The sequence below is a fragment of the Phaethon aethereus genome, assembly GCF_964289735.1.
Source record: "Phaethon aethereus genome assembly, contig: HAP1_SCAFFOLD_108, whole genome shotgun sequence".
NCBI classification, from domain to species: domain Eukaryota; kingdom Metazoa; phylum Chordata; class Aves; order Phaethontiformes; family Phaethontidae; genus Phaethon; species Phaethon aethereus.
In genome coordinates, this window is record NW_028113960.1 from 1 (window position 1) to 1,098,560 (window position 1,098,560).

Sequence of the window (1,098,560 nt, forward strand, 5' to 3'; positions counted from 1 at the left end):
AGGAGGACTCGGTGCCCATCACAGCCGAGCAGCAGCCCGAGCGGGAGCGCATGACCAGGCTGGCCCAGGAGGGGCGGGAGCGGCTGGCCCTGCAGATGCCACTGGGCCAGCTGCAGTTTTTTGTGCAGAGGGAGGCTGACATGGAGACAGCCAACGAGTACGGCTACCCCTAACCCACCGCTCCAGCATGGTCCCCCGTAGCCCCCAAATGCAGAAAAGAACCAGAGACAGAGACCTGCACCCACCTGCTCCAGCCCCCACCCTCTCCCAGAACCCCATCTCTTCCTTAATTCCAGCCCCCACCCTCTCCCAGAACCCCATTTCTTCCTTAATTCATTACACAAGTTGGGTTTAATTCATTACACAATACTGGAGTTTGTGTTTTCCCTCATGACGAGGATTTCGGTAACAATTCGTTCCAATTTGGGCTCTTGTAGGAGATTAATTTGCTTTATGGTCACCCAAAACAACAGGGAAAACCATTAACTTGAGTAGTCTTGTTCATGCACGTTTTGGAAGCAGGAAGTGATTTTGTTACTGTGAAAACACATAAAAACAGCTGGTAATGCTTTAGTAATTATATGATTTGTGACCATTATTTCAGCAACTGCTGTTATTCTGGACTTGACTGCATAACAGAGAGAAAACACAGACGTACATTACGTATAAAACGCCGTACTGAAAAGATCATTAAGGTTACAGAAACAAAAAAAAAATACAACCGTAGCACTTCCTAGCTTATTGAATTTTGATTTTGCAATTTGAAAAATACATTCCCTAACACAGTTTAGATTGGCAATTACTTTGTGGGTTTGAAAAAACTAATCCATTGTAAGCCTGCAAGGCTGGCACTCTGTCACAAAAGGCAAATCTCACAGCTTGCTCCACCATTCTTAAATGCTAGGGAAGCTAAAGTTATTTTCACACTCACCGAAGGATGGACTTCTACGTATCCATGGGCGACTTTACCAGCAATGTGCAAAGGAAAATTAAACAGATGCTGTTATAAAACTGCCTGTTGTGGGGAAACCCACAGAACAAGGAAATCCAGAGAGACAGCATGGTTCTTTCACAACATCCCTCCAGGAGCAACAGCTATTTTACATAGAGAGGAGGGTAACAGGACAATAGACTAGGTTACTCTTTTTTCTACAGTTTCTTGTGTCTATTTTTTGCCCTGTTTTGCCAGTAACTAAAAGAATTGGAAACTTGGTCAGGAAAGTGCCAATTGGTCTTTAACTGTCAATGCTTCTGTTCCCCCATTAAAGCTTGCTGAAAATCCACCTTAGCTGTGGCAGTTCTATTCTGACAAACCACAGTCACAGCTCCTGAGTTCAGGAGCGTACACAAAGTGTTTTGAATTTTGCATTTCACCACAAAACTAATTGCTTTTTTAGCAAACATTAAGTGTCAACTTAGACAGTCAAACCTCTTCATTATGCAAGTTAAAAAAAAAAAGATGCTTTCCCTCAAAAGAAGAGAAACGGTAATACATTCTGGAGATTAACCTCACAGTTTCTAGGACTTCCGAGAAGCTCTCCCAGTCGGCGTTTTAGCAGTTGTACTGGTCAAAGCAGCAAACCGAGAAAATTGCAGACCCCACTGCCACACACGATCATGCGTGGGGAACTGAACCACTGCAGGTTAAATCCCAAAAGCTGTCCACACCTGGTGGGATAGAGACACCCCGTTATTAGCTGCAGCTCTTGACAGAAGCTTTACCAAAGTCATGGTATCTTACTGGCATTTTTGTTTAAAAATCAACTCCGTTATTAAGGGACAGCCAAAGAACACATCGATACAGAAGCCAACTAGTAGTAAAAACCTCCACTTACTTGCTACATGTGTGGCCAGCCAGGGTCTGTCTGGCAAATACAATACAGAAAAAGCCAAAGAAAAGAAAACGCGAACTGCAGCACAGACTTGCTCTCTCATTTTTGCAACGGTACGCCACAATTTTGCAGACTCTAGGCATCCAGGAGGATAAAGGACATCCCCATCACATCTGCAGGCTCTTGGACGGGAATGCCCACACCACGAGGGTCTTCCTGGAGTGAGCCTGCTATGGAGATTGCTCGGGACACTTATGCCTGCCTTCTCGCCCTCTGTGACACCGTTCCTGTTACATCACAATGGCAGCCGTTCTGGGTTGGTTTGCGAGTTTATGCACAGCAACCTCGTCCTCTGCATGGGGTTTGCGTGGCAAGGTTGTGGCAGCAGGGCTGCAGGGGTGGCTTCTGTGAGAAGCTGCTAGAAGCTTCCCCTGTGTCCCATAGAGCCCGTGCCCGGCGGGGCCAAGCCAGGCAGCAACGGGGGCAGCACCTCTGGGATAACATATTTCAGAAGGGGACAAAACCGGCACGTGGCATTTGCAGCCGGAGAGAGGAGTGAGAACATGTGAAAACAGCCCTGCAGACACCAAGGTCTGTGCGGAAGGAGGGGCAGGAGGTGCTCCAGGCGCCGCAGCAGAGGTTCCCCTGCAGCCCCTGGTGAAGACCATGGTGAGGCAGGCTGTGCCCCTGCAGCCATGCAGCTCCACGCTGGAGCAGATCTCCACCTGCAGCCCGGGGAGGACCCCCCGCCGGGGCAGGGGGATGCCCGAAGGAGGCCGTAACCCCGTGGGACACCCGCGCTGCAGCAGGATCCTGGCAGGACCTGCGGAAAAGACATCCGGAGCAAAGCTGATCCCGTGTGCTGGTGCACATCCCAGCCCTTGTACCTGGGCCACTCTAAATTGCCTGACCAGCCTCGGCCTCTGAACAAAGGGTTTGGCAGAGAGAGGCCCTCAGCTGTACCAGGCGCTCTTGTGTAGACGAGGAGGAGAATGGCACTGAGGGTATCAGGGACGCAATCACCTGAACAAGGTACAGGACATGAACAGAACTAATCAATTATCTCCAGACAATCCTGGCAGCGGTACCGTCAAAACCTTGAGAAATCACCTGCCTGCATTGTGGAAACTCACTGATGCCTAAAGACAGTCATCTCCCAGTCCTATAAAGAGTGGTCCCAAGTGCGACCCTTTGAGCTCTCCTGGACCGCAGCGGGCTGCAACCTGCACCTCCCTCTGAGTGGGACGCCTCTCAGAGCCCGTGAACCCTCAAGTTCACGATCAGCTCAGAGGCTCGACTGTGCAGCCATTGAGCGACGCAAAGCATTTGATGTGAGTATTTGACTGAATTCCAGGGGGATATTGAATAGATACCTTGGTACATCTCTCTCTCTTTTCTCTAGATCTCTTTATGGGTCTCTGTCTCTACACTTATAGGTGTGCGTGTGATTAAGGACTTCTAAGTTTCAGTGGATTATGCTGCTAAGTTTTACATGATTTGATACTGTGACTTATCTCGGCATTGTTAGTGAATGTGATTGCTGCTATTTTGTATTGGATAAATTGCCATCTTTAAGTTACAGGAAGCACAAAATCATAGTCTGTATCACTACACCAGAATCCCCGATACCCTGTCCCTTTAGTCATAAACTGTTGACCAAATCTGGGAATAGGAGTGGATTCAGTCGCACCTAGACTCCTCTCTGAAGAGGACTTTAGAAAGCATGGGGGTCCTCTCTGAACCTCGTGACTCAATGGGAGGGTCTCTCCTACTTTCCCTCCTCAAATATACACATTAAATCGATTTGATAGACGAGTAAATCATTCCAGTTTAATTGTTCTATCTGCACAGCTTTTCCACGTTGAATAAGCAATAGAGTGGACCTTGCCATCGCCTTCTGTTAAGTCATCCTTTTTACAAATCTAGATTAAAATCATGCGCTTTCTGGTATCTTTGGTGGTGATTCTTCAAGCAGCCTAAATTATCCATTCGTGACAGCCCAGGAAGCAGGGAGGGATGGGGGGGATATGTTTTAAGATTTCGTCTTATTTCTCATTATCCTACTCTGATTTTGGTTGGCAAGAATTTAAAATAATTTTCCCAAGTTGAGGCTGTTTAGCCTGTGATTGTAATTGCTGAATGACCTCTCCCTGTCCTCTGCTCTGAGTTGGTTTCATTTGTATGGTCTTTCTTTGCCTTTTCCTCCACGACTGGTCTAGTTTCTGGGTGATCTTCTGTCACTTTTGGATGAATTTTCTGTGGGGTACCAAGAGTCTTCTCATCCTTTTGAGAGGAAGATGTTTAAACATTGTCTGTCTTTGGCATGTCCTCCTTCACTTGTTTCACAGGAGGTTCCATTTGAGGAGATTTTTCACGCTCGCTGTCCACCTTCACTTGGGAAGCTTTAGCTGGTTTTCTTCTCTTGTCTTTCTGAGGAGGAACAGCCACTTCTGCTTCCCGCTTTGTCTTGCCAGGTTTTGCTTTTCGCTCATCCTTCTCTTTCTTCTTTTTAGACCCTGGCTTGAAAGCCATAGAATCTGCTCCCAAATGCTCATCCCTCATCTCAGGGGTGGCATCATCTCTGCTTGGGAGCATGAACAATGAGTCCCTTTGAACGACTTCTCCTGTAACTGGCTCTCTTGGTTTTCTCGCACCTTCTAGCAACTCAGCATTGAGAAAGCCTTCATTCGCATCCTCTTTCCTTCCCTCCTGGTGTTTTTTAGGTTTATTTCCTTTGTCATCTCCACGTGGATTTTGCATCTCCCTCTCTTTGTTGCCACGGCTCTCTCTTCCGGAAGGTTGTTCAGGGTAATTTCCAGCTCTATTACAGCTGCGCTGCCTATGCCCCACAGGATAATCCTCCCTATGTCCCCGAGCATATGGCGAATACTCTCGTCTGGTCCCAGGTGGACCAAAGCAGCCTGGAGAAAAGTTCCCTCTCTTTACTGGAGGATGAAGTTGAGCACCAACACCATTGCCCTTGTAAAACTTTTCACACCACTCTCTGTAGTTCCTTTCCCATTCTCCGTATCCTTGCTCTCCAAATGGATCTCCAAAGTCAATAGATCTGCCATCGGAAGCTTTCATATCATACGGTGGAACTTGTCTGTACCGGTTAAAATACTCCCTTCCTCCTTCCCCTTGAGATATAGTCCATTTCCTGGGAGATTGGCCTCGGACTACTGGAGACCTTGACCGTGAATGGTGTCTTCTGTGTGGGGGTGACTTTGACCTCGACCGGTGATAACCATGCGGCCTTGACCAGGAATGACAGTTCTTGTGACTCTTCCCTTTGCCTCTGCTTGGATATGGTGGTGATCGTGAGTAGGAGCGAGAATGGGAATGACTAAATGATCGAGAGTACGAGCAAGAGTAGGAAGAACCTGTTCTTGACTTGGAGTAGGTATGCGAACTTGTAGAGGAAGATGAAGTACTACAGGGAGAGTTGGACCTTAAAAAAAACACAACACAAAAAAATTGATCAAGTTAATTCAAAACAGTTACTCTCCTCAGCTTTTTGGAGAGTTGGACCTTAAAAAAAACAGAACACAAAAAACCAGATGAAGTTAATTCAAAACAGTGACTCTCCCCAGCTTTTTTCCTCCCAGATTTCCTTTGGCTATTGATTGATTTAAGGTGCTGTATACTGGCCTCTACTGGGACATGAACGTGCACATTTTTCACTCCTCAACCACTACACGCAGTGCAAATCCCTTTTGTTGCAGTCAGATGCAAAAAGAGCAAGTCTTTATGGCTACCGTGCAGTATCAAACATCGAGAGAACACGATGTAGCATTAATACAGTAAAGATCAATGTTAAAATGCTGCTTGGACTATTTAACTTCACTACTTCTTTGGCAATTTTTATGGGATGCAAAATTCTTACGTCCAGTTGTCTTTAATCAACACTTCTAGCCAGATGTGCTAGCAAAATCTTACACATACCTCTAGCTCTAACCAGGGATAGTGACCGCATTTCAAGAGAAATCATCTCGAAAAGCTTCTGAACTCAGCCTTGACTAGGATGACTCAATGCCATTACTCTAGGACAGATACTGGCAGCATGAGCAAGAGAGAGCTTTTCAGCACTCCTGCCCAAGTGACTTTTGGGGATAGAAAACATCAGCTACCCTGAGGTTTTTCTTCACAAGGAGTTCTTTTATTATTTTTTAAAGAACACTTTCACATCATTTCACAGACGTTCATGAGCATTTTCCCTCCTCCAAAAGTCCTTCACCAATTCAAGATTTCCTTTCAAACAAGTCTGAGTCATGAGACAAATTTTACAAGCTCAAAACCATACTAGCATAAGCCACCAGTTTGCAGTCCAGCTTGAAATCTCTCTGTGTATCCACATGTGGTAAACAGAAGAGGAGATGAAGACAATGTCTCTCACAGATCTCCTCCAAAGTGCTTTGAGGAAATGGTTACAAGCAGAATAGGGAGATGCAGAAAATCCGGCAACTGCACCTCTTCAATTTCTGGCCTCCTCAAGGCTGTCAGGCGGTGAAGGATGCCATTACAGAGAAGCTTTACTAAAAGAGAAACCTGTTCCTGAACAGCTGTTGCCAAATTATAACTGCCAGTCAACTGTAATCTCTGCCCTATTTAAGCTAGGAATGCACACATGAAACTCCTGTCGCTGCTAATCCCTGGGATCATCCCATCCGTCTAGCAACAGAGCGGTGGAGTGGAATGCCTCCTGATTCTTCCAGACAATCTGCTTCTCCATAATGGACATGTAAAGCACGTACCTGGAAACCGAACGCTCCTTTCGAACCTTGTTATATTCCATCACTTCCTTAGCAAACTCATCCTTTGTAAACTCATCAGGTTTGGACTTTTTCTTGTCCCTGTGAAAACAAGTTTGACCTTTACTACCATTGTAGTTTGACCTTCGTTACCAAAAGACATCAAGAAACACAACATGGCCACTAGGAGAAAATGCCTACTGCATGCAAATGCAAAAGGTGAACAGCTAACATCGAAGGAAGACCAGTTTAGAATACCTACAACTTTTAGCCAATATTTTAGAACTACATTTGTCTTGTCTCAGTTTTGCATGTTTACCCTTTGCGAAGAAAAAGGACATGACATTATGACACCGTGACGATTCTTGCATTTTGTTGATGTCAGGTGCACTGTGGTGTAACTGCAGTCTGATATGCTATTGAAATACAACAACGAAAACCAAGGCAACTTCATTGAGCCAAATACTTACTCCTCTTGCAGTCTCTGCTGTTCTCGGTAAAACTCCTCCCTTGATAAAGGAGGTGCTTGTGTCATGAGGATGGTATTTGCATGAGCCCTTGGCACTGCTGTTGCTACCCAAGCTGATGACATGTTGGCAGGAGCTGGAGGATATCCTGGAGGGGGAACAGCGTACCCAGCAGATGGAGGCTGACCAGGTGGAAAGTGAAGAGGAGACTGTGCTGGTGGTAGCCCTGAAGGAAGTGCATGGGGTGGTGGAGGGTACGAGGGAGCTGGAGGCACAGGCACGACGACGGGTGTTGATGCTGCTTCTGTTGGGGCATGAGTTCTTTGGGAACGTCCACTGCGCAGGCGTCCTCGATTTGAACTTCTGAAGAAACCCAAAAACATGTGTCACTCTTTGTCACACTCTGCCCTGATTGTAAAGAGGAAAGCCAATGAAGCGGCAGCCTGGTGGCGAGCACTTCCTACCCTCAACTTCAGCATTTTTCTCCCTGCTTTCCCTTCACTTGAGACTACGCTCCCTTCTTGATCCTCATGCTTGCCTTCCAGACCCTCGCCCCCAACAGCTCCTGCAGTCTTCTCCCCTTATACTCCGCTTTGTGACCGTGGATGGAGGCTGCCCGTGCTTAAAAGACACTCCCATCTCCCATGTGCCAAGCGCCCACCGCTCCTCTGCCACTCCTTGATGTACTTACTGCTTATACTTACTACTGAAGATCACACTGCTGATCCTCAAAGTACTGCACAAATATTAACTAATCTTCTCTCAAACTTCTTTTAGCTTCTTCCACAGGCATCACCTGTGGTCTTGCCTCATGATGATGTCTTTGGCCTGTTCTTGTCCCTGAATTGTTATTTTCTTGCTTACTGAATTTGAGAGTTTTAGGAAATCTGTGGAATCATCCTGGCTTTTGTTGTGCTTTATCTTTAAGACATTATAAACACAATGCACGCTTACAACCGATCTCTAACAGAGGCGTACCAAAAGGAAGGACTAACTTGACACGGCAATAATAGATCAAACAAACGCCTCTCTCTCCCACTGAGAGAAAGCACCTTGGCTCGTTGAGATGAGAACATTGAAGAAATTCAAAATTGTCATCAAATAACAGCCTTGACTTTTCCAAGAATTTGCTCCACCAGTATCCGCTAAGTTGTGAAATAAAGAATGTTGGAGGCTGATTTGTATTGGGGAATCAATGTCTTCAGGTCTGTTCAGCCAGTAATCAAAAGGGTGGCTTTCCACCCAATCCTTTAGTTATATTTCATTTTTAGATGTACTGCTGGTTCCCTCAAAAACTGTTCCTTTTTCAGAGTCCTCTTTTCAATCACGTACTGGAGTTTTACTTTAAATACTCTACTGCAAGCACAGATCCCCTTTGTCAAAGCCAAATCAAATTAAGCCCTTTAAAAATTAATCACCGCTTCTATTCTCCACAACTATCTGGGCATACTTACTCCATTATAAATCAGCTGTAGTCTAAGTTAAGTGTTACGGCCTCGTTGAACAGGTTACGGGTCGTAATATACCGGATTTCTGTAGAATACTTACCGTTGCCAGCCTGGTCTGCCACCAGCTGAGCCAACTGTGCTGCCTGTGATTGCATGAGCTTTTGGCGTAGGGAGAGGAAAAAGAAAAAAATCCCATTTAGTTTATCTCAAGACAGCTTTTTAAAAGAAATTCTAAAGTTATAGTGACTTACCGGTTGAGGGTACTGATTGCCCTTGGGGGCCCAGAAGACTTGGGATCGCTGGTTGCCTTAGTGCAGGAACGTGATCGCCCTTGTCAATACATGCAAACAGATAGAAATTAAGCTCCACTAAAAGGCAACAGTCACTGCATCATTTGAAAGAAAACTGACCTCCTCTTCCAACAAGCTGCTGGTTGACAGAGAGGGAAATTTCAGAAGTTCAGTAGCAGTCACCAGAGCAGCAGGAGGTAACACAGTATCAGCATCACTACAAAAAAAAAAAAAAAGTTATTATTCAAACAGCGTTTTCAAGTGCTACTGGAAATAGCAAGTCCAAGGTGAGAAAAGGCTGACTACTGTTAATGGGAAAAAAAATTTTAAAAATCTTCATCAGATTTACAGATGTGAAGTTGGCCCATTCTTAATGAAGACTGGAAAGAAGTCGATTTGGACTACTGGCATGCCAAGAGAAAGCTCACTGGAAAAATATCTTCTTAAGCTAGCTGCACGTGAAAGGGTTAGAGCACATACAAGTCACACACTGAATCTCCGTTTTGGAAGACGCGAGAACTGAAATTCTATGAGGAAATGTTTATGTGCGAGTGCAGAGGCTGCCTTAGAGGTTCTTCTGAATTGCGGTTCTTTGCATTCAACGCTACAGCTGAGCCCGACAGTCTTCTGGACAGAGAGGCTATTTGCAGCCCAGGCATAAAGCTGAAAGGCCACAAGCCCTAAACAACCGTACAGATCTTTCACGTCTTTTCATGTGACTTCACCGGGCTGCAAACTCAGACTTTCATGTTTGTAAATACTTCAAAGTTACGGCGTTTCAGTGTTTATTAGCCAGGTCAGCACGCGTCACCGACTGCCCTTTGTGTTACTGAGGATGACTCTGACTTATCGTAAGATTGATGGTAGAAATACCGTAGAAAAAAGTAATAGGAAAACACCTGCTCAGTTTTAGCTCTAATTGTGCTTTTACAGGTTTCATGAAACTGTTGCTTCCTCCGTACTAGAGAGAAATTAATGCACTCAAGAAGCTTTGACATAACTAGAGGGCTCCTTTAGGAATTGCTAGCCACATAAAACCAGAGGGCCCCTGGGCAAAATATGCCTCTTTCAGGGTAAAACTGGTAGCCGATGACTGATAAGGGAACTAAGCAAGAAATACTTCTGAGAAAATCCTTGCATGATCCGAGTTATCAAAGTGTCCTCACTCAAAGTAAATACAAAAACCAGAACTTCCACTAGTATCGGGAACTGTCACTACTGATAGATAAATAGCTAGTGGAGAAGCTCAACAAGAAGAAGAATCTAACTTGAGCATTTTAGTGTCCTTTATATCCCTGTTGATCTACAGATTTACTTACCAAAGAGGTCCGTCCGGCTGTTCAGCACAGAGAGACAGGGACACTGCTGGAGGGAGACCAGAGGTGACGACAGAAGACGGATTTACTGGCAGCCCAACGGCCACAGAGGACTGACCAGAGGCCAACGATGACAAAGCAGCAGCAGAATGAGGAGCCAGGGATGCTAATGGAGTCATTAGTGGGTCCTGCTGTCTGGAAACTGCTGGCCGGAGCTGAGGCTGCATGTTGTGCGCTCTTGTTTGTCTCGTTAGTGGTGGTGGAGGTGGTGGAGGTGGCGGCTGCTGCTGACGTTCCTGCTGAATCTGCTCTCTGTAGCCAGTTCCATTTTTGAAGGTGTTCACAGCCTAGAGGCAGAAAAACACGTACAGAAAGGCACTATGAAACTTCAGTAGATGTACGAACAAAAGCCTCCCCAGAGCAAAATTACTTGTGTGTTCCTGTAAACATTATCAATCCTAAAATCAATCAACATACAGGTATAGGAAGACATCAGGTGAAACACTGACCCTAACGATGGGTAACGCAGAGTATCTCTATTTACAGTACCTCAGTGTTAACACCAAATTTGAAAGTGAGGCAATCACGTTAAGCAAAAGTGTGACCTGAATTTGCCAGATTCTCTCTAAAGAGTTGTAAGCTTCTCTAACACCAGATAACGTCTCTGAAAAGTAAATTTAGCCTTATTCCATTTAGCCTTGCTTAATGAGATGTAAACAAGTATTTTCTTCCCTTTCCGCTTTTCGCAAATAGACCTGTCTAACAAACAGTTTACATAAATGTCAGCATGTCACCTGGCGTAACAACTTGTTGGCAGTCAAAGCATCGGGAGAAACGTCTGTTTGATGACACGTTGGGCATGTATGTTCCTCAGATTCCAGTAACGCTGTTCTAATACCTGTGAATAATGAGAACCGTCAAAAGAGTTTTCAGCAAAACTAAGGAAAATGTTGGGGTTCTAATCAATTATAAAAACACGTATATGATTAATGGGTGAATACGGTCTTGAACTGAGAGCCTGAAGCGGTAAATGTCCAATAGTGTAAAAAATGTCCAGCATGCAGCAAATAACTAAGCAGTGTTGATATTTCACTGTTGTTACTTGGAAGCTGTAGAGTAGGCTGTGTCTTGATGTTTGGACTGGTCTTTCCACTGTGCAGGACAGCAAGAAGTCACCAACCTCAAGGTTGATGAATAAAACACATCTCAAAAAACCGTTCATATATGGATTCAAGTTCTGAAGGATTTCACCAACTCTCCTGTGGAGAAGAATGTGGATTAAACGCCCAACTCTCCGTTTGTTGCAGACCACAATAAGTCACCAGAGCAGGCTATAGAATTTTGCATGAGAGAAAGGGCTGGGGACAAACTAAATGCATTCAGTATCTCATACTGTAATCACCTGCACGGTTACACATTCTTCTCAGAGTCATCCTTCCACATGTACAGAGGGTTTAACTAGACACGTAACCAGGGAAAAAAGCTTTCTGCCTTTTTTTCCTGCCCTTTGCATAAGAAGGGTCCTCTCCCGTTCTGGGTATACTCAGGTATCAAACAGAACGGGTAACCAAGTAATTTCGTTCTCTCCCAGTTCTGCCTTCGGAAGGTCAGATGCCATGTTTTGAGTTAACAACCGTGGGAGTAAGACTTACATTCGTCACAGTAACTGTTTCCACAGCAGGGAGTAACAGCTGCGTCACTCATGACCTCTTTGCAAATGAGACATAACAACTCCTCTGGAACAGGAGCGTCTGAGGAGGAGGAGGAGGACGGCTCCTCTGGTGAAAAGGGAGGCTTTTCCTTCTTTCCTCTAGCATACGCTTCCCTGGAGGCGGGGCGGGGAAGGAAAAACAACAAGTGAAAGATGGGCAAAGGAGAACTTTTCCAAGCTTTGGATTTTCCGCAAGGAAGGTAAAATAGATGGCATTCTTCTCACTCCACATTAGCCTTCTAAAGCGTAGGCATTTAGTTTCAACTACTTCTCTTTGGCCACCACACCAGAAGAGGGAGGGGGAACAATTTTCCTTCTGCAGAACTCTCCCATTCATGGGATCAACTAAGAGATTGGCTCAGACTAGAAAAATCATTTTTCAACATCCAGAAATCAGCTGAAATGAATCCCACCTCTCCTCTGCCAGAGGGTCAATGTAAATTGCAGGCTCAGGATCAAGTGAGTCTCCGATTAAATACACTTTATGAATAAAAGAAAACTATGTCTCAGCTTCTACAAAAGGAGATCCATGACAGCCACAAACAGAAGTGCTACCAAGTGCATTTCTTCTCAGCCACTCTTGTCACCACACAGTAGGATTTTCTTAGGGTAAAGCAAAACAGGAAAACATCTGTCTGGTTCACACATGAGATTTGATCAAAGCCAGAGGGGGAGGAAATCTCAGTCACACAGCTATTTGTTAAATTGGGCAAGAAGCCTTTGAAACGTCAAAGAGAAGCAAAACGAGCTTTCGAGGAGAATGACTCCAACGGTAAGCACTAGTGAAATCTTTTGCAGACCTACAGATTCTAGGTGTACCACAAGTTGAACCAACTTCCAGGGGTGTGAACAGCAGGACCAGTCTATTTCCATATTAGAAAGTATCACAGATTTTAAGGCGACGATACAATGACGGTGCTTCCTCCCTCGTAATTACAGACGCTGGCCAACTTGCTTGCATTGCCACTCGGACACACACGCATGGTTTCTCTCGTTCCCTTTCTGCTCAGTCCCATTAATCCCATACTTACGCACTAATAATTGGTATGGCGTATTTCCCAGTGCTTGTCAGCATAGCGCCCTTTATACTGGGATCTTTCACCTCCATCAGGAAACTCCTCGGAATTCCTGTGCTCCTTTTAATTCTGGGAACAGACTCAAAAATTCTGTCCTGTTAAGAAAAGAAGTGCAGATATCTCTCATCTTAAGACCCACCCTTAAAAGGACATTTCAATGATGATTTTCAGCAGCAAAAGCCTTTAATCCTCTGCTTTTACCCAGTGTAAGGCTTGCTCGACTAAAATACCTTTCTTCCAAAAGGAATATAGCCAGGGTGTCCCAAAGGCTTGAGCAGTGTTTTGAACTCGGTCAACATCCTTTGGCTTAACGTCAGGTTCCTTAAGGGTGAAATATCCCTTGGCTCACCATCCACTCGGAGAAGAGACACAACCCCGCTCCTCCTTCAAAGCGCAGTTCAGAGTGAGAGCTTAACTTGGTGCTCTGAATCCGACACTGAGAAACTGAGATTCACCTTCTCTAGTGAAGGTGGAATTCATATCTCATGCATATACATTCAGCAACTGATGTCAAATGGCATGGCTACTCAGCCAGGTGCTTGTGTAACTAAAACACGCAAACATTGAACGGATGTCGATAGAAACATCTTGGGTTTTTACAAACTACTGAAAACTGTGAACTGTCATTAAAAAGCATTGAAACCAGAAAAATTTCCAATAAAATTGAAATGTATAAAATATGCATGACAGTGTGTGGAGAAAGATCTATGGACATATGTAATGTCCATGGCCTAGAAGGAAGAAAATGTTACATTTATAACTCCAGGTTTCCCGTGAATTGTAAAGGGCTTTGCAACATTGCCACATGACCTCTGCGTTTCACCCCAAAAGAAACAATTCTTAACATGAGTATTCATGTATTTGTTACGGAACTGCCAAGGGAAAACAATTTAAAAGTAAGTCACACCAGAAGTCCCCCGCAATCTTACCCCCTTTGTTGGGCAGTTCTTTACACAGTGGCCAGGTTTTCCACAACCAAAGCAAGTATATGATGTTGGAGGTGGACCCAAGGCTTTCTTCGTGTAACTGAAGGTGTTTTGGGGAAAAAAAAGAAAAAGGATGCATGAGTTAAATCCATGTTTGTTAAAACCAACAAGTTTACAGTTTTTCCATCATCGCCAAAGATCGGATTTGACATTATCCACACTTACTTGGCTGGATCATATTCACGGCAAGACTGGATCATCATGGCTTTTATTTTATCTTCTTCGGCAGCATTGGCTTCAGCCAGATTGGCAGTCTGTTGTTTAACAAGTAATCGTTTGAGAGGCACATTAGAAACACATTGAAGCGCACACAGCCAAAGACAACACCACTCACCCAAGCCTGTACAGAGCAGCACAACACTAGCTGAGGTTGCCTGAAAACAGCTGCTTATATAAAAAATAGTTGTGCTGAAAGTGTTCTGGGGAGTCCTTACACCATGAAATGATGCTTATGTGCCTGTTAACCTACTTGAAAAGAGCATTCTTGGGCACTCAAAACCTTAGGCTCAGGTTGGACCTTATAAAGACTTGTGCACCTACTCCAGTTTTCTTCCAAGTGGACTGAAGCTATGCACAGAAAAAGTTAGATCTGCCAGTATTATTAAAGGGATCTTTAAGCTCCAGTCTATTTGAAGGAGAAGACAGCCACTGTACATTGAATTGAGAAAGATGAAGGCAAGTACCATTGTTTACATTTGCAGCATCAGAAGGATACACAACTTAAAGGTCAGGGAAGTTAGTTTTGCTTGCTGAAATTCAGCTTCACACACAGAAGCATTACAGAGATTCAAGCTTTTTAGAGCCCCTCAGCAAGACAAAAGACTCTTTTCAGTAGAAATTGGACCACTCGTGCTGTAGGCAGTCCAAACTGCACGTTCCCCCCTGCTAAATTCTTCATATTAACTGATGTAACTAGGAACATTTGCACAATCTACACTGTCTGTGCCTCAACAAATTAGACCGTGTTGTCCATTCTAGATATACTGCAATTTATGAAATTGTGCAGCATTCCAAGAACGGATCTATAACTATAATGACTAGAAATTCAAAAATAGCCATGCCATTGCCCATGCGACAGAAACGCTTCTACTTTGGCTGTTGCAACCCCCCCCAAGATGTCCATAACCAACAGCCAATTCAATTCTTCTGTGAACATTGTGTTCATTTCCAGTGTAAACCTAACGAAATGTGTGAACAAGTCAACAGCTTCTGCAGGGCTGCTGCTTTGTGTCTTGAAGCTGAGTCATACTGCAACACTATGTGGAGGCTGATAAGGTGCTCCCCTTCGATCTTCCCAAAGTGGGAACTGCTCTTCACAGGATACTATCAACAGCTACACAGGCTTTAAAGTTAAAATAAATAAATTATTAAAAACTACATTAAATTTTTCTTCCCATTACAACAGTCATCCTGCTATAGATCACAGTGTTCAATTTAAAAATTTGAAGCAAACACTTTTTTTTTAATGTATTTGACAGGAAAAAAAAATATATATACCTTAATCAGCTGGGCCAGAGAAAGAGGTGCAGAAGAGTCATCACTCTGTTCACAAAAAATTAAAAACATCTTTAAGTTTTACAATCAAAACCTAGCAATAGTTAACCTCGACGGTAGTCGGAAATTCTGCACTATATCCTCTGAGCATCACTGAAAGAGGCATTTCCAACCTAGTGTCATTTGCCTGTGTTCAAAACAAAGTCCAAACCCACGACAGCTTAGGAGTGCCTATGTGGTTAAGGAGAAGAAACTAAAACAACCAAAGACGCTTGAGATTACGTATTGCTCCAGAATGTCTCAGCCTTGTCAAATGCTCACAACTGCTTAAAAGTCCAAGGGGTAAGGAAGCTGTCAACTGTCCGCTAAAAGGGATTCTACAACAATATTTATGTTTCTTGGGAAAGGAAGCATCACTACAGGAAACTTATTTTCAGTGTAGTTTGTAAATCAATCAGTTAGCGTCTCATCATTTATAAATGCACACGGCTATGCCTTTATGAACACAGCCTAGTTGCCTGTCAAAATCAAGCATGGGCACATCAGCCCTGAAACAGGAACTCTGCCTCTCCTCTCCATAAGTTTAAAAATGCCAGGCTCACCACACCCCACAAAACCCAAATGCAAACACCACTCCAAAGCATCCGCCATAAAAGTAAACCACCACTTTATCAAGAAAAAAAATAAGCTGCTCAAATTATTGAAATTAAGGTGTCTGCCATGACAGAGTAGCCTATAAAAACTGAGAAAATGGATTTCTTGTCGTGTATTAGACCGCAGGCCACACTACGCAAATTAGTTTGGAAAGTGTGAGAATTTAATATTCTTCTCCTTGCCAGCAGACCAAAACCAAGTCTTAATGATGACGAAAACATGGATTCAGAGCACAATCCTGGGATTTTTTTTTTTCTCCTTTGCAACCACACTCCTCCCTCCCAGCTACCTCCTGCAACAGCTTGCAGGAATGAAGTCCTCAGGCCACCAGTCAGCAACGGACTGCGGCATTTACTGGGAACTAAGATGACATGCGGTTTTTCCACAAGTCAAAAGGGTAGCTCTCATCTGGTTCCTTTTCCAGGATATTGAATTCTATGATGCCACAAGCAGCAGTTAAGCTGACACTAGTAAAACATCATCAGAAAGACATCCGAATCACTGCTTAGTTTTTTAGAAACGTAGAATAAAATTTCTATGATGCTGAATCAAATATATTGTACATACAGCATCTATGTTTTAGTGGAAAATATATTAGGTTAATGTTGGGGAAATTAACACAAGGCTACATTGATTGGAATTAAGTGCAGTGTGTAGAAAAAAGTGTGAGATGGTGTTTTACATACGCCTCTTGATATTCCACTCACTGGCTCAGTTTGACATCTGGAAGAAGAAATAAAAGTGATCAGAACTTAAAAGAAAGCCCTTGTGCCCAACATACAGCAGCGACGACAGATTACAGAACTTGAACATCAAAACGTGATGTGCTGATAGTCTAGTGCATGTGGAAACGTATTCATATACATAAACGGTTCTCTCTTGGTACCTTCAGTGCAACTAAAAAAACCCCAAAAAGCCCATTTCTACTTTGTCAGAAAATTACTCTAAGACTTACAGAAATAGAACACCAAAGTGCCTCAGATATTTTGTCTCTGCTACGAAAGTATCAAAAATATGAAGTCTGTACTACAGTTTTGTGTCTTAAACATGGTGACTAAAAATAGTAGTAGAAATGTCACCTGAAGGCAGTGCCTAGGATTTTCTGCGATTTAGGAGTCCTGTAGGGAAAAAAAAAAAAAAAAAAGGGACTTAATTGCCAGAATTTGCTTTAAGATAACCTTGAAAATGCTACAGTATTTGGGGAAATATTTATTACATCTGGGAACTCGCTGAGATTCCACATACTCATTGATCTGTATCTGCATGCAGATCATCATGAATGAGACATGCAGCCATCGATGTAGTTAACAAATAATTCCAGCATCATCCCAAGTGTCCCATCAGCAGAGCTGGCAAGCCTTGGTCTTTCCCCTCTAGCTAGTATGCAAAAACACCAGATTTGGGGCATAAGGATACCTGCCATATGCCACCCCCCCTGCCCCAAATGCAAAGAATAGACGGATTCGCAGAAACACTGAGAATCAGACTCTTCTGAGATGGGAACAAATTCTAAGTTTACACTCCAGTGCGTACCTGTCTTCACTCTAAAAGCAAGACAAGCAAACACATGTAACAAGGAATCTCTCCACGTAGAGGAAACAGCATCAAAAACTTGGCGCTCAGAAAAAACAACCCCAAGATCAAACCAAATAGAATCATTCTTAACAGTTACCGTTGTTGGAGTTTGAACCCCATGTCCCAGCAGGCCGAAAAGCATAAGTTTACTTTGGGACAGGAACAATAAAATCTACCCCATTACAACAAAAAGTAACAGCAGCTTTAACCAGAAAGATACAATCTGAGTGCCTCTGGAAATGAACATCAATTAGAAAAGGTAACACACCCAAACGACTAACACAGAACACAGTGCATTATGGATACCTACAGAACGTATGTTTTGCTGGTAGCTTTAACTGCTCCGACAGGGATTCTTCTCACAATTACTGATGAGTTCTTAGGAATCAGGGCATTAGCCTCTGTGTATTCTGAAAACAACATAAATGCAGAAAAAAACATTAGTCAATTCATAAGAATGTATATGAATATGTAATTACACAGCGCGGCAGAGAGGGAAGCCCTTTGCAGATAGAAAAGCCAGATTTCAGATGTAACGGTGCATTTTTATCGTCTCAGCACACTAGCAGTACATTCCAAGAAATCTTCAGGTTTGAGAACCAAACGCAAGCAGCACAATCTTTTCCATTTTTTTTTGAGAGAGCGTGAATGCCAACAGCAAAATGCTCCCAAAGGTCACTAAAGGAGAGTCTGCTAGCGCATGAGGTTCTGTCCTGATCTAGCTTAAGTGGCTTTTGCTTCTGTTAGGCTACAAAACCAAGGGATCTTTGGAGAAAAACAAAGCACAGCCAAGTCTCACCTGTGTAAAGCAGATCTGAAGTCAGACAAGCTTGCCCTGCAACAAAACAGGCCCTTAGCTAAAGCATGAAATCTCTGCGCCGTTGCTTTCATAGCTGTTCACTAAAAGCGATTCGGCCACGCTGCTGGTGCTCAAGGCCGACAGAACACAGAAGACAGCCAGTCACCTCTGTCTATGGCTTGCAGCTTAAGACTGCAGACTTAAGACTTAAGGGATGTGGTACCAGTTGGCTTTAATACATTTCTATTTCCTTTGCCTCGATTAATTGAATTCATTTTGGTTGATGGCACCTTAATAAAGGTGAAGTCAAACAACGCAGACTAAAAAGTTAACTTTCTTTTTCTTCTTTTAATAGGAAAGGATTAAAGCTGGAGCACTATTCCTGAAGTGCCTGGAAATTTTTGTTTGCTTGATTTGAATTTAACAGATGCCAGCTTAGTCTAGCAGCTCTCGGACAAAACTGGCATCTCCCAGCAGGAACCTTTTCCTCCTGGGCAGCAATATCCCCGAGCAGAGACTTGGCAACAAATCTTTCTATTTCTGAAAAGTCACACCCCAAGGCCTGTAATCACATTCAAACCTGTCAAGACAGCAGCTTACCAAACTGAAATATCATACTAAGTACCACGAAACCATTATCATCTCTGAGAATCAAGCACCACTTTTTAGGTTTAAAAGAATTTATGACTTCTCTAAGAACGTTTCTTACGTATAGTCACCGTAAATGTTCTGCCGGAAAACTTCAGTAGTGCCCTGATATGGTTCACACGTAGTACCAGGGAAAAAAAAGGCTTAGAGACATATGGTGAAATGATGCTCGATAGCACCTGAACGACAATGTCTTTGGTGTAGAAAAGAAGCGATATTAACAAGAAATTCCAAGGTGTCATTTAGATACGGAGAACATCCATGGCAGAGAGGCCATTAGAGGGTCTGCACAGATGGTAACTCACAGCTACACTCTTGATCCAAAGTGTTCCTAGCAAGCAGTTGCTGCAACAGCCACCAAGCCAGTTTTCCAGTGCAGTGGAGTAAAGCAAGGTGATCACAAAACGAAGTCACCAAAGACAATTTATTTCTTCAAAGTAGCCACCTGTTCTCTTCCCAACCCTTTCAGCTTTCTCCACCTGATTTCCAAGACATCTGGAGAGGTTATTAATATAAGATATCCTCCCATATTTCCTTATCATTTTACCTAGCAGAATTCCAGGAAAGCAAAAATTTCTAAGCCCTGTACATCACACATCAACCACACATTCTTCTATGCCTGCTCCGCGCCCAAAGCACAGATCTGAAGGTAGTTGTCAGAACAGCAACCACAAAAGAACAGCCCTGAGGCCCCCTCACAAGCCACAGCTACCGAGCGTGGCCAAATCACATTATCGCTTCCCACCCCGTGTAAGCCCCCGCGCCGCTTGCCCTCCCAGTCCCCCCGCAGGCCGGCAAGATGGGCCTCAGGCTGACTTAGGCTACGTGGGGACGAGCCACAAAGAGCAGAGCGTGGCTCCCACAGGCCATGGCCATCACAGGGTGGTCTGTGACACTGCCAGCCGGGCAGTCCCCGAGCCCCCACGCCCGCCGCCCCCACGCACCTTCTTTGGTCTGGGCGTTGGTGATCTGCAGGTCACAGGTGGCCGCCTTCAGCTTCTCCCGGCCCATGATCTGGCGCTTGAGGTCGCACAGGGAGATGTGGAGGCCGGTGAAGGTGACTGTGTCATAGCTCATCTTGGAGGAGAACTTGTAGTGGACGCACGACATGGTCGGGGCCTGTTCCACAACGGCGTCTACTACAGCGGACCGAGGGGGCTGAGCTCACCCCCGCAACAAGTCCGGCCTGCGGCCCTCAGCGACGGGCGGGCGGGCGGATGACGGGGAGAGGCCCCCGCGGCCCCGGCTCGGCCTCTGCTCCCTCTCTCACGCAGCGCTCCCAGGCCCAACCACTCGCTGTGGGCACTCGGGCACCTCTGCCTCAGCGTTCCGTTGGGGGTTTAACGGACGCCAGCCGCAGGGGCTGCCCTGATCGCATCACTGCGCGTGCCCAACGGAACACTGCACCCCCCCGCGCCTCACCTGGCCTGTGGTGTCCCTCCTGTCACCCCCCTGGGCCTGCCACTGCCTGGTGTCCTGTCACACCCCAGGCCTGTGGTGTCCTTCCTGTCACCCCCCTGGGCCTGCCACTGCCTGGTGTCCTGTCACACCCCAGGCCTGTGGTGTCCCTCCTGTCACCGCCCTGGGCCTGCCACGGCCTGGTGTCCTGTCACACCCCAGGCCTATGGTGTCCCTCCTGTCACCCCCCTGGGCCTGCCACTGCCTGGTGTCCTGTCACACCCCAGGCCTGTGGTGTCCCTCCTGTCACCCCCCTGGGCCTGCCACTGCCTGGTGTCCTGTCACACCCCAGGCCTGTGGTGTCCCTCCTGTCACCCCCCTGGGCCTGCCACTGCCTGGTGTCCTGTCACACCCCAGGCCTGTGGTGTCCCTCCTGTCACCCCCCTGGGCCTACCACTGCCTGGTGTCCTGTCACACCCCAGGCCTGTGGTGGCCCTCCTGTCACCCCGAAGGCCTGTCACCACCTGCTGTCCCTCCTGTCACCCCCCAGGCCTGTCACCGCCTGCTGTCCCTCCTGTCACCCCCAGGCTGTCACCACCCGCTGTCCCCTCCTGGCAGCAGCCGGCCAGGACAAGACAGCCTGGGGAAGATGCAGTGGGCTTTGCCGTGCGGCACTTGGCTGCCCGTGCCCAGGCCCAGCGAAGGGAGGGGACATCTCAGGGTGTCCGAGTGTCTCTTCTTGCATTTACGGGAAGTTCGGTCAAAGAGCCAATGGCCATTGATGGTTATTGCCATAAACCCATCTGCTTGTACTGGTACCGCTTCCACAAAAAGAAGACGACAGGTCATTGTCAGAGGAGACTCCCTTCTGAAGGGCACAGAAGGCCCTATATGCAGACCGGACCCACTTCTTAGGGAAGTCTGCTGCCTCCCTGGGGCCCCAGTTAAAGCTGTGAAGAATAAGCTTGCTACCCTGGTACGGCCTCAGATTATTCTCCATTATTGATTTTTCATGTAGGTAGTGACAAAGTTGCAGTAAGAAGTCCAAGGGCAATCAAGAGAGACTTCGGGGCCTTGGCACGACTGGCTAAGGGATCAGGAGCACAAGTAGGTTCTCCTCGGTCCTTCCAGTTGCAGGAATGCTGACGGAAGGAACAGGAAGAGCCAGCAGCTTGAGCCCGGTGACACCGGCAGAATTGGGAGGTTTTTGATCATGAGCTGGTCCACACGACACCAGGCCTGCTGGTGACAGGTGGGGTACACGTGTCTCAAAGGGGGAAAAGGGTCTTTGCACAGGACTTAGCAGGGCTCCATGAAAGAGCCTTAAACTAGATTCGAAGGGGGAAGGGGATAAAACCAGGCTCGCTAGAGATGAGCCTGGGGGCGGCACGCCGATGTTTGAGGGATGGTGCTAGCGAGGTGCTGCAGTCTGCCAGCTCAGTGGAGGTAGGGAGCATGGAGAGCTGTGTGACAGCAAAGACGCAAGGGTTATTGATGTGTTAGAAACCACAGCAGAACTGCCCCTTTGGACTTCCGGAGGGCATACTGGAGTCACTGTGTTCAGCCAGCTGGGCAGAGGATAGGGAATCCCCCATATGATGCGTCCCGTCTGCCTGGTGGGCCTGTCCCAGGGAAGGCAGGGTGCAGTTCTAAGAGTCTCTCGCTTGCTCGCTCTCCCTGATAGCCTCAATCTAGTCACCTCCTCCCGCAGCTCGGTCACTACGTGGAAGAGTTCCTCTCCCTGGGCGCACCTCCCACAGCTGTGCTCACTGCTGCCGTCCATCAGCATTGCATCCGTCCGTTGCCTCAGCCGAGGACACTGGGACGGACAGAGCGAGCGACAGTAGGTCAGTTGAGGTATGAATGACAGTGGCAACACAAAGACTGGAACTAAACAAGAAGCCAAAGCCAAACAAGCCAATGGCCTAATCCAAGAACAACCCAAGCATCCTGCCTTCCTACTGCCAAAACAGGACGGTGGTTCATACCTTAAAGGCTACTTAGCCCTTTGCAGGACCAGGCCTAGACATGAAGACTACAGCGCTAAGCTGTTTTACAGGGTTTTTTCCTTTTTTTTTTTTTTTTAAACACTGGGTGGCTGTTGCTTCACTTGCTGTTTTGACTGTCACAATTTCAAAGTGAGTGTACAGCTTATTCACAGGGTGAGAAGGAAGGGGACCTTCCAAATGAATTTGCTTTCCCTTGGAAATGGCTGAGGCAGGCAAGCATTTGTGGTTGTTACCTCTCTGTCTTAAGCCCTGTTTCGTCTTCAAAATAAATTCAGGAGCCAGAAGGCAGGAAGAAGAGAAACGGTCATATTTTACTCCTTGAGGGGCTGGGTTGTTCTCCCTCCTACCACCATGACTGTGACCATTGGCTTCTTTATCCATCCACCTGTCCCACAGCACAAGCGTTGAGGTTCTATAGAGTTTTATTCTCAGTCCTGCTCTGAGCTGGCATGGGAGAAAGCCGGCTTGAAGCACTAGTGGCTGCTGCCGTTCTTATTCGCTTCCTTTGCTTCCGTGATCAGCGGCGTCAGGCTGGAGAGAGGCTTGGCTAATTTTAGGAATGCATGCTGTGCAAAGGAAAAAAAGAAATGAACCATTACTTTCCAAACTCAGGTACTCACAGGCTCAAGCAGCATTTCTCTGGTTATGGGGAATACGCTGAAACAGGACTGAGGGGACCATCTGCACCTGCGTCTTCATGTCCAGTACCTTGCTATCACAGGCAAACAGGGCCCAAAATCCCATTAATCCCTTTATCAAGTTGTCTTCAGCGTGCTGGCATTTCTGCCCTGCCAGCACTCTGGGAATGCTGTTTGCTCTCCCAGGGCCTTGTTCCTTTCAGGAAACGCAAGTTACTTACTTAGGTTCCTGTTTTTTAAAGACATGGGCTATCTGAGTTGTCAGAAAAGAGCAGAGGCATAAACCGTTCCTTAGGGAACTCCAATAGCTCTAGGAAATGTTTATGCCAGGAGTATTTAGGCCCATGTGTTCTTCTGAAGGCCACGGAGGTACAGGTTTTCAGCACCAAGACAAGAGCAGGGACACCAGAGACAGAGCGCTGACGGACTCAGCTCTGGCTTGCAGCGAGAGCAGTGGCTACCATCTCATTTGCCACTATGAGAGCTGAATATACTACCAAAATTCAACACAGGGCCGCAAAAATGATCAGAGGGACAGAACACCTCTCCTAGGAGGACAGGCTGAGAGAGTTGGGGTTGTTCAGCCTGGAGAAGAGGAGGCTCCGGAGAGACCTTTTTGCAGCCTTCCAGTACTTAAAGGGGGCTTCTAAAGAAAGATGGGGACAGGTTTTTTAGCAGGGTCTCTTGCAACAGGACAAGGGGTCATGGTTTTAAACGACAAGAGGGTAGATTCAGGCCGGATCTAAGGAAGAATTTTTTTGCAATGAGGTGGTGAAACACTGGTACAGGTTGCCCGGAGAGGTGGTAGATGCCCCATCCCTGGGAACATTCCAGGCCAGGTTGGACGGGGCTCTGAGCAACCTGCTCTAGTTGAAGATGTCCCTGATCACTGTACGGGGGTTGGACTAGAGGACCTTTAAAGATCCCTTCCAACCCAAACCGTTCTATGATTCCACTTCTTTTCCTTTTGAAAAGCACCAAGACTGGAGACTAATATGAGGGGGTTCCGTCTCATGCCTTTGAGTTTAGCTGGTGAGAAAACCATTACATAGAACAGCTGTTCCGCTTGCAGCCGTGTCCCCTTTTACCTGCAGAAGTTCCTTGGCAGACCCTCGCCTGTCCACATCCACCTCCAGGCAGCAGCTCAGAAAGTCGCGAAACACCGCGGACAATCGCTCAGGGTTCTGCAGCTCTGGTGTCCCGTTCGTAGCGATCAGATGCAGCGCCTAGAGAAAAAGGGAACATGAGACTCCACCTGTTTCCTTCATATCCATAACTGCCCAGATAGACCCCATTTTTTAAGGTTCAGTCTCCAGTGGCAGTTTCTTCCCTGGCAGGGGGTCAGACAGGATTTTTCTATAGCTACATAAAAAACCTTGAGGCAGCCACAGCTCTTCCAATATCAAAATGATCTTGCCTTGACAGCTGATTTCACGGACTGACCTGGTTAGTATGAACTACATCAGCAAAAGCACATTTTGCTTCTCCAAGTAGTGACAGGCTTGTGACAGTGACAGTTTACAGCCCCTTTTAAAGAGTGAATTTGGCCTAACGCTATTATTTCTGAGGATTACTACTGAAAATGCATCTCAGCGGGGCTCACTGTTCCCTAAAGTACAGCTTCCATAAAGCAAAGGTAGCCAAGTTTTTTGCTCTGCTCTTGATAAAAATGGTAACCAGATGGGAAAAAAGGAAATCCATCAGCTTAGTCCTTGGATAAAGAAACAGAAACATTGGGAACCTTTTTTTCAACACAGGCACATAAGTTGCATGCACAAATATCTTATGAAGAAAATGCATCTTTGGGCAGATGGGAGCCAAGCTGCAACAACGTCTTTCAGCAGTCTCCAAATTCCAGATCAGCGTCACTTATGTGTTAAGAAGAAAACGTTTAATGCTTGCTATCAGAAAAACGAGTAATTCCATCGCTATGGTAACACTCCGCTACCTCAGAATTGGGAGTATTCACCTGTGTTAAGGGTTGAGTCCTCTGTGGATTCCCCTCCATGTTGTGCATAAATGTCCAGCTGCTCATCTGAATGCACAGTCATTCTGCGCACACAAGCCTAGCCAAACACTTGAAAATTCCAGCCTTTCTCCTCTTCAACAGCATCCAGCCAAAGCTAAGCTCAAGTTTCCTAAGCAAAGCCAAGGATGTTCACTGTCAAGTAGCTGACGGAGTTCATGCAGCTGAGCAAGTCTTCCTGATATTCCTCAGGCCAAGGGAGTACAACGTCATTTTGCAAAACACAGGGTGAGCAGTATCCAGTGTGGTTCGCTTGTAACCAAGGTCTAACATGCTGAGAAGCCAGCGAGATGAGTTCATTGCGCTTTTGCAAGATGTTATGTAGAAACGGAAGACAAACCTTTTGAACTATTCAGACATAAACTTCCAGAATACGTCTAAACTACACAGCAATAATGATAGAAATAGGCCATGGGGTCTTCCATTAAAACGTCTGCCATTACAACAGCTCTGTTCTACTGGCACTTAACTAGACCGGGACCACATTGACTTTGCTATTGTCCTCTTAAATACAGAGGACAATTTCCAAGCCTAAAAAGGCAAAGAAATGATCCTAGAGTAAAAACAATAAAAGGAAGCTTCTTTCCTTTTCCCACAACATAAATGTCACAAAATCAGTCTGATCCTGTCCATCTGCAGCTGACCTCAGCCACCGGACACAGTGGTGAGCTGGAGTGCCTGTCCTCACTACGCTTCAATTGCGCTACCCGAGGGATGATACTTCTCCTGCGGGAAAGGACTACAGCACCAACGGCAGCTTTGGGGATTTTACTGCAGCCACATTCACCTGAGTGTGAAACAGGAGTGCCAGGACAAATGGAGCTCTTTTAGTTACTTGTTTCTTCTCAGAACATGAATCCCAAAGAAGAGTCATCTTCAGCTCAGTACGTCCCCTTTTCAGTATTTCCACCAGAACAGGGAAAGGTCTACGGGAAGCTGAAGTACCTTCTTATCACATATCTTTTGGTCTCCTATGATATGCAGCTGGCAAAGAAAAGCAAGTACGGTACAAAGGAAAGGAGCGTTCGCAGTAGCTGCAAAGGGGCAATAAGCTCATTAATTTGTTTCACATGCCAAGAAACAAGAAAGGCTTCAGCAGACCATTACAGCTGCAGTCTGTGAAAGCAAGATCCTAAAGGTATCCAGGCCACCCAGATACGTGACAGAACAACATACAGGTGATTAAGAAGCCTGAAACTGTAGAAGATGTGCAGCATTTGAAAAAAATGCTACAGTTTTGAGACAAATTGATGCGCTGTGGTTAAGAAATGAAAAAGAAATGCTTAAGGGTTTGTTTTGTTTCTGTGGTTTTCTGTTTGTTTTTTTTTTTAATTGAAATCAGGAGGAGGTCCAACCTGAATTTCAAAGGGTTTTTATCACACCAGTGTTTGTCCCCCAGGCCCTCGGCATGCGCCGGATGGAAGGAAATCACAGTGAGAGGAAACAAATACCATCACAGACACATCCAGGACACACATGGCTCAAAAATTGTTCATTCCTGTGAGTTCTGCATCAGCTGGAAAGAACGTGAGCAGCATGGGATGCGCCTGCTCTACACGTGGAAAACAACACTGCATCTACATGAAGACTGCCGCTAACTCTAGGACTAATGAGCCTTTCATGCCCTTACAATTTATTTAGGTGTTTAAGTAACGGAAGCTCCTGTGTGCCTTCCATTATTAAAACAATCCTTCATAAAAAACAAATCAATCCTGTTGGGGTTGATTGACCTTAATAAAACTAGCTGATAACTGGGGAACTTCAGGCAGTCCATCACAGGCTGTTCACTGTTCCTAGCTCAGGGGCAACAACCGCTGAAAAAGAGCCCAGGAAGCCAATGCAGATGGAAGCAACTTCAGGTGCCTGATTTTCATCTACCACAGTTTTACTAAGACACCTGAAGATGCCTTGAAGCTCTAAGTGTCCAAGCTGATCGTATCTCCAGCAGGAGATGAGGCATATATGGAGAAAAAGAGCATCTCAAAGAATCTGGGTGAGGGCAGGAAGAGCTGAGTTTGGTCAGAGAGAAGAAATCCAGTGATCTTTCTAACAAACAGTTGACCTGAGGCTTCTTGAGGAGCCCTAATCAGCATTTGAGGCAGGGAACCTTCAGCATCCCGACCAGTCACGCTAATGCTCTTCATGGGTTTTTGCTGCCTTATGCAAGGCAAATGCATTTTTTGCAAGGGTCTCCCAGGGAAGCAGGTGGAGTATGGGCTCCTCTCTTTGCTTGGCCGGGGGTATTTCCTGACCATTCTCTTGTTTCTTCTTTCAGTCTGCAGTACGCAGTCGGGGTGCCACAGACCAGAGAGAGCACAGCCTTACTGCTATGAGAAAAGCTAAAGGTCAGGCTCTATTTTAATTCTAGCCTTAATAAGAATTGCGTATGTATACGCATAGAGCAAACTTAATTTCCTCCTGAATTCCTGCATCCTGTCAGGAATTAACTGTGCAGCATTGAGCTCTGTTTCAGCTCTCAGTCATGAGGTGTTATCTTGGCAGACATTCCTCCACTATGACACGCTCCTTTGGTATAAGAACTGGTCATTTCATTTTAAGGAATTAGGACAAAACTGGAAACTTCAAAACATCAAAATACACTAGTGTACTACAAGTACCTGTGCCAAAACAGACTTGTAGAAAAGCATTTGCTAAGAAGTGATTATGGCATTACTAGAACCAGTGACACTTCCTGAAAGGCGCAGGTGAGCAATCGGCACTGATCTGAGTTTGGAAAGACTTCTCCTGCACGTACAGTTGAAATATTTTTCATAAAAATTCCCCAACTGGAGGATCTTGCTGCTGAAAAATTCTTGTCATTCAGAGATACAACTCAAAGAGAGTTCTAAAAGCACATGAGAAATCTCAAGCATTGTTGAGGGCAAAAATGACACATTTCTGAACAGTCTACATGTCACTTCTCTTTTAAGGTCCCCCTATTGACATAAGGAAAGCTACAATATATGCCGATATGCTCCAGCGACATATTTAGAAGCAGCCCTTGGTGGAACTAGTTCAAGCTGGTGTAACTGGGATTTTGTCTCATGGGAGACAAAACATGGGGCAGGTTAGAAAGACGGTGGTCTCTGGTTTTATTCGCACCTTACCCTGAGAGGATGAGCGTTAACGTAAGGAGGTTCTCCTTGCGCCATTTCAATTGCCGTGATCCCAAGCGACCAGATGTCCACTTTGGGCCCGTATGCGTTTCCCGACACCACTTCTGGTGCCATCCAGTAAGGAGACCCGACCATCGTGCTCCGTTGACTCTGCTCAGGGGTGATCTGAGCACACAAGCCAAAATCAGCTGAGGAGAAAAACAAGTACTCTTAAAGGCAGCTTGATTTATGAAACCAAGCAAAAGAAATCCCTTCCAGATGCCTCAGAAGGCGTTGTTGAATCTATCTGGTAAAGCGGCCATGCTCTGTTTACTCAGTGCTCGAGCCAAGGAAATACTGAAGTGGCCACTTAAAAACCCCTCAAGTTTCATGCAGTGGCTTTTATTCACTTGAAGCTTTAGATTATTCTTTATTACTATCCCTTCTGGAAGGGACCTACACAAACCGAAACCACTCTTTACACCTTTTTCCTTTCTGTACCTCTCTGGACATTGGCACTGTGCTCTTAGCTCGCAGCAGTGGTCTGCCAGTGCACTACCACAGGCATCGCTTTTGGGTAACAGGCAGTCAGTCAAAAGCAGCCCCACACCACATCCTGGGAATGCTGCACCTGACCAAGGATACCTACTCAGTTTGACAGATCCATCCATTCCGAGGAGGATATTGTCGCTTTTGATGTCTCTGTGGATCACTTGGTTGGAATGAAGGCAATCCAGAGCTTGTAGGCACTCATAGATCAAAAAGAAACATGAGGGTAAAACTTACTTAGTGACCAGATTTCATCACACAAGAAAAGAAATGGCTCTAAAGGATTTAATTTCTAGTTGAATTGAGAGTAATGGCAGAGTATTGTGCTCTCAAGAGGAAGAGCTTGCTGCTTCAACACAGAGTAATAACTTCCTAAACAAAGGCGTAGTAGCTTTTGAAACAGAAATGTCAATTCTTGGCACAGACTGTCCCCTGAAAGCACACACGGAATGACTGCTGCTGCAGGGAATGTGCTATCTCCACCCAGGTGACAAACTATGGTTTGCCAAAAACCAAAAAGTCCCTTCCTTCGGTATAAGATGGATCACTTTTGAGTCGGAGGTCGCATGAGAAAGATTTTATTGTTAGGCTTGACGGCAGATCTGGAAATAGCGTGTTAGGCATTTTTCAGGAGCAACCACCGTTTTGGGTGGAGTGCTATTCTTTTAAGCCGAGGACTGGGATGAAGGAGCCCCTATTTTCCTTTGCTGGTATTTTAAAATTCTGCCACCACCATATTTGCTTGTACACGAAAGGAATGCAGTACAGGCATGCTCCAGGCAAAGGTTTAGAGAGGCAAAGTTGAGAAGAGTAAAACTAAAAACAACAAAAAAAGAAATAGTACAATAAAATTCTATGAGTAAAACAACAGAGTGTAATAAGTGCAGCGATACTGGCAGGCAGTTCACTTAAGATGCTCTTTCTTCTCCGTATCATAAAAGCAACACAGAAACAAAGCTCTGAACATGAAACCTCTCATCTTCTTACCACCTGCTTAGAAGTACCATCCTGTCCCAGTAATGGGAAGCACAGGCGGGATCCCTTACCTCCCTACAGACAGCTGCTATCTGTCCTTCATCCATACATGTCTCCTCAAGAACATCATTTAAAGAGCCTCCAGCTAGGTATTCCATAACCACCCACAGTGTGTCACCGACGAGGTAGCTGAAAGAAGAAAACAATGGCACTGAGATGAGTGTGCACGGCTAAATTACCTCTGGAAAAAGGCTACAGCTGATTTTGTTTCCAAGTCATTCTTACATGAGGACAGGACAACATGAATAGACATTCCCTCTAGGCTATACAGGACTTAGAACCTGTGCGGTCTAAATGAGGAAGGCCCATAAGTGACCAGCTAGAGGTCCGAGTTGGCAAGCAAGTGAAAAATTGAAGTTCAGTAATGGCAAAGATAAATCTTGGACCAGGAGGATGTGTACCAGTGAGGACAGGAATTGGTCAACAGTTTGGAAAACCTACCAGAAAATACATCCAGGAACAGGAAAAACAATTTAAAAAGTGGCAAATTACGTGTTTCTGCAAACAAGAACTTCACCTTCCTGATATCCACAGCAATGGAAAAGAGCAGGAACAGCCCAAAGGAAGTAATTTCGAGGAGGATTTACCAGCACTTATGATAAGACACAGAAAAGATGATCAACTTAACCACAAAACCAATCAAGCCAACAACAAAAAAACATGGAGGTAGGCTGAGATGGCTGTGCCAGGTCCTTGAAAACAGTCTTAAGCAATATATGCCAGAAAAGATTAATGCAGACAAAATGCAGTCTCCTCCCATACACTGGCTATGAGTAGATAAACAATAGAGGTCAATTTTCTGCCAGTGACCAAAGGGGTTTTTAAAAAGGTTTGGCTTGCAGCATGTACATGAACATTCACGTGATCATACCAGAACTACTCACCTGTCTAAATAGTTCACAATATTGGAGCTCTTGTTTTCTCTCATGATGAGGATTTCGTTAACTATTAGTTCCTTTTGGGGCTGTTGTTGGAGATTAATTTGCTTTATGGCCACCTAAAACGACAGGGAAAGCCATTAACTTGAGTAGCCTGTTGCACAAGGTCCCAATGAACATGGAGCGCGTGTTTTTGGAATGACATAGCAGAGCTGTGCCAAACTGTCTTGGTATCAGACCAAAGAGCTCAGTAACTTATATTACAACACCCAATTTCTCTGCTAGCCTGGGTCAATTTCTCTGCTAGCCTGGGTGCTAGTTACAGGACACACGGCCATATACATTTTGTCTTGTAAAATCTGTACAAATGCTCTTTAAACTATCAAGCACGCATCTCTAACAACACTCTCTGGACCGACATTCACAGAATCACAGAATCACAGAATCACTAGGTTGGAAAGGACCTTTAAGATCATCAAGTCCAACCATTAATCCAGAACCACCATGTCCCCTAAACCATGTCCTGAAGCGCCACATCCACACGTTTTTTGAACACTTCCAGGGATGGCGACTCCACCACCTCCCTGGGCAGCCTGTTCCAATGCCTGGCCACCCTCTCAGTGAAGAAATTTTTCCTAATATCCAATCTAAACCTCCCCTGGTGCAACTTGAGGCCATTTCCTCTTGTCCTATCACTAGTTACTTGGGAGAAGAGACCAACACCCTCATCGCCACAACCCCCTTTCAGGTAGTTCATTCTTCTCAGATGGTCTTAGTTTACCACCACTATTATTGTTGATGCACAGTTTGCAAGCAGGAAGTGATTTTGTTACTGCCAAAATACACAAAAACTGCTGGTAATGCTTTAGTAATTGTACGATTTGTCTTCATTATTTCAGCAACTGCTGTTACTCTTGACTTGACGGCATAACAGAGAGAAAACACAGACGTACATTACATTTCAAAAGCCATACTAAAACAATCATTAAGGTTACACACACAAAAAATACAGTCCTGGCTGTTGCCTTCGCAGGCGTGGCGACCTGGTTCAGGAACGGCACGGTGACCAACCCCAGGCCGCTCGGGCCATCAGCTCGCTGACACCAATGTGGTAGATGGCAAATGGCGTTTATTAGTGTGTGACACGGCGTTATATAGCTTAGGTTTATAACCTCACTTCCGTCTGCTTGCATCATAAATTAAACGCTATTGGCTTTCAGGAGAGGGGCCCTAACTTTCCGTACAGCGCGATATCTTCCGGCCGCCAGACCCTAGCTATCTACACCTGGCACTTCCTAGCTTCTTGAATCTTGATTTTGCAACTCGAAATACACATTCCTTAACACAGTTCAGATTGGCAATTACTTTGAGGGTTTCAAAAAAATAATCCATTCTATGTCATTTGATGGATACACCCCGGGTCCTAAGCAGGGCTAGACCTCTACCTAAGAGCAGTTATAAAGCGCCTCTATCTAGTCCTGCTCTCAACATGGCACGAAAGAGACCACCCCTCCGCTCCCATTCCTGGGTTTCTAGCCACATTTTCAGGCAGGGTTTGTATAGATTCAAGACGGCTTGCCTTGGAAAAGGAAAGGAATGTGAAGAGGCCACTTTAAACTGGTCACTACAGGGGCTGTCAAAGCTAACGCCGCTTTCCTTCAAGATTCGTTTCTCACCCTCCTGGCCCCCACTTCCCTGCGAGCACTTCACGGGCTGTAATGGGCTGTCACCGACACCAGACTTAAACACGACTGTTTGGTTTGGGAGAGATCTTTGCTCTTGATATACTTCTTCTACACTGACAGACATGAGAATGATTTCTAAACCAACACATTGACGCTGGCAATAAAAATGATACTGTTTTTATCAGTCCCAAAAGCTTGCTGGGATTTCTGAAGGCTGAAGACAGCAGATGATGCATTTTGCCAGCTGACACTAGCCTGTGCTTCAGAGGAACCGCCTTGGCAGTAAAGATCTACTGGCCACCCAAAAGCCCCATCCACCCTTCGCACCAGAGGGGAGAGCACTAAAGACCTGCAAAATCGGCTGGGACTGTGGACACTTACCTCTTGTCCTGTGGTGATGTCCATCGCCATGTAAACAGTTCCTGACGCCCTAGAAGCAAAACAGCAGCAAAGAAAGGAGCACTTTAGTCCCTAGGAGTGAAAGCAAGCCCAGACAGGAGATCGCTGCTGCCTGTAGGGTTTAAAAAACACCTTTGTTCACCCACTCCTTCAGGCAGCAGCGCACAGCGCAGCAGCCCACCAGCCCTCTGCCACGCAGGGTATCCAAGAGAAAACTTATGCCCAACGTGAAGAACAAGGGATGTCCAACATGAGGAAAGGATCCACACACAGCTTTCCCCAGCATAGCAAAGCAAGGAAACTATTCTCCAGCCATCCTACAAGGTCACAGCTAGAGCAGGTTAAGGCATGTTGTGCTCCAAACACGGGATCCTTAGACAGCTTCTTTAGGTGTCAAGAGCCGTCAGCAGCTGCTTCTGTTAGGTGCACCGGACACGTGAAGGACTCTTCATGGTATCTGTATTTTCCTCCTGTGGCAGACACGGGTTGTGTTGTAGAGCCACCAGAAAGAAATGGTGCTCTCATCTGCGGACTAGGCAGTGTGGCGTTTTGTTTGCCATCTGCCTCTTGTTAAAAGAGGTTCTTCCCCTGTAATGATGTGAAGGGCCTGAAAGGCCACGGTCAGAGGAAACCCCTTTGGGTTTAAAGTAACTGCAGGCTTGTAAACCCCATTAGTGTTCCTTCTGAGCTAAGCACAGGTTTACACTGCCATCATGTCAAAGCTGACGTCTGCACGGACAGTGAGGCAACGGAGAGCCAGCGAGGGAATTCTGAGAAGTGGGAACACCCATCCGGCAAGTGTCCCACTGACTGACAATGCCAAAATCAGTTTGCTCCTTTTCACCTGATCCCCTGGCTTGTTTGTGTACCTGCAGGCTGAAATATGTCTGAAGCACTGCTATCCAACAGGCACCAGGGACGATTTTTTTCTGGAGGATTTTTCCCCATCACTACAAATTGACCTGCAGCATGACAGTCACGAGCTGGTGACGGCAGCACGCTCACTGCTCTGTAAGAAGGGCGTGCCATCTTCAGGCTGCACTAAAAGCTGGAGGAAATCAGTTCAGAGACCCTTTCAGGCCAGATATTAGCCACTTCTCTTCCCACCAGCTGCTGAGGCACCTTTGTACAAGCTCACTCCTAGGATGGTGTCCTGGTTTCAGCCAGGATAGAGCTGGTTTTCTTCACAGAAGCTAGTGTGAGACTGTGTTTTGGATTTGGGATGAGGAACTGTTGATAATGTGCTGATGTTTTGGGTTGTTGCTGAGCAGTCAAGGACAGTCCAGCTTCCTGTGCTGGGCTGCCAGCAAGCAGGCTGGGGGTGCACGGGGAGCTGGGAGGGGACACAGCCGGGACAGCTGACCCAGACTGGCCAAAGAGATATTCCCTACCATACGACGTCATGCCCAGTACATAAACTGGAGTTGGCCGGGGGGTGGAAATCGCTGCTCGGGGACAGGCTGTCGATCGCCGGGTGGTGAGCAATTGCTGTATTGGGCATCACTTGTTCTTGTACATTCCTTTGTCGGTATTATCATTGTTGTTTCCTTCTTTCTTTCTGTCCTATTAAACTGTGTTTATCTCAACCCACAAGGTTTTTTTTCCTAATTCTCTCCCCCACCCTACTGTGGGAGGGGGAGTGAGCGAGCGGCTGCGTGGTGCTTAGTTGCCGGCTGGGGCTAAACCACGACAGTCCTTTTTGGCGCCCAACGTGGGGCCCGAGGCTTGAGATAATAACAGTTGCAGGTCACAATATCAGTTTATTTGATTTGCATGATGCTCTCGTCTTTGTTGTACATGTTAAGGATCGGTGTTGGTCTCTGCGGGCTGCTGTACTCGCCTGCAAGTTTTGTTTTTCGAGCACTGACCTTGAGCTTAATGTGGTATCATCTGAACTCTGTACTAAAGCCGTTACTGTATTTTGGCTACAGTCTTGTGGAGACGATTAGCAATTATACTTCTGCCTCTGAAAGGCTTTCTATGGAGGAAATGCAGAATGGTACCTTTGCTACCCTCTATCATAACGTTTCCTCCTTCATCACAGTAATTTTTCCGTATTTTGAACACCCTTGGGTAGTTATAATACCTCTATTGCTACTTCTGGGGAACATTGTTTCGGTTTTGTCTAAGGTTGGCAAGCAATTTAAGAATATCACCCGGAGATCTGCCCCAAGGCTGGATAGTTATGAATGGCAGGGCGTGTGGAACAGCATGGGCAAATGCCTGGGGCGGTGGGCACCTCCGGTGTTTTGGAGCTTCACTCCCGAACAAGTGCAGAATCCTGATAAACTAGCAGAATATCTGGAAGAAGTATGCTGTCAGCCTGGCAGCTCCAAGGAGACACAAATCATTGCCATGTGCTGGGGCCTGGCCCATGCCTACCGAGCTCTATTTAACACTGTGCAAAGGGGAGAGAGGGTCTCTGGGTCTGATGGCAATGTAGCAGGCACTGTGACTACTCCAACCCCTGCAACAGGCACTGTAGCTACTCAGACTGTTGCAGCTGAACCAGAGAACCAGCCCATCCCAGTATCAGTTGCCCCTGTACAAAAGAAGAAATCTTGGAAGCGGAAGTCAGCTCGTTTAGTAAGGGAGGAGGAAGATTCTGCTAAGAGGGAGGCAGAGGAAGCGAGTGAGGAGGCAGAGTGCTCTGAAGCAGGGCCATCACAAGGACTGAAGAGGGAAGAGAGCAGGTCATCGCTTGAAGAGGAGGAAGAGGAAGAACTCATAAAAGAGACGGTAACTACCCGATCTCTATCACTGAGTGAACTGCGAGATATGCGAAAGGATTTCAGCCGTCGTCCAGGTGAGCACATTGTCACCTGGCTGCTCCGATGCTGGGATAATGGGGCCAGTAGCCTGGAATTAGAGGGTAGGGAAGCCAAGCAGCTGGGATCCCTTTCTAGGGAAGGGGGCATTGACAAAGCAATTGGAAAAGGTGCACGAGTCCTCAGCCTCTGGAGATGACTCCTGTCGGGTGTGAAGGAAAGGTACCCCTTCAAGGAAGATGTTCTATGTCACCCAGGCAAGTGGACCACCATGGAGAAAGGTATCCAGTACCTGAGGGAGCTAGCGGTGCTGGAAGTGATTTATGGTGACTTGGACAATGGACAATCATCCAAAGATCCAGATGAAGTCAATTGCACGCGACCTATGTGGCGGAAGTTTGTACGGAGTGCACCATCATCATATGCCAACTCATTAGCAATAATGGCCTGGAAAGACGGAGAGAGACCAACGGTGGATGAATTGGCTGGCCAACTCCGGCAATACGAAGAAAGTCTCTCTTCCTCCCTACGGGCCTGCGTCTCTGCTGTAGAGAAACTGTCCCAGGAGTTCCGGCAATTCAAAGAGGATATGCCCTACCCTCCACCCATACGGACCAGTGTCTCAGCCATTAGGAGTAAACGCTCTTCTGTTCAAGAGAGAGGATATAGAGGATACACACCACGAGCCACCCTGTGGTTTCAATTGCGTGACTACGGAGAGGACATGAGGAGGTGGGATGGAAAACCTACCTCGACCCTAGAGGCACGAGTACGTGAGCTGCAAGGGAAAACAATTACAAAAGGGCGTTCATGTTCCTCCAGAAAAATCGTCGCTCCACTTTCCAGTGGGCAGTTCCCCAGAAAGAATAGAAGAGCTGATCTCACCTCTGATCCTCTTGAGGGGACTTCTGATTCCTATTTACAAGAAGTGGGTAACGAGTACTATGAGCAGGATTAGAGGGGCCCTGCCTCCAGCCAGGCGGAGGAGAGGGACAACCGAGTTTATTGGACTGTGTGGATTAGATGGCCTGGCACATCAGACCCACAGGAATATAAGGCTTTAGTGGACACCGGTGCACAATGTACCCTGATGCCATCAAGCCATATAGGGGCAGAACCCATCTGTATTTCTGGAGTGACAGGGGGATCCCAACAGCTGACTGTGCTGGAGGCCAAAGTGAGCCTAACTGGGAATGAGTGGCAGAAGCACCCCATTGTGACTGGCCCAGAGGCTCCGTGCATCCTGGGCATAGACTATCTCAGGAGAGGGTATTTCAAGGACCCAAAAGGGTACCGGTGGGCTTTTGGTATAGCTGCCTTGGAGACGGAAGAAATTAAACAGCTGTCCACCTTGCCTGGTCTCTCAGAGGACCCTTCTGTGGTGGGGTTGCTCAGGGTCGAAGAACAACAGGTGCCGATCGCTACCACAACAGTGCACCGGCGGCAATATCGCACCAACAGAGACTCCCTGATCCCCATCCATGAGCTGATTCGTCGGCTGGAGAGCCAAGGAGTGATCAGCAAGACTCGCTCACCCTTTAACAGCCCCATATGGCCAGTGCGAAAGTCTAATGGAGAGTGGAGACTGACAGTAGACTATCGTGGCCTGAATGAAGTCACGCCACCACTGAGCGCTGCCGTGCCAGACATGCTAGAACTTCAATATGAACTGGAGTCAAAGGCAGCCAAGTGGTACGCCACCATTGATATTGCTAACGCGTTTTTCTCGATCCCTTTGGCGGCAGAGTGCAGGCCACAGTTTGCTTTCACCTGGAGGGGTGTCCAATACACCTGGAATCGACTTCCCCAGGGGTGGAAACACAGCCCTACCATTTGCCATGGGCTGATACAAACTGCACTGGAACAGGGTGAAGCTCCAGAGCATCTGCAATACATTGACGACATCATCGTATGGGGCAACACAGCAGAAGAAGTTTTTGAGAAAGGGAAGAAAATAATTCAAATCCTTCTGAAAGCTGGTTTTGCTGTAAAACAAAGTGTCCTGGTTTCAGCCAGGATAGAGCTGGTTTTCCTCACAGAAGCTAGTGTGAGACTGTGTTTTGGATTTGGGATGAGGAACTGTTGATAATGTGCTGATGTTTTGGGTTGTTGCTGAGCCGTCAAGGACAGTCCAGCTTCTTGTGCTGGCCTGCCAGCGAGCAGGCTGGGGGTGCACGGGGAGCTGGGAGGGGACACAGCCGGGACAGCTGACCCAGACTGGCCAAAGAGATATTCCCTACCATACGACGTCATGCCCAGTACATAAACTGGAGTTGGCCGGGGGGTGGAAATCGCTGCTCGGGGACAGGCTGTCGATCGCCGGGTGGTGAGCAATTGCTGTATTGGGCATCACTTGTTCTTGTACATTCCTTTGTCGGTATTATCATTGTTGTTTCCTTCTTTCTTTCTGTCCTATTAAACTGTGTTTATCTCAACCCACAAGGTTTTTTTTCCTAATTCTCTCCCCCACCCTACTGTGGGAGGGGGAGTGAGCGAGCGGCTGCGTGGTGCTTAGTTGCCGGCTGGGGCTAAACCACGACAGTCCTTTTTGGCGCCCAACGTGGGGCCCGAGGCTTGAGATAATAACAGTTGCAGGTCACAATATCAGTTTATTTGATTTGCATGATGCTCTCGTCTTTGTTGTACATGTTAAGGATCGGTGTTGGTCTCTGCGGGCTGCTGTACTCGCCTGCAAGTTTTGTTTTTCGAGCACTGACCTTGAGCTTAATGTGGTATCATCTGAACTCTGTACTAAAGCCGTTACTGTATTTTGGCTACAGTCTTGTGGAGACGATTAGCAATTATACTTCTGCCTCTGAAAGGCTTTCTATGGAGGAAATGCAGAATGGTACCTTTGCTACCCTCTATCATAACGTTTCCTCCTTCATCACAGTAATTTTTCCGTATTTTGAACACCCTTGGGTAGTTATAATACCTCTATTGCTACTTCTGGGGAACATTGTTTCGGTTTTGTCTAAGGTTGGCAAGCAATTTAAGAATATCACCCGGAGATCTGCCCCAAGGCTGGATAGTTATGAATGGCAGGGCGTGTGGAACAGCATGGGCAAATGCCTGGGGCGGTGGGCACCTCCGGTGTTTTGGAGCTTCACTCCCGAACAAGTGCAGAATCCTGATAAACTAGCAGAATATCTGGAAGAAGTATGCTGTCAGCCTGGCAGCTCCAAGGAGACACAAATCATTGCCATGTGCTGGGGCCTGGCCCATGCCTACCGAGCTCTATTTAACACTGTGCAAAGGGGAGAGAGGGTCTCTGGGTCTGATGGCAATGTAGCAGGCACTGTGACTACTCCAACCCCTGCAACAGGCACTGTAGCTACTCAGACTGTTGCAGCTGAACCAGAGAACCAGCCCATCCCAGTATCAGTTGCCCCTGTACAAAAGAAGAAATCTTGGAAGCGGAAGTCAGCTCGTTTAGTAAGGGAGGAGGAAGATTCTGCTAAGAGGGAGGCAGAGGAAGCGAGTGAGGAGGCAGAGTGCTCTGAAGCAGGGCCATCACAAGGACTGAAGAGGGAAGAGAGCAGGTCATCGCTTGAAGAGGAGGAAGAGGAAGAACTCATAAAAGAGACGGTAACTACCCGATCTCTATCACTGAGTGAACTGCGAGATATGCGAAAGGATTTCAGCCGTCGTCCAGGTGAGCACATTGTCACCTGGCTGCTCCGATGCTGGGATAATGGGGCCAGTAGCCTGGAATTAGAGGGTAGGGAAGCCAAGCAGCTGGGATCCCTTTCTAGGGAAGGGGGCATTGACAAAGCAATTGGAAAAGGTGCACGAGTCCTCAGCCTCTGGAGATGACTCCTGTCGGGTGTGAAGGAAAGGTACCCCTTCAAGGAAGATGTTCTATGTCACCCAGGCAAGTGGACCACCATGGAGAAAGGTATCCAGTACCTGAGGGAGCTAGCGGTGCTGGAAGTGATTTATGGTGACTTGGACAATGGACAATCATCCAAAGATCCAGATGAAGTCAATTGCACGCGACCTATGTGGCGGAAGTTTGTACGGAGTGCACCATCATCATATGCCAACTCATTAGCAATAATGGCCTGGAAAGACGGAGAGAGACCAACGGTGGATGAATTGGCTGGCCAACTCCGGCAATACGAAGAAAGTCTCTCTTCCTCCCTACGGGCCTGCGTCTCTGCTGTAGAGAAACTGTCCCAGGAGTTCCGGCAATTCAAAGAGGATATGCCCTACCCTCCACCCATACGGACCAGTGTCTCAGCCATTAGGAGTAAACGCTCTTCTGTTCAAGAGAGAGGATATAGAGGATACACACCACGAGCCACCCTGTGGTTTCAATTGCGTGACTACGGAGAGGACATGAGGAGGTGGGATGGAAAACCTACCTCGACCCTAGAGGCACGAGTACGTGAGCTGCAAGGGAAAACAATTACAAAAGGGCGTTCATGTTCCTCCAGAAAAATCGTCGCTCCACTTTCCAGTGGGCAGTTCCCCAGAAAGAATAGAAGAGCTGATCTCACCTCTGATCCTCTTGAGGGGACTTCTGATTCCTATTTACAAGAAGTGGGTAACGAGTACTATGAGCAGGATTAGAGGGGCCCTGCCTCCAGCCAGGCGGAGGAGAGGGACAACCGAGTTTATTGGACTGTGTGGATTAGATGGCCTGGCACATCAGACCCACAGGAATATAAGGCTTTAGTGGACACCGGTGCACAATGTACCCTGATGCCATCAAGCCATATAGGGGCAGAACCCATCTGTATTTCTGGAGTGACAGGGGGATCCCAACAGCTGACTGTGCTGGAGGCCAAAGTGAGCCTAACTGGGAATGAGTGGCAGAAGCACCCCATTGTGACTGGCCCAGAGGCTCCGTGCATCCTGGGCATAGACTATCTCAGGAGAGGGTATTTCAAGGACCCAAAAGGGTACCGGTGGGCTTTTGGTATAGCTGCCTTGGAGACGGAAGAAATTAAACAGCTGTCCACCTTGCCTGGTCTCTCAGAGGACCCTTCTGTGGTGGGGTTGCTCAGGGTCGAAGAACAACAGGTGCCGATCGCTACCACAACAGTGCACCGGCGGCAATATCGCACCAACAGAGACTCCCTGATCCCCATCCATGAGCTGATTCGTCGGCTGGAGAGCCAAGGAGTGATCAGCAAGACTCGCTCACCCTTTAACAGCCCCATATGGCCAGTGCGAAAGTCTAATGGAGAGTGGAGACTGACAGTAGACTATCGTGGCCTGAATGAAGTCACGCCACCACTGAGCGCTGCCGTGCCAGACATGCTAGAACTTCAATATGAACTGGAGTCAAAGGCAGCCAAGTGGTACGCCACCATTGATATTGCTAACGCGTTTTTCTCGATCCCTTTGGCGGCAGAGTGCAGGCCACAGTTTGCTTTCACCTGGAGGGGTGTCCAATACACCTGGAATCGACTTCCCCAGGGGTGGAAACACAGCCCTACCATTTGCCATGGGCTGATACAAACTGCACTGGAACAGGGTGAAGCTCCAGAGCATCTGCAATACATTGACGACATCATCGTATGGGGCAACACAGCAGAAGAAGTTTTTGAGAAAGGGAAGAAAATAATTCAAATCCTTCTGAAAGCTGGTTTTGCTGTAAAACAAAGTGTCCTGGTTTCAGCCAGGATAGAGCTGGTTTTCCTCACAGAAGCTAGTGTGAGACTGTGTTTTGGATTTGGGATGAGGAACTGTTGATAATGTGCTGATGTTTTGGGTTGTTGCTGAGCCGTCAAGGACAGTCCAGCTTCTTGTGCTGGCCTGCCAGCGAGCAGGCTGGGGGTGCACGGGGAGCTGGGAGGGGACACAGCCGGGACAGCTGACCCAGACTGGCCAAAGAGATATTCCCTACCATACGACGTCATGCCCAGTACATAAACTGGAGTTGGCCGGGGGGGCGAAAATCGCTGCTCGGGGACGGGCTGTCGATCACGGGGTGGTGAGCAATTTCTGCATTGGGCATCACTTGTTCTTATACATTTCTTTGTTGGTATTATCATTATTGTTCCCTTCTTTCTTTCTGTCCTATTAAACCGTGTTTATCTCAACCCACGAGGTTTTTCCTAATTCTCTCCCCCGTCCCGCTGTGGGAGGGAGAGTGAGCGAGCGGCTGCGTGGTGCTTAGTTGCCGGCTGGGGCTAAACCACGACAGTCCTTTTTAAGGACAGTCCACGACAGAAAACCAGCTCTATCCTGGCTGAAACCAGGACACAAAGTAAGGTCAAAGGACCTGCACAAGAGATCCAGTTTTTAGGAATAAAATGGCAAGATGGACGTCGACAGATCCCAACGGATGTGATCAACAAAATAACAGCTATGTCTCCACCAACTAGCAAAAAAGAAACACAAGCATTTCTGGGCGTTGTGGGTTTCTGGAGAATGCATATTCCAAATTACAGTCTGATTGTAAGCCCTCTTTATCAAGTGACCCGGAAGAAGAATGATTTTAAATGGGGCCCTGAGCAACGACAAGCCTTCGAGCAAATTAAGCAGGAGATAGTTCATGCTGTAGCCCTCGGGCCAGTCCGAGCAGGACAAGATGTTAAAAATGTGCTCTACACGGCAGCCGGGGAGAATGGCCCTACCTGGAGTCTCTGGCAGAAGGCACCAGGAGAGACTCGAGGTCGACCTCTCGGGTTTTGGAGTCGAGGATATAGGGGATCTGAGTCCCGCTATACTCCAACTGAAAAGGAGATACTGGCAGCATATGAAGGAGTTCGAGCTGCCTCAGAAGTGGTTGGTACTGAAGCACAGCTCCTCCTGGCACCCCGACTGCCGGTGCTGGGCTGGATGTTCAAAGGGAGGGTCCCCTCTACGCATCATGCGACTGATGCTACGTGGAGTAAGTGGGTCGCGCTTATTACACAGCGGGCTCGAATAGGAAACCTTAATCGCCCGGGAATCTTGGAAGTGATCATGGACTGGCCAGAAGGCAAAGATTTTGGAATATCACCAGAAGAGGAGGTGGCGCGTGCTGAAGAGGCTCCACCATATAATGAACTGCCAGAGAACGAAAGGCAATATGCCCTGTTTACTGATGGGTCCTGTCGTATTGTAGGCAAACATCGAAGGTGGAAAGCTGCTGTATGGAGCCCTACACGACGAGTCGCAGAAGCCGCTGAAGGACAAGGTGAATCAAGTCAGTTTGCAGAGGTGAAAGCCATCCAGCTGGCTTTAGATATTGCTGAACGAGAAAAATGGCCAGTACTCTATCTTTATACTGACTCATGGATGGTGGCAAATGCTCTATGGGGACGGCTGCAGCAATGGAAGCAGAGCAACTGGCAACGCAGAGGCAAGCCCATCTGGGCTGCTGAATTGTGGCAAGATATTGCTGCCCGACTAGAGAATCTGGTCATAAAAGTACGCCATGTAGATGCTCACGTACCCAAGAGTCGGGCCACCGAAGAACATCAAAACAACCATCAGGTGGATCAGGCTGCTAAGATTGAAGTGGCTCAGGTGGATCTGGACTGGCAACATAAGGGTGAATTATTTATAGCTCGGTGGGCCCATGACACCTCAGGCCATCAGGGAAGAGATGCAACATATAGATGGGCTCGGGATCGAGGGGTGGACCTGACCATGGACGCTATTGCACAGGTTATCCATGAATGTGAAACGTGTGCTGCGATCAAACAAGCCAAGCGGTTAAAGCCCCTCTGGTATGAAGGACGATGGTTGAAATATAAATATGGGGAGGCCTGGCAGATTGACTATATCACACTTCCACAAACTCGCCAAGGCAAGCGCTATGTGCTTACCATGGTGGAAGCAACCACCGGATGGCTGGAAACATACCCTGTGCCCCATGCCACCGCCCGAAACACTATCCTGGGCCTTGAAAAGCAAGTCTTATGGCGACATGGCACCCCCGAAAGAATTGAGTCGGACAACGGGACTCATTTCCGAAACAACCTCATAGACACCTGGGCCAAAGAGCACGGCATTGAGTGGGTGTATCACATCCCCTATCATGCACCAGCTTCCGGAAAAATTGAACGATACAACGGACTGTTAAAGACTACACTGAGAGCAATGGGTGATGGGACATTCAAACATTGGGATAAACATTTAGCAAAAGCCACCTGGTTAGTCAACACTAGGGGATCTACTAATAGAGCCGGCCCTGCCCAATCAAAACTTCTACGTACTGTAGAAGGGGATAAAGTCCCTGTGGTGCATGTGAGAAATATGCTGGGGAAGACAGTCTGGGTTACTCCTGCCTCAGGCAAAGGTAAACCCGTTCGTGGGATTGCCTTTGCCCAGGGACCTGGGTGCACTTGGTGGGTAATGCGGAAGGATGGGGAAGTCCGATGTGTACCTCAAGGAGACTTGATTTTGGGTGAAAATAGTCAATGATTTGAATTGTATTATGTTAATTGTTACACAATACAGTATGTCATTACTACTATGGTTGCTATCTACCATATCGATGGTATTACAGTAAGAATCACCCAGACTGATGAAGAATGAGCTTCACCGAAATTAAGCAACATGCAGCAGTGATGGAACCAGAACTGACTTCAGCAGCTTGCGCCCAACAAATCCCTCGAGACCGACATCTTCGACCTGCAGATCATGGACATGGACCGTGCCAGATAACGATCCAACACCACATACCATCTCCCCTGCCCTGAGAGACTGCTATGATGGATGAAGCCCAGAGTCATGGACTGAATGAACTACACAGACATTTTAAAGTGATGGCCCATGGACTAAGAAAGTGATATCTGTGTGTATATATTAAAAGACAGGAAGAGTAATAATGAATAATTGGAATGTATTGAAAGTACAGGACCTGGGCATGACGTAAATGGTATGGAATAAGGGGTGGATACTGTCCTGGTTTCAGCCAGGATAGAGCTGGTTTTCTTCACAGAAGCCAGTGTGAGACTGTTTTGGATTTGGGATGAGAAACTGTTGATAATGTGCTGATGTTTTGGGTTGCTGCTGAGCAGTCAAGGACAGTCCAGCTTCCTGTGCTGGGCTGCCAGCAAGCAGGCTGGGGGTGCACGGGGAGCTGGGAGGGGACACAGCCGGGACAGCTGACCCAGACTGGCCAAAGAGATATTCCCTACCATCCGACGTCATGCCCAGTACATAAACTGGAGTTGGCCGGGGGGCGGAAATCGCTGCTCGGGGACAGGCTGTCGATCGCCGGGTGGTGAGCAATTGCTGTATTGGGCATCACTTGTTCTTGTACATTCCTTTGTCGGTATTATCATTGTTGTTTCCTTCTTTCTTTCTGTCCTATTAAACTGTGTTTATCTCAAACCACAAGGTTTTTTTTCCTAATTCTCTCCCCCACCCTACTGTGGGAGGGGGAGTGAGCGAGCGGCTGCGTGGTGCTTAGTTGCCGGCTGGGGCTAAACCACGACAGATGGGCAAAACAAAAGACTGTGAGGGCGATGGTCATACTGTCACGGTCACACGTGCGTCACACGCATGTTTCTTCTGGCTCTCACTTCTTCAGTCGACACATATCTTTTGAGAGCCTGGCACAGCTCTAAATGTCCACTGACATTTTACAAATGACAATGAGAACCAAACCTTCGGGTACAACGCAAGCGGCAATCCCAGAAAGGGTTTTTATACAACGAATGGAGCAGAAACACCTTCCCACAAGTGCCCCACCAAACAAGAAGTGTCTACGATAAAGCCTGCCAGAGAAAGAGCGTGAGTGCGTCTGGCTTTCTGCAGCATCTATCAGTTCTAGGTCAGCAACGTGCTACCCTGACTCCAAACCTCACAAGCAGTCACGGTTTCTTTACAAACACTAAGGTCACCTGCCTTAACAGGCAGGAAAACATCTCCTGATGTCAGTGAACAGCTTCTGTCAGACACTGACAGCAGCGTGATCCTGGTGCTACACAATGGCGCTGGCCCTCCCGGAACTACGACACAGCCACGGAAACTTTGACCGAGCAGGGAGTCTGTCTGTATTTAAAACGCAAGTCAGGTACCTAATTTTGATGCCATTTCTTCTTGCCTCCTCACATCGGAACCATTTCAAATTAATCCTAGTTACAGTAAGCATGGTTGGGCTTCAAAGGGAAATAGCCTGATGTTTTTTTTTCTGTAAACTCCTAAAACCTGCAGGATCCACAAGTGGTCTGCCATCAGGCAGATGATGCATGTTCTCATCAAGTACTTTGTGCTTCAACTCTCTGTTTATTACTGAATTTTTGTTCTTTTCTGCCTCTGCTAGAAAAGAGAGCTTATTATTTAATCTCTGGGTTCTGTTGCTAAACTATGTGGTTATAATCCAGATCACTGAATATCTTTTTAGAGCAAAATATTCAAAAGAAATGGTATTGAGAACTGGTATCTATCTCACAACTAGCAGGTGCTAAGTGGCTCTTTTAGGCAACAAAGTTTTTTCGCCATTCTTTAGCGTGGCCAGATTATTTTGCGACATACAAAAAACTATTCCCTCTTCTCCCCCTAAGAACATAAGCAAATAGGGGCCACACACTTGAGGGACAGTAGACCTTCCCGGTCCTGCTCCTTGCTGCAGACAAGACATTGGCTCCATCAGGTTGTCTTTGGCCGTGCCTTCCGACCGCACTTATAAATTTGATCGGTACTGAGAGACAGGAGAATCTAAATCCAGGGTTGTCTGAACATGTCTGGAGCTTGCCCGACTTCACGCTTGATATTACACCAGCAAAATACCTGGCCCATTTTTCGTGTCAGTAACTGTGGTCAGACTCACCCTTGGCCAATTTGCTCCAATTCAGTATATTTCTTCTTAGGATCTCCCATGCTCACAACGCTCCCTGAAAGAAACAAAATTAAAGATGCTCACTGCAAACTGGAGATACCAACTTCCAGCAGGTCAGAAATGCAGCTCCACTGTCTGGGCTTGTGAGTCGTTTGTAGCCACTTGGGCAACAACAACAACAACAACTTCGTCATACAGGCAGCTCCACAGCACAGACAGCCTCCACAAAGACGGATTTTCTACAGTCCTTTGGAGAGTTACCTTGACAGCAAACTAAGAGCATGGAGAAACATTCACAGCAGACAGGTATCAGAAAAGAACAAGCACCAATGCAAGTGTTTGTTGTCAAGAAACACTAACGAGCACTGGAACAACAGAGCCTTTATTTCCTTAGGAATAAATACTCTGTGTGATTCAACGGAAGGTTTAATACTACCAAAGATTACATGCACCTTGGGTTCTGGAATCAATTTTGATGAACAGGTGCCATTTTCAGAACAGGAAAAATACTGCAGAGTGTTTCCAGGAGGGGATCTTCTCAACCTTTCAGCAGTTTGCCGGAAGAATGCCTTTATGTTTTTAAAGAACAGCTTCTCACGTTCATTCACCAGGAATGATGGGGTTTTAAGAACTATCACCATCATCCACTCATTACCAGGCTAAGTTCTGAAGACCTTGCTTATGCCACTCTAAGAACCACACTGCTTGTCTGCAACCTGACTGGGATTGACACGCACTTGTCCTGCACTCTCAACACTGCACGCATGTTGATCTCCACAGAATCACAGAATGGTAGAGGTTGGAAGGGACCTCTGAAGATCATCAGGTCCAACCCCCCTGCCAAGGCAGGATCACCGAGGGCAGCTTGCACAGGAACGCGTCCAGTCGGGTTTGGAAGGTCTCCAGAGAAGGAGCCTCCAACAACCTCTCTGGGCAGCCTGTTCCAGTGCTCCATCACCCTCACAGTAAAGAAGTTTTCCTCATGCTGAGGTGGGACTCCTGTGCTGCAGTTTATGCCCATTGCCCCTCGTCCTGTCACTGGGCACTACTGAAAAGAGACTGGCTCCATCCTCCTGACAGCCACCCTGCAGATATTGATAGACATTGAAAAGGTCCCCTCTCAGTCTTCTCTTCTCCAGACTAAACAGCCCCAGGTCTCTCAGCCTTTCCTCATACAAGAGATATTCCAGTCCCTTAATCATCCTCGTAGCCCTCCGTTGGACTCGCTCCAGGAGTTCCCTGTCTCTCTTGAACTGGGGAGCCCACAACCGGATGCAATAGTCCAGATGAGGCCTCACCAGCGCAGAGTAGACGGGGAGGATAACCTCTCTCGACCTGCTGGCCACACTCTTCTTAATGCACCTCAGGATACCGTTGGCCCTCTTGGCCACCAGGGCACAGTGCTGTCCCATGGATAACTTACTGTCTGCCAATATTATGCTTATTCACAAATAAGCACAGCCGTGGTGGACAGCACGAACAGCATTATTCCTCAGGCTGCCGCGTTACACAGGCAGCTGCACAAACGAGATGCTGATCATTCCAGCAGTAAGGCTCAGAAGCCAGGCCAGATGGGGTGCTGCCGCCTCCCGGCAGCTCTGCGCTGCAGCAGCGGGAAGGCAGGGCCGGCACATCTGGCAAAGGGCATGGGACAGAAAGAAATACCGAATACGTACTCAGTTTCTCTAGGATCTCCTCATCTGTCAGCCCAGATCTTGTCTCCTGCCCGTCTGTGTTTCTGGACAAAGCGTTTGATTGTCCACATTGCAGAGTGGTGGCCACTTTAGCTGGTGCCAGCGCAGCGGCAGGTTCAGTTACAGAGCATGAGTAGATCTGTGACAAGAAAAGGCTTTGTATCAGAAAGCTGGCTTGCAGAGATGCCCCTAAGATCATATTGCAAATGCAAATGCTTACGAAGATGCCTCTTCTCTGCTACTAAGATAAATTCACGGACCCTATCAGAATCACAGGAAACTCATGACTAAATGGGAAAGTTCAAACCCGATTGTCGGGGTGTCAGTGGCCTGGGTGAAGCACTGTCATGGTAGGACTGCGGCCCGCAGAGTCTTCACCCGCAAGTGCTGTCTGACCAGAAACATGCAGCTCTGAATTACCCCAAATACAGTGCTATCCAACGCTGGGACTTACTGGTTTTGTATGTTCAGGCCAGGGTGCGGGAACAGGGGGAGGTTCAATGCCTTCTTCCTCCTCCTCATCACCTTCATCCGCTTCTTCAGAAACAGGCAGAGCTGGTGGGGGTTCACATGCTGGTTTTGTGCCCTGTGGACAGACGGGAGCATGAGCGACAGTCACCACTTTGGCACTTGGGAGCTTTGACAATTACACACCACTTGGGTCTGCTCAGACATCTTCAGGAACCAATCTGGACATGCCTGTAGTCCTACAGGCCCCGGTGCTAAGTTACACGTGGCACAGCACAATTTAAAGGTTACAAATGACCCTGCTGTTTTGTTAAGTTGTCTTGGCGTTTTTCATTCTTGCTGAAAACAACTTATCCATGCCCGTGCTTAGTCAAAGTCCAATTTTACAAAATGTCATGCTTGGATATATCGCTAGAAGTCACATCTAGTTGCTGGTTCATTGCTTTGGCATTGTATCTACAGTCATGGTAACAGTTAATTAAGCTAACAGGTATCTACTTATTCGAATGTGGTTAAATACAAGGGTTTAAGAACCCTCCTATTTAACCCCAACCTTTGCTGCTGCTGCAAAGACGCTACGGTTGACTTTCCTTCAGCCTGCAAGGCTGGCACTCTGTCACAAAAGGCAAATCTCACAGCTTGCTCCACCATTCTTAAATGCTAGGAAAGCTAAAGGTTACTTTCACACTCACCGAAGGATGGGTTTCTCGGTATGCACAGGCGATTTTACCTGCAATGCGCAAAGGAAAATTAACCAGATGCTGTTATAAAAATGCCTTTTGTGGGGAAACCCACAGAACAAGGAAATCCAAAGAGACGACATGTTTCTTTCACAACATCCCTCCAGTAGAAACAGCTATTTTACATAGAGAGGAGGGTAACAGGACAATAGAAAATTCTACACTTTCTTGTGTCTATTTTTTGCCCTGTTTTGCCAGTAACTAAAAGAATTGGAAACTTATTCAAGAAAATGCAGATTGGTCTTTAACTGTCCATGCTTCTGTTCCCCCATTAAAGCTTGCCAAAATTCCACCTTAGCTGTGCCACTTCTATTCTGACAAACCACAGTCACAGCTCCTGAGTTCAGGAGCGTACACAAAGTGTTTTGAATTTTGCAGTTCACCACAAAACTAATTGCTTTTTTAGCAAACATTAAGTGTCAACTTAGACAGTCAAATCTCTTCATTATGCAAGTTAAAAAAAAAAGATGCTTTCCCTCAAAAGAAGAGAAACGGTAGTAAATTCTGGAGATTAACCTCACAGTTTCTCTCTCACAGAAGCTCTCCCAGTCCGCATTTTAGCAGTTGCACTGGTTGAACCAGCAAACTGAGGAAATTGCAGACCCCACTGCCACACACGATCATGTGTGGGGAACTGAACCACTGCAGGTAAATCTGTCCAAAAGCTGTCCACACCCGGTGGGATAGAGACACCCCCTTATTAGCTGCAGCTCTTGACAGAAGCTTTACCAAAGTCATGGTATCTTACTGGCATTTTTGTTTAAAAATCAACTCCGTTATTAAGGAACAGCCAAAGAACACATCGATACAGAAGCCAACTAGTAGTAAAAACCTCCACTTACTTGCTACATGTGTGGCCAGCCAGGGTCTGTCTGGCAAATACAATACAGAAAAAGCCAAAGAAAAGAAAACGCGAACTGCAGCACAGACTTGCTCTCTCATTTTTGCAACAGTACGCCACAATTTTGCAGACTCTAGGCAACCAGGAGGATAAAGGACATCCCCATCACATCTGCAGGCTCTTGGACGGGAATGCCCACACCACGAGGGTCTTCCTGGAGTGACCCTGCTATGGAGATTGCTCGGGACACTTATGCCTGCCTTCTCGCCCTCTGTGACACCGTTCCTGTTACAGCACAATGGCAGCCGTTCTGGATTGGTTTGCGAGTTTATGCACAGCAACCTCGTCCCCTGCATGGGGTTTGCGTGGCAAGGTTGTGGCAGCAGGGCTGCAGGGGTGGCTTCTGTGAGAAGCTGCTAGAAGCTGCCCCTGTGTCCCATAGAGCCCGTGCCCGCCGGCTCCAAGACGGACCCGCCGCTGGCCAAGGCCAAGCCAGGCAGCGACGGGGGCAGCACCTCTGGGATAACATATTTCAGAAGGGGACAAAACCGGCACGTGGCATTTGCAGCCAGAGAGAGGAGTGAGAACATGTGAAAAGAGCTCTGCAGACACCAAGGTCCGTGCAGAAGGAGGGGCAGGAGGTGCTCCCGGCGCCGCAGCAGAGGTTCCGCTGCAGCCCCTGGTGAAGACCATGGTGAGGCAGGCTGTGCCCCTGCAGCCATGCAGCTCCACGCTGGAGCAGATCTCCACCTGCAGCCTGGGGAGGACCCCCCGCCGGGGCAGGGGGATGCCCGAAGGAGGCCGTGACCCCGTGACAGGCCCGTGCTGGAGCAGCCTGTTTCTGGAGGATGGCACCCCGTGGCTGGGGCCCAGGCTGGAGGATGCCGACACAGTCTCACGTAGCCTGACGTGATCCTGCCCTGCTGTGCCAACCTGCAAGAGTTAGAGGAACTGGATTGTCCGGACTCCAAGCCAAGGGCCGTACGCTTTCAGGACCTGGTTAACGTTTTGTAGTTTCATCTCACTCAAACCTATAGCGTAAGATGAAGCTTTCCTTCTGTTTCTCTATGGTGGGTCTCCACTACAAAAGAACCCTTCAGTCCAGAAGAATATGCCCAGAGGACTCTGGGACTCCCTCGTAACTGACTGGAAGAAGGGACGTGAGATGAGAAAGCGTACCCTCCTGCGCACACTGCCGAGCTTAACCAGCCCCCAGACAGGGATCCCCATGGGACCCTGCAGTACTAAACCAACCACTGCCGTAATCCTGGGCTGGGCTGGGCAGCAGGAAAAACACCGTGTTGTCGGTGTCTGGCAGGTGCTATTTTCAGCTTGTTAGTGGAACTGTGTACCTATCCAAACAGGTATCACAAGTTCATGGAAGCTCTTGTTAGAAAAGAATAAAGAAAAAGACTGCAGAACAAATATTTTGAAAAAGAATTCTCGTAGTAAGTTTCAGTGGATTATGCTGCTAAGTTTTATATGATTTGATACTGTGACTTATCTCAGCATTGTTAGTGAATGTGATTGCTGCTACTTTGTATTGGATAAATTGCCATCTTTAAGTTACAGGAAGCACAAAATCATAGTCTGTATCACTACACCAGAATCCTTGATACTCTATCCCTTTAGTCATGTAAACCGTTGACCAAGTCTGGGACTAGGAGTGGATTCAGTCGCACCTAGACTCCCCTCTGAAAAGGACTTTAGAAAGCATGGGGGTCCACCCTGAACCTCGTGACTCAACGGGAGGGCATTCCTTTACTTTCCTTACCTAACCTTAGTCATAAACCGTTGACCAAGTCCAGGACTAGGGATGGATTTCGGTCCACTCTGAGCCTCGTGTCTCAAGAGGAGGGTCTCCCCTAGTTTCTCTCCTCAAGATACACATTAACTCGATCCGATAGACACGTAAATCATTCGAGTTTAATTGTAATCTGGCTTCTCTCTGCATAGCTTTTCCACGTTGAATATGGAATAGAGTGGACCTTGCCAGCAACTTCTGTTAATTCGCGCTTTTTACAAATCTAGATTAAAATCATTCGCTTTCTGATATCTTCGGCAGTGATTCTTTAAGCAGCCTAAATTATCCATCCGTGACAGCCCAGGACGAAGGGAGGGGTGCCAGGAAGGTGTTTTAAGATTTCACCATATTTCCCATTATCCTACTCTGATTTTGATTGGCAAGAACTTAAACAAATTTCCCCAAGTTGAGTCTGTTTTGCCCGTGATGGGAATTGCTGAATGATCTCTCCCTGTCCTTATCTCCAGCCACAGGCTTGTCCTTATATTTTCTCTCCCCTGTCCAGCTGAGGAGAGGGAGTGACAGAGCAGCTTTGGTGGGCACCTGGCGTCTAGCCAAGGTCAGCCCACCACATCTTCTCTACAGCTAATGCAAGAAATCCTTGAAAATTCCCCTCTATCACAAAACACCACAAAAAAATCCTCAGGGTCCATAACCTGTTGCTCAAAGGATCCAATAATAACTCATAAAACGCACAAAACAAGTATACCCTGTACCCCAATCTGAACAGCGTGAAGGAGCAAGGATGCAAAGAAACAAAAGTAAACATGACCTTTGGCCACTAATGCTTCTCCGGAAAAATGGTCATGATTGCTCCATCTACTGTCTGCTTTAGTTGTAAAAACAAGCAAGAGAAGAAAAGTCACAGTTTCAATGCCATTTAGGGGACAAAAGCAGAAAGAGAATTCATTTCAGGAGTATTCCACAAGGTGGAAGTTTTTAAGGCTGCTGCTTGACCACCTGATTTTTGAACGTGGGTCTGACTCATTTTGGGGCCTGACACTGCCTCTTTCGCAGTGAGATGTCAACTTACCTCCCGACAGGGAGGCGATTCGAGACAGTCAGCACGGCTTCACCTAGGACAAGTCCTGCCTGACCAACCTAGTGGCCTTCTGTGATGCAGCGACCACATTAGTGGGCAAGGGAAGAGCAACCGACGTCGTCTATCCAGAGTTCTGTAAGGCCTTTGAGACAGTCCCCCACAACAGCCTTCTCTCTAAGTTGGAGAGAGAGAGATTTGATGGACTGTGGACTGTGCTGAGTGGTGCGGTTGACACGCCTGAGGGATGGGATGCCGTCCAGAGGGACCTGGATAAGCTCGAGGAATGGGCTCGTGTGAACCTCTAAGGTTCAGCATGGCCAAGTGCAGGGTCCTGACACAGTACTCCAGCTGGGGTCTTGCCACAGCGGAGTGGAGGGGCAGAGTTCATGTACTTCACGGCATCCTTCGAATTTATGAAGGACTATCAACAGAGATGGGGTTGTCCATGAGCATGAGAACCACATGAAGTCTAAAAGTCAGCAAAGGCACCTGCTCTGAGCCCACCAGAGCATGTCTGCTCCAAAGCGTGGCAGCCTCCTGTCACACCGGAGGCAGCTCTACCTTCCACTGTCTCCAGATGTCAGGGCTCCGGTGGGTCACTCTTGGGGTAGCAGCAGGAACACTTTGGCACAGGTAAAAAGCGTTCCCAGAGCTTCCTGCAAGCATTTGCACAGCTCACAGCCCAGGACAGCTGTGCCTGTGACGGCCACACCGTTTTTACCCTGCCTCCCCAGAACAAGGACAACATTCTGGACATCTCACTCCTGGGCAGAAAGCCCAGAGACTTCCTTTAATGACAGAAATCCAAAGAGCTACAATAAGCTTTTTAAATCAAGTACAGCCAATAAAAAGCAGACAAACCCACCAAAAATGATGGGTAATCCTCTGAGGCACTCCTGAGGAAGAAAAGCTCTCCCGTTAAGTCCACTGCCCCTCACAAAACAGACAAGTGGCTTAAAGAGATGCCTTCAAAGAAACTGCAGATGGAAGAGAACCCTGGTAACTCTAGTACAAGAAACTGCCCAACCTGCTGTAGACATATTAGACCAGAAAAGTGGCTTACAAGACACAAAACACAGTACAATCCACCAGAGCAGCAAAAAAGTCAACCAGAAGAAACATCGTACACAAACCAAAGGTGCCTGTCCAACCACTAAAAAGACAAGCTGAAAAAGGACTCTCCACAAAAAAAGGCTACACAGAACACAACGCAAGGCAGAAATAACCTAACCCCAGGAACCCAGGGCAACAAACCCAGATTCTGTCCATAGCAAGAACACGCTTTAATCCTACCTCGCTGAAACTCTGGCATGCCATAACCCTGCCACCCCATCAACCTAGCAAACTGTAGCCCTAGCTTCCCATAACCCTCGCCCATTGTAGCTCTAGGATGTCAACAAAATGAACACAAACTCTCTGGAAATCTCTGCCGGGACCTTCAGGTGGCCCCGGATTTCAGACATCACAACTTGGAAGTGGGAGCAGGACTAGAGCCACAGGGATGTCACCAGCATCCATCTTTACATCATCCGTCACACCCTGATAACGGGCCCAGGTTAAACACTCCCAGGGAGAAAGGCTGAGGCACTCAGAGACATTGAACCAGACAGCCACAGCCACGGGGCTTCAGCTCATCTTTGCTGTGTCAGAGCCACCAGGCAGATGACCCCGTCCTCCTGGAGACACTCCTCAGGGCAGACGTACCCAGTGCCAGGTGGCTGGATATGGCCTTTGCTCTATGGGGAGGCGCCTTCTGGGAGCAGGATCCCTCACAGGGGCACTGGGAAGCCCTCCTGGATCCCAGAGAAACATCTCTGTGCTGCTCCGTATCTCACCAAAACCAGGGGTGGAGGAAGGCTGCTTTCATAGCCTCCAAGGCAACCAGCTCACCTGGGCCGCTCTGTGGCCACCTTTGCTGTCAGGCAGGTCTCAGCACTGCTCTGCAAGCAGCTGTCTCCTCCCTGCAGGGCACTCTCCAGCACAGGGTACATCTCCACTTGCTCAGTCTGTGGGCAAAGATCGAAAGGGAGGGATGGGTTTGCTTTGCCCTCATTCCCAGGGTGCCACAAGAGAGACTTGCCACCCCCAAATCAGCCGTGTGACGTGGACACCACATACGAGCTGCAGACGTGGGTCAGGACGGCTGTGGGGAGCGGGCAAGCCAATCTGCGGTGCCCTCGGTGCTGGCTGAAAGCAGAGCTGGAGGCAACGGGGCGAAGCCCAGGGCAGCCGGCAGCAGGGCCCGGCAGGGTGCAGTGCCCGCAGAAATGCCCGGCTCCTGGAGCCTTAGCCCTAGGGCTGCAGCACAGTGACGGCACCAGCTGGGGCTTCGCCGGGAAAAACCAGGCAGGGGTGACCCTGACATCCCACATATGCACCTGGCCTTGGGACTTGACAACCTGGCCCTCTGCCCATCGCCACCAGGGGATCCAGAAAGCAGCGCCACTGGCCATGAAGTGGTCCTGAGACATCGCTCCATGGGTGAGTCTTTAACCAGCGGGCCTAAAATGAGGACAAAGCCTGGAGGCCATCGCTGTTCTGTCCTTCTCCATCCCCCTGTCCTCATCTACATCCCTCTGTCACCCCTCTCTGCCCCTCTGTGCCCCTCTCCTCCTCTTCCCTGTTCCGCCTGGGCCTGGGCCTGGGCCTGGGCCCGGGCCTGGGCAACCCCAGGCAGACGGCCATGAGGCTGTGGGCGGGCGGGGCCTGGCTGGGGGGCGGGATGCAGGCTCAGGCAGCAGGAGGGCGTGCCCCAGGGCATGCCGGGAGCTGTAGTCCTGGGCTCGGGGCTGCCAGGCGGCCATCTTGGTCTTGGAGGCCCAGTCTCTCTGCTCCAGCTGCAGCGAGGCTGCCCTGAGGGCCGGGGCCTCTCAGCCTGCATCTGGCTCGGGTTTGCGTGGGCTGTCTCTGGCCTTGCTCTCCTGGTGACGTGGATGCAGAGGGGCAGATGGACACTTAGTGCCTCTGGAGAGGAGCTGCCGTGGCTGAAGCTGAAGCTGAAGAGCTCAGCAGAAGGTGAAGCAGCTGGAGAATGAGATGAAGAGGATCCCAGCAGCTGCTGCCTCCAGCTGCAGACAAGAGACAGCCGGCCTCTCCAGGTGAGGAAGGGTCCCTCTCAGTAGTCCTCAGCAGACCAGATCTCCAATGTGCACCGCGGGGTCTGTATAAATAAGGAAAAGTGCAGTACGGCCACGTAGTGTGTGTTGGCGGGGGGGTGGGGATTGGTGTGGATGCGTGCGTGCGTGCGGGTGCGTGGCTGTGCATCTAGGCAGCCTCATGTTGTCGGAGCTGTAAGGCACCAATGTGTTCTCTTAGGTGGACAGTCAAGTGAGTGGAGCTACAGCAGAGGAAGGGAGGAAAGGGCAGACAGAGACAGAAGTGCCTGAATTCTCTAACTGGCCTGGCAGTGCAGAGGGCAGGAACTCCGGTGAGTGCTGGGTCCATGGGGTCATGTCACCCCTCTTCTGTGTCCCAGTCCCTCCCTGCCCGCTCCCCTTTCCCTCTGTGTAATTTTTTTTTTTTTGGTTCTGTTTCCCTCCTCTATTACCATGCTCTGCTCCCTACCTCCCCTTTCTCTTTTCTCCAAGTCTTTTTCTTTCTCTCTCATCTCCCTCTCCCTTTACTTTCCCTCTTGCCCCTCTTTCCTGCTCCCTGTGCTTCTTTTTTTCTGTCTCTCTCTGTCTGCAGGCCAGTGCAGGTTTTTCCTTCTCCATCTCTTTGAATCATAGACTAGTTTGGGTTGGAAGGGATCTTTAAAGGTCGTCCAGTCCAACCCCCCTGCACTGAGCAAGGACATCCTCAACTAGAGCAGGTTGCTCAGAGGCCTGTCCATCCTGGCCTGGAATGTTCCCAGGGATGGGGCATCTACCACCTCTCTGGGCAACCTGTGCCTGTCTTTCACCACCCTCATTGTGAAAAATTTCTTCCTTAGATCTAGCCTTTACCTACCCTCTTATAGTTTAAAACCATGAGCCCTTGTTCTGTCACAGCAGGGCCAGCTAAAAAGCCTGTCCCCATCTTTCTTATAGATCCCCTGTAATTACTGGAAGGCTGCAAAAAGGTCTCCTCGGAGCCTCCTCTTCTCCAGGCTGAACAACCCCAACTCTCTCAGCCTGTCCTCATAGGAGAAGTGTTCCATCCCTCGGATCATTTTGGTGGCCCTCCTCCTGACCACTCCAACAGGTCCGTGTCTTATCCTGTGCGGAGGGCTCCAGAGCTGGACACAGTGCTCCAGGTGGGTCTCACCAGAGCGTAGTAGAGGGGCAGCATCCCCTCTCTCAACCTGCTGGCCACGCTGCTTTGGATGCAGCCCAGGATACCGTTGGTCTGCTGCTTCTCTTTTGTTCTCTCTCTTTCTCGCTCTGTCCTGTTCACAGTCACTGTGTTTTTCCATTCTCTATCCCACCGTCCCTGTCCTTCTTCCTGCTCATCTCTTCTCTCTCTGTCCCTCTCTGCTGCTTCCTGAGCCTTCCACCTGCCCTCCTCCATCTCTTGGCAAGGTTCCCAATACCTCTCTCTCTTTCTCCATTCCGCTGTGCTGCTCACTGTCCCTGGTTTTCTCTTTCTTTCTGTTGTCTCTCTCGTCTGGCGCTCTGTCCTCCTCCCTGCCCCAACTTTTCTCACTATGTCCTTCTGTCCTGCCTCTGTCCCTGCCCCTGTTCTTTTTCAGCCCCCCTCCATCTTGCTGCGTCCCCAGGCTTGTTTTGCAGTCTCTGTTCTGGCCCCAGCCCTTATTGTGCTTTCCCTCTCCTGCTCCCTCCCCCTCCTTCTGCCTCTCTTCCTCTTGCCCTGCTGCTGCTTTCTCCCTCTCTTCTCAGATCCCTGTCCCTTTTTCCCTCTTGCTGCCCTTCTTTCCCCTCTCTTTGTTCTGTCTCTTTCTGTCCCGTTCCCTGCCCCATCCTTTCTCACTGTATCCCCCTGTCCAGCTGGCTGCCCCTTCTTTCCCTCTCTCTTGCTCTATGTTTTCTTTCTCCAGGTCTCTGTCCTGCTGCCCATCACAGTTGCTTTTTTCCACCAGTGCTGTCCTGCCCCCTGTTCCTTTTCTCTCTCTCTGTCACTCTGTGAATTCTCTCTGAATTTGTTTGCAGTGTAACAAAATTGAACAAAGATGACTTAGGATGAATTAAGTCTTTTTTTATTACCTGTGATTCCGTGTAGTGACAGGTTTCACTTTTGCATCACTTTTCTCTTTATATTTGCTCTTCTTCAATTTCCTCTTCTTGTGTTCGTGCTTTTGGCTCTTTTCCAAATCCGTTTGGTTTCCAATGTGTTTCTTTGGCTTCTTGTGCTTCTTCTTCTCTTGGTTCTTTTTTTTCTTGCTCTCTTGACTCTCTCCTGAGCTGGCACTGCTGCTGTGGCTTTGAGTCTGCCTCTCAGAAGGGCTTCGCCTATGGCTGCAGCTAACACTGGGACTGCTTTGACTTTCACGTCTGCTTGCTTCAGGGTGGTCAACTGCAGCAGGTGCTGCTGTATCGTCTTCCACCTTACCAACAGCCTTTTCTTTTGGCTCTTTAGGATTTTTTTCCTGCAGTGTTTCCTCTGAAGGCTCCACCTCTTTTTCATGCTGTTTTACAGGATTTGGTGGCTTAGCACTCATGTTTTTATAGCACTAGCAGGTTTTCCTACGTTTGCGGGCACTGGCTAGATTTAACATCTTCCTCTTCAGACTCAGAGTCAACTCTATCCCACTTTGACGGAGGGATCTGGATCATAATATTGACATCTTTATCAGGGGCTGTTATATCATTATTAGACTCCTCTCTGGTCTTAAGGAGTTTAGTGCCTGGCTTTTCTTCAGTCTTTCTAATGGGGCTTCCCTCAGTAGAACTAGTGCTCAGAGAAGGAAAGCGCATGTTAGTACTGGGTGAGATCCACACACTGCCATTTTCTGTAACATTTTCTAAAATGGCTTTTGTTTCAATTCTAAATCTTCAGGAGTTTTTCAAAAGATGTTCAATTAAGGGAACAGGCAAGAGAACGGATGAGCCCACTAGCTATGATTATGAGCAACCAATGGATTTAGTATCTTCCTACTCTACATGTAATTAACAAAGACACAAGATTATCAGATTGGGGCCCATCTGATCTGGTAATACCTTCAGGTCCTACTTCTACCAATGGTGGATACATGAGACATGCACTCTTGTTTCATTCTTGTAAGCAAGCAATTATGGAGAGGTATACACAACCAAAGCTCTGTCCCACTGTTCTTCCTTAGAAAAATGTACAGTTTTGAACCTTCTTAGAACACCAAGACACTACCTTATGTCTCCAGCCATGTCTTAAATGTTTTGAGTTTGCTTTGTCCTCCTTCTTTAGGCACTGAAATCTAAATCCTAACAGTTCCACACTAGATCACTTTTCTGTTTTTCACGTGTCATACAATGGAACCTAGAAGAGAGGTCTCCAAGGGAAGTGCCAAACACGGAGGCACTGAGCTGGGAGCAGTGTAGCTGTGTCGATATGGCGCTGTGCTCAAAGCCAAAATCAGTACAACCTATTGTCAGCCAAGCTGCTCTCTCTGCAAGGTATAATTTCATGTCCTACTGACAAAAGTAGAACATGACAGTGCCTTGCAATTTTTGAAACGCAAAATATTGCATGAGATAGACATGTCTGTTGTCCTTGCCGTTCGCAGTAGCGTGGATTTGAAGGAAGACCGAGAGGGCACTCCTCAAAGAGTCAACATGTAATGAATAAGAAGAGGGGAAAACGAAGTCCCAGAAGTAAGGGTCAAACATGTTATTAGCTTTCTGCGCAGTACAGACTGCTTGTTTCCTTTAACAAAATTTGGTTCTGACACAAGTACACTTGAACAGGAGAGATCACAGATTATTCACTCATTTAGCAGGGATTTAGCTGTTCCTTCCATTAGTCACCATAAAGAATTCTGCAGCTTTTGGGGTGGGAGGAGGAAGGAAAGAATAGGAAAAGAAGTGATGAGGTACCTGGTGTAATCTACGAGAGTTGAATGAGAGCCATCAGCTCCTGTTACTTCTCACTTTTCCCTTTGCTTTTTCTTGTTTCACGTTGCTGCTGCTCGGCTCATGTTTCTCAAGAGGTTCTTTTGCGGGTGGCACATTTTCTCCACTCACCATCTTTTTGCCAGTTTCTTAGTTAAATTGAATCTTATTGAAGATTGTTAAGGCTTCAGGTTGTTAAGAAAAGCAGATTTATCCTTTGCTGGAGTTCATTCTCCTTTTTCACCATCAGGCTTGGTCTTCCCCTTCCGTGATGTGTTTGATTCAGCACTTTCTGCTTTAGAGGCCTTCATGGAAGTGGCTTCACGTTCTTTGTCAACCTTTTCATCACCTTTTATTTCTTTTTTTTCAGGTTTCGCGTCAGAAGTTTTGCTTTTTTCAGTAGGTTTTTTTGGCTGCCCCTCTTTGTTGGAGAGCTGCTCTGACTTGATTTCTTTTGGATGGTCTTTCTTTGCCTTTTCCTCCACGGCTGGTCTAGTTTCTGGGTGATCTTCTGTCACTTTTGGATGAATTTTCTGTGGGGTACCAAGAGCCTTCTCATCCTTTTGAGAGGAAGATGTTTAAACATTGTCTGTCTTTGGCACGTCCTCCTTCACTTGTTTCACAGGAGGTTCCATTGGAGGAGACTTTACACGCTCGCTGTCCACCTTCACTTGGGAAGCTTTAGCTGGTTTTCTTCTCTTGTCTTTCTGAGGAGGAACAGCCACTTCTGCTTCCCGCTTTGTCTTGCCAGTTTTTGACTTTGGCTCCTTCTCTTTCTTCTCCTTTTCAGACACTGGTTTGAACGTGTCATGGTTTAGCCCCAGCTGGCAACTAAGCGCCATGCAGCCGCCCGCTCACTCCCCTCTCCCCCAGTGCGACGGGGGAGAGCATTGGGAAAAAACTCGTGGGTTGAGTTAAAAACAGTTTAATAGGACAGCAAGAGAGAAGGAAACAACAATGATAACAACCATAATAATACCGACAAAGGAACATAGAAGAACAAGTGATGCCCAATGCAGCAATTACTCAGCAGCCGGCAATCCATAACCCATCCCCGAGCAGCGATTTCTGCCCCCCCGGCTAACTCCAATTTGTGTACTGGGCATGATGTTGTATGGTAGGGAATATCTCTTTGGCCAGCCTGGGTTAGCTGTGCTGACTGTGTCCCCTCGCAGCTTCCCGTGCACTCCCAGCCTTCTTGCTGGGGCCAGCACGAGAAGCTGGACTGTCCTTGACTACTTAGCAACAACTCAAAACATCAGCACATTATCAACATTTTCTCATCCCAAATCCAAAATATAGCCTCACGCTAGCATCTGTGAAGAAAACCAGCTCTATCCTGCCTGAAACCAGGACAGATATGCATCTAGTGAGGATGAAAGTACCTACTTTGACTTTTTTGGGTTGTTTTTGCACTTTTTGTCAATATCTCCTTAAAAGTCTACTTCAGCAAAAGAAGAAGAAATCGCTTCTCGTTTCTGTGTCTGACTAAGAACTAACCTGATCATAGAGAGAACCAATGTGAAGAGCCATTGGTTGTCGTTACTGGGTACCATATCTGACTTGTCGTGCTTTCCCTGTGCGTCAGGTGGTGGTTTCTGCGTGGCACTGGTCTGTGCTGCTGGGTCCACATCCCTGTTGGTTGCCAGATGCAAGGCAAAGGGCTTATCCTCGTTTAAAATTACTGGTCTACTTTCAGAAACTGTCTCCACAGACTTAAAAAAGAAATTCTTCCTCATCTCTCTGTGCTCTAGGAGAGAAGCAGTGGGGGGGTTTCAGGGCAGTGCCCATAAAAGAGCCTTTAGGAGATCCTGTCCCTTGCCCGTCAGATGGTGCAATGAAGAGTTTGAGAAAGTCATGAGTGTTTTGGTGTCCACCAAAGCAGGTGGGTTTGGGTTTTTTGTTGTTTTGTAGCATTTATAGCTTGTGTTTCTTACATAGGAGAGCTGGGAGGCTGGGAGGAAAGCCTGTGGGTAGCAGAGGATGTGCTTAGTTACATATCAAAGGAAGATGAAATAAATAACTATGTAAGGGTCAGCATAAGTATTGAGATGTTTTGCTGTTTAAATGTCGACCTGAACTTTGACTGAAATGGATTCGCTGGCACTTTTCTTCTCTCCTAGTTCATGTGTGGGTAGAAGAAAGAAGGCAGCAGACATACACACTGGCTAAAACCGCTTTTTATTGCCGGCTGTAAAGGTGCCTCTTGGCTGTAAGCCTGAGAAGGACCCCACATTACAATTCTCGATGCCTCATATGCAATTTTAAGGGTACTCACATATTCATTTTTGCAGGCTGAAAAACCCATTGGCTTTGGCCACGACATGTTACTGTTTGCTTTTGTGTATTTGTACACACAACCTGCCCTGTGCAAGCATGCTTAATGCATATTTATTAGCTGAGTTGGCACTATCTCGTCGCACCTTTGCCGCATTCAGCTGGTTTCTGTCTGTTTTTTTCTAATGCTAAGCCCACTTGTATAGGTGAGGCCACTGTCAGTCAAGTTCTCTTGCACATGTCTTTGAAGCTAGCTTTACACAGGAGCTTTTTCTTATGAAGCACAATTGGCTGATCAGCTTTGTCACCAGGGCTAGTTCAAAGCCTACGCAGCAGGAAGCAACTGCTGCCAGACAAGGCTTCTTTATATCCCACGGGAGCTCAGTGGTTGTAACACACTTTCTGGTTTTCCTTGGGAGACAGGGGGGACCAAAGCTCTTGCATCAGAGCGTACCTTGGTCGGGGGAGGCAGGGTAAAAACGGTGTGGCCGTCACAGGCACAGCTGTCCTGGGCTGTGAGCTGTGCAAATGCTTGCAGGAAGCTCTGGGAACGCTTTTTACCTGTGCCAAAGTGTTCCTGCTGCTACCCCAAGAGTGACCCACCGGAGCCCTGACATCTGGAGACAGTGGAAGGTAGAGCTGCCTCCGGTGTGACAGGAGGCTGCCACGCTTTGGAGCAGACATGCTCTGGTGGGCTCAGAGCAGGTGCCTCTGCTGACTTTTAGACTTCATGTGGTTCTCATGCTCATGGACAACCCCATCTCTGTTGATAGTCCTTCATAAATTCGAAGGATGCCGTGAAGTACATGAACTCTGCCCCTCCACTCCGCTGTGGCAAGACCCCAGCTGGAGTACTGTGTCAGGACCCTGCACTTGGCCATGCTGAACCTTAGAGGTTCACACGAGCCCATTCCTCGAGCTTATCCAGGTCCCTCTGGACGGCATCCCATCCCTCAGGCGTGTCAACCGCACCACTCAGCACAGTCCACAGCCCATCAAATCTCTCTCTCTCCAACTTAGAGAGAAGGCTGTTGTGGGGGACTGTCTCAAAGGCCTTACAGAACTCTGGATAGACGACGTCGGTTGCTCTTCCCTTGCCCACTAATGTGGTCGCTGCATCACAGAAGGCCACTAGGTTGGTCAGGCAGGACTTGTCCTAGGTGAAGCCGTGCTGACTGTCTCGAATCGCCTCCCTGTCGGGAGGTAAGTTGACATCTCACTGCGAAAGAGGCAGTGTCAGGCCCCAAAATGAGTCAGACCCACGTTCAAAAATGAGATGGTCAAGCAGCAGCCTTAAAAACTTCCACCTTGTGGAATACTCCTGAAATGAATTCTCTTTCTGCTTTTGTCCCCTAAATGGCATTGAAACTGTGACTTTTCTTCTCTTGCTTGTTTTTACAACTAAAGCAGACAGTAGATGGAGCAATCATGACCATTTTTCCGGAGAAGCATTAGTGGCCAAAGGTCATGTTTACTTTTGTTTCTTTGCATCCTTGCTCCTTCACGCTGTTCAGATTGGGGTACAGGGTATACTTGTTTTGTGCGTTTTATGAGTTATTATTGGATCCTTTGAGCAACAGGTTATGGACCCTGAGGATTTTTTTGTGGTGTTTTGTGATAGAGGGGAATTTTCAAGGATTTCTTGCATTAGCTGTAGAGAAGATGTGGTGGGCTGACCTTGGCTAGACGCCAGGTGCCCACCAAAGCTGCTCTGTCACTCCCCCTCCTCAGCTGGACAGGGGAGAGAAAATATAAGGACAAGCCTGTGGCTGGAGATAAGGACAGGGAGAGATCATTCAGCAATTCCCATCACGGGCAAAACAGACTCAACTTGGGGAAATTTGTTTAAGTTCTTGCCAATCAAAATCAGAGTAGGATAATGGGAAATATGGTGAAATCTTAAAACACCTTCCTGGCACCCCTCCCTTCGTCCTGGGCTGTCACGGATGGATAATTTAGGCTGCTTAAAGAATCACTGCCGAAGATATCAGAAAGCGAATGATTTTAATCTAGATTTGTAAAAAGCGCGAATTAACAGAAGTTGCTGGCAAGGTCCACTCTATTCCATATTCAACGTGGAAAAGCTATGCAGAGAGAAGCCAGATTACAATTAAACTCGAATGATTTACGTGTCTATCGGATCGAGTTAATGTGTATCTTGAGGAGAGAAACTAGGGGAGACCCTCCTCTTGAGACACGAGGCTCAGAGTGGACCGAAATCCATCCCTAGTCCTGGACTTGGTCAACGGTTTATGACTAAGGTTAGGTAAGGAAAGTAAAGGAATGCCCTCCCGTTGAGTCACGAGGTTCAGGGTGGACCCCCATGCTTTCTAAAGTCCTTTTCAGAGGGGAGTCTAGGTGCGACTGAATCCACTCCTAGTCCCAGACTTGGTCAACGGTTTACATGACTAAAGGGATAGAGTATCAAGGATTCTGGTGTAGTGATACAGACTATGATTTTGTGCTTCCTGTAACTTAAAGATGGCAATTTATCCAATACAAAGTAGCAGCAATCACATTCACTAACAATGCTGAGATAAGTCACAGTATCAAATCATATAAAACTTAGCAGCATAATCCACTGAAACTTACTACGAGAATTCTTTTTCAAAATATTTGTTCTGCAGTCTTTTTCTTTATTCTTTTCTAACAAGAGCTTCCATGAACTTGTGATACCTGTTTGGATAGGTACACAGTTCCACTAACAAGCTGAAAATAGCACCTGCCAGACACCGACAACACGGTGTTTTTCCTGCTGCCCAGCCCAGCCCAGGATTACGGCAGTGGTTGGTTTAGTACTGCAGGGTCCCATGGGGATCCCTGTCTGGGGGCTGGTTAAGCTCGGCAGTGTGCGCAGGAGGGTACGCTTTCTCATCTCACGTCCCTTCTTCCAGTCAGTTACGAGGGAGTCCCAGAGTCCTCTGGGCATATTCTTCTGGACTGAAGGGTTCTTTTGTAGTGGAGACCCACCATAGAGAAACAGAAGGAAAGCTTCATCTTACGCTATAGGTTTGAGTGAGATGAAACTACAAAACGTTAACCAGGTCCTGAAAGCGTACGGCCCTTGGCTTGGAGTCCGGACAATCCAGTTCCTCTAACTCTTGCAGGTTGGCACAGCAGGGCAGGATCACGTCAGGCTACGTGAGACTGTGTCGGCATCCTCCAGCCTGGGCCCCAGCCACGGGGTGCCATCCTCCAGAAACAGGCTGCTCCAGCACGGGCCTGTCACGGGGTCACGGCCTCCTTCGGGCATCCCCCTGCCCCGGCGGGGGGTCCTCCCCGGGCTGCAGGTGGAGATCTGCTCCAGCGTGGAGCTGCATGGCTGCAGGGGCACAGCCTGCCTCACCATGGTCTTCACCAGGGGCTGCAGGGGAACCTCTGCTGCGGCGCCGGGAGCACCTCCTGCCCCTCCTTCTGCACGGACCTTGGTGTCTGCAGAGCTCTTTTCACATGTTCTCACTCCTCTCTCTGGCTGCAAATGCCACGTGCCGGTTTTGTCCCCTTCTGAAATATGTTATCCCAGAGGTGCTGCCCCCGTCGCTGCCTGGCTTGGCCTTGGCCAGCGGCGGGTCCGTCTTGGAGCCGGTGGGCACGGGCTCTATGGGACACAGGGGCAGCTTCTAGCAGCCTCTCACAGAAGCCACCCCTGCAGCCCTGCTGCCACAACCTTGCCACGCAAACCCCATGCAGAGGACGAGGTTGCTGTGCATAAACTCGCAAACCAATCCAGAACGGCTGCCATTGTGCTGTAACAGGAACGGTGTCACAGAGGGCGAGAAGGCAGGCATAAGTGTCCCGAGCAATCTCCATAGCAGGCTCACTCCAGGAAGACCCTCGTGGTGTGGGCATTCCCGTCCAAGAGCCTGCAGATGTGATGGGGATGTCCTTTATCCTCCTGGATGCCTAGAGTCTGCAAAATTGTGGCGTACCGTTGCAAAAATGAGAGAGCAAGTCTGTGCTGCAGTTCGCGTTTTCTTTTCTTTGGCTTTTTCTGTATTGTATTTGCCAGACAGACCCTGGCTGGCCACACATGTAGCAAGTAAGTGGAGGTTTTTACTACTAGTTGGCTTCTGTATCGATGTGTTCTTTGGCTGTTCCTTAATAACGGAGTTGATTTTTAAACAAAAATGCCAGTAAGATACCATGACTTTGGTAAAGCTTCTGTCAAGAGCTGCAGCTAATAAGGGGGTGTCTCTATCCCACCGGGTGTGGACAGCATTTGGACAGATTTACCTGCAGTGGTTCAGTTCCCCATGCCTGGTAGTGTGTGGCAGTGGGGTCTGCAATTTCCTCAGTTTGCTGGTTCAACCAGTGCAACTGCTAAAATGCGGACTGGGAGAGCTTCTGTGAGAGAGAAACTGTGAGGTTAATCTCCAGAATGTATTACCGTTTCTCTTCTTTTGAGGGAAAGCATCTTTTTTTTTTTAACTTGCATAATGAAGAGGTTTGACTGTCTAAGTTGACACTTAATGTTTGCTAAAAAAGCAATTAGTTTTGTGGTGAACTGCAAAATTCAAAACACTTTGTGTACGCTCCTGAACTCAGGAGCTGTGACTGTGGTTTGTCAGAATAGAAGTGGCACAGCTAAGGTGGAATTTTGGCAAGCTTTAATGGGGGAACAGAAGCATGGACAGTTAAAGACCAATCTGCATTTTCTTGAATAAGTTTCCAATTCTTTTAGTTACTGGCAAAACAGGGCAAAAAATAGACACAAGAAAGTGTAGAATTTTCTATTGTCCTGTTACCCTCCTCTCTATGTAAAATAGCTGTTGCTCCTGGAGGGATGTTGTGAAAGAAACATGTTGTCTCTTTGGATTTCCTTGTTCTGTGGGTTTCCCCACAAAAGGCATTTTTATAACAGCATCTGGTTAATTTTCCTTTGCGCATTGCAGGTAAAATCGCCCGTGCATACCGAGAAACCCATCCTTCGGTGAGTGTGAAAGTAACCTTTAGCTTTCCTAGCATTTAAGAATGGTGGAGCAAGCTGTGAGATTTGCCTTTTGTGACAGAGTGCCAGCCTTGCAGGCTGAAGGAAAGTCAACCGTAGCGTCTTTGCAGCAGCAGCAAAGGTTGGGGTTAAATAGGAGGGTTCCTAAACCCTTGTATTTAACCACATTCGAATAAGTAGATACCTGTTAGCTTAATTAACTGTTACCATGACTGTAGATACAATGCCAAAGCAATGAACCAGCAACTAGATGTGACTTCTAGCGATATATCCAAGCATGACATTTTGTAAAATTGGACTTTGACTAAGCACGGGCATGGATAAGTTGTTTTCAGCAAGAATGAAAAACGCCAAGACAACTTAACAAAACAGCAGGGTCATTTGTAACCTTTAAATTGTGCTGTGCCACGTGTAACTTAGCACCGGGGCCTGTAGGACTACAGGCATGTCCAGATTGGTTCCTGAAGATGTCTGAGCAGACCCAAGTGGTGTGTAATTGTCAAAGCTCCCAAGTGCCAAAGTGGTGACTGTCGCTTATGCTCCCGTCTGTCCACAGGGCACAAAACCAGCATGTGAACCCCCACCAGCTCTGCCTGTTTCTGAAGAAGCGGATGAAGGTGATGAGGAGGAGGAAGAAGGCATTGAACCTCCCGCTGTTCCCGCACCCTGGCCTGAACATACAAAACCAGTAAGTCCCAGCGTTGGATAGCACTGTATTTGGGGTAATTCAGAGCTGCATGTTTCTGGTCAGACAGCACTTGCGGGTGAAGACTCTGCGGGCCGCAGTCCTACCATGACAGTGCTTCACCCAGGCCACTGACACCCTGACAATCGGGTTTGAACTTTCCCATTTAGTCATGAGTTTCCTGTGATTCTGATAGGGTCCGTGAATTTATCTTAGTAGCAGAGAAGAGGCATCTTCGTAAGCATTTGCATTTGCAATATAATCTTAGGGGCATCTCTGCAAGCCAGCTTTCTGATACAACGCCTTTTCTTGTCACAGATCTACTCATGCTCTGTAACTGAACCTGCCGCTGCGCTGGCACCAGCTAAAGTGGCCACCACTCTGCAATGTGGACAATCAAACGCTTTGTCCAGAAACACAGACGGGCAGGAGACAAAATCTGGGCTGACAGATGAGGACATCCTAGAGAAACTGAGTACGTATTCGGTATTTCTTTCTGTCCCATGCCCTGTGCCAGATGTGCCGGCCCTGCCTTCCCGCTGCTGCAGCGCAGAGCTGCCGGGAGGCGGCAGCACCCCATCTGGCCTGGCTTCTGAGCCTTACTGCTGGAATGATCAGCATCTCGTTTGTGCAGCTGCCTGTGTAACGCGGCAGCCTGAGGAATAATGCTGTTCGTGCTGTCCACCACGGCTGTGCTTATTTGTGAATAAGCATAATATTGGTAGACAGTAAGTTATCGTACTTGTGAATAAGCATAATATTGGTAGACAGGACAAGTGCGTGTCAATCCCAGTCAGGTTGCAGACAAGCAGTGTGGTTCTTAGAGTGGCATAAGCAAGGTCTTCAGAACTTAGCCTGGTAATGAGTGGATGATGGTGATAGTTCTTAAAACCCCATCATTCCTGGTGAATGAACGTGAGAAGCTGTTCTTTAAAAACATAAAGGCATTCTTCCGGCAAACTGCTGAAAGGTTGAGAAGATCCCCTCCTGGAAACACTCTGCAGTATTTTTCCTGTTCTGAAAATGGCACCTGTTCATCAAAATTGATTCCAGAACCCAAGGTGCATGTAATCTTTGGTAGTATTAAACCTTCTGTTGAATCACACAGAGTATTTATTCCTAAGGAAATAAAGGCTCTGTTGTTCCAGCGCTCGTTAGTGTTTCTCGACAACAAACACTTGCATTGGTGCTTGTTCTTTTCTGATACCTGTCTGCTGTGAATGTTTCTCCATGCTCTTAGTTTGCTGTCAAGGTAACTCTCCAAAGGACTGTAGAAAATCCGTCTTTGTGGAGGCTGTCTGTGCTGTGGAGCTGCCTGTATGACGAAGTTGTTGTTGTTGTTGTTGCCCAAGTGGCTACAAACGACTCACAAGCCCAGACAGTGGAGCTGCATTTCTGACCTGCTGGAAGTTGGTATCTCCAGTTTGCAGTGAGCATCTTTAATTTTGTTTCTTTCAGGGAGCGTTGTGAGCATGGGAGATCCTAAGAAGAAATATACTGAATTGGAGCAAATTGGCCAAGGGTAAGTCCGACCACAGTTACTGACACGAAAAATGGGCCAGGTATTTTGCTGGTGTAATATCAAGCGTGAAGTCGGGCAAGCTCCAGACATGTTCAGACAACCCTGGATTTAGATTCTCCTGTCTCTCAGTACCGATCAAATTTATAAGTGCGGTCGGAAGGCACGGCCAAAGACAACCTGGTGGAGCCAATGTCTTGTCTGCAGCAAGGAGCAGGACCGGGAAGGTCTACTGTCCCTCAAGTGTGTGGCCCCTATTTGCTTATGTTCTTAGGGGGAGAAGGGGGAGTAGTTTTTTGTATGTCGCAAAATAATCTGGCCACGCTAAAGAATGGCGAAAAAACTTTGTTGCCTAAAAGAGCCACTTAGCACCTGCTAGTTGTCAGATAGATACCAGTTCTCAATACCATTTCTTTCGAATATTTTGCTCTAAAAAGATATTCAGTGATCTGGATTATAACCACATAGTTTAGCAACAGAACGCAGAGATTAAATAATAAGCTCTCTTTTCTAGCAGAGGCAGAAAAGAACAAAAATTCAGTAATAAACAGAGAGTTGAAGCACAAAGTACTTAATGAGAACATGCATCATCTGCCTGATGGCAGACCACTTGTGGATCCTGCAGGTTTTAGGAGTTTACAGAAAAAAAACCATCAGGCTATTTCCCTTTGAAGCCCAACCATGCTTACTGTAACTAGGATTGATTTGAAATGGTTCCGATGTGAGGAGGCAAGAAGAAATGGCATCAAAATTAGGTATCTGACTTGCGTTTTAAATACAGACAGACTCCCTGCTCGGTCAAAGTTTCCGTGGCTGTGTCGTAGTTCTGGGAGGGCCAGCGCCATTGTGTAGCACCAGGATCACGCTGCTGTCAGTGTCTGACAGAAGCTGTTCACTGACATCTGGAGATGTTTTCCTGCCTGTTAAGGCAGGTGACCGTAGTGTTTGTAAAGAAACCGTGACTGCTTGTGAGGTTTGGAGTCAGGGTAGCACGTTGCTGACCTAGAACTGATAGATGCTGCAGAAAGCCAGACGCACTCACGCTCTTTCTCTGGCAGGCTTTATCGTAGACACTTCTTGTTTGGTGGGGCGCTTGTGGGAAGGTGTTTCTGCTCCATTCGTTGTATAAAAACCCTTTCTGGGATTGCCGCTTGCGTTGTACCCGAAGGTTTGGTTCTCATTGTCATTTGTAAAATGTCAGTGGACACTTAGAGCTGTGCCAGGCTCTCAAAAGATATGTGTCGACTGAAGAAGTGAGAGCCAGAAGAAACATGCGTGTGACGCACGTGTGACCGTGACAGTATGACCATCGCCCTCACCGTCTTTTGTTTTGCCCATCCTAGGAGTGAGCTTGTACAAAGGTGCCTCAGCAGCTGGTGGGAAGAGAAGTGGCTAATATCTGGCCTGAAAGGGTCTCTGAACTGATTTCCTCCAGCTTTTAGTGCAGCCTGAAGATGGCACGCCCTTCTTACAGAGCAGTGAGCGTGCTGCCGTCACCAGCTCGTGACTGTCATGCTGCAGGTCAATTTGTAGTGATGGGGAAAAATCCTCCAGAAAAAAATCGTCCCTGGTGCCTGTTGGATAGCAGTACTTCAGACATATTTCAGCCTGCAGGTACACAAACAAGCCAGGGGATCAGGTGAAAAGGAGCAAACTGATTTTGGCATTGTCAGTCAGTGGGCCGCTTGCCGGATGGGTGTTCCCACTTCTCAGAATTCCCTCGCTGGCTCTCCCTTGCCTCACTGCCCATGCAGACATCAGCTTTGACATGATGGCAGTGTAAACCTGTGCTTAGCTCAGAAGGAACACTAATGGGGTTTACAAGCCTGCAGTTACTTTAAACCCAAAGGGGTTTCCTCTGACCGTGGCCTTTCAGGCCCTTCACATCATTACAGGGGAAGAATCTCTTTTAACAAGAGGCAGATGACAAGCAAAACGCCACACTGCCTAGTCCGCAGATGAGAGCACCATTTCTTTCTGGTGGCTCTACAACACAACCCGTGTCTGCCACAGGAGGAAAATACAGATACCATGAAGAGTCCTTCACGTGTCCGGTGCACCTAACAGAAGCAGCTGCTGACGGCTCTTGACACCTAAAGAAGCTGTCTAAGGATCCCCTGTTTGGAGCACAACATGCCTTAACCTGCTCTAGCTGTGACCTTGTAGGATGGCTGGAGAATAGTTTCCTTGCTTTGCTATGCTGGAGAAAGCTGTGTGTGGATCCTTTCCTCATGTTGGACATCCCTTGTTCTTCACGTTGGGCATAAGTTTTCTCTTGGATACCCTGCGTGGCAGAGGGCTGGTGGGCTGCTGTGCTGTGCGCTGCTGCCTGAAGGAGTGGGTGAACAAAGGTGTTTTTTAAACCCTACAGGCAGCAGCGATCTCCTGTCTGGGCTTGCTTTCACTCCTAGGGACTAAAGTGCTCCTTTCTTTGCTGCTGTTTTGCTTCTAGGGCGTCAGGAACTGTTTACATGGCGATGGACATCACCACAGGACAAGAGGTAAGTGTCCACAGTCCCAGCCGATTTTGCAGGTCTTTAGTGCTCTCCCCTCTGGTGCGAAGGGTGGATGGGGCTTTTGGGTGGCCAGTAGATCTTTACTGCCAAGGCGGTTCCTCTGAAGCACAGGCTAGTGTCAGCCGGCAAAATGCATCATCTGCTGTCTTCAGCCTTCAGAAATCCCAGCAAGCTTTTGGGACTGATAAAAACAGTATCATTTTTATTGCCAGCGTCAATGTGTTGGTTTAGAAATCATTCTCTTGTCTGTCAGTGTAGAAGAAGTATATCAAGAGCAAAGATCTCTCCCAAACCAAACAGTCGTGTTTAAGTCTGGTGTCGGTGACAGCCCATTACAGCCCGTGAAGTGCTTGCAGGGAAGTGGGGGCCAGGAGGGTGAGAAACGAATCTTGAAGGAAAGCGGCGCGGCGTTAGCTTTGACAGCCCCTGTAGTGACCAGTTTAAAGTGGCCTCTCCACATTCCTTTCCTTTTCCAAGGCAAGCGGTCTTGAATCTATACAAACCCTGCCTGAAAATGTGGCTAGAAACCCAGGAATGGGAGCGGAGGGGTGGTCTCTTTCGTGCCATGTTGAGAGCAGGACTAGACAGAGGCGCTTTATAACTGCTCTTAGGTAGAGGTCTAGCCCTGCTTAGGACCCGGGGTGTATCCATCAAATGACATAGAATGGATTATTTTTTTGAAACCCTCAAAGTAATTGCCAATCTGAACTGTGTTAAGGAATGTGTATTTCGAGTTGCAAAATCAAGATTCAAGAAGCTAGGAAGTGCCAGGTGTAGATAGCTAGGGTCTGGCGGCCGGAAGATATCGCGCTGTACGGAAAGTTAGGGCCCCTCTCCTGAAAGCCAATAGCGTTTAATTTATGATGCAAGCAGACGGAAGTGAGGTTATAAACCTAAGCTATATAACGCCGTGTCACACACTAATAAACGCCATTTGCCGTCTACCACATTGGTGTCAGCGAGCTGATGGCCCGAGCGGCCTGGGGTTGGTCTCCGTGCCGTTCCTGAACCAGGTCGCCACGCCTGCGAAGGCAACAGCCAGGACTGTATTTTTTGTGTGTGTAACCTTAATGATTGTTTTAGTATGGCTTTTGAAATGTAATGTACGTCTGTGTTTTCTCTCTGTTATGCCGTCAAGTCAAGAGTAACAGCAGTTGCTGAAATAATGATGACAAATCGTACAATTACTAAAGCATTACCAGCAGTTTTTGTGTATCTTGGCAGTAACAAAATCACTTCCTGCTTGCAAACTGTGCATCAACAATAATAGTGGTGGTAAACTAAGACCATCTGAGAAGAATGTCGGTCCAGAGAGTGTTGTTAGAGATGCGTGCTTGATAGTTTAAAGAGCATTTGTACAGATTTTACAAGACAAAATGTATATGGCCGTGTGTCCTGTAACTAGCACCCAGGCTAGCAGAGAAATTGGGTGTTGTAATATAAGTTACTGAGCTCTTTGGTCTGATACCAAGACAGTTTGGCACAGCTCTGCTATGTCATTCCAAAAACACGCGCTCCATGTTCATTGGGACCTTGTGCAACAGGCTACTCAAGTTAATGGCTTTCCCTGTTGTTTTAGGTGGCCATAAAGCAAATTAATCTCCAACAACAGCCCAAAAAGGAACTAATAGTTAACGAAATCCTCATCATGAGAGAAAACAAGAGCTCCAATATTGTGAACTATTTAGAGAGGTGAGTAGTTCTGGTATGATCACGTGAATGTTCATTTACATGCTGCAAGCCAAACCTTTTTAAAAACCCCTTTGGTCACTGGCAGAAAATTGACCTCTATTGTTTATCTACTCATAGCCAGTGTATGGGAGGAGACTGCATTTTGTCTGCATTAATCTTTTCTGGCATATATTGCTTAAGACTGTTTTCAAGGACCTGTCACAGCCATCTCAGCCTACCTCCATGTTGTTTTGTTGTTGGCTTGATTGGTTTTGTGGTTAAGTTGATCATCTTTTCTGTGTCTTATCATAAGTGCTGGTAAATCCTCCTCGAAATTACTTCCTTTGGGCTGTTCCTGCTCTTTTCCATTGCTGTGGATATCAGGAAGGTGAAGTTCTTGTTTGCAGAAACACGTAATTTGCCACTTTTTAAATTGTTTCGCCTGTTCCTGGATGTATTTTCTGGTAGGTTTTCCAAACTGTTGACCAATTCCTGTCCTCACTGGTACACATCCTCCTGGTCCAAGATTTATCTTTGCCATTACTGAACGTCAATTTTTCACTTGCTTGCCAGCTCGGACGTCTAATTGTTCGCTTATGGGCCTTCCTCATTTAGACCGCACAGGTTCTAAGTCCTGTATAGCCTAGAGGGAATGTCTATTCATGTTGTCCTGTCCTCATGTAAGAATGACTTGGAAACAAAATCAGCTGTAGCCTTTTTCCAGAGGTAATTTAGCCGTGCACACTCATCTCAGTGCCATTGTTTTCTTCTTTCAGCTACCTCGTCGGTGACACACTGTGGGTGGTTATGGAATACCTAGCTGGAGGCTCTTTAAATGATGTTCTTGAGGAGACATGTATGGATGAAGGACAGATAGCAGCTGTCTGTAGGGAGGTAAGGGATCCCGCCTGTGCTTCCCATTACTGGGACAGGATGGTACTTCTAAGCAGGTGGTAAGAAGATGAGAGGTTTCATGTTCAGAGCTTTGTTTCTGTGTTGCTTTTATGATACGGAGAAGAAAGAGCATCTTAAGTGAACTGCCTGCCAGTATCGCTGCACTTATTACACTCTGTTGTTTTACTCATAGAATTTTATTGTACTATTTCTTTTTTTGTTGTTTTTAGTTTTACTCTTCTCAACTTTGCCTCTCTAAACCTTTGCCTGGAGCATGCCTGTACTGCATTCCTTTCGTGTACAAGCAAATATGGTGGTGGCAGAATTTTAAAATACCAGCAAAGAAAAATAGGGGCTCCTTCATCCCAGTCCTCGGCTTAAAAGAATAGCACTCCACCCAAAACGGTGGTTGCTCCTGAAAAATGCCTAACACGCTATTTCCAGATCTGCCGTCAAGCCTAACAATAAAATCTTTCTCATGCGACCTCCGACTCAAAAGTGATCCATCTTATACCGAAGGAAGGGACTTTTTGGTTTTTGGCAAACCATAGTTTGTCACCTGGGTGGAGATAGCACATTCCCTGCAGCAGCAGTCATTCCGTGTGTGCTTTCAGGGGACAGTCTGTGCCAAGAATTGACATTTCTGTTTCAAAAGCTACTACGCCTTTGTTTAGGAAGTTATTACTCTGTGTTGAAGCAGCAAGCTCTTCCTCTTGAGAGCACAATACTCTGCCATTACTCTCAATTCATCTAGAAATTAAATCCTTTAGAGCCATTTCTTTTCTTGTGTGATCACTAAGTAAGTTTTACCCTCATGTTTCTTTTTTATTTATGAGTGCCTACAAGCTCTGGATTGCCTTCATTCCAACCAAGTGATCCACAGAGACATCAAAAGCGACAATATCCTCCTCGGAATGGATGGATCTGTCAAACTGAGTAGGTATCCTTGGTCAGGTGCAGCATTCCCAGGATGTGGTGTGGGGCTGCTTTTGACTGACTGCCTGTTACCCAAAAGCGATGCCTGTGGTAGTGCACTGGCAGACCACTGCTGCGAGCTAAGAGCACAGTGCCAACGTCCAGAGAGGTACAGAAAGGAAAAAGGTGTAAAGAGTGGTTTCGGTTTGTGTAGGTCCCTTCCAGAAGGGATAGTAATAAAGAATAATCTAAAGCTTCAAGTGAATAAAAGCCACTGCATGAAACTTGAGGGGTTTTTAAGTGGCCACTTCAGTATTTCCTTGGCTCGAGCACTGAGTAAACAGAGCATGGCCGCTTTACCAGATAGATTCAACAACGCCTTCTGAGGCATCTGGAAGGGATTTCTTTTGCTTGGTTTCATAAATCAAGCTGCCTTTAAGAGTACTTGTTTTTCTCCTCAGCTGATTTTGGCTTGTGTGCTCAGATCACCCCTGAGCAGAGTCAACGGAGCACGATGGTCGGGTCTCCTTACTGGATGGCACCAGAAGTGGTGTCGGGAAACGCATACGGGCCCAAAGTGGACATCTGGTCGCTTGGGATCACGGCAATTGAAATGGCGCAAGGAGAACCTCCTTACGTTAACGCTCATCCTCTCAGGGTAAGGTGCGAATAAAACCAGAGACCACCGTCTTTCTAACCTGCCCCATGTTTTGTCTCCCATGAGACAAAATCCCAGTTACACCAGCTTGAACTAGTTCCACCAAGGGCTGCTTCTAAATATGTCGCTGGAGCATATCGGCATATATTGTAGCTTTCCTTATGTCAATAGGGGGACCTTAAAAGAGAAGTGACATGTAGACTGTTCAGAAATGTGTCATTTTTGCCCTCAACCACGCTTGAGATTTCTCATGTGCTTTTAGAACTCTCTTTGAGTTGTATCTCTGAATGACAAGAATTTTTCAGCAGCAAGATCCTCCAGTTGGGGAATTTTTATGACAAATATTTCAACTGTACGTGCAGGAGAAGTCTTTCCAAACTCAGATCAGTGCCAATTGCTCACCTGCGCCTTTCAGGAAGTGTCACTGGTTCTAGTAATGCCATAATCACTTCTTAGCAAATGCTTTTCTACAAGTCTGTTTTGGCACAGGTACTTGTAGTACACTAGTGTATTTTGATGTTTTGAAGTTTCCAGTTTTGTCCTAATTCCTTAAAATGAAATGACCAGTTCTTATACCAAAGGAGCGTGTCATAGTGGAGGAATGTCTGCCAAGATAACACCTCATGACTGAGAGCTGAAACAGAGCTCAATGCTGCACAGTTAATTCCTGACAGGATGCAGGAATTCAGGAGGAAATTAAGTTTGCTCTATGCCTATACATACGCAATTCTTATTAAGGCTAGAATTAAAATAGAGCCTGACCTTTAGCTTCTCTCATAGCAGTAAGGCTGTGCTCTCTCTGGTCTGTGGCACCCCGACTGCGTACTGCAGACTGAAAGAAGAAACAAGAGAATGGTCAGGAAATACCCCCGGCCAAGCAAAGAGAGGAGCCCATACTCCACCTGCTTCCCTGGGAGACCCTTGCAAAAAATGCATTTGCCTTGCATAAGGCAGCAAAAACCCATGAAGAGCATTAGCGTGACTGGTCGGGATGCTGAAGGTTCCCTGCCTCAAATGCTGATTAGGGCTCCTCAAGAAGCCTCAGGTCAACTGTTTGTTAGAAAGATCACTGGATTTCTTCTCTCTGACCAAACTCAGCTCTTCCTGCCCTCACCCAGATTCTTTGAGATGCTCTTTTTCTCCATATATGCCTCATCTCCTGCTGGAGATACGATCAGCTTGGACACTTAGAGCTTCAAGGCATCTTCAGGTGTCTTAGTAAAACTGTGGTAGATGAAAATCAGGCACCTGAAGTTGCTTCCATCTGCATTGGCTTCCTGGGCTCTTTTTCAGCGGTTGTTGCCCCTGAGCTAGGAACAGTGATGGACTGCCTGAAGTTCCCCAGTTATCAGCTAGTTTTATTAAGGTCAATCAACCCCGACAGGATTGATTTGTTTTTTATGAAGGATTGTTTTAATAATGGAAGGCACACAGGAGCTTCCGTTACTTAAACACCTAAATAAATTGTAAGGGCATGAAAGGCTCATTAGTCCTAGAGTTAGCAGCAGTCTTCATGTAGATGCAGTGTTGTTTTCCACGTGTAGAGCAGGCGCATCCCATGCTGCTCACGTTCTTTCCAGCTGATGCAGAACTCACAGGAATGAACAATTTTTGAGCCATGTGTGTCCTGGATGTGTCTGTGATGGTATTTGTTTCCTCTCACTGTGATTTCCTTCCATCCGGCGCATGCCGAGGGCCTGGGGGACAAACACTGGTGTGATAAAAACCCTTTGAAATTCAGGTTGGACCTCCTCCTGATTTCAATTAAAAAAAAAACCAAACAGAAAACCACAGAAACAAAACAAAGCCTTAAGCATTTCTTTTTCATTTCTTAACCACAGCGCATCAATTTGTCTCAAAACTGTAGCATTTTTTTCAAATGCTGCACATCTTCTACAGTTTCAGGCTTCTTAATCATCTGTATGTTGTTCTGTCACGTATCTGGGTGGCCTGGATACCTTTAGGATCTTGCTTTCACAGACTGCAGCTGTAATGGTCTGCTGAAGCCTTTCTTGTTTCTTGGCATGTGAAACAAATTAATGAGCTTATTGCCCCTTTGCAGCTACTGCGAACGCTCCTTTCCTTTGTACCGTACTTGCTTTTCTTTGCCAGCTGCATATCATAGGAGACCAAAAGATATGTGATAAGAAGGTACTTCAGCTTCCCGTAGACCTTTCCCTGTTCTGGTGGAAATACTGAAAAGGGGACGTACTGAGCTGAAGATGACTCTTCTTTGGGATTCATGTTCTGAGAAGAAACAAGTAACTAAAAGAGCTCCATTTGTCCTGGCACTCCTGTTTCACACTCAGGTGAATGTGGCTGCAGTAAAATCCCCAAAGCTGCCGTTGGTGCTGTAGTCCTTTCCCGCAGGAGAAGTATCATCCCTCGGGTAGCGCAATTGAAGCGTAGTGAGGACAGGCACTCCAGCTCACCACTGTGTCCGGTGGCTGAGGTCAGCTGCAGATGGACAGGATCAGACTGATTTTGTGACATTTATGTTGTGGGAAAAGGAAAGAAGCTTCCTTTTATTGTTTTTACTCTAGGATCGTTTCTTTGCCTTTTTAGGCTTGGAAATTGTCCTCTGTATTTAAGAGGACAATAGCAAAGTCAATGTGGTCCCGGTCTAGTTAAGTGCCAGTAGAACAGAGCTGTTGTAATGGCAGACGTTTTAATGGAAGACCCCATGGCCTATTTCTATCATTATTGCTGTGTAGTTTAGACGTATTCTGGAAGTTTATGTCTGAATAGTTCAAAAGGTTTGTCTTCCGTTTCTACATAACATCTTGCAAAAGCGCAATGAACTCATCTCGCTGGCTTCTCAGCATGTTAGACCTTGGTTACAAGCGAACCACACTGGATACTGCTCACCCTGTGTTTTGCAAAATGACGTTGTACTCCCTTGGCCTGAGGAATATCAGGAAGACTTGCTCTGCTGCATGAACTCCGTCAGCTACTTGACAGTGAACATCCTTGGCTTTGCTTAGGAAACTTGAGCTTAGCTTTGGCTGGATGCTGTTGAAGAGGAGAAAGGCTGGAATTTTCAAGTGTTTGGCTAGGCTTGTGTGCACAGAATGACTGTGCATTCAGATGAGCAGCTGGACATTTATGCACAACATGGAGGGGAATCCACAGAGGACTCAACCCTTAACACAGGTGAATACTCCCAATTCTGAGGTAGCGGAGTGTTACCATAGCGATGGAATTACTCGTTTTTCTGATAGCAAGCATTAAACGTTTTCTTCTTAACACATAAGTGACGCTGATCTGGAATTTGGAGACTGCTGAAAGACGTTGTTGCAGCTTGGCTCCCATCTGCCCAAAGATGCATTTTCTTCATAAGATATTTGTGCATGCAACTTATGTGCCTGTGTTGAAAAAAAGGTTCCCAATGTTTCTGTTTCTTTATCCAAGGACTAAGCTGATGGATTTCCTTTTTTCCCATCTGGTTACCATTTTTATCAAGAGCAGAGCAAAAAACTTGGCTACCTTTGCTTTATGGAAGCTGTACTTTAGGGAACAGTGAGCCCCGCCGAGATGCATTTTCAGTAGTAATCCTCTGAAATAATAGCGTTAAGCCAAATTCACTCTTTAAAAGAGGCTGTAAACTGTCACTGTCACAAGCCTGTCACTACTTGGAGAAGCAAAATGTGCTTTTGCCGATGTAGTTCATACTAACCAGGTCAGTCCGTGAAATCAGCTGTCAAGGCAAGATCATTTTGATATTGGAAGAGCTGTGGCTGCCTCAAGGTTTTTTATGTAGCTATAGAAAAATCCTGTCTGACCCCCTGCCAGGGAAGAAACTGCCACTGGAGACTGAACCTTAAAAAATGGGGTCTATCTGGGCAGTTATGGATATGAAGGAAACAGGTGGAGTCTCATGTTCCCTTTTTCTCTAGGCGCTGCATCTGATCGCTACGAACGGGACACCAGAGCTGCAGAACCCTGAGCGATTGTCCGCGGTGTTTCGCGACTTTCTGAGCTGCTGCCTGGAGGTGGATGTGGACAGGCGAGGGTCTGCCAAGGAACTTCTGCAGGTAAAAGGGGGCACGGCTGCAAGCGGAACAGCTGTTCTATGTAATGGTTTTCTCACCAGCTAAACTCAAAGGCATGAGACGGAACCCCCTCATATTAGTCTCCAGTCTTGGTGCTTTTCAAAAGGAAAAGAAGTGGAATCATAGAACGGTTTGGGTTGGAAGGGATCTTTAAAGGTCATCTAGTCCAACCCCCGTACAGTGATCAGGGACATCTTCGACTAGAGCAGGTTGCTCAGAGCCCCATCCAACCTGGCCTGGAATGTTCCCAGGGATGGGGCATCTACCACCTCTCCGGGCAACCTGTACCAGTGTTTCACCACCTCATTGCAAAAAAATTCTTCCTTAGATCCGGCCTGAATCTACCCTCTTGTCGTTTAAAACCATGACCCCTTGTCCTGTTGCAAGAGACCCTGCTAAAAAACCTGTCCCCATCTTTCTTTAGAAGCCCCCTTTAAGTACTGGAAGGCTGCAAAAAGGTCTCTCCGGAGCCTCCTCTTCTCCAGGCTGAACAACCCCAACTCTCTCAGCCTGTCCTCCTAGGAGAGGTATTCTGTCCCTCTGATCATTTTTGCGGCCCTGTGTTGAATTTTGGTAGTATATTCAGCTCTACATAGTGGCAAATGGGATGGTAGCCACTGCTCTCGCTGCAAGCCAGAGCTGAGTCCGTCAGCGCTCTGTCTCTGGTGTCCCTGCTCTTGTCTTGGTGCTGAAAACCTGTACCTCCGTGGCCTTCAGAAGAACACATGGGCCTAAATACTCCTGGCATAAACATTTCCTAGAGCTATTGGAGTTCCCTAAGGAACGGTTTATGCCTCTGCTCTTTTCTGACAACTCAGATAGCCCATGTCTTTAAAAAACAGGAACCTAAGTAAGTAACTTGCGTTTCCTGAAAGGAACAAGGCCCTGGGAGAGCAAACAGCATTCCCAGAGTGCTGGCAGGGCAGAAATGCCAGCACGCTGAAGACAACTTGATAAAGGGATTAATGGGATTTTGGACCCTGTTTGCCTGTGATAGCAAGGTACTGGACATGAAGACGCAGGTGCAGATGGTCCCCTCAGTCCTGTTTCAGCGTATTCCCCATAACCAGAGAAATGCTGCTTGAGGCTGTGAGTACCTGAGTTTGGAAAGTAATGGTTCATTTCTTTTTTTCCTTTGCACAGCATCCATTCCTAAAATTAGCCAAGCCTCTCTCCAGCCTGACGCCGCTGATCACGGAAGCAAAGGAAGCGAATAAGAACGGCAGCAGCCACTAGTGCTTCAAACCGGCTTTCTCCCATGCCAGCTCAGAGCAGAACTGAGAATAAAACTCTATAGAACCTCAACGCTTGTGCTGTGGGACAGGTGGATGGATAAAGAAGCCAATGGTCACAGTCATGGTGGTAGGAGGGAGAACAACCCAGCCCCTCAAGGAGTAAAATATGACCGTTTCTCTTCTTCCTGCCTTCTGGCTCCTGAATTTATTTTGAAGACGAAACAGGGCTTAAGACAGAGAGGTAACGACCACAAATGCTTGCCTGCCTCAGCCATTTCCAAGGGAAAGCAAATTCAGTTGGAAGGTCCCCTTCCTTCTCACCCTGTGAATAAGCTGTACACTCACTTTGAAATTGTGACAGTCAAAAGAGCAAGTGAAGCAACAGCCACCCAGTGTTTAAAAAAAAAAAAAAAAGGAAAAAACCCCCCTGTAAAACAGCTTAGCGCTGTAGTCTTCATGTCTAGGCCCGGTCCTGCAAAGGGCTAAGTAGCCTTTAAGGTATGAACCACCGTCCTGTTTTGGCAGTAGGAAGGCAGGATGCTTGGGTTGTTCTTGGATTAGGCCATTGGCTTGTTTGGCTTTGGCTTCTTGTTTAGTTCCAGTCTTTGTGTTGCCACTGTCATTCATACCTCAACTGACCTACTCTCGCTCGCTCTGTCCGTCCCAGTGTCCTCGGCTGAGGCAACGGACGGATGCAATGCTGATGGACGGCAGCAGTGAGCACAGCTGTGGGAGGTGCGCCCAGGGAGAGGAACTCTTCCACGTAGTGACCGAGCTGCGGGAGGAGGTGACTAGGTTGAGGCTATCAGGGAGAGTGAGCAAGCGAGAGACTCTTAGAACTGCACCCTGCCTTCCCTGGGACAGGCCCACCAGGCAGACGGGACGCATCATATGGGGGATTCCCTATCCTCTGCCCAGCTGGCTGAACACAGTGACTCCAGTATGCCCTCCGGAAGTCCAAAGGGGCAGTTCTGCTGTGGTTTCTAACACATCAATAACCCTTGCGTCTTTGCTGTCACACAGCTCTCCATGCTCCCTACCTCCACTGAGCTGGCAGACTGCAGCACCTCGCTAGCACCATCCCTCAAACATCGGCGTGCCGCCCCCAGGCTCATCTCTAGCGAGCCGGGTTTTATCCCCTTCCCCCTTCGAATCTAGTTTAAGGCTCTTTCATGGAGCCCTGCTAAGTCCTGTGCAAAGACCCTTTTCCCCCTTTGAGACACGTGTACCCCACCTGTCACCAGCAGGCCTGGTGTCGTGTGGACCAGCTCATGATCAAAAACCTCCCAATTCTGCCGGTGTCACCGGGCTCAAGCTGCTGGCTCTTCCTGTTCCTTCCGTCAGCATTCCTGCAACTGGAAGGACCGAGGAGAACCTACTTGTGCTCCTGATCCCTTAGCCAGTCGTGCCAAGGCCCCGAAGTCTCTCTTGATTGCCCTTGGACTTCTTGCTGCAACTTTGTCACTACCTACATGAAAAATCAATAATGGAGAATAATCTGAGGCCGTACCAGGGTAGGAAGCTTATTCTTCACAGCTTTAACTGGGGCCCCAGGGAGGCAGCAGACTTCCCTAAGAAGTGGGTCCGGTCTGCATATGGGCCTTCTGTGCCCTTCAGAAGGGAGTCTCCTCTGACAATGACCTGTCGTCTTCTTTTTGTGGAAGCGGTACCAGTACAAGCAGATGGGTTTATGGCAATAACCATCAATGGCCATTGGCTCTTTGACCGAACTTCCCGTAAATGCAAGAAGAGACACTCGGACACCCTGAGATGTCCCCTCCCTTCGCTGGGCCTGGGCACGGGCAGCCAAGTGCCGCACGGCAAAGCCCACTGCATCTTCCCCAGGCTGTCTTGTCCTGGCCGGCTGCTGCCAGGAGGGGACAGCGGGTGGTGACAGCCTGGGGGTGACAGGAGGGACAGCAGGCGGTGACAGGCCTGGGGGGTGACAGGAGGGTCCCCACAGGCCTGGGGTGTGAAAGGACACCGGGCAGTGACTGCCCAGGGGGGTGGCAGGAGGGACACCACAGGCCTGGGGTGTGACATGACACCAGGCAGTGGCAGGCCCAGGGCGGTGACAGGAGGGACACCACAGGCCTGGGGTGTGACAGGACACCAGGCAGTGGCAGGCCCAGGGGGGTGACAGGAGGGACACCACAGGCCTGGGGTGTGACAGGACACCAGGCAGTGGCAGGCCCAGGGGGGTGACAGGAGGGACACCACAGGCCAGGTGAGGCGCGGGGGGGTGCAGTGTTCCGTTGGGCACGCGCAGTGATGCGATCAGGGCAGCCCCTGCGGCTGGCGTCCGTTAAACCGCCAACGGAACGCTGAGGCAGAGGTGCCCGAGTGCCCACAGCGAGTGGTTGGGCCTGGGAGCGCTGCGTGAGAGAGGGAGCAGAGGCCGAGCCGGGGCCGCAGGGGCCTCTCCCCGTCATCTGCCCGCCCGCCCGTCGCTGAGGGCCGCAGGCCGGACTTGTTGCGGGGGTGAGCTCAGCCCCCTCGGTCCGCTGTAGTAGACGCCGTCGGGGAGCAGGCCCCGACCATGTCGTGCGTCCACTACAAGTTCTCCTCCAAGCTGAGCTATGACACGGTCACCTTCACCGGCCTCCACATCTCCCTGTGTGACCTCAAGCGCCAGATCATGGGCCGGGAGAAGCTGAAGGCAGCCACCTGTGACCTGCAGATCACCAACGCCCAGACCAAAGAAGGTGCGTGGGGGTAGCGGGCGTGGGGGCTTAGGGACTGCCCGTCTGGCAGTGTCACAGACCACCCTGTGATGGCCATGGCCTGTGGGAGCCACGCTCTGCTCTTTGTGGCTCGTCCCCACGTAGCCTGAGTCAGCCTGAGGCCCATCTTGCCGGCCTGCGGGGGGACTGGGAGGGCAAGCGGCGCGGGGGCTTACACGGGGTGGGAAGCGATAATGTGATGGGAAGAGAACAGGTGGCTACTTTGAAGAAATAAATTGTCTTTGGTGACTTCGTTTTGTGATCACCTTGCTTTACTCCACTGCACTGGAAAACTGGCTTGGTGGCTGTTGCAGCAACTGCTCGCTAGCAACACTTTGGATCAAGAGTGTAGCTGTGAGTTACCATCTGTGCAGACCCTCTAATGGCCCCTCTGCCATGGATGTTCTCCGTATCTAAATGACACCTTGGAATTTCTTGTTAATATCGCTTCTTTTCTACACCAAAGACATTGTCGTTCAGGTGCTATCGAGCATCATTTCACCATATGTCTCTAAGCATTTTTTTTCCCTGGTACTACGTGTGAACCATATCAGGGCACTACTGAAGTTTTCCGGCAGAACATTTATGGTGACTATACGTAAGAAACGTTCTTAGAGAAGTCATAAATTCTTTTAAACCTAAAAAGTGGTGCTTGATTCTCAGAGATGATAATGGTTTCGTGGTACTTAGTATGATATTTCAGTTTGGTAAGCTGCTGTCTTGACAAGTTTGAATGTGATTACAGGCCTTGGGGTGTGACTTTTCAGAAATAGAAAGATTTGTTGCCAAGTCTCTGCTCGGGGATATTGCTGCCCAGGAGGAAAAGGTTCCTGCTGGGAGATGCCAGTTTCGTCCGAGAGCTGCTAGACTAAGCTGGCATCTGTTAAATTCAAATCAAGCAAACAAAAATTTCCAGGCACTTCAGGAATAGTGCTCCAGCTTTAATCCTTTCCTATTAAAAGAAGAAAAAGAAAGTTAACTTTTTAGTCTGCGTTGTTTGACTTCACCTTTATTAAGGTGCCATCAACCAAAATGAATTCAATTAATCAAGGCGAAGGAAATAGAAATGTATTAAAGCCAACTGGTACCACATCCCTTAAGTCTTAAGTCTGCAGTCTTAAGCTGCAAGCCATAGACAGAGGTGGCCGGCTGTCTTCTGTGTTCTGTCGGCCTTGAGCACCAGCAGCGTGGCCGAATCGCTTTTAGTGAACAGCTATGAAAGCAACGGCGCAGAGATTTCATGCTTTAGCTAAGGGCCTGTTTTGTTGCAGGGCAAGCTTGTCTGACTTCAGATCTGCTTTACACAGGTGAGACTTGGCTGTGCTTTGTTTTTCTCCAAAGATCCCTTGGTTTTGTAGCCTAACAGAAGCAAAAGCCACTTAAGCTAGATCAGGACAGAACCTCATGCGCTAGCAGACTCTCCTTTAGTGACCTTTGGGAGCATTTTGCTGTTGGCATTCACGCTCTCTCAAAAAAAACTGGAAAAGATTGTGCTGCTTGCGTTTGGTTCTCAAACCTGAAGATTTCTTGGAATGTACTGCTAGTGTGCTGAGACGATAAAAATGCACCGTTACATCTGAAATCTGGCTTTTCTATCTGCAAAGGGCTTCCCTCTCTGCCGCGCTGTGTAATTACATATTCATATACATTCTTATGAATTGACTAATGTTTTTTTCTGCATTTATGTTGTTTTCAGAATACACAGAGGCTAATGCCCTGATTCCTAAGAACTCATCAGTAATTGTGAGAAGAATCCCTGTCGGAGGAGTTAAAGCTACCCGCAAAACATACGTTCTGTAGGTATCCATAAAGCACTGTGTTCTGTGTTAGTGGTTTGGGTGTGTTACCTTTTCTAATTGATGTTCGTTTCCAGAGGCACTCAGATTGTATCTTTCTGGTTAAAGCTGCTGTTACTTTTTGTTGTAATGGGGTAGATTTTATTGTTCCTGTCCCAAAGTAAACTTATGCTTTTCGGCCTGCTGGGACATGGGGTTCAAACTCCAACAACGGTAACTGTTAAGAATGATTCTATTTGGTTTGATCTTGGGGTTGTTTTTTCTGAGCGCCAAGTTTTCGATGCTGTTTCCTCTACGTGGAGAGATTCCTTGTTACACGTGTTTGCTTGTCTTGCTTTTAGAGTGAAGACAGGTACGCACTGGAGTGTAAACTTAGAATTTGTTCCCATCTCAGAAGAGTCTGATTCTCAGTTTTTCCGCGTCTATTTGGGGCAGGGGGGGTGGCATATGGCAGGTATCCTTATGCCCCAAATCTGGTGTTTTTGCATACTAGCTAGAGGGGAAAGACCAAGGGTTGCCAGCTCTGCTGATGGGACACTTGGGATGATGCAGGAATTATTTGTTCACTACATCGATGGCTGCATGTCTCATTCATGATGATCTGCATGCAGATACAGATCAATGAGTATGTGGAATCTCAGCAAGTTCCCAGATGTAATAAATATTTCCCCAAATACTGTAGCATTTTCAAGGTTATCTTAAAGCAAATTCTGGCAATTAAGTCCCTTTTTTTTTTTTTTTATTTCCCTACAGGACTCCTAAATCGCAGAAAATCCTAGGCACTGCCTTCAGGTGACATTTCTACTACTATTTTTAGTCACCATGTTTAAGACACAAAACTGTAGTACAGACTTCATATTTTTGATACTTTCGTAGCAGAGACAAAATATCTGAGGCACTTTGGTGTTCTATTTCTGTAAGTCTTAGAGTAATTTTCTGACAAAGTAGAAATGGGCTTCTGGGGTTTTTTTTAGTTGCACTGAAGGTACCAAGAGAGAACCGTTTATGTATATGAATACGTTTCCACATGCACTAGACTATCAGCACATCACGTTTTGATGTTCAAGTTCTGTAATCTGTCGTCACTGCTGTATGTTGGGCACAAGGGCTTTCTTTTAAGTTCTGATCACTTTTATTTCTTCTTCCAGATGTCAAACTGAGCCAGTGAGTGGAATATCAAGAGGCGTATGTAAAACACCATCTCACACTTTTTTCTACACACTGCACTTAATTCCAATCAATGTAGCCTTGTGTTAATTTCCCCAACATTAACCTAATATATTTTCCACTAAAACATAGATGCTGTATGTACAATGTATTTGATTCAGCATCATAGAAATTTTATTCTACGTTTCTAAAAAACTAAGCAGTGATTCGGATGTCTTTCTGATGATGTTTTACTAGTGTCAGCTTAACTGCTGCTTGTGGCATCATAGAATTCAATATCCTGGAAAAGGAACCAGATGAGAGCTACCCTTTTGACTTGTGGAAAAACCGCATGTCATCTTAGTTCCCAGTAAATGCCGCAGTCCGTTGCTGACTGGTGGCCTGAGGACTTCATTCCTGCAAGCTGTTGCAGGAGGTAGCTGGGAGGGAGGAGTGTGGTTGCAAAGGAGAAAAAAAAGAATCCCAGGATTGTGCTCTGAATCCATGTTTTCGTCATCATTAAGACTTGGTTTTGGTCTGCTGGCAAGGAGAAGAATATTAAATTCTCACACTTCCCAAACTAATTTGCGTAGTGTGGCCTGCGGTCTAATACACGACAAGAAATCCATTTTCTCAGTTTTTATAGGCTACTCTGTCATGGCAGACACCTTAATTTCAATAATTTGAGCAGCTTATTTTTTTTCTTGATAAAGTGGTGGGTTTCTTTTATGGCGGATGCTTTGGAGTGGTGTTTGCATTTGGGTTTTGTGGGGTGTGGTGAGCCTGGCATTTTTAAACTTATGGAGAGGAGAGGCAGAGTTCCTGTTTCAGGGCTGATGTGCCCATGCTTAATTTTGACAGGCAACTAGGCTGTGTTCATAAAGGCATAGCCGTGTGCATTTATAAATGATGAGACGCTAACTGATTGATTTACAAACTACACTGAAAATAAGTTTCCTGTAGTGATGCTTCCTTCTCCAAGAAACATAAATATTGTTTTAGAATCCCTTTTAGCGGACAGTTGACAGCTTCCTTACCCCTTGGACTTTTAAGCAGTTGTGAGCATTTGACAAGGCTGAGACATTCTGGAGCAATACGTAATCTCAAGCGTCTTTGGTTGTTTTAGTTTCTTCTCCTTAACCACATAGGCACTCCTAAGCTGTCGTGGGTTTGGACTTTGTTTTGAACACAGGCAAATGACACTAGGTTGGAAATGCCTCTTTCAGTGATGCTCAGAGGATATAGTGCAGAATTTCCGACTACCGTCGAGGTTAACTATTGCTAGGTTTTGATTGTAAAACTTAAAGATGTTTTTAATTTTTTGTGAACAGAGTGATGACTCTTCTGCACCTCTTTCTCTGGCCCAGCTGATTAAGGTATATATATTTTTTTTTCCTGTCAAATACATTAAAAAAAAAGTGTTTGCTTCAAATTTTTAAATTGTACACTGTGATCTATAGCAGGATAACTGTTGTAATGGGAAGAAAAATTTAATGTAGTTTTTAATAATTTATTTATTTTAACTTTAAAGCCTGTGTAGCTGTTGATAGTATCCTGTGAAGAGCAGTTCCCACTTTGGGAAGATCCAAGGGGAGCACCTTATCAGCCTCCACATAGTGTTGCAGTATGACTCAGCTTCAAGACACAAAGCAGCAGCCCTGCAGAAGCTGTTGACTTGTTCACACATTTCGTTAGGTTTACACTGGAAATGAACACAATGTTCACAGAAGAATTGAATTGGCTGTTGGTTATGGACATCTTGGGGGCGGTTGCAACAGCCAAAGTAGAAGCGTTTCTGTCGCATGGGCAATGGCATGGCTATTTTTGAATTTCAGGTCATTATAGTTATAGATCCGTTCTTGGAATGCTGCACAATTTCATAAATTGCAGTATATCTAGAATGGACAACACGGTCTAATTTGTTGAGGCACAGACAGTGTAGATTGTGAAAATGTTCCTAGTTACGTCAGTTAATATGAAGAATTTAGCAGGGGGGAACGTGCAGTTTGGACTGCCTACAGCATGAGTGGTCCAATTTCTACTGAAAAGAGTCTTTTGTCTTGCTGAGGGGCTCTAAAAAGCTTGAATCTCTGTAATGCTTCTGTGTGTGAAGCTGAATTTCAGCAAGCAAAACCAACTTCCCTGACCTTTAAGTTGTGTATCCTTCTGATGCTGCAAATGTAAACAATGGTACTTGCCTTCATCTTTCTCAATTCAATGTACAGTGGCTGTCTTCTCCTTCAAATAGACTGGAGCTTAAAGATCCCTTTAATAATAGCGGCAGGTCTAACTTTTTCTGTGCATAGCTTCAGTCCACTTGGAAGAAAACTGGAGTAGGTGCACAAGTCTTTATAAGGTCCAACCTGAGCCTAAGGTTTTGAGTGCCCAAGAATGCTCTTTTCAAGTAGGTTAACAGGCACATAAGCATCATTTCATGGTGTAAGGACTCCCCAGAACACTTTCAGCACAACTATTTTTTATATAAGCAGCTGTTTTCAGGCAACCTCAGCTAGTGTTGTGCTGCTCTGTACAGGCTTGGGTGAGTGGTGTTGTCTTTGGCTGTGTGCGCTTCAATGTGTTTCTAATGTGCCTCTCAAACGATTACTTGTTAAACAACAGACTGCCAATCTGGCTGAAGCCAATGCTGCCGAAGAAGATAAAATAAAAGCCATGATGATCCAGTCTTGCCGTGAATATGATCCAGCCAAGTAAGTGTGGATAATGTCAAATCCGATCTTTGGCGATGATGGAAAACCTGTAAACTTGTTGGTTTTAACAAACATGGATTTAACACATGCATCCTTTTTCTTTTTTTTCCCCAAAACACCTTTAGTTACACGAAGAAAGCCTTGGGTCCACCTCCGACATCATATACTTGCTTTGGTTGTGGAAAACCTGGCCACTGTGTAAAGAACTGCCCAACAAAGGGGGTAAGATTGCAGGGGACTTCTGGTGTGACTTACTTTTAAATTGTTTTCCCTTGGCAGTTCCGTAACAAATACATGAATACTCATGTTAAGAATTGTTTCTTTTGGGGTGAAACGCAGAGGTCATGTGGCAATGTTGCAAAGCCCTTTACAATTCATGGGAAACCTGGAGTTATAAATGTAACATTTTCTTCCTTCTAGGCCATGGACATTACATATGTCCATAGATCTTTCTCCACACACTGTCATGCATATTTTATACATTTCAATTTTATTGGAAATTTTTCTGGTTTCAATGCTTTTTAATGACAGTTCACAGTTTTCAGTAGTTTGTAAAAACCCAAGATGTTTCTATCGACCCCATCCGTTCCATGTTTGCGTGTTTTAGTTACACAAGCACCTGGCTGAGTAGCCATGCCATTTGACATCAGTTGCTGAATGTATATGCGTGAGATATGAATTCAACCTTCACTAGAGAAGGTGAATCTCAGTTTCTCAGTGTCGGATTCAGAGCACCAAGTTAAGCTCTCACTCTGAACTGCGCTTTGAAGGAGGAGCGGGGTTGTGTCTCTTCTCCGAGTGGATGGTGAGCCAAGGGATATTTCACCCTTAAGGAACCTGACGTTAAGCCAAAGGATGTTGACCGAGTTCAAAACACTGCTCAAGCCTTTGGGACACCCTGGCTATATTCCTTTAGGAAGAAAGGTATTTTAGTTGAGCAAGCCTTACACTGGGTAAAAGCAGAGGATTAAAGGCTTTTGCTGCTGAAAATCATCATTGAAATGTCCTTTTAAGGGTGGGTCTTAAGATGAGAGATATCTGCACTTCTTTTCTTAACAGGACAGAAATTTTGAGTCTGTTCCCAGAATTAAAAGGAGCACAGGAATTCCGAGGAGTTTCCTGATGGAGGTGAAAGATCCCAGTATAAAGGGTGCTATGCTGACAAGCACTGGGAAATACGCCATACCAATTATTAGTGCGTAAGTATGGGATTAATGGGACTGAGCAGAAAGGGAACGAGAGAAACCATGCGTGTGTGTCCGAGTGGCAATGCAAGCAAGTTGGCCAGCGTCTGTAATTACGAGGGAGGAAGCACCGTCATTGTATCGTCGCCTTAAAATTTGTGATACTTTCTAATATGGAAATAGGCTGGTCCTGCTGTTCACACCCCTGGAAGTTGGTTCAACTCGTGGTACACCTAGAATCTGTAGGTCTGCAAAAGATTTCACTAGTGCTTACCGTTGGAGTCATTCTCCTCGAAAGCTCGTTTTGCTTCTCTTTGACGTTTCAAAGGCTTCTTGCCCAATTTAGCAAATAGCTGTGTGACTGAGATTTCCTCCCCCTCTGGCTTTGATCAAATCTCATGTGTGAACCAGACGGATGTTTTCCTGTTTTGCTTTACCCTAAGAAAATCCTACTGTGTGGTGACAAGAGTGGCTGAGAAGAAATGCACTTGGTAGCACTTCTGTTTGTGGCTGTCATGGATCTCCTTGTGTAGAAGCTGAGACATAGTTTTCTTTTATTCATAAAGTGTATTTAATCGGAGACTCACTTGATCCTGAGCCTGCAATTTACATTGACCCTCTGGCAGAGGAGAGGTGGGATTCATTTCAGCTGATTTCTGGATGTTGAAAAATTATTTTTCTAGTCTGAGCCAATCTCTTAGTTGATCCCATGAATGGGAGAGTTCTGCAGAAGGAAAATTGTTCCCCCTCCCTCTTCTGGTGTGGTGGCCAAAGAGAAGTAGTTGAAACTAAATGCCTACGCTTTAGAAGGCTAATGTGGACTGAGAAGAATGCCATCTATTTTACCTTCCTTGCGGAAAATCCAAAGCTTGGAAAAGTTCTCCTTTGCCCATCTTTCACTTGTTGTTTTTCCTTCCCCGCCCCGCCTCCAGGGAAGCGTATGCTAGAGGAAAGAAGGAAAAGCCTCCCTTTTCACCAGAGGAGCCGTCCTCCTCCTCCTCCTCAGACGCTCCTGTTCCAGAGGAGTTGTTATGTCTCATTTGCAAAGAGGTCATGAGTGACGCAGCTGTTACTCCCTGCTGTGGAAACAGTTACTGTGACGAATGTAAGTCTTACTCCCACGGTTGTTAACTCAAAACATGGCATCTGACCTTCTGAAGGCAGAACTGGGAGAGAACGAAATTACTTGGTTACCCGTTCTATTTGATACCTGAGTATACCCAGAACGGGAGAGGACCCTTCTTATGCAAAGGGCAGAAAAAAAAGGCAGAAAGCTTTTTTCCCTGGTTACGTGTCTAGTTAAACCCTCTGTACATGTGGAAGGATGACTCTGAGAAGAATGTGTAACCGTGCAGGTGATTACAGTATGAGATACTGAATGCATTTAGTTTGTCCCCAGCCCTTTCTCTCATGCAAAATTCTATAGCCTGCTCTGGTGACTTATTGTGGTCTGCAACAAACGGAGAGTTGGGCGTTTAATCCACATTCTTCTCCACAGGAGAGTTGGTGAAATCCTTCAGAACTTGAACCTATGAACGGTTTTTTGAGATGTGTTTTATTCATCAACCTTGAGGTTGGTGACTTCTCGCTGTCCTGCACAGTGGAAAGACCAGTCCAAACATCAAGACACAGCCTACTCTACAGCTTCCAAGTAACAACAGTGAAATATCAACACTGCTTAGTTATTTGCTGCATGCTGGACATTTTTTACACTATTGGACATTTACCGCTTCAGGCTCTCAGTTCAAGACCGTATTCACCCATTAATCATATACGTGTTTTTATAATTGATTAGAACCCCAACATTTTCCTTAGTTTTGCTGAAAACTCTTTTGACGGTTCTCGTTATTCACAGGTATTAGAACAGCGTTACTGGAATCTGAGGAACATACATGCCCAACGTGTCATCAAACAGACGTTTCTCCCGATGCTTTGACTGCCAACAAGTTGTTACGCCAGGTGACATGCTGACATTTATGTAAACTGTTTGTTAGACAGGTCTATTTGCGAAAAGCTGAAAGGGAAGAAAATACTCGTTTACATCTCCTTAAGCAAGGCTAAATGGAATAAGGCTAAATTTACTTTTCAGAGACGTTATCTGGTGTTAGAGAAGCTTACAACTCTTTAGAGAGAATCTGGCAAATTCAGGTCACACTTTTGCTTAACGTGATTGCCTCACTTTCAAATTTGGTGTTAACACTGAGGTACTGTAAATAGAGATACTCTGCGTTACCCATCGTTAGGGTCAGTGTTTCACCTGATGTCTTCCTATACCTGTATGTTGATTGATTTTAGGATTGATAAAGTTTACAGGAACACACAAGTAATTTTGCTCTGGGGAGGCTTTTGTTCGTACATCTACTGAAGTTTCATAGTGCCTTTCTGTATGTGTTTTTCTGCCTCTAGGCTGTGAACAACTTCAATAATGGAACTGGCTACAGAGAGCAGATTCAGCAGCAACATGAGCAGCAGCCGCCACCTCCACCACCTCCACCACCACTAACGAGACAAACAAGAGCGCACAACATGCAGCCTCAGCTCCGGCCAGCAGTTTCCAGACAGCAGGACCCACTAATGACTCCATTAGCATCCCTGGCTCCTCATTCTGCTGCTGCTTTGTCATCGTTGGCCTCTGGTCAGTCCTCTGTGGCCGTTGGGCTGCCAGTAAATCCGTCTTCTGTCGTCACCTCTGGTCTCCCTCCAGCAGTGTCCCTGTCTCTCTGTGCTGAACAGCCGGACGGACCTCTTTGGTAAGTAAATCTGTAGATCAACAGGGATATAAAGGACACTAAAATGCTCAAGTTAGATTCTTCTTCTTGTTGAGCTTCTCCACTAGCTATTTATCTATCGGTAGTGACAGTTCCCGATACTAGTGGAAGTTCTGGTTTTTGTATTTACTTTGAATGAGGACACTTTGATAACTCGGAAGTGTGTCTCATGCAAGGATTGTCTCAGAAGTATTTCTTGCTCAGTTCCCTTATCAGTCATTGTCTATGAGTTTTACCCTGAAAGAGGCACATTTTGCCCAGGGGCCCTTTGGTTTTATGTGGCTAGCAATTCCTAAAGGAGCCCTCTAGTTATGTCAAAGCTTCTTGAGTGCATTAATTTCTCTCTAGTACGGAGGAAGCAACAGTTTCATGAAACCTGTAAAAGCACAATTAGAGCTAAAACTGAGCAGGTGTTTTCCTATTACTTTTTTCTACGGTATTTCTACCATCAATCTTACGATAAGTCAGAGTCATCCTCAGTAACACAAAGGGCAGTCGGTGACGCGTGCTGACCTGGCTAATAAACACTGAAACGCCGTAACTTTGAAGTATTTACAAACATGAAAGTCTGAGTTTGCAGCCCGGTGAAGTCACATGAAAAGACGTGAAAGATCTGTACGATTGTTTAGGCCTTGTGGCCTTTCAGCTTTATGCCTGGGCTGCAAATAGCCTCTCTGTCCAGAAGACTGTCAGGCTCAGCTGTAGCGTTGAATGCAAAGAACCGCAATTCAGAAGAACCTCTAAGGCAGCCTCTGCACTCGCACATAAACATTTCCTCATAGAATTTCAGTTCTCGCGTCTTCCAAAACGGAGATTCAGTGTGTGACTTGTATGTGCTCTAACCCTTTCACGTGCAGCTAGCTTAAGAAGATATTTTTCCAGTGAGCTTTCTCTTGGCATGCCAGTAGTCCAAATCGACTTCTTTCCAGTCTTCATTAAGAATGGGCCAACTTCACATCTGTAAATCTGATGAAGATTTTTTAAATTTTTTTTTCCTGTTTGCAGTAGTCAGCCTTTTCTCACCTTGGACTTGCTATTTCCAGTAGCACTTGAAAATGCTGTTTGAATAATAACTTTTTTTTTTTCTTATGTAGTGATGCTGATACTGTGTTACCTCCTGCTGCTCTGGTGACTGCTACTGAACTTCTGAAATTTCCCTCTCTGTCAACCAGCAGCTTGTTGGAAGAGGAGGTCAGTTTTCTTTCAAATGATGCAGTGACTGTTGCCTTTTAGTGGAGCTTAATTTCTAACTGTTTGCATGTATTGACAAGGGCGATCACGTTCCTGCACTAAGGCAACCAGCGATCCCAAGTCTTCTGGGCCCCGAAGGGCAATCAGTACCCTCAACCGGTAAGTCACTATAACTTTAGAATTTCTTTTAAAAAGCTGTCTTGAGATAAACTAAATGGGATTTTTCTCTTTTTCCTCTCCCTACGCCAAAAGCTCATGCAATCACAGGCAGCACAGTTGGCTCAGCTGGTGGCAGACCAGGCTGGCAACGGTAAGTATTCTACAGAAATCCGGTATATTACGACCCGTAACCTGTTCAACGAGGCCGTAACACTTAACTTAGACTACAGCTGATTTATAATGGAGTAAGTATGCCCAGATAGTTGTGGAGAATACAAGCGGTGATTAATTTTTAAAGGGCTTAATTTGATTTGGCTTTGACAAAGGGGATCTGTGCTTGCAGTAGAGTATTTAAAGTAAAACTCCAGTACGTGATTGAAAAGAGGACTCTGAAAAAGGAACAGTTTTTGAGGGAACCAGCAGTACATCTAAAAATGAAATATAACTAAAGGATTGGGTGGAAAGCCACCCTTTTGATTACTGGCTGAACAGACCTGAAGACATTGATTCCCCAATACAAATCAGCCTCCAACATTCTTTATTTCACAACTTAGCGGATACTGGTGGAGCAAATTCTTGGAAAAGTCAAGGCTGTTATTTGATGACAATTTTGAATTTCTTCAATGTTCTCATCTCAACAAGCCAAGGTGCTTTCTCTCAGTGGGAGAGAGAGGCGTTTGTTTGATCTATTATTGCCGTGTCAAGTTAGTCCTTCCTTTTGGTACACCTTTGTTAGAGATCGGTTGTAAGCGTGCATTGTGTTTATAATGTCTTAAAGATAAAGCACAACAAAAGCCAGGACGATTCCACAGATTTCCTAAAACTCTCAAATTTAGTAAGCAAGAAAATAACAATTCAGGGACAAGAACAGGCCAAAGACATCATCATGAGGCAAGACCACAGGTGATGCCTGTGGAAGAAGCTAAAAGAAGTTTGAGAGAAGATTAGTTAATATTTGTGCAGTACTTTGAGGATCAGAAGTGTGATCTTCAGTAGTAAGTATAAGCAGCAAGTACATCAAGGAGTGGCAGAGGAGCGGTGGGCGCTTGGCACATGGGACATGGGAGTGTCTTTTAAGCACGGGCAGCCTCCATCCACGGTCACAAAGCGGAGTATAAGGGGAGAAGACTGCGGGAGCTGTTGTGGGCGAGGGTCTGGAAGGCAAGCATGAGGATCAAGAAGGGAGCGTAGTCTCAAGTGAAGGGAAAGCAGGGAGAAAAATGCTGAAGTTGAGGGTAGGAAGTGCTCGCCACCAGGCTGCCGCTTCATTCGCTTTCCTCTTTACAATCAGGGCAGAGTGTGACAAAGAGTGACACATGATTTTGGGTTTCTTCAGAAGTTCAAATCGAGGACGCCTGCGCAGTGGACGTTCCCAAAGGACTCACGCCCCAACAGAAGCAGCATCAACATCCGTCGTCGTGCCTGTGCCTCCAGCTCCCTCGTACCCTCCACCACCCCATGCACTTCCTTCAGGGCTACCACCAGCACAGTCTCCTCTTCACTTTCCACCTGGTCAGCCTCCATCTGCTGGGTACGCTGTTCCCCCTCCAGGATATCCTCCAGCTCCTGCCAACATGTCATCAGCTTGGGTAGCAACAGCAGTGCCAAGGGCTCATGCAAATACCATCCTCATGACACAAGCACCTCCTTTATCCAGGGAGGAGTTTTACGGAGAACAGCAGAGACTGCAAGAGGAGTAAGTATTTGGCTCAATGAAGTTGCCTGGGTTTTCATTGTTGTATTTCAATAGCATATCAGACTGCAGTTACACCACAGTGCACCTGACATCAACAAAATGCAAGAATCGTCACGGTGTCATAATGTCATGTCCTTTTTCTTTGCAAAGGGTAAACATGCAAAACTGAGACAAGACAAATGTAGTTCTAAAATATTGGCTAAAAGTTGTAGATATTCTAAGCTGGTCTTCCTTCGATGTTAGCTGTTCACCTTTTGCATTTGCATGCAGTAGGCATTTTCTCCTAGTGGCCATGTTGTGTTTTTTGATGTCTTTTGGTAACGAAGGTCAAACTACAATGGTAGTGAAGGTCAAACTTGTTTTCACAGGGACAAGAAAAAGTCCAAACCTGATGAGTTTACAAAGGATGAGTTTGCTAAGGAAGTGATGGAATATAACAAGTCTCGAAAGGAGCGTTCGGTTTCCAGGTACGTGCTTTACATGTCCATTATGGAGAAGCAGATTGTCTGGAAGAATCAGGAGGCATTCCACTCCACCGCTCTGTTGCTAGACGGATGGGATGATCCCAGGGATTAGCAGCGACAGGAATTTCATGTGTGCATTCCTAGCTTAAATAGGGCAGAGATTACAGTTGACTGGCAGTTATAATTTGGCAACAGCTGTTCAGGAACAGGTTTCTCTTTTAGTAAAGCTTCTCTGTAATGGCATCCTTCACCACCTGACAGCCTTGAGGAGGCCAGAAATTGAAGAGGTGTAGTTGCTGGATTTTCTGCATCTCCCTATTCTGCTTGTAACCATTTCCTCAAAGCACTTTGGAGGAGATCTGTGAGAGACGTTGTCTTCATCTCCTCTTCTGTTTACCACATGTGGGTACACAGAGAGATTTCAACCTGGACTGTAAACTGGTGGCTTATGCTAGTATGTTTTTGACCTTGTAAAATTTGTCTCATGACTCAGACTTGTTTGTAAGGAAATCTTGAATTGCTGAAGGACTTATAGAGGAGGGAAGATGCTCATGAACGTCTGCGGAATGATGCGAAAGGGTTCTTTAAAAAATAAAAAAAGAACTCCTTGTGAAGAATAACCTCAGGGTAGCTGATGTTTTCTATCCCCAAAAGTCACTTGGGCAGGAGTGCTGAAAAGCTCTCTCTTGCTCATGCTGCCAGTATCTGTCCTAGAGTAATGGCATTGAGTCATCCTAGTCAAGGCTGAGTTCAGAAGCTTTTCGAGATGATTTCTCTTGAAATGCAGTCACTATCCCTGGTTAGAGCTAGAGGTATGTGTAAGATTTTGCTAGCACATCTGGCCAGAAGTGTTGATTAATGACAACTGGACGTAAGAATTTTGCATCCCATACAAATTGCCAAAGAAGTAGTGAAGTTAAATAGTCCAAGCAGCATTTTAACATTGATCTTTACTGTATTAATGCTACATCGTGTTCTCTCGATGTTTGATACTGCACGGTAGCCATGAAGACTTGCTCTTTTTGCATCTGACTGCAACAAAAGGGATTTGCACTGCGTGTAGTGGTTGAGGAGTGAAAAATGTGCACGTTCATGTCCCAGTAGAGGCCAGTATACAGCACCTTAAATCAATCAATAGCCAAAGGAAATCTGGGAGGAAAAAAGCTGGGGAGAGTCACTGTTTTGAATTAACTTCATCTGTTTTTTTGTGTTCTTGTTTTTTTAAGGTCCAACTCTCCAAAAAGCTGAGGAGAGTAACTGTTTTGAATTAACTTGATCAATTTTTTTGTGTTGTGTTTTTTTTAAGGTCCAACTCTCCCTATAGTACTTCATCTTCCTCTACAAGTTCGCATACCTACTCCAAGTCAAGAACAGGTTCTTCCTACTCTTGCTCGTACTCTCGATCATTTAGTCGTTCCCATTCTCGCTCCTACTCACGATCACCACCATATCCAAGCAGAGGCAAAGGGAAGAGTCACAAGAACTATCATTCCTGGTCAAGGCCACATGGTTATCACCGGTCGAGGTCAAAGTCACCCCCACACAGAAGACACCGTTCACGGTCAAGGTCTCCAGTAGTCCGAGGCCAATCTCCCAGGAAATGGACTATACCTCAAGGGGAAGGAGGAAGGGAGTATTTTAACCGATACAGACAAGTTCCACCGTATGATATGAAAGCTTCCGATGGCAGATCTATTGACTTTGGAGATCCATTTGGAGAGCAAGGATACGGAGAATGGGAAAGGAACTACAGAGAGTGGTGTGAAACGTTTTACAAGGGCAATGGTGTTGGTGCTCAACTTCAGCCTCCAGTAAAGAGAGGGAACTTTTCTCCAGACTGCTTTGGTCCACCTGGGACCAGACGAGAGTATTCGCCATATGCTCGGGGACATAGGGAGGATTATCCTGTGGGGCATAGGCAGCGCAGCTGTAATAGAGCTGGAAATTACCCTGAACAACCTTCCGGAAGAGAGAGCCGTGGCAACAAAGAGAGGGAGATGCAAAATCCACGTGGAGATGACAAAGGAAATAAACCTAAAGAACACCAGGAGGGAAGGAAAGAGGATGTGAATGAAGGCTTTCTCAATGCTGAGTTGCTAGAAGGTGCGAGAAAACCAAGAGAGCCAGTTACAGGAGAAGTCGTTCAAAGGGACTCATTGTTCATGCTCCCAAGCAGAGATGATGCCACCCCTGAGATGAGGGATGAGCATTTGGGAGCAGATTCTATGGCTTTCAAGCCAGGGTCTAAAAAGAAGAAAGAGAAGGATGAGCGAAAAGCAAAACCTGGCAAGACAAAGCGGGAAGCAGAAGTGGCTGTCCCTCCTCAGAAGGACAATATAAGAAAACGAGCTAAAGCTTCCCAAGTGAAGGTGGACAGCGAGCGTGAAAAATCTCCTCAAATGGAACCTCCTGTGAAACAAGTGAAGGAGGACGTGCCAAAGACAGACAATGTTTAAACATCTTCCTCTCAAAAGGATGCGAAGACTCTTGGTACCCCACAGAAAATTCATCCAAAAGTGATAGAAGATCACCCAGAAACTAGACCAGTCGTGGAGGAAAAGGCAAAGAAAGACCATCCAAAAGAAACCAACTCAGAGCAGAGGACAGGGAGAGGTCATTCAGCAATTACAATCAGAGGCTAAACAGCCTCAACTTGGGAAAATTATTTTAAATTCTTGCCAACCAAAATCAGAGTAGGATAATGAGAAATAAGACGAAATCTTAAAACATATCCCCCCCATCCCTCCCTGCTTCCTGGGCTGTCACGAATGGATAATTTAGGCTGTTTGAAGAATCACCACCAAAGATACCAGAAAGCGCATGATTTTAATCTAGATTTGTAAAAAGGATGACTTAACAGAAGGCGATGGCAAGGTCCACTCTATTCCTTATTCAAGGTGGAAAAGCTGTGCAGATAGAACAATTAAACTGGAATGATTTACTCGTCTATCAAATCGAGTTAATGTGTATATTTGAGGAGGGAAAGTAGGAGAGACCCTTCCATTGAGTCACGAGATTCAGAGAGGACCCCCATGCTTTCTAAAGTCCTTTTCAGAGAGGAGTCTAGGTGCGACTGAATCCACTCCTATTCCCAGATTTGGTCAACAGTTTATGACTAAAGGGACAGGGTATCGGGGATTCTGGTGTAGTGATACAGACTATGATTTTGTGCTTCCTGTCACTTAAAGATGGCAATTTATCCAATACAAAATAGCAGCAATCACATTCACTAACAATGCCGAGATAAGTCACAGTATCAAATCATATAAAACTTAGCAGCGTAATCCACTGAAACTTAGAAGTCCTTAATCACACACACACCTATAGGTGTAGAGACAGAGACCCATAAAGAGATCTAGAGAAAAGAGATAGAGATGTACCAAGGTACCTATTCAATATCCCCCTGGAATTCAGTCAAATACTCACATCGAATGCTTTGCATCGCTCAATGGCTGCACAGTCGAGCCTCTGAGCTGATCGTGAACTTGAGGGTTCACGGGCTCTGAGAGGCGTCCCACTCAGAGGGAGGTGCTAGTTGCAGCCCGCTGCGGTCCAGGAGAGCTCAAAGGGTCTCACTTGGGACCACTCTTTATAGGACTGGGAGATGACTGACTTTAGGCATCAGTGAGTTTCCACAATGCAGGCAGGTGATTTCTGAAGGTTTTGACGTTACCGCTGCCAGGATTGTCTGGAGATAATTGATTAGTTCTGTTCATGTCCTGTACCTTGTTCAGGTGATTGCGTCCCTGATACCCTCAGTGCCATTCTCCTCCTCATCTACACAAGAGCGCCTGGTACAGCTGAGGGCCTCTCTCTGCCAAACCCTTTGTTCAGAGGCCGAGGCTGGTCAGGCAATTTAGAGTGGCCCAGGTACAAGGCAAAGGGCTGGGATGTGCACCAGCACACGGGCTCAGCTTTGCTCCGGATGTCTTTTCCGCAGGTCCTGCCAGGATCCTGCTGCAGCGCGGGTGTCCCACGGGGTTACGGCCTCCTTCGGGCATCCCCCTGCCCCGGCGGGGGGTCCTCCCCGGGCTGCAGGTGGAGATCTGCTCCAGCGTGGAGCTGCATGGCTGCAGGGGCACAGCCTGCCTCACCATGGTCTTCAGCAGGGGCTGCAGGGGAACCTCTGCTGCGGCGCCTGGAGCACCTCCTGCCCCTCCTTCCGCACGGACCTTGGTGTCTGCAGGGCTGTTTTCACATGTTCTCCTCTCTCCGGCTGCAAATGCCACGTGCCGGTTTTGTCCCCTTCTGAAATATGTTATCCCAGAGGTGCTGCCCCCGTTGCTGCCTGGCTTGGCCCCGGCGGGCACGGGCTCTATGGGACACAGGGGAAGCTTCTAGCAGCTTCTCACAGAAGCCACCCCTGCAGCCCTGCTGCCACAACCTTGCCACGCAAACCCCATGCAGAGGACGAGGTTGCTGTGCATAAACTCGCAAACCAACCCAGAACGGCTGCCATTGTGATGTAACAGGAACGGTGTCACAGAGGGCGAGAAGGCAGGCATAAGTGTCCCGAGCAATCTCCATAGCAGGCTCACTCCAGGAAGACCCTCGTGGTGTGGGCATTCCCGTCCAAGAGCCTGCAGATGTGATGGGGATGTCCTTTATCCTCCTGGATGCCTAGAGTCTGCAAAATTGTGGCGTACCGTTGCAAAAATGAGAGAGCAAGTCTGTGCTGCAGTTCGCGTTTTCTTTTCTTTGGCTTTTTCTGTATTGTATTTGCCAGACAGACCCTGGCTGGCCACACATGTAGCAAGTAAGTGGAGGTTTTTAGTACTAGCTGGCTTCTGTATCGATGTGTTCTTTGGCTGTTCCTTAATAACGGAGTTGATTTTTAAACAAAAATGCCAGTAAGATACCATGACTTTGGTAAAGCTTCTGTCAACAGCTTCAGCTAATAAGGGGGTGTCTCTATCCCACCGGGTGTGGACAGCTTTTGGGATTTAACCTGCAGTGGTTCAGTTCCCCACACATGATCGTGTGTGGCAGTGGGGTCTGCAATTTCCTCAGTTTGCTGGTTCAACCAGTGCAACTGCTAAAATGCGGACTGGGAGAGCTTCTCGGAAGTCCTAGAAACTGTGAGGTTAATCTCCAGAATTTACTGACATTTCTCTTCTTTTGAGGGGAAGCATCTTTTTTTTTTAACCTGCATAATGAAGACACATGACTGTCTAAGTTGACATTTAATGTGTGCTAGAAAAGCAATTAGTTTTGTGGTGAAATGCAAAATTCAAAACACTTTGTGTACGCTCCTGAACTCAGGAGCTGTGACTGTGGTTTGTCGGAATAGAACTGCCACAGCTAAGGTGGATTTTCAGCAAGCTTTAATGGGGGAACAGAAGCATTGACAGTTAAAGACCAATTGGCACTTTCCTGACCAAGTTTCCAATTCTTTTAGTTACTGGCAAAACAGGGCAAAAAATAGACACAAGAAACTGTAGAAAAAAGAGTAACCTAATCTATTGTCCTGTTACCCTCCTCTCTATGTAAAATAGCTGTTTTTACTGGAGGGATGTTGTGAAAGAACCATGCTGTCTCTCTGGATTTCCTTGTTCTGTGGGTTTCCCCACAACAGGCAGTTTTATAACAGCATCTGGTTAATTTTCCTTTGCACATTGCTGGTAAAGTCGCCCATGGATACGTAGAAGTCCATCCTTCGGTGAGTGTGAAAGTAACCTTTAGCTTTCACAGCATTTAAGAATGGTGGAGCAAGCTGTGAGATTTGCCTTTTGTGACAGAGTGCCAGCCTTGCAGGCTGAAGGAAAGTCAACCGTAGCGTCTTTGCAGCAGCAGCAAAGGGATCACGGGCTGTTTTCTAGCTTTCTGTTTAAAAACATCAAAACAGATGAAAGTCTGTTCTTGCAGGCAGAAGTTTGCCTTAAGACTACTGCTTAATGGGAGCCTGGCCTGAAATAAGATGACATTACTAATGTTTTAGCTGCACAATTTAGCACTGTCAGACCAAGCGTGGAGCCCAGTGGGAAACATAGTTCTAGGCATTTGACATGACAGGAGGGCGATTATTCCCTGCTTTATTTTTCCCTTAATCATCTTCTATCCCCAGGTAAGCAAAGTGCTAGCGATGCATGGAAAGCCATGCACTGATCTAACGCATGGCAAAGGAACATTCCCCTTCCCATTAGGCACCCCTGGCTTGAGAGAGTTGGCCCTTAATCCGACGTTCAGGATGTCTGACGTCTCGCTCCCTCCTTTGGCCAGTTCAGTACCTGTTGCACTGTTTCTCTTTACATGTTGGGCAACGGCGCTGAGTGTCTCAGAAAATACAGGACGCTGTCTGTGTGCGTGTATCTCTCTGTGACAGTGTGTCCAAGTACAGGTGACTTAAGGCACATAAATTTGTGAGAAGGTGATAGAACCCGCTGCGTCTGCGTCGCAGCCTGGACTGGTGGGGGGTTCAGCTCACCGCACTTCAAGGATCTGCACTGTAGGCTTCAGTTTACACGTAGCCAACGGATCAGCCAGACTTCCCTTGCCTGCCCCACATCTGGAGTCTGCCGGACGGTTGCCAACACCCCGGCGGTGGCTTTTATTCTCCGCTGCCTGTAACGGGAGCCCGGGTGAGCAGTCGGGATGCCTGCCTGGATGGATTATGGACTACAGGCATGTCCAGATTGGTTCCTGAAGCTGTCAGAAGGAAAGCGGCGTTAGCTTTGACAGTCCCTGTAGTGGCCGATTTAAAGTGGCCTCTTCACATTCCTTTCCTTTTCCAAGGCAAGCGGTCTTGAACCTATACAAACCCTGCCTGAAAATGTGGCTAGAAACCCAGGAATGGGAGCGGTGGGGTGGTCTCTTTTGTGCCACATCGAGAGCAGGACTAGACAGAGGCACTTTGTAACTGCCCTTAGGTAGAGGTCTATATGGGGTCTAAAAGCCCTAAGCTCTGCTTAGAGCCCAGGATGTATCCATAAAATGCCATACAATGGATTAGTTTTTTCAAACCCACAAAGTAATTGCCAATCTAAACTGTGTTAGGGAATGTATTTTTCAAATTGCAAAATCAAAATTCAATAAGCTAGGAAGTGCTACGGTTGTATTTTTTTTTGTTTCTGTAACCTTAATGATCTTTTCAGTACGGCGTTTTATACGTAATGTACGTCTGTGTTTTCTCTCTGTTATGCAGTCAAGTCCAGAATAACAGCAGTTGCTGAAATAATGGTCACAAATCATATAATTACTAAAGCATTACCAGCTGTTTTTATGTGTTTTCACAGTAACAAAATCACTTCCTGCTTCCAAAACGTGCATGAACAAGACTACTCAAGTTAATGGTTTTCCCTGTTGTTTTGGGTGACCATAAAGCAAATTAATCTCCTACAAGAGCCCAAATTGGAACGAATTGTTACCGAAATCCTTGTCATGAGGGAAAACACAAACTCCAGTATTGTGTAATGAATTAAACCCAACTTGTGTAATGAATTAAGGAAGAAATGGGGTTCTGGGAGAGGGTGGGGGCTGGAATTAAGGAAGAGATGGGGTTCTGGGAGAGGGTGGGGGCTGGAGCAGGTGGGTGCAGGTCTCTGTCTCTGGTTCTTTTCTGCATTTGGGGGCTACGGGGAACCATGCTGGAGCAGTGGGTTAGGGGTAGCCGTACTCGTTGGCTGTCTCCATGTCAGCCTCCCTCTGCACAAAAAACTGCAGCTGGCCCAGTGGCATCTGCAGGGCCGCCCGCTCCCGCCCCTCCTGGGCCAGCCTGGTCATGCGCTCCCGCTCGGGCTGCTGCTCGGCTGTGATGGGCACCGAGTCCTCCTGCTCCTGCGGTGGGATGGGCGCAGTGGTGAGGCCCCGCCAGGGCCTGAGGGATAGCAGGGAGTCGGCGGGAGGCTGCGGCACGTGCGGCGGCATGTGCAGCTGCTCTGGCAGCCCCTGGCGTGGGGTTTGGCCCCCCGTGGGGGACAGGCGCAGCCAGCTGGGCTGCCTGGGTTTGGGACGTGCACCAGTGCATGCCTTCTGCTCAGTGCCACTGCCGGTGCCGACTCCTTCTTGCCATGAGTTGGGGTCTCGGGGCTGCTGGCAGGGGACCAGGGTCCCTGGGGGGCACGCTGGGGCTGGCTTGGGGCTCTGGATCGGGCGGTTGGTGCACCGGCCCCACGACCTTCACTCCTCACCCCCGTGGAGGGATGTCTCGATGGCGTTGAGAAATGTGCCCTCTGGTCGGTGCGGGGCATCCTTGGCCCCGGGTTGAGGTGGCTCTTCCTGGGGACGCCGGTACCGCCTGCGGTGGCGATGCTGGTTGTAGGGCTGTCAGCAGCGGGACGGGGTAGACATGGCGGCTCCAGGGGTGTTGGTACCAGGCCGCGGTGGGGGGGCGGGTTCCGGGGCGGTGGTTCCTCGCAGGAACCGCCAGGTGGCGCCGCGGCTGCAGCCTCTGCCGGGCAGGGGGCGCGGCCTCCTCTGCGGGGGCGGGGCCGGTGGGGGCGCGGGGTGATGGCGGAAGCGGCGCTGGGCGGGCCCGGGGCCGGCGCCCTCATGGCGGGCAGAAGGGGCTCCCCCCATGCCAGAGCGGTGCGTGCGCCTGCCCCGCCTTACGCCTGCCCGCACCGCTCCGCGTCCTCGTCCCGTCCCGGGGCCTCCCAGGGCTGCCCCGGGGCACTGCAGGGGCGTGCGGCCTGGTGCTGCCGGGAGCCGCGGGGCGCGGCGAGTCCCTGACGCCGGCAGCCGGCAGCGCGGTGTCGCCTGTTCCGGTGAACGTAGCGCAGCCCCTGGCAGTGGGGAGCCGTAGCTTAGAGTGCGGGGGTCTGGGGGGACCGGGGTGGGCGAGGGTCCCTGGGCCGGGCGTGGGGCCGCAGCCCCGGGCCAGCCGTTTAAGGCCTCCGTGCGGCAGGGCTTCAGTGGGCCGGCTGCATTAAACCTGTCCCCTCCCGCTGCGCAAAGGCCCTTTGCCCGCTGGCCTCCTGCCGGGTCCTCGGGCGCTTGGCTGGCACGTTGCTGCCCGTGGAAGCTCTCTGCTCGCTTCTTCCTGCCCGCTGCCACCTGCTGCCACGCCGTCCCCATCCCGCTTCCCCTCCAGAGGGTTTTCGAGTGTTAGGCCACCTGGTGCACCACCATCTTCTTTTTCGTTGGGGGCATGCTGTCCTGCGGGGAGGTCTCTGGCATCGTGGAGGCACTGGCTGGCGCGGGGCGCTTGGCCTTCTTGCTGTGCTCTTCTCCCCGTCTGGGCACCACCCGGCAGGAGATGGTGCCTGGGGGCAGCAGCAAGGAGCTTGAACACACCCGGGGCTGCATCTGCAATGCCCCCTCCGCCAGTTGGCCCGTCTGGGGCGGATGATGCTGGGGGGCAGCCGGGAACCCTGCCAGGGCTCTGGGCAGTGGGATCTGCAGGGTGCTCAGCAGGGGACTCTCCGGAGGACCCTTCAGGGGATCCTTGTTGGGACTCTCCCCAGGCCTGTTCTCTGAAGTCTCCTCTGCGGTCTCTGGAGGACTCTGCGCAGAACTGCCTGCAGAGCTCTCCTCGGAAGTCTCCACGGGTCTCACTGGCTGCCCGGTGGGGAGGTCTTCTGCCACCTCACACTGCTTCCCCTTGGGGTCCTGCAAAGGGTAGGCTGCGACCCCCCAGGAGGGATTGGTGTCCCCCAGCGTTGCCGCCACCAGGTGGTCCTCAAGGTAGTTGCCCTCTGCCCTGTCCTCCAAGAAGCTGGGAACTTGGTTGAAGGCTGCGGTGCTGCAAAGGCTGTTGGGGAAATCAAGGACATCAGGGACAGTGTTCTAGCTGTCCCCCCACCCCACCACCAGCAGTGGCTCCTGGGGCAGCCACCCTCTGCAACATACTCCAAGATGTCGGGGAGCTCACTGAGGAGGTCAGTCAAGTCGGGGACATGAGGGATGGTGTCCTTGCTGTACCCCAGCTCCGCCGCTGCCACTGGCTCCTTGGGGCAGTCGCCCGCTGCCCCGTCCTCCAAGAAGTTGGGGACTTGGTTGAAGGAGGCGGTGCTGCAAAGGCTGTTGGGGAAATCAAGTACATCAGGGACGGTGTCCTAGCTGTCCTCCCACTACCACTGACTCCTGGGGCAGCCCCCTCTGCCACGTACTCGAAGAGGTCGGGGAGCTCACTGAGGAGGTCAGTCAAGTCAGGGACATCCGGGAACACGTCGTCGCTGTTTCCCAGCCCTGCCGCTGCCGCTTGCTCCTTGGGGCAGCCGCCCTCTGCCACGTACTCAGAGAGGTCAGGGAGCTCAGAGAGGAAGGCGGTAAAGCTGGGGCTGTCGAGGCTGTTGGGGACGGTGTCGAGCCAGGTGAGCATCTGGTTGATGCTGGCTTCCTCTGCCTGCCCAGGAAAGGCCTCAGCGAATACGGCTGCCCCCTGAGCAAGCCGATGCGTGGGCATCCCTGGGGCCGCTGGGGTGGTTACCACTGCTGAAAAAGCCAAGCCAAACCCGGGGTGGTGCAAGCTTTCCTCCGCTTGGCCACCCACCTGCAGGCTCTGCCAGTCCCCAAAACTCACCTTTTGGCTTTGTCGTGGTTCTGCTGGTCAGCAGAGCCAGGGTGGTCTGGTGGGGGCTGGCGGCAGGGTCACTGTCCTCAGTGGCCGCCCCGTCTTTGCTGGAGGCCTCCGACAGCTGCTGGGCACTGCCGGGCAGGGTGTGGGGCACAGGGGGGCCCTGACTGCAGTGCTGAGCTGTGGGGTGGTGGGGGTCTGGACAGGCAGGGATGTGCTGCGGGCAGGAGCCTGTGGGGTACAGGAGCTGCCCCTGGAGCACGGTCCCAGGCCCCAGCCCCACAGGCTGGTGGGGCACCAGCGCTCCCGTCCCCAGCTGCCGTCCCCAGCCGTAGGCAGGGAGACAGGCAGCAGGAATGGGGGGGAGCTGCACCCCGCAGGGAGGCTGCCCCATGGCGGGGAGCTGCACCAGCTGCACCGGGACCCCCAGGGGCCCTGGCACCCCCTGCCAGACGCCGGCCTGCACCGGCTCTGAGGTGACGTGGTGGAGCTGGGCAGGCTCAGAGGACACCAGGACAGAGGGTGACACGCCGGCAGTGACCGGTGGCGGCATGGCTGGAACGGCGAAGCTCACGCCGGGCACTTGCGATGCCATCAGCAGCCGCAGAGGGAAGCTCTCTGCTGGGGGAAGCAAAAAGGGGTGGTGGGGTGAGGTATCGGCGGGCAGAGCCAGCGGGGGGTTACCTGGGGGGCAGGAGCACCGCGAGGAGCGGGAGCCGCTGCTGTACCTGCCGTGGCGGTTGGTCAGTGTGGGGTTTGTTGGGGGCAAAGAGCCTCCGTCCCCATGGCGAACATTCCACCAGCACCTGCTTCAGCCAGCCTCGCGAGGGTTTGGTTTTCATAGCACAACACCTTCCCCTCTCAGTTATTTCCCATCTGGCTGATGATTTCCTGTCCTTAATGATGGTTTCCCACCCCCACCACCGTTTCCCATCCCAGCGATGATTTCTCAGCCCCATGATGGCTTCCTATCCCAACGGTTTCCCATCCCCACAGTTTCCCAACCCAACCATGCCTTTTCGGGGCAGGTGAATTTCCTGTGCAAGGGGAAGGAATGGGGCCAGGACCCTGTGGCCACGATGGAGAGCTTTCACAAAAATTTGGCAACTGGCCCCTGCCCACTGAGGAGAGAGCCTGGGACGCCCAGTCTAGCGTTACAGGAGGAATTGTTGCATTCGTGCACGCGAGCTGTCAGGTTCAGACTGGGGCACCCCGAATGCGGTGTCACGCACGGTTCTTACACCTTTCCAGTGTTCAGGTCCAAACTGATTTGACCAATTGCTACTTAACACACACACACGCACCCCCCGTCAACGTGGGCGGCTGTTTTGCAAAGCGAGGCTAAATCTGTGGTGTTGTCAACCTTCTGCTTCTTTCTTGATCCAGGCGTCCCTGGAGTCGGTCTGGCTGCAGTTCCTTATCCCGGTGCCAGAGGAGGGGAGGGTTTCACAGAGGTGTTGGCGGGGCTGGGACACTGGTGTGATCTGGCTAGTGCAGGGCTATCCTTACTTCTCCGGCGTGGGGACTGTCCAAGGGAAGAGCTACCAATGTCATCTATCTGGATTCTGTAAGGCCTTTGACATGGTCCCCCACAACATCCCTCTCTCTAAAATGGAGAGATATGGATTTCATGGTTGGACTGTTGGGTGGATGAGGAATTGGTTGGATGGTCACATCCAGCGGGTAGTGGTCAATGGCACAATGTCGAGATGGAGATTGGTGATGAGTGGTGTCCCTCAGGGGTCCATACTGGCACCAGTACTCTTTAATATCTTCATCAGTGACATAGACAGTGGGATCCAGTGTGTCCTCAGTGAGTTTGCAGAGGACACCAAGCTGAGTGGTGCAGCTGACACGCCTGAGGGACATGATGCCATCCAGAGGGACCTGGACAAGCTGGAGAAATGGGCCCATGTGAACCTCATGAGGTTCAACAAGGTCAAGTGCAAGGTCCTGCACCTGGGTTGGGGCAACCCCCAGTATCAGCACAGGCTGGGGCATGAAGGGATGGCGAGCATCCCTGCCGAGAAGGACTTGAGGATACTGGTAGACAGAAAACTGGACATGAGCCGGCAATGTGCGCTTGTAGCCCGGAAAGCGAACCGTATCCTGGGCTGCATCCAAAGTAGCGTGGCCAGCAGGTCGAGGGAAGGGATTCTGCCCCTCTGCTCCGCTCTGGTGAGACCCCAGCTGGAGCACTGCATCCAGCTCTGGAGCCCTCAGCACAGGAAAGACATGGACCTGTTGGGGCAGGTTAGGAGGAGGCAACAAAGATGATCAGAGGGCTGGAACAGCTCTGCTGTGAGGACAGGCTGAGAGAGTTGGGGTTGTTCAGCCTGGAGAAGAGAAGGCTCCAGGAGACCTTATTGGAGCCTTTCAGGACTTTAAGTAGGCTTCTAAGGAAGATGGGGACAGGCTTTTTAGCAGGGCCTCTAGCAACAGAGCAACGGGTAACAGTTTTAAACTAAAAGAGGGTAGATTTAGACTAGACAGAGGAAGACATTTTTCACAGTAAGGGTGGTGAATGACAGGCACAGGTTACCCAGAGAGCTGGCAGATGCCCCAGCCCTGGGAACATTCATTGTCAGGTTGGAAGGGGCTCTGAGCAACCTTCTCTAGTTGGAGATGTCCCTGCTTATTGCAGGGACATTGGACTAGATGACCTGAGAAGGTCCTTTCCAACCCAAGGATTCTATGATTCCCAGAGGACAAGCAGCTGTGCATAACCTATCACTGCATGGTCTTGGTAAAGGCCAACAGCTTCCTGGGCGGCATTAGGAAAAGCATTGCTGGCAGGTGGAGAGAGGTGACCCTTCACCTCTACTCGGCACTGGTGAGGTGACATCTGGAGTGCTGTGTCCGGTGCTCAGCTCCCCAGTGCAATCAAGGAAACTTGTTGACCCATGCACCATCTCCACTACCACTGGGCACCGAGAGCCTTTAAAACCAGAACCTTTGCTCCCATGGGACCCAGTGGTACCGTGAGCTTAACTCACATCACGGGGAGAACAGACCATTTAATAGACCAGTTCCTTAGACATTTTATTGGCAGCACCTTTGGAGGAAGAGCCCAGCCTTCAGGCACTGCAGCTGGGAGATCCCCTTTGATTGAAGAGCTGCTATCGGACAGGCCACACCTGACACAGTGTTGTGCGAGGGTCAGACACAACTGGATCACACCTCAATCCAAGGAACATAAGCCCAGAAACATTTCTACAAGTAGGATTATCACAAGGGAAAAAAAGTAGACTCCTGGCCTAAGAGAAACTCTGGGAAATGTGGAGAGGAGACGGGCTATTGTCAGGGAAACAGCGTCCATTGGGTGAGTTTCCTGAGGGCATCCTTGAGCTCCTGGTTCCTCATGCTGTAGATGAGGGGGTTCACTGCTGGAGGCACCACCGAGTACAGAACTGCCATCACCAGGTCCAGAGCTGGGGAGGAGATGGAGGGGGGCTTCAGGTAGGCAAAGATGGCAGTGCTGACAAAGAGACAGACCACGGCCAGGTGAGGGAGGCACGTGGAAAAGGCTTTGTGCCGTCCCTGCTCAGAGGGGATCTTCAGCACCGCCCTGAAGATCTGCACGTAGGACAGCAGGATGAAAACAAAACAGACAAATACTAAATAGGCACTGACCACAATCAGCCCAACTTCCCTGAGGTAGGCATCTGAGCAGGAGAGCTTGAGGATCGGGGGGATTTCACAGAAGAACTGGTCCATAGCATTGCCTTGGCAGAGGGGTAGTGAAAATGTGCTGGCTGTGTGCCCCACAGCATTGAGAAACCCACTGCCCCAGGCAGCTGCTGCCATGTGGGCACAAGCTCTGCTGCCCAGGAGGGTCCCGTAGTGCAGGGGTTTGCAGATGGCAACGTAGCGGTCGTAGGCCATGATGGTGAGAAGATAAAACTCTGCCGACATCAAAAAGGCAAACAGAAAGACCTGTGCAGCACACCCTGGGTAGGAGATGGCCCTGGTGTCCCAGAGGGAGTTGGCCATGGCTTTGGGGACAGTGGTGGAGATGCAGCCCAGGTCGAGGAGGGAGAGGTTGAGCAGGAAGAAGTACATGGGGGTGTGGAGGCGGTGGTCGCAGGCTATGGCGGTGATGACGAGGCCGTTGCCCAGGAGGGCAGCCAGGTAGATGCCCAGGAAGAGCCCGAAGTGCAAGAGCTGCAGCTCCCGCGTCTCTGCGAATGCCAGGAGGAGGAAGTGGGTGATGGAGCTGCCGTTGGACATGTGCTTCCCCTTGGGATGCTTATCTGTGGAGCAGGAAAAGGCAGTGCTGAGTTAGGCCAGACTTCTCTGAGCAAAACCTCTTCCATGTCTCCTTGCACCCCCACATTCAGGCTCTCTCTTTTCAGGAAGACCTCTCTGCCGCTGCCTCACTGCAGCTCCTGGTTTTGCTGCCTGAGGGGGCCATTGGGAGCACGGGCTCTGCAATGGGCTCCTGAGGAGCCCTTCTTGCTGTGCAGCAAGACGGAACTAGGGACGCAGGTGACCTCCAGTGAAACGTACTTGTGATATATCAAACCGCTTCTCGGCATTTTCCATTCGCCCAACTGCAGAGCGGAGCTGAGGGGATTTGGTTCTGTCTGGTTGGTTCTAGTTTCTCTTGCCACATTTAGGAGGGCTTTTGGGTGGTTGAAATCCCTGACGTTTCCAATGCCCTCCATGTGAAATCTTGTGGGTCCTGAGCGGCAAAGGGACGGTGCCGTAGTGCAGAGAGAGGAGAGCTGCTCTGCCCGTCTGCCCTGTGCTCAGCTGTGCTGTGCTGGCAGCCTGGAGCTGGGGGATGATCACACTCGGGTGTTCCCCTAACGAGAAACCGCTGGGAGCAGAGGGATCCAGGTTCAACGAGCAGATGGGCAGACCCCTCGCCTTTTCTCAAGCTGCCTGAGGAGGATTGTATCTCTCCCCTCCCAGATGGGGACATGGAGAGATCAGCTGTGCAGCTGCCCAGCAGCACTTCCACAGCCGTAGCACCGCGGTGTCTTCTCCATGGGGATCCCGGGTAGCCCAGAGACAGCGTGGGAGAGCTGAGCCCTTCTGGAGGGCACCCTGCAGCCCAGCAGGCACCCGGGGAAGGAGCTGAATGTTCCACCGTTGTCTAGAGGAGACTTGCTCGCACAGACACGTCTGTACACCAGGGCCCCAAGGGTCGGTGTCTGAACAGGAGCTGACCCTGCCACCCCGACCCCCGTGCCCCGCTCTGACCCTGCAAACCCAAGGCTGAGAACACGGGCAGAACAGGCAGGAGGGGATGGCAGTGAAACACCAAGGGAGGAGGGATGTGCAAATCCGATGGGAATCGGGGCTTTGTCCTTCTCTGGCTGTGGCTGCTGCAGCGGCAGGGCATGCCCGGGACCCCCGGGCTGGGGGGCAGAGGCTCTGCTTAGGCTGGGAAAGGAGACCAGGGAGGAGTCGCTCAGGGGAAGGTGTCTGCGCCCAAGGGACGGCAGGGAGGTGCCCACATCCCCCTCCCCAGCGTTTCTGGCAGCAGCTCCCTCCCTCCCTGCCCGTGTCTCTGCTGCTGGGAGCTCTTCCTGCCTGGAGCATCTCCCCGTCCCCTGCTCAGCTGCCCGTCAGTGCTCACAAATCCCATCCCGCTTGCCCTGTGCTCACCTCTGCCCGCAAACACCTCCCGGGGCAGGGCACTGCCCAGGGCCGTCTCTGCCTGCACAGGGCTGAAGACCAGACCGCAGGACGCCTGATGTGGCTGGGAAGGGGAAGCTGCTGCTGAGCTGATGTCTTCCCGAGAAGTGCCCTTGGAAATGCCATGAAGCAGAAGGGAAGCTGTGAGACTCTCCGACCCTCGCAGCGCTCTCTCGACAGCAGAAGGACCATGCCCTGCCCTGCGGGGGGTGGCTCCTGCCACCCACCGCTTCCCCTGCACAGCTCTGGGGAGCTCCCTGGGCAGGCTGAGACCTGACCCTGCCGGGTGGCAGAGCCCCTGCCCCGGCACACAGCCCTGCTCTGCAGCACGTCCTCCTCCTCCTCCTCCGCACCAGAGAAAAGCCAGGAGAGCTGTCCTGACAGGTCCTGTCAGCTGTGGGTGTGCCAGGCCCAGGAGACACTTCCAGGAACTCCTCTGCACTGCCCTGCAGCCAGAGACTTACCGTGTCCAAGGGCTGTGAGGATTCCTGCCCCAGTGAGCTGTCACCTCTCCTCCCACCCCAGGCTGCCTTTCTCCTCTCTCCCACTCCTCTCCGCTCCCCTCGCTGCCTGCAGGCAGTGCCCCCAGCCCTGCTGCGCTGGGCAGAGGAGCTGCTCCTGGGCAGAGCTGTCTCTCTGCAGCGCTGCCCGCTTGCCACCAGCTCCCTCCACCCCAGCAGCCCGGCCCAGCTCCGCAGCAGAGGACCAGCCCACGGCAGCACTTTCTCTGCCCGCGCTGGGCTCCCTCCGGGTGTCCCTGGGGCTGCAGGGGAACCTGCTGGGAAACAGGCTGAAGCCATCCCTGGGGTGCCCTCCCTCACCTGGGGAGGGACACTTCTCTCCAGCAGCGTCATTCCCCTCTCAGAGACAGAGTCAGGTCAAAGATCACCTCTTCTTGTCCCACCGTGAGACAGGACACCCAGTCAGGCAAAGGGAGGAACCTCCTGTACCTCCTGTACCCATGCAAACCACAGGGGACACTGGAGGTGCCAGAGGTGGCCCAAGACATGTGCAGGTCACTGTAAGCTCTGATGGAGCAATTCAGAGGGACAGGGCAGCGTCTGGGGTCGTCATTTTGGAGGCTGCTGGGGCATGTATTTGGCCAGCTGAAGTGACAGCGGATGGTCACGCTTAGGACAGTGAAGCCTGTTCCTGCTCCGTGTGTCCAGGGCAGCCTGTGGAGGTACTCCTCTGAGCAGCTGGAGTCATTGCCATCGGGAGAGCTAAGTCTCTCGCCCTTCTCCATCAGCTGTATTTACCAGATCTCCATTGACAGTCACGGCAGGTTTGTCACAGACACCCCTACGATGCTGAACCTAATTCACGGGGCTCTTAACTGCCAAACTCATTGCACCAAGGCCAATGCTTGATGAGAGTTTCAGGAGCAAGGGCAGGGCGGAATGCACCACCACACCATCACTTGTTCAGCCTTTGGGAAGACAGGATATTAATAACGGTGACATTCCTGGTGCCAAAGATGGAATTCTCCCCCTCAGCCTCAGCTGAATCCCGTCTCCGTGGGCAGCACCGAAAGGCACAGGCTGAGATGGTTCGGTATGTGGGCAGATGCCTGAGCCTCTCTCAAGACAGCAATGGAGCAATTGCACGACACTACAGGAAATGAAAGGGGGCACTTATTTCATGGATTTGCTGCCCAGGGTAGAAAATACCCCAACAACCATCTCAGAAACACCAAAGGAAGGTACAAAATAAGAACAGCATGGCCAATGGGGAAAGGATTAAGAGGAGTGGGAGATAAAACCCAGCCAGCACCTAAGCCCCCACCCAGTCCTTGCTCACCCGCCCCCCCCAACAGCCAGATGGGGGAGAGAAGGGCAGAAGGATGGCAAAAGTGAAGAAGCTCGTGGGTTGAGATAAAGACAGTTGAACGAGTGAAGCAAAGCTGCACGTGCAAGCCAAGCAAACGAGGAATGAATTCAGTACTTCCCCCTGGCAGGCGGGAGTTCAGCCATTCCCAGGAAAGCAGGGCTGTGTCCTGCCTAAGGGTTACTTGGGGAGACAGAGGCCAGAACCACAAGTGCTGCCCCTTCCCCTTCCTTCCCCTGAGTGTTTTCTTGCACTAAAGGCCACCCCTCAACCTGGAACGAATCCACTACTCCAATCCCCCACCTCAGTATTTGCCACTAAACCGAAGCCCAAACACACAACCCCTTACCCATACTCTTACCCTGTTGACCACCGTAATCCTTTGCCCATACGCCGAGCGTTGAAATGTTGGCCTTCACCCGAGCCCTCGCTGCCGCCCTAAACAACACCCACCCCACAGTGCAAGCCCGTTCGCTAACACTGACCAGGCAGCACAACACCAAAACTACCACAGAAAACTTTGCCTGACCCCAACAGAGAACGGCGAGCTCTAATGTCTAATTGTAAGCTGAACACCCACCCCCCAAAGCCCTCCTTCCCATGCTCTACCCCCTCACCTCGGTCCCCTCTCCTAGCCCTAACTCCAGCTGTTTGGCCCCTTGGGGGCAGGGCAGGGATCGTGAGGTCCCAGGGCGCTGCTGCGGCGTTGAAGAGGAACGTGAGGTTACCCGCGTCTGAGCAGCTCTTAGGCCACAGGGAGGAGATGGGTGGGAGGGCGATGGTGAGGTCGGCTGTGCCGCAGGCTCTCATGGCACAGCAGAAGGCACGTGGCTGTGAGGTCACTTCTGTCTCTGGAGTTGAGAGGCCAGCGGCAGGAACGTGGCTGGGAAGGGGACGGTGAGGTCCCTTCTTTCGGAAGCAGCTGGGGGTCAGCCCTTGAGTCAGGGCTGGGACATGTGCTGTGAGGCTCACAGCTGCCAGTGTCTCTGACAGGCCAGCAGAGGCAGCTGGTGGGCAAGTTGGTTGTGGGACTCCCTTTCCCCGAGGACCTGCGAGGCCCACCCGGGAAGAGGGCTTGGGTAGGGGTGGCCACGTCCTCTCCACACGAGTACCTGCTGGGACGGCAGTGCGCACACGGTGTGGGTGCTGATCCGAGAAGCTGAAAGGCCAGCAGCCGGCGTGTGCCTTGGAAGATCATAGTGAGGTTGTTCTGCCTGGTCAGCTCATGCAGCGAGTCTTGCAGATCCCATCTGTGGAAGGGTTATCCCCTTCTACAAGAATAAATTAAACTAGTCTTTCCCTGGGGACTAGCCTTTACCAAAGTTCTGTGTTCTCCAGAACACAACAGCAATGGTTAGAAGGTGCCGACTGATGTGGTGACAGCGCCCGAAAGCTTTCTTTGCAGAGCATCCAAACAGAAGCAATGACAGTATTTCTACACTCATGTCTCCAGATACGTCACTTGTGAAATAAAACAGTCATGCCACAAAGTGAATTAACAGCCACATTCTCATGAGGATATTAAGCAAAAAGTCATCATGTTTGTGCTAGTAAAAAAACCCATGAAATATTCCTCCAGTACTTATCTCCTAAACAGGACAATCATGCTCAGGGGTTTGTCTGAAAGCACAACGCAAACTCCTGTTCACAGCAAGGTATTTCAATGTGTAGAAAATTGTGAACCTTTTGCTCCTGTGATCACGTTCAGTGTTTTCTTAGAAGGGACGAAATTCGTGCCGTCATTTCTACTGCCCCCAGAAGAGGATGCTCCCGTGTGGATTGGTTGTGGCAGTTTTAGGCAAAGGTAAGGACAGTGCAGTTGGCCTACGGTTACCAGGTGGGAGCTTCCTGCAGACTGCTCATTGCCATCGACTTCCTTCTGCAGCCCAGGAATATGATCTGCAGAACACAGCCTGCAGGCCAAGCTGTACATAGGGCACAGCACAGCTCAGGCCTGGCTTTACTCAGGAACACTCTTACATGGATCCCTAACTCCTGGAGGCACAATGGTTTCTTGGTCAGGATCGCTGAAGTGCCTGAGGAAGACTGGGAAGGTTACGAGTTGTCCTCTGGGCAGCTGGGGGAAGGCACACAGATTTAGACCCTGGTAATCATGGGGGACTTTGAAGACCACGGCCCTCTGCTAGAAGGCCTCAGTTACAGGGAAGGGGGAGGTGATCCCTGACCTGACATGATGAGAATGCCCTCCTGGATAGGTTTTTCGCAAGATGACAAGTCAGGACTGGTGGAGGATGTGGAGGGCCGCTTTGGCTGCAGTGCCAGTGTGTTGGTATAGCAGAAAACGCTGAGCCAAGTCAGCAAGACAAAGTGTAGCAGTGCTGGGGAGACAGGACAGAGGACCTCCACCAACGCTTTGGCAGCGCTCTTCCGAAGGCAGCCCAGGATGACGTTGTCTGTCTTTGCTGCAAAGGTGCAAAGGCAGGAGAAGAGAAGGCTTTGGGGAGACCTAATCACAGCCTTCCCGTTCCTTCTTGGGTATCAGCAAGAACATGGAGCCAGGTTCTGCACTGTCATGCATGATGGGAGAAGGAGGGCCAATGGGCATCAGCTGAAACAAGGGAGGAGAAACTTTTGCCCCATCAAGACAGTCAAGCACTGAAGCAGATTTGCAGAGAGCTCATGTCCTCTCCATCCCTGCAGCTTTTTGAGCCCTAAATGAACAAGCCCCTGAGCAACCTGCTCTGACCCCATAGCTGACCCTGCTGAGAGCAGGAGGATGGCCTAGACACATCCTGAGGTCCCTTTCGGCATGAAGGATTCTGCATTTCCATCCACAACAGGTCTTCTCTTCGTGACGGGAAGCAAAGCACTCGGGTTCCCAGTGACCACTGAAGTCAGCCACAAAGAAGTTGGGTCAGACGACCTGTGAACTTCTTGTCCCACTGCAGGCATTGTTGCTCAGATGCAGGGCTGCTTGGCAGCTCCCCCCGGGCAGTCCTGAGCATTTCCTTCACTTCACGTTTTCTTTCCTTTTTCCCTCTTTTCCTGCTCACAATTTCTTCCCCTTGGCCATCCTTGGACCCTCCCGTGCAAAGAGCCCACCTCTGTTTCCCCTTTCTTGCCTGGCCCTACTTTGGCTTCCTTTGTACCTTCCTTTGGCGCTTCTGAGCGAGTCACCATCGGAATGTGTACCTTGGTCAGCAATATCATCGAACCAGTGCTTCCTTCCCTTATGCGTAGTGTCCTGCAAGTCCTGGTGCTGCTATCTTGTTAGAGGCACATCCTGTCAACAGATTTGGTGGGCCACCTGTACGAACACACTAAAAGGTCTCAAAACAGAGCTTCATCCCTGGGGGAGACCTTGAGAACTCTCGGATTTGGCAGTAGAATCCTCATGAAATTTTACAAGGAGAAGTTGTGAGTCCTTTTCTGGGGGTAGAGGAACCCCAAACATGAGGGCAGGCTGTGACCTGAACAGCTGAGGAGTGACCCTGAGGAGAGAAGGGCCTGGGCGTTACGAGGGGTACCATATGAGTGAGTGGCGCATGCTCAAAGTTAATAAGGCCAACTGCCTACAGGGCTGCATGAGGAGGAGCGTGGCCACCCAGACAAGGGGGTTCTCATCCCCCTCGACTCAGCTCCGGTGTGGCCAGATCTGGGCTCATGTGTCACCTATGTGGGGCTCCCCAGTCTGGAGGAATGGGGAGGAACGGAAGAGGTTCTAGAGGAGATCTGCCCAGGATGGGGTTTGGGGCCTGTGTGGAGAGGCTGAGGGACCTGGGCTGCTTTAGCCTGGGGAAGTGGAGGCTTGGGGCACTACAGAAGTAGCCTACAACATCTTGAAGGGTGCTCTCAGAGGTGGTGGAGCTTTTCTTGGTAGTGGGAAGAGAAAGAGAACTCCAAAAAGTGCAGCTTGGAAGGTTCAGACTGGAGGTGAGGCAGAAGAAACCACAATCAAAGGGCAGCCTTGTGGTGCAAGAGGGCACCCAGAGGGCATCTGGATCAGCCCATGGCTTTGTGTTTCAAGGAATGGCCAGCGAGACCAGAGAGACATCCCTGAAGGTACAGAAATGCTGGGCTGAGAGCCAGGTGGGAAAGCAAGATGGTTGTCTGCAGCCGGAAGGGAAAGAGCTGCAGGCACGGGACAGTGCAGGACAGCCTGCGATGGAGGTGGCCAAGGGCTCTGCATAGACTAAAAGGCTCATCAGACGGAGGGCTTCGTCCCCTTGGCCATGGCCACTGCCTGCACCACGGAGGCCTACCAGAGGAAACCCTCTTTGGAGGCTCTGGACATTTTTTCCCCAGCATGGGGACACCAGGAGGGGTCATAGAATTCTCCTACACTTGGCACTGCTCACCCTCACATCCACCGCCCCCAGGAAGAGCCCCGAGCCACGCCTGAGGGACAGGATCTGTGGTCCCAGGGCCTGGGGGTCAGGGCTTGGCCCTTCTGCTTCGTAAAACAGACCGAGGGTTTCCTCAGCACAACAGCCGCCTGCACAGGGCCTTTGCCTACCTGCCCTCATGGCCTCCAGCCATCTGCTCTAACGAGTCCCTGGGGAGACGTTGTCAGTGATGGCCCTCAGTGGGGCCAATTAATACTTCAAGGTACTCTGAGTGGAGTTTCGGACTTCTTGAGCACTTTCTTCACTCTTCTCTCAGTACCTGAGGATCATGGGCTCAGCACCAAACACACCATGGGGCTCATTAAAACACAGAAAGCCCTAAGAAGCCATGGCTCTTCCTGTAATTTTCTTCAAGTCTTCAAGACTTGTGCAGCTAATTGGAGAGGTTTCATAGTGCAGCCAAGGAAGAAGATTTCAAAGTGCATCTAGTAAAAATTACTTTGTATTTTAAAGGATATTTTCAATTACTTTTCAGTCTGAAGAAGAGGTGATAGAAGCATTCTGCCAGTGGTATTGACCCAGGGTGTCCCCTCAGGAGGGCTGGACAGCTGGGAGAAGCAGTCCCCTAAGACCTGACACTGTATGGACACCTTTGCTCCTCACCGCTCCCCCCTCACCATTTCTGACATCGGCCACATCACCGTCCCTTGCACCAGACTTCTCCACTCATCTCTGCAGCTGGATGTGACAGCTCCATGGCACCATCTCCCCCCGCCCTCCTTAGAGAACTGGCTGCACACAGGCACGGAGGAATTGCTCCTATGTGTAAGGGCAGAAGAGTAAGCGTGATCAGTTCTCATAAACAATGCAACACACTCTGTAACGACGTGCTACGTACAAGCTGCCTCTCAGGAGGTCACCTGTCTACAAGGGGTAATCTCCTGAGAAATGATTTAGGTACGTACGAGAAGAGAGATGTGGACATAATGAAAGAGTTGTCTAAGGAGACACTTAGACTGTTGAAAGACAGGAAAGCTTTTAACTCCCTGAAGCTCAAAGCAGCAGCTGGCAAGCTGAGAGGAATCTGAAGGAAAAAATCCTCGAATCATAGGATATCTCAAATAGGTTCAACAGGACGTTCCCTTTGTGAACCCGTGTTGACTGTTCCTGGTGATGACATTGTCCTTCAAATGCCTTTCAACAACACCCCAAGTCACAGAATCATCGAATACCTTGGGCTGGAGGGCACCCATAAGGATCATCGTGCCAACTCCCTGCTCCTGGCAGGACTACCTAAAACTAAACCAGATGACTAAAAGCATCATCCAGACGCTCCTTGAACTCTGACAGGCTTGGTGCCGTGACCACTTCTCTGGGGGGCCTGTTCCAGTGACCGACCAGCCTCTCAGTGAAGAACCTTTTCCCGATGGCCAGTGTGAACTTCCCCTGATGCAGCCTCCTTCCATTTCCTCGGGTCCTACTGCCAAGGAAAATCCCCATTGTGGATGGGGCATCCACAACTTCTTTGGGCAACCCCTGATGCAGCCTCCTTCCATTTCCTCGGGTCCTACTGCCAAGGAAAATCCCCATTGTGGATGGGGCATCCACAACTTCTTTGGGCAACCTGTTCCAATGTCTCCCTACCCTCACAATGAGGCGGCAGCGCTTTGTGGCCTCCTTTGGTGTTTTGGAGATTGTGTTCATGGCAATTCCTACCTGCGTCTTGTAGAGGCCTGCAGCTCCTCATGCTGTTATCTGCTCAGGCCACACCACTAGCATGGTGAGCCACCCGCACACCAATATGAACAACTGACCAAATGGAGCTTCCATCCAGAGGGACCTTGAGAATCTCAGGGACTGGGCCAACAGGAACCTCTGGAAGTTTACAAGGAGAACTGGCCAGTCTGGCCTCAGGAGGAATAATAAACCTCTACATCAGGGCCAGCTGGGAGCTGACGTGCTGAGCGTGACTCTGAGGAGAAGGGCCTGGAGCTACGAGGGACACCATACGAGCCAGTGGTTGATGCTCACCACGAGCAAGGCCAGCATTAGGATGAGCATGTTCACCCAGACCAGGAACGTTATTATTCCCCTTGGCACAGCACTGCTAGGGACCCCCCCACAGGCGTTCGTCCCTGTATTTTGATAGAGTTGGGATGAGCTGGAGAGTGCCCAGAGGAGACCTGGCAAGGCAGGTTTGGGGCCTTAAGCAGATGCCCTGTGTAGAGCGGCTCAGAGACCTGGTCTTCTTTGGCCCAGTGGTGGAGAGGCTCAGGGCAGTATAGGAGTAGCCTGAGACGGCTTGGAGGGTGGTTTCAGAGGTGGTGGAGCTTTTCTCAAAATTGGGAAACAGCATGAGAAAGAAAAAATGCCACAAATTGCAGCTTGGGAGGTTGAGATTGGACACGAGGAGGAAGCAATGTCACTCCAAGGTCAGTTCTGTGGGACAATAGGCCACACGGAAAGAGTCTGAATTACCCAAACTTGGTATTTCAATGAACAGTCTGCGAGGATGGAGAGATATCAGTAAGGGCAGGCAGACGCTCAGGGGAGACCGGGCTTGGTAAGCAGGGGAGATGCCTCCAGAGTCCTGCCTCAAGGCGCAAAGGCTTGGTAGACCTTGCTGGACGAGCCTAAGGCAAAGAGGACAGAGAGGATCTCTGATCTATCTACACCTGCTCTTACTAAATCCTGCAGTGGCCACACATGATCTTTGGTGCTTTCTTTAGTTCTTTATGGATGCAGTAACAGCTCCTCTTGATGCCCTTGAACCTCTTGCAAGGGTCCCCACTCGGGAAGCTTTGGCTTCCCTAAAACCATCCCTATTTCTAAATTCCTCCTGCAGTCCCTGCATCCAGCTCTTGGCTGCTTTCTTTTTAATATGGAGCTTCTTGATGGGTTCCTTCTTTAGCCAAGTTGGTCTCCTGAAATGTCTCGTTGGTTTTCTGCTTATCGGTCTGGACAGTTCTCGTGCTTTTAGATGCTTTCCGAAAAGCCCAGCTGCACTGAGCTCTGCTGCCCGTGGGTGCTGCTGCCCATGGGACTACCACTGAAAGTCCCCCGAAGAGGTTAAATTTTTTTCACACTCTTTCATTATCACTGCAGCCAAGGCTGATGCCAGTTTTCACATCCCTGACCAGCACTGCCTCTTTGACAAGGACCAGATTCAGGTGAGCATCCCCTTTGTTGTCCTGGCACCGTGCAAAGGAATTGTCCCAAGAGACCCCAGACACCAGCGGGACAGTGTGCATCCTGCTGTGCTCCCCTTCCAGCGAGTGTCGGGGTCATTAAGTCCCCAAGAAGACCTGGGGCCATTCATCTGGGGACTACTTTGTCTTGCTGAAATAAACCTTTCTGCACTTCCTTGTCCTGACTGCAGCTTCTGAAGGCCTGTGGTGGAGGTGAAGCTGATCTCCAGGAAGACAAGGTGCTGCTGAAAATGTGCTGGTGTTTGGACATGTGGAGGTCCAGGAACACTGTGAAAATCATTCACCTGTTCCTTGATTGTACCATCACGGGGCTGAGCAAAGGGTTTTCGAACGAAGAACCAGGAGAGTTTGGGAGTAGCCAAATGATTTGAGACCCTGGGGTGATGGGCTTCCTGTCTGCGAGCTGCTGTGCATCGGCTGAATGAACTTGAGTCAGCCCTTGCCTCACCGCAGTGGTGGGATTCAGTGGCTGGCCAACAGAAACCAAATCTGCCTGAGATGCCACCTGGGCTTGCACAGAGGAACCGAACCTGCCTGCAACGCTCTCCGGGGTGTCTGTCAGGCATCCCCTCGCAAGAGCAGTGGTTTTCCTGCAGGCCCTGTGTGGTCCCTGACAGCAGCCTGTAGGTGTGCCGGGGAGCGCTGGCATCTCACGTAGCACCCCAGGCCTGTGCTTGGCCGTTGAGCAGCTGCCCTGACTTAGGTTAAGCAGTGTGGGATGTCCATGAGACAACGGCCATTACAGTCGATGAAGGTCTAGGAACTACAGCTGATGGAGAAGCGAAGGAGAGGGACTTAGCTCCATTTGGTCAGCTGAGTACCTCTGTAGGCTGCTGTGGACATGAGGAAAAGGGAAGGTTTTAGTTGTCCAACTGTAAACATCTGCTCTCGTTTCCCTCCACCAAAGGAATTCCCCACCGGGCTCCAACGTGACCCCCCAGATGCTGCCCGTCTCTCAGCGTTGCTCCATTAGAGCTTGCAGTCACCTGCACACATCTTGGAAAAGCTCTGGTGTCACCTCAGATGTCACCAGGTGTTCCCACCCGAACACCCTCAGTCACCATTAATTAGCACGAGAGCCGAGACGAGGAGCTGACGGGCAGGCGCCTGTTTTCTGCCCACGTGCACTGAGGCAAGGGGAATCCCCCCTGCTGTGGGTCTGTGGTCTGCACGAGAGGGAGCCGAGTCCTCTTCCAGCCCCAGGGCTTCACCCCCAGGGTGGCATTCGCTGAATGTCTCAGCCGAGTCCCTTCCCTCGGCAGGGGACAGGAGACCCCTCCCTGCCACGTTCTGCTGGTCCTGCCTAAGGACGGGACATGGAACGACAGTTCTCATGCCGAACTCTGTGTCTGAGAGGGGAAGCGACTCTGCTGGAGAGAAGTGTCCTTCCCCAGGTGAGGGAGGGCACCCCAGGGATGGCTTCAGCCTGTTTCCCAGCAGGTTCCCTGCAGCCCCAGGGACACCCGGAGGGAGCCCAGCGCGGGCAGAGAAAGTGCTGCCGTGGGCTGGTCCTCTGCTGCGGAGCTGGGCCGGGCTGCTGGGGTGGAGGGAGCTGGTGGCAAGCGGGCAGCGCTGCAGAGAGACAGCTCTGCCCAGGAGCAGCTCCTCTGCCCAGCGCAGCAGGGCTGGGGGCACTGCCTGCAGGCAGCGAGGGGAGCGGAGAGGAGTGGGAGAGAGGAGAAAGGCAGCCTGGGGTGGGAGGGTGGTGAGAGCTGAGTGTGGGGGACAGCTCTTCACAGCCCTCTGTACGGTAAGTCTGGGCGTGCCGGGCATTGAATTTGGTGATTCTGGAGGGATCTCCTCGAGCTGGCACATCCCACAGCTGTCGCATCTGCAGGAGGACTCACGGCTTCCCCAGTGTAGAAGAGGAGGACGTGCTCCTGCACAGGGCTTCCCTGCTGCACGTCAGTGGGACAGGGAACGACGGTGTCCTTGTCCTGTGGAGGACCACAGGGACACAAAGCTGGGTGTGCGGCCAGGGCTGCCCAGGGCTGTCCTTCTGCGGGGGTCCCTGCGCCCCGGGGGATCTCTCCCTGGCTATTTCGCAGGAAACTACAAGAGGATGGAAAAAGTGGGGATTACCTGAAAGGGAAGGAGTCTGTGCTTGGAGACTGGTCCTCTTGGTTGTCTGGGGGGAAGTGGGAGATGGGACTTTATTTTCCCGCTCTGGAGAAGGCACGGAGGTGCCCGTTCTCTTGAGGGGTCATGTGAGCTGCTCCTTTGCCCCTGTACGGACAGAGATGCCCCCGGAGCAGCTCCAGGAGGTGTTTGCAGGGCAGAGCCGGGCACCCCGTGGGTGGGATGGGGCTCTCTGTCTGTGAGCACTGACAGGGAGGAGGCTCGGGCACAGGGAAGTGGTTCCCAGCACAGACAGCGCCCGGCAGCAGAGACATTGTCCGAGCAGGAGAGGGAGGAGGTCCCAGAAATGTGGTGGGAGGGGGGTTCGGGCACCTCCTGCCATCCCCTGCAGTGCCGGCTCCTTCCCCAGAGCAACCCCCCGCTCTCCCCTCCCTCACACCGTTGCTCCGCACCCTCAGCCTCACAAGCACTTGGCCATCAGTTGCCTTCCCAGCAGCCTCACCAAGAAACCGGGGGTGAGGAGTCGGGTTCAGCAGAGACACCAGCGCTCTGGGTCCTCTCCTGCAGCTTCTTCCATGGAGGAAAAGCAACCAACCCCCCTCCCACACTTTGGGGCTCTGGGCACTCCAGTGCGTGGGGCTGGAAAAGACCTGACCCTCCCTTGACAACACCCCAGCTTTGGGACAGTTGACTCTTTCCCGGGGGGTCCTGCTGGGCTGCAGGCTGCCCTCCAGAAGGGCACAACTCGCCCATGGCAAGCCTGTGTTTCCCAGGTGCCCGAGAGAGAAGCCACCGCGGGCTGAGGCCAAGGAAATCCTGCGGGAGGGCGGAATGTGGGCAGCTGCAAGGACCCTCTGTGTCCCTGGCTGGGCGGGGAGAGCTGAGATCCTCCTCAGGCACCACGAGATGGGCTGAGCGGCTGGGAGAGCTGCAGGTGGAACTGGGTTCCTCTGCTCTCAGCAGTGTCTGGGTTCTTTTGGGGAACAGCGCAGTGTGATAGTCCTCCAGCTCAGAAAGGTGCCGGCACCGGGCAGCTGAGCCCGGGGCTGACGGACAGACCGGCTGTCCTCACGCTGCTCGAAGGGACAGTCCCTTTGCCGGCCAAGGTTTCACTTGGAGCGCAGCAGGAACGACAAAGATTTCTGCCTTAAAAGCACTCCTGCCCTCGGGTGTGGGGGGACAAGAACAGAACAAACAAAACAAAATCCCCACAGCTCTGCTCTGCCACCAGGTGAATTGGGAGCAACAAAGCTGCAAAGCTCTTTGATATCAAAAGTGAATTTAATCTGAGATCACCCCGTGTTCCTCCTGACCTACGGACACAGGGCAGGACTGAGTCCTCCAGAGCCCACAGCAGAGCGTCCTGCTCCTTGGGGCATCCTCGGCCAGCACCAACTACAGCTCATGAAAGGCACCGGCCAAAGGTCTTCCCGAAAGGGGACAGTCAGTCTTGGAGGTTTCTGTGAGAAACAGCACAGATTTTGCTCAGATAAATATGTCTTTAGTGATGCGTTTTCCTCCTTGGACAGGCTCCCATGCCCAGAGGAAGCACATGTCCAACGGCAGCTCCATCACCCAGTTCCTCCTCCTGGCATTCGCAGAGACGCAGGAGCTGCAGCTCTTGCACTTCGGGCTCTTCCTGGGCATCTACCTGGCTGCCCTCCTGGGCAACGGCCTCGTCATCACCGCCATAGCCTGCGACCACCGCCTCCACACCCCCATGTACTTCTTCCTGCTCAACCTCTCCCTCCTCGACCTGGGCTCCATCTCCACCACTGTCCCCAAAGCCATGGCCAACTCCCTCTGGGACACCAGGGCCATCTCCTACCCAGGGTGTGCTGCACAGGTCTTTTTTTTTATCTTCTTGATGTCAGCTGAGTATTTTCTTCTCACCGTCATGGCCTACGACCGCTACGTTGCCATCTGCAAACCCCTGCACTACGGGACCCTCCTGGGCAGCAGAGCTTGTGCCCACATGGCAGCAGCTGCCTGGGGCAGTGGGTTTCTCCATGCTGTGGGGCACACGGCCAGCACATTTTCACTACCCTTCTGCCAAGGCAATGCCCTGGGTCAGTTCTTCTGTGAAATCCCCCAGATTCTCAAGCTCTCCTGCTCAGATGCCTACCTCAGGGAAGTTGGGTTTCTCCTGGCCAGTGCCTGTTTACTATTTGTCTGTTTTGTTTTCATCGTTGTGTCCTATGTGCAGATCTTCATGGCGGTGCTGAGGATCCCCTCTCAGCAGGGACGGCACAAAGCCTTTTCCACCTGCCTCCCTCACCTGGCCGTGGTCTGTCTCTTTGTCAGCACTGGCATCTTTGCCTACCTGAAGCCCCCCTCCATCTCCTACCCAGCTCTGGACCTGGTGATGGCAGTTCTGTATTCGGTGGTGCCTCCAGCAGTGAACCCCCTCATCTACAGCATGAGGAACCAGGAGCTCAAGGATGCCCTCAGGAAACTCACCCAATGGACACTGTTTCCCTGACAATAGCCCGTCTCCTCTCCACATTTCCCAGAGTTTCTCTTAGGCCAGGAGTCTACTTTTTTTCCCTTGTGATAATCCTCCTTGTAGAAATGTTTCTGGGCTTATGTTCCTTGGATTGAGGTGTGATCCAGTTGTGTCTGACCCTCGCACAACACTGTGTCAGGTGTGGCCTGTCCGATAGCAGCTCTTCAATCAAAGGGGATCTCCCAGCTGCAGTGCCTGAAGGCTGGGCTCTTCCTCCAAAGGTGCTGCCAATAAAATGTCTAAGGAACTGGTCTTTTAAAGGATCTGTTCTCCTTGTGTTGCGGGTTAAGCTCATGGCACCACTGGGTCCCATGGGAGCAAAAGTTCTGGTTTTAAAGGCTCTCTTCTTGGTGCCCAGTGGTAGTGGAGATGGTGCATGGGTCAACAAGTTTCCTTGATTGCACTGGGGAGCTGAGCACCGGACACAGCACTCCAGATGTCACCTCACCAGTGCCAAGTAGAGGGGAAGGGTCACCTCCCTGCATCGGCCAGCAATGCTTTTCCTAATGCAGCCCAGGAGGCTGTTGGCTTTGCCAAGACCATGCAGTGATGGCTCAAGCTCAGCTGCTTGGCTCTGGGAATCACCGAATCGTAGAATCTTTGGGTTGGAAGGGACCTTCTCAGGTTGTCTAGTCCAACGCCCCTGCAGTGATCAGGGACATCTTCAACCAGAGCAGGTTGCTTAGAGCCCCATCCAACTTGACCTGGAATGTCCTCAGGGATGGGGCGTCTACCACCTCTCTGGGACACCTGTTCCCGTGTTTCACCACCTCATTTCTTCCTTCTATCTAGTCTAAATCTACCCTCTTTTAGTTTAAAACCGTTACCCCTTGCTCTGTCACTACAGGCCCTGCTAAAAAGTCTCTCTCCATCTTTCTTAGAAGCCCGCTTAAAGTCCTGAAGGGCTGCAATAATTTCTCCTGGAGCCTTCTCTTCTCCAGGCTGAGCAACCCCAGCTCTGCCAGCCTGTCCTCACAGCAGAGCTGGTCTAGCCCTCGGAGCATTGCTGCGGCCTCCTCTGGACCCACTCCAACAGCTCCAAGCCTTTCCAGTGCTGAGGGCTCCAGAGTTGGACACAGTGCTCCAGGTGGAGTCTCACCAGAGCGGAGCAGAGGGGCAGAATCCCCTCCCTCGACCTGCTGGCCACGCTGCTTTGGATACAACCCAGGATACGCTTGGCCTTTGGGCTGCGAGCGCACAGTGCTGGCTCATGTCCAGCTTTCCGTCCACCAGTAACCCCAAGTCCTTCTCAGCAGGGCTGCTCTCCATCCCTTCATCTCTCAGCCTGTTTCAATACTGGGGGTTGCCCCGACCCAGATGCAGGACCCTGCACTTGGCCTTGTTGAGCCTCATGAGGTTCACATGGGCCCATTCCTCAAGCATGTCCAGGTCCCTCTGGATGGCATCCCATCCCTCAGGCTTGTCAACCACACCGCTCAGCTTGGTGTCCTCTGCAAAACTGATGAGGGTGCACTCGATGCCGCTGCTTATGTCATTGATGAAGCTATTAAAGAGTACTGGTCCCTGAGGGACACTGCTCATCACTGATCTCCATGTGGACTTTGAGCTGTTGACCACTACCCTCTGCATGCGACCATCCGAATAATTCCTCATCTACCCAACAGTCCACCCAACAAACCCATCTCTCTCCACTTTAGAGAGAGGAATGTTGTGGGGGACCATGTCCAAGGCCTTATAGAAGTCCATATAGATGACAGCAGTAGGTCTTCCCTTGTCCACTGATGTGGTTACTCCATCATAGAAGGCCACTAGGTTGGTCAGGCAGGACTTGGCCTTGGTGAAGACATGTTGCCTGTCTCGAATCACCTCTCTGTCCCCCATGTGCCTTAGCATAGCTTCTAGGATGATCTGTTCCATGATCTTCCCAGGCACAGCGGGGAGGCTGACAGGTCACTAGTTCCCAGCGTCCTCCTTGCTTCCTTTTTTAAAAACGGGTGTAATGTTTCCCTTTTTCCAGTCTCCAGGGACTTCGCCTGGGTGCCAGGACTTTTCAAATATCATGGAGAGTGTCTTGGCAACTACATCAGCCAATTCCCTCAGGACTCTGGGATGCATCTCCTCAGGTCTCATAGACTTGAGCACATTCAGGTTCCTCAGGTGGTCTCAAACTTGATCACCCCTTGCAGTGGGAGGGACTTTGCTCCCCCATCCCCGTCTTGCAGTCCATCCACTCCAGGGATGTATGAAGAGACACTTCCAGTGAAGACCGAGGCAAAGATGTTGTTGAGTACCTCAGCCTTCTCCTCATCCGTTGTTGCCAGTTTGCCAGTCTTGCTGACCAAGGCAGGTACGCTTTCTGTGACCTTCCTTTTCTGGCTGACATACCTGTAGAAGCCCTTCTTATTATTCTTTGCATCCCTTGCCAAGCTCAGCTCCAGCCACGCCTTGGCCCTCCTGACCCCATCCTACAGAACCGGGCAGCGTCCCCGGACTCATCCCAGGATCCCTGTCCCTGCCTCCACTGCCTGTGCAGTTCCTGCTTGCCCTGTGGTTTGCCCAGCAGGTCTCCACTCAGCCATTCCGGCCTCTTGCCTTCCTCTCCTGATTTCTTACACCTGGGCATCGAGAGCTCTTGCGCTCTGTGGAAAGCGTCCGTAAAGATCTGCCAGCTCTGTTCTGCTCCCTTGTCCCGAGGGTGGTTTCCCAGGGGCTCCTGTTGACTGACTCCCTGGAGAGCTGGAATTTGGCTTTCCTACAATTCAGGGTCCTGCCTTTACTCTTCGCCTGCCCCCACTGGAAGCCACCGAGGCGAAGGGCTCTGGAGCAGAGGATCGCACCGGGGGACCCTTCCTAACGCGGCAAAACGCGAAGGCGAAAGCGCAGGGAGAGCACAGGGCGGGCAAACAGGTCGTGGCGCGTCAGCAGGGCGCAGCGCGGCAGTTGGCGCAGGCAGGGCGCGCAGGGCAGGCGTGCGGGCAGGGCGCAGCCCCCCGGCACTAGAGGCTCTCTCGACGAGTGGCCATCGCCCTCCCAGGAGAGGCCCCGCCATGGTCTCCCCTCGGCCGAAAGCCGCGGCCAGAAGGAATGTGGCCACCCAGGCCGAGCTCCCGCTCAAGCACGCGGCTGTCCCGCTGCGCGGCTGCAGGCAGCGCCTGAGCCTGTCGCTGGTGCCGGAGGCCAGCGCAGACAACACCCGCGTGCGGTGCGACCGGGGAGCGACCTGCTCAGCCTGGGGCAGAGCTGGCAGAGGCCGTGGGGAGGCTGAGGGGCATCAGGGAGTGCGAGAGGGAGGTGGGCCGGTGGAGCCGCACCCGGCCGTCCCTGAGGCAGAGGCAGCTGGTGGAGGCTCCACAAGCAGCAGGGGATCCCCTGCCCTCCTGCTGCCGGGCAGAAGGAGGGGACCCAAGAGATGAGGGGGAAGGGAAACAGGTCCCTGCTCGGGGCGGCAGGCGAATCCCCGCCCGGCCTCCCTCACCGTCCCAGCTGCCCTCACACAACAGACATGGGCTCTGGAACCTGAGGGCCAGGAACAGGAGGACCTTGATGAAAGTCCATCCGGGGAGTTGCCCAGGCTGAGTCAGCCAGCCCCACACGTCAAGCCTTCCTCTGTTAAGAAGAAAAGGAGGGTAATTGTCGTAGGTGACTCCCTGCTGAGGGGAACGAACAGAGGGCCCAATATGACGACCAGACCCAACCGTGAGAGACTGGACCATGGGGCAAATCATGGGGCATTTGTCTCAAAGGTTGTTTGTCTGGGCAAGAATTCCTGTGGCTGGCCATGGGAGTGGCTGCAGGGCCACGGACACCTCCGATTGTTGCTACAAGGCCAAATCGTGCACCATGGAGTCACGCGATAGTCACGTGACAGTGACGTGATAGTCACGTGATAGTGACGTGAGGAGCGGGGCTGGAGCCGCGTGAAGCGGATGCGCATGTGCAGACGGGAAAGTACATGTCGTTGTCATGGAAATTGCAGCCCTTGAGTGAGAATAAAACAGCCGGATGAATATGAGCTGGCAGTGCGCCCAGGTGGCCAAGAAGGCCAACGGCGTCCTGGCCTTATCACAAATAGTGTGGCCAGCAGGAGCAGGGCAGGGATCGTGCCCCTGTACTCGGCACTGGTGAGGCTGCACCTCGAATCCTGTGTTCAGTTTTGGGCCCCTCACTGCAAGAAGGACGTTGAGGTGCTGGAGCATGTCCAGAGAAGGACAACAACGCTGGGGAGGGGTCTGGAGCACAACTCTGATGAGGAGCGGCTGAGGAAACTGGGGTTGTTCAGTCTGGAGAAGAGGAGGCTGAGGGGAGCCCTCATTGCTCTCTACAACCACCTGAAAGGGGGTAGTGGTGAGGTGGGTGTTGGTCTCTTCTCCCAAGTAACAAGCAACACGATGAGAGGAAATGGACTCAAGTTGTGCCAGGGGAGGTTTAGATTGGGTATTAGGAAAAATTTCTTTACACAGTGGTCAAGCATTGGAACAGGCTACCCAGGGAGGTGGTGGAGTCACCATCACTGGAAGTGTTCAAAAAATGTGGAGACGTTGCACTTGGGACATGGTTTAGTGGGCATGGGGGTGTTGGGTTGATGGTTGGACTTGATGATCTTGAAGGTCTTTTCCAACCTTAATGATTCTGTGATTCTGTTACATGGGTAGCGAAAACAATAGAACACCTCCCAAATTTACATCCATTGGCTAGAAATTACCACATTGGTTATTACTGGTTACACAGAGCTATCGCGCATGCTCCAAGAAAGAGTTGGGGGGTGTAATTTGCATAGTCCCTCAATTGAGTCAGTGGTCGCAATCTCCCCCTGCCAGCTTTACCTTTACCCCAGTTCCTGTGGATTCTGCTGATCTCCTGACAGCGACATTTTTCAAGAGGGAAAGAACAACTCAATCTTCATGGTTTACTGCTTAAGTACAATTCTTCCTCATCTTCTTGACCACTAAATCCACGTCCATTAATCTTTTTTTAATTGTGTTGTCTCCTACTGGCCTGTCCCCCCAGAATCTTTCATTTGTCTCCGACAACACTCTGAGCTTCCATCAGGGACGCTGCCAGAGCCCGGCTGAGCCGGGGCGCCGCGGAAGGCTCCCTGCAGCTCGTGCTAACCGCCGGCATAGCCCTTGCACTCGCAGACCCCGCAGGGAAGGACGCCTGCCCGCCGCCCCACCACGCTGCCCTCACCCGGGACAGACCCTCGGCCCGGCCCCACCGCTGCTCCTCAGGAAGGGGCACGTGAACGTCACAGAGCTTCGCTTCCCCGACAGCAAGACCAACACTCACCTCTGGCCTCCCGTCGCGAGTTCTGGACGCCAGGTCCACCACCAGGCCCAGTTCTGCCTTCTGCTCTCGCATGGTCTTCATGGGGTCACGAGGCAAACAGCTCTCCTCCGGACGGAGGCTCTGGCCGCAGCTCTGACAGGGAAGGATGTTGAACAGCGGCCATTCAACGCAGGCGCGCTGCGACGCCTGGACGGAGGGAGGAGGTGTGTGCTGCAGAACCTCCCGGAGACCATCCCTTCCAAGAGAAAGATGCAGGCAACGAGCACAGGCAGACGCGGACTGACGCACAAGTTACACCGAGCCAACCCAGCACGTGCTCAGGCCCTCGCTGCCCTCGCCCGCCCCAGCCCCCCACCTCAGGATGCTACCGGAATCCCCAGGAACAGCATCCCCCCCCACGCTGCTACCATCGCCCCCAGTGCCTGCATCCCCCAGCCCACTACGACCAACCCCCCACAAGTACCTCCTGGGGACCCCCACAAAGGGGCACCCCAGGGGTCTCTTCTGAAAATCTCATTCCCTGACTGTTGAACCACTTCTGTCACGAATGAGTAATTTAGGCCGCTTAAAGAATCACTGCCACAGATATCAGAAAGCAAATGATTTTAGTATAAAGTTGTAAAAAGCATGAATTAACAGAATTCGATGGCAAGGTCCACTCTATCCCTTATTCAACACCTCCCAAATTACCACTTAATTGGAATGATTTACTCATGGATCGAATTGGGTTAAAGTGGCTTATGTGTATATAGAGGCGAGGAAGTAGGGGAGACCCTCCCATTCATTCACGAGGTTCAGAGTGGACCAAAATCCACCCCTAATCCCGGACTTGGTCAACAGTTTATGACTAAGGTTAGGTAAGGAAAGTAAAGGAGTTCCCTCCTGTTGGGTCACAAGGTTCAGGGTGGACCCCCATGCTTTCTAAAGTCCTTCTCAGAGAGGAGTCTAGGTGCAGCTGAATCCACTCCTACTGCCAGACTTGGTCAACGGGTTTATGACTAAAGGAACAGGGTATCTGTTCCCCCTGCCCGGCAGAGGCTGCAGCCGCGGCGCCACCTGGCGGTTCCTGCGAGGAACCACCGCCGCGGAACCCGCCCCCCCACCGCGGCCTGGTACCAACACCCCTGGAGCCGCCATGTCTACCCCGTCCCGCTGCTGACAGCCCCACCACCAGCATCCCCACCGCAGGCGGTACCGGCGTCCCCAGGAAAAGCCACCTCAACCTGGGGCCAAGGATGCCCCGCACCGACCAGAGGGCACATTTCTCAACGCCATCGAGACATCCCTCCACGGGGGTGAGGAGTGAAGGTCGTGGGGCCGGTGCACCAACCGCCCGATCCAGAGCCCCAAGCCAGCCCCAGCGTGCCCCCCAGGGACCCTGGTCCCCTGCCAGCAGCCCCGAGACCCCAACTCATGGCAAGAAGGAGTCGGCACCGGCAGTGGCACTGAGCAGAAGGCATGCACTGGTGCACGTCCCAAACCCAGGCAGCCCAGCTGGCTGCGCCTGTCCCCCACGGGGGGCCAAACCCCACGCCAGGGGCTGCCAGAGCAGCTGCACATGCCGCCGCACGTGCCGCAGCCTCCCGCCGACTCCCTGCTATCCCTCAGGCCCTGGCGGGGCCTCACCACTGCGCCCATCCCACCGCAGGAGCAGGAGGACTCGGTGCCCATCACAGACGAGCAGCAGCCCGAGCATGACCAGGAGGGGCGGGAGCGGGCGGCCCTGCAGATGCCACTGGGCCAGCTGCAGTTTTTTGTGCAGAGGGAGGCTGACATGGAGACAGCCAACGAGTACGGCTACCCCTAACCCACCGCTCCAGCAGGGTTCCCCATAGCCCCCAAATGCAGAAAAGAACCAGAGACAGAGACCTGCACCCACCTGCTCCAGCCCCCACCCTCTCCCAGAACCCCATTTCTTCCTTAATTCCAGCCCCCACCCTCTCCCAGAACCCCATTTCTTCCTTAATTCATTACACAAGTTGGGTTTAATTCTTTACACAATATTGGAGTTTGTGTTTTCCCTCATGACGAGGATTTCGGTAACAATTCGTTCCAATTTGGGCTCTTGTAGGAGATTAATTTGCTTTATGGACACCCAAAACAACAGGGAAAACCATTAACTTGAGTAGTCTTGTTCATGCACGTTTTGGAAGCAGGAAGTGATTTTGTTACTGTGAAAACACATAAAAACAGCTGGTAATGCTTTAGTAATTATATGATTTCTGACCATTATTTCAGCAACTGCTGTTATTCTGGACTTGACTGCATAACAGAGAGAAAACACAGACGTACATTACGTATAAAACGCCGTACTGAAAAGATCATTAAGGTTACAGAAACAAAAAAAAATACAACCGTAGCACTTCCTAGCTTATTGAATTTTGATTTTGCAATTCAAAACATACATTCCCTAACACAGTTTAGATTGGCAATTACTTTGTGGGTTTGAAAAAACTAATCCATTGTATGGCATTTTATGGATACATCCTGGGCTCTAAGCAGAGCTTAGGGCTTTTAGACCCCATATAGACCTCTACCTAAGGGCAGTTACAAAGTGCCTCTGTCTAGTCCTGCTCTCGATGTGGCACGAAAGAGACCACCCCTCCGCTCCCATTCCTGGGTTTCTAGCCACATTTTCAGGCAGGATTTGTATAGGTTCAAGACCGCTTGCCTTGGAAAAGGAAAGGAATGTGAAGAGGCCACTTTAAATCGGCCACTACAGGGACTGTCAAAGCTAACGCCGCTTTCCTTCTGACATCTTCAGGAACCAATCTGGACATGCCTGTAGTCCTACAGCCCCGGTGCTAAGTTACACGTGGCACAGCACAATTTAAAGGTTACAAATGACCCTGCTGTTTTGTTAAGTTGTCTTGGCGTTTTTCATTCTTGCTGAAAACAACTTATCCATGCCCGTGCTTAGTCAAAGTCCAATTTCACAAAATGTCATGCTTGGATATATCGCTAGAAGTCACATCTAGTTGCTGGTTCATTGCTTTGGCATTGTATCTACAGACATGGTAAGAGTTAATTAAGCTAACAGGTGCCTACTGGCTACGTTAATTAACGCACATCAAAGGGCAAAGCCCGCTGCGTAGTCTTGTTGGGAATTTGCCTTTGGAGAGATGGCTATTTGTTTCTTTACTGTTTTAGCCATGGGCTAATCATATTGCCTGTTTCCACGGTGCTCAACTTCCCTGTCTAAAAGCTCCTTTTTCAGCACCAACCTCCTCTTCACCTGCTCCTAAGTTCGCACAGCGATCTTTCTCCTGTTTGCCTGTGTCTCACCGCAGCAGGAGCCCAGAGGGAATGCAGCCCTCTCGGCAGCAAGGCGCATCCTGCTGACCTGCCCGGGGCTGCCAGGCAGGCATCCCGACTGCTCACCCGGGCTCCCGTTACAGGCAGCGGAGAATAAAAGCCACCGCCGGGGTGTTGGCAACCGTCCGGCAGACTCCAGATGTGGGCCAGGCAAGGGAAGTCTGGCTGATCCGTTGGCTACGTGTAAACTGAAGCCTACAGTGCAGATCCTTGAAGTGCGGTGAGCTGAACCCCCCACCAGTCCCAGCTGCGACGCAGACGCAGCGGGTTCTATCACCTTCTCACAAATTTATGTGCCTTAAGTCACCTGTACTTGGACACACTGTCACAGAGAGATACACGCACACAGACAGCGTCCTGTATTTTCTGAGACACTCAGCGCCGTTGCCCAACATGTAAAGAGAAACAGTGCAACAGGTACTGAACTGGCCAAAGGAGGGAGCGAGACGTCAGACATCCTGAACGTCGGATTAAGGGCCAACTCTCTCAAGCCAGGGGTGCCTAATGGGAAGGGGAATGTTCCTTTGCCATGCGTTAGATCAGTGCATGGCTTTCCATGCATCGCTAGCACTTTGCTTACCTGGGGATAGAAGATGATTAAGGGAAAAATAAAGCAGGGAATAATCGCCCTCCTGTCATGTCAAATGCCTAGAACTATGTTTCCCACTGGGCTCCACGCTTGGTCTGACAGTGCTAAATTGTGCAGCTAAAACATTAGTAATGTCATCTTATTTCAGGCCAGGCTCCCATTAAGCAGTAGTCTTAAGGCAAACTTCTGCCTGCAAGAACAGACTTTCATCTGTTTTGATGTTTTTAAACAGAAAGCTAGAAAACAGCCCGTGATCCCTTTGCTGCTGCTGCAAAGACGCTACGGTTGACTTTCCTTCAGCCTGCAAGGCTGGCACTCTGTCACAAAAGGCAAATCTCACAGCTTGCTCCACCATTCTTAAATGCTAGGAAAGCTAAAGGTTACTTTCACACTCACCGAAGGATGGACTTCTACGTATCCATGGGCGACTTTACCAGCAATGCGCAAAGGAAAATTAACCAGATGCTCTTATAAAAATGCCTTTTGTGGGGAAACCCACAGAACAAGGAAATCCAAAGAGACGACATGTTTCTTTCACAACATCCCTCCAGTAGAAACAGCTATTTTACATAGAGAGGAGGGTAACAGGACAATAGATCAGGTTACTCTTTTTTCTACAGTTTCTTGTGTCTATTTTTTGCCCTGTTTTGCCAGTAACTAAAAGAATTGGAAACTTGGTCAGGAAAGTGCCAATTGGTCTTTAACTGTCAATGCTTCTGTTCCCCCATTAAAGCTTGCTGAAAATCCACCTTAGCTGTGGCAGTTCTATTCTGACAAACCACAGTCACAGCTCCTGAGTTCAGGAGCGTACACAAAGTGTTTTGAATTTTGCATTTCACCACAAAACTAATTGCTTTTTTAGCACACATTAAGTGTCAACTTAGACAGTCATATGTCTTCATTATGCAGGTTAAACAAAAAAGATGCTTTCCCTCAAAAGAAGAGAAATGTCAGTAAATTCTGGAGATTAACCTCACAGTTTCTCTCTCATAGAAGCTCTCCCAGTCCGCATTTTAGCAGTTGCACTGGTTGAACCAGCAAACTGAGGAAATTGCAGACCCCACTGCCACACACGATCATGTGTGGGGAACTGAACCACTGCAGGTTAAATCCCAAAAGCTGTCCACACCCGGTGGGATAGAGACACCCCCTTATTAGCTGAAGCTCTTGACAGCAGCTTTACCAAAGTCATGGTATCTTACTGGCATTTTTGTTTAAAAATCAACTCCGTTATTAAGGGACAGCCAAAGAACACATCGATACAGAAGCCAACTAGTAGTAAAAACCTCCACTTACTTGCTACATGTGTGGCCAGCCAGGGTCTGTCCGGCAAATACAATACAGAAAAAGCCAAAGAAAAGAAAACGCGAACTGCAGCACAGACTTGCTCTCTCATTTTTGCAACGATAGGTCACAATTTTGCAGACTCTAGGCATCCAGGAGGATAAAGGACATCCCCATCACATCTGCAGGCTCTTGGACGGGAATGCCCACACCACGAGGGTCTTCCTGGAGTGAGCCTGCTATGGAGATTGCTCGGGACACTTATGCCTGCCTTCTCGCCCTCTGTGACACCGTTCCTGTTACATCACAATGGCAGCCGTTCTGGGTTGGTTTGCGAGTTTATGCACAGCAACCTCGTCCTCTGCATGGGGTTTGCGTGGCAAGGTTGTGGCAGCAGGGCTGCAGGGGTGGCTTCTGTGAGAAGCTGCTAGAAGCTGCCCCTGTGTCCCATAGAGCCCGTGCCCGGCGGGGCCAAGCCAGGCAGCGACGGGGGCAGCACCTCTGGGATAACATATTTCAGAAGGGGACAAAACCGGCACGTGGCATTTGCAGCCGGAGAGAGGAGAACATGTGAAAACAGCCCTGCAGACACCAAGGTCCGTGCGGAAGGAGGGGCAGGAGGTGCTCCAGGCGCCGCAGCAGAGGTTCCCCTGCAGTCCCTGGTGAAGACCATGGTGAGGCAGGCTGTGCCCCTGCAGCCATGCAGCTCCACGCTGGAGCAGATCTCCACCTGCAGCCTGGGAAGGACCCCACGCCGGGGCAGGGGGATGCCCGAAGGAGGCCGTAACCCCGTGGGACACCCGCGCTGCAGCAGGATCCTGGCAGGACCTGCGGAAAAGACATCCGGAGCAAAGCTGAGCCCGTGTGCTGGTGCACATCCCTCCCTTGAACCTGGGCCACTCTAAATTGCCTGACCAGCCTCGGCCTCTGAACAAAGGGTTTGGCAGAGAGAGGCCCTCAGCTGTACCAGGCGCTCTTGTGTAGACGAGGAGGAGAATGGCACTGAGGGTATCAGGGACGCAATCACCTGAACAAGGTACAGGACATGAACGGAACTAATCAATTATCTCCAGACAATCCTTGGCAGCGGTAACGTCAAAACCTTGAGAAATCACCTGCCTGCATTGTGGAAACTCACTGATGCCTAAAGTCAGTCATCTCCCAGTCCTATAAAGAGTGGTCCCAAGTGAGACCCTTTGAGCTCTCCTGGACCGCAGCGGGCTGCAACTAGCACTTCCCTCTGAGTGGGACGCCTCTCAGAGCCCGTGAACCCTCAAGTTCACGATCAGCTCAGAGGCTCGACTGTGCAGCCATTGAGCGATGCAAAGCATTCGATGTGAGGATTTAACTGAATTCCAGGGGGATATTGAATAGGTACCTTGGTACATCTCTATCTCTTTTCTCTAGATCTCTTTATGGGTCTCTGTCTCTACACCTATAGGTGTGCGTGTGATTAAGGACTTCTAAGTTTCAGTGGATTATGCTGCTAAGTTTTATATGATTTGATACTGTGACTTATCTCGGCATTGTTAGTGAATGTGATTGCTGCTATTTTGTATTGGATAAATTGCCATCTTTAAGTGACAGGAAGCACAAAATCATAGTCTGTATCACTACACCAGAATCCCCGATACCCTGTCCCTTTAGTCATAAACTGTTGACCAAATCTGGGAATAGGAGTGGATTCAGTCGCACCTAGACTCCTCTCTGAAAAGGACTTTAGAAAGCATGGGGGTCCTCTCTGAATCTCGTGACTCAATGGAAGGGTCTCTCCTACTTTCCCTCCTCAAATATACACATTAACTCGATTTGATAGACGAGTAAATCATTCCAGTTTAATTGTTCTATCTGCACAGCTTTTCCACCTTGAATAAGGAATAGAGTGGACCTTGCCATCGCCTTCTGCTAACTCATCCTTTTTACAAATCTAGATTAAAATCATGCGCTTTCTGGTATCTTTGGTGGTGATTCTTCAAACAGCCTAAATTATCCATTCGTGACAGCCCAGGAAGCAGGGAGGGATGGGGGGGATATGTTTTAAGATTTCGTTTTAGTTCTCATTATCCTACTCTGATTTTGGTTGGCAAGAATTTAAAATAATTTTCCCAAGTTGAGGCTGTTTAGCCTGTGATTGTAATTGCTGAATGACCTCTCCCTGTCCTCCGCTCTGAGTTGGTTTCTTTTGGATGGTCTTTCTTTGCCTTTTCCTCCACGACTGGTCTAGTTTCTGGGTGATCTTCTGTCACTTTTGGATGAATTTTCTGTGGGGTACCAAGAGTCTTCTCATCCTTTTGAGAGGAAGATGTTTAAACATTGTCTGTCTTTGGCATGTCCTCCTTCACTTGTTTCACAGGAGGTTCCATTTGAGGAGATTTTTCACGCTCGCTGTCCACCTTCACTTGGGAAGCTTTAGCTCGTTTTCTTATATTGTCCTTCTGAGGAGGAACAGCCACTTCTGCTTCCCGCTTTATCTTGCCAGGTTTTGCTTTTCGCTCATCCTTCTCTTTCTTCTTTTTAGACCCTGGCTTGAAAGCCATAGAATCTGCTCCCAAATGCTCATCCCTCATCTCAGGGGTGGCATCATCTCTGCTTGGGAGCATGAACAATGAGTCCCTTTGAACGACTTCTCCTGTAACTGGCTCTCTTGGTTTTCTCGCACCTTCTAGCAACTCAGCATTGAGAAAGCCTTCATTCACATCCTCTTTCCTTCTCTCCTGGTGTTTTTTAGGTTTATTTCCTTTGTCATCTCCACGTGGATTTTGCATCTTCCTCTCTTTGTTGCCACGGCTCTCTCTTCCGGAAGGTTGTTCAGGGTAATTTCCAGCTCTATTACAGCTGTGCTGCCTCTGCCCCACAGGATAATCCTCCCTATGTCCCCGAGCATATGGCGAATACTCTCGTCTGGTCCCAGGTGGACCAAAGCAGTCTGGAGAAAAGTTCCCTCTCTTTACTGGAGGATGAAGTTGAGCACCAACACCATTGCCCTTGTAAAACTTTTCACACCACTCTCTGTAGTTCCTTTCCCATTCTCCGTATCCTTGCTCTCCAAATGGATCTCCAAAGTCAATAGATCTGCCATCGGAAGCTTTCATATCATACGGTGGAACTTGTCTGTACCGGTTAAAATACTCCCTTCCTCCTTCCCCTTGAGATATAGTCCATTTCCTGGGAGATTGGCCTCGGACTACTGGAGGCCTTGACCGTGAATGGTGTCTTCTGTGTGGGGGTGACTTTGACCTCGACCGGTGATAACCATGTGGCCTTGACCAGGAATGACAGTTCTTGTGACTCTTCCCTTTGCCTCTTCTTGGATATGGTGGTGATCGTGAGTAGGAGCGAGAATGGGAACGACTAAATGATCGAGAGTACGAGCAAGAGTAGGAAGAACCTGTTCTTGACTTGGAGTAGGTATGCGAACTTGTAGAGGAAGATGAAGTACTATAGGGAGAGTTGGACCTTAAAAAAAACACAACACAAAAAAATTGATCAAGTTAATTCAAAACAGTTACTCTCCTCAGCTTTTTGGAGAGTTGGACCTTAAAAAAACAAGAACACAAAAAACCAGATGAAGTTAATTCAAAACAGTGACTCTCCCCAGCTTTTTTCCTCCCAGATTTCCTTTGGCTATTGATTGATTTAAGGTGCTGTATACTGGCCTCTACTGGGACATGAACGTGCACATTTTTCACTCCTCAACCACTACACGCAGTGCAAATCCCTTTTGTTGCAGTCAGATGCAAAAAGAGCAAGTCTTTATGGCTACCGTGCAGTATCAAACATCGAGAGAACACGATGTAGCATTAATACAGTAAAGATCAATGTTAAAATGCTGCTTGGACTATTTAACTTCACTACTTCTTTGGCAATTTGTATGGGATGCAAAATTCTTACGTCCAGTTGTCTTTAATCAACACTTCTGGCCAGATGTGCTAGCAAAATCTTACACATACCTCTAGCTCTAACCAGGGATAGTGACTGCATTTCAAGAGAAATCATCTCGAAAAGCTTCTGAACTCAGCCTCGACTAGGATGACTCAATGCCATTACTCTAGGACAGATACTGGCAGCATGAGCAAGAGAGAGCTTTTCAGCACTCCTGCCCAAGTGACTTCTGGGAATAGAAAACATCAGCTACCCTGAGGTTTTTCTTCACAAGGAGTTCTTTTATTATTTTTTAAAGAACCCTTTCGCATCATTCCGCAGACGTTCATGAGCATCTTCCCTCCTCTATAAGTCCTTCAGCAATTCAAGATTTCCTTACAAACAAGTCTGAGTCATGAGACAAATTTTACAAGGTCAAAACCATACTAGCATAAGCCACCAGTTTGCAGTCCAGGTTGAAATCTCTCTGTGTACCCACATGTGGTAAACAGAAGAGGAGATGAAGACAACGTCTCTCACAGATCTCCTCCAAAGTGCTTTGAGGAAATGGTTACAAGCAGAATAGGGAGATGCAGAAAATCCAGCAACTCCACCTCTTCAATTTCTGGCCTCCTCAAGGCTGTCAGGCGGTGAAGGATTCCATTACAGAGAAGCTTTACTAAAAGAGAAACCTGTTCCTGAACAGCTGTTGCCAAATTATAACTGCCAGTCAACTGTAATCTCTGCCCTATTTAAGCTAGGAATGCACACATGAAACTCCTGTCGCTGCTAATCCCTGGGGTCATCCCATCCGTCTAGCAACAGAGCGGTGGAGTGGAATGCCTCCTGATTCTTCCAGACAATCTGCTTCTCCATAATGGACATGTAAAGCACGTACCTGGAAACCGAACGCTCCTTTCGAGACTTGTTATATTCCATCACTTCCTTAGCAAACTCATCCTTTGTAAACTCATCAGGTTTGGACTTTTTCTTTTCCCTGTGAAAACAAGTTTGACCTTTACTACCATTGTAGTTTGACCTTCGTTACCAAAAGACATCAAGAAACACAACATGGCCACTAGGAGAAAATGCCTACTGCATGCAAATGCAAAAGGTGAACAGCTAACATCGAAGGAAGACCAGTTTAGAATACCTACAGCTTTTAGCCAATATTTTAGAACTACATTTGTCTTGTCTCAGTTTTGCATGTTTACCCTTTCAAAGAAAAAGGACATGACATTATGACATCGTGACGATTCTTGCATTTTGTTGATGTCAGGTGCACTGTGGTGTAACTGCAGTCTGATATGCTATTGAAATACAACAATGAAAACCAAGGCAACTTCATTGAGCCAAATACTTACTCCTCTTGCAGTCTCTGCTGTTCTCGGTAAAACTCCTCCCTTGATAAAGGAGGTGCTTGTGTCATGAGGATGGTATTTGCATGAGCCCTTGGCACTGCTGTTGCTACCCAAGCTGATGACATGTTGGCAGGAGCTGGAGGATATCCTGGAGGGGGAACAGCGTACCCAGCAGATGGAGGCTGACCAGGTGGAAAGTGAAGAGGAGACTGTGCTGGTGGTAGCCCTGAAGGAAGTGCATGGGGTGGTGGAGGGTACGAGGGAGCTGGAGGCACAGGCACGACGACGGGTGTTGATGCTGCTTCTGTTGGGGCATGAGTCCTTTGGGAACGTCCACTGCGCAGGCGTCCTCGATTTGAACTTCTGAAGAAACCCAAAAACATGTGTCACTCTTTGTCACACTCTGCCCTGATTGTAAAGAGGAAAGCCAATGAAGCGGCAGCCTGGTGGCGAGCACTTCCTACCCTCAACTTCAGCATTTTTCTCCCTGCTTTCCCTTCACTTGAGACTACGCTCCCTTCTTGATCCTCATGCTTGCCTTCCAGACCCTCGCCCACAACAGCTCCCGCAGTCTTCTCCCCTTATACTCCGCTTTGTGACCGTGGATGGAGGCTGCCCGTGCTTAAAAGACACTCCCATGTCCCATGTGCCAAGTGCCCACCGCTCCTCTGCCACTCCTTGATGTACTTACTGCTTATACTTACTACTGAAGATCACACTTCTGATCCTCAAAGTACTGCACAAATATTAACTAATCTTCTCTCAAACTTCTTTTAGCTTCTTCCACAGGCATCACCTGTGGTCTTGCCTCATGATGATGTCTTTGGCCTGTTCTTGTCCCTGAATTGTTATTTTCTTGCTTACTAAATTTGAGAGTTTTAGGAAATCTGTGGAATCGTCCTGGCTTTTGTTGTGCTTTATCTTTAAGACATTATAAACACAATGCACGCTTACAACCGATCTCTAACAGAGGCGTACCAAAAGGAAGGACTAACTTGACACAGCAATAATATATCAAACAAACGCCTCTCTCTCCCACTGAGAGAAAGCACCTTGGCTCGTTGAGATGAGAACATTGAAGAAATTCAAAATCGTCATCAAATAACAGCCTTGACTTTTCGAAGAATTTGCTCCACCAGTATCCGCTAAGTTGTGAAATAAAGAATGTTGGAGGCTGATTTGTATTGGGGAATCAATGTCTTCAGGTCTGTTCAGCCAGTAATCAAAAGGGTGGCTTTCCACCCAATCCTTTAGTTATATTTCATTTTTAGATGTACTGCTGGTTCCCTCAAAAACTGTTCCTTTTTCAGAGTCCTCTTTTCAATCACGTACTGGAGTTTTACTTTAAATACTCTACTGCAAGCACAGATCCCCTTTGTCAAAGCCAAATCAAATTAAGCCCTTTAAAAATTAATCACCGCTTGTATTCTCCACAACTATCTGGGCATACTTACTCCATTATAAATCAGCTGTTGTCTAAGTTAAGTGTTACGGCCTCGTTGAACAGGTTACGGGTCGTAATATACCGGATTTCTGTAGAATACTTACCGTTGCCAGCCTGGTCTGCCACCAGCTGAGCCAACTGTGCTGCCTGTGATTGCATGAGCTTTTGGCATAGGGAGAGGAAAAAGAGAAAAATCCCATTTAGTTTATCTCAAGACAGCTTTTTAAAAGAAATTCTAAAGTTATAGTGACTTACCGGTTGAGGGTACTGATTGCCCTTGGGGGCCCAGAAGACTTGGGATCGCTGGTTGCCTTAGTGCAGGAACGTGATCGCCCTTGTCAATACATGCAAAGAGATAGAAATTAAGCTCCACTAAAAGGCAACAGTCACTGCATCATTTGAAAGAAAACTGACCTCCTCTTCCAACAAGCTGCTGGTTGACAGAGAGGGAAATTTCAGAAGTTCAGTAGCAGTCACCAGAGCAGCAGGAGGTAACACAGTATCAGCATCACTACAAAAAAAAAAAAAAAGTTATTATTCAAACAGCGTTTTCAAGAGCTACTGGAAATAGCAAGTCCAAGGTGAGAAAAGGCTGACTACTGTAAACGGGAAAAAAAATTAAAAAAAATCTTCATCAGATTTACAGATGTGAAGTTGGCCCATTCTTAAGGAAGCACTGGAAAGAAGTCAATTTGGACTACTGGCATGCCAAGAGAAAGCTCACTGGAAAAATATCTTCTTAAGCTAGCTGCACGTGAAAGGGTTAGAGCACATACAAGTCACACACTGAATCTCCGTTTTGGAAGACGCGAGAACTGAAATTCTATGAGGAAATGTTTATGTGCGAGTGCAGAGGCTGCCTTAGAGGTTCTTCTGAATTGCGGTTCTTTGCATTCAACGCTACAGCTGAGCCTGACAGTCTTCTGGACAGAGAGGCTATTTGCAGCCCAGGCATAAAGCTGAAAGGCCACAAGCCCTAAACAATCGTACAGATCTTTCACGTCTTTTCATGTGACTTCACCAGGCTGCAAACTCAGACTTTCATGTTTGTAAATACTTCAAAGTTACGGCGTTTCAGTGTTTATTAGCCAGGTCAGCACGCGTCACCGACTGCCCTTTGTGTTACTGAGGATGACTCTGACTTATCGTAAGATTGATGGTAGAAATACCGTAGAAAAACGTAATAGGAAAACACCTGCTCAGTTTTAGCTCTAATTGTGCTTTTACAGGTTTCATGAAACTGTTGCTTCCTCCGTACTAGAGAGAAATTAATGCACTCAAGAAGCTTTGACATAACTAGAGGGCTCCTTTAGGAATTGCTAGCCACATAAAACCAAAGGGCCCCTGGGCAAAATGTGCCTCTTTCAGGGTAAAACTCATAGACAATGACTGATAAGGGAACTGAGCAAGAAATACTTCTGAGACAATCCTTGCATGAGACACACTTCCAAGTTATCAAAGTGTCCTCATTCAAAGTAAATACAAAAACCAGAACTTCCACTAGTATCGGGAACTGTCACTACCGATAGATAAATAGCTAGTGGAGAAGCTCAACAAGAAGAAGAACCTAACTTGAGCATTTTAGTGTCCTTTATATCCCTGTTGATCTACAGATTTACTTACCAAAGAGGTCCGTCCGGCTGTTCAGCACAGAGAGACAGGGACACTGCTGGAGGGAGACCAGAGGTGATGACAGAAGATGGATTTACTGGCAGCCCAACGGCCACAGAGGACTGACCAGAGGCCAACGATGACAAAGCAGCAGCAGAATGAGGAGCCAGGGATGCTAATGGAGTCATTAGTGGGTCCTGCTGTCTGGAAACTGCTGGCCGGAGCTGAGGCTGCATGTTGTGCGCTCTTGTTTGTCTCGTTAGTGGTGGTGGAGGTGGTGGAGGTGGCGGCTGCTGCTCATGTTGCTGCTGAATCTGCTCTCTGTAGCCAGTTCCATTATTGAAGTTGTTCACAGCCTAGAGGCAGAAAAACACGTACAGAAAGGCACTATGAAACTTCAGTAGATGTACGAACAAAAGCCTCCCCAGAGCAAAATTGCTTGTGTGTTCCTGTAAACATTATCAATCCTAAAATCAATCAACATACAGGTATAGGAAGACATCAGGTGAAACACTGACCCTAACGATGGGTAACGCAGAGTATCTCTATTTACAGTACCTCAGTGTTAACACCAAATTTGAAAGTGAGGCAATCATGTTAAGCAAAAGTGTGACCTGAATTTGCCAGATTCTCTCTAAAGAGTTGTAAGCTTCTCTAACACCAGATAACGTCTCTGAAAAGTAAATTTAGCCTTATTCCATTTAGCCTTGCTTAAGGAGATGTAAACGAGTATTTTCTTCCCTTTCAGCTTTTCGCAAATAGACCTGTCTAACAAACAGTTTACATAAATGTCAGCATGTCACCTGGCGTAACAACTTGTTGGCAGTCAAAGCATCGGGAGAAACATCTGTTTGATGACACGTTGGGCATGTATGTTCCTCAGATTCCAGTAACGCTGTTCTAATACCTGTGAATAACGAGAACCATCAAAAGAGTTTTCAGCAAAACTAAGGAAAATGTTGGGGTTCTAATCAATTATAAAAACACGTATATGATTAATGGGTGAATACAGTCTTGAACAGAGCCTGAAGCGGTAAATGTCCAATAGTGTAAAAAATGTCCAGCATGCAGCAAATAACTAAGCAGTGTTGATATTTCACTGTTGTTACTTGGAAGCTGTAGAGTAGGCTGTGTCTTGATGTTTGGACTGGTCTTTCCACTGTGCAGGACAGTGAGAAGTCACCAACCTCAAGGTTGATGAATAAAACACATCTCAAAAAACCGTTCATAGATTCAAGTTCTGAAGGATTTCACCAACTCTCCTGTGGAGAAGAATGTGGATTAAACGCCCAACTCTCCGTTTGTTGCAGACCACAATAAGTCACCAGAGCAGGCTATAGAATTTTGCATGAGAGAAAGGGCTGGGGACAAACTAAATGTATTCAGTATCTCATACTGTAATCACCTGCACGGTTACACATTCTTCTCAGAGTCATCCTTCCACATGTACAGAGGGTTTAACTAGACACGTAACCAGGGAAAAAAGCTTTCTGCCTTTTTTTTCTGCCCTTTGCATGAGCAGGGTCCTCTCCCGTTCTGGGTATACTCAGGTATCAAACAGAACGGGTAACCAAGTAATTTCGTTCTCACCCAGTTCTGCCTTCGGAAGGTCAGATGCCATGTTTTGAGTTAACAACCGTGGGAGTAAGACTTACATTCGTCACAGTAACTGTTTCCACAGCAGGGAGTAACAGCTGCGTCACTCATGACCTCTTTGCAAATGAGACATAACAACTCCTCTGGAATAGGAGCGTCTGAGGAGGAGGAGGAGGACGGCTCCTCTGGTGAAAAGGGAGGCTTTTCCTTCTTTCCTCTAGCATACGCTTCCCTGGAGGCGGGGCGGGGAAGGAAAAACAACAAGTGAAAGATGGGCAAAGGAGAACTTTTCCAAGCTTTGGATTTTCCGCAAGCTAGGTAAAATAGATGGCATTCTTCTCAGTCCACATTAGCCTTCTAAAGCGTAGGCATTTAGTTTCAACTACTTCTCTTTGGCCACCACACCAGAAGAGGGAGGGGGAACAATTTTCCTTCTGCAGAACTCTCCCATTCATGGGATCAACTAAGAGATTGGCTCAGACTAGAAAAATCATTTTTCGACATCCAGAAATCAGCTGAAATGAATCCCACCTCTCCTCTGCCAGAGGGTCAATGTAAATTGCAGGCTCAGGATCAAGTGAGTCTCCGATTAAATACACTTATGAATAAAAGAAAACTATGTCTCAGCTTCTACACAAGGAGATCCATGACAGCCACAAACAGAAGTGCTATCAAGTGCATTTCTTCTCAGACACTCTTGTCACCACACAGTAGGATTTTCTTAGGGTAAAGCAAAACAGGAAAACATCCGTCTGGTTCACACATGAGATTTGATCAAAGCCAGAGGGGGAGGAAATCTCACTCACACAGCTATTTGCTAAATTGGGCAAGAAGCCTTTGAAACGTCAAAGAGAAGCAAAACAAGCTTTCGAGGAGAATGACTCCAACGGTAAGCACTAGTGAAATCTTCTGCAGACCTACAGATTCTAGGTGTACCACAAGTTGAACCAACTTCCAGGGGTGTGAACAGCAGGACCAGTCTATTTCCATATCAGAAAGTATCACAGATTTTAAGGCGACGATACAATGACGGTGCTTCCTCCTTCGTAATTACAGACGCTGGCCAACTTGCTTGCATTGCCACTCAGACACACACGCATGGTTTCTCTCGTTCCCTTTCTGCTCAGTCCCATTAATCCCATACTTACGCACTAATAATTGGTATGGCGTATTTCCCAGTGCTTGTCAGCATAGCACCCTTTATACTGGGATCTTTCACCTCCATCAGGAAACTCCTCGGAATTCCTGTGCTCCTTTTAATTCTGGGAACAGACTCAAAATTTCTGTCCTGTTAAGAAAAGAAGTGCAGATATCTCTCATCTTAAGACCCACCCTTAAAAGGACATTTCAATGATGATTTTCAGCAGCAAAAGCCTTTAATCCTCTCCTTTTACCCAGCATAAGGCTTGCTCAACTAAAATACCCTTCTCCCTAAAGGAATATAGCCAGGATGTCCCAAAGGCTTGAGCAGCGTTTTGAACTCAGTCGACATCCTTTGGCTTAATGTCAAGTTCCTTAAGGGTGAAATATCCCTTGGCTCACCATCCACTCGGAGAGGAGACACAACCCCGCTCCTCCTCCAAAGCGCAGTTCAGAGTGAGAGCTTAACTCGGTGCTCTGAATCCGACACTGAGAAACTGAGATTCACCTTCTCTAGTGAAGGTGGAATTCATATCTCACGCATATACATTCAGCAACTGATGTCAAATGGCATGGCTACTCAGCCAGGTGCTTGTGTAACTAAAACACGCAAACATTGAACGGATGGGGTCGACCGAAACATCTTGGGTTTTTACAAACTACTGAAAACTGTGAACTGTCATTAAAAAGCGTTGAAACCAGAAAGATTTCCAATAAAATTGAAATGTATAAAAATATGCATGACAGTGTGCAGAGAAAGATCTATGGACATATGTAATGTCCATGGCCTGGAAGGAGAAAATGTTACATTTATAACTCCAGGTTTCCCGTGAATTGTAAAGGGCTTTGCAACATTGCCACATGACCTCTGCGTTTCACCCCAAAAGAAACAATTCTTAACATGAGTATTCATGTATTTGTTACAGAACTGCCAAGGGAAAACAATTTAAAAGTAAGTCACACCAGAAGTCCCCCACAATCTTACCCCCTTTGTTGGGCAGTTCTTTACACAGTGGCCAGGTTTTCCACAACCAAAGCAAGTATATGATGTCGGAGGTGGACCCAAGGCTTTCTTCGTGTAACTGAAGGTGTTTTGGGGAAAAAAACCAAAAAGGATGCATGTGTTAAATCCATGTTTGTTAAAACCAACAAGTTTACAGGTTTTCCATCATTGCCAAAGATCGGATTTGACATTATCCACACTTACTTGGCTGGATCATATTCACGGCAAGACTGGATCATCATGGCTTTTATTTTATCTTCTTCGGCAGCATTGGCTTCAACCAGATTGGCAGTCTGTTGTTTAACAAGTAATCGTTTGAGAGGCACATTAGAAACACATTGAAGCGCACACAGCCAAAGACAACACCACTCACCCAAGCCTGTACAGAGCAGCACAACACTAGCTGAGGTTGCCTGAAAACAGCTGCTTATATAAAAAATAGTTGTGCTGAAAGTGTTCTGGGGAGTCCTTACACCATGAAATGATGCTTATGTGCCTGTTAACCTACTTGAAAAGAGCATTCTTGGGCACTCAAAACCTTAGGCTCAGGTTGGACCTTATAAAGACTTGTGCACCTACTCCAGTTTTCTTCCAAGTGGACTGAAGCTATGCACAGAAAAAGTTAGACCTGCCGGTATTATTAAAGGGATCTTTAAGCTCCAGTCTATTTGAAGGAGAAGACAGCCACTGTACATTGAATTGAGAAAGATGAAGGCAAGTACCATTGTTTACATTTGCAGCATCAGAAGCATACACAACTTAAAGGTCAGGGAAGTTGGTTTTGCTTGCTGAAATTCAGCTTCAGACACAGAAGCATTACAGAGATTCAAGCTTTTTAGAGCCCCTCAGCAAGACAAAAGACTCTTTTCAGTAGAAATTGGACCACTCATGTGCTGTAGGCAGTCCAAACTGCACGTTCCCCCCTGCTAAATTCTTCATATTAACTGATGTAACTAGGAACATTTTCACAATCTACACTGTCTGTGCCTCAACAAATTAGACCGTGTTGTCCACTCTAGATATACTGCAATTTATGAAATTGTGCAGCATTCCAAGAATGGATCTATAACTATAATGACTAGAAATTCAAAAATAGCCATGCCATTGCCCATGCGACAGAAACGCTTCTACTTTGGCTGTTGCAACCCCCCCCAAGATGTCCGTAACCAACAGCCAATTCAGTTCTTCTGTGAACATTGTGTTCGTTTCCAATGTAAACCTAACGAAATGTGTGAACAAGCCAACAGCTTCTGCAGGGCTGCTGCTTTGTGTCTTGAAGCTGAGTCATACTGCAACACTATGTGCAGGCTGATAAGGCGCTCCCCTTCGATCTTCCCAAAGTGGGAACTGCTCTTCACAGGATACTATCAACAGCTACACAGGCTTTAAAGTTAAAATAAATAAATAATTAAAAACTACATTAAAGTTTTCTTCCCATTACAACAGTCATCCTGCTATAGATCACAGTGTTCAATTTAAAAATTTGAAGCAAACACTTTTTTTTTTTATGTATTTGACAGGAAAAAAAAATATATATACCTTAATCAGCTGGGCCAGAGAAAGAGGTGCAGAAGAGTCATCACTCTGTTCACAAAAAATTAAAAACATCTTTAAGTTTTACAATCAAAACCTAGCAATAGTTAACCTCTACCGTAGTCGGAAATTCTGCGCTATATCCTCTGAGCATCACTGAAATAGGCATTTCCAACCTAGTGTCATTTGCCTGTGTTCAAAACAAAGTCCAAACCCACGACAGCTTAGGAGTGCCTATGTGGTTAAGGAGAAGAAACTAAAACAACCAAAGCCGCTTGAGATTATGTATTGCTCCAGAATGTCTCAGGGAGGGAGCCTTGTCAAATGCTCACAACTGCTTAAAAGTCCAAGGGGTAAGGAAGCTGTCAACTGTCCGCTAAAAGGGATTCTAAAACAATATTTATGTTTCTTGGAGAAGGAAGCATCACTACAGAAAACTTATTTTCAGTGTAGTTTGTAAATCAATCAGCGTCTCATCATTTATAAATGCACACGGCTATGCCTTTATGAACACAGCCTAGTTGCCTGTCAAAATCAAGCATGGGCACATCAGCCCTGAAACAGGAACTCTGCCTCTCCTCTCCATAAGTTTAAAAATGCCAGGCCCACCACACCCCACAAAACCCAAATGCAAACACCACTCCAAAGCATCCGCCATAAAAGAAACCCACCACTTTATCAAGAAAAAAAATAAGCTGCTCAAATTATTGAAATTAAGGTGTCTGCCATGACAGAGTAGCCTATAAAAACTGAGAAAATGGATTTCTTGTCGTGTATTAGACCGCAGGCCACACTACGCAAATTAGTTTGGGAAGTGTGAGAATTTAATATTCTTCTCCTTGCCAGCAGACCAAAACCAAGTCTTAATGATGACAAAAACATGGATTCAGAGCACAATCCTGGGATTTTTTTTTTTCTCCTTTGCAACCACACTCCTCCCTCCCAGCTACCTCCTGCAACAGCTTGCAGGAATGAAGTCCTCAGGCCACCAGTCAGCAACGGACTGCGGCATTTACTGGGAACTAAGATGACATGCGGTTTTTCCACAAGTCAAAAGGGTAGCTCTCATCTGGTTCCTTTTCCAGGATATTGAATTCTATGATGCCACAAGCAGCAGTTAAGCTGACACTAGTAAAACATCATCAGAAAGACATCCGAATCACTGCTTAGTTTTTTAGAAACGTAGAATAAAATTTCTATGATGCTGAATCAAATACATTGTACATACAGCATCTATGTTTTAGTGGAAAATATATTAGGTTAATGTTGGGGAAATTAACACAAGGCTACATTGATTGGAATTAAGTGCAGTGTGTAGAAAAAAGTGTGAGATGGTGTTTTACATACGCCTCTTGATATTCCACTCACTGGCTCAGTTTGACATCTGGAAGAAGAAATAAAAGTGATCAGAACTTAAAAGAAAGCCCTTGTGCCCAACATACAGCAGCGACAACAGATTACAGAACTTGAACATCAAAACGTGATGTGCTGATAGTCTAGTGCATGTGGAAACGTATTCATATACATAAACGGCTCTCTCTTGGTACCTTCAGTGCAACTAAAAAAACCCCAAAAAGCCCATTTCTACTTTGTCAGAAAATTACTCTAAGACTTACAGAAATAGAACACCAAAGTGCCTCAGATATTTTGTCTCTGCTACGTAAGTATCAAAAATATGAAGTCTGTACTACAGTTTTGTGTCTTAAACATGGTGACTAAAAATAGTAGTAGAAATGTCACCTGAAGGCAGTGCCTAGGATTTTCTGCGATTTAGGAGTCCTGTAGGGGAATAAAAAAAAAAAAAAGAAGACTTAATTGCCAGAATTTGCTTTAAGATAACCTTGAAAATGCTACAGTATTTGGGGAAATATTTATTACATCTGGGAACTCGCTGAGATTCCACATACTCATTGATCTGTATCTGCATGTAGATCATCATGAATGAGACATGCAGCCATCGATGTAGTGAACAAATAATTCCAGCATCATCCCAAGTGTCCCATCAGCAGAGCTGGCGACCCTTGGTCTTTCCCCTCTAGCTAGTATGCAAAAACACCAGATTTGGGGCATAAGGATACCTGCCATATGCCACCCCCCCTGCCCCAAATGCAAAGAATAGACGGATTCGCAGAAACACTGAGAATCAGACTCTTCTGAGATGGGAACAAATTCTAAGTTTACACTCCAGTGCGTACCTGTCTTCACTCTAAAAGCAAGACAAGCAAACACATGTAACAAGGAATCTCTCCACGTAGAGGAAACAGCATCAAAAACTTGGCGCTCAGAAAAAACAACCCCAAGATCAAACCAAATAGAATCATTCTTAACAGTTACCGTTGTTGGAGTTTGAATCCCATGTCCCAGCAGGCCGAAAAGCATAAGTTTACTTTGGGACAGGAACAATAAAATCTACCCCATTACAACAAAAAGTAACAGCAGCTTTAACCAGAAAGATACAATCTGAGTGCCTCTGGAAATGAACATCAATTAGAAAAGGTAACACACCCAAACCACTAGCACAGAACACAGTGCTTTATGGATACCTACAGAAGGTATGTTTTGCTGGTAGCTTTAACTCCTCCGACAGGGATTCTTCTCACAATTACTGATGAGTTCTTAGGAATCAGGGCATTAGCCTCTGTGTATTCTGAAAACAACATAAATGCAGAAAAAAACATTAGTCAATTCATAAGAATGTATATGAATATGTAATTACACAGCGCGGCAGAGAGGGAAGCCCTTTGCAGATAGAAAAGCCAGATTTCAGATGTAACGGTGCATTTTTATCGTCTCAGCACACTAGCAGTACATTCCAAGAAATCTTCAGGTTTGAGAACCAAACGCAAGCAGCACAATCTTTTCCAGTTTTTTTTGAGAGAGCGTGAATGCCAACAGCAAAATGCTCCCAAAGGTCACTAAAGGAGAGTCTGCTAGCGCATGAGGTTCTGTCCTGATCTAGCTTAAGTGGCTTTTGCTTCTGTTAGGCTACAAAACCAAGGGATCTTTGGAGAAAAACAAAGCACAGCCAAGTCTCACCTGTGTAAAGCAGATCTGAAGTCAGACAAGCTTGCCCTGCAACAAAACAGGCCCTTAGCTAAAGCATGAAATCTCTGCGCCGTTGCTTTCATAGCTGTTCACTAAAAGCGATTCGGCCACGCTGCTGGTGCTCAAGGCCGACAGAACACAGAAGACAGCCGGCCACCTCTGCGTATGGCTTGCAGCTTAAGACTGCAGACTTAAGACTTAAGGGATGTGGTACCAGTTGGCTTTAATACATTTCTATTTCCTTCGCCTCGATTAATTGAATTCATTTTGGTTGATGGCACCTTAATAAAGGTGAAGTCAAACAACGCAGACTAAAAAGTTAACTTTCTTTTTCTTCTTTTAATAGGAAAGGATTAAAGCTGGAGCACTATTCCTGAAGTGCCTGGAAATTTTTGTTTGCTTGATTTGAATTTAACAGATGCCAGCTTAGTCTAGCAGCTCTCGGACAAAACTGGCATCTCCCAGCAGGAACCTTTTCCTCCTGGGCAGCAATATCCCCGAGCAGAGACTTGGCAACAAATCTTTCTCTTTCTGAAAAGTCACACCCCAAGGCCTGTAATCACATTCAAACTTGTCAAGACAGCAGCTTACCAAACTGAAATATCATACTAAGTACCACGAAACCATTATCATCTCTGAGAATCAAGCACCACTTTTTAGGTTTAAAAGAATTTATGACTTCTCTAAGAACGTTTCTTACGTATAGTCACCATAAATGTTCTGCCGGAAAACTTCAGTAGTGCCCTGATACGGTTCACACGTAGTACCAGGGAAAAAAAATGCTTAGAGACATATGGTGAAATGATGCTCGATAGCACCTGAACGACAATGTCTTTGGTGTAGAAAAGAAGCGATATTAACAAGAAATTCCAAGGTGTCATTTAGATACGGAGAACATCCATGGCAGAGGGGCCATTAGAGGGTCTGCACAGATGGTAACTCACAGCTACACTCTTGATCCAAAGTGTTGCTAGCGAGCAGTTGCTGCAACAGCCACCAAGCCAGTTTTCCAGTGCAGTGGAGTAAAGCAAGGTGATCACAAAACGAAGTCACCAAAGACAATTTATTTCTTCAAAGTAGCCACCTGTTCTCTTCCCATCACATTATCGCTTCCCACCCCGTGTAAGCCCCCGCGCCGCTTGCCCTCCCAGTCCCCCCGCAGGCCGGCAAGATGGGCCTCAGGCTGACTCAGGCTACGTGGGGACGAGCCACAAAGAGCAGAGCGTGGCTCCCACAGGCCATGGCCATCACAGGGTGGTCTGTGACACTGCCAGCCGGGCAGTCCCCGAGCCCCCACGCCCGCCGCCCCCACGCACCTTCTTTGGTCTGGGCGTTGGTGATCTGCAGGTCACAGGTGGCCGCCTTCAGCTTCTCCCGGCCCATGATCTGGCGCTTGAGGTCACACAGGGAGATGTGGAGGCCGGTGAAGGTGACCGTGTCATAGCTCAGCTTGGAGGAGAACTTGTAGTGGACGCACGACATGGTCGGGGCCTGCTCCCCGACGGCGTCTACTACAGCGGACCGACGGGGCTGAGCTCACCCCCGCAACAAGTCCGGCCTGCGGCCCTCAGCGACGAGCGGGCGGGCGGATGACGGGGAGAGGCCCCCGCGGCCCCGGCTCGGCCTCTGCTCCCTCTCTCACGCAGCGCTCCCAGGCCCAACCACTCGCTGTGGGCACTCGGGCACCTCTGCCTCAGCGTTCCGTTGGCGGTTTAACGGACGCCAGCCGCAGGGGCTGCCCTGATCGCATCACTGCGCGTGCCCAACGGAACACTGCACCCCCCCGCGCCTCACCTGGCCTGTGGTGTCCCTCCTGTCACCCCCCTGGGCCTGCCACTGCCTGGTGTCCTGTCACACCCCAGGCCTGTGGTGTCCCTCCTGTCACCCCCCTGGGCCTGCCACTGCCTGGTGTCCTGTCACACCCCAGGCCTGTGGTGTCCCTCCTGTCACCGCCCTGGGCCTGCCACTGCCTGGTGTCATGTCACACCCCAGGCCTGTGGTGTCCCTCCTGCCACCCCCCTGGGCAGTCACTGCCCGGTGTCCTGTCACACCCCAGGCCTGTGGTGTCCCTCCTGTCACCCCGAAGGCCTGTCACCGCCTGCTGTCCCTCCTGTCACCCCCAGGCTGTCACTACCCGCTGTCCCCTCCTGGCAGCAGCCGGCCAGGACAAGCCAGCCTGGGGAAGATGCAGTGGGCTTTGCCGTGCGGCACTTGGCTGCCCGTGCCCAGGCCCAGCGAAGGGAGGGGACATCTCAGGGTGTCCGAGTGTCTCTTCTTGCATTTACGGGACGTTCGGTCAAAGAGCCAATGGCCATTGATGGTTATTGCCATAAACCCATCTGCTTGTACTGGTACCGCTTCCACAAAAAGAAGACGACAGGTCATTGTCAGAGGAGACTCCCTTCTGAAGGGCACAGAAGGCCCCATATGCAGACCGGACCCACTTCTTAGGGAAGTCTGCTGCCTCCCTGGGGCCCCAGTTAAAGGTGTGAAGAATAAGCTTCCTACCCTGGTACGGCCTCAGATTATTCTCCATTATTGATTTTTCATGTAGGTAGTGACAAAGTTGCAGCAAGAAGTCCAAGGGCAATCAAGAGAGACTTCGGGGCCTTGGCACGACTGGCTAAGGGATCAGGAGCACAAGTAGGTTCTCCTCGGTCCTTCCAGTTGCAGGAATGCTGACGGAAGGAACAGGAAGAGCCAGCAGCTTGAGCCCGGTGACACCGGCAGAATTGGGAGGTTTTTGATCATGAGCTGGTCCACACGACACCAGGCCTGCTGGTGACAGGTGGGGTACACGTGTCTCAAAGGGGGAAAAGGGTCTTTGCACAGGACTTAGCAGGGCTCCATGAAAGAGCCTTAAACTAGATTCGAAGGGGGAAGGGGATAAAACCCGGCTCGCTCTAGATGAGCCTGGGGGCGGCACGCCGATGTTTGAGGGATGGTGCTAGCAAGGTGCTGCAGTCTGCCAGCTCAGTGGAGGTAGGGAGCATGGAGAGCTGTGTGACAGCAAAGACGCAAGGGTTATTGATGTGTTAGAAACCACAGCAGAACTGCCCCTTTGGACTTCCGGAGGGCATACTGGAGTCACTGTGTTCAGCCAGCTGGGCAGAGGATAGGGAATCCCCCATATGATGCGTCCCGTCTGCCTGGTGGGCCTGTCCCAGGGAAGGCAGGGTGCAGTTCTAAGAGTCTCTCGCTTGCTCGCTCTCCCTGATAGCCTCAATCTAGTCACCTCCTCCCGCAGCTCGGTCACTACGTGGAAGATTTCCTCTCCCTGGGCGCACCTCCCACAGCTGTGCTCACTGCTGCCGTCCATCAGCATTGCATCCGTCCGTTGCCTCAGCCGAGGACACTGGGACGGACAGAGCGAGCGAGAGTAGGTCAGTTGAGGTATGAATGACAGTGGCAACACAAAGACTGGAACTAAACAAGAAGCCAAAGCCAAACAAGCCAATGGCCTAATCCAAGAACAACCCAAGCATCCTGCCTTCCTACTGCCAAAACAGGACGGTGGTTCATACCTTAAAGGGTACTTAGCCCTTTGCAGGACCAGGCCTAGACATGAAGACTACAGCGCTAAGCTGTTTTACAGGGTTTTTTCCTTTTTTTTTTTTTTTTAAACACTGGGTGGCTGTTGCTTCACTTGCTGTTTTGACTGTCACAATTTCAAAGTGAGTGTACAGCTTATTCACAGGGTGAGAAGGAAGGGGACCTTCCAAATGAATTTGCTTTCCCTTGGAAATGGCTGAGGCAGGCAAGCATTTGTGGTTGTTACCTCTCTGTCTTAAGCCCTGTTTTGTCTTCAAAATAAATTCAGGAGCCAGAAGGCAGGAAGAAGAGAAACGGTCATATTTTACTCCTTGAGGGGCTGGGTTGTTCTCCCTCCTACCACCATGACTGTGACCATTGGCTTCTTTATCCATCCACCTGTCCCACAGCACAAGCGTTGAGGTTCTATAGAGTTTTATTCTCAGTCCTGCTCTGAGCTGGCATGGGAGAAAGCCGGCTTGAAGCACTAGTGGCTGCTGCCGTTCTTATTCGCTTCCTTTGCTTCCGTGATCAGCGGCGTCAGGCTGGAGAGAGGCTTGGCTAATTTTAGGAATGGATGCTGTGCAAAGGAAAAAAAGAAATGAACCATTACTTTCCAAACTCAGGTACTCACAGCCTCAAGCAGCATTTCTCTGGTTATGGGGAATACGCTGAAACAGGACTGAGGGGACCATCTGCACCTGCGTCTTCATGTCCAGTACCTTGCTATCACAGGCAAACAGGGCCCAAAATCCCATTAATCCCTTTATCAAGTTGTCTTCAGCGTGCTGGCATTTCTGCCCTGCCAGCACTCTGGGAATGCTGTTTGCTCTCCCAGGGCCTTGTTCCTTTCAGGAAACGCAAGTTACTTACTTAGGTTCCTGTTTTTTAAAGACATGGGCTGAGTTGTCAGAAAAGAGCAGAGGCATAAACCATTCCTTAGGGAACTCCAATAGCTCTAGGAAATGTTTATGCCAGGAGTATTTAGGCCCATGTGTTCTTCTGAAGGCCACGGAGGTACAGGTTTTCAGCACCAAGACAAGAGCAGGGACACCAGTGACAGAGCGCTGACGGACTCAGCTCTGGCTTGCAGCGAGAGCAGTGGCTACCATCCCATTTGCCACTATGAGAGCTGAATATACTACCAAAATTCAACACAGGGCCGCAAAAATGATCAGAGGGACAGAATACCTCTCCTATGAGGACAGGCTGAGAGAGTTGGGGTTGTTCAGCCTGGAGAAGAGGAGGCTCCGGAGAGACCTTTTTGCAGCCTTCCAGTACTTAAAGGGGGCTTCTAAAGAAAGATGGGGACAGGTTTTTTAGCAGGGTCTCTTGCAACAGGACAAGGGGTCATGGTTTTAAACGACAAGAGGGTAGATTCAGGCTGGATCTAAGGAAGAATTTTTTTGCAATGAGGTGGTGAAACACTGGCACAGGTTGCCCGGAGAGGTGGTAGATGCCCCATCCCTGGGAACATTCCAGGTCAGGTTGGACGGGGCTCTGAGCAACCTGCTCTAGTCGAAGATGTCCCTGATCAGTGTACGGGGGTTGGACTAGATGACCTTTAAAGATCCCTTCCAACCCAAACCGTTCTATGATTCCACTTCTTTTCCTTTTGAAAAGCACCAAGACTGGAGACTAATATGAGGGGGTTCCGTCTCATGCCTTTGAGTTTAGCTGGTGAGAAAACCATTCCATAGAACAGCTGTTCCGCTTGCAGCCGTGTCCCCTTTTACCTGCAGAAGTTCCTTGGCAGACCCTCGCCTGTCCACATCCACCTCCAGGCAGCAGCTCAGAAAGTCGCGAAACACCGCGGACAATCGCTCAGGGTTCTGCAGCTCTGGTGTCCCGTTCGTAGCGATCAGATGCAGCGCCTAGAGAAAAAGGGAACATGAGACTCCACCTGTTTCCTTCATATCCATAACTGCCCAGATAGACCCCATTTTTTAAGGTTCAGTCTCCAGTGGCAGTTTCTTCCCTGGCAGGGGGTCAGACAGGATTTTTCTATAGCTACATAAAAAGCCTTGAGGCAGCCACAGCTCTTCCAATATCAAAATGATCTTGCCTTGACAGCTGATTTCACGGACTGACCTGGTTAGTATGAACTACATCGGCAAAAGCACATTTTGCTTCTCCAAGTAGTGACAGGCTTGTGACAGTGACAGTTTACAGCCTCTTTTAAAGAGTGAATTTGGCCTAACGCTATTATTTCAGAGGATTACTACTGAAAATGCATCTCAGCGGGGCTCACTGTTCCCTAAAGTACAGCTTCCATAAAGCAAAGGTAGCCAAGTTTTTTGCTCTGCTCTTGATAAAAATGGTAACCAGATGGGAAAAAAGGAAATCCATCAGCTTAGTCCTTGGATAAAGAAACAGAAACATTGGGAACCTTTTTTTCAACACAGGCACATAAGTTGCATGCACAAATATCTTATGAAGAAAATGCATCTTTGGGCAGATGGGAGCCAAGCTGCAACAACGTCTTTCAGCAGTCTCCAAATTCCAGATCAGCGTCACTTATGTGTTAAGAAGAAAACGTTTAATGCTTGCTATCAGAAAAACGAGTAATTCCATCGCTATGGTAACACTCCGCTACCTCAGAATTGGGAGTATTCACCTGTGTTAAGGGTTGAGTCCTCTGTGGATTCCCCTCCATGTTGTGCATAAATGTCCAGCTGCTCATCTGAATGCACAGTCATTCTGTGCACACAAGCCTAGCCAAACACTTGAAAATTCCAGCCTTTCTCCTCTTCAACAGCATCCAGCCAAAGCTAAGCTCAAGTTTCCTAAGCAAAGCCAAGGATGTTCACTGTCAAGCAGCTGACGGAGTTCATGCAGCTGAGCAAGTCTTCCTGATATTCCTCAGGCCAAGGGAGTACAACGTCATTTTGCAAAACACAGGGTGAGCAGTATCCAGTGTGGTTCGCTTGTAACCAAGGTCTAACATGCTGAGAAGCCAGCGAGATGAGTTCATTGCGCTTTTGCAAGATGTTATGTAGAAACGGAAGACAAACCTTTTGAACTATTCAGACATAAACTTCCAGAATACGTCTAAACTACACAGCAATAATGATAGAAATAGGCCATGGGGTCTTCCATTAAAACGTCTGCCATTACAACAGCTCTGTTCTACTGGCACTTAACTAGACCGGGACCACATTGACTTTGCTGTTGTCCTCTTAAATACAGAGGACAATTTCCAAGCCTAAAAAGGCAAAGAAACGATCCTAGAGTAAAAACAATAAAAGGAAGCTTCTTTCCTTTTCCCACAACATAAATGTCACAAAATCAGTCTGATCCTGTCCATCTGCAGCTGACCTCAGCCACCGGACACAGTGGTGAGCTGGAGTGCCTGTCCTCACTACGCTTCAATTGCGCTACCCGAGGGATGATACTTCTCCTGCGGGAAAGGACTACAGCACCAACGGCAGCTTTGGGGATTTTACTGCAGCCACATTCACCTGAGTGTGAAACAGGAGTGCCAGGACAAATGGAGCTCTTTTAGTTACTTGTTTCTTCTCAGAACATGAATCCCAAAGAAGAGTCATCTTCAGCTCGGTACGTCCCCTTTTCAGTATTTCCACCAGAACAGGGAAAGGTCTACGGGAAGCTGAAGTACCTTCTTATCACATATCTTTTGGTCTCCTATGATATGCAGCTGGCAAAGAAAAGCAAGTACGGTACAAAGGAAAGGAGCGTTCGCAGTAGCTGCAAAGGGGCAATAAGCTCATTAATTTGTTTCACATGCCAAGAAACAAGAAAGGCTTCAGCAGACCATTACAGCTGCAGTCTGTGAAAGCAAGATCCTAAAGGTATCCAGGCCACCCAGATACGTGACTGAACAACATACAGGTGATTAAGAAGCCTGAAACTGTAGAAGATGTGCAGCATTTGAAAAAAATGCTACAGTTTTGAGACAAATTGATGCGCTGTGGTTAAGAAATGAAAAAGAAATGCTTAAGGCTTTGTTTTGTTTCTGTGGTTTTCTGTTTGTTTTTTTTTTTAATTGAAATCAGGAGGAGGTCCAACCTGAATTTCAAAGGGTTTTTATCACACCAGTGTTTGTCCCCCAGGCCCTCGGCATGTGCCGGATGGAAGGAAATCACAGTGAGAGGAAACAAATACCATCACAGACACATCCAAGACACACATGGCTCGAAAATTGTTCATTCCTGTGAGTTCTGCATCAGCTGGAAAGAACGTGAGCAGCATGGGATGCGCGTGCTCTACACGTGGAAAACAACACTGCATCTACATGAAGACTGCTGCTAACTCTAGGACTAATGAGCCTTTCATGTCCTTACAATTTATTTAGGTGTTTAAGTAACGGAAGCTCCTGTGTGCCTTCCATTATTAAAACAATCCTTCATAAAAAACAAATCAATCCTGTCGGGGTTGATTGACCTTAATAAAACTAGCTGATAACTGGGGAACTTCAGGCAGTCCATCACAGGCTGTTCACTGTTCCTAGCTCAGGGGCAACAACCGCTGAAAAAGAGCCCAGGAAGCCAATGCGGATGGAAGCAACTTCAGGTGCCTGATTTTCATCTACCACAGTTTTACTAAGACACCTGAAGATGCCTTGAAGCTCTAAGTGTCCAAGCTGATCGTATCTCCAGCAGGAGATGAGGCATATATGGAGAAAAAGAGCATCTCAAAGAATCTGGGTGAGGGCAGGAAGAGCTGAGTTTGGTCAGAGAGAAGAAATCTTTCTAACAAACAGTTGACCTGAGGCTTCTCGAGGAGCCCTAATCAGCATTTGAGGTTAAGGAGGCAGGGAACCTTCAGCATCCCGACCAGTCACGCTAATGCTCTTCACGGGTTTTTGCTGCCTTATGCAAATGCATTTTTTGCAAGGGTCTCCCAGGGAAGCAGGTGGAGTGTGGGCTCCTCTCTTTGCTTGGCTGGGGGTGTTTCCTGACCATTCTCTTGTTTCTTCTTTCAGTCTGCAGTACGCAGTCGGGGTGCCACAGACCAGAGAGAGCGCAGCCTTCTCTTCCATCTGCAGTTTCTTTGAAGGCATCTCTTTAAGCCACTTGTCTGTTTTGTGAGGGGCAGTGGACTTAACGGGAGAGCTTTTCTTCCTCAGGAGTGCCTCAGAGGATTACCCATCATTTTTGGTGGGTTTGTCTGCTTTTTATTGGCTGTACTTGATTTAAAAAGCTTATTGTAGCTCTTTGGATTTCTGTCATTAAAGGAAGTCTCTGGGCTTTCTGCCCAGGAGTGAGATGTCCAGAATGTTGTCCTTGTTCTGGGGAGGCAGGGTAAAAACGGTGTGGCCGTCACAGGCACAGCTGTCCTGGGCTGTGAGCTGTGCAAATGCTTGCAGGAAGCTCTGGGAACGCTTTTTACCTGTGCCAAAGTGTTCCTGCTGCTACCCCAAGAGTGACCCACCGGAGCCCTGACATCTGGAGACAGTGGAAGGTAGAGCTGCCTCCGGTGTGACAGGAGGCTGCCACGCTTTGGAGCAGACATGCTCTGGTGGGCTCAGAGCAGGTGCCTTTGCTGACTTTTAGACTTCATGTGGTTCTCATGCTCATGGACAACCCCATCTCTGTTGATAGTCCTTCATAAATTCGAAGGATGCCGTGAAGTACATGAACTCTGCCCCTCCACTCCGCTGTGGCAAGACCCCAGCTGGAGTACTGTGTCAGGACCCTGCACTTGGCCATGCTGAACCTTAGAGGTTCACACGAGCCCATTCCTCGAGCTTATCCAGGTCCCTCTGGACGGCATCCCATCCCTCAGGCGTGTCAACCGCACCACTCAGCACAGTCCACAGTCCATCAAATCTCTCTCTCTCCAACTTAGAGAGAAGGCTGTTGTGGGGGACTGTCTCAAAGGCCTTACAGAACTCTGGATAGACGACGTCGGTTGCTCTTCCCTTGCCCACTAATGTGGTCGCTGCATCACAGAAGGCCACTAGGTTGGTCAGGCAGGACTTGTCCTAGGTGAAGCCGTGCTGACTGTCTCGAATCGCCTCCCTGTTGGGAGGTAAGTTGACATCTCCCTGCAAAAGAGGCAGTGTCAGGCCCCAAAATGAGTCAGACCCACGTTCAAAAATGAGGTGGTCAAGCAGCAGCCTTAAAAACTTCCACCTTGTGGAATACTCCTGAAATGAATTCTCTTTCTGCTTTTGTCCCCTAAATGGCATTGAAACTGTGACTTTTCTTCTCTTGCTTGTTTTTACAACTAAAGCAGACAGTAGATGGAGCAATCATGACCATTTTTCCGGAGAAGCATTAGTGGCCAAAGGTCATGTTTACTTTTGTTTCTTTGCATCCTTGCTCCTTCACGCTGTTCAGATTGGGGTACAGGGTATACTTGTTTTGTGCGTTTTATGAGTTATTCTTGGATCCTTTGAGCAACAGGTTATGGACCCTGAGGATTTTTTTGTGGTGTTTTGTGATAGAGGGGAATTTTCAAGGATTTCTTGCATTAGCTGTAGAGAAGATGTGGTGGGCTGACCTTGGCTAGACGCCAGGTGCCCACCAAAGCTGCTCTGTCACTACCCCTCCTCAGCTGGACAGGGGAGAGAAAATATAAGGACAAGCCTGTGGCTCGAGATAAGGACAGGGAGAGATCATTCAGCAATTCCCATCACGGGCAAAACAGACTCAACTTGGGGAAATTTGTTTAAGTTCTTGCCAATCAAAATCAGAGTAGGATAATGGGAAATATGATGAAATCTTAAAACACCTTCCTGGCACCCCTCCCTTCGTCCTGGGCTGTCACGGATGGATAATTTAGGCTGCTTAAAGAATCACTGCCGAAGATATCAGAAAGCGAATGATTTTAATCTAGATTTGTAAAAAGCGCGAATTAACAGAAGTTGCTGGCAAGGTCCACTCTATTCCATATTCAACGTGGAAAAGCTATGCAGAGAGAAGCCAGATTACAATTAAACTGGAATGATTTACGTGTCTATCGGATCGAGTTAATGTGTATCTTGAGGAGAGAAACTAGGGGACACCCTCCTCTTGAGACACGAGGCTCAGAGTGGACCAAAATCCACCCCTAGTCCTGGACTTGGTCAACGGTTTATGACTAAGGTTAGGTAAGGAAAGTAAAGGAATGCCCTCCCGTTGAGTCACGAGGTTCAGGGTGGACCCCCATGCTTTCTAAAGTCCTTTTCAGAGGGGAGTCTAGGTGCGGCTGAATCCACTCCTAGTCCCAGACTTGGTCAACGGTTTACATGACTAAAGGGATAGAGTATCAGGGATTCTGGTGTAGTGATATAGTCCATGATTTTGTGCTTCCTGTCACTTAAAGATGGCAATTTATCCAATACAAAATAGCAGCAATCACATTCACTAACAATGCCGAGATAAGTCACAGTATCAAATCATATAAAACTTAGCAGCATAATCCACTGAAACTTACTACGAGAATTCTTTTTCAAAATATTTGTTCTGCAGTCTTTTCCTTTATTCTTTTCTAACAAGAGCTTCCATGAACTTGTGATACCTGTTTGGATAGGTACACAGTTCCACTAACAAGCTGAAAATAGCACCTACCAGACACCGACAACACGGTGTTTTTCCTGCTGCCCAGCCCAGCCCAGGATTACGGCAGTGGTTGGTTTAGTACTGCAGGGTCCCATGGGGATCCCTCTCTGGGGGCTGGTTAAGCTCGGCAGTGTGAGCAGGAGGGTACGCTTTCTCATCTCACATCCCTTCTTCCAGTCAGTTACGAGGGAGTCCCAGAGTCCTCTGGGCATATTCTTCTGGACTGAAGGGTTCTTTTGTAGTGGAGACCCACCATAGAGAAACAGAAGGAAAGCTTCATCTTACGCTATAGGTTTGAGTGAGATGAAACTACAAAACGTTAACCAGGTCCTGAAAGCGTACGGCCCTTGGCTTGGAGTCCGGACAATCCAGTTCCTCTAACCCTTGCAGGCTGGCACAGCAGGGCAGGATCACGTCAGGCTACGTGAGACTGTGTCGGCATCCTCCAGCCTGGGCCCCAGCCACGGGGTGCCATCCTCCAGAAACAGGCTGCCCCAGCACGGGCCTGCCACGGGGTCACGGCCTCCTTCGGGCATCCCCCTGCCCCGGCGGGGGGTCCTCCCCAGGCTGCAGGTGGAGATCTGCTCCAGCGTGGAGCTGCATGGCTGCAGGGGCACAGCCTGCCTCACCATGGTCTTCACCAGGGGCTGCAGCGGAACCTCTCCTGCGGCGCCTGGAGCACCTCCTGCGCCTCCTTCCGCACTGACCTTGGTGTCTGCAGAGCTCTTTTCACATGTTCTCACTCCTCTCTCCGGCTGCAAATGCCACGTGCCGGTTTTGTCCCCTTCTGAAATATGTTATCCCAGAGGTGCTGCCCCCGTCGCTGCCTGGCTTGGCCCCGCCGGGCACGGGCTCTATGGGACACAGGGGAAGCTTCTAGCAGCTTCTCACAGAAGCCACCCCTGCAGCCCTGCTGCCACAACCTTGCCACGCAAACCCCATGCAGAGGACGAGGTTGCTGTGCATAAACTCACAAACCAACCCAGAACGGCTGCCATTGTGCTGTAACAGGAATGGTGTCACAGAGGGCGAGAAGGCAGGCATAAGCGTCCCGAGCAATCTCCATAGCAGGCTCACTCCAGGAAGACCCTCGTGGTGTGGGCATTCCCGTCCAAGAGCCTGCAGATGTGATGGGGATGTCCTTTATCCTCCTGGATGCCTAGAGTCTGCAAAATTGTGACGTATCGTTGCAAAAATGAGAGAGCAAGTCTGTGCTGCAGTTCGCGTTTTCTTTTCTTTGGCTTTTTCTGTATTGTATTTGCCAGACAGACCCTGGCTGGCCACACATGTAGCAAGTAAGTGGAGGTTTTTAGTACTAGCTGGCTTCTGTATCGATGTGTTCTTTGGCTGTTCCTTAATAACGGAGTTGATTTTTAAACAAAAATGCCAGTAAGATACCATGACTTTGGTAAAGCTTCTGTCAAGAGCTGCAGCTAATAAGGGGGTGTCTCTATCCCACCGGGTGTGGACAGCTTTTGGGATTTAACCTGCAGTGGTTCAGTTCCCCACGCCTGGCAGTGGGGTCTGCAATTTCCTCAGTTTGCTGGTTCAACCAGTGCAACTGCTAAAATGCGGACTGGGAGAGCTTCTGTGAGAGAGAAACTGTGAGGTTAATCTCCAGAATTTATTACTGTTTCTCTTCTTTTGAGGGAAAGCATCTTTTTTTTTTTTAACTTGCATAATGAAGAGATTTGACTGTCTAAGTTGACACTTAATGTTTGCTAAAAAAGCAATTAGTTTTGTGGTGAAATGCAAAATTCAAAACACTTTGTGTACACTCCTAAACTCAGGAGCTGTGACTGTGGTTTGTCAGAATAGAAGTGGCACAGCTAAGGTGGAATTTTGGCAAGCTTTAATGGGGGAAGAGAAGCATTGACAGTTAAAGACCAATCTGCATTTTCTTGAATAAGTTTCCAATTCTTTTAGTTACTGGCAAAACAGGGCAAAAAATAGACACAAGAAAGTGTAGAATTTTCTATTGCCCTGTTACCCTCCTCTCTATGTAAAATAGCTGTTGCTCCTGGAGGGATGTTGTGAAAGAAACATGTCGTCTCTTTGGATTTCCTTGTTCTGTGGGTTTCCCCACAAAAGGCATTTTTATAACAGCGTCTGGTTAATTTTCCTTTGCGCATTGCAGGTAAAATCGCCCGTGGATACCGAGAAACCCATCCTTCGGTGAGTGTGAAGGTAACCTTTAGCTTTCCTAGCATTTAAGAATGGTGGAGCAAGCTGTGAGATTTGCCTTTTGTGACAGAGTGCCAGCCTTGCAGGCTGAAGGAAAGTCAACCGTAGCGTCTTTGCAGCAGCAGCAAAGGTTGGGGTTAAATAGGAGGGTTCTTAAACCCTTGTATTTAACCACATTCGAATAAGTAGATACCTGTTAGCTTAATTAACTGTTACCATGACTGTAGATACAATGCCAAAGCAATGAACCAGCAACTAGATGTGACTTCTAGCGATATATCCAAGCATGACATTTTGTAAAATTGGACTTTGACTAAGCATGGGCATGGATAAGTTGTTTTCAGCAAGAATGAAAAACGCCAAGACAACTTAACAAAACAGCAGGGTCATTTGTAACCTTTAAATTGTGCTGTGCCACGTGTAACTTAGCACCGGGGCCTGTAGGACTACAGGCATGTCCAGATTGGTTCCTGAAGCTGTCTGAGCAGACCCAAGTGGTGTGTAATTGTCAAAGCTCCCAAGTGCCAAAGTGGTGACTGTCGCTCATGCTCCCGTCTGTCCACAGGGCACAAAACCAGCATGTGAACCCCCACCAGCTCTGCCTGTTTCTGAAGAAGCGGATGAAGGTGATGAGGAGGAGGAAGAAGGCATTGAACCTCCCCCTGTTCCCGCACCCTGGCCTGAACATACAAAACCAGTAAGTCCCAGCGTTGGATAGCACTGTATTTGGGGTAATTCAGAGCTGCATGTTTCTGGTCAGACAGCACTTGCGGGTGAAGACTCTGCGGGCCACAGTCCTACCATGACAGTGCTTCACCCAGGCCACTGACACCCCGACAATCGGGTTTGAACTTTCCCATTTAGTCATGAGTTTCCTGTGATTCTAATAGGGTCCGTGAATTTATCTTAGTAGCAGAGAAGAGATAGCGTTGTGTCTTTTACCGCCACTGCTGTAACAGTGAGCAGCTTTGCCCAAAGTGTGTAGGCTCTCTGTCATCAGTGGAGAGAGCAGTCGTCAGGCACAGTTCACACCCTTGCAGGTTACTTGCAGGAGAAACTGTCCCCTGGAGGTCCCTGTCCCTCTGCACAGCCTGTACATGTCGAAAAGCAAGCAGCTCTAGACCATACTCAGTGAGGAACACAGTGTGCCAGTGTGACAGAGTGCCACCCTTGTAGGCTGAAGGAAAATCAACCGTAGTGTCTTTGCAACAGGCTGTATTCTACCTTACTAGTTCAGCACTTTTAAACAGATGAAAATCTGCTTTTGCAGAGAGAAGCTTGCCTGTCTATAGGGTTAAGATGACTCCTCAACGGGCGGCTGGCCTGAAATAAGATGACATTGCTTATGTTTTAGCTGCACAATTTAGCACTGTCAGACCAAGCGTAGGGCCCAGTGGGAAACATAGTTCTAGGCGTTTGACATGACAGGAGGGCAATTATTCCCTGCTTTATTTTTCCCTTAATCACCTTCTATCCCCAGGTAAGCAAAGTGCTAGCGATGCATGGAAAGCCATGCACTGATCTAACGCATGGCAAAGGAACATTCCCCTTCCCATTAGGGCACCCGTGGCTTGAGAGAGTTGGCCCTTAATCCGACGTTCAGGATGTCTGACGTCTCGCTCCCTCCTTTGGCCAGTTCAGTACCTGTTGCACTGTTTCTCTTTACGCGTTGGGCAATGGCGCTGAGTCTCTCAGAAAATACAGGACGCTGTCTGTGTGCGTGTGTCTCTCTGTGACAGTGTGTCCAAGTACAGGTGACTTAAGGCACATAAATTTGTGAGAAGGTGATAGAACCCGCTGCGTCTGCGTCGCAGCTGGGACTGGTGGGGGGGTTCAGCTCACCGCACTTCAAGGATCTGCAGTGTAGGCTTCACTTACACGTAGCCAACGGATCAGCCAGACTTCCCTTGCCTGCGCCACATCTGGAGTCTGCTGGACGGTTGCCAACACCCCGGCGGTGGCTTTTATTCTCCGCTGCCTGTAACGGGAGCCCGGGTGAGCAGTCGGGATGCCTGCCTGGCAGCCCCGGGCAGGTCGGCAGGACGCGCCTTGCTGCCGAGAGGGCTGCATTCCCTCTGGGCTCCTGCTGCGGTGAGACACAGGCAAACAGGAGAAAGATCGCTGTGTGAACTTAGGAGCAGGTGAAGAGGAGGTTGGTTCTGAAAAAGGAGCTTTTAGACAGGGAAGTTGAGAACCATGGAAACAGGCAATATGATTAGCCCATGGCTAAAACAGTAAAGATACAAATAGCCATCTCTCCAAAGGCAAATTCCCAACAAGACTATGCAGCGGGCTTTGCCCTTTGATGTGCGTTAATTAACGTAGCCAGTAGGCACCTGTTAGCTTAATTAACTGTTACCGTGTCTATAGATACAATGCCAAAGCAATGAACCAGCAACTAGATGTGACCTCTAGCGATATATCCAAGCATGACATTTTGTAAAATTGGACTTTGACTAAGCATGGGCATGGATAAGTTGTTTTCAGCAAGAATGAAAAACGCCGAGACAACTTAACCTTTAAATTGTGCTGTGCCACGTGTAACTTAGCACCGGGGCCTGTAGGACTACAGGCATGTCCAGATTGGTTCCTGAAGCTGTCTGAGCAGACCCAAGTGGTGTGTAATTGTCAAAGCTCCCAAGTGCCAAAGTGGTGACTGTCGCTCATGCTCCCGTCTGTCCACAGGGCACAAAACCAGCATGTGAACCCCCACCAGCTCTGCCTGTTTCTGAAGAAGCGGATGAAGGTGATGAGGAGGAGGAAGAAGGCATTGAACCTCCCCCTGTTCCCACACCCTGGCCTGAACATACAAAACCAGTAAGTCCCAGCGTTGGATAGCACTGTATTTGGGGTAATTCAGAGCTGCATGTTTCTGGTCAGACAGCACTTGCGGGTGAAGACTCTGCGGGCCGCAGTCCTACCATGACAGTGCTTCACCCAGGCCACTGACACCCCGACAATCGGGTTTGAACTTTCCCATTTAGTCATGAGTTTCCTGTGATTCTGATAGGGTCCGTGAATTTATCTTAGTAGCAGAGAAGAGGCATCTTCGTAAGCATTTGCATTTGCAATATGATCTTAGGGGCATCTCTGCAAGCCAGCTTCCTGATACAATGCCTTTTCTTGTCACAGATCTACTCATGCTCTGTAACTGAACCTGCCGCTGCGCTGGCACCAGCTAAAGTGGCCACCACTCTGCAATGTGGACAATCAAACACTTTGTCCAGAAACACAGACGGGCAGGAGACAAAATCTGGGCTGACAGATGAGGACATCCTAGAGAAACTGAGTACGTATTCGGTATTTCTTTCTGTCCCATGCCCTGTGCCAGATGTGCCGGCCCTGCCTTCCCACTGCTGCAGCGCAGAGCTGCCGGGAGGCGGCAGCACCCCATCTGGCCTGGCTTCTCAGCCTTACTGCTGGAATGATCAGCATCTCGTTTGTGCAGCTGCCTGTGTAACGCGGCAGCCTGAGGAATAATGCTGTTCGTGCTGTCCACCACGGCTGTGCTTATTTGTGAATAAGCATAATATTGGCAGACAGTAAGTTATCCATGGGACAGCACTGTGCCCTAGTGGCCAAGAGGGCCAATGGTATCCTGGGGTGCATTAAGAAGAGTGTGGCCAGCAGGTCGAGAGAGGTTATCCTCCCCGTCTACTCTGCGCTGGTGAGGCCTCATCTGGACTATTGCGTCCGGTTGTGGGCTCCCCAGTTCAAGAGAGACAGGGAACTCCTGGAGCGAGTCCAACGGAGGGCTACGAGGATGATTAAGGGACTGGAATATCTCTTGTATGAGGAAAGGCTGAGAGACCTGGGGCTGTTTAGTCTGGAGAAGAGAAGACTGAGAGGGGACCTTTTCAATGTCTATCAATATCTGCAGGGTGGCTGTCAGGAGGATGGAGCCAGTCTCTTTTCAGTAGTGCCCAGTGACAGGACGAGGGGCAATGGGCATAAACTGCAGCACAGGAGTCCCACCTCAGCATGAGGAAAAACTTCTTTACTGTGAGGGTGATGGAGCACTGGAACAGGCTGCCCAGAGAGGTTGTTGGAGGCTCCTTCTCTGGAGACCTTCCAAACCCGACTGGACACGTTCCTGTGCAAGCTGCCCTCGGTGATCCTGCCTTGGCAGGGGGGTTGGACCAGATGATCTTCAGAGGTCCCTTCCAACCCCTACCATTCTGTGATTCTGTGGAGATCAACATGCGTGCAGTGTTGAGAGTGCAGGACAAGTGCGTGTCAATCCCAGTCAGGTTGCAGACAAGCAGTGTGGTTCTTAGAGTGGCATAAGCAAGGTCTTCAGAACTTAGCCCGGTAATGAGTGGATGATGGTGATAGTTCTTAAAACCCCATCATTCCTGGTGAATGAACATGAGAAGCTGTTCTTTAAAAACATAAAGGCATTCTTCCGGCAAACTGCTGAAAGGTTGAGAAGATCCCCTCCTGGAAACACTCTGCAGTATTTTTCCTGTTCTGAAAATGGCACCTGTTCATCAAAATTGATTCCAGAACCCAAGGTGCATGTAATCTTTGGTAGCATTAAACCTTCCGTTGAATCACACAGAGTATTTATTCCTAAGGAAATAAAGGCTCTGTTGTTCCAGTGCTCGTTAGTGTTTCTCGACAACAAACACTTGCATTGGTGCTTGTTCTTTTCTGATACCTGTCTGCTGTGAATGTTTCTCCATGCTCTTAGTTTGCTGTCAAGGTAACTCTCCAAAGGACTGTAGAAAATCCGTCTTTGTGGAGGCTGTCTGTGCTGTGGAGCTGCCTGTATGACGAAGTTGTTGTTGTTGTTGTTGCCCAAGTGGCTACAAACGACTCACAAGCCCAGACAGTGGAGCTGCATTTCTGACCTGCTGGAAGTTGGTATCTCCAGTTTGCAGTGAGCATCTTTAATTTTGTTTCTTTCAGGGAGCGTTGTGAGCATGGGAGATCCTAAGAAGAAATATACTGAATTGGAGCAAATTGGCCAAGGGTAAGTCCAACCACAGTTACTGACACGAAAAATGGGCCAGGTATTTTGCTGGTGTAATATCAAGCGTGAAGTCGGGCAAGCTCCAGACATGTTCAGACAACCCTGGATTTAGATTCTCCTGTCTCTCAGTACCGATCAAATTTATAAGTGCGGTCGGAAGGCACGGCCAAAGACAACCTGATGGAGCCAATGTCTTGTCTGCAGCAAGGAGCAGGACCGGGAAGGTCTACTGTCCCTCAAGTGTGTGGCCCCTATTTGCTTATGTTCTTAGGGGGAGAAGGGGGAGTAGTTTTTTGTATGTCGCAAAATAATCTGGCCACGCTAAAGAATGGCGAAAAAACTTTGTTGCCTAAAAGAGCAACTTAGCACCTGCTAGTTGTCAGATAGATACCAGTTCTCAATACCATTTCTTTTGAATATTTTGCTCTAAAAAGATATTCAGTGATCTGGATTATAACCACATAGTTTAGCAACAGAACACAGAGATTAAGTAATAAGCTCTCTTTTCTAGCAGAGGCAGAAAAGAACAAAAATTCAGTAATAAACAGAGAGTTGAAGCACAAAGTACTTAATGAGAACATGCATCATCTGCCTGATGGCAGACCACTTGTGGATCCTGCAGGTTTTAGGAGTTTACAGAAAATAAACCATCAGGCTATTTCCCTTTGAAGCCCAACCATGCTTACTGTAACTAGGATTGATTTGAAATGGTTCTGATGTGAGGAGGCAAGAAGAAATGGCATCAAAACTAGGTACCTGACTTGCGTTTTAAATACAGACAGACTCCCTGCTCGGTCAAAGTTTCGGTGGCTGTGTCGTAGTTCCGGGAGGGCCAGCGCCATTGTGTAGCACCAGGATCACGCTGCTGTCAGTGTCTGACAGAAGCTGTTCACTGACATCGGGAGATGTTTTCCTGCCTGTTAAGGCAGGTGACCTTAGTGTTTGTAAAGAAACCGTGACTGCTTGTGAGGTTTGGAGTCAGGGTAGCACGTTGCTGACCTAGAACTGATAGATGCTGCAGAAAGCCAGACGCACTCACGCTCTTTCTCTGGCAGGCTTTATCGTAGACACTTCTTGTTTGGTGGGGCACTTGTGGGAAGGTGTTTCTGCTCCATTCGTTGTATAAAAACCCTTTCTGGGATTGCCGCTTGCGTTGTACCCGAAGGTTTGGTTCTCATTGTCATTTGTAAAATGTCAGTGGACACTTAGAGCTGTGCCAGGCTCTCAAAAGATATGTGTCGACTGAAGAAGTGAGAGCCAGAAGAAACATGCGTGTGACGCACGTGTGACCGTGACAGTATGACCATCGCCCTCACCGTCTTTTGTTTTGCCCATCCTAGGGGTGAGCTTGTACAAAGGTGCCTCAGCAGCTGGTGGGAAGAGAAGTGGCTAATATCTGGCCTGAAAGGGTCTCTGAACTGATTTCCTCCAGCTTTTAGTGCAGCCTGAAGATGGCACACCCTTCTTACAGTGCAGTGAGCGTGCTGCCGTCACCAGCTCGTGACTGTCATGCTGCAGGTCAATTTGTAGTGATGGGGAAAAATCCTCCAGAAAAAAATCGTCCCTGGTGCCTGTTGGATAGCAGTGCTTCAGACATATTTCAGCCTGCAGGTACACAAACAAGCCAGGGGATCAGGTGAAAAGGAGCAAACTGATTTTGGCATTGTCAGTCAGTGGGACACTTGCCGAATGGGTGTTCCCACTTCTCAGAATTCCCTCGCTGGCTCTCCATTGCCTCACTGCCCATGCAGACGTCAGCTTTGACATGATGGCAGTGTAAACCTGTGCTTAGCTCAGAAGGAACACTAATGGGGTTTACAAGCCTGCAGTTACTTTAAACCCAAAGGGGTTTCCTCTGACCGTGGCCTTTCAGGCCCTTCACATCATTACAGGGGAAGAACCTCTTTTAACAAGAGGCAGATGGCAAACAAAACGCCACACTGCCTAGTCCGCAGATGAGAGCACCATTTCTTTCTGGTGGCTCTACAACACAACCCGTGTCTGCCACAGGAGGAAAATACAGATACCATGAAGAGTCCTTCACGTGTCCGGTGCACCTAACAGAAGCAGCTGCTGAGGGCTCTTGACACCTAAAGAAGCTGTCTAAGGATCCCCTGTTTGGAGCACAACATGCCTTAACCTGCTCTAGCTGTGACCTTGTAGGATGGCTGGAGAATAGTTTCCTTGCTTTGCTATGCTGGAGAAAGCTGTGTGTGGATCCTTTCCTCATGTTGGACATCCCTTGTTCTTCACGTTGGGCATAAGTTTTCTCTTGGATACCCTGCGTGGCAGAGGGCTGGTGGGCTGCTGCGCTGTGTGCTGCTGCCTGAAGGAGTGGGTGAACAAAGGTGTTTTTTAAACCCTACAGGCAGCAGAGATCTCCTGTCTGGGCTTGCTTTCACTCCTAGGGACTAAAGTGCTCCTTTCTTTGCTGCTGTTTTTTTTCTAGGGCGTCAGGAACTGTTTACATGGCGATGGACATCACCACAGGACAAGAGGTAAGTGTCCACAGTCCCAGCCGATTTTGCAGGTCTTTAGTGCTCTCCCCTCTGGTGCGAAGGGTGGATGGGGCTTTTGGGTGGCCAGTAGATCTTTACTGCCAAGGCGGTTCCTCTGAAGCACAGGCTAGTGTCAGCTGGCAAAATGCATCATCTGCTGTCTTCAGCCTTCAGAAATCCCAGCAAGCTTTTGGGACTGATAAAAACAGTATCATTTTTATTGCCAGTGTCAATGTGTTGGTTTAGAAATCATTCTCATGTCTGTCAGTGTAGAAGAAGTATATCAAGAGCAAAGATCTCTCCCAAACCAAACAGTCGTGTTTAAGTCTGGTGTCGGTGACAGCCCATTACAGCCCGTGAAGTGCTCGCAGGGAAGTGGGGGCCAGGAGGGTGAGAAACGAATCTTGAAGGAAAGCGGTGTTAGCTTTGACAGCCCCTGTAGTGACCAGTTTAAAGTGGCCTCTTCACATTCCTTTCCTTTTCCAAGGCAAGCGGTCTTGAATCTATACAAACCCTGCCTGAAAATGTGGCTAGAAACCCAGGAATGGGAGCGGAGGGGTGGTCTCTTTCACAGAATCACACAGAATCACAGAATCACTAGGTTGGAAAGGACCTTTAAGATCATCAAGTCCAACCATTAATCCAGAACCACCATGTCCCCTAAACCATGTCCTGAAGCGCCACATCCACACGTTTTTTGAACACTTCCAGGGATGGCGACTCCACCACCTCCCTGGGCAGCCTGTTCCAATGCCTGAGCACCCTCTCAGTGAAGAAATTTTTCCTAATATCCAATCTAAACCGCCCCTGGCGCAACTTGAGGCCATTTCCTCTTGTCCTATCACTAGTTACTTGGGAGAAGAGACCAACACCCTCGTCGCCACAACCCCCTTTCAGGTAGTTGTAGAGAGCGATAAGGTCTCCCCTCAGCCTCCTCTTCTCCAGACTAAACAACCCCAGTTCCCTCAGCCGCTCATCATAAGACTTGTGCTCCAGACCCCTCACCAGCTTCGTTGCCCTTCTCTGGACACGCTCCAGCACCTCAACATACTTCTTGTAGTGAGGGGCCCAAAACTGAACACAGTATTCAAGGTGCGGCCTCACCAGTGCCGAGTACAGGGGCACAATCACCTCCCTACTCCTGCTGGCCACACTATTCCTGATACAGGCCAGGACGCTGTTGGCCTTCTTGGCCACCTGGGCACACTGCCGGCTCATATTCAGCCGGCTGTCAACCAGCACCCCCAGGTCCCTTTCCGCCGGGCTGCTCTCCAGCCACTCCTCCCCAAGCCTGTAGCATTGCATGGGGTTGTTGTGGCCAAAGTGCAGGACCCGGCACTTGGCCTTATTAAACCTCATACAGTTGGCCTCTGCCCATCGATCCAGCCTGTCCAGCCTGTTTCGTGCCATGTTGAGAGCAGGACTAGACAGAGGCACTTTATAACTGCTCTTAGGTAGAGGTCTAGCCCTGCTTAGGACCCGGGGTGTATCCATCAAATGACATAGAATGGATTATTTTTTTGAAACCCTCAAAGTAATTGCCAATCTGAACTGTGTTAAGGAATGTGTATTTCGAGTTGCAAAATCAAGATTCAAGAAGCTAGGAAGTGCCAGGTGTAGATAGCTAGGGTCTGGCGGCCGGAAGATATCGTGCTGTACGGAAAGTTAGGGCCCCTCTCCTGAAAGCCAATAGCGTTTAATTTATGATGCAAGCAGACGGAAGTGAGGTTATAAACCTAAGCTATATAACGCCGTGTCACACACTAATAAACGCCATTTGCCGTCTACCACATTGGTGTCAGCGAGCTGATGGCCCGAGCGGCCTGGGGTTGGTCACCGTGCCGTTCCTGAACCAGGTCGCCACGCCTGCGAAGGCAACAGCCAGGACTGTATTTTTTGTGTGTGTAACAGTAATGATTGTTTTAGTATGGCTTTTGAAATGTAATGTACGTCTGTGTTTTCTCTCTGTTATGCCGTCAAGTCAAGAGTAACAGCAGTTGCTGAAATAATGATGACAAATTGTACAATTACTAAAGCATTACCAGCAGTTTTTGTGTATCTTGGCAGTAACAAAATCACTTCCTGCTTGCAAACTGTGCATCAATAATAATAGTGGTGGTAAACTAAGACCATCTGAGAAGAATGTCGGTCCAGAGAGTGTTGTTAGAGATGCGTGCTTGATAGTTTAAAGAGCATTTGTACAGATTTTACAAGACAAAATGTATATGGCCGTGTGTCCTGTAACTAGCACCCAGGCTAGCAGAGAAATCGGGTGTTGTAATATAAGTTACTGAGCTCTTTGGTCTGATACCAAGACAGTTTAGCACAGCTCTGCTATGTCATTCCAAAAACACGCGCTCCATGTTCATTGGGACCTTGTGCAACAGGCTACTCAAGTTAATGGCTTTCCCTGTCGTTTTAGGTGGCCATAAAGCAAATTAATCTCCAACAACAGCCCAAAAAGGAGCTAATAGTTAACGAAATCCTGTTCATGAGAGAAAACAAGAGCTCCAATATTGTGAACTATTTAGAGAGGTGAGTAGTTCTGGTATGATCACGTGAATGTTCATTTACATGCTGCAAGCCAAACCTTTTTAAAAACCCCTTTGGTCACTGGCAGAAAATTGACCTCTATTGTTTATCTACTCATAGCCAGTGTATGGGAGGAGACTGCATTTTGTCTGCATTAATCTTTTCTGGCATATATTGCTTAAGACTGTTTTCAAGGACCTGGCACAGCCATCTCAGCCTACCTCCATGTTGTTTTGTTGTTGGCTTGATTGGTTTTGTGGTTGTTTAAGTTGATCATCTTTTCTGTGTCTTATCATAAATGCTGGTAAATCCTCCTCGAAATTACTTCCTTTGGGCTGTTCCTGCTCTTTTCCATTGCTGTGGATATCAGGAAGGTGAAGTTCTTGTTTGCAGAAACACGTAATTTGCCACTTTTTAAATTGTTTCTCCTGTTCCTGGATGTATTTTCTGGTAGGTTTTCCAAACTGTTGACCAATTCCTGTCCTCACTGGTACACATCCTCCTGGTCCAAGATTTATCTTTGCCATTACTGAACTTCAATTTTTCACTTGCTTGCCAGCTTGGACGTCTAATTGTTCGCTTATGGGCCTTCCTCATTTAGACCGCACAGGTTCTAAGTCCTGTATAGCCTAGAGGGAATGTCTATTCATGTTGTCCTGTCCTCATGTAAGAATGACTTGGAAACAAAATCAGCTGTAGCCTTTTTCCTGAGGTAATTTAGCCGTGCACACTCATCTCAGTGCCATTGTTTTCATCTTTCAGCTACCTCGTCGGTGACACACTGTGGGTGGTTATGGAATACCTAGCTGGAGGCTCTTTAAATGATGTTCTTGAGGAGACATGTATGGATGAAGGACAGATAGCAGCTGTCTGTAGGGAGGTAAGGGATCCCGCCTGTGCTTCCCATTACTGGGACAGGATGGTACTTCTAAGCAGGTGGTAAGAAGATGAGAGGTTTCATGTTCAGAGCTTTGTTTCTGTGTTGCTTTTATGATACGGAGAAGAAAGAGCATCTTAAGTGAACTGCCTGCCAGTATCGCTGCACTTATTACACTCTGTTGTTTTACTCATAGAATTTTATTGTACTATTTCTTTTTTTGTTGTTTTTAGTTTTACTCTTCTCAACTTTGCCTCTCTAAACCTTTGCCTGGAGCATGCCTGTACTGCATTCCTTTCGTGTACAAGCAAATATGCTGGTGGCAGAATTTTAAAATACCAGCAAAGAAAAATAGGGGCTCCTTCATCCCAGTCCTCGGCTTAAAAGAATAGCACTCCACCCAAAATGGTGGTTGCTCCTGAAAAATGCCTAACACGCTATTTCCAGATCTGCCGTCAAGCCTAACAATAAAATCTTTCTCATGCGACCTCCGACTCAAAAGTGATCCATCTTATACCGAAGGAAGGGACTTTTTGGTTTTTGGCAAACCATAGTTTGTCACCTGGGTGGAGATAGCACATTCCCTGCAGCAGCAGTCATTCCGTGTGTGCTTTCAGGGGACAGTCTGTGGCAAGAATTGACATTTCTGTTTCAAAAGCTACTACGCCTTTGTTTAGGAAGTTATTACTCTGTGTTGAAGCAGCAAGCTCTTCCTCTTGAGAGCACAATACTCTGCCATTACTCTCAATTCAACTAGAAATTAAATCCTTTAGAGCCATTTCTTTTCTTGTGTGATCACTAAGTAAGTTTTACCCTCATGTTTCTTTTTGATCTATGAGTGCCTGCAAGCTCTGGATTGCCTTCATTCCAACCAAGTGATCCACAGAGACATCAAAAGTGACAATATCCTCCTCGGAATGGATGGATCTGTCAAACTGAGTAGGTATCCTTGGTCAGGTGCAGCATTCCCAGCATGTGGTGTGGGGCTGCTTTTGACTGACTGCCTGTTACCCAAAAGCGATGCCTGTGGTAGTGCACTGGCAGACCACTGCTGCGAGCTAAGAGCACAGTGCCAACGTCCAGAGAGGTACAGAAAGGAAAAAGGTGTAAAGAGTGGTTTCGGTTTGTGTAGGTCCCTTCCAGAAGGGGCAGTAATAAAGAATAATCTAAAGCTTCAAGTGAATAAGAGCCACTGCATGAAACTTGAGGGGTTTTTCAGTGGCCACTTCAGTATTTCCTTGGCTCGAGCACTGAGTAAACAGAGCATGGCCGCTTTACCAGATAGATTCAACAACGCCTTCTGAGGCATCTGGAAGGGATTTCTTTTGCTTGGTTTCATAAATCAAGCTGTCTTTAAGAGTACTTGTTTTTCTCCTCAGCTGATTTTGGCTTGTGTGCTCAGATCACCCCTGAGCAGAGTCAACGGAGCACGATGGTCGGGTCTCCTTACTGGATGGCACCAGAAGTGGTGTCGGGAAACGCATACGGGCCCAAAGTGGACATCTGGTCGCTTGGGATCACGGCAATTGAAATGGCGCAAGGAGAACCTCCTTACGTTAATGCTCATCCTCTCAGGGTAAGGTGCGAATAAAACCAGAGACCACCGTCTTTCTAACCTGCCCCATGTTTTGTCTCCCATGAGACAAAATCCCAGTTACACCAGCTTGAACTAGTTCCACCAAGGGCTGCTTCTAAATATGTCGCTGGAGCATATCGGCATATATTGTAGCTGTCGTTATGTCAATAGGGGGACCTTAAAAGAGAAGTGACATGTAGACTGTTCAGAAATGTGTCATTTTTGCCCTCAACCACGCTTGAGATTTCTCATGTGCTTTTAGAACTCTCTTTGAGCTGTATCTCTGAATGACAAGAATTTTTCAGCAGCAAGATCCGCCAGTTGGGGAATTTTTATGAAAAATATTTCAACTGTACGTGCAGGAGAAGTCTTTCCAAACTCAGATCAGTGCCGATTGCTCACCTGCGCCTTTCAGGAAGTGTCAGTGGTTCTAGTAATGCCATAATCACTTCTTAACAAATGCATTTCTACAAGTCTGTTTTGGCACAGGTACTTGTAGTACACTAGTGTATTTTGATGTTTTGAAGTTTCCAGTTTTGTCCTAATTCCTTAAAATGAAATGACCAGTTCTTATACCAAAGGAGCGTGTCATAGTGGAGGAATGTCTGCCAAGATAACACCTCATGACTGAGAGCTGAAACAGAGCTCAATGCTGCACAGTTAATTCCTGACAGGATGCAGGAATTCAGGAGGAAATTAAGTTTGCTCTATGCGTATACATACGCAATTCTTATTAAGGCTAGAATTAAAATAGAGCCTGACCTTTAGCTTTTCTCATAGCAGTAAGGCTGCGCTCTCTCTGGTCTGTGGCACCCCGACTGCGTACTGCAGACTGAAAGAAGAAACAAGAGAATGGTCAGGAAATACCCCCGGCCAAGCAAAGAGAGGAGCCCACACTCCACCTGCTTCCCTGGGAGACCCTTGCAAAAAATGCATTTGCATAAGGCAGCAAAAACCCGTGAAGAGCATTAGCGTGACTGGTCGGGATGCTGAAGGTTCCCTGCCTCCTTAACCTCAAATGCTGATTAGGGCTCCTCGAGAAGCCTCAGGTCAACTGTTTGTTAGAAAGATCACTGGATTTCTTCTCTCTGACCAAACTCAGCTCTTCCTGCCCTCACCCAGATTCTTTGAGATGCTCTTTTTCTCCATATATGCCTCATCTCCTGCTGGAGATACGATCAGCTTGGACACTTAGAGCTTCAAGGCATCTTCATGTGTCTTAGTAAAACTGTGGTAGATGAAAATCAGGCACCTGAAGTTGCTTCCATCTGCATTGGCTTCCTGGGCTCTTTTTCAGCGGTTGTTGCCCCTGAGCTAGGAACAGTGAACAGCCTGTGATGGACTGCCTGAAGTTCCCCAGTTATCAGCTAGTTTTATTAAGGTCAATCAACCCCGACAGGATTGATTTGTTTTTTATGAAGGATTGTTTTAATAATGGAAGGCACACAGGAGCTTCCGTTACTTAAACACCTAAATAAATTGTAAGGGCATGAAAGGCTCATTAGTCCTAGAGTTAGCAGCAGTCTTCATGTAGATGCAGTGTTGTTTTCCACGTGTAGAGCAGGCGCATCCCATGCTGCTCACGTTCTTTCCAGCTGATGCAGAACTCACAGGAATGAACAATTTTCGAGCCATGTGTGTCTTGGATGTGTCTGTGATGGTATTTGTTTCCTCTCACTGTGATTTCCTTCCATCCGGCGCATGCCGAGGGCCTGGGGGACAAACACTGGTGTGATAAAAACCCTTGGAAATTCAGGTTGGACCTCCTCCTGATTTCAATTAAAAAAAAAACCAACAGAAAACCACAGAAACAAAACAAACCCTTAAGCATTTCTTTTTCATTTCTTAACCACAGCGCATCAATTTGTCTCAAAACTGTAGCATTTTTTTCAAATGCTGCACATCTTCTACAGTTTCAGGCTTCTTAATCATCTGTATGTTGTTCTGTCACGTATCTGGGTGGCCTGGATACCTTTAGGATCTTGCTTTCACAGACTGCAGCTGTAATGGTCTGCTGAAGCCTTTCTTGTTTCTTGGCATGTGAAACAAATTAATGAGCTTATTGCCCCTTTGCAGCTACTGCAAACGCTCCTTTCCTTTGTACCGTACTTGCTTTTCTTTGCCAGCTGCATATCATAGGAGACCAAAAGATATGTGATAAGAAGGTACTTCAGCTTCCCGTAGACCTTTCCCTGTTCTGGTGGAAATACTGAAAAGGGGACGTACCGAGCTGAAGATGACTCTTCTTTGGGATTCATGTTCTGAGAAGAAACAAGTAACTAAAAGAGCTCCATTTGTCCTGGCACTCCTGTTTCACACTCAGGTGAATGTGGCTGCAGTAAAATCCCCAAAGCTGCCGTTGGTGCTGTAGTCCTTTCCCGCAGGAGAAGTATCATCCCTCGGGTAGCGCAATTGAAGCGTAGTGAGGACAGGCACTCCAGCTCACCACTGTGTCCGGTGGCTGAGGTCAGCTGCAGATGGACAGGACCAGACTGATTTTGTGACATTTATGTTGTGGGAAAAGGAAAGAAGCTTCCTTTTATTGTTTTTACTCTAGGATCGTTTCTTTGCCTTTTTAGGCTTGGAAATTGTCCTCTGTATTTAAGAGGACAACAGCAAAGTCAATGTGGTCCCGGTCTAGTTAAGTGCCAGTAGAACAGAGCTGTTGTAATGGCAGACGTTTTAATGGAAGACCCCATGGCCTATTTCTATCATTATTGCTGTGTAGTTTAGACGTATTCTGGAAGTTTATGTCTGAATAGTTCAAAAGGTTTGTCTTCCGTTTCTACATAACATCTTGCAAAAGCGCAATGAACTCATCTCGCTGGCTTCTCAGCATGTTAGACCTTGGTTACAAGCGAACCACACTGGATACTGCTCACCCTGTGTTTTGCAAAATGACGTTGTACTCCCTTGGCCTGAGGAATATCAGGAAGACTTGCTCAGCTGCATGAACTCCGTCAGCTGCTTGACAGTGAACATCCTTGGCTTTGCTTAGGAAACTTGAGCTTAGCTTTGGCTGGATGCTGTTGAAGAGGAGAAAGGCTGGAATTTTCAAGTGTTTGGCTAGGCTTGTGTGCACAGAATGACTGTGCATTCAGATGAGCAGCTGGACATTTATGCACAACATGGAGGGGAATCCACAGAGGACTCAACCCTTAACACAGGTGAATACTCCCAATTCTGAGGTAGCGGAGTGTTACCATAGCGATGGAATTACTCGTTTTTCTGATAGCAAGCATTAAACGTTTTCTTCTTAACACATAAGTGACGCTGATCTGGAATTTGGAGACTGCTGAAAGACGTTGTTGCAGCTTGGCTCCCATCTGCCCAAAGATGCATTTTCTTCATAAGATATTTGTGCATGCAACTTATGTGCCTGTGTTGAAAAAAAGGTTCCCAATGTTTCTGTTTCTTTATCCAAGGACTAAGCTGATGGATTTCCTTTTTTCCCATCTGGTTACCATTTTTATCAAGAGCAGAGCAAAAAACTTGGCTACCTTTGCTTTATGGAAGCTGTACTTTAGGGAACAGTGAGCCCCGCCGAGATGCATTTTCTGTAGTAATCCTCTGAAATAATAGCGTTAGGCCAAATTCACTCTTTAAAAGAGGCTGTAAACTGTCACTGTCACAAGCCTGTCACTACTTGGAGAAGCAAAATGTGCTTTTGCTGATGTAGTTCATACTAACCAGGTCAGTCCATGAAATCAGCTGTCAAGGCAAGATCATTTTGATATTGGAAGAGCTGTGGCTGCCTCAAGGTTTTTTATGTAGCTATAGAAAAATCCTGTCTGACCCCCTGCCAGGGAAGAAACTGCCACTGGAGAATGAACCTTAAAAAATGGGGTCTATCTGGGCAGTTATGGATATGAAGGAAACAGGTGGAGTCTCATGTTCCCTTTTTCTCTAGGCGCTGCATCTGATCGCTACGAACGGGACACCAGAGCTGCAGAACCCTGAGCGATTGTCCGCGGTGTTTCGCGACTTTCTGAGCTGCTGCCTGGAGGTGGATGTGGACAGGCGAGGGTCTGCCAAGGAACTTCTGCAGGTAAAAGGGGACACGGCTGCAAGCGGAACAGCTGTTCTATGGAATGGTTTTCTCACCAGCTAAACTCAAAGGCATGAGACGGAACCCCCTCATATTAGTCTCCAGTCTTGGTGCTTTTCAAAAGGAAAAGAAGTGGAATCATAGAACGGTTTGGGTTGGAAGGGATCTTTAAAGGTCATCTAGTCCAACCCCCGTACACTGATCAGGGACATCTTCGACTAGAGCAGGTTGCTCAGAGCCCCGTCCAACCTGGCCTGGAATGTTCCCAGGGATGGGGCATCTACCACCTCTCTGGGCAACCTGTGCCAGTGTTTCACCACCTCATTGCAAAAGAATTCTTCCTTAGATCCAGCCTGAATCTACCCTCTTGTCGTTTAAAACCATGACCCCTTGTCCTGTTGCAAGAGACCCTGCTAAAAAACCTGTCCCCATCTTTCTTTAGAAGCCCCCTTTAAGTACTGGAAGGCTGCAAAAAGGTCTCTCCGGAGCCTCCTCTTCTCCAGGCTGAACAACCCCAACTCTCTCAGCCTGTCCTCCTAGGAGAGGTATTCTGTCCCTCTGATCATTTTTGCGGCCCTGTGTTGAATTTTGGTAGTATATTCAGCTCTACATAGTGGCAAATGGGATGGTAGCCACTGCTCTCGCTGCAAGCCAGAGCTGAGTCCGTCAGCGCTCTGTCTCTGGTGTCCCTGCTCTTGTCTTGGTGCTGAAAACCTGTACCTCCGTGGCCTTCAGAAGAACACATGGGCCTAAATACTCCTGGCATAAACATTTCCTAGAGCTATTGGAGTTCCCTAAGGAACGGTTTATGCCTCTGCTCTTTTCTGACAACTCAGCCCATGTCTTTAAAAAACAGGAACCTAAGTAAGTAACTTGCGTTTCCTGAAAGGAACAAGGCCCTGGGAGAGCAAACAGCATTCCCAGAGTGCTGGCAGGGCAGAAATGCCAGCACGCTGAAGACAACTTGATAAAGGGATTAATGGGATTTTGGACCCTGTTTGCCTGTGATAGCAAGGTACTGGACATGAAGACGCAGGTGCAGATGGTCCCCTCAGTCCTGTTTCAGCGTATTCCCCATAACCAGAGAAATGCTGCTTGAGGCTGTGAGTACCTGAGTTTGGAAAGTAATGGTTCATTTCTTTTTTTCCTTTGCACAGCATCCATTCCTAAAATTAGCCAAGCCTCTCTCCAGCCTGACGCCGCTGATCACGGAAGCAAAGGAAGCGAATAAGAACGGCAGCAGCCACTAGTGCTTCAAGCCGGCTTTCTCCCATGCCAGCTCAGAGCAGGACTGAGAATAAAACTCTATAGAACCTCAACGCTTGTGCTGTGGGACAGGTGGATGGATAAAGAAGCCAATGGTCACAGTCATGGTGGTAGGAGGGAGAACAACCCAGCCCCTCAAGGAGTAAAATATGACCGTTTCTCTTCTTCCTGCCTTCTGGCTCCTGAATTTATTTTGAAGACGAAACAGGGCTTAAGACAGAGAGGTAACAACCACAAATGCTTGCCTGCCTCAGCCATTTCCAAGGGAAAGCAAATTCATTTGGAAGGTCCCCTTCCTTCTCACCCTGTGAATAAGCTGTACACTCACTTTGAAATTGTGACAGTCAAAAGAGCAAGTGAAGCAACAGCCACCCAGTGTTTAAAAAAAAAAAAAAAAAGGAAAAAACCCTGTAAAACAGCTTAGCGCTGTAGTCTTCATGTCTAGGCCTGGTCCTGCAAAGGGCTAAGTAGCCTTTAAGGTATGAACCACCGTCCTGTTTTGGCAGTAGGAAGGCAGGATGCTTGGGTTATTCTTGGGTTAGGCCATTGGCTTGTTTGGCTTTGGCTTCTTGTTTAGTTCCAGTCTTTGTGTTGCCACTGTCATTCATACCTCAACTGACTTACTGTCGCTCGCTCTGTCCGTCCCAGTGTCCTCGGCTGAGGCAACGGACGGATGCAATGCTGATGGACGGCAGCAGTGAGCACAGCTGTGGGAGGTGCGCCCAGGGAGAGGAACTCTTCCACGTAGTGACCGAGCTGCGGGAGGAGGTGACTAGTTTGAGGCTATCAGGGAGAGCGAGCAAGCGAGAGACTCTTAGAACTGCACCCTGCCTTCCCTGGGACAGGCCCACCAGGCAGACGGGACGCATCATATGGGGGATTCCCTATCCTCTGCCCAGCTGGCTGAACACAGTGACTCCAGTATGCCCTCCGGAAGTCCAAAGGGGCAGTTCTGCTGTGGTTTCTAACACATCAATAACCCTTGCGTCTTTTCTGTCACACAGCTCTCCATCCTCCCTACCTCCACTGAGCTGGCAGACTGCAGCACCTCGCTAGCACCATCCCTCAAACATCGGCGTGCCGCCCCCAGGCTCATCTCTAGCGAGCCGGGTTTTATCCCCTTCCCCCTTCGAATCTAGTTTAAGGCTCTTTCATGGAGCCCTGCTAAGTCCTGTGCAAAGACCCTTTTCCCCCTTTGAGACACGTGTACCCCACCTGTCACCAGCAGGCCTGGTGTCGTGTGGACCAGCTCATGATCAAAAACCTCCCAATTCTGCCGGTGTCACCGGGCTCAAGCTGCTGGCTCTTCCTGTTCCTTCCGTCAGCATTCCTGCAACTGGAAGAACCGAGGAGAACCTACTTGTGCTCCTGATCCCTTAGCCAGTCGTGCCAAGGCCCCGAAGTCTCTCTTGATTGCCCTTGGACTTCTTGCTGCAACTTTGTCACTACCTACATGAAAAATCAATAATGGAGAATAATCTGAGGCCGTACCAGGGTAGGAAGCTTATTCTTCACAGCTTTAACTGGGGCCCCAGGGAGGCAGCAGACTTCCCTAAGAAGTGGGTCCGGTCTGCATATGGGGCCTTCTGTGCCCTTCAGAAGGGAGTCTCCTCTGACAATGACCTGTCGTCTTCTTTTTGTGGAAGCGGTACCAGTACAAGCAGATGGGTTTATGGCAATAACCATCAATGGCCATTGGCTCTTTGACCGAACTTCCCGTAAATGCAAGAAGAGACACTCAGACACCCTGAGATGTCCCCTCCCTTCGCTGGGCCTGGGCACGGGCAGCCAAGTGCCGCACGGCAAAGCCCACTGCATCTTCCCCAGGCTGTCTTGTCCTGGCCGGCTGCTGCCAGGAGGGGACAGCGGGTGGTGACAGCCTGGGGGTGACAGGAGGGACAGCAGGCGGTGACAGGCCTTCGGGGTGACAGGAGGGTCACCACAGGCCTGGGGTGTGACAGGACACCAGGCAGTGGCAGGCCCAGGGGGGTGACAGGAGGGACACCACAGGCCTGGGGTGTGACAGGACACCGGGCAGTGACTGGCCAGGGGGGTGACAGGAGAGACACCACAGGCCTGGGGTGTGACATGACACCAGGCAGTGGCAGGCCCAGGGGGGTGACAGGAGGGACAGCACAGGCCTGGGGTGTGACAGGACACCAGGCAGTGGCAGGCCCAGGGGGGTGACAGGAGGGACACCACAGGCCTGGGGTGTGACAGGACACCAGGCAGTGGCAGGCCCAGGGGGGTGACAGGAGGGACACCACAGGCCAGGTGAGGCGCGGGGGGGTGCAGTGTTCCGTTGGGCACGCGCAGTGATGCGATCAGGGCAGCCCCTGTGGCTGGCGTCCGTTAAACCCCCAACGGAACGCTGAGGCAGAGGTGCCCGAGTGCCCACAGCGAGTGGTTGGGCCTGGGAGCGCTGCGTGAGAGAGGGAGCAGAGGCCGAGCCGGGGCCGCGGGGGCCTCTCCCCGTCATCCGCCCGCCCGCCCGTCGCTGAGGGCCGCAGGCCAGACTTGTTGCGGGGGTGAGCTCAGCCCCCTCGGTCCGCTGTAGTAGACGCCGTCGGGGAGCAGGCCCCGACCATGTCGTGCGTCCACTACAAGTTCTCCTCCAAGCTGAGCTATGACACAGTCACCTTCACCGGCCTCCACATCTCCCTGTGCGACCTCAAGCGCCAGATCATGGGCCGGGAGAAGCTGAAGGCGGCCACCTGTGACCTGCAGATCACCAACGCCCAGAACAAAGAAGGTGCGTGGGGGCGGCGGGCGTGGGGGCTCGGGGACTGCCCGGCTGGCAGTGTCACAGACCACCTTGTGATGGCCATGGCCTGTGGGAGCCACGCTCTGCTCTTTGTGGCTCGTCCCCACATAGCCTGAGTCAGCCTGAGGCCCATCTTGCCGGCCTGCGGGGGGACTGGGAGGGCAAGCGGCGCGGGGGCTTACACGGGGTGGGAAGCAATAATGTGATTTGGCCACGCTCGGTAGCTGTGGCTTGTGTTGGGGCTCAGGGCTGTTCTTTTGTAGTTGCTGTTCTGACAACTACCTTCAGATCTGTGCTTTGGGCGCGGAGCAGGCATAGAAGAATGTGTGGTTGATGTGTGATGTACAGGGCTTAGAAATTTTTGCTTTCCTGGAATTCTGCTAGGTAAAATGATAAGGAAATATGGGAGGATATCTTATATTAATAACCTCTCCAGATGTCTTGGAAATCAGGTGGAGAAAGCTGAAAGGGATGAGAAGAGAACAGGTGGCTACTTTGAAGAAATAAATTGTCTTTGGTGACTTCGTTTTGTGATCACCTTGCTTTACTCCACTGCACTGGAAAACTGGCTTGGTGGCTGTTGCAGCAACTGCTCGCTAGCAACACTTTGGATCAAGAGTGTAGCTGTGAGTTACCATCTGTGCAGACCCTCTAATGGCCCCTCTGCCATGGATGTTCTCCGTATCTAAATGACACCTTGGAATTTCTTGTTAATATCGCTTCTTTTCTACACCAAAGACATTGTCGTTCAGGTGCTATCGAGCATCATTTCACCATATGTCTCTAAGCATTTTTTTTCCCTGGTACTACGTGTGAACCATATCAGAACATTTATGGTGACTATACGTAAGAAACGTTCTTAGAGAAGTCATAAATTCTTTTAAACCTAAAAAGTGGTGCTTGATTCTCAGAGATGATAATGGTTTCGTGGTACTTAGTATGATATTTCAGTTTGGTAAGCTGCTGTCTTGACAAGTTTGAATGTGATTACAGGCCTTGGGGTGTGACTTTTCAGAAAGAGAAAGATTTGTTGCCAAGTCTCTGCTCGGGGATATTGCTGCCCAGGAGGAAAAGGTTCCTGCTGGGAGATGCCAGTTTTGTCCGAGAGCTGCTAGACTAAGCTGGCATCTGTTAAATTCAAATCAAGCAAACAAAAATTTCCAGGCACTTCAGGAATAGTGCTCCAGCTTTAATCCTTTCCTATTAAAAGAAGAAAAAGTTAACTTTTTAGTCTGCGTTGTTTGACTTCACCTTTATTAAGGTGCCATCAACCAAAATGAATTCAATTAATCGAGGCGAAGGAAATAGAAATGTATTAAAGCCAACTGGTACCACATCCCTTAAGTCTTAAGTCTGCAGTCTTAAGCTGCAAGCCATACGCAGAGGTGGCCGGCTGTCTTCTGTGTTCTGTCGGCCTTGAGCACCAGCAGCGTGGCCGAATCGCTTTTAGTGAACAGCTATGAAAGCAACGGCGCAGAGATTTCATGCTTTAGCTAAGGGCCTGTTTTGTTGCAGGGCAAGCTTGTCTAACTTCAGATCTGCTTTACACAGGTGAGACTTGGCTGTGCTTTGTTTTTCTCCAAAGATCCCTTGGTTTTGTAGCCTAACAGAAACAAAAGCCACTTAAGCTAGATCAGGACAGAACCTCATGCGCTAGCAGACTCTCCTTTAGTGACCTTTGGGAGCATTTTGCTGTTGGCATTCACGCTCTCTCAAAAAAAACTGGAAAAGATTGTGCTGCTTGCGTTTGGTTCTCAAACCTGAAGATTTCTTGGAATGTACTGCTAGTGTGCTGAGACGATAAAAATGCACCGTTACATCTGAAATCTGGCTTTTCTATCTGCAAAGGGCTTCCCTCTCTGCCGCGCTGTGTAATTACATATTCATATACATTCTTATGAATTGACTAATGTTTTTTTCTGCATTTATGTTGTTTTCAGAATACACAGAGGCTAATGCCCTGATTCCTAAGAACTCATCAGTAATTGTGAGAAGAATCCCTGTCGGAGCAGTTAAAGCTACCAGCAAAACATACGTTCTGTAGGTATCCATAAAGCACTGTGTTCTGTGCTAGTGGTTTGGGTGTGTTACCTTTTCTAATTGATGTTCATTTCCAGAGGCACTCAGATTGTATCTTTCTGGTTAAAGCTGCTGTTACTTTTTGTTGTAATGGGGTAGATTTTATTGTTCCTGTCCCAAAGTAAACTTATGCTTTTCGGCCTGCTGGGACATGGGGTTCAAACTCCAACAACGGTAACTGTTAAGAATGATTCTATTTGGTTTGATCTTGGGGTTGTTTTTTCTGAGCGCCAAGTTTTTGATGCTGTTTCCTCTACGTGGAGAGATTCCTTGTTACACGTGTTTGCTTGTCTTGCTTTTAGAGTGAAGACAGGTACGCACTGGAGTGTAAACTTAGAATTTGTTCCCATCTCAGAAGAGTCTGATTCTCAGTGTTTCTGCGAATCCGTCTATTCTTTGCATTTGGGGCAGGGGGGGTGGCATATGGCAGGTATCCTTATGCCCCAAATCTGGTGTTTTTGCATACTAGCTAGAGGGGAAAGACCAAGGCTTGCCAGCTCTGCTGATGGGACACTTGGGATGATGCTGGAATTATTTGTTAACTACATCGATGGCTGCATGTCTCATTCATGATGATCTACATGCAGATACAGATCAATGAGTATGTGGAATCTCAGCGAGTTCCCAGATGTAATAAATATTTCCCCAAATACTGTAGCATTTTCAAGGTTATCTTAAAGCAAATTCTGGCAATTAAGTCCTTTTTTTTTTTTTTTTTTCCTACAGGACTCCTAAATCGCAGAAAATCCTAGGCACTGCCTTCAGGTGACATTTCTACTACTATTTTTAGTCACCATGTTTAAGACACAAAACTGTAGTACAGACTTCATATTTTTGATACTTATGTCGCAGAGACAAAATATCTGAGGCACTTTGGTGTTCTATTTCTGTAAGTCTTAGAGTAATTTTCTGACAAAGTAGAAATGGGCTTCTGGGGGTTTTTTTAGTTGCACTGAAGGTACCAAGAGAGAACCGTTTATGTATATGAATACATTTCCACATGCACTAGACTATCAGCACATCACGTTTTGATGTTCAAGTTCTGTAATCTGTTGTCGCTGCTGTATGTTGGGCACAAGGGCTTTCTTTTAAGTTCTGATCACTTTTATTTCTTCTTCCAGATGTCAAACTGAGCCAGTGAGTGGAATATCAAGAGGCGTATGTAAAACACCATCTCACACTTTTTTCTACACACTGCACTTAATTCCAATCAATGTAGCCTTGTGTTAATTTCCCCAACATTAACCTAATATATTTTCCACTAAAACATAGATGCTGTATGTACAATGTATTTGATTCAGCATCATAGAAATTTTATTCTACGTTTCTAAAAAACTAAGCAGTGATTCGGATGTCTTTCTGATGATGTTTTACTAGTGTCAGCTTAACTGCTGCTTGTGGCATCATAGAATTCAATATCCTGGAAAAGGAACCAGATGAGAGCTACCCTTTTGACTTGTGGAAAAACCGCATGTCATCTTAGATCCCAGTAAATGCCGCAGTCCGTTGCTGACTGGTGGCCTGAGGACTTCATTCCTGCAAGCTGTTGCAGGAGGTAGCTGGGAGGGAGGAGTGTGGTTGCAAAGGAGAAAAAAAAAAATCCCAGGATTGTGCTCTGAATCCATGTTTTCATCATCATTAAGACTTGGTTTTGGTCTGCTGGCAAGGAGAAGAATATTAAATTCTCACACTTCCCAAACTAATTTGCGTAGTGTGGCCTGCGGTCTAATACACGACAAGAAATCCATTTTCTCAGTTTTTATAGGCTACTCTGTCATGGCAGACACCTTAATTTCAATAATTTGAGCAGCTTATTTTTTTTCTTGATAAAGTGGTGGGTTTCTTTTATGGCGGATGCTTTGGAGTGGTGTTTGCATTTGATTTTTGTGGGGTGTGGTGAGCCTGGCATTTTTAAACTTATGGAGAGGAGAGGCAGAGTTCCTGTTTCAGGGCTGATGTGCCCATGCTTGATTTTGACAGGCAACTAGGCTGTGTTCATAAAGGCATAGCCGTGTGCATTTATAAATGATGAGACGCTGATTGATTTACAAACTGCACTGAAAATAAGTTTTCTGTAGTGATGCTTCCTTTTCCAAGAAACATAAATATTGTTTTAGAATCCCTTTTAGCGGACAGTTGACAGCTTCCTTACCCCTTGGACTTTTAAGCAGTTGTGAGCATTTGACAAGGCTCCCTCCCTGAGACATTCTGGAGCAATACATAATCTCAAGCGGCTTTGGTTGTTTTAGTTTCTTCTCCTTAACCACATAGGCACTCCTAAGCTGTCGTGGGTTTGGACTTTATTTTGAACACAGGCAAATGACACTAGGTTGGAAATGCCTCTTTCAGTGATGCTCAGAGGATATAGTGCAGAATTTCCGACTACCGTAGAGGTTAACTATTGCTAGGTTTTGATTGTAAAACTTAAAGATGTTTTTAATTTTTTGTGAACAGAGTGATGACTCTTCTGCACCTCTTTCTCTGGCCCAGCTGATTAAGGTATATATTTTTTTTTTTCTTGTCAAATACATAAAAAAAAAAGTGTTTGCTTCAAATTTTTAAATTGAACACTGTGATCTATAGCAGGATGACTGTTGTAATGGGAAGAAAACTTTAATGTAGTTTTTAATAATTTATTTATTTGAACTTTAAAGCCTGTGTAGCTGTTGATAGTATCCTGTGAAGAGCAGTTCCCACTTTGGGAAGACAGAAGGGGAGCACCTTATCAGCCTCCACATAGTGTTGCAGTATGACTCAGCTTCAAGACACAAAGCAGCAGCCTTGCAGAAGCTGTTGACTTGTTCACACATTTCTTTAGGTTTACATTGGAAACGAACACAATGTTCACAGAAGAACTGAATTGGCTGTTGGTTATGGACATCTTGGGGGGGGTTGCAACAGCCAAAGTAGAAGCGTTTCTGTCGCATGGGCAATGGCATGGCTATTTTTGAATTTCTAGTCATTATAGTTATAGATCCGTTCTTGGAATGCTGCACAATTTCATAAATTGCAGTATATCTAGAGTGGACAACACGGTCTAATTTGTTGGGACACAGTGTAGATTGTGCAAATGTTCCTAGTTACATCAGTTAATATGAAGAATTTAGCAGGGGGGAACGTGCAGTTTGGACTGCCTACAGCACGATTTCTACTGAAAAGAGTCTTTTGTCTTGCTGAGGGGCTCTAAAAAGCTTGAATCTCTGTAATGCTTCTGTGTCTGAAGCTGAATTTCAGCAAGCAAAACCAACTTCCCTGACCTTTAAGTTGTGTATCCTTCTGATGCTGCAAATGTAAACAATGGTACTTGCCTTCATCTTTCTCAATTCAATGTACAGTGGCTGTCTTCTCCTTCAAATAGGCTGGAGCTTAAAGATCCCTTTAATAATACTGGCAGGTCTAACTTTTTCTGTGCATAGCTTCAGTCCACTTGGAAGAAAACTGGAGTAGGTGCACAAGTCTTTATAAGGTCCAACCTGAGCCTAAGGTTTTGAGTGCCCAAGAATGCTCTTTTCAAGTAGGTTAACAGGCACATAAGCATCATTTCATGGTGTAAGGACTCCCCAGAACACTTTCAGCACAACTATTTTTTATATAAGCAGCTGTTTTCAGGCAACCTCAGCTAGTGTTGTGCTGCTCTGTACAGGCTTGGGTGAGTGGTGTTGTCTTTGGCTGTGTGCGCTTCAATGTGTTTCTAATGTGCCTCTCAAACGATTACTTGTTAAACAACAGACTGCCAATCTGGCTGAAGCCAATGCTGCCGAAGAAGATAAAATAAAAGCCATGATGATCCAGTCTTGCCGTGAATATGATCCAGCCAAGTAAGTGTGGATAATGTCAAATCCGATCTTTGGCGACGATGGAAAACCTGTAAACTTGTTGGTTTTAACAAACATGGATTTAACACATGCATCCTTTTTCTTTTTTTTCCCCAAAACACCTTCAGTTACACGAAGAAAGCCTTGGGTCCACCTCTGACATCATATACTTGCTTTGGTTGTAGAAAACCTGGCCACTGGGTAAAGAACTGCCCAACAAAGGGGGTAAGATTGCGGGGGACTTCTGGTGTGACTTACTTTTAAATTGTTTTCCCTTGGCAGTTCCGTAACAAATACATGAATACTCATGTTAAGAATTGTTTCTTTGGGGGTGAAATTCAGAGGTCATGTGGCAATGTTGCAAAGCCCTTTACAATTCACGGGAAACCTGGAGTTATAAATGTAACATTTTCTTCCTTCTAGGCCATGGACATTACATATGTCCATAGATCTTTCTCTGCACACTGTCATGCATATTTTTATACATTTCAATTTTATTGGAAATCTTTCTGGTTTCAACGCTTTTTAATGACAGTTCACAGTTTTCAGTAGTTTGTAAAAACCCAAGATGTTTCGGTCGACCCCATCCGTTCAATGTTTGCGTGTTTTAGTTACACAAGCACCTGGCTGAGTAGCCATGCCGTTTGACATCAGTTGCTGAATGTATATGCGTGAGATACGAATTCCACCTTCACTAGAGAAGGTGAATCTCAGTTTCTCAGTGTCGGATTCAGAGCACCGAGTTAAGCTCTCACTCTGAACTGCGCTTTGGAGGAGGAGCGGGGTTGTGTCTCCTCTCCGAGTGGATGGTGAGCCAAGGGATATTTCACCCTTAAGGAACTTGACATTAAGCCAAAGGATGTCGACTGAGTTCAAAACGCTGCTCAAGCCTTTGGGACATCCTGGCTATATTCCTTTAGGGAGAAGGGTATTTTAGTTGAGCAAGCCTTATGCTGGGTAAAAGGAGAGGATTAAAGGCTTTTGCTGCTGAAAATCATCATTGAAATGTCCTTTTAAGGGTGGGTCTTAAGATGAGAGGTATCTGCACTTCTTTTCTTAACAGGACAGAATTTTTGAGTCTGTTCCCAGAATTAAAAGGAGCACAGGAATTCCGAGGAGTTTCCTGATGGAGGTGAAAGATCCCAGTATAAAGGGTGCTATGCTGACAAGCACTGGGAAATACGCCATACCAATTATTAGTGCGTAAGTATGGGATTAATGGGACTGAGCAGAAAGGGAATGAGAGAAACCATGCGTGTGTGTCCGAGTGGCAATGCAAGCAAGTTGGCCAGCGTCTGTAATTACGAAGGAGGAAGCACCGTCATTGTATCGTTGCCTTAAAATCTGTGATACTTTCTAATATGGAAATAGACTGGTCCTGCTGTTCACGCCCCTGGAAGTTGGTTCAACTTGTGGAACACCTAGAATCTGTAGGTCTGCAAAAGATTTCACTAGTGCTTACCGTTGGAGTCATTCTCCTCGAAAGCTCGTTTTGCTTCTCTTTGACGTTTCAAAGGCTTCTTGCCAAATTTAGCAAATAGCTGTGTGACTGAGATTTCCTCCCCCTCTGGCTTTGATCAAATCTCATGTGTGAACCAGACGGATGTTTTCCTGTTTTGCTTTACACTAAGAAAATCCTACTGTGTGGTGACAAGAGTGGCTGGGAAGAAATGCACTTGGTAGCACTTCTGTTTGTGGCTGTCATGGATCTCCTTGTGTAGAAGCTGAGACATAGTTTTCTTTTATTCATAAAGTGTATTTAATCGGAGACTCACTTGATCCTGAGCCTGCAATTTACATTGACCCTCTGGCAGAGGAGAGGTGGGATTCATTTCAGCTGATTTCTGGATGTCGAAAAATGATTTTTCTAGTCTGAGCCAATCTCTTAGTTGATCCCATGAATGGGAGAGTTCTGCAGAAGGAAAATTGTTCCCCCTCCCTCTTCTGGTGTGGTGGCCAAAGAGAAGTAGTTGAAACTAAATGCCTACGCTTTAGAAAGCTAATGTGGAGTGAGAAGAATGCCATCTATTTTACCTTCCTTGCGGAAAATCCAAAGCTTGGAAAAGTTCTCCTTTGCCCATCTTTCACTTGTTGTTTTTCCTTCCCCGCCCCGCCTCCAGGGAAGCGTATGCTAGAGGAAAGAAGGAAAAGCCTCCCTTTTCACCAGAGGAGCCGTCCTCCTCCTCCTCCTCAGACGCTCCTATTCCAGAGGAGTTGTTATGTCTCATTTGCAAAGAGGTCATGAGTGACGCAGCTGTTACTCCCTGCTGTGGAAACAGTTACTGTGACGAATGTAAGTCTTACTCCCACGGTTGTTAACTCAAAACATGGCATCTGACCTTCCGAAGGCAGAACTGGGAGAGAACGAAATTACTTGGTTACCCGTTCTGTTTGATACCTGAGTATACCCAGAATGGGAGAGGACCCTTCTTATGCAAAGGACAGAAAAAAAAGGCAGAAAGCTTTTTTCCCTGGTTACGTGTCTAGTTAAACCCTCTGTACATGTGGAAGGATGACTCTGAGAAGAATGTGTAACCGTGCAGGTGATTACAGTATGAGATACTGAATGCATTTAGTTTGTCCCCAGCCCTTTCTCTCATGCAAAATTCTATAGCCTGCTCTGGTGACTTATTGTGGTCTGCAACAAACGGAGAGTTGGGCGTTTAATCCACATTCTTCTCCACAGGAGAGTTGGTGAAATCCTTCAGAACTTGAAGCTATGAACGTTTTTTTGAGATGTGTTTTATTCATCAACCTTGAGGTTGGTGACTTCTCACTGTCCTGCACAGTGGAAAGACCAGTCCAAACATCAAGACACAGCCTACTCTACAGCTTCCAAGTAACAACAGTGAAATATCAACACTGCTTAGTTATTTGCTGCATGCTGGACATTTTTTACACTATTGGACATTTACCGCTTCAGGCTCTGTTCAAGACCGTATTCACCCATTAATCATATACGTGTTTTTATAATTGATTAGAACCCCAACATTTTCCTTAGTTTTGCTGAAAACTCTTTTGATGGTTCTCGTTATTCACAGGTATTAGAACAGCGTTACTGGAATCTGAGGAACATACATGCCCAACGTGTCATCAAACAGACGTTTCTCCCGATGCTTTGACTGCCAACAAGTTGTTACGCCAGGTGACATGCTGACATTTATGTAAACTGTTTGTTAGACAGGTCTATTTGCGAAAAGCTGAAAGGGAAGAAAATACTCGTTTACATCTCCTTAAGCAAGGCTAAATGGAATAAGGCTAAATTTACTTTTCAGAGCCGTTATCTGGTGTTAGAGAAGCTTACAACTCTTTAGAGAGAATCTGGCAAATTCAGGTCACACTTTTGCTTAACGTGATTGCCTCACTTTCAAATTTGGTGTTAACACTGAGGTACTGTAAATAGAGATACTCTGCGTTACCCATCGTTAGGGTCAGTGTTTCACCTGATGTCTTCCTATACCTGTATGTTGATTGATTTTAGGATTGATAAAGTTTACAGGAACACACAAGTAATTTTGCTCTGGGGAGGCTTTTGTTCGTACATCTACTGAAGTTTCATAGTGCCTTTCTGTACGTGTTTTTCTGCCTCTAGGCTGTGAACAACTTCAATAATGGAACTGGCTACAGAGAGCAGATTCAGCAGCAACATGAGCAGCAGCCGCCACCTCCACCACCTCCACCACCACTAACGAGACAAACAAGAGCGCACAACATGCAGCCTCAGCTCCGGCCAGCAGTTTCCAGACAGCAGGACCCACTAATGACTCCATTAGCATCCCTGGCTCCTCATTCTGCTGCTGCTTTGTCATCGTTGGCCTCTGGTCAGTCCTCTGTGGCCGTTGGGCTGCCAGTAAATCCGTCTTCTGTCGTCACCTCTGGTCTCCCTCCAGCAGTGTCCCTGTCTCTCTGTGCTGAACAGCCGGACGGACCTCTTTGGTAAGTAAATCTGTAGATCAACAGGGATATAAAGGACACTAAAATGCTCAAGTTAGATTCTTCTTCTTGTTGAGCTTCTCCACTAGCTATTTATCTATCGGTAGTGACAGTTCCCGATACTAGTGGAAGTTCTGGTTTTTGTATTTACTTTGAATGAGGACACTTTGATAACTCGGAAGTGTGTCTCATGCAAGGATTGTCTCAGAAGTATTTCTTGCTCAGTTCCCTTATCAGTCATTGTCTATGAGTTTTACCCTGAAAGAGGCACATTTTGCCCAGGGGCCCTTTGGTTTTATGTGGCTAGCAACTCCTAAAGGAGCCCTCTAGTTATGTCAAAGCTTCTTGAGTGCATTAATTTCTCTCTAGTACGGAGGAAGCAACAGTTTCATGAAACCTGTAAAAGCTCAATTAGAGCTAAAACTGAGCAGGTGTTTTCCTATTACGTTTTTCTACGGTATTTCTACCATCAATCTTACGATAAGTCAGAGTCATCCTCAGTAACACAAAGGGCAGTCGGTGACGCGTGCTGACCTGGCTAATAAACACTGAAACGCCGTAACTTTGAAGTATTTACAAACATGAAAGTCTGAGTTTGCAGCCCGGTGAAGTCACATGAAAAGACGTGAAAGATCTGTACGATTGTTTAGGGCTTGTGGCCTTTCAGCTTTATGCCTGGGCTGCAAATAGCCTCTCTGTCCAGAAGACTGTCAGGCTCAGCTGTAGCGTTGAATGCAAAGAACCGCAATTCAGAAGAACCTCTAAGGCAGCCTCTGCACTCGCACATAAACATTTCCTCATAGAATTTCAGTTCTTGCGTCTTCCAAAACTGAGATTCAGTGTGTGACTTGTATGTGCTCTAACCCTTTCACGTGCAGCTAGCTTAAGAAGATATTTTTCCAGTGAGCTTTCTCTTGGCATGCCAGTAGTCCAAATCGACTTCTTTCCAGTCTTCATTAAGAATGGGCCAACTTCACATCTGTAAATCTGATGAAGATTTTTTAAATTTTTTTTTCCTGTTTGCAGTAGTCAGCCTTTTCTCACCTTGGACTTGCTATTTCCAGTAGCACTTGAAAACGCTGTTTGAATAATAACTTTTTTTTTTTTTTTTTGTAGTGATGCTGATACTGTGTTACCTCCTGCTGCTCTGGTGACTGCTACTGAACTTCTGAAATTTCCCTCTCTGTCAACCAGCAGCTTGTTGGAAGAGGAGGTCAGTTTTCTTTCAAATGATGCAGTGACTGTTGCCTTTTAGTGGAGCTTAATTTCTATCTCTTTGCATGTATTGACAAGGGCGATCACGTTCCTGCACTAAGGCAACCAGCGATTCCAAGTCTTCTGGGCCCCCAAGGGCAATCAGTACCCTCAACCGGTAAGTCACTATAACTTTAGAATTTCTTTTAAAAAGCTGTCTTGAGATAAACTAAATGGGATTTTTCTCTTTTTCCTCTCCCTACGCCAAAAGCTCATGCAATCACAGGCAGCACAGTTGGCTCAGCTCGTGGCAAACCAGGCTGGCAACGGTAAGTATTCTACAGAAATCCGGTATATTACGACCCGTAACCTGTTCAACGAGGCCGTAACACTTAACTTAGACTACAGCTGATTTATAATGGAGTAAGTATGCCCAGATAGTTGTGGAGAATAGAAGCGGTGATTAATTTTTAAAGGGCTTAATTTGATTTGGCTTTGACAAAGGGGATCTGTGCTTGCAGTAGAGTATTTAAAGTAAAACTCCAGTACGTGATTGAAAAGAGGACTCTGAAAAAGGAACAGTTTTTGAGGGAACCAGCAGTACATCTAAAAATGAAATATAACTAAAGGATTGGGTGGAAAGCCACCCTTTTGATTACTGGCTGAACAGACCTGAAGACATTGATTCCCCAATACAAATCAGCCTCCAACATTCTTTATTTCACAACTTAGCGGATACTGGTGGAGCAAATTCTTCGAAAAGTCAAGGCTGTTATTTGATGACAATTTTGAATTTCTTCAATGTTCTCATCTCAACGAGCCAAGGTGCTTTCTCTCAGTGGGAGAGAGAGGCGTTTGTTTGATCTATTATTGCCGTGTCAAGTTAGTCCTTCCTTTTGGTACGCCTTTGTTAGAGATCGGTTGTAAGCGTGCATTGTGTTTATAATGTCTTAAAGATAAAGCACAACAAAAGCCAGGACGATTCCACAGATTTCCTAAAACTCTCAAATTTAGTAAGCAAGAAAATAACAATTCAGGGACAAGAACAGGCCAAAGACATCATCATGAGGCAAGACCACAGGTGATGCCTGTGGAAGAAGCTAAAAGAAGTTTGAGAGAAGATTAGTTAATATTTGTGCAGTACTTTGAGGATCAGAAGTGTGATCTTCAGTAGTAAGTATAAGCAGTAAGTACATCAAGGAGTGGCAGAGGAGCGGTGGGCGCTTGGCACATGGGACATGGGAGTGTCTTTTAAGCACGGGCAGCCTCCATCCACGGTCACAAAGCGGAGTATAAGGGGAGAAGACTGCGGGAGCTGTTGGGGGCGAGGGTCTGGAAGGCAAGCATGAGGATCAAGAAGGGAGCGTAGTCTCAAGTGAAGGGAAAGCAGGGAGAAAAATGCTGAAGTTGAGGGTAGGAAGTGCTCGCCACCAGGCTGCCGCTTCATTGGCTTTCCTCTTTACAATCAGGGCAGAGTGTGACAAAGAGTGACACATGTTTTTGGGTTTCTTCAGAAGTTCAAATCGAGGACGCCTGCGCAGTGGACGTTCCCAAAGGACTCATGCCCCAACAGAAGCAGCATCAACATCCGTCGTCGTGCCTGTGCCTCCAGCTCCCTCATACCCTCCACCACCCCATGCACTTCCTTCAGGGCTACCACCAGCACAGTCTCCTCTTCACTTTCCACCTGGTCAGCCTCCATCTGCTGGGTACGCTGTTCCCCCTCCAGGATATCCTCCAGCTCCTGCCAACATGTCATCAGCTTGGGTAGCAACAGCAGTGCCAAGGGCTCATGCAAATACCATCCTCATGACACAAGCACCTCCTTTATCCAGGGAGGAGTTTTACCGAGAACAGCAGAGACTGCAAGAGGAGTAAGTATTTGGCTCAATGAAGTTGCCTTGGTTTTCATTGTTGTATTTCAATAGCATATCAGACTGCAGTTACACCACAGTGCACCTGACATCAACAAAATGCAAGAATCGTCACGGTGTCATAATGTCATGTCCTTTTTCTTTGCAAAGGGTAAACATGCAAAACTGAGACAAGACAAATGTAGTTCTAAAATATTGGCTAAAAGTTGTAGATATTCTAAGCTGGTCTTCCTTCGATGTTAGCTGTTCACCTTTTGCATTTGCATGCAGTAGGCATTTTCTCCTAGTGGCCATGTTGTGTTTCTTGATGTCTTTTGGTAACGAAGGTCAAACTACAATGGTAGTAAAGGTCAAACTTGTTTTCACAGGGACAAGAAAAAGTCCAAACCTGATGAGTTTACAAAGGATGAGTTTGCTAAGGAAGTGATGGAATATAACAAGTCTCGAAAGGAGCGTTCGGTTTCCAGGTACGTGCTTTACATGTCCATTATGGAGAAGCAGATTGTCTGGAAGAATCAGGAGGCGTTGCACTCCACCGCTCTGTTGCTAGACGGATGGGATGATCCCAGGGATTAGCAGCGACAGGAATTTCATGTGTGCATTCCTAGCTTAAATAGGGCAGAGATTACAGTTGACTGGCAGTTATAATTTGGCAACAGCTGTTCAGGAACAGGTTTCTCTTTTAGTAAAGCTTCTCTGTAATGGCATCCTTCACCGCCTGACAGCCTTGAGGAGGCCAGAAATTGAAGAGGTGGAGTTGCTGGATTTTCTGCATCTCCCTATTCTGCTTGTAACCATTTCCTCAAAGCACTTTGGAGGAGATCTGTGAGAGACGTTGTCTTCATCTCCTCTTCTGTTTACCACATGTGGGTACACAGAGAGATTTCAACCTGGACTGCAAACTGGTGGCTTATGCTAGTATGGTTTTGACCTTGTAAAATTTGTCTCATGACTCAGACTTGTTTGTAAGGAAATCTTGAATTGCTGAAGGACTTATAGAGGAGGGAAGATGCTCATGAACGTCTGCGGAATGATGCGAAAGGGTTCTTTAAAAAATAATAAAAGAACTCCTTGTGAAGAAAAACCTCAGGGTAGCTGATGTTTTCTATCCCCAAAAGTCACTTGGGCAGGAGTGCTGAAAAGCTCTCTCTTGCTCATGCTGCCAGTATCTGTCCTAGAGTAATGGCATTGAGTCATCCTAGTCGAGGCTGAGTTCAGAAGCTTTTCGAGATGATTTCTCTTGAAATGCAGTCACTATCCCTGGTTAGAGCTAGAGGTATGTGTAAGATTTTGCTAGCACATCTGGCCAGAAGTGTTGATTAATGACAACTGGACGTAAGAATTTTGCATCCCATACAAATTGCCAAAGAAGTAGTGAAGTTAAATAGTCCAAGCAGCATTTTAACATTGATCTTTACTGTATTAATGCTACATCGTGTTCTCTCGATGTTTGATACTGCACGGTAGCCATGAAGACTTGCTCTTTTTGCATCTGACTGCAACAAAAGGGATTTGCACTGCGTGTAGTGGTTGAGGAGTGAAAAATGTGCACGTTCATGTCCCAGTAGAGGCCAGTATACAGCACCTTAAATCAATCAATAGCCAAAGGAAATCTGGGAGGAAAAAAGCTGGGGAGAGTCACTGTTTTGAATTAACTTCATCTGGTTTTTTGTGTTCTTGTTTTTTTAAGGTCCAACTCTCCAAAAAGCTGAGGAGAGTAACTGTTTTGAATTAACTTGATCAATTTTTTGTGTTGTGTTTTTTTTAAGGTCCAACTCTCCCTATAGTACTTCATCTTCCTCTACAAGTTCGCATACCTACTCCAAGTCAAGAACAGGTTCTTCCTACTCTTGCTCGTACTCTCGATCATTTAGTCGTTCCCATTCTCGCTCCTACTCACGATCACCACCATATCCAAGCAGAGGCAAAGGGAAGAGTCACAAGAACTATCATTCCTGGTCAAGGCCACATGGTTATCACCGGTCGAGGTCAAAGTCACCCCCACACAGAAGACACCGTTCACGGTCAAGGTCTCCAGTAGTCCGAGGCCAATCTCCCAGGAAATGGACTATACCTCAAGGGGAAGGAGGAAGGGAGTATTTTAACCGGTACAGACAAGTTCCACCGTATGATATGAAAGCTTCCGATGGCAGATCTATTGACTTTGGAGATCCATTTGGAGAGCAAGGATACGGAGAATGGGAAAGGAACTACAGAGAGTGGTGTGAAACGTTTTACAAGGGCAATGGTGTTGGTGCTCAACTTCATCCTCCAGTAAAGAGAGGGAACTTTTCTCCAGACTGCTTTGGTCCACCTGGGACCAGACGAGAGTATTCGCCATATGCTCGGGGACATAGGGAGGATTATCCTGTGGGGCATAGGCAGCGCAGCTGTAATAGAGCTGGAAATTACCCTGAACAACCTTCCGGAAGAGAGAGCCGTGGCAACAAACAGAGGGAGATGCAAAATCCACGTGGAGATGACAAAGGAAATAAACCTAAAGAACACCAGGAGAGAAGGAAAGAGGATGTGAATGAAGGCTTTCTCAATGCTGAGTTGCTAGAAGGTGCGAGAAAACCAAGAGAGCCAGTTACAGGAGAAGTCGTTCAAAGGGACTCATTGTTCATGCTCCCAAGCAGAGATGATGCCACCCCTGAGATGAGGGATGAGCATTTGGGAGCAGATTCTATGGCTTTCAAGCCAGGGTCTAAAAAGAAGAAAGAGAAGGATGAGCGAAAAGCAAAACCTGGCAAGACAAAGCGGGAAGCAGAAGTGGCTGTCCCTCCTCAGAAGGACAATATAAGAAAACGAGCTAAAGCTTCCCAAGTGAAGGTGGACAGCGAGCGTGAAAAATCTCCTCAAATGGAACCTCCTGTGAAACAAGTGAAGGAGAACATGCCAAAGACAGACAATGTTTAAACATCTTCCTCTCAAAAGGATGCGAAGACTCTTGGTACCCCACAGAAAATTCATCCAAAAGTGATAGAAGATCACCCAGAAACTAGACCAGTCGTGGAGGAAAAGGCAAAGAAAGACCATCCAAAAGAAACCAACTCAGAGCAGAGGACAGGGAGAGGTCATTCAGCAATTACAATCACAGGCTAAACAGCCTCAACTTGGGAAAATTATTTTAAATTCTTGCCAACCAAAATCAGAGTAGGATAATGAGAAATAAGACGAAATCTTAAAACATATCCCCCCCATCCCTCCCTGCTTCCTGGGCTGTCACGAATGGATAATTTAGGCTGTTTGAAGAATCACCACCAAAGATACCAGAAAGCGCATGATTTTAATCTAGATTTGTAAAAAGGATGACTTAACAGAAGGCGATGGCAAGGTCCACTCTATTCCTTATTCAAGGTGGAAAAGCTGTGCAGATAGAACAATTAAACTGGAATGATTTACTCGTCTATCAAATCGAGTTAATGTGTATATTTGAGGAGGGAAAGTAGGAGAGACCCTTCCATTGAGTCACGAGGTTCAGAGAGGACCCCCATGCTTTCTAAAGTCCTTTTCAGAGAGGAGTCTAGGTGCGACTGAATCCACTCCTATACCCAGATTTGGTCAACAGTTTATGACTAAAGGGACAGGGTATCGGGGATTCTGGTGTAGTGATACAGACTATGATTTTGTGCTTTCTGTAACTTAAAGATGGCAATTTATCCAATACAAAATAGCAGCAATCACATTCACTAACAATGCCGAGATAAGTCACAGTATCAAATCATATAAAACTTAGCAGCATAATCCACGGAAACTTAGAAGTCCTTAATCACACACACACCTATAGGTGTAGAGACAGAGACCCATAAAGAGATCTAGAGAAAAGAGATAGAGATGTACCAAGGTACCTATTCAATATCCCCCTGGAATTCAGTGAAATAGATCGAATGCTTTGTGTCGCTCAATGGCTGCACAGTCGAGCCTCTGAGCTGATCGTGAACTTGAGGGTTCACGGGCTCTGAGAGGCGTCCCACTCAGAGGGAGGTGCTAGTTGCAGCCCGGTGCGGTCCAGGAGAGCTCAAAGGGTCTCACTTGGGACCACTCTTTATAGGACTGGGAGATGACTGACTTTAGGCATCAGTGAGTTTCCACAATGCAGGCAGGTGATTTCTCAAGGTTTTGACGTTACCGCTGCCAGGATTGTCTGGAGATAATTGATTAGTTCTGTTCATGTCCTGTACCTTGTTCAGGTGATTGCGTCCCTGATACCCTCAGTGCCATTCTCCTCCTCGTCTACACAAGAGCGCCTGGTACAGCTGAGGGCCTCTCTCTGCCAAACCCTTTGTTCAGAGGCCGAGGCTGGTCAGGCAATTTAGAGTGGCCCAGGTACAAGGCAAAGGGCTGGGATGTGCACCAGCACACGGGCTCAGCTTTGCTCCGGATGTCTTTTCCGCAGGTCCTGCCAGGATCCTGCTGCAGCGCGGGTGTCCCACGGGGTTACGGCCTCCTTCGGGCATCCCCCTGCCCCGGCGGGGGGTCCTCCCCGGGCTGCAGGTGGAGATCTGCTCCAGCGTGGAGCTGCATGGCTGCAGGGGCACAGCCTGCCTCACCATGGTCTTCAGCAGGGGCTGCAGGGGAACCTCTGCTGCGGCGCCTGGAGCACCTCCTGCCCCTCCTTCCGCACGGACCTTGGTGTCTGCAGGGCTGTTTTCACATGTTCTCCTCTCTCCGGCTGCAAATGCCACGTGCCGGTTTTGTCCCCTTCTGAAATATGTTATCCCAGAGGTGCTGCCCCCGTTGCTGCCTGGCTTGGCCCCGGCGGGCACGGGCTCTATGGGACACAGGGGAAGCTTCTTGCAGCTTCTCACAGAAGCCATCCCTGCAGCCCTGCTGCCACAACCTTGCCACGCAAACCCCATGCAGAGGACGAGGTTGCTGTGCATAAACTCGCAAACCAACCCAGAACGGCTGCCATTGTGATGTAACAGGAACGGTGTCACAGAGGGCGAGAAGGCAGGCATAAGTGTCCCGAGCAATCTCCATAGCAGGCTCACTCCAGGAAGACCCTCGTGGTGTGGGCATTCCCGTCCAAGAGCCTGCAGATGTGGTGGGGATGTCCTTTATCCTCCTGGATGCCTAGAGTCTGCAAAATTGTGACCTATCGTTGCAAAAATGAGAGAGCAAGTCTGTGCTGCAGTTCGCGTTTTCTTTTCTTTGGCTTTTTCTGTATTGTATTTGCCAGACAGACCCTGGCTGGCCACACATGTAGCAAGTAAGTGGAGGTTTTTACTACTAGTTGGCTTCTGTATCGATGTGTTCTTTGGCTGTTCCTTAATAACGGAGTTGATTTTTAAACAAAAATGCCAGTAAGATACCATGACTTTGGTAAAGCTTCTGTCAACAGCTTCAGCTAATAAGGGGGTGTCTCTATCCCACCGGGTGTGGACAGCTTTTGGGATTTAACCTGCAGTGGTTCAGTTCCCCACACATGATCGTGTGTGGCAGTGGGGTCTGCAATTTCCTCAGTTTGCTGGTTCAACCAGTGCAACTGCTAAAATGCGGACTGGGAGAGCTTCTCGGAAGTCCTAGAAACTGTGAGGTTAATCTCCAGAATTTACTGACATTTCTCTTCTTTTGAGGGGAAGCATCTTTTTTTTTTAACCTGCATAATGAAGACACATGACTGTCTAAGTTGACATTTAATGTGTGCTAGAAAAGCAATTAGTTTTGTGGTGAAATGCAAAATTCAAAACACTTTGTGTACGCTCCTGAACTCAGGAGCTGTGACTGTGGTTTGTCAGAATAGAACTGCCACAGCTAAGGTGGATTTTCAGCAAGCTTTAATGGGGGAACAGAAGCATTGACAGTTAAAGACCAATTGGCACTTTCCTGACCAAGTTTCCAATTCTTTTAGTTACTGGCAAAACAGGGCAAAAAATAGACACAAGAAACTGTAGAAAAAAGAGTAACCTAATCTATTGTCCTGTTACCCTCCTCTCTATGTAAAATAGCTGTTTTTACTGGAGGGATGTTGTGAAAGAACCATGCTGTCTCTCTGGATTTCCTTGTTCTGTGGGTTTCCCCACAACAGGCAGTTTTATAACAGCATCTGGTTAATTTTCCTTTGCACATTGCTGGTAAAGTCGCCCATGGATACGTAGAAGTCCATCCTTCGGTGAGTGTGAAAGTAACCTTTAGCTTTCACAGCATTTAAGAATGGTGGAGCAAGCTGTGAGATTTGCCTTTTGTGACAGAGTGCCAGCCTTGCAGGCTGAAGGAAAGTCAACCGTAGCGTCTTTGCAGCAGCAGCAAAGGGATCACGGGCTGTTTTCTAACTTTCTGTTTAAAAACATCAAAACAGATGAAAGTCTGTTCTTGCAGGCAGAAGTTTGCCTTAAGATTACTGCTTAATGGGAGCCTGGCCTGAAATAAGATGACATTACTAATGTTTTAGCTGCACAATTTAGCACTGTCAGACCAAGCGTGGAGCCCAGTGGGAAACATAGTTCTAGGCATTTGACATGACAGGAGGGCGATTATTCCCTGCTTTATTTTTCCCTTAATCACCTTCTATCCCCAGGTAAGCAAAGTGCTAGCGATGCATGGAAAGCCATGCACTGATCTAACGCATGGCAAAGGAACATTCCCCTTCCCATTAGGCACCCCTGGCTTGAGAGAGTTGGCCCTTAATCCGACGTTCAGGATGTCTGACGTCTCGCTCCCTCCTTTGGCCAGTTCAGTACCTGTTGCACTGTTTCTCTTTACACGTTGGGCAACGGCGCTGAGTCTCTCAGAAAATACAGGACGCTGTCTGTGTGCGTGTGTCTCTCTGTGACAGTGTGTCCAAGTACAGGTGACTTAAGGCACATAAATTTGTGAGAAGGTGATAGAACCCGCTGCGTCTGCGTCGCAGCTGGGACTGGTGGGGGGTTCAGCTCACCGCACTTCAAGGATCTGCAGTGTAGGCTTCAGTTTACACGTAGCCAACGGATCAGCCAGACTTCCCTTGCCTGCCCCACATCTGGAGTGGACGGTTGCCAACACCCCGGCGGTGGCTTTTATTCTCCGCTGCCTGTAACGGGAGCCCGGGTGAGCAGTCGGGATGCCTGCCTGGCAGCCCCGGGCAGGTCGGCAGGACGCGCCTTGCTGCCGAGAGGGCTGCATTCCCTCTGGGCTCCTGCTGCGGTGAGACACAGGCAAACAGGAGAAAGATCGCTGTGTGAACTTAGGAGCAGGTGAAGAGGAGGTTGGTTCTGAAAAAGGAGCTTTTAGACAGGGAAGTTGAGCACCATGGAAACAGGCAATATGATTAGCCCATGGCTAAAACAGTAAAGAAACAAATAGCCATCTCTCCAAAGGCAAATTCCCAACAAGACTACGCAGCGGGCTTTGCCCTTTGATGTGCGTTAATTAACGTAGCCAGTAGGCACCTGTTAGCTTAATTACCTGTTACCATGTCTGTAGATACAATGCCAAAGCAATGAACCAGCAACTAGATGTGACCTCTAGCGATATATCCAGGCATGACATTTTGTAAAATTGGACTTTGACAAAGCACGGGCATGGATAAGTTGTTTTCAGCAAGAATGAAAAACGCCAAGACAACTTAACAAAACAGCAGGGTCATTTGTAACCTTTAAATTGTGCTGTGCCACGTGTAACTTAGCACCGGGGCTGTAGGACTACAGGCATGTCCAGATTGGTTCCTGAAGATGTCAGAAGGAAAGCGGCGTTAGCTTTGACAGTCCCTGTAGTGGCCGATTTAAAGTGGCCTCTTCACATTCCTTTCCTTTTCCAAGGCAAGCGGTCTTGAACCTATACAAACCCTGCCTGAAAATGTGGCTAGAAACCCAGGAATGGGAGCGGAGGGGTGGTCTCTTTCGTGCCACGTCGAGAGCAGGACTAGACAGAGGCACTTTGTAACTGCCCTTAGGTAGAGGTCTATATGGGGTCTAAAAGCCCTAAGCTCTGCTTAGAGCCCAGGATGTATCCATAAAATGCCATACAATGGATTAGTTTTTTCAAACCCACAAAGTAATTGCCAATCTAAACTGTGTTAGGGAATGTATTTTTCAAATTGCAAAATCAAAATTCAATAACCTAGGAAGTGCTACGGTTGTATTTTTTTTTGTTTCCGTAACCTTAATGATCTTTTCAGTACGGCGTTTTATACGTAATGTACGTCTGTGTTTTCTCTCTGTTATGCAGTCAAGTCCAGAATAACAGCAGTTGCTGAAATAATGGTCACAAATCATATAATTACTAAAGCATTACCAGCTGTTTTTATGTGTTTTCACAGTAACAAAATCACTTCCTGCTTCCAAAACGTGCATGAACAAGACTACTCAAGTTAATGGTTTTCCCTGTTGTTTTGGGTGACCATAAAGCAAATTAATCTCCTACAAGAGCCCAAATTGGAACGAATTGTTACCGAAATCCTTGTCATGAGGGAAAACACAAACTCCAATATCGTGTAATGAATTAAACCCAACTTGTGTAATGAATTAAGGAAGAAATGGGGTTCTGGGAGAGGGTGGGGGCTGGAATTAAGGAAGAGATGGGGTTCTGGGAGAGGGTGGGGGCTGGAGCAGGTGGGTGCAGGTCTCTGTCTCTGGTTCTTTTCTGCATGTGGGGGCTACGGGGGACCATGCTGGAGCGGTGGGTTAGGGGTAGCCGTACTCGTTGGCTGTCTCCATGTCAGCCTCCCTCTGCACAAAAAACTGCAGCTGGCCCAGTGGCATCTGCAGGGCCGGCCGCTCCCGCCCCTCCTGGGCCAGCCTGGTCATGCGCTCCCGCTCGGGCTGCTGCTCGGCTGTGATGGGCACCGAGTCCTCCTGCTCCTGCGGTGGGATGGGCGCAGTGGTGAGGCCCCGCCAGGGCCTGAGGGATAGCAGGGAGTCGGCGGGAGGCTGCGGCACGTGCGGCGGCATGTGCAGCTGCTCTGGCAGCCCCTGGCGTGGGGTTTGGCCCCCCGTGGGGGACAGGCGCAGCCAGCTGGGCTGCCTGGGTTTGGGACGTGCACCAGTGCGTGCCTTGCTGCTCAGTGCCACTGCCGGTGCCGACTCCTTCTTGCCATGAGGTGGGGTCTCGGGGCTGCTGGCAGGGGACCAGGGTCCCTGGGGGGCACGCTGGGGCTGGCTTGGGGCTCTGGATCGGGCGGTTGGTGCACCGGCCCCACGACCTTCACTCCTCACCCCCGTGGAGGGATGTCTCGATGGCGTTGAGAAATGTGCCCTCTGGTCGGTGCGGGGCATCCTTGGCCCCGGGTTGAAGTGGCTCTTCCTGGGAACGCCGGTACCGCCTGGGGTGGGGATGCTGGTGGTGGGGCTGTCAGCAGCGGGACGGGGTAGACATGGCGGCTCCAGGGGTGTTGGTACCAGGCCGCGGTGGGGGGGCGGGTTCCGCGGCGGTGGTTCCTCGCAGGAACCGCCAGGTGGCGCCGCGGCTGCAGCCTCTGCCTGGCAGGGGGCGCGGCCTCCTCTGCGGGGGCGGGGCCGGTGGGGGCGCGGGGTGATGGCGGAAGCGGCGCTGGGCGGGCCCGGGGCCGGCGCCCTCATGGCGGGCAGAAGGGGCTCCCCCCATCCCAGAGCGGTGCGTGCGCCTGCCCCGCCTTACGCCTGCCCGCACCGCTCCGCGTCCTCGTCCCGTCCCGGGGCCTCCCAGGGCTGCCCCGGGGCACTGCAGGGGCGTGCGGCCTGGTGCTGCCGGGAGCCGCGGGGCGCGGCGAGTCCCTGACGCCGGCAGCCGGCAGCGCGGTGTCGCCTGTTCCGGTGAACGTAGCGCAGCCCCTGGCAGTGGGGAGCCGTAGCTTAGAGTGCGGGGGTCTGGGGGGACCGGGGTGGGCGAGGGTCCCTGGGCCAGGCGTGGGGCCGCAGCCCCGGGCCAGCCGTTTAAGGCCTCCGTGCGGCAGGGCTTCAGTGGGCCGGCTGCATTAAACCTGTCCCCTCCCGCTGCGCAAAGGCCCTTTGCCCGCTGGCCTCCTGCCGGGTCCTCGGGCGCTTGGCTGGCACGTTGCTGCCCGTGGAAGCTCTCTGCTCGCTGCTTCCTGCCCGCTGCCACCTGCTGCCACGCCGTCCCCGTCCCGCTTCCCCTCCAGAGGGTTTTCGAGTGTTAGGCCACCTGGTGCACCACCATCTTCTTTTTCGTTGGGGGCATGCTGTCCTGCGGGGAGGTCTCTGGCATCGTGGAGGCACTGGCTGGCGCGGGGCGCTTGGCCTTCTTGCTGCGCTCTTCTCCCCGTCTGGGCACCACCCGGCAGGAGATGGTGCCTGGGGGCAGCAGCAAGGAGCTTGAACACACCCGGGGCTGCATCTGCAATGCCCCCTCCGCCAGTTGGCCCGTCTGGGGCGGATGATGCTGGGGGGCAGCCGGGAACCCTGCCAGGGCTCTGGGCAGTGGGATCTGCAGGGTGCTCAGCAGGGGACTCTCCGGAGGACCCTTCAGGGGATCCTTGTTGGGACTCTCCCCAGGCCTGTTCTCTGAAGTCTCCTCTGCGGTCTCTGGAGGACTCTGCGCAGAACTGCCTGCAGAGCTCTCCTCGGAAGTCTCCACGGGTCTCACTGGCTGCCCGGTGGGGAGGTCTTCTGCCACCTCACACTGCTTCCCCTTGGGGTCCTGCAAAGGGTAGGCTGCGACCCCCCAGGAGGGATTGGTGTCCCCCAGCGTTGCCGCCAGCAAGTGGTCCTCAAGGTAGTTGCCCTCTGCCCTGTCCTCCAAGAAGCTGGGAACTTGGTTGAAGGATGCGGTGCTGCAAAGGCTGTTGGGGAAATCAAGGACATCAGGGACAGTGTTCTAGCTGTCCCCCCACCCCACCACCAGCAGTGGCTCCTGGGGCAGCCACCCTCTGCAACATACTCCAAGATGTCGGGGAGCTCACTGAGGAGGTCAGTCAAGTCGGGGACATGAGGGATGGTGTCCTTGCTGTACCCCAGCTCCCCCGCCGCCACTGGCTCCTTGGGGCAGCTGCCCTCTGCCCCGTACTCAAAGAGGTGGGGGAACTCATTGAAGAAGGTGGTCAAGTCGAGAACATCAGGGACTGTGTCCTCATTCTCCTGCAGCCCCGCCGCTGCCACTGGCTCCTTGGGGCAGTCGCCCGCTGCCCCGTCCTCCAAGAAGTTGGGGACTTGGTTGAAGGAGGCGGTGCTGCAAAGGCTGTTGGGGAAATCAAGTACATCAGGGACGGTGTCCTAGCTGTCCTCCCACTACCACTGACTCCTGGGGCAGCCACCCTCTGCCACGTACTCGAAGAGGTCGGGGAGCTCACTGAGGAGGTCAGTCAAGTCAGGGACATCCGGGAACACGTCGTCGCTGTTTCCCAGCCCTGCCGCTGCCGCTTGCTCCTTGGGGCAGCCGCCCTCTGCCACGTACTCAGAGAGGTCAGGGAGCTCAGAGAGGAAGGCGGTAAAGCTGGGGCTGTCGAGGCTGTTGGGGACGGTGTCGAGCCAGGTGAGCATCTGGTTGATGCTGGCTTCCTCTGCCTGCCCAGGAAAGGCCTCAGCGAATACGGCTGCCCCCTGAGCAAGCCGATGCGCGGGCATCCCTGGGGCCGCTGGGGTGGTTACCACTGCTGAAAAAGCCAAGCCAAACCCGGGGTGGTGCAAGCTTTCCTCCGCTTGGCCACCCACCTGCAGGCTCTGCCAGTCCCCAAAACTCACCTTTTGGCTTTGTCGTGGTTCTGCTGGTCAGCAGAGCCAGGGTGGTCTGATGGGGGCTGGCGGCAGGGTCACTGTCCTCAGTGGCCGCCCCATCTTTGCTGGAGGCCTCCGACAGCTGCTGGGCACTGCCGGGCAGGGTGTGGGGCACAGGGGGGCCCTGCCCGCAGTGCTGAGCTGTGGGGTGGTGGGGGTCTGGACAGGCAGGGATGTGCTGCGGGCAGGAGCCTGTGGGGTACAGGAGCTGCCCCTGGAGCACGGTCCCAGGCCCCAGCCCCACGGGCTGGTGGGGCACCAGCGCTCCTGTCCCCAGCTGCCGTCCCCAGCCGTAGGCAGGGAGACAGGCAGCAGGCATGGGGGAGAGCTGCACCCCGCAGGGAGGCTGCCCCATGGCGGGGAGCTGCACCGGGACCCCCAGGGGCCCTGGCACCCCCTGCCAGACACCGGCCTGCACCAGCTGGGAGGTGACGTGGTGGAGCTGGGCAGGCTCAGAGGACACCAGCACAGAGGGTGACACGCCGGCAGTGACCGGTGGCGGCATGGCTGGAACGGCGAAGCTCATGCCGGGCACTTGTGATGCCATCAGCAGCCGCAGAGGGAAGCTCTCTGCTGGGGGAAGCAAAAAGGGGTGGTGGGGTGAGGTATCGGCGGGCAGAGCCAGCGGGGGGTTACCTGGGGGGCAGGAGCACCTCGAGGAGCGGGAGCCGCTGCTGTACCTGCCGTGGCGGTTGGTCAGTGTGGGGTTTGTTGGGGGTAAAGAGCCTCCGTCCCCATGGCGAACACTCCACCAGCACCTGCTTCAGCCAGCCTGGCGAGGGTTTGGTTTTCATAGCACAACACCTTCCCCTCTCAGTTATTTCCCATCTGGCTGATGATTTCCTGTCCTTAATGATGGTTTCCCATCCCCACCACCCTTTCCCATCCCAGCGATGATTTCTCAGACCCATGATGGTTTCCTATCCCAATGGTTTCCTACCCCCACAGTTTCCCAACCCAACCATGACTTTTGGGGGGAGGTGAATTTCCTGTGCAAGGGGAAGGAATGGGGCCGGGACCCTGTGGCCACGATGGAAAGCTTTCACAAAAATTTGGCAACTGGCCCCTGCCCACCAAGGAGAGAGCCTGGGACGCCCAGTCTAGCGTTACGGGAGGAATTGTTGCATTCGTGCACGCGAGCTGTCCCGTTCAGACTGGGGCACCCCGAATGCGGTGTCACACACGGTTCTTACACCTTTCACGTGTTCAGGTCCAAACTGATTTGACCAATTGCTACTTAACACACACACACACACCCCCCGCCCACGCGGGCGGCTGTTTTGCAAAGCGAGGCTAAATCTGTGGTGTTGTCATCCTTCTGCTTCTTTCTTGATCCAGGCATCCCTGGAGTCGGTCTGGCTGCAGTTCCTTATCCCGGTGCCAGAGGAGGGGAGGGTTTCACAGAGGTGTTGGCGGGGCTGGGACACTGGTGTGATCTGGCTAGTGCAGAGCTATCCTTACTTCTCCGGCGTGGGGACTGTCCAAGGGAAGAGCTACCGATGGCATCTATCTGGATTCTGTAAGGCCTTTGACATGGTCCCCCACAACATCCCTCTCTCTAAAATGGAGAGAGATGGATTTCACCGGTGGACTGTTGGGTGGATGAGGAATTGGTTGGATGGTCACATCCAGCAGGTATCTGGTCAATGGCGCAATGTTGAGATGGAGATTGGTGATGAGTGGTGTCCCTCAGGGGTCCATATTGGCACCAGTACTCTTTAATATCTTCATCAGTGACATAGACAGTGGGATCCAGTGTGTCCTCAGTGAGTTTGCAGAGGACACCAAGCTGAGTGGTGCAGTTGACACGCCTGAGGGACATGATGCCATCCAGAGGGACCTGGACAAGCTGGAGAAATGGGCCCATGTGAACCTCATGAGGTTCAACAAGGTCAAGTGCAGAGTCCTGCACCTGGATTGGGGCAACCCCCAGTATCAGCACAGGCTGGGGCATGAAGGGATGGCGAGCATCCCTGCCGAGAAGGACTTGAGGATACTGGTGGACAGAAAGCTGGACATGAGCTGGCAATGTGCGCTTGTAGCCCGGAAGGCCAACCGTATCCTGGGCTGCATCCAAAGCAGCGTGGCCAGCAGGTCGAGGGAGGGGATTCTGCCCCTCTGCTCCGCTCTGGTGAGACCCCAGCTGGAGCACTGCATCCAGCTCTGGAGCCCTCAGCACAGGAAAGACATGGACCTGTTGGGGCAGATTAGGAGGAGGCAACAAAGATGATCAGAGGGCTGGAACAGCTCTGCTGCGAGGACAGGCTGAGAGAGTTGGGGTTGTTCAGCCTGGAGAAGAGAAGGCTCCAGGAGACCTTATTGGAGCCTTTCAGGACTTTAAGTAGGCTTCTAAGAAAGATGGGGACAGACTTTTTAGCAGGGCCTCTAGCAACAGAGCAAGGGGTAACAGTTTTAAACTAAAAGAGGGTAGATTTAGACTAGACAGAGGAAGACATTTTTCACAGTAACGGTGGTGAATGACAGGCACAGGTTACCCAGAGAGCTGGCAGATGCCCCATCCCTGGAAACATTCATTGTCAGGTTGGAAGGGGCTCTGAGCAACCTTCTCTAGTTGGAGATGTCCCTGCTTATTGCAGGGGCATTGGACTAGATGACCTGAGAAGGTCCTTTCCAACTCAAGGATTCTCTGATTCCCAGAGGACAAGCAGCTGAGCATAACCTATCACTGCATGGTCTTGGTAAAGGCCAACAGCTTCCTGGGCTGCATTAGGAAAAGCATTGCTGGCAGGTGGAGAGAGGTGACCCTTCCCCTCTACTCGGCACTGGTGAGGTGACATCTGGAGTGCTGTGTCCGGTGCTCAGCTCCCCAGTGTAAACAAGGAAACTTGTTGACCCATGTACCATCTCCACTGCCACTGGGCACCAAGAAGAGAGCCTTTAAAACCAGAACTTTTGCTCCCATGGGACCCAGTGGTACCGTGAGCTTAACCCGCATCACAAGGAGAACAGACCGTTTAATAGACCGGTTCCTTAGACATTTTATTGGCAGCACCTTTGGAGGAAGAGCCCAGCCTTCAGGCAGTGCAGCTGGGAGATGCCCTTTGATTGAAGAGCTGTTATCGGACAGGCCACACCTGACACAGTGTTGTGCGAGGGTCAGACACAACTGGATCACACCTCAATCCAAGGAACATAAGCCCAGAAACATTTCTACAAGGAGGATTATCACAAGGGAAAAAAAGTAGACTCCTGGCCTAAGAGAAACTCTGGGAAATGTGGAGAGGAGACGGGCTATTGTCAGGGAAACAGCGTCCATTGGGTGAGTTTCCTGAGGGCATCCTTGAGCTCCTGGTTCCTCATGCTGTAGATGAGGGGGTTCACTGCTGGAGGCACCACCGAGTACAGAACTGCCACCACCAGGTCCAGAGCTGGGGAGGAGATGGAGGGGGGCTTCAGGTAGGCAAACATGGCAGTGCTGACAAAGAGACAGACCACGGCCAGGTGAGGGAGGCACGTGGAAAAGGCTTTGTGCCGTCCCTGCTCAGAGGGGATCCTCAGCACCGCCCTGAAGATCTGCACGTAGGACACCATGATGGAAACAAAACACCCCAGTCCTAAACAGACACTGACAACAATCAGCCCAACTTCCCTGAGGTAGGCATCTGAACAGGAGAGCTTGAGGATCTGGGGGATTTCACAGAAGAACTGGTCCACAGCATTTCCTTGGCAGAGGGGTAGTGAAAATGTGCTGGCCGTGTGCCCCACAGCATGGAGAAACCCAGTGCCCCAGGCAGCTGCTGCCATGTGGGCACAAGCTCTGCTGCCCAGGAGGGTCCCGTAGTGCAGGGGTTTGCAGATGGCAACGTAGCGGTCGTAGGCCATGACGGTGAGAAGAAAATACTCAGCTGCCATCAAAAAGGCAAACAGAAAGACCTGTGCAGCACACCCTGGGTAGGAGATGGCCCTGGTGTCCCAGAGGGAGTTGGCCATGGCTTTGGGGACAATGGTGGAGATGGAGCCCAGGTCGAGGAGGGAGAGGTTGAGCAGGAAGAAGTACATGGGGGTGTGGAGGCGGTGGTCACAGGCTATGGCGGTGATGACGAGGCCGTTGCCCAGGAGGGCAGGCAGGTAGATGCCCAGGAAGAGCCCGAAGTGCAAGAGCTGCAGCTCCCGCGTCTCTGCGAATGCCAGGAGGAGGAACTGGGTGATGGAGCTGCCGTTGGACATTTGCGTCCTCCGGGCATGGGAGCCTGTCCAAGGAGGAAAACGCATCACTAAGGACATATTTATCTGAGCAAAATCTGTGCTGTTTCTCACAGAAACCTCCAAGACTGACTGTCCCCTTTCGGGAAGACCTTTGGCCGGTGCCTTTCATGAGCCGTGGTTGGTGCTGGCCGAGGATGCCCCAAGGAGCAGGACGCTCTGCTGTGGGCTCTGGAGGACTCAGTCCTGCCCTGTGTCCGTAGGTCAGGAGGAACACGGGGTGATCTCGGATTAAATTCACTTTTGATATCAAAGAGCTTTGCAGCTTTGTTGCTCCCAATTCACCTGGTGGCAGAGCAGAGCTGTGGGGATTTTGTTTTGTTTGTTCTGTTCTTGTCCCCCCACACCCGAGGGCAGGAGTGCTTTTAAGGCAGAAATCTTTGTCGTTCCTGCTGCGCTCCAAGTGAAACCGTGGCCGGCAAAGGGACTGTCCCTTCGAGCAGCATGAGGACAGCCGGTCTGTCCGTCAGCCCCGGGCTCAGCTGCCCGGTGCCGGCACCTTTCTGAGCTGGAGGACTATCACACTGCGCTGTTCCCCAAAAGAACCCGGACACTGCTGAGAGCAGAGGAACCCAGTTCCACGTGCAGCTCTCCCAGCCGCTCAGCCCATCTCGTGGTGCCTGAGGAGGATCTCAGCTCTCCCCACCCAGCCAGGGACAGAGAGGGTCCTTGCAGCTGCCCACATTCCGCCCTCCCGCAGGATTTCCTTGGCCTCAGCCCGCGGTGGCTTCTCTCTCGGGCACCTGGGAAACACAGGCTTGCCATGGGTGAGTTGTGCCCTTCTGGAGGGCAGCCTGCAGCCCAGCAGGACCCCCCGGGAAAGAGTCAAGTGTCCCAAAGCTGGGGTGTCGTCAAGGGAGGGTCAGGTCTTTTCCAGCCCCACGCACTGGAGTGCCCAGAGCCCCAAAGTGTGGGAGGGGGGTTGGTTGCTTTTCCTCCATGGAAGAAGCTGCAGGAGAGGACCCAGAGCGCTGGTGTCTCTGCTGAACCCGACTCCTCACCCCCGGTTTCTTGGTGGGGCTGCTGGGACGGCAACTGATGGCCAAGTGCTTGTGAGGCTGAGGGTGCGGAGCAACGGTGTGAGGGAGGGGAGAGCGGGGGGTTGCTCTGGGGAAGGAGCCGGCACTGCAGGGGATGGCAGGAGGTGCCCGAACCCCCCTCCCACCACGTTTCTGGGATCTCCTCCCTCTCCCGCTTGGACAATGTCTCTGCTGCCAGGCGCTGTCTGTGCTGGGAACCACTTCCCTGTGCCCGAGCCTCCTCCCTGTCAGTGCTCACAGACAGAGAGCCCCATCCCACCCACGGGGTGCCCGGCTCTGCCCTGCAAACACCTCCTGGAGCTGCTCCGGGGGCATCTCTGTCCGTACAGGGGCAAAGGAGCAGCTCACATGACCCCTCAAGAGAACGGGCACCTCCGTGCCTTCTCCAGAGTGGGAAAATAAAGTCCCATGTCCCACTTCCCCCCCAGCCAACCAAGAGGACCAGTCTCCAAGCACAGATTCCTTCCCTTTCAGGTAATCCCCACTTTTTCCATCCTCTTGTAGTTTCCTGCGAAATAGCCAGGGAGAGATCCCCCGGGGCGCAGGGACTCCCGCAGAAGGACAGCCCTGGGCAGCCCTGGCCGCACACCCAGCTTTGTGTCCCTGTGGTCCTCCACAGGACAAGGACACCGTCGTTCCCTGTCCCACTGACGTGCAGCAGGGAAGCCCTGCGCAGGAGCACGTCCTCCTCTTCTACACTGGGGAAGCCGTGAGTCCTCCTGCAGATGCGACAGCTGTGGGATGTGCCAGCTCGAGGAGATCCCTCCAGAATCACCAAATTCAATGCCCGGCACGCCCAGACTTACCGTACAGAGGGCTGTGAAGAGCTGTCCCCCACACTCAGCTCTCACCACCCTCCCACCCCAGGCTGCCTTTCTCCTCTCTCCCACTCCTCTCCGCTCCCCTCGCTGCCTGCAGGCAGTGCCCCCAGCCCTGCTGCGCTGGGCAGAGGAGCTGCTCCTGGGCAGAGCTGTCTCTCTGCAGCGCTGCCCGCTTGCCACCAGCTCCCTCCACCCCAGCAGCCCGGCCCAGCTCCGCAGCAGAGGACCAGCCCACGGCAGCACTTTCTCTGCCCGCGCTGGGCTCCCTCCGGGTGTCCCTGGGGCTGCAGGGAACCTGCTGGGAAACAGGCTGAAGCCATCCCTGGGGTGCCCTCCCTCACCTGGGGAGGGACACTTCTCTCCAGCAGAGTCGCTTCCCCTCTCAGACACAGAGTTCGACATGAGAACTGTCGTTCCATGTCCCGTCCTTAGGCAGGACCAGCAGAACGTGGCAGGGAGGGGTCTCCTGTCCCCTGCCGAGGGAAGGGACTCGGCTGAGACATTCAGCGAATGCCACCCTGGGGGTGAAGCCCTGGGGCTGGAAGAGGACTCGGCTCCCTCTCGTGCAGACCACAGACCCACAGCAGGGGGGATTCCCCTTGCCTCAGTGCACGTGGGCAGAAAACAGGCACCTGCCCGTCAGCTCCTCGTCTCGGCTCTCGTGCTAATTAATGGTGACTGAGGGTGTTCGGGTGGGAACACCTGGTGACATCTGAGGTGACACCAGAGCTTTTCCAAGATGTGTGCAGGTGACTGCAAGCTCTAATGGAGCAACGCTGAGAGACAGGGCAGCATCTGGGGGGTCACGTTGGAGCCCGGTGGGGAATTCCTTTGGTGGAGGGAAACGAGAGCAGATGTTTACAGTTGGACAACTAAAACCTTCCCTTTTCCTCATGTCCACAGCAGCCTGCAGAGGTACTCAGCTGACCAAATGGAGCTAAGTCCCTCTCCTTCGCTTCTCCATCAGCTGTAGTTCCTAGACCTTCATCGACTGTAATGGCCGTTGTCTCATGGACATCCCACACTGCTTAACCTAAGTCAGGGCAGCTGCTCAACGGCCAAGCACAGGCCTGGGGTGCTACGTGAGATGCCAGCGCTCCCCGGCACACCTACAGGCTGCTGTCAGGGACCACACAGGGCCTGCAGGAAAACCACTGCTCTTGCGAGGGGATGCCTGACAGACACCCCGGAGAGCGTTGCAGGCAGGTTCAGTTCCTCTGTGCAAGCCCAGGTGGCATCTCAGGCAGATTTGGTTTCTGTTGGCCAGCCACTGAATCCCACCACTGCGGTGAGGCAAGGGCTGACTCAAGTTCATTCAGCCGATGCACAGCAGCTCGCGGACAGGAAGCCCATCACCCCAGGGTCTCAAATCATTTGGCTACTCCCAAACTCTCCTGGTTCTTCGTTCGAAAACCCTTTGCTCAGCCCCGTGATGGTACAATCAAGGAACAGGTGAATGATTTTCACAGTGTTCCTGGATCTCCACATGTCCAAACACCAGCACATTTTCAGCAGCACCTTGTCTTCCTGGAGATCAGCTTCACCTCCACCACAGGCCTTCAGAAGCTGCAGTCAGGACAAGGAAGTGCAGAAAGGTTTATTTCAGCAAGACAAAGTAGTCCCCAGATGAATGGCCCCAGGTCTTCTTGGGGACTTAATGACCCCGACACTCGCTGGAAGGGGAGCACAGCAGGATGCACACTGTCCCGCTGGTGTCTGGGGTCTCTTGGGACAATTCCTTTGCACAGTGCCAGGACAACAAAGGGGATGCTCACCTGAATCTGGTCCTTGTCGAAGAGGCAGTGCTGGTCAGGGATGTGAAAACTGGCATCAGCCTTGGCTGCAGTGATAATGAAAGAGTGTGAAAAAAATTTAACCTCTTCGGGGGACTTTCAGTGGTAGTCCCATGGGCAGCAGCACCCACGGGCAGCAGAGCTCAGTGCAGCTGGGCTTTTCGGAAAGCATCTAAAAGCACGAGAACTGTCCAGACCGATAAGCAGAAAACCAACGAGACATTTCAGGAGACCAACTTGGCTAAAGAAGGAACCCATCAAGAAGCTCCATATTAAAAAGAAAGCAGCCAAGAGCTGGATGCAGGGACTGCAGGAGGAATTTAGAAATAGGGATGGTTTTAGGGAAGCCAAAGCTTCCCGAGTGGGGACCCTTGCAAGAGGTTCAAGGGCATCAAGAGGAGCTGTTACTGCATCCATAAAGAACTAAAGAAAGCACCAAAGATCATGTGTGGCCACTGCAGGATTTAGTAAGAGCAGGTGTAGATAGATCGGAGATCCTCTCTGTCCTCTTTGCCTTAGGCTCGTCCAGCAAGGTCTACCAAGCCTTTGCGCCTTGAGGCAGGACTCTGGAGGCATCTCCCCTGCTTACCAAGCCCGGTCTCCCCTGAGCGTCTGCCTGCCCTTACTGATATCTCTCCATCCTCGCAGACTGTTCATTGAAATACCAAGTTTGGGTAATTCAGACTCTTTCCGTGTGGCCTATTGTCCCACAGAACTGACCTTGGAGTGACATTGCTTCCTCCTCGTGTCCAATCTCAACCTCCCAAGCTGCAATTTGTGGCATTTTTTCTTTCTCATGCTGTTTCCCAATTTTGAGAAAAGCTCCACCACCTCTGAAACCACCCTCCAAGCCGTCTCAGGCTACTCCTATACTGCCCTGAGCCTCTCCACCACTGGGACAAAGAAGACCAGGTCTCTGAGCCGCTCTACACAGGGCATCTGCTTAAGGCCCCAAACCTGCCTTGCCAGGTCTCCTCTGGGCACTCTCCAGCTCATCCCAACTCTATCAAAATACAGGGACGAACGCCTGTGGGGGGGTCCCTAGCAGTGCTGTGCCAAGGGGAATAATAACATCCCTGGTCTGGGTGAACATGCTCATCCTAATGCTGGCCTTGCTCGTGGTGAGCATCAACCACTGGCTCGTATGGTGTCCCTCGTAGCTCCAGGCCCTTCTCCTCAGAGTCACGCTCAGCACGTCAGCTCCCAGCTGGCCCTGATGTAGAGGTTTATTATTCCTCCTGAGGCCAGACTGGCCAATTCTCCTTGAAAACTTCAAGAGGTTCCTGTTGGCCCAGTCCCTGAGATTCTCAAGGTCCCTCTGGATTGAAGCTCCATTTGGTCAGTTGTTCATATTTGTGTGGGGGTGGCTTACCATGCTAGTGGTGTGGTCTGAGCAGATAACAGCATGAGGAGCTGCAGGCCTCTACAAGACCCAGGTAGGAATTGCCATGAACACAATCTGCAAAACACCAAAGGAGGCCACAAAGCGCTGCCGCTTTGTTGTGAGGGTGGTGAGACATTGGAACAGGTTGCCCAAAGAAGTTGTGGATGCCCCATCCACAATGGGGATTTTCCTTGGCAGTAGGACCCGAGGAAATGGAAGGAGGCTGCATCAGGGGAAGTTCACACTGGCCATTGGGAAAAGGTTCTTCACTGAGAGGCTGGTCGGTCACTGGAACAGGCCCCCCAGAGAAGTGGTCACGGCACCAAGCCTGTCAGAGTTCAAGGAGCGTCTGGATGATGCTCTTAGTCATCTGGTTTAGTTTTAGGTAGTCCTGCCAGGAGCAGGGAGTTGGCACGATGATCCTTATGGGTGCCCTCCAGCCTGAGGTATTCGATGATTCTGTGACTCGGGGCGCTGTTGAAAGGCATTTGAAGGACAATGTCATCACCAGGAACAGTCAACACGGGTTCACAAAGGGAACGTCCTGTTGAACCTATTTGAGATATCCTATGATTCGAGGATTTTTCCTTCAGATTCCTCTCAGCTTGCCAGCTGCTGCTTTGAGCTTCAGGGAGTTAAAAGCTTTCCTGTCTTTCAACAGTCTAAGTGTCTCCTTAGACAACTCTTTCATTATGTCCACATCTCTCTTCTCGTACGTACCTAAATCATTTCTCAGGAGATTACCCCTTGTAGACAGGTGACCTCCTGAGAGGCAGCTTGTACGTAGCACGTCGTTACAGAGTGTGTTGCATTGTTTATGAGAACTGATCACCCTTACTCTTCTGCCCTTACACATAGGAGCAATTCCTCCGTGCCTGTGTGCAGCCAGTTCTCTAAGGAGGGCGGGGGGAGATGGTGCCATGGAGCTGTCACATCCAGCTGCAGAGATGAGTGGAGAAGTCTGGTGCAAGGGACGGTGATGTCAGTCCCAGGTGGCCGATGTCAGAAATGGTGAGGGGGGAGCGGTGAGGAGCAAAGGTGTCCATACAGTGTCAGGTCTTAGGGGACTGCTTCTCCCAGCTGTCCAGCCCTCCTGAGGGGACACCCTGGGTCAATACCACTGGCAGAATGCTTCTATCACCTCTTCTTCAGACTGAAAAGTAATTGAAAATACCCTTTAAAATACAAAGTAATTTTTACTAGATGCACTTTGAAATCTTCTTCCTTGGCTGCACTATGAAACCTCTCTAATTAGCTGCACAAGTCTTGAAGACTTGAAGAAAATTACGGGAAGAGCCATGGCTCGTTAGGGCTTTCTGTGTTTTAATGAGCCCCATGGTGTGTTTGGTGCTGAGCCCATGATCCTCAGGTACTGAGAGAAGAGTGAAGAAAGTGCTCAAGAAGTCTGAAGCTCCACTCAGAGTACCTTGAAGTATTAATTGGCCCCACTGAGGGCCATCACTGACAACGTCTCCCCAGGGACTCGTTAGAGCAGATGGCTGGAGGCCATGAGGGCCGGTAGGCAAAGGCCCTGTGCAGGCGGCTGTTGTGCTGAGGAAACCCTCGGTCTGTTTTACGAAGCAGAAGGGCCAAGCCCTGACCCCCAGGCCCTGGGACCACAGATCCTGTCCCTCAGGCGTGGCTCGGGGCTCTTCCTGGGGGCGGTGGATGTGAGGGTGAGCAGTGCCAAGTGTAGGAGAATTCTATGACCCCTCCTGGTGTCCCCATGCTGGGGAAAAAATGTCCAGAGTCTCCAAGGAGGGCTTCCTCTGGTAGGCCTCCGTGGTGCAGGCAGTGGCCATGGCCAAGGGGACGAAGCCCTCCGTCTGATGAGCCGTTTAGTCTATGCAGAGCCCTTGGCCACCTCAACCGCAGGCTGTCCTGCACTGTCCCATGCCTGCAGCTCTTTCCCTTCCGGCTGCAGACAACCATCTTGCTTTCCCACCTGGCTCTCAGCCCAGCATTTCTGTACCTTCAGGGATGTCTCTCTGGTCTTGCTGGCCATTCCTTGAAACACAAAGCCATGGGCTGATCCAGATGCCCTCTGGGTGCCCTCTTGCACCACAAGGCTGCCCTTTGATTGTGGTTTCTTCTGCCTCACCTCCAGTCTGAACCTTCCAAGCTGCACTTTTTGGAGTTCTCTTTCTCTTCCCACTACCAAGAAAAGCTCCACCACCTCTGAGAGCACCCTTCAAGATGTTGTAGGCTACTTCTGTAGTGCCCCAAGCCTCCACTTCCCCAGGCTAAAGCAGCCCAGGTCCCTCAGCCTCTCCACACAGGCCCCAAACCCCATCCTGGGCAGATCTCCTCTAGAACCTCTTCCGTTCCTCCCCATTCCTCCAGACTGGGGAGCCCCACATAGGTGACACATGAGCCCAAATCTGACCACACCGGAGCTGAGTCGAGGGGGATGAGAACCCCCTTGTCTGGGTGGCCACGCTCCTCCTCATGCAGCCCTGTAGGCAGTTGGCCTTACTAACTTTGAGCACGCGCCACTCACTCATATGGTACCCCTCGTAACGCCCAGGCCCTTCTCTCCTCAGGGTCACTCCTCAGCTGTTCGGGTCACAGCCTGCCCTCATGTTTGGGGTTCCTCTACCCCCAGAAAAGGACTCACAACTTCTCCTTGTAAAATTTCATGAGGATTCTATTGCCAAATCCGAGAGTTCTCAAGGTCTCCCCCAGGGGTGAAGCTCTGTTTTGAGATCTTTTAGTGTGTTCGTACAGGTGGCCCACCAAATCTGTTGACAGGACGTGCCTCTAACAAGATAGCAGCACCAGGACTTGCAGGACACTACGCATAAGGGAAGGAAGCACTGGTTCGATGATATTGCTGACCAAGGTACACATTCCGATGGTGACTCGCTCAGAAGCGCCAAAGGAAGGTACAAAGGAAGCCAAAGTAGGGCCAGGCAGGAAAGGGGAAACAGAGGTGGGCTCTTTGCACGGGAGGGTCCAAGGATGGCCAAGGGGAAGAAATTGTGAGCAGGAAAAGAGGGAAAAAGGAAAGAAAAGGTGAAGTGAAGGAAATGCTCAGGGCTGCCCGGGGGGAGCTGCCAAGCAGCCCTGCATCTGAGCAACAATGCCTGCAGTGGGACAAGAAGTTCACAGGTCGTCTGACCCAACTTCTTTGTGGCTGACTTCAGTGGTCACTGGGAACCCGAGTGCTTTGCTTCCCGTCACGAAGAGAAGACCTGTTGTGGATGGAAATGCAGAATCCTTCATGCCGAAAGGGACCTCAGGATGTGTCTAGGCCATCCTCCTGCTCTCAGCAGGGTCAGCTATGGGGTCAGAGCAGGTTGCTCAGGGGCTTATTCATTTAGGGCTCAAAAAGCTGCAGGGATGGAGAGGACATGAGCTCTCTGCAAATCTGCTTCAGTGCTTGACTGTCTTGATGGGGCAAAAGTTTCTCCTCCCTTGTTTCAGCTGATGCCCATTGGCCCTCCTTCTCCCATCATGCATGACAGTGCAGAACCTGGCTCCATGTTCTTGCTGATACCCAAGAAGGAACAGGAAGGCTGTGATTAGGTCTCCCCAAAGCCTTCTCTTCTCCTGCCTTTGCACCTTTGCAGCAAAGACAGACAACGTCATCCTGGGCTGCCTTCGGAAGAGCGCTGCCAAAGCGTTGGTGGAGGTCCTCTGTCCTGTCTCCCCAGCACTGCTACACTTTGTCTTGCTGACTTGGCTCAGCGTTTTCTGCTATACCAACACACTGGCACTGCAGCCAAAGCGGCCCTCCACATCCTCCACCAGTCCTGACTTGTCATCTTGCGAAAAACCTATCCAGGAGGGCATTCTCATCATGTCAGGTCAGGGATCACCTTCCCCCTTCCCTGTAACTGAGGCCTTCTAGCAGAGGGCCATGGTCTTCAAAGTCCCCCGTGATTACCAGGGTCTAAATCTGTGTGCCTTCCTCCAGCTGCCCAGAGGACAACTCGTAACCTTCCCAGTCTTCCTCAGGCACTTCAGCGATCCTGACCAAAAAACCATTGTGCCTCCAGGAGTTAGGGATCCATGTAAGAGTGTTCCTGAGTAAAGCCAGGCCTGAGCTGTGCTGTGCCCTACGTACAGCTTGGCCTGCAGGCTGTGTTCTGCAGATCATATTCCTGGGCTGCAGAAGGAAGTCGATGGCAATGAGCAGTCTGCAGGAAGCTCCCACCTGGTACCCGTAGGCCAACTGCGCTGTCCTTACCTTTACCTAAAACTGCCACAACCAATCCACACGGGAGCATCCTCTTCTGGGGGCAGTAGAAATGACGGCACGAATTTCGTCCCTTCTAAGAAAACACTGAACGTGATGACAGGAGCAAAAGGTTCACAATTTTCTACACATTGAAATACCTTGCTGTGAACAGGAGTTTGCGTTGTGCTTTCAGACAAACCCCTGAGCGTGATTGTCCTGTTTAGGAGATAAGTACTGGAGGAAGATTTCATGGGTTTTTTTACTAGCACAAACATGATGACTTTTTGCTTAATATCCTCATGAGAATGTGGCTGTTAATTCACTTTGTGGCATGACTGTTTTATTTCACAAGTGACGTATCTGGAGACATGAGTGTAGAAATACTGTCATTGCTTCTGTTTGGATACTCTGCAAAGAAAGCTTTCGGGCGCTGTCACCACATCAGTCGGCACCTTCTAACCATTGCTGTTGTGTTCTGGAGAACACAGAACTTTGGTAAAGGCTAGTCCCCAGGGAAAGACTAGTTTAATTTATTCTTGTAGAAGGGGATAACCCTTCCACAGATGGGATCTGCAAGACTCGCTGCATGAGCTGACCAGGCAGAACAACCTCACCATGATCTTCCAAGGCACACGCCGGCTGCTGGCCTTTCAGCTTCTCGGATCAGCACCCACACCGTGGTCGCACTGCCGTCCCAGCAGGTACTCGTGTGGAGAGGACGTGGCCACCCCTACCCAAGCCCTCTTCCGGGGTGGGCCTCGCAGGTCCTCGGGGAAAGGGAGTCCCACAACCAACTTGCCCACCAGCTGCCTCTGCTGGCCTGTCAGAGACACTGGCAGCTGTGAGCCTCACAGCACATGTCCCAGCCCTGACTCAAGGGCTGACCCCCAGCTGCTTCCGAAAGAAGGGACCTCACCGTCCCCTTCCCAGCCACGTTCCTGCCGCTGGCCTCTCAACTCCAGAGACAGAAGTGACCTCACAGCCACGTGCCTTCTGCTGTGCCATGAGAGCCTGCGGCACAGCCGACCTCACCATCGCCCTCCCACCCATCTCCTCCCTGTGGCCTAAGAGCTGCTCAGACGCGGGTAACCTCACGTTCCTCTTCCAACGCCGCGGCAGCGCCCTGGGACCTCACGATCCCTGCCCTGCCCCCAAGGGGCCAAACAGCTGGAGTCAGGGCTAGGAGAGGGGACCGAGGTGAGGGGGGTAGAGCATGGGAAGGAGGGCTTTGGGGGGTGGGTGTTCAGCTTACAATTAGACATTAGAGCTCGCCGTTCTGTGTTGGGGTCAGGCAAAGTTTTCTGTGGTAGTTTTGGTGTTGTGCTGCCTGGTCAGTGTTAGCGAACGGGCTTGCGCTGTGGGGTGGGTGTTGTTTAGGGCGGCAGCGAGGGCTCGGGTGAAGGCCAACATTTCAACGCTCGGGGTATGGGCAAAGGATTACGGTGGTCAACAGGGTAAGAGTATGGGTAAGGGGTTGTGTGTTTGGGCTTCGGTTTAGTGGCAAATACTGAGGTGGGGGATTGGAGTAGTGGATTCGTTCCAGGTTGAGGGGTGGCCTTTAGTGCAAGAAAACACTCAGGGGAAGGAAGGGGAAGGGGCAGCACTTGTGCTTCTGGCCTCTGTCTCCCCAAGTAACCCTTAGGCAGGACACAGCCCTGCTTTCCTGGGAATGGCTGAACTCCCGCCTGCCAGGGGGAAGTACTGAATTCATTCCTCGTTTGCTTGGCTTGCACGTGCAGCTTTGCTTCACTCGTTCAACTGTCTTTATCTCAACCCACGAGCTTCTTCACTTTTGCCATCCTTCTGCCCTTCTCTCCCCCATCTGGCTGTTGGGGGGGGTGGGTGAGCAAGCACTGGGTAGGGGCTTAGGTGCTGGCTGGGGTTTATCTCCCACTCCTCTTAATCCTTTCCCCATTGGCCATGCTGTTCTTATTTTGTACCTTCCTTTGGTGTTTCTGAGATGGTTGCTGGGGTATTTTCTACCCTGGGCAGCAAATCCATGAAATAAGTGCCCCCTTTCATTTCCTGTAGTGTCGTGCAATTGCTCCATTGCTGTCTTGAGAGAGGCTCAGGCATCTGCCCACATACCGAACCATCTCAGCCTGTGCCTTTCGGTGCTGCCCACGGAGACGGGATTCAGCTGAGGCTGAGGGGGAGAATTCCATCTTTGGCACCAGGAATGTCACCGTTATTAATATCCTGTCTTCCTAAAGGCTGAACAAGTGATGGTGTGGTGGTGCATTCCGCCCTGCCCTCGCTCCTGAAACTCTCATCAAGCATTGGCCTTGGTGCAATGAGTTTGGCAGTTAAGAGCCCCGTGAATTAGGTTCAGCATCGTAGGGGTGACTGTGAGAAACCTGCCGTGACTGTCAATGGAGATCTGGTAAATACAGCTGATGGAGAAGGGCGAGAGACTTAGCTCTCCCGATGGCAATGACTCCAGCTGCTCAGAGGAGTACCTCCACAGGCTGCCCTGGACACACGGAGCAGGAACAGGCTTCACTGTCCTAAGCGTGACCATCCGCTGTCACTTCAGCTGGCCAAATACATGCCCCAGCAGCCTCCAAAATGACGACCCCAGACGCTGCCCTGTCCCTCTGAATTGCTCCATCAGAGCTTACAGTGACCTGCACATGTCTTGGGCCACCTCTGGCACCTCCAGTGTCCCCTGTGGTTTGCATGGGTACAGGAGGTACAGGAGGTTCCTCCCTTTGCCTGTCTGGGTGTCCTGTCTCACGGTGGGACAAGCAGAGGTGATCTTTGACCTGACTCTGTGTGTGAGAGGGGAATGACGCTGCTGGAGAGAAGTGTCCCTCCCCAGGTGAGGGAGGGCACCCCAGGGATGGCTTCAGCCTGTTTCCCAGCAGGTTCCCTGCAGCCCCAGGGACACCCGGAGGGAGCCCAGCGCGGGCAGAGAAAGTGCTGCCGTGGGCTGGTCCTCTGCTGCGGAGCTGGGCCGGGCTGCTGGGGTGGAGGGAGCTGGTGGCAAGCGGGCAGCGCTGCAGAGAGACAGCTCTGCCCAGGAGCAGCTCCTCTGCCCAGCGCAGCAGGGCTGGGGGCACTGCCTGCAGGCAGCGAGGGGAGCGGAGAGGAGTGGGAGAGAGGAGAAAGGCAGCCTGGGGTGGGAGGAGAGGTGACAGCTCACTGGGGCAGGAATCCTCACAGCCCTTGGACACGGTAAGTCTCTGGCTGCAGGGCAGTGCAGAGGAGTTCCTGGAAGTGCCTCCTGGGCCTGGCACACCCACAGCTGACAGGACCTGTCAGGACAGCTCTCCTGGCTTTTCTCTGGTGCGGAGGAGGAGGAGGAGGACGTGCTGCAGAGCAGGGCTGTGTGCCGGGGCAGGGGCTCTGCCACCCGGCAGGGTCAGGTCTCAGCCTGCCCAGGGAGCTCCCCAGAGCTGTGCAGGGGAAGCGGTGGGTGGCAGGAGCCACCCCCCGCAGGGCAGGGCATGGTCCTTCTGCTGTCGAGAGAGCGCTGCGAGGGTCAGAGAGTCTCACAGCTTCCCTTCTGCTTCATGGCATTTCCAAGGGCACTTCTCGGGAAGACATCAGCTCAGCAGCAGCTTCCCCTTCCCAGCCACATCAGGCGTCCTGCGGTCTGGTCTTCAGCCCCGCGCAGGCAGAGATGGCCCTGGGCAGTGCCCTGCCCCGGGAGGTGTTTGCGGGCAGAGGTGAGCACAGGGCAAGCGGGATGGGGTTTGTGAGCACTGACGGGCAGCTGAGCAGGGGACGGGGAGATGCTCCAGGCAGGAAGAGCTCCCAGCAGCAGAGACACGGGCAGGGAGGGAGGGAGCTGCTGCCAGAAACGCTGGGGAGGGGGATGTGGGCACCTCCCTGCCGTCCCTTAGGCACAGACACCTTCCCCTGAGCGACTCCTCCCTGGTCTCCTTTCCCAGCCTAAGCAGAGCCTCTGCCCCCCAGCCCGGGGGTCCCGGCCATGCCCTGCCGCTGCAGCAGCCGCAGCCAGAGAAGGACAAAGCCCCGATTCCCATTGGATTTGCACGTCCCTCCTCCCTTGGTGTTTCACTGCCATCCCCTCCTGCCTGTTCTGCCCGTGTTCTCAGCCTTGGGTTTGCAGGGTCAGAGCGGGGCACGGGGGTCGGGGTGGCAGGGTCAGCTCCTGTTCAGACACCGACCCTTGGGGCCCTGGTGTACAGACGTGTCTGTGCGAGCAAGTCTCCTCTAGACAACGGTGGAACATTCAGCTCCTTCCCCGGGTGTCCTGCTGGGCTGCAGGGTGCCCTCCAGAAGGGCTCAGCTCTCCCACGCTGTCTCTGGGCTACCCGGGATCCCCATGGAGAAGACACCGCGGTGCTAAGGCTGTGGAAGTGCTGCTGGGCAGCTGCACAGCTGATCTCTCCATGTCCCCATCTGGGAGGGGAGAGATACAATCCTCCTCAGGCAGCTTGAGAAAAGGCGAGGGGTCTGCCCATCTGCTCGTTGAACCTGGATCCCTCTGGTCCCAGCGGTTTCTCGTTAGGGGAACACCCGAGTGTGATCATCCCCCAGCTCCAGGCTGCCAGCACAGCACAGCTGAGCACAGGGCAGACGGGCAGAGCAGCTCTCCTCTCTCTGCACTACGGCACCGTCCCTTTGCCGCTCAGGACCCACAAGATTTCACATGGAGGGCATTGGAAACGTCAGGGATTTCAACCACCCAAAAGCCCTCCTAAATGTGGCAAGAGAAACTAGAACCAAACAGACAGAACCAAATCCCCTCAGCTCCGCTCTGCAGTTGGGCGAATGGAAAATGCCGAGAAGCGGTTTGATATATCACGAGTACGTTTCACTGGAGGTCACCTGCGTCCCTAGTTCTGTCTTGCAGCACAGCAAGAAGGGCTCCTCAGGAGCCCATTGCAGAGCCCGTGCTCCCAATGGCCCCCTCAGGCAGCAAAACCAGGAGCTGCAGTGAGGCAGCGGCAGAGAGGTCTTCCTGAAAAGAGAGAGCCTGAATGTGGGGGTGCAAGGAGACATGGAAGAGGTTTTGCTTGGAGAAGTCTGGCCTAACTCAGCACTGCCTTTTCCTGCTCCACAGATAAGCATCCCAAGGGGAAGCACATGTCCAACGGCAGTTCCATCACCCAGTTCCTCCTCCTGGCATTCGCAGAGACGCAGGAGCTGCAGCTCTTGCACTTCGGGCTCTTCCTGGGCATCTACCTGCCTGCCCTCCTGGGCAACGGCCTCGTCATCACCGCCATAGCCTGCGACCACCGCCTCCACACCCCCATGTACTTCTTCCTGCTCAACCTCTCCCTCCTCGACCTGGGCTGCATCTCCACCACTGTCCCCAAAGCCATGGCCAACTCCCTCTGGGACACCAGGGCCATCTCCTACCCAGGGTGTGCTGCACAGGTCTTTCTGTTTGCCTTTTTGATGGCAGCTGAGTATTTTCTTCTCACCGTCATGGCCTACGACCGCTACGTTGCCATCTGCAAACCCCTGCACTATGGGACCCTCCTGGGCGGCAGAGCTTGTGCCCACATGGCAGCAGCTGCCTGGGGCAGTGGGTTTCTCTATGCTATGGGGCACACGGCCAGCACATTTTCACTACCCCTCTGCCAAGGAAATGCTGTGGACCAGTTCTTCTGTGAAATCCCCCAGATCCTCAAGCTCTCCTGCTCAGATGCCTACCTCAGGGAAGTTAGGCTGCTTGTGGTTAGTGCCTGTTTAGTATTTGTCTGTTTTGTTTTCATCGTTGTGTCCTACGTGCAGATCTTCATGGCGGTGCTGAGGATCCCCTCTGAGCAGGGACAGCACAAAGCCTTTTCCACGTGCCTCCCTCACCTGGCCGTGGTCTCCCTGTTTCTCAGCACTGCCACCTTTGCCTACCTGAAGCCCCCCTCCATCTCCTCCCCAGCTCTGGACCTGGTGGTGGCAGTTCTGTACTCGGTGGTGCCTCCAGCAGTGAACCCCCTCATCTACAGCATGAGGAACCAGGAGCTCAAGGAGGCCCTCAGGAAACTCACCCAATGGACGCTGTTTCCCTGACAATAGCCCGTCTCCTCTCCACATTTCCCAGAGTTTCTCTTAGGCCAGGAGTCTACTTTTTTTCCCTTGTGATAATCCTCCTTGTAGAAATGTTTCTGGGCTTATGCTCCTTGGATTGAGGTGTGATCCAGTTGTGTCTGACCCTCGCACAACACTGTGTCAGGTGTGGCCTGTCCGATAACAGCTCTTCAATCAAAGGGCATCTCCCAGCTGCAGTGCCTGAAGGCTGGGCTCTTCCTCCAAAGGTGCTGCCAATAAAATGCCTAAGGAACTGGTCTATTAAATGGTCTGTTCTCCCTGTGATGTGAGTTAAGCTCACGGTACCACTGCGTCCCATGGGAGCACAGGTTCTGGTTTTAAAGGCTCTCGGTGCCCAGTGGTAGTGGAGATGGTGCATGGGTCAACAAGTTTCCTAGATTGCACTGGGGAGCTGAGCACCGGACACAGCACTCCAGATGTCACCTCACCAGTGCCGAGTAGAGGGGAAGGGTCACCTCCCTCCACCTGCCAGCAATGCTTTTCCTAATGCAGCCCAGGAAGCTGTTGGCCTTTACCAAGACCATGCAGTGATAGGTTATGCTCAGCTGCTTGTCCTCTGGGAATCAGAGAATCCTTGGGTTGGAAAGGACCTTCTCAGGTCATCTAGTCCAATGCCCCTGCAATAAGCAGGGACATCTCCAACTAGAGAAGGTTGCTCAGAGCCCCTTCCAACCTGACCATGAATGTTCCCAGGGCTGGGGCATCTGCCAGCTCTCTGGGTAACCTGTGCCTGTCATTCACCACCCTTACTGTGAAAAATGTCTTCCTCTGTCTAGTCTAAATCTACCCTCTTTTAGTTTAAAACTGTTACCCCTTGCTCTGTTGCTAGAGGCCCTGCTAAAAAGTCTGTCCCCATCTTTCTTAGAAGCCTACTTAAAGTCCTGAAAGGCTCCAATAAGGTCTTCTGGAGCCTTCTCTTCTCCAGGCTGAACAACCCCAACTCTCTCAGCCTGTCCTCGCAGCAGAGCTGTTCCAGCCCTCTGATCATCTTTGTTGCCTCCTCCTAACCTGCCCCAACAGGTCCATGTCTTTCCTGTGCTGAGGGCTCCAGAGCTGGATGCAGTGCTCCAGCTGGGGTCTCACCAGAGCGGAGCAGAGGGGCAGAATCCCCTCCCTCGACCTGCTGGCCACGCTACTTTGGATGCAGCCCAGGATACGGTTCGCTTTCCGGCCTACAAGCGCACATTGCCGGCTCATGTCCAGTTTTCTGTCTACCAGTATCCTCAAGTCCTTCTCGGCAGGGATGCTCGCCATCCCTTCATGCCCCAGCCTGTGCTGATACTGGGGGTTGCCCCAACCCAGGTGCAGGACCTTGCACTTGACCTTGTTGAACCTCATGAGGTTCACATGGGCCCATTTCTCCAGCTTGTCCAGGTCCCTCTGGATGGCATCATGTCCCTCAGGCGTGTCAACTGCACCACTCAGCTTGGTGTCCTCTGCAAACTCACTGAGGACACACTGGATCCCACTGTCTATGTCACTGATGAAGATATTAAAGAGTACTGGTGCCAGTATGGACCCCTGAGGGACACCACTCATCACCAATCTCCATCTCGACATTGCGCCATTGACCACTACCCGCTGGATGTGACCATCCAACCAATTCCTCATCCACCCAACAGTCCAACCATGAAATCCATATATCTCCACTTTAGAGAGAGGGATGTTGTGGGGGACCATGTCAAAGGCCTTACAGAATCCAGATAGATGCCATCTGTAGCTCTTCCCTTGGACAGTCCCCACGCCAGAGAAGTAAGGATAGCCCTGCACTAGCCAGATCACACCAGTGTCCCAGCCCCGCCGACACCTCTGTGAAACCCTCCCCTCCTCTGGCACCGGGATAAGGAACTGCAGCCAGACCGACTCCAGGGACGCCTGGATCAAGAAAGAAGCAGAAGGATGACAACACCACAGATTTAGCCTCGCATTGCAAAACAGCCGCCCGCGTGGGCGGGGGGTGCGTGTGTGTGTGTTAAGTAGCAATTGGTCAAATCAGTTTGGACCTGAACACTGGAAAGGTGTAAGAACCGTGCGTGACACCGCATTCGGGGTGCCCCAGTCTGAACGGGACAGCTCGCGTGCACGAATGCAACAATTCCTCCTGTAACGCTAGACTGGGCGTCCCAGGCTCTCTCCTCAGTGGGCAGGGGCCAGTTGCCAAATTTTTGTGAAAGCTCTCCATCGTGGCCACAGGGTCCTGGCCCCATTCCTTCCCCTTGCACAGGAAATTCACCTGCCCCGAAAAGTCATGGTTGGGTTGGGAAACTGTGGGGATGGGAAACCGTTGGGATAGGAAGCCATCATGGGGCTGAGAAATCATCACTGGGATGGGAAAGGGTGGTGGGGATGGGAAACCATCATTAAGGACAGGAAATCATCAGCCAGATGGGAAATAACTGAGAGGGGAAGGTGTTGTGCTATGAAAACCAAACCCTCGCCAGGCTGGCTGAAGCAGGTGCTGGTGGAATGTTCGCCAAGGGGACGGAGGCTCTTTGCCCCCAGCAAACCCCACACTGACCAACCGCCACGGCAGGTACAGCAGCGGCTCCCGCTCCTCGAGGTGCTCCTGCCCCCCAGGTAACCCCCCGCTGGCTCTGCCCGCCGATACCTCACCCCACCACCCCTTTTTGCTTCCTCCAGCAGAGAGCTTCCCTCTGCGGCTGCTGATGGCATCGCAAGTGCCCGGCGTGAGCTTCGCCGTTCCAGCCATGCCGCCACCGGTCACTGCCGGCGTGTCACCCTCTGTCCTGGTGTCCTCTGAGCCTGCCCAGCTCCACCACGTCACCTCCCAGCTGGTGCAGGCCGGCGTCTGGCAGGGGGTGCCAGGGCCCCTGGGGGTCCCGGGGCAGCCGGTGCAGCTCCCCGCCGTGTGGCAGCCTCCCTGCGGGGTGCAGCTCCCCCCCATTCCTGCTGCCTGTCTCCCTGCCTACGGCTGGGGACGGCAGCTGGGGACGGGAGCGCTGGTGCCCCACCAGCCCGTGGGGCTGGGGCCTGGCACCGTGCTCCAGGGGCAGCTCCTGTACCCCACAGGCTCCTGCCCGCAGCACATTCCTGCCTGTCCAGACCCCCACCACCCCACAGCTCAGCACTGCAGTCAGGGCCCCCCTGTGCCCCACACCCTGCCCGGCAGTGCCCAGCAGCTGTCGGAGGCCTCCAGCAAAGACGGGGCGGCCACTGAGGACAGTGACCCTGCCGCCAGCCCCCACCAGACCACCCTGGCTCTGCTGACCAGCAGAACCACGACAAAGCCAAAAGGTGAGTTTTGGGGACTGGCAGAGCCTGCAGGTGGGTGGCCAAGCGGAGGAAAGCTTGCACCACCCCGGGTTTGGCTTGGCTTTTTCAGCAGTGGTAACCACCCCAGCGGCCCCAGGGATGCCTGCGCATCGGCTTGCTCAGGGGGCAGCCGTATTCGCTGAGGCCTTTCCTGGGCAGGCAGAGGAAGCCAGCATCAACCAGATGCTCACCTGGCTCGACACCGTCCCCAACAGCCTCGACAGCCCCAGCTTTACCGCCTTCCTCTCTGAGCTCCCTGACCTCTCTGAGTACGTGGCAGAGGGCGGCTGCCCCAAGGAGCAAGCGGCAGCGGCAGGGCTGGGAAACAGCGACGACGTGTTCCCGGATGTCCCTGACTTGACTGACCTCCTCAGTGAGCTCCCCCACCTCTTCGAGTACGTGGCAGAGGGGGCTGCCCCAGGAGTCAGTGGTAGTGGGAGGACAGCTAGGACACCGTCCCTGATGTCCTTGATTTCCCCAACAGCCTTTGCAGCACCGCAGCCTTCAACCAAGTTCCCAGCTTCTTGGAGGACAGGGCAGCAGGCAACTACCTTGAGGACCACCTGGTGGCGGCAACGCTGGGGGACACCAATCCCTCCTGGGGGGTCGCAGCCTACCCTTTGCAGGACCCCAAGGGGAAGCAGTGTGAGGTGGCAGAAGACCTCCCCACCGGGCAGCCAGTGAGACCCGTGGAGACTTCCGAGGAGAGCTCTGCAGGCAGTTCTGCGCAGAGTCCTCCAGAGACCGCAGAGGAGACTTCAGAGAACAGGCCTGGGGAGAGTCCCAACAAGGATCCCCTGAAGGGTCCTCCGGAGAGTCCCCTGCTGAGCCCCCTGCAGATCCCACTGCCCAGAGCCCTGGCAGGGTTCCCAGCTGACCCCAGCATCATGCGCCCCAGACGGGCCAACTGGCGGAGGGGGCATTGCAGATGCAGCCCCGGGTGTGTTCAAGCTCCTTGCTGCTGCCCCCAGGCACCATCTCCTGCCGGGTGGTGCCCAGACGGGGAGAAGAGCGCAGCAAGAAGGCCAAGCGCCCCGCGCCAGCCAGTGCCTCCACGATGCCAGAGACCTCCCCGCAGGACAGCATGCCCCCAACGAAAAAGAAGATGGTGGTGCACCAGGTGGCCTAACACTCGAAAACCCTCTGGAGGGGAAGCGGGACGGGGACGGCGTGGCAGCAGGTGGCAGCGGGCAGGAAGCAGCGAGCAGAGAGCTTCCACGGGCAGCAACGTGCCAGTCAAGCGCCCGAGGACCCGGCAGGAGGCCAGCGGGCAAAGGGCCTTTGCGCAGCGGGAGGGGACAGGTTTAATGCAGCCGGCCCACTGAAGCCCTGCCGCACGGAGGCCTTAAACGGCTGGCCCGGGGCTGCGGCCCCACGCCCAGCCCAGGGACCCTCGCCCACCCCGGTCCCCCCAGACCCCCGCACTCTAAGCTACGGCTCCCCACTGCCAGGGGCTGCGCTACGTTCACCGGAACAGGCGACACCGCGCTGCCGGCTGCCGGCGTCAGGGACTCGCCGCGCCCCGCGGCTGCCGGCAGCACCAGGCCGCACGCCCCCGCAGTGCCCCGGGGTAGCCCTGGGAGGCCCCGGGACGGGACGAGGACGCGGAGCGGTGCGGGCAGGCGTAAGGCGGGGCAGGCGCACGCACCGCTCTGGGATGGGGGGAGCCCCTTCTGCCCGCCATGAGGGCGCCGGGCCCGGGCCCGCCCAGCGCCGCTTCCGCCATCACCCCGCGCCCCCACCGGCCCCGCCCCCGCAGAGGAGGCCGCGCCCCCTGCCAGGCAGAGGCTGCAGCCGCGGCGCCACCTGGCGGTTCCTGCGAGGAACCACCGCCGCGGAACCCGCCCCCCCACCGCGGCCTGGTACCAACACCCCTGGAGCCGCCATGTCTACCCCGTCCCGCTGCTGACAGCCCCACCACCAGCATCCCCACCGCAGGCGGTACCGGCGTCCCCAGGAAGAGCCACTTCAACCCGGGGCCAAGGATGCCCCGCACCGACCAGAGGGCACATTTCTCAACGCCATCGAGACATCCCTCCACGGGGATGAGGAGTGAAGGTCGTGGGGCCGGTGCACCAACCGCCCGATCCAGAGCCCCAAGCCAGCCCCAGCGTGCCCCCCAGGGACCCTGGTCCCCTGCCAGCAGCCCCGAGACCCCAACTCATGGCAAGAAGGAGTCGGCACCGGCAGTGGCACTGAGCAGAAGGCACGCACTGGTGCACATCCCAAACCCAGGCAGCCCAGCTGGCTGCGCCTGTCCCCCACGGGGGGCCAAACCCCACGCCAGGGGCTGCCAGAGCAGCTGCACATGCTGCCGCACGTGCCGCAGCCTCCCGCCGACTCCCTGCTATCCCTCAGGCCCTGGCGGGGCCTCACCACTGCGCCCATCCCACCGCAGGAGCAGGAGGACTCGGTGCCCATCACAGCCGAGCAGCAGCCCGAGCGGGAGCGCATGACCAGGCTGGCCCAGGAGGGGCGGGAGCGGCCGGCCCTGCAGATGCCACTGGGCCAGCTGCAGTTTTTTGTGCAGAGGGAGGCTGACATGGAGACAGCCAACGAGTACGGCTACCCCTAACCCACCGCTCCAGCAGGGTTCCCCGTAGCCCCCAAATGCAGAAAAGAACCAGAGACAGAGACCTGCACCCACCTGCTCCAGCCCCCACCCTCTCCCAGAACCCCATCTCTTCCTTAATTCCAGCCCCCACCCTCTCCCAGAACCCCATTTCTTCCTTAATTCATTACACAAGTTGGGTTTAATTCATTACACGATATTGGAGTTTGTGTTTTCCCTCATGACGAGGATTTCGGTAACAATTCGTTCCAATTTGGGCTCTTGTAGGAGATTAATTTGCTTTATGGTCATCCAAAACAACAGGGAAAACCATTAACTTGAGTAGTCTTGTTCATGCACGTTTTGGAAGCAGGAAGTGATTTTGTTACTGTGAAAACACATAAAAACAGCTGGTAATGCTTTAGTAATTATATGATTTGTGACCATTATTTCAGCAACTGCTGTTATTCTGGACTTGACTGCATAACAGAGAGAAAACACAGACGTACATTACGTATAAAACGCCGTACTGAAAAGATCATTAAGGTTACAGAAACAAAAAAAAATACAACCGTAGCACTTCCTAGCTTATTGAATTTTGATTTTGCAATTTGAAAAATACATTCCCTAACACAGTTTAGATTGGCAATTACTTTGTGGGTTTGAAAAAACTAATCCATCGCATGGCATTTTATGGATACATCCTGGGCTCTAAGCAGAGCTTAGGGCTTTTAGACCCCATATAGACCTCTACCTAAGGGCAGTTACAAAGTGCCTCTGTCTAGTCCTGCTCTCGACGTGGCACGAAAGAGACCACCCCTCCGCTCCCATTCCTGGGTTTCTAGCCACATTTTCAGGCAGGGTTTGTATAGGTTCAAGACCGCTTGCCTTGGAAAAGGAAAGGAATGTGAAGAGGCCACTTTAAATCGGCCACTACAGGGACTGTCAAAGCTAACGCCGCTTTCCTTCTGACATCTTCAGGAACCAATGTGGACATGCCTGTAGTCCTACAGGCCCCGGTGCTAAGTTACACGTGGCACAGCACAATTTAAAGGTTACAAATGACCCTGCTGTTTTGTTAAGTTGTTTTGGCGTTTTTCAATCTTGCTGAAAACAACTTATCCATGCCCATGCTTTGTCAAAGTCCAATTTTACAAAATGTCATGCCTGGATATATCGCTAGAGGTCACATCTAGTTGCTGGTTCATTGCTTTGGCATTGTATCTACAGACATGGTAACAGGTAATTAAGCTAACAGGTGCCTACTGGCTACGTTAATTAACACACATCAAAGGGCAAAGTCCGCTGCGTAGTCTTGTTGGGAATTTGCCTTTGGAGAGATGGCTATTTGTTTCTTTACTGTTTTAGCCATGGGCTAATCATACTGCCTGTTTCCATGGTGCTCAACTTCCCTGTCTAAAAGCTCCTTTTTCAGCACCAACCTCCTCTTCACCTGCTCCTAAGTTCACACAGCGATCTTTCTCCTGTTTGCCTGTGTCTCACCGCAGCAGGAGCCCAGAGGGAATGCAGCCCTCTCGGCAGCAAGGCGCGTCCTGCCGACCTGCCCGGGGCTGCCAGGCAGGCATCCCGACTGCTCACCCGGGCTCCCGTTACAGGCAGCGGAGAATAAAAGCCACCGCCGGGGTGTTGGCAACCGTCCAGCAGACTCCAGATGTGGGGCAGGCAAGGGAAGTCTGGCTGATCCGTTGGCTACGTGTAAACTGAAGCCTACACTGCAGATCCTTGAAGTGCGGTGAGCTGAACCCCCCACCAGTCCCAGCTGCGACGCAGACGCAGGGGGTTCTATCACCTTCTCACAAATTTATGTGCCTTAAGTCACCTCTACTTGGACACACTGTCACAGAGAGACACACGCACACAGACAGCGCCCTGTATTTTCTGAGAGACTCAGCGCCATTGCCCAACGCGTAAAGAGAAACAGTGCAACAGGTACTGAACTGGCCAAAGGAGGGAGCGAGACGTCAGACATCCTGAACGTCGGATTAAGGGCCAACTCTCTCAAGCCAGGGGTGCCTAATGGGAAGGGGAATGTTCCTTTGCCATGCGTTAGATCAGTGCATGGCTTTCCATGCATCGCTAGCACTTTGCTTACCTGGGGATAGAAGATGATTAAGGGAAAAATAAAGCAGGGAATAATCGCCCTCCTGTCATGTCAAATGCCTAGAACTATGTTTCCCACTGGGCTCCACGCTTGGTCTGACAGTGCTAAATTGTGCAGCTAAAACATTAGTAATGTCATCTTATTTCAGGCCAGGCTCCCATTAAGCAGTAATCTTAAGGCAAACTTCTGCCTGCAAGAACAGACTTTCATCTGTTTTGATGTTTTTAAACAGAAAGTTAGAAAACAGCCCGTGATCCCTTTGCTGCTGCTGCAAAGACGCTACGGTTGACTTTCCTTCAGCCTGCAAGGCTGGCACTCTGTCACAAAAGGCAAATCTCACAGCTTGCTCCACCATTCTTAAATGCTAGGAAAGCTAAAGGTTACTTTCACACTCACCGAAGGATGGACTTCTATGTATCCATGGGCGACTTTACCAGCAATGTGCAAAGGAAAATTAACCAGATGCTGTTATAAAACTGCCTGTTGTGGGGAAACCCACAGAACAAGGAAATCCAGAGAGACAGCATGGTTCTTTCACAACATCCCTCCAGTAAAAACAGCTATTTTACATAGAGAGGAGGGTAACAGGACAATAGATTAGGTTACTCTTTTTTCTACAGTTTCTTGTGTCTATTTTTTGCCCTGTTTTGCCAGTAACTAAAAGAATTGGAAACTTGGTCAGGAAAGTGCCAATTGGTCTTTAACTGTCAATGCTTCTGTTCCCCCATTAAAGCTTGCTGAAAATCCACCTTAGCTGTGGCAGTTCTATTCCGACAAACCACAGTCACAGCTCCTGAGTTCAGGAGCGTACACAAAGTGTTTTGAATTTTGCATTTCACCACAAAACTAATTGCTTTTCTAGCACACATTAAATGTCAACTTAGACAGTCATGTGTCTTCATTATGCAGGTTAAAAAAAAAAGATGCTTCCCCTCAAAAGAAGAGAAATGTCAGTAAATTCTGGAGATTAACCTCACAGTTTCTAGGACTTCCGAGAAGCTCTCCCAGTCCGCATTTTAGCAGTTGCACTGGTTGAACCAGCAAACTGAGGAAATTGCAGACCCCACTGCCACACACGATCATGTGTGGGGAACTGAACCACTGCAGGTTAAATCCCAAAAGCTGTCCACACCCGGTGGGATAGAGACACCCCCTTATTAGCTGAAGCTGTTGACAGAAGCTTTACCAAAGTCATGGTATCTTACTGGCATTTTTGTTTAAAAATCAACTCCGTTATTAAGGAACAGCCAAAGAACACATCGATACAGAAGCCAACTAGTAGTAAAAACCTCCACTTACTTGCTACATGTGTGGCCAGCCAGGGTCTGTCTGGCAAATACAATACAGAAAAAGCCAAAGAAAAGAAAACGCGAACTGCAGCACAGACTTGCTCTCTCATTTTTGCAACGATAGGTCACAATTTTGCAGACTCTAGGCATCCAGGAGGATAAAGGACATCCCCACCACATCTGCAGGCTCTTGGACGGGAATGCCCACACCACGAGGGTCTTCCTGGAGTGAGCCTGCTATGGAGATTGCTCGGGACACTTATGCCTGCCTTCTCGCCCTCTGTGACACCGTTCCTGTTACATCACAATGGCAGCCGTTCTGGGTTGGTTTGTGAGTTTATGCACAGCAACCTCGTCCTCTGCATGGGGTTTGCGTGGCAAGGTTGTGGCAGCAGGGCTGCAGGGGTGGCTTCTGTGAGAAGCTGCAAGAAGCTTCCCCTGTGTCCCATAGAGCCCGTGCCCGCCGGGGCCAAGCCAGGCAGCAACGGGGGCAGCACCTCTGGGATAACATATTTCAGAAGGGGACAAAACCGGCACGTGGCATTTGCAGCCGGAGAGAGGAGAACATGTGAAAACAGCCCTGCAGACACCAAGGTCCGTGCGGAAGGAGGGGCAGGAGGTGCTCCAGGCGCCGCAGCAGAGGTTCCCCTGCAGCCCCTGCTGAAGACCATGGTGAGGCAGGCTGTGCCCCTGCAGCCATGCAGCTCCACGCTGGAGCAGATCTCCACCTGCAGCCCGGGGAGGACCCCCCGCCGGGGCAGGGGGATGCCCGAAGGAGGCCGTAACCCCGTGGGACACCCGCGCTGCAGCAGGATCCTGGCAGGACCTGCGGAAAAGACATCCGGAGCAAAGCTGAGCCCGTGTGCTGGTGCACATCCCAGCCCTTTGCCTTGTACCTGGGCCACTCTAAATTGCCTGACCAGCCTCGGCCTCTGAACAAAGGGTTTGGCAGAGAGAGGCCCTCAGCCGTACCAGGCGCTCTTGTGTAGACGAGGAGGAGAATGGCACTGAGGGTATCAGGGACGCAATCACCTGAACAAGGTACAGGACATGAACAGAACTAATCAATTATCTCCAGACAATCCTGGCAGCGGTAACGTCAAAACCTTCAGAAATCACCTGCCTGCATTGTGGAAACTCACTGATGCCTAAAGTCAGTCATCTCCCAGTCCTATAAAGAGTGGTCCCAAGTGAGACCCTTTGAGCTCTCCTGGACCACAGCGGGCTGCAACTAGCACCTCCCTCTGAGTGGGACGCCTCTCAGAGCCCGTGAACCCTCAAGTTCACGATCAGCTCAGAGGCTCGACTGTGCAGCCATTGAGCGACACAAAGCATTCGATGTGAGTATTTGACTGAATTCCAGGGGGATATTGAATAGGTACCTTGGTACATCTCTATCTCTTTTCTCTAGATCTCTTTATGGGTCTCTGTCTCTACACCTATAGGTGTTTGTGTGATTAAGGACTTCTAAGTTTCAGTGGATTATGCTGCTAAGTTTTATATGATTTGATACTGTGACTTATCTCGGCATTGTTAGTGAATGTGATTGCTGCTATTTTGTATTGGATAAATTGCCATCTTTAAGTTACAGAAAGCACAAAATCATAGTCTGTATCACTACACCAGAATCCCCGATACCCTGTCCCTTTAGTCATAAACTGTTGACCAAATCTGGGTATAGGAGTGGATTCAGTCGCACCTAGACTCCTCTCTGAAAAGGACTTTAGAAAGCATGGGGGTCCTCTCTGAACCTCGTGACTCAATGGAAGGGTCTCTCCTACTTTCCCTCCTCAAATATACACATTAACTCGATTTGATAGACGAGTAAATCATTCCAGTTTAATTGTTCTATCTGCACAGCTTTTCCACCTTGAATAAGGAATAGAGTGGACCTTGCCATCGCCTTCTGTTAAGTCATCCTTTTTACAAATCTAGATTAAAATCATGCGCTTTCTGGTATCTTTGGTGGTGATTCTTCAAACAGCCTAAATTATCCATTCGTGACAGCCCAGGAAGCAGGGAGGGATGGGGGGGATATGTTTTAAGATTTCGTCTTATTTCTCATTATCCTACTCTGATTTTGGTTGGCAAGAATTTAAAATAATTTTCCCAAGTTGAGGCTGTTTAGCCTGTGATTGTAATTGCTGAATGACCTCTCCCTGTCCTCTGCTCTGAGTTGGTTTCTTTTGGATGGTCTTTCTTTGCCTTTTCCTCCACGACTGGTCTAGTTTCTGGGTGATCTTCTATCACTTTTGGATGAATTTTCTGTGGGGTACCAAGAGTCTTCGCATCCTTTTGAGAGGAAGATGTTTAAACATTGTCTGTCTTTGGCATGTTCTCCTTCACTTGTTTCACAGGAGGTTCCATTTGAGGAGATTTTTCACGCTCGCTGTCCACCTTCACTTGGGAAGCTTTAGCTCGTTTTCTTATATTGTCCTTCTGAGGAGGGACAGCCACTTCTGCTTCCCGCTTTGTCTTGCCAGGTTTTGCTTTTCGCTCATCCTTCTCTTTCTTCTTTTTAGACCCTGGCTTGAAAGCCATAGAATCTGCTCCCAAATGCTCATCCCTCATCTCAGGGGTGGCATCATCTCTGCTTGGGAGCATGAACAATGAGTCCCTTTGAACGACTTCTCCTGTAACTGGCTCTCTTGGTTTTCTCGCACCTTCTAGCAACTCAGCATTGAGAAAGCCTTCATTCACATCCTCTTTCCTTCCCTCCTGGTGTTCTTTAGGTTTATTTCCTTTGTCATCTCCACGTGGATTTTGCATCTCCCTCTCTTTGTTGCCACGGCTCTCTCTTCCGGAAGGTTGTTCAGGGTAATTTCCAGCTCTATTACAGCTGCGCTGCCTATGCCCCACAGGATAATCCTCCCTATGTCCCCGAGCATATGGCGAATACTCTCGTCTGGTCCCAGGTGGACCAAAGCAGTCTGGAGAAAAGTTCCCTCTCTTTACTGGAGGATGAAGTTGAGCACCAACACCATTGCCCTTGTAAAACGTTTCACACCACTCTCTGTAGTTCCTTTCCCATTCTCCGTATCCTTGCTCTCCAAATGGATCTCCAAAGTCAATAGATCTGCCATCGGAAGCTTTCATATCATACGGTGGAACTTGTCTGTACCGGTTAAAATACTCCCTTCCTCCTTCCCCTTGAGATATAGTCCATTTCCTGGGAGATTGGCCTCGGACTACTGGAGACCTTGACCGTGAACGGTGTCTTCTGTGTGGGGGTGACTTTGACCTCGACCGGTGATAACCATGTGGCCTTGACCAGGAATGATAGTTCTTGTGACTCTTCCCTTTGCCTCTGCTTGGATATGGTGGTGATCGTGAGTAGGAGCGAGAATGGGAACGACTAAATGATCGAGAGTACGAGCAAGAGTAGGAAGAACCTGTTCTTGACTTGGAGTAGGTATGCGAACTTGTAGAGGAAGATGAAGTACTATAGGGAGAGTTGGACCTTAAAAAAAACACAACACAAAAAAATTGATCAAGTTAATTCAAAACAGTTACTCTCCTCAGCTTTTTGGAGAGTTGGACCTTAAAAAAACAAGAACACAAAAAACCAGATGAAGTTAATTCAAAACAGTGACTCTCCCCAGCTTTTTTCCTCCCAGATTTCCTTTGGCTATTGATTGATTTAAGGTGCTGTATGCTGGCCTCTACTGGGACATGAACGTGCACATTTTTCACTCCTCAACCACTACACGCAGTGCAAATCCCTTTTGTTGCAGTCAGATGCAAAAAGAGCAAGTCTTTATGGCTACCGTGCAGTATCAAACATCGAGAGAACACGATGTAGCATTAATACAGTAAAGATCAATGTTAAAATGCTGCTTGGACTATTTAACTTCACTACTTCTTTGGCAATTTGTATGGGATGCAAAATTCTTACGTCCAGTTGTCATTAATCAACACTTCTGGCCAGATGTGCTAGCAAAATCTTACACATACCTCTAGCTCTAACCAGGGATAGTGACTGCATTTCAAGAGAAATCATCTCGAAAAGCTTCTGAACTCAGCCTCGACTAGGATGACTCAATGCCATTACTCTAGGACAGATACTGGCAGCATGAGCAAGAGAGAGCTTTTCAGCACTCCTGCCCAAGTGACTTTTGGGGATAGAAAACATCAGCTACCCTGAGGTTTTTCTTCACAAGGAGTTCTTTTATTATTTTTTAAAGAACCCTTTCGCATCATTCCGCAGACGTTCATGAGCATCTTCCCTCCTCTATAAGTCCTTCAGCAATTCAAGATTTCCTTACAAACAAGTCTGAGTCATGAGACAAATTTTACAAGGTCAAAACCATACTAGCATAAGCCACCAGTTTGCAGTCCAGGTTGAAATCTCTCTGTGTACCCACATGTGGTAAACAGAAGAGGAGATGAAGACAACGTCTCTCACAGATCTCCTCCAAAGTGCTTTGAGGAAATGGTTACAAGCAGAATAGGGAGATGCAGAAAATCCAGCAACTACACCTCTTCAATTTCTGGCCTCCTCAAGGCTGTCAGGCGGTGAAGGATGCCATTACAGAGAAGCTTTACTAAAAGAGAAACCTGTTCCTGAACAGCTGTTGCCAAATTATAACTGCCAGTCAACTGTAATCTCTGCCCTATTTAAGCTAGGAATGCACACATGAAATTCCTGTCGCTGCTAATCCCTGGGATCATCCCATCCGTCTAGCAACAGAGCGGTGGAGTGCAACGCCTCCTGATTCTTCCAGACAATCTGCTTCTCCATAATGGACATGTAAAGCACGTACCTGGAAACCGAACGCTCCTTTCGAACCTTGTTATATTCCATCACTTCCTTAGCAAACTCATCCTTTGTAAACTCATCAGGTTTGGACTTTTTCTTGTCCCTGTGAAAACAAGTTTGACCTTTACTACCATTGTAGTTTGACCTTCGTTACCAAAAGACATCAAGAAACACAACATGGCCACTAGGAGAAAATGCCTACTGCATGCAAATGCAAAAGGTGAACAGCTAACATCGAAGGAAGACCAGCTTAGAATACCTACAACTTTTAGCCAATATTTTAGAACTACATTTGTCTTGTCTCAGTTTTGCATGTTTACCCTTTGCAAAGAAAAAGGACATGACATTATGACACCGTGACGATTCTTGCATTTTGTTGATGTCAGGTGCACTGTGGTGTAACTGCAGTCTGATATGCTATTGAAATACAACAATGAAAACCAAGGCAACTTCATTGAGCCAAATACTTACTCCTCTTGCAGTCTCTGCTGTTCTCGGTAAAACTCCTCCCTGGATAAAGGAGGTGCTTGTGTCATGAGGATGGTATTTGCATGAGCCCTTGGCACTGCTGTTGCTACCCAAGCTGATGACATGTTGGCAGGAGCTGGAGGATATCCTGGAGGGGGAACAGCGTACCCAGCAGATGGAGGCTGACCAGGTGGAAAGTGAAGAGGAGACTGTGCTGGTGGTAGCCCTGAAGGAAGTGCATGGGGTGGTGGAGGGTATGAGGGAGCTGGAGGCACAGGCACGACGACGGATGTTGATGCTGCTTCTGTTGGGGCGTGAGTCCTTTGGGAACGTCCACTGCGCAGGCGTCCTCGATTTGAACTTCTGAAGAAACCCAAAAACATGTGTCACTCTTTGTCACACTCTGCCCTGATTGTAAAGAGGAAAGCGAATGAAGCGGCAGCCTGGTGGCGAGCACTTCCTACCCTCAACTTCAGCATTTTTCTCCCTGCTTTCCCTTCACTTGAGACTACGCTCCCTTCTTGATCCTCATGCTTGCCTTCCAGACCCTCGCCCCCAACAGCTCCCGCAGTCTTCTCCCCTTATACTCCGCTTTGTGACCGTGGATGGAGGCTGCCCGTGCTTAAAAGACACTCCCATGTCCCATGTGCCAAGCGCCCACCGCTCCTCTGCCACTCCTTGATGTACTTACTGCTTATACTTACTACTGAAGATCACACTTCTGATCCTCAAAGTACTGCACAAATATTAACTAATCTTCTCTCAAACTTCTTTTAGCTTCTTCCACAGGCATCACCTGTGGTCTTGCCTCATGATGATGTCTTTGGCCTGTTCTTGTCCCTGAATTGTTATTTTCTTGCTTACTAAATTTGAGAGTTTTAGGAAATCTGTGGAATCGTCCTGGCTTTTGTTGTGCTTTATCTTTAAGACATTATAAACACAATGCACGCTTACAACCGATCTCTAACAAAGGCGTACCAAAAGGAAGGACTAACTTGACACGGCAATAATAGATCAAACAAACGCCTCTCTCTCCCACTGAGAGAAAGCACCTTGGCTCGTTGAGATGAGAACATTGAAGAAAGTCAAAATTGTCATCAAATAACAGCCTTGACTTTTCCAAGAATTTGCTCCACCAGTATCCGCTAAGTTGTGAAATAAAGAATGTTGGAGGCTGATTTGTATTGGGGAATCAATGTCTTCAGGTCTGTTCAGCCAGTAATCAAAAGGGTGGCTTTCCACCCAATCCTTTAGTTATATTTCATTTTTAGATGTACTGCTGGTTCCCTCAAAAACTGTTCCTTTTTCAGAGTCCTCTTTTCAATCACGTACTGGAGTTTTACTTTAAATACTCTACTGCAAGCACAGATCCCCTTTGTCAAAGCCAAATCAAATTAAGCCCTTTAAAAATTAATCACCGCTTGTATTCTCCACAACTATCTGGGCATACTTACTCCATTATAAATCAGCTGTAGTCTAAGTTAAGTGTTACGGCCTCGTTGAACAGGTTACGGGTCGTAATATACCGGATTTCTGTAGAATACTTACCGTTGCCAGCCTGGTCTGCCACCAGCTGAGCCAACTGTGCTGCCTGTGATTGCATGAGCTTTTGGCGTAGGGAGAGGAAAAAGAGAAAAATCCCATTTAGTTTATCTCAAGACAGCTTTTTAAAAGAAATTCTAAAGTTATAGTGACTTACCGGTTGAGGGTACTGATTGCCCTTCGGGGCCCAGAAGACTTGGGATCGCTGGTTGCCTTAGTGCAGGAACGTGATCGCCCTTGTCAATACATGCAAACAGTTAGAAATTAAGCTCCACTAAAAGGCAACAGTCACTGCATCATTTGAAAGAAAACTGACCTCCTCTTCCAACAAGCTGCTGGTTGACAGAGAGGGCAATTTCAGAAGTTCAGTAGCAGTCACCAGAGCAGCAGGAGGTAACACAGTATCAGCATCACTACAAAAAAAAAAAAAAAAGTTATTATTCAAACAGCGTTTTCAAGTGCTACTGGAAATAGCAAGTCCAAGGTGAGAAAAGGCTGACTACTCTAAATGGGAAAAAAAATTTAAAAAATCTTCATCAGATTTACAGATGTGAAGTTGGCCCATTCTTACTGAAGACTGGAAAGAAGTCGATTTGGACTACTGGCATGCCAAGAGAAAGCTCACTGGAAAAATATCTTCTTAAGCTAGCTGCACGTGAAAGGGTTAGAGCACATACAAGTCACACACTGAATCTCCATTTTGGAAGACGCGAGAACTGAAATTCTATGAGGAAATGTTTATGTGCGAGTGCAGAGGCTGCCTTAGAGGTTCTTCTGAATTGCGGTTCTTTGCATTCAACGCTACAGCTGAGCCCGACAGTCTTCTGGACAGAGAGGCTATTTGCAGCCCAGGCATAAAGCTGAAAGGCCACAAGCCCTAAACAATCGTACAGATCTTTCACGTCTTTTCATGTGACTTCACCGGGCTGCAAACTCAGACTTTCATGTTTGTAAATACTTCAAAGTTACGGCGTTTCAGTGTTTATTAGCCAGGTCAGCACGCGTCACCGACTGCCCTTTGTGTTACTGAGGATGACTCTGACTTATCGTAAGATTGATGGTAGAAATACCGTAGAAAAAAGTAATAGGAAAACACCTGCTCAGTTTTAGCTCTAATTGTGCTTTTACAGGTTTCATGAAACTGTTGCTTCCTCCGTACTAGAGAGAAATTAATGCACTCAAGAAGCTTTGACATAACTAGAGGGCTCCTTTAGGAATTGCTAGCCACATAAAACCAAAGGGCCCCTGGGCAAAATGTGCCTCTTTCAGGGTAAAACTCATAGACAATGACTGATAAGGGAACTGAGCAAGAAATACTTCTGAGACAATCCTTGCATGAGACACACTTCCGAGTTATCAAAGTGTCCTCATTCAAAGTAAATACAAAAACCAGAACTTCCACTAGTATCGGGAACTGTCACTACCGATAGATAAATAGCTAGTGGAGAAGCTCAACAAGAAGAAGAATCTAACTTGAGCATTTTAGTGTCCTTTATATCCCTGTTGATCTACAGATTTACTTACCAAAGAGGTCCGTCCGGCTGTTCAGCACAGAGAGACAGGGACACTGCTGGAGGGAGACCAGAGGTGACGACAGAAGACGGATTTACTGGCAGCCCAACGGCCACAGAGGACTGACCAGAGGCCAACGATGACAAAGCAGCAGCAGAATGAGGAGCCAGGGATGCTAATGGAGTCATTAGTGGGTCCTGCTGTCTGGAAACTGCTGGCCGGAGCTGAGGCTGCATGTTGTGCGCTCTTGTTTGTCTCGTTAGTGGTGGTGGAGGTGGTGGAGGTGGCGGCTGCTGCTCATGTTGCTGCTGAATCTGCTCTCTGTAGCCAGTTCCATTATTGAAGTTGTTCACAGCCTAGAGGCAGAAAAACACATACAGAAAGGCACTATGAAACTTCAGTAGATGTACGAACAAAAGCCTCCCCAGAGCAAAATTACTTGTGTGTTCCTGTAAACTTTATCAATCCTAAAATCAATCAACATACAGGTATAGGAAGACATCAGGTGAAACACTGACCCTAACGATGGGTAACGCAGAGTATCTCTATTTACAGTACCTCAGTGTTAACACCAAATTTGAAAGTGAGGCAATCACGTTAAGCAAAAGTGTGACCTGAATTTGCCAGATTCTCTCTAAAGAGTTGTAAGCTTCTCTAACACCAGATAACGGCTCTGAAAAGTAAATTTAGCCTTATTCCATTTAGCCTTGCTTAAGGAGATGTAAACGAGTATTTTCTTCCCTTTCAGCTTTTCGCAAATAGACCTGTCTAACAAACAGTTTACATAAATGTCAGCATGTCACCTGGCGTAAGAACTTGTTGGCAGTCAAAGCATCGGGAGAAACGTCTGTTTGATGACACGTTGGGCATGTATGTTCCTCAGATTCCAGTAACGCTGTTCTAATACCTGTGAATAACGAGAACCATCAAAAGAGTTTTCAGCAAAACTAAGGAAAATGTTGGGGTTCTAATCAATTATAAAAACACGTATATGATTAATGGGTGAATACGGTCTTGAACAGAGCCTGAAGCGGTAAATGTCCAATAGTGTAAAAAATGTCCAGCATGCAGCAAATAACTAAGCAGAGTTGATATTTCACTGTTGTTACTTGGAAGCTGTAGAGTAGGCTGTGTCTTGATGTTTGGACTGGTCTTTCCACTGTGCAGGACAGTGAGAAGTCACCAACCTCAAGGTTGATGAATAAAACACATCTCAAAAAACCTTTCATAGGTTCAAGTTCTGAAGGATTTCACCAACTCTCCTGTGGAGAAGAATGTGGATTAAACGCCCAACTCTCCGTTTGTTGCAGACCACAATAAGTCACCAGAGCAGGCTATAGAATTTTGCATGAGAGAAAGGGCTGGGGACAAACTAAATGCATTCAGTATCTCATACTGTAATCACCTGCACGGTTACACATTCTTCTCAGAGTCATCCTTCCACATGTACAGAGGGTTTAACTAGACACGTAACCAGGGAAAAAAGCTTTCTGCCTTTTTTTTCTGCCCTTTGCATAAGAAGGGTCCTCTCCCGTTCTGGGTATACTCAGGTATCAAACAGAACGGGTAACCAAGTAATTTTGTTCTCTCCCAGTTCTGCCTTCGGAAGGTCAGATGCCATGTTTTGAGTTAACAACCGTGGGAGTAAGACTTACATTCGTCACAGTAACTGTTTCCACAGCAGGGAGTAACAGCTGCGTCACTCATGACCTCTTTGCAAATGAGACATAACAACTCCTCTGGAACAGGAGCGTCTGAGGAGGAGGAGGAGGACGGCTCCTCTGGTGAAAAGGGAGGCTTTTCCTTCTTTCCTCTAGCATACGCTTCCCTGGAGGCGGGGGCGGGGAAGGAAAAACAACAAGTGAAAGATGGGCAAAGGAGAACTTTTCCAAGCTTTGGATTTTCCGCAAGGAAGGTAAAATAGATGGCATTCTTCTCACTCCACATTAGCTTTCTAAAGCGTAGGCATTTAGTTTCAACTACTTCTCTTTGGCCACCACACCAGAAGAGGGAGGGGGAACAATTTTCCTTCTGCAGAACTCTCCCATTCATGGGATCAACTAAGAGATTGGCTCAGACTAGAAAAATCATTTTTCGACATCCAGAAATCAGCTGAAATGAATCCCACCTCTCCTCTGCCAGAGGGTCAATGTAAATTGCAGGCTCAGGATCAAGTGAGTCTCCGATTAAATACACTTTATGAATAAAAGAAAACTATGTCTCAGCTTCTACAAAAGGAGATCCATGACAGCCACAAACAGAAGTGCTACCAAGTGCATTTCTTCCCAGCCACTCTTGTCACCACACAGTAGGATTTTCTTAGTGTAAAGCAAAACAGGAAAACATCCGTCTGGTTCACACATGAGATTTGATCAAAGCCAGAGGGGGAGGAAATCTCAGTCACACAGCTATTTGCTAAATTTGGCAAGAAGCCTTTGAAACGTCAAAGAGAAGCAAAACGAGCTTTCGAGGAGAATGACTCCAACGGTAAGCACTAGTGAAATCTTTTGCAGACCTACAGATTCTAGGTGTTCCACAAGTTGAACCAACTTCCAGGGGCGTGAACAGCAGGACCAGTCTATTTCCATATTAGAAAGTATCACAGATTTTAAGGCAACGATACAATGACGGTGCTTCCTCCTTCGTAATTACAGACGCTGGCCAACTTGCTTGCATTGCCACTCGGACACACACGCATGGTTTCTCTCGTTGCCTTTCTGCTCAGTCCCATTAATCCCATACTTACGCACTAATAATTGGTATGGCGTATTTCCCAGTGCTTGTCAGCATAGCGCCCTTTATACTGGGATCTTTCACCTCCATCAGGAAACTCCTCGGAATTCCTGTGCTCCTTTTAATTCTGGGAACAGACTCAAAAATTCTGTCCTGTTAAGAAAAGAAGTGCAGATATCTCTCATCTTAAGACCCACCCTTAAAAGGACATTTCAATGATGATTTTCAGCAGCAAAAGCCTTTAATCCTCTCCTTTTACCCAGCATAAGGCTTGCTCAACTAAAATACCCTTCTCCCTAAAGGAATATAGCCAGGATGTCCCAAAGGCTTGAGCAGCGTTTTGAACTCAGTCGACATCCTTTGGCTTAATGTCAAGTTCCTTAAGGGTGAAATATCCCTTGGCTCACCATCCACTCGGAGAGGAGACACAACCCCGCTCCTCCTTCAAAGCGCAGTTCAGAGTGAGAGCTTAACTCGGTGCTCTGAATCCGACACTGAGAAACTGAGATTCACCTTCTCTAGTGAAGGTGGAATTCGTATCTCACGCATATACATTCAGCAACTGATGTCAAACGGCATGGCTACTCAGCCAGGTGCTTGTGTAACTAAAACACGCAAACATTGAACGGATGGGGTCGACCGAAACATCTTGGGTTTTTACAAACTACTGAAAACTGTGAACTGTCATTAAAAAGCGTTGAAACCAGAAAGATTTCCAATAAAATTGAAATGTATAAAAATATGCATGACAGTGTGCAGAGAAAGATCTATGGACATATGTAATGTCCATGGCCTAGAAGGAAGAAAATGTTACATTTATAACTCCAGGTTTCCCGTGAATTGTAAAGGGCTTTGCAACATTGCCACATGACCTCTGCGTTTCACCCCAAAAGAAACAATTCTTAACATGAGTATTCATGTATTTGTTACGGAACTGCCAAGGGAAAACAATTTAAAAGTAAGTCACACCAGAAGTCCCCCGCAATCTTACCCCCTTTGTTGGGCAGTTCTTTACACAGTGGCCAGGTTTTCCACAACCAAAGCAAGTATATGATGTCGGAGGTGGACCCAAGGCTTTCTTCGTGTAACTGAAGGTGTTTTGGGGAAAAAAAAGAAAAAGGATGCATGTGTTAAATCCATGTTTGTTAAAACCAACAAGTTTACAGGTTTTCCATCGTCGCCAAAGATCGGATTTGACATTATCCACACTTACTTGGCTGGATCATATTCACGGCAAGACTGGATCATCATGGCTTTTATTTTATCTTCTTCGGCAGCATTGGCTTCAGCCAGATTGGCAGTCTGTTGTTTAACAAGTAATCGTTTGAGAGGCACATTAGAAACACATTGAAGCGCACACAGCCAAAGACAACACCACTCACCCAAGCCTGTACAGAGCAGCACAACACTAGCTGAGGTTGCCTGAAAACAGCTGCTTATATAAAAAATAGTTGTGCTGAAAGTGTTCTGGGGAGTCCTTACACCATGAAATGATGCTTATGTGCCTGTTAACCTACTTGAAAAGAGCATTCTTGGGCACTCAAAACCTTAGGCTCAGGTTGGACCTTATAAAGACTTGTGCACCTACTCCAGTTTTCTTCCAAGTGGACTGAAGCTATGCACAGAAAAAGTTAGACCTGCCGCTATTATTAAAGGGATCTTTAAGCTCCAGTCTATTTGAAGGAGAAGACAGCCACTGTACATTGAATTGAGAAAGATGAAGGCAAGTACCATTGTTTACATTTGCAGCATCAGAAGGATACACAACTTAAAGGTCAGGGAAGTTGGTTTTGCTTGCTGAAATTCAGCTTCAGACACAGAAGCATTACAGAGATTCAAGCTTTTTAGAGCCCCTCAGCAAGACAAAAGACTCTTTTCAGTAGAAATCGTGCTGTAGGCAGTCCAAACTGCACGTTCCCCCCTGCTAAATTCTTCATATTAACTGATGTAACTAGGAACATTTGCACAATCTACACTGTGTCCCAACAAATTAGACCGTGTTGTCCACTCTAGATATACTGCAATTTATGAAATTGTGCAGCATTCCAAGAACGGATCTATAACTATAATGACTAGAAATTCAAAAATAGCCATGCCATTGCCCATGCGACAGAAACGCTTCTACTTTGGCTGTTGCAACCCCCCCCAAGATGTCCATAACCAACAGCCAATTCAGTTCTTCTGTGAACATTGTGTTCGTTTCCAATGTAAACCTAAAGAAATGTGTGAACAAGTCAACAGCTTCTGCAAGGCTGCTGCTTTGTGTCTTGAAGCTGAGTCATACTGCAACACTATGTGGAGGCTGATAAGGTGCTCCCCTTCTATCTTCCCAAAGTGGGAACTGCTCTTCACAGGATACTATCAACAGCTACACAGGCTTTAAAGTTAAAATAAATAAATTATTAAAAACTACATTAAAGTTTTCTTCCCATTACAACAGTCATCCTGCTATAGATCACAGTGTTCAATTTAAAAATTTGAAGCAAACACTTTTTTTTTTATGTATTTGACAAGAAAAAAAAATATATATACCTTAATCAGCTGGGCCAGAGAAAGAGGTGCAGAAGAGTCATCACTCTGTTCACAAAAAATTAAAAACATCTTTAAGTTTTACAATCAAAACCTAGCAATAGTTAACCTCTACGGTAGTCGGAAATTCTGCACTATATCCTCTGAGCATCACTGAAAGAGGCATTTCCAACCTAGTGTCATTTGCCTGTGTTCAAAATAAAGTCCAAACCCACGACAGCTTAGGAGTGCCTATGTCGTTAAGGAGAAGAAACTAAAACAACCAAAGCCGCTTGAGATTATGTATTGCTCCAGAATGTCTCAGGGAGGGAGCCTTGTCAAATGCTCACAACTGCTTAAAAGTCCAAGGGGTAAGGAAGCTGTCAACTGTCCGCTAAAAGGGATTCTAAAACAATATTTATGTTTCTTGGAGAAGGAAGCATCACTACAGAAAACTTATTTTCAGTGCAGTTTGTAAATCAATCAGCGTCTCATCATTTATAAATGCACACGGCTATGCCTTTATGAACACAGCCTAGTTGCCTGTCAAAATCAAGCATGGGCACATCAGCCCTGAAACAGGAACTCTGCCTCTCCTCTCCATAAGTTTAAAAATGCCAGGCTCACCACACCCCACAAAACCCAAATGCAAACACCACTCCAAAGCATCCGCCATAAAAGAAACCCACCACTTTATCAAGAAAAAAAATAAGCTGCTCAAATTATTGAAATTAAGGTGTCTGCCATGACAGAGTAGCCTATAAAAACTGAGAAAATGGATTTCTTGTCGTGTATTAGACCGCAGGCCACACTAAGCAAATTAGATTGGGAAGTGTGAGAATTTAATATTCTTCTCCTTGCCAGCAGACCAAAACCAAGTCTTAATGATGACGAAAACATGGATTCAGAGCACAATCCTGGGATTTTTTTTTTTTCTCCTTTGCAACCACACTCCTCCCTCCCAGCTACCTCCTGCAACAGCTTGCAGGAATGAAGTCCTCAGGCCACCAGTCAGCAACGGACTGTGGCATTTACTGGGATCTAAGATGACATGCGGTTTTTCCACAAGTCAAAAGGGTAGCTCTCATCTGGTTCCTTTTCCAGGATATTGAATTCTATGATGCCACAAGCAGCAGTTAAGCTGACACTAGTAAAACATCATCAGAAAGACATCCGAATCACTGCTTAGTTTTTTAGAAACGTAGAATAAAATTTCTATGATGCTGAATCAAATACATTGTACATACAGCATCTATGTTTTAGTGGAAAATATATTAGGTTAATGTTGGGGAAATTAACACAAGGCTACATTGATCAGAATTAAGTGCAGTGTGTAGAAAAAAGTGTGAGATGGTGTTTTACATACGCCTCTTGATATTCCACTCACTGGCTCAGTTTGACATCTGGAAGAAGAAATAAAAGTGATCAGAACTTAAAAGAAAGCCCTTGTGCCCAACATACAGCAGCGACAACAGATTACAGAACTTGAACATCAAAACGTGATGTGCTGATAGTCTAGTGCATGTGGAAACGTATTCATATACATAAACGGCTCTCTCTTGGTACCTTCAGTGCAACTAAAAAAACCCCCAGAAGCCCATTTCTACTTTGTCAGAAAATTACTCTAAGACTTACAGCAATAGAACACCAAAGTGCCTCAGATATTTTGTCTCTGCGACATAAGTATCAAAAATATGAAGTCTGTACTACAGTTTTGTGTCTTAAACATGGTGACTAAAAATAGTAGTAGAAATGTCACCTGAAGGCAGTGCCTAGGATTTTCTGCGATTTAGGAGTCCTGTAGGAAAAAAAAAAAAAAAAAAGGACTTAATTGCCAGAATTTGCTTTAAGATAACCTTGAAAATGCTACAGTATTTGGGGAAATATTTATTACATCTGGGAACTCGCTGAGATTCCACATACTCATTGATCTGTATCTGCATGTAGATCATCATGAATGAGACATGCAGCCATCGATGTAGTTAACAAATAATTCCAGCATCATCCCAAGTGTCCCATCAGCAGAGCTGGCAAGCCTTGGTCTTTCCCCTCTAGCTAGTATGCAAAAACACCAGATTTGGGGCATAAGGATACCTGCCATATGCCACCCCCCCTGCCCCAAATGCAAAGAATAGACGGATTCGCAGAAACACTGAGAATCAGACTCTTCTGAGATGGGAACAAATTCTAAGTTTACACTCCAGTGCGTACCTGTCTTCACTCTAAAAGCAAGACAAGCAAACACGTGTAACAAGGAATCTCTCCACGTAGAGGAAACAGCATCGAAAACTTGGTGCTCAGAAAAAACAACCCCAAGATCAAACCAAATAGAATCATTCTTAACAGTTACCGTTGTTGGAGTTTGAACCCCATGTCCCAGCAGGCCGAAAAGCATAAGTTTACTTTGGGACAGGAACAATAAAATCTACCCCATTACAACAAAAAGTAACAGCAGCTTTAACCAGAAAGATACAATCTGAATGCCTCTGGAAATGAACATCAATTAGAAAAGGTAACACACCCAAACCACTAACACAGAACACAGTGCTTTATGGATACCTACAGAACGTATGTTTTGCTGGTAGCTTTAACTCCTCCGACAGGGATTCTTCTCACAATTACTGATGAGTTCTTAGGAATCAGGGCATTAGCCTCTGTGTATTCTGAAAACAACATAAATGCAGAAAAAAACATTAGTCAATTCATAAGAATGTATATGAATATGTAATTACACAGCGCGGCAGAGAGGGAAGCCCTTTGCAGATAGAAAAGCCAGATTTCAGATGTAACGGTGCATTTTTATCGTCTCAGCACACTAGCAGTACATTCCAAGAAATCTTCAGGTTTGAGAACCAAACGCAAGCAGCACAATCTTTTCCAGTTTTTTTTGAGAGAGCGTGAATGCCAACAGCAAAATGCTCCCAAAGGTCACTAAAGGAGAGTCTGCTAGCGCATGAGGTTCTGTCCTGATCTAGCTTAAGTGGCTTTTGCTTCTGTTAGGCTACAAAACCAAGGGATCTTTGGAGAAAAACAAAGCACAGCCAAGTCTCACCTGTGTAAAGCAGATCTGAAGTTAGACAAGCTTGCCCTGCAACAAAACAGGCCCTTAGCTAAAGCATGAAATCTCTGTGCCGTTGCTTTCATAGCTGTTCACTAAAAGCGATTCAGCCACGCTGCTGGTGCTCAAGGCCGACAGAACACAGAAGACAGCCGGCCACCTCTGCGTATGGCTTGCAGCTTAAGACTGCAGACTTAAGACTTAAGGGATGTGGTACCAGTTGGCTTTAATACATTTCTATTTCCTTCGCCTCGATTAATTGAATTCATTTTGGTTGATGGCACCTTAATAAAGGTGAAGTCAAACAACGCAGACTAAAAAGTTAACTTTCTTTTTCTTCTTTTAATAGGAAAGGATTAAAGCTGGAGCACTATTCCTGAAGTGCCTGGAAATTTTTGTTTGCTTGATTTGAATTTAACAGATGGCAGCTTAGTCTAGCAGCTCTCGGACAAAACTGGCATCTCCCAGCAGGAACCTTTTCCTCCTGGGCAGCAATATCCCCGAGCAGAGACTTGGCAACAAATCTTTCTATTTCTGAAAAGTCACACCCCAAGGCCTGTAATCACATTCAAACTTGTCAAGACAGCAGCTTACCAAACTGAAATATCATACTAAGTACCACGAAACCATTATCATCTCTGAGAATCAAGCACCACTTTTTAGGTTTAAAAGAATTTATGACTTCTCTAAGAACGTTTCTTACGTATAGTCACCATAAATGTTCTGATATGGTTCACACGTAGTACCAGGGAAAAAAAATGCTTAGAGACATATGGTGAAATGATGCTCGATAGCACCTGAACGACAATGTCTTTGGTGTAGAAAAGAAGCGATATTAACAAGAAATTCCAAGGTGTCATTTAGATACGGAGAACATCCATGGCAGAGGGGCCATTAGAGGGTCTGCACAGATGGTAACTCACAGCTACACTCTTGATCCAAAGTGTTGCTAGCGAGCAGTTGCTGCAACAGCCACCAAGCCAGTTTTCCAGTGCAGTGGAGTAAAGCAAGGTGATCACAAAACGAAGTCACCAAAGACAATTTATTTCTTCAAAGTAGCCACCTGTTCTCTTCCCATCCCTTTCAGCTTTCTCCACCTGATTTCCAAGACATCTGGAGAGGTTATTAATATAAGATATCCTCCCATATTTCCTTATCATTTTACCTAGCAGAATTCCAGGAAAGCAAAAATTTCTAAGCCCTGTACATCACACATCAACCACACATTCTTCTATGCCTGCTCCGCGCCCAAAGCACAGATCTGAAGGTAGTTGTCAGAACAGCAACTACAAAAGAACAGCCCTGAGCCCCAACACAAGCCACAGCTACCGAGCGTGGCCGAATCACATTATCGCTTCCCACCCCGTGTAAGCCCCCGCGCCGCTTGCCCTCCCAGTCCCCCCGCAGGCCGGCAAGATGGGCCTCAGGCTGACTCAGGCTATGTGGGGACGAGCCACAAAGAGCAGAGCGTGGCTCCCACAGGCCATGGCCATCACAGGGTGGTCTGTGACACTGCCAGCCGGGCAGTCCCTAAGCCCCCACGCCCGCTGCCCCCACGCACCTTCTTTGGTCTGGGCGTTGGTGATCTGCAGGTCACAGGTGGCCGCCTTCAGCTTCTCCCGGCCCATGATCTGGCGCTTGAGGTCGCACAGGGAGATGTGGAGGCCGGTGAAGGTGACCGTGTCATAGCTCAGCTTGGAGGAGAACTTGTAGTGGACGCACGACATGGTCGGGGCCTGCTCCCCGACGGCATCTACTACAGCGGACCGAGGGGGCTGAGCTCACCCCCACAACAAGTCCGGCCTGCGGCCCTCAGCGATGGGCGGGCGGGCGGATGACGGGGAGAGGCCCCCGCGGCCCCGGCTCGGCCTCTGCTCCCTCTCTCACGCAGCGCTCCCAGGCCCAACCACTCGCTGTGGGCACTCGGGCACCTCTGCCTCAGCGTTCCGTTGGCGGTTTAACGGACGCCAGCCGCAGGGGCTGCCCTGATCGCATCACTGCGCGTGCCCAACGGAACACTGCACCCCCCCGCGCCTCACCTGGCCTGTGGTGTCCCTCCTGTCACCCCCCTGGGCCTGCCACTGCCTGGTGTCCTGTCACACCCCAGGCCTGTGGTGTCCCTCCTGTTATCCCCCTGGGCCTGCCACTGCCTGGTGTCCTGTCACACCCCAGGCCTGTGCTGTCCCTCCTGTCACCCCCCTGGGCCTGCCACTGCCTGGTGTCATGTCACACCCCAGGCCTGTGGTGTCCCTCCTGTCACCCCCCTGGCCAGTCACTGCCCGGTGTCCTGTCACACCCCAGGCCTGTGGTGTCCCTCCTGTCACCCCCCTGGGCCTGCAACTGCCTGGTGTCCTGTCACACCCCAGGCCTGTGGGGACCCTCCTGTCACCCCCCAGGCCTGTCACCGCCTGCTGTCCCTCCTGTCACCCCCAGGCTGTCACCACCCGCTGTCCCCTCCTGGCAGCAGCCGGCCAGGACAAGACAGCCTGGGGAAGATGCAGTGGGCTTTGCCGTGCGGCACTTGGCTGCCCGTGCCCAGGCCCAGCGAAGGGAGGGGACATCTCAGGGTGTCCGAGTGTCTCTTCTTGCATTTACGGGAAGTTCGGTCAAAGAGCCAATGGCCATTGATGGTTATTGCCATAAACCCATCTGCTTGTACTGGTACCGCTTCCACAAAAAGAAGACGACAGGTCATTGTCAGAGGAGACTCCCTTCTGAAGGGCACAGAAGGCCCCATATGCAGACCGGACCCACTTCTTAGGGAAGTCTGCTGCCTCCCTGGGGCCCCAGTTAAAGCTGTGAAGAATAAGCTTCCTACCCTGGTACGGCCTCAGATTATTCTCCATTATTGATTTTTCATGTAGGTAGTGACAAAGTTGCAGTAAGAAGTCCAAGGGCAATCAAGAGAGACTTCGGGGCCTTGGCACGACTGGCTAAGGGATCAGGAGCACAAGTAGGTTCTCCTCGGTTCTTCCAGTTGCAGGAATGCTGACGGAAGGAACAGGAAGAGCCAGCAGCTTGAGCCCGGTGACACCGGCAGAATTGGGAGGTTTTTGATCATGAGCTGGTCCACACACCAGGCCTGCTGGTGACAGGTGGGGTACACGTGTCTCAAAGGGGGAAAAGGGTCTTTGCACAGGACTTAGCAGGGCTCCATGAAAGAGCCTTAAACTAGATTCGAAGGGGGAAGGGGATAAAACCCGGCTCGCTAGAGATGAGCCTGGGGGCGGCACGCCGATGTTTGAGGGATGGTGCTAGCGAGGTGCTGCAGTCTGCCAGCTCAGTGGAGGTAGGGAGGATGGAGAGCTGTGTGACAGCAAAGACGCAAGGGTTATTGATGTGTTAGAAACCACAGCAGAACTGCCCCTTTGGACTTCCGGAGGGCATACTGGAGTCACTGTGTTCAGCCAGCTGGGCAGAGGATAGGCAATCCCCCATATGATGCGTCCCATCTCCCTGGTGGGCCTGTCCCAGGGAAGGCAGGGTGCAGTTCTAAGAGTCTCTCGCTTGCTCGCTCTCCCTGATAGCCTCAACCTAGTCACCTCCTCCCGCAGCTCGGTCACTACGTGGAAGATTTCCTCTCCCTGGGCGCACCTCCCACAGCTGTGCTCACTGCTGCCGTCCATCAGCATTGCATCCGTCCGTTGCCTCAGCCGAGGACACTGGGACGGACAGAGCGAGCGACAGTAGTTCAGTTGAGGTATGAATGACAGTGGCAACACAAAAACTGGAACTAAACAAGAAGCCAAAGCCAAACAAGCCAATGGCCTAATCCAACAACAGCCCAAGCATCCTGCCTTCCTACTGCCAAAACAGGACGGTGGTTCATACCTTAAAGGCTACTTAGCCCTTTGCAGGACCAGGCCTAGACATGAAGACTACAGCGCTAAGCTGTTTTACAGGGTTTTTTCCTTTTTTTTTTTTTTTTTTTAACACTGGGTGGCTGTTGCTTCACTTGCTCTTTTGACTGTCACAATTTCAAAGTGAGTGTACAGCTTATTCACAGGGTGAGAAGGAAGGGGACCTTCCAACTGAATTTGCTTTCCCTTGGAAATGGCTGAGGCAGGCAAGCATTTGTGGTCGTTACCTCTCTGTCTTAAGCCCTGTTTCGTCTTCAAAATAAATTCAGGAGCCAGAAGGCAGGAAGAAGAGAAACGGTCATATTTTACTCCTTGAGGGGCTGGGTTGTTCTCCCTCCTACCACCATGACTGTGACCATTGGCTACTTTATCCATCCACCTGTCCCACAGCACAAGCGTTGAGGTTCTATAGAGTTTTATTCTCAGTTCTGCTCTGAGCTGGCATGGGAGAAAGCCGGCTTGAAGCACTAGTGGCTGCTGCCGTTCTTATTCGCTTCCTTTGCTTCCGTGATCAGCGGCGTCAGGCTGGAGAGAGGCTTGGCTAATTTTAGGAATGGATGCTGTGCAAAGGAAAAAAAGAAATGAACCGTTACTTTCCAAACTCAGGTACTCACAGCCTCAAGCAGCATTTCTCTGGTTATGGGGAATACGCTGAAACAGGACTGAGGGGACCATCTGCACCTGCGTCTTCATGTCCAGTACCTTGCTATCACAGGCAAACAGGGTCCAAAATCCCATTAATCCCTTTATCAAGTTGTCTTCAGCGTGCTGGCATTTCTGCCCTGCCAGCACTCTGGGAATGCTGTTTGCTCTCCCAGGGCCTTGTTCCTTTCAGGAAACGCAAGTTACTTACTTAGGTTCCTGTTTTTTAAAGACATGGGCTATCTGAGTTGTCAGAAAAGAGCAGAGGCATAAACCGTTCCTTAGGGAACTCCAATAGCTCCAGGAAATGTTTATGCCAGGAGTATTTAGGCCCATGTGTTCTTCTGAAGGCCACGGAGGTACAGGTTTTCAGCACCAAGACAAGAGCAGGGACACCAGTGACAGAGCGCTGACGGACTCAGCTCTGGCTTGCAGCGAGAGCAGTGGCTACCATCCCATTTGCCACTATGTAGAGCTGAATATACTACCAAAATTCAACACAGGGCCGCAAAAATGATCAGAGGGACAGAATACCTCTCCTAGGAGGACAGGCTGAGAGAGTTGGGGTTGTTCAGCCTGGAGAAGAGGAGGCTCCGGAGAGACCTTTTTGCAGCCTTCCAGTACTTAAAGGGGGCTTCTAAAGAAAGATGGGGACAGGTTTTTTAGCAGGGTCTCTTGCAACAGGACAAGGGGTCATGGTTTTAAACGACAAGAGGGTAGATTCAGGCTGGATCTAAGGAAGAATTTTTTTGCAATGAGGTGGTGAAACACTGGCACAGGTTGCCCGGAGAGGTGGTAGATGCCCCATCCCTGGGAACATTCCAGGCCAGGTTGGACGGGGCTCTGAGCAACCTGCTCTAGTCGAAGATGTCCCTGATCACTGTACGGGGGTTGGACTAGATGACCTTTAAAGATCCCTTCCAACCCAAACCGTTCTATGATTCCACTTCTTTTCCTTTTGAAAAGCACCAAGACTGGAGACTAATATGAGGGGGTTCCGTCTCATGCCTTTGAGTTTAGCTGGTGAGAAAACCATTCCATAGAACAGCTGTTCCGCTTGCAGCCGTGTCCCCTTTTACCTGCAGAAGTTCCTTGGCAGACCCTCGCCTGTCCACATCCACCTCCAGGCAGCAGCTCAGAAAGTCGCGAAACACCGCGGACAATCGCTCAGGGTTCTGCAGCTCTGGTGTCCCGTTCGTAGCGATCAGATGCAGCGCCTAGAGAAAAAGGGAACATGAGACTCCACCTGTTTCCTTCATATCCATAACTGCCCAGATAGACCCCATTTTTTAAGGTTCAGTCTCCAGTGGCAGTTTCTTCCCTGGCAGGGGGTCAGACAGGATTTTTCTATAGCTACATAAAAAACCTGGAGGCAGCCACAGCTCTTCCAATATCAAAATGATCTTGCCTTGACAGCTGATTTCACGGACTGACCTGGTTAGTATGAACTACATCGGCAAAAGCACATTTTGCTTCTCCAAGTAGTGACAGGCTTGTGACAGTGACAGTTTACAGCCTCTTTTAAAGAGTGAATTTGGCCTAACGCTATTATTTCTGAGGATTACTACAGAAAATGCATCTCGGCGGGGCTCACTGTTCCCTAAAGTACAGCTTCCATAAAGCAAAGGTAGCCAAGTTTTTTGCTCTGCTCTTGATAAAAATGGTAACCAGATGGGAAAAAAGGAAATCCATCAGCTTAGTCCTTGGATAAAGAAACAGAAACATTGGGAACCTTTTTTTCAACACAGGCACATAAGTTGCATGCACAAATATCTTATGAAGAAAATGCATCTTTGGGCAGATGGGAGCCAAGCTGCAACAACGTCTTTCAGCAGTCTCCAAATTCCAGATCAGCGTCACTTATGTGTTAAGAAGAAAACGTTTAATGCTTGCTATCAGAAAAACGAGTAATTCCATCGCTATGGTAACACTCCGCTGCCTCAGAATTGGGAGTATTCACCTGTGTTAAGGGTTGAGTCCTCTGTGGATTCCCCTCCATGTTGTGCATAAATGTCCAGCTGCTCATCTGAATGCACAGTCATTCTGTGCACACAAGCCTAGCCAAACACTTGAAAATTCCAGCCTTTCTCCTCTTCAACAGCATCCAGCCGAAGCTAAGCTCAAGTTTCCTAAGCAAAGCCAAGGATGTTCACTGCCAAGCAGCTGACGGTGTTCATGCAGCTGAGCAAGTCTTCCTGATATTCCTCAGGCCAAGGGAGTACAACGTCATTTTGCAAAACACAGGGTGAGCAGTATCCAGTGTGGTTCGCTTGTAACCAAGGTCTAACATGCTGAGAAGCCAGCGAGATGAGTTCATTGCGCTTTTGCAAGATGTTATGTAGAAACGGAAGACAAACCTTTTGAACTATTCAGACATAAACTTCCAGAATACGTCTAAACTACACAGCAATAATGATAGAAATAGGCCGTGGGGTCTTCCATTAAAACGTCTGCCATTAGAACACAGCTCTGTTCTACTGGCACTTAACTAGACCGGGACCACATTGACTTTGCTATTGTCCTCTTAAATACAGAGGACAATTTCCAAGCCTAAAAAGGCAAAGAAACGATCCTAGAGTAAAAACAATAAAAGGAAGCTTCTTTACTTTTCCCACAACATAAATGTCACAACATCAGTCTGGTCCTGTCCATCTGCAGCTGACCTCAGCCACCGGACACAGTGGTGAGCTGGAGTGCCTGTCCTCACTACGCTTCAATTGCGCTACCCAAGGGATGATACTTCTCCTGCGGGAAAGGACTACAGCACCAACGGCAGCTTTGGGGATTTTACTGCAGCCACATTCACCTGAGTGTGAAACAGGAGTGCCAGGACAAATGGAGCTCTTTTAGTTACTTGTTTCTTCTCAGAACATGAATCCCAAAGAAGAGTCATCTTCAGCTCGGTACGTCCCCTTTTCAATATTTCCACCAGAACAGGGAAAGGTCTACGGGAAGCTGAAGTACCTTCTTATCACATATCTTTTGGTCTCCTATGATATGCAGCTGGCAAAGAAAAGCAAGTACGGTACAAAGGAAAGGAGCGTTCGCAGTAGCTGCAAAGGGGCAATAAGCTCATTAATTTGTTTCACATGCCAAGAAACAAGAAAGGCTTCAGCAGACCATTACAGCTGCAGTCTGTGAAAGCAAGATCCTAAAGGTATCCAGGTCACCCAGATACGTGACAGAACAACATACAGATGATTAAGAAGCCTGAAACTGTAGAAGATGTGCAGCATTTGAAAAAAATGCTACAGTTTTGAGACAAATTGATGCGCTGTGGTTAAGAAATGAAAAAGAAATGCTTAAGGCTTTGTTTTGTTTCTGTGGTTTTCTGTTTGTTTTTTTTTTTAATTGAAATCAGGAGGAGGTCCAACCTGAATTTCAAAGGGTTTTTATCACACCAGTGTTTGTCCCCCAGGCCCTCGGCATGTGCCGGATGGAAGGAAATCATAGTGAGAGGAAACAAATACCATCACAGACACATCCAAGACACACATGGCTCGAAAATTGTTCATTCCTGTGAGTTCTGCATCAGCTGGAAAGAACGTGAGCAGCATGGGATGCGCCTGCTCTACACGTGGAAAACAACACTGCATCTACATGAAGACTGCTGCTAACTCTAGGACTAATGAGCCTTTCATGCCCTTACAATTTATTTAGGTGTTTAAGTAACAGAAGCTCCTGTGTGCCTTCCATTATTAAAACAATCCTTCATAAAAAACAAATCAATCCTGTCGGGGTTGATTGACCTTAATAAAACTAGCTGATAACTGGGGAACTTCAGGCAGTCCATCACAGGCTGTTCACTGTTCCTAGCTCAGGGGCAACAACCGCTGAAAAAGAGCCCAGGAAGCCAATGCGGATGGAAGCAACTTCAGGTGCCTGATTTTCATCTACCACAGTTTTACTAAGACACCTGAAGATGCCTTGAAGCTCTAAGTGTCCAAGCTGATCGTATCTCCAGCAGGAGATGAGGCATATATGGAGAAAAAGAGCATCTCAAAGAATCTGGGTGAGGGCAGGAAGAGCTGAGTTTGGTCAGAGAGAAGAAATCCAGTGATCTTTCTAACAAACAGTTGACCTGAGGCTTCTCGAGGAGCCCTAATCAGCATTTGAGGTTAAGGAGGCAGGGAACCTTCAGCATCCCGACCAGTCACGCTAATGCTCTTCACGGGTTTTTGCTGCCTTATGCAAATGCATTTTTTGCAAGGGTCTCCCAGGGAAGCAGGTGGAGTGTGGGCTCCTCTCTTTGCTTGGCTGGGGGTATTTCCTGACCATTCTCTTGTTTCTTCTTTCAGTCTGCAGTACGCAGTCGGGGTGCCACAGACCAGAGAGAGCACAGCCTTACTGCTATGAGAAAAGCTAAAGGTCAGGCTCTATTTTAATTCTAGCCTTAATAAGAATTGCGTATGTATACGCATAGAGCAAACTTAATTTCCTCCTGAATTCCTGCATCCTGTCAGGAATTAACTGTGCAGCATTGAGCTCTGTTTCAGCTCTCAGTCATGAGGTGTTATCTTGGCAGACATTCCTCCACTATGACACACTCCTTTGGTATAAGAACTGGTCATTTCATTTTAAGGAATTAGGACAAAACTGGAAACTTCAAAACATCAAAATACACTAGTGTACTACAAGTACCTGTGCCAAAACAGACTTGTAGAAATGCATTTGTTAAGAAGTGATTATGGCATTACTAGAACCAGTGACACTTCCTGAAAGGCGCAGGTGAGCAATCGGCACTGATCTGAGTTTGGAAAGACTTCTGCACGTACAGTTGAAATATTTTTCATAAAAATTCCCCAACTGGAGGATCTTGCTGCTGAAAAATTCTTGTCATTCAGAGATACAGCTCAAAGAGAGTTCTAAAAGCACATGAGAAATCTCAAGCGTGGTTGAGGGCAAAAATGACACATTTCTGAACAGTCTACATGTCACTTCTCTTTTAAGGTCCCCCTATTGACATAACGACAGCTACAATATATGCCGATATGCTCCAGCGACATATTTAGAAGCAGCCCTTGGTGGAACTAGTTCAAGCTGGTGTAACTGGGATTTTGTCTCATGGGAGACAAAACATGGGGCAGGTTAGAAAGACGGTGGTCTCTGGTTTTATTCGCACCTTACCCTGAGAGGATGAGCATTAACGTAAGGAGGTTCTCCTTGTGCCATTTCAATTGCCGTGATCCCAAGCGACCAGATGTCCACTTTGGGCCCGTATGCGTTTCCCGACACCACTTCTGGTGCCATCCAGTAAGGAGACCCGACCATCGTGCTCCGTTGACTCTGCTCAGGGGTGATCTGAGCACACAAGCCAAAATCAGCTGAGGAGAAAAACAAGTACTGTTAAAGGCAGCTTGATTTATGAAACCAAGCAAAAGAAATCCCTTCCAGATGCCTCAGAAGGCGTTGTTGAATCTATCTGGTAAAGCGGCCATGCTCTGTTTACTCAGTGCTCGAGCCAAGGAAATACTGAAGTGGCCACTGAAAAACCCCTCAAGTTTCATGCAGTGGCTCTTATTCACTTGAAGCTTTAGATTATTCTTTATTACTGCCCCTTCTGGAAGGGACCTACACAAACCGAAACCACTCTTTACACCTTTTTCCTTTCTGTACCTCTCTGGACGTTGGCACTGTGCTCTTAGCTCGCAGCAGTGGTCTGCCAGTGCACTACCACAGGCATCGCTTTTGGGTAACAGGCAGTCAGTCAAAAGCAGCCCCACACCACATCCTGGGAATGCTGCACCTGACCAAGGATACCTACTCAGTTTGACAGATCCATCCATTCCGAGGAGGATATTGTCGCTTTTGATGTCTCTGTGGATCACTTGGTTGGAATGAAGGCAATCCAGAGCTTGTAGGCACTCATAGATCAAAAAGAAACATGAGGGTAAAACTTACTTAGTGATCACACAAGAAAAGAAATGGCTCTAAAGGATTTAATTTCTAGTTGAATTGAGAGTAATGGCAGAGTATTGTGCTCTCAAGAGGAAGAGCTTGCTGCTTCAACACAGAGTAATAACTTCCTAAACGAAGGCGTAGTAGCTTTTGAAACAGAAATGTCAATTCTTGGCACAGACTGTCCCCTGAAAGCACGCACGGAATGACTGCTGCTGCAGGGAATGTGCTATCTCCACCCAGGTGACAAACTATGGTTTGCCAAAAACCAAAAAGTCCCTTCCTTCGGTATAAGATGGATCACTTTTGAGTCGGAGGTCGCATGAGAAAGATTTTATTGTTAGGCTTGACGGCAGATCTGGAAATAGCGTGTTAGGCATTTTTCAGGAGCAACCACCGTTTTGGGTGGAGTGCTATTCTTTTAAGCCGAGGACTGGGATGAAGGAGCCCCTCTTTTTCTTTGTTGGCATTTTAAAATTCTGCCACCAGCATATTTGCTTGTACACGAAAGGAATGCAGTACAGGCATGCTCCAGGCAAAGGTTTAGAGAGGCAAAGTTGAGAAGAGTAAAACGAAAAACAACAAAAAAAGAAATAGTACAATAAAATTCTATGAGTAAAACAACAGAGTGTAAGAAGTGCAGCGATACTGGCAGGCAGTTCACTTAAGATGCTCTTTCTTCTCCGTATCATAAAAGCAACACAGAAACAAAGCTCTGAACATGAAACCTCTCATCTTCTTACCACCTGCTTAGAAGTACCATCCTGTCCCAGTAATGGGAAGCACAGGCGGGATCCCTTACCTCCCTACAGACAGCTGCTATCTGTCCTTCATCCATACATGTCTCCTCAAGAACATCATTTAAAGAGCCTCCAGCTAGGTATTCCATAACCACCCACAGTGTGTCACCGACGAGGTAGCTGAAAGAAGAAAACAATGGCACTGAGATGAGTGTGCACGGCCAAATTACCTCTGGAAAAAGGCTACAGCTGATTTTGTTTCCAAGTCATTCTTACATGAGGACAGGACAACATGAATAGACATTCCCTCTAGGCTATACAGGACTTAGAACCTGTGCGGTCTAAATGAGGAAGGCCCATAAGTGAACAATTAGAGGTCCGAGTTGGCAAGCAAGTGAAAAATTGAAGTTCAGTAATGGCAAAGATAAATCTTGGACCAGGAGGATGTGTACCAGTGAGGACAGGAATTGGTCAACAGTTTGGAAAACCTACCAGAAAATACATCCAGGAACAGGAGAAACAATTTAAAAAGTGGCAAATTACGTGTTTCTGCAAACAAGAACTTCACCTTCCTGATATCCACAGCAATGGAAAAGAGCAGGAACAGCCCAAAGGAAGTAATTTCGAGGAGGATTTACCAGCACTTATGATAAGACACAGAAAAGATGATCAACTTAACCACAAAACCAATCAAGCCAACAACAAAAAAACATGGAGGTAGGCTGAGATGGCTGTGCCAGGTCCTTGAAAACAGTCTTAAGCAATATATGCCAGAAAAGATTAATGCAGACAAAATGCAGTCTCCTCCCATACACTGGCTATGAGTAGATAAACAATAGAGGTCAATTTTCTGCCAGTGACCAAAGGGGTTTTTAAAAAGGTTTGGCTTGCAGCATGTACATGAACATTCACGTGATCATACCAGAACTACTCACCTGTCTAAATAGTTCACAATATTGGAGCTCTTGTTTTCTCTCATGATGAGGATTTCGTTAACTATTAGTTCCTTTTTGGGCTGTTGTTGGAGATTAATTTGCTTTATGGCCACCTAAAACGACAGGGAAAGCCATTAACTTGAGTAGCCTGTTGCACAAGGTCCCAATGAACATGGAGCGCGTGTTTTTGGAATGACATAGCAGAGCTGTGCCAAACTGTCTTGGTATCAGACCAAAGAGCTCAGTAACTTATATTACAACACCCAATTTCTCTGCTAGCCTGGGTGCTAGTTACAGGACACACGGCCATATACATTTTGTCTTGTGAAATCTGTACAAATGCTCTTTAAACTATCAAGCACGCATCTCTAACAACACTCTCTGGACCGACATTCACAGAATCACAGAATCACAGAATCACTAGGTTGGAAAGGACCTTTAAGATCATCAAGTCCAACCATTAATCCAGAACCACCATGTCCCCTAAACCATGTCCTGAAGCGCCACATCCACACGTTTTTTGAACACTTCCAGGGATGGCGACTCCACCACCTCCCTGGGCAGCCTGTTCCAATGCCTGACCACCCTCTCAGTGAAGAAATTTTTCCTAATATCCAATCTAAACCTCCCCTGGCGCAACTTGAGGCCATTTCCTCTTGTCCTATCACTAGTTACTTGGGAGAAGAGACCAACACCCTCATCGCCACAACCCCCTTTCAGGTAGTTCATTCTTCTCAGATGGTCTTAGTTTACCACCACTATTATTGTTGATGCACAGTTTGCAAGCAGGAAGTGATTTTGTTACTGCCAAGATACACAAAAACTGCTGGTAATGCTTTAGTAATTGTACGATTTGTCATCATTATTTCAGCAACTGCTGTTACTCTTGACTTGACGGCATAACAGAGAGAAAACACAGACGTACATTACATTTCAAAAGCCATACTAAAACAATCATTAAGGTTACACACACAAAAAATACAGTCCTGGCTGTTGCCTTCGCAGGCGTGGCGACCTGGTTCAGGAACGCTCGGGCCATCAGCTCGCTGACACCAATGTGGTAGACGGCAAATGGCGTTTATTAGTGTGTGACACGGCGTTATATAGCTTAGGTTTCTAACCTCACTTCCGTCTGCTTGCATCATAAATTAAACGCTATTGGCTTTCAGGAGAGGGGCCCTAACTTTCCGTACAGCGCGATATCTTCCGGCCGCCAGACCCTAGCTATCTACACCTGGCACTTCCTAGCTTCTTGAATCTTGACTTTGCAACTCGAAATACACATTCCTTAACACAGTTCAGATTGGCAATTACTTTGAGGGTTTCAAAAAAATAATCCATTCTATGTCATTTGATGGATACACCCCGGGTCCTAAGCAGGGCTAGACCTCTACCTAAGAGCAGTTATAAAGCGCCTCTATCTAGTCCTGCTCTCAACATGGCACGAAAGAGACCACCACTCCGCTCCCATTCCTGGGTTTCTAGCCACATTTTCAGGCAGGGTTTGTATAGATTCAAGACCGCTTGCCTTGGAAAAGGAAAGGAATGTGAAGAGGCCACTTTAAACTGGTCACTAAAGGGGCTGTCAAAGCTAACGCCGCTTTCCTTCAAGATTCGTTTCTCACCCTCCTGGCCCCCACTTCCCTGCGAGCACTTCACGGGCTGTAATGGGCTGTCACCGACACCAGACTTAAACACGACTGTTTGGTTTGGGAGAGATCTTTGCTCTTGATATACTTCTTCTACACTGACAGACAAGAGAATGATTTCTAAACCAACACATTGACGCTGGCAATAAAAATGATACTGTTTTTATCAGTCCCAAAAGCTTGCTGGGATTTCTGAAGGCTGAAGACAGCAGATGATGCATTTTGCCAGCTGACACTAGCCTGTGCTTCAGAGGAACCGCCTTGGCAGTAAAGATCTACTGGCCACCCAAAAGCCCCATCCACCCTTCGCACCAGAGGGGAGAGCACTAAAGACCTGCAAAATCGGCTGGGACTGTGGACACTTACCTCTTGTCCTGTGGTGATGTCCATCGCCATGTAAACAGTTCCTGACGCCCTAGAAGCAAAACAGCAGCAAAGAAAGGAGCACTTTAGTCCCTAGGAGTGAAAGCAAGCCCAGACAGGAGATCGCTGCTGCCTGTAGGGTTTAAAAAACACCTTTGTTCACCCACTCCTTCAGGCAGCAGCGCACAGCGCAGCAGCCCACCAGCCCTCTGCCACGCAGGGTATCCAAGAGAAAACTTATGCCCAACGTGAAGAACAAGGGATGTCCAACATGAGGAAAGGATCCACACACAGCTTTCCCCAGCATAGCAAAGCAAGGAAACTATTCTCCAGCCATCCTACAAGGTCACAGCTAGAGCAGGTTAAGGCATGTTGTGCTCCAAACACGGGATCCTTAGACAGCTTCTTTAGGTGTCAAGAGCCCTCAGCAGCTGCTTCTGTTAGGTGCACCGGACACGTGAAGGACTCTTCATGGTATCTGTATTTTCCTCCTGTGGCAGACACGGGTTGTGTTGTAGAGCCACCAGAAAGAAATGGTGCTCTCATCTGCGGACTAGGCAGTGTGGCGTTTTGTTTGCCATCTGCCTCTTGTTAAAAGAGGTTCTTCCCCTGTAATGATGTGAAGGGCCTGAAAGGCCACGGTCAGAGGAAACCCCTTTGGGTTTAAAGTAACTGCAGGCTTGTAAACCCCATTAGTGTTCCTTCTGAGCTAAGCACAAGTTTACACTGCCATCATGTCAAAGCTGACGTCTGCACGGACAGTGAGGCAACGGAGAGCCAGCGAGGGAATTCTGAGAAGTGGGAACACCCATCCGGCAAGTGTCCCACTGACTGACAATGCCAAAATCAGTTTGCTCCTTTTCACCTGATCCCCTGGCTTGTTTGTGTACCTGCAGGCTGAAATATGTCTGAAGCACTGCTATCCAACAGGCACCAGGGACGATTTTTTTCTGGAGGATTTTTCCCCATCACTACAAATTGACCTGCAGCATGACAGTCACGAGCTGGTGACGGCAGCACGCTCACTGCTCTGTAAGAAGGGCGTGCCATCTTCAGGCTGCACTAAAAGCTGGAGGAAATCAGTTCAGAGACCCTTTCAGGCCAGATATTAGCCACTTCTCTTCCCACCAGCTGCTGAGGCACCTTTGTACAAGCTCACTCCTAGGATGGTGTCCTGGTTTCAGCCAGGATAGAGCTGGTTTTCTTCACAGAAGCTAGTGTGAGACTGTGTTTTGGATTTGGGATGAGGAACTGTTGATAATGTGCTGATGTTTTGGGTTGTTGCTGAGCAGTCAAGGACAGTCCAGCTTCCTGTGCTGGGCTGCCAGCAAGCAGGCTGGGGGTGCACGGGGAGCTGGGAGGGGACACAGCCGGGACAGCTGACCCAGACTGGCCAAAGAGATATTCCCTACCATCCGACGTCATGCCCAGTACATAAACTGGAGTTGGCCGGGGGGCGGAAATCGCTGCTCGGGGACAGGCTGTCGATCGCCGGGTGGTGAGCAATTGCTGTATTGGGCATCACTTGTTCTTGTACATTCCTTTGTCGGTATTATCATTGTTGTTTCCTTCTTTCTTTCTGTCCTATTAAACTGTGTTTATCTCAACCCACAAGGTTTTTTTTCCTAATTCTCTCCCCCACCCTACTGTGGGAGGGGGAGTGAGCGAGCGGCTGCGTGGTGCTTAGTTGCCGGCTGGGGCTAAACCACGACAGTCCTTTTTGGCGCCCAACGTGGGGCCCGAGGCTTGAGATAATAACAGTTGCAGGTCACAATATCAGTTTATTTGATTTGCATGATGCTCTCGTCTTTGTTGTACATGTTAAGGATCGGTGTTGGTCTCTGCGGGCTGCTGTACTCGCCTGCAAGTTTTGTTTTTCGAGCACTGACCTTGAGCTTAATGTGGTATCATCTGAACTCTGTACTAAAGCCGTTACTGTATTTTGGCTACAGTCTTGTGGAGACGATTAGCAATTATACTTCTGCCTCTGAAAGGCTTTCTATGGAGGAAATGTAGAATGGTACCTTTGCTACCCTCTATCATAACGTTTCCTCCTTCATCACAGTAATTTTTCCGTATTTTGAACACCCTTGGGTAGTTATAATACCTCTATTGCTACTTCTGGGGAACATTGTTTCGGTTTTGTCTAAGGTTGGCAAGCAATTTAAGAATATCACCCGGAGATCTGCCCCAAGGCTGGATAGTTATGAATGGCAGGGCGTGTGGAACAGCATGGGCAAATGCCTGGGGCGGTGGGCACCTCCGGTGTTTTGGAGCTTCACTCCCGAACAAGTGCAGAATCCTGATAAACTAGCAGAATATCTGGAAGAAGTATGCTGTCAGCCTGGCAGCTCCAAGGAGACACAAATCATTGCCATGTGCTGGGGCCTGGCCCATGCCTACCGAGCTCTATTTAACACTGTGCAAAGGGGAGAGAGGGTCTCTGGGTCTGATGGCAATGTGGCAGGCACTGTGACTACTCCAACCCCTGCAACAGGCACTGTAGCTACTCAAACCCCTGTGGCGGCCACTGTGACTACTCCAACCCCTGCAACAGGCACTGTAGCTACTCAGACTGTTGCAGCTGAACCAGAGAACCAGCCCATCCCGGTATCAGTTGCCCCTGTACAAAAGAAGAAATCTTGGAAGCGGAAGTCATCTCGTTTAGTAAGGGAGGAGGAAGATCCTGCTAAGAAGGAGCCAGAGGAAGAGAGTGAGGAGGCAGAGTGCTCTGAAGCAGGGCCATCACAAGCACGGAAGAGGGAAGAGAGCGAGTCATTGCTTGAAGAGGAGGAAGAGGAAGAACTTATAAAAGAGACGGTAACTACCCGATCTCTATCCCTGAGTGAATTGCGAGATATGCGAAAGGATTTCAGCCGTCGTCCAGGTGAGCACATTGTCACCTGGCTGCTCCGATGCTGGGATAATGGGGCCAGTAGCCTGGAATTAGAGGGTAGGGAAGCCAAGCAGCTGGGATCCCTTTCTAGGGAAGGGGGCATTGACAAAGCAATTGGAAAAGGTGCACAAGTCCTCAGCCTCTGGAGACGACTCCTGTCGGGTGTGAAGGAAAGGTATCCCTTCAAGGAAGATGTTCTATGTCACCCAGGCAAGTGGACCACCATGGAGAAAGGTATCCAGTACCTGAGGGAGCTAGCGGTGCTGGAAGTGATTTATGGTGACTTGGACAATGGACAATCATCCAAAGATCCAGATGAAGTCAATTGCACGCAACCTATGTGGCGGAAGTTTGTACGGAGTGCACCATCATCATATGCCAACTCATTAGCAGTAATGGCCTGGAAGGACGGAGAGAGACCAACGGTGGATGAATTGGCTGGCCAACTCCGGCAATACGAAGAAAGTCTCTCTTCCTCCCTACGGGCCTGCGTCTCTGCTATAGAGAAACTGTCCCGAGAGTTCCGGCAATTCAAAGAGGATATGCCCTACCCTCCACCCACACGGACCAGTGTCTCAGCCATTAGGAGTAAGCGCTCTTCTGTTCAAGAGAGAAGATATAGAGGATACACACCCCGAGCCACCCTGTGGTTTCAATTGCGTGACTACGGAGAGGACATGAGGAGGTGGGATGGAAAACCTACCTCGACCCTAGAGGCACGAGTACGCGAGCTGCAAGGAAAAACAATTACAAAAGGGGGTTCAGGTTCCTCGAGGAAAATCGTCGCTCCACTTTCCAGTGGGCAGCTTCCCAGAAAGAATAGAAGAGCTGATCTCACCTCTGATCCTCTTGAAGGGACTTCTGATTCCTATTTACAAGAAGTGGGTAACGAGTACTATGAGCAGGATTAGAGGGGCCCTGCCTCCAGCCAGGCAGAGGAGAGGGATAACCGAGTTTATTGGACTGTGTGGATTAGATGGCCTGGCACATCAGACCCACAGGAATATAAGGCTTTAGTGGACACCGGTGCACAATGTACCCTGATGCCATCAAGCCATATAGGGGCAGAACCCATCTGTATTTCTGGAGTGACAGGGGGATCCCAACAGCTGACTGTACTGGAGGCCGAAGTGAGCCTAACTGGGAATGAGTGGCAGAAGCACCCCATTGTGACTGGCCCAGAGGCTCCGTGCATCCTGGGCATAGACTATCTCAGGAGAGGGTATTTCAAGGACCCAAAAGGGTACCGGTGGGCTTTTGGTATAGCTGCCTTGGAGACGGAAGAAATTAAACAGCTGTCCACCTTGCCTGGTCTCTCAGAGGACCCTTCTGTGGTGGGGTTGCTCAGGGTCGAAGAACAACAGGTGCCGATCGCTACCACAACAGTGCACCGGCGGCAATATCGCACCAACAGAGACTCCCTGATCCCCATCCATGAGCTGATTCGTCGGCTGGAGAGCCAAGGAGTGATCAGCAAGACTCGCTCACCCTTTAACAGCCCCATATGGCCAGTGCGAAAGTCTAATGGAGAGTGGAGACTGACAGTAGACTATCGTGGCCTGAATGAAGTCACGCCACCACTGAGCGCTGCCGTGCCAGACATGCTAGAACTTCAATATGAACTGGAGTCAAAGGCAGCCAAGTGGTACGCCACCATTGATATTGCTAACGCGTTTTTCTCGATCCCTTTGGCGGCAGAGTGCAGGCCACAGTTTGCTTTCACCTGGAGGGGTGTCCAATACACCTGGAATCGACTTCCCCAGGGGTGGAAACACAGCCCTACCATTTGCCATGGGCTGATACAAACTGCACTGGAACAGGGTGAAGCTCCAGAGCATCTGCAATACATTGACGACATCATCGTATGGGGCAACACAGCAGAAGAAGTTTTTGAGAAAGGGAAGAAAATAATTCAAATCCTTCTGAAAGCTGGTTTTGCTGTAAAACAAAGTAAGGTCAAAGGACCTGCACAAGAGATCCAGTTTTTAGGAATAAAATGGCAAGATGGACGTCGACAGATCCCAACGGATGTGATCAACAAAATAACAGCTATGTCTCCACCAACTAGCAAAAAAGAAACACAAGCATTTCTGGGCGTTGTGGGTTTCTGGAGAATGCATATTCCAAATTACAGTCTGATTGTAAGCCCTCTTTATCAAGTGACCCGGAAGAAGAATGATTTTAAATGGGGCCCTGAGCAACGACAAGCCTTCGAGCAAATTAAGCAGGAGATAGTTCATGCTGTAGCCCTCGGGCCAGTCCGAGCAGGACAAGATGTTAAAAATGTGCTCTACACGGCAGCCGGGGAGAATGGCCCTACCTGGAGTCTCTGGCAGAAGGCACCAGGAGAGACTCGAGGTCGACCTCTCGGGTTTTGGAGTCGAGGATATAGGGGATCTGAGTCCCGCTATACTCCAACTGAAAAGGAGATACTGGCAGCATATGAAGGAGTTCGAGCTGCCTCAGAAGTGGTTGGTACTGAAGCACAGCTCCTCCTGGCACCCCGACTGCCGGTGCTGGGCTGGATGTTCAAAGGGAGGGTCCCCTCTACGCATCATGCGACTGATGCTACGTGGAGTAAGTGGGTCGCGCTTATTACACAGCGGGCTCGAATAGGAAACCTTAATCGCCCGGGAATCTTGGAAGTGATCATGGACTGGCCAGAAGGCAAAGATTTTGGAATATCACCAGAAGAGGAGGTGGCGCGTGCTGAAGAGGCTCCACCATATAATGAACTGCCAGAGAACGAAAGGCAATATGCCCTGTTTACTGATGGGTCCTGTCGTATTGTAGGCAAACATCGAAGGTGGAAAGCTGCTGTATGGAGCCCTACACGACGAGTCGCAGAAGCCGCTGAAGGACAAGGTGAATCAAGTCAGTTTGCAGAGGTGAAAGCCATCCAGCTGGCTTTAGATATTGCTGAACGAGAAAAATGGCCAGTACTCTATCTTTATACTGACTCATGGATGGTGGCAAATGCTCTATGGGGGTGGCTACAGCAATGGAAGCAGAGCAACTGGCAACGCAGAGGCAAGCCCATCTGGGCTGCTGAATTGTGGCAAGATATTGCTGCCCGACTAGAGAATCTGGTCATAAAAGTACGCCATGTAGATGCTCACGTACCCAAGAGTCGGGCCACCGAAGAACATCAAAACAACCATCAGGTGGATCAGGCTGCTAAGATTGAAGTGGCTCAGGTGGATCTGGACTGGCAACATAAGGGTGAATTATTTATAGCTCGGTGGGCCCATGACACCTCAGGCCATCAGGGAAGAGATGCAACATATAGATGGGCTCGGGATCGAGGGGTAGACCTGACCATGGATGCTGTTGCACAGGTTATCCATGAATGTGAAACGTGTGCTGCGATCAAACAAGCCAAGCGGTTAAAGCCCCTCTGGTATGAAGGACGATGGTTGAAATATAAATATGGGGAGGCCTGGCAGATTGACTATATCACACTTCCACAAACTCGCCAAGGCAAGCGCTATGTGCTTACCATGGTGGAAGCAACCACCGGATGGCTGGAAACATACCCTGTGCCCCATGCCACCGCCCGGAACACTATCCTGGGCCTTGAAAAGCAAGTCTTATGGCGACATGGCACCCCCGAAAGAATTGAGTCAGACAATGGGACTCATTTCCGAAACAACCTCATAGACACCTGGGCCAAAGAGCACGGCATTGAGTGGGTGTATCACATCCCCTATCATGCACCAGCTTCCGGAAAAATTGAACGATACAACGGACTGTTAAAGACTACACTGAGAGCAATGGGTGATGGGACATTCAAACATTGGGATAAACATTTAGCAAAAGCCACCTGGTTAGTCAACACTAGGGGATCTACTAATAGAGCCGGCCCTGCCCAATCAAAACTTCTACGTACTGTAGAAGGGGATAAAGTCCCTGTGGTGCATGTGAGAAATATGCTGGGGAAGACAGTCTGGGTTACTCCTGCCTCAGGCAAAGGTAAACCCGTTCGTGGGATTGCCTTTGCCCAGGGACCTGGGTGCACTTGGTGGGTAATGCGGAAGGATGGGGAAGTCCGATGTGTACCTCAAGGAGACTTGATTTTGGGTGAAAATAGTCAATGATTTGAATTGTATTATGTTAATTGTTACACAATACAGTATGTCATTACTACTATGGTTGCTATCTACCATATCAATGGTATTACAGTAAGAATCACCCAGACTGATGAAGAATGAGCTTCACCGAAATTAAGCAACATGCAGCAGTGATGGAACCAGAACTGGCTTCAGCAGCTTGCGCCCAACAAATCCCTCGAGACCGACATCTTCGACCTGCAGATCATGGACATGGACCGTGCCAGATAACGATCCAACACCACATACCATCTCCCCTGCCCTGAGAGACTGCTATGATGGATGAAGCCCAGAGTCATGGACTGAATGAACTACACAGACATTTTAAAGTGATGGCCCATGGACTAAGAAAGTGATATCTGTGTGTATATATTAAAAGACAGGAAGAGTAATAATGAATAATTGGAATGTATTGAAAGTACAGGACCTGGGCATGACGTAAATGGTATGGAATAAGGGGTGGATACTGTCCTGGTTTCAGCCAGGATAGAGCTGGTTTTCTTCACAGAAGCCAGTGTGAGACTGTTTTGGATTTGGGATGAGAAACTGTTGATAATGTGCTGATGTTTTGGGTTGTTGCTGAGCAGTCAAGGACAGTCCAGCTTCCTGTGCTGGGCTGCCAGCAAGCAGGCTGGGGGTGCACGGGGAGCTGGGAGGGGACACAGCCGGGACAGCTGACCCAGACTGGCCAAAGAGATATTCCCTACCATCCGACGTCATGCCCAGTACATAAACTGGAGTTGGCCGGGGGGCGGAAATCGCTGCTCGGGGACAGGCTGTCGATCGCCGGGTGGTGAGCAATTGCTGTATTGGGCATCACTTGTTCTTGTACATTCCTTTGTCGGTATTATCATTGTTGTTTCCTTCTTTCTTTCTGTCCTATTAAACTGTGTTTATCTCAAACCACAAGGTTTTTTTTCCTAATTCTCTCCCCCACCCTACTGTGGGAGGGGGAGTGAGCGAGCGGCTGCGTGGTGCTTAGTTGCCGGCTGGGGCTAAACCACGACAGATGGGCAAAACAAAAGACTGTGAGGGCGATGGTCATACTGTCACGGTCACACGTGCGTCACACGCATGTTTCTTCTGGCTCTCACTTCTTCAGTCGACACATATCTTTTGAGAGCCTGGCACAGCTCTAAGTGTCCACTGACATTTTACAAATGACAATGAGAACCAAACCTTCGGGTACAACGCAAGCGGCAATCCCAGAAAGGGTTTTTATACAACGAATGGAGCAGAAACACCTTCCCACAAGTGCCCCACCAAACAAGAAGTGTCTACGATAAAGCCTGCCAGAGAAAGAGCGTGAGTGCGTCTGGCTTTCTGCAGCATCTATCAGTTCTAGGTCAGCAACGTGCTACCCTGACTCCAAACCTCACAAGCAGTCACGGTTTCTTTACAAACACTAAGGTCACCTGCCTTAACAGGCAGGAAAACATCTCCTGATGTCAGTGAACAGCTTCTGTCAGACACTGACAGCAGCGTGATCCTGGTGCTACACAATGGCGCTGGCCCTCCCGGAACTACGACACAGCCACGGAAACTTTGACCGAGCAGGGAGTCTGTCTGTATTTAAAACGCAAGTCAGGTACCTAATTTTGATGCCATTTCTTCTTGCCTCCTCACATCGGAACCATTTCAAATTAATCCTAGTTACAGTAAGCATGGTTGGGCTTCAAAGGGAAATAGCCTGATGTTTTTTTTTCTGTAAACTCCTAAAACCTGCAGGATCCACAAGTGGTCTGCCATCAGGCAGATGATGCATGTTCTCATCAAGTACTTTGTGCTTCAACTCTCTGTTTATTACTGAATTTTTGTTCTTTTCTGCCTCTGCTAGAAAAGAGAGCTTATTATTTATCTCTGCGTTCTGTTGCTAAACTATGTGGTTATAATCCAGATCACTGAATATCTTTTTAGAGCAAAATATTCAAAAGAAATGGTATTGAGAACTGGTATCTATCTCACAACTAGCAGGTGCTAAGTGGCTCTTTTAGGCAACAAAGTTTTTTCGCCATTCTTTAGCGTGGCCAGATTATTTTGCGACATACAAAAAACTATTCCCCCTTCTCCCCCTAAGAACATAAGCAAATAGGGGCCACACACTTGAGGGACAGTAGACCTTCCCGGTCCTGCTCCTTGCTGCAGACAAGACATTGGCTCCATCAGGTTGTCTTTGGCCGTGCCTTCCGACCGCACTTATAAATTTGATCGGTACTGAGAGACAGGAGAATCTAAATCCAGGGTTGTCTGAACATGTCTGGAGCTTGCCCGACTTCACGCTTGATATTACACCAGCAAAATACCTGGCCCATTTTTCGTGTCAGTAACTGTGGTCAGACTCACCCTTGGCCAATTTGCTCCAATTCAGTATATTTCTTCTTAGGATCTCCCATGCTCACAACGCTCCCTGAAAGAAACAAAATTAAAGATGCTCACTGCAAACTGGAGATACCAACTTCCAGCAGGTCAGAAATGCAGCTCCACTGTCTGGGCTTGTGAGTCGTTTGTAGCCACTTGGGCAACAACAACAACAACAACTTCGTCATACAGGCAGCTCCACAGCACAGACAGCCTCCACAAAGACGGATTTTCTACAGTCCTTTGGAGAGTTACCTTGACAGCAAACTAAGAGCATGGAGAAACATTCACAGCAGACAGGTATCAGAAAAGAACAAGCACCAATGCAAGTGTTTGTTGTCAAGAAACACTAACGAGCGCTGGAACAACAGAGCCTTTATTTCCTTAGGAATAAATACTCTGTGTGATTCAACGGAAGGTTTAATACTACCAAAGATTACATGCACCTTGGGTTCTGGAATCAATTTTGATGAACAGGTGCCATTTTCAGAACAGGAAAAATACTGCAGAGTGTTTCCAGGAGGGGATCTTCTCAACCTTTCAGCAGTTTGCCGGAAGAATGCCTTTATGTTTTTAAAGAACAGCTTCTCATGTTCATTCACCAGGAATGATGGGGTTTTAAGAACTATCACCATCATCCACTCATTACCAGGCTAAGTTCTGAAGACCTTGCTTATGCCAGTCTAAGAACCACACTGCTTGTCTGCAACCTGACTGGGATTGACACGCACTTGTCCTGCACTCTCAACACTGCACGCATGTTGATCTCCACAGAATCACAGAATGGTAGAGGTTGGAAGGGACCTCTGAAGATCATCAGGTCCAACCCCCCTGCCAAGGCAGGATCACCGAGGGCAGCTTGCACAGGAACGCGTCCAGTCGGGTTTGGAAGGTCTCCAGAGAAGGAGCCTCCAACAACCTCTCTGGGCAGCCTGTTCCAGTGCTCCATCACCCTCACAGTAAAGAAGTTTTCCTCATGCTGAGGTGGGACTCCTGTGCTGCAGTTTATGCCCATTGCCCCTCGTCCTGTCACTGGGCACTACTGAAAAGAGACTGGCTCCATCCTCCTGACAGCCACCCTGCAGATATTGATAGACATTGAAAAGGTCCCCTCTCAGTCTTCTCTTCTCCAGACTAAACAGCCCCAGGTCTCTCAGCCTTTCCTCATACAAGAGATATTCCAGTCCCTTAATCATCCTCGTAGCCCTCCGTTGGACTCGCTCCAGGAGTTCCCTGTCTCTCTTGAACTGGGGAGCCCACAACCGGATGCAATAGTCCAGATGAGGCCTCACCAGCGCAGAGTAGACGGGGAGGATAACCTCTCTCGACCTGCTGGCCACACTCTTCTTAATGCACCTCAGGATACCATTGGTCCTCTTGGCCACCAGGGCACAGTGCTGTCCCATGGATAACTTACTGTCTGCCAATATTATGCTTATTCACAAATAAGCACAGCCGTGGTGGACAGCACGAACAGCAGTATTCCTCAGGCTGCCGCGTTACACAGGCAGCTGCACAAACGAGATGCTGATCATTCCAGCAGTAAGGCTCAGAAGCCAGGTCAGATGGGGTGCTGCCGCCTCCCGGCAGCTCTGCGCTGCAGCAGCGGGAAGGCAGGGCCGGCACATCTGGCACAGGGCATGGGACAGAAAGAAATACCGAATACGTACTCAGTTTCTCTAGGATCTCCTCATCTGTCAGCCCAGATCTTGTCTCCTGCCCGTCTGTGTTTCTGGACAAAGCGTTTGATTGTCCACATTGCAGAGTGGTGGCCACTTTAGCTGGTGCCAGCGCAGCGGCAGGTTCAGTTACAGAGCATGAGTAGATCTGTGACAAGAAAAGGCGTTGTATCAGAAAGCTGGCTTGCAGAGATGCCCCTAAGATCATATTGCAAATGCAAATGCTTACGAAGATGCCTCTTCTCTGCTACTAAGATAAATTCACGGACCCTATCAGAATCACAGGAAACTCATGACTAAATGGGAAAGTTCAAACCCGATTGTCGGGGTGTCAGTGGCCTGGGTGAAGCACTGTCATGGTAGGACTGTGGCCCGCAGAGTCTTCACCCGCAAGTGCTGTCTGACCAGAAACATGCAGCTCTGAATTATCCCAAATACAGTGCTATCCAACGCTGGGACTTACTGGTTTTGTATGTTCAGGCCAGGGTGCGGGAACAGGGGGAGGTTCAATGCCTTCTTCCTCCTCCTCATCACCTTCATCCGCTTCTTCAGAAACAGGCAGAGCTGGTGGGGGTTCACATGCTGGTTTTGTGCCCTGTGGACAGACGGGAGCATGAGCGACAGTCACCACTTTGGCACTTGGGAGCTTTGACAATTACACACCACTTGGGTCTGCTCAGACAGCTTCAGGAACCAATCTGGACATGCCTGTAGTCCTACAGGCCCCGGTGCTAAGTTACACGTGGCACAGCACAATTTAAAGGTTACAAATGACCCTGCTGTTTTGTTAAGTTGTCTTGGCGTTTTTCATTCTTGCTGAAAACAACTTATCCATGCCCATGCTTAGTCAAAGTCCAATTTTACAAAATGTCATGCTTGGATATATCGCTAGAAGTCACATCTAGTTGCTGGTTCATTGCTTTGGCATTGTATCTACAGTCATGGTAACAGTTAATTAAGCTAACAGGTATCTACTTATTCGAATGTGGTTCAATACAAGGGTTTAAGAACCCTCCTATTTAACCCCAACCTTTGCTGCTGCTGCAAAGACGCTACGGTTGACTTTCCTTCAGCCTGCAAGGCTGGCACTCTGTCACAAAGGGCAAATCTCACAGCTTGCTCCACCATTCTTAAATGCTAGGAAAGCTAAAGGTTACTTTCACACTCACCGAAGGATGGGTTTCTCGGTATGCACAGGCGATTTTACCTGCAATGCGCAAAGGAAAATTAACCAGATGCTGTTATAAAAATGCCTTTTGTGGGGAAACCCACAGAACAAGGAAATCCAAAGAGACGACATGTTTCTTTCACAACATCCCTCCAGGAGCAACAGCTATTTTACATAGAGAGGAGGGTAACAGGACAATAGAAAATTCTACACTTTCTTGTGTCTATTTTTTGCCCTGTTTTGCCAGTAACTAAAAGAATTGGAAACTTATTCAAGAAAATGCAGATTGGTCTTTAACTGTCCATGCTTCTGTTCCCCCATTAAAGCTTGCCAAAATTCCACCTTAGCTGTGCCACTTCTATTCTGACAAACCACAGTCACAGCTCCTGAGTTCAGGAGCGTACACAAAGTGTTTTGAATTTTGCAGTTCACCACAAAACTAAGTGCTTTTTTAGCAAACATTAAGTGTCAACTTAGACAGTCAAATCTCTTCATTATGCAAGTTAAAAAAAAAAGATGCTTTCCCTCAAAAGAAGAGAAACGGTAGTAAATTCTGGAGATTAACCTCACAGTTTCTCTCTCACAGAAGCTCTCCCAGTCCGCATTTTAGCAGTTGCACTGGTTGAACCAGCAAACTGAGGAAATTGCAGACCCCACTGCCACACACGATCATGTGTGGGGAACTGAACCACTGCAGGTAAATCTGTCCAAAAGCTGTCCACACCCGGTGGGATAGAGACACCCCCTTATTAGCTGCAGCTCTTGACAGAAGCTTTACCAAAGTCATGGTATCTTACTGGCATTTTCGTTTAAAAATCAACTCCGTTATTAAGGAACAGCCAAAGAACACATCGATACAGAAGCCAACTAGTAGTAAAAACCTCCACTTACTTGCTACATGTGTGGCCAGCCAGGGTCTGTCTGGCAAATACAATACAGAAAAAGCCAAAGAAAAGAAAACGCGAACTGCAGCACAGACTTGCTCTCTCATTTTTGCAACGGTACGTCACAATTTTGCAGACTCTAGGCATCCAGGAGGATAAAGGACATCCCCATCACATCTGCAGGCTCTTGGACGGGAATGCCCACACCACGAGGGTCTTCCTGGAGTGAGCCTGCTATGGAGATTGCTCGGGACACTTATGCCTGCCTTCTCGCCCTCTGTGACACCGTTCCTGTTACATCACAATGGCAGCCGTTCTGGGTTGGTTTGCGAGTTTATGCACAGCAACCTCGTCCTCTGCATGGGGTTTGCGTGGCAAGGTTGTGGCAGCAGGGCTGCAGGGGTGGCTTCTGTGAGAAGCTGCTAGAAGCTTCCCCTGTGTCCCATAGAGCCCGTGCCCGCCGGCTCCAAGACGGACCCGCCGCTGGGATAACATATTTCAGAAGGGGACAAAACCGGCACGTGGCATTTGCAGCCGGAGAGAGGAGTGAGAACATGTGAAAAGAGCTCTGCAGACACCAAGGTCCGTGCGGAAGGAGGGGCAGGATGTGCTCCCGGCGCCGCAGCAGAGGTTCCCCTGCAGCCCCTGGTGAAGACCATGGTGAGGCAGGCTGTGCCCCTGCAGCCATGCAGCTCCACGCTGGAGCAGATCTCCACCTGCAGCCCGGGGAGGACCCCCCGCCGGGGCAGGGGGATGCCCGAAGGAGGCCATGACCCCGTGGCAGGCCCGTGCTGGAGCAGCCTGTTTCTGGAGGATGGCACCCCATGGCTGGGGCCCAGGCTGGAGCCTGCCTGAGGATGCTGACACAGTCTCACGTAACCTGACGTGATCCTGCCCTGCTGTGCCAGCCTGGAAGAGTTAGAGGAACTGGATTGTCCGGACTCCAAGCCAAGGGCCGTACGCTTTCAGGACCTGGTTAACGTTTTGTAGTTTCATCTCACTCAAACCTATAGCGTAAGATGAAGCTTTCCTTCTGTTTCTCTATGGTGGGTCTCCACTACAAAAGAACCCTTCAGTCCAGAAGAATATGCCCAGAGGACTCTGGGACTCCCTCGTAACTGACTGGAAGAAGGGACGTGAGATGAGAAAGCGTACCCTCCTGCGCACACTGCCGAGCTTAACCAGCCCCCAGACAGGGATCCCCATGGGACCCTGCAGTACTAAACCAACCACTGCCGTAATCCTGGGCTGGGCTGGGCAGCAGGAAAAACACCGTGTTGTCGGTGTCTGGCAGGTGCTATTTTCAGCTTGTTAGTGGAACTGTGTACCTATCCAAACAGGTATCACAAGTTCATGGAAGCTCTTGTTAGAAAAGAATAAAGAAAAAGACTGCAGAACAAATATTTTGAAAAAGAATTCTCGTAGTAAGTTTCAGTGGATTATGCTGCTAAGTTTTATATGATTTGATACTGTGACTTATCTCAGCATTGTTAGTGAATGTGATTGCTGCTACTTTGTATTGGATAAATTGCCATCTTTAAGTTACAGGAAGCACAAAATCATAGTCTGTATCACTACACCAGAATCCTTGATACTCTATCCCTTTAGTCATGTAAACCGTTGACCAAGTCTGGGACTAGGAGTGGATTCAGCCGCACCTAGACTCCCCTCTGAAAAGGACTTTAGAAAGCATGGGGGTCCACCCTGAACCTCGTGACTCAACGGGAGGGCATTCCTTTACTTTCCTTACCTAACCTTAGTCATAAACCGTTGACCAAGTCCAGGACTAGGGGTGGATTTCGGTCCACTCTGAGCCTCGTGTCTCAAGAGGAGGGTCTCCCCTAGTTTCTCTCCTCAAGATACACATTAACTCGATCCGATAGACACGTAAATCATTCGAGTTTAATTGTAATCTGGCTTCTCTCTGCATAGCTTTTCCACGTTGAATATGGAATAGAGTGGACCTTGCCAGCAACTTCTGTTAATTCGCGCTTTTTACAAATCTAGATTAAAATCATTCGCTTTCTGATATCTTCGGCAGTGATTCTTTAAGCAGCCTAAATTATCCATCCGTGACAGCCCAGGACGAAGGGAGGGGTGCCAGGAAGGTGTTTTAAGATTTCACCATATTTCCCATTATCCTACTCTGATTTTGATTGGCAAGAACTTAAACAAATTTCCCCAAGTTGAGTCTGTTTTGCCCGTGATGGGAATTGCTGAATGATCTCTCCCTGTCCTTATCTCCAGCCACAGGCTTGTCCTTATATTTTCTCTCCCCTGTCCAGCTGAGGAGAGGGAGTGACAGAGCAGCTTTGGTGGGCACCTGGCGTCTAGCCAAGGTCAGCCCACCACATCTTCTCTACAGCTAATGCAAGAAATCCTTGAAAATTCCCCTCTATCACAAAACACCACAAAAAAATCCTCAGGGTCCATAACCTGTTGCTCAAAGGATCCAAGAATAACTCATAAAACGCACAAAACAAGTATACCCTGTACCCCAATCTGAAGGGTAGCGTGAAGGAGCAAGGATGCAAAGAAACAAAAGTAAACATGACCTTTGGCCACTAATGCTTCTCCGGAAAAATGGTCATGATTGCTCCATCTACTGTCTGCTTTAGTTGTAAAAACAAGCAAGAGAAGAAAAGTCACAGTTTCAATGCCATTTAGGGGACAAAAGCAGAAAGAGAATTCATTTCAGGAGTATTCCACAAGGTGGAAGTTTTTAAGGCTGCTGCTTGACCACCTGATTTTTGAACGTGGGTCTGACTCATTTTGGGGCCTGACACTGCCTCTTTCGCAGTGAGATGTCAACTTACCTCCCGACAGGGAGGCGATTCGAGACAGTCAGCACGGCTTCACCTAGGACAAGTCCTGCCTGACCAACCTAGTGGCCTTCTGTGATGCAGCGACCACATTAGTGGGCAAGGGAAGAGCAACCGACGTCGTCTATCCAGAGTTCTGTAAGGCCTTTGAGACAGTCCCCCACAACAGCCTTCTCTCTAAGTTGGAGAGAGAGAGATTTGATGGACTGTGGACTGTGCTGAGTGGTGCGGTTGACACGCCTGAGGGATGGGATGCCGTCCAGAGGGACCTGGATAAGCTCGAGGAATGGGCTCGTGTGAACCTCTAAGGTTCAGCATGGCCAAGTGCAGGGTCCTGACACAGTACTCCAGCTGGGGTCTTGCCACAGCGGAGTGGAGGGGCAGAGTTCATGTACTTCACGGCATCCTTCGAATTTATGAAGGACTATCAACAGAGATGGGGTTGTCCATGAGCATGAGAACCACATGAAGTCTAAAAGTCAGCAGAGGCACCTGCTCTGAGCCCACCAGAGCATGTCTGCTCCAAAGCGTGGCAGCCTCCTGTCACACCGGAGGCAGCTCTACCTTCCACTGTCTCCAGATGTCAGGGCTCCGGTGGGTCACTCTTGGGGTAGCAGCAGGAACACTTTGGCACAGGTAAAAAGCGTTCCCAGAGCTTCCTGCAAGCATTTGCACAGCTCACAGCCCAGGACAGCTGTGCCTGTGACGGCCACACCGTTTTTACCCTGCCTCCCCCGACCAAGGTACGCTCTGATGCAAGAGCTTTGGTCCCCCCTGTCTCCCAAGGAAAACCAGAAAGTGTGTTACAACCACTGAGCTCCCGTGGGATATAAAGAAGCCTTGTCTGGCAGCAGTTGCTTCCTGCTGCGTAGGCTTTGAACTAGCCCTGGTGACAAAGCTGATCAGCCAATTGTGCTTCATAAGAAAAAGCTCCTGTGTAAAGCTAGCTTCAAAGACATGTGCAAGAGAACTTGACTGACAGTGGCCTCACCTATACAAGTGGGCTTAGCATTAGAAAAAAACAGACAGAAACCAGCTGAATGCGGCAAAGGTGCAACGAGATAGTGCCAACTCAGCTAATAAATATGCATTAAGCATGCTTGCACAGGGCAGGTTGTGTGTACAAATACACAAAAGCAAACAGTAACATGTCGTGGCCAAAGCCAATGGGTTTTTCAGCCTGCAAAAATGAATATGTGAGTACCCTTAAAATTGCATATGAGGCATCGAGAATTGTAATGTGGGGTCCTTCTCAGGCTTACAGCCAAGAGGCACCTTTACAGCCGGCAATAAAAAGCGGTTTTAGCCAGTGTGTATGTCTGCTGCCTTCTTTCTTCTACCCACACATGAACTAGGAGAGAAGAAAAGTGCCAGCGAATCCATTTCAGTCAAAGTTCAGGTCGACATTTAAACAGCAAAACATCTCAATATTTATGCTGACCCTTACATAGTTATTTATTTCATCTTCCTTTGATATGTAACTAAGCACATCCTCTGCTACCCACAGGCTTTCCTCCCAGCCTCCCAGCTCTCCTATGTAAGAAACACAAGCTATAAATGCTACAAAACAACAAAAAACCCAAACCCACCTGCTTTGGTGGACACCAAAACACTCATGACTTTCTCAAACTCTTCATTGCACCATCTGACGGGCAAGGGACAGGATCTCCTAAAGGCTCTTTTATGGGCACTGCCCTGAAACCCCCCCACTGCTTCTCTCCTAGAGCACAGAGAGATGAGGAAGAATTTCTTTTTTAAGTCTGTGGAGACAGTTTCTGAAAGTAGACCAGTAATTTTAAACGAGGATAAGCCCTTTGCCTTGCATCTGGCAACCAACAGGGATGTGGACCCAGCAGCACAGACCAGTGCCACGCAGAAACCACCACCCGACGCACAGGGAAAGCACGACAAGTCAGATATGGTACCCAGTAACGACAACCAATGGCTCTTCACATTGGTTCTCTGTATGATCAGGTTAGTTCTTAGTCAGACACAGAAACGAGAAGCGATTTCTTCTTCTTTTGCTGAAGTAGACTTTTAAGGAGATATTGACAAAAAGTGCAAAAACAACCCAAAAAAGTCAAAGTAGGTACTTTCATCCTCACTAGATGCATATCTGTCCTGGTTTCAGGCAGGATAGAGCTGGTTTTCTTCACAGATGCTAGCGTGAGGCTATATTTTGGATTTGGGATGAGAAAATGTTGATAATGTGCTGATGTTTTGAGTTGTTGCTAAGTAGTCAAGGACAGTCCAGCTTCTCGTGCTGGCCCCAGCAAGAAGGCTGGGAGTGCACGGGAAGCTGCGAGGGGACACAGTCAGCACAGCTAACCCAGGCTGGCCAAAGAGATATTCCCTACCATACAACATCATGCCCAGTACACAAATTGGAGTTAGCCGGGGGGGCAGAAATCGCTGCTCGGGGATGGGTTATGGATTGCCGGCTGCTGAGTAATTGCTGCATTGGGCATCACTTGTTCTTCTATGTTCCTTTGTCGGTATTATTATGGTTGTTATCATTGTTGTTTCCTTCTCTCTTGCTGTCCTATTAAACTGTTTTTAACTCAACCCACGAGTTTTTTCCCAATGCTCTCCCCCGTCGCACTGGGGGAGAGGGGAGTGAGCGGGCGGCTGCATGGCGCTTAGTTGCCAGCTGGGGCTAAACCACGACACGTTCAAACCAGTGTCTGAAAAGGAGAAGAAAGAGAAGGAGCCAAAGTCAAAAACTGGCAAGACAAAGCGGGAAGCAGAAGTGGCTGTTCCTCCTCAGAAAGACAAGAGAAGAAAACCAGCTAAAGCTTCCCAAGTGAAGGTGGACAGCGAGCGTGTAAAGTCTCCTCCAATGGAACCTCCTGTGAAACAAGTGAAGGAGGACGTGCCAAAGACAGACAATGTTTAAACATCTTCCTCTCAAAAGGATGAGAAGGCTCTTGGTACCCCACAGAAAATTCATCCAAAAGTGACAGAAGATCACCCAGAAACTAGACCAGCCGTGGAGGAAAAGGCAAAGAAAGACCATCCAAAAGAAATCAAGTCAGAGCAGCTCTCCAACAAAGAGGGGCAGCCAAAAAAACCTACTGAAAAAAGCAAAACTTCTGACGCGAAACCTGAAAAAAAAGAAATAAAAGGTGATGAAAAGGTTGACAAAGAACGTGAAGCCACTTCCATGAAGGCCTCTAAAGCAGAAAGTGCTGAATCAAACACATCACGGAAGGGGAAGACCAAGCCTGATGGTGAAAAAGGAGAATGAACTCCAGCAAAGGATAAATCTGCTTTTCTTAACAACCTGAAGCCTTAACAATCTTCAATAAGATTCAATTTAACTAAGAAACTGGCAAAAAGATGGTGAGTGGAGAAAATGTGCCACCCGCAAAAGAACCTCTTGAGAAACATGAGCCGAGCAGCAGCAACGTGAAACAAGAAAAAGCAAAGGGAAAAGTGAGAAGTAACAGGAGCTGATGGCTCTCATTCAACTCTCGTAGATTACACCAGGTACCTCATCACTTCTTTTCCTATTCTTTCCTTCCTCCTCCCACCCCAAAAGCTGCAGAATTCTTTATGGTGACTAATGGAAGGAACAGCTAAATCCCTGCTAAATGAGTGAATAATCTGTGATCTCTCCTGTTCAAGTGTACTTGTGTCAGAACCAAATTTTGTTAAAGGAAACAAGCAGTCTGTACTGCGCAGAAAGCTAATAACATGTTTGACCCTTACTTCTGGGACTTCGTTTTCCCCTCTTCTTATTCATTACATGTTGACTCTTTGAGGAGTGCCCTCTCGGTCTTCCTTCAAATCCACGCTACTGCGAACGGCAAGGACAACAGACATGTCTATCTCATGCAATATTTTGCGTTTCAAAAATTGCAAGGCACTGTCATGTTCTACTTTTGTCAGTAGGACATGAAATTATACCTTGCAGAGAGAGCAGCTTGGCTGACAATAGGTTGTACTGATTTTGGCTTTGAGCACAGCGCCATATCGACACAGCTACACTGCTCCCAGCTCAGTGCCTCCGTGTTTGGCACTTCCCTTGGAGACCTCTCTTCTAGGTTCCATTGTATGACACGTGAAAAACAGAAAAGTGATCTAGTGTGGAACTGTTAGGATTTAGATTTCAGTGCCTAAAGAAGGAGGACAAAGCAAACTCAAAACATTTAAGACATGGCTGGAGACATAAGGTAGTGTCTTGGTGTTCTAAGAAGGTTCAAAACTGTACATTTTTCTAAGGAAGAACAGTGGGACAGAGCTTTGGTTGTGTATACCTCTCCATAATTGCTTGCTTACAAGAATGAAACAAGAGTGCATGTCTCATGTATCCACCATTGGTAGAAGTAGGACCTGAAGGTATTACCAGATCAGATGGGCCCCAATCTGATAATCTTGTGTCTTTGTTAATTACATGTAGAGTAGGAAGATACTAAATCCATTGGTTGCTCATAATCATAGCTAGTGGGCTCATCCGTTCTCTTGCCTGTTCCCTTAATTGAACATCTTTTGAAAAACTCCTGAAGATTTAGAATTGAAACAAAAGCCATTTTAGAAAATGTTACAGAAAATGGCAGTGTGTGGATCTCACCCAGTACTAACATGCGCTTTCCTTCTCTGAGCACTAGTTCTACTGAGGGAAGCCCCATTAGAAAGACTGAAGAAAAGCCAGGCACTAAACTCCTTAAGACCAGAGAGGAGTCTAATAATGATATAACAGCCCCTGATAAAGATGTCAATATTATGATCCAGATCCCTCCGTCAAAGTGGGATAGAGTTGACTCTGAGTCTGAAGAGGAAGATGTTAAATCTAGCCAGTGCCCGCAAACGTAGGAAAACCTGCTAGTGCTATAAAAACATGAGTGCTAAGCCACCAAATCCTGTAAAACAGCATGAAAAAGAGGTGGAGCCTTCAGAGGAAACACTGCAGGAAAAAAATCCTAAAGAGCCAAAAGAAAAGGCTGTTGGTAAGGTGGAAGACGATACAGCAGCACCTGCTGCAGTTGACCAGCCTGAAGCAAGCAGACGTGAAAGTCAAAGCAGTCCCAGTGTTAGCTGCAGCCATAGGCGAAGCCCTTCTGAGAGGCAGACTCAAAGCCACAGCAGCAGTGCCAGCTCAGGAGAGAGTCAAGAGAGCAAGAAAAAAAAGAACCAAGAGAAGAAGAAGCACAAGAAGCCAAAGAAACACATTGGAAACCAAACGGATTTGGAAAAGAGCCAAAAGCACGAACACAAGAAGAGGAAATTGAAGAAGAGCAAATATAAAGAGAAAAGTGATGCAAAAGTGAAACCTGTCACTACACGGAATCACAGGTAATAAAAAAAGACTTAATTCATCCTAAGTCATCTTTGTTCAATTTTGTTACACTGCAAACAAATTCAGAGAGAATTCACAGAGTGACAGAGAGAGAGAAAAGGAACAGGGGGCAGGACAGCACTGGTGGAAAAAAGCAACTGTGATGGGCAGCAGGACAGAGACCTGGAGAAAGAAAACATAGAGCAAGAGAGAGGGAAAGAAGGGGCAGCCAGCTGGACAGGGGGATACAGTGAGAAAGGATGGGGCAGGGAACGGGACAGAAAGAGACAGAACAAAGAGAGGGGAAAGAAGGACAGCAAGAGGGAAAAAGGGACAGGGATCTGAGAAGAGAGGGAGAAAGCAGCAGCAGGGCAAGAGGAAGAGAGGCAGAAGGAGGGGGAGGGAGCAGGAGAGGGAAAGCACAATAAGGGCTGGGGCCAGAACAGAGACTGCAAAACAAGCCTGGGGACGCAGCAAGATGGAGGGGGGCTGAAAAAGAACAGGGGCAGGGACAGAGGCAGGACAGAAGGACATAGTGAGAAAAGTTGGGGCAGGGAGGAGGACAGAGCGCCAGACGAGAGAGACAACAGAAAGAAAGAGAAAACCAGGGACAGTGAGCAGCACAGCGGAATGGAGAAAGAGAGAGAGGTATTGGGAACCTTGCCAAGAGATGGAGGAGGGCAGGTGGAAGGCTCAGGAAGCAGCAGAGAGGGACAGAGAGAGAAGAGATGAGCAGGAAGAAGGACAGGGACGGTGGGATAGAGAATGGAAAAACACAGTGACTGTGAACAGGACAGAGCGAGAAAGAGAGAGAACAAAAGAGAAGCAGCAGACCAACGGTATCCTGGGCTGCATCCAAAGCAGCGTGGCCAGCAGGTTGAGAGAGGGGATGCTGCCCCTCTACTACGCTCTGGTGAGACCCACCTGGAGCACTGTGTCCAGCTCTGGAGCCCTCCGCACAGGATAAGACACGGACCTGTTGGAGTGGTCAGGAGGAGGGCCACCAAAATGATCCGAGGGATGGAACACTTCTCCTATGAGGACAGGCTGAGAGAGTTGGGGTTGTTCAGCCTGGAGAAGAGGAGGCTCCGAGGAGACCTTTTTGCAGCCTTCCAGTAATTACAGGGGATCTATAAGAAAGATGGGGACAGGCTTTTTAGCTGGCCCTGCTGTGACAGAACAAGGGCTCATGGTTTTAAACTATAAGAGGGTAGGTAAAGGCTAGATCTAAGGAAGAAATTTTTCACAATGAGGGTGGTGAAAGACAGGCACAGGTTGCCCAGAGAGGTGGTAGATGCCCCATCCCTGGGAACATTCCAGGCCAGGATGGACAGGCCTCTGAGCAACCTGCTCTAGTTGAGGATGTCCTTGCTCAGTGCAGGGGGGTTGGACTGGACGACCTTTAAAGATCCCTTCCAACCCAAACTAGTCTATGATTCAAAGAGATGGAGAAGGAAAAACCTGCACTGGCCTGCAGATAGAGAGAGACAGAAAAAAAGAAGCACAGGGAGCAGGAAAGAGGGGCAAGAGGGAAAGTAAAGGGAGAGGGAGATGAGAGAGAAAGAGAAAGACTTGGAGAAAAGAGAAAGGGGAGGTAGGGAGCAGAGCACGGTAATAGAGGAGGGAAACAGAACCAAAAAAAAAAAAAATTACACAGAGGGAAAGGGGAGCGGGCAGGGAGGGATTGGGACACAGAAGAGGGGTGACATGACCCCATGGACCCAGCACTCACCGGAGTTCCTGCCCTCTGCACTGCCAGGCCAGTTAGAGAATTCAGGCACTTCTGTCTCTGTCTGCCCTTTCCTCCCTTCCTCTGCTGTAGCTCCACTCACTTGACTGTCCACCTAAGAGAACACATTGGTGCCTTACAGCTCCGACAACATGAGGCTGCCTAGATGCACAGCCACGCACCCGCACGCACGCACGCACCCACACCAACCCCCCCCCCACGCCCCCGCCAACACACACTACGTGGCCGTACTGCACTTTTCCTTATTTATACAGACCCCGCGGTGCACATTGGAGATCTGGTCTGCTGAGGACTACTGAGAGGGACCCTTCCTCACCTGGAGAGGCCGGCTGTCTCTTGTCTGCAGCTGGAGGCAGCAGCTGCTGGGATCCTCTTCATCTCATTCTCCAGCTGCTTCACCTTCTGCTGAGCTCTTCAGCTTCAGCTTCAGCCACGGCAGCTCCTCTCCAGAGGCACTAAGTGTCCATCTGCCCCTCTGCATCCACGTCACCAGGAGAGCAAGGCCAGAGACAGCCCACGCAAACCCGAGCCAGATGCAGGCTGAGAGGCCCCGGCCCTCAGGGCAGCCTCGCTGCAGCTGGAGCAGAGAGACTGGGCCTCCAAGACCAAGATGGCCGCCTGGCAGCCCCGAGCCCAGGACTACAGCTCCCGGCATGCCCTGGGGCACGCCCTCCTGCTGCCTGAGCCTGCATCCCGCCCCCCAGCCAGGCCCCGCCCGCCCACAGCCTCATGGCCGTCTGCCTGGGGTTGCCCAGGCTCGGGCCCAGGCCCAGGCCCAGGCCCAGGCGGAGCAGGGAAGAGGAGGAGAGGGGCACAGAGGGGCAGAGAGGGGTGACAGAGGGATGTAGATGAGGACAGGGGGATGGAGAAGGACAGAACAGCGATGGCCTCCAGGCTTTGTCCTCATTTTAGGCCCGCTGGTTAAAGACTCACCCATGGAGCGATGTCTCAGGACCACTTCATGGCCAGTGGCGCTGCTTTCTGGATCCCCTGGTGGCGATGGGCAGAGGGCCAGGTTGTCAAGTCCCAAGGCCAGGTGCATATGTGGGATGTCAGGGTCACCCCTGCCTGGTTTTTCCCGGCGAAGCCCCAGCTGGTGCCGTCCCCGTGCTGCAGCCCCAGGGCTAAGGCTCCAGGAGCCGGGCATTTCTGCGGGCACTGCACCCTGCCGGGCCCTGCTGCCGGCTGCCCTGGGCTTCGCCCCGTTGCCTCCAGCTCTGCTTTCAGCCAGCACCGAGGGCACCGCAGATTGGCTTGCCCACTCCCCACAGCCGTCCTGACCCACGTCTGCAGCTCGTATGTGGTGTCCACGTCACACGGCTGATTTGGGGGTGGCAGGTCTCTCTTGTGGCACCCTGGGAATGAGGGCAAAGCAAACCCATCCCTCCCTTTCGATCTTTGCCCACAGACTGAGCAAGTGGAGATGTACCCTGTGCTGGAGAGTGCCCTGCAGGGAGGAGACAGCTGCTTGCAGAGCAGTGCTGAGACCTGCCTGACAGCAAAGGTGGCCACAGAGCGGCCCAGGTGAGCTGGTTGTCTTGGAGGCTATGAAAGCAGCCTTCCTCCACCCCTGGTTTTGGTGAGATACGGAGCAGCACAGAGATGTTTCTCTGGGATCCAGGAGGGCTTCCCAGTGCCCCTGTGAGGGATCCTGCTCCCAGAAGGCGCCTCCCCATAGAGCAAAGGCCATATCCAGCCACCTGGCACTGGGTACGTCTGCCCTGAGGAGTGTCTCCAGGAGGATGGGGTCATCTGCCTGGTGGCTCTGACACAGCAAAGATGAGCTGAAGCCCCGTGGCTGTGGCTGTCTGGTTCAATGTCTCTGAGTGCCTCAGCCTTTCTCCCTGGGAGTGTTTAACCTGGGCCCGTTATCAGGGTGTGACGGATGATGTAAAGATGGATGCTGGTGACATCCCTGTGGCTCTAGTCCTGCTCCCACTTCCAAGTTGTGATGTCTGAAATCCGGGGCCACCTGAAGGTCCCGGCAGAGATTTCCAGAGAGTTTGTGTTCATTTTGTTGACATCCTAGAGCTACAATGGGCGAGGGTTATGGGAAGCTAGGGCTACAGTTTGCTAGGTTGATGGGGTGCCAGGGTTATGGCATGCCAGAGTTTCAGCGAGGTAGGATTAAAGCGTGTTCTTGCTATGGACAGAATCTGGGTTTGTTGCCCTGGGTTCCTGGGGTTAGGTTATTTCTGCCTTGCGTTGTGTTCTGTGTAGCCTTCTTTTGTGGAGAGTCCTTTTTCAGCTTGTCTTTTTAGTGGTTGGACAGGCACCTTTGGTTTGTGTACGATGTTTCTTCTGGTTGACTTTTTTGCTGCTCTGGTGGATTGTACTGTGTTTTGTGTCTTGTAAGCCACTTTTCTGGTCCAATATGTCTACAGCAGGTTGGGCAGTTTCTTGTACTAGAGTTACCAGGGTTCTCTTCCATCTGCAGTTTCTTTGAAGGCATCTCTTTAAGCCACTTGTCTGTTTTGTGAGGGGCAGTGGACTTAACGGGAGAGCTTTTCTTCCTCAGTAGTGCCTCAGAGGATTACCCATCATTTTTGGTGGGTTTGTCTGCTTTTTATTGGCTGTACTTGATTTAAAAAGCTTATTGTAGCTCTTTGGATTTCTGTCATTAAAGGAAGTCTCTGGGCTTTCTGCCCAGGAGTGAGATGTCCAGAATGTTGTCCTTGTTCTGGGGAGGCAGGGTAAAAACGGTGTGGCCGTCACAGGCACGGCTGTCCTGGGCTGTGAGCTGTGCAAATGCTTGCAGGAAGCTCTGGGAACGCTTTTTACCTGTGCCAAAGTGTTCCTGCTGCTACCCCAAGAGTGACCCACCGGAGCCCTGACATCTGGAGACAGTGGAAGGTAGAGCTGCCTCCGGTGTGACAGGAGGCTGCCACGCTTTGGAGCAGACATGCTCTGGTGGGCTCAGAGCAGGTGCCTTTGCTGACTTTTAGACTTCATGTGGTTCTCATGCTCATGGACAACCCCATCTCTGTTGATAGTCCTTCATAAATTCGAAGGATGCCGTGAAGTACATGAACTCTGCCCCTCCACTCCGCTGTGGCAAGACCCCAGCTGGAGTACTGTGTCAGGACCCTGCACTTGGCCATGCTGAACCTTAGAGGTTCACACGAGCCCATTCCTCGAGCTTATCCAGGTCCCTCTGGACGGCATCCCATCCCTCAGGCGTGTCAACCGCACCACTCAGCACAGTCCACAGTCCATCAAATCTCTCTCTCTCCAACTTAGAGAGAAGGCTGTTGTGGGGGACTGTCTCAAAGGCCTTACAGAACTCTGGATAGACGACGTCGGTTGCTCTTCCCTTGCCCACTAATGTGGTCGCTGCATCACAGAAGGCCACTAGGTTGGTCAGGCAGGACTTGTCCTAGGTGAAGCCGTGCTGACTGTCTCGAATCGCCTCCCTGTCGGGAGGTAAGTTGACATCTCACTGCGAAAGAGGCAGTGTCAGGCCCCAAAATGAGTCAGACCCACGTTCAAAAATGAGATGGTCAAGCAGCAGCCTTAAAAACTTCCACCTTGTGGAATACTCCTGAAATGAATTCTCTTTCTGCTTTTGTCCCCTAAATGGCATTGAAACTGTGACTTTTCTTCTCTTGCTTGTTTTTACAACTAAAGCAGACAGTAGATGGAGCAATCATGACCATTTTTCCGGAGAAGCATTAGTGGCCAAAGGTCATGTTTACTTTTGTTTCTTTGCATCCTTGCTCCTTCACGCTACCCTTCAGATTGGGGTACAGGGTATACTTGTTTTGTGCGTTTTATGAGTTATTCTTGGATCCTTTGAGCAACAGGTTATGGACCCTGAGGATTTTTTTGTGGTGTTTTGTGATAGAGGGGAATTTTCAAGGATTTCTTGCATTAGCTGTAGAGAAGATGTGGTGGGCTGACCTTGGCTAGACGCCAGGTGCCCACCAAAGCTGCTCTGTCACTCCCCCTCCTCAGCTGGACAGGGGAGAGAAAATATAAGGACAAGCCTGTGGCTGGAGATAAGGACAGGGAGAGATCATTCAGCAATTCCCATCACGGGCAAAACAGACTCAACTTGGGGAAATTTGTTTAAGTTCTTGCCAATCAAAATCAGAGTAGGATAATGGGAAATATGGTGAAATCTTAAAACACCTTCCTGGCACCCCTCCCTTCGTCCTGGGCTGTCACGGATGGATAATTTAGGCTGCTTAAAGAATCACTGCCGAAGATATCAGAAAGCGAATGATTTTAATCTAGATTTGTAAAAAGCGCGAATTAACAGAAGTTGCTGGCAAGGTCCACTCTATTCCATATTCAACGTGGAAAAGCTATGCAGAGAGAAGCCAGATTACAATTAAACTCGAATGATTTACGTGTCTATCGGATCGAGTTAATGTGTATCTTGAGGAGAGAAACTAGGGGAGACCCTCCTCTTGAGACACGAGGCTCAGAGTGGACCGAAATCCACCCCTAGTCCTGGACTTGGTCAACGGTTTATGACTAAGGTTAGGTAAGGAAAGTAAAGGAATGCCCTCCCGTTGAGTCACGAGGTTCAGGGTGGACCCCCATGCTTTCTAAAGTCCTTTTCAGAGGGGAGTCTAGGTGCGACTGAATCCACTCCTAGTCCCAGACTTGGTCAACGGTTTACATGACTAAAGGGATAGAGTATCAAGGATTCTGGTGTAGTGATACAGACTATGATTTTGTGCTTCCTGTAACTTAAAGATGGCAATTTATCCAATACAAAGTAGCAGCAATCACATTCACTAACAATGCTGAGATAAGTCACAGTATCAAATCATATAAAACTTAGCAGCATAATCCACTGAAACTTACTACGAGAATTCTTTTTCAAAATATTTGTTCTGCAGTCTTTTTCTTTATTCTTTTCTAACAAGAGCTTCCATGAACTTGTGATACCTGTTTGGATAGGTACACAGTTCCACTAACAAGCTGAAAATAGCACCTGCCAGACACCGACAACACGGTGTTTTTCCTGCTGCCCAGCCCAGCCCAGGATTACGGCAGTGGTTGGTTTAGTACTGCAGGGTCCCATGGGGATCCCTGTCTGGGGGCTGGTTAAGCTCGGCAGTGTGCGCAGGAGGGTACGCTTTCTCATCTCACGTCCCTTCTTCCAGTCAGTTACGAGGGAGTCCCAGAGTCCTCTGGGCATATTCTTCTGGACTGAAGGGTTCTTTTGTAGTGGAGACCCACCATAGAGAAACAGAAGGAAAGCTTCATCTTACGCTATAGGTTTGAGTGAGATGAAACTACAAAACGTTAACCAGGTCCTGAAAGCGTACGGCCCTTGGCTTGGAGTCCGGACAATCCAGTTCCTCTAACTCTTGCAGGTTGGCACAGCAGGGCAGGATCACGTCAGGCTACGTGAGACTGTGTCGGCATCCTCCAGCCTGGGCCCCAGCCACGGGGTGCCATCCTCCAGAAACAGGCTGCTCCAGCACGGGCCTGTCACGGGGTCACGGCCTCCTTCGGGCATCCCCCTGCCCCGGCATGGGGTCCTCCCCGGGCTGCAGGTGGAGATCTGCTCCAGCGTGGAGCTGCATGGCTGCAGGGGCACAGCCTGCCTCACCATGGTCTTCACCAGGGGCTGCAGGGGAACCTCTGCTGCGGCGCCGGGAGCACCTCCTGCCCCTCCTTCTGCACGGACCTTGGTGTCTGCAGAGCTCTTTTCACATGTTCTCACTCCTCTCTCTGGCTGCAAATGCCACGTGCCGGTTTTGTCCCCTTCTGAAATATGTTATCCCAGAGGTGCTGCCCCCGTCGCTGCCTGGCTTGGCCTTGGCCAGCGGCGGGTCCGTCTTGGAGCCGGCGGGCACGGGCTCTATGGGACACAGGGGCAGCTTCTAGCAGCTTCTCACAGAAGCCACCCCTGCAGCCCTGCTGCCACAACCTTGCCACGCAAACCCCATGCAGAGGACGAGGTTGCTGTGCATAAACTCGCAAACCAATCCAGAACGGCTGCCATTGTGCTGTAACAGGAACGGTGTCACAGAGGGCGAGAAGGCAGGCATAAGTGTCCCGAGCAATCTCCATAGCAGGCTCACTCCAGGAAGACCCTCGTGGTGTGGGCATTCCCGTCCAAGAGCCTGCAGATGTGATGGGGATGTCCTTTATCCTCCTGGATGCCTAGAGTCTGCAAAATTGTGACGTACCGTTGCAAAAATGAGAGAGCAAGTCTGTGCTGCAGTTCGCGTTTTCTTTTCTTTGGCTTTTTCTGTATTGTATTTGCCAGACAGACCCTGGCTGGCCACACATGTAGCAAGTAAGTGGAGGTTTTTACTACTAGTTGGCTTCTGTATCGATGTGTTCTTTGGCTGTTCCTTAATAACGGAGTTGATTTTTAAACAAAAATGCCAGTAAGATACCATGACTTTGGTAAAGCTTCTGTCAAGAGCTGCAGCTAATAAGGGGGTGTCTCTATCCCACCGGGTGTGGACAGCTTTTGGACAGATTTACCTGCAGTGGTTCAGTTCCCCACGCCTGGTAGTGTGTGGCAGTGGGGTCTGCAATTTCCTCAGTTTGCTGGTTCAACCAGTGCAACTGCTAAAATGCGGACTGGGAGAGCTTCTGTGAGAGAGAAACTGTGAGGTTAATCTCCAGAATGTATTACCGTTTCTCTTCTTTTGAGGGAAAGCATCTTTTTTTTTTTAACTTGCATAATGAAGAGGTTTGACTGTCTAAGTTGACACTTAATGTTTGCTAAAAAAGCAGTTAGTTTTGTGGTGAACTGCAAAATTCAAAACACTTTGTGTACGCTCCTGAACTCAGGAGCTGTGACTGTGGTTTGTCAGAATAGAAGTGGCACAGCTAAGGTGGAATTTTGGCAAGCTTTAATGGGGGAACAGAAGCATGGACAGTTAAAGACCAATCTGCATTTTCTTGAATAAGTTTCCAATTCTTTTAGTTACTGGCAAAACAGGGCAAAAAATAGACACAAGAAAGTGTAGAATTTTCTATTGTCCTGTTACCCTCCTCTCTATGTAAAATAGCTGTTGCTCCTGGAGGGATGTTGTGAAAGAAACATGTTGTCTCTTTGGATTTCCTTGTTCTGTGGGTTTCCCCACAAAAGGCATTTTTATAACAGCATCTGGTTAATTTTCCTTTGCGCATTGCAGGTAAAATCGCCCGTGCATACCGAGAAACCCATCCTTCGGTGAGTGTGAAAGTAACCTTTAGCTTTCCTAGCATTTAAGAATGGTGGAGCAAGCTGTGAGATTTGCCTTTTGTGACAGAGTGCCAGCCTTGCAGGCTGAAGGAAAGTCAACCGTAGCGTCTTTGCAGCAGCAGCAAAGATTGGGGTTAAATAGGAGGGTTCCTAAACCCTTGTATTTAACCACATTCGAATAAGTAGATACCTGTTAGCTTAATTAACTGTTACCATGACTGTAGATACAATGCCAAAGCAATGAACCAGCAACTAGATGTGACTTCTAGCGATATATCCAAGCATGACATTTTGTAAAATTGGACTTTGACTAAGCACGGGCATGGATAAGTTGTTTTCAGCAAGAATGAAAAACGCCAAGACAACTTAACAAAACAGCAGGGTCATTTGTAACCTTTAAATTGTGCTGTGCCACGTGTAACTTAGCACCGGGGCCTGTAGGACTACAGGCATGTCCAGATTGGTTCCTGAAGCTGTCTGAGCAGACCCAAGTGGTGTGTAATTGTCAAAGCTCCCAAGTGCCAAAGTGGTGACTGTCGCTTATGCTCCCGTCTGTCCACAGGGCACAAAACCAGCATGTGAACCCCCACCAGCTCTGCCTGTTTCTGAAGAAGCGGATGAAGGTGATGAGGAGGAGGAAGAAGGCATTGAACCTCCCCCTGTTCCCGCACCCTGGCCTGAACATACAAAACCAGTAAGTCCCAGCGTTGGATAGCACTGTATTTGGGGTAATTCAGAGCTGCATGTTTCTGGTCAGACAGCACTTGCGGGTGAAGACTCTGCGGGCCGCAGTCCTACCATGACAGTGCTTCACCCAGGCCACTGACACCCTGACAATCGGGTTTGAACTTTCCCATTTAGTCATGAGTTTCCTGTGATTCTGATAGGGTCCGTGAATTTATCTTAGTAGCAGAGAAGAGGCATCTTCGTAAGCATTTGCATTTGCAATATAATCTTAGGGGCATCTCTGCAAGCCAGCTTTCTGATACAACGCCTTTTCTTGTCACAGATCTACTCATGCTCTGTAACTGAACCTGCCGCTGCGCTGGCACCAGCTAAAGTGGCCACCACTCTGCAATGTGGACAATCAAACGCTTTGTCCAGAAACACAGACGGGCAGGAGACAAAATCTGGGCTGACAGATGAGGAGATCCTAGAGAAACTGAGTACGTATTCGGTATTTCTTTCTGTCCCATGCCCTGTGCCAGATGTGCCGGCCCTGCCTTCCCGCTGCTGCAGCGCAGAGCTGCCGGGAGGCGGCAGCACCCCATCTGGCCTGGCTTCTGAGCCTTACTGCTGGAATGATCAGCATCTCGTTTGTGCAGCTGCCTGTGTAACGCGGCAGCCTGAGGAATAATGCTGTTCGTGCTGTCCACCACGGCTGTGCTTATTTGTGAATAAGCATAATATTGGTAGACAGTAAGTTATCCATGGGACAGCACTGTGCCCTGGTGGCCAAGAGGGCCAATGGTATCCTGGGGTGCATTAAGAAGAGTGTGGCCAGCAGGTCGAGAGAGGTTATCCTCCCCGTCTACTCTGCGCTGGTGAGGCCTCATCTGGACTATTGCGTCCGGTTGTGGGCTCCCCAGTTCAAGAGAGACAGGGAACTCCTGGAGCGAGTCCAACGGAGGGCTACGAGGATGATTAAGGGACTGGAACATCTCTTGTATGAGGAAAGGCTGAGAGACCTGGGGCTGTTTAGTCTGGAGAAGAGAAGACTGAGAGGGGACCTTTTCAATGTCTATCAATATCTGCAGGGTGGCTGTCAGGAGGATGGAGCCAGTCTCTTTTCAGTAGTGCCCAGTGACAGGACAAGGGGCAATGGGCATAAACTGCAGCACAGGAGTCCCACCTCAGCATGAGGAAAAACTTCTTTACTGTGAGGGTGATGGAGCACTGGAACAGGCTGCCCAGAGAGGTTGTTGGAGGCTCCTTCTCTGGAGACCTTCCAAACCCGACTGGACGCATTCCTGTGCAAGCTGCCCTCGATGATCCTGCCTTGGCAGGGGGGTTGGACCAGATGATCTTCAGAGATCCCTTCCAACCCCTACCATTCTGTGATTCTGTGGAGATCAACATGCGTGCAGTGTTGAGAGTGCAGGACAAGTGCGTGTCAATCCCAGTCAGGTTGCAGACAAGCAGTGTGGTTCTTAGAGTGGCATAAGCAAGGTCTTCAGAACTTAGCCTGGTAATGAGTGGATGATGGTGATAGTTCTTAAAACCTCATCATTCCTCGTGAATGAACATGAGAAGCTGTTCTTTAAAAACATAAAGGCATTCTTCCGGCAAACTGCTGAAAGGTTGAGAAGATCCCCTCCTGGAAACACTCTGCAGTATTTTTCCTGTTCTGAAAATGGCACCTGTTCATCAAAATTGATTCCAGAACCCAAGGTGCATGTAATCTTTGGTAGTATTAAACCTTCTGTTGAATCACACAGAGTATTTATTCCTAAGGAAATAAAGGCTCTGTTGTTCCAGCGCTCGTTAGTGTTTCTCGACAACAAACACTTGCATTGGTGCTTGTTCTTTTCTGATACCTGATTGCTGTGAATGTTTCTCCATGCTCTTAGTTTGCTGTCAAGGTAGCTCTCCAAAGGACTGTAGAAAATCCGTCTTTGTGGAGGCTGTCTGTGCTGTGGAGCTGCCTGTATGACGAAGTTGTTGTTGTTGTTGTTGCCCAAGTGGCTACAAACGACTCAGAAGCCCAGACAGTGGAGCTGCATTTCTGACCTGCTGGAAGTTGGTATCTCCAGTTTGCAGTGAGCATCTTTAATTTTGTTTCTTTCAGGGAGCGTTGTGAGCATGGGAGATCCTAAGAAGAAATATACTGAATTGGAGCAAATTGGCCAAGGGTGAGTCTGACCACAGTTACTGACACGAAAAATGGGCCAGGTATTTTGCTGATGTAATATCAAGAGTGAAGTCGGGCAAGCTCCAGACATGTTCAGACAACCCTGGATTTAGATTCTCCTGTCTCTCAGTACCGATCAAATTTATAAGTGCGGTCGGAAGGCACGGCCAAAGACAACCTGGTGGAGCCAATGTCTTGTCTGCAGCAAGGAGCAGGACCGGGAAGGTCTACTGTCCCTCAAGTGTGTGGCCCCTATTTGCTTATGTTCTTAGGGGGAGAAGGGGGAATAGTTTTTTGTATGTCGCAAAATAATCTGGCCACGCTAAAGAATGGCGAAAAAACTTTGTTGCCTAAAAGAGCCACTTAGCACCTGCTAGTTGTGAGAGAGATACCAGTTCTCAATACCATTTCTTTCGAATATTTTGCTCTAAAAAGATATTCAGTGATCTGGATTATAACCACATAGTTTAGCAACAGAACCCAGAGATTAAATAATAAGCTCTCTTTTCTAGCAGAGGCAGAAAAGAACAAAAATTCAGTAATAAACAGAGAGTTGAAGCACAAAGTACTTGATGAGAACATGCATCATCTGCCTCATGGCAGACCACTTGTGGATCCTGCAGGTTTTAGGAGTTTACAGAAAAAAAAACCATCAGGCTATTTCCCTTTGAAGCCCAACCATGCTTACTGTAACTAGGATTGATTTGAAATGGTTCTGATGTGAGGAGGCAAGAAGAAATGGCATCAAAACTAGGTACCTGACTTGCGTTTTAAATACAGACAGACTCCCTGCTCGGTCAAAGTTTCCGTGGCTGTGTCATAGTTCCGGGAGGGCCAGCACCATTGTGTAGCACCAGGATCACGCTGCTGTCAGTGTCTGACAGAAGCTGTTCACTGACATCGGGAGATGTTTTCCTGCCTGTTAAGGCAGGTGACCGTAGTGTTTGTAAAGAAACCGTGACTGCTTGTGAGGTTTGGAGTCAGGGTAGCACGTTGCTGACCTAGAACTGATAGATGCTGCAGAAAGCCAGACGCACTCACGCTCTTTCTCTGGCAGGCTTTATCGTAGACACTTCTTGTTTGGTGGGGCGCTTGTGGGAAGGTGTTTCTGCTCCATTCGTTGTATAAAAACCCTTTCTGGGATTGCCGCTTGCGTTGTACCTGAAGGTTTGGTTCTCATTGCCATTTGTAAAATGTCAGTGGACACTTAGAGCTGTGCCAGGCTCTCAAAAGATATGTGTCGACTGAAGAAGTGAGAGCCAGAAGAAACATGCGTGTGACGCACGTGTGACCGTGACAGTATGACCATCGCCCTCACCGTCTTTTGTTTTGCCCATCCTAGGGGTGAGCTTGTACAAAGGTGCCTCAGCAGCTGGTGGGAAGAGAAGTGGCTAATATCTGGCCTGAAAGGGTCTCTGAACTGATTTCCTCCAGCTTTTAGTGCAGCCTGAAGATGGCACGCCCTTCTTACAGAGCAGTGAGCGTGCTGCCGTCACCAGCTCGTGACTGTCATGCTGCAGGTCAATTTGTAGTGATGGGGAAAAATCCTCCAGAAAAAAATCGTCCCTGGTGCCTGTTGGATAGCAGTACTTCAGACATATTTCAGCCTGCAGGTACACAAACAAGCCAGGGGATCAGGTGAAAAGGAGCAAACTGATTTTGGCATTGTCAGTCAGTGGGACACTTGCCGGATGGGTGTTCCCACTTCTCAGAATTCCCTCGCTGGCTCTCCATTGCCTCACTGCCCGTGCAGACGTCAGCTTTGACATGATGGCAGTGTAAACCTGTGCTTAGCTCAGAAGGAACACTAATGGGGTTTACAAGCCTGCAGTTACTTTAAACCCAAAGGGGTTTCCTCTGACCGTGGCCTTTCAGGCCCTTCACATCATTACAGGGGAAGAACCTCTTTTAACAAGAGGCAGATGGCAAACAAAACGCCACACTGCCTAGTCCGCGGATGAGAGCACCATTTCTTTCTAGTGGCTCTACAACACAACCCGTGTCTGCCACAGGAGGAAAATACAGATACCATGAAGAGTCCTTCACGTGTCCGGTGCACCTAACAGAAGCAGCTGCTGACGGCTCTTGACACCTAAAGAAGCTGTCTAAGGATCCCCTGTTTGGAGCACAACATGCCTTAACCTGCTCTAGCTGTGACCTTGTAGGATGGCTGGAGAATAGTTTCCTTGCTTTGCTATGCTGGAGAAAGCTGTGTGTGGATCCTTTCCTCATGTTGGACATCCCTTGTTCTTCACGTTGGGCATAAGTTTTCTCTTGGATACCCTGCGTGGCAGAGGGCTGGTGGGCTGCTGCGCTGTGCGCTGCTGCCTGAAGGAGTGGGTGAACAAAGGTGTTTTTTAAACCCTACAGGCAGCAGAGATCTCCTGTCTGGGCTTGCTTTCACTCCTAGGGACTAAAGTGCTCCTTTCTTTGCTGCTGTTTTGTTTCTAGGGCGTCAGGAACTGTTTACATGGCGATGGACATCACCACAGGACAAGAGGTAAGTGTCTACAGTCCCAGCCGATTTTGCAGGTCTTTAGTGCTCTCCCCTCTGGTGCGAAGGGTGGATGGGGCTTTTGGGTGGCCAGTAGATCTTTACTGCCAAGGCGGTTCCTCTGAAGCACAGGCTAGTGTCAGCTGGCAAAATGCATCATCTGCTGTCTTCAGCCTTGTCGTGGTTTAGCCCCAGCCGGCAACTAAGCACCACGCAGCCGCTCGCTCGCTCTCCCTCCCACAGCGGGACGGGGGAGAGAATTAGGAAAAACCTCGTGGGTTGAGATAAACACGGTTTAATAGGACAGAAAGAAAGAAGGGAACAATAATGATAATACCAACAAAGGAATGTACAAGAACAAGTGAGGCCCAATACAGCAATTGCTCACCACCCCGTGATCGACAGCCCGTCCCCGAGCAGCGATTTCCGCCCCCCCGGCTCACTCCAGTTTATGTACTGGGCCTGACGTCGGATGGTAGGGAATATCTCTTTGGCCAGTCTGGGTCAGCTGTCCCGGCTGTGTCCCCTCCCAGCTCCCCGTGCACCCCCAGCCTGCTCGCTGGCAGGCCAGCACAAGAAGCTGGACTGTCCTTGATGGCTCAGCAACAACCCAAAACATCAGCACATTATCAACAGTTCCTCATCCCAAATCCAAAACACAGTCTCACACTAGCTTCTGTGAGGAAAACCAGCTCTATCCTGGCTGAAACCAGGACAGCCTTCAGAAATCCCAGCAAGCTTTTGGGACTGATAAAAACAGTATCATTTTTATTGCCAGCGTCAATGTGTTGGTTTAGAAATCATTCTCATGTCTGTCAGTGTAGAAGAAGTATATCAAGAGCAAAGATCTCTCCCAAACCAAACAGTCGTGTTTAAGTCTGGTGTCGGTGACAGCCCATTACAGCCCGTGAAGTGCTCGCAGGGAAGTGGGGGCCAGGAGGGTGAGAAACGAATCTTGAAGGAAAGCGGCGTTAGCTTTGACAGCCCCTGTAGTGACCAGTTTAAAGTGGCCTCTTCACATTCCTTTCCTTTTCCAAGGCAAGCGGTCTTGAATCTATACAAACCCTGCCTGAAAATGTGGCTAGAAACCCAGGAATGGGAGCGGAGTGGTGGTCTCTTTCGTGCCATGTTGAGAGCAGGACTAGACAGAGGCGCTTTATAACTGCTCTTAGGTAGAGGTCTAGCCCTGCTTAGGACCCGGGGTGTATCCATCAAATGACATAGAATGGATTATTTTTTTGAAACCCTCAAAGTAATTGCCAATCTGAACTGTGTTAAGGAATGTGTATTTCGAGTTGCAAAATCAAGATTCAAGAAGGTAGGAAGTGCCAGGTGTAGATAGCTAGGGTCTGGCGGCCGGAAGATATCGCGCTGTACGGAAAGTTAGGGCCCCTCTCCTGAAAGCCGATAGCGTTTAATTTATGATGCAAGCAGACGGAAGTGAGGTTATAAACCTAAGCTATATAACGCCGTGTCACACACTAATAAACGCCATTTGCCGTCTACCACATTGGTGTCAGCGAGCTGATGGCCCGAGCGGCCTGGGGTTGGTCTCCGTGCCGTTCCTGAACCAGGTCGCCACGCCTGCGAAGGCAACAGCCAGGACTGTATTTTTTGTGTGTGTAACCTTAATGATTGTTTTAGTATGGCTTTTGAAATGTAATGTACGTCTGTGTTTTCTCTCTGTTATGCCGTCAAGTCAAGAGTAACAGCAGTTGCTGAAATAATGATGACAAATCGTACAATTACTAAAGCATTACCAGCAGTTTTTGTGTATCTTGGCAGTAACAAAATCACTTCCTGCTTGCAAACTGTGCATCAACAATAATAGTGGTGGTAAACTAAGACCATCTGAGAAGAATGTCGGTCCAGAGAGTGTTGTTAGAGATGCGTGCTTGATAGTTTAAAGAGCATTTGTACAGATTTTACAAGACAAAATGTATATGGCCGTGTGTCCTGTAACTAGCACCCAGGCTAGCAGAGAAATTGGGTGTTGTAATATAAGTTACTGAGCTCTTTGGTCTGATACCAAGACAGTTTGGCACAGCTCTGCTATGTCATTCCAAAAACACGCGCTCCATGTTCATTGGGACCTTGTGCAACAGGCTACTCAAGTTAATGGCTTTCCCTGTTGTTTTAGGTGGCCATAAAGCAAATTAATCTCCAACAACAGCCCAAAAAGGAACTAATAGTTAACAAAATCCTCATCATGAGAGAAAACAAGAGCTCCAATATTGTGAACTATTTAGACAGGTGAGTAGTTCTGGTATGATCACGTGAATGTTCATTTACACGCTGTAAGCCAAACCTTTTTAAAAACCCTTTTGGTCGCTGGCAGAAAATTGACCTCTATTGTTTATCTACTCATAGCCAGTGTATGGGAGGAGACTGCATTTTGTCTGCATTAATCTTTTCTGGCATATATTGCTTAAGACTGTTTTCAAGGACCTGGCACAGCCATCTCAGCCTACCTCCATGTTGTTTTGTTGTTGGCTTGATTGGTTTTGTGGTTAAGTTGATCATCTTTTCTGTGTCTTATCATAAGTGCTGGTAAATCCTCCTCGAAATTACTTCCTTTGGGCTGTTCCTGCTCTTTTCCATTGCTGTGGATATCAGGAAGGTGAAGTTCTTGTTTGCAGAAACACGTAATTTGCCACTTTTTAAATTGTTTCTCCTGTTCCTGGATGTATTTTCTGGTAGGTTTTCCAAACTGTTGACCAATTCCTGTCTTCACTGGTACACATCCTCCTGGTCCAAGATTTATCTTTGCCATTACTGAACGTCAATTTTTCACTTGCTTGCCAACTCGGACCTCTAATTGTTCACTTATGGGCCTTCCTCATTTAGACCGCACAGGTTCTAAGTCCTGTATAGCCTAGAGGGAATGTCTATTCATGTTGTCCTGTCCTCATGTAAGAATGACTTGGAAACAAAATCAGCTGTAGCCTTTTTCCAGAGGTAATTTAGCCATGCACACTCATCTCGGTGCCATTGTTTTCATCTTTCAGCTACCTCGTCGGTGACACACTGTGGGTGGTTATGGAATACCTAGCTGGAGGCTCTTTAAATGATGTTCTTGAGGAGACATGTATGGATGAAGGACAGATAGCAGCTGTCTGAGGGAGGTAAGGGATCCCGCCTGTGCTTCCCATTACTGGGACAGGATGGTACTTCTAAGCAGGTGGTAAGAAGATGAGAGGTTTCATGTTCAGAGCTTTGTTTCTGTGTTGCTTTTATGATACGGAGAAGAAAGAGCATCTTAAGTGAACTGCCTGCCAGTATCGCTGCACTTATTACACTCTGTTGTTTTACTCATAGAATTTTATTGTACTATTTCTTTTTTTGTTGTTTTTAGTTTTACTCTTCTCAACTTTGCCTCTCTAAACCTTTGCCTGGAGCATGCCTGTACTGCATTCCTTTCGTGTACAAGCAAATATGCTGGTGGCAGAATTTTAAAATACCAGCAAAGAAAAATAGGGGCTCCTTCATCCCAGTCCTCGGCTTAAAAGAATAGCACTCCACCCAAAACGGTGGTTGCTCCTGAAAAATGCCTAACACGCTATTTCCAGATCTGCCGTCAAGCCTAACAATAAAATCTTTCTCATGCGACCTCCGACTCAAAAGTGATCCATCTTATACCGAAGGAAGGGACTTTTTGGTTTTTGGCAAACCATAGTTTGTCACCTGGGTGGAGATAGCACATTCCCTGCAGCAGCAGTCATTCCGTGTGTGCTTTCAGGGGACAGTCTGTGCCAAGAATTGACATTTCTGTTTCAAAAGCTACTACGCCTTTGTTTAGGAAGTTATTACTCTGTGTTGAAGCAGCAAGCTCTTCCTCTTGAGAGCACAATACTCTGCCATTACTCTCAATTCAACTAGAAATTAAATCCTTTAGAGCCATTTCTTTTCTTGTGTGATGAAATCTGGTCACTAAGTAAGTTTTACCCTCATGTTTCTTTTTGATCTATGAGTGCCTACAAGCTCTGGATTGCCTTCATTCCAACCAAGTGATCCACAGAGACATCAAAAGCGACAATATCCTCCTCGGAATGGATGGATCTGTCAAACTGAGTAGGTATCCTTGGTCAGGTGCAGCATTCCCAGGATGTGGTGTGGGGCTGCTTTTGACTGACTGCCTGTTACCCAAAAGCGATGCCTGTGGTAGTGCACTGGCAGACCACTGCTGCGAGCTAAGAGCACAGTGCCAACGTCCAGAGAGGTACAGAAAGGAAAAAGGTGTAAAGAGTGGTTTCGGTTTGTGTAGGTCCCTTCCAGAAGGGATAGTAATAAAGAATAATCTAAAGCTTCAAGTGAATAAAAGCCACTGCATGAAACTTGAGGGGTTTTTCAGTGGCCACTTCAGTATTTCCTTGGCTCGAGCACTGAGTAAACAGAGCATGGCCGCTTTACCAGATAGATTCAACAACGCCTTCTGAGGCATCTGGAAGGGATTTCTTTTGCTTGGTTTCATAAATCAAGCTGCCTTTAACAGTACTTGTTTTTCTCCTCAGCTGATTTTGGCTTGTGTGCTCAGATCACCCCTGAGCAGAGTCAACGGAGCACGATGGTCGGGTCTCCTTACTGGATGGCACCAGAAGTGGTGTCGGGAAACGCATACGGGCCCAAAGTGGACATCTGGTCGCTTGGGATCACGGCAATTGAAATGGCGCAAGGAGAACCTCCTTACGTTAATGCTCATCCTCTCAGGGTAAGGTGCGAATAAAACCAGAGACCACCGTCTTTCTAACCTGCCCCATGTTTTGTCTCCCATGAGACAAAATCCCAGTTACACCAGCTTGAACTAGTTCCACCAAGGGCTGCTTCTAAATATGTCGCTGGAGCATATCGGCATATATTGTAGCTGTCGTTATGTCAATAGGGGGACCTTAAAAGAGAAGTGACATGTAGACTGTTCAGAAATGTGTCATTTTTGCCCTCAACAACGCTTGAGATTTCTCATGCGCTTTTAGAACTCTCTTTGAGTTGTATCTCTGAATGACAAGAATTTTTCAGCAGCAAGATCCTCCAGTTGGGGAATTTTTATGAAAAATATTTCAACTGTACGTGCAGGAGAAGTCTTTCCAAACTCAGATCAGTGCCGATTGCTCACCTGCGCCTTTCAGGAAGTGTCGCTGGTTCTAGTAATGCCATAATCACTTCTTAGCAAATGCTTTTCTACAAGTCTGTTTTGGCACAGGTACTTGTAGTACACTAGTGTATTTTGATGTTTTGAAGTTTCCAGTTTTGTCCTAATTCCTTAAAATGAAATGACCAGTTCTTATACCAAAGGAGCGTGTCATAGTGGAGGAATGTCTGCCAAGATAACACCTCATGACTGAGAGCTGAAACAGAGCTCAATGCTGCACAGTTCATTCCTGACAGGATGCAGGAATTCAGGAGGAAATTAAGTTTGCTCTATGCGTATACATACGCAATTCTTATTAAGGCTAGAATTAAAATGGAGCCTGACCTTTAGCTTTTCTCATAGCAGTAAGGCTGTGCTCTCTCTGGTCTGTGGCACCCCGACTGCGTACTGCAGACTGAAAGAAGAAACAAGAGAATGGTCAGGAAATACCCCCGGCCAAGCAAAGAGAGGAGCCCACACTCCACCTGCTTCCCTGGGAGACCCTTGCAAAAAATGCATTTGCCTTGCATAAGGCAGCAAAAACCCGTGAAGAGCATTAGTGTGACTGGTCGGGATGCTGAAGGTTCCCTGCCTCCTTAACCTCACATGCTGATTAGGGCTCCTCGAGAAGCCTCAGGTCAACTGTTTGTTAGAAAGATCACTGGATTTCTTCTCTCTGACCAAACTCAGCTCTTCCTGCCCTCACCCAGATTCTTTGAGATGCTCTTTTTCTCCATATATGCCTCATCTCCTGCTGGAGATACGATCAGCTTGGACACTTAGAGCTTCAAGGCATCTTCAGGTGTCTTAGTAAAACTGTGGTAGATGAAAATCAGGCACCTGAAGTTGCTTCCATCTGCATTGGCTTCCTGGGCTCTTTTTCAGCGGTTGTTGCCCCTGAGCTAGGAACAGTGAACAGCCTGTGATGGACTGCCTGAAGTTCCCCAGTTATCAGCTAGTTTTATTAAGGTCAATCAACCCCGACAGGATTGATTTGTTTTTTATGAAGGATTGTTTTAATAATGGAAGGCACACAGGAGCTTCCGTTACTTAAACACCTAAATAAATTGTAAGGGCATGAAAGGCTCATTAGTCCTAGAGTTAGCGGCAGTCTTCATGTAGATGCAGTGTTGTTTTCCACGTGTAGAGCAGGCGCATCCCATGCTGCTCACGTTCTTTCCAGCTGATGCAGAACTCACAGGAATGAACAATTTTCGAGCCATGTGTGTCTTGGATGTGTCTGTGATGGTATTTGTTTCCTCTCACTGTGATTTCCTTCCATCCGGCGCATGCCGAGGGCCTGGGGGACAAACACTGGTGTGATAAAAACCCTTTGAAATTCAGGTTGGACCTCCTCCTGATTTCAATTAAAAAAAAAACCAAACAGAAAACCACAGAAACAAAACAAACCCTTAAGCATTTCTTTTTCATTTCTTAACCACAGCGCATCAATTTGTCTCAAAACTGTAGCATTTTTTTCAAATGCTGCACATCTTCTACAGTTTCAGGCTTCTTAATCATCTGTATGTTGTTCTGTCACGTATCTGGGTGGCCTGGATACCTTTAGGATCTTGCTTTCACAGACTGCAGCTGTAATGGTCTGCTGAAGCCTTTCTTGTTTCTTGGCATGTGAAACAAATTAATGAGCTTATTGCCCCTTTGCAGCTACTGCGAACGCTCCTTTCCTTTGTACCGTACTTGCTTTTCTTTGCCAGCTGCATATCATAGGAGACCAAAAGATATGTGATAAGAAGGTACTTCAGCTTCCCGTAGACCTTTCCCTGTTCTGGTGGAAATACTGAAAAGGGGACGTACTGAGCTGAAGATGACTCTTCTTTGGGATTCATGTTCTGAGAAGAAACAAGTAACTAAAAGAGCTCCATTTGTCCTGGCACTCCTGTTTCACACTCAGGTGAATGTGGCTGCAGTAAAATCGCCAAAGCTGCCGTTGGTGCTGTAGTCCTTTCCCGCAGGAGAAGTATCATCCCTCGGGTAGCGCAATTGAAGCGTAGTGAGGACAGGCACTCCAGCTCACCACAGTGTCCGGTGGCTGAGGTCAGCTGCAGATGGACAGGATCAGACTGATTTTGTGACATTTATGTTGTGGGAAAAGGAAAGAAGCTTCCTTTTATTGTTTTTACTCTAGGATCGTTTCTTTGCCTTTTTAGGCTTGGAAATTGTCCTCTGTATTTAAGAGGACAATAGCAAAGTCAATGTGGTCCCGGTCTAGTTAAGTGCCAGTAGAACAGAGCTGTTGTAATGGCAGACGTTTTAATGGAAGACCCCATGGCCTATTTCTATCGTTATTGCTGTGTAGTTTAGACGTATTCTGGAAGTTTATGTCTGAATAGTTCAAAAGGTTTGTCTTCCGTTTCTACATAACATCTTGCAAAAGCGCAATGAACTCATCTCGCTGGCTTCTCAGCATGTTAGACCTTGGTTACAAGCGAACCACACTGGATACTGCTCACCCTGTGTTTTGCAAAATGACGTTGTACTCCCTTGGCCTGAGGAATATCAGGAAGACTTGCTCAGCTGCATGAACTCCGTCAGCTGCTTGACAGTGAACATCCTTGGCTTTGCTTAGGAAACTTGAGCTTAGCTTTGGCTGGATGCTGTTGAAGAGGAGAAAGGCTGGAATTTTCAAGTGTTTGGCTAGGCTTGTGTGCACAGAATGACTGTGCATTCAGATGAGCAGCTGGACATTTATGCACAACATGGAGGGGAATCCACAGAGGACTCAACCCTTAACACAGGTGAATACTCCCAATTCTGAGGTAGCGGAGTGTTACCATAGCGATGGAATTACTCGTTTTTCTGATAGCAAGCATTAAACGTTTTCTTCTTAACACATAAGTGACGCTGATCTGGAATTTGGAGACTGCTGAAAGACGTTGTTGCAGCTTGGCTCCCATCTGCCCAAAGATGCATTTTCTTCATAAGATATTTGTGCATGCAACTTATGTGCCTGTGTTGAAAAAAAGGTTCCCAATGTTTCTGTTTCTTTATCCAAGGACTAAGCTGATGGATTTCCTTTTTTCCCATCTGGTTACCATTTTTATCAAGAGCAGAGCAAAAAACTTGGCTACCTTTGCTTTATGGAAGCTGTACTTTAGGGAACAGTGAGCCCCGCCGAGATGCATTTTCAGTAGTAATCCTCAGAAATAATAGCGTTAGGCCAAATTCACTCTTTAAAAGAGGCTGTAAACTGTCACTGTCACAAGCCTGTCACTACTTGGAGAAGCAAAATGTGCTTTTGCTGATGTAGTTCATACTAACCAGGTCAGTCCGTGAAATCAGCTGTCAAGGCAAGATCATTTTGATATTGGAAGAGCTGTGGCTGCCTCAAGGTTTTTTATGTAGCTATAGAAAAATCCTGTCTGACCCCCTGCCAGGGAAGAAACTGCCACTGGAGAATGAACCTTAAAAAATGGGGTCTATCTGGGCAGTTATGGATATGAAGGAAACAGGTGGAGTCTCATGTTCCCTTTTTCTCTAGGCGCTGCATCTGATCGCTACGAACGGGACACCAGAGCTGCAGAACCCTGAGCGATTGTCCGCGGTGTTTCGCGACTTTCTGAGCTGCTGCCTGGAGGTGGATGTGGACAGGCGAGGGTCTGCCAAGGAACTTCTGCAGGTAAAAGGGGACACGGCTGCAAGCGGAACAGCTGTTCTATGGAATGGTTTTCTCACCAGCTAAACTCAAAGGCATGAGACGGAACCCCCTCATATTAGTCTCCAGTCTTGGTGCTTTTCAAAAGGAAAAGAAGTGGAATCATAGAACGGTTTGGGTTGGAAGGGATCTTTAAAGGTCCTCTAGTCCAACCCCCGTACAGTGATCAGGGACATCTTCGACTAGAGCAGGTTGCTCAGAGCCCCGTCCAACCTGGCCTGGAATGTTCCCAGGGATGGGGCATCTACCACCTCTCTGGGCAACCTGTGCCAGTGTTTCACCACCTCATTGCAAAAAAATTCTTCCTTAGATCCAGCCTGAATCTACCCTCTTGTCGTTTAAAACCATGACCCCTTGTCCTGTTGCAAGAGACCCTGCTAAAAAACCTGTCCCCATCTTTCTTTAGAAGCCCCCTTTAAGTACTGGAAGGCTGCAAAAAGGTCTCTCCGGAGCCTCCTCTTCTCCAGGCTGAACAACCCCAACTCTCTCAGCCTGTCCTCATAGGAGAGTTATTCTGTCCCTCTGATCATTTTTGCGGCCCTGTGTTGAATTTTGGTAGTATATTCAGCTTTACATAGTGGCAAATGGGATGGTAGCCACTGCTCTCGCTGCAAGCCAGAGCTGAGTCCGTCAGCGCTCTGTCACTGGTGTCCCTGCTCTTGTCTTGGTGCTGAAAACCTGTACCTCCGTGGCCTTCAGAAGAACACATGGGCCTAAATACTCCTGGCATAAACATTTCCTAGAGCTATTGGAGTTCCCTAAGGAACGGTTTATGCCTCTGCTCTTTTCTGACAACTCAGATAGCCCATGTCTTTAAAAAACAGGAACCTAAGTAAGTAACTTGCGTTTCCTGAAAGGAACAAGGCCCTGGGAGAGCAAACAGCATTCCCAGAGTGCTGGCAGGGCAGAAATGCCAGCACGCTGAAGACAACTTGACAAAGGGATTAATGGGATTTTGGACCCTGTTTGCCTGTGATAGCAAGGTACTGGACATGAAGACGCAGGTGCAGATGGTCCCCTCAGTCCTGTTTCAGCGTATTCCCCATAACCAGAGAAATGCTGCTTGAGGCTGTGAGTACCTGAGTTTGGAAAGTAATGGTTCATTTCTTTTTTTCCTTTGCACAGCATCCATTCCTAAAATTAGCCAAGCCTCTCTCCAGCCTGACGCCGCTGATCACGGAAGCAAAGGAAGCGAATAAGAACGGCAGCAGCCACTAGTGCTTCAAGCCGGCTTTCTCCCATGCCAGCTCAGAGCAGGACTGAGAATAAAACTCTATAGAACCTCAACGCTTGTGCTGTGGGACAGGTGGATGGATAAAGAAGCCAATGGTCACAGTCATGGTGATAGGAGGGAGAACAACCCAGCCCCTCAAGGAGTAAAATATGACCGTTTCTCTTCTTCCTGCCTTCTGGCTCCTGAATTTATTTTGAAGACGAAACAGGGCTTAAGACAGAGAGGTAACAACCACAAATGCTTGCCTGCCTCAGCCATTTCCAAGGGAAAGCAAATTCATTTGGAAGGTCCCCTTCCTTCTCACCCTGTGAATAAGCTGTACACTCACTTTGAAATTGTGACAGTCAAAACAGCAAGTGAAGCAACAGCCACCCAGTGTTTAAAAAAAAAAAAAAAAGGAAAAAACCCTGTAAAACAGCTTAGCGCTGTAGTCTTCATGTCTAGGCCTGGTCCTGCAAAGGGCTAAGTAGCCTTTAAGGTATGAACCACCGTCCTGTTTTGGCAGTAGGAAGGCAGGATGCTTGGGTTGTTCTTGGTTTAGGCCATTGGCTTGTTTGGCTTCTTGTTTAGTTCCAGTCTTTGTGTTGCCACTGTCATTCATACCTCAACTGACCTACTCTCGCTCGCTCTGTCCGTCCCAGTGTCCTCGGCTGAGGCAACGGACGGATGCAATGCTGATGGACGGCAGCAGTGAGCACAGCTGTGGGAGGTGCGCCCAGGGAGAGGAAATCTTCCACGTAGTGACCGAGCTGCGGGAGGAGGTGACTAGGTTGAGGCTATCAGGGAGAGCGAGCAAGCGAGAGACTCTTAGAACTGCACCCTGCCTTCCCTGGGACAGGCCCACCAGGCAGACGGGACGCATCATATGGGGGATTCCCTATCCTCTGCCCAGCTGGCTGAACACAGTGACTCCAGTATGCCCTCCGGAAGTCCAAAGGGGCAGTTCTGCTGTGGTTTCTAACACATCAATAACCCTTGCGTCTTTGCTGTCACACAGCTCTCCATGCTCCCTACCTGCACTGAGCTGGCAGACTGCAGCACCTCGCTAGCACCATCCCTCAAACATCGGCGGGCCGCCCCCAGGCTCATCTCTAGCGAGCCTGGTTTTATCCCCTTCCCCCTTCGAATCTAGTTTAAGGCTCTTTCATGGAGCCCTGCTAAGTCCTGTGCAAAGACCCTTTTCCCCCTTTGAGACACGTGTACCCCACCTGTCACCAGCAGGCCTGGTGTCGTGTGGACCAGCTCATGATCAAAAACCTCCCAATTCTGCCGATGTCACCGGGCTCAAGCTGCTGGCTCTTCCTGTTCCTTCCGTCAGCATTCCTGCAACTGGAAGAACCGAGGAGAACCTACTTGTGCTCCTGATCCCTTAGCCAGTCGTGCCAAGGCCCCGAAGTCTCTCTTGATTGCCCTTGGACTTCTTACTGCAACTTTGTCACTACCTACATGAAAAATCAATAATGGAGAATAATCTGAGGCCGTACCAGGGTAGGAAGCTTATTCTTCACAGCTTTAACTGGGGCCCCAGGGAGGCAGCAGACTTCCCTAAGAAGTGGGTCCGGTCTGCATATGGGCCTTCTGTGCCCTTCAGAAGGGAGTCTCCTCTGACAATGACCTGTCGTCTTCTTTTTGTGGAAGCGGTACCAGTACGAGCAGATGGGTTTATGGCAATAACCATCAATGGCCATTGGCTCTTTGACCGAACTTCCCGTAAATGCAAGAAGAGACACTCGGACACCCTGAGATGTCCCCTCCCTTCGCTGGGCCTGGGCACGGGCAGCCAAGTGCCGCACGGCAAAGCCCACTGCATCTTCCCCAGGCTGTCTTGTCCTGGCCGGCTGCTGCCAGGAGGGGACAGCGGGTGGTGACAGCCTGGGAGTGACAGGAGGGACAGCAGGCGGTGACAGGCCTGGGGGGTGACAGGAGGGTCCCCACAGGCCTGGGGAGTGACAGGACACCAGGCAATGAGCAGCCAGGGGGGTGACAGGAGGGACACCACAGGCCTGGGGTGTGACAGGACACCAGGCAGTGGCAGGCCCAGGGGGGTGACAGGAGGGACACCACAGGCCTGGGGTGTGACAGGACACCAGGCAGTGGCAGGCCCAGGGGGGTGACAGGAGGGACAGCACAGGCCTGGGGTGTGACAGGACACCAGGCAGTGGCAGGCCCAGGGGGGTGACAGGAGGGACACCACAGGCCAGGTGAGGCGCGGGGGGGTGCAGTGTTCCGTTGGGCACGCGCAGTGATGCGATCAGGGCAGCCCCTGCGGCTGGCATCCGTTAAACCGCCAACGGAACGCTGAGGCAGAGGTGCCCGAGTGCCCACAGCGAGTGGTTGGGCCTGGGAGCGCTGCGTGAGAGAGGGAGCAGAGGCTGAGCCGGGGCCGCGGGGGCCTCTCCCCGTCATCCGCCCGCCCGCCCGTCGCTGAGGGCCGCAGGCCGGACTTGTTGCGGGGGTGAGCTCAGCCCCCTCGGTCCGCTGTGGTAGACGCCATCGGGGAGCAGGCCCCGACCATGTCGTGCGTCCACTACAAGTTCTCCTCCAAGCTGAGCTACGACACGGTCACCTTCACCGGCCTCCACATCTCCCTGTGTGACCTCAAGCGCCAGATCATGGGCCGGGAGAAGCTGAAGGCGGCCACCTCTGACCTGCAGATCACCAACGCCCAGACCAAAGAAGGTGCGTGGGGGCGGCGGGCGTGGGGGCTCGGGGACTGCCCGGCTGGCAGTGTCACAGGCCACCTTGTGATGGCCATGGCCTGTGGGAGCCACGCTCTGCTCTTTGTGGCTCGTCCCCACGTAGCCTAAGTCAGCCTGAGGCCCATCTTGCCGGCCTGCGGGGGGACTGGGAGGGCAAGCGGCGCGGGGGCTTACACGGGGTGGGAAGCGATAGTGTGATTTGGCCACGCTCGGTAGCTGTGGCTTGTGTTGGGGGCCTCAGGGCTGTTCTTTTGTAGTTGCTGTTCTGACAACTACCTTCAGATCTGTGCTTTGGGCGCGGAGCAGGCATAGAAGAATGTGTGGTTGATGTGTGATGTACAGGGCTTAGAAATTTTTGCTTTCCTGGAATTCTGCTAGGTAAAATGATAAGGAAATATGGGAGGATATCTTATATTAATAACCTCTCCAGATGTCTTGGAAATCAGGTGGAGAAAGCTGAAAGGGATGGGAAGAGAACAGGTGGCTACTTTGAAGAAATAAATTGTCTTTGGTGACTTCGTTTTCTGATCACCTTGCTTTACTCCACTGCACTGGAAAACTGGCTTGGTGGCTGTTGCAGCAACTGCTCGCTAGCAACACTTTGGATCAAGAGTGTAGCTGTGAGTTACCATCTGTGCAGACCCTCTAATGGCCCCTCTGCCATGGATGTTCTCCGTATCTAAATGACACCTTGGAATTTCTTGTTAATATCGCTTCTTTTCTACACCAAAGACATTGTCGTTCAGGTGCTATCGAGCATCATTTCACCATATGTCTCTAAGCATTTTTTTTCCCTGGTACTACGTGTGAACCGTATCAGGGCACTACTGAAGTTTTCCGGCAGAACATTTATGGTGACTATACGTAAGAAACGTTCTTAGAGAAGTCATAAATTCTTTTAAACCTAAAAAGTGGTGCTTGATTCTCAGAGATGATAATGGTTTCGTGGTACTTAGTATGATATTTCAGTTTGGTAAGCTGCTGTCTTGACAAGTTTGAATGTGATTACAGGCCTTGGGGTGTGACTTTTCAGAAATAGAAAGATTTGTTGCCAAGTCTCTGCTCGGGGATATTGCTGCCCAGGAGGAAAAGGTTCCTGCTGGGAGATGCCAGTTTTGTCCGAGAGCTGCCAGACTAAGCTGGCATCTGTTAAATTCAAATCAAGCAAACAAAAATTTCCAGGCACTTCAGGAATAGTGCTCCAGCTTTAATCCTTTCCTATTAAAAGAAGAAAAAGAAAGTTAACTTTTTAGTCTGCGTTGTTTGACTTCACCTTTATTAAGGTGCCATCAACCAAAATGAATTCAATTAATCGAGGCGAAGGAAATAGAAATGTATTAAAGCCAACTGGTACCACATCCCTTAAGTCTTAAGTCTGCAGTCTTAAGCTGCAAGCCATAGACAGAGGTGGGAGGCTGTCTTCTGTGTTCTGTCGGCCTTGAGCACCAGCAGCGTGGCCGAATCGCTTTTAGTGAACAGCTATGAAAGCAACGGCGCAGAGATTTCATGCTTTAGCTAAGGGCCTGTTTTGTTGCAGGGCAAGCTTGTCTGACTTCAGATCTGCTTTACACAGGTGAGACTTGGCTGTGCTTTGTTTTTCTCCAAAGATCCCTTGGTTTTGTAGCCTAACAGAAGCAAAAGCCACTTAAGCTAGATCAGGACAGAACCTCATGCGCTAGCAGACTCTCCTTTAGTGACCTTTGGGAGCATTTTGCTGTTGGCATTCACGCTCTCTCAAAAAAAACTGGAAAAGATTGTGCTGCTTGCGTTTGGTTCTCAAACCTGAAGATTTCTTGGAATGTACTGCTAGTGTGCTGAGACGATAAAAATGCACCGTTACATCTGAAATCTGGCTTTTCTATCTGCAAAGGGCTTCCCTCTCTGCCGCGCTGTGTAATTACATATTCATATACATTCTTATGAATTGACTAATGTTTTTTTCTGCATTTATGTTGTTTTCAGAATACACAGAGGCTAATGCCCTGATTCCTAAGAACTCATCAGTAATTGTGAGAAGAATCCCTGTCGGAGGAGTTAAAGCTACCAGCAAAACATACGTTCTGTAGGTATCCATAAAGCACTGTGTTCTGTGCTAGTGGTTTGGGTGTGTTACCTTTTCTAATTGATGTTCGTTTCCAGAGGCACTCAGATTGTATCTTTCTGGTTAAAGCTGCTGTTAGTTTTTGTTGTAATGGGGTAGATTTTATTGTTCCTGTCCCAAAGCAAACTTATGCTTTTCGGCCTGCTGGGACATGGGGTTCAAACTCCAACAACGGTAACTGTTAAGAATGATTCTATTTGGTTTGATCTTGGGGTTGTTTTTTCTGAGCGCCAAGTTTTTGATGCTGTTTCCTCTACGTGGAGAGATTCCTTGTTACATGTGTTTGCTTGTCTTGCTTTTAGAGTGAAGACAGGTACGCACTGGAGTGTAAACTTAGAATTTGTTCCCATCTCAGAAGAGTCTGATTCTCAGTGTTTCTGCGAATCCGTCTATTCTTTGCATTTGGGGCAGGGGGGTGGCATATGGCAGGTATCCTTATGCCCCAAATCTGGTGGTTTTGCATACTAGCTAGAGGGGAAAGACCAAGGCTTGCCAGCTCTGCTGATGGGACACTTGGGATGATGCTGGAATTATTTGTTAACTACATCGATGGCTGCATGTCTCATTCATGATGATCTACATGCAGATACAGATCAATGAGTATGTGGAATCTCAGCGAGTTCCCAGATGTAATAAATATTTCCCCAAATACTGTAGCATTTTCAAGGTTATCTTAAAGGAAATTCTGGCAATTAAGTCCTTTTTTTTTTTTTTTTATTTCCCTACAGGACTCCTAAATCGCAGAAAATCCTAGGCACTGCCTTCAGGTGACATTTCTACTACTATTTTTAGTCACCATGTTTAAGACACAAAACTGTAGTACAGACTTCATATTTTTGATACTTACGTAGCAGAGACAAAATATCTGAGGCACTTTGGTGTTCTATTTCTGTAAGTCTTAGAGTAATTTCCTGACAAAGTAGAAATGGGCTTCTGGGGGTTTTTTTAGTTGCACTGAAGGTATCAAGAGAGAACCGTTTATGTATATGAATACGTTTCCACATGCACTAGACTATCAGCACATCACGTTTTGATGTTCAAGTTCTGTAATCTGTTGTCACTGCTGTATGTTGGGCACAAGGGCTTTCTTTTAAGTTCTGATCACTTTTATTTCTTCTTCCAGATGTCAAACTGAGCCAGTGAGTGGAATATCAAGAGGCGTATGTAAAACACCATCTCACACTTTTTTCTACACACTGCACTTAATTCCGATCAATGTAGCCTTGTGTTAATTTCCCCAACATTAACCTAATATATTTTCCACTAAAACATAGATGCTGTATGTACAATGTATTTGATTCAGCATCATAGAAATTTTATTCTACGTTTCTAAAAAACTAAGCAGTGATTCGGATATCTTTCTGATGATGTTTTACTAGTGTCAGCTTAACTGCTGCTTGTGGCATCATAGAATTCAATATCCTGGAAAAGGAACCAGATGAGAGCTACCCTTTTGACTTGTGGAAAAACCGCATGTCATCTTAGATCCCAGTAAATGCCGCAGTCCGTTGCTGACTGGTGGCCTGAGGACTTCATTCCTGCAAGCTGTTGCAGGAGGTAGCTGGGAGGGAGGAGTGTGGTTGCAAAGGAGAAAAAAAAAAATCCCAGGATTGTGCTCTGAATCCATGTTTTCATCATCATTAAGACTTGGTTTTGGTCTGCTGGCAAGGAGAATAATATTAAATTCTCACACTTCCCAATCTAATTTGCGTAGTGTGGCCTGCGGTCTAATACACGACAAGAAATCCATTTTCTCAGTTTTTATAGGCTACTCTGTCATGGCAGACACCTTAATTTCAATAATTTGAGCAGCTTATTTTTTTTCTTGATAAAGTGGTGGTTTACTTTTATGGCGGATGCTTTGGAATGGTGTTTGCATTTGGGTTTTGTGGGGTGTGGTGAGCCTGGCATTTTTAAACTTATGGAGAGGAGAGGCAGAGTTCCTGTTTCAGGGCTGATGTGCCCATGCTTGATTTTGACAGGCAACTAGGCTGTGTTCATAAAGGCATAGCTGTGTGCATTTATAAATGATGAGACGCTAACTGATTGATTTACAAACTACACTGAAAATAAGTTTCCTGTAGTGATGCTTCCTTTTCCAAGAAACATAAATATTGTTTTAGAATCCCTTTTAGCGGACAGTTGACAGCTTCCTTACCCCTTGGACTTTTAAGCAGTTGTGAGCATTTGACAAGGCTGAGACATTCTGGAGCAATACGTAATCTCAAGCGTCTTTGGTTGTTTTAGTTTCTTCTCCTTAACCACATAGGCACTCCTAAGCTGTCGTGGGTTTGGACTTTGTTTTGAACACAGGCAAATGACACTAGGTTGGAAATGCCTATTTCAGTGATGCTCAGAGGATATAGTGCAGAATTTCCGACTACCGTCGAGGTTAACTATTGCTAGGTTTTGATTGTAAAACTTAAAGATGTTTTTAATTTTTTGTGAACAGAGTGATGACTCTTCTGCACCTCTTTCTCTGGCCCAGCTGATTAAGGTATATATATTTTTTTGTTCCTATCAAATACATTAAAAAAAAAGTGTTTGCTTCAAATTTTTAAATTGTACACTGTGATCTATAGCAGGATAACTGTTGTAATGGGAAGAAAACTTTAATGTAGTTTTTAATAATTTATTTATTTTAACTTTGAAGCCTGTGTAGCTGTTGATAGTATCCTGTGAAGAGCAGTTCCCACTTTGGGAAGATCGAAGGGGAGCACTGTATCAGCCTCCACATAGTGTTGCAGTATGACTCAGCTTCAAGACACAAAGCAGCAGCCCTGCAGAAGCTGTTGACTTGTTCACACATTTCGTTAGGTTTACACTGGAAATGAACACAATGTTCACAGAAGAATTGAATTGGCTGTTGGTTATGGACATCTTGGGGGGAGTTGCAACAGCCAAAGTAGAAGCGTTTCTGTCGCATGGGCAATGGCATGGCTATTTTTGAATTTCTAGTCATTATAGTTATAGATCCGTTCTTGGAATGCTGCACAATTTCATAAATTGCAGTATATCTAGAGTGGACAACACGGTCTAATTTGTTGGGGCACAGACAGTGTAGATTGTGCAAATGTTCCTAGTTACATCAGTTAATATGAAGAATTTAGCAGGGGGGAACGTGCAGTTTGGACTGCCTACAGCACGAGTGGTCCAATTTCTACTGAAAAGAGTCTTTTGTCTTGCTGAGGGGCTCTAAAAAGCTTGAATCTCTGTAATGCTTCTGTGTCTGAAGCTGAATTTCAGCAAGCAAAACTAACTTCCCTGACCTTTAAGTTGTGTATCCTTCTGATGCTGCAAATGTAAACAATGGTACTTGCCTTCATCTTTCTCAATTCAATGTACAGTGGCTGTCTTCTCCTTCAAATAGACTGGAGCTTAAAGATCCCTTTAATAATAGCGGCAGGTCTAACTTTTTCTGTGCATAGCTTCAGTCCACTTGGAAGAAAACTGGAGTAGGTGCACAAGTCTTTATAAGGTCCAACCTGAGCCTAAGGTTTTGAGTGCCCAAGAATGCTCTTTTCAAGTAGGTTAACAGGCACATAAGCATCATTTCATGGTGTAAGGACTCCCCAGAACACTTTCAGCACAACTATTTTTTATATAAGCAACTGTTTTCAGGCAACCTCAGCTAGTGTTGTGCTGCTCTGTACAGGCTTGGGTGAGTGGTGTTGTCTTTGGCTGTGTGCGCTTCAATGTGTTTCTAATGTGCCTCTCAAACGATTACTTGTTAAACAACAGACTGCCAATCTGGCTGAAGCCAATGCTGCCGAAGAAGATAAAATAAAAGCCATGATGATCCAGTCTTGCCGTGAATATGATCCAGCCAAGTAAGTGTGGATAATGTCAAATCCGATCTTTGGCGACGATGGAAAAACTGTAAACTTGTTGGTTTTAACAAACATGGATTTAACTCATGCATCCTTTTTCTTTTTTTTCCCCAAAACACCTTTAGTTACATGAAGAAAGCCTTGGGTCCACCTCTGACATCATATACTTGCTTTGGTTGTGGAAAACCTGGCCACTGTGTAAAGAACTGCCCAACAAAGAGGGTAAGATTGCGGGGGACTTCTGGTGTGACTTACTTTTAAATTGTTTTCCCTTGGCAGTTCCGTAACAAATACATGAATACTCATGTTAAGAATTGTTTCTTTTGGGGTGAAATTCAGAGGTCATGTGGCAATGTTGCAAAGCCCTTTACAATTCACGGGAAACCTGGAGTTATAAATGTAACATTTTCTTCCTTCTAGGCCATGGACATTACATATGTCCATAGATCTTTCTCCACACACTGTCAGGCATATTTTATACATTTCAATTTTATTGGAAATTTTTCTGGTTTCAATGCTTTTTAATGACAGTTCACAGTTTTCAATAGTTTGTAAAAACCCAAGATGTTTCTATCGACATCCGTTCAATGTTTGCGTGTTCTAGTTACACAAGCACCTGGCTGAGTAGCCATGCCATTTGACATCAGTTGCTGAATGTATATGCGTGAGATATGAATTCCACCTTCACTAGAGGAGGTGAATCTCAGTTTCTCAGTGTCGGATTCAGAGCACCGAGTTAAGCTCTCACTCTGAACTGCGCTTTGGAGGAGGAGCGGGGTTGTGTCTCTTCTCCGAGTGGATGGTGAGCCAAGGGATATTTCACCCTTAAGGAACCTGACGTTAAGCCAAAGGATGTTGACCGAGTTCAAAACACTGCTCAAGCCTTTGGGACATCCTGGCTATATTCCTTTAGGAAGAAAGGTATTTTAGTCGAGCAAGCCTTACACTGGGTAAAAGCAGAGGATTAAAGGCTTTTGCTGCTGAAAATCATCATTGAAATGTCCTTTTAAGGGTGGGTCTTAAGATGAGAGATATCTGCACTTCTTTTCTTAACAGGACAGAATTTTTGAGTCTGTTCCCAGAATTAAAAGGAGCACAGGAATTCCGAGGAGTTTCCTGATGGAGGTGAAAGATCCCAGTATAAAGGGCGCTATGCTGACAAGCACTGGGAAATACGCCATACCAATTATTAGTGCGTAAGTATGGGATTAATGGGACTGAGCAGAAAGGGAACGAGAGAAACCATGCGTGTGTGTCCGAGTGGCAATGCAAGCAAGTTGGCCAGCGTCTGTAATTACGAGGGAGGAAGCACCGTCATTGTATCGTCGCCTTAAAATCTGTGATACTTTCTAATATGGAAATAGACTGGTCCTGCTGTTCACACCCCTGGAAGTTGGTTCAACTTGTGGTACACCTAGAATCTGTAGGTCTGCAGAAGATTTCACTAATGCTTACCGTTGGAGTCATTCTCCTCGAAAGCTCGTTTTGCTTCTCTTTGACGTTTCAAAGGCTTCTTGCCCAATTTAACAAATAGCTGTGTGAGTGAGATTTCCTCCCCCTCTGGCTTTGATCAAATCTCATATGTGAACCAGACGGATGTTTTCCTGTTTTGCTTTACCCTAAGAAAATCCTACTGTGTGGTGACAAGAGTGGCTGAGAAGAAATGCACTTGGTAGCACTTCTGTTTGTGGCTGTCATGGATCTCCTTTTGTAGAAGCTGAGACATAGTTTTCTTTTATTCATAAAGTGTATTTAATCAGAGACTCACTTGATCCTGAGCCTGCAATTTACATTGACCCTCTGGCAGAGGAGAGGTGGGATTCATTTCAGCTGATTTCTGGATGTTGAAAAATGATTTTTCTAGTCTGAGCCAATCTCTTAGTTGATCCCATGAATGGGAGAGTTCTGCAGAAGGAAAATTGTTCCCCCTCCCTCTTCTGGTGTGGTGGCCAAAGAGAAGTAGTTGAAACTAAATGCCTACGCTTTAGAAGGCTAATGTGGAGTGAGAAGAATGCCATCTATTTTACCTTCCTTGCAGGAAATCCAAAGCTTGGAAAAGTTCTCCTTTGCCCATCTTTCACTTGTTGTTTTTCCTTCCCCGCCCCGCCTCCAGGGAAGCGTATGCTAGAGGAAAGAAGGAAAAGCCTCCCTTTTCACCAGAGGAGCCGTCCTCCTCCTCCTCCTCCTCAGATGCTCCTATTCCGGAGGAGTTGTTATGTCTCATTTGCAAAGAGGTCATGAGTGACGCAGCTGTTACTCCCTGCTGTGGAAACAGTTACTGTGACGAATGTAAGTCTTACTCCCACGGTTGTTAACTCAAAACATGGCATCTGACCTTCCGAATGCAGAACTGGGAGAGAACGAAATTACTTGGTTACCTGTTCTATTTGATACCTGAGTATACCCAGAACGGGAGAGGACCCTTCTTATGCAAAGGGCAGAAAAAAAAGGCAGAAAGCTTTTTTCCCTGGTTACGTGTCTAGTTAAACCCTCTGTACATGTGGAAGGATGACTCTGAGAAGAATGTGTAACCGTGCAGGTGATTACAGTATGAGATACTGAATGCATTTAGTTTGTCCCCAGCCCTTTCTCTCATGCAAAATTCTATAGCCTGCTCTGGTGACTTATTGTGGTCTGCAACAAACGGAGAGTTGGGCGTTTAATCCACATTCTTCTCCACAGGAGAGTTGGTGAAATCCTTCAGAACTTGAATCTATGAACGGTTTTTTGAGATGTGTTTTATTCATCAACCTTGAGGTTGGTGACTTCTCGCTGTCCTGCACAGTGGAAAGACCAGTCCAAACATCAAGACACAGCCTACTCTACAGCTTCCAAGTAACAACAGTGAAATATCAACACTGCTTAGTTATTTGCTGCATGCTGGACATTTTTTACACTATTGGACATTTACCGCTTCAGGCTCTCAGTTCAAGAGTGTATTCACCCATTAATCATATACGTGTTTTTATAATTGATTAGAACCCCAACATTTTCCTTAGTTTTGCTGAAAACTCTTCTGACGGTTCTCATTATTCACAGGTATTAGAACAGCGTTACTGGAATCTGAGGAACATACATGCCCAACGTGTCATCAAACAGACGTTTCTCCCGATGCTTTGACTGCCAACAAGTTGTTACGCCAGGTGACATGCTGACATTTATGTAAACTGTTTGTTAGACAGGTCTATTTGCGAAAAGCTGAAAGGGAAGAAAATACTCGTTTACATCTCCTTAAGCAAGGCTAAATGGAATAAGGCTAAATTTACTTTTCAGAGCCGTTATCTGGTGTTAGAGAAGCTTACGACTCTTTAGAGAGAATCTGGCAAATTCAGGTCACACTTTTGCTTAACGTGATTGCCTCACTTTCAAATTTGGTGTTAACACTGAGGTACTGTAAATAGAGATACTCTGCATTACCCATCGTTAGGGTCAGTGTTTCACCTGATGTCTTCCTATACCTGTATGTTGATTGATTTTAGGATTGATAATGTTTACAGGAACACACAAGTAATTTTGCTCTGGGGAGGCTTTTGTTCGTACATCTACTGAAGTTTCATAGTGCCTTTCTGTATGTGTTTTTCTGCCTCTAGGCTGTGAACAACTTCAATAATGGAACTGGCTACAGAGAGCAGATTCAGCAGCAACGTCAGCAGCAGCCGCCACCTCCACCACCTCCACCACCACTAACGAGACAAACAAGAGCGCACAACATGCAGCCTCAGCTCCGGCCAGCAGTTTCCAGACAGCAGGACCCACTAATGACTCCATTAGCATCCCTGGCTCCTCATTCTGCTGCTGCTTTGTCATCGTTGGCCTCTGGTCAGTCCTCTGTGGCCGTTGGGCTGCCAGTAAATCCGTCTTCTGTCGTCACCTCTGGTCTCCCTCCAGCAGTGTCCCTGTCTCTCTGTGCTGAACAGCCGGACGGACCTCTTTGGTAAGTAAATCTGTAGATCAACAGGGATATAAAGGACACTAAAATGCTCAAGTTAGATTCTTCTTCTTGTTGAGCTTCTCCACTAGCTATTTATCTATCGGTAGTGACAGTTCCCGATACTAGTGGAAGTTCTGGGTTTTGTATTTACTTTGAATGAGGACACTTTGATAACTCGGAAGTGTGTCTCATGCAAGGATTTTCTCAGAAGTATTTCTTGCTCAGTTCCCTTATCAGTCATTGTCTATGAGTTTTACCCTGAAAGAGGCACATTTTGCCCAGGGGCCCTTTGGTTTTATGTGGCTAGCAATTCCTAAAGGAGCCCTCTAGTTATGTCAAAGCTTCTTGAGTGCATTAATTTCTCTCTAGTACGGAGGAAGCAACAGTTTCATGAAACCTGTAAAAGCACAATTAGAGCTAAAACTGAGCAGGTGTTTTCCTATTACTTTTTTCTACGGTATTTCTACCATCAATCTTACGATAAGTCAGAGTCATCCTCAGTAACACAAAGGGCAGTCGGTGACGCGTGCTGACCTGGCTAATAAACACTGAAACGCCGTAACTTTGAAGTATTTACAAACATGAAAGTCTGAGTTTGCAGCCCGGTGAAGTCACATGAAAAGACGTGAAAGATCTGTACGATTGTTTAGGGCTTGTGGCCTTTCAGCTTTATGCCTGGGCTGCAAATAGCCTCTCTGTCCAGAAGACTGTCAGGCTCAGCTGTAGCGTTGAATGCAAAGAACCGCAATTCAGAAGAACCTCTAAGGCAGCCTCTGCACTCGCACATAAACATTTCCTCATAGAATTTCAGTTCTCGCGTCTTCCAAAAGGGAGATTCAGTGTGTGACTTGTATGTGCTCTAACCCTTTCACGTGCAGCTAGCTTAAGAAGATATTTTTCCAGTGAGCTTTCTCTTGGCATGCCAGAAGTCCAAATCGACTTCTTTCCAGTCTTCAGTAAGAATGGGCCAACTTCACATCTGTAAATCTGATGAAGATTTTTTAAATTTTTTTTCCCATTAACAGTAGTCAGCCTTTTCTCACCTTGGACTTGCTATTTCCAGTAGCACTTGAAAACGCTGTTTGAATAATAACTTTTTTTTTTTTTTGTAGTGATGCTGATACTGTGTTACCTCCTGCTGCTCTGGTGACTGCTACTGAACTTCTGAAATTTCCCTCTCTGTCAACCAGCAGCTTGTTGGAAGAGGAGGTCAGTTTTCTTTCAAATGATGCAGTGACTGTTGCCTTTTAGTGGAGCTTAATTTCTATCTGTTTGCATGTATTGACAAGGGCGATCATGTTCCTGCACTAAGGCAACCAGCGATCCCAAGGCTTCTGGGCCCCCAAGGACAATCAGTACCCTCAACCGGTAAGTCACTATAACTTTAGAATTTCTTTTAAAAAGCTGTCCTGAGATAAACTAAATGGGATTTTTCTCTTTTTCCTCTCCCTACGCCAAAAGCTCATGCAATCACAGGCAGCACAGTTGGCTCAGCTGGTGGCAGACCAGGCTGGCAACGGTAAGTATTCTACAGAAATCCGGTATATTACGACCCATAACCTGTTCAACGAGGCCATAACACTTAACTTAGACTACAGCTGATTTATAATGGAGTAAGTATGCCCAGATAGTTGTGGAGAATAGAAGCGGTGATTAATTTTTAAAGGGCTTAATTTGATTTGGCTTTGACAAAGGGGATCTGTGCTTGCAGTAGGAGTATTTAAAGTAAAACTCCAGTACGTGATTGAAAAGAGGACTCTGAAAAAGGAGCAGTTTTTGAGGGAACCAGCAGTACATCTAAAAATGAAATATAACTAAAGGATTGGGTGGAAAGCCACCCTTTTGATTACTGGCTGAACAGACCTGAAGACATTGATTCCCCAATACAAATCAGCCTCCAACATTCTTTATTTCACAACTTAGCGGATACTGGTGGAGCAAATTCTTGGAAAAGTCAAGGCTGTTATTTGATGACAATTTTGACTTTCTTCAATGTTCTCATCTCAACGAGCCAAGGTGCTTTCTCTCAGTGGGAGAGAGAGGCGTTTGTTTGATCTATTATTGCCGTGTCAAGTTAGTCCTTCCTTTTGGTACGCCTTTGTTAGAGATCGGTTGTAAGCGTGCATTGTGTGTATGATGTCTTAAAGATAAAGCACAACAAAAGCCAGGACGATTCCACAGATTTCCTAAAACTCTCAAATTCAGTAAGCAAGAAAATAACAATTCAGGGACAAGAACAGGCCAAAGACATCATCATGAGGCAAGACCACAGGAGATGCCTGTGGAAGAAGCTAAAAGAAGTTTGAGAGAAGATTAGTTAATATTTGTGCAGTACTTTGAGGATCAGCAGTGTGATCTTCAGTAGTAAGTATAAGCAGTAAGTACATCAAGGAGTGGCAGAGGAGCGGTGGGCGCTTGGCACATGGGAGATGGGAGCGTCTTTTAAGCACAGGCAGCCTCCATCCACGGTCACAAAGCGGAGTATAAGGGGAGAAGACTGCGGGAGCTGTTGGGGGCGAGGGTCTGGAAGGCAAGCATGAGGATCAAGAAGGGAGCGTAGTCTCAAGTGAAGGGAAAGCAGGGAGAAAAATGCTGAAGTTGAGGGTAGGAAGTGCTCGCCACCAGGCTGTCGCTTCATTCGCTTTCCTCTTTACAATCAGGGCAGAGCGTGACAAAGAGTGACACATGTTTTTGGGTTTCTTCAGAAGTTCAAATCGAGGACGCCTGCGCAGTGGACGTTCCCAAAGGACTCATGCCCCAACAGAAGCAGCATCAACATCCGTTGTCGTGCCTGTGCCTCCAGCTCCCTCATACCCTCCACCACCCCATGCACTTCCTTCAGGATATCCTCCAGCTCCTGCCAACATGTCATCAGCTTGGGTAGCAACAGCAGTGCCAAGGGCTCATGCAAATACCATCCTCATGACACAAGCACCTCCTTTATCAAGGGAGGAGTTTTACCGAGAACAGCAGAGACTGCAAGAGGAGTAAGTATTTGGCTCAATGAAGTTGCCTTGGTTTTCGTTGTTGTATTTCAATAGCATATCAGACTGCAGTTACACCACAGTGCACCTGACATCAACAAAATGCAAGAATCGTCACGGTGTCATAATGTCATGTCCTTTTTCTTCGCAAAGGGTAAACATGCAAAACTGAGACAAGACAAATGTAGTTCTAAAATATTGGCTAAAAGTTGTAGGTATTCTAAACTGGTCTTCCTTCGATGTTAGCTGTTCACCTTTTGCATTTGCATGCAGTAGGCATTTTCTCCTAGTGGCCATGTTGTGTTTCTTGATGTCTTTTGGTAACGAAGGTCAAACTACAATGGTAGTAAAGGTCAAACTTGTTTTCACAGGGACAAGAAAAAGTCCAAACCTGATGAGTTTACAAAGGATGAGTTTGCTAAGGAAGTGATGGAATATAACAAGGCTCGAAAGGAGCGTTCGGTTTCCAGGTACGTGCTTTACATGTCCATTATGGAGAAGCAGATTGTCTGGAAGAATCAGGAGGCATTCCACTCCACCGCTCTGTTGCTAGACGGATGGGATGATCCCAGGGATTAGCAGCGACAGGAGTTTCATGTGTGCATTCCTAGCTTAAATAGGGCAGAGATTACAGTTGACTGGCAGTTATAATTTGGCAACAGCTGTTCAGGAAGAGGTTTCTCTTTTAGTAAAGCTTCTCTGTAATGGCATCCTTCACTGCCTGACAGCCTTGAGGAGGCCAGAAATTGAAGAGGTGCAGTTGCTGGATTTTCTGCATCTCCCTATTCTGCTTGTAACCATTTCCTCAAAGCACTTTGGAGGAGATCTGTGAGAGACATTGTCTTCATCTCCTCTTCTGTTTACCACATGTGGATACACAGAGAGATTTCAAGCTGGACTGCAAACTGGTGGCTTATGCTAGTATGTTTTTGAGCTTGTAAAATTTGTCTCATGAATCAGACTTGTTTGAAAGGAAATCTTGAATTGGTGAAGGACTTTTGGAGGAGGGAAAATGCTCATGAACGTCTGTGAAATGTTGTGAAAATGTTCTTTAAAAAATAATGAAAGAACTCCTTGTGAAGAAAAACCTCAGGGTAGCTGATGTTTTCTATCCCCAAAAGTCACTTGGGCAGGAGTGCTGAAAAGCTCTCTCTTGCTCATGCTGCCAGTATCTGTCCTAGAGTAATGGCATTGAGTCATCCTAGTCGAGGCTGAGTTCAGAAGCTTTTCGAGATGATTTCTCTTGAAATGCAGTCACTATCCCTGGTTAGAGCTAGAGGTATGTGTAAGATTTTGCTAGCACATCTGGCTAGAAGTGTTGATTAAAGACAACTGGACGTAAGAATTTTGCATCCCATACAAATTGCCAAAGAAGTAGTGAAGTTAAATAGTCCAAGCAGCATTTTAACATTGATCTTTACTGTATTAATGCTACATCGTACTCTCTCGATGTTTGATACTGCACGGTAGCCATGAAGACTTGCTCTTTTTGCATCTGACTGCAACAAAAGGGATTTGCACTGCGTGTAGTGGTTGAGGAGTGAAAAATGTGCACGTTCATGTCCCAGTAGAGGCCAGTATACAGCACCTTAAATCAATCAATAGCCAAAGGAAATCTGGGAGGAAAAAAGCTGGGGAGAGTAACTGTTTTGAATTAAATTCATCTGTTTTTTTGTGTTCTGTTTTTTTAAGGTCCAACTCTCCAAAAAGCTGAGGAGAGTAACTGTTTTGGATTAACTTGATCAATTTTTTTGTGTTGTGTTTTTTTTAAGGTCCAACTCTCCCTGTAGTACTTCATCTTCCTCTACAAGTTCGCATACCTACTCCAAGTCAAGAACAGGTTCTTCCTACTCTTGCTCGTTCTCTCGATCATTTAGTCGTTCCCATTCTCGCTCCTACTCACGATCACCACCATATCCAAGAAGAGGCAAAGGGAAGAGTCACAAGAACTATCATTCCTGGTCAAGGCCACATGGTTATCATCGGTCGAGGTCAAAGTCACCCCCACACAGAAGACGCCATTCACGGTCAAGGTCTCCAGTAGTCCGAGGCCAATCTCCCAGGAAATGGACTATATCTCAAGGGGAAGGAGGAAGGGAGTATTTTAACCGATACAGACAAGTTCCACCGTATGATATGAAAGCTTCCGATGGCAGATCTATTGACTTTGGAGATCCATTTGGAGAGCAAGGATACGGAGAATGGGAAAGGAACTACAGAGAGTGGTGTGAAACAAGGGCAATGGTGTTGGTGCTCAACTTCATCCTCCAGTAAAGAGAGGGAACTTTTCTCCAGACTGCTTTGGTCCACCTGGGACCAGACGAGAGTATTCGCCATATGCTCGGGGACATAGGGAGGATTATCCTGTGGGGCAGAGGCAGCGCAGCTGTAATAGAGCTGGAAATTACCCTGAACAACCTTCCGGAAGAGAGAGCCGTGGCAACAAAGAGAGGGAGATGCAAAATCCACGTGGAGATGACAAAGGAAATAAATCTAAAAAACACCAGGAGAGAAGGAAAGAGGATGCGAATGAAGGCTTTCTCAATGCTGAGTTGCTAGAAGGTGCGCGAAAACCAAGAGAGCCAGTTACAGGAGAAGTCGTTCAAAGGGACTCATTGTTCATGCTCCCAAGCAGAGATGATGCCACCCCTGAGATGAGGGATGAGCATCTGGGAGCAGATTCTATGGCTTTCAAGCCAGGGTCTAAAAAGAAGAAAGAGAAGGATGAGCGAAAAGCAAAACCTGGCAAGACAAAGCGGGAAGCAGAAGTGGCTGTTCCTCCTCAGAAGGACAATATAAGAAAACGAGCTAAAGCTTCCCAAGTGAAGGTGGACAGCGAGCGTGAAAAGTCTCCTCAAATGGAACCTCCTGTGAAACAAGTGAAGGAGGACATGCCAAAGACAGACAATGTTTAAACATCTTCCTCTCAAAAGGATGCGAAGACTCTTGGTACCCCACAGAAAATTCATCCAAAAGTGACAGAAGATCACCCAGAAACTAGACCAGTCGTGGAGGAAAAGGCAAAGAAAGACTATCCAAAAGAAACCAACTCAGAGCAGAGGACAGGGAGAGGTCATTCAGCAATTACAATCACAGGCTAAACAGCCTCAACTTGGGAAAATTATTTTAAATTCTTGCCAACCAAAATCAGAGTAGGATAATGAGAAATAAGACGAAATCTTAAAACATATCCCCCCCATCCCTCCCTGCTTCCTGGGCTGTCACGAATGGATAATTTAGGCTGCTTGAAGAATCACCACCAAAGATACCAGAAAGCACATGATTTTAATCTAGATTTGTAAAAAGGATGACTTAACAGAAGGCGATGGCAAGGTCCACTCTATTGCTTATTCAAGGTGGAAAAGCTGTGCAGATAGAACAATTAAACTGGAATGATTTACTCGTCTATCAAATCGAGTTAATGTGTATATTTGAGGAGGGAAAGTAGGAGAGACCCTTCCATTGAGTCACGAGGTTCAGAGAGGACCCCCATGCTTTCTAAAGTCCTTTTCAGAGAGGAGTCTAGGTGCGACTGAATCCACTCCTATTCCCAGATTTGGTCAACAGTTTATGACTAAAGGGACAGGGTGTCGGGGATTCTGGTGTAGTGATACAGACTATGATTTTGTGCTTCCTGTAACTTAAAGATGGCAATTTATCCAATACAAAATAGCAGCAATCACATTCACTAACAATGCCGAGATAAGTCACAGTATCAAATCATATAAAACTTAGCAGCATAATCCACTGAAACTTAGAAGTCCTTAATCACACACACACCTATAGGTGTAGAGACAGAGACCCATAAAGAGATCTAGAGAAAAGAGATAGAGATGTACCAAGGTACCTATTCAATATCCCCCTGGAATTCAGTCAAATACTCACATCGAATGCTTTGTGTCGCTCAATGGCTGCACAGTCGAGCCTCTGAGCTGATCGTGAACTTGAGGGTTCACGGGCTCTGAGAGGCGTCCCACTCAGAGGGAGGTGCTAGTTGCAGCCCGCTGCGGTCCAGGAGAGCTCAAAGGGTCTCACTTGGGACCACTCTTTATAGGACTGGGAGATGACTGACTTTAGGCATCAGTGAGTTTCCACAATGCAGGCAGGTGATTTCTCAAGGTTTTGACGTTACCGCTGCCAGGATTGTCTGGAGATAATTGATTAGTTCTGTTCATGTCCTGTACCTTGTTCAGGTGATTTGGTCCCTGATACCCTCAGTGCCATTCTCCTCCTCGTCTACACAAGAGCGCCTGGTACGGCTGAGGGCCTCTCTCTGCCAAACCCTTTGTTCAGAGGCCGAGGCTGGTCAGGCAATTTAGAGTGGCCCAGGTACAAGGCAAAGGGCTGGGATGTGCACTAGCACACGGGCTCAGCTTTGCTCCGGATGTCTTTTCCGCAGGTCCTGCCAGGATCCTGCTGCAGCGCGGGTGTCCCACGGGGTTACGGCCTCCTTTGGGCATCCCCCTGCCCCGGCGGGGGGTCCTCCCCGGGCTGCAGGTGGAGATCTGCTCCAGCGTGGAGCTGCATGGCTGCAGGGGCACAGCCTGCCTCACCATGGTCTTCACCAGGGGCTGCAGGGGAACCTCTGCTGCGGCGCCTGGAGCACCTCCTGCCCCTCCTTCCGCACGGACCTTGGTGTCTGCACGGCTGTTTTCACATGTTCTCCTCTCTCCAGCTGCAAATGCCACGTGCCGGTTTTGTCCCCTTCTGAAATATGTTATCCCAGAGGTGCTGCCCCCGTCGCTGCCTGGCTTGGCCTTGGCCAGCGGCGGGTCCGTCTTGGAGCCGGCGGGCACGGGCTCTATGGCACAGAGAGGCAGCTTCTAGCAGCTTCTCACAGAAGCCACCCCTGCAGCCCTGCTGCCACAACCTTGCCACGCAAACCCCATGCAGAGGACGAGGTTGCTGTGCATAAACTCGCAAACCAACCCAGAACGGCTGCCATTGTGATGTAACAGGAACGGTGTCACAGAGGGCGAGAAGGCAGGCATAAGTGTCCTGCATAGCATAGCAGGCTCACTCCAGGAAGACCCTCGTGGTGTGGGCATTCCCGTCCAAGAGCCTGCAGATGTGATGGGGATGTCCTTTATCCTCCTGGATGCCTAGAGTCTGCAAAATTGTGACGTACCGTTGCAAAAATGAGAGAGCAAGTCTGTGCTGCAGTTCGCGTTTTCTTTTCTTTGGCTTTTTCTGTATTGTATTTGCCAGACAGACCCTGGCTGGCCACACATGTAGCAAGTAAGTGGAGGTTTTTACTACTAGTTGGCTTCTGTATCGATGTGTTCTTTGGCTGTTCCTTAATAACGGAGTTGATTTTTAAACAAAAATGCCAGTAAGATACCATGACTTTGGTAAAGCTTCTGTCAACAGCTTCAGCTAATAACGGGGTGTCTCTATCCCACCAGGTGTGGACAGCTTTTGGGATTTAACCTGCAGTGGTTCAGTTCCCCACGCCTGGTAGTGTGTGGCAGTGGGGTCTGCAATTTCCTCAGTTTGCTGGTTCAACCAGTGCAACTGCTAAAATGCGGACTGGGAGAGCTTCTCGGAAGTCCTAGAAACTGTGAGGTTAATCTCCAGAATTTACTGACATTTCTCTTCTTTTGAGGGGAAGCATCTTTTTTTTTTAACCTGCATAATGAAGACACATGACTGTCTAAGTTGACACTTAATGTGTGCTAGAAAAGCAATTAGTTTTGTGGTGAAATGCAAAATTCAAAACACTTTGTGTACGCTCCTGAACTCAGGAGCTGTGACTGTGGTTTGTCGGAATAGAACTGCCACAGCTAAGGTGGATTTTCAGCAAGCTTTAATGGGGGAGCAGAAGCATTGACAGTTAAAGACCAATTGGCACTTTCCTGACCAAGTTTCCAATTCTTTTAGTTACTGGCAAAACAGGGCAAAAAATAGACACAAGAAACTGTAGAAAAAAGAGTAACCTAATCTATTGTCCTGTTACCCTCCTCTCTATGTAAAATAGCTGTTTCTACTGGAGGGATGTTGTGAAAGAAACATGTCGTCTCTTTGGATTTCCTTGTTCTGTGGGTTTCCCCACAAAAGGCATTTTTATAACAGCATCTGGTTAATTTTCCTTTGCACATTGCTGGTAAAGTCGCCCATGGATACGTAGAAGTCCATCCTTCGGTGAGTGTGAAAGTAACCTTTAGCTTTCCTAGCATTTAAGAATGGTGGAGCAAGCTGTGAGATTTGCCTTTTGTGACAGAGTGCCAGCCTTGCAGGCTGAAGGAAAGTCAACCGTAGCGTCTTTGCAGCAGCAGCAAAGGGATCACGGGCTGTTTTCTAGCTTTCTGTTTAAAAACATCAAAACAGATGAAAGTCTGTTCTTGCAGGCAGAAGTTTGCCTTAAGACTACTGCTTAATGGGAGCGTGGCCTGAAATAAGATGACATTACTAATGTTTTAGCTGCACAATTTAGCACTGTCAGACCAAGCGTGGAGCCCAGTGGGAAACATAGTTCTAGGCATTTGACATGACAGGAGGGCGATTATTCCCTGCTTTATTTTTCCCTTAATCATCTTCTATCCCCAGGTAAGCAAAGTGCTAGCGATGCATGGAAAGCCATGCACTGATCTAACGCATGGCAAAGGAACATTCCCCTTCCCATTAGGGCACCCCTGGCTTGAGAGAGTTGGCCCTTAATCCGACGTTCAGGATGTCTGACGTCTCGCTCCCTCCTTTGGCCAGTTCAGTACCTGTTGCACTGTTTCTCTTTACGCGTTGGGCAACGGCGCTGAGTCTCTCAGAAAATACAGGACGCTGTCTGTGTGCGTGTGTCTCTCTGTGACAGTGTGTCCAAGTACAGGTGACTTAAGGCACATAAATTTGTGAGAAGGTGATAGAACCCGCTGTGTCTGCGTCGCAGCTGGGACTGGTGGGGGGTTCAGCTCACCGCACTTCAAGGATCTGCACTGTAGGCTTCAGTTTACACGTAGCCAACGGATCAGCCAGACTTCCCTTGCCTGCCCCACATCTGGAGTCTGCCGGACGGTTGCCAACACCCCGGCGGTGGCTTTTATTCTCCGCTGCCTGTAACGGGAGCCCGGGTGAGCAGTCGGGATGCCTGCCTGGCAGCCCCGGGCAGGTCGGCAGGACGCGCCTTGCTGCCGAGAGGGCTGCATTCCCTCTGGGCTCCTGCTGCGGTGAGACACAGGCAAACAGGAGAAAGATCGCTGTGTGAACTTAGGAGCAGGTGAAGAGGAGGTTGGTGCTGAAAAAGGAGCTTTTAGACAGGGAAGTTGAGCACCGTGGAAACAGGCAGTATGATTAGCCCATGGCTAAAACAGTAAAGAAACAAATAGCCATCTCTCCAAAGGCAAATTCCCAACAAGACTACGCAGCGGGCTTTGCCCTTTGATGTGCGTTAATTAACGTAGCCAGTAGGCACCTGTTAGCTTAATTAACTGTTACCATGTCTGTAGATACAATGCCAAAGCAATGAACCAGCAACTAGATGTGACTTCTAGCGATATATCCAGGCATGACATTTTGTAAAATTGGACTTTGGCAAAGCACGGGCATGGATAAGTTGTTTTCAGCAAGAATGAAAAACGCCAAGACAACTTAACAAAACAGCAGGGTCATTTGTAACCTTTAAATTGTGCTGTGCCACGTGTAACTTAGCACCGGGGCTGTAGGACTACAGGCATGTCCACATTGGTTCCTGAAGATGTCAGAAGGAAAGCGGCGTTAGCTTTGACAGTCCCTGTAGTGGCCGATTTAAAGTGGCCTCTTCACATTCCTTTCCTTTTCCAAGGCAAGCGGTCTTGAACCTATACAAACCCTGCCTGAAAATGTGGCTAGAAACCCAGGAATGGGAGCGGAGGGGTGGTCTCTTTCGTGCCACGTCGAGAGCAGGACTAGACAGAGGCACTTTGTAACTGCCCTTAGGTAGAGGTCTATATGGGGTCTAAAAGCCCTAAGCTCTGCTTAGAGCCCAGGATGTATCCATAAAATGCCATACAATGGATTAGTTTTTTCAAACCCACAAAGTAATTGCCAATCTAAACTGTGTTAGGGAATGTATTTTTCAAATTGCAAAATCAAAATTCAATAACCTAGGAAGTGCTACGGTTGTATTTTTTTTTGTTTCTGTAACCTTAATGATCTTTTCAGTACGGCGTTTTATACGTAATGTACGTCTGTGTTTTCTCTCTGTTATGCAGTCAAGTCCAGAATAACAGCAGTTGCTGAAATAATGGTCACAAATCATATAATTACTAAAGCATTACCAGCTGTTTTTATGTGTTTTCACAGTAACAAAATCACTTCCTGCTTCCAAAACGTGCATGAACAAGACTACTCAAGTTAATGGTTTTCCCTGTTGTTTTGGGTGACCATAAAGCAAATTAATCTCCTACAAGAGCCCAAATTGGAACGAATTGTTACCGAAATCCTTGTCATGAGGGAAAACACAAACTCCAATATTGTGTAAAGAATTAAACCCAACTTGTGTAATGAATTAAGGAAGAAATGGGGTTCTGGGAGAGGGTGGGGGCTGGAATTAAGGAAGAAATGGGGTTCTGGGAGAGGGTGGGGGCTGGAATTAAGGAATGATTCCGATGGGAATCAGGGGTTTGTCCTTCTCTGGCTGCGGCTACTGCAGCGGCAGGGCATGGCCGGGACCCCCGGGCTGGGGGGCAGAGGCTCTGCTTAGGCTGGGAAAGGAGACCAGGGAGGAGTCGCTCAGGGGAAGGTGTCTGTGCCTAAGGGACGGCAGGGAGGTGCCCACATCCCCCTCCCCAGCGTTTCTGGCAGCAGCTCCCTCCCTCCCTGCCCGTGTCTCTGCTGCTGGGAGCTCTTCCTGCCTGGAGCATCTCCCCGTCCCCTGCTCAGCTGCCCGTCAGTGCTCACAAACCCCATCCCGCTTGCCCTGTGCTCACCTCTGCCCGCAAACACCTCCCGGGGCAGGGCACTGCCCAGGGCCGTCTCTGCCTGCGCAGGGCTGAAGACCAGACCGCAGGACACCTGATGTGGCTGGGAAGGGGAAGCTGCTGCTGAGCTGATGTCTTCCCGAGAAGTGCCCTTGGAAATGCCATGAAGCAGAAGGGAAGCTGTGAGACTCTCCGACCCTCGCAGCGCTCTCTCGACAGCAGAAGGACCATGCCCTGCCCTGCGGGGGGTGGCTCCTGCCACCCACCGCTTCCCCTGCACAGCTCTGGGGAGCTCCCTGGGCAGGCTGAGACCTGACCCTGCCGGGTGGCAGAGCCCCTGCCCCGGCACACAGCCCCGCTCTGCAGCACGTCCTCCTCCTCCTCCTCCACACCAGAGAAAAGCCAGGAGAGCCGTCCTGACAGGTCCTGTCAGCTGTGGGTGTGCCAGGCCCAGGAGACACTTCCAGGAACTCCTCTGCACTGCCCTGCAGCCAGAGACTTACCGTGTCCAAGGGCTGTGAGGATTCCTGCCCCAGTGAGCTGTCACCTCTCCTCCCACCCCAGGCTGCCTTTCTCCTCGCTCCCACTCCTCTCCGCTCCCCTCGCTGCCTGCAGGCAGTGCCCCCAGCCCTGCTGCGCTGGGCAGAGGAGCTGCTCCTGGGCAGAGCTGTCTCTCTGCAGCGCTGCCCGCTTGCCACCAGCTCCCTCCACCCCAGCAGCCCGGCCCAGCTCCGCAGCAGAGGACCAGCCCACGGCAGCACTTTCTCTGCCCGCGCTGGGCTCCCTCCGGGTGTCCCTGGGGCTGCAGGGAACCTGCTGGGAAACAGGCTGAAGCCATCCCTGGGGTGCCCTCCCTCACCTGGGGAGGGACACTTCTCTCCAGCAGCGTCATTCCCCTCTCAGAGACAGAGTCAGGTCAAAGATCACCTCTTCTTGTCCCACCGTGAGACAGGACACCCAGACAGGCAAAGGGAGGAACCTCCTGTACCTCCTGTACCCATGCGAACCACAGGGGACACTGGAGGTGCCAGAGGTGGCCCAAGACATGTGCAGGTCACTGTAAGCTCTGATGGAGCAATTCAGAGGGACAGGGCAGCGTCTGGGGTCGTCATTTTGGAGGCTGCTGGGGCATGTATTTGGCCAGCTGAAGTGACAGCGGATGGTCACGCTTAGGACAGTGAAGCCTGTTCCTGCTCCATGTGTCCAGGGCAGCCTGTGGAGGTACTCCTCTGAGCAGCTGGAATCATTGCCATCGGGAGAGCTAAGTCTCTCGCCCTTCTCCATCAGCTGTATTTACCAGATCTCCATTGACAGTCACGGCAGGTTTCTCACAGACACCCCTACGATGCTGAACCTAATTCACGGGGCTCTTAACTGCCAAACTCATTGCACCAAGGCCAATGCTTGATGAGAGTTTCAGGAGCAAGGGCAGGGAGGAATGCACCACCACACCATCACTTGTTCAGCCTTTGGGAAGACAGGAAATTAATAACGGTGACATTCCTGGTGCCAAAGATGGAATTCTCCTCCTCAGCCTCAGCTGAATCCCGTCTCCGTGGGCAGCACCGAAAGGCACAGGCTGAGATGGTTCGGTATGTGGGCAGATGCCTGAGCCTCTCTCAAGACAGCAATGGAGCAATTGCACGACACTACAGGAAATGAAAGGGGGCACTTATTTCATGGATTTGCTGCCCAGGGTAGAAAATACCCCAGCAACCATCTCAGAAACACCAAAGGAAGGTACAAAATAAGAACAGCATGGCCAATGGGGAAAGGATTAAGAGGAGTGGGAGATAAACCCCAGCCAGCACCTAAGCCCCTACCCAGTCCTTGCTCACCCACCCCCCCCAACAGCCAGATGGGGGAGAGAAGGGCAGAAGGATGGCAAAAGTGAAGAAGCTCGTGGGTTGAGATAAAGACAGTTGAACGAGTGAAGCAAAGCTGCACGTGCAAGCCAAGCAAACGAGGAATGAATTCAGTACTTCCCCCTGGCAGGCGGGAGTTCAGCCATTCCCAGGAAAGCAGGGCTGTGTCCTGCCTAAGGGTTACTTGGGGAGACAGAGGCCAGAACCACAAGTGCTGCCCCTTCCCCTTCCTTCCCCTGAGTGTTTTCTTGCACTAAAGGCCACCCCTCAACCTGGAACGAATCCACTACTCCAATCCCCCACCTCAGTATTTGCCACTAAACCGAAGCCCAAACACACAACCCCTTACCCATACTCTTACCCTGTTGATCACCGTAATCCTTTGCCCATACCCCGAGCGTTGAAATGTTGGCCTTCACCCGAGCCCTCGCTGCCGCCCTAAACAACACCCACCCCACAGTGCAAGCCCGTTCGCTAACACTGACCAGGCAGCACAACACCAAAACTACCACAGAAAACTTTGCCTGACCCCAACAGAGAACGGCGAGCTCTAATGTCTAATTGTAAGCTGAACACCCACCCCCCAAAGCCCTCCTTCCCATGCTCTACCCCCTCACCTCAGTCCCCTCTCCTAGCCCTGACTCCAGCTGTTTGGCCCCTTGGGGGCAGGGCAGGGATCGTGAGGTCCCAGGGCGCTGCCGCGGCGTTGGAAGAGGAACGTGAGGTTACCCGCGTCTGAGCAGCTCTTAGGCCACAGGGAGGAGATGGGTGGGAGGGCGATGGTGAGGTCAGTTGTGCCGCAGGCTCTCATGGCACAGCAGAAGGCACGTGGCTGTGAGGTCACTTCTGTCTCTGGAGTTGAGAGGCCAGCGGCAGGAACGTGGCTGGGAAGGGGACGGTGAGGTCCCTTCTTTCGGAAGCAGCTGGGGGTCAGCCCTTGAGTCAGGGCTGGGACATGTGCTGTGAGGCTCACAGCTGCCAGTGTCTCTGACAGGCCAGCAGAGGCAGCTGGTGGGCAAGTTGGTTGTGGGACTCCCTTTCCCCGAGGACCTGCGAGGCCCACCCAGGAAGAGGGCTTGGGTAGGGGTGGCCACGTCCTCTCCACACGAGTACCTGCTGGGACGGCAGTGCGCGCACGGTGTGGGTGCTGATCCGAGAAGCTGAAAGGCCAGCAGCCGGCGTGTGCCTTGGAAGATCATGATGAGGTTGTTCTGCCTGGTCAGCTCATGCAGCGAGTCTTGCAGATCCCATCTGTGGAAGGGTTATCCCCTTCTACAAGAATAAATTAAACTAGTCTTTCCCTGGGGACTAGCCTTTACCAAAGTTCTGTGTTCTCCAGAACACAACAGCAATGGTTAGAAGGTGCCGACTGATGTGGTGACAGCGCCCGAAAGCTTTCTTTGCAGAGCATCCAAACAGAAGCAATGACAGTATTTCTACACTCATGTCTCCAGATACGTCACTTGTGAAATAAAACAGTCATGCCACAAAGTGAATTAACAGCCACATTCTCATGAGGATATTAAGCAAAAAGTCACCATGTTTGTGCTAGTAAAAAACCCATGAAATCTTCCTCCAGTACTTATCTCCTAAACAGGACAATCACGCTCAGGGGTTTGTCTGAAAGCACAACGCAAACTCCTGTTCACAGCAAGGTATTTCAATGTGTAGAAAATTGTGAACCTTTTGTTCCCGTGATCACGTTCAGTGTTTTCTTAGAAGGGACGAAATTCGTGCTGTCATTTCTACTGCCCCCAGAAGAGGATGCTCCTGTGTGGATTGGTTGTGGCAGTTTTAGGTAAAGGTAAGGACAGTGCAGTTGGCCTACGGGTACCAGGTGGGAGCTTCCTGCAGACTGCTCATTGCCATCGACTTCCTTCTGCAGCCCAGGAATATGATCTGCAGAACACAGCCTGCAGGCCAAGCTGTACGTAGGGCACAGCACAGCTCAGGCCTGGCTTTACTCAGGAACACTCTTACATGGATCCCTAACTCCTGGAGGCACAATGGTTTTTTGGTCAGGATCGCTGAAGTGCCTGAGGAAGACTGGGAAGGTTACGAGTTGTCCTCTGGGCAGCTGGAGGAAGGCACACAGATTTAGACCCTGGTAATCACGGGGGACTTTGAAGACCATGGCCCTCTGCTAGAAGGCCTCAGTTACAGGGAAGGGGGAAGGTGATCCCTGACCTGACATGATGAGAATGCCCTCCTGGATAGGTTTTTCGCAAGATGACAAGTCAGGACTGGTGGAGGATGTGGAGGGCCGCTTTGGCTGCAGTGCCAGTGTGTTGGTATAGCAGAAAACGCTGAGCCAAGTCAGCAAGACAAAGTGTAGCAGTGCTGGGGAGACAGGACAGAGGACCTCCACCAACGCTTTGGCAGCGCTCTTCCAAAGGCAGCCCAGGATGACGTTGTCTGTCTTTGCTGCAAAGGTGCAAAGGCAGGAGAAGAGAAGGCTTTGGGGAGACCTAATCACAGCCTTCCCGTTCCTTCTTGGGTATCAGCAAGAACATGGAGCCAGGTTCTCCACTGTCATGCATGATGGGAGGAGGAGGGCCAATGGGCATCAGCTGAAACATGGGAGGAGAAACTTTTGCCCCATCAAGACAGTCAAGCACTGAAGCAGATTTGCAGAGAGCTCGTGTCCTCTCCATCCCTGCAGCTTTTTGAGCCCTAAATGAATAAGTCCCTGAGCAACCTGCTCTGACCCCATAGCTGACCCTGCTGAGAGCAGGAGGATGGCCTAGACACATCCTGAGGTCCCTTACGGCATGAAGGATTCTGCATTTCCATCCACAACAGGTCTTCCCTTCATGACGGGTGGCAAAGCACTCGGGTTCCCAGTGACCACTGAAGTCAGCCACAAAGAAGTTGGGTCAGACGACCTGTGAACTTCTTGTCCCACTCCAGGCATTGTTGCTCAGATGCAGGGCTGCTTGGCAGCTCTCCCCGGGCAGTCCTGAGCATTTCCTTCACTTCACCTTTTCTTTCCTTTTTCCCTCTTTTCCTGCTCACAATTTCTTCCCCTTGGCCATCCTTGGACCCTCCCGTGCAAAGAGCCCACCTCTGTTTCCCCTTTCCTGCCTGGCCCTGCTTTGGCTTCCTTTGTACCTTCCTTTGGCGCTTCTGAGCGAGTCACCATCGGAATGTGTACCTTGGTCAGCAATATCATCGAACCAGTGCTTCCTTCCCTTATGCGTAGTGTCCTGCAAGTCCTGGTGCTGCTATCTTGTTAGAGGCACGTCCTGTCAACAGATTTGGTGGGCCACCTGTACGAACACACTAAAAGGTCTCAAAACAGAGCTTCACCCCTGGGGGAGACCTTGAGAACTCTCGGATTTGGCAATAGAATCCTCATGAAATTTTACAAGGAGAAGTTGTGAGTCCTTTTCTGGGGGTAGAGTAACCCCAAACATGAGGGCAGGCTGTGACCCGAACAGCTGAGGAGTGACCCTGAGGAGGAGAAGGGCCTGGGCGTTACGAGGGGTACCATATGAGTGAGTGGCGCGTGCTCAAAGTTAATAAGGCCAACTGCCTACAGGGCTGCATGAGGAGGAGTGTGGCCACCCAGACAAGGGGGTTCTCATGCCCCTCGACTCAGCTCCGGTGTGGCCAGATCTGGGCTCATGTGTCACCTATGTGGGGCTCCCCAGTCTGGAGGAATGGGGAGGAACGGAAGAGGTTCTAGAGGAGATCTGCCCAGGATGGGGTTTGGGGCCTGTGTGGAGAGGCTGAGGGACCTGGGCTGCTTTAGCCTGGGGAAGTAGAGGCTTGGGGCACTACAGAAGTAGCCTACAACATCTTGAAGGGTGCTCTCAGAGGTGGTGGAGCTTTTCTTGGTAGTGGGAAGCGAAAGAACTCCAAAAAGTGCAGCTTGGAAGGTTCAGACTGGAGGTGAGGCAGAAGAAACCACAATCAAAGGGCAGCCTTGTGGTGCAAGAGGACACCCAGAGGACATCTGGATCAGCCCATGGCTTTGTGTTTCAAGGAATGGCCAGCGAGACCAGAGAGACATCCCTGAAGGTACAGAAATGCTGGGCTGAGAGCCAGGTGGGAAAGCAAGATGGTTCTCTGCAGCCGGAAGGGAAAGAGCTGCAGGCACGGGACAGTGCAGGACAGCCTGCGATGGAGGTGGCCAAGGGCTCTGCATAGACTGAAAGGCTCATCAGACGGAGGGCTTCGTCCCCTTGGCCATGGCCACTGCCTGCACCACGGAGGCCTACCAGAGGAAACCCTCTTTGGAGGCTCTGGACATTTTTTCCCCAGCATGGGGACACCAGGAGGGTTCATAGAATTCTCCTACACTTGGCACTGCTCACCCTCACATCCACCGCCCCCAGGAAGAGCCCCGAGCCACGCCTGAGGGACAGGATCTGTGGTCCCAGGGCCTGGGGGTCAGGGCTTGGCCCTTCTGCTTCGTAAAACAGACCGAGGGTTTCCTCAGCACAACAGCCGCCTGCACAGGGCCTTTGCCTACCTGCCCTCATGGCCTCCAGCCATCTGCTCTAACGAGTCCCTGGGGAGACGTTGTCAGTGATGGCCCTCAGTGGGGCCAATTAATACTTCAAGGTACTCTGAGTGGAGTTTCGGACTTCTTGAGCACTTTCTTCACTCTTCTCTCAGTACCTGAGGATCATGGGCTCAGCACCAAACACACCATGGGGCTCATTAAAACACAGAAAGCCCTAACGAGCCATGGCTCTTCCCGTAATTTTCTTCAAGTCTTCAAGACTTGTGCAGTTAATTGGAGAGGTTTCATAGTGCAGCCAAGGAAGAAGATTTCAAAGTGCATCTAGTAAAAATTACTTTGTATTTTAAAGGGTATTTTCGATTACTTTTCAGTCTGAAGAAGAGGTGATAGAAGCATTCTGCCAGTGGTATTGACCCAGGGTGTCCCCTCAGGAGGGCTGGACAGCTGGGAGAAGCAGTCCCCTAAGACCTGACACTGTATGGACACCTTTGCTCCTCACCGCTCCCCCCTCACCATTTCTGACATCGGCCACCTGGGACTGACATCACCGTCCCTTGCGCCAGACTTCTCCACTCATCTCTGCAGCTGGGTGTGACAGCTCCATGGCACCATCTCCCCCCGCCCTCCTTAGAGAACTGGCTGCACACAGGCATGGACGAATTGCTCCTATGTGTAAGGGCAGAAGAGTAAGCGTGATCAGTTCTCATAAACAATGGAACACACTCTGCAACGACGTGCTACGTACAAGCTGCATCTCAGGAGGTCACCTGTCTACAAGGGGTAATCTCCTGAGAAATGATTTAGGTACGTACGAGAAGAGAGATGTGGACATAATGAAAGAGTTGTCTAAGGAGACACTTAGACTGTTGAAAGACAGGAAAGCTTTTAACTCCCTGAAGCTCAAAGCAGCAGCTGGCAAGCTGAGAGGAATCTGAAGGAAAAATCCTCGAATCATAGGATATCTCAAATAGGTTCAACAGGACGTTCCCTTTGTGAACCCGTGTTGACTGTTCCTGGTGATGACATTGTCCTTCAAATGCCTTTCAACAGCACCCAAGTCACAGAATCATCGAATACCTTGGGCTGGAGGGCACCCATAAGGATCATCGTGCCAACTCCCTGCTCCTGGCAGGACTACCTAAAACTAAACCAGATGACTAAGAGCATCATCCAGACGCTCCTTGAACTCTGACAGGCTTGGTGCTGTGACCACTTCTCTGGGGGGCCTGTTCCAGTGACCGACCAGCCTCTCAGTGAAGAACCTTTTCCCAATGGCCAGTGTGAACTTCCCCTGATGCAGCCTCCTTCCATTTCCTCGGGTCCTACTGCCAAGGAAAATCCCCATTGTGGATAGGACATCCACAACTTCTTTGGGCAACCTGTTCCAATGTCTCCCTACCCTCACAATGAGGCGGCAGCACTTTGTGGCCTCCTTTGGTGTTTTGGAGATTGTGTTCATGGCAATTCCTACCTGCGTCTTGTAGAGGCCTGCAGCTCCTCATGCTGTTATCTGCTCAGACCACACCACTAGCATGGTGAGCCACCCGCACACCAATATGAACAACTGACCAAATGGAGCTTCCATCCAGAGGGACCTTGAGAATCTCAGGGACTGGGCCAACAGGAACCTCTGGAAGTTTACAAGGAGAACTGGCCAGTCTGGCCTCAGGAGGAATAATAGACCTCTACATCAGGGCCAGCTGGGAGCTGACGTGCTGAGCGTGACTCTGAGGAGAAGGGCCTGGAGCTACGAGGGACACCATACGAGCCAGTGGTTGATGCTCACCACGAGCAAGGCCAGCATTAGGATGAGCATGTTCACCCAGACCAGGGATATTATTCCCCTTGACACAGCACTGCTAGGGACCCCCCCACAGGCGTTCGTCCCTATATTTTGATAGAGTTGGGATGAGCTGGAGAGTGCCCAGAGGAGACCTGGCAAGGCAGGTTTGGGGCCTTAAGCAGATGCCCTGTGTAGAGCGGCTCAGAGACCTGGTCTTCTTTGTCCCAGTGGTGGAGAGGCTCAGGGCAGTATAGGAGTAGCCTGAGACGGCTTGGAGGGTGGTTTCAGAGGTGGTGGAGCTTTTCTCAAAATTGGGAAACAGCATGAGAAAGAAAAAATGCCACAAATTGCAGCTTGGGAGGTTGAGATTGGACACGAGGAGGAAGCAATGTCACTCCAAGGTCAGTTCTGTGGGACAATAGGCCACACGGAAAGAGTCTGAATTACCCAAACTTGGTATTTCAATGAACAGTCTGCAAGGATGGAGAGATATCAGTAAGGGCAGGCAGACGCTCAGGGAAGACCGGGCTTGGTAAGCAGGGGAGATGCCTCCAGAGTCCTGCCTCAAGGCGCAAAGGCTTGGTAGACCTTGCTGGACGTGCCTAAGGCAAAGAGGACAGAGAGGATCTCTGATCTATCTACACCTGCTCTTACTAAATCCTGCAGTGGCCACACATGATCTTTGGTGCTTTCTTTAGTTCTTTATGGATGCAGTAACAGCTCCTCTTGATGCCCTTGAACCTCTTGCAAGGGTCCCCACTCGGGAAGCTTTGGCTTCCCTAAAACCATCCCTATTTCTAAATTCCTCCTGCAGTCCCTGCATCCAGCTCTTGGCTGCTTTCTTTTTAATATGGAGCTTCTTGATGGGTTCCTTCTTTAGCCAAGTTGGTCTCCTGAAATGTCTCGTTGGTTTTCTGCTTATCGGTCTGGACAGTTCTCGTGCTTTTAGATGCTTTCCGAAAAGCCCAGCTGCACTGAGCTCTGCTGCCCGTGGGTGCTGCTGCCCATGGGACTACCACTGAAAGTCCCCTGAAGAGGTTAAATTTTTTTCACACTCTTTCATTATCACTGCAGCCAAGGCTGATGCCAGTTTTCACATCCCTGACCAGCACTGCCTCTTTGACAAGGACCAGATTCAGATGAGCATCCCCTTTGTTGTCCTGGCACCGTGCAAAGGAATTGTCCCAAGAGACCCCAGACACCAGCGGGACAGTGTGCATCCTGCTGTGCTCCCCTTCCAGCGAGTGTCGGGGTCATTAAGATCCCAAGAAGACCTGGGGCCATTCATCTGGGGACTACTTTGTCTTGCTGAAATAAACCTTTCTGCACTTCCTTGTCCTGACTGCAGCTTCTGAAGGCCTGTGGTGGAGGTGAAGCTGATCTCCAGGAAGACAAGGTGCTGCTGAAAATGTGCTGGTGTTTGGACATGTGGAGATCCAGGAACACTGTGAAAATCATTCACCTGTTCCTTGATTGTACCATCACGCGGCTGAGCAAAGGGTTTTCGAACGAAGAACCAGGAGAGTTTGGGAGTAGCCAAATGATTTGAGACCCTGGGGTGATGGGCTTCCTGTCCGCGAGCTGCTGTGCATCGGCTGAATGAACTTGAGTCAGCCCTTGCCTCACCGCAGTGGTGGGATTCAGTGGCTGGCCAACAGAAACCAAATCTGCCTGAGATGCCACCTGGGCTTGCACAGAGGAACCGAACCTGCCTGCAACGCTCTCCGGGGTGTCTGTCAGGCATCCCCTCGCAAGAGCAGTGGTTTTCCTGCAGGCCCTGTGCGGTCCCTGACAGCAGCCTGTAGGTGTGCCGGGGAGCGCTGGCATCTCACGTAGCACCCCAGGCCTGTGCTTGGCCGTTGAGCAGCTGCCCTGACTTAGGTTAAGCAGTGTGGGATGTCCATGAGACAACGGCCATTACAGTCGATGAAGGTCTAGGAACTACAGCTGATGGAGAAGCGAAGGAGAGGGACTTAGCTCCATTTGGTCAGCTGAGTACCTCTGCAGGCTGCTGTGGACATGAGGAAAAGGGAAGGTTTTAGTTGTCCAACTGTAAACATCTGCTCTCGTTTCCCTCCACCAAAGGAATTCCCCACCGGGCTCCAACGTGACCCCCCAGATGCTGCCCCGTCTCTCAGCGTTGCTCCATTAGAGCTTGCAGTCACCTGCACACATCTTGGAAAAGCGCTGGTGTCACCTCAGATGTCACCAGGTGTTCCCACCCGAACACCCTCAGTCACCATTAATTAGCACGAGAGCCGAGACGAGGAGCTGACGGGCAGGCGCCTGTTTTCTGCCCACGTGCACTGAGGCAAGGGGAATCCCCCCTGCTGTGGGTCTGTGGTCTGCACGAGAGGGAGCCGAGTCCTCTTCCAGCCCCAAGGCTTCACCCCCAGGGTGGCATTCGCTGAATGTCTCAGCCGAGTCCCTTCCCTCGGCAGGGGACAGGAGACCCCTCCCTGCCACGTTCTGCTGGTCCTGCCTAAGGACGGGACATGGAACGACAGTTCTCATGCCGAACTCTGTGTCTGAGAGGGGAAGCGACTCTGCTGGAGAGAAGTGTCCCTCCCCAGGTGAGGGAGGGCACCCCAGGGATGGCTTCAGCCTGTTTCCCAGCAGGTTCCCTGCAGCCCCAGGGACACCCGGAGGGAGCCCAGCGCGGGCAGAGAAAGTGCTGCCGTGGGCTGGTCCTCTGCTGCGGAGCTGGGCCGGGCTGCTGGGGTGGAGGGAGCTGGTGGCAAGCGGGCAGCGCTGCAGAGAGACAGCTCTGCCCAGGAGCAGCTCCTCTGCCCAGCGCAGCAGGGCTGGGGGCACTGCCTGCAGGCAGCGAGGGGAGCGGAGAGGAGTGGGAGAGAGGAGAAAGGCAGCCTGGGGTGGGAGGGTGGTGAGAGCTGAGTGTGGGGGACAGCTCTTCACAGCCCTCTGTACGGTAAGTCTGGGCGTGCCGGGCATTGAATTTGGTGATTCTGGAGGGATCTCCTCGAGCTGGCACATCCCACAGCTGTCGCATCTGCAGGAGGACTCACGGCTTCCCCAGTGTAGAAGAGGAGGACGTGCTCCTGCGCAGGGCTTCCCTGCTGCACGTCAGTGGGACAGGGAACGACGGTGTCCTTGTCCTGTGGAGGACCACAGGGACACAAAGCTGGGTGTGCGGCCAGGGCTGCCCAGGGCTGTCCTTCTGCGGGAGTCCCTGCGCCCCGGGGGATCTCTCCCTGGCTATTTCGCAGGAAACTACAAGAGGATGGAAAAAGTGGGGATTACCTGAAAGGGAAGGAGTCTGTGCTTGGAGACTGGTCCTCTTGGTTGGCTGGGGGGGAAGTGGGAGATGGGACTTTATTTTCCCCCTCTGGAGAAGGCACGGAGGTGCCCGTTCTCTTGAGGGGTCATCTGAGCTGCTCCTTTGCCCCTGTACGGACAAAGATGCCCCTGGAGCAGCTCCAGGAGGTGTTTGCAGGGCAGAGCCGGGCACCCCGTGGGTGGGATGGGGCTCTCTGTCTGTGAGCACTGACAGGGAGGAGGCTCGGGCACAGGGAAGTGGTTCCCAGCACAGACAGCGCCCGGCAGCAGAGACATTGTCCGAGCGGGAGAGGGAGGAGATCCCAGAAACGTGGTGGGAGGGGGGTTCGGGCACCTCCTGCCATCCCTGCAGTGCCGGCTCCTTCCCCAGAACAACCCCCCGCTCTCCCCTCCCTCACACCGTTGCTCCGCACCCTCAGCCTCACAAGCACTTGGCCATCAGTTGCCTTCCCAGCAGCCCCACCAAGAAACCGGGGGTGAGGAGTCGGGTTCAGCAGAGACACCAGCGCTCTGGGTCCTCTCCTGCAGCTTCTTCCATGGAGGAAAAGCAACCAACCCCCCTCCCACACTTTGGGGCTCTGGGCACTCCAGTGCGTGGGGCTGGAAAAGACCTGACCCTCCCTTGACGACACCCCAGCTTTGGGACACTTGACTCTTTCCCGGGGGGTCCTGCTGGGCTGCAGGCTGCCCTCCAGAAGGGCACAACTCGCCCATGGCAAGCCTGTGTTTCCCAGGTGCCCGAGAGAGAAGCCACCGTGGGCTGAGGCCAAGGAAATCCTGCGGGAGGGCGGAATGTGGGCAGCTGCAAGGACCCTCTGTGTCCCTGGCTGGGCGGGGAGAGCTGAGATCCTCCTCAGGCACCACGAGATGGGCTGAGCGGCTGGGAGAGCTGCACGTGGAACTGGGTTCCTCTGCTCTCAGCAGTGTCCGGGTTCTTTTGGGGAACAGCGCAGTGTGATAGTCCTCCAGCTCAGAAAGGTGCCGGCACCGGGCAGCTGAGCCCGGGGCTGACGGACAGACCGGCTGTCCTCATGCTGCTCGAAGGGACAGTCCCTTTGCCGGCCAAGGTTTCACTTGGAGCGCAGCAGGAACGACAAAGATTTCTGCCCTAAAAGCACTCCTGCCCTCGGGTGTGGGGGGACAAGAACAGAACAAACAAAACAAAATCCCCACAGCTCTGCTCTGCCACCAGGTGAATTGGGAGCAACAAAGCTGCAAAGCTCTTTGATATCAAAAGTGAATTTAATCTGAGATCACCCCGTGTTCCTCCTGACCTACGGACACAGGGCAGGACTGAGTCCTCCAGAGCCCACAGCAGAGCGTCCTGCTCCTTGGGGCATCCTCGGCCAGCACCAACCACAGCTCATGAAAGGCACCAGCCAAAGGTCTTCCCGAAAGGGGACAGTCAGTCTTGGAGGTTTCTGTGAGAAACAGCACAGATTTTGCTCAGATAAATATGTCCTTAGTGATGCATTTTCCTCCTTGGACAGGCTCCCATGCCCAGAGGAAGCAAATGTCCAACGGCAGCTCCATCACCCAGTTCCTCCTCCTGGCATTCACAGAGACGCGGGAGCTGCAGCTCTTGCACTTCGGGCTCTTCCTGGGCATCTACCTGCCTGCCCTCCTGGGCAACGGCCTCGTCATCACCGCCATAGCCTGTGACCACCGCCTCCACACCCCCATGTACTTCTTCCTGCTCAACCTCTCCCTCCTCGACCTGGGCTGCATCTCCACCACTGTCCCCAAAGCCATGGCCAACTCCCTCTGGGACACCAGGGCCATCTCCTACCCAGGGTGTGCTGCACAGGTCTTTCTGTTTGTCTTTTTGATGTCGGCAGAGTTTTCTCTTCTCACCATCATGGCCTACGACCGCTACGTTGCCATCTGCAAACCCCTGCACTACGGGACCCTCCTGGGCAGCAGAGCTTGTGCTCACATGGCAGCAGCTGCCTGGGGCAGTGGGTTTCTCAATGCTGTGGGGCACACGGCCAGCACATTTTCACTACCCTTCTGCCAAGGCAATGCCCTGGGTCAGTTCTTCTGTGAAATCCCCCAGATCCTCAAGCTCTCCTGCTCAGATGCCTACCTCAGGGAAGTTGGGTTTCTCCTGGTCACTGCCTATTTAGTATTTGTCTGTTTTGTTTTCATCCTGCTGTCCTACGTGCAGATCTTCAGGGCGGTGCTGAAGATCCCCTCTGAGCAGGGACGGCACAAAGCCTTTTCCACGTGCCTCCCTCACCTGGCCGTGGTCTGTCTCTTTGTCAGCACTGGCATCTTTGCCTACCTGAAGCCCCCCTCCATCTCCTCCCCAGCTCTGGACCTGGTGGTGGCAGTTCTGTACTCGGTGGTGCCTCCAGCAGTGAACCCCCTCATCTACAGCATGAGGAACCAGGAGCTCAAGGATGCCCTCAGGAAACTCACCCAATGGACGCTGTTTCCCTGACAATAGCCCGTCTCCTCTCCACATTTCCCAGAGTTTCTCTTAGGCCAGGAGTCTACTTTTTTCCCTTGTGATAATCCTCCTTGTAGAAATGTTTCTGGGCTTATGCTCCTTGGATTGAGGTGTGATCCAGTTGTGTCTGACCCTCGCACAACACTGTGTCAGGTGTGGCCTGTCCGATAGCAGCTCTTCAATCAAAGGGCATCTCCCAGCTGCAGTGCCTGAAGGCTGGGCTCTTCCTCCAAAGGTGCTGCCAATAAAATGTCTAAGGAACTGGTCTTTAAAAGGGTCTGTTCTCCCTGTGATGTGAGTTAAGCTCACGGTACCACTGGGTCCCATGGGAGCAAAAGTTCTGGTTTTAAAGGCTCTTGGTGCCCAGTGGTAGTGGAGATGGTGCATGGGTCAACAAGTTTCCTAGATTGCACTGGGGAGCTGAGCACCGGACACAGCACTCCAGATGTCACCTCACCAGTGCTGAGTAGAGGGCAAGGGTCACCTCCCTCCACCTGCCAGCAATGCTTTTCCTAATGCAGCCCAGGAAGCTGTTGGCCTTTACCAAGACCATGCAGTGATAGGTTATGCTCAGCTGCTTGTCCTCTGGGAATCAGAGAATCCTTGGGTTGGAAAGGACCTTCTCAGGTCATCTAGTCCAAGGCCCCTGCAATAAGCAGGGACATCTCCAACTAGAGAAGGTTGCTCAGAGCCCCTTCCAACCTGACAATGAATGTTCCCAGGGCTGGGGCATCTGCCAGCTCTCTGGGTAACCTGTGCCTGTCATTCACCACCCTTACTGTGAAAAATGTCTTCCTCTGTCTAGTCTAAATCTACCCTCTTTTAGTTTAAAACTGTTACCCCTTGCTCTGTTGCTAGAGGCCCTGCTAAAAAGTCTGTCCCCATCTTTCTTAGAAGCCTACTTAAAGTCCTGAAAGGCTCCAATAAGGTCTCCTGGAGCCTTCTCTTCTCCAGGCTGAACAACTCCAACTCTCTCAGCCTGTCCTCACAGCAGAGCTGTTCCAGCCCTCTGATCATCTTTGTTGCCTCCTCCTAACCTGCCCGAACAGGTCCATGTCTTTCCTGTGCTGAGGGCTCCAGAGCTGGATGCAGTGCTCCAGCTGGGGTCTCACCAGAGCGGAGCAGAGGGGCAGAATCCCTTCCCTCGACCTGCTGGCCACGCTGCTTTGGATGCAGCCCAGGATACGGTTGGCTTTCCGGGCTACAAGTGCACATTGCCGGCTCATGTCCAGCTTTCTGTCCACCAGTATCCTCAAGTCCTTCTCGGCAGGGATGCTCGCCATCCCTTCATGCCCCAGCCTGTGCTGATACTGGGGGTTGCCCCAACCCAGGTGCAGGACCCTGCACTTGACCTTGTTGAACCTCATGAGGTTCACATGGGCCCATTTCTCCAGCTTGTCCAGGTCCCTCTGGATGGCATCATGTCCCTCAGGCGTGTCAACTGCACCACTCAGCTTAGTGTCCTCTGCAAACTCACTGAGGACACACTGGATCCCACTGTCTATGTCACTGATGAATATATTAAAGAGTACTGGTGCCAGTATGGACCCCTGAGGGACACCACTCATCACCAATCTCCATCTCGACATTGCGCCATTGACCACTACCTGCTGGATGTGACCATCCAACCAATTCCTCATCCACCCAACAGTACACCCATGAAATCCATATCTCTCCATTTTAGAGAGAGGGATGTTGTGGGGGAGCATGTCAAAGGCCTTATAGAATCCATATAGATGCCATCGGTAGCTCTTCCCTTGGACAGTCCCCACGCCGGAGAAGTAAGGATAGCCCTGCACTAGCCAGATCACACCAGTGTCCCAGCCCCGCCAACACCTCTGTGAAACCCTCCCCTCCTCTGGCACCGGGATAAGGAACTGCAGCCAGACCGACTCCAGGGATGCCTGGATCAAGAAAGAAGCAGAAGGATGACAACACCACAGATTTAGCCTCGCTTTGCAAAACAGCCGCCCGTGTGGGTGGGGGGTGCGTGTGTGTGTGTTAAGTAGCAATTGGTCAAATCAGTTTGGACCTGAACACGTGAAAGGTGTAAGAACCGTGCGTGACACCGCATTCGGGGTGCCCCAGTCTGAACAGGACAGCTCGCGTGCACGAATGCAGCAATTCCTCCCGTAACGCTAGACTGGGCGTCCCAGGCTCTCTCCTCGGTGGGCAGGGGCCAGTTGCCAAATTTTTGTGAAAGCTCTCCATCGTGGCCACAGGGTCCCGGCCCCATTCCTTCCCCTTGCACAGGAAATTCACCTCCCCCCAAAAGTCATGGTTGGGTTGGGAAACTGTGGGGGTGGGAAACCATTGGGATAGGAAACCAACACAGGTCTGAGAAATCATCGCTGGGATGGGAAAGGGTGGTGGGGGTGGGAAACCATCATTAAGGACAGGAAATCATCAGCCAGATGGGAAATAACTGAGAGGGGAAGGTGTTGTGCTATGAAAACCAAACCCTCGCGAGGCTGGCTGAAGCAGGTGCTGGTGGAATGTTCGCCATGGGGACGGAGGCTCTTTGGCCCAACAAACCCCACACTGACCAACCGCCACGGCAGGTACAGCAGCGGCTGTACAGAGGGAGGCTGACATGGAGACAGCCAACGAGTACGGCTACCCCTAACCCACCGCTCCAGCAGGGTTCCCCGTAGCCCCCACATGCAGAAAAGAACCAGAGACAGAGACCTGCACCCACCTGCTCCAGCCCCCACCCTCTCCCAGAACCCCATTTCTTCCTTAATTCATTACACAATATTGGAGTTTGTGTTTTCCCTCATGACGAGGATTTCGGTAACAATTCGTTCCAATTTGGGCTCTTGTAGGAGATTAATTTGCTTTATGGTCACCCAAAACAACAGGGAAAACCATTAACTTGAGTAGTCTTGTTCATGCACGTTTTGGAAGCAGGAAGTGATTTTGTTACTGTGAAAACACATAAAAACAGCTGGTAATGCTTTAGTAATTATATGATTTGTGACCATTATTTCAGCAACTGCTGTTATTCTGGACTTGACTGCATAACAGAGAGAAAACACAGACGTACATTACGTATAAAACGCCGTACTGAAAAGATCATTAAGGTTACAGAAACAAAAAAAAATACAACCGTAGCACTTCCTAGCTTATTGAATTTTGATTTTGCAATTTGAAACATACATTCCCTAACACAGTTTAGATTGGCAATTACTTTGTGGGTTTGAAAAAACTAATCCATTGTATGGCATTTTATGGATACATCCTGGGCTCTAAGCAGAGCTTAGGGCTTTTAGACCCCATATAGACCTCTACCTAAGGGCAGTTACAAAGTGCCTCTGTCTAGTCCTGCTCTCGACGTGGCACGAAAGAGACCACCCCTCCGCTCCCATTCCTGGGTTTCTAGCCACATTTTCAGGCAGGGTTTGTATAGGTTCAAGACCGCTTGCCTTGGAAAAGGAAAGGAATGTGAAGAGGCCACTTTAAATCGGCCACTACAGGGACTGTCAAAGCTAACGCCGCTTTCCTTCTGACATCTTCAGGAACCAATGTGGACATGCCTGTAGTCCTACAGCCCCGGTGCTAAGTTACACGTGGCACAGCACAATTTAAAGGTTACAAATGACCCTGCTGTTTTGTTAAGTTGTCTTGTCGTTTTTCATTCTTGCTGAAAACAACTTATCCATGCCCGTGCTTTGTCAAAGTCCAATTTTACAAAATGTCATGCTTGGATATATCGCTAGAGGTCACATCTAGTTGCTGGTTCATTGCTTTGGCATTGTATCTACAGACATGGTAACAGTTAATTAAGCTAACAGGTGCCTACTGGCTACGTTAATTAACGCACATCAAAGGGCAAAGCCCGCTGCGTAGTCTTGTTGGGAATTTGCCTTTGGAGAGATGGCTATTTGTTTCTTTACTGTTTTAGCCATGGGCTAATCATATTGCCTGTTTCCACGGTGCTCAACTTCCCTGTCTAAAAGCTCCTTTTTCAGCACCAACCTCCTCTTCACCTGCTCCTAAGTTCACACAGCGATCTTTCTCCTGTTTGCCTGTGTCTCACCGCAGCAGGAGCCCAGAGGGAATGCAGCCCTCTCGGCAGCAAGGCGCGTCCTGCCGACCTGCCCGGGGCTGCCAGGCAGGCATCCCGACTGCTCACCCGGGCTCCCGTTACAGGCAGCGGAGAATAAAAGCCACCGCCGGGGTGTTGGCAACCGTCCGGCAGACTCCAGATGTGGGGCAGGCAAGGGAAGTCTGGCTGATCCGTTGGCTACGTGTAAACTGAAGCCTACAGTGCAGATCCTTGAAGTGCGGTGAGCTGAACCCCCCACCAGTCCCAGCTGCGACGCAGACGCAGCGGGTTCTATCACCTTCTCACAAATTTATGTGCCTTAAGTCACCTGTACTTGGACACACTGTCACAGAGAGACACACGCACACAGACAGCGTCCTGTATTTTCTGAGAGACTCAGCGCCGTTGCCCAACGTGTAAAGAGAAACAGTGCAACAGGTACTGAACTGGCCAAAGGAGGGAGCGAGACGTCAGACATCCTGAACGTCGGATTAAGGGCCAACTCTCTCAAGCCAGGGGTGCCCTAATGGGAAGGGGAATGTTCCTTTGCCATGCGTTAGATCAGTGCATGGCTTTCCATGCATCGCTAGCACTTTGCTTACCTGGGGATAGAAGGTGATTAAGGGAAAAATAAAGCAGGGAATAATCGCCCTCCTGTCATGTCAAATGCCTAGAACTATGTTTCCCACTGGGCCCTACGCTTGGTCTGACAGCGCTAAAGTGTGCAGCTAGAACATGGACAATGTCATCTTATTTCAGGCCAGACTCCCATTAAGCAGTAATCTTAAGGCAAACTTCTGCCTGCAAGAACAGACTTTCATCTGTTTTGATGTTTTTAAACAGAAAGCTAGAAAACAGCCCGTGATCCCTTTGCTGCTGCTGCAAAGACACTATGGTTGACTTTCCTTCAGCCTGCAAGGCTGGCACTCTGTCACAAAAGGCAAATCTCACAGCTTGCTCCACCATTCTTAAATGCTAGGAAAGCTAAAGGTTACTTTCACACTCACCGAAGGATGGACTTCTACGTATCCATGGGCGTCTTTACCAGCAATGTGTGAAGGAAAATTAACCAGATGCTGTTATAAAAATGCCTTTTGTGGGGAAACCCACAGAACAAGGAAATCCAAAGAGACGACATGTTTCTTTCACAACATCCCTCCAGGAGCAACAGCTATTTTACATAGAGAGGAGGGTAACAGGACAATAGACTAGGTTACTCTTTTTTCTACAGTTTCTTGTGTCTATTTTTTGCCCTGTTTTGCCAGTAACTAAAAGAATTGGAAACTTTGTCATGAAAGTGCCAATTGGTCTTTAACTGTCAATGCTTCTGTTCCCCCATTAAAGCTTGCTGAAAATCCACCTTAGCTGTGGCAGTTCTATTCTGACAAACCACAGTCACAGCTCCTGAGTTCAGGAGCGTACACAAAGTGTTTTGAATTTTGCAGTTCACCACAAAACTAATTGCTTTTTTAGCACACATTAAGTGTCAACTTAGACAGTCAAATCTCTTCATTATGCAAGTTAAAAAAAAAAAGATGCTTTCCCTCAAAAGAAGAGAAACGGTAATACATTCTGGAGATTAACCTCACAGTTTCTCTCTCACAGAAGCTCTCCCAGTCTGCATTTTAGCAGTTGCACTGGTTGAACCAGCAAACTGAGGAAATTGCAGACCCCACTGCCACACACGATCATGTGTGGGGAACTGAACCACTGCAGGTTAAATCCCAAAAGCTGTCCACACCCGGTGGGATAGAGACACCCCCTTATTAGCTGAAGCTGTTGACAGAAGCTTTACCAAAGTCATGGTATCTTACTGGCATTTTTGTTTAAAAATCAACTCCGTTATTAAGGAACAGCCAAAGAACACATCGATACAGAAGCCAACTAGTAGTAAAAACCTCCACTTACTTGCTACATGTGTGGCCAGCCAGGGTCTGTCTGGCAAATACAATACAGAAAAAGCCAAAGAAAAGAAAACGCGAACTGCAGCACAGACTTGCTCTCTCATTTTTGCAACGATAGGTCACAATTTTGCAGACTCTAGGCATCCAGGAGGATAAAGGACATCCTCATCACATCTGCAGGCTCTTGGACGGGAATGCCCACACCACGAGGGTCTTCCTGGAGTGAGCCTGCTATGGAGATTGCTCGGGACACTTATGCCTGCCTTCTCGCCCTCTGTGACACCGTTCCTGTTACATCACAATGGCAGCCGTTCTGGGTTGGTTTGCGAGTTTATGCACAGCAACCTCGTCCTCTGCATGGGGTTTGCGTGGCAAGGTTGTGGCAGCAGGGCTGCAGGGGTGGCTTCTGTGAGAAGCTGCTAGAAGCTTCCCCTGTGTCCCATAGAGCCCGCGCCCGGCGGGGCCAAGCCAGGCAGCAACGGGGGCAGCACCTCTGGGATAACATATTTCAGAAGGGGACAAAACCGGCACGTGGCATTTGCAGCTGGAGAGAGGAGAACATGTGAAAACAGCCCTGCAGACACCAAGGTCCGTGCGGAAGGAGGGGCAGGAGGTGCTCCAGGCGCCGCAGCAGAGGTTCCCCTGCAGCCCCTGGTGAAGACCATGGTGAGGCAGGCTGTGCCCCTGCAGCCATGCAGCTCCACGCTGGAGCAGATCTCCACCTGCAGCCCGGGGAGGACCCCCCGCCGGGGCAGGGGGATGCCCGAAGGAGGCCGTAACCCCGTGGGACACCCGCGCTGCAGCAGGATCCTGGCAGGACCTGCGGAAAAGACATCCGGAGCAAAGCTGAGCCCGTGTGCTAGTGCACATCCCAGCCCTTTGCCTTGTACCTGGGCCACTCTAAATTGCCTGACCAGCCTCGGCCTCTGAACAAAGGGTTTGGCAGAGAGAGGCCCTCAGCTGTACCAGGCGCTCTTGTGTAGACGAGGAGGAGAATGGCACTGAGGGTATCAGGGACCAAATCACCTGAACAAGGTACAGGACATGAACAGAACTAATCAATTATCTCCAGACAATCCTGGCAGCGGTAACGTCAAAACCTTGAGAAATCACCTGCCTGCATTGTGGAAACTCACTGATGCCTAAAGTCAGTCATCTCCCAGTCCTATAAAGAGTGGTCCCAAGTGAGACCCTTTGAGCTCTCCTGGACCGCAGCGGGCTGCAACTAGCACCTCCCTCTGAGTGGGACGCCTCTCAGAGCCCGTGAACCCTCAAGTTCACGATCAGCTCAGAGGCTCAACTGTGCAGCCATTGAGCGACACAAAGCATTCGATGTGAGTATTTGACTGAATTCCAGGGGGATATTGAATAGGTACCTTGGTACATCTCTATCTCTTTTCTCTAGATCTCTTTATGGGTCTCTGTCTCTACACCTATAGGTGTGCGTGTGATTAAGGACTTCTAAGTTTCAGTGGATTATGCTGCTAAGTTTTATATGATTTGATACTGTGACTTATCTCGGCATTGTTAGTGAATGTGATTGCTGCTATTTTGTATTGGATAAATTGCCATCTTTAAGTTACAGGAAGCACAAAATCATAGTCTGTATCACTACACCAGAATCCCCGATACCCTGTCCCTTTAGTCATAAACTGTTGACCAAATCTGGGAATAGGAGTGGATTCAGTCGCACCTAGACTCCTCTCTGAAAAGGACTTTAGAAAGCATGGGGGTCCTCTCTGAACCTCGTGACTCAATGGAAGGGTCTCTCCTACTTTCCCTCCTCAAATATACACATTAACTCGATTTGATAGACGAGTAAATCATTCCAGTTTAATTGTTCTATCTGCACAGCTTTTCCACCTTGAATAAGGAATAGAGTGGACCTTGCCATCGCCTTCTGCTAACTCATGCTTTTTACAAATCTAGATTAAAATCATGCGCTTTCTGGTATCTTTGGTGGTGATTCTTCAAGCAGCCTAAATTATCCATTCGTGACAGCCCAGGAAGCAGGGAGGGATGGGGGGGATATGTTTTAAGATTTCGTCTTATTTCTCATTATCCTACTCTGATTTTGGTTGGCAAGAATTTAAAATAATTTTCCCAAGTTGAGGCTGTTTAGCCTGTGATTGTAATTGCTGAATGACCTCTCCCTGTCCTCTGCTCTGAGTTGGTTTCTTTTGGATGGTCTTTCTTTGCCTTTTCCTCCACGACTGGTCTAGTTTCTGGGTGATCTTCTATCACTTTTGGATGAATTTTCTGTGGGGTACCAAGAGTCTTCGCATCCTTTTGAGAGGAAGATGTTTAAACATTGTCTGTCTTTGGCATGTCCTCCTTCACTTGTTTCACAGGAGGTTCCATTTGAGGAGATTTTTCACGCTCGCTGTCCACCTTCACTTGGGAAGCTTTAGCTCGTTTTCTTATATTGTCCTTCTGAGGAGGAACAGCCACTTCTGCTTCCCGCTTTGTCTTGCCAGGTTTTGGTTTTCGCTCATCCTTCTCTTTCTTCTTTTTAGACCCTGGCTTGAAAGCCATAGAATCTGCTCCCAGATGCTCATCCCTCATCTCAGGGGTGGCATCATCTCTGCTTGGGAGCATGAACAATGAATCCCTTTGAACGACTTCTCCTGTAACTGGCTCTCTTGGTTTTCGCGCACCTTCTAGCAACTCAGCATTGAGAAAGCCTTCATTCGCATCCTCTTTCCTTCTCTCCTGGTGTTTTTTAGGTTTATTTCCTTTGTCATCTCCACGTGGATTTTGCATCTCCCTCTCTTTGTTGCCACGGCTCTCTCTTCCGGAAGGTTGTTCAGGGTAATTTCCAGCTCTATTACAGCTGCGCTGCCTATGCCCCACAGGATAATCCTCCCTATGTCCCCAAGCATATGGCGAATACTCTCGTCTGGTCCCAGGTGGACCAAAGCAGTCTGGAGAAAAGTTCCCTCTCTTTACTGGAGGATGAAGTTGAGCACCAACACCATTGCCCTTGTAAAACTTTTCACACCACTCTCTGTAGTTCCTTTCCCATTCTCCGTACCCTTGCTCTCCAAATGGATCTCCAAAGTCAATAGATCTGCCATCGGAAGCTTTCATATCATACGGTGGAACTTGTCTGTATCGGTTAAAATACTCCCTTCCTCCTTCCCCTTGAGGTATAGTCCATTTCCTGGGAGATTGGCCTCGGACTACTGGAGACCTTGACCGTGAATGGTGTCTTCTGTGTGGGGGTGACTTTGACCTCGACCGGTGATAACCATGTGGCCTTGACCAGGAATGACAGTTCTTGTGACTCTTCCCTTTGCCTCTTCTTGGATATGGTGGTGATCGTGAGTAGGAGCGAGAATGGGAACGACTAAATGATCGAGAGTACGAGCAAGAGTAGGAAGAACCTGTTCTTGACTTGGAGTAGGTATGCGAACTTGTAGAGGAAGATGAAGTACTACAGGGAGAGTTGGACCTTAAAAAAAACACAACACAAAAAAACAGATGAAGTTAATTCAAAACAGTTACTCTCCCCAGCTTTTTTCCTCCCAGATTTCCTTTGGCTATTGATTGATTTAAGGTGCTGTATACTGGCCTCTACTGGGACATGAACATGCACATTTTTCACTCCTCAACCACTACACGCAGTGCAAATCCCTTTTGTTGCAGTCAGATGCAAAAAGAGCAAGTCTTCATGGCTACCGTGCAGTATCAAACATCGAGAGAACACGATGTAGCATTAATACAGTAAAGATCAATGTTAAAATGCTGCTTGGACTATTTAACTTCACTACTTCTTTGGCAATTTGTATGGGATGCAAAATTCTTACGTCCAGTTGTCTTTAATCAACACTTCTGGCCAGATGTGCTAGCAAAATCTTACACATACCTCTAGCTCTAACCAGGGATAGTGACTGCATTTCAAGAGAAATCATCTCGAAAAGCTTCTGAACTCAGCCTCGACTAGGATGACTCAATGCCATTACTCTAGGACAGATACTGGCAGCATGAGCAAGAGAGAGCTTTTCAGCACTCCTGCCCAAGTGACTTTTGGGGATAGAAAACATCAGCTACCCTGAGGTTTTTCTTCACAAGGAGTTCTTTCATTATTTTTTAAAGAACTCTTTCGCATCATTCCGCAGACATTCATGAGCATCTTCCCTCCTCTATAAATCCTTCAGCAATTCAAGATTTCCTTACAAACAAGTCTGAGTCATGAGACAAATTTTACAAGGTCAAAACCATACTAGCATAAGCCACCAGTTTGCAGTCCAGCTTGAAATCTCTCTGTGTACCCACATGTGGTAAACAGAAGAGGAGATGAAGACAACGTCTCTCACAGATCTCCTCCAAAGTGCTTTGAGGAAATGGTTACAAGCAGAATAGGGAGATGCAGAAAATCCAGCAACTACACCTCTTCAATTTCTGGCCTCCTCAAGGCTGTCAGGCGGTGAAGGATGCCATTACAGAGAAGCTTTACTAAAAGAGAAACCTGTTCCTGAACAGCTGTTGCCAAATTATAACTGCCAGTCAACTGTAATCTCTGCCCTATTTAAGCTAGGAATGCACACATGAAACTCCTGTCGCTGCTAATCCCTGGGATCATCCCATCCGTCTAGCAACAGAGCGGTGGAGTGGAATGCCTCCTGATTCTTCCAGACAATCTGCTTCTCCATAATGGACATGTAAAGCACGTACCTGGAAACCAAACGCTCCTTTCGAGACTTGTTATATTCCATCACTTCCTTAGCAAACTCATCCTTTGTAAACTCATCGGGTTTGGACTTTTTCTTGTCCCTGTGAAAACAAGTTTGACCTTTACTACCATTGTAGTTTGACCTTCGTTACCAAAAGACATCAAGAAACACAACATGGCCACTAGGAGAAAATGCCTACTGCATGCAAATGCAAAAGGTGAACAGCTAACATCGAAGGAAGACCAGTTTAGAATACCTACAACTTTTAGCCAATATTTTAGAACTACATTTGTCTTGTCTCAGTTTTGCATGTTTGCCCTTTGCAAAGAAAAAGGACATGACATTATGACACCGTGACGATTCTTGCATTTTGTTGATGTCAGGTGCACTGTGGTGTAACTGCAGTCTGATATGCTATTGAAATACAACAACGAAAACCAAGGCAACTTCATTGAGCCAAATACTTACTCCTCTTGCAGTCTCTGCTGTTCTCGGTAAAACTCCTCCCTTGATAAAGGAGGTGCTTGTGTCATGAGGATGGTATTTGCATGAGCCCTTGGCACTGCTGTTGCTACCCAAGCTGATGACATGTTGGCAGGAGCTGGAGGATATCCTGGAGGGGGAACAGCGTACCCAGCAGATGGAGGCTGACCAGGTGGAAAGTGAAGAGGAGACTGTGCTGGTGGTAGCCCTGAAGGAAGTGCATGGGGTGGTGGAGGGTATGAGGGAGCTGGAGGCACAGGCACGACGACGGATGTTGATGCTGCTTCTGTTGGGGCGTGAGTCCTTTGGGAATGTCCACTGCGCAGGCGTCCTCGATTTGAACTTCTGAAGAAATCCAAAAACATGTGTCACTCTTTGTCACACTCTGCCCTGATTGTAAAGAGGAAAGCGAATGAAGCGGCAGCCTGGTGGCGAGCACTTCCTACCCTCAACTTCAGCATTTTTCTCCCTGCTTTCCCTTCACTTGAGACTACGCTCCCTTCTTGATCCTCATGCTTGCCTTCCAGACCCTCGCCCCCAACAGCTCCCGCAGTCTTCTCCCCTTATACTCCGCTTTGTGACCGTGGATGGAGGCTGCCCGTGCTTAAAAGACACTCCCATGTCCCATGTGCCAAGCGCCCACCGCTCCTCTGCCACTCCTTGATGTACTTACTGCTTATACTTACTACTGAAGATCACACTTCTGATCCTCAAAGTACTGCACAAATATTAACTAATCTTCTCTCAAACTTCTTTTAGCTTCTTCCACAGGCATCACCTGTGGTCTTGCCTCATGATGATGTCTTTGGCCTGTTCTTGTCCCTGAATTGTTATTTTCTTGCTTACTAAATTTGAGAGTTTTAGGAAATCTGTGGAATCGTCCTGGCTTTTGTTGTGCTTTATCTTTAAGACATTATAAACACAATGCACGCTTACAACCGATCTCTAACAAAGGCGTACCAAAAGGAAGGACTAACTTGACACGGCAATAATAGATCAAACAAATGCCTCTCTCTCCCACTGAGAGAAAGCACCTTGGCTCGTTGAGATGAGAACATTGAAGAAATTCAAAATTGTCATCAAATAACAGCCTTGACTTTTCCAAGAATTTGCTCCACCAGTATCCGCTAAGTTGTGAAATAAAGAATGTTGGAGGCTGATTTGTATTGGGGAATCAATGTCTTCAGGTCTGTTCAGCCAGTAATCAAAAGGGTGGCTTTCCACCCAATCCTTTAGTTATATTTCATTTTTAGATGTACTGCTGGTTCCCTCAAAAACTGCTCCTTTTTCAGAGTCCTCTTTTCAATCACGTACTGGAGTTTTACTTTAAATACTCTACTGCAAGCACAGATCCCCTTTGTCAAAGCCAAATCAAATTAAGCCCTTTAAAAATTAATCACCGCTTCTATTCTCCACAACTATCTGGGCATACTTACTCCATTATAAATCAGCTGTAGTCTAAGTTAAGTGTTACGGCCTCGTTGAACAGGTTACGGGTCGTAATATACCGGATTTCTGTAGAATACTTACCGTTGCCAGCCTGGTCTGCCACCAGCTGAGCCAACTGTGCTGCCTGTGATTGCATGAGCTTTTGGCGTAGGGAGAGGAAAAAGAGAAAAATGCCATTTAGTTTATCTCAAGACAGCTTTTTAAAAGAAATTCTAAAGTTATAGTGACTTACCGGTTGAGGGTACTGATTGCCCTTGGGGGCCCAGAAGACTTGGGATCGCTGGTTGCCTTAGTGCAGGAACGTGATCGCCCTTGTCAATACATGCAAACAGTTAGAAATTAAGCTCCACTAAAAGGCAACAGTCACTGCATCATTTGAAAGAAAACTGACCTCCTCTTCCAACAAGCTGCTGGTTGACAGAGAGGGAAATTTCAGAAGTTCAGTAGCAGTCACCAGAGCAGCAGGAGGTAACACAGTATCAGCATCACTACAAAAAAAAAAAAAAGTTATTATTCAAACAGCATTTTCAAGTGCTACTGGAAATAGCAAGTCCAAGGTGAGAAAAGGCTGACTACTCTAAACGGGAAAAAAAATTTTAAAAATCTTCATCAGATTTACAGATGTGAAGTTGGCCCATTCTTACTGAAGACTGGAAAGAAGTCGATTTGGACTACTGGCATGCCAAGAGAAAGCTCACTGGAAAAATATCTTCTTAAGCTAGCTGCACGTGAAAGGGTTAGAGCACATACAAGTCACACACTGAATCTCCGTTTTGGAAGACGCGAGAACTGAAATTCTATGAGGAAATGTTTATGTGCGAGTGCAGAGGCTGCCTTAGAGGTTCTTCTGAATTGCGGTTCTTTGCATTCAACGCTACAGCTGAGCCTGACAGTCTTCTGGACAGAGAGGCTATTTGCAGCCCAGGCATAAAGCTGAAAGGCCACAAGCCCTAAACAATCGTACAGATCTTTCACGTCTTTTCATGTGACTTCACCGGGCTGCAAACTCAGACTTTCATGTTTGTAAATACTTCAAAGTTACGGCGTTTCAGTGTTTATTAGCCAGGTCAGCACGCGTCACCGACTGCCCTTTGTGTTACTGAGGATGACTCTGACTTATCGTAAGATTGATGGTAGAAATACCGTAGAAAAAAGTAATAGGAAAACACCTGCTCAGTTTTAGCTCTAATTGTGCTTTTACAGGTTTCATGAAACTGTTGCTTCCTCTGTACTAGAGAGAAATTAATGCACTCAAGAAGCTTTGACATAACTAGAGGGCTCCTTTAGGAATTGCTAGCCACATAAAACCAAAGGGCCCCTGGGCAAAATGTGCCTCTTTCAGGGTAAAACTCATAGACAATGACTGATAAGGGAACTGAGCAAGAAATACTTCTGAGAAAATCCTTGCATGAGACACACTTCCGAGTTATCAAAGTGTCCTCATTCAAAGTAAATACAAAAACCAGAACTTCCACTAGTATCGGGAACTGTCACTACCGATAGATAAATAGCTAGTGGAGAAGCTCAACAAGAAGAAGAATCTAACTTGAGCATTTTAGTGTCCTTTATATCCCTGTTGATCTACAGATTTACTTACCAAAGAGGTCCGTCCGGCTGTTCAGCACAGAGAGGCAGGGACACTGCTGGAGGGAGACCAGAGGTGACGACAGAAGACGGATTTACTGGCAGCCCAATGGCCACAGAGGACTGACCAGAGGCCAACGATGACAAAGCAGCAGCAGAATGAGGAGCCAGGGATGCTAATGGAGTCATTAGTGGGTCCTGCTGTCTGGAAACTGCTGGCCGGAGCTGAGGCTGCATGTTGTGCGCTCTTGTTTGTCTCGTTAGTGGTGGTGGAGGTGGTGGAGGTGGCGGCTGCTGCTCATGTTGCTGCTGAATCTGCTCTCTGTAGCCAGTTCCATTACTGAAGTTGTTCACAGCCTAGAGGCAGAAAAACACATACAGAAAGGCACTATGAAACTTCAGTAGATGTACGAACAAAAGCCTCCCCAGAGCAAAATTACTTGTGTGTTCCTGTAAACATTATCAATCCTAAAATCAATCAACATACAGGTATAGGAAGACATCAGGTGAAACACTGACCCTAACGATGGGTAACGCAGAGTATCTCTATTTACAGTTACCTCAGTGTTAACACCAAATTTGAAAGTGAGGCAATCACGTTAAGCAAAAGTGTGACCTGAATTTGCCAGATTCTCTCTAAAGAGTTGTAAGCTTCTCTAACACCAGATAACGTCTCTGAAAAGTAAATTTAGCCTTATTCCATTTAGCCTTGCTTAAGGAGATGTAAACGAGTATTTTCTTCCCTTTCAGCTTTTCGCAAATAGACCTGTCTAACAAACAGTTTACATAAATGTCAGCATGTCACCTGGCGTAACAACTTGTTGGCAGTTAAAGCATCGGGAGAAACGTCTGTTTGATGACACGTTGGGCATGTATGTTCCTCAGATTCCAGTAACGCTGTTCTAATACCTGTGAATAACGAGAACCGTCAAAAGAGTTTTCAGCAAAACTAAGGAAAATGTTGGGGTTCTAATCAATTATAAAAACACGTATATGATTAATGGGTGAATATAGTCTTGAACAGAGCCTGAAGCGGTAAATGTCCAATAGTGTAAAAAATGTCCAGCATGCAGCAAATAACTAAGCAGAGTTGATATTTCACTGTTGTTACTTGGAAGCTGTAGAGTAGGCTGTGTCTCGATGTTTGGACTGGTCTTTCCACTGTGCAGGACAGTGAGAAGTCACCAACCTCAAGGTTGATGAATAAAACACATCTCAAAAAACCGTTCATATATGGATTCAAGTTCTGAAGGATTTCACCAACTCTCCTGTGGAGAAGAATGTGGATTAAACGCCCAACTCTCCGTTTGTTGCAGACCACAATAAGTCACCAGAGCAGGCTATAGAATTTTGCATGAGAGAAAGGGCTGGGGACAAACTAAATGCATTCAGTATCTCATACTGTAATCACCTGCACGGTTACACATTCTTCTCAGAGTCATCCTTCCACATGTACAGAGGGTTTAACTAGACACGTAACCAGGGAAAAAAGCTTTCTGCCTTTTTTTTCTGCCCTTTGCATAAGAAGGGTCCTCTCCCGTTCTGGGTATACTCAGGTATCAAACAGAACGGGTAACCAAGTAATTTCGTTCTCTCCCAGTTCTGCCTTCGGAAGGTCAGATGCCATGTTTTGAGTTAACAACCGTGGGAGTAAGACTTACATTCGTCACAGTAACTGTTTCCACAGCAGGGAGTAACAGCTGCGTCACTCATGACCTCTTTGCAAATGAGACATAACAACTCCTCTGGAACAGGAGCGTCTGAGGAGGAGGAGGAGGACGGCTCCTCTGGTGAAAAGGGAGGCTTTTCCTTCTTTCCTCTAGCATACGCTTCCCTGGAGGCGGGGCGGGGAAGGAAAAACAACAAGTGAAAGATGGGCAAAGGAGAACTTTTCCAAGCTTTGGATTTTCCGCAAGGAAGGTAAAATAGATGGCATTCTTCTCAGTCCACATTAGCCTTCTAAAGCGTAGGCATTTAGTTTCAACTACTTCTCTTTGGCCACCACACCAGAAGAGGGAGGGGGAACAATTTTCCTTCTGCAGAACTCTCCCATTCATGGGATCAACTAAGAGATTGGCTCAGACTAGAAAAATCATTTTTCGACATCCAGAAATCAGCTGAAATGAATCCCACCTCTCCTCTGCCAGAGGGTCAATGTAAATTGCAGGCTCAGGATCAAGTGAGTCTCCGATTAAATACACTTTATGAATAAAAGAAAACTATGTCTCAGCTTCTACAAAAGGAGATCCATGACAGCCACAAACAGAAGTGCTATCAAGTGCATTTCTTCCCAGCCACTCTTGTCACCACACAGTAGGATTTTCTTAGGGTAAAGCAAAACAGGAAAACATCCGTCTGGTTCACACATGAGATTTGATCAAAGCCAGAGGGGGAGGAAATCTCACTCACACAGCTATTTGCTAAATTGGGCAAGAAGCCTTTGAAACGTCAAAGAGAAGCAAAACGAGCTTTCGAGGAGAATGACTCCAACGGTAAGCACTAGTGAAATCTTTTGCAGACCTACAGATTCTAGGTGTACCACAAGTTGAACCAACTTCCAGGGGTGTGAACAGCAGGACCAGTCTATTTCCATATTAGAAAGTATCACAGATTTTAAGGCAACGATACAATGACGGTGCTTCCTGCTTCGTAATTACAGACGCTGGCCAACTTGCTTGCATTGCCACTCGGACACACACGCATGGTTTCTCTCGTTCCCTTTCTGCTCAGTCCCATTAATCCCATACTTACGCACTAATAATTGGTATGGCGTATTTCCCAGTGCTTGTCAGCATAGCACCCTTTATACTGGGATCTTTCACCTCCATCAGGAAACTCCTCGGAATTCCTGTGCTCCTTTTAATTCTGGGAACAGACTCAAAAATTCTGTCCTGTTAAGAAAAGAAGTGCAGATACCTCTCATCTTAAGACCCACCCTTAAAAGGACATTTCAATGATGATTTTCAGCAGCAAAAGCCTTTAATCCTCTCCTTTTACCCAGCATAAGGCTTGCTCAACTAAAATACCCTTCTCCCTAAAGGAATATAGCCAGGATGTCCCAAAGGCTTGAGCAGCGTTTTGAACTCAGTCGACATCCTTTGGCTTAATGTCAAGTTCCTTAAGGGTGAAATATCCCTTGGCTCACCATCCACTCGGAGAGGAGACACAACCCCGCTCCTCCTCCAAAGCGCAGTTCAGAGTGAGAGCTTAACTCGGTGCTCTGAATCCGACACTGAGAAACTGAGATTCACCTTCTCTAGTGAAGGTGGAATTCATATCTCACGCATATACATTCAGCAACTGATGTCAAATGGCATGGCTACTCAGCCAGGTGCTTGTGTAACTAAAACACGCAAACATTGAACGGATGTCGATAGAAACATCTTGGGTTTTTACAAACTACTGAAAACTGTGAACTGTCATTAAAAAGCGTTGAAACCAGAAAGATTTCCAATAAAATTGAAATGTATAAAAATATGCATGACAGTGTGCAGAGAAAGATCTATGGACATATGTAATGTCCATGGCCTGGAAGGAGAAAATGTTACATTTATAACTCCAGGTTTCCCGTGAATTGTAAAGGGCTTTGCAACATTGCCACATGACCTCTGCGTTTCACCCCAAAAGAAACAATTCTTAACATGAGTATTCATGTATTTGTTACGGAACTGCCAAGGGAAAACAATTTAAAAGTAAGTCACACCAGAAGTCCCCCACAATCTTACCCCCTTTGTTGGGCAGTTCTTTACACAGTGGCCAGGTTTTCCACAACCAAAGCAAGTATATGATGTCAGTGGTGGACCTAAGGCTTTCTTCGTGTAACTGAAGGTGTTTTGGGGAAAAAAAAGAAAAAGGATGCATGTGTTAAATCCATGTTTGTTAAAACCAACAAGTTTACAGGTTTTCCATCATCGCCAAAGATCGGATTTGACATTATCCACACTTACTTGGCTGGATCATATTCACGGCAAGACTGGATCATCATGGCTTTTATTTTATCTTCTTCGGCAGCATTGGCTTCAGCCAGATTGGCAGTCTGTTGTTTAACAAGTAATCGTTTGAGAGGCACATTAGAAACACATTGAAGCGCACACAGCCAAAGACAACACCACTCACCCAAGCCTGTACAGAGCAGCACAACACTAGCTGAGGTTGCCTGAAAATAGCTGCTTATATAAAAAATAGTTGTGCTGAAAGTGTTCTGGGGAGTCCTTACACCATGAAATGATGCTTATGTGCCTGTTAACCTACTTGAAAAGAGCATTCTTGGGCACTCAAAACCTTAGGCTCAGGTTGGACCTTATAAAGACTTGTGCACCTACTCCAGTTTTCTTCCAAGTGGACTGAAGCTATGCACAGAAAAAGTTAGACCTGCCGCTATTATTAAAGGGATCTTTAAGCTCCAGCCTATTTGAAGGAGAAGACAGCCACTGTACATTGAATTGAGAAAGATGAAGGCAAGTACCATTGTTTACATTTGCAGCATCAGAAGGATACACAACTTAAAGGTCAGGGAAGTTGGTTTTGCTTGCTGAAATTCAGCTTCAGACACAGAAGCATTACAGAGATTCAAGCTTTTTAGAGCCCCTCAGCAAGACAAAAGACTCTTTTCAGTAGAAATTGGACCACTCGTGCTGTAGGCAGTCCAAACTGCACGTTCCCCCCTGCTAAATTCTTCATATTAACTGATGTAACTAGGAACATTTTCACAATCTACACTGTCTGTGCCCCAACAAATTAGACCGTGTTGTCCACTCTAGATATACTGCAATTTATGAAATTGTGCAGCATTCCAAGAACGGATCTATAACTATAATGACTAGAAATTCAAAAATAGCCATGCCATTGCCCATGCGACAGAAACGCTTCTACTTTGGCTGTTGCAACCGCCCCCAAGATGTCCATAACCAAGAGCCAATTCAGTTCTTCTGTGAACATTGTGTTCGTTTCCAATGTAAACCTAACGAAATGTGTGAACAAGTCAACAGCTTCTGCAAGGCTGCTGCTTTGTGTCTTGAAGCTGAGTCATACTGCAACACTATGTGGAGGCTGATAAGGTGCTCCCCTTCTATCTTCCCAAAGTGGGAACTGCTCTTCACAGGATACTATCAACAGCTACACAGGCTTTAAAGTTCAAATAAATAAATAATTAAAAACTACATTAAAGTTTTCTTCCCATTACAACAGTCATCCTGCTATAGATCACAGTGTTCAATTTAAAAATTTGAAGCAAACACTTTTTTTTTTATGTATTTGACAAGAAAAAAAAATATATATACCTTAATCAGCTGGGCCAGAGAAAGAGGTGCAGAAGAGTCATCACTCTGTTCACAAAAAATTAACAACCTCTTTAAGTTTTACAATCAAAACCTAGCAATAGTCAACCTCTACGGTAGTCGGAAATTCTGCACTATATCCTCTGAGCATCACTGAAATAGGCATTTCCAACCTAGTGTCATTTGCCTGTGTTCAAAACAAAGTCCAAACCCACGACAGCTTAGGAGTGCCTATGTGGTTAAGGAGAAGAAACTAAAACAACCAAAGCCGCTTGAGATTATGTATTGCTCCAGAATGTCTCAGGGAGGGAGCCTTGTCAAATGCTCACAACTGCTTAAAAGTCCAAGGGGTAAGGAAGCTGTCAACTGTCCGCTAAAAGGGATTCTAAAACAATATTTATGTTTCTTGGAAAAGGAAGCATCACTACAGAAAACTTATTTTCAGTGTAGTTTGTAAATCAATCAGCGTCTCATCATTTATAAATGCACACGGCTATGCCTTTATGAACACAGCCTAGTTGCCTGTCAAAATCAAGCATGGGCACATCAGCCCTGAAACAGGAACTCTGCCTCTCCTCTCCATAAGTTTAAAAATGCCAGGCTCACCACACCCCACAAAACCCAAATGCAAACACCACTCCAAAGCATCCGCCATAAAAGAAACCCACCACTTTATCAAGAAAAAAAATAAGCTGCTCAAATTATTGAAATTAAGGTGTCTGCCATGACAGAGTAGCCTATAAAAACTGAGAAAATGGATTTCTTGTCGTGTATTAGACCGCAGGCCACACTACGCAAATTAGATTGGGAAGTGTGAGAATTTAATATTCTTCTCCTTGCCAGCAGACCAAAACCAAGTCTTAATGATGACAAAAACATGGATTCAGAGCACAATCCTGGGATTTTTTTTTTTCTCCTTTGCAACCACACTCCTCCCTCCCAGCTACCTCCTGCAACAGCTTGCAGGAATGAAGTCCTCAGGCCACCAGTCAGCAACGGACTGCGGCATTTACTGGGATCTAAGATGACATGCGGTTTTTCCACAAGTCAAAAGGGTAGCTCTCATCTGGTTCCTTTTCCAGGATATTGAATTCTATGATGCCACAAGCAGCAGTTAAGCTGACACTAGTAAAACATCATCAGAAAGACATCCGAATCACTGCTTAGTTTTTTAGAAACGTAGAATAAAATTTCTATGATGCTGAATCAAATACATTGTACATACAGCATCTATGTTTTAGTGGAAAATATATTAGGTTAATGTTGGGGAAATTAACACAAGGCTACATTGATCAGAATTAAGTGCAGTGTGTAGAAAAAAGTGTGAGATGGTGTTTTACATACGCCTCTTGATATTCCACTCACTGGCTCAGTTTGACATCTGGAAGAAGAAATAAAAGTGATCAGAACTTAAAAGAAAGCCCTTGTGCCCAACATACAGCAGTGACGACAGATTACAGAACTTGAACATCAAAACGTGATGTGCTGATAGTCTAGTGCATGTGGAAACGTATTCATACACATAAACGGCTCTCTCTTGGTACCTTCAGTGCAACTAAAAAAACCCCAGAAGCTCATTTCTACTTTGTCAGAAAATTACTCTAAGACTTACAGAAATAGAACACCAAAGTGCCTCAGATATTTTGTCTCTGCTACATAAGTATCAAAAATATGAAGTCTGTACTACAGTTTTGTGTCTTAAACATGGTGACTAAAAATAGTAGTAGAAATGTCACCTGAAGGCAGTGCCTAGGATTTTCTGCGATTTAGGAGTCCTGTAGGGAAATAAAAAAAAAAAAAAAGGACTTAATTGCCAGAATTTGCTTTAAGATAACCTTGAAAATGCTACAGTATTTGGGGAAATATTTATTACATCTGGGAACTTGCTGAGATTTCACATACTCATTGATCTGTATCTGCCTGCAGATCATCATGAATGAGACATGCAGCCATCGATGTAGTTAACAAATAATTCCAGCATCATCCCAAGTGTCGCATCAGCAGAGCTGGCAAGCCTTGGTCTTTCCCCTCTAGCTAGTATGCAAAAACACCAGATTTGGGGCATAAGGATACCTGCCATACGCCACCCCCCCTGTCCCAAATGCAAAGAATAGACGGATTCGCAGAAACACTGAGAATCAGACTCTTCTGAGATGGGAACAAATTCTAAGTTTACACTCCAGTGCGTACCTGTCTTCACTCTAAAAGCAAGACAAGCAAACACGTGTAACAAGGAATCTCTCCACGTAGAGGAAACAGCATCGAAAACTTGGCGCTCAGAAAAAACAACCCCAAGATCAAACCAAATAGAATCATTCTTAACAGTTACCGTTGTTGGAGTTTGAACCCCATGTCCCAGCAGGCCGAAAAGCATAAGTTTACTTTGGGACAGGAACAATAAAATCTACCCCATTACAACAAAAACTAACAGCAGCTTTAACCAGAAAGATACAATCTGAGTGCCTCTGGAAAGGAACATCAATTAGAAAAGGTAACACACCCAAACCACTAACACAGAACACAGTGCTTTATGGATACCTACAGAACGTATGTTTTGCGGGTAGCTTTAACTCCTCCGACAGGGATTCTTCTCACAATTACTGATGAGTTCTTAGGAATCAGGGCATTAGCCTCTGTGTATTCTGAAAACAACATAAATGCAGAAAAAAACATTAGTCAATTCATAAGAATGTATATGAATATGTAATTACACAGCGCGGCAGAGAGGGAAGCCCTTTGCAGATAGAAAAGCCAGATTTCAGATGTAACGGTGCATTTTTATCGTCTCAGCACACTAGCAGTACATTCCAAGAAATCTTCAGGTTTGAGAACCAAACGCAAGCAGCACAATCTTTTCCAGTTTTTTTTGAGAGAGCGTGAATGCCAACAGCAAAATGCTCCCAAAGGTCACTAAAGGAGAGTCTGCTAGCGCATGAGGTTCTGTCCTGATCTAGCTTAAGTGGCTTTTGCTTCTGTTAGGCTACAAAACCAAGGGATCTTTGGAGAAAAACAAAGCACAGCCAAGTCTCACCTGTGTAAAGCAGATCTGAAGTCAGACAAGCTTGCCCTGCAACAAAACAGGCTCTTAGCTAAAGCATGAAATCTCTGCGCCGTTGCTTTCATAGCTGTTCACTAAAAGCGATTCGGCCACGCTGCTGGTGCTCAAGGCCGACAGAACACAGAAGACAGCCGGCCACCTCTGTGTATGGCTTGCAGCTTAATCCACCAACAACCACACTCCTCAGCTGCTCGGTGCTTTACAATGAAATGGAAACAGAAGTGGCAGTGCTAGAACTAGAATGTGGATCACAGAAATTTGGAGGGGGGTGTTGAGCGTGCTTTCACAAGTAGGGCAGAATTAGATCTCCCCTCTTCAGCTAATCATCTGGTCTGAATTAACCAAAGGGACAAGAATCCTTTGGATTCCCTTCCTGCACAGCAGAGAGGCAGACTCCAATGAAATTACTGATGAAGACAGCCTTTAAAAGCCAGTCAAAACCAGCATGTGCCCGAAGCTCTCCACACTTTCATGATCTGCCCACAGTTTTACATGTTAAAAGCCCTCACCTTTGCAGACCGAAACAGAACAATGATCTGAAAACCAAAGATGCTGTCTATGTAGACAAGCTCTGTCAGGGTGGTTTTGCTCAGTGATCACACACAAAACAGGACTCTCTCACAATTCAGGCTCCATTTTTCAGTAGATTATTCCTACAGGCAGGAACCTCTCATGGACCAAAACATACCTACCACAAGACATTACTTCAGCCATGAAATGAAAATTCTATTTCTATTTCTGGATGACAGAAGGCTTCTTCAGAAAAGTGAGAAAGCATTTAGCCGAAACTAGCTCCTGATCTTCCCCGCCCCGGGAACCAAACAGCAAGCTTCCTCGGGACTTGAGAGTAGTTTCAAACTGTAGCAGAAAGGACTGCTAATGACAAAACCAGAAGCTCTTACACAAGTCAAATCCTGAAACCAGCCCCTGGAGCTCTTCTCCAAAGGAAAATCCAACCAGTACACAGCCACCTGTCAAGAAAGGCCTGCGCTGCACTTGTTCATGGAGAAGGAGCTCAAACCGTACTGAGGCCCTGACAAACAACTGGCAGGTCACACCAGCCGCAGTTCTAGAAGCCCAAAGCAGCTGCTTCTGCCTGCGGGACGGAGTCATACAGAGTATCCTTCTGGTCCAGATCACAAACCACTGGAGTGAGATCTGGGCTAAGCGACAGCGGCTCCACAAAAAGGCAGGAGTTCGCTACGCCTGTGCCGAACTGAGGACTGTGGTAGCTCTGTAGAAGGTTACAAGTGGCAGCACCTCCTGTGATATGCTTGTTTACAGTCTGCTTGTTGAGTGCAGAGTGAAGAGAGCTCCAGCCACCTGAGAGCAGACCGAATTCCAACAGGAATTCCCCTTAGAAGTCAATCAGCACACTTTGAAAGGCATCAGCTGTAGAGGGACAACAGCTTGGGGAAGTAAAGGCTTTCTTTGCATAGGACACTTGCACATACTTGTATTTGGTACTTGAAGTACCCCAGCAGCTTGGTCACCGTGTCAGAGAATTTGCGGAAGAGTGTTTACCTACCGCAGAGAACATTGCTGAGTGTGTTCTGAGAAGGGATGTGGTACCAGTTGGCTTTAATACATTTCTATTTCCTTCGCCTCAGTTAATTGAATTCATTTTGGTTGATGGCACCTTAATAAAGGTGAAGTCAAACAACGTAGACTAAAAAGTTAACTTTCTTTTTCTTCTTTTAATAGGAAAGGAATAAAGCTGGAACACTATTCCTGAAGGCCTGGAAATTTTTGTTTGCTTGATTTGAATTTAACAGATGCCAGCTTAGTCTGGCAGCTCTCGGACAAAACTGGCATCTCCCAGCAGGAACCTTTTCCTCCTGGGCAGCAACATCCCCGAGCAGAGACTTGGCAACAAATCTTTCTATTTCTGAAAAGTCACACCCCAAGGCCTGTAATCACATTCAAACTTGTCAAGACAGCAGCTTACCAAACTGAAATATCATACTAAGTACCACGAAACCATTATCATCTCTGAGAATCAAGCACCATTTTTTAGCTTTAAAAGAATTTATGACTTCTCTAAGAACGTTTCTTACGTATAGTCACCATAAATGTTCTGCCGGAAAATTTCAGTAGTGCCCTGATACGGTTCACACGTAGTACCAGGGAAAAAAAACGCTTAGAGACAAATGGTGAAATGATGCTCGATAGCACCTGAACGACAATGTCTTTGGTGTAGAAAAGAAGCGATATTAACAAGAAATTCCAAGGTGTCATTTAGATATGGAGAACACCCATGGCAGAGAGGCCATTAGAGGGTCTGCACAGATGGTAACTCACAGCTACACTCTTGATCCAAAGTGTTGCTAGAGAGCAGTTGCTGCAACAGCCACCAAGCCAGTTTTCCAGTGCAGTGGAGTAAAGCAAGGTGATCACAAAACGAAGTCACCAAAGACAATTTATTTCTTCAAAGTAGCCACCTGTTCTCTTCCCATCCCTTTCAGCTTTCTCCACTTGATTTCCAAGACATCTGGAGAGGTTATTAATGTAAGATATCCTCCCATATTTCCTTATCATTTTACCTAGCAGAATTCCAGGAAAGCAAAAATTTGTAAGCCCTGTACATCACACATCAACCACACATTCTTCTATGCCTGCTCCGCGCACAAAGCACAGATCTGAAGGTAGTTGTCAGAACAGCAACTACAAAAGAACAGCCCTGAGGCCCCCAACACAAGCCACAGCTACCGAGCGTGGCCAAATCACATTATCGCTTCCCACCCCGTGTAAGCCCCCACGCCGCTTGCCCTCCCAGTCCCCCCGCAGGCCGGCAAGATGGGCCTCAGGCTGACTTAGGCTACGTGGGGACGAGCCACAAAGAGCAGAGCGTGGCTCCCACAGGCCATGGCCATCACAGGGTGGTCTGTGACACTGCCAGCCGGGCAGTCCCCGAGCCCCCACGCCCGCCGCCCCCACGCACCTTCTTTGGTCTGGGCGTTGGTGATCTGCAGGTCACAGGTGGCCGCCTTCAGCTTCTCCCGGCCCATGATCTGGCGCTTGAGGTCGCACAGGGAGATGTGGAGGCCGGTGAAGGTGACCGTGTCATAGCTCAGCTTGGAGGAGAACTTGTAGTGGACGCACGACATGGTCGGGGCCTGCTCCCCGATGGCGTCTACTACAGCGGACCGAGGGGGCTGAGCTCACCCCCGCAACAAGTCCGGCCTGCGGCCCTCAGCGACGGGCGGGCGGGCGGATGACGGGGAGAGGCCCCCGCGGCCCCGGCTCGGCCTCTGCTCCCTCTCTCACGCAGCGCTCCCAGGCCCAACCACTCGCTGTGGGCACTCAGGCACCTCTGCCTCAGCGTTCCGTTGGCGGTTTAACGGACGCCAGCCGCAGGGGCTGCCCTGATCGCATCACTGCGCGTGCCCAACGGAACACTGCACCCCCCCGCGCCTCACCTGGCCTGTGGTGTCCCTCCTGTCACCCCCCTGGGCCTGCCACTGCCTGGTGTCCTGTCACAACCCAGGCCTGTGGTGACCCTCCTGTCACCCCCCTGGGCCTGCCACTGCCTGGTGTCCTGTCACACCCCAGGCCTGTGGTGACCCTCCTGTCACCCCGAAGGCCTGTCACCGCCTGCTGTCCCTCCTGTCACCCCCAGGCTGTCACTACCCGCTGTCCCCTCCTGGAAGCAGCCGGCCAGGACAAGACAGCCTGGGGAAGATGCAGTGGGCTTTGCCGTGCGGAACTTGGCTGCCCGTGCCCAGGCCCAGCGAAGGGAGGGGACATCTCAGGGTGTCCGAGTGTCTCTTCTTGCATTTACGGGACGTTCGGTCAAAGAGCCAATGGCCATTGATGGTTATTGCCATAAACCCATCTGCTTGTACTGGTACCGCTTCCACAAAAAGAAGACGACAGGTCATTGTCAGAGGAGACTCCCTTCTGAAGGGCACAGAAGGCCCCATATGCAGACCGGACCCACTTCTTAGGGAAGTCTGCTGCCTCCCTGGGGCCCCAGTTAAAGCTGTGAAGAATAAGCTTCCTACCCTGGTACGGCCTCAGATTATTCTCCATTATTGATTTTTCATGTAGGTAGTGACAAAGTTGCAGTAAGAAGTCCAAGGGCAATCAAGAGAGACTTCGGGGCCTTGGCACGACTGGCTAAGGGATCAGGAGCACAAGTAGGTTCTCCTCGGTCCTTCCAGTTGCAGGAATGCTGACGGAAGGAACAGGAAGAGCCAGCAGCTTGAGCCCGGTGACACCGGCAGAATTGGGAGGTTTTTGATCATGAGCTGGTCCACACGACACCAGGCCTGCTGGTGACAGGTGGGGTACACGTGTCTCAAAGGGGGAAAAGGGTCTTTGCACAGGACTTAGCAGGGCTCCATGAAAGAGCCTTAAACTAGATTCGAAGGGGGAAGGGGCTAAAACCCGGCTCGCTAGAGATGAGCCTGGGGGCGGCACGCCGATGTTTGAGGGATGGTGCTAGCGAGGTGCTGCAGTCTGCCAGCTCAGTGGAGGTAGGGAGCATGGAGAGCTGTGCGACAGCAAAGACGCAAGGGTTATTGATGTGTTAGAAACCACAGCAGAACTGCCCCTTTGGACTTCTGGAGGGCATACTGGAGTCACTGTGTTCAGCCAGCTGGGCAGAGGATAGGGAATCCCCCATATGATGCGTCCCGTCTGCCTGGTGGGCCTGTCCCAGGGAAGGCAGGGTGCAGTTCTAAGAGTCTCTCGCTTGCTCGCTCTCCCTGATAGCCTCAACCTAGTCACCTCCTCCTGCAGCTCGGTCACTACGTGGAAGATTTCCTCTCCCTGGGCGCACCTCCCACAGCTGTGCTCACTGCTGCCGTCCATCAGCATTGCATCCGTCCGTTGCCTCAGCCGAGGACACTGGGACGGACAGAGCGAGCGACAGTAGGTCAGTTGAGGTATGAATGACAGTGGCAACACAAAGACTGGAACTAAACAAGAAGCCAAACAAGCCAATGGCCTAACCCAAGAATAACCCAAGCATCCTGCCTTCCTACTGCCAAAACAGGACGGTGGTTCATACCTTAAAGGCTACTTAGCCCTTTGCAGGACCAGGCCTAGACATGAAGACTACAGCGCTAAGCTGTTTTACAGGGTTTTTTCCTTTTTTTTTTTTTTTTTTTTAACATTGGGTGGCTGTTGCTTCACTTGCTGTTTTGACTGTCACAATTTCAAAGTGAGTGTACACCTTATTCACAGGGTGAGAAGGAGGGGGACCTTCCAACTGAATTTGCTTTCCCTTGGAAATGGCTGAGGCAGGCGAGCATTTGTGGTCGTTACCTCTCTATCTTAAGCCCTGTTTCGTCTTCAAAATAAATTCAGGAGCCAGAAGGCAGGAAGAAGAGAAACGGTCATATTTTACTCCTTGAGGGGCTGGGTTGTTCTCCCTCCTACCACCATGACTGTGACCATTGGCTTCTTTATCCATCCACCTGTCCCACAGCACAAGCGTTGAGGTTCTATAGAGTTTTATTCTCAGTTCTGCTCTGAGCTGGCATGGGAGAAAGCCGGCTTGAAGCACTAGTGGCTGCTGCCGTTCTTATTCGCTTCCTTTGCTTCCGTGATCAGCGGCGTCAGGCTGGAGAGAGGCTTGGCTAATTTTAGGAATGGATGCTGTGCAAAGGAAAAAAAGAAATGAACCATTACTTTCCAAACTCAGGTACTCACAGCCTCAAGCAGCATTTCTCTGGTTATGGGGAATACGCTGAAACAGGACTGAGGGGACCATCTGCACCTGCGTCTTCATGTCCAGTACCTTGCTATCACAGGCAAACAGGGCCCAAAATCCCATTAATCCCTTTATCAAGTTGTCTTCAGCGTGCTGGCATTTCTGCCCTGCCAGCACTCTGGGAATGCTGTTTGCTCTCCCAGGGCCTTGTTCCTTTCAGGAAACGCAAGTTACTTACTTAGGTTCCTGTTTTTTAAAGACATGGGCTGAGTTGTCAGAAAAGATCAGAGGCATAAGCCGTTCCTTAGGGAACTCCAATACCTCTAGGAAATGTTTATGCCAGGAGTATTTAGGCCCATGTGTTCTTCTGAAGGCCACGGAGGTACAGGTTTTCAGCACCAAGACAAGAGCAGGGACACCAGTGACAGAGCGCTGACGGACTCAGCTCTGGCTTGCAGTGAGAGCAGTGGCTACCATCCCATTTGCCACTATGTAGAGCTGAATATACTACCAAAATTCAACACAGGGCCGCAAAAATGATCAGAGGGACAGAATACCTCTCCTAGGAGGACAGGCTGAGAGAGTTGGGGTTGTTCAGCCTGGAGAAGAGGAGGCTCCGGAGAGACCTTTTTGCAGCCTTCCAGTACTTAAAGGGGGCTTCTAAAGAAAGATGGGGACAGGTTTTTTAGCAGGGTCTCTTGCAACAGGACAAGGGGTCATGGTTTTAAACGACAAGAGGGTAGATTCAGGCTGGATCTAAGGAAGAATTTTTTTACAATGAGGTGGTGAAACATTGGCACAGGTTGCCCGGAGAGGTGGTAGATGCCCCATCCCTGGGAACATTCCAGGCCAGGTTGGACGGGGCTCTGAGCAACCTGCTCTAGTTGAAGATGTCCCTGATCACTGTACGGGGGTTGGACTAGATGACCTTTAAAGATCCCTTCCAACCCAAACCGTTCTATGATTCCACTTCTTTTCCTTTTGAAAAGCACCAAGACTGGAGACTAATATGAGGGGTTTCGTCTCATGCCTTTGAGTTTAGCTGGTGAGAAAACCATTACATAGAACAGCTGTTCCGCTTGCAGCCGTGTCCCATTTTACCTGCAGAAGTTCCTTGGCAGACCCTCGCCTGTCCACATCCACCTCCAGGCAGCAGCTCAGAAAGTTGCGAAACACCGCGGACAATCGCTCAGGGTTCTGCAGCTCTGGCGTCCCGTTCGTAGCGATCAGATGCAGCGCCTAGAGAAAAAGGGAACATGAGACTCCACCTGTTTCCTTCATATCCATAACTGCCCAGATAGACCCCATTTTTTAAGGTTCAGTCTCCAGTGGCAGTTTCTTCCCTGGCAGGGGGTCAGACAGGATTTTTCTATAGCTACATAAAAAACCTTGAGGCAGCCACAGCTCTTCCAATATCAAAATGATCTTGCCTTGACAGCTGATTCCATGGACTGACCTGGTTAGTATGAACTACATCAGCAAAAGCACATTTTGCTTCTCCAAGTAGTGACAGGCTTGTGACAGTGACAGTTTACAGCCTCTTTTAAAGAGTGAATTTGGCTTAACGCTATTATTTCAGAGGATTACTACAGAAAATGCATCTCGGCGGGGCTCACTGTTCCCTAAAGTACAGCTTCCATAAAGCAAAGGTAGCCAAGTTTTTTGCTCTGCTCTTGATAAAAATGGTAACCAGATGGGAAAAAAGGAAATCCATCAGCTTAGTCCTTGGATAAAGAAACAGAAACATTGGGAACCTTTTTTTCAACACAGGCACATAAGTTGCATGCACAAATATCTTATGAAGAAAATGCATCTTTGGGCAGATGGGAGCCAAGCTGCAACAACGTCTTTCAGCAGTCTCCAAATTCCAGATCAGCGTCACTTATGTGTTAAGAAGAAAACGTTTAATGCTTGCTATCAGAAAAACGAGTAATTCCATCGCTATGGTAACACTCCGCTACCTCAGAATTGGGAGTATTCACCTGTGTTAAGGGTTGAGTCCTCTGTGGATTCCCCTCCATGTTGTGCATAAATGTCCAGCTGCTCATCTGAATGCACAGTCATTCTGTGCACACAAGCCTAGCCAAACACTTGAAAATTCCAGCCTTTCTCCTCTTCAACAGCATCCAGCCGAAGCTAAGCTCAAGTTTCCTAAGCAAAGCCAAGGATGTTCACTGTCAAGTAGCTGACGGAGTTCATGCAGCTGAGCAAGTCTTCCTGATATTCCTCAGGCCAAGGGAGTACAACGTCATTTTGCAAAACACAGGGTGAGCAGTATCCAGTGTGGTTCGCTTGTAACCAAGGTCTAACATGCTGAGAAGCCAGCGAGATGAGTTCATTGCGCTTTTGCAAGATGTTATGTAGAAACGGAAGACAAACCTTTTGAACTATTCAGACATAAACTTCCAGAATACGTCTAAACTACACAGCAATAATGATAGAAATAGGCCATGGGGTCTTCCATTAAAACGTCTGCCATTACAACAGCTCTGTTCTACTGGCACTTAACTAGACCGGGACCACATTGACTTTGCTATTGTCCTCTTAAATACAGAGGACAATTTCCAAGCCTAAAAAGGCAAAGAAACGATCCTAGAGTAAAAACAATAAAAGGAAGCTTCTTTCCTTTTCCCACAACATAAATGTCACAACATCAGTCTGATCCTGTCCATCTGCAGCTGACCTCAGCCACCGGACACAGTGGTGAGCTGGAGTGCCTGTCCTCACTACGCTTCAATTGCGCTACCCGAGGGATGATACTTCTCCTGCGGGAAAGGACTACAGCACCAACGGCAGCTTTGGGGATTTTACTGCAGCCACATTCACCTGAGTGTGAAACAGGAGTGCCAGGACAAATGGAGCTCTTTTAGTTACTTGTTTCTTCTCAGAACATGAATCCCAAAGAAGAGTCATCTTCAGCTCGGTACGTCCCCTTTTCAGTATTTCCACCAGAACAGGGAAAGGTCTACGGGAAGCTGAAGTACCTTCTTATCACATATCTTTTGGTCTCCTATGATATGCAGCTGGCAAAGAAAAGCAAGTACGGTACAAAGGAAAGGAGCGTTCGCAGTAGCTGCAAAGGGGCAATAAGCTCATTAATTTGTTTCACATGCCAAGAAACAAGAAAGGCTTCAGCAGACCATTACAGCTGCAGTCTGTGAAAGCAAGATCCTAAAGGTATCCAGGCCACCCAGACACGTGACAGAACAACATACAGATGATTAAGAAGCCTGAAACTGTAGAAGATGTGCAGCATTTGAAAAAAATGCTACAGTTTTGAGACAAATTGATGCGCTGTGGTTAAGAAATGAAAAAGAAATGCTTAAGGGTTTGTTTTGTTTCTGTGGTTTTCTGTTTGTTTTTTTTTTTTTAATTGAAATCAGGAGGCGGTCCAACCTGAATTTCAAAGGTTTTTTATCACACCAGTGTTTGTCCCCCAGGACCTCGGCATGCGCCGGATGGAAGGAAATCACAGTGAGAGGAAACAAATACCATCACAGACACATCCAGGACACACATGGCTCGAAAATTGTTCATTCCCGTGAGTTCTGCATCAGCTGGAAAGAACGTGAGCAGCATGGGATGCGCCTGCTCTACACGTGGAAAACAACACTGCATCTACATGAAGACTGCTGCTAACTCTAGGACTAATGAGCCTTTCATGCCCTTACAATTTATTTAGGTGTTTAAGTAACGGAAGCTCCTGTGTGCCTTCCATTATTAAAACAATCCTTCATAAAAAACAAATCAACCCTGTTGGGGTTGATGGACCTTAATAAAACTAGCTGATAACTGGGGAACTTCAGGCAGTCCATCACAGGCTGTTCACTGTTCCTAGCTCAGGGGCAACAACCGCTGAAAAAGAGCCCAGGAAGCCAATGCGGATGGAAGCAACTTCAGGTGCCTGATTTTCATCTACCACAGTTTTACTAAGACACCTGAAGATGCCTTGAAGCTCTAAGTGTCCAAGCTGATCGTATCTCCAGCAGGAGATGAGGCATATATGGAGAAAAAGAGCATCTCAAAGAATCTGGGTGAGGGCAGGAAGAGCTGAGTTTGGTCAGAGAGAAGAAATCCAGTGATCTTTCTAACAAACAGTTGACCTGAGGCTTCTCGAGGAGCCCTAATCAGCATGTGAGGTTAAGGAGGCAGGGAACCTTCAGCATCCCGACCAGTCACGCTAATGCTCTTCACGGGTTTTTGCTGCCTTATGCAAGGCAAATGCATTTTTTGCAAGGGTCTCCCAGGGAAGCAGGTGGAGTGTGGGCTCCTCTCTTTGCTTGGCCGGGGGTATTTCCTGACCATTCTCTTGTTTCTTCTTTCAGTCTGCAGTACGCAGTCGGGGTGCCACAGACCAGAGAGAGCACAGCCTTACTGCTATGAGAAAAGCTAAAGGTCAGGCTCCATTTTAATTCTAGCCTTAATAAGAATTGCGTATGTATACGCATAGAGCAAACTTAATTTCCTCCTGAATTCCTGCATCCTGTCAGGAATGAACTGTGCAGCATTGAGCTCTGTTTCAGCTCTCAGTCATGAGGTGTTATCTTGGCAGACATTCCTCCACTATGACACGCTCCTTTGGTATAAGAACTGGTCATTTCATTTTAAGGAATTAGGACAAAACTGGAAACTTCAAAACATCAAAATACACTAGTGTACTACAAGTACCTGTGCCAAAACAGACTTGTAGAAAAGCATTTGCTAAGAAGTGATTATGGCATTACTAGAACCAGCGACACTTCCTGAAAGGCGCAGGTGAGCAATCGGCACTGATCTGAGTTTGGAAAGACTTCTCCTGCACGTACAGTTGAAATATTTTTCATAAAAATTCCCCAACTGGAGGATCTTGCTGCTGAAAAATTCTTGTCATTCAGAGATACAACTCAAAGAGAGTTCTAAAAGCGCATGAGAAATCTCAAGCGTTGTTGAGGGCAAAAATGACACATTTCTGAACAGTCTACATGTCACTTCTCTTTTAAGGTCCCCCTATTGACATAATGACAGCTACAATATATGCCGATATGCTCCAGCGACATATTTAGAAGCAGCCCTTGGTGGAACTAGTTCAAGCTGGTGTAACTGGGATTTTGTCTCATGGGAGACAAAACATGGGGCAGGTTAGAAAGACGGTGGTCTCTGGTTTTATTCGCACCTTACCCTGAGAGGATGAGCATTAACGTAAGGAGGTTCTCCTTGCGCCATTTCAATTGCCGTGATCCCAAGCGACCAGATGTCCACTTTGGGCCCGTATGCGTTTCCCGACACCACTTCTGGTGCCATCCAGTAAGGAGACCCGACCATCGTGCTCCGTTGACTCTGCTCAGGGGTGATCTGAGCACACAAGCCAAAATCAGCTGAGGAGAAAAACAAGTACTGTTAAAGGCAGCTTGATTTATGAAACCAAGCAAAAGAAATCCCTTCCAGATGCCTCAGAAGGCGTTGTTGAATCTATCTGGTAAAGCGGCCATGCTCTGTTTACTCAGTGCTCGAGCCAAGGAAATACTGAAGTGGCCACTGAAAAACCCCTCAAGTTTCATGCAGTGGCTTTTATTCACTTGAAGCTTTAGATTATTCTTTATTACTGCCCCTTCTGGAAGGGACCTACACAAACCGAAACCACTCTTTACACCTTTTTCCTTTCTGTACCTCTCTGGACGTTGGCACTGTGCTCTTAGCTCGCAGCAGTGGTCTGCCAGTGCACTACAACAGGCATCGCTTTTGGGTAACAGGCAGTCAGTCAAAAGCAGCCCCACACCACATCCTGGGAATGCTGCACCTGACCAAGGATACCTACTCAGTTTGACAGATCCATCCATTCCGAGGAGGATATTGTCGCTTTTGATGTCTCTGTGGATCACTTGGTTGGAATGAAGGCAATCCAGAGCTTGTACGCACTCATAGATAAAAAAGAAACATGAGGGTAAAACTTACTTAGTGATCACACAAGAAAAGAAATGGCTCTAAAGGATTTAATTTCTAGTTGAATTGAGAGTAATGGCAGAGTATTGTGCTCTCAAGAGGAAGAGCTTGCTGCTTCAACACAGAGTAATAACTTCCTAAACAAAGGCGTAGTAGCTTTTGAAACAGAAATGTCAATTCTTGGCACAGACTGTCCCCTGAAAGCACACACGGAATGACTGCTGCTGCAGGGAATGTGCTATCTCCACCCAGGTGACAAACTATGGTTTGCCAAAAACCAAAAAGTCCCTTCCTTCGGTATAAGATGGATCACTTTTGAGTCGGAGGTCGCATGAGAAAGATTTTATTGTTAGGCTTGACGGCAGATCTGGAAATAGCGTGTTAGGCATTTTTCAGGAGCAACCACCGTTTTGGGTGGAGTGCTATTCTTTTAAGCCGAGGACTGGGATGAAGGAGCCCCTATTTTTCTTTGTTGGTATTTTAAAATTCTGCCACCAGCATATTTGCTTGTACACGAAAGGAATGCAGTACAGGCATGCTCCAGGCAAAGGTTTAGAGAGGCAAAGTTGAGAAGAGTAAAACTAAAAACAACAAAAAAAGAAATAGTACAATAAAATTCTATGAGTAAAACAACAGAGTGTAATAAGTGCAGCGATACTGGCAGGCAGTTCACTTAAGATGCTCTTTCTTCTCCGTATCATAAAAGCATCACAGAAACAATACTCTGAACATGAAACCTCTCATCTTCTTACCACCTGCTTAGAAGTACCATCCTGTCCCAGTAATGGGAAGCACAGGCGGGATCCCTTACCTCCCTACAGACAGCTGCTATCTGTCCTTCATCCATACATGTCTCCTCAAGAACATCATTTAAAGAGCCTCCAGCTAGGTATTCCATAACCACCCACAGTGTGTCACCGACGAGGTAGCTGAAAGATGAAAACAATGGCACCGAGATGAGTGTGCACGGCTAAATTACCTCTGGAAAAAGGCTACAGCTGATTTTGTTTCCAAGTCATTCTTACATGAGGACAGGACAACATGAATAGACATTCCCTCTAGGCTATACAGGACTTAGAACCTGTGCGGTCTAAATGAGGAAGGCCCATAAGTGAACAATTAGACGTCCGAGTTGGCAAGCAAGTGAAAAATTGAAGTTCAGTAATGGCAAAGATAAATCTTGGACCAGGAGGATGTGTACCAGTGAGGACAGGAATTGGTCAACAGTTTGGAAAACCTACCAGAAAATACATCCAGGAACAGGAGAAACAATTTAAAAAGTGGCAAATTACGTGTTTCTGCAAACAAGAACTTCACCTTCCTGATATCCACAGCAATGGAAAAGAGCAGGAACAGCCCAAAGGAAGTAATTTCGAGGAGGATTTACCAGCACTTATGATAAGACACAGAAAAGATGATCAACTTAAACAACCACAAAACCAATCAAGCCAACAACAAAACAACATGGAGGTAGGCTGAGATGGCTGTGCCAGGTCCTTGAAAACAGTCTTAAGCAATATATGCCAGAAAAGATTAATGCAGACAAAATGCAGTCTCCTCCCATACACTGGCTATGAGTAGATAAACAATAGAGGTCAATTTTCTGCCAGTGACCAAAGGGGTTTTTAAAAAGGTTTGGCTTGCAGCATGTAAATGAACAAGTTCTGAAGACCTTGCTTATGCCACTCTAAGAACCACACTGCTTGTCTGCAACCTGACTGGGATTGACACGCACTTGTCCTGCACTCTCAACACTGCACGCATGTTGATCTCCACAGAATCACAGAATGGTAGAGGTTGGAAGGGATCTCTGAAGATCATCTGGTCCAACCCCCCTGCCAAGGCAGGATCACCGAGGGCAGCTTGCACAGGAACGCGTCCAGTCGGGTTTGGAAGGTCTCCAGAGAAGGAGCCTCCAACAACCTCTCTGGGCAGCCTGTTCCAGTGCTCCATCACCCTCACAGTAAAGAAGTTTTCCTCATGCTGAGGTGGGACTCCTGTGCTGCAGTTTATGCCCATTGCCCCTCGTCCTGTCACTGGGCACTACTGAAAAGAGAGTGGCTCCATCCTCCTGACAGCCACCCTGCAGATATTGATAGACATTGAAAAGGTCCCCTCTCAGTCTTCTCTTCTCCAGACTAAACAGCCCCAGGTTTCTCAGCCTTTCCTCATACAAGAGATGTTCCAGTCCCTTAATCATCCTCGTAGCCCTCCGTTGGACTCGCTCCAGGAGTTCCCTGTCTCACTTGAACTGGGGAGCCCACAACCGGACGCAAGAGTCCAGATGAGGCCTCACCAGCGCAGAGTAGACGGGGAGGATAACCTCTCTCGACCTGCTGGCCACACTCTTCTTAATGCACCTCAGGATACCATTGGCCCTCTTGGCCACCAGGGCACAGTGCTGTCCCATGGATAACTTACTGTCTGCCAATATTATGCTTATTCACAAATAAGCACAGCCGTGGTGGACAGCATGAACAGCATTATTCCTCAGGCTGCTGCGTTACACAGGCAGCTGCACAAACGAGATGCTGATCATTCCAGCACTAAGGCTCAGAAGCCAGGCCAGATGGGGTGCTGCCGCCTCCCGGCAGCTCTGCGCTGCAGCAGCGGGAAGGCAGGGCCGGCACATCTGGCACAGGGCATGGGACAGAAAGAAATACCGAATACGTACTCAGTTTCTCTAGGATCTCCTCAACTGTCAGCCCAGATTTTGTCTCCTGCCCGTCTGTGTTTCTGGACAAAGCGTTTGATTGTCCACATTGCAGAGTGGTGGCCACTTTAGCTGGTGCCAGGGCAGCGGCAGGTTCAGTTACAGAGCATGAGTAGATCTGTGACAAGAAAAGGCGTTGTATCAGAAAGCTGGCTTGCAGAGATGCCCCTAAGATCATATTGCAAATGCAAATGCTTACGAAGATGCCTCTTCTCTGCTACTAAGATAAATTCACGGACCCTATCAGAATCACAGGAAACTCATGACTAAATGGGAAAGTTCAAACCCGATTGTCGGGGTGTCAGTGGCCTGGGTGAAGCACTGTCATGGTAGGACTGTGGCCCGCAGAGTCTTCACCCACAAGTGCTGTCTGACCAGAAACATGCAGCTCTGAATTACCCCAAATACAGTGCTATCCAACGCTGGGACTTACTGGTTTTGTATGTTCAGGCCAGGGTGCGGGAACCGGGGGAGGTTCAATGCCTTCTTCCTCCTCCTCATCACCTTCATCTGCTTCTTCAGAAACAGGCAGAGCTCGTGGGGGTTCACATGCTGGTTTTGTGCCCTGTGGACAGACGGGAGCATGAGCGACAGTCACCACTTTGGCACGTGGGAGCTTTGACAATTACACACCACTTGGGTCTGCTCAGACAGCTTCAGGAACCAATCTGGACATGCCTGTAGTCCTACAGGCCCCGGTGCTAAGTTACACGTGGCACAGCACAATTTAAAGGTTACAAATGACCCTGCTGTTTTGTTAAGTTGTCTTGGCGTTTTTCATTCTTGCTGAAAACAACTTATCCATGCCCATGCTTAGTCAAAGTCCAATTTTACAAAATGTCATGCTTGGATATATCGCTAGAAGTCACATCTAGTTGCTGGTTCATTGCTTTGGCATTGTATCTACAGTCATGGTAACAGTTAATTAAGCTAGCAGGTATCTACTTATTCGAATGTGGTTAAATACAAGGGTTTAAGAACCCTCCTATTTAACCCCAACCTTTGCTGCTGCTGCAAAGACGCTACGGTTGACTTTCCTTCAGCCTGCAAGGCTGGCACTCTGTCACAAAAGGCAAATCTCACAGCTTGCTCCACCATTCTTAAATGCTAGGAAAGCTAAAGGTTACTTTCACACTCACCGAAGGATGGGTTTCTCGGTATTCAGGGGCGATTTTACCTGCAATGCGCAAAGGAAAATTAACCAGACGCTGTTATAAAAATGCCTTTTGTGGGGAAACCCACAGAACAAGGAAATCCAAAGAGACGACATGTTTCTTTCACAACATCCCTCCAGGAGCAACAGCTATTTTACATAGAGAGGAGGGTAACAGGACAATAGACAATTCTACACTTTCTTGTGTCTATTTTTTGCCCTGTTTTGCCAGTAACTAAAAGAATTGGAAACTTATTCAAGAAAATGCAGATTGGTCTTTAACTGTCCATGCTTCTGTTCCCCCATTAAAGCTTGCCAAAATTCCACCTTAGCTGTGCCACTTCTATTCTGACAAACCTCAGTCACAGCTCCTGAGTTCAGGAGTGTACACAAAGTGTTTTGAATTTTGCATTTCACCACAAAACTAATTGCTTTTTTAGCACACATTGTCAACTTAAGACAGTCAAATCTCTTCATTATGCAAGTTAAAAAAAAAAAGATGCTTTCCCTCAAAAGAAGAGAAACAGTAATACATTCTGGAGATTAACCTCACAGTTTCTCTCTCACAGAAGCTCTCCCAGTCCGCATTTTAGCAGTTGCACTGGTTGAACCAGCAAACTGAGGAAATTGCAGACCCCACTGCCACACACTACCAGGCGTGGGGAACTGAACCACTGCAGGTAAATCTGTCCAAAAGCTGTCCACACCCGGTGGGATAGAGACACCCCCTTATTAGCTGCAGCTCTTGACAGAAGCTTTACCAAAGTCATGGTATCTTACTGGCATTTTTGTTTAAAAATCAACTCCGTTATTAAGGAACAGCCAAAGAACACATCGATACAGAAGCCAACTAGTAGTAAAAACCTCCACTTACTTGCTACATGTGTGGCCAGCCAGGGTCTGTCTGGCAAATACAATACAGAAAAAGCCAAAGAAAAGAAAACGCGAACTGCAGCACAGACTTGCTCTCTCATTTTTGCAACGGTACGTCACAATTTTGCAGACTCTAGGCATCCAGGAGGATAAAGGACATCCCCATCAAATCTGCAGGCTCTTGGACGGGAATGCCCACACCACGAGGGTCTTCCTGGAGTGAGCCTGCTATGGAGATTGCTCGGGACACTTATGCCTGCCTTCTCGCCCTCTGTGACACCGTTCCTGTTACATCACAATGGCAGCCGTTCTGGGTTGGTTTGCGAGTTTATGCACAGCAACCTTGTCCTCTGCATGGGGTTTGCGTGGCAAGGTTGTGGCAGCAGGGCTGCAGGGGTGGCTTCTGTGAGAAGCTGCTAGAAGCTGCCCCTGTGTCCCATAGAGCCCGTGCCTGTCGGCTCCAAGACGGACCCGCCGCTGGCCAAGGCCAAGCCAGGCAGCGACGGGGGCAGCACCTCTGGGATAACGTATTTCAGAAGGGGACAAAACCGGCACGTGGCATTTGCAGCCGGAGAGACGAGTGAGAACATGTGAAAAGAGCTCTGCAGACACCAAGGTCCGTGCGGAAGGAGGGGCAGGAGGTGCTCCAGGCGCCGCAGCAGAGGTTCCCCTGCAGCCCCTGGTGAAGACCATGGTGAGGCAGGCTGTGCCCCTGCAGCCATGCAGCTCCACGCTGGAGCAGATCTCCACCTGCAGCCTGGGGAGGACCCCCCGCCGGGGCAGGGGGATGCCCGAAGGAGGCCGTGACCCCGTGGCAGGCCCGTGCTGGAGCAGCCCGTGTCTGGAGGATGGCACCCCATGGCTGGGGCCCAGGCTGGAGCCTGCCTGAGGATGCTGACACAGTCTCACGTAGCCTGACGTGATCCTGCCCTGCTGTGCCAGCCTGCAAGAGTTAGAGGAACTGGATTGTCCGGACTCCAAGCCAAGGGCCGTACGTTTTCAGGACCTGGTTAACGTTTTGTAGTTTCATCTCACTCAAACCTATAGCGTAAGATGAAGCTTTCCTTCTGTTTCTCTATGGTGGGTCTCCACTACAAAAGAACCCTTCAGTCCAGAAGAATATGCCCAGAGGACTCTGGGACTCCCTCGTAACTGACTGGAAGAAGGGACGTGAGATGAGAAAGCGTGCCCTCCTGCGCACACTGCCGAGCTTAACCAGCCCCCAGACAGGGATCCCCATGGGACCCTGCAGTACTAAACCAACCACTGCCGTAATCCTGGGCTGGGCTGGGCAGCAGGAAAAACACCGTGTTGTCGGTGTCTGGTAGGTGCTATTTTCAGCTTGTTAGTGGAACTGTGTACCTATCCAAACAGGTATCACAAGTTCATGGAAGCTCTTGTTAGAAAAGAATAAAGAAAAAGACTGCAGAACAAATATTTTGAAAAAGAATTCTCGTAGTAAGTTTCAGTGGATTATGCTGCTAAGTTTTATATGATTTGATACTGTGACTTATCTCGGCATTGTTAGTGAATGTGATTGCTGCTATTTTGTATTGGATAAATTGCCATCTTTAAGTGACAGGAAGCACAAAATCATGGACTATATCACTACACCAGAATCCCTGATACTCTATCCCTTTAGTCATGTAAACCGTTGACCAAGTCTGGGACTAGGAGTGGATTCAGCCGCACCTAGACTCCCCTCTGAAAAGGACTTTAGAAAGCATGGGGGTCCACCCTGAACCTCGTGACTCAACGGGAGGGCATTCCTTTACTTTCCTTACCTAACCTTAGTCATAAACCCTTGACCAAGTCCAGGACTAGGGGTGGATTTCGGTCCACTCTGAGCCTCGTGTCTCAAGAGGAGGGTCTCCCCTAGTTTCTCTCCTCAAGATACACATTAACTCGATCCGATAGACACGTAAATCATTCGAGTTTAATTGTAATCTGGCTTCTCTCTGCATAGCTTTTCCACGTTGAATATGGAATAGAGTGGACCTTGCCAGCAACTTCTGTTAATTCGCGCTTTTTACAAATCTAGATTAAAATCATTCGCTTTCTGATATCTTCGGCAGTGATTCTTTAAGCAGCCTAAATTACCCATCCGTGACAGCCCAGGACGAAGGGAGGGGTGCCAGGAAGGTGTTTTAAGATTTCACCATATTTCCCATTATCCTACTCTGATTTTGATTGGCAAGAACTTAAACAAATTTCCCCAAGTTGAGTCTGTTTTGCCCGTGATGGGAATTGCTGAATGATCTCTCCCTGTCCTTATCTCCAGCCACAGGCTTGTCCTTATATTTTCTCTCCCCTGTCCAGCTGAGGAGGGGGAGTGACAGAGCAGCTTTGGTGGGCACCTGGCGTCTAGCCAAGGTCAGCCCACCACATCTTCTCTACAGCTAATGCAAGAAATCCTTGAAAATTCCCCTCTATCACAAAACACCACAAAAAAATCCTCAGGGTCCATAACCTGTTGCTCAAAGGATCCAAGAATAACTCATAAAACGCACAAAACAAGTATACCCTGTACCCCAATCTGAAGGGTAGCGTGAAGGAGCAAGGATGCAAAGAAACAAAAGTAAACATGACCTTTGGCCACTAATGCTTCTCTGGAAAAATGGTCATGATTGCTCCATCTACTGTCTGCTTTAGTTGTAAAAGCAAGCAAGAGAAGAAAAGTCACAGTTTCAATGCCATTTAGGGGACAAAAGCAGAAAGAGAATTCATTTCAGGAGTATTCCACAAGGTGGAAGTTTTTAAGGCTGCTGCTTGACCATCTCATTTTTGAACGTGGGTCTGACTCATTTTGGGGCCTGACACTGCCTCTTTCGCAGTGAGATGTCAACTTACCTCCCGACAGGGAGGCGATTCGAGACAGTCAGCACGGCTTCACCTAGGACAAGTCCTGCCTGACCAACCTAGTGGCCTTCTGTGATGCAGTGACCGCATCAGTGGGCAAGGGAAGAGCAACCGACGTCGTCTATCCAGAGTTCTGTAAGGCCTTTGAGACAGTCCCCCACAACAGCCTTCTCTCTAAGTTGGAGAGAGAGAGATTTGATGGACTGTGGACTGTGCTGAGTGGTGCGGTTGACACGCCTGAGGGATGGGATGCCGTCCAGAGGGACCTGGATAAGCTCGAGGAATGGGCTCGTGTGAACCTCTAAGGTTCAGCATGGCCAAGTGCAGGGTCCTGACACAGTACTCCAGCTGGGGTCTTGCCACAGCGGAGTGGAGGGGCAGAGTTCATGTACTTCACGGCATCCTTCGAATTTATGAAGGACTATCAACAGAGATGGGGTTGTCCATGAGCATGAGAACCACATGAAGTCTAAAAGTCAGCAAAGGCACCTGCTCTGAGCCCACCAGAGCATGTCTGCTCCAAAGCGTGGCAGCCTCCTGTCACACCGGAGGCAGCTCTACCTTCCACTGTCTCCAGATGTCAGGGCTCCGGTGGGTCACTCTTGGGGTAGCAGCAGGAACACTTTGGCACAGGTAAAAAGCGTTCCCAGAGCTTCCTGCAAGCATTTGCACAGCTCACAGCCCAGGACAGCTGTGCCTGTGACGGCCACACCGTTTTTACCCTGCCTCCCCCGACCAAGGTACGCTCTGATGCAAGAGCTTTGGTCCCCCCTGTCTCCCAAGGAAAACCAGAAAGTGTGTTACAACCACTGAGCTCCCGTGGGATATAAAGAAGCCTTGTCTGGCAGCAGTTGCTTCCTGCTGCGTAGGCTTTGAACTAGCCCTGGTGACAAAGCTGATCAGCCAATTGTGCTTCATAAGAAAAAGCTCCTGTGTAAAGCTAGCTTCAAAGACATGTGCAAGAGAACTTGACTGACAGTGGCCTCACCTATACAAGTGGGCTTAGCATTAGAAAAAAACAGACAGAAACCAGCTGAATGCGGCAAAGGTGCGACGAGATAGTGCCAACTCAGCTAATAAATATGCATTAAGCATGCTTGCACAGGGCAAGTTGTGTGTACAAATACACAAAAGCAAACAGTAACATCTTGTGGCCAAAGCCAATGGGTTTTTTAGCCTGCAAAAATGAATACGTGAGTACCCTTAAAATTGCATATGAGGCATCGAGAATTGTAATGTGGGGTCCTTCTCAGGCTTACAGCCAAGAGGCACCTTTACAGCCGGCAATAAAAAGCGGTTTTAGCCAGTGTGTATGTCTGCTGCCTTCTTTCTTCTACCCACACATGAACTAGGAGAGAAGAAAAGTGCCAGCGAATCCATTTCAGTCAAAGTTCAGGTCGACATTTAAACAGCAAAACATCTCAATACTTATGCTGATCCTTATATAGTTATTTATTTCATCTTCCTTTGATATGTAACTAAGCACATCCTCTGCTACCCACAGGCTTTCCTCCCAGCCTCCCAGCTCTCCTATGTAAGAAACACAAGCTATAAATGCTACAAAACAACAAAAAACCCAAACCCACCTGCTTTGGTGGACACCAAAACACTCATGACTTTCTCAAACTCTTCATTGCACCATCTGATGGGCAAGGGACAGGATCTCCTAAAGGCTCTTTTATGGGCACTGCCCTGAAACCCCCCCACTGCTTCTCTCCTAAAGCACAAAGAGATGAGGAAGAATTTCTTTTTTAAGTCTGTGGAGACAGTTTCTGAAAGTAGACCAGTAATTTTAAACGAGGATAAGCCCTTTGCCTTGCATCTGGCAACCAACAGGGATGTGGACCCAGCAGCACAGACCAGTGCCACGCAGAAACCACCACCTGACGCACAGGGAAAGCACGACAAGTCAGATATGGTACCCAGTAACGACAACCAATGGCTCTTCACATTGGTTCTCTGTATGATCAGGTTAGTTCTTAGTCAGACACAGAAACGAGAAGCGATTTCTTCTTCTTTTGCTGAAGTAGACTTTTAAGGAGATATTGACAAAAAGTGCAAAAACAACCCAAAAAAGTCAAAGTAGGTACTTTCATCCTCACTAGATGCATATCTGTCCTGGTTTCAGGCAGGATAGAGCTGGTTTTCTTCACAGATGCTAGCGTGAGGCTATATTTTGGATTTGGGATGAGAAAATGTTGATAATGTGCTGATGTTTTGAGTTGTTGCTAAGTAGTCAAGGACAGTCCAGCTTCTCGTGCTGGCCCCAGCAAGAAGGCTGGGAGTGCACGGGAAGCTGCGAGGGGACACAGTCAGCACAGCTAACCCAGGCTGGCCAAAGAGATATTCCCTACCATACAACATCATGCCCAGTATACAAATTGGAGTTAGCCGGGGGGGCAGAAATCGCTGCTCGGGGATGGGTTATGGATTGCCGGCTGCTGAGTAATTGCTGCATTGGGCATCACTTGTTCTTCTATGTTCCTTTGTCGGTATTATTATGGTTGTTATCATTGTTGTTTCCTTCTCTCTTGCTGTCCTATTAAACTGTTTTTAACTCAACCCACGAGTTTTTTCCCAATGCTCTCCCCCGTCGCACTGGGGGAGAGGGGAGTGAGCGGGCGGCTGCATGGCGCTTAGTTGCCAGCTGGGGCTAAACCACGACACGTTCAAACCGGTGTCTGAAAAGGAGAAGAAAGAGAAGGAGCCAAAGTCAAAAACTGGCAAGACAAAGCGGGAAGCAGAAGTGGCTGTTCCTCCTCAGAAAGACAAGAGAAGAAAACCAGCTAAAGCTTCCCAAGTGAAGGTGGACAGCGAGCGTGAAAAGTCTCCTCCAATGGAACCTCCTGTGAAACAAGTGAAGGAGGACGTGCCAAAGACAGACAATGTTTAAACATCTTCCTCTCAAAAGGATGAGAAGGCTCTTGGTACCCCACAGAAAATTCATCCAAAAGTGATAGAAGATCACCCAGAAACTAGACCAGCCGTGGAGGAAAAGGCAAAGAAAGACCATCCAAAAGAAATCAAGTCAGAGCAGCTCTCCAACAAAGAGGGGCAGCCAAAAAAACCTACTGAAAAAAGCAAAACTTCTGACGCGAAACCTGAAAAAAAAGAAATAAAAGGTGATGAAAAGGTTGACAAAGAACGTGAAGCCACTTCCATGAAGGCCTCTAAAGCAGAAAGTGCTGAATCAAACACATCACGGAAGGGGAAGACCAAGCCTGATGGTGAAAAAGGAGAATGAACTCCAGCAAAGGATAAATCTGCTTTTCTTAACAACCTGAAGCCTTAACAATCTTCAATAAGATTCAATTTAACTAAGAAACTGGCAAAAAGATGGTGAGTGGAGAAAATGTGCCACCCGCAAAAGAACCTCTTGAGAAACATGAGCCGAGCAGCAGCAACGTGAAACAAGAAAAAGCAAAGGGAAAAGTGAGAAGTAACAGGAGCTGATGGCTCTCATTCAACTCTCGTAGATTACACCAGGTACCTCATCACTTCTTTTCCTATTCTTTCCTTCCTCCTCCCACCCCAAAAGCTGCAGAATTCTTTATGGTGACTAATGGAAGGAACAGCTAAATCCCTGCTAAATGAGTGAATAATCTGTGATCTCTCCTGTTCAAGTGTACTTGTGTCAGAACCAAATTTTGTTAAAGGAAACAAGCAGTCTGTACTGCGCAGAAAGCTAATAACATGTTTGACCCTTACTTCTGGGACTTCGTTTTCCCCTCTTCTTATTCATTACATGTTGACTCTTTGAGGAGTGCCCTCTCGGTCTTCCTTCAAATCCACGCTACTGCGAACGGCAAGGACAACAGACATGTCTATCTCATGCAATATTTTGCGTTTCAAAAATTGCAAGGCACTGTCATGTTCTACTTTTGTCAGTAGGACATGAAATTATACCTTGCAGAGAGAGCAGCTTGGCTGACAATAGGTTGTACTGATTTTGGCTTTGAGCACAGCGCCATATCGACACAGCTACACTGCTCCCAGCTCAGTGCCTCCGTGTTTGGCACTTCCCTTGGAAACCTCTCTTCTAGGTTCCATTGTATGACACGTGAAAAACAGAAAAGTGATCTAGTGTGGAACTGTTAGGATTTAGATTTCAGTGCCTAAAGAAGGAGGACAAAGCAAACTCAAAACATTTAAGACATGGCTGGAGACATAAGGTAGTGTCTTGGTGTTCTAAGAAGGTTCAAAACTGTACATTTTTCTAAGGAAGAACAGTGGGACAGAGCTTTGGTTGTGTATACCTCTCCATAATTGCTTGCTTACAAGAATGAAACAAGAGTGCATGTCTCATGTATCCACCATTGGTAGAAGTAGGACCTGAAGGTATTACCAGATCAGATGGGCCCCAATCTGATAATCTTGTGTCTTTGTTAATTACATGTAGAGTAGGAAGATACTAAATCCATTGGTTGCTCATAATCATAGCTAGTGGGCTCATCCGTTCTCTTGCCTGTTCCCTTAATTGAACATCTTTTGAAAAACTCCTGAAGATTTAGAATTGAAACAAAAGCCATTTTAGAAAATGTTACAGAAAATGGCAGTGTGTGGATCTCACCCAGTACTAACATGCGCTTTTCTTCTCTGAGCACTAGTTCTACTGAGGGAAGCCCCATTAGAAAGACTGAAGAAAAGCCAGGCACTAAACTCCTTAAGACCAGAGAGGAGTCTAATAATGATATAACAGCCCCTGATAAAGATGTCAATATTATGATCCAGGTCCCTCCGTCAAAGTGGGATAGAGTTGACTCTGAGTCTGAAGAGGAAGACGTTAAATCTAGCCAGTGCCCGCAAACGTAGGAAAACCTGCTAGTGCTATAAAAACATGAGTGCTAAGCCACCAAACCCTGTAAAACAGCATGAAAAAGAGTTGGAGCCTTCAGAGGAAACACTGCAGGAAAAAAATCCTAAAGAGCCAAAAGAAAAGGCTGTTGGTAAGGTGGAAGACGATACAGCAGCACCTGCTGCAGTTGACCAGCCTGAAGCAAGCAGACGTGAAAGTCAAAGCAGTCCCAGTGTTAGCTGCAGCCATAGGCGAAGCCCTTCTGAGAGGCAGACTCAAAGCCACAGCAGCAGTGCCAGCTCAGGAGAGAGTCAAGAGAGCAAGAAAAAAAAGAACCAAGAGAAGAAGAAGCACAAGAAGCCAAAGAAACACATTGGAAACCAAACGGATTTGGAAAAGAGCCAAAAGCACGAACACAAGAAGAGGAAATTGAAGAAGAGCAAATATAAAGAAAAAAGTGATGCAAAAGTGAAACCTGTCACTACACGGAATGACAGGTAATAAAAAAAGACTTAATTCATCCTAAGTCATCTTTGTTCAATTTTGTTACACTGCAAACAAATTCAGAGAGAATTCACAGAGTGACAGAGAGAGAGAAAAGGAACAGGGGGCAGGACAGCACTGGTGGAAAAAAGCAACTGTGATGGGCAGCAGGACAGAGACCTGGAGAAAGAAAACATAGAGCAAGAGAGAGGGAAAGAAGGGGCAGCCAGCTGGACAGGGGGATACAGTGAGAAAGGATGGGGCAGGGAACGGGACAGAAAGAGACAGAACAAAGAGAGGGGAAAGAAGGACAGCAAGAGGGAAAAAGGGACAGGGATCTGAGAAGAGAGGGAGAAAGCAGCAGCAGGGCAAGAGGAAGAGAGGCAGAAGGAGGGGGAGGGAGCAGGAGAGGGAAAGCACAATAAGGGCTGGGGCCAGAACAGAGACTGCAAAACAAGCCTGGGGACGCAGCAAGATGGAGGGGGGCTGAAAAAGAACAGGGGCAGGGACAGAGGCAGGACAGAAGGACATAGTGAGAAAAGTTGGGGCAGGGAGGAGGACAGAGCGCCAGACGAGAGAGACAACAGAAAGAAAGAGAAAACCAGGGACAGTGAGCAGCACAGCGGAATGGAGAAAGAGAGAGAGGTATTGGGAACCTTGCCAAGAGATGGAGGAGGGCAGGTGGAAGGCTCAGGAAGCAGCAGAGAGGGACAGAGAGAGAAGAGATGAGCAGGAAGAAGGACAGGGACGGTGGGATAGAGAATGGAAAAACACAGTGACTGTGAACAGGACAGAGCGAGAAAGAGAGAGAACAAAAGAGAAGCAGCAGACCAACGGTATCCTGGGCTGCATCCAAAGCAGCGTGGCCAGCAGGTCGAGAGAGGGGATGCTGCCCCTCTACTACGCTCTGGTGAGACCCACCTGGAGCACTGTGTCCAGCTCTGGAGCCCTCCGCACAGGATAAGACACGGACCTGTTGGAGTGGTCAGGAGGAGGGCCACCAAAATGATCCGAGGGATGGAACACTTCTCCTATGAGGACAGGCTGAGAGAGTTGGGGTTGTTCAGCCTGGAGAAGAGGAGGCTCCGAGGAGACCTTTTTGCAGCCTTCCAGTAATTACAGGGGATCTATAAGAAAGATGGGGACAGACTTTTTAGCTGGCCCTGCTGTGACAGAACAAGGGCTCATGGTTTTAAACTATAAGAGGGTAGGTAAAGGCTAGATCTAAGGAAGAAATTTTTCACAATGAGGGTGGTGAAAGACAGGCACCGGTTGCCCAGAGAGGTGGTAGATGCCCCATCCCTGGGAACATTCCAGGCCAGGATGGACAGGCCTCTGAGCAACCTGCTCTAGTTGAGGATGTCCTTGCTCAGTGCAGGGGGGTTGGACTGGACGACCTTTAAAGATCCCTTCCAACCCAAACTAGTCTATGATTCAAAGAGATGGAGAAGGAAAAACCTGCACTGGCCTGCAGACAGAGAGAGACAGAAAAAAAGAAGCCCAGGGAGCAGGAAAGAGGGGCAAGAGGGAAAGTAAAGGGAGAGGGAGATGAGAGAGAAAGAGAAAGACTTGGAGAAAAGAGAAAGGGGAGGTAGGGAGCAGAGCACGGTAATAGAGGAGGGAAACAGAACCAAAAAAAAAAAAAAATTACACAGAGGGAAAGGGGAGCGGGCAGGGAGGGACTGGGACACAGAAGAGGGGTGGCATGACCCCATGGACCCAGCACTCACCGGAGTTCCTGCCCTCTGCACTGCCAGGCCAGTTAGAGAATTCAGGCACTTCTGTCTCTGTCCGCCCTTTCCTCCCTTCCTCTGCTGTAGCTCCACTCACTTGACTGTCCACCTAAGAGAACACATTGGTGCCTTACAGCTCCGACAACATGAGGTTGCCTAAATGCACAGCCACGCACCCGCACGCACGCACGCATCCACACCAATCCCCACCCCCCCGCCAACACACACTACGTGGCCGTACTGCACTTTTCCTTATTTATACAGACCCCGCGGTGCACATTGGAGATCTGGTCTGCTGAGGACTACTGAGAGGGACCCTTCCTCACCTGGAGAGGCCGGCTGTCTCTTGTCTGCAGCTGGAGGCAGCAGCTGCTGGGATCCTCTTCATCTCATTCTCCAGCTGCTTCACCTTCTGCTGAGCTCTTCAGCTTCAGCTTCAGCCACGGCAGCTCCTCTCCAGAGGCACTAAGTGTCCATCTGCCCCTCTGCATCCACGTCACCAGGAGAGCAAGGCCAGAGACAGCCCACGCAAACCCGAGCCAGATGCAGGCTGAGAGGCCCCGGCCCTCAGGGCAGCCTCGCTGCAGCTGGAGCAGGGAGACTGGGCCTCCAAGACCAAGATGGCCGCCCGGCAGCCCCGAGCCCAGGACTACAGCTCCCGGCATGCCCTGGGGCACGCCCTCCTGCTGCCTGAGCCTGCATCCCGCCCCCCAGCCAGGCCCCGCCCACCCACAGCCTCATGGCCGTCTGCATGGGGTTGCCCAGGCCCGGGCCCGGGCCAAGGCGGAGCAGGGAAGAGGAGGAGAGGGGCACAGAGGGGCAGAGAGGGGTGACAGAGGGATGTAGATGAGGACAGGGGGATGGAGAAGGACAGAACAGCGATGGCCTCCAGGCTTTGTCCTCATTTTAGGCCCGCTGGTTAAAGACTCACCCATGGAGCGATGTCTCAGGACCACTTCATGGCCAGTGGCGCTGCTTTCTGGATCCCCTGGTGGCGATGGGCAGAGGGCCAGGTTGTCAAGTCCCAAGGCCAGGTGCATATGTGGGATGTCAGGGTCACCCCTGCCTGGTTTTTCCCGGCAAAGCCCCAGCTGGTGCCGTCCCCGTGCTGCAGCCCCAGGGCTAAGGCTCCAGGAGCCGGGCATTTCTGCGGGCACTGCACCCTGCCGGGCCCTGCTGCCGGCTGCCCTGGGCTTCGCCCCGTTGCCTCCAGCTCTGCTTTCAGCCAGCACCGAGGGCACCGCAGATTGGCTTGCCCGCTCCCCACAGCCGTCCTGACCCACGTCTGCAGCTCGTATGTGGTGTCCACGTCACACGGCTGATTTGGGGGTGGCAGGTCTCTCTTGTGGCACCCTGGGAATGAGGGCAAAGCAAACCTATCCCTCCCTTTCGATCTTTGCCCACAGACTGAGCAAGTGGAGATGTACCCTGTGCTGGAGAGTGCCCTGCAGGGAGGAGACAGCTGCTTGCAGAGCAGTGCTGAGACCTGCCTGACAGCAAAGGTGGCCACAGAGCGGCCCAGGTGAGCTGGTTGTCTTGGAGGCTATGAAAGCACAGCCTTCCTCCACCCCTGGTTTTGGTGAGATACGGAGCAGCACAGAGATGTTTCTCTGGGATCCAGGAGGGCTTCCCAGTGCCCCTGTGAGGGATCCTGCTCCCAGAAGGCGCCTCCCCATAGAGCAAAGGCCATATCCAGCCACCTGGCACTGGGTACGTCTGCCCTGAGGAGTGTCTCCAGGAGGACAGGGTCATCTGCCTGGTGGCTCTGACACAGCAAAGATGAGCTGAAGCCCCATGGCTGTGGCTGTCTGGTTCAATGTCTCTGAGTGCCTCAGCCTTTCTCCCTGGGAGTGTTTAACCTGGGCCCGTTATCAGGGTGTGACGGATGATGTAAAGATGGATGCTGGTGACATCCCTGTGGCTCTAGTCCTGCTCCCACTTCCAAGTTGTGATGTCTGAAATCCGGGGCCACCTGAAGGTCCCGGCAGAGATTTCCAGAGAGTTTGTGTTCATTTTGTTGACATCCTAGAGCTACAATGGGCGAGGGTTATGGGAAGCTAGGGCTACAGTTTGCTAGGTTGATGGGGTGGCAGGGTTATGGCATGCCAGAGTTCCAGCGAGGTAGGATTAAAGCGTGTTCTTGCTATGGACAGAATCTGGGTTTGTTGCCCTGGGTTCCTGGGGTTAGGTTATTTCTGCCTTGCGTTGTGTTCTGTGTAGCCTTTTTTTGTGGAGAGTCCTTTTTCAGCTTGTCTTTTTAGTGGTTGGACAGGCACCTTTGGTTTGTGTACGATGTTTCTTCTGGTTGACTTTTTTGCTGCTCTGGTGGATTGTACTGTGTTTTGTGTCTTGTAAGCCACTTTTCTGGTCTAATATGTCTACAGCAGGTTGGGCAGTTTCTTGTACTAGAGTTACCAGGGTTCTCTTCCATCTGCAGTTTCTTTGAAGGCATCTCTTTAAGCCACTTGTCTGTTTTGTGAGGGGCAGTGGACTTAACGGGAGAGCTTTTCTTCCTCAGTAGTGCCTCAGAGGATTACCCATCATTTTTGGTGGGTTTGTCTGCTTTTTATTGGCTGTACTTGATTTAAAAAGCTTATTGTAGCTCTTTGGATTTCTGTCATTAAAGGAAGTCTCTGGGCTTTCTGCCCAGGAGTGAGATGTCCAGAATGTTGTCCTTGTTCTGGGGAGGCAGGGTAAAAACGGTGTGGCCGTCACAGGCACGGCTGTCCTGGGCTGTGAGCTGTGCAAATGCTTGCAGGAAGCTCTGGGAACGCTTTTTACCTGTGCCAAAGTGTTCCTGCTGCTACCCCAAGAGTGACCCACCGGAGCCCTGACATCTGGAGACAGTGGAAGGTAGAGCTGCCTCCGGTGTGACAGGAGGCTGCCACGCTTTGGAGCAGACATGCTCTGGTGGGCTCAGAGCAGGTGCCTTTGCTGACTTTTAGACTTCATGTGGTTCTCATGCTCATGGACAACCCCATCTCTGTTGATAGTCCTTCATAAATTCGAAGGATGCCGTGAAGTACATGAACTCTGCCCCTCCACTCCGCTGTGGCAAGACCCCAGCTGGAGTACTGTGTCAGGACCCTGCACTTGGCCATGCTGAACCTTAGAGGTTCACACGAGCCCATTCCTCGAGCTTATCCAGGTCCCTCTGGACGGCATCCCATCCCTCAGGCGTGTCAACCGCACCACTCAGCACAGTCCACAGCCCATCAAATCTCTCTCTCTCCAACTTAGAGAGAAGGCTGTTGTGGGGGACTGTCTCAAAGGCCTTACAGAACTCTGGATAGACGACGTCGGTTGCTCTTCCCTTGCCCACTGATGCGGTCGCTGCATCACAGAAGGCCACTAGGTTGGTCAGGCAGGACTTGTCCTAGGTGAAGCCGTGCTGACTGTCTCGAATCGCCTCCCTGTCGGGAGGTAAGTTGACATCTCACTGCGAAAGAGGCAGTGTCAGGCCCCAAAATGAGTCAGACCCACGTTCAAAAATGAGATGGTCAAGCAGCAGCCTTAAAAACTTCCACCTTGTGGAATACTCCTGAAATGAATTCTCTTTCTGCTTTTGTCCCCTAAATGGCATTGAAACTGTGACTTTTCTTCTCTTGCTTGTTTTTACAACTAAAGCAGACAGTAGATGGAGCAATCATGACCATTTTTCCGGAGAAGCATTAGTGGCCAAAGGTCATGTTTACTTTTGTTTCTTTGCATCCTTGCTCCTTCACGCTGTTCAGATTGGGGTACAGGGTATACTTGTTTTGTGCGTTTTATGAGTTATTCTTGGATCCTTTGAGCAACAGGTTATGGACCCTGAGGATTTTTTTGTGGTGTTTTGTGATAGAGGGGAATTTTCAAGGATTTCTTGCATTAGCTGTAGAGAAGATGTGGTGGGCTGACCTTGGCTAGACGCCAGGTGCCCACCAAAGCTGCTCTGTCACTCCCCCTCCTCAGCTGGACAGGGGAGAGAAAATATAAGGACAAGCCTGTGGCTGGAGATAAGGACAGGGAGAGATCATTCAGCAATTCCCATCACGGGCAAAACAGACTCAACTTGGGGAAATTTGTTTAAGTTCTTGCCAATCAAAATCAGAGTAGGATAATGGGAAATATGGTGAAATCTTAAAACACCTTCCTGGCACCCCTCCCTTCGTCCTGGGCTGTCACGGATGGGTAATTTAGGCTGCTTAAAGAATCACTGCCGAAGATATCAGAAAGCGAATGATTTTAATCTAGATTTGTAAAAAGCGCGAATTAACAGAAGTTGCTGGCAAGGTCCACTCTATTCCATATTCAACGTGGAAAAGCTATGCAGAGAGAAGCCAGATTACAATTAAACTGGAATGATTTACATGTCTATCGGATCGAGTTAATGTGTATCTTGAGGAGAGAAACTAGGGGAGACCCTCCTCTTGAGACACGAGGCTCAGAGTGGACCGAAATCCACCCCTAGTCCTGGACTTGGTCAAGGGTTTATGACTAAGGTTAGGTAAGGAAAGTAAAGGAATGCCCTCCCGTTGAGTCACGAGGTTCAGGGTGGACCCCCATGCTTTCTAAAGTCCTTTTCAGAGGGGAGTCTAGGTGCGGCTGAATCCACTCCTAGTCCCAGACTTGGTCAACGGTTTACATGACTAAAGGGATAGAGTATCAGGGATTCTGGTGTAGTGATATAGTCCATGATTTTGTGCTTCCTGTCACTTAAAGATGGCAATTTATCCAATACAAAATAGCAGCAATCACATTCACTAACAATGCCGAGATAAGTCACAGTATCAAATCATATAAAACTTAGCAGCATAATCCACTGAAACTTACTACGAGAATTCTTTTTCAAAATATTTGTTCTGCAGTCTTTTTCTTTATTCTTTTCTAACAAGAGCTTCCATGAACTTGTGATACCTGTTTGGATAGGTACACAGTTCCACTAACAAGCTGAAAATAGCACCTACCAGACACCGACAACACAGTGTTTTTCCTGCTGCCCAGCCCAGCCCAGGATTACGGCAGTGGTTGGTTTAGTACTGCAGGGTCCCATGGGGATCCCTGTCTGGGGGCTGGTTAAGCTCGGCAGTGTGAGCAGGAGGGTACGCTTTCTCATCTCACGTCCCTTCTTCCAGTCAGTTACGAGGGAGTCCCAGAGTCCTCTGGGCATATTCTTCTGGACTGAAGGGTTCTTTTGTAGTGGAGACCCACCATAGAGAAACAGAAGGAAAGCTTCATCTTACGCTATAGGTTTGAGTGAGATGAAACTACAAAACGTTAACCAGGTCCTGAAAGCTTACGGCCCTTGGCTTGGAGTCCGGACAATCCAGTTCCTCTAACTCTTGCAGGCTGGCACAGCAGGGCAGGATCACGTCAGGCTACGTGAGACTGTGTCGGCATCCTCCAGCCTGGGCCCCAGCCACGGGGTGCCATCCTCCAGAAACAGGCTGCTCCAGCACGGGCCTGCCACGGGGTCACGGCCTCCTTCGGGCATCCCCTGCCCCGGCGTGGGGTCCTCCCCAGGCTGCAGGTGGAGATCTGCTCCAGCGTGGAGCTGCATGGCTGCAGGGGCACAGCCTGCCTCACCATGGTCTTCACCAGGGGCTGCAGGGGAACCTCTGCTGCGGCGCCGGGAGCACCTCCTGCCCCTCCTTCCGCACGAACCTTGGTGTCTGCAGAGCTCTTTTCACATGTTCTCACTCCTCTCTCTGGCTGCAAATGCCACGTGCCGGTTTTGTCCCCTTCTGAAATATGTTATCCCAGAGGTGCTGCCCCCGTCGCTGCCTGGCTTGGCCCCGGCGGGCACGGGCTCTATGGGACACAGGGGAAGCTTCTAGCAGCTTCTCACAGAAGCCACCCCTGCAGCCCTGCTGCCACAACCTTGCCACGCAAACCCCATGCAGAGGACGAGGTTGCCGTGCATAAACTCGCAAACCAACCCAGAACGGCTGCCATTGTGATGTAACAGGAACGGTGTCACAGAGGGCGAGAAGGCAGGCATAAGTGTCCCGAGCAATCTCCATAGCAGGCTCACTCCAGGAAGACCCTCGTGGTGTGGGCATTCCCGTCCAAGAGCCTGCAGATGTGATGGGGATGTCCTTTATCCTCCTGGATGCCTAGAGTCTGCAAAATTGTGACCTATCGTTGCAAAAATGAGAGAGCAAGTCTGTGCTGCAGTTCGCGTTTTCTTTTCTTTGGCTTTTTCTGTATTGTATTTGCCAGACAGACCCTGGCTGGCCACACATGTAGCAAGTAAGTGGAGGTTTTTACTACTAGTTGGCTTCTGTATCGATGTGTTCTTTGGCTGTTCCTTAATAACGGAGTTGATTTTTAAACAAAAATGCCAGTAAGATACCATTACTTTGGTAAAGCTTCTGTCAAGAGCTGCAGCTAATAAGGGGGTGTCTCTATCCCACCGGGTGTGGACAGCATTTGGACAGATTTACCTGCAGTGGTTCAGTTCCCCACGCCTGGTAGTGTGTGGCAGTGGGGTCTGCAATTTCCTCAGTTTGCTGGTTCAACCAGTGCAACTGCTAAAATGCGGACTGGGAGAGCTTCTGTGAGAGAGAAACTGTGAGGTTAATCTCCAGAATGTATTACCGTTTCTCTTCTTTTGAGGGAAAGCATCTTTTTTTTTTTAACTTGCATAATGAAGAGATTTGACTGTCTAAGTTGACACTTAATGTTTGCTAAAAAAGCAATTAGTTTGGTGGTGAAATGCAAAATTCAAAACACTTTGTGTACGCTCCTGAACTCAGGAGCTGTGACTGTGGTTTGTCAGAATAGAACTGCCACAGCTAAGGTGGAATTTTGGCAAGCTTTAATGGGGGAACAGAAGCATGGACAGTTAAAGACCAATCTGCATTTTCTTGAATAAGTTTCCAATTCTTTTAGTTACTGGCAAAACAGGGCAAAAAAGAGACACAAGAAAGTGTAGAATTGTCTATTGTCCTGTTACCCTCCTCTCTATGTAAAATAGCTGTTGCTCCTGGAGGGATGTTGTGAAAGAAACATGTCGTCTCTTTGGATTTTCTTGTTCTGTGGGTTTCCCCACAAAAGGCATTTTTATAACAGCATCTGGTTAATTTTCCTTTGCACATTGCAGGTAAAATCGCCCGTGGATACCGAGAAACCCATCCTTCGGTGATTGTGAAGGTAACCTATAGCTTTCCTAGCATTTAAGAATGGTGGAGCAAGCTGTGAGATTTGCCTTTTGTGACAGAGTGCCAGCCTTGCAGGCTGAAGGAAAGTCAACCGTAGCGTCTTTGCAGCAGCAGCAAAGGTTGGGGTTAAATAGGAGGGTTCTTAAACCCTTGTATTTAACCACATTCGAATAAGTAGATACCTGTTAGCTTAATTAACTGTTACCATGACTGTAGATACAATGCCAAAGCAATGAACCAGCAACTAGATGTGACTTCTAGCGATATATCCAAGCATGACATTTTGTAAAATTGGACTTTGACTAAGCGTGGGCATGGATAAGTTGTTTTCAGCAAGAATGAAAAACGCCAAGACAACTTAACAAAACAGCAGGGTCACTTGTAACCTTTAAATTGTGCTGTGCCACGTGTAACTTAGCACCGGGGCCTGTAGGACTACAGGCATGTCCAGATTGGTTCTTGAAGCTGTCTGAGCAGACCCAAGTGGTGTGTAATTGTCAAAGCTCCCAAGTGCCAAAGTGGTGACTGTCGCTCATGCTCCCGTCTGTCCACAGGGCACAAAACCAGCATGTGAACCCCCACCAGCTCTGCCTGTTTCTGAAGAAGCGGATGAAGGTGATGAGGAGGAGGAAAAAGGCATTGAACCTCCCCCTGTTCCCGCACCCTGGCCTGAACATACAAAACCAGTAAGTCCCAGCATTGGATAGCGCTGTATTTGGGGTAATTCAGAGCTGCATGTTTCTGGTCAGACAGCACTTGCGGGTGAAGACTCTGCGGGCCGCAGTCCTACCATGACAGTGCTTCACCCAGGCCACTGACACCCCGACAATCGGGTTTGAACTTTCCCATTTAGTCATGAGTTTCCTGTGATTCTGATAGGGTCCGTGAATTTATCTTAGTAGCAGAGAAGAGGCATCTTCGTAAGCATTTGCGTTTGCAATATGATCTTAGGGGCATCTCTGCAAGCCAGCTTTCTGATACAAAGCCTTTTCTTGTCACAGATCTACTCATGCTCTGTAACTGAACCTGCCGCTGCGCTGGCACCAGCTAAAGTGGCCACCACTCTGCAATGTGGACAATCAAACGCTTTGTCCAGAAACACAGACGGGCAGGAGACAAAATCTGGGCTGACAGATGAGGAGATCCTAGAGAAACTGAGTACGTATTCGGTATTTCTTTCTGTCCCATGCCCTGTGCCAGATGTGCCGGCCCTGCCTTCCCACTGCTGCAGCGCAGAGCTGCCGGGAGGCGGCAGCACCCCATCTGGCCTGGCTTCTGAGCCTTACTGCTGGAATGATCAGCATCTCGTTTGTGCAGCTGCCTGTGTAACGCGGCAGCCTGAGGAATAATGCTGTTCGTGCTGTCCACCACGGCTGTGCTTATTTGTGAATAAGCATAATATTGGTAGACAGTAAGTTATCCATGGGACAGCACTGTGCCCTGGTGGCCAAGAGGGCCAATGGTATCCTGGGGTGCATTAAGAAGAGTGTGGCCAGCAGGTCGAGAGAGGTTATCCTCCCCGTCTACTCTGCGCTGGTGAGGCCTCATCTGGACTATTGCGTCCAGTTGTGGGCTCCCCAGTTCAAGAGAGACAGGGAACTCCTGGAGCGAGTCCAACGGAGGGCTACGAGGATGATTAAGGGACTGGAACATCTCTTGTATGAGGAAAGGCTGAGAGACCTGGGGCTGTTTAGTCTGGAGAAGAGAAGACTGAGAGGGGACCTTTTCAATGTCTATCAATATCTGCAGGGTGGCTGTCAGGAGGATGGAGCCAGTCTCTTTTCAGTAGTGCCCAGTGACAGGACGAGGGGCAATGGGCATAAACTGCAGCACAGGAGTCCCACCTCAGCATGAGGAAAACTTCTTTACTGTGAGGGTGATGGAGCACTGGAACAGGCTGCCCAGAGAGGTTGTTGGAGGCTCCTTCTCTGGAGACCTTCCAAACCCGACTGGACGCGTTCCTGTGCAAGCTGCCCTCGGTGATCCTGCCTTGGCAGGGGGGTTGGACCAGATGATCTTCAGAGGTCCCTTCCAACCTCTACCATTCTGTGATTCTGTGGAGATCAACATGCGTGCAGTGTTGAGAGTGCAGGACAAGTGCGTGTCAATCCCAGTCAGGTTGCAGACAAGCAGTGTGGTTCTTAGAGTGGCATAAGCAAGGTCTTCAGAACTTAGCCTGGTAATGAGTGGATGATGGTGATAGTTCTTAAAACCCCATCATTCCTCGTGAATGAACATGAGAAGCTGTTCTTTAAAAACATAAAGGCATTCTTCCGGCAAACTGCTGAAAGGTTGAGAAGATCCCGTCCTGGAAACACTCTGCAGTATTTTTCCTGTTCTGAAAATGGCACCTGTTCATCAAAATTGATTCCAGAACCCAAGGTGCATGTAATCTTTGGTAGTATTAAACCTTCTGTTGAATCACACAGAGTATTTATTCCTAAGGAAATAAAGGCTCTGTTGTTCCAGCGCTCGCTAGTGTTTCTCGACAACAAACACTTGCATTGGTGCTTGTTCTTTTCTGATACCTGTCTGCTGTGAATGTTTCTCCATGCTCTTAGTTTGCTGTCAAGGTAGCTCTCCAAAGGACTGTAGAAAATCCGTCTTTGTGAGGCTGTCTGTGCTGTGGAGCTGCCTGTATGACGAAGTTGTTGTTGTTGTTGTTGCCCAAGTGGCTACAAACGACTCAGAAGCCCAGACAGTGGAGCTGCATTTCTGACCTGCTGGAAGTTGGTATCTCCAGTTTCAGTGAGCATCTTTAATTTTGTTTCTTTCAGGGAGCGTTGTGAGCATGGGAGATCCTAAGAAGAAATATACTGAATTGGAGCAAATTGGCCAAGGGTAAGTCTGACCACAGTTACTGACACGAAAAATGGGCCAGGTATTTTGCTGGTGTAATATCAAGCGTGAAGTCGGGCAAGCTCCAGACATGTTCAGACAACCCTGGATTTAGATTCTCCTGTCTCTCAGTACCGATCAAATTTATAAGTGCGGTCAGAAGGCACGGCCAAAGACAACCTGGTGGAGCCAATGTCTTTTCTGCAGCAAGGAGCAGGACCGGGAAGGTCTACTGTCCCTCAAGTGTGTGGCCCCTATTTGCTTATGTTCTTAGGGGGAGAAGGGGGAATAGTTTTTTGTATGTCGCAAAATAATCTGGCCACGCTAAAGAATGGTGAAAAAACTTTGTTGCCTAAAAGAGCCACTTAGCACCTGCTAGTTGTCAGATAGATACCAGTTCTCAATACCATTTCTTTCGAATATTTTGCTCTAAAAAGATATTCAGTGATCTGGATTATAACCACATAGTTTAGCAACAGAACGCAGAGATTAAATAATAAGGTCTCTTTTCTAGCAGAGGCAGAAAAGAACAAAAATTCAGTAATAAACAGAGAGTTGAAGCACAAAGTACTTGATGAGAACATGCATCATCTGCCTCATGGCAGACCACTTGTGGATCCTGCAGGTTTTAGGAGTTTACAGAAAAAAAACCATCAGGCTATTTCCCTTTGAAGCCCAACCATGCTTACTGTAACTAGGATTGATTTGAAATGGTTCCGATGTGAGGAGGCAAGAAGAAATGGCATCAAAATTAGGTATCTGACTTGCGTTTTAAATACAGACAGACTCCCTGCTCGGTCAAAGTTTCCGTGGCTGTGTCGTCGTTCCGGGAGGGCCAGCGCCATTGTGTAGCACCAGGATCATGCTGCTGTCAGTGTCTGACAGAAGCTGTTCACTGACATCGGGAGATGTTTTCCTGCCTGTTAAGGCAGGTGACCTTAGTGTTTGTAAAGAAACCGTGACTGCTTGTGAGGTTTGGAGTCAGGGTAGCACGTTGCTGACCTAGAACTGATAGATGCTGCAGAAAGCCAGACGCACTCACGCTCTTTCTCTGGCAGGCTTTATCGTAGACACTTCTTGTTTGGTGGGGCACTTGTGGGAAGGTGTTTCTGCTCCATTCGTTGTATAAAAACCCTTTCTGGGATTGCCGCTTGCGTTGTACCGAAGGTTTGGTTCTCATTGTCATTTGTAAAATGTCAGTGGACACTTAGAGCTGTGCCAGGCTCTCAAAAGATATGTGTCGACTGAAGAAGTGAGAGCCAGAAGAAACATGTGTGTGACGCATGTGTGACCGTGACAGTATGACCATCGCCCTCACCGTCTTTTGTTTTGCCCATCCTAGGAGTGAGCTTGTACAAAGGTGCCTCAGCAGCTGGTGGGAAGAGAAGTGGCTAATATCTGGCCTGAAAGGGTCTCTGAACTGATTTCCTCCAGCTTTTAGTGCAGCCTGAAGATGGCACGCCCTTCTTACAGAGCAGTGAGCGTGCTGCCGTCACCAGCTCGTGACTGTCATGCTGCAGGTCAATTTGTAGTGATGGGGAAAAATCCTCCAGAAAAAAATCGTCCCTGGTGCCTGTTGGATAGCAGTGCTTCAGACATATTTCAGCCTGCAGGTACACAAACAAGCCAGGGGATCAGGTGAAAAGGAGCAAACTGATTTTGGCATTGTCAGTCAGTGGGACACTTGCCGGATGGGTGTTCCCACTTCTCAGAATTCCCTCGCTGGCTCTCCGTTGCCTCACTGCCTGTGCAGACGTCAGCTTTGACATGATGGCAGTGTAAACCTGTGCTTAGCTCAGAAGGAACACTAATGGGGTTTACAAGCCTGCAGTTACTTTAAACCCAAAGGGGTTTCCTCTGACCGTGGCCTTTCAGGCCCTTCACATCATTACAGGGGAAGAACCTCTTTTAACAAGAGGCAGATGGCAAACAAAACGCCACACTGCCTAGTCCGCAGATGAGAGCACCATTTCTTTCTGGTGGCTCTACAACACAACCCGTGTCTGCCACAGGAGGAAAATACAGATACCATGAAGAGTCCTTCACGTGTCCGGTGCACCTAACAGAAGCAGCTGCTGAGGGCTCTTGACACCTAAAGAAGCTGTCTAAGGATCCCCTGTTTGGAGCACAACATGCCTTAACCTGCTCTAGCTGTGACCTTGTAGGATGGCTGGAGAATAGTTTCCTTGCTTTGCTATGCTGGAGAAAGCTGTGTGTGGATCCCTTCCTCATGTTGGACATCCCTTGTTCTTCACGTTGGGCATAAGTTTTCTCTTGGATACCCTGCGTGGCAGAGGGCTGGTGGGCTGCTGCGCTGTGCGCTGCTGCCTGAAGGAGTGGGTGAACAAAGGTGTTTTTTAAACCCTACAGGCAGCAGCGATCTCCTGTCTGGGCTTGCTTTCACTCCTAGGGACTAAAGTGCTCCTTTCTTTGCTGCTGTTTTGCTTCTAGGGCGTCAGGAACTGTTTACATGGCGATGGACATCACCACAGGACAAGAGGTAAGTGTCCACAGTCCCAGCCGATTTTGCAGGTCTTTAGTGCTCTCCCCTCTGGTGCGAAGGGTGGATGGGGCTTTTGGGTGGCCAGTAGATCTTTACTGCCAAGGCGGTTCCTCTGAAGCACAGGCTAGTGTCAGCTGGCAAAATGCATCATCTGCTGTCTTCAGCCTTCAGAAATCCCAGCAAGCTTTTGGGACTGATAAAAACAGTATCATTTTTATTGCCAGCGTCAATGTGTTGGTTTAGAAATCATTCTCATGTCTGTCAGTGTAGAAGAAGTATATCAAGAGCAAAGATCTCTCCCAAACCAAACAGTCGTGTTTAAGTCTGGTGTCGGTGACAGCCCATTACAGCCCGTGAAGTGCTCGCAGGGAAGTGGGGGCCAGGAGGGTGAGAAACGAATCTTGAAGGAAAGCGGCGTTAGCTTTGGCAGCCCCTGTAGTGACCAGTTTAAAGTGGCCTCTTCACATTCCTTTCCTTTTCCAAGGCAAGCGGTCTTGAATCTATACAAACCCTGCCTGAAAATGTGGCTAGAAACCCAGGAATGGGAGCGGAGGGGTGGTCTCTTTCGTGCCATGTTGAGAGCAGGACTAGACAGAGGCACTTTATAACTGCTCTTAGGTAGAGGTGTAGCCCTGCTTAGGACCCGGGGTGTATCCATCAAATGACATAGAATGGATTATTTTTTTGAAACCCTCAAAGTAATTGCCAATCTGAACTGTGTTAAGGAATGTGTATTTCGAATTGCAAAATCAAGATTCAAGAAGCTAGGAAGTGCCAGGTGTAGATAGCTAGGGTCTGGCGGCCGGAAGATATCGCGCTGTACGGAAAGTTAGGGCCCCTCTCCTGAAAGCCAATAGCGTTTAATTTATGATGCAAGCAGACGGAAGTGAGGTTATAAACCTAAGCTATATAACGCCGTGTCACACACTAATAAACGCCATTTGCCGTCTACCACATTGGTGTCAGCGAGCTGATGGCCCGAGCGGCCTGGGGTTGGTCACCGTGCCGTTCCTGAACCAGGTCGCCACGCCTGCGAAGGCAACAGCCAGGACTGTATTTTTTGTGTGTGTAACCTTAATGATTGTTTTAGTATGGCTTTTGAAATGTAATGTACGTCTGCGTTTTCTCTCTGTTATGCCGTCAAGTCAAGAGTAACAGCAGTTGCTGAAATAATGATGACAAATCGTGCAATTACTAAAGCATTACCAGCAGTTTTTGTGTATCTTGGCAGTAACAAAATCACTTCCTGCTTGCAAACTGTGCATCAACAATAATAGTGGTGGTAAACTAAGACCATCTGAGAAGAATGTCGGTCCAGAGAGTGTTGTTAGAGATGCGTGCTTGATAGTTTAAAGAGCATTTGTACAGATTTTACAAGACAAAATGTATATGGCCGTGTGTCCTGTAACTAGCACCCAGGCTAGCAGAGAAATTGGGTGTTGTAATATAAGTTACTGAGCTCTTTGGTCTGATACCAAGACAGTTTGGCACAGCTCTGCTATGTCATTCCAAAAACACGCGCTCCATGTTCATTGGGACCTTGTGCAACAGGCTACTCAAGTTAATGGCTTTCCCTGTCGTTTTAGGTGGCCATAAAGCAAATTAATCTCCAACAACAGCCCAAAAAGGAGCTAATAGTTAACGAAATCCTGTTCATGAGAGAAAACAAGAGCTCCAATATTGTGAACTATTTAGAGAGGTGAGTAGTTCTGGTATGATCACGTGAATGTTCATTTACATGCTGCAAGCCAAACCTTTTTAAAAACCCCTTTGGTCACTGGCAGAAAATTGACCTCTATTGTTTATCTACTCATAGCCAGTGTATGGGAGGAGACTGCATTTTGTCTGCATTAATCTTTTCTGGCATATATTGCTTAAGACTGTTTTCAAGGACCTGGCACAGCCATCTCAGCCTACCTCCATGTTTTTTTGTTGTTGGCTTGATTGGTTTTGTGGTTGTTTAAGTTGATCATCTTTTCTGTGTCTTATCATAAGTGCTGGTAAATCCTCCTCGAAATTACTTCCTTTGGGCTGTTCCTGCTCTTTTCCATTGCTGTGGATATCAGGAAGGTGAAGTTCTTGTTTGCAGAAACACGTAATTTGCCACTTTTTAAATTGTTTCTCCTGTTCCTGGATGTATTTTCTGGTAGGTTTTCCAAACTGTTGACCAATTCCTGTCCTCACTGGTACACATCCTCCTGGTCCAAGATTTATCTTTGCCATTACTGAACTTCAATTTTTCACTTGCTTGCCAGCTCGGACGTCTAATTGTTCGCTTATGGGCCTTCCTCATTTAGACCGCACAGGTTCTAAGTCCTGTATAGCCTAGAGGGAATGTCTATTCATGTTGTCCTGTCCTCATGTAAGAATGACTTGGAAACAAAATCAGCTGTAGCCTTTTTCCAGAGGTAATTTAGCCGTGCACACTCATCTCAGTGCCATTGTTTTCTTCTTTCAGCTACCTCGTCGGTGACACACTGTGGGTGGTTATGGAATACCTAGCTGGAGGCTCTTTAAATGATGTTCTTGAGGAGACATGTATGGATGAAGGACAGATAGCAGCTGTCTGTAGGGAGGTAAGGGATCCCGCCTGTGCTTCCCATTACTGGGACAGGATGGTACTTCTAAGCAGGTGGTAAGAAGATGAGAGGTTTCATGTTCAGAGCTTTGTTTCTGTGTTGCTTTTATGATACGGAGAAGAAAGAGCATCTTAAGTGAACTGCCTGCCAGTATCGCTGCACTTATTACACTCTGTTGTTTTACTCATAGAATTTTATTGTACTATTTCTTTTTTTGTTGTTTTTAGTTTTACTCTTCTCAACTTTGCCTCTCTAAACCTTTGCCTGGAGCATGCCTGTACTGCATTCCTTTCGTGTACAAGCAAATATGCTGGTGGCAGAATTTTAAAATACCAGCAAAGAAAAATAGGGGCTCCTTCATCCCAGTCCTCGGCTTAAAAGAATAGCACTCCACCCAAAACGGTGGTTGCTCCTGAAAAATGCCTAACACGCTATTTCCAGATCTGCCGTCAAGCCTAACAATAAAATCTTTCTCATGCGACCTCCGACTCAAAAGTGATCCATCTTATACCGAAGGAAGGGACTTTTTGGTTTTTGGCAAACCATAGTTTGTCACCTGGGTGGAGATAGCACATTCCCTGCAGCAGCAGTCATTCCGTGCGTGCTTTCAGGGGACAGTCTGTGGCAAGAATTGACATTTCTGTTTCAAAAGCTACTACGCCTTTGTTTAGGAAGTTATTACTCTGTGTTGAAGCAGCAAGCTCTTCCTCTTGAGAGCACAATACTCTGCCATTACTCTCAATTCAACTAGAAATTAAATCCTTTAGAGCCATTTCTTTTCTTGTGTGATGAAATCTGGTCACTAAGTAAGTTTTACCCTCATGTTTCTTTTTGATCTATGAGTGCCTACAAGCTCTGGATTGCCTTCATTCCAACCAAGTGATCCACAGAGACATCAAAAGCGACAATATCCTCCTCGGAATGGATGGATCTGTCAAACTGAGTAGGTATCCTTGGTCAGGTGCAGCATTCCCAGGATGTGGTGTGGGGCTGCTTTTGACTGACTGCCTGTTACCCAAAAGCGATGCCTGTGGTAGTGCACTGGCAGACCACTGCTGCGAGCTAAGAGCACAGTGCCAATGTCCAGAGAGGTACAGAAAGGAAAAAGGTGTAAAGAGTGGTTTCGGTTTGTGTAGGTCCCTTCCAGAAGGGATAGTAATAAAGAATAATCTAAAGCTTCAAGTGAATAAAAGCCACTGCATGAAACTTGAGGGGTTTTTCAGTGGCCACTTCAGTATTTCCTTGGCTCGAGCACTGAGTAAACAGAGCATGGCCGCTTTACCAGATAGATTCAACAACGCCTTCTGAGGCATCTGGAAGGGATTTCTTTTGCTTGGTTTCATAAATCAAGCTGCCTTTAACAGTACTTGTTTTTCTCCTCAGCTGATTTTGGCTTGTGTGCTCAGATCACCCCTGAGCAGAGTCAACGGAGCACGATGGTCGGGTCTCCTTACTGGATGGCACCAGAAGTGGTGTCGGGAAACGCATACGGGCCCAAAGTGGACATCTGGTCGCTTGGGATCACGGCAATTGAAATGGCGCAAGGAGAACCTCCTTACGTTAATGCTCATCCTCTCAGGGTAAGGTGCGAATAAAACCAGAGACCACCGTCTTTCTAACCTGCCCCATGTTTTGTCTCCCATGAGACAAAATCCCAGTTACACCAGCTTGAACTAGTTCCACCAAGGGCTGCTTCTAAATATGTCGCTGGAGCATATCGGCATATATTGTAGCTGTCGTTATGTCAATAGGGGGACCTTAAAAGAGAAGTGACATGTAGACTGTTCAGAAATGTGTCATTTTTGCCCTCAACCACGCTTGAGATTTCTCATGTGCTTTTAGAACTCTCTTTGAGCTGTATCTCTGAATGACAAGAATTTTTCAGCAGCAAGATCCTCCAGTTGGGGAATTTTTATGAAAAATATTTCAACTGTACGTGCAGGAGAAGTCTTTCCAAACTCAGATCAGTGCCGATTGCTCACCTGCGCCTTTCAGGAAGTGTCACTGGTTCTAGTAATGCCATAATCACTTCTTAGCAAATGCTTTTCTACAAGTCTGTTTTGGCACAGGTACTTGTAGTACACTAGTGTATTTTGATGTTTTGAAGTTTCCAGTTTTGTCCTAATTCCTTAAAATGAAATGACCAGTTCTTATACCAAAGGAGCGTGTCATAGTGGAGGAATGTCTGCCAAGATAACACCTCATGACTGAGAGCTGAAACAGAGCTCAGTGCTGCACAGTTAATTCCTGACAGGATGCAGGAATTCAGGAGGAAATTAAGTTTGCTCTATGCGTATACATACGCAATTCTTATTAAGGCTAGAATTAAAATAGAGCCTGACCTTTAGCTTCTCTCATAGCAGTAAGGCTGTGCTCTCTCTGGTCTGTGGCACCCCGACTGCGTACTGCAGACTGAAAGAAGAAACAAGAGAATGGTCAGGAAATACCCCCGGCCAAGCAAAGAGAGGAGCCCACACTCCACCTGCTTCCCTGGGAGACCCTTGCAAAAAATGCATTTGCCTTGCATAAGGCAGCAAAAACCCGTGAAGAGCATTAGCGTGACTGGTCGGGATGCTGAAGGTTCCCTGCCTCCTTAACCTCAAATGCTGATTAGGGCTCCTCGAGAAGCCTCAGGTCAACTGTTTGTTAGAAAGATCACTGGATTTCTTCTCTCTGACCAAACTCAGCTCTTCCTGCCCTCACCCAGATTCTTTGAGATGCTCTTTTTCTCCATATATGCCTCATCTCCTGCTGGAGATACGATCAGCTTGGACACTTAGAGCTTCAAGGCATCTTCAGGTGTCTTAGTAAAACTGTGGTAGACGAAAATCAGGCACCTGAAGTTGCTTCCATCTGCATTGGCTTCCTGGGCTCTTTTTCAGCGGTTGTTGCCCCTGAGCTAGGAACAGTGAACAGCCTGTGATGGACTGCCTGAAGTTCCCCAGTTATCAGCTAGTTTTATTAAGGTCAATCAACCCCAACAGGGTTGATTTGTTTTTTATGAAGGATTGTTTTAATAATGGAAGGCACACAGGAGCTTCCGTTACTTAAACACCTAAATAAATTGTAAGGGCATGAAAGGCTCATTAGTCCTAGAGTTAGCAGCAGTCTTCATGTAGATGCAGTGTTGTTTTCCACGTGTAGAGCAGGCGCATCCCATGCTGCTCACGTTCTTTCCAGCTGATGCAGAACTCACAGGAATGAACAATTTTCGAGCCATGTGTGTCTTGGATGTGTCTGTGATGGTATTTGTTTCCTCTCACTGTGATTTCCTTCCATCCGGCGCATGCCGAGGTCCTGGGGGACAAACACTGGTGTGATAAAAACCCTTTGAAATTCAGGTTGGACCTCCTCCTGATTTCAATTAAAAAAAAAAACAAACAGAAAACCACAGAAACAAAACAAACCCTTAAGCATTTCTTTTTCATTTCTTAACCACAGCGCATCAATTTGTCTCAAAACTGTAGCATTTTTTTCAAATGCTGCACATCTTCTACAGTTTCAGGCTTCTTAATCATCTGTATGTTGTTCTGTCACGTATCTGGGTGGCCTGGATACCTTTAGGATCTTGCTTTCACAGACTGCAGCTGTAATGGTCTGCTGAAGCCTTTCTTGTTTCTTGGCATGTGAAACAAATTAATGAGCTTATTGCCCCTTTGCAGCTACTGCGAACGCTCCTTTCCTTTGTACCGTACTTGCTTTTCTTTGCCAGCTGCATATCATAGGAGACCAAAAGATATGTGATAAGAAGGTACTTCAGCTTCCCGTAGACCTTTCCCTGTTCTGGTGGAAATACTGAAAAGGGGACGTACTGAGCTGAAGATGACTCTTCTTTGGGATTCATGTTCTGAGAAGAAACAAGTAACTAAAAGAGCTCCATTTGTCCTGGCACTCCTGTTTCACACTCAGGTGAATGTGGCTGCAGTAAAATCCCCAAAGCTGCCGTTGGTGCTGTAGTCCTTTCCCGCAGGAGAAGTATCATCCCTCAGGTAGCGCAATTGAAGCGTAGTGAGGACAGGCACTCCAGCTCACCACTGTGTCCGGTGGCTGAGGTCAGCTGCAGAGGGACAGGATCAGACTGATTTTGTGACATTTATGTTGTGGGAAAAGGAAAGAAGCTTCCTTTTATTGTTTTTACTCTAGGATCGTTTCTTTGCCTTTTTAGGCTTGGAAATTGTCCTCTGTATTTAAGAGGACAATAGCAAAGTCAATGTGGTCCCGGTCTAGTTAAGTGCCAGTAGAACAGAGCTGTTGTAATGGCAGACGTTTTAATGGAAGACCCCATGGCCTATTTCTATCATTATTGCTGTGTAGTTTAGACGTATTCTGGAAGTTTATGTCTGAATAGTTCAAAAGGTTTGTCTTCCGTTTCTACATAACATCTTGCAAAAGCGCAATGAACTCATCTCGCTGGCTTCTCAGCATGTTAGACCTTGGTTACAAGCGAACCACACTGGATACTGCTCACCCTGTGTTTTGCAAAATGACGTTGTACTCCCTTGGCCTGAGGAATATCAGGAAGACTTGCTCAGCTGCATGAACTCCGTCAGCTACTTGACAGTGAACATCCTTGGCTTTGCTTAGGAAACTTGAGCTTAGCTTTGGCTGGATGCTGTTGAAGAGGAGAAAGGCTGGAATTTTCAAGTGTTTGGCTAGGCTTGTGTGCACAGAATGACTGTGCATTCAGATGAGCAGCTGGACATTTATGCACAACATGGAGGGGAATCCACAGAGGACTCAACCCTTAACACAGGTGAATACTCCCAATTCTGAGGTAGCGGAGTGTTCCCATAGCGATGGAATTACTCGTTTTTCTGATAGCAAGCATTAAACGTTTTCTTCTTAACACATAAGTGACGCTGATCTGGAATTTGGAGACTGCTGAAAGACGTTGTTGCAGCTTGGCTCCCATCTGCCCAAAGATGCATTTTCTTCATAAGATATTTGTGCATGCAACTTATGTGCCTGTGTTGAAAAAAAGGTTCCCAATGTTTCTGTTTCTTTATCCAAGGACTAAGCTGATGGATTTCCTTTTTTCCCATCTGGTTACCATTTTTATCAAGAGCAGAGCAAAAAACTTGGCTACCTTTGCTTTATGGAAGCTGTACTGTAGGGAACAGTGAGCCCCGCCGAGATGCATTTTCAGTAGTAATCCTCTGAAATAATAGCGTTAGGCCAAATTCACTCTTTAAAAGGGGCTGTAAACTGTCACTGTCACAAGCCTGTCACTACTTGGAGAAGCAAAATGTGCTTTTGCTGATGTAGTTCATACTAACCAGGTCAGTCCGTGAAATCAGCTGTCAAGGCAAGATCATTTTGATATTGGAAGAGCTGTGGCTGCCTCAAGGTTTTTTATGTAGCTATAGAAAAATCCTGTCTGACCCCCTGCCAGGGAAGAAACTGCCACTGGAGAATGAACCTTAAAAAATGGGGTCTATCTGGGCAGTTATGGATATGAAGGAAACAGGTGGAGTCTCATGTTCCCTTTTTCTCTAGGCGCTGCATCTGATCGCTACGAACGGGACACCAGAGCTGCAGAACCCTGAGCGATTGTCCGCGGTGTTTCGCGACTTTCTGAGCTGCTGCCTGGAGGTGGATGTGGACAGGCGAGGGTCTGCCAAGGAACTTCTGCAGGTAAAATGGGACACGGCTGCAAGCGGAACAGCTGTTCTATGTAATGGTTTTCTCACCAGCTAAACTCAAAGGCATGAGACGGAACCCCCTCATATTAGTCTCCAGTCTTGGTGCTTTTCAAAAGGAAAAGAAGTGGAATCATAGAACGGTTTGGGTTGGAAGGGATCTTTAAAGGTCATCTAGTCCAACCCCCGTACAGTGATCAGGGACATCTTCAACTAGAGCAGGTTGCTCAGAGCCCCGTCCAACCTGGCCTGGAATGTTCCCAGGGATGGGGCATCTACCACCTCTCCGGGCAACCTGTACCAGTGTTTCACCACCTCATTGCAAAAAAATTCTTCCTTAGATCCAGCCTGAATCTACCCTCTTGTCGTTTAAAACCATGACCCCTTGTCCTGTTGCAAGAGACCCTGCTAAAAAACCTGTCCCCATCTTTCTTTAGAAGCCCCCTTTAAGTACTGGAAGGCTGCAAAAAGGTCTCTCTGGAGCCTTCTCTTCTCCAGGCTGAACAACCCCAACTCTCTCAGCCTGTCCTCATAGGAGAGGTGTTCTGTCCCTCTGATCATTTTTGCGGCCCTGTGTTGAATTTTGGTAGTATATTCAGCTCTACATAGTGGCAAATGGGATGGTAGCCACTGCTCTCGCTGCAAGCCAGAGCTGAGTCCGTCAGCGCTCTGTCTCTGGTGTCCCTGCTCTTGTCTTGGTGCTGAAAACCTGTACCTCCATGGCCTTCAGAAGAACACATGGGCCTAAATACTCCTGGCATAAACATTTCCTAGAGCTATTGGAGTTCCCTAAGGAACGGTTTATGCCTCTGCTCTTTTCTGACAACTCAGATAGCCCATGTCTTTAAAAAACAGGAACCTAAGTAAGTAACTTGCGTTTCCTGAAAGGAACAAGGCCCTGGGAGAGCAAACAGCATTCCCAGAGTGCTGGCAGGGCAGAAATGCCAGCACGCTGAAGACAACTTGATAAAGGGATTAATGGGATTTTGGACCCTGTTTGCCTGTGATAGCAAGGTACTGGACATGAAGACGCAGGTGCAGATGGTCCCCTCAGTCCTGTTTCAGCGTATTCCCCATAACCAGAGAAATGCTGCTTGAGGCTGTGAGTACCTGAGTTTGGAAAGTAATGGTTCATTTCTTTTTTTCCTTTGCACAGCATCCATTCCTAAAATTAGCCAAGCCTCTCTCCAGCCTGACGCCGCTGATCACGGAAGCAAAGGAAGCGAATAAGAACGGCAGCAGCCACTAGTGCTTCAAGCCGGCTTTCTCCCATGCCAGCTCAGAGCAGAACTGAGAATAAAACTCTATAGAACCTCAACGCTTGTGCTGTGGGACAGGTGGATGGATAAAGAAGCCAATGGTCACAGTCATGGTGGTAGGAGGGAGAACAACCCAGCCCCTCAAGGAGTAAAATATGACCGTTTCTCTTCTTCCTGCCTTCTGGCTCCTGAATTTATTTTGAAGACGAAACAGGGCTTAAGACAGAGAGGTAACGACCACAAATGCTTGCCTGCCTCAGCCATTTCCAAGGGAAAGCAAATTCAGTTGGAAGGTCCCCCTCCTTCTCACCCTGTGAATAAGGTGTACACTCACTTTGAAATTGTGACAGTCAAAACAGCAAGTGAAGCAACAGCCACCCAGTGTTTAAAAAAAAAAAAAAAAAGGAAAAAACCCTGTAAAACAGCTTAGCGCTGTAGTCTTCATGTCTAGGCCTGGTCCTGCAAAGGGCTAAGTAGCCTTTAAGGTATGAACCACCGTCCTGTTTTGGCAGTAGGAAGGCAGGATGCTTGGGTTGTTCTTGGGTTAGGCCATTGGCTTGTTTGGCTTTGGCTTCTTGTTTAGTTCCAGTCTTTGTGTTGCCACTGTCATTCATACCTCAACTGACCTACTCTCGCTCGCTCTGTCCGTCCCAGTGTCCTCGGCTGAGGCAACGGACGGATGCAATGCTGATGGACGGCAGCAGTGAGCACAGCTGTGGGAGGTGCGCCCAGGGAGAGGAACTCTTCCACGTAGTGACCGAGCTGCGGGAGGAGGTGACTAGGTTGAGGCTATCAGGGAGAGCGAGCAAGCGAGAGACTCTTGGAACTGCACCCTGCCTTCCCTGGGACAGGCCCACCAGGCAGACGGGACGCATCATATGGGGGATTCCCTATCCTCTGCCCAGCTGGCTGAACACAGTGACTCCAGTATGCCCTCCGGAAGTCCAAAGGGGCAGTTCTGCTGTGGTTTCTAACACATCAATAACCCTTGCGTCTTTGCTGTCACACAGCTCTCCATGCTCCCTACCTCCACTGAGCTGGCAGACTGCAGCACCTCGCTAGCACCATCCCTCAAACATCGGCATGCCGCCCCCAGGCTCATCTCTAGCGAGCCTGGTTTTATCCCCTTCCCCCTTCGAATCTAGTTTAAGGCTCTTTCATTCAGCCCTGCTAAGTCCTGTGCAAAGACCCTTTTCCCCCTTTGAGACACGTGTACCCCACCTGTCACCAGCAGGCCTGGTGTCGTGTGGACCAGCTCATGATCAAAAACCTCCCAATTCTGCCGGTGTCACCGGGCTCAAGCTGCTGGCTCTTCCTGTTCCTTCCGTCAGCATTCCTGCAACTGGAAGGACCGAGGAGAACCTACTTGTGCTCCTGATCCCTTAGCCAGTCGTGCCAAGGCCCCGAAGTCTCTCTTGATTGCCCTTGGACTTCTTACTGCAACTTTGTCACTACCTACATGAAAAATCAATAATGGAGAATAATCTGAGGCCGTACCAGGGTAGGAAGCTTATTCTTCACAGCTTTAACTGGGGCCCCAGGGAGGCAGCAGACTTCCCTAAGAAGTGGGTCCGGTCTGCATATGGGGCCTTCTGTGCCCTTCAGAAGGGAGTCTCCTCTGACAATGACCTGTCGTCTTCTTTTTGTGGAAGCGGTACCAGTACAAGCAGATGGGTTTATGGCAATAACCATCAATGGCCATTGGCTCTTTGACCGAACTTCCCGTAAATGCAAGAAGAGACACTCGGACACCCTGAGATGTCCCCTCCCTTCGCTGGGCCTGGGCACGGGCAGCCAAGTTCCGCACGGCAAAGCCCACTGCATCTTCCCCAGGCTGTCTTGTCCTGGCCGGCTGCTGCCAGGAGGGGACAGCGGGTGGTGACAGCCTGGGGGTGACAGGAGGGACAGCAGGCGGTGACAGGCCTGGGGGGTGACAGGAGGGTCCCCACAGGCCTGGGGTGTGACAGGACACCAGGCAGTGGCAGGCCCAGGGGGGTGACAGGAAGGACACCACAGGCCTGGGGTGTGACAGGACACCAGGCAGTGGCAGGCCCAGGGGGGTGACAGGAGGGACACCACAGGCCAGGTGAGGCGCGGGGGGGTGCAGTGTTCCGTTGGGCACGCGCAGTGATGCGATCAGGGCAGCCCCTGCGGCTGGCGTCCGTTAAACCCCTAACGGAACGCTGAGGCAGAGGTGCCCGAGTGCCCACAGCGAGTGGTTGGGCCTGGGAGCGCTGCGTGAGAGAGGGAGCAGAGGCCGAGCCGGGACTGCGGGGGCCTCTCCCCGTCATCCGCCCGCCCGCCCGTCGCTGAGGGCCGCAGGCCGGACTTGTTGCGGGGGTGAGCTCAGCCCCCTCGGTCCGCTGTAGTAGACGCCATCGGGGAGCAGGCCCCGACCATGTCGTCCGTCCACTACAAGTTCTCCTCCAAGCTGAGCTATGACACGGTCACCTTCACCGGCCTCCACATCTCCCTGTGCGACCTCAAGCGCCAGATCATGGGCCGGGAGAAGCTGAAGGCGGCCACCTGTGACCTGCAGATCACCAACGCCCAGACCAAAGAAGGTGCGTGGGGGCGGCGGGCGTGGGGGCTCGGGGACTGCCCGGCTGGCAGTGTCACAGACCACCCTGTGATGGCCATGGCCTGTGGGAGCCACGCTCTGCTCTTTGTGGCTCGTCCCCACGTAGCCTGAGTCAGCCTGAGGCCCATCTTGCCGGCCTCCGGGGGGACTGGGAGGGCAAGCGGAGCGGGGGCTTACACGGGGTGGGAAGCGATAATGTGATGGGAAGACAACAGGTGGCTACTTTGAAGAAATAAATTGTCTTTGGTGACTTCGTTTTGTGATCACCTTGCTTTACTCCACTGCACTGGAAAACTGGCTTGGTGGCTGTTGCAGCAACTGCTCGCTAGCAACACTTTGGATCAAGAGGGTAGCTGTGAGTTACCATCTGTGCAGACCCTCTAATGGCCCCTCTGCCATGGATGTTCTCCGTATCTAAATGACACCTTGGAATTTCTTGTTAATATCGCTTCTTTTCTACACCAAAGACATTGTCGTTCAGGTGCTATCGAGCATCATTTCACCATATGTCTCTAAGCATTTTTTTTCCCTGGTACTACGTGTGAACCGTATCAGGGCACTACTGAAGTTTTCCGGCAGAACATTTATGGTGACTATACGTAAGAAACGTTCTTAGAGAAGTCATAAATTCTTTTAAACCTAAAAAGTGGTGCTTGTTTCTCAGAGATGATAATGGTTTCGTGGTACTTAGTATGATATTTCAGTTTGGTAAGCTGCTGTCTTGAGAAGTTTGAATGTGATTACAGGCCTTGGGGTGTGACTTTTCAGAAATAGAAAGATTTGTTGCCAAGTCTCTGCTCGGGGATATTGCTGCCCAGGAGGAAAAGGTTCCTGCTGGGAGATGCCAGTTTTGTCCGAGAGCTGCTAGACTAAGCTGGCATCTGTTAAATTCAAATCAAGCAAACAAAAATTTCCAGGCACTTCAGGAATAGTGCTCCAGCTTTAATCCTTTCCTATTAAAAGAAGAAAAAGAAAGTTAACTTTTTAGTCTGCGTTGTTTGACTTCACCTTTATTAAGGTGCCATCAACCAAAATGAATTCAATTAATCGAGGCGAAGGAAATAGAAATGTATTAAAGCCAACTGGTACCACATCCCTTAAGTCTTAAGTCTGCAGTCTTAAGCTGCAAGCCATACGCAGAGGTGGCCGGCTGTCTTCTGTGTTCTGTCGGCCTTGAGCACCAGCAGCGTGGCCGAATCGCTTTTAGTGAACAGCTATGAAAGCAACGGCGCAGAGATTTCATGCTTTAGCTAAGGGCCTGTTTTGTTGCAGGGCAAGCTTGTCTGACTTCAGATCTGCTTTACACAGGTGAGACTTGGCTGTGCTTTGTTTTTCTCCAAAGATCTCTTGGTTTTGTAGCCTAACAGAAGCAAAAGCCACTTAAGCTAGATCAGGACAGAACCTCATGCGCTAGCAGACTCTCCTTTAGTGACCTTTGGGAGCATTTTGCTGTTGGCATTCACGCTCTCTCAAAAAAAACTGGAAAAGATTGTGCTGCTTGCGTTTGGTTCTCAAACCTGAAGATTTCTTGGAATGTACTGCTAGTGTGCTGAGACGATAAAAATGCACCGTTACATCTGAAATCTGGCTTTTCTATCTGCAAAGGGCTTCCCTCTCTGCCGCACTGTGTAATTACATATTCATATACATTCTTATGAATTGACTAATGTTTTTTTCTGCATTTATGTTGTTTTCAGAATACACAGAGGCTAATGCCCTGATTCCTAAGAACTCATCAGTAATTGTGAGAAGAATCCCTGTCGGAGGAGTTAAAGCTACCAGCAAAACATACATTCTGTAGGTATCCATAAAGAACTGTGTTCTGTGTTAGTGGTTTGGGTGTGTTACCTTTTCTAATTGATGTTCCTTTCCAGAGGCACTCAGATTGTATCTTTCTGGTTAAAGCTGCTGTTACTTTTTGTAGTAATGGGGTAGATTTTATTGTTCCTGTCCCAAAGTAAACTTATGCTTTTCGGCCTGCTGGGACATGGGGTTCAAACTCCAACAACGGTAACTGTTAAGAATGATTCTATTTGGTTTGATCTTGGGGTTGTTTTTTCTGAGCGCCAAGTTTTCGATGCTGTTTCCTCTACGTGGAGAGATTCCTTGTTACACGTGTTTGCTTGTCTTGCTTTTAGAGTGAAGACAGGTACGCACTGGAGTGTAAACTTAGAATTTGTTCCCATCTCAGAAGAGTCTGATTCTCAGTGTTTCTGCGAATCCGTCTATTCTTTGCATTTGGGGCAGGGGGGGTGGCATATGGCAGGTATCCTTATGCCCCAAATCTGGTGTTTTTGCATACTAGCTAGAGGGGAAAGACCAAGGCTTGCCAGCTCTGCTGATGGGACACTTGGGATGATGCAGGAATTATTTGTTAACTACATCGATGGCTGCATGTCTCATTCATGATGATCTACATGCAGATACAGATCAATGAGTATGTGGAATCTCAGCGAGTTCCCAGATGTAATAAATATTTCCCCAAATACTGTAGCATTTTCAAGGTTATCTTAAAGCAAATTCTGGCAATTAAGTCCTTTTTTTTTTTTTTATTTCCCCACAGGACTCCTAAATCACAGAAAATCCTAGGCACTGCCTTCAGGTGACATTTCTACTACTATTTTTAGTCACCATGTTTAAGACACAAAACTGTAGTACAGACTTCATATTTTTGATACTTACGTAGCAGAGACAAAATATCTGAGGCACTTTGGTGTTCTATTTCTGTAAGTCTTAGAGTAATTTTCTGACAAAGTAGAAATGGGCTTTTTGGGCTTTTTTTAGTTGCACTGAAGGTACCAAGAGAGAACCGTTTATGTATATGAATACGTTTCCACATGCACTAGACTATCAGCACATCACGTTTTGATGTTCAAGTTCTGTAATCTGTTGTCACTGCTGTATGTTGGGCACAAGGGCTTTCTTTTAAGTTCTGATCACTTTTATTTCTTCTTCCAGATGTCACACTGAGCCAGTGAGTGGAATATCAAGAGGCGTATGTAAAACACCATCTCACACTTTTTTCTACACACTGCACTTAATTCCGATCAATGTAGCCTTGTGTTAATTTCCCCAACATTAACCTAATATATTTTCCACTAAAACATAGATGCTGTATGTACAATGTATTTGATTCAGCATCATAGAAATTTTATTCTACGTTTCTAAAAAACTAAGCAGTGATTCGGATGTCTTTCTGATGATGTTTTACTAGTGTCAGCTTAACTGCTGCTTGTGGCATCATAGAATTCAATATCCTGGAAAAGGAACCAGATGAGAGCTACCCTTTTGACTTGTGGAAAAACCGCATGTCATCTTAGATCCCAGTAAATGCCGCAGTCCGTTGCTGACTGGTGGCCTGAGGACTTCATTCCTGCAAGCTGTTGCAGGAGGTAGCTGGGAGGGAGGAGTGTGGTTGCAAAGGAGAAAAAAAAAAATCCCAGGATTGTGCTCTGAATCCATGTTTTTGTCATCATTAAGACTTGGTTTTGGTCTGCTGGCAAGGAGAAGAATATTAAATTCTCACACTTCCCAAACTAATTTGCGTAGTGTGGCCTGCGGTCTAATACACGACAAGAAATCCATTTTCTCAGTTTTTATAGGCTACTCTGTCATGGCAGACACCTTAATTTCAATAATTTGAGCAGCTTATTTTTTTTCTTGATAAAGTGGTGGTTTACTTTTATGGCGGATGCTTTGGAATGGTGTTTGCATTTGGGTTTTGTGGGGTGTGGTGAGCCTGGCATTTTTAAACTTATGGAGAGGAGAGGCAGAGTTCCTGTTTCAGGGCTGATGTGCCCATGCTTGATTTTGACAGGCAACTAGGCTGTGTTCATAAAGGCATAGCCGTGTGCATTTATAAATGATGAGACGCTGATTGATTTACAAACTACACTGAAAATAAGTTTTCTGTAGTGATGCTTCCTTCTCCAAGAAACATAAATATTGTTTTAGAATCCCTTTTAGCGGACAGTTGACAGCTTCCTTACCCCTTGGACTTTTAAGCAGTTGTGAGTATTTGACAAGGCTCCCTCCCTGAGACATTCTGGAGCAATACATAATCTCAAGCGGCTTTGGTTGTTTTAGTTTCTTCTCCTTAACCACATAGGCACTCCTAAGCTGTCGTGGGTTTGGACTTTGTTTTGAACACAGGCAAATGACACTAGGTTGGAAATGCCTCTTTCAGTGATGCTCAGAGGATATAGTGCAGAATTTCCGACTACCGTAGAGGTTAACTATTGCTAGGTTTTGATTGTAAAACTTAAAGATGTTTTTAATTTTTTGTGAACAGAGTGATGACTCTTCTGCACCTCTTTCTCTGGCCCAGCTGATTAAGGTATATATATTTTTTTTTCCTGTCAAATACATAAAAAAAAAAAGTGTTTGCTTCAAATTTTTAAATTGTACACTGTGATCTATAGCAGGATAACTGTTGTAATGGGAAGAAAACTTTAATGTAGTTTTTAATAATTTATTTATTTGAACTTTAAAGCCTGTGTAGCTGTTGATAGTATCCTGTGAAGAGCAGTTCCCACTTTGGGAAGATCGAAGGGGAGCACCTTATCAGCCTCCACATAGTGTTGCAGTATGACTCAGCTTCAAGACACAAAGCAGCAGCCTTGCAGAAGCTGTTGACTTGTTCACACATTTCGTTAGGTTTACATTGGAAACGAACACAATGTTCACAGAAGAACTGAATTGGCTGTTGGTTATGGACATCTTGGGGGGGGTTGCAACAGCCAAAGTAGAAGCGTTTCTGTCGCATGGGCAATGGCATGGCTATTTTTGAATTTCTAGTCATTATAGTTATAGATCCGTTCTTGGAATGCTGCACAATTTCATAAATTGCAGTATATCTAGAGTGGACAACACGGTCTAATTTGTTGGGGCACAGACAGTGTAGATTGTGAAAATGTTCCTAGTTACATCAGTTAATATGAAGAATTTAGCAGGGGGGAACGTGCAGTTTGGACTGCCTACAGCACGAGTGGTCCAATTTCTACTGAAAAGAGTCTTTTGTCTTGCTGAGGGGCTCTAAAAAGCTTGAATCTCTGTAATGCTTCTGTGTGTGAAGCTGAATTTCAGCAAGCAAAACCAACTTCCCTGACCTTTAAGTTGTGTATCCTTCTGATGCTGCAAATGTAAACAATGGTACTTGCCTTCATCTTTCTCAATTCAATGTACAGTGGCTGTCTTCTCCTTCAAATAGGCTGGAGCTTAAGATCCCTTTAATAATACTGGCAGGTCTAACTTTTTCTGTGCATAGCTTCAGTCCACTTGGAAGAAAACTGGAGTAGGTGCACAAGTCTTTATAAGGTCCAACCTGAGCCTAAGGTTTTGAGTGCCCAAGAATGCTCTTTTCAAGTAGGTTAACAGGCACATAAGCATCATTTCATGGTGTAAGGACTCCCCAGAACACTTTCAGCACAACTATTTTTTATATAAGCAGCTGTTTTCAGGCAACCTCAGCTAGTGTTGTGCTGCTCTGTACAGGCTTGGGTGAGTGGTGTTGTCTTTGGCTGTGTGCGCTTCAATGTGTTTCTAATGTGCCTCTCAAACGATTACCTATTAAACAACAGACTGCCAATCTGGCTGAAGCCAATGCTGCCGAAGAAGATAAAATAAAAGCCGTGATGATCCAGTCTTGCCGTGAATATGATCCAGCCAAGTAAGTGTGGATAATGTCAAATCCGATCTTTGGCGACGATGGAAAACCTGTAAACTTGTTGGTTTTAACAAACATGGATTTAACACATGCATCCTTTTTCTTTTTTTTCCCCAAAACACCTTCAGTTACACGAAGAAAGCCTTGGGTCCACCTCTGACATCATATACTTGCTTTGGTTGTGGAAAACCTGGCCACTGTGTAAAGAACTGCCCAACAAAGGGGGTAAGATTGTGGGGGACTTCTGGTGTGACTTACTTTTAAATTGTTTTCCCTTGGCAGTTCCGTAACAAATACATGAATACTCATGTTAAGAATTGTTTCTTTTGGGGTGAAACGCAGAGGTCATGTGGCAATGTTGCAAAGCCCTTTACAATTCACGGGAAACCTGGAGTTATAAATGTAACATTTTCTTCCATCTAGGCCATGGACATTACATATGTCCATAGATCTTTCTCCGCACACTGTCATGCATATTTTTATACATTTCAATTTTATTGGAAATCTTTCTGGTTTCAACGCTTTTTAATGACAGTTCACAGTTTTCAGTAGTTTGTAAAAACCCAAGATGTTTCGGTCGACCCCATCCGTTCAATGTTTGCGTGTTTTAGTTACACAAGCACCTGGCTGAGTAGCCATGCCATTTGACATCAGTTGCTGAATGTATATGCGTGAGATATGAATTCCACCTTCACTAGAGAAGGTGAATCTCAGTTTCTCAGTGTCGGATTCAGAGCACCGAGTTAAGCTCTCACTCTGAACTGCGCTTTGAAGGAGGAGCGGGGTTGTGTCTCCTCTCCGAGTGGATGGTGAGCCAAGGGATATTTCACCCTTAAGGAACTTGACATTAAGCCAAAGGATGTCGACTGAGTTCAAAACGCTGCTCAAGCCTTTGGGACATCCTGGCTATATTCCTTTAGGGAGAAGGGTATTTTAGTTGAGCAAGCCTTATGCTGGGTAAAAGGAGAGGATTAAAGGCTTTTGCTGCTGAAAATCATCATTGAAATGTCCTTTTAAGGGTGGGTCTTAAGATGAGAGATATCTGCACTTCTTTTCTTAACAGGACAGAATTTTTGAGTCTGTTCCCAGAATTAAAAGGAGCACAGGAATTCCGAGGAGTTTCCTGATGGAGGTGAAAGATCCCAGTATAAAGGGTGCTATGCTGACAAGCACTGGGAAATACGCCATACCAATTATTAGTGCGTAAGTATGGGATTAATGGGACTGAGCAGAAAGGGAACGAGAGAAACCATGCGTGTGTGTCTGAGTGGCAATGCAAGCAAGTTGGCCAGCGTCTGTAATTACGAAGGAGGAAGCACCGTCATTGTATCGTCGCCTTAAAATCTGTGATACTTTCTAATATGGAAATAGACTGGTCCTGCTGTTCACACCCCTGGAAGTTGGTTCAACTTGTGGTACACCTAGAATCTGTAGGTCTGCAAAAGATTTCACTAGTGCTTACCGTTGGAGTCATTCTCCTCGAAAGCTCGTTTTGCTTCTCTTTGACGTTTCAAAGGCTTCTTGCCCAATTTAGCAAATAGCTGTGTGAGTGAGATTTCCTCCCCCTCTGGCTTTGATCAAATCTCATGTGTGAACCAGACGGATGTTTTCCTGTTTTGCTTTACCCTAAGAAAATCCTACTGTGTGGTGACAAGAGTGTCTGAGAAGAAATGCACTTGATAGCACTTCTGTTTGTGGCTGTCATGGATCTCCTTGTGTAGAAGCTGAGACATAGTTTTCTTTTATTCATAAAGTGTATTTAATCGGAGACTCACTTGATCCTGAGCCTGCAATTTACATTGACCCTCTGGCAGAGGAGAGGTGGGATTCATTTCAGCTGATTTCTGGATGTCGAAAAATGATTTTTCTAGTCTGAGCCAATCTCTTAGTTGATCCCATGAATGGGAGAGTTCTGCAGAAGGAAAATTGTTCCCCCTCCCTCTTCTGGTGTGGTGGCCAAAGAGAAGTAGTTGAAACTAAATGCCTACGCTTTAGAAGGCTAATGTGGACTGAGAAGAATGCCATCTATTTTAGCTAGCTTGCGGAAAATCCAAAGCTTGGAAAAGTTCTCCTTTGCCCATCTTTCACTTGTTGTTTTTCCTTCCCCGCCCCGCCTCCAGGGAAGCGTATGCTAGAGGAAAGAAGGAAAAGCCTCCCTTTTCACCAGAGGAGCCGTCCTCCTCCTCCTCCTCAGACGCTCCTATTCCAGAGGAGTTGTTATGTCTCATTTGCAAAGAGGTCATGAGTGACGCAGCTGTTACTCCCTGCTGTGGAAACAGTTACTGTGACGAATGTAAGTCTTACTCCCACGGTTGTTAACTCAAAACATGGCATCTGACCTTCCGAAGGCAGAACTGGGAGAGAACGAAATTACTTGGTTACCCGTTCTGTTTGATACCTGAGTATACCCAGAACGGGAGAGGACCCTTCTTATGCAAAGGGCAGAAAAAAAAGGCAGAAAGCTTTTTTCCCTGGTTACGTGTCTAGTTAAACCCTCTGTACATGTGGAAGGATGACTCTGAGAAGAATGTGTAACCGTGCAGGTGATTACAGTATGAGATACTGAATACATTTAGTTTGTCCCCAGCCCTTTCTCTCATGCAAAATTCTATAGCCTGCTCTGGTGACTTATTGTGGTCTGCAACAAACGGAGAGTTGGGCGTTTAATCCACATTCTTCTCCACAGGAGAGTTGGTGAAATCCTTCAGAACTTGAAGCTATGAACGTTTTTTTGAGATGTGTTTTATTCATCAACCTTGAGGTTGGTGACTTCTCACTGTCCTGCACAGTGGAAAGACCAGTCCAAACATCAAGACACAGCCTACTCTACAGCTTCCAAGTAACAACAGTGAAATATCAACACTGCTTAGTTATTTGCTGCATGCTGGACATTTTTTACACTATTGGACATTTACCGCTTCAGGCTCTGTTCAAGACCGTATTCACCCATTAATCATATACGTGTTTTTATAATTGATTAGAACCCCAACATTTTCCTTAGTTTTGCTGAAAACTCTTTTGATGGTTCTCGTTATTCACAGGTATTAGAACAGCGTTACTGGAATCTGAGGAACATACATGCCCAACGTGTCATCAAACAGATGTTTCTCCCGATGCTTTGACTGCCAACAAGTTGTTACGCCAGGTGACATGCTGACATTTATGTAAACTGTTTGTTAGACAGGTCTATTTGCGAAAAGCTGAAAGGGAAGAAAATACTCGTTTACATCTCCTTAAGCAAGGCTAAATGGAATAAGGCTGAATTTACTTTTCAGAGACGTTATCTGGTGTTAGAGAAGCTTACAACTCTTTAGAGAGAATCTGGCAAATTCAGGTCACACTTTTGCTTAACGTGATTGCCTCACTTTCAAATTTGGTGTTAACACTGAGGTACTGTAAATAGAGATACTCTGCGTTACCCATCGTTAGGGTCAGTGTTTCACCTGATGTCTTCCTATACCTGTATGTTGATTGATTTTAGGATTGATAATGTTTACAGGAACAGACAAGTAATTTTGCTCTGGGGAGGCTTTTGTTCGTACATCTACTGAAGTTTCATAGTGCCTTTCTGTACGTGTTTTTCTGCCTCTAGGCTGTGAACAACTTCAATAATGGAACTGGCTACAGAGAGCAGATTCAGCAGCAACATGAGCAGCAGCCGCCACCTCCACCACCTCCACCACCACTAACGAGACAAACAAGAGCGCACAACATGCAGCCTCAGCTCCGGCCAGCAGTTTCCAGACAGCAGGACCCACTAATGACTCCATTATCATCCCTGGCACCTCATTCTGCTGCTGCTTTGTCATCGTTGGCCTCTGGTCAGTCCTCTGTGGCCATTGGGCTGCCAGTAAATCCGTCTTCTGTCGTCACCTCTGGTCTCCCTCCAGCAGTGTCCCTGTCTCTCTGTGCTGAACAGCCGGACGGACCTCTTTGGTAAGTAAATCTGTAGACCAACAGGGATATAAAGGACACTAAAATGCTCAAGTTAGATTCTTCTTCTTGTTGAGCTTCTCCACTAGCTATTTATCTATCGGTAGTGACAGTTCCCGATACTAGTGGAAGTTCTGGGTTTTGTATTTACTTTGAATGAGGACACTTTGATAACTCGGATCATGCAAGGATTTTCTCAGAAGTATTTCTTGCTTAGTTCCCTTATCAGTCATTGTCTATGAGTTTTACCCTGGAAGAGGCACATTTTGCCCAGGGGCCCTTTGGTTTTATGTGGCTAGCAATTCCTAAAGGAGCCCTCTAGTTATGTCAAAGCTTCTTGAGTGCATTAATTTCTCTCTAGTACGGAGGAAGCAACAGTTTCATGAAACCTGTAAAAGCACAATTAGAGCTAAAACTGAGCAGGTGTTTTCCCATCACTTTTTTCTATGGTATTTCTACCAGCCAATCTTACGATAAGTCAGAGTCATCCTCAGTAACACAAAGGGCAGTCGGTGACACGTACTGACTTGGCTAATAAACACTGAAACGCCGTAACTTTGATGTATTTACAAACATGAAATTCTGAGTTTGCAGCCCGGTGAAGTCACATGAAAAGACGTGAAAGATCTGTACGATTGTTTAGGGCTTGTGGCCTTTCAGCTTTATGCCTGGGCTGCAAATAGCCTCTCTGTCCAGAAGACTGTCAGGCTCAGCTGTAGCATTGAATGCAAAGAACCGCAATTCAGAAGAACCTCTAAGGCAGCCTCTGCACTCACACCTAAACATTTCCTCATAGAATTTCAGTTCTCGCGTCTTCCAAAACTGAGATTCAGTGCGTGACTTGTATGTGCTCTAATCCTTTCACGTGCAGCTAGCTTAAGAAGATATTTTTCCAGTGAGCTTTCTCTTGGCATGCCAGTAGTCCAAATTGACTTCTTTCCAGTGCTTCCTTAAGAATGGGCCAACTTCACATCTGTAAATCTGATGAAGATTTTTTTTAATTTTTTTTCCCGTTTACAGTAGTCAGCCTTTTCTCACCTTGGACTTGCTATTTCCAGTAGCACTTGAAAACGCTGTTTGAATAATAACTTTTTTTTTTTTTTGGTAGTGATGCTGATACTGTGTTACCTCCTGCTGCTCTGGTGATGGCTGCTGAACTTCTGAAATTTCCCTCTCTGTCAACCAGCAGTTTGTTGGAAGAGGAGGTCAGTTTTCTTTCAAGTGATGCAGCGACTCTTGTCTTTTAGTGGAGCTTAATTTCTATCTGTTTGCATGTATTGACAAGGGCGATCACGTTCCTGCACTAAGGCAACCAGCGATCCCAAGTCTTCTGGGCCCCGAAGGGCAATCAGTACCCTCAACCGGTAAGTCACTATAACTTTAGAATTTCTTTTAAAAAGCTGTCTTGAGATAAACTGAATGGGATTTTTTTCTTTTTCCCCTCCCTACGCCAAAAGCTCATGCAATCACAGGCAGCACAGTTGGCTCAGCTGGTGGCAGACCAGGCTGGCAACAGTAAGTATTCTACAGAAATCCGGTATATTACGACCCGTAACCTGTTCAACGAGGCCATAACACTTAACTTAGACAACAGCTGATTTATAATGGAGTAAGTATGCCCAGATAGTTGTGGAGAATACAAGCGGTGATTAATTTTTAAAGGGCTTAATTTGATTTGGCTTTGACAAAGGGGATCTGTGCTTGCAGTAGGAGTATTTAAAGTAAAACTCCAGTACGTGATTGAAAAGAGGACTCTGAAAAAGGAACAGTTTTTGAGGGAACCAGCAGTACATCTGAAAATGAAATATAACTAAAGGATTGGGTGGAAAGCCACCCTTTTGATTACTGGCTGAACAGACCTGAAGACATTGATTCCCCAATACAAATCAGCCTCCAACATTCTTTATTTCACAACTTAGCGGATACTGGTGGAGCGAATTCTTGGAAAAGTCAAGGCTGTTATTTGATGACAATTTTGAATTTCTTCAATGTTCTCATCTCAACGAGCCAAGGTGCTTTCTCTCAGTGAGAGAGAGGCGTTTGTTTGATCTATTATTGCCGTGTCAAGTTAGTCCTTCCTTTTGGTACGCCTTTGTTAGAGATCGGTTGTAAGCGTGCATTGTGTGTATGATGTCTTAAAGATAAAGCACAACAAAAGCCAGGATGATTCCACAGATTTCCTAAAACTCTCAAATTCAGTAAGCAAGAAAATAACAATTCAGGGACAAGAACAGGCCAAAGACATCATCCTGAGGCAAGACCACAGGAGATGCCTGTGGAAGAAGCTAAAAGAAGTTTGAGAGAAGATTAGTTAATATTTGTGCAGTACTTTGAGGATCAGAAGTGTGATCTTCAGTAGTAAGTATAAGCAGTAAGTACATCAAGGAGTGGCAGAGGAGCGGTGGGCGCTTGGCACATGGGACATGGGAGTGTCTTTTAAGCACGGGCAGCCTCCATCCACGGTCACAAAGTGGAGTATAAGGGGAGAAGACTGCGGGACCTGTTGGGGGTGAGGGTCTGGAAGGCAAGCGTGAGGATCAAGAAGGGAGCGTAGTCTCAAGTGAAGGGAAAGCAGGGAGAAAAATGCTGAAGTTGAGGGTAGGAAGTGCTCGCCACCAGGCTGCAGCTTCATTGGCTTTCCTCTTTACAATCAGGGCAGAGTGTGACAAAGAGTGACACATGTTTTTGGGTTTCTTCAGAAGTTCAAATCGAGGACGCCTGTGCAGTGAACGTTCCCAAAGGACTCATGCCCCAACAGAAGCAGCATCAACACCCGTCGTCGTGCCTGTGCCTCCAGCTCCCTCGTACCCTCCACCACTCCATGCACTTCCTCCGGGGCTATCACCAGCACAGTCTCCTCTTCACTTTCCACCTGGGCAGCCTCCATCTGCTGGGTACGCTGTTCCCCCTCCAGGATATCCTCCAGCTCCTGCCAACATGTCATCAGCTTGGGTAGCAACAGCAGTGCCAAGGGCTCATGGAAATACCATCCCCACGACACAACCACCTCCTTTATCCAGGTAGGAGTTTTACGGAGAACAGCAGAGACTGCAAGAGGAGTAAGTATTTGGCTCAATGAAGTTGCCTGGGTTTTCATTGTTGTATTTCAGTAGCATATCAGACTGCAGTTACACCACAGTGCACCTGACATCATCATCTCCTAGTGGCCATGTTTTGTTTCTTGATGTCTTTTGGTAATGAAGGTCAAACTACAATGGTAGTGAAGGTCAAACTTGTTTTCACAGGGACAAGAAAAAGTCCGAACTTGAGGAGTTTGCAAGGGATGAGTTTGCTAAGGAAGTGATGGAATATAACAAGGTTCGAAAGGAGCGTTTGGTTTCCAGGTACATGCTTTACATGTCCATTATGGAGAAGCAGAACGTCTGGAAGAATCAGGAGGCGTTCCACTCCACCGCTCTGTCGTTAGAGGGATGGGATGATCCCAGGGATTGGCGGTGACAGGAGTTTCATGTGTGCATTCCTAGCTCAAATAGGGCAGAGATTACAGTTGACTGGCAGTTATAATTTGGCAACAGCTGTTCAGGAACAGGTTTCTCTTTTAGTAAAGCTTCTCTGTAATGGCATCCTTCACCGCCTGACAGCCGTGAGGAGGCCAGAAATTGAAGAGGTACAGTTGCTGGATTTTCTGCATCTCCCTATTCTGCTTGTAACCATTTCCTCAAAGCACTTTGGAGGAGATCTGTGAGAGACGTTGTCTTCATCTCCTCTTCTGTTTACCACATGTGGGTACACAGAGAGATTTCAAGCTGGACTGCAAACTGGTGGCTTATGCTAGTATGGTTCTGACCTTGTAAAATTTGTCTCAGGACTCAGACTTGTTTGTAATCTTGAATTGCTGAAGGACATTTGGAGGAGGGAAGATGCTCATGAACGTCTGCGGAATGATGCGAAAGGGTTCTTTAAAAAATAATAAAAGAACTCCTTGTGAAGAAAAACCTCAGGGTAGCTGATGTTTTCTATCCCCAAAAGTCACTTGGGCAGGAGTGCTGAAAAGCTCTCTCTTGCTCATGCTGCCAGTATCTGTCCTAGAGTAATGGCATTGAGTCATCCTAGTCGAGGCTGAGTTCAGAAGCTTTTCGAGATGATTTCTCTTGAAATGCAGTCACTATCCCTGGTTAGAGCTAGAGGTATGTGTAAGATTTTGCTAGCACATCTGGCTAGAAGTGTTGATTAAAGACGACTGGACGTAAGGTTGCAGTACAAGAATTTTGCATCCCGTACAAATTGCCAAAGAAGTAGTGAAGTTAAATAGTCCAAGCAGCATTTTAACATTGATCTTTACTGTATTCATGCTAAATCGTGCTGTCTTGATGTTTGATAGTGCACTGGAGCCATGAAGACTTGCTCTTTTTGCATCTGACTGCAACAAAACAGATCTGCACTGCGTGTAGTGGTTGAGTAGTGAAAAATGTGCACGTTCATGTCCCAGTGGAGGCCAGTATACAGCACCTTAAATCAATCAATAGCCAAAGGAAATTTGGGAGGAAAAAAGCTGGGGAGAGTAACCGTTTTGAATTAACTTGATCAATTTTTTTGTGTTGTGGTTTTTTTAAGGTCCAACTCTCCCTATAGTACTTCATCTTCCTCTACAAGTTCACATACCTACTCCAAGTCAAGAACAGGTTCTTCCTACTCTTGCTCCTACTCTCGATCATTTAGTCGTTCCCATTCTTGCTCGTATTCACGATCACCACCATATCCAAGCAGAGGCAAAGGGAAGAGTCGCAAGAACTATCATTCCTGGTCAAGGCCACATGGTTATCACCGGTCGAGGTCAAAGTCACCCCCACACAGAAGACACCATTCACGGTCAAGGTCTCCAGTAGTTCGAGGCCAGTCTCCCAGGAAATGGACTATACCTCAAGGGGAAGGAGGAAGGGAGTATTTTAAGCAATACAGACAAGTTCCATCCTATGATATGAAAGCTTCCGATGGCAGATCTATTGACTTTGGAGATCCATTTGGAGAGCAAGGATACGGAGAATGGGAAATGAACTACAGAGAGTGGTGTGAGAAGTTTTACAAGGGCAATGGTGTTGGTGCTCAACTTCATCCTCCAGTAAAGAGAGGGAACTTTTCTCCAGACTGCTTTGGTCCACCTGGGACCAGACGAGAGTATTCGCCATATGCTTGGGGACATAGGGAGGATTATCCTGTGGGGCATAGGCAGCGCAGCTGTAATAGAGCTGGAAATTACCCTGAACAACCTTCCGGAAAAGAGAGCCGTGGCAACAAAGATCCAACAAAATCAAAAGAGAGGGAGGTGCAATATCCACGTGGAGATGACAAAGGAAATAAATCTAAAAAACACCAGGAGAGAAGGAAAGGGGATGCGAATGAAGGCTTTCTCAATGCTGAGTTGCTAGAAGGTGCGAGAAAACCAAGAGAGCCAGTTACAGGAGAAGTCGTTCAAAGGGACTCATTGTTCATGCTCCCAAGCAGAGATGATGCCACCCCTGAGAGGAGGGATGAGCATTTGGGAGCAGATTCTATGGCTTTCAAGCCAGGGTCTAAAAAGAAGAAAGAGAAGGATGAGCGAAAACCAAAACCTGGCAAGACAAAGCGGGAAGCAGAAGTGGCTGTTCCTCCTCAGAAAGACAAGAGAGGAAAACCACCTAAAGCTTCCCAAGTGAAGGTGGACAGCGAGCGTGAAAAATCTCCTCGGATGGAACCTCCTGTGAAACAAGTGAAGGAGGACGTGCCAAAGACAGACAATGTTTAAACATCTTCCTCTCAAAAGGATGCGAAGACTCTTGGTACCCCACAGAAAATTCATCCAAAAGTGATAGAAGATCACCCAGAAACTAGACCAGTCGTGGAGGAAAAGGCAAAGAAAGACCATCCAAAAGAAACCAAGTCAGAGCAGCCCTCCAACAAAAAGGAAAGGGAGAGATCATTCAGCAATTACAATCACAGGCTAAAGAGCCTCAACTTGGGAAAATTATTTTAAATTCTTGCCAACCAAAATCAGAGTAGGATAATGAGAAATAAGACGAAATCTTAAAACACATTCCCCCCATACCTCCCTGCTTCCTGGGCTGTCACGAATGGATAATTTAGGCTGCTTGAAGAATCACCACCAAAGATATCAGAAAGCGAATGATTTTAATCTAGATTTGTAAAAAGCATGACTTAACAGAAGGCGATGGCAAGGTCCACTCTATTCCTTATTCAATGTGGAAAAGCAGTGCAGAGAGAACAATTAAACTGGAATGATTTACTGGTCTATCGAATCGAGTTAATGTGTTTATTTGAGGAGGGAGAGTAGGGGAGACCCTCCCATTGAGTCACGAGGCTCAGAGTGGACAGAAATCCATCCCTAGTCCTGGACTTGGTCAACGGTTTATGACTAAGGTTAGGTAAGGAAAGTAAAGGAATGCCCTCCCGTTGAGTCACGAGGTTCAGGCTGGACCCCCATGCTTTCTAAAGTCCTTCTCAGAGAGGAGTCTAGGTGCGGCTGAATCCACTCCTAGTCCCAGACTTGGTCAACGGTTTATGACTAAAGGGATAGAGTATCAGGGATTCTGGTGTAGTGATATAGTCCATGATTTTGTGCTTCCTGTCACTTAAAGATGGCAATTTATCCAATACAAAATAGCAGCAATCACATTCACTAACAATGCCGAGAAAGTCACAGTATCAAATCATATAAAACTTAGCAGCATAATCCACGGAAACTTACTACGAGTCCTTAATCACACACACACCTATAGGAGTAAAGACAGAGACCCATAAAGAGATCTAGAGAAAAGAGATCGAGATGTACCAAGGTACCTACTCAATATCCCCCTGGAATTCAGTCAAATACTCACATCGAATGCTTTGCGTCGCTCAACGGGTGCACAGTCGAGCCTCTGAGTTGATCGTGAACTTGAGGGTTCACGGGCTCTGAGAGGCGTCCCACTCAGAGGGAGGTGCTGGTTGCAGGCCGCTGCGGTCCAGGAAAGCTCAAAGGGTCTCACTTGGGACCACTCTTTATAGGACTGGGAGATGACTGTCTTTAGGCATCAGTGAGTTTCCACAATGCAGGCAGGTGATTTCTAAGGTTTTGATGGTACCACTGCCAGGATTGTCTGGAGATAATTGATTGGTTCTGTTCCTGTCCTGTACCTTGTTCAGGTGATTGCGTCCCTGATACCCTCAGTGCCATTCTCCTCCTCATCTACACAAGAGCACCTGGTACGGCTGAGGGCTTCTCTCTGCCAAACCCTTTGTTCAGAAGCCAAGGCTGGTCAGGCAATTTAGAGTGGCCCAGGTACAAGGGAGGGATGTGCACCAGCACACGGGCTCAGCTTTGCTCCCGATTCCTTTTCCGCAGGTCCTGCCAGAATCCTGCTCCAGCGCGGGTGTCCCACGGGGTTACGGCCTCCTTCGGGCATCCCCCTGCCCCGGCGTGGGGTCCTCCCCGCGCTGCAGGTGGAGATCTGCTCCAGCGTGGAGCTGCATGGCTGCAGGGGCACAGCCTGCCTCACCATGGTCTTCACCAGGGGCTGCAGGGGAACCTCTGCTGTGGCGCCTGGAGCACCTCCTGCCCCTCCTTCCGCACGGACCTTGGTGTCTGCAGGGCTGTTTTCACATGTTCTCCTCTCTCCGGCTGCAAATGCCACGTGCCGGTTTTGTCCCCTTCTGAAATATGTTATCCCAGAGGTGCTGCCCCCGTCGCTGCCTGGCTTGGCCTTGGCCAGCAGTGGGTCCGTCTTGGAGCCGACAGGCACGGGCTCTATGGGACACAGGGGAAGCTTCTAGCAGCTTCTCACAGAAGCCACCCCTGCAGCCCTGCTGCCACAACCTTGCCACGCAAACCCCATGCAGAGGACGAGGTTGCCGTGCATAAACTCGCAAACCAACCCAGAACGGCTGCCATTGTGATGTAACAGGAACGGTGTCACAGAGGGCGAGAAGGCAGGCATAAGTGTCCCGAGCAATCTCCATAGCAGGCTCCCTCCAGGAAGACCCTCGTGGTGTGGGCATTCCCGTCCAAGAGCCTGCAGATGTGATGGGGATGTCCTTTTTCCTCCTGGTTGCCTAGAGTCTGCAAAATTGTGGCGTATCGTTGCAAAAATGAGAGAGCAAGTCTGTGCTGCAGTTCGCGTTTTCTTTTCTTTGGCTTTTTCTGTATTGTATTTGCCAGACAGACCCTGGCTGGCCACACATGTAGCAAGTAAGTGGAGGTTTTTACTACTAGTTGGCTTCTGTATCGATGTGTTCTTTGGCTGTTCCTTAATAACGGAGTTGATTTTTAAACAAAAATGCCAGTAAGATACCATGACTTTGGTAAAGCTTCTGTCAACAGCTTCAGCTAATAAGGGGGTGTCTCTATCCCACCGGGTATGGACAGCTTTTGGGATTTAACCTGCAGTGGTTCACTTCCCCACGCATGATCGTGTGTGGCAGTGGGGTCTGCAATTTTCTCAGTTTGCTGCTTTGACCAGTACAACTGCTAAAATGCAGACTGGGAGAGCTTCTCGGAAGTCCTAGAAACTGTGAGGTTAATCTCCAGAATTTATTACCGTTTCTGTTCTTTTGAGGGAAAGCATCTTTTTTTTTTTAACCTTCATAATGAAGACATATGACTGTCTAAGTTGACACTTAATGTGTGCTAAAAAAGCAATTAGTTTTGTGTGTGAAATGCAAAATTCAAAACACTTTGTGTACGCTCCTGAACTCAGGAGCTGTGACTGTGGTTTGTCAGAATAGAACTGCCACAGCTAAGGTGGATTTTCAGCAAGCTTTAATGGGGGAACAGAAGCATTGACAGTTAAAGACCAATTGACCAAGTTTCCAATTCTTTTAGTTACTGGCAAAACAGGGCAAAAAATAGACACAAGAAACTGTAGAAAAAAGAGTAACCTAGTCTATTGTCCTGTTACCCTCCTCTCTATGTAAAATAGCTGTTTCTACTGGAGGGATGTTGTGAAAGAACCATGCTGTCTCTCTGGATTTCCTTGTTCTGTGGGTTTCCCCACAAAAGGCAGTTTTATAACAGCATTTGGTTAATTTTCCTTTGCACATTGCTGGTAAAATCGCCCGTGGATACCGAGAAACCCATCCTTCGGTGAGTGTGAAGGTAACCTTTAGCTTTCCTAGCATTTAAGAATGGTGGAGCAAGCTGTGAGATTTGCCTTTTGTGACAGAGTGCCAGCCTTGCAGGCTGAAGGAAAGTCAACCATAGCATCTTTGCAGCAGCAGCAAAGGGATCACGGGCTATTTTCTAACTTTCTGTTTAAAAACATCAAAATGTTTTTTGATGTTTTTAAACAGATGAAAGTCTGTTCTTGCAAGCAGAAGTTTGCCTTAAGATTACTGCTTAATGGGAGCCTGGCCTGAAATAAGATGACATTGTCCATGTTCTAGCTGCACACTTTAGCACTCTCAGACCAAGCATAGAGCTCAGTGGGAAACAGTTCTAGGCATTTGACATGACAGGAAGGCGATTATTCCCTTCTTTATTTTTCCCTTAATTAGGGAAGGTGAGTTTATTTATTTAGGCAGGTGAGTAGTTCTGGTATGATCACTTCAGATCACAGGATCTGCACTGTAGGCTTCAATTTACACGTAGCCAACGGATCAGCCAGACTTCCCTTGCTTGCCCCACATCTGGAGTCTGCCGGACGGTTGCCAACACCCCGGCGGTGGCTTTTATTCTCCGCTGCCTGTAACGGGAGCCCGGGTGAGCAGTCGGGATGCCTGCCTGGCAGCCCCGGGCAGGTCGGCAGGACGCACCTTGCTGCCGAGAGGGCTGCATTCCCTCTGGGCTCCTGCTGCGGTGAGACACAGGCAAACAGGAGAAAGATCGCTGTGTGAACTTAGGAGCAGGTGAAGAGGAGGTTGGTGCTGAAAAAGGAGCTTTTAGACAGGGAAGTTGAGCACCGTGGAAACAGGCAATATGATTAGCCCATGGCTAAAACAGTAAAGAAACAAATAGCCATCTCTCCAAAGGCAAATTCCCAACAAGACTACGCAGCGGGCTTTGCCCTTTGATGTGCGTTAATTAACGTAGCCAGTAGGCACCTGTTAGCTTAATTAACTGTTACCATGTCTGTAGATACAGTGCCAAAGCAATGAACCAGCAACTAGATGTGACTTCTAGCGATATATCCAAGCATGACATTTTGTGAAATTGGACTTTGACTAAGGACGGGCATGGATAAGTTGTTTTCAGCAAGAATGAAAAACACCAAGACAACTTAACAAAACAGCAGGGTCATTTGTAACCTTTAAATTGTGCTGTGCCACGTGTAACTTAGCACCGGGGCTGTAGGACTACAGGCATGTCCACATTGGTTCCTGAAGATGTCAGAAGGAAAGCGGCGTTAGCTTTGACAGCCCCTGTAGTGGCCGATTTAAAGTGGCCTCTTCACATTCCTTTCCTTTTCCAAGGCAAGCTGTCTTGAATCTATACAAACCCTGCCTGAAAATGTGGCTAGAAACCCAGGAATGGGAGCGGAGGGGTGGTCTCTTTCGTGCCATGTTGAGAGCAGGACTAGACAGAGGCACTTTGTAACTGCCCTTAGGTAGAGGTCTATATGGGGTCTAAAAGCCCTAAGCTCTGCTTAGAGCCCAGGATGTATCCATAAAATGCCATACAATGGATTAGTTTTTTCAAACCCACAAAGTAATTGCCAATCTAAACTGTGTTAGGGAATGTATGTTTTGAATTGCAAAATCAAAATTCAATAAGCTAGGTAGTGCTACGGTTGTATTTTTTTTTTGTTTCTGTAACCTTAATGATCTTTTCAGTACGGCGTTTTATACGTAATGTACGTCTGTGTTTTCTCTCTGTTATGCAGTCAAGTCCAGAATAACAGCAGTTGCTGAAATAATGGTCACAAATCGTATAATTACTAAAGCATTACCAGCTGTTTTTATGTGTTTTCAGAGTAACAAAATCACTTCCTGCTTCCAAAACGTGCATGAACAAGACTACTCAAGTTAATGGTTTTCCCTGTTGTTATGGGTGACCATAAAGCAAATTAATCTCCTACAAGAGCCCAAATTGGAACGAATTGTTACCGAAATCCTCGTCATGAGGGAAAACACAAACTCCAATATTGTGTAATGAATTAAGGAAGAAATGGGGTTCTGGGAGAGGGTGGGGGCTGGAATTAAGGAAGAAATGGGGTTCTGGGAGAGGGTGGGGGCTGGAGCAGGTGGGTGCAGGTCTCTGTCTCTGGTTCTTTTCTGCATTTCGGGGCTACGGGGAACCCTGCTGGAGCGGTGGGTTAGGGGTAGCTGTACTCGTTGGCTGTCTCCATGTCAGCCTCCCTCTGTACAGCCGCTGCTGTACCTGCCGTGGCGGTTGGTCAGTGTGGGGTTTGTTGGGGGCAAAGAGCCTCTGTCCCCATGGCGAACATTCCACCAGCACCTGCTTCAGCCAGCCTCGCGAGGGTTTGGTTTTCATAGCACAACACCTTCCCCTCTCAGTTATTTCCCATCTGGCTGATGATTTCCTGTCCTTAATGATGGTTTCCCACCCCCACCACCCTTTCCCATCCCAGCGATGATTTCTCAGACCTGTGTTGGTTTCCTATCCCAATGGTTTCCCATCCCCACAGTTTCCCAACCCAACCATGACTTTTGGGGGGAGGTGAATTTCCGGTGCAAAGGGAAGGAATGGGGCCAGGACCCTGTGGCCACGATGGAGAGCTTTCACAAAAATTTGGCAACAGACCCCTGCCCACCAAGGAGACAGCCTGGGATGCCCAGTCTAGCGTTACAGGAGGAATTGTTGCATTCGTGCACGCGAGCTGTCAGGTTCAGATTCGGGCACCCCGAATGCGGTGTCACGCACGGTTCTTACACCTTTCACGTGTTCAGGTCCAAACTGATTTGACCAATTGCTACTTAACACACACACACGCACCCCCCGTCAACGCGGGCGGCTGTTTTGCAAAGCGAGGCTAAATCTGTGGTGCTGTCAACCTTCTGCTTCTTTCTTGATCCAGGCGTCCCTGGAGTCGGTCTGGCTGCAGTTCCTTATCCCGGTGCCAGAGGAGGGGAGGGTTTCACAGAGGTGTCGGCGGGGCTGGGACACTGGTGTGATCTGGCTAGTGCAGGGCTATCCTTACTTCTCCGGCGTGGGGACTGTCCAAGGGAAGAGCTACCGATGTCATCTATCTGGATTCTGTAAGGCCTTTGACATGGTCCCCCACAACATCCCTCTCTCTAAAATGGAGAGATATGGATTTCATGGTTGGACTGTTGGGTGGATGAGGAATTGGTTGGATGGTCACATCCAGCGGGTAGTGGTCAATGGCGCAATGTCGAGATGGAGATTGGTGATGAGTGGTGTCCCTCAGGGGTCCATACTGGCACCAGTACTATTTAATATCTTCATCAGTGACATAGACAGTGGATCCAGTGTGTCCTCAGTGAGTTTGCAGAGGACACCAAGCTGAGTGGTGCAGTTGACACGCCTGAGGACATGATGCTGTCGAGAGGGGCCTGGACAAGTTGGAGAAATGGGCCCATGTGAACCTCATGAGGTTCAACAAGGTCAAGTGCAAAGTCCTGCACCTGGGTTGGGGCAACCCCCAGTATCAGCACAGGCTGGGGCATGAAGGGATGGAGAGCATCCCTGCCGAGAAGGACTTGAGGATACTGGTAGACAGAAAACTGGACATGAGCTGGCAATGTGCGCTTGTAGCCCGGAAAGCCAACCGTATCCTGGGTTGCATCCAAAGTAGCGTGGCCAGCAGGTCGAGGGAGGGGATTCTGCCCCTCTGCTCCGCTCTGGTGAGACCCCAGCTGGAGCACTGCATCCAGCTCTGGAGCCCTCAGCACAGGAAAGACATGGACCTGTTCGGGCAGGTTAGGAGGAGGCAACAAAGATGATCAGAGGGCTGGAACAGCTCTGCTGCGAGGACAGGCTGAGAGAGTTGGGGTTGTTCAGCCTGGAGAAGAGAAGGCTCCAGAAGACCTTATTGGAGCCTTTCAGGACTTCAAGTAGGCTTCTAAGAAAGATGGGGACAGACTTTTTAGCAGGGCCTCTAGCAACAGAGCAAGGGGTAACAGTTTTAAACTAAAAGAGGGTAGATTTAGACTAGACAGAGGAAGACGTTTTTCACAGTAAGGGTGGTGAATGACAGGCACAGGTTACCCAGAGAGCTGGCAGATGCCCCATCCCTGGGAACATTCATGGTCAGGTTGGAAGGGGCTCTGAGCAACCTTCTCTAGTTGGAGATGTCCCTGCTTATTGCAGGGGCATTGGACTAGATGACCTGAGAAGGTCCTTTCCAACCCAAGGATTCTCTGATTCCCAGAGGACAAGCAGCTGAGCATAACCTATCACTGCATGGTCTTGGTAAAGGCCAACAGCTTCCTGGGCTGCATTAGGAAAAGCATTGCTGGCAGGTGGAGGGAGGTGACCCTTCCCCTCTACTCAGCACTGGTGAGGTGACATCTGGAGTGCTGTGTCCGGTGCTCAGCTCCCCAGTGCAATCTAGGAAACTTCTTGACCCATGCACCATCTCCAGTACCATTGGGCACCAAGAGCATTTAAAACCAGGACTTTTGCTCCCATGGGACCCAGTGGTACCGTGAGCTTAACCCACACCACAAGGAGAACAGACCGTTTAATAGACCAGTTCCTTAGACATTTTATTGGCAGCACCTTTGGAGGAAGAGCCCAGCCTTCAGGCACTGCAGCTGGGAGATGCCCTTTGATTGAAGAGCTGCTATCGGACAGGCCACACCTGACACAGTGTTGTGCGAGGGTCAGACACAACTGGATCACACCTCAATCCAAGGAGCATAAGCCCAGAAACATTTCTACAAGGAGGATTATCACAAGGGAAAAAAAGTAGACTCCTGGCCTAAGAGAAACTCTGGGAAATGTGGAGAGGAGACGGGCTATTGTCAGGGAAACAGCGTCCATTGGGTGAGTTTCCTGAGGGCATCCTTCAGCTCCTGGTTCCTCATGCTGTAGATGAGGGGGTTCACTGCTGGAGGCAGCACCGAGTACAGAACTGCCACCACCAGGTCCAGAGCTGGGGAGGAGATGGAGGGGGGCTTCAGGTAGGCAAAGATGGCAGTGCTGACAAAGAGACAGACCACGGCCAGGTGAGGGAGGCACGTGGAAAAGGCTTTGTGCCGTCCCTGCTCAGAGGGGATCTTCAGCACCGCCCTGAAGATCTGCACGTAGGACAGCAGGATGAAAACAAAACAGACAAATATTAAATAGGCACTGACCACAATCAGCCCAACTTCCCTGAGGTAGGCATCTGAGCAGGAGAGCTTGAGGATCGGGGGGATTTCACAGAAGAACTGGTCCACAGCATTTCCTTGGCAGAGGGGTAGTGAAAATGTGCTGGCCGTGTGCCCCACAGCAGTGAGAAACCCACTGCCCCAGGCAGCTGCTGCCATGTGGGCACAAGCTCTGCTGCCCAGGAGGGTCCCGTAGTGCAGGGGTTTGCAGATGGCAACGTAGCGGTCGTAGGCCATGACGGTGAGAAGAAAATACTCAGCTGAGATCAAAAAGGCAAACAGAAAGACCTGTGCAGCACACCCTGGGTAGGAGATGGCCCTGGTGTCCCAGAGGGAGTTGGCCATGGCTTTGGGGACAGTGGTGGAGATGCAGCCCAGGTCGAGGAGGGAGAGGTTGAGCAGGAAGAAGTACATGGGGGTGTGGAGGCGGTGGTCGCAGGCTATGGCGGTGATGACGAGGCCGTTGCCCAGGAGGGCAGCCAGGTAGATGCCCAGGAAGAGCCCGAAGTGCAAGAGCTGCAGCTCCCGCGTCTCTGCGAATGCCAGGAGGAGGAACTGGGTGATGGAGCTGCCGTTGGACATTTGCTTCCTCTGGGCATGGGAGCCTGTCCAAGGAGGAAAACGCATCACTAAGGACATATTTATCTGAGCAAAATCTGTGCTGTTTCTCACAGAAACCTCCAAGACTGACTGTTCTCTTTCAGGAAGACCTTTGTCCGGTGCCTTTCATGAGCTGTGGTTGGTGCTGGCCGAGGATGCCCCAAGGAGCAGGACACTCTGCTGTGGGCTCTGGAGGACTCAGTCCTGCCCTGTGTCCGTAGGTCAGGAGGAACACGGGGTGATCTCAGATTGAATTCACTTTTGATATCAAAGAGCTTTGCAGCTTTGTTGCTCCCAATTCACCTGGTGGCAGAGCAGAGCTGTGGGGATTTTGTTTTGTTTGTTCTGTTCTTGTCCCCCCACACCCGAGGGCAGGAGTGCTTTTAAGGCAGAAATCTTTGTCGTTCCTGCTGCGCTCCAAGTGAAACCTTGGCCGGCAAAGGGACTGTCCCTTCGAGCAGCGTGAGGACAGCCGGTCTGTCCGTCAGCCCCGGGCTCAGCTGCCCGGTGCCGGCACCTTTCTGAGCTGGAGGACTATCACACTGCGCTGTTCCCCAAAAGAACCCGGACACTGCTGAGAGCAGAGGAACCCAGTTCCATGTGCAGCTCTCCCAGCCGCTCAGCCCATCTCGTGGTACCTGAGGAGGATCTCAGCTCTCCCCGCCCAGCCAGGGACACAGAGGGTCCTTGCAGCTGCCCACATTCCGCCCTCCCGCAGGATTTCCTTGGCCTCAGCCCGCGGTGGCTTCTCTCTCGGGCACCTGGGAAACACAGGCTTGCCATGGGCGAGTTGTGCCCTTCTGGAGGGCAGCCTGCAGCCCAGCAGGACCCCCCGGGAAAGAGTCAAGTGTCCCAAAGCTGGGGTGTCATCAAGGGAGGGTCAGGTCTTTTCCAGCCCCACGCACTGGAGTGCCCAGAGCCCCAAAGTGTGGGAGGGGGGTTGGTTGCTTTTCCTCCATGGAAGAAGCTGCAGGAGAGGACCCAGAGCGCTGGTGTCTCTGCTGAACCCAACTCCTCACCCCCGGTTTCTTGGTGGGGCTGCTGGGAAGGCAACTGATGGCCAAGTGCATGTGAGGCTGAGGGTGCGGAGCAACGGTGTGAGGGAGGGGAGAGCGGGGGGTTGCTCTGGGGAAGGAGCCGGCACTGCAGGGGATGGCAGGAGGTGCCCGAACCCCCCTCCCACCACATTTCTGGGATCTCCTCCCTCTCCCGCTCGGACAATGTCTCTGCTGCCGGGCGCTGTCTGTGCTGGGAACCACTTCCCTGTGCCCGAACCTCCTCCCTGTCAGTGCTCACAGACAGAGAGCCCCATCCCACCCACGGGGTGCCCGGCTCTGCCCTGCAAACACCTCCTGGAGCTGCTCCAGGGGCATCTCTGTCCGTACAGGGGCAAAGGAGCAGCTCAGATGACCCCTCAAGAGAACGGGCACCTCCGTGCCTTCTCCAGAGTGGGAAAATAAAGTCCCATCTCCCACTTCCCCCCCAGCCAACCAAGAGGACCAGTCTCCAAGCACAGACTCCTTCCCTTTCAGGTAATCCCGACTTTTTCCATCCTCTTGTAGTTTCCTGCGAAATAGCCAGGGAGAGATCCCCCGGGGCGCAGGGACTCCCGCAGAAGGACAGCCCTGGGCAGCCCTGGCCGCACACCCAGCTTTGTGTCCCTGTGGTCCTCCACAGGACAAGGACACCGTCGTTCCCTGTCCCACTGACGTGCAGCAGGGAAGCCCTGCGCAGGAGCACGTCCTCCTCTTCTACACTGGGGAAGCCGTGAGTCCTCCTGCAGATGCGACAGCTGTGGGATGTGCCAGCTCGAGGAGATCCCTCCAGAATCACCAAATTCAATGCCCGGCACGCCCAGACTTACCGTACAGAGGGCTGTGAAGAGCTGTCCCCCACACTCAGCTCTCACCACCCTCCCACCCCAGGCTGCCTTTCTCCTCTCTCCCACTCCTCTCCGCTCCCCTCGCTGCCTGCAGGCAGTGCCCCCAGCCCTGCTGCGCTGGGCAGAGGAGCTGCTCCTGGGCAGAGCTGTCTCTCTGCAGCGCTGCCCGCTTGCCACCAGCTCCCTCCACCCCAGCAGCCCGGCCCAGCTCCGCAGCAGAGGACCAGCCCACGGCAGCACTTTCTCTGCCCGCGCTGGGCTCCCTCCGGGTGTCCCTGGGGCTGCAGGGAACCTGCTGGGAAACAGGCTGAAGCCATCCCTGGGGTGCCCTCCCTCACCTGGGGAGGGACACTTCTCTCCAGCAGAGTCGCTTCCCCTCTCAGACACAGAGTTCGGCATGAGAACTGTCGTTCCATGTCCCGTCCTTAGGCAGGACCAGCAGAACGTGGCAGGGAGGGGTCTCCTGTCCCCTGCCGAGGGAAGGGACTCGGCTGAGACATTCAGCGAATGCCACCCTGGGGGTGAAGCCTTGGGGCTGGAAGAGGACTCGGCTCCCTCTCGTGCAGACCACAGACCCACAGCAGGGGGGATTCCCCTTGCCTCAGTGCACGTGGGCAGAAAACAGGCGCCTGCCCGTCAGCTCCTCGTCTCGGCTCTCGTGCTAATTAATGGTGACTGAGGGTGTTCGGGTGGGAACACCTGGTGACATCTGAGGTGACACCAGCGCTTTTCCAAGATGTGTGCAGGTGACTGCAAGCTCTAATGGAGCAAGGCTGAGAGACGGGGCAGCATCTGGGGGGTCACGTTGGAGCCCGGTGGGGAATTCCTTTGGTGGAGGGAAACGAGAGCAGATGTTTACAGTTGGACAACTAAAACCTTCCCTTTTCCTCATGTCCACAGCAGCCTGCAGAGGTACTCAGCTGACCAAATGGAGCTAAGTCCCTCTCCTTCGCTTCTCCATCAGCTGTAGTTCCTAGACCTTCCTCGACTGTAATGGCCGTTGTCTCATGGACATCCCACACTGCTTAACCTAAGTCAGGGCAGCTGCTCAACGGCCAAGCACAGGCCTGGGGTGCTACGTGAGATGCCAGCGCTCCCCGGCACACCTACAGGCTGCTGTCAGGGACCACACAGGGCCTGCAGGAAAACCACTGCTCTTGCGAGGGGATGCCTGACAGACACCCCGGAGAGCGTTGCAGGCAGGTTCGGTTCCTTTGTGCAAGCCCAGGTGGCATCTCAGGCAGATTTGGTTTCTGTTGGCCAGCCACTGAATCCCACCACTGCGGTGAGGCAAGGGCTGACTCAAGTTCATTCAGCCGATGCACAGCAGCTCATGAACAGGAAGCCCATCACCCCAGGGTCCCAAATCATTTGGCTACTCCCAAACTCTCCTGGTTCTTCGTTCAAAAACCCTTTGCTCAGCCCTGTGATGGTACAATCAAGGAACAGGTGAATGATTTTCACAGTGTTCCTGGATCTCCACGCGTCCAAACACCAGCACATTTTCAGCAGCACCTTGTCTTCCTGGAGATCAGCTTCACCTCCACCACAGGCCTTCAGAAGCTGCAGTCAGGACAAGGAAGTGCAGAAAGGTTTATTTCAGCAAGACAAAGTAGTCCCCAGATGAATGGCCCCAGGTCTTCTTGGGGACTTAATGACCCCGACACTCGCTGGAAGGGGAGCACAGCAGGATGCACACTGTCCTGCTGGTGTCTGGGGTCTCTTGGGACAATTCCTTTGCACAGTGCCAGGACAACAAAGGGGATGCTCACCTGAATCTGGTCCTTGTCAAAGAGGCAGTGCTGGTCAGGGATGTGAAAACTCCCCTGAGCATCTGCCTGCCCTTACTGATATCTCTCCATCCTTGCAGACTGTTCATTGAAATACCAAGTTTGGGTAATTCAGACTCTTTCCGTGTGGCCTATTATCCCACAGAACTGACCTTGGAGTGACATTGCTTCCTCCTCGTGTCCAATCTCAACCTCCCAAGCTGCAATTTGTGGCATTTTTTCTTTCTCATGCTGTTTCCCAATTTTGAGAAAAGCTCCACCACCTCTGAAACCACCCTCCAAGCCGTCTCAGGCTACTCCTATACTGCCCTGAGCCTCTCCACCACTGGGCAGAAGGGCCAAAGAAGACCAGGTCTCTGAGCCGCTCTACACAGGGCATCTGCTTAAGGCCCCAAACCTGCCTTGCCAGATCCCCTCTGGGCACTCTCCAGCTCATCCCAACTCTATCAAAATATAGGGACGAACGCCTGTGGGGGGGTCCCTAGCAGTGCTGTGCCAAGGGGAATAATAACGATCCTGGTCTGGGTGAACATGCTCATCCTAATGCTGGCCTTGCTCGTGGTGAGCATCAACCACTGGCTCGTATGGTGTCCCTCGTAGCTCCAGGCCCTTCTCCTCAGAGTCACGCTCAGCACGTCAGCTCCCAGCTGGCCCTGATGTAGAGGTTTATTATTCCTCCTGAGGCCAGACTGGCCAGTTCTCCTTGTAAACTTCCAGAGGTTCCTGTTGGCCCAGTCCCTGAGATTCTCAAGGTCCCTCTGGATGGAAGCTCCATTTGGTCAGTTGTTCATATTGGTGTGCGGGTGGCTCACCATGCTAGTGGTGTGGCCTGAGCAGATAACAGCATGAGGAGCTGCAGGCCTCTACAAGACGCAGGTAGGAATTGCCATGAACACAATCTGCAAAACACCAAAGGAGGCCACAAAGCGCTGCCGCCTCATTGTGAGGGTAGGGAGACATTGGAACAGGTTGCCCAAAGAAGTTGTGGATGCCCCATCCACAATGGGGATTTTCCTTGGCAGTAGGACCCGAGGAAATGGAAGGAGGCTGCATCAAGGGAAGTTCACACTGGCCATTGGGAAAAGGTTCTTCACTGAGAGGCTGGTCGGTCACTGGAACAGGCCCCCCAGAGAAGTGGTCACAGCACCAAGCCTGTCAGAGTTCAAGGAGCGTCTGGATGATGCTCTTAGTCATCTGGTTTAGTTTTAGGTAGTCCTGCCAGGAGCAGGGAGTTGGCACGATCATCCTTATGGGTGCCCTCCAGCCTGAGGTATTCGATGATTCTGTGACTCGAGGCGCTGTTGAAAGGCATTTGAAGGACAATGTCATCACCAGGAACAGTCAACACGGGTTCACAAAGGGAACGTCCTGTTGAACCTATTTGAGATATCCTATGATTCGAGGATTTTTCCTTCAGATTCCTCTCAGCTTGCCAGCTGCTGCTTTGAGCTTCAGGGAGTTAAAAGCTTTCCTGTCTTTCAACAGTCTAAGTGTCTCCTTAGACAACTCTTTCATTATGTCCACATCTCTCTTCTCGTACGTACCTAAATCATTTCTCAGGAGATTACCCCTTGTAGACAGGTGACCTCCTGAGAGGCAGCTTGTACGTAGCACGTCGTTACAGAGTGTGTTGCATTGTTTATGAGAACTGATCACGCTTACTCTTCTGCCCTTACACGTAGGAGCAATTCCTCCGTGCCTGTGTGCAGCCAGTTCTCTAAGGAGGGCGGGGGGAGATGGTGCCATGGAGCTGTCACATCCAGCTGCAGAGATGAGTGGAGAAGTCTGGTGCAAGGGACGGTGATGTCAGTCCCAGGTGGCCGATGTCAGAAATGTTGAGGGGGGAGCGGTGAGGAGCAAAGGTGTCCATACAGTGTCAGGTCTTAGGGGACTGCTTCTCCCAGCTGTCCAGCCCTCCTGAGGGGACACCCTGGGTCAATACCACTGGCAGAATGCTTCTATCACCTCTTCTTCAGACTGAAAAGTAATTGAAAATATCCTTTAAAATACAAAGTAATTTTTACTAGATGCACTTTGAAATCTTCTTCCTTGGCTGCACTATGAAACCTCTCCAATTAGCTGCACAAGTCTTGAAGACTTGAAGAAAATTACAGGAAGAGCCATGGCTCGTTAGGGCTTTCTGTGTTTTAATGAGCCCCATGGTGTGTTTGGTGCTGAGCCCATGATCCTCAGGTACTGAGAGAAGAGTGAAGAAAGTGCTCAAGAAGTCTGAAGCTCCACTCAGAGTACCTTGAAGTATTAATTGGCCCCACTGAGGGCCATCACTGACAACGTCTCCCCAGGGACTCGTTAGAGCAGATGGCTGGAGGCCATGAGGGCCGGTAGGCAAAGGCCCTGTGCAGGCGGCTGTCGTGCTGAGGAAACCCTCGGTCTGTTTTACGAAGCAGAAGGGCCAAGCCCTGACCCCCAGGCCCTGGGACCACAGATCCTGTCCCTCAGGCGTGGCTCGGGGCTCTTCCTGGGGGCGGTGGATGTGAGGGTGAGCAGTGCCAAGTGTAGGAGAATTCTATGACCCCTCCTGGTGTCCCCATGCTGGGGAAAAAATGTCCAGAGCCTCCAAAGAGGGTTTCCTGTGGTAGGCCTCCGTGGTGCAGGCAGTGGCCATGGCCAAGGGGACGAAGCCCTCCGTCTGATGAGCCTTTTAGTCTATGCAGAGCCCTTGGCCACCTCCATCGCAGGCTGTCCTGCACTGTCCCGTGCCTGCAGCTCTTTCCCTTCCAGCTGCAGACAACCATCTTGCTTTCCCACCTGGCTCTCAGCCCAGCATTTCTGTACCTTCAGGGATGTCTCTCTGGTCTCGCTGGCCATTCCTTGAAACACAAAGCCATGGGCTGATCCAGATGCCCTCTGGGTGCCCTCTTGCACCACAAGGCTGCCCTTTGATTGTGGTTTCTTCTGCCTCACCTCCAGTCTGAACCTTCCAAGCTGCACTTTTTGGAGTTCTCTTTCTCTTCCCACTACCAAGAAAAGCTCCACCACCTCTGAGAGCACCCTTCAAGATGTTGCAGGCTACTTCTGTAGTGCCCCAAGCCTCCACTTCCCCAGGCTAAAGCAGCCCAGGTCCCTCAGCCTCTCCACACAGGCCCCAAACCCCATCCTGGGCAGATCTCCTCTAGAACCTCTTCCGTTCCTCCCCATTCCTCCAGACTGGGGAGTCCCACATAGGTGACACATGAGCCCAGATCTGGCCACACCGGAGCTGAGTCGAGGGGCATGAGAACCCCCTTGTCTGGGTGGCCACGCTCCTCCTCATGCAGCCCTGTAGGCATTTGGCCTTATTAACTTTGAGCACGCGCCACTCACTCATATGGTACCCCTCGTAACGCCCAGGTCCTTCTCCTCCTCAGGGTCACTCCTCAGCTGTTCGGGTCACAGCCTGCCCTCATGTTTGGGGTTCCTCTACTCCCAGAAAAGGACTCACATCTTCTCCTTGTAAAATTCCATGAGGATTCTACTGCCAAATCCGAGAGTTCTCAAGGTCTCCCCCAGGGGTGAAGCTCTGTTTTGAAACCTTTTAGTGTGTTCGTACAGGTGGCCCACCAAATCTGTTGACAGGACGTGCCTCTAACAAGATAGCAGCACCAGGACTTGCAGGACACTACGCATAAGGGAAGGAAGCACTGGTTCGATGATATTGCTGACCAAGGTACACATTCCGATGGTGACTCGCTCAGAAGCGCCAAAGGAAGGTACAAAGGAAGCCAAAGTAGGGCCAGGCAGGAAAGGGGAAACAGAGGTGGGCTCTTTGCACGGGAGGGTCCAAGGATGGCCAAGGGGAAGAAATTGTGAGCAGGAAAAGAGGGAAAAAGGAAAGAAAAGGTGAAGTGAAGGAAATGCTCAGGGCTGCCCGGGGGGAGCTGCCAAGCAGCCCTGCATCTGAGCAACAATGCCTGCAGTGGGACAAGAAGTTCACAGGTCGTCTGACCCAACTTCTTTGTGGCTGACTTCAGTGGTCACTGGGAACCCGAGTGCTTTGCTTCCCGTCACGAAGAGAAGACCTGTTGTGGATGGAAATGCAGAATCCTTCATGCCGAAAGGGACCTCAGGATGTGTCTAGGCCATCCTCCTGCTCTCAGCAGGGTCAGCTATGGGGTCAGAGCAGGTTGCTCAGGGGCTTATTCATTTAGGGCTCAAAAAGCTGCAGGGATGGAGAGGACATGAGCTCTCTGCAAATCTGCTTCAGTGCTTGACTGTCTTGATGGGGCAAAAGTTTCTCCTCCCTTGTTTCAGCTGATGCCCATTGGCCCTCCTTCTCCCATCATGCATGACAGTGCAGAACCTGGCTCCATGTTCTTGCTGATACCCAAGAAGGAACAGGAAGGCTGTGATTAGGTCTCCCCAAAGCCTTCTCTTCTCCTGCCTTTGCACCTTTGCAGCAAAGACAGACAACGTCATCCTGGGCTGCCTTCGGAAGAGCGCTGCCAAAGCGTTGGTGGAGGTCCTCTGTCCTGTCTCCCCAGCACTGCTACACTTTGTCTTGCTGACTTGGCTCAGCGTTTTCTGCTATACCAACACACTGGCACTGCAGCCAAAGCGGCCCTCCACATCCTCCACCAGTCCTGACTTGTCATCTTGCGAAAAACCTATCCAGGAGGGCATTCTCATCATGTCAGGTCAGGGATCACCTCCCCCTTCCCTGTAACTGAGGCCTTCTAGCAGAGGGCCGTGGTCTTCAAAGTCCCCCATGATTACCAGGGTCTAAATCTGTGTGCCTTCCCCCAGCTGCCCAGAGGACAACTCGTAACCTTCCCAGTCTTCCTCAGGCACTTCAGCGATCCTGACCAAGAAACCATTGTGCCTCCAGGAGTTAGGGATCCATGTAAGAGTGTTCCTGAGTAAAGCCAGGCCTGAGCTGTGCTGTGCCCTACGTACAGCTTGGCCTGCAGGCTGTGTTCTGCAGATCATATTCCTGGGCTGCAGAAGGAAGTCGATGGCAATGAGCAGTCTGCAGGAAGCTCCCACCTGGTACCCGTAGGCCAACTGCACTGTCCTTACCTTTACCTAAAACTGCCACAACCAATCCACACGGGAGCATCCTCTTCTGGGGGCAGTAGAAATGACGGCACGAATTTCGTCCCTTCTAAGAAAACACTGAACGTGATCACAGGAGCAAAAGGTTCACAATTTTCTACACATTGAAATACCTTGCTGTGAACAGGAGTTTGCGTTGTGCTTTCAGACAAACCCCTGAGCGTGATTGTCCTGTTTAGGAGATAAGTACTGGAGGAAGATTTCATGGGTTTTTTTACTAGCACAAACATGATGACTTTTTGCTTAATATCCTCATGAGAATGTGGCTGTTAATTCACTTTGTGGCATGACTGTTTTATTTCACAAGTGACGTATCTGGAGACATGAGTGTAGAAATACTGTCATTGCTTCTGTTTGGATGCTCTGCAAAGAAAGCTTTTGGGCGCTGTCACCGCATCAGTCGGCACCTTCTAACCATTGCTGTTGTGTTCTGGAGAACACAGAACTTTGGTAAAGGCTAGTCCCCAGGGAAAGACTAGTTTAATTTATTCTTGTAGAAGGGGATAACCCTTCCACAGATGGGATCTGCAAGACTCGCTGCATGAGCTGACCAGGCAGAACAACCTCACTATGATCTTCCAAGGCACACGCCGGCTGCTGGCCTTTCAGCTTCTCGGATCAGCACCCACACCGTGTGCGCACTGCCGTCCCAGCAGGTACTCGTGTGGAGAGGACGTGGCCACCCCTACCCAAGCCCTCTTCCCGGGTGGGCCTCGCAGGTCCTCGGGGAAAGGGAGTCCCACAACCAACTTGCCCACCAGCTGCCTCTGCTGGCCTGTCAGAGACACTGGCAGCTGTGAGCCTCACAGCACATGTCCCAGCCCTGACTCAAGGGCTGACCCCCAGCTGCTTCCGAAAGAAGGGACCTCACCGTCCCCTTCCCAGCCACATTCCTGCCGCTGGCCTCTCAACTCCAGAGACAGAAGTGACCTCACAGCCACGTGCCTTCTGCTGTGCCATGAGAGCCTGCGGCACAGCCGACCTCACCATCGCCCTCCCACCCATCTCCTCCCTGTGGCCTAAGAGCTGCTCAGACGCGGGTAACCTCACGTTCCTCTTCCAACGCCGCGGCAGCGCCCTGGGACCTCACGATCCCTGCCCTGCCCCCAAGGGGCCAAACAGCTGGAGTCAGGGCTAGGAGAGGGGACCGAGGTGAGGGGGTAGAGCATGGGAAGGAGGGCTTTGGGGGGTGGGTGTTCAGCTTACAATTAGACATTAGAGCTCGCCGTTCTCTGTTGGGGTCAGGCAAAGTTTTCTGTGGTAGTTTTGGTGTTGTGCTGCCTGGTCAGTGTTAGCGAACGGGCTTGCGCTGTGGGGTGGGTGTTGTTTAGGGCGGCAGCGAGGGCTCGGGTGAAGGCCAACATTTCAACGCTCGGGGTATGGGCAAAGGATTACGGTGATCAACAGGGTAAGAGTATGGGTAAGGGGTTGTGTGTTTGGGCTTCGGTTTAGTGGCAAATACTGAGGTGGGGGATTGGAGTAGTGGATTCGTTCCAGGTTGAGGGGTGGCCTTTAGTGCAAGAAAACACTCAGGGGAAGGAAGGGGAAGGAGCAGCACTTGTGCTTCTGGCCTCTGTCTTCCCAAGTAACCCTTAGTCAGGACACAGCCCTGCTTTCCTGGGAATGGCTGAACTCCCGCCTGCCAGGGGGAAGTACTGAATTCATTCCTCGTTTGCTTGGCTTGCACGTGCAGCTTTGCTTCACTCGTTCAACTGTCTTTATCTCAACTCACGAGCTTCTTCACTTTTGCCATCCTTCTGCCCTTCTCTCCCCCATCTTGCTGTTGGGTGGGGTGGGTGAGCAAGGACTGGGTAGGGGCTTAGGTGCTGGCTGGGGTTTATCTCCCACTCCTCTTAATCCTTTCCCCATTGGCCATGCTGTTCTTATTTTGTACCTTCCTTTGGTGTTTCTGAGATGGTTGCTGGGGTATTTTCTACCCTGGGCAGCAAATCCATGAAATAAGTGCCCCCTTTCATTTCCTGTAGTGTCGTGCAATTGCTCCATTGCTGTCTTGAGAGAGGCTCAGGCATCTGCCCACATACCGAACCATCTCAGCCTGTGCCTTTCGGTGCTGCCCACGGAGACGGGATTCAGCTGAGGCTGAGGGGGAGAATTCCATCTTTGGCACCAGGAATGTCACTGTTATTAATTTCCTGTCTTCCCAAAGGCTGAACAAGTGATGGTGTGGTGGTGCATTCCCCCCTGCCCTTGCTCCTGAAACTCGCATCAAGGATTGGCCTTGGTGCAATGAGTTTGGCAGTTAAGAGCCCCGTGAATTAGGTTCAGCATTGTAGGTCTGTGAGAAACCTGCCGTGACTGTCAATGGAGATCTGGTAAATACAGCTGATGGAGAAGGGCGAGAGACTTAGCTCTCCCGATGGCAATGACTCCAGCTGCTCAGAGGAGTACCTCCACAGGCTGCCCTGGACACACGGAGCAGGAACAGGCTTCACTGTCCTAAGCGTGACCATCTGCTGTCACTTCAGCTGGCCAAATACATGCCCCAGCGGCCTCCAAAATGACGACCCCAGACGCTGCCCTGTCCCTCTGAATTGCTCCATCAGAGCTTACAGTGACCTGCACATGTCTTGGGCCACCTCTGGCACCTCCAGTGTCCCCTGTGGTTTGCATGGGTACAGGAGGTACAGGAGGTTCCTCCCTTTGCCTGTCTGGGTATCGTCTCACGGTGGGACAAGAAGAGGTGATCTTTGACCTGACTCTGTCTCTGAGAGGGGAATGACGCTGCTGGAGAGAAGTGTCCCTCCCCAGGTGAGGGAGGGCACCCCAGGGATGGCTTCAGCCTGTTTCCCAGCAGGTTCCCCTGCAGCCCCAGGGACACCCGGAGGGAGCCCAGCGCGGGCAGAGAAAGTGCTGCCGTGGGCTGGTCCTCTGCTGCGGAGCTGGGCCGGGCTGCTGGGGTGGAGGGAGCTGGTGGCAAGCGGGCAGCGCTGCAGAGAGACAGCTCTGCCCAGGAGCAGCTCCTCTGCCCAGCGCAGCAGGGCTGGGGGCACTGCCTGCAGGCAGCGAGGGGAGCGGAGAGGAGTGGGAGAGAGGAGAAAGGCAGCCTGGGGTGGGAGGAGAGGTGACAGCTCACAGGGGCAGGAATCCTCACAGCCCTTGGACACGGTAAGTCTCTGGCTGCAGGGCAGTGCAGAGGAGTTCCTGGAAGTGTCTCCTGGGCCTGGCACACCCACAGCTGACAGGACCTGTCAGGACGGCTCTCCTGGCTTTTCTCTGGTGCGGAGGAGGAGGAGGAGGACATGCTGCAGAGCAGGGCTGTGTGCCGGGGCAGGGGCTCTGCCACCCGGCAGGGTCAGGTCTCAGCCTGCCCAGGGAGCTCCCCAGAGCTGTGCAGGGGAAGCGGTGGGTGGCAGGAGCCACCCCCCGCAGGGCAGGGCATGGTCCTTCTGCTGTCGAGAGAGCGCTGCGAGGGTCAGAGAGTCTCACAGCTTCCCTTCTGCTTCATGGCATTTCCAAGGGCACTTCTCGGGAAGACATCAGCTCAGCAGCAGCTTCCCCTTCCCAGCCACATCAGGCGTCCTGCGGTCTGGTCTTCAGCCCTGCGCAGGCAGAGACGGCCCTGGGCAGTGCCCTGCCCCGGGAGGTGTTTGCGGGCAGAGGTGAGCACAGGGCAAGCGGGATGGGGTTTGTGAGCACTGACGGGCAGCTGAGCAGGGGACGGGGAGATGCTCCAGGCAGGAAGAGCTCCCAGCAGCAGAGACACGGGCAGGGAGGGAGGGAGCTGCTGCCAGAAACGCTGGGGAGGGGGATGTGGGCACCTCCCTGCCGTCCCTTGGGCGCAGACACCTTCCCCTGAGCGACTCCTCCCTGGTCTCCTTTCCCAGCCTAAGCAGAGCCTCTGCCCCCCAGCCCGGGGGTCCCGGCCATGCCCTGCCGCTGCAGCAGCCGCAGCCAGAGAAGGACAAAGCCCCGATTCCCATCGGATTTGCACATCCCTCCTCCCTTGGTGTTTCACTGCCATCCCCTCCTGCCTGTTCTGCCCGTGTTCTGAGCCTTGGGTTTGCAGGGTCAGAGCGGGGCACGGGGGTCGGGCTGGCAGGGTCAGCTCCTGTTCAGACACCGACCCTTGGGGCCCTGGTGTACAGACGTGTCTGTGCGAGCAAGTCTCCTCTAGACAACGGTGGAACATTCAGCTCCTTCCCCGGGTGTCCTGCTGGGCTGCAGGGTGTCCTCCAGAAGGGCTCAGCTCTCCCACGCTGCCTCTGGGCTACCCGGGATCCCCATGGAGAAGACACCGCGGTGCTAAGGCTGTGGAAGTGCTGCTGGGCAGCTGCACAGCTGATCTCTCCATGTCCCCGTCTGGGAGGGGAGAGATACAATCCTCCTCAGGCAGCTTGAGAAAAGGCGAGGGTTCGCCCATCTGCTCGTTGAACCTGGATCCCTCTGCTCCCAGCGGTTTCTCGTTAGGGGAACACCCGAGTGTGATCATCCCCCAGCTCCAGGCTGCCAGCACAGCACAGCTGAGCACAGGGCAGACGGGCAGAGCAGCTCTCCTCTCTCTGCACTATGGCACCGTCCCTTTGCCGCTCAGGACCCACAAGATTTCACATGGAGGGCATTGGAAACGTCAGGGATTTCAACCACCCAAAAGCCCTCCTAAATGTGGCAAGAGAAACTAGAACCAAACAGACAGAACCAAATCCCCTCAGCTCCGCTCTGCAGTTGGGCGAATGGAAAATGCCGAGAAGCGGTTTGATATATCACAAGTACGTTTCACTGGAGGTCACCTGCGTCCCTAGTTCCGTCTTGCTGCACAGCAAGAAGGGCTCCTCAGGAGCCCATTGCAGAGCCCGTGCTCACAATGGCCCCCTCAGGCAGCAAAACCAGGAGCAGCAGTGAGGCAGCGGCAGAGAGGTCTTCCTGAAAAGAGAGAGCCTGAACGTGGGGGTGCAAGGAGACATGGAAGAGGTTTTGCTTGGAGAAGTCTGGCCTAACTCAGCACTGCCTTTTCCTGCTCCACAGATAAGCATCCCAAGGGGAAGCACATGTCCAACGGCAGTTCCATCACCCAGTTCCTCCTCCTGGCATTCGCAGAGACGCAGGAGCTGCAGCTCTTGCACTTCGGGCTCTTCCTGGGCATCTACCTGGCTGCCCTCCTGGGCAACGGCCTCGTCATCACCGCCATAGCCTGCGACCACCGCCTCCACACCCCCATGTACTTCTTCCTGCTCAACCTCTCCCTCCTCGACCTGGGCTGCATCTCCACCACTGTCCCCAAAGCCATGGCCAACTCCCTCTGGGACACCAGGGCCATCTCCTACCCAGGGTGTGCTGCACAGGTCTTTCTGTTTGCCTTTTTGATGGCAGCTGAGTATTTTCTTCTCACCGTCATGGCCTACGACCGCTACGTTGCCATCTGCAAACCCCTGCACTATGGGACCCTCCTGGGCGGCAGAGCTTGTGCCCACATGGCAGCAGCTGCCTGGGGCAGTGGGTTTCTCTATGCTATGGGGCACACGGCCAGCACATTTTCACTACCCCTCTGCCAAGGAAATGCTGTGGACCAGTTCTTCTGTGAAATCCCCCAGATCCTCAAGCTCTCCTGCTCAGATGCCTACCTCAGGGAAGTTGGGCTGATTGTGGTTAGTGCCTGTTTAGTATTTGTCTGTTTTGTTTTCATCGTTGTGTCCTACGTGCAGATCTTCAGGGCGGTGCTGAGGATCCCCTCTGAGCAGGGACGGCACAAAGCCTTTTCCACGTGCCTCCCTCACCTGGCTGTGGTCTGTCTCTTTGTCAGCACTGCCACCTTTGCCTACCTGAAGCCCCCCTCCATCTCCTCCCCAGCTCTGGACCTGGTGGTGGCAGTTCTGTACTCGGTGGTGCCTCCAGCAGTGAACCCCCTCATCTACAGCATGAGGAACCAGGAGCTCAAGGAGGCCCTCAGGAAACTCACCCAATGGACGCTGTTTCCCTGACAATAGCCCGTCTCCTCTCCACATTTCCCAGAGTTTCTCTTAGGCCAGGAGTCTACTTTTTTTCCCTTGTGATAATCCTCCTTGTAGAAATGTTTCTGGGCTTATGCTCCTTGGATTCAGGTGTGATCCAGTTGTGTCTGACCCTCGCACAACACTGTGTCAGGTGTGGCCTGTCCGATAACAGCTCTTCAATCAAAGGGCATCTCCCAGCTGCAGTGCCTGAAGGCTGGGCTCTTCCTCCAAAGGTGCTGCCAATAAAATGTCTAAGGAACTGGTCTATTAAATGGTCTGTTCTCCCTGTGATGTGAGTTAAGCTCACGGTACCACTGGGTCCCATGGGAGCACAGGTTCTGGTTTTAAATGCTCTTGGTGCCCAGTGGTAGTGGAGATGGTGCATGGGTCAACAAGTTTCCTAGATTGCACTGGGGAGCTGAGCACCGGACACAGCACTCCAGATGTCACCTCACCAGTGCCGAGTAGAGGGGAAGGGTCACCTCCCTCCACCTGCCAGCAATGCTTTTCCTAATGCAGCCCAGGAAGCTGTTGGCCTTTACCAAGACCATGCAGTGATAGGTTATGCTCAGCTGCTTGTCCTCTGGGAATCAGAGAATCCTTGGGTTGGAAAGGACCTTCTCAGGTCATCTAGTCCAATGCCCCTGCAATAAGCAGGGACATCTCCAACTAGAGAAGGTTGCTCAGAGCCCCTTCCAACCTGACCATGAATGTTCCCAGGGATGGGGCATCTGCCAGCTCTCTGGGTAACCTGTGCCTGTCATTCACCACCCTTACTGTGAAAAACGTCTTCCTCTGTCTAGTCTAAATCTACCCTCTTTTAGTTTAAAACTGTTACCCCTTGCTCTGTTGCTAGAGGCCCTGCTAAAAAGTCTGTCCCCATCTTTCTTAGAAGCCTACTTAAAGTCCTGAAAGGCTCCAATAAGGTCTTCTGGAGCCTTCTCTTCTCCAGGCTGAACAACCCCAACTCTCTCAGCCTGTCCTCGCAGCAGAGCTGTTCCAGCCCTCTGATCATCTTTGTTGCCTCCTCCTAACCTGCCCGAACAGGTCCATGTCTTTCCTGTGCTGAGGGCTCCAGAGCTGGATGCAGTGCTCCAGCTGGGGTCTCACCAGAGCGGAGCAGAGGGGCAGAATCCCCTCCCTCGACCTGCTGGCCACGCTACTTTGGATGCAGCCCAGGATACGGTTCGCTTTCCGGCCTACAAGCGCACATTGCCGGCTCATGTCCAGTTTTCTGTCTACCAGTATCCTCAAGTCCTTCTCGGCAGGGATGCTCGCCATCCCTTCATGCCCCAGCCTGTGCTGATACTGGGGGTTGCCCCAACCCAGGTGCAGGACCTTGCACTTGACCTTGTTGAACCTCATGAGGTTCACATGGGCCCATTTCTCCAGCTTGTCCAGGTCCCTCTGGATGGCATCATGTCCCTCAGGCGTGTCAGCTGCACCACTCAGCTTGGTGTCCTCTGCAAACTCACTGAGGACACACTGGATCCCACTGTCTATGTCACTGATGAAGATATTAAAGAGTACTGGTGCCAGTATGGACCCCTGAGGGACACCACTCATCACCAATCTCCATCTCGACATTGTGCCATTGACCACTACCCGCTGGATGTGACCATCCAACCAATTCCTCATCCACCCAACAGTCCAACCATGAAATCCATATCTCTCCATTTTAGAGAGAGGGATGTTGTGGGGGACCATGTCAAAGGCCTTACAGAATCCAGATAGATGACATTGGTAGCTCTTCCCTTGGACAGTCCCCACGCCGGAGAAGTAAGGATAGCCCTGCACTAGCCAGATCACACCAGTGTCCCAGCCCCGCCAACACCTCTGTGAAACCCTCCCCTCCTCTGGCACCGGGATAAGGAACTGCAGCCAGACCGACTCCAGGGACGCCTGGATCAAGAAAGAAGCAGAAGGTTGACAACACCACAGATTTAGCCTCGCTTTGCAAAACAGCCGCCCACGTTGACGGGGGGTGCGTGTGTGTGTGTTAAGTAGCAATTGGTCAAATCAGTTTGGACCTGAACACTGGAAAGGTGTAAGAACCGTGCGTGACACCGCATTCGGGGTGCCCCAGTCTGAACCTGACAGCTCGCGTGCACGAATGCAACAATTCCTCCTGTAACGCTAGACTGGGCGTCCCAGGCTCTCTCCTCAGTGGGCAGGGGCCAGTTGCCAAATTTTTGTGAAAGCTCTCCATCGTGGCCACAGGGTCCTGGCCCCATTCCTTCCCCTTGCACAGGAAATTCACCTGCCCCGAAAAGGCATGGTTGGGTTGGGAAACTGTGGGGATGGGAAACCGTTGGGATAGGAAGCCATCATGGGGCTGAGAAATCATCGCTGGGATGGGAAACGGTGGTGGGGGTGGGAAACCATCATTAAGGACAGGAAATCATCAGCCAGATGGGAAATAACTGAGAGGGGAAGGTGTTGTGCTATGAAAACCAAACCCTCGCGAGGCTGGCTGAAGCAGGTGCTGGTGGAATGTTCGCCATGGGGACGGAGGCTCTTTGCCCCCAACAAACCCCACACTGACCAACCGCCACGGCAGGTACAGCAGCGGCTCCCGCTCCTCGCGGTGCTCCTGCCCCCCAGGTAACCCCCCGCTGGCTCTGCCCGCCGATACCTCACCCCACCACCCCTTTTTGCTTCCCCCAGCAGAGAGCTTCCCTCTGCGGCTGCTGATGGCATCGCAAGTGCCCGGCGTGAGCTTCGCCGTTCCAGCCATGCCGCCACCGGTCACTGCCGGCGTGTCACCCTCTGTCCTGGTGTCCTCTGAGCCTGCCCAGCTCCACCACGTCACCTCAGAGCCGGTGCAGGCCGGCGTCTGGCAGGGGGTGCCAGGGCCCCTGGGGGTCCCGGTGCAGCTGGTGCAGCTCCCCGCCATGGGGCAGCCTCCCTGCGGGGTGCAGCTCCCCCCCATTCCTGCTGCCTGTCTCCCTGCCTACGGCTGGGGACGGCAGCTGGGGACGGGAGCGCTGGTGCCCCACCAGCCTGTGGGGCTGGGGCCTGGGACCGTGCTCCAGGGGCAGCTCCTGTACCCCACAGGCTCCTGCCCGCAGCACATCCCTGCCTGTCCAGACCCCCACCACCCCACAGCTCAGCACTGCAGTCAGGGCCCCCCTGTGCCCCACACCCTGCCCGGCAGTGCCCAGCAGCTGTCGGAGGCCTCCAGCAAAGACGGGGCGGCCACTGAGGACAGTGACCCTGCCGCCAGCCCCCACCAGACCACCCTGGCTCTGCTGACCAGCAGAACCACGACAAAGCCAAAAGGTGAGTTTTGGGGACTGGCAGAGCCTGCAGGTGGGTGGCCAAGCGGAGGAAAGCTTGCACCACCCCGGGTTTGGCTTGGCTTTTTCAGCAGTGGTAACCACCCCAGCGGCCCCAGGGATGCCCACGCATCGGCTTGCTCAGGGGGCAGCCGTATTCGCTGAGGCCTTTCCTGGGCAGGCAGAGGAAGCCAGCATCAACCAGATGCTCACCTGGCTCGACACCGTCCCCAACAGCCTCGACAGCCCCAGCTTTACCGCCTTCCTCTCTGAGCTCCCTGACCTCTCTGAGTACGTGGCAGAGGGCGGCTGCCCCAAGGAGCAAGCGGCAGCGGCAGGGCTGGGAAACAGCGACGACGTGTTCCCGGATGTCCCTGACTTGACTGACCTCCTCAGTGAGCTCCCCGACCTCTTCGAGTACGTGGCAGAGGGGGCTGCCCCAGGAGTCAGTGGTAGTGGGAGGACAGCTAGGACACCGTCCCTGATGTACTTGATTTCCCCAACAGCCTTTGCAGCACCGCCTCCTTCAACCAAGTCCCCAACTTCTTGGAGGACGGGGCAGCGGGCGACTGCCCCAAGGAGCCAGTGGCAGCGGCGGAGCTGGGGTACAGCAAGGACACCATCCCTCATGTCCCCGACTTGACTGACCTCCTCAGTGAGCTCCCCGACATCTTGGAGTATGTTGCAGAGGGTGGCTGCCCCAGGAGCCACTGCTGGTGGTGGGGTGGGGGGACAGCTAGAACACTGTCCCTGATGTCCTTGATTTCCCCAACAGCCTTTGCAGCACCGCAGCCTTCAACCAAGTTCCCAGCTTCTTGGAGGACAGGGCAGAGGGCAACTACCTTGAGGACCACCTGGTGGCGGCAACGCTGGGGGACACCAATCCCTCCTGGGGGGTCGCAGCCTACCCTTTGCAGGACCCCAAGGGGAAGCAGTGTGAGGTGGCAGAAGACCTCCCCACCGGGCAGCCAGTGAGACCCGTGGAGACTTCCGAGGAGAGCTCTGCAGGCAGTTCTGCGCAGAGTCCTCCAGAGACCGCAGAGGAGACTTCAGAGAACAGGCCTGGGGAGAGTCCCAACAAGGATCCCCTGAAGGGTCCTCCGGAGAGTCCCCTGCTGAGCACCCTGCAGATCCCACTGCCCAGAGCCCTGGCAGGGTTCCCGGCTGCCCCCCAGCATCATCCGCCCCAGACGGGCCAACTGGCGGAGGGGGCATTGCAGATGCAGCCCCGGGTGTGTTCAAGCTCCTTGCTGCTGCCCCCAGGCACCATCTCCTGCCGGGTGGTGCCCAGACGGGGAGAAGAGCACAGCAAGAAGGCCAAGCGCCCCGCGCCAGCCAGTGCCTCCACGATGCCAGAGACCTCCCCGCAGGACAGCATGCCCCCAACGAAAAAGAAGATGGTGGTGCACCAGGTGGCCTAACACTCGAAAACCCTCTGGAGGGGAAGCGGGATGGGGACGGCGTGGCAGCAGGTGGCAGCGGGCAGGAAGAAGCGAGCAGAGAGCTTCCATGGGCAGCAACGTGCCAGCCAAGCGCCCGAGGACCCGGCAGGAGGCCAGCGGGCAAAGGGCCTTTGCGCAGCGGGAGGGGACAGGTTTAATGCAGCCGGCCCACTGAAGCCCTGCCGCACGGAGGCCTTAAACGGCTGGCCCGGGGCTGCGGCCCCACGCCCAGCCCAGGGACCCTCGCCCACCCCGGTCCCCCCAGACCCCCGCACTCTAAGCTACGGCTCCCCACTGCCAGGGGCTGCGCTACGTTCACCGGAACAGGCGACACCGCGCTGCCGGCTGCCGGCGTCAGGGACTCGCCGCGCCCCGCGGCTCCCGGCAGCACCAGGCCGCACGCCCCTGCAGTGCCCCGGGGCAGCCCTGGGAGGCCCCGGGACGGGACGAGGACGCGGAGCGGTGCGGGCAGGCGTAAGGCGGGGCAGGCGCACGCACCGCTCTGGGATGGGGGGAGCCCCTTCTGCCCGCCATGAGGGCGCCGGCCCCGGGCCCGCCCAGCGCCGCTTCCGCCATCACCCCGCGCCCCCACCGGCCCCGCCCCCGCAGAGGAGGCCGCGCCCCCTGCCCGGCAGAGGCTGCAGCCGCGGCGCCACCTGGCGGTTCCTGCGAGGAACCACCGCCCCGGAACCCGCCCCCCCACCGCGGCCTGGTACCAACACCCCTGGAGCCGCCATGTCTACCCCGTCCCGCTGCTGACAGCCCTACAACCAGCATCGCCACCGCAGGCGGTACCGGCGTCCCCAGGAAGAGCCACCTCAACCCGGGGCCAAGGATGCCCCGCACCGACCAGAGGGCACATTTCTCAACGCCATCGAGACATCCCTCCACGGGGGTGAGGAGTGAAGGTCGTGGGGCCGGTGCACCAACCGCCCGATCCAGAGCCCCAAGCCAGCCCCAGCGTGCCCCCCAGGGACCCTGGTCCCCTGCCAGCAGCCCCGAGACCCCAACTCATGGCAAGAAGGAGTCGGCACCGGCAGTGGCACTGAGCAGAAGGCATGCACTGGTGCACGTCCCAAACCCAGGCAGCCCAGCTGGCTGCGCCTGTCCCCCACGGGGGGCCAAACCCCACGCCAGGGGCTGCCAGAGCAGCTGCACATGCCGCCGCACGTGCCGCAGCCTCCCGCCGACTCCCTGCTATCCCTCAGGCCCTGGCGGGGCCTCACCACTGCGCCCATCCCACCGCAGGAGCAGGAGGACTCGGTGCCCATCACAGCCGAGCAGCAGCCCGAGCGGGAGCGCATGACCAGGCTGGCCCAGGAGGGGCGGGAGCGGGCGGCCCTGCAGATGCCACTGGGCCAGCTGCAGTTTTTTGTGCAGAGGGAGGCTGACATGGAGACAGCCAACGAGTACGGCTACCCCTAACCCACTGCTCCAGCATGGTTCCCCGTAGCCCCCAAATGCAGAAAAGAACCAGAGACAGAGACCTGCACCCACCTGCTCCAGCCCCCACCCTCTCCCAGAACCCCATCTCTTCCTTAATTCCAGCCCCCACCCTCTCCCAGAACCCCATTTCTTCCTTAATTCATTACACAAGTTGGGTTTAATTCATTACACAATACTGGAGTTTGTGTTTTCCCTCATGACAAGGATTTCGGTAACAATTCGTTCCAATTTGGGCTCTTGTAGGAGATTAATTTGCTTTATGGTCACCCAAAACAACAGGGAAAACCATTAACTTGAGTAGTCTTGTTCATGCACGTTTTGGAAGCAGGAAGTGATTTTGTTACTGTGAAAACACATAAAAACAGCTGGTAATGCTTTAGTAATTATACGATTTGTGACCATTATTTCAGCAACTGCTGTTATTCTGGACTTGACTGCATAACAGAGAGAAAACACAGACGTACATTACGTATAAAACGCCGTACTGAAAAGATCATTAAGGTTACAGAAACAAAAAAAAATACAACCGTAGCACTTCCTAGCTTATTGAATTTTGATTTTGCAATTTGAAAAATACATTCCCTAACACAGTTTAGATTGGCAATTACTTTGTGGGTTTGAAAAAACTAATCCATTGTATGGCATTTTATGGATACATCCTGGGCTCTAAGCAGAGCTTAGGGCTTTTAGACCCCATATAGACCTCTACCTAAGGGCAGTTACAAAGTGCCTCTGTCTAGTCCTGCTCTCGATGTGGCACAAAAGAGACCACCCCACCGCTCCCATTCCTGGGTTTCTAGCCACATTTTCAGGCAGGGTTTGTATAGGTTCAAGACCGCTTGCCTTGGAAAAGGAAAGGAATGTGAAGAGGCCACTTTAAATCGGCCACTACAGGGACTGTCAAAGCTAACGCCGCTTTCCTTCTGACAGCTTCAGGAACCAATCTGGACATGCCTGTAGTCCATAATCCATCCAGGCAGGCATCCCGACTGCTCACCCGGGCTCCCGTTACAGGCAGCGGAGAATAAAAGCCACCGCCGGGGTGTTGGCAACCGTCCGGCAGACTCCAGATGTGGGGCAGGCAAGGGAAGTCTGGCTGATCCGTTGGCTACGTGTAAACTGAAGCCTACAGTGCAGATCCTTGAAGTGCGGTGAGCTGAACCCCCCACCAGTCCAGGCTGCGACGCAGACGCAGCGGGTTCTATCACCTTCTCACAAATTTATGTGCCTTAAGTCACCTGTACTTGGACACACTGTCACAGAGAGATACACGCACACAGACAGCGTCCTGTATTTTCTGAGACACTCAGCGCCGTTGCCCAACATGTAAAGAGAAACAGTGCAACAGGTACTGAACTGGCCAAAGGAGGGAGCGAGACGTCAGACATCCTGAACGTCGGATTAAGGGCCAACTCTCTCAAGCCAGGGGTGCCTAATGGGAAGGGGAATGTTCCTTTGCCATGCGTTAGATCAGTGCATGGCTTTCCATGCATCGCTAGCACTTTGCTTACCTGGGGATAGAAGATGATTAAGGGAAAAATAAAGCAGGGAATAATCGCCCTCCTGTCATGTCAAATGCCTAGAACTATGTTTCCCACTGGGCTCCACGCTTGGTCTGACAGTGCTAAATTGTGCAGCTAAAACATTAGTAATGTCATCTTATTTCAGGCCAGGCTCCCATTAAGCAGTAGTCTTAAGGCAAACTTCTGCCTGCAAGAACAGACTTTCATCTGTTTTGATGTTTTTAAACAGAAAGCTAGAAAACAGCCCGTGATCCCTTTGCTGCTGCTGCAAAGACGCTACGGTTGACTTTCCTTCAGCCTGCAAGGCTGGCACTCTGTCACAAAAGGCAAATCTCACAGCTTGCTCCACCATTCTTAAATGCTAGGAAAGCTAAAGGTTACTTTCACACTCACCGAAGGATGGACTTCTACGTATCCATGGGCGACTTTACCAGCAATGTGCAAAGGAAAATTAACCAGATGCTGTTATAAAACTGCCTGTTGTGGGGAAACCCACAGAACAAGGAAATCCAGAGAGACAGCATGGTTCTTTCACAACATCCCTCCAGTAAAAACAGCTATTTTACATAGAGAGGAGGGTAACAGGACAATAGATTAGGTTACTCTTTTTTCTACAGTTTCTTGTGTCTATTTTTTGCCCTGTTTTGCCAGTAACTAAAAGAATTGGAAACTTGGTCAGGAAAGTGCCAATTGGTCTTTAACTGTCAATGCTTCTGTTCCCCCATTAAAGCTTGCTGAAAATCCACCTTAGCTGTGGCAGTTCTATTCCGACAAACCACAGTCACAGCTCCTGAGTTCAGGAGCGTACACAAAGTGTTTTGAATTTTGCATTTCACCACAAAACTAATTGCTTTTCTAGCACACATTAAATGTCAACTTAGACAGTCATGTGTCTTCATTATGCAGGTTAAAAAAAAAAGATGCTTCCCCTCAAAAGAAGAGAAATGTCAGTAAATTCTGGAGATTAACCTCACAGTTTCTAGGACTTCCGAGAAGCTCTCCCAGTCCGCATTTTAGCAGTTGCACTGGTTGAACCAGCAAACTGAGGAAATTGCAGACCCCACTGCCACACACGATCATGTGTGGGGAACTGAACCACTGCAGGTTAAATCCCAAAAGCTGTCCACACCCGGTGGGATAGAGACACCCCCTTATTAGCTGAAGCTGTTGACAGAAGCTTTACCAAAGTCATGGTATCTTACTGGCATTTTTGTTTAAAAATCAACTCCGTTATTAAGGAACAGCCAAAGAACACATCGATACAGAAGCCAACTAGTAGTAAAAACCTCCACTTACTTGCTACATGTGTGGCCAGCCAGGGTCTGTCTGGCAAATACAATACAGAAAAAGCCAAAGAAAAGAAAACGCGAACTGCAGCACAGACTTGCTCTCTCATTTTTGCAACGATAGGTCACAATTTTGCAGACTCTAGGCATCCAGGAGGATAAAGGACATCCCCACCACATCTGCAGGCTCTTGGACGGGAATGCCCACACCACGAGGGTCTTCCTGGAGTGAGCCTGCTATGGAGATTGCTCGGGACACTTATGCCTGCCTTCTTGCCCTCTGTGACACCGTTCCTGTTACATCACAATGGCAGCCGTTCTGGGTTGGTTTGCGAGTTTATGCACAGCAACCTCGTCCTCTGCATGGGGTTTGCGTGGCAAGGTTGTGGCAGCAGGGCTGCAGGGGTGGCTTCTGTGAGAAGCTGCTAGAAGCTGCCCCTGTGTCCCATAGAGCCCGTGCCCGCCGGGGCCAAGCCAGGCAGCAACGGGGGCAGCACCTCTGGGATAACATATTTCAGAAGGGGACAAAACCGGCACGTGGCATTTGCAGCCGGAGAGAGGAGAACATGTGAAAACAGCCCTGCAGACACCAAGGTCCGTGCGGAAGGAGGGGCAGGAGGTGCTCCAGGCGCCGCAGCAGAGGTTCCCCTGCAGCCCCTGCTGAAGACCATGGTGAGGCAGGCTGTGCCCCTGCAGCCATGCAGCTCCACGCTGGAGCAGATCTCCACCTGCAGCCCGGGGAGGACCCCCCGCCGGGGCAGGGGGATGCCCGAAGGAGGCCGTAACCCCGTGGGACACCCGCGCTGCAGCAGGATCCTGGCAGGACCTGCGGAAAAGACATCCGGAGCAAAGCTGAGCCCGTGTGCTGGTGCACATCCCAGCCCTTTGCCTTGTACCTGGGCCACTCTAAATTGCCTGACCAGCCTCGGCCTCTGAACAAAGGGTTTGGCAGAGAGAGGCCCTCAGCTGTACCAGGCGCTCTTGTGTAGATGAGGAGGAGAATGGCACTGAGGGTATCAGGGACGCAATCACCTGAACAAGGTACAGGAACATGAACAGAACTAATCAATTATCTCCAGACAATCCTGGCAGCGGTAACGTCAAAACCTTGAGAAATCACCTGCCTGCATTGTGGAAACTCACTGATGCCTAAAGTCAGTCATCTCCCAGTCCTATAAAGAGTGGTCCCAAGTGAGACCCTTTGAGCTCTCCTGGACCGCAGCGGGCTGCAACTAGCACCTCCCTCTGAGTGGGACGCCTCTCAGAGCCCGTGAACCCTCAAGTTCACGATCAGCTCAGAGGCTCGACTGTGCAGCCATTGAGCGACACAAAGCATTCGATGTGAGTATTTGACTGAATTCCAGAGGGATATTGAATAGGTACCTTGGTACATCTCTATCTCTTTTCTCTAGATCTCTTTATGGGTCTCTGTCTCTACACCTATAGGTGTGTGTGTGATTAAGGACTTCTAAGTTTCAGTGGATTACGCTGCTAAGTTTTATATGATTTGATACTGTGACTTATCTCGGCATTGTTAGTGAATGTGATTGCTGCTATTTTGTATTGGATAAATTGCCATCTTTAAGTTACAGAAAGCACAAAATCATAGTCTGTATCACTACACCAGAATCTCCGATACCCTGTCCCTTTAGTCATAAACTGTTGACCAAATCTGGGAATAGGAGTGGATTCAGTCGCACCTAGACTCCTCTCTGAAAAGGACTTTAGAAAGCATGGGGGTCCTCTCTGAACCTCGTGACTCAATGGAAGGGTCTCTCCTACTTTCCCTCCTCAAATATACACATTAACTCGATTTGATAGACGAGTAAATCATTCCAGTTTAATTGTTCTATCTGCACAGCTTTTCCACCTTGAATAAGGAATAGAGTGGACCTTGCCATCGCCTTCTGTTAAGTCATCCTTTTTACAAATCTAGATTAAAATCATGCGCTTTCTGGTATCTTTGGTGGTGATTCTTCAAACAGCCTAAATTATCCATTCGTGACAGCCCAGGAAGCAGGGAGGGATGGGGGGGATATGTTTTAAGATTTCGTCTTATTTCTCATTATCCTACTCTGATTTTGGTTGGCAAGAATTTAAAATAATTTTCCCAAGTTGAGGCTGTTTAGCCTCTGATTGTAATTGCTGAATGACCTCTCCCTGTCCTCTGCTCTGAGTTGGTTTCTTTTGGATGGTCTTTCTTTGCCTTTTCCTCCACGACTGGTCTAGTTTCTGGGTGATCTTCTATCACTTTTGGATGAATTTTCTGTGGGGTACCAAGAGTCTTCGCATCCTTTTGAGAGGAAGATGTTTAAACATTGTCTGTCTTTGGCACGTCCTCCTTCACTTGTTTCACAGGAGGTTCCATTTGAGGAGATTTTTCACGCTCGCTGTCCACCTTCACTTGGAAAGCTTTAGCTCGTTTTCTTATATTGTCCTTCTGAGGAGGGACAGCCACTTCTGCTTCCCGCTTTGTCTTGCCAGGTTTTGCTTTTCGCTCATCCTTCTCTTTCTTCTTTTTAGACCCTGGCTTGAAAGCCATAGAATCTGCTCCCAAATGCTCATCCCTCATCTCAGGGGTGGCATCATCTCTGCTTGGGAGCATGAACAATGAGTCCCTTTGAACGACTTCTCCTGTAACTGGCTCTCTTGGTTTTCTCGCACCTTCTAGCAACTCAGCATTGAGAAAGCCTTCATTCACATCCTCTTTCCTTCCCTCCTGGTGTTCTTTAGGTTTATTTCCTTTGTCATCTCCACGTGGATTTTGCATCTCCCTCTCTTTGTTGCCACGGCTCTCTCTTCCGGAAGGTTGTTCAGGGTAATTTCCAGCTCTATTACAGCTGCGCTGCCTATGCCCCACAGGATAATCCTCCCTATGTCCCCGAGCATATGGCGAATACTCTCGTCTGGTCCCAGGTGGACCAAAGCAGTCTGGAGAAAAGTTCCCTCTCTTTACTGGAGGATGAAGTTGAGCACCAACAGCATTGCCCTTGTAAAACGTTTCACACCACTCTCTGTAGTTCCTTTCCCATTCTCCGTATCCTTGCTCTCCAAATGGATCTCCAAAGTCAATAGATCTGCCATCGGAAGCTTTCATATCATACGGTGGAACTTGTCTGTATCGGTTAAAATACTCCCTTCCTCCTTCCCCTTGAGATATAGTCCATTTCCTGGGAGATTGGCCTCGGACTACTGGAGACCTTGACCGTGAACGGTGTCTTCTGTGTGGGGGTGACTTTGACCTCGACCGGTGATAACCATGTGGCCTTGACCAGGAATGATAGTTCTTGTGACTCTTCCCTTTGCCTCTTCTTGGATATGGTGGTGATCGTGAGTAGGAGCGAGAATGGGAACGACTAAATGATCGAGAGTACGAGCAAGAGTAGGAAGAACCTGTTCTTGACTTGGAGTAGGTATGCGAACTTGTAGAGGAAGATGAAGTACTATAGGGAGAGTTGGACCTTAAAAAAAACACAACACAAAAAAATTGATCAAGTTAATTCAAAACAGTTACTCTCCTCAGCTTTTTGGAGAGTTGGACCTTAAAAAAACAAGAACACAAAAAAACAGATGAAGTTAATTCAAAACAGTTACTCTCCCCAGCTTTTTTCCTCCCAGATTTCCTTTGGCTATTGATTGATTTAAGGTGCTGTATACTGGCCTCTACTGGGACATGAACGTGCACATTTTTCACTCGTCAACCACTACACGCAGTGCAAATCCCTTTTGTTGCAGTCAGATGCAAAAAGAGCAAGTCTTCATGGCTACCGTGCAGTATCAAACATCGAGAGAACACGATGTAGCATTAATACAGTAAAGATCAATGTTAAAATGCTGCTTGGACTATTTAACTTCACTACTTCTTTGGCAATTTGTATGGGATGCAAAATTCTTACGTCCAGTTGTCATTAATCAACACTTCTGGCCAGATGTGCTAGCAAAATCTTACACATACCTCTAGCTCTAACCAGGGATAGTGACTGCATTTCAAGAGAAATCATCTCGAAAAGCTTCTGAACTCAGCCTTGACTAGGATGACTCAATGCCATTACTCTAGGACAGATACTGGCAGCATGAGCAAGAGAGAGCTTTTCAGCACTCCTGCCCAAGTGACTTTTGGGGATAGAAAACATCAGCTACCCTGAGGTTATTCTTCACAAGGAGTTCTTTTTTTATTTTTTAAAGAACCCTTTCGCATCATTCCGCAGACGTTCATGAGCATCTTCCCTCCTCTATAAGTCCTTCAGCAATTCAAGATTTCCTTACAAACAAGTCTGAGTCATGAGACAAATTTTACAAGGTCAAAAACATACTAGCATAAGCCACCAGTTTGCAGTCCAGGTTGAAATCTCTCTGTGTACCCACATGTGGTAAACAGAAGAGGAGATGAAGACAACGTCTCTCACAGATCTCCTCCAAAGTGCTTTGAGGAAATGGTTACAAGCAGAATAGGGAGATGCAGAAAATCCAGCAACTACACCTCTTCAATTTCTGGCCTCCTCAAGGCTGTCAGGTGGTGAAGGATGCCATTACAGAGAAGCTTTACTAAAAGAGAAACCTGTTCCTGAACAGCTGTTGCCAAATTATAACTGCCAGTCAACTGTAATCTCTGCCCTATTTAAGCTAGGAATGCACACATGAAATTCCTGTCGCTGCTAATCCCTGGGATCATCCCATCCGTCTAGCAACAGAGAGGTGGAGTGGAATGCCTCCTGATTCTTCCAGACAATCTGCTTCTCCATAATGGACATGTAAAGCACGTACCTGGAAACCGAACGCTCCTTTCGAGACTTGTTATATTCCATCACTTCCTTAGCAAACTCATCCTTTGTAAACTCATCAGGTTTGGACTTTTTCTTGTCCCTGTGAAAACAAGTTTGACCTTCACTACCATTGTAGTTTGACCTTCGTTACCAAAAGACATCAAAAAACACAACATGGCCACTAGGAGAAAATGCCTACTGCATGCAAATGCAAAAGGTGAACAGCTAACATCGAAGGAAGACCAGCTTAGAATATCTACAACTTTTAGCCAATATTTTAGAACTACATTTGTCTTGTCTCAGTTTTGCATGTTTACCCTTTGCAAAGAAAAAGGACATGACATTATGACACCGTGACGATTCTTGCATTTTGTTGATGTCAGGTGCACTGTGGTGTAACTGCAGTCTGATATGCTATTGAAATACAACAATGAAAACCCAGGCAACTTCATTGAGCCAAATACTTACTCCTCTTGCAGTCTCTGCTGTTCTCCGTAAAACTCCTCCCTGGATAAAGGAGGTGCTTGTGTCATGAGGATGGTATTTGCATGAGCCCTTGGCACTGCTGTTGCTACCCAAGCTGATGACATGTTGGCAGGAGCTGGAGGATATCCTGGAGGGGGAACAGCGTACCCAGCAGATGGAGGCTGACCAGGTGGAAAGTGAAGAGGAGACTGTGCTGGTGGTAGCCCTGAAGGAAGTGCATGGGGTGGTGGAGGGTACGAGGGAGCTGGAGGCACAGGCACGACGACGGATGTTGATGCTGCTTCTGTTGGGGCGTGAGTCCTTTGGGAACGTCCACTGCGCAGGCGTCCTCGATTTGAACTTCTGAAGAAACCCAAAATCATGTGTCACTCTTTGTCACACTCTGCCCTGATTGTAAAGAGGAAAGCGAATGAAGCGGCAGCCTGGTGGCGAGCACTTCCTACCCTCAACTTCAGCATTTTTCTCCCTGCTTTCCCTTCACTTGAGACTACGCTCCCTTCTTGATCCTCATGCTTGCCTTCCAGACCCTCGCCCCCAACAGCTCCCGCAGTCTTCTCCCCTTATACTCCGCTTTGTGACCGTGGATGGAGGCTGCCCGTGCTTAAAAGACACTCCCATGTCCCATGTGCCAAGCGCCCACCGCTCCTCTGCCACTCCTTGATGTACTTACTGCTTATACTTACTACTGAAGATCACACTTCTGATCCTCAAAGTACTGCACAAATATTAACTAATCTTCTCTCAAACTTCTTTTAGCTTCTTCCACAGGCATCACCTGTGGTCTTGCCTCATGATGATGTCTTTGGCCTGTTCTTGTCCCTGAATTGTTATTTTCTTGCTTACTAAATTTGAGAGTTTTAGGAAATCTGTGGAATCGTCCTGGCTTTTGTTGTGCTTTATCTTTAAGACATTATAAACACAATGCACGCTTACAACCGATCTCTAACAAAGGCGTACCAAAAGGAAGGACTAACTTGACACGGCAATAATAGATCAAACAAACGCCTCTCTCTCCCACTGAGAGAAAGCACCTTGGCTTGTTGAGATGAGAACATTGAAGAAATTCAAAATTGTCATCAAATAACAGCCTTGACTTTTCGAAGAATTTGCTCCACCAGTATCCGCTAAGTTGTGAAATAAAGAATGTTGGAGGCTGATTTGTATTGGGGAATCAATGTCTTCAGGTCTGTTCAGCCAGTAATCAAAAGGGTGGCTTTCCACCCAATCCTTTAGTTATATTTCATTTTTAGATGTACTGCTGGTTCCCTCAAAAACTGTTCCTTTTTCAGAGTCCTCTTTTCAATCACGTACTGGAGTTTTACTTTAAATACTCTACTGCAAGCACAGATCCCCTTTGTCAAAGCCAAATCAAATTAAGCCCTTTAAAAATTAATCACCGCTTCTATTCTCCACAACTATCTGGGCATACTTACTCCATTATAAATCAGCTGTAGTCTAAGTTAAGTGTTACGGCCTCGTTGAACAGGTTACGGGTCGTAATATACCGGATTTCTGTAGAATACTTACCGTTGCCAGCCTGGTCTGCCACCAGCTGAGCCAACTGTGCTGCCTGTGATTGCATGAGCTTTTGGCGTAGGGAGAGGAAAAAGAGAAAAATCCCATTTAGTTTATCTCAAGACAGCTTTTTAAAAGAAATTCTAAAGTTATAGTGACTTACCGGTTGAGGGTACTGATTGCCCTTCGGGGCCCAGAAGACTTGGGATCGCTGGTTGCCTTAGTGCAGGAACGTGATCGCCCTTGTCAATACATGCAAACAGTTAGAAATTAAGCTCCACTAAAAGGCAACAGTCACTGCATCATTTGAAAGAAAACTGACCTCCTCTTCCAACAAGCTGCTGGTTGACAGAGAGGGAAATTTCAGAAGTTCAGTAGCAGTCACCAGAGCAGCAGGAGGTAACACAGTATCAGCATCACTACAAAAAAAAAAAAAAAAGTTATTATTCAAACAGCGTTTTCAAGTGCTACTGGAAATAGCAAGTCCAAGGTGAGAAAAGGCTGACTACTGCAAACAGGAAAAAAAAATTTAAAAAATCTTCATCAGATTTACAGATGTGAAGTTGGCCCATTCTTAATGAAGACTGGAAAGAAGTCGATTTGGACTACTGGCATGCCAAGAGAAAGCTCACTGGAAAAATATCTTCTTAAGCTAGCTGCACGTGAAAGGATTAGAGCACATACAAGTCACACACTGAATCTCCGTTTTGGAAGACGCGAGAACTGAAATTCTATGAGGAAATGTTTATGTGCGAGTGCAGAGGCTGCCTTAGAGGTTCTTCTGAATTGCGGTTCTTTGCATTCAACGCTACAGCTGAGCCTGACAGTCTTCTGGACAGAGAGGCTATTTGCAGCCCAGGCATAAAGCTGAAAGGCCACAAGGCCTAAACAATCGTACAGATCTTTCACGTCTTTTCATGTGACTTCACCGGGCTGCAAACTCAGACTTTCATGTTTGTAAATACTTCAAAGTTACGGCGTTTCAGTGTTTATTAGCCAGGTCAGCACGCGTCACCGACTGCCCTTTGTGTTACTGAGGATGACTCTGACTTATCGTAAGATTGATGGTAGAAATACCGTAGAAAAAAGTAATAGGAAAACACCAGCTCAGTTTTAGCTCTAATTGTGCTTTTACAGGTTTCATGAAACTGTTGCTTCCTCCGTACTAGAGAGAAATTAATGCACTCAAGAAGCTTTGACATAACTAGAGGGCTCCTTTAGGAATTGCTAGCCACATAAAACCAAAGGGCCCCTGGGCAAAATGTGCCTCTTTCAGGGTAAAACTCATAGACAATGACTGATAAGGGAACTGAGCAAGAAATACTTCTGAGACAATCCTTGCATGAGACACACTTCCGAGTTATCAAAGTGTCCTCATTCAAAGTAAATACAAAAACCAGAACTTCCACTAGTATCGGGAACTGTCACTACCGATAGATAAATAGCTAGTGGAGAAGCTCAACAAGAAGAAGAATCTAACTTGAGCATTTTAGTGTCCTTTATATCCCTGTTGATCTACAGATTTACTTACCAAAGAGGTCCGTCCGGCTGTTCAGCACAGAGAGACAGGGACACTGCTGGAGGGAGACCAGAGGTGACGACAGAAGACGGATTTACTGGCAGCCCAACGGCCACAGAGGACTGACCAGAGGCCAACGATGACAAAGCAGCAGCAGAATGAGGAGCCAGGGATGCTAATGGAGTCATTAGTGGGTCCTGCTGTCTGGAAACTGCTGGCCGGAGCTGAGGCTGCATGTTGTGCGCTCTTGTTTGTCTCGTTAGTGGTGGTGGAGGTGGTGGAGGTGGCGGCTGCTGCTCATGTTGCTGCTGAATCTGCTCTCTGTAGCCAGTTCCATTATTGAAGTTGTTCACAGCCTAGAGGCAGAAAAACACATACAGAAAGGCACTATGAAACTTCAGTAGATGTACGAACAAAAGCCTCCGCAGAGCAAAATTACTTGTGTGTTCCTGTAAACTTTATCAATCCTAAAATCAATCAACATACAGGTATAGGAAGACATCAGGTGAAACACTGACCCTAACGATGGGTAACGCAGAGTATCTCTATTTACAGTACCTCAGTGTTAACACCAAATTTGAAAGTGAGGCAATCACGTTAAGCAAAAGTGTGACCTGAATTTGCCAGATTCTCTCTAAAGAGTTGTAAGCTTCTCTAACACCAGATAACGTCTCTGAAAAGTAAATTCAGCCTTATTCCATTTAGCCTTGCTTAAGGAGATGTAAACGAGTATTTTCTTCCCTTTCAGCTTTTCGCAAATAGACCTGTCTAACAAACAGTTTACATAAATGTCAGCATGTCACCTGGCGTAACAACTTGTTGGCAGTCAAAGCATCGGGAGAAACATCTGTTTGATGACACGTTGGGCATGTATGTTCCTCAGATTCCAGTAACGCTGTTCTAATACCTGTGAATAACGAGAACCATCAAAAGAGTTTTCAGCAAAACTAAGGAAAATGTTGGGGTTCTAATCAATTATAAAAACACGTATATGATTAATGGGTGAATACGGTCTTGAACAGAGCCTGAAGCGGTAAATGTCCAATAGTGTAAAAAATGTCCAGCATGCAGCAAATAACTAAGCAGTGTTGATATTTCACTGTTGTTACTTGGAAGCTGTAGAGTAGGCTGTGTCTTGATGTTTGGACTGGTCTTTCCACTGTGCAGGACAGCGAGAAGTCACCAACCTCAAGGTTGATGAATAAAACACATCTCAAAAAACCGTTCATAGATTCAAGTTCTGAAGGATTTCACCAACTCTCCTGTGGAGAAGAATGTGGATTAAACGCCCAACTCTCCGTTTGTTGCAGACCACAATAAGTCACCAGAGCAGGCTATAGAATTTTGCATGAGAGAAAGGGCTGGGGACAAACTAAATGCATTCAGTATCTCATACTGTAATCACCTGCACGGTTACACATTCTTCTCAAAGTCATCCTTCCACATGTACAGAGGGTTTAACTAGACACGTAACCAGGGAAAAAAGCTTTCTGCCTTTTTTTTCTGCCCTTTGCATAAGAAGGGTCCTCTCCCGTTCTGGGTATACTCAGGTATCAAACAGAACGGGTAACCAAGTAATTTCGTTCTCTCCCAGTTCTGCCTTCGGAAGGTCAGATGCCATGTTTTGAGTTAACAACCGTGGGAGTAAGACTTACATTCGTCACAGTAACTGTTTCCACAGCAGGGAGTAACAGCTGCGTCACTCATGACCTCTTTGCAAATGAGACATAACAACTCCTCTGGAATAGGAGCGTCTGAGGAGGAGGAGGAGGACGGCTCCTCTGGTGAAAAGGGAGGCTTTTCCTTCTTTCCTCTAGCATACGCTTCCCTGGAGGCGGGGCGGGGAAGGAAAAACAACAAGTGAAAGATGGGCAAAGGAGAACTTTTCCAAGCTTTGGATTTTCCGCAAGGAAGGTAAAATAGATGGCATTCTTCTCACTCCACATTAGCTTTCTAAAGCGTAGGCATTTAGTTTCAACTACTTCTCTTTGGCCACCACACCAGAAGAGGGAGGGGGAACAATTTTCCTTCTGCAGAACTCTCCCATTCATGGGATCAACTAAGAGATTGGCTCAGACTAGAAAAATCATTTTTCGACATCCAGAAATCAGCTGAAATGAATCCCACCTCTCCTCTGCCAGAGGGTCAATGTAAATTGCAGGCTCAGGATCAAGTGAGTCTCCGATTAAATACACTTTATGAATAAAAGAAAACTATGTCTCAGCTTCTACACAAGGAGATCCATGACAGCCACAAACAGAAGTGCTACCAAGTGCATTTCTTCCCAGCCACTCTTGTCACCACACAGTAGGATTTTCTTAGGGTAAAGCAAAACAGGAAAACATCCGTCTGGTTCACACATGAGATTTGATCAAAGCCAGAGGGGGAGGAAATCTCAGTCACACAGCTATTTGCTAAATTTGGCAAGAAGCCTTTGAAACGTCAAAGAGAAGCAAAACGAGCTTTCGAGGAGAATGACTCCAACGGTAAGCACTAGTGAAATCTTTTGCAGACCTACAGATTCTAGGTGTTCCACAAGTTGAACCAACTTCCAGGGGCGTGAACAGCAGGACCAGTCTATTTCCATATTAGAAAGTATCACAGATTTTAAGGCAACGATACAATGACGGTGCTTCCTCCTTCGTAATTACAGACGCTGGCCAACTTGCTTGCATTGCCACTCGGACACACACGCATGGTTTCTCTCGTTCCCTTTCTGCTCAGTCCCATTAATCCCATACTTACGCACTAATAATTGGTATGGCGTATTTCCCAGTGCTTGTCAGCATAGCACCCTTTATACTGGGATCTTTCACCTCCATCAGGAAACTCCTCAGAATTCCTGTGCTCCTTTTAATTCTCGGAACAGACTCAAAAATTCTGTCCTGTTAAGAAAAGAAGTGCAGATATCTCTCATCTTAAGACCCACCCTTAAAAGGACATTTCAATGATGATTTTCAGCAGCAAAAGCCTTTAATCCTCTCCTTTTACCCAGCATAAGGCTTGCTCGACTAAAATACCCTTCTCCCCAAAGGAATATAGCCAGGATGTCCCAAAGGCTTGAGCAGCGTTTTGAACTCTGGAAGGACACGCACTTGTCCTGCACTCTCAACACTGCACGCATGTTGATCTCCACAGAATCACAGAATGGTAGAGGTTGGAAGGGACCTCTGAAGATCATCTGGTCCAACCCCCCTGCCAAGGCAGGATCACCGAGGGCAGCTTGCACAGGAACGCGTCCAGTCGGGTTTGGAAGGTCTCCAGAGAAGGAGCCTCCAACAACCTCTCTGGGCAGCCTGTTCCAGTGCTCCATCACCCTCACAGTAAAGAAGTTTTTCCTCATGCTGAGGTGGGACTCCTGTGCTGCAGTTTATGCCCATTGCCCCTCGTCCTGTCACTGGGCACTACTGAAAAGAGACTGGCTCCATCCTCCTGACAGCCACCCTGCAGATATTGATAGACATTGAAAAGGTCCCCTATCAGTCTTCTCTTCTCCAGACTAAACAGCCCCAGGTCTCTCAGCCTTTCCTCATACAAGAGATGCTCCAGTCCCTTAATCATCCTCGTAGCCCTCCGTTGGACTCGCTCCAGGAGTTCCCTGTCTCTCTTGAACTGGGGAGCCCACAACCGGACGCAATAGTCCAGATGAGGCCTCACCAGCGCAGAGTAGATGGGGAGGATAACCTCTCTCAACCTGCTGGCCACACTCTTCTTAATGCACCCCAGGATACCATTGGCCCTCTTGGCCACCAGGGCACAGTGCTGTCCCATGGATAACTTACTGTCTACCAATATTATGCTTATTCACAAATAAGCACAGCCGTGGTGGACAGCACGAACAGCATTATTCCTCAGGCTGCCGCGTTACACAGGCAGCTGCACAAACGAGATGCTGATCATTCCAGCAGTAAGGCTCAGAAGCCAGGCCAGATGGGGTGCTGCTGCCTCCCGGCAGCTCTGCGCTGCAGCAGCGGGAAGGCAGGGCCGGCACATCTGGCACAGGGCATGGGACAGAAAGAAATACCGAATACGTACTCAGTTTCTCTAGGATCTCCTCATCTGTCAGCCCAGATTTTGTCTCCTGCCCGTCTGTGTTTCTGGACAAAGTGTTTGATTGTCCACATTGCAGAGTGGTGGCCACTTTAGCTGGTGCCAGCGCAGCAGCAGGTTCAGTTACAGAGCATGAGTAGATCTGTGACAAGAAAAGGCGTTGTATCAGAAAGCTGGCTTGCAGAGATGCCCCTAAGATCATATTGCAAATGCAAATGCTTACGAAGATGCCTCTTCTCTGCTACTAAGATAAATTCACGGACCCTATCAGAATCACAGGAAACTCATGACTAAATGGGAAAGTTCAAACCCGATTGTCGGGGTGTCAGTGGCCTGGGTGAAGCACTGTCATGGTAGGACTGCGGCCCGCAGAGTCTTCACCCGCAAGTGCCGTCTGACCAGAAACATGCAGCTCTGAATTACCCCAAATACAGTGCTATCCAACGCTGGGACTTACTGGTTTTGTATGTTCAGGCCAGGGTGCGGGAACAGGGGGAGGTTCAATGCCTTCTTCCTCCTCCTCATCACCTTCATCCGCTTCTTCAGAAACAGGCAGAGCTGGTGGGGGTTCACATGCTGGTTTTGTGCCCTGTGGACAGACGGGAGCATGAGCGACAGTCACCACTTTGGCACTTGGGAGCTTTGACAATTACACACCACTTGGGTCTGCTCAGACAGCTTCAGGAACCAATCTGGACATGCCTGTAGTCCTACAGGCCCCGGTGCTAAGTTACACGTGGCACAGCACAATTTAAAGGTTACAAATGACCCTGCTGTTTTGTTAAGTTGTCTTGGCGTTTTTCATTCTTGCTGAAAACAACTTATCCATGCCCATGCTTAGTCAAAGTCCAATTTTACAAAATGTCATGCTTGGATATATCGCTAGAAGTCACATCTAGTTGCTGGTTCATTGCTTTGGCATTGTATCTACAGTCATGGTAACAGTTAATTAAGCTAACAGGTATCTACTTATTCGAATGTGGTTAAATACAAGGGTTTAAGAACCCTCCTATTTAACCCCAACCTTTGCTGCTGCTGCAAAGACGCTACGGTTGACTTTCCTTCAGCCTGCAAGGCTGGCACTCTGTCACAAAAGGCAAATCTCACAGCTTGCTCCACCATTCTTAAATGCTAGGAAAGCTAAAGGTTACTTTCACACTCACCGAAGGATGGGTTTCTCGGTATCCACGGGCGATTTTACCTGCAATGCGCAAAGGAAAATTAACCAGATGCTGTTATAAAAATGCCTTTTGTGGGGAAACCCACAGAACAAGGAAATCCAAAGAGACTTGTTCTTTCACAACATCCCTCCAGGAGCAACAGCTATTTTACATAGAGAGGAGGGTAACAGGACAATAGACAATTCTACACTTTCTTGTGTCTATTTTTTGCCCTGTTTTGCCAGTAACTAAAAGAATTGGAAACTTATTCAAGAAAATGCAGATTGGTCTTTAACTGTCAATGCTTCTGTTCCCCCATTAAAGCTTGCCAAAATTCCACCTTAGCTGTGCCACTTCTATTCTGACAAACCACAGTCACAGCTCCTGAGTTCAGGAGCGTACACAAAGTGTTTTGAATTTTGCATTTCACCACAAAACTAATTGCTTTTTTAGCAAACATTAAGTGTCAACTTAGACAGTCAAATCTCTTCATTATGCAAGTTAAAAAAAAAAAGATGCTTTCCCTCAAAAGAAGAGAAACGGTAATACATTCTGGAGATTAACCTCACAGTTTCTCTCTCACAGAAGCTCTCCCAGTCCGCATTTTAGCAGTTGCACTGGTTGAACCAGCAAACTGAGGAAATTGCAGACCCCACTGCCACATACTACCAGGCGTGGGGAACTGAACCACTGCAGGTAAATCTGTCCAAAAGCTGTCCACACCCGGTGGGATAGAGACACCCCCTTATTAGCTGCAGCTCTTGACAGAAGCTTTACCAAAGTCATGGTATCTTACTGGCATTTTTGTTTAAAAATCAACTCCGTTATTAAGGAACAGCCAAAGAACACATCGATACAGAAGCCAACTAGTAGTAAAAACCTCCACTTACTTGCTACATGTGTGGCCAGCCAGGGTCTGTCTGGCAAATACAATACAGAAAAAGCCAAAGAAAAGAAAACGCGAACTGCAGCACAGACTTGCTCTCTCATTTTTGCAACGGTACGCCACAATTTTGCAGACTCTAGGCATCCAGGAGGATAAAGGACATCCCCATCACATCTGCAGGCTCTTGGACGGGAATGCCCACACCACGAGGGTCTTCCTGGAGGGAGCCTGCTATGGAGATTGCTCGGGACACTTATGCCTGCCTTCTCGCCCTCTGTGACACCGTTCCTGTTACATCACAATGGCAGCCGTTCTGGGTTGGTTTGCGAGTTTATGCACAGCAACCTCGTCCTCTGCATGGGGTTTGCGTGGCAAGGTTGTGGCAGCAGGGCTGCAGGGGTGGCTTCTGTGAGAAGCTGCTAGAAGCTGCCCCTGTGTCCCATAGAGCCCGTGCCCGGCGGCTCCAAGACGGACCCGCCGCTGGCCAAGGCCAAGCCAGGCAGCGACGGGGGCAGCACCTCTGGGATAACATATTTCAGAAGGGGACAAAACCGGCACGTGGCATTTGCAGCCGGAGAGAGGAGTGAGAACATGTGAAAAGAGCTCTGCAGACACCAAGGTCCGTGCGGAAGGAGGGGCAGGAGGTGCTCCAGGCGCCGCAGCAGAGGTTCCCCTGCAGCCCCTGGTGAAGACCATGGTGAGGCAGGCTGTGCCCCTGCAGCCATGCAGCTCCACGCTGGAGCAGATCTCCACCTGCAGCCCGGGGAGGACCCCCCGCCGGGGCAGGGGGATGCCCGAAGGAGGCCGTGACCCCGTGGCAGGCCCGTGCTGGAGCAGCCTGTTTCTGGAGGATGGCACCCCGTGGCTGGGGCCCAGGCTGGAGGATGCCGACACAGTCTCACGTAGCCTGACGTGATCCTGCCCTGCTGTGCCAGCCTGCAAGAGTTAGAGGAACCGGATTGTCCGGACTCCAAGCCAAGGGCCGTACGCTTTCAGGACCTGGTTAACGTTTTGTAGTTTCATCTCACTCAAACCTATAGCGTAAGATGAAGCTTTCCTTCTGTTTCTCTATGGTGGGTCTCCACTACAAAAGAACCCTTCAGTCCAGAAGAATATGCCCAGAGGACTCTGGGACTCCCTCGTAACTGACTGGAAGAAGGGACGTGAGATGAGAAAGCGTGCCCTCCTGCGCACACTGCCGAGCTTAACCAGCCCCCAGACAGGGATCCCCATGGGACCCTGCAGTACTAAACCAACCACTGCCGTAATCCTGGGCTGGGCTGGGCAGCAGGAAAAACACCGTGTTGTCGGTGTCTGGTAGGTGCTATTTTCAGCTTGTTAGTGGAACTGTGTACCTATCCAAACAGGTATCACAAGTTCATGGAAGCTCTTGTTAGAAAAGAATAAAGAAAAAGACTGCAGAACAAATATTTTGAAAAAGAATTCTCGTAGTAAGTTTCAGTGGATTATGCTGCTAAGTTTTATATGATTTGATACTGTGACTTATCTCGGCATTGTTAGTGAATGTGATTGCTGCTATTTTGTATTGGATAAATTGCCATCTTTAAGTGACAGGAAGCACAAAATCATGGACTATATCACTACACCAGAATCCCTGATACTCTATCCCTTTAGTCATAAACCGTTGACCAAGTCTGGGACTAGGAGTGGATTCAGCCGCACCTAGACTCCCCTCTGAAAAGGACTTTAGAAAGCATGGGGGTCCACCCTGATCCTCGTGACTCAACGGGAGGGCATTCCTTTACTTTCCTTACCTAACCTTAGTCATAAACCGTTGACCAAGTCCAGGACTAGGGGTGGATTTTCGTCCACTCTGAGCCTCGTGTCTCAAGAGGAGGGTCTCCCCTAGTTTCTCTCCTCAAGATACACATTAACTCGATCCGATAGACACGTAAATCATTCGAGTTTAATTGTAATCTGGCTTCTCTCTGCATAGCTTTTCCACGTTGAATATGGAATAGAGTGGACCTTGCCAGCAACTTCTGTTAATTCGCGCTTTTTACAAATCTAGATTAAAATCATTCGCTTTCTGATATCTTCGGCAGTGATTCTTTAAGCAGCCTAAATTATCCATCCGTGACAGCCCAGGACGAAGGGAGGGGTGCCAGGAAGGTGTTTTAAGATTTCACCATATTTCCCATTATCCTACTCTGATTTTGATTGGCAAGAACTTAAACAAATTTCCCCAAGTTGAGTCTGTTTTGCCCGTGATGCAAAATGCCGTGATGAACCTGTTGCTCAAAGGATCCAAGAATAACTCATAAAACGCACAAAACAGGTATACCCTGTACCCCAATCTGAACAGCGTGAAGGAGCAAGGATGCAAAGAAACAAAAGTAAACATGACCTTTGGCCACTAATGCTTCTCCAGAAAAATGGTCATGATTGCTCCATCTACTGTCTGCTTTAGTTGTAAAAACAAGCAAGAGAAGAAAAGTCACAGTTTCAATGCCATTTACGGGACAAAAGCAGAAAGAGAATTCATTTCAGGAGTATTCCACAAGGTGGAAGTTTTTAAGGCTGCTGCTTGACCACCTGATTTTTGAACGTGGGTCTGACTCATTTTGGGGCCTGACACTGCCTCTTTCGCAGTGAGATGTCAACTTACCTCCCGACAGGGAGGCGATTCGAGACAGTCAGCACGGCTTCACCTAGGACAAGTCCTGCCTGACCAACCTAGTGGCCTTCTGTGATGCAGCGACCGCATCAGTGGGCAAGGGAAGAGCAACCGACGTCGTCTATCCAGAGTTCTGTAAGGCCTTTGAGACAGTCCCCCACAACAGCCTTCTCTCTAAGTTGGAGAGAGAGAGATTTGATGGACTGTGGACTGTGCTGAGTGGTGCGGTTGACACGCCTGAGGGATGGGATGCCGTCCAGAGGGACCTGGATAAGCTCGAGGAATGGGCTCGTGTGAACCTCTAAGGTTCAGCATGGCCAAGTGCAGGGTCCTGACACAGTACTCCAGCTGGGGTCTTGCCACAGCGGAGTGGAGGGGCAGAGTTCAGGTACTTCACGGCATCCTTCGAATTTATGAAGGACTATCAACAGAGATGGGGTTGTCCATGAGCATGAGAACCACATGAAGTCTAAAAGTCAGCAAAAGCACCTGCTCCAAAGCGTGGCAGCCTCCTGTCACACTGGAGGCAGCTCTACCTTCCACTGTCTCCAGATGTCAGGGCTCCGGTGGGTCACTCTTGGGGTAGCAGCAGGAACACTTTGGCACAGGTAAAAAGCGTTCCCAGAGCTTCCTGCAAGCATTTGCACAGCTCACAGCCCAGGACAGCCGTGCCTGTGACGGCCACACCGTTTTTACCCTGCCTCCCCCGACCAAGGTACGCTCTGATGCAAGAGCTTTGGTCCCCCCTGTCTCCCAAGGAAAACCAGAAAGTGTGTTACAACCATTGAGCTCCCGTGGGATATAAAGAAGCCTTGTCTGGCAGCAGTTGCTTCCTGCTGCGTAGGCTTTGAACTAGCCCTGGTGACAAAGCTGATCAGCCAATTGTGCTTCATAAGAAAAAGCTCCTGTGTAAAGCTAGCTTCAAAGACATGCGCAAGAGAACTTGACTGACAGTGGCCTCACCTATACAAGTGGGCTTAGCATTAGAAAAAAACAGACAGAAACCAGCTGAATGCGGCAAAGGTGCAACGAGATAGTGCCAACTCAGCTAATAAATATGCATTAAGCATGCTTGCACAGGGCAGGTTGTGTCTACAAATACACAAAAGCAAACAGTAACATGTCGTGGCCAAAGCCAATGGGTTTTTCAGCCTGCAAAAATGAATATGTGAGTACCCTTAAAATTGCATATGAGGCATCGAGAATTGTAATGTGGGGTCCTTCTCAGGCTTACAGCCAAGAGGCACCTTTACAGCCGGCAATAAAAAGCGGTTTTAGCCAGTGTGTATGTCTGCTGCCTTCTTTCTTCTACCCACACATGAACTAGGAGAGAAGAAAAGTGCCAGCGAATCCATTTCAGTCAAAGTTCAGGTCGACATTTAAACAGCAAAACATCTCAATACTTATGCTGACCCTTACATAGTTATTTATTTCATCTTCCTTTGATATGTAACTAAGCACATCCTCTGCTACCCACAGGCTTTCCTCCCAGCCTCCCAGCTCTCCTATGTAAGAAACACAAGCTATAAATGCTACAAAACAACAAAAAACCCAAACCCACCTGCTTTGGTGGACACCAAAACACTCATGACTTTCTCAAACTCTTCATTGCACCATCTGACGGGCAAGGGACAGGATCTCCTAAAGGCTCTTTTATGGGCACTGCCCTGAAACCCCCCCACTGCTTCTCTCCTAGAGCACAAAGAGATGAGGAAGAATTTCTTTTTTAAGTCTGTGGAGACAGTTTCTGAAAGTAGACCAGTAATTTTAAACGAGGATAAGCCCTTTGCCTTGCATCTGGCAACCAACAGGGATGTGGACCCAGCAGCACAGACCAGTGCCACGCAGAAACCACCACCCGACGCACAGGGAAAGCACGACAAGTCAGATAGGGTACCCAGTAACGACAACCAATGGCTCTTCACATTGGTTCTCTGTATGATCAGGTTAGTTCTTAGTCAGACACAGAAACGAGAAGCGATTTCTTCTTCTTTTGCTGAAGTAGACTTTTAAGGAGATATTGACAAAAAGTGCAAAAACAACCCAAAAAAGTCAAAGTAGGTACTTTCATCCTCACTAGATGCATATCTGTCCTGGTTTCAGGCAGGATAGAGCTGGTTTTCTTCACAGATGCTAGCGTGAGGCTATATTTTGGATTTGGGATGAGAAAATGTTGATAATGTGCTGATGTTTTGAGTTGTTGCTAAGTAGTCAAGGACAGTCCAGCTTCTCGTGCTGGCCCCAGCAAGAAGGCTGGGAGTGTACGGGAAGCTGCGAGGGGACACAGTCAGCACAGCTAACCCAGGCTGGCCAAAGAGATATTCCCTACCATACAACATCATGCCCAGTATACAAATTGGAGTTAGCCGGGGGGGCAGAAATCGCTGCTCGGGGATGGGTTATGGATTGCCGGCTGCTGAGTAATTGCTGCATTGGGCATCACTTGTTCTTCTATGTTCCTTTGTCGGTATTATTATGGTTGTTATCATTGTTGTTTCCTTCTCTCTTGCTGTCCTATTAAACTGTTTTTAACTCAACCCACGAGTTTTTTCCGAATGCTCTCCCCCGTCGCACTGGGGGAGAGGGGAGTGAGCGGGCGGCTGCATGGCGCTTAGTTGCCAGCTGGGGCTAAACCACGACACGTTCAAACCGGTGTCTGAAAAGGAGAAGAAAGAGAAGGAGCCAAAGTCAAAAACTGGCAAGACAAAGCGGGAAGCAGAAGTGGCTGTTCCTCCTCAGAAAGACAATATAAGAAAACCAGCTAAAGCTTCCCAAGTGAAGGTGGACAGCGAGCGTGAAAAGTCTCCTCCAATGGAACCTCCTGTGAAACAAGTGAAGGAGGACGTGCCAAAGACAGACAATGTTTAAACATCTTCCTCTCAAAAGGATGAGAAGGCTCTTGGTACCCCACAGAAAATTCATCCAAAAGTGATAGAAGATCACCCAGAAACTAGACCAGCCGTGGAGGAAAAGGCAAAGAAAGACCATCCAAAAGAAATCAAGTCAGAGCAGCTCTCCAACAAAGAGGGGCAGCCAAAAAAACCTACTGAAAAAAGCAAAACTTCTGACGCGAAACCTGAAAAAAAAGAAATAAAAGGTGATGAAAAGGTTGACAAAGAACGTGAAGCCACTTCCATGAAGGCCTCTAAAGCAGAAAGTGCTGAATCAAACACATCACGGAAGGGGAAGACCAAGCCTGATGGTGAAAAAGGAGAATGAACTCCAGCAAAGGATAAATCTGCTTTTCTTAACAACCTGAAGCCTTAACAATCTTCAATAAGATTCAATTTAACTAAGAAACTGGCAAAAAGATGGTGAGTGGAGAAAATGTGCCACCCGCAAAAGAACCTCTTGAGAAACATGAGCCGAGCAGCAGCAACGTGAAACAAGAAAAAGCAAAGGGAAAAGTGAGAAGTAACAGGAGCTGATGGCTCTCATTCAACTCTCGTAGATTACACCAGGTACCTCATCACTTCTTTTCCTATTCTTTCCTTCCTCCCCCCACCCCAAAAGCTGCAGAATTCTTTATGGTGACTAATGGAAGGAACAGCTAAATCCCTGCTAAATGAGTGAATAATCTGTGATCTCTCCTGTTCAAGTGTACTTGTGTCAGAACCAAATTTTGTTAAAGGAAACAAGCAGTCTGTACTGCGCAGAAAGCTAATAACATGTTTGACCCTTACTTCTGGGACTTCGTTTTCCCCTCTTCTTATTCATTACATGTTGACTCTTTGAGGAGTGCCATCTCGGTCTTCCTTCAAATCCACGCTACTGCGAACGGCAAGGACAACAGACATGTCTATCTCATGCAATATTTTGCGTTTCAAAAATTGCAAGGCACTGTCATGTTCTACTTTTGTCAGTAGGACATGAAATTATACCTTGCAGAGAGAGCAGCTTGGCTGACAATAGGTTGTACTGATTTTGGCTTTGAGCACAGCGCCATATCGACACAGCTACACTGCTCCCAGCTCAGTGCCTCCGTGTTTGGCACTTCCCTTGGAGACCTCTCTTCTAGGTTCCATTGTATGACACGTGAAAAACAGAAAAGTGATCTAGTGTGGAACTGTTAGGATTTAGATTTCAGTGCCTAAAGAAGGAGGACAAAGCAAACTCAAAACATTTAAGACATGGCTGGAGACATAAGGTAGTGTCTTGGTGTTCTAAGAAGGTTCAAAACTGTACATTTTTCTAAGGAAGAACAGTGGGACAGAGCTTTGGTTGTGTATACCTCTCCATAATTGCTTGCTTACAAGAATGAAACAAGAGTGCATGTCTCATGTATCCACCATTGGTAGAAGTAGGACCTGAAGGTATTACCAGATCAGATGGGCCCCAATCTGATAATCTCGTGTCATTGTTAATTACATGTAGAGTAGGAAGATACTAAATCCATTGGTTGCTCATAGTCACAGCTAGTGGGCACATCCGTTCTCTTGCCTGTTCCCTTAATTGAACATCTTTTGAAAAACTCCTGAAGATTTAGAATTGAAACAAAAGCCATTTTAGAAAACGTTACAGAAAATGGCAGTGTGTGGATCTCACCCAGTACTAACATGCGCTTTTCTTCTCTGAGCACTAGTTCTACTGAGGGAAGCCCCATTAGAAAGACTGAAGAAAAGCCAGGCACTAAACTCCTTAAGACCAGAGAGGAGTCTAATAATGATATAACAGCCCCTGATAAAGATGTCAATATTATGATGCAGGTCCCTCCGTCAAAGTGGGATAGAGTTGACTCTGAGTCTGAAGAGGAAGATGTTAAATCTAGCCAGTGCCCGCAAACGTAGGAAAACCTGCTAGTGCTATAAAAACATGAGTGCTAAGCCACCAAACCCTGTAAAACAGCATGAAAAAGAGTTGGAGCCTTCAGAGGAAACACTGCAGGAAAAAAATCCTAAAGAGCCAAAAGAAAAGGCTGTTGGTAAGGTGGAAGACGATACAGCAGCACCTGCTGCAGTTGACCACCCTGAAGCAAGCAGACGTGAAAGTCAAAGCAGTCCCAGTGTTAGCTGCAGCCATAGGCGAAGCCCTTCTGAGAGGCAGACTCAAAGCCACAGCAGCAGTGCCAGCTCAGGAGAGAGTCAAGAGAGCAAGAAAAAAAAGAACCAAGAGAAGAAGAAGCACAAGAAGCCAAAGAAACACATTGGAAACCAAACGGATTTGGAAAAGAGCCAAAAGCACGAACACAAGAAGAGGAAATTGAAGAAGAGCAAATATAAAGAGAAAAGTGATGCAAAAGTGAAACCTGTCACTACACGGAATCACAGGTAATAAAAAAAGACTTAATTCATCCTAAGTCATCTTTGTTCAATTTTGTTACACTGCAAACAAATTCAGAGAGAATTCACAGAGTGACAGAGAGAGAGAAAAGGAACAGGGGGCAGGACAGCACTGGTGGAAAAAAGCAACTGTGATGGGCAGCAGGACAGAGACCTGGAGAAAGAAAACATAGAGCAAGAGAGAGGGAAAGAAGGGGCAGCCAGCTGGACAGGGGGATACAGTGAGAAAGGATGGGGCAGGGAACGGGACAGAAAGAGACAGAACAAAGAGAGGGGAAAGAAGGACAGCAAGAGGGAAAAAGGGACAGGGATCTGGGAAGAGAGGGAGAAAGCAGCAGCAGGGCAAGAGGAAGAGAGGCAGAAGGAGGGGGAGGGAGCAGGAGAGGGAAAGCAAAATAAGGGCTGGGGCCAGAACAGAGACTGCAAAACAAGCCTGGGGACGCAGCAAGATGGAGGGGGGCTGAAAAAGAACAGGGGCAGGGACAGAGGCAGGACAGAAGGACATAGTGAGAAAAGTTGGGGCAGGGAGGAGGACAGAGCGCCAGACGAGAGAGACAACAGAAAGAAAGAGAAAACCAGGGACAGTGAGCAGCACAGCGGAATGGAGAAAGAGAGAGAGGTATTGGGAACCTTGCCAAGAGATGGAGGAGGGCAGGTGGAAGGCTCAGGAAGCAGCAGAGAGGGACAGAGAGAGAAGAGATGAGCAGGAAGAAGGACAGGGACGGTGGGATAGAGAATGGAAAAACACAGTGACTGTGAACAGGACAGAGCGAGAAAGAGAGAGAACAAAAGAGAAGCAGCAGACCAACGGTATCCTGGGCTGCATCCAAAGCAGCGTGGCCAGCAGGTCGAGAGAGGGGATGCTGCCCCTCTACTACGCTCTGGTGAGACCCACCTGGAGCACTGTGTCCAGCTCTGGAGCCCTCCGCACAGGATAAGACATGGACCTGTTGGAGTGGTCAGGAGGAGGGCCACCAAAATGATCCGAGGGATAGAACACTTCTCCTATGAGGACAGGCTGAGAGAGTTGGGGTTGTTCAGTCTGGAGAAGAGGAGGCTCCGAGGAGACCTTTTTGCAGCCTTCCAGTAATTACAGGGGATCTATAAGAAAGATGGGGACAGGCTTTTTAGCTGGCCCTGCTGTGACAGAACAAGGGCTCATGGTTTAAAACTATAAGAGGGTAGGTAAAGGCTAGATCTAAGGAAGAAATTTTTCACAATGAGGGTGGTGAAAGACAGGCACAGGTTGCCCAGAGAGGTGGTAGATGCCCCATCCCTGGGAACATTCCAGGCCAGGATGGACAGGCCTCTGAGCAACCTGCTCTAGTTGAGGATGTCCTTGCTCAGTGCAGGGGGGTTGGACTGGACGACCTTTAAAGATCCCTTCCAACCCAAACTAGTCTATGATTCAAAGAGATGGAGAAGGAAAAACCTGCACTGGCCTGCAGACAGAGAGAGACAGAAAAAAAGAAGCACAGGGAGCAGGAAAGAGGGGCAAGAGGGAAAGTAAAGGGAGAGGGAGATGAGAGAGAAAGAGAAAGACTTGGAGAAAAGAGAAAGGGGAGGTAGGGAGCAGAGCACGGTAATAGAGGAGGGAAACAGAACCAAAAAAAAAAAAAATTACACAGAGGGAAAGGGGAGCGGGCAGGGAGGGACTGGGACACAGAAGAGGGGTGACATGACCCCATGGACCCAGCACTCACCGGAATTCCTGCCCTCTGCACTGCCAGGCCAGTTAGAGAATTCAGGCACTTCTGTCTCTGTCTGCCCTTTCCTCCCTTCCTCTGCTGTAGCTCCACTCACTTGACTGTCCACCTAAGAGAACACATTGGTGCCTTACAGCTCCGACAACATGAGGCTGCCTAGATGCACAGCCACGCACCCGCACGCACGCACGCACCCACACCAACCCCCCCCCCCACGCCCCCGCCAACACACGCTACGTGGCCGTACTGCACTTTTCCTTATTTATACAGACCCCGCGGTGCACATTGGAGATCTGGTCTGCTGAGGACTACTGAGAGGGACCCTTCCTCACCTGGAGAGGCCGGCTGTCTCTTGTCTGCAGCTGGAGGCAGCAGCTGCTGGGATCCTCTTCATCTCATTCTCCAGCTGCTTCACCTTCTGCTGAGCTCTTCAGCTTCAGCTTCAGCCACGGCAGCTCCTCTCCAGAGGCACTAAGTGTCCATCTGCCCCTCTGCATCCACGTCACCAGGAGAGCAAGGCCAGAGACAGCCCACGCAAACCCGAGCCAGATGCAGGCTGAGAGGCCCCGGCCCTCAGGGCAGCCTCGCTGCAGCTGGAGCAGAGAGACTGGGCCTCCAAGACCAAGATGGCCGCCTGGCAGCCCCGAGCCCAGGACTACAGCTCCCGGCATGCCCTGGGGCACGCCCTCCTGCTGCCTGAGCCTGCATCCCGCCCCCCAGCCAGGCCCCGCCCGCCCACAGCCTCATGGCCGTCTGCCTGGGGTTGCCCAGGCCCGGGCCTGGGCCCAGGCCCAGGCCCAGGCGGAGCAGGGAAGAGGAGGAGAGGGGCACAGAGGGGCAGAGAGGGGTGACAGAGGGATGTAGATGAGGACAGGGGGATGGAGAAGGACAGAACAGCGATGGCCTCCAGGCTTTGTCCTCATTTTAGGCCCGCTGGTTAAAGACTCACCCATGGAGCGATGTCTCAGGACCACTTCATGGCCAGTGGCGCTGCTTTCTGGATCCCCTGGTGGCGATGGGCAGAGGGCCAGGTTGTCAAGTCCCAAGGCCAGGTGCATATGTGGGATGTCAGGGTCACCCCTGCCTGGTTTTTCCCGGCGAAGCCCCAGCTGGTGCCGTCCCCGTGCTGCAGCCCCAGGGCTAAGGCTCCAGGAGCCGGGCATTTCTGCGGGCACTGCACCCTGCCGGGCCCTGCTGCCGGCTGCCCTGGGCTTCGCCCCGTTGCCTCCAGCTCTGCTTTCAGCCAGCACCGAGGGCACCGCAGATTGGCTTGCCAGCTCCCCACAGCCGTCCTGACCCACGTCTGCAGCTCGTATGTGGTGTCCACGTCACACGGCTGATTTGGGGGTGGCAGGTCTCTCTTGTGGCACCCTGGGAATGAGGGCAAAGCAAACCCATCCCTCCCTTTCGATCTTTGCCCACAGACTGAGCAAGTGGAGATGTACCCTGTGCTGGAGAGTGCCCTGCAGGGAGGAGACAGCTGCTTGCAGAGCAGTGCTGAGACCTGCCTGACAGCAAAGGTGGCCACAGAGCGGCCCAGGTGAGCTGGTTGTCTTGGAGGCTATGAAAGCAGCCTTCCTCCACCCCTGGTTTTGGTGAGATACGGAGCAGCACAGAGATGTTTCTCTGGGATCCAGGAGGGCTTCCCAGTGCCCCTGTGAGGGATCCTGCTCCCAGAAGGCGCCTCCCCATAGAGCAAAGGCCATATCCAGCCACCTGGCACTGGGTACGTCTGCCCTGAGGAGTGTCTCCAGGAGGATGGGGTCATCTGCCTGGTGGCTCTGACACAGCAAAGATGAGCTGAAGCCCCGTGGCTGTGGCTGTCTGGTTCAATGTCTCTGAGTGCCTCAGCCTTTCTCCCTGGGAGTGTTTAACCTGGGCCCGTTATCAGGGTGTGACGGATGATGTAAAGATGGATGCTGGTGACATCCCTGTGGCTCTAGTCCTGCTCCCACTTCCAAGTTGTGATGTCTGAAATCCGGGGCCACCTGAAGGTCCCGGCAGAGATTTCCAGAGAGTTTGTGTTCATTTTGTTGACATCCTAGAGCTACAGTGGGCGAGGGTTATGGGAAGCTAGGGCTACAGTTTGCTAGGTTGATGGGGTGGCAGGGTTATGGCATGCCAGAGTTTCAGCGAGGTAGGATTAAAGCGTGTTCTTGCTATGGACAGAATCTGGGTTTGTTGCCCTGGGTTCCTGGGGTTAGGTTATTTCTGCCTTGCGTTGTGTTCTGTGTAGCCTTTTTTTGTGGAGAGTCCTTTTTCAGCTTGTCTTTTTAGTGGTTGGACAGGCACCTTTGGTTTGTGTACGATGTTTCTTCTGGTTGACTTTTTTGCTGCTCTGGTGGATTGTACTGTGTTTTGTGTCTTGTAAGCCACTTTTCTGGTCTAATATGTCTACAGCAGGTTGGGCAGTTTCTTGTACTAGAGTTACCAGGGTTCTCTTCCATCTGCAGTTTCTTTGAAGGCATCTCTTTAAGCCACTTGTCTGTTTTGTGAGGGGCAGTGGACTTAACGGGAGAGCTTTTCTTCCTCAGTAGTGCCTCAGAGGATTACCCATCATTTTTGGTGGGTTTGTCTGCTTTTTATTGGCTGTACTTGATTTAAAAAGCTTCTTGTAGCTCTTTGGATTTCTGTCATTAAAGGAAGTCTCTGGGCTTTCTGCCCAGGAGTGAGATGTCCAGAATGTTGTCCTTGTTCTGGGGAGGCAGGGTAAAAACGGTGTGGCCGTCACAGGCACGGCTGTCCTGGGCTGTGAGCTGTGCAAATGCTTGCAGGAAGCTCTGGGAACGCTTTTTACCTGTGCCAAAGTGTTCCTGCTGCTACCCCAAGAGTGACCCACCGGAGCCCTGACATCTGGAGACAGTGGAAGGTAGAGCTGCCTCCGGTGTGACAGGAGGCTGCCACGCTTTGGAGCAGACATGCTCTGGTGGGCTCAGAGCAGGTGCCTTTGCTGACTTTTAGACTTCATGTGGTTCTCATGCTCATGGACAACCCCATCTCTGTTGATAGTCCTTCATAAATTCGAAGGATGCCGTGAAGTACATGAACTCTGCCCCTCCACTCCGCTGTGGCAAGACCCCAGCTGGAGTACTGTGTCAGGACCCTGCACTTGGCCATGCTGAACCTTAGAGGTTCACACGAGCCCATTCCTCGAGCTTATCCAGGTCCCTCTGGACGGCATCCCATCCCTCAGGCGTATCAACCGCACCACTCAGCACAGTCCACAGTCCATCAAATCTCTCTCTCTCCAACTTAGAGAGAAGGCTGTTGTGGGGGACTGTCTCAAAGGCCTTACAGAACTCTGGATAGACGACGTCGGTTGTCCTAGGTGAAGCCGTGCTGACTGTCTCGAATCGCCTCCCTGTCGGGAGGTAAGTTGACATCTCACTGCGAAAGAGGCAGTGTCAGGCCCCAAAATGAGTCAGACCCACGTTCAAAAATCAGGTGGTCAAGCAGCAGCCTTAAAAACTTCCACCTTGTGGAATACTCCTGAAATGAATTCTCTTTCTGCTTTTGTCCCCTAAATGGCATTGAAACTGTGACTTTTCTTCTCTTGCTTGTTTTTACAACTAAAGCAGACAGTAGATGGAGCAATCATGACCATTTTTCCGGAGAAGCATTAGTGGCCAAAGGTCATGTTTACTTTTGTTTCTTTGCATCCTTGCTCCTTCACGCTGTTCAGATTGGGGTACAGGGTATACTTGTTTTGTGCGTTTTATGAGTTATTCTTGGATCCTTTGAGCAACAGGTTATGGACCCTGAGGATTTTTTTGTGGTGTTTTGTGATAGAGGGGAATTTTCAAGGATTTCTTGCATTAGCTGTAGAGAAGATGTGGTGGGCTGACCTTGGCTAGACGCCAGGTGCCCACCAAAGCTGCTCTGTCACTCCCCCTCCTCAGCTGGACAGGGGAGAGAAAATATAAGGACAAGCCTGTGGCTCGAGATAAGGACAGGGAGAGATCATTCAGCAATTCCCATCACGGGCAAAACAGACTCAACTTGGGGAAATTTGTTTAAGTTCTTGCCAATCAAAATCAGAGTAGGATAATGGGAAATATGGTGAAATCTTAAAACACCTTCCTGGCACCCCTCCCTTCGTCCTGGGCTGTCACGGATGGGTAATTTAGGCTGCTTAAAGAATCACTGCCGAAGATATCAGAAAGCGAATGATTTTAATCTAGATTTGTAAAAAGCGCGAATTAACAGAAGTTGCTGGCAAGGTCCACTCTATTCCATATTCAACGTGGAAAAGCTATGCAGAGAGAAGCCAGATTACAATTAAACTCGAATGATTTACGTGTCTATCGGATCGAGTTAATGTGTATCTTGAGGAGAGAAACTAGGGGAGACCCTCCTCTTGAGACACGAGGCTCAGAGTGGACCAAAATCCACCCCTAGTCCTGGACTTGGTCAACGGTTTATGACTAAGGTTAGGTAAGGAAAGTAAAGGAATGCCCTCCCGTTGAGTCACGAGGATCAGGGTGGACCCCCATGCTTTCTAAAGTCCTTTTCAGAGGGGAGTCTAGGTGCGGCTGAATCCACTCCTAGTCCCAGACTTGGTCAACGGTTTATGACTAAAGGGATAGAGTATCAGGGATTCTGGTGTAGTGATATAGTCCATGATTTTGTGCTTCCTGTCACTTAAAGATGGCAATTTATCCAATACAAAATAGCAGCAATCACATTCACTAACAATGCCGAGATAAGTCACAGTATCAAATCATATAAAACTTAGCAGCATAATCCACTGAAACTTACTACGAGAATTCTTTTTCAAAATATTTGTTCTGCAGTCTTTTTCTTTATTCTTTTCTAACAAGAGCTTCCATGAACTTGTGATACCTGTTTGGATAGGTACACAGTTCCACTAACAAGCTGAAAATAGCACCTACCAGACACCGACAACACAGTGTTTTTCCTGCTGCCCAGCCCAGCCCAGGATTACGGCAGTGGTTGGTTTAGTACTGCAGGGTCCCATGGGGATCCCTGTCTGGGGGCTGGTTAAGCTCAGCAGTGTGAGCAGGAGGGTACGCTTTCTCATCTCACGTCCCTTCTTCCAGTCAGTTACGAGGGAGTCCCAGAGTCCTCTGGGCATATTCTTCTGGACTGAAGGGTTCTTTTGTAGTGGAGACCCACCATAGAGAAACAGAAGGAAAGCTTCATCTTACGCTATAGGTTTGAGTGAGATGAAACTACAAAACGTTAACCAGGTCCTGAAAGCGTACGGCCCTTGGCTTGGAGTCCGGACAATCCAGTTCCCCTAACTCTTGCAGGCTGGCACAGCAGGGCAGGATCACGTCAGGCTACGTGAGACTGTGTCAGCATCCTCAGGCAGGCTCCAGCCTGGGCCCCAGCCACGGGGTGCCATCCTCCAGAAACAGGCTGCTCCAGCACGGGCCTGCCACGGGGTCACGGCCTCCTTCGGGCATCCCCCTGCCCCGGCATGGGGTCCTCCCCAGGCTGCAGGTGGAGATCTGCTCCAGCGTGGAGCTGCATGGCTGCAGGGGCACAGCCTGCCTCACCATGGTCTTCAGCAGGGGCTGCAGGGGAACCTCTGCTGCGGCGCCTGGAGCACCTCCTGCCCCTCCTTCCGCACGGACCTTGGTGTCTGCAGAGCTCTTTTCACATGTTCTCACTCCTCTCTCCGGCTGCAAATGCCACGCGCCGGTTTTGTCCCCTTCTGAAATATGTTATCCCAGAGGTGCTGCCCCCATCGCTGCCTGGCTTGGCCTTGGCCAGCGGCGGGTCCGTCTTGGAGCCGACAGGCACGGGCTCTATGGGACACAGGGGCAGCTTCTAGAAGCTTCTCACAGAAGCCACCCCTGCAGCCCTGCTGCCACAACCTTCCACGTAAACCCCATGCAGAGGACAAGGTTGCTGTGCATAAACTCACAAACCAACCCAGAACGGCTGCCATTGTGCTGTAACAGGAACGGTGTCACAGAGGGCGAGAAGGCAGGCATAAGTGTCCCGAGCAATCTCCATAGCAGGCTCACTCCAGGAAGACCCTCGTGGTGTGGGCATTCCCGTCCAAGAGCCTGCAGATGTGATGGGGATGTCCTTTATCCTCCTGGATGCCTAGAGTCTGCAAAATTGTGACGTACCGTTGCAAAAATGAGAGAGCAAGTCTGTGCTGCAGTTCGCGTTTTCTTTTCTTTGGCTTTTTCTGTATTGTATTTGCCAGACAGACCCTGGCTGGCCACACATGTAGCAAGTAAGTGGAGGTTTTTACTACTAGTTGGCTTCTGTATCGATGTGTTCTTTGGCTGTTCCTTAATAACGGAGTTGATTTTTAAACAAAAATGCCAGTAAGATACCATGACTTTGGTAAAGCTTCTGTCAAGAGCTGCAGCTAATAAGGGGGTGTCTCTATCCCACCGGGTGTGGACAGCTTTTGGACAGATTTACCTGCAGTGGTTCAGTTCCCCACGCCTGGTAGTGTGTGGCAGTGGGGTCTGCAATTTCCTCAGTTTGCTGGTTCAACCAGTGCAACTGCTAAAATGCGGACTGGGAGAGCTTCTGTGAGAGAGAAACTGTGAGGTTAATCTCCAGAATGTATTACCGTTTCTCTTCTTTTGAGGGAAAGCATCTTTTTTTTTTTAACTTGCATAATGAAGAGATTTGACTGTCTAAGTTGACACTTAATGTTTGCTAAAAAAGCAATTAGTTTTGTGGTGAAATGCAAAATACAAAACACTTTGTGTACGCTCCTGAACTCAGGAGCTGTGACTGTGGTTTGTCAGAATAGAAGTGGCACAGCTAAGGTGGAATTTTGGCAAGCTTTAATGGGGGAACAGAAGCATGGACAGTTAAAGACCAATCTGCATTTTCTTGAATAAGTTTCCAATTCTTTTAGTTACTGGCAAAACAGGGCAAAAAATAGACACAAGAAAATGTAGAATTGTCTATTGTCCTGTTACCCTCCTCTCTATGTAAAATAGCTGTTGCTCCTGGAGGGATGTTGTGAAAGAAACATGTCGTCTCTTTGGATTTCCTTGTTCTGTGGGTTTCCCCACAAAAGGCATTTTTATAACAGCATCTGGTTAATTTTCCTTTGCGCATTGCAGGTAAAATCGCCCGTGCATACCGAGAAACCCATCCTTCGGTGAGTGTGAAAGTAACCTTTAGCTTTCCTAGCATTTAAGAATGGTGGAGCAAGCTGTGAGATTTGCCTTTTGTGACAGAGTGCCAGCCTTGCAGGCTGAAGGAAAGTCAACCGTAGCGTCTTTGCAGCAGCAGCAAAGGTTGGGGTTAAATAGGAGGGTTCTTAAACCCTTGTATTTAACCACATTCGAATAAGTAGATACCTGTTAGCTTAATTAACTGTTACCATGACTGTAGATACAATGCCAAAGCAATGAACCAGCAACTAGATGTGACTTCTAGCGATATATTCAAGCATGACATTTTGTAAAATTGGACTTTGACTAAGCATGGGCATGGATAAGTTGTTTTCAGCAAGAATGAAAAACGCCAAGACAACTTAACAAAACAGCAGGGTCATTTGTAACCTTTAAATTGTGCTGTGCCACGTGTAACTTAGCACCGGGGCCTGTAGGACTACAGGCATGTCCAGATTGGTTCCTGAAGCTGTCTGAGCAGACCCAAGTGGTGTGTAATTGTCAAAGCTCCCACGTGCCAAAGTGGTGACTGTCGCTCATGCTCCCGTCTGTCCACAGGGCACAAAACCAGCATGTGAACCCCCACCAGCTCTGCCTGTTTCTGAAGAAGCGGATGAAGGTGATGAGGAGGAGGAAGAAGGCATTGAACCTCCCCCGGTTCCCGCACCCTGGCCTGAACATACAAAACCAGTAAGTCCCAGCGCTGCATAGCACTGTATTTGGGGTAATTCAGAGCTGCATGTTTCTGGTCAGACGGCACTTGCGGGTGAAGACTCTGCGGGCCACAGTCCTACCATGACAGTGCTTCACCCAGGCCACTGACACCACGACAATCGGGTTTGAACTTTCCCATTTAGTCATGAGTTTCCTGTGATTCTGATAGGGTCCGTGAATTTATCTTAGTAGCAGAGAAGAGGCATCTTCGTAAGCATTTGCATTTGCAATATGATCTTAGGGGCATCTCTGCAAGCCAGCTTTCTGATACAACGCCTTTTCTTGTCACAGATCTACTCATGCTCTGTAACTGAACCTGCCGCTGCGCTGGCACCAGCTAAAGTGGCCACCACTCTGCAATGTGGACAATCAAACGCTTTGTCCAGAAACACAGACGGGCAGGAGACAAAATCTGGGCTGACAGATGAGGAGATCCTAGAGAAACTGAGTACGTATTCGGTATTTCTTTCTGTCCCATGCCCTGTGCCAGATGTGCCGGCCCTGCCTTCCCGCTGCTGCAGCGCAGAGCTGCCGGGAGGCGGCAGCACCCCATCTGGCCTGGCTTCTGAGCCTTACTGCTGGAATGATCAGCATCTCGTTTGTGCAGCTGCCTGTGTAACGCGGCAGCCTGAGGAATAATGCTGTTCGTGCTGTCCACCACGCCTGTGCTTATTTGTGAATAAGCATAATATTGGCAGACAGTAAGTTATCCATGGGACAGCACTGTGCCCTGGTGGCCAAGAGGGCCAATGGTATCCTGGGGTGCATTAAGAAGAGTGTGGCCAGCAGGTCGAGAGAGGTTATCCTCCCCGTCTACTCTGCGCTGGTGAGGCCTCATCTGGACTATTGCGTCCGGTTGTGGGCTCCCCAGTTCAAGTGAGACAGGGAACTCCTGGAGCAAGTCCAACGGAGGGCTACGAGGATGATTAAGGGACTGGAGCATCTCTTGTATGAGGAAAGGCTGAGAGACCTGGGGCTGTTTAGTCTGGAGAAGAGAAGACTGAGAGGGGACCTTTTCAATGTCTATCAATATCTGCAGGGTGGCTGTCAGGAGGATGGAGCCACTCTCTTTTCAGTAGTGCCCAGTGACAGGACGAGGGGCAATGGGCATAAACTGCAGCACAGGAGTCCCACCTCAGCATGAGGAAAAACTTCTTTACTGTGAGGGTGATGGAGCACTGGAACAGGCTGCCCAGAGAGGTTGTTGGAGGCTCCTTCTCTGGAGACCTTCCAAACCCGACTGGACGCGTTCCTGTGCAAGCTGCCCTCGGTGATCCTGCCTTGGCAGAGGGGTTGGACCAGATGATCTTCAGAGGTCCCTTCCAACCTCTACCATTCTGTGATTCTGTGGAGATCAACATGCGTGCAGTGTTGAGAGTGCAGGACAAGTGCGTGTCAATCCCAGTCAGGTTGCAGACAAGCAGTGTGGTTCTTAGAGTGGCATAAGCAAGGTCTTCAGAACTTAGCCTGGTAATGAGTGGATGATGGTGATAGTTCTTAAAACCCCATCATTCCTCGTGAATGAACATGAGAAGCTGTTCTTTAAAAACATAAAGGCATTCTTCTGGCAAACTGCTGAAAGGTTGAGAAGATCCCCTCCTGGAAACACTCTGCAGTATTTTTCCTGTTCTGAAAATGGCACCTGTTCATCAAAATTGATTCCAGAACCCAAGGTGCATGTAATCTTTGGTAGCATTAAACCTTCTGTTGAATCACACAGAGTATTTATTCCTAAGAAAATAAAGGCTCTGTTGTTCCAGCACTCGCTAGTGTTCCTCGACAACAAACACTTGCATTGGTGCTTGTTCTTTTCTGATACCTGTCTGCTGTGAATGTTTCTCCATGCTCTTAGTTTGCTGTCAAGGTAGCTCTCCAAAGGACTGTAGAAAATCCGTCTTTGTGGAGGCTGTCTGTGCTGTGGAGCTGCCTGTATGACGAAGTTGTTGTTGTTGTTGTTGCCCAAGTGGCTACAAACGACTCAGAAGCCCAGACAGTGGAGCTGCATTTCTGACCTGCTGGAAGTTGGTATCTCCAGTTTGCAGTGAGCATCTTTAATTTTGTTTCTTTCAGGGAGCGTTGTGAGCATGGGAGATCCTAAGAAGAAATATACTGAATTGGAGCAAATTGGCCAAGGGTAAGTCCAACCACAGTTACTGACACGAAAAATGGGCCAGGTATTTTGCTGGTGTAATATCAAGCGTGAAGTCGGGCAAGCTCCAGACATGTTCAGACAACCCTGGATTTAGATTCTCCTGTCTCTCAGTACCGATCAAATTTATAAGTGCGGTCGGAAGGCACGGCCAAAGACAACCTGGTGGAGCCAATGTCTTGTCTGCAGCAAGGAGCAGGACCGGGAAGGTCTACTGTCCCTCAAGTGTGTGGCCCCTATTTGCTTATGTTCTTAGGGGGAGAAGGGGGAATAGTTTTTTGTATGTCGCAAAATAATCTGGCCACGCTAAAGAATGGCGAAAAAACTTTGTTGCCTAAAAGAGCAACTTAGCACCTGCTAGTTGTGAGAGAGATACCAGTTCTCAATACCATTTCTTTCGAATATTTTGCTCTAAAAAGATATTCAGTGATCTGGATTATAACCACATAGTTTAGCAACAGAACCCAGAGATTAAATAATAAGCTCTCTTTTCTAGCAGAGGCAGAAAAGAACAAAAATTCAGTAATAAACAGAGAGTTGAAGCACAAAGTACTTGATGAGAACATGCATCATCTGCCTCATGGCAGACCACTTGTGGATCCTGCAGGTTTTAGGAGTTTACAGAAAAAAAACCATCAGGCTATTTCCCTTTGAAGCCCAACCATGCTTACTGTAACTAGGATTGATTTGAAATGGTTCCGATGTGAGGAGGCAAGAAGAAATGGCATCAAAATTAGGTATCTGACTTGCGTTTTAAATACAGACAGACTCCCTGCTCGGTCAAAGTTTCCGTGGCTGTGTCGTCGTTCCGGGAGGGCCAGCGCCATTGTGTAGCACCAGGATCACGCTGCTGTCAGTGTCTGACAGAAGCTGTTCACTGACATCGGGAGATGTTTTCCTGCCTGTTAAGGCAGGTGACCTTAGTGTTTGTAAAGAAACCGTGACTGCTTGTGAGGTTTGGAGTCAGGGTAGCACGTTGCTGACCTAGAACTGATAGATGCTGCAGAAAGCCAGACGCACTCACGCTCTTTCTCTGGCAGGCTTTATCGTAGACACTTCTTGTTTGGTGGGGCACTTGTGGGAAGGTGTTTCTGCTCCATTCGTTGTATAAAAACCCTTTCTGGGATTGCCGCATGCGTTGTACCCGAAGGTTTGGTTCTCATTGTCATTTGTAAAATGTCAGTGGACACTTAGAGCTGTGCCAGGCTCTCAAAAGATATGTGTCGACTGAAGAAGTGAGAGCCAGAAGAAACATGCGTGTGACACGTGTGACGCACGTGTGACCGTGACAGTATGACCATCGCCCTCACCGTCTTTTGTTTTGCCCATCCTAGGAGTGAGCTTGTACAAAGGTGCCTCAGCAGCTGGTGGGAAGAGAAGTGGCTAATATCTGGCCTGAAAGAGTCTCTGAACTGATTTCCTCCAGCTTTTAGTGCAGCCTGAAGATGGCACACCCTTCTTACAGAGCAGTGAGCGTGCTGCCGTCACCAGCTCGTGACTGTCATGCTGCAGGTCAATTTGTAGTGATGGGGAAAAATCCTCCAGAAAAAAATCGTCCCTGGTGCCTGTTGGATAGCAGTGCTTCAGACATATTTCAGCCTGCAGGTACACAAACAAGCCAGGGGATCAGGTGAAAAGGAGCAAACTGATTTTGGCATTGTCAGTCAGTGGGACACTTGCCGGATGGGTGTTCCCACTTCTCAGAATTCCCTCGCTGGCTCTCCCTTGCCTCACTGCCCGTGCAGACGTCAGCTTTGACATGATGGCAGTGTAAACCTGTGCTTAGCTCAGAAGGAACACTAATGGGGTTTACAAGCCTGCAGTTACTTTAAACCCAAAGGGGTTTCCTCTGACCGTGGCCTTTCAGGCCCTTCACATCATTACAGGGGAAGAACCTCTTTTAACAAGAGGCAGATGGCAAACAAAACGCCACACTGCCTAGTCCGCAGATGAGAGCACCATTTCTTTCTGGTGGCTCTACAACACAACCCGTGTCTGCCACAGGAGGAAAATACAGATACCATGAAGAGTCCTTCACGTGTCCGGTGCACCTAACAGAAGCAGCTGCTGAGGGCTCTTGACACCTAAAGAAGCTGTCTAAGGATCCCCTGTTTGGAGCACAACATGCCTTAACCTGCTCTAGCTGTGACCTTGTAGGATGGCTGGAGAATAGTTTCCTTGCTTTGCTATGCTGGAGAAAGCTGTGTGTGGATCCCTTCCTCATGTTGGACATCCCTTGTTCTTCACGTTGGGCATAAGTTTTCTCTTGGATACCCTGCGTGGCAGAGGGCTGGTGGGCTACTGCGCTGTGTGCTGCTGCCTGAAGGAGTGGGTGAACAAAGGTGTTTTTTAAACCCTACAGGCAGCAGAGATCTTCTGTCTGGGCTTGCTTTCACTCCTAGGGACTAAAGTGCTCCTTTCTTTGCTGCTGTTTTGTTTCTAGGGCGTCAGGAACTGTTTACATGGCGATGGACATCACCACAGGACAAGAGGTAAGTGTCCACAGTCCCAGCCGATTTTGCAGGTCTTTAGTGCTCTCCCCTCTGGTGCGAAGGGTGGATGGGGCTTTTGGGTGGCCAGTAGATCTTTACTGCCAAGGCGGTTCCTCTGAAGCACAGGCTAGTGTCAGCTGGCAAAATGCATCATCTGCTGTCTTCAGCCTTCAGAAATCCCAGCAAGCTTTTGGGACTGATAAAAACAGTATCATTTTTATTGCCAGCGTCAATGTGTTGGTTTAGAAATCATTCTCTTGTCTGTCAGTGTAGAAGAAGTATATCAAGAGCAAAGATCTCTCCCAAACCAAACAGTCGTGTTTAAGTCTGGTGTCGGTGACAGCCCATTACAGCCCGTGAAGTGCTCGCAGGGAAGTGGGGTCCAGGAGGGTGAGAAATGAATCTTGAAGGAAAGCGGCGTTAGCTTTGACAGCCCCTGTAGTGACCAGTTTAAAGTGGCCTCTTCACATTCCTTTCCTTTTCCAAGGCAAGCGGTCTTGAATCTATACAAACCCTGCCTGAAAATGTGGCTAGAAACCCAGTAATGGGAGCGGAGGGGTGGTCTCTTTCGTGCCATGTTGAGAGCAGGACTAGACAGAGGCGCTTTATAACTGCTCTTAGGTAGAGGTCTAGCCCTGCTTAGGACCCGGGGTGTATCCATCAAATGACATAGAATGGATTATTTTTTTGAAACCCTCAAAGTAATTGCCAATCTGAACTGTGTTAAGGAATGTGTATTTCGAGTTGCAAAATCAAGATTCAAGAAGCTAGGAAGTGCCAGGTGTAGATAGCTAGGGTCTGGCGGCCGGAAGATATCGCGCTGTACGGAAAGTTAGGGCCCCTCTCCTGAAAGCCAATAGCGTTTAATTTATGATGCAAGCAGACGGAAGTGAGGTTATAAACCTAAGCTATATAACGCCGTGTCACACACTAATAAACGCCATTTGCCGTCTACCACATTGGTGTCAGCGAGCCGATGGCCCGAGCGGCCTGGGGTTGGTCTCCGTGCCGTTCCTGAACCAGGTCGCCACGCCTGCGAAGGCAACAGCCAGGACTGTATTTTTTGTGTGTGTAACCTTAATGATTGTTTTAGTATGGCTTTTGAAATGTAATGTACGTCTGTGTTTTCTCTCTGTTATGCCGTCAAGTCAAGAGTAACAGCAGTTGCTGAAATAATGATGACAAATCGTACAATTACTAAAGCATTACCAGCAGTTTTTGTGTATCTTGGCAGTAACAAAATCACTTCCTGCTTGCAAACTGTGCATCAACAATAATAGTGGTGGTAAACTAAGACCATCTGAGAAGAATGTCGGTCCAGAGAGTGTTGTTAGAGATGCGTGCTTGATAGTTTAAAGAGCATTTGTACAGATTTTACAAGACAAAATGTATATGGCCGTGTGTCCTGTAACTAGCACCCAGGCTAGCAGAGAAATTGGGTGTTGTAATATAAGTTACTGAGCTCTTTGGTCTGATACCAAGACAGTTTGGCACAGCTCTGCTATGTCATTCCAAAAACACGTGCTCCATGTTCATTGGGACCTTGTGCAACAGGCTACTCAAGTTAATGGCTTTCCCTGTCGTTTTAGGTGGCCATAAAGCAAATTAATCTCCAACAACAGCCCAAAAAGGAGCTAATAGTTAACGAAATCCTGTTCATGAGAGAAAACAAGAGCTCCAATATTGTGAACTATTTAGACAGGTGAGTAGTTCTGGTATGATCACGTGAATGTTCATTTACATGCTGCAAGCCAAACCTTTTTAAAAACCCCTTTGGTCACTGGCAGAAAATTGACCTCTATTGTTTATCTACTCATAGCCAGTGTATGGGAGGAGACTGCATTTTGTCTGCATTAATCTTTTCTGGCATATATTGCTTAAGACTGTTTTCAAGGACCTGGCACGGCCATCTCAGCCTACTTCCATGTTGTTTTGTTGTTGGCTTGATGGGTTTTGTGGTTAAGTTGATCATCTTTTCTGTGTCTTATCATAAGTGCTGGTAAATCCTCCTCGAAATTCCTTCCTTTGGGCTGTTCCTGCTCTTTTCCATTGCTGTGGATATCAGGAAGGTGAAGTTCTTGTTTGCAGAAACACGTAATTTGCCACTTTTTAAATTGTTTCTCCTGTTCCTGGATGTATTTTCTGGTAGGTTTTCCAAACTGTTGACCAATTCCTGTCCTCACTGGTACACATCCTCCTGGTCCAAGATTTATCTTTGCCATTACTGAACTTCAATTTTTCACTTGCTTGCCAACTCGGACCTCTAATTGTTCACTTATGGGCCTTCCTCATTTAGACCGCACAGGTTCTAAGTCCTGTATAGCCTAGAGGGAATGTCTATTCATGTTGTCCTGTCCTCATGTAAGAATGACTTGGAAACAAAATCAGCTGTAGCCTTTTTCCTGAGGTAATTTAGCCGTGCACACTCATCTCAGTGCCATTGTTTTCATCTTTCAGCTACCTCGTCGGTGACACACTGTGGGTGGTTATGGAATACCTAGCTGGAGGCTCTTTAAATGATGTTCTTGAGGAGACATGTATGGATGAAGGACAGATAGCAGCTGTCTGTAGGGAGGTAAGGGATCCCGCCTGTGCTTCCCATTACTGGGACAGGATGGTACTTCTAAGCAGGTGGTAAGAAGATGAGAGGTTTCATGTTCAGAGCTTTGTTTCTGTGTTGCTTTTATGATACGGAGAAGAAAGAGCATCTTAAGTGAACTGCCTGCCAGTATCGCTGCACTTATTACACTCTGTTGTTTTACTCATAGAATTTTATTGTACTATTTCTTTTTTTGTTGTTTTTAGTTTTACTCTTCTCAACTTTGCCTCTCTAAACCTTTGCCTGGAGCATGCCTGTACTGCATTCCTTTCGTGTACAAGCAAATATGCTGGTGGCAGAATTTTAAAATACCAGCAAAGAAAAATAGGGGCTCCTTCATCCCAGTCCTCGGCTTAAAAGAATAGCACTCCACCCAAAACGGTGGTTGCTCCTGAAAAATGCCTAACACGCTATTTCCAGATCTGCCGTCAAGCCTAACAATAAAATCTTTCTCATGCGACCTCCGACTCAAAAGTGATCCATCTTATACCGAAGGAAGGGACTTTTTGGTTTTTGGCAAACCATAGTTTGTCACCTGGGTGGAGATAGCACATTCCTGCAGCAGCAGTCATTCCGTGTGTGCTTTCAGGGGACAGTCTGTGCCAAGAATTGACATTTCTGTTTCAAAAGCTACTACGCCTTTGTTTAGGAAGTTATTACTCTGTGTTGAAGCAGCAAGCTCTTCCTCTTGAGAGCACAATACTCTGCCATTACTCTCAATTCAACTAGAAATTAAATCCTTTAGAGCCATTTCTTTTCTTGTGTGATGAAATCTGGTCACTAAGTAAGTTTTACCCTCATGTTTCTTTTTGATCTATGAGTGCCTACAAGCTCTGGATTGCCTTCATTCCAACCAAGTGATCCACAGAGACATCAAAAGCGACAATATCCTCCTCGGAATGGATGGATCTGTCAAACTGAGTAGGTATCCTTGGTCAGGTGCAGCATTCCCAGGATGTGGTGTGGGGCTGCTTTTGACTGACTGCCTGTTACCCAAAAGCGATGCCTGTGGTAGTGCACTGGCAGACCACTGCTGCGAGCTAAGAGCACAGTGCCAGCGTCCAGAGAGGTACAGAAAGGAAAAAGGTGTAAAGAGTGGTTTCGGTTTGTGTAGGTCCCTTCCAGAAGGGATAGTAATAAAGAATAATCTAAAGCTTCAAGTGAATAAAAGCCACTGCATGAAACTTGAGGGGTTTTTAAGTGGCCACTTCAGTATTTCCTTGGCTCGAGCACTGAGTAAACAGAGCATGGCCGCTTTACCAGATAGATTCAACAACGCCTTCTGAGGCATCTGGAAGGGATTTCTTTTGCTTGGTTTCATAAATCAAGCTGCCTTTAACAGTACTTGTTTTTCTCCTCAGCTGATTTTGGCTTGTGTGCTCAGATCACCCCTGAGCAGAGTCAACGGAGCACGATGGTCGGGTCTCCTTACTGGATGGCACCAGAAGTGGTGTCGGGAAACGCATACGGGCCCAAAGTGGACATCTGGTCGCTTGGGATCACGGCAATTGAAATGGCGCAAGGAGAACCTCCTTACGTTAATGCTCATCCTCTCAGGGTAAGGTGCGAATAAAACCAGAGACCACCGTCTTTCTAACCTGCCCCATGTTTTGTCTCCCATGAGACAAAATCCCAGTTACACCAGCTTGAACTAGTTCCACCAAGGGCTGCTTCTAAATATGTCGCTGGAGCATATCGGCATATATTGTAGCTGTCGTTATGTCAATAGGGGGACCTTAAAAGAGAAGTGACATGTAGACTGTTCAGAAATGTGTCATTTTTGCCCTCAACAATGCTTGAGATTTCTCATGTGCTTTTAGAACTCTCTTTGAGTTGTATCTCTGAATGACAAGAATTTTTCAGCAGCAAGATCCGCCAGTTGGGGAATTTTTATGACAAATATTTCAACTGTACGTGCAGGAGAAGTCTTTCCAAACTCAGATCAGTGCCGATTGCTCACCTGCGCCTTTCAGGAAGTGTCACTGGTTCTAGTAATGCCATAATCACTTCTTAGCAAATGCTTTTCTACAAGTCTGTTTTGGCACAGGTACTTGTAGTACACTAGTGTATTTTGATGTTTTGAAGTTTCCAGTTTTGTCCTAATTCCTTAAAATGAAATGACCAGTTCTTATACCAAAGGAGCGTGTCATAGTGGAGGAATGTCTGCCAAGATAACACCTCATGACTGAGAGCTGAAACAGAGCTCAATGCTGCACAGTTAATTCCTGACAGGATGCAGGAATTCAGGAGGAAATTAAGTTTGCTCTATGCGTATACATACGCAATTCTTATTAAGGCTAGAATTAAAATAGAGCCTGACCTTTAGCTTCTCTCATAGCAGTAAGGCTGTGCTCTCTCTGGTCTGTGGCACCCCGACTGCGTACTGCAGACTGAAAGAAGAAACAAGAGAATGGTCAGGAAATACCCCCGGCCAAGCAAAGAGAGGAGCCCATACTCCACCTGCTTCCCTGGGAGACCCTTGCAAAAAATGCATTTGCCTTGCATAAGGCAGCAAAAACCCATGAAGAGCATTAGCGTGACTGGTCGGGATGCTGAAGGTTCCCTGCCTCAAATGCTGATTAGGGCTCCTCAAGAAGCCTCAGGTCAACTGTTTGTTAGAAAGATCACTGGATTTCTTCTCTCTGACCAAACTCAGCTCTTCCTGCCCTCACCCAGATTCTTTGAGATGCTCTTTTTCTCCATATATGCCTCATCTCCTGCTGGAGATACGATCAGCTTGGACACTTAGAGCTTCAAGGCATCTTCAGGTGTCTTAGTAAAACTGTGGTAGATGAAAATCAGGCACCTGAAGTTGCTTCCATCTGCATTGGCTTCCTGGGCTCTTTTTCAGCGGTTGTTGCCCCTGAGCTAGGAACAGTGAACAGCCTGTGATGGACTGCCTGAAGTTCCCCAGTTATCAGCTAGTTTTATTAAGGTCAATCAACCCCGACAGGATTGATTTGTTTTTTATGAAGGATTGTTTTAATAATGGAAGGCACACAGGAGCTTCCGTTACTTAAACACCTAAATAAATTGTAAGGGCATGAAAGGCTCATTAGTCCTAGAGTTAGCAGCAGTCTTCATGTAGATGCAGTGTTGTTTTCCACGTGTAGAGCACGCGCATCCCATGCTGCTCACGTTCTTTCCAGCTGATGCAGAACTCACGGGAATGAACAATTTTTGAGCCATGTGTGTGCTGGATGTGTCTGTGATGGTATTTGTTTCCTCTCACTGTGATTTCCTTCCATCCGGCGCATGCCGAGGGCCTGGGGGACAAACACTGGTGTGATAAAAACCCTTTGAAATTCAGGTTGGACCTCCTCCTGATTTCAATTAAAAAAAAAACCAAACAGAAAACCACAGAAACAAAACAAAGCCTTAAGCATTTCTTTTTCATTTCTTAACCACAGCGCATCAATTTGTCTCAAAACTGTAGCATTTTTTTCAAATGCTGCACATCTTCTACAGTTTCAGGCTTCTTAATCACCTGTATGTTGTTCTGTCACGTATCTGGGTGGCCTGGATACCTTTAGGATCTTGCTTTCACAGACTGCAGCTGTAATGGTCTGCTGAAGCCTTTCTTGTTTCTTGGCATGTGAAACAAATTAATGAGCTTATTGCCCCTTTGCAGCTACTGCGAACGCTCCTTTCCTTTGTACCGTACTTGCTTTTCTTTGCCAGCTGCATATCATAGGAGACCAAAAGATATGTGATAAGAAGGTACTTCAGCTTCCCGTAGACCTTTCCCTGTTCTGGTGGAAATACTGAAAAGGGGACGTACTGAGCTGAAGATGACTCTTCTTTGGGATTCATGTTCTGAGAAGAAACAAGTAACTAAAAGAGCTCCATTTGTCCTGGCACTCCTGTTTCACACTCAGGTGAATGTGGCTGCAGTAAAATCCCCAAAGCTGCCGTTGGTGCTGTAGTCCTTTCCCGCAGGAGAAGTATCATCCCTCGGGTAGCGCAATTGAAGCGTAGTGAGGACAGGCACTCCAGCTCACCACTGTGTCCGGTGGCTGAGGTCAGCTGCAGATGGACAGGATCAGACTGATTTTGTGACATTTATGTTGTGGGAAAAGGAAAGAAGCTTCCTTTTATTGTTTTTACTCTAGGATCGTTTCTTTGCCTTTTTAGGCTTGGAAATTGTCCTCTGTATTTAAGAGGACAATAGCAAAGTCAATGTGGTCCCGGTCTAGTTAAGTGCCAGTAGAACAGAGCTGTTGTAATGGCAGACGTTTTAATGGAAGACCCCATGGCCTATTTCTATCATTATTGCTGTGTAGTTTAGACGTATTCTGGAAGTTTATGTCTGAATAGTTCAAAAGGTTTGTCTTCCGTTTCTACATAACATCTTGCAAAAGCGCAATGAACTCATCTCGCTGGCTTCTCAGCATGTTAGACCTTGGTTACAAGCGAACCACACTGGATACTGCTCACCCTGTGTTTTGCAAAATGACGTTGTACTCCCTTGGCCTGAGGAATATCAGGAAGACTTGCTCAGCTGCATGAACTCCGTCAGCTACTTGACAGTGAACATCCTTGGCTTTGCTTAGGAAACTTGAGCTTAGCTTTGGCTGGATGCTGTTGAAGAGGAGAAAGGCTGGAATTTTCAAGTGTTTGGCTAGGCTTGTGTGCACAGAATGACTGTGCATTCAGATGAGCAGCTGGACATTTATGCACAACATGGAGGGGAATCCACAGAGGACTCAACCCTTAACACAGGTGAATACTCCCAATTCTGAGGTAGCGGAGTGTTACCATAGCGATGGAATTACTCGTTTTTCTGATAGCAAGCATTAAACGTTTTCTTCTTAACACATAAGTGACGCTGATCTGGAATTTGGAGACTGCTGAAAGACGTTGTTGCAGCTTGGCTCCCATCTGCCCAAAGATGCATTTTCTTCATAAGATATTTGTGCATGCAACTTATGTGCCTGTGTTGAAAAAAAGGTTCCCAATGTTTCTGTTTCTTTATCCAAGGACTAAGCTGATGGATTTCCTTTTTTCCCATCTGGTTACCATTTTTATCAAGAGCAGAGCAAAAAACTTGGCTACCTTTGCTTTATGGAAGCTGTACTTTAGGGAACAGTGAGCCCCGCCGAGATGCATTTTCAGTAGTAATCCTCAGAAATAATAGCGTTAGGCCAAATTCACTCTTTAAAAGAGGCTGTAAACTGTCACTGTCACAAGCCTGTCACTACTTGGAGAAGCAAAATGTGCTTTTGCTGATGTAGTTCATACTAACCAGGTCAGTCCGTGAAATCAGCTGTCAAGGCAAGATCATTTTGATATTGGAAGAGCTGTGGCTGCCTCCAGGTTTTTTATGTAGCTATAGAAAAATCCTGTCTGACCCCCTGCCAGGGAAGAAACTGCCACTGGAGACTGAACCTTAAAAAATGGGGTCTATCTGGGCAGTTATGGATATGAAGGAAACAGGTGGAGTCTCATGTTCCCTTTTTCTCTAGGCGCTGCATCTGATCGCTACGAACGGGACACCAGAGCTGCAGAACCCTGAGCGATTGTCCGCGGTGTTTCGCGACTTTCTGAGCTGCTGCCTGGAGGTGGATGTGGACAGGCGAGGGTCTGCCAAGGAACTTCTGCAGGTAAAAGGGGACACGGCTGCAAGCGGAACAGCTGTTCTATGGAATGGTTTTCTCACCAGCTAAACTCAAAGGCATGAGACGGAACCCCCTCATATTAGTCTCCAGTCTTGGTACTTTTCAAAAGGAAAAGAAGTGGAATCATAGAACGGTTTGGGTTGGAAGGGATCTTTAAAGGTCATCTAGTCCAACCCCCGTACAGTGATCAGGGACATCTTCAACTAGAGCAGGTTGCTCAGAGCCCCGTCCAACCTGGCCTGGAATGTTCCCAGGGATGGGGCATCTACCACCTCTCCGGGCAACCTGTACCAGTGTTTCACCACCTCATTGCAAAAAAATTCTTCCTTAGATCCAGCCTGAATCTACCCTCTTGTCGTTTAAAACCATGACCCCTTGTCCTGTTGCAAGAGACCCTGCTAAAAAACCTGTCCCCATCTTTCTTTAGAAGCCCCCTTTAAGTACTGGAAGGCTGCAAAAAGGTCTCTCCGGAGCCTCCTCTTCTCCAGGCTGAACAACCCCAACTCTCTCAGCCTGTCCTCATAGGAGAGGTATTCTGTCCCTCTGATCATTTTTGCGGCCCTGTGTTGAATTTTGGTAGTATATTCAGCTCTACATAGTGGCAAATGGGATGGTAGCCACTGCTCTCGCTGCAAGCCAGAGCTGAGTCCGTCAGCGCTCTGTCACTGGTGTCCCTGCTCTTGTCTTGGTGCTGAAAACCTGTACCTCCGTGGCCTTCAGAAGAACACATGGGCCTAAATACTCCTGGCATAAACATTTCCTAGAGGTATTGGAGTTCCCTAAGGAACGGTTTATGCCTCTGCTCTTTTCTGACAACTCAGATAGCCCATGTCTTTAAAAAACAGGAACCTAAGTAAGTAACTTGCGTTTCCTGAAAGGAACAAGGCCCTGGGAGAGCAAACAGCATTCCCAGAGTGCTGGCAGGGCAGAAATGCCAGCACGCTGAAGACAACTTGATAAAGGGATTAATGGGATTTTGGGCCCTGTTTGCCTGTGATAGCAAGGTACTGGACATGAAGACGCAGGTGCAGATGGTCCCCTCAGTCCTGTTTCAGCGTATTCCCCATAACCAGAGAAATGCTGCTTGAGGCTGTGAGTACCTGAGTTTGGAAAGTAATGGTTCATTTCTTTTTTTCCTTTGCACAGCATCCATTCCTAAAATTAGCCAAGCCTCTCTCCAGCCTGACGCCGCTGATCACGGAAGCAAAGGAAGCGAATAAGAACGGCAGCAGCCACTAGTGCTTCAAGCCGGCTTTCTCCCATGCCAGCTCAGAGCAGGACTGAGAATAAAACTCTATAGAACCTCAACGCTTGTGCTGTGGGACAGGTGGATGGATAAAGAAGCCAATGGTCACAGTCATGGTGGTAGGAGGGAGAACAACCCAGCCCCTCAAGGAGTAAAATATGACCGTTTCTCTTCTTCCTGCCTTCTGGCTCCTGAATTTATTTTGAAGATGAAACAGGGCTTAAGACAGAGAGGTAACGACCACAAATGCTTGCCTGCCTCAGCCATTTCCAAGGGAAAGCAAATTCAGTCAGAAGGTCCCCTTCTTTCTCACAAAAGACGGGACGCATCATATGGGGGATTCCCTATCCTCTGCCCAGCTGGCTGAACACAGTGACTCCAGTATGCCCTCCGGAAGTCCAAAGGGACAGTTCTGCTGTGGTTTCTAACACATCAATAACCCTTGCGTCTTTGCTGTCACACAGCTCTCCATCCTCCCTACCTCCACTGAGCTGGCAGACTGCAGCACCTCGCTAGCACCATCCCTCAAACATCGGCGTGCCACCCCCAGGCTCATCTCTAGCGAGCCTGGTTTTATCCCCTTCCCCCTTCGAATCTAGTTTAAGGCTCTTTCATTCAGCCCTGCTAAGTCCTGTGCAAAGACCCTTTTCCCCCTTTGAGACACGTGTACCCCACCTGTCACCAGCAGGCCTGGTGTCGTGTGGACCAGCTCATGATCAAAAACCTCCCAATTCTGCCGGTGTCACCGGGCTCAAGCTGCTGGCTCTTCCTGTTCCTTCCGTCAGCATTCCTGCAACTGGAAGAACCGAGGAGAACCTACTTGTGCTCCTGATCCCTTAGCCAGTCGTGCCAAGGCCCTGAAGTCTCTCTTGATTGCCCTTGGACTTCTTACTGCAACTTTGTCACTACCTACATGAAAAATCAATAATGGAGAATAATCTGAGGCCGTACCAGGGTAGGAAGCTTATTCTTCACACCTTTAAGAGGGGCCCCAGGGAGGCAGCAGACTTCCCTAAGAAGTGGGTCCGGTCTGCATATGGGGCCTTCTGTGCCCTTCAGAAGGGAGTCTCCTCTGACAATGACCTGTCGTCTTCTTTTTGTGGAAGCGGTACCAGTACAAGCAGATGGGTTTATGGCAATAACCATCAATGGCCATTGGCTCTTTGACCGAACTTCCCGTAAATGCAAGAAGAGACACTCGGACACCCTGAGATGTCCCCTCCCTTCGCTGGGCCTGGGCACGGGCAGCCAAGTGCCGCACGGCAAAGCCCACTGCATCTTCCCCAGGCTGTCTTGTCCTGGCCGGCTGCTGCCAGGAGGGGACAGCGGGTAGTTACAGCCTGGGGGTGACAGGAGGGACAGCAGGCGGTGACAGGCCTTCGGGGTGACAGGAGGGTCCCCACAGGCCTGGGGTGTGACAGGACACCAGGCAGTGGTAGGCCCAGGGGGGTGACAGGAGGGACAGCACAGGCCTGGGGTGTGACAGGACACCAGGCAGTGGCAGGCCCAGGGGGGTGACAGGAGGGTCAGCACAGGCCTGGGGTGTGACAGGACACCAGGCAGTGGCAGGCCCAGGGGGGTGACAGGAGGGACAGCACAGGCCTGGGGTGTGACAGGACACCAGGCAGTGGCAGGCCCAGGGGGGTGACAGGAGGGACAGCACAGGCCTGGGGTGTGACAGGACACCAGGCAGTGGCAGGCCCAGGGGGGTGACAGGAGGGACACCACAGGCCAGGTGAGGCGCAGGGGGGTGCAGTGTTCCGTTGGGCACGCGCAGTGATGCGATCAGGGCAGCCCCTGCGGCTGGCGTCCGTTAAACCCCCAACGGAACGCTGAGGCAGAGGTGCCCGAGTGCCCACAGCGAGTGGTTGGGCCTGGGAGCGCTGCGTGAGAGAGGGAGCAGAGGCCGAGCCGGGGCCGCGGGGGCCTCTCCCCGTCATCCGCCCGCCCGCCCGTCGCTGAGGGCCGCAGGCCGGACTTGTTGCGGGGCTGAGCTCAGCCCCCTCGGTCCGCTGTAGTAGACGCCGTCGGGGAGCAGGCCCCGACCATGTCGTGCGTCCACTACAAGTTCTCCTCCAAGCTGAGCTATGACACAGTCACCTTCACCGGCCTCCACATCTCCCTGTGCGACCTCAAGCGCCAGATCATGGGCCGGGAGAAGCTGAAGGCGGCCACCTGTGACCTGCAGATCACCAACGCCCAGACCAAAGAAGGTGCGTGGGGGCGGCGGGCGTGGGGGCTCGGGGACTGCCCGGCTGGCAGTGTCACAGACCACCCTGTGATGGCCATGGCCTGTGGGAGCCACGCTCTGCTCTTTGTGGCTCGTCCCCACGTAGCCTGAGTCAGCCTGAGGCCCATCTTGCCGGCCTGCGGGGGGACTGGGAGGGCAAGCGGCGCGGGGGCTTACACGGGGTGGGAAGCCATAATGTGATTCGGCCACGCTCGGTAGCTGTGGCTTGTGTTGGGGGCCTCAGGGCTGTTCTTTTGTGGTTGCTGTTCTGACAACTACCTTCAGATCTGTGCTTTGGGCGCGGAGCAGGCATAGAAGAATGTGTGGTTGATGTGTGATGTACAGGGCTTAGAAATTTTTGCTTTCCTGGAATTCTGCTAGGTAAAATGATAAGGAAATATGGGAGGATATCTTATATTAATAACCTCTCCAGATGTCTTGGAAATCAGGTGGAGAAAGCTGAAAGGGATGGGAAGAGAACAGGTGGCTACTTTGAAGAAATAAATTGTCTTTGGTGACTTCGTTTTGTGATCACCTTGCTTTACTCCACTGCACTGGAAAACTGGCTTGGTGGCTGTTGCAGCAACTGCTCGCTAGCAACACTTTGGATCAAGAGGGTAGCTGTGAGTTACCATCTGTGCAGACCCTCTAATGGCCCCTCTGCCATGGGTGTTCTCCGTATCTAAATGACACCTTGGAATTTCTTGTTAATATCGCTTCTTTTCTACACCAAAGACATTGTCGTTCAGGTGCTATCGAGCATCATTTCACCATATGTCTCTAAGCCTTTTTTTTCCCTGGTACTACGTGTGAACCATATCAGGGCACTACTGAAGTTTTCCGGCAGAACATTTATGGTGACTATACGTAAGAAACGTTCTTAGAGAAGTCATAAATTCTTTTAAACCTAAAAAGTGGTGCTTGTTTCTCAGAGATGATAATGGTTTCGTGGTACTTAGTATGATATTTCAGTTTGGTAAGCTGCTGTCTTGACAAGTTTGAATGTGATTACAGGCCTTGGGGTGTGACTTTTCAGAAATAGAAAGATTTGTTGCCAAGTCTCTGCTCGGGGATATTGCTGCCCAGGAGGAAAAGGTTCCTGCTGGGAGATGCCAGTTTTGTCCGAGAGCTGCTAAACTAAGCTGGCATCTGTTAAATTCAAATCAAGCAAACAAAAATTTCCAGGCACTTCAGGAATAGTGCTCCAGCTTTAATCCTTTCCTATTAAAAGAAGAAAAAGAAAGTTAACTTTTTAGTCTGCGTTGTTTGACTTCACCTTTATTAAGGTGCCATCAACCAAAATGAATTCAATTAATCGAGGCGAAGGAAATAGAAATGTATTAAAGCCAACTGGTACCACATCCCTTAAGTGTTAAGTCTGCAGTCTTAAGCTGCAAGCCATACGCAGAGGTGGCCGGCTGTCTTCTGTGTTCTGTCGGCCTTGAGCACCAGCAGCGTGGCCGAATCGCTTTTAGTGAACAGCTATGAAAGCAACGGCGCAGAGATTTCATGCTTTAGCTAAGGGCCTGTTTTGTTGCAGGGCAAGCTTGTCTGACTTCAGATCTGCTTTACACAGGTGAGACTTGGCTGTGCTTTGTTTTTCTCCAAAGATCTCTTGGTTTTGTAGCCTAACAGAAGCAAAAGCCACTTAAGCTAGATCAGGACAGAACCTCATGCGCTAGCAGACTCTCCTTTAGTGACCTTTGGGAGCATTTTGCTGTTGGCATTCACGCTCTCTCAAAAAAAACTGGAAAAGATTGTGCTGCTTGCGTTTGGTTCTCAAACCTGAAGATTTCTTGGAATGTACTGCTAGTGTGCTGAGACGATAAAAATGCACCGTTATACCTGAAATCTGGCTTTTCTATCTGCAAAGGGCTTCCCTCTCTGCCGCGCTGTGTAATTACATATTCATATACATTCTTATGAATTGACTAATGTTTTTTTCTGCATTTATGTTGTTTTCAGAATACACAGAGGCTAATGCCCTGATTCCTAAGAACTCATCAGTAATTGTGAGAAGAATCCCTGTCGGAGGAGTTAAAGCTACCAGCAAAACATACGTTCTGTAGGTATCCATAAAGCACTGTGTTCTGTGCTAGTGGTTTGGGTGTGTTACCTTTTCTAATTGATGTTCATTTCCAGAGGCACTCAGATTGTATCTTTCTGGTTAAAGCTGCTGTTACTTTTTGTTGTAATGGGGTAGATTTTATTGTTCCTGTCCCAAAGTAAACTTATGCTTTTCGGCCTGCTGGGACATGGGATTCAAACTCCAACAACGGTAACTGTTAAGAATGATTCTATTTGGTTTGATCTTGGGGTTGTTTTTTCTGAGCGCCAAGTTTTCGATGCTGTTTCCTCTACGTGGAGAGATTCCTTGTTACACGTGTTTGCTTGTCTTGCTTTTAGAGTGAAGACAGGTACGCACTGGAGTGTAAACTTAGAATTTGTTCCCATCTCAGAAGAGTCTGATTCTCAGTGTTTCTGCGAATCCGTCTATTCTTTGCATTTGGGGCAGGGGGGTGGCATATGGCAGGTATCCTTATGCCCCAAATCTGGTGGTTTTGCATACTAGCTAGAGGGGAAAGACCAAGGCTTGCCAGCTCTGCTGATGGGACACTTGGGATGATGCTGGAATTATTTGTTAACTACATCGATGGCTGCATGTCTCATTCATGATGATCTACATGCAGATACAGATCAATGAGTATGTGGAATCTCAGCGAGTTCCCAGATGTAATAAATATTTCCCCAAATACTGTAGCATTTTCAAGGTTATCTTAAAGCAAATTCTGGCAATTAAGTCCTTTTTTTTTTTTTTTTATTTCCCTACAGGACTCCTAAATCGCAGAAAATCCTAGGCACTGCCTTCAGGTGACATTTCTACTACTATTTTTAGTCACCATGTTTAAGACAAAAAACTGTAGTACAGACCACATATTTTTGATACTTACGTAGCAGAGACAAAATATCTGAGGCACTTTGGTGTTCTATTTCTGTAAGTCTTAGAGTAATTTTCTGACAAAGTAGAAATGGGCTTCTGGGGGTTTTTTTAGTTGCACTGAAGGTACCAAGAGAGAGCCGTTTATGTATATGAATACGTTTCCACATGCATTAGACTATCAGCACATCACGTTTTGATGTTCAAGTTCTGTAATCTGTCGTCGCTGCTGTATGTTGGGCACAAGGGCTTTCTTTTAAGTTCTGATCACTTTTATTTCTTCTTCCAGATGTCAAACTGAGCCAGTGAGTGGAATATCAAGAGGCGTATGTAAAACACCATCTCACACTTTTTTCTACACACTGCACTTAATTCCAATCAATGTAGCCTTGTGTTAATTTCCCCAACATTAACCTAATATATTTTCCACTAAAACATAGATGCTGTATGTACAATGTATTTGATTCAGCATCATAGAAATTTTATTCTACGTTTCTAAAAAACTAAGCAGTGATTCGGATGTCTTTCTTGATGATGTTTTACTAGTGTCAGCTTAACTGCTGCTTGTGGCATCATAGAATTCAATATCCTGGAAAAGGAACCAGATGAGAGCTACCCTTTTGACTTGTGGAAAAACCGCATGTCATCTTAGATCCCAGTAAATGCCGCAGTCCGTTGCTGACTGGTGGCCTGAGGACTTCATTCCTGCAAGCTGTTGCAGGAGGTAGCTGGGAGGGAGGAGTGTGGTTGCAAAGGAGAAAAAAAAAAATCCCAGGATTGTGCTCTGAATCCATGTTTTTGTCATCATTAAGACTTGGTTTTGGTCTGCTGGCAAGGAGAAGAATATTAAATTCTCACACTTCCCAAACTAATTTGCGTAGTGTGGCCTGCGGTCTAATACACGACAAGAAATCCATTTTCTCAGTTTTTATAGGCTACTCTGTCATGGCAGACACCTTAATTTCAATAATTTGAGCAGCTTATTTTTTTTCTTGATAAAGTGGTGGGTTTCTTTTATGGCGGATGCTTTGGAGTGGTGTTTGCATTTGGGTTTTGTGGGGTGTGGTGAGCCTGGCATTTTTAAACTTATGGAGAGGAGAGGCAGAGTTCCTGTTTCAGGGCTGATGTGCCCATGCTTGATTTTGACAGGCAACTAGGCTGTGTTCATAAAGGCATAGCCGTGTGCATTTATAAATGATGAGACGCTGATTGATTTACAAACTACACTGAAAATAAGTTTTCTGTAGTGATGCTTCCTTCTCCAAGAAACATAAATATTGTTTTAGAATCCCTTTTAGCGGACAGTTGACAGCTTCCTTACCCCTTGGACTTTTAAGCAGTTGTGAGCATTTGACAAGGCTCCCTCCCTGAGACATTCTGGAGCAATACATAATCTCAAGCGGCTTTGGTTGTTTTAGTTTCTTCTCCTTAACCACATAGGCACTCCTAAGCTGTCGTGGGTTTGGACTTTGTTTTGAACACAGGCAAATGACACTAGGTTGGAAATGCCTATTTCAGTGATGCTCAGAGGATATAGCGCAGAATTTCCGACTACCGTAGAGGTTAACTATTGCTAGGTTTTGATTGTAAAACTTAAAGATGTTTTTAATTTTTTGTGAACAGAGTGATGACTCTTCTGCACCTCTTTCTCTGGCCCAGCTGATTAAGGTATATATATTTTTTTTTCCTGTCAAATACATAAAAAAAAAAAGTGTTTGCTTCAAATTTTTAAATTGTACACTGTGATCTATAGCAGGATAACTGTTGTAATGGGAAGAAAACTTTAATGTAGTTTTTAATAATTTATTTATTTGAACTCTAAAGCCTGTGTAGCTGTTGATAGTATCCTGTGAAGAGCAGTTCCCACTTTGGGAAGATCGAAGGGGAGCACCTTATCAGCCTCCACATAGTGTTGCAGTATGACTCAGCTTCAAGACACAAAGCAGCAGCCCTGCAGAAGCTGTTGACTTGTTCACACATTTCGTTAGGTTTACATTGGAAACGAACACAATGTTCACAGAAGAACTGAATTGGCTGTTGGTTATGGACATCTTGGGGGGGGTTGCAACAGCCAAAGTAGAAGCGTTTCTGTCGCATGGGCAATGGCATGGCTATTTTTGAATTTCTAGTCATTATAGTTATAGATCCGTTCTTGGAATGCTGCACAATTTCATAAATTGCAGTATATCTAGAGTGGACAACACGGTCTAATTTGTTGGGACACAGTGTAGATTGTGAAAATGTTCCTAGTTACATCAGTTAATATGAAGAATTTAGCAGGGGGGAACGTGCAGTTTGGACTGCCTACAGCACATGAGTGGTCCAATTTCTACTGAAAAGAGTCTTTTGTCTTGCTGAGGGGCTCTAAAAAGCTTGAATCTCTGTAATGCTTCTGTGTGTGAAGCTGAATTTCAGCAAGCAAAACCAACTTCCCTGACCTTTAAGTTGTGTATCCTTCTGATGCTGCAAATGTAAACAATGGTACTTGCCTTCATCTTTCTCAATTCAATGTACAGTGGCTGTCTTCTCCTTCAAATAGACTGGAGCTTAAAGATCCCTTTAATAATAGCGGCAGGTCTAACTTTTTCTGTGCATAGCTTCAGTCCACTTGGAAGAAAACTGGAGTAGGTGCACAAGTCTTTATAAGGTCCAACCTGAGCCTAAGGTTTTGAGTGCCCAAGAATGCTCTTTTCAAGTAGGTTAACAGGCACATAAGCATCATTTCATGGTGTAAGGACTCCCCAGAACACTTTCAGCACAACTATTTTTTATATAAGCAGCTGTTTTCAGGCAACCTCAGCTAGTGTTGTGCTGCTCTGTACAGGCTTGGGTGAGTGGTGTTGTGTTTGGCTGTGTGCGCTTCAATGTGTTTCTAATGTGTCTCTCAAATGATTACCTATTAAACAACAGACTGCCAATCTGGCTGAAGCCAATGCTGCCGAAGAAGATAAAATAAAAGCCATGATGATCCAGTCTTGCCGTGAATATGATCCAGCCAAGTAAGTGTGGATAATGTCAAATCCAATCTTTGGCGATGATGGAAAACCTGTAAACTTGTTGGTTTTAACAAACATGGATTTAACACATGCATCCTTTTTGTTTTTTTTCCCCAAAACACCTTCAGTTACACGAAGAAAGCCTTGGGTCCACCTCCAACATCATATACTTGCTTTGGTTGTGGAAAACCTGGCCACTGTGTAAAGAACTGCCCAACAAAGGGGGTAAGATTGTGGGGGACTTCTGGTGTGACTTACTTTTAAATTGTTTTCCCTTGGCAGTTCCGTAACAAATACATGAATACTCATGTTAAGAATTGTTTCTTTTGGGGTGAAACGCAGAGGTCATGTGGCAATGTTGCAAAGCCCTTTACAATTCACGGGAAACCTGGAGTTATAAATGTAACATTTTCTCCTTCCAGGCCATGGACATTACATATGTCCATAGATCTTTCTCTGCACACTGTCATGCATATTTTTATACATTTCAATTTTATTGGAAATCTTTCTGGTTTCAACGCTTTTTAATGACAGTTCACAGTTTTCAGTAGTTTGTAAAAACCCAAGATGTTTCGGTCGACCCCATCCGTTCAATGTTTGCGTGTTTTAGTTACACAAGCACCTGGCTGAGTAGCCATGCCATTTGACATCAGTTGCTGAATGTATATGCGTGAGATATGAATTCCACCTTCACTAGAGAAGGTGAATCTCAGTTTCTCAGTGTCGGATTCAGAGCACCGAGTTAAGCTCTCACTCTGAACTGCGCTTTGGAGGAGGAGCGGGGTTGTGTCTCCTCTCCGAGTGGATGGTGAGCCAAGGGATATTTCACCCTTAAGGAACTTGACATTAAGCCAAAGGATGTCGACTGAGTTCAAAACGCTGCTCAAGCCTTTGGGACATCCTGGCTATATTCCTTTAGGGAGAAGGGTATTTTAGTTGAGCAAGCCTTATGCTGGGTAAAAGGAGAGGATTAAAGGCTTTTGCTGCTGAAAATCATCATTGAAATGTCCTTTTAAGGGTGGGTCTTAAGATGAGAGATATCTGCACTTCTTTTCTTAACAGGACAGAAATTTTGAGTCTGTTCCCAGAATTAAAAGGAGCACAGGAATTCCGAGGAGTTTCCTGATGGAGGTGAAAGATCCCAGTATAAAGGGTGCTATGCTGACAAGCACTGGGAAATACGCCATACCAATTATTAGTGCGTAAGTATGGGATTAATGGGACTGAGCAGAAAGGGAATGAGAGAAACCATGCGTGTGTGTCTGAGTGGCAATGCAAGCAAGTTGGCCAGCGTCTGTAATTACGAAGGAGGAAGCACCGTCATTGTATCGTTGCCTTAAAATCTGTGATACTTTCTAATACGGAAATAGGCTGGTCCTGCTGTTCACGCCCCTGGAAGTTGGTTCAACTTGTGGTATACTAGAATCTGTAGGTCTGCAAAAGATTTCACTAGTGCTTACCGTTGGAGTCATTCTCCTCGAAAGCTCGTTTTGCTTCTCTTTGACGTTTCAAAGGCTTCTTGCCCAATTTAGCAAATAGCTGTGTGAGTGAGATTTCCTCCCCCTCTGGCTTTGATCAAATCTCATGTGTGAACCAGACGGATGTTTTCCTGTTTTGCTTTACCCTAAGAAAATCCTACTGTGTGGTGACAAGAGTGTCTGAGAAGAAATGCACTTGATAGCACTTCTGTTTGTGGCTGTCATGGATCTCCTTGTGTAGAAGCTGAGACATAGTTTTCTTTTATTCATAAAGTGTATTTAATCGGAGACTCACTTGATCCTGAGCCTGCAATTTACATTGACCCTCTGGCAGAGGAGAGGTGGGATTCATTTCAGCTGATTTCTGGATGTCGAAAAATGATTTTTCTAGTCTGAGCCAATCTCTTAGTTGATCCCATGAATGGGAGAGTTCTGCAGAAGGAAAATTGTTCCCCCTCCCTCTTCTGGTGTGGTGGCCAAAGAGAAGTAGTTGAAACTAAATGCCTACGCTTTAGAAGGCTAATGTGGAGTGAGAAGAATGCCATCTATTTTACCTTCCTTGCAGGAAATCCAAAGCTTGGAAAAGTTCTCCTTTGCCCATCTTTCACTTGTTGTTTTTCCTTCCCCGCCCCGCCTCCAGGGAAGCGTATGCTAGAGGAAAGAAGGAAAAGCCTCCCTTTTCACCAGAGGAGCCGTCCTCCTCCTCCTCCTCAGATGCTCCTATTCCGGAGGAGTTGTTATGTCTCATTTGCAAAGAGGTCATGAGTGACGCAGCTGTTACTCCCTGCTGTGGAAACAGTTACTGTGACGAATGTAAGTCTTACTCCCACGGTTGTTAACTCAAAACATGGCATCTGACCTTCCGAAGGCAGAACTGGGAGAGAACGAAATTACTTGGTTACCCGTTCTATTTGATACCTGAGTATACCCAGAACGGGAGAGGACCCCCCCTTATGCAAAGGGCAGAAAAAAAAGGCAGAAAGCTTTTTTCCCTGGTTACGTGTCTAGTTAAACCCTCTGTACATGTGGAAGGATGACTCTGAGAAGAATGTGTAACCGTGCAGGTGATTACAGTATGAGATACTGAATGCATTTAGTTTGTCCCCAGCCCTTTCTCTCATGCAAAATTCTATAGCCTGCTCTGGTGACTTATTGTGGTCTGCAACAAACGGAGAGTTGGGCGTTTAATCCACATTCTTCTCCACAGGAGAGTTGGTGAAATCCTTCAGAACTTGAATCTATGAACGGTTTTTTGAGATGTGTTTTATTCATCAACCTTGAGGTTGGTGACTTCTCACTGTCCTGCACAGTGGAAAGACCAGTCCAAACATCAAGACACAGCCTACTCTACAGCTTCCAAGTAACAACAGTGAAATATCAACACTGCTTAGTTATTTGCTGCATGCTGGACATTTTTTACACTATTGGACATTTACCGCTTCAGGCTCTCAGTTCAAGACCGTATTCACCCATTAATCATATACGTGTTTTTATAATTGATTAGAACCCCAACATTTTCCTTAGTTTTGCTGAAAACTCTTTTGACGGTTCTCGTTATTCACAGGTATTAGAACAGCGTTACTGGAATCTGAGGAACATACATGCCCAACGTGTCATCAAACAGACGTTTCTCCCGATGCTTTGACTGCCAACAAGTTGTTACGCCAGGTGACATGCTGACATTTATGTAAACTGTTTGTTAGACAGGTCTATTTGCGAAAAGCTGAAAGGGAAGAAAATACTCGTTTACATCTCCTTAAGCAAGGCTAAATGGAATAAGGCTAAATTTACTTTTCAGAGACGTTATCTGGTGTTAGAGAAGCTTACAACTCTTTAGAGAGAATCTGGCAAATTCAGGTCACACTTTTGCTTAACGTGATTGCCTCACTTTCAAATTTGGTGTTAACACTGAGGTACTGTAAATAGAGATACTCTGCGTTACCCATCGTTAGGGTCAGTGTTTCACCTGATGTCTTCCTATACCTGTATGTTGATTGATTTTAGGATTGATAATGTTTACAGGAACACACAAGTAATTTTGCTCTGGGGAGGCTTTTGTTCGTACATCTACTGAAGTTTCATAGTGCCTTTCTGTACGTGTTTTTCTGCCTCTAGGCTGTGAACAACTTCAATAATGGAACTGGCTACAGAGAGCAGATTCAGCAGCAACATGAGCAGCAGCCGCCACCTCCACCACCTCCACCACCACTAACGAGACAAACAAGAGCGCACAACATGCAGCCTCAGCTCCGGCCAGCAGTTTCCAGACAGCAGGACCCACTAATGACTCCATTAGCATCCCTGGCTCCTCATTCTGCTGCTGCTTTGTCATCGTTGGCCTCTGGTCAGTCCTCTGTGGCCGTTGGGCTGCCAGTAAATCCATCTTCTGTCGTCACCTCTGGTCTCCCTCCAGCAGTGTCCCTGTCTCTCTGTGCTGAACAGCCGGACGGACCTCTTTGGTAAGTAAATCTGTAGATCAACAGGGATATAAAGGACACTAAAATGCTCAAGTTAGATTCTTCTTCTTGTTGAGCTTCTCCACTAGCTATTTATCTATCGGTAGTGACAGTTCCCGATACTAGTGGAAGTTCTGGGTTTTGTATTTACTTTGAATGAGGACACTTTGATAACTCGGAAGTGTGTCTCATGCAAGGATTGTCTCAGAAGTATTTCTTGCTCAGTTCCCTTATCAGTCATTGTCTATGAGTTTTACCCTGAAAGAGGCACATTTTGCCCAGGGGCCCTTTGGATTTATGTGGCTAGCAATTCCTAAAGGAGCCCTCTAGTTACGTCAAAGCTTCTTGAGTGCATTAATTTCTCTCTAGTACGGAGGAAGCAACAGTTTCATGAAACCTGTAAAAGCACAATTAGAGCTAAAACTGAGCAGGTGTTTTCCTATTACGTTTTTCTACGGTATTTCTACCATCAATCTTACGATAAGTCAGAGTCATCCTCAGTAACACAAAGGGCAGTCGGTGACGCGTGCTGACCTGGCTAATAAACACTGAAACGCCGTAACTTTGAAGTATTTACAAACATGAAAGTCTGAGTTTGCAGCCCGGTGAAGTCACATGAAAAGACGTGAAAGATCTGTACGATTGTTTAGGCCTTGTGGCCTTTCAGCTTTATGCCTGGGCTGCAAATAGCCTCTCTGTCCAGAAGACTGTCAGGCTCAGCTGTAGCGTTGAATGCAAAGAACCGCAATTCAGAAGAACCTCTAAGGCAGCCTCTGCACTCGCACATAAACATTTCCTCATAGAATTTCAGTTCTTGCGTCTTCCAAAACTGAGATTCAGTGTGTGACTTGTATGTGCTCTAACCCTTTCACGTGCAGCTAGCTTAAGAAGATATTTTTCCAGTGAGCTTTCTCTTGGCATGCCAGTAGTCCAAATCGACTTCTTTCCAGTCTTCAGTAAGAATGGGCCAACTTCACATCTGTAAATCTGATGAAGATTTTTTAAATTTTTTTTTCCTGTTTGCAGTAGTCAGCCTTTTCTCACCTTGGACTTGCTATTTCCAGTAGCACTTGAAAACGCTGTTTGAATAATAACTTTTTTTTTTTTTTTTGTAGTGATGCTGATACTGTGTTACCTCCTGCTGCTCTGGTGACTGCTACTGAACTTCTGAAATTTCCCTCTCTGTCAACCAGCAGCTTGTTGGAAGAGGAGGTCAGTTTTCTTTCAAATGATGCAGTGACTGTTGCCTTTTAGTGGAGCTTAATTTCTAACTGTTTGCATGTATTGACAAGGGCGATCATGTTCCTGCACTAAGGCAACCAGCGATTCCAAGTCTTCTGGGCCCCCAAGGGCAATCAGTACCCTCAACCGGTAAGTCACTATAACTTTAGAATTTCTTTTAAAAAGCTGTCTTGAGATAAACTAAGTGGGATTTTTCTCTTTTTCCTCTCCCTACGCCAAAAGCTCATGCAATCACAGGCAGCACAGTTGGCTCAGCTGGTGGCAGACCAGGCTGGCAACGGTAAGTATTCTACAGAAATCCGGTATATTACGACCCGTAACCTGTTCAACGAGGCCGTAACACTTAACTTAGACTACAGCTGATTTATAATGGAGTAAGTATGCCCAGATAGTTGTGGAGAATACAAGCGGTGATTAATTTTTAAAGGGCTTAATTTGATTTGGCTTTGACAAAGGGGATCTGTGCTTGCAGTAGAGTATTTAAAGTAAAACTCCAGTACGTGATTGAAAAGAGGACTCTGAAAAAGGAGCAGTTTTTGAGGGAACCAGCAGTACATCTAAAAATGAAATATAACTAAAGGATTGGGTGGAAAGCCACCCTTTTGATTACTGGCTGAACAGACCTGAAGACATTGATTCCCCAATACAAATCAGCCTCCAACATTCTTTATTTCACAACTTAGCGGATACTGGTGGAGCAAATTCTTGGAAAAGTCAAGGCTGTTATTTGATGACAATTTTGAATTTCTTCAATGTTCTCATCTCAACGAGCCAAGGTGCTTTCTCTCAGTGGGAGAGAGAGGCGTTTGTTTGATCTATTATTGCCGTGTCAAGTTAGTCCTTCCTTTTGGTACGCCTTTGTTAGAGATCGGTTGTAAGCGTGCATTGTGTTTATAATGTCTTAAAGATAAAGCACAACAAAAGCCAGGACGATTCCACAGATTTCCTAAAACTCTCAAATTTAGTAAGCAAGAAAATAACAATTCAGGGACAAGAACAGGCCAAAGACATCATCATGAGGCAAGACCACAGGTGATGCCTGTGGAAGAAGCTAAAAGAAGTTTGAGAGAAGATTAGTTAATATTTGTGCAGTACTTTGAGGATCAGAAGTGTGATCTTCAGTAGTAAGTATAAGCAGTAAGTACATCAAGGAGTGGCAGAGGAGCGGTGGGCGCTTGGCACATGGGACATGGGAGTGTCTTTTAAGCACGGGCAGCCTCCATCCACGGTCACAAAGCGGAGTATAAGGGGAGAAGACTGCGGGAGCTGTTGGGGGCGAGGGTCTGGAAGGCAAGCATGAGGATCAAGAAGGGAGCGTAGTCTCAAGTGAAGGGAAAGCAGGGAGAAAAATGCTGAAGTTGAGGGTAGGAAGTGCTCGCCACCAGGCTGCCGCTTCATTGGCTTTCCTCTTTACAATCAGGGCAGAGTGTGACAAAGAGTGACACATGTTTTTGGGTTTCTTCAGAAGTTCAAATCGAGGACGCCTGCGCAGTGGACGTTCCCAAAGGACTCATGCCCCAACAGAAGCAGCATCAACATCCGTCGTCGTGCCTGTGCCTCCAGCTCCCTCGTACCCTCCACCACCCCATGCACTTCCTTCAGGGCTACCACCAGCACAGTCTCCTCTTCACTTTCCACCTGGTCAGCCTCCATCTGCTGGGTACGCTGTTCCCCCTCCAGGATATCCTCCAGCTCCTGCCAACATGTCATCAGCTTGGGTAGCAACAGCAGTGCCAAGGGCTCATGCAAATACCATCCTCATGACACAAGCACCTCCTTTATCCAGGGAGGAGTTTTACCGAGAACAGCAGAGACTGCAAGAGGAGTAAGTATTTGGCTCAATGAAGTTGCCTTGGTTTTTGTTGTTGTATTTCAATAGCATATCAGACTGCAGTTACACCACAGTGCACCTGACATCAACAAAATGCAAGAATCGTCACGGTGTCATAATGTCATGTCCTTTTTCTTTGCAAAGGGTAAACATGCAAAACTGAGACAAGACAAATGTAGTTCTAAAATATTGGCTAAAAGTTGTAGGCATTCTAAACTGGTCTTCCTTCGATGTTAGCTGTTCACCTTTTGCATTTGCATGCAGTAGGCATTTTCTCCTAGTGGCCATGTTGTGTTTCTTGATGTCTTTTGGTAACAAAGGTCAAACTACAATGGTAGTAAAGGTCAAACTTGTTTTCACAGGGAAAAGAAAAAGTCCAAACCTGATGAGTTTACAAAGGATGAGTTTGCTAAGGAAGTGATGGAATATAACAAGTCTCGAAAGGAGCGTTCGGTTTCCAGGTACGTGCTTTACATGTCCATTATGGAGAAGCAGATTGTCTGGAAGAATCAGGAGGCATTCCACTCCACCGCTCTGTTGCTAGACGGATGGGATGATCCCTGGGATTAGCAGCGACAGGAGTTTCATGTGTGCATTCCTAGCTTAAATAGGGCAGAGATTACAGTTGACTGGCAGTTATAATTTGGCAACAGCTGTTCAGGAACAGGTTTCTCTTTTAGTAAAGCTTCTCTGTAATGGCATCCTTCACCGCCTGACAGCCTTGAGGAGGCCAGAAATTGAAGAGGTACAGTTGCTGGATTTTCTGCATCTCCCTATTCTGCTTGTAACCATTTCCTCAAAGCACTTTGGAGGAGATCTGTGAGAGACGTTGTCTTCATCTCCTCTTCTGTTTACCACATGTGGGTACACAGAGAGATTTCAAGCTGGACTGCAAACTGGTGGCTTATGCTAGTATGGTTTTGACCTTGTAAAATTTGTCTCATGACTCAGACTTGTTTGTAAGGAAATCTTGAATTGCTGAAGGACTTATAGAGGAGGGAAGATGCTCATGAACGTCTGCGGAATGATGCGAAAGGGTTCTTTAAAAAATAATGAAAGAACTCCTTGTGAAGAAAAACCTCAGGGTAGCTGATGTTTTCTATCCCCAAAAGTCACTTGGGCGGGAGTGCTGAAAAGCTCTCTCTTGCTCATGCTGCCAGTATCTGTCCTAGAGTAATGGCATTGAGTCATCCTAGTCGAGGCTGAGTTCAGAAGCTTTTCGAGATGATTTCTCTTGAAATGCAGTCACTATCCCTGGTTAGAGCTAGAGGTATGTGTAAGATTTTGCTAGCACATCTGGCCAGAAGTGTTGATTAAAGACAACTGGACGTAAGAATTTTGCATCCCATACAAATTGCCAAAGAAGTAGTGAAGTTAAATAGTCCAAGCAGCATTTTAACATTGATCTTTACTGTATTAATGCTACATCGTGTTCTCTCGATGTTTGATACTGCACGGTAGCCATAAAGACTTGCTCTTTTTGCATCTGACTGCAACAAAAGGGATTTGCACTGCGTGTAGTGGTTGAGGAGTGAAAAATGTGCACGTTCATGTCCCAGTAGAGGCCAGTATACAGCACCTTAAATCAATCAATAGCCAAAGGAAATCTGGGAGGAAAAAAGCTGGGGAGAGTAACTGTTTTGAATTAACTTCATCTGGTTTTTTGTGTTCTTGTTTTTTTAAGGTCCAACTCTCCAAAAAGCTGAGGAGAGTAACTGTTTTGAATTAACTTGATCAATTTTTTTGTGTTGTGTTTTTTTTAAGGTCCAACTCTCCCTATAGTACTTCATCTTCCTCTACAAGTTCGCATACCTACTCCAAGTCAAGAACAGGTTCTTCCTACTCTTGCTCGTACTCTCGATCATTTAGTCGTTCCCATTCTCGCTCCTACTCACGATCACCACCATATCCAAGAAGAGGCAAAGGGAAGAGTCACAAGAACTGTCATTCCTGGTCAAGGCCACATGGTTATCACCGGTCGAGGTCAAAGTCACCCCCACACAGAAGACACCATTCACGGTCAAGGTCTCCAGTAGTCCGAGGCCAATCTCCCAGGAAATGGACTATATCTCAAGGGGAAGGAGGAAGGGAGTATTTTAACCGGTACAGACAAGTTCCACCGTATGATATGAAAGCTTCCGATGGCAGATCTATTGACTTTGGAGATCCATTTGGAGAGCAAGGATACGGAGAATGGGAAAGGAACTACAGAGAGTGGTGTGAAAAGTTTTACAAGGGCAATGGTGTTGGTGCTCAACTTCATCCTCCAGTAAAGAGAGGGAACTTTTCTCCAGACTGCTTTGGTCCACCTGGGACCAGACGAGAGTATTCGCCATATGCTCGGGGACATAGGGAGGATTATCCTGTGGGGCATAGGCAGCGCAGCTGTAATAGAGCTGGAAATTACCCTGAACAACCTTCCGGAAGAGAGAGCCGTGGCAACAAAGAGAGGGAGATGCAAAATCCACGTGGAGATGACAAAGGAAATAAACCTAAAAAACACCAGGAGAGAAGGAAAGAGGATGCGAATGAAGGCTTTCTCAATGCTGAGTTGCTAGAAGGTGCGAGAAAACCAAGAGAGCCAGTTACAGGAGAAGTCGTTCAAAGGGACTCATTGTTCATGCTCCCAAGCAGAGATGATGCCACCCCTGAGAGGAGGGATGAGCATTTGGGAGCAGATTCTATGGCTTTCAAGCCAGGGTCTAAAAGGAAGAAAGAGAAGGATGAGCGAAAAGCAAAACCTGGCAAGACAAAGCGGGAAGCAGAAGTGGCTGTTCCTCCTCAGAAGGACAATATAAGAAAACGAGCTAAAGCTTCCCAAGTGAAGGTGGACAGCGAGCGTGAAAAATCTCCTCAAATGGAACCTCCTGTGAAACAAGTGAAGGAGGACATGCCAAAGACAGACAATGTTTAAACATCTTCCTCTCAAAAGGATGCGAAGACTCTTGGTACCCCACAGAAAATTCATCCAAAAGTGATAGAAGATCACCCAGAAACTAGACCAGTCGTGGAGGAAAAGGCAAAGAAAGACCATCCAAAAGAAACCAACTCAGAGCAGAGGACAGGGAGAGGTCATTCAGCAATTACAATCAGAGGCTAAACAGCCTCAACTTGGGAAAATTATTTTACATTCTTGCCAACCAAAATCAGAGTAGGATAATGAGAAATAAGACGAAATCTTAAAACATATCCCCCCCATCCCTCCCTGCTTCCTGGGCTGTCACGAATGGATAATTTAGGCTGTTTGAAGAATCACCACCAAAGATACCAGAAAGCGCATGATTTTAATCTAGATTTGTAAAAAGCATGAGTTAGCAGAAGGCGATGGCAAGGTCCACTCTATTCCTTATTCAACGTGGAAAAGCTGTGCAGATAGAACAATTAAACTGGAATGATTTACTCGTCTATCAAATCAAGTTAATGTGTATATTTGAGGAGGGAAAGTAGGAGAGACCCTCCCATTGAGTCACGAGGTTCAGAGAGGACCCCCATGCTTTCTAAAGTCGTTTTCAGAGAGGAGTCTAGGTGCGACTGAATCCACTCCTATTCCCAGATTTGGTCAACAGTTTATGACTAAAGGGACAGGGTATCGGGGATTCTGGTGTAGTGATACAGACTATGATTTTGTGCTTCCTGTCACTTAAAGATGGCAATTTATCCAATACAAAATAGCAGCAATCACATTCACTAACAATGCCGAGATAAGTCACAGTATCAAATCATATAAAACTTAGCAGCATAATCCACTGAAACTTACTACGAGAATTCTTTTTCAAAATATTTGTTCTGCAGTCTTTTTCTTTATTCTTTTCTAACAAGAGCTTCCATGAACTTGTGATACCTGTTTGGATAGGTACACAGTTCCACTAACAAGCTGAAAATAGCACCTACCAGACACCGACAACACGGTGTTTTTCCTGCTGCCCAGCCCAGCCCAGGATTACGGCAGTGGTTGGTTTAGTACTGCAGGGTCCCATGGGGATCCCTGTCTGGGGGCTGGTTAAGCTCGGCAGTGTGCGCAGGAGGGTACGCTTTCTCATCTCACGTCCCTTCTTCCAGTCAGTTACGAGGGAGTCCCAGAGTCCTCTGGGCATATTCTTCTGGACTGAAGAGTTCTTTTGTAGTGGAGACCCACCATAGAGAAACAGAAGGAAAGCTTCATCTTACGCTATAGGTTTGAGTGAGATGAAACTACAAAACGTTAACCAGGTCCTGAAAGCGTACGGCCCTTGGCTTGGAGTCCGGACAATCCAGTTCCTCTAACTCTTGCAGGCTGGCACAGCAGGGCAGGATCACGTCAGGCTACGTGAGACTGTGTCGGCATCCTCCAGCCTGGGCCCCAGCCACGGGGTGCCATCCTCCAGAAACAGGCTGCTCCAGCACGGGCCTGCCACGGGGTCACGGCCTCCTTCGGGCATCCCCCTGCCCCGGCGGGGGGTCCTCCCCGGGCTGCAGGTGGAGATCTGCTCCAGCGTGGAGCTGCATGGCTGCAGGGGCACAGCCTGCCTCACCATGGTCTTCACCAGGGGCTGCAGGGGAACCTCTGCTGCGGCGCCTGGAGCACCTCCTGCCCCTTCTTCCGCACGGACCTTGGTGTCTGCAGAGCTCTTTTCACATGTTCTCACTCCTCTCTCCGGCTGCAAATGCCACGTGCCGGTTTTGTCCCCTTCTGAAATATGTTATCCCAGAGGTGCTGCCCCCGTCGCTGCCTGGCTTGGCCTTGGCCAGCGGCGGGTCCGTCTTGGAGCCGGCGGGCACGGGCTCTATGGGACACAGGGGCAGCTTCTAGCAGCTTCTCACAGAAGCCACCCCTGCAGCCCTGCTGCCACAACCTTGCCACGCAAACCCCATGCAGAGGACGAGGTTGCTGTGCATAAACTCGCAAACCAACCCAGAACGGCTGCCATTGTGATGTAACAGGAACGGTGTCACAGAGGGCGAGAAGGCAGGCATAAGTGTCCCGAGCAATCTCCATAGCAGGCTCACTCCAGGAAGACCCTCGTGGTGTGGGCATTCCCGTCCAAGAGCCTGCAGATGTGATGGGGATGTCCTTTATCCTCCTGGTTGCCTAGAGTCTGCAAAATTGTGGCGTACCGTTGCAAAAATGAGAGAGCAAGTCTGTGCTGCAGTTCGCGTTTTCTTTTCTTTGGCTTTTTCTGTATTGTATTTGCCAGACAGACCCTGGCTGGCCACACATGTAGCAAGTAAGTGGAGGTTTTTACTACTAGTTGGCTTCTGTATCGATGTGTTCTTTGGCTGTTTCTTAATAACGGAGTTGATTTTTAAACAAAAATGCCAGTAAGATACCATGACTTTGGTAAAGCTTCTGTCAACAGCTTCAGCTAATAAGGGGGTGTCTCTATCCCACTGGGTTTGGACAGCTTTTGGACAGATTTACCTGCAGTGGTTCAGTTCCCCACGCCTGGTAGTATGTGGCAGTGGGGTCTGCAATTTCCTCAGTTTGCTGGTTCAACCAGTGCAACTGCTAAAATGCGGACTGGGAGAGCTTCTGTGAGAGAGAAACTGTGAGGTTAATCTCCAGAATGTATTACCGTTTCTCTTCTTTTGAGGGAAAGCATCTTTTTTTTTTTAACTTGCATAATGAAGAGGTTTGACTGTCTAAGTTGACACTTAATGTGTGCTAAAAAAGCAATTAGTTTTGTGGTGAAATGCAAAATTCAAAACACTTTGTGTACGCTCCTGAACTCAGGAGCTGTGACTGTGGTTTGTCAGAATAGAAGTGGCACAGCTAAGGTGGAATTTTGGCAAGCTTTAATGGGGGAACAGAAGCATTGACAGTTAAAGACCAATCTGCATTTTCTTGAATAAGTTTCCAATTCTTTTAGTTACTGGCAAAACAGGGCAAAAAAGAGACACAAGAAAGTGTAGAATTGTCTATTGTCCTGTTACCCTCCTCTCTATGTAAAATAGCTGTTGCTCCTGGAGGGATGTTGTGAAAGAAACATGTCGTCTCTTTGGATTTCCTTGTTCTGTGGGTTTCCCCACAAAAGGCATTTTTATAACAGCATCTGGTTAATTTTCCTTTGCGCATTGCAGGTAAAATCGCCCGTGGATACCGAGAAACCCATCCTTCGGTGAGTGTGAAAGTAACCTTTAGCTTTCCTAGCATTTAAGAATGGTGGAGCAAGCTGTGAGATTTGCCTTTTGTGACAGAGTGCCAGCCTTGCAGGCTGAAGGAAAGTCAACCGTAGCGTCTTTGCAGCAGCAGCAAAGGTTGGGGTTAAATAGGAGGGTTCTTAAACCCTTGTATTTAACCACATTCGAATAAGTAGATACCTGTTAGCTTAATTAACTGTTACCATGACTGTAGATACAATGCCAAAGCAATGAACCAGCAACTAGATGTGACTTCTAGCGATATATCCAAGCATGACATTTTGTAAAATTGGACTTTGACTAAGCACGGGCATGGATAAGTTGTTTTCAGCAAGAATGAAAAACGCCAAGACAACTTAACAAAACAGCAGGGTCATTTGTAACCTTTAAATTGTGCTGTGCCACGTGTAACTTAGCACCGGGGCCTGTAGGACTACAGGCATGTCCAGATTGGTTCCTGAAGCTGTCTGAGCAGACCCAAGTGGTGTGTAATTGTCAAAGCTCCCAAGTGCCAAAGTGGTGACTGTCGCTCATGCTCCCGTCTGTCCACAGGGCACAAAACCAGCATGTGAACCCCCACCAGCTCTGCCTGTTTCTGAAGAAGCGGATGAAGGTGATGAGGAGGAGGAAGAAGGCATTGAACCTCCCCCTGTTCCCGCACCCTGGCCTGAACATACAAAACCAGTAAGTCCCAGCGTTGGATAGCACTGTATTTGGGGTAATTCAGAGCTGCATGTTTCTGGTCAGACAGCACTTGCGGGTGAAGACTCTGCGGGCCGCAGTCCTACCATGACAGTGCTTCACCCAGGCCACTGACACCCCGACAATCGGGTTTGAACTTTCCCATTTAGTCATGAGTTTCCTGTGATTCTAATAGGGTCCGTGAATTTATCTTAGTAGCAGAGAAGAGATAGCGTTGTGTCTTTTACCGCTACTGCTGTAACAGTGAGCAGCTTTGCCCAAAGTGTGTAGGCTCTCTGTCATCAGTGGAGAGAGCGGTCGTCAGGCACAGTTCACACCGTTGCAGGCTACTTGCAGGACAAACTGTCCCCTGGAGGTCCCTGTCCCTCTGCACAGCCTGTACATGTCGAAAAGCGAGCAGCTCTAGACCATACTCAGTGAGGAACACAGTGTGCCAGTGTGACAGAGTGCCACCCTTGTAGGCTGAAGGAAAATCAACCGTAGTGTCTTTGCAACAGGCTGTATTCTACCTTACTAGTTCAGCACTTTTAAACAGATGAAAATCTGCTTTTGCAGAGAGAAGCTTGCCTGTCTATAAGTTAAGATGACTCCTCAACGGGCGGCTGGCCTGAAATAAGATGACATTGCTTATGTTTTAGCTGCACAATTTAGCACTGTCAGACCAAGCGTAGGGCCCAGTGGGAAACATAGTTCTAGGCATTTGACATGACAGGAGGGCAATTATTCCCTGCTTTATTTTTCCCTTAATCACCTTCTATCCCCAGGTAAGCAAAGTGCTAGCGATGCATGGAAAGCCATGCACTGATCTAACGCATGGCAAAGGAACATTCCCCTTCCCATTAGGGCACCCCTGGCTTGAGAGAGTTGGCCCTTAATCCGACGTTCAGGATGTCTGACGTCTCGCTCCCTCCTTTGGCCAGTTCAGTACCTGTTGCACTGTTTCTCTTTACGCGTTGGGCAATGGCGCTGAGTCTCTCAGAAAATACAGGGCGCTGTCTGTGTGCGTGTGTCTCTCTGTGACAGTGTGTCCAAGTACAGGTGACTTAAGGCACATAAATTTGTGAGAAGGTGATAGAACCCCCTGCGTCTGCGTCGCAGCTGGGACTGGTGGGGGGGTTCAGCTCACCGCACTTCAAGGATCTGCACTGTAGGCTTCAGTTTACACGTAGCCAACGGATCAGCCAGACTTCCCTTGCCTGCCCCACATCTGGAGTCTGCCGGACGGTTGCCAACACCCCGGCGGTGGCTTTTATTCTCCGCTGCCTGTAACGGGAGCCCGGGTGAGCAGTCGGGATGCCTGCCTGGCAGCCCCGGGCAGGTCGGCAGGACGCGCCTTGCTGCCGAGAGGGCTGCATTCCCTCTGGGCTCCTGCTGCGGTGAGACACAGGCAAACAGGAGAAAGATCCCTGTGTGAACTTAGGAGCAGGTGAAGAGGAGGTTGGTGCTGAAAAAGGAGCTTTTAGACAGGGAAGTTGAGCACCGTGGAAACAGGCAATATGATTAGCCCATGGCTAAAACAGTAAAGATACAAATAGCCATCTCTCCAAAGGCAAATTCCCAACAAGACTAGGCAGCGGGCTTTGCCCTTTGATGTGCGTTAATTAACGTAGCCAGTAGGCACCTGTTAGCTTAATTAACTGTTACCATGTCTGTAGATACAATGCCAAAGCAATGAACCAGCAACTAGATGTGACCTCTAGCGATATATCCAGGCATGACATTTTTTGACTAAGCACGGGCATGGATAAGTTGTTTTCAGCAAGAATGAAAAACGCCAAGACAACTTAACAAAACAGCAGGGTCATTTGTAACCTTTAAATTGTGCTGTGCCACGTGTAACTTAGCACCGGGGCCTGTAGGACTACAGGCATGTCCAGATTGGTTCCTGAAGCTGTCTGAGCAGACCCAAGTGGTGTGTAATTGTCAAAGCTCCCAAGTGCCAAAGTGGTGACTGTCGCTCATGCTCCCGTCTGTCCACAGGGCACAAAACCAGCATGTGAACCCCCACCAGCTCTGCCTGTTTCTGAAGAAGCGGATGAAGGTGATGAGGAGGAGGAAGAAGGCATTGAACCTCCTCCTGTTCCCGCACCCTGGCCTGAACATACAAAACCAGTAAGTCCCAGCGTTGGATAGCACTGTATTTGGGGTAATTCAGAGCTGCATGTTTCTGGTCAGACAGCACTTGCGGGTGAAGACTCTGCGGGCCGCAGTCCTACCATGACAGTGCTTCACCCAGGCCACTGACACCCCGACAATCGGGTTTGAACTTTCCCATTTAGTCATGAGTTTCCTGTGATTCTGATAGGGTCCGTGAATTTATCTTAGTAGCAGAGAAGAGGCATCTTCGTAAGCATTTGCATTTGCAATATGATCTTAGGGGCATCTCTGCAAGCCAGCTTTCTGATACAACGCCTTTTCTTGTCACAGATCTACTCATGCTCTGTAACTGAACCTGCTGCTGCGCTGGCACCAGCTAAAGTGGCCACCACTCTGCAATGTGGACAATCAAACACTTTGTCCAGAAACACAGACGGGCAGGAGACAAAATCTGGGCTGACAGATGAGGAGATCCTAGAGAAACTGAGTACGTATTCGGTATTTCTTTCTGTCCCATGCCCTGTGCCAGATGTGCCGGCCCTGCCTTCCCGCTGCTGCAGCGCAGAGCTGCCGGGAGGCAGCAGCACCCCATCTGGCCTGGCTTCTGAGCCTTATTGCTGGAATGATCAGCATCTCGTTTGTGCAGCTGCCTGTGTAACGCGGCAGCCTGAGGAATAATGCTGTTCGTGCTGTCCACCACGGCTGTGCTTATTTGTGAATAAGCATAATATTGGTAGACAGTAAGTTATCCATGGGACAGCACTGTGCCCTGGTGGCCAAGAGGGCCAGTGGTATCCTGGGGTGCATTAAGAAGAGTGTGGCCAGCAGGTTGAGAGAGGTTATCCTCCCCATCTACTCTGCGCTGGTGAGGCCTCATCTGGACTATTGCGTCCGGTTGTGGGCTCCCCAGTTCAAGAGAGACAGGGAACTCCTGGAGCGAGTCCAACGGAGGGCTACGAGGATGATTAAGGGACTGGAGCATCTCTTGTATGAGGAAAGGCTGAGAGACCTGGGGCTGTTTAGTCTGGAGAAGAGAAGACTGAGAGGGGACCTTTTCAATGTCTATCAATATCTGCAGGGTGGCTGTCAGGAGGATGGAGCCAGTCTCTTTTCAGTAGTGCCCAGTGACAGGACGAGGGGCAATGGGCATAAACTGCAGCACAGGAGTCCCACCTCAGCATGAGGAAAACTTCTTTACTGTGAGGGTGATGGAGCACTGGAACAGGCTGCCCAGAGAGGTTGTTGGAGGCTCCTTCTCTGGAGACCTTCCAAACCCGACTGGACGCGTTCCTGTGCAAGCTGCCCTCGGTGATCCTGCCTTGGCAGGGGGGTTGGACCAGATGATCTTCAGAGGTCCCTTCCAACCTCTACCATTCTGTGATTCTGTGGAGATCAACATGCGTGCAGTGTTGAGAGTGCAGGACAAGTGCGTGTCAATCCCAGTCAGGTTGCAGACAAGCAGTGTGGTTCTTAGAGTGGCATAAGCAAGGTCTTCAGAACTTAGCCCGGTAATGAGTGGATGATGGTGATAGTTCTTAAAACCCCATCATTCCTGGTGAATGAACATGAGAAGCTGTTCTTTAAAAACATAAAGGCATTCTTCCGGCAAACTGCTGAAAGGTTGAGAAGATCCCCTCCTGGAAACACTCTGCAGTATTTTTCCTGTTCTGAAAATGGCACCTGTTCATCAAAATTGATTCCAGAACCCAAGGTGCATGTAATCTTTGGTAGCATTAAACCTTCTGTTGAATCACACAGAGTATTTATTCCTAAGGAAATAAAGGCTCTGTTGTTCCAGCGCTCGTTAGTGTTTCTCGACAACAAACACTTGCATTGGTGCTTGTTCTTTTCTGATACCTGTCTGCTGTGAATGTTTCTCCATGCTCTTAGTTTGCTGTCAAGGTAACTCTCCAAAGGACTGTAGAAAATCCGTCTTTGTGGAGGCTGTCTGTGCTGTGGAGCTGCCTGAAGTTGTTGTTGTTGTTGTTGCCCAAGTGGCTACAAACGACTGACAAGCCCAGACAGTGGAGCTGCATTTCTGACCTGCTGGAAGTTGGTATCTCCAGTTTGCAGTGAGCATCTTTAATTTTGTTTCTTTCAGGGAGCGTTGTGAGCATGGGAGATCCTAAGAAGAAATATACTGAATTGGAGCAAATTGGCCAAGGGTGAGTCTGACCACAGTTACTGACACGAAAAATGGGCCAGGTATTTTGCTGGTGTAATATCAAGCGTGAAGTCGGGCAAGCTCCAGACATGTTCAGACAACCCTGGATTTAGATTCTCCTGTCTCTCAGTACCGATCAAATTTATAAGTGCGGTCGGAAGGCACGGCCAAAGACAACCTGATGGAGCCAATGTCTTGTCTGCAGCAAGGAGCAGGACCGGGAAGGTCTACTGTCCCTCAAGTGTGTGGCCCCTATTTGCTTATGTTCTTAGGGGGAGAAGGGGGAATAGTTTTTTGTATGTCGCAAAATAATCTGGCCACGCTAAAGAATGGCGAAAAAACTTTGTTGCCTAAAAGAGCAACTTAGCACCTGCTAGTTGTGAGAGAGATACCAGTTCTCAATACCATTTCTTTCGAATATTTTGCTCTAAAAAGATATTCAGTGATCTGGATTATAACCACATAGTTTAGCAACAGAACCCAGAGATTAAATAATAAGCTCTCTTTTCTAGCAGAGGCAGAAAAGAACAAAAATTCAGTAATAAACAGAGAGTTGAAGCACAAAGTACTTGATGAGAACATGCATCATCTGCCTCATGGCAGACCACTTGTGGATCCTGCAGGTTTTAGGAGTTTACAGAAAAAAAAACCATCAGGCTATTTCCCTTTGAAGCCCAACCATGCTTACTGTAACTAGGATTGATTTGAAATGGTTCTGATGTGAGGAGGCAAGAAGAAATGGCATCAAAATTAGGTACCTGACTTGCGTTTTAAATACAGACAGACTCCCTGCTCGGTCAAAGTTTCGGTGGCTGTGTCGTAGTTCCGGGAGGGCCAGCGCCATTGTGTAGCACCAGGATCACGCTGCTGTCAGTGTCTGACAGAAGCTGTTCACTGACATCGGGAGATGTTTTCCTGCCTGTTAAGGCAGGTGACCGTAGTGTTTGTAAAGAAACTGTGACTGCTTGTGAGGTTTGGAGTCAGGGTAGCACGTTGCTGACCTAGAACTGATAGATGCTGCAGAAAGCCAGACGCACTCACGCTCTTTCTCTGGCAGGCTTTATCGTAGACACTTCTTGTTTGGTGGCGCGCTTGTGGGAAGGTGTTTCTGCTCCATTCGTTGTATAAAAACCCTTTCTGGGATTGCCGCTTGCGTTGTACCCGAAGGTTTGGTTCTCATTGTCATTTGTAAAATGTCAGTGGACACTTAGAGCTGTGCCAGGCTCTCACAAGATATGTGTCGACTGAAGAAGTGAGAGCCAGAAGAAACATGCGTGTGACGCACGTGTGACCGTGACAGTATGACCATCGCCCTCACCGTCTTTTGTTTTGCCCATCCTAGGAGTGAGCTTATACAAAGGTGCCTCAGCAGCTGGTGGGAAGAGAAGTGGCTAATATCTGGCCTGAAAGGGTCTCTGAACTGATTTCCTCCAGCTTTTAGTGCAGCCTGAAGATGGCACGCCCTTCTTACAGAGCAGTGAGCGTGCTGCCGTCACCAGCTCGTGACTGTCATGCTGCAGGTCAATTTGTAGTGATGGGGAAAAATCCTCCAGAAAAAAATCGTCCCTGGTGCCTGTTGGATAGCAGTGCTTCAGACATATTTCAGCCTGCAGGTACACAAACAAGCCAGGGGATCAGGTGAAAAGGAGCAAACTGATTTTGGCATTGTCAGTCAGTGGGACACTTGCCGGATGGGTGTTCCCACTTCTCAGAATTCCCTCGCTGGCTCTCCCTTGCCTCACTGCCCGTGCAGACGTCAGCTTTGACATGATGGCAGTGTAAACCTGTGCTTAGCTCAGAAGGAACACTAATGGGGTTTACAAGCCTGCAGTTACTTTAAACCCAAAGGGGTTTCCTCTGACCGTGGCCTTTCAGGCCCTTCACATCATTACAGGGGAAGAACCTCTTTTAACAAGAGGCAGATGGCAAACAAAACGCCACACTGCCTAGTCCGCAGATGAGAGCACCATTTCTTTCTGGTGGCTCTACAACACAACCCGTGTCTGCCACAGGAGGAAAATACAGATACCATGAAGAGTCCTTCACGTGTCCGGTGCACCTAACAGAAGCAGCTGCTGAGGGCTCTTGACACCTAAAGAAGCTGTCTAAGGATCCCCTGTTTGGAGCACAACATGCCTTAACCTGCTCTAGCTGTGACCTTGTAGGATGGCTGGAGAATAGTTTCCTTGCTTTGCTATGCTGGAGAAAGCTGTGTGTGGATCCTTTCCTCATGTTGGACATCCCTTGTTCTTCACGTTGGGCATAAGTTTTCTCTTGGATACCCTGCGTGGCAGAGGGCTGGTGGGCTGCTGCGCTGTGCGCTGCTGCCTGAAGGAGTGGGTGAACAAAGGTGTTTTTTAAACCCTACAGGCAGCAGCGATCTCCTGTCTGGGCTTGCTTTCACTCCTAGGGACTAAAGTGCTCCTTTCTTTGCTGCTGTTTTGCTTCTAGGGCGTCAGGAACTGTTTACATGGCGATGGACATCACCACAGGACAAGAGGTAAGTGTCCACAGTCCCAGCCGATTTTGCAGGTCTTTAGTGCTCTCCCCTCTGGTGCGAAGGGTGGATGGGGCTTTTGGGTGGCCAGTAGATCTTTACTGCCAAGGCGGTTCCTCTGAAGCACAGGCTAGTGTCAGCTGGCAAAATGCATCATCTGCTGTCTTCAGCCTTCAGAAATCCCAGCAAGCTTTTGGGACTGATAAAAACAGTATCATTTTTATTGCCAGCGTCAATGTGTTGGTTTAGAAATCATTCTCATGTCTGTCAGTGTAGAAGAAGTATATCAAGAGCAAAGATCTCTCCCAAACCAAACAGTCGTGTTTAAGTCTGGTGTCGGTGACAGCCCATTACAGCCCGTGAAGTGCTCGCAGGGAAGTGGGGGCCAGGAGGGTGAGAAACGAATCTTGAAGGAAAGCGGCGTTAGCTTTGACAGCCCCTGTAGTGACCAATTTAAAGTGGCCTCTTCACATTCCTTTCCTTTTCCAAGGCAAGCGGTCTTGAATCTATACAAACCCTGCCTGAAAATGTGGCTAGAAACCCAGGAATGGGAGCGGAGGGGTGGTCTCTTTCGTGCCATGTTGAGAGCAGGACTAGACAGAGGCGCTTTATAACTGCTCTTAGGTAGAGGTCTAGCCCTGCTTAGAACCCGGGGTGTATCCATCAAATGACATAGAATGGATTATTTTTTTGAAACCCTCAAAGTAACTGCCAATCTGAACTGTGTTAAGGAATGTGTATTTCGAGTTGCAAAATCAAGATTCAAGAAGCTAGGAAGTGCCAGGTGTAGATAGCTAGGGTCTGGCGGCCGGAAGATATCGCGCTGTACGGAAAGTTAGGGCCCCTCTCCTGAAAGCCAATAGCGTTTAATTTATGATGCAAGCAGACGGAAGTGAGGTTATAAACCTAAGCTATATAACGCCGTGTCACACACTAATAAACGCCATTTGCCATCTACCACATTGGTGTCAGCGAGCTGATGGCCCGAGCGGCCTGGGGTTGGTCACCATGCCGTTCCTGAACCAGATCGCCACGCCTGCGAAGGCAACAGCCAGGACTGTATTTTTTGTGTGTGTAACCTTAATGATTGTTTTAGTATGGCTTTTGAAATGTAATGTACGTCTGTGTTTTCTCTCTGTTATGCCGTCAAGTCAAGAGTAACAGCAGTTGCTGAAATAATGAAGACAAATCGTACAATTACTAAAGCATTACCAGCAGTTTTTGTGTATCTTGGCAGTAACAAAATCACTTCCTGCTTGCAAACTGTGCATCAACAATAATAGTGGTGGTAAACTAAGACCATCTGAGAAGAATGTCGGTCCAGAGAGTGTTGTTAGAGATGCGTGCTTGATAGTTTAAAGAGCATTTGTACAGATTTTACAAGACAAAATGTATATGGCCGTGTGTCCTGTAACTAGCACCCAGGCTAGCAGAGAAATTGGGTGTTGTAATATAAGTTACTGAGCTCTTTGGTCTGATACCAAGACAGTTTGGCACAGCTCTGCTATGTCATTCCAAAAACACGTGCTCCATGTTCATTGGGACCTTGTGCAACAGGCTACTCAAGTTAATGGCTTTCCCTGTCGTTTTAGGTGGCCATAAAGCAAATTACTCTCCAACAACAGCCCAAAAAGGAACTAATAGTTAACGAAATCCTGTTCATGAGAGAAAACAAGAGCTCCAATATTGTGAACTATTTAGAGAGGTGAGTAGTTCTGGTATGATCACGTGAATGTTCATTTACATGCTGCAAGCCAAACCTTTTTAAAAACCCCTTTGGTCACTGGCAGAAAATTGACCTCTATTGTTTATCTACTCATAGCCAGTGTATGGGAGGAGACTGCATTTTGTCTGCATTAATCTTTTCTGGCATATATTGCTTAAGACTGTTTTCAAGGACCTGGCACAGCCATCTCAGCCTACCTCCATGTTTTTTTGTTGTTGGCTTGATTGGTTTTGTGGTTGTTTAAGTTGATCATCTTTTCTGTGTCTTATCATAAGTGCTGGTAAATCCTCCTCGAAATTACTTCCTTTGGGCTGTTCCTGCTCTTTTCCATTGCTGTGGATATCAGGAAGGTGAAGTTCTTGTTTGCAGAAACACGTAATTTGCCACTTTTTAAATTGTTTCTCCTGTTCCTGGATGTATTTTCTGGTAGGTTTTCCAAACTGTTGACCAATTCCTGTCCTCACTGGTACACATCCTCCTGGTCCAAGATTTATCTTTGCCATTACTGAACTTCAATTTTTCACTTGCTTGCCAGCTCGGACGTCTAATTGTTCACTTATGGGCCTTCCTCATTTAGACCGCACAGGTTCTAAGTCCTGTATAGCCTAGAGGGAATGTCTATTCATGTTGTCCTGTCCTCATGTAAGAATGACTTGGAAACAAAATCAGCTGTAGCCTTTTTCCAGAGGTAATTTAGCCGTGCACACTCATCTCAGTGCCATTGTTTTCTTCTTTCAGCTACCTCGTCGGTGACACACTGTGGGTGGTTATGGAATACCTAGCTGGAGGCTCTTTAAATGATGTTCTTGAGGAGACATGTATGGATGAAGGACAGATAGCAGCTGTCTGTAGGGAGGTAAGGGATCCCGCCTGTGCTTCCCATTACTGGGACAGGATGGTACTTCTAAGCAGGTGGTAAGAAGATGAGAGGTTTCATGTTCAGAGCTTTGTTTCTGTGTTGCTTTTATGATACGGAGAAGAAAGAGCATCTTAAGTGAACTGCCTGCCAGTATCGCTGCACTTATTACACTCTTTTGTTTTACTCATAGAATTTTATTGTACTATTTCTTTTTTCGTTGTTTTTAGTTTTACTCTTCTCAACTTTGCCTCTCTAAACCTTTGCCTGGAGCATGCCTGTACTGCATTCCTTTCGTGTACAAGCAAATATGCTGGTGGCAGAATTTTAAAATACCAGCAAAGAAAAATAGGGGCTCCTTCATCACAGTCCTCGGCTTAAAAGAATAGCACTCCACCCAAAACGGTGATTGCTCCTGAAAAATGCCTAACACGCTATTTCCAGATCTGCCGTCAAGCCTAACAATAAAATCTTTCTCATGCGACCTCCGACTCAAAAGTGATCCATCTTATACCGAAGGAAGGGACTTTTTGGTTTTTGGCAAACCATAGTTTGTCACCTGGGTGGAGATAGCACATTCCCTGCAGCAGCAGTCATTCCGTGCGTGCTTTCAGGGGACAGTCTGTGCCAAGAATTGACATTTCTGTTTCAAAAGCTACTACGCCTTTGTTTAGGAAGTTATTACTCTGTGTTGAAGCAGCAAGCTCTTCCTCTTGAGAGCACAATATTCTGCCATTACTCTCAATTCAACTAGAAATTAAATCCTTTAGAGCCATTTCTTTTCTTGTGTGATGAAATCTGGTCACTAAGTAAGTTTTACCCTCATGTTTCTTTTTGATCTATGAGTGCCTACAAGCTCTGGATTGCCTTCATTCCAACCAAGTGATCCACAGAGACATCAAAAGCGACAATATCCTCCTCGGAATGGATGGATCTGTCAAACTGAGTAGGTATCCTTGGTCAGGTGCAGCATTCCCAGGATGTGGTGTGGGGCTGCTTTTGACTGACTGCCTGTTACCCAAAAGCGATGCCTGTGGTAGTGCACTGGCAGACCACTGCTGCGAGCTAAGAGCACAGTGCCAGCGTCCAGAGAGGTACAGAAAGGAAAAAGGTGTAAAGAGTGGTTTCGGTTTGTGTAGGTCCCTTCCAGAAGGGATAGTAATAAAGAATAATCTAAAGCTTCAAGTGAATAAAAGCCACTGCATGAAACTTGAGGGGTTTTTAAGTGGCCACTTCAGTATTTCCTTGGCTCGAGCACTGAGTAAACAGAGCATGGCCGCTTTACCAGATAGATTCAACAACGCCTTCTGAGGCATCTGGAAGGGATTTCTTTTGCTTGGTTTCATAAATCAAGCTGCCTTTAACAGTACTTGTTTTTCTCCTCAGCTGATTTTGGCTTGTGTGCTCAGATCACCCCTGAGCAGAGTCAACGGAGCACGATGGTCGGGTCTCCTTACTGGATGGCACCAGAAGTGGTGTCGGGAAACGCATACGGGCCCAAAGTGGACATCTGGTCGCTTGGGATCACGGCAATTGAAATGGCGCAAGGAGAACCTCCTTACGTTAATGCTCATCCTCTCAGGGTAAGGTGCGAATAAAACCAGAGACCACCGTCTTTCTAACCTGCCCCATGTTTTGTCTCCCATGAGACAAAATCCCAGTTACACCAGCTTGAACTAGTTCCACCAAGGGCTGCTTCTAAATATGTCGCTGGAGCATATCGGCATATATTGTAGCTGTCGTTATGTCAATAGGGGGACCTTAAAAGAGAAGTGACATGTAGACTGTTCAGAAATGTGTCATTTTTGCCCTCAACCACGCTTGAGATTTCTCATGTGCTTTTAGAACTCTCTTTGAGTTGTATCTCTGAATGACAAGAATTTTTCAGCAGCAAGATCCTCCAGTTGGGGAATTTTTATGAAAAATATTTCAACTGTACGTGCAGGAGAAGTCTTTCCAAACTCAGATCAGTGCCGATTGCTCACCTGCGCCTTTCAGGAAGTGTCACTGGTTCTAGTAATGCCATAATCACTTCTTAGCAAATGCTTTTCTACAAGTATGTTTTGGCACAGGTACTTGTAGTACACTAGTGTATTTTGATGTTTTGAAGTTTCCAGTTTTGTCCTAATTCCTTAAAATGAAATGACCAGTTCTTATACCAAAGGAGCGTGTCATAGTGGAGGAATGTCTGCCAAGATAACACCTCATGACTGAGAGCTGAAACAGAGCTCAGTGCTGCACAGTTAATTCCTGACAGGATGCAGGAATTCAGGAGGAAATTAAGTTTGCTCTATGCGTATACATACACAATTCTTATTAAGGCTAGAATTAAAATAGAGCCTGACCTTTAGCTTTTCTCATAGCAGTAAGGCTGTGCTCTCTCTGGTCTGTGGCACCCCGACTGCGTACTGCAGACTGAAAGAAGAAACAAGAGAATGGTCAGGAAATACCCCCGGCCAAGCAAAGAGAGGAGCCCACACTCCACCTGATTCCCTGGGAGACCCTTGCAAAAAATGCATTTGCATAAGGCAGCAAAAACCCGTGAAGAGCATTAGCGTGACTGGTCGGGATGCTGAAGGTTCCCTGCCTCCTTAACCTCAAATGCTGATTAGGGCTCCTCGAGAAGCCTCAGGTCAACTGTTTGTTAGAAAGATCACTGGATTTCTTCTCTCTGACCAAACTCAGCTCTTCCTGCCCTCACCCAGATTCTTTGAGATGCTCTTTTTCTCCATATATGCCTCATCTCCTGCTGGAGATACGATCAGCTTGGACACTTAGAGCTTCAAGGCATCTTCAGGTGTCTTAGTAAAACTGTGGTAGATGAAAATCAGGCACCTGAAGTTGCTTCCATCTGCATTGGCTTCCTGGGCTCTTTTTCAGCGGTTGTTGCCCCTGAGCTAGGAACAGTGAACAGCCTGTGATGGACTGCCTGAAGTTCCCCAGTTATCAGCTAGTTTTATTAAGGTCAATCAACCCCGACAGGATTGATTTGTTTTTTATGAAGGATTGTTTTAATAATGGAAGGCACACAGGAGCTTCCGTTACTTAAACACCTAAATAAATTGTAAGGGCATGAAAGGCTCATTAGTCCTAGAGTTAGCAGCAGTCTTCATGTAGATGCAGTGTTGTTTTCCACGTGTAGAGCACGCGCATCCCATGCTGCTCACGTTCTTTCCAGCTGATGCAGAACTCACAGGAATGAACAATTTTCGAGCCATGTGTGTCTTGGATGTGTCTGTGATGGTATTTGTTTCCTCTCACTGTGATTTCCTTCCATCCGGCACATGCCGAGGGCCTGGGGGACAAACACTGGTGTGATAAAAACCCTTTGAAATTCAGGTTGGACCTCCTCCTGATTTCAATTAAAAAAAAAAACAAACAGAAAACCACAGAAACAAAACAAACCCTTAAGCATTTCTTTTTCATTTCTTAACCACAGCGCATCAATTTGTCTCAAAACTGTAGCATTTTTTTCAAATGCTGCACATCTTCTACAGTTTCAGGCTTCTTAATGATCTGTATGTTGTTCTGTCACGTATCTGGGTGGCCTGGATACCTTTAGGATCTTGCTTTCACAGACTGCAGCTGTAATGGTCTGCTGAAGCCTTTCTTGTTTCTTGGCATGTGAAACAAATTAATGAGCTTATTGCCCCTTTGCAGCTACTGCGAACGCTCCTTTCCTTTGTACCGTACTTGCTTTTCTTTGCCAGCTGCATATCATAGGAGACCAAAAGATATGTGATAAGAAGGTACTTCAGCTTCCCGTAGACCTTTCCCTGTTCTGGTGGAAATACTGAAAAGGGGACGTACCGAGCTGAAGATGACTCTTCTTTGGGATTCATGTTCTGAGAAGAAACAAGTAACTAAAAGAGCTCCATTTGTCCTGGCACTCCTGTTTCACACTCAGGTGAATGTGGCTGCAGTAAAATCCCCAAAGCTGCCGTTGGTGCTGTAGTCCTTTCCCGCAGGAGAAGTATCATCCCTCGGGTAGCGCAATTGAAGCGTAGTGAGGACAGGCACTCCAGCTCACCACTGTGTCCGGTGGCTGAGGTCAGCTGCAGAGGGACAGGATCAGACTGATTTTGTGACATTTATGTTGTGGGAAAAGGAAAGAAGCTTCCTTTTGTTGTTTTTACTCTAGGATCGTTTCTTTGCCTTTTTAGGCTTGGAAATTGTCCTCTGTATTTAAGAGGACAATAGCAAAGTCAATGTGGTCCCGGTCTAGTTAAGTGCCAGTAGAACAGAGCTGTTGTAATGGCAGACGTTTTAATGGAAGACCCCATGGCCTATTTCTATCATTATTGCTGTGTAGTTTAGACGTATTCTGGAAGTTTATGTCTGAATAGTTCAAAAGGTTTGTCTTCCGTTTCTACATAACATCTTGCAAAAGCGCAATGAACTCATCTCGCTGGCTTCTCAGCATGTTAGACCTTGGTTACAAGCGAACCACACTGGATACTGCTCACCCTGTGTTTTGCAAAATGACGTTGTACTCCCTTGGCCTGAGGAATATCAGGAAGACTTGCTCAGCTGCATGAACTCCGTCAGCTACTTGACAGTGAACATCCTTGGCTTTGCTTAGGAAACTTGAGCTTAGCTTTGGCTGGATGCTGTTGAAGAGGAGAAAGGCTGGAATTTTCAAGTGTTTGGCTAGGCTTGTGTGCACAGAATGACTGTGCATTCAGATGAGCAGCTGGACATTTATGCACAACATGGAGGGGAATCCACAGAGGACTCAACCCTTAACACAGGTGAATACTCCCAATTCTGAGGTAGCGGAGTGTTACCATAGCGATGGAATTACTTGTTTTTCTGATAGCAAGCATTAAACGTTTTCTTCTTAACACATAAGTGACGCTGATCTGGAATTTGGAGACTGCTGAAAGACGTTGTTGCAGCTTGGCTCCCATCTGCCCAAAGATGCATTTTCTTCATAAGATATTTGTGCATGCAACTTATGTGCCTGTGTTGAAAAAAAGGTTCCCAATGTTTCTGTTTCTTTATCCAAGGACTAAGCTGATGGATTTCCTTTTTTCCCATCTGGTTACCATTTTTATCAAGAGCAGAGCAAAAAACTTGGCTACCTTTGCTTTATGGAAGCTGTACTTTAGGGAACAGTGAGCCCCGCCGAGATGCATTTTCTGTAGTAATCCTCTGAAATAATAGCGTTAGGCCAAATTCACTCTTTAAAAGAGGCTGTAAACTGTCACTGTCACAAGCCTGTCACTACTTGGAGAAGCAAAATGTGCTTTTGCCGATGTAGTTCATACTAACCAGGTCAGTCCGTGAAATCAGCTGTCAAGGCAAGATCATTTTGATATTGGAAGAGCTGTGGCTGCCTCCAGGTTTTTTATGTAGCTATAGAAAAATCCTGTCTGACCCCCTGCCAGGGAAGAAACTGCCACTGGAGACTGAACCTTAAAAAATGGGGTCTATCTGGGCAGTTATGGATATGAAGGAAACAGGTGGAGTCTCATGTTCCCTTTTTCTCTAGGCGCTGCATCTGATCGCTACGAACGGGACACCAGAGCTGCAGAACCCTGAGCGATTGTCCGCGGTGTTTCGCGACTTTCTGAGCTGCTGCCTGGAGGTGGATGTGGACAGGCGAGGGTCTGCCAAGGAACTTCTGCAGGTAAAAGGGGACACGGCTGCAAGCGGAACAGCTGTTCTATGGAATGGTTTTCTCACCAGCTAAACTCAAAGGCATGAGACGGAACCCCCTCATATTAGTCTCCAGTCTTGGTGCTTTTCAAAAGGAAAAGAAGTGGAATCATAGAACGGTTTGGGTTGGAAGGGATCTTTAAAGGTCATCTAGTCCAACCCCCGTACAGTGATCAGGGACATCTTCAACTAGAGCAGGTTGCTCAGAGCCCCGTCCAACCTGGCCTGGAATGTTCCCAGGGATGGGGCATCTACCACCTCTCCGGGCAACCTGTGCCAGTGTTTCACCACCTCATTGCAAAAAAATTCTTCCTTAGATCCAGCCTGAATCTACCCTCTTGTCGTTTAAAACCATGACCCCTTGTCCTGTTGCAAGAGACCCTGCTAAAAAACCTGTCCCCATCTTTCTTTAGAAGCCCCCTTTAAGTACTGGAAGGCTGCAAAAAGGTCTCTCCGGAGCCTCCTCTTCTCCAGGCTGAACAACCCCAACTCTCTCAGCCTGTCCTCATAGGAGAGGTATTCTGTCCCTCTGATCATTTTTGCGGCCCTGTGTTGAATTTTGGTAGTATATTCAGCTCTACATAGTGGCAAATGGGATGGTAGCCACTGCTCTCGCTGCAAGCCAGAGCTGAGTCCGTCAGCGCTCTGTCACTGGTGTCCCTGCTCTTGTCTTGGTGCTGAAAACCTGTACCTCCGTGGCCTTCAGAAGAACACATGGGCCTAAATACTCCTGGCATAAACATTTCCTAGAGGTATTGGAGTTCCCTAAGGAACAGTTTATGCCTCTGCTCTTTTCTGACAACTCAGATAGCCCATGTCTTTAAAAAACAGGAACCTAAGTAAGTAACTTGCGTTTCCTGAAAGGAACAAGGCCCTGGGAGAGCAAACAGCATTCCCAGAGTGCTGGCAGGGCAGAAATGCCAGCACGCTGAAGACAACTTGATAAAGGGATTAATGGGATTTTGGGCCCTGTTTGCCTGTGATAGCAAGGTACTGGACATGAAGACGCAGGTGCAGATGGTCCCCTCAGTCCTGTTTCAGCGTATTCCCCATAACCAGAGAAATGCTGCTTGAGCCTGTGAGTACCTGAGTTTGGAAAGTAATGGTTCATTTCTTTTTTTCCTTTGCACAGCATCCATTCCTAAAATTAGCCAAGCCTCTCTCCAGCCTGACGCCGCTGATCACGGAAGCAAAGGAAGCGAATAAGAACGGCAGCAGCCACTAGTGCTTCAAGCCGGCTTTCTCCCATGCCAGCTCAGAGCAGGACTGAGAATAAAACTCTATAGAACCTCAACGCTTGTGCTGTGGGACAGGTGGATGGATAAAGAAGCCAATGGTCACAGTCATGGTGGTAGGAGGGAGAACAACCCAGCCCCTCAAGGAGTAAAATATGACCGTTTCTCTTCTTCCTGCCTTCTGGCTCCTGAATTTATTTTGAAGACGAAACAGGGCTTAAGACAGAGAGGTAACAACCACAAATGCTTGCCTGCCTCAGCCATTTCCAAGGGAAAGCAAATTCAGTTGGAAGGTCCCCTTCCTTCTCACCCTGTGAATAAGCTGTACACTCACTTTGAAATTGTGACAGTCAAAACAGCAAGTGAAGCAACAGCCACCCAGTGTTTAAAAAAAAAAAAAAAGGAAAAAACCCTGTAAAACAGCTTAGCGCTGTAGTCTTCATGTCTAGGCCTGGTCCTGCAAAGGGCTAAGTACCCTTTAAGGTATGAACCACCATCCTGTTTTGGCAGTAGGAAGGCAGGATGCTTGGGTTGTTCTTGGATTAGGCCATTGGCTTGTTTGGCTTTGGCTTCTTGTTTAGTTCCAGTCTTTGTGTTGCCACTGTCATTCATACCTCAACTGACCTACTCTCGCTCGCTCTGTCCGTCCCAGTGTCCTCGGCTGAGGCAACGGACGGATGCAATGCTGATGGACGGCAGCAGTGAGCACAGCTGTGGGAGGTGCGCCCAGGGAGAGGAAATCTTCCACGTAGTGACCGAGCTGCGGGAGGAGGTGACTAGATTGAGGCTATCAGGGAGAGCGAGCAAGCGAGAGACTCTTAGAACTGCACCCTGCCTTCCCTGGGACAGGCCCACCAGGCAGACGGGACGCATCATATGGGGGATTCCCTATCCTCTGCCCAGCTGGCTGAACACAGTGACTCCAGTATGCCCTCCGGAAGTCCAAAGGGGCAGTTCTGCTGTGGTTTCTAACACATCAATAACCCTTGCGTCTTTGCTGTCACACAGCTCTCCATGCTCCCTACCTCCACTGAGCTGGCAGACTGCAGCACCTCGCTAGCACCATCCCTCAAACATCGGCGTGCCGCCCCCAGGCTCATCTCTAGCGAGCCTGGTTTTATCCCCTTCCCCCTTCGAATCTAGTTTAAGGCTCTTTCATTCAGCCCTGCTAAGTCCTGTGCAAAGACCCTTTTCCCCCTTTGAGACACGTGTACCCCACCTGTCACCAGCAGGCCTGGTGTCGTGTGGACCAGCTCATGATCAAAAACCTCCCAATTCTGCCGGTGTCACCGGGCTCAAGCTGCTGGCTCTTCCTGTTCCTTCCGTCAGCATTCCTGCAACTGGAAGGACCGAGGAGAACCTACTTGTGCTCCTGATCCCTTAGCCAGTCGTGCCAAGGCCCCGAAGTCTCTCTTGATTGCCCTTGGACTTCTTACTGCAACTTTGTCACTACCTACATGAAAAATCAATAATGGAGAATAATCTGAGGCCGTACCAGGGTAGGAAGCTTATTCTTCACAGCTTTAACTGGGGCCCCAGGGAGGCAGCAGACTTCCCTAAGAAGTGGGTCCGGTCTGCATATGGGGCCTTCTGTGCCCTTCAGAAGGGAGTCTCCTCTGACAATGACCTGTCGTCTTCTTTTTGTGGAAGCGGTACCAGTACAAGCAGATGGGTTTATGGCAATAACCATCAATGGCCATTGGCTCTTTGACCGAACTTCCCGTAAATGCAAGAAGAGACACTCGGACACCCTGAGATGTCCCCTCCCTTCGCTGGGCCTGGGCACGGGCAGCCAAGTGCCGCACGGCAAAGCCCACTGCATCTTCCCCAGGCTGGCTTGTCCTGGCCGGCTGCTGCCAGGAGGGGACAGCGGGTAGTGACAGCCTGGGGGTGACAGGAGGGACAGCAGGCGGTGACAGGCCTTTGGGGTGACAGGAGGGTCACCACAGGCCTGGGGGGTGACAAGACACCGGGCAATGAGCAGCCAGGGGGATAACAGGAGGGACAGCACAGGCCTGGGGTGTGACAGGACACCAGGCAGTGGCAGGCCCAGGGGGGTGGCAGGAGGGACACCACAGGCCTGGGGTGTGACAGGACACCAGGCAGTGGCAGGCCCAGGGGGGTGACAGGAGGGACACCACAGGCCAGGTGAGGCGCAGGGGGGTGCAGTGTTCCGTTGGGCACGCGCAGTGATGCGATCAGGGCAGCCCCTGCGGCTGGCGTCCGTTAAACCCCCAACGGAACGCTGAGGCAGAGGTGCCCGAGTGCCCACAGCGAGTGGTTGGGCCTGGGAGCGCTGCGTGAGAGAGGGAGCAGAGGCCGAGCCGGGGCCGCGGGGGCCTCTCCCCGTCATCCGCCCGCCCGCCCGTCGCTGAGGGCCGCAGGCCGGACTTGTTGCGGGGGTGAGCTCAGCCCCCTCGGTCCACTGTGGTAGACGCCGTCGGGGAGCAGGCCCCGACCATGTCGTGCGTCCACTACAAGTTCTCCTCCAAGCTGAGCTATGACACGGTCACCTTCACCGGCCTCCACATCTCCCTGTGCGACCTCAAGCGCCAGATCATGGGCCGGGAGAAGCTGAAGGCGGCCACCTGTGACCTGCAGATCACCAACGCCCAGACCAAAGAAGGTGCGTGGGGGCAGCGGGCGTGGGGGCTTAGGGACTGCCCGGCTGGCAGTGTCACAGACCACCCTGTGATGGCCATGGCCTGTGGGAGCCACGCTCTGCTCTTTGTGGCTCATCCCCACGTAGCCTGAGTCAGCCTGAGGCCCATCTTGCCGGCCTGCGGGGGGACTGGGAGGGCAAGCGGCGCGGGGGCTTACACGGGGTGGGAAGCGATAATGTGATGGGAAGACAACAGGTGGCTACTTTGAAGAAATAAATTGTCTTTGGTGACTTCGTTTTGTGATCACCTTGCTTTACTCCACTGCACTGGAAAACTGGCTTGGTGGCTGTTGCAGCAACTGCTCGCTAGCAACACTTTGGATCAAGAGTGTAGCTGTGAGTTACCATCTGTGCAGACCCTCTAATGGCCCCTCTGCCATGGATGTTCTCCGTATCTAAATGACACCTTGGAATTTCTTGTTAATATCGCTTCTTTTCTACACCAAAGACATTGTCGTTCAGGTGCTATCGAGCATCATTTCACCATATGTCTCTAAGCATTTTTTTTCCCTGGTACTACGTGTGAACCGTATCAGGGCACTACTGAAGTTTTCCGGCAGAACATTTATGGTGACTATACGTAAGAAACGTTCTTAGAGAAGTCATAAATTCTTTTAAACCTAAAAAGTGGTGCTTGTTTCTCAGAGATGATAATGGTTTCGTGGTACTTAGTATGATATTTCAGTTTGGTAAGCTGCTGTCTTGACAAGTTTGAATGTGATTACAGGCCTTGGGGTGTGACTTTTCAGAAATAGAAAGATTTGTTGCCAAGTCTCTGCTTGGGGATATTGCTGCCCAGGAGGAAAAGGTTCCTGCTGGGAGATGCCAGTTTTGTCCGAGAGCTGCTAGACTAAGCTGGCATCTGTTAAATTCAAATCAAGCAAACAAAAATTTCCAGGCACTTCAGGAATAGTGCTCCAGCTTTAATCCTTTCCTATTAAAAGAAGAAAAAGAAAGTTAACTTTTTAGTCTGCGTTGTTTGACTTCACCTTTATTAAGGTGCCATCAACCAAAATGAATTCAATTAATCGAGGCGAAGGAAATAGAAATGTATTAAAGCCAACTGGTACCACATCCCTTAAGTGTTAAGTCTGCAGTCTTAAGCTGCAAGCCATACGCAGAGGTGGCCGGCTGTCTTCTGTGTTCTGTCGGCCTTGAGCACCAGCAGCGTGGCCGAATCGCTTTTAGTGAACAGCTATGAAAGCAACGGCGCAGAGATTTCATGCTTTAGCTAAGGGCCTGTTTTGTTGCAGGGCAAGCTTGTCTGACTTCAGATCTGCTTTACACAGGTGAGACTTGGCTGTGCTTTGTTTTTCTCCAAAGATCTCTTGGTTTTGTAGCCTAACAGAAGCAAAAGCCACTTAAGCTAGATCAGGACAGAACCTCATGCGCTAGCAGACTCTCCTTTAGTGACCTTTGGGAGCATTTTGCTGTTGGCATTCACGCTCTCTCAAAAAAAACTGGAAAAGATTGTGCTGCTTGCGTTTGGTTCTCAAACCTGAAGATTTCTTGGAATGTACTGCTAGTGTGCTGAGACGATAAAAATGCACCGTTATACCTGAAATCTGGCTTTTCTATCTGCAAAGGGCTTCCCTCTCTGCCGCGCTGTGTAATTACATATTCATATACATTCTTATGAATTGACTAATGTTTTTTTCTGCATTTATGTTGTTTTCAGAATACACAGAGGCTAATGCCCTGATTCCTAAGAACTCATCAGTAATTGTGAGAAGAATCCCTGTCGGAGGAGTTAAAGCTACCAGCAAAACATACGTTCTGTAGGTATCCATAAAGCACTGTGTTCTGTGCTAGTGGTTTGGGTGTGTTACCTTTTCTAATTGATGTTCATTTCCAGAGGCACTCAGATTGTATCTTTCTGGTTAAAGCTGCTGTTACTTTTTGTTGTAATGGGGTAGATTTTATTGTTCCTGTCCCAAAGTAAACTTATGCTTTTCGGCCTGCTGGGACATGGGGTTCAAACTCCAACAACGGTAACTGTTAAGAATGATTCTATTTGGTTTGATCTTGGGGTTGTTTTTTCTGAGCGCCAAGTTTTTGATGCTGTTTCCTCTACGTGGAGAGATTCCTTGTTACATGTGTTTGCTTGTCTTGCTTTTAGAGTGAAGACAGGTACGCACTGGAGTGTAAACTTAGAATTTGTTCCCATCTCAGAAGAGTCTGATTCTCAGTGTTTCTGCGAATCCGTCTATTCTTTGCATTTGGGGCAGGGGGGGTGGCATATGGCAGGTATCCTTATGCCCCAAATCTGATGTTTTTGCATACTAGCTAGAGGGGAAAGACCAAGGGTCACCAGCTCTGCTGATGGGACACTTGGGATGATGCTGGAATTATTTGTTCACTACATCGATGGCTGCATGTCTCATTCATGATGATCTACATGCAGATACAGATCAATGAGTATGTGGAATCTCAGCGAGTTCCCAGATGTAATAAATATTTCCCCAAATACTGTAGCATTTTCAAGGTTATCTTAAAGCAAATTCTGGCAATTAAGTCCTTTTTTTTTTTTTTATTTCCCCACAGGACTCCTAAATCACAGAAAATCCTAGGCACTGCCTTCAGGTGACATTTCTACTACTATTTTTAGTCACCATGTTTAAGACACAAAACTGTAGTACAGACTTCATATTTTTGATACTTACGTAGCAGAGACAAAATATCTGAGGCACTTTGGTGTTCTATTTCTGTAAGTCTTAGAGTAATTTTCTGACAAAGTAGAAATGGGCTTTTTGGGGTTTTTTTAGCTGCACTGAAGGTACCAAGAGAGAGCCGTTTATGTATATGAATACGTTTCCACATGCACTAGACTATCAGCACATCACGTTTTGATGTTCAAGTTCTGTAATCTGTTGTCGCTGCTGTATGTTGGGCACAAGGGCTTTCTTTTAAGTTCTGATCACTTTTATTTCTTCTTCCAGATGTCAAACTGAGCCAGTGAGTGGAATATCAAGAGGCGTATGTAAAACACCATCTCACACTTTTTTCTACACACTGCACTTAATTCCAATCAATGTAGCCTTGTGTTAATTTCCCCAACATTAACCTAATATATTTTCCACTAAAACATAGATGCTGTATGTACAATGTATTTGATTCAGCATCATAGAAATTTTATTCTACGTTTCTAAAAAACTAAGCAGTGATTCGGATGTCTTTCTGATGATGTTTTACTAGTGTCAGCTTAACTGCTGCTTGTGGCATCATAGAATTCAATATCCTGGAAAAGGAACCAGATGAGAGCTACCCTTTTGACTTGTGGAAAAACCGCATGTCATCTTAGTTCCCAGTAAATGCCGCAGTCCGTTGCTGACTGGTGGCCTGAGGACTTCATTCCTGCAAGCTGTTGCAGGAGGTAGCTGGGAGGGAGGAGTGTGGTTGCAAAGGAGAAAAAAAAAAATCCCAGGATTGTGCTCTGAATCCATGTTTTTGTCATCATTAAGACTTGGTTTTGGTCTGCTGGCAAGGAGAAGAATATTAAATTCTCACACTTCCCAAACTAATTTGCGTAGTGTGGCCTGCGGTCTAATACACGACAAGAAATCCATTTTCTCAGTTTTTATAGGCTACTCTGTCATGGCAGACACCTTAATTTCAATAATTTGAGCAGCTTATTTTTTTTCTTGATAAAGTGGTGGGTTTCTTTTATGGTGGATGCTTTGGAGTGGTGTTTGCATTTGGGTTTTGTGGGGTGTGGTGGGCCTGGCATTTTTAAACTTATGGAGAGGAGAGGCAGAGTTCCTGTTTCAGGGCTGATGTGCCCATGCTTGATTTTGACAGGCAACTAGGCTGTGTTCATAAAGGCATAGCCGTGTGCATTTATAAATGATGAGACGCTGATTGATTTACAAACTACACTGAAAATAAGTTTTCTGTAGTGATGCTTCCTTCTCCAAGAAACATAAATATTGTTTTAGAATCCCTTTTAGCGGACAGTTGACAGCTTCCTTACCCCTTGGACTTTTAAGCAGTTGTGAGCATTTGACAAGGCTCCCTCCCTGAGACATTCTGGAGCAATACATAATCTCAAGCGGCTTTGGTTGTTTTAGTTTCTTCTCCTTAACCACATAGGCACTCCTAAGCTGTCGTGGCTTTGGACTTTGTTTTGAACACAGGCAAATGACACTAGGTTGGAAATGCCTATTTCAGTGATGCTCAGAGGATATAGCGCAGAATTTCCGACTACCGTAGAGGTTAACTATTGCTAGGTTTTGATTGTAAAACTTAAAGATGTTTTTAATTTTTTGTGAACAGAGTGATGACTCTTCTGCACCTCTTTCTCTGGCCCAGCTGATTAAGGTATATATATTTTTTTTTCCTGTCAAATACATAAAAAAAAAAAGTGTTTGCTTCAAATTTTTAAATTGTACACTGTGATCTATAGCAGGATAACTGTTGTAATGGGAAGAAAACTTTAATGTAGTTTTTAATAATTTATTTATTTTAACTTTAAAGCCTGTGTAGCTGTTGATAGTATCCTGTGAAGAGCAGTTCCCACTTTGGGAAGATCGAAGGGGAGCACCTTATCAGCCTCCACATAGTGTTGCAGTATGACTCAGCTTCAAGACACAAAGCAGCAGCCTTGCAGAAGCTGTTGACTTGTTCACACATTTCGTTAGGTTTACATTGGAAACGAACACAATGTTCACAGAAGAACTGAATTGGCTGTTGGTTATGGACATCTTGGGGGGGGTTGCAACAGCCAAAGTAGAAGCGTTTCTGTCACATGGGCAATGGCATGGCTATTTTTGAATTTCTAGTCATTATAGTTATAGATCTGTTCTTGGAATGCTGCACAATTTCATAAATTGCAGTATATCTAGAGTGGACAACACGGTCTAATTTGTTGGGACACAGTGTAGATTGTGAAAATGTTCCTAGTTACATCAGTTAATATGAAGAATTTAGCAGGGGGGAACGTGCAGTTTGGACTGCCTACAGCACATGAGTGGTCCAATTTCTACTGAAAAGAGTCTTTTGTCTTGCTGAGGGGCTCTAAAAAGCTTGAATCTCTGTAATGCTTCTGTGTGTGAAGCTGAATTTCAGCAAGCAAAACCAACTTCCCTGACCTTTAAGTTGTGTATCCTTCTGATGCTGCAAATGTAAACAATGGTACTTGCCTTCATCTTTCTCAATTCAATGTACAGTGGCTGTCTTCTCCTTCAAATAGACTGGAGCTTAAAGATCCCTTTAATAATAGCGGCAGGTCTAACTTTTTCTGTGCATAGCTTCAGTCCACTTGGAAGAAAACTGGAGTAGGTGCACAAGTCTTTATAAGGTCCAACCTGAGCCTAAGGTTTTGAGTGCCCAAGAATGCTCTTTTCAAGTAGGTTAACAGGCACATAAGCATCATTTCATGGTGTAAGGACTCCCCAGAACACTTTCAGCACAACTATTTTTTATATAAGCAGCTGTTTTCAGGCAACCTCAGCTAGTGTTGTGCTGCTCTGTACAGGCTTGGGTGAGTGGTGTTGTCTTTGGCTGTGTGCGCTTCAATGTGTTTCTAATGTGCCTCTCAAACGATTACTTGTTAAACAACAGACTGCCAATCTGGCTGAAGCCAATGCTGCCGAAGAAGATAAAATAAAAGCCATGATGATCCAGTCTTGCCGTGAATATGATCCAGCCAAGTAAGTGTGGATAATGTCAAATCCGATCTTTGGCGATGATGGAAAACCTGTAAACTTGTTGGTTTTAACAAACATGGATTTAACACATGCATCCTTTTTCTTTTTTTTCCCCAAAACACCTTCAGTTACACGAAGAAAGCCTTGGGTCCACCTCCAACATCATATACTTGCTTTGGTTGTGGAAAACCTGGCCACTGTGTAAAGAACTGCCCAACAAAGGGGGTAAGATTGTGGGGGACTTCTGGTGTGACTTACTTTTAAATTGTTTTCCCTTGGCAGTTCCGTAACAAATACATGAATACTCATGTTAAGAATTGTTTCTTTTGGGGTGAAACGCAGAGGTCATGTGGCAATGTTGCAAAGCCCTTTACAATTCACGGGAAACCTGGAGTTATAAATGTAACATTTTCTTCCTTCTAGGCCATGGACATTACATATGTCCATAGATCTTTCTCCACACACTGTCAGGCATATTTTATACATTTCAATTTTATTGGAAATTTTTCTGGTTGCAACGCTTTTTAATGACAGTTCACAGTTTTCAGTAGTTTGTAAAAACCCAAGATGTTTCGGTCGACCCCATCCGTTCAATGTTTGCGTGTTTTAGTTACACAAGCACCTGGCTGAGTAGCCATGCCATTTGACATCAGTTGCTGAATGTATATGCGTGAGATATGAATTCCACCTTCACTAGAGAAGGTGAATCTCAGTTTCTCAGTGTCGGATTCAGAGCACCGAGTTAAGCTCTCACTCTGAACTGCGCTTTGGAGGAGGAGCGGGGTTGTGTCTCCTCTCCGAGTGGATGGTGAGCCAAGGGATATTTCACCCTTAAGGAACTTGACATTAAGCCAAAGGATGTCGACTGAGTTCAAAACGCTGCTCAAGCCTTTGGGACATCCTGGCTATATTCCTTTAGGGAGAAGGGTATTTTAGTTGAGCAAGCCTTATGCTGGGTAAAAGGAGAGGATTAAAGGCTTTTGCTGCTGAAAATCATCATTGAAATGTCCTTTTAAGGGTGGGTCTTAAGATGAGAGATATCTGCACTTCTTTTCTTAACAGGACAGAAATTTTGAGTCTGTTCCCAGAATTAAAAGGAGCACAGGAATTCCGAGGAGTTTCCTGATGGAGGTGAAAGATCCCAGTATAAAGGGTGCTATGCTGACAAGCACTGGGAAATACGCCATACCAATTATTAGTGCGTAAGTATGGGATTAATGGGACTGAGCAGAAAGGGAACGAGAGAAACCATGCGTGTGTGTCTGAGTGGCAATGCAAGCAAGTTGGCCAGCGTCTGTAATTACGAAGGAGGAAGCACCGTCATTGTATCGTTGCCTTAAAATCTGTGATACTTTCTAATACGGAAATAGGCTGGTCCTGCTGTTCACGCCCCTGGAAGTTGGTTCAACTTGTGGTATACTAGAATCTGTAGGTCTGCAAAAGATTTCACTAGTGCTTACCGTTGGAGTCATTCTCCTCGAAAGCTCGTTTTGCTTCTCTTTGACGTTTCAAAGGCTTCTTGCCCAATTTAGCAAATAGCTGTGTGAGTGAGATTTCCTCCCCCTCTGGCTTTGATCAAATCTCATGTGTGAACCAGACGGATGTTTTCCTGTTTTGCTTTACCCTAAGAAAATCCTACTGTGTGGTGACAAGAGTGTCTGAGAAGAAATGCACTTGATAGCACTTCTGTTTGTGGCTGTCATGGATCTCCTTGTGTAGAAGCTGAGACATAGTTTTCTTTTATTCATAAAGTGTATTTAATCGGAGACTCACTTGATCCTGAGCCTGCAATTTACATTGACCCTCTGGCAGAGGAGAGGTGGGATTCATTTCAGCTGATTTCTGGATGTCGAAAAATGATTTTTCTAGTCTGAGCCAATCTCTTAGTTGATCCCATGAATGGGAGAGTTCTGCAGAAGGAAAATTGTTCCCCCTCCCTCTTCTGGTGTGGTGGCCAAAGAGAAGTAGTTGAAACTAAATGCCTACGCTTTAGAAGGCTAATGTGGACTGAGAAGAATGCCTTCTATTTTACCTTCCTTGCAGGAAATCCAAAGCTTGGAAAAGTTCTCCTTTGCCCATCTTTCACTTGTTGTTTTTCCTTCCCCGCCCCGCCTCCAGGGAAGCGTATGCTAGAGGAAAGAAGGAAAAGCCTCCCTTTTCACCAGAGGAGCCGTCCTCCTCCTCCTCCTCAGACGCTCCTATTCCGGAGGAGTTGTTATGTCTCATTTGCAAAGAGGTCATGAGTGACGCAGCTGTTACTCCCTGCTGTGGAAACAGTTACTGTGACGAATGTAAGTCTTACTCCCACGGTTGTTAACTCAAAACATGGCATCTGACCTTCCGAAGGCAGAACTGGGAGAGAACGAAATTACTTGGTTACCCGTTCTATTTGATACCTGAGTATACCCAGAACGGGAGAGGACCCCCCCTTATGCAAAGGGCAGAAAAAAAAGGCAGAAAGCTTTTTTCCCTGGTTACGTGTCTAGTTAAACCCTCTGTACATGTGGAAGGATGACTCTGAGAAGAATGTGTAACCGTGCAGGTGATTACAGTATGAGATACTGAATGCATTTAGTTTGTCCCCAGCCCTTTCTCTCATGCAAAATTCTATAGCCTGCTCTGGTGACTTATTGTGGTCTGCAACAAACGGAGAGTTGGGCGTTTAATCCACATTCTTCTCCACAGGAGAGTTGGTGAAATCCTTCAGAACTTGAATCTATGAACGGTTTTTTGAGATGTGTTTTATTCATCAACCTTGAGGTTGGTGACTTCTCACTGTCCTGCACAGTGGAAAGACCAGTCCAAACATCAAGACACAGCCTACTCTACAGCTTCCAAGTAACAACAGTGAAATATCAACACTGCTTAGTTATTTGCTGCATGCTGGACATTTTTTACACTATTGGACATTTACCGCTTCAGGCTCTCAGTTCAAGACCGTATTCACCCATTAATCATATACGTGTTTTTATAATTGATTAGAACCCCAACATTTTCCTTAGTTTTGCTGAAAACTCTTTTGACGGTTCTCGTTATTCACAGGTATTAGAACAGCGTTACTGGAATCTGAGGAACATACATGCCCAACGTGTCATCAAACAGACGTTTCTCCCGATGCTTTGACTGCCAACAAGTTGTTACGCCAGGTGACATGCTGACATTTATGTAAACTGTTTGTTAGACAGGTCTATTTGCGAAAAGCTGAAAGGGAAGAAAATACTCGTTTACATCTCCTTAAGCAAGGCTAAATGGAATAAGGCTAAATTTACTTTTCAGAGACGTTATCTGGTGTTAGAGAAGCTTACAACTCTTTAGAGAGAATCTGGCAAATTCAGGTCACACTTTTGCTTAACGTGATTGCCTCACTTTCAAATTTGGTGTTAACACTGAGGTACTGTAAATAGAGATACTCTGCGTTACCCATCGTTAGGGTCAGTGTTTCACCTGATGTCTTCCTATACCTGTATGTTGATTGATTTTAGGATTGATAATGTTTACAGGAACACACAAGTAATTTTGCTCTGGGGAGGCTTTTGTTCGTACATCTACTGAAGTTTCATAGTGCCTTTCTGTACGTGTTTTTCTGCCTCTAGGCTGTGAACAACTTCAATAATGGAACTGGCTACAGAGAGCAGATTCAGCAGCAACATGAGCAGCAGCCGCCACCTCCACCACCTCCACCACCACTAACGAGACAAACAAGAGCGCACAACATGCAGCCTCAGCTCCGGCCAGCAGTTTCCAGACAGCAGGACCCACTAATGACTCCATTAGCATCCCTGGCTCCTCATTCTGCTGCTGCTTTGTCATCGTTGGCCTCTGGTCAGTCCTCTGTGGCCGTTGGGCTGCCAGTAAATCCGTCTTCTGTCGTCACCTCTGGTCTCCCTCCAGCAGTGTCCCTGTCTCTCTGTGCTGAACAGCCGGACGGACCTCTTTGGTAAGTAAATCTGTAGATCAACAGGGATATAAAGGACACTAAAATGCTCAAGTTAGATTCTTCTTCTTGTTGAGCTTCTCCACTAGCTATTTATCTATCGGTAGTGACAGTTCCCGATACTAGTGGAAGTTCTGGGTTTTGTATTTACTTTGAATGAGGACACTTTGATAACTCGGAAGTGTGTCTCATGCAAGGATTGTCTCAGAAGTATTTCTTGCTCAGTTCCCTTATCAGTCATTGTCTATGAGTTTTACCCTGAAAGAGGCACATTTTGCCCAGGGGCCCTTTGGATTTATGTGGCTAGCAATTCCTAAAGGAGCCCTCTAGTTACGTCAAAGCTTCTTGAGTGCATTAATTTCTCTCTAGTACGGAGGAAGCAACAGTTTCATGAAACCTGTAAAAGCACAATTAGAGCTAAAACTGAGCAGGTGTTTTCCTATTACGTTTTTCTACGGTATTTCTACCATCAATCTTACGATAAGTCAGAGTCATCCTCAGTAACACAAAGGGCAGTCGGTGACGCGTGCTGACCTGGCTAATAAACACTGAAACGCCGTAACTTTGAAGTATTTACAAACATGAAAGTCTGAGTTTGCAGCCCGGTGAAGTCACATGAAAAGACGTGAAAGATCTGTACGATTGTTTAGGCCTTGTGGCCTTTCAGCTTTATGCCTGGGCTGCAAATAGCCTCTCTGTCCAGAAGACTGTCAGGCTCAGCTGTAGCGTTGAATGCAAAGAACCGCAATTCAGAAGAACCTCTAAGGCAGCCTCTGCACTCGCACATAAACATTTCCTCATAGAATTTCAGTTCTTGCGTCTTCCAAAACTGAGATTCAGTGTGTGACTTGTATGTGCTCTAACCCTTTCACGTGCAGCTAGCTTAAGAAGATATTTTTCCAGTGAGCTTTCTCTTGGCATGCCAGTAGTCCAAATCGACTTCTTTCCAGTCTTCATTAAGAATGGGCCAACTTCACATCTGTAAATCTGATGAAGATTTTTTAAATTTTTTTTTCCTGTTTGCAGTAGTCAGCCTTTTCTCACCTTGGACTTGCTATTTCCAGTAGCACTTGAAAACGCTGTTTGAATAATAACTTTTTTTTTTTTTTTTGTAGTGATGCTGATACTGTGTTACCTCCTGCTGCTCTGGTGACTGCTACTGAACTTCTGAAATTTCCCTCTCTGTCAACCAGCAGCTTGTTGGAAGAGGAGGTCAGTTTTCTTTCAAATGATGCAGTGACTGTTGCCTTTTAGTGGAGCTTAATTTCTAACTGTTTGCATGTATTGACAAGGGCGATCATGTTCCTGCACTAAGGCAACCAGCGATCCCAAGTCTTCTGGGCCCCCAAGGGCAATCAGTACCCTCAACCGGTAAGTCACTATAACTTTAGAATTTCTTTTAAAAAGCTGTCTTGAGATAAACTAAGTGGGATTTTTCTCTTTTTCCTCTCCCTACGCCAAAAGCTCATGCAATCACAGGCAGCACAGTTGGCTCAGCTGGTGGCAGACCAGGCTGGCAACGGTAAGTATTCTACAGAAATCCGGTATATTACGACCCGTAACCTGTTCAACGAGGCCGTAACACTTAACTTAGACTACAGCTGATTTATAATGGAGTAAGTATGCCCAGATAGTTGTGGAGAATAGAAGCGGTGATTAATTTTTAAAGGGCTTAATTTGATTTGGCTTTGACAAAGGGGATCTGTGCTTGCAGTAGAGTATTTAAAGTAAAACTCCAGTACGTGATTGAAAAGAGGACTCTGAAAAAGGAGCAGTTTTTGAGGGAACCAGCAGTACATCTAAAAATGAAATATAACTAAAGGATTGGGTGGAAAGCCACCCTTTTGATTACTGGCTGAACAGACCTGAAGACATTGATTCCCCAATACAAATCAGCCTCCAACATTCTTTATTTCACAACTTAGCGGATACTGGTGGAGCAAATTCTTGGAAAAGTCAAGGCTGTTATTTGATGACAATTTTGAATTTCTTCAATGTTCTCATCTCAACGAGCCAAGGTGCTTTCTCTCAGTGGGAGAGAGAGGCGTTTGTTTGATCTATTATTGCCGTGTCAAGTTAGTCCTTCCTTTTGGTACGCCTTTGTTAGAGATCGGTTGTAAGCGTGCATTGTGTTTATAATGTCTTAAAGATAAAGCACAACAAAAGCCAGGACGATTCCACAGATTTCCTAAAACTCTCAAATTTAGTAAGCAAGAAAATAACAATTCAGGGACAAGAACAGGCCAAAGACATCATCATGAGGCAAGACCACAGGTGATGCCTGTGGAAGAAGCTAAAAGAAGTTTGAGAGAAGATTAGTTAATATTTGTGCAGTACTTTGAGGATCAGAAGTGTGATCTTCAGTAGTAAGTATAAGCAGTAAGTACATCAAGGAGTGGCAGAGGAGCGGTGGGCGCTTGGCACATGGGACATGGGAGTGTCTTTTAAGCACGGGCAGCCTCCATCCACGGTCACAAAGCAGAGTATAAGGGGAGAAGACTGCGGGAGCTGTTGGGGGCGAGGGTCTGGAAGGCAAGCATGAGGATCAAGAAGGGAGCGTAGTCTCAAGTGAAGGGAAAGCAGGGAGAAAAATGCTGAAGTTGAGGGTAGGAAGTGCTCGCCACCAGGCTGCCGCTTCATTGGCTTTCCTCTTTACAATCAGGGCAGAGTGTGACAAAGAGTGACACATGTTTTTGGGTTTCTTCAGAAGTTCAAATCGAGGACGCCTGCGCAGTGGACGTTCCCAAAGGACTCATGCCCCAACAGAAGCAGCATCAACATCCGTCGTCGTGCCTGTGCCTCCAGCTCCCTCGTACCCTCCACCACCCCATGCACTTCCTTCAGGGCTACCACCAGCACAGTCTCCTCTTCACTTTCCACCTGGTCAGCCTCCATCTGCTGGGTACGCTGTTCCCCCTCCAGGATATCCTCCAGCTCCTGCCAACATGTCATCAGCTTGGGTAGCAACAGCAGTGCCAAGGGCTCATGCAAATACCATCCTCATGACACAAGCACCTCCTTTATCCAGGGAGGAGTTTTACCGAGAACAGCAGAGACTGCAAGAGGAGTAAGTATTTGGCTCAATGAAGTTGCCTTGGTTTTTGTTGTTGTATTTCAATAGCATATCAGACTGCAGTTACACCACAGTGCACCTGACATCAACAAAATGCAAGAATCGTCACGGTGTCATAATGTCATGTCCTTTTTCTTTGCAAAGGGTAAACATGCAAAACTGAGACAAGACAAATGTAGTTCTAAAATATTGGCTAAAAGTTGTAGGCATTCTAAACTGGTCTTCCTTCGATGTTAGCTGTTCACCTTTTGCATTTGCATGCAGTAGGCATTTTCTCCTAGTGGCCATGTTGTGTTTCTTGATGTCTTTTGGTAACGAAGGTCAAACTACAATGGTAGTAAAGGTCAAACTTGTTTTCACAGGGAAAAGAAAAAGTCCAAACCCGATGAGTTTACAAAGGATGAGTTTGCTAAGGAAGTGATGGAATATAACAAGTCTCGAAAGGAGCGTTCGGTTTCCAGGTACGTGCTTTACATGTCCATTATGGAGAAGCAGATTGTCTGGAAGAATCAGGAGGCATTCCACTCCACCGCTCTGTTGCTAGACGGATGGGATGATCCCAGGGATTAGCAGCGACAGGAGTTTCATGTGTGCATTCCTAGCTTAAATAGGGCAGAGATTACAGTTGACTGGCAGTTATAATTTGGCAACAGCTGTTCAGGAACAGGTTTCTCTTTTAGTAAAGCTTCTCTGTAATGGCATCCTTCACCGCCTGACAGCCTTGAGGAGGCCAGAAATTGAAGAGGTGCAGTTGCTGGATTTTCTGCATCTCCCTATTCTGCTTGTAACCATTTCCTCAAAGCACTTTGGAGGAGATCTGTGAGAGACGTTGTCTTCATCTCCTCTTCTGTTTACCACATGTGGGTACACAGAGAGATTTCAACCTGGACTGCAAACTGGTGGCTTATGCTAGTATGGTTTTGACCTTGTAAAATTTGTCTCATGACTCAGACTTGTTTGTAAGGAAATCTTGAATTGCTGAAGGACTTATAGAGGAGGGAAGATGCTCATGAACGTCTGCGGAATGATGCGAAAGGGTTCTTTAAAAAATAATAAAAGAACTCCTTGTGAAGAAAAACCTCAGGGTAGCTGATGTTTTCTATCCCCAAAAGTCACTTGGGCAGGAGTGCTGAAAAGCTCTCTCTTGCTCATGCTGCCAGTATCTGTCCTAGAGTAATGGCATTGAGTCATCCTAGTCGAGGCTGAGTTCAGAAGCTTTTCGAGATGATTTCTCTTGAAATGCAGTCACTATCCCTGGTTAGAGCTAGAGGTATGTGTAAGATTTTGCTAGCACATCTGGCCAGAAGTGTTGATTAAAGACAACTGGACGTAAGAATTTTGCATCCCATACAAATTGCCAAAGAAGTAGTGAAGTTAAATAGTCCAAGCAGCATTTTAACATTGATCTTTACTGTATTAATGCTACATCGTGTTCTCTCGATGTTTGATACTGCACGGTAGCCATAAAGACTTGCTCTTTTTGCATCTGACTGCAACAAAAGGGATTTGCACTGCGTGTAGTGGTTGAGGAGTGAAAAATGTGCACGTTCATGTCCCAGTAGAGGCCAGTATACAGCACCTTAAATCAATCAATAGCCAAAGGAAATCTGGGAGGAAAAAAGCTGGGGAGAGTAACTGTTTTGAATTAACTTCATCTGGTTTTTTGTGTTCTTGTTTTTTTAAGGTCCAACTCTCCAAAAAGCTGAGGAGAGTAACTGTTTTGAATTAACTTGATCAATTTTTTTGTGTTGTGTTTTTTTTAAGGTCCAACTCTCCCTATAGTACTTCATCTTCCTCTACAAGTTCGCATACCTACTCCAAGTCAAGAACAGGTTCTTCCTACTCTTGCTCGTACTCTCGATCATTTAGTCGTTCCCATTCTCGCTCCTACTCACGATCACCACCATATCCAAGAAGAGGCAAAGGGAAGAGTCACAAGAACTGTCATTCCTGGTCAAGGCCACATGGTTATCACCGGTCGAGGTCAAAGTCACCCCCACACAGAAGACACCATTCACGGTCAAGGTCTCCAGTAGTCCGAGGCCAATCTCCCAGGAAATGGACTATATCTCAAGGGGAAGGAGGAAGGGAGTATTTTAACCGGTACAGACAAGTTCCACCGTATGATATGAAAGCTTCCGATGGCAGATCTATTGACTTTGGAGATCCATTTGGAGAGCAAGGATACGGAGAATGGGAAAGGAACTACAGAGAGTGGTGTGAAAAGTTTTACAAGGGCAATGGTGTTGGTGCTCAACTTCATCCTCCAGTAAAGAGAGGGAACTTTTCTCCAGACTGCTTTGGTCCACCTGGGACCAGACGAGAGTATTCGCCATATGCTCGGGGACATAGGGAGGATTATCCTGTGGGGCATAGGCAGCGCAGCTGTAATAGAGCTGGAAATTACCCTGAACAACCTTCCGGAAGAGAGAGCCGTGGCAACAAAGAGAGGGAGATGCAAAATCCACGTGGAGATGACAAAGGAAATAAACCTAAAAAACACCAGGAGAGAAGGAAAGAGGATGCGAATGAAGGCTTTCTCAATGCTGAGTTGCTAGAAGGTGCGAGAAAACCAAGAGAGCCAGTTACAGGAGAAGTCGTTCAAAGGGACTCATTGTTCATGCTCCCAAGCAGAGATGATGCCACCCCTGAGAGGAGGGATGAGCATTTGGGAGCAGATTCTATGGCTTTCAAGCCAGGGTCTAAAAGGAAGAAAGAGAAGGATGAGCGAAAAGCAAAACCTGGCAAGACAAAGCGGGAAGCAGAAGTGGCTGTTCCTCCTCAGAAGGACAATATAAGAAAACGAGCTAAAGCTTCCCAAGTGAAGGTGGACAGCGAGCGTGAAAAATCTCCTCAAATGGAACCTCCTGTGAAACAAGTGAAGGAGGACATGCCAAAGACAGACAATGTTTAAACATCTTCCTCTCAAAAGGATGCGAAGACTCTTGGTACCCCACAGAAAATTCATCCAAAAGTGATAGAAGATCACCCAGAAACTAGACCAGTCGTGGAGGAAAAGGCAAAGAAAGACCATCCAAAAGAAACCAACTCAGAGCAGAGGACAGGGAGAGGTCATTCAGCAATTACAATCAGAGGCTAAACAGCCTCAACTTGGGAAAATTATTTTACATTCTTGCCAACCAAAATCAGAGTAGGATAATGAGAAATAAGACGAAATCTTAAAACATATCCCCCCCATCCCTCCCTGCTTCCTGGGCTGTCACGAATGGATAATTTAGGCTGTTTGAAGAATCACCACCAAAGATACCAGAAAGCGCATGATTTTAATCTAGATTTGTAAAAAGCATGAGTTAGCAGAAGGCGATGGCAAGGTCCACTCTATTCCTTATTCAACGTGGAAAAGCTGTGCAGATAGAACAATTAAACTGGAATGATTTACTCGTCTATCAAATCGAGTTAATGTGTATATTTGAGGAGGGAAAGTAGGAGAGACCCTCCCATTGAGTCACGAGGTTCAGAGAGGACCCCCATGCTTTCTAAAGTCGTTTTCAGAGAGGAGTCTAGGTGCGACTGAATCCACTCCTATTCCCAGATTTGGTCAACAGTTTATGACTAAAGGGACAGGGTATCGGGGATTCTGGTGTAGTGATACAGACTATGATTTTGTGCTTCCTGTCACTTAAAGATGGCAATTTATCCAATACAAAATAGCAGCAATCACATTCACTAACAATGCCGAGATAAGTCACAGTATCAAATCATATAAAACTTAGCAGCATAATCCACTGAAACTTACTACGAGAATTCTTTTTCAAAATATTTGTTCTGCAGTCTTTTTCTTTATTCTTTTCTAACAAGAGCTTCCATGAACTTGTGATACCTGTTTGGATAGGTACACAGTTCCAGTAACAAGCTGAAAATAGCACCTACCAGACACCGACAACACGGTGTTTTTCCTGCTGCCCAGCCCAGCCCAGGATTACGGCAGTGGTTGGTTTAGTACTGCAGGGTCCCATGGGGATCCCTGTCTGGGGGCTGGTTAAGCTCGGCAGTGTGCGCAGGAGGGTGCGCTTTCTCATCTCACGTCCCTTCTTCCAGTCAGTTACGAGGGAGTCCCAGAGTCCTCTGGGCATATTCTTCTGGACTGAAGGGTTCTTTTGTAGTGGAGACCCACCATAGAGAAACAGAAGGAAAGCTTCATCTTACGCTATAGGTTTGAGTGAGATGAAACTACAAAACGTTAACCAGGTCCTGAAAGCGTACGGCCCTTGGCTTGGAGTCCGGACAATCCAGTTCCTCTAACTCTTGCAGGCTGGCACAGCAGGGCAGGATCACGTCAGGCTACGTGAGACTGTGTCGGCATCCTCCAGCCTGGGCCCCAGCCACGGGGTGCCATCCTCCAGAAACAGGCTGCTCCAGCACGGGCCTGCCACGGGGTCACGGCCTCCTTCGGGCATCCCCCTGCCCCGGCGGGGGGTCCTCCCCGGGCTGCAGGTGGAGATCTGCTCCAGCGTGGAGCTGCATGGCTGCAGGGGCACAGCCTGCCTCACCATGGTCTTCAGCAGGGGCTGCAGGGGAACCTCTGCTGCGGCGCCTGGAGCACCTCCTGCCCCTCCTTCCGCACGGACCTTGGTGTCTGCAGAGCTCTTTTCACATGTTCTCACTCCTCTCTCCGGCTGCAAATGCCACGTGCCGGTTTTGTCCCCTTCTGAAATATGTTATCCCAGAGGTGCTGCCCCCGTCGCTGCCTGGCTTGGCCTTGGCCAGCGGCGGGTCCGTCTTGGAGCCGGCGGGCACGGGCTCTATGGGACACAGGGGCAGCTTCTAGCAGCTTCTCACAGAAGCCACCCCTGCAGCCCTGCTGCCACAACCTTGCCACGCAAACCCCATGCAGAGGACGAGGTTGCTGTGCATAAACTCGCAAACCAACCCAGAACGGCTGCCATTGTGATGTAACAGGAACGGTGTCACAGAGGGCGAGAAGGCAGGCATAAGTGTCCCGAGCAATCTCCATAGCAGGCTCACTCCAGGAAGACCCTCGTGGTGTGGGCATTCCCGTCCAAGAGCCTGCAGATGTGATGGGGATGTCCTTTATCCTCCTGGTTGCCTAGAGTCTGCAAAATTGTGGCGTACCGTTGCAAAAATGAGAGAGCAAGTCTGTGCTGCAGTTCGCGTTTTCTTTTCTTTGGCTTTTTCTGTATTGTATTTGCCAGACAGACCCTGGCTGGCCACACATGTAGCAAGTAAGTGGAGGTTTTTACTACTAGTTGGCTTCTGTATCGATGTGTTCTTTGGCTGTTTCTTAATAACGGAGTTGATTTTTAAACAAAAATGCCAGTAAGATACCATGACTTTGGTAAAGCTTCTGTCAACAGCTTCAGCTAATAAGGGGGTGTCTCTATCCCACTGGGTTTGGACAGCTTTTGGACAGATTTACCTGCAGTGGTTCAGTTCCCCACGCCTGGTAGTATGTGGCAGTGGGGTCTGCAATTTCCTCAGTTTGCTGGTTCAACCAGTGCAACTGCTAAAATGCGGACTGGGAGAGCTTCTGTGAGAGAGAAACTGTGAGGTTAATCTCCAGAATGTATTACCGTTTCTCTTCTTTTGAGGGAAAGCATCTTTTTTTTTTTAACTTGCATAATGAAGAGGTTTGACTGTCTAAGTTGACACTTAATGTGTGCTAAAAAAGCAATTAGTTTTGTGGTGAAATGCAAAATTCAAAACACTTTGTGTACGCTCCTGAACTCAGGAGCTGTGACTGTGGTTTGTCAGAATAGAAGTGGCACAGCTAAGGTGGAATTTTGGCAAGCTTTAATGGGGGAACAGAAGCATTGACAGTTAAAGACCAATCTGCATTTTCTTGAATAAGTTTCCAATTCTTTTAGTTACTGGCAAAACAGGGCAAAAAATAGACACAAGAAAGTGTAGAATTGTCTATTGTCCTGTTACCCTCCTCTCTATGTAAAATAGCTGTTGCTCCTGGAGGGATGTTGTGAAAGAAACATGTCGTCTCTTTGGATTTCCTTGTTCTGTGGGTTTCCCCACAAAAGGCATTTTTATAACAGCATCTGGTTAATTTTCCTTTGCGCATTGCAGGTAAAATCGCCCGTGGATACCGAGAAACCCATCCTTCGGTGAGTGTGAAAGTAACCTTTAGCTTTCCTAGCATTTAAGAATGGTGGAGCAAGCTGTGAGATTTGCCTTTTGTGACAGAGTGCCAGCCTTGCAGGCTGAAGGAAAGTCAACCGTAGCATCTTTGCAGCAGCAGCAAAGGTTGGGGTTAAATAGGAGGGTTCTTAAACCCTTGTATTTAACCACATTCAAATAAGTAGATACCTGTTAGCTTAATTAACTGTTACCATGACTGTAGATACAATGCCAAAGCAATGAACCAGCAACTAGATGTGACTTCTAGCGATATATCCAAGCATGACATTTTGTAAAATTGGACTTTGACTAAGCACGGGCATGGATAAGTTGTTTTCAGCAAGAATGAAAAACGCCAAGACAACTTAACAAAACAGCAGGGTCATTTGTAACCTTTAAATTGTGCTGTGCCACGTGTAACTTAGCACCGGGGCCTGTAGGACTACAGGCATGTCCAGATTGGTTCCTGAAGCTGTCTGAGCAGACCCAAGTGGTGTGTAATTGTCAAAGCTCCCAAGTGCCAAAGTGGTGACTGTCGCTCATGCTCCCGTCTGTCCACAGGGCACAAAACCAGCATGTGAACCCCCACCAGCTCTGCCTGTTTCTGAAGAAGCGGATGAAGGTGATGAGGAGGAGGAAGAAGGCATTGAACCTCCCGCTGTTCCCGCACCCTGGCCTGAACATACAAAACCAGTAAGTCCCAGCGTTGGATAGCACTGTATTTGGGGTAATTCAGAGCTGCATGTTTCTGGTCAGACAGCACTTGCGGGTGAAGACTCTGCGGGCCGCAGTCCTACCATGACAGTGCTTCACCCAGGCCACTGACACCCCGACAATCGGGTTTGAACTTTCCCATTTAGTCATGAGTTTCCTGTGATTCTGATAGGGTCCGTGAATTTATCTTAGTAGCAGAGAAGAGGCATCTTCGTAAGCATTTGCATTTGCAATATGATCTTAGGGGCATCTCTGCAAGCCAGCTTTCTGATACAAAGCCTTTTCTTGTCACAGATCTACTCATGCTCTGTAACTGAACCTGCCGCTGCGCTGGCACCAGCTAAAGTGGCCACCACTCTGCAATGTGGACAATCAAACGCTTTGTCCAGAAACACAGACGGGCAGGAGACAAAATCTGGGCTGACAGATGAGGAGATCCTAGAGAAACTGAGTACGTATTCGGTATTTCTTTCTGTCCCATGCCCTGTGCCAGATGTGCCGGCCCTGCCTTCCCGCTGCTGCAGCGCAGAGCTGCCGGGAGGCAGCAGCACCCCATCTGGCCTGGCTTCTGAGCGTTATTGCTGGAATGATCAGCATCTCGTTTGTGCAGCTGCCTGTGTAACGCGGCAGCCTGAGGAATAATGCTGTTCGTGCTGTCCACCACGGCTGTGCTTATTTGTGAATAAGCATAATATTGGTAGACAGTAAGTTATCCATGGGACAGCACTGTGCCCTGGTGGCCAAGAGGGCCAGTGGTATCCTGGGGTGCATTAAGAAGAGTGTGGCCAGCAGGTTGAGAGAGGTTATCCTCCCCATCTACTCTGCGCTGTTGAGGCCTCATCTGGACTATTGCGTCCGGTTGTGGGCTCCCCAGTTCAAGAGAGACAGGGAACTCCTGGAGCGAGTCCAACGGAGGGCTACGAGGATGATTAAGGGACTGGAATATCTCTTGTATGAGGAAAGGCTGAGAGACCTGGGGCTGTTTAGTCTGGAGAAGAGAAGACTGAGAGGGGACCTTTTCAATGTCTATCAATATCTGCAGGGTGGCTGTCAGGAGGATGGAGCCAGTCTCTTTTCAGTAGTGCCCAGTGACAGGACGAGGGGCAATGGGCATAAACTGCAGCACAGGAGTCCCACCTCAGCATGAGGAAAACTTCTTTACTGTGAGGGTGATGGAGCACTGGAACAGGCTGCCCAGAGAGGTTGTTGGAGGCTCCTTCTCTGGAGACCTTCCAAACCCCACTGGACGCGTTCCTGTGCAAGCTGCCCTCGGTGATCCTGCCTTGGCAGGGGGGTTGGACCAGATGATCTTCAGAGGTCCCTTCCAACCTCTACCATTCTGTGATTCTGTGGAGATCAACATGCGTGCAGTGTTGAGAGTGCAGGACAAGTGCGTGTCAATCCCAGTCAGGTTGCAGACAAGCAGTGTGGTTCTTAGAGTGGCATAAGCAAGGTCTTCAGAACTTAGCCCGGTAATGAGTGGATGATGGTGATAGTTCTTAAAACCCCATCATTCCTGGTGAATGAACATGAGAAGCTGTTCTTTAAAAACATAAAGGCATTCTTCCGGCAAACTGCTGAAAGGTTGAGAAGATCCCCTCCTGGAAACACTCTGCAGTATTTTTCCTGTTCTGAAAATGGCACCTGTTCATCAAAATTGATTCCAGAACCCAAGGTGCATGTAATCTTTGGTAGCATTAAACCTTCTGTTGAATCACACAGAGTATTTATTCCTAAGGAAATAAAGGCTCTGTTGTTCCAGCGCTTGTTAGTGTTTCTCGACAACAAACACTTGCATTGGTGCTTGTTCTTTTCTGATACCTGTCTGCTGTGAATGTTTCTCCATGCTCTTAGTTTGCTGTCAAGGTAACTCTCCAAAGGACTGTAGAAAATCCGTCTTTGTGGAGGCTGTCTGTGCTGTGGAGCTGCCTGTATGACGAAGTTGTTGTTGTTGTTGTTGCCCAAGTGGCTACAAACGACTCAGAAGCCCAGACAGTGGAGCTGCATTTCTGACCTGCTAGAAGTTGGTATCTCCAGTTTGCAGTGAGCATCTTTAATTTTGTTTCTTTCAGGGAGCGTTGTGAGCATGGGAGATCCTAAGAAGAAATATACTGAATTGGAGCAAATTGGCCAAGGGTGAGTCTGACCACAGTTACTGACACGAAAAATGGGCCAGGTATTTTGCTGGTGTAATATCAAGCGTGAAGTCGGGCAAGCTCCAGACATGTTCAGACAACCCTGGATTTAGATTCTCCTGTCTCTCAGTACCGATCAAATTTATAAGTGCGGTCGGAAGGCACGGCCAAAGACAACCTGATGGAGCCAATGTCTTGTCTGCAGCAAGGAGCAGGACCGGGAAGGTCTACTGTCCCTCAAGTGTGTGGCCCCTATTTGCTTATGTTCTTAGGGGGAGAAGGGGGAATAGTTTTTTGTATGTCGCAAAATAATCTGGCCACGCTAAAGAATGGCGAAAAAACTTTGTTGCCTAAAAGAGCAACTTAGCACCTGCTAGTTGTGAGAGAGATACCAGTTCTCAATACCATTTCTTTCGAATATTTTGCTCTAAAAAGATATTCAGTGATCTGGATTATAACCACATAGTTTAGCAACAGAACCCAGAGATTAAATAATAAGCTCTCTTTTCTAGCAGAGGCAGAAAAGAACAAAAATTCAGTAATAAACAGAGAGTTGAAGCACAAAGTACTTGATGAGAACATGCATCATCTGCCTCATGGCAGACCACTTGTGGATCCTGCAGGTTTTAGGAGTTTACAGAAAAAAAAACCATCAGGCTATTTCCCTTTGAAGCCCAACCATGCTTACTGTAACTAGGATTGATTTGAAATGGTTCTGATGTGAGGAGGCAAGAAGAAATGGCATCAAAATTAGGTACCTGACTTGCGTTTTAAATACAGACAGACTCCCTGCTCGGTCAAAGTTTCGGTGGCTGTGTCGTAGTTCCGGGAGGGCCAGCGCCATTGTGTAGCACCAGGATCACGCTGCTGTCAGTGTCTGACAGAAGCTGTTCACTGACATCGGGAGATGTTTTCCTGCCTGTTAAGGCAGGTGACCGTAGTGTTTGTAAAGAAACCGTGACTGCTTGTGAGGTTTGGAGTCAGGGTAGAACGTTGCTGACCTAGAACTGATAGATGCTGCAGAAAGCCAGACGCACTCACGCTCTTTCTCTGGCAGGCTTTATCGTAGACACTTCTTGTTTGGTGGGGCGCTTGTGGGAAGGTGTTTCTGCTCCATTCGTTGTATAAAAACCCTTTCTGGGATTGCCGCTTGCGTTGTACCCGAAGGTTTGGTTCTCATTGTCATTTGTAAAATGTCAGTGGACACTTAGAGCTGTGCCAGGCTCTCAAAAGATATGTGTCGACTGAAGAAGTGAGAGCCAGAAGAAACATGCGTGTGACGCACGTGTGACCGTGACAGTATGACCATCGCCCTCACCGTCTTTTGTTTTGCCCATCCTAGGAGTGAGCTTGTACAAAGGTGCCTCAGCAGCTGGTGGGAAGAGAAGTGGCTAATATCTGGCCTGAAAGGGTCTCTGAACTGATTTCCTCCAGCTTTTAGTGCAGCCTGAAGATGGCACGCCCTTCTTACAGAGCAGTGAGCGTGCTGCTGTCACCAGCTCGTGACTGTCATGCTGCAGGTCAATTTGTAGTGATGGGGAAAAATCCTCCAGAAAAAAATCGTCCCTGGTGCCTGTTGGATAGCAGTGCTTCAGACATATTTCAGCCTGCAGGTACACAAACAAGCCAGGGGATCAGGTGAAAAGGAGCAAACTGATTTTGGCATTGTCAGTCAGTGGGACACTTGCCAGATGGGTGTTCCCACTTCTCAGAATTCCCTCGCTGGCTCTCCGTTGCCTCACTGCCCGTGCAGACGTCAGCTTTGACATGATGGCAGTGTAAACCTGTGCTTAGCTCAGAAGGAACACTAATGGGGTTTACAAGCCTGCAGTTACTTTAAACCCAAAGGGGTTTCCTCTGACCGTGGCCTTTCAGGCCCTTCACATCATTACAGGGGAAGAACCTCTTTTAACAAGAGGCAGATGGCAAACAAAACGCCACACTGCCTAGTCCGCAGATGAGAGCACCATTTCTTTCTGGTGGCTCTACAACACAACCCGTGTCTGCCACAGGAGGAAAATACAGATACCATGAAGAGTCCTTCACGTGTCCGGTGCACCTAACAGAAGCAGCTGCTGATGGCTCTTGACACCTAAAGAAGCTGTCTAAGGATCCCCTGTTTGGAGCACAACATGCCTTAACCTGCTCTAGCTGTGACCTTGTAGGATGGCTGGAGAATAGCTTCCTTGCTTTGCTATGCTGGAGAAAGCTGTGTGTGGATCCTTTCCTCATGTTGGACATCCCTTGTTCTTCACGTTGGGCATAAGTTTTCTCTTGGATACCCTGCGTGGCAGAGGGCTGGTGGGCTGCTGCGCTGTGCGCTGCTGCCTGAAGGAGTGGGTGAACAAAGGTGTTTTTTAAACCCTACAGGCAGCAGCGATCTCCTGTCTGGGCTTGCTTTCACTCCTAGGGACTAAAGTGCTCCTTTCTTTGCTGCTGTTTTGCTTCTAGGGCGTCAGGAACTGTTTACATGGCGATGGACATCACCACAGGACAAGAGGTAAGTGTCCACAGTCCCAGCCGATTTTGCAGGTCTTTAGTGCTCTCCCCTCTGGTGCGAAGGGTGGATGGGGCTTTTGGGTGGCCAGTAAATCTTTACTGCCAAGGCGGTTCCTCTGAAGCACAGGCTAGTGTCAGCTGGCAAAATGCATCATCTGCTGTCTTCAGCCTTCAGAAATCCCAGCAAGCTTTTGGGACTGATAAAAACAGTATCATTTTTATTGCCAGCGTCAATGTGTTGGTTTAGAAATCATTCTCATGTCTGTCAGTGTAGAAGAAGTATATCAAGAGCAAAGATCTCTCCCAAACCAAACAGTCGTGTTTAAGTCTGGTGTCGGTGACAGCCCATTACAGCCCGTGAAGTGCTCGCAGGGAAGTGGGGGCCAGGAGGGTGAGAAACGAATCTTGAAGGAAAGCGGCGTTAGCTTTGACAGCCCCTGTAGTGACCAATTTAAAGTGGCCTCTTCACATTCCTTTCCTTTTCCAAGGCAAGCGGTCTTGAATCTATACAAACCCTGCCTGAAAATGTGGCTAGAAACCCAGGAATGGGAGCGGAGGGGTGGTCTCTTTCGTGCCATGTTGAGAGCAGGACTAGACAGAGGCACTTTATAACTGCTCTTAGGTAGAGGTCTAGCCCTGCTTAGAACCCGGGGTGTATCCATCAAATGACATAGAATGGATTATTTTTTTGAAACCCTCAAAGTAATTGCCAATCTGAACTGTGTTAAGGAATGTGTATTTCGAGTTGCAAAATCAAGATTCAAGAAGCTAGGAAGTGCCAGGTGTAGATAGCTAGGGTCTGGCGGCCGGAAGATATCGCGCTGTACGGAAAGTTAGGGCCCCTCTCCTGAAAGCCAATAGCGTTTAATTTATGATGCAAGCAGACGGAAGTGAGGTTATAAACCTAAGCTATATAACGCCGTGTCACACACTAATAAACGCCATTTGCCGTCTACCACATTGGTGTCAGCGAGCTGATGGCCCGAGCGGCCTGGGGTTGGTCACCGTGCCGTTCCTGAACCAGGTCGCCACGCCTGCGAAGGCAACAGCCAGGACTGTATTTTTTGTGTGTGTAACCTTAATGATTGTTTTAGTATGGCTTTTGAAATGTAATGTACGTCTGTGTTTTCTCTCTGTTATGCCGTCAAGTCAAGAGTAACAGCAGTTGCTGAAATAATGATGACAAATCGTACAATTACTAAAGCATTACCAGCAGTTTTTGTGTATCTTGGCAGTAACAAAATCACTTCCTGCTTGCAAACTGTGCATCAACAATAATAGTGGTGGTAAACTAAGACCATCTGAGAAGAATGTCGGTCCAGAGAGTGTTGTTAGAGATGCGTGCTTGATAGTTTAAAGAGCATTTGTACAGATTTTACAAGACAAAATGTATATGGCCGTGTGTCCTGTAACTAGCACCCAGGCTAGCAGAGAAATTGGGTGTTGTAATATAAGTTACTGAGCTCTTTGGTCTGATACCAAGACAGTTTGGCACAGCTCTGCTATGTCATTCCAAAAACACGCGCTCCATGTTCATTGGGACCTTGTGCAACAGGCTACTCAAGTTAATGGCTTTCCCTGTCGTTTTAGGTGGCCATAAAGCAAATTACTCTCCAACAACAGCCCAAAAAGGAACTAATAGTTAACGAAATCCTGTTCATGAGAGAAAACAAGAGCTCCAATATTGTGAACTATTTAGAGAGGTGAGTAGTTCTGGTATGATCACGTGAATGTTCATTTACATGCTGCAAGCCAAACCTTTTTAAAAACCCCTTTGGTCACTGGCAGAAAATTGACCTCTATTGTTTATCTACTCATAGCCAGTGTATGGGAGGAGACTGCATTTTGTCTGCATTAATCTTTTCTGGCATATATTGCTTAAGACTGTTTTCAAGGACCTGGCACAGCCATCTCAGCCTACCTCCATGTTTTTTTGTTGTTGGCTTGATTGGTTTTGTGGTTGTTTAAGTTGATCATCTTTTCTGTGTCTTATCATAAGTGCTGGTAAATCCTCCTCGAAATTACTTCCTTTGGGCTGTTCCTGCTCTTTTCCATTGCTGTGGATATCAGGAAGGTGAAGTTCTTGTTTGCAGAAACACGTAATTTGCCACTTTTTAAATTGTTTCGCCTGTTCCTGGATGTATTTTCTGGTAGGTTTTCCAAACTGTTGACCAATTCCTGTCCTCACTGGTACACATCCTCCTGGTCCAAGATTTATCTTTGCCATTACTGAACTTCAATTTTTCACTTGCTTGCCAACTCGGACCTCTAATTGTTCACTTATGGGCCTTCCTCATTTAGACCGCACAGGTTCTAAGTCCTGTATAGCCTAGAGGGAATGTCTATTCATGTTGTCCTGTCCTCATGTAAGAATGACTTGGAAACAAAATCAGCTGTAGCCTTTTTCCTGAGGTAATTTAGCCGTGCACACTCATCTCAGTGCCATTGTTTTCATCTTTCAGCTACCTCGTCGGTGACACACTGTGGGTGGTTATGGAATACCTAGCTGGAGGCTCTTTAAATGATGTTCTTGAGGAGACATGTATGGATGAAGGACAGATAGCAGCTGTCTGTAGGGAGGTAAGGGATCCCGCCTGTGCTTCCCATTACTGGGACAGGATGGTACTTCTAAGCAGGTGGTAAGAAGATGAGAGGTTTCATGTTCAGAGCTTTGTTTCTGTGTTGCTTTTATGATACGGAGAAGAAAGAGCATCTTAAGTGAACTGCCTGCCAGTATCGCTGCACTTATTACACTCTGTTGTTTTACTCATAGAATTTTATTGTACTATTTCTTTTTTTGTTGTTTTTAGTTTTACTCTTCTCAACTTTGCCTCTCTAAACCTTTGCCTGGAGCATGCCTGTACTGCATTCCTTTCGTGTACAAGCAAATATGCTGGTGGCAGAATTTTAAAATACCAGCAAAGAAAAATAGGGGCTCCTTCATCCCAGTCCTCGGCTTAAAAGAATAGCACTCCACCCAAAACGGTGGTTGCTCCTGAAAAATGCCTAACACGCTATTTCCAGATCTGCCGTCAAGCCTAACAATAAAATCTTTCTCATGCGACCTCCGACTCAAAAGTGATCCATCTTATACCGAAGGAAGGGACTTTTTGGTTTTTGGCAAACCATAGTTTGTCACCTGGGTGGAGATAGCACATTCCTGCAGCAGCAGTCATTCCGTGTGTGCTTTCAGGGGACAGTCTGTGCCAAGAATTGACATTTCTGTTTCAAAAGCTACTACGCCTTTGTTTAGGAAGTTATTACTCTGTGTTGAAGCAGCAAGCTCTTCCTCTTGAGAGCACAATACTCTGCCATTACTCTCAATTCAACTAGAAATTAAATCCTTTAGAGCCATTTCTTTTCTTGTGTGATGAAATCTGGTCACTAAGTAAGTTTTACCCTCATGTTTCTTTTTGATCTATGAGTGCCTACAAGCTCTGGATTGCCTTCATTCCAACCAAGTGATCCACAGAGACATCAAAAGCGACAATATCCTCCTCGGAATGGATGGATCTGTCAAACTGAGTAGGTATCCTTGGTCAGGTGCAGCATTCCCAGGATGTGGTGTGGGGCTGCTTTTGACTGACTGCCTGTTACCCAAAAGCGATGCCTGTGGTAGTGCACTGGCAGACCACTGCTGCGAGCTAAGAGCACAGTGCCAGCGTCCAGAGAGGTACAGAAAGGAAAAAGGTGTAAAGAGTGGTTTCGGTTTGTGTAGGTCCCTTCCAGAAGGGATAGTAATAAAGAATAATCTAAAGCTTCAAGTGAATAAAAGCCACTGCATGAAACTTGAGGGGTTTTTAAGTGGCCACTTCAGTATTTCCTTGGCTCGAGCACTGAGTAAACAGAGCATGGCCGCTTTACCAGATAGATTCAACAACGCCTTCTGAGGCATCTGGAAGGGATTTCTTTTGCTTGGTTTCATAAATCAAGCTGCCTTTAACAGTACTTGTTTTTCTCCTCAGCTGATTTTGGCTTGTGTGCTCAGATCACCCCTGAGCAGAGTCAACGGAGCACGATGGTCGGGTCTCCTTACTGGATGGCACCAGAAGTGGTGTCGGGAAACGCATACGGGCCCAAAGTGGACATCTGGTCGCTTGGGATCACGGCAATTGAAATGGCGCAAGGAGAACCTCCTTACGTTAATGCTCATCCTCTCAGGGTAAGGTGCGAATAAAACCAGAGACCACCGTCTTTCTAACCTGCCCCATGTTTTGTCTCCCATGAGACAAAATCCCAGTTACACCAGCTTGAACTAGTTCCACCAAGGGCTGCTTCTAAATATGTCGCTGGAGCATATCGGCATATATTGTAGCTGTCGTTATGTCAATAGGGGGACCTTAAAAGAGAAGTGACATGTAGACTGTTCAGAAATGTGTCATTTTTGCCCTCAACCACGCTTGAGATTTCTCATGTGCTTTTAGAACTCTCTTTGAGCTGTATCTCTGAATGACAAGAATTTTTCAGCAGCAAGATCCTCCAGTTGGGGAATTTTTATGAAAAATATTTCAACTGTACGTGCAGGAGAAGTCTTTCCAAACTCAGATCAGTGCCGATTGCTCACCTGCGCCTTTCAGGAAGTGTCACTGGTTCTAGTAATGCCATAATCACTTCTTAGCAAATGCTTTTCTACAAGTCTGTTTTGGCACAGGTACTTGTAGTACACTAGTGTATTTTGATGTTTTGAAGTTTCCAGTTTTGTCCTAATTCCTTAAAATGAAATGACCAGTTCTTATACCAAAGGAGCGTGTCATAGTGGAGGAATGTCTGCCAAGATAACACCTCATGACTGAGAGCTGAAACAGAGCTCAGTGCTGCACAGTTAATTCCTGACAGGATGCAGGAATTCAGGAGGAAATTAAGTTTGCTCTATGCGTATACATACGCAATTCTTATTAAGGCTAGAATTAAAATAGAGCCTGACCTTTAGCTTTTCTCATAGCAGTAAGGCTGTGCTCTCTCTGGTCTGTGGCACCCCGACTGCGTACTGCAGACTGAAAGAAGAAACAAGAGAATGGTCAGGAAATACCCCCGGCCAAGCAAAGAGAGGAGCCCACACTCCACCTGCTTCCCTGGGAGACCCTTGCAAAAAATGCATTTGCATAAGGCAGCAAAAACCCGTGAAGAGCATTAGCGTGACTGGTCGGGATGCTGAAGGTTCCCTGCCTCCTTAACCTCAAATGCTGATTAGGGCTCCTCGAGAAGCCTCAGGTCAACTGTTTGTTAGAAAGATCACTGGATTTCTTCTCTCTGACCAAACTCAGCTCTTCCTGCCCTCACCCAGATTCTTTGAGATGCTCTTTTTCTCCATATATGCCTCATCTCCTGCTGGAGATACGATCAGCTTGGACACTTAGAGCTTCAAGGCATCTTCAGGTGTCTTAGTAAAACTGTGGTAGATGAAAATCAGGCACCTGAAGTTGCTTCCATCTGCATTGGCTTCCTGGGCTCTTTTTCAGCGGTTGTTGCCCCTGAGCTAGGAACAGTGAACAGCCTGTGATGGACTGCCTGAAGTTCCCCAGTTATCAGCTAGTTTTATTAAGGTCAATCAACCCCGACAGGATTGATTTGTTTTTTATGAAGGATTGTTTTAATAATGGAAGGCACACAGGAGCTTCCGTTACTTAAACACCTAAATAAATTGTAAGGGCATGAAAGGCTCATTAGTCCTAGAGTTAGCAGCAGTCTTCATGTAGATGCAGTGTTGTTTTCCACGTGTAGAGCACGCGCATCCCATGCTGCTCACGTTCTTTCCAGCTGATGCAGAACTCACAGGAATGAACAATTTTCGAGCCATGTGTGTCTTGGATGTGTCTGTGATGGTATTTGTTTCCTCTCACTGTGATTTCCTTCCATCCGGCACATGCCGAGGGCCTGGGGGACAAACACTGGTGTGATAAAAACCCTTTGAAATTCAGGTTGGACCTCCTCCTGATTTCAATTAAAAAAAAAAACAAACAGAAAACCACAGAAACAAAACAAACCCTTAAGCATTTCTTTTTCATTTCTTAACCACAGCGCATCAATTTGTCTCAAAACTGTAGCATTTTTTTCAAATGCTGCACATCTTCTACAGTTTCAGGCTTCTTAATGATCTGTATGTTGTTCTGTCACGTATCTGGGTGGCCTGGATACCTTTAGGATCTTGCTTTCACAGACTGCAGCTGTAATGGTCTGCTGAAGCCTTTCTTGTTTCTTGGCATGTGAAACAAATTAATGAGCTTATTGCCCCTTTGCAGCTACTGCGAACGCTCCTTTCCTTTGTACCGTACTTGCTTTTCTTTGCCAGCTGCATATCATAGGAGACCAAAAGATATGTGATAAGAAGGTACTTCAGCTTCCCGTAGACCTTTCCCTGTTCTGGTGGAAATACTGAAAAGGGGACGTACTGAGCTGAAGATGACTCTTCTTTGGGATTCATGTTCTGAGAAGAAACAAGTAACTAAAAGAGCTCCATTTGTCCTGGCACTCCTGTTTCACACTCAGGTGAATGTGGCTGCAGTAAAATCCCCAAAGCTGCCGTTGGTGCTGTAGTCCTTTCCCGCAGGAGAAGTATCATCCCTCGGGTAGCGCAATTGAAGCGTAGTGAGGACAGGCACTCCAGCTCACCACTGTGTCCGGTGGCTGAGGTCAGCTGCAGATGGACAGGACCAGACTGATGTTGTGACATTTATGTTGTGGGAAAAGGAAAGAAGCTTCCTTTTATTGTTTTTACTCTAGGATCGTTTCTTTGCCTTTTTAGGCTTGGAAATTGTCCTCTGTATTTAAGAGGACAATAGCAAAGTCAATGTGGTCCCGGTCTAGTTAAGTGCCAGTAGAACAGAGCTGTTGTAATGGCAGACGTTTTAATGGAAGACCCCATGGCCTATTTCTATCATTATTGCTGTGTAGTTTAGACGTATTCTGGAAGTTTATGTCTGAATAGTTCAAAAGGTTTGTCTTCCGTTTCTACATAACATCTTGCAAAAGCGCAATGAACTCATCTCGCTGGCTTCTCAGCATGTTAGACCTTGGTTACAAGCGAACCACACTGGATACTGCTCACCCTGTGTTTTGCAAAATGACGTTGTACTCCCTTGGCCTGAGGAATATCAGGAAGACTTGCTCAGCTGCATGAACTCCGTCAGCTACTTGACAGTGAACATCCTTGGCTTTGCTTAGGAAACTTGAGCTTAGCTTTGGCTGGATGCTGTTGAAGAGGAGAAAGGCTGGAATTTTCAAGTGTTTGGCTAGGCTTGTGTGCACAGAATGACTGTGCATTCAGATGAGCAGCTGGACATTTATGCACAACATGGAGGGGAATCCACAGAGGACTCAACCCTTAACACAGGTGAATACTCCCAATTCTGAGGTAGCGGAGTGTTACCATAGCGATGGAATTACTTGTTTTTCTGATAGCAAGCATTAAACGTTTTCTTCTTAACACATAAGTGACGCTGATCTGGAATTTGGAGACTGCTGAAAGACGTTGTTGCAGCTTGGCTCCCATCTGCCCAAAGATGCATTTTCTTCCTAAGATATTTGTGCATGCAACTTATGTGCCTGTGTTGAAAAAAAGGTTCCCAATGTTTCTGTTTCTTTATCCAAGGACTAAGCTGATGGATTTCCTTTTTTCCCATCTGGTTACCATTTTTATCAAGAGCAGAGCAAAAAACTTGGCTACCTTTGCTTTATGGAAGCTGTACTTTAGGGAACAGTGAGCCCCGCCGAGATGCATTTTCTGTAGTAATCCTCTGAAATAATAGCGTTAGGCCAAATTCACTCTTTAAAAGAGGCTGTAAACTGTCACTGTCACAAGCCTGTCACTACTTGGAGAAGCAAAATGTGCTTTTGCCGATGTAGTTCATACTAACCAGGTCAGTCCGTGAAATCAGCTGTCAAGGCAAGATCATTTTGATATTGGAAGAGCTGTGGCTGCCTCCAGGTTTTTTATGTAGCTATAGAAAAATCCTGTCTGACCCCCTGCCAGGGAAGAAACTGCCACTGGAGACTGAACCTTAAAAAATGGGGTCTATCTGGGCAGTTATGGATATGAAGGAAACAGGTGGAGTCTCATGTTCCCTTTTTCTCTAGGCGCTGCATCTGATCGCTACGAACGGGACACCAGAGCTGCAGAACCCTGAGCGATTGTCCGCGGTGTTTCGCGACTTTCTGAGCTGCTGCCTGGAGGTGGATGTGGACAGGCGAGGGTCTGCCAAGGAACTTCTGCAGGTAAAAGGGGACACGGCTGCAAGCGGAACAGCTGTTCTATGGAATGGTTTTCTCACCAGCTAAACTCAAAGGCATGAGACGGAACCCCCTCATATTAGTCTCCAGTCTTGGTGCTTTTCAAAAGGAAAAGAAGTGGAATCATAGAACGGTTTGGGTTGGAAGGGATCTTTAAAGGTCATCTAGTCCAACCCCCGTACACTGATCAGGGACATCTTCGACTAGAGCAGGTTGCTCAGAGCCCCGTCCAACCTGGCCTGGAATGTTCCCAGGGATGGGGCATCTACCACCTCTCCGGGCAACCTGTGCCAGTGTTTCACCACCTCATTGCAAAAAAATTCTTCCTTAGATCCAGCCTGAATCTACCCTCTTGTCGTTTAAAACCATGACCCCTTGTCCTGTTGCAAGAGACCCTGCTAAAAAACCTGTCCCCATCTTTCTTTAGAAGCCCCCTTTAAGTACTGGAAGGCTGCAAAAAGGTCTCTCCGGAGCCTCCTCTTCTCCAGGCTGAACAACCCCAACTCTCTCAGCCTGTCCTCCTAGGAGAGGTATTCTGTCCCTCTGATCATTTTTGCGGCCCTGTGTTGAATTTTGGTAGTATATTCAGCTCTCATAGTGGCAAATGGGATGGTAGCCACTGCTCTCGCTGCAAGCCAGAGCTGAGTCCGTCAGCGCTCTGTCACTGGTGTCCCTGCTCTTGTCTTGGTGCTGAAAACCTGTACCTCCGTGGCCTTCAGAAGAACACATGGGCCTAAATACTCCTGGCATAAACATTTCCTAGAGGTATTGGAGTTCCCTAAGGAACAGTTTATGCCTCTGCTCTTTTCTGACAACTCAGATAGCCCATGTCTTTAAAAAACAGGAACCTAAGTAAGTAACTTGCGTTTCCTGAAAGGAACAAGGCCCTGGGAGAGCAAACAGCATTCCCAGAGTGCTGGCAGGGCAGAAATGCCAGCACGCTGAAGACAACTTGATAAAGGGATTAATGGGATTTTGGGCCCTGTTTGCCTGTGATAGCAAGGTACTGGACATGAAGACGCAGGTGCAGATGGTCCCCTCAGTCCTGTTTCAGCGTATTCCCCATAACCAGAGAAATGCTGCTTGAGGCTGTGAGTACCTGAGTTTGGAAAGTAATGGTTCATTTCTTTTTTTCCTTTGCACAGCATCCATTCCTAAAATTAGCCAAGCCTCTCTCCAGCCTGACGCCGCTGATCACGGAAGCAAAGGAAGCGAATAAGAACGGCAGCAGCCACTAGTGCTTCAAGCCGGCTTTCTCCCATGCCAGCTCAGAGCAGGACTGAGAATAAAACTCTATAGAACCTCAACGCTTGTGCTGTGGGACAGGTGGATGGATAAAGAAGCCAATGGTCACAGTCATGGTGGTAGGAGGGAGAACAACCCAGCCCCTCAAGGAGTAAAATATGACCGTTTCTCTTCTTCCTGCCTTCTGGCTCCTGAATTTATTTTTAAGACGAAACAGGGCTTAAGACAGAGAGGTAACAACCACAAATGCTTGCCTGCCTCAGCCATTTCCAAGGGAAAGCAAATTCATTTGGAAGGTCCCCTTCCTTCTCACCCTGTGAATAAGCTGTACACTCACTTTGAAATTGTGACAGTCAAAAGAGCAAGTGAAGCAACAGCCACCCAGTGTTTAAAAAAAAAAAAAAAAAGGAAAAAACCCTGTAAAACAGCTTAGCGCTGTAGTCTTCATGTCTAGGCCTGGTCCTGCAAAGGGCTAAGTACCCTTTAAGGTATGAACCACCATCCTGTTTTGGCAGTAGGAAGGCAGGATGCTTGGGTTGTTCTTGGATTAGGCCATTGGCTTGTTTGGCTTTGGCTTCTTGTTTAGTTCCAGTCTTTGTGTTGCCACTGTCATTCATACCTCAACTGACCTACTGTCGCTCGCTCTGTCCGTCCCAGTGTCCTCGGCTGAGGCAACGGACGGATGCAATGCTGATGGACGGCAGCAGTGAGCACAGCTGTGGGAGGTGCGCCCAGGGAGAGGAAATCTTCCACGTAGTGACCGAGCTGCGGGAGGAGGTGACTAGATTGAGGCTATCAGGGAGAGCGAGCAAGCGAGAGACTCTTAGAACTGCACCCTGCCTTCCCTGGGACAGGCCCACCAGGCAGACGGGACGCATCATATGGGGGATTCCCTATCCTCTGCCCAGCTGGCTGAACACAGTGACTCCAGTATGCCCTCCGGAAGTCCAAAGGGGCAGTTCTGCTGTGGTTTCTAACACATCAATAACCCTTGCGTCTTTGCTGTCACACAGCTCTCCATGCTCCCTACCTCCACTGAGCTGGCAGACTGCAGCACCTCGCTAGCACCATCCCTCAAACATCGGCGTGCCGCCCCCAGGCTCATCTCTAGCGAGCCTGGTTTTATCCCCTTCCCCCTTCGAATCTAGTTTAAGGCTCTTTCATTCAGCCCTGCTAAGTCCTGTGCAAAGACCCTTTTCCCCCTTTGAGACACGTGTACCCCACCTGTCACCAGCAGGCCTGGTGTCGTGTGGACCAGCTCATGATCAAAAACCTCCCAATTCTGCCGGTGTCACCGGGCTCAAGCTGCTGGCTCTTCCTGTTCCTTCCGTCAGCATTCCTGCAACTGGAAGAACCGAGGAGAACCTACTTGTGCTCCTGATCCCTTAGCCAGTCGTGCCAAGGCCCCGAAGTCTCTCTTGATTGCCCTTGGACTTCTTGCTGCAACTTTGTCACTACCTACATGAAAAATCAATAATGGAGAATAATCTGAGGCCGTACCAGGGTAGGAAGCTTATTCTTCACAGCTTTAACTGGGGCCCCAGGGAGGCAGCAGACTTCCCTAAGAAGTGGGTCCGGTCTGCATATGGGGCCTTCTGTGCCCTTCAGAAGGGAGTCTCCTCTGACAATGACCTGTCGTCTTCTTTTTGTGGAAGCGGTACCAGTACAAGCAGATGGGTTTATGGCAATAACCATCAATGGCCATTGGCTCTTTGACCGAACTTCCCGTAAATGCAAGAAGAGACACTCGGACACCCTGAGATGTCCCCTCCCTTCGCTGGGCCTGGGCACGGGCAGCCAAGTGCCGCACGGCAAAGCCCACTGCATCTTCCCCAGGCTGTCTTGTCCTGTCCGGCTGCTGCCAGGAGGGGACAGCGGGTGGTGACAGCCTGGGGGTGACAGGAGGGACAGCAGGTGGTGACAGGCCTTCAGGGTGACAGGAGGGCCACCACAGGCCTGGGGTGTGACAGGACACCAGGCAGTGGTAGGCCCAGGGGGGTGACAGGAGGGACACCACAGGCCTGGGGTGTGACAGGACACCAGGCAGTGGCAGGCCCAGGGGGGTGACAGGAGGGACACCACAGGCCTGGGGTGTGACAGGACACCAGGCAGTGGCAGGCCCAGGGGGGTGACAGGAGGGTCACCACAGGCCTGGGGTGTGACAGGACACCAGGCAGTGGCAGGCCCAGGGGGGTGACAGGAGGGACAGCACAGGCCTGGGGTGTGACAGGACACCAGGCAGTGGCAGGCCCAGGGGGGTGACAGGAGGGACACCATAGGCCTGGGGTGTGACAGGACACCAGGCAGTGGCAGGCCCAGGGCGGTGACAGGAGGGACACCACAGGCCTGGGGTGTGACAGGACACCAGGCAGTGGCAGGCCCAGGGCGGTGACAGGAGGGACACCACAGGCCAGGTGAGGCGCGGGGGGGTGCAGTGTTCCGTTGGGCATGCGCAGTGATGCGATCAGGGCAGCCCCTGCGGCTGGCGTCCGTTAAACCCCCAACGGAACGCTGAGGCAGAGGTGCCCGAGTGCCCACAGCGAGTGGTTGGGCCTGGGAGCGCTGCGTGAGAGAGGGAGCAGAGGCCGAGCCGGGGCCGCGGGGGCCTCTCCCCGTCATCCGCCCGCCCGCCCGTCGCTGAGGGCCGCAGGCCGGACTTGTTGCGGGGGTGAGCTCAGCCCCCTCGGTCCGCTGTAGTAGACACCGTCGGGGAGCAGGCCCCGACCATGTCGTGCGTCCACTACAAGTTCTCCTCCAAGCTGAGCTATGACACAGTCACCTTCACCGGCCTCCACATCTCCCTGTGCGACCTCAAGCGCCAGATCATGGGCCGGGAGAAGCTGAAGGCGGCCACCTGTGACCTGCAGATCACCAACGCCCAGACCAAAGAAGGTGCGTGGGGGCGGCGGGCGTGGGGGCTCGGGGACTGCCCGGCTGGCAGTGTCACAGACCACCCTGTGATGGCCATGGCCTGTGGGAGCCACGCTCTGCTCTTTGTGGCTCGTCCCCACGTAGCCTAAGTCAGCCTGAGGCCCATCTTGCCGGCCTGCGGCGGGACTGGGAGGGCAAGCGGCGCGGGGGCTTACACGGGGTGGGAAGCGATAATGTGATTTGGCCACGCTCGGTAGCTGTGGCTTGTGTTGGGGGCCTCAGGGCTGTTCTTTTGTAGTTGCTGTTCTGACAACTACCTTCAGATCTGTGCTTTGGGCGCGGAGCAGGCATAGAAGAATGTGTGGTTGATGTGTGATGTACAGGGCTTAGAAATTTTTGCTTTCCTGGAATTCTGCTAGGTAAAATGATAAGGAAATATGGGAGGATATCTTATATTAATAACCTCTCCAGATGTCTTGGAAATCAGGTGGAGAAAGCTGAAAGGGATGGGAAGAGAACAGGTGGCTACTTTGAAGAAATAAATTGTCTTTGGTGACTTCGTTTTGTGATCACCTTGCTTTACTCCACTGCACTGGAAAACTGGCTTGGTGGCTGTTGCAGCAACTGCTCGCTAGCAACACTTTGGATCAAGAGTGTAGCTGTGAGTTACCATCTGTGCAGACCCTCTAATGGCCCCTCTGCCATGGATGTTCTCCGTATCTAAATGACACCTTGGAATTTCTTGTTAATATCGCTTCTTTTCTACACCAAAGACATTGTCGTTCAGGTGCTATCGAGCATCATTTCACCATATGTCTCTAAGCATTTTTTTTCCCTGGTACTACGTGTGAACCGTATCAGGGCACTACTGAAGTTTTCCGGCAGAACATTTATGGTGACTATACGTAAGAAACGTTCTTAGAGAAGTCATAAATTCTTTTAAACCTAAAAAGTGGTGCTTGATTCTCAGAGATGATAATGGTTTCGTGGTACTTAGTATGATATTTCAGTTTGGTAAGCTGCTGTCTTGACAAGTTTGAATGTGATTACAGGCCTTGGGGTGTGACTTTTCAGAAATAGAAAGATTTGTTGCCAAGTCTCTGCTCGGGGATATTGCTGCCCAGGAGGAAAAGGTTCCTGCTGGGAGATGCCAGTTTTGTCCGAGAGCTGCTAGACTAAGCTGGCATCTGTTAAATTCAAATCAAGCAAACAAAAATTTCCAGGCACTTCAGGAATAGTGCTCCAGCTTTAATCCTTTCCTATTAAAAGAAGAAAAAGAAAGTTAACTTTTTAGTCTGCGTTGTTTGACTTCACCTTTATTAAGGTGCCATCAACCAAAATGAATTCAATTAATCGAGGCGAAGGAAATAGAAATGTATTAAAGCCAACTGGTACCACATCCCTTAAGTGTTAAGTCTGCAGTCTTAAGCTGCAAGCCATACGCAGAGGTGGCCGGCTGTCTTCTGTGTTCTGTCGGCCTTGAGCACCAGCAGCGTGGCCGAATCGCTTTTAGTGAACAGCTATGAAAGCAACGGCGCAGAGATTTCATGCTTTAGCTAAGGGCCTGTTTTGTTGCAGGGCAAGCTTGTCTGACTTCAGATCTGCTTTACACAGGTGAGACTTGGCTGTGCTTTGTTTTTCTCCAAAGATCTCTTGGTTTTGTAGCCTAACAGAAGCAAAAGCCACTTAAGCTAGATCAGGACAGAACCTCATGCGCTAGCAGACTCTCCTTTAGTGACCTTTGGGAGCATTTTGCTGTTGGCATTCACGCTCTCTCAAAAAAAACTGGAAAAGATTGTGCTGCTTGCGTTTGGTTCTCAAACCTGAAGATTTCTTGGAATGTACTACTAGTGTGCTGAGACGATAAAAATGCACCGTTACATCTGAAATCTGGCTTTTCTATCTGCAAAGGGCTTCCCTCTCTGCCGCGCTGTGTAATTACATATTCATATACATTCTTATGAATTGACTAATGTTTTTTTCTGCATTTATGTTGTTTTCAGAATACACAGAGGCTAATGCCCTGATTCCTAAGAACTCATCAGTAATTGTGAGAAGAATCCCTGTCGGAGGAGTTAAAGCTACCAGCAAAACATACATTCTGTAGGTATCCATAAAGCACTGTGTTCTGTGTTAGTGGTTTGGGTGTGTTACCTTTTCTAATTGATGTTCATTTCCAGAGGCACTCAGATTGTATCTTTCTGGTTAAAGCTGCTGTTACTTTTTGTAGTAATGGGGTAGATTTTATTGTTCCTGTCCCAAAGTAAACTTATGCTTTTCGGCCTGCTGGGACATGGGGTTCAAACTCCAACAACGGTAACTGTTAAGAATGATTCTATTTGGTTTGATCTTGGGGTTGTTTTTTCTGAGCGCCAAGTTTTTGATGCTGTTTCCTCTACGTGGAGAGATTCCTTGTTACACGTGTTTGCTTGTCTTGCTTTTAGAGTGAAGACAGGTACGCACTGGAGTGTAAACTTAGAATTTGTTCCCATCTCAGAAGAGTCTGATTCTCAGTGTTTCTGCGAATCCGTCTATTCTTTGCATTTGGGGCAGGGGGGGTGGCATATGGCAGGTATCCTTATGCCCCAAATCTGGTGTTTTTGCATACTAGCTAGAGGGGAAAGACCAAGGCTTGCCAGCTCTGCTGATGGGACACTTGGGATGATGCTGGAATTATTTGTTAACTACATCGATGGCTGCATGTCTCATTCATGATGATCTACATGCAGATACAGATCAATGAGTATGTGGAATCTCAGCGAGTTCCCAGATGTAATAAATATTTCCCCAAATACTGTAGCATTTTCAAGGTTATCTTAAAGCAAATTCTGGCAATTAAGTCCTTTTTTTTTTTTTTATTTCCCCACAGGACTCCTAAATCACAGAAAATCCTAGGCACTGCCTTCAGGTGACATTTCTACTACTATTTTTAGTCACCATGTTTAAGACACAAAACTGTAGTACAGACTTCATATTTTTGATACTTACGTAGCAGAGACAAAATATCTGAGGCACTTTGGTGTTCTATTTCTGTAAGTCTTAGAGTAATTTTCTGACAAAGTAGAAATGGGCTTTTTGGGCTTTTTTTAGTTGCACTGAAGGTACCAAGAGAGAGCCGTTTATGTATATGAATACGTTTCCACATGCACTAGACTATCAGCACATCACGTTTTGATGTTCAAGTTCTGTAATCTGTCGTCACTGCTGTATGTTGGGCACAAGGGCTTTCTTTTAAGTTCTGATCACTTTTATTTCTTCTTCCAGATGTCAAACTGAGCCAGTGAGTGGAATATCAAGAGGCGTATGTAAAACACCATCTCACACTTTTTTCTACACACTGCACTTAATTCCGATCAATGTAGCCTTGTGTTAATTTCCCCAACATTAACCTAATATATTTTCCACTAAAACATAGATGCTGTATGTACAATGTATTTGATTCAGCATCATAGAAATTTTATTCTACGTTTCTAAAAAACTAAGCAGTGATTCGGATGTCTTTCTGATGATGTTTTACTAGTGTCAGCTTAACTGCTGCTTGTGGCATCATAGAATTCAATATCCTGGAAAAGGAACCAGATGAGAGCTACCCTTTTGACTTGTGGAAAAACCGCATGTCATCTTAGTTCCCAGTAAATGCTGCAGTCCGTTGCTGACTGGTGGCCTGAGGACTTCATTCCTGCAAGCTGTTGCAGGAGGTAGCTGGGAGGGAGGAGTGTGGTTGCAAAGGAGAAAAAAAAAAATCCCAGGATTGTGCTCTGAATCCATGTTTTTGTCATCATTAAGACTTGGTTTTGGTCTGCTGGCAAGGAGAAGAATATTAAATTCTCACACTTCCCAAACTAATTTGCGTAGTGTGGCCTGCGGTCTAATACACGACAAGAAATCCATTTTCTCAGTTTTTATAGGCTACTCTGTCATGGCAGACACCTTAATTTCAATAATTTGAGCAGCTTATTTTTTTTCTTGATAAAGTGGTGGTTTACTTTTATGGCGGATGCTTTGGAGTGGTGTTTGCATTTGGGTTTTGTGGGGTGTGGTGAGCCTGGCATTTTTAAACTTATGGAGAGGAGAGGCAGAGTTCCTGTTTCAGGGCTGATGTGCCCATGCTTGATTTTGACAGGCAACTAGGCTGTGTTCATAAAGGCATAGCCGTGTGCATTTATAAATGATGAGACGCTGATTGATTTACAAACTACACTGAAAATAAGTTTTCTGTAGTGATGCTTCCTTCTCCAAGAAACATAAATATTGTTTTAGAATCCCTTTTAGCGGACAGTTGACAGCTTCCTTACCCCTTGGACTTTTAAGCAGTTGTGAGCATTTGACAAGGCTCCCTCCCTGAGACATTCTGGAGCAATACATAATCTCAAGCGGCTTTGGTTGTTTTAGTTTCTTCTCCTTAACCACATAGGCACTCCTAAGCTGTCGTGGCTTTGGACTTTATTTTGAACACAGGCAAATGACACTAGGTTGGAAATGCCTATTTCAGTGATGCTCAGAGGATATAGTGCAGAATTTCCGACTACCGTAGAGGTTAACTATTGCTAGGTTTTGATTGTAAAACTTAAAGATGTTTTTAATTTTTTGTGAACAGAGTGATGACTCTTCTGCACCTCTTTCTCTGGCCCAGCTGATTAAGGTATATATATTTTTTTTTCCTGTCAAATACATAAAAAAAAAAAGTGTTTGCTTCAAATTTTTAAATTGTACACTGTGATCTATAGCAGGATAACTGTTGTAATGGGAAGAAAACTTTAATGTAGTTTTTAATAATTTATTTATTTGAACTTTAAAGCCTGTGTAGCTGTTGATAGTATCCTGTGAAGAGCAGTTCCCACTTTGGGAAGATCGAAGGGGAGCACCTTATCAGCCTCCACATAGTGTTGCAGTATGACTCAGCTTCAAGACACAAAGCAGCAGCCTTGCAGAAGCTGTTGACTTGTTCACACATTTCGTTAGGTTTACATTGGAAACGAACACAATGTTCACAGAAGAACTGAATTGGCTGTTGGTTATGGACATCTTGGGGGGGGTTGCAACAGCCAAAGTAGAAGCGTTTCTGTCGCATGGGCAATGGCATGGCTATTTTTGAATTTCTAGTCATTATAGTTATAGATCCGTTCTTGGAATGCTGCACAATTTCATAAATTGCAGTATATCTAGAGTGGACAACACGGTCTAATTTGTTGGGGCACAGACAGTGTAGATTGTGAAAATGTTCCTAGTTACATCAGTTAATATGAAGAATTTAGCAGGGGGGAACGTGCAGTTTGGACTGCCTACAGCACGAGTGGTCCAATTTCTACTGAAAAGAGTCTTTTGTCTTGCTGAGGGGCTCTAAAAAGCTTGAATCTCTGTAATGCTTCTGTGTCTGAAGCTGAATTTCAGCAAGCAAAACCAACTTCCCTGACCTTTAAGTTGTGTATCCTTCTGATGCTGCAAATGTAAACAATGGTACTTGCCTTCATCTTTCTCAATTCAATGTACAGTGGCTGTCTTCTCCTTCAAATAGACTGGAGCTTAAAGATCCCTTTAATAATAGCGGCAGGTCTAACTTTTTCTGTGCATAGCTTCAGTCCACTTGGAAGAAAACTGGAGTAGGTGCACAAGTCTTTATAAGGTCCAACCTGAGCCTAAGGTTTTGAGTGCCCAAGAATGCTCTTTTCAAGTAGGTTAACAGGCACATAAGCATCATTTCATGGTGTAAGGACTCCCCAGAACACTTTCAGCACAACTATTTTTTATATAAGCAGCTGTTTTCAGGCAACCTCAGCTAGTGTTGTGCTGCTCTGTACAGGCTTGGGTGAGTGGTGTTGTCTTTGGCTGTGTGCGCTTCAATGTGTTTCTAATGTGCCTCTCAAACGATTACTTGTTAAACAACAGACTGCCAATCTGGCTGAAGCCAATGCTGCCGAAGAAGATAAAATAAAAGCCATGATGATCCAGTCTTGCCGTGAATATGATCCAGCCAAGTAAGTGTGGATAATGTCAAATCCGATCTTTGGCGATGATGGAAAACCTGTAAACTTGTTGGTTTTAACAAACATGGATTTAACACATGCATCCTTTTTCTTTTTTTTCCCCAAAACACCTTCAGTTACACGAAGAAAGCCTTAGGTCCACCACTGACATCATATACTTGCTTTGGTTGTGGAAAACCTGGCCACTGTGTAAAGAACTGCCCAACAAAGGGGGTAAGATTGTGGGGGACTTCTGGTGTGACTTACTTTTAAATTGTTTTCCCTTGGCAGTTCCGTAACAAATACATGAATACTCATGTTAAGAATTGTTTCTTTTGGGGTGAAACGCAGAGGTCATGTGGCAATGTTGCAAAGCCCTTTACAATTCACGGGAAACCTGGAGTTATAAATGTAACATTTTCTCCTTCCAGGCCATGGACATTACATATGTCCATAGATCTTTCTCTGCACACTGTCATGCATATTTTTATACATTTCAATTTTATTGGAAATCTTTCTGGTTTCAACGCTTTTTAATGACAGTTCACAGTTTTCAGTAGTTTGTAAAAACCCAAGATGTTTCGGTCGACCCCATCCGTTCAATGTTTGCATGTTTTAGTTACACAAGCACCTGGCTGAGTAGCCATGCCATTTGACATCAGTTGCTGAATGTATATGCGTGAGATATGAATTCCACCTTCACTAGAGAAGGTGAATCTCAGTTTCTCAGTGTCGGATTCAGAGCACCGAGTTAAGCTCTCACTCTGAACTGCGCTTTGGAGGAGGAGCGGGGTTGTGTCTCCTCTCCGAGTGGATGGTGAGCCAAGGGATATTTCACCCTTAAGGAACTTGACATTAAGCCAAAGGATGTCGACTGAGTTCAAAACGCTGCTCAAGCCTTTGGGACATCCTGGCTATATTCCTTTAGGGAGAAGGGTATTTTACTTGAGCAAGCCTTATGCTGGGTAAAAGGAGAGGATTAAAGGCTTTTGCTGCTGAAAATCATCATTGAAATGTCCTTTTAAGGGTGGGTCTTAAGATGAGAGATATCTGCACTTCTTTTCTTAACAGGACAGAAATTTTGAGTCTGTTCCCAGAATTAAAAGGAGCACAGGAATTCCGAGGAGTTTCCTGATGGAGGTGAAAGATCCCAGTATAAAGGGTGCTATGCTGACAAGCACTGGGAAATACGCCATACCAATTATTAGTGCGTAAGTATGGGATTAATGGGACTGAGCAGAAAGGGAACGAGAGAAACCATGCGTGTGTGTCTGAGTGGCAATGCAAGCAAGTTGGCCAGCGTCTGTAATTACGAGGGAGGAAGCACCGTCATTGTATCGTCGCCTTAAAATCTGTGATACTTTCTGATATGGAAATAGACTGGTCCTGCTGTTCACACCCCTGGAAGTTGGTTCAACTTGTGGTACACCTAGAATCTGTAGGTCTGCAGAAGATTTCACTAGTGCTTACCGTTGGAGTCATTCTCCTCGAAAGCTCGTTTTGCTTCTCTTTGACGTTTCAAAGGCTTCTTGCCCAATTTAGCAAATAGCTGTGTGAGTGAGATTTCCTCCCCCTCTGGCTTTGATCAAATCTCATGTGTGAACCAGACGGATGTTTTCCTGTTTTGCTTTACCCTAAGAAAATCCTACTGTGTGGTGACAAGAGTGTCTGAGAAGAAATGCACTTGGTAGCACTTCTGTTTGTGGCTGTCATGGATCTCCTTGTGTAGAAGCTGAGACATAGTTTTCTTTTATTCATAAAGTGTATTTAATCGGAGACTCACTTGATCCTGAGCCTGCAATTTACATTGACCCTCTGGCAGAGGAGAGGTGGGATTCATTTCAGCTGATTTCTGGATGTCGAAAAATGATTTTTCTAGTCTGAGCCAATCTCTTAGTTGATCCCATGAATGGGAGAGTTCTGCAGAAGGAAAATTGTTCCCCCTCCCTCTTCTGGTGTGGTGGCCAAAGAGAAGTAGTTGAAACTAAATGCCTACGCTTTAGAAGGCTAATGTGGACTGAGAAGAATGCCATCTATTTTACCTAGCTTGCGGAAAATCCAAAGCTTGGAAAAGTTCTCCTTTGCCCATCTTTCACTTGTTGTTTTTCCTTCCCCGCCCCGCCTCCAGGGAAGCGTATGCTAGAGGAAAGAAGGAAAAGCCTCCCTTTTCACCAGAGGAGCCGTCCTCCTCCTCCTCCTCAGACGCTCCTGTTCCAGAGGAGTTGTTATGTCTCATTTGCAAAGAGGTCATGAGTGACGCAGCTGTTACTCCCTGCTGTGGAAACAGTTACTGTGACGAATGTAAGTCTTACTCCCACGGTTGTTAACTCAAAACATGGCATCTGACCTTCCGAAGGCAGAACTGGGAGAGAACGAAATTACTTGGTTACCTGCTCTATTTGATACCTGAGTATACCCAGAACGGGAGAGGACCCTTCTTATGCAAAGGGCAGAAAAAAAAGGCAGAAAGCTTTTTTCCCTGGTTACGTGTCTAGTTAAACCCTCTGTACATGTGGAAGGATGACTCTGAGAAGAATGTGTAACCGTGCAGGTGATTACAGTATGAGATACTGAATACATTTAGTTTGTCCCCAGCCCTTTCTCTCATGCAAAATTCTATAGCCTGCTCTGGTGACTTATTGTGGTCTGCAACAAACGGAGAGTTGGGCGTTTAATCCACATTCTTCTCCACAGGAGAGTTGGTGAAATCCTTCAGAACTTGAATCTATGAACGGTTTTTTGAGATGTGTTTTATTCATCAACCTTGAGGTTGGTGACTTCTCACTGTCCTGCACAGTGGAAAGACCAGTCCAAACATCAAGACACAGCCTACTCTACAGCTTCCAAGTAACAACAGTGAAATATCAACACTGCTTAGTTATTTGCTGCATGCTGGACATTTTTTACACTATTGGACATTTACCGCTTCAGGCTCTGTTCAAGACTGTATTCACCCATTAATCATATACGTGTTTTTATAATTGATTAGAACCCCAACATTTTCCTTAGTTTTGCTGAAAACTCTTTTGATGGTTCTCGTTATTCACAGGTATTAGAACAGCGTTACTGGAATCTGAGGAACATACATGCCCAACGTGTCATCAAACAGATGTTTCTCCCGATGCTTTGACTGCCAACAAGTTGTTACGCCAGGTGACATGCTGACATTTATGTAAACTGTTTGTTAGACAGGTCTATTTGTGAAAAGCTGAAAGGGAAGAAAATACTCGTTTACATCTCCTTAAGCAAGGCTAAATGGAATAAGGCTAAATTTACTTTTCAGAGATGTTATCTGGTGTTAGAGAAGCTTACAACTCTTTAGAGAGAATCTGGCAAATTCAGGTCACACTTTTGCTTAACATGATTGCCTCACTTTCAAATTTGGTGTTAACACTGAGGTACTGTAAATAGAGATACTCTGCGTTACCCATCGTTAGGGTCAGTGTTTCACCTGATGTCTTCCTATACCTGTATGTTGATTGATTTTAGGATTGATAATGTTTACAGGAACACACAAGTAATTTTGCTCTGGGGAGGCTTTTGTTCGTACATCTACTGAAGTTTCATAGTGCCTTTCTGTACGTGTTTTTCTGCCTCTAGGCTGTGAACAACTTCAATAATGGAACTGGCTACAGAGAGCAGATTCAGCAGCAACATGAGCAGCAGCCGCCACCTCCACCACCTCCACCACCACTAACGAGACAAACAAGAGCGCACAACATGCAGCCTCAGCTCCGGCCAGCAGTTTCCAGACAGCAGGACCCACTAATGACTCCATTAGCATCCCTGGCTCCTCATTCTGCTGCTGCTTTGTCATCGTTGGCCTCTGGTCAGTCCTCTGTGGCCGTTGGGCTGCCAGTAAATCCGTCTTCTGTCGTCACCTCTGGTCTCCCTCCAGCAGTGTCCCTGTCTCTCTGTGCTGAACAGCCGGACGGACCTCTTTGGTAAGTAAATCTGTAGATCAACAGGGATATAAAGGACACTAAAATGCTCAAGTTAGATTCTTCTTCTTGTTGAGCTTCTCCACTAGCTATTTATCTATCGGTAGTGACAGTTCCCGATACTAGTGGAAGTTCTGGTTTTTGTATTTACTTTGAATGAGGACACTTTGATAACTTGGAAGTGTGTCTCATGCAAGGATTGTCTCAGAAGTATTTCTTGCTCAGTTCCCTTATCAGTCATTGTCTATGAGTTTTACCCTGAAAGAGGCACATTTTGCCCAGGGGCCCTTTGGTTTTATGTGGCTAGCAATTCCTAAAGGAGCCCTCTAGTTATGTCAAAGCTTCTTGAGTGCATTAATTTCTCTCTAGTACGGAGGAAGCAACAGTTTCATGAAACCTGTAAAAGCACAATTAGAGCTAAAACTGAGCAGGTGTTTTCCTATTACGTTTTTCTACGGTATTTCTACCATCAATCTTACGATAAGTCAGAGTCATCCTCAGTAACACAAAGGGCAGTCGGTGACGCGTGCTGACCTGGCTAATAAACACTGAAACGCCGTAACTTTGAAGTATTTACAAACATGAAAGTCTGAGTTTGCAGCCCGGTGAAGTCACATGAAAAGACGTGAAAGATCTGTACGATTGTTTAGGGCTTGTGGCCTTTCAGCTTTATGCCTGGGCTGCAAATAGCCTCTCTGTCCAGAAGACTGTCAGGCTCAGCTGTAGCGTTGAATGCAAAGAACCGCAATTCAGAAGAACCTCTAAGGCAGCCTCTGCACTCGCACATAAACATTTCCTCATAGAATTTCAGTTCTCGCGTCTTCCAAAACGGAGATTCAGTGTGTGACTTGTATGTGCTCTAACCCTTTCACGTGCAGCTAGCTTAAGAAGATATTTTTCCAGTGAGCTTTCTCTTGGCATGCCAGTAGTCCAAATTGACTTCTTTCCAGTGCTTCCTTAAGAATGGGCCAACTTCACATCTGTAAATCTGATGAAGATTTTTTTTAATTTTTTTTCCCGTTTACAGTAGTCAGCCTTTTCTCACCTTGGACTTGCTATTTCCAGTAGCACTTGAAAACGCTGTTTGAATAATAACTTTTTTTTTTTTTTTGGTAGTGATGCTGATACTGTGTTACCTCCTGCTGCTCTGGTGACTGCTACTGAACTTCTGAAATTTCCCTCTCTGTCAACCAGCAGCTTGTTGGAAGAGGAGGTCAGTTTTCTTTCAAATGATGCAGTGACTGTTGCCTTTTAGTGGAGCTTAATTTCTAACTGTTTGCATGTATTGACAAGGGCGATCACGTTCCTGCACTAAGGCAACCAGCGATCCCAAGTCTTCTGGGCCCCCAAGGGCAATCAGTACCCTCAACCGGTAAGTCACTATAACTTTAGAATTTCTTTTAAAAAGCTGTCTTGAGATAAACTAAGTGGGATTTTTCTCTTTTTCCTCTCCCTACGCCAAAAGCTCATGCAATCACAGGCAGCACAGTTGGCTCAGCTGGTGGCAGACCAGGCTGGCAACGGTAAGTATTCTACAGAAATCCGGTATATTACGACCCGTAACCTGTTCAACGAGGCCGTAACACTTAACTTAGACTACAGCTGATTTATAATGGAGTAAGTATGCCCAGATAGTTGTGGAGAATACAAGCGGTGATTAATTTTTAAAGGGCTTAATTTGATTTGGCTTTGACAAAGGGGATCTGTGCTTGCAGTAGAGTATTTAAAGTAAAACTCCAGTACGTGATTGAAAAGAGGACTCTGAAAAAGGAGCAGTTTTTGAGGGAACCAGCAGTACATCTAAAAATGAAATATAACTAAAGGATTGGGTGGAAAGCCACCCTTTTGATTACTGGCTGAACAGACCTGAAGACATTGATTCCCCAATACAAATCAGCCTCCAACATTCTTTATTTCACAACTTAGCGGATACTGGTGGAGCAAATTCTTGGAAAAGTCAAGGCTGTTATTTGATGACAATTTTGAATTTCTTCAATGTTCTCATCTCAACGAGCCAAGGTGCTTTCTCTCAGTGGGAGAGAGAGGCGTTTGTTTGATCTATTATTGCTGTGTCAAGTTAGTCCTTCCTTTTGGTACGCCTCTGTTAGAGATCGGTTGTAAGCGTGCATTGTGTTTATAATGTCTTAAAGATAAAGCACAACAAAAGCCAGGACGATTCCACAGATTTCCTAAAACTCTCAAATTTAGTAAGCAAGAAAATAACAATTCAGGGACAAGAACAGGCCAAAGACATCATCATGAGGCAAGACCACAGGTGATGCCTGTGGAAGAAGCTAAAAGAAGTTTGAGAGAAGATTAGTTAATATTTGTGCAGTACTTTGAGGATCAGAAGTGTGATCTTCAGTAGTAAGTATAAGCAGTAAGTACATCAAGGAGTGGCAGAGGAGCGGTGGGCACTTGGCACATGGGACATGGGAGTGTCTTTTAAGCACGGGCAGCCTCCATCCACGGTCACAAAGCGGAGTATAAGGGGAGAAGACTGCGGGAGCTGTTGGGGGCGAGGGTCTGGAAGGCAAGCATGAGGATCAAGAAGGGAGCGTAGTCTCAAGTGAAGGGAAAGCAGGGAGAAAAATGCTGAAGTTGAGGGTAGGAAGTGCTCGCCACCAGGCTGCCGCTTCATTGGCTTTCCTCTTTACAATCAGGGCAGAGTGTGACAAAGAGTGACACATGTTTTTGGGTTTCTTCAGAAGTTCAAATCGAGGACGCCTGCGCAGTGGACGTTCCCAAAGGACTCATGCCCCAACAGAAGCAGCATCAACATCCGTCGTCGTGCCTGTGCCTCCAGCTCCCTCGTACCCTCCACCACCCCATGCACTTCCTTCAGGGCTACCACCAGCACAGTCTCCTCTTCACTTTCCACCTGGTCAGCCTCCATCTGCTGGGTACGCTGTTCCCCCTCCAGGATATCCTCCAGCTCCTGCCAACATGTCATCAGCTTGGGTAGCAACAGCAGTGCCAAGGGCTCATGCAAATACCATCCTCATGACACAAGCACCTCCTTTATCCAGGGAGGAGTTTTACCGAGAACAGCAGAGACTGCAAGAGGAGTAAGTATTTGGCTCAATGAAGTTGCCTTGGTTTTCGTTGTTGTATTTCAATAGCATATCAGACTGCAGTTACACCACAGTGCACCTGACATCAACAAAATGCAAGAATCGTCACGATGTCATAATGTCATGTCCTTTTTCTTTGAAAGGGTAAACATGCAAAACTGAGACAAGACAAATGTAGTTCTAAAATATTGGCTAAAAGTTGTAGGTATTCTAAACTGGTCTTCCTTCGATGTTAGCTGTTCACCTTTTGCATTTGCATGCAGTAGGCATTTTCTCCTAGTGGCCATGTTGTGTTTCTTGATGTCTTTTGGTAACGAAGGTCAAACTACAATGGTAGTAAAGGTCAAACTTGTTTTCACAGGGACAAGAAAAAGTCCAAACCTGATGAGTTTACAAAGGATGAGTTTGCTAAGGAAGTGATGGAATATAACAAGTCTCGAAAGGAGCGTTCGGTTTCCAGGTACGTGCTTTACATGTCCATTATGGAGAAGCAGATTGTCTGGAAGAATCAGGAGGCATTCCACTCCACCGCTCTGTTGCTAGACGGATGGGATGACCCCAGGGATTAGCAGCGACAGGAGTTTCATGTGTGCATTCCTAGCTTAAATAGGGCAGAGATTACAGTTGACTGGCAGTTATAATTTGGCAACAGCTGTTCAGGAACAGGTTTCTCTTTTAGTAAAGCTTCTCTGTAATGGAATCCTTCACCGCCTGACAGCCTTGAGGAGGCCAGAAATTGAAGAGGTGGAGTTGCTGGATTTTCTGCATCTCCCTATTCTGCTTGTAACCATTTCCTCAAAGCACTTTGGAGGAGATCTGTGAGAGACGTTGTCTTCATCTCCTCTTCTGTTTACCACATGTGGGTACACAGAGAGATTTCAACCTGGACTGCAAACTGGTGGCTTATGCTAGTATGGTTTTGACCTTGTAAAATTTGTCTCATGACTCAGACTTGTTTGTAAGGAAATCTTGAATTGCTGAAGGACTTATAGAGGAGGGAAGATGCTCATGAACGTCTGCGGAATGATGCGAAAGGGTTCTTTAAAAAATAATAAAAGAACTCCTTGTGAAGAAAAACCTCAGGGTAGCTGATGTTTTCTATTCCCAGAAGTCACTTGGGCAGGAGTGCTGAAAAGCTCTCTCTTGCTCATGCTGCCAGTATCTGTCCTAGAGTAATGGCATTGAGTCATCCTAGTCGAGGCTGAGTTCAGAAGCTTTTCGAGATGATTTCTCTTGAAATGCAGTCACTATCCCTGGTTAGAGCTAGAGGTATGTGTAAGATTTTGCTAGCACATCTGGCCAGAAGTGTTGATTAAAGACGACTGGACGTAAGAATTTTGCATCCCATACAAATTGCCAAAGAAGTAGTGAAGTTAAATAGTCCAAGCAGCATTTTAACATTGATCTTTACTGTATTAATGCTACATCGTGTTCTCTCAATGTTTGATACTGCACGGTAGCCATAAAGACTTGCTCTTTTTGCATCTGACTGCAACAAAAGGGATTTGCACTGCGTGTAGTGGTTGAGGAGTGAAAAATGTGCACGTTCATGTCCCAGTAGAGGCCAGTATACAGCACCTTAAATCAATCAATAGCCAAAGGAAATCTGGGAGGAAAAAAGCTGGGGAGAGTAACTGTTTTGAATTAACTTCATCTGGTTTTTTGTGTTCTTGTTTTTTTAAGGTCCAACTCTCCAAAAAGCTGAGGAGAGTAACTGTTTTGAATTAACTTGATCAATTTTTTTGTGTTGTGTTTTTTTTAAGGTCCAACTCTCCCTATAGTACTTCATCTTCCTCTACAAGTTCGCATACCTACTCCAAGTCAAGAACAGGTTCTTCCTACTCTTGCTCGTACTCTCGATCATTTAGTCGTTCCCATTCTCGCTCCTACTCACGATCACCACCATATCCAAGAAGAGGCAAAGGGAAGAGTCACAAGAACTATCATTCCTGGTCAAGGCCACATGGTTATCACCGGTCGAGGTCAAAGTCACCCCCACACAGAAGACACCATTCACGGTCAAGGTCTCCAGTAGTCCGAGGCCAATCTCCCAGGAAATGGACTATATCTCAAGGGGAAGGAGGAAGGGAGTATTTTAACCGGTACAGACAAGTTCCACCGTATGATATGAAAGCTTCCGATGGCAGATCTATTGACTTTGGAGATCCATTTGGAGAGCAAGGATACGGAGAATGGGAAAGGAACTACAGAGAGTGGTGTGAAAAGTTTTACAAGGGCAATGGTGTTGGTGCTCAACTTCATCCTCCAGTAAAGAGAGGGAACTTTTCTCCAGACTGCTTTGGTCCACCTGGGACCAGACGAGAGTATTCGCCATATGCTCGGGGACATAGGGAGGATTATCCTGTGGGGCAGAGGCAGCACAGCTGTAATAGAGCTGGAAATTACCCTGAACAACCTTCCGGAAGAGAGAGCCGTGGCAACAAAGAGAGGAAGATGCAAAATCCACGTGGAGATGACAAAGGAAATAAACCTAAAAAACACCAGGAGAGAAGGAAAGAGGATGTGAATGAAGGCTTTCTCAATGCTGAGTTGCTAGAAGGTGCGAGAAAACCAAGAGAGCCAGTTACAGGAGAAGTCGTTCAAAGGGACTCATTGTTCATGCTCCCAAGCAGAGATGATGCCACCCCTGAGATGAGGGATGAGCATTTGGGAGCAGATTCTATGGCTTTCAAGCCAGGGTCTAAAAGGAAGAAAGAGAAGGATGAGCGAAAAGCAAAACCTGGCAAGACAAAGCGGGAAGCAGAAGTGGCTGTTCCTCCTCAGAAGGACAATATAAGAAAACGAGCTAAAGCTTCCCAAGTGAAGGTGGACAGCGAGCGTGAAAAATCTCCTCAAATGGAACCTCCTGTGAAACAAGTGAAGGAGGACGTGCCAAAGACAGACAATGTTTAAACATCTTCCTCTCAAAAGGATGCGAAGACTCTTGGTACCCCACAGAAAATTCATCCAAAAGTGATAGAAGATCACCCAGAAACTAGACCAGTCGTGGAGGAAAAGGCAAAGAAAGACCATCCAAAAGAAACCAACTCAGAGCAGAGGACAGGGAGAGGTCATTCAGCAATTACAATCAGAGGCTAAACAGCCTCAACTTGGGAAAATTATTTTAAATTCTTGCCAACCAAAATCAGAGTAGGATAATGAGAAATAAGATGAAATCTTAAAACATATCCCCCCCATCCCTCCCTGCTTCCTGGGCTGTCACGAATGGATAATTTAGGCTGCTTGAAGAATCACCACCAAAGATACCAGAAAGTGCATGATTTTAATCTAGATTTGTAAAAAGCATGAGTTAGCAGAAGGCGATGGCAAGGTCCACTCTATTCCTTATTCAAGGTGGAAAAGCTGTGCAGATAGAACAATTAAACTGGAATGATTTACTCGTCTATCAAATCGAGTTAATGTGTATATTTGAGGAGGGAAAGTAGGAGAGACCCTTCCATTGAGTCACGAGATTCAGAGAGGACCCCCATGCTTTCTAAAGTCGTTTTCAGAGAGGAGTCTAGGTGCGACTGAATCCACTCCTATTCCCAGATTTGGTCAACAGTTTATGACTAAAGGGACAGGGTATCGGGGATTCTGGTGTAGTGATACAGACTATGATTTTGTGCTTCCTGTCACTTAAAGATGGCAATTTATCCAATACAAAATAGCAGCAATCACATTCACTAACAATGCCGAGATAAGTCACAGTATCAAATCATATAAAACTTAGCAGCATAATCCACTGAAACTTAGAAGTCCTTAATCACACACACACCTATAGGTGTAGAGACAGAGACCCATAAAGAGATCTAGAGAAAAGAGAGAGAGATGTACCAAGGTACCTATTCAATATCCCCCTGGAATTCAGTCAAATACTCACATCGAATGCTTTGTGTCGCTCAATGGCTGCAGTCGAGCCTCTGAGCTGATCGTGAACTTGAGGGTTCACGGGCTCTGAGAGGCGTCCCACTCAGAGGGAGGTGCTAGTTGCAGCCCGCTGCGGTCCAGGAGAGCTCAAAGGGTCTCACTTGGGACCACTCTTTATAGGACTGGGAGATGACTGACTTTAGGCATCAGTGAGTTTCCACAATGCAGGCAGGTGATTTCTGAAGGTTTTGACGTTACCGCTGCCAGGATTGTCTGGAGATAATTGATTAGTTCTGTTCATGTCCTGTACCTTGTTCAGGTGATTGCGTCCCTGATACCCTCAGTGCCATTCTCCTCCTCGTCTACACAAGAGCGCCTGGTACAGCTGAGGGCCTCTCTCTGCCAAACCCTTTGTTCAGAGGCGGAGGCTGGTCAGGCAATTTAGAGTGGCCCAGGTTCAAGGGAGGGATGTGCACCAGCACACCGTCTCAGCTTTGCTCCGGATGTCTTTTCCGCAGGTCCTGCCAGGATCCTGCTGCAGCGCGGGTGTCCCACGGGGTTACGGCCTCCTTCGGGCATCCCCCTGCCCCGGCGGGGGGTCCTTCCCAGGCGGCAGGTGGAGACCTGCTCCAGCGTGGAGCTGCATGGCTGCAGGGGCACAGCCTGCCTCACCATGGTCTTCACCAGGGGCTGCAGGGGAACCTCTGCTGCGGCGCCTGGAGCACCTCCTGCCCCTCCTTCCGCACGGACCTTGGTGTCTGCAGGGCTGTTTTCACATGTTCTCCTCTCTCCGGCTGCAAATGCCACGTGCCGGTTTTGTCCCCTTCTGAAATATGTTATCCCAGAGGTGCTGCCCCCGTCGCTGCCTGGCTTGGCCCCGCCGGGCACGGGCTCTATGGGACACAGGGGAAGCTTCTAGCAGCTTCTCACAGAAGCCACCCCTGCAGCCCTGCTGCCACAACCTTGCCACGCAAACCCCATGCAGAGGACGAGGTTGCCGTGCATAAACTCGCAAACCAACCCAGAACGGCTGCCATTGTGCTGTAACAGGAACGGTGTCACAGAGGGCGAGAAGGCAGGCATAAGTGTCCCGAGCAATCTCCATAGCAGGCTCCCTCCAGGAAGACCCTCGTGGTGTGGGCATTCCCGTCCAAGAGCCTGCAGATGTGATGGGGATGTCCTTTATCCTCCTGGATGCCTAGAGTCTGCAAAATTGTGACGTATCGTTGCAAAAATGAGAGAGCAAGTCTGTGCTGCAGTTCGCGTTTTCTTTTCTTTGGCTTTTTCTGTATTGTATTTGCCGGACAGACCCTGGCTGGCCACACATGTAGCAAGTAAGTGGAGGTTTTTACTACTAGTTGGCTTCTGTATCGATGTGTTCTTTGGCTGTTCCTTAATAACGGAGTTGATTTTTAAACAAAAATGCCAGTAAGATACCATGACTTTGGTAAAGCTTCTGTCAACAGCTTCAGCTAATAAGGGGGTGTCTCTATCCCACCGGGTGTGGACAGCTTTTGGGATTTAACCTGCAGTGGTTCAGTTCCCCACACATGATCGTGTGTGGCAGTGGGGTCTGCAATTTCCTCAGTTTGCTGGTTCAACCAGTGCAACTGCTAAAATGCGGACTGGGAGAGCTTCTCGGAAGTCCTAGAAACTGTGAGGTTAATCTCCAGAATTTACTGACATTTCTCTTCTTTTGAGGGAAAGCATCTTTTTTTTTTAACCTGCATAATGAAGACATATGACTGTCTAAGTTGACACTTAATGTGTGCTAAAAAAGCAATTAGTTTTGTGGTGAAATGCAAAATTCAAAACACTTTGTGTACGCTCCTGAACTCAGGAGCTGTGACTGTGGTTTGTCAGAATAGAACTGCCACAGCTAAGGTGGATTTTCAGCAAGCTTTAATGGGGGAACAGAAGCATTGACAGTTAAAGACCAATTGGCACTTTTCTGACCAAGTTTCCAATTCTTTTAGTTACTGGCAAAACAGGGCAAAAAATAGACACAAGAAACTGTAGAAAAAAGAGTAACCTAATCTATTGTCCTGTTACCCTCCTCTCTATGTAAAATAGCTGTTTCTACTGGAGGGATGTTGTGAAAGAAACATGTCGTCTCTTTGGATTTCCTTGTTCTGTGGGTTTCCCCACAAAAGGCATTTTTATAACAGCATCTGGTTAATTTTCCTTTGCACATTGCTGGTAAAGTCGCCCATGGATACGTAGAAGTCCATCCTTCGGTGAGTGTGAAAGTAACCTTTAGCTTTCCTAGCATTTAAGAATGGTGGAGCAAGCTGTGAGATTTGCCTTTTGTGACAGAGTGCCAGCCTTGCAGGCTGAAGGAAAGTCAACCGTAGCGTCTTTGCAGCAGCAGCAAAGGGATCACGGGCTGTTTTCTAGCTTTCTGTTTAAAAACATCAAAACAGATGAAAGTCTGTTCTTGCAGGCAGAAGTTTGCCTTAAGACTACTGCTTAATGGGAGCCTGGCCTGAAATAAGATGACATTACTAATGTTTTAGCTGCACAATTTAGCACTGTCAGACGAAGCGTGGAGCCCAGTGGGAAACATAGTTCTAGGCATTTGACATGACAGGAGGGCGATTATTCCCTGCTTTATTTTTCCCTTAATCATCTTCTATCCCCAGGTAAGCAAAGTGCTAGCGATGCATGGAAAGCCATGCACTGATCTAACGCATGGCAAAGGAACATTCCCCTTCCCATTAGGGCACCCCTGGCTTGAGAGAGTTGGCCCTTAATCCGACGTTCAGGATGTCTGACGTCTCGCTCCCTCCTTTGGCCAGTTCAGTACCTGTTGCACTGTTTCTCTTTACACGTTGGGCAACGGCGCTGAGTCTCTCAGAAAATACAGGACGCTGTCTGTGTGCGTGTGTCTCTCTGTGACAGTGTGTCCAAGTACAGGTGACTTAAGGCACATAAATTTGTGAGAAGGTGATAGAACCCCCTGCGTCTGCGTCGCAGCTGGGACTGGTGGGGGGGTTCAGCTCACCGCACTTCAAGGATCTGCACTGTAGGCTTCAGTTTACACGTAGCCAACGGATCAGCCAGACTTCCCTTGCCTGGCCCACATCTGGAGTCTGCCGGACGTTGCCAACACCCCGGCGGTGGCTTTTATTCTCCGCTGCCTGTAACGGGAGCCCGGGTGAGCAGTCGGGATGCCTGCCTGGCAGCCCCGGGCAGGTCGGCAGGACGCGCCTTGCTGCCGAGAGGGCTGCATTCCCTCTGGGCTCCTGCTGCGGTGAGACACAGGCAAACAGGAGAAAGATCGCTGTGTGAACTTAGGAGCAGGTGAAGAGGAGGTTGGTGCTGAAAAAGGAGCTTTTAGACAGGGAAGTTGAGCACCGTGGAAACAGGCAATATGATTAGCCCATGGCTAAAACAGTAAAGAAACAAATAGCCATCTCTCCAAAGGCAAATTCCCAACAAGAGTATGCAGTGGGCTTTGCCCTTTGATGTGCGTTAATTAACGTAGCCAGTAGGCACCTGTTAGCTTAATTAACTGTTACCATGACTGTAGATACAATGCCAAAGCAATGAACCAGCAACTAGATGTGACCTCTAGCGATATATCCAAGCATGACATTTTGTAAAATTGGACTTTGACAAAGCATGGGCATGGATAAGTTGTTTTCAGCAAGAATGAAAAACGCCAAGACAACTTACCAAAACAGCAGGGTCATTTGTAACCTTTAAATTGTGCTGTGCCACGTGTAACTTAGCACCGGGGCTGTAGGACTACAGGCATGTCCACATTGGTTCCTGAAGATGTCAGAAGGAAAGCGGCGTTAGCTTTGACAGTCCCTGTAGTGGCCGATTTAAAGTGGCCTCTTCACATTCCTTTCCTTTTCCAAGGCAAGCGGTCTTGAACCTATACAAACCCTGCCTGAAAATGTGGCTAGAAACCCAGGAATGGGAGCGGAGGGGTGGTCTCTTTCGTGCCACGTCGAGAGCAGGACTAGACAGAGGCACTTTGTAACTGCCCTTAGGTAGAGGTCTATATGGGGTCTAAAAGCCCTAAGCTCTGCTTAGAGCCCAGGATGTATCCATAAAATGCCATGCGATGGATTAGTTTTTTCAAACCCACAAAGTAATTGCCAATCTAAACTGTGTTAGGGAATGTATTTTTCAAATTGCAAAATCAAAATTCAATAAGCTAGGAAGTGCTACGGTTGTATTTTTTTTTGTTTCTGTAACCTTAATGATCTTTTCAGTACAGCGTTTTATACGTAATGTACGTCTGTGTTTTCTCTCTGTTATGCAGTCAAGTCCAGAATAACAGCAGTTGCTGAAATAATGGTCACAAATCATATAATTACTAAAGCATTACCAGCTGTTTTTATGTGTTTTCAGAGTAACAAAATCACTTCCTGCTTCCAAAACGTGCATGAACAAGACTACTCAAGTTAATGGTTTTCCCTGTTGTTTTGGGTGACCATAAAGCAAATTAATCTCCTACAAGAGCCCAAATTGGAACGAATTGTTACCGAAATCCTTGTCATGAGGGAAAACACAAACTCCAATATTGTGTAAAGAATTAAACCCAACTTGTGTAATGAATTAAGGAAGAAATGGGGTTCTGGGAGAGGGTGGGGGCTGGAATTAAGGAAGAGATGGGGTTCTGGGAGAGGGTGGGGGCTGGAGCAGGTGGGTGCAGGTCTCTGTCTCTGGTTCTTTTCTGCATGTGGGGGCTACGGGGAACCATGCTGGAGCGGTGGGTTAGGGGTAGCCGTACTCGTTGGCTGTCTCCATGTCAGCCTCCCTCTGCACAAAAAACTGCAGCTGGCCCAGTGGCATCTGCAGGGCCGCCCGCTCCCGCCCCTCCTGGGCCAGCCTGGTCATGCGCTCCCGCTCTGGCTGCTGCTCGGCTGTGATGGGCACCGAGTCCTCCTGCTCCTGCGGTGGGATGGGTGCAGTGGTGAGGCCCCGCCAGGGCCTGAGGGATAGCAGGGAGTCGGCGGGAGGCTGCGGCACGTGCGGCGGCATGTGCAGCTGCTCTGGCAGCCCCTGGAGTGGGGTTTGGCCCCCTGTGGGGGACAGGCGCAGCCAGCTGGGCTGCCTGGGTTTGGGACGTGCACCAGTGCATGCCTTGCTGCTCAATGCCTCTGCCGGTGCCGACTCCTTCTTGCCATGAGTTGGGGTCTCGGGGCTGCCGGCAGGGGACCAGGGTCCCTGGGGGGCACGCTGGGGCTGGCTTGGGGCTCTGGATTGGGCGGTTGGTGCACCGGCCCCACGACCTTCACTCCTCACCCCCGTGGAGGGATGTCTCGATGGCGTTGAGAAATGTGCCCTCTGGTCGGTGCGGGGCATCCTTGGCCCCAGGTTGAGGTGGCTTTTCCTGGGGACGCCGGTACCGCCTGGGGTGGGGATGCTGGTGGTGGGGCTGTCAGCAGCGGGACGGGGTAGACATGGCGGCTCCAGGGGTGTTGGTACCAGGCCGCGGTGGGGGGGCGGGTTCCGCGGCGGTGGTTCCTCGCAGGAACCGCCAGGTGGCGCCGCGGCTGCAGCCTCTGCCGGGCAGGGGGAACAGATACCCTGTTCCTTTAGTCATAAACCCGTTGACCAAGTCTGGCAGTAGGAGTGGATTCAGCTGCACCTAGACTCCTCTCTGAGAAGGACTTTAGAAAGCATGGGGGTCCACCCTGAACCTTGTGACCCAACAGGAGGGAACTCCTTTACTTTCCTTACCTAACCTTAGTCATAAACTGTTGACTAAGTCCGGGATTAGGGGTGGATTTTGGTCCACTCTGAACTTCGTGAATGAATGGGAGGGTCTCCCCTACTTCCTCGCCTCTATATACACATAAGCCACTTTAACCCAATTCGATCCATGAGTAAATCATTCCAATTAAGTGGTAATTTGGGAGGTGTTGAATAAGGGATAGAGTGGACCTTGCCATCGAATTCTGTTAATTCATGCTTTTTACAACTTTATACTAAAATCATTTGCTTTCTGATATCTGTGGCAGTGATTCTTTAAGCGGCCTAAATTACTCATTCGTGACAGAAGTGGTTCAACAGTCAGGGAATGAGATTTTCAGAAGAGACCCCTGGGGTGCCCCTTTGTGGGGGTCCCCAGGAGGTACTTGTGGGGGGTTGGTCGTAGTGGGCTGGGGGATGCAGGCACTGGGGGCGATGGTAGCAGCGTGGGGGGGGATGCTGTTCCTGGGGATTCCGGTAGCATCCTGAGGTGGGGGGCTGGGGCGGGCGAGGGCAGCGAGGGCCTGAGCACGTGCTGGGTTGGCTCGGTGTAACTTGTGCGTCAGTCCGCGTCTGCCTGTGCTCGTTGCCTGCGTCTTTCTCTTGGAAGGGATGGTCTCCGGGAGGTTCTGCAGCACACACCTCCTCCCTCCGTCCAGGCGTCGCAGCGCGCCTGCGTTGAATGGCCGCTGTTCAACATCCTTCCCTGTCAGAGCTGCAGCCAGAGCCTCCGTCCGGAGGAGAGCTGTTTGCCTCGTGACCCCATGAAGACCATGCGAGAGCAGAAGGCAGAACTGGGCCTGGTGGTGGACCTGGCGTCCAGAACTCGCGACGGGAGGCCAGAGGTGAGTGTTGGTCTTGCTGTCGGGGAAGCGAAGCTCTGTGACGTTCACGTGCCCCTTCCTGAGGAGCAGCGGTGGGGCCGGGCCGAGGGTCTGTCCCGGGCGAGGGCAGCGTGGTGGGGCGGCGGGCAGGCGTCCTTCCCTGCGGGGTCTGCGAGTGCAAGGGCTATGCCAGCGGTTAGCACGAGCTGCAGGGAGCCTTCCGCGGCGCCCCGGCTCAGCCGGGTTCTGGCAGCGTCCCTGATGGAAGCTCAGAGTGTTGTCGGAGACAAATGAAAGATTCTGGGGGGACAGGCCAGTAGGAGAAAACACAATTAAAAAAAGATTAATGGACGTGGATTTAGTGGTCAAGAAGATGAGGAAGAATTGTACTTAAGCAGTAAACCATGAAGATTGAGTTGTTCTTTCCCTCTTGAAAAATGTCGCTGTCAGGAGATCAGCAGAATCCACAGGAACTGGGGTAAAGGTAAAGCTGGCAGGGGGAGATTGCGACCACCGACTCAATTGAGGGACTATGCAAATTACACCCCCCAACTCTTTCTTGGAGCATGCGTGATAGCTCTGTGTAACCAGTAATAACCAATGTGGTAATTTCTAGCCAATGGATGTAAATTTGGGAGGTGTTCTATTGTTTTCGCTACCCATGTAACAGAATCACAGAATCATTAAGGTTGGAAAAGACCTTCAAGATCATCAAGTCCAACCATCAACCCAACACCCCCATGCCCACTAAACCATGTCCCAAGTGCAATGTCTCCACGTTTTTTGAACACTTCCAGTGATGGTGACTCCACCACCTCCCTGGGTAGCCTGTTCCAATGCTTGACCACTGTGTAAAGAAATTTTTCCTAATACCCAATCTAAACCTCCCCTGGCACAACTTGAGTCCATTTCCTCTCATCGTGTTGCTTGTTACTTGGGAGAAGAGACCAACACCCACCTCACCACTACCCCCTTTCAGGTGGTTGTAGAGAGCGATGAGGGCTCCCCTCAGCCTCCTCTTCTCCAGACTGAACAACCCCAGTTTCCTCAGCCGCTCCTCATCAGACTTGTGCTCCAGACCCCTCCCCAGCGTTGTTGTCCTTTTCTGGACATGCTCCAGCACCTCAACGTCCTTCTTGCAGTGAGGGGCCCAAAACTGAACACAGGATTCGAGGTGCAGCCTCACCAGTGCCGAGTACAGGGGCACGATCCCTGCCCTGCTCCTGCTGGCCACACTATTTGTGATAAGGCCAGGACGCCGTTGGCCTTCTTGGCCACCTGGGCGCACTGCCAGCTCATATTCATCCGGCTGTTTTATTCTCACTCAAGGGCTGCAATTTCCATGACAACGACATGTACTTTCCCGTCTGCACATGCGCATCCGCTTCATGCGGCTCCAGCCCCGCTCCTCACGTCACTATCACGTGACTATCACGTCACTGTCACGTGACTATCGCGTGACTCCATGGTGCACGATTGGGCCTTGTAGCAACAATCGGAGGTGTCTGTGGCCCTGCAGCCACTCCCATGGCCAGCCACAGGAATTCTTGCCCAGACAAACAACCTTTGAGACAAATGCCCCATGATTTGCCCCATGGTCCAGTCTCTCACGGTTGGGTCTGGTCGTCATATTGGGCCCTCTGTTCGTTCCCCTCAGCAGGGAGTCACCTACGACAATTACCCTCCTTTTCTTCTTAACAGAGGAAGGCTTGACGTGTGGGGCTGGCTGACTCAGCCTGGGCAACTCCCCGGATGGACTTTCATCAAGGTCCTCCTGTCCCTGGCCCTCAGGTTCCAGAGCCCATGTCTGTTGTGTGAGGGCAGCTGGGACAGTGAGGGAGGCCGGGAGGGGATTCGCCTGCCGCCCCGAGCAGGGACCTGTTTCCCTTCCCCCTCGTCTCTTGGGTCCCCTCCTTCTGCCCGGCAGCAGGAGGGCAGGGGATCCCCTGCTGCTTGTGGAGCCTCCACCGGCTGCCTCTGCCTCAGGGACGGCCGGGTGCGGCTCCACCGGCCCACCTCCCTCTCGCACTCCCTGATGCCCCTCAGCCTCCCCACGGCCTCTGCCAGCTCTGCCCCAGGCTGAGCAGGTCGCTCCCCGGTCGCACCGCACGCGGGTGTTGTCTGCGCTGGCCTCCGGCACCAGCGACAGGCTCAGGCGCTGCCTGCAGCCGCGCAGCGGGACAGCCGCGTGCTTGAGCGGGAGCTCGGCCTGGGTGGCCACATTCCTTCTGGCCGCGGCTTTCGGCCGAGGGGAGACCATGGCGGGGCCTCTCCTGGGAGGGCGATGGCCACTCGTCGAGAGAGCCTCTAGTGCCGGGGGGCTGCGCCCTGCCCGCACGCCTGCCCTGCGCGCCCTGCCTGCGCCAACTGCCGCGCTGCGCCCTGCTGACGCGCCACGACCTGTTTGCCCGCCCTGTGCTCTCCCTGCGCTTTCGCCTTCGCGTTTTGCCGCGTTAGGAAGGGTCCCCCGGCGCGATCCTCTGCTCCAGAGCCCTTCGCCTCGGTGGCTTCCAGTGGGGGCAGGCGAAGAGTAAAGGCAGGACCCTGAATTGTAGGAAAGCCAAATTCCAGCTCTCCAGGGAGTCAGTCAACAGGAGCCCCTGGGAAACCACCCTCGGGACAAGGGAGCAGAACAGAGCTGGCAGATCTTTACGGACGCTTTCCACAGAGCGCAAGAGCTCTCGATGCCCAGGTGTAAGAAATCAGGAGAGGAAGGCAAGAGGCTGGTATGGCTGAGTGGAGACCTGCTGGGCAAACCACAGGGCAAGCAGGAACTGCACAGGCAGTGGAGGCAGGGACAGGGATCCTGGGATGAGTCCGGGGACGCTGCCCGGTTGTGTAGGATGGGGTCAGGAGGGCCAAGGCGTGGCTGGAGCTGAGCTTGGCAAGGGATGCAAAGAATAATAAGAAGGGCTTCTACAGGTATGTCAGCCAGAAAAGGAAGGTCACAGAAAGCGTACCTGCCTTGGTGAGCAAGACTGGCAAACTGGCAACAACGGATGAGGAGAAGGCTGAGGTACTCAACAACATCTTTGCCTCGGTCTTCACTGGAAGTGTCTCTTCATACATCCCTGGAGTGGATGGACTGCAAGACGGGGATGGGGGAGCAAGGTCCCTCCCACTGCAAGGGGTGATCAAGTTTGAGACCACCTGAGGAACCTGAATGTGCTCAAGTCTATGAGACCTGAGGAGATGCATCCCAGAGTCCTGAGGGAATTGGCTGATGTAGTTGCCAAGACACTCTCCATGATATTTGAAAAGTCCTGGCACCCAGGCGAAGTCCCTGGAGACTGGAAAAAGGGAAACATTACACCCGTTTTTAAAAAAGGAAGCAAGGAGGACGCTGGGAACTAGTGACCTGTCAGCCTCCCCGCTGTGCCTGGGAAGATCATGGAACAGATCATCCTAGAAGCTATGCTAAGGCACATGGGGGACAGAGAGGTGATTCGAGACAGGCAACATGTCTTCACCAAGGCCAAGTCCTGCCTGACCAACCTAGTGGCCTTCTATGATGGAGTAACCACATCAGTGGACAAGGGAAGACCTACTGCTGTCATCTATATGGACTTCTATAAGGCCTTGGACATGGTCCCCCACAACATTCCTCTCTCTAAAGTGGAGAGAGATGGGTTTGTTGGGTGGACTGTTGGGTAGATGAGGAATTATTCGGATGGTCGCATGCAGAGGGTAGTGGTCAACAGCTCAAAGTCCACATGGAGATCAGTGATGAGCAGTGTCCCTCAGGGACCAGTACTCTTTAATAGCTTCATCAATGACATAAGCAGCGGCATCGAGTGCACCCTCATCAGTTTTGCAGAGGACACCAAGCTGAGCGGTGTGGTTGACAAGCCTGAGGGATGGGATGCCATCCAGAGGGACCTGGACATGCTTGAGGAATGGGCCCATGTGAACCTCATGAGGCTCAACAAGGCCAAGTGCAGGGTCCTGCATCTGGGTCGGGGCAACCCCCAGTATTGAAACAGGCTGAGAGATGAAGGGATGGAGAGCAGCCCTGCTGAGAAGGACTTGGGGTTACTGGTGGACGGAAAGCTGGACATGAGCCAGCACTGTGCGCTCGCAGCCCAAAGGCCAAGCGTATCCTGGGTTGTATCCAAAGCAGCGTGGCCAGCAGGACGAGGGAGGGTATTCTGCCCCTCTGCTCCGCTCTGGTGAGACTCCACCTGGAGCACTGTGTCCAACTCTGGAGCCCTCAGCACTGGAAAGGCTTGGAGCTGTTGGAGTGGGTCCAGAGGAGGCCGCAGCAATGCTCCGAGGGCTAGACCAGCTCTGCTGTGAGGACAGGCTGGCAGAGCTGGGGTTGCTCAGCCTGGAGAAGAGAAGGCTCCAGGAGAAATTATTGCAGCCCTTCAGGACTTTAAGCGGGCTTCTAAGAAAGATGGAGAGAGACTTTTTAGCAGGGCCTGTAGTGACAGAGCAAGGGGTAACGGTTTTAAACTAAAAGAGGGTAGATTTAGACTAGATAGAAGGAAGAAATGAGGTGGTGAAACACGGGAACAGGTGTCCCAGAGAGGTGGTAGACGCCCCATCCCTGAGGACATTCCAGGTCAAGTTGGATGGGGCTCTAAGCAACCTGCTCTAGTTGAAGATGTCCCTGATCACTGCAGGGGCGTTGGACTAGACAACCTGAGAAGGTCCCTTCCAACCCAAAGATTCTACGATTCTGTGATTCCCAGAGCACAAGCAGCTGAGCTTGAGCCATCACTGCATGGTCTTGGCAAAGCCAACAGCCTCCTGGGCTGCATTAGGAAAAGCATTGCTGGCCGATGCAGGGAGGTGACCCTTCCCCTCTACTTGGCACTGGTGAGGTGACATCTGGAGTGCTGTGTCCGGTGCTCAGCTCCCCAGTGCAATCAAGGAAACTTGTTGACCCATGCACCATCTCCACTACCACTGGGCACCAAGAAGAGAGCCTTTAAAACCAGGACTTTTGCTCCCATGGGACCCAGTGGTGCCATGAGCTTAACCCGCAACACAAGGAGAACAGATCCTTTAAAAGACCAGTTCCTTAGACATTTTATTGGCAGCACCTTTGGAGGAAGAGCCCAGCCTTCAGGCACTGCAGCTGGGAGATGCCCTTTGATTGAAGAGCTGCTATCGGACAGGCCACACCTGACACAGTGTTGTGCGAGGGTCAGACACAACTGGATCACACCTCAATCCAAGGAACATAAGCCCAGAAACATTTCTACAAGTAGGATTATCACAAGGGAAAAAAAGTAGACTCCTGGCCTAAGAGAAACTCTGGGAAATGTGGAGAGGAGACGGGCTATTGTCAGGGAAACAGCGTCCATTGGGTGAGTTTCCTGAGGGCATCCTTGAGCTCCTGGTTCCTCATGCTGTAGATGAGGGGGTTCACTGCTGGAGGCACCACTGAATACAGAACTGCCATCACCAGGTCCAGAGCTGGGTAGGAGATGGAGGGGGGCTTCAGGTAGGCAAAGATGGCAGTGCTGACAAAGAGACAGACCACGGCCAGGTGAGGGAGGCACGTGGAAAAGGCTTTGTGCCGTCCCTGCTCAGAGGGGATCCTCAGCACCGCCATGAAGATCTGCACATAGGACACAACGATGAAAACAAAACAGACAAATAGTAAACAGGCACTGGCCAGGAGAAACCCAACTTCCCTGAGGTAGGCATCTGAGCAGGAGAGCTTGAGAATCTGGGGGATTTCACAGAAGAACTGACCCAGGGCATTGCCTTGGCAGAAGGGTAGTGAAAATGTGCTGGCCGTGTGCCCCACAGCATGGAGAAACCCACTGCCCCAGGCAGCTGCTGCCATGTGGGCACAAGCTCTGCTGCCCAGGAGGGTCCCGTAGTGCAGGGGTTTGCAGATGGCAACGTAGCGGTCGTAGGCCATGACGGTGAGAAGAAAATACTCAGCTGACATCAAGAAGATAAAAAAAAAGACCTGTACAGCACACCCTGGGTAGGAGATGGCCCTGGTGTCCCAGAGGGAGTTGGCCATGGCTTTGGGGACAGTGGTGGAGATGGAGCCCAGGTCGAGGAGGGAGAGGTTGAGCAGGAAGAAGTACATGGGGGTGTGGAGGCGGTGGTCGCAGGCTATGGCGGTGATGACGAGGCCGTTGCCCAGGAGGGCAGCCAGGTAGATGCCCAAGAAGAGCCCGAAGTGCAAGAGCTGCAGCTCCCGCGTCTCTGCGAATGCCAGGAGGAGGAACTGGGTGATGGAGCTGCCGTTGGACATTTGCTTCCTCTGGGCATGGGAGCCTGTCCAAGGAGGAAAACGCATCACTAAGGACATATTTATCTGAGCAAAATCTGTGCTGTTTCTCACAGAAACCTCCAAGACTGACTGTCCCCTTTCGGGAAGACCTTTGGCCGGTGCCTTTCATGAGCTGTGGTTGGTGCTGGCTGAGGATGCCCCAAGGAGCAGGGGGCTCTGCTGTGGGCTCTGGAGGACTCAGTCCTGCCCTGTGTCCGTAGGTCAGGAGGAGCACGGGGTGATCTCAGATTAAATTCACTTTTGATATCAAAGAGCTTTGCAGCTTTGTTGCTCCCAATTCACCTGGTGGCAGAGCAGAGCTGTGGGGATTTTGTTTTGTTTGTTCTGTTCTTGTCCCCCCACACCCGAGGGCAGGAGTGCTTTTAGGGCAGAAATCTTTGTCGTTCCTGCTGCGCTCCAAGTGAAACCTTGGCCGGCAAAGGGACTGTCCCTTCGAGCAGCATGAGGACAGCCGGTCTGTCCGTCAGCCCCGGGCTCAGCTGCCCGGTGCCGGCACCTTTCTGAGCTGGAGGACTATCACACTGTGCTGTTCCCCAAAAGAACCCGGACACTGCTGAGAGCAGAGGAACCCAGTTCCACGTGCAGCTCTCCCAGCCGCTCAGCCCATCTCGTGGTGCCTGAGGAGGATCTCAGCTCTCCCCACGCAGCCAGGGACACAGAGGGTCCTTGCAGCTGCCCACATTCCGCCCTCCCGCAGGATTTCCTTGGCCTCAGCCCGCGGTGGCTTCTCTCTCGGGCACCTGGGAAACACAGGCTTGCCATGGGCGAGTTGTGCCCTTCTGGAGGGCAGCCTGCAGCCCAGCAGGACCCCCCGGGAAAGAGTCAAGTGTCCCAAAGCTGGGGTGTCGTCAAGGGAGGGTCAGGTCTTTTCCAGCCCCACGCACTGGAGTGCCCAGAGCCCCAAAGTGTGGGAGGGGGGTTGGTTGCTTTTCCTCCATGGAAGAAGCTGCAGGAGAGGACCCAGAGCGCTGGTGTCTCTGCTGAACCCGACTCCTCACCCCCGGTTTCTTGGTGGGGCTGCTGGGAAGGCAACTGATGGCCAAGTGCTTGTGAGGCTGAGGGTGCGGAGCAACGGTGTGAGGGAGGGGAGAGCGGGGGGTTGCTCTGGGGAAGGAGCTGGCACTGCAGGGGATGGCAGGAGGTGCCCGAACCCCCCTCCCACCACGTTTCTGGGATCTCCTCCCTCTCCCGCTCGGACAATGTCTCTGCTGCCGGGCGCTGTCTGTGCTGGGAACCACTTCCCTGTGCCCGAGCCTCCTCCCTGTCAGTGCTCACAGACAGAGAGCCCCATCCCACCCACGGGGTGCCCGGCTCTGCCCTGCAAACACCTCCTGGAGCTGCTCCGGGGGCATCTCTGTCCGTACAGGGGCAAAGGAGCAGCTCACATGACCCCTCAAGAGAACGGGCACCTCCGTGCCTTCTCCAGAGGGGGAAAATAAAGTCCCATCTCCCACTTCCCCCCCAGACAACCAAGAGGACCAGTCTCAAGCAGAGATTCCTTCCCTTTCAGGTAATCCCCACTTTTTCCATCCTCTTGTAGTTTCCTGCGAAATAGCCAGGGAGAGATCCCCCGGGGCGCAGGGACCCCCGCCGAAGGACAGCCCTGGGCAGCCCTGGCCGCACACCCAGCTTTGTGTCCCTGTGGTCCTCCACAGGACAAGGACACCGTCGTTCCCTGTCCCACTGACGTGCAGCAGGGAAGCCCTGCGCAGGAGCACGTCCTCCTCTTCTACACTGGGGAAGCCGTGAGTCCTCCTGCAGATGCGACAGCTGTGGGATGTGCCAGCTCGAGGAGATCCCTCCAGAATCACCAAATTCAATGCCCGGCACGCCCAGACTTACCGTACAGAGGGCTGTGAAGAGCTGTCCCCCACACTCAGCTCTCACCACCCTCCCACCCCAGGCTGCCTTTCTCCTCTCTCCCACTCCTCTCTGCTCCCCTCGCTGCCTGCAGGCAGTGCCCCCAGCCCTGCTGCGCTGGGCAGAGGAGCTGCTCCTGGGCAGAGCTGTCTCTCTGCAGCGCTGCCCGCTTGCCACCAGCTCCCTCCACCCCAGCAGCCCGGCCCAGCTCCGCAGCAGAGGACCAGCCCACGGCAGCACTTTCTCTGCCCGCGCTGGGCTCCCTCCAGGTGTCCCTGGGGCTGCAGGGAACCTGCTGGGAAACAGGCTGAAGCCATCCCTGGGGTGCCCTCCCTCACCTGGGGAGGGACACTTCTCTCCAGCAGCGTCGCTTCCCCTCTCAGACACAGAGTTCGGCATGAGAACTGTCGTTCCATGTCCCGTCCTTAGGCAGGACCAGCAGAACGTGGCAGGGAGGGGTCTCCTGTCCCCTGCCGAGGGAAGGGACTCGGCTGAGACATTCAGCGAATGCCACCCTGGGGGTGAAGCCCTGGGGCTGGAAGAGGACTCGGCTCCCTCTCGTGCAGACCACAGACCCACAGCAGGGGGGATTCCCCTTGCCTCAGTGCACGTGGGCAGAAAACAGGCGCCTGCCCGTCAGCTCCTCGTCTCGGCTCTCGTGCTAATTAATGGTGACTGAGGGTGTTCGGGTGGGAACACCTGGTGACATCTGAGGTGACACCAGAGCTTTTCCAAGATGTGTGCAGGTGACTGCAAGCTCTAATGGAGCAACGCTGAGAGACGGGGCAGCATCTGGGGGGTCATGTTGGAGCCCGGTGGGGAATTCCTTTGGTGGAGGGAAACGAGAGCAGATGTTTACAGTTGGACAACTAAAACCTTCCCTTTTCCTCATGTCCACAGCAGCCTGCAGAGGTACTCAGCTGACCAAATGGAGCTAAGTCCCTCTCCTTCGCTTCTCCATCAGCTGTAGTTCCTAGACCTTCATCGACTGTAATGGCCGTTGTCTCATGGACATCCCACACTGCTTAACCTAAGTCAGGGCAGCTGCTCAACGGCCAAGCACAGGCCTGGGGTGCTACGTGAGATGCCAGCGCTCCCCGGCACACCTACAGGCTGCTGTCAGGGACCACACAGGGCCTGCAGGAAAACCACTGCTCTTGCGAGGGGATGCCTGACAGACACCCCGGAGAGCGTTGCAGGCAGGTTCGGTTCCTCTGTGCAAGCCCAGGTGGCATCTCAGGCAGATTTGGTTTCTGTTGGCCAGCCACTGAATCCCACCACTGCGGTGAGGCAAGGGCTGACTCAAGTTCATTCAGCCGATGCACAGCAGCTCATGAACAGGAAGCCCATCACCCCAGGGTCTCAAATCATTTGGCTACTCCCAAACTCTCCTGGTTCTTCGTTCGAAAACCCTTTGCTCAGCCCCGTGATGGTACAATCAAGGAACAGGTGAATGATTTTCACAGTGTTCCTGGATCTCCACATGTCCAAACACCAGCACATTTTCAGCAGCACCTTGTCTTCCTGGAGATCAGCTTCACCTCCACCACAGGCCTTCAGAAGCTGCAGTCAGGACAAGGAAGTGCAGAAAGGTTTATTTCAGCAAGACAAAGTAATCCCCAGATGAATGGCCCCAGGTCTTCTTGGGGACTTAATGACCCCGACACTCGCTGGAAGGGGAGCACAGCAGGATGCACACTGTCCCGCTGGTGTCTGGGGTCTCTTGGGACAATTCCTTTGCACGGTGCCAGGACAACAAAGGGGATGCTCACCTGAATCTGGTCCTTGTCAAAGAGGCAGTGCTGGTCAGGGATGTGAAAACTGGCATCAGCCTTGGCTGCAGTGATAATGAAAGAGTGTGAAAAAAATTTAACCTCTTCAGGGGACTTTCAGTGGTAGTCCCATGGGCAGCAGCACCCACGGGCAGCAGAGCTCAGTGCAGCTGGGCTTTTCGGAAAGCATCTAAAAGCACGAGAACTGTCCAGACCGATAAGCAGAAAACCAACGAGACATTTCAGGAGACCAACTTGGCTAAAGAAGGAACCCATCAAGAAGCTCCATATTACAAAGAAAGCAGCCAAGAGCTGGATGCAGGGACTGCAGGAGGAATTTAGAAATAGGGATGGTTTTAGGGAAGCCAAAGCTTCCCGAGTGGGGACCCTTGCAAGAGGTTCAAGGGCATCAAGAGGAGCTGTTACTGCATCCATAAAGAACTAAAGAAAGCACCAAAGATCATGTGTGGCCACTGCAGGATTTAGTAAGAGCAGGTGTAGATAGATCGGAGATCCTCTCTGTCCTCTTTGCCTTAGGCTCGTCCAGCAAGGTCTACCAAGCCTTTGCGCCTTGAGGCAGGACTCTGGAGGCATCTCCCCTGCTTACCAAGCCCGGTCTCCCCTGAGCGTCTGCCTGCCCTTACTGATATCTCTCCATCCTCGCAGACTGTTCATTGAAATACCAAGTTTGGGTAATTCAGACTCTTTCCGTGTGGCCTATTGTCCCACAGAACTGACCTTGGAGTGACATTGCTTCCTCCTCGTGTCCAATCTCAACCTCCCAAGTTGCAATTTGTGGCATTTTTTCTTTCTCATGCTGTTTCCCAATTTTGAGAAAAGCTCCACCACCTCTGAAACCACCCTCCAAGCCGTCTCAGGCTACTCCTATACTGCCCTGAGCCTCTCCACCACTGGGCCAAAGAAGACCAGGTCTCTGAGCCGCTCTACACAGGGCATCTGCTTAAGGCCCCAAACCTGCCTTGCCAGGTCTCCTCTGGGCACTCTCCAGCTCATCCCAACTCTATCAAAATACAGGGACGAACGCCTGTGGGGGGGTCCCTAGCAGTGCTGTGCCAAGGGGAATAATAACGTTCCTGGTCTGGGTGAACATACTCATCCTAATGCTGGCCTTGCTCGTGGTGAGCATCAACCACTGGCTCGTATGGTGTCCCTCGTAGCTCCAGGCCCTTCTCCTCAGAGTCACGCTCAGCACGTCAGCTCCCAGCTGGCCCTGATGTAGAGGTTTATTATTCCTCCTGAGGCCAGACTGGCCAGTTCTCCTTGTAAACTTCCAGAGGTTCCTGTTGGCCCAGTCCCTGAGATTCTCAAGGTCCCTCTGGATGGAAGCTCCATTTGGTCAGTTGTTCATATTGGTGTGCGGGTGGCTCACCATGCTAGTGGTGTGGCCTGAGCAGATAACAGCATGAGGAGCTGCAGGCCTCTACAAGACGCAGGTAGGAATTGCCATGAACACAATCTCCAAAACACCAAAGGAGGCCACAAAGCGCTGCCGCCTCATTGTGAGGGTAGGGAGACATTGGAACAGGTTGCCCAAAGAAGTTGTGGATGCCCCATCCACAATGGGGATTTTCCTTGGCAGTAGGACCCGAGGAAATGGAAGGAGGCTGCATCAGGGGAAGTTCACACTGGCCATCGGGAAAAGGTTCTTCACTGAGAGGCTGGTCGGTCACTGGAACAGGCCCCCCAGAGAAGTGGTCACGGCACCAAGCCTGTCAGAGTTCAAGGAGCGTCTGGATGATGCTTTTAGTCATCTGGTTTAGTTTTAGGTAGTCCTGCCAGGAGCAGGGAGTTGGCACGATGATCCTTATGGGTGCCCTCCAGCCCAAGGTATTCGATGATTCTGTGACTTGGGTGCTGTTGAAAGGCATTTGAAGGACAATGTCATCACCAGGAACAGTCAACACGGGTTCACAAAGGGAACGTCCTGTTGAACCTATTTGAGATATCCTATGATTCGAGGATTTTTTCCTTCAGATTCCTCTCAGCTTGCCAGCTGCTGCTTTGAGCTTCAGGGAGTTAAAAGCTTTCCTGTCTTTCAACAGTCTAAGTGTCTCCTTAGACAACTCTTTCATTATGTCCACATCTCTCTTCTCGTACGTACCTAAATCATTTCTCAGGAGATTATCCCTTGTAGACAGGTGACCTCCTGAGAGGCAGCTTGTACGTAGCACGTCGTTACAGAGTGTGTTGCATTGTTTATGAGAACTGATCACGCTTACTCTTCTGCCCTTACACATAGGAGCAATTCCTCCGTGCCTGTGTGCAGCCAGTTCTCTAAGGAGGGCGGGGGGAGATGGTGCCATGGAGCTGTCACATCCAGCTGCAGAGATGAGTGGAGAAGTCTGGTGCAAGGGACGGTGATGTCAGCCCCAGGTGGCCGATGTCAGAAATGGTGAGGGGGGAGCGGTGAGGAGCAAAGGTGTCCATACAGTGTCAGGTCTTAGGGGACTGCTTCTCCCAGCTGTCCAGCCCTCCTGAGGGGACACCCTGGGTCAATACCACTGGCAGAATGCTTCTATCACCTCTTCTTCAGACTGAAAAGTAATTGAAAATATCCTTTAAAATACAAAGTAATTTTTACTAGATGCACTTTGAAATCTTCTTCCTTGGCTGCACTATGAAACCTCTCCAATTAGCTGCACAAGTCTTGAAGACTTGAAGAAAATTACAGGAAGAGCCATGGCTTCTTAGGGCTTTCTGTGTTTTAATGAGCCCCATGGTGTGTTTGGTGCTGAGCCCATGATCCTCAGGTACTGAGAGAAGAGTGAAGAAAGTGCTCAAGAAGTCTGAAGCTCCACTCAGAGTACCTTGAAGTATTAATTGGCCCCACTGAGGGCCATCACTGACAACGTCTCCCCAGGGACTCGTTAGAGCAGATGGCTGGAGGCCATGAGGGCAGGTAGGCAAAGGCCCTGTGCAGGCGGCTGTCGTGCTGAGGAAACCCTCGGTCTGTTTTACGAAGCAGAAGGGCCAAGCCCTGACCCCCAGGCCCTGGGACCACAGATCCTGTCCCTCAGGCGTGGCTCGGGGCTCTTCCTGGGGGCGGTGGATGTGAGGGTGAGCAGTGCCAAGTGTAGGAGAATTCTATGACCCCTCCTGGTGTCCCCATGCTGGGGAAAAAATGTCCAGAGCCTCCAAAGAGGGTTTCCTCTGGTAGGCCTCCGTGGTGCAGGCAGTGGCCATGGCCAAGGGGACGAAGCCCTCCGTCTGATGAGCCTTTTAGTCTATGCAGAGCCCTTGGCCACCTCCATCGCAGGCTGTCCTGCACTGTCCCATGCCTGCAGCTCTTTCCCTTCCAGCTGCAGACAACCATCTTGCTTTCCCACCTGGCTCTCAGCCCAGCATTTCTGTACCTTCAGGGATGTCTCTCTGGTCTCGCTGGCCATTCCTTGAAACACAAAGCCATGGGCTGATCCAGATGCCCTCTGGGTGCCCTCTTGCACCACAAGGCTGCCCTTTGATTGTGGTTTCTTCTGCCTCACCTCCAGTCTGAACCTTCCAAGCTGCACTTTTTGGAGTTCTCTTTCTCTTCCCACTACCAAGAAAAGCTCCACCACCTCTGAGAGCACCCTTCAAGATGTTGTAGGCTACTTCTGTAGTGCCCCAAGCCTCCACTTCCCCAGGCTAAAGCAGCCCAGGTCCCTCAGCCTCTCCACACAGGCCCCAAACCCCATCCTGGGCAGATCTCCTCTAGAACCTCTTCCGTTCCTCCCCATTCCTCCAGACTGGGGAGCCCCACATAGGTGACACATGAGCCCAGATCTGGCCACACCGGAGCTGAGTCGAGGGGGATGAGAACCCCCTTGTCTGGGTGGCCACGCTCCTCCTCATGCAGCCCTGTAGGCAGTTGGCCTTATTAACTTTGAGCATGCGCCACTCACTCATATGGTACCCCTCGTAACGCCCAGGCCCTTCTCTCCTCAGGGTCACTCCTCAGCTGTTCAGGTCACAGCCTGCCCTCATGTTTGGGGTTCCTCTACCCCCAGAAAAGGACTCACAACTTCTCCTTGTAAAATTTCATGAGGATTCTACTGCCAAATCCGAGAGTTCTCAAGGTCTCCCCCAGGGGTGAAGCTCTGTTTTGAGACCTTTTAGTGTGTTCGTACAGGTGGCCCACCAAATCTGTTGACAGGATGTGCCTCTAACAAGATAGCAGCACCAGGACTTGCAGGACACTACGCATAAGGGAAGGAAGCACTGGTTCGATGATATTGCTGACCAAGGTACACATTCCGATGGTGACTCGCTCAGAAGCGCCAAAGGAAGGTACAAAGGAAGCCAAAGTAGGGCCAGGCAGGAAAGGGGAAACAGAGGTGGGCTCTTTGCACGGGAGGGTCCAAGGATGGCCAAGGGGAAGAAATTGTGAGCAGGAAAAGAGGGAAAAAGGAAAGAAAACGTGAAGTGAAGGAAATGCTCAGGGCTGCCCGGGGGGACCTGCCAAGCAGCCCTGCATCTGAGCAACAATGCCTGCAGTGGGACAAGAAGTTCACAGGTCGTCTGACCCAACTTCTTTGTGGCTGACTTCAGTGGTCACTGGGAACCCGAGTGCTTTGCTTCCCGTCACGAAGAGAAGACCTGTTGTGGATGGAAATGCAGAATCCTTCATGCCGAAAGGGACCTCAGGATGTGTCTAGGCCATCCTCCTGCTCTCAGCAGGGTCAGCTATGGGGTCAGAGCAGGTTGCTCAGGGGCTTGTTCATTTAGGGCTCAAAAAGCTGCAGGGATGGAGAGGACACGAGCTCTCTGCAAATCTGCTTCAGTGCTTGACTGTCTTGATGGGGCAAAAGTTTCTCCTCCCTTGTTTCAGCTGATGCCCATTGGCCCTCCTTCTCCCATCATGCATGACAGTGCAGAACCTGGCTCCATGTTCTTGCTGATACCCAAGAAGGAACGGGAAGGCTGTGATTAGGTCTCCCCAAAGCCTTCTCTTCTCCTGCCTTTGCACCTTTGCAGCAAAGACAGACAACGTCATCCTGGGCTGCCTTCGGAAGAGCGCTGCCAAAGCGTTGGTGGAGGTCCTCTGTCCTGTCTCCCCAGCACTGCTACACTTTGTCTTGCTGACTTGGCTCAGCGTTTTCTGCTATACCAACACACTGGCACTGCAGCCAAAGCGGCCCTCCACATCCTCCACCAGTCCTGACTTGTCATCTTGCGAAAAACCTATCCAGGAGGGCATTCTCATCATGTCAGGTCAGGGATCACCTTCCTCCTTCCCTGTAACTGAGGCCTTCTAGCAGAGGGCCGTGGTCTTCAAAGTCCCCCGTGATTACCAGGGTCTAAATCTGTGTGCCTTCCTCCAGCTGCCCAGAGGACAACTCGTAACCTTCCCAGTCTTCCTCAGGCACTTCAGCGATCCTGACCAAAAAACCATTGTGCCTCCAGGAGTTAGGGATCCATGTAAGAGTGTTCCTGAGTAAAGCCAGGCCTGAGCTGTGCTGTGCCCTACGTACAGCTTGGCCTGCAGGCTGTGTTCTGCAGATCATATTCCTGGGCTGCAGAAGGAAGTCGATGGCAATGAGCAGTCTGCAGGAAGCTCCCACCTGGTACCCGTAGGCCAACTGCACTGTCCTTACCTTTGCCTAAAACTGCTACAACCAATCCACACGGGAGCATCCTCTTCTGGGGGCAGTAGAAATGACGGCACGAATTTCGTCCCTTCTAAGAAAACACTGAACGTGATGACAGGAGCAAAAGGTTCACAATTTTCTACACATTGAAATACCTTGCTGTGAACAGGAGTTTGCGTTGTGCTTTCAGACAAACCCCTGAGCGTGATTGTCCTGTTTAGGAGATAAGTACTGGAGGAATATTTCATGGGTTTTTTTACTAGCACAAACATGGTGACTTTTTGCTTAATATCCTCATGAGAATGTGGCTGTTAATTCACTTTGTGGCATGACTGTTTTATTTCACAAGTGACGTATCTGGAGACATGAGTGTAGAAATACTGTCATTGCTTCTGTTTGGATGCTCTGCAAAGAAAGCTTTCGGGCGCTGTCACCACATCAGTCGGCACCTTCTAACCATTGCTGTTGTGTTCTGGAGAACACAGAACTTTGGTAAAGGCTAGTCCCCAGGGAAAGACTAGTTTAATTTATTCTTGTAGAAGGGGATAACCCTTCCACAGATGGGATCTGCAAGACTCGCTGCATGAGCTGACCAGGCAGAACAACCTCACCATGATCTTCCAAGGCACACGCCGGCTGCTGGCCTTTCAGCTTCTCGGATCAGCACCCACACCGTGTGCGCACTGCCGTCCCAGCAGGTACTCGTGTGGAGAGGACGTGGCCACCCCTACCCAAGCCCTCTTCCTGGGTGGGCCTCGCAGGTCCTCGGGGAAAGGGAGTCCCACAACCAACTTGCCCACCAGCTGCCTCTGCTGGCCTGTCAGAGACACTGGCAGCTGTGAGCCTCACAGCACATGTCCCAGCCCTGACTCAAGGGCTGACCCCCAGCTGCTTCTGAAAGAAGGGACCTCACCGTCCCTTCCCAGCCACGTTCCTGCCACTGGCCTCTCAACTCCAGAGACAGACGTGACCTCACAGCCACGTGCCTTCTGCTGTGCCATGAGAGCCTGCGGCACAGCCGACCTCACCATCACCCTCCCACCCATCTCCTCCCTGTGGCCTAAGAGCTGCTCAGACGCGGGTAACCTCACGTTCCTCTTCCAACGCCGCGGCAGCGCCCTGGGACCTCACGATCCCTGCCCTGCCCCCAAGGGGCCAAACAGCTGGAGTCAGGGCTAGGAGAGGGGACCGAGGTGAGGGGGTAGAGCATGGGAAGGAGGGCTTTGGGGGGTGGGTGTTCAGCTTACAATTAGACATTAGAGCTCGCCGTTCTGTGTTGGGGTCAGGCAAAGTTTTCTGTGGTAGTTTTGGTGTTGTGCTGCCTGGTCAGTGTTAGCGAACGGGCTTGCGCTGTGGGGTGGGTGTTGTTTAGGGCGGCAGCGAGGGCTCGGGTGAAGGCCAACATTTCAACGCTCGGGGTATGGGCAAAGGATTACGGTGATCAACAGGGTAAGAGTATGGGTAAGGGGTTGTGTGTTTGGGCTTTGGTTTAGTGGCAAATACTGAGGTGGGGGATTGGAGTAGTGGATTCGTTCCAGGTTGAGGGGTGGCCTTTAGTGCAAGAAAACACTCAGGGGAAGGAAGGGGAAGGGGCAGCACTTGTGGTTCTGGCCTCTGTCTTCCCAAGTAACCCTTAGGCAGGACACAGCCCTGCTTTCCTGGGAATGGCTGAACTCCCGCCTGCCAGGGGGAAGTACTGAATTCATCCTCGTTTGCTTGGCTTGCACGTGCAGCTTTGCTTCACTCGTTCAACTGTCTTTATCTCAACCCACGAGCTTCTTCACTTTTGCCATCCTTCTGCCCTTCTCTCCCCCATCTGGCTGTTGGGGGGGGCGGGTGAGCAAGGACTGGGTGGGGGCTTAGGTGCTGGCTGGGTTTTATCTCCCACTCCTCTTAATCCTTTCCCCATTGGCCATGCTGTTCTTATTTTGTACCTTCCTTTGGTGTTTCTGAGATGGTTGCTGGGGTATTTTCTACCCTGGGCAGCAAATCCATGAAATAAGTGCCCCCTTTCATTTCCTGTAGTGTCGTGCAATTGCTCCATTGCTGTCTTGAGAGAGGCTCAGGCATCTGCCCACATACCGAACCATCTCAGCCTGTGCCTTTCGGTGCTGCCCACGGAGACGGGATTCAGCTGAGGCTGAGGGGGAGAATTCCATCTTTGGCACCAGGAATGTCACCGTTATTAATATCCTGTCTTCCTAAAGGCTGAACAAGTGATGGTGTGGTGGTGCATTCCGCCCTGCCCTTGCTCCTGAAACTCTCATCAAGCATTGGCCTTGGTGCAATGAGTTTGGCAGTTAAGAGCCCCGTGAATTAGGTTCAGCATCGTAGGGGTGTCTGTGAGAAACCTGCCGTGACTGTCAATGGAGATCTGGTAAATACAGCTGATGGAGAAGGGCGAGAGACTTAGCTCTCCCGATGGCAATGACTCCAGCTGCTCAGAGGAGTACCTCCACAGGCTGCCCTGGACACACGGAGCAGGAACAGGCTTCACTGTCCTAAGCGTGACCATCCGCTGTCACTTCAGCTGGCCAAATACATGCCCCAGCGGCCTCCAAAATGACGACCCCAGACGCTGCCCTGTCCCTCTGAATTGCTCCATCAGAGCTTACAGTGACCTGCACATGTCTTGGGCCACCTCTGGCACCTCCAGTGTCCCCTGTGGTTTGCATGGGTACAGGAGGTACAGGAGGTTCCTCCCTTTGCCTGTCTGGGTGTCCTGTCTCACGGTGGGACAAGAAGAGGTGATCTTTGACCTGACTCTGTCTCTGAGAGGGGAATGACGCTGCTGGAGAGAAGTGTCCCTCCCCAGGTGAGGGAGGGCACCCCAGGGATGGCTTCAGCCTGTTTCCCAGCAGGTTCCCTGCAGCCCCAGGGACACCCGGAGGGAGCCCAGCGCGGGCAGAGAAAGTGCTGCCGTGGGCTGGTCCTCTGCTGCGGAGCTGGGCCGGGCTGCTGGGGTGGAGGGAGCTGGTGGCAAGCGGGCAGCGCTGCAGAGAGACAGCTCTGCCCAGGAGCAGCTCCTCTGCCCAGCGCAGCAGGGCTGGGGGCACTGCCTGCAGGCAGCGAGGGGAGCGGAGAGGAGTGGGAGAGAGGAGAAAGGCAGCCTGGGGTGGGAGGAGAGGTGACAGCTCACTGGGGCAGGAATCCTCACAGCCCTTGGACACGGTAAGTCTCTGGCTGCAGGGCAGTGCAGAGGAGTTCCTGGAAGTGTCTCCTGGGCCTGGCACACCCACAGCTGACAGGACCTGTCAGGACGGCTCTCCTGGCTTTTCTCTGGTGCGGAGGAGGAGGAGGAGGACGTGCTGCAGAGCAGGGCTGTGTGCCGGGGCAGGGGCTCTGCCACCCGGCAGGGTCAGGTCTCAGCCTGCCCAGGGAGCTCCCCAGAGCTGTGCAGGGGAAGCGGTGGGTGGCAGGAGCCACCCCCCGCAGGGCAGGGCATGGTCCTTCTGCTGTCGAGAGAGCGCTGCGAGGGTCGGAGAGTCTCACAGCTTCCCTTCTGCTTCATGGCATTTCCAAGGGCACTTCTCGGGAAGACATCATCTCAGCAGCAGCTTCCCCTTCCCAGCCACATCAGGCGTCCTGCGGTCTGGTCTTCAGCCCCGCGCAGGCAGAGACGGCCCTGGGCAGTGCCCTGCCCCGGGAGGTGTTTGCGGGCAGAGGTGAGCACAGGGCAAGCGGGATGGGGTTTGTGAGCACTGACGGGCAGCTGAGCAGGGGACGGGGAGATGCTCCAGGCAGGAAGAGCTCCCAGCAGCAGAGACACGGGCAGGGAGGGAGGGAGCTGCTGCCAGAAATGCTGGGGAGGGGGATGTGGGCACCTCCCTGCCGTCCCTTGGGCGCAGACACCTTCCCCTGAGCGACTCCTCCCTGGTCTCCTTTCCCAGCCTAAGCAGAGCCTCTGCCCCCCAGCCCGGGGGTCCCGGGCATGCCCTGCCGCTGCAGCAGCCACAGCCAGAGAAGGACAAAGCCCCGATTCCCATCGGATTTGCACATCCCTCCTCCCTTGGTGTTTCACTGCCATCCCCTCCTGCCTGTTCTGCCCGTGTTCTCAGCCTTGGGTTTGCAGGGTCAGAGCGGGGCACGGGGGTCGCGGTGGCAGGGTCAGCTCCTGTTCAGACACCGACCCTTGGGGCCCTGGTGTACAGACGTGTCTGTGCGAGCAAGTCTCCTCTAGACAACGGTGGAACATTCAGCTCCTTCCCCGGGTGCCTGCTGGGCTGCAGGGTGCCCTCCAGAAGGGCTCAGCTCTCCCACGCTGTCTCTGGGCTACCCGGGATCCCCATGGAGAAGACACCGCGGTGCTACGGCTGTGGAAGTGCTGCTGGGCAGCTGCACAGCTGATCTCTCCATGTCCCCATCTGGGAGGGGAGAGATACAATCCTCCTCAGGCAGCTTGAGAAAAGGCGAGGGGTCTGCCCATCTGCTCGTTGAACCTGGATCCCTCTGCTCCCAGCGGTTTCTCGTTAGGGGAACACCCAAGTGTGATCATCCCCCAGCTCCAGGCTGCCAGCACAGCACAGCTGAGCACAGGGCAGACGGGCAGAGCAGCTCTCCTCTCTCTGCACTACGGCACCGTCCCTTTGCCGCTCAGGACCCACAAGATTTCACTTGGAGGGCATTGGAAACGTCAGGGATTTCAACCACCCAAAAGCCCTCCTAAATGTGGCAAGAGAAACTAGAACCAAACAGACAGAACCAAATCCCCTCAGCTCCGCTCTGCAGTTGGGCGAATGGAAAATGCCGAGAAGCGGTTTGATATATCACGAGTACGTTTCACTGGAGGTCACCTGCGTCCCTAGTTCCGTCTTGCTGCACAGCAAGAAGGGCTCCTCAGGAGCCCATTGCAGAGCCCGTGCTCCCAATGGCCCCCTCAGGCAGCAAAACCAGGAGCTGCAGTGAGGCAGCAGCAGAGAGGTCTTCCTGAAAAGAGAGAGCCTGAACGTGGGGGTGCAAGGAGACATGGAAGAGGTTTTGCTCAGAGAAGTCTGGCCTAACTCAGCACTGCCTTTTCCTGCTCCACAGATAAGCATCCCAAGGGGAAGCACATGTCCAACGGCAGCTCCATCACCCACTTCCTCCTCCTGGCATTCGCAGAGACGCGGGAGCTGCAGCTCTTGCACTTCGGGCTCTTCCTGGGCATCTACCTGGCTGCCCTCCTGGGCAACGGCCTCGTCATCACCGCCATAGCCTGCGACCACCGCCTCCACACCCCCATGTACTTCTTCCTGCTCAACCTCTCCCTCCTCGACCTGGGCTGCATCTCCACCACTGTCCCCAAAGCCATGGCCAACTCCCTCTGGGACACCAGGGCCATCTCCTACCCAGGGTGTGCTGCACAGGTCTTTCTGTTTGCCTTTTTGATGTCGGCAGAGTTTTATCTTCTCACCATCATGGCCTACGACCGCTACGTTGCCATCTGCAAACCCCTGCACTACGGGACCCTCCTGGGCAGCAGAGCTTGTGCCCACATGGCAGCAGCTGCCTGGGGCAGTGGGTTTCTCAATGCTGTGGGGCACACGGCCAGCACATTTTCACTACCCCTCTGCCAAGGCAATGCTATGGACCAGTTCTTCTGTGAAATCCCCCCGATCCTCAAGCTCTCCTGCTCAGATGCCTACCTCAGGGAAGTTGGGCTGATTGTGGTCAGTGCCTATTTAGTATTTGTCTGTTTTGTTTTCATCCTGCTGTCCTACGTGCAGATCTTCAGGGCGGTGCTGAAGATCCCCTCTGAGCAGGGACGGCACAAAGCCTTTTCCACGTGCCTCCCTCACCTGGCCGTGGTCTGTCTCTTTGTCAGCACTGCCATCTTTGTACTACCTGAAGCCCCCCTCCATCTCCTACCCAGCTCTGGACCTGGTGATGGCAGTTCTGTACTCGGTGGTGCCTCCAGCAGTGAACCCCCTCATCTACAGCATGAGGAACCAGGAGCTCAAGGATGCCCTCAGGAAACTCACCCAATGGACGCTGTTTCCCTGACAATAGCCCGTCTCCTCTCCACATTTCCCAGAGTTTCTCTTAGGCCAGGAGTCTACTTTTTTTCCCTTGTGATAATCCTACTTGTAGAAATGTTTCTGGGCTTATGTTCCTTGGATTGAGGTGTGATCCAGTTGTGTCTGACCCTCGCACAACACTGTGTCAGGTGTGGCCTGTCCGATAGCAGCTCTTCAATCAAAGGGCATCTCCCAGCTGCAGTGCCTGAAGGCTGGGCTCTTCCTCCAAAGGTGCTGCCAATAAAATGTCTAAGGAACTGGTCTATTAAATGGTCTGTTCTCCCTGTGATGTGAGTTAAGCTCACGGTACCACTGGGTCCCATGGGAGCACAGGTTCTGGTTTTAAAGGCTCTCGGTGCCCAGTGGTAGTGGAGATGGTGCATGGGTCAACAAGTTTCCTTGATTGCACTGGGGAGCTGAGCACCGGACACAGCACTCCAGATGTCACCTCACCAGTGCTGAGTAGAGGGGAAGGGTCACCTCCCTCCACCTGCCAGCAATGCTTTTCCTAATGCAGCCCAGGAAGCTGTTGGCCTTTACCAAGACCATGCAGTGATAGGTTATGCTCAGCTGCTTGTCCTCTGGGAATCAGAGAATCCTTGAGTTGGAAAGGACCTTCTCAGGTCATCTAGTCCAATGCCCCTGCAATAAGCAGGGACATCTCCAACTAGAGAAGGTTGCTCAGAGCCCCTTCCAACCTGACCATGAATGTTCCCAGGGCTGGGGCATCTGCCAGCTCTCTGGGTAACCTGTGCCTGTCATTCACCACCCTTACTGTGAAAAATGTCTTCCTCTGTCTAGTCTAAATCTACCCTCTTTTAGTTTAAAACTGTTACCCCTTTCTCTGTTGCTAGAGGCCCTGCTAAAAAGTCTGTCCCCATCTTTCTTAGAAGCCTACTTAAAGTCCTGAAAGGCTCCAATAAGGTCTTCTGGAGCCTTCTCTTCTCCAGGCTGAACAACCCCAACTCTCTCAGCCTGTCCTCGCAGCAGAGCTGTTCCAGCCCTCTGATCATCTTTGTTGCCTCCTCCTAACCTGCCCGAACAGGTCCATGTCTTTCCTGTGCTGAGGGCTCCAGAGTTGGATGCAGTGCTCCAGCTGGGGTCTCACCAGAGCGGAGCAGAGGGGCAGAATCCCCTCCCTCGACCTGCTGGCCACGCTACTTTGGATGCAGCCCAGGATACGGTTCGCTTTCCGGCCTACAAGCGCACATTGCCGGCTCATGTCCAGTTTTCTGTCTACCAGTATCCTCAAGTCCTTCTCGGCAGGGATGCTCGCCATCCCTTCATGCCCCAGCCTGTGCTGATACTGGGGGTTGCCCCAACCCAGGTGCAGGACCTTGCACTTGACCTTGTTGAACCTCATGAGGTTCACATGGGCCCATTTCTCCAGCTTGTCCAGGTCCCTCTGGATGGCATCATGTCCCTCAGGCGTGTCAACTGCACCACTCAGCTTGGTGTCCTCTGCAAACTCACTGAGGACACACTGGATCCCACTGTCTATGTCACTGATGAAGATATTAAAGAGTACTGGTGCCAGTATGGACCCCTGAGGGACACCACTCATCACCAATCTCCATCTCGACATTGTGCCATTGACCACTACCCGCTGGATGTGACCATCCAACCAATTCCTCATCCACCCAACAGTCCAACCATGAAATGCATATCTCTCCATTTTAGAGAGAGGGATGTTGTGGGGGACCATGTCAAAGGCCTTACAGAATCCAGATAGATGACATCGGTAGCTCTTCCCTTGGACAGTCCCCACGCCGGAGAAGTAAGGATAGCCCTGCACTAGCCAGATCACACCAGTGTCCCAGCCCCGCCGACACCTCTGTGAAACCCTCCCCTCCTCTGGCACCGGGATAAGGAACTGCAGCCAGACCGACTCCAGGGACGCCTGGATCAAGAAAGAAGCAGAAGGATGACAACACCACAGATTTAGCCTCGCTTTGCAAAACAGCCGCCCGCGTGGGCGGGGGGTGCGTGTGTGTGTGTTAAGTAGCAATTGGTCAAATCAGTTTGGACCTGAACACTGGAAAGGTGTAAGAACTGTGCGTGACACCGCATTCGGGGTGCCCCAGTCTGAACCTGACAGCTCGCGTGCACGAATGCAACAATTCCTCCCGTAACGCTAGACTGGGCGTCCCAGGCTCTCTCCTCAGTGGGCAGGGGCCAGTTGCCAAATTTTTGTGAAAGCTCTCCATCGTGGCCACAGGGTCCTGGCCCCATTCCTTCCCCTTGCACAGGAAATTCACCTGCCCCGAAAAGGCATGGTTGGGTTGGGAAACTGTGGGGATGGGAAACCGTTGGGATAGGAAGCCATCATGGGGCTGAGAAATCATCACTGGGATGGGAAAGGGTGGTGGGGATGGGAAACCATCATTAAGGACAGGAAATCATCAGCCAGATGGGAAATAACTGAGAGGGGAAGGTGTTGTGCTATGAAAACCAAACCCTCGCGAGGCTGGCTGAAGCAGGTGCTGGTGGAATGTTCGCCATGGGGACGGAGGCTCTTTGCCCCCAACAAACCCCACACTGACCAACCGCCACGGCAGGTACAGCAGTGGCTCCCGCTCCTTGCGGTGCTCCTGCCCCCCAGGTAACCCCCCGCTGGCTCTGCCCGCCGATACCTCACCCCACCATCCCTTTTTGCTTCCTCCAGCAGAGAGCTTCCCTCTGCGGCTGCTGATGGCATCGCAAGTGCCCGGCGTGAGCTTCGCCGTTCCAGCCATGCCGCCACCGGTCACTGCCGGCGTGTCACCCTCTGTCCTGGTGTCCTCTGAGCCTGCCCAGCTCCACCACGTCACCTCAGAGCCGGTGCAGGCCAGCGTCTGGCAGGAGGTGCCAGGGCCCCTGGGGGTCCCGGGGCAGCCGGTGCAGCTCCCCGCCGTGTGGCAGCCTCCCTGCGGGGTGCAGCTCCCCCCCATTCCTGCTGCCTGTCTCCCTGCCTACGGCTGGGGACGGCAGCTGGGGACGGGAGCGCTGGTGCCCCACCAGCCCGTGGGGCTGGGGCCTGGGACCGTGCTCCAGGGGCAGCTCCTGTACCCCACAGGCTCCTGCCCGCAGCGCATCCCTGCCTGTCCAGACCCCCACCACCCCACAGCTCAGCACTGCAGTCAGGGCCCCCCTGTGCCCCACACCCTGCCCGGCAGTGCCCAGCAGCTGTCGGAGGCCTCCAGCAAAGACGGGGCGGCCACTGAGGACAGTGACCCTGCCGCCAGCCCCCACCAGACCACCCTGGCTCTGCTGACCAGCAGAACCACGACAAAGCCAAAAGGTGAGTTTTGGGGACTGGCAGAGCCTGCAGGTGGGTGGCCAAGCGGAGGAAAGCTTGCACCACCCCGGGTTTGGCTTGGCTTTTTCAGCAGTGGTAACCACCCCAGCGGCCCCAGGGATGCCCGCGCATCGGCTTGCTCAGGGGGCAGCCGTATTCGCTGAGGCCTTTCCTGGGCAGGCAGAGGAAGCCAGCATCAACCAGATGCTCACCTGGCTCGACACCGTCCCCAACAGCCTCGACAGCCCCAGCTTTACCGCCTTCCTCTCTGAGCTCCCTGACCTCTCTGAGTACGTGGCAGAGGGCGGCTGCCCCAAGGAGCAAGCGGCAGCGGCAGGGCTGGGAAACAGCGACGACGTGTTCCCGGATGTCCCTGACTTGACTGACCTCCTCAGTGAGCTCCCCCACCTCTTCGAGTACGTGGCAGAGGGGGCTGCCCCAGGAGTCAGTGGTAGTGGGAGGACAGCTAGGACACCGTCCCTGATGTCCTTGATTTCCCCAACAGCCTTTGCAGCACCGCATCCTTCAACCAAGTTCCCAGCTTCTTGGAGGACGGGGCAGCGGGCAACTACCTTGAGGACCACCTGGTGGCGGCAACGCTGGGGGACACCAATCCCTCCTGGGGGGTCGCAGCCTACCCTTTGCAGGACCCCAAGGGGAAGCAGTGTGAGGTGGCAGAAGACCTCCCCACCGGGCAGCCAGTGAGACCCGTGGAGACTTCCGAGGAGAGCTCTGCAGGCAGTTCTGCGCAGAGTCCTCCAGAGACCGCAGAGGAGACTTCAGAGAACAGGCCTGGGGAGAGTCCCAACAAGGATCCCCTGAAGGGTCCTCCGGAGAGTCCCCTGCTGAGCCCCCTGCAGATCCCACTGCCCAGAGCCCTGGCAGGGTTCCCGGCTGCCCCCCAGCATCATCCGCCCCAGACGGGCCAACTGGCGGAGGGGGCATTGCAGATGCAGCCCCGGGTGTGTTCAAGCTCCTTGCTGCTGCCCCCAGGCACCATCTCCTGCCGGGTGGTGCCCAGATGGGGAGAAGAGCGCAGCAAGAAGGCCAAGCGCCCTGCGCCAGCCAGTGCCTCCACGATGCCAGAGACCTCCCCGCAGGACAGCATGCCCCCAACGAAAAAGAAGATGGTGGTGCACCAGGTGGCCTAACACTCGAAAACCCTCTGGAGGGGAAGCGGGACGGGGACGGCGTGGCAGCAGGTGGCAGTGGGCAGGAAGCAGCGAGCAGAGAGCTTCCACGGGCAGCAACGTGCCAGCCAAGCGCCCGAGGACCCGGCAGGAGGCCAGCGGGCAAAGGGCCTTTGCGCAGCGGGAGGGGACAGGTTTAATGCAGCCGGCCCACTGAAGCCCTGCCGCACGGAGGCCTTAAACGGCTGGCCCGGGGCTGCGGCCCCACGCCCGGCCCAGGGACCCTCGCCCACCCCGGTCCCCCCAGACCCCCGCACTCTAAGCTACGGCTCCCCACTGCCAGGGGCTGCGCTACGTTCACCGGAACAGGCGACACCGCGCTGCCGGCTGCCGGCGTCAGGGACTCGCCGCGCCCCGCGGCTCCCGGCAGCACCAGGCCGCACGCCCCTGCAGTGCCCCGGGGCAGCCCTGGGAGGCCCCGGGACGGGACGAGGACGCGGAGCGGTGCGGGCAGGCGTAAGGCGGGGCAGGCGCACGCACCGCTCTGGCATGGGGGGAGCCCCTTCTGCCCGCCATGAGGGCGCCGGCCCCGGGCCCGCCCAGCGCCGCTTCCGCCATCACCCCGCGCCCCCACCGGCCCCGCCCCCGCAGAGGAGGCCGCGCCCCCTGCCCGGCAGAGGCTGCAGCCGCGGCGCCACCTGGCGGTTCCTGCGAGGAACCACCGCCGCGGAACCCGCCCCCCCACCGCGGCCTGGTACCAACACCCCTGGAGCCGCCATGTCTACCCCGTCCCGCTGCTGACAGCCCTACAACCAGCATCCCCACCCCAGGCGGTACCGGCGTTCCCAGGAAGAGCCACTTCAACCCGGGGCCAAGGATGCCCCGCACCGACCAGAGGGCACATTTCTCAACGCCATCGAGACATCCCTCCACGGGGGTGAGGAGTGAAGGTCGTGGGGCCGGTGCACCAACCGCCCAATCCAGAGCCCCAAGCCAGCCCCAGCGTGACCCCAGGGACCCTGGTCCCCTGCCGGCAGCCCCGAGACCCCACCTCATGGCAAGAAGGAGTCGGCACCGGCAGTGGCACTGAGCAGCAAGGCACGCACTGGTGCACGTCCCAAACCCAGGCAGCCCAGCTGGCTGCGCCTGTCCCCCACGGGGGGCCAAACCCCACGCCAGGTGCTGCCAGAGCAGCTGCACATGCCGCCGCACGTGCCGCAGCCTCCCGCCGACTCCCTGCTATCCCTCAGGCCCTGGCGGGGCCTCACCACTGCGCCCATCCCACCGCAGGAGCAGGAGGACTCGGTGCCCATCACAGCCGAGCAGCAGCCCGAGCGGGAGCGCATGACCAGGCTGGCCCAGGAGGGGCGGGAGCGGGCGGCCCTGCAGATGCCACTGGGCCAGCTGCAGTTTTTTGTGCAGAGGGAGGCTGACATGGAGACAGCCAACGAGTATGGCTACCCCTAACCCACCGCTCCAGCAGGGTTCCCCGTAGCCCCCACATGCAGAAAAGAACCAGAGACAGAGACCTGCACCCACCTGCTCCAGCCCCCACCCTCTCCCAGAACCCCATCTCTTCCTTAATTCCAGCCCCCACCCTCTCCCAGAACCCCATTTCTTCCTTAATTCATTACACAAGTTGGGTTTAATTCATTACACAATATTGGAGTTTGTGTTTTCCCTCATGACGAGGATTTCGGTAACAATTCGTTCCAATTTGGGCTCTTGTAGGAGATTAATTTGCTTTATGGTCACCCAAAACAACAGGGAAAACCATTAACTTGAGTAGTCTTGTTCATGCACGTTTTGGAAGCAGGAAGTGATTTTGTTACTGTGAAAACACATAAAAACAGCTGGTAATGCTTTAGTAATTATATGATTTGTGACCATTATTTCAGCAACTGCTGTTATTCTGGACTTGACTGCATAACAGAGAGAAAACACAGACGTACATTACGTATAAAACGCCGTACTGAAAAGATCATTAAGGTTACAGAAACAAAAAAAAATACAACCGTAGCACTTCCTAGCTTATTGAATTTTGATTTTGCAATTTGAAAAATACATTCCCTAACACAGTTTAGATTGGCAATTACTTTGTGGGTTTGAAAAAACTAATCCATCGCATGGCATTTTATGGATACATCCTGGGCTCTAAGCAGAGCTTAGGGCTTTTAGACCCCATATAGACCTCTACCTAAGGGCAGTTACAAAGTGCCTCTGTCTAGTCCTGCTCTCGACGTGGCACGAAAGAGACCACCCCTCCGCTCCCATTCCTGGGTTTCTAGCCACATTTTCAGGCAGGGTTTGTATAGGTTCAAGACCGCTTGCCTTGGAAAAGGAAAGGAATGTGAAGAGGCCACTTTAAATCGGCCACTACAGGGACTGTCAAAGCTAACGCCGCTTTCCTTCTGACAGCTTCAGGAACCAATCTGGACATGCCTGTAGTCCTACAGCCCCGGTGCTAAGTTACACGTGGCACAGCACAATTTAAAGGTTACAAATGACCCTGCTGTTTTGGTAAGTTGTCTTGGCGTTTTTCATTCTTGCTGAAAACAACTTATCCATGCCCATGCTTTGTCAAAGTCCAATTTTACAAAATGTCATGCTTGGATATATCGCTAGAGGTCACATCTAGTTGCTGGTTCATTGCTTTGGCATTGTATCTACAGACATGGTAACAGTTAATTAAGCTAACAGGTGCCTACTGGCTATGTTAATTAACGCACATCAAAGGGCAAAGCCCACTGCATACTCTTGTTGGGAATTTGCCTTTGGAGAGATGGCTATTTGTTTCTTTACTGTTTTAGCCATGGGCTAATCATATTGCCTGTTTCCATGGTGCTCAACTTCCCTGTCTAAAAGCTCCTTTTTCAGCACCAACCTCCTCTTCACCTGCTCCTAAGTTCACACAGCGATCTTTCTCCTGTTTGCCTGTGTCTCACCGCAGCAGGAGCCCAGAGGGAATGCAGCCCTCTCGGCAGCAAGGCGCGTCCTGCCGACCTGCCCGGGGCTGCCAGGCAGGCATCCCGACTGCTCACCCGGGCTCCCGTTACAGGCAGCGGAGAATAAAAGCCACCGCCGGGGTGTTGGCAACCGTCCGGCAGACTCCAGATGTGGGGCAGGCAAGGGAAGTCTGGCTGATCCGTTGGCTACGTGTAAACTGAAGCCTACACTGCAGATCCTTGAAGTGCGGTGAGCTGAACCCCCCACCAGTCCCAGCTGCGACGCAGACGCAGGGGGTTCTATCACCTTCTCACAAATTTATGTGCCTTAAGTCACCTCTACTTGGACACACTGTCACAGAGAGACACACGCACACAGACAGCGTCCTGTATTTTCTGAGAGACTCAGCGCCGTTGCCCAACGCGTAAAGAGAAACAGTGCAACAGGTACTGAACTGGCCAAAGGAGGGAGCGAGACGTCAGACATCCTGAACGTCGGATTAAGGGCCAACTCTCTCAAGCCAGGGGTGCCTAATGGGAAGGGGAATGTTCCTTTGCCATGCGTTAGATCAGTGCATGGCTTTCCATGCATCGCTAGCACTTTGCTTACCTGGGGATAGAAGATGATTAAGGGAAAAATAAAGCAGGGAATAATCGCCCTCCTGTCATGTCAAATGCCTAGAACTATGTTTCCCACTGGGCTCCACGCTTGGTCTGACAGTGCTAAATTGTGCAGCTAAAACATTAGTAATGTCATCTTATTTCAGGCCAGGCTCCCATTAAGCAGTAGTCTTAAGGCAAACTTCTGCCTGCAAGAACAGACTTTCATCTGTTTTGATGTTTTTAAACAGAAAGCTAGAAAACAGCCCGTGATCCCTTTGCTGCTGCTGCAAAGACGCTACGGTTGACTTTCCTTCAGCCTGCAAGGCTGGCACTCTGTCACAAAAGGCAAATCTCACAGCTTGCTCCACCATTCTTAAATGCTAGGAAAGCTAAAGGTTACTTTCACACTCACCGAAGGATGGACTTCTACGTATCCATGGGCGACTTTACCAGCAATGTGCAAAGGAAAATTAACCAGATGCTGTTATAAAACTGCCTGTTGTGGGGAAACCCACAGAACAAGGAAATCCAGAGAGACAGCATGGTTCTTTCACAACATCCCTCCAGTAAAAACAGCTATTTTACATAGAGAGGAGGGTAACAGGACAATAGATTAGGTTACTCTTTTTTCTACAGTTTCTTGTGTCTATTTTTTGCCCTGTTTTGCCAGTAACTAAAAGAATTGGAAACTTGGTCAGGAAAGTGCCAATTGGTCTTTAACTGTCAATGCTTCTGTTCCCCCATTAAAGCTTGCTGAAAATCCACCTTAGCTGTGGCAGTTCTATTCCGACAAACCACAGTCACAGCTCCTGAGTTCAGGAGCGTACACAAAGTGTTTTGAATTTTGCATTTCACCACAAAACTAATTGCTTTTCTAGCACACATTAAATGTCAACTTAGACAGTCATGTGTCTTCATTATGCAGGTTAAAAAAAAAAGATGCTTCCCCTCAAAAGAAGAGAAATGTCAGTAAATTCTGGAGATTAACCTCACAGTTTCTAGGACTTCCGAGAAGCTCTCCCAGTCCGCATTTTAGCAGTTGCACTGGTTGAACCAGCAAACTGAGGAAATTGCAGACCCCACTGCCACACACGATCATGTGTGGGGAACTGAACCACTGCAGGTTAAATCCCAAAAGCTGTCCACACCCGGTGGGATAGAGACACCCCCTTATTAGCTGAAGCTGTTGACAGAAGCTTTACCAAAGTCATGGTATCTTACTGGCATTTTTGTTTAAAAATCAACTCCGTTATTAAGGAACAGCCAAAGAACACATCGATACAGAAGCCAACTAGTAGTAAAAACCTCCACTTACTTGCTACATGTGTGGCCAGCCAGGGTCTGTCTGGCAAATACAATACAGAAAAAGCCAAAGAAAAGAAAACGCGAACTGCAGCACAGACTTGCTCTCTCATTTTTGCAACGATAGGTCACAATTTTGCAGACTCTAGGCATCCAGGAGGATAAAGGACATCCCCACCACATCTGCAGGCTCTTGGACGGGAATGCCCACACCACGAGGGTCTTCCTGGAGTGAGCCTGCTATGGAGATTGCTCGGGACACTTATGCCTGCCTTCTCGCCCTCTGTGACACCGTTCCTGTTACAGCACAATGGCAGCCGTTCTGGGTTGGTTTGCGAGTTTATGCACAGCAACCTCGTCCTCTGCATGGGGTTTGCGTGGCAAGGTTGTGGCAGCAGGGCTGCAGGGGTGGCTTCTGTGAGAAGCTGCTAGAAGCTGCCCCTGTGTCCCATAGAGCCCGTGCCCGCCGGGGCCAAGCCAGGCAGCAACGGGGGCAGCACCTCTGGGATAACATATTTCAGAAGGGGACAAAACCGGCACGTGGCATTTGCAGCCGGAGAGAGGAGAACATGTGAAAACAGCCCTGCAGACACCAAGGTCCGTGCGGAAGGAGGGGCAGGAGGTGCTCCAGGCGCCGCAGCAGAGGTTCCCCTGCAGCCCCTGCTGAAGACCATGGTGAGGCAGGCTGTGCCCCTGCAGCCATGCAGCTCCACGCTGGAGCAGATCTCCACCTGCAGCCCGGGGAGGACCCCCCGCCGGGGCAGGGGGATGCCCGAAGGAGGCCGTAACCCCGTGGGACACCCGCGCTGCAGCAGGATCCTGGCAGGACCTGCGGAAAAGACATCCGGAGCAAAGCTGAGCCCGTGTGCTGGTGCACATCCCAGCCCTTTGCCTTGTACCTGGGCCACTCTAAATTGCCTGACCAGCCTCGGCCTCTGAACAAAGGGTTTGGCAGAGAGAGGCCCTCAGCTGTACCAGGCGCTCTTGTGTAGATGAGGAGGAGAATGGCACTGAGGGTATCAGGGACGCAATCACCTGAACAAGGTACAGGACATGAACAGAACTAATCAATTATCTCCAGACAATCCTGGCAGCGGTAACGTCAAAACCTTCAGAAATCACCTGCCTGCATTGTGGAAACTCACTGATGCCTAAAGTCAGTCATCTCCCAGTCCTATAAAGAGTGGTCCCAAGTGAGACCCTTTGAGCTCTCCTGGACCGCAGCGGGCTGCAACTAGCACCTCCCTCTGAGTGGGACGCCTCTCAGAGCCCGTGAACCCTCAAGTTCACGATCAGCTCAGAGGCTCGACTGTGCAGCCATTGAGCGACACAAAGCATTCGATGTGAGTATTTGACTGAATTCCAGAGGGATATTGAATAGGTACCTTGGTACATCTCTATCTCTTTTCTCTAGATCTCTTTATGGGTCTCTGTCTCTACACCTATAGGTGTGTGTGTGATTAAGGACTTCTAAGTTTCAGTGGATTATGCTGCTAAGTTTTATATGATTTGATACTGTGACTTATCTCGGCATTGTTAGTGAATGTGATTGCTGCTATTTTGTATTGGATAAATTGCCATCTTTAAGTGACAGGAAGCACAAAATCATAGTCTGTATCACTACACCAGAATCCCCGATACCCTGTCCCTTTAGTCATAAACTGTTGACCAAATCTGGGAATAGGAGTGGATTCAGTCGCACCTAGACTCCTCTCTGAAAAGGACTTTAGAAAGCACGGGGGTCCTCTCTGAACCTCGTGACTCAATGGAAGGGTCTCTCCTACTTTCCCTCCTCAAATATACACATTAACTCGATTTGATAGACGAGTAAATCATTCCAGTTTAATTGTTCTATCTGCACAGCTTTTCCACCTTGAATAAGGAATAGAGTGGACCTTGCCATCGCCTTCTGTTAAGTCATCCTTTTTACAAATCTAGATTAAAATCATGCGCTTTCTGGTATCTTTGGTGGTGATTCTTCAAACAGCCTAAATTATCCATTCGTGACAGCCCAGGAAGCAGGGAGGGATGGGGGGGATATGTTTTAAGATTTCGTCTTATTTCTCATTATCCTACTCTGATTTTGGTTGGCAAGAATTTAAAATAATTTTCCCAAGTTGAGGCTGTTTAGCCTGTGATTGTAATTGCTGAATGACCTCTCCCTGTCCTCCGCTCTGAGTTGGTTTCTTTTGGATGGTCTTTCTTTGCCTTTTCCTCCACGACTGGTCTAGTTTCTGGGTGATCTTCTATCACTTTTGGATGAATTTTCTGTGGGGTACCAAGAGTCTTCGCATCCTTTTGAGAGGAAGATGTTTAAACATTGTCTGTCTTTGGCACGTCCTCCTTCACTTGTTTCACAGGAGGTTCCATTTGAGGAGATTTTTCACGCTCGCTGTCCACCTTCACTTGGGAAGCTTTAGCTCGTTTTCTTATATTGTCCTTCTGAGGAGGGACAGCCACTTCTGCTTCCCGCTTTGTCTTGCCAGGTTTTGCTTTTCGCTCATCCTTCTCTTTCTTCTTTTTAGACCCTGGCTTGAAAGCCATAGAATCTGCTCCCAAATGCTCATCCCTCATCTCAGGGGTGGCATCATCTCTGCTTGGGAGCATGAACAATGAGTCCCTTTGAACGACTTCTCCTGTAACTGGCTCTCTTGGTTTTCTCGCACCTTCTAGCAACTCAGCATTGAGAAAGCCTTCATTCACATCCTCTTTCCTTCCCTCCTGGTGTTCTTTAGGTTTATTTCCTTTGTCATCTCCACGTGGATTTTGCATCTCCCTCTCTTTGTTGCCACGGCTCTCTCTTCCGGAAGGTTGTTCAGGGTAATTTCCAGCTCTATTACAGCTGCGCTGCCTATGCCCCACAGGATAATCCTCCCTATGTCCCCGAGCATATGGCGAATACTCTCGTCTGGTCCCAGGTGGACCAAAGCAGTCTGGAGAAAAGTTCCCTCTCTTTACTGGAGGATGAAGTTGAGCACCAACACCATTGCCCTTGTAAAACGTTTCACACCACTCTCTGTAGTTCCTTTCCCATTCTCCGTATCCTTGCTCTCCAAATGGATCTCCAAAGTCAATAGATCTGCCATCGGAAGCTTTCATATCATACGGTGGAACTTGTCTGTATCGGTTAAAATACTCCCTTCCTCCTTCCCCTTGAGGTATAGTCCATTTCCTGGGAGATTGGCCTCGGACTACTGGAGACCTTGACCGTGAACGGTGTCTTCTGTGTGGGGGTGACTTTGACCTCGACCGGTGATAACCATGTGGCCTTGACCAGGAATGATAGTTCTTGTGACTCTTCCCTTTGCCTCTTCTTGGATATGGTGGTGATCGTGAGTAGGAGCGAGAATGGGAACGACTAAATGATCGAGAGTACGAGCAAGAGTAGGAAGAACCTGTTCTTGACTTGGAGTAGGTATGCGAACTTGTAGAGGAAGATGAAGTACTATAGGGAGAGTTGGACCTTAAAAAAAACACAACACAAAAAAATTGATCAAGTTAATTCAAAACAGTTACTCTCCTCAGCTTTTTGGAGAGTTGGACCTTAAAAAAACAAGAACACAAAAAACCAGATGAAGTTAATTCAAAACAGTGACTCTCCCCAGCTTTTTTCCTCCCAGATTTCCTTTGGCTATTGATTGATTTAAGGTGCTGTATACTGGCCTCTACTGGGACATGAACGTGCACATTTTTCACTCCTCAACCACTACACGCAGTGCAAATCCCTTTTGTTGCAGTCAGATGCAAAAAGAGCAAGTCTTCATGGCTACCGTGCAGTATCAAACATCGAGAGAACACGATGTAGCATTAATACAGTAAAGATCAATGTTAAAATGCTGCTTGGACTATTTAACTTCACTACTTCTTTGGCAATTTGTATGGGATGCAAAATTCTTACGTCCAGTTGTCATTAATCAACACTTCTGGCCAGATGTGCTAGCAAAATCTTACACATACCTCTAGCTCTAACCAGGGATAGTGACTGCATTTCAAGAGAAATCATCTCGAAAAGCTTCTGAACTCAGCCTCGACTAGGATGACTCAATGCCATTACTCTAGGACAGATACTGGCAGCATGAGCAAGAGAGAGCTTTTCAGCACTCCTGCCCAAGTGACTTTTGGGGATAGAAAACATCAGCTACCCTGAGGTTATTCTTCACAAGGAGTTCTTTTTTTATTTTTTAAAGAACCCTTTCGCATCATTCCGCAGACGTTCATGAGCATCTTCCCTCCTCTATAAGTCCTTCAGCAATTCAAGATTTCCTTACAAACAAGTCTGAGTCATGAGACAAATTTTACAAGGTCAAAACCATACTAGCATAAGCCACCAGTTTGCAGTCCAGGTTGAAATCTCTCTGTGTACCCACATGTGGTAAACAGAAGAGGAGATGAAGACAACGTCTCTCACAGATCTCCTCCAAAGTGCTTTGAGGAAATGGTTACAAGCAGAATAGGGAGATGCAGAAAATCCAGCAACTACACCTCTTCAATTTCTGGCCTCCTCAAGGCTGTCAGGTGGTGAAGGATGCCATTACAGAGAAGCTTTACTAAAAGAGAAACCTGTTCCTGAACAGCTGTTGCCAAATTATAACTGCCAGTCAACTGTAATCTCTGCCCTATTTAAGCTAGGAATGCACACATGAAACTCCTGTCGCTGCTAATCCCTGGGATCATCCCATCCGTCTAGCAACAGAGCGGTGGAGTGGAATGCCTCCTGATTCTTCCAGACAATCTGCTTCTCCATAATGGACATGTAAAGCACGTACCTGGAAACCGAACGCTCCTTTCGAGACTTGTTATATTCCATCACTTCCTTAGCAAACTCATCCTTTGTAAACTCATCAGGTTTGGACTTTTTCTTGTCCCTGTGAAAACAAGTTTGACCTTTACTACCATTGTAGTTTGACCTTCGTTACCAAAAGACATCAAGAAACACAACATGGCCACTAGGAGAAAATGCCTACTCCATGCAAATGCAAAAGGTGAACAGCTAACATCGAAGGAAGACCAGCTTAGAATATCTACAACTTTTAGCCAATATTTTAGAACTACATTTGTCTTGTCTCAGTTTTGCATGTTTACCCTTTGCAAAGAAAAAGGACATGACATTATGACACCGTGACGATTCTTGCATTTTGTTGATGTCAGGTGCACTGTGGTGTAACTGCAGTCTGATATGCTATTGAAATACAACAACAAAAACCAAGGCAACTTCATTGAGCCAAATACTTACTCCTCTTGCAGTCTCTGCTGTTCTCGGTAAAACTCCTCCCTGGATAAAGGAGGTGCTTGTGTCATGAGGATGGTATTTGCATGAGCCCTTGGCACTGCTGTTGCTACCCAAGCTGATGACATGTTGGCAGGAGCTGGAGGATATCCTGGAGGGGGAACAGCATACCCAGCAGATGGAGGCTGACCAGGTGGAAAGTGAAGAGGAGACTGTGCTGGTGGTAGCCCTGAAGGAAGTGCATGGGGTGGTGGAGGGTACGAGGGAGCTGGAGGCACAGGCACGACGACGGATGTTGATGCTGCTTCTGTTGGGGCGTGAGTCCTTTGGGAACGTCCACTGCGCAGGCGTCCTCGATTTGAACTTCTGAAGAAACCCAAAATCATGTGTCACTCTTTGTCACACTCTGCCCTGATTGTAAAGAGGAAAGCGAATGAAGCGGCAGCCTGGTGGCGAGCACTTCCTACCCTCAACTTCAGCATTTTTCTCCCTGCTTTCCCTTCACTTGAGACTACGCTCCCTTCTTGATCCTCATGCTTGCCTTCCAGACCCTCGCCCCCAACAGCTCCCGCAGTCTTCTCCCCTTATACTCTGCTTTGTGACCGTGGATGGAGGCTGCCCGTGCTTAAAAGACACTCCCATGTCCCATGTGCCAAGCGCCCACCGCTCCTCTGCCACTCCTTGATGTACTTACTGCTTATACTTACTACTGAAGATCACACTTCTGATCCTCAAAGTACTGCACAAATATTAACTAATCTTCTCTCAAACTTCTTTTAGCTTCTTCCACAGGCATCACCTGTGGTCTTGCCTCATGATGATGTCTTTGGCCTGTTCTTGTCCCTGAATTGTTATTTTCTTGCTTACTAAATTTGAGAGTTTTAGGAAATCTGTGGAATCGTCCTGGCTTTTGTTGTGCTTTATCTTTAAGACATTATAAACACAATGCACGCTTACAACCGATCTCTAACAAAGGCGTACCAAAAGGAAGGACTAACTTGACACGGCAATAATAGATCAAACAAACGCCTCTCTCTCCCACTGAGAGAAAGCACCTTGGCTTGTTGAGATGAGAACATTGAAGAAATTCAAAATTGTCATCAAATAACAGCCTTGACTTTTCCAAGAATTTGCTCCACCAGTATCCGCTAAGTTGTGAAATAAAGAATGTTGGAGGCTGATTTGTATTGGGGAATCAATGTCTTCAGGTCTGTTCAGCCAGTAATCAAAAGGGTGGCTTTCCACCCAATCCTTTAGTTATATTTCATTTTTAGATGTACTGCTGGTTCCCTCAAAAACTGTTCCTTTTTCAGAGTCCTCTTTTCAATCACGTACTGGAGTTTTACTTTAAATACTCTACTGCAAGCACAGATCCCCTTTGTCAAAGCCAAATCAAATTAAGCCCTTTAAAAATTAATCACCGCTTGTATTCTCCACAACTATCTGGGCATACTTACTCCATTATAAATCAGCTGTAGTCTAAGTTAAGTGTTACGGCCTCGTTGAACAGGTTACGGGTCGTAATATACCGGATTTCTGTAGAATACTTACCGTTGCCAGCCTGGTCTGCCACCAGCTGAGCCAACTGTGCTGCCTGTGATTGCATGAGCTTTTGGCGTAGGGAGAGGAAAAAGAGAAAAATCCCACTTAGTTTATCTCAAGACAGCTTTTTAAAAGAAATTCTAAAGTTATAGTGACTTACCGGTTGAGGGTACTGATTGCCCTTCGGGGCCCAGAAGACTTGGGATCGCTGGTTGCCTTAGTGCAGGAACGTGATCGCCCTTGTCAATACATGCAAACAGTTAGAAATTAAGCTCCACTAAAAGGCAACAGTCACTGCATCATTTGAAAGAAAACTGACCTCCTCTTCCAACAAGCTGCTGGTTGACAGAGAGGGAAATTTCAGAAGTTCAGTAGCAGTCACCAGAGCAGCAGGAGGTAACACAGTATCAGCATCACTACAAAAAAAAAAAAAAAGTTATTATTCAAACAGCGTTTTCAAGTGCTACTGGAAATAGCAAGTCCAAGGTGAGAAAAGGCTGACTACTCTAAATGGGAAAAAAAATTTAAAAAATCTTCATCAGATTTACAGATGTGAAGTTGGCCCATTCTTACTGAAGACTGGAAAGAAGTCGATTTGGACTACTGGCATGCCAAGAGAAAGCTCACTGGAAAAATATCTTCTTAAGCTAGCTGCACGTGAAAGGGTTAGAGCACATACAAGTCACACACTGAATCTCCGTTTTGGAAGACGCGAGAACTGAAATTCTATGAGGAAATGTTTATGTGCGAGTGCAGAGGCTGCCTTAGAGGTTCTTCTGAATTGCGGTTCTTTGCATTCAACGCTACAGCTGAGCCTGACAGTCTTCTGGACAGAGAGGCTATTTGCAGCCCAGGCATAAAGCTGAAAGGCCACAAGCCCTAAACAATCGTACAGATCTTTCACGTCTTTTCATGTGACTTCACCGGGCTGCAAACTCAGACTTTCATGTTTGTAAATACTTCAAAGTTACGGCGTTTCAGTGTTTATTAGCCAGGTCAGCACGCGTCACCGACTGCCCTTTGTGTTACTGAGGATGACTCTGACTTATCGTAAGATTGATGGTAGAAATACCGTAGAAAAAAGTAATAGGAAAACACCTGCTCAGTTTTAGCTCTAATTGTGCTTTTACAGGTTTCATGAAACTGTTGCTTCCTCCGTACTAGAGAGAAATTAATGCACTCAAGAAGCTTTGACATAACTAGAGGGCTCCTTTAGGAATTGCTAGCCACATAAAACCAAAGGGCCCCTGGGCAAAATGTGCCTCTTTCAGGGTAAAACTCATAGACAATGACTGATAAGGGAACTGAGCAAGAAATACTTCTGAGACAATCCTTGCATGAGACACACTTCCGAGTTATCAAAGTGTCCTCATTCAAAGTAAATACAAAAACCAGAACTTCCACTAGTATCGGGAACTGTCACTACCGATAGATAAATAGCTAGTGGAGAAGCTCAACAAGAAGAAGAATCTAACTTGAGCATTTTAGTGTCCTTTATATCCCTGTTGATCTACAGATTTACTTACCAAAGAGGTCCGTCCGGCTGTTCAGCACAGAGAGACAGGGACACTGCTGGAGGGAGACCAGAGGTGACGACAGAAGACGGATTTACTGGCAGCCCAACGGCCACAGAGGACTGACCAGAGGCCAACGATGACAAAGCAGCAGCAGAATGAGGAGCCAGGGATGCTAATGGAGTCATTAGTGGGTCCTGCTGTCTGGAAACTGCTGGCCGGAGCTGAGGCTGCATGTTGTGCGCTCTTGTTTGTCTCGTTAGTGGTGGTGGAGGTGGTGGAGGTGGCGGCTGCTGCTCATGTTGCTGCTGAATCTGCTCTCTGTAGCCAGTTCCATTATTGAAGTTGTTCACAGCCTAGAGGCAGAAAAACACATACAGAAAGGCACTATGAAACTTCAGTAGATGTACGAACAAAAGCCTCCCCAGAGCAAAATTACTTGTGTGTTCCTGTAAACTTTATCAATCCTAAAATCAATCAACATACAGGTATAGGAAGACATCAGGTGAAACACTGACCCTAACGATGGGTAACGCAGAGTATCTCTATTTACAGTACCTCAGTGTTAACACCAAATTTGAAAGTGAGGCAATCACGTTAAGCAAAAGTGTGACCTGAATTTGCCAGATTCTCTCTAAAGAGTTGTAAGCTTCTCTAACACCAGATAACGTCTCTGAAAAGTAAATTTAGCCTTATTCCATTTAGCCTTGCTTAAGGAGATGTAAACGAGTATTTTCTTCCCTTTCAGCTTTTCGCAAATAGACCTGTCTAACAAACAGTTTACATAAATGTCAGCATGTCACCTGGCGTAACAACTTGTTGGCAGTCAAAGCATCGGGAGAAACGTCTGTTTGATGACACGTTGGGCATGTATGTTCCTCAGATTCCAGTAACGCTGTTCTAATACCTGTGAATAACGAGAACCGTCAAAAGAGTTTTCAGCAAAACTAAGGAAAATGTTGGGGTTCTAATCAATTATAAAAACACGTATATGATTAATGGGTGAATACGGTCTTGAACTGAGAGCCTGAAGCGGTAAATGTCCAATAGTGTAAAAAATGTCCAGCATGCAGCAAATAACTAAGCAGTGTTGATATTTCACTGTTGTTACTTGGAAGCTGTAGAGTAGGCTGTGTCTTGATGTTTGGACTGGTCTTTCCACTGTGCAGGACAGTGAGAAGTCACCAACCTCAAGGTTGATGAATAAAACACATCTCAAAAAACCGTTCATAGATTCAAGTTCTGAAGGATTTCACCAACTCTCCTGTGGAGAAGAATGTGGATTAAACGCCCAACTCTCCGTTTGTTGCAGACCACAATAAGTCACCAGAGCAGGCTATAGAATTTTGCATGAGAGAAAGGGCTGGGGACAAACTAAATGCATTCAGTATCTCATACTGTAATCACCTGCACGGTTACACATTCTTCTCAGAGTCATCCTTCCACATGTACAGAGGGTTTAACTAGACACGTAACCAGGGAAAAAAGCTTTCTGCCTTTTTTTTCTGCCCTTTGCATAAGAAGGGTCCTCTCCCGTTCTGGGTATACTCAGGTATCAAACAGAACGGGTAACCAAGTAATTTCGTTCTCTCCCAGTTCTGCCTTCGGAAGGTCAGATGCCATGTTTTGAGTTAACAACCGTGGGAGTAAGACTTACATTCATCACAGTAACTGTTTCCACAGCAGGGAGTAACAGCTGCGTCACTCATGACCTCTTTGCAAATGAGACATAACAACTCCTCTGGAATAGGAGCGTCTGAGGAGGAGGAAGAGGACGGCTCCTCTGGTGAAAAGGGAGGCTTTTCCTTCTTTCCTCTAGCATACGCTTCCCTGGAGGCGGGGCGGGGAAGGAAAAACAACAAGTGAAAGATGGGCAAAGGAGAACTTTTCCAAGCTTTGGATTTTCCGCAAGGAAGGTAAAATAGATGGCATTCTTCTCACTCCACATTAGCTTTCTAAAGCGTAGGCATTTAGTTTCAACTACTTCTCTTTGGCCACCACACCAGAAGAGGGAGGGGGAACAATTTTCCTTCTGCAGAACTCTCCCATTCATGGGATCAACTAAGAGATTGGCTCAGACTAGAAAAATCATTTTTCGACATCCAGAAATCAGCTGAAATGAATCCCACCTCTCCTCTGCCAGAGGGTCAATGTAAATTGCAGGCTCAGGATCAAGTGAGTCTCCGATTAAATACACTTTATGAATAAAAGAAAACTATGTCTCAGCTTCTACACAAGGAGATCCATGACAGCCACAAACAGAAGTGCTACCAAGTGCATTTCTTCCCAGCCACTCTTGTCACCACACAGTAGGATTTTCTTAGTGTAAAGCAAAACAGGAAAACATCCGTCTGGTTCACACATGAGATTTGATCAAAGCCAGAGGGGGAGGAAATCTCAGTCACACAGCTACTTGCTAAATTGGGCAAGAAGCCTTTGAAACGTCAAAGAGAAGCAAAACGAGCTTTCGAGGAGAATGACTCCAACGGTAAGCACTAGTGAAATCTTTTGCAGACCTACAGATTCTAGGTGTTCCACAAGTTGAACCAACTTCCAGGGGCGTGAACAGCAGGACCAGTCTATTTCCATATTAGAAAGTATCACAGATTTTAAGGCAACGATACAATGACGGTGCTTCCTCCTTCGTAATTACAGACGCTGGCCAACTTGCTTGCATTGCCACTCAGACACACACGCATGGTTTCTCTCGTTCCCTTTCTGCTCAGTCCCATTAATCCCATACTTACGCACTAATAATTGGTATGGCGTATTTCCCAGTGCTTGTCAGCATAGCACCCTTTATACTGGGATCTTTCACCTCCATCAGGAAACTCCTCGGAATTCCTGTGCTCCTTTTAATTCTCGGAACAGACTCAAAAATTCTGTCCTGTTAAGAAAAGAAGTGCAGATATCTCTCATCTTAAGACCCACCCTTAAAAGGACATTTCAATGATGATTTTCAGCAGCAAAAGCCTTTAATCCTCTCCTTTTACCCAGCATAAGGCTTGCTCGACTAAAATACCCTTCTCCCTAAAGGAATATAGCCAGGATGTCCCAAAGGCTTGAGCAGCGTTTTGAACTCTGGAAGGACACGCACTTGTCCTGCACTCTCAACACTGCACGCATGTTGATCTCCACAGAATCACAGAATGGTAGAGGTTGGAAGGGACCTCTGAAGATCATCTGGTCCAACCCCCCTGCCAAGGCAGGATCACCGAGGGTAGCTTGCAGTCCAGTCGGGTTTGGAAGGTCTCCAGAGAAGGAGCCTCCAACAACCTCTCTGGGCAGCCTGTTCCAGTGCTCCATCACCCTCACAGTAAAGAAGTTTTTCCTCATGCTGAGGTGGGACTCCTGTGCTGCAGTTTATGCCCATTGCCCCTCGTCCTGTCACTGGGCACTACTGAAAAGAGACTGGCTCCATCCTCCTGACAGCCACCCTGCAGATATTGATAGACATTGAAAAGGTCCCCTCTCAGTCTTCTCTTCTCCAGACTAAACAGCCCCAGGTCTCTCAGCCTTTCCTCATACAAGAGATGCTCCAGTCCCTTAATCATCCTCGTAGCCCTCCGTTGGACTCGCTCCAGGAGTTCCCTGTCTCTCTTGAACTGGGGAGCCCACAACCGGACGCAATAGTCCAGATGAGGCCTCACCAGCGCAGAGTAGATGGGGAGGATAACCTCTCTCAACCTGCTGGCCACACTCTTCTTAATGCACCCCAGGATACCATTGGCCCTCTTGGCCACCAGGGCACAGTGCTGTCCCATGGATAACTTACTGTCTGCCAATATTATGCTTATTCACAAATAAGCACAGGCGTGGTGGACAGCACGAACAGCATTATTCCTCAGGCTGCCGCGTTACACAGGCAGCTGCACAAACGAGATGCTGATCATTCCAGCAGTAAGGCTCAGAAGCCAGGCCAGATGGGGTGCTGCCGCCTCCCGGCAGATCTGCGCTGCAGCAGCGGGAAGGCAGGGCCGGCACATCTGGCACAGGGCATGGGACAGAAAGAAATACCGAATACGTACTCAGTTTCTCTAGGATCTCCTCATCTGTCAGCCCAGATTTTGTCTCCTGCCCGTCTGTGTTTCTGGACAAAGCGTTTGATTGTCCACATTGCAGAGTGGTGGCCACTTTAGCTGGTGCCAGGGCAGCGGCAGGTTCAGTTACAGAGCATGAGTAGATCTCTGACAAGAAAAGGCGTTGTATCAGAAAGCTGGCTTGCAGAGATGCCCCTAAGATCATATTGCAAATGCAAATGCTTACGAAGATGCCTCTTCTCTGCTACTAAGATAAATTCACGGACCCTATCAGAATCACAGGAAACTCATAACTAAATGGGAAAGTTCAAACCCGATTGTCGTGGTGTCAGTGGCCTGGGTGAAGCACTGTCATGGTAGGACTGCGGCCCGCAGAGTCTTCACCCGCAAGTGCTGTCTGACCAGAAACATGCAGCTCTGAATTACCCCAAATACAGTGCTATCCAACGCTGGGACTTACTGGTTTTGTATGTTCAGGCCAGGGTGCGGGAACAGGGGGAGGTTCAATGCCTTCTTCCTCCTCCTCATCACCTTCATCCGCTTCTTCAGAAACAGGCAGAGCTGGTGGGGGTTCACATGCTGGTTTTGTGCCCTGTGGACAGACGGGAGCATGAGCAACAGTCACCACTTTGGCACTTGGGAGCTTTGACAATTACACACCACTTGGGTCTGCTCAGACAGCTTCAGGAACCAATCTGGACATGCCTGTAGTCCTACAGGCCCCGGTGCTAAGTTACACGTGGCACAGCACAATTTAAAGGTTACAAATGACCCTGCTGTTTTGTTAAGTTGTCTTGGCGTTTTTCATTCTTGCTGAAAACAACTTATCCATGCCCGTGCTTAGTCAAAAAATGTCATGCCTGGATATATCGCTAGAGGTCACATCTAGTTGCTGGTTCATTGCTTTGGCATTGTATCTATAGACATGGTAACAGTTAATTAAGCTAACAGGTGCCTACTGGCTACGTTAATTAATGCACATCAAAGGGCAAAGCCCGCTGCCTAGTCTTGTTGGGAATTTGCCTTTGGAGAGATGGCTATTTGTATCTTTACTGTTTTAGCCATGGGCTAATCATATTGCCTGTTTCCATGGTGCTCAACTTCCCTGTCTAAAAGCTCCTTTTGCAGCACCAACCTCCTCTTCACCTGCTCCTAAGTTCGCACAGCGATCTTTCTCCTGTTTGCCTGTGTCTCACCGCAGCAGGAGCCCAGAGGGAATGCAGCCCTCTCGGCAGCAAGGCGCGTCCTGCCGACCTGCCCGGGGCTGCCAGGCAGGCATCCCGACTGCTCACCCGGGCTCCCGTTACAGGCAGCGGAGAATAAAAGCCACCGCCGGGGTGTTGGCAACCGTCCGGCAGACTCCAGATGTGGGGCAGGCAAGGGAAGTCTGGCTGATCCGTTGGCTACGTGTAAACTGAAGCCTACAGTGCAGATCCTTGAAGTGCGGTGAGCTGAACCCCCCCACCAGTCCCAGCTGCGACGCAGACGCAGCGGGTTCTATCACCTTCTCACAAATTTATGTGCCTTAAGTCACCTGTACTTGGACACACTGTCACAGAGAGACACACGCACACAGACAGCGCCCTGTATTTTCTGAGAGACTCAGCGCCATTGCCCAACGCGTAAAGAGAAACAGTGCAACAGGTACTGAACTGGCCAAAGGAGGGAGCGAGACGTCAGACATCCTGAACGTCGGATTAAGGGCCAACTCTCTCAAGCCAGGGGTGCCCTAATGGGAAGGGGAATGTTCCTTTGCCATGCGTTAGATCAGTGCATGGCTTTCCATGCATCGCTAGCACTTTGCTTACCTGGGGATAGAAGGTGATTAAGGGAAAAATAAAGCAGGGAATAATTGCCCTCCTGTCATGTCAAATGCCTAGAACTATGTTTCCCACTGGGCCCTACGCTTGGTCTGACAGTGCTAAATTGTGCAGCTAAAACATAAGCAATGTCATCTTATTTCAGGCCAGCCGCCCGTTGAGGAGTCATCTTAACTTATAGACAGGCAAGCTTCTCTCTGCAAAAGCAGATTTTCATCTGTTTAAAAGTGCTGAACTAGTAAGGTAGAATACAGCCTGTTGCAAAGACACTACGGTTGATTTTCCTTCAGCCTACAAGGGTGGCACTCTGTCACACTGGCACACTGTGTTCCTCACTGAGTATGGTCTAGAGCTGCTCGCTTTTCGACATGTACAGGCTGTGCAGAGGGACAGGGACCTCCAGGGGACAGTTTGTCCTGCAAGTAGCCTGCAACGGTGTGAACTGTGCCTGACGACCGCTCTCTCCACTGATGACAGAGAGCCTACACACTTTGGGCAAAGCTGCTCACTGTTACAGCAGTAGCGGTAAAAGACACAACGCTATCTCTTCTCTGCTACTAAGATAAATTCACGGACCCTATTAGAATCACAGGAAACTCATGACTAAATGGGAAAGTTCAAACCCGATTGTCGGGGTGTCAGTGGCCTGGGTGAAGCACTGTCATGGTAGGACTGCGGCCCGCAGAGTCTTCACCCGCAAGTGCTGTCTGACCAGAAACATGCAGCTCTGAATTACCCCAAATACAGTGCTATCCAACACTGGGACTTACTGGTTTTGTATGTTCAGGCCAGGGTGCGGGAACAGGGGGAGGTTCAATGCCTTCTTCCTCCTCCTCATCACCTTCATCCGCTTCTTCAGAAACAGGCAGAGCTGGTGGGGGTTCACATGCTGGTTTTGTGCCCTGTGGACAGACGGGAGCATGAGCGACAGTCACCACTTTGGCACTTGGGAGCTTTGACAATTACACACCACTTGGGTCTGCTCAGACAGCTTCAGGAACCAATCTGGACATGCCTGTAGTCCTACAGGCCCCGGTGCTAAGTTACACATGGCACAGCACAATTTAAAGGTTACAAATGACCCTGCTGTTTTGTTAAGTTGTCTTGGCGTTTTTCATTCTTGCTGAAAACAACTTATCCATGCCCATGCTTAGTCAAAGTCCAATTTTACAAAATGTCATGCTTGGATATATCGCTAGAAGTCACATCTAGTTGCTGGTTCATTGCTTTGGCATTGTATCTACAGTCATGGTAACAGTTAATTAAGCTAACAGGTATCTACTTATTCGAATGTGGTTAAATACAAGGGTTTAAGAACCCTCCTATTTAACCCCAACCTTTGCTGCTGCTGCAAAGACGCTACGGTTGACTTTCCTTCAGCCTGCAAGGCTGGCACTCTGTCACAAAAGGCAAATCTCACAGCTTGCTCCACCATTCTTAAATGCTAGGAAAGCTAAAGGTTACTTTCACACTCACCGAAGGATGGGTTTCTCGGTATCCACGGGCGATTTTACCTGCAATGCGCAAAGGAAAATTAACCAGATGCTGTTATAAAAATGCCTTTTGTGGGGAAACCCACAGAACAAGGAAATCCAAAGAGACGACATGTTTCTTTCACAACATCCCTCCAGGAGCAACAGCTATTTTACATAGAGAGGAGGGTAACAGGACAATAGACAATTCTACACTTTCTTGTGTCTCTTTTTTGCCCTGTTTTGCCAGTAACTAAAAGAATTGGAAACTTATTCAAGAAAATGCAGATTGGTCTTTAACTGTCCATGCTTCTGTTCCCCCATTAAAGCTTGCCAAAATTCCACCTTAGCTGTGCCACTTCTATTCTGACAAACCACAGTCACAGCTCCTGAGTTCAGGAGCGTACACAAAGTGTTTTGAATTTTGCATTTCACCACAAAACTAATTGCTTTTTTAGCAAACATTAAGTGTCAACTTAGACAGTCAAATCTCTTCATTATGCAAGTTAAAAAAAAAAAGATGCTTTCCCTCAAAAGAAGAGAAACGGTAATACATTCTGGAGATTAACCTCACAGTTTCTCTCTCACAGAAGCTCTCCCAGTCCGCATTTTAGCAGTTGCACTGGTTGAACCAGCAAACTGAGGAAATTGCAGACCCCACTGCCACATACTACCAGGCGTGGGGAACTGAACCACTGCAGGTAAATCTGTCCAAAAGCTGTCCACACCCGGTGGGATAGAGACACCCCCTTATTAGCTGCAGCTCTTGACAGAAGCTTTACCAAAGTCATGGTATCTTACTGGCATTTTTGTTTAAAAATCAACTCTGTTATTAAGGAACAGCCAAAGAACACATCGATACAGAAGCCAACTAGTAGTAAAAACCTCCACTTACTTGCTACATGTGTGGCCAGCCAGGGTCTGTCTGGCAAATACAATACAGAAAAAGCCAAAGAAAAGAAAACGCGAACTGCAGCACAGACTTGCTCTCTCATTTTTGCAACGGTACGCCACAATTTTGCAGACTCTAGGCATCCAGGAGGATAAAGGACATCCCCATCACATCTGCAGGCTCTTGGACGGGAATGCCCACACCACGAGGGTCTTCCTGGAGTGAGCCTGCTATGGAGATTGCTCGGGACACTTATGCCTGCCTTCTCGCCCTCTGTGACACCGTTCCTGTTACATCACAATGGCAGCCGTTCTGGGTTGGTTTGCGAGTTTATGCACAGCAACCTCGTCCTCTGCATGGGGTTTGCGTGGCAAGGTTGTGGCAGCAGGGCTGCAGGGGTGGCTTCTGTGAGAAGCTGCTAGAAGCTGCCCCTGTGTCCCATAGAGCCCGTGCCCGCCGGCTCCAAGACGGACCCGCCGCTGGCCAAGGCCAAGCCAGGCAGCGACGGGGGCAGCACCTCTGGGATAACATATTTCAGAAGGGGACAAAACCGGCACGTGGCATTTGCAGCCGGAGAGAGGAGTGAGAACATGTGAAAAGAGCTCTGCAGACACCAAGGTCCGTGCGGAAGGAGGGGCAGGAGGTGCTCCAGGCGCCGCAGCAGAGGTTCCCCTGCAGCCCCTGGTGAAGACCATGGTGAGGCAGGCTGTGCCCCTGCAGCCATGCAGCTCCACGCTGGAGCAGATCTCCACCTGCAGCCCGGGGAGGACCCCCCGCCGGGGCAGGGGGATGCCCGAAGGAGGCCGTGACCCCGTGGCAGGCCCGTGCTGGAGCAGCCTGTTTCTGGAGGATGGCACCCCGTGGCTGGGGCCCAGGCTGGAGGATGCCGACACAGTCTCACGTAGCCTGACGTGATCCTGCCCTGCTGTGCCAGCCTGCAAGAGTTAGAGGAACCGGATTGTCCGGACTCCAAGCCAAGGGCCGTACGCTTTCAGGACCTGGTTAACGTTTTGTAGTTTCATCTCACTCAAACCTATAGCGTAAGATGAAGCTTTCCTTCTGTTTCTCTATGGTGGGTCTCCACTACAAAAGAACCCTTCAGTCCAGAAGAATATGCCCAGAGGACTCTGGGACTCCCTCGTAACTGACTGGAAGAAGGGACGTGAGATGAGAAAGCGTGCCCTCCTGCGCACACTGCCGAGCTTAACCAGCCCCCAGACAGGGATCCCCATGGGACCCTGCAGTACTAAACCAACCACTGCCGTAATCCTGGGCTGGGCTGGGCAGCAGGAAAAACACCGTGTTGTCGGTGTCTGGTAGGTGCTATTTTCAGCTTGTTAGTGGAACTGTGTACCTATCCAAACAGGTATCACAAGTTCATGGAAGCTCTTGTTAGAAAAGAATAAAGAAAAAGACTGCAGAACAAATATTTTGAAAAAGAATTCTCGTAGTAAGTTTCAGTGGATTATGCTGCTAAGTTTTATATGATTTGATACTGTGACTTATCTCGGCATTGTTAGTGAATGTGATTGCTGCTATTTTGTATTGGATAAATTGCCATCTTTAAGTGACAGGAAGCACAAAATCATGGACTATATCACTACACCAGAATCCCTGATACTCTATCCCTTTAGTCATAAACCGTTGACCAAGTCTGGGACTAGGAGTGGATTCAGCCGCACCTAGACTCCCCTCTGAAAAGGACTTTAGAAAGCATGGGGGTCCACCCTGATCCTCGTGACTCAACGGGAGGGCATTCCTTTACTTTCCTTACCTAACCTTAGTCATAAACCGTTGACCAAGTCCAGGACTAGGGGTGGATTTTCGTCCACTCTGAGCCTCGTGTCTCAAGAGGAGGGTCTCCCCTAGTTTCTCTCCTCAAGATACACATTAACTCGATCCGATAGACACGTAAATCATTCGAGTTTAATTGTAATCTGGCTTCTCTCTGCATAGCTTTTCCACGTTGAATATGGAATAGAGTGGACCTTGCCAGCAACTTCTGTTAATTCGCGCTTTTTACAAATCTAGATTAAAATCATTCGCTTTCTGATATCTTCGGCAGTGATTCTTTAAGCAGCCTAAATTATCCATCCGTGACAGCCCAGGACGAAGGGAGGGGTGCCAGGAAGGTGTTTTAAGATTTCACCATATTTCCCATTATCCTACTCTGATTTTGATTGGCAAGAACTTAAACAAATTTCCCCAAGTTGAGTCTGTTTTGCCCGTGATGCAAAATGCCGTGATGAACCTGTTGCTCAAAGGATCCAAGAATAACTCATAAAACGCACAAAACAGGTATACCCTGTACCCCAATCTGAACAGCGTGAAGGAGCAAGGATGCAAAGAAACAAAAGTAAACATGACCTTTGGCCACTAATGCTTCTCCAGAAAAATGGTCATGATTGCTCCATCTACTGTCTGCTTTAGTTGTAAAAACAAGCAAGAGAAGAAAAGTCACAGTTTCAATGCCATTTACGGGACAAAAGCAGAAAGAGAATTCATTTCAGGAGTATTCCACAAGGTGGAAGTTTTTAAGGCTGCTGCTTGACCACCTGATTTTTGAACGTGGGTCTGACTCATTTTGGGGCCTGACACTGCCTCTTTCGCAGTGAGATGTCAACTTACCTCCCGACAGGGAGGCGATTCGAGACAGTCAGCACGGCTTCACCTAGGACAAGTCCTGCCTGACCAACCTAGTGGCCTTCTGTGATGCAGCGACCGCATCAGTGGGCAAGGGAAGAGCAACCGACGTCGTCTATCCAGAGTTCTGTAAGGCCTTTGAGACAGTCCCCCACAACAGCCTTCTCTCTAAGTTGGAGAGAGAGAGATTTGATGGACTGTGGACTGTGCTGAGTGGTGCGGTTGACACGCCTGAGGGATGGGATGCCGTCCAGAGGGACCTGGATAAGCTCGAGGAATGGGCTCGTGTGAACCTCTAAGGTTCAGCATGGCCAAGTGCAGGGTCCTGACACAGTACTCCAGCTGGGGTCTTGCCACAGCGGAGTGGAGGGGCAGAGTTCAGGTACTTCACGGCATCCTTCGAATTTATGAAGGACTATCAACAGAGATGGGGTTGTCCATGAGCATGAGAACCACATGAAGTCTAAAAGTCAGCAAAAGCACCTGCTCCAAAGCGTGGCAGCCTCCTGTCACACTGGAGGCAGCTCTACCTTCCACTGTCTCCAGATGTCAGGGCTCCGGTGGGTCACTCTTGGGGTAGCAGCAGGAACACTTTGGCACAGGTAAAAAGCGTTCCCAGAGCTTCCTGCAAGCATTTGCACAGCTCACAGCCCAGGACAGCCGTGCCTGTGACGGCCACACCGTTTTTACCCTGCCTCCCCCGACCAAGGTACGCTCTGATGCAAGAGCTTTGGTCCCCCCTGTCTCCCAAGGAAAACCAGAAAGTGTGTTACAACCATTGAGCTCCCGTGGGATATAAAGAAGCCTTGTCTGGCAGCAGTTGCTTCCTGCTGCGTAGGCTTTGAACTAGCCCTGGTGACAAAGCTGATCAGCCAATTGTGCTTCATAAGAAAAAGCTCCTGTGTAAAGCTAGCTTCAAAGACATGCGCAAGAGAACTTGACTGACAGTGGCCTCACCTATACAAGTGGGCTTAGCATTAGAAAAAAACAGACAGAAACCAGCTGAATGCGGCAAAGGTGCAACGAGATAGTGCCAACTCAGCTAATAAATATGCATTAAGCATGCTTGCACAGGGCAGGTTGTGTCTACAAATACACAAAAGCAAACAGTAACATGTCGTGGCCAAAGCCAATGGGTTTTTCAGCCTGCAAAAATGAATATGTGAGTACCCTTAAAATTGCATATGAGGCATCGAGAATTGTAATGTGGGGTCCTTCTCAGGCTTACAGCCAAGAGGCACCTTTACAGCCGGCAATAAAAAGCGGTTTTAGCCAGTGTGTATGTCTGCTGCCTTCTTTCTTCTACCCACACATGAACTAGGAGAGAAGAAAAGTGCCAGCGAATCCATTTCAGTCAAAGTTCAGGTCGACATTTAAACAGCAAAACATCTCAATACTTATGCTGACCCTTACATAGTTATTTATTTCATCTTCCTTTGATATGTAACTAAGCACATCCTCTGCTACCCACAGGCTTTCCTCCCAGCCTCCCAGCTCTCCTATGTAAGAAACACAAGCTATAAATGCTACAAAACAACAAAAAACCCAAACCCACCTGCTTTGGTGGACACCAAAACACTCATGACTTTCTCAAACTCTTCATTGCACCATCTGACGGGCAAGGGACAGGATCTCCTAAAGGCTCTTTTATGGGCACTGCCCTGAAACCCCCCCACTGCTTCTCTCCTAGAGCACAAAGAGATGAGGAAGAATTTCTTTTTTAAGTCTGTGGAGACAGTTTCTGAAAGTAGACCAGTAATTTTAAACGAGGATAAGCCCTTTGCCTTGCATCTGGCAACCAACAGGGATGTGGACCCAGCAGCACAGACCAGTGCCACGCAGAAACCACCACCCGACGCACAGGGAAAGCACGACAAGTCAGATATGGTACCCAGTAACGACAACCAATGGCTCTTCACATTGGTTCTCTGTATGATCAGGTTAGTTCTTAGTCAGACACAGAAACGAGAAGCGATTTCTTCTTCTTTTGCTGAAGTAGACTTTTAAGGAGATATTGACAAAAAGTGCAAAAACAACCCAAAAAAGTCAAAGTAGGTACTTTCATCCTCACTAGATGCATATCTGTCCTGGTTTCAGGCAGGATAGAGCTGGTTTTCTTCACAGATGCTAGCGTGAGGCTATATTTTGGATTTGGGATGAGAAAATGTTGATAATGTGCTGATGTTTTGAGTTGTTGCTAAGTAGTCAAGGACAGTCCAGCTTCTCGTGCTGGCCCCAGCAAGAAGGCTGGGAGTGTACGGGAAGCTGCGAGGGGACACAGTCAGCACAGCTAACCCAGGCTGGCCAAAGAGATATTCCCTACCATACAACATCATGCCCAGTATACAAATTGGAGTTAGCCGGGGGGGCAGAAATCGCTGCTCGGGGATGGGTTATGGATTGCCGGCTGCTGAGTAATTGCTGCATTGGGCATCACTTGTTCTTCTATGTTCCTTTGTCGGTATTATTATGGTTGTTATCATTGTTGTTTCCTTCTCTCTTGCTGTCCTATTAAACTGTTTTTAACTCAACCCACGAGTTTTTTCCGAATGCTCTCCCCCGTCGCACTGGGGGAGAGGGGAGTGAGCGGGCGGCTGCATGGCGCTTAGTTGCCAGCTGGGGCTAAACCACGACACGTTCAAACCGGTGTCTGAAAAGGAGAAGAAAGAGAAGGAGCCAAAGTCAAAAACTGGCAAGACAAAGCGGGAAGCAGAAGTGGCTGTTCCTCCTCAGAAAGACAATATAAGAAAACCAGCTAAAGCTTCCCAAGTGAAGGTGGACAGCGAGCGTGAAAAGTCTCCTCCAATGGAACCTCCTGTGAAACAAGTGAAGGAGGACGTGCCAAAGACAGACAATGTTTAAACATCTTCCTCTCAAAAGGATGAGAAGGCTCTTGGTACCCCACAGAAAATTCATCCAAAAGTGATAGAAGATCACCCAGAAACTAGACCAGCCGTGGAGGAAAAGGCAAAGAAAGACCATCCAAAAGAAATCAAGTCAGAGCAGCTCTCCAACAAAGAGGGGCAGCCAAAAAAACCTACTGAAAAAAGCAAAACTTCTGACGCGAAACCTGAAAAAAAAGAAATAAAAGGTGATGAAAAGGTTGACAAAGAACGTGAAGCCACTTCCATGAAGGCCTCTAAAGCAGAAAGTGCTGAATCAAACACATCACGGAAGGGGAAGACCAAGCCTGATGGTGAAAAAGGAGAATGAACTCCAGCAAAGGATAAATCTGCTTTTCTTAACAACCTGAAGCCTTAACAATCTTCAATAAGATTCAATTTAACTAAGAAACTGGCAAAAAGATGGTGAGTGGAGAAAATGTGCCACCCGCAAAAGAACCTCTTGAGAAACATGAGCCGAGCAGCAGCAACGTGAAACAAGAAAAAGCAAAGGGAAAAGTGAGAAGTAACAGGAGCTGATGGCTCTCATTCAACTCTCGTAGATTACACCAGGTACCTCATCACTTCTTTTCCTATTCTTTCCTTCCTCCCCTCACCCCAAAAGCTGCAGAATTCTTTATGGTGACTAATGGAAGGAACAGCTAAATCCCTGCTAAATGAGTGAATAATCTGTGATCTCTCCTGTTCAAGTGTACTTGTGTCAGAACCAAATTTTGTTAAAGGAAACAAGCAGTCTGTACTGCGCAGAAAGCTAATAACATGTTTGACCCTTACTTCTGGGACTTCGTTTTCCCCTCTTCTTATTCATTACATGTTGACTCTTTGAGGAGTGCCCTCTCGGTCTTCCTTCAAATCCACGCTACTGCGAACGGCAAGGACAACAGACATGTCTATCTCATGCAATATTTTGCGTTTCAAAAATTGCAAGGCACTGTCATGTTCTACTTTTGTCAGTAGGACATGAAATTATACCTTGCAGAGAGAGCAGCTTGGCTGACAATAGGTTGTACTGATTTTGGCTTTGAGCACAGCGCCATATCGACACAGCTACACTGCTCCCAGCTCAGTGCCTCCGTGTTTGGCACTTCCCTTGGAGACCTCTCTTCTAGGTTCCATTGTATGACACGTGAAAAACAGAAAAGTGATCTAGTGTGGAACTGTTAGGATTTAGATTTCAGTGCCTAAAGAAGGAGGACAAAGCAAACTCAAAACATTTAAGACATGGCTGGAGACATAAGGTAGTGTCTTGGTGTTCTAAGAAGGTTCAAAACTGTACATTTTTCTAAGGAAGAACAGTGGGACAGAGCTTTGGTTGTGTATACCTCTCCATAATTGCTTGCTTACAAGAATGAAACAAGAGTGCATGTCTCATGTATCCACCATTGGTAGAAGTAGGACCTGAAGGTATTACCAGATCAGATGGGCCCCAATCTGATAATCTCGTGTCATTGTTAATTACATGTAGAGTAGGAAGATACTAAATCCATTGGTTGCTCATAGTCACAGCTAGTGGGCACATCCGTTCTCTTGCCTGTTCCCTTAATTGAACATCTTTTGAAAAACTCCTGAAGATTTAGAATTGAAACAAAAGCCATTTTAGAAAACGTTACAGAAAATGGCAGTGTGTGGATCTCACCCAGTACTAACATGCGCTTTTCTTCTCTGAGCACTAGTTCTACTGAGGGAAGCCCCATTAGAAAGACTGAAGAAAAGCCAGGCACTAAACTCCTTAAGACCAGAGAGGAGTCTAATAATGATATAACAGCCCCTGATAAAGATGTCAATATTATGATCCAGGTCCCTCCGTCAAAGTGGGATAGAGTTGACTCTGAGTCTGAAGAGGAAGATGTTAAATCTAGCCAGTGCCCGCAAACGTAGGAAAACCTGCTAGTGCTATAAAAACATGAGTGCTAAGCCACCAAACCCTGTAAAACAGCATGAAAAAGAGTTGGAGCCTTCAGAGGAAACACTGCAGGAAAAAAATCCTAAAGAGCCAAAAGAAAAGGCTGTTGGTAAGGTGGAAGACGATACAGCAGCACCTGCTGCAGTTGACCACCCTGAAGCAAGCAGACGTGAAAGTCAAAGCAGTCCCAGTGTTAGCTGCAGCCATAGGCGAAGCCCTTCTGAGAGGCAGACTCAAAGCCACAGCAGCAGTGCCAGCTCAGGAGAGAGTCAAGAGAGCAAGAAAAAAAAGAACCAAGAGAAGAAGAAGCACAAGAAGCCAAAGAAACACATTGGAAACCAAACGGATTTGGAAAAGAGCCAAAAGCACGAACACAAGAAGAGGAAATTGAAGAAGAGCAAATATAAAGAGAAAAGTGATGCAAAAGTGAAACCTGTCACTACACGGAATGACAGGTAATAAAAAAAGACTTAATTCATCCTAAGTCATCTTTGTTCAATTTTGTTACACTGCAAACAAATTCAGAGAGAATTCACAGAGTGACAGAGAGAGAGAAAAGGAACAGGGGGCAGGACAGCAGTGGTGGAAAAAAGCAACTGTGATGGGCAGCAGGACAGAGACCTGGAGAAAGAAAACATAGAGCAAGAGAGAGGGAAAGAAGGGGCAGCCAGCTGGACAGGGGGATACAGTGAGAAAGGATGGGGCAGGGAACGGGACAGAAAGAGACAGAACAAAGAGAGGGGAAAGAAGGACAGCAAGAGGGAAAAAGGGACAGGGATCTGGGAAGAGAGGGAGAAAGCAGCAGCAGGGCAAGAGGAAGAGAGGCAGAAGGAGGGGGAGGGAGCAGGAGAGGGAAAGCAAAATAAGGGCTGGGGCCAGAACAGAGACTGCAAAACAAGCCTGGGGACGCAGCAAGATGGAGGGGGGCTGAAAAAGAACAGGGGCAGGGACAGAGGCAGGACAGAAGGACATAGTGAGAAAAGTTGGGGCAGGGAGGAGGACAGAGCGCCAGACGAGAGAGACAACAGAAAGAAAGAGAAAACCAGGGACAGTGAGCAGCACAGCGGAATGGAGAAAGAGAGAGAGGTATTGGGAACCTTGCCAAGAGATGGAGGAGGGCAGGTGGAAGGCTCAGGAAGCAGCAGAGAGGGACAGAGAGAGAAGAGATGAGCAGGAAGAAGGACAGGGACGGTGGGATAGAGAATGGAAAAACACAGTGACTGTGAACAGGACAGAGCGAGAAAGAGAGAGAACAAAAGAGAAGCAGCAGACCAACGGTATCCTGGGCTGCATCCAAAGCAGCGTGGCCAGCAGGTCGAGAGAGGGGATGCTGCCCCTCTACTACGCTCTGGTGAGACCCACCTGGAGCACTGTGTCCAGCTCTGGAGCCCTCCGCACAGGATAAGACATGGACCTGTTGGAGTGGTCAGGAGGAGGGCCACCAAAATGATCCGAGGGATAGAACACTTCTCCTATGAGGACAGGCTGAGAGAGTTGGGGTTGTTCAGTCTGGAGAAGAGGAGGCTCCGAGGAGACCTTTTTGCAGCCTTCCAGTAATTACAGGGGATCTATAAGAAAGATGGGGACAGGCTTTTTAGCTGGCCCTGCTGTGACAGAACAAGGGCTCATGGTTTAAAACTATAAGAGGGTAGGTAAAGGCTAGATCTAAGGAAGAAATTTTTCACAATGAGGGTGGTGAAAGACAGGCACCGGTTGCCCAGAGAGGTGGTAGATGCCCCATCCCTGGGAACATTCCAGGCCAGGATGGACAGGGCTCTTAGCAACCTGCTCTAGTTGAGGATGTCCTTGCTCAGTGCAGGGGGGTTGGACTGGACGACCTTTAAAGATCCCTTCCAACCCAAACTAGTCTATGATTCAAAGAGATGGAGAAGGAAAAACCTGCACTGGCCTGCAGACAGAGAGAGACAGAAAAAAAGAAGCACAGGGAGCAGGAAAGAGGGGCAAGAGGGAAAGTAAAGGGAGAGGGAGATGAGAGAGAAAGAGAAAGACTTGGAGAAAAGAGAAAGGGGAGGTAGGGAGCAGAGCATGGTAATAGAGGAGGGAAACAGAACCAAAAAAAAAAAAAATTACACAGAGGGAAAGGGGAGCGGGCAGGGAGGGACTGGGACACAGAAGAGGGGTGACATGACCCCATGGACCCAGCACTCACCGGAGTTCCTGCCCTCTGCACTGCCAGGCCAGTTAGAGAATTCAGGCACTTCTGTCTCTGTCTGCCCTTTCCTCCCTTCCTCTGCTGTAGCTCCACTCACTTGACTGTCCACCTAAGAGAACACATTGGTGCCTTACAGCTCCGACAACATGAGGCTGCCTAGATGCACAGCCACGCACCCGCACGCACGCACGCACCCACACCAACCCCCCCCCCCCCGCCAACACACACTACGTGGCCGTACTGCACTTTTCCTTATTTATACAGACCCCGCGGTGCACATTGGAGATCTGGTCTGCTGAGGACTACTGAGAGGGACCCTTCCTCACCTGGAGAGGCCGGCTGTCTCTTGTCTGCAGCTGGAGGCAGCAGCTGCTGGGATCCTCTTCATCTCATTCTCCAGCTGCTTCACCTTCTGCTGAGCTCTTCAGCTTCAGCTTCAGCCACGGCAGCTCCTCTCCAGAGGCACTAAGTGTCCATCTGCCCCTCTGCATCCACGTCACCAGGAGAGCAAGGCCAGAGACAGCCCACGCAAACCCGAGCCAGATGCAGGCTGAGAGGCCCCGGCCCTCAGGGCAGCCTCGCTGCAGCTGGAGCAGAGAGACTGGGCCTCCAAGACCAAGATGGCCGCCTGGCAGCCCCGAGCCCAGGACTACAGCTCCCGGCATGCCCTGGGGCACGCCCTCCTGCTGCCTGAGCCTGCATCCTGCCCCCCAGCCAGGCCCCGCCCGCCCACAGCCTCATGGCCGTCTGCCTGGGGTTGCCCAGGCCCGGGCCTGGGCCCAGGCCCAGGCCCAGGCGGAGCAGGGAAGAGGAGGAGAGGGGCACAGAGGGGCAGAGAGGGGTGACAGAGGGATGTAGATGAGGACAGGGGGATGGAGAAGGACAGAACAGCGATGGCCTCCAGGCTTTGTCCTCATTTTAGGCCCGCTGGTTAAAGACTCACCCATGGAGCGATGTCTCAGGACCACTTCATGGCCAGTGGCGCTGCTTTCTGGATCCCCTGGTGGCGATGGGCAGAGGGCCAGGTTGTCAAGTCCCAAGGCCAGGTGCATATGTGGGATGTCAGGGTCACCCCTGCCTGGTTTTTCCCGGCGAAGCCCCAGCTGGTGCCGTCCCCGTGCTGCAGCCCCAGGGCTAAGGCTCCAGGAGCCGGGCATTTCTGCGGGCACTGCACCCTGCCGGGCCCTGCTGCCGGCTGCCCTGGGCTTCGCCCCGTTGCCTCCAGCTCTGCTTTCAGCCAGCACCGAGGGCACCGCAGATTGGCTTGCCAGCTCCCCACAGCCGTCCTGACCCACGTCTGCAGCTCGTATGTGGTGTCCACGTCACACGGCTGATTTGGGGGTGGCAGGTCTCTCTTGTGGCACCCTGGGAATGAGGGCAAAGCAAACCCATCCCTCCCTTTCGATCTTTGCCCACAGACTGAGCAAGTGGAGATGTACCCTGTGCTGGAGAGTGCCCTGCAGGGAGGAGACAGCTGCTTGCAGAGCAGTGCTGAGACCTGCCTGACAGCAAAGGTGGCCACAGAGCGGCCCAGGTGAGCTGGTTGTCTTGGAGGCTATGAAAGCAGCCTTCCTCCACCCCTGGTTTTGGTGAGATACGGAGCAGCACAGAGATGTTTCTCTGGGATCCAGGAGGGCTTCCCAGTGCCCCTGTGAGGGATCCTGCTCCCAGAAGGCGCCTCCCCATAGAGCAAAGGCCATATCCAGCCACCTGGCACTGGGTACGTCTGCCCTGAGGAGTGTCTCCAGGAGGATGGGGTCATCTGCCTGGTGGCTCTGACACAGCAAAGATGAGCTGAAGCCCCGTGGCTGTGGCTGTCTGGTTCAATGTCTCTGAGTGCCTCAGCCTTTCTCCCTGGGAGTGTTTAACCTGGGCCCGTTATCAGGGTGTGACGGATGATGTAAAGATGGATGCTGGTGACATCCCTGTGGCTCTAGTCCTGCTCCCACTTCCAAGTTGTGATGTCTGAAATCCGGGGCCACCTGAAGGTCCCGGCAGAGATTTCCAGAGAGTTTGTGTTCATTTTGTTGACATCCTAGAGCTACAATGGGCGAGGGTTATGGGAAGCTAGGGCTACAGTTTGCTAGGTTGATGGGGTGGCAGGGTTATGGCATGCCAGAGTTCCAGCGAGGTAGGATTAAAGCGTGTTCTTGCTATGGACAGAATCTGGGTTTGTTGCCCTGGGTTCCTGGGGTTAGGTTATTTCTGCCTTGCGTTGTGTTCTGTGTAGCCTTTTTTTGTGGAGAGTCCTTTTTCAGCTTGTCTTTTTAGTGGTTGGACAGGCACCTTTGGTTTGTGTACGATGTTTCTTCTGGTTGACTTTTTTGCTGCTCTGGTGGATTGTACTGTGTTTTGTGTCTTGTAAGCCACTTTTCTGGTCTAATATGTCTACAGCAGGTTGGGCAGTTTCTTGTACTAGAGTTACCAGGGTTCTCTTCCATCTGCAGTTTCTTTGAAGGCATCTCTTTAAGCCACTTGTCTGTTTTGTGAGGGGCAGTGGACTTAACGGGAGAGCTTTTCTTCCTCAGTAGTGCCTCAGAGGATTACCCATCATTTTTGGTGGGTTTGTCTGCTTTTTATTGGCTGTACTTGATTTAAAAAGCTTCTTGTAGCTCTTTGGATTTCTGTCATTAAAGGAAGTCTCTGGGCTTTCTGCCCAGGAGTGAGATGTCCAGAATGTTGTCCTTGTTCTGGGGAGGCAGGGTAAAAACGGTGTGGCCGTCACAGGCACGGCTGTCCTGGGCTGTGAGCTGTGCAAATGCTTGCAGGAAGCTCTGGGAACGCTTTTTACCTGTGCCAAAGTGTTCCTGCTGCTACCCCAAGAGTGACCCACCGGAGCCCTGACATCTGGAGACAGTGGAAGGTAGAGCTGCCTCCGGTGTGACAGGAGGCTGCCACGCTTTGGAGCAGACATGCTCTGGTGGGCTCAGAGCAGGTGCCTTTGCTGACTTTTAGACTTCATGTGGTTCTCATGCTCATGGACAACCCCATCTCTGTTGATAGTCCTTCATAAATTCGAAGGATGCCGTGAAGTACATGAACTCTGCCCCTCCACTCCGCTGTGGCAAGACCCCAGCTGGAGTACTGTGTCAGGACCCTGCACTTGGCCATGCTGAACCTTAGAGGTTCACACGAGCCCATTCCTCGAGCTTATCCAGGTCCCTCTGGACGGCATCCCATCCCTCAGGCGTATCAACCGCACCACTCAGCACAGTCCACAGTCCATCAAATCTCTCTCTCTCCAACTTAGAGAGAAGGCTGTTGTGGGGGACTGTCTCAAAGGCCTTACAGAACTCTGGATAGACGACGTCGGTTGTCCTAGGTGAAGCCGTGCTGACTGTCTCGAATCGCCTCCCTGTCGGGAGGTAAGTTGACATCTCACTGCGAAAGAGGCAGTGTCAGGCCCCAAAATGAGTCAGACCCACGTTCAAAAATCAGGTGGTCAAGCAGCAGCCTTAAAAACTTCCACCTTGTGGAATACTCCTGAAATGAATTCTCTTTCTGCTTTTGTCCCCTAAATGGCATTGAAACTGTGACTTTTCTTCTCTTGCTTGTTTTTACAACTAAAGCAGACAGTAGATGGAGCAATCATGACCATTTTTCCGGAGAAGCATTAGTGGCCAAAGGTCATGTTTACTTTTGTTTCTTTGCATCCTTGCTCCTTCACGCTGTTCAGATTGGGGTACAGGGTATACTTGTTTTGTGCGTTTTATGAGTTATTCTTGGATCCTTTGAGCAACAGGTTATGGACCCTGAGGATTTTTTTGTGGTGTTTTGTGATAGAGGGGAATTTTCAAGGATTTCTTGCATTAGCTGTAGAGAAGATGTGGTGGGCTGACCTTGGCTAGACGCCAGGTGCCCACCAAAGCTGCTCTGTCACTCCCCCTCCTCAGCTGGACAGGGGAGAGAAAATATAAGGACAAGCCTGTGGCTCGAGATAAGGACAGGGAGAGATCATTCAGCAATTCCCATCACGGGCAAAACAGACTCAACTTGGGGAAATTTGTTTAAGTTCTTGCCAATCAAAATCAGAGTAGGATAATGGGAAATATGGTGAAATCTTAAAACACCTTCCTGGCACCCCTCCCTTCGTCCTGGGCTGTCACGGATGGATAATTTAGGCTGCTTAAAGAATCACTGCCGAAGATATCAGAAAGCGAATGATTTTAATCTAGATTTGTAAAAAGCGCGAATTAACAGAAGTTGCTGGCAAGGTCCACTCTATTCCATATTCAACGTGGAAAAGCTATGCAGAGAGAAGCCAGATTACAATTAAACTCGAATGATTTACGTGTCTATCGGATCGAGTTAATGTGTATCTTGAGGAGAGAAACTAGGGGAGACCCTCCTCTTGAGACACGAGGCTCAGAGTGGACGAAAATCCACCCCTAGTCCTGGACTTGGTCAACGGTTTATGACTAAGGTTAGGTAAGGAAAGTAAAGGAATGCCCTCCCGTTGAGTCACGAGGATCAGGGTGGACCCCCATGCTTTCTAAAGTCCTTTTCAGAGGGGAGTCTAGGTGCGGCTGAATCCACTCCTAGTCCCAGACTTGGTCAACGGTTTATGACTAAAGGGATAGAGTATCAGGGATTCTGGTGTAGTGATATAGTCCATGATTTTGTGCTTCCTGTCACTTAAAGATGGCAATTTATCCAATACAAAATAGCAGCAATCACATTCACTAACAATGCCGAGATAAGTCACAGTATCAAATCATATAAAACTTAGCAGCATAATCCACTGAAACTTACTACGAGAATTCTTTTTCAAAATATTTGTTCTGCAGTCTTTTTCTTTATTCTTTTCTAACAAGAGCTTCCATGAACTTGTGATACCTGTTTGGATAGGTACACAGTTCCACTAACAAGCTGAAAATAGCACCTACCAGACACCGACAACACAGTGTTTTTCCTGCTGCCCAGCCCAGCCCAGGATTACGGCAGTGGTTGGTTTAGTACTGCAGGGTCCCATGGGGATCCCTGTCTGGGGGCTGGTTAAGCTCAGCAGTGTGAGCAGGAGGGTACGCTTTCTCATCTCACGTCCCTTCTTCCAGTCAGTTACGAGGGAGTCCCAGAGTCCTCTGGGCATATTCTTCTGGACTGAAGGGTTCTTTTGTAGTGGAGACCCACCATAGAGAAACAGAAGGAAAGCTTCATCTTACGCTATAGGTTTGAGTGAGATGAAACTACAAAACGTTAACCAGGTCCTGAAAGCGTACGGCCCTTGGCTTGGAGTCCGGACAATCCAGTTCCCCTAACTCTTGCAGGCTGGCACAGCAGGGCAGGATCATGTCAGGCTACGTGAGACTGTGTCAGCATCCTCAGGCAGGCTCCAGCCTGGGCCCCAGCCACGGGGTGCCATCCTCCAGAAACAGGCTGCTCCAGCACGGGCCTGCCACGGGGTCATGGCCTCCTTCGGGCATCCCCCTGCCCCGGCATGGGGTCCTCCCCAGGCTGCAGGTGGAGATCTGCTCCAGCGTGGAGCTGCATGGCTGCAGGGGCACAGCCTGCCTCACCATGGTCTTCAGCAGGGGCTGCAGGGGAACCTCTGCTGCGGCGCCTGGAGCACCTCCTGCCCCTCCTTCCGCACGGACCTTGGTGTCTGCAGAGCTCTTTTCACATGTTCTCACTCCTCTCTCCAGCTGCAAATGCCACGTGCCGGTTTTGTCCCCTTCTGAAATATGTTATCCCAGAGGTGCTGCCCCCATCGCTGCCTGGCTTGGCCTTGGCCAGCGGCGGGTCCGTCTTGGAGCCGACAGGCACGGGCTCTATGGGACACAGGGGCAGCTTCTAGCAGCTTCTCACAGAAGCCACCCCTGCAGCCCTGCTGCCACAACCTTCCACGTAAACCCCATGCAGAGGACAAGGTTGCTGTGCATAAACTCACAAACCAACCCAGAACGGCTGCCATTGTGCTGTAACAGGAACGGTGTCACAGAGGGCGAGAAGGCAGGCATAAGTGTCCCGAGCAATCTCCATAGCAGGCTCACTCCAGGAAGACCCTCGTGGTGTGGGCATTCCCGTCCAAGAGCCTGCAGATGTGATGGGGATGTCCTTTATCCTCCTGGATGCCTAGAGTCTGCAAAATTGTGGCGTACCGTTGCAAAAATGAGAGAGCAAGTCTGTGCTGCAGTTCGCGTTTTCTTTTCTTTGGCTTTTTCTGTATTGTATTTGCCAGACAGACCCTGGCTGGCCACACATGTAGCAAGTAAGTGGAGGTTTTTACTACTAGTTGGCTTCTGTATCGATGTGTTCTTTGGCTGTTCCTTAATAACGGAGTTGATTTTTAAACAAAAATGCCAGTAAGATACCATGACTTTGGTAAAGCTTCTGTCAAGAGCTGCAGCTAATAAGGGGGTGTCTCTATCCCACCGGGTGTGGACAGCTTTTGGACAGATTTACCTGCAGTGGTTCAGTTCCCCACGCCTGGTAGTGTGTGGCAGTGGGGTCTGCAATTTCCTCAGTTTGCTGGTTCAACCAGTGCAACTGCTAAAATGCGGACTGGGAGAGCTTCTGTGAGAGAGAAACTGTGAGGTTAATCTCCAGAATTTACTACCGTTTCTCTTCTTTTGAGGGAAAGCATCTTTTTTTTTTTAACTTGCATAATGAAGAGATTTGACTGTCTAAGTTGACACTTAATGTTTGCTAAAAAAGCAATTAGTTTTGTGGTGAAATGCAAAATACAAAACACTTTGTGTACGCTCCTGAACTCAGGAGCTGTGACTGTGGTTTGTCAGAATAGAAGTGGCACAGCTAAGGTGGAATTTTGGCAAGCTTTAATGGGGGAACAGAAGCATTGACAGTTAAAGACCAATCTGCATTTTCTTGAATAAGTTTCCAATTCTTTTAATTACTGGCAAAACAGGGCAAAAAATAGACACAAGAAAATGTAGACTTTTCTATTGTCCTGTTACCCTCCTCTCTATGTAAAATAGCTGTTGCTCCTGGAGGGATGTTGTGAAAGAAACATGTCGTCTCTTTGGATTTCCTTGTTCTGTGGGTTTCCCCACAAAAGGCATTTTTATAACAGCATCTGGTTAATTTTCCTTTGCGCATTGCAGGTAAAATCGCCTGTGCATACCGAGAAACCCATCCTTCGGTGAGTGTGAAAGTAACCTTTAGCTTTCCTAGCATTTAAGAATGGTGGAGCAAGCTGTGAGATTTGCCTTTTGTGACAGAGTGCCAGCCTTGCAGGCTGAAGGAAAGTCAACCGTAGCGTCTTTGCAGCAGCAGCAAAGGTTGGGGTTAAATAGGAGGGTTCTTAAACCCTTGTATTTAACCACATTCGAATAAGTAGATACCTGTTAGCTTAATTAACTGTTACCATGACTGTAGATACAATGCCAAAGCAATGAACCAGCAACTAGATGTGACTTCTAGCGATATATCCAAGCATGACATTTTGTAAAATTGGACTTTGACTAAGCATGGGCATGGATAAGTTGTTTTCAGCAAGAATGAAAAACGCCAAGACAACTTAACAAAACAGCAGGGTCATTTGTAACCTTTAAATTGTGCTGTGCCACGTGTAACTTAGCACCGGGGCTGTAGGACTACAGGCATGTCCAGATTGGTTCCTGAAGCTGTCTGAGCAGACCCAAGTGGTGTGTAATTGTCAAAGCTCCCACGTGCCAAAGTGGTGACTGTCGCTCATGCTCCCGTCTGTCCACAGGGCACAAAACCAGCATGTGAACCCCCACCAGCTCTGCCTGTTTCTGAAGAAGCGGATGAAGGTGATGAGGAGGAGGAAGAAGGCATTGAACCTCCCCCGGTTCCCGCACCCTGGCCTGAACATACAAAACCAGTAAGTCCCAGCGCTGGATAGCACTGTATTTGGGGTAATTCAGAGCTGCATGTTTCTGGTCAGACGGCACTTGCGGGTGAAGACTCTGCGGGCCACAGTCCTACCATGACAGTGCTTCACCCAGGCCACTGACACCCCGACAATCGGGTTTGAACTTTCCCATTTAGTTATGAGTTTCCTGTGATTCTGATAGGGTCCGTGAATTTATCTTAGTAGCAGAGAAGAGGCATCTTCGTAAGCATTTGCATTTGCAATATGATCTTAGGGGCATCTCTGCAAGCCAGCTTTCTGATACAACGCCTTTTCTTGTCACAGATCTACTCATGCTCTGTAACTGAACCTGCCGCTGCGCTGGCACCAGCTAAAGTGGCCACCACTCTGCAATGTGGACAATCAAACGCTTTGTCCAGAAACACAGACGGGCAGGAGACAAAATCTGGGCTGACAGATGAGGAGATCCTAGAGAAACTGAGTACGTATTCGGTATTTCTTTCTGTCCCATGCCCTGTGCCAGATGTGCCGGCCCTGCCTTCCCACTGCTGCAGCGCAGATCTGCCGGGAGGCGGCAGCACCCCATCTGGCCTGGCTTCTGAGCCTTACTGCTGGAATGATCAGCATCTCGTTTGTGCAGCTGCCTGTGTAACGCGGCAGCCTGAGGAATAATGCTGTTCGTGCTGTCCACCACGCCTGTGCTTATTTGTGAATAAGCATAATATTGGCAGACAGTAAGTTATCCATGGGACAGCACTGTGCCCTGGTGGCCAAGAGGGCCAATGGTATCCTGGGGTGCATTAAGAAGAGTGTGGCCAGCAGGTCGAGAGAGGTTATCCTCCCCGTCTACTCTGCGCTGGTGAGGCCTCATCTGGACTATTGCGTCCGGTTGTGGGCTCCCCAGTTCAAGTGAGACAGGGAACTCCTGGAGCAAGTCCAACGGAGGGCTACGAGGATGATTAAGGGACTGGAGCATCTCTTGTATGAGGAAAGGCTGAGAGACCTGGGGCTGTTTAGTCTGGAGAAGAGAAGACTGAGAGGGGACCTTTTCAATGTCTATCAATATCTGCAGGGTGGCTGTCAGGAGGATGGAGCCACTCTCTTTTCAGTAGTGCCCAGTGACAGGACGAGGGGCAATGGGCATAAACTGCAGCACAGGAGTCCCACCTCAGCATGAGGAAAACTTCTTTACTGTGAGGGTGATGGAGCACTGGAACAGGCTGCCCAGAGAGGTTGTTGGAGGCTCCTTCTCTGGAGACCTTCCAAACCCGACTGGACGCGTTCCTGTGCAAGCTGCCCTCGGTGATCCTGCCTTGGCAGAGGGGTTGGACCAGATGATCTTCAGAGATCCCTTCCAACCCCTACCATTCTGTGATTCTGTGGAGATCAACATGCGTGCAGTGTTGAGAGTGCAGGACAAGTGCGTGTCAATCCCAGTCAGGTTGCAGACAAGCAGTGTGGTTCTTAGAGTGGCATAAGCAAGGTCTTCAGAACTTAGCCTGGTAATGAGTGGATGATGGTGATAGTTCTTAAAACCCCATCATTCCTGGTGAATGAACATGAGAAGCTGTTCTTTAAAAACATAAAGGCATTCTTCCGGCAAACTGCTGAAAGGTTGAGAAGATCCCCTCCTGGAAACACTCTGCAGTATTTTTCCTGTTCTGAAAATGGCACCTGTTCATCAAAATTGATTCCAGAACCCAAGGTGCATGTAATCTTTGGTAGTATTAAACCTTCTGTTGAATCACACAGAGTATTTATTCCTAAGGAAATAAAGGCTCTGTTGTTCCAGCACTCGCTAGTGTTCCTCGACAACAAACACTTGCATTGGTGCTTGTTCTTTTCTGATACCTGTCTGCTGTGAATGTTTCTCCATGCTCTTAGTTTGCTGTCAAGGTAGCTCTCCAAAGGACTGTAGAAAATCCGTCTTTGTGGAGGCTGTCTGTGCTGTGGAGCTGCCTGTATGACGAAGTTGTTGTTGTTGTTGTTGCCCAAGTGGCTACAAACGACTCACAAGCCCAGACAGTGGAGCTGCATTTCTGACCTGCTGGAAGTTGGTATCTCCAGTTTGCAGTGAGCATCTTTAATTTTGTTTCTTTCAGGGAGCGTTGTGAGCATGGGAGATCCTAAGAAGAAATATACTGAATTGGAGCAAATTGGCCAAGGGTAAGTCCAACCACAGTTACTGACACGAAAAATGGGCCAGGTATTTTGCTGGTGTAATATCAAGCGTGAAGTCGGGCAAGCTCCAGACATGTTCAGACAACCCTGGATTTAGATTCTCCTGTCTCTCAGTACCGATCAAATTTATAAGTGCGGTCGGAAGGCACGGCCAAAGACAACCTGGTGGAGCCAATGTCTTGTCTGCAGCAAGGAGCAGGACCGGCAAGGTCTACTGTCCCTCAAGTGTGTGGCCCCTATTTGCTTATGTTCTTAGGGGGAGAAGGGGGAATAGTTTTTTGTATGTCGCAAAATAATCTGGCCACGCTAAAGAATGGCGAAAAAACTTTGTTGCCTAAAAGAGCAAACTTAGCACCTGCTAGTTGTGAGATAGATACCAGTTCTCAATACCATTTCTTTCAAATATTTTGCTCTAAAAAGATATTCAGTGATCTGGATTATAACCACATAGTTTAGCAACAGAACCCAGAGATTAAATAATAAGCTCTCTTTTCTAGCAGAGGCAGAAAAGAACAAAAATTCAGTAATAAACAGAGAGTTGAAGCACAAAGTACTTGATGAGAACATGCATCATCTGCCTGATGGCAGACCACTTGTGGATCCTGCAGGTTTTAGGAGTTTACAGAAAAAAAACCATCAGGCTATTTCCCTTTGAAGCCCAACCATGCTTACTGTAACTAGGATTGATTTGAAATGGTTCCGATGTGAGGAGGCAAGAAGAAATGGCATCAAAATTAGGTATCTGACTTGCGTTTTAAATACAGACAGACTCCCTGCTCGGTCAAAGTTTCCGTGGCTGTGTCGTAGTTCCGGGAGGGCCAGCGCCATTGTGTAGCACCAGGATCACGCTGCTGTCAGTGCCTGACAGAAGCTGTTCACTGACATCGGGAGATGTTTTCCTGCCTGTTAAGGCAGGTGACCTTAGTGTTTGTAAAGAAACCGTGACTGCTTGTGAGGTTTGGAGTCAGGGTAGCACGTTGCTGACCTAGAACTGATAGATGCTGCAGAAAGCCAGACGCACTCACGCTCTTTCTCTGGCAGGCTTTATCGTAGACACTTCTTGTTTGGTGGGGCACTTGTGGGAAGGTGTTTCTGCTCCATTCGTTGTATAAAAACCCTTTCTGGGATTGCCGCTTGCGTTGTACCCGAAGGTTTGGTTCTCATTGTCATTTGTAAAATGTCAGTGGACACTTAGAGCTGTGCCAGGCTCTCAAAAGATATGTGTCGACTGAAGAAGTGAGAGCCAGAAGAAACATGCGTGTGACGCACGTGTGACCGTGACAGTATGACCATTGCCCTCACCGTCTTTTGTTTTGCCCATCCTAGGAGTGAGCTTGTACAAAGGTGCCTCAGCAGCTGGTGGGAAGAGAAGTGGCTAATATCTGGCCTGAAAGAGTCTCTGAACTGATTTCCTCCAGCTTTTAGTGCAGCCTGAAGATGGCACGCCCTTCTTACAGAGCAGTGAGCGTGCTGCCGTCACCAGCTCGTGACTGTCATGCTGCAGGTCAATTTGTAGTGATGGGGAAAAATCCTCCAGAAAAAAATCGTCCCTGGTGCCTGTTGGATAGCAGTGCTTCAGACATATTTCAGCCTGCAGGTACACAAACAAGCCAGGGGATCAGGTGAAAAGGAGCAAACTGATTTTGGCATTGTCAGTCAGTGGGACACTTGCCGGATGGGTGTTCCCACTTCTCAGAATTCCCTCGCTGGCTCTCCGTTGCCTCACTGCCCGTGCAGACGTCAGCTTTGACATGATGGCAGTGTAAACCTGTGCTTAGCTCAGAAGGAACACTAATGGGGTTTACAAGCCTGCAGTTACTTTAAACCCAAAGGGGTTTCCTCTGACCGTGGCCTTTCAGGCCCTTCACATCATTACAGGGGAAGAACCTCTTTTAACAAGAGGCAGATGGCAAACAAAACGCCACACTGCCTAGTCCGCAGATGAGAGCACCATTTCTTTCTGGTGGCTCTACAACACAACCCGTGTCTGCCACAGGAGGAAAATACAGATACCATGAAGAGTCCTTCACGTGTCCGGTGCACCTAACAGAAGCAGCTGCTGACAGCTCTTGACACCTAAAGAAGCTGTCTAAGGATCCCGTGTTTGGAGCACAACATGCCTTAACCTGCTCTAGCTGTGACCTTGTAGGATGGCTGGAGAATAGTTTCCTTGCTTTGCTATGCTGGAGAAAGCTGTGTGTGGATCCTTTCCTCATGTTGGACATCCCTTGTTCTTCACGTTGGGCATAAGTTTTCTCTTGGATACCCTGCGTGGCAGAGGGCAGGTGGGCTGCTGCGCTGTGCGCTGCTGCCTGAAGGAGTGGGTGAACAAAGGTGTTTTTTAAACCCTACAGGCAGCAGCGATCTCCTGTCTGGGCTTGCTTTCACTCCTAGGGACTAAAGTGCTCCTTTCTTTGCTGCTGTTTTGTTTCTAGGGCGTCAGGAACTGTTTACATGGCGATGGACATCACCACAGGACAAGAGGTAAGTGTCCACAGTCCCAGCCGATTTTGCAGGTCTTTAGTGCTCTCCCCTCTGGTGCGAAGGGTGGATGGGGCTTTTGGGTGGCCAGTAGATCTTTACTGCCAAGGCGGTTCCTCTGAAGCACAGGCTAGTGTCAGCTGGCAAAATGCATCATCTGCTGTCTTCAGCCTTCAGAAATCCCAGCAAGCTTTTGGGACTGATAAAAACAGTATCATTTTTATTGCCAGCGTCAATGTGTTGGTTTAGAAATCATTCTCTTGTCTGTCAGTGTAGAAGAAGTATATCAAGAGCAAAGATCTCTCCCAAACCAAACAGTCATGTTTAAGTCTGGTGTCGGTGACAGCCCATTACAGCCCGTGAAGTGCTCGCAGGGAAGTGGGGGCCAGGAGGGTGAGAAACGAATCTTGAAGGAAAGCGGCGTTAGCTTTGACAGCCCCTGTAGTGACCAGTTTAAAGTGGCCTCTTCACATTCCTTTCCTTTTCCAAGGCAAGCGGTCTTGAATCTATACAAACCCTGCCTGAAAATGTGGCTAGAAACCCAGGAATGGGAGCGGAGGGGTGGTCTCTTTCGTGCCATGTTGAGAGCAGGACTAGACAGAGGCACTTTATAACTGCTCTTAGGTAGAGGTCTAGCCCTGCTTAGAACCCGGGGTGTATCCATCAAATGAAATGACATAGAATGGATTATTTTTTTGAAACCCTCAAAGTAATTGCCAATCTGAACTGTGTTAAGGAATGCGTATTTCGAGTTGCAAAATCAAGATTCAAGAAGCTAGGAAGTGCCAGGTGTAGATAGCTAGGGTCTGGCGGCCGGAAGATATCGCGCTGTACGGAAAGTTAGGGCCCCTCTCCTGAAAGCCAATAGCGTTTAATTTATGATGCAAGCAGATGGAAGTGAGGTTATAAACCTAAGCTATATAACGCCGTGTCACACACTAATAAACGCCATTTGCCGTCTACCACATTGGTGTCAGCGAGCTGATGGCCCGAGCGGCCTGGGGTTGGTCACCATGCCGTTCCTGAACCAGATCGCCACGCCTGCGAAGGCAACAGCCAGGACTGTATTTTTTGTGTGTGTAACCTTAATGATTGTTTTAGTATGGCTTTTGAAATGTAATGTACGTCTGTGTTTTCTCTCTGTTATGCCGTCAAGTCAAGAGTAACAGCAGTTGCTGAAATAATGATGACAAATCGTACAATTACTAAAGCATTACCAGCAGTTTTTGTGTATCTTGGCAGTAACAAAATCACTTCCTGCTTGCAAACTGTGCATCAACAATAATAGTGGCGGTAAACTAAGACCATCTGAGAAGAATGTCGGTCCAGAGAGTGTTGTTAGAGATGCGTGCTTGATAGTTTAAAGAGCATTTGTACAGATTTCACAAGACAAAATGTATATGGCCGTGTGTCCTGTAACTAGCACCCAGGCTAGCAGAGCAATTGGGTGTTGTAGTATAAGTTACTGAGCTCTTTGGTCTGATACCAAGACAGTTTGGCACAGCTCTGCTATGTCATTCCAAAAACACGCGCTCCATGTTCATTGGGACCTTGTGCAACAGGCTACTCAAGTTAATGGCTTTCCCTGTCGTTTTAGGTGGCCATAAAGCAAATTAATCTCCAACAACAGCCCAAAAAGGAGCTAATAGTTAACGAAATCCTCATCATGAGAGAAAACAAGAGCTCCAATATTGTGAACTATTTAGACAGGTGAGTAGTTCTGGTATGATCACGTGAATGTTCATTTACATGCTGCAAGCCAAACCTTTTTAAAAACCCCTTTGGTCACTGGCAGAAAATTGACCTCTATTGTTTATCTACTCATAGCCAGTGTATGGGAGGAGACTGCATTTTGTCTGCATTAATCTTTTCTGGCATATATTGCTTAAGACTGTTTTCAAGGACCTGGCACGGCCATCTCAGCCTACTTCCATGTTGTTTTGTTGTTGGCTTGATGGGTTTTGTGGTTAAGTTGATCATCTTTTCTGTGTCTTATCATAAGTGCTGGTAAATCCTCCTCGAAATTCCTTCCTTTGGGCTGTTCCTGCTCTTTTCCATTGCTGTGGATATCAGGAAGGTGAAGTTCTTGTTTGCAGAAACACGTAATTTGCCACTTTTTAAATTGTTTCTCCTGTTCCTGGATGTATTTTCTGGTAGGTTTTCCAAACTGTTGACCAATTCCTGTCCTCACTGGTACACATCCTCCTGGTCCAAGATTTATCTTTGCCATTACTGAACTTCAATTTTTCACTTGCTTGCCAACTCGGACCTCTAATTGTTCACTTATGGGCCTTCCTCATTTAGACCGCACAGGTTCTAAGTCCTGTATAGCCTAGAGGGAATGTCTATTCATGTTGTCCTGTCCTCATGTAAGAATGACTTGGAAACAAAATCAGCTGTAGCCTTTTTCCAGAGGTAATTTAGCCGTGCACACTCATCTCAGTGCCATTGTTTTCATCTTTCAGCTACCTCGTCGGTGACACACTGTGGGTGGTTATGGAATACCTAGCTGGAGGCTCTTTAAATGATGTTCTTGAGGAGACATGTATGGATGAAGGACAGATAGCAGCTGTCTGTAGGGAGGTAAGGGATCCCGCCTGTGCTTCCCATTACTGGGACAGGATGGTACTTCTAAGCAGGTGGTAAGAAGATGAGAGGTTTCATGTTCAGAGCTTTGTTTCTGTGTTGCTTTTATGATACGGAGAAGAAAGAGCATCTTAAGTGAACTGCCTGCCAGTATCGCTGCACTTATTACACTCTGTTGTTTTACTCATAGAATTTTATTGTACTATTTCTTTTTTTGTTGTTTTTAGTTTTACTCTTCTCAACTTTGCCTCTCTAAACCTTTGCCTGGAGCATGCCTGTACTGCATTCCTTTCGTGTACAAGCAAATATGCTGGTGGCAGAATTTTAAAATACCAACAAAGAAAAATAGGGGCTCCTTCATCACAGTCCTCGGCTTAAAAGAATAGCACTCCACCCAAAACGGTGATTGCTCCTGAAAAATGCCTAACACGCTATTTCCAGATCTGCCGTCAAGCCTAACAATAAAATCTTTCTCATGCGACCTCCGACTCAAAAGTGATCCATCTTATACCGAAGGAAGGGACTTATTGGTTTTTGGCAAACCATAGTTTGTCACCTGGGTGGAGATAGCACATTCCTGCAGCAGCAGTCATTCCGTGCGTGCTTTCAGGGGACAGTCTGTGCCAAGAATTGACATTTCTGTTTCAAAAGCTACTACGCCTTTGTTTAGGAAGTTATTACTCTGTGTTGAAGCAGGAAGCTCTTCCTCTTGAGAGCACAATACTCTGCCATTACTCTCAATTCAACTAGAAATTAAATCCTTTAGAGCCATTTCTTTTCTTGTGTGATGAAATCTGGTCACTAAGTAAGTTTTACCCTCATGTTTCTTTTTGATCTATGAGTGCCTACAAGCTCTGGATTGCCTTCATTCCAACCAAGTGATCCACAGAGACATCAAAAGCGACAATATCCTCCTCGGAATGGATGGATCTGTCAAACTGAGTAGGTATCCTTGGTCAGGTGCAGCATTCCCAGGATGTGGTGTGGGGCTGCTTTTGACTGACTGCCTGTTACCCAAAAGCGATGCCTGTGGTAGTGCACTGGCAGACCACTGCTGCGAGCTAAGAGCACAGTGCCAACGTCCAGAGAGGTACAGAAAGGAAAAAGGTGTAAAGAGTGGTTTCGGTTTGTGTAGGTCCCTTCCAGAAGGGATAGTAATAAAGAATAATCTAAAGCTTCAAGTGAATAAAAGCCACTGCATGAAACTTGAGGGGTTTTTAAGTGGCCACTTCAGTATTTCCTTGGCTCGAGCACTGAGTAAACAGAGCATGGCCGCTTTACCAGATAGATTCAACAACGCCTTCTGAGGCATCTGGAAGGGATTTCTTTTGCTTGGTTTCATAAATCAAGCTGCCTTTAAGAGTACTTGTTTTTCTCCTCAGCTGATTTTGGCTTGTGTGCTCAGATCACCCCTGAGCAGAGTCAACGGAGCACGATGGTCGGGTCTCCTTACTGGATGGCACCAGAAGTGGTGTCAGGAAACGCATACGGGCCCAAAGTGGACATCTGGTCGCTTGGGATCACGGCAATTGAAATGGCGCAAGGAGAACCTCCTTACGTTAATGCTCATCCTCTCAGGGTAAGGTGCGAATAAAACCAGAGACCACCGTCTTTCTAACCTGCCCCATGTTTTGTCTCCCATGAGACAAAATCCCAGTTACACCAGCTTGAACTAGTTCCACCAAGGGCTGCTTCTAAATATGTCGCTGGAGCATATCGGCATATATTGTAGCTGTCGTTATGTCAATAGGGGGACCTTAAAAGAGAAGTGACATGTAGACTGTTCAGAAATGTGTCATTTTTGCCCTCAACAATGCTTGAGATTTCTCATGTGCTTTTAGAACTCTCTTTGAGTTGTATCTCTGAATGACAAGAATTTTTCAGCAGCAAGATCCGCCAGTTGGGGAATTTTTATGAAAAATATTTCAACTGTACGTGCAGGAGAAGTCTTTCCAAACTCAGATCAGTGCCGATTGCTCACCTGCGCCTTTCAGGAAGTGTCACTGGTTCTAGTAATGCCATAATCACTTCTTAGCAAATGCTTTTCTACAAGTCTGTTTTGGCACAGGTACTTGTAGTACACTAGTGTATTTTGATGTTTTGAAGTTTCCAGTTTTGTCCTAATTCCTTAAAATGAAATGACCAGTTCTTATACCAAAGGAGCGTGTCATAGTGGAGGAATGTCTGCCAAGATAACACCTCATGACTGAGAGCTGAAACAGAGCTCAGTGCTGCACAGTTAATTCCTGACAGGATGCAGGAATTCAGGAGGAAATTAAGTTTGCTCTATGCGTATACATACGCAATTCTTATTAAGGCTAGAATTAAAATAGAGCCTGACCTTTAGCTTTTCTCATAGCAGTAAGGCTGTGCTCTCTCTGGTCTGTGGCACCCCGACTGCGTACCGCAGACTGAAAGAAGAAACAAGAGAATGGTCAGGAAATACCCCCGGCCAAGCAAAGAGAGGAGCCCACACTCCACCTGCTTCCCTGGGAGACCCTTGCAAAAAATGCATTTGCCTTGCATAAGGCAGCAAAAACCCGTGAAGAGCATTAGCGTGACTGGTCGGGATGCTGAAGGTTCCCTGCCTCCTTAACCTCAAATGCTGATTAGGGCTCCTCGAGAAGCCTCAGGTCAACTGTTTGTTAGAAAGATCACTGGATTTCTTCTCTCTGACCAAACTCAGCTCTTCCTGCCCTCACCCAGATTCTTTGAGATGCTCTTTTTCTCCATATATGCCTCATCTCCTGCTGGAGATACGATCAGCTTGGACACTTAGAGCTTCAAGGCATCTTCAGGTGTCTTAGTAAAACTGTGGTAGATGAAAATCAGGCACCTGAAGTTGCTTCCATCTGCATTGGCTTCCTGGGCTCTTTTTCAGCGGTTGTTGCCCCTGAGCTAGGAACAGTGAACAGCCTGTGATGGACTGCCTGAAGTTCCCCAGTTATCAGCTAGTTTTATTAAGGTCAATCAACCCCAACAGGATTGATTTGTTTTTTATGAAGGATTGTTTTAATAATGGAAGGCACACAGGAGCTTCCGTTACTTAAACACCTAAATAAATTGTAAGGGCATGAAAGGCTCATTAGTCGTAGAGTTAGCAGCAGTCTTCATGTAGATGCAGTGTTGTTTTCCACGTGTAGAGCACGCGCATCCCATGCTGCTCACGTTCTTTCCAGCTGATGCAGAACTCACAGGAATGAACAATTTTCGAGCCATGTGTGTCTTGGATGTGTCTGTGATGGTATTTGTTTCCTCTCACTGTGATTTCCTTCCATCCGGCACATGCCGAGGGCCTGGGGGACAAACACTGGTGTGATAAAAACCCTTTGAAATTCAGGTTGGACCTCCTCCTGATTTCAATTAAAAAAAAAAACAAACAGAAAACCACAGAAACAAAACAAACCCTTAAGCATTTCTTTTTCATTTCTTAACCACAGCGCATCAATTTGTCTCAAAACTGTAGCATTTTTTTCAAATGCTGCACATCTTCTACAGTTTCAGGCTTCTTAATCATCTGTATGTTGTTCTGTCACGTATCTGGGTGGCCTGGATACCTTTAGGATCTTGCTTTCACAGACTGCAGCTGTAATGGTCTGCTGAAGCCTTTCTTGTTTCTTGGCATGTGAAACAAATTAATGAGCTTATTGCCCCTTTGCAGCTACTGCGAACGCTCCTTTCCTTTGTACCGTACTTGCTTTTCTTTGCCAGCTGCATATCATAGGAGACCAAAAGATATGTGATAAGAAGGTACTTCAGCTTCCCGTAGACCTTTCCCTGTTCTGGTGGAAATACTGAAAAGGGGACGTACCGAGCTGAAGATGACTCTTCTTTGGGATTCATGTTCTGAGAAGAAACAAGTAACTAAAAGAGCTCCATTTGTCCTGGCACTCCTGTTTCACACTCAGGTGAATGTGGCTGCAGTAAAATCCCCAAAGCTGCCGTTGGTGCTGTAGTCCTTTCCCGCAGGAGAAGTATCATCCCTCGGGTAGCGCAATTGAAGCGTAGTGAGGACAGGCACTCCAGCTCACCACTGTGTCCGGTGGCTGAGGTCAGCTGCAGATGGACAGGACCAGACTGATGTTGTGACATTTATGTTGTGGGAAAAGGAAAGAAGCTTCCTTTTATTGTTTTTACTCTAGGATCGTTTCTTTGCCTTTTTAGGCTTGGAAATTGTCCTCTGTATTTAAGAGGACAATAGCAAAGTCAATGTGGTCCCGGTCTAGTTAAGTGCCAGTAGAACAGAGCTGTTGTAATGGCAGACGTTTTAATGGAAGACCCCATGGCCTATTTCTATCATTATTGCTGTGTAGTTTAGACGTATTCTGGAAGTTTATGTCTGAATAGTTCAAAAGGTTTGTCTTCCGTTTCTACATAACATCTTGCAAAAGCGCAATGAACTCATCTCGCTGGCTTCTCAGCATGTTAGACCTTGGTTACAAGCGAACCACACTGGATACTGCTCACCCTGTGTTTTGCAAAATGACGTTGTACTCCCTTGGCCTGAGGAATATCAGGAAGACTTGCTCAGCTGCATGAACTCCGTCAGCTACTTGACAGTGAACATCCTTGGCTTTGCTTAGGAAACTTGAGCTTAGCTTTGGCTGGATGCTGTTGAAGAGGAGAAAGGCTGGAATTTTCAAGTGTTTGGCTAGGCTTGTGTGCACAGAATGACTGTGCATTCAGATGAGCAGCTGGACATTTATGCACAACATGGAGGGGAATCCACAGAGGACTCAACCCTTAACACAGGTGAATACTCCCAATTCTGAGGTAGCGGAGTGTTACCATAGCGATGGAATTACTCGTTTTTCTGATAGCAAGCATTAAACGTTTTCTTCTTAACACATAAGTGACGCTGATCTGGAATTTGGAGACTGCTGAAAGACGTTGTTGCAGCTGGCTCCCGTCTGCCCAAAGATGCATTTTCTTCATAAGATATTTGTGCATGCAACTTATGTGCCTGTGTTGAAAAAAAGGTTCCCAATGTTTCTGTTTCTTTATCCAAGGACTAAGCTGATGGATTTCCTTTTTTCCCATCTGGTTACCATTTTTATCAAGAGCAGAGCAAAAAACTTGGCTACCTTTGCTTTATGGAAGCTGTACTTTAGGGAACAGTGAGCCCCGCTGAGATGCATTTTCTGTAGTAATCCTCAGAAATAATAGCGTTAAGCCAAATTCACTCTTTAAAAGAGCCTGTAAACTGTCACTGTCACAAGCCTGTCACTACTTGGAGAAGCAAAATGTGCTTTTGCCGATGTAGTTCATACTAACCAGGTCAGTCCGTGAAATCAGCTGTCAAGGCAAGATCATTTTGATATTGGAAGAGCTGTGGCTGCCTCAAGGTTTTTTATGTAGCTATAGAAAAATCCTGTCTGACCCCCTGCCAGGGAAGAAACTGCCACTGGAGACTGAACCTTAAAAAATGGGGTCTATCTGGGCAGTTATGGATATGAAGGAAACAGGTGGAGTCTCATGTTCCCTTTTTCTCTAGGCGCTGCATCTGATCGCTACGAACGGGACACCAGAGCTGCAGAACCCTGAGCGATTGTCCGCGGTGTTTCGCGACTTTCTGAGCTGCTGCCTGGAGGTGGATGTGGACAGGCGAGGGTCTGCCAAGGAACTTCTGCAGGTAAAAGGGGGCACGGCTGCAAGCGGAACAGCTGTTCTATGTAATGGTTTTCTCACCAGCTAGACTCAAAGGCATGAGACGGAACCCCCTCATATTAGTCTCCAGTCTTGGTGCTTTTCAAAAGGAAAAGAAGTGGAATCATAGAACGGTTTGGGTTGGAAGGGATCTTTAAAGGTCCTCTAGTCCAACCCCCGTACAGTGATCAGGGACATCTTCGACTAGAGCAGGTTGCTCAGAGCCCTGTCCAACCTGGCCTGGAATGTTCCCAGGGATGGGGCATCTACCACCTCTCCGGGCAACCTGTACCAGTGTTTCACCACCTCATTGCAAAAAAATTCTTCCTTAGATCCGGCCTGAATCTACCCTCTTGTCGTTTAAAACCATGACCCCTTGTCCTGTTGCAAGAGACCCTGCTAAAAAACCTGTCCCCATCTTTCTTTAGAAGCCCCCTTTAAGTACTGGAAGGCTGCAAAAAGGTCTCTCCGGAGCCTCCTCTTCTCCAGGCTGAACAACCCCAACTCTCTCAGCCTGTCCTCCTAGGAGAGGTATTCTGTCCCTCTGATCATTTTTGCGGCCCTGTGTTGAATTTTGGTAGTATATTCAGCTCTACATAGTGGCAAATGGGATGGTAGCCACTGCTCTCGCTGCAAGCCAGAGCTGAGTCCGTCAGCGCTCTGTCACTGGTGTCCCTGCTCTTGTCTTGGTGCTGAAAACCTGTACCTCCGTGGCCTTCAGAAGAACACATGGGCCTAAATACTCCTGGCATAAACATTTCCTAGAGCTATTGGAGTTCCCTAAGGAACGGTTTATGCCTCTGCTCTTTTCTGACAACTCAGATAGCCCATGTCTTTAAAAAACAGGAACCTAAGTAAGTAACTTGCGTTTCCTGAAAGGAACAAGGCCCTGGGAGAGCAAACAGCATTCCCAGAGTGCTGGCAGGGCAGAAATGCCAGCACGCTGAAGACAACTTGATAAAGGGATTAATGGGATTTTGGACCCTGTTTGCCTGTGATAGCAAGGTACTGGACATGAAGATGCAGGTGCAGATGGTCCCCTCAGTCCTGTTTCAGCGTATTCCCCATAACCAGAGAAATGCTGCTTGAGCCTGTGAGTACCTGAGTTTGGAAAGTAATGGTTCATTTCTTTTTTTCCTTTGCACAGCATCCATTCCTAAAATTAGCCAAGCCTCTCTCCAGCCTGACGCCGCTGATCACGGAAGCAAAGGAAGCGAATAAGAACGGCAGCAGCCACTAGTGCTTCAAACCGGCTTTCTCCCATGCCAGCTCAGAGCAGAACTGAGAATAAAACTCTATAGAACCTCAACGCTTGTGCTGTGGGACAGGTGGATGGATAAAGAAGCCAATGGTCACAGTCATGGTGGTAGGAGGGAGAACAACCCAGCCCCTCAAGGAGTAAAATATGACCGTTTCTCTTCTTCCTGCCTTCTGGCTCCTGAATTTATTTTTAAGACGAAACAGGGCTTAAGACAGAGAGGTAACAACCACAAATGCTTGCCTGCCTCAGCCATTTCCAAGGGAAAGCAAATTCAGTTGGAAGGTCCCCTTCCTTCTCACCCTGTGAATAAGCTGTACACTCACTTTGAAATTGTGACAGTCAAAAGAGCAAGTGAAGCAACAGCCACCCAGTGTTTAAAAAAAAAAAAAAAAGGAAAAAACCCCCCTGTAAAACAGCTTAGCGCTGTAGTCTTCATGTCTAGGCCCGGTCCTGCAAAGGGCTAAGTAGCCTTTAAGGTATGAACCACCGTCCTGTTTTGGCAGTAGGAAGGCAGGATGCTTGGGTTGTTCTTGGATTAGGCCATTGGCTTGTTTGGCTTTGGCTTCTTGTTTAGTTCCAGTCTTTGTGTTGCCACTGTCATTCATACCTCAACTGACCTACTGTCGCTCGCTCTGTCCGTCCCAGTGTCCTCGGCTGAGGCAATGGACGGATGCAATGCTGATGGACGGCAGCAGTGAGCACAGCTGTGGGAGGTGCGCCCAGGGAGAGGAAATCTTCCACGTAGTGACCGAGCTGCGGGAGGAGGTGACTAGGTTGAGGCTATCAGGGAGAGTGAGCAAGCGAGAGACTCTTAGAACTGCACCCTGCCTTCCCTGGGACAGGCCCACCAGGCAGACGGGACGCATCATATGGGGGATTCCCTATCCTCTGCCCAGCTGGCTGAACACAGTGACTCCAGTATGCCCTCCGGAAGTCCAAAGGGGCAGTTCTGCTGTGGTTTCTAACACATCAATAACCCTTGCGTCTTTGCTGTCACACAGCTCTCCATGCTCCCTACCTCCACTGAGCTGGCAGACTGCAGCACCTCGCTAGCACCATCCCTCAAACATCGGCGTGCCGCCCCCAGGCTCATCTCTAGCGAGCCTGGTTTTATCCCCTTCCCCCTTCGAATCTAGTTTAAGGCTCTTTCATGGAGCCCTGCTAAGTCCTGTGCAAAGACCCTTTTCCCCCTTTGAGACACGTGTACCCCACCTGTCACCAGCAGGCCTGGTGTCGTGTGGACCAGCTCATGATCAAAAACCTCCCAATTCTGCCGGTGTCACTGGGCTCAAGCTGCTGGCTCTTCCTGTTCCTTCCGTCAGCATTCCTGCAACTGGAAGGACCGAGGAGAACCTACTTGTGCTCCTGATCCCTTAGCCAGTCGTGCCAAGGCCCCGAAGTCTCTCTTGATTGCCCTTGGACTTCTTGCTGCAACTTTGTCACTACCTACATGAAAAATCAATAATGGAGAATAATCTGAGGCCGTACCAGGGTAGGAAGCTTATTCTTCACACCTTTAACTGGGGCCCCAGGGAGGCAGCAGACTTCCCTAAGAAGTGGGTCCGGTCTGCATATGGGGCCTTCTGTGCCCTTCAGAAGGGAGTCTCCTCTGACAATGACCTGTCGTCTTCTTTTTGTGGAAGCGGTACCAGTACAAGCAGATGGGTTTATGGCAATAACCATCAATGGCCATTGGCTCTTTGACCGAACTTCCCGTAAATGCAAGAAGAGACACTCGGACACCCTGAGATGTCCCCTCCCTTCGCTGGGCCTGGGCACGGGCAGCCAAGTGCCGCACGGCAAAGCCCACTGCATCTTCCCCAGGCTGTCTTGTCCTGGCCGGCTGCTGCCAGGAGGGGACAGCGGGTGGTGACAGCCTGGGGGTGACAGGAGGGACAGCAGGTGGTGACAGGCCTTCGGGGTGACAGGAGGGTCACCACAGGCCTGGGGTGTGAAAGGACACCGGGCAGTGACTGCCCAGGGGGGTGGCAGGAGGGACACCACAGGCCTGGGGTGTGACATGACACCAGGCAGTGGCAGGCCCAGGGCGGTGACAGGAGGGACACCACAGGCCTGGGGTGTGACAGGACACCAGGCAGTGGCAGGCCCAGGGCGGTGACAGGAGGGACACCACAGGCCTGGGGTGTGACAGGACACCAGGCAGTGGCAGGCCCAGGGGGGTGACAGGAGGGACACCACAGGCCAGGTGAGGCGCGGGGGGGTGCAGTGTTCCGTTGGGCACGCGCAGTGATGCGATCAGGGCAGCCCCTGCGGCTGGCGTCCGTTAAACCGCCAACGGAACGCTGAGGCAGAGGTGCCCGAGTGCCCACAGCGAGTGGTTGGGCCTGGGAGCGCTGCGTGAGAGAGGGAGCAGAGGCCGAGCCGGGGCCGCGGGGGCCTCTCCCCGTCATCCGCCCGCCTGCCCGTCGCTGAGGGCCGCAGGCCGGACTTGTTGCGGGGGTGAGCTCAGCCCCCTTGGTCCGCTGTAGTAGACGCCGTCGGGGAGCAGGCCCCGACCATGTCGTGCGTCCACTACAAGTTCTCCTCCAAGCTGAGCTATGACACGGTCACCTTCACCGGCCTCCACATCTCCCTGTGCGACCTCAAGCGCCAGATCATGGGCCGGGAGAAGCTGAAGGCGGCCACCTGTGACCTGCAGATCACCAACGCCCAGACCAAAGAAGGTGCGTGGGGGCGGCGGGCGTGGGGGCTCGGGGACTGCCCGGCTGGCAGTGTCACAGACCACCCTGTGATGGCCATGGCCTGTGGGAGCCACGCTCTGCTCTTTGTGGCTCGTCCCCACGTAGCCTGAGTCAGCCTGAGGCCCATCTTGCCGGCCTGCGGGGGGACTGGGAGGGCAAGCGGCGCGGGGGCTTACACGGGGTGGGAAGCGATAATGTGATTTGGCCACGCTCGGTAGCTGTGGCTTGTGTTGGGGGCCTCAGGGCTGTTCTTTTGTGGTTGCTGTTCTGACAACTACCTTCAGATCTGTGCTTTGGGCGCGGAGCAGGCATAGAAGAATGTGTGGTTGATGTGTGATGTACAGGGCTTAGAAATTTTTGCTTTCCTGGAATTCTGCTAGGTAAAATGATAAGGAAATATGGGAGGATATCTTATATTAATAACCTCTCCAGATGTCTTGGAAATCAGGTGGAGAAAGCTGAAAGGGATGGGAAGAGAACAGGTGGCTACTTTGAAGAAATAAATTGTCTTTGGTGACTTCGTTTTGTGATCACCTTGCTTTACTCCACTGCACTGGAAAACTGGCTTGGTGGCTGTTGCAGCAACTGCTCGCTAGCAACACTTTGGATCGAGAGTGTAGCTGTGAGTTACCATCTGTGCAGACCCTCTAATGGCCCCTCTGCCATGGATGTTCTCCGTATCTAAATGACACCTTGGAATTTCTTGTTAATATCGCTTCTTTTCTACACCAAAGACATTGTCGTTCAGGTGCTATCGAGCATCATTTCACCATATGTCTCTAAGCATTTTTTTTCCCTGGTACTACGTGTGAACCATATCAGAACATTTATGGTGACTATACGTAAGAAACGTTCTTAGAGAAGTCATAAATTCTTTTAAACCTAAAAAGTGGTGCTTGATTCTCAGAGATGATAATGGTTTCGTGGTACTTAGTATGATATTTCAGTTTGGTAAGCTGCTGTCTTGACAAGTTTGAATGTGATTACAGGCCTTGGGGTGTGACTTTTCAGAAATAGAAAGATTTGTTGCCAAGTCTCTGCTCGGGGATATTGCTGCCCAGGAGGAAAAGGTTCCTGCTGGGAGATGCCAGTTTTGTCCGAGAGCTGCTAGACTAAGCTGGCATCTGTTAAATTCAAATCAAGCAAACAAAAATTTCCAGGCACTTCAGGAATAGTGCTCCAGCTTTAATCCTTTCCTATTAAAAGAAGAAAAAGAAAGTTAACTTTTTAGTCTGCGTTGTTTGACTTCACCTTTATTAAGGTGCCATCAACCAAAATGAATTCAATTAATCGAGGCGAAGGAAATAGAAATGTATTAAAGCCAACTGGTACCACATCCCTTAAGTCTTAAGTCTGCAGTCTTAAGCTGCAAGCCATACGCAGAGGTGGGAGGCTGTCTTCTGTGTTCTGTCGGCCTTGAGCACCAGCAGCGTGGCCGAATCGCTTTTAGTGAACAGCTATGAAAGCAACGGCGCAGAGATTTCATGCTTTAGCTAAGGGCCTGTTTTGTTGCAGGGCAAGCTTGTCTGACTTCAGATCTGCTTTACACAGGTGAGACGTGGCTGTGCTTTGTTTTTCTCCAAAGATCCCTTGGTTTTGTAGCCTAACAGAAGCAAAAGCCACTTAAGCTAGATCAGGACAGAACCTCATGTGCTAGCAGACTCTCCTTTAGTGACCTTTAGGAGCATTTTGCTGTTGGCATTCACGCTCTCTCAAAAAAAACTGGAAAAGATTGTGCTGCTTGCGTTTGGTTCTCAAACCTGAAGATTTCTTGGAATGTACTGCTAGTGTGCTGAGACGATAAAAATGCACCGTTACATCTGAAATCTGGCTTTTCTATCTGCAAAGGGCTTCCCTCTCTGCCGCGCTGTGTAATTACATATTCATATACATTCTTATGAATTGACTAATGTTTTTTTCTGCATTTATGTTGTTTTCAGAATACACAGAGGCTAATGCCCTGATTCCTAAGAACTCATCAGTAATTGTGAGAAGAATCCCTGTCGGAGGAGTTAAAGCTACCCGCAAAACATACGTTCTGTAGGTATCCATAAAGCACTGTGTTCTGTGTTAGTGGTTTGGGTGTGTTACCTTTTCTAATTGATGTTCATTTCCAGAGGCACTCAGATTGTATCTTTCTGGTTAAAGCTGCTGTTAGTTTTTGTTGTAATGGGGTAGATTTTATTGTTCCTGTCCCAAAGTAAACTTATGCTTTTCGGCCTGCTGGGACATGGGGTTCAAACTCCAACAACGGTAACTGTTAAGAATGATTCTATTTGGTTTGATCTTGGGGTTGTTTTTTCTGAGCGCCAAGTTTTCGATGCTGTTTCCTCTACGTGGAGAGATTCCTTGTTACACGTGTTTGCTTGTCTTGCTTTTAGAGTGAAGACAGGTACGCACTGGAGTGTAAACTTAGAATTTGTTCCCATCTCAGAAGAGTCTGATTCTCAGTGTTTCTGCGAATCCGTCTATTCTTTGCATTTGGGGCAGGGGGGGTGGCATATGGCAGGTATCCTTATGCCCCAAATCTGGTGTTTTTGCATACTAGCTAGAGGGGAAAGACCAAGGGTTGCCAGCTCTGCTGATGGGACACTTGGGATGATGCTGGAATTATTTGTTAACTACATCGATGGCTGCATGTCTCATTCATGATGATCTGCAGGCAGATACAGATCAATGAGTATGTGGAATCTCAGCAAGTTCCCAGATGTAATAAATATTTCCCCAAATACTGTAGCATTTTCAAGGTTATCTTAAAGCAAATTCTGGCAATTAAGTCCTTTTTTTTTTTTTTTTTTTCCCTACAGGACTCCTAAATCGCAGAAAATCCTAGGCACTGCCTTCAGGTGACATTTCTACTACTATTTTTAGTCACCATGTTTAAGACACAAAACTGTAGTACAGACTTCATATTTTTGATACTTATGTAGCAGAGACAAAATATCTGAGGCACTTTGGTGTTCTATTTCTGTAAGTCTTAGAGTAATTTTCTGACAAAGTAGAAATGAGCTTCTGGGGTTTTTTTAGTTGCACTGAAGGTACCAAGAGAGAGCCGCTTATGTATATGAATACGTTTCCACATGCACTAGACTATCAGCACATCACGTTTTGATGTTCAAGTTCTGTAATCTGTTGTCACTGCTGTATGTTGGGCACAAGGGCTTTCTTTTAAGTTCTGATCACTTTTATTTCTTCTTCCAGATGTCAAACTGAGCCAGTGAGTGGAATATCAAGAGGCGTATGTAAAACACCATCTCACACTTTTTTCTACACACTGCACTTAATTCCAATCAATGTAGCCTTGTGTTAATTTCCCCAACATTAACCTAATATATTTTCCACTAAAACATAGATGCTGTATGTACAATGTATTTGATTCAGCATCATAGAAATTTTATTCTACGTTTCTAAAAAACTAAGCAGTGATTCGGATGTCTTTCTGATGATGTTTTACTAGTGTCAGCTTAACTGCTGCTTGTGGCATCATAGAATTCAATATCCTGGAAAAGGAACCAGATGAGAGCTACCCTTTTGACTTGTGGAAAAACCGCATGTCATCTTAGATCCCAGTAAATGCCACAGTCCGTTGCTGACTGGTGGCCTGAGGACTTCATTCCTGCAAGCTGTTGCAGGAGGTAGCTGGGAGGGAGGAGTGTGGTTGCAAAGGAGAAAAAAAAAAATCCCAGGATTGTGCTCTGAATCCATGTTTTCGTCATCATTAAGACTTGGTTTTGGTCTGCTGGCAAGGAGAAGAATAATTCTCACACTTCCCAATCTAATTTGCGTAGTGTGGCCTGCGGTCTAATACACGACAAGAAATCCATTTTCTCAGTTTTTATAGGCTACTCTGTCATGGCAGACACCTTAATTTCAATAATTTGAGCAGCTTATTTTTTTTCTTGATAAAGTGGTGGGTTTCTTTTATGGCGGATGCTTTGGAGTGGTGTTTGCATTTGGGTTTTGTGGGGTGTGGTGAGCCTGGCATTTTTAAACTTATGGAGAGGAGAGGCAGAGTTCCTGTTTCAGAGCTGATGTGCCCATGCTTGATTTTGACAGGCAACTAGGCTGTGTTCATAAAGGCATAGCTGTGTGCATTTATAAATGATGAGACGCTAACTGATTGATTTACAAACTACACTGAAAATAAGTTTCCTGTAGTGATGCTTCCTTCCCCAAGAAACATAAATATTGTTTTAGAATCCCTTTTAGCGGACAGTTGACAGCTTCCTTACCCCTTGGACTTTTAAGCAGTTGTGAGCATTTGACAAGGCTGAGACATTCTGGAGCAATACGTAATCTCAAGCGTCTTTGGTTGTTTTAGTTTCTTCTCCTTAACCACATAGGCACTCCTAAGCTGTCGTGGGTTTGGACTTTGTTTTGAACACAGGCAAATGACACTAGGTTGGAAATGCCTCTTTCAGTGATGCTCAGAGGATATAGTGCAGAATTTCCGACTACCGTAGAGGTTAACTATTGCTAGGTTTTGATTGTAAAACTTAAAGATGTTTTTAATTTTTTGTGAACAGAGTGATGACTCTTCTGCACCTCTTTCTCTGGCCCAGCTGATTAAGGTATATATATTTTTTTTTCCTGTCAAATACATTAAAAAAAAATGTTTGCTTCAAATTTTTAAATTGAACACTGTGATCTATAGCAGGATGACTGTTGTAATGGGAAGAAAACTTTAATGTAGTTTTTAATAATTTATTTATTTTAACTTTAAAGCCTGTGTAGCTGTTGATAGTATCCTGTGAAGAGCAGTTCCCACTTTGGGAAGATCGAAGGGGAGCACCTTATCAGCCTCCACATAGTGTTGCAGTATGACTCAGCTTCAAGACACAAAGCAGCAGCCCTGCAGAAGCTGTTGACTTGTTCACACATTTCGTTAGGTTTACACTGGAAACGAACACAATGTTCACAGAAGAATTGAATTGGCTGTTGGTTATGGACACACTTGGGGGGGGTTGCAACAGCCAAAGTAGAAGCGTTTCTGTCGCATGGGCAATGGCATGGCTATTTTTGAATTTCTAGTCATTATAGTTATAGATCAGTTCTTGGAATGCTGCACAATTTCATAAATTGCAGTATATCTGGAATGGACAACACGGTCTAATTTGTTGAGGCACAGACAGTGTAGATTGTGAAAATGTTCCTAGTTACATCAGTTAATATGAAGAATTTAGCAGGGGGGAACGTGCAGTTTGGACTGCCTACAGCACGAGTGGTCCAATTTCTACTGAAAAGAGTCTTTTGTCTTGCTGAGGGGCTCTAAAAAGCTTGAATCTCTGTAATGCTTCTGTGTGTGAAGCTGAATTTCAGCAAGCAAAACTAACTTCCCTGACCTTTAAGTTGTGTATCCTTCTGATGCTGCAAATGTAAACAATGGTACTATTGTGGCACAACTATTTTTTATATAAGCAGCTGTTTTCAGGCAACCTCAGCTAGTGTTGTGCTGCTCTGTACAGGCTTGGGTGAGTGGTGTTGTCTTTGGCTGTGTGCGCTTCAGTGTGTTTCTAATGTGCCTCTCAAACGATTACCTATTAAACAACAGACTGCCAATCTGGCTGAAGCCAATGCTGCCGAAGAAGATAAAATAAAAGCCATGATGATCCAGTCTTGCCGTGAATATGATCCAGCCAAGTAAGTGTGGATAATGTCAAATCCGATCTTTGGCGACGATGGAAAACCTGTAAACTTGTTGGTTTTAACAAACATGGATTTAACACATTCATCCTTTTTCTTTTTTTTCCCCAAAACACCTTTAGTTACACGAAGAAAGCCTTGGGTCCACCTCCGACATCATATACTTGCTTTGGTTGTGGAAAACCTGGCCACTGTGTAAAGAACTGCCCAACAAAGGGGGTAAGATTGCGGGGGACTTCTGGTGTGACTTACTTTTAAATTGTTTTCCCTTGGCAGTTCCGTAACAAATACATGAACACTCATGTTAAGAATTGTTTCTTTTGGGGTGAAACGCAGAGGTCATGTGGCAATGTTGCAAAGCCCTTTACAATTCACGGGAAACCTGGAGTTATAAATGTAACATTTTCTTCCTTCTAGGCCATGGACATTACATATGTCCATAGATCTTTCTCCACACACTGTCATGCATATTTTATACATTTCAATTTTATTGGAAATTTTTCTGGTTTCAATGCTTTTTAATGACAGTTCACAGTTTTCAGTATTTTGTAAAAACCCAAGATGTTTCTATCGACATCCGTTCAATGTTTGCGTGTTTTAGTTACACAAGCACCTGGCTGAGTAGCCATGCCATTTGACATCAGTTGCTGAATGTATACGCGTGAGATATGAATTCAACCTTCACTAGAGAAGGTGAATCTCAGTTTCTCAGTGTCGGATTCAGAGCACCAAGTTAAGCTCTCACTCTGAACTGCGCTTTGGAGGAGGAGCGGGGTTGTGTCTCCTCTCCGAGTGGATGGTGAGCCAAGGGATATTTCACCCTTAAGGAACCTGACGTTAAGCCAAAGGATGTTGACCGATTTCAAAACACTGCTCAAGCCTTTGGGACACCCTGGCTATATTCCTTTAGGAAGAAAGGTATTTTAGTCGAGCAAGCCTTATGCTGGGTAAAAGCAGAGGATTAAAGGCTTTTGCTGCTGAAAATCATCATTGAAATGTCCTTTTAAGGGTGGGTCTTAAGATGAGAGATATCTGCACTTCTTTTCTTAACAGGACAGAATTTTTGAGTCTGTTCCCAGAATTAAAAGGAGCACAGGAATTCCGAGGAGTTTCCTGATGGAGGTGAAAGATCCCAGTATAAAGGGCGCTATGCTGACAAGCACTGTGAAATACGCCATACCAATTATTAGTGCGTAAGTATGGGATTAATGGGACTGAGCAGAAAGGGAACGAGAGAAACCATGCGTGTGAGTCCGAGTGGCAATGCAAGCAAGTTGGCCAGCGTCTGTAATTACGAGGGAGGAAGCACCGTCATTGTATCGTCGCCTTAAAATCTGTGATACTTTCTAATACGAAAATAGGCTGGTCCTGCTGTTCACACCCCTGGAAGTTGGTTCAACTTGTGGTACACCTAGAATCTGTAGGTCTGCAGAAGATTTCACTAGTGCTTACCGTTGGAGTCATTCTCCTCGAAAGCTCGTTTTGCTTCTCTTTGACGTTTCAAAGGCTTCTTGCCCAATTTAACAAATAGCTGTGTGACTGAGATTTCCTCCCCCTCTGGCTTTGATCAAATCTCATGTGTGAACCAGACAGATGTTTTCCTGTTTTGCTTTACCCTAAGAAAATCCTACTGTGTGGTGACAAGAGTGGCTGAGAAGAAATGCACTTGGTAGCACTTCTGTTTGTGGCTGTCATGGATCTCCTTGTGTAGAAGCTGAGACATAGTTTTCTTTTATTCATAAAGTGTATTTAATCGGAGACTCACTTGATCCTGAGCCTGCAATTTACATTGACCCTCTGGCAGAGGAGAGGTGGGATTCATTTCAGCTGATTTCTGGATGTTGAAAAATGATTTTTCTAGTCTGAGCCAATCTCTTAGTTGATCCCATGAATGGGAGAGTTCTGCAGAAGGAAAATTGTTCCCCCTCCCTCTTCTGGTGTGGTGGCCAAAGAGAAGTAGTTGAAACTAAATGCCTACGCTTTAGAAGGCTAATGTGGACTGAGAAGAATGCCTTCTATTTTACCTTCCTTGCGGAAAACCCAAAGCTTGGAAAAGTTCTCCTTTGCCCATCTTTCACTTGTTGTTTTTCCTTCCCCGCCCCGCCTCCAGGGAAGCGTATGCTAGAGGAAAGAAGGAAAAGCCTCCCTTTTCACCAGAGGAGCCGTCCTCCTCCTCCTCCTCAGACGCTCCTGTTCCAGAGGAGTTGTTATGTCTCATTTGCAAAGAGGTCATGAGTGACGCAGCTGTTGTTACTCCCTGCTGTGGAAACAGTTACTGTGACGAATGTAAGTCTTACTCCCACGGTTGTTAACTCAAAACATGGCATCTGACCTTCCGAAGGCAGAACTGGGAGAGAACGAAATTACTTGGTTACCCGTTCTGTTTGATACCTGAGTATACCCAGAACGGGAGAGGACCCTGCTCATGCAAAGGGCAGAAAAAAAAGGCAGAAAGCTTTTTTCCCTGGTTACGTGTCTAGTTAAACCCTCTGTACATGTGGAAGGATGACTCTGAGAAGAATGTGTAACCGTGCAGGTGATTACAGTATGAGATACTGAATGCATTTAGTTTGTCCCCAGCCCTTTCTCTCATGCAAAATTCTATAGCCTGCTCTGGTGACTTATTGTGGTCTGCAACAAACGGAGAGTTGGGCGTTTAATCCACATTCTTCTCCACAGGAGAGTTGGTGAAATCCTTCAGAACTTGAATCTATGAACGGTTTTTTGAGATGTGTTTTATTCATCAACCTTGAGGTTGGTGACTTCTCGCTGTCCTGCACAGTGGAAAGACCAGTCCAAACATCGAGACACAGCCTACTCTACAGCTTCCAAGTAACAACAGTGAAATATCAACACTGCTTAGTTATTTGCTGCATGCTGGACATTTTTTACACTATTGGACATTTACCGCTTCAGGCTCTCAGTTCAAGACTGTATTCACCCATTAATCATATACGTGTTTTTATAATTGATTAGAACCCCAACATTTTCCTTAGTTTTGCTGAAAACTCTTTTGACGGTTCTCATTATTCACAGGTATTAGAACAGCATTACTGGAATCTGAGGAACATACATGCCCAACGTGTCATCAAACAGACGTTTCTCCCGATGCTTTAACTGCCAACAAGTTGTTACGCCAGGTGACATGCTGACATTTATGTAAACTGTTTGTTAGACAGGTCTATTTGCGAAAAGCTGAAAGGGAAGAAAATACTCGTTTACATCTCCTTAAGCAAGGCTAAATGGAATAAGGCTAAATTTACTTTTCAGAGCCGTTATCTGGTGTTAGAGAAGCTTACAACTCTTTAGAGAGAATCTGGCAAATTCAGGTTAACGTGATTGCCTCACTTTCAAATTTGGTGTTAACACTGAGGTACTGTAAATAGAGATACTCTGCGTTACCCATCGTTAGGGTCAGTGTTTCACCTGATGTCTTCCTATACCTGTATGTTGATTGATTTTAGGATTGATAATGTTTACAGGAACACACAAGGAATTTTGCTCTGGGGAGGCTTTTGTTCGTACATCTACTGAAGTTTCATAGTGCCTTTCTGTACGTGTTTTTCTGCCTCTAGGCTGTGAACAACTTCAATAATGGAACTGGCTACAGAGAGCAGATTCAGCAGCAACGTCAACAGCAGCCGCCACCTCCACCACCTCCACCACCACTAACGAGACAAACAAGAGCGCACAACATGCAGCCTCAGCTCCGGCCAGCAGTTTCCAGACAGCAGGACCCACTAATGACTCCATTAGCATCCCTGGCTCCTCATTCTGCTGCTGCTTTGTCATCATTGGCCTCTGGTCAGTCCTCTGTGGCCGTTGGGCTGCCAGTAAATCCGTCTTCTGTCGTCACCTCTGGTCTCCCTCCAGCAGTGTCCCTGTCTCTCTGTGCTGAACAGCCGGACGGACCTCTTTGGTAAGTAAATCTGTAGATCAACAGGGATATAAAGGACACTAAAATGCTCAAGTTAGATTCTTCTTCTTGTTGAGCTTCTCCACTAGCTATTTATCTATCGGTAGTGACAGTTCCCGATACTAGTGGAAGTTCTGGTTTTTGTATTTACTTTGAATGAGGACACTTTGATAACTCGGATCATGCAAGGATTTTCTCAGAAGTATTTCTTGCTTAGTTCCCTTATCAGTCATCGGCTACCAGTTTTACCCTGAAAGAGGCACATTTTGCCCAGGGGCCCTTTGGTTTTATGTGGCTAGCAACTCCTAAAGGAGCCCTCTAGTTATGTCAAAGCTTCTTGAGTGCATTAATTTCTCTCTAGTACGGAGGAAGCAACAGTTTCATGAAACCTGTAAAAGCACAATTAGAGCTAAAACTGAGCAGGTGTTTTCCTATTACTTTTTTCTACGGTATTTCTACCATCAATCTTACGATAAGTCAGAGTCATCCTCAGTAACACAAAGGGCAGTCGGTGACGCATGCTGACCTGGCTAATAAACACTGAAACGCCGTAACTTTGAAGTATTTACAAACATGAAAGTCTGAGTTTGCAGCCCGGTGAAGTCACATGAAAAGACGTGAAAGATCTGTACGATTGTTTAGGGCTTGTGGCCTTTCAGCTTTATGCCTGGGCTGCAAATAGCCTCTCTGTCCAGAAGACTGTCAGGCTCAGCTGTAGCGTTGAATGCAAAGAACCGCAATTCAGAAGAACCTCTAAGGCAGCCTCTGCACTCGCACATAAACATTTCCTCATAGAATTTCAGTTCTCGTGTCTTCCAAAACTGAGATTCAGTGTGTGACTTGTATGTGCTCTAACCCTTTCACGTGCAGCTAGCTTAAGAAGATATTTTTCCAGTGAGCTTTCTCTTGGCATGCCAGTAGTCCAAATCGACTTCTTTCCAGTCTTCATTAAGAATGGGCCAACTTCACATCTGTAAATCTGATGAAGATTTTTTAAATTTTTTTTCCCGTTTACAGTAGTCAGCCTTTTCTCACCTTGGACTTGCTATTTCCAGTAGCACTTGAAAACGCTGTTTGAATAATAACTTTTTTTTTTTTTTTTTGTAGTGATGCTGATACTGTGTTACCTCCTGCTGCTCTGGTGACTGCTACTGAACTTCTGAAATTTCCCTCTCTGTCAACCAGCAGCTTGTTGGAAGAGGAGGTCAGTTTTCTTTCAAATGATGCAGTGACTGTTGCCTTTTAGTGGAGCTTAATTTCTAACTGTTTGCATGTATTGACAAGGGCGATCACGTTCCTGCACTAAGGCAACCAGCGATCCCAAGTCTTCTGGGCCCCCAAGGGCAATCAGTACCCTCAACCGGTAAGTCACTATAACTTTAGAATTTCTTTTAAAAAGCTGTCCTGAGATAAACTAAATGGGATTTTTTTCTTTTTCCTCTCCCTACGCCAAAAGCTCATGCAATCACAGGCAGCACAGTTGGCTCAGCTGGTGGCAGACCAGGCTGGCAACGGTAAGTATTCTACAGAAATCCGGTATATTACGACCCGTAACCTGTTCAACGAGGCCGTAACACTTAACTTAGACAACAGCTGATTTATAATGGAGTAAGTATGCCCAGATAGTTGTGGAGAATACAAGCGGTGATTAATTTTTAAAGGGCTTAATTTGATTTGGCTTTGACAAAGGGGAGCTGTGCTTGCAGTAGGAGTATTTAAAGTAAAACTCCAGTACGTGATTGAAAAGAGGACTCTGAAAAAGGAACAGTTTTTGAGGGAACCAGCAGTACATCTAAAAATGAAATATAACTAAAGGATTGGGTGGAAAGCCACCCTTTTGATTACTGGCTGAACAGACCTGAAGACATTGATTCCCCAATACAAATCAGCCTCCAACATTCTTTATTTCACAACTTAGCGGATACTGGTGGAGCAAATTCTTGGAAAAGTCAAGGCTGTTATTTGAGGACAATTTTGAATTTCTTCAATGTTCTCATCTCAACGAGCCAAGGTGCTTTCTCTCAGTGGGAGAGAGAGGCGTTTGTTTGATCTATTATTGCCGTGTCAAGTTAGTCCTTCCTTTTGGTACGCCTCTGTTAGAGATCGGTTGTAAGCGTGCATTGTGTTTATAATGTCTTAAAGATAAAGCACAACAAAAGCCAGGATGATTCCACAGATTTCCTAAAACTCTCAAATTCAGTAAGCAAGAAAATAACAATTCAGGGACAAGAACAGGCCAAAGACATCATCATGAGGCAAGACCACAGGTGATGCCTGTGGAAGAAGCTAAAAGAAGTTTGAGAGAAGATTAGTTAATATTTGTGCAGTACTTTGAGGATCAGCAGTGTGATCTTCAGTAGTAAGTATAAGCAGTAAGTACATCAAAGAGTGGCAGAGGAGCGGTGGGTGCTTGGCACATGGGACATGGGAGTGTCTTTTAAGCACAGGCAGCCTCCATCCACGGTCACAAAGCGGAGTATAAGGGGAGAAGACTGCGGGAGCTGTTGGGGGCGAGGGTCTGGAAGGCAAGCATGAGGATCAAGAAGGGAGCGTAGTCTCAAGTGAAGGGAAAGCAGGGAGAAAAATGCTGAAGTTGAGGGTAGGAAGTGCTCGCCACCAGGCTGCCGCTTCATTCGCTTTCCTCTTTACAATCAGGGCAGAGTGTGACAAAGAGTGACACATGTTTTTGGGTTTCTTCAGAAGTTCAAATCGAGGATGCCTGCACAGTGGACGTTCCCAAAGGACTCATGCCTCAACAGACGCAGCATCAACATCCGTCGTCGTGCCTGTGCCTCCAGCTCCCTCGTACCCTCCACCACCCCATGCACTTCCTTCAGGGCTACCACCAGCACAGTCTCCTCTTCACTTTCCACCTGGTCAGCCTCCATCTGCTGGGTACGCTGTTCCCCCTCCAGGATATCCTCCAGCTCCTGCCAACATGTCATCAGCTTGGGTAGCAACAGCAGTGCCAAGGGCTCATGCAAATACCATCCTCATGACACAAGCACCTCCGTTATCCAGGGAGGAGTTTTACCGAGAACAGCAGAGACTGCAAGAGGAGTAAGTATTTGGCTCAATGAAGTTGCCTTGGTTTTCGTTGTTGTATTTCAATAGCATATCAGACTGCAGTTACACCACAGTGCACCTGACATCAACAAAATGCAAGAATCGTCACGGTGTCATAATGTCATGTCCTTTTTCTTCGCAAAGGGTAAACATGCAAAACTGAGACAAGACAAATGTAGTTCTAAAATATTGGCTAAAAGTTGTAGGTATTCTAAACTGGTCTTCCTTCGATGTTAGCTGTTCACCTTTTGCATTTGCATGCAGTAGGCGTTTTCTCCTAGTGGCCATGTTGTGTTTCTTGATGTCTTTTGGTAACGAAGGTCAAACTACAATGGTAGTAAAGGTCAAACTTGTTTTCACAGGGACAAGAAAAAGTCCAAACCTGATGAGTTTACAAAGGATGAGTTTGCTAAGGAAGTGATGGAATATAACAAGGTTCGAAAGGAGCGTTCGGTTTCCAGGTACGTGCTTTACATGTCCATTATGGAGAAGCAGATTGTCTGGAAGAATCAGGAGGCATTCCACTCCACCGCTCTGTTGCTAGACGGATGGGATGATCCTAGGGATTAGCAGCGACAGGAGTTTCATGTGTGCATTCCTAGCTTAAATAGGGCAGAGATTACAGTTGACTGGCAGTTATAATTTGGCAACAGCTGTTCAGGAACAGGTTTCTCTTTTAGTAAAGCTTCTCTGTAATGGCATCCTTCACCGCCTGACAGCCTTGAGGAGGCCAGAAATTGAAGAGGTGTAGTTGCTGGATTTTCTGCATCTCCCTATTCTGCTTGTAACCATTTCCTCAAAGCACTTTGGAGGAGATCTGTGAGAGACGTTGTCTTCATCTCCTCTTCTGTTTACCACATGTGGGTACACAGAGAGATTTCAACCTGGACTGCAAACTGGTGGCTTATGCTAGTATGTTTTTGAGCTTGTAAAATTTGTCTCATGAATCAGAATTGTTTGAAAGGAAATCTTGAATTGGTGAAGGACTTTTGGAGGAGGGAAAATGCTCATGAACGTCTGTGAAATGATGTGAAAGTGTTTTTTAAAAAATAATAAAAGAACTCCTTGTGAAGAAAAACCTCAGGGTAGCTGATGTTTTCTATCCCCAAAAGTCACTTGGGCAGGAGTGCTGAAAAGCTCTCTCTTGCTCATGCTGCCAGTATCTGTCCTAGAGTAATGGCATTGAGTCATCCTAGTCAAGGCTGAGTTCAGAAGCTTTTCGAGATGATTTCTCTTGAAAGGCAGTCACTATCCCTGGTTAGAGCTAGAGGTATGTGTAAGATTTTGCTAGCACATCTGGCCAGAAGTGTTGATTAAAGACAACTGGACGTAAGAATTTTGCATCCCATACAAATTGCCAAAGAAGTAGTGAAGTTAAATAGTCCAAGCAGCATTTTAACATTGATCTTTACTGTATTAATGCTACATCGTGTTCTCTCGATGTTTGATACTGCACGGTAGCCATGAAGACTTGCTCTTTTTGCATCTGACTGCAACAAAAGGGATTTGCACTGCGTGTAGTGGTTGAGGAGTGAAAAATGTGCACGTTCATGTCCCAGTAGAGGCCAGTATACAGCACCTTAAATCAATCAATAGCCAAAGGAAATCTGGGAGGAAAAAAGCTGGGGAGAGTCACTGTTTTGAATTAACTTCATCTGTTTTTTTGTGTTCTGGTTTTTTTAAGGTCCAACTCTCCAAAAAGCTGAGGAGAGTAACTGTTTTGAATTAACTTGATCAATTTTTTTGTGTTGTGTTTTTTTTAAGGTCCAACTCTCCCTGTAGTACTTCATCTTCCTCTACAAGTTCGCATACCAACTCCAAGTCAAGAACAGGTTCTTCCTACTCTTGCTCGTACTCTCGATCATTTAGTCGTTCCCATTCTCGCTCCTACTCACGATCACCACCATATCCAAGCAGAGGCAAAGGGAAGAGTCACAAGAACTATCATTCCTGGTCAAGGCCACATGGTTATCACCGGTCGAGGGCAAGGTCACCCCCACACAGAAGACACCATTCACGGTCAAGGTCTCCAGTAGTCCGAGGCCAATCTCCCAGGAAGTGGACTATATCTCAAGGGGAAGGAGGAAGGGAGTATTTTAACCGATACAGACAAGTTCCACCGTATGATATGAAAGCTTCCGATGGCAGATCTATTGACTTTGGAGATCCATTTGGAGAGCAAGGATACGGAGAATGGGAAAGGAACTACAGAGAGTGGTGTGAAAAGTTTTACAAGGTCAATGGTGTTGGTGCTCAACTTCATCCTCCAGTAAAGAGAGGGAACTTTTCTCCAGACTGCTTTGGTCCACCTGGGACCAGACGAGAGTATTCGCTATATGCTCGGGGACATAGGGAGGATTATCCTGTGGGGCATAGGCAGCGCAGCTGTAATAGAGCTGGAAATTACCCTGAACAACCTTCCGGAAGAGAGAGCCGTGGCAACAAAGAGAGGGAGATGCAAAATCCACGTGGAGATGACAAAGGAAATAAACCTAAAAAACACCAGGAGAGAAGGAAAGCGGATGCGAATGAAGACTTTCTCAATGCTGAGTTGCTAGAAGGTGCGAGAAAACCAAGAGAGCCAGTTACAGGAGAAGTCGTTCAAAGGGACTCATTGTTCATGCTCCCAAGCAGAGATGATGCCACCCCTGAGATGAGGGATGAGCATTTGGGAGCAGATTCTATGGCTTTCAAGCCAGGGTCTAAAAAGAAGAAAGAGAAGGATGAGCGAAAAGCAAAACCTGGCAAGACAAAGCGGGAAGCAGAAGTGGCTGTTCCTCCTCAGAAAGACAAGAGAAGAAAACCAGCTAAAGCTTCCCAAGTGAAGGTGGACAGCGAGGGTGAAAAATCTCCTCAAATGGAACCTCCTGTGAAACAAGTGAAGGAGGACATGCCAAAGACAGACAATGTTTAAACATCTTCCTCTCAAAAGGATGCGAAGACTCTTGGTACCCCACAGAAAATTCATCCAAAAGTGACAGAAGATCACCCAGAAACTAGACCAGTCGTGGAGGAAAAGGCAAAGAAAGACTATCCAAAAGAAACCAACTCAGAGCAGAGGACAGGGAGAGGTCATTCAGCAATTACAATCAGAGGCTAAACAGCCTCAACTTGGGAAAATTATTTTAAATTCTTGCCAACCAAAATCAGAGTAGGATAATGAGAAATAAGACGAAATCTTAAAACATATCCCCCCCATCCCTCCCTGCTTCCTGGGCTGTCACGAATGGATAATTTAGGCTGTTTGAAGAATCACCACCAAAGATACCAGAAAGCGCATGATTTTAATCTAGATTTGTAAAAAGGATGACTTAACAGAAGGCGATGGCAAGGTCCTCTCTATTGCTTATTCAACGTGGAAAAGCTGTGCAGATAGAACAATTAAACTGGAATGATTTACTCGTCTATCAAATCGAGTTAATGTGTATATTTGAGGAGGGAAAGTAGGAGAGACCCTCCCATTGAGTCACGAGATTCAGAGAGGACCCCCGTGCTTTCTAAAGTCCTTTTCAGAGAGGAGTCTAGGTGCGACTGAATCCACTCCTATTCCCAGATTTGGTCAACAGTTTATGACTAAAGGGACAGGGTATCGGGGATTCTGGTGTAGTGATACAGACTATGATTTTGTGCTTCCTGTAACTTAAAGATGGCAATTTATCCAATACAAAATAGCAGCAATCACATTCACTAACAATGCCGAGATAAGTCACAGTATCAAATCATATAAAACTTAGCAGCATAATCCACTGAAACTTAGAAGTCCTTAATCACACCCACACCTATAGGTGTAGAGACAGAGACCCATAAAGAGATCTAGAGAAAAGAGATAGAGATGTACCAAGGTACCTATTCAATATCCCCCTGGAATTCAGTCAAATACATCGAATGCTTTGTGTCGCTCAATGGCTGCACAGTCGAGCCTCTGAGCTGATCGTGAACTTGAGGGTTCACGGGCTCTGAGAGGCGTCCCACGCAGAAGGAGGTGCTAGTTGCAGCCCGCTGCGGTCCAGGAGAACTCAAAGGGTCTCACTTGGGACCACTCTTTATAGGACTGGGAGATGACTGACTTTAGGCATCAGTGAGTTTCCACAATGCAGGCAGGTGATTTCTCAAGGTTTTGACGTTACCGCTGCCAGGATTGTCTGGAGATAATTGATTAGTTCTCTTCATGTCCTGTACCTTGTTCAGGTGATTGCGTCCCTGATACCCTCAGTGCCATTCTCCTCCTCGTCTACACAAGAGTGCCTGGTACAGCTGAGGGCCTCTCTCTGCCAAACCCTTTGTTCAGAGGCCGAGGCTGGTCAGGCAATTTAGAGTGGCCCAGGTACAAGGGAGGGATGTGCACCAGCACACGGGCTCAGCTTTGCTCCGGATGTCTTTTCCGCAGGTCCTGCCAGGATCCTGCTGCAGCGCGGGTGTCCCACGGGGTTACGGCCTCCTTCGGGCATCCCCCTGCCCCGGCGGGGGGTCCTCCCCGGGTTGCAGGTGGAGATCTGCTCCAGCGTGGAGCTGCATGGCTGCAGGGGCACAGCCTGCCTCACCATGGTCTTCACCAGGGGCTGCAGGGGAACCTCTGCTGCGGCGCCTGGAGCACCTCCTGCCCCTCCTTCCGCACGGACCTTGGTGTCTGCAGGGCTGTTTTCACATGTTCTCCTCTCTCCAGCTGCAAATGCCACGTGCCGGTTTTGTCCCCTTCTGAAATATGTTATCCCAGAGGTGCTGCCCCCGTTGCTGCCTGGCTTGGCCCCGCCGGGCACGGGCTCTATGGGACACAGGGGAAGCTTCTAGCAGCTTCTCACAGAAGCCACCCCTGCAGCCCTGCTGCCACAACCTTGCCACGCAAACCCCATGCAGAGGACGAGGTTGCTGTGCATAAACTCGCAAACCAACCCAGAACGGCTGCCATTGTGCTGTAACAGGAACGGTGTCACAGAGGGCGAGAAGGCAGGCAGAAGTGTCCCGAGCAATCTCCATAGCAGGCTCACTCCAGGAAGACCCTCATGGTGTGGGCATTCCCGTCCAAGAGCCTGCAGATGTGATGGGGATGTCCTTTATCCTCCTGGATGCCTAGAGTCTGCAAAATAGTGACCTATCGTTGCAAAAATGAGAGAGCAAGTCTGTGCTGCAGTTCGCGTTTTCTTTTCTTTGGCTTTTTCTGTATTGTATTTGCCAGACAGACCCTGGCTGGCCACACATGTAGCAAGTAAGTAGAGGTTTTTACTACTAGTTGGCTTCTGTATCGATGTGTTCTTTGGCTGTTCCTTAATAACGGAGTTGATTTTTAAACAAAAATGCCAGTAAGATACCATGACTTTGGTAAAGCTTCTGTCAACAGCTTCAGCTAATAAGGGGGTGTCTCTATCCCACCGGGTGTGGACAGCTTTTGGGATTTAACCTGCAGTGGTTCAGTTCCCCACACATGATCGTGTGTGGCAGTGGGGTCTGCAATTTCCTCAGTTTGCTGGTTCAACCAGTGCAACTGCTAAAATGCGGACTGGGAGAGCTTCTCGGAAGTCCTAGAAACTGTGAGGTTAATCTCCAGAATTTACTGACATTTCTCTTCTTTTGAGGGAAAGCATCTTTTTTTTTTAACCTGCATAATGAAGACATATGACTGTCTAAGTTGACACTTAATGTTTGCTAAAAAAGCAATTAGTTTTGTGGTGAACTGCAAAATTCAAAACACTTTGTGTACGCTCCTGAACTCAGGAGCTGTGACTGTGGTTTGTCAGAATAGAACTGCCACAGCTAAGGTGGATTTTCAGCAAGCTTTAATGGGGGAACAGAAGCATTGACAGTTAAAGACGAATTGGCACTTTCCTGACAAAGTTTCCAATTCTTTTAGTTACTGGCAAAACAGGGCAAAAAATAGACACAAGAAACTGTAGAAAAAAAGAGTAACCTAGTCTATTGTCCTGTTACCCTCCTCTCTATGTAAAATAGCTGTTGCTCCTGGAGGGATGTTGTGAAAGAAACATGTCGTCTCTTTGGATTTCCTTGTTCTGTGGGTTTCCCCACAAAAGGCATTTTTATAACAGCATCTGGTTAATTTTCCTTCACACATTGCTGGTAAAGTCGCCCATGGATACGTAGAAGTCCATCCTTCGGTGAGTGTGAAAGTAACCTTTAGCTTTCCTAGCATTTAAGAATGGTGGAGCAAGCTGTGAGATTTGCCTTTTGTGACAGAGTGCCAGCCTTGCAGGCTGAAGGAAAGTCAACCGTAGCGTCTTTGCAGCAGCAGCAAAGGGATCACGGGCTGTTTTCTAGCTTTCTGTTTAAAAACATCAAAACAGATGAAAGTCTGTTCTTGCAGGCAGAAGTTTGCCTTAAGATTACTGCTTAATGGGAGTCTGGCCTGAAATAAGATGACATTGTCCATGTTCTAGCTGCACACTTTAGCACTAGCAGACCAAGCATAGGGCCCAGTGGGAAACATAGTTCTAGGCATTTAACATGACAGGAGGGCGATTATTCCCTGCTTTATTTTTCCCTTAATCATCTTCTATCCCGAGGTAAGCAAAGTGCTAGCGATGCATGGAAAGCCATGCACTGATCTAACGCATGGCAAAGGAACATTCCCCTTCCCATTAGGGCACCCCTGGCTTGAGAGAGTTGGCCCTTAATCCGACGTTCAGGATGTCTGACGTCTCGCTCCCTCCTTTGGCCAGTTCAGTACCTGTTGCACTGTTTCTCTTTACATGTTGGGCAACGGCACTGAGTCTCTCAGAAAATACAGGACGCTGTCTGTGTGCGTGTGTCTCTCTGTGACAGTGTGTCCAAGTACAGGTGACTTAAGGCACATAAATTTGTGAGAAGGTGATAGAACCCGCTGCGTCTGCGTCGCAGCTGGGACTGGTGGGGGGTTCAGCTCACCGCACTTCAAGGATCTGCACTGTAGGCTTCAGTTTACACGTAGCCAACGGATCAGCCAGACTTCCCTTGCCTGCCCCACATCTGGAGTCTGCCGGACGGTTGCCAACACCCCGGCGGTGGCTTTTATTCTCCGCTGCCTGTAACGGGAGCCCGGGTGAGCAGTCGGGATGCCTGCCTGGCAGCCCCGGGCAGGTCGGCAGGACGCGCCTTGCTGCCGAGAGGGCGGCATTCCGTCTGGGCTCCTGCTGCGGTGAGACACAGGCAAACAGGAGAAAGATCGCTGTGTGAACTTATGAGCAGGTGAAGAGGAGGTTGGTGCTGAAAAAGGAGCTTTTAGACAGGGAAGTTGAGAACCATGGAAACAGGCAATATGATTAGCCCATGGCTAAAACAGTAAAGAAACAAATAGCCATCTCTCCAAAGGCAAATTCCCAACAAGAGTATGCAGCGGGCTTTGCCCTTTGATGTGCGTTAATTAACGTAGCCAGTAGGCACCTGTTAGCTTAATTAACTGTTACCATGTCTGTAGATACAATGCCAAAGCAATGAACCAGCAACTAGATGTGACCTCTAGCGATATATCCAAGCATGACATTTTGTGAAATTGGACTTTGACAAAGCACGGGCATGGATAAGTTGTTTTCAGCAAGAATGAAAAACACCAAGACAACTTAACAAAACAGCAGGGTCATTTGTAACCTTTAAATTGTGCTGTGCCACGTGTAACTTAGCACCGGGGCCTGTAGGACTACAGGCATGTCCAGATTGGTTCCTGAAGCTGTCAGAAGGAAAGCGGCGTTAGCTTTGACAGTCCCTGTAGTGGCCGATTTAAAGTGGCCTCTTCACATTCCTTTCCTTTTCCAAGGCAAGCGGTCTTGAACCTATACAAACCCTGCCTGAAAATGTGGCTAGAAACCCAGGAATGGGAGCGGAGGGGTGGTCTCTTGTTTTGGGTGACCATAAAGCAAATTAATCTCCTACAAGAGCCCAAATTGGAACGAATTGTTACCGAAATCCTCGTCATGAGGGAAAACACAAACTCCAATATTGTGTAATGAATTAAACCCAACTTGTGTAATGAATTAAGGAAGAAATGGGGTTCTGGGAGAGGGTGGGGGCTGGAGCAGGTGGGTGCAGGTCTCTGTCTCTGGTTCTTTTTTGCATGTGGGGGCTATGGGGAACCCTGCTGGAGCGGTGGGTTAGGGGTAGCCGTACTCGTTGGCTGTCTCCATGTCAGCCTCCCTCTGCACAAAAAACTGCAGCTGGCCCAGTGGCATCTGCAGGGCCGCCCGCTCCCGCCCCTCCTGGGCCAGCCTGGTCATGCGCTCCCGCTCGGGCTGCTGCTCGGCTGTGATGGGCACCGAGTCCTCCTGCTCCTGCGGTGGGATGGGCGCAGTGGTGAGGCCCCGCCAGGGCCTGAGGGATAGCAGGGAGTCGGCGGGAGGCTGCGGCACGTGCGGCGGCATGTGCAGCTGCTCTGGCAGCCCCTGGCGTGGGGTTTGGCCCCCCGTGGGGGACAGGCGCAGCCAGCTGGGCTGCCTGGGTTTGGGACGTGCACCAGTGCGTGCCTTGCTGCTCAATGCCTCTGCCGGTGCCGACTCCTTCTTGCCATGAGGTGGGGTCTCGGGGCTGCCGGCAGGGGACCAGGGTCCCTGGGGGGCACGCTGGGGCTGGCTTGGGGCTCTGGATCGGGCGGTTGGTGCACCGGCCCCACGACCTTCACTCCTCACCCCCGTGGAGGGATGTCTCGATGGCGTTGAGAAATGTGCCCTCTGGTCGGTGCAGGGCATCCTTGGCCCCGGGTTGAGGTGGCTCTTCCTGGGGACGCCGGTACCGCCTGCGGTGGCGATGCTGGTTGTAGGGCTGTCAGCAGCGGGACGGGGTAGACATGGCGGCTCCAGGGGTGTTGGTACCAGGCCGCGGTGGGGGGGCGGGTTCCGCGGCGGTGGTTCCTCGCAGGAACCGCCAGGTGGCGCCGCGGCTGCAGCCTCTGCCGGGCAGGGGGCGCGGCCTCCTCTGCGGGGGCGGGGCCGGTGGGGGCGCGGGGTGATGGCGGAAGCGGCGCTGGGCGGGCCCGGGGCCGGCGCCCTCATGGCGGGCAGAAGGGGCTCCTCCATGCCAGAGCGGTGCGTGCGCCTGCCCCGCCTTACGCCTGCCCGCACCGCTCCGCGTCCTCGTCCCGTCCCGGGGCCTCCCAGGGCTGCCCCGGGGCACTGCAGGGGCCCTGCCCGCAGTGCTGAGCTGTGGGGTGGTGGGGGTCTGGACAGGCAGGGATGTGCTGCGGGCAGGAGCCTGTGGGGTACAGGAGCTGCCCCTGGAGCACGGTGCCAGGCCCCAGCCCCACGGGCTGGTGGGGCACCAGCGCTCCCGTCCCCAGCTGCCATCCCCAGCCGTAGGCAGGGAGACAGGCAGCAGGCATGGGGGGGATCTGCACCCCGCAGGGAGGCTGTCCCACGGCGGGGAGCTGCACCGGCTGCCCCGGGACCCCCAGGGGCCCTGGCACCTCCTGCCAGACGCCGGCCTGCACCAGCTGGGAGGTGACGTGGTGGAGCTGGGCAGGCTCAGAGGGCACCAGGACAGAGGGTGACACGCCGGCAGTGACCGGTGGCGGCATGGCTGGAACGGCGAAGCTCACGCCGGGCACTTGCGATGCCATCAGCAGCCGCAGAGGGAAGCTCTCTGCTGGAGGAAGCAAAAAGGGGTGGTGGGGTGAGGTATCGGCGGGCAGAGCCAGCGGGGGGTTACCTGGGGGGCAGGAGCACTGCAAGGAGCGGGAGCCGCTGCTGTACCTGCCGTGGCGGTTGGTCAGTGTGGGGTTTGTTGGGCCAAAGAGCCTCCGTCCCCATGGCGAACACTCCACCAGCACCTGCTTCAGCCAGCCTCGCGAGGGTTTGGTTTTCATAGCACAACACCTTCCCCTCTCAGTTATTTCCCATCTGGCTGATGATTTCCTGTCCTTAATGATGGTTTCCCATCCCCACCACCCTTTCCCATCCCAGCGATGATTTCTCAGCCCCGTGATGGTTTCCTATCCCAATGGTTTCCTACCCCCACAGTTTCCCAAGCCAACCATGACTTTCGGGGCAGGTGAATTTCCTGTGCAAGGGGAAGGAATGGGGCCAGGACCCTGTGGCCACGATGGAGAGCTTTCACAAAAATTTGGCAACAGACCCCTGCCCACCGAGGAGAGAGCCTGGACGCCCAGTCTAGCGTTACAGGAGGAATTGCTGCATTCGTGCACGCGAGCTGTCCCGTTCAGACTGGGGCACCCCGAATGCGGTGTCACGCACGGTTCTTACACCTTTCACGTGTTCAGCTCCAAACTGATTTGACCAATTGCTACTTAACACACACACACGCACCCCCCACCCACGCGGGCGGCTGTTTTGCAAAGCGAGGCTAAATCTGTGGTGTTGTCATCCTTCTGCTTCTTTCTTGATCCAGGCGTCCCTGGAGTCGGTCTGGCTGCAGTTCCTTATCCCGGTGCCAGAGGAGGGGAGGGTTTCACAGAGGTGTTGGCGGGGCTGGGACACTGGTGTGATCTGGCTAGTGCAGGGCTATCCTTACTTCTCCGGCGTGGGGACTGTCCAAGGGAAGAGCTACCGATGGCATCTATCTGGATTCTATAAGGCCTTTGACATGGTCCCCCACAACATCCCTCTCTCTAAAATGGAGAGATATGGATTTCATGGGTGTACTGTTGGGTGGATGAGGAATTGGTTAGATGGTCACATCCAGCAGGTAGTGGTCAATGGCGCAATGTCGAGATGGAGATTGGTGATGAGTGGTGTCCCTCAGGGGTCCATACTGGCACCAGTACTCTTTAATATATTCATCAGTGACATAGACAGTGGGATCCAGTGTGTCCTCAGTGAGTTTGCAGAGGACACTAAGCTGAGTGGTGCAGTTGACACGCCTGAGGGACATGATGCCATCCAGAGGGACCTGGACAAGCTGGAGAAATGGGCCCATGTGAACCTCATGAGGTTCAACAAGGTCAAGTGCAGGGTCCTGCACCTGGATTGGGGCAACCCCCAGTATCAGCACAGGCTGGGGCATGAAGGGATGGCGAGCATCCCTGCCGAGAAGGACTTGAGGATACTGGTGGACAGAAAGCTGGACATGAGCCGGCAATGTGCGCTTGTAGCCCGGAAAGCCAACCGTATCCTGGGCTGCATCCAAAGCAGCGTGGCCAGCAGGTCGAGGGAAGGGATTCTGCCCCTCTGCTCCGCTCTGGTGAGACCCCAGCTGGAGCACTGCATCCAGCTCTGGAGCCCTCAGCACAGGAAAGACATGGACCTGTTCGGGCAGGTTAGGAGGAGGCAACAAAGATGATCAGAGGGCTGGAACAGCTCTGCTGTGAGGACAGTCTGAGAGAGTTGGAGTTGTTCAGCCTGGAGAAGAGAAGGCTCCAGGAGACCTTATTGGAGCCTTTCAGGACTTTAAGTAGGCTTCTAAGAAAGATGGGGATAGACTTTTTAGCAGGGCCTCTAGCAACAGAGCAAGGGGTAACAGTTTTAAACTAAAAGAGGGTAGATTTAGACTAGACAGAGGAAGACATTTTTCACAGTAAGGGTGGTGAATGACAGGCACAGGTTACCCAGAGAGCTGGCAGATGCCCCAGCCCTGGGAACATTCATTGTCAGGTTGGAAGGGGCTCTGAGCAACCTTCTCTAGTTGGAGATGTCCCTGCTTATTGCAGGGGCCTTGGACTAGATGACCTGAGAAGGTCCTTTCCAACCCAAGGATTCTCTGATTCCCAGAGGACAAGCAGCTGAGCATAACCTATCACTGCATGGTCTTGGTAAAGGCCAACAGCTTCCTGGGCGGCATTAGGAAAAGCATTGCTGGCAGGTGGAGGGAGGTGACCCTTCCCCTCTACTCAGCACTGGTGAGGTGACATCTGGAGTGCTGTGTCCGGTGCTCAGCTCCCCAGTGCAATCTAGGAAACTTGTTGACCCATGCACCATCTCCACTACCACTGGGCACCAAGAGCCTTTAAAACCAGAACTTTTGCTCCCATGGGACCCAGTGGTACCGTGAGCTTAACTCACATCACAGGGAGAACAGACCCTTTTAAAGACCAGTTCCTTAGACATTTTATTGGCAGCACCTTTGGAGGAAGAGCCCAGCCTTCAGGCACTGCAGCTGGGAGATGCCCTTTGATTGAAGAGCTGCTATCGGACAGGCCACACCTGACACAGTGTTGTGCGAGGGTCAGACACAACTGGATCACACCTCAATCCAAGGAACATAAGCCCAGAAACATTTCTACAAGGAGGATTATCACAAGGGAAAAAAGTAGACTCCTGGCCTAAGAGAAACTCTGGGAAATGTGGAGAGGAGACGGGCTATTGTCAGGGAAACAGCGTCCATTGGGTGAGTTTCCTGAGGGCATCCTTGAGCTCCTGGTTCCTCATGCTGTAGATGAGGGGGTTCACTGCTGGAGGCACCACCGAGTACAGAACTGCCACCACCAGGTCCAGAGCTGGGGAGGAGATGGAGGGGGGCTTCAGGTAGGCAAAGATGCCAGTGCTGACAAAGAGACAGACCACGGCCAGGTGAGGGAGGCACGTGGAAAAGGCTTTGTGCCGTCCCTGCTCAGAGGGGATCTTCAGCACCGCCCTGAAGATCTGCACGTAGGACAGCAGGATGAAAACAAAACAGACAAATACTAAATAGGCACTGACCACAATCAGCCCAACTTCCCTGAGGTAGGCATCTGAGCAGGAGAGCTTGAGGATCTGGGGGATTTCACAGAAGAACTGGTCCACAGCATTTCCTTGGCAGAGGGGTAGTGAAAATGTGCTGGCCGTGTGCCCCACAGCATGGAGAAACCCACTGCCCCAGGCAGCTGCTGCCATGTGGGCACAAGCTCTGCTGCCCAGGAGGGTCCCGTAGTGCAGGGGTTTGCAGATGGCAACGTAGCGGTCGTAGGCCATGATGGTGAGAAGATAAAACTCTGCCGACATCAAAAAGGCAAACAGAAAGACCTGTGCAGCACACCCTGGGTAGGAGATGGCCCTGGTGTCCCAGAGGGAGTTGGCCATGGCTTTGGGGACAGTGGTGGAGATGCAGCCCAGGTCGAGGAGGGAGAGGTTGAGCAGGAAGAAGTACATGGGGGTGTGGAGGCGGTGGTCGCAGGCTATGGCGGTGATGACGAGGCCGTTGCCCAGGAGGGCAGCCAGGTAGATGCCCAGGAAGAGCCCGAAGTGCAAGAGCTGCAGCTCCCGCGTCTCTGCGAATGCCAGGAGGAGGAAGTGGGTGATGGAGCTGCCGTTGGACATGTGCTTCCCCTTGGGATGCTTATCTGTGGAGCAGGAAAAGGCAGTGCTGAGTTAGGCCAGACTTCTCTGAGCAAAACCTCTTCCATGTCTCCTTGCATCCCCACGTTCAGGCTCTCTCTTTTCAGGAAGACCTCTCTGCTGCTGCCTCACTGCTGCTCCTGGTTTTGCTGCCTGAGGGGGCCATTGGGAGCACGGGCTCTGCAATGGGCTCCTGAGGAGCCCTTCTTGCTGTGCAGCAAGACGGAACTAGGGACGCAGGTGACCTCCAGTGAAACGTACTCGTGATATATCAAACCGCTTCTCGGCATTTTCCATTCGCCCAACTGCAGAGCAGAGCTGAGGGGATTTGGTTCTGTCTGTTTGGTTCTAGTTTCTCTTGCCACATTTAAGAGGGCTTTTGGGTGGTTGAAATCCCTGACGTTTCCAATGCCCTCCAAGTGAAATCTTGTGGGTCCTGAGCGGCAAAGGGACGGTGCCGTAGTGCAGAGAGAGGAGAGCTGCTCTGCCCGTCTGCCCTGTGCTCAGCTGTGCTGTGCTGGCAGCCTGGAGCTGGGGGATGATCACACTCGGGTGTTCCCCTAACGAGAAACCGCTGGGAGCAGAGGGATCCAGGTTCAACGAGCAGATGGGCAGACCCCTCGCCTTTTCTCAAGCTGCCTGAGGAGGATTGTATCTCTCCCCTCCCAGACGGGGACATGGAGAGATCAGCTGTGCAGCTGCCCAGCAGCACTTCCACAGCCGTAGCACCGCGGTGTCTTCTCCATGGGGATCCCGGGTAGCCCAGAGACACCGTGGGAGAGCTGAGCCCTTCTGGAGGGCACCCTGCAGCCCAGCAGGCACCCGGGGAAGGAGCTGAATGTTCCACTGTTGTCTAGAGGAGACTTGCTCGCACAGACACGTCTGTACACCAGGGCCCCAGGGGTCGGTGTCTGAACAGGAGCTGACCCTGCCACCGCGACCCCCGTGCCCCGCTCTGACCCTGCAAACCCAAGGCTGAGAACACGGGCAGAAGAGGCAGGAGGGGATGGCAGTGAAACACCAAGGGAGGAGGGATGTGCAAATCCGATGGGAATCGGGGCTTTGTCCTTCTCTGGCTGCGGCTGCTGCAGCGGCAGGGCATGCCCGGGACCCCTGGGCTGGGGGGCAGAGGCTCTGCTTAGGCTGGCAAAGGAGACCAGGGAGGAGTCGCTCAGGGGAAGGTGTCTGCGCCCAAGGGATGGCAGGGAGGTGCCCACATCCTCCTCCCCAGCGTTTCTGGCAGCAGCTCCCTCCCTCCCTGCCCGTGTCTCTGCTGCTGGGAGCTCTTCCTGCCTGGAGCATCTCCCCGTCCCCTGCTCAGCTGCCCGTCAGTGCTCACAAACCCCATCCCGCTTGCCCTGTGCTCACCTCTGCCCGCAAACACCTCCCGGGGCAGGGCACTGCCCAGGGCCGTCTCTGCCTGCACAGGGCTGAAGACCAGACCGCAGGACGCCTGATGTGGCTGGGAAGGGGAAGCTGCTGCTGAGATGATGTCTTCCCGAGAAGTGCCCTTGGAAATGCCATGAAGCAGAAGGGAAGCTGTGAGACTCTCTGACCCTCGCAGCGCTCTCTCGACAGCAGAAGGACCATGCCCTGCCCTGCGGGGGGTGGCTCCTGCCACCCACCGCTTCCCCTGCACAGCTCTGGGGAGCTCCCTGGGCAGGCTGAGACCTGACCCTGCCGGGTGGCAGAGCCCCTGCCCCGGCACACAGCCCTGCTCTGCAGCACGTCCTCCTCCTCCTCCTCCGCACCAGAGAAAAGCCAGGAGAGCCGTCCTGACAGGTTCTGTCAGCTGTGGGTGTGCCAGGCCCAGGAGACACTTCCAGGAACTCCTCTGCACTGCCCTGCAGCCAGAGACTTACCGTGTCCAAGGGCTGTGAGGATTCCTGCCCCTGTGAGCTGTCACCTCTCCTCCCACCCCAGGCTGCCTTTCTCCTCTCTCCCACTCCTCTCCGCTCCCCTCGCTGCCTGCAGGCAGTGCCCCCAGCCCTGCTGCGCTGGGCAGAGGAGCTGCTCCTGGGCAGAGCTGTCTCTCTGCAGCGCTGCCCGCTTGCCACCAGCTCCCTCCACCCCAGCAGCCCGGCCCAGCTCCGCAGCAGAGGACCAGCCCACGGCAGCACTTTCTCTGCCCGCGCTGGGCTCCCTCCGGGTGTCCCTGGGGCTGCAGGGAACCTGCTGGGAAACAGGCTGAAGCCATCCCTGGGGTGCCCTCCCTCACCTGGGGAGGGACACTTCTCTCCAGCAGAGTCGCTTCCCCTCTCAGACACAGAGTTCGGCATGAGAACTGTCGTTCCATGTCCCGTCCTTAGGCAGGACCAGCAGAACGTGGCAGGGAGGGGTCTCCTGTCCCCTGCCGAGGGAAGGGACTCGGCTGAGACATTCAGCGAATGCCACCCTGGGGGTGAAGCCCTGGGGCTGGAAGAGGACTCGGCTCCCTCTCGTGCAGACCACAGACCCACAGCAGGGGGGTTTCCCCTTGCCTCAGTGCACGTGGGCAGAAAACAGGCGCCTGCCCGTCAGCTCCTCGTCTCGGCTCTCGTGCTAATTAATGGTGACTGAGGGTGTTCGGGTGGGAACACCTGGTGACATCTGAGGTGACACCAGAGCTTTTCCAAGATGTGTGCAGGTGACTGCAAGCTCTAATGGAGCAACGCTGAGAGACGGGGCAGCATCTGGGGGGTCACGTTGGAGCCCGGTGGGGAATTCCTTTGGTGGAGGGAAACGAGAGCAGATGTTTACAGTTGGACAACTAAAACCTTCCCTTTTCCTCATGTCCACAGCAGCCTGCAGAGGTACTCAGCTGACCAAATGGAGCTAAGTCCCTCTCCTTCGCTTCTCCATCAGCTGTAGTTCCTAGACCTTCATCGACTCTAATGGCCGTTGTCTCATGGACATCCCACACTGCTTAACCTAAGTCAGGGCAGCTGCTCAACGGCCAAGCACAGGCCTGGGGTGCTACGTGAGATGCCAGCGCTCCCCGGCACACCTACAGGCTGCTGTCAGGGACCACACAGGGCCTGCAGGAAAACCACTGCTCTTGCGAGGGGATGCCTGACAGACACCCCGGAGAGCGTTGCAGGCAGGTTCGGTTCCTCTGTGCAAGCCCAGGTGGCATCTCAGGCAGATTTGGTTTCTGTTGGCCAGCCACTGAATCCCACCACTGCGGTGAGGCAAGGGCTGACTCAAGTTCATTCAGCCGATGCACAGCAGCTCATGAACAGGAAGCCCATCACCCCAGGGTCTCAAATCATTTGGCTACTCCCAAACTCTCCTGGTTCTTCGTTCGAAAACCCTTTGCTCAGCCGCATGATGGTACAATCAAGGAATAGGTGAATGATTTTCACAGTGTTCCTGGATCTCCACACGTCCAAACACCAGCACATTTTCAGCAGCACCTTGTCTTCCTGGAGATCAGCTTCACCTCCACCACAGGCCTTCAGAAGCTGCAGTCAGGACAAGGAAGTGCAGAAAGGTTTATTTCAGCAAGACAAAGTAGTCCCCAGATGAATGGCCCCAGGTCTTCTTGGGGACTTAATGACCCCGACACTCGCTGGAAGGGGAGCACAGCAGGATGCACACTGTCCCGCTGGTGTCTGGGGTCTCTTGGGACAATTCCTTTGCACGGTGCCAGGACAACAAAGGGGATGCTCACCTGAATCTGGTCCTTGTCAAAGAGGCAGTGCTGGTCAGGGATGTGAAAACTGGCATCAGCCTTGGCTGCAGTGATAATGAAAGAGTGTGAAAAAAATTTAACCTCTTCAGGGGACTTTCAGTGGTAGTCCCATGGGCAGCAGCACCCACGGGCAGCAGAGCTCAGTGCAGCTGGGCTTTTCGGAAAGCATCTAAAAGCACGAGAACTGTCCAGACCGATAAGCAGAAAACCAACGAGACATTTCAGGAGACCAACTTGGCTAAAGAAGGAACCCATCAAGAAGCTCCATATTACAAAGAAAGCAGCCAAGAGCTGGATGCAGGGACTGCAGGAGGAATTTAGAAATAGGGATGGTTTTAGGGAAGCCAAAGCTTCCCGAGTGGGGACCCTTGCAAGAGGTTCAAGGGCATCAAGAGGAGCTGTTACTGCATCCATAAAGAACTAAAGAAAGCACCAAAGATCATGTGTGGCCACTGCAGGATTTAGTAAGAGCAGGTGTAGATAGATCAGAGATCCTCTCTGTCCTCTTTGCCTTAGGCTCGTCCAGCAAGGTCTACCAAGCCTTTGCGCCTTGAGGCAGGACTCTGGAAGCATCTCCCCTGCTTACCAAGCCCGGTCTCCCCTGAGCGTCTGCCTGCCCTTACTGATATCTCTCCATCCTTGCAGACTGTTCATTGAAATACCAAGTTTGGGTAATTCAGACTCTTTCCGTGTGGCCTATTGTCCCACAGAACTGACCTTGGAGTGACATTGCTTCCTCCTCGTGTCCAATCTCAACCTCCCAAGCTGCAATTTGTGGCATTTTTTCTTTCTCATGCTGTTTCCCAATTTTGAGAAAAGCTCCACCACCTCTGAAACCACCCTCCAAGCCGTCTCAGGCTACTCCTATACTGCCCTGAGCCTCTCCACCACTGGGACAAAGAAGACCAGGTCTCTGAGCCGCTCTACACAGGGCATCTGCTTAAGGCCCCAAACCTGCCTTGCCAGGTCTCCTCTGGGCACTCTCCAGCTCATCCCAACTCTATCAAAATACAGGGACGAACGCCTGTGGGGGGGTCCCTAGCAGTGCTGTGTCAAGGGGAATAATATCCCTGGTCTGGGTGAACATGCTCATCCTAATGCTGGCCTTGCTCGTGGTGAGCATCAACCACTGGCTCGTATGGTGTCCCTCGTAGCTCCAGGCCCTTCTCCTCAGAGTCACGCTCAGCACGTCAGCTCCCAGCTGGCCCTGATGTAGAGGTTTATTATTCCTCCTGAGGCCAGACTGGCCAGTTCTCCTTGTAAACTTCCAGAGGTTCCTGTTGGCCCAGTCCCTGAGATTCTCAAGGTCCCTCTGGATGGAAGCTCCATTTGGTCAGTTGTTCATATTGGTGTGCGGGTGGCTCACCATGCTAGTGGTGTGGTCTGAGCAGATAACAGCATGAGGAGCTGCAGGCCTCTACAAGACGCAGGTAGGAATTGCCATGAACACAATCTCCAAAACACCAAAGGAGGCCACAAAGTGCTGCCGCCTCATTGTGAGGGTAGGGAGACATTGGAACAGGTTGCCCAAAGAAGTTGTGGATGTCCTATCCACAATGGGGATTTTCCTTGGCAGTAGGACCCGAGGAAATGGAAGGAGGCTGCATCAGGGGAAGTTCACACTGGCCATTGGGAAAAGGTTCTTCACTGAGAGGCTGGTCGGTCACTGGAACAGGCCCCCCAGAGAAGTGGTCACGGCACCAAGCCTGTCAGAGTTCAAGGAGCGTCTGGATGATGCTCTTAGTCATCTGGTTTAGTTTTAGGTAGTCCTGCCAGGAGCAGGGAGTTGGCACGATGATCCTTATGGGTGCCCTCCAGCCTGAGGTATTCGATGATTCTGTGACTCGGGTGCTGTTGAAAGGCATTTGAAGGACAATGTCATCACCAGGAACAGTCAACACGGGTTCACAAAGGGAACGTCCTGTTGAACCTATTTGAGATATCCTATGATTCGAGGATTTTTCCTTCAGATTCCTCTCAGCTTGCCAGCTGCTGCTTTGAGCTTCAGGGAGTTAAAAGCTTTCCTGTCTTTCAACAGTCTAAGTGTCTCCTTAGACAGCTCTTTCATTATGTCCACATCTCTCTTCTCGTACGTACCTAAATCATTTCTCAGGAGATTATCCCTTGTAGACAGGTGACCTCCTGAGAGGCAGCTTGTACGTAGCACGTCGTTGCAGAGTGTGTTCCATTGTTTATGAGAACTGATCACGCTTACTCTTCTGCCCTTACAGATAGGAGCAATTCCTCCGTGCCTGTGTGCAGCCAGTTCTCTAAGGAGGGCGGGGGGAGATGGTGCCATGGAGCTGTCACATCCAGCTGCAGAGATGAGTGGAGAAGTCTGGTGCAAGGGATGGTGATGTCAGTCCCAGGTGGCCGATGTCAGAAATGGTGAGGGGGGAGCGGTGAGGAGCAAAGGTGTCCATACAGTGTCAGGTCTTAGGCGACTGCTTCTCCCAGCTGTCCAGCCCTCCTGAGGGGACACCCTGGGTCAATACCACTGGCAGAATGCTTCTATCACCTCTTCTTCAGACTGAAAAGTAATTGAAAATACCCTTTAAAAGACAAAATAATTTTTACTAGATGCACTTTGAAATCTTCTTCCTTGGCTGCACTATGAAACCTCTCCAATTAGCTGCACAAGTCTTGAAGACTTGAAGAAAATTACGGGAAGAGCCATGGCTCGTTAGGGCTTTCTGTGTTTTAATGAGCCCCATGGTGTGTTTGGTGCTGAGCCCATGATCCTCAGGTACTGAGAGAAGAGTGAAGAAAGTGCTCAAGAAGTCCGAAACTCCACTCAGAGTACCTTGAAGTATTAATTGGCCCCACTGAGGGCCATCACTGACAACGTCTCCCCAGGGACTCGTTAGAGCAGATGGCTGGAGGCCATGAGGGCAGGTAGGCAAAGGCCCTGTGCAGGCGGCTGTCGTGCTGAGGAAACCCTCGGTCTGTTTTACGAAGCAGAAGGGCCAAGCCCTGACCCCCAGGCCCTGGGACCACAGATCCTGTCCCTCAGGCGTGGCTCGGGGCTCTTCCTGGGGGCGGTGGATGTGAGGGTGAGCAGTGCCAAGTGTAGGAGAATTCTATGAACCCTCCTGGTGTCCCCATGCTGGGGAAAAAATGTCCAGAGCCTCCAAAGAGGGTTTCCTCTGGTAGGCCTCCGTGGTGCAGGCAGTGGCCATGGCCAAGGGGACGAAGCCCTCCGTCTGATGAGCCGTTTAGTCTATGCAGAGCCCTTGGCCACCTCCATCGCAGGCTGTCCTGCACTGTCCCATGCCTGCAGCTCTTTCCCTTCCGGCTGCAGAGAGCCATCTTGCTTTCCCACCTGGCTCTCAGCCCAGCATTTCTGTACCTTCAGGGATGTCTCTCTGGTCTTGCTGGCCATTCCTTGAAACACAAAGCCATGGGCTGATCCAGATGTCCTCTGGGTGCCCTCTTGCACCACAAGGCTGCCCTTTGATTGTGGTTTCTTCTGCCTCACCTCCAGTCTGAACCTTCCAAGCTGCACTTTTTGGAGTTCTTTCGCTTCCCACTACCACGAAAAGCTCCACCACCTCTGAGAGCACCCTTCAAGATGTTGTAGGCTACTTCTGTAGTGCCCCAAGCCTCCACTTCCCCAGGCTAAAGCAGCCCAGGTCCCTCAGCCTCTCCACACAGGCCCCAAACCCCATCCTGGGCAGATCTCCTCTAGAACCTCTTCTGTTCCTCCCCATTCCTCCAGACTGGGGAGCCCCACATAGGTGACACATGAGCCCAGATCTGGCCACACCGGAGCTGAGTCGAGGGGGATGAGAACCCCCTTGTCTGGGTGGCCACACTCCTCCTCATGCAGCCCTGTAGGCAGTTGGCCTTATTAACTTTGAGCACGCGCCACTCACTCATATGGTACCCCTCGTAACGCCCAGGCCCTTCTCTCCTCAGGGTCACTCCTCAGCTGTTCGGGTCACAGCCTGCCCTCATGTTTGGGGTTACTCTACCCCCAGAAAAGGACTCACAACTTCTCCTTGTAAAATTTCATGAGGATTCTATTGCCAAATCCGAGAGTTCTCAAGGTCTCCCCCAGGGGTGAAGCTCTGTTTTGAGACCTTTTAGTGTGTTCGTACAGGTGGCCCACCAAATCTGTTGACAGGACGTGCCTCTAACAAGATAGCAGCACCAGGACTTGCAGGACACTACGGATAAGGGAAGGAAGCACTGGTTCGATGATATTGCTGACCAAGGTACACATTCCGATGGTGACTCGCTCAGAAGTGCCAAAGGAAGGTACAAAGGAAGCCAAAGCAGGGCCAGGCAGGAAAGGGGAAACAGAGGTGGGCTCTTTGCACGGGAGGGTCCAAGGATGGCCAAGGGGAAGAAATTGTGAGCAGGAAAAGAGGGAAAAAGGAAAGAAAAGGTGAAGTGAAGGAAATGCTCAGGACTGCCCGGGGAGAGCTGCCAAGCAGCCCTGCATCTGAGCAACAATGCCTGGAGTGGGACAAGAAGTTCACAGGTCGTCTGACCCAACTTCTTTGTGGCTGACTTCAGTGGTCACTGGGAACCCGAGTGCTTTGCCACCCGTCATGAAGGGAAGACCTGTTGTGGATGGAAATGCAGAATCCTTCATGCCGTAAGGGACCTCAGGATGTATCTAGGCCATCCTCCTGCTCTCAGCAGGGTCAGCTATGGGGTCAGAGCAGGTTGCTCAGGGACTTATTCATTTAGGGCTCAAAAAGCTGCAGGGATGGAGAGGACACGAGCTCTCTGCAAATCTGCTTCAGTGCTTGACTGTCTTGATGGGGCAAAAGTTTCTCCTCCCATGTTTCAGCTGATGCCCATTGGCCCTCCTCCTCCCATCATGCATGACAGTGGAGAACCTGGCTCCATGTTCTTGCTGATACCCAAGAAGGAACGGGAAGGCTGTGATTAGGTCTCCCCAAAGCCTTCTCTTCTCCTGCCTTTGCACCTTTGCAGCAAAGACAGACAACGTCATCCTGGGCTGCCTTTGGAAGAGCGCTGCCAAAGCGTTGGTGGAGGTCCTCTGTCCTGTCTCCCCAGCACTGCTACACTTTGTCTTGCTGACTTGGCTCAGCGTTTTCTGCTATACCAACACACTGGCACTGCAGCCAAAGCGGCCCTCCACATCCTCCACCAGTCCTGACTTGTCATCTTGCGAAAAACCTATCCAGGAGGGCATTCTCATCATGTCAGGTCAGGGATCACCTTCCCCCTTCCCTGTAACTGAGGCCTTCTAGCAGAGGGCCATGGTCTTCAAAGTCCCCCGTGATTACCAGGGTCTAAATCTGTGTGCCTTCCTCCAGCTGCCCAGAGGACAACTCGTAACCTTCCCAGTCTTCCTCAGGCACTTCAGCGATCCTGACCAAAAAACCATTGTGCCTCCAGGAGTTAGGGATCCATGTAAGAGTGTTCCTGAGTAAAGCCAGGCCTGAGCTGTGCTGTGCCCTACGTACAGCTTGGCCTGCAGGCTGTGTTCTGCAGATCATATTCCTGGGCTGCAGAAGGAAGTCGATGGCAATGAGCAGTCTGCAGGAAGCTCCCACCTGGTACCCGTAGGCCAACTGCACTGTCCTTACCTTTACCTAAAACTGCCACAACCAATCCACACAGGAGCATCCTCTTCTGGGGGCAGTAGAAATGACAGCACGAATTTCGTCCCTTCTAAGAAAACACTGAACGTGATGACAGGAGCAAAAGGTTCACAATTTTCTACACATTCAAATACCTTGCTGTGAACAGGAGTTTGCGTTGTGCTTTCAGACAAACCCCTGAGCGTGATTGTCCTGTTTAGGAGATAAGTACTGGAGGAAGATTTCATGGGGTTTTTTACTAGCACAAACATGATGACTTTTTGCTTAATATCCTCATGAGAATGTGGCTGTTAATTCACTTTGTGGCATGACTGTTTTATTTCACAAGTGACGTATCTGGAGACATGAGTGTAGAAATACTGTCATTGCTTCTGTTTGGATGCTCTGCAAAGAAAGCTTTCGGGCGCTGTCACCACATCAGTCGGCACCTTCTAACCATTGCTGTTGTGTTCTGGAGAACACAGAACTTTGGTAAAGGCTAGTCCCCAGGGAAAGACTAGTTTAATTTATTCTTGTAGAAGGGGATAACCCTTCCACAGATGGGATCTGCAAGACTCGCTGCATGAGCTGACCAGGCAGAACAACCTCACCATGATCTTCCAAGGCACACGCCGGCTGCTGGCCTTTCAGCTTCTCGGATCAGCACCCACACCGTGCGCGCACTGCCGTCCCAGCAGGTACTCGTGTGGAGAGGACGTGGCCACCCCTACCCAAGCCCTCTTCCTGGGTGGGCCTCGCAGGTCCTCGGGGAAAGGGAGTCCCACAACCAACTTGCCCACCAGCTGCCTCTGCTGGCCTGTCAGAGACACTGGCAGCTGTGAGCCTCACAGCACATGTCCCAGCCCTGACTCAAGGGCTGACCCCCAGCTGCTTCCGAAAGAAGGGACCTCACCGTCCCCTTCCCAGCCACGTTCCTGCTGCTGGCCTCTCAACTCCAGAGACAGAAGTGACCTCACAGCCACGTGCCTTCTGCTGTGCCATGAGAGCCTGCGGCACAGCCGACCTCACCATCGCCCTCCCACCCATCTCCTCCCTGTGGCCTAAGAGCTGCTCAGACGCGGGTAACCTCACGTTCCTCTTCCAACGCCGCGGCAGCGCCCTGGGACCTCACGATCCCTGCCCTGCCCCCAAGGGGCCAAACAGCTGGAGTCAGGGCTAGGACAGGGGACCGAGGTGAGGGGGTAGAGCATGGGAAGGAGGTCTTTGGGGGGTGGGTGTTCAGCTTACAATTAGACATTAGAGCTCGCCGTTCTGTGTTGGGGTCAGGCAAAGTTTTCTGTGGTAGTTTTGGTGTTGTGCTGCCTGGTCAGTGTTAGCGAACGGGCTTGCACTGTGGGGTGGGTGTTGTTTAGGGCGGCAGCGAGGGCTCGGGTGAAGGCCAACATTTCAACGCTCGGGGTATGGGCAAAGGATTACGGTGATCAACAGGGTAAGAGTATGGGTAAGGGGTTGTGTGTTTGGGCTTTGGTTTAGTGGCAAATTCTGAGGTGGGGGATTGGAGTAGTGGATTCGTTCCAGGTTGAGGGGTGGCCTTTAGTGCAAGAAAACACTCAGGGGAAGGAAGGGGAAGGGGCAGCATTTGTGGTTCTGGCCTTTGTCTCCCCAAGTAACCCTTAGTCAGGACACAGCCCTGCTTTCCTGGGAATGGCTGAACTCCCGCCTGCCAGGGGGAAGTACTGAATTCATCCTCGTTTGCTTGGCTTGCACGTGCAGCTTTGCTTCACTCGTTCAACTGTCTTTATCTCAACCCACGAGCTTCTTCACTTTTGCCATCCTTCTGCCCTTCTCTCCCCCATCTGGCTGTTGGGGGGGGTGGGTGAGCAAGGACTGGGTAGGGCCTTAGGTGCTGGCTGGGGTTTATCTCCCACTCCTCTTAATCCTTTCCCCATTGGCCATGCTGTTCTTATTTTGTACCTTCCTTTGGTGTTTCTGAGATGGTTGCTGGGGTATTTTCTACCCTGGGCAGCAAATCCATGAAATAAGTGCCCCCTTTCATTTCCTGTAGTGTCGTGCAATTGCTCCATTGCTGTCTTGAGAGAGGCTCAGGCATCTGCCCACATACCGAACCATCTCAGCCTGTGCCTTTCGGTGCTGCCCACGGAGACGGGATTCAGCTGAGGCTGAGGGGGAGAATTCCATCTTTGACACCAGGAATGTCACCGTTATTAATATCCTGTCTTCCTAAAGGCTGAACAAGTGATGGTGTGGTGGTGCATTCCTCCCTGCCCTTGCTCCTGAAACTCTCATCAAGCATTGGCCTTGGTGCAATGAGTTTGGCAGTTAAGAGCCCCGTGAATTAGGTTCAGCATCGTAGGGGTGACTGTGAGAAACCTGCCGTGACTGTCAACGGAGATCTGGTAAATACAGCTGATGGAGAAGGGCGAGAGACTTAGCTCTCCCGATGGCAATGACTCCAGCTGCTCAGAGGAGTACCTCCACAGGCTGCCCTGGACACACGGAGCAGGAACAGGCTTCACTGTCCTAAGCGTGACCATCCGCTGTCACTTCAGCTGGCCAAATACATGCCCCAGCAGCCTCCAAAATGACGACCCCAGATGCTGCCCTGTCCCTCTGAATTGCTCCATCAGAGCTTACAGTGACCTGCACATGTCTTGGGCCACCTCTGGCACCTCCAGTGTCCCCTGTGGTTTGCATGGGTACAGGAGGTACAGGAGGTTCCTCCCTTTGCCTGTCTGGGTGTCCTGTCTCACGGTGGGACAAGAAGAGGTGATCTTTGACCTGACTCTGTCTCTGAGAGGGGAATGACGCTGCTGGAGAGAAGTGTCCCTCCCCAGGTGAGGGAGGGCACCCCAGGGATGGCTTCAGCCTGTTTCCCAGCAGGTTCCCTGCAGCCCCAGGGACACCCGGAGGGAGCCCAGCGCGGGCAGAGAAAGTGCTGCCGTGGGCTGGTCCTCTGCTGCGGAGCTGGGCCGGGCTGCTGGGGTGGAGGGAGCTGGTGGCAAGCGGGCAGCGCTGCAGAGAGACAGCTCTGCCCAGGAGCAGCTCCTCTGCCCAGCGCAGCAGGGCTGGGGGCACTGCCTGCAGGCAGCGAGGGGAGCGGAGAGGAGTGGGAGAGAGGAGAAAGGCAGCCTGGGGTGGGAGGAGAGGTGACAGCTCACTGGGGCAGGAATCCTCACAGCCCTTGGACACGGTAAGTCTCTGGCTGCAGGGCAGTGCAGAGGAGTTCCTGGAAGTGTCTCCTGGGCCTGGCACACCCACAGCTGACAGGACCTGTCAGGACGGCTCTCCTGGCTTTTCTCTGGTGCGGAGGAGGAGGAGGAGGACGTGCTGCAGAGCAGGGCTGTGTGCCGGGGCAGGGGCTCTGCCACCCGGCAGGGTCAGGTCTCAGCCTGCCCAGGGAGCTCCCCAGAGCTGTGCAGGGGAAGCGGTGGGTGGCAGGAGCCACCCCCCGCAGGGCAGGGCATGGTCCTTCTGCTGTCGAGAGAGCGCTGCGAGGGTCGGAGAGTCTCACAGCTTCCCTTCTGCTTCATGGCATTTCCAAGGGCACTTCTCGGGAAGACATCATCTCAGCAGCAGCTTCCCCTTCCCAGCCACATCAGGCGTCCTGCGGTCTGGTCTTCAGCCCTGCGCAGGCAGAGACGGGCCTGGGCAGTGCCCTGCCCCGGGAGGTGTTTGCGGGCAGAGGTGAGCACAGGGCAAGCGGGATGGGGTTTGTGAGCACTGACGGGCAGCTGAGCAGGGGACGGGGAGATGCTCCAGGCAGGAAGAGCTCCCAGCAGCAGAGACACGGGCAGGGAGGGAGGGAGCTGCTGCCAGAAACGCTGGGGAGGGGGATGTGGGCACCTCCCTGCCGTCCCTTGGGCGCAGACACCTTCCCCTGAGCGACTCCTCCCTGGTCTCCTTTCCCAGCCTAAGCAGAGCCTCTGCCCCCCAGCCCGGGGGTCCCGGGCATGCCCTGCCGCTGCAGCAGCCACAGCCAGAGAAGGACAAACCCCCGATTCCCATCGGATTTGCACGTCCCTCCTCCCTTGGTGTTTCACTGCCATCCCCTCCTGCCTGTTCTGCCCGTGTTCTCAGCCTTGGGTTTGCAGGGTCAGAGCGGGGCACGGGGGTCGGGGTGGCAGGGTCAGCTCCTGTTCAGACACCGACCCTTGGGGCCCTGGTGTACAGACGTGTCTGTGCGAGCAAGTCTCCTCTAGACAACGGTGGAACATTCAGCTCCTTCCCCGGGTGTCCTGCTGGGCTGCAGGGTGCCCTCCAGAAGGGCTCAGCTCTCCCACGCTGTCTCTGGGCTACCCGGGATCCCCATGGAGAAGACACCGCGGTGCTACGGCTGTGGAAGTGCTGCTGGGCAGCTGCACAGCTGATCTCTCCATGTCCCCGTCTGGGAGGGGAGAGATACAATCCTCCTCAGGCAGCTTGAGAAAAGGCGAGGGGTCTGCCCATCTGCTCGTTGAACCTGGATCCCTCTGCTCCCAGCGGTTTCTCGTTAGGGGAACACCCGAGTGTGATCATCCCCCAGCTCCAGGCTGCCAGCACAGCACAGCTGAGCACAGGGCAGACGGGCAGAGCAGCTCTCCTCTCTCTGCACTACGGCACCATCCCTTTGCCGCTCAGGACCCACAAGATTTCACTTGGAGGGCATTGGAAACGTCAGGGATTTCAACCACCCAAAAGTCCTCCTAAATGTGGCAAGAGAAACTAGAACCAAACAGACAGAACCAAATCCCCTCAGCTCTGCTCTGCAGTTGGGCGAATGGAAAATGCCGAGAAGCGGTTTGATATATCACGAGTACGTTTCACTGGAGGTCACCTGCGTCCCTAGTTCCGTCTTGCTGCACAGCAAGAAGGGCTCCTCAGGAGCCCATTGCAGAGCCCGTGCTCCCAATGGCCCCCTCAGGCAGCAAAACCAGGAGCAGCAGTGAGGCAGCAGCAGAGAGGTCTTCCTGAAAAGAGAGAGCCTGAACGTGGGGATGCAAGGAGACATGGAAGAGGTTTTGCTCAGAGAAGTCTGGCCTAACTCAGCACTGCCTTTTCCTGCTCCACAGATAAGCATCCCAAGGGGAAGCACATGTCCAACGGCAGCTCCATCACCCACTTCCTCCTCCTGGCATTCGCAGAGACGCGGGAGCTGCAGCTCTTGCACTTCGGGCTCTTCCTGGGCATCTACCTGGCTGCCCTCCTGGGCAACGGCCTCGTCATCACCGCCATAGCCTGCGACCACCGCCTCCACACCCCCATGTACTTCTTCCTGCTCAACCTCTCCCTCCTCGACCTGGGCTGCATCTCCACCACTGTCCCCAAAGCCATGGCCAACTCCCTCTGGGACACCAGGGCCATCTCCTACCCAGGGTGTGCTGCACAGGTCTTTCTGTTTGCCTTTTTGATGTCGGCAGAGTTTTATCTTCTCACCATCATGGCCTACGACCGCTACGTTGCCATCTGCAAACCCCTGCACTACGGGACCCTCCTGGGCAGCAGAGCTTGTGCCCACATGGCAGCAGCTGCCTGGGGCAGTGGGTTTCTCCATGCTGTGGGGCACACGGCCAGCACATTTTCACTACCCCTCTGCCAAGGAAATGCTGTGGACCAGTTCTTCTGTGAAATCCCCCAGATCCTCAAGCTCTCCTGCTCAGATGCCTACCTCAGGGAAGTTGGGCTGATTGTGGTCAGTGCCTATTTAGTATTTGTCTGTTTTGTTTTCATCCTGCTGTCCTACGTGCAGATCTTCAGGGCGGTGCTGAAGATCCCCTCTGAGCAGGGACGGCACAAAGCCTTTTCCACGTGCCTCCCTCACCTGGCCGTGGTCTGTCTCTTTGTCAGCACTGGCATCTTTGCCTACCTGAAGCCCCCCTCCATCTCCTCCCCAGCTCTGGACCTGGTGGTGGCAGTTCTGTACTCGGTGGTGCCTCCAGCAGTGAACCCCCTCATCTACAGCATGAGGAACCAGGAGCTCAAGGATGCCCTCAGGAAACTCACCCAATGGACGCTGTTTCCCTGACAATAGCCCGTCTCCTCTCCACATTTCCCAGAGTTTCTCTTAGGCCAGGAGTCTACTTTTTTCCCTTGTGATAATCCTCCTTGTAGAAATGTTTCTGGGCTTATGTTCCTTGGATTGAGGTGTGATCCAGTTGTGTCTGACCCTCGCACAACACTGTGTCAGGTGTGGCCTGTCCGATAGCAGCTCTTCAATCAAAGGGCATCTCCCAGCTGCAGTGCCTGAAGGCTGGGCTCTTCCTCCAAAGGTGCTGCCAATAAAATGTCTAAGGAACTGGTCTTTAAAAGGGTCTGTTCTCCCTGTGATGTGAGTTAAGCTCACGGTACCACTGGGTCCCATGGGAGCAAAAGTTCTGGTTTTAAAGGCTCTTGGTGCCCAGTGGTAGTGGAGATGGTGCATGGGTCAACAAGTTTCCTAGATTGCACTGGGGAGCTGAGCACCGGACACAGCACTCCAGATGTCACCTCACCAGTGCTGAGTAGAGGGGAAGGGTCACCTCCCTCCACCTGCCAGCAATGCTTTTCCTAATGCCGCCCAGGAAGCTGTTGGCCTTTACCAAGACCATGCAGTGATAGGTTATGCTCAGCTGCTTGTCCTCTGGGAATCAGAGAATCCTTGGGTTGGAAAGGACCTTCTCAGGTCATCTAGTCCAAGGCCCCTGCAATAAGCAGGGACATCTCCAACTAGAGAAGGTTGCTCAGAGCCCCTTCCAACCTGACAATGAATGTTCCCAGGGCTGGGGCATCTGCCAGCTCTCTGGGTAACCTGTGCCTGTCATTCACCACCCTTACTGTGAAAAATGTCTTCCTCTGTCTAGTCTAAATCTACCCTCTTTTAGTTTAAAACTGTTACCCGTTGCTCTGTTGCTAGAGGCCCTGCTAAAAAGCCTGTCCCCATCTTCCTTAGAAGCCTACTTAAAGTCCTGAAAGGCTCCAATAAGGTCTCCTGGAGCCTTCTCTTCTCCAGGCTGAACAACCCCAACTCTCTCAGCCTGTCCTCACAGCAGAGCTGTTCCAGCCCTCTGATCATCTTTGTTGCCTCCTCCTAACCTGCCCGAACAGGTCCATGTCTTTCCTGTGCTGAGGGCTCCAGAGCTGGATGCAGTGCTCCAGCTGGGGTCTCACCAGAGCGGAGCAGAGGGGCAGAATCCCCTCCCTCGACCTGCTGGCCACGCTACTTTGGATGCAGCCCAGGATACGGTTCGCTTTCCGGCCTACAAGCGCACATTGCCGGCTCATGTCCAGTTTTCTGTCTACCAGTATCCTCAAGTCCTTCTCGGCAGGGATGCTCGCCATCCCTTCATGCCCCAGCCTGTGCTGATACTGGGGGTTGCCCCAACCCAGGTGCAGGACCTTGCACTTGACCTTGTTGAACCTCATGAGGTTCACATGGGCCCATTTCTCCAGCTTGTCCAGGTCCCTCTGGATGGCATCATGTCCCTCAGGCGTGTCAACTGCACCACTCAGCTTGGTGTCCTCTGCAAACTCACTGAGGACACACTGGATCCCACTGTCTATGTCACTGATGAAGATATTAAAGAGTACTGGTGCCAGTATGGACCCCTGAGGGACACCACTCATCACCAATCTCCATCTCGACATTGTGCCATTGACCACTACCCGCTGGATGTGACCATCCAACCAATTCCTCATCCACCCAACAGTCCAACCATGAAATGCATATCTCTCCATTTTAGAGAGAGGGATGTTGTGGGGGACCATGTCAAAGGCCTTACAGAATCCAGATAGATGACATTGGTAGCTCTTCCCTTGGACAGTCCCCACGCCGGAGAAGTAAGGATAGCCCTGCACTAGCCAGATCACACCAGTGTCCCAGCCCTGCCGACACCTCTGTGAAACCCTCCCCTCCTCTGGCACCGGGATAAGGAACTGCAGCCAGACCGACTCCAGGGACGCCTGGATCAAGAAAGAAGCAGAAGGTTGACAACACCACAGATTTAGCCTCGCTTTGCAAAACAGCCGCCCGCGTGGGCGGGGGGTGCGTGTGTGTGTGTTAAGTAGGAATTGGTCAAATCAGTTTGGACCTGAACACGTGAAAGGTGTAAGAACCGTGCGTGACACCGCATTCGGGGTGCCCCAGTCTGAACCTGACAGCTCGCGTGCACGAATGCAACAATTCCTCCTGTAACGCTAGACTGGGCGTCCCAGGCTCTCTCCTCGGTGGGCAGGGGCCAGTTGCCAAATTTTTGTGAAAGCTCTCCATCGTGGCCACAGGGTCCTGGCCCCATTCCTTCCCCTTGCACAGGAAATTCACCTGCCCCGAAAAGGCATGGTTGGGTTGGGAAACTGTGGGGATGGGAAACCGTTGGGATAGGAAGCCATCATGGGGCTGAGAAATCATCGCTGGGATGGGAAACGGTGGTAGGGGTGGGAAACCATCATTAAGGACAGGAAATCATCAGCCAGATGGGAAATAACTGAGAGGGGAAGGTGTTGTGCTATGAAAACCAAACCCTCGCGAGGCTGGCTGAAGCAGGTGCTGGTGGAATGTTCGCCATGGGGACGGAGGCTCTTTGCCCCCAACAAACCCCACACTGACCAACCGCCACGGCAGGTACAGCAGCGGCTCCCGCTCCTCGCGGTGCTCCTGCCCCCCAGGTAACCCCCCGCTGGCTCTGCCCGCCGATACCTCACCCCACCACCCCTTTTTGCTTCCCCCAGCAGAGAGCTTCCCTCTGCGGCTGCTGATGGCATCGCAAGTGCCCGGCGTGAGCTTCGCCGTTCCAGCCATGCCGCCTCCGGTCACTGCCGGCGTGTCACCCTCTGTCCTGGTGTCCTCTGAGCCTGCCCAGCTCCACCACGTCACCTCAGAGCCAGTGCAGGCCGTCGTCTGGCAGGGGGTGCCAGGGCCCCTGGGGGTCCCGGGGCAGCTCCCCGCCATGGGGCAGTCTCCCTGCAGGGTGCAGCTCCCCCCCATTCCTGCTGCCTGTCTCCCTGCCTACGGCTGGGGACGGCAGCTGGGGACGGGAGCGCTGGTGCCCCACCAGCCCGTGGGGCTGGGGCCTGGGACCGTGCTCCAGGGGCAGCTCCTGTACCCCACAGGCTCCTGCCCGCAGCGCATCCCTGCCTGTCCAGACCCCCACCACCCCACAGCTCAGCACTGCAGTCAGGGCCCCCCTGTGCCCCACACCCTGCCCGGCAGTGCCCAGCAGCTGTCGGAGGCCTCCAGCAAAGACGGGGCGGCCACTGAGGACAGTGACCCTGCCGCCAGCCCCCACCAGACCACCCTGGCTCTGCTGACCAGCAGAACCACGACAAAGCCAAAAGGTGAGTTTTGGGGACTGGCAGAGCCTGCAGGTGGGTGGCCAAGCGGAGGAAAGCTTGCACCACCCCGGGTTTGGCTTGGCTTTTTCAGCAGTGGTAACCACCCCAGCGGCCCCAGGGATGCCCGCGCATCGGCTTGCTCAGGGGGCAGCCGTATTCGCTGAGGCCTTTCCTGGGCAGGCAGAGGAAGCCAGCATCAACCAGATGCTCACCTGGCTCGACACCGTCCCCAACAGCCTCAACAGCCCCAGCTTTACCGCCTTCCTCTCTGAGCTCCCTGACCTCTCTGAGTACGTGGCAGAGGGCGGCTGCCCCAAGGAGCAAGCGGCAGCGGCAGGGCTGGGAAACAGCGACGACGTGTTCCCGGATGTCCCTGACTTGACTGACCTCCTCAGTGAGCTCCCCGACCTCTTCGAGTACGTGGCAGAGGGGGCTGCCCCAGGAGTCAGTGGTAGTGGGAGGACAGCTAGGACACCGTCCCTGATGTACTTGATTTCCCCAACAGCCTTTGCAGCACCGCCTCCTTCAACCAAGTCCCCAACTTCTTGGAGGACGGGGCAGCGGGCGACTGCCCCAAGGAGCCAGTGGCAGCGGCGGAGCTGGGGTACAGCAAGGACACCATCCCTCATGTCCCCGACTTGACTGACCTCCTCAGTGAGCTCCCCGACATCTTGGAGTATGTTGCAGAGGGTGGCTGCCCCAGGAGCCACTGCTGGTGGTGGGGTGGGGGGACAGCTAGAACACTGTCCCTGATGTCCTTGATTTCCCCAACAGCCTTTGCAGCACCGCAGCCTTCAACCAAGTTCCCAGCTTCTTGGAGGACAGGGCAGAGGGCAACTACCTTGAGGACCACCTGGTGGCGGCAACGCTGGTGGACACCAATCCCTCCTGGGGGGTCGCAGCCTACCCTTTGCAGGACCCCAAGGGGAAGCAGTGTGAGGTGGCAGAAGACCTCCCCACCGGGCAGCCAGTGAGACCCGTGGAGACTTCCGAGGAGAGCTCTGCAGGCAGTTCTGCGCAGAGTCCTCCAGAGACCGCAGAGGAGACTTCAGAGAACAGGCCTGGGGAGAGTCCCAACAAGGATCCCCTGAAGGGTCCTCCGGAGAGTCCCCTGCTGAGCCCCCTGCAGATCCCACTGCCCAGAGCCCTGGCAGGGTTCCCGGCTGCCCCCCAGCATCATCCGCCCCAGACGGGCCAACTGGTGGAGGGGGCATTGCAGATGCAGCCCCGGGTGTGTTCAAGCTCCTTGCTGCTGCCCCCAGGCACCATCTCCTGCCGGGTGGTGCCCAGATGGGGAGAAGAGCGCAGCAAGAAGGCCAAGCGCCCCGCGCCAGCCAGTGCCTCCACGATGCCAGAGACCTCCCCGCAGGACAGCATGCCCCCAACGAAAAAGAAGATGGTGGTGCACCAGGTGGCCTAACACTCGAAAACCCTCTGGAGGGGAAGCGGGACGGGGACGGCGTGGCAGCAGGTGGCAGCGGGCAGGAAGCAGCGAGCAGAGAGCTTCCACGGGCAGCAACGTGCCAGTCAAGCGCCCGAGGACCCGGCAGGAGGCCAGCGGGCAAAGGGCCTTTGCGCAGCGGGAGGGGACAGGTTTAATGCAGCCGGCCCACTGAAGCCCTGCCGCACGGAGGCCTTAAACGGCTGGCCCGGGGCTGCGGCCCCACGCCCGGCCCAGGGACCCTCGCCCACCCCGGTCCCCCCAGACCCCCGCACTCTAAGCTACGGCTCCCCACTGCCAGGGGCTGCGCTACGTTCACCGGAACAGGCGACACCGCGCTGCCGGCTGCCGGCGTCAGGGACTCGCCGCGCCCCGCGGCTGCCGGCAGCACCAGGCCGCACGCCCCTGCAGTGCCCCGGGGCAGCCCTGGGAGGCCCCGGGACGGGACGAGGACGCGGAGTGGTGCGGGCAGGCGTAAGGCGGGGCAGGCGCACGCACCGCTCTGGCATGGGGGGAGCCCCTTCTGCCCGCCATGAGGGCGCCGGCCCCGGGCCCGCCCAGCGCCGCTTCCGCCATCACCCCGCGCCCCCACCGGTCCCGCCCCCGCAGAGGAGGCCGCGCCCCCTGCCCGGCAGAGGCTGCAGCCGCGGCGCCACCTGGCGGTTCCTGCGAGGAACCACCGCCCCGGAACCCGCCCCCCCACCGCGGCCTGGTACCAACACCCCTGGAGCCGCCATGTCTACCCCGTCCCGCTGCTGACAGCCCTACAACCAGCATCGCCACCGCAGGCGGTACCGGCGTTCCCAGGAAGAGCCACTTCAACCCGGGGCCAAGGATGCCCCGCACCGACCAGAGGGCACATTTCTCAACGCCATCGAGACATCCCTCCATGGGGGTGAGGAGTGAAGGTCGTGGGGCCGGTGCACCAACCGCCCAATCCAGAGCCCCAAGCCAGCCCCAGCGTGACCCCAGGGACCCTGGTCCCCTGCCGGCAGCCCCGAGACCCCACCTCATGGCAAGAAGGAGTCGGCACCGGCAGTGGCACTGAGCAGCAAGGCACGCACTGGTGCACGTCCCAAACCCAGGCAGCCCAGCTGGCTGCGCCTGTCCCCCACGGGGGGCCAAACCCCACGCCAGGTGCTGCCAGAGCAGCTGCACATGCCGCCGCACGTGCCGCAGCCTCCCGCCGACTCCCTGCTATCCCTCAGGCCCTGGCGGGGCCTCACCACTGCGCCCATCCCACCGCAGGAGCAGGAGGACTCGGTGCCCATCACAGCCGAGCAGCAGCCCGAGCGGGAGCGCATGACCAGGCTGGCCCAGGAGGGGCGGGAGCGGGCGGCCCTGCAGATGCCACTGGGCCAGCTGCAGTTTTTTGTGCAGAGGGAGGCTGACATGGAGACAGCCAACGAGTACGGCTACCCCTAACCCACCGCTCCAGCATGGTTCCCCGTAGCCCCCAAATGCAGAAAAGAACCAGAGACAGAGACCTGCACCCACCTGCTCCAGCCCCCACCCTCTCCCAGAACCCCATTTCTTCCTTAATTCATTACACAAGTTGGGTTTAATTCATTACACAATATTGGAGTTTGTGTTTTCCCTCATGACGAGGATTTCGGTAACAATTCGTTCCAATTTGGGCTCTTGTAGGAGATTAATTTGCTTTATGGTCACCCAAAACAACAGGGAAAACCATTAACTTGAGTAGTCTTGTTCATGCACGTTTTGGAAGCAGGAAGTGATTTTGTTACTGTGAAAACACATAAAAACAGCTGGTAATGCTTTAGTAATTATATGATTTGTGACCATTATTTCAGCAACTGCTGTTATTCTGGACTTGACTGCATAACAGAGAGAAAACACAGACGTACATTACGTATAAAACGCCGTACTGAAAAGATCATTAAGGTTACAGAAACAAAAAAAAATACAACCGTAGCACTTCCTAGCTTATTGAATTTTGATTTTGCAATTTGAAAAATACATTCCCTAACACAGTTTAGATTGGCAATTACTTTGTGGGTTTGAAAAAACTAATCCATTGTATGGCATTTTATGGATACATCCTGGGCTCTAAGCAGAGCTTAGGGCTTTTAGACCCCATATAGACCTCTACCTAAGGGCAGTTACAAAGTGCCTCTGTCTAGTCCTGCTCTCGACGTGGCACGAAAGAGACCACCCCTCCGCTCCCATTCCTGGGTTTCTAGCCACATTTTCAGGCAGGGTTTGTATAGGTTCAAGACCGCTTGCCTTGGAAAAGGAAAGGAATGTGAAGAGGCCACTTTAAATTGGTCACTACAGGGACTGTCAAAGCTAACGCCGCTTTCCTTCTGACATCTTCAGGAACCAGTGTGGACATGCCTGTAGTCCTACAGGCCCCGGTGCTAAGTTACACGTGGCACAGCACAATTTAAAGGTTACAAATGACCCTGCTGTTTTGTTAAGTTGTCTTGGCGTTTTTCATTCTTGCTGAAAACAACTTATCCATGCCCGTGCTTAGTCAAAAAATGTCATGCCTGGATATATCGCTAGAGGTCACATCTAGTTGCTGGTTCATTGCTTTGGCATTGTATCTACAGACATGGTAACAGTTAATTAAGCTAACAGGTGCCTACTGGCTACGTTAATTAACGCACATCAAAGGGCAAAGCCCGCTGCGTAGTCTTGTTGGGAATTTGCCTTTGGAGAGATGGCTATTTGTTTCTTTACTGTTTTAGCCATGGGCTAATCATATTGCCTGTTTCCATGGTGCTCAACTTCCCTGTCTAAAAGCTCCTTTTTCAGCACCAACCTCCTCTTCACCTGCTCCTAAGTTCACACAGCGATCTTTCTCCTGTTTGCCTGTGTCTCACCGCAGCAGGAGCCCAGAGGGAATGCAGCCCTCTCGGCAGCAAGGCGCGTCCTGCCGACCTGCCCGGGGCTGCCAGGCAGGCATCCCGACTGCTCACCCGGGCTCCCGTTACAGGCACCGGAGAATAAAAGCCACCGCCGGGGTGTTGGCAACCGTCCGGCAGACTCCAGATGTGGGGCAGGCAAGGGAAGTCTGGCTGATCCGTTGGCTACGTGTAAACTGAAGCCTACAGTGCAGATCCTTGAAGTGCGGTGAGCTGAACCCCCCACCAGTCCCAGCTGCGACGCAGACGCAGGGGGTTCTATCACCTTCTCACAAATTTATGTGCCTTAAGTCACCTCTACTTGGACACACTGTCACAGAGAGACACACGCACACAGACAGCGTCCTGTATTTTCTGAGAGACTCAGCGCCGTTGCCCAACGCGTAAAGAGAAACAGTGCAACAGGTACTGAACTGGCCAAAGGAGGGAGCGAGACGTCAGACATCCTGAACGTCGGATTAAGGGCCAACTCTCTCAAGCCAGGGGTGCCCTAATGGGAAGGGGAATGTTCCTTTGCCATGCGTTAGATCAGTGCATGGCTTTCCATGCATCGCTAGCACTTTGCTTACCTGGGGATAGAAGATGATTAAGGGAAAAATAAAGCAGGGAATAATCGCCCTCCTGTCATGTTAAATGCCTAGAACTATGTTTCCCACTCCTGTCATGTTAAATGCCTAGAACTATGTTTCCCACTGGGCCCTATGCTTGGTCTGCTAGTGCTAAAGTGTGCAGCTAGAACATGGACAATGTCATCTTATTTCAGGCCAGACTCCCATTAAGCAGTAATCTTAAGGCAAACTTCTGCCTGCAAGAACAGACTTTCATCTGTTTTGATGTTTTTAAACAGAAAGCTAGAAAACAGCCCGTGATCCCTTTGCTGCTGCTGCAAAGACGCTACGGTTGACTTTCCTTCAGCCTGCAAGGCTGGCACTCTGTCAGAAAAGGCAAATCTCACAGCTTGCTCCACCATTCTTAAATGCTAGGAAAGCTAAAGGTTACTTTCACACTCACCGAAGGATGGACTTCTACGTATCCATGGGCGACTTTACCAGCAATGTGCAAAGGAAAATTAACCAGATGCTGTTATAAAAATGCCTTTTGTGGGGAAACCCACAGAACAAGGAAATCCAAAGAGACGACATGTTTCTTTCACAACATCCCTCCAGTAGAAACAGCTATTTTACATAGAGAGGAGGGTAACAGGACAATAGATTAGGTTACTCTTTTTTCTACAGTTTCTTGTGTCTATTTTTTGCCCTGTTTTGCCAGTAACTAAAAGAATTGGAAACTTGGTCAGGAAAGTGCCAATTGGTCTTTAACTGTCAATGCTTCTGTTCCCCCATTAAAGCTTGCTGAAAATCCACCTTAGCTGTGGCAGTTCTATTCTGAAAAACCACAGTCACAGCTCCTGAGTTCAGGAGCGTACACAAAGTGTTTTGAATTTTGCATTTCACCACAAAACTAATTGCTTTTTTAGCAAATATTAAGTGTCAACTTAGACAGTCAAATCTCTTCATTATGCAAGTTAAAAAAAAAAAGATGCTTTCCCTCAAAAGAAGAGAAACGGTAATACATTCTGGAGATTAACCTCACAGTTTCTCTCTCACAGAAGCTCTCCCAGTCCGCATTTTAGCAGTTGCACTGGTTGAACCAGCAAACTGAGGAAATTGCAGACCCCACTGCCACACACTACCAGGCATGGGGACCTGAACCACTGCAGGTAAATCTGTCCAAAAGCTGTCCACACCCGGTGGGATAGAGACACCCCCTTATTAGCTGAAGCTGTTGACAGAAGCTTTACCAAAGTAATGGTATCTTACTGGCATTTTTGTTTAAAAATCAACTCCGTTATTAAGAAACAGCCAAAGAACACATCGATACAGAAGCCAACTAGTAGTAAAAACCTCCACTTACTTGCTACATGTGTGGCCAGCCAGGGTCTGTCTGGCAAATACAATACAGAAAAAGCCAAAGAAAAGAAAACGCGAACTGCAGCACAGACTTGCTCTCTCATTTTTGCAACGATAGGTCACAATTTTGCAGACTCTAGGCATCCAGGAGGATAAAGGACATCCCCATCACATCTGCAGGCTCTTGGACGGGAATGCCCACACCACGAGGGTCTTCCTGGAGTGAGCCTGCTATGGAGATTGCTCGGGACCATTATGCCTGCCTTCTCGCCCTCTGTGACACCGTTCCTGTTACATCACAATGGCAGCCATTCTGGGTTGGTTTGTGAGTTTATGCACAGCAACCTCGTCCTCTGCATGGGGTTTGCGTGGCAAGGTTGTGGCAGCAGGGCTGCAGGGGTGGCTTCTGTGAGAAGCTGCTAGAAGCTTCCCCTGTGTCCCATAGAGCCCGTGCCCGCTGGGGCCAAGCCAGGCAGCAACGGGGGCAGCACCTCTGGGATAACATATTTCAGAAGGGGACAAAACCGGCACGTGGCATTTGCAGCCAGAGAGAGGAGTGAGAACATGTGAAAACAGCCCTGCAGACACCAATGTCCGTGCGGAAGGAGGGGCAGGAGGTGCTCCAGGCGCCGCAGCAGAGGTTCCCCTGCAGCCCCTGCTGAAGACCATGGTGAGGCAGGCTGTGCCCCTGCAGCCATGCAGCTCCACGCTGGAGCAGATCTCCACCTGCAGCCCGGGGAGGACCCCCCGCCGGGGCAGGGGGATGCCCGAAGGAGGCCGTAACCCCGTGGGACACCCACGCTGCAGCAGGATCCTGGCAGGACCTGCGGAAAAGACATCTGGAGTAAAGCTGAGCCCGTGTGCTGGTGCACATCCCAGCCCTTTGCCTTGTACCTGGGCCACTCTAAATTGCCTGACCAGCCTCGGCCTCTGAACAAAGGGTTTGGCAGAGAGAGGCCCTCAGCTGTACCAGGCACTCTTGTGTAGACGAGGAAGAGAATGGCACTGAGGGTATCAGGGACGCAATCACCTGAACAAGGTACAGGACATGAACAGAACTAATCAATTATCTCTAGACAATCCTGGCAGCGGTAACGTCAAAACCTTGAGAAATCACCTGCCTGCATTGTGGAAACTCACTGATGCCTAAAGTCAGTCATCTCCCAGTCCTATAAAGAGTGGTCCCAAGTGAGACCCTTTGAGCTCTCCTGGACCGCAGCAGGCTGCAACTAGCACCTCACTCTGAGTGGGACGCCTCTCAGAGCCCGTGAAACCTCAAGTTCACGATCAGCTCAGAGGCTCGACTGTGCAGCCATTGAGCGACACAAAGCATTCGATGTGAGTATTTGACTGAATTCCAGGGGGATATTGAATAGGTACCTTGGTACATCTCTCTCTCTTTTCTCTAGATCTCTTTATGGGTCTCTGTCTCTACACCTATAGGTGTGTGTGTGATTAAGGACTTCTAAGTTTCAGTGGATTATGCTACTAAGTTTTATATGATTTGATACTGTGACTTATCTCGGCATTGTTAGTGAATGTGATTGCTGCTATTTTGTATTGGATAAATTGCCATCTTTAAGTTACAGGAAGCACAAAATCATAGTCTGTATCACTACACCAGAATCCCCGATACCCTGTCCCTTTAGTCATAAACTGTTGACCAAATCTGGGAATAGGAGTGGATTCAGTCGCACCTAGACTCCTCTCTGAAAAGGACTTTAGAAAGCATGGGGGTCCTCTCTGAACCTCGTGACTCAATGGAAGGGTCTCTCCTACTTTCCCTCCTCAAATATACACATTAACTCGATTTGATAGACGAGTAAATCATTCCAGTTTAATTGTTCTATCTGCACAGCTTTTCCACCTTGAATAAGGAATAGAGTGGACCTTGCCATCGCCTTCTGTTAACTCATGCTTTTTACAAATCTAGATTAAAATCATGCGCTTTCTGGTATCTTTGGTGGTGATTCTTCAAGCAGCCTAAATTATCCATTTGTGACAGCCCAGGAAGCAGGGAGGGATGGGGGGGATATGTTTTAAGATTTCGTCTTATTTCTCATTATCCTACTCTGATTTTGGTTGGCAAGAATTTAAAATAATTTTCCCAAGTTGAGGCTGTTTAGCCTCTGATTGTAATTGCTGAATGACCTCTCCCTGTCCTCTGCTCTGAGTTGGTTTATTTTGGTTGGTCTTTCTTTGCCTTTTCCTCCACGACTGGTCTAGTTTCTGGGTGATTTTCTATCACTTTTGGATGAATTTTCTGTGGGGTACCAAGAGTCTTCGCATCCTTTTGAGAGGAAGATGTTTAAACATTGTCTGTCTTTGGCATGTCCTCCTTCACTTGTTTCACAGGAGGTTCCATTTGAGGAGATTTTTCACGCTCGCTGTCCACCTTCACTTGGGAAGCTTTAGCTCGTTTTCTTATATTGTCCTTCTGAGGAGGAACAGCCACTTCTGCTTCCCGCTTTGTCTTGCCAGGTTTTGCTTTTCGCTCATCCTTCTCTTTCTTCTTTTTAGACCCTGGTTTGAAAGCCATAGAATCTGCTCCCAAATGCTCATCCCTCATCTCAGGGGTGGCATCATCTCTGCTTGGGAGCATGAACAATGAGTCCCTTTGAACAACTTCTCCTGTAACTGGCTCTCTTGGTTTTCTCGCACCTTCTAGCAACTCAGCATTGAGAAAGCCTTCATTCGCATCCTCTTTCCTTCTCTCCTGGTGTTTTTTAGGTTTATTTCCTTTGTCATCTCCACGTGGATTTTGCATCTCCCTCTCTTTGTTGCCACGGCTCTCTCTTCCGGAAGGTTGTTCAGGGTAATTTCCAGCTCTATTACAGCTGCGCTGCCTATGCCCCACAGGATAATCCTCCCTATGTCCCCAAGCATATGGCGAATACTCTCGTCTGGTCCCAGGTGGACCAAAGCAGTCTGGAGAAAAGTTCCCTCTCTTTACTGGAGGATGAAGTTGAGCACCAACACCATTGCCCTTGTAAAACTTTTCACACCACTCTCTGTAGTTCGTTTCCCATTCTCCGTATCCTTGCTCTCCAAATGGATCTCCAAAGTCAATAGATCTGCCATCGGAAGCTTTCATATCATACGGTGGAACTTGTCTGTATCGGTTAAAATACTCCCTTCCTCCTTCCCCTTGAGATATAGTCCATTTCCTGGGAGATTGGCCTCGGACTACTGGAGACCTTGACCGTGAATGGTGTCTTCTGTGTGGGGGTGACTTTGACCTCGACCGGTGATAACCATGTGGCCTTGACCAGGAATGATAGCTCTTGTGACTCTTCCCTTTGCCTCTTCTTGGATATGGTGGTGATCGTGAGTAGGAGCGAGAATGGGAACGACTAAATGATCGAGAGTACGAGCAAGAGTAGGAAGAACCTGTTCTTGACTTGGAGTAGGTATGCGAACTTGTAGAGGAAGATGAAGTACTACAGGGAGAGTTGGACCTTAAAAAAAACACAACACAAAAAAATTGATCAAGTTAATTCAAAACAGTTACTCTCCTCAGCTTTTTGGAGAGTTGGACCTTAAAAAAACCAGAACACAAAAAACCAGATGAAGTTAATTCAAAACAGTTACTCTCCCCAGCATTTTCCTCCCAGATTTCCTTTGGCTATTGATTGATTTAAGGTGCTGTATACTGGCCTCTACTGGGACATGAACGTGCACATTCTTCACTCCTCAACCACTACACGCAGTGCAAATCCCTTTTGTTGCAGTCAGATGCAAAAAGAGCAAGTCTTCATGGCTACCGTGCAGTATCAAACATCGAGAGAACACGATGTAGCATTAATACAGTAAAGATCAATGTTAAAATGCTGCTTGGACTATTTAACTTCACTACTTCTTTGGCAATTTGTATGGGATGCAAAATTCTTACGTCCAGTTGTCTTTAATCAACACTTCTGGCCAGATGTGCTAGCAAAATCTTACACATACCTCTAGCTCTAACCAGGGATAGTGACTGCATTTCAAGAGAAATCATCTCGAAAAGCTTCTGAACTCAGCCTTGACTAGGATGACTCAATGCCATTACTCTAGGACAGATACTGGCAGCATGAGCAAGAGAGAGCTTTTCAGCACTCCTGCCCAAGTGACTTTTGGGGATAGAAAACATCAGCTACCCTGAGGTTTTTCTTCACAAGGAGTTCTTTTATTATTTTTTAAAGAACCCTTTCGCATCATTCCGCAGACGTTCATGAGCATCTTCCCTCCTCTATAAGTCCTTCAGCAATTCAAGATTTCCTTACAAACAAGTGTGAGTCATGAGACAAATTTTACAAGGTCAGAACCATACTAGCATAAGCCACCAGTTTGCAGTCCAGCTTGAAATCTCTCTGTGTACCCACATGTGGTAAACAGAAGAGGAGATGAAGACAATGTCTCTCACAGATCTCCTCCAAAGTGCTTTGAGGAAATGGTTACAAGCAGAATAGGGAGATGCAGAAAATCCAGCAACTACACCTCTTCAATTTCTGGCCTCCTCAAGGCTGTCAGGCGGTGAAGGATGCCATTACAGAGAAGCTTTACTAAAGGAGAAACCTGTTCCTTAACAACTGCTGCCAAATTATAACTGCCAGTCAACTGTAATCTCTGCCTTATTTGAGCTAGGAATGCACTCCTGTCGCTGCTAATCCCTGGGATCATCCCATCCCTCTAACGACAGAGCGGTGGAGTGAAATGCCTCCTGATTCTTCCAGACATTCTGCTTCTCCATAATGGACATGTAAAGCACGTACCTGGAAACCGAACGCCCCTTTCGAACCTTGTTATATTCCATCACTTCCTTAGCAAACTCATCCTTTGTAAACTCATCAGGTTTGGACTTTTTCTTTTCCCTGTGAAAACAAGTTTGACCTTTACTACCATTGTAGTTTGACCTTCGTTACCAAAAGACATCAAGAAACACAACATGGCCACTAGGAGAAAATGCCTACTGCATGCAAATGCAAAAGGTGAACAGCTAACATCGAAGGAAGACCAGTTTAGAATACCTACAATTTTTAGCCAATATTTTAGAACTACATTTGTCTTGTCTCAGTTTTGCATGTTTACCCTTTGCAAAGAAAAAGGACATGACATTATGACACCGTGACGATTCTTGCATTTTGTTGATGTCAGGTGCACTGTGGTGTAACTGCAGTCTGATATGCTATTGAAATACAACAACGAAAACCAAGGCAACTTCATTGAGCCAAATACTTACTCCTCTTGCAGTCTCTGCTGTTCTCGGTAAAACTCCTCCCTTGATAAAGGAGGTGCTTGTGTCATGAGGATGGTATTTGCATGAGCCCTTGGCACTGCTGTTGCTACCCAAGCTGATGACATGTTGGCAGGAGCTGGAGGATATCCTGAAGGAAGTGCATGGGGTGGTGGAGGGTATAAGGGAGCTGGAGGCACAGGCACGACGACGGATGTTGATGCTGCTTCTGTTGGGGCGTGAGTCCTTTGGGAACGTCCACTGCGCAGGCGTCCTCGATTTGAACTTCTGAAGAAACCCAAAAACATGTGTCACTCTTTGTCACACTCTGCCCTGATTGTAAAGAGGAAAGCGAATGAAGTGACAGCCTGGTGGCGAGCACTTCCTACCCTCAACTTCAGCATTTTTCTCCCTGCTTTCCCTTCACTTGAGACTACGCTCCCTTCTTGATCCTCACGCTTGCCTTCCAGACCCTCGCCCACAACAGCTCCCGCAGTCTTCTCCCCTTATACTCCGCTTTGTGACCGTGGATGGAAGCTGCCCGTGCTTAAAAGACACTCCCATGTCCCATGTGCCAAGCACCCACCGCTCCTCTGCCACTCCTTGATGTACTTACTGCTTATACTTACTACTGAAGATCACACTTCTGATCCTCAAAGTACTGCACAAATATTAACTAATCTTCTCTCAAACTTCTTTTAGCTTCTTCCACAGGCATCTCCTGTGGTCTTGCCTCATGATGATGTCTTTGGCCTGTTCTTGTCCCTGAATTGTTATTTTCTTGCTTACTGAATTTGAGAGTTTTAGGAAATCTGTGGAATCATCCTGGCTTTTGTTGTGCTTTATCTTTAAGACATCATACACACAATGCACGCTTACAACCGATCTCTAACAAAGGCGTACCAAAAGGAAGGACTAACTTGACACGGCAATAATAGATCAAACAAACATCTCTCTCCCACTGAGAGAAAGCACCTTGGCTCGTTGAGATGAGAACATTGAAGAAATTCAAAATTGTCATCAAATAACAGCCTTGACTTTTCCAAGAATTTGCTCCACCAGTATCCGCTAAGTTGTGAAATAAAGAATGTTGGAGGCTGATTTGTATTGGGAAATCAATGTCTTCAGGTCTGTTCAGTCAGTAATCAAAAGGGTGGCTTTCCACCCAATCCTTTAGTTATATTTCATTTTCAGATGTACTGCTGGTTCCCTCAAAAACTGTTCCTTTTTCAGAGTCCTCTTTTCAATCACGTACTGGAGTTTTACTTTAAATACTCCTACTGCAAGCACAGATCCCCTTTGTCAAAGCCAAATCAAATTAAGCCCTTTAAAAATTAATCACCACTTGTATTCTCCACAACTATCTGGGCATACTTACTCCATTATAAATCAGCTGTTGTCTAAGTTAAGTGTTACGGCCTCGTTGAACAGGTTACGGGTCGTAATATACCGGATTTCTGTAGAATACTTACCGTTGCCAGCCTGGTCTGCCACCAGCTGAGCCAGCTGTGCTGCCTGTGATTGCATGAGCTTTTGGCGTAGGGAGAGGAAAAAGAGAAAAATCCCATTTAGTTTATCTTAAGACAGCTTTTTAAAAGAAATTCTAAAGTTATAGTGACTTACCGGTTGAGGGTACTGATTGCCCTTGGGGGCCCAGAAGACTTGGGATCGCTGGTTGCCTTAGTGCAGGAACATGATCGCCCTTGTCAATACATGCAAACAGATAGAAATTAAGCTCCACTAAAAGGCAACAGTCACTGCATCATTTGAAAGAAAACTGACCTCCTCTTCCAACAAGCTGCTGGTTGACAGAGAGGGAAATTTCAGAAGTTCAGTAGCAGTCACCAGAGCAGCAGGAGGTAACACAGTATCAGCATCACTACAAAAAAAAAAAAAAAAGTTATTATTCAAACAGCATTTTCAAGTGCTACTGGAAATAGCAAGTCCAAGGTGAGAAAAGGCTGACTACTGTTAATGGGAAAAAAAATTTAAAAAATCTTCATCAGATTTACAGATGTGAAGTTGGCCCATTCTTAATGAAGACTGGAAAGAAGTCGATTTGGACTACTGGCATGCCAAGAGAAAGCTCACTGGAAAAATATCTTCTTAAGCTAGCTGCACGTGAAAGGGTTAGAGCACATACAAGTCACACACTGAATCTCCATTTTGGAAGACGCGAGAACTGAAATTCTATGAGGAAATGTTTATGCGCGAGTGCAGAGGCTGCCTTAGAGGTTCTTCTGAATTGCGGTTCTTTGCATTCAACGCTACAGCTGAGCCTGACAGTCTTCTGGACAGAGAGGCTATTTGCAGCCCAGGCATAAAGCTGAAAGGCCACAAGGCCTAAACAATCGTACAGATCTTTCATGTCTTTTCATGTGACTTCACCGGGCTGCAAACTCAGACTTTCATGTTTGTAAATACTTCAAAGTTACGGCGTTTCAGTGTTTATTAGCCAGGTCAGCACGCGTCACCGACTGCCCTTTGTGTTACTGAGGATGACTCTGACTTATCGTAAGATTGATGGTAGAAATACTGTAGAAAAAAGTAATAGGAAAACACCTGCTCAGTTTTAGCTCTAATTGTGCTTTTACAGGTTTCATGAAACTGTTGCTTCCTCCGTACTAGAGAGAAATTAATGCACTCAAGAAGCTTTGACATAATTAGAGGGCTCCTTTAGGAATTGCTAGCCACATAAAACCAAAGGGCCCCTGGGCAAAATGTGCCTCTTTCAGGGTAAAACTGGTAGCCGATGACTGATAAGGGAACTAAGCAAGAAATACTTCTGAGAAAATCCTTGCATGATCCGAGTTATCAAAGTGTCCTCACTCAAAGTAAATACAAAAACCAGAACTTCCACTAGTATCGGGAACTGTCACTACCGATAGATAAATAGCTAGTGGAGAAGCTCAACAAGAAGAAGAATCTAACTTGAGCATTTTAGTGTCCTTTATATCCCTGTTGATCTACAGATTTACTTACCAAAGAGGTCCGTCCGGCTGTTCAGCACAGAGAGACAGGGACACTGCTGGAGGGAGACCAGAGGTGACGACAGAAGACGGATTTACTGGCAGCCCAACGGCCACAGAGGACTGACCAGAGGCCAACGATGACAAAGCAGCAGCAGAATGAGGAGCCAGGGATGCTAATGGAGTCATTAGTGGGTCCTGCTGTCTGGAAACTGCTGGCCGGAGCTGAGGCTGCATGTTGTGCGCTCTTGTTTGTCTCATTAGTGGTGGTGGAGGTGGTGGAGGTGGCGGCTGCTGCTCATGTTGCTGCTGAATCTGCTCTCTGTAGCCAGTTCCATTATTGAAGTTGTTCACAGCCTAGAGGCAGAAAAACACATACAGAAAGGCACTATGAAACTTCAGTAGATGTACGAACAAAAGCCTCCCCAGAGCAAAATTACTTGTGTGTTCCTGTAAACATTATCAATCCTAAAATCAATCAACATACAGGTATAGGAAGACATCAGGTGAAACACTGACCCTAACGATGGGTAACGCAGAGTATCTCTATTTACAGTACCTCAGCGTTAACACCAAATTTGAAAGTGAGGCAATCACGTTAAGCAAAAGTGTGACCTGAATTTGCCAGATTCTCTCTAAAGGGTTGTAAGCTTCTCTAACACCAGATAACGTCTCTGAAAAGTAAATTTAGCCTTATTCCATTTAGCCTTGCTTAAGGAGATGTAAACGAGTATTTTCTTCCCTTTCAGCTTTTCACAAATAGACCTGTCTAACAAACAGTTTACATAAATGTCAGCATGTCACCTGGCGTAACAACTTGTTGGCAGTTAAAGCATCGGGAGAAACGTCTGTTTGATGACACGTTGGGCATGTATGTTCCTCAGATTCCAGTAATGCTGTTCTAATACCTGTGAATAATGAGAACCGTCAAAAGAGTTTTCAGCAAAACTAAGGAAAATGTTGGGGTTCTAATCAATTATAAAAACACGTATATGATTAATGGGTGAATACAGTCTTGAACTGAGAGCCTGAAGCGGTAAATGTCCAATAGTGTAAAAAATGTCCAGCATGCAGCAAATAACTAAGCAGTGTTGATATTTCACTGTTGTTACTTGGACGCTGTAGAGTAGGCTGTGTCTTGATGTTTGGACTGGTCTTTCCACTGTGCAGGACAGTGAGAAGTCACCAACCTCAAGGTTGATGAATAAAACACATCTCAAAAAACCGTTCATAGATTCAAGTTCTGAAGGATTTCACCAACTCTCCTGTGGAGAAGAATGTGGATTAAACGCCCAACTCTCCGTTTGTTGCAGACCACAATAAGTCACCAGAGCAGGCTATAGAATTTTGCATGAGAGAAAGGGCTGGGGACAAACTAAATGCATTCAGTATCTCATACTGTAATCACCTGCACGGTTACACATTCTTCTCAGAGTCATCCTTCCACATGTACAGAGGGTTTAACTAGACACGTAACCAGGGAAAAAAGCTTTCTGCCTTTTTTTTCTGCCCTTTGCATGAGCAGGGTCCTCTCCCGTTCTGGGTATACTCAGGTATCAAACAGAACGGGTAACCAAGTAATTTCGTTCTCTCCCAGTTCTGCCTTCGGAAGGTCAGATGCCATGTTTTGAGTTAACAACCGTGGGAGTAAGACTTACATTCGTCACAGTAACTGTTTCCACAGCAGGGAGTAACAGCTGCGTCACTCATGACCTCTTTGCAAATGAGACATAACAACTCCTCCGGAATAGGAGCATCTGAGGAGGAGGAGGAGGACGGCTCCTCTGGTGAAAAGGGAGGCTTTTCCTTCTTTCCTCTAGCATACGCTTCCCTGGAGGCGGGGCGGGGAAGGAAAAACAACAAGTGAAAGATGGGCAAAGGAGAACTTTTCCAAGCTTTGGATTTTCCGCAAGGAAGATAAAATAGATGGCATTCTTCTCACTCCACATTAGCCTTCTAAAGCGTAGGCATTTAGTTTCAACTACTTCTCTTTGACCACCACACCAGAAGAGGGAGGGGGAACAATTTTCCTTCTGCAGAACTCTCCCATTCATGGGATCAACTAAGAGATTGGCTCAGACTAGAAAAATCATTTTTCAACATCCAGAAATCAGCTGAAATGAATCCCACCTCTCCTCTGCCAGAGGGTCAATGTAAATTGCAGGCTCAGGATCAAGTGAGTCTCTGATTAAATACACTTTATGAATAAAAGAAAACTATGTCTCAGCTTCTACAAAAGGAGATCCATGACAGCCACAAACAGAAGTGCTACCAAGTGCATTTCTTCTCAGCCACTCTTGTCACCACACAGTAGGATTTTCTTAGGGTAAAGCAAAACAGGAAAACATCCGTCTGGTTCACACATGAGATTTGATCAAAGCCAGAGGGGGAGGAAATCTCACTCACACAGCTATTTGTTAAATTGGGCAAGAAGCCTTTGAAACGTCAAAGAGAAGCAAAACGAGCTTTCGAGGAGAATGACTCCAACGGTAAGCACTAGTGAAATCTTCTGCAGACCTACAGATTCTAGGTGTACCACAAGTTGAACCAACTTCCAGGGGTGTGAACAGCAGGACCAGTCTATTTCCATATTAGAAAGTATCACAGATTTTAAGGCAATGATACAATGACGGTGCTTCCTCCCTCGTAATTACAGACGCTGGCCAACTTGCTTGCATTGCCACTCGGACACACACGCATGGTTTCTCTCGTTCCCTTTCTGCTCAGTCCCATTAATCCCATACTTACGCACTAATAATTGGTATGGCGTATTTCCCAGTGCTTGTCAGCATAGCGCCCTTTATACTGGGATCTTTCACCTCCATCAGGAAACTCCTCGGAATTCCTGTGCTCCTTTTAATTCTCGGAACAGACTCAAAAATTCTGTCCTGTTAAGAAAAGAAGTGCAGATATCTCTCATCTTAAGACCCACCCTTAAAAGGACATTTCAATGATGATTTTCAGCAGCAAAAGCCTTTAATCCTCTCCTTTTACCCAGTGTAAGGCTTGCTCAACTAAAATACCTTTCTTCCTAAAGGAATATAGCCAGGGTGTCCCAAAGGCTTGAGCAGTGTTTTGAACTCGGTCAACATCCTTTGGCTTAACGTCAGGTTCCTTAAGGGTGAAATATCCCTTGGCTCACCATCCACTCGGAGAAGAGACACAACCCCACTCCTCCTTAAAGCGCAGTTCAGAGTGAGAGCTTAACTTGGTTCTCTGAATCCGACACTGAGAAACTGAGATTCACCTTCTCTAGTGAAGGTGGAATTCATATCTCACGCATATACATTCAGCAACTGATGTCAAACGGCATGGCTACTCAGCCAGGTGCTTGTGTAACTAAAACACGCAAACATTGAACGGATGGGGTCGACAGAAACATCTTGGGTTTTTACAAACTACTGAAAACTGTGAACTGTCATTAAAAAGCATTGAAACCAGAAAAATTTCCAATAAAATTGAAATGTATAAAATATGCATGGCAGTGTGTGGAGAAAGATCTATGGACATATGTAATGTCCATGGCCTAGAAGGAAGAAAATGTTACATTTATAACTCCAGGTTTCCCGTGAATTGTAAAGGGCTTTGCAACATTGCCACATGACCTCTGAATTTCACCCCAAAAGAAACAATTCTTAACATGAGTATTCATGTATTTGTTACGGAACTGCCAAGGGAAAAAATTTAAAAGTAAGTCACACCAGAAGTCCCCCGCAATCTTACCCCCTTTGTTGGGCAGTTCTTTACACAGTGGCCAGGTTTTCCACAACCAAAGCAAGTATATGATGTCAGTGGTGGACCCAAGGCTTTCTTTGTGTAACTAAAGGTGTTTTGGGGAAAAAAAAGAAAAAGGATGCATGTGTTAAATCCATGTTTGTTAAAACCAACAAGTTTACAGGTTTTCCATCATCGCCAAAGATCGGATTTGACATTATCCACACTTACTTGGCTGGATCATATTCACGGCAAGACTGGATCATCATGGCTTTTATTTTATCTTCTTCGGCAGCATTGGCTTCAGCCAGATTGGCAGTCTGTTGTTTAACAAGTAATCGTTTGAGAGGCACATTAGAAACACAGCCAAAGACAACACCACTCACCCAAGCCTGTACAGAGCAGCACAACACTAGCTGAGGTTGCCTGAAAACAGTTGCTTATATAAAAAATAGTTGTGCTGAAAGTGTTCTGGGGAGTCCTTACACCATGAAATGATGCTTATGTGCCTGTTAACCTACTTGAAAAGAGCATTCTTGGGCACTCAAAACCTTAGGCTCAGGTTGGACCTTATAAAGACTTGTGCACCTACTCCAGTTTTCTTCCAAGTGGACTGAAGCTATGCACAGAAAAAGTTAGACCTGCCGCTATTATTAAAGGGATCTTTAAGCTCCAGTCTATTTGAAGGAGAAGACAGCCACTGTACATTGAATTGAGAAAGATGAAGGCAAGTACCATTGTTTACATTTGCAGCATCAGAAGGATACACAACTTAAAGGTCAGGGAAGTTGGTTTTGCTTGCTGAAATTCAGCTTCACACACAGAAGCATTACAGAGATTCAAGCTTTTTAGAGCCCCTCAGCAAGACAAAAGACTCTTTTCAGTAGAAATTGGACCACTCGTGCTGTAGGCAGTCCAAACTGCACGTTCCCCCCTGCTAAATTCTTCATATCAACTGATGTAACTAGGAACATTTTCACAATCTACACTGTCTGTGCCCCAACAAATTAGACCGTGTTGTCCACTCTAGATATACTGCAATTTATGAAATTGTGCAGCATTCCAAGAACGGATCTATAACTATGACTAGAAATTCAAAAATAGCCATGCCATTGCCCATGCGACAGAAACGCTTCTACTTTGGCTGTTGCAACCGCCCCCAAGATGTCCATAACCAAGAGCCAATTCAGTTCTTCTGTGAACATTGTGTTCGTTTCCAATGTAAACCTAACGAAATGTGTGAACAAGTCAACAGCTTCTGCAAGGCTGCTGCTTTGTGTCTTGAAGCTGAGTCATACTGCAACACTATGTGGAGGCTGATAAGGTGCTCCCCTTCGATCTTCCCAAAGTGGGAACTGCTCTTCACAGGATACTATCAACAGCTACACAGGCTTTAAAGTTAAAATAAATAATTAAAAACTACATTACAGTTTTCTTCCCATTACAACAGTTATCCTGCTATAGATCAGTGTTCAATTTAAAAATGTGAAGCAAACACTTTTTTTTTTATGTATTTCACAAGAAAAAAAAAATATATACCTTAACCAGCTGGGCCAGAGAAAGAGGTGCAGAAGAGTCATCACTCTGTTCACAAAAAATTAAAAACATCTTTAAGTTTTACAATCAAAACCTAGCAATAGTTAACCTCTACGGTAGTCGGAAATTCTGCACTATATCCTCTGAGCATCACTGAAATACGCATTTCCAACCTAGTGTCATTTGCCTGTGTTCAAAACAAAGTCCAAACCCACGACAGCTTAGGAGTGCCTATGTGGTTAAAGAGAAGAAACTAAAACAACCAAAGCCGCTTGAGATTATGTATTGCTCCAGAATGTCTCAGGGAGGGAGCCTTGTCAAATGCTCACAACTGCTTAAAAGTCCAAGGGGTAAGGAAGCTGTCAACTGTCCGCTAAAAGGGATTCTAAAACAATATTTATGTTTCTTGGAAAAGGAAGCATCACTACAGAAAACTTATTTTCAGTGCAGTTTGTAAATCAATCAGCGTCTCATCATTTATAAATGCACACGGCTATGCCAGTATGAACACAGCCTAGTTGCCTGTCAAAATCAAGCATGGGCACATCAGCCCTGAAACAGGAACTCTGCCTCTCCTCTCCATAAGTTTAAAAATGCCAGGCTCACCACACCCCACAAAACCCAAATGCAAACACCACTCCAAAGCATCCGCCATAAAAGAAAGCCACCACTTTATCAAGAAAAAAAATAAGCTGCTCAAATTATTGAAATTAAGGTGTCTGCCATGACAGAGTAGCCTATAAAAACTGAGAAAATGGATTTCTTGTCGTGTATTAGACCGCAGGCCACACTACGCAAATTAGATTGGGAAGTGTGAGAATTTAATATTCTTCTCCTTGCCAGCAGACCAAAACCAAGTCTTAATGATGACGAAAACATGGATTCAGAGCACAATCCTGGGATTCTTTTTTTTCTCCTTTGCAACCACACTCCTCCCTCCCAGCTACCTCCTGCAACAGCTTGCAGGAATGAAGTCCTCAGGCCACCAGTCAGCAACAGACTGCGGCATTTACTGGGATCTAAGATGACATGCGGTTTTTCCACAAGTCAAAAGGGTAGCTCTCATCTGGTTCCTTTTCCAGAATATTGAATTCTATGATGCCACAAGCAGCAGTTAAGCTGACACTAGTAAAACATCATCAAGAAAGATATCCGAATCACTGCTTAGTTTTTTAGAAACGTAGAATAAAATTTATATGATGCTGAATCAAATACATTGTACATACAGCATCTATGTTTTAGTGGAAAATATATTAGGTTAATGTTGGGGAAATTAACACAAGGCTACATTGATCAGAATTAAGTGCAGTGTGTAGAAAAAAGTGTGAGATGGTGTTTTACATACGCCTCTTGATATTCCACTCACTGGCTCAGTTTGACATCTGGAAGAAGAAATAAAAGTGATCAGAACTTAAAAGAAAGCCCTTGTGCCCAACATACAGCAGTGACAACAGATTACAGAACTTGAACATCAAAACGTGATGTGCTGATAGTCTAGTGCATGTGGAAACGTATTCATACGCATAAACGGCTCTCTCTTGGTACCTTCAGTGCAACTAAAAAAAGCCCAAAAAGCCCATTTCTACTTTGTCAGAAAATTACTCTAAGACTTACAGAAATAGAACACCAAAGTGCCTCAGATATTTTGTCTCTGCTACGTAAGTATCAAAAATATGAAGTCTGTACTACAGTTTTGTGTCTTAAACATGGTGACTAAAAATAGTAGTAGAAATGTCACCTGAAGGCAGTGCCTAGGATTTTCTGCGATTTAGGAGTCCTGTGGGGAAATAAAAAAAAAAAAAGGACTTAATTGCCAGAATTTGCTTTAAGATAACCTTGAAAATGCTACAGTATTTGGGGAAATATTTATTACATCTGGGAACTTGCTGAGATTCCACATACTCATTGATCTGTATCTGCCTGCAGATCATCATGAATGAGACATGCAGCCATCGATGTAGTTAACAAATAATTCCTGCATCATCCCAAGTGTCCCATCAGCAGAGCTGGCAACCCTTGGTCTTTCCCCTCTAGCTAGTATGCAAAAACACCAGATTTGGGGCATAAGGATACCTGCCATATGCCACCCCCCTGCCCCAAATAGACGCAGAAACACTGAGAATCAGACTCTTCTGAGATGGGAACAAATTCTAAGTTTACACTCCAATGCGTACCTGTCTTCACTCTAAAAGCAAGACAAGCAAACACGTGTAACAAGGAATCTCTCCACGTAGAGGAAACAGCATCGAAAACTTGGCGCTCAGAAAAAACAACCCCAAGATCAAACCAAATAGAATCATTCTTAACAGTTACCGTTGTTGGAGTTTGAACCCCATGTCCCAGCAGGCCGAAAAGCATAAGTTTACTTTGGGACAGGAACAATAAAATCTACCCCATTACAACAAAAAGTAACAGCAGCTTTAACCAGAAAGATACAATCTGAGTGCCTCTGGAAACGAACATCAATTAGAAAAGGTAACACATGGAAACGACTAACACAGAACACAGTGCTTTATGGATACCTACAGAACGTATGTTTTGCTGGTAGCTTTAACTGCTCCGACAGGGATTCTTCTCACAATTACTGATGAGTTCTTAGGAATCAGGGCATTAGCCTCTGTGTATTCTGAAAACAACATAAATGCAGAAAAAAACATTAGTCAATTCATAAGAATGTATATGAATATGTAATTACACAGCGCGGCAGAGAGGGAAGCCCTTTGCAGATAGAAAAGCCAGATTTCAGATGTAACGGTGCATTTTTATCGTCTCAGCACACTAGCAGTACATTCCAAGAAATCTTCAGGTTTGAGAACCAAACGCAAGCAGCACAATCTTTTCCAGTTTTTTTTGAGAGAGCGTGAATGCCAACAGCAAAATGCTCCCAAAGGTCACTAAAGGAGAGTCTGCTAGCGCATGAGGTTCTGTCCTGATCTAGCTTAAGTGGCTTTTGCTTCTGTTAGGCTACAAAACCAAGAGATCTTTGGAGAAAAACAAAGCACAGCCAAGTCTCACCTGTGTAAAGCAGATCTGAAGTCAGACAAGCTTGCCCTGCAACAAAACAGGCCCTTAGCTAAAGCCTGAAATCTCTGCGCCGTTGCTTTCATAGCTGTTCACTAAAAGCGATTCGGCCACGCTGCTGGTGCTCAAGGCCGACAGAACACAGAAGACAGCCGGCCACCTCTGCGTATGGCTTGCAGCTTAAGACTGCAGACTTAAGACTTAAGGGATGTGGTACCAGTGGCTTTAATACATTTCTATTTCCTTTGCCTCGATTAATTGAATTCATTTTGGTTGATGGCACCTTAATAAAGGTGAAGTCAAACAACGCAGACTAAAAAGTTAACTTTCTTTTTCTTCTTTTAATAGGAAAGGATTAAAGCTGGAGCACTATTCCTGAAGTGCCTGGAAATTTTTGTTTGCTTGATTTGAATTTAACAGATGCCAGCTTAGTCTAGCAGCTCTCGGACAAAACTGGCATCTCCCAGCAGGAACCTTTTCCTCCTGGGCAGCAATATCCCCGAGCAGAGACTTGGCAACAAATCTTTCTATTTCTGAAAAGTCACACCCCAAGGCCTGTAATCACATTCAAACCTGTCAAGACAGCAGCTTACCAAACTGAAATATCATACTAAGTACCACGAAACCATTATCATCTCTGAGAATCAAGCACCACTTTTTAGGTTTAAAAGAATTTATGACTTCTCTAAGAACGTTTCTTACGTATAGTCACCATAAATGTTCTGCCGGAAAACTTCAGTAGTGCCCTGATATGGTTCACACGTAGTACCAGGGAAAAAAAAGGCTTAGAGACATATGGTGAAATGATGCTCGATAGCACCTGAACGACAATGTCTTTGGTGTAGAAAAGAAGCGATATTAACAAGAAATTCCAAGGTGTCATTTAGATACGGAGAACATCCATGGCAGAGAGGCCATTAGAGCGTCTGCACAGATGGTAACTCACAGCTACACTCTTGATCCAAAGTGTTCCTAGCGAGCAGTTGCTGCAACAGCCACCAAGCCAGTTTTCCAGTGCAGTGGAGTAAAGCAAGGTGATCACAAAACGAAGTCACCAAAGACAATTTATTTCTTCAAAGTAGCCACCTGTTCTCTTCCCAACCCTTTCAGCTTTCTCCACCTGATTTCCAAGACATCTGGAGAGGTTATTAATATAAGATATCCTCCCATATTTCCTTATCATTTTACCTAGCAGAATTCCAGGAAAGCAAAAATTTCTAAGCCCTGTACATCACACATCAACCACACATTCTTCTATGCCTGCTCCGCGCCCAAAGCACAGATCTGAAGGTAGTTGTCAGAACAGCAACTACAAAAGAACAGCCCTGAGGCCCCCAACACAAGCCACAGCTACCGAGCGTGGCCAAATCACATTATCGCTTCCCACCCCGTGTAAGCCCCCGCGCCGCTTGCCCTCCCAGTCCCCCCGCAGGCTGGCAAGATGGGCCTCAGGCTGACTCAGGCTACGTGGGGAGGAGCCACAAAGAGCAGAGCGTGGCTCCCACAGGCCATGGCCATCACAGGGTGGTCTGTGACACTGCCAGCCGGGCAGTCCCCGAGCCCCCACGTCCGCCGCCCCCACGCACCTTCTTTGGTCTGGGCGTTGGTGATCTGCAGGTCACAGGTGGCCGCCTTCAGCTTCTCCCGGCCCATGATCTGGCGCTTGAGGTCGCACAGGGAGATGTGGAGGCCGGTGAAGGTGACCGTGTCATAGCTCAGCTTGGAGGAGAACTTGTAGTGGACGCACGACATGGTCGGGGCCTGCTCCCCGACGGCGTCTACTACAGCGGACCGAGGGGTCTGAGCTCACCCCCGCAACAAGTCCGGCCTGCGGCCCTCAGCGACGGGCGGGCGGGCGGATGACGGGGAGACGCCCCCGCGGCCCCGGCTCGGCCTCTGCTCCCTCTCTCACGCAGCGCTCCCAGGCCCAACCACTCGCTGTGGGCACTCGGGCACCTCTGCCTCAGCGTTCCGTTGGCGGTTTAACGGACGCCAGCCGCAGGGGCTGCCCTGATCGCATCACTGCGCGTGCCCAACGGAACACTGCACCCCCCCGCGCCTCACCTGGCCTGTGGTGTCCCTCCTGTCACCCCCCTGGGCCTGCCACTGCCTGGTGTCCTGTCACACCCCAGGCCTGTGCTGTCCCTCCTGTCACCCCCCTGGGCCTGCCACTGCCTGGTGTCCTGTCACACCCCAGGCCTGTGGTATCCCTCCTGTCACCCCCCTGGGCCTGCCACTGCCTGGTGTCCTGTTCACACCTCAGGCCTGTGGTGTCCCTCCTGTCACCCCCCTGGGCCTGCCACTGCCTGGTGTCCTGTCACACCCCAGGCCTGTGGTGTCCCTCCTGTTATCCCCCTGGCTGCTCATTGCCCGGTGTCTTGTCACCCCCCAGGCCTGTGCTGTCCCTCCTGTCACCCCCCTGGGCCTACCACTGCCTGGTGTCCTGTCACACCCCAGGCCTGTGCTGTCCCTCCTGTTATCCCCCTGGCTGCTCATTGCCCGGTGTCTTGTCACCCCTCAGGCCTGTGGGGACCCTCCTGTCACCCCCCAGGCCTGTCACCGCCTGCTGTCCCTCCTGTCACCCCCAGGCTGTCACCACCCGCTGTCCCCTCCTGGCAGCAGCCGGCCAGGACAAGACAGCCTGGGGAAGATGCAGTGGGCTTTGCCGTGCGGCACTTGGCTGCCCGTGCCCAGGCCCAGCGAAGGGAGGGGACATCTCAGGGTGTCCGAGTGTCTCTTCTTGCATTTACGGGACGTTCGGTCAAAGAGCCAATGGCCATTGATGGTTATTGCCATAAACCCATCTGCTTGTACTGGTACCGCTTCCACAAAAAGAAGACGACAAGTCATTGTCAGAGGAGACTCCCTTCTGAAGGGCACAGAAGGCCCCATATGCAGACCGGACCCACTTCTTAGGGAAGTCTGCTGCCTCCCTGGGGCCCCAGTTAAAGCTGTGAAGAATAAGCTTCCTACCCTGGTACGGCCTCACATTATTCTCCATTATTGATTTTTCATGTAGGTAGTGACAAAGTTGCAGTAAGAAGTCCAAGGGCAATCAAGAGAGACTTCGGGGCCTTGGCACGACTGGCTAAGGGATCAGGAGCACAAGTAGGTTCTCCTCGGTCCTTCCAGTTGCAGGAATGCTGACGGAAGGAACAGGAAGAGCCAGCAGCTTGAGCCCGGTGACACCGGCAGAATTGGGAGGTTTTTGATCATGAGCTGGTCCACACGACACCAGGCCTGCTGGTGACAGGTGGGGTACACGTGTCTCAAAGGGGGAAAAGGGTCTTTGCACAGGACTTAGCAGGGCTCCATGAAAGAGCCTTAAACTAGATTCGAAGGGGGAAGGGGATAAAACCCGGCTCGCTAGAGATGAGCCTGGGGGCGGCACGCCGATGTTTGAGGGATGGTGCTAGCGAGGTGCTGCAGTCTGCCAGCTCAGTGGAGGTAGGGAGGATGGAGAGCTGTGTGACAGCAAAGACGCAAGGGTTATTGATGTGTTAGAAACCACAGCAGAACTGCCCCTTTGGACTTCCGGAGGGCATACTGGAGTCACTGTGTTCAGCCAGCTGGGCAGAGGATAGGGAATCCCCCATATGATGCGTCCCGTCTGCCTGGTGGGCCTGTCCCAGGGAAGGCAGGGTGCAGTTCCAAGAGTCTCTCGCTTGCTCGCTCTCCCTGATAGCCTCAACCTAGTCACCTCCTCCCGCAGCTCGGTCACTACGTGGAAGATTTCCTCTCCCTGGGCGCACCTCCCACAGCTGTGCTCACTGCTGCCGTCCATCAGCATTGCATCCGTCCGTTGCCTCAGCCGAGGACACTGGGACGGACAGAGCGAGCGAGAGTAGGTCAGTTGAGGTATGAATGACAGTGGCAACACAAAGACTGGAACTAAACAAGAAGCCAAAGCCAAACAAGCCAATGGCCTAATCCAAGAACAACCCAAGCATCCTGCCTTCCTACTGCCAAAACAGGACGGTGGTTCATACCTTAAAGGCTACTTAGCCCTTTGCAGGACCAGGCCTAGACATGAAGACTACAGCGCTAAGCTGTTTTACAGGGGGGTTTTTTCCTTTTTTTTTTTTTTTTTTAACACTGGGTGGCTGTTGCTTCACTTGCTCTTTTGACTGTCACAATTTCAAAGTGAGTGTACACCTTATTCACAGGGTGAGAAGGAAGGGGACCTTCCAAATGAATTTGCTTTCCCTTGGAAATGGCTGAGGCAGGCAAGCATTTGTGGTCGTTACCTCTCTGTCTTAAGCCCTGTTTCATCTTCAAAATAAATTCAGGAGCCAGAAGGCAGGAAGAAGAGAAACGGTCATATTTTACTCCTTGAGGGGCTGGGTTGTTCTCCCTCCTACCACCATGACTGTGACCATTGGCTTCTTTATCCATCCACCTGTCCCACAGCACAAGCGTTGAGGTTCTATAGAGTTTTATTCTCAGTCCTGCTCTGAGCTGGCATGGGAGAAAGCCGGCTTGAAGCACTAGTGGCTGCTGCCGTTCTTATTCGCTTCCTTTGCTTCCGTGATCAGCGGCGTCAGGCTGGAGAGAGGCTTGGCTAATTTTAGGAATGGATGCTGTGCAAAGGAAAAAAAGAAATGAACCATTACTTTCCAAACTCAGGTACTCACAGGCTCAAGCAGCATTTCTCTGGTTATGGGGAATACGCTGAAACAGGACTGAGGGGACCATCTGCACCTGCGTCTTCATGTCCAGTACCTTGCTATCACAGGCAAACAGGGCCCAAAATCCCATTAATCCCTTTATCAAGTTGTCTTCAGCGTGCTGGCATTTCTGCCCTGCCAGCACTCTGGGAATGCTGTTTGCTCTCCCAGGGCCTTGTTCCTTTCAGGAAACGCAAGTTACTTACTTAGGTTCCTGTTTTTTAAAGACATGGGCTATCTGAGTTGTCAGAAAAGAGCAGAGGCATAAACCGTTCCTTAGGGAACTCCAATAGCTCTAGGAAATGTTTATGCCAGGAGTATTTAGGCCCATGTGTTCTTCTGAAGGCCACGGAGGTACAGGTTTTCAGCACCAAGACAAGAGCAGGGACACCAGTGACAGAGCGCTGACGGACTCAGCTCTGGCTTGCAGCGAGAGCAGTGGCTACCATCCCATTTGCCACTATGTAGAGCTGAATATACTACCAAAATTCAACACAGGGCCGCAAAAATGATCAGAGGGACAGAATACCTCTCCTATGAGGACAGGCTGAGAGAGTTGGGGTTGTTCAGCCTGGAGAAGAGGAGGCTCCGGAGAGACCTTTTTGCAGCCTTCCAGTACTTAAAGGGGGCTTCTAAAGAAAGATGGGGACAGGTTTTTTAGCAGGGTCTCTTGCAACAGGACAAGGGGTCATGGTTTTAAACGACAAGAGGGTAGATTCAGGCCGGATCTAAGGAAGAATTTTTTTGCAATGAGGTGGTGAAACACTGGTACAGGTTGCCCGGAGAGGTGGTAGATGCCCCATCCCTGGGAACATTCCAGGCCAGGTTGGACGGGGCTCTGAGCAACCTGCTCTAGTCGAAGATGTCCCTGATCACTGTACGGGGGTTGGACTAGAGGACCTTTAAAGATCCCTTCCAACCCAAACCGTTCTATGATTCCACTTCTTTTCCTTTTGAAAAGCACCAAGACTGGAGACTAATATGAGGGGGTTCCGTCTCATGCCTTTGAGTTTAGCTGGTGAGAAAACCATTACATAGAACAGCTGTTCCGCTTGCAGCCGTGTCCCCTTTTACCTGCAGAAGTTCCTTGGCAGACCCTCGCCTGTCCACATCCACCTCCAGGCAGCAGCTCAGAAAGTCGCGAAACACCGCGGACAATCGCTCAGGGTTCTGCAGCTCTGGTGTCCCGTTCGTAGCGATCAGATGCAGCGCCTAGAGAAAAAGGGAACATGAGACTCCACCTGTTTCCTTCATATCCATAACTGCCCAGATAGACCCCATTTTTTAAGGTTCAGTCTCCAGTGGCAGTTTCTTCCCTGGCAGGGGGTCAGACAGGATTTTTCTATAGCTACATAAAAAACCTTGAGGCAGCCACAGCTCTTCCAATATCAAAATGATCTTGCCTTGACAGCTGATTTCACGGACTGACCTGGTTAGTATGAACTACATCAGCAAAAGCACATTTTGCTTCTCCAAGTAGTGACAGGCTTGTGACAGTGACAGTTTACAGCCTCTTTTAAAGAGTGAATTTGGCTTAACGCTATTATTTCAGAGGATTACTACAGAAAATGCATCTCGGCGGGGCTCACTGTTCCCTAAAGTACAGCTTCCATAAAGCAAAGGTAGCCAAGTTTTTTGCTCTGCTCTTGATAAAAATGGTAACCAGATGGGAAAAAAGGAAATCCATCAGCTTAGTCCTTGGATAAAGAAACAGAAACATTGGGAACCTTTTTTTCAACACAGGCACATAAGTTGCATGCACAAATATCTTATGAAGAAAATGCGTCTTTGGGCAGATGGGAGCCAAGCTGCAACAACGTCTTTCAGCAGTCTCCAAATTCCAGATCAGCGTCACTTATGTGTTAAGAAGAAAACGTTTAATGCTTGCTATCAGAAAAACGAGTAATTCCATCGCTATGGTAACACTCCGCTACCTCAGAATTGGGAGTATTCACCTGTGTTAAGGGTTGAGTCCTCTGTGGATTCCCCTCCATGTTGTGCATAAATGTCCAGCTGCTCATCTGAATGCACAGTCATTCTGTGCACACAAGCCTAGCCAAACACTTGAAAATTCCAGCCTTTCTCCTCTTCAACAGCATCCAGCCAAAGCTAAGCTCAAGTTTCCTAAGCAAAGCCAAGGATGTTCACTGTCAAGTAGCTGACGGAGTTCATGCAGCTGAGCAAGTCTTCCTGATATTCCTCAGGCCAAGGGAGTACAACGTCATTTTGCAAAACACAGGGTGAGCAGTATCCAGTGTGGTTCGCTTGTAACCAAGGTCTAACATGCTGAGAAGCCAGCGAGATGAGTTCATTGCGCTTTTGCAAGATGTTATGTAGAAACGGAAGACAAACCTTTTGAACTATTCAGACATAAACTTCCAGAATACGTCTAAACTACACAGCAATAATGATAGAAATAGGCCATGGGGTCTTCCATTAAAACGTCTGCCATTACAACAGCTCTGTTCTACTGGCACTTAACTAGACCGGGACCACATTGACTTTGCTATTGTCCTCTTAAATACAGAGGACAATTTCCAAGCCTAAAAAGGCAAAGAAACGATCCTAGAGTAAAAACAACAAAAGGAAGCTTCTTTCCTTTTCCCACAACATAAATGTCACAAAATCAGTCTGATCCTGTCCCTCTGCAGCTGACCTCAGCCACCGGACACAGTGGTGAGCTGGAGTGCCTGTCCTCACTACGCTTCAATTGCGCTACCCGAGGGATGATACTTCTCCTGCGGGAAAGGACTACAGCACCAACGGCAGCTTTGGGGATTTTACTGCAGCCACATTCACCTGAGTGTGAAACAGGAGTGCCAGGACAAATGGAGCTCTTTTAGTTACTTGTTTCTTCTCAGAACATGAATCCCAAAGAAGAGTCATCTTCAGCTCAGTACGTCCCCTTTTCAGTATTTCCACCAGAACAGGGAAAGGTCTACGGGAAGCTGAAGTACCTTCTTATCACATATCTTTTGGTCTCCTATGATATGCAGCTGGCAAAGAAAAGCAAGTACGGTACAAAGGAAAGGAGCGTTCGCAGTAGCTGCAAAGGGGCAATAAGCTCATTAATTTGTTTCACATGCCAAGAAACAAGAAAGGCTTCAGCAGACCATTACAGCTGCAGTCTGTGAAAGCAAGATCCTAAAGGTATCCAGGCCACCCAGATACGTGACAGAACAACATACAGATGATTAAGAAGCCTGAAACTGTAGAAGATGTGCAGCATTTGAAAAAAATGCTACAGTTTTGAGACAAATTGATGCGCTGTGGTTAAGAAATGAAAAAGAAATGCTTAAGGCTTTGTTTTGTTTCTGTGGTTTTCTGTTTGTTTTTTTTTTTAATTGAAATCAGGAGGAGGTCCAACCTGAATTTCAAAGGGTTTTTATCACACCAGTGTTTGTCCCCCAGGCCCTCGGCATGCGCCGGATGGAAGGAAATCACAGTGAGAGGAAACAAATACCATCACAGACACATCCAAGACACACATGGCTCGAAAATTGTTCATTCCTGTGAGTTCTGCATCAGCTGGAAAGAACGTGAGCAGCATGGGATGCGCCTGCTCTACACGTGGAAAACAACACTGCATCTACATGAAGACTGCTGCTAACTCTACGACTAATGAGCCTTTCATGCCCTTACAATTTATTTAGGTGTTTAAGTAACGGAAGCTCCTGTGTGCCTTCCATTATTAAAACAATCCTTCATAAAAAACAAATCAACCCTGTTGGGGTTGATTGACCTTAATAAAACTAGCTGATAACTGGGGAACTTCAGGCAGTCCATCACAGGCTGTTCACTGTTCCTAGCTCAGGGGCAACAACCGCTGAAAAAGAGCCCAGGAAGCCAATGCAGATGGAAGCAACTTCAGGTGCCTGATTTTCGTCTACCACAGTTTTACTAAGACACCTGAAGATGCCTTGAAGCTCTAAGTGTCCAAGCTGACCGTACCTCCAGCAGGAGATGAGGCATATATGGAGAAAAAGAGCATCTCAAAGAATCTGGGTGAGGGCAGGAAGAGCTGAGTTTGGTCAGAGAGAAGAAATCCAGTGATCTTTCTAACAAACAGTTGACCTGAGGCTTCTCGAGGAGCCCTAATCAGCATTTGAGGTTAAGGAGGCAGGGAACCTTCAGCATCCCGACCAGTCACGCTAATGCTCTTCACGGGTTTTTGCTGCCTTATGCAAATGCATTTTTTGCAAGGGTCTCCCAGGGAAGCAGGTGGAGTGTGGGCTCCTCTCTTTGCTTGGCCGGGGGTATTTCCTGACCATTCTCTTGTTTCTTCTTTCAGTCTGCAGTACGCAGTCGGGGTGCCACAGACCAGAGAGAGCACAGCCTTACTGCTATGAGAGAAGCTAAAGGTCAGGCTCTATTTTAATTCTAGCCTTAATAAGAATTGCGTATGTATACGCATAGAGCAAACTTAATTTCCTCCTGAATTCCTGCATCCTGTCAGGAATGAACTGTGCAGCATTGAGCTCTGTTTCAGCTCTCAGTCATGAGGTGTTATCTTGGCAGACATTCCTCCACTATGACACGCTCCTTTGGTATAAGAACTGGTCATTTCATTTTAAGGAATTAGGACAAAACTGGAAACTTCAAAACATCAAAATACACTAGTGTACTACAAGTACCTGTGCCAAAACAGACTTGTAGAAAAGCATTTGCTAAGAAGTGATTATGGCATTACTAGAACCAGCAACACTTCCTGAAAGGCGCAGGTGAGCAATCGGCACTGATCTGAGTTTGGAAAGACTTCTCCTGCACGTACAGTTGAAATATTTTTCATAAAAATTCCCCAACTGGAGGATCTTGCTGCTGAAAAATTCTTGTCATTCAGAGATACAACTCAAAGAGAGTTCTAAAAGCGCATGAGAAATCTCAAGCGTTGTTGAGGGCAAAAATGACACATTTCTGAACAGTCTACATGTCACTTCTCTTTTAAGGTCCCCTATTGACATAACGACAGCTACAATATATGCCGATATGCTCCAGCGACATATTTAGAAGCAGCCCTTGGTGGAACTAGTTCAAGCTGGTGTAACTGGGATTTTGTCTCATGGGAGACAAAACATGGGGCAGGTTAGAAAGACGGTGGTCTCTGGTTTTATTCGCACCTTACCCTGAGAGGATGAGCATTAACGTAAGGAGGTTCTCCTTGCGCCATTTCAATTGCCGTGATCCCAAGCGACCAGATGTCCACTTTGGGCCCGTATGTGTTTCCCGACACCACTCTGGTGCCATCCAGTAAGGAGACCCGACCATCGTGCTCCGTTGACTCTGCTCAGGGGTGATCTGAGCACACAAGCCAAAATCAGCTGAGGAGAAAAACAAGTACTGTTAAAGGCAGCTTGATTTATGAAACCAAGCAAAAGAAATCCCTTCCAGATGCCTCAGAAGGCGTTGTTGAATCTATCTGGTAAAGCGGCCATGCTCTGTTTACTCAGTGCTCGAGCCAAGGAAATACTGAAGTGGCCACTTAAAAACCCCTCAAGTTTCATGCAGTGGCTTTTATTCACTTGAAGCTTTAGATTATTCTTTATTACTATCCCTTCTGGAAGGGACCTACACAAACCGAAACCACTCTTTACACCTTTTTCCTTTCTGTACCTCTCTGGACGTTGGCACTGTGCTCTTAGCTCGCAGCAGTGGTCTGCCAGTGCACTACAACAGGCATCGCTTTTGGGTAACAGGCAGTCAGTCAAAAGCAGCCCCACACCACATCCGGGGAATGCTGCACCTGACCAAGGATACCTACTCAGTTTGACAGATCCATCCATTCCGAGGAGGATATTGTCGCTTTTGATGTCTCTGTGGATCACTTGGTTGGAATGAAGGCAATCCAGAGCTTGTAGGCACTCATAGATAAAAAAGAAACATGAGGGTAAAACTTACTTAGTGATCACACAAGAAAAGAAATGGCTCTAAAGGATTTAATTTCTAGTTGAATTGAGAGTAATGGCAGAGTATTGTGCTCTCAAGAGGAAGAGCTTGCTGCTTCAACACAGAGTAATAACTTCCTAAACGAAGGCGTAGTAGCTTTTGAAACAGAAATGTCAATTCTTGGCACAGACTGTCCCCTGAAAGCACACACGGAATGACTGCTGCTATGGCCAGTGGGAATGACCCACTGCTCCTGGGTGGAGATAGCACACAGGGAATGTGCTATCTCCACCCAGGTGACAAACTATGGTTTGCCAAAAACCAAAAAGTCCCTTCCTTCGGTATAAGATGGATCACTTTTGAGTCGGAGGTCGCATGAGAAAGATTTTATTGTTAGGCTTGACGGCAGATCTGCAAATAGCGTGTTAGGCATTTTTCAGGAGCAAACACCGTTTTGGGTGGAGTGCTATTCTTTTAAGCCGAGGACTGGGATGAAGGAGCCCCTCTTTTTCTTTGCTGGTATTTTAAAATTCTGCCACCAGCATATTTGCTTGTACACGAAAGGAATGCAGTACAGGCATGCTCCAGGCAAAGGTTTAGAGAGGCAAAGTTGAGAAGAGTAAAACTAAAAACAACAAAAAAAGAAATAGTACAATAAAATTCTATGAGTAAAACAACAGAGTGTAATAAGTGCAGCGATACTGGCAGGCAGTTCACTTAAGATGCTCTTTCTTCTCCGTATCATAAAAGCAACACAGAAACAAAGCTCTGAACATGAAACCTCTCATCTTCTTACCACCTGCTTAGAAGTACCATCCTGTCCCAGTAATGGGAAGCAAAGGCGGGATCCCTTACCTCCCTACAGACAGCTGCTATCTGTCCTTCATCCATACATGTCTCCTCAAGAACATCATTTAAAGAGCCTCCAGCTAAGTATTCCATAACCACCCACAGTGTGTCACCGACGAGGTAGCTGAAAGATGAAAACAATGGCACCGAGATGAGTGTGCACGGCTAAATTACCTCTGGAAAAAGGCTACAGCTGATTTTGTTTCCAAGTCATTCTTACAGGAGGACAGGACAACATGAATAGACATTCCCTCTAGGCTATACAGGACTTAGAACCTGTGCGGTCTAAATGAGGAAGGCCCATAAGTGAACAATTAGACGTCCGAGTTGGCAAGCAAGTGAAAAATTGAAGTTCAGTAATGGCAAAGATAAATCTTGGACCAGGAGGATGTGTACCAGTGAGGACAGGAATTGGTCAACAGTTTGGAAAACCTACCAGAAAATACATCCAGGAACAGGCGAAACAATTTAAAAAGTGGCAAATTACGTGTTTCTGCAAACAAGAACTTCACCTTCCTGATATCCACAGCAATGGAAAAGAGCAGGAACAGCCCAAAGGAAGTAATTTCGAGGAGGATTTACCAGCACTTATGATAAGACACAGAAAAGATGATCAACTTAAACAACCACAAAACCAATCAAGCCAACAACAAAACAACATGGAGGTAGGCTGAGATGGCTGTGCCAGGTCCTTGAAAACAGTCTTAAGCAATATATGCCAGAAAAGATTAATGCAGACAAAATGCAGTCTCCTCCCATACACTGGCTATGAGTAGATAAACAATAGAGGTCAATTTTCTGCCAGCGACCAAAGGGGTTTTTAAAAAGGTTTGGCTTGCAGCATGTAAATGAACATTCACGTGATCATACCAGAACTACTCACCTGTCTAAATAGTTCACAATATTGGAGCTCTTGTTTTCTCTCATGATGAGGATTTCGTTAACTATTAGTTCCTTTTTGGGCTGTTGTTGGAGATTAATTTGCTTTATGGCCACCTAAAACGACAGGGAAAGCCATTAACTTGAGTAGCCTGTTGCACAAGGTCCCAATGAACATGGAGCGCGTGTTTTTGGAATGACATAGCAGAGCTGTGCCAAACTGTCTTGGTATCAGACCAAAGAGCTCAGTAACTTATACTACAACACCCAATTGCTCTGCTAGCCTGGGTGCTAGTTACAGGACACACGGCCATATACATTTTGTCTTGTGAAATCTGTACAAATGCTCTTTAAACTATCAAGCACGCATCTCTAACAACACTCTCTGGACCGACATTCTTCTCAGATGGTCTTAGTTTACCACCACTATTATTGTTGATGCACAGTTTGCAAGCAGGAAGTGATTTTGTTACTGCCAAGATACACAAAAACTGCTGGTAATGCTTTAGTAATTGTACGATTTGTCATCATTATTTCAGCAACTGCTGTTACTCTTGACTTGACGGCATAACAGAGAGAAAACACAGACGTACATTACATTTCAAAAGCCATACTAAAATAATCATTAAGGTTACACACACAAAAAATACAGTCCTGGCTGTTGCCTTCGCAGGCGTGGCGACCTGGTTCAGGAACGGCACGGTGACCAACCCCAGGCCGCTCGGGCCATCAGCTCGCTGACACCAATGTGGTAGACGGCAAATGGCGTTTATTAGTGTGTGACACGGCGTTATATAGCTTAGGTTTATAACCTCACTTCCGTCTGCTTGCATCATAAATTAAACGCTATTGGCTTTCAGGAGAGGGGCCCTAACTTTCCGTACAGCACGATATCTTCCGGCCGCCAGACCCTAGCTATCTACACCTGGCACTTCCTAGCTTCTTGAATCTTGATTTTGCAACTCGAAATACACATTCCTTAACACAGTTCAGATTGGCAATTACTTTGAGGGTTTCAAAAAAATAATCCGTTCTATGTCATTTGATGGATACACCCCGGGTCCTAAGCAGGGCTAGACCTCTACCTAAGAGCAGTTATAAAGTGCCTCTGTCTAGTCCTGCTCTCAACATGGCACGAAAGAGACCACCCCTCCGCTCCCATTCCTGGGTTTCTAGCCACATTTTCAGGCAGGGTTTGTATAGATTCAAGACCGCTTGCCTTGGAAAAGGAAAGGAATGTGAAGAGGCCACTTTAAACTGGTCACTACAGGGGCTGTCAAAGCTAACGCCGCTTTCCTTCAAGATTCGTTTCTCACCCTCCTGGCCCCCACTTCCCTGCGAGCACTTCACGGGCTGTAATGGGCTGTCACCGACACCAGACTTAAACACGACTGTTTGGTTTGGGAGAGATCTTTGCTCTTGATATACTTCTTCTACACTGACAGACAAGAGAATGATTTCTAAACCAACACATTGACGCTGGCAATAAAAATGATACTGTTTTTATCAGTCCCAAAAGCTTGCTGGGATTTCTGAAGGCTGAAGACAGCAGATGATGCATTTTGCCAGCTGACACTAGCCTGTGCTTCAGAGGAACCGCCTTGGCAGTAAAGATCTACTGGCCACCCAAAAGCCCCATCCACCCTTCGCACCAGAGGGGAGAGCACTAAAGACCTGCAAAATCGGCTGGGACTGTGGACACTTACCTCTTGTCCTGTGGTGATGTCCATCGCCATGTAAACAGTTCCTGACGCCCTAGAAACAAAACAGCAGCAAAGAAAGGAGCACTTTAGTCCCTAGGAGTGAAAGCAAGCCCAGACAGGAGATCGCTGCTGCCTGTAGGGTTTAAAAAACACCTTTGTTCACCCACTCCTTCAGGCAGCAGCGCACAGCGCAGCAGCCCACCAGCCCTCTGCCACGCAGGGTATCCAAGAGAAAACTTATGCCCAACGTGAAGAACAAGGGATGTCCAACATGAGGAAAGGATCCAGACACAGCTTTCTCCAGCATAGCAAAGCAAGGAAACTATTCTCCAGCCATCCTACAAGGTCACAGCTAGAGCAGGTTAAGGCATGTTGTGCTCCAAACAGGGGATCCTTAGACAGCTTCTTTAGGTGTCAAGAGCCGTCAGCAGCTGCTTCTGTTAGGTGCACCGGACACGTGAAGGACTCTTCATGGTATCTGTATTTTCCTCCTGTGGCAGACACGGGTTGTGTTGTAGAGCCACCAGAAAGAAATGGTGCTCTCATCTGCGGACTAGGCAGTGTGGCGTTTTGTTTGCCATCTGCCTCTTGTTAAAAGAGGTTCTTCCCCTGTAATGATGTGAAGGGCCTGAAAGGCCACGGTCAGAGGAAACCCCTTTGGGTTTAAAGTAACTGCAGGCTTGTAAACCCCATTAGTGTTCCTTCTGAGCTAAGCACAGGTTTACACTGCCATCATGTCAAAGCTGACGTCTGCACGGGCAGTGAGGCAACGGAGAGCCAGCGAGGGAATTCTGAGAAGTGGGAACACCCATCCGGCAAGTGTCCCACTGACTGACAATGCCAAAATCAGTTTGCTCCTTTTCACCTGATCCCCTGGCTTGTTTGTGTACCTGCAGGCTGAAATATGTCTGAAGCACTGCTATCCAACAGGCACCAGGGACGATTTTTTTCTGGAGGATTTTTCCCCATCACTACAAATTGACCTGCAGCATGACAGTCACGAGCTGGTGACGGCAGCACGCTCACTGCTCTGTAAGAAGGGCGTGCCATCTTCAGGCTGCACTAAAAGCTGGAGGAAATCAGTTCAGAGACTCTTTCAGGCCAGATATTAGCCACTTCTCTTCCCACCAGCTGCTGAGGCACCTTTGTACAAGCTCACTCCTAGGATGGGCAAAACAAAAGACGGTGAGGGCGATGGTCATACTGTCACGGTCACACGTGCGTCACACGCATGTTTCTTCTGGCTCTCACTTCTTCAGTCGACACATATCTTTTGAGAGCCTGGCACAGCTCTAGGTGTCCACTGACATTTTACAAATGACAATGAGAACCAAACCTTCGGGTACAACGCAAGCGGCAATCCCAGAAAGGGTTTTTATACAACGAATGGAGCAGAAACACCTTCCCACAAGTGCCCCACCAAACAAGAAGTGTCTACGATAAAGCCTGCCAGAGAAAGAGCGTGAGTGCGTCTGGCTTTCTGCAGCATCTATCAGTTCTAGGTCAGCAACGTGCTACCCTGACTCCAAACCTCACAAGCAGTCACGGTTTCTTTACAAACACTAAGGTCACCTGCCTTAACAGGCAGGAAAACATCTCCCGATGTCAGTGAACAGCTTCTGTCAGGCACTGACAGCAGCGTGATCCTGGTGCTACACAATGGCGCTGGCCCTCCCGGAACTACGACACAGCCACGGAAACTTTGACCGAGCAGGGAGTCTGTCTGTATTTAAAACGCAAGTCAGGTACCTAGTTTTGATGCCATTTCTTCTTGCCTCCTCACATCGGAACCATTTCAAATCAATCCTAGTTACAGTAAGCATGGTTGGGCTTCAAAGGGAAATAGCCTGATGTTTTTTTTTCTGTAAACTCCTAAAACCTGCAGGATCCACAAGTGGTCTGCCATCAGGCAGATGATGCATGTTCTCATCAAGTACTTTGTGCTTCAACTCTCTGTTTATTACTGAATTTTTGTTCTTTTCTGCCTCTGCTAGAAAAGAGAGCTTATTATTTAATCTCTGGGTTCTGTTGCTAAACTATGTGGTTATAATCCAGATCACTGAATATCTTTTTAGAGCAAAATATTCGAAAGAAATGGTATTGAGAACTGGTATCTATCTCACAACTAGCAGGTGCTAAGTGGCTCTTTTAGGCAACAAAGTTTTTTCGCCATTCTTTAGCGTGGCCAGATTATTTTGCGACATACAAAAAACTATTCCCCCTTCTCCCCCCTAAGAACATAAGCAAATAGGGGCCACACACTTGAGGGACAGTAGACCTTCCCGGTCCTGCTCCTTGCTGCAGATAAGACATTGGCTCCACCAGGTTGTCTTTGGCCGTGCCTTCCGACCGCACTTATAAATTTGATCGGTACTGAGAGACAGGAGAATCTAAATCCAGGGTTGTCTGAACATGTCTGGAGCTTGCCCGACTTCACGCTTGATATTACACCAGCAAAATACCTGGCCCATTTTTCGTGTCAGTAACTGTGGTCAGACTTACCCTTGGCCAATTTGCTCCAATTCAGTATATTTCTTCTTAGGATCTCCCATGCTCACAACGCTCCCTGAAAGAAACAAAATTAAAGATGCTCACTGCAAACTGGAGATACCAACTTCCAGCAGGTCAGAAATGCAGCTCCACTGTCTGGGCTTCTGAGTCGTTTGTAGCCACTTGGGCAACAACAACAACAACAACTTCGTCATACAGGCAGCTCCACAGCACAGACAGCGTCCACAAAGACGGATTTTCTACAGTCCTTTGGAGAGCTACCTTGACAGCAAACTAAGAGCATGGAGAAACATTCACAGCAGACAGGTATCAGAAAAGAACAAGCACCGATGCAAGTGTTTGTTGTCGAGAAACACTAGCGAGCGCTGGAACAACAGAGCCTTTATTTCCTTAGGAATAAATACTCTGTGTGATTCAACAGAAGGTTTAATACTACCAAAGATTACATGCACCTTGGGTTCTGGAATCAATTTTGATGAACAGGTGCCATTTTCAGAACAGGAAAAATACTGCAGAGTGTTTCCAGGAGGGGATCTTCTCAACCTTTCAGCAGTTTGCCGGAAGAATGCCTTTATGTTTTTAAAGAACAGCTTCTCATGTTCATTCACCAGGAATGATGGGGTTTTAAGAACTATCACCATCATCCACTCATTACCAGGCTAAGTTCTGAAGACCTTGCTTATGCCACTCTAAGAACCACACTGCTTGTCTGCAACCTGACTGGGATTGACACGCACTTGTCCTGCACTCTCAACACTGCACGCATGTTGATCTCCACAGAATCACAGAATGGTAGGGGTTGGAAGGGACCTCTGAAGATCATCTGGTCCAACCCCCCTGCCAAGGCAGGATCACCGAGGGCAGCTTGCACAGGAACGCGTCCAGTCGGGTTTGGAAGGTCTCCAGAGAAGGAGCCTCCAACAACCTCTCTGGGCAGCCTGTTCCAGTGCTCCATCACCCTCACAGTAAAGAAGTTTTTCCTCATGCTGAGGTGGGACTCCTGTGCTGCAGTTTATGCCCATTGCCCCTCGTCCTGTCACTGGGCACTACTGAAAAGAGACTGGCTCCATCCTCCTGACAGCCACCCTGCAGATATTGATAGACATTGAAAAGGTCCCCTCTCAGTCTTCTCTTCTCCAGACTAAACAGCCCCAGGTCTCTCAGCCTTTCCTCATACAAGAGATGTTCCAGTCCCTTAATCATCCTCGTAGCCCTCCGTTGGACTCGCTCCAGGAGTTCCCTGTCTCTCTTGAACTGGGGAGCCCACAACCGGACGCAATAGTCCAGATGAGGCCTCACCAGCGCAGAGTAGACGGGGAGGATAACCTCTCTCGACCTGCTGGCCACACTCTTCTTAATGCACCCCAGGATACCGTTGGCCCTCTTGGCCACCAGGGCACAGTGCTGTCCCATGGATAACTTACTGTCTACCAATATTATGCTTATTCACAAATAAGCACAGCCGTGGTGGACAGCACGAACAGCATTATTCCTCAGGCTGCCGCGTTACACAGGCAGCTGCACAAACGAGATGCTGATCATTCCAGCACTAAGGCTCAGAAGCCAGGCCAGATGGGGTGCTGCCGCCTCCCGGCAGCTCTGTGCTGCAGCAGCGGGAAGGCAGGGCCGGCACATCTGGCACAGGGCATGGGACAGAAAGAAATACCGAATACGTACTCAGTTTCTCTAGGATGTCCTCATCTGTCAGCCCAGATTTTGTCTCCTGCCCGTCTGTGTTTCTGGACAAAGCGTTTGATTGTCCACATTGCAGAGTGGTGGCCACTTTAGCTGGTGCCAGCGCAGCGGCAGGTTCAGTTACAGAGCATGAGTAGATCTGTGACAAGAAAAGGCGTTGTATCAGAAAGCTGGCTTGCAGAGATGTCCCTAAGATCATATTGCAAATGCAAATGCTTACGAAGATGCCTCTTCTCTGCTACTAAGATAAATTCACGGACCCTATCAGAATCACAGGAAACTCATGACTAAATGGGAAAGTTCAAACCCGATTGTCGGGGTGTCAGTGGCCTGGGTGAAGCACTGTCATGGTAGGACTGCGGCCCGCAGAGTCTTCACCCGCAAGTGCTGTCTGACCAGAAACATGCAGCTCTGAATTACCCCAAATACAGTGCTATCCAACGCTGGGACTTACTGGTTTTGTATGTTCAGGCCAGGGTGCGGGAACAGGGGGAGGTTCAATGCCTTCTTCCTCCTCCTCATGACCTTCATCCGCTTCTTCAGAAACAGGCAGAGCTGGTGGGGGTTCACATGCTGGTTTTGTGCCCTGTGGACAGACGGGAGCATGAGCGACAGTCACCACTTTGGCACTTGGGAGCTTTGACAATTACACACCACTTGGGTCTGCTCAGACAGCTTCAAGAACCAATCTGGACATGCCTGTAGTCCTACAGGCCCCGGTGCTAAGTTACACGTGGCACAGCACAATTTAAAGGTTACAAATGACCCTGCTGTTTTGTTAAGTTGTCTTGGAGTTTTTCATTCTTGCTGAAAACAACTTATCCATGCCCATGCTTAGTCAAAGTCCAATTTTACAAAATGTCATGCTTGGATATATCGCTAGAAGTCACATCTAGTTGCTGGTTCATTGCTTTGGCATTGTATCTACAGTCATGGTAACAGTTAATTAAGCTAACAGGTATCTACTTATTCGAATGTGGTTAAATACAAGGGTTTAAGAACCCTCCTATTTAACCCCAACCTTTGCTGCTGCTGCAAAGACGCTACGGTTGACTTTCCTTCAGCCTGCAAGGCTGGCACTCTGTCACAAAAGGCAAATCTCACAGCTTGCTCCACCATTCTTAAATGCTAGGAAAGCTAAAGGTTACTTTCACACTCACCGAAGGATGGACTTCTACGTATCCATGGGCGACTTTACCAGCAATGTGTGAAGGAAAATTAACCAGATGCTGTTATAAAAATGCCTTTTGTGGGGAAACCCACAGAACAAGGAAATCCAAAGAGACGACATGTTTCTTTCACAACATCCCTCCAGGAGCAACAGCTATTTTACATAGAGAGGAGGGTAACAGGACAATAGAAAATTCTACACTTTCTTGTGTCTATTTTTTGCCCTGTTTTGCCAGTAACTAAAAGAATTGGAAACTTATTCAAGAAAATGCAGATTGGTCTTCAACTGTCAATGCTTCTGTTCCCCCATTAAAGCTTGCCAAAATTCCACCTTAGCTGTGTCACTTCTATTCTGACAAACCACAGTCACAGCTCCTGAGTTCAGGAGCGTACACAAAGTGTTTTGAATTTTGCATTTCACCACAAAACTAATTGCTTTTTTAGCAAACATTAAGTGTCAACTTAGACAGTCAAATCTCTTCATTATGCAAGTTAAAAAAAAAAAGATGCTTTCCCTCAAAAGAAGAGAAACGGTAATACATTCTGGAGATTAACCTCACAGTTTCTCTCTCACAGAAGCTCTCCCAGTCCGCATTTTAGCAGTTGCACTGGTTGAACCAGCAAACTGAGGAAATTGCAGACCCCACTGCCACACACTACCAGGCATGGGGACCTGAACCACTGCAGGTAAATCTGTCCAAAAGCTGTCCACACCCGGTGGGATAGAGACACCCCCTTATTAGCTGCAGCTCTTGACAGAAGCTTTACCAAAGTCATGGTATCTTACTGGCATTTTTGTTTAAAAATCAACTCCGTTATTAAGGAACAGCCAAAGAACACATCGATACAGAAGCCAACTAGTAGTAAAAACCTCCACTTACTTGCTACATGTGTGGCCAGCCAGGGTCTGTCTGGCAAATACAATACAGAAAAAGCCAAAGAAAAGAAAACGCGAACTGCAGCACAGACTTGCTCTCTCATTTTTGCAACGATAGGTCACAATTTTGCAGACTCTAGGCATCCAGGAGGATAAAGGACATCCCCATCACATCTGCAGGCTCTTGGACGGGAATGCCCACACCACGAGGGTCTTCCTGGAGTGAGCCTGCTATGGAGATTGCTCGGGACCATTATGCCTGCCTTCTCGCCCTCTGTGACACCGTTCCTGTTACATCACAATGGCAGCCGTTCTGGGTTGGTTTGCGAGTTTATGCACAGCAACCTCGTCCTCTGCATGGGGTTTACGTGGCAAGGTCGTGGCAGCGACCTGTGAGAAGCTGCTAGAAGCTTCCCCTGAGTCCCATAGAACCCGTGCCCGCTGGCTCCAAGACGGACACGCCGCTGGCCAAGGCCAAGCCAGGCAGCAACGGGGGCAGCACCTCTGGGATAACATATTTCAGAAGGGGACAAAACCGGCACGTGGCATTTGCAGCCGGAGAGAGGAGAACATGTGAAAACAGCCCTGCAGACACCAAGGTCCGTGCGGAAGGAGGGGCAGGAGGTGCTCCAGGCGCCGCAGCAGAGGTTCCCCTGCAGCCCCTGCTGAAGACCATGGTGAGGCAGGCTGTGCCCCTGCAGCCATGCAGCTCCACGCTGGAGCAGATCTCCACCTGCAGCCCGGGGAGGATCCCCTGCCGGGGCAGGGGGATGCCCGAAGAAGGCCGTGACCCCGTGGCAGGCCCGTGCTGGAGCAGCCTGTTTCTGGAGGATGGCACCCCGTGGCTGGGGCCCAGGCTGGAGGATGCCGACACAGTCTCACGTAGCCTGACGTGATCCTGCCCTGCTGTGCCAGCCTGCAAGGGTTAGAGGAACTGGATTGTCCGGACTCCAAGCCAAGGGCCGTACGCTTTCAGGACCTGGTTAACGTTTTGTAGTTTCATCTCACTCAAACCTATAGCGTAAGATGAAGCTTTCCTTCTGCTTCTCTATGGTGGGTCTCCACTACAAAAGAACCCTTCAGTCCAGAAGAATATGCCCAGAGGACTCTGGGACTCCCTCGTAACTGACTGGAAGAAGGGACGTGAGATGAGAAAGCGTACCCTCCTGCTCACACTGCCGAGCTTAACCAGCCCCCAGACAGGGATCCCCATGGGACCCTGCAGTACTAAACCAACCACTGCCGTAATCCTGGGCTGGGCTGGGCAGCAGGAAAAACACCGTGTTGTGGGTGTCTGGCAGGTGCTATTTTCAGCTTGTTAGTGGAACTGTGTACCTATCCAAACAGGTATCACAAGTTCATGGAAGCTCTTGTTAGAAAAGAATAATGAATAAGACTGCAGAACAAATATTTTGAAAAAGAATTCTCGTAGTAATTTTCAGTGGATTATGCTGCTAAGTTTTATATGATTTGATACTGTGACTTATCTCGGCATTGTTAGTGAATGTGATTGCTGCTATTTTGTATTGGATAAATTGCCATCTTTAAGTGACAGGAAGCACAAAATCATGGACTATATCACTACACCAGAATCCCTGATACTCTATCCCTTTAGTCATGTAAACCGTTGACCAAATCTGGGACTAGGAGTGGATTTAGTCGCACCTAGACTCCCCTCTGAAAAGGACTTTAGAAAGCATGGGGGTCCACCCTGAACCTCGTGACTCAACGGGAGGGCATTCCTTTACTTTCCTTACCTAACCTTAGTCATAAACCGTTGACCAAGTCCAGGACTAGGGGTGGATTTCGGTCCACTCTGAGCCTCGTGTCTCAAGAGGAGGGTCTCCCCTAGTTTCTCTCCTCAAGATACACATTAACTCGATCCGATAGACACGTAAATCATTCGAGTTTAATTGTAATCTGGCTTCTCTCTGCATAGCTTTTCCACATTGAATATGGAATAGAGTGGACCTTGCCAGCAACTTCTGTTAATTCGCGCTTTTTACAAATCTAGATTAAAATCATTCGCTTTCTGATATCTTCGGCAGTGATTCTTTAAGCAGCCTAAATTATCCATCCGTGACAGCCCAGGACGAAGGGAGGGGTGCCAGGAAGGTGTTTTAAGATTTCACCATATTTCCCATTATCCTACTCTGATTTTGATTGGCAAGAACTTAAACAAATTTCCCCAAGTTGAGTCTGTTTTGCCCGTGATGGGAATTGCTGAATGATCTCTCCCTGTCCTTATCTCCAGCCACAGGCTTGTCCTTATATTTTCTCTCCCCTGTCCAGCTGAGGAGGGGGAGTGACAGAGCAGCTTTGGTGGGCACCTGGCGTCTAGCCAAGGTCAGCCCACCACATCTTCTCTACAGCTAATGCAAGAAATCCTTGAAAATTCCCCTCTATCACAAAACACCACAAAAAAATCCTCAGGGTCCATAACCTGTTGCTCAAAGGATCCAAGAATAACTCATAAAACGCACAAAACAAGTATACCCTGTACCCCAATCTGAACAGCGTGAAGGAGCAAGGATGCAAAGAAACAAAAGTAAACATGACCTTTGGCCACTAATGCTTCTCCGGAAAAATGGTCATGATTGCTCCATCTACTGTCTGCTTTAGTTGTAAAAACAAGCAAGAGAAGAAAAGTCACAGTTTCAATGCCATTTAGGGGACAAAAGCAGAAAGAGAATTCATTTCAGGAGTATTCCACAAGGTGGAAGTTTTTAAGGCTGCTGCTTGACCACCTGATTTTTGAACGTGGGTCTGACTCATTTTGGGGCCTGACACTGCCTCTTTCGCAGTGAGATGTCAACTTACCTCCCGACAGGGAGGCGATTCGAGACAGTCAGCACGGCTTCACCTAGGACAAGTCCTGCCTGACCAACCTAGTGGCCTTCTGTGATGCAGCGACCACATCAGTGGGCAAGGGAAGAGCAACCGACGTCGTCTATCCAGAGTTCTGTAAGGCCTTTGAGACAGTCCCCCACAACAGCCTTCTCTCTAAGTTGGAGAGAGAGAGATTTGATGGGCTGTGGACTGTGCTGAGTGGTGCGGTTGACACGCCTGAGGGATGGGATGCCGTCCAGAGGGACCTGGATAAGCTCGAGGAATGGGCTCGTGTGAACCTCTAAGGTTCAGCATGGCCAAGTGCAGGGTCCTGACACAGTACTCCAGCTGGGGTCTTGCCACAGCGGAGTGGAGGGGCAGAGTTCATGTACTTCACGGCATCCTTCGAATTTATGAAGGACTATCAACAGAGATGGGGTTGTCCATGAGCATGAGAACCACATGAAGTCTAAAAGTCAGCAAAAGCACCTGCTCCAAAGCGTGGCAGCCTCCTGCCACACCGGAAGCAGCTCTACCTTCCACTGTCTCCAGATGTCAGGGCTCCGGTGGGTCACTCTTGGGGTAGCAGCAGGAACACTTTGGCACAGGTAAAAAGCGTTCCCAGAGCTTCCTGCAAGCATTTGCACAGCTCACAGCCCAGGACAGCCGTGCCTGTGGCGGCCACACCGTTTTTACCCTGCCTCCCCAGAACAAGGACAACATTCTGGACATCTCACTCCTGGGCAGAAAGCCCAGAGACTTCCTTTAATGACAGAAATCCAAAGAGCTACAATAAGCTTTTTAAATCAAGTACAGCCAATAAAAAGCAGACAAACCCACCAAAAATGATGGGTAATCCTCTGAGGCACTACTGAGGAAGAAAAGCTCTCCCGTTAAGTCCACTGCCCCTCACAAAACAGACAAGTGGCTTAAAGAGATGCCTTCAAAGAAACTGCAGATGGAAGAGAACCCTGGTAACTCTAGTACAACAAACTGCCCAACCTGCTGTAGACATATTAGACCAGAAAAGTGGCTTACAAGACACAAAACACAGTACAATCCACCAGAGCAGCAAAAAAGTCAACCAGAAGAAACATCGTACACAAACCAAAGGTGCCTGTCCAACCACTAAAAAGACAAGCTGAAAAAGGACTCTCCACAAAAAAAGGCTACACAGAACACAACGCAAGGCAGAAATAACCTAACCCCAGGAACCCAGGGCAACAAACCCAGATTCTGTCCATAGCAAGAACACGCTTTAATCCTACCTCGCTGAAACTCTGGCATGCCATAACCCTGCCACCCCATCAACCTAGCAAACTGTAGCCCTAGCTTCCCATAACCCTCGCCCATTGTAGCTCTAGGATGTCAACAAAATGAACACAAACTCTCTGGAAATCTCTGCCGGGACCTTCAGGTGGCCCCGGATTTCAGACATCACAACTTGGAAGTGGGAGCAGGACTAGAGCCACAGGGATGTCACCAGCATCCATCTTTACATCATCCGTCACACCCTGATAACGGGCCCAGGTTAAACACTCCCAGGGAGAAAGGCTGAGGCACTCAGAGACATTGAACCAGACAGCCACAGCCACGGGGCTTCAGCTCATCTTTGCTGTGTCAGAGCCACCAGGCAGATGACCCTGTCCTCCTGGAGACACTCCTCAGGGCAGACGTACCCAGTGCCAGGTGGCTGGATATGGCCTTTGCTCTATGGGGAGGCGCCTTCTGGGAGCAGGATCCCTCACAGGGGCACTGGGAAGCCCTCCTGGATCCCAGAGAAACATCTCTGTGCTGCTCCGTATCTCACCAAAACCAGGGGTGGAGGAAGGCTGCTTTCATAGCCTCCAAGACAACCAGCTCACCTGGGCCGCTCTGTGGCCACCTTTGCTGTCAGGCAGGTCTCAGCACTGCTCTGCAAGCAGCTGTCTCCTCCCTGCAGGGCACTCTCCAGCACAGGGTGCATCTCCACTTGCTCAGTCTGTGGGCAAAGATCGAAAGGGAGGGATGGGTTTGCTTTGCCCTCATTCCCAGGGTGCCACAAGAGAGACTTGCCACCCCCAAATCAGCCGTGTGACGTGGACACCACATACGAGCTGCAGACGTGGGTCAGGACGGCTGTGGGGAGCGGGCAAGCCAATCTGCGGTGCCCTCGGTGCTGGCTGAAAGCAGAGCTGGAGGCAACGGGGCGAAGCCCAGGGCAGCCGGCAGCAGGGCCCGGCAGGGTGCAGTGCCCGCAGAAATGCCCGGCTCCTGGAGCCTTAGCCCTGGGGCTGCAGCACGGGGACGGCACCAGCTGGGGCTTCGCTGGGAAAAACCAGGCAGGGGTGACCCTGACATCCCACATATGCACCTGGCCTTGGGACTTGACAACCTGGCCCTCTGCCCATCTGCCCAGAAAGCAGCGCCACTGGCCATGAAGTGGTCCTGAGACATCGCTCCATGGGTGAGTCTTTAACCAGCGGGCCTAAAATGAGGACAAAGCCTGGAGGCCATCGCTGTTCTGTGCTTCTCCATCCCCCTGTCCTCATCTACATCCCTCTGTTTCTCAGTCTCTCTGTGTTCTTCCCCGTCCTTCCCTCACTCTGTGTCCTGCTCTCTGTCCCTGCCTCTCCTTTTCTCTCTCCCCTTCCTTTTCCCTCTCACCCTTCCCCCGCTGTCCCTCTCTCCTGCTCCCTGGCCCATTTCTCTCGCACACCGCTCTCCCTGTGCCTTTTCTCTCTCTGTCCCCTGTCCCGCTGACTCGCCCGGCCTGTGTCAGTCCGTCCCTCCGTCCTCCTTCCTGCCCTTCTTCTTCTCTCGCTGGCTTTCTGTCCTGCTGCTTACCACTATTTCCTTCCCGCACCTCCCTGTCCCCTTCCCCTCCAGCTCCTTCCAGCTCCATCCCTGTGACGCCTCCTCCTCACCACTGTTTTTCCTCTCTCCACTCCCTGCCCAGCTCCCCCTGTTCTCCTTGTCCCTTGATCTGCCTTCCGTCCCTCTCTGGCCACCCCACTGCCCTGCCCCTCCCCTCTCTGCCGCTCTGTGCCCCTCTCCTCCTCTGCCCTGCTCCGCCTGGGCCTGGGCCTGGGCCCGGGCCTGGGCCTATGCAGCCCCGGGCAGGCGGCCATGAGGCTGTGGGTGGGCGGGGCCTGGCTGGGGGGCGGGATGCAGGCTCAGGCAGCAACAGGGCGTGCCCCAGGGCATGCCGGGAGCTGTAGTCCTGGGCTCGGGGCTGCCAGGCGGCCATCTTGGTCTTGGAGGCCCAGTCTCTCTGCTCCAGCTGCAGCGAGGCTGCCCTGAGGGCCGGGGCCTCTCAGCCTGCATCTGGCTCGGGTTTGCGTGGGCTGTCTCTGGCCTTGCTCTCCTGGTGACGTGGATGCAGAGGGGCAGATGGACACTTAGTGCCTCTGGAGAGGAGCTGCCGTGGCTGAAGCTGAAGCTGAAGAGCTCAGCAGAAGGTGAAGCAGCTGGAGAATGAGATGAAGAGGATCCCAGCAGCTGCTGCCTCCAGCTGCAGACAAGAGACAGCCGGCCTCTCCAGGTGAGGAAGGGTCCCTCTCAGTAGTCCTCAGCAGACCAGATCTCCAATGTGCACCGCGGGGTCTGTATAAATAAGGAAAAGTGCAGTACGGCCACGTAGTGTGTGTTGGCGGGGGGGGGGGGGTTGGTGTGGGTGCGTGCGTGCGTGCGTGCGGGTGCGTGGCTGTGCATCTAGGCAACCTCATGTTGTCGGAGCTGTAAGGCACCAATGTGTTCTCTTAGGTGGACAGTCAAGTGAGTGGAGCTACAGCAGAGGAAGGGAGGAAAGGGCAGACAGAGACAGAAGTGCCTGAATTCTCTAACTGGCCTGGCAGTGCAGAGGGCAGGAACTCCGGTGAGTGCTGGGTCCATGGGGTCATGTCACCCCTCTTCTGTGTCCCAGTCCCTCCCTGCCCGCTCCCCTTTCCCTCTGTGTAATTTTTTTTTTTTTGGTTCTGTTTCCCTCCTCTATTACTGTGCTCTGCTCCCTACCTCCCCTTTCTCTTTTCTCCAAGTCTTTCTCTTTCTCTCTCATCTCCCTCTCCCTCTTGCCCCTCTTTCCTGCTCCCTGTGCTGCTTTTTTTCTGTCTCTCTCTGTCTGCAGGCCAGTGCAGGTTTTTCCTTCTCCATCTCTTTGAATCATAGACTAGTTTGGGTTGGAAGGGATCTTTAAAGGTCGTCCAGTCCAACCCCCCTGCACTGAGCAAGGACATCCTCAACTAGAGCAGGTTGCTAAGAGCCCTGTCCATCCTGGCCTGGAATGTTCCCAGGGATGGGGCATCTATCACCTCTCTGGGCAACCTGTGCCTGTCTTTCACCACCCTCATTGTGAAAAATTTCTTCCTTAGATCTAGCCTTTACCTACCCTCTTATAGTTTAAAACCATGAGCCCTTGTTCTGTCACAGCAGGGCCAGCTAAAAAGCCTGTCCCCATCTTTCTTATAGATCCCCTGTAATTACTGGAAGGCTGCAAAAAGGTCTCCTCGGAGCCTCCTCTTCTCCAGGCTGAACAACCCCAACTCTCTCAGCCTGTCCTCATAGGAGAAGTGTTCCATCCCTCGGATCATTTTGGTGGCCCTCCTCCTGACCACTCCAACAGGTCCGTGTCTTATCCTGTGCGGAGGGCTCCAGAGCTGGACACAGTGCTCCAGGTGGGTCTCACCAGAGCGTAGTAGAGGGGCAGCATCCCCTCTCTCGACCTGCTGGCCACGCTGCTTTGGATGCAGCCCAGGATACCGTTGGTCTGCTGCTTCTCTTTTGTTCTCTCTCTTTCTCGCTCTGTCCTGTTCACAGTCACTGTGTTTTTCCATTCTCTATCCCACCGTCCCTGTCCTTCTTCCTGCTCATCTCTTCTCTCTCTGTCCCTCTCTGCTGCTTCCTGAGCCTTCCACCTGCCCTCCTCCATCTCTTGGCAAGGTTCCCAATACCTCTCTCTCTTTCTCCATTCCGCTGTGCTGCTCACTGTCCCTGGTTTTCTCTTTCTTTCTGTTGTCTCTCTCGTCTGGCGCTCTGTCCTCCTCCCTGCCCCAACTTTTCTCACTATGTCCTTCTGTCCTGCCTCTGTCCCTGCCCCTGTTCTTTTTCAGCCCCCCTCCATCTTGCTGCGTCCCCAGGCTTGTTTTGCAGTCTCTGTTCTGGCCCCAGCCCTTATTTTGCTTTCCCTCTCCTGCTCCCTCCCCCTCCTTCTGCCTCTCTTCCTCTTGCCTGCTGCTGCTTTCTCCCTCTCTTCCCAGATCCCTGTCCCTTTTTCCCTCTTGCTGTCCTTCTTTCCCCTCTCTTTGTTCTGTCTCTTTCTGTCCCGTTCCCTGCCCCATCCTTTCTCACTGTATCCCCCTGTCCAGCTGGCTGCCCCTTCTTTCCCTCTCTCTTGCTCTATGTTTTCTTTCTCCAGGTCTCTGTCCTGCTGCCCATCACAGTTGCTTTTTTCCACCACTGCTGTCCTGCCCCCTGTTCCTTTTCTCTCTCTCTGTCACTCTGTGAATTCTCTCTGAATTTGTTTGCAGTGTAACAAAATTGAACAAAGATGACTTAGGATGAATTAAGTCTTTTTTTATTACCTGTGATTCCGTGTAGTGACAGGTTTCACTTTTGCATCACTTTTCTCTTTATATTTGCTCTTCTTCAATTTCCTCTTCTTGTGTTCGTGCTTTTGGCTCTTTTCCAAATCCGTTTGGTTTCCAATGTGTTTCTTTGGCTTCTTGTGCTGCTTCTTCTCTTGGTTCTTTTTTTTCTTGCTCTCTTGACTCTCTCCTGAGCTGGCACTGCTGCTGTGGCTTTGAGTCTGCCTCTCAGAAGGGCTTCGCCTATGGCTGCAGCTAACACTGGGACTGCTTTGACTTTCACGTCTGCTTGCTTCAGGCTGGTCAACTGCAGCAGGTGCTGCTGTATTGTCTTCCACCTTACCAACAGCCTTTTCTTTTGGCTCTTTAGGATTTTTTTCCTGCAGTGTTTCCTCTGAAGGCTCCAACTCTTTTTCATGCTGTTTTACAGGGTTTGGTGGCTTAGCACTCATGTTTTTATAGCACTAGCAGGTTTTCCTACGTTTGCGGGCACTGGCTAGATTTAACATCTTCCTCTTCAGACTCAGAGTCAACTCTATCCCACTTTGACGGAGGGACCTGGATCATAATATTGACATCTTTATCAGGGGCTGTTATATCATTATTAGACTCCTCTCTGGTCTTAAGGAGTTTAGTGCCTGGCTTTTCTTCAGTCTTTCTAATGGGGCTTCCCTCAGTAGAACTAGTGCTCAGAGAAGAAAAGCGCATGTTAGTACTGGGTGAGATCCACACACTGCCATTTTCTGTAACATTTTCTAAAATGGCTTTTGTTTCAATTCTAAATCTTCAGGAGTTTTTCAAAAGATGTTCAATTAAGGGAACAGGCAAGAGAACGGATGAGCCCACTAGCTATGATTATGAGCAACCAATGGATTTAGTATCTTCCTACTCTACATGTAATTAACAAAGACACAAGATTATCAGATTGGGGCCCATCTGATCTGGTAATACCTTCAGGTCCTACTTCTACCAATGATGGATACATGAGACATGCACTCTTGTTTCATTCTTGTAAGCAAGCAATTATGGAGAGGTATACACAACCAAAGCTCTGTCCCACTGTTCTTCCTTAGAAAAATGTACAGTTTTGAACCTTCTTAGAACACCAAGACACTACCTTATGTCTCCAGCCATGTCTTAAATGTTTTGAGTTTGCTTTGTCCTCCTTCTTTAGGCACTGAAATCTAAATCCTAACAGTTCCACACTAGATCACTTTTCTGTTTTTCACGTGTCATACAATGGAACCTAGAAGAGAGGTCTCCAAGGGAAGTGCCAAACACGGAGGCACTGAGCTGGGAGCAGTGTAGCTGTGTCGATATGGCGCTGTGCTCAAAGCCAAAATCAGTACAACCTATTGTCAGCCAAGCTGCTCTCTCTGCAAGGTATAATTTCATGTCCTACTGACAAAAGTAGAACATGACAGTGCCTTGCAATTTTTGAAACGCAAAATATTGCATGAGATAGACATGTCTGTTGTCCTTGCCGTTCGCAGTAGCGTGGATTTGAAGGAAGACCGAGAGGGCACTCCTCAAAGAGTCAACATGTAATGAATAAGAAGAGGGGAAAACGAAGTCCCAGAAGTAAGGGTCAAACATGTTATTAGCTTTCTGCGCAGTACAGACTGCTTGTTTCCTTTAACAAAATTTGGTTCTGACACAAGTACACTTGAACAGGAGAGATCACAGATTATTCACTCATTTAGCAGGGATTTAGCTGTTCCTTCCATTAGTCACCATAAAGAATTCTGCAGCTTTTGGGGTGAGGGGAGGAAGGAAAGAATAGGAAAAGAAGTGATGAGGTACCTGGTGTAATCTACGAGAGTTGAATGAGAGCCATCAGCTCCTGTTACTTCTCACTTTTCCCTTTGCTTTTTCTTGTTTCACGTTGCTGCTGCTCGGCTCATGTTTCTCAAGAGGTTCTTTTGCGGGTGGCACATTTTCTCCACTCACCATCTTTTTGCCAGTTTCTTAGTTAAATTGAATCTTATTGAAGATTGTTAAGGCTTCAGGTTGTTAAGAAAAGCAGATTTATCCTTTGCTGGAGTTCATTCTCCTTTTTCACCATCAGGCTTGGTCTTCCCCTTCCGTGATGTGTTTGATTCAGCACTTTCTGCTTTAGAGGCCTTCATGGAAGTGGCTTCACGTTCTTTGTCAACCTTTTCATCACCTTTTATTTCTTTTTTTTCAGGTTTCGCATCAGAAGTTTTGCTTTTTTCAGTAGGTTTTTTTGGCTGCCCCTCTTTGTTGGAGAGCTGCTCTGACTTGATTTCTTTTGGATGGTCTTTCTTTGCCTTTTCTTCCACGACTGGTCTAGTTTCTGGGTGATCTTCTATCACTTTTGGATGAATTTTCTGTGGGGTACCAAGAGCCTTCTCATCCTTTTGAGAGGAAGATGTTTAAACATTGTCTGTCTTTGGCACGTCCTCCTTCACTTGTTTCACAGGAGGTTCCATCCGAGGAGATTTTTCACGCTCGCTGTCCACCTTCACTTGGGAAGCTTTAGCTGGTTTTCTTATATTGTCTTTCTGAGGAGGAACAGCCACTTCTGCTTCCCGCTTTGTCTTGCCAGTTTTTGACTTTGGCTCCTTCTCTTTCTTCTCCTTTTCAGACACCGGTTTGAACGTGTCGTGGTTTAGCCCCAGCTGGCAACTAAGCGCTATGCAGCCGCCCGCTCACTCCCCTCTCCCCCAGTGCGACGGGGGAGAGCATTCGGAAAAAACTCGTGGGTTGAGTTAAACACAGTTTAATAGGACAGCAAGAGAGAAGGAAACAACAATGATAACAACCATAATAATACCGACAAAGGAACATAGAAGAACAAGTGATGCCCAATGCAGCAATTACTCAGCAGCCGGCAATCCATAACCCATCCCCGAGCAGCGATTTCTGCCCCCCCAGCTAACTCCAATTTGTGTACTGGGCATGATGTTGTATGGTAGGGAATATCTCTTTGGCCAGCCTGGGTTAGCTGTGCTGACTGTGTCCCCTCGCAGCTTCCCGTGCACTCCCAGCCTTCTTGCTGGGGCCAGCACGAGAAGCTGGACTGTCCTTGACTACTTAGCAACAACTCAAAACATCAGCACATTATCAACATTTTCTCATCCCAAATCCAAAATATAGCCTCACGCTAGCATCTGTGAAGAAAACCACCTCTATCCTGCCTGAAACCAGGACAGATATGCATCTAGTGAGGATGAAAGTACCTACTTTGACTTTTTTGGGTTGTTTTTGCAGTTTTTGTCAATATCTCCTTAAAAGTCTACTTCAGCAAAAGAAGAAGAAATCGCTTCTCGTTTCTGTGTCTGACTAAGAACTAACCTGATCGGTTGTCGTTACTGGGTACCATATCTGACTTGTTGTGCTTTCCCTGTGCGTCGGGTGGTGGTTTCTGCGTGGCACTGGTCTGTGCTGCTGGGTCCACATCCCTGTTGGTTGCCAGATGCAAGGCAAAGGGCTTATCCTCGTTTAAAATTACTGGTCTACTTTCAGAAACTGTCTCCACAGACTTAAAAAAGAAATTCTTCCTCATCTCTTTGTACTCTAGGAGAGAAGCAGTGGGGGGGTTTCAGGGCAGTGCCCATAAAAGAGCCTTTAGGAGATCCTGTCCCTTGCCCGTCAGATGGTGCAATGAAGAGTTTGAGAAAGTCATGAGTGTTTTGGTGTCCACCAAAGCAGGTGGGTTTGGGTTTTTTGTTGTTTTGTAGCATTTATAGCTTGTGTTTCTTACATAGGAGAGCTGGGAGGCTGGGAGGAAAGCCTGTGGGTAGCAGAGGATGTGCTTAGTTACATATCAAAGGAAGATGAAATAAATAACTATGTAAGGGTCAGCATAAGTATTGAGATGTTTTGCTGTTTAAATGTCGACCTGAACTTTGTCTGAAATGGATTCGCTGGCACTTTTCTTCTCTCCTAGTTCATGTGTGGGTAGAAGAAAGAAGGCAGCAGACATACACACTGGCTAAAACCGCTTTTTATTGCAGGCTGTAAAGGTGCCTCTTGGCTGTAAGCCTGAGAAGGACCCCACATTACAATTCTCGATGCCTCATATGCAATTTTAAGGGTACTCACATATTCATTTTTGCAGGCTGAAAAACCCATTGGCTTTGGCCACGACATGTTACTGTTTGCTTTTGTGTATTTGTACACACAACCTGCCCTGTGCAAGCATGCTTAATGCATATTTATTAGCTGAGTTGGCACTATCTCGTTGCACCTTTGCCGCATTCAGCTGGTTTCTGTCTGTTTTTTTCTAATGCTAAGCCCACTTGTATAGGTGAGGCCACTGTCAGTCAAGTTCTCTTGTGCATGTCTTTGAAGCTAGCTTTACACAGGAGCTTTTTCTTATGAAGCACAATTGGCTGATCAGCTTTGTCACCAGGGCTAGTTCAAAGCCTACGCAGCAGGAAGCAACTGCTGCCAGACAAGGCTTCTTTATATCCCACGGGAGCTCAGTGGTTGTAACACACTTTCTGGTTTTCCTTGGGAGACAGGGGGGACCAAAGCTCTTGCATCAGAGCGTACCTTGTTCTGGGGAGGCAGGGTAAAAACGGTGTGGCCGCCACAGGCACGGCTGTCCTGGGCTGTGAGCTGTGCAAATGCTTGCAGGAAGCTCTGGGAACGCTTTTTACCTGTGCCAAAGTGTTCCTGCTGCTACCCCAAGAGTGACCCACCGGAGCCCTGACATCTGGAGACAGTGGAAGGTAGAGCTGCTTCCGGTGTGGCAGGAGGCTGCCACGCTTTGGAGCAGGTGCTTTTGCTGACTTTTAGACTTCATGTGGTTCTCATGCTCATGGACAACCCCATCTCTGTTGATAGTCCTTCATAAATTCGAAGGATGCCGTGAAGTACATGAACTCTGCCCCTCCACTCCGCTGTGGCAAGACCCCAGCTGGAGTACTGTGTCAGGACCCTGCACTTGGCCATGCTGAACCTTAGAGGTTCACACGAGCCCATTCCTCGAGCTTATCCAGGTCCCTCTGGACGGCATCCCATCCCTCAGGCGTGTCAACCGCACCACTCAGCACAGTCCACAGCCCATCAAATCTCTCTCTCTCCAACTTAGAGAGAAGGCTGTTGTGGGGGACTGTCTCAAAGGCCTTACAGAACTCTGGATAGACGACGTCGGTTGCTCTTCCCTTGCCCACTGATGTGGTCGCTGCATCACAGAAGGCCACTAGGTTGGTCAGGCAGGACTTGTCCTAGGTGAAGCCGTGCTGACTGTCTCGAATCGCCTCCCTGTCGGGAGGTAAGTTGACATCTCACTGCGAAAGAGGCAGTGTCAGGCCCCAAAATGAGTCAGACCCACGTTCAAAAATCAGGTGGTCAAGCAGCAGCCTTAAAAACTTCCACCTTGTGGAATACTCCTGAAATGAATTCTCTTTCTGCTTTTGTCCCCTAAATGGCATTGAAACTGTGACTTTTCTTCTCTTGCTTGTTTTTACAACTAAAGCAGACAGTAGATGGAGCAATCATGACCATTTTTCCGGAGAAGCATTAGTGGCCAAAGGTCATGTTTACTTTTGTTTCTTTGCATCCTTGCTCCTTCACGCTGTTCAGATTGGGGTACAGGGTATACTTGTTTTGTGCGTTTTATGAGTTATTCTTGGATCCTTTGAGCAACAGGTTATGGACCCTGAGGATTTTTTTGTGGTGTTTTGTGATAGAGGGGAATTTTCAAGGATTTCTTGCATTAGCTGTAGAGAAGATGTGGTGGGCTGACCTTGGCTAGACGCCAGGTGCCCACCAAAGCTGCTCTGTCACTCCCCCTCCTCAGCTGGACAGGGGAGAGAAAATATAAGGACAAGCCTGTGGCTCGAGATAAGGACAGGGAGAGATCATTCAGCAATTCCCATCACGGGCAAAACAGACTCAACTTGGGGAAATTTGTTTAAGTTCTTGCCAATCAAAATCAGAGTAGGATAATGGGAAATATGGTGAAATCTTAAAACACCTTCCTGGCACCCCTCCCTTCGTCCTGGGCTGTCACGGATGGATAATTTAGGCTGCTTAAAGAATCACTGCCGAAGATATCAGAAAGCGAATGATTTTAATCTAGATTTGTAAAAAGCGCGAATTAACAGAAGTTGCTGGCAAGGTCCACTCTATTCCATATTCAATGTGGAAAAGCTATGCAGAGAGAAGCCAGATTACAATTAAACTCGAATGATTTACGTGTCTATCGGATCGAGTTAATGTGTATCTTGAGGAGAGAAACTAGGGGAGACCCTCCTCTTGAGACACGAGGCTCAGAGTGGACCGAAATCCACCCCTAGTCCTGGACTTGGTCAACGGTTTATGACTAAGGTTAGGTAAGGAAAGTAAAGGAATGCCCTCCCGTTGAGTCACGAGGTTCAGGGTGGACCCCCATGCTTTCTAAAGTCCTTTTCAGAGGGGAGTCTAGGTGCGACTAAATCCACTCCTAGTCCCAGATTTGGTCAACGGTTTACATGACTAAAGGGATAGAGTATCAGGGATTCTGGTGTAGTGATATAGTCCATGATTTTGTGCTTCCTGTCACTTAAAGATGGCAATTTATCCAATACAAAATAGCAGCAATCACATTCACTAACAATGCCGAGATAAGTCACAGTATCAAATCATATAAAACTTAGCAGCATAATCCACTGAAAATTACTACGAGAATTCTTTTTCAAAATATTTGTTCTGCAGTCTTATTCATTATTCTTTTCTAACAAGAGCTTCCATGAACTTGTGATACCTGTTTGGATAGGTACACAGTTCCACTAACAAGCTGAAAATAGCACCTGCCAGACACCCACAACACGGTGTTTTTCCTGCTGCCCAGCCCAGCCCAGGGTTACGGCAGTGGTTGGTTTAGTACTGCAGGGTCCCATGGGGATCCCTGTCTGGGGGCTGGTTAAGCTCGGCAGTGTGAGCAGGAGGGTACGCTTTCTCATCTCACGTCCCTTCTTCCAGTCAGTTACGAGGGAGTCCCAGAGTCCTCTGGGCATATTCTTCTGGACTGAAGGGTTCTTTTGTAGTGGAGACCCACCATAGAGAAGCAGAAGGAAAGCTTCATCTTACGCTATAGGTTTGAGTGAGATGAAACTACAAAACGTTAACCAGGTCCTGAAAGCGTACGGCCCTTGGCTTGGAGTCCGGACAATCCAGTTCCTCTAACCCTTGCAGGCTGGCACAGCAGGGCAGGATCACGTCAGGCTACGTGAGACTGTGTCGGCATCCTCCAGCCTGGGCCCCAGCCACGGGGTGCCATCCTCCAGAAACAGGCTGCTCCAGCACGGGCCTGCCACGGGGTCACGGCCTTCTTCGGGCATCCCCCTGCCCCGGCAGGGGGTCCTCCCCGGGCTGCAGGTGGAGATCTGCTCCAGCGTGGAGCTGCATGGCTGCAGGGGCACAGCCTGCCTCACCATGGTCTTCAGCAGGGGCTGCAGGGGAACCTCTGCTGCGGCGCCTGGAGCACCTCCTGCCCCTCCTTCCGCACGGACCTTGGTGTCTGCAGAGCTCTTTTCACATGTTTTCACTCCTCTCTCCGGCTGCAAATGCCACGTGCCGGTTTTGTCCCCTTCTGAAATATGTTATCCCAGAGGTGCTGCCCCCGTTGCTGCCTGGCTTGGCCTTGGCCAGCGGCGTGTCCGTCTTGGAGCCAGCGGGCACGGGTTCTATGGGACTCAGGGGAAGCTTCTAGCAGCTTCTCACAGGTCGCTGCCACGACCTTGCCACGTAAACCCCATGCAGAGGACGAGGTTGCTGTGCATAAACTCGCAAACCAACCCAGAACGGCTGCCATTGTGATGTAACAGGAACGGTGTCACAGAGGGCGAGAAGGCAGGCATAATGGTCCCGAGCAATCTCCATAGCAGGCTCACTCCAGGAAGACCCTCGTGGTGTGGGCATTCCCGTCCAAGAGCCTGCAGATGTGATGGGGATGTCCTTTATCCTCCTGGATGCCTAGAGTCTGCAAAATTGTGGCGTACCGTTGCAAAAATGAGAGAGCAAGTCTGTGCTGCAGTTCGCGTTTTCTTTTCTTTGGCTTTTTCTGTATTGTATTTGCCAGACAGACCCTGGCTGGCCACACATGTAGCAAGTAAGTGGAGGTTTTTACTACTAGTTGGCTTCTGTATCGATGTGTTCTTTGGCTGTTCCTTAATAACGGAGTTGATTTTTAAACAAAAATGCCAGTAAGATACCATGACTTTGGTAAAGCTTCTGTCAAGAGCTGCAGCTAATAAGGGGGTGTCTCTATCCCACCGGGTGTGGACAGCTTTTGGACAGATTTACCTGCAGTGGTTCAGGTCCCCATGCCTGGTAGTGTGTGGCAGTGGGGTCTGCAATTTCCTCAGTTTGCTGGTTCAACCAGTGCAACTGCTAAAATGCGGACTGGGAGAGCTTCTGTGAGAGAGAAACTGTGAGGTTAATCTCCAGAATGTATTACCGTTTCTCTTCTTTTGAGGGAAAGCATCTTTTTTTTTTTAACTTGCATAATGAAGAGATTTGACTGTCTAAGTTGACACTTAATGTTTGCTAAAAAAGCAATTAGTTTTGTGGTGAAATGCAAAATTCAAAACACTTTGTGTACGCTCCTGAACTCAGGAGCTGTGACTGTGGTTTGTCAGAATAGAAGTGGCACAGCTAAGGTGGAATTTTGGCAAGCTTTAATGGGGGAACAGAAGCATTGACAGTTGAAGACCAATCTGCATTTTCTTGAATAAGTTTCCAATTCTTTTAGTTACTGGCAAAACAGGGCAAAAAATAGACACAAGAAAGTGTAGAATTTTCTATTGTCCTGTTACCCTCCTCTCTATGTAAAATAGCTGTTGCTCCTGGAGGGATGTTGTGAAAGAAACATGTCGTCTCTTTGGATTTCCTTGTTCTGTGGGTTTCCCCACAAAAGGCATTTTTATAACAGCATCTGGTTAATTTTCCTTCACACATTGCTGGTAAAGTCGCCCATGGATACGTAGAAGTCCATCCTTCGGTGAGTGTGAAAGTAACCTTTAGCTTTCCTAGCATTTAAGAATGGTGGAGCAAGCTGTGAGATTTGCCTTTTGTGACAGAGTGCCAGCCTTGCAGGCTGAAGGAAAGTCAACCGTAGCGTCTTTGCAGCAGCAGCAAAGGTTGGGGTTAAATAGGAGGGTTCTTAAACCCTTGTATTTAACCACATTCGAATAAGTAGATACCTGTTAGCTTAATTAACTGTTACCATGACTGTAGATACAATGCCAAAGCAATGAACCAGCAACTAGATGTGACTTCTAGCGATATATCCAAGCATGACATTTTGTAAAATTGGACTTTGACTAAGCATGGGCATGGATAAGTTGTTTTCAGCAAGAATGAAAAACTCCAAGACAACTTAACAAAACAGCAGGGTCATTTGTAACCTTTAAATTGTGCTGTGCCACGTGTAACTTAGCACCGGGGCCTGTAGGACTACAGGCATGTCCAGATTGGTTCTTGAAGCTGTCTGAGCAGACCCAAGTGGTGTGTAATTGTCAAAGCTCCCAAGTGCCAAAGTGGTGACTGTCGCTCATGCTCCCGTCTGTCCACAGGGCACAAAACCAGCATGTGAACCCCCACCAGCTCTGCCTGTTTCTGAAGAAGCGGATGAAGGTCATGAGGAGGAGGAAGAAGGCATTGAACCTCCCCCTGTTCCCGCACCCTGGCCTGAACATACAAAACCAGTAAGTCCCAGCGTTGGATAGCACTGTATTTGGGGTAATTCAGAGCTGCATGTTTCTGGTCAGACAGCACTTGCGGGTGAAGACTCTGCGGGCCGCAGTCCTACCATGACAGTGCTTCACCCAGGCCACTGACACCCCGACAATCGGGTTTGAACTTTCCCATTTAGTCATGAGTTTCCTGTGATTCTGATAGGGTCCGTGAATTTATCTTAGTAGCAGAGAAGAGGCATCTTCGTAAGCATTTGCATTTGCAATATGATCTTAGGGACATCTCTGCAAGCCAGCTTTCTGATACAACGCCTTTTCTTGTCACAGATCTACTCATGCTCTGTAACTGAACCTGCCGCTGCGCTGGCACCAGCTAAAGTGGCCACCACTCTGCAATGTGGACAATCAAACGCTTTGTCCAGAAACACAGACGGGCAGGAGACAAAATCTGGGCTGACAGATGAGGACATCCTAGAGAAACTGAGTACGTATTCGGTATTTCTTTCTGTCCCATGCCCTGTGCCAGATGTGCCGGCCCTGCCTTCCCGCTGCTGCAGCACAGAGCTGCCGGGAGGCGGCAGCACCCCATCTGGCCTGGCTTCTGAGCCTTAGTGCTGGAATGATCAGCATCTCGTTTGTGCAGCTGCCTGTGTAACGCGGCAGCCTGAGGAATAATGCTGTTCGTGCTGTCCACCACGGCTGTGCTTATTTGTGAATAAGCATAATATTGGTAGACAGTAAGTTATCCATGGGACAGCACTGTGCCCTGGTGGCCAAGAGGGCCAACGGTATCCTGGGGTGCATTAAGAAGAGTGTGGCCAGCAGGTCGAGAGAGGTTATCCTCCCCGTCTACTCTGCGCTGGTGAGGCCTCATCTGGACTATTGCGTCCGGTTGTGGGCTCCCCAGTTCAAGAGAGACAGGGAACTCCTGGAGCGAGTCCAACGGAGGGCTACGAGGATGATTAAGGGACTGGAACATCTCTTGTATGAGGAAAGGCTGAGAGACCTGGGGCTGTTTAGTCTGGAGAAGAGAAGACTGAGAGGGGACCTTTTCAATGTCTATCAATATCTGCAGGGTGGCTGTCAGGAGGATGGAGCCAGTCTCTTTTCAGTAGTGCCCAGTGACAGGACGAGGGGCAATGGGCATAAACTGCAGCACAGGAGTCCCACCTCAGCATGAGGAAAAACTTCTTTACTGTGAGGGTGATGGAGCACTGGAACAGGCTGCCCAGAGAGGTTGTTGGAGGCTCCTTCTCTGGAGACCTTCCAAACCCGACTGGACGCGTTCCTGTGCAAGCTGCCCTCGGTGATCCTGCCTTGGCAGGGGGGTTGGACCAGATGATCTTCAGAGGTCCCTTCCAACCCCTACCATTCTGTGATTCTGTGGAGATCAACATGCGTGCAGTGTTGAGAGTGCAGGACAAGTGCGTGTCAATCCCAGTCAGGTTGCAGACAAGCAGTGTGGTTCTTAGAGTGGCATAAGCAAGGTCTTCAGAACTTAGCCTGGTAATGAGTGGATGATGGTGATAGTTCTTAAAACCCCATCATTCCTGGTGAATGAACATGAGAAGCTGTTCTTTAAAAACATAAAGGCATTCTTCCGGCAAACTGCTGAAAGGTTGAGAAGATCCCCTCCTGGAAACACTCTGCAGTATTTTTCCTGTTCTGAAAATGGCACCTGTTCATCAAAATTGATTCCAGAACCCAAGGTGCATGTAATCTTTGGTAGTATTAAACCTTCTGTTGAATCACACAGAGTATTTATTCCTAAGGAAATAAAGGCTCTGTTGTTCCAGCGCTCGCTAGTGTTTCTCGACAACAAACACTTGCATCGGTGCTTGTTCTTTTCTGATACCTGTCTGCTGTGAATGTTTCTCCATGCTCTTAGTTTGCTGTCAAGGTAGCTCTCCAAAGGACTGTAGAAAATCCGTCTTTGTGGACGCTGTCTGTGCTGTGGAGCTGCCTGTATGACGAAGTTGTTGTTGTTGTTGTTGCCCAAGTGGCTACAAACGACTCAGAAGCCCAGACAGTGGAGCTGCATTTCTGACCTGCTGGAAGTTGGTATCTCCAGTTTGCAGTGAGCATCTTTAATTTTGTTTCTTTCAGGGAGCGTTGTGAGCATGGGAGATCCTAAGAAGAAATATACTGAATTGGAGCAAATTGGCCAAGGGTAAGTCTGACCACAGTTACTGACACGAAAAATGGGCCAGGTATTTTGCTGGTGTAATATCAAGCGTGAAGTCGGGCAAGCTCCAGACATGTTCAGACAACCCTGGATTTAGATTCTCCTGTCTCTCAGTACCGATCAAATTTATAAGTGCGGTCGGAAGGCACGGCCAAAGACAACCTGGTGGAGCCAATGTCTTATCTGCAGCAAGGAGCAGGACCGGGAAGGTCTACTGTCCCTCAAGTGTGTGGCCCCTATTTGCTTATGTTCTTAGGGGGGAGAAGGGGGAATAGTTTTTTGTATGTCGCAAAATAATCTGGCCACGCTAAAGAATGGCGAAAAAACTTTGTTGCCTAAAAGAGCCACTTAGCACCTGCTAGTTGTGAGATAGATACCAGTTCTCAATACCATTTCTTTCGAATATTTTGCTCTAAAAAGATATTCAGTGATCTGGATTATAACCACATAGTTTAGCAACAGAACCCAGAGATTAAATAATAAGCTCTCTTTTCTAGCAGAGGCAGAAAAGAACAAAAATTCAGTAATAAACAGAGAGTTGAAGCACAAAGTACTTGATGAGAACATGCATCATCTGCCTGATGGCAGACCACTTGTGGATCCTGCAGGTTTTAGGAGTTTACAGAAAAAAAAACATCAGGCTATTTCCCTTTGAAGCCCAACCATGCTTACTGTAACTAGGATTGATTTGAAATGGTTCCGATGTGAGGAGGCAAGAAGAAATGGCATCAAAACTAGGTACCTGACTTGCGTTTTAAATACAGACAGACTCCCTGCTCGGTCAAAGTTTCCGTGGCTGTGTCGTAGTTCCGGGAGGGCCAGCGCCATTGTGTAGCACCAGGATCACGCTGCTGTCAGTGCCTGACAGAAGCTGTTCACTGACATCGGGAGATGTTTTCCTGCCTGTTAAGGCAGGTGACCTTAGTGTTTGTAAAGAAACCGTGACTGCTTGTGAGGTTTGGAGTCAGGGTAGCACGTTGCTGACCTAGAACTGATAGATGCTGCAGAAAGCCAGACGCACTCACGCTCTTTCTCTGGCAGGCTTTATCGTAGACACTTCTTGTTTGGTGGGGCACTTGTGGGAAGGTGTTTCTGCTCCATTCGTTGTATAAAAACCCTTTCTGGGATTGCCGCTTGCGTTGTACCCGAAGGTTTGGTTCTCATTGTCATTTGTAAAATGTCAGTGGACACCTAGAGCTGTGCCAGGCTCTCAAAAGATATGTGTCGACTGAAGAAGTGAGAGCCAGAAGAAACATGCGTGTGACGCACGTGTGACCGTGACAGTATGACCATCGCCCTCACCGTCTTTTGTTTTGCCCATCCTAGGAGTGAGCTTGTACAAAGGTGCCTCAGCAGCTGGTGGGAAGAGAAGTGGCTAATATCTGGCCTGAAAGAGTCTCTGAACTGATTTCCTCCAGCTTTTAGTGCAGCCTGAAGATGGCACGCCCTTCTTACAGAGCAGTGAGCGTGCTGCCGTCACCAGCTCGTGACTGTCATGCTGCAGGTCAATTTGTAGTGATGGGGAAAAATCCTCCAGAAAAAAATCGTCCCTGGTGCCTGTTGGATAGCAGTGCTTCAGACATATTTCAGCCTGCAGGTACACAAACAAGCCAGGGGATCAGGTGAAAAGGAGCAAACTGATTTTGGCATTGTCAGTCAGTGGGACACTTGCCGGATGGGTGTTCCCACTTCTCAGAATTCCCTCGCTGGCTCTCCGTTGCCTCACTGCCCGTGCAGACGTCAGCTTTGACATGATGGCAGTGTAAACCTGTGCTTAGCTCAGAAGGAACACTAATGGGGTTTACAAGCCTGCAGTTACTTTAAACCCAAAGGGGTTTCCTCTGACCGTGGCCTTTCAGGCCCTTCACATCATTACAGGGGAAGAACCTCTTTTAACAAGAGGCAGATGGCAAACAAAACGCCACACTGCCTAGTCCGCAGATGAGAGCACCATTTCTTTCTGGTGGCTCTACAACACAACCCGTGTCTGCCACAGGAGGAAAATACAGATACCATGAAGAGTCCTTCACGTGTCCGGTGCACCTAACAGAAGCAGCTGCTGACGGCTCTTGACACCTAAAGAAGCTGTCTAAGGATCCCCTGTTTGGAGCACAACATGCCTTAACCTGCTCTAGCTGTGACCTTGTAGGATGGCTGGAGAATAGTTTCCTTGCTTTGCTATGCTGGAGAAAGCTGTGTCTGGATCCTTTCCTCATGTTGGACATCCCTTGTTCTTCACGTTGGGCATAAGTTTTCTCTTGGATACCCTGCGTGGCAGAGGGCTGGTGGGCTGCTGCGCTGTGCGCTGCTGCCTGAAGGAGTGGGTGAACAAAGGTGTTTTTTAAACCCTACAGGCAGCAGCGATCTCCTGTCTGGGCTTGCTTTCACTCCTAGGGACTAAAGTGCTCCTTTCTTTGCTGCTGTTTTGTTTCTAGGGCGTCAGGAACTGTTTACATGGCGATGGACATCACCACAGGACAAGAGGTAAGTGTCCACAGTCCCAGCCGATTTTGCAGGTCTTTAGTGCTCTCCCCTCTGGTGCGAAGGGTGGATGGGGCTTTTGGGTGGCCAGTAGATCTTTACTGCCAAGGCGGTTCCTCTGAAGCACAGGCTAGTGTCAGCTGGCAAAATGCATCATCTGCTGTCTTCAGCCTTCAGAAATCCCAGCAAGCTTTTGGGACTGATAAAAACAGTATCATTTTTATTGCCAGCGTCAATGTGTTGGTTTAGAAATCATTCTCTTGTCTGTCAGTGTAGAAGAAGTATATCAAGAGCAAAGATCTCTCCCAAACCAAACAGTCGTGTTTAAGTCTGGTGTCGGTGACAGCCCATTACAGCCCGTGAAGTGCTCGCAGGGAAGTGGGGGCCAGGAGGGTGAGAAACGAATCTTGAAGGAAAGCGGCGTTAGCTTTGACAGCCCCTGTAGTGACCAGTTTAAAGTGGCCTCTTCACATTCCTTTCCTTTTCCAAGGCAAGCGGTCTTGAATCTATACAAACCCTGCCTGAAAATGTGGCTAGAAACCCAGGAATGGGAGCGGAGGGGTGGTCTCTTTCGTGCCATGTTGAGAGCAGGACTAGACAGAGGCACTTTATAACTGCTCTTAGGTAGAGGTCTAGCCCTGCTTAGGACCCGGGGTGTATCCATCAAATGACATAGAACGGATTATTTTTTTGAAACCCTCAAAGTAATTGCCAATCTGAACTGTGTTAAGGAATGTGTATTTCGAGTTGCAAAATCAAGATTCAAGAAGCTAGGAAGTGCCAGGTGTAGATAGCTAGGGTCTGGCGGCCGGAAGATATCGTGCTGTACGGAAAGTTAGGGCCCCTCTCCTGAAAGCCAATAGCGTTTAATTTATGATGCAAGCAGACGGAAGTGAGGTTATAAACCTAAGCTATATAACGCCGTGTCACACACTAATAAACGCCATTTGCCGTCTACCACATTGGTGTCAGCGAGCTGATGGCCCGAGCGGCCTGGGGTTGGTCACCGTGCCGTTCCTGAACCAGGTCGCCACGCCTGCGAAGGCAACAGCCAGGACTGTATTTTTTGTGTGTGTAACCTTAATGATTATTTTAGTATGGCTTTTGAAATGTAATGTACGTCTGTGTTTTCTCTCTGTTATGCCGTCAAGTCAAGAGTAACAGCAGTTGCTGAAATAATGATGACAAATCGTACAATTACTAAAGCATTACCAGCAGTTTTTGTGTATCTTGGCAGTAACAAAATCACTTCCTGCTTGCAAACTGTGCATCAACAATAATAGTGGTGGTAAACTAAGACCATCTGAGAAGAATGTCGGTCCAGAGAGTGTTGTTAGAGATGCGTGCTTGATAGTTTAAAGAGCATTTGTACAGATTTCACAAGACAAAATGTATATGGCCGTGTGTCCTGTAACTAGCACCCAGGCTAGCAGAGCAATTGGGTGTTGTAGTATAAGTTACTGAGCTCTTTGGTCTGATACCAAGACAGTTTGGCACAGCTCTGCTATGTCATTCCAAAAACACGCGCTCCATGTTCATTGGGACCTTGTGCAACAGGCTACTCAAGTTAATGGCTTTCCCTGTCGTTTTAGGTGGCCATAAAGCAAATTAATCTCCAACAACAGCCCAAAAAGGAACTAATAGTTAACGAAATCCTCATCATGAGAGAAAACAAGAGCTCCAATATTGTGAACTATTTAGACAGGTGAGTAGTTCTGGTATGATCACGTGAATGTTCATTTACATGCTGCAAGCCAAACCTTTTTAAAAACCCCTTTGGTCGCTGGCAGAAAATTGACCTCTATTGTTTATCTACTCATAGCCAGTGTATGGGAGGAGACTGCATTTTGTCTGCATTAATCTTTTCTGGCATATATTGCTTAAGACTGTTTTCAAGGACCTGGCACAGCCATCTCAGCCTACCTCCATGTTGTTTTGTTGTTGGCTTGATTGGTTTTGTGGTTGTTTAAGTTGATCATCTTTTCTGTGTCTTATCATAAGTGCTGGTAAATCCTCCTCGAAATTACTTCCTTTGGGCTGTTCCTGCTCTTTTCCATTGCTGTGGATATCAGGAAGGTGAAGTTCTTGTTTGCAGAAACACGTAATTTGCCACTTTTTAAATTGTTTCTCCTGTTCCTGGATGTATTTTCTGGTAGGTTTTCCAAACTGTTGACCAATTCCTGTCCTCACTGGTACACATCCTCCTGGTCCAAGATTTATCTTTGCCATTACTGAACTTCAATTTTTCACTTGCTTGCCAACTCGGACGTCTAATTGTTCACTTATGGGCCTTCCTCATTTAGACCGCACAGGTTCTAAGTCCTGTATAGCCTAGAGGGAATGTCTATTCATGTTGTCCTGTCCTCCTGTAAGAATGACTTGGAAACAAAATCAGCTGTAGCCTTTTTCCAGAGGTAATTTAGCCGTGCACACTCATCTCGGTGCCATTGTTTTCATCTTTCAGCTACCTCGTCGGTGACACACTGTGGGTGGTTATGGAATACTTAGCTGGAGGCTCTTTAAATGATGTTCTTGAGGAGACATGTATGGATGAAGGACAGATAGCAGCTGTCTGTAGGGAGGTAAGGGATCCCGCCTTTGCTTCCCATTACTGGGACAGGATGGTACTTCTAAGCAGGTGGTAAGAAGATGAGAGGTTTCATGTTCAGAGTTTTGTTTCTGTGTTGCTTTTATGATACGGAGAAGAAAGAGCATCTTAAGTGAACTGCCTGCCAGTATCGCTGCACTTATTACACTCTGTTGTTTTACTCATAGAATTTTATTGTACTATTTCTTTTTTTGTTGTTTTTAGTTTTACTCTTCTCAACTTTGCCTCTCTAAACCTTTGCCTGGAGCATGCCTGTACTGCATTCCTTTCGTGTACAAGCAAATATGCTGGTGGCAGAATTTTAAAATACCAGCAAAGAAAAAGAGGGGCTCCTTCATCCCAGTCCTCGGCTTAAAAGAATAGCACTCCACCCAAAACGGTGTTTGCTCCTGAAAAATGCCTAACACGCTATTTGCAGATCTGCCGTCAAGCCTAACAATAAAATCTTTCTCATGCGACCTCCGACTCAAAAGTGATCCATCTTATACCGAAGGAAGGGACTTTTTGGTTTTTGGCAAACCATAGTTTGTCACCTGGGTGGAGATAGCACATTCCCTGTGTGCTATCTCCACCCAGGAGCAGTGGGTCATTCCCACTGGCCATAGCAGCAGTCATTCCGTGTGTGCTTTCAGGGGACAGTCTGTGCCAAGAATTGACATTTCTGTTTCAAAAGCTACTACGCCTTCGTTTAGGAAGTTATTACTCTGTGTTGAAGCAGCAAGCTCTTCCTCTTGAGAGCACAATACTCTGCCATTACTCTCAATTCAACTAGAAATTAAATCCTTTAGAGCCATTTCTTTTCTTGTGTGATCACTAAGTAAGTTTTACCCTCATGTTTCTTTTTTATCTATGAGTGCCTACAAGCTCTGGATTGCCTTCATTCCAACCAAGTGATCCACAGAGACATCAAAAGCGACAATATCCTCCTCGGAATGGATGGATCTGTCAAACTGAGTAGGTATCCTTGGTCAGGTGCAGCATTCCCCGGATGTGGTGTGGGGCTGCTTTTGACTGACTGCCTGTTACCCAAAAGCGATGCCTGTTGTAGTGCACTGGCAGACCACTGCTGCGAGCTAAGAGCACAGTGCCAACGTCCAGAGAGGTACAGAAAGGAAAAAGGTGTAAAGAGTGGTTTCGGTTTGTGTAGGTCCCTTCCAGAAGGGATAGTAATAAAGAATAATCTAAAGCTTCAAGTGAATAAAAGCCACTGCATGAAACTTGAGGGGTTTTTAAGTGGCCACTTCAGTATTTCCTTGGCTCGAGCACTGAGTAAACAGAGCATGGCCGCTTTACCAGATAGATTCAACAACGCCTTCTGAGGCATCTGGAAGGGATTTCTTTTGCTTGGTTTCATAAATCAAGCTGCCTTTAACAGTACTTGTTTTTCTCCTCAGCTGATTTTGGCTTGTGTGCTCAGATCACCCCTGAGCAGAGTCAACGGAGCACGATGGTCGGGTCTCCTTACTGGATGGCACCAGAGTGGTGTCGGGAAACACATACGGGCCCAAAGTGGACATCTGGTCGCTTGGGATCACGGAAATTGAAATGGCGCAAGGAGAACCTCCTTACGTTAATGCTCATCCTCTCAGGGTAAGGTGCGAATAAAACCAGAGACCACCGTCTTTCTAACCTGCCCCATGTTTTGTCTCCCATGAGACAAAATCCCAGTTACACCAGCTTGAACTAGTTCCACCAAGGGCTGCTTCTAAATATGTCGCTGGAGCATATCAGCATATATTGTAGCTGTCGTTATGTCAATAGGGGGACCTTAAAAGAGAAGTGACATGTAGACTGTTCAGAAATGTGTCATTTTTGCCCTCAACCACGCTTGAGATTTCTCATGTGCTTTTGGAACTCTCTTTGAGCTGTATCTCTGAATGACAAGAATTTTTCAGCAGCAAGATCCTCCAGTTGGGGAATTTTTATGAAAAATATTTCAACTGTACGTGCAGGAGAAGTCTTTCCAAACTCAGATCAGTGCCGATTGCTCACCTGCGCCTTTCAGGAAGTGTTGCTGGTTCTAGTAATGCCATAATCACTTCTTAGCAAATGCTTTTCTACAAGTCTGTTTTGGCACAGGTACTTGTAGTACACTAGTGTATTTTGATGTTTTGAAGTTTCCAGTTTTGTCCTAATTCCTTAAAATGAAATGACCAGTTCTTATACCAAAGGAGCGTGTCATAGTGGAGGAATGTCTGCCAAGATAACACCTCATGACTGAGAGCTGAAACAGAGCTCAATGCTGCACAGTTAATTCCTGACAGGATGCAGGAATTCAGGAGGAAATTAAGTTTGCTCTATGGGTATACATACGCAATTCTTATTAAGGCTAGAATTAAAATAGAGCCTGACCTTTAGCTTTTCTCATAGCAGTAAGGCTGTGCTCTCTCTGGTCTGTGGCACCCCGACTGCGTACTGCAGACTGAAAGAAGAAACAAGAGAATGGTCAGGAAATACCCCCGGCCAAGCAAAGAGAGGAGCCCACACTCCACCTGCTTCCCTGGGAGACCCTTGCAAAAAATGCATTTGCATAAGGCAGCAAAAACCCGTGAAGAGCATTAGCGTGACTGGTCGGGATGCTGAAGGTTCCCTGCCTCCTTAACCTCAAATGCTGATTAGGGCTCCTCGAGAAGCCTCAGGTCAACTGTTTGTTAGAAAGATCACTGGATTTCTTCTCTCTGACCAAACTCAGCTCTTCCTGCCCTCACCCAGATTCTTTGAGATGCTCTTTTTCTCCATATATGCCTCATCTCCTGCTGGAGATACGGTCAGCTTGGACACTTAGAGCTTCAAGGCATCTTCAGGTGTCTTAGTAAAACTGTGGTAGACGAAAATCAGGCACCTGAAGTTGCTTCCATCTGCATTGGCTTCCTGGGCTCTTTTTCAGCGGTTGTTGCCCCTGAGCTAGGAACAGTGAACAGCCTGTGATGGACTGCCTGAAGTTCCCCAGTTATCAGCTAGTTTTATTAAGGTCAATCAACCCCAACAGGGTTGATTTGTTTTTTATGAAGGATTGTTTTAATAATGGAAGGCACACAGGAGCTTCCGTTACTTAAACACCTAAATAAATTGTAAGGGCATGAAAGGCTCATTAGTCGTAGAGTTAGCAGCAGTCTTCATGTAGATGCAGTGTTGTTTTCCACGTGTAGAGCAGGCGCATCCCATGCTGCTCACGTTCTTTCCAGCTGATGCAGAACTCACAGGAATGAACAATTTTCGAGCCATGTGTGTCTTGGATGTGTCTGTGATGGTATTTGTTTCCTCTCACTGTGATTTCCTTCCATCCGGCGCATGCCGAGGGCCTGGGGGACAAACACTGGTGTGATAAAAACCCTTTGAAATTCAGGTTGGACCTCCTCCTGATTTCAATTAAAAAAAAAAACAAACAGAAAACCACAGAAACAAAACAAAGCCTTAAGCATTTCTTTTTCATTTCTTAACCACAGCGCATCAATTTGTCTCAAAACTGTAGCATTTTTTTCAAATGCTGCACATCTTCTACAGTTTCAGGCTTCTTAATCATCTGTATGTTGTTCTGTCACGTATCTGGGTGGCCTGGATACCTTTAGGATCTTGCTTTCACAGACTGCAGCTGTAATGGTCTGCTGAAGCCTTTCTTGTTTCTTGGCATGTGAAACAAATTAATGAGCTTATTGCCCCTTTGCAGCTACTGCGAACGCTCCTTTCCTTTGTACCGTACTTGCTTTTCTTTGCCAGCTGCATATCATAGGAGACCAAAAGATATGTGATAAGAAGGTACTTCAGCTTCCCGTAGACCTTTCCCTGTTCTGGTGGAAATACTGAAAAGGGGACGTACTGAGCTGAAGATGACTCTTCTTTGGGATTCATGTTCTGAGAAGAAACAAGTAACTAAAAGAGCTCCATTTGTCCTGGCACTCCTGTTTCACACTCAGGTGAATGTGGCTGCAGTAAAATCCCCAAAGCTGCCGTTGGTGCTGTAGTCCTTTCCCGCAGGAGAAGTATCATCCCTCGGGTAGCGCAATTGAAGCGTAGTGAGGACAGGCACTCCAGCTCACCACTGTGTCCGGTGGCTGAGGTCAGCTGCAGAGGGACAGGATCAGACTGATTTTGTGACATTTATGTTGTGGGAAAAGGAAAGAAGCTTCCTTTTGTTGTTTTTACTCTAGGATCGTTTCTTTGCCTTTTTAGGCTTGGAAATTGTCCTCTGTATTTAAGAGGACAATAGCAAAGTCAATGTGGTCCCGGTCTAGTTAAGTGCCAGTAGAACAGAGCTGTTGTAATGGCAGACGTTTTAATGGAAGACCCCATGGCCTATTTCTATCATTATTGCTGTGTAGTTTAGACGTATTCTGGAAGTTTATGTCTGAATAGTTCAAAAGGTTTGTCTTCCGTTTCTACATAACATCTTGCAAAAGCGCAATGAATTCATCTCGCTGGCTTCTCAGCATGTTAGACCTTGGTTACAAGCGAACCACACTGGATACTGCTCACCCTGTGTTTTGCAAAATGACGTTGTACTCCCTTGGCCTGAGGAATATCAGGAAGACTTGCTCAGCTGCATGAACTCCGTCAGCTACTTGACAGTGAACATCCTTGGCTTTGCTTAGGAAACTTGAGCTTAGCTTTGGCTGGATGCTGTTGAAGAGGAGAAAGGCTGGAATTTTCAAGTGTTTGGCTAGGCTTGTGTGCACAGAATGACTGTGCATTCAGATGAGCAGCTGGACATTTATGCACAACATGGAGGGGAATCCACAGAGGACTCAACCCTTAACACAGGTGAATACTCCCAATTCTGAGGTAGCGGAGTGTTACCATAGCGATGGAATTACTCGTTTTTCTGATAGCAAGCATTAAACGTTTTCTTCTTAACACATAAGTGACGCTGATCTGGAATTTGGAGACTGCTGAAAGACGTTGTTGCAGCTTGGCTCCCATCTGCCCAAAGACGCATTTTCTTCATAAGATATTTGTGCATGCAACTTATGTGCCTGTGTTGAAAAAAAGGTTCCCAATGTTTCTGTTTCTTTATCCAAGGACTAAGCTGATGGATTTCCTTTTTTCCCATCTGGTTACCATTTTTATCAAGAGCAGAGCAAAAAACTTGGCTACCTTTGCTTTATGGAAGCTGTACTTTAGGGAACAGTGAGCCCCGCCGAGATGCATTTTCTGTAGTAATCCTCTGAAATAATAGCGTTAAGCCAAATTCACTCTTTAAAAGAGGCTGTAAACTGTCACTGTCACAAGCCTGTCACTACTTGGAGAAGCAAAATGTGCTTTTGCTGATGTAGTTCATACTAACCAGGTCAGTCCGTGAAATCAGCTGTCAAGGCAAGATCATTTTGATATTGGAAGAGCTGTGGCTGCCTCAAGGTTTTTTATGTAGCTATAGAAAAATCCTGTCTGACCCCCTGCCAGGGAAGAAACTGCCACTGGAGACTGAACCTTAAAAAATGGGGTCTATCTGGGCAGTTATGGATATGAAGGAAACAGGTGGAGTCTCATGTTCCCTTTTTCTCTAGGCGCTGCATCTGATCGCTACGAACGGGACACCAGAGCTGCAGAACCCTGAGCGATTGTCCGCGGTGTTTCGCGACTTTCTGAGCTGCTGCCTGGAGGTGGATGTGGACAGGCGAGGGTCTGCCAAGGAACTTCTGCAGGTAAAAGGGGACACGGCTGCAAGCGGAACAGCTGTTCTATGTAATGGTTTTCTCACCAGCTAAACTCAAAGGCATGAGACGGAACCCCCTCATATTAGTCTCCAGTCTTGGTGCTTTTCAAAAGGAAAAGAAGTGGAATCATAGAACGGTTTGGGTTGGAAGGGATCTTTAAAGGTCCTCTAGTCCAACCCCCGTACAGTGATCAGGGACATCTTCGACTAGAGCAGGTTGCTCAGAGCCCCGTCCAACCTGGCCTGGAATGTTCCCAGGGATGGGGCATCTACCACCTCTCCGGGCAACCTGTACCAGTGTTTCACCACCTCATTGCAAAAAAATTCTTCCTTAGATCCGGCCTGAATCTACCCTCTTGTCGTTTAAAACCATGACCCCTTGTCCTGTTGCAAGAGACCCTGCTAAAAAACCTGTCCCCATCTTTCTTTAGAAGCCCCCTTTAAGTACTGGAAGGCTGCAAAAAGGTCTCTCCGGAGCCTCCTCTTCTCCAGGCTGAACAACCCCAACTCTCTCAGCCTGTCCTCATAGGAGAGGTATTCTGTCCCTCTGATCATTTTTGCGGCCCTGTGTTGAATTTTGGTAGTATATTCAGCTCTACATAGTGGCAAATGGGATGGTAGCCACTGCTCTCGCTGCAAGCCAGAGCTGAGTCCGTCAGCGCTCTGTCACTGGTGTCCCTGCTCTTGTCTTGGTGCTGAAAACCTGTACCTCCGTGGCCTTCAGAAGAACACATGGGCCTAAATACTCCTGGCATAAACATTTCCTAGAGCTATTGGAGTTCCCTAAGGAACGGTTTATGCCTCTGCTCTTTTCTGACAACTCAGATAGCCCATGTCTTTAAAAAACAGGAACCTAAGTAAGTAACTTGCGTTTCCTGAAAGGAACAAGGCCCTGGGAGAGCAAACAGCATTCCCAGAGTGCTGGCAGGGCAGAAATGCCAGCACGCTGAAGACAACTTGATAAAGGGATTAATGGGATTTTGGACCCTGTTTGCCTGTGATAGCAAGGTACTGGACATGAAGACGCAGGTGCAGATGGTCCCCTCAGTCCTGTTTCAGCGTATTCCCCATAACCAGAGAAATGCTGCTTGAGCCTGTGAGTACCTGAGTTTGGAAAGTAATGGTTCATTTCTTTTTTTCCTTTGCACAGCATCCATTCCTAAAATTAGCCAAGCCTCTCTCCAGCCTGACGCCGCTGATCACGGAAGCAAAGGAAGCGAATAAGAACGGCAGCAGCCACTAGTGCTTCAAGCTGGCTTTCTCCCATGCCAGCTCAGAGCAGGACTGAGAATAAAACTCTATAGAACCTCAACGCGTGTGCTGTGGGACAGGTGGATGGATAAAGAAGCCAATGGTCACAGTCATGGTGGTAGGAGGGAGAACAACCCAGCCCCTCAAGGAGTAAAATATGACCGTTTCTCTTCTTCCTGCCTTCTGGCTCCTGAATTTATTTTGAAGACGAAACAGGGCTTAAGACAGAGAGGTAACAACCACAAATGCTTGTCTGCCTCAGCCATTTCCAAGGGAAAGCAAATTCAGTTGGAAGGTCCCCTTCCTTCTCACCCTGTGAATAAGCTGTACACTCACTTTGAAATTGTGACAGTCAAAAGAGCAAGTGAAGCAACAGCCACCCAGTGTTAAAAAAAAAAAAAAAAAGGAAAAAACCCCCCTGTAAAACAGCTTAGCGCTGTAGTCTTCATGTCTAGGCCTGGTCCTGCAAAGGGCTAAGTAGCCTTTAAGGTATGAACCACCGTCCTGTTTTGGCAGTAGGAAGGCAGGATGCTTGGGTTATTCTTGGGTTAGGCCATTGGCTTGTTTGGCTTCTTGTTTAGTTCCAGTCTTTGTGTTGCCACTGTCATTCATACCTCAACTGACCTACTCTCGCTCGCTCTGTCCGTCCCAGTGTCCTCGGCTGAGGCAACGGACGGATGCAATGCTGATGGACGGCAGCAGTGAGCACAGCTGTGGGAGGTGCGCCCAGGGAGAGGAAATCTTCCACGTAGTGACCGAGCTGCGGGAGGAGGTGACTAGGTTGAGGCTATCAGGGAGAGCGAGCAAGCGAGAGACTCTTAGAACTGCACCCTGCCTTCCCTGGGACAGGCCCACCAGGCAGACGGGACGCATCATATGGGGGATTGCCTATCCTCTGCCCAGCTGGCTGAACACAGTGACTCCAGTATGCCCTCCGGAAGTCCAAAGGGGCAGTTCTGCTGTGGTTTCTAACACATCAATAACCCTTGCGTCTTTGCTGTCACACAGCTCTCCATGCTCCCTACCTCCACTGAGCTGGCAGACTGCAGCACCTCGCTAGCACCATCCCTCAAACATCGGCGTGCCGCCCCCAGGCTCATCTCTAGCGAGCCTGGTTTTATCCCCTTCCCCCTTCGAATCTAGTTTAAGGCTCTTTCATGGAGCCCTGCTAAGTCCTGTGCAAAGACCCTTTTCCCCCTTTGAGACACGTGTACCCCACCTGTCACCAGCAGGCCTGGTGTCGTGTGGACCAGCTCATGATCAAAAACCTCCCAATTCTGCCGGTGTCACCGGGCTCAAGCTGCTGGCTCTTCCTGTTCCTTCCGTCAGCATTCCTGCAACTGGAAGAACCGAGGAGAACCTACTTGTGCTCCTGATCCCTTAGCCAGTCGTGCCAAGGCCCCGAAGTCTCTCTTGATTGCCCTTGGACTTCTTGCTGCAACTTTGTCACTACCTACATGAAAAATCAATAATGGAGAATAATCTGAGGCCGTACCAGGGTAGGAAGCTTATTCTTCACAGCTTTAACTGGGGCCCCAGGGAGGCAGCAGACTTCCCTAAGAAGTGGGTCCGGTCTGCATATGGGGCCTTCTGTGCCCTTCAGAAGGGAGTCTCCTCTGACAATGACCTGTCGTCTTCTTTTTGTGGAAGCGGTACCAGTACAAGCAGATGGGTTTATGGCAATAACCATCAATGGCCATTGGCTCTTTGACCGAACTTCCCGTAAATGCAAGAAGAGACACTCGGACACCCTGAGATGTCCCCTCCCTTCGCTGGGCCTGGGCACGGGCAGCCAAGTGCCGCACGGCAAAGCCCACTGCATCTTCCCCAGGCTGTCTTGTCCTGGCCGGCTGCTGCCAGGAGGGGACAGCGGGTGGTGACAGCCTGGGGGTGACAGGAGGGACAGCACAGGCCTGGGGTGTGACATGACACCAGGCAGTGGCAGGCCCAGGGGGGTGACAGGAGGGACACCACAGGCCTGGGGTGTGACAGGACACCAGGCAGTGGCAGGCCCAGGGGGGTGACAGGAGGGACACCACAGGCCTGGGGTGTGACAGGACACCAGGCAGTGGCAGGCCCAGGGGGGTGACAGGAGGGACACCACAGGCCAGGTGAGGCGCGGGGGGGTGCAGTGTTCCGTTGGGCACGTGCAGTGATGCGATCAGGGCAGCCCCTGCGGCTGGCGTCCGTTAAACCGCCAACGGAACGCTGAGGCAGAGGTGCCCGAGTGCCCACAGCGAGTGGTTGGGCCTGGGAGCGCTGCGTGAGAGAGGGAGCAGAGGCTGAGCCGGGGCCGCGGGGGCCTCTCCCCGTCATCTGCCCGCCCGCTCGTCGCTGAGGGCCGCAGGCCGGACTTGTTGCGGGGGTGAGCTCAGCCCCCTCGGTCCGCTGTAGTAGACGCCGTCGGGGAGCAGGCCCCGACCATGTCGTGCGTCCACTACAAGTTCTCCTCCAAGCTGAGCTATGACACAGTCACCTTCACCGGCCTCCACATCTCCCTGTGCGACCTCAAGCGCCAGATCATGGGCCGGGAGAAGCTGAAGGCGGCCACCTGTGACCTGCAGATCACCAACGCCCAGACCAAAGAAGGTGCGTGGGGGCGGCGGGCGTGGGGGCTCGGGGACTGCCCGGCTGGCAGTGTCACAGACCACCTTGTGATGGCCATGGCCTGTGGGAGCCACGCTCTGCTCTTTGTGGCTCGTCCCCACGTAGCCTGAGTCAGCCTGAGGCCCATCTTGCCGGCCTGCGGGGGGACTGGGAGGGCAAGCGGCGCGGGGGCTTACACGGGGTGGGAAGCGATAATGTGATTTGGCCACGCTCGGTAGCTGTGGCTTGTGTTGGGGGCCTCAGGGCTGTTCTTTTGTGGTTGCTGTTCTGACAACTACCTTCAGATCTGTGCTTTGGGCGCGGAGCAGGCATAGAAGAATGTGTGGTTGATGTGTGATGTACAGGGCTTAGAAATTTTTGCTTTCCTGGAATTCTGCTAGGTAAAATGATAAGGAAATATGGGAGGATATCTTATATTAATAACCTCTCCAGATGTCTTGGAAATCAGGTGGAGAAAGCTGAAAGGGTTGGGAAGAGAACAGGTGGCTACTTTGAAGAAATAAATTGTCTTTGGTGACTTCGTTTTGTGATCACCTTGCTTTACTCCACTGCACTGGAAAACTGGCTTGGTGGCTGTTGCAGCAACTGCTCGCTAGGAACACTTTGGATCAAGAGTGTAGCTGTGAGTTACCATCTGTGCAGACGCTCTAATGGCCTCTCTGCCATGGATGTTCTCCGTATCTAAATGACACCTTGGAATTTCTTGTTAATATCGCTTCTTTTCTACACCAAAGACATTGTCGTTCAGGTGCTATCGAGCATCATTTCACCATATGTCTCTAAGCCTTTTTTTTCCCTGGTACTACGTGTGAACCATATCAGGGCACTACTGAAGTTTTCCGGCAGAACATTTATGGTGACTATACGTAAGAAACGTTCTTAGAGAAGTCATAAATTCTTTTAAACCTAAAAAGTGGTGCTTGATTCTCAGAGATGATAATGGTTTCGTGGTACTTAGTATGATATTTCAGTTTGGTAAGCTGCTGTCTTGACAGGTTTGAATGTGATTACAGGCCTTGGGGTGTGACTTTTCAGAAATAGAAAGATTTGTTGCCAAGTCTCTGCTCGGGGATATTGCTGCCCAGGAGGAAAAGGTTCCTGCTGGGAGATGCCAGTTTTGTCCGAGAGCTGCTAGACTAAGCTGGCATCTGTTAAATTCAAATCAAGCAAACAAAAATTTCCAGGCACTTCAGGAATAGTGCTCCAGCTTTAATCCTTTCCTATTAAAAGAAGAAAAAGAAAGTTAACTTTTTAGTCTGCGTTGTTTGACTTCACCTTTATTAAGGTGCCATCAACCAAAATGAATTCAATTAATCGAGGCAAAGGAAATAGAAATGTATTAAAGCCACTGGTACCACATCCCTTAAGTCTTAAGTCTGCAGTCTTAAGCTGCAAGCCATACGCAGAGGTGGCCGGCTGTCTTCTGTGTTCTGTCGGCCTTGAGCACCAGCAGCGTGGCCGAATCGCTTTTAGTGAACAGCTATGAAAGCAACGGCGCAGAGATTTCAGGCTTTAGCTAAGGGCCTGTTTTGTTGCAGGGCAAGCTTGTCTGACTTCAGATCTGCTTTACACAGGTGAGACTTGGCTGTGCTTTGTTTTTCTCCAAAGATCCCTTGGTTTTGTAGCCTAACAGAAGCAAAAGCCACTTAAGCTAGATCAGGACAGAACCTCATGCGCTAGCAGACTCTCCTTTAGTGACCTTTGGGAGCATTTTGCTGTTGGCATTCACGCTCTCTCAAAAAAAACTGGAAAAGATTGTGCTGCTTGCGTTTGGTTCTCAAACCTGAAGATTTCTTGGAATGTACTGCTAGTGTGCTGAGACGATAAAAATGCACCGTTACACCTGAAATCTGGCTTTTCTATCTGCAAAGGGCTTCCCTCTCTGCCGCGCTGTGTAATTACATATTCATATACATTCTTATGAATTGACTAATGTTTTTTTCTGCATTTATGTTGTTTTCAGAATACACAGAGGCTAATGCCCTGATTCCTAAGAACTCATCAGTAATTGTGAGAAGAATCCCTGTCGGAGCAGTTAAAGCTACCCGCAAAACATACGTTCTGTAGGTATCCATAAAGCACTGTGTTCTGTGTTAGTCGTTTGGGTGTGTTACCTTTTCTAATTGATGTTCATTTCCAGAGGCACTCAGATTGTATCTTTCTGGTTAAAGCTGCTGTTAGTTTTTGTTGTAATGGGGTAGATTTTATTGTTCCTGTCCCAAAGTAAACTTATGCTTTTCGGCCTGCTGGGACATGGGGTTCAAACTCCAACAACGGTAACTGTTAAGAATGATTTTATTTGGTTTGATCTTGGGGTTGTTTTTTCTGAGCGCCAAGTTTTCGATGCTGTTTCCTCTACGTGGAGAGATTCCTTGTTACACGTGTTTGCTTGTCTTGCTTTTAGAGTGAAGACAGGTACGCACTGGAGTGTAAACTTAGAATTTGTTCCCATCTCAGAAGAGTCTGATTCTCAGTGTTTCTGCGAATCCGTCTATTCTTTGCATTTGGGGCAGGGGGGGTGGCATATGGCAGGTATCCTTATGCCCCAAATCTGGTGTTTTTGCATACTAGCTAGAAGGGAAAGACCAAGGGTTGCCAGCTCTGCTGATGGGACACTTGGGATGATGCTGGAATAATTTGTTAACTACATCGATGGCTGCATGTCTCATTCATGATGATCTACATGCAGATACAGATCAATGAGTATGTGGAATCTCAGCAAGTTCCCAGATGTAATAAATATTTCCCCAAATACTGTAGCATTTTCAAGGTTATCTTAAAGCAAATTCTGGCAATTAAGTCCTTTTTTTTTTTTTTTTTTTCCCTACAGGACTCCTAAATCGCAGAAAATCCTAGGCACTGCCTTCAGGTGACATTTCTACTACTATTTTTAGTCACCATGTTTAAGACACAAAACTGTAGTACAGACTTCATATTTTTGATACTTATGTAGCAGAGACAAAATATCTGAGGCACTTTGGTGTTCTATTTCTGTAAGTCTTAGAGTAATTTTCTGACAAAGTAGAAATGGGCTTCTGGGGGTTTTTTTAGTTGCACTGAAGGTACCAAGAGAGAGACGTTTATGTATATGAATACGTTTCCACATGCACTAGACTATCAGCACATCACGTTTTGATGTTCAAGTTCTGTAATCTGTCGTCACTGCTGTATGTTGGGCACAAGGGCTTTCTTTTAAGTTCTGATCACTTTTATTTCTTCTTCCAGATGTCAAACTGAGCCAGTGAGTGGAATATCAAGAGGCGTATGTAAAACACCATCTCACACTTTTTTCTACACACTGCACTTAATTCCAATCAATGTAGCCTTGTGTTAATTTCCCCAACATTAACCTAATATATTTTCCACTAAAACATAGATGCTGTATGTACAATGTATTTGATTCAGCATCATAGAAATTTTATTCTACGTTTCTAAAAAACTAAGCAGTGATTCGGATGTCTTTCTGATGATGTTTTACTAGTGTCAGCTTAACTGCTGCTTGTGGCATCATAGAATTCAATATTCTGGAAAAGGAACCAGATGAGAGCTACCCTTTTGACTTGTGGAAAAACCGCATGTCATCTTAGATCCCAGTAAATGCCGCAGTCCGTTGCTGACTGGTGGCCTGAGGACTTCATTCCTGCAAGCTGTTGCAGGAGGTAGCTGGGAGGGAGGAGTGTGGTTGCAAAGGAGAAAAAAAAGAATCCCAGGATTGTGCTCTGAATCCATGTTTTTGTCATCATTAAGACTTGGTTTTGGTCTGCTGGCAAGGAGAAGAATATTAAATTCTCACACTTCCCAAACTAATTTGCGTAGTGTGGCCTGCGGTCTAATACACGACAAGAAATCCATTTTCTCAGTTTTTATAGGCTACTCTGTCATGGCAGACACCTTCATTTCAATAATTTGAGCAGCTTATTTTTTTTCTTGATAAAGTGGTGGTTTACTTTTACGGCGGATGCTTTGGAGTGGTGTTTGCATTTGGGTTTTGTGGGGTGTGGTGAGCCTGGCATTTTTAAACTTATGGAGAGGAGAGGCAGAGTTCTTGTTTCAGGGCTGATGTGCCCATGCTTGATTTTGACAGGCAACTAGGCTGTGTTCATAAAGGCATAGCCATGTGCATTTATAAATGATGAGACGCTAACTGATTGATTTACAAACTACACTGAAAATAAGTTTTCTGTAGTGATGCTTCCTTCCCCAAGAAACATAAATATTGTTTTAGAATCCCTTTTAGCGGACAGTTGACAGCTTCCTTACCCCTTGGACTTTTAAGCAGTTGTGAGCATTTGACAAGGCTGAGACATTCTGGAGCAATACGTAATCTCAAGCGTCTTTGGTTGTTTTAGTTTCTTCTCCTTAACCACATAGGCACTCCTAAGCTGTCGTGGGTTTGGACTTTTTTTTGAACACAGGCAAATGACACTAGGTTGGAAATGCCTATTTCAGTGATGCTCAGAGGATATAGTGCAGAATTTCCGACTACCGTAGAGGTTAACTATTGCTAGGTTTTGATTGTAAAACTTAAAGATGTTTTTAATTTTTTGTGAACAGAGTGATGACTCTTCTGCACCTCTTTCTCTGGCCCAGCTGATTAAGGTATATATATTTTTTTTTCCTGTCAAATACATTAAAAAAAAAGTGTTTGCTTCAAATTTTTAAATTGAACACTGTGATCTATAGCAGGATGACTGTTGTAATGGGAAGAAAAATTTAATGTAGTTTTTAATAATTTATTTATTTTAACTCTAAAGCCTGTGTAGCTGTTGATAGTATCCTGTGAAGAGCAGTTCCCACTTTGGGAAGATCGAAGGGGAGCACCTTATCAGCCTCCACATAGTGTTGCAGTATGACTCAGCTTCAAGACACAAAGCAGCAGCCCTGCAGAAGCTGTTGACTTGTTCACACATTTCGTTAGGTTTACACTGGAAATGAACACAATGTTCACAGAAGAATTGAATTGGCTGTTGGTTATGGACATCTTGCGGGGGGTTGCAACAGCCAAAGTAGAAGCGTTTCTGTCGCATGGGCAATGGCATGGCTATTTTTGAATTTCTAGTCATTATAGTTATAGATCCGTTCTTGGAATGCTGCACAATTTCATAAATTGCAGTATATCTAGAATGGACAACACGGTCTAATTTGTTGAGGCACAGACAGTGTAGATTGTGAAAATGTTCCTAGTTACATCAGTTGATATGAAGAATTTAGCAGGGGGGAACGTGCAGTTTGGACTGCCTACAGCACGAGTGGTCCAATTTCTACTGAAAAGAGTCTTTTGTCTTGCTGAGGGGCTCTAAAAAGCTTGAATCTCTGTAATGCTTCTGTGTGTGAAGCTGAATTTCAGCAAGCAAAACTAACTTCCCTGACCTTTAAGTTGTGTATCCTTCTGATGCTGCAAATGTAAACAATGGTACTTGCCTTCATCTTTCTCAGTTCAATGTACAGTGGCTGTCTTCTCCTTCAAATAGACTGGAGCTTAAAGATCCCTTTAATAATACCGGCAGGTCTAACTTTTTCTGTGCATAGCTTCAGTCCACTTGGAAGAAAACTGGAGTAGGTGCACAAGTCTTTATAAGGTCCAACCTGAGCCTAAGGTTTTGAGTGCCCAAGAATGCTCTTTTCAAGTAGGTTAACAGGCACATAAGCATCCTTTCATGGTGTAAGGACTCCCCAGAACACTTTCAGCACAACTATTTTTTATATAAGCAGCTGTTTTCAGGCAACCTCAGCTAGTGTTGTGCTGCTCTGTACAGGCTTGGGTGAGTGGTGTTGTCTTTGGCTGTGTGCGCTTCAATGTGTTTCTAATGTGCCTCTCAAACGATTACCTATTAAACAACAGACTGCCAATCTGGCTGAAGCCAATGCTGCCGAAGAAGATAAAATAAAAGCCATGATGATCCAGTCTTGCCGTGAATATGATCCAGCCAAGTAAGTGTGGATAATGTCAAATCCGATCTTTGGCGATGATGGAAAACCTGTAAACTTGTTGGTTTTAACAAACATGGATTTAACACATGCATCCTTTTTCTTTTTTTTCCCCAAAACACCTTTAGTTACACGAAGAAAGCCTTGGGTCCACCTCCAACATCATATACTTGCTTTGGTTGTGGAAAACCTGGCCACTGTGTAAAGAACTGCCCAACAAAGGGGGTAAGATTGCAGGGGACTTCTGGTGTGACTTACTTTTAAATTGTTTTCCCTTGGCAGTTCCGTAACAAATACATGAATACTCATGTTAAGAATTGTTTCTTTTGGGGTGAAACGCAGAGGTCATGTGGCAATGTTGCAAAGCCCTTTACAATTCACGGGAAACCTGGAGTTATAAATGTAACATTTTCTTCCTTCTAGGCCATGGACATTACATATGTCCATAGATCTTTCTCCACACACTGTCATGCATATTTTATACATTTCAATTTTATTGGAAATTTTTCTGGTTTCAATGCTTTTTAATGACAGTTCACAGTTTTCAGTATTTTGTAAAAACCCAAGATGTTTCTATCGACATCCGTTCAATGTTTGCGTGTTTTAGTTACACAAGCACCTGGCTGAGTAGCCATGCCGTTTGACATCAGTTGCTGAATGTATATGCGTGAGATATGAATTCCACCTTCACTAGAGAAGGTGAATCTCAGTTTCTCAGTGTCGGATTCAGAGCACCAAGTTAAGCTCTCACTCTGAACTGCGCTTTAAGGAGGAGCGGGGTTGTGTCTCTTCTCCGAGTGGATGGTGAGCCAAGGGATATTTCACCCTTAAGGAACCTGACGTTAAGCCAAAGGATGTTGACCAAGTTCAAAACACTGCTCAAGCCTTTGGGACATCCTGGCTATATTCCTTTAGGAAGAAAGGTATTTTAGTCGAGCAAGCCTTACACTGGGTAAAAGGAGAGGATTAAAGGCTTTTGCTGCTGAAAATCATCATTGAAATGTCCTTTTAAGGGTGGGTCTTAAGATGAGAGATATCTGCACTTCTTTTCTTAACAGGACAGAATTTTTGAGTCTGTTCCGAGAATTAAAAGGAGCACAGGAATTCCGAGGAGTTTCCTGATGGAGGTGAAAGATCCCAGTATAAAGGGCGCTATGCTGACAAGCACTGGGAAATACGCCATACCAATTATTAGTGCGTAAGTATGGGATTAATGGGACTGAGCAGAAAGGGAACGAGAGAAACCATGCGTGTGTGTCCGAGTGGCAATGCAAGCAAGTTGGCCAGCGTCTGTAATTACGAGGGAGGAAGCACCGTCATTGTATCATTGCCTTAAAATCTGTGATACTTTCTAATATGGAAATAGACTGGTCCTGCTGTTCACACCCCTGGAAGTTGGTTCAACTTGTGGTACACCTAGAATCTGTAGGTCTGCAGAAGATTTCACTAGTGCTTACCGTTGGAGTCATTCTCCTCGAAAGCTCGTTTTGCTTCTCTTTGACGTTTCAAAGGCTTCTTGCCCAATTTAGCAAATAACTGTGTGAGTGAGATTTCCTCCCCCTCTGGCTTTGATCAAATCTCATGTGTGAACCAGATGGATGTTTTCCTGTTTTGCTTTACCCTAAGAAAATCCTACTGTGTGGTGACAAGAGTGGCTGAGAAGAAATGCACTTGGTAGCACTTCTGTTTGTGGCTGTCATGGATCTCCTTTTGTAGAAGCTGAGACATAGTTTTCTTTTATTCATAAAGTGTATTTAATCAGAGACTCACTTGATCCTGAGCCTGCAATTTACATTGACCCTCTGGCAGAGGAGAGGTGGGATTCATTTCAGCTGATTTCTGGATGTCGAAAAATGATTTTTCTAGTCTGAGCCAATCTTTTAGTTGATCCCATGAATGGGAGAGTTCTGCAGAAGGAAAATTGTTCCCCCTCCCTCTTCTGGTGTGGTGGCCAAAGAGAAGTAGTTGAAACTAAATGCCTACGCTTTAGAAGGCTAATGTGGACTGAGAAGAATGCCATCTATTTTACCTTCCTTGCGGAAAATCCAAAGCTTGGAAAAGTTCTCCTTTGCCCATCTTTCACTTGTTGTTTTTCCTTCCCCGCCCCGCCTCCAGGGAAGCGTATGCTAGAGGAAAGAAGGAAAAGCCTCCCTTTTCACCAGAGGAGCCGTCCTCCTCCTCCTCCTCAGACGCTCCTGTTCCAGAGGAGTTGTTATGTCTCATTTGCAAAGAGGTCATGAGTGACGCAGCTGTTACTCCCTGCTGTGGAAACAGTTACTGTGACGAATGTAAGTCTTACTCCCACGGTTGTTAACTCAAAACATGGCATCTGACCTTCCGAAGGCAGAACTGGGAGAGAACGAAATTACTTGGTTACCCGTTCTGTTTGATACCTGAGTATACCCAGAACGGGAGAGGACCCTTCTTATGCAAAGGGCAGAAAAAAAAGGCAGAAAGCTTTTTTCCCTGGTTACGTGTCTAGTTAAACCCTCTGTACATGTGGAAGGATGACTCTGAGAAGAATGTGTAACTGTGCAGGTGATTACAGTATGAGATACTGAATGCATTTAGTTTGTCCCCAGCCCTTTCTCTCATGCAAAATTCTATAGCCTGCTCTGGTGACTTATTGTGGTCTGCAACAAACGGAGAGTTGGGCGTTTAATCCACATTCTTCTCCACAGGAGAGTTGGTGAAATCCTTCAGAACTTGAATCCATATATGAACGGTTTTTTGAGATGTGTTTTATTCATCAACCTTGAGGTTGGTGACTTCTCACTGTCCTGCACAGTGGAAAGACCAGTCCAAACATCAAGACACAGCCTACTCTACAGCTTCCAAGTAACAACAGTGAAATATCAACACTGCTTAGTTATTTGCTGCATGCTGGACATTTTTTACACTATTGGACATTTACCGCTTCAGGCTCTCAGTTCAAGACCGTATTCACCCATTAATCATATACGTGTTTTTATAATTGATTAGAACCCCAACATTTTCCTTAGTTTTGCTGAAAACTCTTTTGACGGTTCTCGTTATTCACAGGTATTAGAACAGCGTTACTGGAATCTGAGGAACATACATGCCCAACGTGTCATCAAACAGACGTTTCTCCCGATGCTTTAACTGCCAACAAGTTGTTACGCCAGGTGACATGCTGACATTTATGTAAACTGTTTGTTAGACAGGTCTATTTGCGAAAAGCTGAAAGGGAAGAAAATACTCGTTTACATCTCCTTAAGCAAGGCTAAATGGAATAAGGCTAAATTTACTTTTCAGAGCCGTTATCTGGTGTTAGAGAAGCTTACAACTCTTTAGAGAGAATCTGGCAAATTCAGGTCACACTTTTGCTTAACGTGATTGCCTCACTTTCAAATTTGGTGTTAACACTGAGGTACTGTAAATAGAGATACTCTGCGTTACCCATTGTTAGGGTCAGTGTTTCACCTGATGTCTTCCTATACCTGTATGTTGATTGATTTTAGGATTGATAATGTTTACAGGAACACACAAGTAATTTTGCTCTGGGGAGGCTTTTGTTCGTACATCTACTGAAGTTTCATAGTGCCTTTCTGTACGTGTTTTTCTGCCTCTAGGCTGTGAACAACTTCAATAATGGAACTGGCTACAGAGAGCAGATTCAGCAGCAACGTCAGCAGCAGCCGCCACCTCCACCACCTCCACCACCACTAACGAGACAAACAAGAGCGCACAACATGCAGCCTCAGCTCCGGCCAGCAGTTTCCAGACAGCAGGACCCACTAATGACTCCATTAGCATCCCTGGCTCCTCATTCTGCTGCTGCTTTGTCATCGTTGGCCTCTGGTCAGTCCTCTGTGGCCGTTGGGCTGCCAGTAAATCCGTCTTCTGTCGTCACCTCTGGTCTCCCTCCAGCAGTGTCCCTGTCTCTCTGTGCTGAACAGCCGGACGGACCTCTTTGGTAAGTAAATCTGTAGATCAACAGGGATATAAAGGACACTAAAATGCTCAAGTTAGATTCTTCTTCTTGTTGAGCTTCTCCACTAGCTATTTATCTATCGGTAGTGACAGTTCCCGATACTAGTGGAAGTTCTGGTTTTTGTATTTACTTTGAATGAGGACACTTTGATAACTCGGAAGTGTGTCTCATGCAAGGATTTTCTCAGAAGTATTTCTTGCTCAGTTCCCTTATCAGTCATTGTCTATGAGTTTTACCCTGAAAGAGGCACATTTTGCCCAGGGGCCCTTTGGTTTTATGTGGCTAGCAACTCCTAAAGGAGCCCTCTAGTTATGTCAAAGCTTCTTGAGTGCATTAATTTCTCTCTAGTACGGAGGAAGCAACAGTTTCATGAAACCTGTAAAAGCACAATTAGAGCTAAAACTGAGCAGGTGTTTTCCTATTACTTTTTTCTACGGTATTTCTACCATCAATCTTACGATAAGTCAGAGTCATCCTCAGTAACACAAAGGGCAGTCGGTGACGCGTGCTGACCTGGCTAATAAACACTGAAACGCCGTAACTTTGAAGTATTTACAAACATGAAAGTCTGAGTTTGCAGCCCGGTGAAGTCACATGAAAAGACGTGAAAGATCTGTACGATTGTTTAGGGCTTGTGGCCTTTCAGCTTTATGCCTGGGCTGCAAATAGCCTCTCTGTCCAGAAGACTGTCAGGCTCAGCTGTAGCGTTGAATGCAAAGAACCGCAATTCAGAAGAACCTCTAAGGCAGCCTCTGCACTCGCACATAAACATTTCCTCATAGAATTTCAGTTCTCGCGTCTTCCAAAACGGAGATTCAGTGTGTGACTTGTATGTGCTCTAACCCTTTCACGTGCAGCTAGCTTAAGAAGATATTTTTCCAGTGAGCTTTCTCTTGGCATGCCAGTAGTCCAAATCGACTTCTTTCCAGTCTTCATTAAGAATGGGCCAACTTCACATCTGTAAATCTGATGAAGATTTTTAAAATTTTTTTTCCCATTAACAGTAGTCAGCCTTTTCTCACCTTGGACTTGCTATTTCCAGTAGCACTTGAAAATGCTGTTTGAATAATAACTTTTTTTTTTTTTTTGTAGTGATGCTGATACTGTGTTACCTCCTGCTGCTCTGGTGACTGCTACTGAACTTCTGAAATTTCCCTCTCTGTCAACCAGCAGCTTGTTGGAAGAGGAGGTCAGTTTTCTTTCAAATGATGCAGTGACTGTTGCCTTTTAGTGGAGCTTAATTTCTAACTGTTTGCATGTATTGACAAGGGCGATCATGTTCCTGCACTAAGGCAACCAGCGATCCCAAGTCTTCTGGGCCCCCAAGGGCAATCAGTACCCTCAACCGGTAAGTCACTATAACTTTAGAATTTCTTTTAAAAAGCTGTCTTGAGATAAACTAAATGGGATTTTTTTCTTTTTCCTCTCCCTACGCCAAAAGCTCATGCAATCACAGGCAGCACAGTTGGCTCAGCTGGTGGCAGACCAGGCTGGCAACGGTAAGTATTCTACAGAAATCCGGTATATTACGACCCATAACCTGTTCAACGAGGCCGTAACACTTAACTTAGACTACAGCTGATTTATAATGGAGTAAGTATGCCCAGATAGTTGTGGAGAATAGAAGCGGTGATTAATTTTTAAAGGGCTTAATTTGATTTGGCTTTGACAAAGGGGATCTGTGCTTGCAGTAGGAGTATTTAAAGTAAAACTCCAGTACGTGATTGAAAAGAGGACTCTGAAAAAGGAACAGTTTTTGAGGGAACCAGCAGTACATCTAAAAATGAAATATAACTAAAGGATTGGGTGGAAAGCCACCCTTTTGATTACTGGCTGAACAGACCTGAAGACATTGATTCCCCAATACAAATCAGCCTCCAACATTCTTTATTTCACAACTTAGCGGATACTGGTGGAGCAAATTCTTGGAAAAGTCAAGGCTGTTATTTGATGACAATTTTGAATTTCTTCAATGTTCTCATCTCAACGAGCCAAGGTACTTTCTCTCAGTGGGAGAAAGAGGCGTTTGTTTGATCTATTATTGCCGTGTCAAATTAGTCCTTCCTTTTGGTACGCCTCTGTTAGAGACCGGTTGTAAGCGTGCATTGTGTTTATAATGTCTTAAAGATAAAGCACAACAAAAGCCAGGATGATTCCACAGATTTCCTAAAACTCTCAAATTCAGTAAGCAAGAAAATAACAATTCAGGGACAAGAACAGGCCAAAGACATCATCATGAGGCAAGACCACAGGTGATGCCTGTGGAAGAAGCTAAAAGAAGTTTGAGAGAAGATTAGTTAATATTTGTGCAGTACTTTGAGGATCAGCAGTGTGATCTTCAGTAGTAAGTATAAGCAGTAAGTACATCAAGGAGTGGCAGAGGAGCGGTGGGCGCTTGGCACATGGGAGATGGGAGTGTCTTTTAAGCACAGGCAGCCTCCATCCACGGTCACAAAGCGGAGTATAAGGGGAGAAGACTGCGGGAGCTGTTGTGGGTGAGGGTCTGGAAGGCAAGCATGAGGATCAAGAAGGGAGCGTAGTCTCAAGTGAAGGGAAAGCAGGGAGAAAAATGCTGAAGTTGAGGGTAGGAAGTGCTCGCCACCAGGCTGTCGCTTCATTCGCTTTCCTCTTTACAATCAGGGCAGAGTGTGACAAAGAGTGACACATGTTTTTGGGTTTCTTCAGAAGTTCAAATCGAGGACGCCTGCGCAGTGGTCGTTCCCAAAGGACTCATGCCCCAACACAAGCAGCATCAACATCCGTCGTCGTGCCTGTGCCTCCAGCTCCCTCGTACCCTCCACCACCCCATGCACTTCCTTCAGGGCTACCACCAGCACAGTCTCCTCTTCACTTTCCACCTGGTCAGCCTCCATCTGCTGGGTACGCTGTTCCCCCTCCAGGATATCCTCCAGCTCCTGCCAACATGTCATCAGCTTGGGTAGCAACAGCAGTGCCAAGGGCTCATGCAAATACCATCCTCATGACACAAGCACCTCCTTTATCAAGGGAGGAGTTTTACCGAGAACAGCAGAGACTGCAAGAGGAGTAAGTATTTGGCTCAATGAAGTTGCCTTGGTTTTCGTTGTTGTATTTCAATAGCATATCAGACTGCAGTTACACCACAGTGCACCTGACATCAACAAAATGCAAGAATCGTCACGGTGTCATAATGTCATGTCCTTTTTCTTTGCAAAGGGTAAACATGCAAAACTGAGACAAGACAAATGTAGTTCTAAAATATTGGCTAAAAGTTGTAGGTATTCTAAACTGGTCTTCCTTCGATGTTAGCTGTTCACCTTTTGCATTTGCATGCAGTAGGCATTTTCTCCTAGTGGCCATGTTGTGTTTCTTGATGTCTTTTGGTAACGAAGGTCAAACTACAATGGTAGTAAAGGTCAAACTTGTTTTCACAGGGACAAGAAAAAGTCCAAACCTGATGAGTTTACAAAGGATGAGTTTGCTAAGGAAGTGATGGAATATAACAAGGTTCGAAAGGAGCGTTCGGTTTCCAGGTACGTGCTTTACATGTCCATTATGGAGAAGCAGATTGTCTGGAAGAATCAGGAGGCATTCCACTCCACCGCTCTGTTGCTAGACGGATGGGATGATCCCAGGGATTAGCAGCGACAGGAGTTTCATGTGTGCATTCCTAGCTTAAATAGGGCAGAGATTACAGTTGACTGGCAGTTATAATTTGGCAACAGCTGTTCAGGAAGAGGTTTCTCTTTTAGTAAAGCTTCTCTGTAATGGCATCCTTCACTGCCTGACAGCCTTGAGGAGGCCAGAAATTGAAGAGGTGCAGTTGCTGGATTTTCTGCATCTCCCTATTCTGCTTGTAACCATTTCCTCAAAGCACTTTGGAGGAGATCTGTGAGAGACATTGTCTTCATCTCCTCTTCTGTTTACCACATGTGGATACACAGAGAGATTTCAAGCTGGACTGCAAACTGGTGGCTTATGCTAGTATGTTTTTGAGCTTGTAAAATTTGTCTCATGAATCAGACTTGTTTGAAAGGAAATCTTGAATTGGTGAAGGACTTTTGGAGGAGGGAAAATGCTCATGAACGTCTGTGAAATGTTGTGAAAATGTTCTTTAAAAAATAATGAAAGAACTCCTTGTGAAGAAAAACCTCAGGGTAGCTGATGTTTTCTATCCCCAAAAGTCACTTGGGCAGGAGTGCTGAAAAGCTCTCTCTTGCTCATGCTGCCAGTATCTGTCCTAGAGTAATGGCATTGAGTCATCCTAGTCGAGGCTGAGTTCAGAAGCTTTTCGAGATGATTTCTCTTGAAATGCAGTCACTATCCCTGGTTAGAGCTAGAGGTATGTGTAAGATTTTGCTAGCACATCTGGCTAGAAGTGTTGATTAAAGACAACTGGACGTAAGAATTTTGCATCCCATACAAATTGCCAAAGAAGTAGTGAAGTTAAATAGTCCAAGCAGCATTTTAACATTGATCTTTACTGTATTAATGCTACATCGTGTTCTCTCGATGTTTGATACTGCACGGTAGCCATAAAGACTTGCTCTTTTTGCATCTGACTGCAACAAAAGGGATTTGCACTGCGTGTAGTGGTTGAGGAGTGAAAAATGTGCACGTTCATGTCCCAGTAGAGGCCAGTATACAGCACCTTAAATCAATCAATAGCCAAAGGAAATCTGGGAGGAAAAAAGCTGGGGAGAGTCACTGTTTTGAATTAACTTCATCTGGTTTTTTGTGTTCTGGTTTTTTTAAGGTCCAACTCTCCAAAAAGCTGAGGAGAGTAACTGTTTTGAATTAACTTGATCAATTTTTTTGTGTTGTGTTTTTTTTAAGGTCCAACTCTCCCTGTAGTACTTCATCTTCCTCTACAAGTTCGCATACCTACTCCAAGTCAAGAACAGGTTCTTCCTACTCTTGCTCGTACTCTCGATCATTTAGTCGTTCCCATTCTCGCTCCTACTCACGATCACCACCATATCCAAGCAGAGGCAAAGGGAAGAGTCACAAGAGCTATCATTCCTGGTCAAGGCCACATGGTTATCACCGGTCGAGGTCAAGGTCACCCCCACACAGAAGACACCATTCACGGTCAAGGTCTCCAGTAGTCCGAGGCCAATCTCCCAGGAAGTGGACTATATCTCAAGGGGAAGGAGGAAGGGAGTATTTTAACCGATACAGACAAGTTCCACCGTATGATATGAAAGCTTCCGATGGCAGATCTATTGACTTTGGAGATCCATTTGGAGAGCAAGGATACGGAGAATGGGAAACGAACTACAGAGAGTGGTGTGAAAAGTTTTACAAGGTCAATGGTGTTGGTGCTCAACTTCATCCTCCAGTAAAGAGAGGGAACTTTTCTCCAGACTGCTTTGGTCCACCTGGGACCAGACGAGAGTATTTGCCATATGCTTGGGGACATAGGGAGGATTATCCTGTGGGGCATAGGCAGCGCAGCTGTAATAGAGCTGGAAATTACCCTGAACAACCTTCCGGAAGAGAGAGCCGTGGCAACAAAGAGAGGGAGATGCAAAATCCACGTGGAGATGACAAAGGAAATAAACCTAAAGAACACCAGGAGAGAAGGAAAGAGGATGCGAATGAAGGCTTTCTCAATGCTGAGTTGCTAGAAGGTGCGAGAAAACCAAGAGAGCCAGTTACAGGAGAAGTCGTTCAAAGGGACTCATTGTTCATGCTCCCAAGCAGAGATGATGCCACCCCTGAGATGAGGGATGAGCATTTGGGAGCAGATTCTATGGCTTTCAAGCCAGGGTCTAAAAAGAAGAAAGAGAAGGATGAGCGAAAAGCAAAACCTGGCAAGACAAAGCGGGAAGTAGAAGGGGCTGTTCCTCCTCAGAAAGACAAGAGAAGAAAACCAGCTAAAGCTTCCCAAGTGAAGGTGGACAGCGAGCGTGAAAAATCTCCTCAAATGGAACCTCCTGTGAAACAAGTGAAGGAGGACATGCCAAAGACAGAGAATGTTTAAACATCTTCCTCTCAAAAGGATGAGAAGACTCTTGGTACCCCACAGAAAATTCATCCAAAAGTGACAGAAGATCACCCAGAAACTAGACCAGTCGTGGAGGAAAAGGCAAAGAAAGACTATCCAAAAGAAACCAACTCAGAGCAGAGGACAGGGAGAGGTCATTCAGCAATTACAATCAGAGGCTAAACAGCCTCAACTTGGGAAAATTATTTTAAATTCTTGCCAACCAAAATCAGAGTAGGATAATGAGAAATAAGACGAAATCTTAAAACATATCCCCCCCCATCCCTCCCTGCTTCCTGGGCTGTCACGAATGGATAATTTAGGCTGTTTGAAGAATCACCACCAAAGATACCAGAAAGCGCATGATTTTAATCTAGATTTGTAAAAAGGATGACTTAACAGAAGGCGATGGCAAGGTCCACTCTATTGCTTATTCAACGTGGAAAAGCTGTGCAGATAGAACAATTAAACTGGAATGATTTACTCGTCTATCAAATCGAGTTAATGTGTATATTTGAGGAGGGAAAGTAGGAGAGACCCTCCCATTGAGTCACGAGGTTCAGAGAGGACCCCCATGCTTTCTAAAGTCCTTTTCAGAGAAGAGTCTAGGTGCGACTGAATCCACTCCTATTCCCAGATTTGGTCAACAGTTTATGACTAAAGGGACAGGGTATCGGGGATTCTGGTGTAGTGATACAGACTATGATTTTGTGCTTCCTGTAACTTAAAGATGGCAATTTATCCAATACAAAATAGCAGCAATCACATTCACTAACAATGCCGAGATAAGTCACAGTATCAAATCATATAAAACTTAGCAGCATAATCCACTGAAACTTAGAAGTCCTTAATCACACACACACCTATAGGTGTAGAGACAGAGACCCATAAAGAGATCTAGAGAAAAGAGAGATGTACCAAGGTACCTATTCAATATCCCCCTGGAATTCAGTCAAATACTCACATCAAATGCTTTGTGTCGCTCAATGGCTGCACAGTCGAGCCTCTGAGCTGATCGTGAACTTGAGGGTTCACGGGCTCTGAGAGGCGTCCCACTCAGAGTGAGGTGCTAGTTGCAGCCCGCTGCGGTCCAGGAGAGCTCAAAGGGTCTCACTTGGGACCACTCTTTATAGGACTGGGAGATGACTGACTTTAGGCATCAGTGAGTTTCCACAATGCAGGCAGGTGATTTCTCAAGGTTTTGACGTTACCGCTGCCAGGATTGTCTGGAGATAATTGATTAGTTCTGTTCATGTCCTGTACCTTGTTCAGGTGATTGCGTCCCTGATACCCTCAGTGCCATTCTCCTCCTCATCTACACAAGAGCGCCTGGTACAGCTGAGGGCCTCTCTCTGCCAAACCCTTTGTTCAGAGGCCGAGGCTGGTCAGGCAATTTAGAGTGGCCCAGGTACAAGGCAAAGGGCTGGGATGTGCACTAGCACACGGGCTCAGCTTTGCTCCGGATGTCTTTTCCGCAGATCCTGCCAGGATCCTGCTGCAGCGCGGGTGTCCCACGGGGTTACGGCCTCCTTCGGGCATCCCCCTGCCCCGGCGGGGGGTCCTCCCCGGGCTGCAGGTGGAGATCTGCTCCAGCGTGGAGCTGCATGGCTGCAGGGGCACAGCCTGCCTCACCATGGTCTTCAGCAGGGGCTGCAGGGGAACCTCTGCTGCGGCGCCTGGAGCACCTCCTGCCCCTCCTTCCGCAAGGACCTTGGTGTCTGCAGGGCTGTTTTCACATGTTCTCACTCCTCTCTCTGGCTGCAAATGCCACGTGCCGGTTTTGTCCCCTTCTGAAATATGTTATCCCAGAGGTGCTGCCCCCGTCGCTGCCTGGCTTGGCCTTGGCCAGCGGCGTGTCCGTCTTGGAGCCAGCGGGCACGGGCTCTATGGGACTCAGGGGAAGCTTCTAGCAGCTTCTCACAGGTCGCTGCCACGACCTTGCCACGTAAACCCCATGCAGAGGACGAGGTTGCTGTGCATAAACTCGCAAACCAACCCAGAACGGCTGCCATTGTGATGTAACAGGAACGGTGTCACAGAGGGCGAGAAGGCAGGCATAAGTGTCCCGAGCAATCTCCATAGCAGGCTCACTCCAGGAAGACCCTTGTGGTGTGGGCATTCCCGTCCAAGAGCCTGCAGATGTGATGGGGATGTCCTTTATCCTCCTGGATGCCTAGAGTCTGCAAAATAGTGACCTATCGTTGCAAAAATGAGAGAGCAAGTCTGTGCTGCAGTTCGCGTTTTCTTTTCTTTGGCTTTTTCTGTATTGTATTTGCCAGACAGACCCTGGCTGGCCACACATGTAGCAAGTAAGTGGAGGTTTTTACTACTAGTTGGCTTCTGTATCGATGTGTTCTTTGGCTGTTCCTTAATAACGGAGTTGATTTTTAAACAAAAATGCCAGTAAGATACCATGACTTTGGTAAAGCTTCTGTCAACAGCTTCAGCTAATAAGGGGGTGTCTCTATCCCACCGGGTGTGGACAGCTTTTGGAGAGATTTACCTGCAGTGGTTCAGTTCCCCATGCCTGGTAGTGTGTGGCAGTGGGGTCTGCAATTTCCTCAGTTTGCTGGTTCAACCAGTGCAACTGCTAAAATGTGGACTGGGAGAGCTTCTGTGAGAGAGAAACTGTGAGGTTAATCTCCAGAATGTATTACCGTTTCTCTTCTTTTGAGGGAAAGCATCTTTTTTTCTTTAATTTGCATAATGAAGAGATTTGACTGTCTAAGTTGACACTTAATGTTTGCTAAAAAAGCAGTTAGTTTTGTGGTGAAATGCAAAATTCAAAACACTTTGTGTACGCTCCTGAACTCAGGAGCTGTGACTGTGGTTTGTCAGAATAGAAGTGGCACAGCTAAGGTGGAATTTTGGCAAGCTTTAATGGGGGAACAGAAGCATTGACAGTTAAAGACCAATCTGCATTTTCTTGAATAAGTTTCCAATTCTTTTAGTTACTGGCAAAACAGGGCAAAAAATAGACACAAGAAAGTGTAGAATTTTCTATTGTCCTGTTACCCTCCTCTCTATGTAAAATAGCTGTTGCTCCTGGAGGGATGTTGTGAAAGAAACATGTCGTCTCTTTGGATTTCCTTGTTCTGTGGGTTTCCCCACAAAAGGCATTTTTATAACAGCGTCTGGTTAATTTTCCTTTGCGCATTGCAGGTAAAATCGCCCGTGGATACGTAGAAGTCCATCCTTCGGTGAGTGTGAAAGTAACCTTTAGCTTTCCTAGCATTTAAGAATGGTGGAGCAAGCTGTGAGATTTGCCTTTTGTGACAGAGTGCCAGCCTTGCAGGCTGAAGGAAAGTCAACCGTAGCGTCTTTGCAGCAGCAGCAAAGGTTGGGGTTAAATAGGGGGGTTCTTAAACCCTTGTATTTAACCACATTCGAATAAGTAGATACCTGTTAGCTTAATTAACTGTTACCATGACTGTAGATACAATGCCAAAGCAATGAACCAGCAACTAGATGTGACTTCTAGCGATATATTCAAGCATGACATTTTGTAAAATTGGACTTTGACTAAGCACGGGCATGGATAAGTTGTTTTCAGCAAGAATGAAAAACGCCAAGACAACTTAACAAAACAGCAGGGTCATTTGTAACCTTTAAATTGTGCTGTGCCACGTGTAACTTAGCACCGGGGCCTGTAGGACTACAGGCATGTCCAGATTGGTTCCTGAAGCTGTCTGAGCAGACCCAAGTGGTGTGTAATTGTCAAAGCTCCCAAGTGCCAAAGTGGTGACTGTCGCTCATGCTCCCGTCTGTCCACAGGGCACAAAACCAGCATGTGAACCCCCACCAGCTCTGCCTGTTTCTGAAGAAGCGGATGAAGGTCATGAGGAGGAGGAAGAAGGCATTGAACCTCCCCCTGTTCCCGCACCCTGGCCTGAACATACAAAACCAGTAAGTCCCAGCGTTGGATAGCACTGTATTTGGGGTAATTCAGAGCTGCATGTTTCTGGTCAGACAGCACTTGCGGGTGAAGACTCTGCGGGCCGCAGTCCTACCATGACAGTGCTTCACCCAGGCCACTGACACCCCGACAATCGGGTTTGAACTTTCCCATTTAGTTATGAGTTTCCTGTGATTCTGATAGGGTCCGTGAATTTATCTTAGTAGCAGAGAAGAGGCATCTTCGTAAGCATTTGCATTTGCAATATGATCTTAGGGGCATCTCTGCAAGCCAGCTTTCTGATACAAAGCCTTTTCTTGTCACAGATCTACTCATGCTCTGTAACTGAACCTGCCGCTGCGCTGGCACCAGCTAAAGTGGCCACCACTCTGCAATGTGGACAATCAAACGCTTTGTCCAGAAACACAGACGGGCAGGAGACAAAATCTGGGCTGACAGATGAGGACATCCTAGAGAAACTGAGTACGTATTCGGTATTTCTTTCTGTCCCATGCCCTGTGCCAGATGTGCCGGCCCTGCCTTCCCACTGCTGCAGCGCAGAGCTGCCGGGAGGCAGCAGCACCCCATCTGGCCTGGCTTCTGAGCCTTACTGCTGGAATGATCAGCATCTCGTTTGTGCAGCTGCCTGTGTAACGCGGCAGCCTGAGGAATAATGCTGTTCGTGCTGTCCACCACGGCTGTGCTTATTTGTGAATAAGCATAATATTGGTAGACAGTAAGTTATCCATGGGACAGCACTGTGCCCTGGTGGCCAAGAGGGCCAATGGTATCCTGGGGTGCATTAAGAAGAGTGTGGCCAGCAGGTCGAGAGAGGTTATCCTCCCCGTCTACTCTGCGCTGGTGAGGCCTCATCTGGACTATTGCATCCGGTTGTGGGCTCCCCAGTTCAAGAGAGACAGGGAACTCCTGGAGCGAGTCCAACGGAGGGCTACGAGGATGATTAAGGGACTGGAATATCTCTTGTATGAGGAAAGGCTGAGAGACCTGGGGCTGTTTAGTCTGGAGAAGAGAAGACTGAGAGGGGACCTTTTCAATGTCTATCAATATCTGCAGGGTGGCTGTCAGGAGGATGGAGCCAGTCTCTTTTCAGTAGTGCCCAGTGACAGGACGAGGGGCAATGGGCATAAACTGCAGCACAGGAGTCCCACCTCAGCATGAGGAAAAACTTCTTTACTGTGAGGGTGATGGAGCACTGGAACAGGCTGCCCAGAGAGGTTGTTGGAGGCTCCTTCTCTGGAGACCTTCCAAACCCGACTGGACGCATTCCTGTGCAAGCTGCCCTCGGTGATCCTGCCTTGGCAGGGGGGTTGGACCAGATGATCTTCAGAGGTCCCTTCCAACCTCTACCATTCTGTGATTCTGTGGAGATCAACATGCGTGCAGTGTTGAGAGTGCAGGACAAGTGCGTGTCAATCCCAGTCAGGTTGCAGACAAGCAGTGTGGTTCTTAGAGTGGCATAAGCAAGGTCTTCAGAACTTAGCCTGGTAATGAGTGGATGATGGTGATAGTTCTTAAAACCCCATCGTTCCTGGTGAATGAACATGAGAAGCTGTTCTTTAAAAACATAAAGGCATTCTTCCGGCAAACTGCTGAAAGGTTGAGAAGATCCCCTCCTGGAAACACTCTGCAGTATTTTTCCTGTTCTGAAAATGGCACCTGTTCATCAAAATTGATTCCAGAACCCAAGGTGCATGTAATCTTTGGTAGCATTAAACCTTCTGTTGAATCACACAGAGTATTTATTCCTAAGGAAATAAAGGCTCTGTTGTTCCAGCGCTCGCTAGTGTTCCTCGACAACAAACACTTGCATTGGTGCTTGTTCTTTTCTGATACCTGTCTGCTGTGAATGTTTCTCCATGCTCTTAGTTTGCTGTCAAGGTAGCTCTCCAAAGGACTGTAGAAAATCTGTCTTTGTGGAGGCTGTCTGTGCTGTGGAGCTGCCTGTATGACGAAGTTGTTGTTGTTGTTGTTGCCCAAGTGGCTACAAACGACTGACAAGCCCAGACAGTGGAGCTGCATTTCTGACCTGCTGGAAGTTGGTATCTCCAGTTTGCAGTGAGCATCTTTAATTTTGTTTCTTTCAGGGAGCGTTGTGAGCATGGGAGATCCTAAGAAGAAATATACTGAATTGGAGCAAATTGGCCAAGGGTAAGTCTGACCACAGTTACTGACACGAAAAATGGGCCAGGTATTTTGCTGGTGTAATATCAAGCGTGAAGTCGGGCAAGCTCCAGACATGTTCAGACAACCCTGGATTTAGATTCTCCTGTCTCTCAGTACCGATCAAATTTATAAGTGCGGTCGGAAGGCACGGCCAAAGACAACCTGGTGGAGCCAATGTCTTGTCTGCAGCAAGGAGCAGGACCGGGAAGGTCTACTGTCCCTCAAGTGTGTGGCCCCTATTTGCTTATGTTCTTAGGGGGGAGAAGGGGGAATAGTTTTTTGTATGTCGCAAAATAATCTGGCCACGCTAAAGAATGGCGAAAAAACTTTGTTGCCTAAAAGAGCAACTTAGCACCTGCTAGTTGTGAGATAGATACCAGTTCTCAATACCATTTCTTTCGAATATTTTGCTCTAAAAAGATATTCAGTGATCTGGATTATAACCACATAGTTTAGCAACAGAACCCAGAGATTAAATAATAAGCTCTCTTTTCTAGCAGAGGCAGAAAAGAACAAAAATTCAGTAATAAACAGAGAGTTGAAGCACAAAGTACTTGATGAGAACATGCATCATCTGCCTGATGGCAGACCACTTGTGGATCCTGCAGGTTTTAGGAGTTTACAGAAAAAAAAACATCAGGCTATTTCCCTTTGAAGCCCAACCATGCTTACTGTAACTAGGATTGATTTGAAATGGTTCCGATGTGAGGAGGCAAGAAGAAATGGCATCAAAACTAGGTACCTGACTTGCGTTTTAAATACAGACAGACTCCCTGCTCGGTCAAAGTTTCCGTGGCTGTGTCGTAGTTCCGGGAGGGCCAGCGCCATTGTGTAGCACCAGGATCACGCTGCTGTCAGTGCCTGACAGAAGCTGTTCACTGACATCGGGAGATGTTTTCCTGCCTGTTAAGGCAGGTGACCTTAGTGTTTGTAAAGAAACCGTGACTGCTTGTGAGGTTTGGAGTCAGGGTAGCACGTTGCTGACCTAGAACTGATAGATGCTGCAGAAAGCCAGACGCACTCACGCTCTTTCTCTGGCAGGCTTTATCGTAGACACTTCTTGTTTGGTGGGGCACTTGTGGGAAGGTGTTTCTGCTCCATTCGTTGTATAAAAACCCTTTCTGGGATTGCCGCTTGCGTTGTACCCGAAGGTTTGGTTCTCATTGTCATTTGTAAAATGTCAGTGGACACCTAGAGCTGTGCCAGGCTCTCAAAAGATATGTGTCGACTGAAGAAGTGAGAGCCAGAAGAAACATGCGTGTGACGCACGTGTGACCGTGACAGTATGACCATCGCCCTCACCGTCTTTTGTTTTGCCCATCCTAGGAGTGAGCTTGTACAAAGGTGCCTCAGCAGCTGGTGGGAAGAGAAGTGGCTAATATCTGGCCTGAAAGAGTCTCTGAACTGATTTCCTCCAGCTTTTAGTGCAGCCTGAAGATGGCACGCCCTTCTTACAGAGCAGTGAGCGTGCTGCCGTCACCAGCTCGTGACTGTCATGCTGCAGGTCAATTTGTAGTGATGGGGAAAAATCCTCCAGAAAAAAATCGTCCCTGGTGCCTGTTGGATAGCAGTGCTTCAGACATATTTCAGCCTGCAGGTACACAAACAAGCCAGGGGATCAGGTGAAAAGGAGCAAACTGATTTTGGCATTGTCAGTCAGTGGGACACTTGCCGGATGGGTGTTCCCACTTCTCAGAATTCCCTCGCTGGCTCTCCGTTGCCTCACTGCCCGTGCAGACGTCAGCTTTGACATGATGGCAGTGTAAACCTGTGCTTAGCTCAGAAGGAACACTAATGGGGTTTACAAGCCTGCAGTTACTTTAAACCCAAAGGGGTTTCCTCTGACCGTGGCCTTTCAGGCCCTTCACATCATTACAGGGGAAGAACCTCTTTTAACAAGAGGCAGATGGCAAACAAAACGCCACACTGCCTAGTCCGCAGATGAGAGCACCATTTCTTTCTGGTGGCTCTACAACACAACCCGTGTCTGCCACAGGAGGAAAATACAGATACCATGAAGAGTCCTTCACGTGTCCGGTGCACCTAACAGAAGCAGCTGCTGACGGCTCTTGACACCTAAAGAAGCTGTCTAAGGATCCCCTGTTTGGAGCACAACATGCCTTAACCTGCTCTAGCTGTGACCTTGTAGGATGGCTGGAGAATAGTTTCCTTGCTTTGCTATGCTGGAGAAAGCTGTGTCTGGATCCTTTCCTCATGTTGGACATCCCTTGTTCTTCACGTTGGGCATAAGTTTTCTCTTGGATACCCTGCATGGCAGAGGGCTGGTGGGCTGCTGCGCTGTGCGCTGCTGCCTGAAGGAGTGGGTGAACAAAGGTGTTTTTTAAACCCTACAGGCAGCAGCGATCTCCTGTCTGGGCTTGCTTTCACTCCTAGGGACTAAAGTGCTCCTTTCTTTGCTGCTGTTTTGCTTCTAGGGCGTCAGGAACTGTTTACATGGCGATGGACATCACCACAGGACAAGAGGTAAGTGTCCACAGTCCCAGCCGATTTTGCAGGTCTTTAGTGCTCTCCCCTCTGGTGCGAAGGGTGGATGGGGCTTTTGGGTGGCCAGTAGATCTTTACTGCCAAGGCGGTTCCTCTGAAGCACAGGCTAGTGTCAGCTGGCAAAATGCATCATCTGCTGTCTTCAGCCTTCAGAAATCCCAGCAAGCTTTTGGGACTGATAAAAACAGTATCATTTTTATTGCCAGCGTCAATGTGTTGGTTTAGAAATCATTCTCATGTCTGTCAGTGTAGAAGAAGTATATCAAGAGCAAAGATCTCTCCCAAACCAAACAGTCGTGTTTAAGTCTGGTGTCGGTGACAGCCCATTACAGCCCGTGAAGTGCTCGCAGGGAAGTGGGGGCCAGGAGGGTGAGAAACGAATCTTGAAGGAAAGCGGCGTTAGCTTTGACAGCCCCTGTAGTGACCAGTTTAAAGTGGCCTCTTCACATTCCTTTCCTTTTCCAAGGCAAGCGGTCTTGAATCTATACAAACTCTGCCTGAAAATGTGGCTAGAAACCCAGGAATGGGAGCGGAGGGGTGGTCTCTTTCGTGCCATGTTGAGAGCAGGACTAGACAGAGGCACTTTATAACTGCTTTTAGGTAGAGGTCTAGCCCTGCTTAGAACCCGGGGTGTATCCATCAAATGAAATGACATAGAATGGATTATTTTTTTGAAACCCTCAAAGTAATTGCCAATCTGAACTGTGTTAAGGAATGCGTATTTCGAGTTGCAAAATCAAGATTCAAGAAGCTAGGAAGTGCCAAGTGTAGATAGCTAGGGTCTGGCGGCCGGAAGATATCGCGCTGTACGGAAAGTTAGGGCCCCTCTCCTGAAAGCCAATAGCATTTAATTTATGATGCAAGCAGATGGAAGTGAGGTTATAAACCTAAGCTATATAACGCCGTGTCACACACTAATAAACGCCATTTGCCGTCTACCACATTGTTGTCAGCGAGCTGATGGCCCGAGCGGCCTGGGGTTGGTCACCATGCCGTTCCTGAACCAGGTCGCCACGCCTGCGAAGGCAACAGCCAGGACTGTATTTTTTGTGTGTGTAACCTTAATGATTGTTTTAGTATGGCTTTTGAAATGTAATGTACGTCTGCGTTTTCTCTCTGTTATGCCGTCAAGTCAAGAGTAACAGCAGTTGCTGAAATAATGAAGACAAATCGTACAATTACTAAAGCATTACCAGCAGTTTTTGTGTATCTTGGCAGTAACAAAATCACTTCCTGCTTGCAAACTGTGCATCAACAATAATAGTGGTGGTAAACTAAGACCATCTGAGAAGAATGTCGGCCCAGAGAGTGTTGTTAGAGATGCGTGCTTGATAGTTTAAAGAGCATTTGTACAGATTTTACAAGACAAAATGTATATGGCCGTGTGTCCTGTAACTAGCACCCAGGCTAGCAGAGAAATCGGGTGTTGTAATATAAGTTACTGAGCTCTTTGGTCTGATACCAAGACAGTTTGGCACAGCTCTGCTATGTCATTCCAAAAACACGCGCTCCATGTTCATTGGGACCTTGTGCAACAGGCTACTCAAGTTAATGGCTTTCCCTGTTGTTTTAGGTGGCCATAAAGCAAATTAATCTCCAACAACAGCCCAAAAAGGAACTAATAGTTAACGAAATCCTCATCATGAGAGAAAACAAGAGCTCCAATATTGTGAACTATTTAGAGAGGTGAGTAGTTCTGGTATGATCACGTGAATGTTCATTTACATGCTGCAAGCCAAACCTTTTTAAAAACCCCTTTGGTCGCTGGCAGAAAATTGACCTCTATTGTTTATCTACTCATAGCCAGTGTATGGGAGGAGACTGCATTTTGTCTGCATTAATCTTTTCTGGCATATATTGCTTAAGACTGTTTTCAAGGACCTGGCACAGCCATCTCAGCCTACCTCCATGTTGTTTTGTTGTTGGCTTGATTGGTTTTGTGGTTAAGTTGATCATCTTTTCTGTGTCTTATCATAAGTGCTGGTAAATCCTCCTCGAAATTACTTCCTTTGGGCTGTTCCTGCTCTTTTCCATTGCTGTGGATATCAGGAAGGTGAAGTTCTTGTTTGCAGAAACACGTAATTTGCCACTTTTTAAATTGTTTCTCCTGTTCCTGGATGTATTTTCTGGTAGGTTTTCCAAACTGTTGACCAATTCCTGTCCTCACTGGTACACATCCTCCTGGTCCAAGATTTATCTTTGCCATTACTGAACTTCAATTTTTCACTTGCTTGCCAACTCGGACCTCTAGCTGGTCACTTATGGGCCTTCCTCATTTAGACCGCACAGGTTCTAAGTCCTGTATAGCCTAGAGGGAATGTCTATTCATGTTGTCCTGTCCTCATGTAAGAATGACTTGGAAACAAAATCAGCTGTAGCCTTTTTCCAGAGGTAATTTAGCCGTGCACACTCATCTCAGTGCCATTGTTTTCTTCTTTCAGCTACCTCCTCGGTGACACCCTGTGGGTGGTTATGGAATACTTAGCTGGAGGCTCTTTAAATGATGTTCTTGAGGAGACATGTATGGATGAAGGACAGATAGCAGCTGTCTGTAGGGAGGTAAGGGATCCTGCCTGTGCTTCCCATTACTGGGACAGGATGGTACTTCTAAGCAGGTGGTAAGAAGATGAGAGGTTTCATGTTCAGAGCTTTGTTTCTGTGTTGCTTTTATGATACGGAGAAGAAAGAGCATCTTAAGTGAACTGCCTGCCAGTATCGCTGCACTTATTACACTCTGTTGTTTTACTCATAGAATTTTATTGTACTATTTCTTTTTTTGTTGTTTTTAGTTTTACTCTTCTCAACTTTGCCTCTCTAAACCTTTGCCTGGAGCATGCCTGTACTGCATTCCTTTCGTGTACAAGCAAATATGCTGGTGGCAGAATTTTAAAATGCCAACAAAGAAAAATAGGGGCTCCTTCATCCCAGTCCTTGGCTTAAAAGAATAGCACTCCACCCAAAACGATGGTTGCTCCTGAAAAATGCCTAACACGCTATTTGCAGATCTGCCGTCAAGCCTAACAATAAAATCTTTCTCATGCGACCTCCGACTCAAAAGTGATCCATCTTATACCGAAGGAAGGGACTTTTTGGTTTTTGGCAAACCATAGTTTGTCACCTGGGTGGAGATAGCACATTCCCTGCAGCAGCAGTCATTCCGTGTGTGCTTTCAGGGGACAGTCTGCGCCAAGAATTGACATTTCTGTTTCAAAAGCTACTACGCCTTCGTTTAGGAAGTTATTACTCTGTGTTGAAGCAGCAAGCTCTTCCTCTTGAGAGCACAATACTCTGCCATTACTCTCAATTCAACTAGAAATTAAATCCTTTAGAGCCATTTCTTTTCTTGTGTGATGAAATCTGGTCACTAAGTAAGTTTTACCCTCATGTTTCTTTTTTATCTATGAGTGCCTACAAGCTCTGGATTGCCTTCATTCCAACCAAGTGATCCACAGAGACATCAAAAGCGACAATATCCTCCTCGGAATGGATGGATCTGTCAAACTGAGTAGGTATCCTTGGTCAGGTGCAGCATTCCCCGGATGTGGTGTGGGGCTGCTTTTGACTGACTGCCTGTTACCCAAAAGCGATGCCTGTTGTAGTGCACTGGCAGACCACTGCTGCGAGCTAAGAGCACAGTGCCAACGTCCAGAGAGGTACAGAAAGGAAAAAGGTGTAAAGAGTGGTTTCGGTTTGTGTAGATCCCTTCCAGAAGGGATAGCAATAAAGAATAATCTAAAGCTTCAAGTGAATAAAAGCCACTGCATGAAACTTGAGGGGTTTTTAAGTGGCCACTTCAGTATTTCCTTGGCTCGAGCACTGAGTAAACAGAGCATGGCCGCTTTACCAGATAGATTCAACAACGCCTTCTGAGGCATCTGGAAGGGATTTCTTTTGCTTGGTTTCATAAATCAAGCTGCCTTTAACAGTACTTGTTTTTCTCCTCAGCTGATTTTGGCTTGTGTGCTCAGATCACCCCTGAGCAGAGTCAACGGAGCACGATGGTCGGGTCTCCTTACTGGATGGCACCAGAAGTGGTGTCGGGAAACGCATACGGGCCCAAAGTGGACATCTGGTCGCTTGGGATCACGGCAATTGAAATGGCGCAAGGAGAACCTCCTTACGTTAATGCTCATCCTCTCAGGGTAAGGTGCGAATAAAACCAGAGACCACCGTCTTTCTAACCTGCCCCATGTTTTGTCTCCCATGAGACAAAATCCCAGTTACACCAGCTTGAACTAGTTCCACCAAGGGCTGCTTCTAAATATGTCGCTGGAGCATATCGGCATATATTGTAGCTGTCGTTATGTCAATAGGGGGACCTTAAAAGAGAAGTGACATGTAGACTGTTCAGAAATGTGTCATTTTTGCCCTCAACCACGCTTGAGATTTCTCATGTGCTTTTAGAACTCTCTTTGAGCTGTATCTCTGAATGACAAGAATTTTTCAGCAGCAAGATCCTCCAGTTGGGGAATTTTTATGAAAAATATTTCAACTGTACGTGCAGGAGAAGTCTTTCCAAACTCAGATCAGTGCCGATTGCTCACCTGCGCCTTTCAGGAAGTGTCACTGGTTCTAGTAATGCCATAATCACTTCTTAGCAAATGCTTTTCTACAAGTCTGTTTTGGCACAGGTACTTGTAGTACACTAGTGTATTTTGATGTTTTGAAGTTTCCAGTTTTGTCCTAATTCCTTAAAATGAAATGACCAGTTCTTATACCAAAGGAGCGTGTCATAGTGGAGGAATGTCTGCCAAGATAACACCTCATGACTGAGAGCTGAAACAGAGCTCAATGCTGCACAGTTAATTCCTGACAGGATGCAGGAATTCAGGAGGAAATTAAGTTTGCTCTATGCGTATACATACGCAATTCTTATTAAGGCTAGAATTAAAATAGAGCCTGACCTTTAGCTTTTCTCATAGCAGTAAGGCTGTGCTCTCTCTGGTCTGTGGCACCCCAACTGCGTACTGCAGACTGAAAGAAGAAACAAGAGAATGGTCAGGAAATACCCCCGGCCAAGCAAAGAGAGGAGCCCATACTCCACCTGCTTCCCTGGGAGACCCTTGCAAAAAATGCATTTGCATAAGGCAGCAAAAACCCGTGAAGAGCATTAGCGTGACTGGTCGGGATGCTGAAGGTTCCCTGCCTCCTTAACCTCAAATGCTGATTAGGGCTCCTCGAGAAGCCTCAGGTCAACTGTTTGTTAGAAAGATCACTGGATTTCTTCTCTCTGACCAAACTCAGCTCTTCCTGCCCTCACCCAGATTCTTTGAGATGCTCTTTTTCTCCATATATGCCTCATCTCCTGCTGGAGATACGATCAGCTTGGACACTTAGAGCTTCAAGGCATCTTCAGGTGTCTTAGTAAAACTGTGGTAGATGAAAATCAGGCACCTGAAGTTGCTTCCATCTGCATTGGCTTCCTGGGCTCTTTTTCAGCGGTTGTTGCCCCTGAGCTAGGAACAGTGAACAGCCTGTGATGGACTGCCTGAAGTTCCCCAGTTATCAGCTAGTTTTATTAAGGTCAATCAACCCCAACAGGGTTGATTTGTTTTTTATGAAGGATTGTTTTAATAATGGAAGGCACACAGGAGCTTCCGTTACTTAAACACCTAAATAAATTGTAAGGGCATGAAAGGCTCATTAGTCCTAGAGTTAGCAGCAGTCTTCATGTAGATGCAGTGGTGTTTTCCACGTGTAGAGCAGGCGCATCCCATGCTGCTCACGTTCTTTCCAGCTGATGCAGAACTCACAGGAATGAACAATTTTCGAGCCATGTGTGTCTTGGATGTGTCTGTGATGGTATTTGTTTCCTCTCACTGTGATTTCCTTCCATCCGGCGCATGCCGAGGGCCTGGGGGACAAACACTGGTGTGATAAAAACCCTTTGAAATTCAGGTTGGACCTCCTCCTGATTTCAATTAAAAAAAAAACCAAACAGAAAACCACAGAAACAAAACAAAGCCTTAAGCATTTCTTTTTCATTTCTTAACCACAGCGCGTTTTTGTCTCAAAACTGTAGCATTTTTTTCAAATGCTGCACATCTTCTACAGTTTCAGGCTTCTTAATCATCTGTATGTTGTTCTGTCACGTATCTGGGTGGCCTGGATACCTTTAGGATCTTGCTTTCACAGACTGCAGCTGTAATGGTCTGCTGAAGCCTTTCTTGTTTCTTGGCATGTGAAACAAATTAATGAGCTTATTGCCCCTTTGCAGCTACTGCGAACGCTCCTTTCCTTTGTACCGTACTTGCTTTTCTTTGCCAGCTGCATATCATAGGAGACCAAAAGATATGTGATAAGAAGGTACTTCAGCTTCCCGTAGACCTTTCCCTGTTCTGGTGGAAATACTGAAAAGGGGACGTACTGAGCTGAAGATGACTCTTCTTTGGGATTCATGTTCTGAGAAGAAACAAGTAACTAAAAGAGCTCCATTTGTCCTGGCACTCCTGTTTCACACTCAGGTGAATGTGGCTGCAGTAAAATCCCCAAAGCTGCCGTTGGTGCTGTAGTCCTTTCCCGCAGGAGAAGTATCATCCCTCGGGTAGCGCAATTGAAGCGTAGTGAGGACAGGCACTCCAGCTCACCACTGTGTCCGGTGGCTGAGGTCAGCTGCAGAGGGACAGGATCAGACTGATTTTGTGACATTTATGTTGTGGGAAAAGGAAAGAAGCTTCCTTTTGTTGTTTTTACTCTAGGATCGTTTCTTTGCCTTTTTAGGCTTGGAAATTGTCCTCTGTATTTAAGAGGACAATAGCAAAGTCAATGTGGTCCCGGTCTAGTTAAGTGCCAGTAGAACAGAGCTGTTGTAATGGCAGACGTTTTAATGGAAGACCCCATGGCCTATTTCTATCATTATTGCTGTGTAGTTTAGACGTATTCTGGAAGTTTATGTCTGAATAGTTCAAAAGGTTTGTCTTCCGTTTCTACATAACATCTTGCAAAAGCGCAATGAATTCATCTCGCTGGCTTCTCAGCATGTTAGACCTTGGTTACAAGCGAACCACACTGGATACTGCTCACCCTGTGTTTTGCAAAATGACGTTGTACTCCCTTGGCCTGAGGAATATCAGGAAGACTTGCTCAGCTGCATGAACTCCGTCAGCTACTTGACAGTGAACATCCTTGGCTTTGCTTAGGAAACTTGAGCTTAGCTTTGGCTGGATGCTGTTGAAGAGGAGAAAGGCTGGAATTTTCAAGTGTTTGGCTAGGCTTGTGTGCACAGAATGACTGTGCATTCAGATGAGCAGCTGGACATTTATGCACAACATGGAGGGGAATCCACAGAGGACTCAACCCTTAACACAGGTGAATACTCCCAATTCTGAGGTAGCGGAGTGTTACCATAGCGATGGAATTACTCGTTTTTCTGATAGCAAGCATTAAACGTTTTCTTCTTAACACATAAGTGACGCTGATCTGGAATTTGGAGACTGCTGAAAGACGTTGTTGCAGCTTGGCTCCCATCTGCCCAAAGACGCATTTTCTTCATAAGATATTTGTGCATGCAACTTATGTGCCTGTGTTGAAAAAAAGGTTCCCAATGTTTCTGTTTCTTTATCCAAGGACTAAGCTGATGGATTTCCTTTTTTCCCATCTGGTTACCATTTTTATCAAGAGCAGAGCAAAAAACTTGGCTACCTTTGCTTTATGGAAGCTGTACTTTAGGGAACAGTGAGCCCCGCCGAGATGCATTTTCTGTAGTAATCCTCTGAAATAATAGCGTTAGGCCAAATTCACTCTTTAAAAGAGGCTGTAAACTGTCACTGTCACAAGCCTGTCACTACTTGGAGAAGCAAAATGTGCTTTTGCTGATGTAGTTCATACTAACCAGGTCAGTCCGTGAAATCAGCTGTCAAGGCAAGATCATTTTGATATTGGAAGAGCTGTGGCTGCCTCAAGGTTTTTTATGTAGCTATAGAAAAATCCTGTCTGACCCCCTGCCAGGGAAGAAACTGCCACTGGAGACTGAACCTTAAAAAATGGGGTCTATCTGGGCAGTTATGGATATGAAGGAAACAGGTGGAGTCTCATGTTCCCTTTTTCTCTAGGCGCTGCATCTGATCGCTACGAACGGGACACCAGAGCTGCAGAACCCTGAGCGATTGTCCGCGGTGTTTCGCGACTTTCTGAGCTGCTGCCTGGAGGTGGATGTGGACAGGCGAGGGTCTGCCAAGGAACTTCTGCAGGTAAAAGGGGACACGGCTGCAAGCGGAACAGCTGTTCTATGTAATGGTTTTCTCACCAGCTAAACTCAAAGGCATGAGACGGAACCCCCTCATATTAGTCTCCAGTCTTGGTGCTTTTCAAAAGGAAAAGAAGTGGAATCATAGAACGGTTTGGGTTGGAAGGGATCTTTAAAGGTCCTCTAGTCCAACCCCCGTACAGTGATCAGGGACATCTTCGACTAGAGCAGGTTGCTCAGAGCCCCGTCCAACCTGGCCTGGAATGTTCCCAGGGATGGGGCATCTACCACCTCTCCGGGCAACCTGTACCAGTGTTTCACCACCTCATTGCAAAAAAATTCTTCCTTAGATCCGGCCTGAATCTACCCTCTTGTCGTTTAAAACCATGACCCCTTGTCCTGTTGCAAGAGACCCTGCTAAAAAACCTGTCCCCATCTTTCTTTAGAAGCCCCCTTTAAGTACTGGAAGGCTGCAAAAAGGTCTCTCCGGAGCCTCCTCTTCTCCAGGCTGAACAACCCCAACTCTCTCAGCCTGTCCTCATAGGAGAGGTATTCTGTCCCTCTGATCATTTTTGCGGCCCTGTGTTGAATTTTGGTAGTATATTCAGCTCTACATAGTGGCAAATGGGATGGTAGCCACTGCTCTCGCTGCAAGCCAGAGCTGAGTCCGTCAGCGCTCTGTCACTGGTGTCCCTGCTCTTGTCTTGGTGCTGAAAACCTGTACCTCCGTGGCCTTCAGAAGAACACATGGGCCTAAATACTCCTGGCATAAACATTTCCTAGAGCTATTGGAGTTCCCTAAGGAACGGTTTATGCCTCTGCTCTTTTCTGACAACTCAGATAGCCCATGTCTTTAAAAAACAGGAACCTAAGTAAGTAACTTGCGTTTCCTGAAAGGAACAAGGCCCTGGGAGAGCAAACAGCATTCCCAGAGTGCTGGCAGGGCAGAAATGCCAGCACGCTGAAGACAACTTGATAAAGGGCTTAATGGGATTTTGGGCCCTGTTTGCCTGTGATAGCAAGGTACTGGACATGAAGACGCAGGTGCAGATGGTCCCCTCAGTCCTGTTTCAGCATATTCCCCATAACCAGAGAAATGCTGCTTGAGCCTGTGAGTACCTGAGTTTGGAAAGTAATGGTTCATTTCTTTTTTTCCTTTGCACAGCATCCATTCCTAAAATTAGCCAAGCCTCTCTCCAGCCTGACGCCGCTGATCACGGAAGCAAAGGAAGCGAATAAGAACGGCAGCAGCCACTAGTGCTTCAAACCGGCTTTCTCCCATGCCAGCTCAGAGCAGAACTGAGAATAAAACTCTATAGAACCTCAACGCTTGTGCTGTGGGACAGGTGGATGGATAAAGAAGCCAATGGTCACAGTCATGGTGGTAGGAGGGAGAACAACCCAGCCCCTCAAGGAGTAAAATATGACCGTTTCTCTTCTTCCTGCCTTCTGGCTCCTGAATTTATTTTTAAGACGAAACAGGGCTTAAGACAGAGAGGTAACGACCACAAATGCTTGCCTGCCTCAGCCATTTCCAAGGGAAAGCAAATTCAGTTGGAAGGTCCCCTTCCTTCTCACCCTGTGAATAAGCTGTACACTCACTTTGAAATTGTGACAGTCAAAAGAGCAAGTGAAGCAACAGCCACCCAGTGTTAAAAAAAAAAAAAAAAAAGGAAAAAACCCCCCTGTAAAACAGCTTAGCGCTGTAGTCTTCATGTCTAGGCCCGGTCCTGCAAAGGGCTAAGTAGCCTTTAAGGTATGAACCACCATCCTGTTTTGGCAGTAGGAAGGCAGGATGCTTGGGTTGTTCTTGGATTAGGCCATTGGCTTGTTTGGCTTTGGCTTCTTGTTTAGTTCCAGTCTTTGTGTTGCCACTGTCATTCATACCTCAACTGACCTACTCTCGCTCGCTCTGTCCGTCCCAGTGTCCTCGGCTGAGGCAACGGACGGATGCAATGCTGATGGACGGCAGCAGTGAGCACAGCTGTGGGAGGTGCGCCCAGGGAGAGGAACTCTTCCACGTAGTGACCGAGCTGCGGGAGGAGGTGACTAGGTTGAGGCTATCAGGGAGAGCGAGCAAGCGAGAGACTCTTAGAACTGCACCCTGCCTTCCCTGGGACAGGCCCACCAGGCAGACGGGACGCATCATATGGGGGATTGCCTATCCTCTGCCCAGCTGGCTGAACACAGTGACTCCAGTATGCCCTCCGGAAGTCCAAAGGGGCAGTTCTGCTGTGGTTTCTAACACATCAATAACCCTTGCGTCTTTGCTGTCACACAGCTCTCCATGCTCCCTACCTCCACTGAGCTGGCAGACTGCAGCACCTCGCTAGCACCATCCCTCAAACATCGGCGTGCCGCCCCCAGGCTCATCTCTAGCGAGCCTGGTTTTATCCCCTTCCCCCTTCGAATCTAGTTTAAGGCTCTTTCATGGAGCCCTGCTAAGTCCTGTGCAAAGACCCTTTTCCCCCTTTGAGACACGTGTACCCCACCTGTCACCAGCAGGCCTGGTATCGTGTGGACCAGCTCATGTTCAAAAACCTCCCAATTCTGCCGGTGTCACTGGGCTCAAGCTGCTGGCTCTTCCTTCCGTCAGCATTCCTGCAACTGGAAGGACCGAGGAGAACCTACTTGTGCTCCTGATCCCTTAGCCAGTCGTGCCAAGGCCCCGAAGTCTCTCTTGATTGCCCTTGGACTTCTTGCTGCAACTTTGTCACTACCTACATGAAAAATCAATAATGGAGAATAATCTGAGGCCGTACCAGGGTAGGAAGCTTATTCTTCACAGCTTTAACTGGGGCCCCAGGGAGGCAGCAGACTTCCCTAAGAAGTGGGTCCGGTCTGCATATGGGGCCTTCTGTGCCCTTCAGAAGGGAGTCTCCTCTGACAATGACCTGTCGTCTTCTTTTTGTGGAAGCGGTACCAGTACAAGCAGATGGGTTTATGGCAATAACCATCAATGGCCATTGGCTCTTTGACCGAACGTCCCGTAAATGCAAGAAGAGACACTCAGACACCCTGAGATGTCCCCTCCCTTCGCTGGGCCTGGGCACGGGCAGCCAAGTGCCGCACGGCAAAGCCCACTGCATCTTCCCCAGGCTGTCTTGTCCTGGCCGGCTGCTGCCAGGAGGGGACAGCGGGTAGTGACAGCCTGGGGGTGACAGGAGGGACAGCAGGCGGTGACAGGCCTTCGGGGTGACAGGAGGGTCACCACAGGCCTGGGGTGTGAAAGGACACCGGGCAGTGACTGCCCAGGGGGGTGGCAGGAGGGACACCACAGGCCTGGGGTGTGACAGGACACCAGGCAGTGGCAGGCCCAGGGGGGTGACAGGAGGGACACCACAGGCCTGGGGTGTGACAGGACACCAGGCAGTGGCAGGCCCAGGGGGGTGACAGGAGGGACACCACAGGCCAGGTGAGGCGCGGGGGGGTGCAGTGTTCCGTTGGGCACGCGCAGTGATGCGATCAGGGCAGCCCCTGCGGCTGGCGTCCGTTAAACCGCCAACGGAACGCTGAGGCAGAGGTGCCCGAGTGCCCACAGCGAGTGGTTGGGCCTGGGAGCGCTGCGTGAGAGAGGGAGCAGAGGCTGAGCCGGGGCCGCGGGGGCCTCTCCCCGTCATCTGCCCGCCCGCTCGTCGCTGAGGGCCGCAGGCCGGACTTGTTGCGGGGGTGAGCTCAGCCCCCTTGGTCCGCTGTAGTAGACGCCGTCGGGGAGCAGGCCCCGACCATGTCGTGCGTCCACTACAAGTTCTCCTCCAAGCTGAGCTATGACACGGTCACCTTCACCGGCCTCCACATCTCCCTGTGCGACCTCAAGCGCCAGATCATGGGCCGGGAGAAGCTGAAGGCGGCCACCTGTGACCTGCAGATCACCAACGCCCAGACCAAAGAAGGTGCGTGGGGGCGGCGGGCGTGGGGGCTCGGGGACTGCCCGGCTGGCAGTGTCACAGACCACCCTGTGATGGCCATGGCCTGTGGGAGCCACGCTCTGCTCTTTGTGGCTCCTCCCCACGTAGCCTGAGTCAGCCTGAGGCCCATCTTGCCGGCCTGCGGGGGGACTGGGAGGGCAAGCGGCGCGGGGGCTTACACGGGGTGGGAAGCGATAATGTGATTCGGCCACGCTCGGTAGCTGTGGCTTGTGTTGGGGGCCTCAGGGCTGTTCTTTTGTGGTTGCTGTTCTGACAACTACCTTCAGATCTGTGCTTTGGGCGCGGAGCAGGCATAGAAGAATGTGTGGTTGATGTGTGATGTACAGGGCTTAGAAATTTTTGCTTTCCTGGAATTCTGCTAGGTAAAATGATAAGGAAATATGGGAGGATATCTTATATTAATAACCTCTCCAGATGTCTTGGAAATCAGGTGGAGAAAGCTGAAAGGGATGGGAAGAGAACAGGTGGCTACTTTGAAGAAATAAATTGTCTTTGGTGACTTCGTTTTGTGATCACCTTGCTTTACTCCACTGCACTGGAAAACTGGCTTGGTGGCTGTTGCAGCAACTGCTCGCTAGCAACACTTTGGATCGAGAGTGTAGCTGTGAGTTACCATCTGTGCAGACCCTCTAATGGCCCCTCTGCCATGGATGTTCTCCGTATCTAAATGACACCTTGGAATTTCTTGTTAATATCGCTTCTTTTCTACACCAAAGACATTGTCGTTCAGGTGCTATCGAGCATCATTTCACCATATGTCTCTAAGCATTTTTTTTCCCTGGTACTACGTGTGAACCATATCAGAACATTTATGGTGACTATACGTAAGAAACGTTCTTAGAGAAGTCATAAATTCTTTTAAACCTAAAAAGTGGTGCTTGATTCTCAGAGATGATAATGGTTTCGTGGTACTTAGTATGATATTTCAGTTTGGTAAGCTGCTGTCTTGACAGGTTTGAATGTGATTACAGGCCTTGGGGTGTGACTTTTCAGAAATAGAAAGATTTGTTGCCAAGTCTCTGCTCGGGGATATTGCTGCCCAGGAGGAAAAGGTTCCTGCTGGGAGATGCCAGTTTTGTCCGAGAGCTGCTAGACTAAGCTGGCATCTGTTAAATTCAAATCAAGCAAACAAAAATTTCCAGGCACTTCAGGAATAGTGCTCCAGCTTTAATCCTTTCCTATTAAAAGAAGAAAAAGAAAGTTAACTTTTTAGTCTGCGTTGTTTGACTTCACCTTTATTAAGGTGCCATCAACCAAAATGAATTCAATTAATCGAGGCAAAGGAAATAGAAATGTATTAAAGCCAACTGGTACCACATCCCTTAAGTCTTAAGTCTGCAGTCTTAAGCTGCAAGCCATACGCAGAGGTGGCTGGCTGTCTTCTGTGTTCTGTCGGCCTTGAGCACCAGCAGCATGGCCGAATCGCTTTTAGTGAACAGCTATGAAAGCAACGGCGCAGAGATTTCATGCTTTAGCTAAGGGCCTGTTTTGTTGCAGGGCAAGCTTGTCTGACTTCAGATCTGCTTTACACAGGTGAGACTTGGCTGTGCTTTGTTTTTCTCCAAAGATCCCTTGGTTTTGTAGCCTAACAGAAGCAAAAGCCACTTAAGCTAGATCAGGACAGAACCTCATGCGCTAGCAGACTCTCCTTTAGTGACCTTTGGGAGCATTTTGCTGTTGGCATTCACGCTCTCTCAAAAAAAACTGGAAAAGATTGTGCTGCTTGCGTTTGGTTCTCAAACCTGAAGATTTCTTGGAATGTACTGCTAGTGTGCTGAGACGATAAAAATGCCCCGTTACATCTGAAATCTGGCTTTTCTATCTGCAAAGGGCTTCCCTCTCTGCCGCGCTGTGTAATTACATATTCATATACATTCTTATGAATTGACTAATGTTTTTTTCTGCATTTATGTTGTTTTCAGAATACACAGAGGCTAATGCCCTGATTCCTAAGAACTCATCAGTAATTGTGAGAAGAATCCCTGTCGGAGGAGTTAAAGCTACCAGCAAAACATGCATTCTGTAGGTATCCATAAAGCACTGTGTTCTGTGTTAGTCGTTTGGGTGTGTTACCTTTTCTAATTGATGTTCATTTCCAGAGGCACTCAGATTGTATCTTTCTGGTTAAAGCTGCTGTTACTTTTTGTTGTAATGGGGTAGATTTTATTGTTCCTGTCCCAAAGTAAACTTATGCTTTTCGGCCTGCTGGGACATGGGGTTCAAACTCCAACAACGGTAACTGTTAAGAATGATTCTATTTGGTTTGATCTTGGGGTTGTTTTTTCTGAGCGCCAAGTTTTCGATGCTGTTTCCTCTACGTGGAGAGATTCCTTGTTACACGTGTTTGCTTGTCTTGCTTTTAGAGTGAAGACAGGTACGCACTGGAGTGTAAACTTAGAATTTGTTCCCATCTCAGAAGAGTCTGATTCTCAGTGTTTCTGCGAATCCGTCTATTCTTTGCATTTGGGGCAGGGGGGGTGGCATATGGCAGGTATCCTTATGCCCCAAATCTGGTGTTTTTGCATACTAGCTAGAGGGGAAAGACCAAGGCTTGCCAGCTCTGCTGATGGGACACTTGGGATGATGCTGGAATTATTTGTTAACTACATCGATGGCTGCATGTCTCATTCATGATGATCTGCAGGCAGATACAGATCAATGAGTATGTGGAATCTCAGCAAGTTCCCAGATGTAATAAATATTTCCCCAAATACTGTAGCATTTTCAAGGTTATCTTAAAGCAAATTCTGGCAATTAAGTCCTTTTTTTTTTTTTTATTTCCCTACAGGACTCCTAAATCGCAGAAAATCCTAGGCACTGCCTTCAGGTGACATTTCTACTACTATTTTTAGTCACCATGTTTAAGACACAAAACTGTAGTACAGACTTCATATTTTTGATACTTATGTAGCAGAGACAAAATATCTGAGGCACTTTGGTGTTCTATTTCTGTAAGTCTTAGAGTAATTTTCTGACAAAGTAGAAATGAGCTTCTGGGGTTTTTTTAGTTGCACTGAAGGTACCAAGAGAGAGCCGTTTATGTATATGAATACGTTTCCACATGCACTAGACTATCAGCACATCACGTTTTGATGTTCAAGTTCTGTAATCTGTCGTCACTGCTGTATGTTGGGCACAAGGGCTTTCTTTTAAGTTCTGATCACTTTTATTTCTTCTTCCAGATGTCAAACTGAGCCAGTGAGTGGAATATCAAGAGGCGTATGTAAAACACCATCTCACACTTTTTTCTACACACTGCACTTAATTCCAATCAATGTAGCCTTGTGTTAATTTCCCCAACATTAACCTAATATATTTTCCACTAAAACATAGATGCTGTATGTACAATGTATTTGATTCAGCATCATAGAAATTTTATTCTACGTTTCTAAAAAACTAAGCAGTGATTCGGATGTCTTTCTGATGATGTTTTACTAGTGTCAGCTTAACTGCTGCTTGTGGCATCATAGAATTCAATATCCTGGAAAAGGAACCAGATGAGAGCTACCCTTTTGACTTGTGGAAAAACCGCATGTCATCTTAGATCCCAGTAAATGCCGCAGTCTGTTGCTGACTGGTGGCCTGAGGACTTCATTCCTGCAAGCTGTTGCAGGAGGTAGCTGGGAGGGAGGAGTGTGGTTGCAAAGGAGAAAAAAAAGAATCCCAGGATTGTGCTCTGAATCCATGTTTTCGTCATCATTAAGACTTGGTTTTGGTCTGCTGGCAAGGAGAAGAATATTAAATTCTCACACTTCCCAATCTAATTTGCGTAGTGTGGCCTGCGGTCTAATACACGACAAGAAATCCATTTTCTCAGTTTTTATAGGCTACTCTGTCATGGCAGACACCTTAATTTCAATAATTTGAGCAGCTTATTTTTTTTCTTGATAAAGTGGTGGGTTTCTTTTATGGCGGATGCTTTGGAGTGGTGTTTGCATTTGGGTTTTGTGGGGTGTGGTGAGCCTGGCATTTTTAAACTTATGGAGAGGAGAGGCAGAGTTCCTGTTTCAGGGCTGATGTGCCCATGCTTGATTTTGACAGGCAACTAGGCTGTGTTCATAAAGGCATAGCCGTGTGCATTTATAAATGATGAGACGCTGATTGATTTACAAACTACACTGAAAATAAGTTTTCTATAGTGATGCTTCCTTTTCCAAGAAACATAAATATTGTTTTAGAATCCCTTTTAGCGGACAGTTGACAGCTTCCTTACCCCTTGGACTTTTAAGCAGTTGTGAGCATTTGACAAGGCTCCCTCCCTGAGACATTCTGGAGCAATACATAATCTCAAGCGTCTTTGGTTGTTTTAGTTTCTTCTCCTTAACCACATAGGCACTCCTAAGCTGTCGTGGGTTTGGACTTTGTTTTGAACACAGGCAAATGACACTAGGTTGGAAATGCGTATTTCAGTGATGCTCAGAGGATATAGTGCAGAATTTCCGACTACCGTAGAGGTTAACTATTGCTAGGTTTTGATTGTAAAACTTAAAGATGTTTTTAATTTTTTGTGAACAGAGTGATGACTCTTCTGCACCTCTTTCTCTGGCCCAGCTGGTTAAGGTATATATTTTTTTTTTCTTGTCAAATACATAAAAAAAAAAGTGTTTGCTTCACATTTTTAAATTGAACACTGATCTATAGCAGGATAACTGTTGTAATGGGAAGAAAACTGTAATGTAGTTTTTAATTATTTATTTTAACTTTAAAGCCTGTGTAGCTGTTGATAGTATCCTGTGAAGAGCAGTTCCCACTTTGGGAAGATCGAAGGGGAGCACCTTATCAGCCTCCACATAGTGTTGCAGTATGACTCAGCTTCAAGACACAAAGCAGCAGCCTTGCAGAAGCTGTTGACTTGTTCACACATTTCGTTAGGTTTACATTGGAAACGAACACAATGTTCACAGAAGAACTGAATTGGCTCTTGGTTATGGACATCTTGGGGGTGGTTGCAACAGCCAAAGTAGAAGCGTTTCTGTCGCATGGGCAATGGCATGGCTATTTTTGAATTTCTAGTCATAGTTATAGATCCGTTCTTGGAATGCTGCACAATTTCATAAATTGCAGTATATCTAGAGTGGACAACACGGTCTAATTTGTTGGGGCACAGACAGTGTAGATTGTGAAAATGTTCCTAGTTACATCAGTTGATATGAAGAATTTAGCAGGGGGGAACGTGCAGTTTGGACTGCCTACAGCACGAGTGGTCCAATTTCTACTGAAAAGAGTCTTTTGTCTTGCTGAGGGGCTCTAAAAAGCTTGAATCTCTGTAATGCTTCTGTGTGTGAAGCTGAATTTCAGCAAGCAAAACCAACTTCCCTGACCTTTAAGTTGTGTATCCTTCTGATGCTGCAAATGTAAACAATGGTACTTGCCTTCATCTTTCTCAATTCAATGTACAGTGGCTGTCTTCTCCTTCAAATAGGCTGGAGCTTAAAGATCCCTTTAATAATACCGGCAGGTCTAACTTTTTCTGTGCATAGCTTCAGTCCACTTGGAAGAAAACTGGAGTAGGTGCACAAGTCTTTATAAGGTCCAACCTGAGCCTAAGGTTTTGAGTGCCCAAGAATGCTCTTTTCAAGTAGGTTAACAGGCACATAAGCATCATTTCATGGTGTAAGGACTCCCCAGAACACTTTCAGCACAACTATTTTTTATATAAGCAGCTGTTTTCAGGCAACCTCAGCTAGTGTTGTGCTGCTCTGTACAGGCTTGGGTGAGTGGTGTTGTCTTTGGCTGTGTGCGCTTCAATGTGTTTCTAATGTGCCTCTCAAACGATTACCTATTAAACAACAGACTGCCAATCTGGCTGAAGCCAATGCTGCCGAAGAAGATAAAATAAAAGCCATGATGATCCAGTCTTGCCGTGAATATGATCCAGCCAAGTAAGTGTGGATAATGTCAAATCCGATCTTTGGCGATGATGGAAAACCTGTAAACTTGTTGGTTTTAACAAACATGGATTTAACACATGCATCCTTTTTCTTTTTTTTCCCCAAAACACCTTCAGTTACACGAAGAAAGCCTTGGGTCCACCTCTGACATCATATACTTGCTTTGGTTGTGGAAAACCTGGCCACTGTGTAAAGAACTGCCCAACAAAGGGGGTAAGATTGTGGGGGACTTCTGGTGTGACTTACTTTTAAATTGTTTTCCCTTGGCAGTTCCGTAACAAATACATGAATACTCATGTTAAGAATTGTTTCTTTTGGGGTGAAACGCAGAGGTCATGTGGCAATGTTGCAAAGCCCTTTACAATTCACGGGAAACCTGGAGTTATAAATGTAACATTTTCTTCCTTCTAGGCCATGGACATTACATATGTCCATAGATCTTTCTCTGCACACTGTCATGCATATTTTTATACATTTCAATTTTATTGGAAATCTTTCTGGTTTCAACGCTTTTTAATGACAGTTCACAGTTTTCAGTAGTTTGTAAAAACCCAAGATGTTTCTATCGACCCCATCCGTTCAATGTTTGCGTGTTTTAGTTACACAAGCACCTGGCTGAGTAGCCATGCCGTTTGACATCAGTTGCTGAATGTATATGCGTGAGATATGAATTCCACCTTCACTAGAGAAGGTGAATCTCAGTTTCTCAGTGTCGGATTCAGAGCACCGAGTTAAGCTCTCACTCTGAACTGCGCTTTGGAGGAGGAGCGGGGTTGTGTCTCTTCTCCGAGTGGATGGTGAGCCAAGGGATATTTCACCCTTAAGGAACTTGACATTAAGCCAAAGGATGTCGACTGAGTTCAAAATGCTGCTCAAGCCTTTGGGACATCCTGGCTATATTCCTTTAGGGAGAAGGGTATTTTAGTTGAGCAAGCCTTATGCTGGGTAAAAGGAGAGGATTAAAGGCTTTTGCTGCTGAAAATCATCATTGAAATGTCCTTTTAAGGGTGGGTCTTAAGATGAGAGATATCTGCACTTCTTTTCTTAACAGGACAGAAATTTTGAGTCTGTTCCCAGAATTAAAAGGAGCACAGGAATTCCGAGGAGTTTCCTGATGGAGGTGAAAGATCCCAGTATAAAGGGCGCTATGCTGACAAGCACTGGGAAATACGCCATACCAATTATTAGTGCGTAAGTATGGGATTAATGGGACTGAGCAGAAAGGGAACGAGAGAAACCATGCGTGTGTGTCCGAGTGGCAATGCAAGCAAGTTGGCCAGCGTCTGTAATTACGAAGGAGGAAGCACCGTCATTGTATCGTTGCCTTAAAATCTGTGATACTTTCTAATATGGAAATAGACTGGTCCTGCTGTTCACACCCCTGGAAGTTGGTTCAACTTGTGGTACACCTAGAATCTGTAGGTCTGCAAAAGATTTCACTAGTGCTTACCGTTGGAGTCATTCTCCTCGAAAGCTCGTTTTGCTTCTCTTTGACGTTTCAAAGGCTTCTTGCCCAATTTAGCAAATAGCTGTGTGACTGAGATTTCCTCCCCCTCTGGCTTTGATCAAATCTCATGTGTGAACCAGACGGATGTTTTCCTGTTTTGCTTTACCCTAAGAAAATCCTACTGTGTGGTGACAAGAGTGGCTGGGAAGAAATGCACTTGATAGCACTTCTGTTTGTGGCTGTCATGGATCTCCTTTTGTAGAAGCTGAGACATAGTTTTCTTTTATTCATAAAGTGTATTTAATCGGAGACTCACTTGATCCTGAGCCTGCAATTTACATTGACCCTCTGGCAGAGGAGAGGTGGGATTCATTTCAGCTGATTTCTGGATGTCGAAAAATGATTTTTCTAGTCTGAGCCAATCTCTTAGTTGATCCCATGAATGGGAGAGTTCTGCAGAAGGAAAATTGTTCCCCCTCCCTCTTCTGGTGTGGTGGCCAAAGAGAAGTAGTTGAAACTAAATGCCTACGCTTTAGAAGGCTAATGTGGACTGAGAAGAATGCCATCTATTTTACCTTCCTTGCGGAAAATCCAAAGCTTGGAAAAGTTCTCCTTTGCCCATCTTTCACTTGTTGTTTTTCCTTCCCCGCCCCGCCTCCAGGGAAGCGTATGCTAGAGGAAAGAAGGAAAAGCCTCCCTTTTCACCAGAGGAGCCGTCCTCCTCCTCCTCCTCAGACGCTCCTGTTCCAGAGGAGTTGTTATGTCTCATTTGCAAAGAGGTCATGAGTGACGCAGCTGTTACTCCCTGCTGTGGAAACAGTTACTGTGACGAATGTAAGTCTTACTCCCACGGTTGTTAACTCAAAACATGGCATCTGACCTTCCGAAGGCAGAACTGGGAGAGAACGAAATTACTTGGTTACCTGCTCTATTTGATACCTGAGTATACCCAGAACGGGAGAGGACCCTTCTTATGCAAAGGGCAGAAAAAAAAGGCAGAAAGCTTTTTTCCCTGGTTACGTGTCTAGTTAAACCCTCTGTACATGTGGAAGGATGACTCTGAGAAGAATGTGTAACCGTGCAGGTGATTACAGTATGAGATACTGAATGCATTTAGTTTGTCCCCAGCCCTTTCTCTCATGCAAAATTCTATAGCCTGCTCTGGTGACTTATTGTGGTCTGCAACAAACGGAGAGTTGGGCGTTTAATCCACATTCTTCTCCACAGGAGAGTTGGTGAAATCCTTCAGAACTTGAATCCATATATGAACGGTTTTTTGAGATGTGTTTTATTCATCAACCTTGAGGTTGGTGACTTCTCACTGTCCTGCACAGTGGAAAGACCAGTCCAAACATCAAGACACAGCCTACTCTACAGCTTCCAAGTAACAACAGTGAAATATCAACACTGCTTAGTTATTTGCTGCATGCTGGACATTTTTTACACTATTGGACATTTACCGCTTCAGGCTCTCAGTTCAAGACCGTATTCACCCATTAATCATATACGTGTTTTTATAATTGATTAGAACCCCAACATTTTCCTTAGTTTTGCTGAAAACTCTTTTGACGGTTCTCGTTATTCACAGGTATTAGAACAGCGTTACTGGAATCTGAGGAACATACATGCCCAACGTGTCATCAAACAGACGTTTCTCCCGATGCTTTAACTGCCAACAAGTTGTTACGCCAGGTGACATGCTGACATTTATGTAAACTGTTTGTTAGACAGGTCTATTTGCGAAAAGCTGAAAGGGAAGAAAATACTCGTTTACATCTCCTTAAGCAAGGCTAAATGGAATAAGGCTAAATTTACTTTTCAGAGCCGTTATCTGGTGTTAGAGAAGCTTACAACTCTTTAGAGAGAATCTGGCAAATTCAGGTCACACTTTTGCTTAACGTGATTGCCTCACTTTCAAATTTGGTGTTAACACTGAGGTACTGTAAATAGAGATACCCTACTCACATCGTTAGGGTCAGTGTTTCACCTGATGTCTTCCTATACCTGTATGTTGATTGATTTTAGGATTGATAATGTTTACAGGAACACACAAGCAATTTTGCTCTGGGGAGGCTTTTGTTCGTACATCTACTGAAGTTTCATAGTGCCTTTCTGTACGTGTTTTTCTGCCTCTAGGCTGTGAACAACTTCAATAATGGAACTGGCTACAGAGAGCAGATTCAGCAGCAACATGAGCAGCAGCCGCCACCTCCACCACCTCCACCACCACTAACGAGACAAACAAGAGCGCACAACATGCAGCCTCAGCTCCGGCCAGCAGTTTCCAGACAGCAGGACCCACTAATGACTCCATTAGCATCCCTGGCTCCTCATTCTGCTGCTGCTTTGTCATCGTTGGCCTCTGGTCAGTCCTCTGTGGCCGTTGGGCTGCCAGTAAATCCGTCTTCTGTCGTCACCTCTGGTCTCCCTCCAGCAGTGTCCCTGTCTCTCTGTGCTGAACAGCCGGACGGACCTCTTTGGTAAGTAAATCTGTAGATCAACAGGGATATAAAGGACACTAAAATGCTCAAGTTAGATTCTTCTTCTTGTTGAGCTTCTCCACTAGCTATTTATCTATCGGTAGTGACAGTTCCCGATACTAGTGGAAGTTCTGGTTTTTGTATTTACTTTGAATGAGGACACTTTGATAACTCGGAAGTGTGTCTCATGCAAGGATTTTCTCAGAAGTATTTCTTGCTCAGTTCCCTTATCAGTCATTGTCTATGAGTTTTACCCTGAAAGAGGCACATTTTGCCCAGGGGCCCTTTGGTTTTATGTGGCTAGCAATTCCTAAAGGAGCCCTCTAGTTATGTCAAAGCTTCTTGAGTGCATTAATTTCTCTCTAGTACGGAGGAAGCAACAGTTTCATGAAACCTGTAAAAGCACAATTAGAGCTAAAACTGAGCAGGTGTTTTCCTATTACTTTTTTCTACGGTATTTCTACCATCAATCTTACGATAAGTCAGAGTCATCCTCAGTAACACAAAGGGCAGTCGGTGACGCGTGCTGACCTGGCTAATAAACACTGAAACGCCGTAACTTTGAAGTATTTACAAACATGAAAGTCTGAGTTTGCAGCCCGGTGAAGTCACATGAAAAGACGTGAAAGATCTGTACGATTGTTTAGGCCTTGTGGCCTTTCAGCTTTATGCCTGGGCTGCAAATAGCCTCTCTGTCCAGAAGACTGTCAGGCTCAGCTGTAGCGTTGAATGCAAAGAACCGCAATTCAGAAGAACCTCTAAGGCAGCCTCTGCACTCGCACATAAACATTTCCTCATAGAATTTCAGTTCTCGCGTCTTCCAAAACTGAGATTCAGTGTGTGACTTGTATGTGCTCTAACCCTTTCACGTGCAGCTAGCTTAAGAAGATATTTTTCCAGTGAGCTTTCTCTTGGCATGCCAGTAGTCCAAATCGACTTCTTTCCAGTCTTCATTAAGAATGGGCCAACTTCACATCTGTAAATCTGATGAAGATTTTTTAAATTTTTTTTCCCATTAACAGTAGTCAGCCTTTTCTCACCTTGGACTTGCTATTTCCAGTAGCACTTGAAAACGCTGTTTGAATAATAACTTTTTTTTTTTTTTTTTGTAGTGATGCTGATACTGTGTTACCTCCTGCTGCTCTGGTGACTGCTACTGAACTTCTGAAATCTCCCTCTCTGTCAACCAGCAGCTTGTTGGAAGAGGAGGTCAGTTTTCTTTCAAATGATGCAGTGACTGTTGCCTTTTAGTGGAGCTTAATTTCTAACTGTTTGCATGTAATGACAAGGGCGATCACGTTCCTGCACTAAGGCAACCAGCGATCCCAAGTCTTCTGGGCCCCCAAGGGCAATCAGTACCCTCAACCGGTAAGTCACTATAACTTTAGAATTTCTTTTAAAAAGCTGTCTTGAGATAAACTAAATGGGATTTTTCTCTTTTTCCTCTCCCTACGCCAAAAGCTCATGCAATCACAGGCAGCACAGCTGGCTCAGCTGGTGGCAGACCAGGCTGGCAACGGTAAGTATTCTACAGAAATCCGGTATATTACGACCCGTAACCTGTTCAACGAGGCCGTAACACTTAACTTAGACTACAGCTGATTTATAATGGAGTAAGTATGCCCAGATAGTTGTGGAGAATACAAGCGGTGATTAATTTTTAAAGGGCTTAATTTGATTTGGCTTTGACAAAGGGGATCTGTGCTTGCAGTAGGAGTATTTAAAGTAAAACTCCAATACGTGATTGAAAAGAGGACTCTGAAAAAGGAACAGTTTTTGAGGGAACCAGCAGTACATCTAAAAATGAAATATAACTAAAGGATTGGGTGGAAAGCCACCCTTTTGATTACTGGCTGAACAGACCTGAAGACATTGATTCCCCAATACAAATCAGCCTCCAACATTCTTTATTTCACAACTTAGCGGATACTGGTGGAGCAAATTCTTGGAAAAGTCAAGGCTGTTATTTGATGACAATTTTGAATTTCTTCAATGTTCTCATCTCAACGAGCCAAGGTGCTTTCTCTCAGTGGGAGAGAGAGGCGTTTGTTTGATCTATTATTGCCGTGTCAAGTTAGTCCTTCCTTTTGGTACGCCTCTGTTAGAGATCGGTTGTAAGCGTGCATTGTGTTTATAATGTCTTAAAGATAAAGCACAACAAAAGCCAGGATGATTCCACAGATTTCCTAAAACTCTCAAATTCAGTAAGCAAGAAAATAACAATTCAGGGACAAGAACAGGCCAAAGACATCATCATGAGGCAAGACCACAGGAGATGCCTGTGGAAGAAGCTAAAAGAAGTTTGAGAGAAGATTAGTTAATATTTGTGCAGTACTTTGAGGATCAGAAGTGTGATCTTCAGTAGTAAGTATAAGCAGTAAGTACATCAAGGAGTGGCAGAGGAGCGGTGGGCGCTTGGCACATGGGACATGGGAGTGTCTTTTAAGCACAGGCAGCCTCCATCCACGGTCACAAAGCGGAGTATAAGGGGAGAAGACTGCGGGAGCTGTTGGGGGCGAGGGTCTGGAAGGCAAGCATGAGGATCAAGAAGGGAGCGTAGTCTCAAGTGAAGGGAAAGCAGGGAGAAAAATGCTGAAGTTGAGGGTAGGAAGTGCTCGCCACCAGGCTGCCGCTTCATTGGCTTTCCTCTTTACAATCAGGGCAGAGTGTGACAAAGAGTGACAAATGTTTTTGGGTTTCTTCAGAAGTTCAAATCGAGGATGCCTGCGCAGTGGACGTTCCCAAAGGACTCACGCCCCAACAGAAGCAGCATCAACATCCGTCGTCGTGCCTGTGCCTCCAGCTCCCTCGTACCCTCCACCACCCCATGCACTTCCTTCAGGGCTACCACCAGCACAGTCTCCTCTTCACTTTCCACCTGGTCAGCCTCCATCTGCTGGGTACGCTGTTCCCCCTCCAGGATATCCTCCAGCTCCTGCCAACATGTCATCAGCTTGGGTAGCAACAGCAGTGCCAAGGGCTCATGCAAATACCATCCTCATGACACAAGCACCTCCTTTATCAAGGGAGGAGTTTTACCGAGAACAGCAGAGACTGCAAGAGGAGTAAGTATTTGGCTCAATGAAGTTGCCTTGGTTTTCGTTGTTGTATTTCAATAGCATATCAGACTGCAGTTACACCACAGTGCACCTGACATCAACAAAATGCAAGAATCGTCACGGTGTCATAATGTCATGTACTTTTTCTTTGCAAAGGGTAAACATGCAAAACTGAGACAAGACAAATGTAGTTCTAAAATATTGGCTAAAAATTGTAGGTATTCTAAACTGGTCTTCCTTCGATGTTAGCTGTTCACCTTTTGCATTTGCATGCAGTAGGCATTTTCTCCTAGTGGCCATGTTGTGTTTCTTGATGTCTTGGTAACGAAGGTCAAAGTACAATGGTAGTAAAGGTCAAACTTGTTTTCACAGGAACAAGAAAAAGTCCAAACCCGATGAGTTTACAAAGGATGAGTTTGCTAAGGAAGTGATGGAATATAACAAGTCTCGAAAGGAGCGTTCGGTTTCCAGGTACGTGCTTTACATGTCCATTATGGAGAAGCAGATTGTCTGGAAGAATCAGGAGGCATTCCACTCCACCGCTCTGTTGCTAGATGGATGGGATGATCCCAGGGATTAGCAGCGACAGGAGTTTCATGTGTGCATTCCTAGCTTAAATAGGGCAGAGATTACAGTTGACTGGCAGTTATAATTTGGCAACAGCTGTTCAGGAACAGGTTTCTCTTTTAGTAAAGCTTCTCTGTAATGGCATCCTTCACCGCCTGACAGCCTTGAGGAGGCCAGAAATTGAAGAGGTGTAGTTGCTGGATTTTCTGCATCTCCCTATTCTGCTTGTAACCATTTCCTCAAAGCACTTTGGAGGAGATCTGTGAGAGACGTTGTCTTCATCTCCTCTTCTGTTTACCACATGTGGGTACACAGAGAGATTTCAACCTGGACTGCAAACTGGTGGCTTATGCTAGTATGGTTTTGACCTTGTAAAATTTGTCTCATGACTCAGACTTGTTTGTAAGGAAATCTTGAATTGCTGAAGGATTTATAGAGGAGGGAAGATACTCATGAACGTCTGCGGAATGATGCGAAAGGGTTCTTTAAAAAATAATGAAAGAACTCCTTGTGAAGAAAAACCTCAGGGTAGCTGATGTTTTCTATCCCCAAAAGTCACTTGGGCAGGAGTGCTGAAAAGCTCTCTCTTGCTCATGCTGCCAGTATCTGTCCTAGAGTAATGGCATTGAGTCATCCTAGTCGAGGCTGAGTTCAGAAGCTTTTCGAGATGATTTCTCTTGAAATGCAGTCACTATCCCTGGTTAGAGCTAGAGGTATGTGTAAGATTTTGCTAGCACATCTGGCCAGAAGTGTTGATTAAAGACAACTGGACGTAAGAATTTTGCATCCCATACAAATTGCAAAGAAGTAGTGAAGTTAAATAGTCCAAGCAGCATTTTAACATTGATCTTTACTGTATTAATGCTACATCGTGTTCTCTCGATGTTTGATACTGCACGGTAGCCATAAAGACTTGCTCTTTTTGCATCTGACTGCAACAAAAGGGATTTGCACTGCGTGTAGTGGTTGAGGAGTGAAAAATGTGCACGTTCATGTCCCAGTAGAGGCCAGTATACAGCACCTTAAATCAATCAATAGCCAAAGGAAATCTGGGAGGAAAAAAGCTGGGGAGAGTAACTGTTTTGAATTAACTTCATCTGTTTTTTTGTGTTCTGGTTTTTTTAAGGTCCAACTCTCCAAAAAGCTGAGGAGAGTAACTGTTTTGAATTAACTTGATCAATTTTTTTGTGTTGTGTTTTTTTTAAGGTCCAACTCTCCCTATAGTACTTCATCTTCCTCTACAAGTTCGCATACCTACTCCAAGTCAAGAACAGGTTCTTCCTACTCTTGCTCGTACTCTCGATCATTTAGTCGTTCCCATTCTCGCTCCTACTCACGATCACCACCATATCCAAGCAGAGGCAAAGGGAAGAGTCACAAGAACTATCATTCCTGGTCAAGGCCACATGGTTATCACCGGTCGAGGTCAAAGTCACCCCCACACAGAAGACACCATTCACGGTCAAGGTCTCCAGTAGTCCGAGGCCAATCTCCCAGGAAATGGACTATATCTCAAGGGGAAGGAGGAAGGGAGTATTTTAACCGATACAGACAAGTTCCACCGTATGATATGAAAGCTTCCGATGGCAGATCTATTGACTTTGGAGATCCATTTGGAGAGCAAGGATACGGAGAATGGGAAAGGAACTACAGAGAGTGGTGTGAAAAGTTTTACAAGGGCAATGGTGTTGGTGCTCAACTTCATCCTCCAGTAAAGAGAGGGAACTTTTCTCCAGACTGCTTTGGTCCACCTGGGACCAGACGAGAGTATTCGCCATATGCTTGGGGACATAGGGAGGATTATCCTGTGGGGCATAGGCAGCGCAGCTGTAATAGAGCTGGAAATTACCCTGAACAACCTTCCGGAAGAGAGAGCCGTGGCAACAAAGAGAGGGAGATGCAAAATCCACGTGGAGATGACAAAGGAAATAAACCTAAAAAACACCAGGAGAGAAGGAAAGAGGATGCGAATGAAGGCTTTCTCAATGCTGAGTTGCTAGAAGGTGCGAGAAAACCAAGAGAGCCAGTTACAGGAGAAGTCGTTCAAAGGGACTCATTGTTCATGCTCCCAAGCAGAGATGATGCCACCCCTGAGATGAGGGATGAGCATTTGGGAGCAGATTCTATGGCTTTCAAGCCAGGGTCTAAAAAGAAGAAAGAGAAGGATGAGCGAAAAGCAAAACCTGGCAAGACAAAGCGGGAAGCAGAAGTGGCTGTTCCTCCTCAGAAGGACAATATAAGAAAACGAGCTAAAGCTTCCCAAGTGAAGGTGGACAGCGAGCGTGAAAAGTCTCCTCAAATGGAACCTCCTGTGAAACAAGTGAAGGAGGACATGCCAAAGACAGACAATGTTTAAACATCTTCCTCTCAAAAGGATGCGAAGACTCTTGGTACCCCACAGAAAATTCATCCAAAAGTGATAGAAGATCACCCAGAAACTAGACCAGTCGTGGAGGAAAAGGCAAAGAAAGACCATCCAAAAGAAACCAACTCAGAGCAGAGGACAGGGAGAGGTCATTCAGCAATTACAATCAGAGGCTAAACAGCCTCAACTTGGGAAAATTATTTTACATTCTTGCCAACCAAAATCAGAGTAGGATAATGAGAAATAAGACGAAATCTTAAAACATATCCCCCCCATCCCTCCCTGCTTCCTGGGCTGTCACGAATGGATAATTTAGGCTGTTTGAAGAATCACCACCAAAGAAACCAGAAAGCGCATGATTTTAATCTAGATTTGTAAAAAGGATGACTTAACAGAAGGCGATGGCAAGGTCCACTCTATTGCTTATTCAACGTGGAAAAGCTGTGCAGATAGAACAATTAAACTGGAATGATTTACTCGTCTATCAAATCGAGTTAATGTGTATATTTGAGGAGGGAAAGTAGGAGAGACCCTTCCATTGAGTCACGAGATTCAGAGAGGACCCCCATGCTTTCTAAAGTCCTTTTCAGAGAGGAGTCTAGGTGCGACTGAATCCACTCCTATTCCCAGATTTGGTCAACAGTTTATGACTAAAGGGACAGGGTATCGGGGATTCTGGTGTAGTGATACAGACTATGATTTTGTGCTTCCTGTAACTTAAAGATGGCAATTTATCCAATACAAAATAGCAGCAATCACATTCACTAACAATGCCGAGATAAGTCACAGTATCAAATCATATAAAACTTAGCAGCATAATCCACTGAAACTTAGAAGTCCTTAATCACACACACACCTATAGGTGTAGAGACAGAGACCCATAAAGAGATCTAGAGAAAAGAGAGAGCGATGTACCAAGGTACCTATTCAATATCCCCCTGGAATTCAGTCAAATACTCACATCAAATGCTTTGTGTCGCTCAATGGCTGCACAGTCGAGCCTCTGAGCTGATCGTGAACTTGAGGGTTCACGGGCTCTGAGAGGCGTCCCACTAAGAGGGAGGTGCTAGTTGCAGCCCGCTGCGGTCCAGGAGAGCTCAAAGGGTCTCACTTGGGACCACTCTTTATAGGACTGGGAGATGACTGACTTTAGGCATCAGTGAGTTTCCACAATGCAGGCAGGTGATTTCTCAAGGTTTTGACGTTACCGCTGCCAGGATTGTCTGGAGATAATTGATTAGTTCTGTTCATGTCCTGTACCTTGTTCAGGTGATTGCGTCCCTGATACCCTCAGTGCCATTCTCCTCCTCGTCTACACAAGAGCGCCTGGTACAGCTGAGGGCCTCTCTCTGCCAAACCCTTTGTTCAGAGGCCGAGGCTGGTCAGGCAATTTAGAGTGGCCCAGGTACAAGGCATAGGCTGGGATGTGCACTAGCACACGGGCTCAGCTTTGCTCCGGATGTCTTTTCCGCAGGTTCTGCCAGGATCCTGCTGCAGCGCGGGTGTCCCACGGGGTTACGGCCTCCTTCGGGCATCCCCCTGCCCCGGCGGGGGGTCCTCCCCGGGCTGCAGGTGGAGATCTGCTCCAGCGTGGAGCTGCATGGCTGCAGGGGCACAGCCTGCCTCACCATGGTCTTCACTAGGGGCTGCAGGGGAACCTCTGCTGCGGCGCCTGGAGCACCTCCTACCCCTCCTTCCGCACTGACCTTGGTGTCTGCAGGGCTGTTTTCACATGTTCTCCTCTCTCCAGCTGCAAATGCCACGTGCCGGTTTTGTCCCCTTCTGAAATATGTTATCCCAGAGGTGCTGCCCCCGTTGCTGCCTGGCTTGGCCCCGCCGGGCACGGGCTCTATGGGACACAGGGGAAGCTTCTAGCAGCTTCTCACAGAAGCCACCCCTGCAGCCCTGCTGCCACAACCTTGCCACGCAAACCCCATGCAGAGGACGAGGTTGCTGTGCATAAACTCGCAAACCAACCCAGAACGGCTGCCATTGTGATGTAACAGGAACGGTGTCACAGAGGGCGAGAAGGCAGGCATAAGTGTCCCGAGCAATCTCCATAGCAGGCTCACTCCAGGAAGACCCTCGTGGTGTGGGCATTCCCGTCCAAGAGCCTGCAGATGTGATGGGGATGTCCTTTATCCTCCTGGATGCCTAGAGTCTGCAAAATAGTGACCTATCGTTGCAAAAATGAGAGAGCAAGTCTGTGCTGCAGTTCGCGTTTTCTTTTCTTTGGCTTTTTCTGTATTGTATTTGCCAGACAGACCCTGGCTGGCCACACATGTAGCAAGTAAGTGGAGGTTTTTACTACTAGTTGGCTTCTGTATCGATGTGTTCTTTGGCTGTTCCTTAATAACGGAGTTGATTTTTAAACAAAAATGCCAGTAAGATACCATGACTTTGGTAAAGCTTCTGTCAACAGCTTCAGGTAATAAGGGGGTGTCTCTATCCCACCGGGTGTGGACAGCTTTTGGGATTTAACCTGCAGTGGTTCAGTTCCCCACACATGATCGTGTGTGGCAGTGGGGTCTGCAATTTCCTCAGTTTGCTGGTTCAACCAGTGCAACTGCTAAAATGCGGACTGGGAGAGCTTCTCGGAAGTCCTAGAAACTGTGAGGTTAATCTCCAGAATTTACTGACATTTCTCTTCTTTTGAGGGGAAGCATCTTTTTTTTTTAACCTGCATAATGAAGACATATGACTGTCTAAGTTGACACTTAATGTGTGCTAAAAAAGCAATTAGTTTTGTGGTGAACTGCAAAATTCAAAACACTTTGTGTACGCTCCTGAACTCAGGAGCTGTGACTGTGGTTTGTCAGAATAGAACTGCCACAGCTAAGGTGGATTTTCAGCAAGCTTTAATGGGGGAACAGAAGCATTGACAGTTAAAGACCAATTGGCACTTTCCTGACAAAGTTTCCAATTCTTTTAGTTACTGGCAAAACAGGGCAAAAAATAGACACAAGAAACTGTAGAAAAAAGAGTAACCTAATCTATTGTCCTGTTACCCTCCTCTCTATGTAAAATAGCTGTTGCTCCTGGAGGGATGTTGTGAAAGAAACATGTCGTCTCTTTGGATATCCTTGTTCTGTGGGTTTCCCCACAAAAGGCATTTTTATAACAGCATCTGGTTAATTTTCCTTCACACATTGCAGGTAAAGTCGCCCGTGGATACCGAGAAACCCATCCTTCGGTGAGTGTGAAAGTAACCTTTAGCTTTCCTAGCATTTAAGAATGGTGGAGCAAGCTGTGAGATTTGCCTTTTGTGACAGAGTGCCAGCCTTGCAGGCTGAAGGAAAGTCAACCGTAGCGTCTTTGCAGCAGCAGCAAAGGGATCACGGGCTGTTTTCTAGCTTTCTGTTTAAAAACATCAAAACAGATGAAAGTCTGTTCTTGCAGGCAGAAGTTTGCCTTAAGATTACTGCTTAATGGGAGTCTGGCCTGAAATAAGATGACATTGTCCATGTTCTAGCTGCACACTTTAGCGCTGTCAGACCAAGCGTGGAGCCCAGTGGGAAACATAGTTCTAGGCATTTGACATGACAGGAGGGCAATTATTCCCTGCTTTATTTTTCCCTTAATCACCTTCTATCCCCAGGTAAGCAAAGTGCTAGCGATGCATGGAAAGCCATGCACTGATCTAACGCATGGCAAAGGAACATTCCCCTTCCCATTAGGGCACCCCTGGCTTGAGAGAGTTGGCCCTTAATCCGACGTTCAGGATGTCTGACGTCTCGCTCCCTCCTTTGGCCAGTTCAGTACCTGTTGCACTGTTTCTCTTTACGCGTTGGGCAATGGCGCTGAGTCTCTCAGAAAATACAGGGCGCTGTCTGTGTGCATGTGTCTCTCTGTGACAGTGTGTCCAAGTACAGGTGACTTAAGGCACATAAATTTGTGAGAAGGTGATAGAACCCCCTGCGTCTGCGTCGCAGCTGGGACTGGTGGGGGGGTTCAGCTCACCGCACTTCAAGGATCTGCACTGTAGGCTTCAGTTTACACGTAGCCAACGGATCAGCCAGACTTCCCTTGCCTGCCCCACATCTGGAGTCTGCCGGACGGTTGCCAACACCCCGGCGGTGGCTTTTATTCTCCGCTGCCTGTAACGGGAGCCCGGGTGAGCAGTCGGGATGCCTGCCTGGCGGCCCCGGGCAGGTCGGCAGGACGCGCCTTGCTGCCGAGAGGGCTGCATTCCCTCTGGGCTCCTGCTGCGGTGAGACACAGGCAAACAGGAGAAAGATCCCTGTGTGAACTTAGGAGCAGGTGAAGAGGAGGTTGGTGCTGAAAAAGGAGCTTTTAGACAGGGAAGTTGAGCACCGTGGAAACAGGCAATATGATTAGCCCATGGCTAAAACAGTAAAGAAACAAATAGCCATCTCTCCAAAGGCAAATTCCCAACAAGACTAGGCAGCGGGCTTTGCCCTTTGATGTGCGTTAATTAACGTAGCCAGTAGGCACCTGTTAGCTTAATTAACTGTTACCATGTCTGTAGATACAATGCCAAAGCAATGAACCAGCAACTAGATGTGACTTCTAGCGATATATCCAGGCATGACATTTTGTAAAATTGGACTTTGACTAAGCATGGGCATGGATAAGTTGTTTTCAGCAAGAATGAAAAACACCAAGACAACTTAACAAAACAGCAGGGTCATTTGTAACCTTTAAATTGTGCTGTGCCACGTGTAACTTAGCACCGGGGCCTGTAGGACTACAGGCATGTCCAGATTGGTTCCTGAAGATGTCAGAAGGAAAGCGGCGTTAGCTTTGACAGTCCCTGTAGTGGCCGATTTAAAGTGGCCTCTTCACATTCCTTTCCTTTTCCAAGGCAAGCGGTCTTGAACCTATACAAACCCTGCCTGAAAATGTGGCTAGAAACCCAGGAATGGGAGCGGAGGGGTGGTCTCTTTCGTGCCACGTCGAGAGCAGGACTAGACAGAGGCACTTTGTAACTGCCCTTAGGTAGAGGTCTATATGGGGTCTAAAAGCCCTAAGCTCTGCTTAGAGCCCAGGATGTATCCATAAAATGCCATACAATGGATTAGTTTTTTCAAACCCACAAAGTAATTGCCAATCTAAACTGTGTTAGGGAATGTATGTTTTGAATTGCAAAATCAAAATTCAATAAGCTAGGAAGTGCTACGGTTGTATTTTTTTTTGTTTCTGTAACCTTAATGATCTTTTCAGTACGGCGTTTTATACGTAATGTACGTCTGTGTTTTCTCTCTGTTATGCAGTCAAGTCCAGAATAACAGCAGTTGCTGAAATAATGGTCACAAATCATATAATTACTAAAGCATTACCAGCTGTTTTTATGTGTTTTCACAGTAACAAAATCACTTCCTGCTTGCAAAACGTGGATGAACAAGACTACTCAAGTTAATGGTTTTCCCTGTTGTTTTGGGTGACCATAAAGCAAATTAGTCTCCTACAGGAGCCCAAATTGGAACGAATTGTTACCGAAATCCTCGTCATGAGGGAAAACACAAACTCCAATATTGTGTAATGAATTAAGGAAGAGATGGGGTTCTGGGAGAGGGTGGGGGCTGGAGCAGGTGGGTGCAGGTCTCTGTCTCTGGTTCTTTTCTGCATGTGGGGGCTACGGGGAACCATGCTGGAGCGGTGGGTTAGGGGTAGCCGTACTCGTTGGCTGTCTCCATGTCAGCCTCCCTCTGCACAAAAAACTGCAGCTGGCCCAGTGGCATCTGCAGGGCCGCCCGCTCCCGCCCCTCCTGGGCCAGCCTGGTCATGCGCTCCCGCTCTGGCTGCTGCTCGGCTGTGATGGACACCGAGTCCTCCTGCTCCTGCGGTGGGATGGGCGCAGTGGTGAGGCCCCGCCAGGGCCTGAGGGATAGCAGGGAGTCGGCGGGAGGCTGCGGCACGTGCGGCGGCATGTGCAGCTGCTCTGGCAGCCCCTGGCGTGGGGTTTGGCCCCCCATGGGGGACAGGCGCAGCCAGCTGGGCTGCCTGGGTTTGGCAGATGGACTGGTGTGTACATTGCTGCTCGCTGCCGATGCTGTCTCCTTTTTGGCATCAGGTGATGGCTTGGAGGCAGCCATCTGCGGGCTGTCTCTCAGGGCTGCTGACAGGGGACCAAGGTCCCTGGGGGGCACGCTGGGGCTGGCTTGGGGCTCTGGATTGGGCGGTTGGTGCACCGGCCCCACGACCTTCACTCCTCACCCCCGTGGAGGGATGTCTCGATGGCGTTGAGAAATGTGCCCTCTGGTCGGTGCGGGGCATCCTTGGCCCCGGGTTGAGGTGGCTCTTCCTGGGGACGCCGGTACCGCCTGCGGTGGCGATGCTGGTTGTAGGGCTGTCAGCAGCGGGACGGGGTAGACATGGCGGCTCCAGGGGTGTTGGTACCAGGCCGCGGTGGGGGGGCGGGTTCCGGGGCGGTGGTTCCTCGCAGGAACCGCCAGGTGGCGCCGCGGCTGCAGCCTCTGCCGGGCAGGGGGCGCGGCCTCCTCTGCGGGGGCGGGGCCGGTGGGGGCGCGGGGTGATGGCGGAAGCGGCGCTGGGCGGGCCCGGGGCCGGCGCCCTCATGGCGGGCAGAAGGGGCTCCCCCCATGCCAGAGCGGTGCGTGCGCCTGCCCCGCCTTACGCCTGCCCGCACCGCTCCGCGTCCTCGTCCCGTCCCGGGGCCTCCCAGGGCTGCCCCGGGGCACTGCAGGGGCGTGCGGCCTGGTGCTGCCGGCAGCCGCGGGGCGCGGCGAGTCCCTGACGCTGGCAGCCGGCAGCGCGGTGTCGCCTGTTCCGGTGAACGTAGCGCAGCGCCTGGCAGTGGGGAGCCGTAGCTTAGAGTGCGGGGGTCTGGGGGGACCGGGGTGGGCGAGGGTGTGGAGCACAGGGGGGCCCTGCCCGCAGTGCTGAGCTGTGGGGTGGTGGGGGTCTGGACAGGCAGGGATGTGCTGCGGGCAGGAGCCTGTGGGGTACAGGAGCTGCCCCTGGAGCACGGTGCCAGGCCCCAGCCCCACGGGCTGGTGGGGCACCAGCGCTCCCGTCCCCAGCTGCCGTCCCCAGCCGTAGGCAGGGAGACAGGCAGCAGGCATGGGGGGGAGCTGCACCCCGCAGGGAGGCTGCCCCATGGCGGGGCGCTGCACCGGCTGCCCCGGGACCCCCAGGGGCCCTGGCACCTCCTGCCAGATGCCGGCCTGCACCAGCTGGGAGGTGACATGTGGAGCTGGGCAGGCTCAGAGGACACCAGGACAGAGGGTGACACGCCGGCAGTGACCGGAGGCGGCATGGCTGGAACGGCGAAGCTCACGCCGGGCACTTGCAATGCCATCAGCAGCCGCAGAGGGAAGCTCTCTGCTGGGGGAAGCAAAAAAGGGTGGTGGGGTGAGGTATCGGCGGGCAGAGCCAGCGGGGGTTACCTGGGGGGCAGGAGCACCGCGAGGAGCGGGAGCCGCTGCTGTACCTGCCGTGGCGGTTGGTCAGTGTGGGGTTTGTTGGGGGCAAAGAGCCTCCGTCCCCATGGCGAACATTCCGCCAGCACCTGCTTCAGCCAGCCTCGCGAGGGTTTGGTTTTCATAGCACAACACCTTCCCCTCTCAGTTATTTCCCATCTGGCTGATGATTTCCTGTCCTTAATGATGGTTTCCCACCCCCACCACCCTTTCCCATCCCAGCGATGATTTCTCATCCCCATGATGGTTTCCTATCCCAATGGTTTCCTACCCCGACAGTTTCCCAACCCAACCATGACTTTTGGGGGGAGGTGAATTTCCTGTGCAAGGGGAAGGAATGGGGCTGGGACCCTGTGGCCACGATGGAGAGCTTTCACAAAAATTTGGCAACAGACCCCTGCCCACTGAGGAGAGAGCCTGGATGCCCAGTCTAGCATTACAGGAGGAATTGTTGCATTCGTGCACGCGAGCTGTCCTGTTCAGACTCGGGCAGCCCGAATGCGGTGTCACGCACGGTTCTTACACCTTTCCAGTGTTCAGGTACAAACTGATTTGACCAATTGCTACTTAACACACACACACCCCCAGCCCACGCGGGCGGCTGTTTTGCAAAGCGAGGCTAAATATGTGGTGTTGTCATCCTTCTGCTTCTTTCTTGATCCCGGCGTCCCTGGAGTCGGTCTGGCTGCAGTTCCTTATCCCGGTGCCAGAGGAGGGGACGGTTTCACAGAGGTGTTGGCGGGGCTGGGACACTGGTGTGATCTGGCTAGTGCAGAGCTATCCTTACTTCTCCGGCGTGGGGACTGTCCAAGGGAAGAGCTACCAATGTCATCTATCTGGATTCTGTAAGGCCTTTGACATGGTCCCCCACAACATCCCTCTCTCTAAAGTGGAGAGATATGGATTTCATGGTTGGACTGTTGGGTGGATGAGGAATTGGTTGGATGGTCACATCCAGCGGGTAGTGGTCAATGGCGCAATGTCCAGATGGAGATTGGTGATGAGTGGTGTCCCTCAGGGGTCCATACTGGCACCAGTACTCTTTAATATCTTCATCAGTGACATAGACAGTGGGATCCAGTGTGTCCTCAGTGAGTTTGCAGAGGACACCAAGCTGAGTGGTGCAGTTGACACGCCTGAGGGACATGATGCCATCCAGAGGGACCTGGACAAGCTGGAGAAATGGGCCCATGTGAACCTCATGAGGTTCAACAAGGTCAAGTGCAGGGTCCTGCACCTGGGCTGGGGCAACCCCCAGTATCAGCACAGGCTGGGGCATGAAGGGATGGAGAGCATCCCTGCCAAGAAGGACTTGAGGATACTGGTGGACAGAAAGCTGGACATGAGCCGGCAATGTGCGCTTGTAGCCCGGAAAGCCAACCGTATCCTGGGCTGCATCCAAAGCAGCGTGGCCAGCAGGTCGAGGGAAGGGATTCTGCCCCTCTGCTCCGCTCTGGTGAGACCCCAGCTGGAGCACTGCATCCAGCTCTGGAGCCCTCAGCACAGGAAAGACATGGACCTGTTCGGGCAGTTTAGGAGGAGGCAACAAAGATGATCAGAGGGCTGGAACAGCTCTGCTGTGAGGACAGGCTGAGAGAGTTGGGGTTGTTCAGCCTGGAGAAGAGAAGGCTCCAGAAGACCTTATTGGAGCCTTTCAGGAATTTAAGTAGGCTTCTAAGAAAGATGGGGACAGACATTTTAGCAGGGCCTCTAGCAACAGAGCAACGGGTAACAGTTTTAAACTAAAAGAGGGTAGATTTAGACTAGACAGAGGAAGACATTTTTCACAGTAAGGGTGGTGAATGACAGGCACAGGTTACCCAGAGAGCTGGCAGATGCCCCAGCCCTGGGAACATTCATGGTCAGGTTGGAAGGGGCTCTGAGCAACCTTCTCTAGTTGGAGATGTCCCTGCTTATTGCAGGGGCATTGGACTAGATGACCTGAGAAGGTCCTTTCCAACCCAAGGATTCTCTGATTCCCAGAGGACAAGCAGCTGAGCATAACCTATCACTGCATGGTCTTGGTAAAGGCCAACAGCTTCCTGGGCTGCATTAGGAAAAGCATTGCTGGCCGATGCAGGGAGGTGACCCTTCCCCTCTACTCGGCACTGGTGAGGTGACATCTGGAGTGCTGTGTCCGGTGCTCAGCTCCCCAGTGCAATCTAGGAAACTTGTTGACCCATGCACCATCTCCACTACCACAGGGCACCAAGAGCATTTAAAACCAGAACTTTTGCTCCCATGGGACCCAGTGGTACCGTGAGCTTAATCTGCACCGCAAGGAGAACAGACCCTTTTAAAGACCAGTTCCTTAGACATTTTATTGGCAGCACCTTTGGAGGAAGAGCCCAGCCTTCAGGCACTGCAGCTGGGAGATGCCCTTTGATTGAAGAGCTGTTATCGGACAGGCCACACCTGACACAGTGTTGTGCGAGGGTCAGACACAACTGGATCACACCTCAATCCAAGGAGCATAAGCCCAGAAACATTTCTACAAGGAGGATTATCACAAGGGAAAAAAAGTAGACTCCTGGCCTAAGAGAAACTCTGGGAAATGTGGAGAGGAGACAGGCTATTGTCAGGGAAACAGCGTCCATTGGGTGAGTTTCCTGAGGGCATCCTTGAGCTCCTGGTTCCTCATGCTGTAGATGAGGGGGTTCACTGCTGGAGGCACCACCGAGTACAGAACTGCCACCACCAGGTCCAGAGCTGGGGAGGAGATGGAGGGGGGCTTCAGGTAGGCAAAGATGCCAGTGCTGACAAAGAGACAGACCACGGCCAGGTGAGGGAGGCACGTGGAAAAGGCTTTGTGCCGTCCCTGCTCAGAGGGGATCTTCAGCACCGCCCTGAAGATCTGCACGTAGGACAGCAGGATGAAAACAAAACAGACAAATACTAAACAGGCACTAACCACAAGCAGCCTAACTTCCCTGAGGTAGGCATCTGAGCAGGAGAGCTTGAGGATCGGGGGGATTTCACAGAAGAACTGGTCCACAGCATTTCCTTGGCAGAGGGGTAGTGAAAATGTGCTGGCCGTGTGCCCCACAGCAGTGAGAAACCCACTGCCCCAGGCAGCTGCTGCCATGTGGGCACAAGCTCTGCCGCCCAGGAGGGTCCCATAGTGCAGGGGTTTGCAGATGGCAACGTAGCGGTCGTAGGCCATGACGGTGAGAAGAAAATACTCAGCTGCCATCAAAAAGGCAAACAGAAAGACCTGTGCAGCACACCCTGGGTAGGAGATGGCCCTGGTGTCCCAGAGGGAGTTGGCCATGGCTTTGGGGACAGTGGTGGAGATGCAGCCCAGGTCGAGGAGGGAGAGGTTGAGCAGGAAGAAGTACATGGGGGTGTGGAGGCGGTGGTCGCAGGCTATGGCGGTGATGACGAGGCCGTTGCCCAGGAGGGCAGCCAGGTAGATGCCCAGGAAGAGCCCGAAGTGCAAGAGCTGCAGCTCCCGCGTCTCTGCGAATGCCAGGAGGAGGAACTGGGTCATGGAGCTGCCGTTGGACATGTGCTTCCCCTTGGGATGCTTATCTGTGGAGCAGGAAAAGGCAGTGCTGAGTTAGGCCAGACTTCTCCGAGCAAAACCTCTTCCATGTCTCCTTGCATCCCCACGTTCAGGCTCTCTCTTTTCAGGAAGACCTCTCTGCCGCTGCCTCACTGCAGCTCCTGGTTTTGCTGCCTGAGGGGGCCATTGGGAGCACGGGCTCTGCAATGGGCTCCTGAGGAGCCCTTCTTGCTGTGCAGCAAGACGGAACTAGGGACGCAGGTGACCTCCAGTGAAACGTACTCGTGATATATCAAACCGCTTCTCGGCATTTTCCATTCGCCCAACTGCAGAGCGGAGCTGAGGGGATTTGGTTCTGTCTGTTTGGTTCTAGTTTCTCTTGCCACATTTAGGAGGGCTTTTGGGTGGTTGAAATCCCTGACGTTTCCAATGCCCTCCATGTGAAATCTTGTGGGTCCTGAGCGGCAAAGGGACGGTGCCATAGTGCAGAGAGAGGAGAGCTGCTCTGCCCGTCTGCCCTGTGCTCAGCTGTGCTGTGCTGGCAGCCTGGAGCTGGGGGATGATCACACTCGGGTGTTCCCCTAACGAGAAACCGCTGGGAGCAGAGGGATCCAGGTTCAACGAGCAGATGGGCAGACCCTTCGCCTTTTCTCAAGCTGCCTGAGGAGGATTGTATCTCTCCCCTCCCAGACGGGGACATGGAGAGATCAGCTGTGCAGCTGCCCAGCAGCACTTCCACAGCCGTAGCACCGCGGTGTCTTCTCCATGGGGATCCCGGGTAGCCCAGAGACACCGTGGGAGAGCTGAGCCCTTCTGGAGGGCACCCTGCAGCCCAGCAGGACACCCGGGGAAGGAGCTGAATGTTCCACCGTTGTCTAGAGGAGACTTGCTCGCACAGACACGTCTGTACACCAGGGCCCCAAGGGTCGGTGTCTGAACAGGAGCTGACCCTGCCACCCCGACCCCCGTGCCCCGCTCTGACCCTGCAAACCCAAGGCTGAGAACACGGGCAGAACAGGCAGAAGGGGATGGCAGTGAAACACCAAGGGAGGAGGGATGTGCAAATCCGATGGGAATCGGGGCTTTGTCCTTCTCTGGCTGCGGCTGCTGCAGCGGCAGGGCATGGCCGGGACCCCCGGGCTGGGGGGCAGAGGCTCTGCTTAGGCTGGGAAAGGAGACCAGGGAGGAGTCGCTCAGGGGAAGGTGTCTGCGCCCAAGGGACGGCAGGGAGGTGCCCACATCCCCCTCCCCAGCGTTTCTGGCAGCAGCTCCCTCCCTCCCTGCCCGTGTCTCTGCTGCTGGGAGCTCTTCCTGCCTGGAGCGTCTCCCCGTCCCCTGCTCAGCTGCCCGTCAGTGCTCACAAATCCCATCCCGCTTGCCCTGTGCTCACCTCTGCCCGCAAACACCTCCCGGGGCAGGGCACTGCCCAGGGCCGTCTCTGCCTGCGCAGGGCTGAAGACCAGACCGCAGGACGCCTGATGTGGCTGGGAAGGGGAAGCTGCTGCTGAGATGATGTCTTCCCGAGAAGTGCCCTTGGAAATGCCATGAAGCAGAAGGGAAGCTGTGAGACTCTCTGACCCTCGCAGCGCTCTCTCGACAGCAGAAGGACCATGCCCTGCCCTGCGGGGGGTGGCTCCTGCCACCCACCGCTTCCCCTGCACAGCTCTGGGGAGCTCCCTGGGCAGGCTGAGACCTGACCCTGCCGGGTGGCAGAGCCCCTGCCCCGGCACACAGCCCTGCTCTGCAGCACGTCCTCCTCCTCCTCCTCCGCACCAGAGAAAAGCCAGGAGAGCCGTCCTGACAGGTCCTGTCAGCTGTGGGTGTGCCAGGCCCAGGAGACACTTCCAGGAACTCCTCTGCACTGCCCTGCAGCCAGAGACTTACCGTGTCCAAGGGCTGTGAGGATTCCTGCCCCAGTGAGCTGTCACCTCTCCTCCCACCCCAGGCTGCCTTTCTCCTCTCTCCCACTCCTCTCCGCTCCCCTCGCTGCCTGCAGGCAGTGCCCCCAGCCCTGCTGCGCTGGGCAGAGGAGCTGCTCCTGGGCAGAGCTGTCTCTCTGCAGCGCTGCCCGCTTGCCACCAGCTCCCTCCACCCCAGCAGCCCGGCCCAGCTCCGCAGCAGAGGACCAGCCCACGGCAGCACTTTCTCTGCCCGCGCTGGGCTCCCTCCGGGTGTCCCTGGGGCTGCAGGGAACCTGCTGGGAAACAGGCTGAAGCCATCCCTGGGGTGCCCTCCCTCACCTGGGGAGGGACACTTCTCTCCAGCAGCGTCATTCCCCTCTCAGAGACAGAGTCAGGTCAAAGATCACCTCTTCTTGTCCCACCGTGAGACAGGACACCCAGACAGGCAAAGGGAGGAACCTCCTGTACCTCCTGTACCCATGCAAACCACAGGGGACACTGGAGGTGCCAGAGGTGCCCAAGACATGTGCAGGTCACTGTAAGCTCTGATGGAGCAATTCAGAGGGACAGGGCAGCGTCTGGGGTCGTCATTTTGGAGGCCGCTGGGGCATGTATTTGGCCAGCTGAAGTGACAGCGGATGGTCACGCTTAGGACAGTGAAGCCTGTTCCTGCTCCGTGTGTCCAGGGCAGCCTGTGGAGGTACTCCTCTGAGCAGCTGGAGTCATTGCCATCGGGAGAGCTAAGTCTCTCGCCCTTCTCCATCAGCTGTATTTACCAGATCTCCATTGACAGTCACGGCAGGTTTCTCACAGACACCCCTACGATGCTGAACCTAATTCACGGGGCTCTTAACTGCCAAACTCATTGCACCAAGGCCAATGCTTGATGAGAGTTTCAGGAGCAAGGGCAGGGCGGAATGCACCACCACACCATCACTTGTTCAGCCTTTGGGAAGACAGGATATTAATAACGGTGACATTCCTGGTGCCAAAGATGGAATTCTCCCCCTCAGCCTCAGCTGAATCCCGTCTCCGTGGGCAGCACCGAAAGGCACAGGCCGAGATGGTTCGGTATGTGGGCAGATGCCTGAGCCTCTCTCAAGACAGCAATGGAGCAATTGCACGACACTACAGGAAATGAAAGGGGGCACTTATTTCATGGATTTGCTGCCCAGGGTAGAAAATACCCCAGCAACCATCTCAGAAACACCAAAGGAAGGTACAAAATAAGAACAGCATGGCCAATGGGGAAAGGATTAAGAGGAGTGGGAGATAAACCCCAGCCAGCACCTAAGCCCCTACCCAGTCCTTGCTCACCCGCCCCCCCCAACAGCCAGATGGGGGAGAGAAGGGCAGAAGGATGGCAAAAGTGAAGAAGCTCGTGGGTTGAGATAAAGACAGTTGAACGAGTGAAGCAAAGCTGCACGTGCAAGCCAAGCAAACGAGGAATGAATTCAGTACTTCCCCCCGGCAGGCGGGAGTTCAGCCATTCCCAGGAAAGCAGGGCTGTGTCATGCCTAAGGGTTACTTGGGAAGACAGAGGCCAGAAGCACAAGTGCTGCCCCTTCCCCTTCCTTCCCCTGAGTGTTTTCTTGCACTAAAGGCCACCCCTCAACCTGGAACGAATCCACTACTCCAATCCCCCACCTCAGAATTTGCCACTAAACCGAAGCCCAAACACACAACCCCTTACCCATACTCTTACCCTGTTGATCACCGTAATCCTTTGCCCATACCCCGAGCGTTGAAATGTTGGCCTTCACCCGAGCCCTCGCTGCCGCCCTAAACAACACCCACCCCACAGCGCAAGCCCGTTCGCTAACACTGACCAGGCAGCACAACACCAAAACTACCACAGAAAACTTTGCCTGACCCCAACAGAGAACGGCGAGCTCTAATGTCTAATTGTAAGCTGAACACCCACCCCCCAAAGCCCTCCTTCCCATGCTCTACCCCCTCACCTCGGTCCCCTCTCCTAGCCCTGACTCCAGCTGTTTGGCCCCTTGGGGGCAGGGCAGGGATCGTGAGGTCCCAGGGCGCTGCCGCGGCGTTGGAAGAGGAACGTGAGGTTACCCGCGTCTGAGCAGCTCTTAGGCCACAGGGAGGAGATGGGTGGGAGGGTGATGGTGAGGTCGGCTGTGCCGCAGGCTCTCATGGCACAGCAGAACGCACGTGGCTGTGAGGTCACTTCTGTCTCTGGAGTTGAGAGGCCAGCGGCAGGAACGTGGCTGGGAAGGGGACGGTGAGGTCCCTTCTTTCGGAAGCAGCTGGGGGTCAGCCCTTGAGTCAGGGCTGGGACATGTGCTGTGAGGCTCACAGCTGCCAGTGTCTCTGACAGGCCAGCAGAGGCAGCTGGTGGGCAAGTTGGTTGTGGGACTCCCTTTCCCCGAGGACCTGCGAGGCCCACCCCGGAAGAGGGCTTGGGTAGGGGTGGCCACGTCCTCTCCACACGAGTACCTGCTGGGACGGCAGTGCGCGCACGGTGTGGGTGCTGATCCGAGAAGTTGAAAGGCCAGCAGCCGGCGTGTGCCTTGGAAGATCATGGTGAGGTTGTTCTGCCTGGTCAGCTCATGCAGCGAGTCTTGCAGATCCCATCTGTGGAAGGGTTATCCCCTTCTACAAGAATAAATTAAACTAGTCTTTCCCTGGGGACTAGCCTTTACCAAAGTTCTGTGTTCTCCAGAACACAACAGCAATGGTTAGAAGGTGCCGACTGATGTGGTGACAGCGCCCGAAAGCTTTCTTTGCAGAGCATCCAAACAGAAGCAATGACAGTATTTCTACACTCATGTCTCCAGATACGTCACTTGTGAAATAAAACAGTCATGCCACAAAGTGAATTAACAGCCACATTCTCATGAGGATATTAAGCAAAAAGTCACCATGTTTGTGCTAGTAAAAAAACCCATGAAATATTCCTCCAGTACTTATCTCCTAAACAGGACAATCACGCTCAGGGGTTTGTCTGAAAGCACAACGCAAACTCCTGTTCACAGCAAGGTATTTCAATGTGTAGAAAATTGTGAACCTTTTGCTCCCGTCATCACGTTCAGTGTTTTCTTAGAAGGGACGAAATTCGTGCCGTCATTTCTACTGCCCCCAGAAGAGGATGCTCCCGTGTGGATTGGTTGTGGCAGTTTTAGGTAAAGGTAAGGACAGTGCAGTTGGCCTACGGGTACCAGGTGGGAGCTTCCTGCAGACTGCTCATTGCCATCGACTTCCTTCTGCAGCCCAGGAATATGATCTGCAGAACACAGCCTGCAGGCCAAGCTGTACGTAGGGCACAGCACAGCTCAGGCCTGGCTTTACTCAGGAACACTCTTACATGGATCCCTAACTCCTGGAGGCACAATGGTTTTTTGGTCAGGATCGCTGAAGTGCCTGAGGAAGACTGGGAAGGTTACGAGTTGTCCTCTGGGCAGCTGGAGGAAGGCACACAGATTTAGACCCTGGTAATCACGGGGGACTTTGAAGACCACGGCCCTCTGCTAGAAGGCCTCAGTTACAGGGAAGGGGGAAGGTGATCCCTGACGTGACATTATGAGAATGCCCTCCTGGATAGGTTTTTCGCAAGATGACAAGTCAGGACTGGTGGAGGATGTGGAGGGCCGCTTTGGCTGCAGTGCCAGTGTGTTGGTATAGCAGAAAACGCTGAGCCAAGTCAGCAAGACAAAGTGTAGCAGTGCTGGGGAGACAGGACAGAGGACCTCCACCAACGCTTTGGCAGCGCTCTTCCGAAGGCAGCCCAGGATGACGTTGTCTGTCTTTGCTGCAAAGGTGCAAAGGCAGGAGAAGAGAAGGCTTTGGGGAGACCTAATCACAGCCTTCCCGTTCCTTCTTGGGTATCAGCAAGAACATGGAGCCAGGTTCTGCACTGTCATGCATGATGGGAGAAGGAGGGCCAATGGGCATCAGCTGAAACAAGGGAGGAGAAACTTTTGCCCCATCAAGACAGTCAAGCACTGAAGCAGGTTTGCAGAGAGCTCGTGTCCTCTCCATCCCTGCAGCTTTTTGAGCCCTAAATGAATAATCCCCTGAGCAACCTGCTCTGACCCCATAGCTGACCCTGCTGAGAGCAGGAGGATGGCCTAGACACATCCTGAGGTCCCTTTCAGCATGAAGGATTCTGCATTTCCATCCACAACAGGTCTTCTCTTCGTGACGGGAAGCAAAGCACTCGGGTTCCCAGTGACCACTGAAGTCAGCCACAAAGAAGTTGGGTCAGACGACCTGTGAACTTCTTGTCCCACTGCAGGCATTGTTGCTCAGATGCAGGGCTGCTTGGCAGGTCCCCCCGGGCAGCCCTGAGCATTTCCTTCACTTCACCTTTTCTTTCCTTTTTCCCTCTTTTCCTGCTCACAATTTCTTCCCCTTGGCCATCCTTGGACCCTCCCGTGCAAAGAGCCCACCTCTGTTTCCCCTTTCCTGCCTGGCCCTACTTTGGCTTCCTTTGTACCTTCCTTTGGCACTTCTGAGCGAGTCACCATCGGAATGTGTACCTTGGTCAGCAATATCATCGAACCAGTGCTTCCTTCCCTTATGCGTAGTGTCCTGCAAGTCCTGGTGCTGCTATCTTGTTAGAGGCACGTCCTGTCAACAGATTTGGTGGGCCACCTGTGCGAACACACTAAAAGGTCTCAAAACAGAGCTTCACCCCAGGGGGAGACCTTGAGAACTCTCGGATTTGGCAATAGAATCCTCATGAAATTTTACAAGGAGAAGTTGTGAGTCCTTTTCTGGGGGTAGAGTAACCCCAAACATGAGGGCAGGCTGTGACCCGAACAGCTGAGGAGTGACCCTGAGGAGGAGAAGGGCCTGGGCATTACGAGGGGTACCATATGGTGAGTGGCGCGTGCTCAAAGTTAATAAGGCCAACTGCCTACAGGGCTGCATGAGGAGGAGCGTGGCCACCCAGACAAGGGGGTTCTCATGCCCCTCGACTCAGCTCCGGTGTGGCCAGATCTGGGCTCATGTGTCACCTATGTGGGGCTCCCCAGTCTGGAGGAATGGGGAGGAACGGAAGAGGTTCTAGAGGAGATCTGCCCAGGATGGGGTTTGGGGCCTGTGTGGAGAGGCTGAGGGACCTGGGCTGCTTTAGCCTGGGGAAGTGGAGGCTTGGGGCACTACAGAAGTAGCCTGCAACATCTTGAAGGGTGCTCTCAGAGGTGGTGGAGCTTTTCTTGGTAGTGGGAAGAGAAAGAGAACTCCAAAAAGTGCAGCTTGGAAGGTTCAGACTGGAGGTGAGGCAAAAGAAACCACAATCAAAGGGCAGCCTTGTGGTGCAAGAGGGCACCCAGAGGGCATCTGGATCAGCCCATGGCTTTGTGTTTCAAGGAATGGCCAGCGAGACCAGAGAGACATCCCTGAAGGTACAGAAATGCTGGGCTGAGAGCCAGGTGGGAAAGCAAGATGGTTGTCTGCAGCCGGAAGGGAAAGAGCTGCAGGCACGGGACAGTGCAGGACAGCCTGCGGTGGAGGTGGCCAAGGGCTCTGCATAGACTAAAAGGCTCATCAGACGGAGGGCTTCATCCCCTTGGCCATGGCCACTGCCTGCACCACGGAGGCCTACCAGAGGAAACCCTCTTTGGAGGCTCTGGACATTTTTTCCCCAGCATGGGGACACCAGGAGGGGTCATAGAATTCTCCTACACTTGGCACTGCTCACCCTCACATCCACCGCCCCCAGGAAGAGCCCCGAGCCACGCCTGAGGGACAGGATCTGTGGTCCCAGGGCCTGGGGGTCAGGGCTTGGCCCTTCTGCTTCGTAAAACAGACCGAGGGTTTCCTCAGCACGACAGCCGCCTGCACAGGGCCTTTGCCTACCTGCCCTCATGGCCTCCAGCCATCTGCTCTAACGAGTCCCTGGGGAGACGTTGTCAGTGATGGCCCTCAGTGGGGCCAATTAATACTTCAAGGTACTCTGAGTGGAGCTTCAGACTTCTTGAGCACTTTCTTCACTCTTCTCTCAGTACCTGAGGATCATGGGCTCAGCACCAAACACACCATGGGGCTCATTAAAACACAGAAAGCCCTAACGAGCCATGGCTCTTCCTGTAATTTTCTTCAAGTCTTCAAGACTTGTGCAGCTAATTAGAGAGGTTTCATAGTGCAGCCAAGGAAGAAGATTTCAAAGTGCATCTAGTAAAAATTACTTTGTATTTTAAAGGGTATTTTCAATTACTTTTCAGTCTGAAGAAGAGGTGATAGAAGCATTCTGCCAGTGGTATTGACCCAGGCTGTCCCCTCAGGAGGGCTGGACAGCTGGGAGAAGCAGTCGCCTAAGACCTGACACTGTATGGACACCTTTGCTCCTCACCGCTCCCCCCTCACCATTTCTGACATCGGCCACCTGGGACTGACATCACCGTCCCTTGCACCAGACTTCTCCACTCATCTCTGCAGCTGGATGTGACAGCTCCATGGCACCATCTCCCCCCACCCTCCTTAGAGAACTGGCTGCACACAGGCACGGAGGAATTGCTCCTATGTGTAAGGGCAGAAGAGTAAGCGTGATCAGTTCTCATAAACAATGCAACACACTCTGCAACGACGTGCTACGTACAAGCTGCCTCTCAGGAGGTCACCTGTCTACAAGGGGTAATCTCCTGAGAAATTATTTAGGTACGTACGAGAAGAGAGATATGGACATAATGAAAGAGCTGTCTAAGGAGACACTTAGACTGTTGAAAGACAGGAAAGTTTTTAACTCCCTGAAGCTCAAAGCAGCAGCTGGCAAGCTGAGAGGAATCTGAAGGAAAAAAATCCTCAAAGCATAGGATATCTCAAATAGGTTCAACAGGACATTCCCTTTGTGAGCCCATGTTGACTGTTCCTGGTGATGACATTGTCCTTCAAATGCCTTTCAACAACACCCCAAGTCACAGAATCATCGAATACCTCGGGCTGGAGGGCACCCATAAGGATCATCGTGCCAACTCCCTGCTCCTGGCAGGACTACCTAAAACTAAACCAGATGACTAAGAGCATCATCCAGACGCTCCTTGAACTCTGACAGACTTGGTGCCGTGACCACTTCTCTGGGGGGCCTGTTCCAGTGACCGACCAGCCTCTCAGTGAAGAACCTTTTCCCAATGGCCAGTGTGAACTTCCCCCGATGCAGCCTCCTTCCATTTCCTCGGGTCCTACTGCCAAGGAAAATCCCCATTGTGGATGGGGCATCCACAACTTCTTTGGGCAACCTGTTCCAATGTCTCACCACCCTCACAACAAAGCGGCAGCGCTTTGTGGCCTCCTTTGGTGTTTTGCAGATTGTGTTCATGGCAATTCCTACCTGGGTCTTGTAGAGGCCTGCAGCTCCTCATGCTGTTATCTGCTCAGACCACACCACTAGCATGGTAAGCCACCCCCACACAAATATGAACAACTGACCAAATGGAGCTTCAATCCAGAGGGACCTTGAGAATCTCAGGGACTGGGCCAACAGGAACCTCTTGAAGTTTTCAAGGAGAACTGGCCAGTCTGGCCTCAGGAGGAATAATAAACCTCTACATCAGGGCCAGCTGGGAGCTGACGTGCTGAGCGTGACTCCGAGGAGAAGGGCCTGGAGCTACGAGGGACACCATACGAGCCAGTGGTTGATGCTCACCACGAGCAAGGCCAGCATTAGGATGAGCATGTTCACCCAGACCAGGAACGTTATTATTCCCCTTGGCACAGCACTGCTAGGGACCCCCCCACAGGCGTTCGTCCCTGTATTTTGATAGAGTTGGGATGAGCTGGAGAGTGCCCAGAGGAGACCTGGCAAGGCAGGTTTGGGGCCTTAAGCAGATGCCCTGTGTAGAGCGGCTCAGAGACCTGGTCTTCTTTGTCCCAGTGGTGGAGAGGCTCAGGGCAGTATAGGAGTAGCCTGAGACGGCTTGGAGGGTGGTTTCAGAGGTGGTGGAGCTTTTCTCAAAATTGGGAAACAGCATGAGAAAGAAAAAATGCCACAAATTGCAGCTTGGGAGGTTGAGATTGGACACGAGGAGGAAGCAATGTCACTCCAAGGTCAGTTCTGTGGGACAATAGGCCACACGGAAAGAGTCTGAATTACCCAAACTTGGTATTTCAATGAACAGTCTGCGAGGATGGAGAGATATCAGTAAGGGCAGGCAGACGCTCAGGGGAGACCGGGCTTGGTAAGCAGGGGAGATGCCTCCAGAGTCCTGCTTCAAGGCGCAAAGGCTTGGTAGACCTTGCTGGACGAGCCTAAGGCAAAGAGGACAGAGAGGATCTCTGATCTATCTACACCTGCTCTTACTAAATCCTGCAGTGGCCACACATGATCTTTGGTGCTTTCTTTAGTTCTTTATGGATGCAGTAACAGCTCCTCTTGATGCCCTTGAACCTCTTGCAAGGGTCCCCACTCGGGAAGCTTTGGCTTCCCTAAAACCATCCCTATTTCTAAATTCCTCCTGCAGTCCCTGCATCCAGCTCTTGGCTGCTTTCTTTGTAATATGGAGCTTCTTGATGGGTTCCTTCTTTAGCCAAGTTGGTCTCCTGAAATGTCTCGTTGGTTTTCTGCTTATCGGTCTGGACAGTTCTCGTGCTTTTAGATGCTTTCCGAAAAGCCCAGCTGCACTGAGCTCTGCTGCCCGTGGGTGCTGCTGCCCATGGGACTACCACTGAAAGTCCCCTGAAGAGGTTAAATTTTTTTCACACTCTTTCATTATCACTGCAGCCAAGGCTGATGCCAGTTTTCACATCCCTGACCAGCACTGCCTCTTTGACAAGGACCAGATTCAGGTGAGCATCCCCTTTGTTGTCCTGGCACCGTGCAAAGGAATTGTCCCAAGAGACCCCAGACACCAGCGGGACAGTGTGCATCCTGCTGTGCTCCCCTTCCAGCGAGTGTCGGGGTCATTAAGTCCCCAAGAAGACCTGGGGCCATTCATCTGGGGACTACTTTGTCTTGCTGAAATAAACCTTTCTGCACTTCCTTGTCCTGACTGCAGCTTCTGAAGGCCTGTGGTGGAGGTGAAGCTGATCTCCAGGAAGACAAGGTGCTGCTGAAAATGTGCTGGTGTTTGGACATGTGGAGATCCAGGAACACTGTGAAAATCATTCACCTGTTCCTTGATTGTACCATCACGGGGCTGAGCAAAGGGTTTTCGAACGAAGAACCAGGAGAGTTTGGGAGTAGCCAAATGATTTGAGACCCTGGGGTGATGGGCTTCCTGTCTGCGAGCTGCTGTGCATCGGCTGAATGAACTTGAGTCAGCCCTTGCCTCACCGCAGTGGTGGGATTCAGTGGCTGGCCAACAGAAACCAAATCTGCCTGAGATGCCACCTGGGCTTGCACAGAGGAACCGAACCTGCCTGCAACGCTCTCCGGGGTGTCTGTCAGGCATCCCCTCGCAAGAGCAGTGGTTTTCCTGCAGGCCCTGTGTGGTCCCTGACAGCAGCCTGTAGGTGTGCCGGGGAGCGCTGGCATCTCACGTAGCACCCCAGGCCTGTGCTTGGCCGTTGAGCAGCTGCCCTGACTTAGGTTAAGCAGTGTGGGATGTCCATGAGACAACGGCCATTACAGTCGATGAAGGTCTAGGAACTACAGCTGATGGAGAAGCGAAGGAGAGGGACTTAGCTCCATTTGGTCAGCTGAGTACCTCTGCAGGCTGCTGTGGACATGAGGAAAAGGGAAGGTTTTAGTTGTCCAACTGTAAACATCTGCTCTCGTTTCCCTCCACCAAAGGAATTCCCCACCGGGCTCCAACATGACCCCCCAGATGCTGCCCGTCTCTCAGCGTTGCTCCATTAGAGCTTGCAGTCACCTGCACACATCTTGGAAAAGCTCTGGTGTCACCTCAGATGTCACCAGGTGTTCCCACCCGAACACCCTCAGTCACCATTAATTAGCACAAGAGCCGAGACGAGGAGCTGACGGGCAGGCGCCTGTTTTCTGCCCACGTGCACTGAGGCAAGGGGAACCCCCCCTGCTGTGGGTCTGTGGTCTGCACGAGAGGGAGCCGAGTCCTCTTCCAGCCCCAGGGCTTCACCCCCAGGGTGGCATTCGCTGAATGTCTCAGCTGAGTCCCTTCCCTCGGCAGGGGACAGGAGACCCCTCCCTGCCACGTTCTGCTGGTCCTGCCTAAGGACGGGACATGGAACGACAGTTCTCATGCCGAACTCTGTGTCTGAGAGGGGAAGCGACTCTGCTGGAGAGAAGTGTCCCTCCCCAGGTGAGGGAGGACACCCCAGGGATGGCTTCAGCCTGTTTCCCAGCAGGTTCCCCTGCAGCCCCAGGGACACCCGGAGGGAGCCCAGCGCGGGCAGAGAAAGTGCTGCCGTGGGCTGGTCCTCTGCTGCGGAGCTGGGCCGGGCTGCTGGGGTGGAGGGAGCTGGTGGCAAGCGGGCAGCGCTGCAGAGAGACAGCTCTGCCCAGGAGCAGCTCCTCTGCCCAGCGCAGCAGGGCTGGGGGCACTGCCTGCAGGCAGCGAGGGGAGCGGAGAGGAGTGGGAGAGAGGAGAAAGGCAGCCTGGGGTGGGAGGGTGGTGAGAGCTGAGTGTGGGGGACAGCTCTTCACAGCCCTCTGTACGGTAAGTCTGGGCGTGCCGGGCATTGAATTTGGTGATTCTGGAGGGATCTCCTCGAGCTGGCACATCCCACAGCTGTCGCATCTGCAGGAGGACTCACGGCTTCCCCAGTGTGGAAGAGGAGGACGTGCTCCTGCGCAGGGCTTCCCTGCTGCACGTCAGTGGGACAGGGAACGACGGTGTCCTTGTCCTGTGGAGGACCACAGAGACACAAAGCTGGGTGTGCGGCCAGGGCTGCCCAGGGCTGTCCTTCTGCGGGGGTCCCTGCGCCCCGGGGGATCTCTCCCTGGCTATTTCGCAGGAAACTACAAGAGGATGGAAAAAGTGGGGATTACCTGAAAGGGAAGGAGTCTGTGCTTGGAGACTGGTCCTCTTGGTTGTCTGGGGGGAAGTGGGAGATGGGACTTTATTTTCCCGCTCTGGAGAAGGCACGGAGGTGCCCGTTCTCTTGAGGGGTCATCTGAGCTGCTCCTTTGCCCCTGTACGGACAGAGATGCCCCCGGAGCAGTTCCAGGAGGTGTTTGCAGGGCAGAGCCGGGCACCCCGTGGGTGGGATGGGGCTCTCTGTCTGTGAGCACTGACAGGGAGGAGGTTCGGGCACAGGGAAGTGGTTCCCAGCACAGACAGCGCCCGGCAGCAGAGACATTGTCCGAGCGGGAGAGGGAGGAGATCCCAGAAATGTGGTGGGAGGGGGGTTCGGGCACCTCCTGCCATCCCCTGCAGTGCCGGCTCCTTCCCCAGAGCAACCCCCCGCTCTCCCCTCCCTCACACCGTTGCTCCGCACCCTCAGCCTCACAAGCACTTGGCCATCAGTTGCCTTCCCAGCAGCCCCACCAAGAAACCGGGGGTGAGGAGTCGGGTTCAGCAGAGACACCAGCGCTCTGGGTCCTCTCCTGCAGCTTCTTCCATGGAGGAAAAGCAACCAACCCCCCTCCCACACTTTGGGGCTCTGGGCACTCCAGTGCGTGGGGCTGGAAAAGACCTGACCCTCCCTTGACGACACCCCAGCTTTGGGACACTTGACTCTTTCCCGGGGGGTCCTGCTGGGCTGCAGGCTGCCCTCCAGAAGGGCACAACTCGCCCATAGCAAGCCTGTGTTTCCCAGGTGCCCGAGAGAGAAGCCACCGTGGGCTGAGGCCAAGGAAATCCTGCGGGAGGGTGGAATGTGGGCAGCTGCAAGGACCCTCTGTGTCCCTGGCTGGGCGGGGAGAGCTGAGATCCTCCTCAGGTACCACGAGATGGGCTGAGCGGCTGGGAGAGCTGCACGTGGAACTGGGTTCCTCTGCTCTCAGCAGTGTCCGGGTTCTTTTGGGGAACAGCACAGTGTGATAGTCCTCCAGCTCAGAAAGGTGCCGGCACCGGGCAGCTGAGCCCGGGGCTGACGGACAGACCGGCTGTCCTCACGCTGCTCGAAGGGACAGTCCCTTTGCCGGCCACGGTTTCACTTGGAGCGCAGCAGGAACGACAAAGATTTCTGCCTTAAAAGCACTCCTGCCCTCGGGTGTGGGGGGACAAGAACAGAACAAACAAAACAAAATCCCCACAGCTCTGCTCTGCCACCAGGTGAATTGGGAGCAACAAAGCTGCAAAGCTCTTTGATATCAAAAGTGAATTTAATCTGAGATCACCCCGTGTTCCTCCTGACCTGCAGACACAGGGCAGGACTGAGTCCTCCAGAGCCCACAGCACAGCGTCCTGCTCCTTGGGGCATCCTCGGCCAGCACCAACCACAGCTCATGAAAGGCACCGGCCAAAGGTCTTCCCGAAAGGGGACAGTCAGTCTTGGAGGTTTCTGTGAGAAACAGCACAGATTTTGCTCAGATAAATATGTCCTTAGTGATGCATTTTCCTCCTTGGACAGGCTCCCATGCCCAGAGGAAGCAAATGTCCAACGGCAGCTCCATCACCCAGTTCCTCCTCCTGGCATTCGCAGAGACGCGGGAGCTGCAGCTCTTGCACTTCGGGCTCTTCCTGGGCATCTACCTGGCTGCCCTCCTGGGCAACGGCCTCGTCATCACCGCCATAGCCTGCGACCACCGCCTCCACACCCCCATGTACTTCTTCCTGCTCAACCTCTCCCTCCTCGACCTGGGCTGCATCTCCACCACTGTCCCCAAAGCCATGGCCAACTCCCTCTGGGACACCAGGGCCATCTCCTACCCAGGGTGTGCTGCACAGGTCTTTTTTTTTATCTTCTTGATCTCAGCTGAGTATTTTCTTCTCACTGTCATGGCCTACGACCGCTACGTTGCCATCTGCAAACCCCTGCACTACGGGAACCTCCTGGGCAGCAGAGCTTGTGCCCACATGGCAGCAGCTGCCTGGGGCAGTGGGTTTCTCACTGCTGTGGGGCACACGGCCAGCACATTTTCACCACCCCTCTGCCAAGGAAATGCTGTGGACCAGTTCTTCTGTGAAATCCCACAGGTCCTCAAGCTCTCCTGCTCAGATGCCTACCTCAGGGAAGTTGGGCTGATTGTGGTCAGTGTCTGTTTAGGACTGGGGTGTTTTGTTTTCATCATGGTGTCCTACGTGCAGATCTTCAGGGCGGTGCTGAAGATCCCCTCTGAGCAGGGACGGCACAAAGCCTTTTCCACGTGCCTCCCTCACCTGGCCGTGGTCTGTCTCTTTGTCAGCACTGGCATCTTTGCCTACCTGAAGTCCCCCTCCATCTCCTCCCCAGCTCTGGACCTGGTGGTGGCAGTTCTGTACTCGGTGGTGCCTCCAGCAGTGAACCCCCTCATCTACAGCATGAGGAACCAGGAGCTCAAGGATGCCCTCAGAAAACTCACCCAATGGACGCTGTTTCCCTGACAATAGCCCGTCTCCTCTCCACATTTCCCAGAGTTTCTCTTAGGCCAGGAGTCTACTTTTTTCCCTTGTGATAATCCTCCTTGTAGAAATGTTTCTGGGCTTATGCTCCTTGGATTGAGGTGTGATCCAGTTGTGTCTGACCCTCGCACAACACTGTGTCAGGTGTGGCCTGTCCGATAGCAGCTCTTCAATCAAAGGGCATCTCCCAGCTGCAGTGCCTGAAGGCTGGGCTCTTCCTCCAAAGGTGCTGCCAATAAAATGTCTAAGGAACTGGTCTATTAAACGGTCTGTTCTCCCTGTGATGTGAGTTAAGCTCACGGTACCACTGGGTCCCATGGGAGCAAAAGTTCTGGTTTTAAAGGCTCTTGGTGCCCAGTGGTAGTGGAGATGGTGCATGGGTCAACAAGTTTCCTAGATTGCACTGGGGAGCTGAGCACCGGACACAGCACTCCAGATGTCACCTCACCAGTGCTGAGTAGAGGGGAAGGGTCACCTCCCTCCACCTGCCAGCAATGCTTTTCCTAATGCCGCCCAGGAAGCTGTTGGCCTTTACCAAGACCATGCAGTGATAGGTTATGCTCAGCTGCTTGTCCTCTGGGAATCAGAGAATCCTTGGGTTGGAAAGGACCTTCTCAGGTCATCTAGTCCAAGGCCCCTGCAATAAGCAGGGACATCTCCAACTAGAGAAGGTTGCTCAGAGCCCCTTCCAACCTGACAATGAATGTTCCCAGGGCTGAGGCATCTGCCAGCTCTCTGGGTAACCTGTGCCTGTCATTCACCACCCTTACTGTGAAAAATGTCTTCCTCTGTCTAGTCTAAATCTACCCTCTTTTAGTTTAAAACTGTTACCCCTTGCTCTGTTGCTAGAGGCCCTGCTAAAAAGTCTGTCCCCATCTTTCTTAGAAGCCTACTTAAAGTCCTGAAAGGCTCCAATAAGGTGTCCTGGAGCCTTCTCTTCTCCAGGCTGAACAACCCCAACTCTCTCAGCCTGTCCTCACAGCAGAGCTGTTCCAGCCCTCTGATCATCTTTGTTGCCTCCTCCTAACCTGCCCGAACAGGTCCATGTCTTTCCTGTGCTGAGGGCTCCAGAGCTGGATGCAGTGCTCCAGCTGGGGTCTCACCAGAGCGGAGCAGAGGGGCAGAATCCCTTCCCTCGACCTGCTGGCCACGCTGCTTTGGATGCAGCCCAGGATACGGTTGGCTTTCCGGGCTACAAGCGCACATTGCCGGCTCATGTCCAGCTTTCTGTCCACCAGTATCCTCAAGTCCTTCTTGGCAGGGATGCTCGCCATCCCTTCATGCCCCAGCCTGTGCTGATACTGGGGGTTGCCCCAGCCCAGGTGCAGGACCCTGCACTTGACCTTGTTGAACCTCATGAGGTTCACATGGGCCCATTTCTCCAGCTTGTCCAGGTCCCTCTGGATGGCATCATGTCCCTCAAGCGTGTCAACTGCACCACTCAGCTTGGTGTCCTCTGCAAACTCACTGAGGACACACTGGATCCCACTGTCTATGTCACTGATGAAGATATTAAAGAGTACTGGTGCCAGTATGGACCCCTGAGGGACACCACTCATCACCAATCTCCATCTCGACATTGCGCCATTGACCACTACCTGCTGGATGTGACCATCCAACCAATTCCTCATCCACCCAACAGTACACCCATGAAATCCATATCTCTCCATTTTAGAGAGAGGGATGTTGTGGGGGACCATGTCAAAGGCCTTACAGAATCCAGATAGATGCCATCGGTAGCTCTTCCCTTGGACAGTCCCCACGCCGGAGAAGTAAGGATAGCCCTGCACTAGCCAGATCACACCAGTGTCCCAGCCCCGCCAACACCTCTGTGAAACCCTCCCCTCCTCTGGCACCGGGATAAGGAACTGCAGCCAGACCGACTCCAGGGACGCCTGGATCAAGAAAGAAGCAGAAGGATGACAACACCACAGATTTAGCCTCGCTTTGCAAAACAGCCGCTCGCGTGGGCGGGGGGTGCGTGTGTGTGTGTTAAGTAGCAATTGGTCAAATCAGTTTGGACCTGAACACGTGAAAGGTGTAAGAACCGTGCGTGACACCGCATTCGGGATGCCCCAGTCTGAACGGGACAGCTCGCGTGCACGAATGCAACAATTCCTCCTGTAACGCTAGACTGGGCGTCCAAGCTCTCTCCTCGGTGGGCAGGGGTCTGTTGCCAAATTTTTGTGAAAGCTCTCCATCGTGGCCACAGGGTCCTGGCCCCATTCCTTCCCCTTGCACAGGAAATTCACCTCGCCCCAAAAGTCATGGTTGGGTTGGGAAACTGTGGGGGTAGGAAACCATTGGGATAGGAAACCATCATGGGGCTGAGAAATCATCACTGGGATGGGAAACGGTGGTGGGGATGGGAAACCATCATTAAGGACAGGAAATCATCAGCCAGATGGGAAATAACTGAGAGGGGAAGGTGTTGTGCTATGAAAACCAAACCCTCGCGAGGCTGGCTGAAGCAGGTGCTGGTGGAATGTTCGCCATGGGGACGGAGGCTCTTTGCCCCCAACAAACCCCACACTGACCAACCGCCACGGCAGGTACAGCAGCGGCTCCCGCTCCTCGCGGTGCTCCTGCCCCCCAGGTAACCCCCCGCTGGCTCTGCCCGCCGATACCTCACCCCACCACCCCTTTTTGCTTCCCCCAGCAGAGAGCTTCCCTCTGCGGCTGCTGATGGCATCGCAAGTGCCCGGCGTGAGCTTCGCCGTTCCAGCCATGCCGCCACTGGTCACTGCCGGCGTGTCACCCTCTGTCCTGGTGTCCTCTGAGCCTGCCCAGCTCCACCACGTCACCTCCCAGCTGGTGCAGGCCGGCGTCTGGCAGGGGGTGCCAGGGCCCCTGGGGGTCCCGGGGCAGCCGGTGCAGCTCCCCGCCGTGGGGCAGCCTCCCTGCGGGGTGCAGCTCCCCCCCATGCCTGCTGCCTGTCTCCCTGCCTACGGCTGGGGATGGCAGCTGGGGACGGGAGCGCTGGTGCCCCACCAGCCCGTGGGGCTGGGGCCTGGCACCGTGCTCCAGGGGCAGCTCCTGTACCCCACAGGCTCCTGCCCGCAGCACATCCCTGCCTGTCCAGACCCCCACCACCCCACAGCTCAGCACTGCGGGCAGGGCCCCTGCAGTGCCCCGGGGCAGCCCTGGGAGGCCCCGGGACGGGACGAGGACGCGGAGCGGTGCGGGCAGGCGTAAGGCGGGGCAGGCGCACGCACTGCTCTGGCATGGGGGGAGCCCCTTCTGCCCGCCATGAGGGCGCCGGCCCCGGGCCCGCCCAGCGCCGCTTCCGCCATCACCCCGCGCCCCCACCGGCCCCGCCCCCGCAGAGGAGGCCGCGCCCCCTGCCCGGCAGAGGCTGCAGCCGCGGCGCCACCTGGCGGTTCCTGCGAGGAACCACCGCCCCGGAACCCGCCCCCCCACCGCGGCCTGGTACCAACACCCCTGGAGCCGCCATGTCTACCCCGTCCCGCTGCTGACAGCCCCACCACCAGCATCCCCACCGCAGGCGGTACCGGCGTCCCCAGGAAGAGCCACCTCAACCTGGGGCCAAGGATGCCCCGCACCGACCAGAGGGCACATTTCTCAACGCCATCGAGATGTCCCCCCACGGGGGGGGGGAGTGAAGGTCGTGGGGCCGGTGCACCAACCGCCCGATCCAGAGCCCCAAGCCAGCCCCAGCGTGCCCCCCAGGGACCTTGGTCCCCTGCCAGCAGCCCCGAGAGACAGCCCGCAGATGGCTGCCTCCAAGCCATCACCTGATGCCAAAAAGGAGACAGCATCGGCAGCGAGCAGCAATGTACACACCAGTCCATCTGCCAAACCCAGGCAGCCCAGCTGGCTGCGCCTGTCCCCCACAGGGGGCCAAACCCCACGCCAGGGGCTGCCAGAGCAGCTGCACATGCCGCCGCACGTGCCGCAGCCTCCCGCCGACTCCCTGCTATCCCTCAGGCCCTGGCGGGGCCTCACCACTGCGCCCATCCCACCGCAGGAGCAGGAGGACTCGGTGCCCATCACAGCCGAGCAGCAGCCCGAGCGGGAGCGCATGACCAGGCTGGCCCAGGAGGGGCGGGAGCGGGCGGCCCTGCAGATGCCACTGGGCCAGCTGCAGTTTTTTGTGCAGAGGGAGGCTGACATGGAGATAGCCAACGAGTACGGCTACCCCTAACCCACCGCTCCAGCAGGGTTCCCCATAGCCCCCAAATGCAGAAAAGAACCAGAGACAGAGACCTGCACCCACCTGCTCCAGCCCCCACCCTCTCCCAGAACCCCATTTCTTCCTTAATTCCAGCCCCCACCCTCTCCCAGAACCCCATTTCTTCCTTAATTCATTACACAAGTTGGGTTTAATTCATTACACAATATTGGAGTTTGTGTTTTCCCTCATGACGAGGATTTCGGTAACAATTCGTTCCAATTTGGGCTCTTGTAGGAGATTAATTTGCTTTATGGTCACCCAAAACAACAGGGAAAACCATTAACTTGAGTAGTCTTGTTCATGCACGTTTTGGAAGCAGGAAGTGATTTTGTTACTGTGAAAACACATAAAAACAGCTGGTAATGCTTTAGTAATTATATGATTTGTGACCATTATTTCAGCAACTGCTGTTATTCTGGACTTGACTGCATAACAGAGAGAAAACACAGACGTACATTACGTATAAAACGCCGTACTGAAAAGATCATTAAGGTTACAGAAACAAAAAAAAATACAACCGTAGCACTTCCTAGCTTATTGAATTTTGATTTTGCAATTTGAAAAATACATTCCCTAACACAGTTTAGATTGGCAATTACTTTGTGGGTTTGAAAAAACTAATCCATTGTATGGCATTTTATGGATACATCCTGGGCTCTAAGCAGAGCTTAGGGCTTTTAGACCCCATATAGACCTCTACCTAAGGGCAGTTACAAAGTGCCTCTGTCTAGTCCTGCTCTCGACGTGGCACGAAAGAGACCACCCCTCCGCTCCCATTCCTGGGTTTCTAGCCACATTTTCAGGCAGGGTTTGTATAGGTTCAAGACCGCTTGCCTTGGAAAAGGAAAGGAATGTGAAGAGGCCACTTTAAATCGGCCACTACAGGGACTGTCAAAGCTAACGCCGCTTTCCTTCTGACATCTTCAGGAACCAATCTGGACATGCCTGTAGTCCTACAGGCCCCGGTGCTAAGTTACACGTGGCACAGCACAATTTAAAGGTTACAAATGACCCTGCTGTTTTGTTAAGTTGTCTTGGTGTTTTTCATTCTTGCTGAAAACAACTTATCCATGCCCATGCTTAGTCAAAGTCCAATTTTACAAAATGTCATGCTTGGATATATCGCTAGAAGTCACATCTAGTTGCTGGTTCATGGCTTTGGCATTGTATCTACAGTCATGGTAACAGTTAATTAAGCTAACAGGTGCCTACTGGCTACGTTAATTAACGCACATCAAAGGGCAAAGCCCGCTGCGTAGTCTTGTTGGGAATTTGCCTTTGGAGAGATGGCTATTTGTTTCTTTACTGTTTTAGCCATGGGCTAATCATATTGCCTGTTTCCATGGTGCTCAACTTCCCTGTCTAAAAGCTCCTTTTTCAGCCCCAACCTCCTCTTCACCTGCTCCTAAGTTCACACAGCGATCTTTCTCCTGTTTGCCTGTGTCTCACCGCAGCAGGAGCCCAGAGGGAATGCAGCCCTCTCGGCAGCAAGGCGCGTCCTGCCGACCTGCCCGGGGCTGCCAGGCAGGCATCCCGACGGCTCACCCGGGCTCCCGTTACAGGCAGCGGAGAATAAAAGCCACCGCCGGGGTGTTGGCAACCGTCCGGCAGACTCCAGATGTGGGGCAGGCAAGGGAAGTCTGGCTGATCCGTTGGCTACGTGTAAACTGAAGCCTACAGTGCAGATCCTTGAAGTGCGGTGAGCTGAACCCCCCACCAGTCCCAGCTGCGACGCAGACGCAGGGGGTTCTATCACCTTCTCACAAATTTATGTGCCTTAAGTCACCTCTACTTGGACACACTGTCACCGAGAGACACACGCACACAGACAGCATCCTGTATTTTCTGAGAGACTCAGCGCCGTTGCCCAACGTGTAAAGAGAAACAGTGCAACAGGTACTGAACTGGCCAAAGGAGGGAGCGAGACATCAGACATCCTGAACGTCGGATTAAGGGCCAACTCTCTCAAGCCAGGGGTGCCCTAATGGGAAGGGGAATGTTCCTTTGCCATGCGTTAGATCAGTGCATGGCTTTCCATGCATCGCTAGCACTTTGCTTACCTGGGGATAGAAGGTGATTAAGGGAAAAATAAAGCAGGGAATAATTGTCCTCCTGTCATGTCAAATGCCTAGAACTATGTTTCCCACTGGGCTCCACGCTTGGTCTGACAGCGCTAAATTGTGCAGCTAGAACATGGACAATGTCATCTTATTTCAGGCCAGGCTCCCATTAAGCAGTAATCTTAAGGCAAACTTCTGCCTGCAAGAACAGACTTTCATCTGTTTTGATGTTTTTAAACAGAAAGCTAGAAAACAGCCCGTGATCCCTTTGCTGCTGCTGCAAAGACGCTACGGTTGACTTTCCTTCAGCCTGCAAGGCTGGAACTCTGTCACAAAAGGCAAATCTCACAGCTTGCTCCACCATTCTTAAATGCTAGGAAAGCTAAAGGTTACTTTCACACTCACCGAAGGATGGACTTCTACGTATCCATGGGCGACTTTACCAGCAATGTGCAAAGGAAAATTAACCAGATGCTCTTATAAAAATGCCTTTTGTGGGGAAACCCACAGAACAAGGAAATCCAAAGAGACGACATGTTTCTTTCACAACATCCCTCCAGTAGAAACAGCTATTTTACATAGAGAGGAGGGTAACAGGACAATAGATTAGGTTACTCTTTTTTCTACAGTTTCTTGTGTCTATTTTTTGCCCTGTTTTGCCAGTAACTAAAAGAATTGGAAACTTGGTCAGGAAAGTGCCAATTGGTCTTTAACTGTCAATGCTTCTGTTCCCCCATTAAAGCTTGCTGAAAATCCACCTTAGCTGTGGCAGTTCTATTCTGACAAACCACAGTCACAGCTCCTGAGTTCAGGAGCGTACACAAAGTGTTTTGAATTTTGCATTTCACCACAAAACTAATTGCTTTTCTAGCACACATTAAGTGTCAACTTAGACAGTCATGTGTCTTCATTATGCAGGTTAAAAAAAAAAGATGCTTTCCCTCAAAAGAAGAGAAATGTCAGTAAATTCTGGAGATTAACCTCACAGTTTCTAGGACTTCCGAGAAGCTCTCCCAGTCCGCATTTTAGCAGTTGCACTGGTTGAACCAGCAAACTGAGGAAATTGCAGACCCCACTGCCACACACGATCATGTGTGGGGAACTGAACCACTGCAGGTTAAATCCCAAAAGCTGTCCATACCCAGTGGGATAGAGACACCCCCTTATTAGCTGAAGCTGTTGACAGAAGCTTTACCAAAGTAATGGTATCTTACTGGCATTTTTGTTTAAAAATCAACTCCGTTATTAAGGAACAGCCAAAGAACACATCGATACAGAAGCCAACTAGTAGTAAAAACCTCCACTTACTTGCTACATGTGTGGCCAGCCAGGGTCTGTCTGGCAAATACAATACAGAAAAAGCCAAAGAAAAGAAAACGCGAACTGCAGCACAGACTTGCTCTCTCATTTTTGCAACGATAGGTCACTATTTTGCAGACTCTAGGCATCCAGGAGGATAAAGGACATCCCCATCACATCTGCAGGCTCTTGGACGGGAATGCCCACACCACGAGGGTCTTCCTGGAGTGAGCCTGCTATGGAGATTGCTCGGGACACTTATGCCTGCCTTCTCGCCCTCTGTGACACCGTTCCTGTTACATCACAATGGCAGCCGTTCTGGGTTGGTTTGCGAGTTTATGCACAGCAACCTCGTCCTCTGCATGGGGTTTGCGTGGCGAGGTTGTGGCAGCAGGGCTGCAGGGGTGGCTTCTGTGAGAAGCTGCTAGAAGCTTCCCCTGTGTCCCATAGAGCCCGTGCCCGGCGGGGCCAAGCCAGGCAGCAACGGGGGCAGCACCTCTGGGATAACATATTTCAGAAGGGGACAAAACCGGCACGTGGCATTTGCAGCTGGAGAGAGGAGAACATGTGAAAACAGCCCTGCAGACACCAAGGTCCGTGCGGAAGGAGGGGCAGGAGGTGCTCCAGGCGCCGCAGCAGAGGTTCCCCTGCAGCCCCTGGTGAAGACCATGGTGAGGCAGGCTGTGCCCCTGCAGCCATGCAGCTCCACGCTGGAGCAGATCTCCACCTGCAGCCCGGGGAGGACCCCCCGCCGGGGCAGGGGGATGCCCGAAGGAGGCCGTAACCCCGTGGGACACCCGCGCTGCAGCAGGATCCTGGCAGGACCTGCGGAAAAGACATCCGGAGCAAAGCTGAGCCCGTGTGCTGGTGCACATCCCTCCCTTGTACCTGGGCCACTCTAAATTGCCTGACCAGCCTCGGCCTCTGAACAAAGGGTTTGGCAGAGAGAGGCCCTCAGCTGTACCAGGCGCTCTTGTGTAGACGAGGAGGAGAATGGCACTGAGGGTATCAGGGACGCAATCACCTGAACAAGGTACAGGACATGAACGGAACTAATCAATTATCTCCAGACAATCCTGGCAGCGGTAACGTCAAAACCTTGAGAAATCACCTGCCTGCATTGTGGAAACTCACTGATGCCTAAAGACAGTCATCTCCCAGTCCTATAAAGAGTGGTCCCAAGTGAGACCCTTTGAGCTCTCCTGGACCGCAGCGGGCTGCAACTAGCACCTCCCTCTGAGTGGGACGCCTCTCAGAGCCCGTGAACCCTCAAGTTCACGATCAGCTCAGAGGCTCGACTGTGCAGCCATTGAGCGATGCAAAGCATTCGATGTGAGTATTTGACTGAATTCCAGGGGGATATTGAATAGGTACCTTGGTACATCTCTCTCTCTTTTCTCTAGATCTCTTTATGGGTCTCTGTCTCTACACCTATAGGTGTGTGTGTGATTAAGGACTTCTAAGTTTCAGTGGATTATGCTGCTAAGTTTTATATGATTTGATACTGTGACTTATCTCGGCATTGTTAGTGAATGTGATTGCTGCTATTTTGTATTGGATAAATTGCCATCTTTAAGTTACAGGAAGCACAAAATCATAGTCTGTATCACTACACCAGAATCCCCGATACCCTGTCCCTTTAGTCATAAACTGTTGACCAAATCTGGGAATAGGAGTGGATTCAGTCGCACCTAGACTCCTCTCTGAAAAGGACTTTAGAAAGCATGGGGGTCCTCTCTGAACCTCGTGACTCAATGGAAGGGTCTCTCCTACTTTCCCTCCTGAAATATACACATTAACTCGATTTGATAGACGAGTAAATCATTCCAGTTTAATTGTTCTATCTGCACAGCTTTTCCACGTTGAATAAGCAATAGAGTGGACCTTGCCATCGCCTTCTGTTAAGTCATCCTTTTTACAAATCTAGATTAAAATCATGCGCTTTCTGGTATCTTTGGTGGTGATTCTTCAAACAGCCTAAATTATCCATTCGTGACAGCCCAGGAAGCAGGGAGGGATGGGGGGGGATATGTTTTAAGATTTCGTCTTATTTCTCATTATCCTACTCTGATTTTGGTTGGCAAGAATTTAAAATAATTTTCCCAAGTTGAGGCTGTTTAGCCTGTGAATGTAATTGCTGAATGACCTCTCCCTGTCCTCTGCTCTGAGTTGGTTTCTTTTGGATGGTCTTTCTTTGCCTTTTCCTCCACGACTGGTCTAGTTTCTGGGTGATCTTCTATCACTTTTGGATGAATTTTCTGTGGGGTACCAAGAGTCTTCGCATCCTTTTGAGAGGAAGATGTTTAAACATTGTCTGTCTTTGGCATGTCCTCCTTCACTTGTTTCACAGGAGGTTCCATTTGAGGAGATTTTTCACGCTCGCTGTCCACCTTCACTTGGGAAGCTTTAGCTGGTTTTCTTCTCTTGTCTTTCTGAGGAGGAACAGCCCCTTCTACTTCCCGCTTTGTCTTGCCAGGTTTTGCTTTTCGCTCATCCTTCTCTTTCTTCTTTTTAGACCCTGGCTTGAAAGCCATAGAATCTGCTCCCAAATGCTCATCCCTCATCTCAGGGGTGGCATCATCTCTGCTTGGGAGCATGAACAATGAGTCCCTTTGAACGACTTCTCCTGTAACTGGCTCTCTTGGTTTTCTCGCACCTTCTAGCAACTCAGCATTGAGAAAGCCTTCATTCGCATCCTCTTTCCTTCTCTCCTGGTGTTCTTTAGGTTTATTTCCTTTGTCATCTCCACGTGGATTTTGCATCTCCCTCTCTTTGTTGCCACGGCTCTCTCTTCCGGAAGGTTGTTCAGGGTAATTTCCAGCTCTATTACAGCTGTGCTGCCTATGCCCCACAGGATAATCCTCCCTATGTCCCCAAGCATATGGCGAATACTCTCGTCTGGTCCCAGGTGGACCAAAGCAGTCTGGAGAAAAGTTCCCTCTCTTTACTGGAGGATGAAGTTGAGCACCAACACCATTGCCCTTGTAAAACTTTTCACACCACTCTCTGTAGTTCCTTTCCCATTCTCCGTATCCTTGCTCTCCAAATGGATCTCCAAAGTCAATAGATCTGCCATCGGAAGCTTTCATATCATACGGTGGAACTTGTCTGTATCGGTTAAAATACTCCCTTCCTCCTTCCCCTTGAGATATAGTCCATTTCCTGGGAGATTGGCCTCGGACTACTGGAGACCTTGACCGTGAATGGTGTCTTCTGTGTGGGGGTGACCTTGACCTCGACTGGTGATAACCATGTGGCCTTGACCAGGAATGATAGTTCTTGTGACTCTTCCCTTTGCCTCTGCTTGGATATGGTGGTGATCGTGAGTAGGAGCGAGAATGGGAACGACTAAATGATCGAGAGTACGAGCAAGAGTAGGAAGAACCTGTTCTTGACTTGGAGTAGGTATGCGAACTTGTAGAGGAAGATGAAGTACTACAGGGAGAGTTGGACCTTAAAAAAAACACAACACAAAAAAATTGATCAAGTTAATTCAAAACAGTTACTCTCCTCAGCTTTTTGGAGAGTTGGACCTTAAAAAAACAAGAACACAAAAAACCAGATGAAGTTAATTCAAAACAGTTACTCTCCCCAGCTTTTTTCCTCCCAGATTTCCTTTGGCTATTGATTGATTTAAGGTGCTGTATACTGGCCTCTACTGGGACATGAACGTGCACATTTTTCACTCCTCAACCACTACACGCAGTGCAAATCCCTTTTGTTGCAGTCAGATGCAAAAAGAGCAAGTCTTCATGGCTACCGTGCAGTATCAAACATCGAGAGAACACGATGTAGCATTAATACAGTAAAGATCAATGTTAAAATGCTGCTTGGACTATTTAACTTCACTACTTCTTTGGCAATTTGTATGGGATGCAAAATTCTTACGTCCAGTTGTCTTTAATCAACACTTCTGGCCATGTTGATGTGCTAGCAAAATCTTACACATACCTCTAGCTCTAACCAGGGATAGTGACTGCCTTTCAAGAGAAATCATCTCGAAAAGCTTCTGAACTCAGCCTCGACTAGGATGACTCAATGCCATTACTCTAGGACAGATACTGGCAGCATGAGCAAGAGAGAGCTTTTCAGCACTCCTGCCCAAGTGACTTTTGGGGATAGAAAACATCAGCTACCCTGAGGTTTTTCTTCACAAGGAGTTCTTGTATTATTTTTTAAAGAACACTTTCACATCATTTCACAGACGTTCATGAGCATTTTCCCTCCTCCAAAAGTCCTTCACCAATTCAAGATTTCCTTTCAAACAAGTCTGAGTCATGAGACAAATTTTACAAGCTCAAAACCATACTAGCATAAGCCACCAGTTTGCAGTCCAGCTTGAAATCTCTCTGTGTATCAACATGTGGTAAACAGAAGAGGAGATGAAGACAATGTCTCTCACAGATCTCCTCCAAAGTGCTTTGAGGAAATGGTTACAAGCAGAATAGGGAGATGCAGAAAATCCAGCAACTGCACCTCTTCAATTTCTGGCCTCCTCAAGGCTGTCAGGCGGTGAAGGATGCCATTACAGAGAAGCTTTACTAAAAGAGAAACCTGTTCCTGAACAGCTGTTGCCAAATTATAACTGCCAGTCAACTGTAATCTCTGCCCTATTTAAGCTAGGAATGCACACATGAAACTCCTGTCGCTGCTAATCCCTGGGATCATCCCATCCGTCTAGCAACAGAGCGGTGGAGTGGAATGCCTCCTGATTCTTCCAGACAATCTGCTTCTCCATAATGGACATGTAAAGCACGTACCTGGAAACCGAACGCTCCTTTCGAACCTTGTTATATTCCATCACTTCCTTAGCAAACTCATCCTTTGTAAACTCATCAGGTTTGGACTTTTTCTTGTCCCTGTGAAAACAAGTTTGACCTTTACTACCATTGTAGTTTGACCTTCGTTACCAAAAGACATCAAGAAACACAACATGGCCACTAGGAGAAAATGCCTACTGCATGCAAATGCAAAAGGTGAACAGCTAACATCGAAGGAAGACCAGTTTAGAATACCTACAACTTTTAGCCAATATTTTAGAACTACATTTGTCTTGTCTCAGTTTTGCATGTTTACCCTTTGCGAAGAAAAAGGACATGACATTATGACACCGTGACGATTCTTGCATTTTGTTGATGTCAGGTGCACTGTGGTGTAACTGCAGTCTGATATGCTACTGAAATACAACAATGAAAACCAAGGCAACTTCATTGAGCCAAATACTTACTCCTCTTGCAGTCTCTGCTGTTCTCGGTAAAACTCCTCCCTTGATAAAGGAGGTGCTTGTGTCATGAGGATGGTATTTGCATGAGCCCTTGGCACTGCTGTTGCTACCCAAGCTGATGACATGTTGGCAGGAGCTGGAGGATATCCTGGAGGGGGAACAGCGTACCCAGCAGATGGAGGCTGACCAGGTGGAAAGTGAAGAGGAGACTGTGCTGGTGGTAGCCCTGAAGGAAGTGCATGGGGTGGTGGAGGGTACGAGGGAGCTGGAGGCACAGGCACGACGACGGATGTTGATGCTGCTTGTGTTGGGGCATGAGTCCTTTGGGAACGTCCACTGCGCAGGCGTCCTCGATTTGAACTTCTGAAGAAACCCAAAAACATGTGTCACTCTTTGTCACACTCTGCCCTGATTGTAAAGAGGAAAGCGAATGAAGCGACAGCCTGGTGGCGAGCACTTCCTACCCTCAACTTCAGCATTTTTCTCCCTGCTTTCCCTTCACTTGAGACTACGCTCCCTTCTTGATCCTCATGCTTGCCTTCCAGACCCTCGCCCACAACAGCTCCCACAGTCTTCTCCCCTTATACTCCGCTTTGTGACCGTGGATGGAGGCTGCCTGTGCTTAAAAGACACTCCCATGTCCCATGTGCCAAGCGCCCACCGCTCCTCTGCCACTCCTTGATGTACTTACTGCTTATACTTACTACTGAAGATCACACTTCTGATCCTCAAAGTACTGCACAAATATTAACTAATCTTCTCTCAAACTTCTTTTAGCTTCTTCCACAGGCATCTCCTGTGGTCTTGCCTCATGATGATGTCTTTGGCCTGTTCTTGTCCCTGAATTGTTATTTTCTTGCTTACTGAATTTGAGAGTTTTAGGAAATCTGTGGAATCGTCCTGGCTTTTGTTGTGCTTTATCTTTAAGACATCATACACACAATGCACGCTTACAACCGATCTCTAACAAAGGCGTACCAAAAGGAAGGACTAACTTGACACGGCAATAATAGATCAAACAAACATCTCTCTCCCACTGAGAGAAAGCACCTTGGCTCGTTGAGATGAGAACATTGAAGAAATTCAAAATTGTCATCAAATAACAGCCTTGACTTTTCCAAGAATTTGCTCCACCAGTATCCGCTAAGTTGTGAAATAAAGAATGTTGGAGGCTGATTTGTATTGGGGAATCAATGTCTTCAGGTCTGTTCAGCCAGTAATCAAAAGGGTGGCTTTCCACCCAATCCTTTAGTTATATTTCATTTTTAGATGTACTGCTGGTTCCCTCAAAAACTGTTCCTTTTTCAGAGTCCTCTTTTCAATCATGTACTGGAGTTTTACTTTAAATACTCCTACTGCAAGCAGAGATCCCCTTTGTCAAAGCCAAATCAAATTAAGCCCTTTAAAAATTAATCACCGCTTGTATTCTCCACAACTATCTGGGCATACTTACTCCATTATAAATCAGCTGTTGTCTAAGTTAAGTGTTACGGCCTCGTTGAACAGGTTATGGGTCGTAATATACCGGATTTCTGTAGAATACTTACCGTTGCCAGCCTGGTCTGCCACCAGCTGAGCCAACTGTGCTGCCTGTGATTGCATGAGCTTTTGGCGTAGGGAGAGGAAAAAGAGAAAAATCCCATTTAGTTTATCTCAAGACAGCTTTTTAAAAGAAATTCTAAAGTTATAGTGACTTACCGGTTGAGGGTACTGATTGCCCTTGGGGGCCCAGAAGACTTGGGATCGCTGGTTGCCTTAGTGCAGGAACATGATCGCCCTTGTCAATACATGCAAACAGATAGAAATTAAGCTCCACTAAAAGGCAACAGTCACTGCATCATTTGAAAGAAAACTGACCTCCTCTTCCAACAAGCTGCTGGTTGACAAAGAGGGAAATTTCAGAAGTTCAGTAGCAGTCACCAGAGCAGCAGGAGGTAACACAGTATCAGCATCACTACAAAAAAAAAAAAAAAAGTTATTATTCAAACAGCATTTTCAAGTGCTACTGGAAATAGCAAGTCCAAGGTGAGAAAAGGCTGACTACTGTTAATGGGAAAAAAAATTTAAAAAATCTTCATCAGATTTACAGATGTGAAGTTGGCCCATTCTTAATGAAGACTGGAAAGAAGTCGATTTGGACTACTGGCATGCCAAGAGAAAGCTCACTGGAAAAATATCTTCTTAAGCTAGCTGCACGTGAAAGGGTTAGAGCACATACAAGTCACACACTGAATCTCCATTTTGGAAGACGCGAGAACTGAAATTCTATGAGGAAATTCTATAAGGAAATTTTATGAGTGCAGAGGCTGCCTTAGAGGTTCTTCTGAATTGCGGTTCTTTGCATTCAACGCTACAGCTGAGCCCGACAGTCTTCTGGACAGAGAGGCTATTTGCAGCCCAGGCATAAAGCTGAAAGGCCACAAGGCCTAAACAATCGTACAGATCTTTCACGTCTTTTCATGTGACTTCACCAGGCTGCAAACTCAGACTTTCATGTTTGTAAATACTTCAAAGTTACGGCGTTTCAGTGTTTATTAGCCAAGTCAGCACGCGTCACCAACTGCCCTTTGTGTTACTGAGGATGACTCTGACTTATCGTAAGATTGATGGTAGAAATACCGTAGAAAAAAGTAATAGGAAAACACCTGCTCAGCTTTAGCTCTAATTGTGCTTTTACAGGTTTCATGAAACTGTTGCTTCCTCCGTACTAGAGAGAAATTAATGCACTCAAGATGCTTTGACATAACTAGAGGGCTCCTTTAGGAGTTGCTAGCCACATAAATCCAAAGGGCCCCTAGGCAAAATGTGCCTCTTTCAGGGTAAAACTCATAGACAATGACTGATAAGGGAACTAAGCAAGAAATACTTCTGAGAAAATCCTTGCATGATCCGAGTTATCAAAGTGTCCTCACTCAAAGTAAATACAAAACCCAGAACTTCCACTAGTATCGGGAACTGTCACTACCGATAGATAAATAGCTAGTGGAGAAGCTCAACAAGAAGAAGAATCTAACTTGAGCATTTTAGTGTCCTTTATATCCCTGTTGATCTACAGATTTACTTACCAAAGAGGTCCGTCCGGCTGTTCAGCACAGAGAGACAGGGACACTGCTGGAGGGAGACCAGAGGTGACGACAGAAGACGGATTTACTGGCAGCCCAACGGCCACAGAGGACTGACCAGAGGCCAACGATGACAAAGCAGCAGCAGAATGAGGAGCCAGGGATGCTAATGGAGTCATTAGTGGGTCCTGCTGTCTGGAAACTGCTGGCCGGAGCTGAGGCTGCATGTTGTGCGCTCTTGTTTGTCTCGTTAGTGGTGGTGGAGGTGGTGGAGGTGGCGGAGGTGGCGGCTGCTGCTCATGTTGCTGCTGAATCTGCTCTCTGTAGCCAGTTCCATTATTGAAGTTGTTCACAGCCTAGAGGCAGAAAAACACATAGAGAAAGGCACTATGAAACTTCAGTAGATGTACGAACAAAAGCCTCCCCAGAGCAAAATTACTTGTGTGTTCCTGTAAACATTATCAATCCTAAAATCAATCAACATACAGGTATAGGAAGACATCAGGTGAAACACTGACCCTAACGATGGGTAACGCAGAGTATCTCTATTTACAGTACCTCAGTGTTAACACCAAATTTGAAAGTGAGGCAATCACGTTAAGCAAAAGTGTGACCTGAATTTGCCAGATTCTCTCTAAAGAGTTGTAAGCTTCTCTAACACCAGATAACGGCTCTGAAAAGTAAATTTAGCCTTATTCCATTTAGCCTTGCTTAAGGAGATGTAAACGAGTATTTTCTTCCCTTTCAGCTTTTCGCAAATAGACCTGTCTAACAAACAGTTTACATAAATGTCAGCATGTCACCTGGCGTAACAACTTGTTGGCAGTTAAAGCATCGGGAGAAACGTCTGTTTGATGACACGTTGGGCATGTATGTTCCTCAGATTCCAGTAACGCTGTTCTAATACCTGTGAATAACGAGAACCGTCAAAAGAGTTTTCAGCAAAACTAAGGAAAATGTTGGGGTTCTAATCAATTATAAAAACACGTATATGATTAATGGGTGAATACGGTCTTGAACTGAGAGCCTGAAGCGGTAAATGTCCAATAGTGTAAAAAATGTCCAGCATGCAGCAAATAACTAAGCAGTGTTGATATTTCACTGTTGTTACTTGGAAGCTGTAGAGTAGGCTGTGTCTCGATGTTTGGACTGGTCTTTCCACTACACAGGACAGTGAGAAGTCACCAACCTCAAGGTTGATGAATAAAACTCATCTCAAAAAAACGTTCATAGGTTCAAGTTCTGAAGGATTTCACCAACTCTCCTGTGGAGAAGAATGTGGATTAAACGCCCAACTCTCCGTTTGTTGCAGACCACAATAAGTCACCAGAGCAGGCTATAGAATTTTGCATGAGAGAAAGGGCTGGGGACAAACTAAATGCATTCAGTATCTCATACTGTAATCACCTGCACAGTTACACATTCTTCTCAGAGTCATCCTTCCACATGTACAGAGGGTTTAACTAGACACGTAACCAGGGAAAAAAGCTTTCTGCCTTTTTTTTCTGTCCTTTGCATAAGAAGGGTCCTCTCCCATTCTGGGTATACTCAGGTATCAAATAGAGCAGGTAACCAAGTAATTTCGTTCTCTCCCAGTTCTGCCTTCGGAAGGTCAGATGCCATGTTTTGAGTTAACAACCGTGGGAGTAAGACTTACATTCGTCACAGTAACTGTTTCCACAGCAGGGAGTAACAGCTGCGTCACTCATGACCTCTTTGCAAATGAGACATAACAACTCCTCTGGAACAGGAGCGTCTGAGGAGGAGGAGGAGGACGGCTCCTCTGGTGAAAAGGGAGGCTTTTCCTTCTTTCCTCTAGCATACGCTTCCCTGGAGGCGGGGCGGGGAAGGAAAAACAACAAGTGAAAGATGGGCGAAGGAGAACTTTTCCAAGCTTTGGATTTTCCGCAAGGAAGGTAAAATAGATGGCATTCTTCTCAGTCCACATTAGCCTTCTAAAGCGTAGGCATTTAGTTTCAACTACTTCTCTTTGGCCACCACACCAGAAGAGGGAGGGGGAACAATTTTCCTTCTGCAGAACTCTCCCATTCATGGGATCAACTAAGAGATTGGCTCAGACTAGAAAAATCATTTTTCGACATCCAGAAATCAGCTGAAATGAATCCCACCTCTCCTCTGCCAGAGGGTCAATGTAAATTGCAGGCTCAGGATCAAGTGAGTCTCCGATTAAATACACTTTATGAATAAAAGAAAACTATGTCTCAGCTTCTACAAAAGGAGATCCATGACAGCCACAAACAGAAGTGCTACCAAGTGCATTTCTTCTCAGCCACTCTTGTCACCACACAGTAGGATTTTCTTAGGGTAAAGCAAAACAGGAAAACATCCATCTGGTTCACACATGAGATTTGATCAAAGCCAGAGGGGGAGGAAATCTCACTCACACAGCTATTTGTTAAATTGGGCAAGAAGCCTTTGAAACGTCAAAGAGAAGCAAAACGAGCTTTCGAGGAGAATGACTCCAACGGTAAGCACTAGTGAAATCTTCTGCAGACCTACAGATTCTAGGTGTACCACAAGTTGAACCAACTTCCAGGGGTGTGAACAGCAGGACCAGTCTATTTCCATATTAGAAAGTATCACAGATTTTAAGGCGACGATACAATGACGGTGCTTCCTCCCTCGTAATTACAGACGCTGGCCAACTTGCTTGCATTGCCACTCGGACACACACGCATGGTTTCTCTCGTTCCCTTTCTGCTCAGTCCCATTAATCCCATACTTACGCACTAATAATTGGTATGGCGTATTTCCCAGTGCTTGTCAGCATAGCGCCCTTTATACTGGGATCTTTCACCTCCATCAGGAAACTCCTCGGAATTCCTGTACTCCTTTTAATTCTGGGAACAGACTCAAAAATTCTGTCCTGTTAAGAAAAGAAGTGCAGATATCTCTCATCTTAAGACCCACCCTTAAAAGGACATTTCAATGTTGATTTTCAGCAGCAAAAGCCTTTAATCCTCTGCTTTTACCCAGTGTAAGGCTTGCTCGACTAAAATACCTTTCTTCCTAAAGGAATATAGCCAGGGTGTCCCAAAGGCTTGAGCAGTGTTTTGAACTCGGTCAACATCCTTTGGCTTAACGTCAGGTTCCTTAAGGGTGAAATATCCCTTGGCTCACCATCCACTCGAAGAGACACAACCCCGCTCCTCCTTCAAAGCGCAGTTCAGAGTGAGAGCTTAACTTGGTGCTCTGAATCCAACACTGAGAAACTGAGATTCACCTCCTCTAGTGAAGGTGGAATTCATATCTCACGCATATACATTCAGCAACTGATGTCAAATGGCATGGCTACTCAGCCAGGTGCTTGTGTAACTAAAACACGCAAACATTGAACAGATGTCGATAGAAACATCTTGGGTTTTTACAAACTACTGAAAACTGTGAACTGTCATTAAAAAGCATTGAAACCAGAAAAATTTCCAATAAAATTGAAATGTATAAAATATGCATGACAGTGTGCAGAGAAAGATCTATGGACATATGTATTGTCCATGGCCTAGAAGGAAGAAAATGTTACATTTATAACTCCAGGTTTCCCGTGAACTGTAAAGGGCTTTGCAACATTGCCACATGACCTCTGAATTTCACCCCAAAAGAAACAATTCTTAACATGAGTATTCATGTATTTGTTACGGAACTGCCAAGGGAAAACAATTAAAAGTAAGTCACACCAGAAGTCTCCCACAATCTTACCCCCTTTGTTGGGCAGTTCTTTACACAGTGGCCAGGTTTTCCACAACCAAAGCAAGTATATGATGTCGGAGGTGGACCCAAGGCTTTCTTCGTGTAACTAAAGGTGTTTTGGGGAAAAAAAAGAAAAAGGATGCATGTGTTAAATCCATGTTTGTTAAAACCAACAAGTTTACAGGTTTTCCATCATCGCCAAAGATCGGATTTGACATTATCCACACTTACTTGGCTGGATCATATTCACGGCAAGACTGGATCATCATGGCTTTTATTTTATCTTCTTCGGCAGCATTGGCTTCAGCCAGATTGGCAGTCTGTTGTTTAACAGGTAATCGTTTGAGAGGCACATTAGAAACACATTGAAGCGCACACAGCCAAAGACAACACCACTCACTCACCAAAGCCTGTACAGAGCAGCACAACACTAGCTGAGGTTGCCTGAAACAGCTGCTTATACAAAAAATTGTTGTGCTGAAGGTGTTCTGGGGAGTCCTTCTGCCATGAAATGATGCTTATGTGCCTGTTAACCTACTTGAAAAGAGCATTCTTGGGCACTCAAAACCTTAGGCTCAGGTTGGACCTTATAAAGACTTGTGCACCTACTCCAGTTTTCTTCCAAGTGGACTGAAGCTATGCACAGAAAAAGTTAGACCTGCCGGTATTATTAAAGGGATCTTTAAGCTCCAGTCTATTTGAAGGAGAAGACAGCCACTGTACATTGAATTGAGAAAGATGAAGGCAAGTACCATTGTTTACATTTGCAGCATCAGAAGGATACACAACTTAAAGGTCAGGGAAGTTGGTTTTGCTTGCTGAAATTCAGCTTCAGACACAGAAGCATTACAGAGATTCAAGCTTTTTAGAGCCCCTCAGCAAGACAAAAGACTCTTTTCAGTAGAAATTGGACCACTCATGTGCTGTAGGCAGTCCAAACTGCACGTTCCCCCCTGCTAAATTCTTCATATTAACTGATGTAACTAGGAACATTTTCACAATCTACACTGTCTGTGTCCCAACAAATTAGACCGTGTTGTCCACTCTAGATATACTGCAATTTATGAAATTGTGCAGCATTCCAAGAACGGATCTATAACTATAATGACTAGAAATTCAAAAATAGCCATGCCATTGCCCATGCGACAGAAACGCTTCTACTTTGGCTGTTGCAACCCCCCCCAAGATGTCCATAACCAACAGCCAATTCAATTCTTCTGTGAACATTGTGTTCGTTTCCAGTGTAAACCTAACGAAATGTGTGAACAAGTCAACAGCTTCTGCAGGGCTGCTGCTTTCTGTCTTGAAGCTGAGTCATACTGCAACACTATGTGGAGGCTGATACAGTGCTCCCCTTCGATCTTCCCAAAGTGGGAACTGCTCTTCACAGGATACTATCAACAGCTACACAGGCTTTAAAGTTAAAATAAATAAATTATTAAAAACTACATTAAAGTTTTCGTCCCATTACAACAGTCATCCTGCTATAGATCACAGTGTTCAATTTAAAAATGTGAAGCAAACACTTTTTTTTTTATGTATTTGACAAGAAAAAAATATATATATACCTTAATCAGCTGGGCCAGAGAAAGAGGTGCAGAAGAGTCATCACTCTGTTCACAAAAAATTAAAAACATCTTTAAGTTTTACAATCAAAACCTAGCAATAGTTAACCTCGACGGTAGTCGGAAATTCTGCACTATATCCTCTGAGCATCACTGAAATAGGCATTTCCAACCAAGTGTCATTTGCCTGTGTTCAAAACAAAGTCCAAACCCACGACAGCTTAGGAGTGCCTATGTGGTTAAGGAGAAGAAACTAAAACAACCAAAGCCGCTTGAGATTACGTATTGCTCCAGAACGTCTCAGCCTTGTCAAATGCTCACAACTCCTTAAAAGTCCAAGGGGTAAGGAAGCTGTCAACTGTCCGCTAAAAGGGATTCTAAAACAATATTTATGTTTCTTGGAGAAGGAAGCATCACTACAGAAAACTTATTTTCAGTGTAGTTTGTAAATCAATCAGTTAGCGTCTCATCATTTATAAATGCACACGGCTATGCCAGTATGAACACAGCCTAGTTGCCTGTCAAAATCAAGCATGGGCACATCAGCCCTGAAACAGGAACTCTGCCTCTCCTCTCCATAAGTTTAAAAATGCCAGGCTCACCACACCCCACAAAACCCAAATGCAAACACCACTCCAAAGCATCCGCCATAAAAGTAACCCACCACTTTATCAAGAAAAAAAATAAGCTGCTCAAATTATTGAAATTAAGGTGTCTGCCATGACAGAGTAGCCTATAAAAACTGAGAAAATGGATTTCTTGTCGTGTATTAGACCGCAGGCCACACTACGCAAATTAGTTTGGGAAGTGTGAGAATTTAATATTCTTCTCCTTGCCAGCAGACCAAAACCAAGTCTTAATGATGACGAAAACATGGATTCAGAGCACAATCCTGGGATTCTTTTTTCTCTCCTTTGCAACCACACTCCTCCCTCCCAGCTACCTCCTGCAACAGCTTGCAGGAATGAAGTCCTCAGGCCACCAGTCAGCAACGGACTGCGGCATTTACTGGGATCTAAGATGACATGCGGTTTTTCCACAAGTCAAAAGGGTAGCTCTCATCTGGTTCCTTTTCCAGGATATTGAATTCTATGATGCCACAAGCAGCAGTTAAGCTGACACTAGTAAAACATCATCAGAAAGACATCCGAATCACTGCTTAGTTTTTTAGAAACGTAGAATAAAATTTCTATGATGCTGAATCAAATACATTGTACATACAGCATCTATGTTTTAGTGGAAAATACATTAGGTTAATGTCGGGGAAATTAACACAAGGCTACATTGATTGGAATTAAGTGCAGTGTGTAGAAAAAAGTGTGAGATGGTGTTTTACATACGCCTCTTGATATTCCACTCACTGGCTCAGTTTGACATCTGGAAGAAGAAATAAAAGTGATCAGAACTTAAAAGAAAGCCCTTGTGCCCAACATACAGCAGTGACAACAGATTACAGAACTTGAACATCAAAACGTGATGTGCTGATAGTCTAGTGCATGTGGAAACGTATTCATATACATAAACGGTTCTCTCTTGGTACCTTCAGTGCAACTAAAAAAACCCCAGAAGCCCATTTCTACTTTGTCAGAAAATTACTCTAAGACTTACAGAAATAGAACACCAAAGTGCCTCAGATATTTTGTCTCTGCTACGTAAGTATCAAAAATATGAAGTCTGTACTACAGTTTTGTGTCTTAAACATGGTGACTAAAAATAGTAGTAGAAATGTCACCTGAAGGCAGTGCCTAGGATTTTCTGCGATTTAGGAGTCCTGTAGGGAAATAAAAAAAAAAAAAAAAAGGACTTAATTGCCAGAATTTGCTTTAAGATAACCTTGAAAATGCTACAGTATTAGGGGAAATATTTATTACATCTGGGAACTCGCTGAGATTCCACATACTCATTGATCTGTATCTGCATGTAGATCATCATGAATGAGACATGCAGCCATCGATGTAGTTAACAAATTATTCCAGCATCATCCCAAGTGTCCCATCAGCAGAGCTGGCGACCCTTGGTCTTTCCCCTCTAGCTAGTATGCAAAACCACCAGATTTGGGGCATAAGGATACCTGCCATATGCCACCCCCCCTGCCCCAAATGCAAAGAATAGACGGATTCGCAGAAACACTGAGAATCAGACTCTTCTGAGATGGGAACAAATTCTAAGTTTACACTCCAGTGCGTACCTGTCTTCACTCTAAAAGCAAGACAAGCATACACGTGTAACAAGGAATCTCTCCACGTAGAGGAAACAGCATCGAAAACTTGGCGCTCAGAAAAAACAACCCCAAGATCAAACCAAATAGAATCATTCTTAACAGTTACCGTTGTTGGAGTTTGAACCCCATGTCCCAGCAGGCCGAAAAGCATAAGTTTACTTTGGGACAGGAACAATAAAATCTACCCCATTACAACAAAAAGTAACAGCAGCTTTAACCAGAAAGATACAATCTGAGTGCCTCTGGAAATGAACATCAATTAGAAAAGGTAACACACCCAAACCACTAGCACAGAACACAGTGCTTTATGGATACCTACAGAACATATGTTTTGCTGGTAGCTTTAACTCCTCCGACAGGGATTCTTCTCACAATTACTGATGAGTTCTTAGGAATCAGGGCATTAGCCTCTGTGTATTCTGAAAACAACATAAATGCAGAAAAAAACATTAGTCAATTCATAAGAATGTATATGAATATGTAATTACACAGCGCGGCAGAGAGGGAAGCCCTTTGCAGATAGAAAAGCCAGATTTCAGATGTAACGGTGCATTTTTATCGTCTCAGCACACTAGCAGTACATTCCAAGAAATCTTCAGGTTTGAGAATCAAACGCAAGCAGCAAAATCTTTTCCATTTTTTTTTGAGAGAGCGTGAATGCCAAAATGTTCTGCCGGAAAACTTCAGTAGTGCCCTGATATGGTTCGCACGTAGTACCAGGGAAAAAAAATGCTTAGAGACATATGGTGAAATGATGCTCGATAGCACCTGAACGACAATGTCTTTGGTGTAGAAAAGAAGCGATATTAACAAGAAATTCCAAGGTGTCATTTAGATACGGAGAACATCCATGGCAGAGGGGCCATTAGAGGGTCTGCACAGATGGTAACTCACAGCTACACTCTCGATCCAAAGTGTTCCTAGCGAGCAGTTGCTGCAACAGCCACCAAGCCAGTTTTCCAGTGCAGTGGAGTAAAGCAAGGTGATCACAAAACGAAGTCACCAAAGACAATTTATTTCTTCAAAGTAGCCACCTGTTCTCTTCCCATCCCTTTCAGCTTTCTCCACCTGATTTCCAAGACATCTGGAGAGGTTATTAATATAAGATATCCTCCCATATTTCCTTATCATTTTACCTAGCAGAATTCCAGGAAAGCAAAAATTTCTAAGCCCTGTACATCACACATCAACCACACATTCTTCTATGCCTGCTCCGCGCCCAAAGCACAGATCTGAAGGTAGTTGTCAGAACAGCAACCACAAAAGAACAGCCCTGAGGCCCCCAACACAAGCCACAGCTACCGAGCGTGGCCAAATCACATTATCGCTTCCCACCCCGTGTAAGCCCCCGCGCCGCTTGCCCTCCCAGTCCCCCCGCAGGCCGGCAAGATGGGCCTCAGGCTGACTCAGGCTACGTGGGGACGAGCCACAAAGAGCAGAGCGTGGCTCCCACAGGCCATGGCCATCACAAGGTGGTCTGTGACACTGCCAGCCGGGCAGTCCCCGAGCCCCCACGCCCGCCGCCCCCACGCACCTTCTTTGGTCTGGGCGTTGGTGATCTGCAGGTCACAGGTGGCCGCCTTCAGCTTCTCCCGGCCCATGATCTGGCGCTTGAGGTCGCACAGGGAGATGTGGAGGCCGGTGAAGGTGACCGTGTCATAGCTCAGCTTGGAGGAGAACTTGTAGTGGACGCACGACATGGTCGGGGCCTGCTCCCCGACGGCGTCTACTACAGCGGACCGAGGGGGCTGAGCTCACCCCCGCAACAAGTCCGGCCTGTGGCCCTCAGCGACGGGCGGGCGGGCGGATGACGGGGAGAGGCCCCCGCGGCCCCGGCTCGGCCTCTGCTCCCTCTCTCACGCAGCGCTCCCAGGCCCAACCACTCGCTGTGGGCACTCGGGCACCTCTGCCTCAGCGTTCCGTTGGGGGTTTAACGGACGCCAGCCGCAGGCGCTGCCCTGATCGCATCACTGCGCGTGCCCAACGGAACACTGCACCCCCCCGCGCCTCACCTGGCCTGTGGTGTCCCTCCTGTCACCCCCCTGGGCCTGCCACTGCCTGGTGTCCTGTCACACCCCAGGCCTGTGGTGTCCCTCCTGCCACCCCCCTGGCCAGTCACTGCCCGGTGTCCTGTCACACCCCAGGCCTGTGCTGTCCCTCCTGTTATCCCACTGGCTGCTCATTGCCTGGTGTCCTGTCACTCCCCAGGCCTGTGGGGACCCTCCTGTCACCCCCCAGGCCTGTCACCGCCTGCTGTCCCTCCTGTCACCCCCAGGCTGTCACCACCCGCTGTCCCCTCCTGGCAGCAGCCGGCCAGGACAAGACAGCCTGGGGAAGATGCAGTGGGCTTTGCCGTGCGGCACTTGGCTGCCCGTGCCCAGGCCCAGCGAAGGGAGGGGACATCTCAGGGTGTCCGAGTGTCTCTTCTTGCATTTACGGGAAGTTCGGTCAAAGAGCCAATGGCCATTGATGGTTATTGCCATAAACCCATCTGCTTGTACTGGTACCGCTTCCACAAAAAGAAGACGACAGGTCATTGTCAGAGGAGACTCCCTTCTGAAGGGCACAGAAGGCCCCATATGCAGACCGGACCCACTTCTTAGGGAAGTCTGCTGCCTCCCTGGGGCCCCAGTTAAAGCTGTGAAGAATAAGCTTCCTACCCTGGTACGGCCTCAGATTATTCTCCATTATTGATTTTTCATGTAGGTAGTGACAAAGTTGCAGTAAGAAGTCCAAGGGCAATCAAGAGAGACTTCGGGGCCTTGGCACGACTGGCTAAGGGATCAGGAGCACAAGTAGGTTCTCCTCAGTTCTTCCAGTTGCAGGAATGCTGACGGAAGGAACAGGAAGAGCCAGCAGCTTGAGCCCGGTGACACCGGCAGAATTGGGAGGTTTTTGATCATGAGCTGGTCCACACGACACCAGGCCTGCTGGTGACAGGTGGGGTACACGTGTCTCAAAGGGGGAAAAGGGTCTTTGCACAGGACTTAGCAGGGCTGAATGAAAGAGCCTTAAACTAGATTCGAAGGGGGAAGGGGATAAAACCAGGCTCGCTAGAGATGAGCCTGGGGGCGGCACGCCGATGTTTGAGGGATGGTGCGAGGGATGGTGCTAGCGAGGTGCTGCAGTCTGCCAGCTCAGTGGAGGTAGGGAGCATGGAGAGCTGTGTGACAGCAAAGACGCAAGGGTTATTGATGTGTTAGAAACCACAGCAGAACTGCCCCTTTGGACTTCCGGAGGGCATACTGGAGTCACTGTGTTCAGCCAGCTGGGCAGAGGATAGGCAATCCCCCATATGATGCGTCCCGTCTGCCTGGTGGGCCTGTCCCAGGGAAGGCAGGGTGCAGTTCCAAGAGTCTCTCGCTTGCTCGCTCTCCCTGATAGCCTCAACCTAGTCACCTCCTCCCGCAGCTCGGTCACTACGTGGAAGATTTCCTCTCCCTGGGTGCACCTCCCACAGCTGTGCTCACTGCTGCCGTCCATCAGCATTGCATCCGTCCGTTGCCTCAGCCGAGGACACTGGGACGGACAGAGCGAGCGAGAGTAGGTCAGTTGAGGTATGAATGACAGTGGCAACACAAAGACTGGAACTAAACAAGAAGCCAAACAAGCCAATGGCCTAACCCAAGAATAACCCAAGCATCCTGCCTTCCTACTGCCAAAACAGGACGGTGGTTCATACCTTAAAGGCTACTTAGCCCTTTGCAGGACCAGGCCTAGACATGAAGACTACAGCGCTAAGCTGTTTTACAGGGGGGTTTTTTCCTTTTTTTTTTTTTTTTTTTAACACTGGGTGGCTGTTGCTTCACTTGCTCTTTTGACTGTCACAATTTCAAAGTGAGTGTACAGCTTAGTCACAGGGTGAGAAGGAAGGGGACCTTCCAAATGAATTTGCTTTCCCTTGGAAATGGCTGAGGCAGGCAAGCATTTGTGGTTGTTACCTCTCTGTCTTAAGCCCTGTTTCGTCTTCAAAATAAATTCAGGAGCCAGAAGGCAGGAAGAAGAGAAACGGTCATATTTTACTCCTTGAGGGGCTGGGTTGTTCTCCCTCCTACCACCATGACTGTGACCATTGGCTTCTTTATCCATCCACCTGTCCCACAGCACAAGCGTTGAGGTTCTATAGAGTTTTATTCTCAGTCCTGCTCTGAGCTGGCATGGGAGAAAGCCGGCTTGAAGCACTAGTGGCTGCTGCCGTTCTTATTCGCTTCCTTTGCTTCCGTGATCAGCGGCGTCAGGCTGGAGAGAGGCTTGGCTAATTTTAGGAATGGATGCTGTGCAAAGGAAAAAAAGAAATGAACCATTACTTTCCAAACTCAGGTACTCACAGCCTCAAGCAGCATTTCTCTGGTTATGGGGAATACGCTGAAACAGGACTGAGGGGACCATCTGCACCTGCGTCTTCATGTCCAGTACCTTGCTATCACAGGCAAACAGGGCCCAAAATCCCATTAATCCCTTTATCAAGTTGTCTTCAGCGTGCTGGCATTTCTGCCCTGCCAGCACTCTGGGAATGCTGTTTGCTCTCCCAGGGCCTTGTTCCTTTCAGGAAACGCAAGTTACTTACTTAGGTTCCTGTTTTTTAAAGACATGGGCTATCTGAGTTGTCAGAAAAGAGCAGAGGCATAAACCGTTCCTTAGGGAACTCCAATAGCTCTAGGAAATGTTTATGCCAGGAGTATTTAGGCCCATGTGTTCTTCTGAAGGCCACGGAGGTACAGGTTTTCAGCACCAAGACAAGAGCAGGGACACCAGTGACAGAGCGCTGACGGACTCAGCTCTGGCTTGCAGCGAGAGCAGTGGCTACCATCCCATTTGCCACTATGTAAAGCTGAATATACTACCAAAATTCAACACAGGGCCGCAAAAATGATCAGAGGGACAGAATAACTCTCCTATGAGGACAGGCTGAGAGAGTTGGGGTTGTTCAGCCTGGAGAAGAGGAGGCTCCGGAGAGACCTTTTTGCAGCCTTCCAGTACTTAAAGGGGGCTTCTAAAGAAAGATGGGGACAGGTTTTTTAGCAGGGTCTCTTGCAACAGGACAAGGGGTCATGGTTTTAAACGACAAGAGGGTAGATTCAGGCTGGATCTAAGGAAGAATTTTTTTGCAATGAGGTGGTGAAACACTGGCACAGGTTGCCCGGAGAGGTGGTAGATGCCCCATCCCTGGGAACATTCCAGGCCAGGTTGGACGGGGCTCTGAGCAACCTGCTCTAGTCGAAGATGTCCCTGATCAGTGTACGGGGGTTGGACTAGAGGACCTTTAAAGATCCCTTCCAACCCAAACCGTTCTATGATTCCACTTCTTTTCCTTTTGAAAAGCACCAAGACTGGAGACTAATATGAGGGGGTTCCGTCTCATGCCTTTGAGTTTAGCTGGTGAGAAAACCATTACATAGAACAGCTGTTCCGCTTGCAGCCGTGTCCCATTTTACCTGCAGAAGTTCCTTGGCAGACCCTCGCCTGTCCACATCCACCTCCAGGCAGCAGCTCAGAAAGTCGCGAAACACCGCGGACAATCGCTCAGGGTTCTGCAGCTCTGGTGTCCCGTTCGTAGCGATCAGATGCAGCGCCTAGAGAAAAAGGGAACATGAGACTCCACCTGTTTCCTTCATATCCATAACTGCCCAGATAGACCCCATTTTTTAAGGTTCATTCTCCAGTGGCAGTTTCTTCCCTGGCAGGGGGTCAGACAGGATTTTTCTATAGCTACATAAAAAACCTTGAGGCAGCCACAGCTCTTCCAATATCAAAATGATCTTGCCTTGACAGCTGATTTCACGGACTGACCTGGTTAGTATGAACTACATCAGCAAAAGCACATTTTGCTTCTCCAAGTAGTGACAGGCTTGTGACAGTGACAGTTTACAGCCTCTTTTAAAGAGTGAATTTGGCCTAACGCTATTATTTCTGAGGATTACTACTGAAAATGCATCTCGGCGGGGCTCACTGTTCCCTAAAGTACAGCTTCCATAAAGCAAAGGTAGCCAAGTTTTTTGCTCTGCTCTTGATAAAAATGGTAACCAGATGGGAAAAAAGGAAATCCATCAGCTTAGTCCTTGGATAAAGAAACAGAAACATTGGGAACCTTTTTTTCAACACAGGCACATAAGTTGCATGCACAAATATCTTATGAAGAAAATGCATCTTTGGGCAGATGGGAGCCAAGCTGCAACAACGTCTTTCAGCAGTCTCCAAATTCCAGATCAGCGTCACTTATGTGTTAAGAAGAAAACGTTTAATGCTTGCTATCAGAAAAACGAGTAATTCCATCGCTATGGTAACACTCCGCTACCTCAGAATTGGGAGTATTCACCTGTGTTAAGGGTTGAGTCCTCTGTGGATTCCCCTCCATGTTGTGCATAAATGTCCAGCTGCTCATCTGAATGCACAGTCATTCTGTGCACACAAGCCTAGCCAAACACTTGAAAATTCCAGCCTTTCTCCTCTTCAACAGCATCCAGCCAAAGCTAAGCTCAAGTTTCCTAAGCAAAGCCAAGGATGTTCACTGTCAAGTAGCTGACGGAGTTCATGCAGCTGAGCAAGTCTTCCTGATATTCCTCAGGCCAAGGGAGTACAACGTCATTTTGCAAAACACAGGGTGAGCAGTATCCAGTGTGGTTCGCTTGTAACCAAGGTCTAACATGCTGAGAAGCCAGCGAGATGAGTTCATTGCGCTTTTGCAAGATGTTATGTAGAAACGGAAGACAAACCTTTTGAACTATTCAGACATAAACTTCCAGAATACGTCTAAACTACACAGCAATAATGATAGAAATAGGCCATGGGGTCTTCCATTAAAACGTCTGCCATTACAACAGCTCTGTTCTACTGGCACTTAACTAGACCGGGACCACATTGACTTTGCTATTGTCCTCTTAAATACAGAGGACAATTTCCAAGCCTAAAAAGGCAAAGAAACGATCCTAGAGTAAAAACAATAAAAGGAAGCTTCTTTCCTTTTCCCACAACATAAATGTCACAAAATCAGTCTGATCCTGTCCATCTGCAGCTGACCTCAGCCACCGGACACAGTGGTGAGCTGGAGTGCCTGTCCTCACTACGCTTCAATTGCGCTACCCGAGGGATGATACTTCTCCTGCGGGAAAGGACTACAGCACCAATGGCAGCTTTGGGGATTTTACTGCAGCCACATTCACCTGAGTGTGAAACAGGAGTGCCAGGACAAATGGAGCTCTTTTAGTTACTTGTTTCTTCTCAGAACATGAATCCCAAAGAAGAGTCATCTTCAGCTCAGTACGTCCCCTTTTCAGTATTTCCACCAGAACAGGGAAAGGTCTACGGGAAGCTGAAGTACCTTCTTATCACATATCTTTTGGTCTCCTATGATATGCAGCTGGCAAAGAAAAGCAAGTACGGTACAAAGGAAAGGAGCGTTCGCAGTAGCTGCAAAGGGGCAATAAGCTCATTAATTTGTTTCACATGCCAAGAAACAAGAAAGGCTTCAGCAGACCATTACAGCTGCAGTCTGTGAAAGCAAGATCCTAAAGGTATCCAGGCCACCCAGATACGTGACAGAACAACATACAGATGATTAAGAAGCCTGAAACTGTAGAAGATGTGCAGCATTTGAAAAAAATGCTACAGTTTTGAGACAAATTGATGCGCTGTGGTTAAGAAATGAAAAAGAAATGCTTAAGGGTTTGTTTTGTTTCTGTGGTTTTCTGTTTGTTTTTTTTTTTAATTGAAATCAGGAGGAGGTCCAACCTGAATTTCAAAGGGTTTTTATCACACCAGTGTTTGTCCCCCAGGCCCTCGGCATGCGCCGGATGGAAGGAAATCACAGTGAGAGGAAACAAATACCATCACAGACACATCCAAGACACACATGGCTCGAAAATTGTTCATTCCTGTGAGTTCTGCATCAGCTGGAAAGAACGTGAGCAGCATGGGATGCGCCTGCTCTACACGTGGAAAACAACACTGCATCTACATGAAGACTGCTGCTAACTCTAGGACTAATGAGCCTTTCATGCCCTTACAATTTATTTAGGTGTTTAAGTAACGGAAGCTCCTGTGTGCCTTCCATTATTAAAACAATCCTTCATAAAAAACAAATCAATCCTGTCGGGGTTGATTGACCTTAATAAAACTAGCTGATAACTGGGGAACTTCAGGCAGTCCATCACAGGCTGTTCACTGTTCCTAGCTCAGGGGCAACAACCGCTGAAAAAGAGCCCAGGAAGCCAATGCAGATGGAAGCAACTTCAGGTGCCTGATTTTCATCTACCACAGTTTTACTAAGACACCTGAAGATGCCTTGAAGCTCTAAGTGTCCAAGCTGATCGTATCTCCAGCAGGAGATGAGGCATATATGGAGAAAAAGAGCATCTCAAAGAATCTGGGTGAGGGCAGGAAGAGCTGAGTTTGGTCAGAGAGAAGAAATCCAGTGATCTTTCTAACAAACAGTTGACCTGAGGCTTCTCGAGGAGCCCTAATCAGCATTTGAGGTTAAGGAGGCAGGGAACCTTCAGCATCCCGACCAGTCACGCTAATGCTCTTCACGGGTTTTTGCTGCCTTATGCAAGGCAAATGCATTTTTTGCAAGGGTCTCCCAGGGAAGCAGGTGGAGTGTGGGCTCCTCTCTTTGCTTGGCCGGGGGTATTTCCTGACCATTCTCTTGTTTCTTCTTTCAGTCTGCAGTACGCGGTCGGGGTGCCACAGACCAGAGAGAGCGCAGCCTTACTGCTATGAGAAAAGCTAAAGGTCAGGCTCTATTTTAATTCTAGCCTTAATAAGAATTGCGTATGTATACGCATAGAGCAAACTTAATTTCCTCCTGAATTCCTGCATCCTGTCAGGAATTAACTGTGCAGCATTGAGCTCTGTTTCAGCTCTCAGTCATGAGGTGTTATCTTGGCAGACATTCCTCCACTATGACACGCTCCTTTGGTATAAGAACTGGTCATTTCATTTTAAGGAATTAGGACAAAACTGGAAACTTCAAAACATCAAAATACACTAGTGTACTACAAGTACCTGTGCCAAAACATACTTGTAGAAAAGCATTTGCTAAGAAGTGATTATGGCATTACTAGAACCAGTGACACTTCCTGAAAGGTGCAGGTGAGCAATCGGCACTGATCTGAGTTTGGAAAGACTTCTCCTGCACGTACAGTTGAAATATTTTTCATAAAAATTCCCCAACTGGCGGATCTTGCTGCTGAAAAATTCTTGTCATTCAGAGATACAACTCAAAGAGAGTTCTAAAAGCACATGAGAAATCTCAAGCATTGTTGAGGGCAAAAATGACACATTTCTGAACAGTCTACATGTCACTGCTCTTTTAAGGTCCCCCTATTGACATAAGGAAAGCTACAATATATGCCGATATGCTCCAGCGACATATTTAGAAGCAGCCCTTGGTGGAACTAGTTCAAGCTGGTGTAACTGGGATTTTGTCTCATGGGAGACAAAACATGGGGCAGGTTAGAAAGACGGTGGTCTCTGGTTTTATTCGCACCTTACCCTGAGAGGATGAGCATTAACGTAAGGAGGTTCTCCTTGCGCCATTTCAATTGCCGTGATCCCAAGCGACCAGATGTCCACTTTGGGCCCGTATGCGTTTCCCGACACCACTTCTGGTGCCATCCAGTAAGGAGACCCGACCATCGTGCTCCGTTGACTCTGCTCAGGGGTGATCTGAGCACACAAGCCAAAATCAGCTGAGGAGAAAAACAAGTACTGTTAAAGGCAGCTTGATTTATGAAACCAAGCAAAAGAAATCCCTTCCAGATGCCTCAGAAGGCGTTGTTGAATCTATCTGGTAAAGCGGCCATGCTCTGTTTACTCAGTGCTCGAGCCAAGGAAATACTGAAGTGGCCACTTAAAAACCCCTCAAGTTTCATGCAGTGGCTTTTATTCACTTGAAGCTTTAGATTATTCTTTATTACTGCCCCTTCTGGAAGGGACCTACACAAACCGAAACCACTCTTTACACCTTTTTCCTTTCTGTACCTCTCTGGACGTTGGCACTGTGCTCTTAGCTCGCAGCAGTGGTCTGCCAGTGCACTACCACAGGCATCGCTTTTGGGTAACAGGCAGTCAGTCAAAAGCAGCCCCACACCACATCCTGGGAATGCTGCACCTGACCAAAGATACCTACTCAGTTTGACAGATCCATCCATTCCGAGGAGGATATTGTCGCTTTTGATGTCTCTGTGGATCACTTGGTTGGAATGAAGGCAATCCAGAGCTTGTAGGCACTCATAGATAAAAAAGAAACATGAGGGTAAAACTTACTTAGTGACCAGATTTCATCACACAAGAAAAGAAATGGCTCTAAAGGATTTAATTTCTAGTTGAATTGAGAGTAATGGCAGAGTATTGTGCTCTCAAGAGGAAGTGCTTGCTGCTTCAACACAGAGTAATAACTTCCTAAACAAAGGCGTAGTAGCTTTTGAAACAGAAATGTCAATTCTTGGCACAGACTGTCCCCTGAAAGCACACACGGAATGACTGCTGCTGCAGGGAATGTGCTATCTCCACCCAGGTGACAAACTATGGTTTGCCAAAAACCAAAAAGTCCCTTCCTTCGGTATAAGATGGATCACTTTTGAGTCGGAGGTCGCATGAGAAAGATTTTATTGTTAGGCTTGACGGCAGATCTGCAAATAGCGTGTTAGGCATTTTTCAGGAGCAACCACCGTTTTGGGTGGAGTGCTATTCTTTTAAGCCGAGGACTGGGATGAAGGAGCCCCTCTTTTTCTTTGCTGGTATTTTAAAATTCTGCCACCAGCATATTTGCTTGTACACGAAAGGAATGCAGTACAGGCATGCTCCAGGCAAAGGTTTAGAGAGGCAAAGTTGAGAAGAGTAAAACGAAAAACAACAAAAAAAGAAATAGTACAATAAAATTCTATGAGTAAAACAACAGAGTGTAAGAAGTGCAGCGATACTGGCAGGCAGTTCACTTAAGATGCTCTTTCTTCTCCGTATCATAAAAGCAACACAGAAACAAAGCTCTGAACATGAAACCTCTCATCTTCTTACCACCTGCTTAGAAGTACCATCCTGTCCCAGTAATGGGAAGCACAGGCGGGATCCCTTACCTCCCTACAGACAGCTGCTATCTGTCCTTCATCCATACATGTCTCCTCAAGAACATCATTTAAAGAGCCTCCAGCTAGGTATTCCATAACCACCCACAGTGTGTCACCGACGAGGTAGCTGAAAGAAGAAAACAATGGCACTGAGATGAGTGTGCACGGCTAAATTACCTCTGGAAAAAGGCTACAGCTGATTTTGTTTCCAAGTCATTCTTACATGAGGACAGGACAACATGAATAGACATTCCCTCTAGGCTATACAGGACTTAGAACCTGTGCGGTCTAAATGAGAAGGCCCATAAGTGAACAATTAGAGGTCCGAGTTGGCAAGCAAGTGAAAAATTGAAGTTCAGTAATGGCAAAGATAAATCTTGGACCAGGAGGATGTGTACCAGTGAGGACAGGAATTGGTCAACAGTTTGGAAAACCTACCAGAAAATACATCCAGGAACAGGAGAAACAATTTAAAAAGTGGCAAATTACGTGTTTCTGCAAACAAGAACTTCACCTTCCTGATATCCACAGCAATGGAAAAGAGCAGGAACAGCCCAAAGGAAGTAATTTCGAGGAGGATTTACCAGCACTTATGATAAGACACAGAAAAGATGATCAACTTAACCACAAAACCAATCAAGCCAACAACAAAAAAACATGGAGGTAGGCTGAGATGGCTGTGCCAGGTACTTGAAAACAGTCTTAAGCAATATATGCCAGAAAAGATTAATGCAGACAAAATGCAGTCTCCTCCCATACACTGGCTATGAGTAGATAAACAATAGAGGTCAATTTTCTGCCAGCGACCAAAGGGGTTTTTAAAAAGGTTTGGCTTACAGCGTGTAAATGAACATTCACGTGATCATACCAGAACTACTCACCTGTCTAAATAGTTCACAATATTGGAGCTCTTGTTTTCTCTCATGATGAGGATTTCGTTAACTATTAGCTCCTTTTTGGGCTGTTGTTGGAGATTAATTTGCTTTATGGCCACCTAAAACGACAGGGAAAGCCATTAACTTGAGTAGCCTGTTGCACAAGGTCCCAATGAACATGAAGCGCGTGTTTTTGGAATGACATAGCAGAGCTGTGCCAAACTGTCTTGGTATCAGACCAAAGAGCTCAGTAACTTATATTACAACACCCAATTTCTCTGCTAGCCTGGGTGCTAGTTACAGGACACACGGCCATATACATTTTGTCTTGTAAAATCTGTACAAATGCTCTTTAAACTATCAAGCACGCATCTCTAACAACACTCTCTGGGCCGACATTCTTCTCAGATGGTCTTAGTTTACCACCACTATTATTGTTGATGCACAGTTTGCAAGCAGGAAGTGATTTTGTTACTGCCAAGATACACAAAAACTGCTGGTAATGCTTTAGTAATTGTACGATTTGTCATCATTATTTCAGCAACTGCTGTTACTCTTGACTTGACGGCATAACAGAGAGAAAACACAGACGTACATTACATTTCAAAAGCCATACTAAAACAATCATTAAGGTTACACACACAAAAAATACAGTCCTGGCTGTTGCCTTCGCAGGCGTGGCGACCTGGTTCAGGAACGGCACGGAGACCAACCCCAGGCCACTCGGGCCATCAGCTCGCTGACACCAATGTGGTAGACGGCAAATGGCGTTTATTAGTGTGTGACACGGCGTTATATAGCTTAGGTTTATAACCTCACTTCCGTCTGCTTGCATCATAAATTAAACGCTATTGGCTTTCAGGAGAGGGGCCCTAACTTTCCGTACAGCGCGATATCTTCCGGCCGCCAGACCCTAGCTATCTACACCTGGCACTTCCTAGCTTCTTGAATCTTGATTTTGCAACTCGAAATACACATTCCTTAACACAGTTCAGATTGGCAATTACTTTGAGGGTTTCAAAAAAATAATCCATTCTATGTCATTTGATGGATACACCCCGGGTCCTAAGCAGGGCTAGACCTCTACCTAAGAGCAGTTATAAAGCGCCTCTGTCTAGTCCTGCTCTCAACATGGCACGAAAGAGACCACCCCTCCGCTCCCATTCCTGGGTTTCTAGCCACATTTTCAGGCAGGGTTTGTATAGATTCAAGACCGCTTGCCTTGAATGTGAAAGGAATGTGAATGGAAAAGGAAAGGAATGTGAAGAGGCCACTTTAAACTGGTCACTACAGGGGCTGTCAAAGCTAACGCCGCTTTCCTTCAAGATTCGTTTCTCACCCTCCTGGCCCCCACTTCCCTGCGAGCACTTCACGGGCTGTAATGGGCTGTCACCGACACCAGACTTAAACACGACTGTTTGGTTTGGGAGAGATCTTTGCTCTTGATATACTTCTTCTACACTGACAGACATGAGAATGATTTCTAAACCAACACATTGACGCTGGCAATAAAAATGATACTGTTTTTATCAGTCCCAAAAGCTTGCTGGGATTTCTGAAGGCTGAAGACAGCAGATGATGCATTTTGCCAGCTGACACTAGCCTGTGCTTCAGAGGAACCGCCTTGGCAGTGAAGATCTACTGGCCACCCAAAAGCCCCATCCACCCTTCGCACCAGAGGGGAGAGCACTAAAGACCTGCAAAATCGGCTGGGACTGTGGACACTTACCTCTTGTCCTGTGGTGATGTCCATCGCCATGTAAACAGTTCCTGACGCCCTAGAAGCAAAACAGCAGCAAAGAAAGGAGCACTTTAGTCCCTAGGAGTGAAAGCAAGCCCAGACAGGAGATCGCTGCTGCCTGTAGGGTTTAAAAAACACCTTTGTTCACCCACTCCTTCAGGCAGCAGCACACAGCGCAGCAGCCCACCAGCCCTCTGCCACGCAGGGTATCCAAGAGAAAACTTATGCCCAACGTGAAGAACAAGGGATGTCCAACATGAGGAAAGGATCCACACACAGCTTTCCCCAGCATAGCAAAGCAAGGAAACTATTCTCCAGCCATCCTACAAGGTCACAGCTAGAGCAGGTTAAGGCATGTTGTGCTCCAAACACGGGATCCTTAGACAGCTTCTTTAGGTGTCAAGAGCCCTCAGCAGCTGCTTCTGTTAGGTGCACCGGACACGTGAAGGACTCTTCATGGTATCTGTATTTTCCTCCTGTGGCAGACACGGGTTGTGTTGTAGAGCCACCAGAAAGAAATGGTGCTCTCATCTGCGGACTAGGCAGTGTGGCGTTTTGTTTGCCATCTGCCTCTTGTTAAAAGAGGTTCTTCCCCTGTAATGATGTGAAGGGCCTGAAAGGCCACGGTCAGAGGAAACCCCTTTGGGTTTAAAGTAACTGCAGGCTTGTAAACCCCATTAGTGTTCCTTCTGAGCTAAGCACAGGTTTACACTGCCATCATGTCAAAGCTGACGTCTGCACGGGCAGTGAGGCAAGCGAGGGAATTCTGAGAAGTGGGAACACCCATCCGGCAAGTGTCCCACTGACTGACAATGCCAAAATCAGTTTGCTCCTTTTCACCTGATCCCCTGGCTTGTTTGTGTACCTGCAGGCTGAAATATGTCTGAAGCACTGCTATCCAACAGGCACCAGGGACGATTTTTTTCTGGAGGATTTTTCCCCATCACTACAAATTGACCTGCAGCATGACAGTCACGAGCTGGTGATGGCAGCACGCTCACTGCTCTGTAAGAAGGGCGTGCCATCTTCAGGCTGCACTAAAAGCTGGAGGAAATCAGTTCAGAGACCCTTTCAGGCCAGATATTAGCCACTTCTCTTCCCACCAGCTGCTGAGGCACCTTTGTACAAGCTCACTCCTAGGATGGGCAAAACAAAAGACGGTGAGGGCGATGGTCATACTGTCACGGTCACACGTGCGTCACACGCATGTTTCTTCTGGCTCTCACTTCTTCAGTCGACACATATCTTGTGAGAGCCTGGCACAGCTCTAAGTGTCCACTGACATTTTACAAATGACAATGAGAACCAAAACTTCGGGTACAACGCAAGCGGCAATCCCAGAAAGGGTTTTTATACAACGAATGGAGCAGAAACACCTTCCCACAAGTGCCCCACCAAACAAGAAGTGTCTACGATAAAGCCTGCCAGAGAAAGAGCATGAGTGCGTCTGGCTTTCTGCAGCATCTATCAGTTCTAGGTCAGCAACGTGCTACCCTGACTCCAAACCTCACAAGCAGTCACGGTTTCTTTACAAACACTACGGTCACCTGCCTTAACAGGCAGGAAAACATCTCCCGATGTCAGTGAACAGCTTCTGTCAGACACTGACAGCAGCGTGATCCTGGTGCTACACAATGGCGCTGGCCCTCCCGGAACTACGACACAGCCACGGAAACTTTGACCGAGCAGGGAGTCTGTCTGTATTTAAAACGCAAGTCAGGTACCTAATTTTGATGCCATTTCTTCTTGCCTCCTCACATCGGAACCATTTCAAATCAATCCTAGTTACAGTAAGCATGGTTGGGCTTCAAAGGGAAATAGCCTGATGTTTTTTTTTCTGTAAACTCCTAAAACCTGCAGGATCCACAAGTGGTCTGCCATCAGGCAGATGATGCATGTTCTCATCAAGTACTTTGTGCTTCAACTCTCTATTACTGAATTTTTGTTCTTTTCTGCCTCTGCTAGAAAAGAGAGCTTATTATTTATCTCTGCGTTCTGTTGCTAAACTATGTGGTTATAATCCAGATCACTGAATATCTTTTTAGAGCAAAATATTCAAAAGAAATGGTATTGAGAACTGGTATCTATCTGACAACTAGCAGGTGCTAAGTGGCTCTTTTAGGCAACAAAGTTTTTTCGCCATTCTTTAGCGTGGCCAGATTATTTTGCGACATACAAAAAACTATTCCCCCTTCTCCCCCTAAGAACATAAGCAAATAGGGGCCACACACTTGAGGGACAGTAGACCTTCCCGGTCCTGCTCCTTGCTGCAGACAAGACATTGGCTCCATCAGGTTGTCTTTGGCCGTGCCTTCCGACCGCACTTATAAATTTGATCGGTACTGAGAGACAGGAGAATCTAAATCCAGGGTTGTCTGAACATGTCTGGAGCTTGCCCGACTTCACGCTTGATATTACACCAGCAAAATACCTGGCCCATTTTTCGTGTCAGTAACTGTGGTCGGACTTACCCTTGGCCAATTTGCTCCAATTCAGTATATTTCTTCTTAGGATCTCCCATGCTCACAACGCTCCCTGAAAGAAACAAAATTAAAGATGCTCACTGCAAACTGGAGATACCAACTTCCAGCAGGTCAGAAATGCAGCTCCACTGTCTGGGCTTGTGAGTCGTTTGTAGCCACTTGGGCAACAACAACAACAACAACTTCGTCATACAGGCAGCTCCACAGCACAGACAGCCTCCACAAAGACGGATTTTCTACAGTCCTTTGGAGAGTTACCTTGACAGCAAACTAAGAGCATGGAGAAACATTCACAGCAGACAGGTATCAGAAAAGAACAAGCACCAATGCAAGTGTTTGTTGTCGAGAAACACTAACGAGCGCTGGAACAACAGAGCCTTTATTTCCTTAGGAATAAATACTCTGTGTGATTCAACAGAAGGTTTAATGCTACCAAAGATTACATGCACCTTGGGTTCTGGAATCAATTTTGATGAACAGGTGCCATTTTCAGAACAGGAAAAATACTGCAGAGTGTTTCCAGGAGGGGATCTTCTCAACCTTTCAGCAGTTTGCCGGAAGAATGCCTTTATGTTTTTAAAGAACAGCTTCTCATGTTCATTCACCAGGAATGATGGGGTTTTAAGAACTATCACCATCATCCACTCATTACCAGGCTAAGTTCTGAAGACCTTGCTTATGCCACTCTAAGAACCACACTGCTTGTCTGCAACCTGACTGGGATTGACACGCACTTGTCCTGCACTCTCAACACTGCACGCATGTTGATCTCCACAGAATCACAGAATGGTAGAGGTTGGAAGGGACCTCTGAAGATCATCTGGTCCAACCCCCCTGCCAAGGCAGGATCACCGAGGGCAGCTTGCACAGGAACGCGTCCAGTCGGGTTTGGAAGGTCTCCAGAGAAGGAGCCTCCAACAACCTCTCTGGGCAGCCTGTTCCAGTGCTCCATCACCCTCACAGTAAAGAAGTTTTTCCTCATGCTGAGGTGGGACTCCTGTGCTGCAGTTTATGCCCATTTCCCCTCGTCCTGTCACTGGGCACTACTGAAAAGAGACTGGCTCCATCCTCCTGACAGCCACCCTGCAGATATTGATAGACATTGAAAAGGTCCCCTCTCAGTCTTCTCTTCTCCAGACTAAACAGCCCCAGGTCTCTCAGCCTTTCCTCATACAAGAGATATTCCAGTCCCTTAATCATCCTCGTAGCCCTCCGTTGGACTCGCTCCAGGAGTTCCCTGTCTCTCTTGAACTGGGGAGCCCACAACCGGACGCAATAGTCCAGATGAGGCCTCACCAGCGCAGAGTAGACGGGGAGGATAACCTCTCTCGACCTGCTGGCCACACTCTTCTTAATGCACCCCAGGATACCATTGGCCCTCTTGGCCACCAGGGCACAGTGCTGTCCCATGGATAACTTACTGTCTGCCAATATTATGCTTATTCACAAATAAGCACAGCCGTGGTGGACAGCACGAACAGCATTATTCCTCAGGCTGCCGCGTTACACAGGCAGCTGCACAAACGAGATGCTGATCATTCCAGCAATAAGGCTCAGAAGCCAGGCCAGATGGGGTGCTGCCGCCTCCCGGCAGCTCTGCGCTGCAGCAGCGGGAAGGCAGGGCCGGCACATCTGGCACAGGGCATGGGACAGAAAGAAATACCGAATACGTACTCAGTTTCTCTAGGATGTCCTCATCTGTCAGCCCAGATTTTGTCTCCTGCCCGTCTGTGTTTCTGGACAAAGCGTTTGATTGTCCACATTGCAGAGTGGTGGCCACTTTAGCTGGTGCCAGCGCAGCGGCAGGTTCAGTTACAGAGCATGAGTAGATCTGTGACAAGAAAAGGCGTTGTATCAGAAAGCTGGCTTGCAGAGATGCCCCTAAGATCATATTGCAAATGCAAATGCTTACGAAGATGCCTCTTCTCTGCTACTAAGATATATTCACGGACCCTATCAGAATCACAGGAAACTCATGACTAAATGGGAAAGTTCAAACCCGATTGTCGGGGTGTCAGTGGCCTGGGTGAAGCACTGTCATGGTAGGACTGTGGCCCGCAGAGTCTTCACCCGCAAGTGCTGTCTGACCAGAAACATGCAGCTCTGAATTACCCCAAATACAGCGCTATCCAACGCTGGGACTTACTGGTTTTGTATGTTCAGGCCAGGGTGCGGGAACAGGGGGAGGTTCAATGCCTTCTTCCTCCTCCTCATCACCTTCATCCGCTTCTTCAGAAACAGGCAGAGCTGGTGGGGGTTCACATGCTGGTTTTGTGCCCTGTGGACAGACGGGAGCATGAGCGACAGTCACCGCTTTGGCACTTGGGAGCTTTGACAATTACACACCACTTGGGTCTGCTCAGACAGCTTCAGGAACCAATCTGGACATGCCTGTAGTCCTACAGGCCCCGGTGCTAAGTTACACGTGGCACAGCACAATTTAAAGGTTACAAATGACCCTGCTGTTTTGTTAAGTTGTCTTGGCGTTTTTCATTCTTGCTGAAAACAACTTATCCATGCCCATGCTTAGTCAAAGTCCAATTTTACAAAATGTCATGCTTGGATATATCGCTAGAAGTCACATCTAGTTGCTGGTTCATTGCTTTGGCATTGTATCTACAGTCATGGTAACAGTTAATTAAGCTAACAGGTATCTACTTATTCGAATGTGGTTAAATACAAGGGTTTAAGAACCCTCCTATTTAACCCCAACCTTTGCTGCTGCTGCAAAGACGCTACGGTTGACTTTCCTTCAGCCTGCAAGGCTGGCACTCTGTCACAAAAGGCAAATCTCACAGCTTGCTCCACCATTCTTAAATGCTAGGAAAGCTAAAGGTTACCTTCACACTCACCGAAGGATGGGTTTCTCGGTATCCACGGGCGATTTTACCTGCAATGCGCAAAGGAAAATTAACCAGACGCTGTTATAAAAATGCCTTTTGTGGGGAAACCCACAGAACAAGGAAATCCAAAGAGACGACATGTTTCTTTCACAACATCCCTCCAGGAGCAACAGCTATTTTACACAGAGAGGAGGGTAACAGGACAAGAGAAAATTCTACACTTTCTTGTGTCTCTTTTTTGCCCTGTTTTGCCAGTAACTAAAAGAATTGGAAACTTATTCAAGAAAATGCAGATTGGTCTTTAACTGTCAATGCTTCTGTTCCCCCATTAAAGCTTGCCAAAATTCCACCTTAGCTGTGCCACTTCTATTCTGACAAACCACAGTCACAGCTCCTGAGTTCAGGAGCGTACACAAAGTGTTTTGAATTTTGCATTTCACCACAAAACTAACTGCTTTTTTAGCAAACATTAAGTGTCAACTTAGACAGTCAAATCTCTTCATTATGCAAATTAAAGAAAAAAAGATGCTTTCCCTCAAAAGAAGAGAAACGGTAATAAATTCTGGAGATTAACCTCACAGTTTCTCTCTCACAGAAGCTCTCCCAGTCCGCATTTTAGCAGTTGCACTGGTTGAACCAGCAAACTGAGGAAATTGCAGACCCCACTGCCACACACTACCAGGTGTGGGGAACTGAACCACTGCAGGTAAATCTGTCCAAATGCTGTCCACACCCGGTGGGATAGAGACACCCCCTTATTAGCTGCAGCTCTTGACAGAAGCTTTACCAAAGTCATGGTATCTTACTGGCATTTTTGTTTAAAAATCAACTCCGTTATTAAGGAACAGCCAAAGAACACATCGATACAGAAGCCAACTAGTAGTAAAAACCTCCACTTACTTGCTACATGTGTGGCCAGCCAGGGTCTGTCTGGCAAATACAATACAGAAAAAGCCAAAGAAAAGAAAACGCGAACTGCAGCACAGACTTGCTCTCTCATTTTTGCAACGGTACGCCACAATTTTGCAGACTCTAGGCAACCAGGAGGAAAAAGGACATCCCCATCACATCTGCAGGCTCTTGGACGGGAATGCCCACACCACGAGGGTCTTCCTGGAGTGAGCCTGCTATGGAGATTGCTCGGGACACTTATGCCTGCCTTCTCGCCCTCTGTGACACCGTTCCTGTTACATCACAATGGCAGCCGTTCTTGGTTGGTTTGTGAGTTTATGCACAGCAACCTCGTCCTCTGCATGGGGTTTACGTGGCAAGGTTGTGGCAGCAGGGCTGCAGGGGTGGCTTCTGTGAGAAGCTGCTAGAAGCTGCCCCTGTGTCCCATAGAACCCGCGCCTGCCGGCTCCAAGACAGACCCGGCACTGGCCAAGGCCAAGCCAGGCAGCGTCGGGGGCAGCACCTCTGGGATAACATATTTCAGAAGGGGACAAAACCGGCACGTGGCATTTGCAGCCGGAGAGAGGAGTGAGAACATGTGAAAACAGCCCTGCAGACACCAAGGTCAGTGCGGACGGAGGGGCAGGAGGTGCTCCAGGCGCCGCAGCAGAGGTTCCCCTGCAGCCCCTGGTGAAGACCATGGTGAGGCAGGCTGTGCCCCTGCAGCCATGCAGCTCCACGCTGGAGCAGATCTCCACCTGCAGCCCAGGAAGGACGCCCCGCCGGGGCAGGGGGATGCCCGAAGGAGGCCGTAACCCCGTGGGACACCCGCGCTGCAGCAGGATCCTGGCAGGACCTGCGGAAAAGACATCCGGAGCAAAGCTGAGCCCGTGTGCTGGTGCACATCCCTCCCTTGTACCTGGGCCACTCTAAATTGCCTGACCAGCCTCGGCCTCTGAACAAAGGGTTTGGCAGAGAGAGGCCCTCAGCTGTACCAGGCGCTCTTGTGTAGACGAGGAGGAGAATGGCACTGAGGGTATCAGGGACGCAATCACCTGAACAAGGTACAGGACATGAACGGAACTAATCAATTATCTCCAGACAATCCTGGCAGCGGTAACGTCAAAACCTTGAGAAATCACCTGCCTGCATTGTGGAAACTCACTGATGCCTAAAGACAGTCATCTCCCAGTCCTATAAAGAGTGGTCCCAAGTGAGACCCTTTGAGCTCTCCTGGACCGCAGCGGGCTGCAACTAGCACCTCCCTCTGAGTGGGACGCCTCTCAGAGCCCGTGAACCCTCAAGTTCACGATCAGCTCAGAGGCTCGACTGTGCAGCCATTGAGCGATGCAAAGCATTCGATGTGAGTATTTGACTGAATTCCAGGGGGATATTGAATAGGTACCTTGGTACATCTCTCTCTCTTTTCTCTAGATCTCTTTATGGGTCTCTGTCTCTACACCTATAGGTGTGTGTGTGATTAAGGACTTCTAAGTTTCAGTGGATTATGCTGCTAAGTTTTATATGATTTGATACTGTGACTTATCTCGGCATTGTTAGTGAATGTGATTGCTGCTATTTTGTATTGGATAAATTGCCATCTTTAAGTTACAGGAAGCACAAAATCATAGTCTGTATCACTACACCAGAATCCCCGATACCCTGTCCCTTTAGTCATAAACTGTTGACCAAATCTGGGAATAGGAGTGGATTCAGTCGCACCTAGACTCCTCTCTGAAAACGACTTTAGAAAGCATGGGGGTCCTCTCTGAACCTCGTGACTCAATGGGAGGGTCTCTCCTACTTTCCCTCCTGAAATATACACATTAACTCGATTTGATAGACGAGTAAATCATTCCAGTTTAATTGTTCTATCTGCACAGCTTTTCCACCTTGAATAAGGAATAGAGTGGACCTTGCCATCGCCTTCTGTTAAGTCATCCTTTTTACAAATCTAGATTAAAATCATGCGCTTTCTGGTATCTTTGGTGGTGATTCTTCAAGCAGCCTAAATTATCCATTCGTGACAGCCCAGGAAGCAGGGAGGGATGGGGGGGATATGTTTTAAGATTTCGTCTTATTTCTCATTATCCTACTCTGATTTTGGTTGGCAAGAATTTAAAATAATTTTCCCAAGTTGAGGCTGTTTAGCCTCTGATTGTAATTGCTGAATGACCTCTCCCTGTCCTCTGCTCTGAGTTGGTTTCTTTTGGATAGTCTTTCTTTGCCTGTTCCTCCACGACTGGTCTAGTTTCTGGGTGATCTTCTGTCACTTTTGGATGAATTTTCTGTGGGGTACCAAGAGTCTTCGCATCCTTTTGAGAGGAAGATGTTTAAACATTGTCTGTCTTTGGCATGTCCTCCTTCACTTGTTTCACAGGAGGTTCCATTTGAGGAGATTTTTCACGCTCGCTGTCCACCTTCACTTGGGAAGCTTTAGCTGGTTTTCTTCTCTTGTCTTTCTGAGGAGGAACAGCCACTTCTACTTCCCGCTTTGTCTTGCCAGGTTTTGCTTTTCGCTCATCCTTCTCTTTCTTCTTTTTAGACCCTGGCTTGAAAGCCATAGAATCTGCTCCCAAATGCTCATCCCTCATCTCAGGGGTGGCATCATCTCTGCTTGGGAGCATGAACAATGAGTCCCTTTGAACGACTTCTCCTGTAACTGGCTCTCTTGGTTTTCTCGCACCTTCTAGCAACTCAGCATTGAGAAAGCCTTCATTCGCATCCTCTTTCCTTCTCTCCTGGTGTTCTTTAGGTTTATTTCCTTTGTCATCTCCACGTGGATTTTGCATCTCCCTCTCTTTGTTGCCACGGCTCTCTCTTCCGGAAGGTTGTTCAGGGTAATTTCCAGCTCTATTACAGCTGTGCTGCCTATGCCCCACAGGATAATCCTCCCTATGTCCCCAAGCATATGGCGAATACTCTCGTCTGGTCCCAGGTGGACCAAAGCAGTCTGGAGAAAAGTTCCCTCTCTTTACTGGAGGATGAAGTTGAGCACCAACACCATTGCCCTTGTAAAACTTTTCACACCACTCTCTGTAGTTCCTTTCCCATTCTCCGTATCCTTGCTCTCCAAATGGATCTCCAAAGTCAATAGATCTGCCATCGGAAGCTTTCATATCATACGGTGGAACTTGTCTGTATCGGTTAAAATACTCCCTTCCTCCTTCCCCTTGAGGTATAGTCCATTTCCTGGGAGATTGGCCTCGGACTACTGGAGACCTTGACCGTGAATGGTGTCTTCTGTGTGGGGGTGACTTTGACCTCGACCGGTGATAACCATGTGGCCTTGACCAGGAATGATAGTTCTTGTGACTCTTCCCTTTGCCTCTGCTTGGATATGGTGGTGATCGTGAGTAGGAGCGAGAATGGGAACGACTAAATGATCGAGAGTACGAGCAAGAGTAGGAAGAACCTGTTCTTGACTTGGAGTAGGTATGCGAACTTGTAGAGGAAGATGAAGTACTACAGGGAGAGTTGGACCTTAAAAAAAACACAACACAAAAAAATTGATCAAGTTAATTCAAAACAGTTACTCTCCTCAGCTTTTTGGAGAGTTGGACCTTAAAAAAACCAGAACACAAAAAACCAGATGAAGTTAATTCAAAACAGTGACTCTCCCCAGCTTTTTTCCTCCCAGATTTCCTTTGGCTATTGATTGATTTAAGGTGCTGTATACTGGCCTCTACTGGGACATGAACGTGCACATTTTTCACTCCTCAACCACTACACGCAGTGCAAATCCCTTTTGTTGCAGTCAGATGCAAAAAGAGCAAGTCTTCATGGCTACCGTGCAGTATCAAACATCGAGAGAACACGATGTAGCATTAATACAGTAAAGATCAATGTTAAAATACTGCTTGGACTATTTAACTTCACTACTTCTTTGGCAATTTGTATGGGATGCAAAATTCTTACGTCCAGTTGTCATTAATCAACACTTCTGGCCAGATGTGCTAGCAAAATCTTACACATACCTCTAGCTCTAACCAGGGATAGTGACTGCATTTCAAGAGAAATCATCTCGAAAAGCTTCTGAACTCAGCCTCGACTAGGATGACTCAATGCCATTACTCTAGGACAGATACTGGCAGCATGAGCAAGAGAGAGCTTTTCAGCACTCCTGCCCAAGTGACTTTTGGGGATAGAAAACATCAGCTACCCTGAGGTTTTTCTTCACAAGGAGTTCTTTTATTATTTTTTAAAGAACCCTTTCGCATCATTCCGCAGACGTTCATGAGCATCTTCCCTCCTCTATAAGTCCTTCAGCAATTCAAGATTTCCTTACAAACAAGTCTGAGTCATGAGACAAATTTTACAAGGTCAAAACCATACTAGCATAAGCCACCAGTTTGCAGTCCAGCTTGAAATCTCTCTGTGTTCCCACATGTGTTAAACAGAAGAGGAGATGAAGACAACGTCTCTCACAGATCTCCTCCAAAGTGCTTTGAGGAAATGGTTACAAGCAGAATAGGGAGATGCAGAAAATCCAGCAACTACACCTCTTCAATTTCTGGCCTCCTCAAGGCTGTCAGGCGGTGAAGGATGCCATTACAGAGAAGCTTTACTAAAAGAGAAACCTGTTCCTGAACAGCTGTTGCCAAATTATAACTGCCAGTCAACTGTAATCTCTGCCCTATTTAAGCTAGGAATGCACACATGAAATTCCTGTCGCTGCTAATCCCTGGGATCATCCCATCCGTCTAGCAACAGAGCGGTGGAGTGGAATGCCTCCTGATTCTTCCAGACAATCTGCTTCTCCATAATGGACATGTAAAGCACGTACCTGGAAACCGAACGCTCCTTTCGAGCCTTGTTATATTCCATCACTTCCTTAGCAAACTCATCCTTTGTAAACTCATCAGGTTTGGACTTTTTCTTGTCCCTGTGAAAACAAGTTTGACCTTTACTACCATTGTAGTTTGACCTTCGTTACCAAAAGACATCAAGAAACACAACATGGCCACTAGGAGAAAATGCCTACTGCATGCAAATGCAAAAGGTGAACAGCTAACATCGAAGGAAGACCAGTTTAGAATACCTACAACTTTTAGCCAATATTTTAGAACTACATTTGTCTTGTCTCAGTTTTGCATGTTTACCCTTTGCAAAGAAAAAGGACATGACATTATGACACCGTGACGATTCTTGCATTTTGTTGATGTCAGGTGCACTGTGGTGTAACTGCAGTCTGATATGCTACTGAAATACAACAACGAAAACCAAGGCAACTTCATTGAGCCAAATACTTACTCCTCTTGCAGTCTCTGCTGTTCTCGGTAAAACTCCTCCCTTGATAAAGGAGGTGCTTGTGTCATGAAGATGCTATTTGCATGAGCCCTTGGCACTGCTGTTGCTACCCAAGCTGATGACATGTTGGCAGGAGCTGGAGGATATCCTGGAGGGGGAACAGCGTACCCAGCAGATGGAGGCTGACCAGGTGGAAAGTGAAGAGGAGACTGTGCTGGTGGTAGCCCTGAAGGAAGTGCATGGGGTGGTGGAGGGTACGAGGGAGCTGGAGTCACAGGCACGACGACGGATGTTGATGCTGCTTCTGTTGGGGCATGAGTCCTTTGGGAACGTCCACTGCGCAGGCGTCCTCGATTTGAACTTCTGAAGAAACCCAAAAACATGTGTCACTCTTTGTCACACTCTGCCCTGATTGTAAAGAGGAAAGCGAATGAAGCGGCAGCCTGGTGGCGAGCACTTCCTACCCTCAACTTCAGCATTTTTCTCCCTGCTTTCCCTTCACTTGAGACTACACTCCCTTCTTGATCCTCATGCTTGCCTTCCAGACCCTCGCCCCCAACAGCTCCCGCAGTCTTCTCCCCTTATACTCCGCTTTGTGACCGTGGATGGAGGCTGCCCGTGCTTAAAAGACACTCCCATGTCCCATGTGCCAAGCGCCCACCGCTCCTCTGCCACTCCTTGATGTACTTACTGCTTATACTTACTACTGAAGATCACACTTCTGATCCTCAAAGTACTGCACAAATATTAACTAATCTTCTCTCAAACTTCTTTTAGCTTCTTCCACAGGCATCACCTGTGGTCTTGCCTCATGATGATGTCTTTGGCCTGTTCTTGTCCCTGAATTGTTATTTTCTTGCTTACTAAATTTGAGAGTTTTAGGAAATCTGTGGAATCATCCTGGCTTTTGTTGTGCTTTATCTTTAAGACATTATAAACACAATGCACGCTTACAACCGATCTCTAACAAAGGCGTACCAAAAGGAAGGACTAACTTGACACGGCAATAATAGATCAAACAAACGCCTCTCTCTCCCACTGAGAGAAAGCACCTTGGCTTGTTGAGATGAGAACATTGAAGAAATTCAAAATTGTCATCAAATAACAGCCTTGACTTTTCCAAGAATTTGCTCCACCAGTATCCGCTAAGTTGTGAAATAAAGAATGTTGGAGGCTGATTTGTATTGGGGAATCAATGTCTTCAGGTCTGTTCAGCCAGTAATCAAAAGGGTGGCTTTCCACCCAATCCTTTAGTTATATTTCATTTTTAGATGTACTGCTGGTTCCCTCAAAAACTGTTCCTTTTTCAGAGTCCTCTTTTCAATCACGTACTGGAGTTTTACTTTAAATACTCTACTGCAAGCACAGATCCCCTTTGTCAAAGCCAAATCAAATTAAGCCCTTTAAAAATTAATCACCGCTTGTATTCTCCACAACTATCTGGGCATACTTACTCCATTATAAATCAGCTGTAGTCTAAGTTAAGTGTTACGGCCTCGTTGAACAGGTTACGGGTCGTAATATACCGGATTTCTGTAGAATACTTACCGTTGCCAGCCTGGTCTGCCACCAGCTGAGCCAACTGTGCTGCCTGTGATTGCATGAGCTTTTGGCGTAGGGAGAGGAAAAAGAGAAAAATCCCATTTAGTTTATCTCAAGACAGCTTTTTAAAAGAAATTCTAAAGTTATAGTGACTTACCGGTTGAGGGTACTGATTGCCCTTGGGGGCCCAGAAGCCTTGGGATCGCTGGTTGCCTTAGTGCAGGAACGTGATCGCCCTTGTCAATACATGCAAACAGATAGAAATTAAGCTCCACTAAAAGGCAACAGTCACTGCATCATTTGAAAGAAAACTGACCTCCTCTTCCAACAAGCTGCTGGTTGACAGAGAGGGAAATTTCAGAAGTTCAGTAGCAGTCACCAGAGCAGCAGGAGGTAACACAGTATCAGCATCACTACAAAAAAAAAAAAAAAAGTTATTATTCAAACAGCGTTTTCAAGTGCTACTGGAAATAGCAAGTCCAAGGTGAGAAAAGGCTGACTACTGTAAACAGGAAAAAAAAATTTAAAAATCTTCATCAGATTTACAGATGTGAAGTTGGCCCATTCTTAATGAAGACTGGAAAGAAGTCGATTTGGACTACTGGCATGCCAAGAGAAAGCTCACTGGAAAAATATCTTCTTAAGCTAGCTGCACGTGAAAGGGTTAGAGCACATACAAGTCACACACTGAATCTCAGTTTTGGAAGACGCAAGAACTGAAATTCTATGAGGAAATGTTTATGTGCGAGTGCAGAGGCTGCCTTAGAGGTTCTTCTGAATTGCGGTTCTTTGCATTCAACGCTACAGCTGAGCCTGACAGTCTTCTGGACAGAGAGGCTATTTGCAGCCCAGGCATAAAGCTGAAAGGCCACAAGCCCTAAACAACCGTACCGATCTTTCACGTCTTTTCATGTGACTTCACCGGGCTGCAAACTCAGACTTTCATGTTTGTAAATACTTCAAAGTTACGGCGTTTCAGCGTTTATTAGCCAGGTCAGCACGCGTCACCGACTGCCCTTTGTGTTACTGAGGATGACTCTGACTTATCGTAAGATTGATGGTAGAAATACCGTAGAAAAAAGTAATAGGAAAACACCTGCTCAGTTTTAGCTCTAATTGTGCTTTTACAGGTTTCATGAAACTGTTGCTTCCTCCGTACTAGAGAGAAATTAATGCACTCAAGAAGCTTTGACATAACTAGAGGGCTCCTTTAGGAGTTGCTAGCCACATAAAACCAAAGGGCCCCTGGGCAAAATGTGCCTCTTTCAGGGTAAAACTCATAGACAATGACTGATAAGGGAACTGAGCAAGAAATACTTCTGAGAAAATCCTTGCATGAGACACACTTCCGAGTTATCAAAGTGTCCTCATTCAAAGTAAATACAAAAACCAGAACTTCCACTAGTATCGGGAACTGTCACTACCGATAGATAAATAGCTAGTGGAGAAGCTCAACAAGAAGAAGAATCTAACTTGAGCATTTTAGTGTCCTTTATATCCCTGTTGATCTACAGATTTACTTACCAAAGAGGTCCGTCCGGCTGTTCAGCACAGAGAGACAGGGACACTGCTGGAGGGAGACCAGAGGTGACGACAGAAGACGGATTTACTGGCAGCCCAACGGCCACAGAGGACTGACCAGAGGCCAACGATGACAAAGCAGCAGCAGAATGAGGAGCCAGGGATGCTAATGGAGTCATTAGTGGGTCCTGCTGTCTGGAAACTGCTGGCCGGAGCTGAGGCTGCATGTTGTGCGCTCTTGTTTGTCTCGTTAGTGGTGGTGGAGGTGGTGGAGGTGGCGGCTGCTGCTCATGTTGCTGCTGAATCTGCTCTCTGTAGCCAGTTCCATTATTGAAGTTGTTCACAGCCTAGAGGCAGAAAAACACATAGAGAAAGGCACTATGAAACTTCAGTAGATGTACGAACAAAAGCCTCCCCAGAGCAAAATTACTTGTGTGTTCCTGTAAACATTATCAATCCTAAAATCAATCAACATACAGGTATAGGAAGACATCAGGTGAAACACTGACCCTAACGATGGGTAACGCAGAGTATCTCTATTTACAGTACCTCAGTGTTAACACCAAATTTGAAAGTGAGGCAATCACGTTAAGCAAAAGTGTGACCTGAATTTGCCAGATTCTCTCTAAAGAGTTGTAAGCTTCTCTAACACCAGATAACGGCTCTGAAAAGTAAATTTAGCCTTATTCCATTTAGCCTTGTTTAAGGAGATGTAAACGAGTATTTTCTTCCCTTTCAGCTTTTCGCAAATAGACCTGTCTAACAAACAGTTTACATAAATGTCAGCATGTCACCTGGCGTAACAACTTGTTGGCAGTTAAAGCATCGGGAGAAACGTCTGTTTGATGACACGTTGGGCATGTATGTTCCTCAGATTCCAGTAACGCTGTTCTAATACCTGTGAATAACGAGAACCGTCAAAAGAGTTTTCAGCAAAACTAAGGAAAATGTTGGGGTTCTAATCAATTATAAAAACACGTATATGATTAATGGGTGAATACGGTCTTGAACTGAGAGCCTGAAGCGGTAAATGTCCAATAGTGTAAAAAATGTCCAGCATGCAGCAAATAACTAAGCAGTGTTGATATTTCACTGTTGTTACTTGGAAGCTGTAGAGTAGGCTGTGTCTTGATGTTTGGACTGGTCTTTCCACTGTGCAGGACAGTGAGAAGTCACCAACCTCAAGGTTGATGAATAAAACACATCTCAAAAAACCGTTCATAGATTCAAGTTCTGAAGGATTTCACCAACTCTCCTGTGGAGAAGAATGTGGATTAAACGCCCAACTCTCCGTTTGTTGCAGACCACAATAAGTCACCAGAGCAGGCTATAGAATTTTGCATGAGAGAAAGGGCTGGGGACAAACTAAATGCATTCAGTATCTCATACTGTAATCACCTGCACGGTTACACATTCTTCTTAGAGTCATCCTTCCACATGTACAGAGGGTTTAACTAGACACGTAACCAGGGAAAAAAGCTTTCTGCCTTTTTTTTCTGCCCTTTGCATAAGAAGGGTCCTCTCCCGTTCTGGGTATACTCAGGTATCAAACAGAACGGGTAACCAAGTAATTTCGTTCTCTCCCAGTTCTGCCTTCGGAAGGTCAGATGCCATGTTTTGAGTTAACAACCGTGGGAGTAAGACTTACATTCGTCACAGTAACTGTTTCCACAGCAGGGAGTAACAGCTGCGTCACTCATGACCTCTTTGCAAATGAGACATAACAACTCCTCTGGAACAGGAGCGTCTGAAGAGGAGGAGGAGGACGGCTCCTCTGGTGAAAAGGGAGGCTTTTCCTTCTTTCCTCTAGCATACGCTTCCCTGGAGGCGGGGCGGGGAAGGAAAAACAACAAGTGAAAGATGGGCAAAGGAGAACTTTTCCAAGCTTTGGATTTTCCGCAAGGAAGGTAAAATAGATGGCATTCTTCTCACTGCACATTAGCCTTCTAAAGCGTAGGCATTTAGTTTCAACTACTTCTCTTTGGCCACCACACCAGAAGAGGGAGGGGGAACAATTTTCCTTCTGCAGAACTCTCCCATTCATGGGATCAACTAAGAGATTGGCTCAGACTAGAAAAATCATTTTTCGACATCCAGAAATCAGCTGAAATGAATCCCACCTCTCCTCTGCCAGAGGGTCAATGTAAATTGCAGGCTCAGGATCAAGTGAGTCTCCGATTAAATACACTTTATGAATAAAAGAAAACTATGTCTCAGCTTCTACACAAGGAGATCCATGACAGCCACAAACAGAAGTGCTATCAAGTGCATTTCTTCTCAGCCACTCTTGTCACCACACAGTAGGATTTTCTTAGGGTAAAGCAAAACAGGAAAACATCCATCTGGTTCACACATGAGATTTGATCAAAGCCAGAGGGGGAGGAAATCTCAGTCACACAGCTATTTGCTAAATTGGGCAAGAAGCCTTTGAAACGTCAAAGAGAAGCAAAACGAGCTTTCAAGGAGAATGACTCCAACGGTAAGCACTAGTGAAATCTTTTGCAGACCTACAGATTCTAGGTGTACCACAAGTTGAACCAACTTCCAGGGGTGTGAACAGCAGGACCAGTCTATTTCCATATTAGAAAGTATCACAGATTTTAAGGCAACGATACAATGACGGTGCTTCCTCCCTCGTAATTACAGATGCTGGCCAACTTGCTTGCATTGCCACTCAAACACACACGCATGGTTTCTCTCGTTCCCTTTCTGCTCAGTCCCATTAATCCCATACTTACGCACTAATAATTGGTATGGCGTATTTCCCAGTGCTTGTCAGCATAGCGCCCTTTATACTGGGATCTTTCACCTCCATCAGGAAACTCCTCGGAATTCCTGTGCTCCTTTTAATTCTGGGAACAGACTCAAAATTTCTGTCCTGTTAAGAAAAGAAGTGCAGATATCTCTCATCTTAAGACCCACCCTTAAAAGGACATTTCAATGATGATTTTCAGCAGCAAAAGCCTTTAATCCTCTCCTTTTACCCAGCATAAGGCTTGCTCAACTAAAATACCCTTCTCCCTAAAGGAATATAGCCAGGATGTCCCAAAGGCTCGAGCAGCATTTTGAACTCAGTCGACATCCTTTGGCTTAATGTCAAGTTCCTTAAGGGTGAAATATCCCTTGGCTCACCATCCACTCGGAGAGGAGACACAACCCCGCTCCTCCTCCAAAGCGCAGTTCAGAGTGAGAGCTTAACTCGGTGCTCTGAATCCGACACTGAGAAACTGAGATTCACCTTCTCTAGTGAAGGTGGAATTCATATCTCACGCATATACATTCAGCAACTGATGTCAAATGGCATGGCTACTCAGCCAGGTGCTTGTGTAACTAAAACACGCAAACATTGAACGGATGTCGATAGAAACATCTTGGGTTTTTACAAAATACTGAAAACTGTGAACTGTCATTAAAAAGCATTGAAACCAGAAAGATTTCCAATAAAATTGAAATGTATAAAATATGCATGACAGTGTGTGGAGAAAGATCTATGGACATATGTAATGTCCATGGCCTAGAAGGAAGAAAATGTTACATTTATAACTCCAGGTTTCCCGTGAATTGTAAAGGGCTTTGCAACATTGCCACATGACCTCTGCGTTTCACCCCAAAAGAAACAATTCTTAACATGAGTATTCATGTATTTGTTACGGAACTGCCAAGGGAAAACAATTTAAAAGTAAGTCACACCAGAAGTCCCCTGCAATCTTACCCCCTTTGTTGGGCAGTTCTTTACACAGTGGCCAGGTTTTCCACAACCAAAGCAAGTATATGATGTTGGAGGTGGACCCAAGGCTTTCTTCGTGTAACTGAAGGTGTTTTGGGGAAAAAAAAGAAAAAGGATGCATGTGTTAAATCCATGTTTGTTAAAACCAACAAGTTTACAGGTTTTCCATCGTCGCCAAAGATCGGATTTGACATTATCCACACTTACTTGGCTGGATCATATTCAGGGCAAGACTGGATCATCATGGCTTTTATTTTATCTTCTTCGGCAGCATTGGCTTCAGCCAGATTGGCAGTCTGTTGTTTAACAAGTAATCGTTTGAGAGGCACATTAGAAACACAGCCAAAGACAACACCACTCACCCAAGCCTGTACAGAGCAGCACAACACTAGCTGAGGTTGCCTGAAAACAGTTGCTTATATAAAAAATAGTTGTGCTGAAAGTGTTCTGGGGAGTCCTTACACCATGAAATGATGCTTATGTGCCTGTTAACCTACTTGAAAAGAGCATTCTTGGGCACTCAAAACCTTAGGCTCAGGTTGGACCTTATAAAGACTTGTGCACCTACTCCAGTTTTCTTCCAAGTGGACTGAAGCTATGCACAGAAAAAGTTAGACCTGCCGCTATTATTAAAGGGATCTTTAAGCTCCAGTCTATTTGAAGGAGAAGACAGCCACTGTACATTGAATTGAGAAAGATGAAGGCAAGTACCATTGTTTACATTTGCAGCATCAGAAGGATACACAACTTAAAGGTCAGGGAAGTTGGTTTTGCTTGCTGAAATTCAGCTTCACACACAGAAGCATTACAGAGATTCAAGCTTTTTAGAGCCCCTCAGCAAGACAAAAGACTCTTTTCAGTAGAAATTGGACCACTCGTGCTGTAGGCAGTCCAAACTGCACGTTCCCCCCTGCTAAATTCTTCATATCAACTGATGTAACTAGGAACATTTGCACAATCTACACTGTCTGTGCCCCAACAAATTAGACCGTGTTGTCCACTCTAGATATACTGCAATTTATGAAATTGTGCAGCATTCCAAGAACGGATCTATAACTATAATGACTAGAAATTCAAAAATAGCCATGCCATTGCCCATGCGACAGAAACGCTTCTACTTTGGCTGTTGCAACCCCCCCCAAGATGTCCATAACCAACAGCCAATTCAATTCTTTTGTGAACATTGTGTTCGTTTCCAGTGTAAACCTAACGAAATGTGTGAACAAGTCAACAGCTTCTGCAGGGCTGCTGCTTTGTGTCTTGAAGCTGAGTCATACTGCAACACTATGTGGAGGCTGATAAGGTGCTCCCCTTCGATCTTCCCAAAGTGGGAACTGCCCTTCACAGGATACTATCAACAGCTACACAGGCTTTAAAGTTAAAATAAATAAATTATTAAAAACTACATTAAAGTTTTCTTCCCATTACAACAGTTATCCTGCTATAGATCACAGTGTACAATTTAAAAATTTGAAGCAAACACTTTTTTTTTAATGTATTTGACAGGAAAAAAAAATATATATACCTTAATCAGCTGGGCCAGAGAAAGAGGTGCAGAAGAGTCATCACTCTGTTCACAAAAAATTAAAAACATCTTTAAGTTTTACAATCAAAACCTAGCAATAGTTAACCTCTACGGTAGTCGGAAATTCTGCACTATATCCTCTGAGCATCACTGAAATAGGCATTTCCAACCTAGTGTCATTTGCCTGTGTTCAAAACAAAGTCCAAACCCACGACAGCTTAGGAGTGCCTATGTGGTTAAGGAGAAGAAACTAAAACAACCAAAGACGCTTGAGATTACGTATTGCTCCAGAATGTCTCAGCCTTGTCAAATGCTCACAACTGCTTAAAAGTCCAAGGGGTAAGGAAGCTGTCAACTGTCCGCTAAAAGGGATTCTAAAACAATATTTATGTTTCTTGGAGAAGGAAGCATCACTACAGAAAACTTATTTTCAGTGTAGTTTGTAAATCAATCAGCGTCTCATCATTTATAAATGCACACGGCTATGCCAGTATGAACACAGCCTAGTTGCCTGTCAAAATCAAGCATGGGCACATCAGCCCTGAAACAGGAACTCTGCCTCTCCTCTCCATAAGTTTAAAAATGCCAGGCTCACCACACCCCACAAAACCCAAATGCAAACACCACTCCAAAGCATCCGCCAAAAAAGTAACCCACCACTTTATCAAGAAAAAAAATAAGCTGCTCAAATTATTGAAATTAAGGTGTCTGCCATGACAGAGTAGCCTATAAACACTGAGAAAATGGATTTCTTGTCGTGTATTAGACCGCAGGCCACACTACGCAAATTAGTTTGGGAAGTGTGAGAATTTAATATTCTTCTCCTTGCCAGCAGACCAAAACCAAGTCTTAATGATGACGAAAACATGGATTCAGAGCACAATCCTGGGATTTTTTTTTTTCTCCTTTGCAACCACACTCCTCCCTCCCAGCTACCTCCTGCAACAGCTTGCAGGAATGAAGTCCTCAGGCCATCAGTCAGCAACGGACTGCGGCATTTACTGGGAACTAAGATGACATGCGGTTTTTCCACAAGTCAAAAGGGTAGCTCTCATCTGGTTCCTTTTCCGGGATATTGAATTCTATGATGCCACAAGCAGCAGTTAAGCTGACACTAGTAAAACATCATCAGAAAGACATCCGAATCACTGCTTAGTTTTTTAGAAACGTAGAATAAAATTTCTATGATGCTGAATCAAATACATTGTACATACAGCATCTATGTTTTAGTGGAAAATATATTAGGTTAATGTCGGGGAAATTAACACAAGGCTACATTGATTGGAATTAAGTGCAGTGTGTAGAAAAAAGTGTGAGATGGTGTTTTACATACGCCTCTTGATATTCCACTCACTGGCTCAGTTTGACATCTGGAAGAAGAAATAAAAGTGATCAGAACTTAAAAGAAAGCCCTTGTGCCCAACATACAGCAGTGACAACAGATTACAGAACTTGAACATCAAAACGTGATGTGCTGATAGTCTAGTGCATGTGGAAACGTATTCATATACATAAACGGCTCTCTCTTGGTACCTTCAGTGCAACTAAAAAAACCCCCAGAAGCCCATTTCTACTTTGTCAGAAAATTACTCTAAGACTTACAGAAATAGAACACCAAAGTGCCTCAGATATTTTGTCTCTGCTACGAAAGTATCAAAAATATGAAGTCTGTACTACAGTTTTGTGTCTTAAACATGGTGACTAAAAATAGTAGTAGAAATGTCACCTGAAGGCAGTGCCTAGGATTTTCTGCGATTTAGGAGTCCTGTAGGGAAATAAAAAAAAAAAAAAAGGGACTTAATTGCCAGAATTTGCTTTAAGATAACCTTGAAAATGCTACAGTATTTGGGGAAATATTTATTACATCTGGGAACTCGCTGAGATTCCACATACTCATTGATCTGTATCTGTATGTAGATCATCATGAATGAGACATGCAGCCATCGATGTAGTTAACAAATTATTCCAGCATCATCCCAAGTGTCCCATCAGCAGAGCTGGCAACCCTTGGTCTTTCCCTTCTAGCTAGTATGCAAAAACACCAGATTTGGGGCATAAGGATACCTGCCATATGCCACCCCCCCTGCCCCAAATGCAAAGAATAGACGGATTCGCAGAAACACTGAGAATCAGACTCTTCTGAGATGGGAACAAATTCTAAGTTTACACTCCAGTGCGTACCTGTCTTCACTCTAAAAGCAAGACAAGCAAACACGTGTAACAAGGAATCTCTCCACGTAGAGGAAACAGCATCGAAAACTTGGCGCTCAGAAAAAACAACCCCAAGATCAAACCAAATAGAATCATTCTTAACAGTTACCGTTGTTGGAGTTTGAACCCCATGTCCCAGCAGGCCGAAAAGCATAAGTTTACTTTGGGACAGGAACAATAAAATCTACCCCATTACAACAAAAACTAACAGCAGCTTTAACCAGAAAGATACAATCTGAGTGCCTCTGGAAATGAACATCAATTAGAAAAGGTAACACACCCAAACCACTAACACAGAACACAGTGCTTTATGGATACCTACAGAACGTATGTTTTGCTGGTAGCTTTAACTGCTCCGACAGGGATTCTTCTCACAATTACTGATGAGTTCTTAGGAATCAGGGCATTAGCCTCTGTGTATTCTGAAAACAACATAAATGCAGAAAAAAACATTAGTCAATTCATAAGAATGTATATGAATATGTAATTACACAGCGCGGCAGAGAGGGAAGCCCTTTGCAGATAGAAAAGCCAGATTTCAGATGTAACGGTGCATTTTTATCGTCTCAGCACACTAGCAGTACATTCCAAGAAATCTTCAGGTTTGAGAACCAAACGCAAGCAGCACAATCTTTTCCTTTTTTTTTTGAGAGAGCGTGAATGCCAACAGCAAAATGCTCCCAAAGGTCACTAAAGGAGAGTCTGCTAGCGCATGAGGTTCTGTCCTGATCTAGCTTAAGTGGCTTTTGCTTCTGTTAGGCTACAAAACCAAGGGATCTTTGGAGAAAAACAAAGCACAGCCAAGTCTCACCTGTGTAAAGCAGATCTGAAGTCAGACAAGCTTGCCCTGCAACAAAACAGGCCCTTAGCTAAAGCATGAAATCTCTGCGCCGTTGCTTTCATAGCTGTTCACTAAAAGCGATTCGGCCACGCTACTGGTGCTCAAGGCCGACAGAACACAGAAGACAGCCTCCCACCTCTGTCTATGGCTTGCAGCTTAAGACTGCAGACTTAAGACTTAAGGGATGTGGTACCAGTGGCTTTAATACATTTCTATTTCCTTTGCCTCGATTAATTGAATTCATTTTGGTTGATGGCACCTTAATAAAGGTGAAGTCAAACAACGCAGACTAAAAAGTTAACTTTCTTTTTCTTCTTTTAATAGGAAAGGATTAAAGCTGGAGCACTATTCCTGAAGTGCCTGGAAATTTTTGTTTGCTTGATTTGAATTTAACAGATGCCAGCTTAGTCTAGCAGCTCTCGGACAAAACTGGCATCTCCCAGCAGGAACCTTTTCCTCCTGGGCAGCAATATCCCCGAGCAGAGACTTGGCAACAAATCTTTCTATTTCTGAAAAGTCACACCCCAAGGCCTGTAATCACATTCAAACCTGTCAAGACAGCAAGAAATATCATACTAAGTACCACGAAACCATTATCATCTCTGAGAATCAAGCACCACTTTTTAGGTTTAAAAGAATTTGTATAGATTCAAGACCGCTTGCCTTGGAAAAGGAAAGGAATGTGAAGAGGCCACTTTAAACTGGTCACTACAGGGGCTGTCAAAGCTAACGCCGCTTTCCTTCAAGATTCGTTTCTCACCCTCCTGGCCCCCACTTCCCTGCGAGCACTTCACGGGCTGTAATGGGCTGTCACCGACACCAGACTTAAACACGACTGTTTGGTTTGGGAGAGATCTTTGCTCTTGATATACTTCTTCTACACTGACAGACATGAGAATGATTTCTAAACCAACACATTGACACTGGCAATAAAAATGATACTGTTTTTATCAGTCCCAAAAGCTTGCTGGGATTTCTGAAGGCTGAAGACAGCAGATGATTCATTTTGCCAGCTGACACTAGCCTGTGCTTCAGAGGAACCGCCTTGGCAGTAAAGATCTACTGGCCACCCAAAAGCCCCATCCACCTTCGCACCAGAGGGGAGAGCACTAAAGACCTGCAAAATCGGCTGGGACTGTAGACACTTACCTCTTGTCCTGTGGTGATGTCCATCGCCATGTAAACAGTTCCTGACGCCCTAGAAGCAAAACAGCAGCAAAGAAAGGAGCACTTTAGTCCCTAGGAGTGAAAGCAAGCCCAGACAGGAGATCGTTGCTGCCTGTAGGGTTTAAAAAACACCTTTGTTCACCCACTTCTTCAGGCAGCAGCGCACAGCGCAGCAGCCCACCAGCCCTCTGCCACGCAGGGTATCCAAGAGAAAACTTATGCCCAACATGAAGAACAAGGGATGTCCAACATGAGGAAGGGATCCACACACAGCTTTCTCCAGCATAGCAAAGCAAGGAAACTATTCTCCAGCCATCCTACAAGGTCACAGCTAGAGCAGGTTAAGGCATGTTGTGCTCCAAACAGGGGATCCTTAGACAGCTTCTTTAGGTGTCAAGAGCCATCAGCAGCTGCTTCTGTTAGGTGCACCGGACACGTGAAGGACTCTTCATGGTATCTGTATTTTCCTCCTGTGGCAGACACGGGTTGTGTTGTAGAGCCACCAGAAAGAAATGGTGCTCTCATCTGCGGACTAGGCAGTGTGGCGTTTTGTTTGCCATCTGCCTCTTGTTAAAAGAGGTTCTTCCCCTGTAATGATGTGAAGGGCCTGAAAGGCCACGGTCAGAGGAAACCCCTTTGGGTTTAAAGTAACTGCAGGCTTGTAAACCCCATTAGTGTTCCTTCTGAGCTAAGCACAGGTTTACACTGCCATCATGTCAAAGCTGACGTCTGCACGGACAGTGAGGCAACGGAGAGCCAGCGAGGGAATTCTGAGAAGTGGGAACACCCATCCGGCAAGTGTCCCACTGACTGACAATGCCAAAATCAGTTTGCTCCTTTTCACCTGATCCCCTGGCTTGTTTGTGTACCTGCAGGCTGAAATATGTCTGAAGCACTGCTATCCAACAGGCACCAGGGACGATTTTTTTCTGGAGGATTTTTCCCCATCACTACAAATTGACCTGCAGCATGACAGTCACGAGCTGGTGACGGCAGCACGCTCACTGCTCTGTAAGAAGGGCGTGCCATCTTCAGGCTGCACTAAAAGCTGGAGGAAATCAGTTCAGAGACCCTTTCAGGCCAGATATTAGCCACTTCTCTTCCCACCAGCTGCTGAGGCACCTTTGTACAAGCTCACTCCTAGGATGGGCAAAACAAAAGACGGTGAGGGCGATGGTCATACTGTCACGGTCACACGTGCGTCACACGCATGTTTCTTCTGGCTCTCACTTCTTCAGTCGACACATATCTTGTGAGAGCCTGGCACAGCTCTAAGTGTCCACTGACATTTTACAAATGACAATGAGAACCAAACCTTCGGGTACAACGCAAGCGGCAATCCCAGAAAGGGTTTTTATACAACGAATGGAGCAGAAACACCTTCCCACAAGTGCCCCACCAAACAAGAAGTGTCTACGATAAAGCCTGCCAGAGAAAGAGCGTGAGTGCGTCTGGCTTTCTGCAGCATCTATCAGTTCTAGGTCAGCAACGTGCTACCCTGACTCCAAACCTCACAAGCAGTCACGGTTTCTTTACAAACACTAAGGTCACCTGCCTTAACAGGCAGGAAAACATCTCCCGATGTCAGTGAACAGCTTCTGTCAGACACTGACAGCAGCATGATCCTGGTGCTACACAATGGCGCTGGCCCTCCCGGAACTACGACACAGCCACGGAAACTTTGACCGAGCAGGGAGTCTGTCTGTATTTAAAACGCAAGTCAGATACCTAATTTTGATGCCATTTCTTCTTGCCTCCTCACATCGGAACCATTTCAAATCAATCCTAGTTACAGTAAGCATGGTTGGGCTTCAAAGGGAAATAGCCTGATGGGTTTTTTTCTGTAAACTCCTAAAACCTGCAGGATCCACAAGTGGTCTGCCATCAGGCAGATGATGCATGTTCTCATCAAGTACTTTGTGCTTTAACTCTCTGTTTATTACTGAATTTTTGTTCTTTTCTGCCTCTGCTAGAAAAGAGAGCTTATTATTTAATCTCTGCGTTCTGTTGCTAAACTATGTGGTTATAATCCAGATCACTGAATATCTTTTTAGAGCAAAATATTCGAAAGAAATGGTATTGAGAACTGGTATCTATCTCACAACTAGCAGGTGCTAAGTGGCTCTTTTAGGCAACAAAGTTTTTTCGCCATTCTTTAGCGTGGCCAGATTATTTTGCGACATACAAAAAACTATTCCCCCTTCTCCCCCCTAAGAACATAAGCAAATAGGGGCCACACACTTGAGGGACAGTAGACCTTGCCGGTCCTGCTCCTTGCTGCAGACAAGACATTGGCTCCACCAGGTTGTCTTTGGCCGTGCCTTCCGACCGCACTTATAAATTTGATCGGTACTGAGAGACAGGAGAATCTAAATCCAGGGTTGTCTGAACATGTCTGGAGCTTGCCTGACTTCACTCTTGATATTACACCAGCAAAATACCTGGCCCATTTTTCGTGTCAGTAACTGTGGTCGGACTTACCCTTGGCCAATTTGCTCCAATTCAGTATATTTCTTCTTAGGATCTCCCATGCTCACAACGCTCCCTGAAAGAAACAAAATTAAAGATGCTCACTGCAAACTGGAGATACCAACTTCCAGCAGGTCAGAAATGCAGCTCCACTGTCTGGGCTTGTCAGTCGTTTGTAGCCACTTGGGCAACAACAACAACAACAACTTCGTCATACAGGCAGCTCCACAGCACAGACAGCCTCCACAAAGACGGATTTTCTACAGTCCTTTGGAGAGTTACCTTGACAGCAAACTAAGAGCATGGAGAAACATTCACAGCAGACAGGTATGTCCTGGTTTCAGCCAGGATAGAGCTGGTTTTCCTCACAGAAGCTAGTGTGAGACTGTGTTTTGGATTTGGGATGAGGAACTGTTGATAACGTGCTGATGTTTTGGGTTGTTGCTGAGCCGTCAAGGACAGTCCAGCTTCTTGTGCTGGCCGGCCAGCGAGCAGGCTGGGGGTGCACGGGGAGCTGGGAGGGGACACAGCCGGGACAGCTGACCCAGGCTGGCCAAAGAGATATTCCCTACCATCCGACGTCATGCCCAGTACATAAACTGGAGTTGGCCGGGGGGGCGGAAATCGCTGCTCGGGGACGGGCTGTCGATCATGGGGTGGTGAGCAATTTCTGTATTGGGCCTCACTTGTTCTTGTACATTCCTTTGTTGGTATTATCATTATTGTTCCCTTCTTTCTTTCTGTCCTATTAAACCGTGTTTATCTCAACCCACGAGGTTTTTCCTAATTCTCTCCCCCGTCCCACTGCGGGAGGGGAGTGAGCGAGCGGCTGCGTGGTGCTTAGTTGCCGGCTGGGGCTAAACCACGACAGTCCTTTTTGGCGCCCAACGTGGGGCCCGAGGCTTGAGATAATAACGGTTGCAGGTCACAATATCAGTTTATTTGATTTGCATCATGCTCTCGTCTTTGCTGTACATGTTAAGGATCGGTGTTGGTTTCTGCGGGCTGCTGTACTCTGCAATGATTAGTAATGTCTCGCCTGTGAATTTTGTTTTTAGAGCACTGACCTTGAGCTTAATGTGGTATCATCTGAGCTCTGTACTAAAGCCGTTACTGTATTTTGGCTACAGTTTTGTGGAGACGATTAGCAATTATACTTCTGCCTCTGAAAGGTTTTTTATGGAGGAAATGCAGAATGGTACCTTTGCTACCCTCTATCATAACATTTCCTCCTTCATCACAATAATTTTTCAGTATTTTGAACACCCTTGGCTGGTTAAAATACCTCTATTGCTACTTCTGGGGAACATTGTTTCGGTTTTGTCTAAGGTTGGCAAGCAATTTAAGAATATCACCCGGAGATTTGCCCCAAGGCTGGATAGTTATGAAAGGCAGGGCGTGTGGAACAGCATGGGCAGATGCCTGGGGCGGTGGGCACCTCCGGTGTTTTGGAGCTTCACTCCCGAACAAGTGCAGAATCCTGATAAACTAGCAGAATATCTGGAAGAAGTATGCTGTCAGCCTGGCACCTCCAAGGAGACACAAATCATTGCCATGTGCTGGGGCCTGGCCCATGCCTACCGAACCCTATTTAACACTGTGCAAAGGGGAGAGAGGCTCTCTGGGTCTGATGGCAATGTGGCAGGCACTGTGACTACTCCAACCCCTGTGGCAGGCACTTTCACTACTCCAACTCCCACGGCGGGCACTGTAGCTACTCAGACTGTTGCAGCTGAACCAGAGAACCAGCCCATCCCGGTATCAGTTGCCCCTGTACAAAAGAAGAAATCTTGGAAGCGGAAGTCAGCTCGTTTAGTAAGGGAGGAGGAAGATTCTGCTAAGAAGGAGCCAGAGGAAGAGAGTGAGGAGGCAGAGTGCTCTGAAGCAGGGCCATCACAAGCACGGAAGAGGGAAGAGAGCGAGTCATCACTTGAAGAGGAGGAAGAGGAAGAACTTATAAAAGAGACGGTAACTACCCGATCTCTATCCCTGAGTGAATTGCGAGATATGCGAAAGGATTTCAGCCGTCGTCCAGGTGAGCACATTGTCACCTGGCTGCTCCGATGCTGGGATAATGGGGCCAGTAGCCTGGAATTAGAGGGTAGGGAAGCCAAGCAGCTGGGATCCCTTTCTAGGGAAGGGGGCATTGACAAAGCAATTGGAAAAGGTGCACAAGTCCTCAGCCTCTGGAGACGACTCCTGTCGGGTGTGAAGGAAAGGTATCCCTTCAAGGAAGATGTTCATTGTCACCCAGGCAAGTGGACCACCATGGAGAAAGGTATCCAGTACCTGAGGGAGCTAGCGGTGCTGGAAGTGATTTATGGTGACTTGGACAATGGACAATCATCCAAAGATCCAGATGAAGTCAATTGCACGCAACCTATGTGGCGGAAGTTTGTACGGAGTGCACCATCATCATATGCCAACTCATTAGCAGTAATGGCCTGGAAGGACGGAGAGAGACCAACGGTGGATGAATTGGCTGGCCAACTCCGGCAATACGAAGAAAGTCTCTCTTCCTCCCTACGGGCCTGCGTCTCTGCTATAGAGAAACTGTCCCGAGAGTTCCGGCAATTCAAAGAGGATATGCCCTACCCTCCACCCATACGGACCAGTGTCTCAGCCATTAGGAGTAAGCGCTCTTCTGTTCAAGAGAGAAGATACAGAGGATACACACCACGAGCCACCCTGTGGTTTCAATTGCGTGACTACGGAGAGGACATGAGGAGGTGGGATGGAAAACCTACCTCGACCCTAGAGGCACGAGTACGCGAGCTGCAAGGAAAAACAATTACAAAAGGGGGTTCAGGTTCCTCGAGGAAAATCGTCGCTCCACTTTCCAGTGGGCAGCTTCCCAGAAAGAATAGAAGAGCTGATCTCACCTCTGATCCTCTTGAAGGGACTTCTGATTCCTATTTACAAGAAGTGGGTAATGACTACTATGAGCAGGATTAGAGGGGCCCTGCCTCCAGCCAGGCGGAGGAGAGGGACAACCGAGTTTATTGGACTGTGTGGATTAGATGGCCTGGCACATCAGACCCACAGGAATATAAGGCTTTAGTGGACACCGGTGCACAATGTACCCTGATGCCATCAAGCCATATAGGGGCAGAACCCATCTGTATTTCCGGAGTGACAGGGGGATCCCAACAGCTGACTGTGCTGGAGGCCAAAGTGAGCCTAACTGGGAATGAGTGGCAGAAGCACCCCATTGTGACTGGCCCGGAGGCTCCATGCATCCTGGGCATAGACTACCTCAGCAGAGGGTATTTCAAGGACCCAAAAGGGTACCGGTGGGCTTTTGGTATAGCTGCCTTGGAGACAGAAGAAATTAAACAGCTGTCCACCTTGCCTGGTCTCTCAGAGGACCCTTCTGTGGTGGGGTTGCTCAGGGTCAAAGAACAACAGGTGCCGATCGCTACCACAACAGTGCACCGGCAGCAATATCGCACCAACAGAGACTCCCTGATCCCCATCCATGAGCTGATTCGTCGGCTGGAGAGCCAAGGAGTGATCAGCAAGACTCGCTCACCCTTTAACAGCCCCATATGGCCAGTGCGAAAGTCTAATGGAGAGTGGAGACTGACAGTAGACTATCGTGGCCTGAATGAAGTCACGCCGCCATTGAGCGCTGCCGTGCCGGACATGCTAGAACTTCAATATGAACTGGAGTCAAAGGCAGCCAAGTGGTACGCCACCATTGATATTGCTAACGCATTTTTCTCGATCCCTTTGGTGGCAGAGTGCAGGCCACAGTTTGCTTTCACTTGGAGGGGTGTCCAATACACCTGGAATCGACTTCCCCAGGGGTGGAAACACAGCCCTACCATTTGCCATGGGCTGATACAAACTGCACTGGAACAGGGTGAAGCTCCAGAGCATCTGCAATACATTGATGACATCATCGTATGGGGCAACACAGCAGAAGAAGTTTTCGAGAAAGGGAAGAAAATAATTCAAGTCCTTCTGAAAGCTGGTTTTGCTATAAAACAAAGTAAAGTCAAGGGACGTGCACAAGAGATCCAGTTTTTAGGAATAAAATGGCAAGATGGACGTCAACAGATCCCAACGGATGTGATCAACAAAATAACAGCTATGTCTCCACCAACTAGCAAAAAAGAAACACAAGCATTTCTGGGTGTTGTGGGTTTCTGGAGAATGCATATTCCAAATTACAGTCTGATTGTAAGCCCTCTTTATCAAGTGACCCGGAAGAAGAACGATTTTAAACGGGGCCCTGAGCAACGACAAGCCTTCGAACAAATCAAACAGGAGATAGTTCATGCCGTAGCCCTCGGGCCAGTCCGGGCAGGACAAGATGTTAAAAATGTGCTCTACACGGCAGCCGGGGAGAATGGCCCTACCTGGAGTCTCTGGCAGAAGGCACCAGGAGAGACTCGAGGTCGACCTCTAGGGTTTTGGAGTCGAGGATATAGGGGATCTGAGTTCCGCTATACTCCAACTGAAAAGGAGATATTGGCGGCATATGAAGGAGTTCGAGCTGCCTCAGAAGTGGTTGGTACTGAAGCACAGCTCCTCCTGGCACCCCGACTGCCGGTGCTGGGCTGGATGTTCAAAGGGAGGGTCCCCTCTACGCATCATGCGACTGATGCTACGTGGAGTAAGTGGGTCGCGCTTATTACACAGCGGGCTCGAATAGGAAATCTTAATCGCCCGGGAATCTTGGAAGTGATCATGGACTGGCCAGAAGGCAAAGATTTTGGAATATCACCGGAAGAGGAGGTGGCGCGTGCTGAAGAGGCTCCACCATATAATGAACTGCCAGAGAATGAAAGGCAATATGCCCTGTTTACTGATGGGTCCTGTCGTATTGTAGGCAAACATCGAAGGTGGAAAGCTGCTGTATGGAGCCCTATACGACGAGTTGCAGAAGTGGCTGAAGGACAAGGTGAATCAAGTCAGTTTGCGGAGGTGAAAGCCATCCAGCTGGCTTTAGATATTGTTGAACGAGAAAAATGGCCAGTACTCTATCTTTATACTGACTCATGGATGGTGGCAAATGCTCTATGGGGGTGGCTGCAGCAATGGAAGCAGAGCAACTGGCAACGCAGAGGCAAGCCCATCTGGGCTGCTGAATTGTGGCAAGATATTGCTGCCCGACTAGAGAATCTCGTCATAAAAGGACGTCACGTAGATGCTCACGTACCCAAGAGTCGGGCCACCGAAGAACATCAAAACAACCATCAGGTGGATCAGGCTGCTAAGATTGAAGTGGCTCGGGTGGATCTGGACTGGCAACATAAGGGTGAATTATTTATAGCTCGGTGGGCCCATGACACCTCAGGCCATCAGGGAAGAGATGCAACATATAGATGGGCTCGGGATCGAGGGGTAGACCTGACCATGGATGCTGTTGCACAGGTTATCCATGAATGTGAAACGTGTGCTGCGATCAAACAAACCAAGAGGTTAAAGCCCCTCTGGTATGAAGGACGATGGTTGAAATATAAATATGGGGAGGCCTGGCAGATTGACTATATCACACTTCCACAAACTCGCCAAGGCAAGCGCTATGTGCTTACCATGGTGGAAGCAACCACCGGATGGCTGGAAACATACCCTGTGCCCCATGCCACCGCCCGGAACACTATCCTGGGCCTTGAAAAGCAAGTCTTATGGCGACATGGCACCCCCGAAAGAATTGAGTCAGACAATGGGACTCATTTCCGAAACAACCTCATAGACGCCTGGGCCAAAGAGCACGGCATTGAGTGGGTGTATCATATCCCCTATCATGCACCAGCTTCCGGAAAAATTGAACGATACAACGGACTGTTAAAGACTACACTGAGAGCAATGGGTGACGGGACATTCAAACATTGGGATAAACATTTAGCCAAAGCCACCTGGTTAGTCAACACTAGGGGATCTACTAATAGAGCCGGCCCTGCCCAATCAAAACTTCTACGTACTGTAGAAGGGGATAAAGTCCCTGTGGTGCATGTGAGAAACATGCTGGGGAAGAGAGTCTGGGTTACTCCTGCATTAGGAAAAGGCAAACCCGTTCGTGGGATTGCCTTTGCCCAGGGACCTGGGTGCACTTGGTGGGTAATGCGGAAGGATGGGGAAGTCCGATGTGTACCTCAAGGAGACTTGATTTTGGGTGAAAACAGTCAATGATTTGAATTGTATTATGTTAATTGTTCAGTATGACATTACTACTATGGTTGCTATCTACCATATCAATGGTATTATAGTAAGAATCACCCAGACTGATGAAGAAACCAAGCAACGTGCAGCAGTGATGAAACCAGAACTGGCTTCAGCAGCTTGCGCCCAACAAATCCCTCGAGATCGACATCTTCGACCTGCAGATCATGGACATGGACCGTGCCAGATGACAATCCAACACCACATACCATCTCCCCTGCCCTGAGAGACTGCTATGATGGATGAAGCCCAGAGTCATGGACTGACTGAACTCCATAGACATTTTAAAGTGATGGCCCATGGACTAAGAGAGTGATATCTGTGTGTATATATTAAAAGACAGGAAGAGTAATAATGAATAATTGGAATGTATTGAAAAGTATAGGACCTGGGCATGAGGTAAATGGTATGGTATAAGGGGTGGATACTGTCCTGGTTTCAGCCAGGATAGAGCTGGTTTTCCTCACAGAAGCTAGTGTGAGACTGTGTTTTGGATTTGGGATGAGGAACTGTTGATAATGTGCTGATGTTTTGGGTTGTTGCTGAGCCGTCAAGGACAGTCCAGCTTCTTGTGCTGGCCGGCCAGCAAGCAGGCTGGGGGTGCACGGGGAGCTGGGAGGGGACACAGCCGGGACAGCTGACCCAGGCTGGCCAAAGAGATATTCCCTACCATCCGACGTCATGCCCAGTACATAAACTGGAGTTGGCCGGGGGGGCGGAAATCGCTGCTCGGGGACGGGCTGTCGATCACGGGGTGGTGAGCAATTTCTGTATTGGGCCTCACTTGTTCTTGTACATTCCTTTGTTGGTATTATCATTATTGTTCCCTTCTTTCTTTCTGTCCTATTAAACCGTGTTTATCTCAACCCACGAGGTTTTTCCTAATTCTCTCCCCCGTCCCACTGCGGGAGGGGAGTGAGCGAGCGGCTGCGTGGTGCTTAGTTGCTGGCTGGGGCTAAACCACGACAAGGTATTAGAAAAGAACAAGCACCAATGCAAGTGTTTGTTGTCGAGAAACACTAGCGAGCGCTGGAACAACAGAGCCTTTATTTCCTTAGGAATAAATACTCTGTGTGATTCAACAGAAGGTTTAATACTACCAAAGATTACATGCACCTTGGGTTCTGGAATCAATTTTGATGAACAGGTGCCATTTTCAGAACAGGAAAAATACTGCAGAGTGTTTCCAGGAGGGGATCTTCTCAACCTTTCAGGGGGGTTGGACTGGACGACCTTTAAAGATCCCTTCCAACCCAAACTAGTCTATGATTCAAAGAGGTGGAGAAGGAAAAACCTGCACTGGCCTGCAGACAGAGAGAGACAGAAAAAAAGAAGCACAGGGAACAGGAAAGAGGGGCAAGAGGGAAAGTAAAGGGAGAGGGAGATGAGAGGGAAAGAGAAAGACTTGGAGAAAAGAGAAAGGGGAGGTAGGGAGCAGAGCACGGTAATAGAGGGAAACAGAACCAAAAAAAAAAAAAGTTACACAGAGGGAAAGGGGAGCGGGCAGGGAGGGACTGGGACACAGAAGAGGGGTGACATGACCCCATGGACCCAGCACTCACCAGAGTTCCTGCCCTCTGCACTGCCAGGCCAGTTAGAGAATTCAGGCACTTCTGTCTCTGTCTGCCCTTTCCTCCCTTCCTCTGCTGTAGCTCCACTCACTTGACTGTCCACCTAAGAGAACACATTGGTGCCTTACAGCTCCGACAACATGAGGCTGCCTAGATGCACAGCCACGCACCCGCACGCACGCACCCACACCAACCCCCCCCCACCCCCCCCCGCCAACACACACTACGTGGCCGTACTGCACTTTTCCTTATTTATACAGACCCCGCGGTGCACATTGGAGATCTGGTCTGCTGAGAACTACTGAGAGGGACCCTTCCTCACCTGGAGAGGCCGGCTGTCTCTTGTCTGCAGCTGGAGGCAGCAGCTGCTGGGATCCTCTTCATCTCATTCTCCAGCTGCTTCACCTTCTGCTGAGCTCTTCAGCTTCAGCTTCAGCCACGGCAGCTCCTCTCCAGAGGCACTAAGTGTCCATCTGCCCCTCTGCATCCACGTCACCAGGAGAGCAAGGCCAGAGACAGCCCACGCAAACCCGAGCCAGATGCAGGCTGAGAGGCCCCGGCCCTCAGGGCAGCCTCGCTGCAGCTGGAGCAGAGAGACTGGGCCTCCAAGACCAAGATGGCCGCCTGGCAGCCCCGAGCCCAGGACTACAGCTCCCGGCATGCCCTGGGGCACGCCCTCCTGCTGCCTGAGCCTGCATCCCGCCCCCCAGCCAGGCCCCGCCCGCCCACAGCCTCATGGCCGTCTGCCTGGGCTTGCCCAGGCCCGGGCCCGGGCCCAGGCCCAGGCCCAGGCGGAGCAGGGAAGAGGAGGAGAGGGGCACAGAGGGGCAGAGAGGGGTGACAGAGGGATGTAGATGAGGACAGGGGGATGGAGAAGGACAGAACAGCGATGGCCTCCAGGCTTTGTCCTCATTTTAGGCCCGCTGGTTAAAGACTCACCCATGGAGCGATGTCTCAGGACCACTTCATGGCCAGTGGCGCTGCTTTCTGGATCCCCTGGTGGTGATGGGCAGAGGGCCAGGTTGTCAAGTCCCAAGGCCAGGTGCATATGTGGGATGTCAGGGTCACCCCTGCCTGGTTTTTCCCGGCGAAGCCCCAGCTGGTGCCGTCCTTGTGCTGCAGCCCTAGGGCTAAGGCTCCAGGAGCCGGGCATTTCTGCGGGCACTGCATCCTGCCGGGCCCTGCTGCCGGCTGCCCTGGGCTTCGCCCCGTTGCCTCCAGCTCTGCTTTCAGCCAGCACCGAGGGCACCGCAGATTGGCTTGCCCGCTCCCCACAGCCGTCCTGACCCACGTCTGCAGCTCGTATGTGGTGTCCACGTCACACGGCTGATTTGGGGGTGGCAAGTCTCTCTTGTGGCACCCTGGGAATGAGGGCAAAGCAAACCCATCCCTCCCTTTCGATCTTTGCCCACAGACTGAGCAAGTGGAGATGCACCCTGTGCTGGAGAGTGCCCTGCAGGGAGGAGACAGCTGCTTGCAGAGCAGTGCTGAGACCTGCCTGACAGCAAAGGTGGCCACAGAGCGGCCCAGGTGAGCTGGTTGTCTTGGAGGCTATGAAAGCAGCCTTCCTCCACCCCTGGTTTTGGTGAGATACGGAGCAGCACAGAGATGTTTCTCTGGGATCCAGGAGGGCTTCCCAGTGCCCCTGTGAGGGATCCTGCTCCCAGAAGGCGCCTCCCCATAGAGCAAAGGCCATATCCAGCCACCTGGCACTGGGTACGTCTGCCCTGAGGAGTGTCTCCAGGAGGATGGGGTCATCTGCCTGGTGGCTCTGACACAGCAAAGATGAGCTGAAGCCCCGTGGCTGTGGCTGTCTGGTTCAATGTCTCTGAGTGCCTCAGCCTTTCTCCCTGGGAGTGTTTAACCTGGGCCCGTTATTGGGGTGTGACGGATGATGTAAAGATGGATGCTGGTGACATCCCTGTGGCTCTAGTCCTGCTCCCACTTCCAAGTTGTGATGTCTGAAATCCGGGGCCACCTGAAGGTCCCGGCAGAGATTTCCAGAGAGTTTGTGTTCATTTTGTTGACATCCTAGAGCTACAATGGGCGAGGGTTATGGGAAGCTAGGGCTACAGTTTGCTAGGTTGATGGGGTGGCAGGGTTATGGCATGCCAGAGTTTCAGCGAGGTAGGATTAAAGCGTGTTCTTGCTATGGACAGAATCTGGGTTTGTTGCCCTGGGTTCCTGGGGTTAGGTTATTTCTGCCTTGCGTTGTGTTCTGTGTAGCCTTTTTTTGTGGAGAGTCCTTTTTCAGCTTGTCTTTTTAGTGGTTGGACAGGCACCTTTGGTTTGTGTACGATGTTTCTTCTGGTTGACTTTTTTGCTGCTCTGGTGGATTGTACTGTGTTTTGTGTCTTGTAAGCCACTTTTCTGGTCTAATATGTCTACAGCAGGTTGGGCAGTTTCTTGTACTAGAGTTACCAGGGTTCTCTTCCATCTGCAGTTTCTTTGAAGGCATCTCTTTAAGCCACTTGTCTGTTTTGTGAGGGGCAGTGGACTTAACGGGAGAGCTTTTCTTCCTCAGTAGTGCCTCAGAGGATTACCCGTCATTTTTGGTGGGTTTGTCTGCTTTTTATTGGCTGTACTTGATTTAAAAAGCTTATTGTAGCTCTTTGGATTTCTGTCATTAAAGGAAGTCTCTGGGCTTTCTGCCCAGGAGTGAGATGTCCAGAATGTTGTCCTTGTTCTGGGGAGGCAGGGTAAAAACGGTGTGGCCGTCACAGGCACGGCTGTCCTGGGCTGTGAGCTGTGCAAATGCTTGCAGGAAGCTCTGGGAACGCTTTTTACCTGTGCCAAAGTGTTCCTGCTGCTACCCCAAGAGTGACCCACCGGAGCCCTGACATCTGGAGACAGTGGAAGGTAGAGCTGCCTCCGGTGTGACAGGAGGCTGCCACGCTTTGGAGCAGGTGCTTTTGCTGACTTTTAGACTTCATGTGGTTCTCATGCTCATGGACAACCCCATCTCTGTTGATAGTCCTTCATAAATTCGAAGGATGCCGTGAAGTACATGAACTCTGCCCCTCCACTCCGCTGTGGCAAGACCCCAGCTGGAGTACTGTGTCAGGACCCTGCACTTGGCCATGCTGAACCTTAGAGGTTCACACGAGCCCATTCCTTGAGCTTATCCAGGTCCCTCTGGACGGCATCCCATCGCTCAGGCGTGTCAACCGCACCACTCAGCACAGTCCACAGTCCATCAAATCTCTCTCTCTCCAACTTAGAGAGAAGGCTGTTGTGGGGGACTGTCTCAAAGGCCTTACAGAACTCTGGATAGACGACGTCGGTTGCTCTTCCCTTGCCCACTAATGTGGTCGCTGCATCACAGAAGGCCAGTAGGTTGGTCAGGCAGGACTTGTCCTAGGTGAAGCCGTGCTGACTGTCTCGAATCGCTTCCCTGTCGGGAGGTAAGTTGACATCTCACTGCGAAAGAGGCAGTGTCAGGCCCCAAAATGAGTCAGACCCACGTTCAAAAATCAGGTGGTCAAGCAGCAGCCTTAAAAACTTCCACCTTGTGGAATACTCCTGAAATGAATTCTCTTTCTGCTTTTGTCCCCTAAATGGCATTGAAACTGTGACTTTTCTTCTCTTGCTTGTTTTTACAACTAAAGCAGACAGTAGATGGAGCAATCATGACCATTTTTCCGGAGAAGCATTAGTGGCCAAAGGTCATGTTTACTTTTGTTTCTTTGCATCCTTGCTCCTTCACGCTGTTCAGATTGGGGTACAGGGTATACTTGTTTTGTGCGTTTTATGAGTTATTCTTGGATCCTTTGAGCAACAGGTTATGGACCCTGAGGATTTTTTTGTGGTGTTTTGTGATAGAGGGGAATTTTCAAGGATTTCTTGCATTAGCTGTAGAGAAGATGTGGTGGGCTGACCTTGGCTAGACGCCAGGTGCCCACCAAAGCTGCTCTGTCACTCCCCCTCCTCAGCTGGACAGGGGAGAGAAAATATAAGGACAAGCCTGTGGCTCGAGATAAGGACAGGGAGAGATCATTCAGCAATTCCCATCACGGGCAAAACAGACTCAACTTGGGGAAATTTGTTTAAGTTCTTGCCAATCAAAATCAGAGTAGGATAATGGGAAATATGATGAAATCTTAAAACACCTTCCTGGCACCCCTCCCTTCGTCCTGGGCTGTCACGGATGGATAATTTAGGCTGCTTAAAGAATCACTGCCGAAGATACCAGAAAGCGAATGATTTTAATCTAGATTTGTAAAAAGCGCGAATTAACAGAAGTTGCTGGCAAGGTCCACTCTATTCCATATTCAACGTGGAAAAGCTATGCAGAGAGAAGCCAGATTACAATTAAACTCGAATGATTTACGTGTCTATCGGATCGAGTTAATGTGTATCTTGAGGAGAGAAACTAGGGGAGACCCTCCTCTTGAGACACGAGGCTCAGAGTGGACCGAAATCCACCCCTAGTCCTGGACTTGGTCAACGGTTTATGACTAAGGTTAGGTAAGGAAAGTAAAGGAATGCCCTCCCGTTGAGTCACGAGGTTCAGGGTGGACCCCCATGCTTTCTAAAGTCCTTTTCAGAGGGGAGTCTAGGTGCGACTGAATCCACTCCTAGTCCCAGACTTGGTCAACGGTTTACATGACTAAAGGGATAGAGTATCAAGGATTCTGGTGTAGTGATATAGTCCATGATTTTGTGCTTCCTGTCACTTAAAGATGGCAATTTATCCAATACAAAATAGCAGCAATCACATTCACTAACAATGCCGAGATAAGTCACAGTATCAAATCATATAAAACTTAGCAGCATAATCCACTGAAACTTACTACGAGAATTCTTTTTCAAAATATTTGTTCTGCAGTCTTTTTCTTTATTCTTTTCTAACAAGAGCTTCCATGAACTTGTGATACCTGTTTGGATAGGTACACAGTTCCACTAACAAGCTGAAAATAGCACCTGCCAGACACCCACAACACGGTGTTTTTCCTGCTGCCCAGCCCAGCCCAGGGTTACGGCAGTGGTTGGTTTAGTACTGCAGGGTCCCATGGGGATCCCTGTCTGGGGGCTGGTTAAGCTCAGCAGTGTGAGCAGGAGGGTACGCTTTCTCATCTCACGTCCCTTCTTCCAGTCAGTTACGAGGGAGTCCCAGAGTCCTCTGGGCATATTCTTCTGGACTGAAGGGTTCTTTTGTAGTGGAGACCCACCATAGAGAAACAGAAGGAAAGCTTCCTCTTACGCTATAGGTTTGAGTGAGATGAAACTACAAAACGTTAACCAGGTCCTGAAAGCGTACGGCCCTTGGCTTGGAGTCCGGACAATCCAGTTCCCCTAACTCTTGCAGGCTGGCACAGCAGGGCAGGATCACGTCAGGCTACGTGAGACTGTGTCGGCATCCTCAGGCAGGCTCCAGCCTGGGCCCCAGCCACGGGGTGCCACTCTCCAGAAACAGGCTGCTCCAGCACGGGCCTGCCACGGGGTCACGGCCTCCTTCGGGCATCCCCCTGCCCCGGCGTGGGGTCCTCCCCAGGCTGCAGGTGGACATCTGCTCCAGCGTGGAGCTGCATGGCTGCAGGGGCACAGCCTGTCTCACCATGGTCTTCACCAGGGGCTGCAGGGGAACCTCTGCTGTGGCGCCTGGAGCACCTCCTGCCCCTCCTTCCGCACTGACCTTGGTGTCTGCAGAGCTCTTTTCACATGTTCTCCTCTCTCCGGCTGCAAATGCCACGTGCCGGTTTTGTCCCCTTCTGAAATATGTTATCCCAGAGGTGCTGCCCCCGTCGCTGCCTGGCTTGGCCTTGGCCAGTGGTGGGTCCGTCTTGGAGCCAGCGGGCACGGGCTCTATGGGACACAGGGGAAGCTTCTAGCAGCTTCTCACAGAAGCCACCCCTGCAGCCCTGCTGCCACAACCTTGCCACGTAAACCCCATGCAGAGGACGAGGTTGCTGTGCATAAACTCACAAACCAACCAAGAACGGCTGCCATTGTGATGTAACAGGAACGGTGTCACAGAGGGCGAGAAGGCAGGCATAAGTGTCCCGAGCAATCTCCATAGCAGGCTCACTCCAGGAAGATCCTCGTGGTGTGGGCATTCCCGTCCAAGAGCCTGCAGATGTGATGGGGAAGTCCTTTATCCTCCTGGATGCCTAGAGTCTGCAAAATTGTGACGAATCGTTGCAAAAATGAGAGAGCAAGTTTGTGCTGCAGTTCGCGTTTTCTTTTCTTTGGCTTTTTCTGTATTGTATTTGCCAGACAGACCCTGGCTGGCCACACATGTAGCAAGTAAGTGGAGGTTTTTACTACTAGTTGGCTTCTGTATCGATGTGTTCTTTGGCTGTTCCTTAATAACGGAGTTGATTTTTGAACAAAAATTGCAGTAAGATACCATGACTTTGGTAAAGCTTCTGTCAACAGCTTCAGCTAATAAGGGGGTGTCTCTATCCCACCGGGTGTGGACAGCTTTTGGAGAGATTTACCTGCAGTAGTTCAGTTCCCCATGCCTGGTAGTGTGTGGCAGTGGGGTCTGCAATTTCCTCAGTTTGCTGGTTCAACCAGTGCAACTGCTAAAATGTGGACTGGGAGAGCTTCTGTGAGAGAGAAACTGTGAGGTTAATCTCCAGAATTTATTACTGTTTCTCTTCTTTTGAGGGAAAGCATCTTTTTTTTTTTAACTTGCATAATGAAGAGGTTTGACTGTCTAAGTTGACACTTAATGTGTGCTAAAAAAGCAATTAGTTTTGTGGTGAAATGCAAAATTCAAAACACTTTGTGTACGCTCCTGAACTCAGGAGCTGTGACTGTGGTTTGTCAGAATAGAAGTGGCACAGCTAAGGTGGAATTTTGGCAAGCTTTAATGGGGGAACAGAAGCATTGACAGTTAAAGACCAATCTGCATTTTCTTGAATAAGTTTCCAATTCTTTTAGTTACTGGCAAAACAGGGCAAAAAAGAGACACAAGAAAGTGTAGAATTTTCTCTTGTCCTGTTACCCTCCTCTCTGTGTAAAATAGCTGTTGCTCCTGGAGGGATGTTGTGAAAGAAACATGTCGTCTCTTTGGATTTCCTTGTTCTGTGGGTTTCCCCACAAAAGGCATTTTTATAACAGCGTCTGGTTAATTTTCCTTTGCGCATTGCAGGTAAAATCGCCCGTGGATACGTAGAAGTCCATCCTTCGGTGAGTGTGAAAGTAACCTTTAGCTTTCCTAGCATTTAAGAATGGTGGAGCAAGCTGTGAGATTTGCCTTTTGTGACAGAGTGCCAGCCTTGCAGGCTGAAGGAAAGTCAACCGTAGCGTCTTTGCAGCAGCAGCAAAGGTTGGGGTTAAATAGGAGGGTTCTTAAACCCTTGTATTTAACCACATTCAAATAAGTAGATACCTGTTAGCTTAATTAACTGTTACCATGACTGTAGATACAATGCCAAAGCAATGAACCAGCAACTAGATGTGACTTCTAGCGATATATCCAAGCATGACATTTTGTAAAATTGGACTTTGACTAAGCATGGGCATGGATAAGTTGTTTTCAGCAAGAATGAAAAACGTCAAGACAACTTAACAAAACAGCAGGGTCATTTGTAACCTTTAAATTGTGCTGTGCCACGTGTAACTTAGCACCGGGGCCTGTAGGACTACAGGCATGTCCAGATTGGTTCCTGAAGCTGTCTGAGCAGACCCAAGTGGTGTGTAATTGTCAAAGCTCCCAAGTGCCAAAGTGGTGACTGTCGCTCATGCTCCCGTCTGTCCACAGGGCACAAAACCAGCATGTGAACCCCCACCAGCTCTGCCTGTTTCTGAAGAAGCGGATGACGGTCATGAGGAGGAGGAAGAAGGCATTGAACCTCCCCCTGTTCCCGCACCCTGGCCTGAACATACAAAACCAGTAAGTCCCAGCGTTGGATAGCGCTGTATTTGGGGTAATTCAGAGCTGCATGTTTCTGGTCAGACAGCACTTGTGGGTGAAGACTCTGCGGGCCGCAGTCCTACCATGACAGTGCTTCACCCAGGCCACTGACACCCCGACAATCGGGTTTGAACTTTCCCATTTAGTCATGAGTTTCCTGTGATTCTGATAGGGTCCGTGAATTTATCTTAGTAGCAGAGAAGAGATAGCGTTGTGTCTTTTACCGCTACTGCTGTAACAGTGAGCAGCTTTGCCCAAAGTGTGTAGGCTCTCTGTCATCAGTGGAGAGAGCGGTCGTCAGGCACAGTTCACACCCTTGCAGGTGACTTGCAGGAGAAACTGTCCCCTGGAGGTCCCTGTCCCTGTGCACAGCCTGTACATGTAGAAAAGCGAGCAGCTCTAGACCATACTCAGTGAGGAACACAGTGTGCCAGTGTGACAGAGTGCCACCCTTGTAGGCTGAAGGAAAATCAACCGTAGTGTCTTTGCAACAGGCTGTATTCTACCTTACTAGTTCAGCACTTTTAAACAGATGAAAATCTGCTTTTGCAGAGAGAAGCTTGCCTATCTATAAGGTTAAGATGACTCCTCAACGGGAGGCTGGCCTGAAATAAGATGACATTGCTTATGTTTTAGCTGCACAATTTAGCACTGTCAGACCAAGCGTAGGGCCCAGTGGGAAACATAGTTCTAGGCATTTGACATGACAGGAGGGCAATTATTCCCTGCTTTATTTTTCCCTTAATCACCTTCTATCCCCAGGTAAGCAAAGTGCTAGCGATGCATGGAAAGCCATGCACTGATCTAACGCATGGCAAAGGAACATTCCCCTTCCCATTAGGGCACCCCTGGCTTGAGAGAGTTGGCCCTTAATCCGACGTTCAGGATGTCTGACGTCTCGCTCCCTCCTTTGGCCAGTTCAGTACCTGTTGCACTGTTTCTCTTTACGCGTTGGGCAATGGCGCTGAGTCTCTCAGAAAATACAGGGCGCTGTCTGTGTGCATGTGTCTCTCTGTGACAGTGTGTCCAAGTACAGGTGACTTAAGGCACATAAATTTGTGAGAAGGTGATAGAACCCCCTGCGTCTGCGTCGCAGCTGGGACTGGTGGGGGGGTTCAGCTCACCGCACTTCAAGGATCTGCACTGTAGGCTTCAGTTTACACGTAGCCAACGGATCAGCCAGACTTCCCTTGCCTGCCCCACATCTGGAGTCTGCCGGACGGTTGCCAACACCCCGGCGGTGGCTTTTATTCTCCGCTGCCTGTAACGGGAGCCTGGGTGAGCAGTCAGGATGCCTGCCTGGCAGCCCCGGGCAGGTCGGCAGGACGCGCCTTGCTGCCGAGAGGGCTGCATTCCCTCTGGGCTCCTGCTGCGGTGAGACACAGGCAAACAGGAGAAAGATCGCTGTGTGAACTTAGGAGCAGGTGAAGAGGAGGTTGGTGCTGAAAAAGGAGCTTTTAGACAGGGAAGTTGAGCACCATGGAAACAGGCAATATGATTAGCCCATGGCTAAAACAGTAAAGAAACAAATAGCCATCTCTCCAAAGGCAAATTCCCAACAAGACTAGGCAGCGGGCTTTGCCCTTTGATGTGCGTTAATTAACGTAGCCAGTAGGCACCTGTTAGCTTAATTAACTGTTACCATGTCTGTAGATACAATGCCAAAGCAATGAACCAGCAACTGGATGTGACCTCTAGCGATATATCCAGGCATGGCATTTTTTGACTAAGCACAGGCATGGATAAGTTGTTTTCAGCAAGAATGAAAAACGCCAAGACAACTTAACAAAACAGCAGGGTCATTTGTAACCTTTAAATTGTGCTGTGCCACGTGTAACTTAGCACCGGGGCCTGTAGGACTACAGGCATGTCCAGATTGGTTCCTGAAGCTGTCTGAGCAGACCCAAGTGGTGTGTAATTGTCAAAGCTCCCAAGTGCCAAAGTGGTGACTGTCGCTCATGCTCCCGTCTGTCCACAGGGCACAAAACCAGCATGTGAACCCCCACCAGCTCTGCCTGTTTCTGAAGAAGCGGATGACGGTCATGAGGAGGAGGAAGAAGGCATTGAACCTCCCCCTGTTCCCGCACCCTGGCCTGAACATACAAAACCAGTAAGTCCCAGCGTTGGATAGCACTGTATTTGGGGTGATTCAGAGCTGCATGTTTCTGGTCAGACAGCACTTGTGGGTGAAGACTCTGCGGGCCGCAGTCCTACCATGACAGTGCTTCACCCAGGCCACTGACACCCCGACAATCGGGTTTGAACTTTCCCATTTAGTCATGAGTTTCCTGTGATTCTGATAGGGTCCGTGAATTTATCTTAGTAGCAGAGAAGAGGCATCTTCGTAAGCATTTGCATTTGCAATATGACCTTAGGGGCATCTCTGCAAGCCAGCTTTCTGATACAACGCCTTTTCTTGTCACAGATCTACTCATGCTCTGTAACTGAACCTGCCGCTGCGCTGGCACCAGCTAAAGTGGCCACCACTCTGCAATGTGGACAATCAAACGCTTTGTCCAGAAACACAGACGGGCAGGAGACAAAATCTGGGCTGACAGATGAGGAGATCCTAGAGAAACTGAGTACGTATTCGGTATTTCTTTCTGTCCCATGCCCTGTGCCAGATGTGCCGGCCCTGCCTTCCCGCTGCTGCAGCGCAGAGCTGCCGGGAGGCGGCAGCACCCCATCTGGCCTGGCTTCTGAGCCTTACTGCTGGAATGATCAGCATCTCGTTTGTGCAGCTGCCTGTGTAACGCGGCAGCCTGAGGAATAATGCTGTTCGTGCTGTCCACCACGGCTGTGCTTATTTGTGAATAAGCATAATATTGGCAGACAGTAAGTTATCCATGGGACAGCACTGTGCCCTGGTGGCCAAGAGGGCCAATGGTATCCTGGGGTGCATTAAGAAGAGTGTGGCCAGCAGGTCGAGAGAGGTTATCCTCCCCGTCTACTCTGCGCTGGTGAGGCCTCATCTGGACTATTGCGTCCGGTTGTGGGCTCCCCAGTTCAAGAGAGACAGGGAACTCCTGGAGCGAGTCCAACGGAGGGCTACAAGGATGATTAAGGGACTGGAACATCTCTTGTATGAGGAAAGGCTGAGAGACCTGGGGCTGTTTAGTCTGGAGAAGAGAAGACTGAGAGGGGACCTTTTCAATGTTGTCGTGGTTTAGCCCCAGCCGGCAACTAAGCACCACGCAGCCGCTCGCTCACTCTCCCTCCCACAGTGGGACGGGGGAGAGAATTAGGAAAAACCTCGTGGGTTGAGATAAACACGGTTTAATAGGACAGAAAGAAAGAAGGGAACAACAATGATAATACCAACAAAGGAATGTACAAGAACAAGTGAGGCCCAATACAGAAATTGCTCACCACCCCGTGATCGACAGCCCGTCCCCGAGCAGCGATTTCCGCCCCCCGGCCAACTCCAGTTTATGTACTGGGCATGACGTCGGATGGTAGGGAATATCTCTTTGGCCAGCCTGGGTCAGCTGTCCGGGCTGTGTCCCCTCCCAGCTCCCCGTGCACCCCCAGCCTGCTTGCTGGCCGGCCAGCACAAGAAGCTGGACTGTCCTTGACGGCTCAGCAACAACCCAAAACATCAGCACATTATCAACAGTTCCTCATCCCAAATCCAAAACACAGTCTCACACTAGCTTCTGTGAGGAAAACCAGCTCTATCCTGGCTGAAACCAGGACAGTATCCACCCCTTATTCCATACCATTTACCTCATGCCCAGGTCCTATACTTTTCAATACATTCCAATTATTCATTATTACTCTTCCTGTCTTTTAATATATACACACAGATATCACTTTCTTAGTCCATGGGCCATCACTTAAAATGTCTATGGAGTTCAGTCAGTCCATGACTCTGGGCTTCATCCATCATAGCAGTCTCTCAGGGCAGGGGAGATGGTATGTGGTGTTGGATTGTCATCTGGCACGGTCCATGTCCATGATCTGCAGGTCGAAGATGTCGATCTCGAGGGATTTGTTGGGCGCAAGCTGCTGAAGCCAGTTCTGGTTTCATCACTGCTGCACGTTGCTTGGTTTCAGTGGAGCTCATTCTTCATCAGTCTGGGTGATTCTTACTATAATACCATTGATATGGTAGATAGCAACCATAGTAGTAATGTCATACTGAACAATTAACATAATACAATTCAAATCATTGACTGTTTTCACCCAAAATCAAGTCTCCTTGAGGTACACATCGGACTTCCCCATCCTTCCGCATTACCCACCAAGTGCACCCAGGTCCCTGGGCAAAGGCAATCCCACGAACGGGTTTGCCTTTTCCTAATGCAGGAGTAACCCAGACTCTCTTCCCCAGCATGTTTCTCACATGCACCACAGGGACTTTATCCCCTTCTACAGTACGTAGAAGTTTTGATTGGGCAGGGCCGGCTCTATTAGTAGATCCCCTAGTGTTGACTAACCAGGTGGCTTTGGCTAAATGTTTATCCCAATGTTTGAATGTCCCGTCACCCATTGCTCTCAGTGTAGTCTTTAACAGTCCGTTGTATCGTTCAATTTTTCCGGAAGCTGGTGCATGATAGGGGATATGATACACCCACTCAATGCCGTGCTCTTTGGCCCAGGCGTCTATGAGGTTGTTTCGGAAATGAGTCCCATTGTCTGACTCAATTCTTTCGGGGGTGCCATGTCGCCATAAGACTTGCTTTTCAAGGCCCAGGATAGTGTTCCGGGCGGTGGCATGGGGCACAGGGTATGTTTCCAGCCATCCGGTGGTTGCTTCCACCATGGTAAGCACATAGCGCTTGCCTTGGCGAGTTTGTGGAAGTGTGATATAGTCAATCTGCCAGGCCTCCCCATATTTATATTTCAACCATCGTCCTTCATACCAGAGGGGCTTTAACCGCTTGGCTTGTTTGATCGCAGCACACGTTTCACATTCATGGATAACCTGTGCAACAGCATCCATGGTCAGGTCTACCCCTCGATCCCGAGCCCATCTATATGTTGCATCTCTTCCCTGATGGCCTGAGGTGTCATGGGCCCACCGAGCTATAAATAATTCACCCTTATGTTGCCAGTCCAGATCTACCCGAGCCACTTCAATCTTAGCAGCCTGATCCACCTGATGGTTGTTTTGATGTTCTTCGGTGGCCCGACTCTTGGGTACGTGAGCATCTACGTGACGTCCTTTTATGACGAGATTCTCTAGTCGGGCAGCAATATCTTGCCACAATTCAGCAGCCCAGATGGGCTTGCCTCTGCGTTGCCAGTTGCTCTGCTTCCATTGCTGCAGCCACCCCCATAGAGCATTTGCCACCATCCATGAGTCAGTATAAAGATAGAGTACTGGCCATTTTTCTCGTTCAACAATATCTAAAGCCAGCTGGATGGCTTTCACCTCCGCAAACTGACTTGATTCACCTTGTCCTTCAGCCACTTCTGCAACTCGTCGTATAGGGCTCCATACAGCAGCTTTCCACCTTCGATGTTTGCCTACAATACGACAGGACCCATCAGTAAACAGGGCATATTGCCTTTCATTCTCTGGCAGTTCATTATATGGTGGAGCCTCTTCAGCACGCGCCACCTCCTCTTCCGGTGATATTCCAAAATCTTTGCCTTCTGGCCAGTCCATGATCACTTCCAAGATTCCCGGGCGATTAAGATTTCCTATTCGAGCCCGCTGTGTAATAAGCGCGACCCACTTACTCCACGTAGCATCAGTCGCATGATGCGTAGAGGGGACCCTCCCTTTGAACATCCAGCCCAGCACCGGCAGTCGGGGTGCCAGGAGGAGCTGTGCTTCAGTACCAACCACTTCTGAGGCAGCTCGAACTCCTTCATATGCCGCCAATATCTCCTTTTCAGTTGGAGTATAGCGGAACTCAGATCCCCTATATCCTCGACTCCAAAACCCTAGAGGTCGACCTCGAGTCTCTCCTGGTGCCTTCTGCCAGAGACTCCAGGTAGGGCCATTCTCCCCGGCTGCCGTGTAGAGCACATTTTTAACATCTTGTCCTGCCCGGACTGGCCCGAGGGCTACGGCATGAACTATCTCCTGTTTGATTTGTTCGAAGGCTTGTCGTTGCTCAGGGCCCCGTTTAAAATCGTTCTTCTTCCGGGTCACTTGATAAAGAGGGCTTACAATCAGACTGTAATTTGGAATATGCATTCTCCAGAAACCCACAACACCCAGAAATGCTTGTGTTTCTTTTTTGCTAGTTGGTGGAGACATAGCTGTTATTTTGTTGATCACATCCGTTGGGATCTGTTGACGTCCATCTTGCCATTTTATTCCTAAAAACTGGATCTCTTGTGCAGGTCCCTTGACTTTACTTTGTTTTATAGCAAAACCAGCTTTCAGAAGGACTTGAATTATTTTCTTCCCTTTCTCGAAAACTTCTTCTGCTGTGTTGCCCCATACGATGATGTCATCAATGTATTGCAGATGCTCTGGAGCTTCACCCTGTTCCAGTGCAGTTTGTATCAGCCCATGGCAAATGGTAGGGCTGTGTTTCCACCCCTGGGGAAGTCGATTCCAGGTGTATTGGACACCCCTCCAAGTGAAAGCAAACTGTGGCCTGCACTCTGCCGCCAAAGGGATCGAGAAAAATGCGTTAGCAATATCAATGGTGGCGTACCACTTGGCTGCCTTTGACTCCAGTTCATATTGAAGTTCTAGCATGTCCGGCACGGCAGCGCTCAATGGCGGCGTGACTTCATTCAGGCCACGATAGTCTACTGTCAGTCTCCACTCTCCATTAGACTTTCGCACTGGCCATATGGGGCTGTTAAAGGGTGAGCGAGTCTTGCTGATCACTCCTTGGCTCTCCAGCCGACGAATCAGCTCATGGATGGGGATCAGGGAGTCTCTGTTGGTGTGATATTGCCACCGGTGCACTGTTGTGGTAGCGATCGGCACCTGTTGTTCTTTGACCCTGAGCAACCCCACCACAGAAGGGTCCTCTGAGAGACCAGGCAAGGTGGACAGCTGTTTAATTTCTTCTGTCTCCAGGGCAGCTATACCAAAAGCCCACCGGTACCCTTTTGGGTCCTTGAAATACCCTCTGCTGAGGTAGTCTATGCCCAGGATGCATGGAGCCTCCGGGCCAGTCACAATGGGGTGCTTCTGCCACTCATTCCCAGTTAGGCTCACTTTGGCCTCCAGCACAGTCAGCTGTTGGGATCCCCCTGTCACTCCGGAAATACAGATGGGTTCTGCCCCTATATGGCTTGATGGCATCAGGGTACATTGTGCACCGGTGTCCACTAAAGCCTTATATTCCTGTGGGTCTGATGTGCCAGGCCATCTAATCCACACAGTCCAATAAACTCGGTTGTCCCTCTCCTCCGCCTGGCTGGAGGCAGGGCCCCTCTAATCCTGCTCATAGTAGTCGTTACCCACTTCTTGTAAATAGGAATCAGAAGTCCCTTCAAGAGGATCAGAGGTGAGATCAGCTCTTCTATTCTTTCTGGGAAGCTGCCCACTGGAAAGTGGAGCGACGATTTTCCTCGAGGAACCTGAACCCCCTTTTGTAATTGTTTTTCCTTGCAGCTCGCGTACTCGTGCCTCTAGGGTCGAGGTAGGTTTTCCATCCCACCTCCTCATGTCCTCTCCGTAGTCACGCAATTGAAACCACAGGGTGGCTCGTGGTGTGTATCCTCTGTATCTTCTCTCTTGAACAGAAGAGCGCTTACTCCTAATGGCTGAGACACTGGTCCGTACGGGTGGAGGGTAGGGCATATCCTCTTTGAATTGCTGGAACTCCCGGGACAGTTTCTCTATAGCAGAGACGCAGGCCCGTAGGGAGGAAGAGAGACTTTCTTCGTATTGCCGGAGTTGGCCAGCCAATTCATCCACCGTTGGTCTCTCTCCGTCCTTCCAGGCCATTACTGCTAATGAGTTGGCATATGATGATGGTGCACTCCGTACAAACTTCCGCCACATAGGTTGCGTGCAATTGACTTCATCTGGATCTTTGGATGATTGTCCATTGTCCAAGTCACCATAAATCACTTGCAGCACCGCTAGCTCCCTCAGGTACTGGATACCTTTCTCCATGGTGGTCCACTTGCCTGGGTGACATAGAACATCTTCCTTGAAGGGATACCTTTCCTTCACACCCGACAGGAGTCGTCTCCAGAGGCTGAGGACTTGTGCACCTTTTGCAATTGCTTTGTCAATGCCCCCTTCCCTAGAAAGGGATCCCAGCTGCTTGGCTTCCCTACCCTCTAATTCCAGGCTACTGGCCCCATTATCCCAGCATCGGAGCAGCCAGGTGACAATGTGCTCACCTGGACGACGGCTGAAATCCTTTCGCATATCTCGCAATTCACTCAGGGATAGAGATCGGGTAGTTACCGTCTCTTTTATAAGTTCTTCCTCTTCCTCCTCTTCAAGTGATGACTCGCTCTCTTCCCTCTTCCGTGCTTGTGATGGCCCTGCTTCAGAGCACTCTGCCTCCTCACTCTCTTCCTCTGGCTCCTTCTTAGCAGAATCTTCCTCCTCCCTTACTAAACGAGCTGACTTCCGCTTCCAAGATTTCTTCTTTTGTACAGGGGCAACTGATACCGGGATGGGCTGGTTCTCTGGTTCAGCTGCAACAGTCTGAGTAGCTACAGTGCCCGCCGTGGGGGTTGGAGTAGTGGCAGTGCCCGCCGTGGGAGTTGGAGTAGTGACAGTGCCTGCCACAGGGGTTGGAGTCGTCACAGTGCCTGCCACATTGCCATCAGACCCAGAGAGCCTCTCTCCCCTTTGCATAGTGTTAAATAGGGTTCGGTAGGCATGGGCCAGGCCCCAGCACATGGCAATGATTTGTGTCTCCTTGGAGCTGCCAGGCTGACAGCATACTTCTTCCAGATATTCTGCTAGTTTATCAGGATTCTGCACTTGTTCGGGAGTGAAGCTCCAAAACACCGGAGGTGCCCACCGCCCCAGGCATCTGCCCATGCTGTTCCACACGCCCTGCCTTTCATAACTATCCAGCCTTGGGGCAGATCTCCGGGTGATATTCTTAAATTGCTTGCCAACCTTAGACAAAACCGAAACAATGTTCCCCAGAAGTAGCAATAGAGGTATTTTAACTACCCAAGGGTGTTCAAAATACTGAAAAATTATTGTGATGAAGGAGGAAATGTTATGATAGAGGGTAGCAAAGGTACCACTCTGCATTTCCTCCATAAAAAACCTTTCAGAGGCAGAAGTATAATTGCTAATCGTCTCCACAAGACTGTAGCCAAAATACAGTAACGGCTTTAGTACAGAGCTCAGATGATACCACATTAAGCTCAAGGTCAGTGCTCTAAAAACAAAATTCACAGGCGAGACATTACTAATCATTGCAGAGTACAGCAGCCCGCAGAAACCAACACCGATCCTTAACATGTACAGCAAAGACGAGAGCATGATGCAAATCAAATAAACTGATACTGTGACCTGCAACCGTTATTATCTCAAGCCTCGGGCCCCACGTTGGGCGCCAAAAAGGACTGTCGTGGTTTAGCCCCAGCCGGCAACTAAGCACCACGCAGCCGCTCGCTCACTCTCCCTCCCACAGTGGGACGGGGGAGAGAATTAGGAAAAACCTCGTGGGTTGAGATAAACACGGTTTAATAGGACAGAAAGAAAGAAGGGAACAATAATGATAATACCAACAAAGGAATGTACAAGAACAAGTGAGGCCCAATACAGAAATTGCTCACCACCCCGTGATCGACAGCCCGTCCCCGAGCAGCGATTTCCGCCCCCCAGCCAACTCCAGTTTATGTACTGGGCATGACGTCGGATGGTAGGGAATATCTCTTTGGCCAGCCTGGGTCAGCTGTCCCGGCTGTGTCCCCTCCCAGCTCCCTGTGCACCCCCAGCCTGCTTGCTGGCCGGCCAGCACAAGAAGCTGGACTGTCCTTGACGGCTCAGCAACAACCCAAAACATCAGCACATTATCAACAGTTCCTCATCCCAAATCCAAAACACAGTCTCACACTAGCTTCTGTGAAGAAAACCAGCTCTATCCTGGCTGAAACCAGGACAATGTCTATCAATATCAGCAGGGTGGCTGTCAGGAGGATGGAGCCAGTCTCTTTTCAGTAGTGCCCAGTGACAGGACGAGGGGCAATGGGCATAAACTGCAGCACAGGAGTCCCACCTCAGCATGAGGAAAAACTTCTTTACTGTGAGGGTGATGGAGCAGTGGAACAGGCTGCCCAGAGAGGTTGTTGGAGGCTCCTTCTCTGGAGACCTTCCAAACCCGACTGGACACGTTCCTGTGCAAGCTGCCCTCGGTGATCCTGCCTTGGCAGGGGGGTTGGACCAGATGATCTTCAGAGGTCCCTTCCAACCTCTACCATTCTGTGATTCTGTGGAGATCAACATGCGTGCAGTGTTGAGAGTGCAGGACAAGTGCGTGTCAATCCCAGTCAGGTTGCAGACAAGCAGTGTGGTTCTTAGAGTGGCATAAGCAAGGTCTTCAGAACTTAGCCTGGTAATGAGTGGATGATGGTGATAGTTCTTAAAACCCCATCATTCCTGGTGAATGAACATGAGAAGCTGTTCTTTAAAAACATAAAGGCATTCTTCCGGCAAACTGCTGAAAGGTTGAGAAGATCCCCTCCTGGAAACACTGCAGTATTTTTCCTGTTCTGAAAATGGCACCTGTTCATCAAAATTGATTCCAGAACCCAAGGTGCATGTAATCTTTGGTAGCATTAAACCTTCTGTTGAATCACACAGAGTATTTATTCCTAAGGAAATAAAGGCTCTGTTGTTCCAGTGCTCGTTAGTGTTTCTCGACAACAAACACTTGCATTGGTGCTTGTTCTTTTCTGATACCTGTCTGCTGTGAATGTTTCTCCATGCTCTTAGTTTGCTGTCAAGGTAACTCTCCAAAGGACTGTAGAAAATCCGTCTTTGTGGAGGCTGTCTGTGCTGTGGAGCTGCCTGTATGACGAAGTTGTTGTTGTTGTTGCCCAAGTGGCTACAAACGACTCAGAAGCCCAGACAGTGGAGCTGCATTTCTGACCTGCTGGAAGTTGGTATCTCCAGTTTGCAGTGAGCATCTTTAATTTTGTTTCTTTCAGGGAGCGTTGTGAGCATGGGAGATCCTAAGAAGAAATATACTGAATTGGAGCAAATTGGCCAAGGGTAAGTCTGACCACAGTTACTGACACGAAAAATGGGCCAGGTATTTTGCTGGTGTAATATCAAGCGTGAAGTCGGGCAAGCTCCAGACATGTTCAGACAACCCTGGATTTAGATTCTCCTGTCTCTCAGTACCGATCAAATTTATAAGTGCGGTCGGAAGGCACGGCCAAAGACAACCTGGTGGAGCCAATGTCTTGTCTGCAGCAAGGAGCAGGACCGGGAAGGTCTACTGTCCCTCAAGTGTGTGGCCCCTATTTGCTTATGTTCTTAGGGGGAGAAGGGGGAATAGTTTTTTGTATGTCGCAAAATAATCTGGCCACGCTAAAGAATGGCGAAAAAACTTTGTTGCCTAAAAGAGCCACTTAGCACCTGCTAGTTGTGAGATAGATACCAGTTCTCAATACCATTTCTTTCGAATATTTTGCTCTAAAAAGATATTCAGTGATCTGGATTATAACCACATAGTTTAGCAACAGAACGCAGAGATTAAATAATAAGCTCTCTTTTCTAGCAGAGGCAGAAAAGAACAAAAATTCAGTAATAAACAGAGAGTTGAAGCACAAAGTACTTGATGAGAACATGCATCATCTGCCTGATGGCAGACCACTTGTGGATCCTGCAGGTTTTAGGAGTTTACAGAAAAAAAACCATCAGGCTATTTCCCTTTGAAGCCCAACCATGCTTACTGTAACTAGGATTGATTTGAAATGGTTCCGATGTGAGGAGGCAAGAAGAAATGGCATCAAAATTAGGTATCTGACTTGCGTTTTAAATACAGACAGACTCCCTGCTCGGTCAAAGTTTCCGTGGCTGTGTCGTAGTTCCGGGAGGGCCAGCGCCATTGTGTAGCACCAGGATCATGCTGCTGTCAGTGCCTGACAGAAGCTGTTCACTGACATCAGGAGATGTTTTCCTGCCTGTTAAGGCAGGTGACCTTAGTGTTTGTAAAGAAACCGTGACTGCTTGTGAGGTTTGGAGTCAGGGTAGCACGTTGCTGACCTAGAACTGATAGATGCTGCAGAAAGCCAGACGCACTCACGCTCTTTCTCTGGCAGGCTTTATCGTAGACACTTCTTGTTTGGTGGGGCACTTGTGGGAAGGTGTTTCTGCTCCATTCGTTGTATAAAAACCCTTTCTGGGATTGCCGCTTGCGTTGTACCCGAAGGTTTGGTTCTCATTGTCATTTGTAAAATGTCAGTGGACACCTAGAGCTGTGCCAGGCTCTCAAAAGATATGTGTCAACTGAAGAAGTGAGAGCCAGAAGAAACATGCGTGTGACGCACGTGTGACCGTGACAGTATGACCATCGCCCTCACCGTCTTTTGTTTTGCCCATCCTAGGAGTGAGCTTGTACAAAGGTGCCTCAGCAGCTGGTGGGAAGAGAAGTGGCTAATATCTGGCCTGAAAGGGTCTCTGAACTGATTTCCTCCAGCTTTTAGTGCAGCCTGAAGATGGCACGCCCTTCTTACAGAGCAGTGAGCGTGCTGCCGTCACCAGCTCGTGACTGTCATGCTGCAGGTCAATTTGTAGTGATGGGGAAAAATCCTCCAGAAAAAAATCGTCCCTGGTGCCTGTTGGATAGCAGTGCTTCAGACATATTTCAGCCTGCAGGTACACAAACAAGCCAGGGGATCAGGTGAAAAGGAGCAAACTGATTTTGGCATTGTCAGTCAGTGGGACACTTGCCGGATGGGTGTTCCCACTTCTCAGAATTCCCTCGCTGGCTCTCCCTTGCCTCACTGCCCGTGCAGACGTCAGCTTTGACATGATGGCAGTGTAAACCTGTGCTTAGCTCAGAAGGAACACTAATGGGGTTTACAAGCCTGCAGTTACTTTAAACCCAAAGGGGTTTCCTCTGACCGTGGCCTTTCAGGCCCTTCACATCATTACAGGGGAAGAACCTCTTTTAACAAGAGGCAGATGACAAACAAAACGCCACACTGCCTAGTCCGCAGATGAGAGCACCATTTCTTTCTGGTGGCTCTACAACACAACCCGTGTCTGCCACAGGAGGAAAATACAGATACCATGAAGAGTCCTTCACGTGTCCGGTGCACCTAACAGAAGCAGCTGCTGACGGCTCTTGACACCTAAAGAAGCTGTCTAAGGATCCCCTGTTTGGAGCACAACATGCCTTAACCTGCTCTAGCTGTGACCTTGTAGGATGGCTGGAGAATAGTTTCCTTGCTTTGCTATGCTGGAGAAAGCTGTGTGTGGATCCTTTCCTCATGTTGGACATCCCTTGTTCTTCACGTTGGGCATAAGTTTTCTCTTGGATACCCTGCGTGGCAGAGGGCTGGTGGGCTGCTGCGCTGTGCGCTGCTGCCTGAAGGAGTGGGTGAACAAAGGTGTTTTTTAAACCCTACAGGCAGCAGCGATCTCCTGTCTGGGCTTGCTTTCACTCCTAGGGACTAAAGTGCTCCTTTCTTTGCTGCTGTTTTGCTTCTAGGGCGTCAGGAACTGTTTACATGGCGATGGACATCACCACAGGACAAGAGGTAAGTGTCTACAGTCCCAGCCGATTTTGCAGGTCTTTAGTGCTCTCCCCTCTGGTGCGAAGGGTGGATGGGGCTTTTGGGTGGCCAGTAGATCTTTACTGCCAAGGCGGTTCCTCTGAAGCACAGGCTAGTGTCAGCTGGCAAAATGCATCATCTGCTGTCTTCAGCCTTCAGAAATCCCAGCAAGCTTTTGGGACTGATAAAAACAGTATCATTTTTATTGCCAGCGTCAATGTGTTGGTTTAGAAATCATTCTCTTGTCTGTCAGTGTAGAAGAAGTATATCAAGAGCAAAGATCTCTCCCAAACCAAACAGTCGTGTTTAAGTCTGGTGTCGGTGACAGCCCATTACAGCCCGTGAAGTGCTCGCAGGGAAGTGGGGGCCAGGAGGGTGAGAAACGAATCTTGAAGGAAAGCGGCATTAGCTTTGACAGCCCCTGTAGTGACCAGTTTAAAGTGGCCTCTTCACATTCCTTTCCTTTTCCAAGGCAAGCGGTCTTGAATCTATACAAACCCTGCCTGAAAATGTGGCTAGAAACCCAGGAATGGGAGCGGAGGGGTGGTCTCTTTCGTGCCATGTTGAGAGCAGGACTAGACAGAGGCACTTTATAACTGCTCTTAGGTAGAGGTCTAGCCCTGCTTAGGACCCGGGGTGTATCCATCAAATGACATAGAACGGATTATTTTTTTGAAACCCTCAAAGTAATTGCCAATCTGAACTGTGTTAAGGAATGTGTATTTCGAGTTGCAAAATCAAGATTCAAGAAGCTAGGAAGTGCCAGGTGTAGACAGCTAGGGTCTGGTGGCCGGAAGATATCGCGCTGTACGGAAAGTTAGGGCCCCTCTCCTGAAAGCCAATAGCGTTTAATTTATGATGCAAGCAGACGGAAGTGAGGTTAGAAACCTAAGCTATATAACGCCGTGTCACACACTAATAAACGCCATTTGCCGTCTACCACATTGCTGTCAGCGAGCTGATGGCCCGAGCGGCCTGGGGTTGGTCTCCGTGCCGTTCCTGAACCAGGTCGCCACGCCTGCGAAGGCAACAGCCAGGACTGTATTTTTTGTGTGTGTAACCTTAATGATTGTTTTAGTATGGCTTTTGAAATGTAATGTACGTCTGTGTTTTCTCTCTGTTATGCCGTCAAGTCAAGAGTAACAGCAGTTGCTGAAATAATGATGACAAATCGTACAATTACTAAAGCATTACCAGCAGTTTTTGTGTATCTTGGCAGTAACAAAATCACTTCCTGCTTGCAAACTGTGCATCAACAATAATAGTGGTGGTAAACTAAGAGCATCTGAGAAGAATGTCGGTCCAGAGAGTGTTGTTAGAGATGCGTGCTTGATAGTTTAAAGAGCATTTGTACAGATTTTACAAGACAAAATATATATGGCCCTGTGTCCTGTAACTAGCACCCAGGCTAGCAGAGAAATTGGGTGTTGTAATATAAGTTACTGAGCTCTTTGGTCTGATACCAAGACAGTTTGGTACAGCTCTGCTATGTCATTCCAAAAACACGCGCTCCATGTTCATTGGGACCTTGTGCAACAGGCTACTCAAGTTAATGGCTTTCCCTGTCGTTTTAGGTGGCCATAAAGCAAATTAATCTCCAACAACAGCCCAAAAAGGAGCTAATAGTTAACGAAATCCTCATCATGAGAGAAAACAAGAGCTCCAATATTGTGAACTATTTAGAGAGGTGAGTAGTTCTGGTATGATCACGTGAATGTTCATTTACATGCTGCAAGCCAAACCTTTTTAAAAACCCCTTTGGTCACTGGCAGAAAATTGACCTCTATTGTTTATCTACTCATAGCCAGTGTATGGGAGGAGACTGCATTTTGTCTGCATTAATCTTTTCTGGCATATATTGCTTAAGACTGTTTTCAAGGACCTGGCACAGCCATCTCAGCCTACCTCCATGTTGTTTTGTTGTTGGCTTGATTGGTTTTGTGGTTAAGTTGATCATGATTTCTGTGTCTTATCATAAGTGCTGGTAAATCCTCCTTGAAATTACTTCCTTTGGGCTGTTCCTGCTCTTTTCCATTGCTGTGGATATCAGGAAGGTGAAGTTCTTGTTTGCAGAAACACGTAATTTGCCACTTTTTAAATTGTTTCTCCTGTTCCTGGATGTATTTTCTGGTAGGTTTTCCAAACTGTTGACCAATTCCTGTCCTCACTGGTACACATCCTCCTGGTCCAAGATTTATCTTTGCCATTACTGAACTTCAATTTTTCACTTGCTTGCCAACTCGGACGTCTAATTGTTCACTTATGGGCCTTCCTCATTTAGACCGCACAGGTTCTAAGTCCTGTATAGCCTAGAGGGAATGTCTATTCATGTTGTCCTGTCCTCCTGTAAGAATGACTTGGAAACAAAATCAGCTGTAGCCTTTTTCCAGAGGTAATTTAGCCGTGCACACTCATCTCAGTGCCATTGTTTTCTTCTTTCAGCTACCTCGTCGGTGACACACTGTGGGTGGTTATGGAATACCTAGCTGGAGGCTCTTTAAATGATGTTCTTGAGGAGACATGTATGGATGAAGGACAGATAGCAGCTGTCTGTAGGGAGGTAAGGGATCCCGCCTGTGCTTCCCATTACTGGGACAGGATGGTACTTCTAAGCAGGTGGTAAGAAGATGAGAGGTTTCATGTTCAGAGCTTTGTTTCTGTGTTGCTTTTATGATACGGAGAAGAAAGAGCATCTTAAGTGAACTGCCTGCCAGTATCGCTGCACTTATTACACTCTGTTGTTTTACTCATAGAATTTTATTGTACTATTTCTTTTTTTGTTGTTTTTAGTTTTACTCTTCTCAACTTTGCCTCTCTAAACCTTTGCCTGGAGCATGCCTGTACTGCATTCCTTTCGTGTACAAGCAAATATGCTGGTGGCAGAATTTTAAAATACCAACAAAGAAAAATAGGGGCTCCTTCATCCCAGTCCTCGGCTTAAAAGAATAGCACTCCACCCAAAACGGTGGTTGCTCCTGAAAAATGCCTAACACGCTATTTCCAGATCTGCTGTCAAGCCTAACAATAAAATCTTTCTCATGCGACCTCCGACTCAAAAGTGATCCATCTTATACCGAAGGAAGGGACTTTTTGGTTTTTGGCAAACCATAGTTTGTCACCTGGGTGGAGATAGCACATTCCCTGCAGCAGCAGTCATTCCGTGCGTGCTTTCAGGGGACACTCTGTGGCAAGAATTGACATTTCTGTTTCAAAAGCTACTACGCCTTTGTTTAGGAAGTTATTACTCTGTGTTGAAGCAGCAAGCTCTTCCTCTTGAGAGCACAATATTCTGCCATTACTCTCAATTCAACTAGAAATTAAATCCTTTCGAGCCATTTCTTTTCTTGTGTGATGAAATCTGGTCACTAAGTAAGTTTTACCCTCATGTTTGTTTTTGATCTATGAGTGCCTACAAGCTCTGGATTGCCTTCATTCCAACCAAGTGATCCACAGAGACATCAAAAGCGACAATATCCTCCTCGGAATGGATGGATCTGTCAAACTGAGTAGGTATCTTTGGTCAGGTGCAGCATTCCCAGGATGTGGTGTGGGGCTGCTTTTGACTGACTGCCTGTTACCCAAAAGCGATGCCTGTGGTAGTGCACTGGCAGACCACTGCTGCGAGCTAAGAGCACAGTGCCAATGTCCAGGGAGGTACAGAAAGGAAAAAGGTGTAAAGAGTGGTTTTGGTTTGTGTAGGTCCCTTCCAGAAGGGATAGTAATAAAGAATAATCTAAAGCTTTAAGTGAATAAAAGCCACTGCATGAAACTTGAGGGGTTTTTAAGTGGCCACTTCAGTATTTCCTTGGCTCGAGCACTGAGTAAACAGAGCATGGCCGCTTTACCAGATAGATTCAACAACGCCTTCTGAGGCATCTGGAAGGGATTTCTTTTGCTTGGTTTCATAAATCAAGCTGCCTTTAAGAGTACTTGTTTTTCTCCTCAGCTGATTTTGGCTTGTGTGCTCAGATCACCCCTGAGCAGAGTCAACGGAGCACGATGGTCGGGTCTCCTTACTGGATGGCACCAGAAGTGGTGTCGGGAAACGCATACGGGCCCAAAGTGGACATCTGGTCGCTTGGGATCACGGCAATTGAAATGGCGCAAGGAGAACCTCCTTACGTTAATGCTCATCCTCTCAGGGTAAGGTGCGAATAAAACCAGAGACCACCGTCTTTCTAACCTGCCCCATGTTTTGTCTCCCATGAGACAAAATCCCAGTTACACCAGCTTGAACTAGTTCCACCAAGGGCTGCTTCTAAATATGTCGCTGGAGCATATCGGCATATATTGTAGCTGTCGTTATGTCAATAGGGGGACCTTAAAAGAGAAGTGACATGTAGACTGTTCAGAAATGTGTCATTTTTGCCCTCAACCACGCTTGAGATTTCTCATGTGCTTTTAGAACTCTCTTTGAGCTGTATCTCTGAATGACAAGAATTTTTCAGCAGCAAGATCCTCCAGTTGGGGAATTTTTATGAAAAATATTTCAACTGTACGTGCAGGAGAAGTCTTTCCAAACTCAGATCAGTGCCGATTGCTCACCTGCGCCTTTCAGGAAGTGTCACTGGTTCTAGTAATGCCATAATCACTTCTTAGCAAATGCTTTTCTACAAGTCTGTTTTGGCACAGGTACTTGTAGTACACTAGTGTATTTTGATGTTTTGAAGTTTCCAGTTTTGTCCTAATTCCTTAAAATGAAATGACCAGTTCTTATACCAAAGGAGCGTGTCATAGTGGAGGAATGTCTGCCAAGATAACACCTCATGACTGAGAGCTGAAACAGAGCTCAATGCTGCACAGTTCATTCCTGACAGGATGCAGGAATTCAGGAGGAAATTAAGTTTGCTCTATGCGTATACATACGCAATTCTTATTAAGGCTAGAATTAAAATAGAGCCTGACCTTTAGCTTTTCTCATAGCAGTAAGGCTGCGCTCTCTCTGGTCTGTGGCACCCCGACCGCGTACTGCAGACTGAAAGAAGAAACAAGAGAATGGTCAGGAAATACCCCCGGCCAAGCAAAGAGAGGAGCCCACACTCCACCTGCTTCCCTGGGAGACCCTTGCAAAAAATGCATTTGCCTTGCATAAGGCAGCAAAAACCCGTGAAGAGCATTAGCGTGACTGGTCGGGATGCTGAAGGTTCCCTGCCTCCTTAACCTCAAATGCTGATTAGGGCTCCTCGAGAAGCCTCAGGTCAACTGTTTGTTAGAAAGATCACTGGATTTCTTCTCTCTGACCAAACTCAGCTCTTCCTGCCCTCACCCAGATTCTTTGAGATGCTCTTTTTCTCCATATATGCCTCATCTCCTGCTGGAGGTACGGTCAGCTTGGACACTTAGAGCTTCAAGGCATCTTCAGGTGTCTTAGTAAAACTGTGGTAGATGAAAATCAGGCACCTGAAGTTGCTTCCATCTGCATTGGCTTCCTGGGCTCTTTTTCAGCGGTTGTTGCCCCTGAGCTAGGAACAGTGAACAGCCTGTGATGGACTGCCTGAAGTTCCCCAGTTATCAGCTAGTTTTATTAAGGTCAATCAACCCCGACAGGATTGATTTGTTTTTTATGAAGGATTGTTTTAATAATGGAAGGCACACAGGAGCTTCCGTTACTTAAACACCTAAATAAATTGTAAGGGCATGAAAGGCTCATTAGTCCTAGAGTTAGCAGCAGTCTTCATGTAGATGCAGTGGTGTTTTCCACGTGTAGAGCAGGCGCATCCCATGCTGCTCACGTTCTTTCCAGCTGATGCAGAACTCACAGGAATGAACAATTTTCGAGCCATGTGTGTCTTGGATGTGTCTGTGATGGTATTTGTTTCCTCTCACTGTGATTTCCTTCCATCCGGCACATGCCGAGGGCCTGGGGGACAAACACTGGTGTGATAAAAACCCTTTGAAATTCAGGTTGGACCTCCTCCTGATTTCAATTAAAAAAAAAAACAAACAGAAAACCACAGAAACAAAACAAAGCCTTAAGCATTTCTTTTTCATTTCTTAACCACAGCGCATCAATTTGTCTCAAAACTGTAGCATTTTTTTCAAATGCTGCACATCTTCTACAGTTTCAGGCTTCTTAATCATCTGTATGTTGTTCTGTCACGTATCTGGGTGGCCTGGATACCTTTAGGATCTTGCTTTCACAGACTGCAGCTGTAATGGTCTGCTGAAGCCTTTCTTGTTTCTTGGCATGTGAAACAAATTAATGAGCTTATTGCCCCTTTGCAGCTACTGCGAACGCTCCTTTCCTTTGTACCGTACTTGCTTTTCTTTGCCAGCTGCATATCATAGGAGACCAAAAGATATGTGATAAGAAGGTACTTCAGCTTCCCGTAGACCTTTCCCTGTTCTGGTGGAAATACTGAAAAGGGGACGTACTGAGCTGAAGATGACTCTTCTTTGGGATTCATGTTCTGAGAAGAAACAAGTAACTAAAAGAGCTCCATTTGTCCTGGCACTCCTGTTTCACACTCAGGTGAATGTGGCTGCAGTAAAATCCCCAAAGCTGCCGTTGGTGCTGTAGTCCTTTCCCGCAGGAGAAGTATCATTCCTCGGGTAGCGCAATTGAAGCGTAGTGAGGACAGGCACTCCAGCTCACCACTGTGTCCGGTGGCTGAGGTCAGCTGCAGATGGACAGGATCAGACTGATTTTGTGACATTTATGTTGTGGGAAAAGGAAAGAAGCTTCCTTTTATTGTTTTTACTCTAGGATCGTTTCTTTGCCTTTTTAGGCTTGGAAATTGTCCTCTGTATTTAAGAGGACAATAGCAAAGTCAATGTGGTCCCGGTCTAGTTAAGTGCCAGTAGAACAGAGCTGTTGTAATGGCAGACGTTTTAATGGAAGACCCCATGGCCTATTTCTATCATTATTGCTGTGTAGTTTAGACGTATTCTGGAAGTTTATGTCTGAATAGTTCAAAAGGTTTGTCTTCCGTTTCTACATAACATCTTGCAAAAGCGCAATGAACTCATCTCGCTGGCTTCTCAGCATGTTAGACCTTGGTTACAAGCGAACCACACTGGATACTGCTCACCCTGTGTTTTGCAAAATGACGTTGTACTCCCTTGGCCTGAGGAATATCAGGAAGACTTGCTCAGCTGCATGAACTCCGTCAGCTGCTTGACAGTGAACATCCTTGGCTTTGCTTAGGAAACTTGAGCTTAGCTTTGGCTGGATGCTGTTGAAGAGGAGAAAGGCTGGAATTTTCAAGTGTTTGGCTAGGCTTGTGTGCACAGAATGACTGTGCATTCAGATGAGCAGCTGGACATTTATGCACAACATGGAGGGGAATCCACAGAGGACTCAACCCTTAACACAGGTGAATACTCCCAATTCTGAGGTAGCGGAGTGTTACCATAGCGATGGAATTACTCGTTTTTCTGATAGCAAGCATTAAACGTTTTCTTCTTAACACATAAGTGACGCTGATCTGGAATTTGGAGACTGCTGAAAGACGTTGTTGCAGCTTGGCTCCCATCTGCCCAAAGATGCATTTTCTTCATAAGATATTTGTGCATGCAACTTATGTGCCTGTGTTGAAAAAAAGGTTCCCAATGTTTCTGTTTCTTTATCCAAGGACTAAGCTGATGGATTTCCTTTTTTCCCATCTGGTTACCATTTTTATCAAGAGCAGAGCAAAAAACTTGGCTACCTTTGCTTTATGGAAGCTGTACTTTAGGGAACAGTGAGCCCCGCCGAGATGCATTTTCAGTAGTAATCCTCAGAAATAATAGCGTTAGGCCAAATTCACTCTTTAAAAGAGGCTGTAAACTGTCACTGTCACAAGCCTGTCACTACTTGGAGAAGCAAAATGTGCTTTTGCCGATGTAGTTCATACTAACCAGGTCAGTCCGTGAAATCAGCTGTCAAGGCAAGATCATTTTGATATTGGAAGAGCTGTGGCTGCCTCAAGGTTTTTTATGTAGCTATAGAAAAATCCTGTCTGACCCCCTGCCAGGGAAGAAACTGCCACTGGAGACTGAACCTTAAAAAATGGGGTCTATCTGGGCAGTTATGGATATGAAGGAAACAGGTGGAGTCTCATGTTCCCTTTTTCTCTAGGCGCTGCATCTGATCGCTACGAACGGGACACCAGAGCTGCAGAACCCTGAGCGATTGTCCGCGGTGTTTCGCGACTTTCTGAGCTGCTGCCTGGAGGTGGATGTGGACAGGCGAGGGTCTGCCAAGGAACTTCTGCAGGTAAAAGGGGACACGGCTGCAAGCGGAACAGCTGTTCTATGTAATGGTTTTCTCACCAGCTAAACTCAAAGGCATGAGACGGAACCCCCTCATATTAGTCTCCAGTCTTGGTGCTTTTCAAAAGGAAAAGAAGTGGAATCATAGAACGGTTTGGGTTGGAAGGGATCTTTAAAGGTCCTCTAGTCCAACCCCCGTACACTGATCAGGGACATCTTCGACTAGAGCAGGTTGCTCAGAGCCCCGTCCAACCTGGCCTGGAATGTTCCCAGGGATGGGGCATCTACCACCTCTCTGGGCAACCTGTGCCAGTGTTTCACCACCTCATTGCAAAAAAATTCTTCCTTAGATCCAGCCTGAATCTACCCTCTTGTCGTTTAAAACCATGACCCCTTGTCCTGTTGCAAGAGACCCTGCTAAAAAACCTGTCCCCATCTTTCTTTAGAAGCCCCCTTTAAGTACTGGAAGGCTGCAAAAAGGTCTCTCCGGAGCCTCCTCTTCTCCAGGCTGAACAACCCCAACTCTCTCAGCCTGTCCTCCTAGGAGAGGTGTTCTGTCCCTCTGATCATTTTTGCGGCCCTGTGTTGAATTTTGGTAGTATATTCAGCTTTACATAGTGGCAAATGGGATGGTAGCCACTGCTCTCGCTGCAAGCCAGAGCTGAGTCCGTCAGCGCTCTGTCACTGGTGTCCCTGCTCTTGTCTTGGTGCTGAAAACCTGTACCTCCGTGGCCTTCAGAAGAACACATGGGCCTAAATACTCCTGGCATAAACATTTCCTAGAGGTATTGGAGTTCCCTAAGGAACGGCTTATGCCTCTGATCTTTTCTGACAACTCAGATAGCCCATGTCTTTAGAAAACAGGAACCTAAGTAAGTAACTTGCGTTTCCTGAAAGGAACAAGGCCCTGGGAGAGCAAACAGCACTCCCAGAGTGCTGGCAGGGCAGAAATGCCAGCACGCTGAAGACAACTTGATAAAGGGATTAATGGGATTTTGGGCCCTGTTTGCCTGTGATAGCAAGGTACTGGACATGAAGACGCAGGTGCAGATGGTCCCCTCAGTCCTGTTTCAGCGTATTCCCCATAACCAGAGAAATGCTGCTTGAGGCTGTGAGTACCTGAGTTTGGAAAGTAATGGTTCATTTCTTTTTTTCCTTTGCACAGCATCCATTCCTAAAATTAGCCAAGCCTCTCTCCAGCCTGACGCCGCTGATCACGGAAGCAAAGGAAGCGAATAAGAACGGCAGCAGCCACTAGTGCTTCAAGCCGGCTTTCTCCCATGCCAGCTCAGAGCAGGACTGAGAATAAAACTCTATAGAACCTCAACGCTTGTGCTGTGGGACAGGTGGATGGATAAAGAAGCCAATGGTCACAGTCATGGTGGTAGGAGGGAGAACAACCCAGCCCCTCAAGGAGTAAAATATGACCGTTTCTCTTCTTCCTGCCTTCTGGCTCCTGAATTTATTTTGAAGATGAAACAGGGCTTAAGACAGAGAGGTAACGACCACAAATGCTTGCCTGCCTCAGCCATTTCCAAGGGAAAGCAAATTCATTTGGAAGGTCCCCTTCCTTCTCACCCTGTGAATAAGGTGTACACTCACTTTGAAATTGTGACAGTCAAAAGAGCAAGTGAAGCAACAGCCACCCAGTGTTAAAAAAAAAAAAAAAAAAAGGAAAAAACCCCCCTGTAAAACAGCTTAGCGCTGTAGTCTTCATGTCTAGGCCTGGTCCTGCAAAGGGCTAAGTAGCCTTTAAGGTATGAACCACCGTCCTGTTTTGGCAGTAGGAAGGCAGGATGCTTGGGTTGTTCTTGGATTAGGCCATTGGCTTGTTTGGCTTTGGCTTCTTGTTTAGTTCCAGTCTTTGTGTTGCCACTGTCATTCATACCTCAACTGACCTACTCTCGCTCGCTCTGTCCGTCCCAGTGTCCTCGGCTGAGGCAACGGACGGATGCAATGCTGATGGACGGCAGCAGTGAGCACAGCTGTGGGAGGTGCGCCCAGGGAGAGGAAATCTTCCACGTAGTGACCGAGCTGCGGGAGGAGGTGACTAGGTTGAGGCTATCAGGGAGAGCGAGCAAGCGAGAGACTCTTGGAACTGCACCCTGCCTTCCCTGGGACAGGCCCACCAGGCAGACGGGACGCATCATATGGGGGATTCCCTATCCTCTGCCCAGCTGGCTGAACACAGTGACTCCAGTATGCCCTCCGGAAGTCCAAAGGGGCAGTTCTGCTGTGGTTTCTAACACATCAATAACCCTTGCGTCTTTGCTGTCACACAGCTCTCCATCCTCCCTACCTCCACTGAGCTGGCAGACTGCAGCACCTCGCTAGCACCATCCCTCAAACATCGGCGTGCCGCCCCCAGGCTCATCTCTAGCGAGCCGGGTTTTATCCCCTTCCCCCTTCGAATCTAGTTTAAGGCTCTTTCATGGAGCCCTGCTAAGTCCTGTGCAAAGACCCTTTTCCCCCTTTGAGACACGTGTACCCCACCTGTCACCAGCAGGCCTGGTGTCGTGTGGACCAGCTCATGATCAAAAACCTCCCAATTCTGCCGGTGTCACCGGGCTCAAGCTGCTGGCTCTTCCTGTTCCTTCCGTCAGCATTCCTGCAACTGGAAGGACCGAGGAGAACCTACTTGTGCTCCTGATCCCTTAGCCAGTCGTGCCAAGGCCCCGAAGTCTCTCTTGATTGCCCTTGGACTTCTTACTGCAACTTTGTCACTACCTACATGAAAAATCAATAATGGAGAATAATCTGAGGCCGTACCAGGGTAGGAAGCTTATTCTTCACAGCTTTAACTGGGGCCCCAGGGAGGCAGCAGACTTCCCTAAGAAGTGGGTCCGGTCTGCATATGGGGCCTTCTGTGCCCTTCAGAAGGGAGTCTCCTCTGACAATGACCTGTCGTCTTCTTTTTGTGGAAGCGGTACCAGTACAAGCAGATGGGTTTATGGCAATAACCATCAATGGCCATTGGCTCTTTGACCGAACGTCCCGTAAATGCAAGAAGAGACACTCGGACACCCTGAGATGTCCCCTCCCTTCGCTGGGCCTGGGCACGGGCAGCCAAGTGCCGCACGGCAAAGCCCACTGCATCTTCCCCAGGCTGTCTTGTCCTGGCCGGCTGCTGCCAGGAGGGGACAGCGGGTGGTGACAGCCTGGGGGTGACAGGAGGGACAGCAGGCGGTGACAGGCCTTCGGGGTGACAGGAGGGTCACCACAGGCCTGGGGTGTGAAAGGACACCGGGCAGTGACTGCCCAGGGGGGTGACAGGAGGGACACCACAGGCCTGGGGTGTGACAGGACACCAGGCAGTGGCAGGCCCAGGGGGGTGACAGGAGGGACACCACAGGCCAGGTGAGGCGCGGGGGGGTGCAGTGTTCCGTTGGGCACGCGCAGTGATGCGATCAGGGCAGCGCCTGCGGCTGGCGTCCGTTAAACCCCCAACGGAACGCTGAGGCAGAGGTGCCCGAGTGCCCACAGCGAGTGGTTGGGCCTGGGAGCGCTGCGTGAGAGAGGGAGCAGAGGCCGAGCCGGGGCCGCGGGGGCCTCTCCCCGTCATCCGCCCGCCTGCCCGTCGCTGAGGGCCGCAGGCCGGACTTGTTGCGGGGGTGAGCTCAGTCCCCTCGGTCCGCTGTAGTAGACGCCGTCGGGGAGCAGGCCCCGACCATGTCGTGCGTCCACTACAAGTTCTCCTCCAAGCTGAGCTATGACACAGTCACCTTCACCGGCCTCCACATCTCCCTGTGCGACCTCAAGCGCCAGATCATGGGCCGGGAGAAGCTGAAGGCGGCCACCTGTGACCTGCAGATCACCAACGCCCAGACCAAAGAAGGTGCGTGGGGGCGGCGGGCGTGGGGGCTTAGGGACTGCCCGGCTGGCAGTGTCACAGACCACCCTGTGATGGCCATGGCCTGTGGGAGCCACGCTCTGCTCTTTGTGGCTCGTCCCCACGTAGCCTGAGTCAGCCTGAGGCCCATCTTGCCGGCCTGCGGGGGGACTGGGAGGGCAAGCGGCGCGGGGGCTTACATGGGGTGGGAAGCCATAATGTGATTCGGCCACGCTCGGTAGCTGTGGCTTGTGTTGGGGGCCTCAGGGCTGTTCTTTTGTAGTTGCTGTTCTGACAACTACCTTCAGATCTGTGCTTTGGGCGCGGAGCAGGCATAGAAGAATGTGTGGTTGATGTGTGATGTACAGGGCTTAGAAATTTTTGCTTTCCTGGAATTCTGCTAGGTAAAATGATAAGGAAATATGGGAGGATATCTTATATTAATAACCTCTCCAGATGTCTTGGAAATCAGGTGGAGAAAGCTGAAAGGGATGGGAAGAGAACAGGTGGCTACTTTGAAGAAATAAATTGTCTTTGGTGACTTCGTTTTGTGATCACCTTGCTTTACTCCACTGCACTGGAAAACTGGCTTGGTGGCTGTTGCAGCAACTGCTCGCTAGCAACACTTTGGATCAAGAGGGTAGCTGTGAGTTACCATCTGTGCAGACCCTCTAATGGCTCCTCTGCCATGGATGTTCTCCGTATCTAAATGACACCTTGGAATTTCTTGTTAATATCGCTTCTTTTCTACACCAAAGACATTGTCGTTCAGGTGCTATCGAGCATCATTTCACCATATGTCTCTAAGCATTTTTTTTCCCTGGTACTACGTGTGAACCGTATCAGGGCACTACTGAAGTTTTCCGGCAGAACATTTATGGTGACTATACGTAAGAAACGTTCTTAGAGAAGTCATAAATTCTTTTAAACCTAAAAAGTGGTGCTTGATTCTCAGAGATGATAATGGTTTCGTGGTACTTAGTATGATATTTCAGTTTGGTAAGCTGCTGTCTTGACAGGTTTGAATGTGATTACAGGCCTTGGGGTGTGACTTTTCAGAAATAGAAAGATTTGTTGCCAAGTCTCTGCTCGGGGATATTGCTGCCCAGGAGGAAAAGGTTCCTGCTGGGAGATGCCAGTTTTGTCCGAGAGCTGCTAGACTAAGCTGGCATCTGTTAAATTCAAATCAAGCAAACAAAAATTTCCAGGCACTTCAGGAATAGTGCTCCAGCTTTAATCCTTTCCTATTAAAAGAAGAAAAAGAAAGTTAACTTTTTAGTCTGCGTTGTTTGACTTCACCTTTATTAAGGTGCCATCAACCAAAATGAATTCAATTAATCGAGGCGAAGGAAATAGAAATGTATTAAAGCCAACTGGTACCACATCCCTTAAGTCTTAAGTCTGCAGTCTTAAGCTGCAAGCCATACGCAGAGGTGGCCGGCTGTCTTCTGTGTTCTGTCGGCCTTGAGCACCAGCAGCGTGGCCGAATCGCTTTTAGTGAACAGCTATGAAAGCAACGGCGCAGAGATTTCATGCTTTAGCTAAGGGCCTGTTTTGTTGCAGGGCAAGCTTGTCTGACTTCAGATCTGCTTTACACAGGTGAGACTTGGCTGTGCTTTGTTTTTCTCCAAAGATCCCTTGGTTTTGTAGCCTAACAGAAGCAAAAGCCACTTAAGCTAGATCAGGACAGAACCTCATGCGCTAGCAGACTCTCCTTTAGTGACCTTTGGGAGCATTTTGCTGTTGGCATTCACGCTCTCTCAAAAAAAAATGGAAAAGATTGTGCTGCTTGCGTTTGGTTCTCAAACCTGAAGATTTCTTGGAATGTACTGCTAGTGTGCTGAGACGATAAAAATGCCCCGTTACATCTGAAATCTGGCTTTTCTATCTGCAAAGGGCTTCCCTCTCTGCCGCGCTGTGTAATTACATATTCATATACATTCTTATGAATTGACTAATGTTTTTTTCTGCATTTATGTTGTTTTCAGAATACACAGAGGCTAATGCCCTGATTCCTAAGAACTCATCAGTAATTGTGAGAAGAATCCCTGTCGGAGCAGTTAAAGCTACCAGCAAAACATACGTTCTGTAGGTATCCATAAAGCACTGTGTTCTGTGTTAGTGGTTTGGGTGTGTTACCTTTTCTAATTGATGTTCATTTCCAGAGGCACTCAGATTGTATCTTTCTGGTTAAAGCTGCTGTTAGTTTTTGTTGTAATGGGGTAGATTTTATTGTTCCTGTCCCAAAGTAAACTTATGCTTTTCGGCCTGCTGGGACATGGGGTTCAAACTCCAACAACGGTAACTGTTAAGAATGATTCTATTTGGTTTGATCTTGGGGTTGTTTTTTCTGAGCGCCAAGTTTTTGATGCTGTTTCCTCTACGTGGAGAGATTCCTTGTTACATGTGTTTGCTTGTCTTGCTTTTAGAGTGAAGACAGGTACGCACTGGAGTGTAAACTTAGAATTTGTTCCCATCTCAGAAGAGTCTGATTCTCAGTGTTTCTGCGAATCCGTCTATTCTTTGCATTTGGGGCAGGGGGGGTGGCATATGGCAGGTATCCTTATGCCCCAAATCTGGTGTTTTTGCATACTAGCTAGAGGGGAAAGACCAAGGGTCACCAGCTCTGCTGATGGGACACTTGGGATGATGCTGGAATAATTTGTTAACTACATCGATGGCTGCATGTCTCATTCATGATCATCTACATGCAGATACAGATCAATGAGTATGTGGAATCTCAGCGAGTTCCCAGATGTAATAAATATTTCCCCAAATACTGTAGCATTTTCAAGGTTATCTTAAAGCAAATTCTGGCAATTAAGTCCCTTTTTTTTTTTTTTTATTTCCCTACAGGACTCCTAAATCGCAGAAAATCCTAGGCACTGCCTTCAGGTGACATTTCTACTACTATTTTTAGTCACCATGTTAAAGACACAAAACTGTAGTACAGACTTCATATTTTTGATACTTTCGTAGCAGAGACAAAATATCTGAGGCACTTTGGTGTTCTATTTCTGTAAGTCTTAGAGTAATTTTCTGACAAAGTAGAAATGGGCTTCTGGGGTTTTTTTAGTTGCACTGAAGGTACCAAGAGAGAGCCGTTTATGTATATGAATACGTTTCCACATGCACTAGACTATCAGCACATCACGTTTTGATGTTCAAGTTCTGTAATCTGTCGTCACTGCTGTATGTTGGGCACAAGGGCTTTCTTTTAAGTTCTGATCACTTTTATTTCTTCTTCCAGATGTCAAACTGAGCCAGTGAGTGGAATATCAAGAGGCGTATGTAAAACACCATCTCACACTTTTTTCTACACACTGCACTTAATTCCAATCAATGTAGCCTTGTGTTAATTTCCCCAACATTAACCTAATATATTTTCCACTAAAACATAGATGCTGTATGTACAATGTATTTGATTCAGCATCATAGAAATTTTATTCTACGTTTCTAAAAAACTAAGCAGTGATTCGGATGTCTTTCTGATGATGTTTTACTAGTGTCAGCTTAACTGCTGCTTGTGGCATCATAGAATTCAATATCCTGGAAAAGGAACCAGATGAGAGCTACCCTTTTGACTTGTGGAAAAACCGCATGTCATCTTAGTTCCCAGTAAATGCCGCAGTCCGTTGCTGACTGGTGGCCTGAGGACTTCATTCCTGCAAGCTGTTGCAGGAGGTAGCTGGGAGGGAGGAGTGTGGTTGCAAAGGAGAAAAAAAAAAATCCCAGGATTGTGCTCTGAATCCATGTTTTTGTCATCATTAAGACTTGGTTTTGGTCTGCTGGCAAGGAGAATAATATTAAATTCTCACACTTCCCAAACTAATTTGCGTAGTGTGGCCTGCGGTCTAATACACGACAAGAAATCCATTTTCTCAGTTTTTATAGGCTACTCTGTCATGGCAGACACCTTAATTTCAATAATTTGAGCAGTTTATTTTTTTTCTTGATAAAGTGGTGGGTTTCTTTTATGGCGGATGCTTTGGAGTGGTGTTTGCATTTGGGTTTTGTGGGGTGTGGTGAGCCTGGCATTTTTAAACTTATGGAGAGGAGAGGCAGAGTTCCTGTTTCAGGGCTGATGTGCCCATGCTTGATTTTGACAGGCAACTAGGCTGTGTTCATAAAGGCATAGCTGTGTGCATTTATAAATGATGAGACGCTGATTGATTTACAAACTACACTGAAAATAAGTTTTCTGTAGTGATGCTTCCTTCTCCAAGAAACATAAATATTGTTTTAGAATCCCTTTTAGCGGACAGTTGACAGCTTCCTTACCCCTTGGACTTTTAAGCAGTTGTGAGCATTTGACAAGGCTGAGACATTCTGGAGCAATACGTAATCTCAAGCGGCTTTGGTTGTTTTAGTTTCTTCTCCTTAACCACATAGGCACTCCTAAGCTGTCGTGGGTTTGGACTTTGTTTTGAACACAGGCAAATGACACTAGGTTGGAAATGCCTATTTCAGTGATGCTCAGAGGATATAGTGCAGAATTTCCGACTACCGTAGAGGTTAACTATTGCTAGGTTTTGATTGTAAAACTTAAAGATGTTTTTAATTTTTTTTGAACAGAGTGATGACTCTTCTGCACCTCTTTCTCTGGCCCAGCTGATTAAGGTATATATATTTTTTTTTCCTGTCAAATACATAAAAAAAAAAAGTGTTTGCTTCAAATTTTTAAATTGTACACTGTGATCTATAGCAGGATAACTGTTGTAATGGGAAGAAAACTTTAATGTAGTTTTTAATAATTTATTTATTTGAACTTTAAAGCCTGTGTAGCTGTTGATAGTATCCTGTGAAGAGCAGTTCCCACTTTGGGAAGATCGAAGGGGAGCACCTTATCAGCCTGCACATAGTGTTGCAGTATGACTCAGCTTCAAGACACAAAGCAGCAGCCTTGCAGAAGCTGTTGACTTGTTCACACATTTCGTTAGGTTTACATTGGAAACGAACACAATGTTCACAGAAGAACTGAATTGGCTGTTGATTATGGACATCTTGGGGGGGGTTGCAACAGCCAAAGTAGAAGCGTTTCTGTCGCATGGGCAATGGCATGGCTATTTTTGAATTTCTAGTCATTATAGTTATAGATCCGTTCTTGGAATGCTGCACAATTTCATAAATTGCAGTATATCTAGAGTGGACAACACGGTCTAATTTGTTGGGACACAGACAGTGTAGATTGTGAAAATGTTCCTAGTTACATCAGTTAATATGAAGAATTTAGCAGGGGGGAACGTGCAGTTTGGACTGCCTACAGCACATGAGTGGTCCAATTTCTACTGAAAAGAGTCTTTTGTCTTGCTGAGGGGCTCTAAAAAGCTTGAATCTCTGTAATGCTTCTGTGTCTGAAGCTGAATTTCAGCAAGCAAAACCAACTTCCCTGACCTTTAAGTTGTGTATCCTTCTGATGCTGCAAATGTAAACAATGGTACTTGCCTTCATCTTTCTCAATTCAATGTACAGTGGCTGTCTTCTCCTTCAAATAGACTGGAGCTTAAAGATCCCTTTAATAATACCGGCAGGTCTAACTTTTTCTGTGCATAGCTTCAGTCCACTTGGAAGAAAACTGGAGTAGGTGCACAAGTCTTTATAAGGTCCAACCTGAGCCTAAGGTTTTGAGTGCCCAAGAATGCTCTTTTCAAGTAGGTTAACAGGCACATAAGCATCATTTCATGGTGTAAGGACTCCCCAGAACACTTTCAGCACAACTATTTTTTATATAAGCAGCTGTTTTCAGGCAACCTCAGCTAGTGTTGTGCTGCTCTGTACAGGCTTGGGTGAGTGGTGTTGTCTTTGGCTGTGTGCGCTTCAATGTGTTTCTAATGTGCCTCTCAAACGATTACTTGTTAAACAACAGACTGCCAATCTGGCTGAAGCCAATGCTGCCGAAGAAGATAAAATAAAAGCCATGATGATCCAGTCTTGCCGTGAATATGATCCAGCCAAGTAAGTGTGGATAATGTCAAATCCGATCTTTGGCGACGATGGAAAACCTGTAAACTTGTTGGTTTTAACAAACATGGATTTAACACATTCATCCTTTTTCTTTTTTTTCCCCAAAACACCTTTAGTTACACGAAGAAAGCCTTGGGTCCACCTCCGACATCATATACTTGCTTTGGTTGTGGAAAACCTGGCCACTGTGTAAAGAACTGCCCAACAAAGGGGGTAAGATTGCGGGGGACTTCTGGTGTGACTTACTTTTAAATTGTTTTCCCTTGGCAGTTCCGTAACAAATACATGAACACTCATGTTAAGAATTGTTTCTTTTGGGGTGAAACGCAGAGGTCATGTGGCAATGTTGCAAAGCCCTTTACAATTCACGGGAAACCTGGAGTTATAAATGTAACATTTTCTTCCTTCTAGGCCATGGACATTACATATGTCCATAGATCTTTCTCCACACACTGTCATGCATATTTTATACATTTCAATTTTATTGGAAATTTTTCTGGTTTCAATGCTTTTTAATGACAGTTCACAGTTTTCAGTAGTTTGTAAAAACCCAAGATGTTTCTATCGACATCCGTTCAATGTTTGCGTGTTTTAGTTACACAAGCACCTGGCTGAGTAGCCATGCCATTTGACATCAGTTGCTGAATGTATACGCGTGAGATATGAATTCAACCTTCACTAGAGAAGGTGAATCTCAGTTTCTCAGTGTCGGATTCAGAGCACCGAGTTAAGCTCTCACTCTGAACTGCGCTTTGAAGGAGGAGCGGGGTTGTGTCTCTTCTCCGAGTGGATGGTGAGCCAAGGGATATTTCACCCTTAAGGAACCTGACGTTAAGCCAAAGGATGTTGACCGAGTTCAAAACACTGCTCAAGCCTTTGGGACACCCTGGCTATATTCCTTTAGGAAGAAAGGTATTTTAGTCGAGCAAGCCTTACACTGGGTAAAAGCAGAGGATTAAAGGCTTTTGCTGCTGAAAATCATCATTGAAATGTCCTTTTAAGGGTGGGTCTTAAGATGAGAGATATCTGCACTTCTTTTCTTAACAGGACAGAATTTTTGAGTCTGTTCCCAGAATTAAAAGGAGCACAGGAATTCCGAGGAGTTTCCTGATGGAGGTGAAAGATCCCAGTATAAAGGGCGCTATGCTGACAAGCACTGGGAAATACGCCATACCAATTATTAGTGCGTAAGTATGGGATTAATGGGACTGAGCAGAAAGGGAACGAGAGAAACCATGCGTGTTTGTCCGAGTGGCAATGCAAGCAAGTTGGCCAGCGTCTGTAATTATGAGGGAGGAAGCACCGTCATTGTATCGTTGCCTTAAAATCTGTGATACTTTCCAATATGGAAATAGACTGGTCCTGCTGTTCACACCCCTGGAAGTTGGTTCAACTTGTGGTACACCTAGAATCTGTAGGTCTGCAGAAGATTTCACTAGTGCTTACCGTTGGAGTCATTCTCCTCGAAAGCTCGTTTTGCTTCTCTTTGACGTTTCAAAGGCTTCTTGCCCAATTTAACAAATAGCTGTGTGAGTGAGATTTCCTCCCCCTCTGGCTTTGATCAAATCTCATGTGTGAACCAGACAGATGTTTTCCTGTTTTGCTTTACCCTAAGAAAATCCTACTGTGTGGTGACAAGAGTGGCTGAGAAGAAATGCACTTGGTAGCACTTCTGTTTGTGGCTGTCATGGATCTCCTTTTGTAGAAGCTGAGACATAGTTTTCTTTTATTCATAAAGTGTATTTAATCGGAGACTCACTTGATCCTGAGCCTGCAATTTACATTGACCCTCTGGCAGAGGAGAGGTGGGATTCATTTCAGCTGATTTCTGGATGTTGAAAAATGATTTTTCTAGTCTGAGCCAATCTCTTAGTTGATCCCATGAATGGGAGAGTTCTGCAGAAGGAAAATTGTTCCCCCTCCCTCTTCTGGTGTGGTGGCCAAAGAGAAGTAGTTGAAACTAAATGCCTACGCTTTAGAAGGCTAATGTGCAGTGAGAAGAATGCCATCTATTTTACCTTCCTTGCGGAAAATCCAAAGCTTGGAAAAGTTCTCCTTTGCCCATCTTTCACTTGTTGTTTTTCCTTCCCCGCCCCGCCTCCAGGGAAGCGTATGCTAGAGGAAAGAAGGAAAAGCCTCCCTTTTCACCAGAGGAGCCGTCCTCCTCCTCCTCCTCAGACGCTCCTGTTCCAGAGGAGTTGTTATGTCTCATTTGCAAAGAGGTCATGAGTGACGCAGCTGTTACTCCCTGCTGTGGAAACAGTTACTGTGACGAATGTAAGTCTTACTCCCACGGTTGTTAACTCAAAACATGGCATCTGACCTTCCGAAGGCAGAACTGGGTGAGAACGAAATTACTTGGTTACCCGTTCTGTTTGATACCTGAGTATACCCAGAACGGGAGAGGACCCTGCTCATGCAAAGGGCAGAAAAAAAAGGCAGAAAGCTTTTTTCCCTGGTTACGTGTCTAGTTAAACCCTCTGTACATGTGGAAGGATGACTCTGAGAAGAATGTGTAACCGTGCAGGTGATTACAGTATGAGATACTGAATGCATTTAGTTTGTCCCCAGCCCTTTCTCTCATGCAAAATTCTATAGCCTGCTCTGGTGACTTATTGTGGTCTGCAACAAACGGAGAGTTGGGCGTTTAATCCACATTCTTCTCCACAGGAGAGTTGGTGAAATCCTTCAGAACTTGAATCTATGAACGGTTTTTTGAGATGTGTTTTATTCATCAACCTTGAGGTTGGTGACTTCTCGCTGTCCTGCACAGTGGAAAGACCAGTCCAAACATCAAGACACAGCCTACTCTACAGCTTCCAAGTAACAACAGTGAAATATCAACACTGCTTAGTTATTTGCTGCATGCTGGACGTTTTTTACACTATTGGACATTTACCGCTTCAGGCTCTGTTCAAGACCGTATTCACCCATTAATCATATACGTGTTTTTATAATTGATTAGAACCCCAACATTTTCCTTAGTTTTGCTGAAAACTCTTTTGACGGTTCTCATTATTCACAGGTATTAGAACAGCGTTACTGGAATCTGAGGAACATACATGCCCAACGTGTCATCAAACAGACGTTTCTCCCGATGCTTTGACTGCCAACAAGTTCTTACGCCAGGTGACATGCTGACATTTATGTAAACTGTTTGTTAGACAGGTCTATTTGCGAAAAGCTGAAAGGGAAGAAAATACTCGTTTACATCTCCTTAAGCAAGGCTAAATGGAATAAGGCTAAATTTACTTTTCAGAGACATTATCTGGTGTTAGAGAAGCTTACAACTCTTTAGAGAGAATCTGGCAAATTCAGGTCACACTTTTGCTTAACGTGATTGCCTCACTTTCAAATTTGGTGTTAACACTGAGGTACTGTAAATAGAGATACTCTGCGTTACCCATTGTTAGGGTCAGTGTTTCACCTGATGTCTTCCTATACCTGTATGTTGATTGATTTTAGGATTGATAATGTTTACAGGAACACACAAGTAATTTTGCTCTGGGGAGGCTTTTGTTCGTACATCTACTGAAGTTTCATAGTGCCTTTCCGTACGTGTTTTTCTGCCTCTAGGCTGTGAACAACTTCAGTAATGGAACTGGCTACAGAGAGCAGATTCAGCAGCAACGTCAGCAGCAGCCGCCACCTCCACCACCTCCACCACCACTAACGAGACAAACAAGAGCGCACAACATGCAGCCTCAGCTCCGGCCAGCAGTTTCCAGACAGCAGGACCCACTAATGACTCCATTAGCATCCCTGGCTCCTCATTCTGCTGCTGCTTTGTCATCGTTGGCCTCTGGTCAGTCCTCTGTGGCCGTTGGGCTGCCAGTAAATCCGTCTTCTGTCGTCACCTCTGGTCTCCCTCCAGCAGTGTCCCTGTCTCTCTGTGCTGAACAGCCGGACGGACCTCTTTGGTAAGTAAATCTGTAGATCAACAGGGATATAAAGGACACTAAAATGCTCAAGTTAGATTCTTCTTCTTGTTGAGCTTCTCCACTAGCTATTTATCTATCGGTAGTGACAGTTCCCGATACTAGTGGAAGTTCTGGTTTTTGTATTTACTTTGAATGAGGACACTTTGATAACTCGGAAGTGTGTCTCATGCAAGGATTTTCTCAGAAGTATTTCTTGCTCAGTTCCCTTATCAGTCATTGTCTATGAGTTTTACCCTGAAAGAGGCACATTTTGCCCAGGGGCCCTTTGGTTTTATGTGGCTAGCAACTCCTAAAGGAGCCCTCTAGTTATGTCAAAGCTTCTTGAGTGCATTAATTTCTCTCTAGTACGGAGGAAGCAACAGTTTCATGAAACCTGTAAAATCACAATTAGAGCTAAAACTGAGCAGGTGTTTTCCTATTACGTTTTTCTACGGTATTTCTACCATCAATCTTACGATAAGTCAGAGTCATCCTCAGTAACACAAAGGGCAGTCGGTGACGCGTGCTGACCCGGCTAATAAACACTGAAACGCCGTAACTTTGAAGTATTTACAAACATGAAAGTCTGAGTTTGCAGCCCGGTGAAGTCACATGAAAAGACGTGAAAGATCTGTACGATTGTTTAGGCCTTGTGGCCTTTCAGCTTTATGCCTGGGCTGCAAATAGCCTCTCTGTCCAGAAGACTGTCAGGCTCAGCTGTAGCGTTGAATGCAAAGAACCGCAATTCAGAAGAACCTCTAAGGCAGCCTCTGCACTCGCACATAAACATTTCCTCATAGAATTTCAGTTCTTGCGTCTTCCAAAACTGAGATTCAGTGTGTGACTTGTATGTGCTCTAACCCTTTCACGTGCAGCTAGCTTAAGAAGATATTTTTCCAGTGAGCTTTCTCTTGGCATGCCAGTAGTCCAAATTGACTTCTTTCCAGTGCTTCCTTAAGAATGGGCCAACTTCACATCTGTAAATCTGATGAAGATTTTTTTTAATTTTTTTTCCCGTTTACAGTAGTCAGCCTTTTCTCACCTTGGACTTGCTATTTCCAGTAGCACTTGAAAACGCTGTTTGAATAATAACTTTTTTTTTTTTTTGGTAGTGATGCTGATACTGTGTTACCTCCTGCTGCTCTGGTGACTGCTACTGAACTTCTGAAATTTCCCTCTCTGTCAACCAGCAGCTTGTTGGAAGAGGAGGTCAGTTTTCTTTCAAATGATGCAGTGACTGTTGCCTTTTAGTGGAGCTTAATTTCTAACTGTTTGCATGTATTGACAAGGGCGATCACGTTCCTGCACTAAGGCAACCAGCGATCCCAAGTCTTCTGGGCCCCCAAGGGCAATCAGTACCCTCAACCGGTAAGTCACTATAACTTTAGAATTTCTTTTAAAAAGCTGTCTTGAGATAAACTAAATGGGATTTTTCTCTTTTTCCTCTCCCTACGCCAAAAGCTCATGCAATCACAGGCAGCACAGTTGGCTCAGCTGGTGGCAGACCAGGCTGGCAACGGTAAGTATTCTACAGAAATCCGGTATATTACGACCCGTAACCTGTTCAACGAGGCCGTAACACTTAACTTAGACTACAGCTGATTTATAATGGAGTAAGTATGCCCAGATAGTTGTGGAGAATAGAAGCGGTGATTAATTTTTAAAGGGCTTAATTTGATTTGGCTTTGACAAAGGGGATCTGTGCTTGCAGTAGAGTATTTAAAGTAAAACTCCAGTACGTGATTGAAAAGAGGACTCTGAAAAAGGAACAGTTTTTGAGGGAACCAGCAGTACATCTAAAAATGAAATATAACTAAAGGATTGGGTGGAAAGCCACCCTTTTGATTACTGGCTGAACAGACCTGAAGACATTGATTCCCCAATACAAATCAGCCTCCAACATTCTTTATTTCACAACTTAGCGGATACTGGTGGAGCAAATTCTTCGAAAAGTCAAGGCTGTTATTTGATGACAATTTTGAATTTCTTCAATGTTCTCATCTCAACGAGCCAAGGTGCTTTCTCTCAGTGGGAGAGAGAGGCGTTTGTTTGATCTATTATTGCCGTGTCAAGTTAGTCCTTCCTTTTGGTATGCCTTTGTTAGAGATCGGTTGTAAGCGTGCATTGTGTGTATGATGTCTTAAAGATAAAGCACAACAAAAGCCAGGATGATTCCACAGATTTCCTAAAACTCTCAAATTTAGTAAGCAAGAAAATAACAATTCAGGGACAAGAACAGGCCAAAGACATCATCATGAGGCAAGACCACAGGTGATGCCTGTGGAAGAAGCTAAAAGAAGTTTGAGAGAAGATTAGTTAATATTTGTGCAGTACTTTGAGGATCAGAAGTGTGATCTTCAGTAGTAAGTATAAGCAGTAAGTACATCAAGGAGTGGCAGAGGAGCGGTGGGCGCTTGGCACATGGGACATGGGAGTGTCTTTTAAGCACGGGCAGCCTCCATCCACGGTCACAAAGCGGAGTATAAGGGGAGAAGACTGCGGGAGCTGTTGGGGGCGAGGGTCTGGAAGGCAAGCATGAGGATCAAGAAGGGAGCGTAGTCTCAAGTGAAGGGAAAGCAGGGAGAAAAATGCTGAAGTTGAGGGTAGGAAGTGCTCGCCACCAGGCTGCCGCTTCATTGGCTTTCCTCTTTACAATCAGGGCAGAGTGTGACAAAGAGTGACACATGTTTTTGGGTTTCTTCAGAAGTTCAAATCGAGGACGCCTGCGCAGTGGACGTTCCCAAAGGACTCATGCCCCAACAGAAGCAGCATCAACACCCGTCGTCGTGCCTGTGCCTCCAGCTCCCTCGTACCCTCCACCACCCCATGCACTTCCTTCAGGGCTACCACCAGCACAGTCTCCTCTTCACTTTCCACCTGGTCAGCCTCCATCTGCTGGGTACGCTGTTCCCCCTCCAGGATATCCTCCAGCTCCTGCCAACATGTCATCAGCTTGGGTAGCAACAGCAGTGCCAAGGGCTCATGCAAATACCATCCTCATGACACAAGCACCTCCTTTATCCAGGGAGGAGTTTTACCGAGAACAGCAGAGACTGCAAGAGGAGTAAGTATTTGGCTCAATGAAGTTGCCTTGGTTTTCGTTGTTGTATTTCAATAGCATATCAGACTGCAGTTACACCACAGTGCACCTGACATCAACAAAATGCAAGAATCGTCACGGTGTCATAATGTCATGTCCTTTTTCTTTGCAAAGGGTAAACATGCAAAACTGAGACAAGACAAATGTAGTTCTAAAATATTGGCTAAAAGTTGTAGGTATTCTAAGCTGGTCTTCCTTCGATGTTAGCTGTTCACCTTTTGCATTTGCATGCAGTAGGCATTTTCTCCTAGTGGCCATGTTGTGTTTCTTGATGTCTTTTGGTAACGAAGGTCAAACTACAATGGTAGTAAAGGTCAAACTTGTTTTCACAGGGAAAAGAAAAAGTCCAAACCTGATGAGTTTACAAAGGATGAGTTTGCTAAGGAAGTGATGGAATATAACAAGTCTCGAAAGGAGCGTTCGGTTTCCAGGTACGTGCTTTACATGTCCATTATGGAGAAGCAGATTGTCTGGAAGAATCAGGAGGCATTCCACTCCACCGCTCTGTTGCTAGACGGATGGGATGATCCCAGGGATTAGCAGCGACAGGAGTTTCATGCGTGCATTCCTAGCTTAAATAGGGCAGAGATTACAGTTGACTGGCAGTTATAATTTGGCAACAGCTGTTCAGGAACAGGTTTCTCTTTTAGTAAAGCTTCTCTGTAATGGCATCCTTCACCGCCTGACAGCCTTGAGGAGGCCAGAAATTGAAGAGGTGGAGTTGCTGGATTTTCTGCATCTCCCTATTCTGCTTGTAACCATTTCCTCAAAGCACTTTGGAGGAGATCTGTGAGAGACGTTGTCTTCATCTCCTCTTCTGTTTACCACATGTGGGTACACAGAGAGATTTCAACCTGGACTGCAAACTGGTGGCTTATGCTAGTATGTTTTTGAGCTTGTAAAATTTGTCTCATGACTCAGACTTGTTTGTAAGGAAATCTTGAATTGCTGAAGGACTTATAGAGGAGGGAAGATGCTCATGAACGTCTGCGGAATGATGCGAAAGGGTTCTTTAAAAAATAATAAAAGAACTCCTTGTGAAGAAAAACCTCAGGGTAGCTGATGTTTTCTATTCCCAGAAGTCACTTGGGCAGGAGTGCTGAAAAGCTCTCTCTTGCTCATGCTGCCAGTATCTGTCCTAGAGTAATGGCATTGAGTCATCCTAGTCGAGGCTGAGTTCAGAAGCTTTTCGAGATGATTTCTCTTGAAATGCAGTCACTATCCCTGGTTAGAGCTAGAGGTATGTGTAAGATTTTGCTAGCACATCTGGCCAGAAGTGTTGATTAAAGACAACTGGACGTAAGAATTTTGCATCCCATACAAATTGCCAAAGAAGTAGTGAAGTTAAATAGTCCAAGCAGCATTTTAACATTGATCTTTACTGTATTAATGCTACATCGTGTTCTCTCAATGTTTGATACTGCACGGTAGCCATAAAGACTTGCTCTTTTTGCATCTGACTGCAACAAAAGGGATTTGCACTGCGTGTAGTGGTTGAGGAGTGAAAAATGTGCACGTTCATGTCCCAGTGGAGGCCAGTATACAGCACCTTAAATCAATCAATAGCCAAAGGAAATCTGGGAGGAAAAAAGCTGGGGAGAGTCACTGTTTTGAATTAACTTCATCTGGTTTTTTGTGTTCTGGTTTTTTTAAGGTCCAACTCTCCAAAAAGCTGAGGAGAGTAACTGTTTTGAATTAACTTGATCAATTTTTTTGTGTTGTGTTTTTTTTAAGGTCCAACTCTCCCTGTAGTACTTCATCTTCCTCTACAAGTTCGCATACCTACTCCAAGTCAAGAACAGGTTCTTCCTACTCTTGCTCGTACTCTCGATCATTTAGTCGTTCCCATTCTCGCTCCTACTCACGATCACCACCATATCCAAGAAGAGGCAAAGGGAAGAGTCACAAGAACTATCATTCCTGGTCAAGGCCACATGGTTATCACTGGTCGAGGTCAAAGTCACCCCCACACAGAAGACACCATTCACGGTCAAGGTCTCCAGTAGTCCGAGGCCAATCTCCCAGGAAATGGACTATATCTCAAGGGGAAGGAGGAAGGGAGTATTTTAACCGGTACAGACAAGTTCCACCGTATGATATGAAAGCTTCCGATGGCAGATCTATTGACTTTGGAGATCCATTTGGAGAGCAAGGATACGGAGAATGGGAAAGGAACTACAGAGAGTGGTGTGAAAAGTTTTACAAGGGCAATGGTGTTGGTGCTCAACTTCATCCTCCAGTAAAGAGAGGGAACTTTTCTCCAGACTGCTTTGGTCCACCTGGGACCAGACGAGAGTATTCGCCATATGCTTGGGGACATAGGGAGGATTATCCTGTGGGGCATAGGCAGCACAGCTGTAATAGAGCTGGAAATTACCCTGAACAACCTTCCGGAAGAGAGAGCCGTGGCAACAAAGAGAGGAAGATGCAAAATCCACGTGGAGATGACAAAGGAAATAAACCTAAAAAACACCAGGAGAGAAGGAAAGAGGATGTGAATGAAGGCTTTCTCAATGCTGAGTTGCTAGAAGGTGCGAGAAAACCAAGAGAGCCAGTTACAGGAGAAGTCGTTCAAAGGGACTCATTGTTCATGCTCCCAAGCAGAGATGATGCCACCCCTGAGATGAGGGATGAGCATTTGGGAGCAGATTCTATGGCTTTCAAGCCAGGGTCTAAAAAGAAGAAAGAGAAGGATGAGCGAAAAGCAAAACCTGGCAAGACAAAGCGGGAAGCAGAAGTGGCTGTTCCTCCTCAGAAGGACAATATAAGAAAACGAGCTAAAGCTTCCCAAGTGAAGGTGGACAGCGAGCGTGAAAAGTCTCCTCAAATGGAACCTCCTGTGAAACAAGTGAAGGAGGACATGCCAAAGACAGACAATGTTTAAACATCTTCCTCTCAAAAGGATGCGAAGACTCTTGGTACCCCACAGAAAATTCATCCAAAAGTGATAGAAGATCACCCAGAAACTAGACCAGTCGTGGAGGAAAAGGCAAAGAAAGACTATCCAAAAGAAACCAACTCAGAGCAGAGGACAGGGAGAGGTCATTCAGCAATTACAATCACAGGCTAAAGAGCCTCAACTTGGGAAAATTATTTTAAATTCTTGCCAACCAAAATCAGAGTAGGATAATGAGAAATAAGACGAAATCTTAAAACATATCCCCCCCATCCCTCCCTGCTTCCTGGGCTGTCACGAATGGATAATTTAGGCTGCTTGAAGAATCACCACCAAAGATACCAGAAAGCGCATGATTTTAATCTAGGTTTGTAAAAAGCATGAGTTAGCAGAAGGCGATGGCAAGGTCCACTCTATTCCTTATTCAAGGTGGAAAAGCTGTGCAGATAGAACAATTAAACTGGAATGATTTACTCGTCTATCAAATCGAGTTAATGTGTATATTTGAGGAGGGAGAGTAGGAGAGACCCTTCCATTGAGTCACGAGATTCAGAGAGGACCCCCATGCTTTCTAAAGTCCTTTTCAGAGAGGAGTCTAGGTGCGACTGAATCCACTCCTATTCCCAGATTTGGTCAACAGTTTATGACTAAAGGGACAGGGTATCGGGGATTCTGGTGTAGTGATACAGACTATGATTTTGTGCTTCCTGTAACTTAAAGATGGCAATTTATCCAATACAAAATAGCAGCAATCACATTCACTAACAATGCCGAGATAAGTCACAGTATCAAATCATATAAAACTTAGCAGCATAATCCACTGAAACTTAGAAGTCCTTAATCACACACACACCTATAGGTGTAGAGACAGAGACCCATAAAGAGATCTAGAGAAAAGAGAGAGAGATGTACCAAGGTACCTATTCAATATCCCCCTGGAATTCAGTCAAATACTCACATCGAATGCTTTGTGTCGCTCAATGGCTGCAGTCGAGCCTCTGAGCTGATCGTGAACTTGAGGGTTCACGGGCTCTGAGAGGCGTCCCACTCAGAAGGAGGTGCTAGTTGCAGCCCGCTGCGGTCCAGGAGAGCTCAAAGGGTCTCACTTGGGACCACTCTTTATAGGACTGGGAGATGACTGTCTTTAGGCATCAGTGAGTTTCCACAATGCAGGCAGGTGATTTCTCAAGGTTTTGACGTTACCGCTGCCAGGATTGTCTGGAGATAATTGATTAGTTCTGTTCATGTCCTGTACCTTGTTCAGGTGATTGCGTCCCTGATACCCTCAGTGCCATTCTCCTCCTCGTCTACACAAGAGCGCCTGGTACAGCTGAGGGCCTCTCTCTGCCAAACCCTTTGTTCAGAGGCGGAGGCTGGTCAGGCAATTTAGAGTGGCCCAGGTTCAAGGGAGGGATGTGCACCAGCACACGGGCTCAGCTTTGCTCCGGATGTCTTTTCCGCAGGTCCTGCCAGGATCCTGCTGCAGCGCGGGTGTCCCACGGGGTTACGGCCTCCTTCGGGCATCCCCCTGCCCCGGCGGGGGGTCCTCCCCGGGCTGCAGGTGGAGATCTGCTCCAGCGTGGAGCTGCATGGCTGCAGGGGCACAGCCTGCCTCACCATGGTCTTCACCAGGGGCTGCAGGGGAACCTCTGCTGCGGCGCCTGGAGCACCTCCTGCCCCTCCTTCCGCACGGACCTTGGTGTCTGCAGGGCTGTTTTCACATGTTCTCCTCTCTCCGGCTGCAAATGCCACGTGCCGGTTTTGTCCCCTTCTGAAATATGTTATCCCAGAGGTGCTGCCCCCGTCGCTGCCTGGCTTGGCCCCGCCGGGCACGGGCTCTATGGGACACAGGGGAAGCTTCTAGCAGCTTCTCACAGAAGCCACCCCTGCAGCCCTGCTGCCACAACCTTGCCACGCAAACCCCATGCAGAGGACGAGGTTGCTGTGCATAAACTCGCAAACCAACCCAGAACGGCTGCCATTGTGATGTAACAGGAACGGTGTCACAGAGGGCGAGAAGGCAGGCATAAGTGTCCCGAGCAATCTCCATAGCAGGCTCACTCCAGGAAGACCCTCGTGGTGTGGGCATTCCCGTCCAAGAGCCTGCAGATGTGATGGGGATGTCCTTTATCCTCCTGGATGCCTAGAGTCTGCAAAATTGTGACCTATCGTTGCAAAAATGAGAGAGCAAGTCTGTGCTGCAGTTCGCGTTTTCTTTTCTTTGGCTTTTTCTGTATTGTATTTGCCAGACAGACCCTGGCTGGCCACACATGTAGCAAGTAAGTGGAGGTTTTTACTACTAGTTGGCTTCTGTATCGATGTGTTCTTTGGCTGTTCCTTAATAACGGAGTTGATTTTTAAACAAAAATGCCAGTAAGATACCATGACTTTGGTAAAGCTGCTGTCAACAGCTTCAGCTAATAAGGGGGTGTCTCTATCCCACCGGGTGTGGACAGCTTTTGGGATTTAACCTGCAGTGGTTCAGTTCCCCACACCTGATCGTGTGTGGCAGTGGGGTCTGCAATTTCCTCAGTTTGCTGGTTCAACCAGTGCAACTGCTAAAATGCGGACTGGGAGAGCTTCTCGGAAGTCCTAGAAACTGTGAGGTTAATCTCCAGAATTTACTGACATTTCTCTTCTTTTGAGGGAAAGCATCTTTTTTGTTTAACCTGCATAATGAAGACATATGACTGTCTAAGTTGACACTTAATGTGTGCTAAAAAAGCAATTAGTTTTGTGGTGAAATGCAAAATTCAAAACACTTTGTGTACGCTCCTGAACTCAGGAGCTGTGACTGTGGTTTGTCAGAATAGAACTGCCACAGCTAAGGTGGATTTTCAGCAAGCTTTAATGGGGGAACAGAAGCATTGACAGTTAAAGACCAATTGGCACTTTCCTGACCAAGTTTCCAATTCTTTTAGTTACTGGCAAAACAGGGCAAAAAATAGACACAAGAAACTGTAGAAAAAAGAGTAACCCGATCTATTGTCCTGTTACCCTCCTCTCTATGTAAAATAGCTGTTTCTACTGGAGGGATGTTGTGAAAGAAACATGTCGTCTCTTTGGATTTCCTTGTTCTGTGGGTTTCCCCACAAAAGGCATTTTTATAAGAGCATCGGGTTAATTTTCCTTTGCACATTGCTGGTAAAGTCGCCCATGGATACGTAGAAGTCCATCCTTCGGTGAGTGTGAAAGTAACCTTTAGCTTTCCTAGCATTTAAGAATGGTGGAGCAAGCTGTGAGATTTGCCTTTTGTGACAGAGTGCCAGCCTTGCAGGCTGAAGGAAAGTCAACCGTAGCGTCTTTGCAGCAGCAGCAAAGGGATCACAGGCTGTTTTCTAGCTTTCTGTTTAAAAACATCAAAACAGATGAAAGTCTGTTCTTGCAGGCAGAAGTTTGCCTTAAGACTACTGCTTAATGGGAGTATGGCCTGAAATAAGATGACATTACTAATGTTTTAATTGCACAATTTAGCACTGTCAGACCAAGCATAGGGTCCAGTGGGAAACATAGATGGCGTTGAGAAATGTGCCCTCTGGTCGGTACAGGGCATCCTTGGCCCCGGGTTGAGGTGGCTCTTCCTGGGGACACCGGTAGCGCCTGGGGTGGGGATGCTGGTGGTGGGACTGTCAGCAGCGGGACGGGGTAGACATGGCGGCTCCAGGGGTGTTGGTACCAGGCCGCGGTGGGGGGGCGGGTTCCGCGGCGGTGGTTCCTCGCAGGAACCGCCAGGTGGCGCCGCGGCTGCAGCCTCTGCCGGGCAGGGGGCGCGGCCTCCTCTGCGGGGGCGGGGCCGGTGGGGGCGCGGGGTGATGGCGGAAGCGGCGCTGGGCGGGCCCGGGGCCGGCGCCCTCATGGCGGGCAGGAGGGGCTCCCCCATCCCAGAGCGGTGCGTGCGCCTGCCCGGTCCCCACGGCAGGGAGCTGCACCGGCTGCCCCGGGACCCCCAGGGGCCCTGGCACCTCCTGCCAGACGCCGGCCTGCACCAGCTGGGAGGTGACGTGGTGGAGCTGGGCAGGCTCAGAGGACACCAGGACAGAGGGTGACACGCCGGCAGTGACCGGTGGCGGCATGGCTGGAACGGCGAAGCTCACGCCGGGCATTTGCGATGCCATCAGCAGCCGCAGAGGGAAGCTCTCTGCTGGAGGAAGCAAAAAGGGGTGGTGGGGTGAGGTATCGGCGGGCAGAGCCAGCGGGGGGTTACCTGGGGGGCAGGAGCACCGCGAGGAGCGGGAGCCGCTGCTGTACCTGCCGTGGCGGTTGGTCAGTGTGGGGTTTGTTGGGGGCAAAGAGCCTCCGTCCCCATGGCGAACATTCCACCAGTACCTGCTTCAGCCAGCCTCGCGAGGGTTTGGTTTTCATAGCACAACACCTTCCCCTCTCAGTTATTTCCCATCTGGCTGATGATTTCCTGTCCTTAATGATGGTTTCCCATCCCTACCACCCTTTCCCATCCCAGTGATGATTTCTCAGCCCTATGTTGGTTTCCTATCCCAACGGTTTCCCACCCCCACAGTTTCCCAACCCAACCATGCCTTTTGGGGGCAGGTGAGTTTCCTGTGCAAGGGGAAGGAATGGGGCCGGGACCCTGTGGCCACGATGGAGAGCTTTCACAAAAATTTGGCAACTGGCCCCTGCCCACCGAGGAGAGAGCCTGGACGCCCAGTCTAGCGTTACAGGAGGAATTGTTGCATTCCTGCACGCGAGCTGTCCCGTTCAGACTGGGGCACCCCGAATGCGGTGTCACGCACGGTTCTTACACCTTTCAAGTGTTCAGCTCCAAACTGATTTGACCAATTGCTACTTAACACACACACACGCACCCCCCGCCCACGTGGGCGGCTGTTTTGCAAAGCCAGGCTAAATCTGTGGTGTTGTCATCCTTCTGCTTCTTTCTTGATCCCGGCGTCCCTGGAGTCGGTCTGGCTGCAGTTCCTTATCCCGGTGCCAGAGGAGGGGAGGGTTTCACAGAGGTGTTGGCGGGGCTGGGACACTGGTGTGATCTGGCTAGTGCAGAGCTATCCTTACTTCTCCGGGGTGGGGACTGTCCTTCTCCTCCTTCCAATGAGCTGGGGTTCTTTAGGCATGCTGAGTGACCCATGGCTGTGCAGCCGACAGTGTAAGCTAGAGGTACCTCTGTCTGTCTGTCTGTCTGTCTGTCTATCTCAAGGCACTTGATCCAATTTAATCTCGTCAAGAGGAAGTTGTGGTGGTGCATTGTTCTGTCCATCAAAACTTGGCGCATGGCCACACCAGGTTATGTTCGTGCCAAAACCTCCTCGCGTGTATAGTGTTCAATCTCATCTAATGAAATCTTCGCTGGCTACAAAGGTTCACCTTACATACATTTCCCCCTAAATTACAATTGCAATGTCATATATTACTCCATTTACAGGCACAGAGGCAAGAGGTGACCACACCACCACTCTTTGGGAAAGAGATGGACTGACTTTAGTCACGGGGGGGATTGTGGTGGTGCATCCCCTCACCCCCCCAGCTGCACCTTGTACACGGGCTGCTCTAAGTTGCCAGACAAGCCTTGGCCTCTGAACACAGTGTTTGGCCTTTGAGAACCCCTCAACCATACCAAGCGCTCTTGTGTAGCCAAGGAGGAGAATGGCACTGAGGGTATCAGGGATGTGACCATCTGAACAAGGTACAGGACATGAACAGAACTAATCAATTATCTCCAGACAATCCTAGCAGCGGTACCGTCAAAACCTTCAGAAATCACCTGCCTGCATTGTGGAAACTCACTGATGCCTAAAGACAGTCATCTCCCAGTCCTATAAAGAGTGGTCCCAAGTGAGACCCTTTGAGCTCTCCTGGACCGCAGTGAGCTGAGACCAGCACCTCCCTCTGAGTGGGACGCCTCTCAGAGCCCGTGAACCCTCAAGTTCACGATCAACTCAGAGGCTCGACTGTGCACCTGCTGAGCGACGCAAAGCATTCGATGTGAGGATTTGACTGAATTCCAGGGGGATATTGAATAGGTACCTTGGTACATCTCTCTCTCTTTTCTCTAGATCTCTTTATGGGTCTCTGTCTCTACACCTATAGCTGTGCGTGTGATTAAGGACTCGTAGTAAGTTTCCGTGGACTATGCTGCTAAGTTTTATATGATTTGATACTGTGACTTATCTCGGCATTGTTAGTGAATGTGATTGCTGCTATTTTGTATTGGATAAATTGCCATCTTTAAGTTACAGGAAGCACAAAATCATAGTCTGTATCACTACACCAGAATCCCCAATACCCTGTTCCTTTAGTCATAAACCCGTTGACCAAGTCTGGCAATAGGAGTGGATTCAGTCGCACCTAGACTCCTCTCTGAGAAGGACTTTAGAAAGCATGGGGGTCCACCCTGAACCTTGTGACCCAACAGGAGGGCACTCCTTTACTTTCCTTACCTAACCTTAGTCATAAACTGTTGACCAAGTCCGGGATTAGGGGTGGATTTTGGTCCACTCTGAACCTCGTGAATGAATGGGAGGGTCTCCCCTACTTCCTCGCCTCTATATACACATAAGCCACATTAACCCAATTCGATCCATGAGTAAATCATTCCAATTAAGTGGTAATTTGGGAGGTGTTGAATAAGGGATAGAGTGGACCTTGCCATCGAATTCTGTTAATTCATGCTTTTTACAACTTTATACTAAAATCATTTGCTTTCTGATATCTGTGGCAGTGATTCTTTAAGCGGCCTAAATTACTCATTCGTGACAGAAGTGGTTCAACAGTCAGGGAATGAGATTTTCAGAAGAGACCCCTGGGGTGCCCCTTTGTGGGGGTCCCCAGGAGGTACTTGTGGGGGGTTGGTCGTAGTGGGCTGGGGGATGCAGGCACTGGGGGCGATGGTAGCAGCGTGGGGGGGGATGCTGTTCCTGGGGATTCCGGTAGCATCCTGAGGTGGGGGGCTGGGGCGGGCGAGGGCAGCGAGGGCCTGAGCACGTGCTGGGTTGGCTCGGTGTAACTTGTGCGTCAGTCCGCGTCTGCCTGTGCTCGTTGCCTGCGTCTTTCTCTTGGAAGGGATGGTCTCCGGGAGGTTCTGCAGCACACACCTCCTCCCTCCGTCCAGGCGTCGCAGCGCGCCTGCGTTGAATGGCCGCTGTTCAACATCCTTCCCTGTCAGAGCTGCGGCCAGAGCCTCCGTCCGGAGGAGAGCTGTTTGCCTCGTGACCCCATGAAGACCATGCGAGAGCAGAAGGCAGAACTGGGCCTGGTGGTGGACCTGGCGTCCAGAACTCGCGACGGGAGGCCAGAGGTGAGTGTTGGTCTTGCTGTCGGGGAAGCGAAGCTCTGTGACGTTCACGTGCCCCTTCCTGAGGAGCAGCGGTGGGGCCGGGCCGAGGGTCTGTCCCGGGCGAGGGCAGCGTGGTGGGGCGGCGGGCAGGCGTCCTTCCCTGCGGGGTCTGCAAGTGCAAGGGCTATGCCGGCGGTTAGCACGAGCTGCAGGGAGCCTTCCGCGGCGCCCCGGCTCAGCCGGGCTCTGGCAGCGTCCCTGATGGAAGCTCAGAGTGTTGTCGGAGACAAATGAAAGATTCTGGGGGGACAGGCCAGTAGGAGACAACACAATTAAAAAAAGATTAATGGACGTGGATTTAGTGGTCAAGAAGATGAGGAAGAATTGTACTTAAGCAGTAAACCATGAAGATTGAGTTGTTCTTTCCCTCTTGAAAAATGTCGCTGTCAGGAGATCAGCAGAATCCACAGGAACTGGGGTAAAGGTAAAGCTGGCAGGGGGAGATTGCGACCACCGACTCAATTGAGGGACTATGCAAATTACACCCCCCAACTCTTTCTAGGAGCATGCGCGATAACTGTGTGTAACCAGTAATAACCAATGTGGTAATTTCTAGCCAAGGGATGTAAATTTGGGAGGTGTTCTATTGTTTTCGCTACCCGTGTAACAGAATCACAGAATCATTAAGGTTGGAAAAGACCTTCAAGATCATCAAGTCCAACCATCAACCCAACACCCCCATGCCCACTAAACCATGTCCCAAGTGCAACGTCTCCACGTTTTTTGAACACTTCCAGTGATGGTGACTCCACCACCTCCCTGGGTAGCCTGTTCCAATGCTTGACCACTCTGTAAAGAAATTTTTCCTAATACCCAATCTAAACCTCCCCTGGCACAACTTGAGTCCATTTCCTCTCATCGTGTTGCTTGTTACTTGGGAGAAGAGACCAACACCTACCTCACCACTACCCCCTTTCAGGTGGTTGTAGAGAGCGATGAGGGCTCCCCTCAGCCTCCTCTTCTCCAGACTGAACAACCCCAGTTCCCTCAGCCGCTCCTCATCAGACTTGTGCTCCAGACCCCTCCCCAGCGTTGTTGTCCTTCTCTGGACATGCTCCAGCACCTCAACGTCCTTGCAGTGAGGGGCCCAAAACTGAACACAGGATTCGAGGTGCAGCCTCACCAGTGCCGAGTACAGGGGCACGATCCCTGCCCTGCTCCTGCTGGCCACACTATTTGTGATAAGGCCAGGATGCCGTTGGCCTTCTTGGCCACCTGGGCGCACTGCCAGCTCATATTCATCCGGCTGTTTTATTCTCACTCAAGGGCTGCAATTTCCATGACAACAACATGTACTTGCCCGTCTGCACATGCGCATCCGCTTCACGCAGCTCCAGCCCCGCTCCTCACGTCACTATCACGTGACTATCACATCACTGTCACGTGACTATCGCGTGACTCCATGGTGCACGATTGGGCCTTGTAGCAACAATCGGAGGTGTCCGTGGCCCTGCAGCCATTCCCATGGCCAGCCACAGGAATTCTTGCCCAGACAAACAACCTTTGAGACAAATGCCCCATGATTTGCCCCATGGTCCAGTCTCTCACGGTTGGGTCTGGTCGTCATATTGGGCCCTCTGTTCGTTCCCCTCAGCAGGGAGTCACCTACGACAATTACCCTCCTTTTCTTCTTAACAGAGGAAGGCTTGACGTGTGGGGCTGGCTGACTCAGCCTGGGCAACCCCCCGGATGGACTTTCATCAAGGTCCTCCTGTTCCTGGCCCTCAGGTTCCAGAGCCCATGTCTGTTGTGTGAGGGCAGCTGGGACAGTGAGGGAGGCCGGGAGGGGATTCGCCTGCCGCCCCGAGCAGGGACCTGTTTCCCTTCCCCCTCGTCTCTTGGGTCCCCTCCTTCTGCCCGGCAGCAGGAGGGCAGGGGATCCCCTGCTGCTTGTGGAGCCTCCACCGGCTGCCTCTGCCTCAGGGACGGCCGGGTGCGGCTCCACCGGCCCACCTCCCTCTCGCACTCCCTGATGCCCCTCAGCCTCCCCACGGCCTCTGCCAGCTCTGCCCCAGGCTGAGCAGGTCGCTCCCCGGTCGCACCGCACGCGGGTGTTGTCTGCGCTGGCCTCCGGCACCAGCGACAGGCTCAGGCGCTGCCTGCAGCCGCGCAGCGGGACAGCCGCGTGCTTGAGCGGGAGCTCGGCCTAGGTGGCCACATTCCTTCTGGCCGCGGCTTTCGGCCGAGGGGAGGCCATGGCGGGACCTCTCCTAGGAGGGCGATGGCCACTCGTCGAGAGAGCCTCTAGTGCCGGGGGGCTGCGCCCTGCCCGCACGCCTGCCCTGCGCGCCCTGCCTGCGCCAACTGCCGCACTGCGCCCTGCTGACGCGCCACGACCTGTTTGCCCGCCCTGTGCTCTCCCTGCGCTTTCGCCTTCGCGTTTTGCCGCGTTAGGAAGGGTCCCCCGGTGCGATCCTCTGCTCCAGAGCCCTTCGCCTCAGTGGCTTCCAGTGGGGGCAGGCGAAGAGTAAAGGCAGGACCCTGAATTGTAGGAAAGCCAAATTCCAGCTCTCCAGGGAGTCAGTCAACAGGAGCCCCTGGGAAACCGCCCTCGGGACAAGGGAGCAGAACAGAGCTGGCAGATCTTTACGGACGCTCTCCACAGAGCGCAAGAGCTCTCGATGCCCAGGTGTAAGAAATCAGGAGAGGAAGGCAAGAGGCCGGAATGGCTGAGTGGAGACCTGCTGGGCAAACCACAGGGCAAGCAGGAACTGCACAGGCAGTGGAGGCAGGGACAGGGATCCTGGGATGAGTCCAGGGACGCTGCCCGGTTCTGTAGGATGGGGTCAGGAGGGCCAAGGCGTGGCTGGAGCTGAGCTTGGCAAGGGATGCAAAGAATAATAAGAAGGGCTTCTACAGGTATGTCAGCCAGAAAAGGAAGGTCACAGAAAGCGTACCTGCCTTGGTCAGCAAGACTGGCAAACTGGCAACAACGGATGAGGAGAAGGGTGAGGTACTTAACAACGTCTTGGCCTCAGTCTTCACTGGAAGTCTCTCTTCACACATCCCTGGAGTGGATGGACTGCAAGATGGGGACGGGGGAGCAAAGTCCCTCCCACTGCAAGGGGTGATGAGGTTCGAGACCACCTGAGGAACCTGAACGTGCCCAAGTCTATGGGACCTGCAGAGATGCATCCCAGAGTCCTGAGGGAATTGGCTGATGTAGTTGCCAAGACACTCTCCATGATATTTGAAAAGTCCTGGCACCCAGGTGAAGTCCCTGGAGACTGGAAAAAGGGAAACATTGCACTCGTTTTTAAAAAAGGGAGCAAGGAGGACACTGGGAACTAGTGACCCATCAGCCTCCCCTCTGTGCATGGGAAGATCATGGAACAGATCCTCCTAGAAGCTATGCTAAGGCACGTGGAGGACAGGGAGGTGATTCGAGACAGGCAGCATGTCTTCACCAAGGCCAAGTCCTGCATGAGCAACCTAGAGGCCTTCTATGATGGAGTAACCACATCAGTGGACAAGGGAAGAGCTACTGATGTCATCTATATGGACTTCTGTAAGCCCTTTGACATGGTCCCCCACAACATCCCTCTGTCTAAAATGGAGTGATATGGATTTCATCAGTAGGCTGTGGGTTGAATGAGGAATTGGCTGGATGATCACATCCAGAGGGTAGTGGTCAACAGCTTAATGTCCAGATGGAGATCGGTGACGAGTGGTGTCCCTCAGGGGGCCATATTGGGACCAGTACTCTTTAATATCTTCATCAGTGACATAGTGGGATCGAGTGCACCCTCATCAAGTTTGCAGAGGACACCAAGCTGAGTAGCGCGGCTGACGCGCCTGATGGACAGGATGCCATCCAGAGGGACCTGGACAAGCTCAAGGAATGGGCCCCTGTGAACCTCATGAGATTAAATAAGGCCAAGTGCAGGGTCGTGCACCTGTGTTGGGGCAACCCCTGCTATCAGCAGAGGCTGGGGGATGCAGGCATGGAGAGCAGCCCTGCCCCAAAGGACTTGGGGGTACTGTGGTGCATGAAAAGCTGGACATGAGCCAGCAATGTGCGCTCACAGCCCAGAAGGCCAACCGTATCCTGGTCTGTATCCAAAGCAGCGTGGCCAGCAGGTCGAGAGAGGGGATTCTGCCCCTCTGCTCCGCTCTGGTGAGATCATCTCTGCAGTGCTACGTCCAGCTCTGGAGCCCTCAGCACAGGAAAGGCTTGGAGCTGTTGCCGCGGGTCCAGAGGAGGCCACAAAAATGAACAGAGGGCTGGAACAGCTCTGCTGTGAGGACAGGTGAGAGAGTTGGGGTTGTTCAGCCTGGAGAAGAGAAGGCTCCAGGAGACCGTATTGCAGCCCTTCAGGACTTTAAGCAGGCTTTGAAGAAAGATGGGGACAGACTTTTTAGCAGGGCCTCTTGCAACAGGACAAGGGGTAACAGTTTTAAACTAAAAGAGTAGATTTAGACTAGATAGAAGGAAGAAATTTTTCACAATGAGGGTGGTGAAACACAGGAACAGCTTGCCCGGAGAGGTGGTAGATGCCCCATCCCTGGGAACGTTCCAGGTCAAGTTGGTCGGGGCTCCGACGAAGCTGCTCTAGTTAAAGATGTCCCTGCTTATTGCAGGGGCGTTGGACTAGACAACTTGAGAAGGTCCCTTCCAACCCAAAGATTCTATGATTCTGTGATTCCCAGAGCACAAGCAGCTGAGCATGAGCCATCACTGCATGGTCTTGGCAAAGCCAACAGCTTCCTGGGCTGCATTGGGAAAAGCATTGCTGGCCGATGCAGGGAGGTGACCCTTCCCCTCTACTCGGCACTGGTGAGGTGACATCTGGGGTGCTGTGTCCGGTGCTCAGCTCCCCAGTGCAAACAAGGAAACTTGTTGACCTACTAAAGCAAGCCCAGCAAAAGGCCACAAAGGTTATTTAAGGAACTGCGGCATCTTTCATAAAAGGAGGCACTGAGAGGTCTGGACCTGTTCAGTCCGGAGAAAGAAAGGCTTGGAGGGATCTTAGTAATGTATATAAAATGCCATCTGAACCCAAGAAAACAGTATGTTCCCTAGACTGGGAGGGTTTTCAATCCCTGGTACTGGTTGCTCACAAAGGTTGTGGAGTGTCCATCCATGGAGGTATTAAAAACCCAGCTAGACAAGGTGCTGAGCAACCAGCTCTACCTGACCCTGCCTCAGCTGAGAGGCTGACCTAGATGACCTCCAGAGGTGCCTCCCAATCTCAAGATCTCCGTGATTCTGTGAGTATAAAGGAGAAAAGTAAGACAGAAAGAAATGAACGAGGCATAGCCTTGACCGCAAATATGGTGGGATCCCAAGGAAAGGACCCAGTCTGGAGCAGGGGAAAAGTGTGAGGAAGGAATGGCAGAGATGTTCCGTATTGTCTGTAACGCCCATTCACCATCCCTCCCTACTTGTCTTGGGCTTGGGTGGGTAGAAGATTTGGGAATGAAGAAGTTGTTTGAGCGTGGGGAAAAGAGTGGGGTGGGGGAATGGTCTGTAGTATTTTTGGTACAGTTTCTCAGAATCCAAATTTCTTTTTAATTGGCAATAAATTAAATTGCTCTTCCCCAAGTTAACACTTCTTTGCCGACTAATTGGTAGAGTGATGACAAAGACAGTAGTTGGTAAATAGTCTCCTTTTCTTTATCTTGACCCATAAACTTTTCTATATTTTTTTTTTCCCCACCCTTTGTCCTGTCATTTTGAGCAGGGCGAGTGAGTAAGCAGCTGGGTGGCTGCCTGGCTGCTGCTCATAGTTAACCCACCCCAGGACCACATCAGGACTGCTGTATCGAAGATGGGGTTCCCCAGCACAAGGAAGACCCTGACAGACTGGAGTGAGTCCTGCAGAGGCTGGAAGGATGGTTGGGGCCTGGAGCACATCATGGGCAAGGGGAGGCTGCAAGAGCCGGGCTTTTGAGAAATCCCTCAGAACCACACACTGGAGCACGGACCAGGCCAGTTGCTGGAGTCTCAATCAATGGAGATATTCAATATTAATCAAGACAGAGCCATGAGCACCTGGTCCAGCTGGAGCTGTCTGAGAATAGGCTTGGCTGAGGGACCAGCTGTGGCAAGAGCTCTGGGACTTGGTGTGTAATGAGTGTCAGCAGGAAACTGGTTTCCTTTTTATTAGCGCTGGTAGTGAAGTGGGGTACCACTGAGCCCCGGAGGTGGACACAAGTGAGCATGCACCAACGGTTCCTCCTCAGGGCTGGGGCTTTAAACTAGATTTGGAGGGGGGAGGGGATAAAACCAGGCTCACTAGAGTTGAGCCTAGGGGTGGCATGCCAGAGTTGAAATTGATAGCGCAGCTCAGGTGCATCTACACCAATGCACGCAGCATGGGCACCAAACAGGAGGAGCTGGAAGCCATTGTGCAGCGCGACAGCTATGATGTAGTTGCCATCACAGAAACATGGTGGGATGCTTCTCATGACTGGAGTGCTACAATGGATGGCTATAAGCTCTTCCAAAGGGATAGGCAGGGAAGGAGAGGTGGTGGGGTGGCTCTGTATGGTAGGGAGTGTTTTGATTGCATAGAAATCAAAGATTGTGAAGACCAAGTCGAGTGCTTGTGGGTAAGGATGAGGGGGAAGGCCAATGAGGCAGATATCCTGCTGGGAGTCTGTTACAGACCACCCAACCAGGACGAAGAGACAGATGAGACATTCTATAAGCGACTGGTGGAGGTCTCACATTCGCTGGCCCTTGTTCTTGTGGGGGACTTCAACCTACCGGACATCTGCTGGAAGTATAACACAGCAGAGAGGAAACAGTCTAGGAGGTTCCTGGAGTGTGTGGAGGATAACTTCCTGACACAGCTGGTGAGTGAGCCCACCAGGGGAGGTGCCTTGCTGGACCTGCTGTTTACAAACAGAGAAGGACTGGTGAGAGATGTGGTGGTCGGAGGCCGTCTTGGGCTTAGCGACCACGACATGATAGAATTCTCAGTTGTGAGCAAAGTAAGGAGAGGGGTCAGCAAAACTGCTACCATGGACTTCCGGAGGGCAGACTTTGGCCTGTTCAGGTCACTGGTTGAGAGAGTCCCTTGGGAGACAGTCCTGAAGGACAAAGGGGTCCAGGAAGGCTGGACAGCCTTCAAGAAGGAAATCTTAAAGGCGCAGGAGCAGGCGGTCCCCATGTGCTGTAAGAAGAGCTGGCGGGGAAGGCGACCGGCCTGGCTGAACAGGGAGATTTTGCTGGGACTCAGGGAAAAGAGGAGAGTTTATCACCTCTGGAAGAAGGGGAAGGCAACTCACGAAGAGTACAAGGATCTCGTTAGGTCAAGCAGGGACAAAATTAGAAAGGCAAAAGCCCAGCTAGAGCTCAGTCTGGCCACAGCCCTAAAGGATAACAAAAAATGTTTTTACAAATACATTAACAACAAAAAGAGAAGCAAGGAGAATCTCCATCCCCTCCTGGATATGGCGGGGAACATTGTCTCCAAGGACGAGGACAAGGCTGAGGTACTTAATGCCTTCTTCGCCTCAGTCTTTAATAGCCAGTCCAGGTATCCGCAGGGTATTCAGCCCCCTGAGCTGGAAGATGGGGATGGAGAGCACAATGTACTCCTCATAATCCAGGAGGAAGCAGTCAAGGACATGCTAAACCACCTGGGCACCCACAAGTCTATGGGGCCTGATGGGATCCACCTGAGAGTACTGAGAGAGCTGGCGGAGGAGCTTGCCAAGCCACTCTCCATCATTTATCAGCAGTCCTGGTTAACAGGGGAGGTCCCAGAAGACTGGAGGCTTGCCAATGTGACGCCCGTCTACAAGAAAGGCCGGAAGGAGGATCATGGGAACTACAGGCCTGTCAGCCTGACCTCTGTACCGGGGAAGATTATGGAGCGGTTGATCTTGAGAGTGCTCACAGGGCATCTGCAGGACAACCAAGGGATCAGGCCCAGCCAGCATGAGTTCATGAAAGGCAGGTCCTGCTTGACCAACCTGATCTCCTTCTATGACCAGGTGACCCGCCTAGTGGATGAGGGAAAGGCTGTGGATGTTGTCTACCTGGACTTTAGTAAAGCCTTTGACAGTGTCTCCCACAGCATTCTCCTGGAGCAACTGGCGGCTCGTGGCTTAGACAGGTTTACTCTTCGCTGGGTGAGGAACTGGCTGGATGGCCGAGCCCAGAGAGTTGTGGTGAACGGCGTTAAATCCAGCTGGCGGCCGGTCACAAGTGGTGTTCCCCAGGGCTCGGTTCTGGGGCCAGTCTTGTTCAATATCTTTGTAGATGATCTGGATGAGGGAATCGAGTGCTCCCTCAGTAAGTTTGCAGATGACACCAAGCTGGGTGGGAGTGTTGATCTGCTGGAGGGCAGGAGGGCTCTGCAGAGGGATCTGGACAGGCTGGATCGATGGGCAGAGGCCAACTGTATGAGGTTTAATAAGGCCAAGTGCAGGGTCCTGCACTTTGGCCACAACAACCCCATGCAACGCTACAGGCTTGGGGAGGAGTGGCTGGAGAGCAGCCCGACGGAAAGGGACCTGGGGGTGCTGGTTGACATGAGTCAGCTGAACATGAGCCAGCAGTGTGCCCAGGTGGCCAAGAAGGCCAACAGCATCCTGGCCTGTATCACAAATACTGTGGCCAGCAGGACCAGGGCAGGGATCATGCCCCTGTACTTGGCACTGGTGAGGCCGCAGCTTGAATCCTGTGTTCAGTTTTGGGCCCGTCACTACAAGAAGGATGTTGAGGTGCTGGAGCATGTCCAGAGAAGGGCAACAAAGCTGGTGAGGGGGCTGGAGCACAAGTCTGATGAGGAGCGGCTGAGGGAACTGGGTTGTTTAGTCTGGAGAAGAGGAGGCTGAGGGGAGACCTTATCGCTCTCTACAACTACCTGAAAGGGGGTTGTGGCAAAGAGGGTGTTGGCCTCTTCTCCCATGTAACTAGTGATAGGACAAGAGGAAATGGCCTCAAGTTGTGCCAGGGGAGGTTTAGACTGGATATTAGGAAAATTTTCTTCACTGAGAGGGTGGTCAGGCATTGGAACAGGCTGCCCAGGGAGGTGGTGGAGTCGCCATCTCTGGAAGTGTTCAAAAAACGTGTGGATGTGGCGCTTCAAGACATTGTTTAGGGAACATGGTGGCGCTGGATTAATGGTGGGACTTGATGATCTTGAAGGTCCTTTCCAACCTAGTGATTCTGTGATACTGTGATTCTGTGATTCTGTATGGCCGGAGATGGAAATGGCCGGTGTGTGGGATGGGCTGGGACAATTCTCCTGGGGCAGCTTCCCCCGGGTGTCCAGGGATCACAGCCCAGACAGGGCCCCTCTCCGCTGCACCTTTGGTGCCTTGCTTCCTTCACCAGGACGCCTGGCTCTGCCCTGTGAGCACCCTGCTGTGTGCCCCCCCCGCACACACACAGCTGAGCTCCGCACGGGTCTTTTCCCCTCCCAAACACTTCCCAGCCCGGCCCCTCCCCAGCTCTCCCCACCACCCCTGCCCTCTCCCCAGCCCTGCCAAGCCCAGCAGCCCAGCCTGGGCTGGCCCCACGGCACTGCCCACCACGGGGTGCTGCAGAGCTCTGGGCACTGCCCCACAGCCCCAACCCCTCTGAAGGGCACAGCAGCTCCTGGGGGGCAGAGAGGGGTCTCAGCCTCCCCATCACCCCAGGGCTGCTGCTTGCACTAACGACACAAGGAAGCAGAGGCCGCTCATTCTCAGGCTCTCTTGCAGTCATATTGCAGGTTATCCTCAAGCCCCACGTCATTTCACCTCTTCTCTGCCCCCCACTAGCTCCACTGCCCAGGACAGCACGAGGGCCCAGGGCCCCCTCAGGCAGCTCCCGCATCTCTCCAGGCTCCCGTCCCTGTGCCTGCTGGGTCCCCACTCACTTCCCTGGAACCTCAGAGTCCTTGTTTTGGGGATACCTCAACTCAGTCTTTCATGTTTGGGGGACATCGCCCTTGAAGGTGTTTCACCTCCTGAGTCCTCATTCACCCCCTGCCCATGGCACATGGTGAGTCCCCATCCTCTCCTGACCCCTCCAAATTCATTTCTGAGAGAGACTGGTATATGCCATCAGTCCTGGCATACGGGGAGCAGCCTGAGGAGGTCATTGGGAGCCCGTGCATGATCTCCACTGCCACTGGGCACCAAGAAGAGAGCCTTTAAAACCAGGACTTTTGCTCCCATGCGACCCAGTGGTACCGTGAGCTTAACCCGCACCGCAAGGAGAACAGACCCTTTAAAAGACCAGTTCCTTAGACATTTTATTGGCAGCACCTTTGGAGGAAGAGCCCAGCCTTCAGGCACTGCAGCTGGGAGATGCCCTTTGATTGAAGAGCTGCTATCGGACAGGCCACACCTGACACAGTGTTGTGCGAGGGTCAGACACAACTGGATCACACCTCAATCCAAGGAGCATAAGCCCAGAAACATTTCTACAAGGAGGATTATCACAAGGGGAAAAAAGTAGACTCCTGGCCTAAGAGAAACTCTGGGAAATGTGGAGAGGAGATGGGCTATTGTCAGGGAAACAGCGTCCATTGGGTGAGTTTCCTGAGGGCATCCTTGAGCTCCTGGTTCCTCATGCTGTAGATGAGGGGGTTCACTGCTGGAGGCAGCAGCGAGTACAGAACTGCCACCACCAGGTCCAGAGCTGGGGAGGAGATGGAGGGGGGCTTCAGGCAGGCAAAGATGCCAGTGCTGACAAAGAGACAGACCACGGCCAGGTGAGGGAGGCACGTGGAAAAGGCTTTGTGCCGTCCCTGCTCAGAGGGGTTCCTCAGCACCACCATGAAGATCTGCACGTAGGACAGCAGGATGAAAACAAAACACACAAATACTAAACAGGCAGTGACCAGGAGAAACCCAACTTCCCTGAGGTAGGCATCTGAGCAGGAGAGCTTGAGGATCGGGGGGATTTCACAGAAGAACTGGTCCACAGCATTTCCTTGGCAGAGGGGTAGTGAAAATGTACTGGCCGTGTGCCCCACAGCATGGAGAAACTCACTGCCCCAGGCAGCTGCTGCCATGTGGGCACAAGCTCTGCTGCCCAGGAGGGTCCCGTAGTGCAGGGGTTTGCAGATGGCAACGTAGCGGTCGTAGGCCATGACGGTGAGAAGAAAATACTCGGCTGACATCAAAAAAGCAAACAGAAAGACCTGTGCAGCACACCCTGGGTAGGAGATGGCCCTGGTGTCCCAGAGGGAGTTGGCCATGGCTTTGGGGACAGTGGTGGAGATGGAGCCCAGGTCGAGGAGGGAGAGGTTGAGCAGGAAGAAGTACATGGGGGTGTGGAGGCGGTGGTCGCAGGCTATGGCGGTGATGACGAGGCCGTTGCCCAGGAGGGCAGCCAGGTAGATGCCCAGGAAGAGCCCGAAGTGCAAGAGCTGCAGCTCCCGCGTCTCTGCGAATGCCAGGAGGAGGAACTGGGTCATGGAGCTGCCGTTGGACATGTGCTTCCCCTTGGGATGCTTATCTGTGGAGCAGGAAAAGGCAGTGCTGAGTTAGGCCAGACTTCTCTGAGCAAAACCTCTTCCATGTCTCCTTGCATCCCCACGTTCAGGCTCTCTCTTTTCAGGAAGACCTCTCTGCCGCTGCCTCACTGCAGCTCCTGGTTTTGCTGCCTGAGGGGGCCATTGGGAGCACGGGCTCTGCAATGGGCTCCTGAGGAGCCCTTCTTGCTGTGCAGCAAGACGGAACTAGGGACGCAGGTGACCTCCAGTGAAACGTACTCGTGATATATCAAACCGCTTCTCGGCATTTTCCATTCGCCCAACTGCAGAGCGGAGCTGAGGGGATTTGGTTCTGTCTGTTTGGTTCTAGTTTCTCTTGCCACATTTAGGAGGGCTTTTGGGTGGTTGAAATCCCTGACGTTTCCAATGCCCTCCATGTGAAATCTTGTGGGTCCTGAGCGGCAAAGGGACGGTGCCGTAGTGCAGAGAGAGGAGAGCTGCTCTGCCCGTCTGCCCTGTGCTCAGCTGTGCTGTGCTGGCAGCCTGGAGCTGGGGGATGATCACACTCGGGTGTTCCCCTAACGAGAAACCGCTGGGAGCAGAGGGATCCAGGTTCAACGAGCAGATGGGCAGACCCCTCGCCTTTTCTCAAGCTGCCTGAGGAGGATTGTATCTCTCCCCTCCCAGATGGGGACATGGAGAGATCAGCTGTGCAGCTGCCCAGCAGCACTTCCACAGCCGTAGCACCGCAGTGTCTTCTCCATGGGGATCCCGGGTAGCCCAGAGACACCGTGGGAGAGCTGAGCCCTTCTGGAGGGCACCCTGCAGCCCAGCAGGACACCCGGGGAAGGAGCTGAATGTTCCACCGTTGTCTAGAGGAGACTTGCTCGCACAGACACGTCTGTACACCAGGGCCCCAAGGGTCGATGTCTGAACAGGAGCTGACCCTGCCACCCCGACCCCCGTGCCCCGCTCTGACCCTGCAAACCCAAGGCTGAGAACACGGGCAGAACAGGCAGGAGGGGATGGCAGTGAAACACCAAGGGAGGAGGGATGTGCAAATCCGATGGGAATCGGGGGTTTGTCCTTCTCTGGCTCTGGCTGCTGCAGCGGCAGGGCATGGCCGGGACCCCCGGGCTGGGGGGCAGAGGCTCTGCTTAGGCTGGGAAAGGAGACCAGGGAGGAGTCACTCAGGGGAAGGTGTCTGTGCCTAAGGGACGGCAGGGAGGTGCCCACATCCCCCTCCCCAGCATTTCTGGCAGCAGCTCCCTCCCTCCCTGCCCGTGTCTCTGCTGCTGGGAGCTCTTCCTGCCTGGAGCATCTCCCCGTCCCCTGCTCAGCTGCCCGTCAGTGCTCACAAACCCCATCCCGCTTGCCCTGTGCTCACCTCTGCCCGCAAACACCTCCCGGGGCAGGGCACTGCCCAGGCCCGTCTCTGCCTGCGCAGGGCTGAAGACCAGACCGCAGGACGCCTGATGTGGCTGGGAAGGGGAAGCTGCTGCTGAGATGATGTCTTCCCGAGAAGTGCCCTTGGAAATGCCATGAAGCAGAAGGGAAGCTGTGAGACTCTCCGACCCTCGCAGCGCTCTCTCGACAGCAGAAGGACCATGCCCTGCCCTGCGGGGGGTGGCTCCTGCCACCCACCGCTTCCCCTGCACAGCTCTGGGGAGCTCCCTGGGCAGGCTGAGACCTGACCCTGCCGGGTGGCAGAGCCCCTGCCCCGGCACACAGCCCTGCTCTGCAGCACGTCCTCCTCCTCCTCCTCCGCACCAGAGAAAAGCCAGGAGAGCCGTCCTGACAGGTCCTGTCAGCTGTGGGTGTGCCAGGCCCAGGAGACACTTCCAGGAACTCCTCTGCACTGCCCTGCAGCCAGAGACTTACCGTGTCCAAGGGCTGTGAGGATTCCTGCCCCTGTGAGCTGTCACCTCTCCTCCCACCCCAGGCTGCCTTTCTCCTCTCTCCCACTCCTCTCCGCTCCCCTCGCTGCCTGCAGGCAGTGCCCCCAGCCCTGCTGCGCTGGGCAGAGGAGCTGCTCCTGGGCAGAGCTGTCTCTCTGCAGCGCTGCCCGCTTGCCACCAGCTCCCTCCACCCCAGCAGCCCGGCCCAGCTCCGCAGCAGAGGACCAGCCCACGGCAGCACTTTCTCTGCCCGCGCTGGGCTCCCTCCGGGTGTCCCTGGGGCTGCAGGGGAACCTGCTGGGAAACAGGCTGAAGCCATCCCTGGGGTGCCCTCCCTCACCTGGGGAGGGACACTTCTCTCCAGCAGCGTCATTCCCCTCTCAGAGACAGAGTCAGGTCAAAGATCACCTCTTCTTGTCCCACCGTGAGACGATACCCAGACAGGCAAAGGGAGGAACCTCCTGTACCTCCTGTACCCATGCAAACCACAGGGGACACTGGAGGTGCCAGAGGTGGCCCAAGACATGTGCAGGTCACTGTAAGCTCTGATGGAGCAATTCAGAGTTTGGGCAGCATCTGGAGTCGTCATTTTGGAGGCTGCTGGGGCATGTATTTGGCCAGCTGAAGTGACAGCGGATGGTCACGCTTAGGACAGTGAAGCCTGTTCCTGCTCCGTGTGTCCAGGGCAGCCTGTGGAGGTACTCCTCTGAGCAGCTGGAGTCATTGCCATCGGGAGAGCTAAGTCTCTTGCCCTTCTCCATCAGCTGTATTTACCAGATCTCCATTGACAGTCACGGCAGGTTTCTCACAGCCCTACAATGCTGAACCTAATTCATGGGGCTCTTAACTGCCAAACTCATTGCACCAAGGCCAATCCTTGATGAGAGTTTGGGCGGAATGCACCACCACACCATCACTTGTTCAGCCTTTGGGAAGACAGGAAATTAATAACAGTGACATTCCTGGTGCCAAAGATGGAATTCTCCCCCTCAGCCTCAGCTGAATCCCGTCTCCGTGGGCAGCACCGAAAGGCACAGGCTGAGATGGTTCGGTATGTGGGCAGATGCCTGAGCCTCTCTCAAGACAGCAATGGAGCAATTGCACGACACTACAGGAAATGAAAGGGGGCACTTATTTCATGGATTTGCTGCCCAGGGTAGAAAATACCCCAGCAACCATCTCAGAAACACCAAAGGAAGGTACAAAATAAGAACAGCATGGCCGATGGGGAAAGGATTAAGAGGAGTGGGAGATAAACCCCAGCCAGCACCTAAGCCCCTACCCAGTCCTTGCTCACCCACCCCCCCCAACAGCCAGATGGGGGAGAGAAGGGCAGAAGGATGGCAAAAGTGAAGAAGCTCGTGGGTTGAGATAAAGACAGTTGAACAAGTGAAGCAAAGCTGCACGTGCAAGCCAAGCAAACGAGGAATGAATTCAGTACTTCCCCCCGGCAGGCGGGAGTTCAGCCATTCCCAGGAAAGCAGGGCTGTGTCATGCCTAAGGGTTACTTGGGAAGACAGAGGCCAGAAGCACAAGTGCTGCCCCTTCCCCTTCCTTCCCCTGAGTGTTTTCTTGCACTAAAGGCCACCCCTCAACCTGGAACGAATCCACTACTCCAATCCCCCACCTCAGAATTTGCCACTAAACCGAAGCCCAAACACACAACCCCTTACCCATACTCTTACCCTGTTGATCACCGTAATCCTTTGCCCATACCCCGAGCGTTGAAATGTTGGCCTTCACCCGAGCCCTCGCTGCCGCCCTAAACAACACCCACCCCACAGCGCAAGCCCGTTCGCTAACACTGACCAGGCAGCACAACACCAAAACTACCACAGAAAACTTTGCCTGACCCCAACAGAGAACGGCGAGCTCTAATGTCTAATTGTAAGCTGAACACCCACCCCCCAAAGCCCTCCTTCCCATGCTCTACCCCCTCACCTCGGTCCCCTCTCCTAGCCCTGACTCCAGCTGTTTGGCCCCTTGGGGGCAGGGCAGGGATCGTGAGGTCCCAGGGCGCTGCCGCGGCGTTGGAAGAGGAACGTGAGGTTACCTGCGTCTGAGCAGCTCTTAGGCCACAGGGAGGAGATGGGTGGGAGGGCGATGGTGAGGTCGGCTGTGCCGCAGGCTCTCATGGCACAGCAGAACGCACGTGGCTGTGAGGTCACTTCTGTCTCTGGAGTTGAGAGGCCAGCGGCAGGAACGTGGCTGGGAAGGGGACGGTGAGGTCCCTTCTTTCGGAAGCAGCTGGGGGTCAGCCCTTGAGTCAGGGCTGGGACATGTGCTGTGAGGCTCACAGCTGCCAGTGTCTCTGACAGGCCAGCAGAGGCAGCTGGTGGGCAAGTTGGTTGTGGGACTCCCTTTCCCCGAGGACCTGCGAGGCCCACCCCGGAAGAGGGCTTGGGTAGGGGTGGCCACGTCCTCTCCACACGAGTACCTGCTGGGACGGCAGTGCGCGCACGGTGTGGGTGCTGATCCGAGAAGTTGAAAGGCCAGCAGCCGGCGTGTGCCTTGGAAGATCATGGTGAGGTTGTTCTGCCTGGTCAGCTCATGCAGCGAGTCTTGCAGATCCCATCTGTGGAAGGGTTATCCCCTTCTACAAGAATAAATTAAACTAGTCTTTCCCTGGGGACTAGCCTTTACCAAAGTTCTGTGTTCTCCAGAACACAACAGCAATGGTTAGAAGGTGCCGACTGATGTGGTGACAGCGCCCGAAAGCTTTCTTTGCAGAGCATCCAAACAGAAGCAATGACAGTATTTCTACACTCATGTCTCCAGATACGTCACTTGTGAAATAAAACAGTCATGCCACAAAGTGAATTAACAGCCACATTCTCATGAGGATATTAAGCAAAAAGTCACCATGTTTGTGCTAGTAAAAAAACCCATGAAATATTCCTCCAGTACTTATCTCCTAAACAGGACAATCACGCTCAGGGGTTTGTCTGAAAGCACAACGCAAACTCCTGTTCACAGCAAGGTATTTCAATGTGTAGAAAATTGTGAACCTTTTGCTCCCGTCATCACGTTCAGTGTTTTCTTAGAAGGGACGAAATTCGTGCCGTCATTTCTACTGCCCCCAGAAGAGGATGCTCCCGTGTGGATTGGTTGTGGCAGTTTTAGGTAAAGGTAAGGACAGTGCAGTTGGCCTACGGGTACCAGGTGGGAGCTTCCTGCAGACTGCTCATTGCCATCGACTTCCTTCTGCAGCCCAGGAATATGATCTGCAGAACACAGCCTGCAGGCCAAGCTGTACGTAGGGCACAGCACAGCTCAGGCCTGGCTTTACTCAGGAACACTCTTACATGGATCCCTAACTCCTGGAGGCACAATGGTTTTTTGGTCAGGATCGCTGAAGTGCCTGAGGAAGACTGGGAAGGTTACGAGTTGTCCTCTGGGCAGCTGGAGGAAGGCACACAGATTTAGACCCTGGTAATCACGGGGGACTTTGAAGACCACGGCCCTCTGCTAGAAGGCCTCAGTTACAGGGAAGGGGGAAGGTGATCCCTGACCTGACATGATGAGAATGCCCTCCTGGATAGGTTTTTCGCAAGATGACAAGTCAGGACTGGTGGAGGATGTGGAGGGCCGCTTTGGCTGCAGTGCCAGTGTGTTGGTATAGCAGAAAACGCTGAGCCAAGTCAGCAAGACAAAGTGTAGCAGTGCTGGGGAGACAGGACAGAGGACCTCCACCAACGCTTTGGCAGCGCTCTTCCGAAGGCAGCCCAGGATGACGTTGTCTGTCTTTGCTGCAAAGGTGCAAAGGCAGGAGAAGAGAAGGCTTTGGGGAGACCTAATCACAGCCTTCCCGTTCCTTCTTGGGTATCAGCAAGAACATGGAGCCAGGTTCTGCACTGTCATGCATGATGGGAGAAGGAGGGCCAATGGGCATCAGCTGAAACAAGGGAGGAGAAACTTTTGCCCCATCAAGACAGTCAAGCACTGAAGCAGGTTTGCAGAGAGCTCGTGTCCTCTCCATCCCTGCAGCTTTTTGAGCCCTAAATGAATAATCCCCTGAGCAACCTGCTCTGACCCCATAGCTGACCCTGCTGAGAGCAGGAGGATGGCCTAGACACATCCTGAGGTCCCTTTCAGCATGAAGGATTCTGCATTTCCATCCACAACAGGTCTTCTCTTCGTGACGGGAAGCAAAGCACTCGGGTTCCCAGTGACCACTGAAGTCAGCCACAAAGAAGTTGGGTCAGACGACCTGTGAACTTCTTGTCCCACTGCAGGCATTGTTGCTCAGATGCAGGGCTGCTTGGCAGGTCCCCCCGGGCAGCCCTGAGCATTTCCTTCACTTCACCTTTTCTTTCCTTTTTCCCTCTTTTCCTGCTCACAATTTCTTCCCCTTGGCCATCCTTGGACCCTCCCGTGCAAAGAGCCCACCTCTGTTTCCCCTTTCCTGCCTGGCCCTACTTTGGCTTCCTTTGTACCTTCCTTTGGCACTTCTGAGCGAGTCACCATCGGAATGTGTACCTTGGTCAGCAATATCATCGAACCAGTGCTTCCTTCCCTTATGCGTAGTGTCCTGCAAGTCCTGGTGCTGCTATCTTGTTAGAGGCACGTCCTGTCAACAGATTTGGTGGGCCACCTGTGCGAACACACTAAAAGGTCTCAAAACAGAGCTTCACCCCAGGGGGAGACCTTGAGAACTCTCGGATTTGGCAATAGAATCCTCATGAAATTTTACAAGGAGAAGTTGTGAGTCCTTTTCTGGGGGTAGAGTAACCCCAAACATGAGGGCAGGCTGTGACCCGAACAGCTGAGGAGTGACCCTGAGGAGGAGAAGGGCCTGGGCGTTACGAGGGGTACCATATGAGTGAGTGGCGCGTGCTCAAAGTTAATAAGGCCAACTGCCTACAGGGCTGCATGAGGAGGAGCGTGGCCACCCAGACAAGGGGGTTCTCATGCCCCTCGACTCAGCTCCGGTGTGGCCAGATCTGGGCTCATGTGTCACCTATGTGGGGCTCCCCAGTCTGGAGGAATGGGGAGGAACGGAAGAGGTTCTAGAGGAGATCTGCCCAGGATGGGGTTTGGGGCCTGTGTGGAGAGGCTGAGGGACCTGGGCTGCTTTAGCCTGGGGAAGTGGAGGCTTGGGGCACTACAGAAGTAGCCTGCAACATCTTGAAGGGTGCTCTCAGAGGTGGTGGAGCTTTTCTTGGTAGTGGGAAGAGAAAGAGAACTCCAAAAAGTGCAGCTTGGAAGGTTCAGACTGGAGGTGAGGCAAAAGAAACCACAATCAAAGGGCAGCCTTGTGGTGCAAGAGGGCACCCAGAGGGCATCTGGATCAGCCCATGGCTTTGTGTTTCAAGGAATGGCCAGCGAGACCAGAGAGACATCCCTGAAGGTACAGAAATGCTGGGCTGAGAGCCAGGTGGGAAAGCAAGATGGTTGTCTGCAGCCGGAAGGGAAAGAGCTGCAGGCACGGGACAGTGCAGGACAGCCTGCGGTGGAGGTGGCCAAGGGCTCTGCATAGACTAAAAGGCTCATCAGACGGAGGGCTTCATCCCCTTGGCCATGGCCACTGCCTGCACCACGGAGGCCTACCAGAGGAAACCCTCTTTGGAGGCTCTGGACATTTTTTCCCCAGCATGGGGACACCAGGAGGGGTCATAGAATTCTCCTACACTTGGCACTGCTCACCCTCACATCCACTGCCCCCAGGAAGAGCCCCGAGCCACGCCTGAGGGACAGGATCTGTGGTCCCAGGGCCTGGGGGTCAGGGCTTGGCCCTTCTGCTTCGTAAAACAGACCGAGGGTTTCCTCAGCACGACAGCCGCCTGCACAGGGCCTTTGCCTACCTGCCCTCATGGCCTCCAGCCATCTGCTCTAACGAGTCCCTGGGGAGACGTTGTCAGTGATGGCCCTCAGTGGGGCCAATTAATACTTCAAGGTACTCTGAGTGGAGCTTCAGACTTCTTGAGCACTTTCTTCACTCTTCTCTCAGTACCTGAGGATCATGGGCTCAGCACCAAACACACCATGGGGCTCATTAAAACACAGAAAGCCCTAACGAGCCATGGCTCTTCCTGTAATTTTCTTCAAGTCTTCAAGACTTGTGCAGCTAATTAGAGAGGTTTCATAGTGCAGCCAAGGAAGAAGATTTCAAAGTGCATCTAGTAAAAATTACTTTGTATTTTAAAGGGTATTTTCAATTACTTTTCAGTCTGAAGAAGAGGTGATAGAAGCATTCTGCCAGTGGTATTGACCCAGGCTGTCCCCTCAGGAGGGCTGGACAGCTGGGAGAAGCAGTCCCCTAAGACCTGACACTGTATGGACACCTTTGCTCCTCACCGCTCCCCCCTCACCATTTCTGACATCGGCCACCTGGGACTGACATCACCGTCCCTTGCACCAGACTTCTCCACTCATCTCTGCAGCTGGATGTGACAGCTCCATGGCACCATCTCCCCCCACCCTCCTTAGAGAACTGGCTGCACACAGGCACGGAGGAATTGCTCCTATGTGTAAGGGCAGAAGAGTAAGCGTGATCAGTTCTCATAAACAATGCAACACACTCTGCAACGACGTGCTACGTACAAGCTGCCTCTCAGGAGGTCACCTGTCTACAAGGGGTAATCTCCTGAGAAATTATTTAGGTACGTACGAGAAGAGAGATGTGGACATAATGAAAGAGCTGTCTAAGGAGACACTTAGACTGTTGAAAGACAGGAAAGTTTTTAACTCCCTGAAGCTCAAAGCAGCAGCTGGCAAGCTGAGAGGAATCTGAAGGAAAAAAATCCTCAAAGCATAGGATATCTCAAATAGGTTCAACAGGACATTCCCTTTGTGAGCCCATGTTGACTGTTCCTGGTGATGACATTGTCCTTCAAATGCCTTTCAACAACACCCCAAGTCACAGAATCATCGAATACCTCGGGCTGGAGGGCACCCATAAGGATCATCGTGCCAACTCCCTGCTCCTGGCAGGACTACCTAAAACTAAACCAGATGACTAAGAGCATCATCCAGACGCTCCTTGAACTCTGACAGACTTGGTGCCGTGACCACTTCTCTGGGGGGCCTGTTCCAGTGACCGACCAGCCTCTCAGTGAAGAACCTTTTCCCAATGGCCAGTGTGAACTTCCCCCGATGCAGCCTCCTTCCATTTCCTCGGGTCCTACTGCCAAGGAAAATCCCCATTGTGGATGGGGCATCCACAACTTCTTTGGGCAACCTGTTCCAATGTCTCACCACCCTCACAACAAAGCGGCAGCGCTTTGTGGCCTCCTTTGGTGTTTTGCAGATTGTGTTCATGGCAATTCCTACCTGGGTCTTGTAGAGGCCTGCAGCTCCTCATGCTGTTATCTGCTCAGACCACACCACTAGCATGGTAAGCCACCCCCACACAAATATGAACAACTGACCAAATGGAGCTTCAATCCAGAGGGACCTTGAGAATCTCAGGGACTGGGCCAACAGGAACCTCTTGAAGTTTTCAAGGAGAACTGGCCAGTCTGGCCTCAGGAGGAATAATAAACCTCTACATCAGGGCCAGCTGGGAGCTGACGTGCTGAGCGTGACTCCGAGGAGAAGGGCCTGGAGCTACGAGGGACACCATACGAGCCAGTGGTTGATGCTCACCACGAGCAAGGCCAGCATTAGGATGAGCATGTTCACCCAGACCAGGAACGTTATTATTCCCCTTGGCACAGCACTGCTAGGGACCCCCCCACAGGCGTTCGTCCCTGTATTTTGATAGAGTTGGGATGAGCTGGAGAGTGCCCAGAGGAGACCTGGCAAGGCAGGTTTGGGGCCTTAAGCAGATGCCCTGTGTAGAGCGGCTCAGAGACCTGGTCTTCTTTGTCCCAGTGGTGGAGAGGCTCAGGGCAGTATAGGAGTAGCCTGAGACGGCTTGGAGGGTGGTTTCAGAGGTGGTGGAGCTTTTCTCAAAATTGGGAAACAGCATGAGAAAGAAAAAATGCCACAAATTGCAGCTTGGGAGGTTGAGATTGGACACGAGGAGGAAGCAATGTCACTCCAAGGTCAGTTCTGTGGGACAATAGGCCACACGGAAAGAGTCTGAATTACCCAAACTTGGTATTTCAATGAACAGTCTGCGAGGATGGAGAGATATCAGTAAGGGCAGGCAGACGCTCAGGGGAGACCGGGCTTGGTAAGCAGGGGAGATGCCTCCAGAGTCCTGCTTCAAGGCGCAAAGGCTTGGTAGACCTTGCTGGACGAGCCTAAGGCAAAGAGGACAGAGAGGATCTCTGATCTATCTACACCTGCTCTTACTAAATCCTGCAGTGGCCACACATGATCTTTGGTGCTTTCTTTAGTTCTTTATGGATGCAGTAACAGCTCCTCTTGATGCCCTTGAACCTCTTGCAAGGGTCCCCACTCGGGAAGCTTTGGCTTCCCTAAAACCATCCCTATTTCTAAATTCCTCCTGCAGTCCCTGCATCCAGCTCTTGGCTGCTTTCTTTGTAATATGGAGCTTCTTGATGGGTTCCTTCTTTAGCCAAGTTGGTCTCCTGAAATGTCTCGTTGGTTTTCTGCTTATCGGTCTGGACAGTTCTCGTGCTTTTAGATGCTTTCCGAAAAGCCCAGCTGCACTGAGCTCTGCTGCCCGTGGGTGCTGCTGCCCATGGGACTACCACTGAAAGTCCCCTGAAGAGGTTAAATTTTTTTCACACTCTTTCATTATCACTGCAGCCAAGGCTGATGCCAGTTTTCACATCCCTGACCAGCACTGCCTCTTTGACAAGGACCAGATTCAGGTGAGCATCCCCTTTGTTGTCCTGGCACCGTGCAAAGGAATTGTCCCAAGAGACCCCAGACACCAGCGGGACAGTGTGCATCCTGCTGTGCTCCCCTTCCAGCGAGTGTCGGGGTCATTAAGTCCCCAAGAAGACCTGGGGCCATTCATCTGGGGACTACTTTGTCTTGCTGAAATAAACCTTTCTGCACTTCCTTGTCCTGACTGCAGCTTCTGAAGGCCTGTGGTGGAGGTGAAGCTGATCTCCAGGAAGACAAGGTGCTGCTGAAAATGTGCTGGTGTTTGGACATGTGGAGATCCAGGAACACTGTGAAAATCATTCACCTGTTCCTTGATTGTACCATCACGGGGCTGAGCAAAGGGTTTTCGAACGAAGAACCAGGAGAGTTTGGGAGTAGCCAAATGATTTGAGACCCTGGGGTGATGGGCTTCCTGTCTGCGAGCTGCTGTGCATCGGCTGAATGAACTTGAGTCAGCCCTTGCCTCACCGCAGTGGTGGGATTCAGTGGCTGGCCAACAGAAACCAAATCTGCCTGAGATGCCACCTGGGCTTGCACAGAGGAACCGAACCTGCCTGCAACGCTCTCCGGGGTGTCTGTCAGGCATCCCCTCGCAAGAGCAGTGGTTTTCCTGCAGGCCCTGTGTGGTCCCTGACAGCAGCCTGTAGGTGTGCCGGGGAGCGCTGGCATCTCACGTAGCACCCCAGGCCTGTGCTTGGCCGTTGAGCAGCTGCCCTGACTTAGGTTAAGCAGTGTGGGATGTCCATGAGACAACGGCCATTACAGTCGATGAAGGTCTAGGAACTACAGCTGATGGAGAAGCGAAGGAGAGGGACTTAGCTCCATTTGGTCAGCTGAGTACCTCTGCAGGCTGCTGTGGACATGAGGAAAAGGGAAGGTTTTAGTTGTCCAACTGTAAACATCTGCTCTCGTTTCCCTCCACCAAAGGAATTCCCCACCGGGCTCCAACATGACCCCCCAGATGCTGCCCGTCTCTCAGCGTTGCTCCATTAGAGCTTGCAGTCACCTGCACACATCTTGGAAAAGCTCTGGTGTCACCTCAGATGTCACCAGGTGTTCCCACCCGAACACCCTCAGTCACCATTAATTAGCACGAGAGCCGAGACGAGGAGCTGACGGGCAGGTGCCTGTTTTCTGCCCACGTGCACTGAGGCAAGGGGAATCCCCCCTGCTGTGGGTCTGTGGTCTGCACGAGAGGGAGCCGAGTCCTCTTCCAGCCCCAGGGCTTCACCCCCAGGGTGGCATTCGCTGAATGTCTCAGCCGAGTCCCTTCCCTCGGCAGGGGACAGGAGACCCCTCCCTGCCACGTTCTGCTGGTCCTGCCTAAGGACGGGACATGGAACGACAGTTCTCATGTCGAACTCTGTGTCTGAGAGGGGAAGCGACTCTGCTGGAGAGAAGTGTCCCTCCCCAGGTGAGGGAGGACACCCCAGGGATGGCTTCAGCCTGTTTCCCAGCAGGTTCCCCTGCAGCCCCAGGGACACCCGGAGGGAGCCCAGCGCGGGCAGAGAAAGTGCTGCCGTGGGCTGGTCCTCTGCTGCGGAGCTGGGCCGGGCTGCTGGGGTGGAGGGAGCTGGTGGCAAGCGGGCAGCGCTGCAGAGAGACAGCTCTGCCCAGGAGCAGCTCCTCTGCCCAGCGCAGCAGGGCTGGGGGCACTGCCTGCAGGCAGCGAGGGGAGCGGAGAGGAGTGGGAGAGAGGAGAAAGGCAGCCTGGGGTGGGAGGGTGGTGAGAGCTGAGTGTGGGGGACAGCTCTTCACAGCCCTCTGTACGGTAAGTCTGGGCGTGCCGGGCATTGAATTTGGTGATTCTGGAGGGATCTCCTCGAGCTGGCACATCCCACAGCTGTTGCATCTGCAGGAGGACTCACGGCTTCCCCAGTGTGGAAGAGGAGGACATGCTCCTGCGCAGGGCTTCCCTGCTGCACGTCAGTGGGACAGGGAACGACGGTGTCCTTGTCCTGTGGAGGACCACAGAGACACAAAGCTGGGTGTGCGGCCAGGGCTGCCCAGGGCTGTCCTTCTGCGGGGGTCCCTGCGCCCCGGGGGATCTCTCCCTGGCTATTTCGCAGGAAACTACAAGAGGATGGAAAAAGTGGGGATTACCTGAAAGGGAAGGAGTCTGTGCTTGGAGACTGGTCCTCTTGGTTGTCTGGGGGGAAGTGGGAGATGGGACTTTATTTTCCCCCTCTGGAGAAGGCACGGAGGTGCCCGTTCTCTTGAGGGGTCATCTGAGCTGCTCCTTTGCCCCTGTACGGACAGAGATGCCCCCGGAGCAGTTCCAGGAGGTGTTTGCAGGGCAGAGCCGGGCACCCCGTGGGTGGGATGGGGCTCTCTGTCTGTGAGCACTGACAGGGAGGAGGTTCGGGCACAGGGAAGTGGTTCCCAGCACAGACAGCGCCCGGCAGCAGAGACATTGTCCGAGCGGGAGAGGGAGGAGATCCCAGAAATGTGGTGGGAGGGGGGTTCGGGCACCTCCTGCCATCCCCTGCAGTGCCGGCTCCTTCCCCAGAGCAACCCCCCGCTCTCCCCTCCCTCACACCGTTGCTCCGCACCCTCAGCCTCACAAGCACTTGGCCATCAGTTGCCTTCCCAGCAGCCCCACCAAGAAACCGGGGGTGAGGAGTCGGGTTCAGCAGAGACACCAGCGCTCTGGGTCCTCTCCTGCAGCTTCTTCCATGGAGGAAAAGCAACCAACCCCCCTCCCACACTTTGGGGCTCTGGGCACTCCAGTGCGTGGGGCTGGAAAAGACCTGACCCTCCCTTGACGACACCCCAGCTTTGGGACACTTGACTCTTTCCTGGGGGGTCCTGCTGGGCTGCAGGCTGCCCTCCAGAAGGGCACAACTCGCCCATAGCAAGCCTGTGTTTCCCAGGTGCCCGAGAGAGAAGCCACCGTGGGCTGAGGCCAAGGAAATCCTGCGGGAGGGTGGAATGTGGGCAGCTGCAAGGACCCTCTGTGTCCCTGGCTGGGCGGGGAGAGCTGAGATCCTCCTCAGGTACCACGAGATGGGCTGAGCGGCTGGGAGAGCTGCACGTGGAACTGGGTTCCTCTGCTCTCAGCAGTGTCCGGGTTCTTTTGGGGAACAGCACAGTGTGATAGTCCTCCAGCTCAGAAAGGTGCCGGCACCGGGCAGCTGAGCCCGGGGCTGACGGACAGACCGGCTGTCCTCACGCTGCTCGAAGGGACAGTCCCTTTGCCGGCCACGGTTTCACTTGGAGCGCAGCAGGAACGACAAAGATTTCTGCCTTAAAAGCACTCCTGCCCTCGGGTGTGGGGGGACAAGAACAGAACAAACAAAACAAAATCCCCACAGCTCTGCTCTGCCACCAGGTGAATTGGGAGCAACAAAGCTGCAAAGCTCTTTGATATCAAAAGTGAATTTAATCTGAGATCACCCCGTGTTCCTCCTGACCTGCAGACACAGGGCAGGACTGAGTCCTCCAGAGCCCACAGCACAGCGTCCTGCTCCTTGGGGCATCCTCGGCCAGCACCAACCACAGCTCATGAAAGGCACCGGCCAAAGGTCTTCCCGAAAGGGGACAGTCAGTCTTGGAGGTTTCTGTGAGAAACAGCACAGATTTTGCTCAGATAAATATGTCCTTAGTGATGCATTTTCCTCCTTGGACAGGCTCCCATGCCCAGAGGAAGCAAATGTCCAACGGCAGCTCCATCACCCAGTTCCTCCTCCTGGCATTCGCAGAGACGCGGGAGCTGCAGCTCTTGCACTTCGGGCTCTTCCTGGGCATCTACCTGGCTGCCCTCCTGGGCAACGGCCTCGTCATCACCGCCATAGCCTGCGACCACCGCCTCCACACCCCCATGTACTTCTTCCTGCTCAACCTCTCCCTCCTCGACCTGGGCTGCATCTCCACCACTGTCCCCAAAGCCATGGCCAACTCCCTCTGGGACACCAGGGCCATCTCCTACCCAGGGTGTGCTGCACAGGTCTTTTTTTTTATCTTCTTGATCTCAGCTGAGTATTTTCTTCTCACTGTCATGGCCTACGACCGCTACGTTGCCATCTGCAAACCCCTGCACTACGGGACCCTCCTGGGCAGCAGAGCTTGTGCCCACATGGCAGCAGCTGCCTGGGGCAGTGGGTTTCTCACTGCTGTGGGGCACACGGCCAGCACATTTTCACCACCCCTCTGCCAAGGAAATGCTGTGGACCAGTTCTTCTGTGAAATCCCACAGGTCCTCAAGCTCTCCTGCTCAGATGCCTACCTCAGGGAAGTTGGGCTGATTGTTGTCAGTGTCTGTTTAGGACTGGGGTGTTTTGTTTTCATCATGGTGTCCTACGTGCAGATCTTCAGGGCGGTGCTGAAGATCCCCTCTGAGCAGGGACGGCACAAAGCCTTTTCCACGTGCCTCCCTCACCTGGCCGTGGTCTGTCTCTTTGTCAGCACTGCCATCTTTGCCTACCTGAAGTCCCCCTCCATCTCCTCCCCAGCTCTGGACCTGGTGGTGGCAGTTCTGTACTCAGTGGTGCCTCCAGCAGTGAACCCCCTCATCTACAGCATGAGGAACCAGGAGCTCAAGGATGCCCTCAGAAAACTCACCCAATGGACGCTGTTTCCCTGACAATAGCCCGTCTCCTCTCCACATTTCCCAGAGTTTCTCTTAGGCCAGGAGTCTACTTTTTTCCCTTGTGATAATCCTCCTTGTAGAAATGTTTCTGGGCTTATGCTCCTTGGATTGAGGTGTGATCCAGTTGTGTCTGACCCTCGCACAACACTGTGTCAGGTGTGGCCTGTCCGATAGCAGCTCTTCAATCAAAGGGCATCTCCCAGCTGCAGTGCCTGAAGGCTGGGCTCTTCCTCCAAAGGTGCTGCCAATAAAATGTCTAAGGAACTGGTCTATTAAACGGTCTGTTCTCCCTGTGATGTGAGTTAAGCTCACGGTACCACTGGGTCCCATGGGAGCAAAAGTTCTGGTTTTAAAGGCTCTTGGTGCCCAGTGGTAGTGGAGATGGTGCATGGGTCAACAAGTTTCCTAGATTGCACTGGGGAGCTGAGCACCGGACACAGCACTCCAGATGTCACCTCACCAGTGCTGAGTAGAGGGGAAGGGTCACCTCCCTCCACCTGCCAGCAATGCTTTTCCTAATGCCGCCCAGGAAGCTGTTGGCCTTTACCAAGACCATGCAGTGATAGGTTATGCTCAGCTGCTTGTCCTCTGGGAATCAGAGAATCCTTGGGTTGGAAAGGACCTTCTCAGGTCATCTAGTCCAAGGCCCCTGCAATAAGCAGGGACATCTCCAACTAGAGAAGGTTGCTCAGAGCCCCTTCCAACCTGACAATGAATGTTCCCAGGGCTGAGGCATCTGCCAGCTCTCTGGGTAACCTGTGCCTGTCATTCACCACCCTTACTGTGAAAAATGTCTTCCTCTGTCTAGTCTAAATCTACCCTCTTTTAGTTTAAAACTGTTACCCGTTGCTCTGTTGCTAGAGGCCCTGCTAAAAAGTCTGTCCCCATCTTTCTTAGAAGCCTACTTAAAGTCCTGAAAGGCTCCAATAAGGTGTCCTGGAGCCTTCTCTTCTCCAGGCTGAACAACCCCAACTCTCTCAGCCTGTCCTCACAGCAGAGCTGTTCCAGCCCTCTGATCATCTTTGTTGCCTCCTCCTAACCTGCCCGAACAGGTCCATGTCTTTCCTGTGCTGAGGGCTCCAGAGCTGGATGCAGTGCTCCAGCTGGGGTCTCACCAGAGCGGAGCAGAGGGGCAGAATCCCTTCCCTCGACCTGCTGGCCACGCTGCTTTGGATGCAGCCCAGGATACGGTTGGCTTTCCGGGCTACAAGCGCACATTGCCGGCTCATGTCCAGCTTTCTGTCCACCAGTATCCTCAAGTCCTTCTTGGCAGGGATGCTCGCCATCCCTTCATGCCCCAGCCTGTGCTGATACTGGGGGTTGCCCCAGCCCAGGTGCAGGACCCTGCACTTGACCTTGTTGAACCTCATGAGGTTCACATGGGCCCATTTCTCCAGCTTGTCCAGGTCCCTCTGGATGGCATCATGTCCCTCAAGCGTGTCAACTGCACCACTCAGCTTGGTGTCCTCTGCAAACTCACTGAGGACACACTGGATCCCACTGTCTATGTCACTGATGAAGATATTAAAGAGTACTGGTGCCAGTATGGACCCCTGAGGGACACCACTCATCACCAATCTCCATCTCGACATTGCGCCATTGACCACTACCTGCTGGATGTGACCATCCAACCAATTCCTCATCCACCCAACAGTACACCCATGAAATCCATATCTCTCCATTTTAGAGAGAGGGATGTTGTGGGGGACCATGTCAAAGGCCTTATAGAATCCAGATAGATGCCATCGGTAGCTCTTCCCTTGGACAGTCCACACGCCGGAGAAGTAAGGATAGCCCTGCACTAGCCAGATCACACCAGTGTCCCAGCCCCGCCAACACCTCTGTGAAACCCTCCCCTCCTCTGGCACCGGGATAAGGAACTGCAGCCAGACCGACTCCAGGGACGCCTGGATCAAGAAAGAAGCAGAAGGATGACAACACCACAGATTTAGCCTCGCTTTGCAAAACAGCCGCTCGCGTGGGCGGGGGGTGCGTGTGTGTGTGTTAAGTAGCAATTGGTCAAATCAGTTTGGACCTGAACACGTGAAAGGTGTAAGAACCGTGCGTGACACCGCATTCGGGATGCCCCAGTCTGAACGGGACAGCTCGCGTGCACGAATGCAACAATTCCTCCTGTAACGCTAGACTGGGCGTCCAAGCTCTCTCCTCGGTGGGCAGGGGTCTGTTGCCAAATTTTTGTGAAAGCTCTCCATCGTGGCCACAGGGTCCTGGCCCCATTCCTTCCCCTTGCACAGGAAATTCACCTCGCCCCAAAAGTCATGGTTGGGTTGGGAAACTGTGGGGGTAGGAAACCATTGGGATAGGAAACCATCATGGGGCTGAGAAATCATCACTGGGATGGGAAACGGTGGTAGGGGTGGGAAACCATCATTAAGGACAGGAAATCATCAGCCAGATGGGAAATAACTGAGAGGGGAAGGTGTTGTGCTATGAAAACCAAACCCTCGCGAGGCTGGCTGAAGCAGGTGCTGGTGGAATGTTCGCCATGGGGACGGAGGCTCTTTGCCCCCAACAAACCCCACACTGACCAACCGCCACGGCAGGTACAGCAGCGGCTCCCGCTCCTCGCGGTGCTCCTGCCCCCCAGGTAACCCCCCGCTGGCTCTGCCCGCCGATACCTCACCCCACCACCCCTTTTTGCTTCCCCCAGCAGAGAGCTTCCCTCTGCGGCTGCTGATGGCATCGCAAGTGCCCGGCGTGAGCTTCGCCGTTCCAGCCATGCCGCCACCGGTCACTGCCGGCGTGTCACCCTCTGTCCTGGTGTCCTCTGAGCCTGCCCAGCTCCACCACGTCACCTCCCAGCTGGTGCAGGCCGGCGTCTGGCAGGGGGTGCCAGGGCCCCTGGGGGTCCCGGGGCAGCCGGTGCAGCTCCCCGCCGTGGGGCAGCCTCCCTGCGGGGTGCAGCTCCCCCCCATGCCTGCTGCCTGTCTCCCTGCCTACGGCTGGGGATGGCAGCTGGGGACGGGAGCGCTGGTGCCCCACCAGCCCGTGGGGCTGGGGCCTGGCACCGTGCTCCAGGGGCAGCTCCTGTACCCCACAGGCTCCTGCCCGCAGCACATCCCTGCCTGTCCAGACCCCCACCACCCCACAGCTCAGCACTGCGGGCAGGGCCCCTGCAGTGCCCCGGGGCAGCCCTGGGAGGCCCCGGGACGGGACGAGGACGCGGAGCGGTGCGGGCAGGCGTAAGGCGGGGCAGGCGCACGCACCGCTCTGGCATGGAGGAGCCCCTTCTGCCCGCCATGAGGGCGCCGGCCCCGGGCCCGCCCAGCGCCGCTTCCGCCATCACCCCGCGCCCCCACCGGCCCCGCCCCCGCAGAGGAGGCCGCGCCCCCTGCCCGGCAGAGGCTGCAGCCGCGGCGCCACCTGGCGGTTCCTGCGACGAACCACCGCCGCGGAACCCGCCCCCCCACCGCGGCCTGGTACCAACACCCCTGGAGCCGCCATGTCTACCCCGTCCCGCTGCTGACAGCCCCACCACCAGCATCCCCACCGCAGGCGGTACCGGCGTTCCCAGGAAGAGCCACCTCAACCTGGGGCCAAGGATGCCCCGCACCGACCAGAGGGCACATTTCTCAACGCCATCGAGATGTCCCCCCACGGGGGGGGGGAGTGAAGGTCGTGGGGCCGGTGCACCAACCGCCCGATCCAGAGCCCCAAGCCAGCCCCAGCGTGCCCCCCAGGGACCTTGGTCCCCTGCCAGCAGCCCCGAGAGACAGCCCGCAGATGGCTGCCTCCAAGCCATCACCTGATGCCAAAAAGGAGACAGCATCGGCAGCGAGCAGCAATGTACACACCAGTCCATCTGCCAAACCCAGGCAGCCCAGCTGGCTGCGCCTGTCCCCCACAGGGGGCCAAACCCCACGCCAGGGGCTGCCAGAGCAGCTGCACATGCCGCCGCACGTGCCGCAGCCTCCCGCCGACTCCCTGCTATCCCTCAGGCCCTGGCGGGGCCTCACCACTGCGCCCATCCCACCGCAGGAGCAGGAGGACTCGGTGCCCATCACAGCCGAGCAGCAGCTCGAGCGGGAGCGCATGACCAGGCTGGCCCAGGAGGGGCGGGAGCGGGCGGCCCTGCAGATGCCACTGGGCCAGCTGCAGTTTTTTGTGCAGAGGGAGGCTGACATGGAGATAGCCAACGAGTACGGCTACCCCTAACCCACCGCTCCAGCAGGGTTCCCCATAGCCCCCAAATGCAGAAAAGAACCAGAGACAGAGACCTGCACCCACCTGCTCCAGCCCCCACCCTCTCCCAGAACCCCATTTCTTCCTTAATTCCAGCCCCCACCCTCTCCCAGAACCCCATTTCTTCCTTAATTCATTACACAAGTTGGGTTTAATTCATTACATAATATTGGAGTTTGTGTTTTCCCTCATGACGAGGATTTCGGTAACAATTCGTTCCAATTTGGGCTCTTGTAGGAGATTAATTTGCTTTATGGTCACCCAAAACAACAGGGAAAACCATTAACTTGAGTAGTCTTGTTCATGCACGTTTTGGAAGCAGGAAGTGATTTTGTTACTGTGAAAACACATAAAAACAGCTGGTAATGCTTTAGTAATTATATGATTTGTGACCATTATTTCAGCAACTGCTGTTATTCTGGACTTGACTGCATAACAGAGAGAAAACACAGACGTACATTACGTATAAAACGCCGTACTGAAAAGATCATTAAGGTTACAGAAACAAAAAAAAATACAACCGTAGCACTTCCTAGCTTATTGAATTTTGATTTTGCAATTTGAAAAATACATTCCCTAACACAGTTTAGATTGGCAATTACTTTGTGGGTTTGAAAAAACTAATCCATTGTATGGCATTTTATGGATACATCCTGGGCTCTAAGCAGAGCTTAGGGCTTTTAGACCCCATATAGACCTCTACCTAAGGGCAGTTACAAAGTGCCTCTGTCTAGTCCTGCTCTCGACGTGGCACGAAAGAGACCACCCCTCCGCTCCCATTCCTGGGTTTCTAGCCACATTTTCAGGCAGGGTTTGTATAGGTTCAAGACCGCTTGCCTTGGAAAAGGAAAGGAATGTGAAGAGGCCACTTTAAACTGGTCACTACAGGGGCTGTCAAAGCTAACGCCGCTTTCCTTCTGACATCTTCAGGAACCAATGTGGACATGCCTGTAGTCCTACAGCCCCGGTGCTAAGTTACACGTGGCACAGCACAATTTCAAGGTTACAAATGACCCTGCTGTTTTGTTAAGTTGTCTTGGCGTTTTTCATTCTTGCTGAAAACAACTTATCCATGCCCATGCTTAGTCAAAGTCCAATTTTACAAAATGTCATGCTTGGATATATCGCTAGAAGTCACATCTAGTTGCTGGTTCATTGCTTTGGCATTGTATCTACAGTCATGGTAACAGTTAATTAAGCTAACAGGTGCCTACTGGCTACGTTAATTAACGCACATCAAAGGGCAAAGCCCGCTGCGTAGTCTTGTTGGGAATTTGCCTTTGGAGAGATGGCTATTTGTTTCTTTACTGTTTTAGCCATGGGCTAATCATATTGCCTGTTTCCATGGTGCTCAACTTCCCTGTCTAAAAGCTCCTTTTTCAGCACCAACCTCCTCTTCACCTGCTCCTAAGTTCACACAGCGATCTTTCTCCTGTTTGCCTGTGTCTCACCGCAGCAGGAGCCCAGAGGGAATGCAGCCCTCTCGGCAGCAAGGCGCGTCCTGCCGACCTGCCCGGGGCTGCCAGGCAGGCATCCCGACTGCTCACCCGGGCTCCCGTTACAGGCAGCGGAGAATAAAAGCCACCGCCGGGGTGTTGGCAACCGTCCGGCAGACTCCAGATGTGGGGCAGGCAAGGGAAGTCTGGCTGATCCGTTGGCTACGTGTAAACTGAAGCCTACAGTGCAGATCCTTGAAGTGCGGTGAGCTGAACCCCCCACCAGTCCCAGCTGCGACGCAGACGCAGGGGGTTCTATCACCTTCTCACAAATTTATGTGCCTTAAGTCACCTCTACTTGGACACACTGTCACCGAGAGACACACGCACACAGACAGCGTCCTGTATTTTCTGAGAGACTCAGCGCCGTTGCCCAACGTGTAAAGAGAAACAGTGCAACAGGTACTGAACTGGCCAAAGGAGGGAGCGAGACGTCAGACATCCTGAACGTCGGATTAAGGGCCAACTCTCTCAAGCCAGGGGTGCCCTAATGGGAAGGGGAATGTTCCTTTGCCATGCGTTAGATCAGTGCATGGCTTTCCATGCATCGCTAGCACTTTGCTTACCTGGGGATAGAAGATGATTAAGGGAAAAATAAAGCAGGGAATAATCGCCCTCCTGTCATGTCAAATGCCTAGAACTATGTTTCCCACTGGGCTCCACGCTTGGTCTGACAGTGCTAAATTGTGCAGCTAAAACATTAGTAATGTCATCTTATTTCAGGCCAGGCTCCCATTAAGCAGTAATCTTAAGGCAAACTTCTGCCTGCAAGAACAGACTTTCATCTGTTTTGATGTTTTTAAACAGAAAGCTAGAAAACAGCCCGTGATCCCTTTGCTGCTGCTGCAAAGACGCTACGGTTGACTTTCCTTCAGCCTGCAAGGCTGGCACTCTGTCACAAAAGGCAAATCTCACAGCTTGCTCCACCATTCTAAATGCTAGGAAAGCTAAAGGTTACTTTCACACTCACCGAAGGATGGACTTCTACGTATCCATGGGCGACTTTACCAGCAATGTGCAAAGGAAAATTAACCCGATGCTCTTATAAAAATGCCTTTTGTGGGGAAACCCACAGAACAAGGAAATCCAAAGAGACGACATGTTTCTTTCACAACATCCCTCCAGTAGAAACAGCTATTTTACATAGAGAGGAGGGTAACAGGACAATAGATCGGGTTACTCTTTTTTCTACAGTTTCTTGTGTCTATTTTTTGCCCTGTTTTGCCAGTAACTAAAAGAATTGGAAACTTGGTCAGGAAAGTGCCAATTGGTCTTTAACTGTCAATGCTTCTGTTCCCCCATTAAAGCTTGCTGAAAATCCACCTTAGCTGTGGCAGTTCTATTCTGACAAACCACAGTCACAGCTCCTGAGTTCAGGAGCGTACACAAAGTGTTTTGAATTTTGCATTTCACCACAAAACTAATTGCTTTTCTAGCACACATTAAGTGTCAACTTAGACGGTCATGTGTCTTCATTATGCAGGTTAAAAAAAAAAGATGCTTCCCCTCAAAAGAAGAGAAATGTCAGTAAATTCTGGAGATTAACCTCACAGTTTCTAGGACTTCCGAGAAGCTCTCCCAGTCCGCATTTTAGCAGTTGCACTGGTTGAACCAGCAAACTGAGGAAATTGCAGACCCCACTGCCACACACGATCATGTGTGGGGAACTGAACCACTGCAGGTTAAATCCCAAAAGCTGTCCATACCCAGTGGGATAGAGACACCCCCTTATTAGCTGAAGCTGTTGACAGAAGCTTTACCAAAGTAATGGTATCTTACTGGCATTTTTGTTTAAAAATCAACTCCGTTATTAAGGAACAGCCAAAGAACACATCGATACAGAAGCCAACTAGTAGTAAAAACCTCCACTTACTTGCTACATGTGTGGCCAGCCAGGGTCTGTCTGGCAAATACAATACAGAAAAAGCCAAAGAAAAGAAAACGCGAACTGCAGCACAGACTTGCTCTCTCATTTTTGCAACGATAGGTCACTATTTTGCAGACTCTAGGCATCCAGGAGGATAAAGGACATCCCCATCACATCTGCAGGCTCTTGGACGGGAATGCCCACACCACGAGGGTCTTCCTGGAGTGAGCCTGCTATGGAGATTGCTCGGGACACTTATGCCTGCCTTCTCGCCCTCTGTGACACCGTTCCTGTTACATCACAATGGCAGCCGTTCTGGGTTGGTTTGCGAGTTTATGCACAGCAACCTCGTCCTCTGCATGGGGTTTGCGTGGCGAGGTTGTGGCAGCAGGGCTGCAGGGGTGGCTTCTGTGAGAAGCTGCTAGAAGCTTCCCCTGTGTCCCATAGAGCCCGTGCCCGGCGGGGCCAAGCCAGGCAGCAACGGGGGCAGCACCTCTGGGATAACATATTTCAGAAGGGGACAAAACCGGCACGTGGCATTTGCAGCTGGAGAGAGGAGAACATGTGAAAACAGCCCTGCAGACACCAAGGTCCGTGCGGAAGGAGGGGCAGGAGGTGCTCCAGGCGCCGCAGCAGAGGTTCCCCTGCAGCCCCTGGTGAAGACCATGGTGAGGCAGGCTGTGCCCCTGCAGCCATGCAGCTCCACGCTGGAGCAGATCTCCACCTGCAGCCCGGGGAGGACCCCCCGCCGGGGCAGGGGGATGCCCGAAGGAGGCCGTAACCCCGTGGGACACCCGCGCTGCAGCAGGATCCTGGCAGGACCTGCGGAAAAGACATCCGGAGCAAAGCTGAGCCCGTGTGCTGGTGCACATCCCTCCCTTGTACCTGGGCCACTCTAAATTGCCTGACCAGCCTCGGCCTCTGAACAAAGGGCTTGGCAGAGAGAGGCCCTCAGCTGTACCAGGCGCTCTTGTGTAGACGAGGAGGAGAATGGCACTGAGGGTATCAGGGACGCAATCACCTGAACAAGGTACAGGACATGAACAGAACTAATCAATTATCTCCAGACAATCCTGGCAGCGGTAACGTCAAAACCTTGAGAAATCACCTGCCTGCATTGTGGAAACTCACTGATGCCTAAAGTCAGTCATCTCCCAGTCCTATAAAGAGTGGTCCCAAGTGAGACCCTTTGAGCTCTCCTGGACCGCAGCGGGCTGCAACTAGCACCTCCCTCTTAGTGGGACGCCTCTCAGAGCCCGTGAACCCTCAAGTTCACGATCAGCTCAGAGGCTCGACTGTGCAGCCATTGAGCGACACAAAGCATTTGATGTGAGTATTTGACTGAATTCCAGGGGGATATTGAATAGGTACCTTGGTACATCGCTCTCTCTTTTCTCTAGATCTCTTTATGGGTCTCTGTCTCTACACCTATAGGTGTGTGTGTGATTAAGGACTTCTAAGTTTCAGTGGATTATGCTGCTAAGTTTTATATGATTTGATACTGTGACTTATCTCGGCATTGTTAGTGAATGTGATTGCTGCTATTTTGTATTGGATAAATTGCCATCTTTAAGTTACAGGAAGCACAAAATCATAGTCTGTATCACTACACCAGAATCCCCGATACCCTGTCCCTTTAGTCATAAACTGTTGACCAAATCTGGGAATAGGAGTGGATTCAGTCGCACCTAGACTCCTCTCTGAAAAGGACTTTAGAAAGCATGGGGGTCCTCTCTGAACCTCGTGACTCAATGGAAGGGTCTCTCCTACTTTCCCTCCTGAAATATACACATTAACTCGATTTGATAGACGAGTAAATCATTCCAGTTTAATTGTTCTATCTGCACAGCTTTTCCACGTTGAATAAGCAATAGAGTGGACCTTGCCATCGCCTTCTGTTAAGTCATCCTTTTTACAAATCTAGATTAAAATCATGCGCTTTCTGGTATCTTTGGTGGTGATTCTTCAAACAGCCTAAATTATCCATTCGTGACAGCCCAGGAAGCAGGGAGGGATGGGGGGGGATATGTTTTAAGATTTCGTCTTATTTCTCATTATCCTACTCTGATTTTGGTTGGCAAGAATTTAAAATAATTTTCCCAAGTTGAGGCTGTTTAGCCTGTGAATGTAATTGCTGAATGACCTCTCCCTGTCCTCTGCTCTGAGTTGGTTTCTTTTGGATGGTCTTTCTTTGCCTTTTCCTCCACGACTGGTCTAGTTTCTGGGTGATCTTCTATCACTTTTGGATGAATTTTCTGTGGGGTACCAAGAGTCTTCGCATCCTTTTGAGAGGAAGATGTTTAAACATTGTCTGTCTTTGGCATGTCCTCCTTCACTTGTTTCACAGGAGGTTCCATTTGAGGAGATTTTTCACGCTCGCTGTCCACCTTCACTTGGGAAGCTTTAGCTGGTTTTCTTCTCTTGTCTTTCTGAGGAGGAACAGCCCCTTCTACTTCCCGCTTTGTCTTGCCAGGTTTTGCTTTTCGCTCATCCTTCTCTTTCTTCTTTTTAGACCCTGGCTTGAAAGCCATAGAATCTGCTCCCAAATGCTCATCCCTCATCTCAGGGGTGGCATCATCTCTGCTTGGGAGCATGAACAATGAGTCCCTTTGAACGACTTCTCCTGTAACTGGCTCTCTTGGTTTTCTCGCACCTTCTAGCAACTCAGCATTGAGAAAGCCTTCATTCGCATCCTCTTTCCTTCTCTCCTGGTGTTTTTTAGGTTTATTTCCTTTGTCATCTCCACGTGGATTTTGCATCTCCCTCTCTTTGTTGCCACGGCTCTCTCTTCCGGAAGGTTGTTCAGGGTAATTTCCAGCTCTATTACAGCTGTGCTGCCTATGCCCCACAGGATAATCCTCCCTATGTCCCCGAGCATATGGCGAATACTCTCGTCTGGTCCCAGGTGGACCAAAGCAGTCTGGAGAAAAGTTCCCTCTCTTTACTGGAGGATGAAGTTGAGCACCAACACCATTGCCCTTGTAAAACTTTTCACACCACTCTCTGTAGTTCCTTTCCCATTCTCCGTATCCTTGCTCTCCAAATGGATCTCCAAAGTCAATAGATCTGCCATCGGAAGCTTTCATATCATACGGTGGAACTTGTCTGTATCGGTTAAAATACTCCCTTCCTCCTTCCCCTTGAGATATAGTCCATTTCCTGGGAGATTGGCCTCGGACTACTGGAGACCTTGACTGTGAATGGTGTCTTCTGTGTGGGGGTGACCTTGACCTCGACTGGTGATAACCATGTGGCCTTGACCAGGAATGATAGTTCTTGTGACTCTTCCCTTTGCCTCTGCTTGGATATGGTGGTGATCGTGAGTAGGAGCGAGAATGGGAACGACTAAATGATCGAGAGTACGAGCAAGAGTAGGAAGAACCTGTTCTTGACTTGGAGTAGGTATGCGAACTTGTAGAGGAAGATGAAGTACTACAGGGAGAGTTGGACCTTAAAAAAAACACAACACAAAAAAATTGATCAAGTTAATTCAAAACAGTTACTCTCCTCAGCTTTTTGGAGAGTTGGACCTTAAAAAAACAAGAACACAAAAAACCAGATGAAGTTAATTCAAAACAGTTACTCTCCCCAGCTTTTTTCCTCCCAGATTTCCTTTGGCTATTGATTGATTTAAGGTGCTGTATACTGGCCTCTACTGGGACATGAACGTGCACATTTTTCACTCCTCAACCACTACACGCAGTGCAAATCCCTTTTGTTGCAGTCAGATGCAAAAAGAGCAAGTCTTCATGGCTACCGTGCAGTATCAAACATCGAGAGAACACGATGTAGCATTAATACAGTAAAGATCAATGTTAAAATGCTGCTTGGACTATTTAACTTCACTACTTCTTTGGCAATTTGTATGGGATGCAAAATTCTTACGTCCAGTTGTCTTTAATCAACACTTCTGGCCATGTTGATGTGCTAGCAAAATCTTACACATACCTCTAGCTCTAACCAGGGATAGTGACTGCCTTTCAAGAGAAATCATCTCGAAAAGCTTCTGAACTCAGCCTCGACTAGGATGACTCAATGCCATTACTCTAGGACAGATACTGGCAGCATGAGCAAGAGAGAGCTTTTCGGCACTCCTGCCCAAGTGACTTTTGGGGATAGAAAACATCAGCTACCCTGAGGTTTTTCTTCACAAGGAGTTCTTGTATTATTTTTTAAAGAACACTTTCACATCATTTCACAGACGTTCATGAGCATTTTCCCTCCTCCAAAAGTCCTTCACCAATTCAAGATTTCCTTTCAAACAAGTCTGAGTCATGAGACAAATTTTACAAGCTCAAAACCATACTAGCATAAGCCACCAGTTTGCAGTCCAGCTTGAAATCTCTCTGTGTATCAACATGTGGTAAACAGAAGAGGAGATGAAGACAATGTCTCTCACAGATCTCCTCCAAAGTGCTTTGAGGAAATGGTTACAAGCAGAATAGGGAGATGCAGAAAATCCAGCAACTGCACCTCTTCAATTTCTGGCCTCCTCAAGGCTGTCAGGCGGTGAAGGATGCCATTACAGAGAAGCTTTACTAAAAGAGAAACCTGTTCCTGAACAGCTGTTGCCAAATTATAACTGCCAGTCAACTGTAATCTCTGCCCTATTTAAGCTAGGAATGCACACATGAAACTCCTGTCGCTGCTAATCCCTGGGATCATCCCATCCGTCTAGCAACAGAGCGGTGGAGTGGAATGCCTCCTGATTCTTCCAGACAATCTGCTTCTCCATAATGGACATGTAAAGCACGTACCTGGAAACCGAACGCTCCTTTCGAACCTTGTTATATTCCATCACTTCCTTAGCAAACTCATCCTTTGTAAACTCATCAGGTTTGGACTTTTTCTTGTCCCTGTGAAAACAAGTTTGACCTTTACTACCATTGTAGTTTGACCTTCGTTACCAAAAGACATCAAGAAACACAACATGGCCACTAGGAGAAAATGCCTACTGCATGCAAATGCAAAAGGTGAACAGCTAACATCGAAGGAAGACCAGCTTAGAATACCTACAACTTTTAGCCAATATTTTAGAACTACATTTGTCTTGTCTCAGTTTTGCATGTTTACCCTTTGCGAAGAAAAAGGACATGACATTATGACACCGTGACGATTCTTGCATTTTGTTGATGTCAGGTGCACTGTGGTGTAACTGCAGTCTGATATGCTACTGAAATACAACAATGAAAACCAAGGCAACTTCATTGAGCCAAATACTTACTCCTCTTGCAGTCTCTGCTGTTCTCGGTAAAACTCCTCCCTTGATAAAGGAGGTGCTTGTGTCATGAGGATGGTATTTGCATGAGCCCTTGGCACTGCTGTTGCTACCCAAGCTGATGACATGTTGGCAGGAGCTGGAGGATATCCTGGAGGGGGAACAGCGTACCCAGCAGATGGAGGCTGACCAGGTGGAAAGTGAAGAGGAGACTGTGCTGGTGGTAGCCCTGAAGGAAGTGCATGGGGTGGTGGAGGGTACGAGGGAGCTGGAGTCACAGGCACGACGACGGATGTTGATGCTGCTTCTGTTGGGGCATGAGTCCTTTGGGAACGTCCACTGCGCAGGCGTCCTCGATTTGAACTTCTGAAGAAACCCAAAAACATGTGTCACTCTTTGTCACACTCTGCCCTGATTGTAAAGAGGAAAGCGAATGAAGCGACAGCCTGGTGGCGAGCACTTCCTACCCTCAACTTCAGCATTTTTCTCCCTGCTTTCCCTTCACTTGAGACTACGCTCCCTTCTTGATCCTCATGCTTGCCTTCCAGACCCTCGCCCACAACAGCTCCCGCAGTCTTCTCCCCTTATACTCCGCTTTGTGACTGTGGATGGAGGCTGCCTGTGCTTAAAAGACACTCCCATGTCCCATGTGCCAAGCGCCCACCGCTCCTCTGCCACTCCTTGATGTACTTACTGCTTATACTTACTACTGAAGATCACACTTCTGATCCTCAAAGTACTGCACAAATATTAACTAATCTTCTCTCAAACTTCTTTTAGCTTCTTCCACAGGCATCTCCTGTGGTCTTGCCTCATGATGATGTCTTTGGCCTGTTCTTGTCCCTGAATTGTTATTTTCTTGCTTACTGAATTTGAGAGTTTTAGGAAATCTGTGGAATCGTCCTGGCTTTTGTTGTGCTTTATCTTTAAGACATCATACACACAATGCACGCTTACAACCGATCTCTAACAAAGGCGTACCAAAAGGAAGGACTAACTTGACACGGCAATAATAGATCAAACAAACATCTCTCTCCCACTGAGAGAAAGCACCTTGGCTCGTTGAGATGAGAACATTGAAGAAATTCAAAATTGTCATCAAATAACAGCCTTGACTTTTCCAAGAATTTGCTCCACCAGTATCCGCTAAGTTGTGAAATAAAGAATGTTGGAGGCTGATTTGTATTGGGGAATCAATGTCTTCAGGTCTGTTCAGCCAGTAATCAAAAGGGTGGCTTTCCACCCAATCCTTTAGTTATATTTCATTTTTAGATGTACTGCTGGTTCCCTCAAAAACTGTTCCTTTTTCAGAGTCCTCTTTTCAATCATGTACTGGAGTTTTACTTTAAATACTCCTACTGCAAGCACAGATCCCCTTTGTCAAAGCCAAATCAAATTAAGCCCTTTAAAAATTAATCACCGCTTGTATTCTCCACAACTATCTGGGCATACTTACTCCATTATAAATCAGCTGTTGTCTAAGTTAAGTGTTACGGCCTCGTTGAACAGGTTATGGGTCGTAATATACCGGATTTCTGTAGAATACTTACCGTTGCCAGCCTGGTCTGCCAACAGCTGAGCCAACTGTGCTGCCTGTGATTGCATGAGCTTTTGGCGTAGGGAGAGGAAAAAGAGAAAAATCCCATTTAGTTTATCTCAAGACAGCTTTTTAAAAGAAATTCTAAAGTTATAGTGACTTACCGGTTGAGGGTACTGATTGCCCTTGGGGGCCCAGAAGACTTGGGATCGCTGGTTGCCTTAGTGCAGGAACATGATCGCCCTTGTCAATACATGCAAACAGATAGAAATTAAGCTCCACTAAAAGGCAACAGTCACTGCATCATTTGAAAGAAAACTGACCTCCTCTTCCAACAAGCTGCTGGTTGACAAAGAGGGAAATTTCAGAAGTTCAGTAGCAGTCACCAGAGCAGCAGGAGGTAACACAGTATCAGCATCACTACAAAAAAAAAAAAAAAAGTTATTATTCAAACAGCATTTTCAAGTGCTACTGGAAATAGCAAGTCCAAGGTGAGAAAAGGCTGACTACTGTTAATGGGAAAAAAAATTTAAAAAATCTTCATCAGATTTACAGATGTGAAGTTGGCCCATTCTTAATGAAGACTGGAAAGAAGTCGATTTGGACTACTGGCATGCCAAGAGAAAGCTCACTGGAAAAATATCTTCTTAAGCTAGCTGCACGTGAAAGGGTTAGAGCACATACAAGTCACACACTGAATCTCCATTTTGGAAGACGCGAGAACTGAAATTCTATGAGGAAATTCTATAAGGAAATTTTATGAGTGCAGAGGCTGCCTTAGAGGTTCTTCTGAATTGCGGTTCTTTGCATTCAACGCTACAGCTGAGCCCGACAGTCTTCTGGACAGAGAGGCTATTTGCAGCCCAGGCATAAAGCTGAAAGGCCACAAGGCCTAAACAATCGTACAGATCTTTCACGTCTTTTCATGTGACTTCACCGGGCTGCAAACTCAGACTTTCATGTTTGTAAATACTTCAAAGTTACGGCGTTTCAGTGTTTATTAGCCAAGTCAGCACGCGTCACCAACTGCCCTTTGTGTTACTGAGGATGACTCTGACTTATTGTAAGATTGATGGTAGAAATACCGTAGAAAAAAGTAATAGGAAAACACCTGCTCAGCTTTAGCTCTAATTGTGCTTTTACAGGTTTCATGAAACTGTTGCTTCCTCCGTACTAGAGAGAAATTAATGCACTCAAGATGCTTTGATATAACTAGAGGGCTCCTTTAGGAGTTGCTAGCCACATAAATCCAAAGGGCCCCTGGGCAAAATGTGCCTCTTTCAGGGTAAAACTCATAGACAATGACTGATAAGGGAACTAAGCAAGAAATACTTCTGAGAAAATCCTTGCATGATCCGAGTTATCAAAGTGTCCTCACTCAAAGTAAATACAAAACCCAGAACTTCCACTAGTATCGGGAACTGTCACTACCGATAGATAAATAGCTAGTGGAGAAGCTCAACAAGAAGAAGAATCTAACTTGAGCATTTTAGTGTCCTTTATATCCCTGTTGATCTACAGATTTACTTACCAAAGAGGTCCGTCCGGCTGTTCAGCACAGAGAGACAGGGACACTGCTGGAGGGAGACCAGAGGTGACGACAGAAGACGGATTTACTGGCAGCCCAACGGCCACAGAGGACTGACCAGAGGCCAACGATGACAAAGCAGCAGCAGAATGAGGAGCCAGGGATGCTAATGGAGTCATTAGTGGGTCCTGCTGTCTGGAAACTGCTGGCCGGAGCTGAGGCTGCATGTTGTGCGCTCTTGTTTGTCTCGTTAGTGGTGGTGGAGGTGGTGGAGGTGGCGGAGGTGGCGGCTGCTGCTCATGTTGCTGCTGAATCTGCTCTCTGTAGCCAGTTCCATTATTGAAGTTGTTCACAGCCTAGAGGCAGAAAAACACATAGAGAAAGGCACTATGAAACTTCAGTAGATGTACGAACAAAAGCCTCCCCAGAGCAAAATTACTTGTGTGTTCCTGTAAACATTATCAATCCTAAAATCAATCAACATACAGGTATAGGAAGACATCAGGTGAAACACTGACCCTAACGATGGGTAACGCAGAGTATCTCTATTTACAGTACCTCAGTGTTAACACCAAATTTGAAAGTGAGGCAATCACGTTAAGCAAAAGTGTGACCTGAATTTGCCAGATTCTCTCTAAAGAGTTGTAAGCTTCTCTAACACCAGATAACGGCTCTGAAAAGTAAATTTAGCCTTATTCCATTTAGCCTTGCTTAAGGAGATGTAAACGAGTATTTTCTTCCCTTTCAGCTTTTCGCAAATAGACCTGTCTAACAAACAGTTTACATAAATGTCAGCATGTCACCTGGCGTAACAACTTGTTGGCAGTTAAAGCATCGGGAGAAACGTCTGTTTGATGACACGTTGGGCATGTATGTTCCTCAGATTCCAGTAACGCTGTTCTAATACCTGTGAATAACGAGAACCGTCAAAAGAGTTTTCAGCAAAACTAAGGAAAATGTTGGGGTTCTAATCAATTATAAAAACACGTATATGATTAATGGGTGAATACGGTCTTGAACTGAGAGCCTGAAGCGGTAAATGTCCAATAGTGTAAAAAATGTCCAGCATGCAGCAAATAACTAAGCAGTGTTGATATTTCACTGTTGTTACTTGGAAGCTGTAGAGTAGGCTGTGTCTCGATGTTTGGACTGGTCTTTCCACTACACAGGACAGTGAGAAGTCACCAACCTCAAGGTTGATGAATAAAACTCATCTCAAAAAAACGTTCATAGGTTCAAGTTCTGAAGGATTTCACCAACTCTCCTGTGGAGAAGAATGTGGATTAAACGCCCAACTCTCCGTTTGTTGCAGACCACAATAAGTCACCAGAGCAGGCTATAGAATTTTGCATGAGAGAAAGGGCTGGGGACAAACTAAATGCATTCAGTATCTCATACTGTAATCACCTGCACAGTTACACATTCTTCTCAGAGTCATCCTTCCACATGTACAGAGGGTTTAACTAGACACGTAACCAGGGAAAAAAGCTTTCTGCCTTTTTTTTCTGTCCTTTGCATAAGAAGGGTCCTCTCCCATTCTGGGTATACTCAGGTATCAAATAGAGCAGGTAACCAAGTAATTTCGTTCTCTCCCAGTTCTGCCTTCGGAAGGTCAGATGCCATGTTTTGAGTTAACAACCGTGGGAGTAAGACTTACATTCGTCACAGTAACTGTTTCCACAGCAGGGAGTAACAGCTGCGTCACTCATGACCTCTTTGCAAATGAGACATAACAACTCCTCCGGAATAGGAGCATCTGAGGAGGAGGAGGAGGACGGCTCCTCTGGTGAAAAGGGAGGCTTTTCCTTCTTTCCTCTAGCATACGCTTCCCTGGAGGCGGGGCGGGGAAGGAAAAACAACAAGTGAAAGATGGGCAAAGGAGAACTTTTCCAAGCTTTGGATTTCCTGCAAGGAAGGTAAAATAGATGGCATTCTTCTCACTCCACATTAGCCTTCTAAAGCGTAGGCATTTAGTTTCAACTACTTCTCTTTGGCCACCACACCAGAAGAGGGAGGGGGAACAATTTTCCTTCTGCAGAACTCTCCCATTCATGGGATCAACTAAGAGATTGGCTCAGACTAGAAAAATCATTTTTCGACATCCAGAAATCAGCTGAAATGAATCCCACCTCTCCTCTGCCAGAGGGTCAATGTAAATTGCAGGCTCAGGATCAAGTGAGTCTCCGATTAAATACACTTTATGAATAAAAGAAAACTATGTCTCAGCTTCTACAAAAGGAGATCCATGACAGCCACAAACAGAAGTGCTACCAAGTGCATTTCTTCTCAGCCACTCTTGTCACCACACAGTAGGATTTTCTTAGGGTAAAGCAAAACAGGAAAACATCCATCTGGTTCACACATGAGATTTGATCAAAGCCAGAGGGGGAGGAAATCTCACTCACACAGCTATTTGTTAAATTGGGCAAGAAGCCTTTGAAACGTCAAAGAGAAGCAAAACGAGCTTTCGAGGAGAATGACTCCAACGGTAAGCACTAGTGAAATCTTCTGCAGATCTACAGATTCTAGGTGTACCACAAGTTGAACCAACTTCCAGGGGTGTGAACAGCAGGACCAGTCTATTTCCATATTAGAAAGTATCACAGATTTTAAGGCGACGATACAATGACGGTGCTTCCTCCCTCGTAATTACAGATGCTGGCCAACTTGCTTGCATTGCCACTCGGACACACACGCATGGTTTCTCTCGTTCCCTTTCTGCTCAGTCCCATTAATCCCATACTTACGCACTAATAATTGGTATGGCGTATTTCCCAGTGCTTGTCAGCATAGCGCCCTTTATACTGGGATCTTTCACCTCCATCAGGAAACTCCTCGGAATTCCTGTACTCCTTTTAATTCTGGGAACAGACTCAAAAATTCTGTCCTGTTAAGAAAAGAAGTGCAGATATCTCTCATCTTAAGACCCACCCTTAAAAGGACATTTCAATGTTGATTTTCAGCAGCAAAAGCCTTTAATCCTCTGCTTTTACCCAGTGTAAGGCTTGCTCGACTAAAATACCTTTCTTCCTAAAGGAATATAGCCAGGGTGTCCCAAAGGCTTGAGCAGTGTTTTGAACTCGGTCAACATCCTTTGGCTTAACGTCAGGTTCCTTAAGGGTGAAATATCCCTTGGCTCACCATCCACTCGGAGAGGAGACACAACCCCGCTCCTCCTTCAAAGCGCAGTTCAGAGTGAGAGCTTAACTTGGTGCTCTGAATCCAACACTGAGAAACTGAGATTCACCTCCTCTAGTGAAGGTGGAATTCATATCTCACGCATATACATTCAGCAACTGATGTCAAATGGCATGGCTACTCAGCCAGGTGCTTGTGTAACTAAAACACGCAAACATTGAACAGATGTCGATAGAAACATCTTGGGTTTTTACAAACTACTGAAAACTGTGAACTGTCATTAAAAAGCATTGAAACCAGAAAAATTTCCAATAAAATTGAAATGTATAAAATATGCATGACAGTGTGCAGAGAAAGATCTATGGACATATGTATTGTCCATGGCCTAGAAGGAAGAAAATGTTACATTTATAACTCCAGGTTTCCCGTGAACTGTAAAGGGCTTTGCAACATTGCCACATGACCTCTGAATTTCACCCCAAAAGAAACAATTCTTAACATGAGTATTCATGTATTTGTTACGGAACTGCCAAGGGAAAACAATTAAAAGTAAGTCACACCAGAAGTCTCCCACAATCTTACCCCCTTTGTTGGGCAGTTCTTTACACAGTGGCCAGGTTTTCCACAACCAAAGCAAGTATATGATGTCGGAGGTGGACCCAAGGCTTTCTTCGTGTAACTAAAGGTGTTTTGGGGAAAAAAAAGAAAAAGGATGCATGTGTTAAATCCATGTTTGTTAAAACCAACAAGTTTACAGGTTTTCCATCATCGCCAAAGATCGGATTTGACATTATCCACACTTACTTGGCTGGATCATATTCACGGCAAGACTGGATCATCATGGCTTTTATTTTATCTTCTTCGGCAGCATTGGCTTCAGCCAGATTGGCAGTCTGTTGTTTAACAGGTAATCGTTTGAGAGGCACATTAGAAACACATTGAAGCGCACACAGCCAAAGACAACACCACTCACTCACCAAAGCCTGTACAGAGCAGCACAACACTAGCTGAGGTTGCCTGAAACAGCTGCTTATACAAAAAATTGTTGTGCTGAAGGTGTTCTGGGGAGTCCTTCTGCCATGACATGATGTTTATTTGCCTGTTAACCTACTTGAAAAGAGCATTCTTGGGCACTTAAAACCTTAGCCTCATGTTGGACCTTACATAAGGTCTTGAGCACCTACTCCAGTTTTCTTCCAAGTGGACTGAAGCTATGCACAGAAAAAGTTAGACCTGCCGGTATTATTAAAGGGATCTTTAAGCTCCAGTCTATTTGAAGGAGAAGACAGCCACTGTACATTGAATTGAGAAAGATGAAGGCAAGTACCATTGTTTACATTTGCAGCATCAGAAGGATACACAACTTAAAGGTCAGGGAAGTTGGTTTTGCTTGCTGAAATTCAGCTTCAGACACAGAAGCATTACAGAGATTCAAGCTTTTTAGAGCCCTTCAGCATGACAAAAGACTCTTTTCAGTAGAAATTGGACCACTCGTGCTGTAGGCAGTCCAAACTGCACGTTCCCCCCTGCTAAATTCTTCATATTAACTGATGTAACTAGGAACATTTTCACAATCTACACTGTCTGTGTCCCAACAAATTAGACCGTGTTGTCCACTCTAGATATACTGCAATTTATGAAATTGTGCAGCATTCCAAGAACGGATCTATAACTATAATGACTAGAAATTCAAAAATAGCCATGCCATTGCCCATGCGACAGAAACGCTTCTACTTTGGCTGTTGCAACCCCCCCCAAGATGTCCATAACCAACAGCCAATTCAATTCTTCTGTGAACATTGTGTTCGTTTCCAGTGTAAACCTAACGAAATGTGTGAACAAGTCAACAGCTTCTGCAGGGCTGCTGCTTTCTGTCTTGAAGCTGAGTCATACTGCAACACTATGTGGAGGCTGATACAGTGCTCCCCTTCGATCTTCCCAAAGTGGGAACTGCTCTTCACAGGATACTATCAACAGCTACACAGGCTTTAAAGTTAAAATAAATAAATTATTAAAAACTACATTAAAGTTTTCGTCCCATTACAACAGTCATCCTGCTATAGATCACAGTGTTCAATTTAAAAATGTGAAGCAAACACTTTTTTTTTTATGTATTTGACAAGAAAAAAAAATATATATACCTTAATCAGCTGGGCCAGAGAAAGAGGTGCAGAAGAGTCATCACTCTGTTCACAAAAAATTAAAAACATCTTTAAGTTTTACAATCAAAACCTAGCAATAGTCAACCTCTACGGTAGTCGGAAATTCTGCACTATATCCTCTGAGCATCACTGAAAGAGGCATTTCCAACCTAGTGTCATTTGCCTGTGTTCAAAACAAAGTCCAAACCCACGACAGCTTAGGAGTGCCTATGTGGTTAAGGAGAAGAAACTAAAACAACCAAAGCCGCTTGAGATTACGTATTGCTCCAGAACGTCTCAGCCTTGTCAAATGCTCACAACTCCTTAAAAGTCCAAGGGGTAAGGAAGCTGTCAACTGTCCGCTAAAAGGGATTCTAAAACAATATTTATGTTTCTTGGAGAAGGAAGCATCACTACAGAAAACTTATTTTCAGTGTAGTTTGTAAATCAATCAGTTAGCGTCTCATCATTTATAAATGCACACGGCTATGCCAGTATGAACACAGCCTAGTTGCCTGTCAAAATCAAGCATGGGCACATCAGCCCTGAAACAGGAACTCTGCCTCTCCTCTCCATAAGTTTAAAAATGCCAGGCTCACCACACCCCACAAAACCCAAATGCAAACACCACTCCAAAGCATCCGCCAAAAAAGTAACCCACCACTTTATCAAGAAAAAAAATAAGCTGCTCAAATTATTGAAATTAAGGTGTCTGCCATGACAGAGTAGCCTATAAACACTGAGAAAATGGATTTCTTGTCGTGTATTAGACCGCAGGCCACACTACGCAAATTAGTTTGGGAAGTGTGAGAATTTAATATTCTTCTCCTTGCCAGCAGACCAAAACCAAGTCTTAATGATGACGAAAACATGGATTCAGAGCACAATCCTGGGATTCTTTTTTCTCTCCTTTGCAACCACACTCCTCCCTCCCAGCTACCTCCTGCAACAGCTTGCAGGAATGAAGTCCTCAGGCCACCAGTCAGCAACGGACTGCGGCATTTACTGGGATCTAAGATGACATGCGGTTTTTCCACAAGTCAAAAGGGTAGCTCTCATCTGGTTCCTTTTCCAGGATATTGAATTCTATGATGCCACAAGCAGCAGTTAAGCTGACACTAGTAAAACATCATCAGAAAGATATCCGAATCACTGCTTAGTTTTTTAGAAACGTAGAATAAAATTTCTATGATGCTGAATCAAATACATTGTACATACAGCATCTATGTTTTAGTGGAAAATACATTAGGTTAATGTCGGGGAAATTAACACAAGGCTACATTGATTGGAATTAAGTGCAGTGTGTAGAAAAAAGTGTGAGATGGTGTTTTACATACGCCTCTTGATATTCCACTCACTGGCTCAGTTTGACATCTGGAAGAAGAAATAAAAGTGATCAGAACTTAAAAGAAAGCCCTTGTGCCCAACATACAGCAGTGACAACAGATTACAGAACTTGAACATCAAAACGTGATGTGCTGATAGTCTAGTGCATGTGGAAACGTATTCATATACATAAACGGTTCTCTCTTGGTACCTTCAGTGCAACTAAAAAAACCCCAGAAGCCCATTTCTACTTTGTCAGAAAATTACTCTAAGACTTACAGAAATAGAACACCAAAGTGCCTCAGATATTTTGTCTCTGCTACGTAAGTATCAAAAATATGAAGTCTGTACTACAGTTTTGTGTCTTAAACATGGTGACTAAAAATAGTAGTAGAAATGTCACCTGAAGGCAGTGCCTAGGATTTTCTGCGATTTAGGAGTCCTGTAGGGAAATAAAAAAAAAAAAAAAAAGGACTTAATTGCCAGAATTTGCTTTAAGATAACCTTGAAAATGCTACATCATTAGGGGAAATATTTACTACATCTGGGAACTCGCTGAGATTCCACATACTCATTGATCTGTATCTGCATGTAGATCATCATGAATGAGACATGCAGCCATCGATGTAGTTAACAAATTATTCCAGCATCATCCCAAGTGTCCCATCAGCAGAGCTGGCGACCCTTGGTCTTTCCCCTCTAGCTAGTATGCAAAACCACCAGATTTGGGGCATAAGGATACCTGCCATATGCCACCCCCCCTGCCCCAAATGCAAAGAATAGACGGATTCGCAGAAACACTGAGAATCAGACTCTTCTGAGATGGGAACAAATTCTAAGTTTACACTCCAGTGCGTACCTGTCTTCACTCTAAAAGCAAGACAAGCATACACGTGTAACAAGGAATCTCTCCACGTAGAGGAAACAGCATCGAAAACTTGGCGCTCAGAAAAAACAACCCCAAGATCAAACCAAATAGAATCATTCTTAACAGTTACCGTTGTTGGAGTTTGAACCCCATGTCCCAGCAGGCCGAAAAGCATAAGTTTACTTTGGGACAGGAACAATAAAATCTACCCCATTACAACAAAAAGTAACAGCAGCTTTAACCAGAAAGATACAATCTGAGTGCCTCTGGAAATGAACATCAATTAGAAAAGGTAACACACCCAAACCACTAGCACAGAACACAGTGCTTTATGGATACCTACAGAACATATGTTTTGCTGGTAGCTTTAACTCCTCCGACAGGGATTCTTCTCACAATTACTGATGAGTTCTTAGGAATCAGGGCATTAGCCTCTGTGTATTCTGAAAACAACATAAATGCAGAAAAAAACATTAGTCAATTCATAAGAATGTATATGAATATGTAATTACACAGCGCGGCAGAGAGGGAAGCCCTTTGCAGATAGAAAAGCCAGATTTCAGATGTAACGGTGCATTTTTATCGTCTCAGCACACTAGCAGTACATTCCAAGAAATCTTCAGGTTTGAGAATCAAACGCAAGCAGCAAAATCTTTTCCATTTTTTTTTGAGAGAGCGTGAATGCCAAAATGTTCTGCCGGAAAACTTCAGTAGTGCCCTGATATGGTTCGCACGTAGTACCAGGGAAAAAAAATGCTTAGAGACATATGGTGAAATGATGCTCGATAGCACCTGAACGACAATGTCTTTGGTGTAGAAAAGAAGCGATATTAACAAGAAATTCCAAGGTGTCATTTAGATACGGAGAACATCCATGGCAGAGGGGCCATTAGAGGGTCTGCACAGATGGTAACTCACAGCTACACTCTCGATCCAAAGTGTTCCTAGCGAGCAGTTGCTGCAACAGCCACCAAGCCAGTTTTCCAGTGCAGTGGAGTAAAGCAAGGTGATCACAAAACAAAGTCACCAAAGACAATTTATTTCTTCAAAGTAGCCACCTGTTCTCTTCCCATCCCTTTCAGCTTTCTCCACCTGATTTCCAAGACATCTGGAGAGGTTATTAATATAAGATATCCTCCCATATTTCCTTATCATTTTACCTAGCAGAATTCCAGGAAAGCAAAAATTTCTAAGCCCTGTACATCACACATCAACCACACATTCTTCTATGCCTGCTCCGCGCCCAAAGCACAGATCTGAAGGTAGTTGTCAGAACAGCAACCACAAAAGAACAGCCCTGAGGCCCCCAACACAAGCCACAGCTACCGAGCGTGGCCAAATCACATTATCGCTTCCCACCCCGTGTAAGCCCCCGCGCCGCTTGCCCTCCCAGTCCCCCCGCAGGCCGGCAAGATGGGCCTCAGGCTGACTCAGGCTACGTGGGGACGAGCCACAAAGAGCAGAGCGTGGCTCCCACAGGCCATGGCCATCACAAGGTGGTCTGTGACACTGCCAGCCGGGCAGTCCCCGAGCCCCCACGCCCGCCGCCCCCACGCACCTTCTTTGGTCTGGGCGTTGGTGATCTGCAGGTCACAGGTGGCCGCCTTCAGCTTCTCCCGGCCCATGATCTGGCGCTTGAGGTCGCACAGGGAGATGTGGAGGCCGGTGAAGGTGACCGTGTCATAGCTCAGCTTGGAGGAGAACTTGTAGTGGACGCACGACATGGTCGGGGCCTGCTCCCCGACGGCGTCTACTACAGCAGACCGAGGGGGCTGAGCTCACCCCCGCAACAAGTCCGGCCTGTGGCCCTCAGCGACGGGCGGGCGGGCGGATGACGGGGAGAGGCCCCCGCGGCCCCGGCTCGGCCTCTGCTCCCTCTCTCACGCAGCGCTCCCAGGCCCAACCACTCGCTGTGGGCACTCGGGCACCTCTGCCTCAGCGTTCCGTTGGGGGTTTAACGGACGCCAGCCGCAGGCGCTGCCCTGATCGCATCACTGCGCGTGCCCAACGGAACACTGCACCCCACCGCGCCTCACCTGGCCTATGGTGTCCCTCCTGTCACCCCCCTGGGCCTGCCACTGCCTGGTGTCCTGTCACACCCCAGGCCTGTGGTGTCCCTCCTGTCACCCCACTGGGCCTGCCACTGCCTGGTGTCCTGTCACACCCCAGGCCTGTGGTGTCCCTCCTGCCACCCCCCTGGCCAGTCACTGCCCGGTGTCCTGTCACACCCCAGGCCTGTGCTGTCCCTCCTGTTATCCCACTGGCTGCTCATTGCCTGGTGTCCTGTCACTCCCCAGGCCTGTGGGGACCCTCCTGTCACCCCCCAGGCCTGTCACCGCCTGCTGTCCCTCCTGTCACCCCCAGGCTGTCACCACCCGCTGTCCCCTCCTGGCAGCAGCCGGCCAGGACAAGACAGCCTGGGGAAGATGCAGTGGGCTTTGCCGTGCGGCACTTGGCTGCCCGTGCCCAGGCCCAGCGAAGGGAGGGGACATCTCAGGGTGTCCGAGTGTCTCTTCTTGCATTTACGGGAAGTTCGGTCAAAGAGCCAATGGCCATTGATGGTTATTGCCATAAACCCATCTGCTTGTACTGGTACCGCTTCCACAAAAAGAAGACGACAGGTCATTGTCAGAGGAGACTCCCTTCTGAAGGGCACAGAAGGCCCCATATGCAGACCGGACCCACTTCTTAGGGAAGTCTGCTGCCTCCCTGGGGCCCCAGTTAAAGGTGTGAAGAATAAGCTTCCTACCCTGGTACGGCCTCAGATTATTCTCCATTATTGATTTTTCATGTAGGTAGTGACAAAGTTGCAGTAAGAAGTCCAAGGGCAATCAAGAGAGACTTCGGGGCCTTGGCACGACTGGCTAAGGGATCAGGAGCACAAGTAGGTTCTCCTCGGTTCTTCCAGTTGCAGGAATGCTGACGGAAGGAACAGGAAGAGCCAGCAGCTTGAGCCCGGTGACACCGGCAGAATTGGGAGGTTTTTGATCATGAGCTGGTCCACACGACACCAGGCCTGCTGGTGACAGGTGGGGTACACGTGTCTCAAAGGGGGAAAAGGGTCTTTGCACAGGACTTAGCAGGGCTCCATGAAAGAGCCTTAAACTAGATTCGAAGGGGGAAGGGGATAAAACCAGGCTCGCTAGAGATGAGCCTGGGGGCGGCACGCCGATGTTTGAGGGATGGTGCGAGGGATGGTGCTAGCGAGGTGCTGCAGTCTGCCAGCTCAGTGGAGGTAGGGAGCATGGAGAGCTGTGTGACAGCAAAGACGCAAGGGTTATTGATGTGTTAGAAACCACAGCAGAACTGCCCCTTTGGACTTCCGGAGGGCATACTGGAGTCACTGTGTTCAGCCAGCTGGGCAGAGGATAGGCAATCCCCCATATGATGCGTCCCGTCTGCCTGGTGGGCCTGTCCCAGGGAAGGCAGGGTGCAGTTCTAAGAGTCTCTCGCTTGCTCGCTCTCCCTGATAGCCTCAACCTAGTCACCTCCTCCCGCAGCTCGGTCACTACGTGGAAGATTTCCTCTCCCTGGGTGCACCTCCCACAGCTGTGCTCACTGCTGCCGTCCATCAGCATTGCATCCGTCCGTTGCCTCAGCCGAGGACACTGGGACGGACAGAGCGAGCGAGAGTAGGTCAGTTGAGGTATGAATGACAGTGGCAACACAAAGACTGGAACTAAACAAGAAGCCAAACAAGCCAATGGCCTAACCCAAGAATAACCCAAGCATCCTGCCTTCCTACTGCCAAAACAGGACGGTGGTTCATACCTTAAAGGCTACTTAGCCCTTTGCAGGACCAGGCCTAGACATGAAGACTACAGCGCTAAGCTGTTTTACAGGGGGGTTTTTTCCTTTTTTTTTTTTTTTTTTTAACACTGGGTGGCTGTTGCTTCACTTGCTCTTTTGACTGTCACAATTTCAAAGTGAGTGTACAGCTTAGTCACAGGGTGAGAAGGAAGGGGACCTTCCAAATGAATTTGCTTTCCCTTGGAAATGGCTGAGGCAGGCAAGCATTTGTGGTTGTTACCTCTCTGTCTTAAGCCCTGTTTCGTCTTCAAAATAAATTCAGGAGCCAGAAGGCAGGAAGAAGAGAAACGGTCATATTTTACTCCTTGAGGGGCTGGGTTGTTCTCCCTCCTACCACCATGACTGTGACCATTGGCTTCTTTATCCATCCACCTGTCCCACAGCACAAGCGTTGAGGTTCTATAGAGTTTTATTCTCAGTCCTGCTCTGAGCTGGCATGGGAGAAAGCCGGCTTGAAGCACTAGTGGCTGCTGCCGTTCTTATTCGCTTCCTTTGCTTCCGTGATCAGCGGCGTCAGGCTGGAGAGAGGCTTGGCTAATTTTAGGAATGGATGCTGTGCAAAGGAAAAAAAGAAATGAACCATTACTTTCCAAACTCAGGTACTCACAGCCTCAAGCAGCATTTCTCTGGTTATGGGGAATACGCTGAAACAGGACTGAGGGGACCATCTGCACCTGCGTCTTCATGTCCAGTACCTTGCTATCACAGGCAAACAGGGCCCAAAATCCCATTAATCCCTTTATCAAGTTGTCTTCAGCGTGCTGGCATTTCTGCCCTGCCAGCACTCTGGGAATGCTGTTTGCTCTCCCAGGGCCTTGTTCCTTTCAGGAAACGCAAGTTACTTACTTAGGTTCCTGTTTTTTAAAGACATGGGCTATCTGAGTTGTCAGAAAAGAGCAGAGGCATAAACCGTTCCTTAGGGAACTCCAATAGCTCTAGGAAATGTTTATGCCAGGAGTATTTAGGCCCATGTGTTCTTCTGAAGGCCACGGAGGTACAGGTTTTCAGCACCAAGACAAGAGCAGGGACACCAGTGACAGAGCGCTGACGGACTCAGCTCTGGCTTGCAGCGAGAGCAGTGGCTACCATCCCATTTGCCACTATGTAAAGCTGAATATACTACCAAAATTCAACACAGGGCCGCAAAAATGATCAGAGGGACAGAATAACTCTCCTATGAGGACAGGCTGAGAGAGTTGGGGTTGTTCAGCCTGGAGAAGAGGAGGCTCCGGAGAGACCTTTTTGCAGCCTTCCAGTACTTAAAGGGGGCTTCTAAAGAAAGATGGGGACAGGTTTTTTAGCAGGGTCTCTTGCAACAGGACAAGGGGTCATGGTTTTAAACGACAAGAGGGTAGATTCAGGCTGGATCTAAGGAAGAATTTTTTTGCAATGAGGTGGTGAAACACTGGCACAGGTTGCCCGGAGAGGTGGTAGATGCCCCATCCCTGGGAACATTCCAGGCCAGGTTGGACGGGGCTCTGAGCAACCTGCTCTAGTCGAAGATGTCCCTGATCAGTGTACGGGGGTTGGACTAGAGGACCTTTAAAGATCCCTTCCAACCCAAACCGTTCTATGATTCCACTTCTTTTCCTTTTGAAAAGCACCAAGACTGGAGACTAATATGAGGGGGTTCCGTCTCATGCCTTTGAGTTTAGCTGGTGAGAAAACCATTACATAGAACAGCTGTTCCGCTTGCAGCCGTGTCCCATTTTACCTGCAGAAGTTCCTTGGCAGACCCTCGCCTGTCCACATCCACCTCCAGGCAGCAGCTCAGAAAGTCGCGAAACACCGCGGACAATCGCTCAGGGTTCTGCAGCTCTGGTGTCCCGTTCGTAGCGATCAGATGCAGCGCCTAGAGAAAAAGGGAACATGAGACTCCACCTGTTTCCTTCATATCCATAACTGCCCAGATAGACCCCATTTTTTAAGGTTCATTCTCCAGTGGCAGTTTCTTCCCTGGCAGGGGGTCAGACAGGATTTTTCTATAGCTACATAAAAAACCTTGAGGCAGCCACAGCTCTTCCAATATCAAAATGATCTTGCCTTGACAGCTGATTTCACGGACTGACCTGGTTAGTATGAACTACATCAGCAAAAGCACATTTTGCTTCTCCAAGTAGTGACAGGCTTGTGACAGTGACAGTTTACAGCCTCTTTTAAAGAGTGAATTTGGCCTAACGCTATTATTTCTGAGGATTACTACTGAAAATGCATCTCGGCGGGGCTCACTGTTCCCTAAAGTACAGCTTCCATAAAGCAAAGGTAGCCAAGTTTTTTGCTCTGCTCTTGATAAAAATGGTAACCAGATGGGAAAAAAGGAAATCCATCAGCTTAGTCCTTGGATAAAGAAACAGAAACATTGGGAACCTTTTTTTCAACACAGGCACATAAGTTGCATGCACAAATATCTTATGAAGAAAATGCATCTTTGGGCAGATGGGAGCCAAGCTGCAACAACGTCTTTCAGCAGTCTCCAAATTCCAGATCAGCGTCACTTATGTGTTAAGAAGAAAACGTTTAATGCTTGCTATCAGAAAAACGAGTAATTCCATCGCTATGGTAACACTCCGCTACCTCAGAATTGGGAGTATTCACCTGTGTTAAGGGTTGAGTCCTCTGTGGATTCCCCTCCATGTTGTGCATAAATGTCCAGCTGCTCATCTGAATGCACAGTCATTCTGTGCACACAAGCCTAGCCAAACACTTGAAAATTCCAGCCTTTCTCCTCTTCAACAGCATCCAGCCAAAGCTAAGCTCAAGTTTCCTAAGCAAAGCCAAGGATGTTCACTGTCAAGTAGCTGACGGAGTTCATGCAGCTGAGCAAGTCTTCCTGATATTCCTCAGGCCAAGGGAGTACAACGTCATTTTGCAAAACACAGGGTGAGCAGTATCCAGTGTGGTTCGCTTGTAACCAAGGTCTAACATGCTGAGAAGCCAGCGAGATGAGTTCATTGCGCTTTTGCAAGATGTTATGTAGAAACGGAAGACAAACCTTTTGAACTATTCAGACATAAACTTCCAGAATACGTCTAAACTACACAGCAATAATGATAGAAATAGGCCATGGGGTCTTCCATTAAAACGTCTGCCATTACAACAGCTCTGTTCTACTGGCACTTAACTAGACCGGGACCACATTGACTTTGCTATTGTCCTCTTAAATACAGAGGACAATTTCCAAGCCTAAAAAGGCAAAGAAACGATCCTAGAGTAAAAACAATAAAAGGAAGCTTCTTTCCTTTTCCCACAACATAAATGTCACAAAATCAGTCTGATCCTGTCCATCTGCAGCTGACCTCAGCCACCGGACACAGTGGTGAGCTGGAGTGCCTGTCCTCACTACGCTTCAATTGCGCTACCCGAGGGATGATACTTCTCCTGCGGGAAAGGACTACAGCACCAATGGCAGCTTTGGGGATTTTACTGCAGCCACATTCACCTGAGTGTGAAACAGGAGTGCCAGGACAAATGGAGCTCTTTTAGTTACTTGTTTCTTCTCAGAACATGAATCCCAAAGAAGAGTCATCTTCAGCTCAGTACGTCCCCTTTTCAGTATTTCCACCAGAACAGGGAAAGGTCTACGGGAAGCTGAAGTACCTTCTTATCACATATCTTTTGGTCTCCTATGATATGCAGCTGGCAAAGAAAAGCAAGTACGGTACAAAGGAAAGGAGCGTTCGCAGTAGCTGCAAAGGGGCAATAAGCTCATTAATTTGTTTCACATGCCAAGAAACAAGAAAGGCTTCAGCAGACCATTACAGCTGCAGTCTGTGAAAGCAAGATCCTAAAGGTATCCAGGCCACCCAGATACGTGACAGAACAACATACAGATGATTAAGAAGCCTGAAACTGTAGAAGATGTGCAGCATTTGAAAAAAATGCTACAGTTTTGAGACAAATTGATGCGCTGTGGTTAAGAAATGAAAAAGAAATGCTTAAGGCTTTGTTTTGTTTCTGTGGTTTTCTGTTTGTTTTTTTTTTTAATTGAAATCAGGAGGAGGTCCAACCTGAATTTCAAAGGGTTTTTATCACACCAGTGTTTGTCCCCCAGGCCCTCGGCATGCGCCGGATGGAAGGAAATCACAGTGAGAGGAAACAAATACCATCACAGACACATCCAAGACACACATGGCTCGAAAATTGTTCATTCCTGTGAGTTCTGCATCAGCTGGAAAGAACGTGAGCAGCATGGGATGCGCCTGCTCTACACGTGGAAAACAACACTGCATCTACATGAAGACTGCTGCTAACTCTAGGACTAATGAGCCTTTCATGCCCTTACAATTTATTTAGGTGTTTAAGTAACGGAAGCTCCTGTGTGCCTTCCATTATTAAAACAATCCTTCATAAAAAACAAATCAATCCTGTCGGGGTTGATTGACCTTAATAAAACTAGCTGATAACTGGGGAACTTCAGGCAGTCCATCACAGGCTGTTCACTGTTCCTAGCTCAGGGGCAACAACCGCTGAAAAAGAGCCCAGGAAGCCAATGCAGATGGAAGCAACTTCAGGTGCCTGATTTTCATCTACCACAGTTTTACTAAGACACCTGAAGATGCCTTGAAGCCCTAAGTGTCCAAGCTGATCGTATCTCCAGCAGGAGATGAGGCATATATGGAGAAAAAGAGCATCTCAAAGAATCTGGGTGAGGGCAGGAAGAGCTGAGTTTGGTCAGAGAGAAGAAATCCAGTGATCTTTCTAACAAACAGTTGACCTGAGGCTTCTCGAGGAGCCCTAATCAGCATTTGAGGTTAAGGAGGCAGGGAACCTTCAGCATCCCGACCAGTCACGCTAATGCTCTTCACGGGTTTTTGCTGCCTTATGCAAGGCAAATGCATTTTTTGCAAGGGTCTCCCAGGGAAGCAGGTGGAGTGTGGGCTCCTCTCTTTGCTTGGCCGGGGGTATTTCCTGACCATTCTCTTGTTTCTTCTTTCAGTCTGCAGTACGCGGTCGGGGTGCCACAGACCAGAGAGAGCGCAGCCTTACTGCTATGAGAAAAGCTAAAGGTCAGGCTCTATTTTAATTCTAGCCTTAATAAGAATTGCGTATGTATACGCATAGAGCAAACTTAATTTCCTCCTGAATTCCTGCATCCTGTCAGGAATTAACTGTGCAGCATTGAGCTCTGTTTCAGCTCTCAGTCATGAGGTGTTATCTTGGCAGACATTCCTCCACTATGACACGCTCCTTTGGTATAAGAACTGGTCATTTCATTTTAAGGAATTAGGACAAAACTGGAAACTTCAAAACATCAAAATACACTAGTGTACTACAAGTACCTGTGCCAAAACAGACTTGTAGAAAAGCATTTGCTAAGAAGTGATTATGGCATTACTAGAACCAGTGACACTTCCTGAAAGGTGCAGGTGAGCAATCGGCACTGATCTGAGTTTGGAAAGACTTCTCCTGCACGTACAGTTGAAATATTTTTCATAAAAATTCCCCAACTGGCGGATCTTGCTGCTGAAAAATTCTTGTCATTCAGAGATACAACTCAAAGAGAGTTCTAAAAGCACATGAGAAATCTCAAGCATTGTTGAGGGCAAAAATGACACATTTCTGAACAGTCTACATGTCACTGCTCTTTTAAGGTCCCCCTATTGACATAAGGAAAGCTACAATATATGCCGATATGCTCCAGCGACATATTTAGAAGCAGCCCTTGGTGGAACTAGTTCAAGCTGGTGTAACTGGGATTTTGTCTCATGGGAGACAAAACATGGGGCAGGTTAGAAAGACGGTGGTCTCTGGTTTTATTCGCACCTTACCCTGAGAGGATGAGCATTAACGTAAGGAGGTTCTCCTTGCGCCATTTCAATTGCCGTGATCCCAAGCGACCAGATGTCCACTTGGGGCCCGTATGCGTTTCCCGACACCACTTCTGGTGCCATCCAGTAAGGAGACCCGACCATCGTGCTCCGTTGACTCTGCTCAGGGGTGATCTGAGCACACAAGCCAAAATCAGCTGAGGAGAAAAACAAGTACTGTTAAAGGCAGCTTGATTTATGAAACCAAGCAAAAGAAATCCCTTCCAGATGCCTCAGAAGGCGTTGTTGAATCTATCTGGTAAAGCGGCCATGCTCTGTTTACTCAGTGCTCGAGCCAAGGAAATACTGAAGTGGCCACTTAAAAACCCCTCAAGTTTCATGCAGTGGCTTTTATTCACTTGAAGCTTTAGATTATTCTTTATTACTGCCCCTTCTGGAAGGGACCTACACAAACCGAAACCACTCTTTACACCTTTTTCCTTTCTGTACCTCTCTGGACGTTGGCACTGTGCTCTTAGCTCGCAGCAGTGGTCTGCCAGTGCACTACCACAGGCATCGCTTTTGGGTAACAGGCAGTCAGTCAAAAGCAGCCCCACACCACATCCTGGGAATGCTGCACCTGACCAAAGATACCTACTCAGTTTGACAGATCCATCCATTCCGAGGAGGATATTGTCGCTTTTGATGTCTCTGTGGATCACTTGGTTGGAATGAAGGCAATCCAGAGCTTGTAGGCACTCATAGATAAAAAAGAAACATGAGGGTAAAACTTACTTAGTGACCAGATTTCATCACACAAGAAAAGAAATGGCTCTAAAGGATTTAATTTCTAGTTGAATTGAGAGTAATGGCAGAGTATTGTGCTCTCAAGAGGAAGTGCTTGCTGCTTCAACACAGAGTAATAACTTCCTAAACAAAGGCGTAGTAGCTTTTGAAACAGAAATGTCAATTCTTGCCACAGACTGTCCCCTGAAAGCACACACGGAATGACTGCTGCTGCAGGGAATGTGCTATCTCCACCCAGGTGACAAACTATGGTTTGCCAAAAACCAAAAAGTCCCTTCCTTCGGTATAAGATGGATCACTTTTGAGTCGGAGGTCGCATGAGAAAGATTTTATTGTTAGGCTTGACGGCAGATCTGCAAATAGCGTGTTAGGCATTTTTCAGGAGCAACCACCGTTTTGGGTGGAGTGCTATTCTTTTAAGCCGAGGACTGGGATGAAGGAGCCCCTCTTTTTCTTTGCTGGTATTTTAAAATTCTGCCACCAGCATATTTGCTTGTACACGAAAGGAATGCAGTACAGGCATGCTCCAGGCAAAGGTTTAGAGAGGCAAAGTTGAGAAGAGTAAAACGAAAAACAACAAAAAAAGAAATAGTACAATAAAATTCTATGAGTAAAACAACAGAGTGTAAGAAGTGCAGCGATACTGGCAGGCAGTTCACTTAAGATGCTCTTTCTTCTCCGTATCATAAAAGCAACACAGAAACAAAGCTCTGAACATGAAACCTCTCATCTTCTTACCACCTGCTTAGAAGTACCATCCTGTCCCAGTAATGGGAAGCACAGGCGGGATCCCTTACCTCCCTACAGACAGCTGCTATCTGTCCTTCATCCATACATGTCTCCTCAAGAACATCATTTAAAGAGCCTCCAGCTAGGTATTCCATAACCACCCACAGTGTGTCACCGACGAGGTAGCTGAAAGAAGAAAACAATGGCACTGAGATGAGTGTGCACGGCTAAATTACCTCTGGAAAAAGGCTACAGCTGATTTTGTTTCCAAGTCATTCTTACATGAGGACAGGACAACATGAATAGACATTCCCTCTAGGCTATACAGGACTTAGAACCTGTGCGGTCTAAATGAGAAGGCCCATAAGTGAACAATTAGAGGTCCGAGTTGGCAAGCAAGTGAAAAATTGAAGTTCAGTAATGGCAAAGATAAATCTTGGACCAGGAGGATGTGTACCAGTGAGGACAGGAATTGGTCAACAGTTTGGAAAACCTACCAGAAAATACATCCAGGAACAGGAGAAACAATTTAAAAAGTGGCAAATTACGTGTTTCTGCAAACAAGAACTTCACCTTCCTGATATCCACAGCAATGGAAAAGAGCAGGAACAGCCCAAAGGAAGTAATTTCGAGGAGGATTTACCAGCACTTATGATAAGACACAGAAAAGATGATCAACTTAACCACAAAACCAATCAAGCCAACAACAAAAAAACATGGAGGTAGGCTGAGATGGCTGTGCCAGGTACTTGAAAACAGTCTTAAGCAATATATGCCAGAAAAGATTAATGCAGACAAAATGCAGTCTCCTCCCATACACTGGCTATGAGTAGATAAACAATAGAGGTCAATTTTCTGCCAGCGACCAAAGGGGTTTTTAAAAAGGTTTGGCTTACAGCGTGTAAATGAACATTCACGTGATCATACCAGAACTACTCACCTGTCTAAATAGTTCACAATATTGGAGCTCTTGTTTTCTCTCATGATGAGGATTTCGTTAACTATTAGCTCCTTTTTGGGCTGTTGTTGGAGATTAATTTGCTTTATGGCCACCTAAAACGACAGGGAAAGCCATTAACTTGAGTAGCCTGTTGCACAAGGTCCCAATGAACATGAAGCGCGTGTTTTTGGAATGACATAGCAGAGCTGTGCCAAACTGTCTTGGTATCAGACCAAAGAGCTCAGTAACTTATATTACAACACCCAATTTCTCTGCTAGCCTGGGTGCTAGTTACAGGACACACGGCCATATACATTTTGTCTTGTAAAATCTGTACAAATGCTCTTTAAACTATCAAGCACGCATCTCTAACAACACTCTCTGGGCCGACATTCTTCTCAGATGCTCTTAGTTTACCACCACTATTATTGTTGATGCACAGTTTGCAAGCAGGAAGTGATTTTGTTACTGCCAAGATACACAAAAACTGCTGGTAATGCTTTAGTAATTGTACGATTTGTCATCATTATTTCAGCAACTGCTGTTACTCTTGACTTGACGGCATAACAGAGAGAAAACACAGACGTACATTACATTTCAAAAGCCATACTAAAACAATCATTAAGGTTACACACACAAAAAATACAGTCCTGGCTGTTGCCTTCGCAGGCGTGGCGACCTGGTTCAGGAACGGCACGGAGACCAACCCCAGGCCGCTCGGGCCATCAGCTCGCTGACACCAATGTGGTAGACGGCAAATGGCGTTTATTAGTGTGTGACACGGCGTTATATAGCTTAGGTTTATAACCTCACTTCCGTCTGCTTGCATCATAAATTAAACGCTATTGGCTTTCAGGAGAGGGGCCCTAACTTTCCGTACAGCGCGATATCTTCCGGCCGCCAGACCCTAGCTATCTACACCTGGCACTTCCTAGCTTCTTGAATCTTGATTTTGCAACTCGAAATACACATTCCTTAACACAGTTCAGATTGGCAATTACTTTGAGGGTTTCAAAAAAATAATCCATTCTATGTCATTTGATGGATACACCCCGGGTCCTAAGCAGGGCTAGACCTCTACCTAAGAGCAGTTATAAAGCGCCTCTGTCTAGTCCTGCTCTCAACATGGCACGAAAGAGACCACCCCTCCGCTCCCATTCCTGGGTTTCTAGCCACATTTTCAGGCAGGGTTTGTATAGATTCAAGACCGCTTGCCTTGAATGTGAAAGGAATGTGAATGGAAAAGGAAAGGAATGTGAAGAGGCCACTTTAAACTGGTCACTACAGGGGCTGTCAAAGCTAACGCCGCTTTCCTTCAAGATTCGTTTCTCACCCTCCTGGCCCCCACTTCCCTGCGAGCACTTCACGGGCTGTAATGGGCTGTCACCGACACCAGACTTAAACACGACTGTTTGGTTTGGGAGAGATCTTTGCTCTTGATATACTTCTTCTACACTGACAGACATGAGAATGATTTCTAAACCAACACATTGACGCTGGCAATAAAAATGATACTGTTTTTATCAGTCCCAAAAGCTTGCTGGGATTTCTGAAGGCTGAAGACAGCAGATGATGCATTTTGCCAGCTGACACTAGCCTGTGCTTCAGAGGAACCGCCTTGGCAGTGAAGATCTACTGGCCACCCAAAAGCCCCATCCACCCTTCGCACCAGAGGGGAGAGCACTAAAGACCTGCAAAATCGGCTGGGACTGTGGACACTTACCTCTTGTCCTGTGGTGATGTCCATCGCCATGTAAACAGTTCCTGACGCCCTAGAAGCAAAACAGCAGCAAAGAAAGGAGCACTTTAGTCCCTAGGAGTGAAAGCAAGCCCAGACAGGAGATCGCTGCTGCCTGTAGGGTTTAAAAAACACCTTTGTTCACCCACTCCTTCAGGCAGCAGCACACAGCGCAGCAGCCCACCAGCCCTCTGCCACGCAGGGTATCCAAGAGAAAACTTATGCCCAACGTGAAGAACAAGGGATGTCCAACATGAGGAAAGGATCCAGACACAGCTTTCCCCAGCATAGCAAAGCAAGGAAACTATTCTCCAGCCATCCTACAAGGTCACAGCTAGAGCAGGTTAAGGCATGTTGTGCTCCAAACACGGGATCCTTAGACAGCTTCTTTAGGTGTCAAGAGCCCTCAGCAGCTGCTTCTGTTAGGTGCACCGGACACGTGAAGGACTCTTCATGGTATCTGTATTTTCCTCCTGTGGCAGACACGGGTTGTGTTGTAGAGCCACCAGAAAGAAATGGTGCTCTCATCTGCGGACTAGGCAGTGTGGCGTTTTGTTTGCCATCTGCCTCTTGTTAAAAGAGGTTCTTCCCCTGTAATGATGTGAAGGGCCTGAAAGGCCACGGTCAGAGGAAACCCCTTTGGGTTTAAAGTAACTGCAGGCTTGTAAACCCCATTAGTGTTCCTTCTGAGCTAAGCACAGGTTTACACTGCCATCATGTCAAAGCTGACGTCTGCACGGGCAGTGAGGCAAGCGAGGGAATTCTGAGAAGTGGGAACACTTCTTTTGCATATGCAACTGTTGTGTTTATTTATTCCATGCAGAGGAAGGACGCCCCGCCGGGGCAGGGGGATGCCCGAAGGAGGCCGTAACCCCGTGGGACACCCGCGCTGCAGCAGGATCCTGGCAGGACCTGCGGAAAAGACATCCGGAGCAAAGCTGAGCCCGTGTGCTGGTGCACATCCCTCCCTTGTACCTGGGCCACTCTAAATTGCCTGACCAGCCTCGGCCTCTGAACAAAGGGTTTGGCAGAGAGAGGCCCTCAGCTGTACCAGGCGCTCTTGTGTAGACGAGGAGGAGAATGGCACTGAGGGTATCAGGGACGCAATCACCTGAACAAGGTACAGGACATGAACGGAACTAATCAATTATCTCCAGACAATCCTGGCAGCGGTAACGTCAAAACCTTGAGAAATCACCTGCCTGCATTGTGGAAACTCACTGATGCCTAAAGACAGTCATCTCCCAGTCCTATAAAGAGTGGTCCCAAGTGAGACCCTTTGAGCTCTCCTGGACCGCAGCGGGCTGCAACTAGCACCTCCCTCTGAGTGGGACGCCTCTCAGAGCCCGTGAACCCTCAAGTTCAC

The 1,098,560-nt window shown here is 48.7% G+C and overlaps 41 protein-coding genes and 6 pseudogenes across 47 annotated transcripts; 27 read left to right on the forward strand and 20 right to left on the reverse strand.

Moving 5' to 3' along the window:
- Window positions 1-3,947: 3,947 nt before the first annotated feature.
- LOC309416426 (E3 ubiquitin-protein ligase RBBP6-like) lies at window positions 3,948-20,157 on the reverse strand (the record flags this gene model as incomplete). Its single annotated transcript, XM_082015977.1, is given in 18 exon segments — window positions 3,948-4,133; window positions 4,137-5,283; window positions 6,587-6,685; window positions 7,054-7,413; window positions 8,599-8,656; window positions 8,750-8,828; window positions 8,909-9,005; window positions 10,108-10,451; window positions 10,899-11,002; window positions 11,757-11,929; window positions 12,847-12,986; window positions 13,821-13,917; window positions 14,043-14,131; window positions 15,375-15,419; window positions 16,712-16,748; window positions 17,105-17,143; window positions 17,911-18,010; window positions 19,992-20,157. Coding segments are annotated over 18 exon segments (3,360 nt in total).
- A 2,121-nt stretch (window positions 20,158-22,278) lies between these two features.
- On the reverse strand, window positions 22,279-46,900 carry LOC309416427 (serine/threonine-protein kinase PAK 3-like; the record flags this gene model as incomplete). Its single annotated transcript, XM_082015978.1, has 9 exons — window positions 22,279-23,020; window positions 24,181-24,318; window positions 28,226-28,422; window positions 28,863-28,962; window positions 29,809-29,926; window positions 30,682-30,794; window positions 32,742-32,790; window positions 46,251-46,314; window positions 46,858-46,900. 9 exons carry the CDS (start codon window positions 46,898-46,900, stop codon window positions 22,928-22,930), a joined length of 915 nt encoding a protein of 304 aa, XP_081872104.1. The 3' UTR covers window positions 22,279-22,927.
- Window positions 46,901-58,440: 11,540 nt separating this feature from the next.
- Window positions 58,441-155,888, reverse strand: LOC309416428 (E3 ubiquitin-protein ligase RBBP6-like; annotated as a pseudogene). Its single transcript has 19 exons — window positions 155,388-155,888; window positions 153,574-153,673; window positions 152,767-152,805; window positions 152,374-152,410; window positions 151,033-151,077; window positions 149,698-149,786; window positions 149,476-149,572; window positions 148,499-148,638; window positions 147,410-147,582; window positions 146,558-146,661; window positions 145,767-146,110; window positions 144,558-144,654; window positions 144,399-144,477; window positions 144,248-144,305; window positions 142,703-143,059; window positions 142,237-142,335; window positions 139,999-140,933; window positions 59,796-60,603; window positions 58,441-58,680 (listed from the first exon to the last, which is right to left on the reverse strand). The product of its transcript is annotated as an E3 ubiquitin-protein ligase RBBP6-like (transcript).
- LOC309416398 (serine/threonine-protein kinase PAK 3-like) lies at window positions 66,231-83,110 on the forward strand (the record flags this gene model as incomplete). Its single annotated transcript, XM_082015954.1, has 11 exons — window positions 66,231-66,239; window positions 67,592-67,723; window positions 68,039-68,195; window positions 69,179-69,242; window positions 71,692-71,740; window positions 73,335-73,447; window positions 74,203-74,320; window positions 75,157-75,256; window positions 75,697-75,893; window positions 79,790-79,927; window positions 81,089-83,110. 11 exons carry the CDS (start codon window positions 66,231-66,233, stop codon window positions 81,179-81,181), a joined length of 1,170 nt encoding a protein of 389 aa, XP_081872080.1. The 3' UTR covers window positions 81,182-83,110.
- Window positions 83,720-99,657, forward strand: LOC309416401 (E3 ubiquitin-protein ligase RBBP6-like; the record flags this gene model as incomplete). The annotated part of the gene is given in 15 exon segments (XM_082015957.1): window positions 83,720-83,885; window positions 85,600-85,699; window positions 86,453-86,491; window positions 86,848-86,884; window positions 88,177-88,221; window positions 89,465-89,553; window positions 89,679-89,775; window positions 90,613-90,752; window positions 91,670-91,842; window positions 92,593-92,696; window positions 93,144-93,487; window positions 96,195-96,551; window positions 96,920-97,018; window positions 98,322-99,468; window positions 99,472-99,657. Coding segments are annotated over 15 exon segments (3,123 nt in total).
- Window positions 110,449-111,801, reverse strand: LOC309416396 (olfactory receptor 14J1-like). Its single transcript, XM_082015952.1, has one exon. It carries the CDS (start codon window positions 111,696-111,698, stop codon window positions 110,769-110,771), a length of 930 nt encoding a protein of 309 aa, XP_081872078.1. The 5' UTR covers window positions 111,699-111,801; the 3' UTR covers window positions 110,449-110,768.
- LOC309416402 (olfactory receptor 14A16-like) lies at window positions 125,957-127,018 on the forward strand (the record flags this gene model as incomplete). Its single annotated transcript, XM_082015958.1, has 1 exon — window positions 125,957-127,018. Exon 1 carries the CDS (start codon window positions 126,032-126,034, stop codon window positions 127,016-127,018), a length of 987 nt encoding a protein of 328 aa, XP_081872084.1. The 5' UTR covers window positions 125,957-126,031.
- Window positions 155,889-161,128: 5,240 nt separating the features above from the next.
- Window positions 161,129-427,138, forward strand: LOC309416429 (serine/threonine-protein kinase PAK 3-like; the record flags this gene model as incomplete). Its single annotated transcript, XM_082015979.1, has 12 exons — window positions 161,129-161,282; window positions 167,248-167,285; window positions 167,860-167,991; window positions 170,427-170,583; window positions 414,101-414,164; window positions 416,613-416,661; window positions 418,251-418,363; window positions 419,123-419,240; window positions 420,087-420,186; window positions 420,627-420,823; window positions 424,740-424,877; window positions 426,039-427,138. The coding sequence occupies 12 exons, from the start codon at window positions 161,129-161,131 to the stop codon at window positions 426,129-426,131; spliced, it is 1,353 nt and encodes a 450-aa protein (XP_081872105.1). The 3' UTR covers window positions 426,132-427,138.
- LOC309416403 (serine/threonine-protein kinase PAK 3-like) lies at window positions 171,495-185,702 on the forward strand (the record flags this gene model as incomplete). The annotated part of the gene is made up of 9 exons (XM_082015959.1): window positions 171,495-171,558; window positions 172,206-172,269; window positions 174,719-174,767; window positions 177,190-177,302; window positions 178,062-178,179; window positions 179,016-179,115; window positions 179,556-179,752; window positions 183,663-183,800; window positions 184,958-185,702. 9 exons carry the CDS (start codon window positions 171,495-171,497, stop codon window positions 185,048-185,050), a joined length of 936 nt encoding a protein of 311 aa, XP_081872085.1. The 3' UTR covers window positions 185,051-185,702.
- On the forward strand, window positions 187,653-323,158 carry LOC309416404 (E3 ubiquitin-protein ligase RBBP6-like; the record flags this gene model as incomplete). The annotated part of the gene is given in 33 exon segments (XM_082015960.1): window positions 187,653-187,818; window positions 189,771-189,870; window positions 190,636-190,674; window positions 191,031-191,067; window positions 192,364-192,408; window positions 193,639-193,727; window positions 193,853-193,949; window positions 194,788-194,927; window positions 195,845-196,017; window positions 196,766-196,869; window positions 197,317-197,660; window positions 198,774-198,870; window positions 198,951-199,029; window positions 199,123-199,180; window positions 200,366-200,725; window positions 201,094-201,192; window positions 202,495-203,429; window positions 290,327-290,538; window positions 290,542-290,889; window positions 290,893-290,928; window positions 290,931-290,966; window positions 290,970-291,085; window positions 291,087-291,134; window positions 292,250-292,456; window positions 307,141-307,189; window positions 309,324-309,436; window positions 310,192-310,271; window positions 311,695-311,891; window positions 315,808-315,945; window positions 317,857-317,984; window positions 318,807-319,009; window positions 319,703-319,894; window positions 323,139-323,158. Coding segments are annotated over 33 exon segments (5,085 nt in total).
- On the reverse strand, window positions 215,614-216,543 carry LOC309416405 (olfactory receptor 14A16-like; the record flags this gene model as incomplete). Its single annotated transcript, XM_082015961.1, has 1 exon — window positions 215,614-216,543. The coding sequence occupies one exon, from the start codon at window positions 216,541-216,543 to the stop codon at window positions 215,614-215,616; it is 930 nt and encodes a 309-aa protein (XP_081872087.1).
- On the forward strand, window positions 230,857-231,788 carry LOC309416406 (olfactory receptor 14J1-like; the record flags this gene model as incomplete). The annotated part of the gene is made up of 1 exon (XM_082015962.1): window positions 230,857-231,788. The coding sequence occupies exon 1, from the start codon at window positions 230,859-230,861 to the stop codon at window positions 231,786-231,788; it is 930 nt and encodes a 309-aa protein (XP_081872088.1). The 5' UTR covers window positions 230,857-230,858.
- Window positions 243,187-259,827, reverse strand: LOC309416407 (E3 ubiquitin-protein ligase RBBP6-like; the record flags this gene model as incomplete). The annotated part of the gene is given in 18 exon segments (XM_082015963.1): window positions 243,187-243,372; window positions 243,376-244,522; window positions 245,826-245,924; window positions 246,293-246,652; window positions 247,838-247,895; window positions 247,989-248,067; window positions 248,148-248,244; window positions 249,356-249,699; window positions 250,147-250,250; window positions 250,999-251,171; window positions 252,090-252,229; window positions 253,068-253,164; window positions 253,290-253,378; window positions 254,609-254,653; window positions 255,951-255,987; window positions 256,344-256,382; window positions 257,148-257,247; window positions 259,204-259,827. Coding segments are annotated over 18 exon segments (3,360 nt in total). The 5' UTR covers window positions 259,370-259,827.
- On the reverse strand, window positions 261,121-284,742 carry LOC309416408 (serine/threonine-protein kinase PAK 3-like; the record flags this gene model as incomplete). Its single annotated transcript, XM_082015964.1, has 11 exons — window positions 261,121-262,062; window positions 263,224-263,361; window positions 267,272-267,468; window positions 267,909-268,008; window positions 268,845-268,962; window positions 269,718-269,830; window positions 271,733-271,781; window positions 281,078-281,141; window positions 282,763-282,919; window positions 283,941-283,978; window positions 284,718-284,742. 11 exons carry the CDS (start codon window positions 284,740-284,742, stop codon window positions 261,970-261,972), a joined length of 1,092 nt encoding a protein of 363 aa, XP_081872090.1. The 3' UTR covers window positions 261,121-261,969.
- Window positions 319,729-401,982, forward strand: LOC309416410 (E3 ubiquitin-protein ligase RBBP6-like; annotated as a pseudogene). Its single transcript has 19 exons — window positions 319,729-319,894; window positions 321,877-321,976; window positions 322,744-322,782; window positions 323,139-323,175; window positions 324,468-324,512; window positions 325,757-325,845; window positions 325,971-326,067; window positions 326,902-327,041; window positions 327,959-328,134; window positions 328,885-328,988; window positions 329,436-329,779; window positions 330,889-330,985; window positions 331,066-331,144; window positions 331,238-331,295; window positions 332,482-332,763; window positions 333,132-333,230; window positions 334,533-335,447; window positions 399,836-400,656; window positions 401,772-401,982. The product of its transcript is annotated as an E3 ubiquitin-protein ligase RBBP6-like (transcript).
- On the forward strand, window positions 354,461-355,621 carry LOC309416395 (olfactory receptor 14A16-like). The gene has a single exon (XM_082015951.1). It carries the CDS (start codon window positions 354,521-354,523, stop codon window positions 355,505-355,507), a length of 987 nt encoding a protein of 328 aa, XP_081872077.1. The 5' UTR covers window positions 354,461-354,520; the 3' UTR covers window positions 355,508-355,621.
- Window positions 363,587-381,527, reverse strand: LOC309416411 (E3 ubiquitin-protein ligase RBBP6-like; the record flags this gene model as incomplete). Its single annotated transcript, XM_082015965.1, is given in 18 exon segments — window positions 363,587-363,772; window positions 363,776-364,922; window positions 366,146-366,244; window positions 366,613-366,972; window positions 368,158-368,215; window positions 368,309-368,387; window positions 368,468-368,564; window positions 369,674-370,017; window positions 370,466-370,569; window positions 371,322-371,494; window positions 372,412-372,551; window positions 373,386-373,482; window positions 373,608-373,696; window positions 374,940-374,984; window positions 376,281-376,317; window positions 376,673-376,711; window positions 377,479-377,578; window positions 380,936-381,527. Coding segments are annotated over 18 exon segments (3,360 nt in total). The 5' UTR covers window positions 381,102-381,527.
- A 1,401-nt stretch (window positions 427,139-428,539) lies between the features above and the next one.
- Window positions 428,540-498,626, forward strand: LOC309416430 (E3 ubiquitin-protein ligase RBBP6-like; annotated as a pseudogene). Its single transcript has 19 exons — window positions 428,540-428,705; window positions 430,420-430,519; window positions 431,286-431,324; window positions 431,681-431,717; window positions 433,014-433,058; window positions 434,302-434,390; window positions 434,516-434,612; window positions 435,451-435,590; window positions 436,508-436,680; window positions 437,429-437,532; window positions 437,980-438,323; window positions 439,429-439,525; window positions 439,606-439,684; window positions 439,778-439,835; window positions 441,023-441,379; window positions 441,566-441,664; window positions 442,896-443,835; window positions 496,451-497,271; window positions 498,387-498,626. The product of its transcript is annotated as an E3 ubiquitin-protein ligase RBBP6-like (transcript).
- Window positions 452,199-453,184, reverse strand: LOC309416412 (olfactory receptor 14A16-like; the record flags this gene model as incomplete). The annotated part of the gene is made up of 1 exon (XM_082015966.1): window positions 452,199-453,184. Exon 1 carries the CDS (start codon window positions 453,171-453,173, stop codon window positions 452,199-452,201), a length of 975 nt encoding a protein of 324 aa, XP_081872092.1. The 5' UTR covers window positions 453,174-453,184.
- LOC309416397 (olfactory receptor 14J1-like) lies at window positions 466,877-467,808 on the forward strand (the record flags this gene model as incomplete). The annotated part of the gene is made up of 1 exon (XM_082015953.1): window positions 466,877-467,808. The coding sequence occupies one exon, from the start codon at window positions 466,877-466,879 to the stop codon at window positions 467,804-467,806; it is 930 nt and encodes a 309-aa protein (XP_081872079.1). The 3' UTR covers window positions 467,807-467,808.
- Window positions 498,627-502,234: 3,608 nt separating the features above from the next.
- On the forward strand, window positions 502,235-522,998 carry LOC309416431 (serine/threonine-protein kinase PAK 3-like; the record flags this gene model as incomplete). Its single annotated transcript, XM_082015980.1, has 13 exons — window positions 502,235-502,335; window positions 502,841-502,932; window positions 507,863-507,900; window positions 508,475-508,606; window positions 508,922-509,078; window positions 510,701-510,764; window positions 513,223-513,271; window positions 514,861-514,973; window positions 515,729-515,846; window positions 516,692-516,791; window positions 517,232-517,428; window positions 521,336-521,473; window positions 522,635-522,998. The coding sequence occupies 13 exons, from the start codon at window positions 502,235-502,237 to the stop codon at window positions 522,725-522,727; spliced, it is 1,392 nt and encodes a 463-aa protein (XP_081872106.1). The 3' UTR covers window positions 522,728-522,998.
- A 1,783-nt stretch (window positions 522,999-524,781) lies between these two features.
- Window positions 524,782-541,005, forward strand: LOC309416432 (E3 ubiquitin-protein ligase RBBP6-like; the record flags this gene model as incomplete). The annotated part of the gene is given in 18 exon segments (XM_082015981.1): window positions 524,782-524,947; window positions 526,930-527,029; window positions 527,797-527,835; window positions 528,192-528,228; window positions 529,526-529,570; window positions 530,813-530,901; window positions 531,027-531,123; window positions 531,961-532,100; window positions 533,017-533,189; window positions 533,941-534,044; window positions 534,492-534,835; window positions 535,948-536,044; window positions 536,125-536,203; window positions 536,297-536,354; window positions 537,540-537,899; window positions 538,268-538,366; window positions 539,670-540,816; window positions 540,820-541,005. Coding segments are annotated over 18 exon segments (3,360 nt in total).
- Window positions 541,006-546,231: 5,226 nt separating this feature from the next.
- Window positions 546,232-702,903, forward strand: LOC309416433 (serine/threonine-protein kinase PAK 3-like; the record flags this gene model as incomplete). The annotated part of the gene is made up of 11 exons (XM_082015982.1): window positions 546,232-546,243; window positions 546,705-546,836; window positions 547,152-547,308; window positions 690,218-690,281; window positions 692,732-692,780; window positions 694,375-694,487; window positions 695,243-695,360; window positions 696,206-696,305; window positions 696,746-696,942; window positions 700,858-700,995; window positions 702,157-702,903. The coding sequence occupies 11 exons, from the start codon at window positions 546,232-546,234 to the stop codon at window positions 702,247-702,249; spliced, it is 1,173 nt and encodes a 390-aa protein (XP_081872108.1). The 3' UTR covers window positions 702,250-702,903.
- LOC309416413 (E3 ubiquitin-protein ligase RBBP6-like) lies at window positions 563,226-597,194 on the forward strand (the record flags this gene model as incomplete). Its single annotated transcript, XM_082015967.1, is given in 25 exon segments — window positions 563,226-563,586; window positions 565,301-565,400; window positions 566,167-566,205; window positions 566,562-566,598; window positions 567,895-567,939; window positions 569,182-569,270; window positions 569,396-569,492; window positions 570,330-570,469; window positions 571,386-571,558; window positions 572,310-572,413; window positions 572,861-573,204; window positions 574,317-574,413; window positions 574,494-574,572; window positions 574,666-574,723; window positions 575,909-576,268; window positions 576,637-576,735; window positions 578,039-579,185; window positions 579,189-579,345; window positions 585,169-585,232; window positions 587,683-587,731; window positions 589,321-589,433; window positions 590,193-590,310; window positions 591,719-591,892; window positions 595,804-595,941; window positions 597,102-597,194. Coding segments are annotated over 25 exon segments (4,080 nt in total). The 5' UTR covers window positions 563,226-563,420.
- On the forward strand, window positions 599,406-678,606 carry LOC309416414 (E3 ubiquitin-protein ligase RBBP6-like; annotated as a pseudogene). The gene is made up of 19 exons: window positions 599,406-600,093; window positions 602,076-602,175; window positions 602,942-602,980; window positions 603,337-603,373; window positions 604,670-604,714; window positions 605,959-606,047; window positions 606,173-606,269; window positions 607,107-607,246; window positions 608,164-608,336; window positions 609,085-609,188; window positions 609,636-609,979; window positions 611,093-611,189; window positions 611,270-611,348; window positions 611,442-611,499; window positions 612,685-613,044; window positions 613,412-613,510; window positions 614,814-615,735; window positions 675,976-676,796; window positions 677,912-678,606. The product of its transcript is annotated as an E3 ubiquitin-protein ligase RBBP6-like (transcript).
- On the reverse strand, window positions 628,727-629,747 carry LOC309416399 (olfactory receptor 14J1-like). Its single transcript, XM_082015955.1, has one exon. The coding sequence runs from the start codon at window positions 629,734-629,736 to the stop codon at window positions 628,750-628,752; it is 987 nt and encodes a 328-aa protein (XP_081872081.1). The 5' UTR covers window positions 629,737-629,747; the 3' UTR covers window positions 628,727-628,749.
- Window positions 643,990-644,920, forward strand: LOC309416415 (olfactory receptor 14A16-like; annotated as a pseudogene). Its single transcript has one exon. The product of its transcript is annotated as an olfactory receptor 14A16-like (transcript).
- LOC309416416 (E3 ubiquitin-protein ligase RBBP6-like) lies at window positions 656,319-659,939 on the reverse strand (the record flags this gene model as incomplete). Its single annotated transcript, XM_082015968.1, is given in 4 exon segments — window positions 656,319-656,504; window positions 656,508-657,654; window positions 658,958-659,056; window positions 659,425-659,939. Coding segments are annotated over 4 exon segments (1,812 nt in total). The 5' UTR covers window positions 659,805-659,939.
- A 1,534-nt stretch (window positions 702,904-704,437) lies between the features above and the next one.
- Window positions 704,438-720,697, forward strand: LOC309416434 (E3 ubiquitin-protein ligase RBBP6-like; the record flags this gene model as incomplete). Its single annotated transcript, XM_082015983.1, is given in 18 exon segments — window positions 704,438-704,954; window positions 706,913-707,012; window positions 707,780-707,818; window positions 708,174-708,210; window positions 709,499-709,543; window positions 710,524-710,612; window positions 710,738-710,834; window positions 711,669-711,808; window positions 712,726-712,901; window positions 713,652-713,755; window positions 714,191-714,534; window positions 715,639-715,735; window positions 715,816-715,894; window positions 715,988-716,045; window positions 717,232-717,591; window positions 717,960-718,058; window positions 719,362-720,508; window positions 720,512-720,697. Coding segments are annotated over 18 exon segments (3,363 nt in total). The 5' UTR covers window positions 704,438-704,788.
- Window positions 720,698-729,827: 9,130 nt separating this feature from the next.
- On the reverse strand, window positions 729,828-730,807 carry LOC309416435 (olfactory receptor 14A16-like; the record flags this gene model as incomplete). Its single annotated transcript, XM_082015984.1, has 1 exon — window positions 729,828-730,807. Exon 1 carries the CDS (start codon window positions 730,755-730,757, stop codon window positions 729,828-729,830), a length of 930 nt encoding a protein of 309 aa, XP_081872110.1. The 5' UTR covers window positions 730,758-730,807.
- Window positions 730,808-745,062: 14,255 nt separating this feature from the next.
- Window positions 745,063-745,992, forward strand: LOC309416436 (olfactory receptor 14A16-like; the record flags this gene model as incomplete). Its single annotated transcript, XM_082015985.1, has 1 exon — window positions 745,063-745,992. The coding sequence occupies one exon, from the start codon at window positions 745,063-745,065 to the stop codon at window positions 745,990-745,992; it is 930 nt and encodes a 309-aa protein (XP_081872111.1).
- Window positions 745,993-757,823: 11,831 nt separating this feature from the next.
- LOC309416437 (E3 ubiquitin-protein ligase RBBP6-like) lies at window positions 757,824-774,064 on the reverse strand (the record flags this gene model as incomplete). Its single annotated transcript, XM_082015986.1, has 15 exons — window positions 773,554-774,064; window positions 771,473-771,572; window positions 770,313-770,328; window positions 768,950-768,994; window positions 767,642-767,730; window positions 767,420-767,516; window positions 766,445-766,584; window positions 765,355-765,527; window positions 764,501-764,604; window positions 763,825-764,053; window positions 762,200-762,257; window positions 760,734-761,015; window positions 760,267-760,365; window positions 758,495-758,973; window positions 757,824-758,038 (listed from the first exon to the last, which is right to left on the reverse strand). Exons 1-15 carry the CDS (start codon window positions 773,717-773,719, stop codon window positions 757,824-757,826), a joined length of 2,292 nt encoding a protein of 763 aa, XP_081872112.1. The 5' UTR covers window positions 773,720-774,064.
- A 970-nt stretch (window positions 774,065-775,034) lies between these two features.
- On the reverse strand, window positions 775,035-792,101 carry LOC309416438 (serine/threonine-protein kinase PAK 3-like; the record flags this gene model as incomplete). The annotated part of the gene is given in 12 exon segments (XM_082015987.1): window positions 775,035-776,547; window positions 777,709-777,846; window positions 781,757-781,866; window positions 781,869-781,952; window positions 782,393-782,492; window positions 783,373-783,490; window positions 784,250-784,362; window positions 785,952-786,000; window positions 788,451-788,514; window positions 790,137-790,293; window positions 790,609-790,740; window positions 792,093-792,101. Coding segments are annotated over 12 exon segments (1,167 nt in total). The 3' UTR covers window positions 775,035-776,454.
- Window positions 792,102-800,584: 8,483 nt separating this feature from the next.
- On the reverse strand, window positions 800,585-930,819 carry LOC309416439 (E3 ubiquitin-protein ligase RBBP6-like; annotated as a pseudogene). Its single transcript has 19 exons — window positions 930,423-930,819; window positions 929,208-929,307; window positions 928,400-928,438; window positions 928,008-928,044; window positions 926,671-926,715; window positions 925,334-925,422; window positions 925,112-925,208; window positions 924,142-924,281; window positions 923,052-923,224; window positions 922,198-922,301; window positions 921,398-921,750; window positions 920,190-920,286; window positions 920,031-920,109; window positions 919,880-919,937; window positions 918,336-918,695; window positions 917,869-917,967; window positions 915,640-916,561; window positions 802,395-803,215; window positions 800,585-801,279 (listed from the first exon to the last, which is right to left on the reverse strand). The product of its transcript is annotated as an E3 ubiquitin-protein ligase RBBP6-like (transcript).
- On the forward strand, window positions 808,761-824,408 carry LOC309416418 (serine/threonine-protein kinase PAK 3-like; the record flags this gene model as incomplete). Its single annotated transcript, XM_082015969.1, is given in 12 exon segments — window positions 808,761-808,769; window positions 810,122-810,253; window positions 810,569-810,725; window positions 812,348-812,411; window positions 814,862-814,910; window positions 816,500-816,612; window positions 817,372-817,489; window positions 818,370-818,469; window positions 818,910-818,993; window positions 818,996-819,105; window positions 823,017-823,154; window positions 824,316-824,408. Coding segments are annotated over 12 exon segments (1,167 nt in total).
- On the forward strand, window positions 826,695-843,057 carry LOC309416419 (E3 ubiquitin-protein ligase RBBP6-like; the record flags this gene model as incomplete). The annotated part of the gene is given in 18 exon segments (XM_082015970.1): window positions 826,695-827,005; window positions 828,987-829,086; window positions 829,854-829,892; window positions 830,249-830,285; window positions 831,578-831,622; window positions 832,866-832,954; window positions 833,080-833,176; window positions 834,010-834,149; window positions 835,067-835,239; window positions 835,994-836,097; window positions 836,545-836,888; window positions 837,999-838,095; window positions 838,176-838,254; window positions 838,348-838,405; window positions 839,595-839,951; window positions 840,320-840,418; window positions 841,722-842,868; window positions 842,872-843,057. Coding segments are annotated over 18 exon segments (3,357 nt in total). The 5' UTR covers window positions 826,695-826,839.
- On the forward strand, window positions 843,787-862,074 carry LOC309416420 (serine/threonine-protein kinase PAK 3-like; the record flags this gene model as incomplete). The annotated part of the gene is made up of 12 exons (XM_082015971.1): window positions 843,787-843,796; window positions 846,037-846,074; window positions 846,649-846,780; window positions 847,096-847,252; window positions 848,875-848,938; window positions 851,389-851,437; window positions 853,032-853,144; window positions 853,900-854,017; window positions 854,864-854,963; window positions 855,404-855,600; window positions 859,510-859,647; window positions 860,809-862,074. The coding sequence occupies 12 exons, from the start codon at window positions 843,787-843,789 to the stop codon at window positions 860,899-860,901; spliced, it is 1,209 nt and encodes a 402-aa protein (XP_081872097.1). The 3' UTR covers window positions 860,902-862,074.
- Window positions 863,337-879,558, forward strand: LOC309416421 (E3 ubiquitin-protein ligase RBBP6-like; the record flags this gene model as incomplete). Its single annotated transcript, XM_082015972.1, is given in 18 exon segments — window positions 863,337-863,536; window positions 865,495-865,594; window positions 866,361-866,399; window positions 866,755-866,791; window positions 868,088-868,132; window positions 869,366-869,454; window positions 869,580-869,676; window positions 870,515-870,654; window positions 871,572-871,744; window positions 872,499-872,602; window positions 873,047-873,390; window positions 874,503-874,599; window positions 874,680-874,758; window positions 874,852-874,909; window positions 876,096-876,455; window positions 876,822-876,920; window positions 878,223-879,369; window positions 879,373-879,558. Coding segments are annotated over 18 exon segments (3,360 nt in total). The 5' UTR covers window positions 863,337-863,370.
- Window positions 889,363-890,608, reverse strand: LOC309416422 (olfactory receptor 14A16-like; the record flags this gene model as incomplete). The annotated part of the gene is made up of 1 exon (XM_082015973.1): window positions 889,363-890,608. The coding sequence occupies exon 1, from the start codon at window positions 890,290-890,292 to the stop codon at window positions 889,363-889,365; it is 930 nt and encodes a 309-aa protein (XP_081872099.1). The 5' UTR covers window positions 890,293-890,608.
- On the forward strand, window positions 904,506-905,989 carry LOC309416400 (olfactory receptor 14A16-like). Its single transcript, XM_082015956.1, has one exon. It carries the CDS (start codon window positions 904,550-904,552, stop codon window positions 905,534-905,536), a length of 987 nt encoding a protein of 328 aa, XP_081872082.1. The 5' UTR covers window positions 904,506-904,549; the 3' UTR covers window positions 905,537-905,989.
- Window positions 930,820-932,417: 1,598 nt separating the features above from the next.
- Window positions 932,418-950,199, reverse strand: LOC309416440 (serine/threonine-protein kinase PAK 3-like; the record flags this gene model as incomplete). The annotated part of the gene is made up of 12 exons (XM_082015988.1): window positions 932,418-933,162; window positions 934,324-934,461; window positions 938,378-938,574; window positions 939,015-939,114; window positions 939,961-940,078; window positions 940,833-940,945; window positions 942,556-942,604; window positions 945,039-945,102; window positions 946,725-946,881; window positions 947,197-947,328; window positions 947,903-947,940; window positions 950,190-950,199. The coding sequence occupies 12 exons, from the start codon at window positions 950,197-950,199 to the stop codon at window positions 933,070-933,072; spliced, it is 1,209 nt and encodes a 402-aa protein (XP_081872114.1). The 3' UTR covers window positions 932,418-933,069.
- A 732-nt stretch (window positions 950,200-950,931) lies between these two features.
- LOC309416441 (E3 ubiquitin-protein ligase RBBP6-like) lies at window positions 950,932-977,932 on the reverse strand (the record flags this gene model as incomplete). Its single annotated transcript, XM_082015989.1, is given in 8 exon segments — window positions 950,932-951,117; window positions 951,121-952,267; window positions 953,571-953,669; window positions 954,038-954,397; window positions 961,032-961,120; window positions 966,551-966,599; window positions 969,050-969,113; window positions 977,719-977,932. Coding segments are annotated over 8 exon segments (2,208 nt in total).
- Window positions 977,933-978,821: 889 nt separating this feature from the next.
- Window positions 978,822-1,009,648, forward strand: LOC309416442 (serine/threonine-protein kinase PAK 3-like; the record flags this gene model as incomplete). Its single annotated transcript, XM_082015990.1, has 12 exons — window positions 978,822-978,906; window positions 983,879-983,916; window positions 986,622-986,753; window positions 987,069-987,225; window positions 995,699-995,762; window positions 998,212-998,260; window positions 999,850-999,962; window positions 1,000,718-1,000,835; window positions 1,001,682-1,001,781; window positions 1,002,222-1,002,418; window positions 1,006,335-1,006,472; window positions 1,007,634-1,009,648. 12 exons carry the CDS (start codon window positions 978,822-978,824, stop codon window positions 1,007,724-1,007,726), a joined length of 1,284 nt encoding a protein of 427 aa, XP_081872116.1. The 3' UTR covers window positions 1,007,727-1,009,648.
- Window positions 1,009,649-1,010,137: 489 nt separating this feature from the next.
- On the forward strand, window positions 1,010,138-1,026,351 carry LOC309416443 (E3 ubiquitin-protein ligase RBBP6-like; the record flags this gene model as incomplete). Its single annotated transcript, XM_082015991.1, is given in 18 exon segments — window positions 1,010,138-1,010,303; window positions 1,012,286-1,012,385; window positions 1,013,154-1,013,192; window positions 1,013,548-1,013,584; window positions 1,014,873-1,014,917; window positions 1,016,164-1,016,252; window positions 1,016,378-1,016,474; window positions 1,017,309-1,017,448; window positions 1,018,366-1,018,538; window positions 1,019,287-1,019,390; window positions 1,019,838-1,020,181; window positions 1,021,294-1,021,390; window positions 1,021,471-1,021,549; window positions 1,021,643-1,021,700; window positions 1,022,886-1,023,245; window positions 1,023,614-1,023,712; window positions 1,025,016-1,026,162; window positions 1,026,166-1,026,351. Coding segments are annotated over 18 exon segments (3,360 nt in total).
- Window positions 1,026,352-1,043,940: 17,589 nt separating this feature from the next.
- On the reverse strand, window positions 1,043,941-1,044,870 carry LOC309416444 (olfactory receptor 14A16-like; the record flags this gene model as incomplete). Its single annotated transcript, XM_082015992.1, has 1 exon — window positions 1,043,941-1,044,870. One exon carries the CDS (start codon window positions 1,044,868-1,044,870, stop codon window positions 1,043,941-1,043,943), a length of 930 nt encoding a protein of 309 aa, XP_081872118.1.
- A 14,194-nt stretch (window positions 1,044,871-1,059,064) lies between these two features.
- LOC309416445 (olfactory receptor 14A16-like) lies at window positions 1,059,065-1,060,095 on the forward strand (the record flags this gene model as incomplete). The annotated part of the gene is made up of 1 exon (XM_082015993.1): window positions 1,059,065-1,060,095. The coding sequence occupies exon 1, from the start codon at window positions 1,059,109-1,059,111 to the stop codon at window positions 1,060,093-1,060,095; it is 987 nt and encodes a 328-aa protein (XP_081872119.1). The 5' UTR covers window positions 1,059,065-1,059,108.
- A 9,686-nt stretch (window positions 1,060,096-1,069,781) lies between these two features.
- Window positions 1,069,782-1,085,147, reverse strand: LOC309416446 (E3 ubiquitin-protein ligase RBBP6-like; the record flags this gene model as incomplete). Its single annotated transcript, XM_082015994.1, is given in 18 exon segments — window positions 1,069,782-1,069,967; window positions 1,069,971-1,071,117; window positions 1,072,425-1,072,523; window positions 1,072,892-1,073,251; window positions 1,074,436-1,074,493; window positions 1,074,587-1,074,665; window positions 1,074,746-1,074,842; window positions 1,075,954-1,076,306; window positions 1,076,754-1,076,857; window positions 1,077,608-1,077,780; window positions 1,078,698-1,078,837; window positions 1,079,671-1,079,767; window positions 1,079,893-1,079,981; window positions 1,081,230-1,081,274; window positions 1,082,567-1,082,603; window positions 1,082,959-1,082,997; window positions 1,083,767-1,083,866; window positions 1,084,982-1,085,147. Coding segments are annotated over 18 exon segments (3,369 nt in total).
- Window positions 1,085,148-1,098,560: the final 13,413 nt, after the last annotated feature.

Coding starts and splice junctions, on each gene's coding strand:
- LOC309416396 (XM_082015952.1), bottom strand. CDS start 111,698: ATGTCCAACGGCAGCTCCATCACCCACTTCCTCCTCCTGGCATTCGCA.
- LOC309416395 (XM_082015951.1), top strand. CDS start 354,521: ATGTCCTTAGTGATGCATTTTCCTCCTTGGACAGGCTCCCATGCCCAG.
- LOC309416399 (XM_082015955.1), bottom strand. CDS start 629,736: ATGTCCTTAGTGATGCGTTTTCCTCCTTGGACAGGCTCCCATGCCCAG.
- LOC309416400 (XM_082015956.1), top strand. CDS start 904,550: ATGTCCTTAGTGATGCATTTTCCTCCTTGGACAGGCTCCCATGCCCAG.